This window comes from Microcaecilia unicolor, chromosome 1 (assembly GCF_901765095.1).
Source record: "Microcaecilia unicolor chromosome 1, aMicUni1.1, whole genome shotgun sequence".
Classification (NCBI taxonomy): domain Eukaryota; kingdom Metazoa; phylum Chordata; class Amphibia; order Gymnophiona; family Siphonopidae; genus Microcaecilia; species Microcaecilia unicolor.
Window position 1 is genome coordinate 429,886,913 of NC_044031.1, and position 995,280 is coordinate 430,882,192.

Consider the following 995,280-nt stretch of genomic DNA (forward strand, 5'->3'; position numbering starts at 1 on the left):
CCTGACCATAACATCTGAGGTTGTCATAGAGGCTGATGAGTACTATTTTTATTCTGTTTCACCCACTAGGGCTGCGTCAGGGGCTCTTAGCAGGCCGAAGACATCTGATCTGGTCCCTGTTTCATGCTTCTAAATTAAAACATTGAAGTTTTCACCCTAGACGTTTTTGTTTTGTTCCATTATGGCTGTAATAATACATCTAAGTGTTAGGCGTACCCTAAGCCTGCTCTAATCCCATCTTTGAAACACCCCCTTGTGATTTGGATGCACTGCAGACAAAATGCAGATAGACATCTGCAAAACAGGGTTTGAAAATACCGATTTAGACATTTTGAGAAGAAATCCATCCAAATGGTGCTTTATGACACTTTTTTGGACATTTTTCTCTTTTGAAAATGAGCCCCACAGTAAAGCATTCAAAAAAAATAACCCTGACAGTGTGAAAACCTTGAAACTGTCTCCCCTCATGCGATGGCACAAATAGAATTGTGTCCACGCTTCCGATGGCCCTTGGGATCCTTTGACCATGGACCAGACATCAGATCTACATAACAAATCATTCAAATTAGTGTTTCTACAGTATGCCAGACCTGATAGACTTATCACCCAGGAATGCAAAAAAATCATCTCGCACATTTCTTAATCTTCACTTCCCCAGCTGCAAAGGTCTAAAATACAAACTAACGCATGCTTCAACCTTTTCATACCTGAGCACACAATTCTGGAATGCGCTGCCGCGCAACTTAAAAACGATTTATGAACTAACTAACTTCCGCAAACTATTGAAGACCCATCTCTTTAACAAGGTATACCACAAAGATCAACAAACGTGAACTCCTCCACATACATCCAGAATTGTCTTATAATATCTGCTTGTTATACTACTATCATGTTTTATCACTATAATGTTACCCAAGATCCTTCTGTAATACTAAATGTCTATTTTCTTACATAATTCCACTATTCATGATGTATTGTAAGCCACATTGAGCCTGCAAAGAGGTGGGAAAATGTGGGATACAAATGCAATAAATAAATAACACAATGTGTAAAAGAAAAGCAAGAGTGTACTAACAACGTATGCCTGTATTTCTTAATAATTTTCACTATGAATTCTGAAGAATAAGTGAATCTTTAACCACAGCTAAGGACTTCCTCTGTCGGTTCATCCTCATTTGGTTGTAACAATCTCTCTTGTATAAAGCACGTTTCAACAGAGTCTTCACCGCAAAAGCTGTTTCATTTAAAGTTGAACATGTCTAATGGTATTCTAGTGCAGAACCACAGATCCATCAATATCTCAGACCTATGATTAAACAGCTGTAGCCACTGTGTTTGGAATTTATTAGCACTGAGGCCTACCCTGACATCATGTGTATACTATTTTTTTTATATAAGTCACACTTTGGAATCAAGTGTACTAAGCAGATATTTGGATCAGTGCATAGCCAGGGGCCCCCTCACATTTGGCTTGGGCCCTCTCCATTTTAATGGCTGGCAGGGATGCCAAGCCCCACCAACTAAAGAGATCTCCTCCACAAGTCTCAAGTCAGCAGGCACACTTTGGCCTCTGATGCCAGCTCTCTCCTGCATACACAGTTCAGTGACTGAACTGAGCACAAATGGGAGTGCCAATGTCAGTGACTTAGGTAAGCTGCCAACTTGAGCACTGCTCTGGCAGCACAGGCAGGAATCACAGAGGCGGTAGAACGAGAGGACATGAATGAATGAGATTGAAGGGGGGCAGACTCAAAAAAGATGTCAGGAAGTATTTTTCACGGAGAGGGTGGTGGATGCTTGGAGAATTCCTTTATTAAATAAAACGGAAAAAACCAATATTCAAGACATTACATCATGCCGTTGTAAAACCAGCCCCACTACACTTTTATACAAAAAATACAAACCCGATAAACCCGTCCCCCCAAATCCCCCCCACCATACATTCAAATCAACTTCAAGCGGACATGCTTCCACCAAACCCCAAAATTATGTACCCCCCCTCCACCTTTTCCCAGCGTGCCATTCCTGGACGGCTCGGACAATGTCCCAGGAAACCTGCTCAGCCGACCTGCACTCCTGGCGCATAGACACCCCCATCGAGCCACCCACAGGCAGTACCTGATAATGACTGATATGAGGAAGGCGGTACCTGGCTCCAGCCGCCCGTCCCCTGCTGCCTCCCGTACACCCAGTCTGCATAGGTGTAGGACGTGAAGCTGGGGATGGCCAACAAGCGGCCACTCTTCCACAAACTGCTCTGGAGAATGGACACACCATAAGGAAGTGGTCCATCGTCTCCAGCTACCAGCACACTCCCCCCTCGGGCAGTTTCGGTCCTGCATGCTCTCGGTGCATATTTGCCCTAACATATAATTTACCGTGAAGGGACAGCCAGGCAATGTCCCTGTACTTGTTCGGGAGTCGTCTAGATGAAATAAAGCGCAGGCCCTGCCTCAGCACGGGCCCTGGATCATCCCTAAGTCAGGGGATGAGAAATGCTGGGAGCGAACCCGCTCCACCCCAGCTCTCCCTCTGCCCGCCCTTATTTCCTCCCATGTATGTCCCACAACCGGACCAGCTTTACTAAGGATTTGTAGTAGCCTACCCCCTCCGGGAAACCCTTCCGCAACCTCCCCACCTTCCCCCCTCCCACCAAGGGCCCCAAAATCCCTCCCACCACTGCACAACCTTTGTGCCACCCTGGGGCCTCCCCCTCCCCCCCCCAAGGTTAAACTGATGAACAGGGAGGAGAATAGCAGGACAGGGTTTACCATCCCCACCCCCCCTTCCTCCCGTGACCGGTAAGTAATATTGCGTTTTACCGGGTTCATCCTGTTGCCCCACAAAAGTTGAAAAAAAACGCTGTACAATGAAGTGAAACAGCATTCCGGCAAAAGGCAGATGTAACTCAAGAAGAGAAACATGGGGACTATCTGGGTCTTCAACAACCGGACCCTGTCTGCCATGGACATCCGCCACCCCTTCCAACGATCCACCTTTCCCTTGCCTCCGATATCTTTTGCTCCCAACTCTCCCGCCCGTAATCCCCCCCCCAAAATACACTCCAACCCCGCATTCTTTCAATCCTGCAGGAAACCCCCCCCTAGGTTAAATCGCCGTTCTCTGGACCCCCACACAGCTAGTACACTTACCCAGGTTTACCCGTGACCCCGATGCCTTGGAATATTCTTCAAGGGTCTCCCGCAGCATCCTCCCCTCCCTCTGGTCTGCCACCCAAACGGTGACATCGTCTGCATAAGCGATGACTCTCAATACGTTCCCTTTGCCAACCTCTACCCCTCTGAGCCCTCCCTCCCCCCCCCCTCCCAGCCTCCGCACCAGGGGATCTATGGCAAAAGCGTACAGCAGGGGGCTCAATGGGCACCCCTGCCGTACCCCTGCCGTGACCCCCACCTCCGCCCCCCTCCATCCATTCACCAGGGGAAAAAATCGCGCCCCAGCATACAACAGTTGCAGTTGTGGCGATCCACTCCCCCGGGAAGCCATAGTGATCCAGACCTTCCACAAGAACTCCCACTGCACTCGTCGAAAGCCTTGTCCTGGTCCAAGGCCACGACCAACCTACCATCTCCCACCCGGCTATGTTCCAAGCCCTCCCTCACCCAGGCTACTGCCTCCAGCACCCCCTTCCTGGGACCCCACCTCTGCGGACTGCTAGCACTTCACCGGAGACCTTCCTCATGCGAGCATGAAGCATGTGGGCGAAGATCTTCCGGTCGCTGTTCAATAGTGCTATTGGTCGCCAGTTTCGCCACGTCTTGAGGATCCTTGCCTTTGCTAAGGAGGACCAATGCTGATCCTCCCATAGACTCTGGCAAGGATCCTCCTGTTCCGCGCTCCTCCCAGAGTTCCCAAGAGCGGCGCCAGCTGGTCCCTGAACCGTTGGAAAACTCCGCCGGAAGTCCATCCGGCCCCGGCGCTGTTCTGCGCCGCAAGGCCCCAATGGCCTCCTCCACCTCACCCAGCGTCCACGCTGCGTTAAGACCTGAAGATGGGGCCCCCAGTTACCCACCCCCGGGGTCCCCTCAATATATCTTCCCATGGCCTCTGTCCCCAACTGTAGGTCCGAGAAAACCCGCCCAAAATGCGTCCCCACCACCCGCAAAATACCTTCCCTGGATTCTTGGAGCACCCCCCCTCATCCCTAAACCCCACACCACCCTCCTCTCCCTTCGTTCCTTGCAGCAGTCATACGGGTCCGGACCAAGCAGCTTCCCGAAGTCCCGCTCGTAGACGAGGGAAGAGTAGCGTTGTACTGTACTCTTTCAACCTCCTGCTGCAGTACCTCAATATCCTCCCTCCTCCCCCCCCGGGAAATTAGATTATCCCGTCGCTTTCTCAGGCGATCCCCAACCGGGTGGCCTCCCTTCCCTCCCGCCTTGCCTGACGGAGAAAAAACCCTCTGGGCGGTGTTTCAGTACTTCCCACCAGTCCCTGAGGGAAGGGAAGACACCCTGAATGGACACCTGGTCTGCTAGGAATTCCAGGTACTCCTGGTGCAACACCCCCTCCTTCAACCATTTGAGATTCAATCTCCACAACCCTTTCCCTAGCTGCACGCCCCCCCTCCCCCCAACTCTATCATCACCATCCTGTGGTCAGAGAAATCTACTTCCACCACCCTAGGTGCCTGCCTACATGCCCCTTCCCGAACTAGAAACCGTCAATTCTGCTCCTACAGGTGCCCCGTGAAAAGGTGAAACCCTGATTCCCACCACCAAGTGCAATATGTACATCCACCAGCCCTGCTCCTTTCATAATCCCCGCTAGTCGAACCCCATCATAACGTACTTGTGGTGCCCGCCCCCCTATCCTCTTTCCGTAAGATAGTGTTGAAGTCTCCTCCCCACACCAACTGCCTTGAGTGTATAGGTAAGGCTTAATTTTGTTGAACAGTGCAGACCTTCCCTGTTTGCTTTCGGTCCATACACATAATCACCCGCAAGGCCACCCCCCGCAATATTACGTCCAACACAAACACCTACCAATACCCAGCTCCACCACCCTCTGAATCTCTACTTATTGGTTTTAAAGAGGACGCCTATCCCCCATACCTCTCCCCGGCCAGACCCCAAATAGAGGGTCCCCTCTCCAGGCCCTCTTTGCCCGCCGATGTCCTCTAGCGTCTGCAACCGGGTCTCCTGGAGGAGGAAACAGTCCGCCTCCACAGCAGAGAGGCCATCAAATGCCAAGCTTCTTGCCCTCTGGGAGGCGACACTAGCCACATTAAGTGTGGCGAACACCAATAGCAGTCCCGCCATAGTCCTCGCTACCACACCCCCCGCCTTCCTGGCTGCCTCCCTTCTCTCCACACCATCATCCGTGGTCCCTTCCCCTCCACCCTCTTCTTCCTCCTCCGCCCAATCCCGACCCCTAGCTTAAACATCCCTTCCCCCACCCTTGCTTTCTCTTCCCCTATCTTCTTTTGTCTTCACCCACCTCCCTCCCTCCCTGGGGATCATCAAGCGACCTGCCCCCCTCCTCTCCTCCCTCTTCCACCCCTACTACCTCCTCTTCTTCCACCCTTCCCATCAATCCGCCTCCGACCCTTCCTCCCTCCCCTCACGGCCTGCATTACTACATCCTTTCTTACTTCCTTCCCCTCTCCTCCCTCCCTCCGCCACTCCTGCATCAGCCGTCACCTCCCCTCCCACCCCCCCCCCTACCTTCCCCCCTCTTTGTCCCTCAAAACCCTCCCCTCCCGTTTCTCTTTCTCTTACCCGCTGTTCCCTTCACTCCTTCTCCCCTACCTCCCAACCCTCCTGCCGGCTACCCCCATCCTCTACCTCCTCCCACCAGCCGTTCCTCAACCCCTCCCTCCTCTTCCAAACCCCTGAATCTATTCCCTACTTCTATCCCCATTCCCACCCCCCTTCCCACCTTTCCTCTCCGCTGTTTCTTGGACACCCGCGTCCAGCCCTCATCCTCCCCTTCCTGCCGCTTCCGACCCTCCCCCAAGCCCCCCCCTCTACCTGTCCCTGTCCTTCCCTGGACCCTTTCCCTCCCGCCCCGGGAACCTGATCATGGTCTGCTTCCCCTCCCCCCCCCCTGACCTGAACCATCCTTATCTATCTCCTCCTCACCCCCATTATGGGAGGCCCAAGGGCAGGCTCGAAATGCATGCCCCAGACCCCCACACAAGTTGCACCGAATAGACATACAGGACTCCGTGGGATGCTCCTTAGACCGCACTTTCCACACTGCACAACCGGGCATGACATACTAAAATGTCTAAACGACCCGCACTGTGACACTGCCGTGGCTGCCCCTTATAAAAGCAGAGAATCCGATCCCTGCCGATGAACGCCGAGGAGGGAATGTGCTGGGTGACATGCCCTGCCTGCCTCAGCCTAACCTGCGCACCCCAACCTCCACCCACACCCTACTGGGTCCGGGAGTTTGGACAAGGGGGTACGCAATTCTGCGTACCGTTGTAGCCAGAAGGCCAGGTCCGCCCCTGATAGAGACTCATTTCGAACAAGAAGGGTTACTTGCACCAGGTCGGGTCTGCTGATCGGTACGGCCCGGTAGTTCTTCCAGTCCCCTCTCCCCCGTACCCCTTCGTATCTCTCCCAGAAGACCTCCATGCCTCGCTGGGTTAGAAAGCTGACATCGTATTCTGGTATATTCACCGGATGAATACAGGCATAGAGGTCCTCTGGGAGGAATCCTAGACCAAGGACCAATCTCAGGACCGCATCCCTGCTTGGCATCCCCCCCTCCCCCACCCATCTCAATTGTACCACATTCCTCCTTTGGGAACCTGGCCTCCCCCCCACCCCCTCCCCATCCTTCCCCGCTGCCCCCTACCCCCCTAGTTCCCCTGCGGCCACCTCCTCCACCCACCACCGCCGCAAAGGACGGACCCCACCCCACCGTCCCCCCCCTTCTGCAGCGCGGGGACCCCCCCGCTCCTGATGCACCATATCCTCCTTCTCTTGCCTTCCCCGTTTCTCAGCCTCCCTCCCCTCCCTCCCTATCCCTCCCCCCAACATGCCTTGTACCCCTTCAACCAGCAAACCTTGGTCCCCTGCACCCCTCACCCCCCGAGCACTCGTATCCCCTGTAGTCACAGTGTCCATCAGTTCAATGCCTCCTGCAACAGAAACCCTGCCTGTCTCCCTACGATTTGGTCCATAGGAACTTTGAGAGCAGGTTCCCCTATATAACTGGTCCCCTCCCAGTGCCCCTGCCCCCCTCCCGTCGAATCAACCCCTCCCCCCAGAGCCAACCACCCACCTGCCTGGCCGGAATCAGAATCCCTAGTACCACCAGTTAAGTTTACTTCTGGTGCGCATGGCAAGGCAAGCACCCCTCCCTCCCGCCCAAAACCTGCTCTCTGGACCGGGTCCCTTTTTCCTCCAACGTTCTGCTCCTTCGGATCCTCCAGCCCCGCTGTTTCGCCAAGCGATGAGGCTTCCCACACTCAGAAGTGCCTGCCCTCTCACACATGGGGAATCTTCTGGCGCTGCAGCTATTTCCCCTGCCAGCCTTTGTAGCTGTTCTGCAGTCTTTCCTGCTCCCACAGCCCGATTGGCTGGAGCCTCTGCTGCCAGGCTGGTTTGTTGCAAACACTCCTGATCCTCCAGTGCTTTCTTTATCGAGAACCCTCCTTTTCACCTGCTGTTTGTCCAGCTGCAGCACTCTCTGTCACCAGGTTTTCCTCTGCTAAAACCTCACCATTCTCAGTTTGGCAGTGCTGCAGCCTGCCTGCCGTGACCTCCAGCCCCTCAGTGCTGCGTGGGCGGGGCCTCCCCAGCTGCAATGGAGTCATGTTTGTTTGCTGCTCTCAACTCCTGCTGCAGGCAATGGGCACAAAACCTGTGGCTGCAACTGCCTCTGCTGACCTCTTGCTTCTTGCTCAAGTAAGTTTTTCAGTTCTGCTTCCACTGGTGTAGAAAAGAGTCTCTCTCCTGAACTTCCAGCCCCTGTTTCTACAAGATGAAAAGTCTGGGTTTTAAAACTTTTTTCCTGTTCAGTTTTTCCAACCTCAGGTTCCCTTAACGAGGATGCCTCTCCAGCCCCACCTCCAGTCCTGCTGCTTCAGAAGCTGCCAGAGACTGACTAGCAAGGTACTGCATTACTGTAATGTCTTTTGGGTACTGGGCCCAGGAAGCTCCTTTGGCCCCTGGGTGTTCTGGGGTCCAAGGTCTGAGCTCCTACTCTCCTTCTCTGTTTGCTGTTGTGACTGTTTGAAGGTTGTCAGGGCTTTCCCCCAAGGCCATTCTTTCTCTGTTGATGTAAACTTCTCTCAGAGGGTTCCCAGGGCCCTTTTTCAATGCCCCCAGCAAATGTCTTTCTTTTGAAGAAGCTTGAGTAAACGGGTTACCTCCTTTGTATAAGTCTTGCGGTGCTCCACTGGGGCTAGTTTGCACAGGGCTTTGCCATTTTAACCCGTTTCCCCAACTCTACCACCTCTTTTTCTGTGCTTTTTATTTTTCTCACCATTTGAATCCGGCCACTGGTCGGGTCCTCTGGATCCTGACTATCGTCTGTGAAATCTTCCTCCTCTGAGGAGTCACTGTCCTCCTCCTCTGACACCGGTAGGGCCTCCCGGCAGATCTCCATTACCTCGCTCTCTCCTCTCTCCTCCGATCTGCTGTTCTCTGGGGCCTCCCCCAGCTCTCTCCCCCCTCACCTGCTAGATGGCGTGCCACTGTGAGGGGGGTACCGGTCTGGGTTCCTCCCATGGAAGCCTGCACTCTTCGATCCACAGGGCTCCTTTCCCTCCTCTCTGGAGTCCTGCCAGAGAGGGAACTACTTCTCCTGGCTTCTGGTCCCTGGCCCCAGGAGACCCCCTGGCCTGGGCTTTCCTGAGGACTGCTCCCCAGGGACCTTCCTCATTTCTGGGGAAGGAGCTAGGCCTCACTCCCTTCCCCCTGGAAGCCTGCAGAGCCTCTGGCAGCACTTCCTCCTCTTCCAAGTCTCAACAGCAACTAACTTGGAATGCCCTCCCGCGGGAGGTGGTGGAGATGAAAACGGTAACGGAATTCAAACATGCGTGGGATATGCATAAAGGAATCCTGTGCAGCAGGAATGGATCCTCAGAAGCTTAGCTGAAATTGGGTGGCGGAGCAGGTGGGGGGAAGAGGGGTTGGTGGTTGGGAAGCTAGGATAGGGGAGGGCAGACTTATATGGTCTGTACCAGAGCCGGTGATGGGAGACGGGACTGGTGGTTGGGAGGCGGGAAATACTGCTGGGCAGACTTATACGGTCTGTGCCCTGAAAAAGACAGGTACAAATTCAAGATATGAGTTTATCTTGGGCAGACTAGATGGACCATGCAGGTCTTTTTCTGCCGTCATCTACTATGTTACTATGTTACCTTTTCGGCTGGTGGGACCTTGGCATCCCTGCCAGCCAAAGTAACCCTCAATGTTGTGGTTGCGGTGGGGAGAAAATAGCTCCCTGCCCCCTCCTCAAAAAAATGCACTTTTGGCTATGCCCCTCAATTTGGACTTGCTATTATATAGTGTGGCCAAATTTACTAGCTTCTCTATTTTTTAACATTTTATCATCTGTTCATTCTGACCTGGTTGACAGTAGTATAGCTCTACCAGCAATTTTTCTCTTCACATGAAATTTCTATCCATAAGGACTTCCACTCTGAAAACTTATTGCTTTTGTTGGTAGGAGGTAGTGCTGGCGGCACTATATACAAACTTTATGCCAGTGCAGTTGTGTGCGAGTCTCTTTTCTATACAGTGAAACCTCGGTTTTCATTGACTTCGGATTTCGCCATTTTCGGTTTTCGTCGAATTTGTTTGCGAAAAATTTGTCTCGGTTTTCGTCTGTTGTCTCGGATTTCATCGGCGTGCCCACGCTGCTAATTTTGCGTTCTCCCGCAGCGTTCTTCTGGGGCGCTCTCCTGCGGCGTTCTTCTGGGGCATTCTCCTGTGGCGTTGTTTCTCGTTTTGCCCACACTGTTGATTTTGGTTCAATGCCTCTGCATAAATGACTGTGGCTTGAAGATAAGAATTTTGTCGTTTTGCCCACACTGTTGATTTTGGTTCAGTGCCTCTGCATAAATGACTGTTTCTTGAAGATAAGAATTTCGTCGTTTTGCCCATGGGACCAAAAAAAGTTTCTAGAGCCAGCAGCCCTTCGAAGAAGAAGGCCAGGAACACGATCAAGTTGAAGAAGGAAATCATTGGAAAAATATGACAGCAGTATTAAGATTGCTGAAATTGGCCGCATGTACGGGAAGTTGCCATCCATGATAAGTTCAATTGTGGCGAAAAAGGAAGCAATAAAGGAGGCTAAAGTAGCAAAAGGCGTAAATGTACTAACAAAACAGAGATCGCAAACAATTGAAGATGTGGAACAGTTATTATTATTTTGGATCAATCAAAAACAGTTAGATGGCAATTCTGTTTCTGAGGCCATCATATGTGAAAAGTCAAGACTGTTGTATGCCGATCTCATTAAGAAAATGCCCGGGACAAGTGCTAGTTCAGTAAGTGATTTTAAGGCCCGCAGAGGCTGGTTTGAAAATTCCAAGAAGCGCACTGGTATACACAGTGTTACTAGGCACAGCGAAGGTGCAAGTTCGGACAAGTCTGGTGCCGAAAAATTTGTGTCCGAATTCAAAGATTATGTAGAGGCTGAAGGATTCATCCCCCAACAAGTCTTCAACTGTGATGAAACTGGCCTGTTTTGGAAGAAAATGCCAAAGAGAACATTCATTACACAGGAGGAAAAGGCACTACCAGGACATAAGCCTATGAAAGATAGGATAACTCTTTTGTTGTGTGGTAATGCTAGTGGTGATTGTAAAGTGAAGCCCTTACTGGTGTACCATTCAGAAACTCCTAGAGTGTTTAGCAGAAACAGTGTGATCAAAAGTAAATTGTGCGTGATGTGGAGGGCAAACAAGAAAGCATGGGTCACGAGGCCAATTTTCATTGAGTGGATGAATGAAGTGTGAAAAAATACCTCCAGGATAATCATTTGCCCCTTAAGTGCCTCCTGTTAATGGACAATGCTCCTGCACATCCTCCAGGTTTGGAAGATGCATTGTTGGAGCAGTTCAGTTTTATCACTGTGAAGTTCTTGCCCCCTAATACCACACCACTCATCCAGCCCATGGACCAGAATGTCATTTCCAATTTCAAGAAACTGTACACAAAAGCATTGTTTCAAAGGTGCTTTGAGGTGACATCAGATACAGAATTGTCCTTAACAGAGTTCTGGAAAAACCATTTCAACATTCTCAACTGCATTAGCCTCATAGATAAGGTTTGGCAGGGAGTGACATCCAGGACGATGAACTGTGGCTGGAAGAAATTATGGCCATGATGTGTGCATGAGAGAGATTTAGAAGGGTTAGAGCCTTCACCTGATGACCCTACACATGTGGTGCAGTCAATTGTTTATTTGGGGAAGTCCATGGGTTTGGAGGTGAGTGGTGAGGATATGGAAGAGAAGAACTCACCACTGAAGAGCTGCAAGACCTTCACCTAGAAGTGCAATAGATGGCAGACGAAGAAGTTGCTTCGGATAAGGAGGAAGAGACAGGGGAGAATGTGCCTTCTTCAGAGATTAAGGGCATCTTCTCCATGTGGAGTGAAGTACAGGCGTTTGTGGTGAAAAATCACCCAGACAAAGCTGTTGCAGGCTGTGTCTGCAACTTGTTTAATGATAATGTCTTGCCCCATTTTAGGCAAATCTTAAAGAGGCGGCAGAAACAAACCTCTTTGGACAGCTTTCTTGTGCGACATGGGTCCATTGACTCTGAAGCTGGTCCTAGTGCCAAAAGACCAAGAAGGGAAGTGACCCCAGATAGTGCCTTGATACCTAGGGTCCTTATGGAGGGGGATTCCCCTTCCAAACAATAATAATCAGCACCTCTCTCTCCGTCTTCCATACGCCAAGAAGAGTCTTCAGAAAGGTAAATGCCATCTTAAATGTTCATTTATTCTTTACATTAGTCTTTTGTATTCATTTTTTTAAAAATTTCTTGTTGCCTCGGTTTTCGTTAGTTTCGGATTTTGCCGGTTATTTTCGAACGGATTATCGACAAAAACCGAGGTTTTACTGTATATTAATTGTAGTTCTTTTCTGGCTTTGATTGTGAGGTTTATTATGTAAAGCGCTTGGACTTGGCATGTCCAAAAATTTGTGCAATTAATCAAATTCAAGAAATATAAACAATCCCCTTTTAACATATACAAACCCCCCTCTCCCAATTTGATCCACCCTATCATTGCAAATATAATTTGTACTCTGGTAACACAGTGTCCAATTGGTTATCCTTCTTCCACTAAGTCTCTTAGATGCCAATTACATCTATCTCTTCATTTAGTGCTTTACACTCTTAAACACCATTTTTTTAAAACAGCTGCTGTTTCTTTTTTTTCTTTTAGGGGGCTTGTGGTCATAAAAAGAAAACAGCTCACACTGAACTATGATCTCTTGTAAAAGCAGGACAAAACAGCACAGTGCATTCACATTAGTTCTTTTTACAGAGGATGGCTTAGAAGGGGAAGGAGGGTGAGAGAAGATGCAGACAAAATTGGGCTGATGGCTAGGGAAAGGAAGAGGTTGCAGGGGAGGCTAGAGCCTGATTGATTTTACACAGACAAGAGCATGCTTGCAAAGGAAACAGCTTACACAGAAATGTAACAAGCTCCTGAAAAAGCAGGACTGCAAGAGGAGGCTTTGTACAGCACGCTAGTTCTTCCTGTCATTCTTAAAAGCAGATGGACCTAACTTGATCCAGCTTAAAATAAACCAAAAGTAGCCTTTTGAAAGCATAAAATAAAAAGAAAATGGCAAGTCCAGGGATAAAAATGCTTATTTTCTTTCCTGTGAGGAAAAAAAAAGCTTTGCACATTCTTCCAAGGCTGTAGGAGGTGGTGTTAGAGGTTTTTGATATCACTTCCCATCATGTGATCCCATCAAGATGGCAGCCAATAGTAAAAACAGGAAGTGATGTGGTACATCCAGTGGTAACCGCTATCTTAGAAAAAGACGAATAGCTATGCCATCATTTCCCATGACATCTTGGAAAAGGGTGTGGTTATGCAAATAGGTGTAGGGCTAAGCAGATAAGGCAGGGTTAGGCATGGGGTTATGCAAAAGGGTCAGGCCTGTGACACATCTGATGATGTCCTCACTTCTCATTGGGAAGTATGCTTCCTTGAGATCCACAGAGGTTAGAAACTCTCCCTACTGAACTGAAACTATTACAGACTGTAATGTTCCCATTGTGAGCATAACAACATAAGCACTGCCATACTGGGACAGACCAAAGGTCCATCAAGCCCTGCATCCTATATAAAACAGTGGCCAATCCAGGTTACAAGTACCTGGCAAAATCCCAAACCGTACACTACATTTTATGCTGCTTATCCTTGACACACAGATAAGTGTTGATTTCATCCACTTTGTTGCGATGAGATGTTAAGCACAGCCGTGACATTCTGTGCACCGTATGATACCTGATCCGATAAGGGAGTTATTGGATGTCTTGAAAGACAATATGTAAGGGAATTGTGACACATATAAGTTATAGACACTCAAAGAAACATTTGAAATTTGATTTAAAAAAGTAAATAAGTAAAAATCAAAAATAATCAGAAACTAGGTAGGAAGTCGATGATTACAACTGTCACAAGAACAAGGGTTCTTCTATATTGGTGTTACATCACAAAAAATAACCCAGCGACCATATGAGACCTTCCCTCTAGACCACGGTGTCACATGTATTTATTTAGAAGACACTAGATACTTCTGTTGGAAATTCTACTATTATTTGTATTGTATATCCTAGAAATAAGCAGTGAATTTTCCCCAAGTCCATCTTAATAATAGCTTATGGACTTTTTTAGGAAATTATCCAAACCTTTTTTAAACCCTGCCAAGATAACTGCTTTTACCACATTCTCTGGCAACAAATTCACATTGCATGAAGATTTTCTCTAATTTGTTTTAAATTTACTACTTTGTAGCTTCATCGTGTGCCCCCTAGTCCTAGTATTTGTAGAAACAGTAAACAAGCGATTCACATCTAAGTACATAAGTATTGCCACACTGGGACAGACCAAAGGTCCATCAAGCCCAGCATCCTGTTTCCAACTGTGGCCAATCCAGTTGGAAACCTACCAAGATCCCAAAAAAGTTCAATACATTTTATGCTGCTTATCCTAGAAATAGCAGTGGATTTTCCCCAAGCCAATTTAATAATGGTCTATGGACTTTACCTTTAGGAAGCCACCCAGACCTTTTTTAAAACCCCACTAAGCTAACTGCCTTTACCACATTCTCTGGCAACACATTCCAGACTTTAATTACACAGTGAGTGAAGAAACATTTTCACCAATTCATATTAAATTTACTACTTTGTAGCTTCATCGCATGCCCCCTAGTCCTAGTATTTTTGGAAAGAGCAAACAAACAATTCCCGTCTACCCGTTCCACTCCACTCATTTTATAGACCTCTATCATATCTCCCCTCAGTCGTCTTTTCTCCAAGCTGAAGAGCCCTAGACACTTCAGCCTTTCCTCATAGAGAAGTCATCCCATCCCCTTTATCATTTTTCATCACCCTTCTACCTGTTCCACTCTGCTCATTATTTCATAGACCTCTATCATATACCCCCCTCAGTCATCTTCTCTCTTAAGCTGAAAAGCCCTAGCCACTTTAGCTTTCCTCATAAGGAAGTTATCCCATCTCCATTATAACATTCTCATTTTTGCTTTCCATTCCTTTCCTAATACCTAACATTCTATTTGCTTTCTTAGCTGTCGCTGTTGCACACTGGGCAGAGGGTTTCAAAGTATTATCAACAGTTATATCTATAGATCCTTTTCCTGGTTGGTGACTCATAATGTGGAATCTTGCATCACATAACTATAGTTTAGTGTTCTCTTTCTCACATGCATCACTTTGTACTTGCTCACATTAAATATCATCTGCCATTTGGATGCCCAGTCTCCTACATTACATTAAAGATCTTACAGCCCACTACAACCAACAAGTTCTAAGCAGATAATATCAAGGAGCATATTCCAGATTATACCAAATATTTAGAAAATTTACAAGCAGAGATACTAAATCTATAAATTATGGAACATATTTTCTGAAGAGTCTTTAGTATTTCCAAAATGCAGAATGTTTATGTCTAAAAAAAGATGGAAGAGAATTCCAGCTAGAAGTCGCTTGGTAAGTTAGAGAAGATTTTAAATATTGCCAAGCCTTTACTTTACAAAACCATAGGAAAATCTAGCAAAAAAGATTTCTGGTAGCTCTCGCATAGTTCCTGTTAAAGAAGGCAAAATAAAATAATTGCAAATGACCTGGAGAATCCCAATGAAAAAAAACCCCTTGAAAGTCAAGAATACTTTAAATTGCAATCTAGCCTTCACTGGCAACCAATGTAACTGCTCCATAGAGTCATTTCTTATAAGGTCCTCTTACAATTTTTCACAAGCCTCTTACAATTTAACAACTTTGAATGAGTCATCAGCAGATGCAATTACCTCACTAGTTATTCCCATTTCTAGATCATTTATAAATATGTTAAAAAGCAGCAGTCCCAGCACAGACCCCTGGGGAACCCCACTATCTACCCTTCTCCATTAAGAACACAAACCATTTAACCCTACCTGTTTTCTTTTAACCAGTTTTTAACACACAATAGGACATTACCTTCTATCCCATGACCTTCTGATTTCCTCAGGAGTCTCTCGCAAGGTACTTTGTCAAATGCCTTTTGAAAATTCACATACACAATATTGACCAGCTCATATGTTTGTTCATCCCTGCAAAGAAATGTAGTAGATTGGAAAGGGAACATTTCCCATCACTAAATCCATATTGGCTTTGTCTATTACTCCATGCTTATGTATATGGTAAAATTAGTTCTTACCTGATAATTTTCTTTCCATTAGTCCCAACAGATCAATCCAGAGACTTATGGGTTATGTCCCTCTACCAGCAGGTGGAGATAGAGAGAACTTCAGAGGTTTACTATATGTGGTCATGTGCAGTCACCTTAACTTCAGTATTGCCGATACCAAAGCAGTGGAAGATGAAAGAGGAAGTCCTCTCCTGCCTGCATAAAGCCCATGTAATCAGAAACTAGGTAGGAAGTTGATGATTACAACTGGGAACCATAGATATGGGGACCAAAGGAGAGAAGGAACCCCTGAAGTGGTCTGATACAGACTCAGGCCCATGGGGAAATGTCCAAAAAAAAAAAAAAAAAGAGAACCTTGTGCCCATAACTTGAACCTATTCCCATATCCTGGACCTGGTAGAGAAAGTAAAACCTGACTTGGGTTGGCACCTGTTGCTGAGGATCACAAAAAAGGCCTTCCCAAGCCTATATGGAACAGCACTTCCCAATAAGCCAAGATTTGTGAGGGAAACAACTGACTCTTGGTGACACTGATTACCAATCCTAAGGACTGATGACGAGTAGGTATCTTGGATGAAGTTTCCAGAATCTCTTGATAGAGAGAGCCGCAAATCAGCCAGTCACGAGGTATGGATGAACCTGCTATCCATCCTCATGAAGGAAAGCTGCCACCATGACCTTGCAAAAATGTCCTTGGCAACATGGAAAGGCTGAATGACATGGTCATAAATTGCTAAGATCCCTCTGCAGCAAGGAGCACTGGGAATATGAAAGTAAGTTTCCTTGAGGTCCAGGGAGGCTAGAAACCCTCCCCACCAGACAGAACTATTACACACTGCAAGGTTCCCATTGTGAAAAGCTGAACTGTAAACACCCTAGACTCTTATGATGTCCAAACTCAGCTGGAAGGAAGCTCCCTGGTTGGGAACTACAAAGCAAAGGGAACAACTTCCCATTCCCCAGTTGCAACTGGGGTCACACTCGACTGTGCCTAAAGGAAGAAACATTGGCAAGGTGGCAAGAACTGCCTGACAGTGTTTGAGCTTGCACGTAGACTCCAAGAAAAATCTGTAGTGAAGTCCAGATTGTAACTGTGCAATAGAAAAACTAAGACACATCTGAGCTCAAGTAATCTTGGTCCACTCCTCCTGAAACCTGTACAGGAGTCCTGCCTGAGGAGTGAACTGAGACTCCCATCATTTGAAGATGCAGCAGGCATAGGTTGACCTGGAGTTGAAACAGAGCTCATTCTACCAGCAAGTGGAAACCCTGAAAATAGTTTTCTTGGCCCCACAAAACCTATGACAAAACCAAGAAGATTAAAAATCATCCTTAAACTCGTCCCCTGGCAATCTGCGAGACTTGGAAGTCCCTCAGGTCTTTACCCAACTGCCCTAGAGATTACTCCCAAAAGGCAGGTTGCCAAATGTGACTTGGAAGCCACATCAGTGGTCTGATGCCTAAGCCAATGCTAACTTCTTGCAGATAGGGACAAGAATTGGCTGATGTGACTGTGCACTATAACTGCTGCGCATTGGAGCTAACAAGTGTGGATGAGAACCAGAGATAGATGGCTGTTGCACCATTGCGCACTACAGATAACAAGCTGCAGTGGGTTGTGAAGCAGCACCCCTAGTGCTCTGTACTTACTTTCAGCTGATTGCAACTATTAAGCTACCTCTACCCTCTACACTGAAGTAGCTCCTGGACCACTCCTCATGAAATGTAGGTACCCCATACCATGAAAAGATGCCAAAAAATACCATAGAAGCAATTAGAGGTACCAGGTACCCTGCAGATACCGGGGTAGCTGAGGCTAGTATGCAAAGGTGTGGCCAGTATCAGTGGGCAAAGAGAGAGAAGGGCAATCTTTAGTACTGTAGAGTTCTGATAACTGTTCCAGTCATGTAAGAACTACTTGGCCAGGCAAGCAATAGAGAATTAAATAAAATAGCCCCACTGGAAACCTAGCTGAGCCCACCGTTTCTAACAGGATGGATCTTTCATCTTAAAGGAGTGTGGTAGCCGTGTTAGTCCACTCTTAAGGTTATCAACAGAAATCAAACAAAATAAAACATGGAAAAGAAAATAAGATGATACGTTTTTTATTGGACATAATACATTTCTTGATTAGCTTTCGAAGGTTGCCCTTCTTCGTCAGATCGGAAATCTAATATAATAAAACGCACCGTGAACGTTCTGAAGACAACGTTCTGTGAAGCCGGAAGCTTGAAGCCGGAAGTCTGAAGCCTTGAAGCCTGAAGCCTTGAAGCCATCTGACGTCACTCCCAGGCTGAGGCTGAAGGGTTCGGGGATTCGTGGTGTGAAGCCTCCCTTCAAGCCAGCCAGCCAGCCGTCTCTGCCCCGCCCTCGCGACAAAACAAACAAATCCGGAAGCGAAACGTCAGGGAAGGAGGCGGCGCTCCCGACGTCTAGCCTTCCCTTCGCTGTGTTCCGCCTTCAAAACAAGGCGGAACACAGCGAAGGGAAAGCTAGACGTCGGGAGCGCCGCCTCCTTCCCTGACGCTTCGCTGCACGAACCGCCACGGAGGTAAAGTTAAAAAGAATTAAAAAAAAAAAAAGGGAGGCATGGATGCGAGGCATGGATGCGAAGGAGGGGGCATGGATGCGAAGGGGTGGGGGGGCATGGATGCGAGGGGGGGGCATGGATGCGAGGCATGGATGCGAAGGGGGGCATGGATGCGAAGGGGTGGGGGGGCATGGATGCGAGGGGGGGGCATGGATGCGAGGCATGGATGCGAAGGGGGGGAAGAAGAGGGCGGGCCAGGCTGGGACATGGGAGAGAGCGTAGCATGGATGCGAGGGGGGGGGTCATGGAAGGGCGAGAGGGGACTTGCTGGAAAAGGATGAATGGAGGCGGCAGGGGACAGAGGAGCATGGATTACAGAGCAGGCCTCAGGCAGAGAGGGGAAATGCTGGATAGGGAAAAATGGAGGGGCCAGGTGACAGATGAGCATGGATGGGCATGGATTGGAAGGGCAGGACTCAGGGAGAGGGGAATTGCTGGATAGGGATGAATGGAGGGGACAGATGGGCATGGATGGATATGGATTACAGAGCAGGCCTCAGGCAGAGAGGGGAAATGCTGGATAGGGAAACATGGAGGGGCCAGGTGACAGAGGAGCATGGATGGGCATGGATTGGAAGGGCAGGACTCAGGGAGAGGGGAATTGCTGGATAGGGATGAATGGAGGGGACAGATGGGCATGGATGGATATGGATTACAGAGCAGGCCTCAGGCAGAGAGGGGAAATGCTGGATAGGGAAAAATGGAGGGGCCAGGTGACAGAGGGCAGGACTCAGGGAGAGGTGAATTGCTGGATAGGGATGAATGGAGGGGACAGATGGGCATGGATGGATATGGATTGCAGAGCAGGCCTCAGGCAGAGAGGGGAAATGCTGGATAGGGAAAAATGGAGGGGCCAGTTGACAGAGGAGCATGGATGGGCATGGATTGGAAGGGCAGGACAGGGAGAGGGGAATTGCTGCATAGGGATGAATGGAGGGGACAGATGGGCATGGATGGATATGGATTGCAGGGCAGGCCTCAAGCAGAGAGGGGAAATGCTGGATAGGGATGAATGGAGGGGGCAGGTGACAGACAAACATGGATGGCCATGGATTGGGAGGGCAGGGCTCAGGGACAGAGGGGAATTGCTGGAAAAGGATGAATGGAGGGGGCAGGGGACAGATGGCCATGGATTGGGAGGGCACGGCTCACACTCTCTCATATACAATGTCTTTCTCACTCTCACACACTCTGTCTCACACTGTATCACATTCACTCTCTATGTGCCACACAGTCACTCACACACTCGCTTGGTCTCATACACTCACTCAAACAGAGAATCTGTGTCTCACACACACACTCTCACTCACACTGTGTCTCACATACACACTTGCACACACTCTCATTCTCACACACACACTCTCTCACAAACACACTCACACCCAGACTCACGCTCTCTCTCACACAATCACACTTTCACTCCGACTCTCAAACAGTCACTCTCACATACACTCTCCCAAACATACACACTCCGAGGAAAACCTTGCTAGCGCCCGTTTCATTTGTGTCAGAAACGGGCCTTTTTTACTAGTAAGCAATAAAAAAGGTATCTTATTTTCTTTTCCATGTTTTTTTTTTGTTGATAACAGGATGGATAAAACCAGCCTTGAACCTGTAACTTTCAGACTGAAAGGACAGCCACCCTCCCAAATAAAACTAGTTTGATGTAAACAGTACACACAGAGCAAATGCCACCAGGGCAGCACAGAGGGTGCAGGATTACCATGGAAACCAAGAGAAACCTGAGAGGCCTGCACTAGTCTCAAAATGTAACATTTCTCACACAAACATGGAGTCAACAGCCCTAAGCCTGACTAACTAAACAAACTGTACTGCCATGCTCTGAGAAAGGGGAAGGGAAATGGGACTTGATATACAGTGCAATCCACTTAAGTGCAAGGGTCTTGGACCAAAGATTGCATGCAGTTAACCAGAGCGTGCACTTAACTGTTGCGACCCAAAGAAGCTTGACATCTGATAAACATATGTACAGTACTGTTTATTATTATACATACAGTATACAGTCTCAGTTAACTGACATTAGGCTTTACTTGAAGTAATCAGTTATAGTCCTCTGTACACTCTTGGGTCTGTGAGTTCCATAGACTATCTGCCAGACGGTAAAAACTGTTATAGCACTGACATCCAGTGGCCTCCAGATTGGCCCGCATGGTGTTGAGACTCTCCAGCGCTCTTGCAAAAATAACAGGAAGAGGTTGTTGAATTTCATCAGCATGTGACTCGCTGCTCATTTCTTCATCTGTTCCATCATCGGCTGTTGCCTGCGTGTAGGCGCATATCTTGACGCAAGTGCTGTCTTCAGCTGTTTGTAGATCGTAAACAGCTACTTAGCAATGGAACTCCTCTTCAGTAACACGGCTGGTATGTCAATAACCTCTTCATCTGACACGTTTGCAACAGCTGCATCCCCCTCCACATCCTTAACAAAGCTTGCCCGCTTGTAGCAGTTCACAATGGTTGCCTGTGTAACATGATTCCAGGCTTCTTTCTGCATATGTAGGGAATCCTACAGTGAGATTACGAGCCAGTTCAACAGGACGTTTATCCTTGCCAATCTGGTCATCCATTAACGCTCAGATGACGTAGCACAAGAGCCCGATAATGTTGTTTGAAATTGGCTATTATGCCCTGATCCATAGGTTGAATCAGAGAGGTAGTGCTTGGTGGCAGGAAGACCACCTTGGTATTAGACAGCCTGACATCATCCCTGTGTGCAGTACAATTATCACAAAGCAGCAAAATCTGACGCTTTTGTGCCTGCATTCTAGTGTTTAACTTCTTTAGCCACTGCTTCCAAATTTCCCCAGTCATCCATGAATTTACATTAGCCTCATATGACACAGGAAGTCACTTAACTTTCTTGAAGCAACAGGGCTGTTTGCTCTTTCCAATGACGAGGGGTTCCAACTTCTCACTCCCATCCATATTGCAGAAAAAAAAAAGGATCGTCAGTCGGTCCTTCGATGTTTTACCTCCAGTAGTTTCAGCATGTTTGAATACAAGTGTTCCATCAGGAATTGCTCACCAGTAGAGACCATTTTCATCAGCATTGAAAATGTCACGAGGTGCAAACTCGTTCAAGATGGTAGGAAGAACTGAAACAACCCAATTTTCAGCACCAAAGTCATCAGCGTCTTGTTTCTCACCATGTTTCTTGAATTTTATGCTGTTCCTCTCCTTCCATCTTTCCAGCCATCCAACAGTGGCTTTGAATTCAGTTAGTCCAAGACTTTCAGCTAGCTGGTTAGCTTTCTCCATAAGCAGTGGACCACTGACAGGAAACTATCTGCTCCTGACTTGAGAAAACCACCGAAGAGCATCTTCTACCTCCTCAGCTTTTCCCACCCGTTTTCGTTGTGGATTTGTATTTTGCCAGTCTTCCAGAAGCTGGTCTTTCTGCTTCAAGACACGTGAAATTTGACTGGGATTGACACTATATTCTTTAGCAATAGATGCTTGACTGTTTTCTAATTTTTTAACTTCTTCTATTTGTTCAGCCAGTGTTAGTCTTACAGTTCCGCTGCGATGACGACCCTGGTGCACGCTCTAACAGTATTCTTTCGCTTATTCTGCCTGTGGCAGTTAAAGAGGCAGTAAATTTGAAATCTCATTGGTTGTCACGCACCAATCTGCTTCCATATTCCATGTGCGCGCTTATGCAGAGTCTTTCCTGCAGAGGAGCGGTCTTGAACCATGCATATAAGCGAATCTTGCACTTATCAGTGGTGCGCTAAACCGAAGTTTGTCCCCATAGAAATATGGTGCCAAAAACGGGACCGAAGTACGGCATGCAGTAAAAACAGAGCATGTGCTTATCCGACGTGCACTTAAATGGAGTGCACTGTACTGCCTTTCTGAGGTTTTTGCAACTACATTCAAAGCGGTTTACATATATTCAGGTACTTATTTTGTACCAGGGGCAATGGAGGGTTAAGTGGCTTGCCCAGAGTCACAAGGAGCTGCAGTGGGAATTGAGCTCAGTTCCCCAGGATCAAGGTCCACTGCACTAACCACTAGGCTACTGAAAAACCTACAGTAGGATCCCTAATCCCGATCCCTTTCTCCCTTCCATTAATGATGTACACACACCCTGAACCTCCTCAAGGAGGGTCCAGAAATATTCTTAGTGGAAATCGCCTAGTGAAGCACAGGCATCTCTACCAGACTTTCCAAGCTGCAGCTTAAGGCTCTCGCTGCCACAGAACAGCTGCAGGGGACTAATGGGTCTCTAACCTCGCCCCTGGAAAGCTGTGGGAGACCCGAGGACTCCCACAGCAGTATGCAAACCTCCCCAGGCCTCCTTTCTCAGAAGCCCTTAAATAACAAATATGAAGAAACTGGGAGTGATCCACACGTTCCCCAGTCACATTTCTGAAAAGCCTACATATAAAACTGCCTGAATCGCAAGCAAATCAGGACCCAGGGGAGCGCTGGGGCTTCAGCATTGCCATGTGGAGTAGCAAGAAAGATGGCGCCATCAAGTACACACACACACCCAAGAAAACTGCCCTGCGCCCACCAAAATGAGCTGGGAGGGAAGGAGCACACCGCTCCACGGAGTTGGGCTGTACAGTGGATCTCAAGCACGGGGAAACTGCAGCAGCCCAGTGGCTCCCACACTGTGAGCCCCTTTTGCTCTGCCCACTGGCGTAGAAAGGATAATGACTACTCACCCCCTCAGGAAATCGCTGTCGCATGCCAAGTCGGTCCTCACACCATTCAGCTGGTACTGCAAACCGGCATGAGTTTGTCGTGCTGGACAAATCTCAGATTTTTTTTTTTTTTTTAAACAGTGCTCAAACACCATTTTTTTTTTTTTAAGGCAGGAGAGGACGCAGGAACAAAAGAAACCTCAGACTCCTTTTAAAGTTGGGAGAGTGAGAACCACAAACTCCAGTCAGCCAGAGAGGAGGGGTTGAAGGGGGAGGAAGGGAGGGACCTGGCACCACCAGGTGTGCACCCAAGTCCCAGGACACCTCAGACCCAGGGGACTGCCAGGAGCCAATCAATGCAGAGCTGCACAGATATGACCATCCCCTTGCTAGATAGAGAGAATACTGAAGTTAAGGTGACTGCAATGACCACATATAGTAAACCTCTGAAGTTATCTCCACCTGCTGGTAGAGGGACATAACCCATAAGTCTCTGGATTGATCTGTGGGACGCTATGGAAGTTCTGTAATTTTGTTCTTTAATATAATAGTCTCTCTAACATTTTGCTCAGTACAGACATCAAGCTCACCTCTATGAAGCCCAGAAAGCCTCTAGGGACAAAGTGCCTGAATTTAATTTTCCTTCAGCAGGGAAAGAGCCAAAACTAATATACCAATTGTAGGCCCCCCACCCCCCAAAAAAAAAAAATGGCCTACCAACTGGTCCCCAGCTGCACAAGGTGCTTCCATCTACCATCGGCTGAGAAATTACTAGGTAAACTTATTTCTCTCCACCAATACTTTGTAATCCCAATTACTATGTAAGCTGCATTGAACCTGCTTTGAGTGGGAAAGCGCGGGGTACAAATGTAATAAACAGACTGTTCTTACAAATGATGTCCTAGTCTTGTAGCTCAGCCTTCATCTGCTGGTTAGAAGGCAGCAAACCCAAGCATCTGAACTGTCTGGTAGGAAAACAAGAACTGTTTGGAATTGTTATTCCAGTGGTAATTAAAAAACAACCCTATGGAATGAGTGCAAAAACGTTTAGTTGAGCTGGGTACTATTTTGGGATCTTGCCAGGTACTGTGACCTGGATTAGCCACAGATACTGGGCTTAATGGACCTTTGGTCTGTCTTGTATGGCACTGCTTATGTTCTTAAGTAATCGACTGAGATAGTAACGGGAGGGGGGGGGGGGGGGGGGTATGGTTAAGAGCATGGGTACTTTGCTTGCATAAAAGTCCCTCTTATGCCATGCTGATCTTTATGGCCACTCATTTATGGCAGCATTTTTCTCTTCTTGTTCCTTAAATCTTTACTTCCAAAGCCACCTATATACAGTATAAAGTGCATAGTAAAGCCAAATAGTCTGTACACATCTAGTATGCCAGTTAAAAATGTCACAAGTTTAAGGGCAATGTTTATTTAAAGTATATTCAAATTGCATAAGCCAACCATTTAAAAATATTTACACAACACTAAAATACACAGTATTTGTACAAAAAAGTGACCAAATGCAACCAACATTCTCTTTCTGCAGGATGCAGCTGTTGACAGAACTACATATTAAGCAGAACAAAGCACTCAAAACCCTCTTGGCACTTTTAAGTCCTGTTCAAGCAGACTCAACTTCTTAGGAACCAGTGAAAATACACCCTTTGGCAGTATTCAGTGGTGCAGTAACAAGACAAAATAAAAAGCAGCCTTTGCAAATGGGGCACTTTCAAAGTTCTTTAAAAAGGTAGGTTTAATTCAACTAGTGTCTTCTGTAGGTGAATCCGCTGCATTATTTCCAGAATCACTGGTGCTCTGTGAAGGCCCCTCTTCGGAATCCTCCTCTGTAGCATCTTCCGATTCATTTTCACAAGCCTCTTCATCCAAATCAAGATTCTTCAGTTCCTCAAGGCTATCTGGTGCCTGGCCTGTTAACCTCTGTTTCAAAAGAAGTAGAATAATTAACTCTGTTCTCAGTGGATATATGTCTTACTGCAATTTTTATCTAGTTGCCAATAAAGGAAGTATAGAAAGCTCCCAGAACAAACAACTTTGGGGTTATATAGAAGCTTTTTCAGCATGTATTAACACTAGTAATGTGTAATTCTCTGAGAAAATATCAAAATATATTAATCCAGAATGACTTGAGCTTTTGAAATTTCTTTTGTAAAACCAGTGCATGAAAGTAGCAGGAAGGGCAAGTTACCTTGAAGGCAAATCTATGCTTAAATCTCAATTTTGCCAGACATTTGTGACTTTGTAGAGATCACTATTTCCTACTTCCTCAGGTAACCTAGAGAAGGGACTTCATCAAAATTGCAAACTTGTACAATAAGCATCCAGTTTTAAGCTAGTAAAGGCAAATAAGTCATATGAAGACTAGAATACTGGAAAAAAAAATCTGAATTCCAAGATTCTATATCTGGAAGCATTCATTTTTAGCTGCTATCAAGTGGCAGGGGCAAGACAGACTGTTTGATGTGGTTGCTCTTTTAACTAGTATGGCCTGGCGTGCAGCACTGCAAGGAACTAATTTATGAAACTTGTTTAGGCATTAAATGAGCCCATGACCACCCTTAACTCATTCAATTCCTTGGTCACAGGTTACTTCCTACATTTCCTCATTTCTGGAAAGATCGTCTATTCATTCCAACTCCTCAGAGTCCTCTTTTTGCTACCTCATTCTAACAGGCAAAAAGAAAGCATCAATTTTATACATGAAATTATGTGACTTATTACTTGTTCTTCCTTAGTAAAATCTACAAGGGGGAAGAATTTGATTTATCTGCAACCAATTTTGACTGGACTACCTTCTGGCATAGTACTCAGACCCACAAAATCTGCTGCAATTACTCAATCCTCCTTCATAATGTTTATTGGACTCCTTCTAGACTTGCCAAAATTAAGAAGTCACCTGTCTTGGATGTATGCTGGTCCTGTTCCTCTGTACAGGGCTTCTTATACCATATGATATATTATTGCAAAAATGTTAAAGCCTATTGGAGCTTTATTTGGAAGAGAATGGCGATTATCTTCGATCTAATAATTTCGAGCTCACCTACAGAATGATTATTTTACGTTCATCGGATCCTCATATTTGCAATGAAACTAATCATCAAAATTTATGATGCATGCTACTGCTTGCACCTGATTTGTAAATGGAAAGACAACTCGCAATTAAATTTCTCGGAATGGTGGAAAATTTGCATCAGAAAGTATGAAGCTGTGTTGGCTCAAACACAAGCTTCTGTCCATGAAGATTTGTGCACCTTTGGACTCTTATTGCACTAATAGTATTATTAATGTTTAGCCCATCGTCATTTGTGTTTTTTTTACCAATTGTTTCACACTTATATTTGAAGCTTATTAATAAATTTCATTCTTCCTGGTGGATGCTCTGTTAATGTTTATTCTATTAATACAATTTCAAAATTCTCAATACAATTTTGAAAAAAAAATGAGCCAATTTTGAAAAAATTTAAGCCAATGAAGTAAACAGAAAACACTCATTTAATGTTACACATTTGGAAGATATGAAAACATTCAAACTGGTTTTAGTTAACTCTACTCAGGTCTGATCAGATTTAAGGTATGAACATCGTAGCCATTTGAATACTGCATGTATACTATATAAAATATTACAAGGAGCCTAATTTCTGAACCCCAGTCTAGTAAGTAATACCCAACATGAACAGCCAAAGTACTAAGCTAGTAATAAAAGTAGCCGTTTGTTTGAAATTACATTGACAGGAATGTTGCCAGGAGAATATTACATCTGCTATTATTTCCTGTTCAAGTGCAATGGTATTAGGTTTTGAGTAGATTAGTTGACTACTAGTTACGACAGCTGTTTGGTACTAACCTCACTATTTCTGAATGACCAGGGTATTTTATTTACCGTCACCCGACAAGTTTAGCTAAGAAGGCATGCCTTTGAGGATATTGGAATAGAAGAGAGTTCAAGCTTTGCTTCATGATCTAAGGATTTCAAGATTAACAACTGTACCTCCTCTGGACCTTATAAAAGACTATATGAAAATGACTAATCTCAGTAAAAAGTAACAATTTTCAAATACTTCATAATCATATTTTATGAAAGTCAAAAATGTACAAGATGCAGCTATAATTTAGACCATCCAAGATCATCAGAACTTGTGGACAAAGCAAAAAAAGAAAACTTACCTCAATCATGCTTGCCATATATTGTACATGTGCTGCCAGTTCTAGAAGTTCATCATTTTCGTGCTTTAGATGTGAAATTTCAATGTCTTTGCGTTCAATTTCTTTGTGCAACTAGAATAGTACAATTCAGAAAGTAAAAAAAAAAAAAAAATATATATATATATACATACACACACACAACAGTACCTGCTCTCTCTCTCACACACAAAAAAAGGTTCAAGTTACCCTTTCATTTTCTTGAAGAGCATCATAGAGAGCTTTCCTTCTTTCTTCAGCCACATCCTTCCAATACTGCAATGATGGATTTTCTGGAAGTTGAGACAATAAGTCAGCTTCAAAACTATCCATATGTATATTTTCATACAGCATTTAACTGGAAATTTAACTGTTTTGTCAGAACCCAGTAGTTTACTGTCCCCATAGAGGAGGAGTGGGGAACAGATTATCTCCGCCTAAAAGCCAAACAAGAACTGTGCTCAATTCATGGCTAAGACACTAAGTTTGACCTTAGCCAGAAACAGGCTAGGAAGCTTAAGAGATGTTGACATGTGGCTACTATTTAAAACACTGCTTCAAATCAGTGCATCTAGAAAAGCATTATATTGAATTCAGTAGTAGCCTTTCAATACAGGGAGAAGTTTGTGGCATAACACTTACCTTTTATCATGAGGTCAAAAGCTTCTTGAGAAACGCCCTTAAAATTCTCATTTTCATTGCATTCTGGGTCTACAGCAGCTTCCACTTTTGTTTTCTTTAATGTTACCTGGTCATTCCAAAATTTTCTTTTAGTTGAAGATTTAGAAGGCTAAAATTGTAAAAAAATAAAAAAATAAATTATGAACTGATTACCTCTTATGGACAGAGGTCATTTTTAAAATATGAATACTTATCAGTAGCAGATTAAACTATAGCCTCAATTCCTAACTTCCCTAGGCTGTGAAAAGTACTTATATCACCTCTGGTCTATTTTAGTCAAGTCTACAAAATTGTCTGCATAAACGTATGCAATAAGCCACATCCACCTAAAACTGCTTCTAATGGTACCCAAAAGATTAGTATTATACAGCTCGAGGGAATGTAACCAATTCAAGAAGGAAGCAGAAAGAAGCAGATACATGAATAGAAAAGGGATGTCTATTAACTCAGCAGCAAATTAGAAGCTCTCTGGCGTATACCAAGACCTAAACAGCTTGTTCCTCATAAGTACATAAGTATTGCCATACTGGGCAAAAACCCAAAGGTCCATCAATTGCCTAGTATGACTGTGACAAAACAGTTTTAAGCCTGTAAAACTGCATTATTTCTTGAAGTGTATTTATCTCGTCTGACCAGCAGGTGGTGCATGTTTAAAGCTGTTACAGAGAACTAACTGTTCCCTCTTCAGCTAGGTTGTAGATTTTTCTCTAGTCTCAGTTTGGGAGAAAAGAGAAGGATAAATACATAAGTATTGCCATTCTGGGACAGACTGAAAATCCATCAAGCCCAGCATCCTGTTTTCAACAGTGACCAATCCAGGTTACAAGTACCTGGCAAGATCCCAATACACTTTATGCTGCTTATCCTAGAAATAAGCAGTGGATTTCACCAAGTCCATTTTAATAATGGCTTATGGACTTTTCCTTTAGAAAGCTATCCAGACCTTTTTTAAACCCCGCTAAATGCTTTTACCACATTCTCTGGCAACGAATTCCAGAATTCAATTACAAGAGAAGAAATATTTTCTCAGATTAGTTTTAGATTTACTACTTTGTAGCTTCACTGTGTGCCCCCTAGTCCTATTATTTTTTGAAACAGTAAACAAGAAATTTACATCTACCCATTCCACTTCACTCAGTGGCTAGGGCTCTTCAGCTCGGAGAAAAGACAGCTAAGGGGAGATTTGAGAGAGATCTATAAAATCTCCCCTCAGCTGTCTTTTCTCCAAGCTGAAGAGCCCTAGCCACTTTAGCTTTTCCTCATAGAAAGTCATCCCATCCCCTTTATCATTTTCACTGCCCTTCTCTAAACCTTTTCTAATTCTACTGTAGGGCTCATTTTCAAAAAAGAGAAGGACACCCATCTTTCGACATAAATCGGAAGATGGGTGTCCTCACAGGGTTGTCCAAATCGGTATAATCGAAAGCCGGTTTTGGATGTCGCCAACAATTTCCGTCGCAGGGACGGACAAAGTTCAAGGGGCCATATCGGAGTCGTAGCGAAGGCGGGACTTGGGCATGCCTAACACTTGGACGTCCTCGACCCATAATCGAAAGAAACAAGGGCATCCCTGACGAACACTCTGATTTTACCTGGTCATGTTTTTCTTACGACCAAGTCACAAAAAGGTGCCCGATATGACCAGATGACCACCGGAGAGAATCGGTGATTACCTCCCGTTACTCCCCCAGTGGTCACTAACCTCCTCCCACCCTCAAAAATAATTTCTTTCAAAATATTGATTGCCAGCCTCAGATGTCAAACTCAGGTCCATCACAGAAGCATGCAGGTCCCTGGAGCAGTTTTAGTGAGTGCTGTAAACTTCACACAGGCGGACTCAGGCCCATCCCCCCCCCCCCCACCTGTTACATTTGTGGAGGAAACAGCGAGCCCTCCAAAACCCACCACAAACCCACTGTACCCATATCTAGGTGCCCCCCTTCACCCGTAAGGGCTATGGTAGCGGTGTACAGTTGTGGGTATTGGGGGCTCAGCACACAAGGTAAGGGATCTATGTTCCTGTGAGCAATTTCTGAAGTCCACTGCAGTGCCCCCTAGGGTGCCCGATTGGTGCCCTGGCATGTCAGGAGGACCAATGCATTAGAAATGATGGCTCCTCCCACGACCAAATGGCTTGCATTTGGTCGTTTCTAAGATGGACGTCCTTGGTTTCAATTATTGCCGAAAATCAGAAACGACCAAGTCTAGGGATGACCAAATTTAAGGATTTGGACATCCCTGATGGTATTTTCAAAACGGAAGATGGCCGTCTATTTTGTTTCGAAAATACGGGTTTCCCCGCCCCTAGATCGGGAAATTTTGCGAGGACATCCATATCAAAACATGGACGTCCCTTTCAAAAATGCCCCTCCACATCTTTTTTGCGATGTGGTGGCCAGAATTGCACACAATATTCGAGGTGCATGGAGCGATACAAAGGCATAATAACATCCTCATTTTTGTTTTCCTCTCCTAATAATACCCAACATTCTACTTGCTTTCTTAGCCGCCACCACATACTGAGCAGAGGGTTTCAACATATCAACGATGACCCCTATCCCTTTCCTGGTCGGTGACTCCGAATGTGGAACTTTGCATTACGTAGCTATAATTTGGGGTCTTCTATCCCACATGAATCACTCTGCACTTGCTCACCTTAAACGTCATCTGCCATTTAGGGAAAGGGAAATGGGACTTGATATACTGCCTTTCTGAGGTTTTTACAACTACATTCAAAGTGGTTTACATATATTCAGGTACTTATTTTGTACCAGGGGCAATGGAGGGTTAAGTGACTTGCCCAGAGTCACAAGGAGCTGCAATGGGAATCAAACTCAGCTCCCCAGGATCAAAGTCCACTGCACTAACCACTAGGCTACTCCTCCACTCCTCCATTTAGATGTCCAGTCTCCCAGTCTCTTAAGGTCCTCTTGTAATTTTTAACAATCCTGTTGTGATTTAACAACTTTGAATAATTGTGTCGTCAGCAAATTTAATTACCTCACTAGTTACTCCCATCTCTAGATCATTTGTAAATATGTTGTTAATGGGCAGCGGTCCCAGTACAGAGCCCTGGGGAACCCCATTATCTACCCATCTCCATTGAGAATACTGACCATGTAACCCTACTGTTTTCTTTTAACCAGTTTTTAATCCACAATAACACTACCTCCTAATCCATCACTCTCCCAATTTCCTCTGGAGTCTCATGAGGTACTTTGGCAAATGCCTTCTGAAAAATCCAAATACGCAATATCGACCATCTCACCTCTACACACGTTTGTTCATCCCTTCAAAGAAATGTAATAATTGGTGGATTTCCCCTTCACTAAATCCATGTTGGCTTTGTCTCATTAATCCATGCTTTTGAACATGCTCTGTAAATTTGTTCTAATATTCTAATAGTCTCTACCATTTTACCCGGCACTGACATCAGTTTTACCAGTCTATAATTTCCCAGATCACCTCTGGAACCATTTTAAAAATTGGCATTACATTGTCTACCATCCAATCTTCCAGTACCATGCTTGATTTTATCTGTGAGCAGCCACATTTCCTGTACTTCCCAGGCAGAGAATAAATGTTTAGATTGATCCATATTCAGTTACCTGTTATGTGTTGTGTTTTGTTCCATCTGTTTTTATGGTTCACTGTTCAATATTTTTCAGGACAATATTTTTAGTTTGCCGCCTCTGCTTGTCTGGACAGACTAAGAATCCTGGTGGTTTGGGTCTGAGCGCTTTCTGGGAACTGTGGGACCACTGGAAGTGTGGCCCCAGTAACCTAGTAATCACTGGGAATAATTTGAGAGCGGGAGACTGGCCCAGAGGCGGATGGGACCCAGTTGGTGGGAAGAGGGTGCTAGTGTAGAGCACAAGCGGCAGGTGCAGGCGGACCTGAGCTCTGCTGGGGATAGACCTCAGTGACCGCGGGATAACCCAGTATATCGCTATAGCCTTGCATATTTGCTCAACCCTCTTTAGCCTATTTTTATATATTCATATAGATATGACCTTGGCTATTGCTGGGTTCTCTTTCAACCCTCAGTCCGCTCCTTTAGTACCTCTGGCTATGTTAGTGTCTACCACCTCCAGTTAGCTTTTTTTAAATAGAAGATTACCGACGATAGCAGCTAGGTTACATTTGTTCACATTTTTTTCCTTTTTCTCCATTTTGTGTTACCCCCCCCCCCCCCCTTTTTTCAGTTACGCTTTTCTTTTATTTTACTTTTATCATTTTTACTCTATTCATCTGTTTTTGGTATGTAATCCAATCTCCAGGAGGGCTACACATACTGATTTTAATACTGTTCCTCTCCTAACCTGGGAACACCCCGCTGTGGATATATGTTACATAGCTTGCAATCCACACCCATTTTCATTATGAATATATTTTTATTGGTGTCAACATCTTATATGCCGGTCTTTGTTTTTTTTATTTGCAATTAGTCTGCACAAGACTATCTACCCGGATGTCACCATTTACATTTTATATTTACATACATTAGTATGCTGTTATTTATAGATGATGACAAACTTAAACCACGTCATGCTGTATATTTAGTAGCAGCGCTCCAGTTACTGACACAAAGATGAGGTAAGATGCTACTACTAGGGTTTTATTCTATTTTACTTTTGATGGTCCCATACTTGAGTCTTTTCATTTTTGTATTTGTGACCCAATGTTTACATACCTTTTCCCGCGTTTCATTCTTATTTTTGTTTTTCATTGAGCTATCATCACTCTAGCAGTTTTGCCTACCGATCTTTTTTCAATTTTAGGTTGTGCCACTCATCAGTGCTTCGGCACATTTTTTAAAATCTTGACGCTGCTGCTGATGTTGGCTTTTTTTTCATCTATATTATCAACAGTGTGAGCAGCGCTTCTGACGGACTTTTTTAAAACAGTCTTTTTTAAGACTACCACGCTATTTCCGAAGAATCAACCTTATTACTTTTTAGCAACTCTCTGTGTAAGAGACTGCTGTAAAAACTCCAGAGGATTTCTATCGTCATTGCTCTGCAGCACTTTGTACAGCAGACTCCTGATGCAGGCCTGACGGCCGAAACACGACGTGTCGAGTCTTCAAATTTTTCAATAAAGTTTTTTATTCAAGAACATCTTCCAGTTTCTGGTTTTCGTGGTCGTACTCCCACTTTTTACATATTGTTGTTTTTACCGTGGGGTGCTTGAGTTTTCCACCTTCTGGTGGATCTTCTCTCACATTATTCTAATACATGCGTTGTAGTTTTTTCATTTACCGGCTGTCAAGCATGACACTTCATCCTGCTGCAGAGTTTTAAGACGTTTTTCCACAGTAGCTTCCTTCTACACCTTCGTTTTGTTTTTGAGTGTACACAGATTTTTAGCTCTTATTTTTTTCCCTTGCTTTTTCTACAGATGTAATCCCCAGTGTTTCAATTTTCTTTTTATGTCTCAGGTTTACTTTGGTTATTTCTTTAGAGCGTTAAGTAACCACATACTTAACAGTTCACAGGTACTGGGGTTTGTTTGCTTTTTAACAAATGTTCCTATCCCCTAGTTCACTTGGGCATTTCTCCTCTCTCACTATTCCAATAAAGCCAATATAATAAAACTATGTTTTTACCATCTTTCTCACGTACACCTACCAAGTGACTACAGCTATAAGTAATCTCACCTTGTAGTGTTTGGCTATACCGTTTGATTTGTGGACACTGGTTATATGTATTCATACATTTCTATACACATGGTTCTCCATTACATTTATCTATTTCTTATTCAGGTTTTTATGTCCATAACATATTAGGTTATTGTTAAACGCCTTTATGCTGTAATGGTTTTATCTATATTTTAACTTTATATTTTTTATGAAGCTCCGGGATACATGACAGACTTGATCGACCTACCAACTAGAAATACATCCGAATCAACACGAATGTACCTAAATCTGCACTACCCAAGCTGCAAAGGACTCCAATACAAATCAACTTACGCGTCCAGTTTTTCCTACATAAGCACACAACTGTGGAACGCATTACCGAAAGCCTTGAAAACTAAGAAAGACCACCTAAACTTCCGGAAAACACTAAAAACTAACCTGTTTAAAAAGGCATACCCTACCGATCCAACATAAATGCCTGATCTTTGCAACACAAAACAACTAAAGAACGTAATGGACATAACACAACTTTTCCATTGTACGATTCCCTAGTGTGCCTGCTCCACATGAACTTTATCTTACCACAACATCACTTTGTATTTGTTTACACCGGAGTCTGTAACGCCTCTCCGGTACTATGCAAGTCACATTGAGCCTACAAATAGGTGGGAAAATGTGGGCTATAAATGTAACAAATAAAATAAATATTCATGCCTTATATAGTGTCCCACTTATAGACACATACCCGTCATTGCACTATGGATGTTTCTAATTGTTTTACACACTTGACCCCAGCTATGTCACTGTCCATTTTTATACATATTTTGACTATTTGGTTTTATAAGAATATATATATATATATATATATAATATAATGTTTTCTGTACTGTTTAGGGACTCGTGAAGCAGGCCTTTGAAGCCGAAACACGATTCATGTTGAGTCCATTGCACTTTAAATAAAGCTTCTGATGTGAACTCTGAGTCCATTGGACATTTTGTTTTGCATCATCTTGCATGTCACCCCCGCTGTGCTTGTTTGCTGTGGTTTTCCTACACTGAGAACTTGTTCTTTATTTGTTGATTGCACCATATGTGATACATGTCACTCACGGCACCACACTCTCCAACATTTCCCAGTGCCATGGCTATTAGCGCCACTTCCCATTTAGCAATATTTTTGTATTGGGGTTCGCCAGAAGGGCATTATAAAGGACAGAGAAAGAAAAACAAAAAAAAAAACAAAAAAAAAAAACAACAACTTTTGTTTCCAAGTTTAACAGAACAAAACAAAATAAGCAAAATTCAATTTTGGCCTGCATACCCTAATGGGATATCACACTAATGATCCTTTGTTGAACTTCAAACTTTACAAGCTAGGTGAACATAAAAATATCCATACTGGGTCAGGCCAATGGTCCATTCAGTCCAAGTATCCTGTTTTCCAAAAAGTGGCCAAGCCAGGTCACTAAGTACTTGGCAGAAACCCAATTAGCAGCAACATTCCATGTTACCAATCCTGGGGCAAGCAGTTACTTCCCCATGTCTTTCTCAATAGTAGACTATGGACTTCTCCAGGAATTTGTCCAAACATTTTAAAACACAGATACGCTAACCGCTGTTATCACATCCTCCGGCAAAGAGCTTGAGTTCTATTCATTGCATGAAAAAAATATTTCCTCCCATTTGTTTTAAAATTAATTTCCATGTAACTTCGAGTGTCCCCTAGTCTTTGTACTTTTGGAACAATTAAATAAAATAAAAATCAGTTTACTTCTACTCATTCTATGCCACTCAGGATTTTGTAGACCTCAATTATATTGACCCTCATGCGTCCTTTTCCAAGCTGAAGAGCCCTAACCTGTTTAGCCTTCCTCATACGAGAGGAGTTCCAACCCCTTTATCATTTCTAATTACGCTATCCTCAAGGTGTGGTCGTACCATGGAGCAATACAAAAAGGCATAGTATTTTCAGTCTTATTCACCATCCCTTTCCTAATATAATTCCTAGCATCCTGTTTGCTTTTTTGGCTGCCTCACACTGAGCAGATTTCAGCGTATTATCTACACCACCTAGATCTTTTGCTTGAGTGCTGACCCCCAAGATGGACCCTAGCATTAGGTAACTGATTCGGATTATTCTTTCCAATGTGCATCACGTTGCATTTGTCCACATTAAATTTCATCTTCCATTTGGATGCCAAGTCCAATTTCCTAAGGTCTTCCTGCAATTTTTCACAGTCTGCACACATTTTAACAACCTTGAATAGTTTTGTACCATCTGCAAATATAAATCACCTCACTTGTCGTTCCAATTTCCATATGTTAAATAGCACCAGTCCTAATAGAGATCCCTGTGGCACTCACTGTTCAGGAATGGCAAGTCAAGGGGGTCCAAGCCTTTCACAAAAACAACAAAGATCAAACACACAAGGGTGGAAGCGAACAGATTCCAAGAGATCAGCCAAAGAGTAATAGCATCAAAGTAAGTTTATTGGGACCCAACACGGTCCGTGTTTCGGCATGCATGTAGTATTTTGACCCCTGAGGAAGCTTGCATGCTGAAACACGGACCGTGTTGGGTCCCAATAAACTTACTTTGATACTCTTAGTCTTTGGCTGGTCTCTTGGAATCTGTTCGCTTCCACCCTTGTGTGTTGATCTCTGCATTCACTGTCCTCCACTGAGATAAATGACCATTTAACCCTACCTCTTGTTTTCTGTCCAATAACCAATTCCTAACCCACACCAGAACATTGCTCAATTTTCTCAGGAGTCTCATCAGGAACTTTATCAAACGTTTTCTGACAATCTACACTACCATCAATCAGCTCACCTTTATCCACATGTTTATTCATGCCTTCAAAGAAATGAAGCAAATTGGTGAGACAAGACTTCCCTTGGCTGAACCCATGCTGATTCTGTCCCATTAAACCACGTTTCCTTAGCATCCCTCCGGACCGGACCAGGATTGGACTGTTGGGTTGTGCCCGCCTACCAGCAGGTGGAGACTGAGAAAAAACTCTGACTCTAGAGAGCCAATAGGAGCCCTGGCCATGTGACCTTAGCCTCAGCATTTTCTCAGTCTCTCAGCAGGTAGGAAGTGAGCCCATTAGTCTCTCTCTCTCTTTTTCTCTATAAGATATTACAGATATATTTATAATACTTCTTCTGTGCCTGGAATCGTAATTAGAGGCTTGACAGGGTTTCTTTTCTTTCTTTGACAGCCTCTGGGGTGTTAAACTCGGGTGTCTCGAGTCCACCCCCCTTCCTCCCCATCTCCCTGGCTTAGCAGGGAAGGGCCGTCCCTTTCTCTGGAAAGGTGTACCGTCTTTGGGAGAGGCAGCCACTTTTAATAGGCAGCTGTTTTTAAAGAATTAAATCAAGTAAAAGAAAATTTAAAAAATTAATTCAAATGAAAGGAATTTAAAGGAAGTAGTTTTTGCTTTCCCCAGTCTTATAACGAGCAGGTAGCTCTTCTGTCTTATTCTGTTTGAAGAGTCTTTATTTTATTTTCTGGCGGAGCTATTTAAATAAAAAAATAAAAAATAAAAAAAAAAAAAGTGAAAAGTCAGCGTCTGTGACTTTAATCGGTGGTTTTTTGTTATCTTCATTATTTTTCCTCTGCTATCCGGCGTTGTTAGCGGCGATAGTTGTAAAAAAAAAAAAAAAAAAAAAAGAGGCGCGAACTGTTAAGCGCATGCTCGCTCTTGGACAGGTCTGTATAGCTTGGGAGCTGTATTGACGGTTCCTGTCGGGCCAGAGGCTAAACCATGTTTTGTGCGGCATCGGAGGTTATCTGTTTTTCAGCGGCACAGATTTCCTGCTTCTTCGTCGGTCTGGTCAGTGGTTTTCTCCCCCGAACTTTATTCTTCTCATTTTGGCGCGCTTGGCCGCCATTGTTTTGCCTGCAGCTGCAATTTCCCTTGATGCGGCAGCGTTTTTCTGCTTTTACTGTGTTTGGCTGTTTGTGCAATGGAAAGGAGATATTGTTTCTCCGGTAGTTGGGGCAATTGGTAGTATATTTTCCCAGCAATTAATTTTTACATGTATTTTTCAAGCTATTAAAAAAACAAAACAAAAACGAAATGTTACGATGCGAATGGCGCTCATTTTGTTTTCCCCTCTGTTTTTTCTCCGTCGGGGACTTTTTGGTTGCTAGCAATGTTGTGAATTAAAGTGCAGCTCAGTTGGCGATTTCTTTGTTCTTGGCAAGACTCCGATTCAAAGTGCAGCTCAGTCGGGAATTCTCTGTTTTAGACAATGGGGCGAATTAAATTATATCTCAGCTCCAAAATAACCAATTTCCTATTCCTTGTGTGTGATGTTTGGAGGAAAGGTCTTTGCTATTGTCTAGCGCAGTTTTTATGGAGGTCCAGTGTGTGTCACTCTGTGTCTTTCTCATTTCCTGGTGAATAGGACTACATTGTCTAATAGTCCATTGATTAGTACTTTACAAATCTGGCCATAATATCTTAGTTCCTTTCAAGCATTTCCCTTCATGGCTATGATGTTATACAGTGTTTTAAGAACTTAACAAACATTTTCTATGGCATAGGCTATCTGGTTCAGGTGCCATTGTTTGGTACTTTACAATGCTGGACATAAGATCTTAATTCCTTTTAGGAAATTTTCCTCCATGGCTATGTTCTTATACAGTGTTTTAAGATCTTAACAAACGTTCTCTAGAGCGTAGGCTATATGGTTCAGATGCCATGTGCAATGAAATACATTGTCTGATACTCAATTGTTGCGTACTTTGCAATTCTGGACATAAGGTCTTACTTCCTTTCAGCAATTTTCTTTCATGGCTATGCGTTCTCTTTGGCATAGCAGATGACAGCTGCATAGGCTACATGGTTCAGATGGTTCTCATATTCTAGGAAACTCAGTCCTGTCTACCGAGCACCCAGTTTTCTCAGATGCTTTAGAAGGCATGTTTTATTCACATCTTCTCTACTTTCCAACTGTCTTGGAGTTTCTCATGTGTTATCTTAGTTTTCTTCTAGGACTTACAAGATATATGTCCACTTAGGGAGTAAAGTTATCAGGTCAATTTGCATTTTCTCCCACTTAAGGATAGTGGGAGGTCCTCATGCCATCTACTTGTATTTTTGTTTCCTCTATCTATTCAGCCTGGGCACATGGTAAACATTCTGGTTTTGTCCAGTATGACCATCCATAATATCTGCTATCCCTTTCTCTTCCTTACAGATTTTAGGGTCTTGTTTCAAGCTTTCTTGACGTCAGGTACAGTCTTGTCTCCTGTGGCACAAATTCACCACCTTTTCCGTAATAGGTATTTTCCAAGTCTATTCCTTTTCATTTTATTCTTCCTCTCTCCAGAGTTTTTTTCTCTTGGAAGGAGATTCACTCATTTTCTGTGCATTTTTTGCCATAAGGGCATAAGTGTTGCCATAATGGGAAAGGCCAAGAGTCCCCATCCTGTTTTCAGATGGGGTCAATCCAGATTGCAAATACCACATTCATATCTCGTGAGTGTGCGTCTGTTCATCTCTGTACATCTCAGTGAGGAAGGAGGCATGACATGATACGAGGTTTGGGGAGATCTGGTAAAATTGAAGGCCAGTGTGTCTCAGTCCACGCTCAACATATGGTGATCCTTTCATTTTCATTCTATATGTCCTCATTCCAGACCTTCCTTTCAATTGGAAGGGGATTCTTTCACTTCCTGTGCATTTTTGCTATTAGTATACGAGTATGGTCATACGGGGAAAGTCTAAGAGTCCATTAAGCCCAGCATCCTGTTCTCAGTTGTGGTCAAGCAACGGGTGGTGCATTTTGGGCACACCCTAGGTTATGGGGTGCATGTAGCCAGGTCTCTCTTTTGAGCTCTCGTGTGATCTCATTAGATTTCATAGCATGTTTCTATTTTTTCTCTCTTTGTTTAGTCAAGTTGGCGCAGACTGTTTTTGTCTTCTCTACAAGCGTCCCACTTTCTGTTTTCTCTGGATGTTCTTGGGCCTTCGGCCATTACCTTGCTCTATTTTGCAGAGTAAAATTTTACTTTCTAGCTCCCAAGAAGGAATTTTTTCTTCATTCGCTTTGGAGTCTCGGTAGTCTTTTTTGGGCAGCTTTTCACTGTCAGTTTCGTGACCATTGAAGAAAAAAAAAAAAAAAAAGAGTTCTCAGTGGATAGTACCTTAAGGGGAGGTCCCAGTTCTACAACTATTTCTTTTTGCTCTGACCTTCCATGTGCCTCGCTTACTCTCTTGCTAAAAAGACTTGTCAGCGGCAGAGATAGATGCCCTCTCGTATCCAGATATTTATCTCTGATGGAATCCCTCCGCTCAGTTGGCCTCTGTATTCTCACTAGTGGTCTGGTGGTTGAGATTGAGCATTCTTCCTGCAGGTATGCCGGGAGCATATACACAGTGACCAGTTTTTTGATGGCTGCATCTGTGAAAATATATATGTATATTTATAGTTCTACTACATAAGTACATATGTAATTCCACACTGGGAAAAGCTCAAAGGTCCTATTGAGCCCACCTTTCTGTCCACGGCCAATCCAGACCATGAGCACCTGGCTAGATTCCTAAACGTACAAACATTCTATACATGTTGTTCCTGGAACTGTGTAGTGTTTTATGGACTTCTATATGTTTCTAACAAGTGTCTACTGTTGATTTATTCCCGTTTTCACTAATTGGGGTCTACGACAAGAGTCTCAGGTGATTGGTTTGCAGAGGCAACAGCTACAGATGATTCTCTCTCTCTCTCAGTTGAATTGCGCTCTGAGATATGTTTTTTTTATTTTTTCATGTTGGGTAACTGCAGCGGCTGTCAGTTTATTTGGACCTTCAGTCTAATTTGCAGCAAGGATTTAGGTACCTTCTTCTTCTGCATAGTATTTAACTGCATTCTTGTTTTTACCTATTTAGCTTCTAGTGATCAGGTACTTTCTCACTGACAGGCTTTACATACTTCCAATCTGTTGCTAGGTCAGCAATAGTCTACGATATCTGGAGTATTGTACTTCAGGATCTCGGTTTCCACTTTCTCAGCTGAGGTAGATTCATTGCAGTTTTTTGTTTCCAGGCGGCTCTGCTTCTACCTTTGCCATCTTTCTTTCAGTCGTTGTTTTTTTTTCTCGAGTCTCTCTGTCCTTTGCGCTGCACTGATAGTGCGGTAGGGGACATTATATAGCGGCCACTTGGTAGGGGACAATGTTCAGCATCGCTTGGACTTTTCAGCTTTTTTGCTTTGTAGTCATTCTATTTAGTTTATTGGCGGTTCTTGGATCGTCAAGCTTTGGCTTCGTATTCATCCTAGTTTGGGTGTCTTCAGGGACTCTACCACATTCTCAATGTCTGTCCCTCCCGTAAGATTACTGCTTTGGTACTTCCCAACAGTCCAATCCTGGTCCGGTCCGGAGGGATGCTAAGGAAGGAGAAAGTAGATCTTACCTGCTAATTTGCTTTCCTTTAGTCCCTCCGGACCGGACCAGGCCCCTCCCATGTTCTATCAACTCTTTAGATTCTTTTATTAAGTTTGGAAGTGTATTCGTTCCTTTACCACACGTGGAATGTTTAAAAAAAAAAAAAAAAAAAAGACTTTGCGTGGTCCATACCACTTCTCTGGTGAGAGTTGCTGGTGAGCTCAGTTGCTGGAATATATATAAAGCCTTAAATATGTCATACCACTTCTCTGCCGAGAGTTGCTGGTGAGCTCAGTTGCTGGAATATATATATATAAAACCTTAATGGGTCATACCACTTCTTTAGTGAGAGTTGCTGGTGAGCTCAGTTGATGGAATATATATGAAACCTTAAGTGAGTCATACCACTTCTCTGGTGAGAGTTGCTGGTGAGCTCTAATATGAATGGGCCATGCCACTTCTCTGGTGAGAGTTGCTGGCGAGCTCTAATACAAATGGGCCATACCACTTCTCTGGTGAGAGTTGCTGGTGAGCTCTAGTACTCGGTTTTGCCGAGGAATTTGTGGCTGCTAGGATTCCATACGGCACAGAAGTTCTTTCTTTCTTTCCTGCTTTGTTATTCAAATACTGAGGCTAAGGTCACATGGCCAGGGCTCCTATTGGCTCTCTAGAGTCAGAGTTTTTTCTCAGTCTCCACCTGCTGGTAGGCAGGCACAACCCAACAGTCCAATCCTGGTCCGGTCCGGAGGGACTAAAGGAAAGCAAATTAGCAGGTAAGATCTAATTTCTCCTTGCCTGTGTGTTCTGTAATTTTATTCTTTGTAAGTTTCCACTATTTTGCCCAACCTATAATTTCCTGGATCAGCTCTGGAACCCTTTTTTTAAAAATTGGCGTTACAATAACCACCCTCCAATCTTCAGATACTACAGACAATTTTAATGACAGGTTACAGATTACTAACAGTAATTTCATGTTTGGGTTCTTTCAGTACCCTTGGATGCATGCCATCTAGTCCAGGTGATTTACTATTCTTTAATTTGTCGATTTAGCTCTGTACATCTTCTAGGTTCACAGAGGTTTCTTTCAGTTCCGCTGCATCAACATCATCCTTGAAAACCATTTCCGGTACAGGCAGATCTCATATCATCTTCCGTAAAGACAGAAGCAAAGAATTAATTCAATTTCTCCACTATGGCCTTGTCCTCCTTAAGCGCCCCTTTTGGTCCTTCATGATCTAAAGGTCACACAGATTGCCTCGCAAGCTTTCCGATTCTGATGTACCTGAAAAAGTTGCTACTGTGAGTTTTAGCCTCTGCAGCAAGTTTCTTTTCATATTCTCTTTTAGCCTTCTTTATTAATGCTTTACATCTGACTTGCCAGTACATATACATAGTAACATAGTAACATAGTAGATGACGGCAGAAAAAGACCTGCACGGTCCATCTAGTCTGCCCATGATAAACTCATGTGTATACCTTACCTTGATTTGTACCTGTCTTTTTCAGGGCACAGACCATATAAGTCTGTGCAGCAGTATTTCCCGCCTCCCAACCACCAGTCCCGCCTCCCATCACCGGCTCCGGCACAGACCCCGTATAAGTCTGCCCTCCCCCATCCTAGCCTCTCAACCACCAACCCCTCTTCCCCCCGCCACCCAATTTCAGCTAAGCTTCTGTGGATCCATTCCTTCTGCACAGGATTCCTTTATGCCTGTCCCACGCATGCTTGAATTCCGTTACCGTTTTCATCTCCACCACCTCCCGCGGGAGGGCATTCCAAGCGTTCACCACCCTCTCCATGAAGAAATACTTCCTGACATCTTTCCTGAGTCTGCCCCCCTTCAATCTCATTTCATGTCCTCTCGTACTACCGCCTTCCCCTCTCCGGAAAAGATTCGTTTGCGGATTAATACCTTTCAAATATTTGAACGTCTGTATCATATCACCCCTGTTCCTCCTTTCCTCCAGAGTATACATGTTCAGGTCAGCAAGTCTCTCTTCATATGTCTTGGAACGCAACTCCCATACCATCCTTGTAGCTTTTCTTTGTACCGCTTCCATTTTTTTAACATCCTTCGCAAGGTATGGCCTCCAAAACTGAACACAATACTCCAGGTGGGGCCTCACCAACGTCTTATACAGGGGCATTAAAACCTCCTTTTTTCTGCTGGTCACACCTCTCTCTATACAGCCTAGCAACCTTCTCGCTACGGCCACCGCCTTGTTGCACTGTTTCATAGGCTTTAGGTCCTCAGATACTATCACCCCAAGATCCCTCTCCCCGTCCGTGACTATCAGGCTCTCCCCACCTAACACATACGCCTCCCTTGGATTTCTACTCCCTAAGTGCATCACTTTGCATTTCTTCGCATTGAATTTTAATTGCCAAACGTTAGACCATTGTTCCAGCTTCTTCAGATCTTTTTTCATGTTTTCCACTCCCTCCGGGGTGTCCACTCTGTTGCAAATCTTGGTGTCATCCGCAAAAAGGCAAACTTTACCTTGTAACCCTTCGGCAATGTCACTCACAAATATATTGAACAGAATGGGCCCCAGCACCGATCCCTGAGGCACTCCACTACTCACCTTTCCCTCCTCCGAGCAAACTCCATTCACCACCACCCTCTGGCGTCTGCCCGTCAACCAGTTCCTAATCCAGTTCACCACTTCGGGTCCTATCTTCAGCCCTTCTAGTTTATTCAAGAGCCTCCTGTGGGGAACCGTGTCAAAAGCCTTGCTGAAATCTAAGTAGATGACGTCCATAGCACGTCCTTGATTTAATTCTCCCGTCACCCAGTCAAAGAATTCAATGAGATTCGTTTGGCACGACTTCCCTTTGGTGAAATCATGTTGTCTCGGATCTTGCAACTTATTGGCTTCCAGGAAATTCACTATCCTTTCCTTCAGCATGGCTTCCATTACTTTTCCAATAACCGAAGTGAGGCTTACTGGCCTGTAGTTTCCAGCTTCTTCCCTATCCCCACTTTTGTGAAGAGGGACCACCTCCGCCATTCTCCAATCCCTCGGAACCTCTCCCGTCTCCAAGGATTTATTAAACAAATCTTTAAGAGGACCCGCCAGAACCTCTCTGAGCTCCCTCATTATTCTGGGGTGGATCCCGTCCGGCCCCATGGCTTTGTCCACCTTTAGCTTTCCAAGTTGTTCATATACACTCTCTTCCGTGAACGGTGCTCTATCCACTTCGTTTTCAGGTGTACTTTTGCCAGTCCCTCTCGGTCCTTCCCCAGGATTTTCTTCAGTAAAAACAGAACAAAAGTATCTATTTAGCAAATTGGCTTTTTCTTCATCATTTTCTACATAGCGTTTTGCTGTATCTTTTAGTCTCACAATCCCCTTTTTAGTCTTTCTCCTTTCACTAATATACCTGAAGAAGTTTTTGTCTCCCCTCCGTACATTTCTAGCCATTTGTTCTTCCGCTTGCGCCTTCGCCAGACGTACCTCTCTCTTGGCTTCTTTCAGTTTCATCCGGTATTCCTCCCCGTGTTCCTCTACTTGAGATTTTTTGTATTTCTGGAACGCTAACTCTTTAGCCTTTATTTTCTCAGCCACTTGCTTTGAAAACCATATCGGTTTCCTTTTTCTCTTGCTTTTATTTACCCTCCTTACATAAAGGTCTGTGGCCCTGTTTATTACTTCTTTTAGCCTGGACCACTGTCCTTCCACTTCTCTTATGTCCTCCCAGCCCATCAGCTCCTTCCTCAGGTATTCTTCCATTTTGTTAAAGTCAGCTCGCTTGAAATCCAGGACTTTGAGTTTGGAGTGGCCGCCATCCACATGAGCTGTTACATCAAAACAAACCGTTTGATGGTCACTGTTTCCCAGGTGTGCAGCCACTCGGACATTTGACACACTATCCCCATTCGTGAGCACCAGATCCAACGTGGCTCCCTCCCTCGTGGGTTCGTTCACCATTTGTCTGAGCAGAGCACTTTGGAAAGCATCCACAATCTCTCTACTTCTTTCCGATTTTGCAGACGGAACCTTCCAATCTACATCCGGCAGATTAAAATCTCCCAACAGCAGCACCTCTCTTTTCTTCCCCAACTTTTGAATATCAGCGATCAGATCTTTATCTAGTTCTTCCAATTGTGTCGGGGGTCTATAGACAACACCCACGTGGACCAAGGTTCTATCCTCTCTTTTTAAGGTGATCCATATTGCTTCTTCCTTTCCCCACTTCCCTGTCATTTCAGTTGCTGCGATATCATCTCTCACATACAGAGCTACTCCTCCACCTTTACGTCCCTCTCTATCCTTCCTAAAAAGATTATAGCCTGGTATGTTTACATCCCATTCATGGGAACAATGGAGCCATGTCTCTGTGACTGCAACTATGTCCAAGTCAGTCTCCAACATCAGGGCTTGAAGGTCATGAATTTTATTGCTTAGACTGTGAGCATTTGTGGTCATTGCTTTCCAACTACATTTCCTAGTATGTGTTTTGGGTTTAGTGATTTGTGAGTGTCTTTTGTCTTTGGGTACCTTCTCCTCTTTTTGTTCCCTCTTTGCTTTTTCTTTTTTTTCTGCTTCAATTTTAGTTTCAGGAACATCACAGTGCTGTAGTGGAGCAAAAGAATTTTGTAGTGGCAACACTTGTGCGGGCGGATGCTTCTGTGTCACATGACGAATTCTGCCTGAGCCTACTGTGAGCCATCTGTTCCTTTGTGGTTTTATTCTCTGAGGCAGTGGTGAGAAGTTATGATTCTGCACAGTCCTATAAGTTGCTTTAATTGCATCTAATTCTTGCATTACTTTATATAGCTCTTGTTTTAAAGTAGATAGCTGAAGGCAGATAGGACAAGCTTTAAGTTTCCAGATGATTGGCCTTGAAACCAAAGCAGCACAATTATTGCAGAGAATAAAAGTCATCCTGATTGGTTGAAATGGGTATGAACAGGTGTACTATGTTGGAGTATCTGCCTGCAAGACTGCCTGTGTATGACTGTGGAGTAAAGTTAATAAGGTTTGGTTTGTCTATAAATGAGTGGACAACCCTGGGGTGGGTGGGTTGTGGGGAGGGTGGGTGGGATTATAAGTCCCAATGGGTCAGCTTAAGTGCTGCTATCAAGGGAATTCTCTAGTTGAATGGACCAAAATGGTAGTGTCTGATCCAGCACTTTACAATTTATTATACTTTTAAAACTGCCCTAAGATATTAATAACTTTCCTTTTAAATAAATCTAGATATTGCCAATAATTATAGCAGTGTCAGCTATGTAAAAATGCCCCTCCCCTCTATCAGAGTTTGGCAGGAACAGAAAGAAAGAAAATAAGACATATGTTGCTTCTTTTCTTCATTTGGATCCTTTTTCCATTCTTTGAAGGACAACCTTTTGGCTGCAATAGCCTCTTACTTCACCTTTTAACCATGCTGGCTGCCATTTTCTCTTTCCACCTTTGCAAATACATGGAATGCATCTGGTCTGGGCTTCCAAGAAGGAATTATTGAATAACTAGTATAAAAGGCCCGTTTCGGTAGGCAATGAAACGGGCGCTAGCAAGGTAAATCCCCCCCCCCCCCCCCGCAGCGTCCTTCCTGTCTCCCCTGCCCCCCTGCAGCCACCCATCTGGTCTCAGGACCCCCTCCCCTGCAGCTACACATATGCAGCGGCCCTCCTCTCTCCCCTACTCCCCCTGCAGCCACCCATGTCCAGCGACTCTCCTCTCCCCCTGCAGCCACCCATGTCCAGCGACTCTCCTCTCCCCATGCAGCCACCCATGTCCATCAACCCTCCTCTCCCCTGCAGCCATCCATGTCCAACGACCATCCTCTCCTTTCCTCTTGCCCCCCCATAGCCACCCATGTCCAGCGACCCTCCTCTCCCCTGCCCCCCTGCAGCCACCCATGTCCAACAACCCTCCTCTCCCCCTGCCCCCTCTGCAGCGTCCCTTCTGTCTCCCCTGCAACCACCTATCTGGTCTCAGGACCCCCTCCCCACCTCCCTCTTCCCTGCCCCCACCCCGCAGCCATCCATGTCCAGCGACCCTCCTCTCCCCCCTCGGCGCATCACCCAAGCCCATATCCCCCCCCCCATGGGCACATCAACCCCCTCCTGCAGCCGCCAATACTAACGCTGTCCGGCCGCTGCTGCGTCTCTTGTTGAGCAGCCGCGGCCGGTACAAAAAGAAAAAAGTCAAAAAAAGATTTTAAACCTGAAACACGGCTCCTTAGACAGCCATCTGGCATTGGCTGTCATCTCTGCAGCCGCTCCTCCTCTCCCCTCTGTCACTGCACTCCTCTGGGGTCTTCCTGCAGGGGCAGTGACGTGGAGGGGAGAGGAGGAGCGGCTGCAGTGACAACAGAGCCGCTTTTCAGGTTAAAAATCTTTTTTGGGCTTTTTTCTTTTTGTACTGGCCGCTGCTGCTCCACAGGAGAAGCAACAGCGGCCAGACAGCGTTAGTATTGGCGGCTGCGGGTGGCGAGGGAGTTGATGTGCCCGAGAGGGGGGGATAGGGGCTTTGGTGTTGCACTGAGGGGGGGGGGGGGGGTGGCACTGAGAGCTGATTGGTAGGCAGGGGGAGGAGTAGGGAAACACGCTCCGCGTGTTTCCTTACTCCTCCCCCTGCCTGGCTTGCGGTTTTGCAGGGCAGGGGCTTGGGTGTTGCGCCGAGGGAGGGCACTGACAGCTGTTTCCCAGGCAGGGGGAGGAGTCACTGCACTGACGTCAGTGCATGCTAAACTGCCTAGCAGACCACCTCCGAGGGAGCCACGGTACCAGGCACATTAGAACACTGGAGGTGAGAATTATATAGGACGTTCAAGCTGGATTTAGTGTCCTAACTGTAGCAGTTGATCCTTTTAGTTTCTTTAACTATTTTCCTCATTTTATTATAGTTGACCTTTTGAAAATTAAATGCAGCTACAGTAGATTTCCTTTGCATGTTCATCCCAGATAATAGCTCAAACTTGATCATGTTATGATCACTGTTTCCCAAGGGACCCAACACCACCACCTTTCACACTATGCACGGCACGCCGAGGACCAGATCCAAAATGACTCCCCATCTTGTCGGTTCCTGGACCAGTTGCTACAAGAAGCAGTCGTTTCATTACATTTAGAAATTTTCTCTCACTGATGTAACATTTATCCAGTCAATATCGGGGTAAATGAAAATCACTCATAGCGCTCCCAATTTGCCAGCTTTCCTAATCTCTGTAAACATTTCTTCATGTCTGTTCATTCTGTCGAGGTGGACAGTAATACAGCTCTACAAGAATATTCCTTCCCTTAACACATAGAATTTCTATCCACACTGCTTTCTGTTTCATAAGGAATGTTTATTTTGACTCAATTCCCTCTAACATATAGCGCACCTCCCCTCCAATTTGATCCTATCATTGCGATACAACTTGTACCCTGTTAACAGTGTCCCATTGATTATCCTCTTTCCACCAAGTCTCTGAGATGCCTATTATATCTACCTCATCATTTAATGCTATATACTCTTAACTCTCCCATCTTATTTTTTGTAGCTTCCAGCATTTGTATACAGGCACTTCAAATTGTGTTTTTTTTCCCCTTAATCTACAAGCTGCTTAGAAGTTGAAGGGGATAATGTGCATCTTTATCCTGCTCTCTCATTATAAGAACACCTGGCTTACTTTCAGCATTGAAACCTCTCTACTGAGATTCCCTAAATGTCCTGTTTCAATAGTATCTTTCAAGGATACTCCCCACTGAACCATGTGCTCCTGGATGACTGTTGGCTGCCCCCCCCCCCCCAACACACACATTTTAGTTTAAAAGTTGCTCTCTCCTTTTTAAGTTAGCACCAGCAGCCTGGTTCCATCCTGGTTAAGGTGGAGCCCTTCCTTTCAGAACGGTTTCCCCCTTTCCCAGAACGTCACCCAGTTCCTAACAAACCTAAATCCCTCATCCCTGCACCAACATCTCAACCATGCATTGGGACCGGATCTCTGCCTGCCTTTTGGGTCCTGTGGGTGGAACAGGGAGCATCTCTAAAAATGCTACCCTGGAGGATCTGGACTTCAGCTTTCTACCTAAGAGCCTAAATTTGGCTTCCAGAACCTCCCTTCCACATTTTCCTATGTTATTGGTACCCACATGTACCAAGGCAGTCAGTTCCTCCCCAGCACTACTTAAGATCCTGTCCAGGTGACACGAGGTTCACCACCTTCGCACCAGGCATGCAAGTGACCAGGCGATCCTCACGTCTACCAGCCACCCAGCTATCGACATGCCTAATGATCAAATCACCAACTACAACAGCTGTCCTAACCTTTCCCACCTGGGCAGAAGTTCTCGGAGACGTATCCTTGGTGCGAGAGGATAGTACATCCCCTGGTGGGCAGGTCCTGGCTACAGGAGTACTTCCTACTTCACCAGGGTGATGTTCTCCTTCTAGGAGACCTCTCTCCTCCAAGGCAGCATACGGACTGCCAGACTGGAGGTGGGACTTCTGTACAATGTGCCTGTCTCCCTCAGCTCCTCCAAGTCTGCTACTCTAGCCTCAAGAGAACAGACCCGTTCTTTTGAGAGCAAGGAGTTGAGAACAGACCCGTTCTTTTGAGAGCAAGGAGTTCAGAAGCCCTCCAACATAAAAGGATAGTTTACAGCATTTCCACAAGCTAGGTAAAAGAAACTGCATACCTCATTTACTCTGCCAACTAGGCATCCTGCTGCAGAGGGCTGAATTATCTTAAGAGTTCGTCTTTGACCAATACTGCAATTTCCACTGTCCACGAAGTAGCTCTGTTGAAGATAAAATACCAGTTAACTGCTTATACAATTAATGCGTAGTAACAGTACCAGAAACACTAGGCGTTAGTACAGAAATATAACAAAAGTGGAACCAGTCCCATAGCTGTGGTGCAGAAGATTTTAGAATCTACCTAAAAAATAGTATTCTTCAACAGGGCTTGACAACTCCCAGGCACCAAGGTCACCATTACAACTAGAAATTTTCTTTTAGTGCTGCATTATACTGGAGCAGCTCTGTGGGAGTTTGAACCACATAGCACCGAACTTGCATTCGATAGTTCCTGTGCCATGCAGCAAAGAAATGGCTCATATTTCAGCAGTAATTGCAGCAGCAGCAGCAGCTACAAAACAGAGGAAGAGCTCTATGATCTAACAGTGGCCACGAGCATACAGGTGTGGGAAGGGAAGGCAGTTTGGCCTGCAGGGGCAAGGAGAGGGGAGAGAATGGCCATTTTATCCTGTAACCCACCTAGATTTTTTTTTGTTACATTTGTACCCTGCGCTTTCCCACTCATGGCAGGCTCAATGCGGCTTACATATTGTATACAGGTACTTATTTGTACCTAGGGCAATGGAGGGTTAAGTGACTTGCCCAGAGTCACAAGGCGCTGCCTGTGCCTGAAGTGGGAATTGAACTCAGTTCCTCAGGTCCCCAGGACCAAAGTTCACCACCCTAACCACTAGGCCACTCCTATGAGCCACAGCTATAAAATCATCAACCCCCCCCTCCTCTATTGAAGAGAGGAGGAAAACTAGAAACAATAGGTTATAACAAAAAACCTTCATGTTCTCTACAGAGGAGCAGCTTTCATAAGCCATAGATTATTGGCGTTAGAGTGTACACAGGAATGATCCAGCAGAATTCAAGGAGAATAAACTAACATGTAATAAATCTTTCCCTAGATCACGGTAGAAATGTGGGAAGTACCCAAGCCCCAACTAACCAGAGTTGGAAAAAACCAACTGTTCACAAAAAAGGGTGACCAAAATAATCAAGGACTCCAGTATGGACAACAGATAGCTGAGGGGTGTTATTATAGAGGTCTAAACTCCCGAGTGGAATAGGGGAAAAAATAAACCTAGGAGACACCCCATGAAGTTATACATAACACACTGCTCTATCCACTAAAGGTGGACAAAGCCATGGGACCCGACAGTATTCATTCCAGGATATTAAGAGGACCTGCTAGAACCTCTGAGCTCCCTAAAGGACTTGTTTAATAAATCTTTGGAGATGGGAGAGATTCTGTGGACCAGACATGGTCCCTCTTCACAAAAGTGGTAACAGAAGTGAGAAACTACAGGCCAGTAAGTCTCACTTCAGTCACTGGAAAAGTAATGGAAGTGCTGCTGAAGGAAAGGATAGTGAATTTTCTGGAATCCAATGGGTTACAAGATTCAAGGAAACATGGTTACCGCAGGAAAATTGTGCCAAACAATTTACTAGGTGACCAGAGAACTGGTGTGAGGACATGTGTTAAGAGATTTCAGCAAAGCCTTCAACACAGTTCCTCATAGGAGGCTCAGAATAAACAACAGGCTAAAGTTTGGACACAAAGTGGTGAACTGGATTAGAAACTGGTTGACACACATGCCAGAGGGTGGCAGTTAATGGAATTCAGTCAGAGGAAGGAAAAGTGGGTAGTGGAGTGCATCAAGATCAGTGCTAGGGACAATTCTATACCATATATTTGTAAGCAACATTGTCAAAGTGTTAGAAGGTAAGATTTGCCTTTTTGCTGATACCACCAAGATTTGCAACAGAGTGGGCATCCCGGAGGGAATGGACAACATAAAAAGGGAACTGCAAAAGTTAAAAGAAAAATTAACAATCTAATGTTTGGAAGTTAAAATTTGATTTAAAAAAAGTGCAGAGTAATGCACTTGTACCCTCATGATCAAAAGCCCTGTGCTGTTCCAAACAGCGCTCTAAACTAGCGCAGGGCGCTATTACACCTATGATCAGAGATAATGCAAGCAAATTTAAGCAGCGCAATTATCTCTGATCATGGGGTAGAAGTATGGGCGAATTGAATCCTCCCACACTTGTTTCACAGATCTGGGCTGTCAAAATACCAAACCTGTCAAACACAGGGGCTGGAGGTCCATGGGACCACCAGGCCCTGACTACCCCTGCCCTGAGCAACGGGGCTGGAGGTCCGATAAACCTCTGGGGGGGGGGGGGGGCCCCCCCGACGATCCCACCAACCCCGGGGGGGGGGGGGGGTGCTTTGTGCCGTTATTGGTCAAACAAACCATCTTACAATACTGGGCATCTGAGGAGGCACTCCCTGTGGCATAGTGGGAGCAACAAATGCGGCAAATAGCCCAGTCTGAATTTCCACATATCAAACAGGGTAAGAGACCTTCAGCAACACATGGGCTTTATGGCAACAGTATCTGGATAGTTTCTCTTCCCTTTCACATGAATCTTGAGGTCTCTACATGAACCAGATACCAAAGGTCTTACTCATGGAGGGTGGGATAGGGACTGGTTAGGGCTGTTTGGATGTATGGTGGAGCTTTAAAAGGTGCGCATGATTTGCAAGGGTTTTTCTATTCAAAATTGCCACTGGACGGGACTGTATTACTGCTGTACTGTTTGTTAGAGCATTACTGTATTCTTGGTGTGATTGTCTTCACTGTTTTATGCCTTTTCATGCTTTGTAATGCTGTGTTCCATTCCGATGCTATAAAGTATTTAAAAAAAAAATAAAAGGAAATGAAACGTGAAGAGCTGAAATTACTATTTAAAAAATACAAAAACAACCCACCTAAAAAGGAAGCAAAATAAAAGATTAATTGTGAAAGGGACAAAAATACCTGCACGGGGGACAGGAAGTGACGTCACGGTGCCTGATGGCAGCCTGAACTAAAAGCTCTTGCACCCTCTCAATGTAAAACGCGGATTTAGCTTTTATCCTGCCTTACCTTCTCTCAAATTGTGGAAGTGGAGCTGCATAAGCTATATGTCGACAGAATGAGTAAGTCCGTGTCACACTCCCGTAAAGAATCGGAACGCCAAATGCTAAAGACTCCGAAGGGCCTTCGGCGCCACGTGTCCCCGCTGTTACGTTTGCACTCGGACTCCGAGATTTCACAGCCAGAGGTGGGCTTGGCAGAGGACACAAGTGCTTTCCAGAGAGGTATTGTGAAATCTCTTCATGCTTTACGTGAAGAGATTAAAGCCTCGAAGAATGAAATCCTGGACAAAATGGATGCCCTTGGTTCTGATTTGAAAGAATTAGGAGATAGAGTGGAGGACTTAGAGTGCCGCATGGAGTGCAATGCTTCGAAGTTGCTTTGAAGGTGGACCCAGCTCTGGATCAGTATACTGAGCTTCAATTTAAGGTCGATGACCTGGAAAACCGTAGCAGACGTGTCCCGGAGTGCGGGGGTTCGGAGGATGTCCTGACAGTGGTTCGGGTCCTCTGTGCTAAGTTGCTAGAGCCAGACACATCGGAGGATCCAACTGAAAATCGATAGAGCCCATAGGGCACCTGGTCAGCAAATGGAGAACAGACCGTGAGATATAGCAAAATTTGTCTGCTCGGAGGTGAGAGAAAGATTGCTTCTGAAGGCGCGGCAGACCCCCTATGTGGACTACAATGATGCCAAAGTGCAAGTTTTTCAAGATCTTTCTGCTTTTACATTGGCTCAAAGGCGCTTGATGAGAACAGCACTGGAAGTTCTCAATCAGGGGAAAATAGTGTATAGATGGGCGTTCCTGTTTGCACTGACTTCTACAATTGGGGGCAAAATGCCCCGGGTCCACCATCTTGAGGGGGCCTGGAAAATATTGCATGAGGCAGGGTTGTCTTCAGCCTCGGTTCCTCCAGCGCCTGTTTTATCTGCAAAAGAGCACCTGCAAAAGTGGAAATGGGTGGCTCCAAGATTGAGGATTACATCACAAGGAGACGGACTCTACAGTGTGACTGTTTTGTGCTTTTTATTCTTGACTAGGGTTAATTGGGAGAGTGGCATGATCGGTTGTTAGCTCGGGTACAATTGTTGAGGGTTGCTTGTTTAAAGGGGGGGGGGTTGGTTGGAAGTGGTTGTATAATAAAGGGGGGGGGACAGGATGCTTGAAGCGGATGGGTGGGGGGGTTGGGTTGCTGGATAGGGTATGGTGATGTTTCTTTTTTCTGTTTTCCCATTTTGGTCGTTCTTGAGGCCATTGATTGGTGTGTGGTGGGTTGGGGGAAGGGGGAGCGTTGTTGGGAATTGATAGTATACTGAAGGGGGGGGGGTTGAGGCTGAGGGAGGAGAGAAGGTTCAGAGGTTGTGGGGTTTTTTTTGTGTGTGTGTGTGTGTGTGTCCTCATCCGCCCACCATGCCTTGGCCAGAAGTGACTTCCAGTTTCTTGATGCTCAAATGAGTATGGATTTAAAGTTCTTGACATATAATGTCAAGGGCCTGAATTCTCCTCAAAAGCGTCAAAAGCTTTTCAAAGAAATTTTGTTCCACAAACCCCATATTGTTTTTCTCCAAGAAACCCACTTGAGGAGGGAACATGAGAAGTTTTTGGCCCATCGGCAGTATTCCCATGTTTTCTTTGTGTCTGATGTGAACGCATCTAAGAAGCAAGGGGTAGCCACATTCCTCCATTCTTCCCTACAGGTTCAAGTGTTGAAGATCAGGCGGGACCCTGTGGGGAGGTTTTTGTTGATACACGTCATGCTGAATAATTTGGCTTTTTCCCTGGATGATGTCTATGCACCAAATGACAATCAGGGTGATTTCTTTGTTAGGCTTGGCAAGATTGTTCAATCTGATCCCTATGGTAAATTGGTACTCAGGGGTGACTTTAATGCCTTTTTTGACCCAGCTTTAGATAAGTCGGGGATGGTGTCGGCGAGTCATGTCAAAAACGCTAAGGCTTTGGTAGATTTCGCTCGCACTTTGGGTGTGGGGGATGTGTGGAGGTTACATCATCGACGAGTTCGGGACTATTCTTTTTATTCTCACTCATAATTCTTACTCCTATATAGATCACCTGCTCCTGGATGTATCTATGCTCCAGGGAAGTTGTTGGTCTGATATTGGCTCTATTACTATTTCGGATCATGCTCCAACCTGGGTTCAGTTTGCTTCTTTTGGTGAGGTTGAGAAGGATGCCAGATGGACCTTAAATGTTTCTTTGCTGAAAGATGATAAAATTCTAGCTAAGTTTCGTTCACTTCTGAGGGAGTACCTTGATATTAATTTGAATTCTGGTCCCTCTCTGGGGATTGTTTGGGATGTTTTGAAGGCCATTTCGAGGGGATTTTTTCTAAAACAAGCCAGCACACAGGCTCAGATCAGGCGAAAGGAGGTTGCTGACTGCCTTTCGCAGCTGTCTCTGTTGGAAGATCTCCATAAGGTCTCGCATTCGCTTTCTATTTTGCGACAGATAAAAGCTTTACGGCTAAGACTAGATTGCATTTATTCGGAGCAACTTCAGTTTGTTCGGGGACAGCAGCAACAACTGTATTAGTTTTATCACAATAAACCTGGTCGGTTGTTGGCTCTTAAACTGCGGCAACAAAGATTAAATCGCACTATCCTGCGGATTGGAGATGGCAAGTCTTCAGTGTTAACTCAATCCTCCTTGATTCGCCAGCGTTTTCAGTCTTTTTATCAGTCTCTATATAGGGCAGATGCGTCTATTCAGCAGGATGTTATTGGAGCCTTTTTAGCCTCCTTGCAGCTCACTGTCTTGACTGAGGAGCAACGGGCTATACTTGACGGGAACATCTGGGTGAAGTTGTTACAGTTAAGGATTTGCCGTCTGGGAAATCCCTGGGTTTATATGGGCTGCCAAATGATTTTTTTATAGGATCTTCAGGGGTGAACTTGCTCCTATTTTGTTGAAATTCTCAACGGGGTCGGGGAGGGTCAGATTTTGCCGCCATCTAAAATGGAAGCTTGGATAGCAGTTATTCCAAAACCGGGAAGGATAAGTTGGAGTGCGCCTTATACCGTCCGATTTCTATTTTAAATTCCGATGTTAAAATCCTTGCTAAAGTCCTGGCAAATAGAATGGCTAGGGTATTACCCGATTTAATTCACCCAGATCAAGTTGGATTTATTCCTCAAAGACAAGCAAAGGATAATGTCCATCGGATGGTTAACTTGATTCATGTGGCTGCAAAGTCAAAAGCCTCATTGTGCCTTCTGGGGTTAGATGCTGAGAAGGCTTTTGACCGGGTTCATTGGCCTTTTATGCTAAGTGTTATGGACCGGATGTGATTTGGTTTGGGATTGGACTCAAGCTCTTTATCAGTCCCCTCGGGCATGTGAGCGTATTAATGGAGGTAAATCTTCTTTGTTTTCTTTATATAGGGGGATGCGTCAAGGGTGCCCTCTATCGCCCATGTTATTTGCTCTGGTCATGGAACCTCTTGCAGTAGCGATTCGTTCTAATCCTAATATTGCGGGAGTGGTGGTAGGGGGTCAGGAATATAAGCTGGCGCTGGTCATGGATGACATTTTGCTTTCCCTATCCAAACCGTTAACTTTGCTGCCCAATTTAATAAAGATGTTAGGGGAATATTCTTCTGTATCGGGATTTAAGCTTAATATGTCTAAATCGGAAGCTATGGCCTTTGGTATTCCAAACTCCATTTTAAGTTCTTTAAAAAAAAAAAGCCTTTTCTTTTCATTGGGTTTCCCGAGGTCTCAAGTATTTGGGGGTCTGTCTCACTGGAAAGTTTTCCAACTTATTTGTGGCTAATTATCCCCCTCTCTTGAAGGACATAAGTAAGGATCTAGAGAAGTGGGGGGTCTATTGATCTATCATGGTTTGGTCGGATTGCTACCTTAAAGATGAATGTGTTGCCCCGTTTGAAGTACCTTTTTCAAGTTCTCTCTCTTCATCTGTCACGTAAATTTCTTTCAGGTATCAAAGATCGTCTTCTTCGCTTTATTTGGTCTAACAAAAGGGAGAGGTTAGCTAGAACGGTATTGTATAGGGAACAGAGGCAAGGGGGTTTGGGAGTTCCCAATGTGTACTGGTATTATAAGGTGGCACAGGCCCGGTCTGCCATTGAGTGGTTTCATGCGAGTTCCCAGAAGCGATGGATTGGGTTGGAGCAGGAGTCGGTTGGTTTGCGCACCTTAATGTGGCTTTCTCTGCATTATCGCTCTTTGGGGCGGGAGGTGTGCCCGTTGATTCAGACTACATTCTACTATTGGGATGGTATTTGTCAAGCCTGACCTGGTTCTCTCTAAATTTACTCCTGTGATTCATAACCCCCTTTCCCTACCTGGTCTTCAATCAAGGACATTTAGGTCCTGGTTTAGGGCTGGCCTTGAGACATGGGGTCAATTTTTTTGATGCAGATCCTTTCCTTTAACACTCTAGTTGAGTCCTATGCAGTTTCTCCTAAGGATCTTTTTGCATATATACAAGTGAGGCATTTTCTGTCTTCAGCTGAAATACGGTCCAAGGTGTTTCGAGAGGATTCCTTTCTGGAGGATCTGTGTGAGGATTCTAATGGTACGAAGGGTCTTATCACTTGCTTATATTCGTATCAACGTACGCAGGTGAGGGGCCTGGTGGAGCATAGAGTCAGATGGAGTAGAGATTTGGGTTTGACCTTGCCTGATGAGGAGTGGTCTTTTATAGAAACAGCATTATCGAGGGTTTCTATTTCCGTTCCTTTCAAGGCAAATGCTGTAAAAGTTTTATACAGATGGTATCTGACACCAGTTCGCTTGAACCACGTTTGCTACGGCATCCCCCTTGGGTTGGAGGAAATGTGGACAGAAGGGCACTATGGGTCACATTTGGTGGTCCTAAAGTCAGGGCATTTTGGAAGGCTGTCCAGTATCATCTTCAAAGGTGGATTGGTCGGCCTATTAAATGGGCACCTGAATTTTTTCTTTTTCCCCAAGAAACCTCTGGGCCTGACCACATCCCAATCTCTTCTGGTTTGACATGCAATGTCAGCTGCTAGGGTCACGTTGGCTGCCAATTGGAGGTCTTCTCAGGTCCCTTCTTTGATAAAATTGGTGAACAAGTTGTGGTACGTTTGTGAAATGGAGAAGCAATGGGCAATACGTCATAAAACTGGCAAAATGGGAGGCAATTTGGGTGCCCTTTGTTTTGCACTGCTCGTGTTGAGGCACGTGGTGGTGGTAAGGACATGACTTAGGGTGGGGTGCACGGGGGGGGGGGGGGGGGTGCACGGGGGGGGGGGGGGGGGGTGAGGGGGAAGGGATGGGGGCCCCCTTTTTTTGCTGGTGTGGGTGTGAAGGGGGGGGGGGGAGAGTTATATTATAAACGGTTTATAAAAATATTGAAGTTTCGAGTGTGTCCTGAGGGTTTGGTTGGGCGAGAATTGTAGTGAGTTGGGATTATCTGCTATGTTTTGGGCATTTTATGTTGTTATATCAACATTGTACGGAGATCTTAAAAAAAAAAAAAATACCTGCAAGGGAAGGTACTGCAGTAACGCAATGTGAAAAAATTAAGACTGTGCGACCTGCGGGTGGGAAGACACCAGTGCATGCAAGGTGGGACGCTGCTAGAAATTTCTACGATCATTGCTAGTCAGTGTCTGTACCAGGCTGTCAGGTGACGTCAGATATGAGAACATGGATGGCCTGCTTGTTCTCAGCAAAGTTCTTTCACAGAGAGGGTAGTCGATGCCTGGAATGCCTCCCAAGGGAGGTGGAGAAAAACAGTTATGAATTCAAAAAGGCGTGGGATGAACAGAGGATCTTTAATTAGAAAACGGATGGTATAAAAAAACAATACTTAAAAATGATTGCATATGTTAATGTGTTGGTGCTTAGATGGCAACTCCAGCTGTAAAGAACTAAAGGCCAATACTGGGCATACTTGTACAGTGTGTCCCATATATGGCAAGTTCGGGATGGCCTGGTGTGGTCTTTGACAGCAACTCCATTGGAATATAAGGACAGTGTCATGCGAACTTGGTCTATGTCCCAGAAATACTAAATAATGTTCAGAATCAAGTATTTTATACCACATTTATTGTTGATTTAATCATGAATTGATGAGTGACCACTAGGCAGACAGGACGGACCATTCAGGTCTTTATCTGCCATCATCTATATTTTCAAACAAAAAATAATAATTTTTGACTCACCTAGTTATGCACTTCAGTGCTCAAACTGTCTCAAAGCTAGAGGGACTTGGGCTACAGACAGCCTAGGATCCTGCTAACAGAGAAAGAAGCCTAAAGACTGCTGCCCTGGGAGCCTATTAATCCCACTTCCATTGCAGTACTTCATCTGCAGAAAACAGGGTGCTGCAACACTCCTATATATCAATGACATCACTGAAAACTTGTGGCCCTTTGTCTCCCATTTGCTGGGATGTTGGCAAACTCGCATCTACATTGATTTAGAAGGATAAGGAAAGAACCTTAGTCAAAATTCAACCACCTAAAAGTCCCTTTTCTTACGATTTCATAGCAGCTGACATGATCCCATAGAAATTACCTGCTGCTATGGAACTGTGTGAAACTGACAGACATTTCTTATAGCCTCTGCTAGGGCAGATCTCTCCACAACCCCTGGCTCCCTCTATTAGTTGCTACATTGCAGCCAACACTATAGATTAAACTGAGGTGCCAGCACAACTGACTTGTATATGAAGGAGGAAGCAAGAATAGCTGGAAGGGCCCCAAAGCAAATTGCAGAGGTATGGAAGGATTTTGGGGGGGGGGGGGGGGGGGAGACTGCGCATGAAAGAAGTGATAAGAAACTACAAGAGGGCAGGAGAAGAGTTGATTGGCTGAAAGCAAAAGGGGGAGGGAAGAGGGTATTGAGACCTTGAGAAACTAAAGAAATGGATGCTGAAGGCTGCATAATATTAGTGGAATGCTTCATTTAATCATCTTTGCTGTATGTAATTAGTTTTAATATGGGTATTGGTAGTATCAGATCACCTGCATATTTAGGGGTAAAGGTTCATGGATCTGACATACCACCTGTGATAGAACAGAAGTGGATTATATATAGCTACTTTGTCCCTAGTGGGCTCACAGTCTAAGTTTAGGTTTTATTTCTCTGAATTAGTTTCCCTTTCACTAGTCAACTGACTTACTTGGACTCCAGAACAAACCCTCTCAGAAAATCGCAGCTATTAAATTTCCTGGCAAACATATAATAAAAATAAAATAACTTTCAGAACAATGTTGACAGTGTTTGAAAGTGTAGTTTTGCCCCGAGCAAGGAAATTTGAGTAGACTTATGAATGGTCTTGAAACAAAAAGGCTAGACAAACCATACAGAAATTTTCTAGTCTGTTAATCTTTCTGTTTTGTATACAGTGGCTTGTGCACAGTTGCTATTATTTATGTGAGAAATTCTTTAATTTTTTTAGCCACCTTTAACAATGTAAATACTTTAACATGTAGTCCACTGAATATGCTGGGTTTTTTTTTTTTAAATCATTACACTGCCACCATAACATAGCAAACAAAGCTAGATAACCAAACAGGAATAGATAGAATTGTTCTCTTTCAATACCAGCGTGAGAAAGTTACTGATTCACACTGTACTTCACATGAAAAAAAGCTCACCTTTCCCACGGTAAAGTTCTTACTGCTGATTATTATCTTACTGTTCAGCTAAAGAACAATTGCCAGACACCGTGGGAACTGGCGTAATACCACATTTCAGACAATGTTTAAAGCTATTGAAAGTTATGGATTAGTTCACATTCCCCTGAAGGCTATGATACCAAGGTTATATTATTGGCCCTAGGCATTACTACCTCCATCTTCAACTTCCTCAATTTAGCCTGCTCCTCTAAGAAATCTCAAATGGGCATTTCCACATAATATGACTAAGCGTGTGTTATACATTTAAGCTTACAGCCTCCGGTTTCTGAGGGTTTTTTCTCCACAGCACTAATCAAGCACCTGTCATATCTCCAGCTAGAGACTTCTACGTTTCAGTGTCAGCTCCTTTGAGGTGGGGATAAATAACAGCAAGTTTTCAGCCTGATGGAAACACACCTGTAGAGACTTGTGATGACCATGGAATGCTCCTGCTGTAGGCAGCATTGAGGTTCAGTCAAACAGCCAACATAAAATTTTGAAGTCCAATCCACTTATCTCCCACTTCATCAATAAAATGGTTACACTACACTGAACAAAGTGACATTGAAAAACAGCCTAATATAGATTAAGATATCACCCTCACCACCAAGACTAACTCAGAACACCTTCTTTCCCTCCTATGTTCCCTTTGTATATAACCACACATTCACATCAGATTATCTAGCAGATATGCTAAACGTGCTCTGATCATTATTTCAGAAATTAGAAGAAAATGTACGTTTGCTGGATTAGTACATAAGTTAACATTGGCAGTTATGTGCTACTTGAATTCTGAAAATAGATTTTGCAGCATATGTGGAAGATATAGGACAAATTCCTACAGAGTACATCTTATAAAGCCAATTTGGTTACATGAAGAACTTGAGAGAAAGGCTCACTGGGGAGTAAAACAAATTAAACCAGGTTTTAATAGTGATTACTGACAGATACCACTAGCATATACTCGCAAAACCTGTCATAAAAAGTAGAACTGCTTACCTTTAACAAGGGTTCTCTGTAGACAGCAAGGGAACAGCCACACTGAATGGAGACATCCTCCAGACAAATCTATGCATGAGGCTCTCTAGCTCATATGTGAATAATCCAATGCTAGGCAGCTTCCCCCTACTCCTTCAGTCCACATGGCAGCAGTTTTTGCAGGGATAGCAATGGGAAAGTACAACTGCATTCTCCTGCTCTCTACATTGAGCCAGTACTGTTGGCATTGATCTCTCCCCAGCTTGCATTACCATCTGCTTGCTGGATGATAGACCTGCTGTACATTTGGGGAGGTTCAGAATCTCCTGCCGAGCTGAAAGTGGCCTTTTGGTACGTTCTCTTTTAAAATGTTTGGCTTTTCTTTTTTTGTTCTTGTCCTCACTAGTCTGCCTTAGACTGAGCAGTTTTGTGACTATACAGCCTAAGTCTGCATCCCAATGCTCTACCATAATAAGCTGGACAGTAAGGAGAATTGCTGTGGGTTATAGATTCTGCCACCCAATTAAGGGGCAGTTTGCTCCCACAGGAGCCAGTACTGAAGCTGTGATGCCAGCTTATTACCTCCCGATAAAACATGCTGAATACTATTGCTGCTTGTCAGGGGGTGGTTGTGGGGCAAGCTGGGGTACCAAGTACAAAAGTGTTGTCATACTGGGACAGACCAAAGGTCCATCAAGCCCAGCATCCTGTTTCCAACAATGACCAATCCAGGTTACAAGTACCTGGCAAGATCCCAAAACAGTACAATACATTTTATGCTGCTTATCCTAGTAATAAGCAGTGGATTTTCCTCAAGTCCTCTTAATAATGGCTTATGGACTTTTCTTTTAGGAAGCCATCCAAACCTTTTTTTTTAAACCCCACTAAGCTAACTGCTTTTACTGCATTCTCTGGCAATGAATTCCAGAGTTTAATTACACATTGAGTGAAGAAATATTTTCTCCAATTTTTTTTTAAATTTACTACTTTGTAGCTTCATTGCATGCCCCCTAGTCTTAGTATTTTTTTTTTTGGGGGGGGGGGGGGGGGGGGGAAAAAAAAAAGAGTAAACAAGCAATTCATGACTACCTGTTCCATTCCACTCATTTTACAGACCTCTATCATAACTCCTCTCAGCAGTCCTCTCCAAGCTGAAGAGCCCCAGCTGCTTTAGCCTTTCCTCATAGGAAGTCAAACCATTCCCTTTATCATGTTACTCTTATCTGTACATTTTCTAATTCCACTATATCTTTTTTGAAATACGATGACCAGAATTGCATACAAAATTGATAAAAGGCTTTTAGTGTGGCTCATAGTCCCCATCGATACCAGTATTCAGTGAGGGGCTGCTGGGCTTGGAGTCACCTGAGCATCTGAGAAAGGAGGGTCATGTCCTGCCCGGTTGTGGAAAAAAACATTGAAGAGGGGGAAGCCTGCCTAGGGTGAACACCCACACCACCACTCCTGCACTTACCCTGCTCTTTTTGTTTGCAATCCTCCCCCTGCTTCACCTATTTGTCTCCCTCGCTCCTTTGCCCCCACCATTCCGCTTCACTATGAAGACCGTCTTCTCCCTCTTTCTAAGCCTAAAGCCTTCTGTACTCACCTGTTCCCTGCACCCTCTCTCAACCTGAACCCAGTACCTAAAAATCCTTCCTTGCCATGAAGTGTGTTGTGCAGGATTGCCGACATGTGCAATCCCCCATCCTCTGAATCTTCAACACCAAGAAGTCCTTGCTATGTGCATAAGAACAGATTTCCAACAGGATGCATGACCATTATACATTTGCTATTTTCAGGTTTGAGGTTTTTTGTTTTTTTTTTAATTACTTCATACCTTGATACTTCCAGTAAGTTTCTCTGCATCTGTTCTCTGCTTCATATTTGTATTCATTGTAGAACTGAAAGAAAATTGTGAAGTTACCAAATGCATTCAATAAAACACATTAAGGGTAAGAGGTGACTACAGTCATTTTCAAAATTTGGATAACATTGGTCTAAACTACAAAAAAAATAATTTTTAGAATTAAAAAGTGTCCTCACTTGGGGCACAAGATTGTATCCCAGCAAATTCTGCATGACCTGTCCTTGCCAGCCTCACTTTGGAGACATAAGCTCAAACCAATTAGCATACTAACTGAAACAGAGCTGTCAATCACATCAAACTCAAGGTTGAAGAGTATAAGCCAATGCTTATGTTGATCATATTTTAAAGGCCTAGTCAAGTGGTGAGGAACCTGCAGCTTTCTGAAGCTTCTAGTGAGGCCTGATATAAAATGGTATAATATAGAAATTAGTTTTAGGTGTTTTTCTTCAATAACCTGTTCACAGCACAAATATCAAGCACCAGAGCCTTTGCGCTCTTGTGCAAGCCCTGCCAACAACCCCATCATTTCCTGATAACAGTATTGGGGGGGGGGGGGTGGGAGAAGAAAGCACAGCGTCAGCAGCACAAAAGCTCTGATTCTCAATACTGTTTTTAAAATCTACTGTTGCTGCACCGGAGGGAGATATGAGAAAGGGAATCACACCAGGCAAGGGAGGAAGGAGATATTTAACAACAAGTTGAATATGTTTAATACCTGAATTATGTTAAGCTGCCATTACACCAACAATACTTACTACTACTACTCATTTCTATAGCGCTACTAGACGTAAGCAGCGCTGTACACCTGAACATGAAGACACAGTCCCTGCTCAACAGAGCTTACAATCTAATTAGGACAAACAAGAGATAAGGGAATATTAAAGTGAGGATGATAAAATAAGGGTTCTGAACAAGTGAATAAGGGTTAAAAGCAGCAGCAAAAAGGTGGGCTTTTAACTTAGATTTGAAGACGGCCAGAGATGGAGCTTGACGTACCGGCTCAGGAAGTCTATTCCAGGCATATGGTGCAGCAAGATAAAAGGAATGGAGTCTGGAGATAGCAGCGGAGGAGAAGGGTGCAGATAAGAGAGATTTACCCAGTGAACGGAGTTCCCGGGAAGAATGTAGGGAGAGATGAGAGTGGAAAGGTACTAAGGAGCCGCAGAGTGAATGCACTTGTAAGTCAATAAGAGGAGTTTGAACTGTATGCGGAAACTGATAGGAAGCCAGTGAAGTGACTTGAGGAGAGGGCTAATATGAGCATAATGACACTGGCGGAATATTAGTCATGCAGCACAATTTTTAACAGATTGAAGAGGAGAGAGATGGCTAAGTGGGACACCTGTGAGAAGCAAGTTGCAATAGTCTAATCGAGAGGTGATAAGTGTGGGTGAGGGTTCTGGTAGTGTGCTCAGAAAGGAAAGGGCGAATTTTGGTGATATTACAGAGAAAGAAACTACAGGTTTTAGCAGTCTGCTGAATATGTGCAGAGAAGGAGAGGGAAGAGACAAAGATGACCCCAAGATTACGAGCTGATGAGACAGGAAGGATGAGAGTGTTATCCACAGAAATAGAGAATGGGGGAGGAGGAGAGGTTGGTTTAGGGGGAAAGATAAACTCATTCTTGGTCATGTTTAGTTTCAGATGGCGCTGAGACATCCAAGCAGCAATGTCAGGCAGGCTGATACTTTGGCCTGGATTTTGGCTGAGATTTCTGGTGTGGAGAGGTAGATCTGGGAGTCATCAGTGTAAAGATGATACTGAAGACCATGGGATGAGATCAGAGTACCAAGGGAAGAAGTATAGATGGAGAAACGAAGAGGTCCCAGGACAGATCCCTGAGGTACATCAACTGACAGTGGGATAGAAGTAGAGGAGGATCCACTAGAGTATTCACTAAAGGTACGCTGGGAGCAATAAGAAGAAAACCAGGAAAGAACAGAGTACTGAAATCCAAGTGAGGACAGCGTATCAAGGAGTAGGCTGTGATCAACAGTATCAAAAGCAGCAGATAGATCTAGAAGGATGAAGGTAGAATAGAGACCTTTGGATCTGGCCAGGAACAGATCACTGGAGACTTTAGCAAGATGTTAAAGCAAGAAACTGAGAAGCATAAGAGTCAGAGGGATCATGAGCATGAATGTAAAAAAAAAAAAATCCCCAAGAATGAGGGAAGGAGATGAAGGTTCAAGAAAGAAGGAAAGCCAGGCATCAAAGTCAGTGAGAAAGGAAGAAAGGGACTTATCAGGGGGTCGATAAATGACTGCTATTCGGAGAGGCAGAGGAGCAAATAGATGGATGGAGTGGACTTCGAAGGAAGAAAAACAGTGAGACTATTTCTATAGATCTTTAAAATTTCAGTTAACTCCCCTACTAAACTGGATTGGTGGCTGCCACAAAGAAATGCCGACACAGCCCATTCAAAGTGAATGGGTTGTCTCGGCATTACCGCACAGAAGTCACTAGTGCAGCTTAGTAAATGTTTAAATACATAAGAGCAGCTAGCGAATTACAAATAGAATGTATTTTTTTTTAATAAAATATTTTTGTTGCATCATTTTTAGTGTGTATTTTATCATTAAGCTCGTGTACTCAGTCATCATGGAATGTAGGAGTAACCTAGTGGTTAGAGCACCAGTATTGACATCCAGAGGTGGCTGGTTCAAATCCCACTGCTGCTCCTTGTGATCTAGGGCAAGTCACTTAACCCTCCATTGCCTCAGGTACAAAATTAGATTGTGAGCCCTCCAGTGACAGAGAAATACCCACTGTACCTGAATGCAACTCACCTTGAGCTACTAATGAAAAAGGTGTCAGCAAAATCCAAACAGACATTTTCTAGTTTGGTCTTAATTTTGTCTCAATGTGCAGACAGACTCTTGGAGGTCCTTTCACTAAACTGCATTAGGCGCTAACACATGCCTAACAACAACAAAAAAAAATGGGAGTACTGCAGAACATGCTCATACATTCTATGGTAATGTATTTTATTTTTTGAGGGGCCATGTCATGTGCACAGAGTGGACATCTACGTTCCCACACACTAAATAATTAGCACAGATACTGTGCTGAGCCCTTACTGCCTACAAATTATTTTTTAATGGCCCTGCTAATGCTAACATTATAGCACATGGCCATTAATACAAAAAAATAAAACATTTTAAGGCATTTGTATGGCTGCAGTAAAAGTGGCCTTAGCATGTGGGAAAAATCCACCTAAGGGCACACACTAAGGCCACTTTATATTGCAGCTTAAGGACTCTTTAATGACTTAAATGACCTGCTCGCCTCCTCTCAAAGTTTAGTTTTGCTTTCATGAATTTTGAGTTATAAAAGTATGTGTTCAATTTTTCTCCAATAAATACAACTAAATATGTAAGCATATTTCTGAGCATACACACTGAAAGTATATACTTAAGCACACATGTTCTATTTCAGGTTGCATACGAGACCTCCCTGAAATGGAATATAGCCATCTGATTCAAACAGGTTCCCCATATCTGGTGCATGAGTTGAAAAATGCAGAGTATAAGACTGAGTAAATAAGGAAAGTATGACTACTGGGCATACTCTGTAAGAGTCAGCAAAGCATACCATGGAAATGCCAACTGTGTTAAGCCAAGGGACAGCCAAAACTAGTTATTGCTAGAGTAAGCTTAAGAAAAGACCGACATTAGCAGAAGCTATTACTGGGGCTCAGTAAAACTAGGGCTTGGGAGCAAAAACATTTGCTGTGCAACACAAAGGCATGTTAGCAAGCTAGAAGCTCTGGCATTCCTTTGCTCCAGCTTTACTTTTCTACTTGAAGCAAAAAATTTCTAAACAAAATTTTAACAAGCTTTCAGGAGAAAGGGAGGCTGAAGCACACCAATATTGAGCTGAACACAAGCAGAAGTCCCTACTGCTAATCATCTCTCCTCCCCCCACACACCCATTGTATATATCAACTCCTAGTTATTCTGCAGAGCAAATAGTTATCAGAAACCTGAAAGAATGGGCTATAACAGAGGACCCCTGTCTGTGCGGTGCAGAAGTATGAGTAAACAGAACTTCCAGCAGTACTCTCTGAAGAAATTAGTAGAATATTGGCACCTGAAAGCAAAAAAGTATCATATGTGCAGGTTTTGCATGAAATATCAGTATCCTACTGTAAGATCATCTTGAATACTAAACCTACATTACCGTTAAAAATTTATACATTATTGGTGATTTATATTAAACATGTTAAACTTCATTGCCTGTTATACAGCAAGTTATACAACACTTACAACTGCATCAAGGTATAAAATGTCCTCCAAAAGCAAGTGCGAGTTACTGCTTGCACCAATCCTCTAGCTTAGGTCAAGTCTTTAGTTTTATAATAAAAATTAGGAAATCAAAGTTTAAAAGAAAAGGTGCTACAGGAAATTAACCTTTGTTGGGTAGTTACCATTTAAAGTTAGGATCTGTACGCCATACAAAGAAAACAGTGTACATTTGCTACAGTGGGGTTGAAACAACTCTAAGACAGGCTAAAACCATAGAAGGGGGGGAAAACGGGCAAAGGGAAATTGGGCTGAAGTAAAGCTTCTCCATGCAGGTCATTTTAAGCATAATTTCAGCTTTTATGGAAAGCCCCCTCCCCTCTTGTGCCCTTCTACATATGAGCAGTGAAAAGGAGCAAGGCGATAACATAACTGTGCTGTGCAGTGTGAGGTGGAAAAGAAAAATGTACCGAGTCACCGCCACTATAAGGAAGGAATGCACTGCTACCAAAGGCACAATTTTGTGGTGGTGATGCAGTGACCACAGGTTTCAGTTTTTGCAGAGTACCAATTTTATTTATAATGACATTTGCATCCCACATTATCCCGAAGAATTCAGGTTCAATGTGGCTTACAATCCAATTTAGTATATACATATTATAGCTACTCAACATTTTTCCTTTATCAGAAGACTTATAAATCTTCTACATCGTCATATAAACATTTTTTTACAAAACATGTTTATTATTTTAGAAGGTTGTATTGTGTAACAAACACCAAAGCAGTTATTTATGTACCTTATTGGATTTCTCTGCTACATATGCTTCAAATTTATAGGTGGTACATACCAAACTCCACCACTGCTCGACAAAGCACATCTGTAGCGCCCTAACTGTACGTTATTTTTTTTACATAACACGAATATACTTGAAAAAAATGTCAACTATTAATAGCTGTAAGCTACTTTAACTAAACCATGAGTATGCAGCACAAAAATCTGTCTCCCTGCCTTAACCCGACTACACACACACCTCTCGCTCATGAACAGCGGAGGACGCGGGAAGATAGCGAGCAGCGCTTCCCTCCAAGCTCAAGCAGGACCAGTAAAAGAGGCGGGAAAAACGGAACCCCTTCCCCCCATATAGCGAGCCAGACGCATTTCACCGCCCTCAGGCGCTCACTCGCCGAGCACCCTTCTCGTCCAGGGTTCCCCTCCCCTTTAACCCTACGGTCTGGTCGCTTTCTCTCTCGTTCATCCACTGTCCCCGGTTCAGCACGCCTCCCCACCCGCGGTCCGGTATCTCTCACTCCCCTGACGCGCGCGATCCAACCGTCCACTACTTCGCCCTCAATCTCGCACCCCCCCCCCCGGCCGCAACCTACCTTCAAAGACTTGCTTTTAATAGCGCTGGTGGTGATAAGTCATGCACGCTCCCAGCAAGCAGCCACGGAAAGCTAAGTCGGATCCCGCCCCCTCTGACGCAACTTCTTCCCCTCCGCCACGTGACTCCCGCCCTGCGGAAAACAGAACAGGAAATTGCGACAGAGGGGGGCGCGGCGTTAGAGAAAGAAAAAGTTGCGGGGAGGGAAAAATAAGTCGTAGAGTAGCTGTGCCTAGCAAGAAGGTTTGCTAGTAACGTTAAATATAACTTTCAAGAATAGGCATACGCAGAAGAAAGGAATGAGCGAAAGAGGAACGCCTGATCGGGAGTTTAGGAGAGAGAGAGGGAAATATATCAGACGTGGAGGACGGGTATCACTGGGGCTTAATATATGGCTAGTGAAGAGCATCACGAGCCAGCAAAGGGAAATGGGACTTGGTATACCGCCTTTCTAAGGTTTTTGCAACTAGATCCAAAGCGGTTTACATATATTTAGCTACTTATTTTGTACCAGGGGCAATGGAGGGTTAAGTGAAAGTCACAAGGAGCTGCAGTGGGAATCGAACTCAGTTCCGCTGCCCTAACCACTAGGCTACTCCTCCACAAAGCACCTGTAGATGCCTGCAGTTGCACTCTTATGCATGGACTTGCACGTGCGCTGTAATTCCCACACCTACCCCCTCCCCTAATTCTGTAGAGCAAAGTTGCATGCGATGTTAACAGAATAATGTCAGTTGTCACATAGTTTAATATAATGAACTGACAATTGGTGTTCTCTAGTAGTAACTAACCGTTAAGCCCGTAAAAACGGGCAAGATTTCCAGCTACCCTCCTCGCCGCCGCTCCCTCCCCCCTCCGTGTCGGGCCCCCTGCACTGACCTGACAGCGCCTCTCACCTCCGTGTGAAAACGCTGTAGGCAGCAGCAGATCGCTCTGCTGCTGCCTGCAGCGCTTCCACATGGAGGTGAGAGGCGCTGTCAGGTCAGTGCAGGGGGCCCGATGCGGAGGAGGATGGGGGGGGAGGGTGGAGGTTGGTGCGAGCAATGTTCGTTTCCAGGCGGCAGCGTCCGACAGTGACTCCGACTACGTTTCCCTCTCTGTTCCGCCGTCTGATGTCATCACGTCTTGACACGAGGGTGGGACAGAGAGGGAAGTCTCTACTGCGCATTTGCAGGTGAGTCGGTCACTTGCCATTTATATGTTTGATAGTAATGTTAATTTGCACAAATTAGTGGTTATACATGCAACTGACCATAGTCGGTATTCTGTAAAATGTATGCACAAAATCCATAGCACGCAACTGCAAGGGGGCATGGACCAGGGAGGGGTATGGGTGGATCAGGGCAGGACTTGCACAGGCATGTTGTAGAATTATATTTATTTACTTCTATTCCGTCTTTAATGTAAATTGCAAAGCAGATTACAATAAACTTCTGTATTTAGAAGGAGCTTACATGCAACTTGAAACAACAGTAAGAGAATGACATCATAAAAAATATACATTTTGATCAGAGACCAAAAATGGTTTTAAAGATTTTCTAAATAATAAGTATGAAACTGCTGTAAATAGACATGTAGAATACATGCAGTTGCATACCTAACCATATACAGTTAGGTATGAGCACTTATACCAGTACACCAGCCTTTGAGCTGGCATAAGTGCTTGCATCTAAAGTTAGGTCTGTAAATGCAGACTTATGCTAGCATTCTATAATGGCAGTATTCAGAAATGTCTCTTCCAGCTCAGCCATAAAGAGGTTGGCATATTGGGGTGCTGTCCTGGTGCTCATCGCAGTGCCCATTATTTGTAGATAGATATCATTGTTAAAGCGGAAATAGTTGTGAGTTAAATACATACCAGACCAAACCCCTAAAATACTACCGGTACATCAGTGACATTTTTATGATTTGGACTGAGGGAGAAGAAACTCTGAAACTATTTTACAATTCCTTCAATACATACCATCCTACAATCAGATTGAAAATTGACTACTCCCCAGAAAAAGTCAATTTTTTGGACACCACAGTCTCAATCAGCGATGGATATATACAAACATCCATATACAAGAAACCCACAGACAAATGCAGCTACCTCCGCAACTCTAGCTTCCACCCTTCACATACAAAAAGATCCATTATTTACAGCCAAGCCACATACATCCATATACAAGAAACCCACAGACAAATGCAGCTACCTCCGCAACTCTAGCTTCCACCCTTCACATACAAAAAGATCCATTATTTACAGCCAAGCCATATCTGCTCTGACCCAGGGGACAGAGACAGACACCTTGAAATCCTGACTGCATCCTTCAAACAGAAAGGCTACAACTCCAAAATAATCTCCAAGAATATTTCCTCCTCCCTCAAAACACCCAGGGAAAATCTGCTACAGTACAAAGAAAAAAAAAGCCACAGACAGAATCCCCTTATAGTGACATACAACCCAGTGCTGGAAAAATTAAGAAAAATCATAAAAGATCTGCAGCCTCTACTCAAGGAGGATGAATTACTGAAAGAGATATTCCCATCCCCACCAGTGCTGGCCTTCTGACAGCCACCCAACTTAAAACACAAGCTAATTAGAAGTAAGCTCCCAACACAGACTCGAAAAGAATGGCACACATCTTTGCAATATATCCAGCTGCAAACTATGCCAAAACATTTCGCAGGACCCCACGGTCATTCACAAAGGAAAAATATGTAACATTAAGGAATCTTTCACGTACTTATCTTCCAATGTGGTATATATCATTTAGTGTAAAAAATGCAACGAAGGCTGCTACATTGGAGAAACAAGTCAGATGCTGTCGTTTCTTTCTCTATATCACCAAAATTCGCCTTTCCTTTCTGAGCACACTACCAGAACCCTCATCCACACTCTTATCACCTCTTGCTTAGACTATTGCAACTTGCTTCTCACAGGTCTCCCACTTAGCCATCTCTCTCCTCTTCAATCTGTTCAAAATTGTGCTGCAGGACTAATATTCCGCCAGTGTCGTTATGCTCATATTAGCCCTCTCCTCAAGTCACTTCACTGGCTTCCTATCCGTTTCCGCATACAGTTCAAACTCCTCTTATTGACCTATAAGTGCATTCACTTTGCAGCTCCTCAGTACCCTCCACTCTGATCTCCCCCTACATTCCTCCCCGGGAACTCCATTCACTGGGTAAATGTCTCTTATCTGCACCCTTCTCCTCCGCTGCTATCTCCAGACTCCGTTACTTTTATCTTGTTGCACCATATGCCTGGAATAGACTTCCTGAGACGGTACGTCAAGCTCCATCTCTGGCTGTCTTCAAATCTAAGCTAAAAGACCACCTTTTTGCTGCTGCTTTTAACTCCTAACCCTTATTCACTTGTTCAGAACCCTTATTTCATCGTCCTCACTTTAACATTCCCTTATCTCTTGTTTGTCCTGTTTGTCCTAATTAGATTGTAAGCTCTGTTGAGCAGGGACTGTGTCTTCATGTTCCAGTGTACAGCACTGCGTACGTCTAGTAGCACTATAGAAATGATAAGTAGTAGTATTAGATGCTAAAGAAGAGATTTAATTTACATAGACACCATATGAAAAATGCCAGTACCAATAAAGATGTCACACCCGTGGGGCAGCACTTTACAAAAACAGAACACTGTACCAGTGACTTCATGGTAAGAATCTTAAAAGGTAACTTTAAAACAATACAGGAATGTAAGACCTTTGAAGTCAGAATGATTAAATATTTTGATACCCACCAGACAGGACTTAACAAAGATCTGGGTTTTCTAGCCCATTATAAACCATAAAATTGTACTGCTTTGTCACCCTCCTGTCTCCATGCATATCTCCCTGTCCCTCTTCCTGTCTCTCACCTATCCACCGCCATCCTGTTAGACTGTCACTGGAATGCTTTGATGTTTCACTTATATATACTGTCATCTACCAACATTTGCTTATTTCCGATCTGACGAAGAAGGGCAGCCTTCGAAAGCTAATCAAGAAATGTATTAAGTTATGTCCAATAAAAAAGGTATCATCTTATTTTCTTTTCCATGTTTTGTTTTATTTCTATTGATTACTCTTGCTAACAATACTAGGACTAGGGGGCATGCAATGAAGCTACAAAGTGGTAAATTTAAAACGAATCAGAGAAACTTTTTCTTCATTCAATGTGTAATTCAACGCTGGAATTTGTCGCCAGAGAATGTAGTAGAAGCAGTTAGCTTATTGGGGTGTAAAAAAGGTTTGGATAATTTCCTAAAGAAAAAGTCCATAGACCATTATTAAAATGGGCTTGGGGAAAATCCACTGCTTATTTCTAGAATAAGCAGCATAAAATGTACTGTTTTGGGATCTTGCCAGGTACTTGTGACCTGGATTTGCCACTATTAGAAACAGGATGCTGGGCTTGATGGACCTTGGCCTGTCCCAGTATGGCAATACTTATGTACTGTTCTTAAAGACATGCAAGCCTGCGGGCTGTTGAGGTGGTACACATCAAGTACAGTATGTATTTCCCTGTCTCTGGAGGGTCAACATTTAAAATAAAGATGCAGTGGAATATATACCTGGGTGCCCTGGATTAATGTCCATTGCACTGACCACTAGGCTTCCCCTCTGCTCTGCATAGATGTCTGTGTGGCCAGTTTTGTACAAATGCTGCTAGACAAATGTCCTTGTCTCTGTTTTTTTTGGCATTCATAAATTGGATGTTTTATTTTGGAAAATGGCTGGTCATTTTGGATGTTCTCACATATTTTCGAACAGGAAACCACAACGTGTTTCCTGTTCGAAAATGGCTATGAGATAGATGTCTTTTTTGGGCATTATAAGTGGGACATCCTAATTCTGACTTGGGCATTCTATCGAAAGTGCCGCTCTTAGCGTACAAATTTTTGGCATCTAACTTCAGGCAACGTTTTTTGAATGTACCCCTTACTGCCTTTGAATCTGTAAATACAAGACCTTTCTATGCCCTATAGCTTTATTTTACTACTGTTGGCAATTTTGAAAAAAAAATTCCTTTTTAACCATTTGAATATAATTTATAAAGCATTTTATGTGTGAGGCATGTTTTACATGTGGAAATTGTTTGGATGTATGTGCATGTGTAGGTATATGTGCCAACAGGCATATATACTTCTGAAGAGATCTGCCTGTAGTGGGTGGAACTGTTGTATACCTGTGTATTTTATTTTATAACGTAGGCAGTCACGTGATAGGCGGAGGTCACATGATGCAGTAAGAAGATTCACACATGTTTCAATCTTCTCTGGGGATCCCGTGCCCTTCCCCCTTGATTTTCTGCACAACCGGCATCCAAAAGATGCTGAAATTTCCCCTTTTGTAAGCTGAAGTCACATGGACAAATATATCTGCATTTCAGGTGGTGAGTAGACCGGCAAAGGACACCATGCAGTCAAACAAAAACCTAAACCGCTGGAAGTAAAGATGGAGGAGGCATCACTTCCGGTCTCGGCATTTACCAAACAGCAGGTGCTACAACTGACTCATTCTGTGGGCCCCAGGCTTTGGAGCCTAAGTTTGGACAACTTATTGATCAGTTGGCAGGACTAGAGGCAATACTGACAGATACCACTCATCGGGCAGGTGAACTCAAGCAGCGGGTGTCTGCCCTCGAGGATGTGGTTCCAGGCACCAGCACTGCACTGACCGCCATGGAGCGACATTTTTAGAGTATTCTGAGAAGCCAGAGGACCTAGAAAATAGATCTCATTATAGCAACTTGTGAATAATAGGCCTCCCTGAGAGTGTTGCGGAGAGGATGGTGGCCACTGAGCTTGAGAGATGGTTTGCGGAGGAATTTTTCTTTGTCTAGTTGTATGGGCCCACTCTGCCTGGAGCAGGTGCCCAATGTGGGTTGCCCATCTGATGGTCATGGGCGGCCACGTGTAGTAATCATCAAGGTTCACAACTATGTTCATAAGATGGGATCTTGAGAGGATATCGCCTAGAGCGGACAAGTTACAGTATCGGGGTAAGCCTATAAAGATCCTTCAAGATTATTCTAGCACCTTGCAGGCACGGCAGTGGTGGTTTGCTCAAGTATGTTCCTTACTTTATGAAAAGCACTACAAATTCATGCTTTTTTACTCATCTACCCTTAAGATTGTAATCCGAGGCAAATGGCAAGTTTATGAATCCCCGGAGGCAGCTCAGGATTTTGTTAACCAGCTCTCGCCAACAGGTTCTACCTGAAAGTTCACAGGCGATTTCAAGGATAATTAATGGATGACAGGTTTCATGACTGTCTGTGTATTCATGGGGGGTTTTCTGCTGTCTCAGTAATCTACAATTTTCATTGTAATTGATGCTTTTGTTAATGTTGATGGGACTTATGCAGTTGGACAAGTCTGAGGAGGGGTGCGGGAACCCAATTCAGAAAGCGTGCCCTCCAGTACTCAGCCACATGTGTTTGCGCCTGGGCCTTTGTTGGTCTCAAGAGTTTGGTTGGGGGGGGGGGGGGAGATAGGTTTGGGATAATGGGGAGGGGAGTTGGAAGCTGGAAGTAGAGTTGAATGGGACACTCACGTGGACACAAGCTACGGACGTGTGTGGATGCGGATCAGAGGGTGTATGCCTGTGAAGAGTGAATGCTCCGGGGTGAGAGCTGGGCACCCTGGGGTAGATCTGTTATGTATGCTGTGACTTCATTCTCTGTTTCATTCTTTTCTAACTTTACACAAGTTGACTTCTGGTAATGTGGGAGGAGTCACCTCTCCCATTAAGTGTGCCAAAATTCTTCAGGCCCTGCAGTGTCAGCAGGCAGACATTATATGCTTTCAGGAGACTAGACTGACCCAGGCTGAGCATTTAAAATTTCGCAAACGCTGGGTGGGAGACATATACTATTTTCCCTCTATGGGTTGCCACAGGGGAGTGGCGAACCTAGTGCGCAAAACTTTAGCTCGTCAGTCCAAATTATTATTTCATGATTCAGAAGGTGGGTACATTGCGGTACATTTTAATGTGCAGGGTAAGGAGTTTATTGTTTTATCGGTGTACGGACCAGTGGAGCACGACAAGGTGTTTTATCCTAAACGCCTAGAGAAATGTCATTCTCTTGTCGGTACTCCTCTTTTGATTGCAAATGGCATGACTCTTGTTTATGATGTGAGTATAGATCGTTTGGCTCCGGTGACGGGGCGCACACGCCTGCCAGCCGGCACATTGGCAAACTTGTACTACCCTAGATCTTGTGGATGCGTGACGTGTGCCCCACCCAGATGAGCACAATTACACTCACACCTCACGGGCCCATCGTATGTTATCACGTTTGGGTTATGTATTTGTTAACAGACTTTTTTTCTCTCACATTTTTTCGGCAACCATTGGTTCGGAGGAGATTTCAGATTATGCTCCTGTCTTGGTGGACATAGATGCTGAACCCTACTTTCATCTGGCGTCAGGCTGGCACTTTCCGTCCTATCATTTTCAGTTGAGTGAGTTTACTTCTTACCTTATTGAAAAATGGAAGGCCTATATCTCCCACAATGAACAGCATGCGAGTGACCCTGCATTTTTTTGGCCAGCCGTGACAGCTGTCATAAGGAAAGACATAATAGCTTACATAAGTGCACGTAATAAGCACCTTACTCAAGGAATAGTAGAGTTAGAGCGAATGTTGCATGTGCTTTGGCGTTGTTATGCAATTTCCCATTCTCCCACTTGAAACTATGACTGCTACTGGGGTAGCACTTAATGGAATGTTACATGAACGTACCACCAAAATGCTCATGTACACAAAACACACCTATTTCTTCCAAGGGAACAAAACAGGTAAACTTATGGCCAAGCTGACAAAGATGTGAAGTAAGTCCTGTTATATCCCAAGCATAAAGAAATCCTATTGCTGCACCACTACTAGTTCACAAGAAATTGCACAAACATTTTTACATCACTTTGAGTCGTTATATGCAGCTAGACCGGAAATCTCAGCAGGTTTACCTGATGTTCAGGATTTTCTTTCACATTCAGGTATGCCTACCTTGTCCCCTGAAATGGTTGCCTGTTTGAATGAGCTTCTGACGGCTAAGGATGTACAGGGGGTGATCCAAACATTAAAGCTATGTTCTGTCCCAGACCCTGATGGATACACATGAGAATTCTACAGATTACTTCAGGCCAGGGGTGTAGCCAGACACCCAAGTTTGGGTGGGCCTGGACCCAAGGTGGATGGGCAGAACTCCGCCTTGTCCTACAAGTGATTTGGTTTCTCCCTCTCTCGTCTGCATGCCATATGGTCTTTCAAACATCCCCTCTCCCCTGTATACCTTTTAAATAGTAGATTTTCACCGGCAGCAAACAGTTGTTGGGAGTTTTTGGCTGGTGGGGCTTGGGGTCCCTGCCAGCCACATTATAGGTGTGCTGCTACTTGATGGGCCTGAATCTAAAGTGGGTGGGCCTGGGCCCACCCCAGCCCACCCTTGGCTACGCCACTGCTTCAGGCTTAGCTCATGGGGACTCTCCTGGACTATTTTGACACTGTGATTGCCAATGAACATTTTCCATCCCATATGAATATTGCCCTGATCAGTTTAATACCAAAACCATGACGAGACAGTACCCTCCCTGAGGTCTACTGGCCCATATCGTTGATAAATGTGGTTGTGGAGATTCTTTCGCGTTTATTAGCCGATCGACTAGCAGTGGGGCTCCCTACTTTAATCAGGGAGGACCAGGTGGTTTAATTTGAGGTCACTATTCAGTGCTTAATGTGAGGAAGTTGCTGATCGCAATGTCTCATTGTAGCAGACTCCATGTGCCTTTGATGGTGGCTAGTTTAGATGTGGAGTATGCGTTTGATAGGTCCAGTGGCCCTTTTTATTTTTCACTTTATGTGGGAGTCCAGGGCTGGTTTCTCCAGGCGGTGCATGCTCTTTACTGAGACCTGCAGGCTTCTATTTGGTAAATGGAGTTAGCACGTCCTTTCTGTCAGTGGGCGGGGGTACACGTCAGGGTTGCCCCTCTCTCCTCTCCTTTATTATTCATACTCTGTTTGGAACCTCTTCTCTGTATGTTGCATGGGGCAACAGCGGTGTCAGGTGTTTACTTAGAACAGGACTCCATAAAACTGTTGGCTTAAGCAGATGATCTGTTGTTGACCCTAACTGACCCTCAGCAGTCATTATTGGTGCTTCTTCAGATCATACAGCAACATGGGCAACTGTTGGGTTTCACGTTTACCCTGCAGAAGTCCCAGGCGCTTACAGTGTCCTTTAACTTAGGTGGGAGCTGGGATAAGAGTTTTCTCCTTAGCTGGACATCAGGCCTTATTAAATACTTGGGAGTGCATATATCACAGGATTTATCTAACTGTATGTAATGTTAATCCGCTTCTGCAGGATACAATCCGCCTTTTACAGCTCTGGTCTGTCTACACCTTATCCCTCTTAGGTCGGATAAATCTATTTAACATGATGCTCGTCCCACTTTGGCCATATCTGTTTTATATGTTGCCTTTGTTATTAAAAGTGCAGGACGAGCGGACACTGCACAAAGCTTTGCAACTTTATCTTTGGTGGGGTAGGCGCGCCAGACCACCGATCTTTGTCCTTCAGAAGCCGAGGGTGCACGGAGGCCTGGCCTTATTGAACATTAGATACTTGACAGCAGCTTGTACCATGAGATATATTAACGACCGGTATAGAGAGACAAGTTTTTTCTCAGCCACCCCACTTGAGATGGATTGGCCCCCGAACACTTCAGCTGGCTGTTACATACTATACCTCACCGCTCTCTGAGAGCCCTGTGGCAGAATCCTTTTCTTTTTACAGCTTGTGCTACTTGGTGGTGGTTTTGCAAACGGCACTATTTTGCTGTTATGCAATGCCATACCTCTCTATCCATCAAAACCCAGATTTTCCTCCTGCCAAGGACTCACCGGTGTTTGCGCATTGGCTTCAGAGGCTTGTGTTATTTGCATCATTTGCTGTCGGATGAGGGGAAACTACAACCTTTCTGGGACTTACAAACTACCTACACCTTTCCACAATCAGATTATTTTGCATATCTTCAATTGAGCCATTATGTGTGGAGTTTGGGTTGGAAGAACCTCAGCAAGGATGCCTAAGACACTCTAAATGAAGCCCTTATGCTGTGATTCCAGAACCCTGGTACCATTAACATATTACCATACATTCCTGAAGGACACTACAGAAGATATTGACTATGCACGTCTGGCATCCTGATGGTCAGGAGACCTGGCTGTTGAACTCTCAGCAGCTCAGGTTCAGGATTGTCTCCTGAGTGTTCAATGCTGGTCTAAAAATGTACAGCTGTGGGACCTACAATATAAATTTATCCTACGCCTCTATGTTGCACCGGTTCAAGCTTATAAAGCAGTATGTACTATGTTCCTCTGATCTGCGCTAAATGTTTAGCCTCCACAGCTATGTTCAGTCTAATGTTCTGACACTGCTCAAATGTTTTCGTCTTTTAGTCACAGGTGTTTCAACATATTTCAAACCAATAGTCTTGCAGTCTGTCTTGCCGACACTGCTTTTTGATATCTTTCAGCTTTCGACCCCAAAGCCCCCTGAGATGGTTTGATTCTACTGAACCCTCTTTGGCACTTTGGAATACACAGATGATTTCCCTTTTAACTACGGAAAGACTCAGCATTTCAGACATTTCTTCTCCTCAAGGAGTGCGCTTTCAGCGGATCTAGGAGCACTTCTGGGAAACACTGCAACCAGCTGCACACATTCTTAATCTGTGAGCCCAGGCCTCTAATGCTTCCACGTGGGTGATTCTGATTGTTCGGGGGGGGGGGGGGGGTGACGGAAGGAGGAGGCGTTAGGAGGAGGGGGGTTTATTGAAGGTTTAACTTTGGAACATATGTAGTGACTTACTGTTACTATTCTATGACTGATTGTAGCTCTTTTTCAGTTTGTTGCTACTCAATAAAAATGATTTAAACATAAAGTAGGCATGTGCTTGCATTAGAGTACATGTCATAGTTGTACTTTGCTTGAATCAGGTGTAACTTTATGTGAGAGCATTTGTGCACTACTGGGGATTATTGTAGGAGCCTTTTGTATAAAGACAGTTAAACACATAATCCCCCAGATTCTATACAGCATGCCTAAAATTGCACATTCAAATCAAGGTGTATTCCGTTTAATGTGCATAACTTTATTGGTTAACCAGTCAATCAGTGCCAATAATTGGATGTTAACAAGCAATTATTACTCACACCAACTTCTCAATCTTTATCACCACCAATGGACATGTAAACATAAACTTTTTACTATTCGGGGATCTTCAGATATTTCAAAAGTTTCCATCATACGGGACTTTGCCACAAATTGTAAATGGTGTCATTTGCATCCTCATGGATCAACCCGTCAATTTTTTACTTTATCTTTTTCTTACATTTTGCTCTTTATATCTTAAAAATTGTGTGTCTTCAATTAATTTATCAAACTTATTACTTAAATTTAACTTATCTTAAAGCAAATAGCAGCAAATAGCAGCAACGATTTCCTCCAGCTCAAACCTCTGCCGACATGGCCAGGTTTTGTTACACTTCGTCAGGGAAGAGGCTTGCTGTAACAAAAAACATTTTCAGTAACCATGTCCATCAACGTTGTTGTACTAATATCATAAACTTTAAAGATCATATACCATTTTTATATTCGTTTCACTGTCTCAAGAAAAAATGGCTGTGGCGTTCTCCACAGCCCTTTCAATTTAAATAGGACTCAGCTGATCATAAAACGTCAATTCTGATAGGGCCACCTGTATCCAGCGGCAACCAATCAGATCAGCGCCCACCAATCTAGTTCTGAATTTAACCCAACAGGGTGTAGCGTCTGTAATTGAAAAATCATTCTTTGTTCCTTATAATTCAGCAAAGATCCAACGTTACCACCCTCCCAACCCAATTGGACTTGATCTATAACACGCCACTTCATATCATCTATTCGATGACTCTTCTCTATCCAATGTTGAACCATGGGAGCGGATAAAACTTGATTTTTAATCCGAGACTTATGTTCATTAAGTCGGATTTTAACAGGGGTGATGGAACGCCCAACATAAACCAGTTGACACGGACAAATAATGGCATAAACTGTGTTTGTAGAATTGCAATTTGTATAAGAATGAGCCAATATAGAGCGGGCACTACCAGGAGGCGTCCACGTCACACCTTCAATCGTAGATTCACACCACTGACAGGATTCGCACTTATAGTGACCTAAAGATTCTGTGGTTCCAATAGCATACTCCAATCTTTTATATGACAACATCTCTCCAACAGTTTTGCCTCTTTTAAAAGCACAAATGGGATGTTCCTTAAAGCACGCATGAACTTGAAGCATTTTCCAATTGTTGTGAATACTCTCATTAATACGTGAGCTCAATGTGGAATATGGAACCACCATCACTAATTTATCAATTTCCTGAGTAGTATTGTATTGCAAAAGCAAATCCCGACAGGAATACTTGGTTCTCAAATATGCCGATTTGACAATTGATCTAGGATACCCCCTCTTCTGAAAACGCAAAGCCATATTTGTCGCTTGATTTTCAAACATCATGTCCTCTGAGCATATCCTTCTTGCCCTTAATAGCTGACTTACAGGTAAACTCTTCTTTAAATGATAAGGGTGATAACTGGAAAAATGTAGTAATGTATTACGAGTTGTCGGTTTCTGATATAAGGTAGTATGCATATGTCCATCTTTTTTGTATACCCAGACATCCAGAAAAGATTGGAGTATGCTATTGGAACCACAGACTCTTTAGGTCACTATAAGTGCGAATCCTGTCAGTGGTGTGAATCTACGATTGAAGGTGTGACGTGGACGCCTCCTGGTAGTGCCCGCTCTATATTGGCTCATTCTTATACAAATTGCAATTCTACAAACACAGTTTATGCCATTATTTGTCCGTGTCAACTGGTTTATGTTGGGCGTTCCATCACCCCTGTTAAAATCCGACTTAATGAACATAAGTCTCGGATTAAAAATCAAGTTTTATCCGCTCCCATGGTTCAGCATTGGATAGAGAAGAGTCATCGAATAGATGATATGAAGTGGCGTGTTATAGATCAAGTCCAATTGGGTTGGGAGGGTGGTAACGTTGGATCTTTGCTGAATTATAAGGAACAAAGAATGATTTTTCAATTACAGACGCTACACCCTGTTGGGTTAAATTCAGAACTAGATTGGTGGTCGCTGATCTGATTGGTTGCCGCTAGATACAGGTGGCCCTATCAGAATTGACGTTTTATGATCAGCTGAGTCCTATTTAAATTGAAAGGGCTGTGGAGAACGCCACAGCCATTTTTTCTTGAGACAGTGAAACGAATATAAAAATGGTATATGATCTTTAAAGTTTATGATATTAGTACAACAACGTTGATGGACATGGTTACTGAAAATGTTTTTTGTTACAGCAAGCCTCTTCCCTGACGAAGTGTAACGAAACCTGGCCATGTCGGCAGAGGTTTGAGCTGGAGGAAATCGTTGCTGCTATTTGCTGCTATTTGCTTTAAGATAAGTTAAATTTAAGTAATAAGTTTGATAAATTAATTGAAGACACACCATTTTTAAGATATAAAGAGCAAAATGTAAGAAAAAGATAAAGTAAAAAATTGACGGGTTGATCCATGAGGATGCAAATGACACGATTTACAATTTGTGGCAAAGTCCCGTATGGTGGAAACTTTTGAAATATCTGAAGATCCCCGAATAGTAAAAAGTTTATGTTTACATGTCCATTGGTGGTGATAAAGATTGAGAAGTTGGTGTGAGTAATGATGTGTTTGGGAGATTGATTACAGCTATTTTGAAATATTCCCCACACTAGAAGTTAGGTTCCTTAAGTTGATTGAACAAGCAATTATTAGCATTAATGGGGACTAATTAGAATTTACGCACACTACTTGTTAAGCGTATTCTATAAGCTACTCCACATAAATTGTACCATGCAGATCTCAAATGGGGGCATGTCAGAAGGCATGACATGGGCGTTTCTAAATTCTATGCGCATGGCTATAGAATTTGGTTCATTGCGCATAAATTTGGACGCCAGCATTTATATCGTTTTCCTTGCTGTAAATGGCCACATCTACTGAAACGATGCGGATCCCTGCTTTAGACGCTATTCTATTTATGGCGCCTTGGACTTGAATAGACTACCTTTCAGATGCTGCGTACATCTAGTAGCACTTTAGAAATGATAAGTAGTAGTAGTAGTATGGACTAACATATTCCTGTAACTTGGGGTTCTGATATATTAACTTTTTGGCCAACCATGCTTCTCACTTCTGAAAGAAGAGCAACCAAAATGATAAAGAGGATAGAACTCCTCTCATATGAGGAAAGGCTAAAGAGGTTAGGGCTCTTCAGCTTGGAAAAGAGACGGATGAGAGAAGATAAGATTGAGATCTACAAAATCTGAGTGGTGTAGAATGAGTAGAAGTAAATCAATTTTTTACTCGTTCCAAAAGTAAAAAGACTAGGGGAAACTCGAGAAAGTTACATGGAAATATTTTTAAAACAAATAGGAAGGAATGTTTTTTCACTCAACGAATAGTTAAGCTCTGGAACTCTTTGCTGGAGGATGTGGTTACAGCGGTTAGTGAATCTGGGTTTAAAAAAGGTTTGGACAAGTTCGTGGAGGAAAAGTCCATAGTCTGCTATAGAGACAGACATGGGAAGCAATTGCGTGCCCTGAGATTTGTAGTATGGAATGTTGCCATGGTTTGGGTTTCTGCAAGGTACTTGTGACCTGGCTTGGCCAATGTTTGGAAAACAGGATACTGGGCTAGATGAACCATTGGTCTGACCCAGTATGGCTACTCTTATGTTCTTATGAGAATAATCCAGCATAGCCATTTGTCTAGATCAGGAGTTCTCAACCCAGTCCTCGGGACACACTTAGCCAGGCAGGTTTTTGGAATATCCGCAATGAATATGCATGAGAGAAATTTGCATAGAATGGAGGTAGCGCATGCCAATTTCTCTCATGCATATTGATTGTGGATATCTCAAAAACCTGATTGGCTAGATGTGTCCCAAGTACTGGGTTAATGGGAAAAGCTGGGTATTGCTCTCGATTTGGGGGGAGGGGGGCTTCCAGGTCACAGCTAGCCAGACAATCCCTACTGTGCTGAAAGGTGGTCTATTGGCTAGCATACCCACCTTTGATGTTACAGAGTGGGGTTCAAGCTCCACTGTAGCTTGGGGTTCTGATATACTACTTTTCCCACCAACTATGTTTTTAACTTCCTCAGAACAATCCAATATAGACATTTGTCTAGGTTGATGGGAAGAGCTGTGACCCCAGTCTTCTCCCCCCCCCCCCCTTCCCTCTCCTCCACAATACTATACATAGTGTAAAATACCATTTGTGACCCCAGCCTTTCCCCCTCCCACCTCCTGCTGTGCTGTACATGGTTGAAAATACAAACTGTGACCCAACCTGGATCTTCTTCTTGTGTTTCCTCCTGCTCAGGATGTCCAGGATCTTCCTGCTGATATACAGCAGCATTGTGTGCCTCATGTTCCAACTCTCCCTCTTTTTTGTCTTCCTCCTCCTCTGCCTCAGTGCTGAACATCTATGTGGTAAGTTTCAGCATTGGAAAGCTATGTCTTGTTAGAGCAGACAATTGTCTGGGGGAATCTTGATTGCAGGTGGAAGTTTCTAGCATTAACTAGTCCCCCTTCCTACTGCTATGGCCTTTCAATGGATTTCTGCTGTGTCTCAGCGGCAGCAGGGGGTGAGCAGTGGTCTTAGCTATCTCTACCATATGTCCTAATTTTTTGTGGCACATAGGTTCCTAGTTTGAAAACAGGCTTACAATTGTGGGGGAGAAAGTGTGTAGGTATGGGACCAGAGGTTCCGTTACAGTAACCAAGTGAGTGCACAGGTCAGTGGCCTAGGTACATCATGGTTCCAAGTTGGCCTCTATTGTTATCTGCCTCATACCATTTGCTGAGCTGCCCCGACTCTGTGATCTTGTATCAGTGCATGTTCTGTTTAATGTGATTGTGCAAGGCCAATAAAGGCCTCAGAACGTCTCCCTCATTATGTCATTCTATGGTACTATGCTAGAGGAGCCTCTGGGCCCATACTCTTCACAGTGGTCAGGAAACCTGTGTCTTGGCCTCAGAATCTTGATATCAGATAGAGCATCCATAGAAATTCCAATCACCATGCTCCTATCCCCTCCCACCCTCTCCCTTCCACCCCCATTCATAGGGGCCACCTTTTAAAAATGATTGGGGTGCTTGGAACACTCTGGTGCACAACCCAATATTCTCCCTCCACCTGCCACCACAAAAAATGAATTCTTAGATTGCATTGAAAGATAACATGAGGCTCCATTTCCTGAACTTTAGCTTGCACACCATTCTCGAGACATTACTATACCATCAAAGCACTGTCCCCTGCATGTTTTAAAATCCAAACCACACCTTTACACTATACACAAACGAGCACAAACACACTCAGAACCTTACCATATCATAATAGCACTAACTCCTAGGACACGAAGAGCTACAACTTCATGAGTGAAAAGGCAGCACTGTACATACTACACTGGGCCTTAAAACACCAATATACTGCCTAGTGAAAAAACAAAACAAGATCTCTATGCCGATACCACATGCTAGCAGAATATCGCATCATGGTCACACATGAAAAACACATGATACAACAAATGTATCACAAGGGACCAGAGATCAATATAAAGGCAAAAAAAACCTGAACTGCAAACCTCAAGAAGTCAGACTCGGCATACAACAATACTAGAGAAATTAAAGCTAAAATGCAAAATATCAGAAATGTGCATTTCCAAAAGCTGATATATTCCAACTAATAAATTCAGAATAAAATACTTTGTTCTACCTTTGTTGTCTGAGCATTTTATTTTTCTGTTCCCTTTGGTCCCAGTGTCCCTTTTCTTCGTCTGTTTTTGTTTTCTTGTCTTTTCTGTGGACAGTCCATTTGACATTTCTTCTCGCACCATGTCCACCATCCGCCTCCTGCATCCTTATCCATCCTAACATCTCCCCTCTGTGTCCCTGTTCTTTATCTTCCTCCATTTTTAGCATATGCCCTCTCAGTGTCCCGATCCAGCCCTTATATTCAGCATTTACCCTTTGTGTGTGTCTTGCCCTATCCTGCATTTCCCCCTCTGTGTCCCTGTCCCTCTCCCTCCCTCCCCATGTGATCAGCATTACTCTTCTGTGTCCCTGTCCCTCCCCCTTTCAGCATTACCCCTGTGTTCCTATCCCTTCTTTCTTCATGCCCAGCGTCTCTTCTGTAGTCCCCCTCTCTCTTCCCTTCTTCCCCCTGGAGCCAGAATCTCTCCTTGTAGCTTCCTACCTACATCCCACAACCTCCACCCCGGGTCCAGTATCTCTCCCTGTGACCTATCTCTTTCCACCCACACCCCCTCACAGTTCAGTATGGCTCCCTCCTGGGTCTCCAGTGTCTCTCTCACTCTCTTCCATCCAGTATCTTCTTTCCCCATTTCTTCTCCTCCTAGTCTGCCTGTCTGTCTGTCTGTCTCTCTCTCTCTCTCTCTCTGTTTTCCTCTCCCACTCAAGTTAGTCCAGCATCTGTCCCTCTCCCCTTTCCGTCCAGCACCTCTTCCTGTCTCCGACCCTTCCTCCCTCCCCTCTCCCCTTTCCTGATCCAGCAGTGCAGCACCTCTCTCTCCCTCCTTCTGGCCCCCTCAGGTCCATCGTTTCTCCCCTTTGTCATCTCCCAGCCCTCCACGCACTGCTAACTACCTTGATCACTGCTGCCAGTAGAGGTACCGCAGTGATTGAAAGGTGCTGCCTCGAGGCCTCAATCTTCTTTGTGACGTGTCCTGCTCACGCAGAACAGGAAGTTGCATCAGAGGAGGCAGGACACGTCATAAGGAAGACCAAGATCCAGAGGCAGCTCCTTTTAATCACCATGGTGTCTACCAACAGCGATTAAGGTAGTTAGCAGTGCTAGTGAGCCACAGGGAGCGAGAGAGCTGCCAGCAGTGGTACAGTGCATAAACTATCGGGAGTCCTCTGGAGGAGCATTGCACTTGCTGCAGAACCACCTATATCAGACCTCAAAATATTAGGGGTGCTCGAGCAACCACAGCATTTGCGCCTATGCCCCCATTGTACAATACAGTCAAATAAGCATACAACTTGACATTCTGACCCCATGTTTCCTCCTTCCCCCTCATGTCCTCCCTTGTTGCTGCTGTCTCCTGCCACATCTCAGCCTGCTCTTGATAGATGCCCCCAAGCTCCTCCCGCATGCCTGTGACCCCTTTCCTGAGCAACAGTTGCTCTTCAGTGCTCTGTCTTCCCAACGCTCTAACATTCTCTCCTTCTTCTCTTTCTAGTTCCTTCTCAGGGTGGCCAAGACCTTCATCTGGATATGCAGAGACATTATCTTCAGGCAGTTCTTCCTCCCCTGGTGGTGGTTCCTCCTCCAGATCATCCTCCCGTGCCTCCATGCCTGTGTCTCAAATACTGTCCTCATCCACCTCCAGCAGCAGAATGTTGATATCATCTGCTGCTGCTGTAATGGGGTTGCTTCTTCTGAAAAGTTTGGTGGTGGGAAAGTAAACTCCACAGTGATAAAAACTGTGAGATATTTTGACACTTATGAAGTAGCCTCGTGGCCTAGTGGTTAGGACTGTGGCTTAGGAGATAGGAGTAGTGAGTTCAATTCCCAACTTATCCACTACTCACCCACTTACTTAACCTTGTACAGCTTGAGTGTTTGCTAGACAAGGATAGTTTCTGCCAGGGACAGAAAGAGACCATGGTACCCTAGACTATTCCCATGGAGAGTCTAGTTTTCAGGTTAAACCAGACATTTGGATCACTCTTCTGGCTGGGGCCCATGGGAGTAAATATGTGTAGAGTTTCTGATGTGGCCTAGGGAAAGCGGGGGTCACATTTAGTCACCTGTATATAATAAATATTTTAACCTTTCCCCCAAAAAGTATGTACATAAGTATTGTCATACTGGAAAAGACCAAAGGTCCATCAAGCTCAGCATCCTGTTTCCAACAGTGGCCAATCCAGGTCACAAATACCTGGCAAGATCCCCAAAAAGTACAAAACATTCTATACTGCTTATCCCAGAAATAGTGGATTTTCCCCAAGTCCATTTAATAATGGTCTAAGGACTTTTCCTTTAGGAAGCCGTCCAAACTTTTTAAAAACTCCGCTAAGCTAACCGTCTTTACCACATTCTCTGGCAACAAATTCCAGAGTTTAATTACACGTTGAGTGAAGAAACGTTCTCCGATTCGTTTTAAATGTACTACATTGTAGCTTCATCGCATGCCTCCTAGTCCTAGTATTTGTGGAAAGTGTAAACAGATGCTTCACATCTACCTGTTCAATTCCACTCATTATTTTATATACCTCTATCATATCTCCCCTCAGCTGCTTTTCTGCAAGCTGAAGAGCCCTAGCTACTTTAGCCTTTCCTCATAGGGAAGTCATCCCATCCCCTTTATCATTTTTGTTACCCTTCTCTGTACCTTTTCTAATTCCACTATATTTTTTTTCAGATGCGGCGACCAGAATTGAACACAATATTCGAGATTTGGTCCTCTCTGGTGGGTCCATTGCAGTAAAGAATCCACGAACGTGGAGAACTCAACGAAATTCCACGGATAGTCACAATATAACAAAACAGTGGGTAAAAAACCAGGAGTTCCAGAGTGATCAATAAGTTTGGTTCATCTTCACTCTGGAACTCCTGGTTTTTTACCCACTGTTTTGTTATATTGGGTCCATTGCAGTAGCAGATTCCCCAAGCAGGGTTCCCCCTCTTCACCTTCACTCTCCTTCTCCCTGACCTGTTTCCCTGGATGTAGCTTTGGCTCTGGCATCTGCCTGCAATTTGCCAGATTATGCAGCAGGCTATAAAAATGTCACATACTTTTTCAGGCGGCCTGTATATAATAGCTCACCACCAGAGCAATTGAGACAGTGGAATCTGGATTTGAGAAGCCCAAATGTTTGCTCAGTGACTGCCCTGGTAGCACTTTGTGCCCTTTTGTAGCAAACCTCCTCTGGTCTCTGGGGATTGATGATCGGGGTTATAGCCACGGGCACCTGTATTGAGGGGTTAGGTAAGATCCAGGATAGTTTGCATAGACGTCTGTAATCTCAAGTGCTGCGTTGCAGATAACCTGGACATTGATGGAGAGGTATCCCTTTCTGTTGCAGTATTTGGCCTCACTGCTACCTTGTTTCCCCGAAAATAAGACAGTGTCATATTAATTTTTGCTCCCAAAGATGCGCTAGGTCATATTTTCAGGGGATGTCTTATTTTTCCATGAAGAAGAATTCACATTTATTGTTGAACAAAAAAAATGAACATTTATTATATACTGTACAGTAGTTGTCATCACAAATTTTTTAGAGAATACAAGCATACTTTCATTTTTACAATTCACTGAAGCCCACAGAGGGAGAAATAATGTGCACAGCTTTCATGAGTGCATGCAATTATAAAAAATTACCTCTTAAACTCTGAAAAAAATAAGGACCTGCAGCAACAAAAGGGACAAAGAGAGAGATACTGGTACCAGTATCTCTCTCTCTTTGTCCCTTTTGTTGCTGCAGGTCCTTATTTTCTTTACAGATCAGAACCTCATAAGGGTTTTTCAATTATTTTCCAGATCACCCCTCATGGGAGCACATGAAGTTATAGGGGACTAGGACTGGGTAAATGATAGTGGGGGGACAGGAGGCTGACGAAAGGGAGAGACAAAGGGGCCAACGGGAGACCAACTTCTAAAAGTCAGCTTTTGTGCAGGCTTAAACAACTTACTTTGTTACGTCTGAGACGCGAGAGACGCTCACGCTGGCTTCAGCTTCAAGCAGGGAAGGGCTGCAACCGGAAGGCGCGCACGAAGGTGCCGCAGGGGGAGGAGGCGTCGTTGTGACATCGTGACGAGTGGAAGGCTGGAAGGAGACAAGGCAAGAGCAGCGCCACCATGGGGGAAGCCGGGAACTGGGAAGGAGCATGGGCAGGCAGAGCAGAGAGGACACCACCGGTCGGACCTCCCCCCCATTGGTTTGTACCTGTCCCGACCCGTTGTCGAACAGCTGAGCAGGCTGCTGGGAGGGAGGCGCCCATGAAGGCAGGCGCTGACAACCGGGGCGGGCCAGACATTGGCTGGGCGGGCCTGGAGGCAAAGTGGCTGGGCCTGGGTCCATCCAGGCCCGCCCATGGCTATGCCCCTTTAAAACACAAACTTTGCTAGGTCTTACTTTCAGGGGAGGCCTTATATTTAGCAATTCAGCAAAACCTCTACTAGGTCTTATTTTCCGGGGATGTCTTATTTTCGGGGAAACACGGTACCAGGTTCCATCACTGGCCCCAAGCACGAAGGGGAAAGGAACAATGTCATAGAAAGCTGTCATTGCTTCCTGCTGTTCAGCTTCATACATGGGGAAATAGATATACACAGTATCCCTTTTCAAGAAGGCCTCAAGAAACTGGCCAATGATACAGGAGGAAGCTTGGTTGTTCCCTGCTGCAGCTCCTAGTGGAGTCTGGATAGTTGTAGTAGCCAAAAAAACCAGGACTGTGGTGACTTGCACATTCACTAGCTGTGTCCTAGAAGCCAGGGAAGTGGTTTAAATTCCCACCTTATCCACTGCTCACCCACTTACTGAACCCTGTCCAGCTTGAGTGTTTGCTAGACGATAGTGTTTACCAGGGACAGAGAGAGATGTTTGTCACAACTGGGTACCCTGTACCCTAGAAAATTCCCATTGAAATGTTTTTTCAAGTTAAACCAGACATCAGGACCCCTCTTCTGGCTGGGGCCCGTGGGGTAAGGATGTGTGTGGAGCATCATTGTTCTGTTCCCAAGATATATTCAGGGTTTGTGTACCAGTTGCCCTGACTGATTCATACCATGTGTTGACATGTACGGACTCGGTTATCTTGTATCAGTGCCTGTTCTGTTTAACTTGATTGTGGAAGGCTAATAAAGGTCTCACTACCTCTTATTCATTCTATCAATTTGTGGTCATATGCTTTTGGAGGGCCTGGGCCCATTGAGATCAAGTATTGCAGCTCAGAGATGAAACAAGTTCACACCATCCCTGGGAGTAGCAGGTACTGCACATAACAACCCAGTTGATAAGTTTGCAAGTGACACATGCATCTGACAGGACATTGTGACAGCACTCCTTATCGCTCTTTCTTTTGTTGTTCACAGAGCTCAGGACATCTGTGTAGTCACCTTAGAACCTTGATATCAGATACAGCAGCTATAGGCATTGAGATGAAAACACTGGACACCCAAGTCAACTGCAAATATAAACCTATTGTAACATTATAAAATAAAATTTGTTCCAAATATTTACAATATAAAAATAAATATTGAATAAGAAAAACTATTGACAAAAGGCATAAATTTAAAAAAAATACAGGAGGGAGGGAAAAAATAAACAATTTCTAATCTTGCTACTATTCCTATCTCTCATGACTGGTTCTTCAGCCTTAACCCATGGAGAAGGGTATAAGATCCCCATTCTAATCCAGACCAGACGCCACTTGAGAGACATCCATGTTAAAGCAGAGACTGCAAATGCCGCACAAACTGCTAACATCTCCGAGCTGCAGGGGTCTTGGGGAATGAGAAAAAGGACTAATAAAGTCCCTGTTTTAGGACAGCGCCAATTAGTCAAAATATATTTGCAAAACCCTAGCTGAGAACTGCTACCTACTGATACCAGTAGGCTATATTAATGTCAGATCTGTGGTGAACAAAGTGGAAACTAAGAGACTGGCTAGAGGAGGATAAGCTGGGAGTACTATTCATAACAGAATCTTGGCTTCGCTCTAGGGAAGACAGAATTTTAAATGAAGTACGCCCATAGGATATAAGATTACCCACATGACTCCATATATTTGCTGTGACAAAAAAAGGAGACACAAAATTACATGCAGCCCACCCACCATGCCCCTACCCCACCCTTACCACACCACCATTCCTATCACGCCCCTGTACCACATGGAGGGGCATAATTGAAAGAGACGTCCAAGTTTTCCTGAGGACGTCCTTGCAGAACGTCCCTGTGAAGGGGCAGGGAAACCTGTATTTTTGAAACAAGATGGACATCCATCTTTTGTTTCGATAATACGGTCAGGGATGTCCAAATCATGAAATGTGGTCATCCCTAGATTTGGTTGTCCCTAGACTTGGTCATTTCTGATTTTCGCCGATAATGGAAACTGAGGACTTCCATCTCAGAAACAACCAAATCCAAGCCATGTGGTCATGGGAGGAGCCAGCATTCGTAGTGCACTGGTCCCCCTGACATGCCAGGACACTAACCGGGCACCCTAGGGGGCACTGCAGTGGACTTCATAAATTGCTCCCAGGTACATGACTCCCTTATCTTGTGTGCTGAGCCCCCCAAAACCTACTCCCCACAACTGTATACCACTACCATAGCCCTTACGGGTGAAGGGGGGCACCTAGATGTGGGTACAATGGGTTTGTGGTGGGTTTTGGAGGACTCGCTGTTTCCTCCACAAATGTAACAGGTAGGGGGGTATGGGCCTGGGTCTGCCTGCCTGAAGTGCACTGCGGTACCCACTAAAACGGCTCCAAGGACCTGCATACTGCTGTGATGGACCTGAGCATGACATCTGAGGCTGGCATACAGGCTGGCACAAAATATTTTTAAAGATGTTTTTGGATGGTGGGAGGGGGTTAGTGACCACTGGGGGAGTCAGGGGAGGCCATCCCCGATTCCCTTCGGTGGTCATCTGGTCATTTCGGGCACATTTTTGAAGCTTGGTCGTAAGAAAAACAGGACCAGGTAAAGTCGTCCAAGTATTCGTCAGGGGCTTCCTTTTTTTTCCATTATGGGTCGAGGACGTCCAAGTGTTAAGCACGCACAAGTCCCGCCTTCGCTACCCCTCCGACACGCCCCCATGAATTTTGGACTTCCCTGTGACGAAAAGCAGTTGGGGACGTCCAAAATTGGCTTTTGATTATACCGATTTGGACGACCCTGTGAGAAGCACGTCCATCTTCCGATTTGCGTCGAAAGATGGCCATCCTTCTCTTTCGAAAATAAGCCTGCTAGTCATCTTGACCCCCCCCCCCCCCCAAAAAAAAAGGCCAAATTCTGTAGGCAGTTAAAATACTGGTAAAGTAACAGAAATGCATTTTCTGCTGTACTCTGCTAAATACTGAATGAAAATATGGACATTTCCAAAAAAGCAAACGTCCATGAGCATTTCCCCTTTCCTTTCCCTCCCATCCATATCCCCCTCTCGTCTCCATCCCCTTCCATCCATATACTGTATTTCCTCCTTTTCTCTTCCCCGTGTATGTCCCCCTCCCCAATCTTTTCTTCCAGCCTCCCTCCACCTACCTTTTTTTACAGCCCCCTCCCTCCACCCACACACCCACATGACTCCATCCACCTCCCCTCCCCTCACTTCACCAAACTTATCATACCCTGGTAGTCTAGTGGCTTCTTTGGGGCATGAAAGAACCCCACTCTTTCCTGCCCAGCGCTGCCACTGACCTGCTCACTGCTGGTGCCACTTCAAAATGGCTGCTGAGACTTCAAGCAGCGGCCTCGCAAGACTTCTGTATAAGAGCTTTTCAGGCATTGTGGTTGTCTTAATAGGTGCCAATTATTCATTCTTGATCATAAAAAGCAGAATTCAGTTTTATTTTTGTTACGGCTGTGGCCTTGCACTTATGTCCAGACCTACTGTTTTTCTGTATCTAGCTCTGTGACCTCCCCAATCTTTGTCCTGCTGTTGTTCTTCCTGTGAGCCAAGCCTTGCTTTGGTCTCCCTGATTCTGCTTCATTTCCTTCTTGTGGCATCAACAGCCTACTCCTTTATAAGGACCCAGAGAGCTTTCCAGCATTGCCTTTGTAACAGGTCTATTTTCTCTTTTTTTGTTGTCCTGTTCTTGTTGTTTGATTCTGAGGGAACTAGTCTTCTTGTTAGCTGTGCCTTTGAGCACAGCCCTGAGCCCTGTGTGTGTGGTTCTGGTTTGAACCTGTATGGATTACCTTCCTGTTAGCTTTGCTCTCATTCAAAGCCCTGTTTTGAGCCCTGTGTGTATGGTTTTGGTTTGAATCTGAATGGATTACTTTCCTGTAAATTATGCTCTTCAGCTAAGCCTGTTCTGTTTCCCTGTGTATGTGGTTCTTGTTTGTACCTGAAGGGACTACTTTTCAGTTAGCTTTGTTTTCAAGCTCTGCCTGTGGTGCGCTGGTGCTATAAGGCAAACACCACAAGGGGGCCTTAACACATAAGGGTTGCCTTGGAGCTCTTTTCTAGAGGCAAAGCTTGAGTGCCTATTGGTTGAATGCAGCTGGTTTAAGCTATTGGCTACAGAGGTATCAGCTGTGGTAGTCCAAGTAGAGTGCCCTCGATGAAAGGGGAGATCAGGAGGAGTTGGTCTTTGGATGCTAATGGGTACACATTGAGGATTGGTTCCAGTCAGTATTACAGGAGTCCCCAGAGCTATTGACTAATGGAATCCGGACAGAGACCGAGTGAGAGGAAATCGTGTAGAGTGGGCCCGTGGCCACCAGAGGCCCGTCACACTACTAGCACAGTCCTGAGCTTCCTCTCTGATTGGTTCTGTTTGAGTGGGTGGTTCTTCTGTTTAGCTGTGACTACTAGGTCAGCCTTGAGCTGCCTCTCTATGTGGCACGAGTGGATAGCTCTTCTGTTTAGTTGAGACTACTAGCTCAGCCCTGAGCAACCTCTCTGTGTGATTTCTGTTTGTCTTGGTTAGGACTATTCGTTAAGAGTGTGTGCACTGCTTGAGTAGTACTTGCTCAAGAGATTCAGTTTGCCATAAGAACATAAGAGTAGCCATACTGGGTCAGACCAATGGTCTATCTAGCCCAGTATCCTGTTTTCCAAACAGTGGCCAAGCCAGGTCACAAGTACCTGGCAGAAACCCAAATCATGGCAACACTCCATACTACAAATCCCAGGGCAAGCAGTTGCTTCCCATGTCTGTCTCAATAGCAGACTAGGGACTTTTGTTCCAGGAATTTGTCCAAACCTTTTTAAAACCCAGATACGCTAACTGCTTTTACCACATCCTCCAGCAAAGAGTTCCAGAGCTTAACTATTCGTTGAGTGACAAAATATTTTCTCCTATTTGTTTTAAATGCATTTGCATGTAACTTTCTCGAGTGTCCCCTTGTCTTTGTACTTTTGGAATGAGTAAAATATTGATTTATTTCTACTGATTCTGCACCATAGCTGGTGTAATCTACACAGGCAAGGTGTAGCCAGCTAGAATGGAGAGAGCACCTGCCTGTCTGAAAGGTATTTTCTACGTTTGCTAACTTTCTGACTTGGTTCTTTCTGTTCAGAACTCATCATTCCTTAAACAAAAGTCATGAATGAGGCAGATGTTTCAAGTAACACCAACAGTCTACTAAAGGTTTTTAAACTGTGGTTTTCTTTTTACTTGTTGACAAGTAGCCCTCAGTCTTACACCTTTAAACTGTAGTGAATTATAAGAATTCTAGGACCTTACGTAATACATCCTTTGCACACCAGTTTCCACAGCAGAACTACTGTTTCACAAATCCTCTTCATTTCACTTGCTTCTCCTATTACAAAGCCTTCGACATAAATAACCTCTGTTCCAGTGCCAGCAGGTTTTAGTATAGCTTATCTTCATCCCTTTTCCCTGGATAAAAATATCTCTGAAGACTAATGATTGTTTGCATTTTTTTGTCATATTATATCTGGAGGAACTTGGCAGCTATCTAATGCCACCTCTTTGAATGTGTTTCACAGGTCCTAGTCCTGCCATAGATAATGTGACTATTCTACCTTCAGACTCTAGCGTACCAAGGTTGGTGCAGTGGGAGTGGTCCGCCCCGGGTGCAGGCAGGAAGGGGGTGCATGTAGCAGTCGCACAGCTGTCAGCTCCGCCAGTTCCCTGCCCCCTCTGACGTTACTTGCTGTTCCAGGGCAGGGGACCGGTGGAGCCAACAGCTGTGTGACTGCTCCTTGCACCTCCTTGTTACCCGCACCCATGGTGGACCGCCCCCACCGCACTGCCCTTGGTACGCTAGGGGGGAGATGTGTGATGCCCTTCGGGGGGTGATGCGCTTCAGGGGGTTATGAGCTGGGTGGTGCATAGTGACGGCCTGCCCCAGGTGGCAGCCAACCTAGGTATATCACTCCCTTCCGAACTGAATAAAATGGGGCCAGTGCCTGACTCTGGCTAGGTTGTTGTGGGCTTTGGCATAGTGGTTCTGTGTTAGGAGTCCCTGTCCAGCGGGGCCATTTGGGTATGAGTATGCTATAGGAGCAGTGTGCTAAGGTCCATGAAGGGAGGGGAAACCCCTGCAAATACTCTGGTGCTGAGGGTGTATCTCAGAGAAGATACTCCTCCAACACAGCCCACTGCAACAAAAAAGGGAGTAATGACTGTCCTGTACGTGAGTTGTTGTACCAAGTAGAGCGCTGCTGAGTCCGAGGTAGCGAACCTGGGTTCTGCTTGGCGGCTGGGCAACCCCAAGGTTCATCTGCGCTGACCACCGTTTCCCGGAGGTTGAACCCCTGGGTGCAGGCGGCCAGCAGGATTTACATGGAGAGACGAGAAAAGGGCGCCAAGGGATTTGGCCAGGAGGTCGCAGAAAGGAGAATAATCCCTGAAGCAGGCAGTGTCAATAGGCAGGGAGCAGACAGGGGAGTAATCCAGGTACAGGCAAATTCAATAGGCAGGCAGCAGGCAAGAGAGTACTAGTACTAGTACAAGATGGCCGACGAACTGGCTGCTTTGTGATCAGCTCGGTGAGCCCGTCCGTCCGGATCCCTCCCTGCCGGTCCCACCGCCGACTTCATCCGTCCCCGCATTGTGGGAAGCTCTGGGCATCGGATCGTTGTCGAAGCGGTGTCCAACGGCGTCCAACCGCGACCCCTCCATCGGTCTCGGCTGGGCACTGGCCTGGATTGGCGCTCCCGGCAAAGGCTGAAGGCAGTGGACTCGGCCAGTTCGGTCGACGGGGGTTGTACCGGGCGGAGAGGCGAGAGGCGGGCGATGCAGATGGGAGATAGCGAGCAGTGGTAGCGCTACGAGCAACGAGAGGCTGTGCGGCCTGGGACCGCACATCCACGTGGCAGCCACTCTCCCTTTGTTCCGCTGCCAGGAAACAGGCGCAGAGGTAGGGTGGCAGGGCAGCGGGTCCATCTGCATGGAAGTCGGCGCCTGGAGTGCTGCTGGCTGTCTCCCCGATTGCAGCACCGTTCCTTCTGGCGTGGAGAGCCAGGAGACCTGGGGCAGCTGACCCCTGGCCCTGGTGTTGATCGTTCTGGGGAGCTCGGGGAGCCAGGTGACCTGGGGCAGATGACCCCTAGGCCCTCGTGTTGATCCTCTCCCCAGGCCCACTTTTCTTGTCCTGTACCCTTGTGGGCTCTGCCCTTGCCTCCCTGCCGCCCTGTCCATCTGCCTTGCTCTGGTCCTGCGGCCCCTGCCTGTTCCAATCCGACTTGTATCAGTCCGTTGCTCCACTCTCTTCGGCCTCTGCTCCTTCTTCTCCCAATCTGTCTGCTCCAGCTTATTCCGGTCCTGCCGCTCCACTGTCTCCTGCACCACCTTGTTCCAGTCCGTCTGGGCCAGCGTGTTCCAGTCCTGTTGCGCCGCTGTCTTCTGCTCCAACTGGCTCCAGTCCATCTGTTCCAGCTTATTCCGGTCCTGCTGCTTCGCAGTCTTCTGCTCCGGCTTGTTCCAGTCCGTCTGTCCCAGCGTTTCCAGTCCTGCTGCGCCGCTGTCTGCGCCGCTGTCTGCTCCAACTTGCTCCAGTCCATCTACTTCCAGCGTGTTCCAGTCCATCTGCTCCAGCTTGTGCCTGTCCATCTGTACCAGCCTGCTCCATTACATCTGCTCCAGCGTGCTCCAGTCCGCCTAACCCGCTGCAAGCCTCTCATCCATTGACTTGCCTGCCTGCCTGCCTGCTGCTACCTTGTCAACCATTGACTTACCTGCTCGCCTGCCTACCTGCGAGCCTCTCATCCATTGCCTGCTGCTAGCTTGTCAACTACTCACTTACCAGTCCATCAATTCCAAACCCCCAATCCAGCTCTCCACTCTATCTATCTGCCTAACACCTTAGTCACCTGCTACACCTCAGTCACTACGTATGGCTCCTATCCACATTCTCTTCCTTGCCCTGTCCCTTCCTAATCTCTTCTCCTCCCCACCCCCACTGTCCACCATTGGAACTCGTTGCCCTCCCGCCTGGCCCGCCACGGCAATACCCTTCTCACCCCCATCCCTCACCACCTCACCATCCCTCTTGTCCCCCTCCTCCATCCTAGCTCTCAACCTTCAATACTTCCTTCCTGCTATTAACCCATCCCCATTCCTCCTAAGTGCACCCCGTCTTCGTCGCCTTCGTCGCCCGTCCTCCCCCTCCCTCCTCCGCTCTCTCTTGCTCCTCCTCCTGCTATCCGCGGAAGACATTAACCCTAATCCAGGCCCCCCTCATCTGTCCCCGTCCTATCCACGCGGACAATCCCGAGATGTCTCCAATCTCGTCTCTATTCCCCTACTCCCCCCTTCTTCCCTCCCCTTCTCTTGCACCTTGTGGAATGCCCACTCAGTTTGCAACAAACTGCCCTTCACCCACGATCTCTTCATCTCCCACTCCCTTCAACTGCTCACCCTAACCGAAACCTGGATCTCCCCGGATGACTCTACCTCAGCCGCAGCCCTTTGCCATGGTGGTTACCTCTTCTCTCACACTCCCCGCCCAGTTGGCCGCGGTGGAGGTGTTGGGTTACTACTCTCGCCCTCCTGTAGTTTCCAACCCCTCCTCCTACCGCAGTCTCACTGTTTCTCATCCTTTGAAGCCCACTCCATCCGGCTATTCTACCCGCTACCACTCAGAGTGGCAGTCATCTACCGCCCCCCTAATAAATCCTTCTCTTCCTTCCTTACCGATTTCGATGCTTGGCTCTCTGTTTTTCTTGAACCCTCATCTCCGTCTCTCATTCTCGGAGACTTCAATATACATGCTGATGACCCATCCGACCCTCACGCTTCTAAGTTCCTCACCCTAACATCCTCCTTTAACCTCCAGCTGTGCTCTACCACCCCTACTCACCGTGACGGCCATTGTCTTGACCTCGTCCTCTCCTCATCCGGCTCACTCTCCAATTTCCAAGCTTCAGCTCTTCCTCTCTCCGACCACCACCTGATCACATTCACACTTCTCCACCCCGCCCAACCTTAACCACCACATCCAGGAATCTCCAGGCCATTGACCCCCTCACCTTATCCGCTAGTATCTCTAATCTCCTCCCTTCCGTCATGTCCTCCGAGACTGTCGACAAAGCGGTCTCCGCTTACAATGCCGCTCTCTCCTCTGCCCTTCACACCCTTGCACCTTCCACCACCCGTCCCACAAAGCGTACTAATCCCCAGCCTTGGCTGACCCCTTGCATCCGCTACCTTCGCTCCTGCGCACGATCTGCTGAACGCCTCTGGAGGAAATCTCGTACTCATCCAGACTTCCTTCACTATAAATTCATGCTATCCTCCTTCCACTCCTCCCTATTCCTTGCAAAACAGGACTATTACACCCAATTGACCAATTCCCTCAGCTCCACCCCCGTCGTCTCTTCGCCACCCTTAACTCTCTCCTCAAGGTGCCCCCCGCTCCCACTCCCCCTTCACTCTCTCCTCAATCACTGGCTGATTACTTCCACGACAAAGTGCAAAAGATCAACCTTGAATTCACTACCAAGCCATCACCCCCCACCCCCACCCCCCCCTCTTCACCCATTAACCCTCTCCCTCAACCAACCAACCCAGGCCTCCTTCTCCTCCTTTCCAGAGATCACTGAGGATGAAACCTCCCGCCTTCTTTCCTCCTCGAAATGCACCACCTGCTCCTCTGATCCCATCCCCACCTACCTACTTAACACCATCGCCCATACTGTCAACCCCTCCATCTGTCGCATCCTTAACCTCTCTCTCTCCACTGCAACTGTCCCTGATACCTTCAAGCACGCCCTAGTCACACCTCTCCTCAAAAAAACCATCACTTGACCCTACCTGCCCCTCCAACTATCGCCCCATTTCTCTCCTACCCTTCCTCTCCAAAATACTTGAACGCGCCGTTCATAGCCGCTGTCTTGATTTTCTCTCCTCTCATGCCATCCTCGACCCACTCCAATCCGGCTTCCTCCCTCTCCACTCGACAGAAACAGCACTCTCTAAAGTCTGCAATGACCTGCTCCTGGCCAAATCTAGAGGCCACTACTCCATCCTCATCCTCCTTGATCTCTCTGCCGCTTTTGACACTGTCAATCACGATCTACTTCTCGCCACTCTGGCCTCATTTGGGTTCCAGGGCTCTGTCCTCTCCTGGTTCTCCTCCTATCTCTCCCACCGCACATTCAGGGTGCACGCTCATGGATCTTCCTCCACTCCCATCCCGCTATCTGTTGGTGTTCCCCAGGGATCTGTCCTCGGACCCCTTCTCTTCTCTATCTACACCTCTTCCCTAGGCTCACTGATCTCATCTCATGGATTCCAGTATCATCTCTACGCTGACGACACCCAGCTCTATCTCTCCACACCAGACATCACCTCAGAGACCCAGGCCAAGGTATCGGCCTGCCCGACATTGCTGCCTGGATGTCCAACCGCCACCTGAAGCTGAACATGTCCAAGACTGAGCTCCTCATCTTTCCACCTAAGCCCACTTCTCTTCTTCCCCCACTCTCTATCTCAGTTGATGGCACCCTCATCCTCCCTGTCTCATCTGCCCGCAACCTCGGGGTCATCTTCGACTCCTCCCTCTCCTTCTCTGCGCATATCCAGCAGACTGCCAAAACCTGTCGCTTCTTCCTTTTCAACATCAACAAAATTCGCCCTTTCCTCACTGAGCACACCACCCGAACTCTCGTCCATGCTCTCATTACCTCTCGCCTCGACTACTGCAACTTGCTCCTCACTGGCCTCCCACTCAGCCATCTATCCCCCCTTCAATCCATTCAGAACTCTGCCGCACGTCTTATATTCCGCCAGAACCGAGGTACTCATATCACCCCTCTCCTCAAGTCACTCCACTGGCTTCCGATCAGATACCGCATCCAATTCAAGCTTCTCCTCCTTACTTACAAGTGCACCCGGTCTGCTGCTCCTCACTACCTCTCTACCCTCATCTCCCCCTACGTTCCTGCCCGTAACCTCCGCTCACACGACAAATCCCTCCTCTCAGTACCCTTCTCCTCCATTGCCAACTCCAGGCTCCGCTCATTTTGCCTTGCTTCACCCTATGCTTGGAACAATCTTCCTGAATCCCTACGCCAAGCCCCCTCCCTACCCATCTTCAAATCCTTGCTTAAAGCTCACCTCTTCAATGCTGCATTCGGAACCTAACCTTTCGAACATATAGGTTGCCCCAATCTGTCTTTCCTTTCAGATTATCTGTACATTTGTCTTCTAGATTGTAAGCTCTTCGAGCAGGGACTGTCTTTCCATGTTAAATTGTACAGCGCTGCGTAACCCTAGTAGCGCTTTAGAAATGTTAAGTAGTAGTAGTAGTAGTAGTAGTAGTAGTAGTAGTACAGGCAAAGTCAACAACGAGGGACAAAGTAGATAAGAAGCAAACTACAGAGCAAGTAACACCTACCAAAGTAGAAGCCGAAGCATGGAGTCCAGGAAGAGCTCAGCTAATAAAGTGCTGGCGTCTGACATCAGCAGGAATCAGCAGGGAGAAGGAGCACAGCCGTAGGATAAGAGCAGGAGGAGGAGGAAACCAGGAGACCAATAGAAGAGAAGCAGGGGAAGACAAAGAATGTTCCTACCAGAACTCAGCCAACACACATAGCTGATAGAGAAAGAGAAGCCAGGCAGAGAGAGAGCGCAGACACAGGTGCACAGAAGCAAAGCAATCAAGGAGCCTGCAACCAGCACACACAGCTGATAGGGAAAGGGAAGTCGAGCAGAGAGAGAGAGAGCAGACACAGGTGCACAGAAGCAAAGCAATCAATGACCCTGCAACCACTGTCTCTTTGAACCAACCCAGAGAAGAACTACACACACAGCTCAGGGCTGTGTCAGTCAAATGTGCATGTCAATGGGACCCCACGCAGCCTGAGGACGCCGCTTGCGTTGAGGTAGGGGACATGACAAAGACAAAAACAAGTAGATAAATGAGGATGATTACAACTGGGTGCTTTTCATGTATTCCATATGTAAAGTAAAATGTACATGGGATGATGAATTCTTTTTTTTTTTAAGCAATTTACAGAATAATTCCAAGAATTATCTTGATACAGTAAAGATGGATAGTATTGAAACTTCTTATTATATACAAATAAGATAAGCAAAATATTATATTATCCAATCTCTAGTCCACAATTGAAGATGGAGAACAAGGAACAATTCCAAGGAAAAATCACATCACTAATTGAAATTAGATATGAGAATAATTCAGACTTAAAATTTTATCTACAGAGTAGATAAAATTACTGCTGCTGGCTGTGAAATTGGAGTTACAACAGTCTTGGATTCCAAAAATGAACTTAAATGTATATGATCGTAGAAACAATACTTCACTGCATTCAATTTCAATACTCGCAAGGAAAATTCAACCAAAACATACCGCCCAGTTGTAAAACCCATGGGTGGAGTTTAAGGAAAAGCTGGCACCGCTCTTGGATTGCTCTAGATACATCTGGAAATACTCGGATCTTACAATTTATAAAGAGTTCATCTGTATGACAAAAAATTGTTTCAATATCCAGTCTCTCAGGTTGTAGTACAAAGGTCACAAACAATGTTGCAGGTTTTAAGCCCAGGATATCATCTTCCAGTGTTTGTGTAAGATTTAGTGTCGAAAGAAGCTTCAGTTCCTTCAACAACAGCTTGATCAGTTATCTTCTTATTATAAGGTAATAGGTAATATATTTTAGACCGGAGGATAAGCTTGCTCAGGAATCTTCAATATTTCCAATAAATACTTTTTGAACGTTATAAGAGACGCAATAGAAGGCAGTTTAGGGAAATTTATTAAACGCAATGTTTTCAATCTTATACTGCAACATCAGATTCTTGCTTGAGTTTGTTGAAGTGAATGAATATCATTAGACCCAATTTTTTTGTCCATTGTTGACATTTTAGTTTCCAACATAGAGACTTTTTCTGAAGGAATCTGGGTATGTTGAAATACTGGTAGTAATTTTTGAGAAAAAGATGTTTCCAAACCCAAAAGGGCTTCCCAAATGGTATCTAAAGTAATAGTTGTTGGTTTAATGGGTAAAAAAGACTTACACAATGAAATACATTCAGTCAGGGAATCACCTGGGAGCTATTTCTCCTTTGCAGCGATGGTATTGCCAAAAACGCCGACTCCATTCTGTACCACGCCCATCTGCGTGGAAGTACTTGGCGGTCTGTTGCTGGAACCTGACCCCGCTGCAGGAAGCACTCCCAACTCCTCAGGACGCAAGATTTCCCACTCAGGTCTCTGCTCAGCCACAGGCATGGGCGGAGGCTTCCAAATCTCGGGACTTAGAGATGTTTCAGCCTCAAGCTGGGAGAGCGGGTCACCTCCCTCTGCTCCCTCCAACAGTGAAGAATCAAGCCTCGAAGAAAGTTCTAAAGCAGCAAAGCGGTCCATAGGTCCCACCACAAGTACCGCAGGCATAGCAGGGCCAACACACTGCCTACCCCTCATCTCAGGCATAAGGAAAAAGAAAAACATATCTACTTTCCAAAGAGTAAAGGTAAGGATCAGAGCAGCGTCACGGCGTTCCCTTCAAGCTGCCATCTTGTCCTCTCTCATGATGAATTCTTATTGTTTAAAACAAGAGAATAACTGCTGTATACATACCAAAGAATGAGGTTCACCACTATAATGAGTGGCATTAACAGTTAATTAAAATTTGATATACTGTTCAGCCTTTGTGAATTAGAGTGGTTTACAAACAAATACTAAATCAATTAAGAAAGGTCTATCCTTTTTTTTACTGTAGTTATTATCTCATACATTCTGAAGAAGAGAAAAACAAAATAATAATAAAAAAGCAAACAACCCATAATCATAAAATAAAATATAACATAAAAATATATTACTGCAATTAATTGCCCAAAAGTACTAATAGATTTTCAATTCCTCAACAGCCTAGGTCCCAATTGCCAGAGTAAAAGAAATTTGTTTTTACTAAAATTTTAAACTTTTTTAAAGACATTTCAGCCCAGATAAATTTAGGTAAATTATCCCACAATGCACTGGCATGTGTGGATTCCCAACTTGCATTGCTGTATGAGTAAGGACCATTCTAAAATCCTGGAGAGACCTCAGATTTCTCGTAGGAGTATAGGGAATTGTAAGATTACTCAAATAAGTGGAGCTTCTCTCATAAAAGCCCTATGGGAAATTCTAAGAATTTTACAATAAACTCTATAGTGATTTCTTAGTGAAATTTAAAAAACAAGGGAGTAACATTGCAAATTAGTACTGTCAAGTACTAAGCATGATGTAAATAGGAGCAACAAACACAGTTTGAAATGTCTATATGCGAATGCCAGGAGCCTAAGAAATAAGATGGGAGAGTTAGAATATATTGCACTAAATGAAAAATTAGATATAATAGGCATCTCTGAGACCTGGTGGAAGGAGGACAACCAGTGGGACACTATCATACCAGAGAACAAATTATATCATAGTGATAGGGTGGATCGAATTGGTGGAGGGATAGCACTGTAGGTTAAGGAGAGCCTTGAATCAAATAGATTGAAAATTCTGCAGGAAACAAAACACTTCTTGGGATCACTGTGGATTGAAATTCCATGTGTAAAGGGGAAAAGGATAATGATAGGCGTGTACTACTGTCCGCCTGGCCAGGATGAACAGATGGATGCAGAAATGTTAAAGGATATTAGGGACGCAAACAAACTGGGCAACACAATAATAATGGGTGATTTCAATTACCCCGATATTGACTGGGTAAATGTAACATCGGGATACGCTGGTACAGGAACCGACGAGAGAAGGAAAAATTCTAGACCTAGTCCTCAGTGGAGCGCATGATCTGGTGCGGGAGGTAATGGTGCTGGGGCCGTTTGATAACAGTGATCATAATATGATCGGATTTGATATTAGCTTTGAAGTAAGTATACATAGGAAATCAAATACATTAGCATTTAATTTTAAAAAAGGAGACTATCCAGCTTATTTTCGAAAGAGAAAAATGCCTATAGTGCGACCTAAATCGGGAGATAGACGTTTATCTCACAAAGGCGCCCAAATCGGTATAATCGAAAGCCAATTTTGGGCGTTTCCAACTGCATTCCGTCGCGGAAATGAATAAAGTTGACGGGGGCGTGTCGGAGGTGTGGTGGAGGCGGAACTGGGGCGTGGTTATCAGCCGAGGAGAGATGGGCGTCTTTACTACTACTACTATTTGACATTTCTAGAGCGCTACTAGGGTTACGCAGCGCTGTACAATATAACATAGAAGGACAGTCCCTGCTCAAAGAGCTTACAATCTAATGGACAAATGTACAGACAATCAAGTAGTGGCAGTCAAATTGGGGCAGTCTAAGGTTAGGTGCCGAAGGCAACATTGAAGAGGTGGGCTTTGAGCAAGGATTTGAAGATGGGTAGGGAGGGGGCTTGGCATAGGGCCACAGGAAGTTGATTCCACGCATAGGGTGAGGCGAGGCAGAATGGGCGGAGCCTGGAGTTTAGCTGATAATCGAAAAAAAAAGGCGTTTTTACCGCAATTTTGGGTCACTTTTTTTGACCCTTTGTTTTCACGAACAAGTCCCAAAAAAGTGCCCCAACTGCCCAGATGACCACTGGAGGGAATCGGGGATGACCTTCCCGGACTCCCCCAGTGGTGACTAACCCCCTCCCACGAAAAAAACCCCCACTTTAAAAACTTTTTTCCCAGCCTGTATGCCAGCCTCAAATGCCGTACCCACCTCCATGACAGCAGAATGTGTTCAATCCTGTCACAGCCTTTCCCTGGGTCAGATGTGGCTCTCGGGTGCAGTACAGGGTCACATCAGCATTGCATTGTGGTGGGTGTAGGGTATTGGGCTCCGTGATTTCATTAGCTTGCGTTACAGTCTCACGATGTTGGTAGTTGGTAGGCTCTTCTCCCATTGTGCTTTTCCCCCTGCCTACTGGGTCAGAGTGTGCCCTGTTGTGTTTCCTCTTGTAGTCCATGCGGTAGTGGCCATTTTTGTAAGCTAGTTTTAGTTCCCTTTCCTGTGTTAGCCACGGAACTTAGTTCTTACCTTGAATGTGGCTGAAAGAGGGCATTGTACAGCATTCTGCCAGCTCTGACCTACTGCTCATCTCAGTACCAGGGAGACTCGTTGCCAGTGGGACACAACCTCTGATCTGCAGTTAACTGTGAGTAATTGCGGTTATTCCAATAAAGGACGTTTTCGGAGAGATTAGTCTTCAGGTGTCAACTGGTGTGCCAATGTTATATAGCAGCAACAAGTCCTAGAGGCCTGCGTGTATGCAGGTCCCTGGAGCACTTTTAGTGGGTACTGCAGTGCACTTCAGCCAGGTGGCCCCAGGCCCATCCCCCCCCCCCCCCCACCTGTAACACTTGTGCTGGTAAATGGGAGGCCTCCAAAACCCACTGTACCCACATGTAGGTGCCCCCTTCACCCCTAAGAGCTATGGTAGTGTTGTACATTTGTGGGTAGTGGGTTTTGGGGGAGGGGGGTTGGGAGCTCAGCACCCGTGGTAAGGGAACTATGCATGTGGGAGCTTTTTCTGAAGTCAACCGCACTGACCTAGGGTGCTCAGTTGGTGTCCTGGCATATCAGGGGGGCCAGTGTACTACCAATCCTGGCCCCTCCCAGGACCAAATGGCTCGGATTAGGACGTTTTTGAGCTGGGCATTTTTTCGAAAATACAGTTCGGCCCGCCCCTTCACAGACCCGTTCTCGGAGATAAACGCCCATGGAGATAGGCGTTTCCGTTCGATTGTGCCCCTCCACGATAAAATGAGAAGAACGGTGAAAAGAAAACTTAGAGGAGCGACTGCGAGGGTCAGAAATTTACATCAGGCGTGGATGCTGTTCAAAACCACCATCCTGAAAGCCCAGGCCAAATATATTCCACGTATTAAATAAGGAGGATGGAAGACCAAATGACAGCTGGCGTGGTTAAATAGTGACGTGAAGGAAGCTATTAAAGCTAAAAGAAAATCCTTCAGAAAATGGAAGAAGGAACCGACTGAAAATAATAAGAAACGGCATAAGGAATGTCAAGTCAAATGCAAAGTGCTGATAAGGAAAGCTAAGAGGGACTTCGAAAAAAAGATTGCTTTGGAGGCAAAAACACATAGTAAAAATTTTTTTAGGTACATTAAAAGCAGGAAGCCGGCAAAAGAATCAGTTGGACTGCTAGATGACCGAGGAGTAAAACGGGCGATCAGGGAAGACAAAGCAGTAGCAGAGAGATTAAATGAATTCTTTGCTTCAGTCTTCACTGAGGAAGATTTGGGTGGGATGCCGGTGCCAGAAATGGTATTTGAAGCTGACGAGTCGGAGAAACAATAAATTCTCTGTATGCCTGGAGGATGTAATGGGGCAGTTCTACAAACTGAAGAGTAACAAATCTCCTGGACCGTATGGTATTCATCCCAGAGTACTGATAGAACTGAAAAATTAGCTTGCGGAGCTATTGTTAGAAATATGTAATTTATCCTTAAAATCAAGTGTGGTACCGGAAGATTTGAGGGTGGCCAATGTAACAACGATTTTTAAAAAAGGTTCCAGAGGAGATCCGGGAAATTATAGACGTCGGTGCCGGGCAAAATGGTAGAGACTATTATTGAGAACAAAATTACAGAGCATACTCAAAAGCATGGATTAATGAGACAAAGTCAACATTGATTTAGTGAAGGGAAATCTTCCTCACCAATCTACTACATTTCTTTGAAGGGGTGAACAAACATGTGGATAAAGGTGAGCCGGTTGATATTGTGTATCTTGATTTTCAGAAGGCATTTTACAAAGTACCTCGTGAAAGACTCCAGAGGAAATCGGAGAGTCATGGGATAGGAGGTAGTGTTCTATTGTGGATTAAAAACTGGTTACAAGATAGAAAACAGAGAGTAGGGTTAAATGGTCAGTATTCTCAATAGAGAAGGGTAGTTAGTGGGGTTCCCCAGGGCTCTGTGCTGGGACCACTGCTTTTTAACATATTTATAAATGACCTAGAGATGGGAGTAACTAGTGAGGTAATTAAATTTGCTGATGACACAAAGTTATTAAAAGTCGTTAAATCGCGGGAGGATTGTGAAAAATTACAAGCGGACCTTACGAGACTGGGAGATTGGTGTCTAAATGGCAGATGACGTTTAATGTGAGCAAGTGCAAAGTGATGCATGTGGGAAAGAGGAACACGAATTATAGCTACATCATGCAAGGTTCCACGTTCGGAGTCACGGACCAAGAAAGGGATCTAGGTGTCATCAGTGATGATACGTTGAAACCTTCTGCTCAGTGTGCTGCTGCGGCTAAGAAAGCAAATAGAATGTTAGGTATTATTAGGAAAGGAATGTAAAACAAAAATGAGGATGTTATTATGCCTTTGTATTGCTCATGGTGTGACCGCACCTCGAATATTGAGTTCAATTCTGGTCGTCGCATCCCAAAAAAATATAGTGGAATTAGAAAAGGTACAGAGAAGGGCGACAAAAATGATAAAAGGGCTGGGACGACTTTCCTATGAGGAAAGGCTAAAGCAGCTAGGGCTCTTCAGCTTGGAGAAAAGGCAGCTGAGGGGAGATATGATAGAGGTCTATAAAATAATGAGTGGAGTTGAATGGGTAGATGTGATGCGTCTATTTACACTTTCCAAAAATACTGGGACTAGGGGGCATGCAATGAAGCTACAATGTAGTAAATTTAAAACGAATTGGAGAAAATTTTTCTTCACTCAACATGTAATTAAACTCTGGAATTCGTTGTCAGAGAATGTGGTAAAGGCGATTAACTAAAGGAGTTTAAAAAAGGTTTGGACGGCTTCCTAAAGGAAAAGTCCATAGACCATTATTAAATGGACTTGGGGAAAATCCACTATTTCTGGGATAAGCAGTATACAATGTTTTGTACTTTTTTGGGATCTTGCCAGGTATTTGTGACCTGGATTGGCCACTGTTGGAAACAAGATGCTGGGCTCGATGGACCTTTGGTCTTTCCCAGTATGGCAATACTTATGTAACATGATCATACTTATGAGTGTTGCCCAAATCTTTCAAAGCAGTATTCTGTATTGTTTGTAAATTCTTAATATTGTAGTGGGATAATCCTGTATAAAATAAATTGCCATAATCAAGATGGGAAATCAATAAAGAATGAAGCAAAGTATGTAGCACATCTTCATTAAATAAATGCTTTATTGATCTCAATTGGCAGAAGACATAAAAGCTTTTTTTTTTTAATCAACAGTGAAATCTGTTCAGCAAAAGATAGTTTGTAGTCAAAAACAATACCTAGGGCGAGGAAGTGACGTCATCTGGCTTGAGGGCAGCCTAATTCCTTTCCTCCTACCCGCTCAAAGCTAATCCTTTCCCAGCACTTTTTGGAAGCATTTTTCTGGATCATAGCGACCAGTGGGGGTACATGGTAGCAATGAGTAAAGCTTTATATTGCTCCAGTAAGGCGGCGGATAAGACTTAGAAGAAGACGGCAGCTAAGCAGATCAGTCGCCATGTGGCCTTTGCCCCAATGTCAGAATCAGACTCTGCGTGGTTCCATGGTGGTCTACGTCGTTGGCCAAAAAGAGACCCAGTGCTGAGAAAAACATATCACAGAATCAGAACAGGGAATGGTAACTTCCATCGATACAGTTACCAGCTTCTCAACCCAGGAAGTACCGAGATACATGTACATTACCTGGGAGAACAACCAACAGAAAAATCCATCAGTCATGGAAACAGATTGAGGAACATAGACAGGGAGCATATTAGATCAGCACCGTCACTACTCAAAAGAATAAGCAAGGAGACAGGTAAACCCATGTCTGTGTACCGGAGGATATGTAACGAAGGCACCATGGAAGACATTGTAGGTACACTTCCAAGAGATGTGGTACAAGTTAAAAACCAGCAAAAGAATAAACAAAGGAAAGCATGTCTTACACAAGATGACATATACAGTGTTTTTGAATACTGTGATCTTGGACGGTTTGTCTGGTCCTACACTCTTCATCCCGATGTCCTAGTAATGATGGGTGACAGGAAAATGGCCACACTGTTTGAGGACCTAACATGATCTGTGAAAGACAAACCAGTACTCCTGTCATACGGCACAACATTTAATCTTGGTGATTATTACCTTTCTTCTATCGTTTTCAAACACAAAATGTTTAAGGAATCTCCAATAATACCACTGTACTTCATGCTAAACAGCAATAAAAAATTCTTTACCCACTGGGCATTTCTGAACGGTTTCAGAATAATTTGTCATAGAATTAAAAAAAAATGTAATATTTGCATCTGACTGGGAGACCGCCATACAAAAAGCTATTGACCATGTATTTCCTACATTTAAAAGAGTCATTTGTTGGAACCACATACGCCAGGATTTAAAAGTATGGATAAAAGAGAACGGCGGCACAAATTCAGACATAAAGTTCTACATAGATGAGATAATGGAACTGCTGAAGTGCAATTCCAGACAGATCTTCCATGAAAAACTGAGATTAAAACGTAGGAATTGGAGCAAAGCATTCCTACAGTACTATGAGCAAGAATTGCATGAAAGTATAATCTCATGCGGTCTCCTGGATATTGGAAGAAAACGGTATTGTAGATTATGTCAAGGGGATAACCACAAATATTTCAGAAAGTTTCAACTCTATATTGAAACGCGTTGTGGAACAACAAGAGATACAGATGGAGTGCATGGTAATGTGTTTGTACCATCTACAAAACTACTATGTACGAGAAATCATTCGTGGGACGTGCCACCTGGGAAATTACCACCAAAAAGGCATTTATAGATCACATAGTAAAGATAAAGACAAAGTTATGCTCCCGAAAGAATACTGTACCCCTGAGGATATAGAAAAATTTATCAGGTTGCATTCAGATTCCAACACATCAAAATCGAAGATGGAGCCAACACCATCTGCTTGCAATATTGCAGAGGGATGAGCATTAATAAAATGGCAGAGCATTGTTCTTGTACCACAATGTAAGGCTATTCCCAGAAGAGAAGTACTCTTTCAACTCTCACTTGACCCTACCTGTCCCTCCAACTATCGCCCCATCTCCCTTCTTCCTTTCCTCTCCAAATTACTTGAACGAGCTGTTCACCGCCGCTGTCTTGACTTCCTTTCTTCTCAACCTATTCTTGACCCACTCCAATCTGGTTTCCGCCCTCTTCACTCTACTGAAACTGCACTTACCAAAGTCTCTAATGACCTACTGCTGGCTAAATCCAGAGGTCTCTATTCTATCCCTATCCTTCTTGATCTATCTGCTGCTTTTGACACTGTTGACCACACCATACTCCTTGGTACGCTATCCTTGATTGGATTCCTGGGCCCTGTTCTTTCCTGGTTCTCCTCTTACCTCTCACTTCGCACTTTCAGTGTTCATTCTGGCAGTTCCTCTTCAACTTCCATCCCGCTTTCAGTTGGTGTCCCCCAGGGTTCCGTCCTGGGACCCCTCCTTTTCTCCATCTATATCTATTTCCTTGGTACCCTAATTTCATCTCATGGCTTTCAATATCATATGCAGATGACTCTCAGATCTACATCTCCACCCCTGAATTCTCAACCATAATCCAGGGCAAAATTTCATCCTGCTTGTCTGACATTGCTGCTTGGATGTCCCAACGCCATCTGAAGCTAAACATGACTAAAACTGAACTCCTCATTTTTCCCCCTAAATCCACCTCCCCTCTTCCCCCATTTTCTATCTCTGTTAATGGCTCTCACATCCTCCCTGTCTCCTCAGCTCGTAACCTTGGAGTCATCTTTGATTCCTCTCTCTCCTTCTCTGCCCATATTCAACAGATCGCCAAAACCTGTCGTTTCTTTATCTACAACATTAGCAAAATCCGCCCCTTCCTTTCTGAATACGCTACCAGAACCCTTGTTCAAACCCTTTTCACCTCTCGTTTGGATTATTGCAATTTACTTCTCACTGGTCTTCCTCTCAGCCGTCTCTCTCCTCTCCAGTCTGTCCAAAATTCTGCAGTTCGACTTATTTTCCACCAAAATCGTTATACCCACACTAGCCCACTCCTCAAATCACTTCACTGGCTCCCTGTCCACTTCCGCATACAATTTAAACTCCTCTTACTGACCTTTAAATGCATCCATTCTACAGCTCCCCATTACCTCTCCACTCATCTCTCCCTACATTCCTCCCCGTGAACTCTGCTCACTGGACAAATCTCTCTTGTCATCCCCCTTCTCCTCCACTGCTAACTCCAGGCTTCGTTCCTTTTCTCTCGCGGCACCTTATGCCTGGAATAGACTTCCTGAGCCTGTACATCTAGCTCCATCTCTACCTGTTTTCAGATCTATGCTAAAGACCCAACTTTTCACCACTGCGTTTAGCTCCTAACTACTACTCAATTGTCTCCCCTTGTTCCTTCTCACCCAGTACTTCCCTCACCCTTAATTGCCTTGTCTGTATGTATTTTTAGATTGTAAGCTCTGTTGAGCAGGGACTGTCTCTCTCTATGTCATGTGTTCAGCGCTGCGTGCGTCTGGTAGCGCTATACAAATGTTAATAATAATAACTCAACTAGGACATGCCTTCACATTCTAGGTGCAAGGGATGCAGTTGGTATGCTTCCTCCAAAGATAGGCATAAAAACTATCAACCTTACAACACTGGCTAGAAACAAAAGGGGAAAGGCTTGTTCTGGAAGGAAATTCCCACGTAAAAAAGAAACCTATACATTCATCCCGCCAAACGATTCTATAGTTGCCTCCAAAGATTTTCTTGATGAATATGAAGAAGAGGAATATTATTTTGACCCCTGTGTTGGTGAAACAAATATAATGGCAAGCACAAAAGTTGATGAAAAAGAAGAGTTTATGGATAATGAAACCAATTTTCTCCATGAAGGTAAGAGAAAATCATTGAAGAATTATCAACACACAGCAATCTGGAAGACGATAAATCTGTTCCCACGATGACTCACTCGGAACCGCAGACATAAATAGAGCCTCTCAGCACCCCTAAGCCGTGGATGAACAGAAATGACACTTTTCCAAGGCACGTTGAAAGACAAGGGTTGGCTAGCAGACACTGGACTGGACGGCTTCATTACAACAAGAGCAATACAAAATAGAAAATTAAAAGTAAATGCAAGCATTTATCCATTCAGTGCCCTTTTTATGGAATATATAAAGGGCCAAAATTTTAGAAAAAGATTAATTGAAAATGAGTTGAACAATCAAAAAGTGCTTGAGCATGACATCTGGCTTTTGCCGGTGAATGTTGACAATTCCCACTGGCTGCTTATGGTGGTTATCTTTAAGCATAAGAACATACTGTATCTAGATTCTCTGCACAATGTGAAAATCAATCCTGTTAGGGATATAATGGCATTTATAATGGCACTTTATAAAATGTCAGGCAGGAAAATACCAAATATAGATGACTGGAATTCCTATGCACCCATGGATATACCAAGGCACCACAACAGTTTTGACTGTGGTGTTTTTGTGTCCTCACACACATAATCATTATAGGAGAACAATTTGACTTCTGTCAGACTGATATGAAATCAGCATGTAAATGGATATCACATGAATTGCTAAATTTCAGTGGAGATTCACTTTTGGGTGATCATAAATATTACACACCAGGAACGAAGGCGGAGGACATGATGACAAAGCCACGTGTCCCACCTTTCAATATATTACGATGTCACCCTCCACAAAGTTCAAGCACTTTGACATAATGCAGTGTACTGGCCAAAAATTTGATTGAAGAAACATGGAAAAAATGCTATGCAAAATATGCATGTAACAGCCCAGTAGATAACAATATGGTGTTCTGTGATGGTGATTGCCGAGATTGGTACCACTACAGTTGTGTGGGAATACAAGAAGTGAATCCAAAGACATTATACCTATGTCCAAAGTGTTGGGGTTGATTTAGCACCATGTAGCAATATTCCAGTTTGTCATCATTTAAACATTTAAGTTTGTATTGATGAAGCCATAGAAATCAACTTTTGAAGTTAGAAAAAATAATCGAGAACGCGGTACATATTCACAGGGCGTCCGAGAAGGAATAAATGGGACTTGACCACAACACATATTGGTTGCCTCGACGTACAACTTAAATGATAAGTATGTGCAAAAACACAAGATAAATCAGCATCGGATTAAAATCTTGTGAAAAAGTAGCATGTAATCATTTGAGATAATGCAATCAATATTAATATTTGTTGTACAACACAGGTAATAAAAATGTGGTTCCATCCAATTTCTGACAAGGTGGTGTTAATGTAATACCTTGTAAAGACTATTGAAATATGCAAATGAACAAATGATTTTACATTAACATCTTGGTAATTCAATGTGATCGGAGCTATGCTCTGCAAACCCAACATAAGTCGACATACAGAGAAAAATATAAAAGAGAAAAATTCATACACTGCTCAATAGCTACTCAAGTGAGCAGAGAGGGAAAGTGACACAGTATTTGAATATCATCAAACTCAACATCACAGATGTTAAAACCACGTAATCTGGCTGAAGCAGCACTATGAACCAATGCTTGGACACCACATCACTAGTAACCGCCGAAACTCACCAACAGACAATCAGGTTGTGGTAGCACTGCGCTCAAGCTGATCGAACACCCAGTCTACCCATCACTTGAATCCACAGACACGCACAACCCTCGCTCCATGCTGTTACTCACCATCCTGTGTTGGATATTCTCCCCTGTATCAGACCTCTCATGCACAGATACAGCGTAGCAGATGAGAATAGAACCCGCAGAGCAACACAACACTGACCGCGGGAACAAACAGACGAGGATATGCTCTGGAGGGGGAGGGTGTGCCGTGCTGCACCCGGGGGGGGGGGGTGCGCAGCGGCGACCCGCCCCGGGTGTCAGCTGCCCTCGCTACGGCACTGGCTAATACACTCTTGCACGCATCTGCAAAGAACCTTTTAATGCAGATTGTTGAAAGTGGCTCTTAGGGAGGATGATACAGGATGTATGTAAATTTAAAGAAAATATATTATACCAGAGTTGAAAATTGGCAGATGAATAGACATGTTTAAGTTTGAAATATTCATGTATGATATATTTGGTTGTATAAAGACATATTTTGGTAGGTTATGTTAACCTGTTAGTCATTCAATGCATGATGTAAGAACCAATACTGTTATTTTCCTTTTATCATGCAAGGTATGGCACTGTTTACAAATGTGCAGTAGTGTTTTTAGTATGCAAATTGTTACACACACTTAGGGCCCATTTCCATATATGGCACATAAATATAAGCATGGTAAGCAATCAAACATAAGCATATTCAAAATACCACTCATATTTAGAATACTTAGACGTAGTTAATGCGACAGAATCTATGCGCATCCATTTATGCTAATGAAAAGCTGGTGTAAATCCCTGCACGTAGATTTATGCAAATGGCCCTTATTATATAACTATATGCATAAATTTTGGAAAGCACACAAAATGCCCATAGCCATACCCCTTTTTCCCTGTGTGCATAAATTTTGCTTGTGTACGTTAAAATGTAGGCTCAGTACGTTAGAGAATATACTTGCAATCTCACTCATACATTGTAATTTTTGCCAACAAGTGCTAATTGCTTGTTAGGAGCTGTTAGCAATGCTGATTGGTTTGTAAAGCCAATAAAGTTATGCGCATTGTTATAAAATACGCCTGGATTTATGCATGTAAACACGCGTAAATCTATACGCGATACACACTGTATAATCTGGGGGTTAACATAAACAGGGCCCTAACACCTTTACCTCTGTGTCTCTGGAACTGCAGGATATGAAATGCATGTATTACAACAGTATGAAGGAATAAATTGTGAAATTCAAATGCAACATGTTATTGTACAAATAGTATAAATAGTACATTTGTTTTATGTGCAGAATACCTGAATACTAATAGCAGAAAAAAGAATAAAATATATATATTGGAAGCATTGATTGTAATCCTCATAATAAGTGGTTACTAAAATCTTCTGCAAGGTGTCTGTTGTTGGCACTATTTAGTAGAGCAGATCCTATGAGCGTGGCCATAGCATTCTACAGGCACTCAAAGTTGGGACTATGCTCAGACAGTGAGTCCTTGGATGGACATTAATGTAACAATATGTCATGTTGAAAGTTCTCAACTTTGTGTTACCTTGGTTCTGCCTTCAACTAGTATTTTGCGGAAGGTCTGCTAACAGTATGGTTTAAAATTGTTTACACAGGTCAATGATGATGAAAAATATGTGTTGTGTTTAAAGTAAAATGGAAAGCTGCAGACTTGTTAGCTTCCAAGTTGGAGTCTGTTTATCTCACTACAGAAGTTAAGAGCATGATATGCTATTACCTTACACGGAGGGGTGAATAATCTTACACCACCTGTTAGTAACTTCAGATGGTCTGATATACCCATGAGCAGCGTTCTCAGATAACAAAGAACCTTGACATTTTTAGGAGTTCACAGGTATGGTTATTATATAACAAAGACTGTGAGAACAGAGCAAACCATCACAATGCTTGTGAGGTACAGAATGTGAATAACATTTTCACACCAACCGCCCTATGCATGTAAGCAGGAATCACAGAAGGAACAAGTTCAGCAGAAATCTTCATTAGCTGTCATTTCAGACAAATTTCTCTACTTTAGGACTCAGTTATACTTTAGGTTTGAAAATGAAATACAGGCATGGAGGTAATCAATTCCGTTTCTCTTTGAGACTTTTTTGAAATCTGTCAGGGGGATAAGATAAGTAGTTCAAGTATTTAAAATACTTTCCATTGCATCCCCTTTACAAAATGGGAGGTGACATATTCAGATTGAATAAGAATATGACACTGGGTGTGACAGTTAAAAATGAGTAGACCTTGTTTGTCAACTGTCACCAACAACCCAACCAAAAAAGGGATTCAGATACTCAGTGTGGTCTGTTCAGAATCCCTATAACACAACTGGACTCTTCTTGGTAGCTGAATAAAAAGGGAGGCTACATAATATGGGATGTAAAGAATAAAAGGAATGCTATTTTTGGAGAATGAGGAAAAGGATATGAACAGTTTTAGGGTGAAGAGGCGGTTAAAGGAAGGAAGAGGGGATCTTTGAAGAGCAGCATATTATTATTTTTTTAAAGATGAATCTGCAGCTAATATATCCTAGTAAAATAAAGGTGTATTTTAAATGCACTTAGACATAAAAATCGAGACACCCTTTTATTAAGCCAAAATAAGCCCAATAGTAAACTATGTAAGTTTAACTGCTTCATAAACAAGAGTTCTTTACTTATTGATTTTTAAAATTAGATTTTAAAACAAAATGTGCCTGTTGTGTTGTATTTTTTATGTCAAATAAAAATGCATTTTTATGTGAACGGAATGAGAACAGTATGGGACACAAAGTTCATAAAAAGTTAATTAATTTCAGTAGGAAAAAAAAATCTCTTGCCTGCCTATTATATTGATATAAATTCAGGCTTATTTTCGAAAGAGAAGGGCGCCCATCTTCTGACACAAATCGGGAGATGGGCGTCCTTCTCTCAGGGTTGCCCACATCGGCATAATCGAAAGCCGATTTTGGGCGTCCTCAACTGCTTTCTGTCGTGGGGATGACCAAAGTTCACGGGGGCATGTCGGCACCGTAGCGAAGGCAGGACTGGGGCATGCTTAACACATGGGCATCTTTAGATGTAGTACTGTATTTTATGGAAAAATGTAGAATACAGAGAGTTTATTACTGCTGTTTCTAACAAACACAATTGTTTTAAACTCTGTTTTACTGATTTTTAATGTTAATTCATAATACATATGTGCAACTGGGAAGCTTTCAAATAAATAGAAAAGCTGTAACCCCCCCTCCACCACCTAACACATATAGTCCATCCTAAACATTAGCTACTGGATTTTTACAGGTATCTAGGTTATCAATAGAAATCAAACAAAATAAAACATGGAAAAGAAAATAAGATGATACCTTTTTTATTGGACATAACTTAATACATTTCTTGGTTAGCTTTCGAAGGTTGCCCTTCTTCGTCAGATCGGAAATAAGCAAATGTGCTAGCTGACAGTGTATATAAGTGAAAACATTCAAGCATTATTATGATAGTCTGACAGGGTGGGAGGATGGGGGTGGGTTGGAGGTATGCACGGGGACATCAAAGCATATCATTGATATTCTAACAGGATGGGTGTGGGTAGGGTGATCAACAGAGACATACAGTTTTATGGTTTATAATGGGCTAGGAACCCCAGGTCCTTGTTAAGTCCTTTCTGTTGGGTGTTAAAATATTCAATCATTCTGACTTCAAATGTCTTACGTTCTTGTATGGTTTTAAAGTTACCTTTCAGTATTCTCACTGTGAAATCACTGATACAGTGTCCTGGTTCTGTGAAGTGCTGTCCCACCGGATCTTTTTGTATGTGAAGGATGGAAGCTGGAGTTATGGAGGTAGCTGCATCTGTCTGTGGGTTTCTTGTATATGGATGTTTGTATACAGCCATCACTGATTGAGACCGTGGTGTCCAAAAAATTGACTTTTTCTGGGGAGTAGTCAATTTTGAATCTGATTGTAGGATGGTATGTATTGAATGCAGAATAAAATTGTTTCAGAGTTTCTTCACCCTCCGTCCAAATCATAAAAATGTCATCGATGTACCGGTAGTATTTTAGAGGTTTGGTCTGGTGTGTATTCAGAAATGTCTCTTCCAGCTCAGCCATAAAAGGTTGGCATATTGGGGTGCTGTCCTGGTGCACATCGCAGTGCCCATTATTTGCAGATAGATACGGAGGGTGAAGAAACTCTGAAACAATTTTATTCTGCATTCAATACATACCATCCTACAATCAGATTCAAAATTGACTACTCCCCAGAAAAAGTCAATTTTTTGGACACCACGGTCTCAATCAGTGATGGCTGTATACAAACATCCATATACAAGAAACCCACAGACAGATGCAGCTACCTCCATAACTCCAGCTTCCATCCTTCACATACAAAAAGATCCATCATTTACAGCCAAGCCACAAGATACCACCGTATCTGCTCTGACCCAGGGGACAGAGACAGACACCTTAAAAGCCTGACTGAATCCTTCAAACAGAAGGGCTACAACCCCAAAATAATCTCCAAGAATATTGCCTCCTCCCTCAAAACACCCAGGGAGAATCTGCTACAGTACAAAAAGAAAAAATCCACAGACAGAATCCCGCTTGTAGTGACATACAATCCAGAGCTGGAAAAACTGAGGAAAATCATAAGAGATCTACAACCTATACTCCAGGAGGATGAATTACTGAAAGAGATATTCCCATCCCCACCAGTACTGGCCTTCCGACAGCCACCCAATTTAAAACACAAGCTAATCAGAAGTAAACTTCCATCACAGACTGAAAAGGAACAGAAGGGCACACTTCCCTGTAATTTATCCAGTTGCAAACTATGCCAAAATATTTTACAGGACCCCAAAGTCATCCACAAAGGAAAGATATTTAACATAAAGGGATCTTTCACTTGCTCATCTTCCAATGTGGTATATATCATTCAGTGTAAAAAATGTAACGAAGGATGCTATATTGGAGAAACAGGCCAGATGCTTAAGACAAGATTCAATTTACATAGACATCACATGAACAGTACAGCCAGTAGGGCCCCCACCCCGGTGGGACAGCACTTCACAGAACCAGGACACTGTATCAGTGATTTCACAGTGAGAATACTGAAAGGTAACTTTAAAACCATACAAGAACGTAAGACCTTTGAAGTCAGAATGATTGAATATTTTATCACCCAACAGAAAGGACTTAACAAGGACCTGGGGTTCCTAGCCCATTATAAACCATAAAACTGTATGTCTCTGTTGATCACCCTCCCCTCACCTACCCACACCCATCCTGTTAGAATATCAATGATATGCTTTGATGTCCCCATGCATACCTCCGACCCACCCCCATCCTCCCACCCTGTCAGACTGTCATAGTAATGCTTGAATGTTTTCACTTATATACACTGTCAGCTAGCACATTTGCTTATTTCCGATCTGACGAAGAAGGGCAACCTTCGAAAGCTAATCAAGAAATGTATTAAGTTATGTCCAATAAAAAAGGTATCATCTTATTTTCTTTTCCATGTTTTATTTTGTTTGATTTCTATTGATAACCTTAAGAGTGGACTAACACGGCTACCACACTCCTCTACAGGTATCTAGCAAAGCAACGTAATCCACAATACAGCACTGCAAATGACAAAGCAGGCTCTGGAGAACTGAAAAATAGTTCTTGCATTTAAGGTTCCTCCCCTTCACAAACCCCTTGAAAACTCAACAACTCTCCCCTATCCTCTACTAGCATAGAAAGTATGCAAAAAGCAAGGAAGAAGAAGAAAGCAGGAGACAGGATGATCACATCGAAAATTTGAAGCAAATTTGGTTTGTCGCTATTTACCACTCCACATCATCATCTAGTACACCAAACAAAAGCTTGCAAACCTATGAGCTTCTGCATCCTCATTGTCATTCTTTACTGTTGGTAGCATTTTTATTTAATCTCACTTCTATTTTCAAACATGCTGGCTTGTGCAGCATACAGATATACACAGAGGACGTGTTGGTGGTCAGAGTACAAATTTGTTCTATATTTTAAATCATTGTGTCATTTGGAGGGGCTGGCTATAGGGACTCCCTGTATCCATGCAGAGCATTTTTGACCTAGTAAAGGGCCTCCAAAACAGACATCATGTTATAAGAATCAGGTACTTAAACAATCAGACTTAATATTTCTACGTACAATTTAAAAAAACAGTAATTAGGTTGAAACTGGAATTATTTAACATATTTTTTTCCTGTGCCTACATCAAAAGAAAATAATGGCATGTGGGAAGTTGCTCCTTTTTGTTTTGTGGAATACAGTGGTACATTATAAAAATGCACTTGCTTTTTAGTATCATTACTACTACTACTATTACACAAATATGTATTGAATGATGAGGTAGGGGCTTCCTTCATGTAGAAGTTCTGTCCAGAGGCAGTCTAAATGTACCAACATTGTCCATTTCAGCACACTAGTAGCAGCCAAGTTCATACAAAGTTATTTATGTTCAATGGGAAATAAATATGTTGGCTCAGGCTGCTTGGTGTGTGAATATTCCATCACTGTTTCATTATTGATACTTAGTATTACCTATTAAGGGCATTTGCTGTAAACTTTGTTTTAATTCATTTTTCTAGTCCTTACATGCACAAAGTTTTGCTTTTTAAATCCAAAGCTCAATCCTAAGGGTGGTTGAACAATTAGATATAAACTGTGTGTTGTTTTTACTTGTTTTAGACTGCTTTGGGTCCTGCTGGTCTGTACATCTGCTGTGTGGAATTTTGGAAGATGGAAATAAGGAAATACAAATTACATTTTGAATGTACTCTGTGGAAGTTGTTAACTTTTTCAATGTGATGGATGCCTGTTCTGGTGTGTGCATGCGATAATCTTTGAATAACTGCCTATACTTATGGCTATGATTTCTGAACATGTGGTATCATTAAAGGATAAACTTTTACATGTCCAACTGGGTATATATGCTAATCTCAACTTTATTAAATGTTACAGACATATCCATCTATTTGCTCCCATTATTCTGTCTCACTGTATTGTCAAATGTAAGACACATTGAAACTGAGTTTGCTTAGGATAATATGAGATAAAATGTAAAAAATCTAAAAAACCTAAAAAAAACCCCACCTTTTATCCTACACCTTTTAAGGCATTGCCTATCCAGATGGATGGTGATGGCACAATTGAAAACAAGTTTGGTCGTGTGAAGACTAACTCAAAATAACCTGTTCCTTAGCTGGGCCCTAGTATTAACATTTTGAAAATGCGATCATACCTTGCCTCTGTGGCTATGCTCCACTAATTTGTTAAACGATCAACTGGCTATCTTGAAAGGATTATATAACCTTTAGATGCATGACTAGGGACACAAACATACACTTATCCTATATAATAATTCTCACCTCCAACAGGATGTGCTTGGGACCGTGCCTGCCGAAAGTGGTCTGCTAGGCAGGCACGCACTGACCTCAGTGACATCAGTGACAGACAATTTGGCAAAGCAAAACAACCTGAGTGCTGGCCATTAGGACACAGGGTTGATAGGAGAGTTTTAAAAGACGGAAGGAACCGAAAGTGTTAAATGGGGGGAGGAGGGAGTTCTGAACAACTGAAAGACATCAACATTTGGGAAAGGAAAACAATCTGAATGCTGGCCATTAGGACACAGGGTAGATAGGAGAGTTTTAAAAGACTGAAGGAAACAAAAGTGTTAAACTGGAGAAGGTGGGGGTGGGGGGGAGTTGTGAATGACTGAAAGACATGCACATTTGGGACAGGAAAACAAACTCAATGCTGGCCATTAGCACACAGGGTACATAGGAGAGTTTTAAAAGACTGAAGGAACCAAAAGTGTTCAGGGGGGGGGGGGGCAAGTTCTGAATGAATGAATGAAAGAAAGAAATGAAAATTTACGAGAGGAACACAATCTGAATGTCGGGCATTTGTACACAGGGTAGATAGGACACTTTTTTAAAAAAATGAAGGACGTGAAAGTATTACATCTTGGTGGAGGGGTGAGGAGGAAAGCGGTGGGGTATCCGGATACTGGGCGTTAGGGCCACGGGGGTGCATAGACTTTTGAAAGCCTTAAGGAACCCAAAGTGTGGGAAGGAGGAGGAAAAGGAGGGGAGGGAACGGGGTGAGGGGCATTAGGAACAGGGGAGGGGGCCCTGTCACACACTCTCATTCTCACACACACACTGTCACACAGACAGTCTCACTCTGTCACACACCCGCACATTCACTCTGGCTCTCTCTCTCAAACATACACACTCCCAGGAAAACCTTGCTAGCGCCCGTTTCATTCGTTCCAGAAATGGGCCTTTTTTACTAGTTTATTCAATATCACAATTCCTCCTGTACAGCCACATAACAACCTTTTAGGGTGGATAGTGTTCACAATTATCGAACAGATAAGAGATTTCTGTTTTGGCACAGTATAAGTCATGACAAGAACAAAACATAAGGAAACCTATGGACTGCATAAGGGGCTTCTAGCCCATTTAGTTATGTTTAAGCAAAAGAGATCTGCATGAAATAAAATATTTATTTTTCTTTTGAGTTATAAAACCACTTGTCCCTGAAACATGCCTAAAAATAGAATAATCCATTTGTACATCTAAAATGTCAAGGTGTACATGACAGATGAGATGAAGATGTGATTCTATGGCCCCCAATTAAAGGAGAGTTTTTTTTTATTCCACCTTTATAACACCAAGCTTCCCAAGGCAGATTCCAACAACAGCTAATATGAACCAATCAGGAAACAGGATATCCTCAATGAAATTTGGCCATCTGTATCCAACTGGATTAAGTTTAGACTTTATACAGATGGACCACGCATAACCAGTCCCTTATTTCTAATAATCTTTTGCTAGTGTTGTTGTCAATTGCTATTGTTTTGAACTAAAAGGGGGCATGCTCAGTCTATTGCAGGCAAGCTCTGCCTACTGGCTTTCTACATAGGAACAACCCGTGTCCTGTTTTATTCAACCTCCTTGCCAAAAACAAGAAGGTAGAAACCGAACAAGTTTACTGCTGTCTCCTGTCATTAAACCTTGTTTCAACATCAAGAAAAACAGATCCTGCTAAGTCACGCCCCCTATGACGTGACGTTACCAACCTGTGCAGAGGAAGAGGAACCAGTCAAATTTACGTCAGCACGGGGGCTCGCCCCTTTTAAGGTGGACGAGATTGTGCGCTACTAGGAGGGTCCGGGAGAATAATCAATAATCTCCAGCGTTAAATACCATCAACAGAGAAAATACAAAAAAATTCGGAGGATATATATAAAATGTCCATATCTAAACGACTGGCAAAAGGAAAAAAAAATGAACTTTTAAAGGTTTTCTGATCGAATCCGGAAAGATCCCGAGGATCCCGCTGTATCCGTGTTTTACCTTTTGCCTTCCCTTCCCTTCAGCGTGCACTTGTGCCGCCTTGGCCTTCGCGAAAACCGGAAACAGGAAATTGCATCAGATTCAGAGTCGGAAAGACGGCACAGAGTGCGCTCGCTGAGAGAGAAGGGAAGGCTTAAAGGTTAGAGGAGAGCCTGCTTTTTCGCTGCCGCTGCGACTTTTTAAACGCAGGGCGGCTGGAAGGAAAGCAGATGATCAAATGGCAGGGCGCGAGAGGAAGCGCCGCGGGGCCCTGTGCGACCGCTCCTGTCGCCCCTGCCTAAGACCGTCCCTGTTTTGGAGGGTACTGTCAAATTCCCTTCTGGTCCACCATGTTTGGACAGCCACCATTGTTATTTTGTGGCCCAAATAATAAAACAGTCTTGTTAATTATAGCCTGAGAAGGGTTTTGGGTTACTTTCCGTTTATCTATTCAGCCATACTACAAACAGGGATAAAAATGACTTGCTTCTGTTGAGCAAAGTCTTATGTGGAAGTGCCCATAGTTGACGGTTTCTAAAGGCGTTATTTCCATCTATTCAAAATGGGGGACCCAAACTCCCGGAAGAAGCAAGCACTGAACAGACTTCGTGCTCAGCTTAGGAAGAAAAAAGAATCTCTTGCGGATCAATTTGATTTCAAGATGTATATCGCCTTTGTATTTAAAGACAAGGTAATGGACAATACTGACATCATGTAAAAACATCTGTAATTGTATATGATAGTGTACTATGCATTAAACTCTTTTAGAATTTGGCATCTGACTATGTATTGGCTATCGTTTTTGCTGGCCTATTTTTAAGGTGGGGTTAGATGCAGTTTTATAGGAGCTGTGATCTTAATTGATAAATGTGATGTTCTGTTTTCGCTTTTCCCTGTGAAACTTCTAAGGCCACAGCTCATAATAATGGTGCTAAAAGTGTCTTACACAATGCTTTGAAACTAGAGCCAGACAGCAACATGGGTGATGGCCACCTGTGAGGGAAAAGCACACTTCAACTATGTAAGCAGGATCAAAGTTAAGAAATTTTAGTATATTACCCTAAGAAGGAAAAAAGGATGAGGAAGCCCAGAATGGAAACTGTGAATATATGTTATGCAGTGGAAGGCTTAAAAGTTATTGATGACTTTCCATCAAGGATTTAGAGAAGTGAAGCTCAAAGGTTGAGTAGTTTTGTGAGGTTTTTTTTGTTGTTACAAAAAAGTAGGTTACCACCAGACAGTAACAGCAAGTATTTACACCTTTTCTATTAGGAAACAGTATTGAGGTTGTTCTAGGAAAATGTTATAGATTGATAGAACACACAACTGTTTCAAAGGAGGTTTAAAAAAAAAATCTGATAGTATGCGTGTAAAATTGTGGAAAAAATGTGCCAGCATAAATTTTCCCCTTTTTTAAATTCTGTTCTAGTTCAGAAGAAATTTAGAGTTTAGATTAGTTAACTTGATACCCACAAGATATGAGAAAGCTGTCCCATAAAGCTTACAATGTTTAGGTTACTAGTTAACCAACATTTCTAATTATAATCTCTTTTTCAGAAGAAGAAGTCAGCACTCTTTGAAGTGTCTGAAGTGATACCAGTCATGACCAATAATTATGAAGAAAATATTCTAAAAGGTGTGCGGGATTCCAGCTATTCCTTGGAAAGTTCCTTAGAGCTTCTGCATAAGGATGTAGTACAGCTTCACGCACCTCGCTACCAGTCCATGCGCAGGGTAAAAATGTTCATTATTATGTGCAGTTTTTCTTTTTAATTTTGATCTGTTTATATATTCCGTTACACGACAAAACAAATACCAAGGTGCATAGATAATGGCATTACTAGTAGAAATACAAATACCGTCTTTGATGTGCTGTACTTCAGAAAGTTGTATGGTGGAGGCCCTTCAGAGGAGGGCTCAAAACAGTATGAGGTCTGTACCAAAAGCACTATGAAATGAGACTTAAGGATCTAAAATATGGAGAAAAACAAAGGAGATATGATAGTGCATAGAAGGAAAGACTTTTGTTTAGTGGAATGGAAATCTTAGAATGTTATGAGGTCCTAAGGGGGGGGGGGGTGTTAGATACAGATGTGAAAGAATTCTTTTTCACAGAAAGTGATGGATGGAATGCCTTCCTGGGTCACATGGTGGAGGTTAATAATAGTACAAGTGTGAGGGCATTGGGTAAATACAGGGATTCATTTATTTTTAAAATTTTCTAATTATGCAGTTTACACTATTCCAAGCAAAAGCGCTTGTACAGAAACAAGAGTTCCATATAGCAAGAAATAAGTCAAATTGAGTACATGAATATCAAGATTCAAATTTGACCAAGTCCACAGTGTAGGGATCTCAAATATACAGAATAAAGAATAAATAAGGGAACGAGCGTAATTGTAAATATCTGCCTAAGGCCCTTGTTTACAAAGCTATGCTAGCGGCTGGCAGTGCGATACTGCAGACAGTCCATTCACTTTGAATAGGGTGCGTTGGCAATGCCAGGTATCTTAGTAAACGGGGGGGGGGGGGGGGGGGGGGGGGGGCGGGGAAGCAGGTACCTCTAAGATCGGGTCTTTTTCAATTGAGACACTCAGTAGTGTCACTGGATAGTACAGAGGTTATTCCCTTCATAGCTAGAAAAGCAGATAATTGAGAAGGCATAAAAAATACATATTTTGGGGAATGGTCACTTTATAAAGGTATTCTAAGAAAAATAGAGGTCAGCTTGACCCAATAACAACAAAAACTGTTTACTTAGCACAGGGACCCTTTTACTAAAGCTTGGTGCGTGCTAACGGAATGTACTAAAAGCTAAGAAGCCCATAGGTATAAAGGGCCACACAGAGAATCCTTAGTTGGACAAGTAGAGAAAATGTGGCACATGGTTAATGGAATTCTTGTGAGTTTCTGGGTTGTCTGTGACTTGTGTGTGAGAGTTTAATGTTGTAGTCTCCACACATCCTTTGGGTTAGAAATAACAATAAAATGAAGCAATGTTGATAATTTCATAGTGACATCAAAGGATTAATTTTTCTGTTTAATCAGAGTGCTTCTTTCTCACAGTAACAGAACTAGAAGTTGGTATTATATATAGTAGCCAGTAGCAAAATTCTCAATTGAGTCGCCATATTTAGCAACCATGATGAAGCTATATAGTAACATAGTAGATGACGGCAGAAAAAGACCTGCATGGTCCATCCAGTCTGCCCAAGACAAACTCATATGTGTATACCTTACCTTGAATTTGTACCTGTCCTTTTCAGGGCACAGACCATATAAGTCTGCCCAGCAGTATTTCCCGCCTCCCAACCACCAGTCCCGCCTCCCATCACCGGCTCTGGTACAGACCATACAAGTCTGCCCTCCCCTATCCTCGCCTCCCAACCACCACCCCCTCTTCCCCCCCACCTGCTCCGCCACCCAATTTCAGCTAAGCTTCTGAGGATCCATTCCTTCTGCACAGGATTCCTCTATGCATATCCCACGCATGTTTGAACTCCGTTACCGTTTTCATCTCCACCACCTCTCGTGGGAGGGCATTCCAAGCGTCCACCACCCTCTCCTTGAAAAAATACTTCCTGACATCTTTCCTGAGTCTGCCCCCCTTCAATCTCATTTCATGTCCTCTCGTTCTACCTCCTTCCCATCTCCGGAAAAGATTCGTTTGCGGATTAATACCTTTCAAATATTTGAACGTCTGTATCATATCACCCCTGTTCCTCCTTTCCTCCAGGGTGTACATGTTCAGGTCAGCAAGCCTCTCTTCATACGTCTTGGAACGTAAATCCCATACCATCCTCGTAGCTTTTCTTTGCACCGCTTCCATTTTTTTAACATCCTTCGCAAGATACGTCCTCCAAAACTGAACACAATATTCCAGGTGGGGCCTCACCAACGTCTTATACAGGGGCATTAAAACCTCCTTTCTTCTGCTGGTCACTCCTCTCTCTATACAGCCTAGCAATCTTCTAGCTACGGCCACCGCCTTGTCACACTGTTTCGTCGCCTTCAGGTCCTCAGATACTATCACCCCAAGATCCCTCTCCCCGTCCGTGCCTATCAGACTCTCCCTGCCTAACACATACGTCTCCCTTGGATTTCTACTCCCTAAGTGCATCACTTTGCATTTCTTCGCATTGAATTTTAATTGCCAAACGTTAGACCATTCTTCTAGCTTCTTCAGATCTTTTTTCATGTTTTCCACTCCCTCCGGGGTGTCCACTCTGTTGGAAATCTTGGTGTCATCCGCAAAAAGGCAAACTTTACCTTGTAACCCTTCGGCAATGTCACTCACAAATATATTGAATCGGCCCCAGCACCGATCCCTGAGGCACTCCACTACTCACCTTTCCCTCCTCCGAGCAAACTCCATTCACCACCACCCTCTGGCGTCTGTCTGTCTGTCAACCAGTTCCTAATCCAGTTCACCACTTCGGGTCCTATCTTCAGGATATGGTTCAGTTCGTTTATGAGTTGCCAATGTAGAACTGTATATCAAAGGCTTTGCTGAAATCAAATACACCATATACAGCGTTCTCCCTCAATCAAACTTTTCTGGCCATCTCAGTCAAAGAAGTTGATAAGATTGATCTCTTTGGGTGATCAGAAAGTCTGAGAGAGTGCACTAGACAATGGTGTACTAACCTGGTTCCACATAGGCAACTTAAAAATAAACTGAGCACCCTTAGTATGGGCCCTAAAGGGACTGACTGGGTTAGGAACTGGTTTAGTGGAAGGTGACAAAGGGTAGCGGTAAATGGAGTTAACTCTTACCAGTAGTTTGCTGTAGGGATCTGTTCTTGGTCTAGTTCTTCTTAACATTTTTTGTGATACTGTATAAGTGCATTCCGGTAAGACTTTCGGCTTTGGGCAAAAACAAAATCTCTGTAGCTTTATAGGACGTTGGTGTGAACGGTGGGGATCCCTGGTCCTGGAATTAGTCAGTGATATATGTCTCCCCCCCCCCCCCCCCCCCACACACACACAGCTCCACTGCTATCATAGCTACAGTTTTTGCAGGAACGGCAGCCATTATAGGTTAGGGTTGTTTGTTTCCCACATATCCAGTAGCTAGCATCTCCCCCTTGAGAGGCTCATGGGGATCTGACTCTGGACTTGGGGTCCCATTTTTGTTCTACTTTAACAGAGCACCTGTACAAGGTTCTGGTTGAGAGGGGCGGCCACGGCTGCTCTCTCTCCATGAGAAACCAATGTAGCGCATTAGAATTGGCAAATTACCCAATTGCTTTCTCATGAATACCTTTGGGTGATAAAATATATCACACTAGTAAAAAAAAGCCTGTTTCTGAGACCAATGAAACGGGCGCTAGTAAAGTTTTTGTTTTCTGCAGTTAATGTTTTGAAAGGGATATTTTGGATAATTATTGTGTTATGTTAATGATTAATTTTCATTTTTGTGTTGTGTGTAATATTTTTTTTTTTTTGTGTGTGTTGGTTGTAATGTTATTTGGTGGCACAGTTGTTTTCTGTGTGTTCAGTGTTCTGCTAGAAATGAAATGGGCAGTGTCACAATTCTCATGTATTTACAATTATGTATTGTAGTACTCTGTTAGGAGACAGTAAGTCTGACAGTTACGTGAAGTGAGTATGTGTGTGTCTGAGAGTAATGCATGGGAAGGAGTATGTGTGAGAGAGAGATGATGTGTGGGTAAGGGGTATGTGTGGCGATCTCTGAGGCGGCATCACTGTGTGTGTGTTTCACAGATATAGTTTGTGTGTGAGAGAGGGTTGTGTTGACTTGGAGGTTGGGGGTGAGTGTCTGTGTTTGATTTTGTGTGCGTGTCTCAGAATGGTTAGGGGGGGGGGGGGGTTGGTGAACTGAGAGGGTGTGACGGGGGAGAGAGTGAGTGACCATGTCTGTATGTTGCGCATCTGTGTGTGTGTGGGTTTTTTTGTTGTTTGGGGGGGAGGGGGGCGGTGTTTGTGTGTGTGAGACAAAGATCATGTGTGTCAAAAAGATATTTCTCCCTTGTTGTTTTCATCCCCTATTTCCAGCATCTGTCCCTCTCAAACATCTCTCTCTCTCTCTGCCCTCCTACCAGCAATTTTTCCTGCTCTCCTGAATCCCTACCCCTCTCCGTGGTCCCCTGTCTCTCTCTCTCTTCACTTCTTTACCCTCACTCTTGCCCCCCCCCCAGACCACGTTCTCTTTCTTCGTATACCTGCTTCTCTCAACCCTCCGACTTCGTCTTTATAGTGCAGCAGGCATGCTTCTCCTTTTAGTCGCCCAAAACCGGATCCCTCCGATGCCGCCTTTTTCAGCTTCTTTTCGACCAGTTTTTTGGAGCGCTGTTGTTCGTGTGTGGTTGTGTCTTCACGACCGGTTTTTTGGAGCGCTGTTGTTCGTTCATCGATTAAAGAAGTTTGGAGTCGGACGGGTTTGGCAGGTTATTTTTTTAGTCCGTTGTTGGCTAGCGCTGCTATGTTGTGATTGGGCAGTTTTGCTGCTGACGCACCCGGAAGTGGGAGACGTCATCATTTCTGGAGAACTTGAGAGCTAATTTCTCATATTCACTAGTTCTTCTTGGTTATTGTCTTCTGATCTACCTTGAGTGAATGAATGCACATCTCCAGTAATTAAGGAGTCTGCATAATACAAGGTAAATATATTAAAAGCAGGCTTGGGAATTTCCTGTGTTCAGGATATCTTCAGCTGGTCTGGGGTGTCTTGAGGACTGGAAATAACCCAGAAAAATATACAGTGCCTTCCTTCCTGCCTTAGGTGGTTTCAGCGTTTCACCTGAATCAGCCCATTTTTCTTCCTTCCTTTTCTAGGGAAGAGTTCCCGGACTCCTTTGGGCAGTTACATCTTTTGGATGTCCGCAGGGCGCTGTTGCAGTATCTACAGATGTCAAATAACTTCAGGACTCCTGATCGCCTTTTTGTCTTGTTGTCAGGTCCTCTGCATGGGGGCCCAGCATCTAAGGCCACTATAGCCCGTTGGCTCAAGGAAGTAATTTTTTCTGCGTATCTGCTTTCAGGGCAGTCTCCACCTAAAGCGTTTAAGGCGCATTCCATGAGAGCCATTTCCTCCTCGTGGACTGAAACGGGTGCACTCTCTCTTCAGGAGATCTGTAGTGCGGCTACTTGGGCTTCTCAGCTCTCTTTTGTCCAGCATTACAGGCTGGATGTTGCAGCGAAGCAGGATGCTATTTTTGGAGCTCAAGTGTTGGCTCGTGGTGTGGTCTGTTCCCAACCTAAGTAGGGATTACTTTTGTACACCTCATCAGTTAATGGATTCATCTGCTGCTGATGACAAGGAAGGGAAAATTAGGTTCTTACCTTGGTAATTTTCTTTCCTTTAGTCACAGCAGATGAAACCAGGATCCCTCCCTGTCTTACTTTGTGTTTTTGTTCAGATCTTTCATGCAGGTATAAATCGCATTGGGAGAAGTTGGAAAACAGTTCTCAGAATTTCTACATGGTGGTCTACTACAGGAGGTTGAGATCGTCCCTCCTTTCTATGGTTATTTCTCCTGTTCTGGGGCGTTTGTTCGCTGTGAGGAAAGTTTGTTATTATACCTTTATGGTTCACTCTGCTTTGGAAATCTCAAATACTGAAGGCAGTTGGGGCTAGCCGTCCAAGAGGCACTATGGTTTTTCAGTGTTCTCTATCTCCACCTGCTGGTAGGCAGATACAACCCATCAGTTAATGGATTCATCTGCTGTGACTAAAGGAAAGAAAATTACCAAGGTAAGAACCTAATTTTCCAAGATTCCAAGATGGCCGCTGCAAGATATGGACGTGCGTGAGCCCGCTTCTTTCTGCTGAGAAATAATGCCTAAACGGAGGGGTCGAGCTGCTACCGCTACCCCCCCGCGCCGCCCGGAGTCCATATTACCCTTTGTTCAGCGGGTCACGGAGATAGTGATGTCGGAGGGCGGCCCGCTTGTTCCACCTAATGTAAATGGAGAATCAAGTAGGAACCAAGGGCTAGAAGTCTCGCTAAGCCCCGACACTTGAGCTCCGCCCCCACAACCTCGAGGAACTAGCTCTCCCATAGCGGCATCCTCGAGCTTGGAGACCCCAATTGCTCGAGGACGGGAGGTACAGAAAGAAGTTGAGGGAGAGGCGGAGAGATTTTCTATCTCTCTGGGAACAGCTGAGGAGATTTCGTTGGGGGATGTTTTGCTGTCTACCCGAGAGGAGGAGGAGAAATCTGCATTTCAATCTGAGGTACTGACCACACAATTTTCCCTCTCTCTTAAAAAACTGAAAGAAGTGACTTCAGATACTTTGTGGACCCTAATTGCTGACTTTGCAAAGGCAATTTGCCCTCAGGTTAAGGCAATATCAGAGGAAATAACGATGTTAAAGGGGAATTTGAAAGAAACTGAAAATGTAGTGGAAACTGTGAAACAGCAGGTGAAAGATCAAGAAAAAGATTTACAAGGTACAATTAAAGTCCAAAATAATATGCTTAAAGACTTGGTAAATCTTCGAAGGCAATCTGAAAATTTTGAAAACTATTCTAGAAGAAAAAACTTGCGTTTTATTAACTTTCCAGTTCAAAAATTAATTTCACCTCGAGAAATGTTAAAAAGTTACCTTAAGGAGATCTTAGAGATAGGGGAGGAACATATCCCCCCCTATGAGCAAGTTTTTTACCTTCCCATTAAAGGAGAAAATAGGAAAACAGTTCAAGATAATCAACCTCTAGATGTTTCAGCCTTACTGGAAGCAACAGATTTGGAACAATTGTCAACTACCACTTTAGTGGCTACGGTAGTATTACCACTGGATAAAATTTGGATTTTGAGACTTTTCTTCCAAAAGAAAGATACTTTATTTAAGGGATTTAAAGTTCGAATTTACCCTGATGTATCAAGAGATACGCAAAAAAGACGTCAGCAATTCCTACAATTAAGGCAACAAACACTTCAAGTATTTAATTTCTCTTTTCTGTACAAGTAGTATAGCTTGTAAAATTATGCGAAGAAATGATAAAACAAAAAAAAAAAACCTAATTTTCCCATCCTTCCTGTCTCATCAACTCGTAACCTTGGGGTCATCTTCGACTCCTCCCTCTCCTTCTCTGCACATATTCAGCAGACTGCTAAAACCTGTAGTTTCTTTCTCTGTAATATCACCAAAATTCGCCCTTTCCTTTCTGAGCACACTACCAGAACCCTCACCCACACTCTTATCACCTCTCGCTTAGACTATTGCAACTTGTTTCTCACAGGTGTCCCACTTAGCCATCTCTCTCCTCTTCAATCTGCATGACTAATATTCCGCCAGTGTCGTTATGCTCATATTAGCCCTCTCCTCAAGTCACTTCACTGGCTCCCTCTGTTTCCGCGTACAGTTCAAATTCCTTTTATTGACTTACAAGTGCATTCACTCTGCAGCTCCTCAGTACCTCTCCACTCTCATCTCTCCCTTCACTCCTCCCCGGGAACTCCATGCACTGGGCAAATCTCTCTTATCTGCACCCTTCTCCACCGCTAACTCCAGACTCCGTTCCTTTTATCTTGCTGCACCATATGCCTGGAATAGACTTCCTGAGCCGGTACGTTAAGCTCCATCTCTGGCTGTCTTCAAATCTAAGCTAAAAGCCCACCTTTTTGATGCTGCTTTTAACTCCTAATTCACTTGTTCAGAACCCTTATTTTATCATCCTCATTTTAATATTCCCTTATCTCTTGTTTGTCTGTCCTAATTAGATTGTAAGCTCTGTCGAGCAGGGACTGTCTCTTCATGTTCAAGTGTACAGCGCTGTGCACGTCTAGTAGCGCTTTAGAAATGATAAGTAGTAGTAGTGAATGTACTTGTAAGTCAATAAGAGGCGTTTGAACTGTATACGGAAATGGATAGGGAGCCAATGAAGTGACTTGAGAAGAGGGCCAATATGAGCATAGCGAAACTGGCAGAATATAAGTTGTGCAGCAGAATTTTGAACAGATTGAAAGGAAGAGGGCTAATATGAGCATAGCGACACTAGCAGAATATAAGTTGTGCAGCAGAATTTTGAACAGATTGAAAGGAAGAGAGATGGCTTAGTGGGAGACCTGTGAGGGGCAAGTTGCAGTAGTCTATGCGAGAGGTGATAAGTATGTGGATAAGGGTTCTGGTAGTGTGCCCAGAAAGGAAAGGATTAATTTTGGTGGTGATATAGAGAAAGAAACAACATGTTTTAGCAGTCTGTTGAATACGTGCAGAGAAGGAGAGAGAGGAGTTGAAGATGATCCCAAGGTTACGAGCTGATCAGACAGAGAGGATGAGAGTGTTATCCACAGAGATAGAGAATGGGGGAAGAAGAAAGGTTGGTTTAGGGGGAAAGATAAGAAGCTCAGTCTTGGTCATGTTTAGTTTCAGATAGCAGTGAGACATCCAGGCAGCAATGACAGACAGGTAGTCTGATACTTTGGCCTGGATTCCAGCTGAAATTCCTGGTGTGGAGAGGTAGATCTGGGAGTCATCAGCGTAAAGGTGATACTGAAAACCATGGGATGAGATCTGAGTGCCAAGGGAAGATGGAGAAAAGAAGTCCCAGGACAGATCCCTGAGGTACACCAACTGATAGTGGGATAGAAGTGGAGGGGGATCCACCGGAGTATACACTAACAGTACGATGGGAGAGATGATGAGAAAACCAGGAAAGAACAGAGCCCTGAAATCCAAGTGAGCACAGAGTATCAAGGAGTAGGTGTGATCAACAGTGTCAAAAGCAGCAGGTAGATTGAGAAGGATGAGGATAGAATGGAGACCTTTGGATCTGGCCAGGAGCAGGTAATTGGAAATGTTAGTAAGTGCTGATTCAGTTGAATGAAGAGGGCAAAAGCCAGAATGAAGTGGATCAAGAATAGCTTGTGATGAAAGAAAGTCAAGACAGCGTACATTCAAGTATTTTGGATAGGAAAAGGAGGAGGGAGATGGGGCTATAGTTGGAAGGACAGGTAGAGGGTCCAATGAAGGTTTTTTTGAAGAGTGGTGTGACTACGGCATGTTTTGAAAGCATAAGGAACAGTCACAGTGGAAAGTGAAAAATTGAGGATATGACAGATAAAAGGGATGACAGTAGGAGAGAGTGCACTAAGTAGATTGGTGGGAATAGGATCAGAGGATCAGGTAGGTAGTTTCGAGGAGGAAAGAAAATGTGCAGTTTCCTCTTCAGTGATTTTCAGAAAAGGAAGAAAAGGAAGCAGGGGATGATGGAGGGTTGAGAGAATGGACTAAGGGAAGGAGAGGTGGAGGTGACTTGGTTGAAAATTCAAGTTTAATCTTGTGAACCCTTTCATGAAAGTACTCAGAGTCTGGGGAGAAAGTGAAGGGGGAGTTGGAGGTGAAGGCACTTTGAGGAGAGAGTTCAGTGTGGCAAAGAGATGGCGAGTATTCATGCCAAGAGAATTTGTCATCTGGTTGTAGTAGTCCTGTTGGGCAAGTGAAAGAGCAGACTGGAAGGAGGTCAGCAAGAATTTGAAATGTATGAAGTCAGCATGGGCACGGGATTTCAGCCAAAGGTGTTCGGCACAGGAATGTAGCTAGTGGATTCTAGAGGTTAGCCAAAGCTGGGGTTGGTTACACCTTACAGAACAGGGAATGGGAGGAGTGAGTATCCAGAGCAAAGGAGAGAGTAGTGGTATAGGAAGAGACAGCCTTATTGACAGAGTTGGATAACACAGTGGTTGAGAAGAGATTTGAAACACTGGAGGACAGAGTAGAAGTCAATAGCCTGAAGACTCCTAAATGTTTTCAGATTGGATGAGACTAGGGGGATGGGTGTTTAAGTGTGAAAATTATCAGATGATGTTCAGAGAGGGGAAGAGCTGAGGCCCAGAAACTGGAGAGTGAGCAGTTGGAGAAGATGAGATCAAGACAGTGGCCATTCTGATGAGTGGGGGTAGTGGAGCACAGTTGAAGATTGAGAAACTAAGAAGGTTAAGAGTCTGAGGGATCATTGGCATGAATGTTAAAATCCCCAAGAATCAGGGAAGGAGATGAAGGTTCGGAAAGCCAGGCGTCAAAGTTGGTGAGAGAGGGCTTATCAATAAATGACTGCTGCTCAGAGAGGCAGGGGGAGTGAATAGACGGATGGAGTGGACTTCGAAGGAAGAAAAGCAATGAGACTGAAGAAGAGGTTGAAATCTACAGGAAGGTGAAAGTAGTAGCCTGACACACCACTTCTGAGGCCAAAAGAGTGAGGAGTATGGGAGAAAAAGTAACCTCCATGACACAGGGCCACGGCTGAAGTAGAGTCTTCAGGCCAAAGCCAAGTCTCAGGGCAAGCAGATGGAGAGTACGAGAGATAGAGGTCGTGGATGTAGGAAAGTTTTGTTGCAGACAGAGCGGATATTCCACAGAGCACGAGAGAGGCAGGAAAGAAGGGGGGAGGAGATGAACAGAAATTAGATTGGAGACTTAATGGTGTGACCTGCACAAATAGGATGAGATCTGATGTGGAGGACCAGGATTGGGATTGACATCCCCAGCGGAGAGCAGGAGAAGGAGTAAGAGTACAGAGAAGAGTAGGAGAGGCATGAGAACAGCGACGAAGGCGAGATTTACTCATAATAGAATGCAGATGGTTGAATGGAAGGAAGGAAATGTTGAAGGTTGAGAGCTGAGGAGAAGGGAGACGACAAAAGAGATGGTAAGATGATGAAAGTAGAAGGTGGGCAATGTGTTCTTGCAGTATACAGTGGTTTCAGATGGAGAAAGAAAGGGTCATTACCAAGAAGAGAAAGTGTAATGGAGCCATAAGAAGTAACTGGAAGAAAATACAAAGTGTATAGAGAAAATGCTCCAGTGCGCAGCACCTGGAGCGAAGGCCCTGGGAGGATCGGGGTGGACCCAAGAGTCACCCCGGAGAAGGCTGTGAGGATATGCAGATGGACTGCTTGTCCTCCACTGCACCTGGAAGGTAGCTGGTGGGAGCGCTGGGCACCTCCACCACACGCCTCCCAGCCAAGAAATGGCTTACCAGGGGTTATGCCCAAGCCAGCATTCCTCCCCCTGAGGGTCACCCTCTAGTTCTACCACCTTCCTGTCTCTGGAAAAGGTTTGTTTGCAAATTAATACCTTTCAAATATTTGAACGTCTGTATCATATCACCCCTGCTTTCTCTTTTCCTCCAGTGTATACGTGTTTAGGTCAGCAAGTCTATGTCTTGCTGCTTAAACCCCCTACCACTTTTGTCACTTTTCTCTGAACCGCTTCGTCTTTTTACATCCTTAGCAAGATACGGCCTCCAAAACTGAACACAATACTCCAATGTAGATATTGAGAAAGTCACTACTTCCATAGCGTCCCACTGATCAATCCAGAGAGAGTGGGTTGTGTCCCTCTACCAGCAGGTGGAGATAGAGAGAACTTCAGAGCCTTACTATATGTGGACCTGTGCAGCCAGATTCCTCTCAGTATTCTTTCTATCTCAGCAGGTGGATGGACATGTCCTGTGCAGCTCTCTGGATTGAGATTTGCTCCTAGCCTGTTCCCTCAGGATTAGTTGAGCTAGGGGTTCGTGGCTAGGTCAGGCCAGTAAGGGGTACACCTGGTGGTGCCAGGTCCCTCCCCTACCCCTTCCCTGTTTCCATGCAGTGGTGACATGGCTTGGCTCTGCGTTCTGATTCTCTCTGACACTCCTGCCTTTAAAAAGAAAAAAGGGACGCAGAGCAGAAAGAAGTAGCAGAGATTTAGTACTTTTCAGCTCTGGGCTGGACACAGCAGCAGTTTTCTGCTTTACTATAAGGTAAGAGGGTCATTTCCTTCTGATAGTTGGGAGCTGTTCTTTCGGTTTTCATGCCCTCGCGTGGCCCTGAGCACGGAGATGGTTTAATTTTCAGTTTGGGAGTTAGCAGGGGCAATTTCAGGAATTTTTGATATATTTATGGACCACGTTGTTAGCCTGCACTGTAGTTTTGGCGGGCTTTCGCCAGCGCTGACGCCATCTTGTGCGGGGATTTACTGCTTTCGCAGGTCAGGCTGATCTTCGGTTTCCCGGACGAGCTCAGAGGCCTAGCGGAGGTCCTAGGGCTCCGGGTGGTAGGATTTTCTTCCGACCCGTCTTCTAGTCGTTGGCTGTCCGGGGGAGGGGAACATGTGTTGTACCCCCCCCCCCCCCCCGGTCCTTTTTCTCGTTGAGCTCGGTATTTCTTCAATGTTTAGCGACCCGATGTTGCTGACAATGGCCTTTCTTCTGCTGTGTTGCAGTTGCAGTGAGGGCAGTTCGGGGGCAGCTCCTCGTTTCCCTCATGGGACAGCTTGGGTCACGGATTACGGGGCTGGTGCAGCATTCACTGTGTGGATTGGGATTTTGGTGACGTGCTTGTTACCTGCCCTTTTTACAGGGGTATGGGGCACTTTGCCTCTCGTGTTATGCTGAGTTGCCTCTGGTTTTCTCTCTATGGATACCTGCGTGGGTTTTTTGCCCTGTTGGGGCAGCCATGCTCCTGCAAGCCCAGTCTCCTGTTTACAGCAGTGGCCTGTCCGGGTATTGTGTGCCTGGCTACTATATTTATTTTTTCTGTTGTTTTTTTTACTGCAGTTAAGGCTCTCCTCTCTAGGTTCTGCTGGTTACCATGGTAATTCTGCCTCTAGGGGCTGATATGGCAGTTTTCTGTCTCCTGTGGGTTTCAGGGGCAGGTCTGCTTGTCTCAGCTTTGCTTCCTGGATAGCTGCAGCACAGCCAGAGTTTGTTACCATAATTGCTTTTCCTTCCATGAAGCTACCAAGCATAAGAGTGCAATGGTATTGACGAGAAGGGCCCATAGTTTAGGAAGGCCTTGGTTTATTTAGACTCCAGACGTTGTGGTCTGTTCTTTTTTTCAGGCTTCTGGAGTCCTCTGTAGGCTGGATCCTAGGGTTCCTGGGTCTGCAGTTGGCAGCCTTTGGTGTCCTGGGTGTCTAGAGCACTTTCCTTGGTTAGGGGTTGCTGGGACAGGTTTTGGTTTGGTGGTACTCCTGCGTTGTGAGGTGTGCCTTCCTGATGGTGGTGTTTGCCAGTCTTCTGGTGGCTGCATCTTTCCAGTTTTCTTCTGTGCTGCAGGCGGGATTATGCCTCATGCACATCCTGGCTTCCTTTGTTCCATCGTTTGGGATGGACTGGTAGGCTGCGCAGGGGAACTGTGTGTCTGTGTGCCATGGTGATTTCTCTTTCTGGCCCTCAGGTGGCTAGGTAGAATTCAGGATTGTGGCGTGCAGGCTTGCGCCATTTTTGAACACAGGATTTGTGTCATTGGGACTTTTTGTTCCTTACCCCTTCTGGGGTGTTGGGCCTTGCCCTATCTGGGGAGAGTCGGGCCCTGCTCCTGTCAGCTGGAGGCTGTCTACTTTGGTAGGACGGGGCACCTGGTGGTGTTCACTTGATAGTCCTTGTCTTTGGTGCCTCCTAGGGACATCTAGTCTGTCTTGGGATGTCGTGACTGGGGGCGGCTCGGGACCTCGTATTTGTTCTGTCACAGCGCATTTCACTGGCTGCTCTTGGGACGATAAGTCGTGAATGGAGGCGTTGAGCCTTGCTCCGTCTGAGGCCGTCGAGCCTTGCTCTGTCCGAGGCCATTTAGGCTAGCATCGGATGCGGGCCTTGCTCGGCAAGGCGGTCATGTCTTGCTCCGGCTGGGGCCGTCGGGCCTTGCTCCGGCTGGGGCCGTCAGCCGTCGCTCCGGATTAGGCAGTCGATTTCCTTGTCTCAGAGCATCGAGTCTTGCTCCACTGGAGGCCGTTTGGCGTTGGTCCGGCTCTGGAGGCCGGTGGTATACAGCCTGGTTCCGGCTGTGACTGTCGAGTTTCTTTTTCCGTTTCTGAGCTTCAAGCCTTGCTCCTCTTGAGGCCGTTCGGACTTTCTCCGGGCTCTATTTGTTGAGCTGTGCTCCGCTTGTGGCTGTCAGACCTTGGGTCTCTGGGCATAGAGTCATGTTTTGACTCTCTATGTCTTGCCTGGTGCCGTTCCAGCCTGGCGGTCCTTTTTTCGTCTTGGAACGTCCAGAATCGCCTTGGATAGGGATGTCGAGCCTTGCTCCTTTCGATCTTTGATGGACAGGCCTTATTCTCTGGTTAGACGTCAAGCCTCGGATTTTCTGCGGGTGCTCATTTTCCACTCCCTCGCTGGCTCTCAGTAGGCCTCTGATTCCAAGTGGAGGGGCTAGCATGTTTTTTGCCTGGCTATGGGGGCGCTGGCAGGTCACTGGATAGGTGAGGCGAGGGCCTCCATAGGGCGGCGCTTTCTATCTCTAGGTAGTGAGTTGAGCCAATTCTTGGGCTTCGGAATTCATTGATATGCCAAATCCAATTGCAAACTAGACACATGCCCAAACAGCCTCATGAAATCTTCTCCTCAACAATTCATAATAGACCTAACGATCCATATAAACTACATGCTACAAAACGGACTCTTCCCAAAAGAAAAAGGAAAAATCTTACTCACCCCAATTCCTAAAGATACAAAGAAAAACACAAGCGAAATAACCAACTACAGGCCAGTAGCATCCATACCACTAATAACCAAGATAACCGAAGGAATGGTAACCAAACAACTCACAAACTATCTAAACAAACATTCAATACTGCACGATGCCCAATCAGGATTCCGGTCGAACCATAGCACTGAAACAGTATTAGTCACCCTTATGACTAAATTTAAACAAATAATAGCAACTGGCAACAATATACTCCTCCTACAATTTGACATGTCAAGCGCATTTGACATGGTCGACCACGGAATCTTACTACACATACTGGAATACTTTGGCATTGGAGGAAACGTCCTGAACTGGTTCAAGGGGTTCCTAACATTGCGCTCGTATCAAGTCACATCAAATTCAACCACGTCCAAGGCATGGACACCTGAATGTGGAGTTCCACAAGGATCACCTCTCTCACCAACTATCTTCAACCTTATGATGATCCCTCTAGCAAAACTCCTATCAAACCATAACCTTAACCCATACATTTACGCCGATGATGTGACGATATACATCCCCTTCAAACAAGACATCAAAGAAATCTTCAACGAAATCAATCAAAGTCTATACATCATGAACACGTGGGCAGATGCATTTCGTCTGAAACTAAATGCAGAAAAAACCAAATGCCTGATACTCACCTCCCAATACAATACAAATGAATTCAACGAGATAAGCACACCAAACCAAAACCTTCCAATCTCAGAAACGCTAAAAATTCTTGGAGTCACTATTGACCGCCACCTAACTCTCTCAACTCACGCAAATAACACAACTAAGAAGATGTTCCACTGCATGTGGAAATTGAAAAGGATTAAACCATTCTTCCCAAGATTCGTCTTCCGCAACCTAGTGCAATCCCTCGTCCTAAGCCATCTGGATTACTGTAACTCATTATACACAGGCTGTAAAGAGCAAGTGATGAGGAAACTGCAAACAGCCCAGAACACAGCAGCCAGACTCATCTTCGGAAAACCAAAATATGAAAGGGCAACACCACTACTAAAGAAACTACACTGGCTTCCACTTAAGGAACGCGCCACTTTCAAGGTATGTACACTAGTCCACAAGATCATTCATGGTGAAGCCCCTGCCTATATGTCCGAGTTGATAGACCTTCCAACCAGAAATGCTAAAAGATCATCCAGAACATACCTCAACCTCCACTTCCCTAATTGCAAGGGCGTGAAATACAAGATGCTACACGCGTCAACCTTTTCTCACACGAGCACGCAACTTTGGAATACACTGCCACGCAACCTAAGAATGACTTACGAACAAGCCTCCTTCCGCAAATTACTGAAGACTCATCTGTTCGAAACAATTTATGGCAAGAGCCAAAACACATAGAGTCCACACTCACTGATCATCAATGCTCCATACATCCACTCCTAACCTTCATCCCCCGTAATTCCACATCACTCATACATCTGCTCACAGGAATATGTACACCATATATCTCTGTGTCTTAACACTGCCCTTTAAGCTTCCCATTGTCTCTTTCCAACGTTTCAATGTTGATCTCCCATTGTCATATTCTTATTGATACTTCGATGGTTTCACAAAACTTGCACAATGTAACCTGTAACCAAGTTGTAACAAATGTATTTCCATTATTCATATCTTATTGTAAGCCACACTGAACCCGCAAAGAGGTGGGAAAATGTGGGATACAAATGCAATAAATAAATAAATAATAATAAATTCTGATTCAGCCAAACTACTCTTCTTCGGCTCCTGTTGAGACCGTCTATGGCTAACGGGCTGGTCTGGGTCCCCGCAGTATGTTTGCTGCTGTCTTTGGCTGAGCACATGGTCTTTTTCCAACTTGCAGGTTGATCGGGCCCAGCCGACCAGTAGGTTTTTTTCTCTGACTCCAGCAGCTAATTTTTATCTCAGGAGGGCAGTCTTTTCTGGGCCTGGGATAGCTCACTCAGCTGTTCCGGATATCCCTGACGTCATGTCAGGGGGTGACTATTGGCCCAGTTTGTTTTTATGTTCCGAGTTTCCCTTCCGGTCTTTGGAGGGGTTCAGTCTTTGCTGATTTGGCTAGACTTGTCTCGGTCGTCCGCTTGGCGTCATGGTGGCCTGTCGGACATTTTCCTCCGTTGAGCTTTGCTCTGTTCTGGGGGGTGAGTCTAACGTTCTGGCCTGGGTCTCTCCGTTGGTTATGGCTGTTTGGCTTGACTCCTCGCGGGAGTTGGGTTGTGGTTGCTCTCATATTTGGCTGGGGCTACTAGTTGGCCTTCTTTCTTCCTTTGGTGAGCAACCCAGGCATTCTCTTGGTCTCTCGCGAGTGGTGTCCTTTTGGTAAGTATGATTTCTCAGCTCAGTCCGCAGATATTGGCTTGGTGGCAGATCACCGAGGTGATGAATGTGCCTGTCGTTCAGGCTGGACTGGTTTCAGTGGCTTTTGGGCCTTGCCGGGATCTGCTTCTCAGGGTGAGTCATGCTTCACCTACGGGATACTGCACCGACCATTCTATAGTTTTTATTCGGTTCTCCGCAATCTGGGGAATGCGTTTCTTTTCATCTGGCGGTGGTGAGTCCTCCGGGAATTTGGCTACGGCCTCTGTTTTGGGATCGTTTCGGGTCGTTCTCTGGCCTGTGTCTATTTTGGAGATCCCACCCTACTTTGGGGATTGCTTTTGTACATCCCACTTGTCTCTGGATTGATCTATGGGACGCTGTGGAAGGTAAAATTAGTTATTACTTGATAATTTTCTTTCCATTAGTCCCAACAGATCAATCCAGAGGCCCGCCCTTTCATGTTTTGGGGTATGTGTAATTTCCCTTGTTATGAGGGAGCTGTTTATTCTTGTTATGGTCCACTAGGTTCTGTTCTTTTCTAGGGACCAATGGGAATTAAAGGAATACTACAGAGGATGCAGCGCCAGTGCGCTTTTTCTACCTAAAAAGATGCCAGTACTCAAATGTTAGGCCACCCTTCAGGGGTGGGGTGATTACTGAGGTACCCACCCCACAATAGCCAGGTCCCCTGCAACCAGTCACTATCTATCTCCACCTGCTGGTAGAGGGACACAACCCACTGGTATCTGGATTGATCTGTTGGGACTAATGGAAAGAAAATTAACTAATTTTACCTTATTCTGGGATTGGTAGCATCAAATCTTACTACTCATTGGGATTCTGTCAGGTACTTGTGACCTGTATTGGCCACTGTTTGTAAGCGGGATAGTGGGCTAGATGGACCATCCATCTGATTCACTTTGGCTGCTCTTATGTTCAGAGTCAAAACTGTTAATATAGACAGTACTTGATTATTTAAATCAAATGTAACTCTTTTTTTTTTTTTTTTTTTTTTTTTAATGATGTTGAAAGGGTCACTCTTAAAAACTTGTCATAGATATTAAATTAATCCAGTGTTTGGATTATTGTGTACAACATTCTAACCCTTATTTCCACATAATACAGAACAAACATGACAACTACATTTCTAGTACTAATATGAAAATGTACACTGTTCTTTAGGATTTCCCTACATCAAGTTGTTGCAACAATCCATTCATAATGTCTGCAACTGAAACTGCTTCCTTCCCCACACCATCTCAGATCTGAAAAGACAGGGTGATCATTTTTATATATAGGATTAGCTCAATACATTTGTGTCTTTCAAAGACAGGTAACAGGTATATCAAATTGGTCTATTGGGATGCTTTTTCTTATACTACTAGTAAATAAGGCCCGTTTCTGAGGGAAATGAAACGGGCGCTAGCAAGGTTTTCCTGGGAGTGTGTATGTTTGAGAGAGAGTGTGTGTGATAGTGAGTGTGTGAGAGAGAGAGAGTGAATGTGCGAGTGTGTGTGTGTGTGTGAGAGAGAGATACATTCCTCTCCTCCTCCTGTGCTGTGAGCACCCCCTCCTCTGGTGTGAATAGCAAATAGGGATGGAAGGGCAGCTGTGAAAGGAAAAGTGAAAGCTGGTGAGGCTGTAAATCCCAGCATGGTAGAAGGCAAGTTTTGAACCTGGTGACCCTGCAGCTGTTGATGCCTGTGCACCGGGTACCTTTGCATTCATGTTCGTCATGCAGCTGTTAGAGGGGGTGGAGTTGCTTCCTGTTTGTGCGGTGTACTGTGCAGATCAGCAGTGAAGCGTCTTTCAATCAGTGAAGCCCTGTTGCCTCGGTGACCTTCCCCGTCCAGCCTTGCTGTAGCAGCACCGTTGTCGTTTGATGTTTGAGCTCTGTTTCCCCATGTCAGTATTTCCTGCATTGGCTGTGCTGTGGGAGCACTCGCAGCAGTTTCGCGTTCCGTTTCTATGCGCCGAGGGGGGGGGGGGCAGTGACAGCTGGGTGTGTGCCGGTTGAACTCGCAGCATTTTTGCGTTCCGTTTCTATGCGCTGGGGGGGCAGTGACAGCTGGGTGTGTGCTGGTTGAGATTGCGTTTCCTGGAGCGTCAGTGTTGCGCCGTCGTGGATGGCATTTTGTGGAGTGTGAGTGCTCCGCCCTCAGTGTCATCACGTTCTGACGTGAGGGCGGGGCACACAGCAATGGGCGAAAAGTGGTCAACTTCCGGTTGGAGGCTTCATTTAGAACGTTGGGGTAGCGAATTATGTGCGGAAGGGGCGTGGCTGAGGGCGGGTCTAGGAGTGACAGTGAGTGGTGCATATGAGTGAGAGTGAGTGTCTGACAGCCTACACTTCAGTGTTTCCCTCTGACAGACTGAGCTTCAGAATGTTCCAGGTGAGAATTATTTATATAGATAGTTTCTTTGTAGGCTCTTTATTTCTGCATGGTTATGTGCAAGGAGGGAAATGTATTGGGTGTGGTCTAAGTGGAGGTTCTTGTATGCTGATTTGTCATAGATGGTAGAGTACAAATGGGGATGGTGACACAACTGTCCTGGATAAGGGGAAAGAGCTATTGATTTACATTTTTTGGCTGCTGGGATATATATTTGTAGCGTGGACAAGAATGACTGGGCACACTGGCTTGATTGTTCTTTTTCTGCTATCATCTACTGACTTAATATTGAGAGATGAGTGGTGGCATTTACCAAAATATCTGAGTACCAGACTGTGTTTGTGTTTCTAGAGTACTGTGAAACTGACAGTTCATACAAAAATATCAATCTTGCTTTTTAAATGCAAAATGTAAACATGTGGCTGAGATGATTGAGGAATAAACTAGCTTTTCTTCCCACCAGGATGTAATTGGATGCACTCAGGAGATGGATTTCATTCTTTGGCCTCGGAATGACATTGAGAAGATTGTCTGTCTCCTGTTTTCGAGGTGGAAGGGGTCAGAGGATGAGCCCTATAGGCCTGTTCAGGTACTATCTTTCTTATCTTTCTTGATCTTTTTTTCTTTCATAGTAAATCATTCATTAATTCCTATTTACTAGTCTATACTGTCAGTTATTTTGGTTGAAAATTTCAAATGCCAGTGGAGGACTCTCTTTCAGGATAAACAGGCCCTCGTGTGGGTAATAGCATTGTATCGTTCATAAGATATATTTGCTCATTGGATATAGTTGCCTAGAAGATTTTGCACGTTGTAAGCTCTGTCGAGCAGGGACTGAAGGGTTGAAGGATTTGGCCTTAAATTTACATATTCAAGTGGCATTATTGTCTTGATACAGGGGGAGGCTCCCTTGTTTGTCTCTAGGGGCTCATCCTGATATGCTTAGGTTTCTGAAAGAGATTTATCACCTGAAGCCTCTTGTTTGGTCCCCCTTGTCCTTCATGGGATCTCAACCGTGTGCTTCAGGCTTTACAGAAGCCTCTGTTTGAACCATTGCGGACTGCCACAGTCAAGGACCTTACTCTGAAGACTGTGTTCCTGGTAGCTATCTCCTCAACCAAATGCATTCCATTCTTCACAGCAGGGACTTGTGCGTATAGTCTTTCTCCTCTTCCTCCTCCCCTTGGCCATCTGAGCTGACAGGGAGGTTCAGTCTTCCATTTTGTTTTCAAGTGACTAATATTTTTTTTTAATTTTATTGCTGCTCCTGTTTCTGTGCCTCCTTAGTTTGTTTTTCACCACATATGTGTACCCTTTTTGTGTTTGCCTCCAGAATTCTCTATGCAGATCTGTCGTTTTAGGCTGTTTGGCCGGCGGTCCTTCTCTGCAGTATTGTTTGTCCCATTTCTGGCAGTTGCTATTTGTCTTTAATTGCCTCAGTATGTTTTCTGATGCCCAGGTTGCTAAGTTATTAAATTAACAGAAGGCAGAGACCTACCTCTTTTAGCACTGCTCTTCTTATTTAAAAAACTAAGTGTTTCTCATGGTGTTTCCTCTGACATCTTTCCCTTTTATATTTCTTTGATGTGGAATTGTTTCATCAGTTAATTTGCTTCTTAACACAGAGTTGACAAATTGCTTAATAGTTATTACAGTGCGCTAAGAACAGGGGGCTCAGATTTAAAGCTCAGCTCTTTGGGCTAACAGTTCTTCGGAGTCCTTTTCTTTGTCTCTTGGCGCTTTCCATTTCATTCCACAGATAGATCCAGAGACTTGCGGATTATGCCTAACTACCTGCAGGTGGAGAGAGAATGACAAAGCTCTGCCATATAGGATACTGTGCAGCAGCTTTTCCCATAAAGCATTCTGTTTATCTCAGGAGGTGGATGGTCATATCCTGTCAGCTCTGATTGGTGCTGCCTCCTGGCTTGTTGTTCGGCCAGAATGTCCATAGTTGGCTCGGGTACACCAGGTGGTGCCAGGTTCCCCCCCCCCCCCCCAAAACCTTCAAAAAACAAAACACAGAACAAAAGATTTCCAGGCAGAAAGGGAACATGCAAGACTGTTTTTATTCTCAGCTGCAAGCTGTTTAGCACCACATTGGCTTTGGTGTGCCTCTGCCACCATCTTAATCTGGGAGCTTTCCAAGGAGGCATTTCATCCGATATCGTCCAACTGAGGACTTCTGTCCTGGACCTGATGGCTATGAAGTTCAAAGCCAAAGCTCCCAGGTTTTTCAGCAGACGGAAAGAGCACGACTCCAAGGACATAGATGCACTTCTACACTCTTGTCCGAGGACTCACTTCTCTGTTTTACCTCCGTGGTCAGTGACAGGCAGTTCTCAGGAGGATCTCTCCCCATTGGGCCCCATGATTCTGGTAGCTGGATTGACCTAGCAGACCGTGGAATGTGGACATTATCTGTTTGCAGATCAACAGCCCCATTCAGCTACCATCCCAGAGGGTCTGTTGTCGTAAGGCCCTGTACAAAAGGAGGGTCCCTCCTCTTTTGGTTTTAGAGTATGGATCTTGAGAGGTCGAGATTGAGGAGGAAAGGTTCAGGATGAAATAGCGACGCTTTTTCAGATCAGGAAGCGGTTGATTTTTGGTGGCTTTAGGGTTTGGAGGACCTTTGTGTCATGGTATGCCCCCAGGAGTGTTTTACAGTTTCAGGCCTCTTTATTCCACAGGATGGCCTTACGAAGGGCTTATCTGTGAGTATGCTGAAAGTTCAGGTGACAGCTCTGGCACAGTTTCAGGGATGCATTCAGTGGACTTCTTTAGTAGTGCATTCAGATGTGATCCGTTTTCTTAAGCAGTGAATCACTTGCAGCCCCTCAGGTGGGGGCTATTTGTCCATCTTGGAATTTTAATGGCCTTCACACTCTTGCAGAGACCCCCAGTTAAAGCTTAAGGATCATCTTACTCTGAATGATCCTCATGCTTAAGACAGTGTTTTTTAATGGCTATCAACCAGGCATTTGTTGGAGTTGCAAGCTCTGTCCTGCAAGGACCCCTTCCTCCATTTTACAGAGGCAAGGGTCACGATTAGGATGATGCCCTCCTTTCTGCCCAAGGTGGTTTTGGAGTTCCATCTGAATCAGCTGATTTCTCTGTATTTTGCAGGGAGAATTATCCAGGGGAATTTCACTCCCTCCGGTGTTTGGGTTTTCACAGAATTTGATCAAGTACTTGGAGGTTACCAACGCATTCAGGAGTTCTGACTGTTTGTCCTGTTTGCAGCCTCAAGAAAGGAGAGCAAGCTTCCAAGGCTACCATTAAACGATGGCTTAAGGATGTCATTCTTTGCATATGTTTGGCAGGTAAAAATTGCCCATTGAGTCTGAAGGTGCATTCTGTGAGGGTGCAGGCTACTTCCTTTGCAGAATCCCAGTCAATTTCTTTTGATGAAATTTACAGGTCCGAGACTGGTCTCCTTCACATGCTTTCTCCGAAGGATTACAATTTTTTATGTTTTTGTTTGGGGCGGAGGGGGAATTCAGCTTTTGAGGCCTCTGTTCTCTTGGCAGGGATTGCTGTGTCCTGCCCTACTTGAGGACTGCTTTGTTATATCCTGTAAGTCTGTGGGACAAAATGTAAGGAAAAATTAGTTCTTACTTGATGATTTTCTATCCTTTAGTTCCAGCACATGAATCCACAGGCTCTCCCTTGGACTTGTATGTCTCATTCTGTATATATGTTCTTGACTCAAGTGAGTTTTTGGCTGATTTTGTTTGCAGATGCAGTTTACCGGGGGGGGGGGGGGAAGAGAAATAACTGATGAATATTGTCAGTCAACACTTCAATTGAAGATGAGGATTATTTACTGCTGAGAGGACAGCCTTTGTTCAGAGTTGGTTTGCACTGTTCCTTTTTTCTTGTTTTTTGGTTTCGTTGCTTCCAAGTTTGTATTTGTCAGAGGCAGGAAGTTTTCCTCTTTCTCCATTGTTTCTGCACTTCTTTGTTATTGGTCATACTGAAGGAGTAGAATGAGTAGAAGTGAACCAATTTTTCACTCTTTCAAAAAGTACAGATGCTCAATGAAGTTACATGGAAATACTTTAACAAATAGGAGGAAATATTTTTTTTAACTTGACAAAAACAGAAAACAGAGGGTAGGGTTCAATTTCCATTTCTCTCAGGGATCTGTACTGAAACCAGTACTATTTAACATATTTATAAATGATCTTGGAAATCGGAACAACGAGTGAGGTGATTAAATTTGCAGATGACACATAACGATGCAAGGATATTAACACATGCAGACTGTGAAAAATTGCAGGAAGACCATAGGAAATTGGAAGATTGAGCATCCAAATGGCAGATGAAATTTAATGTGGGCAAATGCAAAGTGATGCACATTGAGAAGAATAAGAATCATTGTTAACCAAATACTAGGGTCCACTTTGGGGGTCAACACCCAAGAAAAAGATCTAGGTGTCATTGTAGACAATATGCTGAAATCTGCCCAGTGTATAGCGACCGAAAAAGCAAATGGGAATTATTAGGGAAAGGTATGGTAAATAAGACCAAGAATACTATGCCTCTGTATTGCTCCTCCATGGAGCAACCTTGATTTATTTATTTATTTATTTGCTGCATTTATATCCCGCAGGCTCAATGCGGCTTACAATATAATACAACAACAATCACATTAATGGGATAAGGAAATCTGAATATAGATAACAAGTAAAGTGCATGAGAATATGAGAGGATGCTGGGCTTGATGGACCTTTGGTATGTCCCAGTATGGCAATGCTTCTGGCAATTGCTGCACCCACCACAACAGTACACGGGTAACATAGCCACCACAAACAACTTCCTGGGGCTGAGACAAAGGCCTGCTTGAGGAACTGCTCCACCTTTCTGTCACAATATTGCGTATTGTGTTCAGTTCTGGTCACCGTATCTCAAAATGATGTAGCGGAATTAGAAAAGGTTCAAAGAAGAGCGACCAAAATGATAAAGGGGATGGAACTCCTCTCTTATGAGGAAAGGCTGAAGAGGTTAGGGCTCTTCAGCTTGGAAAAGAGATGGCTGAGGGGAAGATATGATTGAGATCTACAAAATCCTGAGTGGTGTAAAATGAGTAGAAGTGATTTTTCTTTCTCTCTTTCAAAAAGGTATGAAGACTAGGACACTCAATGAAGTTACATAAAAATACTTTTAAAAACAAATAGGAGGAAATATTTTTTCACTCGGCGAATGGAACTCTTTGCTGGAGGATGTTGTAATGGTGGTTAGCATATCGGGGTTCAAAAAAGGGTTGGACAAGTTCCTGGAGGAAAAGTTCATAGTCTCCTATTGAGACAGACATGGTAAAGCCACTGCTTGCCCTGGAATTAGCATGGAATGTTGCTATATTTGGGCTTCCGGGTACTTGTGACACTGTTGGAAAGAGGATACTGTGCTAGATGGACCATTGGTCTGACATCTAGTGTGACTATTCTTATGTTCTTTTTTCCCCTCAGCCCCTCCCCTGTGAATCCAGCATCACTCCCTCTTTTTTTTTTTTTTTTTCCAGGCCTCCCTTGAGTACTGCACTGCTTCCTCTTTTTCCCTTGGGCCCGGTCGTGAGTCCAGCTATTGATAATCTGTAACCTGTAAATAAAATCATCCATAGTACCTGAAAATTGGAAGGTGGCCTACATAATGTCAATTTAAAATGGCTTTCGGGGCAATCTGGGAAACTGCAGACTGGTAAGCCTCACACCCATGCCAGGTAAAGTAAACTATAATAAAGAATAAAATTACTGCTACTATTTGGGTTTCTGCCAGGTTCTTGTGTCCAGGATTCATTGTTGGAAACAGGTTATTGGGCTAGATGGACCATGGTCTGACCAAATATAGCTATTCTTATACCATCAATCTCCTGGCCTTCTGTCCTCACAGTATCTTGAACAGCTATCCTTCCTTTCACCTGGTACGATGCTTATGGTTTCAGTGCAGCTTACCCTCAAAGGTTTGGCTAAGTCTTAACTCATGATCTTACATAAGCCTAACCTCTTTATTTGAGCTTACATTCACAGGTGCAGCTGATGTGGATCTCTTGTTTGCAGCAGAGCTTAATTAGCAGCCTCAGCCATTTCTGGTTTTGCAGCCTCAGCAGAGCTTAATTAGCAGCCTCAGCCATTTCTGGTTTTGCAGCCTCAGCTGAGCTTAACCTCACAGACTCAATTGAGTTTAGCATCCTCGCACCTGCACTGCTTCTTACAATTTTCATTGACCTCGCTCATGTATTCAGAACAGATACTCTGTCTTGCCTTAGTTTAACATTTCAGACTTAGTTGAGTTTAGCATCCTCTCACCTGCGCTGCTCCTTAAAATGTCCATTGACCTCTCTCATGTATTCAGAACAGATACTCTTTGTCTTAGCATTTCAGACTTGGCTGAGCTTAATCTTGAGGACTAATTAGCGTTTCATCGCTCAGACTCCACTTAGCTTCATATTTTGGCCTCTGCCAAACTTAACATCTTGGACTTGCCTGAATTTAACGTCTCAAACTAATGTGAAACTTTCCTCTCAGATTCAGTTGAACCTAACCTCGTATATACAACTGAGACTAACCTTTCAGACTTGAATAACCTTAATTTCACGGACTTCACTTTGTTTGACATTGCAGACTCTTGCAGATTTAACTGCACTACTCGTTGCAAACTCTTTGTTTAGCGTGATGAACTCAGCTGTGCATGCACTCACAAACTCAGCTGAGATCAACATCATCTCAACTTTTCTTTCAGAATTAGCTTCACTTACCTTCTATGACTCAGCTGACTTTAGCCTTTATGACTGATAATTTTAGTAGAATCATCTTGGCTAAGCCTTGCAGTCTGAGCTGGAATTCTTCTCATTCACTCAGTAGAGTTTCATTATATAGGATTAGCCTTGTGTGGATTGACGATATCCTTTTTAGAAGCAGCAGGATTTCTTCACAAAGTTGATTCACCTTTTGAGAGTATTTCTCTTTTACTTTAACATTGTTTATTTGAGTTCTATTCCGCAAACCTAGCTAAGCTGACTTTCCTGCCAAATCAACACCTAGTTTAGCCTTTCATTGTTGCTTGCCTAAGCCTCATAATTAAGTTAAGTTTTGGTTTCAGCGATTTTGCAGAATCCTTTCCCTCATGAAATCAGTACTTAGTGGTACTTTTGCCTCCTTTTATTAGCTGTCCTTGGTCTCATGACACCAAACCTATGGTGTTTTATTCACAAGGAATTGGAATATTCTCTTTAGTAATATATTGTCATCTTATTTTAATGGGACTTCAGTTTCTAAATATTGTCTTCATTTTTCTGTTTCCAGGGCTACTAGAGTTCGCTTACTATTTATTATTTTAATTCACAATATCTATGGTAATTTCCCCATCTGGGTATATTCAGTGTTATCTGTTACAGCCTATCCATATCTGGTGATCTTCAATCTTATTCTCATTTCCAGACTATGGCTACTGTTCATCTTTCTCTAGGGACTGGGGTGCAGTCTACCCCTGGAAACTATACTTCCATTTAATTTTGTCACCTGTGCCTCAGTCTTCTCTCAGTTGGCACACAGCTTGAATCTCTTTGGGCTTCTCATAAGTGATCTTCCCAGTATTCACTTTAGTGGTATTGCCTGTATTTTCAGTCTTTTACTGATTTTGTATAAACTTTTTATGGTGACGATGCTTGGCCTTATTTTACACCTTTCCTTACCTTCTTTTACTCTGTTCAGCTTATGCTTTTGTAGTGTTTCAGCACTCCTTCCTCTCTTTATCTTTTATTTCTAATGCCTTTTCAGCATTATATGGAGCTTCCCCATGCCTCAGATTGTCTGCTGTGTTAGGCATATATTCTATTTGTGAACTGCTTTGCTGCATCCCACAGTTCTGGACTGATCTGTGGAATGAAAAGGAAGGAAAAATGGCTTACCTGATAATTTTCTTTTCTTTAATCCCAACAGATCAGTCCAGAAAACCCACCCTTGGAGATTTTCTTAATTTGGGGTGAGTTGGTCTATTCTGGTAATTATACCATTCATTCTATTTCTCTTTTAGAATTTACCTGCTGGTTCTTCAATCTAATCTTTGTTTCTTGAAGTTTTTATGGCAGCTGCCTTAGCTCTTTCTGTGGTAGCAGATCTCTGTTCAGTACACTTCAGTAGTTGATGAATTTATTATTCAACTGTGTGTTATTTCACATGAGTAAATCCTTCATTCTCTGAGAACAAGCAGGCTAATATTCTCACAATTGGGTAACACGACACAGAGTTGCCCGGTGTGGAGCTTGTATCAAGCTTTTCACAGAGCTCTTCTGGAGCACGAGATACACTCCAGTGCGCAGGTGTCTTCCCACTCACCATGTGAATGCGGGACCAAATTTTTTTCTGCTGTGAGAAGAGGGCATGTTTTTTAACAGCTCATAGCTGCCCTTTCGGTTCTTAACAGAATTTTTTTGTGCCTTTTTGGTTTTCTTTTCTTCATTTATGTGCCTCGTTCATTTTATCCCATTCAATTATCTTTTTCTTTACTTTCTCTCTTTTACTGGGGCTCCATAGGCCGAGGTTGTATTTAAGCCTGAGCTCTGGTGGGGTTTTTTCCTTTCATTTTTCTCTGGTTCTCTTTCGACACCATCGAGTATCACCTTTTTCTGTAGCACTTTTGGTATGACTGCAAACCCCTTCTGTGTCTTCAAATTTAAGCCAGAACCCAGTTAGTCATAGGGGCTCACAGGGAACTCTTGTACCGTCCAAGGCCTCGACGTCTATGGTGTCGACTCAGCGGTTGAATCAGCACCTGCTTTGTCGACCGCTATGTGAGTCCCTGGGCTCGACAGTTTTCAGCACCAGCTAGGGGCGTGAGGCTTCACTTTGTCCTTGTCTGTATCCAGGACTCAATGTGGATACCGTGCATAACCGTCGGTGCTGAGGAAAGTTGGCATGGAGCATTGCGTCAATACTGAGGACTGTAGGTACCAAGGATCGTCTGCGTTGAGGATCGATGTCGGTACCAAAAATCTTTGGCCATATGAGCTTTGAGGATCAGTGTTGGTCTCCTTCGGTTCCTCCAAGGCACTGCAGTGTTGGGGAACTCTCAATAACAAGAGACCTTCCAATTACTACAGCTGCTGGAGTTTTGGAGCACCAGGACCCTACTCCTTGAAGCCTGGCCATTTTCAGAGTGGCATTGGTGTCAACTGTGCTTGTACCAGCCATTATTCTCCACTAACCCATATAATCGCTGCTTTCTGCAGTTCATTTCTACACTGCGTCTTCAAACTGTTTTGCTTTTTTTTAAGAGGCATCGACGTCGAAGGTGCTTGTGTTTGCCATGCCTCTTGACATCCAAGCCTTGATCTGGGGAATCAGCGTTGAAGGTGCTTGCCCCTGCTACGCCGTTTGTATCAGCTCCTCTCTTTTCTAGAGACGGTACTTGTTCCCAGTACGCTTCTTGATTTACAAACCTCGATTCCAGGACATTGGTGTCGAAGGTGCTTGCACCCGACATGCCTCTTGAGAGCCTAGATCCACATCGGTTTTGAGGGTGCTTGTTCCTGACGCTTCTTTTTGTATTGGCCCCGCGTGGTCCTCAGCCTGTGGTATGGCCTCTCCAGTGGGGTTGACTTCTGCCCGTGTCGATCGGCCCTGCAAGCAGTTTTAATGCAACTCGAGTCTAGAGCCCTATCTTCGATGCCTCTTTCAGGGTTCTGCCTCTTCTCGGGTGAGGAGGACTCTCTCAGCCCACCCATGACAGGTTCCTGGCTGGCACCGGTGCAGAGCATATGAGGGTCAGATGCGCATTCCTGGCACTTCTCGGAGAAGGTGTCCTTTAGAATGCCATCTGCACCCACCCTAACTCCACTGGCACGGATATCTCCATTGACGAGCCTGTCTTTCCCTTCGGGGACATGGCGAACATCTTTTCGCTACCTTTGGAGGTGGAGTATTGCTTTTTCCTTTTTGAGTTCCTGGGCTACGAGTCTCATCCTAGGAGATCTGTACTAGTCCTGGTCTATTAGCTGTTTCATGAGGTTCTCATGAGGAGTACGGAGGTCCTTCTATGGCCCGCTCCCTCACATAGATTTAGCCTCCATGCACCAGTTTCAAGACTCTCCTGGTTTCCTGAGCTCTACTTCCTCCTCCCTCCAGGGCAGTTGGATTAACGCTTACAGGAATACGGATTTCTATGAGCTATACTTTGGCACCCACTAGCTGGGATGCTAGTACCATGGATCCACTCGAAGCTGAAATACTGGGTTTCATTGCCCTTCTCCGGACTTCAGTCCTGCTACCTCTCCATAGGAATATACTATGCAGCTTCATTCCACACTCATTTTGGCAGCTTCTCTCCCATTGGAGCTAGTCGAGTCACTTCGTCAGTTGACTGAGCAACAGATGGTGTATCACCAGTACTAGAAAGCACAAAGGCAGACGGTCTGCAAGCTCCAAGATGGAAAATGTACAAAGCAGATCGTTAAGAACGTAATTTATTAATACAATTTAAAAAAATATATAAATACATATATATATTTTTAAATTGTATTAATAAATTACGTTCTTAACGATCTGCTTTGTACATTTTCCATCACCAGTACTAGGTCAGGTGCCATGTCTTGGCTGCAGCTTCCAGCAGTTCTACCTCCACTATGGCCGTGTAATTCTTGGTGACTGCATCTCTCTGCTTTTGTGTGTTAAGCAGAAGCTGGTGGCTGGAGAGATGACCCTTTTAGAACATGATTGGAAAGGCTCCCTGTCCTCATCATGGACTGTACAGCCACCGTTGCATTCTCTCCTCTCGGGCACCTTCTCCAACTTCCTGCTTGTCTAGGAAGCTCTTCGCTCAGTCAAAAAGGAAGGTCTTGTTTTTGCTTTCTCTTCTTAGCATTAATGGATGTCAATCCAGCATATTACTTCCATCTCCAGCATGCGCTTCAGCCTGGACAGCTCTCCAGATGTTGCGCCATACCCCTTTGGATGACTCCAGAGGGAAATTGCTGTAATACCAGTCGGTGCTCCTATGCCCTCCTGATTCCACAGAGGCCACAGTTATTCGGGTCTCATACAGGCTGCTTGTCTGCCGGCAGCAGTTCAAATCCGTTCTCAGTATGAGAAGTTCCTTTTGGAATATCTTTCTGCTCTTCGGATGGCCCTTCAGCTCAAGTCCATATCACCAGGGGACGACGGCTGAGATTCTATTCCTTGTTCTCCATTGTGCCAGTGTATGCAAGGGGGATACTTTCCATCCTGTCTCTTTGACTCTTGTGCTACTTTCTCAGCAAAGAACAATTTAGAATGGTTTCTTTACCTAAGCATCCTACTCCCTGTGGTTCTGGACAGTCATTGGCTCTGCTCTCTGCACTGGCTGGATATTTATCCATGGGCAGTCTTTCATTTTGACTGAGGATATTTTACCGCCTGTACCACGTGCTGCCTTTTGGCTTCATGTGCAATCCTGGGAACTTCACCATATGTCTCATGTTCTTCGCAGCTCCTATGCGCCGCCTGAGAGTTTGTTTCTTTGCCTATTTGGATTTGTCGGAGCACGTCGACGGCCGGTGCTTTGGAGCCCATATGGAGCACTTTTTGGTTGCTGGACATAGGGAGGATTTGTGTTTCACTACCTCCAGCTCCATCTGCTTCCCATCTCCCACTTCGACATCATTGGACTGCTGCTATATACTTGCCTAATTGGGGCGTTTCTTCCCCTATGGGATACTAGATACTCTGGTCGCTCTTGCCAACAGGGCACTGGGTCCATCGACAGCTCCCACATTCACAACTGTTCAGCTTGTTGATTACATGGCCTCCACCACCCATGTCTCTTTTTCACATGGGATCTCCTGGTGGACTCTAGCTTCTTGGTGGTGTCAGACTATGAGGACCCTGGAAGAAGTCCTTCACTTGTTCCCATGGTTCATTTGCTTTCTGTTTGGGAATGAGTCTGTCCCATTAATCCCTAGGACTGTTCTTCTGGGCCCTCGACTTTGCATCTTCCTACGGTACCTACTGCTCACCTAGATTGTGAAGCTCCCTTGTCGGGCTTCCCCACTCTAACTGTTCTGTCATCCTGGAGGCAACTGTTTTTGACACTCTGGACACCCTGACATGCTCACAACTATTCAGCTACTCTCTACTCGTTCCCATGATCTATGCTCTGTTTTCACCCTCTGTGTCAGGGGCCCGTACTAGTGTCACAGGGTGATCGGCTGCTTCTTCGGGCCAATTTTGGAACTGTACTGGCCATTTGACTGTACTAGGTTGTATAGCTGCAAGAGAGGTCTCTTCCTAGAGATGTTCCTTCCAGGTTCTCCTTTTTCTGGAACATCCTTTCGATGTCTCTCATGGTTACTGAAGTACATTACAGCGTCCTTCCATTTTGTTCTAGGTCCAGAAGAGTCTGCTGTCACTTACGTTTCCCCTTTCTTCTTTCTTGGGAGAACAATCTTGGGAGATGAGGAGTCTCATCTCCCTGTTGGGGCAAGCTCTGTGGTCAAGCAGGTAGTACTGAAGAGCCAACACTCTGATGCATCCTTTTTGGCCTCTGTAGATTTAAGTTCCTCTTGTTCTGGAATTCTCTTTCCAGGTGCGGTGGGCCATGGAGTATTCTCTGACCCTCATCCCACGTAACGGGGAGAGCGGGTCTCTTCTGCATCCCATCCTCTGGTCTCTGGCCCCCCATGGCCTAGATGATCGAGGTTTCGCATTAGCTTCCTGGTGTTTTTTCTGAAAGTGTCTACATAGTCTTTATGGCTTTTTAGTAAGTTCTACAATCAAAACCAAGTGAGGAGATCAAAATATTATCTGCTCAATTGACGTGAATTTATACCACACTCTTAGTGTATAAAGGAAAGGCCCCTTGGAAATTGTTTCTCTTTCCAGTGGGATAGGTTTGCCGTCTGGTAGGCATACCTTCTACATCTTTGAGTTTACGTCGCCTCAGTTTCCTCAGTGCTCTTATCTTTGTATAAAGGCTTTTGAGACCTCAGCATCAGTATCCCATTTCTTAAGCGCTTCTTTATGCTGCTTATTTTCCTGTTTTGGGGCATTCTTGACCTCAACCTATTTGTTTCTGATGGCTCGTCGGGACTATGACCTTTGGCTCTGTCAGCAGTTCCATCTTTCATCGCAATTGAGTGGTTCTTCATGTACCTTGGGTTTCTACCTCGGGTTGTATCTGGGTTTGATCTACATTAGTTGCTTCTCTTGCCTCCATTCTTCACGCAGTCTCATGCATTGCAACCATATTTTTTCACTCATTGCACTGCAAGCGAACACTGGCCTTTCCTTGATGCGGCCTCAGCCCCACAGGTTTTCTCCTTAGCCTTTAGTTACTTACTTTTCCTACAGGAGGTGGCTCACTATCGTGGATTTGCAAATGTCTGTTAGCTACCTCCTTTTTTTTCTTTTCCTTCTGCCCATTCCAGATTACTCAGGATAAATCCTCTTTAGACTTGCTGTGTCAGTGCCATGACTATATTGTTCACTTCTATTAGGAAGCTTGGTTGGGCTGTTGTGTTCTTTTCATTCCACACATTTACATCTCGTTCCTGCAGCAGCATTCCCATCATGGATTTTATGGAATAGTAATTCACTTTTACTTTGGATTCTAGCATTTGACTCCACCCGCTTAGTCCCTTTTATTCTTTCCCAGGCTTCACTTCAGATGATTTGCTTACTGGTTTCTCTGTTCTGACCTCGCCATTATGAGGTGCTTCATTGGTGGTGGTTCCTATTGAACCTGGTAGCTAGGAATTCCCCAATTGTGAGAATATTTGCCTGTTTGTCCTCGGAGAAAGCGAAGCAGGTATTCTCCGAGGACAGCAGGCTATATATTCTCATATACCCTCCCACCTCCCCTTGGAGTTGTCTTCTGTGATATAGTATTGTACTGTTGGTCCTGTGTTCACATGGTGGACGGGAAGGCACTCGTGCGCACTGGAGCATGTCTTGCACTCAAAAAGAGTTCTGTGAAATGCTTGATACAAGCTCCAGACCGGGCAACACGGCATTGCATTACCCAATTATGAGACTATATAGCCTTCTTTCCTTTGGAGAATACCTGCTACAGGTAAGTATCTTCATTTTTTTAAAATTCTCTCTGTAAATTATGGTAGTTCCTCTTTGACTTGCTCAACTTATAGTGATTGTCTGGAATGGCTACTGCTTTGAGGGTCACTTTATTTCTCTAGTGCCTTCTAGGTTTTGGTAACAACATGATTGTTTCATGCTCTGTTTTGAGTAATGCATGTTTATATTTCATGCTTTGTATGCCACATTTCTAATCTCTGCTGCTTGGTCATTTGAAATATTGAGGTTCTGGGGATGCACAGTACCCATAAGAGGTGGATCACAAAGAACTACCTTGTCTCCTTCCACTGGTCGAGGGACCTAACCCATAGTTCTGGAGTGATCTGTTGGGACTAAGACTAAAAAAGAGAATTATCAGATAAGACATAATTTTTCCATACTTTAGTGAAGAACTCTCACTTCAGTATAAGGTCCTTTTTATAACCCTGTCAGCAGCATCCCAACTCTTCACAAAGTATATAGTGGTGATGGTTACACACCTCAAAGCGCAAAGTTTTGGTTTTTTTTTTTTTTGTTTGTTTAGTTTTTGTTTTTCTTCTATTCCTGAGAAGTTCTGAGATTCATTATGAATGACAGAAAATTTTGCCTATTTCCAAATCAACAACCTGACAATATAAAGGTAGTATTCCCTGTGATGGGATGGTGGTTCAAAGTTTCTTTAACACTTTGTCCTTAAAGTGAAGGTTTTCCTTGAGATGTCAAGACTATCTGGCTCAACAATTCTTGTACGCTCCTGAAGGCCAAAATGCATTTGAAATAGTCTTGGTGGTCTTTGTTCTTAGTAAAATTAGTATTCCTAATCTTTCTTATAGCATCTATTGTGACCAGAGAATTCTGAAAGTTCTAGCATGGTAGTTTGTCAAGGAAATCTCACAGCAGGATATTTATTTCAGATACTTCCATCAACTGGAGGAGTGGACTAGTGGTTAGAGCACCGGTTTTGCCATCAAGAGATGGCCAGTTCAAATCCCACTGCTGCTTCTTGTGATCTTGGGCAAGTCACTTAACCCTCCATTGCCTCAGGTACAAACTTAGATTGTGAGCCCTCCTGGGACAGAAAAATATCCAGAGTACCTGAATGTAACTCACCTTGAGTTTGCATGTTATTTGCTATACAGTTTTTTGGACAGTCAAAGCAGTTTACAAAGATAAAATAAAGTAAAAATGGAATCTGATTGTAATCTACTGTAGGGCACAGGGTGTGGAAGGCCTATACCAGAATGCCTCCAATGTTGGTAAGATTCCCCACCCCATGGCTATTATACTTGCCTGGTCTAGGGAAGCATCCTTACTGCTGTCATCTCAGAAAATAGCAGCAACTGACCCTCCTAGTAGTTCTGCCAAATAATGCAGTCCTTATTTGGAAGCATTTCATAATTTGTTAGATTGATCCCTAGTGGTGCATTCTAACTGTAACCCAGAGGGGGTCTGGTCATTACTAGAGGCACTCTAGTCAAGGACCTGCCTGAACTAGGGATGCCCTGGATCAGAGGAGACAAGGGAGGGGCTTACTGGACCACCAGGGAATTTTTGAAAGTGGGAGTAGGGCTTGGGGAGTCTAGCAGGCCTAAATGTCTCCCTGTCTGTATATGGGTCAGTCCTCGCTTATGCACTGAGTGAAAAGGAGACAATTTAACTCTCACTGCAGCAAATGGCAGCATGCTATTGTGGTGTACTATTCTCTCCTCCCTTGACAGCGCACGCTTTTCACATGCTACTTTTGGATTCCAATGTGTGTAGCTTGAGAATTGTGTAGGATTTGAGGGTTTGAGTTTAGTTTTTCCTACAAACACAGAATAGATCAATCCTATATGAAGTTTTAAAAGAGATCTAGAAAATAACCTGATTGATCTTTTGGTATAAATATTTGTGTTTTTTCTTCACAGGCCAAGTTTGAGTTTCATCATGGTGATTATGAAAAACAGTTTCTGCATGTACTGAGCCGGAAGGACAAGACTGGAATTGTTATCAACAATCCTAGCCAGTCGGTGTTCCTTTTCATCGATAGACAGCACTTGCAGGTAAACTGAAAGCCATTTTTATATTCTGCCTGAGGAAGCTGAGATCAACCTAGGTACAGATTGGGGGACGGCTATAAGAAAATTCTAGTGCCCAAATATCCCTCAGGGCACTATCAGGACTGCCATTGTGAATTTGGCACCACCAAGATATTTCTTAAGTTAGGCTTCTTCAAAGTTAGTATCTTTTAAGGAAGCTGAAAGCCTGTGAGCATTCTTTGACTTCCTATATAAGCTTTGGCCCCTCTTCCTTCCCTACAGTCTCTCTTGTAGTTTTTGCGGTCAGGCAGCAGGAGGGAAGTGTGGCTGCTGTCTGGAGAACAGTTTCAAGAAGAGGAGGAGACATTGGTAAACTGTTTATACAGCATGAACAAAGATAAACTGTTTATACAGCATGAACAAAGATATAGATTTTCAGGCTTGCAAAGTGTGGAATTGAATGTATTTTTGTGAATGGGAAGGGCCTACCTTGTCAGTTTCTAACTAGAAAGCTGTAAAAGAAAATGGGTTAAATTGACTGGATGGCTTCTATAAGACAAGTAGAGTGCTATGCTTTTGTGAGAAGGATGAAAGCCCGAGTGGTTGTAAAATAATGTGAATGACTTGGAGATGAGTTGGTGGTGATTTTGTGAAATATGTCATTCCATATCATCATGCTGATCAATCCATAGACTGGTGGGTTGTGTCCATCTACCAGCAGGTGGAGATAGAGAGCAAACTTTTGCCTCCCTATACGTGGTCATGTGCTGCCGGAAACTCCTCAGTATGTTCTCTATCTCAGCAGGTGGTGGTCACACACAGCAACAGCTCTGGCTAGGTCTCCAAGCCTAATTTTTAGGTTTTGTTGAGTACCTGGGGTTGAGGGCTCTTCTTGAGCAAGTGCAAACCTGGTGGCGCCAGGTCCTTCCTTTTCTCCCCCCTCCCACTGGCTCCGTTTAAAAAAAAAAAAATAAAAAATTTTTGGACGTCCTTAAAGGCGTTTATTTCGACGTTTATTTAAACTTTTATTGCAGCTACTCACTGGGACACCAGATCGTTACAGCTCGGAGCAAGAAGCAGGTAATTTTTACCTTTTTATAGCGGGCAGGGGGTTCCCCGATCGATCTCTAAGTGGCCTATGGCGTCGGAGGGCGAGGGCGCGAAGAATCGCTCCCCGGACCGCGTGTGCGCTTCTAGCGGGGATGCGGGGGTCTTAAAGTCTGATTCGCCCTTGTTGGGTGTCAGTTCGGAGGCCGGTCAGTGTCCCGGTTCTCCCTCCGGCGCGGCGGTTTTTCCCGCCATAAACGCCCATCCCCCGCTGCTCGCCTCCGCCATCTTGGCCGGCCACTCTGCTCGGACGGCTTCTTCTTGGACCGCCCTTGAGCTGGGAGACGTTTTATGCCATGGCCGCCCTTGATTTGGGCGACGGCAAAAAAGCGGCTAAAGTTAAGCGCCGTTCTTCCCGCGCGGCTCCTTCACAGAGTGTCGCGCCGGACGCCATCTTGGATGCGCAGCATGTTTCTCCCCCGCTCTTGCGAGCGCCGGTTGAGGGTGCGTCTAGGGCTGTGGCCCAGGCTGCTGAAGTGCACAGTCTGGGGGGGTTTCTCCCCCGAGTTTATTTTGCTGCTGCATCAGGCCTTCCTTATGCAAAACGCTGCCCCTGCTCCCTTGTCCGATAAAGGGGTTGAGGCCTCCGGAAGTAAACGCCCTCGGGTGGATTCCCAGGCCTTAGAGGACTTTGTCTCCTCTGATGTAGATGAGGGCAGCGTATCTGAGTTCTCCCAACGGTCCTTTGGGGATTCCTTGGAGGAGACTGATTCCCGCTCGGATGGAGCGGATGACCCCTCTGCAGCGTGGATCTTTCGCTCAGAGGAATTGCCCAACCTGTTAATGCAGGCCATGAGCATTTTGAAGATTTCCTCTCCAGAGGACGTCTCTCCCTCAGCCCCTGTTGGCTCCGCCATTATGCTGGGGACGAAGCGCCCGCCTAGAACCTTCCACGTGCATGATGCCATGCACACCTTAATTTCGGCTCAATGAGATGTCCCGGAAGCGAGCCTCAAAGTGGCTAGGGCTATGTCCCGCCTCTATCCTTTGCCTGAAAGTGAACGTGAGGCCTTTCTTTGGCCTACCGTGGATTCTTTAATCACTGCGGTGACTAAGAAAACGGCGTTGCCGGTGGAAGGTGGCACGGCCCTAAAGGACGCCCAAGATAGAAGATTGGAGGCGGCCTTAAGGTCGTCCTTCGAGGCGGCTGCTTTAAGTTTGCAGGCCTCAGTTTGCGGCTCCTATGTGGCCAGGGCGTGCCTGACGATTGTGCAGCGGGCTTCCCCCTCGGATCCTTCCTTGAGGGCTGATTGGCCGGCCCTGGAATCGGGCTTGTCTTATTTGGCAGACTTACTGTATGATGTCTTGAGAGCCTCAGCTAAAGGTATGGCTCAGACAGTCTCTGCGCGGCGGTGGCTATGGCTGAAGCATTGATCTGCGGACCACGCCTCTAAGTCCCGCCTGGCTAAGTTGCCTTTTAAAGGCAAGCTGCTCTTTGGGGTCGAGCTGGACAAAATTGTGACCGATCTCGGCACGTCTAAGGGCAAGAGGTTACCAGAGGCCAGGGCTCGGACCAGTGCTCGCCCCGGTATCTCCAGAGGACGGTTTCAAGAGGTCCGTCGGTACCGCCCGGGCAAGTCGGGCTCCTCTGCCTCCTCTTCCTTCAAGAGGAACTTCTCCCCCAAGCAGCATTCCTTTCGCAGAGACCGCCGTCCCGGAGGTACTCCCTCCGGTCCTCCCCCAGGGTCTCGTACCCAATGACGGGGTCTTGGTCCATGGCCCAGTGCAGATTGGAGGACGCCTGTCCTCGTTTCTGGGCGAGTGGACCAGAGTAACTTCAGACGCTTGGGTGCTAGAAGTCATCAGAGATGGCTACAAGCTAGAGTTCTGCCGACCCTTAAAAGACGGGTTTGTACTCTCTCCCTGCAAGTCTCCGGTCAAAGCTGTGGCAGTGCAGCAGACCTTGAACAATCTGATCCGCCTGGGGGCGGTCGTTCCGGTGCCAGAAAATCAGCTTGGCAAGGGACGTTACTCCATTTACTTTGTGGTACCAAAGAAAGGAGGTTCTGTACGGCCTATCCTCGACCTCAAAGGGGTCAATGGGGCCTTGAAAGTTCGGCACTTTCGCATGGAGACTCTCCGCTGTGAAGGCAGGAGAGTTCCTGGCATCCTTGGACATCAAGGAAGCGTACTTGCATATTCCCATCTGGCCTCCTCATCAACGCTTTCTGCGTTTTGCAGTCCTGAGCCGACACTTCCAGTTCAGAGCCCTCCCGTTCGGGTTGGCTACTGCTCCGCGGACCTTCTCCAAAGTAATGGTGGTCATCGCGACCTTCCTGCGAAAGGAAGGAGTACAAGTCCATCCTTATTTGGACGACTGGTTGATCCGAGCCCCCTCTTATGCAGAGTGCGGCAAAGCTGTGGACCGGGTGATTGCTCTTTTGAGCTCCCTGGGGTGGATCATCAACTGGGAGAAAAGCCAGCTGCGTCCAACTCAGTCCCTGGAGTATCTGGGAGTTTGATTCGACACCCAAGTGGGCAGAGTGTTCCTGCCGGACAATCGGATTGTCAAACTTCAGGCTCAGGTGGACCAGTTCCTAGTAGCCTCTCCCCTTCGGGCTTGGGACTATGTGCAGTTGTTGGGCTCTATGACGGCCACGATGGATGTAGTGCCCTGGGCCAGGGCTCATATGAGACCACTTCAACACTCTCTGCTGCAGCGCTGGACTCCGGTGTCGGAGGATTATGCTGTGCGCCTTCCCTTGGACCCAGCAGTGCGCAAGGCGCTGAGCTGGTGGCTGAAGACAGACAAGTTGTTTGCAGGGATGCCTCTTGTAACCCCGGAGTGGATTGTCGTCACGACGGATACCTCTTTGTCGGGCTGGGGAGCCCACTGTTTGGGAAGGACAGCGCAGGGGCTTTGGTCTCCTGCAGAGGCAAAGTGGTCTATCAACCTCCTGGAACTCAGAGCCATTCGGTTGGCGCTTTTGGAGTTCCTCCCGGTACTGGCGTTGAAGCCAGTACGGGTCCTGTCGGACAATGCCACGGCTGTGGCCTATGTCAACCGCCAGGGAGGTACCAAGAGCGCCCCTCTAGCCAAGGAAGCCATGAATCTATGCCAGTGGGCGGAAGCGAACCTGGAACAGCTGTCAGCTGCCCACATTGCCGGAGTCATGAATGTCAAGGCGGACTTTCTCAGTCGCCATACCTTGGATCCCGGAGAGTGGCAGTTATCGGCTCAGGCGTTCTTGGACATCACGAAGCGCTGGGGCCAGCCGAGCCTAGATCTGATGGCGTCATTGGCCAATTGCCAAGTGCCGCGCTTTTTCAGCAGAGGACGGGACTCTCGATCTCTGGGAGTAGATGCTCTTCTCCAACAGTGGCCGACACAAGAGCTTCTCTATGTGTTCCCGCCCTGGCCCATGTTGGGCAGGGTGCTAGACCGGGTGGCAAAGCAACCGGGCCGGATAATCCTGGTGGGTCCAGACTGGCCCAGACGTCCCTGGTATGCGGACTTGATCAGGCTCTCAGTGGACCACCCTCTACGACTGCCAGTGGAGCAGGGCCTGTTGCATCAGGGTCCCGTGGTGATGGAGGATCCCTCCCCCTTTGGTCTTACGGCCTGTCTATTGAGCGGCAGCGTCTGAGGAAGAAGGGCTTCTCAGACAAGGTCATCGCCACTATGCTGAGAGCGAAGAAGCGCTCTACTTCTACTGCTTACGCCAGGGTTTGGCGTACCTTTGCAGCGTGGTGTGAAGCAGGCTCACTTTCTCCCTTCACTGCTCCAATTTCTTCAGTGTTGGCGTTCCTGCAAGAAGGTCTGGAGAAAGGCCTGTCGCTCAGTTCCCTTAAAGTCCAGGTAGCGGCTCTGGCTTGCTTCAGGAGCCGCCTGAAGGGTGCTTCCCTGGCTTCGCAGCCAGATGTGGTGCGTTTCCTCAAGGGAGTTAATCACCTGCGCCCTCCTCTGCACTCAGTCGTGCCTGCGTGGAATCTCAACCTGGTGCTAAGAGCCTTGCAGAAGCCGCCTTTTGAACCCTTGTCGAGGGCATCGCTGAAAGACCTGACGTTGAAAGCAGTCTTTTTGGTGGCTATCACTTCAGCCAGAAGAGTTTCCGAGCTCCAGGCACTCTCATGTCGAGAGCCTTTTCTGCAGTTCACTGAGGCAGGAGTGACTATTCGCACAGTGCCTTCCTTCCTGCCCAAGATTGTTTCTCGCTTCCATGTGAATCAGCAGCTCTGTCTCCCTTCCTTTCGTAGGGAGGACTACCCAGAGGAATACTCTGCTCTCAAATATCTGGATGTGAGACGAGTCATCATCAGATACTTGGAAGTGACCAATGATTTCCGGAAGTCGGATCATCTGTTTGTCCTGTTTGCAGGTCCTCGTAAGGGTCTGCAGGCTGCTAAGCCTACAGTGGCAAGATGGGTCAAGGAAGCCATTGCGGCGGCTTATGTGGCCGCGGGGAAGGTGCCGCCTATCCAGCTGAAGGCTCACTCCACTAGAGATCAGGCGGCCTCGATGGCAGAGGCCGGGTCCGTCTCCTTGGAAGAGATATGCAAGGCAGCAACTTGGGCATCGGCCCATACATTCTCCAAGCATTACCGCTTGACTGTGGCTGCTCGGGCGGAGGCCCGGTTTGGAGCTTCAGTGTTGAGGTCAGGGATTTCAATGTCCCGCCCTGGGTGAGTACTGCTTCGGTACATCCCACCAGCATGATGATATGGAAGGTAAAATTATGTATCATACCTGATAATTTTCTTTCCATTAATCATAGCTGATCAATCCATAGCCCCTCCCAGATATCTGTACTGTTTATATTCTGGTTGCATTTTAGGTTCAAGTTTAGTCTTCAGTTACTTCAGGAGGACTTCGTGTTCAAGTTTTTTCAATTGGATTCTTCAAGAGTTGAGACGAGTTTGTGTTACAGTGAGCTGCTGCATTCCTCTCCCCTCCGTTTTACGGGGCTGGATTGAGACTTAAATTCTGCCGGCGCTCCCTCCCGCTTCGTGCGGCTGTAGGGCAGTTTGGTACCCCTCCCGCTTCAGCGGTGTTAGGGTCAGTCAGCTCCTCCCGCGGTTGCGGTTGCAGGATAAGCCAGATCCCCCCGCATCGGCGGGGTGGTGTCCCTCCCCCGCTCCGCGGGGATGAGCTGGACGGATTCCCCTCCCCCACTTGTGTGGGGATGAGCTGGGTTAATTCCCCTCCCCCGTTTCGGCGGTGGTGAGCTGGGCAGAGTGTCCCTTTGTGGGTGTAATTCTCTAAGTGCTGAGTCCTGCGGATGGAGCTTTGATATCGACATACTGAGGAGTTTCCGGCAGCACATGACCACATATAGGGAGGCAAAAGTTTGCTCTCTATCTCCACCTGCTGGTAGATGGACACAACCCACCAGTCTATGGATTGATCAGCTATGATTAATGGAAAGAAAATTATCAGGTATGATACATAATTTTACCTTGGGCACTCTTTTCAGGTTTATAAAATTATACCACTGATAAGCCTGATAGTGGAAAAGCAGGCCTCTGTTGATAAGAAAAATGTTTGAATCTTTTGAATGCTTCTATAAGATTGTTTTGTAAGATTTAAAATTATATAAGGTTATTTAAGAAACCAAAATTTAGACTTTTTTTTTTTTTTAAGATCAGTAATTGAAATTTTGTAGCCTGAGAATATGCTTAAAAGTTTGGCATTGGGCTTCGGAGTTCTTTTCCAGACATTTGTTGACTATATACAGCTTTGGTATCATGTAACTGTTGGTCTATATTTAAGAAGCCTTGGTTGGCAGATATAAGGTTTTACGTTAAAACTTCCATATCTAAAGTTTGGGGAGGGGGGGGGGGAGATTTTTTTTGTTTCTTTCTTTATATTCAAAGACTTTTCCACAATATACATCAAGAGCAAATAATAACATAAAAAAAAGGACCACCAGAGCAACATATCAACATCTCATTTACCCCCAAAAACCTTACCTCTCATCTCCCATTCTTAGGTATTCAAAGGAAGTAGTCAGTCATACATCTTTTCAAGAAGTCTTTCCCCCCAGGATCTGCCTAATCCCACACCACCATACATCACGAAAAATTCAGAAATGGAAAATAATAATATTAACCTCTCACACAATATGCTAATTTATCAACCTAAGCGTTTATTGTACTTTATTACGTACTAGTCTTCTACAAATCTAAATTTTGTAACCACCTTTTTAGCAATATGTAAGCCTGCCATACGGTGGGAAAATGTGAGATACAAATGCAATAAATAAATAATATGCAAGAAGACTCAGTTCTTATAACTTCTTGCCCTGCAAAAGGATGCTGTAAGAAATCTCCCCCACCCCCCATCCCTACCTGCACATATGCTACTAATGGTGGTCACTGTGCCACTCCTGCATGATCCCAATGTATTCAGTGTTAAACTTCTAGAGTAGTGGTTCCCAAACCTTATCCTGGAGGCATTCCAGCCAGTCAGGTTTTCAGGATATACACAATGAATATTCATGAGAGAGATTTGTACACAGTGGAGGCAGTGCATGCAAATCTCCTGAAAATCTGACTGGCTGGGGAGCCTCCAGGACCAGGTTTGGGAACCACTGTTCTAGAGCATGGGGATAATGTTTGACTGTAAAAATCCAAACTGAAAGAAAATGCTTGGGAGTCAAATGTGCTTCCGATAACATAATAGTATGAACTATGACGTTTGTTCTGTTCCCCCCCCCCCCCCCTCCCAGTATAAAGGCTGTTCTGATTTTTGGCCATACACCCAAGATATATTTCTTCCCCCTCTCCCTGGGTCGCTTTCTGAATCTGCAGTTTCACACTCCTCCCTCTGACCCCCAACCTATCCATTATATCTAATAGGGACCCCCTCCGGTTTCTGTTAGGTCCTTTGACCTATCAGGGAACTCAGATTTCTGGAGCCAGGAGGAGTAGCCTAATGGATAGTGCAGTGGGCTTTGATCCTGGCAACCTGAGTTTGATTCCCTTCAGCTCCTTGTGACCTTGGGCAAGTTACTTAATCCTCCATTGCCCCAGATACAAAAACTTAGATTGTGAGCCTCCTAGGGACAGAGAAAGTACCTGTATATAATGTGTACAGTGCTGCGCACGTCTAGTAGCGTTATAGAAATGATTAGTAGTAGTAATATCTAGCAAGGGTGTCTCCAAAACAATCACCAGGCACTCCCAGAATGCATGATGAAAACTATTTCAGCTATGTTGCATTTTATATATATGGGAGAGATTAATTGTCTGGTCTTATACATTTGCTGCTGTGTAAAATAAGCTCAATGGAGCACCCTAAATTGACATTCTTGGAGATCTGCATTAATAGTCAACTTAGGGAATACTTAATACTATTCCCAGCCAGCCGGAAGTGGCTTCCTTCCAGTTTGTTTCTAACTCCTGCCAAGTACAGTGCCGTATGTATACCAGAAATGGAAACTCTGGGGAAACAAATGAAAGAAATCCCTGAGTTTGTTCCCCAGCTGACCACGTAAACCAGAGATATCCAGGGTTTGAATTTAAAAAAATCCTTGAGTTTGTCCCCAGCTGGCCACGTAAACCAGAAGCATCCAGGGTTAGAATGTATTGCTTAAATTGACAAAAGGCAAAGCGGTCATCTGAATTTGCCAGTAGTTGGTGCTAGATAGCATTTAATAAATGTTCTAACAGTACAAGTCCATGTTCTTCCCACCTTTTGAATATTTTTGCAATTCATGTAATAACTGGGCATTCCCTCGAATAGGCAAGTGATCTGTAATATGTGAAGCTTTTCCAGACATCTTGTAGTGGTCTTAATACAATGCTATTTAAGTGTTGTGGTAACTGAGCTTTGAAGGCTTGTAAAATAAAGTTAGGGTAATAGGCAGCCAAAAGCTCTTTCTCAAATTGTATGGAAGTGTATTATTGAGAGCCCGGGACAACACACACAGTGGGGGTGACACGAAGGGTGATGCAGAATAAAAGCGTGCAATGGACTAAACCTGTTCACATGAGAAGCTTTATTCACAGTAAAGTGGACTCGACACAAATCATGTTTCGGCTGCAGAGGCCCTCAGGAGTCCCTAGACAATACAGAAAACATATATATAAAAACCATCATAAAAACACAAGAGCATGTACATAAAATAAATGCAAATAAATAATGACATAGTTAACGAAAGTTATATCAGTGTATAAAACAAACTTAATGACCCATGGTACATGAACATAACCTTTTGCTAGAAAATGCACTGATTATCATTGTGGATATCCTGAAAACCTGACTGACAAGAGGTACTCCAGGACCGGACTTGGGAAACACTGCACTAGAGTATGGTGGAGGGTGTATAATGTTCATTTTCATACAATCAAGATACTTTATAGTTCTCTGAGATTTGTTTTAATGACATGACCTCTGTTTTTAAAGTTAGGAATTTTGTCTTTCAGACTCCAAAAAGTAAAGCTACAATCTTCAAGTTATGCAGCATCTGCCTGTACCTGCCACAAGAACAGCTCACCCACTGGGCGGTTGGTACTGTTGAGGAACACCTCCGCCCTTACATGCCCGAATAGTATTCCAGCCAGCCAAATAGGGAAGATCAATTTTTTACCGAAAAATCTCATTTTCTCACCCTTAACTCTCTGAATTTTGGAAGCAAATGGACTCAGAACACTTGTACATTGTGAAACTTGCTTATCCTGGATAGTCTTTTTTTTGTTTGTTTGTTTTTGTTTTAATCATTTGTATTGGAACTTTTAATTTATTTTATTTGAGGGGTTTTGATTTTTTTTTTTTTTTTTTGTATGGACCTTGTGAGAGGATGCTTTGCTGATTGCATTGCATCAGCATCTTACTAAAGCTTTGAAAAGGACTGTTATACACTGAATCAAATGTATTTGAAAGCACAAGGTAATATTCGTTTGTAGTGGTCTTCCTATTTGTGCTGGTTATGGCTCTTTTTACATCTAAAACATAGACGAACAGTATTTGACAGGTGAGAAGTGAATGTAACAGGTATAATTAGCTTTCCTGTAACCACAATAGTATCGAAGAGCACAGAAGTGGTTGTTGAAATGGAAAGTGAAATAGACATGGGAGAAAAATTTTTAAGAGGAATGAGCATCTTTCCTATTCATAGGTTTCTTTTTTTCTGGCCCATGTTTAACACTTTCAGTTCTGGATTCCTTTTCCCCAGTTGCTGTATAACTGTTTTAAAAGGTATTCCATTTAGTGGATAGGTACAAGCAATGAGGCAGATCTGGAGTCTGAAGTAGCTAAAGCAGCTGTAATCTAGGATGGTTATATAGTAGCTGCAGAAACCATATATGATAGAGAATATCATTTTGTAAAAGCAGTTGAAACCTGTAATTTTGCTGGTGAATTGTGCAGAATATACTGGTTTCTGCAATAAAGTAAAATTTCCTATGGAAAACCCATGGAGGGTTTTGGAGTAGACAAAGTTGAGCAGTTGCGAACTGTAAAAATAGGGTGGAGTGTCAAGGTTGGTTTTGATAGGAAATATTTTTTTTTTATTTTGTTTAAAGACTGTGCAATGAACATAAAGAAGACTACTGTATAGTTTTGACAAAGTTTTCTTAAAGGTTAAGTACCTTTATTGAAGTAAATCTGTATAAGCCTGCTCCTTTTGGGTAAAACTAGTGCTTACCTGTTTCAAATTTGTATTTAGCTTTTGTTTTGAAATTGGAAAACCTTTTAAAATCTAAATAAATGAGGTGAAAACAAATTTCCATTTTATGCATACTGCAAGAGCTGTAAACTTAAGAAAATGTATTCACCCTGAAGCTGTGAGGCCATGAAATATCCCATTGCATCAGCTGATACTGTCTTGCACCGTTCATTCTTAACTGTTATTTATGGTCTAACAAATATCTGGTGTGTGCTGTATTCAGAGCGGGCTGGATCATCTGCAGAGGGGTGAGTAGCTTCAAATAAAGCAAGTTTTTGCACTTAAGACATTCAGGATTTTTATTACTAAAGTGCATTTAACACTAACACATGGATTCTATAAAGGGTGCCTAAATTTGGGTGCAATCGTGAGATGCACATGCAACCTAATTAACTAATGAGCCAATTAACACGTGGGTGTTGATAATTGGTACCAGTTAGTGGTTGCATGCACATCTGGCTGCGCACTATTCTATAAGTCTGAGTACCCAAATCCCAAAAGGGAGTTTGGTCATGGGAATGTCAGGGGTGTTCTCAAAAGATGCATGCAGTGTTAAGAGTTTTGAGGATCTGCACCCAACTTGTGTGCCAGGATTTATGCCAGGTTTCCACTGGAGTAAGTTCTCACGCCGAAAGCTTGATGTAGGAATCCCTGCTAGGCTCTATTTTATAAAGGATGCTCAACCCAAAGTGCCCTTTATAGAATAGCGCTCAGCACTAATGCGTAGTTAACACACAGAAACAAGCTATTGTATAACCAGGTTCAGGTATTTTGCCTGTTGCCAGCTGTTAAATTGTATGTAGATTGCAATCTGCCTAGGTTATAGGCAGACTATAATTTTTTAAAATAAATAATTATTAGATATGAGCTAGCAATTGACACACGCACACACTAAACTTTCGCAAAAGGGATGAGAAACATGTTCATCTTAGTGTAAAAAAAAATCCTTATCCTGCTAGACCAATCCAGACTAAGTCGTCGACTGCCCTATCAGCAGATGGAGGTAGAGATGCTGTATTCTAGTGGTATCACCAGTATGAGAATTGGTGCAGCCTAGAATTTTCCAGTATTTCTTTACCGCTGCCAGATATTGTAGGTCGGTCTGGTGCAGCAGGACCTTTATTCAGGCCTGACTCCCCAGGAGGCAGTCCACAGCCTTCATCTCCTGAGGCTGAGTCCTTTGGCCAGTGTCGTTCATTGGGTTCTTACCCCTGTTGAGCACAGAAGAAGTTCTCCCTCTGCTACTTCAAGCTGCAGCCTATGGGCTTCAGCTTAGTGAGATTTGTTGGCAGGGGTCCCAGCAGGGGAATTGTGGATGTTCCTGTATGCTATGGTCACCCATGTAGCCTTAGGAAGTTGGAAGACTGGACATCCAACTAGCAGGTGAGATTTAATGTGGACAAGAGCAAAGTGATGCACATTGGGAAGAAAAATCCAAATCATAAGTTATTTGGATTATGCTACATTCCACCCTAGGAATTGGCACCCAAGAAAAAACTCTAGGTGCTGTCGTGGACAGAACACTGAAATCTGCCCAGTGGTGGTGGCTGCTAAAAAATGCAATTAGAATGCTAGAAATTATTAGGAAAGGGATAGAAAATAAGACAAAATATTATAATGCCTTTATCACGCCATAGTGTGACCACACCTTGATAAAGTATGCAGCTCTGGTCGCTGTATCTTAAATAAAAAAAAAAAGATAAGAGCAGAATTTAGAAACATTTCAAAGGATGGCCATAATGATTAAGGGGTTAGAACTCCTCTTATATGAAGAAAGGCTTACGAGGTTAGAGGACTCTTCAGCCTGGAAAAGAGATAGCTGAAGAGCCGAAGACGCTTCAGCCTTTCCTCATAGGGAAGTCGTCCCCAGTGGCGTTCTGTGGTTCACTGCCACCCGGGGCGGTTCGCTGCTGCGCGCACCGCCCCCCCCCCCAGCTGCAGGGCAACATGGTACACCCCCCCAGCGTAACACGGTGGCATAACATGGCGCCCCCCCCGACCCAGTCCCCACCTGTCTACCAGCTCCATCCACATAACCTGGCGCCTTGCGCGACTCTACGATGCTGTAAAAGAAGACAATCGCCTCGTCGGCCCTTCCCTCACTGTGTGCCGCCGTCTGATGTAATGTCCTATTTCCTCGAGGGCGGGACAGAGAGTAAGGGAAGGGCTGACAAAGTGATTTTCTTCTCTTACAGCAGCGAAGACGTGAGGCGCCGCACCACACAGCTGCCGGGTGGATGGAGCTGGTAGGGACTCAGCAGAGCACCCCCTCCCACCCGTTAACACCCGGGGCAGACTGCCCCCACCGCCCCGCCCTTGCTATGCCACTGGTCGTCCCATCCCCTTTATCATTTTTGTCACCCTTCTCTGTACCTTTTCTAATTCCACTTTATCTTTTTTGAGATGCGGTGACCAGAATTGAACACAATATTCGAGGTGCAGTCGCACCATGGACCGATACACAGGCAGGGCAGTGGACACCTTGTGTTGGTTTAGCACTTGAAGTATTTTCTGACATTTAATTGGGGAAGAAATACCCCCCACATTCCAGGTCACTATTTTGAATGGCATTATGTGATTACATTATACAAATGATACAAAAAGTTGATAACCACTCTAATGGAGCGATAAGGGCATCTCAACCAGTACACCCACCACCCCAACCATACTATCTTCTGTTGCAAATACTCCCATTTAACAGTGCAGGGTTCCTTGCCTATGTCCAACTTTCCATCCCTCACAAGAAAGACCTCACCCCTCCCTACCCTTCCTCCCACCCTTCCCCTCCTCAGTCCCACCCCTCCTAAAGGGTACCCTAAGGTGTGTGACTTCCATACCCCCAACTGCAGACCCCATCTTCTAAATTGAAAATGAAAAAGTCTGTGCGCTCCCAGTCTCCCAGCCGAGTATAACAGCGTGAACAGCAGAGGCTGAGTCTGTAAACTTACACAAAAAAATACAAACACAGAAGTAACACAGAATTAGCCACATTGAGCCTGCAAAAAGGTGGGATAATGTGGGGTACAAATGCAATAAATAATAATAGTATGCTCCCCCTATCCTCACAACCAGAACCAGAGATGTCCCAGACGTAATACTGAAAGTCTGAAGAATCATTTGGATGTGCTCGGCCTAGCCCATTCCAGCTGATTCACAAAAGCTTGGGCTGCCTCAGCTATCAAAATACTGGATAGTGCCATTGTAATGGATCCACAGCTTAGCTGGATAGAACAAACTAAAACGGACTTGTAACTTGTGTAAACGTCCACAAAGCAGAGAAAACTGTTTACGCTGAAGAGAGACTTTGGTAGAGTAGTCTGGAAAACACAAGATCTTATGGCCTTCATAATCCAGGGTTTTATCACTGTCGAGAGCAGACAATATCTCCATCTTATGATGATAATGAAGCAGTCTTAAAATGACTATCCTGGGACATTCCATAGGTGATCTTTTAGGACCCAGTCGATGCACACGTTCTATGTGCAAAGGGCCAGCTGTACTTTGATTTTGCAAGAATCTAGGGAACCAGGCTTCCAGAAAACTGCATAATTCTGCATCGTGTACCAATTCCGTCAAGCCAACCAGTCTCAGATTGTTGCTGCAAGAGCGATTTTCCAAGTCATCAACCTTTTCTTCCAAGGAAGCAACCTTATCTTGAAGGCTTTTGATTTCCAATTAATTTTCTTGAGTCGAAGTTTCCACCTCTCTGATTCTCTGTTGGACCTCCTGAAGATCTTTGTTGAAAGTAGCAAATTGGTGTTCCATGCCATCCAATTTATCAATAATTTGTTGCAACTGTGTTCCCATGGCCTGTTCCACGGCTTGGTGGACCTCCTGTATTTCCGATGCCCAGGTGGATCCCACTTTTCTCCGCCATCTTCAATCCTCATCCACAATTCTTCTCAGCATCTTTCCTGGAACCACGGGCAGCTATAAGGAACTCTACTCCCTCTTTGCAGCTCCAGGTGGCCAGTGATACTTCGCAATCAGAAGATCAGTGAAGCACAACCAAGCGGCAGAGAGAGGGGGGAAAAAAAACCCTCTTAGCACTGCTCTCAGTCCATGCAGAAATCAGCCAAAGAAGCATCCCGCGTTGCTAGCCCAGGATATATTCTCTCTGCAAGCAGAGGGAGCAGCACCCTGGAGTTCTCCAGGCCCGATGCCACCGCCGATCTCTCCCTCTTCCAGGGCCCTGATCAGTGTCAGTACCATGCTGGATGCTTCACCATCCACCACCCGGCCGCTCCAGGTCCTTCTACAGCGCCAGCTGCCACCAGACAGCGCCACCTCGCCGCTTCTGTCCCCACCATCTCTCCTTATCGCTCTGCTCAGCTGCTGAGTCCCTAGCCTCTCTTCATAGGGATGTCATCCCAACCCCCTCTCTTCTCTGTAACTTTACTAATTCTGCTATATCTTTTTTGAGATGCGATGACCAACATTGCATACAGTATTTGAGGTGTGGTTGCACCATGGAGCACTACAAAGCCAATATTATCAGTTTTGTTCTCCGTTAGTGGAGGAGTAGCCTAGTGGTTAGAGCATCAGTCTTGACATCCAGAAGTGGCTGGTTCAAATCCCACTGCTGCTCCTTGTGATCTTGGGCAAGTCACTTAACCCTCCATTGCCTCAGGTACAAAATTAGATTGTGAGCCCTCCTGCGACAGAGAAATATCCAGTGTATCTGAATGTAACTCACCTTGAGCTACTACTGAAAAAGGTGTGAGCAAAATCCAAATAAATAATAATTCCTAACATTTTATTTGCTTTCTTAGCCACTGCTGCATTATGGATATCTTGAAAATCAAACTGGCTTGGTGTGGCCAGAGGCCTGGGTTGAGAACCGCTGGTAGTACAGCTATATCAGATTTTTAATAGGGAAAACCCAACTAGAAATATCTCTCAATGTCACATCTGAGCCCTTCATATTAATAAGAGTTGATAGGAGCCCTAATTGACATGGCAAGGGTCATTATTCTGCTACAAAGGATTACCAGGATCTTATGAGGCATGTTGAGATTATAAGGCCACATGGACAGTTCATAGCATGTCTCAAGTAGTAGAGAGTGGCAGTTGTTCCTCACAAAGAAGAAAATAGTGCCATGGAGCTTTATAAAAGTGCTAAGTTCCTGAAACACTGTGTAACTCAGTTGTCTACGCACCTAGGCAGCTGCCTGGGAAGCTGGGTGGAAGGGGTACACATCAGATGTGTTGGTTTTGGATCCAGGGAGGGCGCAACAAGCTGCACCAGACTTTTACTGCATAATTTAGTCTACACACCGTGTTTCTGTCTGAACCAAGCTTTACTGTCCTTTAAATGCTTTAGGCACACTATGCTTTTTCTTCACTGATAAGCAGCAGCTATTTACAGTTCTTCCCTCCTCTTGCCAGACATAGATGAAAATACAATTAATGGTTTCTTTTATTCCCTTAGATGGTTAAACCTACGCACCAGGTTCATGAGGGTCTTTCAAGCACACAGTTTAGGTTATCTCCAGTTCATATTGACAGATGTTAAACATATATCAGAGCTCAGTAATTATTCATTTACAGTTTGCACAACCTCTAGTTGTTGGCAGATGGCTCCTGTAGACAATGAAGTAATAGATGGTAGATTGTTGTATCATTCAAGCCCTGTGTAGATGGAGAGAGGTACCCTGGTTGTTGTAGCAGAAACACAAATTGACCTCATGTTCCTTTCTTTTAGGATTTAGTAGGGGTGGACAAGTTCTCCATTCCTGTCTACTAAAACAAGGCAGCAACTGTTTTAATTCTGTTTCTTGTCCCTGAGCCTTCTTGAATCCTTGCTCTTCTAGCAAGTGCTTTTAATAGCCAGCCTGTGAAGGTATGAGGTGGCTGATTCTTTTAGTTAGGCTGCTGCTTCAGGCATATGAGAAGGGACCTCCCTTTAGCTGCAAGGTCTGAGGAGGGAGTTGAACCTAAGAGAGGAATAGCAGGGTATGGGCTTAAATACACAGGAGTGCTCCACTACCACTAGAAACGTCTCTGAATAGGGCAAGGCCCTCCCAGGCTTCTATCAACTTCCAGCACCTTCTAAACTGTCAGTTCCAGAGATTTTCTATACTGAAACTTTCCTTAGACTGGCGGGAGCCATTTCTAGCAGGTGCAGGATGTACAGAATTCAACAAAAGGCCATTGTTAGAATGGGCCTCAGGAACAGTGCTGGAATAACTTGCAGCCAACTCTGTCTTTACTACTACAGCCAGCAGTGAGAACATTGACTATAGATGGACTTTTAGGAAACAGTAGTGAGAATTCAGGCAGATTTACCCTGCTGAATATCTCATAATATTGTAATAGAAGCAAAGAAGTTAAAATAAGTTTCATGCCACAAGCTTATCTTGGTTTACAACTAGGAACAGTTTTGAACAGGCCTTTTGAAAGGACATTTGTTTTGATTATTGAGATAGATAATTAAGCTATTTACCAGGTATGTAAGACTATATGGATGTTGAACGAAGTAGATATGAAGTTTTTTTGACTGATTATTGAAGGCCTTTGTTGGTTACAGGATGTTTATGGTGTTAGCCATTTTTGAAGGTGAAACGGTTTATTTTTTTTCTGAAAATGGCCAGTTGCCAGATATTGTTGTGCTCGGTGCATCTATCTTTTTGGACCATTAAAAAAAAAAAAAAAAAATCCAAGAGAAAAATGTACAAAATCAATCCTTTGGGATGTGGAAGGAGCCAGCATTCTTAGTAGACTGGCCACACAGATATCCCAGGAAAGCAGTGGGGCAGCCTAGGAGACACTATAGTAGATTTCACATAAAAGGTCCCAGGTATGTATATCTCACAGTACTATGGTGAGCCCTCCAAAACCCATCAAAAACCTATGGTACACCACTACAATAGCCCTTATGCCTGTAAGTGTCACCTATACGTGGGTACAATAAGTTTTTGGTGGGTTTTGGAGAGCTCAAACTTTCCACTGCAAGTGTAAGAGTGGGTAATGGGCCAGAGTTTCTTTCTCTATAGTGCACTGCACTGACCAAGTTGCTGCTTGCTGGTGTAATAGGTCTGACCATAACATCTGAAGCTGTCATAGAGCCTGGTATGTACTGTTTTTTTTTTTCACATATTTTGGGGGTATGAGTCAGTGACCACTGGGGGAGTAAGGGGATGTCTTGGTTTAACCCCTCCAGTGGTCATTTGGGGTACCTTTTTGTGACTCAGGAGCCGTTTTACAATGCTGCGGTAGAGGTACTGCAGCGTTGGCACGTGCCAATTTGACACTACCTACTGCTGGCTTACTGCAGGAGCTGGTAGTAGTGCCACCCCTACCATATGCCATTTCTGACACAACAGGAAATTCTTTTTATTTTTAGCGCCACACACAGCCCGGTTTCTGCCAAATTAGCGTGGTAGTCCTTACCACCTCCTAAATAGGCAGCAGTAAGGGCTCCCCCAGGAAATGGCTGCATGACAAGTGTGTACTTACTGCACAACCATTTCCTTTTTTCTGCCTTTTACCTGCTGTGGTAAAAGGGGCCTCAGCATGTAGAAAATTCACGCACTGATGCCACCACAGGGCCCCTTTTACTACAGCTTGGTAAAAGGGGCCCATAGTTGTTATTAAAACAGGTCTAGCCTAAAACGTCTAGGTTTTAGCCTTGGACAATTTTGCTTTGTTCCATTATGTCAGAAAAATGTCCAAATGTTAAGAACCCGCAAATCCTCCAACACGCCCCCTTATGATTCGGATGCACTGCAGATGAACTGTATAGAAAAACGTGTAAAAGTAGTGATTTGGACGTTTTTGCAAAAAAAAAAAAAAAAAAAGTTCCATCTGCTGCTTTATGCTGTATTTTTGGATGTTTTTCTGTTTCAAAAAATGAGTCCCATAGTTTCTTACATAAGTTTTTTTTTTCACAGATGATGTAGATATAGGTACAGTGCACTCCATTTAAGTGCACGTCGGATAAGCGAATGCTCTGTTTAACTGCATGCCGTACTTCAGTCCCGTTTTTGGCGCCATCAATTTCTGTGGGGACAAACCGGTTTAGCGCACCACTGATAAGTCAAGATTCGCTTATATTCATGGTTTAAGACTGCTCCTCTGCAGGAAAGACTCTGCGTAAGCGCACGCGTGGAATATGGAAGCCAATTGGCGCATGACAAAGGGGCGGTAAATTTGAAATCTCATTGGTTAACTGCCACAGGCAGAAGAAGTGGAAGAATGTTGTTAGAGTGTACACTGGAGTCATCGTTGCGCAACTGTAAGACTAACACTGGCTGAACGAATAGAAGTTCTTAACAAAATAGAAAACAAACAAAGTCAAGCATCTATTGCTAAACAATATGGTGTCAATCCCAGTCAAATTTCACATATCTTGAAGCAGAAAGACCAGCTTCTGGAAGACTGGCAAAACAATACAAATCCACACAAGAAACGTAAACGGGCGGGAAAAGCTGAGGATGTAGAAGATGCTCTTCTTCGGTGGTTTTCTCATGTCAGGAGCAGACAGTTTCCTGTCAGTGGTCCACTGCTTATGGAGAAAGCTAATCATCTAGCTGAAAGTCTTGGACTAACTGAATTTAAAACCACTCTTGGATAGTTGGAAAGATGGAAGGAGAGGAACAACATAAAATTCAAGAAACAGCATGGTGAAAAACAAGATGCTGATGACTTTGGTGCTGAAAATTGGGTTGTTTCAGTTCTTCCTACTATCTTTAACAAATTTGCACCTCGTTACATTTTCAATGCTGACGAAAATGGTCTCTACTGGCGAGTGATTCCTGATGGAACAGTTGCATTCAAACAAGCTGAAACTACAGGAAGTAAAACGTTGAAGGCCCGACTGACGATCCTCCTTTGCTGCAATATGGATGGGAGTGAGAAGTTGGAACCACTCGTCATTGGAAAGAGCAAACAGCCCTGTTGCTTCAAGAATGTTAAGCGACTTCCTGTGTCATACGAGGCTAACGCGAATTCATGGATGACTGGGGAAATTTGGAAGCAGTGGCTAAAGAAGTTAGACACTAGAATGTGGGCACAAAAGCGTCAGATTTTGTTGCTTTGTGATAATTATGCTGCACACAGTGATGATGTCAGGCTGTCTAACATCAAGGTGGTCTTCCTGCCACCAAACACTACCTCTCTGATCCAACCTATGGATCAGGGGGCATAATAGCCAATTTCAAACAACATTATCAGGCTCTTGTGCTACGTCGTCTGATGAGCGTTATGGATGACCAGACTGGGAAGGATAAATGTGCTGTTGAACTGGCTCGTAATCTATCACTGTTGGATTCCCTACATATGCAGAAAGAAGCCTGGAATCATGTTACACAGGCAACCATTGTGAACTGCTACAAGCGGGCAAGCTTTGTTAGGGATGTGGAGAGGGACGAAACAGATGCAGCTGTTGCAAATGCATCAGATGAACAGACTATTGACATCCCAGCCGGTGTTACTGAAGAGGAGTTTCATCACTACGTAGCTGTTGATTACGAACTACAAACAGCTGACGACAGCATTGATGTCGAGATATGCGCCTATACGCAGGCAACGGCTGATGATGAAATGAGCAGTGAGGCACATGCTGATGAAATTCAACAACCTCCTGTCACTTTTGCAAGAGCGCTGGAGAGTCTCAACACCGTGCGGGCCTATCTGGAGGCCACTGGATGTCAGTGCTATGACAGTTTTTACCGTCTGGTAGACGTAGTCTATGGAACTCACAGACACAATAGTGTACAGAGGACTATGACTGATTACGTAAAGCCTAACGTCAGTTAATGGAGACTGTATACTGTACATATGTTTATTAGATGTCAAGCTTCTTTGGGTCACAATGGTTGTGTATGCTCTGGTTAACTGCATGTATTTCTTTGGTCCAAGACACTTGCAGTTAAGCGGATTGCACTGTATATGTTGACAGGATAACCATACTTGCTCTCACACTGTCTGCAAGTAAACTCTTTGGCTTCTGGGAGAGTCTCCAATAGGCAGTCTGCTTGAATACCTTCTACATCTATCTGTCAGGATTAAAACCAGTTCCATTAGGGTTCCCTCTGTGCAGTTAGTGCTTATCACTATGTAGAAAGGAATCCTATCTCTGTACAGCCTTTATACAGGGTTTAATTCTGTTGAAGCTTCCCATTAAGCCATCCACTCTATCATGGAACCTCAATGTTACTCTAACCCGGCTGCTGAGAGCTCCCTTTGAGCTGCTAAACTCCTGTGAACTAAAATATCTAACCTGAAAATTCTTGATTTGGTGACACTTACTTCAACATGCAAAGTTAGGGAGTTTCAGCCCTTAGTGACTTGGGCATCCTATACCAAAATTTTCAACAGGCTGATTCTGTGCACCCATCTAAAGTTTATCTTTAAGGTGGTGTTGGATTTCCAACTTAATCATTCTCTGAGGACAAGCAGGCTGCTTGTTCTCACGGCTGGGTTGATGTCCACGGCAGCCCCCACCAACCAGAAGAAAACTTTGCGGGCGGTCCCGCACGCAGGGCACGTCCACCGTGCATGCGTGGCCGTCTTCCCGCCCATGTGCGACTGTTCCCGCTCAGTTTTTTCTATTCCGCGCTGGAGAGAGACGTATCGCCGTCTCTCTGTCAGCCCCGGAAACCGGATCGCGGCCTAGCCGTGAGCTTTTCTCACTTCGTACGCGTTCGCGTATTTCTTTTCTTTTCATTGTGTTAAAAAAAAAGAGTCCCCTCGTCGTTTTTAGTCGCGAGGGCGCTTCGTTGCGGCCTTGTGGCCGCTTGGTCGTTTCTTTTTCGGGTGTGCTTTTTACCGCCACCATCGACGACTTTGACTTCGCCAACGCGATTTTTCCGTCGATGTCCTCGAAGGTCCCGATCGGATTCAAGAAGTGTGGTCGGTGCGGCTGGCAGATCTCGCAGACCGATACGCTTGGTGTCTCCAGTGCCTCGGGCCGGAGCATAATACCAAGACGTGCACCTTGTGTCTCGGCTTACGGAAGCGGACACAGGTGGCGAGGCAAGTTCTTCGGGACCGTCTTTTCGGAACTTGTGCCGGCCCCTCGACAGCCGGATCTTCGGTACCGATGTCGACAAAATCGGCACCGACCCCAGGAGTACAGGTACCCCCGGTGGGGGTGAGCGGCTGCGCGGGCAATCGGCCCCGGCCACTCCCTCTACCCAGACCCGATTCCTCGAGGCCGGGGGGTTTTTACCTACTCTTCGACTCTACCGCCAAGCGCCGATGACGGGCACCGAAAGAAGACCAAGAAGCACCGTCATCGGTCGCCCACGGCGCACGGGACTGCCAGCTCCAGCACCTTGAGGGATGACTCGACCCCGAGAAAGCGGCAGTGCCGAGAGGAGCGTTCCCCCTCGGTTGAAGAGGTGTCGCTGCGTCAGTCCGCGGGTGCTTCGGTACCGTCTCCTGGACCCGAGCAGCTTCCGGCACCGACACCTACACTGGCCCCCCTGCCTTTCCTGACAGCGGGCCTTGACGAGTGCCTCCGAGCCATCCTTCCGGGGATTCTGGAAGGGCTGATGTGCCAGGCTCTGCCGGCACCGGGGGTGCTTGCGCCCCTGGCGCTGTTGATGGAAGCGCCGGCATGCTCGAGGCCGAGGCCTTCGACGCCGCTTGCGGCCGCCACGCAGGTGGAGTCCCCGTCGACGTCGATGGAGGGAGCTTCATCCCCGCCGGCGTGGGAGTCCACCGCTTGACGCCATCACCGAGGACGTGGTTCCTCGCAGTCGAGACGGGCCCGGTTGAGGTCTGAGCTGCAAGAGCTCATGTCCGACACCGAGGAAGCGGCCTCGTGGGGGGAGGAGGAGGACCCCAGATATTTCTCAGAGGAGTCTGTGGGCCTTCCCTCCGACCCCACTCCGTCACCGGAGAGGAAGCTCTCGCCCCCTGAGAGCCTCTCCTTTGCCTCCTTCATCAGGGATATGTCTATTTGCATTCCCTTTCCCGTGGTCTCTGTGGATGAGCCGAGGGCTGAGATGCTCGAGGTCCTCGACTATCTATCACCACCTAGAGAGTCTTCCACGGTGCCGTTGCACAATGTCCTCAAAGAGACACTGCTTCGGAACTGGCTGAAGCCATTATCTAACCCCACCATCCCCAAGAAAGCGGAGTCCCAATACAGGATCCACTCTGACCCAGAGTTGATGCGGCCTCAATTGCCTCATGAGTCGGCGATCGTGGACTCTGCTCTCAAGAGGGCACGGAGTTCGAGGGATACAGCCTCGGCGCCCCCTGGGCGGGAGTCTCGCACTCTGGACTCGTTTGGGAGGAAGGCCTACCAATCTTCCATGCTCGTGACCCGCATCCAATCATACCAGCTCTACACGAGCATTCACATGCGGAACAATGTGAGGCAACTGGCGGACCTGGTTGACAAGCTCCCTCCAGAGCAGTCCAGGCCTTTTCAGGAGGTGGTCAGGCAGCTGAAGGCGTGCAGAAAGTTCCTGTCCAGGGGTATCTATGACACCTGTGATGTGGCATCCCGAGCTGCGGCCCAAGGTATAGTGATGCGCAGACTCTCTTAGCTGCGTGCCTCTGACCTGGACAACCGCACCCAGCAACGACTGGCGGATGTCCCTTGCCGGGGGGATAACATTTTCGGCGAGAAGGTCGAGCAGTTGGTGGACCAACTACACCAGCAGGAAACCGCTCTCGACAAGCTCTCCCACCGGGCGCCTTCAGCATCCACCTCTGCAGGTGGACGTTTTTCCCGGGCCCGGCAGGCTGTGCCCTATGCCTACAACAAGTGTTGGTACACCCAGCCCGGCCCGAAGGTCTCCTCAGGCACAGGGACATTCCCAGCGCGCTCGTTCCCGTCAACAGCGTGCGCCTAAGCAGCCCTCTGCGCCTCCACAGCAAAAGCCGGGGTCGGGCTTTTGACTGGATCCATGGGAACATAGCCGCTATCAAAGTGTCCATGCCGGACGGCCTGCCGGTCGGAGGGAGGTTGAAAGTTTTTCACCAAAGGTGGCCTCTGATAACCTCCGACCAGTGGGTTCTCCAAATAGTGCGGTGCGGGTACACCCTGAATTTGGCCTCCACTCCACCAAATTGTCCTCAGGGAGCCCAATCCTTCAGCTCCCATCACAGGCAGGTACTTGCAGAGGAACTCTCCGCCCTTCTCAGCGCCAATGCGGTCGAGCCCGTGCCACCCGGGCAGGAAGGGCAGGGATTCTATTCCAGGTACTTCCTTGTGGAAAAGAAATCAGGGGGGATGTGCCCCATCCTAGACCTGAGAGGCCTGAACAAATACCTGGTGAAAGAGAAGTTCAGGATGCTTTCCTTGGGCACCCTTCTACCAATGATTCAGAAAGACGATTGGCTATGTTCCCTGGATTTAAAGGACGCTTACACTCACATCCCGATACTGCCAGCTCACAGACAGTACCTCTGATTCCGTCTGGGGACACGGCACTTTCAGTATTGTGTGCTGCCCTTTGGGCTCGCCTCTGCACCACGGGTGTTCACGAAGTGTCTCGTGGTGGTTGCGGCGTATCTACGCAGGCTGGGAGTGCATGTGTTCACGTATCTCGATGATTGGCTGGTCAAGAGCACCTCAGAGGCAGGAGCTCTTCGGTCCATGCAGTGCACTATCCACCTTCTGGAGCTGCTGGGGTTTGTGATAAATTACCTGAAGTCCCATCTCCAGCCAGTCCAATCTCTGGAATTCATAGGAGCGCTGCTGAATTCTCAGACGGCTCAGGCCTTTCTTCCCGAAGCAAGGGCGCAGAACCTTCTATCCCTTGCCTCTCAGACCAGAGCTTCTCAGCTCGGCAGATGTTGAGACTCCTGGGTCATATGGCCTCCACGGTTCATGTGACTCCCATGGCTCGCCTTCACATGAGACCTGCTCAATGGACCCTAGCTTCCCAGTAGTGTCAAGTTACCGGGAATCTAGAAGATGTCATCTGTCTGTCCCTCAGTTGCCGCAATTCGCTGCACTGGTGGACCATTCGGACCAATTTGACCCTGGGACATCCATTCCAAATTCCGCAGCCCACGAAATGCTGACGACAGATGCATCTCGCCTGGGGTGGGGAGCTCATGTTGATGGACTCCACACCCAAGGTCTGTGGTCCATCCAGGAACAAGATCTTCAGATCAACCTCCTGGAGCGCCGAGCGGTCTGGAACACGCTGAAGACCTTCAGAGATCGGCTGTCCTACCAAATCATCCAAATTCGGACAGACAACCAGGTTGCAATGTATTACATCAACAAGCAGGTGGGCACCAGATCCCGCCCCCTGTGTCAGGAAGCCGTCGCGATGTGGTGTTGGGCTTGCCAGTTCGGCATGCTTCTCCAAGCCACATACCTGGCAGGCGTAAACAACAGTCTGGCCGACAGACTGAGCAGAGTCATGCAACCGCACGAGTGGTCGCTCCATTCCAGAGTGGTACGCAAGCTCTTCCAAGAGTGGGGCACTCCCTCGGTAGACCTTTTCGCCTCTCAGACCAACCACAAGCTGCCTCTGTTCTGTTCCAGACTACAGGCACACGGCAGGCTGGCGTCGGATGCCTTTCTCCTCCATTGGGGGACCGGCCTCCTGTATGCTTATCCTCCCATACCTTTGGTGGGGAAGACCTTACTGAAGCTCAAGCAAGACCACGGCACCATGATTCTGATAGCGCCTTTTTGGCCCCGTCAGATCTGGTTCCCTCTACTTCTGGAGTTGTCCTCCGAAGAACCGTGGAGATTGGAGTGTTTTCCGACTCTCATTTCACAGAACGACGGAGCGCTTCTGCACCCCAACCTTCAGTCTCTGGCTCTCACGGCCTGGATGTTGAGGGCGTAGACTTTGCTTCGTTGGGTCTGTCTGAGGGTGTCTCCCGCATCTTGCTTGCCTCTAGAAAGGATTCCACTAAGAAGAGTTACTTTTTCAAGTGGAGGAGGTTTGTCGTCTGGTGTGAGAGCAAGGCCCTAGAACCTCGTTCTTGTCCTGCACAGAACCTGCTTGAATACCTTCTGCACTTATCAGAGTCTGGTCTCAAGACCAACTCAGTAAGGAATCACCTTAGTGCGATTAGTGCTTACCATCTTCGTGTAGAGGGTAAAGCCATCGCTGGAGAGCCTTTAGTCGTTCGATTCATGAGGCTTGCTTTTGTCAAGGCCCCCTGTCAAGCCTCCTGCAGTGTCATGGGATCTCAACGTCGTCCTCACCCAGCTGATGAAACCTCCTTTTGAGCCACTGAATTCATGCCATCTGAAGTACTTGACCTGGAAGGTCATTTTCTTGGTGGCAGTTACTTCAGCTCGTAGAGTCAGTGAGCATCAAGCCCTGGTAGCTCATGCTCCTTATACCAAATTTCATCATAACATGGTAGTACTCCGCACTCACCCTAAGTTCCTGCCAAAGGTGGTGTCGGAGTTCCATCTTAACCAGTCAATTGCCTTGCCAACATTCTTTCCCAGACCACATACACGCCCTGCTGAACGTCAGTTGCACACATTGGACTGCAAGCGAGCGTTGGCCTTCTATCTGGAGCGGACACAGCCCCACAGACAGTCCGCCCAATTGTTTATTTCTTTCGACCCCAATAGGAAAGGGGTCGCTGTCGGGAAACGCACCATCTCCAATTGGCTAGCAGATTGCATTTCCTTCACTTACGCCCAGGCTGGGCTGGCTCTTGAGGGTCACGTCACGGCTCATAGTGTTCGAGCCATGGCAGCGTCAGTGGCCCACTTGAAGTCGGCCACTATTGAAGAGATTTGCAAGGCTGCGACGTGGTCATCTGTCCACACATTCACATCACATTACTGCCTCCAGCAGGATACCCGATGTGACAGTCGGTGCTGCAGGATCTGTTTGGGGTGTGAATCCAACTCCACCCTCCAGGACCCGATTTGTTCTGTTCAGGCTGCACTCTCAGTTAGTTGTTCTTCGTAGGTCAATTTCTGTTATGCCCTCGCCGTTGCGAGGTTCAATTGACCTGGGTTCTTGTTTTGAGTGAGCCTGAGAGCTAGGGATACCCCAGTCGTGAGAACAAGCAGCCTGCTTGTCCTCGGAGAAAGCGAATGATACATACCTGTAGCAGGTGTTCTCCGAGGACAGCAGGCTGATTGTTCTCACCTACCCTCCCTCCTCCCCTTTGGAGTTGCGTTTACTCATTCCTTTGCTTGTCATTCAACTGAGCGGGAACGGTCGCGCACGGGCGGGAAGATGGCCGCGCATGCGCGGTGGACGTGCCCTGCGTGCGGGACCGCCCGCGAAGTTTTCTTCCAGTTGGTGGGGGCTGCCGTGGACGTCAACCCAGTCGTGAGAACAATCAGCCTGCTGTCCTCGGAGAACACCTGCTACAGCTATGTATCATTCGCTTTCTGTGAACATTTTTCCTTAGACCACATGGCAGAACGGCTGAGGGGAGACATGATAGAGGTATATAAATAATGAGTGGCGTGGAACAGGTGGATGTGAAGCGTCTGTTCACGCTTTCCAAAAATACTAGGACTAGGGGGCATGCGATTAAACTACAGTGTAGTAAATTTAAAACAAATTGGAGAAAATATTTCTTCACCCAACGCGTAATTAAACTCTGGAATTCGTTGCTGGAGAACGTGGTGAAGGCGGTTAGCTGAACAGAGTTTAAAAAGGGGTTAGACAGTTTCCTAAAGGACAAGTCCATAAACCACTACTGAATGGACTTCGGAAAAATCCACAATTCCAGGAATAACATGTATAGAATGTTTGTATGTTTGGGAAGCTCGCCAGGTGCCCTTGGCGTGGATTGGCCACTGTCGTGGACAAGATGCTGGGCTCGATGGACCCTTGGTCTTTTTCCAGTGTGGCATTACTTATGTACTTACGTGTTTTACACATTTTATATCAGAATTTATTTATTTGGAGCAACCCAACTGAAACAGTTTACAAAGATAAGATTCGGAAAATGAGTAAAAGCTGAACATATAAAAGTTATCTAAAACACATAAAAGTGTAAAAAAACAAAAAAAACAAACTACCAACAAACATAAAAACTTTATTGAAAAGATAATACAATGGCATAACAACTCTTTAAATACTCAGAGGACAAGCAAGCATAATCTCCCATGTGGGTGACGTTATCCCTGGAGCCCGGTGTGGACATTGCCAAGTGTACTATCACTAGGTTTTTGAGGAAGTGCCCCACCGTGCATGGATGCTCAAGCATTGGACCAACAGTCTATCATTTTCTGTGGAACAGAGAGGTGTTTTTTTAAATCTCTCCTCAGTGCCTCAAACATTTGCTTTTTTGGTGCTTTCCCTTTTTTTGAGATATTATGTCTTCATCTTCTACTTTCTGTGTTATGTTGTTCAGTTTATTCATTTTTTCAATTTTCCATTTTCAGCCTTTGGGGCCTCTGAGCTCTTTTTCTGCCAAGGAAATATCTACCAATCTCGAGTACACAAGTCAAGCTCCTCGGGCCATAGAGCCGTTTAACCTTGCATCGGCCATTTTTCCCTCCATGGTCAGTGAGGGTGCAGAGTGGCTTTAAGAAGTGTACTTGATGCAATAGGACTATTCCACGCACATACCCCATAATTGGTGTGTTCAGTGCTTGGGTCCAGAGCACCGGAACACACAATGTAACCTCTGCCTGTGCATGCAGCATATGAAATTTTATTAAATATTATAGAAATAAATTGTACAGGAATTATAGAGAATTAAACATCTTTAATTACTCACCCATCACAGCATCAGATATCCAGTTGTAAAGTTATAACAAAAACTTACAAAATATACATCAGTACCTCTGGTAGTTATAAGTAATTATAGCTACGTCTTGCAAGGTTCCGCGTTAGGAGTTACGGATCAAGAAAGGGATCTGGGTGTCGTCGTCGATGATATGCTGAAACCTTCTGCTCAGTGTGCTGCTGCAGCTAGGAAAGCGAATAGAATGTTGGGTGTTATTAAGAAGGGTATGGAGTCCAGGTGTGCGGATGTTATAATGCCGTTGTATCGCTCCATGGTGCGACCGCACCTGGAGTATTGTGTTCAGTACTGGTCTCCGTATCTCAAAAAAGATATAGTAGAATTGGAAAAGGTACAGCGAAGGGCGACGAAAATGATAGTGGGGATGGGACGACTTTCCTATGAAGAGAGGCTGAGAAGGCTAGGGCTTTTCAGCTTGGAGAAGAGACGGCTGAGGGGAGATATGATAGAAGTGTATAAAATAATGAGTGGAATGGATCGGGTGGATGTGAAGCGACTGTTCACGCTATCCAAAAATACTAGGACTAGAGGGCATGAGTTGAAGCTACAGTGTGGTAAATTTAAAACGAATCGGAGAAAATTTTCTTCACCCACGTGTAATTAGACTCTGGAATTCATTGCCGGAGAACGTGGTACGGGCGGTTAGCTTGACGGAGTTTAAAAAGGGGTTAGATAGATTCCTAAAGGACAAGTCCATAGACCGCTATTAAATGGACTGGAAAAATTCCTCATTTTTAGGTATAACTTGTCTGGAATGTTTTTACGTTTGGGGAGCGTGCCAGGTGCCCTTGACCTGGATTGGCCACTGTCGGTGACAGGATGCTGGGCTAGATGGACCTTTGGTCTTTCCCAGTATGGCACTACTTATGTACTTATGTACTTATGACTAATTATATAAAGGAAGAAAAGTTTGTTCCTCATACAAAGATCACAGAACAGAGAGAGAGAGAGAGAAAGAAAGAAAGAAAGATTCTTAGATATAGAGAATTAGATTCTACAAAGTGGGGGAGAGCACCCCTTCGGGAAAAAACATAGGCCATTGGACGGATCTGAAAACTCTCTCTCCAAGCATGCCTAGTTTTTCAGAGTTTCTTTGCAACATGATTTTATAGGCTGTGGTGAGCATCCACCTCTCCTCTACCCTGGACCATCATAGGTGCTGCATATGGGCTGGAGACTTGTAATTGGGACTATCATATGTGCTGGAGGCTTGCAATTGGTCCTTGCCATTCCTCTTTAAAGTAAATTACTTTTGTAACAAGATATACCAGGTATCTGAGTTGCCTTAGCAACATGAGACCCCATCAGAGCATGTGACCAGCCAGAAATTCCTTCATGTGGCTGATAGGGAAAGAGAGATGGGGGATGGGAAACAATGCAGTATACCTGAAGTAAAACTTTATAGTTAAAAATTATAGACACAAGGACACTTAAAGCCCACAGAGTCCAGCATGAAAAATGTTTGGTTCTGTATCGGCATCCACATTGAGCATGACAGGGGATTTGGCACTCAATGCAGAACCTGCGTTGGGATCGGCATCAGCTGTACCAACGCAACATCGAGATGGTCCGATGTTGGACTTGGTACCGTGAACACGTAAGGATTCTATGTCCTCGTCATTGATGCTGCATGCTTCGAGGAACCTGCAGCGTAAAAAGCCTAAGAAGCATCACCATCATTCTCCCTCCAGGCACTCTGTCCACACCGCCCCTGCATTGACGTCCTCAATGCAGATGTCCTAAATGCACTGGGAGTGTTCATGTCACAATGATCGCTCTCCTTCTCTCCAACTTATTTCTCATGGAGAGCCTTCGAGGCACAGGCTATAACTCAGGCTGCTTCCACTGATACCTACTCTACTGGAGGAGCTTTCAGGCAGTGGTGTGCTGGTAAATGTTTAACAACAGGCTCTCTCCCCGGTCCCCCTCTGCGCCCCCCCCCCCCCCCAAATTGCAGAGCTGGCTATAGCTGGGGAGAGAGCCTGGGGGGCAATGCATTACTCCAGGAAAAAAAAATTAAATGATCCCAGGTTCCAATCTAATTCATGTTTAATGTGCGATAAAAAATGCCATAATTAAGTAAATAAATATAAACTTTTAATGTTGAGCACCTGATTCTCAAAGTGAACATATTCCAAACACTACAATGAAAATAAAATGATTTTTTTTCTACCTTTGTTGTCTGGTGACTGTTTTTTCTGCTCATGCTGGCCCAGTATCCGATTCTGCTGCTATCTGTCCTCTTAACTCCTTTTCCAGGGCTTCCTTTCCATTTATTTCTTTCCTTTCCTCCTTTCTTCTTCATTTCTGGTCCTCAGGTTCTGCAAGAGAGCATTGGCCTTCTATGTGGAGCGGACAAGCCCCTTCAGACAGTCCACCCAAATGTTTGTTTCTTTCGACCCCAACAGAAGGGGAGTGGTTGTTGGGAAACGCACCATTTCCAATTGACTAGCAGATTGCATTTCCTTCACTTACGCCCAAGCTGGGCTGACTCTTGAGGGTCATGTCACGGCTCATAGTGTTAGAGCCATGGCAGTGTCAGTGGCCCACTTGAAGTCAGCCACTATTGAAGAGATTTGCAAGGCTGCGACGTGGTCATCAGTCCACACATTCACATCTCATTACTGCCTTCAGCAGGATAGCTGACGCGACAGTCGGTGCTGCAGAATCTGTTTGGGGTTTAGAATCCAACTCCACCCACCTAGGCCCATTTTTATTCTGTTCCAGGCTGCACTCTCAGATGTTTTTTTGTAGGTCAATTTTTGTTATGTCCTCGCCGTTGCGAGGCCCAATTCTTCTACTAACCTATAAATGTACTCACTCTGCTGCTCCCCAGTATCTCTCCACACTCGTCCTTCCCTACACCCCTTCCCGTGCACTCCGCTCCATGGATAAATCCTTCTTATCTGTTCCCTTCTCTACTACTGCCAACTCCAGACTTCACGCCTTCTGTCTCGCTGCACCCTACGCCTGGAATAAACTTCTTGAGCCCCTACGTCTTGCCCCATCCTTGGCCACATTTAAATCTAGACTGATAGCCCACCTCTTTAACATTGCTTTTGACTCTAACCACTCGCCTCCACCTACCCTCCTCTCTTCCTTCCCGTTCACATTAATTGATTTGATTTGCTTACTTTATTTATTTTTTGTCTATTAGATTGTAAGTTCTTTGAGCAGGGACTGTCTTTCTTCTATGTTTGTGCAGCGCTGCGTACGCCTTGTAGCGCTATAGAAATGCTAAATAGTAGTAGTAGTAGTTGAGTGAGCCTGGGGGCTAAGGATACCCATATGTGAGAACAAGCAGCCTGCTTGTCCTCGAAGAAAGCGAAGTTACTTACCTGTAGCAGGTATTCTCCGAGAACAGCAGGCGGATTGTTCTCACCAACCCGCCTGCCTCCCCTTTGGAGTTGTTCTTTTCTTTGACTTTGCTTCATAAGCGGGACTCTTGTGCGACGGGCGGGAAGTTGGCCGCACACCTGCGCGCTCGAAGGCTTTAGCAACCTTTGTTGCTAGGAAGATTTTCCAGACCTGGGGCTGCCGTGTACGTCACCCATATGTGAGAACAATCAGCCTGCTGTCCTCGGAGAATACCTGCTACAGGTAAGTAACTTCGCTTTCTAAGAAACCTTCTATGCAGAAATGTTACTGTTTGAAGTAGAAGAGATTTTCCCTCTGGTGTGCAGCCAAAGCATTCGACCCTGCTAGGTGATCTCTTCTCACTTTTTTGGAGTAGCTCCTCCATCTTTCTGATTCTGGCCTCAAAACAAACTCATTCAAAGTACACGTGAGTGCCATTAGTGCATTTCACTTTAAGGTTGATAAACCAGTTTCTGCTCATCTCTTGATAGTAAGGTTCATGAAATGTTTATTCCATACCAAACCTCCTATCAAACCACCCCGTGTGTTTGGGATCTCAATGTCATCCTCACAGCTTTCATGAAACTTCCTTTAGAACCATTTAAATCCTGTTCTTTAAAATTCCTCACATAGAAAGGTAGTGTTCTTAATAGCTGTTACTTCTGCCAGAAGAGTAAGTGAACTTCAAGCCCTAGTGACAGACCACCTTACACCAGGTTCTACCTTGACAGGGTTGTCCTCCAAACCCACCCCAAATTTCTCCCTAAAGTGGTATCAGAGTTCCATCTCAATCAATCCATTGTATTTCATGTCTTTCTTCCCTAAGCCACATTCTCCTCATGGAGAAGCAGCACTGCATACCTTAGACTGCAAGCGGGCTCTAGCGAATTATCTAGAGCATACAAAACCTCATAGAAAGACCTCCCAGCTGTTTGTATCCTATGACCCCAACAGATTAGGGATTCCCATCACCAAACATACTATCTTACTTGGTTGGCTGACTTTATCTCCTACATGTATACTCAGGCTGGGCTGACCCTTCATGGCAGGGTCACTGCTCAAAATGAGAAAGCCCTGGCAGCTTCAGTAGCCATTTCTGTTCTTCCTCCATTGAAGACATTTGCAAGGTGGCTATGTGATCTTCTATCTACACCTTCACTACTCCAGTACTCTCTAGAGCAGCATTCTAGGTGAGATACCTGGTTTGGACAAGCAGTCCTACAGAATCTTTTTCCCTATCATCAAGCCGATCAATCCATAGCCTGGTGGGTTGTGTCCATCTACCAGCAGGTGGAGATAGAGAGCAATCTTTTGCCTCCCTATATGTGGTCATGTGCTGCCGGAAATTCCCCAGTATGTTCTCTATCTAGCAGGTGTGTGGTCGCACAGCAGCAGCTCTGGCTAGGTCTCCAAGCCTAATTGTTTAGGTTTTGTTGAGTACCTGGGGTTGAGAGCTCTTCGTGAGCGAGTGCAAACCTGGTGGTGCCAGGTCCCTCCTTTTCTCCCCTCTCCCACTGGCTCTGTTAAAAAAAAAAAAAAAAAACAGAAAAATAGACGTCCTTGAGAGAAAGACGTCCTTGGTTGCAGCTACTCACTGGAACTCCAAATTGTTGCAGCTTGGAGCGAGAAGCAGGTAATTTTACCTTTTCCTAGCGGGCAGGGGGTTCCCCCGTTTCCACGTGGCTATGGCGTCGGATGGCAAGGGCGTGAAAAGACGCTCCCCGGACCGCGTCTAGCGGGGGGTTCAAAGGCAGAGACGCCTTTCTTGGGCACCTTTTTGGAATCGGGAGAGTTCCCCGGGTTTTCCTCCAGTGCGGCGTTTTTTCCCGCCTTAGGCGCCCATCCCCCGCTGGCCGCCCTCCTGGTTGTGGCCGGCCACGCTGCTCGGTCGGCTCCTTCTTGGGCCACCCTTGAGGTGGGAGACGTTAATGGTATGGTCGCCCTTGACTCGGGCGACGGTATAAAGTCGTTGAAATTAAAGCGCCATTCATCCTGCGCAGCTCCTTCGCGGAGTGTAGCGGCGGATGCCATTTTAGACGCGCAGCGTGCCTCTCCCCCGCTCTTGGGAGCGCAGGTTGAGAGTGCCTCTAGGGCCGTGGCCCAGGCTGCAAAAGTGCACAAACTGGGGGTTTCTCCCCTGAGTTTATTTTACTGCTGCATCAGGCTTTCCTTATGCAAAACGCTGCCCCTGCTCCTCTGTCTGATAAGGGTGATGAGGCTTCCATGATCAAGCGCCCTCGGGTGGATCTCCAGGCCCTAGGGGACTCGGTCTCCTCTGATGTGGATGAGGGCAGCATATCTGAGTTCTCCCAAAGGTCCTTAGGGGATTCTGTGGCGGAGACTTATCCCCGCTCGGACGGAGCGGATGACCCCTCTGCAGCGTGGCTTTCTCGCTCAGAGGATTTGCCCAACCTGTTAGTGCAGGCCATGAGCATTCTGGAAAATTTCCTCTGCGGAGGAAGGCCCTCTCTCAGCCTCAGCTGGCTCTGCCATTATGCTGGGAACTAAGCGCCCGCCCAGAACCTTCCACGTTCATGAAGCCATGCAGACTTTAATTTCGGCGCAATGGGATGCCCCTGAAGCGAGCCTTAAGGTAGCCAGAGCCATGTCCCGTCTGTACCACTGCCTGAGGGTGAACGGGAGGCCTTTCTCTTGCCTACAGTAGACTCTTTAATCACAGTGGTGACTAAGAAGACGGCTCTGCCGGTGGAAGGTGGCACTGCCCTGAAGGACGCTCAGGACAGGAGATTGGAGGCGTCCTTAAGGTCGACCTTTGAGGCGGCCGCCCTGAGTTTGCAAGCCTCGGTTTGTGGCTCCTATGTGGCCAGGGCATGCCTGACCGTTTTGCAGCGGGCTTCCCCCTCGGATTCTTCCTTGAGGGCGGAATGGCCGGCCCTGGAGTTGGGCCTTGCCTACTTGGCGGACTTGCTGTATGATGTTTTGAGAGCCTCGGCTAAAGGTATGGCTCAGACAGTTTCTGCCCGGCGGTGGCTATGGCTTAAGCACTGGTCGGCTGACCATGCCTCAAAATCTCGCCTAGCCAAGTTGCCTTTTAAAGGCAAGCTGCTCTTTGGGGATGAGCTGGACAAGATTGTGACCGAGCTCGGCACATCTAAGGGCAAGAGATTGCCGGAGGTCAGGACTCGGGCCGGCAGTGCTCGCCCTGGTCCCTCCAAGGGCTGATTTCAGGAAGCCCGTCGGTATCGCCTGGGCAAGTCGGCCTCTTCTTCCTCCTCTTCTTTCAAGCGGAACTTCTCCCCCAAGAAGCATTCCTTTCGCAGGGACCGTCGTCCCGGAGGTTCTTCCTCTGGCCCTCCCCCAGGGTCTCGTACCCAATGACGGGGCCCTGGTCCATGCCCCAGAGCAGATCGGAGGACGGCTATCCTCGTTTCTGGGCGAGTGGACCAGGGTAACTTCAGATGCTTGGGTTCTGGAAGTCATCAGAGATGGCTACAAACTAGAGTTCTGCCGGCCCCTAAGAGACGGGTTCGTAAACTCTCCCTGCAAGTCTCCAGTCAAAGCGGTGGCAGTACAGCAGACTTTGGACAACCTGCTCCGCCTGGGCGGGGTGGTCCCAGTGCCAGTAGATCAACTTGGCAAGGGACGTTACTCCATTTACTTCGTGGTGCCAAAGAAGGGAGGTGCTGTGCGGCCTATCCTCGACCTCAAAGGAGTCAATCGGGCCTTAAAGATACGGCGCTTCCGGATGGAGACTCTCCGCTCCATAATAGCTGTGGTGAAAAAGGGAGAATTCCTGGCATCCCTGGACATCAAGGAAGCTTACCTACATATTCCCATCTGGCCGCCTCATCAGCGCTTTCTGCGCTTTGCAGTACTGGGCCGACACTTCCAGTTCAGAGCCCTCCCGTTTGGGTTGGCTACGGCTCCGCGGACCTTCTCCAAAGTAATGGTGGTCATCGCGGCTTACCTCCGCAAGGAGGGAGTGCAAGTCCATCCCTATCTGGACGACTGGCTGATCCGAGCCCCTTCCTATGCGGAGTGCGGGAGAGCTATAGACAGGGTCATTGCTCTGCTGAACTCCCTGGGATGGATCATCAACTGGGAGAAAAGCCAGCTGCGCCCGACTCAGTCCCTGGAGTATCTGGGAGTTCGATTCGACACCCAAGTGGGCAGAGTGTTCCTGCCGGACAACCGGAGCGTCAAGCTTCGGACCCAGGTGGACCAGTTCCTAGCCTCCTCTACTCTTCGGGCTTGGGACTATGTGCAGCTGTTGGGCTCCATGACAGCCACGATGGAGGTAGTGCCCTGGGCCAGGGCTCATATGAGACCACTACAGCACTCTCTTCTGTGGCGGTGGATGCCAGTCTTGGAAGATTATGCTGTACGCCTTTCTTTGGATCCAGCGGTGCGAAAGGCGCTGAGTTGGTGGCTGAGGCCAGGCAAGCTGTCCACAGGAATGCCTCTTACGTCCCCGGAGTGGGTTGTCGTCACGACGGACGCCTGCTTGACGGGCTGGGGAGCCCACTGCCTGGGACGGACAGCGCAGGGGCTCTGGTCTCCTGTAGAGACGAAATGGTCCATCAACCTCCTGGAACTCCGAGCCATTCGGTTGGCGCTTCTAGAGTTTCTCCCGGTACAGGCGCTGAGGCCTGTGCGGGTCCTGTCGGACAATGCCACGGCTGTGGCCTATGTCAATCGCCAGGGAGGTACCAGGAGCGCCCCTCTAGCCAAGGAGGCCATGAAGCTATGCCTGTGGGCGGAAGCGAATCTGGAACAGCTGTCGGCGGCCCACGTTGCGGGAGTCATGAATGTCAAGGCGGACTTTCTCAGTCGCCATACCTTGGATCCTGGAGAGGGAATTAAAAAAAATTTTTTTTATTTATAACCATTTAAATTTTTACAAGCAATAAACAACTTGCTGGAAATACAGAGAAAGTAATGTGTAGGAATTATTTCAGTCAGGTAATTCTATTTTCCCTTAGACCACTAAATAGGGAGAGTGAAACAAGACAAGGAGATCAATTTTATGAGTGAGACCACTGACCAATTTTGTAGCCACCCTCTGGACCAACTGTTTATATCTTTCCGTAAGTGCGGTCTCCAGAATTTCACACAGTATTCTAAATGAGGTCTCATCAGAGACTTGTACAACAGAAAAAAAAAAACATGGTATTAACCTGATTAGAAATGTTAAATAGTTACTCGTCTAATTCATTATTCCACATTGATCATCTGGTTGGCTTCTTCAAGGCCAATACGGTGTATAGTCAAATCATTTCTTTGAAAAACATACTTATTGTCCAGTATTAGTTAGAAATAATACATCTGATTACATTCTCTCTTTTAAAAAACCAGAAGATGAAGGAGGGAATTTTATCTGATGGGGTTTCCCAAGGCTTCTGCTATCTCCTTTGTTATTTAATATTCTAATGCAGTCACTTGGGTTAATACTCAATCAAGGAAAGATGAATAATATATGAAATTTATGTTTTACTTCCCGTGTCAAAGGATTGAGATACAAAATTGCATGAATTTAATTGAAGGATGGGTTACATCCCACTGTCTTAAACTGAAAAGGGAGAAGACAAAAGTTTATGTGGCTAGGTTCCACTAATGATCCTCAATATAACTGAACTCTCACTATCAGCTGTAATCAATTTTCATTAGAATTAGTTTCAAAACTTCTTGGGATGGAGCTTGACAATTTACTTTCAATGAAGGCCTATGTTCAGACCGTAGTGAAAAAATTGTTCTATTTATGTAAGAAAACTTAGGGCAGTTAGAAGACTCTTTAACTTGGCAGTCTTTGGACTGTTTCCAAATGTTGATCTTGCCCAGACTACACTATTATAATATGGTCTTCTCTGGTTGCTCTACAACATCATTTAAACAGTTACAAATTATCCAAAATACAGCAGTTTGCTTGTTCTTTGGCCTACTAAGGGAACCCATTTAAATCTTTCTATTGAAATTACACTGGCTTCCATTGGTTTTAAGATTGTGACAGATGTTCGTTATATATGATTGAATTAGTATCTCTTATGTTAAGTTTCCTAGCCCCAAAGAAGATAACATCTATGAAACAGTTCTCTTTCTTTTGCATACCAAGCCGCAACTGTATGGAGTTCTCTACCATATTCAATTAGATTTTGTAGACACTATCCATGTCTAGGAAAGGAGTAAAAACATTTTTATTTAGAAAATATGTCTGTGGTACTCCTGATTGATATTTTATTCCTAGTTTATGTTTAAATACCTTTATTGTCATTATCCACTCAAAAATAGAACAAGTGAAACTACAGCAGTATGATTTGGACAATGAACAGATTTTAAATGTTTTTCTCCTCCTCCTCCCAAATCTTCCCCCTTACCCCCCCCCCCCCCCCAAACAACCTTCTCCCATTAAGTCACATAATAAAGCACTTAACCTATCATTCAGGAAAGGAGTCACGGGTATAGAGTGTTCAAAATAGAAGAGTAAACATGTGGTGCTAGAGTGTTCAAATAAGTAATCCATAGCTTTAGACAACCGTTTCTTAGCTTTCCAACCTTGAGTGTCCAAGGAAAGTAGCTCCATAGTTAAAGTATACATTTGATTTTCCATACGGTCAAGGACGGTGGGGCATCATGAATCCTCTGCAATAAGATACAATGCTTAGCTATTAAAGATGCCTTGAGAAGGAAGATACTGGACACTCGAATACCTTCTACAATGTCCTGCATGTCAACCAAAAGGCACATCTGCAGGGTCTCTGTCCAGTTCTCCTGATAAAAGAGAACTCAGATTAAGGATTTAAACTAGGAATAAAATGGACCTATTATAAATCTTGGATGGTCTGGACTCTTAATTAATGTGATCCACCTAGAACTGTTGAGGAATTGGTGGAATACGAGACCCAGCCTAATATAGTTGGAAAAAATAGAATGCAAATCTCTCTCTTACATATTTATTAGGACCCTCGAGGACTGGGAGTGATCACCAAGGGAGTACCGCAATCTTTACATCAGCCAGAATGTCCCAGAAAGTTGAAGTGTTCGCCTACTGGTTTTTGGATGTTGTCAGTTTGAATGTCATATTTGTACTGATTTATTCTTTTTCTTGTCCTCAAAAGCTCATTTATTGATTAATCTATATGGTACCACCATCCTCTGCCATTGTTGCAATGCTAGACTATTGCAGCTACCCCCCTGGAGGTTTGGTTCTAATAATACAACCGGTAGAGAAGCACAGAAGGAAAGCAATAAAAAATAAGAATCTGTGACATCTATTGAGTTCACACATTTTTAATATTTCAAAACATTCCTGATGCAAGGAAAATGTCAAAATATAGAATCATTTTAATATTTCACAATTTTGTGGAATGCTTCAGATCTCTCATTAGTCTGTTGAAGATAATCCTCCTGTGTCACAAAAAATACAACTTAAACCTTAAAGTCTCAGCTGCCTTTCTTATCAATTTGTTAAATTCCCAGGTGCTTTGTGTGTCTACCCTGTGCAATAATTTTGCCTGTGTCTTTGTTTATCAAATCAACAGTTGCAAATCCAAGTTGTCGTCCTTGTTTCAAAACCTGAGCAGTGATCAGTATGGATTCCCCGAGTTTAGCAGCATTCATGTACCTTAAAAACAAAAACAAATTGAAAAAATGTATATATATTTAGGCACATCAAAATTATCATATAGCTATCATTGTTCAAAAGCTATATGTTGTATAGTGTTTATCAACAGGCAATGTCAACTCAAAAAGCCAGCAAAGTTAAAATGGTGCTCAAGGATGCAATGGTAAAATATTGCACTCTATATTATTTAAAAAATGACAAATTTAACTGTTCTATCATGATTCACATACTGGTACATTCCAACAGCTACATAGTTTCTTCTCAGGTGGCACATTTGAATCTGTCTCCAAATTCACAAGGGGAGCGAGGGCACTCATTGGAAAGAAACTCTGAAACCAAGGATGAAATAGGAACGTGTTTCATTATTTAAGCTCTTAGCTATTGACTCTAAATCTCCTCAGGAAGCAGTTCAGGTTGGAAAGGGAATGAACTTGAATTGCCTTTCTCTATGTTCTTATTTGACTATTTACTGCTATAATTTACTTTAATTTAAAATTTCTGGGGTCAGTGGGCAGTGTGGACTGTGGTTTGGCCATTCTACCCAGTTTCCATCCAGTAGAGCCAGATCCAGGGCCAGCTCAGTGTTAGGGCTTGTGATGAATGCTACCCCTTGCCACCGATGTGATCTATGAACGCCATCCAAGATAGCACTTAAAGACTAGATTTTTCTTCCAATGGGCTCCACCATTGTGGCATCTAGTGTGGACTGGGTTAGGCTGGAATTATATGCTTTAATTTCTGTTGTGTGCGTGTGTGTGTGTGTGTGGGGGGGGGGGGGGGGTAGACAATAGGTGTGAGTATTTTGCTTCATTGAGGTATGTTTTTATTTTTGTCAGTGAGTTAATATGTTGAGTGAACTTCATCACTAAAGTTCTATTTTGTATTGATTTGGGTGGGTGGGTGGGAGGGAGTAGGGGGGATAACAGGTGGTTTTAGAGGTTATTTTAATAAAAGGGTAGGAAATAAATGGACTCAGGATATGATGTTTAGGACAAGAAAATAGCTATTGTAGTTAGTTTAATGTGTTTTAAGGGAGCAAGATTATATGATAAAATAAAAATTGTAGCTAGGTGTGAGGGAGTCTACAGGAAATTACCACTCTCCATTAAAAGTACTCCCTCACAGTTACAGAAACACCTTAAAAGGCAGGCCATAGAGCAGGGAACAGATGACTCAGCAGGTGCAGAGCAGGGAGGGTATGGTCAAAGCAGGATAAAAACCCTCAGCTAGGAGTCCCCAACCCCACCCCATCCCTGCGGGCTGAGTCCCCATCCCCACTCCTGTGGGCTCTATCCCATACACGGTCGGTGGCCCAACTGTTTCAGGAGGCTAAAGGGGGAGGGGTCAGGAGTGCTGCCTTACAACCATAATTGTCTGAGAATATCTGTTACTTGTGACTATTTTACTTTTACTTATCTATTATCTAAATTTAATAAAAGGTATAACAATATTAAACAATGAAATTATAGATAGATATAGATAGATAGATAACTTAGATAACTTAAAGTGCATTGAAAAAAGTGTTTGTAGATGATTTTTCTCTCTCAATTTGAGAACTTGGTAGCTGAATAGTGTAGTTGGAAGGAAAGTACATTTCTACAGAATATGTAGCCAGAAGTTTTGTATGAGACAAACACCAGTGCCAAAGTCCAATTTCTAGGTACCACGGCAACATGTTGCTCAGGATTTGTCAAACCTTGAATTGAGGGACCTATATATTCTAACATTTATACTATGAACATACAAAGAACTTACAGTTATCAGCAAAAGACATAAGCATATATTAACCAATGTATACTATTTAAAAATGTTATTAATTATTAAACACTTATTTCCATCCATAGAAAACCCCAAAATGAAATGGTCACATTAGTGAAGTAACATCCGGTGACTAGACTTTGCATCATAGGTATCAATGATCTGCTCAGTGTTAACATCTCTAACAAGATCACTTTCAATATTCAGTAAAACATAAAGCTGTCAGTATTTCCTGACCCATTGTGGATCTCAAGCCAATTTCATACACTTTGCATGGCAGAAAAGGATCTTGCAAAGGTAGCTGTGTCAATAGGAAGGGTAAGTGCCAGTTTCAAATATTTGAACCACATACACATCTATGGAACAATTCAACATCAGATCCTCCAAAATATTCTAACCTTGTCTGATGTTATGACAAACTAAATTTAAATTGAAGTGTTGATGTCATCTCAGTAAGGCCAACACACAAGTCCTCAACTGCAAAACACTATGCACAGGAAGAAAATAGGGACAAGATGGCGGCGTGAGAGGACATATGTCTGTGAGCTCCCGATTTTCAGCTGACATACCTGGGAAGCGGCACTCATCCCCGGGTTAACCATGGGGAAGAGGAAGGGAAAGACCAGGGTTTCAACCCCCTCCGACCCCGAGAAACCGGCTAACCAGCAAAAGACGCAGGAACAATTTGAAATCCAGGCGTTGAAGGTGCAGACGCCAACGCTGATCAATCAAGCATGGAGACGGCTTTGTTAAGCTCGCCTCCGTTAACAGCGCCCCCACGACCCAGAAGCAGCTTGTTAGCTGCGGGGAAGACGAACAAGGAGCCATCCGAAGTGGTGAGACCCCAAACGACTGGAGGAGGCCCCGCAGCTACTTCGACCCCAGAACAGAATATAACTGGCAGATTAAGGGCAGATAGCCCGATATCTCCCCTGGTTCTGGAGGCAGCTCCTGAGGGAAGTCGAGTGAATTTAAGATCCGCTGTTATAACATTGGAGACGCTGTGGGATGCTATCCAGGGCATCAATACCACCCTCACCCAGGTAACAAAGTCTATTAAAACTGAACTCATAGAATTAAAACAAGAACAAATAGTACTATCTGGGAAAATACAAGAGAATGATAGGAAAATTGAAACTCTGGGAGAAGAGACACAGAAACTTCAGAACTTGACAGGAGTTATGGTTAAGGACAGGGAAATTCTAGCGAGGAAGCTGGAATTTCTAGATAACCGAGGACGGAGAAATAATTTAAGATTTCTTAATTTTCCCAAGTCTCCATTGATACTTGCAATAGACATGTTGAAGAAGTATTTTGGAGAAATTCTTGGAGTTCCGGTAGAGGGTTATCCACCAATTACCAGAGCCCAATATATCTCTGGAATTAGATCTCAATCTCAAGGTTCTCAACCTGGACTTAACCTCACTGAATTTCCGGAAAGTTCTTTAGATGTGGTTACTCAACGTACTACTCTCCTAGTGATTTTTGTATTGGAACTGGATAGAAATAATATCTTTCGCTTGTATTTTAAACATATGAAGGCATCATTTTTAGGTGCCAGGATACAAGTTTTTCCAGATTTGAATAAGGAAACACAGAAAAGAAGGCGAGAGTTCCTGGCACTTAAACCACGAATTCTTCGCACTAGGTGGTTCTTTTGTGCTGAATATCTTTGTAGATGTTCGTGTCTCTTAATGATGTTAATTTTGTGTTCCTGGACGCTGAGAAAATACTGAAATGGTTAATTGCCAAAGAAGGGCGTGGTGGTGATGGAGCTACCTGAATACTCACCAGTTTATGCTAGTAATATCAGCTAGTTGACTTATGTGCTTTTTCCTCTCAATTTATTTGAAAATAATTCCTGATAATTTCTTATAATTTATTCCTAGTATCTTGTCCAAATATTGTGGTCAAAGAAATAAGAATATAATCTTGATATTGTTTTGGAGAAATCCTGTATCCTGAATAATTTAATTCTCACGTCATGTACATGTATACATGCTTTATATTATTTTTGAAATTATAAAAAAAAAAAAAAAACACACTATGCACAAACCTGTGCAAAAACACACTCAGAACCTTACTGTACCATAACAGCACCAACTCCGAGGACTTAAAGAGCAACAATATTATGCATGAAAAGGCAACACTGTAAATATTACACTGGGTGGACCGTAATACACCACCCAATAAGAAAACAGGACTGCAACAAGATCTTGACATAGTTAATACATGCTAGCAGAACAGTATACGCAAAACACAGACCGTCAATATGAAACAAGGGACCACAGATCAGTAATAGAGATATGAAGGCAAAAAAACTGAAGTGGAAACCTCATAAAGTCAGACTCTGCATACAACAATACTATAAATACAGAAACAAAAACAAAAAAAATCACACTACACATTTCCAAAAGCTAACATAACAAAACAGCAAGGGTGAACTAGAAAGAGTCAGAGTAATCCAAGGATGCGTGCAAAAAACTTGTAGTGAACATTAATAAAGCACATTTCCAAGCAGAAGTGAATTCAAAGCGCTGTTTTGTTATAGTGACTCCTTTGTGACAGAATTTTGTTCTTCTTCTTGTCTACATTTCCAAAAGCTAATATGTTCCAATTAAATAAATTCGAAATAAAATACTTTTTTCTACCCTTGTTGTCCGAGCACTTAATTTTTCTGTTCGCTTTGGACCCAGGTTCCCTTTCTGCTTTTATCTGTTTTTCCTGTTTGCAGGATCTCCTGTCCATTTAACATTTCCTCTTGCTCCATGTCTACCATTCATCTTCCCTCTGCGTCCCTGTCCAGCATCTCCCCCCCCCTCTGTGTCTCTGTTCCTCCCTATCCCTTCCTCCATGTTCAGATTCTGCCCTCTCAGTGTCCCTATCCTGTCCTATGTTCAGTATCCCCGCTGTGTGCCTACCTTGATGGGTCCTGCATTTCCCTCATGCTCCTATCCTTCTCCCTATGATCAGCAATTTTGCTCTTGTGTCCCTATTTTTTTTTGTTACATTTGTACCCCGCGCTTTCCCACTCATGGCAGGCTCAATGCGGCTTACATGGGGCAATGGAGGGTTAAGTGACTTGCCCAGAGTCACAAGGAGCTGCCTGTGCCTGAAGTAGGAATCAAATTCAGTTCCTCAGTTCCCCAGGGCCAAAGTCCACCACCCTAACCACTAGGCCACTCCTCCACTCCCCTTTCCCACCCACCATGTGCAGCACTGTCCCTGTGTGTCTTTCTTCTCTCTGACCAGCATTGCCCCCCTCCCCCATCTCGGTGATCCTACTCTTTCTCCTGAATGCTCTACTCTGGGGCCAGTATATTTTCCTCTCAATTCCCACCATCCCTTCATAGTCCAGTATTTCTCCCTCCTGCATCCACTATGTCTCCCCCTCTTTTTTGACTAGCATCTTTTCTCCTCCCCCAGTCCAGTTGTCTCTCCACTCTCACTCCCCCTCCCCCACCTGACTCATCTCCCTCTTGAGTTCAGCACCTCTTCATGTCTGTCCCTCCCCCCTATTCTAGGGCCGGTAGCTGTCCCTCTCCCATTCAGCATCTTTCCTGTCCCTACCCTGCCCATCAGAGCAGCACCTGCATATTTTCCTCCTCCTGCCTGTCTTCCTTCCCCACCCAGGACAATCAGAACAGCACCTTACTCAGCTCTGGGCAGGCTATCTCTCAAAAGTTCAGCCAGCCAGCTCTCTTTAAGGCCCAGATGCACTAAACAAAACGAGCCTTTAACGAACAAATTTTTAACCCTGGCATGCATTAAAGGCCATTTTCTGACGACGCTAGCAGCTAACGAAAACAGAATGCAGATGAGCAAATTGTGCAACAACCCTATTGTAATCGCCGGAAAATTTAACGAGAGGTTGTACCTCTCGTTGGGGCTGCCCGGCTAAAAAGTTAAATGTAAAAACAAACAAAAAAAAATCGCGAAGGGGGCAAAAATGCGCGTCTGGAGCATCCTTTATTGACGCCCGAGGTCGCCGTTGCTCGCCGCTCCCCCTGCATTAAAATAAAACGGAAAAAAAAAAGGATCGGGAAGGGGTAAAGGCGCTCATCAGGAGCGTCCTTTATGGATGGCCTTGGCCCCCCCCCCCGCCCCGCCCGAGGTCGCCGCTGCTCCCCGCTTCTCAAAAATCAAAACTTTAAGCTGCCCCGGCGGCCCCCCTCCCTTCCTCTCTTCACCCCAGCTCTGCCTCCCGCCATCCTCCGCCCCCACCGCCCCCCTCCACCGGGCCCCCTCCCTCTTATCGGGCCCGCGCAGTGCCTCTCACCTCTGTGTGAAGGCACTGCACGGGCAAGAACAGCTGATGCCTCTTCGCGGAGTCTTCGGGCGTCCCTCCTTTCTTCTTGGGCCCACCCCCGTCTGACGTAACCTACAGAGGTGAGAGGCGCTGCACGGGCCCGGTAAGAGGGAAGGGGGCCTGGTGGAGGGGGGGAGCGGCGGGGCACGAGGGCGGAGGATTGCGGGAGGCGGAGCTGGGGAGAAGAGAGGAAGGGGGGGGCCGCCGGGGCAGCTTAAAGTTTTGATTTTTGGGAAGCGGGGAGCAGCAGCGACCTCGGGCGGGGCAGGGGGGCCAAGGCCATCCATAAAGGACGCTCCTGATGAGCGCCTTTGCCCCCTCCCTATCCTTTTTTTTTAAACATTGTGGATTAATGCTGATAACGTGTGCTTTCTGTGCGCATTCGTTTCCTACTCCACTACGGGGGATTGCACCAGATTAGCGAAACTTTCATGCATCTGACTTTTGAATACCGTACCGAACATTTCTGAGGTGTTTTTAGTGCATTCTTCGTTTTTTCAAATTCGGTAAGCACTTTTACGTTTTAGATTCTTTTACGTTTGGTTGATGCATCTTGCCCTAAGTTCTGCTCCTTCCCTCCTCCCTGCCTTAGGCCCAGATGCACTAAGGCTGTGCTAAAAGCCCTTCCCTTACTGATCCTCGGTTGCTGCTTACCGATTTTGTAAACAACGGGAATGCATGAAGGAAATCGCGTGCAAATGAGCTGCTCACTATTAGCACATTTGCATGCGATCTCCTTCCACCCAGTTGGTCAGCTGAGCATGCGCAGTGCAGCCAAGCATTAAGCGTGGCTGCTCTGCGTATGTCACAGAAGGTTTCATACACGCAGACAAGCTGCATGTATAATAGCCATCTACAGCACTTGCCTGCCTGCCTACCAATCACAGCACGTTTAGCTGACACTGGTGTCAGCTACACATGCTGTGATTGGTGAGAGAGACCAGGACTGTGTAAATGGGTAGGGAAACAAAAAACAAAATGTTTTCCACTGGAGTTCAAATCAGACCATTTTCTAATTAAATTCTCCCTAAGTGACCACCTAAAACAAATGGCACCTCCCAGAGTTTGGAAGGAGATCAGAGACAAAAAAAAAAAAAGCTGACCGCTGAGAATTTCCTAGAGGCTTTGTACTATCCACATGTGGATGAAAAAACAACAGTGTCAGACAAGTTGATATCTGGAATACACAATTAGCCAAGACCTTATAGAAAACAGTGCCACTAAAAAAGATCTTATGCCCCACTCACAAATTCTCACTTTAGTTTTCTCCAGAACTTCAGATCCTTAAACGCGAAGGACGAAAACTGGAAAGGAGATGGTGCAAATCTCGCATGGATGAAGACATAAACTGTAGAAAGCACATGGCAAAGTACGCCAAGCCTTAACAGCAACTAAAAAACAGTATTTCTCTCAACGCATTGCACAGGCTGCCTATTCAACCAAGCAGTTGTTCAGTATAGTAAGCTGCCTACTGCAGCCCCCACAACACAACCAGCTTGCCCAGTCTAAACTGAACTGCAATGATTTTGCTGCATACTTTGCCAACAAAATTAAAAGTCTCCACCAGGATTCACAGGCAATCCTGCCCAGTCCCCAACCAGTCAACCAGGGGTGCACAAACTTGCCCCCTCCTGACAGAGACAGATGGGACACTTTTAACCCAATGACAGAGGAGTGCCTTGACAAAATCCTAAGAGACCTTCGACCAACTACCTGCTCCTTCGATCTCTGCCCATCAAAGATAGTGCAGCAGGCAAGTATGGGCCTCACAGAAGGCAGCACAAAAATTGTGAATACCTCTCTTTCTAATGGGCAGCTACCAACAGCATTAAAATAGGGCAGTGGTCCACCCTCTGCTGAAGGAAAACAACCTTGACCAGGACAAACTTGAAAGTTACAGGCCAGTATCCAACATCCCATTTCTAGGGAAATTCATAGAACAAACAGTCTGTGTTCAATTTAATGACTGGTTAGAAAAGAGAAACTGGCTATATTAATGTCAATCTGGATTCAGACCTGGTTATGATACAGAAACGGTCCTTGTATCCCTACTAGATCGTCACAGAAACTGAGATGAGGGATTCACCTCGATGTTAGTACTGCTTGACGTCTCAGCAGCTTTTGACACTGTGGATCATGATATCATGCTAGCACGACTGACAGAAACAGGTATCAATGGAACAGTACTTGCTTGGTTCAGATCCTACGTATTAGACAGGCAACAATCCATAATGTTTGGCAGCAACTCATCACCACCATGGACACTGACCTGTGGGGTACCACAAGGATCAATACTGCCAACTATTCTGTTCAATATCTACCTCAAGGCACTAGCTGAGCTGATTCAGTCAATGGACACTCAGTTCTACATCTATGCAGATGATGTGCAGCTACTCATACCCATTGAACCTGACTTACCTACAGCCTTGAATAAACTGATTGGCAGCAACTCATCACCACCATGGACACTGACCTGTGGGGTACCACAAGGATCAATACTGCCAACTATTCTGTTCAATATCTACCTCAAGGCACTAGCTGAGCTGATTCAGTCAATGGACACTCAGTTCTACATCTATGCAGATGATGTGCAGCTACTCATACCCATTGAACCTGACTTACCTACAGCCTTGAATAAACTGATTGGCAGCAACTCATCACCACCATGGACACTGACCTGTGGGGTACCACAAGGATCAATACTGCCAACTATTCTGTTCAATATCTACCTCAAGGCACTAGCTGAGCTGATTCAGTCAATAGACACTCAGTTCTACATCTATGCAGATGATGTGCAGCTACTCATACCCATTGAACCTGACTTACCTACAGCCTTGAATAAACTGATTACCTGTCTAACATCAATTCAAGAATGGGCTAAACACAACAAACTTTGCCTGAACCCAAGTAAAACCGAGCTTCTCTGGCTCCCTAACACAAGTGGATACATACCCCACATCAAAATCCCTCTTAGGAAGTATGAACTCCCCCTGAAATCACAAGTCAGGAACATTGGAATAAAGTTAGATTCAACACTTACTCTGATTCCCCCACATCCAAGCAACCTTCAAGAGCTGCTTCTACTATATGCGACAGCTATGCTGCCTCTCTCCTTACATCGAGAAGGTAAATCTTATCCCAGTTGTACATGCCATAACAACATCAAGACTAGATTACTGCAATACACTATACAATGGTCTGACTACAAAGGACCTGCACCAGCTCCAGTTGATTCAGAATGCAGCAGCAAGACTAATAGAAGGTTGCAAGTGACGTGACCATATCACACCATTTTTGCAAAAACTTCATTGGCTACCAGTACAATACAGGGCTAAATTTAAAACTCTATGTCTGATCTTCAAGGCCCTGAAAGGAAATGGCCCCGAGTACCTGAAAAATAGGATGATCCTCCACACACCGCCAAGGACACTAAGGTCGTCCCAAGGACTTTCACTAACCACACCCTCTCCAAAAGACATTACACGATGTGATACCAGCAAGCAAGCTTTCTCCGGAGTAGCCCCCACACTCTGGAATGCACTGCCTGAAAGGTTGCGCTTAACACAAGTTTATCTCTACTTCAGGAAGCAGGTGAAAACCTTTAATGGAAGAAGTAACTAACTTGTTAGTCTTGCTCACACACACAAGGAGTGACTCAGGCTGCATATACTGCAACAGGACATGTTTACCCACTCCTACCCTAGCTGAGAATATTTAATCATTTCTCTGACCTCATGTGCAACTTTCTTTAAATCAATTACCTTACTTTCCAACTTTCTTACCTATCTATATGTTACATCTTTGCTTTACCCTTCACTATCAATTATAATGGTCTATTACGTATTGTGTTTACATTGTAAATAGTATTGTTTTCAAAAAAGCTCCAGTATTAATTCACAAAAAATTGTTTTATTTATTCTACTTATATTAAATTAAAACATAACTCTCTAATCTTAATCACTAACTTCTTTCCCTGCACTACTATCTACAATAACAATAGAAGCGATATTCATATAAAATTTAAATGCTTGTTACAATCACACAGCAATCTCAGATCTCAGATCTCAGACGATAACATAATACTTAGTCTCTGTGAAACAGTGTGGCGACACGTTTTCCGCGTGACCACTATGTTATAGTCAATCAATTGAGTGTGCCCCAAATGTGCCGTTATTCAGTTCAAGCAAAAAGCGCTTCATAAATTGTTCATATTCACATATCCCGTTGTGCAGCAGTGTACGGGGATTTAAGAAGCCAGTGAAACAGCCCTTAATCAACTTCTGGTATGTTCAACGGTTCCCCAATGCTGATCCGCATTTCATTAGATCTTCCTCAGGAGGAACCACCGTTATATCTTTGTTCGGCTACACGCCGGTTAGAAACTCTCTCAGGCCAGGACCTCATGACGCCGCATCAGGACTCCTGATGCGGCGTCATGAGGTCCTGGCCTGAGAGAGTTTCTAACCGGCGTGTAGCCGAACAAAGATATAACGGTGGTTCCTCCTGAGGAAGATCTAATGAAATGCGGATCAGCATTGGGGAACCGTTGAACATACCAGAAGTTGATTAAGGGCTGTTTCACTGGCTTCTTAAATCCCCGTACACTGCTGCACAACGGGATATGTGAATATGAACAATTTATGAAGCGCTTTTTGCTTGAACTGAATAACGGCACATTTGGGGCACACTCAATTGATTGACTATAACATAGTGGTCACGCGGAAAACGTGTCGCCACACTGTTTCACAGAGACTAAGTATTATGTTATCGTCTGAGATCTGAGATCTGAGATTGCTGTGTGATTGTAACAAGCATTTAAATTTTATATGAATATCGCTTCTATTGTTATTGTAGATAGTAGTGCAGGGAAAGAAGTTAGTGATTAAGATTAGAGAGTTATGTTTTAATTTAATATAAGTAGAATAAATAAAACAATTTTTTGTGAATTAATACTGGAGCTTTTTTGAAAACAATTGTGAAGTTTGGCTCTGGGAATCTAATTATATCCCCTATTTTGACATATTGTAAATAGTATACCATGCCATACTTTGTATTGTTTTTGAATATTTTTACTGCTGTAATTGTCTATTGCTCACGTTTGATCTATTCTTACTGTACACCGCCTTGAGTGAATGCCTTCAAAAATGCGGTAAATAAATCATAATAAATAAATAATTCAAACTAGACCTTTATGTTTAAAACTGTTTATTGATGACACACAAACCTCAAATACACAAGGAAAAGAGCAGAACTTATTATGTTAAAGATTACACTGTCTGATCATACATACAGCTATTCATAATAACATTTCATCATCAAGTTTTTAAATGTTAACTCCCCACTCCCTCCCCCTCATAAACTACTATATTCCCCAACAGGTTAATTCAATCCGTAGACTTCATTTGCTAGCATAGCAAAAATCTTCAGTCTCACTTATCAAACTGGCAGTGCCATCTAAATATTCTTCTCTCCCTCTTAACTAAAGCTAAGTCCGTCCCTTAATTAGAACCTCAAGAACTCTCACTCAGTCTAATCCAAAGGCATATAATATAGCAGCAGTACATCCCACAAGTACTGGGTATTTGTCACTCCTCAACAATAAACCAAAAGCACCCAAGACATAATCAAATCCACTTAGGGAGTATTTAGCAACAAAATGACTTGTAACCCAGGAAGTAGATACATACTGATATTCCATTTTAACAATCCTCCCAAACTAGACCTTTAAAAAAATGAAAAATCACTTTCTTGAAGAGGCAGGCACAAGGGAGATTCCCAATGGGCACCGAGCAAGCTGCGTGTATAATAGCCATCTATAGCACTCGTCTGCCTGCCCACCAATCACATCGCGTTTAGCTGACACTGGTGTCAGCTAAACGCGCTGTGATTGGTGAGAGAGGTCGGGAAACGAAAAAAAAATGTTTTCTGATTCTATTTCAAACTGGACCTTTAAAAAAATTAGAAATCACTTTCTTGAAGAGGCGGGCACAAGGGAGATTTCCAATCGGCACCAAGCAGCTCCTGAAGATCAGCTTCCTTGCACCAGCAACCCAGCCAGGGATTAACGAGAGCTGCAGATCTCCTGTTAGATTTTTCACAGTCAAGGTAGGGACTGCTTTTGTGCATGAGGTTGGAAAACGGCTGTGCATCACTTTGCATGCACATTATAATAGTAATTAGCTCGTTATAATAGCTTTGCATTCCACTTTCGTTATCTGCTACTGTGACAAGAAAATGGCTTGGAGAACCCCTTTGTGCTGTCTGGTTTTACTATTTGCTTGCTAAACCAGTTAGAACTAGTTTCAAAACCACGTTTCTGACTTGTTAGGTTTAGTGCATCTGGGCCTTAGTCCTGCTTCTTTCTCCCCCTCCCCCTTCCAGTCTCTCCCTGTCTTAGTCTCTCTACTTTTCTTCCACCCATTCCAGTCTCTTCCTCTTAGTCCCACTCTTTCCCTCCCCTTCCCCCAAAGACGCAGTCCGAATCTGATACTTGCCTTGATGTCTTTCTGCTGCGGTCTGCATTCTAATGATCATAGCAGGCCTGCCTTCAAGACTCACTTGACCTTCTTCCTGTGACACATCCCACCCTCGAAGAAGCAGGAAGTTGCATCAGAGGAGGCGGAATGTGTCATAGGAGGAAGGCTATAATTGCTAGAGTGGAGACATCGCGTTCTGCAGAACTAGTGTGCGAGTCAGAGTTGGGGGAAGAGGGAACAATGGGACAGGAGTCCCAGGGCAGGCTGTCACTCAGTGCAGAAACTCGAAGGTAGTGGTAATAGGTCCTGCAGGCTGCAGCAGCTAATTCTTATTTCCTGTGCTGTGCTGTATGCATGGTGCTCCACTGCCCCAGCTACCTTTGGCGAGGCTTGTCGGGTCCAAGCCTCTTATACCGGGCTCCTATGCTCTGTCCCCATCTGTACAAGCCTCAAACACTTATGATTTTATATTTAAATTTTTTATTAAAGTATGAAAAGGAACAATATTCTGTACAACTGTTGTTTATAAATCACAAACAGTAAACAATAATAAAGAGCAGATGAAATAATCCCCTTCCCCCTGGCCACCATATACCCTTCTAAACCAAACAATATCCGACTCCTACTACCCCAACAAACTCTAATCCACCCTGTTAAGATTCCCAGGGGGACAAAATATAATCTGCTCCGTATGCCCTAGTGGGGGAGAAATATGCCCGATGAAGCATTGTTATGATTTTTAAATCTGTGGATGAACAATAATATGTCATCGATAATCTCAGGATTCAGTCTAGTTCTGTCTTCTAGTCCTTCCCACATTATAAAATGTCCTCTCAGAAGATGTGCTGGTAGCAGGAATGCAAAGGATCCCCTGTTTAAGTTTTGCCAGTTTCAGCCAGCACTTTTGCTTGTTTTTCCAAAAAAATCAAAACATATGCATCACTCGAACATAAATAATTGTCCAATTCATTAACAACAGCCTTCAAAAGGAAGCATTGTTCCATAAACGTTGCTCAGGAAACTGCTAACATCCATTTTCATTCTGTTGGAAGGGGACTCCTCCACAGATGTAACACTTTCTGGGAATATGGATTGTGGAGGATCCTGAATCATTGATGTTGATGGACTTGAGCCATCTGTCACAAAACGCCTAGCCACCTGCCTGGGTTACCCTGTGGCCAATTAGGGGGGTCTATCTCCAACACAGCTCAGGTCCGCCTGCACCTGCTGCTTGTGCTCTACACTAGCACTCTCCTCCCACCGACTGGGTCACAACTGCCTCTGGGCGAGTCTCCCGCTCTCAAAATTATCTCCAGTGATTTCTAGGTTACTGGGGCCACACTCCCAGTGGACCCACAGTTCCCAGAAAGCACTCACAGACCCCCCCACCAGGATTCTTTATCAGTCCAGACAAACAGGGCGAACAAAGAATTATGTTTATTCTCTTAAAAAAATATTGAACAGTGGAACAAAATAGTGCAAATAGCAAACAATAAAGGTAACTGAAATATGGATCAATTATAACTGTAACTAAACATCTATATACTGTCTAAACAGCACCTGGGAAGGTCAGGACATATAATTCACCAAGCCTCAGCAAAGAGATCTGTCTCTCTTTCCTCCCGGACTAAGACTGCAGATAACTCAAGCTAATCTTTAGTAAAAGACCCCCTCAGTTCTCTAACAGTTTTACAGCAAAGAAACACCACCTGCTGGCCAAATAGGAGAAATACACTTCAGAACATAATCAATGCAGGAAAATATCCAATACGTTTTACAGGCTTAAAACACTGTTTCTTCACACCTTCCATTTTGATCTGGGTTTGGTACAACTTTCTCAAGATAACTGATTGTCTTTCAGATGTGACTGTAGAAGAGAACCAACACTATGTAGTGGATGAATAGGAAAATAAGTGTCAATTAAGTGCTGGAAATGCTCCTTGATGCCAATAACAATGGATGAATCTGTTGCAGTAACAGTAAGATACTTGAGCAACTGGGCACATGATGGAAGGACGCTGCAGATGATAGAAGTCTAATCAGCAGACAAGACTCTTGTTGCCATATCAAAGGCAGACAAGACATAAATTATGTCATTTAACAGTGCTTCATTTAAATCCAAAAGCAGCTTCTGCAGTTTTTTTATCATTGAATTCAGTTGCCAGATGTCTAAAATGTGTTAAGCTTTTATATATTGATACTAGCATTTTATAGGTGCTGTTCCATCTAGGTGGAGCAGCCTGTTTAAGGCTAGTCTCAAGCTTTTAGAGAATGACATGGAGACAAAGTTGTCCCCATCCCAGTGTCATTCCCTACACTCAGCACAGATTAGTCAGAGAGGTCCTGAGGAAAGAAGAGAAGCCCTCCACCCTAAGCTTCTACTGCAGAAGCTCTACTTAGGTAGGTCAAGTTTAGCTTGGAGCCCTGATGAAATTGTAACTTTTAAACTGAGGGCCAAGCCTGACCAATTCTGATGCCTTTTTGGAAAGACAGAACTAATACTGGGACTCCCAGCCCACAAAAAGCTGGTTGTGCTGTCCTTAGACAGACTTGTGAATTCCGTGGCCTTGCCAAAAAAGGTTATGGGAAAGAACTTTACAGAGAGAGACCAAGACTGATTTTTGTGTTTATTTTCTCCTGACCTGTTAGAAGGGAATAGGTCACCCATTTCCTTGCACATAAATAAAATAATTTTTATTTCGCATTTAAACCTCAGTGTGGTTCTGTGTTTTTTTTTTTCCCAAGGCTCCAGCACTGCCCTTGCTCACGCTACTACACTAGGATATTAGATACTGTCGTGTTCCCCCCCCCCCCCCCCCCAATATTTAGAGACATTCAACCAGTCAGGATTGTCTTCTGTCTGGTTAAATGCTGGAAAACAAGTGGGTTAGCAGCTAGTGGATAACCGATTATATCGGGCAATATAACAGGTTAGCCACATATTTTTAAAATGTGACTGGCCAAGTTTGGTGGCCATATTGTCCATGTGGAACCCTAAAATATCTTTGGCCAGTCTGATTTTAATCAGCCAGGGTTGAATATCAGCTTGGCATGTTAAATTCTGACTGACCAAAGATAAACTGGATATTCAATGCCAGTCAATGGCCTCTGTGAGAGTATATTGGAACCATACATATTTGAGGGTTTTTTTTTACAAATGTTTTATTTGTAAAGATTTATAATTTTTTATAAGTACAAACATTTGATACAGAAATAAGAGTAACACTCAACACCAGAAATATCCATTCATTTAAGGGTAAATAGAGTCCACTCTAATTAGCCTTCAAGTTGGAAGACAAAGGACATTGGAGGAAAGATACCCCTCCATTCTAAATAACTCTAGTATGTACATCCAGAAAACACCAACATTTCTTCCTCAAAATACAGCTCAACTTGATAAAAAATTAAATTTAAAATACGAATCTTAGTTTCAAAAGCAAATGATACAAATAGAATTACTCGATCTACATTTTCTAAAGAAGTTTCTTAAATTTCAGTGATACATCTATCCCCCCTAAAGTTGTTCTGCACCTCCATGTTTTCAATATGGCAAGTAATAGATCTTCACTATTGGCGGAACAGCCTCAGCTGGAAGTTTTAAAATTTTCAACAGGTATTTATTAAACAAGACTCTAGGAGCCATATAAGTATCTGACCCATTTCCTACTGGCTTTTTAAAAATGGTAAAATGTTGGACAACGCCACTTTTAACTTGTCTTAATAGTTTGCTGTCGTAGGGCATTCTGCCAACAGTATTAAAGTATACAATTGTATAGCCCCTTTTTAAAGGGGGTAGTTCAGATGGATGAAGTTAACCTCTTACTGTTCATTCTCTCAATTGCCTATTGAAAGCAAGTTTATCGAGAAGTTTGTTTATGTGCAACTACAGGAATTTCTGGAGATGACTGGAGCACAATAGCAGGCCATCAAGCTTTTGGGGAAATCATGGAACAGAGACTGATATCTTATTTCTCCTACTTGATTTAACTACAGCCTTCGATACTGTAAATCACTATTTGCTTATAACAAGGCTGATTTGGGATTTCAGGGGAAAATTTTGAGACTGGTTTGTTTCTTTCTGAGATCTCAACATGTTGTTTGGAATGGGAAGAACTCTGAAAGTGTATCTTTTTATTGAGGCCTACCTCAGGATTCAGTACTGCCCCCCCCTATTTTTTAAATTTGTATTTAAGCCCAATAGTTTTGATTACAGAGCACTGTGGCTTAGATTGCAATTTATTAGCAGATGATGTGCGATTATAGCTAGAATTTAAGAAAAATCAGGGTATTCCCATGAGGCGTTTAGAGAAGTGTTTGCATGAGTTTTCAGAACGGTTTAAGACCAATGAACTAAATGTTAATTTAGAGAAGACCCGCTATATGTGGTTCTCTAGACATCAGAAGACACTCCTTTATGCCATCTATGGATCATGTTCCTTAGGTAGAAAAATAAGTGGGGAAAAATATTCTAGGAGTCTGGTGGGATATATAATTTAATTTTGACTAACAGATTTCTTCATCTGTAAACTTGTGATTACTTTAGTTATGTTTAATTGATTTAGTAGGTCCAGCGATTGTTTAAATTTGTGAAGGAGTGGAACGGTGCTGGTTGAAGATTATTATAATTTGCCTCAAGCTGTTTGATGAGGGAAATAATCATGTTCTGTAATCTATCTCTGGATGTTCTCCTGTGCTGACTAGCCTAAGAACAGGGGCGTAGCTACGGGTGGGCCTGGGTGGGCCCAGGCCCGCCCACCCAAGCGCACACACACACACTGCAACTGCAGCAACAGTGCGTACCATGGCAGAGACGGCACCCGCTCGCACTCTGGCTCAGCTCTCCTCTCTCCAGGTTCCTTTCAGCCCGATTTCAGCTCAGGCCCGCCCACCACAACCCAAGCGCACACACTCACTGACTGCAGCAGCCTCCTAGCGTACTACACGTCGCACCGTTGCGGGCACCCGCTCACTGCCGCTCAGCTGATCTATCATCTCTCCAGTAAGTTGCAGGTCGCATCAGCGCGTCGTTGTTTTCCATCCTACGCGGAAGTGGCTGTGTGTGGCGGCGGGCGTGCTCAGCCTCGCTCTTGCTCCACTAGGCCTCAGCTCCGTCCGCTGAGCTCGCTCGTGGCAACTCAACTGGCATCTGAGGGGCGGGCATAGCTGCATGTGCACGCACGGCACGCAGAGTTAGTGCAAGCCTCAGCCTGCCCTGGCCTGCCCTGAAATGTGGGAATTTGGGAAAATCGAAATTCGAATCGAGATCATTCCAGAATCGAGTACCTTTACTTTACTGCCAACTCCAAGCAGCAGCAGCAGCAGCTGCCAGCCCATACAGATAAGCCCAGCTGCCAGGTAAAACAAATGTTTAGGTTTTTTTTTTTTTTAATATGTACAATGTAATGCTGGTGGTGGGCTCTTCACTGCCTGTGGGAGTGGGGGGAGGAATATGTATTTAATCATTAAATATACATTTTTTCCCCCTTGGCAGTGAAGACCCTACCCCCACCCAGAAACCCACCATTAAAACTTATTGTTGGTGGGTTTCTGGGTGGGGGTGGGCTCAGTGCCGAGGTTAAAATGTTAAAAAAAAAAAAAAAAAAAGGTATATTTTTCATGTTGGTGTGGATTTTGGGGTAGGGATGGTTCTGCAGTACCCAGGTTAAAAAAAATAATTAAAAAAAGTTTTATATGTAATGTAAAGGAGTTTCTGGGTGGGGTTGGTCTCTGCAGTGCCCAAGACATTAAAAAAAAAGGTTTTATATTTAATGTTGGTGTGCTTCTGGGTGGGAGGAGGGGAGATGCCAGACTATGGGGGGTGGGTAGGACAAGGCTGATGCTAGGCTACGAGGGGTGGGGAGTACGGTAGGCTGATGCCTAGCAACGGGATGGATGGTAGGAAAGGGAAGGGCTGATGCCGGGCTATGAGGATGGATTGGGGGGTAGGGAAGGATGAGGGATAGGAAAGGGAAGGGCTGATGCCAAGCTACGGGGAAGGTTAGATGGGGAGAGGGAAGGGAAGGGCTGATGCCAGGCTATGAGGATGGATTGGGGGGGGGGGGGTAGGGAAAGGATGGGCTGATGCCAGGCTATGAGGATGGATGGATGAATGGATGGGGGATAGGAAAGGGAAGGGCTGATGCTGGGCTACGGGGAGGGATGAATGGGGGGATGGTAGGGAAAGGAAGGGGTGTTGCCCACCCATATTAGTTTTGGGTCCACCCAAAATGTCAGGTCTGGCTACGCCACTGCCTAAGAACTCTAGATCTATATCTCCCCTACCCAACTAATCGTTCATTCATTTTTTTCTTCCTCTAATCAAACTACTCCTCCTCCCGACCGCTGATGGGATGGCCTACTTCTTAGCCTATAATGTATCTTAGAAAGCTGTGGTAACATTGGTGGATACAAACTCAAGAACCTCAGATGTTAAAAGTTGATGCCTTTCAGAGTAAATGACCTTCCTGTAGGCCCTTGACCTCCTTGATTATTGCACTCAGCAGCTGGATGAAGGCATTTTTATTTATTTATTTATTACATTTGTACCCTGCGCTTTCCCACACATGGCAGACTCAATGCTGCTTACATAAGTAACAATATAAAGAATTACAAAGTCGTAAGACGAATATACAATTTGTAGTAATATTAATGAGGTTAACGGATAAATAAATTGAACATAGGAGGAATTGGGTGCAGAAGGAAAAGAGCGTTAGGAGGTAGGCGTATGAAAATGGAAAAGTTAAATAATGTTCGTTGCAAGTTATGGTTTTATTCGCATGAGCTTAACACTTTACATCCTCAAAAGGATATAAAACAGTACTTCCTCATTCTCTACCAGTAGCACAGTACCATCTCACTCACGTTATGTTCATATCCACGCTGACTCCTGGCAGTCCTCTCTCTGTATAAATGAATGCAGCTGTTGAAATGATATCCACAAGAGTGGCCGTCATACCTCCGTGTAAAGTACCATTTGCATTTGTGTGCTCCTCTTCAACTTTCATTTCACAAACAACCTTCCCTGGACTTGCAGAAATAAAATTCACCTAGTAAAAGAGAAGGAAAAAATTAAGTCTCCCCAACTGTGTACATTCTACATCACCCAAAATATAAGCTTCCAAAATAAATAAGTAAATACCTACATACATAAAACATAAATAAAATGACAATAACTTTATAGTCATTACTGGACCCATCCTAACCCTCTTGGACCTGAATGAATCTGCTTTCTTGTGTTCCAGCACCACTGTTAGGAAAACTCCACCTTAACCTCCAACAGCAATGTAGGAACAGAACTACTAGGGGTCTGCCAGAGCAATCTTGGAAAATAGCACCACATGGGCAGCAATGACTGGGGATGAAGTAAATGGCAGCAGATAAAAATCAGTATCTAATCTGCCTAGTAAGGTTGTTAGAGTTGTATCTTCTGCTCCATGCAGGTTACAATCCTCTATGCCTTTTTTGGGGGGTGTTTTACTAGCTCACAGTAGAAATCAGCTGGCGATAAATGCCAAGATGCCCCTTATATTCCTATGGGTGTCTTGGTGTTTAATGCCACCTGATTTCTACCAGACCCCTTAAGTTTTGCTTTGATTCCATCCTCTTACTATATAGGGATCCTATTTTGTCTCTGTTCTTATCCACACCAGCTCCATCAGGATAACATTCCAGGTATCCACCAGCCTTTCTATGATAAAATAATTTCCTGATACTGATCTTAAGTTTACCTCCTTGCAGCTTCATTTCATGTTCTCTAGTTCTACAGTGCCTCCTTCGAAAAAGATCTGTTTGTTCACTAATGCCCTCTCATGTATTTACACGTCTTTATCATATCTCCCCTGCTCCTCCTGTCTTTTAGCATATACATATTCAGGTCTTAAAGTCTCTTCTCATATGTGTTCAGGTGCAGACCCCATGCCATTTTTGGTGCTGTTCAAGCTGCACAGCAAACGACTCTCTTTCAATTGAAAGAAAAGCTCCGGAATAAGGGCATAGGATGAAGGTGAAAGGAAACAGAATCAGAGGTAATCTAAGGAAATATTTATGAAAAGGGTGGTGAACGTGTGCAACAGCTTTCGGTGAAGACACTATCTGAATTTATTTATTTAATACATTTATAACCCACCAATCTAGCCATCTAGGCGGGGTACAATATAACACTCATTAAAGCCCCCCCCCCAAGATAAAAACATGTAAAAAAAACCCCCACATAAACAGTTAATGCCCCAGAAACACCTGAAAACCCTCCCCTCAAACAAACGCTTTACAAAACAGCCAGGATTTCAACTGCTTTTTGAACTGAGACACAGAAGAGAGTTGGAATAAGAACGTAAGATCTCTCAGGGAGTGAAAAAGTTAGTAGACAGTATAGATAGGCAGATTTGATAATGTTTGCCATTATTTTCTATGTTCCAAAGCCTTTACATGGGCACCAGGGATGTTCAGGTAAGGCTAAGGAAAGGTCATCAGGGGGCAACTGTGGGTTTTGCAAAAAGGAATGGGGCTTGATGGAGTGGCAACATGTTACATCTTTGGTCACTGTGTGGGGGTGAGGATAAGGGGTTATCACCCTTACTACTAGGCAACCAGAGAATTTGGAAACTATGCATTGGTTGAGGCGGGTTGCCAGCAACACAAGCTTTGGGAGCATCTGTACACACTTAGGGCCAGAAGCACAAAACCTAACGAGACCACAACTTGCGTTTTAAACTGGTTCCAGCCAGTTTAAAACGCAAGTAGTTTACCCGGGACATGCACTAAGGGCATTTTCCCTGCCACGGTAGCAGGCAATGAAAACGGAATGCAAATGATTCAAAAGCTATTATAATGAGCTGCACTACCGTTGCAGCCCATTATAATGAGATGCACTACCGTTTTTCCGATTCCCTTACCGTAGGAACCCTAACGGGAGGTCTGCACCTCTCGTTAGGGCTCCTGTGAGGGAATCGGAAAGGAAAAGGGCCCCCAAAAAAGGTAAAAAAGAAAAAAAAAAGCAGGGAGCGCATGTGAGGGGCGTCCTTTAAGGACGTACTCTCCCTGCGCTTGTGAGAGATGGTTTTTTTTCCGCAGTTTTTTGCTCTGCCGGCGCTCGTGTTTTTTTCCCCCTTCTATTTTGTCTTCGCCGTGCCACTTACCCCTCCACAGCAAAATTTTTCTATTTTCCTGGTTGCCGGAGAATCGGGACGTCCCTTTAGATTAGGCTCCTCTTCCTGGTCTCTTCAGCCAATCAGAGCGCGTTTCACTGACAACAGCCAGCTAAGCCCGCTTTGATTGGCTGAAGAGACCAGGAAGAGGAGCCTAATCAAAAGGGACGTCCCGATTCTCCGACTCAGGTACCGAAGGAATAGAGAATGCAAGTGAGTTACGAGTAGCTCATTTGCATTCCCTATCGTTGATGCATTCCCGTTCCCTACCGATTCGCTATGGAATCCGTAGGGAACGGGAATTACCGACGTCTTTAGTGCATCTTGCTCTTAGTGAGCTAGTGTTTCTGAGGAGAGGCAGACGTTAGCCACACATAGACAAATGTGGCTTAATGGGACAGAATCAGCATGGGTTCAGTCAAGGGAAGTCTTGCCTCACCAATTTGCTTCATTTCTTTGAAGGTGTAGATATAGGTGAGCTGGTTGATGTATCTAGAGTTTCAGAAAGATTTTGACAAAAGTTCCTCATGAAAGACTCCTGAGAAAATTAAACAGTCATGGGGATAGGAGGCAATGTGGATTAGGAATTGATTATTGGACAGAAAACAGGGGGATAGGGTTAAATGCCATTTTTTTCAGTGGAGGAGGTCAAATAGTGGAGTGCCACAGGGATTAGGACTGGTGCTATACAACATATTTATAAATGATCTGGAAATCAAAATGACACAAAGTGAGGTGATTAAATTTACAGATGACAAAACTATTCAAAGTTATTAAAACACATGCAAACTGTGAAAAACTGCAGGAAGATCTTAGGAAATTGAAAGACCGGTCATCCAAATGGCAGATGAAATTTTAATATGGACAAATGCAAAGTGATGCACCTTAGGAACAATAATCCAAATCTTAGTTATCCGATGCTAGGGTCAACTTTGGGAGTCCACACCCAAGAAAAAGATCTAGGTGTCATTGCAAACAATATGCTGAAATATTCTGCCCAGTGTGTTGTGGTGGTGGTAGTGGCGCAATAGCTAAAAAAGCAAACAGGAATTATTAAGAAACGGATGGTAAATAGGATCAAGAATACTATAATGCCTCTGTATGGCTTCATGGTGCGACCTCACCTTGAGTTTTGTGTACAATTCCGGTCACAGTATCTAAAAAAAAAAATATATATAGTGGAATCAGAAAAGATTCAAAGAAGAGCGACCAAAATGATAAAGAGGATGGAACTCCTCTCATATGAGGAAAGGTTAAAGAGGTTAGGGCTCTTCAGCTTGGAAAAAAAGAGGCAGCTGAAGGGAGATGTGATTGATGTCTACAAAATCCTGAGTGGTATATAAACGGTAAAAATGAATTGATTTTTTTATTCTTTCAAAAAGTAAAAAAATTACAGGACACTGGGTACAGTGCTTAAAGTCATTGGGAACTTGAGTGGACATGGAAGGAAAAACCTCAACAGCCAAATCAAACTCGATGGTGCTTCACAAAAGGGTAAGGCACCAGAGAAAATGAAAGGGGAAACGCGGTCGAAGTCAAGGCCTAAAAGCAAACCAGTGATATGGGAATAATAATAATAAAAAAAACAAACAAAAAAAAAAACCCTTAAAAACAGGAAAAAGAAAAGAAAACAATAAGGGAAGGAAAAAGAAGTCATCTGAAAAGGGAAACCTGTGAAAAGCAGCACAAAACAAGCCAAACGGCACTCAAGATAAGCTCTTTGGACTGAACTGTGAAGAGCAGCTAAAAAACCCCAAAACACACAGCCACTCTTCATCGCAGTAAAAAAAAGAACTGTGATAACTGCACTCTTGTGGCAGGCAGGGAAGCACTTGTGCATGCGTAGTAGAGCGTTGTCTCGTGCTCCACAAAGCTCTTAATAGCTTGTCATAAGCTCCAGACCGGGCCATGCGGAATCGCATTACCCATATGTGAGAATAAATAAGCCTGCTTGTTCGCTGAGAACTAATTTTAGAAAATTATTCCAAAAACGAAAAAAAAAAAGACTTCTCTCTGCATAAAGCAGAGGATACTAAAACTGCATCATTACATCATTGGTATTGGAATCCAGACATTCAAGTGATTTCTTCCAGCTCACTCTTATGAGAAAAATGTTTGTGAACCCTTTGCTCAGTAACTGGTGGCACATCCTTGAGCAGCAATAACTTTAATTAAATATGCCCTATTGAGGGGAAGTTGAGGGGAGGTGGTTGGGCAAGAAGGATTTGTTAAGATTAGATAGTTTAATGTTAAAGATTTGGACGATGAGGCCAAGGGATTAGAGTTGAAGGGGTACTCTTATCAGATCTGGTCAGCCTACGGGTTGTTTTGTAATAGAGGGACTCTACCTTAAACCAAATGTAGCAGATTATTTATCTGTTAAATAAGGGTTTGGTTTACATAATTGAAGACCCTCTCTTTTCTCTCTACAATTATAAAACAGGTCTCAAATTGGGGAACGAGCAGTTAATGGTGAATAACACAGGATGAGAAGGGGGGGGCGCTTTATAGGAAATGCTGGGCAGAATGGATCATACTAAGTGTTAATGAGAGAATAACTACTGTGGCATTGTTATCGGGTTTTGCCTCCAAGTTCTGTTTCTTTACATCTTTGTTATTTTGCCAAGTTAAACCATACAAAACAGTTAACTATCAAAATGTTAGTATATCTTTAGGTTAATCAATGTATGGTGATGAATCATGTTTTTTTTTGCAAGCAAGCCAAACCACCACAAGGGTGGAGGTACATAAATTCCTACGAAAAGTAGAATCTGAGGAAAGGGGGAGTAGGAGGAGTAGGCTCTTGAACAACACTAGTAGGCGACGTAGATTAGGAACAATCTCTTTATTTAAATATACACTCGACTCAACACAGCCGTGTTTCGGCGCTACAGACACCTTCTTCAGGAGTCTTGTGATATATAAATATACGAATATTAAGCTCAAAGAGAATGAAAACAAGGCTTCTACTACAATTGTAATCCACTGCCGATGCAGGAAAAAAGCTCAGCGTATTCAATTGCACAGAAGTGCAATTGAATACGCTGAGCTTTTTTCCTGCATCGGCAGTGGATTACAATTGTAGCAGAAGCCTTGTTTTCATTCTCTTTGAGCTTAATATTCGTATATTTATATATCACAAGACTCCTGAAGAAGGCGTCTGTAGCGCCGAAACACGGCTGTGTTGAGTCGAGTGTATATTTAAATAAAGAGATTGTTCCTAATCTACGTCGCCTACTAGTGTTGTTCAAGAGCCTACTCCTCCTACTCCCCCTTTCCTCAGATTCATGTTTTTTTTTGCCATGTTTAGCACCAACTTTAAATAATAAAGCATACTGAAGAGGGGGGGGGGAGGGTGGATCGAGGGGGATAGGGAAAGGGGGGAGGGAGAAATGACTAAAATAAGTTGATGACAGACTCTGTCAGTTAAGAGGCTGTGACTGTTTGTTTGTTTGCTGGCGTTTTGTTCAAGCCAGATGTCTGTATTTTAGATGCTTTGTCGTCAATAAAAAATGTTGAAACTTAAAACATGTCCTATTAACTGTCGGCCAGTCTGTCACATCACCTTTGAGAAATTATAGCCTATTTTTCCATAGAAAACTAATTCAAATCTTGACATGTGAAGGCTTCCTTGCAGGAACAACTTGCTTCAACATTTCAGCAGGGTTTAGGTCAGAACTCTGGCCCAGCCAATCCAAAACTCAAGACCTCTTCTTCAGTCATTTTGTAACAGATTTATCAAAAAGTACACAATCCACAGTAGAGAAAGAGAGAAAAAAATCCATACATCTAGTATAACACTCTCCTGCCAAAAAAAACTCAAACATTGTGCAATTGTTGCTATACACATTTTAGACTAAATATTTGTTTATGATCTTGATAAAAAGTACCTGTTTGGGCACTCAAGAATTACCACAAACACAGCCTGACTTAAATGTTTCGGAATTACTAGAATCTTCTTTGACTGAAATAACTGAAAGACAAACTCTTTTGGTATCTTTTATTTTCCAACAGGATCTGGAACTGGTTAGAAAAACCGCATTAAAGCACTTACAAACCCCATTTTATGGGAAAAAAGTACTAGTCTTTCCAGATGTTACTAAACAGACTCAGGCTAGAAAGAAAGAGTTTTTGGCATTAAGATCCGCTACATTAGCCTTGGGAGCCTCTTTCAATCTCAATTACCCATGCAAATGTAATGTGAAATATCTAGGGGTTAAATATGTATTTTTTGTTTCTGAGCATTTGAAACAATTTATTACACAGAAAAAGGTTTTATAACTTATGTTGGAGCTTAGCAGGTCTGATTAGCCTTAAAAATAGAGACAAGTGAAAAGGGAAAAAATGTGCGGTTTATACTGTTAAGCCTTTACTTTTTATTTTTGAAAGATATCTGAAACTAATCTCCTGAGTAGTATTAATTTCCAGCCCCTTCAATTTGGGGTCTTATACAAGTTGATAATATATATTTTTCCTTTGTTATTTTTTTCTATGGAAAAATTACCTGTAACCTGTTAAACTGCTTTACTTGTTCAAGATATATTCTTGTAAATTAATGAAAATGATAAATAATGAATTTTAAAAAAAAGTACCTGTTTGGGGTTTTTTGGGGGGGAGAGTGTTTGATAGTAGATGTACAGATTTATTTATGGATTTATAGTCTGTCTAAACCACGGGTTCTCAATTCAGACCTTGGGAGACATCTAGCCAATCTGGTTTTCAGTATACCCACAATGAATATGCATGAAATAAATTTGCATACAATGTGAAGTTAACATACATAATCTATAACAAGTAACATAACACAAACAATATCCTAAGTGCCCCTGGAGGATATAATGGGGTAGTTCTACAAATTGAAGAGTATCTTCTGGACCGGATGGTATTCATCCCAGAGTACTCAAACTGAAAAGAACTTATGGAGCTATTGTTAGTAATATGTAATTTATCCTTAAAATTGAGTGTGTTACCAGAAGATTGAAGGGTGGCCAAAGTAATGCCAGTTTTTAAAAAGGGTTCCAGACGTGATCCAGGAAATAATATACCGATAAGCTTGACGTCGGTGCCAAGCAAAATGGTAGAGACTATTATAAAGAACAAAATTTCAGAGCATATACATAAGCATGGATTAATGAGACAAAGCCAACACAGATTTAGTGAAGGGAAATCTTGCCTTACCAATCTACTACATTTCTTTGAAGGGGTGAACAAACATGTGGATAAAGGTGAGCTGGTTGATATTGTGTATCTGCATTTTCAGAAGGTGTTTGACAAAGTACCTCATGAAAGACTCCAGAGGAAATTGGAGAGTCATGGGATACGAGGTACCGTCTTATTATTATTATTACATTTATATCCCACATTTTTCCCACTGAATGCAGGCTCAAAGTGGTTTACATAAACTGTAGAGGCTACAGTGCAATAAGAAAAATTATACAAATTGAGAATGAGATATAAAATAACAATTAAACAGCAAAAAAGGCAAGTGATAGTAACAGGTAATTATTGTCTTTGGATCTTAATTTATAGCATAAGTTAATTTGGGTTAAGTTGAACCTGGGGAATAAGCCTTCTTGAACAAAACTGATTTCAATAATTTTCGGAAGTTCAGATAGTTCTGGGTAGATTTCACTGATTTGGGTAGGGCATTCCATAGCTGAGTGCCTATGTATGTAAAGTTGGAGGCGTAAATTGATTTGTATTTGATACCATTACAGTCTGGGTAGTGTAAGTTCAGATAAGATCGTGAGGTATTGTGGATTAAAAACTGGTTAAAAGATAGAAAACAGAAAGTAGGGTTAAATGGTCAGTATGCTCAATAGAGAAGGGTAGTTAGTGGGGTTCCTCAGGGCTCTGTGCTGGGACCGCTGCTTTTTAACATATTTATAAATGACCTAGAGATGGGAGTAACTAGTGAGGTAATTAAATTTGCTGACGACACAAAGTTATTCAAAATCATTAAATCGCGGGAGGATTGTGAAAAATTACAAGAGGACCTTACAAGGCTGGGAGACCGGGCGTCTAAATGGCAGATGACGTTTAACGTCAGCAAGTGCAAAGTGATGCATGAGGAACCCGAATTACAGCTACGTCATGCGAGATTCCACTTTAGGAGTCACTGACCAAGAAAGGGATCTAGGTATCGTCGTTGATGATACATTGAAACCTTTCGCTCAGTGTGCTGCGGCGGCTAAGAAAGCAAATAGAATGTTAGGTATTATTAGGAAAGGAATGGAAAACAAAAATGAGGACGTTATAATGCCTTTGTATCGCTCCATGGTGCGACTGCACCTTGAATATTGTGTTCAATTCAGGTGACAACAAAATGGGTAAACTTCTTGCAAAATTTCTAAAAGGTTAAACCCCCCCCCCCCCAAAAACAGAGAGTATATTCCCTACGTACAGTCTAGTCAAGGCCAAATTATAATGGTCTCCAAAGGCAAAATTGAATTATTTGAAGAATTCTATTCTAAACTATTTAAATCCGAATAATCAGGATCTGTTCAAGACCTAGATAGAGTTTAAAAACTGGTATCTCACCCATCTCTTCCCCCCAACTAAGAAAGAATTCTTGGATTCCCCTATCATCCCCAGACATATTAGATACCATATCTTCCTTAGCCACTAACGAGGTTCCAGGACCTGATGGTCTAACCACCGAGTTTTATTTAAAACAATTCAATATTGTTCTCTTACCATACCTTCTGGAATATTTCTACTACATTAGAGAACACCCTGTTCAACAATGTAGATTACAGAAGCAACCGTCATTCTTATCCCAAACTTGGCAGAGATTCATGCAAAGTCCAAAACTATAGACCTATTTTGCTACTGAATATCTATTACAAAATTCTAACTAAAATCCTTACTGAATGCCTAAACAAAATCACTGGCCAAGTGCTCCACTGGGCGTTGGAGAAGGGAGAAAGGTTTAATAGACTGGAGTGGAAGTGAACCTCCTTGGCAGCTCTTTCTCCCTTCTCCACCGCCCCCTCCCCCCCGAGTCTTACATCTTTTGCCCGCTCTTTCCAGTCTGTGTGGTCATTTTCACTGCCCTGAAGCGTTCTCTCTCCGGCACCAGCGATTCACAGTCAGCCTTTTGCCAGCGTCCAAGCCTCTTCTCAGGCGCATCCCCGCCTATTCTAATGCAACTTCCTGTTTTCCGAAGAGGTGAGACGTGCCTGAGTAGAGGCTCCGATGCCAGCAGAAGGCTATGTGAATCGCCGGTTCCAGAGGGAGAACGCTTCAGGGCAGTGAAAATGACCACGCGGATGGGAGAGAGCGGGCGAAAGATGTAAGAGACCTCGGGCACTGCTATGGTAAGCGACAGCAGCTTGGGTGACAGCGGGCGGGCGGGAGGGAGAAAGGTAGGGAAATCCCAAATCGAGACTCCCGATTTTTTTACAAAACAAATTGATAAATTGATTCAAATCATGAATTGTACAGCACTAATTGACAGCATTCACTCCCAGCAAAGAGCTGGATCTTTCCTAGACCTTCCATGTTTGCTAGAGGACGGGGGGTAGTTGAGAACAAACTCCCAATCTGCAGGGCAGAGACTCTTGTGCACACTACACAACTAAGTTATTTTCCTTTGTTTGAATTTGCATTAAAGATTTGGTTCAAGAGTTCCGAGTCTTCACAGTGATGTTCTATACTCTGGTTAACTGCATGCTAATCTCCTGAGTAGAAAGAGTCTATCAGGAGACAGAGCAGAAAACTCAGTAAAGTCCAATTACAGTTGGTCTGCAAAGAAAGGGAGAAAAAAAAGACACAACCTTTAAATATGTGCATGAAAAGTTTCAAATTACAAAGAGAGTGTGATGTGAACTTCACAAACAAGCAGTGAAACTATCTAATATTAATACAAATTATCATAAAATTGTAATCCACAACAATACTTTAAGAAGAGTGGAATGGTCAATAAATCAAATCAAAGGTAAAATTATGTATCATACCTGATAATTTTCTTTCCATTAATCATAGCTGATCAATCCATAGACTGGTGGGTTGTGTCCATCTACCAGCAGGTGGCGATAGAGAGCAATCCTTTTGCCTCCCTATATGTGGTCATGTGCTGCCGGAAACTCCTCAGTATGTCGATATCAAAGCTCCATCCGCAGGACTCAGCACTTAGAGAATTACACCCACAAAGGGACACTCTGCCCAGCTCACCACCGCCGAAACGGGGGAGGGGAATTAACCCAGCTCATCCCCACACAAGTGGGGGAGGGGAATACGTCCAGCTCATCCCCGCGGAGCAGGGGAGGGACACCACACCCGCCGATGCGGGGGGATCTGGCTTATCCTGCAACCGCAACCGCGGGAGGAGCTGACTGACCCTAACACCGCCGAAGCGGGATGGGTACAAAGCTGCCCTACAGCCGCACGAAGCGGGAGGGAGCGCCGGCAGAATTTAGGTCTCAATCCAGCCCCGTAAAACGGAGGGGAGAGGATGCAGCAGCTCACTGTAACACAAATCGTCTCAACTCCTGAAGAATCCAATTGAAAAAACTTGAACACGAAGTCCTCCTGAACAGGAACTGAAGACTAAACTGAACCTGAAATGCAACCAGAATATATACAGTACAGATATCTGGGAGGGGCTATGATTGATCAGCTATGATTAATGGAAAGAAAATTATCAGGTATGATACATAATTTTACCTTCCATATCATCATGCTGATCAATCCGTAGACTGGTGGGATGTACCGAAGCAGTACTCACCCCAGGGCGGGACATAGAAATCCCTGACCGCAACCACTGAAGCTCCAAACCGGGCCTCCGCCCGAGCAGCCACAGTCAGCGGTAATGACATGGAGAAGGTATGAGGCGATGCCCAAGTTGCCGCCTTACAAATCTCTTCCAAGGAGACGGACCCGGCCTCTGCCATTGAGGCCGCCTGTGCTCTAGTGGAGTGAGCCTTCAGCCGGATAGGCGGCACCTTCCCCGAGGCCACATAAGCTGCTGCAATGGCTTCCTTGACCCATCGTGCCACTGTAGGCTTGGCAGCCTGCAGACCCTTACGAGGACCTGCGAACAGCACAAACAGATGATCCGACTTCCGGAAATCACTGGTCACTTCCAAGTATCTGATGATGACCCGTCGCACATCTAGATATTTGAGAGCAGAATACTCCTCTGGGTAGTCCTCTCTACGAAAGGACGGTAGACAGAGCTGCTGATTCACATGGAAGCGAGAAACAATCTTGGGCAGGAAGGAAGGCACTGTGCGAACAGACACTCCTGCTTTCAACGTCAGGTCTTTCAGAGATGCCCTCGGCAAGGGTTCAAAAGGCGGCTTCTGCAAGGCTCTTAGCACCAGATTGAGATTCCACGCAGGTACCACTGAGTGCAGAGGAGGGCGCAGGTGATTAACTCCCTTGAGAAAGCACACCACATTGGGCTGCGAGGCCAGGGAAGCACCCTTCAGGCGACCCCTGACGCAAGCCAGAGCCGCTACCTGGACTTTAAGGACTGAGCGACAGGCCTTTTTCCAGACCTTCTTGCAGGAACGCCAACACTGAAGAAATTGGAGCAGTGAAGGGGAGAAAGAGAACCTGCCCTCACACCACGATGCAAAGGTACGCCAAACCCTGGCGTAGCAGTAGAAGTAGAGCGCTTCCTCGCTCTCAGCATAGTGGCGATGACCTTGTCTGAGAAGCCCTTCTTCCTCAATAGCCAGGCTGTAAGATCAAAGAGGGAGGGATCCTCCATCACCACGGGACCCTGATGCAACAGGCCCCGCTCCGCTGGCAGCCGCAGAGGACCGTCCACTGAGAGCCTGATCAAGTCCGCATACCAGGGACGTCTTGGCCAGTCCGGACCCACCAGGATTATCCGGCCCGGATGCTTTGCCATCCGGTCTAGCACCCTGCCCAACATGGGCCAGGGCGGGAACACATAGAGAAGCTCCTGTGTCGGTCACTGTTGGAGAAGAGCATCTACTCCCAGAGATCGAGGGTCCCGTCCTCTGCTGAAAAAGCGCGGCACTTGGCAATTGGCCGATGACGCCATCAGATCTAGGCTCGGCTGGCCCCAGCACCTCGTGATGTCCAAGAACGCCTGAGCAGATAGCTGCCACTCTCCGGGATCCAAGGTATGGCGACTGAGAAAGTCCGCCTTGACATTCATGACCCCCGCAATGTGGGCCACCGACAGCTGTTCCAGGTTCGCTTCCGCCCACTGGCATAGATTCATGGCCTCCTTGGCTAGAGGGGCGCTCTTGGTACCTCCCTAGTGATTGACATAGGCCACAGCCGTGGCATTGTCCGACAGGGCTCGTACTGGCTTCAACGCCAGTACCGGGAGAAACTCCAAAAGCGCCAACCGAATGGCTCTGAGTTCCAGGAGGTTGATAGACCACTTTTCCTCTGCAGGAGACCAGAGCCCCTGCGCTGTCCTTCCCAAGCAGTGGGCTCCCCAGCCGTCAAAGAGGCGTCCGTCGTGACGACAACCCACTCCAGGGTCCAAAGAGGCATTCCTGCTGACAGCTTGTCTGGCCTCAGCCACCAGCTCAGCGCCTTGCGCAGCGCTGGATCCAGGGAAGGCGCACAGCGTAATCCCTCCAACACTGGAGTCCATCGCTGCAAGCAGAGAATGCTGTAGAGGTCTCATATGGGCCCTGGCCCAGGGCACTACTTCCATCGTGGCCGTCATAGAGCCCAACAGCTGCACATAGTCCCAAGCCCGAAGAGGAGAGGCTACTAGGAACTGGTCCACCTGAGCCTGAAGCTTGACAATCCGATTGTCTGGCAGGAACACTCTGCCCCACTTGGGTGTCGAAACAAACTCCCAGATACCCAGGGACTGAGTCGGGCGCAGCTGGCTTTTCTCCCAGTTGATGATCCAACCCCAGGGAGCTCAAAGAGCAATCACCCCGGTCTGAAAGCTCTGCCGCACTCTGCATAAGAGGGTGGCTCGGATCAAACAGTCGTCCAGATAAGGATGGACTTGTACTCCTTCCTTGCGTAGGAAGGCCGCGATGTACCACACCATTACTTTGGAGAAGGTCCGCGGAGCAGAAGCCAACCCGAATGGGAGGGCTCTGAACTGGAAGTGTCGGCGCAGGACTGCAAAACGCAGAAAGCTTTGATGAGTAGGCCAGATGGGAATATGCCAGTAAGCTTCCTTGGTGTCCAAGGATGCCAGGAACTCCCCTGCCTTCTACTGCCGCTATAACAGAGCGGAGAGTCCTCCATTCGGAAGTGTCGAACTTTCAAGGCCCGATTGACCCCTTTGAGGTCGAGTATACGCCGTACAGAACCTCCTTTCTTTGGTACCACAAAAGTAAATGGAGTAACGTCCCTTGCCAAGCTGATCTTCTGGAACCGGAAACGACCGCACCCGGCGGATCAGATTGTCCAAAGTCTGCTGCACTGCCACAGCTTTGACCGGAGACTTGCAGGGAGAGTGCACAACCCGTCTCTTAAGGGTCGGCAGAACTCTAGCTTGTACCGTCTCTGATGACTTCCAGCACCCAAGCGTCTGAAGTTACCCTGGTCCACTCGCCCAGAAACGAGGATAGGCGTCCTCCAATCTGCTCTGAGCCATGGACCAGGGCCTCGTCATTGGGTATAGAGACCCTGGGGGAGGACCCGGAGGACGCACCTCCCGGGACGTCGGTCATCTGCGAAAGAAGTAGCGGCTTTGGGGAGAAGTTCCTTTTGAGGAAGAGGGGGCAGAGTAGCCCGACTTGTCTGGGCGATACGACGGGCTTCTGAAACCTTCCTTATGGAGGAACCGTGGAGGGCACCACTGGCCCGAGCCCTGACCTCCGGTAACCTCTTGCCCTTAGACGTGCCGAGATTGGTCACAATCTTGTCCAGCTCGACCCCAAAGAGCAGCTTGCCTTTAAAAGAGCAACTTAGCCAGGCGAGACTTAAGAGGCGTGGTCAGCAGACCAATGCGTCAGCCAAAGCCAGTGCGTGCAGAGACTGTCTGAGCCATACCTTTAGCCGAGGCTCTCAGACATCATACAGCAAGTCTGCCAGTAGGCCAAGCCCGATTCCAGGGCCGGCCAATCAGCCCTCAGGAAAGGATCCGAGGGGGAAGCCCCTGCACAATTGTCAGGGCACGCCCTGGCCACATAGGAGCCTCAAAACTGATGCCTGCAAACTTAAAGCAAGCCGCCTCGAGTCTTTCTGTCGTGGCGCGTCCTTTAGGGCCGTGCCACCTTCCACCGGCAACGCCGTTTTCTTAGTCACTGTAGTGATTAAAGAATCCACGGAAGGCCAAAAGAAAGGACTCCCGTTCACCTTCAGGGAGAGGAGAGGAGGCGGGACATAGCCCTAGCCACTTTAAAGGCTCGCTTCTGGGAAATCCCATTGAGCCGAATCAGGTGTGCATGGCTTCATATGCACGTGGAAGGTTCTAGGCGGGCGCTTCGTCCCCAGCATAATGGCAGAGCCAGCAGAGGCTGAGGGAGAGACGTCCTCCGTAGAGGAAATCTTTCAAAATGCTCATGGCCTGCACTAAACAGGTTGGGCAAATCCTCTGATCGAAAAGATCCGCGCTGCAGAGGGGTCATTCCGCTATCCATCCGAGCGGGAATCAGGTCTCCTCCAAGGATCCCCAGGGACCATTGGGAGAACTCAGATACGCTGCCCTCATCTACATCAGAGGAGACCGAGTCCTCTAGGGCCTGGAAATCCACCCGAGGGTGTTTGCTTCCGAAGGCCTCAACCCCTTTATCAGACAGGGGAGCAGGGGCAGTGTTTTGCATAAGAAAAGCCTGATGCAGCAGCAAAATGAACTCAGGGGAGAAACCCTCCAAATTGTGCACTTCTGCAGCGGGGGAGAAACAAGCTGCGCATCCAAAATGGCGTCCAGCGCGAAACTCCGAGAAGGAGCCGCGCGGGAAGAACGGCGCTTAACGTTTGCCGCTTTCTTGCTGTCGCCCGAATCAAGGGCGACCATAGCATTAACGTCTCCCACCTCGAGGGCGGCCCAAGAAGAAGCCGTCCGAGCAGAGTGGCCGGCCAAAATGGAGGGGGCGAGCAGCGGGGGATGGGCGCTTATGGCGGGAAAAACCGCCGCACCGGAGGAAGAACCGGGACACTGACCGGACTCCATACTAACGCCCCAAAAAAGGCGATTCAGGCTTTGAAACCCCCGCATCCCCGCTAGACGCGCCCACGCGGTCCGGGGAGCGATTCTTCGTGCCCTCGCCCTCCGACGCCATAAGCCACGTGGAGACCGATCGGGGAACCCCCTGCCCACTACAAAAGGTAAAAATTACCTGCTTCTCGCTCCGAGCTGTAACAAACTGGTGTCCCAGTGAGCAGCTGCAATAAATGCTGATATAAACGTTGAAATAAACACCCTTAAAGGACGTTCAAAAAAATTTTTTTTTTTTTTTAACGGAGCCAGCGGGAGGGGGGAGAAAAGGAGGGACCTGGCACCACCAGGTTTGCACTTGCTCAAAAAGAGCCCTCAACCCCAGGTACTCAACAAAACCTAAGAATTAGGCTTGGAGACCTAGCCAGAGCTGCTGCTGTGTGTGACCACCACCTGCTGAGATAGAGAACATACTGAGGAGTTTCCGGCAGCACATGACCACATATAGGGAGGCAAAAGGATTGCTCTCTATCTCCACCTGCTGGTAGATGGACACAACCCACCAGTCTATGGATTGATCAGCATGATGATATGTACCTTAATAATAAAGCAAACAAAACTCTCCAGAGAAATACAGATCAGTTACAGTGGAGGAGTAGCCTAATGGTTAGTGCAGTGGGCTGAGAACCAGGGGAACTGGGTTCAACTCTCACTGTAGCATCTTGTTTTCCTGGGCAAGTCAATGAACTCTCCACTGCCCCAGGTACAAAAATGGAGAGATCACCAGACAAGAATGTACCTACATATAATAAATGTATACCACTTTGGCTGTATCCTTTCCTTTCCTTTTAAAAGAGTGATTTAGGGCCAGATGCACTAAACCTTAATGACCCTCTAACAACCCTTTAACGAAGGAAATTCCTAACCGTTGCATGCATTAAAGGCCTTTTTCCAACGAAGCACGCAGCTAACGAAAACAGAATACAAAAGAGTAACTAGCATTGTAATGTGGGCGATTCGGGATGCACTAACACTACCGATGATCACACCAGATCATTTACCGCGACATATTAAAAGTATGGTCAGAGCAGTTGTAAAGGCCTGAGCTGTCATCTCCCCGCTGCCCCCTGCACCATAAAAATCAAAGCTGGCATCTTTAAACGGAAAGTGAGAAAAAAATAAATAAAAACACCACAAACAGTGGCTCCCCGTTTTCCCCTGCATAAAATATAAAAGCTTTCCAAACATAAAAAAAGGATTGGGAGGGGGCAAAGGCGCTCATCAGGAGCGTCCTGTATGGACGGCCTTGCCCCCCCCCCCCCCCAAGAGATCGCCGCTGTTCCCCGCTTCCGCCCTTTACTAAATTAAAACTGAAAATAAAAATCTAAACTTTTGCAGCGCCGGGCCCCCCTCCCTTCCTGTCTCGATCTTCTTTTCCCAACACTGCTCCGCCTCCCGCCATCCTCCGCCCCTGAGTACGTCGCCACCGTTCCCCCCCTCCGCTTTACCGGACGTGCAGCGCCTCTCACCTGTGTGTGAAGGCGCTGCACGGGATGAAACAACGGATCGTCGATCGCTTCTGCCTCCACCGACGTCTATCTCCTTTTTTCTGTGCCCGCCCTCCTCTGACGTAGGAAACTTACGTTTGGTTGATGCATCTAGTCCTCAGTTTTAGCCAAGAAGGTAGAGGCATAAAAGAACTACAGTGTCAGGTGTAGGTAGACTGCAGGATTTTCTTTGAAGATTGAACAGACCTGGAAAGGCTGGGCCTGCAGTCCTGCCACCTGCTGAGTGACTGAAGGACTTGCCCCAAGTGCTACCGCCAGGGAGACCTAGTTTGGGGATTGTTATTTTTAACCCACTCGGTTCCACAGTAGAACAGCATCTTGAGAAATCTTTCCCAAACAAACACCTTTAGCAGAGAATATGGAGACTGCAGTTCTGCTCTGCTCTGCTGCCACCATTGTATCGGCAAAAGACAAAATGGAAGGGACTATCCTCCAAATTTACACAATCGTCTATTTCCTTCAAGCAAGGGCCATTGCAGGGTGCCTCTGTGACTGGTGAAAAAGCATTATGGTTTTCTCCTGCTAAATCTGGATCTGCATGTACTTCAGGCTTCTCTTACCAAAGAGAAATAAGAAATCCTTTCAGAGAATAGGATGGGAAGTAAGAAAACAGGACATGAGCTGTCTAACCTCAAAGTCACAGGGAAGTGGGAACGGAGGAAGGCCAGACAAACCTCAGAAACGGTACAATTTAAATTTATTGCTTAAAATATGTATAAAAGTAACAAAATCAATGCTCAAAAAAACAATACGTATAAATCACAACACAATGAAATAAATATACTAAGGGTATACAGAAATATATGTTAAAAGTAATGTCAATATTCAAGATTCGACACGGCACGGTATGTGACGTGCCTGCCTCAGGAGTCTGATAATGAGTATGTCAAGGAACAATCAAGGTCAAAAGTGCCAAGTACCAGCGTATGTAGCTAAATTTCCCAAAAGCAACAGATTGGTGTGTGCTCATGGCTGAGAGCTCATTTTTAGGAGGAAATTTTATAAAGATCTGTCATGCATATGAAGGGGCTTTTATGGAATTCCCCCAGGAGTCATGCATTTAAAAGTGTGCATGGTGACCCATGCATACATGTATTCAGAGGTAGAGTTTTAGTGGTGTGTGGATGGAGTTGCAATTTACTTCTGTTTGTAAAATACATACAAATATTCACGTCTGCTCATGAGCAGGCATAATTTCTATAGATTCAGCCTCACACAATCTCTGCTGCTTTGCCACTAGTGTTTTGTGAAGATACAGAGGTGCCTACACGTCTTTTTAAAATAGGCTGGAAATCAGTACCCACCTGGCTTACTTAACAACCCATTATGAAATTACTCTCTGGTAATTTCATAAAGTCAGTCCCACACAGATGTGAGCATGCATGCAAGTAAATGGCCTGAAAATACTGACTGGTATAAAAGTACATGTTTTTGAAATGACAGTGCGTACTTTGTTAATAGGCGTTAACAGGGACAGTGTTTCAATGGAGCATGTACATTATAAGGCACTATAATTTATGTATCTACATTTAAAAAAAAATTAGCATGGCCATTTATACCAGCTTCAGGGCTGGCATAAATGTCAACATCTGCAATGTATGCACTGTCTAGGCCACTTATACTTGTATTTTATAAAAGACTTTTAGGTGCAATATAAAAGTCTGCTTGAATGGACGCCTACTTTGAAGACTAAAAGTCTTTTTTTTTTTACTAAACTGATTTAAGTGCTTAGCATGTGGTTAGAAAGTGAAAGGTGGCTAGCGCAAAACCACAGTAACAAGTTACGCATTAATTTTGCATATTCCAGTGCTATCTGGGGTGCCAAAAGGTATAGTGCAAAAGTGGGTAGAATATAGATGAAGAAAGAGCGTGCCCAAGATTTGGTGTTAGCATGCTAACTGCTAAGTCTGAAGTTGACGCAGAGGCATTTAGCACCTCCTAATTGCAATGTCAGCGTGCAACTGAATAACCAACATGGGAATGCTCCCACACACTGGCACACTATTTTTGCTGTTAGTACATGCTACTTTTGAGCGCTAAGCCATGTTAACAGTAAATCATTCCTAAAGCTGGTATAAATGTCCATGCCAAAATCTCACAAATATGCACCTAAATTATAGTATTTTTTTTAAGCTATATACTTCCATACTCCACTCCTATGCATGCCCACTGTCAAAGTACACACTATCAATTCAAAATATGTACCTTTGTACCAGTTGGAATTTTATAAGAGGCCATTTAATGTATATGTGCCTAAAACACTACCAAGGTGGGCGCATACTTTACTGCTTAGTGTACAGGCCTCTCATAACATTACCGATACACTTTTTCTGTCAAATTCATTAAATGGAACAGAATTCTCTAATCCAAAATAATCTGTTATCAGCCGATAATTAAGTTGATTGTAAAACCATTGAAACAAATATTCAAAAATATACTGCATTTCTTTCTGATGGGTTTCCTTAATTTGTGAAAAATGATTTAAGGAAAACTTGCTCAATCCAACTACATTTCAAGCTGTAGAATAAATTAAATGACTCCTGTGAAGCCAGTGAAAATGTTATTAATATTTTATTTCTTGTTCCACACCTTATTAGAAACTTGATCAAAACCAGGACGGCCCATCATGGCTTTCATTATTTGCCGCAAGTGGTCTAAGGACAGTGTGCTCATGTTGCTCTGATAGCTGAATTATCCTGGAGCTGAATTATCCTGGAACAGAAAACAGAGTAAGAATGGGAAGATTAAAAGATGGTTACGGATTGAAAAACATACGCTCCTGCTTTCCTCAGGTTATGTTTATGTTTGTTTATGCTTATTCAGTATTTGATATACCGCCTTTCAAGCAAAGTCAAAGCAGTTTACAAATGCAAATAAAGAAATAATAAAAAAGAACTACAATTATATGATAGGACAGAGGAAAATAGAGGAGAGGGGGAAGAGGGAGGATAAAAAGGTAGCAAGGGGAAGTTTGATGGACACTGCTGACCAGAAGGACTAGGAACCTCCATGGAAGGCCAATGAGAATATCTGAAGTAAGACTGCTCAGTCTGAACATCAGAGGATAAGGAATTTCAGAGTGCAATAGAGAAAAAAATGCAGAGTGACAGGTAGATTTGAGCCTCGCGCAATATACAGGTGGGAGGCTATGACGCTGCCCAGAAGACCATAATGCCCATGGGGGAGTTTATGGGAAGACAGTTAGAAAGGGAACCCTGAATGTAGGACTTTGTGAGTCAGTGCAAATATTATTTACATTGTCAGGGAGAACAGCTAAGGGCAGGAAAAAATTGCTCAAAAGAAAATTCTGACGATACGAGCTGAGGGGAGGGAAGAACACCATGTTCTCTCTGCTCTGTGGAGGAAAAAACTGTGCGCAAGCATGACAGATGCTTCCAAATGCATTTCTGCGCTGGGCTCCATCAAATGACAAATCACCCCATATTTGAAATTACGTTCTGCTTGCCTTCTGAGAAACCAGCAAACACCTCTAATGCCACTGAGCAGGCGGAGGGGTGTGGGTGTGCGCTCTTAGAAAACACCCACAGACCCAAAACACAAATCAGAACATGGACGGTGCAAGTGTTTTTTTTTTTTTTTTTTTGGGGGGGGGGGGGCAGGGGACAATGCTCCCCCAACCACTTCACAGTGACTTGTCCTCCCCCAACAAACGGGCCCAGCAACAAGTTTGATTAAAATAATTCTTACCAGACAGAGGGTATGCTGCTTGCTGTGCACAGTGCACTTCTGTAGCAACGATGTAGCACGACCAGCTGAGCTGTGAGCAGCAGCGCTGCTGAGGTGAACCAGCCCACGGGCACACAAATCTCTTGCCTGCGCAGTGCAGCACGAGGAGGCAGGGCTACCACACACCACGCATGCACCAATATCAGGTGACAGCTGGTGTGTTTGAGCATGCGTGCCTCCAGCCTCCTGCTGCAATTTGGGAGGGGGGGGGGGAACTCTGTCCCTGCTGACAGCTGAACAACCGGCTCGCAAAATTCTTCAAAAATTAACAACTGGCTCCAGCACACCACTGGTTCTAACCCTGCTTGTTCCTGCCCTGTCTGTCCTCAGCTTCAGTTCCTCCACTGCTTATTCCAGCCCTGCCTATCTACAGCTTCAACTCCAGTCCTGTTATTCCAGTTCTGCTTATTCCAGCCCTACCTACTTACAGCTTCAGTTCCAATCCTGTTTGTACCAGCCCTGTCTGTTTTCAGCCTCATTCCCTTTGGGTAGTTCACCTGCTGCTGCCAGTTGCCGGCAGTGGCCCAAGGGCCCACTACTCCTGACACCGTGACAGTCTGTACCACAAATTTTTGATGGTAATCCGGTACAACTAATACTAGAGCGGTAGCTAATGTAGTCTTTAATTTTTAGAAGGCTGCTTCACACTCTGGCAACTAGGCAATGATTTGGGGCACTCTCTTTTCAGTCAGGTCAGTCAGGGGCTTGGCTATGATGTTATAGTAAGGCACAAACTTTCTGTAACACCCTGCTGTCCCAAGGAAGGCCAATACTTGCCTTTTGGTTTGAGGAGTGGGCCAATTTTGTATAGATTCTATCTTAGCTGGCTCAGGCTTTAGCTGTCCACCTCCCACTCTGTGCCCTAAATAATGGACTTCTGCCATTCCCAACTGACATTTGCTGGGCTTGATTATCAGGCGGGCCTCCCGGATCTGGTCTAATACTCCACTTAAATGGATCAGGTAGTCATCCCAAGTCTGACTGTACACAGCAATGTCATCAAGATAAGCTCTAGCATGCTCCTTGAATATATCTAACAGAAGATTGACCAAGCATTGGAACGTACCAGGGGCATTTTTCATTCCAAAAGGCATCACAGTAAATTCATCACAGCCAAATGGGGTAATGTTGATCGCTCTTGAGCAGCAACTGTTAAGGGGATCTGCCAATACCCTCATTTAAGGTCCATTGTGGTCAGGTACTGGGCCCCAGCTAAGTGGTCTAGCAACTTGTCCATCCGGGGTATCGGACAGGTGTCAGATACAGTACATTCAATAAGAAGAGGGTTGTACCATCTTTCTTAGGAACAAGAACTAGAGGAGAAGCCCAGGTACTATGAGACTTCTTTATAACACCTAAGGCTAGCATCTCAATCTCCTGCTTCATTTGCTTCTCCACCTCAGCAGATATTCAGTGGGCACTCTGCTTCAGTGGTTTAAGTGCACCAGTGTCTACACTGTGATTAGGAAAATGAGTAATTCCTGGTTTAGTAGAAAACACATCAGCATATGTTTGCAGTACTGCTTCTAGCTGCTATTTCTAAGTGGGAGTTAACTGCTCTCCCACTACAACTTGTTGTGCAGATCCCTCTGGTAATATCTCTGCTAAGAGGTCAGGTATGGGTTCACTATCCTGACACTCTTCTGGTGGACTGCATACAGCTAGCACCATGACTGTGTGATCCGCATAGGCCTTTAACATATTTACATGAAAGGTATGCTGCTTTCTGTCTCGAGAGTCCACAGATATAACATAGTTTGTATCATTTAGGCACTGTATGATCTTGTAAGGTCCTGCCCAGTTAGCCTGAAGTTTATTCTGACGCACTGGGACTAAAACAAATACCTGCTGGCCCTCATTAAACCCTCTATTTCGGCTTTATGATCATACCAGGTCTTTTGCTTAGTCTGGGCTGCCTGCAAATTATCTCTAACAAAGGTCTTCTAATCTCTGCCATGTATTAACTACATATTCAATTACAGGGGTATCAGAGTTGTCAACCTTTCCTTCTCAATGTTCTCTTATTAGGTCAAGGGGCCCCTCTCACCATCCAGCCACAAAGCAGCTCAAATGGGGAGAACTCGGTAGACTCCTGGGGTACTTCTCTGTATGCAAACAGTAGGTAGGGAACGTAGTTTTTCCAGTCCCGGTCTCCCGACTCCACAAAAGTCTTTAACATATGTTTTAAAGTCCCATTAAATCTCTCCATTAACCCATTAGTTTCAGGGTGATATGGGATGGTACGGACAGATTTCACTCTACAGTGTGTCCACAGGTTTTGGATCGGCTCAGACATAAACTGTACCCCTTGGTCTGAGAGTATTTCTTGTGGATATCCTACCAGGGAAAATATTTCTAGCAGGGCAGTGGCAACTTTCTCTGCTTCTATTGAGGATAATGCTACTGCTTCAGGATATCTGGTAGCAAAGTCCACCACTGTCAGTATATATCTTTTCCCAGTCTGGCTAAGGCCAGCTAGAGGCCACATTATATCCACAGCTACCCTCTCAAATGGCTCACTGATAATGGGTAAAGGTTTCAGGGGTGCACGAGGGTGATCTTGGGGTTTACCTACTCTCTGGCAAGCATCACAGGTTCAACAATTGTCAGCTAAGGCTCACGATACTCCCGGCCAATAAACAGGTTCTGTGTCAATCAAGTGTGTGTGTGTGTCACCCCCTGATGTCCTGCTAGGGAAATGTCATGTGCAATCTGCAGGACCTGTTCTCTGTATGCTTTGGGCACTATAAGCTGTTTGCTTGCTGTCCAGGGCCTGTTAGGATCAATGGGATCAGTCTCTCTATACAGCAAGCCCCCTTTCCATAGGATATGGTCTTTACGAGTCTCATCAGTTGGCTGACCAGACCTCTGCCACAGGGCTTCCAGGTCAGGGTCAGAGTGTTGTGCTTCCTGAAAAGAATATCTCTTTCCTATATCAGAATCCATAACTGGAAGGGTCTCTGCTGATGACTCTTGTCAATTCAGGGTCAACAGTCTGATCAGTAGATATATCAGATAAGTCAGTCTGTCCCATACTCACGGTCCTGGTCACTTCAGGAACTGGTTCTGCTGGGAGCACTGGAGTGCCTCTTCCTGACACTTGGTGAGCTGGTTCCACCTGGACTGGCTCAGGACATGGAACTGGAAAGGTGGTCTCCACTGATTCCGCTTGTTGGGTCGACTGTGCCTGACTACGGGTCACCATGGCGGAAATGCTGATTCCACTATCAAGGGTAATGTTCATTGGACCTATGTCTGTCACATGCAGCATTGGTACCGGCATGTTCTTCATTATTCCTACTTCTCTGTACCCAGGCTTGGTACCCCAATCCAAGTATACTCGTGGAATACATAGTCTCTCTGGATCTATTGGCTAACACTATATCTGCAGTGCGCCCTGGAAGAATTGCACCTTCCGGCACCAGCTCTGGTCATAACAAAGTCAAGCTAGAGCCAGTGTCCATGAGCCCAGCTACCTGGGTCTGATTCACAGTTACTGGAGTGCTATAGTGTTGTGGAAACCCATCTGCTTCCTTGTTTAATGAATGACCAGTAGCTTTCTGTGCTGCAGCTGCTGAGTAGGCCTCCACCGTGGGAATGGAAGTACCCACAAAAGCTGCCAGATTTGATGCAGGAACTGGATTGTTCTTTAGTGCAGGCTTGGGGTTATCTGGGCAATCCTCTTTGAAATGTCCTGTACGACCACACTGGTAACAAGGACTTTTATGCCTAAAGTCTTTAGGGGTTTGGGGAACACTGGAGGGTTTGCTGACTGTCTCTGAGGCTGCAGGAATACTTAGCTTAGGACCCTGGTTGCCCTTAGATCCCGGCTGTTACAGATACGGATGGCTTCTCTTTGCCAATCAAAGATGGTTACCCACAAAGATGTCAGCCAAATCAGCCTCCTTCTCTGAAATACATGGCTGGTGATCTTGGACATGTTCCCTCACCTCTGGATGACAACGCTGCAGTGAGCTTGCCTCCCAGATAGCGTACCCAGTCTTTCTTGGGAATCTCAATGAGGTGGCAAATTTTCTCAAAGGCAAGTTAGGTATCCATCAGTGTCCCCTCGGGTATCAACAAACTGCGCAAACAAGTTGGCCCTGAACCGGGCTGTGGATCCTGCCTCTGACCTCGGCGCAGAGATTAGGCTGGAGCTTTGGACATGAGCCATTTCCATCTCCAACTTCATATTCTGCAGTTGGAATTCACACTCTTCCTGCCGCTGTCACTCTTCCCGTTCCTCTCGCTGCTGTTGGTCTAGCCGCTGTCACTCTACCATGCAGATCTGCCGGATTCAGCTGGCGTGGCATCTGGCATTGCAAACTCACGGGCCTCTGCCCACAAGGAGTCTGGTCTCCCCCCAGGAGAACTCTGCACAGGCAGGTCCTGCAGCTGCTCCTCACTGAGGCCATCTGATTGCTGTTGTGTTAGGTCAGCCTGGTACCACTCCAGTGCTGCCCGAGCCTGAGCTACCAGATAATACCAGAAAACATTAGGTACTCCCAGCCTCAACCTTCCAAGGATCTCGATAGAAAAGGACGAGGCAAGCGAGGGTGTTTATTATGCCAAAGAATTATTCAAACGGCTTTGTAGGCCAGAGAAAAAATTGAGATAGCCCTCAGGGAATGACCTGAAAAAGGTACATCAACGGAGAAGAATATTCACTTTCAAAGCAGAAATAAGCCCAAAACCACGAGGCTCAGAGCGGAGCCCAGCAATCCAGATCCCTATGAATGTCTTTCAGTAAGGGGGGATAGTTTGCAGTGAACAAACCAGAAAAGAGAGGTGTGATAACAACTCCCAAGTATTTAAGCCCTTAGGAACCCAACGAAATGGAAATTTATCTTCGAGAGAAATCAGTAAGGTAGAAGGCAGTCAGCATAACCTCCCTCTTGTGCATATTCAACTTGAACCCCACACCTTCGAGTACACATTAGGAGCGTGGAGAAGATTAGGAAATGAAAACAATGGTTTGCTCAAAGAAAGTAAAATGTCATCAGCAAACAAGGAACACTTTATATCACGACCTCCCATCATGACACCAGAAACATTAGGGAACTCATTAGGTTGAATGAGTGATCAAACAAAGGAGTAGCTCATCATTAGTTGAGGCTTTTCCGCCCTTAAAAGAACATTACACCACTGCTATGATAATTGTATGGATATCTTTTTGGATGATGAGATAATATATGCGATATTCTATTAGCTCTGAGTTGGTGTTTAAATTATTGTTCTGCACCCATATTCATGCAGGGAAGTGCTGGTTGTTATATGTTTTTGTGCTCTTTAAGTAGAATGTGACTATAAATGTAGTTCTCTTGTGATAGGCTCTTCCTGAGCACCTGTTCCTGTTCCCTATGCCTTGTGGGACTTTTTCTATGTGTATGATGGGCTGTAGCCCACCCTTCTGCCTTTTTGGGGGGTGAGTGTGTGTCCTTACAGCATGGTTTTCTAAGAACTGTAAACTGACTTTTACTGTATTTGATGCATACTCCCCTTCAAGCTACTCTAAAATAACCAAGTTTCTACCCAGTTTAAAAGTATTCACACATTACTCTCTCAGCTTGGTGCTGAGATCTCTCGGCTCCCCTGGTACACAGGGTGAGCTGTAGAGAACAGACTCCCGGTTCTGCAAGCACAGACTCTTGTCCAGCACATCTAATATGAATCCTGTTTACTACAGGTGCGTTAGGTTTTTAACATGCCTACAATTAGCACACGCACTAATCGTGTAGGCGCCTATAGGGATATTATAGGTACGTAAACGGTTAACGCGCGCATTAAAGACGCTAACAAGCCTATAACATGACTTAGTAAACAGGGTCTATAAGCTATTTTCCTCTGTTTGAATTTGCATTAAAGAAGATTTTGGTTTGTGTTCTGAGTCTTCACTGTGATGTTCTATACTTTGGTTATCTGCAGGCTAATCTCCTGAGTAGAGAGAGCAGAACATTTTTTTCTGTTGTATGACTGATGCTCTTCTATTTTGATTATGGAGCTCTTTCTGCCTTTGGTTTTCAGTCTGTAAACCACCCTGGCCTGCTCATCAGAGAGAGAAGTATAGTAAATATAAAAAATATAAACATTCTTTTTTTGTAGTCAATAAATCAGCACCTGATCTGACCATATTAGTTGCAGATGATAAACAAGCATCAATAATCTCCTGACCAGCTTATCTAGAGAGAAAATTATATCTATCAAATGTCCTCCAACATGAGAGCTCCCTATATTTATTACTTTCAAATGCAAACTATCTAAAAAAGTAATGACATCTGGATTCTCTGTATTGTTCATGTGGAGATTAAAATCTCCAGCCACTGAAACTGAAGAGAACAAAGTAAATCAATGTCTGTAATTCCTGTACAATCTGTCCATTTTCCTGAAGGTCTATAAATTACTAATAATCCTAATCCAACCATTTATGGGTCTATCCTCACCTTCAGCAATAGACTCCCCAATCCCAGGCACAGAACTGTTAGCAGTTCCACCTCTAATATCTTAATAACATTACTGCTATGCCCCCACCTCTTCTTCTCCTTTGTGTAACAGAATGGACAGAATATCCTGGAGGACAAATCTGTACTAAGAGCTTACCACTTTCAGTAACCAAGTCTCTGTTATTATGGCTAAAGCCATAATGATTATCCCTATAATACTCTTAATTATATATATCTTGTTACAGACTGATCTTGGGTTGATATAATATGCTGAAATCGGTACCAAGCCTAGGTGTGGACCTGAGCCCAAAGTGGGTGCCCCCACCCTCCCCCATACAAAATGAAAGGGTACAAAAACTGTTCCCAGTTCACTTTCTTCTCTCACTAAGAGTCGTGAAGTGGGAGGGGACCCAAAGAGCCAGTCAAAAAGGCGCAACTATAGTTAGAATGGTCAGGATACAGATTACTTGCACTGTAAACCATATATACGTAAATCTAACATACTTCTCACATATTTGTCACGGACATGAGGAGTAGCCTAATAGTTAAAGCAAGGGGCTGAGAAGCAGAGAAGCAGAGAATCAGGGGTCAAATCCCAATGTGACTTCTTGTGATCTTGGGCAAGTCACTTGTGGCATGATTCTGTAAACGGCATGCAAATATTACTCTCTGTATTAAGTATATAATTACATGGTTACTCTTTAATGTTCTAAATATGCTCTCAAACATTTGAAAATAGTTTATCTCAGCATATTTAATATATATCTAACCATCAAACTGCAAGCCTCAAGTTTTGTTTTTGATTATTGGCACCATATATACGTAGAGTAACAGTGATAATACAATTAACATTACTCATTACATACATTACACTTTACATAGAGGATCTAATGAAAAATATACTAATCATCTACACTACCTACTTACAATGTTTACTGCATATTTTTATACGCTTAGTTCAAATAATCCTTTCAGACAACATAGCTCATTTTGCTTTATAATTCATCTATTAACCAAAAAAACAAAAAGGCACACAACTGCTTACAAAACAGTAGATAAAAAACAACAAAGCAGTGGAATCAAACTGCATTTATTTGGAATAATACCCGACGGGGCCACGTTTCGCTCAGGCTGTGTCAGGGGTACAAACTATCAAAAGTGTATATAAGTATATCATATACACTAGTACTGAGATGAGAACAGTTATTCCAAAAATCTAGTTCCACTTTTCTGCTATTTCCAACTGAACTGATATGCATTAGGATTGCTAGCTTCTATGAGACCCAATCCTAATGCATATCAGATCAGTTGAAAGTAGCAGAAAAGTGGAACTAGATTTTTGGAATAACTGTTCTCATCTCAGTACTAGTGTATATGATATACTTATATACACTTTTGATAGTTTGTACCCCTGACGCAGCCTGAGGGCGAAACGTGGCCACGTTGGGTATTATTCCAAATAAATGCATTTGATTCCACTGCTTTGTTGTAATTGATCTATTATACTGCTTTGTTACTGATAAAAGAATAATGGTTATATCAGTCTTAATCATCTTAATATTATACTTCCATGGTCCTGTGTTGTGTCTAGCTTGCAGGAATCTTGCAATGGCACACACAAAGTTAATTATTGTTCTTACGGTTTGTTATCTGTGTTAAGCATGCATAACCCTTTATTTACAGGTTCAACTTACATTTTCATTTTTAATGTCCCCAGTTTTGCTGTCCTTTGCATCCATTACTCTTCCTATCCAATCATAATGTCTCAACACCCAATATTAAGGGACTAAACAATCCTTTCAAGAGACAGAAATTTTGGTGCTGCATTACTAAATTCTCCCCAGATATAATCTTTTTTTCAGGAAACACACTTAAATTCCAATCACACAATTCTTCATAAACACAAAAACTACACTCTTGAAGCTGCTTCCCCAGCCTCGCACAAAAAAATGGCACTGCCATCTTCTACAAAAATTCACTTCCTTTACAGATTAAATCTACTATAACAGATACAAATGGGAGATGGATATGTCTGCTTACCACACTGTTCAACTCCCCTTTTCTATTTTGTAACATTTATGCTCCCAGTAATGATAACCCGACCTTCTTTTCTGAAATTATGAATACTCTTCTCCAATTTCCTGATACACCTATAATAACTGGAGGCGACTTTAATCTCACTTTAAATCCGATTCTAGATAGAAAATCTTGTTGTCCGGCTCCTACTTCCAAAAGTAGACAAACAGTTCTAAATCTCATGTCTGCTCTCAATTTATCTGATGTCTGGATACTTTTTCACTCTTCCACAATTGACTACACATTTCACTCTATACCACATAATAAACACTCACAAATTAATTTTTTCATAATCCCCAACCCTGTCTTCAATTAGCCTCCAATTCCAGTCAGTGTACTGCCAACAGTGATCTCAGACCATGCACCTATCCAACTCCAATTCATTCCGACTGAAACCCCAAAGCCCAGGCCACAATTTGATCCAAAATTCATTAATGACTCAGAATTCTTAGAAATGGTTAAAAATATATACTTGAATATACTCAATTCAACAAAATTGAAGACACCTCTTTAGCTTCCTGGTGGGATGCCCTCAAAGCTTTCATCAAAGGGTCTATTTATTAGTTGCTAGTAAAAAAGGCCCGTTTCTCAAAGGCATGAAACGGGCGCTAGCAAGGTGATGACTTTCTGCCATTAATGTTTTAAATGGAAGTGTTAGGATAAATGTGCTTTGCACCGTTGACTTCACTCAGAGAAAATGACCCCTTCTCCTGACGCTGCCCTTCTTCCCATACCCGTCCCTCTGATTGGTCCCTGGATGTTGCGTACCTTTGCCTGAGACTCCTCCCTTCTTTCCATACAATTCCCTCTGATAGGTCCGTCGACATCGCGTACCGTTGCCGTCACTCACTGAAGATGACCCCTTCTCCCCTACACTCCTCCCTTCTTCCCATACAGTTCCATGTGATATATCCCTCGACGTCGTAACTGTGCACCATTGCCTTCACTCTCACTGTTCTGCCCTCGACGTCATCATGTTTTGACGTGAGAGTGGAGCATAGAGATATGTGACAGACTTACGAATGTTACGAACCCTTCACTGAAGCCACGGAGTGAACTTCAGAATGTTAGAGGTGCGTTTTATTATAGTAGATATGTCCTCCTGGCACAAACAACAGAAAGCAAAAATGAATTCACTCGAATTATAGATCCTTAGAGCTTCTTTTTGCAAAATCACCTACTAATAAAATTTTTCAGGAACTTAGTAAACTCCGCAATGACTATAATTCCATATTGAGTAAATTGTCTCATCATCAAATAGTCAACATAGGAGATAGATACTACTCCAAACAAAATAAGGCTGGACATCTCCTTGTAAATTACCTCAAAGGTAAGAGGCTTAAATCTAGGATTTTATCCCTTAAAGACCCTAATCATAACACTCCCATAGTAAAAGATGCTGAAATCTTAAACATTTTCAACAATTCTATAAACACTTATACTCTTCAGAATCTTCAGCCACTGCTCAAGATATTAAAAACTTCCTAGCTTCTCTTCCACACCCTACAATCAATAACATTCAGGCCAAACACTTAGAATCCCCAATAACTATCTCTGAAATTCAAGTTGTAATAAAAGCACTACCAATTCACAAAGCACCTGGGCCTGATGGCTTTAATAGTGAATACTACAAACGTTTTCATAAAGAATTATCCTCACTTTTACAGACCTTATTTTCTAAACTGCTATTAACAAAGTTGATGGTACTTTTCCTCTTGCACAAATTATTGTTATACCTAACCAGGAGAGGACCCCACTTCTGTTTCAAACTACAGGCCAGTTCTTTTGATAAACCTAGACAGCAAAATATATGAGGAGGTTTTGAGCCTGTCACCAAGGAGAGGGTCTCTCTGGCCCTTCGCAAATTTTCGCGTACGCACTGCAAGCTGGATTGCTGCCCGAACTACCTTCTGCAATCGGCGCCGCAATGTTTTGTTGATGACTTTACATCCTATTTGAGTACATGCTCCAACGCGGGCGCTTCCCTGTTGATCACGGCCATATTCTCCTGACACCCTATCCCGAAGGACCCGAAATGTGGCCTAGTATTATTAAACACTACCATCCTGTCGGCTACTATACTATTGCTTGTCAAAACTATGGAAGCTTGGTGAATTCTCAGCTTGCTGATTATTTAGACAAATTTTCGATTCTTCATGCCTCCCAGTCTGGATTTCGACGGTGCTAGTTACTCTCCTGTCCAACTTCAGGAAAGAGCTGTATTTTGGTAAAACATCTTACTTCTTCAGTTTGATATGTCAAGTGCGTTCGACATGGTTGACCACAATCTCCTCCTCATTTTACTAGCTGAAAATGGTGTTGGTAGTACCATCCTGGATTGGTTCCGGGAATTTCTGTTTTGCCGATCTTATCGGGTCAAAGTCCAGTCCTCTTTTTCACCTTCCTGGAAATCTTGCTGTGGGGTTCCTCAAGGCTCACCCCTTTTACCTACCTTGTTCAACATCATGCTGACGCCTCTAGCAATGGCCCTTCACAACCGTGGCCTGAATCCCTACATTTATGCTGACGATGTGACTATTTACATCCCCTTTCGGTCTTCCATTGCCGAAATCTCCGCGGAATTCAAGACAGTCTCGCCATCGTGGTCAATTGGGCTAACACATTCAATTTTAAACTTAATCAGGATAAAACGCAGTGCCTCATCCTCTCCTCCCAGTTCAAAAAGTCTATACCAGGCACGGTTACTGCGCAAAACTTCTCCATTCCTGTCGCTGCAAGTTTGAAACTCCTAGGGGTCATTCTAGATCCCCACTTGACTCTTGATCTACAAGTCTCGTCCATTGCGAAGTGAATGTTCCTGTCCATGAGGACCCTCAGGCGTATCAAGCAGTACCTGCCATTTACCCTCTTCAGTTCAGTTATCCACTCCCTAGTTTTGAGCCATTTTGACTATTGCAATGGTTTTTACACCGGTTGTAAGGAGCATACCCTTAAAAAACTCCAGACAGCGCAGAACACAGCGGCGAGGCTGCTATTTAGCAAATCTCGTTTTGAGGCAGCAACTCCTCTTCGTGAGAAGCTCCACTGGCTCCCGATCAAAGAGCGGATTGAATTCAAAGTCTGTGCCCTTACACACAAGATTATATACGTGGACACTCCGGCCTACATGTACAGCCTGGTCAACCTCCCACCCAGGAATGCCGTGCAGTCATCCTGCTCCTACCTCAATCGCCACTTTCCTACCTGCAGGAACTTACGATACAAGCAGCTATTTGCCTCCTCATTTTGCTACCAGTGCCCCCGTTATTAGAATGCTCTCCCATCAGCATTAAAAGAGACAACTGATCACAGACTATTCAAGAAATCCCTGAAGACCTACCTGTGTGATCGTTCATTCTCCTCAGCAACTTGATCCTTGCATCTCTGCCTTCTTTTCCCCCTCCAGTTTTCCCTCCTCCCCTTATCTACTCTTTTTTTTTCTTTTCTCTCTTCCGCTTTGCACTACTGTTATTGTGTTGTACTTTCTTCTAACATTGTACGCCACATAGAGCCCGCCTTGGTGGGAATATGTGGGATATAAATGTTCACAATAAATAAATATGCTAAAATTTTGGCTTCCAAACTTGTTAAAGTACTTCACAATATAAGGACACGCCCAGTTGTACAGGCTTTTTGGACCTTGGTTATGGACACTCTCCAAGAAATCTTGGGGGGGGAGGGCACTTATCCACTGCAAGCAGAACATTGTTTATTGCATCATAAACCAACCACAGTCACAGTCTCTCATCACAAACTGGCTATACTGCTCTTTACTGGTTATTGCACTGGCTTGGAAACAGGATGGCCTATCTCCTTTGTCTCAAGTTTTGCAGAGGTTGTATTGTATTTTTTCAAATATCTAAACTCACAGCCTTGCGACATGGACAACTGACTAAATTTTATGACATTTGGCAAATGTATGAACAGTGGAAGGCGAGATCTAAGTCCCCCTCTCCATAAGAGATAGCATTTTTGCTTAGTAAGATTGGCTTTAGGACATGACATGTATTCACCACTGTTGTTATGGGTGGAGGGAGGGTTATGGGGGGGGGGGGGGCTGGATTCATATGATTATATTGTTATTCTGCAATGTTTCTTGCATGTTTGCTTTACTTCAATAAAGAAAAACGTTTTTGCAAAAAAACAAACAAAAAAGTCCTTACTCATGAAAAATGTTCTCATCAAATAGTAGCTTTGGCTTTAGATGCGGAAAAAGCCTCGACAGAGGAGAATGGCCATATTTATTTGAAACCCTTCACTGGTTTGGTTTTAGTCCTTTATTCATTAACATGATCGGAGTCCTATACTTAAATCCTTCAGCTATGATTTACGACCAACTCTCCGACCCTTTCTCTTTATCAAGGGGGCAAAAGACAGGGCTGCCCACTTTCCCCTTTTCAATATTGCAATTGAACCATTAGCCATAGCCCTCAGATCTAATACCAATATTAAAGGTTTCAGTTTGAAACATACTGAAATCAAATTGTCCCTATATGCTGACGATCTCATGCTTTATATTACCATCCCATCCATAGTTCATGTGCTTTCAACCACGATTCATTTTCTCAAATTTCAGGGTACAAAATTAATTGGGAAAAGAATGCTTGCCCATTCATAATGACATCAATATCTAAGATTTAACTAACTTCCTTTTAAATTCAACACTCCCATGTTAAATTTTTAGGTTTACTATTTTGCCGTACAATTAGTGAAACTATCGATAAAAATATTGACATTTTACTTCAATCCATAAAATCCTCTATTTCATGTTGGTCTCCTCTCTTTCTCAGTTGGTGGGGCAGACTCAAAACAATTAAAATGACCCTGGCTCCCAGAGTTAATTATCTATTAAGCTTGCTACCACTTTCATTACCACCCTATTTCTTTAAACAAATAAAATGTTATCAGACTTTCTCTGGAAACAAAGGGGCCCTTATACTAAGCCGCGTTAAGCGTCTACGCGCGCCCAACACATGCCAAAATGGAGTTATTGCCCATTCAATAAGGAATGTCCACTGGATATTTTCATCAGAAAGATTATCACGTGGCTCTTGCGGTAATTTCATTTTTGGCATGCAATCATAAAAATAATTTTTATTTTCAGACGTGAGCCAAGTGCATTTAACGCACGTAGGTCATTACCGTCTGGTTACCACGTGAGACTTTACCGCTAGGTCAATGGCTGGCGGTAAGGTCTCAAACCCAAAATGGATGCGTGCCAATTTTGATTTTGCCGCACGTCCATTTTTGGCAAAAAATTTTTGAAAAAGGCATTTTTTGTAGGTGACTTGAAAAATGGATCTGCGCGAGCCCAAAACACGCACCTATACTACTGCAGGCCATTTCTCCGCGCACCTTAGGAAAAGGACCCCAAAATAGCCCTTAAAATACTGAAACTCCCCAAATCATTAGAAGGTGTTAACTTCCCAGATTTTACTCAATTTTACTCAGCCTAAGTTAAATCAAGGCAGTCAAAGGTTTGACACCACTCTCTCTTTTTCTTCACCTACATGGTTAAAATTGGAGACAAATCTCTCACCTAACATTCCTCTAAATGTTTTAGCACACATGTCCCCTACTTTCTTGAAAGTCCCTTTGGTTATTAGGGCTACTGTCACCTCATTTCAATCTTTAAATGGTATATTTAAAAATAATTCCAATGTATTGTACAACTCTGTAATTTGGAACAATTCAAAAATATTAATTGCTAAATCACCAATTAAATGGTCACTTTGGCAATCCCACATTTGGTGGTACCTAGATCAATTGTTAATAAGTGTAACATGTAAAACTTTTGCCCAACTCCAAGCTGAATTCAACCTTCCTGACTCTGAATTCCTCCACTTTTTACAAATAGATCACTCTGAAACAACTCTTCAAAAGTTATGCATCCTTCAATAATGAATGTCCACTGGATACTGTCATCAGAAAGATTATCCACTGTTCTCATCGTGCTTCTATCATCTACAAGACCTTCCAACCAAATAAAACAAACTTCAGCATGGGAACTCAGCAACTTTTAGAAAAAGACTTGAATGCTCACTCATCTTTCAAACAAAACATGGCAATCTTTTTGGGCCTTAGGTTCCAGAGTTTCAATGTCTGCTTCAATCACCCAATCCTTATATCTCATTTATCACACTCACTCTGGACTCCCAGGAAAGCCAAAGCTAGTGGTCACACCTCTTCTGACCTATGTTGGTCTTGCTCCAAATCAACAGGTACACTTTCCCATATGTTATACAAGTGTGGCAATCTGTGCATTTTTTGGTCAGACATATGGAATAAAGTCTCAGAAATATTTCATTTATCTACTAATATTTCCCACCAAATCATCATTTGGAAGTCTTTCATCATGCCTGAAATATCCGATGTTTGACTTATTTGACTTTCTAATCTCTATTGCTATTAAAATTATCATAAACCATCTGAAGGATAATTCATCTCTCTCTTACCAAATATGATGGAATTAGGTTATTTTATATAAGAACTATGAATATAACCTTCGATGTCATACATTCCCAAACTCTAGGAAATTAGTAAAATGGAAAACTTTAGATTCATATATGTTTCTAATCTAATTTATAATTTGCAAGGTCAGCAAATCCACTTTTGAGCCTACTACATCTTTGACCTTAGGTTAATTATTACTCAACTCATGCTTGTTTTTTGTGCTTTATTTTGTTATATTGTTCTCACAAATGTGACTCATAATTCATACTTTATAAAAGTTATTTATATTGTTAATATTTGAAACAATAAACTATTAAAAAAAGAGGCGCACTCACCTTTTACTGCTACAATATCCAAACTATTAGCATCCAAAACAGAGCAGGTAGCTAAAGTACATATACAATGGGTTCCTTGCTGGGTGAAGAACTGTCAGCGCTACAGGTATTCGCAACGAAACTCTTCTCAACCTTCAAATTTGTCCCTATCAGGTGACACCAAAGGAGAACACTGCGGAACATGGATGGACCTTCAAGCAGGAGTCAGGACGGAGTCGATCCGGACCCGCACGTACCCTCAACTGCGCAGAAGCGAAGCGCCGGTTTCTGCCCGTCAATCATTGGCGCTCCTCCTTAGGCTGGAAGCCGACAGGCCCAGCTAGCGAAGGCACCCGAGACCAAGAAGGTTTGGAGCTGAAGTGACGTCAAAACGCTGAAACCAATTAGGTTACTCTCAGTTTTCCCGTCCCCGCGCAGCCGTCATCCCCGTATACGCAAAATACAGCAAGCAATCCTGTGAGCTGCTGCATCTACGTTGTCGTTCTTTATTGTTGGCATTTTTATTTAATCTGATTTATATTTTCAAACATGCCAGCTTGTGCAGCATATGGATGTACACAGAGGAAGCATAAAAACGGGATAACTTTCCATAGGTAGAGTAGTAATTTGTTATAAATCTTAATCAGTGGTCAGTTGGAGGGGCTGGTTACAGGGAAACCTGGGAGACTGGAAAGTTTTTTTTTTTACCTGTGCCTAGATGGTTTGTGGGAACTTGCTCCTTCTAGTTTGAAAAATGCATAAACTAGAAGGAGCAAGTTCCCACAAACCATCTAGGCAAGGCACAGGTAAAAAAAAAAAACTTTCCAAAGCTCCCAGGTTTCAACATAATACATGTTAAATGTGGGATATATGACTGCCATAAATAAATAAATAAATAGATAAAACTCTGAATGTTAAGCACCTGATTCTCATAACATGATGTCTGTTTTAGTGGCCGATTACCAGAAGAAAAAAACCTCTGCACGAATATAACACATGCTAGGGTAGGGTGTCCCTGTAACCAGCCCCTCCAACTGACCACCGATTAAGATTTATAACAAATTACTACTCTACCTATAGAAAGTTATCCCGTTTTTATGCTTCCTCTGTGTACATCCATATGCTGCACAAGCTGGCATGTTTGAAAATATAAATCAGATTAAATAAAAATCCGAACAATAAAGAATGACACCGTAGATGCAGCAGCTCATAGGATTGCTTGCTTTATTTTGCGTATACGGGGATGACGGCTGCGTGGGGAAGGGAAACCTGAGACTAACCTAATTGGTTTCAGCATTTTGACGTCACTTCAGCTCCTGTCTATTAAACCTCCTTGGTCTCGGGCGCTTGCGCCAGTTGGGCCTGCCACCGCCACTTTCCAGCCTAAGGAGGAGCCCCACCGATTGGCGGGCAGAAACCGGCGCTTTGCTTCTTCGCAGCTAAGGGTACGTGTGCGGGTTCGGGTCAACTCCGTCCTGAGTTGACTCCTGCTTCAAGTTCCGTGGTCCGCAGTGTTCTCCTTTGGTGTCGCCTGATGGGGACAAGTTTGAAGGTTGAGAAGAGTGAAAGAATACCTGTAGCGCTGACAGTTCTGCTCCCAGCAAGGAACTCATTGTATATGTACTTTAGCTACCTGCTCTGTTTTGGATGCTAATAGTTTGGATATTGTAGCAGTAAAAGGTGGGTGCGCCTCTTTTTTTTTTTTTAATAGTTTATTGTTTCAAATATTAAAAATATAAATAACTATTATAAAATATGAATTATGAGTCGCATTTGTGCGAACAATATAACTACTACTACTACTTCTTAACATTTCTAGAGCGCTACTAGGGTTACGCAGCGCTGTACAGTTTAACAAAGAAGGACAGTCCCTGCTCAAAGGAGCTTACAATCTAAAGGACGAAATGTCAAGTTGGGGCAGTCTGGATTTCTTGAATAGTGGTATAGTGGTTAGGTGCCAAAGGCGTCATTGAAGAGGTGGGCTTTCAACAAGGATTTGAAGATGGGCATGGAGGGGGCCTGTTGTATGGGCTCAGGGAGTTTATTCCAAGCATGGGGTGAGGTGAGGCAGAAAGGGCGGAGCCTGGAGTTGGCGGTGGTGGAGAAGGGTACTGAACGGAGTGATTTGTCTTGAGAGCGGAGGTTACGGGTAGGAACGTAAGGGGAGATGAGGGTAGAGAGTTAAGGAGGGGCTGCAGATTGGGTGCATTTGTAGGTTAGCAGGAGAAGCTTGAACTGTATGTAGTACCTGATTGGAAGCCAGTGAAGTGACTTGAGGAGAGGGGTGATATGAGTATATCAGTCCAGGCGGAAGATAAGACGTGCAGCAGAGTTCTGAACGGATTGAAGGGGGATAGATGGCTAAGTGGGAGGCCAGTGAGGAGTAGGTTGCAGTAGTCAAGGCGAGAGGTAATGAGAGAGTGGATGAGAGTTCGGGTGGTGTGCTCAGAGAGGAAAGGGCGAATTTTGCTGATGTTATAGGGGAAGAAGCGACAGGTCTTGGCTGTCTGCTGGATATGCGCAGAGAAGGAGAGGGAGGAGTCGAAGATGACTCCGAGGTTGTGGGCAGATGAGACGGGAAGGATGAGGGTGTTGTCAATTGAGATAGAGAGTGGCGGGAGAGGAGAAGTGTGTTTGGATGGGAAGACAAGAAGCTCGGTCTTGGCCATGTTCAGTTTCAGGTGGCGGTTGGACATCCAGGCAGCAATATCGGATAGGCAGGCCGATACTTTGTCCTGGGTTTCCACAGTGATGTCTGGTGTGGAGAGATAAAGCTGGGTGTCATCAGCATAAAGATATTGGAAGCCATGGGATGAGATCAGGGAGCCCAGGGAAGAGGTGTAGATTGAAAAAAGAAGGGGTCCAAGGATAGATCCCTGAGGAACTCCAACAGAGAGCGGGATGGGGGTGGAGGAGGAACCATGAGAATGTACTCTGAAGGTACGGTGGGAGAGATAAGAGGAGAACCAGGAGAGGACAGATCCCTGGAACCCAAATGAGGACAGTGTGGCAAGAAGTAAATTGTGACTGACAGTGTCAAGCGGCGGATAGGTCGAGGAGGATGAGATGGAATAGTGGCCTTTGGATTTGGCAAGGAAGAGATCATTGCAGACTTTAGATAGCGCCGTTTCTGTAGAGTGTAAGGGGCGAAAGCCGGATTGAAGCGGATCGAGGATGGCATGAGAGGAGAGAAAATCAAGGCAACGGCTGTGATCGGCGCGTTCAAGTAACTTGGAGAGGAAGGGTAGGAGGGAAATGGGGCAATAGTTGGAGGGACAGGTAGGGTCAAGTGATGGTTTTTTTGAGGAGTGGTGTGACTACAGCATGCTTGAAGGTGTCAGGGACAGTTGCAGTGGAGAGAAGGAGGTTGAGGATATGCCAGATGGGGGGGGTGACAGTAGGAGAGATGGTGTTAAGTAAGTTGGTGGAGATGGGGTCAGAGGAACAGGTGGTGCATTTCGAGGAGGAAAGAAGATGGGCGATTTCCTCTTCGGTGATATCAGGAAACGAGGAGAAGGAGGCCTGGGTTGGTTGGTTAAGGGAGTGGGTTATAGGGTGAAGAGGAGGAGAAGGTTTGGTGGTGAATTCGAGGTTGATTTTCTGCACCGTGTCGCGGAAGTAGTCAGCCAGTGATTGAGGAGAGAGTGAGGGAGGGAACGTGGGTGGGAGCGGAGGGCACTTTGAGGAGGGAGTTAAGGGTGGCGAAGAGACGACGAGGGTTAGAGCTGAGGGAATTAGTTAATTGGGTGTAATAGTTCTGTTTGGCGAGGAATAGGGAGGACTGGAAGGAGGATAGCATGAATTTGTAATGAATGAAATCAGTATGGGTGCAAGAGTTTCTCCAGAGGCGTTCAGCCGATCGGGTGCAGGAGCGAAGGTAACGGGTGCAAGGGGTCAGCCAGGGCTGGGGATTAGTGCGCCTTGTGGGATGGGAGATGGATGGTGCAAGGGTGTCCAGAGGAGAGAGTGGCATTGTAAATGGAGACAGCCTTGTCGACAGACTCTGAGGACATGATGGAAGGGAGGAGATTAGAGATACTAGAGGATAAGGTCGGAGGGTCGACAGCCTGGAGATTCCTGGAAGTAGTGGTTAGTGTTGGGCGGGACTGAGGGGGAGGGTGATGAAGTGTGTAGGTGATCAGGTGATGGTCAGAGAGGGGAAGAGCTGAGGTGCAGAAATTGGAGGGTGAGCAGGTAGAGGAGAGGACGAGGTCAAGGCAGTGGCCAGATTGGTGAGTAGGGGTGGTGGAGCTCAGTTGGAGGTTGAAGGAGGCGGTTAAGGTGAGGAACTGGGAAGCGTATGAGTCGGATGGGTTATCAGTGTGTATGTTGAAGTCTCCAAGAATGAGGGATGGGGATGAGGGCTCGAGAAAAACAGAGAGCCAGGTATCGAAGTCGGTGAGGAAGGAAGAGAGGGACTTATTAGGGGGGCGGTAAATGACTGCAACTCTGAGAGGCAGCGGGTAGAATAGACGGATGGAGTGAACTTCAAAGGATGAGAAACAGTGAGACTGCGGTAGGGGAAGAGGTTGAAAACTGCAGGAGGGCGAAGTAGTAACCCGACGCTGCCACCGCGGCCAGCTGGGCGGGGAGAATGGGAGAAAAGATAACCTCCATGACTAAGGGCCGTGACTAATATAACAAAATAAAGCACAAAAAACGAGCATGAGTAATAATTAACCTAAGGTCAAAGGTGTAGTAGGCTCAAAAGTGGATTGTTGCTGACCTTGCAAATTAGAAATATATATGTATCTAACGTTTTCCATTTTACTAATTTCCTAGAGTTTGGGAATGTATGACATTGAAGGTTATATTCATAGTTCTTATATAAAATAACCTAATTCCACCACATTTGGTAAGAGAAAGATGAATTATCCTTCAGATGATTTACGATAATTATAAGAGCAATAGAGATTAGAAAGTCAAAAGTTTATTTGAATCATCGGATATTTCAGGCATGATGAAAGACTTCCAGATGATGATTTGGTGGGAAATATTAGTAGATAAATGAAATATTTCTGAGACTTTATTCCATATGTCTGACCAAAAAATGCACAGATTGCCACACTTGTATAACATATGGGAAAGTGTACCTGTTAATTTGGAGCAAGACCAACATAGGTCAGAAGAGGTATGACCACTAGGTTTGGCTTTCCTGGGAGTCCAGAGTGAGTGTGATAAATGAAATATAAGGATTGGGTGATTGAAGCAGACATTGAAACTCTGGAACCTAAGGCCCAAAAAGATTGCCATGTTTTGTTTGAAAGATGAGCGAGCATTCAAGTCTTTTTCTAAAACTTGCTGAGTTCCGATGCTGAAGTTTGTTTTATATGGTTGGAAGGTCTTGTAGATGATAGAAGCACGATGAGAACAGTGGATAATCTTTCTGATGACAGTATCCAGTGGACATTCATTATTGAAGGATGCATAACTTTTGAAGAGTTGTTTCAGAGTGATCTATTTGTAAAAAGTGGAGGAATTCAGAGTCAGGAAGGTTGAATTCAGCTTGGAGTTGGGCAAAAGTTTTACATGTTACACTTATTAACAGTTGATCTAGGTACCACCAAATGTGGGATTGCCAAAGTGACCATTTAATTGGTGATTTAGCATTTAATATTTTTGAATTGTTCCAAATTACAGAGTTGTACAATACATTGGAATTCTTTTCAAATATACCATTTAAAGACTGAAATGAGGTGACAGTAGCCCTAATAACCAAAGGGACTTTCAAGAAAGTAGGAGACATGTGTGCTAAAACATTTAGCGGAATGTTAGGCGAGAGATTTGTCTCCACTTTTAACCATGTAGGTGAAGAAAAAGAGAGAGTGGTGTCAAACCATTGACTGCCTTGATTTAACTTAAAGGCTGAGTAAAATTGAGTAAAATCTGGGAAGTTAACACCTTCTAATGATTTGGGGAGTTTCAGTATTTTTAGGGCTACTTTGGGATCCTTTTCCTAAGGTGCGCGGAGAAATGGCCTGCAGTAGTATAGGTGTGTGTTTTGGGCTCATGCAGATCCATTTTTCAAGTCACCTACAAAAAATGCCTTTTTTAAAATTTTTGCCAAAAATGGACGTGCGGCAAAATCAAAATTGGCATGCATCCATTTTGGGTCTGAGACCTTACCGCCAGCCATTGACCTAGCGGTAAAGTCTCACGTGGTAACCAGATGGTAATGACCTACGTGCATTAAATGCACTTGGCTCACGTCTGAAAATAAAAATTATTTTTATGATGCGTGCCAAAAATGAAATTACCGCAAGAGCCACGTGATAATCTTTCTGTTGAAAATATCCAGTGGACATTCATTATTGAATGGGCAGTAACTCCATTTTGGCACGCGTTGGGCGCGCGTAGACATTTAACGTGGCTTAGTATAAGGGCCCCTTTGTTTCCAGAGAAAGTCTGATAACATTTATTTGTTTAAAGAAATAGGGTGGTAGTGAAAGTAGTAGCAAGCTTAATAGATAATTAACTCTGGGAGCCAGGGTCATTTTAATTGTTTTGAGTCTGCCCCACCAACTGAGAAAGAGAGGAGACCAACATGAAATAGAGGATTTTATGGATTGAAGTAAAATGTCAATATTTTTATCGATAGTTTCACTAATTGTACGGCAAAATAGTAAACCTAAAAATTTAACATGGGAGTGTTGAATTTTAAAAGGAAGTTAGTTAAATCTTGGATATTGATGTCATTATGAATGGGCAAGCATTCTTTTCCCAATTAATTTTGTACCCTGAAATTTGAGAAAATGAATCGATGTTTGAAAGCACATGAACTATGGATGGGATGGTAATATAAAGCATGAGATCGTCAGCATATAGGGACAATTTGATTTCAATATGTTTCAGATGGAAACCTTTAATATTGGTATTAGATCTGAGGGCTATGGCTAATGGTTCAATTGCAATATTGAAAAGGAGAGGGGAAAGTGGGCAGCTCTGTCTTTTGACCCCTAGATAAAGAGAAAGGGTCGGAGAGTTGGTCGTAAATCATAGCTGAAGGATTTAAGTATAGGACTCCGATCTTGTTAATGAATAAAGGACTAAAACCAAACCAGTGAAGGGTTTCAAATAAATATGGCCATTCTCCTCTGTCGAGGCTTTTTCTGCATCTAAAGCCAAAGCTAGGTTTCTGCCCACCCCCTTCTTTGGCTATGGCATTGGGTGGCTGACATGGCCTCTAAGCAAAGGCTGGTGAGGTTACCCTTTCGGGGCCTCTTGTTATTTGGAGAGGAATTGAAGAAGATTGTTAAAGACCTAGGAGACTGTAAGCCCCAGCGGTTACCTGAGCATAGGCCGAGGCCTTCTTCCAAGGGTCCTGTGTTTCCCTCCTCTTCCAGACCGCGCTTCTGTGAAGCTCGCAGGTATCGCCCGGGGTGCTCTGCTGAGTTTTCTCTACATGCCCGTTTTCAGAAGAGGAACTCCTTTCACGCGGACAAACGCTCCGCAGTGGCCGGGTCACGGCCAGGAGTTCAGGGGCGTCCTCCACAATGATGGGATGCTGGTCCACTCCTCGATTCCTGCAGTAGGAGGACGACTTTCCCTCTTTCTCAAGGAGTGGACCAAGAGTACTTCGGATCAGTGGGTCCTGGACCTGATCTGTGAAGGTTACCGATTGGAATTCGGTGCCCCGGTGAGAGACGTGTTTTTGGAGTCCCGATGCAGCATTGCCATCAAACAGGCGGCAGTAGAGGAGACCTTGCAAGTCTTGCTGCACCTCGGAGCGGTGATCCCGGTGCCTCCCGCCGAACGCGGCTGCAGTCGTTACTCCATTTATTTTGTGGTGCCTTGAAAAGGCGGGTCTTTCAGACCGATCCTAGACTTACAAAGAGTCAACGAGGCCCTAAGAGTGCATTATTTTCGCATGGAAACCCTGCACTCCGTCATTGCGGTGGTACAGCCAGGAGAGTTTCTCACGTGTCTGGACCTAAAAGAAGCGTATTTGCACATTCCTATTTGGCCCCCGCATCAGTGGTTTCTCCAGTTTGCGGTGTTGGGACAAAATTTCCAGTTTTGGGCCTTGCCTTTCGGCCTAGCCACAGCTCCCCATACCTTTTCCAAGGTAATGGTGGTGATAGCTGCCTATCTCAGGCGAGGGGGTATCAGAGTTCACCCTTATCTCGACGACTGGCTCATCAGAGCGGATTTGGCAGACGAAAGTCATCTTGTCACAGCCAGAGTGGTTACAGTCCTGCAGACTCTAGGCTGGGTGGTCAATATACCCAAAAGTCACCTGACCACCTCTCAGTCTCTCGAGTATTTGAGGGTCCGGTTCGACACGGCCTCGGGGTTTGTTTTTTTTCCCCAACCACAGGTGGTGCAAGCTTCAGAATCAGGTCCGTCTGCTCCTGTGGATGCCTCGCCCGCGAGCTTGGGACGTTGTCCAGCTACTGGGGTCGATGACGGCCACCTTGAAGGTGGTTCCATGGGCGAGAGCGCACATGAGTGGGAAAGTGCGGGGTACAAATGTAACAAAAATAAAAATAAATAAATATGAGGCCACTGGAGATTGCCCTGCTCCAACAATGGTCTCCGATTTCCAAGGAATATCAACGCAGACTAACGTGGCTCTCTGTGGCCCGGCACAGTATGGATTGGTGGCTCTCTGACAGGACGCTGTGACAGGGAATGCCGCTGGCGCTTCCTTCTTGGTGCCTGGTGATAATGGATGCCAGCCTGTCGGGCTGGGGAGCTCATTGCCAGGGAAACTGTACAGCGCTGTGTAACCCTAGTAGCCCTCTAGAAATGTTAAGTAATAGTAGTAGTAGTAAACTATGCTCAGGGTCAGTGGACACCTGTGGAAGCGGGGTGGTCCATCAATAGCTTGGAACTGAGGGTGATATTCCAGGCGCTTCTGGCATTTCACGAGACTCTGAAGGAGCTTGCTGTCCAAGTTCTGTCAGACAACAGGACAGTGGTGGCATACATCAATCGTCAGGGCGGCACTCAGTGCAGGACCCTGACCGCGGAGACCGCTCAGATTTTCCTCTGGGCCGAGCTCCATCTGCTGTCCGCTCACAGTCTCCACCTGAAGCGTTTAGGGCGCATTCCAGAAGAGCGATTTCTTCCTCTTGGGCTGAAACGGGTGTTCTTTCTCTTAAAGAGATCTGTCGTGCGGCTACTTGGGCTTCGCAGCTCTCGTTTGTACGGCATTACAGGCTGGATGTTGCAGTGAAGCAAGACGCGCAATTTGGAGCGCAGGTGCTTGCGCGCAGCGTGGCCTGTTCCCACCCTACGTAGGGAGTGCTTTTGTACATCCCATCAGTTAATTGATTCATCTGCTGCTGATGACAAGGAAGGGAAAATTAGGTTCTTACCTTGGTAATTTTCTTTCCTCTAGTCACAGCAGATGAATCCATGATCCCTCCCTATCTGATTCTGTTTTTTGTTCAGTTTTCTCATGCAGATATTGTATCTCATCGGGAGGAGTTGAAAACCAGTACTCAGAATTTCTACATGCTGTTCTATTACAGGAGGTTGAGTTCGTCCCTCCTTTGTCCCTGCTCCGGTTCTGGGGCGTTTGTTCGCTGTGAGGAAAGTTTATGTTGTTCTACCTTGAGGATTCACTCTGCTTTGGAAATTTCAAATACTGAAGGCAGAAGGGGCTAGCCGTCCAAGGATCACTGTGGTTTTTCAGTGTTCTCTATCTCCACCTGCTGGTAGGCGGATACAACCCATCAGTTAATGGATTCATCTGCTGTGACTAAATGAAAGAAAATTACCAAGGTAAGAACCTAATTTTCCCACTTGAATGCAGTTGCGAAACGTCCCTATGGGGACCCGTTTCACCATGTGGCTTCCTCAGGGGACTCGATGCTGCCTTGCTTCTATAATACTGCTGCAAAAGAAAAAGACAAAATTGACATATGAGAGGTGGCCTTCCCAAAGAAAAACCCACACAACAGAAAAAGGAGCCAAACAGCACGTACCAAAATATCTACGGCTGTGCACAAAGGCCGCTGAGACAATCAACATGGCAGCCATCTATAAAGAGACACCAACACATGGGCGGAAACAAACACTTTAGTGGTCTACACAATGCATGCGGTGGGTTGCACCCGAGGTTGACAAAAAATGTAAAAAAACAAACTGAAAAAATTAATGGGAAAATTGGTGAACCATGATGGCATAATTAAGAATGTGTGAGTGGGTGACCTCATGTGTACATACTAAAAAATGACTGACCACTCGACTCTCACATTCAAGCCCAATGGTTCAACTGAGTGCAAACGATGTATCCATCGTTGTTCAAGTTGCAACAGACTTCTAGTCAAGTCTCCCCCCCCCATACTTAGGCAGATACACTGTTAGTAAGATATGGGGATTTAAATGGTAGAATCGTCAGTGCTGTATAAAAACTGCACATGTGTGGGTATCTCAGTAGTAACACCCAGCATGAGCGGTATGAGGTGTTCACTGATTTGTTGAAGCCTTCCATGAAGTATTATAAGGTATTTTCTAAATTCTGTTTTGGTGTATAATAGTATATAATACAACACAGATTATGATGAATATTTTTATTTAAAGTTCTCCTGAGGAAGATATTGAAACACAGCCAGTGTTGAGACCGAGACAAAGTTAAGCGTTAGACCCGTTGGGTTGATTCTGTGCATGGAATTGAAATAGTTTTTAAAGGAACATTTGCTTGGAGTGAGCAAGTAGTTTGGACTAACTGGTGTTCAGTGATCACCATTGCTTGCAGTGGCAAGTGATCAGAGCAGATCTTCAATATTAACAACAGCATTAGCCATGGTGACCGAGTTTATTTACTCAGCAGTGAAATATACAGTGGTTGGTAATGATTCATGGATTTCTTTTTGACTACATGGCTAATCTGAACATTGCTTCTATTGATCAGAGTTGACAGTTTTATGAAGAATTGAAGGACTTAATGATGATATAAATTTTTTTTATATCACTGTCATGAAATGCCTAGCCACCTGACTGGGGTTACCCTGTGGCCAGTTAGAGGATTTATCCCTAGCACAGCTCGGGCCCGCCTGTACCTGCTGCTTGTGATCTACACTTGCACCCTCCTCCCACTGACTGGGTCCCAACTGCCTCTAGGTGAGTCTCCTGCTCTCAAAGGTTTCCCAGTGATGTCTAGGTTACTGGAGGCCACATGCTCAGTGGTCCCACAGTTCCCAGAAAGCACCCACAGAACCAACACACAAACCACCAGGATTCTTAATCAGTCCAGACAAGCAGAGTCAACAAACTAATAGTATTTATTGTCACAGAACTTGAACAGTGAAACAGAAAAAGTGTAATCAGCAAAACAATAACAAGTAACTGAAATATGAATCAATTATAACACTAACTAAACATTTGTATACTATTGTAATAGTTCCTGGGGAGATCAGGACAAATAGCTTCTCACCAGTTATCAAATATAACTATTTTTACAGGGCTTCAGCAAAGAGATCTCTCTCTTCCTCTCTTTTCTCCCGTGCTGAATCTGGAGCAAAAGCCAGTAACTCCTGAGTAACTTCAAACTCTAGGTCAATCAGAGCTCAGAACAGCAACATTTGAAATAGCTGACTACATCACTGCAGGCACTGCCCCTTTCTCCGTGTTAACTAAAGGGTTCTTTTACTGAAGCTTAGCTTGAGTTACCTGCAGCAGGACCCATTTTATTTCTTTGGGCCCTGCTGCAAATAACTTGATCTAAGCTTTAGTAAAATACCCTGTAAAGAAGGATAGATCAGTTCTCTGACAGCTTTAAGCATAAACATGCACCACCTGTTGGCCAAACTAGAGAAATACATTTCAGGAAAATATCAAAACAATTATCTCAGGCTTAAAAATCCACTGTTCTGTCACAATGACAAGAAACATCATTGGAACTGTTGAAGATAATTTATAATGTGCATTGTATGTATGATGTATTTTTAAGTTGTATTAGAAGCTGTCTTATGAGTTTAGATAATGTAAGAGCGCATTCAGTTTAGATAATGTAAGAGCGCACTCAGTTTTTTTAATGTATAGGTTTTATATGTATTTTTCAAAACTTTTTGTAGTGTGAATAAAGATAGGTTAATAAGAAAATTTAGTCAGTATATAATTATACCGGTATATTTACAGGGGAACTTTCTTTTAGGGGCTATATACATATTCATAAGACTCCTGTCCATGCCTATCCTGTAGAAAGATTTTATTTCCAAGGTCTGCATTCCTCCTCATAGTATAACTTCTCTGAATCGGGCTCATACCCCCTTAATCTGATCCTCCTCCAGTAGTGACCTCACTGTATCCACCCTGGTCCTGGGACAAACTTTCCCTAGCTCTTGTCCCCTGCTTCTGAGCTGGACCTTCCTTTACCCACCTGTAGCACACTCCACTCCTGGTTGCCACTTTATGGGAGCTGCAACTAGCCTCTTAGAACCAAAGGATCGCTCTGCTTTTCGGGATTCCCCTTTCCCTCCAGGTCAGTGGCAGAGGACAGTGCAGGTAGCTTAAAACTGTAGGCATCAAAATACCCCTATAAAGGGTAAACATTCCTCCTCCTTCCAATCTCCTCCCCCCTCCTCCTACACACACTGCATTTAATTTCAAAACTTCTCTCCTTGGACTGGGCTTCCTCCCAGTCCCCAGTGACTCTCTAGGGAACTCACTCTCCTAGTAATCCCCAGCCTAACAGGGGATTACACATACTGTTTCTGTAGTTTTTACCCCTTCCAGAAATTGTACAAGTTTAAATTGTTGGCAGCATAATTGCCTGAATTTTAAATCTGGTCTTAAGGAAGCCCCAGAGAGAAAGAGTACTCTTAAGGATGCTTGTCAACCTCTTTTGGCTGAGATGGGTTATGAGGTCTGGTATAGACAAATATGGCTCTACTGGGCACCTGAGATATGTGGAAAGAAAGTGACTTGCCCATCTAGGGCAATATATTCCAGCATGTTTTTTTTATAAATGCAAAGTTCATGTTACCATGGTGGTCCTTAGGCATGGTGAGGCCTTTTCCATAGACATTGGTAAAGATTTGAAAGGCGAGCCTCTTACTGAGCTTCCAGTGCTTTTGCCAAATGTTAGCTAAAGCTGATAAATGTGTAAGAGTAGGGCAACTGGAGTTTTTAAATGCCTCTAGAAAATGCACCTTATTTTGAAACTGTACATTTCTCCAAGCTGTTCTTTTTATAACGTAGTAAATGGTGACAGATAAAGACCTGTGCAGTCCATCCAGTCTGCCCATCAAGGTGGTTAGAGCTGCATCCATGCTGTAGGCAGGTCTCACCTGTGCGGTAACTCGCAGAGTTCAGTTTCACATTCAGGGCCACTCCATTCCAGTTCTCCTGCAGTCGAGGTTGGGAGTGGGGCTGTGGTCCAGAATAACAATCCGGGGGTTTGGGAGGCACTTGTATCCTCATGCTCAAAGATACACTATAGTTGCAGCTTATTCAAATTCAATCAATTTGTTTCTTTCAACTCAGCCACAGGCAGTTCTTCAAACCTTTATTAAGCAGACCAAATAGCATATAATCTCCAACTTAGATTCAGTCCTTCTGGTGTTCCTCAGAAGAACTCCTATTCCAAGTCTTCTCTTAGGTATATTTACAGGGATACCTCATGGGTACCAAATATGTACATATATACAGTTCACCTGTCCATGCCTCTCCTGTAGGGCAGTTCCATTCTCGGCTGTTTCTCCTTCTTGCAGCATAAATTCAATCTCTGCGGGCGCAGACCCTTCTCAGGTCTGACCCTCTTCCAGCAGTGACCCACCCTCTGGATCTTCCCTGGTCCTGGGACTGAGCTCTCCCTAGCTCCAATCCCCTGCTCCTGGGCCCACCCGTAGCACACACAGAGGGGCATAATCGAAAGAGACGTTCAAGTTTTGCTGAGGACGTCCTCCCAAAACGTCCCGATGGAGGGGCAGGGAAACCCGTATTATCGAAACAAGATGGACGTCCATCTTTCGTTTCAATAATAGTCAGGGACACCCAAATCCTGAAATTTAGGTCATCCTTAGAGATGGTTGTCTCTATACTCGGTCCTTTCTGGTTTTCGGCGATAATGGAAACCAAGGATGCCCATCTCAGAAACGACCAAATGCAAGCCCTTTGGGTTTGGGAAGAGTCAGCATTCTTAGTGCACTGGTCCCCCTCACATGCCAGGACACCAACCAGGCACCATACGGGGCACTGCAGTGGACTTCATAAATTGCTGCCAGGTACATAGCTCCCTTATCTTGTGTGCTGAACCCCCCAAATCCCCCCCCCCCCAAACCCAGTACCCCCAACTGTACACCACTACCATAGCACTTACAGGTGAAGGGGCACCTAGATGTGGGTACAGTGGGTTTTGGAGGGCTCACATTTACCACCACAAGTGTAACAGGTAGGGGGGATGGGCCTGGGTCCGCCTGCCTGAAGTGCACTGCACCCACTAAAACTGCAACAGGGACCTGCATACTGCTGTGATGGACCTGAGTATGACATTTGAGGCTGGCAAAAAATATTTTTAAAGATTTTTTTTTGAGGGTGGGAGGGGGTTAGTGACCACTGGGGGGGGAGTAAGGGGAGGTCATCCCTGATTCTCTCCGGTGGTCATCTGGTCAGTTCGGGCACCTTTTTGTGACTTGGTTGTAAAAAAAACAGGACCAGGTAAAGTTATCCAAGTGCTCGTCAGGGACACCCTTTTTTTCCATTATGGGTCGAAGACGTCCATGTGTTAGGTACGTCTTCGCTACGCCTCCGACACGCTCCCGTGAACTTTGGTCATCCCTGCAATGGAAAGCAGTTGGGGACGCCCCAAATCGGCTTTCAATTATACCGATTTGGCGACCCTGTGAGGACGCCTATCTGCCGATTTGTGTCGAAAGATGGGCGTCCTTCTCTTTTGAAAATGAGCTTGACAGTATCCTGGTTGCCACTTTCAGGAAATAATGAATATGTATATGTGAGTACTCTGGTTTGAAGAAAAATTCCCCCAGGGTGTGATAGATTTGCCACTTTCAGGAGCTACAATCCTCCTTTAGAGCCAAGGGTCACACTCCTTGCTCAGGATTCCCCCTTTCCTCCTCCTGGTCTCTTGGCAGGGGACCATCAGGCAACCAAAGATGACCTCATGGGCACAACTCCTCCCTCTTGGTCATTCACTACAAGGGCAACTCCCTTTCCCCCTGCATTCTATTTCAAAACCACTCCCTATGGGCTTAGCCTTCTCCAACCCAGAGACATCCTACCACTCCAGCCCTCTAGCAGGGACCTCCCTCCCTCAAGGGCTCTGGAAAAGTCTAGTAATGCCCATTCCCATGGGGTATTATACAAGTTACACCCTTTCTTTATTAAACACTGATATCACAAATGGGCAGTTAGCAATTCCCCACCGTGCAAGCAACACAAAGGCAGTTATATATGATACAATCTTGGAAAAGTGATTTTGTATTTTGTCTGCAACATAGTCGTAGTTTAATTCATGATTAAATCCATATCCTGCTACTGATCATTTCTATAGCGCTACTAGGTATACACCGCACTATACACATAATATGCAGGTATTTTTGACTGTCCCTAGTAGGCTCACAATCTTAGGTGTTTTTTGTACCTGGGTCACAAGGAGCTGCAGTGGGAATTGAACCCAGTATTTGTCTTCTTTGGTAATTCTTTATACACTGTCCTGTTATTTATGCTCCCTAGACTCAAACCATTTGGTACTACTAGGTCTTAAATCGGTGCATTATGAATCCACTAGACACTCAGCTTTTTCTTTCTCTCACTGAAGCTGTGGAATGATCTCCCACCATATATTCGTAGTGATATGTCCTGAAATTTGAGATTCTTTTAAAAACTTATTTCTGCCCATTAGCTTTCAGTGGATGATGGAGGAGTAGTCTAATGGTTAGTGCAGTGGGCTTTGATCCTGGTGACCTGGGTTCAGCTCCCACTTCAGCTCCTTGTGACTTTGGGCAAGTTACTTAACCCTTTATTGCTCCAGGTACATCAAACATATAAACGGCAAGTGACCGACTCACCTGGAAATGCGCAGTAGAGTCGGAACGCTGAGAGTGTAGAAGTCCAAGCCCTGCCTCCACCAGCAGTACAGCCCAATAGGGAGGAGGGCTTGGACATGGGCGTGGAAATCAGAGGAGGAGGGAGCAGGGAGGGAAGGAGGGGGTGGAACTGAGGGAAACAGACGCTGGGGGGAGGGCAGGGGAGAGAGCAGGGTTGGTAAACGGGGTGGGGGGGGGGGCATAGGAAAACAAAAGACTAGCCCGTTGGTATGGGCTTAACGGCTAGTAAACTTAGATTGTGAGCCCTCTAGTGACAGAGAAAGTACCTGCATATAATGTGCACAAAGCTGCGTACGTCTAGTAGTCCTATAGAAATTATTAGTAGTAGCAACAATTCTCCCAAGTTGAATCATCCATAAATGCATCCCTAACCTTGTAAATGGATAGACAAACACTAGCCAGTTTATTTTCGAAAGAGAAGGGCACCCATCTTTCGACACAAATCGGGAGATGGACGTCCTTCTCCCGCGGGCGCCCAAATTGGTATAATCAAAAGCCGATTTTGGGCGCCCCCAACTGCAGTCCATCGCGGAGACGAACAAAGTTCCCGGGGGCGTGTCGGAAGGGTAGCGAAGGCGGGACAGGGGTGTGCCAGGGCGTGCTTAAGAGATGGGCGCCCTCGGCCGATAATGGAAAAGAGAAGGGCATCCCTGATGAGAATTTGGTCCACTTTATTTGGTCCCTTTTTTTTCAGGTCCAAGTCCCAAACTGACCAGGTCCAAGTCCTGAACTGACCAGATGACCACCGAAGGGAATCGAAGATCACCTCCCCTGACTCTCCCAGTGGTCACTAACCCCCTCCCACCCTTAAAAAAAACCAACTTAAAAATTTTTTTTTTGCCAGCCTCAAATGTCATACTCAGGTCCATCACAGCAGTATACAGGTCCCTGGAGCAGTTTTAGTGGGTGCAGTGGATTTCAGGCAGGTGGACCCAGGCCCATCCCCCCCCCCCCCCACCTGTTACACTTGTGGTGGAAATTGGGAGCCCTTCAAAACCCACCCGAAACCCACTGTACCCACATGTAGGTGCCCCCTTCACCCCTTAGGGCTATGGTGTTGGTGTATAGTTGTGGGGAGTGGATTTTGGGGGGGGGCCTCAGCACCCAAGCTAAGGGAGCTATGCACCTGGGACCAATTTGCGGAGTCCACTGTAGTGCCCCCTAGGGTGCCCAGTTGGTGCCCTGGCATGTGAGGGGGACCAGTGCACTACAAATCCTGGCCCCTCCCATGACCAAATGCCTTGGATTTGTTCATTTTTGAGATGGGCGCCATCAGTTTCCATTATCGGCGAAAACCGAAGGCGCCCATCTTTAAATCTGGCGATCTCAGCATTTAGGTTGACCATCTTTAATGTTGACCTAAATGTTGAGATTTGGGTGCCCCCAACAGTATTCTCGAAACGAAAGATGGACGCCCATCTCGTTTCGAAAATACAGCGCCGTCCTCGGAGATGGGAGCCCTTAGAGATGGGCGTCCCTGATTGAAAATGCCCCTCCACGTATAACGTGTCTATGATTGGAAGAATGACTTAGAAGGTATGTTGTCCTCTTTTTCTATCTAATTTTATGGAGTTCCTCTTATTCTTTGCCTGTGTTTTAGATTGTACACTACCTAGATATTGTAAGCAGGTACCTCTAGGTGCAGCCAAGGATAGAACAATCTCCTCCAGCCACAGGCTCCTGGTACAGTCAAGAAATAAATGTCCACCCGCAACTTCAATCTTAAAGACTTTATTCCATGCAGGTTTCTAGTAGACCTGATACACAGTTCCAACAGCAACATTCACCTTCAATCTTAAGCACACATAAGCCACCTGAAAGTGTGTGTCAAATAGTCCCCTTTAAGCAGTAGGCTATCAGCACATATCAGGATTCAATACAGGCTCACAGTCTGCTCCAGTCTGGGCTCTTTATCCAGTGCACAATAAACAGTAGTTCAATTCCAAATAAAAGCAGTTCTTTCAATTCATCATCACAGTTAAATCACAAAGCAGCAATTTCTACCTTCTACTCTCTTTACTTTCAGGAGAGTTCACTACTTTAGGGACTCCTCATACCCAAGGGATTTCACCCTGCCTCAGCTTCACTGGTAAATTCAATACTTTAGGGACCTCCCTTACCTAAGGATTTTCAGCTTGCAAATACTTTTGGGACTTCCTACTACTACTACTACTTAACATTTCTAGAGCGCTACTAGGGTTACGCAGCGCTGTACAATTTAACAAAGAGAGACAGTCCCTGCTCAAAGAGCTTACAATCTAATAGAACTTCCTCACACCCAAGGGATTTCAGCCTGCTTCAGTAACATAGTAACATAGTAGATGACGGCAGAAAAAGATCTGCATGGTCCATCCAGTCTGCCCAACAAGATAAACTCATATGTGCTACTTTTTGTGTATACCTTACCTTGATTTGTAGCTGTCATTTTCAGGGCACAGACCGTATAAGTCTGCCCAGCACTATCCCTGCCTCCCAACCACCAGCTCTGGGACAGACCGTATAAGTCTGCCCAGCAATATCCTCGCCTCCCAACCACCGGCTCTGCCACCTAATCTCAGCTAAGCTTCTGAGGATCCATTCCCTCGGAACAGGATTCCTTTATGTTTATCCCACGCATGTTTGAATTCCGTTACCGTTTTCCTCTCCACCACCTCCCGCGGGAGAGCATTCCAAGCATCCACCACTCTCTCCGTGAAAAAATACTTCCTGACATTTTTCTTGAGTCTGCCCCTGCATCAGCTTCACTGGTAAATTCAATACTTTAGGGACCTCTCTTACCCAAGAGTTTTCAGTCTGCAACTGCTTCTCTCCTGCTGGGACTCCTTCCCACCTGCCTAATCAATCCCTGGCTTCTGCTACCACAGCCAATCATTCTCCTTCCATTAGCTTCCACCACACCCATACCAACTGAGTTAAGCATTAGATTAATGATGAGCTCCTGCACACAGGGTTTCCTAACTCTTTCCCCCTAGTGGCAGCCAATCTACACATCCTGCCAGCTTACACCCATGTCTTCCCCTATTGCAGCTAGGAGTCCAGTCCGGGTTCCTCATCTCACCCCCTGGCTCCTTGCCTGCAATGCCTTCTGGGACTTGTATTTCAAACTGACACTGGCTTAACCCAACTATCCTGGATGTGACTTTATCACAATATGCATTACCATTTACAGGCAGTATACGAAGTCTTAATAAAAGATAAATGATCTTGCTTCGTCTTCTCCGCTGTAACAATGTTGCTAACTATCAACATTTTATGTGCTAATTTTAACCTTAAGATTGCATCCCCCACTGAGATACACAACAGCCACACTCATAGCATATGAGAATGTATGTAGTTGCTTATGTTTGCTCGCTGTGCATCCTGGAAAATTGAGTCTATTAAGTTATGTTTATGGGTATTAGGTATAATATATAGATTAGTTATCTGTAGTAATAAAATACTTGATTTTGTAGGAGTTGCCATTGCAATCTACTGCTGCTGTAATGACATCTGTCATCAGCAGCTTAACTTTAATGTTCTTTGAGTCGGTTGTAGTATCTTGAACCTTTACATGCCTTTGGGGCCCTTTTTCAAAGCGGTTGTAAGCCTAACATGGGTTTACTGCATGCTGTTTTGGAGTTACCGCCAGCCCAATGCTGGCGCCAGTGGTAATTCCAGCCCCGGAAAATGCCATTTCTTGCGCTAGGGAAATTAGACCATTATTTTTTAGCACGGTGCTAACCAGATGGTAAGCAAGCAGCACTGCGCACTATCCGGTTACTGCTGGGTTAGCACATTAGCCCTCAATGGGTGGTGGTAAGTGCACCCCTCCTGGCATGGCCACGCGTTAAAAGCAATCTTACCGCATGGCTATGTTTTTTTTCTTTTTGTGTTTTTTCCTGGCCATTTTACCCGCTGCAGTAAAAAGGGCCTCATCACATGGCAGAAACAGCCCCTGCCGCTAGTGCAGGGCCCTTTATCTTCTAATCTAGTAACTAATTTGTTTGATAATTTTATGGTGACTTTCTCATCTGTACAAGAAGGTCACTTCTGCATACTTTCATAGCTTTTTGTCTTCATAAGCTATCAAGGCCATGGTATATACAAATATGAACAAAAAATATTAACATTATTGTTTTGTTTGTCAAGTTTGTGAAACTACCTTTTGGTTGTAACTCGCTGTGATCATTGGATACAGCGGGCTATAAATTTTAATAAACAAAGCTTTTAAATTAGCTGGGCATAAGTGCCATGTTTCTATTTTTATCAAGCAATAGTGATCACTATACTCGGCAAATCTATCATTTGTCAAGAAGGATCTTTAAATGGAAATACTGATCTTTAATTATTTGCAACTATTTTTATTTTACTGATCATGAAGTGATGGCTGAGAAACAGGGAAGTCAGGATTCAAATCTTTTCACACTGATGCTTCTTTCTGTTTGAAGTCACTTCATCCTTCATTACCTCAGGTTTTGTAAGCTCATTTGGACAGGGAAATAGTTTGTGTACCTGCTTGTAAATCACCTTTAAGCTCAGATTTAAAAAAATCCACTGAGTATAAATATGGTTCAGAAGCAGATTTTTAGCTCAGTTCTCTTATCTGTCCAGTACTCTAACTACCAGGCCTTACTTTTTTTTTTTTTTTAAATACTTCTCTTGTTTTGTAAACCCAATCAATATTTGAATGACCTCTAGTGTGATTTTTATTTTTTCAGAGGGCACTGAATTCCTTTTTTGAGTCTCCCGTTCAAAGCGTCTCCTCCCAGCACAGTCTTCTGGCCGGCATGGACACAGTAATGTCAACATCTGAAACATGGCAAGTTATTCCTTCTGTAAAAAAAAAAAAAAGGGAGAGACAAAAATAAATTAATAGTAAGAGACCCACAGACATAAGAGACTGGCTGACCCTTTCGCACAAGCATTGCATACTAGAGCTCCATATTTTATAAATGCTATTCATAGTTGAGTCTTGGGTGTGCCATGAAAGTGATGTGTTCAGCCGAGATGCTAGGGCTACCAAACTAGTGATGTCTTTCCAAGTCAGTTAACTGTGATGAGGACATGCCTGAGATCAAGCCTCTATGGAAGCCAGTAGTAGAATTTATTGGGAAAAGATAGTCAATAAAATCTACGCCTGACACAGCTGGGTTTTGACCTTATATGCTGCGTCAGGGGCTCGCAATACTGAAAAATAACATAAGTAAACATTTTAAACACAATAAACAATAATAATAATGATAACGTTAGGAATACCATATAAATAGCATAAAATTATATATATATATATATATATATAACCCCCCCCCCCCCCCCCCCCCCGTTTACTAAGTTGTGTGGCAGTGACGACACAATATATATAATAATAAAAATCATAAAACGTTTTCTCCAAGGACAAGCAGGCTCCTGTATTCTCACAAGTGGGTGACACTGATCTGCGTTGCCTGGTCTGGCATTTTGCCAAAGCTAAAAAGAGAGCTTTGTGGAGTGCAAGCCGTGCTTCACTGCGTATGCCTTCCCATCCGACGCACGAATGTGGTCTCGGTTTTCTTTTTTCCACATGAGGAAAAGGTGCTGTTTTTTTTTGCCATCTCCTCATTTGTCTGGTCTCGGAGCTTTTCTTGTGCCTTCTGGCTGTATTTTTTCTCGTTTTCTTTGTGGCTCCTCTTATAGGACCTCTCTTTTTTAACCTTCCTTTAGTTTCTTAAATTCTTTTTACCCAGTTTTAAGTTTACTTATATTTTTCGCGTCATCTGGCTGTTTCTAGGTCCTGACTTCATTTATGTCCACGAAGACTCGCAGTGGCTTCAAGCGCTGTACCCAGTGCAATCGTACTACCTCGGGAAAGGACACCCATTCTTGGTGTCTGTAGTGTCGTGGTCCCAACCATAGCCCTGCTAACTGTGTTCTCTGTCTTCGCATGAAGAAGAGGACCCAGGTTTCCCGACAGGCTCAATGAGAGAATATTTGGAGCAAAGTCTGGTGCATTGACATCGAGCATCGCAGCAGCATTGGGAGCGTCGGTAAGCATGGCTGCTTCGAGACCCTTAGACACTGGGAGTAGTGAGGTGTCGAGTGGGTTTCCACCTGTCTCAAGTCCTCTTGCAGTGCAGGCCCCATTGGACCGTCCCCAAGGCGACGTGAGAATTCAATGTCGTCCTCATCAGCACCGAGGAGCCTTTGTGGCGAAGACCAAGAAACATCGTCATCGGTCACCTTCAACGCATGGTGCTTCTGGGAGCTCCGGGCGTCGAGGGATTTGGCACCCAAGAAGCATTGGCGCCGGGAGGATCACACCTCCATACAGGAGGTGCCGATGTTCCTGTCTCCAAGCAGCTGAGGTCCTGCTCTTGCATTGACCCCAGTGGTTCTGCAACCTGCACCTCAACTGGCACCCCAGCTTTTCCCAGTGTCAGCCCTTGATGAGCACATCTGGGCCTTGCCCCCAAAGCTGCTGGATGGCCGTGTGCATCGGTGTCAGAGGTGCTTGCGCCTACCCTACCTCCCATTGCGGCTCTGCCTGGCGCTCAGCCTGCGGTGCGGCCGCCATCGCTTCTTGCGGCCCCAGTGTTGACTGCCACCCAAGCCGGCCCCCCCCCCCCTGATGTGGGTGGAGGAAGCTTCACCGGTGTTGAGACAGGAGTCGACTTCTCGATGCTGCTCTCGAGGAAATGGTTCTTCGACCTCGAGGCAGGTTCAGTCTCGGCAATCTCATAGGGAGATATTGTCTGATACTGAGAGAGTGCTCATGGGATTCGAATCCCAGATACTTTTTCTCAGATGAGAATTTGCTAAATAGATACTTTGCTAAATAGATACTTTTGTTCTGTTTTCACAGAAGAAAATCCTGGAGAAGGACCGCGATGGACTGCAAAAAGTACAAATGAGATTGAAGTGGATAGAGCACCGTTTACGGAAGAGAGTGTGTATGAACAGCTTGAAAAGCTAAAGGTGGACAAAGCCATGGGACCGGATGGGATCCACCCCAGGATATTGAGGGAGCTCAGAGAGGTTCTGGCGGGTCCTCTTATTAAAGATTTGTTTAATATATCCTTGCAGATGGGAGAGGTTCCGAGGGATTGGAGAACGGCGGAGGTGGTCCCTCTTCACAAGAGTGGTGATAGGGAAGAAGCTGGAAACTACAGGCCGGTAAGCCTCACTTCGATTATTGGAAAAGTAATGGAAGCGATGCTGAAGGAAAGGATAGTGAATTTCCTGGAAGCCAATAAGTTGCAAGATCCGAGACAACATGGTTTTACCAAAGGGAAATCGTGCCAAACGAATCTCATTGAGTTTTTTGATTGGGTGACAGGAGAATTGAATCAGGGAAGAGCTATGGACGTAATCTACTTAGATTTCAGCAAAGCTTTTGACTCTGTTCCCCACAGGAGGCTCTTAAATAAACTGGATGGGCAGAAGATAGGACCCGAAGTGGTGAACTGGATTAGGAACTGGTTGACAGACAGAAGCCAGAGGGTGATGGTGAATGGAATTCGCTCGGAGGGTAAGGTGAGTAGTGGTGTGCCTCAAGGATCGGTGCTGGGACCGATTCTGTTCAATATATTTGTGAGTGACATTGCCGAAGGGTTAGAAGGTAAAGTTTGCCTGTTTGCGGATGATACTAAGATCTGTAACAGAGTGGACACCCGGGAGGGAGTGGAAAACATGAAAAAGGATCTGAGGAAGCTAGAAGAATGGTCTAAGGTTTGGCAATTAAAATTCAATGCGAAGAAATGCAAAGTGATGCACTTAGGGAATAGAAATCCTCGGGAGATGTATGTGTTAGGCGGGGAGAATCTGATAGGTAAGGACGGGGAGAGGGGGTGATAGTATCTGAGGATCTGAAGGCGACGAAACAGTGTGACAAGGCGGTGGCCGTAGCTAGAAGGTTGTTAGGCTGTATAGAGAGAGGTGTGACCAGCAGAAGAAAGGAGGTGTTGATGCCCCTGTATAAGTCGTTGGTGAGGCCCCAGCTAGAGTATTGTGTTCAGTTTTGGAGGCTGTACCTTGCGAAGGATGTAAAAAGAATTGAAGCGGTGCAAAGAAAAGCTACGAGAATGGTAAGGGATTTGCATTACAAGACGTATGAGCAGAGACTTGATGACCTGAACATGTATACTCTGGAAGAAAGGAGAAACAGGGGTGATATGATACAGACGTTCAAATATTTGAAAAGTATTAATCTGCAATCGAACCTTTTCCGGAGGTGCGATGGCGGTAGAACGAGAGGACATGAAATGAGATTGAAGGGGGGCAGACTCAAGAAAAATGTCAGGAAGTATTTTTTCACGGAGAGAGTAGTGGATGCTTGGAATGCCTTCCCGCGGGAGGTGGTGGAAATGAAAACGGTAACAGAATTCAAACACGCGTGGGATAAACATAAAGGAATCCTGTTGAAAAGGAATGAATCCTAAGGAGCTTAGCCGAGATTGGGTGCCAGAGCCGGTGGTGGGAGGCGGGGCTGGTGGTTGGCAGGCGGGGATAGTGCTGGGCAGACTTACACGGTCTGTGCCCTGAAAAGGACAGGTACAAATCAAGGTAGGGTATACACAAAAAGTAGCGCACATGAGTTCATCTTGTAGGGCAGACTGGATGGACCATGCAGGTCTTTTTCTGCCGTCATTTACTATGTTACTATGAGTCTTATGGGATTCCCTCTGAACCCTCCCCTCCACCTGAAGAGAGTCTCCCCCAGAAAACCTTTCATTTCCATCTTTTGTAAAGGAAATGGCTGATGCCATTCCATTTCCTTTAGAAGTGGAAGATGACCCCAGGGCCAAGATGCTTGAGGTCCTGGACTACACATCTCCTCCTAAGGAGGCTGTGACTGCACCTTTCCACAAGGAACTCATGGAAGTCCTTGTCAGGAACTGGGAGCCCCCTTTGTCGGCCCCTGTCATGCCCAAGAAGATTGACACCTAGTATTGGCTCCACAGTGTGTCTGATTTTGATAGGCCTCAGTTGCCTCACAATTCCATGGTAGTGGAGTCCGCTCTCAAGAGAGCCAGGAGTTCCAGAGTCATTGCCTTGGCGCCCACAGGTAGAGAAGCTAGAACCCTGGATTCTTTTGGGAGGAAGATGTACCAGGCTTCAATGTTCATCTCCTGTATACAGTCCTACCAGCTCTTCACAAGTGTCTACTTGTGCAACTCTGTGCGACAGCTGTCAGACTTGGTGGATACGCTCCCTCCAGAGCATGCTGAGCCTTTTTGCCAGTTGGTCAAGCAGCAGAAGGCGTGTTAAAAGTTCTTGTCTGGGGCACTTACGACACTTTTGATGTGGCATCCAAAATCTCTGCTGAAGGTATAGCAATGCACAGACTCATGGCTGCATGTTTCTGACTTGGAACACTCTGTTCAACAGTGGTTGGCGGATGCCCTGTGCTGGGGGATATCATTTTTGGACAGGTTGAGGAATCAAGAAGCATACTGATACTATCTCTTCTGTCTCCCGCTGGGCGCTTTCTGCATCCACCTCCTCAGCTATTCTAAGTGTAGCTTTACTCCTTGGGCTCGCCAGCCTACTCAGGCTCAGCCCCAGCGCTCCTAAGGCCCCTACTGCTCCCCAGCCTAAACAAGGGACAAGCTTTTGACTGGCTCCAGCAGAGTATAGTCGCAGTAACAGTGTCAGTCCCGGGTGACTTGCCAGTCAGTGGGAGGCTCAGATGTTTTCACCAAAGGTGGCCTCTTATAACCTCCAACCGGTGGGTTCTTCAAATAGTCCGTCTCTTAATTTTGAATTGCGCTTTTCCCCCTGTCTCTCTCTCTCTCTCTCCTCTGTGTGAGAGCTTGCTCAGCAACCAGCCGAAAAAAAAATAAAAGCAACACAGTGCGTTTAGGAGGGGGCCAGTCCTGGTGCTGTACCCTGCTGTTGCAGGGGGATGGCTGTGGCCCGTGGAGCGTGGACCTGGTGTGTTGGGCCTCTGGATGTCATTGGGAACACTACGCGTCTGTGCTGCAAAAAATAAAAAAGAGAGATTTTAATAACTTTTCTCTCTTTTTGGTGGTACTGCGCTCCAGTTAAAAAAAAAAATGGGGGGGGGGGGGTGCAGATCTGGTCTGGCGGGAGCGGGTGTGAGCGCGGTGCACCACTTATTTTCCCACGTAGTGGCAGTCACTAGATTTGGCAGTCCCTGCCGAGGGCGTAAAACGCTGCCCTTTTTGTGGGGGATGGTGGTACTCCTTGGGCTGCTACATGGTGTGCAGGCCGGTTACTCCTGAGTGGAGGGGGTGATTAAGGGAGTGGACTGGCGGATATGATTGCTACCATGGGGGCGGACTATGTCACAGCATCTGGATTGTTCAAGGTCCCCGGTACAGTGTCTCGGCGCCTTGTCTCTGGGAGGTGGGAATGGCGGACATTTTGTTTTCTGCAGGACATAAGGCTCCCGCGAAGGCAGCTGAAGAGGTGGCTCTTCTCTCTGGAGTTTGTTCTCTTGTTCCACCAGGCATATTTGGTGAAGCAAGGGGTCTCTCCTTCTGTGGGCCTGGCAGCTCCTGTGAGGGGGGGGGGTTATCCTAGCCCACAAGAGATAGCAGATGACCCTGTGGAGACTTGGTCTCGCTTCAGTCGGAGATTGCGTCTGTCTGCTCAGAGGGGCCTTCTCTATCAGAGCCTTTGGAGGAAGGTGAGCTCCCGGGGGAGGGGGGGGGGGATGACCCTCGGATGCTCAGACTGTTTCAGCGGGAGGAGTTAGGCTCCCTGATTTCTGAGGTGCTAGCGGCGCTCTCCATAGAGGAACTCTTGGGGGTTCCAGCGGGTAGTCAGGCGGTTGGCCTTATGAAGGGCTCAGGCCCGTCCAAGACGTTCCCCATGCACCCGGCCGTTCAGGACCTAATTACCGCAGAGTGGAGTGTGCCTGACATGGGCCTGAAGGTAGGGAGGGCTATGGCCCATATCCATTCTTTGGTGCCAGAAGAGAAGGAGAAGTTTGCATGTGGTCTCGGTGACAGCGGTCACCAAGAAGACTACCTTGACGGTTGAGGGCAGCATTGCCTTGAAGACCTGCAAGATAGGAAGCTGGAAGAGGCTTTAAAGCAAGCCTTTGAGGTGGCTGCTTTGGGACTGCAGGCCTGTTTGCAGTGGCACCAGCAGTCCATTTCCCAGGCTTTCTGGATGGAGGCGGGCTTGGCCTATCTGGCGGACACTGTGTATGATCCCCTGGGCTGAAGCTCGAAGTATATGTCGCTGGTCACTGCAAGGTGGCAGTTCTGGGTGAGGGCTTTTGCGGCGATGCTGCCTTCAAGGCCAGCTTGGTCAAGTTACCCTTTCGAGGCAAATTTTTCTTTGGGGACTACCTATGTAATTTGGTTAAGGAGCTGGGTGAGTCCCAGCCTTAGTGCCTTCCAGAGGACAAACCTTGTTCCTCTGCTTGCCCTGCGGGCTTGGCACGTGCCCGGTTTCGTGACAGCATGAAATAATAGGCCTGGTCATCAGACCTTTGGACAGAGAGCGCATTTTTAGCCCCGGCAGTCTTCCTTTCAGGGGGACAGGAAACCAGCAGGGCAGTCGGGGCGAGTGGCTGCTGCCTTCCCAGCAGTCTCAATGATGCCGAGCCGGCTCACCCGTTCAGGTCGATGTGGGGACGTGTTCAGGCGTTTCGGGACATGTGGGCCATCATCACCACAAATCAGTGTGGGTGCTGGATATTCTTGGCTACAGCTGCAAGCTAGAGTTCTCCTTCCTGGTTGCTCATCTCTTCTTACTGTCTCCTTGTTTGGGAGCCACTCAGCGGCACAGATCAGAAGCACGGTAGAGGCTTTGCTGGCCATTCAGGCCATTGCTTCCATCCCTCCTGCTGAGCACAGTCTGGTTCGGTACTCCATCTATTTTTGATTCCAAAGAAGGAAGGTACCATGCGACCCATTCTGGATCTCAAAGGGGTCAACAGGTGTCTGCGAGTGACCCATGTTCGAATGGAAACCCTGAGGTCTATGATCACGTCCGTTCAAGAGGGAGAGTTTCTCACCACTCTTGATCTCAATGAGGCATACTTGCAGATCCCTATCTGGGGGCCGCATAAGCAATTCCTCCGGTTTGCAGTTCTGGGCCATCATTTGCAGTTCCGGGCCATGACCCCAAGGACCTTTTCCAAGGTCACGGTTGTGGTAGCGGCCTTTCTGCAGAGGCAAAGGATTCATGTTCTCCCAAACCTGATCCGAGCCTCCTCTTATCAAGACATCATGGAGGCCACTTCAACAGTGGTTCACCTTCTACAGTCTCTGGGTTGGGTGATCAGTTTCGACAAGAGCAGGCTGATGCCGTCTCAACAACTGGAGTATCTGGGGGTCCTTTTCGATACCCAGCGAGCTCGAGTGTTTATGATGGAGGGGCAGCGCTTGAAGTTAGCATACCAGATTCATTCGCTCATGCTTCGTTCTCCGAGGACAAGAAGGTTTATAATTCTCACAAGTGGGTGATGCCGATCCACGTTGCCCGGTCCGGAATTTGCCAAAGCTAAATGAGAGCTTTGTGGAGCGCGAGATGAGTTTCACCACGCATACGTGAGTGCCTTCCCTCCTGCCACAAGAACACGGTCTCAGTTCTTCTTTTTCCACGGTGAGGAGAGGGCATATTTTTTTTTAACATCTCCTCACATCGCTCAGTCCTAGAAAGGTTTGGGTTTTTTTTTTTAATGCCTTTCAGTATTTTTTTTATTTTTCGTTTTTTATTGTGTTCCTGTTGTTGGTCTCCTTTCTTTATTTTCCTTTAATTTTATTTTTGTGACTTTGCCCGGTTTTAAGTTTCATTTGTTTTCCTTCGTCATCAGGCCACTTTTAGGCCTTAACTTTGGTTGGAAACTTTCCCTTTCTCTTTCTGTGCCTTGCCCCTTTTTCAGGCACCATTGCATCGTTTAATTTAGCCAACGTTTTTCCTTCCATGTCCACGAAGGTTCCCAGTGGCTTCAAATACTTTACCTGGTGCAGCCGGACACTCTCTGGAAAGATCACCCATTCTTGGTGTCTACAGTGTCTTGAGCCCACTATGTTCTCTGTCTTCAGTGAGAGAGGATTTTGGAGCCAAGTCCGGTTCCTCGACATCGGTATTCCACCAGCATCGTGAGTATCAGTAAGTATTGCTGCTACTAGACCCTTAGACACTGGGAGCAGTGAAGCGTCAAGTGGGTCTCCACATACCTTGAGGCCTCCTGCAATGCAGGGCCCCCGGGACGACCCCGATGCGATGTGTGGATTTGACATCGGCATGAAGGAGCCTCAGTGACACGCTTCGGGTGAAGGCCAAGAAGCATCATCATTGGTCACCATCAACGCATGGTGCTGGGAGCTCCAGGGCATCGAAGGATTTGGCACCCGAGAAGCGTCTGTGCCAGGAGGACCGCTCCCCCTTCATACAAGAGGTGTCAACTGCCACCCAAGCAGGCACTCCATCGACGTCAGTGGAGGAAGCTTCGTCGGAGTTGAGACGGGAAGAACGCTCATGAGATTCAGAGGAGGATCCCATGGTACTTTTCCTCTGAGTCCTATGGAATTCCCTCTGAATCCTTCCCTCCACCTGAAAAGAGAAAGTCTTCTCCAGAGAGCCTTTCATTTCCATCTTTTGTAAAATAAATGGCTGATGCCATTCCATTTAGAAGTGGAGGATGAACCCAGGGCCAAGATGCTCGAGGTCCTGGACTACACATCTCCTCCTGAGGAGGCTGTGTCTGCACCTCTCTATGAGGTACTCATGGAAGTCCTCGTCAGGAACCAGGAGTCCCCTCTGTGGGTCCCTGTCATGCCCAAGAAGATTGACACCTAGTATTGGCTCCACAGTGCGTCTGGTTTTGATAGGCCTCAGTTGCCTCACAATTCCATGGTAGTGGAGTCCGCTCTCAAAAGAGCCAGGTGTTCCAGAGACGGTGGCTTGGTGCCCCCAGGTACAGAAGCTAGAACCCTGGATTCTTTTGGGAGGAAGATGTACCATCCTCAATGTTCATCTCCTGTATACAGTCCTACTAGCTCTTCACAAGTGTCTACTTGTGCAACTCTGTGCGACAGCTGTCAGACTTGGTGGATACGCTCCCTCCAGAGCATGCTGAGCCTTTTTTGCCAGTTGGTCAAGCAGCAAAAGGCGTGTTAAAAGTTCTTGTCTGGGGCACTTAACAACACTTTTGATGTGGCATCCAAGATCTCTGCTGAAAGTATAGCAATGCGCAGACTCTCATGGCTGTGTGTTTCTGATTTGGAACATTCTGTTCAGCAGAAGTTGGTGGATGCCCAATGCCAACCTTTTTGGCGAGAAGGTTAAAGAGGTCGCAGATCAAATAAAAAAAAGACACTGATACAATCTCTTGTCTCCCGCCGGGTGCATTCTGCATCAGCCTCCTCAGCTAGAAGGACTTGTGGTAAGCCAAGAAGGAGTTCCTATTACTATCCTAGTCATAGGTACAACCCTTTGGCTCGCCAGCCTGCTCAGGCTCAATCCCAGGTCGCTCGTTCATGTCGACAGCATGCACCTAAGGCCCCTGCTGCTCCTAGGCAAAGCAAGGGACAAGCTTTTGACTAGCTCCAGCAGAGCATAACCATAATCGAATTGTCTATCCTGGATGACTTGCTGGGGGGGGGGGGGGGGGAGGAGTTGAAATTGTTTTTGTTTATATATAAGAATATGTGTTGCCATACTAGGACAGACTGAAGGTCCATCAAGCCTAGCATCCTGTTTCCAACAGTGGCCAATACAGGTTTCAAGTCCCTGGCAAGATCCCAAAACAGTACAATACATTTTATGCTGCTTATTCTAGAAATAAGCAGTGGATTTTCCCCAAGTCCATCTTAATAATGGCTTAGGGACTTCTTTTTTTGAAGTTATCCAAACCTTTTTTTTAAACCTCGCTAAGCTAATTGCTTTTACTACATTCTCTGGCAATGAATTCGAGTTTAATTACACGTTGAATGAAGAAATATTTTCTCTGATTTGTTTTAAATTTACTACTTTGTAGCTTCATTGCATGCCCCCTAGTCCTAGTATTTTTGGAAAAAGTAAACATGTGATTCACGTCTATCCATTCCATTCCACTCATTATTTTATAGACCTCTATCATATCTCCCCTAAGCCATCTTTTTAATCCACAATAGAACACTACCTCCTTATCCCATGACTCTCCAATTTCCTCTGGAGTCTTTCATGAGGTACTTTGTCAAATGCCTTTTGAAAATCCTAGTCGGGTTGTTTCTCTTTGTGCCTCTTTCCTCTTTTCAGGCACCATCACGTCTTTTGATTTGGCCTGTTCGGTTTTTCCTTCCATGTCCACGAAGACTCCCAGTGGCTTCAAGCATTGTACTCTGTGCAACCGGACCATCTCTGGGAAAGACACCCATTCTCTTCAGTGCCTTGGGCCCGACCATAGCCCAGGCAACTGTGTCCTCTGTCTTCATATGAAAAAGAGGACTCAGGTTTCCCAAGAGGCTCAATGTGTGAAGATTTTTGGAACCCGGTCAAGTCCCTCAGCATCGAGGTCGGAGGCATCAGCATCGAGTGTTGCACCAACATCAGGAGCCCAGGGTAGGCATGGCTGCTTTGAGACCCCATGACACGGGGAGCAGTGAGTCATCGAGACAGTCTCCACCTGTCTCAAGGCCTTCTGCTATGCAGGCCCCCTGGGACCGCCCATTGTCGGACCCGACCCCGAGGCGAGAGGATTCAACGTCGTTGTCGGCACCAAGGAGCATGGGTGATGTGCATCGGGCAAAGGCCAAGAAGCACCGATATCAATCTCCGATGCATGGTGCCGGGAGTTCTAGTGCGCTGAGGGATTCGGCACCCAAGAAGCGTCGCCGGGAGGACCGTTCCCCCTCTATCCAGGAGGTGCTGACCTGTGTGTCTCCAAGCAGCCGAGATCCTGCTCCTACCTCTGCCCCGGCCCCAGTGATTCTGCAGCCTGCACCTCAGCCGACGCCACAGTCTTTCCTGATGGCAGCCCTCAATGAGCGCATCTGGTCCTTGCTCTCTGAGCTTCTGGATGGCCTTATGCAGCAATGTGCATCGGTATCGGGGGTGCTTGCGCCTACCATACCTCCCGTTGTGGCCTCGCCTGGCCCTCAGCCCTCGGTGCGGCCTCCGGCGCCACTTGCGGCATCAGTTTCGACAGCCACCCAAGCCTGGCACCCTCTCGACGTCTGTGGAGGAAGGTTCGTCAGAGTCAAGACGGGAGCCAGTTTCTCAACGCCGCTGTCTAAGACATAGGTCCTCAGCATCGAGGTGGGCCCTGTCTTGGACATCCCTTAGGGAAGTGCTATCTGACATAGAGGAGGAGCGCTCATGGGACTCAGAAAAGGATCCCAGGTACTTTTCCTCTGACGAGTCCTATGGGATTCCTTCTGAGCCCTCCCCTCCACCTGAGAGCCTCTGTTTCACCTCTTGTACGGGAAATGGCTGAGGCCATTCCATTCCCGTAGAAGATGCTCGAGGTCCTGGACTACACCTCCCCTCCTAAGGAGGCAGTGATGGCTCATCTCTACGAGGCACTCAAGGAAGTCCTCGTTAGGAACTGGGCATCCCCTCTGTCTGGCCCTGTGGTCCCAAAGAAAATAGACACCCAGTATCAGATCCAGTGTGAACCTGGGTTTGTGAGGTCCCAGTTACCTCATGACTTCATGATGGTGGACTCCGCTCTCAAGAGAGCCAGGAGTACTAGGGACTATGCCTCGACTCCCCCAGGCAGAGAAGCTAGAACCCTGGACTCTTTTGGGAGAAAGATGTATCAGGCCTCTATGCTCATCACCCATATCTAGTCATACCAGCTCTTCATGAGTGTGTACTTGTGGAACTCAGTGAGGCAGCTTTCAGACTTGGTCGATGTGCTCCCTCCGGAGCAGGCCGAACCGTTTTTGCCAGTTGGTCAAGCAGCAGAAGGCATATCGTAAGTTCTTGGCCAGTGGCACTTATGACACTTTTGACGTAGCATCCAGGATCTCTGCCCAAGGTATAGCGATGCGCAGACTCTCATGGCTGCATGTCTCTGACCTGGAACATGCTGTTCAGCAGAGATTGGCGGATGCGCCTTTCCAGAGGGATAACCTTTTTGGAGAGAAGGTAGAGGAGGTTGCTGACCAAATCAAGAAGCATATAGATACTGTCTCTTCTCTGTCTGTCCCGCTGGGCATCTTCTGCATCCTCATCCAGGAGGTATTTTGGCAAGTCGCGGAGTGCTCCCTATTACTATTCTAGGTGTAGGTACACTCCTGCGGCTCACCAGCCTGCTCAGGCTCAGCCACAGCGCGCTTGTTCTCATCAACAGCGTGTGCCTAAGGCCCTTGCTGCTCCCCAGCAAAAGCAAGGGACGAGCTTTTGACTGGCTCCAGAAGAGCATAGCCGCAGTCAAACTTTCTGTACCGGACGACTTGCCAGTTGGGGGGAGGTTAAAGTTTTTTTTTTTTGTTTTTTTTTTTCACCAAAGGTGGCCTCTCATAACCTTCGACTGGTGGGTTCTTCAAATAGTTTGGCTCAGATAAACCCTCAATTTGCTTTTCAAACCTCCAAATTGTCCACCAAGAGCTCATGCTTTCAGCTCTCATCACAGGCAGGTACTTGCAGAGGAACTCTCCGCCCTTCTAAAGGCCCATGTGGTCGAAACCATTCCACCAGGGGAAGAAGGACGGGGATTCTGTTCCAGGTACTTCATTGTGCAGAAAAAGATAGGGGGGATGCGTCCCATCCTAGACCTAAGGGCACTGAACAAATTCCTAATCCGAGAAAAGTTCAGTTTGGTTTTCCTAGGCACCCTTCTTCCCATGATTCAGGAAAACAATTGGCTATGCTCTCTGTACTTGAAGGATGCGTATACTCACATCCCGATACTTCCAGCCCACCGGAAGTATCATCGATTTCGACTAGAAACACATCACTTTCAGTACTGCGTATTGTCTTTTGGCCTCTCATCAGCTCCAAGGGTCCTTACCAGGTGTTTAGTAGAAGTAGTCGCAGCATTGCTACGCAGACGGAGTTCATGTGTTCCCGTATCTCGACGATTGACTGGTGAAGAACACCTCGGAGGACTGTGCTCGGGAGTTCATTCGGATGACTATTCGGGTGCTGGAGCTACTAGGGTTCGTTTTAAACTACCCCAAGTCTCATCTCAATCCTGTTCAACAATTGGAGTTCATAAGCGCCTTGCTAGACATGAGGACTGTTCGAGCCTACCTCCCGGAGGGATAGATGGACAATCTTGTCTCTCTAGAGTCCAGGGTTCGGACTTCACAGCAGGTCACAGCTCGGCAGATGTTGAGATTGTTGGACCACATGGCTTCCACAGTGTACATTACACTTTTTGGCATGCCTTCACATGAGATCTGCTCAATGGACCCTAGCTTCTCAGTGGTCCCAAGCCATAGGGAATCTAGAGGATGTCATCTGAATGTCCCTGGAGTTGGTACGCTCTCTTCCATGGTGGACAGTTCGGTCCAGTTTGACTTTGGGACTTCCATTCCAAATTCCTCAGCCTCAAAAGTTGCTGACTACAGATGCATCTCTCCTGGGATGGGGAGCTCATGTAGATGAGCTTCACACTCAAGGAGCTTGGTCCTTCCAGGAAATGAATTTTCAGATCAATGTCCTGGAGCTCTGAGTGATCTGGAATGCTCTAAAGGCTTTCAGAGATTAGCTGTCCCACCAAATTATCCTAATTCAAACAGACAACCGGGTTGCAATGTATTACACCAACAAGCAAGGGGGCACCGGATCTTGCCCTCTGTATCAGGAAGCCATCTAGATGTGACATTGGACTTTCCAACACGGCATGTTTCTCCAAGTCACTTATCTGGCAGGCGTAAACAACGACCTGGCCAACAGGCTGAGCAGGATAATGCAACCGCATGTCTCTAAATATGGGTATAGCCCACAAGATCTTTCGAGCATGGGGCATCCCCTTGGTGGATCTTTATGCCACTCAGTTCAGCCACAAGGTCCCTCAGTTCTGTTCCAGGCTTGATGCCCACGATAGACTAGCATCAGATGCCTTCCTTCTACATTGAGGGATAGGTCTTCTGTATGCGTATCTTCCGATACCTCTAGTGGGAAAGACTTTGTTGAAACTTGAGCAAGACCGCAGAACCACGATTCTGATATCGCCATACTGGCCACAACAGATAGGGTTCCCTCTTCTGGATTTGTCCTCCGAAGAACCGTGGAGATTGGAGTGTTTTCCGACCGTCATCACACAAAACAAGGGGGCCCTTCTACATCCCAGCCTCCAGTTTCTGGCTGTCACAGCTTGGATGTGGAGAGTCTAGAATTCACTTCCTTGGGTCTTTCAGAGGGTGTCTCCCAGGTCTTGCTGGCTTCCAGGAAAGATTCCACTAATAGGTGCTATTCTTTCAAATACAGGTGTTTTGCCATCTACTACTACTACTATTACTACTTATCATTTCTATAACGCTACAAGGTGTTTTGCCATCTGGTGTGAGATCAAGGCTTAATTTAAATCCCCTTGCTTGCCCTACACAGACCCTGCTTGAATATCTTCTACATTTATCAGAGTCTGGTCTCAAGACCAACTCCGTAAGGGTTCACCTTAGTGCAATTAGTGCTTATCATAAACATGCATAAACATGTAGAAGGTAAGCCTATCTCTGGACATTCTCTGGTTGTTCACTTCATGAGAGGTTTGCTTCTGTCAAACCCCCCTGTCAAACCTCCACCAATGTCATGGGATCTCAACGTTGTTCTCAACTAGCTGATGAAAACTCCTTTTGAGCCACTGAATTCCTGCCATCTGAAGTACTTGACCTGGAAGGTCATTTTCTTGGTGGCTATTACTTCAGCTCGTAGGTTCAGTGAACTTCAGGCCTTAGTAGTGGATGCACCTTATATTAAGTTTCATCACAACAGAGTAGTCCTCCGCACTCGCCCTAAGTTCCTGCTGAAGGTGGTGTTGGAGTTCCATCTGAACCAGTCGATTGTCTTGCTAACATTCTTCCCCCGACCTCATGGCCATCCTTGCGAAAGCAGCTTTCACACCTTGGACTGCAAGAAAGCGTTGGCCTTTTACATGGAGCAGACGAAGCCCTTCAGACAGTCCGCCCAGCTTTTTGTTTCTTTTGATCCCAACAGGATGCGGGTCTCAGGAAACGCACAATAGCCAATTGGCTACCAGATTGCATTTCCATCGCTGGGCTGATTGTGGAGGGTCATGTCACGGCTCATAATGTTAGAGCCACAGCTGCGTTGGTAGCCCACTTGAAGTCCACCTCCATTGAAGAGATTTGTAAGACTGCAACGTGGTCTTCAGTCCACACATTCACATCTCACTACTGTCTTGAGCAAGATACCTGACTTGACAGTTGGTTTGGGCAGTCAGTGTTGTGGAATCTGGGGTCTAGAATCCAACTCCACCCTCCTAGGCCCGTTTTATTCTGTTGCAAGCTGCACTCTTTTAGTTTGTGTATAGTTTCAGGATAATCTGCATTAAATCTTTGCCATTGCGAGGCCCAATTGACCAATGTTTGTTGTTTTGGGTGAGCCTGGATGCTAGGGATTTCCCACTTGTGAGAATGAGCATGGATGCTAGGGATTCCCCACTTGTGAGAATGAGCGAGCTTGCTTGTCCTCGGAGAAAGTGAAAATACTTACCTGTAGCAGGTATTCTCTGAGGACAGCAGGCTTCTTATTCTCACAGTCCTGTCCACCTCCCCTTGGAGTTGTCTTCTTTTGATATTTTCATTTAGTTTTTTTAGCTTTTGTATTAAACTGAAGCTGTACGTTCACGCGGCGGGTGGGAAGGCACTGGCGTATGTTTGCTGGCGCGCAGCTCGTGCTCCCAAAAGCTCTGTTTTTTACTATGGCAATATGGTCGGGAGACGCGGTAACGGCGTTTACCCACGTGAGAACAAGAAGCCTGCTGTCCTCGGAGAATACCTGCTACAGGTAAGCATCTTCGCTTTTTAGCTAGTGCATGGTTCCAGTGGAAGAACAATATTCGTTCCTGTGCTGCTAGATATGACTTTGAGAAGCTTATGTTTAATTTAAGCTAGGTATGAGACCCGGTTAACAGGGTCACTAGACTAGATCAGTCTTCCATAGTATCTATGAGAAATAAGAAGGCAGAAATCTTTCTAAAGTGATCTTCCAGTGGAATGCAGGAGCTGACAGCATCAGACAAGACTGTCATCCAGTTATATTTATTGCTTTAGGATTCCTGGATCCCAGTGTGTTTCTCTCACTTGATTTGTTGTAAAAAAAAAAAAAACAGTAAAAAGTGGATACTTTGCTTTACCACCTTGTTTAGTTCAGTTGTTCAAATGTTTTCTTTCCAGCATTGATTTGACAGACGACAGTGTAGCAGTTGACTGCCTCAGTGCTACTAGCAGTACCACAGGGAACGTGCAGCATGAAGATGACAGCACATTCTCTTTCCTGACCTGGAACATTGATGGACTAGACTTGGCAAATCTGCAGGAGAGAGCCAGAGGCGTGTGTTCCTACTTGGCTTTGTGAGTATTTCCACAACATTTGCTTCACATTTGTGGTTCTGCAGAACCATATTCTCAATATGATTGTTGTGATTGTCTGGGTCTTGCTGCATCTGAGTAAGTGGAACCGACGTTTCGACCATTGTGCTGTGGCTTTCTTCAAGGAATGTAGTGAGGTCTGCAGTTTTTTGTTGTTTTTTGTTTTATATAGTGGGTTCTCGAACCTTATTGGTTTATTTATTATTTATTTATTTATTGCATTTGTACCCCACATTTTCCCACCTTTTTGCGGGTTCAGTGTGGCTTACAATACGTTATGAAAACTGGAAGTACATTTTGTTACAGCTCAGTAATGGATTACATTATGAAGCGTTATGAAAGACAAGTTTTGTAACAAGGAATATAATAGTGGAAAAGATCATTGAGACATTGGAAGGAAAGGACGGGAAACTAAAAGGGGCGATACATTGGAGGGAACCCGCGGGAAAGAGGGGGGGCGGTATATAATAACAGGCAAGCATTTGGTATACATTTTCTGTGAGTAAGGTATGAGTGAGGTAAGTTTGCGGGAGATGAGAAGGTGAGGTAGGGGATGGGAATTCAGAGTGGCTGTAGTGATGCATTGTTGAACAGTGAGTGCGGTTTTATGTGTTTTGATTCTTTCCGTAAATTTCCTCAAAGAGGTGGGTCTTCAGTAGTTTGCGGAAGGTTTTTTGCTCGTGGATCGTTTTCAGGTTGCGTGGCAATGAATTCCAATACTGCGTGCTCATATAGGAAAAGGTTGACGCGTGCAGTGTTTTGTATTTCAAGCCCTTGCAATTAGGGAAGTGGAGGTTGAGGAAAGTTCGGGATGATCTTTTGGCGTTTCTTGGTGGTAAGTCTATTAGATCCGACATGTAGGCTGGGGCTTCACCGTGAATGATTTTATGGACTAATGTGCATACTTTAAAGGTAATGCGTTCTTTAAGTGGGAGCCAGTGTAGCTTCTCTCGTAAGGGTTTTGCACTTTCATATTTTGGTTTTCCTAAGATGAGTCTGGCTGCTGTATTCTGGGCTGTTTGGAGTTTTCTCAGTATTTGCTTTTTGCAACCTGCGTATAGTGAGTTGCAGTAATCCAGATGGCTGAGAACGAGGGATTGCACCAGGCTACGAAAAACGGATCTTGGGAAGAATTGTCTTATTCTTTTCAGTTTCCACATGCAGTAGAACATCTTTTTGGTTGTGTTGTTTGCCTGAGTTTTGAGTGTTAGGTGGCGGTCAATAGTGACTCCAAGGATTTTTAGCGTTTCTGAGATTGGAAGGTTTAGTGTTGGTGTGTTTAAAGCGGTGAATTCTTTCGTGTTGTATTGGGACGTGAGTATCAGGCATTGAGTTTTTTCTGCATTTAATTTCAAGCGAAAAGCATCTGACCAGGTGTTCATGATGTGTAGACTTAGGTTGATTTCATTGGAGATTTCTTTAATGTCTTTTTTGAAAGGGATGTATATAGTTACATCATCGGCGTAAATATATGGGTTGAAGTTGTGGTTCGATAGGAGTTTCGCCAGGGGGATCATCATTAGGTTGAAAATGGTTGGTGAGAGGGGTGATCCTTGTGGTACTCCACATTCGGGTGTCCAAGTTTGAAGTAGTGGTTTTCTCAGGAAGGCAGAAGATTTCAGCAGGATTGTCAGTAATTGAACATCAAGCCACCCCATTAGCAAATGATAACCAGTAATCCTTGATTAAAATACCAAGAAAATAATTTAGAAAAACAGTAGTGGTGCCTGGGGAAATGCCATGCCGATTTCTGTAAGGTGATTGGAAGTATACTAAGAAAACGATGCTCATTTATTTGTTGTGGGCACAGTTTGCAAAGTTCATACTGTAAGTACTAAAGTGCAGATGGAATTTGATTTCCATTGCATGCACCAACCAATCACACCAAAACAGACTGGAAACTGATAAAACATCTGTGGAGACATTATTTTAAAGGCACATGAGCAAGGGAATTCATATATCTAGGTCCAGGGGGTGAAAATTCTCATAGTATGTTATAGGAGGTTCTGCCAAACGTAAAAGCCTCCTGTAAAATAGGTACAGAACTTCATATGTATGTCTCTTCATGTGCTGCAGGAGCATTGATTTCTGAGAGAGCTCCGTGTGGAAATACACCCACTTATAGATAGAAGTAGCTTTTCAAAATTGCTGCTCCCATATAGCGCCAGTTAGCAGAACTAGTTTCCCCACCTACTGATGCCTTACCTGGGGGTCTTTATTGTCTGGTGGGAGCAGGACAAAGCCCATTTGCTCCTGATGGGAAGGGCATAAGTTAGGGGTTTAGAACCTGACCTGTGCACAGTGGAGAGGTGAGTCCACCAGGTGCAGACATATAGCATTTGCATACAGTAGAGTAGAGGAGGAGGAACACATTAGAGATTACACCTTGCTCAAACAGTGCTGCAGGGCAGACAGCAACTGCAGTTCACCTGGCCTGATGCTTAGGCTCATGCTGTTGCCAGTGACTGCTCCCTTCAGCCTCATTAGTAATGCTGTACTGTTTCTTGCTGCCCCTAGTTCTGCTTGCATAGTTCAAATGAATTAAGGAAGTCTATGCAGCAGGCAGCATAAGAGAAGACAAAAGCCATGAAGTGCAGCTCAGCCAAAGAAGTTTGGCAGAGGCAGGCCTTCAGCACACTTAGCCTTGTCATTGCATCACATATAAATTCCTACTACTTACTTATAACATATTAAATTCAGGAGAACCTCTATATTTCTCCTCTCACACAATTCTGTATTGCCCTTCTAGATCGCTTAGGTCTGCGCAACAAAATCAACTACTGGTTCCCAGCTATTGTGTTCTTTTTATTATTATTATTTTTTTGGGTGTCAGTACAGAATATCCAGCTGCACAACTAGGCTGGGTACAAAACAATATCAGTCATAGATAACAAACTGTAAGTGTGTCTTAAAACCATCATTAAACACATTAAACTAGAAACGGGGGAAGGCCGACAGTCGCTTAAAAGCGCATGGTTCGGGATAAGGTATCTTTCAAAGGTATCGCCAAAACAGGGAAGCTAGGGTATCCTGATAGTGAGGTTGCAAAAGAGACCGTAGTAGATCAGGTGTCCTTAAATAAAAATCAGACAAAAGATTGCAAATTAATACTGTCAAGTACTAAGCATGATATAAATAGGAACAACAAACATAGTTTGAATTGTCTATATGCGAATGCCAGGAGCCTAAGAAATAAGATGGGAGAGTTAGAATATATTGCACTAAATGAAAAATTAGATATATTTATTTTTTATTTTTAAATCTTTTTTATTAAGAACAACAACAGTTAAACATGTTATACACTGAGAGATATTCAACCAAGTAACAATATGCTAGTTCAAATCAGCTTGTGAACATTTTCTTTATTTTCCCCCCCCCTCCCTCCCCCCGTCCCCCTCCCATCCACTCGTCCCCCCCCCCTTCCCCCCCTTCCCTTCCCGCTATGTTCAAGCCAGTTTCAAACAGTGCTACCATCCATAGGGCATTCGTTCAAGACATTGGGATTAAGAACATTCTTCCTCCTGAGGCAGTAGCTTATATGCACGACCTACTGCCCAGGGCTTTGTTTCTCATAGCCCTTCATCTACCATCTCCATCTTTACCACGAATCATACAGCTTTATTGTTCATATCAATATCCTTAGCAGACTAAAGCCATTCCCATATGGTCAAATGTCGGCGGTGCATGTCTCAGCATCGTCCCCCCTCCTCTTCCCTCCCCCCCCCCTCCCTCTCCCCCCCCCCCCCCAGTACTTCTCCCTACTCATCATTCTCTCTTGCTCCACATTCATTCCCATTCATTCCAACTCATTCAATACCTGACTTCTAACTCTGGGCGCTACAACATTCAGGTATGCAGTCCAAATGTTTATGAAATGCTTCCTTCTTTTGGGGGTAAATCGCGCACCTCTGGCTTCCCACAGCATAAGCTCGTGCAATTTATTCCTCCAATACCAATAGGAGGGCGGTATGTCCTTTATCCAATGATTCAATATGCATTTCTTCCCCAGAATGCAAGACTTACTCAGAAATAGCTTCTCTTCTTTTGTACCCCGTGCCCATACTCTTGGCGAGCTAAACATGATTCGTTCAAAAGTGAACTGTATTCTACACTTCAGAACCCTCGACACAAACCGGGCAAGAGCTGTCCAGAAACCCCGAATTCGCTGACACTGCCATAACCCATGTGCCAAAGAAGGCATTGCCGCTCCACACTTCCGGCATCTATCGGCCTCCACTATCCCTGCATGCCATGCTTGCTTGCCAGAGAAGTATGCTCTATGTATTGTTCTAAAATGACATTCTTGCAGTTCAGCACTATGCACTACTCCTGTCATCCCTTTTAGTGCTATGATTACTTTCTCTATAGCAAATGAACTTCCCAGCTCCTGTTCCCATCTCCCCACTACCTCCTTGACATCTTTGGGGGGTTTTAGATCCTTCAGCGCCTTGTGAAACCAGGAGATTGATGTTTGCCCTAATGCATCCCCTTGCAGAAAATCCCTAATCTTCTTCCCAAACTCCAATGTGATCGCAGATCTAGGCAAGCTTCTAAAGTAGTGTTCCAGTTGTAAATAGGCCAATCTCGCCAGTGAGCCGCCTGCGCACCTCCTTTCAAACTCCCCATAGGTCAGCAGCGACCCATCTACTTGAAGAAAACTCTCCAGTAACATCACTCCCTGTCTCTCCATGTCCTTAAAGATTCGGTTTTCCCTGCCCGCCGGGAAATCTACATTCCCCACTATCGGTAACAGCACACTGGCCTCTGGGTCCTGCCCCCAGAGACCCAACAGCATCCTCCAGGCGTATCGCAGAGGTTGTAAAAGCACACTATTTTGGAAAGGAGCTGGTATCTTCACTCTTCTAGTGTGTAATAAGCAATTTAAGGACCATGGTCTAAACAAAGCTTGTTCCCAACCTATGTCAGTGTATGTTGTCGAGTGCAAAACCCAATCTCTTAAATGTCTAGCCATGCATGCCCAGTTATAATCTTTTAAATCAGGCATGCCTAATCCACCTTCACGTTGAGTCCCATACACATATTTCCATTTCATTTTCGATTTTTTCCCCGCCCAGCAAAACCATGCTATGTGCCTCTGCAGAATTTTCAGATCTCTAGCCAGCAGTTTAAGAGGTAAAATCTGCAACATGTACAGCCATTTCGGGAATATGACCATACGATATAGATGAATCCTACCAAGAAAAGATAGCGGTAATGAAACCCAGGTTGTTAGTTGTGTTTTAGTTTCCCCAATTAATCGAGGGACATTACTTTTATATAAATTTGCCGGATCCATCGACAGTTGCACTCCCAAATACTTAAATTCCATGTGCGCCTGTCGAATCTTTGTCCTAGTCCAAATCTCTAGATCTACCCCAGCACTTATTAGGGCTTCTGATTTCTCTAGGTTCAATTTAAAACCCGCAAAATCCCCGTATTCCTCCATGCTTTCCAACAACCGGGTCAATGAGTTCTTCGGCTCGGTTATCAGCGCCAGCAAATCATCTGCAAATGCTGCAGTTTTAAATTCCTGACCCAGGATCCGAACTCCTTTGATCTCTACATTGTTGTTAATTTCCCTCAGTAACGGGTCCAGGGTCAATACAAACAGCAGCGGCGAAAGCGGACATCCCTGCCTAGTGCCCCGCTTTATATCAAACCAGTCGGAGAATAGCCCATTGACACTAATTCTCGCCTTAGGTTCCGTGTATAACGTTTTTACCGCTTTTTCGAAAAATCCTTTTATGCCATAGGCCGATAAGGTCTCAAACAAAAAGCCCCAGTCCACTCTGTCAAAGGCCTTCTCGGCATCAAAGCTTATTAACATGGCTGGCAAACCTTCGTCTCTTACTCTTTCCAGTGCCCCAAGTATTCGTCTCAGATTCCTAACCACTTTTCGACCTTTCACGAATCCCACCTGCGATTCTTCCAGCATTGTCGGCAGAAACCGGGCCAGTCTATTCGCCAGAATCTTAGCTAAAAATTTCGTCTCCGAATTCAACAAAGAGATAGGCCGGTAAGATTCCGGTAAGTGTGCCTGCTTATGTGGCTTCAGTATTACCGTAATATTAGCCTTATTCATATGTTCAGGCATCTGCCCCCTTCTAACCACTTCATTGAATACTTCTGTTAGCTGTCGTCCAATTCCTGGTCTAAGTAATTTATAGAATTCATTACTGAGGCCATCCGGCCCAGGTGTCTTCCCCAGGGAACTCTGCTGCACTACCCAATCTACTTCGTCTTCTGATATTTCTGCATTTAAAATCTCTAGGTCTGCATTTTCCAACTTTGGTATCTCCACACTATCCAGATATGTTGTACTCGGGGTCACCACCTCTGCTTGCCGCTTATACAGCTGTTCATAAAAATGCCTAAAGATCTCCGCTATCGCACTATCCGTGTGTTTCAACTCTTTTTGGCTATTAGCTAGGGATAACACTTTTCTAGACCCCGCCTGTCTTTTCAGTAGCCTAGCCAAGAATCTCCCACCTTTGTTAGCAAATTTATATAATTGATATTTGTAGTACATTGCAGATTTTTGCGCTGTCTGCTGCAGCAGTTCATTTAAGGCTTGCTGCGCCTCTAACAACCGGGCCCGCGCTTCTGGTGTCTGAGTGTGGCCATATTCTCTCCTTAAGGTTGTTACCCTCTTCTCCCATCTCAGTACTTCTCGTTTCCGTACTTTCTTTTGAAAACTATTATAGGCTATTGTCTCACCTCGGAGAACCGCTTTTGCGGTTTCCCAAAAAAGGACCGGATCACTCCTATGGGCCTCATTTTCCCCTTGATACTGTTCCCATCTCGCCTTTAATTGCAGCTGAAACTGTCTATCTCGATAAAGATATGTCGGGAAGCGCCAAGAGAAAGTCCTCTGCGCGCTATTATCCAGTCTCATCTCCATCGACACCCAGGCATGGTCAGAGACAGCTATTGGTCCTATCTCAGCTCTGTGCACTTGTGTTAGCAATTCCCTTGCAATCAATATGTAATCAATGCGGGACAGTGTGGAGTGGGCCCTAGACAGATGCGTGTAATCTTTTTCCAATGGATGCAAGGTTCTCCAGACATCTATCACATCCAGCGCCTCCTCTAGTACCCCCAATCCCCTCTGGCCCCTGGACAGCTCCCTCCCCGTCGGCCTTGATCTGTCTAGTAGCGGGTCTCTGACTTCGTTGAAGTCGCCAGCCATCACTATGGGGTTTTCTCCCATATCCTGCATTCTGCTCAAGAGCGTCTTATAAAACACCTTCTCAAAGGTATTAGGTGCATATATGTTACATATCAACATTGGTTGCCTCTCTATTTCCAAGGCCACCAGAACATACCGCCCTCTGGTGTCCTTTACCGTTTTCCGTATTTTTACATGCAGTCCCTTACGAATCAAAATTATCACTCCTCCTTTCCCTCCTACTGCCGGGGAATCTATGATCTCTCCCACCCACCATCTCTTTAGTTTCTCATGTTCTATGTGTGTCAGATGCGTTTCTTGTAGGAGGGCTATTGTCGCTTTCTGGTCATTAAGGACCTTCAATATTTTTTGTCTCTTTATTGGTGAGTGAATGCCCCCCACATTCCAAGTCACAATCTTTAAAGTTGTCATCCCTGTATATTAGTGTGTGACTCCAATTCTGCTTTCCATTTTTTATACACCCCGGAGGTGTCCCAGCCTCCACCTCCCGGGTTCAGTTCTTTGTCTACATTTCGCCCACCCTTATTATCAAACAGCCACATCTTCCTTACATACATCTCACTCGCCCACATTCGCTCATTCTTCTTAGCCTTCCTTTGACCTGCCCCTCGCTTCCTAATCCTCCCTCCCCTCTGTCCCTTGAGCCCTTCCCCCCCCTCTCCCCCCCTAGAATACTTTACCCCCATCATGCCCAATGGCACGTGAGCTTCCGTGTCCCCAGGATTAGGACACACTCTTATTGTTCTGAGGGCTGCCGCCCTCTGGTGTCCTTGACCAGTAAGCAGTCTACTCATAACCACAACCAGAAGTCCTTTTGACTCGCAACGGCGAGTCACCATCAACATGTGTATTAATCAAAGCAATGTCTCCTCCATGTTTCTGCTGTCTTTAACCCCCATCTTTCTGTCAGCTTTTCATCACGATCCACTATTTGGCGTTCACTTCAACCATTGTTCTCTCCAGGTGTTCCTCCGCTTGCTCCTGTCAGTTTATTCACAAAATCTTTAGCCTCCCTCACTGTTTCAAAAAAGACTGCTTGGCCATTGTGAATCACCTTCAGTCTTGCTGGATATAGGAGACTAAACTTATATTTGAGATCAAACAAAGCTGAGCAGATGGGGGCAAAGTCCCTTCTGGCTGTTGATACTTTCTGTGAATAGTCTTGGAAACATAAAATTTTTTTCCCCTGGTATTCCAGTTTCTTCCCTGCTCTCAGGCTCTGCAGAATCTCCATTTTGTGAGCATAGTTCAGGATCTTTAATATGGTCACCCGTGGTCTCTCTGCGTTGTCACGTCTGGGTCCCAGCCGGTGTGCCCGTTCTATTCTCAGCTTGCCTTCAAGATCTGGCTGTTCCAACGCTCCTGGCAACCATTTTTCAAGGAAAGCACTCAGATTTTTGTCCCCCAAGCTCTCTGGTAGACCCACTAGTCTCAGGTTGTTCCTCCTGGAGCGATTCTCAAGATCCTCCAGTTTCGCTTCTAGCTCTCCCAACCTACGGGTCATTTTCGGGTGCTCTTCTGCAACTTTCCGGATCTCCTCCTCTGCCTGCCCCACTCGCTGTTGTACCTCGTGCAGCTCAGTCATCAGTGTGGTTTGCCTCTCCTCCATGCCGTCCAGCTTATCTAAGATCAGTTGCAGCTTTTGATCGATCGTCTGCTCCACTGCCGCCTTCACTTCCTCAGTGATCTCCGCGGCCCATAGCGAACTAGGCGAGGGCGAATCAGGCGCTCCTTTGTCCGCCATTTTATTTTCGCCGGGGCGCGCTCGATCTTTGGGCTCTTTCCGCCCTAATTTTGCCGCCATGGCTCGCGATTTCCAGCTTTTGGCTCTCGCCCGTGCAGGGTTCTTTCCCGCTTCCAAATAAGCGTTTTATTCTCGTTTAGGACGCTGTTTACGAGTGCGGATCACTTCGTGTCCCGGAGTAGCTTCACCTTCCGCCTCTCTACTCCATTCCCCAACCCGGAAAATCTGAAAAATTAGATATAATAGGCATCTCCGAGACCTGGTGGAAGGAGGATAACCAGTGGGACACTGTCATACCGGGGTACAAATTATATCGTAGTGATAGAGTGGATCGAATTGGTGGAGGGGTAGCATTGTATATTAAGGAGAGCCTTGAATCAAATAGATTGAAAATTCTGCAGGAAACAAAACACTTCTTGGGATCACTGTGGATTGAAATTCCATGTGTAAAGGGGAAAAGGATAATGATTGGAATGTACTCTGGGCAAGTCACTTAACCCTCCATTGCCCCAGGTACAAATAAGTACCTGTATACGCTATGTAAGCCGCATTGAGCCTGCCATGAGTGGGAAAGCGCGGGGTACAAATGTAACAAAAAAAAAAAAAAATAGATTGAAAATTCTGCAGGAAACAACACATCTTGGAATCACTGTGGATTGAAATTCCATGTGTAAAGGGGAAAAGGATAGTGATAGGAGTGTACTACCGTCTGCCTAGCCAGGATGAACAGACGGATGCAGAAATGTTAAAGGAAATTAGGGAGGCAAACAAACTGGGCAACACAATAGTAATGGGTGATTTCAATTAACCCAATATTATTTATTTATTTACAGTTCGTTTCTACCCCACATTTTCCCACAAATGCAGACACAATGTGGCTTCCATGAATTACAAAAGTTAAGAGGTACAGCACATTTTTTTATCAGTAGAATAAGGATAAAACATTAACAGCAATTAGGATGACTAAACAGCAGAGTCACTAGTGGAATACACTTGTTCAAAAAGGTACGTTTTCAGCAGCTTCTTGAAAAGAGGGTGGTCAGCTTGCGACTTTAGGTACAGGGGAAGAGCGTTCCAGGTCTTCGGGCTGGAGTAGTGGAAAGTGGAAGCAAAAAGAAGCTTGTATTTAACACCCCGGCAAGATGGATAATGGAGTTGTAAAAAGGTGCGTGCTGTAGTGATGGCATTTCTAGGTGGAAGATCTATTAGAGGAATCATATATTGACTGGGTAAATGTAACATCGGGGCACGGTAGGGAGGTAAAATTCCTTGATGAAATCAAGGACAGCTTTATGAAGCAGCTGGTACAGGAGCCGACAAGAGAAGGAAAAATTCTAGACCTAGTCCTTAGTGGAGAGCATGATCTGGTGCGGGAGGTAATGGTGCTGGGGCCGCTTAATAACAGTGATCATAATATGATCGGATTTGATATTAGCTTTGAAGTATACATAGGAAATCAAATACGTTAGCATTTAACTTTAAAAAAGGAGACTATGATAACATGAGAAGAACGGTGAAAAAAAACTTAGACGCATCTATGAGGGTCAAAAGTTTACATCAGGCTTGGATGCTGTTCAAAAGCACCATCCTGGAAGCCCAGGCCAAATATATTCCGCGTATTAAAAAAGGACGGAAGACCAAACAACAGCTGGCGTGGTTAAAAAGTGAGGTGAAGGAAGCTATTAGAGCTAAAAGAAAATCCTTCAGAAAATGGAAGAAGGAACCGACTGAAAATAATAAGAAACAGCATAAGGAATGTCAAGTCAAATGCAAAGCGCTGATAAGGAAGTCTAAGAGGGACTTCGAAATAAAGGTTGCGTTGGAGGCAAAGACACATAGTAAAACATTTTTTAGGTATATTAAAAGCAGGAAGCCAGCAAAAGAATCAGTTGGACCGCTAGATGACCGAGGAGTAAAAGGGGCAATCAGGGAAGACAAAGCCGTAGCAGAGAGATTAAATGAATTCTTTGCTTCGGTCTTCACCGAGGAAGATTTGGGTGGGATACTGGTGCCGGAAATGGCATTCGAAGCTGACGAGTCAGAGAAACTTAATGAATTCTCTGTAAACCTGGAGGATGTAATGGGGCAGTTCTACAAATCTAGCAAATCTCCTGGACCGGATGGTATTCATCCCAGACTACTGATTAGAACTGAAAAATGAGCTTGCGCAGCTATTGTTAGTAATATGTAATTTATCCTTAAAATTGAGTGTGGTACCGAAAAATTGAATTGGGGGGGGGGGGGGGGGGGGGGGGCAATGTAACGTCGATTAAAAAAAAAAAAGTTCCAGAGGAGATCCGGGAAATTATATACTGGTGAGTCTGATGTCGGTGCCGGACAAAATGATAGAGACTATTATTAAGAACAAAATTACAGAGCATATTCAAAAGCATGGATTAATGAGACAAAGTCAACATGGATTTAGTGAAGGGAAATCTTGCCTCACCAATCTACTGCATTTCTTTGAAGGGGTAAACAAACATGTGGATAAAGGTGAGCCAGTTGATATTGTGTATCTGGATTTTCAAAAGGCATTTGACAAAGTACCTCATGAAAGACTCCAGAGGAAATTGGAGAGTCATGGGATAGGAGGTAGTGTTCTATTGTGGATTAAAAACTGGTTAAAAGATAGAAAACAGAGAGTAGGGTTAAATGGTCAGTATTCTCAATGGAGAAGGGTAGTTAGTGGGGTTCCCCAGGGGTCTGTGCTGGGACCGCTGCTTTTTAACATATTTATAAATGACCTAGAGATGGGAGTAACTAGTGAGGTAATTAAATTTGCTGACTACACAAAGTTATTCAAAGTCGTTAAATTGCGGGAGGATTGTAAAAAATTACAAGAGGACCTTACAAGACTGGGAGTCTAAATGGCAGATGACGTTTAATGTGAGCAAGTGCAAAGTGATGCATGTGGGAAAGAGGAACACGAATTATAGCTATGTCATGCAAGGTTCCATGTTAGGAGTCATATACCAAGAAAGAGATTTAGGTGTCGTCATTGATAACGTTGAAACCTTCTGTTCAATGTGCTGCTGTGGCTAAGAAAGCAAGTAGAATGTTAGGTATTATTAAGAAAGGAATGGGAAACAAAAATGAGGATGATATAATGCCTTTGTATCACGCCATGGTGCGACCACACCTTGAATATAGTGTTCAATTCTGGTCGCCGCATCTCAAAAAAAGATATAGTGGAATTAGAAAAGGTACAGAGAAGGGCGACAAAATTGATAAAGGGGATGGGACGACTTCCTTATGAGGAAAGGCTAAAGCAGCTAGGGCTCTTCAGCTTGGAGAAAAGGCGGCTGAGGGGAGATATGATAGAGGTCTATAAAATAATGAGTGCAGTTGAATGGGTAGATGTGAAGCTTTCCAAAAATACTAGGACTAGGGGGCATGCGATAAAGCTACAATGTAGTAAATTTAAAATGAATCTGAGAACATCTTTCTTCACTCAACATGTAATTAAACTCTGGAATTCGTTGCCAGAGAATGTGGTAAAGGCGGTTAGCTTAGCGGAGTTTAAAAAATGTTTGGACGGCTTCCTAAAGGAAAAGTCCATAGACCATTATTAAATGGACTTGGGGAAAATCCACAGTAAGGATCTGTGTTTCACCAAGCTACTATGGGCCAGAAAAAGGGACTTGGCAGACTGGGTCCTAGCCCATGGGCTGTAGGTTACAGAAGCCTGCTATAAAGTAACCTCTAAAGCAGGGGTTGTCAACCCATGTCTTGGGATATGCCAACTCATTCTGGTTTTCAAGATCTCCAATGAATATACATGAGAAAAATGTGCATGCTGTACTTTCATCGGTATGCCAACTTATGTCATGCATATTCATTTTGGATATCCTGAAAACCCTGACTGGCTGGGTGTTTCCCAAAGGCTGGGTTGAGGACCCCCACTCTAGAGGGTTTTTTTTTTTTTTTTTTTGAAACATCATATTTATTGAACTTGCATCAAACCAAGCAACTTGAAAGCAAGTAAACAAAGTGCCATAGATAAGTAAAAATCAAATTACAAGACAGGATCATATCAAGTACAAAGCATTGTACACTGTCAGGCAAGATACAAAAATTTAAACTTAGATCCCATTACATCCCTAACTTGCCCCCCCCCCCCCCCCCACTACCTATCCATCCTCTGTTCCCACCCCCCAACTAAAATTGTGCAAGAGTATAAGGAACGTGACAAGGTGTGGAAAGAGAATGAAAACCAAGAGGATAAAATAGATCAATCCTGTGGTTTTTGGCACTAGTGCTAAGAAATGTTTCCGTAGGGATACATGTTTAGACCAGACTAAGGAATGACGTTTGGCAGATAAGGAGTTCATAAGATGCCAGTTCATTCATCCTAAGAACCCAGTTATAATAAGGGGGATCATCAGAGGAGGTCCAAAATTGGAGAATAACTTGACCAACAATACTGCAAGAAAGATAAACTTAAGTTGGCTCTCAGAGAGGCCCTGGTCATCTCCTAATAATCCCATACCAAGTTCAGTTGTAGCACTCTACACAATGTCTCAAACACTTTATTCAAGATAGTCAAACTGTTCATTCCAAAAAACATTTGTAGCAGGATGTCCTTGGCCACAGCGCAGCTATTCTCTGACCACAAGGTCAGGCGTCTGCCCCTGGTTCTTGTTAAATAAGACCTATTTAGTATTCTAAATTGGGTTTCCTGTTAGACTGCATCTTTAACCTTCTCAAATAGCCCCTGGAATAGTTTATGCAAGTCCAACACAGTGACAGGCAACTGCAACTCTTGAACCCAAGAATGCGCCAGTTGTTGGAGTAGGGAGTCAGCCTGGTGTGCCTGAAGAGCTTTGTACCAATAAGAGTCTATTAAGCATGGGCAGGGTTATAAGGAATAACTTACTGAGAGGTCCCTCCCCATAAGAGGCTTTCACAACCAGGACATAATGCATTGGTTGTCTCTCTTTGTTAAATTGTACAGCGCTGCGTAACCCTAGTAGCGCTCTAGAAATGTTAAGTAGTAGTAGTAGGTAAGGGAAGTGATAGGACAATAAGGAAAAAGCCTGTTGGAATTGGGGAAAAAGTTGGGATCTGTCCCTCCCACCCCGAAAACAGCAAACGTAATATGGTCAGTTTCCCATAGCTGAAACACCGATGTACCCACCCTGGAGGAAAAGCTGGGTTATATAGTAGTAGTAGTTATGCTGAATAGTAAGGAAAGGGGAGACCCTGTCAGATTTGGCCTCTCTCAAGCGCCACCACAGTTGTCTAAAGGGTTGGAGGGAGGAAGGGGAGGGGAGCCCAGACCATGGATATATGCCAAAAACAATACTGGGGCAGTACAACTATTCAGTAGACCCTCTGGGGAATATTTCCTGTGGAAAGTAACAGCTTCATGTATCCACTAGACAGCTACTACCTTATAAAATCCTAAATTGGGCAGCCCAAGACCACACTTCTCTTTAGGCAAGATCAATTTTGTATAACTAATCAGAGCAGAGGAATTACGCCAGATAAAAGAAAGGGAAAGGGAAGTGGGACTTGATATACTGTTTTTCTGAGGTTTTTTTGCAACTGCATTCAAAGCGGTTTACATATATTCAGGTACTAATTTTGTACCAGGGGCAACGGAGGGTTAAGTGACTTGCCCAGAGTTACAAGGAGCCGCAGTGGGAATCAAACTCAGTTCCCCAGGATCAAAGTCCACTGCACTAACGACTAGGCTACTCCTCCACATATGATGAAGCAAAAAAAGATTTTCCTCTTTTTTTTTTTGGTGACCCACAAAGGAAGGGTTTGTAAGGGATACAGAAGCTTAGGTATCAAAACCATTTTTACTAACGCTGTCCATCCCGATAGGGATAAAGGCAAACTCATCCACTTTTGGCATAACTGGCCCACGTTCCCACCTTCCCAATCACATCAATAGTATTAGATCTGTACTAAAGATGGAGGATTATACCTAGACATTTCAATTTACTATTGGCAAGACCAACACCTAGTGTTTTATTCCATGTGTCTCACACTCGAGGGTTAGGGGGAAGTGCCTCTGTTTTGTCATAATTAATCTTATGACCCGTAAGTCTATGATGGACATTTATGCGTGGTAAAGTACGATCTGCATAGTTCATATAAAGCAACACATTGGTAAACATGCTAATGCGAAATTCGGAAGAACCTACTGTAAACCCTGGATAACCATGTCCACCCTACGTTTATTGCTAGAGGCTCTAATGATATACACCCTAGGGTATTGAAAGAACTCGGACATTAAATTGCTGATCTGCTGCTAGTGATAGGTAAGCTGTCATTAAAATTGTCCATGGTACTGGAAGACTGGAGGGGGGAGGGGGCAATGTTAATGCTGATTTTTAAAAAGGGTTCCTGGGGTGATCATGGGTCCATGTTGGCATAGGAAACTAACATGGGCCCAAGCTGTTAGCCTGCAGTAATTCTCATGTTAAAAAACAGCTAAATAAAACTTAGCAATAAGCTCTTGAGAGCAATTTTTATAAATAAATTAAGCCTGTTACCTGTTCAAGTAGGTGTGTATAAAGTTGTCCAGGGCATACACTTGCAAAAGTAGACTATTGTGTAGGTAAATGAAGCAAGCTCCAATTTTGCTGAACCTTTGAATTTTATTTTGTGGACGGCACAATGTGAAAAATATACGTGGTTTGAAGACCCTTGCATGCCATTGTGCCTAATCTGTGGACATCCTCACTACAGCTGTTGCTTTACAGGATGTCGTGGTTTGATTCCAGCATCTTGTCATTGGTTTATCTGATCAGTTCTGTCTTTGGGATTTCAACATTGCATGGGGTTTGGCTTTTTCCCATAAGTGCAGTCTAATCCCATAAGATCTTCATTTCTTGGTTTCTGTACTATTTCTCCAGTACTTTTATTTGTGAGGTTTTATTTCTGGTTATCAAATGTTAAGGTTTTGTTGTAGGCAGGGCTTCGCAATTGCTTGACATAGGGATAATGGGGTCTTGAATGAAGATTCCAAGCTTCAGCAACACATAGTAAAGTAGACAGTTTGTTTATCTGGGTCAAATTTGGACCCATGTTTGCATCTGTTTTTTTGCTATTACAGCTTTAATACCTATTGGAATTATCAAATGTTTTGTTAAAGTCTTTTCTCTTCCCATCTAGATACGCTCCCGATGTGGTATTCTTGCAGGAGCTTATTGTACCATACTACAACTACCTGAAGAAGAGAGCAGTTACCTACACTATTATTCCAGGTACAGATGAGAATTTTGTGTGAGATGCTTCAAAACAAAGTATTTGAGAAGCTTGAAAGACACTTGTCCTGTTTTCTATTATTCCCTTCCTCCTACTTCTTCCTGGTGATTCTGCAGAGCACACAGGCTACCCAGTTCACAGAAGACTATCTATAGATAGGGTTTATTTTTTGCAGAATTCATGAGCAATATTGGCAGTTGGTTCTGTAGCATTTATTATGGAGCCATATTGGAATTAGGCTCTAAAAATACATTTTTGTATGACAGAATGGTATGGTTTTCTTTCTAGCACTACCCAGTTGAGGCATTGGAGGGGCTTGATTAAAAAAAGAGAACAGAATATGATCACTCTGGGTGTCACTTTTATTTTGAAGTTTCCCTGTAAATGTGTTCTATGAGACAAATCCACTGCAGAGTTTTACAGAACAGAGGACCAGTGCTAGTAATGTTGTCCAGTTGGAGTATGGCTAAGTTGATAGTTTCATTGAAACAGAGAACAAAATATACATTTTTTTCTATTTCTAAATTAATCTTTATTCAAAAAAGTTTTTGAAAATTTAAGTGAAAAAATTGTTTGAATAAGATTCATTAGGAAATAGATTAAAAAATTTATATTCCATATCATCAAGCTGATCAATCCATAGACTGGTGGGTTGTGTCCATCTACCAGCAGGTGGAGATAGAGAGCAAACTTTTGCCTCCCTATATGTGGTCATGTGCTGCCGGAAACTCCTCAGTATGTTCTCTATCTCAGCAGGTGGTGGTCACACACAGCAGCAGCAGCTCTGGCTAGGCCTCCAAGCCTAATTTTTAGGTTTTGTTGAGTGCCTGGGGTTGAGGGCTCCTTTGAGCAAGTGCAAACCTGGTGGTGCCAGGTCCCTCCTTTTCTCCCCCCTCCCGCTGGCTCCGTTAAAAAAAAAAAAAAAAAAAAAAAAATTTTAAACGTCTTTAAAGGCGTTTATTTCGACGTTTATTTAAGCGTCTATTGCAGCTACTCACTGGGACACCAGGTCGTTACAACTCGGAGCGGACAGCAGGTAATTTTACCTTTTTATAGCGGGCGGGGGTTCCCCGATTCTTCTCCTCGTGGCACATGGCGTCGGAGGGCGAGGGCGCAAAGGGTCGCTCCCCGGGTCGCTTGAGCGCTTCTAGAGGGGATGCGGGGGTCTTAAAGCCTGATTCGCCCTTGTTGGGTGGCAGTTTCGTGACCGATGAATGTCCCGGTCCTTCCTCCGGCGTGGCGGTTTTTCCCGCCATAAACGCCCATCCCCCGCTCCTCGCCTCCGCCATTTTGGCCGGCCACGCGGCTCGGACGGCTTCTTCTTGGGCCGCCCTTGAGGTTGGAGACATTAATGCCATGAACGCCCTTAATTGGGGCGACGGCACAGAAGCGGCTAAAGTTAAGAGCCGTTCTTCCCGCGCGGCTCCTTCGCGGAGTTTCGCGCCGGACGCCATTTTGGATGCGCAGCAGGCCTCTCCCCCGCTGTTGCGAGCGCCGGTTGAGAGTGCGCCTAGGGCTGTTGCCCAGGCTGCGGAAGTGCACAGTCTGGGGGGCTTCTCCCCCGAGTTTGTTTTGCTGCTGCATCAGGCCTTCCTCATGCACAACGCTGCCCCCGCTCCCTCGTCTGGTAAAGAGGTTGAGGTTCCCAGAGGTAAACGCCCTCGGGTTGATTCCCAGGCCTTGGAGGAATTTGTCTCCTCCGATGTAGATGAGGGCAGCGTGTCTGAGGTCTCCCAACGGTCCTTTGCGGATTCCTTGGAGGAGACGGATCCCCGCTCGGATGGAGCGGATGACCCCTCTGCAGCGCGGCTTTTTCGCCCAGAGGATTTGCCCAACCTGTTGTTACAGGCCATGGACACTTTGAAGATTTCCTCTCCGGAGGACGTCTCTCCCTCAGCCCCTGTTGGCTCTGCCATTATGCTGGGGACGAAGCGCCCGCCTAGAACCTTCCACGTGCATGATGCCATGCACACCTTAATTTCGGCTCAATGGGATGTCCCAGAAGCGAGCCTTAAAGTGGCTAGGGCTATGTCCCGCCTCTATCCTTTGGCTGTGAGTGAACGTGAGGCCTATCTGTGGCCTACCGTGGATTCTTTAATCACTGCGGTGACTAAGAAAACGGCATTGCCGGTGGAAGGTGGCACGGCCCTAAAGGACGCCCAAGACAGGAGATTGGAGGCGGCCTTAAGGTCGTCCTTTGAGGCGGCTGCTTTAAGTTTGCAGGCCTCAGTTTGCGGCTCCTATGTGGCCAGGGCGTGCCTGACTATGGTGCAGCGGGCTTCCCCCTCGGATCATTCCTTGAGGGATGATTGGCCAGCCCTGGAATCGGGCTTAGCCTATGTGGCAGACTTGCTGTATGATGTCTTGAGAGCCTCAGCTAAAGGCATGGCTCAGACAGTCTCTGCGCGGCGGTGGCTTTGGCTGAAACATTGGTCTGCTGACCACGCCTCTAAATCCCGCCTGGCTAGGTTGCCTTTTAAAGGCAAGCTGCTCTTTGGGGTCGAGCTGGACAAAATCGTGACCGATCTCGGCACATCTAAGGGCAAGAAGTTACCAGAGGTCAGGGCTCGGGCTAGTGCTCGTCCCGGTACCTCCAGAGGACGGTTTCAGGAAGCCCGTCGGTACCGCCCGGGCAGGTCGGGTTCTTCTGCCCCCTCTTCCTTTAAGAGGCATTTCTCCCCCAAGCAGCGTTCCTTTCGCAGAGACCGCCGTCCCGGAGGTGCTCCCTCCGGTCCTCCCCCAGGGTCTCGTACCCAATGACGGGGGTCTTGGTCCACGCCCCAGTGCAGATTGGAGGACGGCTGTCCTCGTTTCTGGGCGAGTGGACCACAATAACTTCAGACGCTTGGGTGCTGGAAGTCATCAGAGACGGCTACAAGCTAGAGTTCTGCCGACCCTTAAGAGACGGGTTTGTACTCTCTCCCTGCAAGTCTCCGGTCAAAGCTGTGGCAGTGCAGCAGACTTTGGACAATCTGATCCGCCTGGGTGCGGTCGTTCCGGTGCCAGAAAGTCAGCTTGGCAAGGGGCGTTACTCCATTTACTTTGTGGTACCAAAGAAAGGAGGTTCTGTCCGGCCTATCCTCGACCTCAAAGGGGTCAATCGGGCCTTGAAAGTGCGGCACTTTCGCATGGAGACTCTCCGCTCTGTTATAGCGGCAGTGAAGGCAGGGGAGTACCTGGCTTCCTTGGACATCAAGGAAGCGTACCTGCATATTCCCATCTGGCCTCCTCATCAACGCTTTCTGCGTTTTGCAGTCCTGGGCCGACACTTCCAGTTCAGAGCCCTCCCGTTCGGGTTGGCTACTGCTCCGCGGACCTTTTCCAAAGTAATGGTGGTCATAGCGGCCTTCCTGCGAAAGGAAGGAGTACAAGTCCATCCTTATCTGGACGACTGGTTGATCCGAGCCCCCTCTTATGCAGAGTGCGGCAAAGCTGTGGACCGGGTAGTTGCTCTTTTGAGCTCCCTGGGATGGATCATCAACTGGGAGAAGAGCCAGCTGCGCCCGACTCAGTCCCTGGAGTATCTGGGAGTTCGATTCGACACCCAAGTGGGCAGAGTGTTCCTGCCAGACAATCGGATTGTCAAACTTCAGGCTCAGGTGGACCAGTTCCTGGTAGCCTCTCCTCTTCGGGCTTGGGACTATGTGCAGCTGTTGGGCTCTATGACGGCCACGATGGAAGTAGTGCCCTGGGCCAGGGCTCATATGAGACCACTACAACACTCTCTGCTGCAGCGCTGGACTCCGATGTCGGAGGATTATGCGGTGCGTCTTCCCTTGGATCCAGCAGTGCGCAAGGCGCTGAGCTGGTGGATGCAGGCAGACAAGTTGTCTGCAGGAATGCCTCTGGTGACCCCAGAGTGGATTGTCGTCACGACGGACGCCTCATTGTCGGGCTGGGGAGCCCACTGCTTGGGAAGGACAGCGCAGGGGCTCTGGTCTCCTGCAGAGGCGAAGTGGTCTATCAACCTCCTGGAACTCAGAGCCATTCGGTTGGCGCTTTTGGAGTTCATCCCGGTACTGGTGCTGAAGCCTGTACGGGTACTGTCGGACAATGCCACGGCTGTGGCCTATGTCAACCGCCAGGGAGGTACCAAGAGCGCCCCTCTAGCCAAGGAGGCTATGAGTCTATGCCAGTGGGCGGAAGCGAACCTGGAACAGCTGTCAGCGGCCCACATTGCCGGAGTCATGAATGTCAAGGCGGACTTTCTCAGTCGCCATACCTTGGAGCCCGGAGAGTGGCAGCTATCTGCTCAGGCGTTCTTGGACATCACGAAGCGCTGGGGCCAGCCGAGCCTAGATCTGATGGCGTCATCGGCCAATTGCCAAGTGCCGCGCTTCTTCAGCAGAGGACGGGACCCTCGATCCCTGGGAGTAGATGCTCTTCTCCAACAATGGCCGACACAAGAGCTTCTCTATGTGTTCCCACCCTGGCCCATGTTGGGCAGGGTCCTAGACCGGGTGGCAAGACATCCCGGCAGGATAATCCTGGTGGGTCCGGATTGGCCCAGACGTCCCTGGTATGCGGACTTGATCAGGCTCTCAATCGACGATCCTCTGCGGCTGCCAGTGGAGCAGGGCCTGTTACATCAGGGTCCCGTGGTGATGGAGGATCCCTCCCCCTTTGGTCTTACGGCCTGGCTATTGAGCGGCAGCGTCTGAGGAAGAAGGGCTTCTCAGACAAGGTCATCGCCACTATGCTGAGAGCGAGGAAACGCTCTACTTCTACTGCTTACGCCAGGGTTTGGCGTATCTTTGCAGCGTGGTGTGAAGCAGGCTCACTTTCTCCCTTCACTGCTCCAATTTCTTCAGTGTTGGCGTTCCTGCAAGAAGGTCTGGACAAAGGCCTGTCGCTCAGTTCCCTTAAGGTCCAGGTAGCGGCTCTGGCTTGCTTCAGGGGCCGCCTGAAGGGTGCTTCCCTGGCTTCCCAGCCAGATGTGGTGCGCTTTCTCAAGGGAGTTAATCACCTGCGCCCTCCTCTGCACTCAGTGGTGCCTGCGTGGAATCTCAACCTGGTGCTAAGAGCATTGCAGAAGCCGCCGTTTGAACCCTTGTCGAGGGCATCTCTGAAAGACCTGACGTTGAAAGCAGTCTTTTTGGTGGCTATCACTTCAGCCAGAAGAGTTTCCGAGCTCCAGGCGCTCTCATGTCGAGAGCCTTTTCTGCAGTTCACTGAGGCAGGAGTGACTATTCGCACAGTGCCTTCCTTTCTGCCCAAGATTGTTTCTCGCTTCCATGTGAATCAGCAGCTCTGTCTCCCTTCCTTTCGTAGGGAGGACTACCCAGAGGAGTACTCTGCTCTTAAATATCTGGATGTGAGACGAGTCATCATCAGATACTTGGAAGTGACCAATGATTTCCGGAAATCGGATCATCTGTTTGTCCTGTTTGCAGGTCCTCGTAGGGGTCTGCAGGCTGCTAAGCCTACAGTGGCAAGATGGGTCAAGGAAGCCATTGCAGCGGCTTATGTGGCCGCAGGGAAGGTGCCGCCTATCCAGCTGAAGGCTCACTCCACAAGAGCTCAGGCGGCCTCGATGGCAGAGGCCGGTTCCGTCTCCTTGGAAGAGATATGCAAGGCGGCAACTTGGGCTTCGGCCCATACATTCTCCAAGCATTACCGCTTGACTGTGGCTGCTCGGGCGGAGGCCCGGTTTGGAGCTTCAGTGTTGCGGTCAGGGATTTCTATGTCCCGCCCTGGGTGAGTACTGCTTCGGTACATCCCACCAGTCTATGGATTGATCAGCTTGATGATATGGAAGGTAAAATTATGTATAATCATACCTGATAATTTTCTTTCCATTAATCATAGCTGATCAATCCATAGCCCCTCCCAGATATCTGTATTGTTTTATTCTGGTTGCATTTCAGGTTCAAGTTTACTCTTCAGTTACTTCAGAAAGACTTCGTGTTCAAGTTTTTTCACTTGGATTCTTCAAGAGTTAAGACGAGTTTGTGTTACAGTGAGCTGCTGCATTCCTCTCCCCTCCGTTTTACGGGGCTGGATTGAGACTTATAATTCTGCCGGCACTCCCTCCCGCTTCGTGCGGCTGTAGGGCAGTTTTGTACCCCTCCCGCTTCGGCGGTGTTCGGGTCAGTCAGCTCCTCCCGCGGTTGCGGTTGCAGGATAAGCCAGATCCCCCCGCATCGGCGGGGTGGTGTCCCTCCCCCGCTCCGCGGGGATGAGCTGGACGGATTCCCCTCCCCCACTTGTGTGGGGATGAGCTGGGTTAATTCCCCTCCCCCGTTTCGGCGGTGGTGAGCTGGGCAGAGTGTCCCTTCGTGGGTGTAATTCTCTAAGTGCTGAGTCCTGCGGATGGAGCTTTGATATCGACATACTGAGGAGTTTCCGGCAGCACATGACCACATATAGGGAGGCAAAAGTTTGCTCTCTATCTCCACCTGCTGGTAGATGGACACAACCCACCAGTCTATGGATTGATCAGCTATGATTAATGGAAAGAAAATTATCAGGTATGATTATACATAATTTTACCTTATTTTAGTTCTGCTATTTTTGTGTTGACATTTTTTAGTGGAGCTTTTTGTTTATAAGAGGCATATTTTCAAAGCACTTAAGACTTATAAAATTACTTGGAGGGGCATAATCGAACGTGGCACCCACGTTTTCCTGAGGGTGTCCCCGCAGGACAGCCCCGTGAAGGGGCGGGGAAACCGCTATTATCGAAACAAGATGGGCGTCCATCTTTCGTTTCGATAATACGGTCGGGGACGCCCAAATGTCAACATTTAGGTCGACCTTAGAGATGGTCGTCCCCGGTTTTCGGCGATAATGGAAACCAAGGACGCCCATCTCAAAAACGACCAAATCCAAGCCATTTGGTCATGGGAGGAGCCAGCATTCGTAGTTCACTGGTCCCCCTCACATGCCAGGCACCCTAGGGGGGCACTGCAGTGGACTTCACAAATTGCTCCCTGGTGCATAGCTCCCTTACCTTGGGTGCTGAGCCCCCCAACCCCCCCCCCCCAAAACCCACTCCCCACAACTGTACACCACTACCATAGCTCTAAGGGGTGATGGGGAGCACCTAGATGTGGGTACAGTGGGTTTCGGGTGGGTTTTGAAGGGCTCACATTTACTACCACAAGTGTAACAGGTAGGGGGGATGGGCCTGGGTCTGCCTGCCTGAAGTGCACTGCACCCACTAAAACTGCTCCAGGGATCTGCATACTGCTGTCATAGAGCTGGGTATGACATTTGAGGCTGGCATAGAGGCTGGCAAATAATATTTTTAGTTTATTTTTTTTTTTTTGGGGGGGGGGGGTGAGGGGGTTGGTGACCACTGGGGTAGTAAGGGGAGGTCATCCCCGATTCCCTCCGGTGGTCATCTGGTTAATTAGGGCACCTTTTTGAGACTTGGTTGTGAAAAAAAAATGGTCCAAGTAAAGTCCACCAAATGCTCGTGAGGTATGCCCTTCTTTTTTCCATTATGGGCCGAGAATGCCCATCTCTTAAGCACACCCCAGTCCCGCCTTTGCTATTCCTCCAACACGCCCCCGTGAACTTTGGTCATCCCCGCAACGGACTGCAGTTGAGGGCGCCCAAAATCGGCTTTCAATTATGCCGATTTGGGTGATCCTGAGAGAAGGATGCCCATCTCTCGATTTGTGTCAGAAGATGGGCGCCCTTCTCTTTTGAAAATGCCCCTGATAGTAACCTGTGGAATTTTGTAAGTCTAAGGGGGTCTTTTACTAAAGGTTAGCTTGAGTTATCTGCAGCAGGGCCCATAGAAATAAAATGGTCCCTGCTGTAGATAACGCGAGTTAATTTTTAGTAAAAGACACCCTGAGTGCTTTGAAAATTAGCCCCTAACTCTTTCATATATCTTTTTGTGTTTTAAGTTCATAGTTTGACAGATTTAACTTAAGGTATTCTTGTCTATTTTTTAACTACGTTTATAGTAATTCCATTGGGATCCTGGGCTTCAACAGGAAACCAGTGTAAATTTACCATATCTCCCTATATGGTAAGTTTACGCTGGCTTCCTGTTGAAGCCTGGGTTATTTTCAAATTGGGCGGTATGGCTATCAAAGTTTACATGGAACTGCAGTCAGCCCAAAACTGTATCAGAACTTGTCAGCTGTGTGAAAAATTTCTTCTAAGTTACCCCTTGATACGGAATATTAAATCTACCAAATTTTTAACTGCTTCACTTTATCTAATTCCGGAGCTGTGGAACACTTTGCCAGCTGATATAAGATTAATGGGAGATTACCAAATCTTTAGGAAGTTGCTTAAAACCACCTTATTTATGAAATATCTGATGCCTAATTCTAAGTAGACATTTTTTTATAGTAATAAAGTTTTGTATAATTTGTTTCTTTCATCTTTTCATTCTAATTTGTGAATGTGGTTCTATTTTTTTTTCCTCTTTACAATATTACAGAGGGTTTCAACATATCATCAATGACACCTAGATCCTTTTCTTGGGCGAAGATTCCTAATGTGGAACCTTGCATCACGTATCTATGGTTTGGGCTCCTCTTTCCCACATGCATCACTTTGCACTTGCTCACATTAAAAGTCATCTTGCCATTTGGATGCCCAGGTCCTCTTGCAGTTTTTCACAATCCTCTTGTGATTTTTAACTGCTTTGAATAATTTTGGGTCATCAACAGTTTTAATTACCTCACTAGTTATTCCCATCTCTACATCTTTTATAAATATGTTAAAAAGCAGCGTTCCCAGCACAGACCCTGGGGAACCCCACTATCTACTCTCTTTTTTGAGAATACTGACCATTTAACCCTACTCTCTGTTTTCTATCTTTTAACCAGTTTTTAATCCACAAGAGGACATTACCTCCTATCCCATGACTTTCTGATTTCCTCAGGAGTCTTTCATGAGGTACTTTGTCAAATGCCTTTTGAGTATCCAGATATACAGCATCAACCGACTCACCTTTATCCACATGTTTTTTTCACCCCTTTAAAGAAATGTAGTAGATTGGTGAGGCGATATCCCTTCACTAAATCCTTGTTGGCTTTGTCTCATTAATCCACGCTTATATATATGCTCTGTAATTTTGTTCTTTTCTTGGATCACCTCTGGAACCCTTTTTAAAAACTGGCATTCCTTTGGCCACCCTCCAGTCTTCTGGTACCATGCCTGATTTTAAAGATAAATTACATATTACTAACAATAGCTCTTCAAGTTCATTTTTCAATTCTATCAGTACTCTGGGAGGTATACCATCTGGTCCAGACAATTTGCTACTCTTCAATTTGTCCAATTGCCCCATTACACCTTCCAGATTTACAGAGATTTGTTTGTTTCTCCAGCTCATCAGTATTGAATACCATTTCTGGCACTGGTATCTCTCCCACATCTTCCTCATTGAAAACTAAAGCAAGAATTAATTTATTCTGTCCACTATGGCCTTGTCTTCCCTTAGTGCCCTTTTTACCCCTCGTTTATCTAGTGGTCCAACTGATTCTTTTACTGGCTACTTGCTTGTAATATACCTAAAAAAAAAAAATTTGTGTGTTTTGCCTCCATCGCAATCTTCTTTTCAAAGTTTGTCTTTGTCTTCCTTATTAGTGTCTTGCATTTGACATGCCATTCTTTATGTTCTTTCCCATATTTCTCAGCAGTAGCTTATCGACATCTTGACCAAAATGTTAGAGGGCTTTAATCAAAGCACTTTCTACATGCAAAATGTAATCCCCCCCCCCCCCCCCCCCAACTGATGTTGGGGCCTTGATAAATGCATAACCTGTGCGTGGTTGAAAAAAAAAAAAAAAAGTGCATTAACTATTCACTTCTACCCATTGTACCCACTGAAGGCAGAGGTGGTACTGGGGACAGAGATCAGAAATATTTGTGTTTTTGGGAAGTAAGTATTTTCCAATGAAAAAAGATGTGCACTAAGAGGCAAGTGTACTTGTTGCACACATTTTCTAGAAACAATGGAAGCAAAAACTTGTACAGACTTTTTTGTTTTGATTACTGATGCAAACCTCACAGGTAGGAATACCCACAGTGTTTGTACCATTGTGGACAGTTGTAACTACCCTCACAATTGTACAGTCAGAAAATAAATACACATGCAGCTGTTCATGTTGGGCCTGGATTAAAGTGGAAGTGGTGTTACAACTGACTGGGGCTTGTTTGAGAAGGAGCTTGTTTGAGACATTTTTTTTCCTTTCTTGTTAGGTGGTGAAGATGGCTATTTCACTGGGATAATGTTGAAAACATCAAGGGTGAAGTTGTTAAGTCAAGAAATTATTCCCTTCAAAACAACATCCATGATGAGAAACCTCCTTATTGTGCAGGTGGGTATGGCAGTTTCCTCACCGAGTAGCTCCAGGTTGAATTTTTTTTCTGTTATCTATACTATTGTCCACTGCTTGACTTTCTTGGAATTATAGTAGAACCCTCTTAATAGGGACATCATCTTGCTATGATTTAATCTTTATGCACTGATGGAGCAGTGATTAAGAGCTTGGTTCACAATGTTTTGGGCCTTCTCATGGCAAAAAACATCAGATATGTAGGATTTTGCCAAATAAGTTGTTAGAAAAGAGCTTTGTTGGTTTGCCCTGACAAGAAAAAAAGAACTTTGGATCAGATGAGCTCTTTCTGTCCACCATACTGCCCATGACCTGACCCTCTGGGGGTTTATCATCCACACACGTTTTTTTAAATTAATTTATTTGTAACACCCTAAATATAAATATTTCTAAGCTTAGTACAGAAGAAACATGTAAAACGTTATAGAAATTAACAGAATAAAAATAATCAAATTAATAACATCAAAAATAAAATCAGTGTTGACATACCCTATCAAAAACTGACTCATAATCCAATAAAATTACTTACAATTATTACAGGTTTAAAAATGGTATCTTAGATAAACAACTGTAGGTTTATCTGAAGACAAGATTTAACAATTTTCTTTGCAGGTTGGATCCCCCTCAAATTCTCCCCTCCCAATCTAATCTTACTACTGATAGTACTACCCTGGTGTCTCAAAGCTCCACCCTCCCCCCCCCCCCCCCCCAAGTCACCTTCTGCTGCTGCCTGGCTCAACACCTGCCTCTGTCCCTAGTGGGCTCATAATCTAAGTTAGTGGACTAAAAAGTAAAACATACACTGGCCTTGTCTGTATGCTTGTATTAAATTTCCTATTGATGTAATGGTGTCTTTTCCTTTCCGTTTTCTTTTAACTTAATTTCTTACTCTGTATGCCATCTAGACCTATATTGTTAGACAAAATGGATTAGCAAGTTTTAAATAAATAAATAATAAATGGTGCCTCTGTCCCCTAGCAATAGTCTTGAGGTCTAGCACTAGGGGACATAGTAACATAGTAAATGTCAGCAAATAAAGACCAGCATGGTCCATCCAGTCTTCCTATCAAGGTGGCCAGAGTTAAATCTGGCACTCTGCACAGTTTCCACTTCATGATTAGTATACCAGCATTTAATCTGTATTGCTTCCTACCAGTTCCTACTGTAGAGTCTGCTCGGCACTGGTCCTACTTCCCAATTACTGGAGTTGCTATGAAAGGCCACTCCAGCCTCTGTCCTGATCGCTTTGCCATTTATGGAACCCAGACCATAGAAGTCTGCCCAACATTGATCTTACTTTTCAACCTCTTGGGTTGCCATCAAAGCTCACTCCAGTTATGAGGTCATTTTAAGCTTTGTTTTAATTGGATTCCATTCTTTTTTTCTATATATTGATCATCTGTGTTTATCTCATGTAGTCTTGAAATCTGTCACCGTTTCTGTCTTCATAACCTTCCACGGGAGGGCATTCCAGGAAAGCCGTCTTTGGCATGCGCAGAGGTACCACGCATAATGCTTGGCTGCTGTGCACTGGCTTCCACTCCTTAGGAAGGAAATCGTGTGCAAATGAGCTAACAGTGAGCAGCTCATTTTCATGTGATTTCCTTCATGCATGACCGTTCCTTTCTGAATCACTAAGGGATCAGTAAGGGAAGGGCTTTTTCCGTTCAGTTAGTACATCAGTTAGTCCACTGCAGTGCCTCTTAGGGTGCCTGGTTGGTGTCCTGGCATGTCAGGGGGACCAGTGCACTACGAATGCTGGCTCCTCCCACAACCAAATGAGTTGGATTTGGTTGTTTTTGAGATGGGCTTCCTCGGTTTCCATTATCGCCAAAAACCGGGGATGACCATCTCAACATTTTTGTCAACCATCTGTAAGGTTGACCTAATTGTTGAGATTTGGGCGTCCCCAACCGTATTATCGCAACAAAAGATGGACGCCATCTTGTTTCGATAATACGGGTTTCCCCGCCCCTTTGCGGGGACATCCTGCGAGGACGCCCTCAGGAAAACTTGGGCGCCCCGTTCGATTATGCCCCTCTTAGTGACCTTTTTGGACTCCCCTAGCTTCGGTACTTACTACATCTACTCCATAAAGTATAACTAGCTTGGATTGGGCTTTCTGCTACTTTTGTTTTTGGTACCAAGATTTCTTTGAATTGTGCCTTGCCCTCTACTAATTGTGGACTTTAGATACGATTCTCTTTTTTGAATATTTCTTTATTTCTTTGTGAGATATGTAAGGAGGATTAGTTGGATTTGTACTAGTTACATATTTTGTTTTTCTTGTATGAGAACTTTTATTCCTCATTAATCAGATAATGTATCTTTCCGTTCAACAGTTTTTTTGTAAAATTTGAAAATTATTTATAAATAAATTGAAAAAAAAAAATAACAATAGTACATTGGCAGAGGATTGCACTTTGAGCACTCTGTGATGCATTGATTTTTGGCTGCCAAACTGTTGTGGAACAAGAAAGTTCACTTAAAAAAAAAAAAAAAAAAAAAAAGCAAAATGAGAAGACAGAAAACAGAGGAGCTTTTTTTTTTCTTTCTCTGATTTTCCTGCCTGTGAGGAGTGCAGTGAGGCTGTGGCGCCTAACTGTGGCTGGTATTCGGGGGTCAACTGCAACCTGTTCTGTGCCTGCAAAAGCAGCATTGCGAAGGGTGTGAGTACTTTCTTTTTTCCCAGTTAGAGTGATTCAATGCCTTCATTCCCCAGGAGATGTCTGCAGGGCCCAGCAAGCTTTGTTCCTGCTGCGGGCTTAGTATGAGGGGATTTGTAGAGGCGGCTGTGGCAGAAACCACAGCACCAACAGTCAGCATGGTGGTTTCCTGTGCATGAGCTTCCCACTTGTTCTTTTTCTCTGCACGCTTGATGCAGCTCACACAGCCATCTTGTCTTCTCCACAGCCCGAGCTGTGCTCACAGCCGTCAGCCGGCGAGGCTGTGGAGCTACAGGGCTTGGTCCCGTGGTGGCAGATGCCATGGGAGCAAGATAGCTTGTGGGCTGTGGGATGCAGGAACTGGGCTGGATGGACCTTGGTCTGACCCTATATGACTATTCTTCTGTTCTTATGCTTTTTCAGGCTTTCCTGATGCAGAAGTCGCTGATGCAGGCACCTTCCTTGGGGCAGGATGTCTTTCAGGGCTCTTCTAAACCTCTATGTTGGGATTTTTGGGGGATGTAGAGGAGTCTGGGCGTGGCTTCTGAGGTGGGGTCTTTGGCCCCTCGGTCTCCACCACTGTTGGAGTTGGTGCTGTCCACCATGTTGGCACAATCTCTGCATAGGGGGACTGGCTGTGGAGCCAGATGACCCCTTGGTCGTGCATCTTTTTTGTAGGGAGGAGTTGTCCATTGGTGTGCCTCAAGCGCTTCTCATTTTTGTGGTGGAGTCCCTGCTCCCTGCGGCAACTAGCCCTAAGTTGGCTATCACTAGGAGACTTTCCCAGTCCTTCCCTGTCCATGGGGCGATTAAGGAACTCCTCTCGGTCCAGTGGCCCTCCTCAGATGTGAGGCTTCAGGTGGCAAATGCCATGTCTCACCCTTTCCCAGTACTGCAGACTTCCCTTGATGGGTTTATGCTCCCAACGGTGTCTGTCTTTGTGACTGCAGTCACCCAGAAGACAACCCTCCTGGTGGAGGGGGACTTTGCCTTGAAGGATGTCCACGACAGGAAGCTGGAGGCTTTGTTGACATAGTCTTTCGAAGTCGTGACTCTTTCCCTGCAGGCGTCCATCCACTGCTCCTACATGGTGAGCAATTGCCTCTCCTGGGTGCAACGGGTGGCAGAGGAGGTGTTGGAGGGGGGTGAGTCCTTGGTGAACTTTCCTTCGTTGGCAGACTCTGTAGGTCTTCATGCACTTGGCCACCTTAAGGTGTTCAAACACATCGCCCCCAAGTCCCCACTCTTCTTTTGTACACAGAAGCACTTCACCTCTCCCCATTCTGTACTGTTCCCTTGGATTATTGTAACCCAAGTGCATAACCCTACATTTCTTAGCATTAAATCTTAGTTGACAATTTTCAGACCACAAACTAAGGGATACTTTTACAAAGTGGTGCTACTGATCAGCGGCATGCTGAATGCAAAGGAGTCCCTTCAATTCCCATTGGCTTCTTTGCATTCATCGCACGGTAATCAGTAGTGCTGCTTTGTGAAAGGAGTCCTGAGGTTCTAATGAGGTGGGGTTGCATGGGACAGAGGCATCATTTAAACTGTAGCTAGGAGATAAATTCTAACACTGCATAGGTGATGACATCACCAAGAGTGTGGCTTTGGATCCTGCTGGCCATGGAGAACAAATATTACAGGTAAGCAACTTATTTTATTAATATTATTTTTTAAATCTGTTTCCATGTATCTCCCTTGTAATCTTGGGGATCTCTCAGGGCTCTCTGAAAGATAACCCCTCTTCTTTTCTTACACTCTGACTGGTCACGGTATATACCTGTTCACCCAGATGAAAATTCAATCTTAAAATGTCTCATAAGAAATGCATTTTAATTGTTTTTATTTGTTTCAGTTTGTCTTATTTGGGTGGGTGGGGGGTTAGTTTCTATACCATATTGACGTTGTGCCCTTGATTGTGTTTTTGTAAGACTGTAGTACTATTTTGTGCATCTGCCACTCTGGGTAGCTCTTTTGAGGGCAGGTTGTACACTTTGTAATCTTAGATTTTGATTTTTGCTGGGTTAGTCTGAATAGACATGCCAACAAATTTATTAAATCTCCCAAAAATGGACCATAAATAAGGTTCGTGAAGTGTTATGCGCACAATGGCTAACACACGTGTAGCAAATTTATAGTAAAATTAAGTAGATTTAGAAGTTGGTTAAAAGAAAAAGTGATAGGGATTTATTTAGCAGGTTAGGTTTTTAGCATCCTGCATAGCTGATATTTTTGTCAATTTTTTTAATACATATGCATTATTTTCTTTTAGGTGAACATATCTGGAAACAATGTTTGTCTTATGACGTCCCATCTAGAGAGTACCAAAGAGCATTCCAAGGAACGTTTAAATCAACTGAAGTTGCTACTGGAGAAAATGCAGACTGCACCAGAATCTACCACTGTGATTTTTGCTGGGGATACGAACCTGAGAGATCAAGAGGTGAATGGCAGCATAAGGCTTGGGGGACTTTTCGATTTATCTAAATTGTGTTCCAGCTTTATAATATGTGTCTGTTGTAGATCTGTAATATTTATAGGCACCTCTGTTCCTTTCATAGGATGCTAGTTTAATTGGGTATATATGTGCGTAACCATTAGGCAGTATTCACTTATGCCCATCTTAGAGCTGGTGTAAGTGTTGGCAACTACGTGTTGAAGAAGTGCGCATACCTTATAATATTCTGTAATTATGCCCCACCGATGTGCAGACCCCTCTCGAAAATATACGTTATGCAAATTGTGGATATTTACAGACTAGCACAGGTGAAATTAGCATATATGTACATAAATGCCGTTCTTAACATTTCTCCGAGGACAAGCAGGCTGCTTGTTCTCATAATTGGGTCGTCGTCTGCGACGGCCCAGGAGACCGGCAAAATTTGTATAGCAAAACAACTCTCAAGAACGTTCCGTCGCACGGGCAGAACACACCATGCATGTGCGAACGGCTTCCCACCCGCGATGCGAGCGTGCCCTCGGTTACTTTTTTTCCGCGACTGTGGTGACACGGAGTTTTTTCGAGTTCTGTGTTACCTTCAGCCCAGGAGATTATAGCGTGTTGGTTTTTCCTTTTTTCCCTTCTCTTTTTGTTTAGTTTTTCTCAAAACGTACAAAAAAAAAAACCAACAATGTAGTTTTAGTTCCTTATTTTCTTAGTTTTTCTCCTCATTATAAGTTTTTTCTTTTCGTCGCGGCCCTCTTTAGGCTGCGCGGTCGGGTTTATTTTTTTCTCTTTTTTTTTGTGCCTTTTTAATTGGCACAATCACATCTTTTATTTATTTATTTATTTATTTGTAGCATTTGTATCCCACATTTTCCCACCTATTTGCAGGCTCAATGTGGCTTACATTTGCCGTAATGGCGGTTGCCATTTCTGGGTCATGGAATTACAAGTGGTATTGCATTAAGGTGCATACATATATGGTAGCATACATGGAATCATAATATACATGGAACAGTTCATGGTATAAATATGTATCATGTGCATATATACATGATAAGGAAGAATATATTATGGTAATGCATGAAGGTTCCTGAGTAATAAATTGGATTGTAACATACATTAGGTCATCAAATATGGAAAGATCGTATTCAACATAAGGATTAGAGAGGTAGTGTTTGTTCATTAGTAGCAGAGAGGTTAATCAGTCAAGTGATAAGATTTCAACTATGTCTAGGTCTTATAAAGTCTAATTATTTAATATTTAAGATGGGTTTTTATGGTATGCCTTCTTGAACAGATCTGTTTTCAGTAGCCTTCAGAAGATGGTTAGGTCTTGCATTGTTTTTATGGCCTTCGGTAGTGCGTTCCATAGCTGCGTGCAAATGTATGAGAAACTGGTCGCATATGTGGATTTATATTTTAGTCCTTTGCAGTTAGGGTAGTGGAGATTGAGGAATGTGCGTGCTGAACTTTTTGCGTTTCTGGTAGGTAAGTCTATCAGGTCTGACATGTAGGTCGGGGCTTCCCCATGGACGATTTTGTGGACTAGGGTGGAAACTTTGAACACAATTCGTTCTTTTAATGGGAGCCAATTTAGTTTCTCTCTTAGGGGTTTGGCGCTTTCGTATTTCGCTTTCCCAAATATGAGTCTAGCTGCTGTGTTTTCAGCGGTTTGAAGCTTTTTTATGATTTGTTCTTTGCATCCGGCATAAATGGCGTTACAGTAGTCTAGATGGCTTAACACCATTGATTGTACTAGGTTGCGGAATACTTCCCTTGGGAAGAAAGGTTTGATCCTTTTAAGTTTCCACATTGAGTAGAACATTTTCTTTGCTGTATCTTTCGCATGATCTTCAAGTGTGAGATTTCGGTCAATTGTGACTCCTAGGATTTTCAAGCTGTCAGAGACTGTAAGGGTGTAGTCCTGGGTCTTTATGGTATTGGGTTTGTTTGTATTGTATCGTGAGGTCAAGATGAGACATTGTGTTTTTTCTGCGTTTAGTTTTAGTTGAAATGTGTCCGCCCATGAGTTCATTATTTGGAGGCTGTGTGTGATTTCATTTGTGATTTCGGTTATATTTTGTTTGAACGGGATATATATTGTAACATCATCTGCATAGATGTACGGGTTGAGTCCTTGTTTGGATAATGATTTGGCTAATGGTGTCATCATTAAGTTAAAGAGAGTCGGTGAGAGTGGTGATCCTTGTGGCACCCTACTTTCAGGTTTCCATGGTATTGACATTTTTCCGTTCGTCATCGAGGACACCCAGCGGCTTCAAGCGTTGTACTCGGTGCAACCGGACCATCTCGGGTACCGACCCCCACGCGTGGTGTCTCCAGTGCTTTGGGCCCGATCATTTGCCAGCTTCTTGTAAGCTGTGCTCTTTAATGAAAAAAACGGACTCAAGTGTCTCGGGAGGCTCAACGGGAAAATCTTTATGCTGATCGGTCCGGTCCTTCGACATCGGTACCGAGGTTGGCGACGTCGAGGGAAGCATCGACTTCAAGAGCGCAGGCAATGGCTGCCGAACAACCACATCGCGCTGGGAGCAGCGAGGCATCAAGTGGGTCTCCACCTGTCTCAAGGCCTACTGCTATGCTGGCCCCGAGGAGGCGTGAAGATTCCATGTCCTCCTCTTCGGTACCAAGGAGTCTCGATGACGGGCGTCAAGCGAAGGCTAAGAAGCACCGTCATCGTTTTCCTTCCATGCGCGGTACCAAGAGCTCCGGGGAGCTGAGGGATTCAGCACCTGAGAAGCTTCGGCGCCGGGAGGACCGCTCACCCTCTATACAGGAGGTGCTGATGCATCGGTCTTCTGGCAGCCTGGTACCGGCTCTCGAGCCCCATCAGATTCTGCCACCAGCTGTTGTACCAACCCCTCAGCCTTTTCCGATGGAAGCTCTCAATGAGTGTATCAGTGCCCTTCTTCCAGAGCTTCTGGAGGGACTGCTGCGCCAATCTACTTCGGTGCCAGGGGTGCTTGCGCTTTCTGTACCGACTGTGGACGCGGCATCTGGGCCTTCGCCTGTGATGAGGTCCCTGTCCTCGGTGCCGCTTGTGGCATCGGCTTTGGCCACCACCCGGGTCGACGCTCCCTCGACGTCGGAGGAGGAAGCTTCGCTGCAGTCCAGGCACGGGTCCACTTCTCAACATCCCCCTCGAGGTTGTCATTCCTCGACGTCGAGACAGGCTCGGATTCAGGCTACTCTTAGAGAGCTTTTGTCCGATACCAATGATGAGTGCTCGTGGGAGGAGGAGGAAGATCCCAGATACTTTTCTGAAGAAGAGTCTTATGGGGTTCCCTCTGATACTACTCCGCCAACTGAAAGAAGATTGTCTCCACCTGAGAGTCTTTCTTTTTCCTCCTTTGTTCGGAAAATGTCTAAGGACATTCCCTTCCCTATGGAGGTTGTGGATGAGCCCAGGGCCGAGATGCTCGAGGTCTTGGATTATCCTTCTCCACTTAGAGATGTTGCAACGGCTCCCTTGCATAACTCACTCAGGGAAGTTCTTATGCGAAACTGGTCGTTCCCTCTTTCTAATCCAGTGGTCTCCAAGAAAGCTGAGTCCCAATACAGAGTCCATGGAGAGCCTGTAATGATGAAGTCTCAATTGCCTCACGATTCCATGGTGGTGGATTCTGCTCTCAGAAGAGCCAAGAGTACTAGGGACTATGCCTTGGCGCCCCCAGGCAGAGAGTCTAGGACCTTGGATTCTTTTGGGAGGAAAACGTATCAGGCCGCTATGCTCACAGCTAGGATTCAAACTTACCAGCTCTACACGAGCATCCACTTGCGGAACTCGGTGAGGCAACTGTCTAGTTTGTTTGAAGCACTTCCTCCGGAGCTCGCCGAACCTTTTCACCAGGTGGTCAGGCAGCAGAAGGCATGTCGTAAATTCCTGGCCGGGGTACTTATGACACTTTTGATGTGGCATCCCGAGTAGCTGCTCAAGGTATAGTGATGAGCAGACTTCCAAGGCTGCGTGTCTGTGACCTGGATCATAAGACCCAGCAGCGAATGGTGGATGTTCCTTGCCGGGGGGATAACCTTTTTGGCGAAAAAGTAGAGGACATGGTCGATCAGATCAAGAAGCACCATAATGCTATGAATTCTCTCTCCTGCCTGGCGTCTTCTGCTACCACCTCCTCATCCAGGAGGTTTTTTGGAGGGAAGAGGAGTGCTCCCTATTCCTACAATAGGCATAGGTACACTCCTGCTTCTCGACAGCCTGTTCAGGCTCAGTCCCAGCATGCTCGTTCCCGTCAACGGCGTGCAACTAAGGCCCCTGCGGCTCCCCAGAAAAAGCAAGGGACGGGCTTTTGACTGGCTCCAGTGCAGCATAGCCTCAGAAAAAGTATCTGTGCCGGACGACTTGCCGGTCAGAGGAAGGTTGATATTTTTTCACCAAAGGTGGCCTCTTAACCTCTGATCGGTGGGTTCTTCAAATAGTCTGGTCAGGATACACCCTCAATCTGAAATCCAAACCTCTGAATTGCCCACCAGGAGCTCATTCTTACAGCTCCCAGCACAAGCAGGTACTTGCAGAGGAACTCTCCGCCTTTCTAAAGGCCAATGCGGTTGAACCCCTTCCACCAGGGGAAGAAGGGCTGGTATTCTATTCCAGGTACTTCCTTGTACAGAAGAAAACAGGTGGGATGCGTCCCATCCTAGACCTAAGGGCCCTGAACCAATTCCTAGTCCGCGAAAAGTTCAGGATGGTTTCCCTCGGCACCCTTCTTCCCATGATTCAGGAAAACGATTGGCTCAGAAAGGTTAGGGCTCTTCAGCTTGGAGAAAAGGCAGCTGAGGGGTGATATGATAGAAGTCTACAAGATAATGAGTGGAGTAGAGCGGACAGATGTGAAGCGATTGTTTACACTTTCAAACAACAAACCCAGGGGACACAAGATGAAGCTAGAATATGGTAGATTTAAAACAAATAGGAGAAAGTTTTTCTTTACTAGACTCTGGAACTCGTTGCCGGAGAATGTGACAGCAGCTGGCCTTACGGAATTTAAAGGGGGTTTGGACAGATTCCTGAGGGAAAAGTCCATTGAACATTATTTTTTTTTTTTAATTTGTTGGGGGGGGGGGGGTGGTTGCTGGGTTTTTGAAGCCTGGATTGGCCGCTGTCGGAGACAGGATGCTGGGCTTGATGGACCCTTGGTCTTTCCCAGTATGGCGGTGCTTATGTACTTATGTACTTAGGTATGTATCTTCACTTTACTTGCCTAAGGGATGCATAAATGTTAGCACTTGTGTTATACAATTACCCTAACTGGATCATGAGTTGGTACCCCTGCGTGATGCAAGGTTCCACATTAGGATTACTGATCAGGAGAAGGATCTAGATGTTATTGTTGATAATACTTTAAAATCCTTGGCTCGGTGTGCTGCAGCGGCTAAGAAAGCAAATAGAATGGAAAGCAAAAATGAGAATGTTATAATGCTTCTGTATCGCTGCATGGTGCAACCACACCTTGAATACTATGTGCAATTCTTGTCACCGCATCTCAAAAAAGATATAGTTGAATTAGATACAGAGAAGGGCAGCAATAATGATAAAGAGGATGGGACGACTTCCCTATGAGGAAATGGGCTAGGGCTCTTCAGCTTGGAGAAGAGATGGCTGAGTGGGGAGATATGATAGAGGTCCATAATGAGTGGAATGGGTGGACATGAATCGCTTTACTCTTTCCAAAAATACTAGGACTAGGGGGTACGCAATGAAGCTATTAAATAGTAAATTTAAAACAAATTGGAGAAAATATTTCTTCATTCAAAATGTAATCAAACTCTGCAATTCATTGCTAGGGAATGTGGTAAAAGGAGTTAGATTAGCAGGGTTTAAAAAAGGTTTGGATCACTTCCTAAAAGAGAAGTCCATAAGCCATTATTAAGATGGACTTGAGGAAAATCCACTGCTTATTTCTAGGATAAGCAGCATAAAATCTATTTTACTGTTTTGGGATCTTGCCGGGTACTTGTGGTCTGGATTGGCCACTGTTGGAAACAGGAACTTAGGCTTGATAGACCTTTGAACTGTCTCAGTATGGCAACACTTATGTTCTAAAGGCCTCCATTGCTGTTTCTCCCCCTCACCTCCACCCTCTCCATATCCAATGCAGGGAAACAATTGTGGTAGCAGCAGGAGTTGACACTGTGCTTATGAGTTGATGTGCGGTCACAGGCCTCAGCCCTTTACAGAGCTTTATGGTCTAACTAGAAGCCCATACGTAAATGCATGGTGTGTCTCATACTCCATGTTGACTGCCACAGTTCTGTTTATGACCCCCATCTGTTTTTGCAACTGCATTTGGGGTTATAACTCATGATTTGGAAGTTGCTGCTCTAGTCTTTGATAAATTGTTTTTCCCTACTGAATAAAACAAAACGCATATCCTCAGCAGCATAAGAGAGTCCTTTTTTGTGTGTAAGTTAACTTATAAAATATAGTATGTTAAAAAACATTCCCTGAACTAATAACCTGACTAACATCACATATAGGTCTCGGGCACTATCAACCTTGTCAGACTAATCTGTTACCCCCCCCCCCTCCTTCCATATCTTAAGCTATCCAGTAATATTTCCGTATCCCTCTCCCTTTTCTCTATTTGAAATTAATTGCAACTTAGGCTTCCTGTTGTGTTCTCCCACTTTCCCTTTATCATAACTGCTTAGATGATTGGCAATTTATCAAATAATAGTAAACTGTGATAATTTGCTTTAAACTTAATCCCAAATTGAGGACAGAGCATTGTTAATTTTGAAACTCACATGTAATGCACATCACCTTCCTCTTGCAGAGCTCATTTATGAAGCTCTGTGTTGTTTCTTTGCCAGCACCTTGGTGCTCAGAGCTCTTACTGATGTGATTCTAATCTTTTGATGCTCTGTAACTGGGATTATCTAACTCTCTCTGCAGGTGACCAAAATAGGAGGCCTGCCTCTGAATATTTTGGACGTTTGGGAATTTCTGGACAAACCTGAGCACTGCCGTTACACATGGGACACCAAGATGAACAGTAACCTGAGAGCACCGTACACCTGCAGGCTACGATTTGATCGTGTATTGTACCGTGCTGCTGCTAGTGGGGGCCAGATGATACCACGTGCTCTGGACCTCATTGGGTTAGAAAAGCTGGACTGTGGTAGATTTCCGAGTGATCACTGGGGTTTGCTGTGCAGCTTTGATGTCATATTGTAGAATAAGAGAACATCTGGTTTTATTTCCTACCCACCGAGCTGATACTAGAAAACTGTGGAAATGGAGAATAATGGTGAGAAATATGAAGAAGATGCCTTTGGTCATAATGAAAGTTAAAGCATTAAAAAAAAGGCAAAAATGCCTTAAACATAAAGGATGAAGATATTTTTATATAAATAACATGCTGTCAAAGTATATATGTGCCTAATTAGCTTATTGCCCCCCCCCCCCCCCCCCCCAAAAAAAAAAAAAAAAAGATTGTAGTACTAATTAGTCTGACAAGGCTATGGTTGGTCATAAATTGCCTACTTCAAGGGAAGTTAAAAAGCATTCCCCCTTAATATATATTAAGTTGCCATATTTATAGCAATATATACATAACGCAGTGACATCCAACTGTCTCTGCTCTCCAGAAATTCTTTGCAGTTATGAAAATCTTTTAGGGTGAGTAGAAAGTAAAGTCCATTTAATAATAATAAAACTCTCAAATGTCCTACAGTTCTTTTAAAAAAAATCCCTTGACAGATGTTAAAAAAAACAAAATCCCAATAAAATCAGTCAGGAGATCCTAAATAGGCTTCACACATTGGGGAATGAATCCAAATGTTTCCAAATGAAGAGATGCTCTTTTTAACTTCTCCATATTGCAATAAAAGATACTTTACAGGGCACGTGGTTCCAGGATAAGACTATTGTCATTTGATTGCTCTGCAAAGGCAGGTTTCAAATCACCATGACAGTTTAATCATTTCAGAAATACAGCACCAGTTTCCCCCTAATTGGCAACAATCTTTACATTGCATAGGTCAAAGTAAAATGCAAAAATCATTGCACCTGTGTTCTTAACATTTTAACTGCAGAGTTCAGTGAATGACATTGCAACTCTCCTATCCAAGCCAAGCACTTAGTATACCTTCATGTACTGATACTGCATGTATCTGGTTTCCAACTTGACAAGCCAAGAATAATTAAAATGAGAGATGTGTTAATTTTTGCTTTTTGTAGTCAGTGTGATCAGTTGAATGGAGTTGTTCTGTATTAGTTTTTTCTACATCATATTATTGATATATTTGTATATCAGATTCAAACATGTATGTGGAGGGTTCATTAGGCATATGTCAATTTTGGTATTATCTTAGGTATGTATAAAAATTCTGCGAATTGTTTCTGGTTTTATATTACGTGTTTGGTTTTGCCTTTTTTTTTTTTTTTAAACCAAAGATAGGAATCGACTATAAACCAAGTTACATTCATTTTTCCAAATTAGTTTCTCCTTCCTTTGTCTCCCCTCCTGTCCTTAATGTAATCTAAGTATTGCACAGTTCCTCATATGAGGGGGACATACCTTCAAACCTCTTTTTACACTGTTGCACGGTTTTCTCCTGCTTTTAGTTCTGTATATTTTCTGTCCTACTGCTAGTAGAGATGTTCTCAGTCTATGACAGTGTTAACCTCAGATTCAACAGGGTACCTCTTCTGTACGAGTCTCTACTAAATCCTGCTTACTCCAGAGACTGCTTAATATAATGACAGTACAAGATATGCAAAGGCACTAATTCATCAGATATAACTACTATTGATCTTTTAGTAAGTACATTTGCTGAGTGGCAGGGGTTAGCATTGTAACAGGAGCAGGGTAGAGTTACAAGGACCAAAATGTTCACCACAGTGTGTATGCAAAAAGGTAAATTGTTTTAAGTGCATTTTATAAACATGAATGTCTTTTGGTTTCCCACTTCCCTATGAGTTCATTTATCAGAAATAAAGATGCAAATTCACTGAAGCACAGAGAATCTGAAAGTTGATTGTGGATGGGCAAGCAAAAACCCATCGTGAACCAGTTTTTTTTTATTCATTATGAAATTCACATAACTGTGACCACAAAATGGATACAAAACTGGAAGAAAACATTTTGGCCCTGAGAGGGAAAATAGGTTCTTTATAAATCACCTTCAATTTTCACATTTCTTTTGTTTGTAAAGAAAAGTAAAATAAAAATAACAATACTTGAACACTTTTCCTCCTTCCACCGCCATCTCCCTGTTCTTCAGTCCATCTCTTTCCTCTACATAAGTACCTGAATATATGTAAACCGCTTTGAATGTAGTTGCAAAAACCTCAAAGGTGGTATATCAAGTCCCGTTTCCCTTTCCCTTACATTAAGCCTCTTCCCTTGCTTCTCATTAGCCTGTCCAGCCCTATGACAGACTTGGGCCTTGGCTTCCTGTGTCAGCTTGGAATAAATCTTGAGACTAGGGTTGAAAATTCTGCTGTATGCTTTTAAAGATTCTGCTGCAGTTCTTACAAGACTGTATATGCAAACCTTTTTTTTTCCCTGTTTATCTCAGACTTTGTGTAGCACTGCATGATTTTATGCAGTCCTAGTTTTCTGCTAATTTAAGCTGCTGTCCTGTTTTATATTGTATAATTCCATAAGGGATTGACCCCTGATGCAGGAAGGCATTATAGCTGAAGTATGGCTGCTGTTGGCTCATTTGTCCCTTTTGTGAATAAAGGATCACATTGCTTCTTGGTAGACATGGGGAAGCAACTGCTTGCCCTGGGATTTGTGGCATGGAATGTTTCCACAGTTTGGGTTTCTGCCAGGTACTTGTGACCTGAATTGGCTGCTGTTGGAAACCGGATACTGGGCTAGATGTACCATTGGTCTGACCCAATGTGGTTACTCTTATGTTCTTATGGCTTTTTTTATTCTTTGTATAGCTCTCTGCTGTTGGATCCCTTTTTGGGAGACCTATTCTCTGTTATCCAGTCACACTTCTGGTATTCACAACGCCTACTTGGCTAACAGTTAATGAACCTGTTTTCTAGAAACATATCTAAACCTTCCTTGTCATCAGCAGCAGATGAATCCATTAACTGATGGGTTGTATCCGCCTATCAGCAGGTGGAGATAGAGAACACTGAAAAACCATAGTGCCTCTTGGACGGCTAGCTCCAGCTGCCTTCAGTATTTCTCTATCTCCCAGCAGGTGTGGACATAGCTTGACCAGCTCCTGGATTTCAGGCTGCCTGGGGTGGCTCCTGTGCTTTGCCAGTTGAGCAGGGGTGTTGTGGCTGGTGGTGCCCACTTTAAAGGCATATAGGTTCGCTGTTGCTGCCTGCCTCCAACTTTCCTCACAGCGTTAAAAAAAAAAAAAAAAAGCGCGCTTTTACTGCGTGGCTGTTCTGAGGCTTTTTCCAGTGATTCTGGTTTTGTGCAGCTTGACCGGAGCTGCTTGGCTCAGTCCTCTGAGGTGAGAGTGGTGCCTATCTCCTCCGGGGAGGTCCCGTGGATGCCGTTCTGATTGGGGTACGTTTTGGTGTGACACCGCCATTTTATTGCTATATTTCCATCCTGTCGGGCGATGGCTGCTGAGGGAGTTAAGCGCTGCTCCCGTTGTGGTAAACGCAGATCAGCAGTGGGGCTGTGTAAAACGTGCTCCTTAGACGCTCATGCTAGTATGAGCGGGGTGAGCGATGTTTCTTCCCACTCGATGGATCTGGCAGCGGGTGCCATTTTGGAAGCGCCGCATGTCTCGACCCTCGCGGTTGCGGAGGAGTCTGAGTGCAAGGGGACGCCCTCGTTTAGAGGCTGCCAGAGGAGCTCCTACATCTGCTTCTTCTAATTCGGAGGTGGAGGGTCAGGGTGAGTTTTTCTCCCCTGAGTTTGTGCTTTTAATGCATAAGGCTTTCATGCTGAAAAGAGCTCTGCCGCAGGTGTCTGACACTGCGTTGCATCCTGGCTTCCCTCCGGGTGTTGATGCCCTGGGATGGCTTCAGAGTTTATTTCCTCCCCCGAGCATTGGAAACACGCTAAATATAGATGGGTAAATTCCCCATCTGAAAGTGGCGCATATCCTTTTTCCCCCCCCGGTGGTCAGGCTGTGGCAGGCCCTCAGGGATGGATGATCCAGAGGAGGGTGCCTGTTTGCCACTGGATTTGGATGATCCTAATGCGGTCTGGATTTTCCACTACAATGGCTGTCCTAACCTTTCCCTCCCGGGCAGCACTTGGAGACATATCCTCGGTGCGAGAGGATAGTACATCCCCTGGTGGGCAGGTCCTGGCTACAGGAGTACTTCCTACTTCACCAGCGTGATGCTCTCCTAGGAGACCTCCCTCCTCCAAGGTAGCTCAAGGGCTACCAAACTGGAGGTGGGACTTCTCTACAACATCCCTGTAGGTCTCCTCTATGTACCTCTCTGTCTCCCTCAGCTCTACCAAGTCTGCTACTGTAGCCTCAAGAGAACGGACACGTTCTCTAAGAGCTAGGAGCTCTTTGCATCAGGCACACACATCTGACATCTCACCAAGTGGGAGATAATAATACATGTGACACGCAACACAAAAGACTGGATAGCACCCCTCTCACTTCTGGACTGCTGACTTCATCTTAGTGTTTTTGAGTTTTTCAATAATTTAAAACTTGCTACAGTATTAAGGATATTAGCCTAATATAAAAGTGTCTTTTAGTTTATATAGTATATTGTATGATTTATTTAGTGTTTCCTTATTAGATGGTAATGAAATGTATTTAAAACTCTGTAAGAGCACTCTTTGCTAGTTACCCAAATTACAATAACTGACTATAATTGAAGAGTTGTCCTAGGGGTGGGTGGGAAGACTAACAGATACAATATAACAGGCACTGCAGGATCTAGTTTAATCTGTACAAAGCTTTTAAAACTAAGTGGAAAAGACTATGGAGATTAGTTGTTAAAATTTGCTTTTTATATTTTTATTTTGCCTGACACTAACCTACAATTCTTCCTTTAAACCCCAATCTTTAAGTTCCCAAAGCACAAAGCAAAGTAGCGTTCACTTAACAGAGAAATGTCCTCTTCTCTCAGAAGTTATTTTGAGTTAGTCTTCACTGGACCAAACTTGCTTTCCTTGTGCCATTACCATCCAGCTGGACAGGCTCTGTCTTAAAAGATGGAGGATAAAGGATTTTTTTTTTACATTTATATTCCACATTATCCCAAGCAAACTCTGGTTCAATGTGGTTTACATTTGAAAATACAGTGAGACAGAATAATAAAATTCAGTTATATCATGAGTACAAGTAGATGGATATGTATGAAACATGTAACAAAGTTGAGATTAGCATATATGTTTAACTGGGTATTTAAAAGTCTGTCTTTTTAATGATTCTGCATGCCAAAAGCATAGACAGTTATTCAAACATCTGATGCACCAGGGGTGTAGCCAGACAACAGATTTTGGGTGGGCCTAGGCAAGAATTGGGTGGGTACCAAGTGTTCTGCCCCCCCCCCCCCCCCCCCCCCCCATAAAAAAAAAGTATCTCAGCTGGTGGCAAAACACTTCTTTCCACCTTGGCAGCAGGCATGCACTGAAAACTGAGCAGGTGCTGGTGTCATGGAGAGAAAATCTTCAGCTGGCAGAGCTTGGGCTTCCCACCAGTTACCACTAAACATGTGCTACTGTTGGGTGGGCCTGAGCCATAAATGGGTGGGCCCTGGCCACGCCACTGTGATGCACACACCAGAACAGGCATCCATACACACATTGCAAAAGTAAACAACAACTTCTACAGAGTACATCCAAAACGTAATGTTTATTTTCTCATTTCCATGTTCCAAAATTCTAGATAGCAGATGTACAGATCAGTAGAACTCAAAATAGTCCAAAACAAGTAAAGTCAGAACTAAAACTACTTCTATCTAATTGTTCAATCACCCTTAGGATTCGCTTTGGGTTTAAAAAGAAAAACCATGTGCACATAAGGAGTGGATAAATGAATTAAAACAAGGTTTAAAGCAAATGTCCTTAATATTTACTACTGAGTAGTAATAATGTAACAGTGATAGATATTCACAAAGCAAGCAGCCTGAGCCAACAGATTTATTTTCTACTGAACATAATTAACATAGCGGCTAATAGTGTGCTGAATTGGACAATGTTGTTACATTTAGACTGACTGGACAGAACTTCTGTATGAAGGAAGTCCTTCCTTCATTGTTCAATACATCTCTGTGAAATAGTAGTAATAAAAAAAAGGCAAGTGCATTTTCATATTGTACCACTCCACAACAGGAGCAAGTTCCCCACATGCCATCTTTTTCTTTTGACTTGGCACAGGGAAAAATGATGTTAAATGATCCCAGAATTCAACCTAATTAATTTTTTAATTGAATTTATAAATAGTAAGTCTGATTGTTAAGCACCTGATTTTCATAACACGATGTGTGTTATGGTGGCCATTTCCTAGAAGAAAAACATATCCGCATGAATACAGGGAGTTCCTCAAACCAGCCCCTCCAAATGACACAATGGTTTACAATTTAGAACTAATTACTACTCTAACCGATTACATCAATACTTCCTCTGTGTATATCCGTATGCTGCATAAGTTTGAAAATATGTGTAAGATCAAATAATACCAACGATGAAGAGCGACAACGTGCATAGAGCAGCGCATAGTTTTGCTTGCTTTGAGTGAACGGGGATGATGACGGATGCGCGAAGGAGAGGGAAAGGGAGCTAACCTAATTGGCTTCAGCTTTTTGACACCATCGCCATGCCGTCTCCGTCTCCTGTTCTGTGACATCCTTGCGCAGTGCGATGCTGTCAGAAAACATCGCGAGATCGAGCCCGCCGCCGTCCGCTTTTCTGTCTTTCCCCGTTCAGTCGTCTCTCGTCACGTGATTTACTGAACTGACGTGAGGAGCTGGTTGGTGGTGCCGGTGTGTGAGTTGCAGTTTACTTCCCACACTTAACACTAGCTGTGCGGAGAGTAACCGGCCATGGCGGCGCAGAAAATCAACGAGGCGCTGGAGCACATCGCTAAAGCCGAGAAATAGTAAGTAGTGCGCTTATCTAGTTGTTAGTTTCCTTGCCGGGAAGAGAAGGCGTGCTGGGTCACGTCATGCCTGTTGTTTATTGCGTGTTCTGACGGCATCGCTGCGGTATTGATGCAGGTGGGATGCTGCACCCACTTCTGTACTGGGGGGGGGGGGGGGGGTTGGAATGGGTGAGGTCATCTTGGGAACTGGGAGAACCGATGTCTTCTGTTGTTTTAGTCTGTGAGACAGAGGTGCGAGTCCGCCACAGAATCCCCCCACCTCCCTTAGAGAGGAAGCCTTGATTTCATCATATGTTTAATTATTGCGGGATAGGAGGGGTGGCACTAGCTCCGATTCTTGAGGCATGGCTGGATCTGCAGTCTCCGCTGGGAGTTGTCGGGCAGTCCTGCACATATAGCTGGCCACTGTTGCTGCAATTGTCTTGCCTGTTGACTGCCTGAATTCTGACAGCTTATTTTTTTTTTCTGTCTTAAGTTAATGAAAATATTATGCCTAGGTGTTTTCTCTTTCCTATTGGATGTTGAAAATCGGGTGCCCTCATGGCACTGACAGTTATTTCTGGGTAAATGCTGCCCTGGCCATATACTGGGATAATGTTTGGGAGGTTATTTGTTTTAAAAACAGTTGTATTAAATATTCACAAAATTGTAGAATATTTTAAAGAATTATAGTTTCCTCATTTCAAATATTCTAAGTAATGTTGATAATCCTGCAACATCTCTGTAAGGCTCACGCATGTTAATCAGATGTGGTTGCTAACAACTATAGCAATCCATGCCTATGTGGTTTTGTGATATATGAAGCTAATTGTTGTATTTCATGTAATTGCTTTGGGTTGTTCTTTTATTCAGAAAAGATGGTCTATAAATATTAATTACTCGGGGTGGAGGAGGGAATAGTTATTAAGGTGTAGTAAAAGTAAGGCTTTTGCCACACCTTGATTTAATTTATTAGGATTTACCACCTTCTTTAAGAAATTCACTGAGGTGTACGTTTCCCTCAGGAGTGTTGAAGCAGCACTATTCATACTGCCCAGGAACATTGGACACTAAGAGGTGCTTTTACTAAACTGCGGTAGAAAGTGGCCTTAACATGCCCTTACGTGGGTTTTTTCTGAATTCTAAGGCTATTTTTATTCAGCTGGAGAATGGCCGATTTTTCCCTTTTTGGTTTTAATAGCAATGCATGTTGGCACTAGCATGTGGCCATTAAATAAATTTACCATGATAGCTCTTACTGACACTTATTTTGAGGGCGGTAAGGGCTTCCACGGTAATCCTGCACTAATTACATGGTAGTGTGGATGCACTAACTGATAGCACAGAAACACCCACTCCCTACCCCCAGATAATTTATTTATTTATTGCATTTGTACCCCACATTATCCCACCTTTTTGCAGGCTCAATGTGGCTTACAGGATGTGAATTTGGTATGATCGTTACATAGAGTTGGGTACAGTTGGTAGTGAATTGTAGTAAAAGAGGAATTAATTAGAAGGTAATGGGTAAGGTCATGTAATGGGTAAGGTCATGCCCCCTTGTGCAAAAATACATGCGGGTAGCGTGTGCCAATTAGGAACTTACCACTGGATGCCTGAGTTCATCCCATGGTAAGCCCTTTTAAGCTGTAGTAAGCACACTAGTAAAGGGACCTCTAAGCCCATAGCCTGATGCTCCCAGACTGCATCTTAAAGGGACCGGGAATTAGTTTGCCCCCCCTCCTTACCTGCCCATAGGCCCTGATCTCTACTGGTAGTCTTCTTCATGTCACAAAACTGGTTCTTTTATGATACAGTAATACCACAGAACTGTGTTTTTTTTTGTTTTTAGATTTTCTTTCATATTATGGGCTATAGAGGTTTTCATTAAGCAGTAATTAAAATATTATAAGGGGATTATATAATGTTACTACTTGAGCTAGTTTTGAACTATATACAGCAAAGAAAAGAGATACACTGGTTCCTACGTAAAAGGTTGCAGAAGCAAGAAGTAGGAAAGGTAGGCTCTTCTAAAAATCGGAGGAGACGTCTATAAAGAAACAATCCATTATTGCAAGCGAAGTGACAATGACTCAACACAGCTGTGTTTTGGCGCTAGCTCGTGCCTTTTTCAGGAGTCTAAAACATAAGATTTATAAAAACAGAAGAACAAATAATCAAAGTATGCCTAATACCATAGAAAAGCATATCTTCGTAATAAAAATGTATAGGAATTAAAAACACATATATCAAAACATCAACAAAAATAATAATTTTTTATATATAAACAAACAAATCAATATTAATGTAACCCATAAGGGGTTAAATTATTTTGGTACCTGAGGCTCTCCGAGGGTGGCTGAGGTCCGGGGTGGTGTTCGCCATCGTGTTGACGGCGTCAGGTGATGCAAGGGAGTTTTTTTTAGAGCTGGAGGGTTGTGGAGCTCAGGTTGTTTTTGGCGCTATAACAATTATAGCGGGGTCGCGCCAGAGAGGGAGTGAGGCGCTCTGGCAGCGTGGGTCAGCTGTTTGGCGATGGGCGGAGCGAAGGCAAAGAGGGGGAAGGCTGGGGAAAGCTTGGGAGTGTTTTGGGCTCTGATTGGCCCTGCGTCGGCGTCTGACGTCGACGTAATGACGTCAGACGCACGTTTTTGACGCAGGGCCAGGGATTCCATAGGCTTAAAGGGAACCGGCTCTTTTAAAAGTGCAGAGCCGGTTCCGAAGAGAATAATGAGCCAGCGTGGGACCGGAGGAAGTGAGGAGAAGTGCTCCGGTGCACTCCCTCAGCAGTTTTATTTGTTTAAAAAAAAAAAAAAAATCAGTCAGCTGTGATGTTAGCGCTGCACGCGCTGAATAGGAAGGAGAGACGGGTGCAGAGGTTGGCACGAGCTGAATGCTGGCTCGTGGACGGAGCTGAGCAGGAGGCTCGTGCCAGAAGAGAAAAAGGAGATTTGGGGCTTTCAGGGACAATCAGGTACCAATATTTTTATTTATTTGTAAAACTACTCATATGTACATGTGTAGAGTTGGTTTAATTTAATTTTAAAAAAAACTGTATTTGCGTGCTGGGGAGTTTGGAATGTGGTAGGCTCGTGCCAGTGGTGTGAGCTGGGGAGAGGATTCTAAACGGGGCAGTTGGGAGGTAGGTTGCAAAGCTGACCAGACCTGTAGTAAAGGTCTCTGGTCAGCGGAGAGTGAAAAAATTCTAAGCGGAGCGTGAAAAAATTCTAAAAACTGACAAATTAGAGTTTTGGGAAACGTGTGTGTTTAGAGAGTGATTTAATATGATTGATTAACTTGTCCAAAGCCTGCCGCGTCTTTAAAGGCTTTTTAAAGTTGTGGTTGGAAACTGTGTGAGCTGGCTGAAGTGTTTATGATAACATAAGTTAATACAGTCAGCAAGACTTAACTGTTTAATAAGCTGGTAAAGCTTGTTCAATGAACTACTTGTCCTGTGAGATGTACAGGACTAATGTGACAGTTTAAATGTTCATTTCTTACTGTCAGATTAAGCAGGGGTTTTGTGAATAATTTATAAGGAGGAAAGAAAATCCCTGCAGATTACAAAATTAATTGCTTTTATTGTTTTAAAATTTTAAAGTTAAAGTGCATACAGTGCTACTATGTGAGACCTTCTGACTCAGAAGAGTTCAAACTCTCCGCTTTCCTTTGGTGATCTCAGTGAGTCTGGTCATAAAGGAATAATTATTCTGAGAAACATTAGTTGAAGGGTGGGATTAGATTAGGGTCAAACAATTATATATTTCTTTTATTGGGGAAGCTAGTTAGGGAAATATTTTTAAGTTCATTTAAAAAAAGGGCTATTTCTTTACAGAAGGAGGTAGGGTCTAGGGCTTTTCTTTATTGCTTTTTAAAGCTCAGGTTAGTAGGTACCCCGAACCAGGTTCCCGCCTCTAGCTGACTGTAAAGATACGGTACCCAACGTTAAAGAAAGAAGAAGAACAGAAGATATACAAGAAAGCGGGAAGAAAGCTAAGTGACTGAGGTTAACATACAAACAGCACAAAGACTGTATAAAAAAAAAAAACTAACCGAAGAACAGAAGAAAAAAACTCTAACTATACTTACCTGCTTGTTGAATGAGAGACCTGAAAAAAAGAAATAATAACAAAGAATCAATTCTTATAGAAGAGGGGAATGTTTAGATAAAATTTTAAGATTAAATGCATATTTAGTTAATGAATTTTGCTAAAGTCAAATTATACTTATCTGATAAAAAGTTGAAGAAGTTGATCTGTTGAGTTGTTGATGTACTAAAAAAAATATTGAATTTGTTAAACGGATTTGAACCTTACACATACCCATAACCTAAATAAAAAGAATAATTTATTGAATTATCAATGTAAATGACATTTGTTTTCCTGAGTTACATTAAAATATATAACCAATTTAGTTTCATTCCTCTCCCCATTTTAGAAACAGGGAGACGTGGCTAGTGTTAATGTCTGTAACTTAACCCTGTCCGATACACGATATTTTGCCCGAGGTATTCTAAGGGTATTGTAGGGTGAAGTATCATGCCCAGGGTGAGGTCACAGTTACATTAATTTATCCACAAAGTAAATATATAAAATAATAGCATATGGACATATGTTAATAAAAATATATTATATGCAACAGATATACTTGAATAACTATAAAACTCATAATTAAAAAAGTTTCAAAGTTTCATCGTGCTTGTCTGACATTGCTGTCTGGATGTCTCAACGCCACCTGAAATTAAATATGACCAAAATCGAGCTTCTCATTTTCCCCCCCAAACCCATCTCCCCGCTCCCCCCGTTTTCTATTTCTGTTGATGGCTCTCTCATTCTCCCTGTCTCCTCAGCTTGAAACCTTGGGGTTATCTTTGACTCTTCTCTCTCCTTCTCTGCTCATATCCAGCAGATCGCCAAGACCTGTCGTTTCTTTCTTTACAACATCCGTTCCTTTCTTTCTGAGCACTCTACCAAAACCCTCATCCACACCCGTGTCACCTCTCGTTTAGACTACTGCAATCTGCTTCTTGCTGGCCTCCCACTTAGTCACCTCTCCCCTCTCTAGTCGGTTCAAAACTCTGCTGCCCGTCTCGTCTTCCGCCAGGGTCGCTTTACTCATACTACCCCTCTCCTCAAGTTGCTTCACTGGCTCCCTATCCGTTTTCACATCCTGTTCAAACTTCTTCTACTAACCTATAAATGTACTCACTCTGCTGCTCCCCAGTATCTCTCCACACTCGTCCTTCCCTACACCCCTTCCCGTGCACTCCGTTCCCTGGTTAAATCCTTCTTATCTGTTCCCTTCTCCGCTACTGCCAACTCCAGACTTCGCTCCTTCTGTCTTGCTGCGCCCTATGCCTGGAATAGACTTCCTGAGCCCCTACGTCTTGCCCCATCCTTGACCATCTTTAAATCTAGATTGAAAGCCCACCTCTTTAACATTGCTTTTGACTCGTAACCACTCGCCTCCACCTACCCTCCTCTCCTCTTTCCTCTACATATTAATTGATTTTGCTTTATTTTTTGTCTGCTAGATTGTAAGCTCTTTGAGCAGGGACTGTCTTTCTTCTATGTTTGTGCAGCGCTGCATATGCTTTGTAGTGCTATAGAAATGCTAAATAGTAGTAGTAGTAGTAGTAATATATACAATCCTGTGCTATAGATTGCTTCAAAAATTTTGCTTCAAAAATTGCTTATAGCACAAAGATAATTGCTTTAAAAATTGTTTATAATGCAAAGACAGCATTGAGGATTTTTTAAATAAAGACTAAAGGTTGAAGAAACATTTAAAATGATAAAAAAATAAAGTAAAAAACAAATGACGAGATTTTTATGACCAGTGATGAACATCACGCCTCCAGTTGAAGCCGCCGAAAATTAAAAGTAAGCGGTAGGGCGTTTTGAGGTCTTTTCCTAAGTGCTGTTTAGCCAGCCAGGAGCTGTTCCTGGCCAGTTAAATAGCGCTGAATATCAGTGGATAAGTACTTAAAGCCATTGAGAAAGAAGACAATTTGCCTGCAGTTTTCTTTAATCCTAAGATCTTTTCTTTTTGCAGATGGTTGAGTGTGAGTGTGTCCACCTTGTTCTCCAGGGTGTCCAGCCATTTACAGTTAGCAGAGATTTTCCTCTCCTGGGTGACTGAGCACAACTCCAGGGAGCTGCTCTTCCCTTCAGTTGTCTCCAGCTTGCTGCTGATTGTGTTTTGCAGCTGCACCAGGACCAGCTACAAAGACTGCAGAGTCCTGGGAGGGGGTGCTGATCTGGGGGTGAAAGCAAGCAGGGGCTCAGATGGAGGCTACACCCATGAGGGATCCAGAGCCCCCGGTGCTGCTTGTGCTGCTCTGGCATTGACAAATTCACATCCTTTCCAGCTGACATATTAGAGCAGCATCTTTTTTCCCCTCCTGATGTCTCCTCCATCAGGCTGCTGTACTAAAGTTAATAGCAGTGGTGTAGCCACAGGTGGGCCTGGGTGGGCCAGGGCCCACCCACTTAGGGCTCAGGCCCACCCAACAGTAGCACATGTTTAGCGGTAGCTGGTAGAGATCCCAAGTTCTGTCAGCTGAAGACTTTCCCTTGATGGTAACAAAAACGCTACTCTCCACGATACTGGCACCTGTTTTCAGTGCATGCCTGCTGCAGACTGCCAAGGTGGAAAGAAGCATTTTCCTGCCAGCTGAGATATTTTTTTGGTGGTGGGGGAGGGGGGAAGAACATTTGGTGCTCACCCACTTCTTACCTAGGCCCACCCAAAATCTGTTGTCTGGCTACGCCCCGGTTAATAGTAAATATAAACGGGATCGCAGCTCTGCATGCTGCTGCTTCTGGTGGCCCCGAACCCTCTGAGCAAGGAGGTTGATACCAGAATGGTCGGGGCTGCCAGGGGAAGTAGCAGTACACTGAGCTGCAGTCACACAAATCTTTACTATTTATTACAGCAGCCCAGTGGAGGAAGCACCAGGAGGGAGGAACGATGCTGCATGGTGGTGGATGGGTAGGGGAGAGAGAGGGATCAATACCAGATGGACGGGTGAAGCAAGGGTGCCTATGGACAACAGTGACACCTAACTGCGGCACACCTGTTGTGAAAGATGCTGGTTTAGGGGATCGCTGCAGCAGCAAGGTTCTGGTGTCATCGATTATTTAGGGGAGTGGGATGGAGGAATAGCCTTGTAATTAGAGCTGTGTACTGAGAACTTACAAAATCAAAGTTCAAATCCTGCTGATGCTCTGTGTTTCCTTAGATTTGGTACTTTATCCTAATACAAACTTAGATTGAAAGCTCTATGTTCCTGATTATAACTCACCTTGAACTATCACTGGAAAGGTGTTAATGGCACAGTAAGTGTAAAATCTTACTGCCCTTCAGTAAACAGAACTGCAAAAGGTACAGAGAAGGGGACTCAAATGATTGAAGGGATGGAATGACTCTTGTATGAGGAAAGGCTAAAGAGGGTAGGGCTTTTCAACATGGAGAAGAGACGGCTGAGGGGAGAGGTTTGTAAAATCCTTAATTGAATGGAATGAGTAAACGTGAATCAGTCGTTTACTTTTTCAAAAACTCCAAGGACAAGGGGATACTTGATGAAGTTACATACTAACACGTTTAAAATAACTGAAGAAAAACAATTTTCACTCAATATATAGTCGAACTCTGGAACTCATTGTTGGAGCAAGTAGTAAAAATACTTTCTGTAGCTGGGTTTTAAAAACATTTTGGACAAATGCCTAGAGAAAAAAAAATGTAATCTATCTAATCCATCTACTTGTGACTCTTATGCACATGAACAAAGGTTCATACTTGTATGACACTTCATGGGATATATTTTTAGATATGCGAGCCTGTCACGTGCCATAATGTGCTGGTCTCACCAGCTGTGCGATTATCTTTGGATGGACAGGTCTGGCAACCTGAAATTTCAAGCTCTGTCCATATGTTTAAAAAAAACTGGAAACTGTTTTGGAGTTCAGTAGCATCCTCTGTATGTTTAGAAGTTTGAAGGTGGGTTTTTTTTTCCTATTATAGTTTTTTGGGAAGAGAAAAAAATGTAAATGATTATATTTATTATCATGTAAAATATGTAGAAACAGTTTTTGTATTAGTTTTAAGGTAATATGATGTATATTTACATATCTTGTTATATAGTCAGATTTGTTTTGAAAATTGGTAATATGTTGTCTTTGTTTTATCTTTTCAGCTTAAAAACAAGTTTTTTAAAATGGAAACCAGACTATGATAGTGCAGCCTCTGAATATGCAAAGGCAGGTAATGACTCCCAAAATAGTAATATTTCCTAATGCATACACTTTAGTAATCTTTTATTACTCTGCAGAAGAGAACTCTATTTTCAGAGAGAAGCAGGTAAAATGCAGCTTATAAAACTGATGTCCTGCGATACTTAAGATTCATTCATGATTATGTACTAAAGATGGTACATTGGAGATGTATCTAACAGGGGTACTAGAACCAGGTATTTGGCACCACTAGGTTTCCATAAAGTGTAAGGTCATGCAGATATTGGTAAAGCAGCAACAGGGGAAGTAGTGAGGTGACAAAGGAGGCAGGATTTGATGAATTTTTTATTTTTTTTTTTATTTTTGTTACATTTTGTACCCCGCGCTTTCCCACTCATGGCAGGCTCAATGCGGCGGGCAATGGAGGATTAAGTGACTTGCCCAGAGTCACAAGGAGATGCCTGTGCCGGGAATCGAACTCAGTTCCTCAGTTCCCCAGGACCAAAGTTCACCACCCTAACCACTAGGCCACTCCTCCACTCCAGAAGCTTTTAATTCTTTCATACAATCCACATAAAGGAAGACATAATGTAGAGGTGACTTGACATGGCAGTGTTGCTCCCAGAGAGATGCTACTCAACAGCTTCACGCTCACGCAGCTTCAACGGTTGATGTTTGTTTCTGTTTCACCTGCATAGACACTGTTTATATTAGTCTAGCTGACTGTTAAGCTAGAAGGACTCCTGACGCAGGCAGATATGCTGAAACACAGCCACCTCTACATATGTCTTCCTTGATTTGGATTGAATGAATGAATTACAAGCTTTTTGTGCATTCATCGAATCCTGCCTCCTTTTGTCACCTCACTACTTCTTCTGTTGCTGTTGTACACCCCTGAGGTGTGTGCAGTACTATATTCGATTTTTTAGAAATTAGCATGTGGCAGGTTTCATAGGGCTATTATACATGAGTCTTATGTGGAAAAAAGGCAGACTGGGCAGTTATCCTTGCATCAGTTTGAAGAAAAATACAGGTTTCAGAGCTGTGGAGGATGTCACTTCCCCTACCAGTTTGATCCATATACTCTCATTGGTGCTTTTTGGGGTAGAACTGGATAGGAGGATCAAGGAGGTGATTGAATGCCGACATTCAGGCATCAGAGACATTGGCCCTTGGTTTGCTTTGTGAACCACTTTTTAGGGTCTCTCCCACTTCACATTTCTCACATTGCTGTGGATGCCAATGAGGCTTGTTTTGCTGAATGGGAAGCCTCTCGTGTCATCTAGTGTGGTATCCCAAGGATATTGACCTGGGTTGGCTTAATCCTGGAAGCCATTCACTAGATCCTTTCTGAAACAGAATTTGAGTCATGAGGTCCTGCGTATTTGTTAGATGCCCCCCCCCCCCCCCCCCAGTAGCCTTGGACCTCTCACAGATATAAGTGTTGCAGTACACACACAGAGACACAGAAGGAGGTTCAAAGAATATTGTGGGCCATGCTCTGCATCCTTTCCCTCTTATTTCTACAGTGAAGCCTACTAGCTAAATTTTACAGCCTTCTTATTTGCTTTGTGTACTGCCAACTAATGTTGTTTGCTATGAGCAGGGTCAAATTAAAACATTGGCAAATTAGGCACATACATAGGGTCAAAAGTTTTGAAGGTCCTCTTAGATGTGGCCAGAACTCGGGAGGTTAGGATTGATGACTGTGTCTCCCCCCCTTCCCCCCAGGATCCAGATATTTGCATTAATGTTCAGAAGCTAGAAGGATTTCTAATGTGTGTAGACGTTTTTCAGTAGTTTAAAAACTCTATCTGCATATCCCATCCCTCCCCCCCCCCCCCCCCAAGTAGTGAGCCTGCCCTGCCTTTTTCCAGTGCAATAGCAGCAGAAACTATGGATAAAATCCATGAAGTGGGAAGGAAGTGGGGGCAGTGCCACTCAAGTCACAGGATGGGAGAAAGTGAACTGGGTGAGGTTCTTGTGCTGTACAAACTTCTGCATATGGTTGGAGAGGTAAGAGAGATGAAGCCACTCCAAAAATGTACCAGTAAAACTTCTTCTCCCATAGAAATGCAGTAGTGGTAGCATACACTGATTCAGTGCAATATAGCTTTCAAACAACATCTGCTCTCCTAATCACAGAACACAACTAGAAATTCACACATAAGCATGCACACATGCATAGATGTACCGCAGCAAACATTCATGCATGCAGCATACAAGCACACACACAGACAAACACAAATGTCATACATACAAATACACACAGACATTCCAGCTCAGACACACAGACATGCAACCAATGATATACAGATGGGTGTGCATGCACATGCCAGAGAGGCTGGAAAGAATTCCATGATCCATGCTCAGTATCACTATACTAGCTATCCATTTCTCTTCAAATACAGTTTAAGATATTAACATTGGCTTTTAAGTTCTTACATTGAATTGGGCCCGAATACTTATAAAGTAATTCTGGTGCCTATTTTTTGGCACCAAGAACGTGGCTATTTTGAAGCCTCATCTATAAAGAAAGTAGACACCTACTTTATTATTCTTTCCAGCCCAATTGAAGTTGGAGATTGTTGCCCATCTGTTTGGGAGTAAAATAACTCTCCTAAAATATAACAGAATGAGATGAAATTTGAGGTTTAGGGTAAGCCAGTATAACGACACATCTGTTTTGAAAATCAGATCAGAAGTTCCAGAGAAATATGCCCCCCCCCCCCCCCCCACAAAAAATAGGTGCAATACATTGTTTTCTTTTATTTTTTTACTTTTATGCGGTAAATAAAGAATATAAACGGGTATAACACTTGAAACAGGAACTATTAGAGCTATATTAAATACATGTTCATTGTATGGGAAGAAATAGTTTTACAAATATTGCTCTAAAGTCCAGAAATGGGGGACAGAATCAAAATAAGGAGAGCCATATTCAAAGGATATCAAATGAAAGCAAGAAATAGCAGCAAAGATACACCATCTAGGCTCCATTGTTATCTATTGCAGGGTCTCTATGAGGAACTAATAGTTGATACCATTGGAGGGCCACTCTCAATTGATAATGCAGAACCTTTATCACTAAGAAAAATGACCAATGGATATGGCTCAAAAAATATATACTTATTTTATCATATGGTATAGTTACAAGGAAATTTCTGAAGAAAACGGGCCCCCAATTGGAATACCCTAGGTCATAATAATAAAAACCTCTGCCTTTTCTTGGGTGGACTTTAACTACATCTGGATATACCCTTATTTGATAACCCAAAAAACTCTTTGCCCTATGTCTGATCTCAAAACATTATATCTTACTGTTTCTGAAATAAATGTTGCAACGAAAGTGGAATAGATTGATCGTTAAATATCTGATTTATTCATTCAAACTATCTTCAGAGAATTCTGTTCCAAAGACTGTTTACCAATTCTTCCCTGACCTGGGTGGAGAATAGAGGACACCCTAGTAATAACAGGAAGAGAGTCGGAAGCAATGTCCAAAATCTCTGTCACATACTTTTTCAACAAACTTCTTTACCCCATTCTCTATTCTCCCAACTGTCCTCAGAGCCCCAAAACTACCCACCTGGAGCTGCCCTACACCTAAAAAATGAACCTACCCTCTGAAACTGTCACGTCATACCCTCAAAACACCCTCTATAACTGCCACAATACCCCCAGACTGCTCACCTCCTAAATTACCCCTGCAAGCTGCTCTAACCGCCAAAACTGCTCCTGATTGTCTCATTGCCCTGTAAACTCAAAAAAAAAAAAACCCAACCCAATCAAAGAAGCCTACCTGGCCTCAAGTACCCCTCCACCCCTCAAACTGTTCCAGCCCCACAAATTACTACCTGCAACCATCCACACTCTTGGTACTGTGCCACCTCCTGCAACTGCTTTTCCAGTCCATAAACTGCCCCCCAAAATAACCCCCAAGCCCTACTACTACTACGTAACATTTCTAAAGCGCTACTACTGTGCATACTGCCACCACCCCCAGAAACTAGCCACCTGCTATAGCCCTATCACCCTGAAATAACAAACACCACCAAAAGCTAACCTTTTCGTCGCTCACACTTCCAAAACTACCTCCTGCAACTACTCACAGAACGGTCCTTTTCCTTGAAGTTGACCCCCGTACTTCTGCACCATCACCCTGCAAATTGCCTTTCCCTCTACAGCTGTCCTCCCACAAACTTTCACCACCCCATTTATACCTCCCTCCCCCATAAACACAGTGCATGCAGAGCACACAACAGAGATACACGCCCCACACTCATGCAGAGGGTTTGGAAAGAATTCCATGAGCCATGCTCTGCATGCTTTCCCCACTTGTGGAATGTTAGTATTATATTTGAGGTGTGTCACTTACCAGCCATACGGCTGGTGTAAATGTGACTAGATTGTTAAAGAATAAATACAGATTCTGAAGTTTTATCATCTGCATTTATAAGTATGTGCGCTGTGAATGCCCACCTGAAAAGTATGTGCCATTGCATATAGGCGCATTATTACAGAAGCATGCTTCGCCAGGAAATGGTAGTTTTCTGTGTATATTTTTACATCTGAGCACATGGGTGATGTGGGTTGATAAGACTGTTTCTTATCTTTTTAGTTTTTCTTGTTTAGCATATTTTGATGAATTGAATGTTTTAAGTGTTGTAAACTGCCTTGTCCGGATTTCATTTGTAAAGTGTGAGCTATAAAGTTGTCAATTTACATAGTAACATAGTAGATGACGGCAGAAAAAGACCTGCACGGTCCATCCAGTCTGCCCAACAAGATAACTCATATTTGCTGCTTTTTGTGTATACCCTACTTTGATTTGTACCTGTGTTCTTCAGGGCACAGACCGTATAAGTCTGCCCCGCACTATCCCCGCCTCCCAACCAGCAGCCCCACCTCCCAACCACCGGCTCTGGCACAGGCACAGACCGTATAAGTCTGCCCAGCACTATCCTCACCTCCCCACCACCAGCCCTGCCTCCCAACCACCGGCTCTGGCACAGACTGTACAAGTCTGTCCAGCACTATCCCTGCCTCCCAACCACCAGTCCCGCTTCCCACCACCGGCTCTGGTACAGACCGTATAAGTTTGCCCAGCCCTATCCCCGCCTCCCAACCACCAGCCCCGCCTCCCGATCTTGACTAATTTAAATGTAGTTAACATACCACAGGTTCTTGCTCAATAGAAACAGACCAACAAGCTTGCCTGATAGAAACTAATGAGAGCTGTCAATAGCACTTTTTGTTTTTGAGGTGTCTCTGAGCCCCTGCTAGGACTGTTACCCCCATAAGCTGTCATGGTTGCTATCTTCAGGGAAGATGTGCAGGAATAGCATACTAACGTCCCTGTGAAGTAGTGAATGTTACGAAAGGCTATCATTTGAAAAACAAACCAAGACTACAAAAATGAAGTTGAAAATGAAACAAACCAATAAAAAAACCCCAAAAACCTACCTAAAAAAATATCAATTATATCTACACTTAAATTAGCAAAATTTCAATTATATGTGCTGATGAATTTTTAACTAGTGAAATGTTAGAAATGTTTGCAGAGACAAAGTCCTCAGTGAAACCACTTAAATTAGCATCACAGAACTTAACTTCTTGGGTCATAAAAATCTCTGCATTAACAGCTAATTGGTAAATTTAAATAGTTTATAGTAACAATTACAACATAAAAACTAGCCATATTATAAAAAGCTGAAAAAAAATATTGCTGGGTGCTTCATCTGATACTTATTCCTGGTTCAGAATCTCAGTGCAAGTTCACATATCATAATCAGAAGCTAACTGGCCACTGTTTTGCCCATGTAGGCTATTTCAGGGCAGATTGGTTTTCGGGTGCAATTGATATAATCACCAGACTGCCCATGCTCCACCCAAATTATTTATTTAAAGTGAAGGATTGTGTGGTGTTAATAAAATATGCCAATATGCATTTAGTTCATGTGTGCTCCTGAGCAGATGTGTGCAAACCTCAATTTACACCAGCAAACTTCCAAAATTTTATAAAAACACACCTATCCACCTTCATAAAATAGGCTTATAATAATGGTCTTCACGCATAAGTGGCCTGTTATAAAATTACCCTTCTTGAAGTGAAGACTATGCTGTAGACTTGAAGAATACCCTGGAGGTAATACCACAGCAATGCAGAAACTTTGTGGATGTGCCAGAAAAGCCCTTTAAAAGCCTTTCTAGAAAGCTAAAAAATAGTTATTTGTCTGGCATTGAGTGTGGTGCTGTGATCCACTTGTGCTACATATAAGCAAATTTGCATTCTCCTTTCAAGATATAATCATGGTTTACTCTTCATATAACAGAATTGGGTACTTCAGCAAATCAGTTTAAAGTGTCATAGAGCAGTTTTTGTAATTTGAATTACCATTTATTTTTTCCACTGTAAATAAGGCAGGTCACTAAAATGCTTTTTCTTTCTTACTTTTTTTTCCATTACAGCTGTTGCTTTTAAAAATGCCAAACAGTTTGATCAAGCGAAGGAGGCCTATCTGAAGGAGGCTGAAAATCACGAAAACAATAAAGCGTATCTTTTCACTGAATTTTTGCTAGTTAAATCCTTGGAAGTTTATTTCTAAAATGGTAAATGGGGGACAATTAACTTTTCAGGTAAAGGATTTCTGATACACATGCTAACGTGGATTAAGCTTGGAACTGGGTGGCCCCAGACAGAAAATAGGTGCCTCATAAGCTGTTCCCTTTCCTTATTGCTCCTCCTCTGTGTTTGGAATTTTCTTCAGAGAGGTGCATTTGTAATGTTGCCCTTTACAGACACTAAAAGGGACTTGTTAACCGTAAACACAGTCTTAATTTCTGAAGAGGTTCTCTTTCAGATTCATAGACTGGCTTTGAATGTTTCTTGCTTACTGTGTTTTCCATAGTTGAAAAAAGGCCAAGGCTTCAAAGTGGGTTAAGCCTGAAATTCTGTTAGCAGATGATACATTTTGGGAGTAATTTTATAAGAGCTGTATCCATATGTAAGGTGGTGTGTTTTTTTTTTTTTTTAAACAAGGAGAATAGCTATTATAAAATTGCAAAGGAGTATACAATTATAAAAAGTAGTTGCACTACAAAATTGTGCGTACCTTTTACACAGTCTGTGCACAGGCTTTCCAGGGGGCACGGTTTAGGTAGAGCAAGGATGGAATTGCAGTGTACAGTGATACCTCGGTTTTCGTTGGTAATCCGTCCGAAAACAATCGGCGAAAACCGAGGCAATAAGAAAGTACAGTAGACGGCGCTTGGTAGATGGCGATTTTGAAGTTCCAGCAGTTATGTCACTTGTGCTACTGGCGCTGTCAAGTACCACCAGGAAGGAGATTTTATGCCATTCCTGGGTTTTGGCAAGCCTGTCTTGATGGATCTGCAGCCAGCTGAAGACGAAATCCGAGGTGACAGACGAAAACCGAGACAAATTTTTTGATGAAAAAAACTATGAAAACCGAAAACGACGAAATCCGAAGGCGATGAAAACCAAGGTTTTACTGTATATGGATGTTAGAAAATGAGCAAGTGCCCACACACAATATGCATACAAGTTGCACCTTTGGAGTAGATGTAAATGTGTGCAAGAGAAGTGCACTGTTGTGGTTTATTGTAGGAGCCTATTTTATACAGGCACTGTAGGAGTATGTACTGTCTATACCCATTTGTATGCATAAGACTTGCAGTAGACTAACTGAGGTCTATGAACCAAACTCTTGACTGCAACATAACCATCCTGGCATGGATTCATTTGTGCACTGCACCTGGGACACTGACATCATCCATTTATAAGCTGTTCGTCAAAAGAACTGTTTGCAGTTTCATCCTCCTCCCGTGTGAAGTTTAGTGGAATGAGTTTCACAGAGACTGACTTAATCCTTGTTAGCCACCTTATTAGGAAACCATTCTGTACCAACTGCAAGGCCATGGGCCTCATCTGGGACTGTATATATCATCTGTAAGATAGCCATCCTGTACCAAGTTGATAGCTATTATTGTCTGGCCAGCTCAGTGATCCTAATTTCCCAAGGCCTTACCTCATCTACTGTCCACATGCACACCTAATGCAAGCAAGTCTTTGTGTGCCCAGCGCATCCAATCGGGGAACTGTTCTACACGTGGTACGATGTCCTGTATATCATGGATTCTTGCTGAGAGCAGAGAGAAGACAGAAACAAAGAGAAGAAAGCAGATGTAAGATAGAGGGAGACTCTAGCTGCAGAGCTTCCAGGCTCAGAGACACCTTTCTCTGATGGGTGTTACTTTACCATCCAAGATGTAGTTCATCTGAGTAGCTAAGCCTAACTTCTTTTACCACATTTCTCTGGCAATGAATTCCAGAGTTTAATTACATATTGAGTGAAGAAATATTTTCTCCAGTTTGTTTTAAATTTCCTTCTTCTTAGTTTGTGTGCCCATAAGTCCTAGTGTTTTTGGAAAGACTAAACACGCAATTGACGTCCATCACTCCACTCATTATTTTATAGATCGCTATCATATCTCCCCTCAACCTCCCACACGAGGCCACCTTAACTCCAGTTCTGTAGTAGAAGTTGGATTCATTAGTCCTCTGTAAGCAGAGCAGTACGGAAGTAGGAACCCTGGCTCAGCAGGAGACGCAGGGAGGGTCCCTGCTTTTGGGGGAGTTATCATTGCCCTCCGATCAAATTCCTCAGGCGCAGACTTTGGCATTCGCAGCAGAGACGCCAAAGAAGAATAATGCGTCTCTTACTGCCTTAGTTGGGGACGCTGGAGGTCTCGACTTGGCTGGTGGTTTGCAGGTAGAGATGGCAGGAGGAGTACTCTCGAGGGCCGGAAGATCTGAATTGGTAGGATTTTGACATTTTAATGGTCTGACTGCTCTGAGTAAGGAATCCCCTGCTCCATCAGTATCTGAAGTGTTTACACTGGAGACGTTGGGAGAGGCACTAACCTGACTAGAAACTTTATACAGAATTGTTCCTTGGAACTTTCTTCTTTAGTATAGTCTGTTCAAGTTCTTGCTGAAGGTCATGAAGGAAGTGTAAAAGTTTAATGATTAAGTTTGTTAAAAGCGAAGACATGTAAAATCAAAGAGGTGCAATCTGCTATAATAAAGGATAAAGAAGTACTAAATAGAAAAGTGGAAAATCTGGCGGATCGAGTTAGACTTCTTAAGGAGCAGCAGTGGGATTTGAACCAGCCACCTCTGGATTGCAAGACCGGTGCTCTAACCACTAGGCCACTGCTCCATAAGTCTGTCCCTATAAATTTTGCATTCAAGACCACTTATTAATTTCGTAGCCACCCTCTGGACCGACTCCATCCTGTTTATATCTTTCCATAGGTGCGGTCTCCAGAACTGCAAGCAGTACTCCAAATGGGGCCTCACTAGAGACTTATACAATGGCACTATTACCTCCTGAGCAAAATCTAAATAAATAAATGTATACGCTAGAAGAGAGGAGGGAGAGATTTAACTATCTCGAGGGCATTTATGTACAGGAAGAGGGACTTTTTCAACTGAAGGAGTGCTCTGGAATTAGGGGGCATATGACGAAGTTAAGAGGGAATAGGCTTAGGAGTAATCTAAGGAAGTACTATTTCACAGAAATGGTGGTGGAGGCATGAAATGGCCTCCCGGTGGAGGTTGTGGACTGTTCCAGACTTTAAAAAGACATGGGATAAGCATGTGGGATCGCTTAGGAAAAGGAAGAGTTAGGGGTTACAGAGGATGGGCAGACTGGATGGGTCATATGGCCTTTATCTGCCATCATGTTTCTATGTTTCTAAGTTGGACGTTTTGGTCTAGACCTGTTTTATTAAAGAATAAACCACAAAGAGTTCCCTAAATGACCAGATGACCACTGGAGGGAATTGCGGATGACCTCCCCTTACTTCTCCAGTGGTCACTAACCCCTTCCCACCCCAAAAAAATGTGATTAAAAACATTACCAGCCTGAGAAGTTATAGTTGGGTCCATTAGAGCAGCATGCACGTCCTTGGAGTAGTCTAGTTGTGGATGCAGGGAATTGCAGACTGGTGGACCCAGGCCCATACCTGTTACACTTGTGGTGGAAACTGTGAGCCCTTGAAAACTCAACAGAAACCCACTGTACCCACATATAGGTGTCCCCTTCACCCATAAGGGATATTGTAGTGGTATACAGTTGGGGGCAGTAGGTTTTTGGTGGAGGGGCTCAGCAGGCAAGATAAGGGAGCAATAGTGAGATGTGTACCTGGGAGCATTTATATGAAGTCCATAGCAATGCCCCCTAGGGTGCCGCATTGCTCTCCTGGGGATATCTGTGTGGCCAGTCTACTAAAATGCTGGCTTCTCCTACATCCCAATGGCTTGATTTTGTGCATTTTTCACTTGGGTTTTTTTTTTTTCAAAAATGGACTGAAAAGATAAATGCACAGAGCAAAAAAACATCTAGCAAATAGCCATTTTTGAAAAAAAATAATAAGACGTTTTTCTGTTTTGAAAATGACTATATTTACCTCTTGAATTTTGGATATTTTTTAGCAAAACATCTAAAGTTGGACTTAGATGTCCTATCGAAATGTCCCTTCAGTTATGTTTTTGGTTTTTTTTTTTTAATTGTGACTCACTTATGTTTAAGTGGGTATAAATGGAGGTAAGTCAGCTATGAGACTGGAACAAAATTATTTAAGTTTTCATAAAATGTTAAAAACCTGGCTTTTTGTAAATACCTGAATTAGGTTATCATTATATGTTGTAAGATTGGATCAGAATGGATCTCTACCCAAGAAATCTAGACGCCATCCAATAACTTGGTGTTTCTAGATATAATTCCTGAGCACCTCCAACAGAAAATCGGAGAAACCAGGGAAGCCCCTAAACATCCAGGAACAACTTTTCCACCGCAGTGAGAATCACGCAGAGAGCCAGTACCCTCCCCAGGATGCCCTAGAGCAGTGATGGCGAACCTTTCAGAGACCGAGTACCCAAACAGCAACCCAGAATCTAATTATTTATTGCAAAGTGCCGGTACTCATTATGGGCGGAGTCACCACATATAACTCTACCCCTATGATAGCCACACCAGCCATGGTGCATAGAAACAGACATCATTGAAAATATTATACTAGTATAGGAGAAAAAAATAACATGATTTTTTTTCATTATAAAACATTTCTGTAAGCTGTTACAGCTCCAGTATACCCAGTGCAAAATAAGACAGCAGATGAAAATTCTCAAATTGGACATATTCCAAACACTAAAATGAAAATAAAATGATTTTTTCTACCTTTGTTGTCCCTGATTCTGCTGCTCTCTTAACTTCATTTCCAGGGCTTTCTTTCCATTTATTTCTTTACTTTCCTCCTTTCTTCTTCATTTCTTGCCCTCCATCCATGTCCAGCCACCCTCCTCTCCCCCCTGCCTGCCCGCCCTCCCTCCCAGCACCAGGCAGGCCTGCCTCCCACCCAGCACCAGGTCTCCCTCCCACCCACCCACCTAGCACCAGGCCACCCTACCAGCATCAGGCCTCCCTTCCACCTACCCAGCACCAGACCTGCCTCCCTCCCTCCCAGCACCAGGCCTCCCTCCCATCCAGCACCCAGCACCAGGCCTGCCTCCCTCCCTCCCAGCACCCAGTAGCACCCAGCACCAGGTCTGCCTGCCTCCCTCCCTCCCAGCACCAGGCCTGCTTCCCTACCTCTTCCAAACCGACGAAGCACCAGCCCGCCCTCCCTCCCAGCACCTCCCAGCACCAGCGCTCGCCCTCCCTCCCTCCTCCCAGCACCAGGCCTCCCTCCTATCCAGCACCCAGTAGCACCCAGCACCAGGCCTGCCTGCCTCCCTCCCTCCCAGCACCAGGCCTGCTTCCCTCCCTCTTCCAAACCGATGAAGCACCAGCCCGCCCTCCCTCCCAGCACCTCCCAGCACCAGCGCTCGCCCTCCCTCCCTCCCATCCAGCACCCAGCACCAGGCCTGCCTGCCTGCCTCCCTCCCTCCCAGTACCAGGCCTGCTTCCCTCCCTCTTCCAAACCGGCGAAGCACCAGGCCGCCCGCCTTCCCTCCCAGCACCAGCGCTCGCCCTCCCTCCCTCCCTCCTCCCAGCACCAGGCCTCCCTCCCATCTAGCACCCAGTAGCACCCAGCACCAGGCCTGCCTCCCTCCCTCCCAGCACCAGGCCTGCTTCCAAACCGATGAAGCACCAGGCCGCTTGCCCTCCCTCCCAGCACCTCCCAGCACCATGTGGCGGTAATCGGCAGTGTACACGCATCGACGATTATCGCCCGATTAACGCATGAGACCTCACCGTTGAGTCAAGTATTCTGCCTTAAGCCACTATGATACAGTAGGCCAGCTAATGTGCCTGAAAACAGTAATGGCTCTCAATATGCTCTTTGTAACACTCTAGGGCAGTGATGGCGAACCTATGGCACGCGTGCCAGAGAGGGCACACAGAGCCCTCTTCTTTGGCACGCGCGCCGTTGGTCCGCTCCGCCCTCTCTCCCTCCGAGCACCAGGCCGCCCGCTCTCACTCCCTCTTCCAAACCGACGAAGCACCAGGCCACCAGCCCTCCCTCCCAGCACCTCCCAGTACCAGCGCTCGCCCTCCTCCGACAAAATTGAAAAGGCGTCGGCAGCTGCAGCGAAACGCGGCGTGGTCTTCGCTCAGCGCGCCTTTGCTTCGCTTCTGTCTCTCAAGCTTAAGAGACAAGCGAAGACCGAAGGCACGCCGAGCGAAGACCACGCATGGACGAGAGTTCGTGTGGTGTGTTCAGAAAGGAAAGGGTGAATTTTGCTGATGTTGAAGAGGAAGAAGCGACAGGTCTTGGCAGTCTGTTGGATATGCGCAGAGAAGGAGAGGGAGGAATCGAAGATGACTCCGAGGTTGTGGGCAGATGGGATGGGGTGGATGAGGGTGTTATCAACTGAGATAGAGAGTGGAGGAAGAGGAGAGGTGGATTTAGGTGGAAAGACGAGGAGCTCGGTTTTGGACATGTTCAGCTTCAGGTGGCGGTTGGACATCCAGGCAGCAATGTCGGATAAGCAGGCCGAAACCTTGGCCTGGGTCTCCGCGGTGATGTCTGGTGTGGAGAGATATAGCTGGGTGTCATCAGCATAAAGATGATACTGAAAACCATGAGATGAGATCAGTGAGCCTAGGGAAGAGGTGTAGATTGAGAAGAGAAGGTGTCCAAGGACAGATCCCTGGGGAACTCCAACAGATAGTGGGATGGGAGTGGAGGAAGATCCATGAGAGTGTACTCTGTAGGTGCTGTGGGAGAGATAAGAGGAGAACCAGGAAAGGACAGAGCCTTGGGACCCAAAAGAGGACAGTGTGGCAAGAAGTAAATCATGATTGACAGTGTCAAATGCAGCGGATAGATCGAGGAGGATGAGGATAGAATAGTGGCCTCTGGATTTGGTGAGGAGCAGGTCGTTGCAGACTTTAGAGAGTGCTGTTTCTGTCGAGTGTAGAGGGCGAAAACCAGATTGAAGTGGATCTAGGATGGCATGAGAGGAGAGAAAATCAAGGCAGCGACTGTGAACGGCGCGCTCAAGTATTTTGGAGAGGAAGGGGAGGAGAGAGATGGGGCGGTAGTTGGAGGGGCAGGTAGGGTCAAGTGATGGTTTTTTTAGGAGAGGTGTGACTACGGCGTGCTTGAAGGTGTCAGGGACAGTTGCAGTGGAGAGCAAAAGGTTAAGGATACGACAGATGGAGGGGGTAACAGTATGGGAGATGGTGTTAAGTAGGTTGGTGGGGATGGGATCGGAGGAACAGGTGGTGCATTTCGAGGAGGAAAGAAGGCGGGAGGTTTCATCCTCGGTGATCTCAGGAAAGGACGAGAATGAGGCCATGGTTGGTTGGTTATTGGATAGGGCTACAGGCTGAAGAGGGTCCTCCACACTTCAGGTTCAACTTCAGAGTTTTTCTAACAGTTATACTGGTATAAATGCCGATGGGAATATACATATACATATATTGCCATTCTAAACTGCAGAATGCACATATAGTTGAAGGACCACCTAAACCATATCCAAAATGGGTCTTTGGTTAATGCTGCTCACTATGGCATATGCTTATAAGCGGCTTCTTTTCTAAAATGCTATTTTTACATACACGCTGATTTGCATGTGCAAATATGATTTTACACATATAGATGGTCCGCATAGCAAAATTGACAAACTTAAAAAACAAAACAAAGAACCCCCCTCCCCCCCCCCCCCAAAAAAAATAAAACAACAAAAAACTACTGACTGCCCTTTCTGATAACAAAAAGCTTCTTTTAAAAAGACAGTAAAAAACCAAAAAACAAACTTTGCTAGACCTTTCCTCTTGTACAACCAGCCTAATTTATTTACTACATATTCTTCTGCTTTTGCCATTTTTGACTGCTTTTCTCATTCATACATACTCTTTCTTGCACTCCTAACCATCATTCATAGTCACACCTATATCTACAAGAAATAATACACCAAAGAACATTTCTGCAAAAAAGATAATTTCTTACTAAAAGCATACTGTGTTCCATAGGAAGTGAGATCTTAGACCCATCATTTCATAGAAAGTGATCAGCTAAGGATGATTTCCTGCCTTATTTCCCTAATGTACTTGCCTCCTTATGTACTCTTTCTTACCTCCCTTAAGTACATGCTGTGTCTTCCTTCTGCCCTTACTTGCTTACTGGGCTAGGGTTATGATCGGAAGTTCCTTTTTTTTTTTTTTTTTTCTTTTTTTGTATCTGGGGGCAGGCAGGAAAGACTCCCAAGTTCTTATTTGGCCAGGTAGAAGAACAGCTCACTTGTACTGATAAGGCTCCACTCGGTAACGAAAACAGACTTTAATTGATTAGCATTCTCTCTTGTCACATTTTGTGTTGAATTTCTAATACTAGGAACATATACATAAACCCTAAACTTGTACGTATGAGGCCTAATTTGGGCACCGGCATTGGTTTTGTTTACAGTGCAGTCATAAAGCAGAGCGATACAGTGCTAAAAGTCTTGAAAAGTACATACAGTGGGGGAAATAAGTATTTGATCCCTTGCTGATTTTGTAAGTTTGCCCACTGACAAAGACATGAGCAGCCCATAATTGAAGGGTAGGTTATTGGTAACAGTGAGAGATAGCACATCACAAATTAAATCCGGAAAATCACATTGTGGAAAGTATATGAATTTATTTGCATTCTGCAGAGGGAAATAAGTATTTGATCCCCCACCAACCAGTAAGAGATCTGGCCCCTACAGACCAGGTAGATGCTCCAAATCAACTCGTTACCTGCATGACAGACAGCTGTCGGCAATGGTCACCTGTATGAAAGACACCTGTCCACAGACTCAGTGAATCAGTCAGACTCTAACCTCTACAAAATGGCCAAGAGCAAGGAGCTGTCTAAGGATGTCAGGGACAAGATCATACACCTGCACAAGGCTGGCATGGGCTACAAAACCATCAGTAAGACGCTGGGCGAGAAGGAGACAACTGTTGGTGCCATAGTAAGAAAATGGAAGAAGTACAAAATGACTGTCAATCGACAAAGATCTGGGGCTCCACGCAAAATCTCACCTCGTGGGGTATCCTTGATCATGAGGAAGGTTAGAAATCAGCCTACAACTACAAGGGGGGAACTTGTCAATGATCTCAAGGCAGCTGGGACCACTGTCACCACGAAAACCATTGGTAACACATTACGACATAACGGATTGCAATCCTGCAGTGCCCGCAAGGTCCCCCTGCTCCGGAAGGCACATGTGACGGCCCGTCTGAAGTTTGCCAGTGAACACCTGGATGATGCCGAGAGTGATTGGGAGAAGGTGCTGTGGTCAGATGAGACAAAAATTGAGCTCTTTGGCATGAACTCAACTCGCCGTGTTTGGAGGAAGAGAAATGCTGCCTATGACCCAAAGAACACCGTCCCCACTGTCAAGCATGGAGGTGGAAATGTTATGTTTTGGGGGTGTTTCTCTGCTAAGGGCACAGGACTACTTCACCGCATCAATGGGAGAATGGATGGGGCCATGTACCGTACAATTCTGAGTGACAACCTCCTTCCCTCCGCCAGGGCCTTAAAAATGGGTCGTGGCTGGGTCTTCCAGCACGACAATGACCCAAAACATACAGCCAAGGCAACAAAGGAGTGGCTCAGGAAGAAGCACATTAGGGTCATGGAGTGGCCTAGCCAGTCACCAGACCTTAATCCCATTGAAAACTTATGGAGGGAGCTGAAGCTGCGAGTTGCCAAGCGACAGCCCAGAACTCTTAATGATTTAGAGATGATCTGCAAAGAGGAGTGGACCAAAATTCCTCCTGACATGTGTGCAAACCTCATCATCAACTACAGAAGACGTCTGACCGCTGTGCTTGCCAACAAGGGTTTTGCCACCAAGTATTAGGTCTTGTTTGCCAGAGGGATTAAATACTTATTTCCCTCTGCAGAATGCAAATAAATTCATATACTTTCCACAATGTGATTTTCCGGATTTAATTTGTGATGTGCTATCTCTCACTGTTACCAATAACCTACCCTTCAATTATGGGCTGCTCATGTCTTTGTCAGTGGGCAAACTTACAAAATCAGCAAGGGATCAAATACTTATTTCCCCCACTGTATGTCTTCAGTCCTAGTGTACATAGATGACATCAATATTCATTTTTTCTGTGCGTTTACTGCATAGATCTAATCGTCTAGTAGACTACGGGAAAGTGCAGATGGATGAAATCTGCCATGAGTTTTCAGGGTTTAATCCTTAACCACAGTTTTACTAATATGTAGTCTTTTCCATGCTGCCAAGTAAGTAAAACTACTTTTATTCATTCTGGTACTACTGTACAAGACTTGTTCACATACTTAAGTGATCTAAAAGCACATTAATTCAACATTAAATACTGGGGGAAGGGTTGCTATGGACATGCTGGATTTTTCTTAGCTTATGGAATTCTATGCATCAGAATTTATTATATGCTTTTGTTCTACTCTTCAATTAAGTAATGTATTCATGTTTGCGTGACTCCTACTGAATCAGAATCTTGGAGAAGAAATTCACAAAAAGAATAAGGCAGCTAGAAACTCAAAATTAGTCTCAATATTTATATCCTTCAAGAGAGGAGGAATATAGTAGAGACCTCTAAGCTATAAAAATATGCAAGTATACAATATATTCCATTGGAAATTAAGTCCTAAAATATGGATAGATTCATCCTGAGTGGTCTAGAACAGGTAAAAGTTCAAAGACCAGGGGACACTCAATGAAATTACATGGAAATATTAAAACAAATAGAAGGAAATATTTTTTCACTCGGAAAATAGTTAAGCTCTTGAATTCACTGCCGGAGCATGTGGTAACAACGGTTAGCATATCTGGGTATAAATAAAGGTTTGGCCAATTTCCTGGAGGAAAAGTCCATAGTCTGTTAATGAGATGGACATGGAGGAAGGCACTACTTGCTCTGGGATTGGTAGCATGGAATATTGCTACTATTTTTGTTTCTGCCAGGTACTTGTGACCTGAATTGACCACTTTTGGAAGCAGGATACTGGGCTAGATGGCCATTGGTCTGACCCAGTATGGCTATTCTTATGTTCAGAGTAAAAATGTTCATGGAAGGGGTTGTGGATCTTCTAAGGAAGTGATGAAGATCGTAAATTAAGACTACGTAATTCAAGAAAGCATGGGAGAAGCATACAGGATCTTTAGAAGTGGTGAAACTGGAGAGCCATAGGGCCTACTTTGTTGGTAGGGAGGAAAACTGTTTATCGTTTTTTTTTCTACAAAAGCTTTTGAATTAAAAATAGAAACCCCATGTTGGGTATCTCAACATACCTGTTTTAGTTGATTATTAAGTCAGTTTGAATAACATTTTACTGATAGCTAGCTTTTCAGCATCTAACGGTACCTGAAGACCTCACCCTTTTTCTGTCTTTAAATAGAAATTGATTATGCTGAAATGTGATAACTTAACTGTTTTTTCTTTAACATTAAAACAATTTTTCAGAAAGCTTTTGGCCAATTAGCATGACGTTTTGTGAAATTCTGCTTTATGGTGATAGTATGACATGAGAAAGCAGAAAGGTTCTCACAACTTTATTAACTTTGGGACCCTTTTACTAAAGGGCGGTAGGGCTACCGCTGATTTGGCACACAGTGAATTGGCTCTACCACCAGGCTCGCCCAGGAGCCCATTGGTAGTTTAGGGCCTCCAGCTCGCCATTTCCGGCACTAGAAAATACTAGCACCGGGATGCGTGCCTGGCGGTAATGGGGCAGCACCACGTGCTGCCCGATTGCTTCCAGTTTACCACTCGAGCCCTCTCCTTCTCCCTAAATATGTGGTAAGGGTTCTGACAGTAAATGGCTGCTTGGCACTTTTTTATTTACCACACGGCCATTTACTGGCCCTTTTTTTTATGGCTTTTATATCAGCAGTGGTTACAGGTGGCCTTGGTGCATGGCAATCCCACATGCCAATGCCACTGTGGACCACCTTTTACTGCCGTTTGGTAAATGGACCCCTTAGTTAATTATGTGGATACCAGTTTGGATCTTGTTGGTACCTGGATAACTGCCGACAGCCAGGTTATACCTGGACATTCAGCACTGGCCAGTATGTGGATACTGGCGCTGAATATTTGGGTATTAAAAAGGAAAAAGAAAGGGGGGGGGTCAAGTGGACAGTGTTTAAATAGTTGGTGTAAAAATATAACATTGGAGACCACGTTGACTTACATTTTCTACTAAATTGAGTGAGATGATCATAATGAATTTGCAGATAATTCTCACATCATTGAAGTAAGATTGTCTAAGTTTTCTTAAAATTATTTTTCGTTACAGAGCTTATGAACAAGCTGGCATGATGTTAAAGGTTAGTACTGATGTGTCGGGTCTTATTTTGTAGAACTAATGCATGTATGCTGTGAACTTGATTCCTTCTCTGCAATTAGTTTTATTTTTTTCTTCTGGACCTCTTCTGCAGCTGTCTTGTTTGTTCCTGGTAGGTTGCAAAGTGAGACTATATTCTTGTGTTCAGCTTTCAAGGCTGACCTAAAGGATTGTTTAGTTGCTGCACTGATCAGAATTTAAGTACTTTGGTACATATTTTGATGGAAGCCAGCATTTGCATGTGTTATCATAATCAACGATCTCTCATTCATGGCCTAGATAAATCCATGTGACTGATTTAGGCTGGCCTGGTTTGTGAGTCCATGGCAATGCTATGGCTAGGACCATAAACCCAATATATGTGAAATATGCTTAGAGCTGTAGAAGATACTTGTAGCCAGCTGTATGATTTGACTACAGCAGGAGACTTTGGATCAAGTTTGTAAAACAAGGCAGGGAAGGTTAGTTTGCCACAGACCTGAAGCTTTCTGACCCTGGTAGAGAGGATGTAAATGACCAAAGAACAGTACTTCTGGTGTTCTTTGCTCACTTGTATTCTTATGAGTCCCATTGTGTACCACATAAAAACTCTTTCCAATATTCAGCTTCCCACTATTTCAGAACCCGTGGGATAGTTGTGTTCATCAGCCAGCAGGTGGCATCAGCAGTCAGCAGCACAAGACAGGCATCATAATACCCAGCTGGCAGCAGAGTTGGTGTACTTGATGGATGCTATTTATAAAATGTTACAGGTTATGGCCCGCAGTATGTCTGGCTGTCATGGCATGTCAGCAACTCTGGTTGTGGCATTGGGCAGCAGATGCACTGTCAAAGTCATGTCTAGTTAAACTGCCTTTTCAGGGCAAGTGGCTATTTGGAGAAGATCTTAGTAACTTGGTGAAAGAACTGCAGGAAACTAAGCCACAGCAGTTGCAGGAGGATAAGCCGAAAGCCTCTGGGGCTCTTGATTTCGAGACAGCAGATGGTACAGGCCTGGGTGTCAGCAATATGGTCAGAAGTCCTGCTTTCAGGTACGCCAGTCTTCCTTTCATGTGGACAGGAAGTCCTCTCAGTCAGCTAGAGCACCAGATTCCTCCAGAGCTTTGCAATGATGAGGTTGGTCCATTTTTCTCTTCCTTCTATAAGAGGATTTCTTTAGGAATTTGGGAGGAGGGGGCCAAAATCACGTCAGATCAGTGGGTTCTGAATATTCTTACAAAAGGTTACACATTGGAGTTCTTCCACCTGGTCGCTCCTCTCTTCTTGCAGTTGTCTTGTCAAAAGGGAACCAAGGCAATCAAAGTTCAGGCCACTGTAGATTCCTTGCTGGTGTTCTGGGTCATTGTTCCCATTTCCTAGGCTGAAAAAGGACAAGGAAGATAGTGTCTATTTCATCGTCTGGTCATAGATCTAAATCGCTGCCTCTGATTGTTCCGCTTTCACATGGAGACAGTAAAAGCAGTCATAGCCTTGGTTCAAGTGAGAGAATTTCTCACCAGCTTCGATTTCAAGGAGGCATACTTGCATATACCTATATGGCCTCTGCACAAGTGGTTTCTACATTTTGCTGTGCTGGACTGCACTTCCAGTTCAGGGCTTTGCCCTTCGGTCTCGCCATGGCTCCAAGAACATTTACCAGGGTTATGGTGGTGTTGGTCTTCCTTCGGCACCAGGGAAACACAGTTCTCTCCTGTATCTTGACTACTGGCTCATTCATGCGTCGTCCTGTTTGGATAGCGTGGCGACGATGTACAAAGTTGTTCGTCTTCTGCAGTCATCGGGTTGGGTGATCAATTTTGAGAAGAGCAGACTGACTTAGCAGATGCTGGAGAATCTGGGCATTCCATTAGATAACACGGGAGAAGATCTTCCTCATGGAGTTTAGGAGGTCAAAGCTGGTTCAACAGATGGTCATCTTCTCAGTCAAGGCAGGCCCAGGGTCTGGAACTACGTCCAGGTTCAAGGGTTAATTGACGGTGGCGATTGAAGTGGTTCCATTGGCAAGGGCTCATTTGCAGCTATTACAGGAATCTCTTCTCAGCCACTGGTCTTCGATGTCACAGAAGTACGACCTTCATTTTCCTTGGACGCTGGTTGCCAGACGGAGTATGCAGTGGTGGTTGTCACACAGGAATTTGACTATCAGAGCTCTCTTTCCGATAACAATGGGAGGTGGTAACAATTGACACCAGCAAGTTGGGTTGGAAAACTCTTTGCATGTTCTGTCTGGCACAGGGCACCTGGATGGGACAGGAGTCTCAGTGGTCAATAAATTACTTGGAGCTCAGGGCAGTATGGAATGCCTTATTTGATTTTGCTCTTTTTCTGATGGGGGCTCCGGTCTGAGTTTTCTTCAACAGTGCGACGGTGGCAGCTTATATCAACAAGCAAGGTGGGACCCACAGTCCTCCAATGGCAGTAGAGATGGCCTCCCTCATGAGTTGGGTGGAGAAACATTTCTCTGCTTGTCTGCAGCTCACATCGCTGTGGAGGCGGACTTTCTCAGCAGTCACTCCTTGGACCCGGGAGAATGGGAACCATCCAGCCAGGGGTTTCAGCTGATAGTGGACCAGTAGGGTTCTCTGCTTCTAGACTTGCTGGCGACAAAAAGGAATGCCAAAGTGCCCAAGTTGTTCAACTGTCAGAAAGAACTGGGCTCAGTGGGGTTTGATACCCTATTGCAGCCCTGGTTGGAGACACATCTAGGATGTGTGTTGAAAAGGATCGCATTGCACAGGGGTCAAATAATTTTCATAGCCCTAGATTGGCCATGGTGAGCGGATCCGATTCGACCGCTGGACGGGGGTCCTCACCGTCTTCCACAGGTACAAGGCCTACAGGTACAAGGCCTACTGAAGCAAGGTCTGATGCTATTGGAGGATCTGTGCCCTTTTGGCTTTATTGCTTGGTTATTTGAAAGGGCACAGTTGAGATGAAAAGGTTATTCTGATTTGGTCACTGTTACCTTGCTTCAGGCTTGGAAACTCTCTACATCCATGGTATATCTGATGGTATGGAGGACTTTGGTGTTCTGAGCTTGGACTTTCTCCCTTCTCTGCTCAGATCATTCACATCCTGGCGTTTTTCCAGGCAGGTCTTCAGAAGGGATTGGCATTTGGATTCTCTAAAAGTTCGGGTTGCGGCTCTGGCCTGCTTCAATGGCTGACTACAGATGATGTCTCTTGTGGCTCACCTGGATATCATTCGAATCTTGCAGGGAACGAGCCTCTTGTGGCCTCCCTTTCGTACATTGTGTCCAGAGTGGAACCTGAATTTAGTCCTTTAGGCTGTTCAGAAGCCTCCTTTTGAGCCACACCAGAAAGCCTCCTTGAAAGATCTTACTCTAAAAACAGAGTTCTTGGTGACTGTTGCATCGGCATATAGGGTTTCAGAGCTTCAGGCTCTCTCTTGTTGGGATCCCTTCATTTGCTTTTTGGAGGCAGGGGGTCTCCCTGCGCATGGTTCTTTCCTTTCTTCTGAAAGTGGTATCAGCATTTCATTTCAACCAGTCTGTGGAACTTCCGTCTTGCAGAGAGGATGAAAGGCTCAGTATTCTTCTTTGAAGCTTCTAGATGTACATAGTCGTCTCATTCAATATCTGGAAGTCACGAATGAGTTTCACAAATCAGATAGACAGTGCTTTTTGGTAAACAAAGGCTTAGACTTAGGGCTTACAAGCCCACAATTACTAGATATCTGAAGGAGACTATCACAGATTTGCTTGCAGGAAGTGGGCTCTTCAGGCCTTTTGGGCTCATTCTACAAGGCGTACAGCGATATTCTGGATGGAGATTACCTTATTGTTTCTGGTTGATATTTGCAAGGCAACGACTGGTCCATGCTGCATACCTTTGCCAAGCACTACAGGGTGGACTTTCCCTCACACTCGGAAGCCAGTTTTGGGGTGTAGGTTCTCGGGGCGGTGGCGCCAGGATCCCATCCAATCTAGGGATTGCTTTTGAACATTGCACAGTTTCTGGAATAGTTGAAAGCTATGTAATGGAAGGTGAAATTAGGTCTTACCTGATAATTTTCTTTCCATTAGTCCTTCCCACTATTCCAGAACCCCGCCCAAGGTTTCTGAGATGTTTAGTCAGTGCAAAGTAGTGAGTCAAATAACGACTGTCACCTTGCTTGGTGCTTCCTAGATATCTTTTGTTTTCTACAAGTTGTCCAGAGATAAGAGAAGTCCACATGTTTGCTCTTCTGGTTAGTCTTAGGTTAGTGAGGAGTTTAAGGTTGTTGTGCTTGTTCTGATTTTCTCTTTACTGCTTGTCTACGTAAATACCAAGGAGCTAGATTGGATGCCAAGAGAGAGATGTTTTGGCTCAGTTTTCTATCTCCACCTGCTTGTTGATAGACAAAGCTATCCCACTGTTGTGACCCGGGAACCCTGTTTTTATTGCACAGTGAGTTTTACTCTCTCTTTCTGCAACATTTTTAATAGATACATAATACACTACAGTACTATATTTATTCCTCCCCCTTCAGATCTGTCGAAGATCAAATCTAAAATGTCCTGTCAAAAAGTAAAAAAAAAGTTGTTTTGTTTATAGAGCAGAAACTTGACGTTTTAAAAATAATTTGCAAGGATGAATCCATCCAAAAAATTGAAGCAGTGCTAAGAGTGGGGAGAGTAAGAGTTCTTGACTGGAAAAGGCGTATCAGTGAGCTGGAGAAATGGGGCTCAAATTGTGCCTCTACTTTTTCATTAGACACTAGAAAAACTATGGAAAAAATGTGAATACAAGAAGGTAAGCAAAGCCTTATTCCTGTGGTTCACACAGCAAAAAGACAAGGACCATACCTATCTTGGCCTATATTGCAAGAGAGAAAGCCCTGGTTTTTTGAAGGAAATTCAATGGAGTAAGGCAGATCTACATTGCTGTGGAAAAGCTGTCAGCGAACTCTGTGGAATCTGTCACATTCAAAGTGAAATTTTAGCATCTACTTAAAAAGGAAGGCATATCAAGGGACCAGATATACAACTGTGATGAAACAGAGTTAAATTTTAAAATGTTGCCATCGAGCTCTTGCATTATGCCTCAAAACCTCAGCTCCAGGTTATAAATGCAGTAAAGAAAGAGTGACTATTCTAGCCCGTAGTTCAACTGGTAAACATAAATTGCCACTGACTTTCATTGGAAAGTCAAAAAATCCTAGGCCTTTAAAAACATGGCTCCTGCTGCACTTATTGGAATCGGAGGAATGCCTGGATGTACAAAGACATTTTCTGTAACTGGATTTTCAGTAGAAAACTTATTAAAAATGATAAATCTGCCTAGGAAACAATCCTTCTCTTGGATAATGCACCATCTCATCCTGACAAGGACAAACTGAGAAGTGCTGATATTAGAGTGCTTTTTCTGAGAATGAAAATGAACCAGGACAAGACACTGAACACAGAGAAGCCAACTAAAATCTCGTTCCTTTGTTACAATTCTGGGCTGTGAGAATGATTTTGAGGATGATATGCAAGAATGGATGCAGACAGATGAACAAAAAAAGCTGACAATGATGTGTTTGCTATGGTGAATAGAAATGTGAACGGAAGTGATGCTAATAGAGACTCCTCGAGTGAGGCTGAACATACAGTTGTAAAAGTCAGTCATAGTGAAGGCAATTGAGATTGCATTGGCATATGTGGAACAACAAGAGGAAGTGACAGCTACTGATGTCACTTTATTGAGATACTGGCATGACCTTACAGCAAGAAAGAGAAGTAAAATGGGAAAACAAACATTAATCTTAAAAAAACACATATAATTTATTTACCAGTTGCATTGCTACTACACAGTACTGTTTATGATTGTGTTTTTACAGTATTTGTCTTATTTTACGGTACAGTAATGATATTTTAGTGCTTCTGTCATGCTTCAGAATGTGTTATAGTGTTAATAAAGAATTTTTGAAAATCGGGAACTCTGTGCCTTTTGTTTATGCATTTTTTAAATGGTTAGTATTGTTTTCTGTATTATCCAACTTTTTACTTATGCAACAATGGTTGGTCCCGTTGCAATCAGATAATTAAGACTGTACTGTACTTTGTGCCTGCTCCTCGGAGATTCATTGTGATCATAAAGTAGCTACCTAAAATTTTAAAGAAAGAATTAGTAGTTAAAATTACTTGATACAGTGAGGATCTCTTCCTTTTAAATGGAGCTCTGAAATACTACATTCCTCTTTGGATTTGCTTTATTGCTACATTTGTGAAAAGTGTGTGTTAAAAAAAAATAGATAAATAAAATAAAATTATATATATTATGCTAGGAGATGCACAAGCTTCCTGAGGCAGTACAACTTATTGAAAAAGCCAGCATGATGTACTTGGAAAATGGGACACCTGACACAGCTGCAATGGCACTGGAGCGAGCAGGAAAGTAAGTGAGCAATCAGCTGAACCATTGCTTTACATACAGTTTTTCCCTTTATAAATGATTTGGTCCAGTTTTTGCTTCAATTTTCTAGTGAATTGAAAGGGTATAACTCATTTCATAGTAATGTTTTCTTAAAATTTCAGGCTAATAGAAAATGTGAACCTGGAGAAGGCTGTTCATCTTTATCAACAGTCTGCATCAGTGTTTGAAGTAAGATTTTAATGTGCACAGTGTATTTGTGTGTGTGTGTGTGTGTGTGTGTAGTTCTGATGTAAAATACTAGTAGCTGTACTAAAACTGGAAAAAAAAAGACATGGATACCTTGAAGTTTGTGATATCTTTTATTGGACAAGTATAGGATTCTACCAAAATGATCTTGAAGCCAATTTTCAGCCAGCCTGTGGTTGCTAATGGGTACTTTGCAGGTTAAGGAAGGTGTAGGGATTTTAGTATAAAGTCCTGCCCTAACCCATCAAGCTTTTTCCTGTGAGAAAAGTCAACAGTGAGGGAGTAGGTTAACTTCAAAGAAACTTTCTCTGAAGGTATACCTGTTTACCCCTAGAGAATTTCTTTGAAAACCGCAGCCCTTTAAGCATAAATATTGAAGTCTGTAGATCCTTTACAGATATGTAAATACAAGGCATGTTATTTATAAAGGGCTGCTTTTACTAAGGTGCGCTAATGTTTACTAAGGTGCACTAACGGATATATTGCGCACTAAATGCTAAGAATCCCATTTTATTTATTTATTCCTATGGGCTTCTTAGCATTGAGCACACGCTAATCATTAGCTTTCACCATGGTTAAGTTGAAATCAGATATTGAGCACTAGTACCCAGATACCAGCCAGTACTGAATATCTAGTTTCATAACCAACCCCAAAGCGCCATTGATCAAGTTACCATTGATTTTCAGACTGCTAACCAGATAGCCAGCTGGATAATATTAGGACAGCCTTTTTGTGTCTTAACTTTGTCTGGATAACCATCTGATTAGTGGTCTGAATATCTCTGATAAATGTCCGGCTCTGCCCAAGCTCCTCCTGTGTATCTCCCCATGGATCACCCCAGCACTATCTTGATAGTTCCAAAGCCACCTGAGGAAATACTAAGTGATGCTGTCTGGTTAGTGCTGCTGAAACCCTGTCACGGATCTGATTAGCAGCACGTTCTAACTGGATAAGTGCTTTTATATATCGACTTCTAAATGAATAGATGCACATGAAAGCAGATCATATTCTAACAGGATACGGGCAAGGCAGAAGGAATTAGTGTTGAATACAGTGTAGGAAGAGGTGGTGGTATATGGCAAGCTCAGAAATGGGGCAGTATTGTACAAATTTAGCTTTTTTTTTATTTTTATTCAAAGGCATTTAACTGTAGTTGAATTATTGAAACGCTGGAGATTGGAAGCTAATTCTCTTGTGTTTTTTCTTTGTACTGCTCATTAAGAATGAAGAACGTTTACGTCAGGCTGTAGAATTGTTGGGAAAAGCCTCAAGACTTCTCGTAAGAGCTCGCAGGTATATCTTTGGAACTATGGGACTTTTTCCCTTTGGAAATGTTATTTTGGTTTACCTTTTACTAGGTAAGGATAAATAGATAAATCCTATGGGTGTCTCTATCGTAATTAGCATGCACTAAAAAATTAGTGTGCCTACAGTGTGGCTTAGTAAATAGGGCCCTAGATTAGAAATTTTCACATTAAATGACATACTGCCTTTTCGTGGCATAATGCCAATACAAAGCAGCTTCCAAAGGATGAAACAATTTTTTTAATGCAATCAATTTGAATACACATAAAACGAATCACAATCCAGTGCAAATACAATAATGTATTCTGCACTACAGCAATTTAAATATGTAATCACCCACCAAAAATAACCTTCATCTATTAGATGGCAGATCATTCTCAGCAGCAGCCCAGTTGTGTACTACATCAAAAGAATAAAAGGCAGAATATATTATATTACTGCTTAATTATAATATCAGAATTTTAAGCCCCCCTTACTGGATCCCATGCTATTTCCATTTGACACGTACTGTTTAGTCATTGTGCAGAAAGATAGTAAACCCTCAAAAATAGAGTCAGATCTGCCACTAAGAAAATATTGGATCATTAAAATCAATTTTTATATCTTCTTGATTTAGATGTTTGTAGAATTGTAAAATATGAGCAGATAAATTGAGGAAGTTTGCTTTGTACATTCTAAATGGTGACCGTTTTCTTTTAAATTAGTTGATTTGAGCATTTCCAGTATGTTCCTTTACTCTGTCTGCACACTTCACCAGTCGTCTTACAACTCTGAGTTTTCTGTGTTAAGCCTTTTTTTCATAGACACAAAATAAGAGAAACCCTTTCAGTACATAGGCCCAGTAATAAAGTATGCCAACCGCTTGGCATAAGATAAGAAAATACTAAATGGGACTGGGTCCCAGCCTTAGGCTGTAATAGTACAGTGCAGACAGTCCACTGAGTCACCTGGGCATACTAGTGGGGTGTAGAATGATTAAAGAGAATTTTTAAAATTTGCATGCAGCGGAAAGAGGGTATTCGGGTTTTTTTACATTTCTGTTTAAGCATCTTGGGAGTTGCAAGCAGGACAGACTGACTAGGGCATTGAAACTTGTTAGCATGACTGCTTGCTTCTGTAAGAGAGGGATTAGCTGTTCCCAATGCATCCCATCTTGTCCGATTCATTGCACATAAACTGCTTAGGCTGCCATTCCAAATGGCTCCCATAATGTTGCTGGAATACCCCATGATTCATACCTTCCTTGTCTGAAGTAATCTTGGAACTTAAACAGAAGGACTTAAGGCATGGGATTGCATATTTCTCCCTTGGTTGCCTTTTATATGCTGAAAGCTTCTGATGTCTACAAACCTTTCCTCTTCATGATACAGGTGTGCAGACCCACCATTTTGCTAGACTTAGCCCTAGTCCTAAAAGACCACACTACCAAATAGTTTATAATTAAGACTTTTGTCTTTAGGCAGAATTTTAGTTTGGCTATAAATTTTACAGTAGTAACAAGTCAGGAGAACTAGTCAGAAAGTATGTGACTGTCCATTCTTCATTTACCTGCTTCGAATGACTTGGTGTTGTGTATTGGACATATCATCAACTGGTCATCACCCTCAAAACAGAAAAACTTTTCTCCTGGCCTAATCTACCTTTTATCCGTGAACTCTGAAGTGAATCTTATATTTTGTATCAATCTGTGATAATTGTGTACAACAGTGTGTTTTCTTGTAACAAAGCCAAAAGAATGTATTCTCAGTAGTTGCTCTTTTGCAGCATGTGGCTGATACTGGCTTTTAGCTCTCAAAGCAAAGACAGGTACTTTTTAAGCTTTCAAAGCAAAGAAAGACTAGATTAAGAGCCACCATGCCTATTTTTAGATTTGTCTATTTTGGAAATATTTGTTTGAAGTATAGCTATAGCTCATGTTATTTTGTGCAACCCCATTAGCTGTAAAGACCTGGAAAATTAAATTGTCTAGATTTCCTCCATCCTACTCTTTGGCCTTCCATCTTTGAGCTGTCTTTCCTAGACAGCATGCATGGTCATCTCAGGGGGATTCTCACATACCTAGAGGGATACCTGCTCTAAGGATCAGCCTCCATGCTACTTATTGACCAACGGAGTCCACCACATTAGCAGTAGCCATTGATTCTCCCTCTGTGTGGTGGCCAGGCCTGACAGGATCAGAAACCAGATTTTTGCATAGTTTTGCAGCTTGAGCTAAGGGCCAGCCAGAAAATTCAGAATAGGCTTTAAACTTTGATTTTGCATAGCATACTGTTTGTAAGTCTTTTTGTAGGTCAAGATGGGTATAAAGCAGTAGTTCTGTATTTATGCCTAGTATTTAGAATCATTATATGCAAAAAACCTCTGGTGAAAATAAACACAGAATTATGTTTTCATAGGACTTTTGTAGTAACATGTAGTGCTGTGCAGCCATAGCTCCTACTGTAGGTGGTGTGAAAGGCCCAAAGGTGAATATAGAATGTGAGTAAGTGAAAACTCCTAAAGATGGATAAGTATGCACAGTCCTTCAGCTTCAGCAGCTACTGTCAACATAATGAAAATTAAGTGTCAGCTGTTTGTATTTGTTTTCTTTTAAGTATTTCTTACTGTGTGAATTCATTACTGATTTTATCTTAATTAGGTTAGATGAAGCTTCAGCATCTCTTCAGAAGGAAAAGAATATTTACAGAGAAATAGAAAATTATCCAACATGTTATAAGGTAAAGAAATATGAGCCTAATTTACTGGAAAATGCAAGGATTCATATGTGACTTTACATTACTATTCCATAATCTGTAGGATAGTTGTCCATCAACCAGCAGGTGGAGATAGAGAACTGAAAACTGACCTCTCTACGTCCAGTCTAGCTGCTCAGTATTTTCTATCTCCATCAGGTAGATGGACACACTTTTTAGCCTCTGATTCTGAATGACTTGTTCCTGGTCCTGTTGGTCAGCTGTTCCCCATTTGAGTATTGCGTCTGCAGAGTCATATTTGAAGGTTTTCAGATCCCTGTCTGTCATGCCTCACAAATTTACTTCTTTCCCTTCACCTCTCCCCTGTTTCCTGTAGAGCTCTCCTTTTCCAGCACAACCACCTTTAAAAAAAAAAAAAAAAAAAAAAAAAAAGGAGACAGAAAGAGGTTTGCTGAAGAGCGTGGGACAAATATCAGTCATGATCCTTTCTAACTGTGGTAATACTTGTGGAGACTGTGAGCTTAGGGGGAGCAGCCAGCAGTGGTAAATCCGACTAAAGTTTGATTTGGAACCGCTTGGAGGGCTGCAAGTTCTATTTGGTGCAGAGGAGGGATCTTGACATCACTTGGACACGTTGTGTTACGCTAGTGACAGCTGGGGTGAATGGTGACTCCTGTGGAGTCAGTTAAATTGGTGTTCCCACCTGCCGGCAGACTTTGCAGTGTGTGCAAGCTGGGAATACCACAGGACGTGGAGGAAACGGTCACCAGCAGCACATCTTCGGAGTCGGTGCAGCATCTGAATATGCTGGAGTCTTCGGGTTGTCCGGCAGGGCCGGTGTGCAGTTTGATGCAGGAGAGCATGGAAACAGGCGCCATTTTGTCTGGGCTGACTGGCAGTGAGCAGCAGCAGTCTCTGGCTGATCAAGCATGGAGCACAACCGCAATTTTACAATCTCAGGGCTTGACAGAACATTCAGCTGCATCACGATCTTTGGAGTTTATATTGCTCTTACACTAGTCCTATTTACTAAAACAGGGACAGTCAGAGTTGCTGCAAGGTTCTTCAGTTTCATGTCTCGCTGCCCCTCCAGCTCCTAAGAGATCTTGTTTAGACAGGCTATCTCTTCTTCTCCCGCCTTATGTGGTGTGACCTCGGTCTATTCAGAGGAACCATCATTGAAGGAGCCATTAGAGGAGGGAGATGATCTGAGGCACTGGCAGTGCTTTCCATCGAGGATCCTTCTTTGGCATCAGGAGTTCCATCTTCATTGATCGTGAGTGGACTTAGAGGTCCTCCTAAGGCCTTCCCGATGCATCTAGACATTCAGGACCTGATTACAACAGAATGGATCTCACTGGACACAACACAGCTGAGAGTGGGGCTTCCTGGTTACAGTGGTGAATAAGAATACTACCTTGCCGGTGGAAGAAAGCATCACCTGTAGGTAGAATAAATAGGTCTTATGGGAAAAACAACTCCCAACAGAATTATTTATGCCAAGGTTCTAAATTACAGCACTGCCTAAGCAAATATTCTGGACTCTTGCTAGGGGATATCAAATAAAGAGCATCTATGCATCTGACTGTAAGAAAAGACTTCAGTATTGTTACTGAGGAAAAGGCCTCAAGAAGCCCCCAGCCTAAATATTAGCTTCTGGGACTGGACTTCCTCATCATCGGCCAAAAACCTCTCTTCTTTGTAACTTGTCTGTTATAATAGGTTAATTAGCAAAGTTACGAGAGGAAGTGACGTCGGAGCTAGAAGATGGCAGCTTAGTAACGGTGCTTCGCTGGAGTCCGGGAAAAAGGAGATATAATCCCCAAGACAGAGAGCAGATTTCAATAGTGAGGAGGTGGCAGGAGTCCCGGGCAGTGATGGCAGCGAGGAAAAAACTCTCGCGGTATAAATATACATCGGAAAAGTCCGGAACGGGGCAGAGCGGGTCCCAGAGGGTCTCAACACGGCGCGCGAAAATGGCGCCTGAGGAATCCTAGTCGGACTTGGACCCCGATAATGCTGAAACCGGAGACATGGCGGTGAACATGAGAGAAATTTCCCGATGGTTTAAAGAGATGAGATCAGAGCTTATAACAACCTGGAAAAGCATCCAAACAGAAATGAAGGAGCTAGGAGAACGAATGGCTGAGATAGAAGAGAAGGTAGAGGCGATGGCGGAGGTGATTAGCAGTTTGCAGACAGGGCTAGTGTCGGAACAGCAAAGGCGGGAAGAGCTAGAGAGAGCAATTGAAGATTTAGAAAATAGAACACGGAGATGCAACCTAAGGATTAAAGGAGTGCCAGAGGAAGAACAGTTTAAAGATGTAATAGCGGTGGTTAAAGTCTTGTGTGTGTATATCTTGCACTCTGGAACTGAGGCAATGGAAGACCAAGAGCCAGAGACTATTAAAATTGAAAGAGCCCACAGGAGCCTGGGCCCACAAAGGGGGAATTTTCCCAGGGATATTATTGTCTGTTATCACAAATTTGCAGTAAAAGAACGGATATGGAAGAAAGCCAGAGCTCTAGGGGAGGTGCATTGGAAAGGCTATAAGCCACAAGTCTTTCAGGATTTTGCTAAAGGGACTCTCCAAAAGAGACGGGACTTTAAGGAGGTTACTTCCTATTTACCGAAGGAGGGATTGAGATATAAATGGCTGTATCCCTCTGGGCTTGAAGTTACAGCAGGTGACAAATCTCGGAGGCTACTAAGACCGGAAGGAACCTGGAAAATCCTAGCGGAGATGGGATGCACAAATTTGCCAGCTGAAGTGGGAAATTCTCCAAGAAATCGTCAGGGAGATACCAGACGGAATACTTCAAGCTGGGAAAAGGTAGACAGAGAAAAAAGGAGGTCTACACCATCAGATACTGGGACTTGATTAAACTTTGGAACTGCACTCTTAAGTCTTGGGAGGAGGTAACAGTGTGGAGGGGTTCAGGAGATATCTTGAACCGTTGTGGGAGTTGTGTGGTTGTTACAGTAATGAGAGTTTTATAAGAGAGGGAAATATAGGATATGGGAGGGAGAACAGTTTTGAAGGGGATATATAAGTAATAAGATGGGATTCTGGCGAAGGCTAGCTTCCTCAGAGCTCAAACTGGCTGGAAGAGGTACGGGAGGAGGGAAAATGGGGGGGACAGGGGGAGGTGGGGGAATGGAATATCAATGGCTTAAACAGTCCGGGTAAACGCAGAATTATTTTTCGGGAATTGAGAAGGATGAAATGGGATGTAGTAATGCTACAGGAAACACATATTTGACAAAACGATGCATCCTTAATATTGAATAAGGTCCTAGGGGAGGGCTTTCCAGTGGCTGACCCGAAAGGTGGCAAAACTGTGGGGGGGGGGGGGGCTAATTATGTTAGAGATGGTCTGCAATTTGTCAAGGAAGCAATATATAAAGATAAAGCGGGGAGATGTATAGCTTTGAAAGGGAGGATTCATAATATACCTATTACATTTGTGAATGTGTATGCCCCAAATACTGGTCAGGGGGGATATTTCGTCTCTTTAAAGGAGGAATTAGGGATATTTGTGGGAAGGAGGGTGATTATGGGAGGGGACTTCAATTTCACAGTAGAGAGGATGGATCATTCTAAGAGGCGAGGGAATAGAGACACATGGACGAAGGGACAATTTCTTAAGTTAATGAAGGAACTGGATATGGTGGACGTGTGGAGATTACAGCATCCTGGGCAGAAGACTTTCACACATTATTCACATGCACAACAAATTTACACTAGGATTGATGCACTCTGGTGCAGTCGTGCGGTCTGGGGGGACATAAACGGCTCAGAGATTGACAGTATACATGCTTCAGACCATGCTCCTATTTGGATAACATTGAGTGGAATGGGGAAAAGGGGAGTGGGAACAAATTGGCGGCTTAATGAATCACTTCTGGATGGCGAGCATGTAAAGAGTTGAGGGGGATTATTAAGGAATATTTTGACAATAACAGTTCTGGGGTGTCATTTCTTGAGTTCACATTTGTCATTGTGCTGAGCTGATCTGTAGTTCTAGTTATTAATTTGTCCAAGGTATCCTTGTCTTCAGCAGAAATTTCTCTATTATCTAAGGGCTTGTCTTTTATCCCTTCACAGCAACATGATTTATTCCAATGTAGAATAGATTTGGAGAAATTCCTACGCAAACTTCAATTGAGAGTTCATTTTGAAGATCAAGATAGTAACAACATTACTGATTTATCAAGAGTTAAATTAAAATCTACTTGGATACCTCCGGGTCTTCCTGACCCAACGATCTCGATCTTTAAACAGGTGATATTTAAAGAGATTGAGAGGATGGAACATACGACAATGAACAGTTGGCATAATTTAACAAGACAAGAACATGAAGCTATTAATATGCTTAGAGATAAAAAAGAATTGGTGATTCGGAAAGCGGATAAGGGAGGAGCGGTGGTATGCATGGATAGAGCTAGTTATGAAGACGAAGTTTACTGTCAATTGAATAACACTCAGGAATATATACCACTGGAGATGGACTCGACCGAAGATTTAAAAGAATGTATACTCCAACTGACGAGTTCAGCATATGCAAACAGTTTAATCACGCAAAAGGAGTTTCAGTTTCTAAATCAGGATACCTCCACTGTGCCAGTATTTTACATCTTACCAAAGATCCATAAAACTCTGGTCATCCCACCGGGGGACGTTCTATTGTGTCAGGGAGAAACTCGGTTTTAGAGCCTATGTATTGTCTCCCTGTCCTTCCTAATGAGGACAGTTTAATAATTGTTCATTGGCATTGCATCTTTCATAAAAATCTCAACATGACTGAGAGAGGGGGAATAGTTCAAAGTGAGGCAGCTTGTTTACTGAAGGTTTGGTCTTCCACATTAATTTCTTATTGAGTTGGTTACTTCTGTTTCATGGCCGCCATTCTGTTAATCCTGTCACTACTTTGGGTTTGTGAGGCCATTTTTATAACAGGATGCCAAAGCAGGAAAGGCACATAAAATTGCTCCACGAAAAGTAGGTATACACATTTTCACCTGCTCTGGGGCAGGTGTACTTAAGTAGAAATATGTGCTAATGAGAATAGGTGCATATGCATCTATTTTCTAAAATACAGGCATAAGTGCCAGCCCCTCCCTTCCATATTCCACCTGTTCTCTGCACCAAGAATGCCACCACATATATCACATAAAAGTAGGCACTATATTTCCATACATCTACTATTTACATGCTTATATCCCCGGGCAGTTTTATAAGCGTTTACTGTAGCATGTGAAAAACTGTTCTACACGCTTATGTCACTTATAAAATTATCTCTGTATATATAGACTGCTACATGCCACACGTGATCTGGGGGTCTCCACATCATAAATTGTACTACATATGTATCTTGAGAAGAGACAAAGTGGTGTAATATTAATCTTGTTGAAGGCGAAGAAAGAGAAAACACTATAAACATCTCTATTAGACTATGATAAATCAGACATTTCTCAAATTATGAATCATTTATCAACTTAGTAGCAAAGTGAGCAGGATTTTATTTTGGAGGGAATACAAATGTGTAAGTGAAATCCTGTGTAGGTGTAAAAGTGTTAATTTTTAATCTTGGCAGAAGGTTATACAATAAGTATGGAATATTAAAAACTGGGCTTTTGGAAAACACATTTTCAAAATTTTCTCTAGCCTCTTTCATGTTTGATTTTTTGTAATTTCAGAAAACTATTGCTCAAGTATTAGTACATCTTCATAGAAATGACTTTGTAGCTGCGGAAAAATGTGTTCGAGAAACCTATAGGTAAGTCTCTCCTAGTTTGGCTAATTTGTACATATTTTCATAACATATTTTGAAAAATGACTATATGACGTCTCTCTTCATCAACTCATTCTCCATTGTAAATTTAGGACTAGCAAAGTGGCTGAGTTATATTTATTTATTTTTCAAATTGATGCAGGTGCAAATTTTCAGAATTCAGCCCATGGCAGTAAGCAGCTTGTAAGCTGCTCACAGCTGTTGGTTGAACTAACCCTGGATATTCAGTGCCAGGGCATGTGCTGCTCCCAGCATTGGATATCCACATACGTGTGCTGACCTATAACTTAGCCAGGTACCGGCCGATATTCAGATTGGTATTCAGCTAATTCAGTGCATAAAGGTATGTCAGCCATTTTTGCTATCCTGACTTTATGCGCTTACTTAGCCGATTAGCACACTGACTCTCACTGCAAACCAGCTAAGGAGAGGAAGTTACCAACTTGGGCTGCCATCAAGATGGGATATTTTACCACAAGTCATGCTATTTTAGCACAGGGTCCCATTTTATGCAATGACACACCCTATGCTAAAATAGCACGACTTGTGGTAAAATAACCTGTCTTAATTGTAGCCCATGTGGATAACTTCCTGTTAAATAATGGTTCCTCCCCTAACATAGCCAGTTTGGGAGTGCCTGGTTAAATGTCTTTGAATTTAGGGCCCAAAGTACATGGACTTTAAAACACAGAAAACTTAAGAGTGGAGCCAATATGATCTACATGTTCTAAAAAGTTACAACTTTACATAGTAACATAGTAGATGACGGCAGAAAAAGACCTGCACGGTCCATCCAGTCTGCCCAAGAAATGTGCCACTTTTTTGTGTATACCTTACCTGTGTTTTTCAGGGCACAGACCGTACAAGTCTGCCCAGCATTATCCCCGCCTCCCACCATCGGCTCTGGCACAGACCGTATAAGTCTGCCCAGCACTATCCCCGCCTCCCAACCACCAGCCCCGCCTCCCACTACTGGCTCTGTTATCCAATCTCGGCTAAGCTCCTGAGGATCCATTTCTTCTGAACAGGATTCCTTTATGTTTATCCCACGCATGTTTGAATTCCGTTACCGTTTTCATCTCCACCACCTCCTGCGGGAGGGCATTCCAAGATCCACCACTATTTATCATTTCTATAGTGCTACAAGGCATACTCAGCACTGTATATTCAAAATACTTCAGCAACATTAATTTTTAAACTTTGTCGGTATGATAACATCTCATCATACATTGATAAACTACACTGGCTTCTTATTAATGAATTATTTTTAAAGCTGCTTGCTCTTGCAGATACTTTATGGGTTGACCTTTGAATTATTGAGTAAGATAGTTGCAACTTCTCTATTTGGATTTTCATCTCAGTTGTGCGATCGATTAACGCTATGCCCACCTTCTTTTAATGCCTGTTTTTTTAGAATTGCTAATTCCGTTTACTCATCTCAGGTGGTGTCCATGTGAAATTCTTTTCCGATTTATATTAGGATAGAAAGAAATTATTATCTATTTAGGAAGAAGGTTTAAGATGTTTCTGTTTCCCAGTAATACTACTAATTAGATTTACATACTTCTGTCTGTATCATTATTTTGGATTTGAGATGTTGATTTATTGTTCTAATTGATTTATTTTTATATTTATTGTACATGGCATTGAATTCTGAGAAGAGGATATGGCGGTTAATAAGAATTGTTTTGATTTGATTTTGGTAGTGATCTTGGTAAACTGATTATGTGGAGTCTATGGTGGGGTGGTTTGATGCTGATAAATTAAGGTAGCATTTTAGATTTAGCCATAGCGAGAGTGATGTACTGCTTTTTGTTGATGGGATTCCTAGTAACATAGATGACACCAGACAAAGACCTCCAAGTTTCATCCAGTCTGCATGACAAGATAAACTCATAGCATACGATATGATGCGTTATAATATATGCATACTTGATCTTGATCTGTACTTGCCACTTTTGAATAAAAGCGCTAATATAAACATTTCTTGTTGAATCTTTAATACTTTATTACAAATCTGTCTGGAAGTATCACAGACAGACTGACAAGGTCATGTTTTCTATCTGCTTAAGGGACGGCCATCAAGCCATGATTCTCTTTTGAAATGAGAATCATCGCTTGACGACCGTCCCTAAAGTAGATACAAAATGTGGCCTTGTCGGTCGGTTTGTGATACTTCCAGAAAGGTTTGTAATAAAGTATTAAAGATTCAACAAGAAATGTTTGTTAGTGTTGTGCCTTTTTTCTGAATATTATTAAGGAGCCCCCCGTTATAGAGACCACCTCTACTGATTTCAATTGGATTCACCATTTTTGGGGCACAGACAGTAGAAGTCTGCCTGACAGTGGTCTTATATTCCCCAACTACTGGAGTTGTCATTGAAGTCCACTCCAGCCCATCCTGATCTAGCCATAATCAGGGTACATAGCATGGGGGCCTATATGGATTCCCAACTGGGCTTTGAGAAACAGATTATATTGATTAGATATTGATTTGCCCATATATTTCTTTTAAATCAGGTGAGGCCTTCCCCCCCCCCCCCCCCCCCCCCCCCCCCCCCAAGATTCTGATTTTGTATCTATGGTGCATGCTCTGAAACGAATCACTGAGACTACTGCAGCTGCCTTTGTTCAGGGCTTCCAAAAAATTAACTTCTTTATTTACAGTTAATTGAAAATCAACAGCTCAGTTGTTGACTAGGAAAAAAATGAATGACCATATTGGGTCTTATTCTGTAAAGGTTATGCTCCTAAATTTACACTCTTACATTTATGCTCTTATATTACTACTGCTACTACTACTTATCATTTCTATAGCGCTACTAGACGTATGCAGCGCTGTGCACTTGAACATGAGGGTATTACAAGAGTAATCTATACTTCTAAATTTATGCTCTTAATTTAGGGCCTATAACGCTCATAAATTTAGCATACATTTAGGAACATAAATTATGCTCATAAATTAAGGAGTGTAAATTTAGGAGCATAATCTATAGAATAAGGCCCATTATGCCTATTTTACAATCCATGCATTGGCCAACTTTGGAAAGCAGGATCAAGTTTAAGACGTTGTGTCCAGTCTTAAAAAAATATTTGTGGAAATTCATTCTGTTTGTTACATATAGACAGTAATAGTCTTCCCAGCAAAGACTGAGGCTTCCATCATGTATATCTTGTAATGTACCAGGAGGAGGGCATTTTCTTACTTTGGTCTGCATTTGTAGAATGTTACCTGTATCGATTCAAGGGAGCCTACTCTTTGAGGTTCTGCAAACTTGTGAAAGTGTGGCTTTTTACTAATGGCTGAATGAGGAGAATGGATTTGAGTGTTCAGTATTTTCTTAATTTATGTTGTTAAATTTTTCATATAGTTTTTTTTTAACTTGTATTTTTTCAAGATGTTTTTAGGGATTTGCCTTTTTACTGTATTTTTTGAATTATGATAAACATTTGTACTAGGTTAGTTTTTTTTTTTGTTACATTTGTACCCCGCGCTTTCCCACTCATGGCAGGTTCAATGCGGCTTACATGGGGCAATGGAGGGTTAAGTGACTTGCCCAGAGTCACAAGGAGCTGCCTGTGCCGGGAATCGAACTCAGTTCCTCAGTTCCCCAGGACCAAAGTCCACCACCCTAACCACTAGGCCACTCCTCCACACCCTACATTTGTATCACACCCTACATTTTTTTTAGTAGGTGTATAATCAAATGTAAGCAAATTACTCAGGAATTCTACGTGCTCAAATTGCTTGTAACTATACACTGTAACCAGTTTTGTATTCCATTTTGAGTGTCCAGGTAGAACAATATAGAAAACACTAAATGCAATAAAAACAGGACAAGTAACAAATATTTTCCTTAACTAGATTCCTCACTATAATTTTCTTCTATTACAGTTGAATTGTACTCTCTCATTTTTAGCTCTCTTCTGTATGACTTATCAGGCTGTAAGTGGAGGTTTGTGTGTCCTCTCCCTCACCTCCTATAATTGTGAAACAAATGGACCTAATTCCACCAAACTCCCCCCCCCCCCCTTTTTTACAAAGCCGCATTAGCAGCTGCAGATGCGGTAATGCCGGCACAGCCCATTCAGTGGGCTGTGTCAGCATTACTGTGTGCTTTGTAAAAAAAAAAAAAGGGGGGGGGCGTGTTAGGTCCTTAGGAGCACATATTTTTCCACCTTTCAAAACTTGACTGACTTGAGGGCAGGGGAAGAGAATTGTTCCCAAAGGAAATGACTCAGGAACCAAGTGGAGGCTACATAGAATGTTTATATTTTTTGCTACCCTTGTCTTCCCAATAAACAGGGAGAGGTGGTATTAACTAAATCTTAATTGCACTTATTGCTTTCAGTATACCTGGCTTTAGTGGCAGTGAAGACTGCATAGCGTTGGAGCAACTATTGGAAGGCTATGACCAGCAAGATCAGGATCAGGTTTCTGACGTCTGCTGTTCACCTCTTTTCAAATACATGGACAATGATGTAAGTTGACACATTACATTTACCTTGTCACGTAGCTTCAGTGGGAGTAAGTAAGCCATAGTGGCCTCATTTCAGTCATTGTGACACCAAGTAACTCCCCATTTTACAGTAGCACTGGTCGGCGATAGTACCAGAACTTCCTAGTTTTTTCAAGCTTGTATCTTAAGCAGTTCACCAAAGGTTATAAACAAGATTAAGTGACATGAAAAGATCAGCTTTTAGATGGTCTGCCACTGAGTTGTAATAAAGATGGCACAACACTACAGTGTTTGTTTTTAACTACTAAGTTTACATTGTTCACTGTTACCAGAATCATCTGGTGTTTTTAAAGTAAGGTATGTTTGCTGCATATAAATAAAAATATACTTTTGGCATTCTGAGTGATGCTCACCGCACTGTAAAGCTTTTATAACAAAATTAATGAACTTAAACTCCAACCATATAACTAGGATGTCAGGTTGGGTCTTCACCTGTTTCTTTTCAGATCCTTCTATTTAACAAAATGTTAGACTTTTGCCTTATGATATAAAGTTTAGTTAAATAAGCTTGCTAGCCAGCCTTTCAAACATCAAGACAGTTTACATCAACAGAGCTAAAACAAAATCAGAGGTTAAAGTCATGTAAATTGAACAAATAAAGAAATAAGTTTATCAGTATCTCCAGTATCTGTATATGTCCCAGTCACAAGATTAAGCAAATCAACATAGCATCATAGCATCATAACATAAACAATTTATTAAAATCAAGCACCATACATGCTAATAAAATCATAGACAGTTGTGCACCTGGCGAGTTATACTAGGGAATCATTTAAAAGTAAGTGTAGGGGAGAAAAAAAAACCTGTTTTTATCTTTCTTCCTAAAGCGTAGTTGATCAATTTTTTGCCTTACCTGAACAGCTACTGTGGGGCTCATTTTCAAAGCACTTAGCCTTCCAAAGTTCCATAGAAACCTATGGAACTTTGGAAGGCTAAGTGCTTTGAAAATATATAACAGCATTGGTGCAGCAAAAAAAAAACAACAAAATCTGTGTACTCTGAGATCCCCTTAACTCACAAAAGGTGGGGGCATTCAACAGATTTCTGTGACTAGATGAAAGCTCCTTACCTAAGCAATACTAAAGGATTTGTGTAGAAGTGGGAAACGGGATAATTTGCTTGATAGTGATGGGAGAAGGGATTTTTGAGATCCTGATTATATAATTGGTGGTTCTCTTATGATTGCTTGCTTGTTGTATTAAGTTTTTTTACCTTGTCCTTTCATTGAACATGTTCAGTGAGGCAAGTAATTATATATTATAAATAAGTTCACCTCTTAAATATGGAGTACACTTGTTTCTCTGAGCATCAGGAGCCAGGATAAAGAGCTTGAATCTAATTCTGGCCACAATCGGTAATCCTTAGAAGCTGCAAAATGATGATGAGCACTTGTTCTCCAGAAACAAACAGATGAAGTGTGTTTATCTAACCCCAAAACAGATACATTTAACCAATTTGTCAAATGTAGGCTAGAGAATGCTGTCAAAAACTACAAATGATTGCAGCAGCCATGTCTGCTTTACTGTGCAGAGGCTATAGTTTAAATTATTGTGAAAATTGCTTAGTTATATTGCTACTGCGTTAAGCTACATGTGACTCTGTAAACAGCAGTATTCTTTGACAGTAGATTGATAATATACTTCCCATTTAAAGAGCAGAGTATGTATAATAGATTTGTTTATGTTACAATGAACTAGTGGAAGTACAAATACAGTATGGCTAGATGGCAGTGTTTCCCAGCCTTCAATAATTCATTATTTTCTGTGGCAGTATGCCAAGCTTGGCCTGAGTTTGGTTGTCCCGGGAGGAGGAACAAAGAAGAAATCACCAGCATCACCACAGGATGGAATGGGAGATTCGACTGCAGCTGGCTCTCAAGTTGAAGACGACGATGATGAATATTCCCGTGGCCTCTGTTAGTTGTAGGTGTTCATTCCCCACACTCACATATCCTGCTTACTGGTTGTGGCATTTGATCTCTCCAAAGGTACTAGAATTGTTCTAGCCGTGGCTCTTTGCAGAATGCAGCAGGAGTGTAAAGTCGCAACTTCCTGGTTATCACAATAATACAAAGAAGCAAACTGGTGAAAGCCTTTTGGAGTGCATCTGTTGCATGATATAGAACTTCACCAATACTCTGTATAGAACAGACTAGAAAAGAAATTCATAGTGTTGGTTTTCTGTAAAAATACTAGTAGTGAAGCAGACTAGTTTGATGGCAAAAGTATTTGAAGTGCTGCACAATATTTTGACTTGAAGGGTATTTTTTTTACTGTTGATTACATCCAACACTTCTGAGTTTCAATGTTTCTTTTGAGTTGGGGTTTCTGTCCACAAGTCAGTGCAATTAAATATGATATAATTTGAGCAGATTAAATATTTTTAATGGAGGATTAGAAGATAACAGTGGAGTGGAGACATCTGTGTTAATGTGAAATTCAGTAAAAGAAATTAATGTAATATTTATTTAAAGAGCATTTATATCCTGATGACTCTGCTATCTTACCGAAATTTGTGTCACTGCGATGTAAGCATAACTAAAACAATTAGTGTCCTTTAGATATGAAACGACTGCGAGGAATTTTGCAGATATCCATCATCTAGGCCACATATCACTATATACTATGTTTAGTGTATGCTGTTCTTGGAACCACTGCCAACCTGCGTGAAGAAGTATGTGCAGCCCAAGATTTCCGTCTGGCTCATCATAAAATGAAACTGTGTTTTCATTTCTAAATATATCTCAAAATGTGCCTCAGTATGCTTTTTAGCATCATATTGTCATTTTGCAGGATCAAATATTCATCCCCCCCAAAAGGAAAAAAGGTATGACATAACTAATTCCATTATCATAGAATTACAAGCTGTGATATCAGCTGTACAGCTCTGTGCCTATGTATCAGCAGGAGTGTTCTCTTTTAGAGGGAAAGTGCCATGTGGACCACTTTTATACTGTGTTCTTTGACTGAGTAAAAGATACACATGGGTTTTTTCTTCCTTTTGGGCTTTTTTTTTTTTTTTTTTGAAAGTTAACAATTCTAAGCCACTAGATCAGTACACTCGAAGCCATGGTGCTGATGTCTGTCTTCTGTGACTTTAATGTGCTGCTTCCTACTGTAAGATTTGCAGTATGTAAGATACTGGTGTTGGTAGTTCAATACCTGTATATAATGCTTTATTCTTTATTTTTCTGTCATGGGCTTGCTGCTAGCTTTTGCTCACATTGACTTCCAGAGAAAACAGCACACAGAAGACACTGGTGCACAGGTTTTACTAGTCACCTGCAAAACAAATAGTCTAGTACAGTTCCATCATGGAAGGTATTTAGCAGCTGAAACATGAAGTTTGCACTTGTTTTGTGTTAGCCTGCTTCCCTCTCATTCGTGTAGGAGGAATTCAACAGTAGCAGGTACAGGTTCAGTGTGGTGTTAGATTTTATTTTATTTATTTATTTTAAAAATTTATATACAGCCTTAAAATATAAAACAAAACTGATCGCAAATAAAAATCATGCTTACAAAATTTAACTCTTCATTCTAGTATGTTCAATTGTTCCTGCTCCTAAGTTTAGTTTAACATCTTAATTGTTTAAACAGATCACACTGCTTCATCTCCTTTTCCTTCCTAACAACATCAGCCATCTGTACTCATTCCTTCACTTCCTTCCATACCACCTATAGGTTCCATGTCTCCTCAGACCCTCTTCATACTGCTCAACTCATACTGCTGTTGACACATTTTCACTATTAGGTTTAGTTAATCAGTGTATATACATCTTTTTCAGTGTCGTATCACTACTGAATGTGCAAAAGGGGAACAGTTTTAAATTAATGTGCAAGTTTTAAATGAAGGTGCATGATATTTCTGCTTTATGTAGTATGTCAAAAAGTACATGTACTAAAACAGTAATAATTTAGGGGTAGATATTCAAAGTGATTTAAATGGCCAGGAGAGGCTCCCAGCCAGTTAAATTACCTGTGCGGGACTGTTAGCTGATATTCAGGGGCACTATCCAGTTAAGTGCTGCTGCATATCAGCACATAGCACTGACTGCTGAACTGAAAAGCTGGCTATTTTGTGGGTGGTCCAGGGGCGGAATTGGCTCTTAGCCTAAGTTAAGCGGCAAAATTGGACCACATAAAACACAGTCCTATCTTTATGTGGTGTCGCTTAGGCAGTTAAGGGGTCCTTTTACTAAGCTGCGAGAAAAATGGCCCTGTGGTAGTGGCAGGGGCAATTTTCCCGCCCACCAGGACCCTTTTTACCACAGCGGGTAAAATCCCCCCCCCCCCAAAAAAAATGGCCAAGCGGTAAGATAATCCTTATCGCGTGGCCATACAGTGGGGAGCACTTACTGCCATCCATTGACGTAGCGGTAAGGGCTCCCATGGTAACCGGGCAGCACTTGGAGATACCTGATTACCGCCAGATTAGCACCACGGTACAGAAAAAAAATATATTTCTGGAACGCCAGAAATGGTGCGCGCTCCAGCTGGACCTACCACCAGTGACTGCGTTGCACTGGCAGTAGTTCCAAATTAGCAAGCTGTAAGCCCGCATTGGGCTTCCCGCTGCTTTGTAAAAGACCCCCTTTGTGCTGATATTGAACCTAACTGCATAAGAGAGAGTCAACCACATAAACCCAGATCTTCAAGGCCAGTGCCCAGACATGGCCCAGCATTGAATATCCAGGAGTAATGCTTTCAGTGGGTAAAAAGAATGTTCACTACTACTAGCGGAATAACTACCTCTTTCTTTGTTTTTAATAATAGTTATCATTTAAAAAATCTTATATTAATTCCTCTGTGAGTACTCTGCAGCTTTGGGAATCATGTTCACTGGATCCTGGTGTCCATAATTAACTGCCCCTTCACATTTGATCTGAATCATCTCTGAAAAATTTTAAATCATTGGCTTAAGTCTTAGCTTTTTCAACAAGCTTTCCCTTCTCTCGCTGGCTGCGTGCATCCAGGCATTTCGTGACTGGCCCTGTTTTCTATTCTTCCCTCTCCCTCTTTTCCTTCTTGGAAATCATGTCCTCCTTTATCTTTCTCTATTATTAGTGTATGCTTGTGCTGTCCCTTTCCTGTCCAATATTATGTAGTTCCTTTTCTTTCTGTTTCAGGTTTTTGTATACCGCCCTGAAAATATATGAATAAGGAATTACCTTATTTAGTTATTTGAATTTGCTATACCTTTGCTAGCAGTTCCAACAGTCTGGTGCTTATTGTAGAAGATGTGCATAAACTGACATTTAGATGTTTATATTGCATAAAGGTTGAAATCCTGATTTTACAAAGCTGGAATATACAGGTCTAAAACTGTAAAATATGCATATGGCAAGGGAGTGTGGTTTGTGCACGTTTTGGGTGGGATGCATGTATTTCCCATTTCAGAAGGGGAATGCATGTCTGAGTCCAAAAAGATCAGTGTTGGGATTTACATATGCTACCCAGGATGTCTAGGTTTCAGAAAATTACTTCTACTGAGCAGCATTCCATTGAAGGGATTAGGGTAGATAATCCCCTTAATCTTCCATTGGTTGATATCCTGCCCCTCTTCCCCCAGTAGTTAAACTGATAAAGGATATCAGGCTCTGTGACAGCCTTGAGAAAAAATAAATGTTTTGTTTCTGAAATGGCGAACATAAACACACATAACCAGTGTGAAAATGTCCATTTCACCATGTATTTTAATACAGGCTCTGTCAGCAGATCCTTTTATAAAATTCTAGCAGAACTTGAGATGGCCTAAACTGGCCATCACAATTCTGATTTGTTTGTCTTTTCTAAAATCCACATAGTACGCTCTGAGCTGAAAACCTCTCTGACTGGTCCAGCACTGTCGGTATGATTAAAGAAGTGGAGTGAGGAAGCAACAAAATTATCTGGGTAATGGCAAGTCTCAGCTGCTATCCAGATAAGCTATCTTTTTAATTTAGGTCAGCTAATGGCAGCTGCATAAGACATATATTCACTGCCACTGAATTTGTGTATTAACTTAAAATGACCCTATATTGTTTGTTTACTTTGATAAAACAATAATACAGTTGAAGAGGTGAAACCTGTTAAGTACAACAAGCTGTTCTCTGGATAAATGCTTTTTTAAAAGATTATTTTCAATAATTCTAGGTGACATAAGAGGTTCTGTACTTAAGAGGTTTTAGAACTACATAAAAACTTGGAAGCTGTACAGCAGTGTATATAACAGGTTTTAACCATTAGGCATAGGGTAACAATAAGTATATTTATAAAGGCAGTCTTTTTGGTATTCACATTCTTTTTTTTTTTTTTTTCTTTTAAATGTAGTTAACAGGTTTTGGAACTCGCCTCTTCAGTTCTTTAATAAATAAGGTCCCCTTACAAAGCTGTGCTATCGATTCCTATGCAACAAGAGGGGAAGCCTGTAGGAATTGAATGGGCTTCCTTTCATTTGCTGCACCTGGAATTGCTAACACAGTTTAGTAAAAGAGGCCCTAAATGAAGCAAATCAAGTTAGTTTTTGCACTGTTAGCAGTAAATGTAGTAGAGGGATAATTACACCTGTTAGCTTGATGATAAGAAGTGAAGTCCAACGTTTGGAAGGAGATTTTCCATGACAATCTGAGTAAAAGAAATTAGAGGTGTACTTGATATTATGTCTTTGAAGATGGTCTCATTGCACATTCAAAATATTCTCCATCTGCCGTTGAGAAACTGTGTGTTCAACACACTATAGTTAATAGTTGTGGGGAAGGATGTGAATAAGGGAATTAAAAGTGGAGTAGTGGGACAAACTATGGTTTATCAAACAGTTCCTCTTATAATGAAATTAAATGTCATACTTTGGGGTCTTTTTACTAAGGTGTGCTAATGATTAGCTTGTGCTAAATGAAAAGATGCCCATTATGTTCCTATGGGCATCTTATCATTTAATGCACACTAACCGCTAGTAAACACTAAGGGCCCTGTTTACTAAGCAGCGTTATAGGCACGTTAGCATCTTTAACGTGCGTTAACCATGTACGCGCCAACAATATCTCTATAGGCGCCTACACAGTTAACTCACGCGCTAATTGTAGGTGCATTAAAAATGCTAATGTGCCTTAGTAAATAGGGACGTAAATCTGTTAGTGCACCTTATTCAAAGGATCCCTTTGTCAATGCTTCAGTCCATCCAGACTGTGTATTTTATTGCACAATTGATATTTGTGTAAATTGTATAAATATGGAATTTGGCAGTACCTGGCAGCCATGTTGTAAAACAGATTTGGAGCATGACCCTTGTTAACATTAAAATAAATTTGTTATTCAGCTAGTAATTCTGGCAGGCGTGTCGCTGCCGTACTGCTTACATAACAGCTCAGAAAAATTTTCTCCGTTGTTTCTCCCATCATAGTGACGTGTATTTTCAGAAATTACTGTGTGCTTCTCGGTCTGTAAATAAAAGGTATGCTTGGTATATACTTCAGCTTGTGTGATTATTTTGGACTCCTTTTTAAAATAAAACAAACCTACTAATAACAGGCTTTGATGTTGTACCTTTTTAAAGCAAGTATGGACTCCCCCCCCCCCTCTTCATCTAGCCCACCTAAATGGTTTTATGTTTATAAAGGAGAATTTTCCCAGATTTATTTCTCCAAGAGATTCACCCCTTTATTGGAACTCTGTTTTAATCTCCTGTTGTCCATTCCTTATGCATCAGCATATATCCTCCCACTAGCAGACTTTCAAATGAAATGTTTGCCCCTAAGTACTGTATTCATCTAAAGCAGTGGTTTTATACTTGTTCATCGGGACACATCTAGCCAGTCAGGTTTTCAGGATACCCACAGTGAATATGCATGAGAAAGGTTTACATACAATGAAAGCAGTGCATACAAATTTATCTCATGCATATTCATTGTGGGTATCCTGAAAACCTGACTGGCTGAGTGTGGCTCTAGAGTGAGAAAATATCCTCATCTTATTTAAATGTTCTCTGGTTTTCTTTCCAAAAATAGCCAATACCACTATGACTAACTCCTGTGACCAAAAATGATAAAATGAATGGAAAAAGTCCCCCATGAAAAAGGCTAAAGGGATTACAGCCCTTCCACTTGGAAAAGAAATAAGTAACGGGAGCTATGATATAAGTCTATAAAATTAGGTAAACATGATGCAATTTACTTTGCAAAAAATACAAAGATTAGGGGACATAATATGAAGTAGCTAAGTAATACACTTAAATTGGAGAAAAAATATTTTTTACATTCAATGCATAATTTAAGCAGTGGAATTTGTTGCTAGAGGATGTAGTAAAAACACTTACATAATTTGGTTTAAAAACAAGTTCAGATTAGGTCATTGGGGGTAATTCTGGATACTGCCCTTAACATGAAACAGCATGTTTGGAAGATGATTAAGGTGATCTTTGTGAAACTCAAAGTTAAAAGCTGACCGAAACTGCCTTTTTTTCAGTTTCAGCTGAAATTCTCAACGCTTTTGGACAAAACTTATTGTCTCTGTCACGAAACGCCTGGCCACCTGCCTGGGGTTACCCCGCGGCCACTTTGAGGGTCTATCCCCTGCACAGCTCTGTTCCACCTGCCCCCTTGTGCTCTACACAAGTACCCTCCTACCACAGATTGGGTCACAACCGCCTCTGGGTGAGTCTCCCACTCCCAAATTATCCTCAGTGATTTCTAGGTTACTGTGGCCACACTCCCAGTGGTCCCACAGTTCCCAGAAAGCACTCATAGACCCAGCACACAAACCAGGATTCTTTATCAGTCCAGACAATCAGAGCAAACAATTTTGTTTATTCCCATAAAAATTGAACACTGAACAGAAATGTGCAAATAGCAAACAGTAACAAGTAATTGAAAAATGGAGCAATTAGAAAACTAAAACATATGCTGTCTAAACATTACCTGGGAACATCAGGACATATAAGTTCACAGAGCCTTAGCAAAAGGATCTGTCTCTTTTTCCAGGCCAAGACTGAAGCAACAGTCAGCATCTGCTGGGTAATTTTCAAAACTCCAGGCCAGGCAGAGCCCAGAACAGTCAAGTTTCAAATAAAGATTCTTACTAAAGTAGGATAAAGGAGTCCAGACACTGGTCTACTACTACTACTACTACTATTTAGCATTTCTATAGCGCTACAAGGCATACGCAGCGCTGCACAAACATAGAAGAAAGACAGTCCCTGCTCAAAGAGCTTACAATCTAATAGACAAAAAATAAAAAATAAGCAAATCAAATCAATTAATGTGAACGGGAAGGAAGAGAGGAGGGTAGGTGGAGGCGAGTGGTTACAAGTGGTTACGAGTCAAAGGCAATGTTAAAGAGGTGGGCTTTCAGTCTAGATTTAAAGGTGGCCAAGGATGGGGCAAGACGTAGGGGCTCAGGAAGTTTATTCCAGGCGTAGGGTGCAGCGAGACAGAAGGCGCGAAGTCTGGAGTTGGCAGATATTATAGCAGCCTGTTGCACATCCAGAATAAAAAAACGCTTTGATGTCACTGAATGTGAGGACTATATGCTCTGAAAAATTACAATTTAAGAGCAGTACATTTCTCAAATTATTTTCTAATATATAAATTTCATTTCACTGTAGTATCAGTACCCAACTAACACTATAAGATGACCAGTACTGCAGGTTCCACACCTTCAAGGACACTAAGGGCCTCCCAAGGAGTATCCCTAAACACACACACATACACACTTAAAATGATTTATTACCTATTGTGTTGACACTGTAAGTAGTATACTATGCCATACTTTGTATTTGAATATTTTTACTGCTGTAATTATCTGTTGCTTATGTTTGACTTATTCATGCTTCAAAAAGGTGGTAAATAAATCCTAATAATAATAATGCATTGAAGTCACTGCAAATTACACAAAATGCAACAGCTTGTATCGTATGTGGATTGTCAAAGCATGATCATATTGCTCCAACTTTAATACAACATTGGGTAGCAATTGAGGCAGAAGACATTATAAAGTGTTACTGCTTGTTTTCAGAGTTTTAACTTAGTTCTGTCTTTAATTTCTTCAAGTTTGCATATGCACCAACCAGTGAGATATTTACGATCTGCCTCAGCAAATTTATTAGATGTCTGTACATTTCATGTAATTCATCTTGATGACTATTGAAATTCTGTTTTTATGCTGCAGTCCCCAAATTATGGAATGCTTTGTCTACCTCTTTGAGAGCTATGAGGAATTTAGATTTATTTTAAAAGCCTTAAAACTATTGTTTTAGTGGGCCTTTTCTGGTGATTAAGGTGACAAAAACGGAGCATTTATAGGGAATGGTGCATAATTTTTTAAATTTTTGTGTGTTAAGAATTGTTGTTTTATATAATATGTATGTTGTATTTGTAATCTGCCAAGGATTGTAGATTGTGTGGAATATAAGTTTTAAAATAAAGAGCTGGACAGGTTCCTAGAGGTGAAATTCATAGATTGCTAAGGTAGTCTTGTGGAAATTCACCACTTATCTGTGGGAGTAAGCAGCAAGGAAGTTAGCTGTGTTTTGGGACCCTAACCAGGGCTGGCCCTTCCAATGAATTAGGCAGTTGCCTAAAGTGCCTCAATTCTAAGGGTTTGTAAAAAGCAGCAGGTATTTTAAATTCCCTCTCCCTGAAGGCTCTACCCCAGTGCTTACTCCAGTGGTTTGGCCCCTATGGTCAACAAGCAAAAGAGCACTTAGTGTAGTTTCCTCTTCAGCACAGCATCAATCTCACACCACGTACCCCAAGATCCCAAATCTTTGCTGCTCATACCATGAGACTGGCACCACAGGAGACAATGCTGGCACACTATTAAGCACTGTTCTGCTGGCCACAGGTGCCAGGCAACTGGGGCAAATGCTGGGTTAGGGCCTCTAGGGCATTGAAAATACTTGTGCACAGGTTTGAATTAAAGCATAAGCAGATTAGACACTTGCCTAGGGCCTGGAGCATTCAAGAGGCCCAGTATAATGCTTTAATCCAACCCTTTAAAATAAATAAATTATCTGCTCTCAGAGCTGTGTGCCCCAGTGATTACAGATGAATTGATGGCCAACTCAGAGCAATAGCAGACATACAAGACAGGATTATTCTCCAGCTCACATGCCTAGACTCCCTCTTCTCTTTTCCCCAGGTGCAGGTGCTTCCCTGGTATCTCTTCCTCCCCCTTCCCCACCCTCCCCCAGGAGGCCCTTTAAACTTGTAAGGCTCCACAGGCTCAGCATGCACTAGTCTTTGTCTTCAAGGTTAACAAAACCAGGCCTGGCTCTGACCTGGCCTCTAGGATTAGGATTTCAAAAGGGTCCAAGGTAAAACTTAGCCTACCTGCATTTAGCTTCTACCGCTTGTACATCTACTTATGCTAGAAAGCTGCTCTTGTCTTCCCTGGGCCTCTTCAATCTGCCTGTTTTTATCAGGCTATCTGAACCATGCCGTCCGTGCTCTGCCTTGGCTGAACCACATTACTACTACTACTACTATTTAGCATTTCTATAGCGCTACAAGGCGTACGCAGCGCTGCACAAACATAGAAGAAAGACAGTGCCTGCTCAAAGAGCTTACAATCTAATAGACACATCCTTTTTGCTCTGTACTACAGGATTTAAGGAGGCTCTGTGTGGGAGTGTTGAGAAGAATCAGTAAGTTAAGGCTATGCCAGTTGGTAGGTTGCAAAATGGGATGGAGGACAAGGTGCAAAATCCATTTCAGATCTAGCTAAGATGTTCCCTCTCTAGGGAAAACCCTTTGGTGCCTTACTCTTGTCCCTTGTATGTATAGTTACAGGTGCATGAACCACATACTGTCATATCTGTTGCCCCTTCTCTTTGAGAAACCCAGCAGCAAGACTTCCAGACGTATTGTAAACTTGAGAGGCAATAATAAGCCTGTGCAGACATACCAGTATAGCAAGTACACAATATTATGTCTGACTATAACTGTAAATAATCCTTTCATCTGCCTAGTAGTCAACATTTTTTGCATCATCCATGCAGTGTAAAATACATTCTATTACTACTACTACTACTATTTATCATTTCTATAGCGCTACAAGGCATACGTGGCGCTGTACACCATATACAAAAAAGACAGTCCCTGCTCAAAGAGCTTACAATCTAGATGGTGGATGCAACTTTTCAACACCCCATACCAATGTATGAGACATGCATACAGATTACAAACTTCTGACCTTCAGATGTTACAGAAATAGTGACAAATAAACTGGGTTCCCTTTTGTAAGTCTTTCTTTCAACAGAGCTTTAAGCGCATAATAGAGCCAGTGTGGTTTTTCAAGAAAAAGATAAATTACAAAAAGGAATGTTGGTTGTGCTTCCTAAAGCAGTTGAGAGATATGAATAGGGAAATTTTATTACTGCAGATATTTGTTTTTTGTTCCAATATTTTATTGTGGTTTTTTTTATGAGAAAGATAACAGGATAACAGTGACAAAGCATCAATATACATGTTCAAGTTAAAGTTAGACATAGATTATTGCTATAATATATCAAAATAGTCACAAGAGTAGTAAAGAAGTTTCAGCTCTGAGAAAGGTTATTGTGTAGTTGATCTAGTAAAGGAGTCCATATTTGTTTGTGTTTAATAAGTGAGTTAAATTTTTCAGCCGCTTCATATTCATATTTAGCTAACATACACACAGAATTCCACCATGTTAAATAAGTTGCTTAAATGATGTTGTAAAAGATCATACTTGGCTTCCCTTTTCTCAATTATGTACAAAATATGGACTCACAAGTTCTCAATATTATAAATGGATTCAACTCAAACATTGTGTAACTAACATCTTAGATATAAGTAAATTATCTACTGAGTTCCCCAGCTGCTGGCAACTCTGTAAGTCTTTTATGTCTTCTAAAAAAAGTTGCTTCTAAATGGTACAAAATACTTCAATTAGCTAAATTCAGTTCACCTACTAATACCATGCAATCCTGGGAACATGATCTAAACATCCCACTAAATGAACAAGAGTGGGAGAAATTTTGGTTCAAAATTACACATACCACCAAGCCAGTGTCCATCTCCCAATCCATGTTTTACTTGGCACATAGAGCTCTATGGACTCCGGCTAAACTCGCCAAGTTAAACACAACAAAAATGAAAAATAATATGAATAAATGTTGGACTTGTGAAATGGATGATGGAACTCTTAAACACATTATTTACTCTTGTCCATTTACTCACGAATACTGGAACTCTGTATGGGACACTCCAGCTTATTTTCGAAGGAGATCGCCGGCCATCACGGTAGCAGCTAATGAAAAAACGGAATGCAGATGAGCAAATTAGTATTATAATGTGTATAAATCGTACTGTTTTCCGATTGCCTAACCTAATGGGAGGTCTGTACCTCTCATTGGGGCTGCGCGGGATTTATTCGCCTCTAAAAACTTCTTTAAATTTAACCCCCCAAATAAAATCTGGAAAAAAATGTCCAAGTGCTCGTCAGGGATGTCCTTTATGGACGTCCTTCACTCAAAACAACAAAAAAAAAAAAGCAACCAGCCGGAAACCTTTCCCTAGCCACGTCCAAGTGCTTGTCAGGGCCATCCTTCTAAAGTGCCTAACATGGACGTCCTTCACTAACAAAACAAAAAAAAGGACGTCCCTGACGAGCACTTGGATGTTTTCTCCCCAGATTTATTTGTGATGGGTGTCCTTCTGTAATGAACACCGCCGGAGAGAGACGTGCAAGGACGTCCAAATCAAAAAACTATTTGGACGTCTCTTTTGATTATGCCCCTCCTCCAGGTCTATCTCAGCTAATCACAGCGCGTTTAGCTGACACCAGTGACAGCTAAAAGCGCTGTGATTGGCTGAGAGAGACCTGGAGGCAGGGCATCGGACGTGCTGCTAACACCCCGGGCAGACAGAAAGGAGCAAGGCGGCCAGAACAGAAGCCGCCGATAGCAGCCAGCAGCATCGGGATCCTCTTCGTAGCCCTTTGATCTCCCTCCCGATTATGGGGACAACTTTTTTTTTTCTTTCAGTGAAGGACGTCCATAAAGGACATCTTTGGCATGCACAGAGCAGCCAGCATAACGCTTGGCTGCTCTGCGCATGCTCAGCTGGCCGACTGGCTTGGAAGGAAATCCCATGCAAATGAGCTAGCAGCGTCCAGCTCATTTGCATGCGATTTCCTTGATGCATTTCCGTTGCTTATCGATTCGCTAAGGAATTGGTAAGGAAAGGACTTTAACGATGTTTTTAGTGCATCTACCCCTAGAACTGGAAAGTTGTTGTACATAGTTTATTTCAGTATAGTCTTTATTCTGTATAATGTCTTGCTCCTTAAAGGTACAGCAGTCTTTCATTTGAAGTGGCTAAGGGCCCTTTTACTAAAGCATAGCAATGGGATCCTTTTACCAAGTCGCGCTAAAAAGTGGCCAGTGCTGGTGTCAGCACATGGGTTTTCCACGCACTACATCCACTTTGGTAAAATGGCTACTTAGCCATATGTCTTTGTAATGGCCACACGCTAATTTCCCCATTAGCACAAGGCCATTACCACAGGAGCCCTTTCTGCCACCTATTTAAGAAGCAGTACGGGCTCCTGCACCACTCCTGTCCTAATCAGCTAGCACATGGTAATGTACCCACACTACCTGATTAGTGCAGGCATGTCTACTCTCCGCCCATGGGCACGCCTCTGGCACTGAAAAATAACAAAAATATTTTCTAGCATGGGATTAGCATACACTAAACTAAAGCTACCATGGGATGCCTCAGCATTCCACTGTAGTGCCCTTCTAGCGTGCAATAGGCCCACATTAGGTATACAGTGCCTTAGTAAAAGGGTCCCTAAATGCTAAGAAGCCCATTTTATTCCTATGGGTTTCTTAGCATTTAGTGCACACTATTTCAATTAGCACATGTCAAGTTTTAGTAAAAGGGCTCCTAAGTGACTTCAGGCAATAAGAGCCTGGAAACACCTGCTGCTATAGCTCAAACTCCAGAAATACATTATTAAGGAAATGAAGTATTCATTGTGCAAGCAAACTAAATCCAAGATAGACTTGGTAAAGAAAATCTCAGAAATTTAAGAGCTGTGGCCATTTCCTGCACTTTTGTAAAATTTGCAGCTAGGGACTGATTTTGAATAATAATTTAAAAAAGGCTTTACTGTTAGCAAAAGTGACTGCTGAGTTGATTGTTGTAATCCTTTCCAAAGTATTCAGAAATATCTCCACTCTTGCTTGTTTCATATATTTCTCAGTGTAAACAAGATGTGTTAATTCTTTTTCTGTCTGAAATTTTAATTGATTTACATGGTGACCCATGTGGAAAGCAGTTATAACACTCTTACTTTTGTTGATTTTGGCAATTTTGATTTTATTGTTTTATCGATTGTAATTTATGTTGCTCATGTGATTGCCAAGTGTGTGTTCTCACCACCTCCAGTTTGGGAGTGAGATAGCATAGTTAGTAAAAAAAAAGAACAGGCATTCTGGCTTTATAGAATTATCTACGGAAATGTTTTTTGTTCCAGTTCTGCTCTTGGATGAGCGAACATGTGCGATTACCTCATCTCTGGTTAACTGATGCCAGCTCTGTTTATGATGTGATGCAGGAACATTTGATGAAAGTCCTCCTATGAATCCAAATTGTTAAATGGGATCATACATCTGTAACAAAGTTCAGCTACCTTGAGGGCAGAAAATGTATGTGCCAATTTTTGCATGCACATGTAACTCTGAAACCAATAGGATTAACAAAAAAATCCACATAAACCATGACATAGCAGATCAATAAAATAGCAATTTCATGCTGAGTATTACCTCGTTAAAAATTACCAACAGGAGACCACATAATGCAATAAGCTGAGCAGCCGTGGTTCTTCTTAGCTCCTGGAGCATCCGCACGATATCAACCCTATCGGAATATCAGCAGCAGCTAAACTTGACATCCAGATAAATTATAGCATTTGGCTACTTTATGGACAAATTATGGAAGCGTCTGACGTCTGTCTACAAATACAGGCGCCGTATTTCAAAAGGTTATATTAGAGAGCTGCAGAAAAGGTGCTCAGGACGCCAGAACAGTGAAGTGAGAAGATGAGGTTTATGATATAAGTTGCTCTGTTCGTGTTTGAAAGGTGCTAGAATACTGAAGTACTGCTTTGTATTTTGTAGTGAGACCCGCCATGGACCCTGAAGAAGGTTCAAAACTCTGGCCATAGTTGGCCATGGCGCTTGGATAACACTGGGCATCATGCACAGATAAGTTCAGCTTATAATAAAAAAAATAAAAAGAAAGAGAAAATTTGTATTACTGAAAATATAGAAAAATCATAAGGAGGGGGAGGATTTGAGCCGATGATGAGAGTGAATGCTCCCAGATAAAGTAGGCTGTTCCACAATAAGAGGGTGCTCTTTTGAGGTATTTTCTTCCAATGTTCCTCCTCTTTCCTTCTGGTAAATCGCTAGATGCGAAAGATATGATCTGAAGTCAACTGTTATAAACTGATAAGTTGAGAAGAGGACTATTGAATCTGTATGCAAATTTCTAAATAAGCCAGCAGAAAGACAAGAAGAAATAGAGGTCTATACCATTTGTGGATCCAAGTGTAACAGAAGGAGAGGTGCAGGAAAGCTTACTACACCATATTAAAGAGATTGTGGATTTTTTTAGGAGTCTTCCACATGCAGCTATGCCATCCGCATGTGGAATGTTGCTCCCACCCCTGTTGGTCAGCATTTTACAGGACCAGGACACTGTACCAGTGACTTCACAGTGAGAATCCTTAAAGGTAACTTTAAAACCAATCAAGAACGTAAGACCTTTGAAGTCAGAATGATTGAATATTTTAACAACCAACAGAAAGGACTTAACAAGGATCTGGGGTTCCTAGCCCATTATAAACCATAAAGCTGTATGTCTCTGTTGATCACCCTCCCCTCACCTATCCACACCCATCCTGTTAGAATATCAATGATATGCTTTGATGTCCCCATGCATACTTCCTACCCACCCCCCTCCTCCCACCCTGTCAGACTGTCATAGTAATGCTTGAATGTTTTCACTTATATACACTGTCAGCTAGCACATTTGCTTATTTCCGATCTGACGAAGAAGGGCAACCTTCGAAAGCTAATCAAGAAATGTATTAAGTTATGTCCAATAAAAAGGTATCATCTTATTTTCTTTTCCATGTTTTATTTTGTTTGTTTTCTATTGATAACCTTAAGAGTGGACTAACACTCCTCTACTTTTGCCAAATGGAAAGAACAAGGGTTCTAGTACCAGATTAAAAAATAGTGGTGGTAGGGGACATCTTTTTCTGGTGCTGCACTGTAGAGTAAAGGGTGAAGAGAATGCTAATTGATTTCGCATATTATAATCCTATTCTTTGCGAAGGTTCTTGGGATTTGTCAATAGTGGCTTCACTGTGACAGCCTGGAAAACAGCACAAACAAACATTTAGGGCCCTATTTACTAAGCTGTGCTAAGGGCACACTAAATGCTAAACACAGCCATATATTCCTATGGCTGTCTCTAGCATTCAGTGCATGCTAATTTTAGCATGCGCTAAAAACGCTAGCACGGCTTTGTAAAACAGGGCCCTTAGGCTGCATTCCACTCTTTCTTTCAAAGAAGGGGCACTAAGCCCTATCATGTGATCTTTCTAGTAGTGTAACGTGTAGCATAACATACTAACATAGTAGATGACGGCAGAAAAAGACCTGCATGGTCCATCCAGTCTGTCCAACAAGATAAACTCATATGTGCTACTTTTTGTGTATACCCTACTTTGATTTGTACCTGTCCTCTTCAGGGCACAGACCGTATAAGTCTGCCCAGCACAATCCCCGCCTCCCAACCACCAGTCCCGCCTCCCACCACCGGCTCTGGCACAGACCGTATAAGTCTGCCCAGCACTATCCCCGCCTCCCAACCACTAGTCCCGCACAGACCGTATAAGTCTGCTCGGCACTATCCCCGCCTCCCAACCACCAGTCCCGCCTCCCACCACCGGCTGGGAGGCGGGACTGGTGGGAGCTGCTTGCTTTCAAATTCTCATAGGCAAATCTATCTATGAAGACATTTGGATTTTCCTTCCTCTACCCCTGAAACAGGCTAATTTTCCCTCACAGCTCTCTGACCTATTTCTACTCGTGCATTTTTGAGGATATGTCAATGTTCTGCTTTCCCCTCCAGCCCCTAGGAGTCTTCATACCAATGTTGATGTTGCTTTACCCCTCTCTCAGGGGGTCTTTTACTAAGGTTCGCTGGTGTTTTTAGCACACACTAAAAATAGGCATGTGCTAAATGCTAAAGACACCAATTTATTCCTATGAGCATCTTTAGCATTTAGCGTGTGCCTATTTTAAGCGTGCACTACAAACGCCACCACGCCTAAGTAAAAGACCAGTTGTGTCCTTGGGTTTCCATATCAACGTTGATGCTGCTTTACCTCTCTCCTGGTGCCTTGGGCTCTTCCTTCCACTGTTGGTGCTGCTTTACTCCTCTAATCATTTACGGAGAAGCCCCAGGATACATGACAGACCTCATAGACCTACCAACCAGAAACACATCAAGATCAACACGAACATACCTAAATCTCCATCATCCAAGCTGCAAAGGACTCAAATACAAATCAACCTATGCATCCAGCTTCTCCTATATAAGCACACAACTATGGAACGCATTACCAAAAGCCGTGAAAACAACATATAATCACCTGAAATTACAGAAATTACTAAAAACTAACTTGCTCAAAAAGGCATACCCTAACAATCCAACTTAAATGCCTTAACCCAGCTACACAACAAAACCAAAGCTCATACCAGACATAACTTAACTCTTCTTCTTACGATTCCCCAATGTGTCTGTCACACATGAACTTTACTTTACCACAACCTCACTTTGTATTTGTTATAACCAGTATTGGTGATTGCCTCTACGGTACTATGTAAGCCACATTGAGCCTGCAAATAGGTGGGAAAATGTGGGATACAAATGTAATAAATAAATGAGCTTGGAGTACTCATGCCACTGTTAGTGCCCTCTGCTCCTTTTTTGGAACCATGGGATCTTCATGCCAGTCATTATATCTTAGAGCAGTGGTCTCCAACACATGGTCCCCTGGCCGCTTGCAGCTCCCACAGTCCATTTTTGTGGACACCGCAGTCTATTTTTGCAACCCTCATATCCAGCAACACCCACCACTACTGTGGGTATAGAAAAGGCCCCCTGAAGTTCTGCTGGGTCACGTGTGCCTGCGTGGTCACATTGACATGCATGCATGCACACACATTTGCTGGTCAACCCACCTCTCCCTGTGCATGCATGTCAATGTGACTACGCAGGAACACGCGACCCAGCGGAGCTTCATGGGGCCTTTTCTCTAACTGCAGTAGTGGCAAAACCTCCCGACAGTGCCCCTCTGCTCCAGCTCAGCCTCAATTTGAAACATTTGAAAATGCCATCATCAGCAAACATGAATGTGCCCCTGGGAGCCCCTGTTATCAACTGGACTACAAATTTTCATGTCGTGGTGGCCAACTTTCAGACAACGTTTTACCCACATAATTCACTTAGAAAACAGGTGAGTAAACATTGCTTTCTTGTCCTTACATTCTTTTCTTTTTATTTCTAGAGGACTCTTAAGGATAAAAATAATTTCTCACCTTTGGACTCATGCATAACACAGAAACAGAGTCTCATTTATGGTTTTTGTAGCTGTTAACAAGTGAAAATTAATTGATTTAAGTACTTTTTGTCCCTGCTTGTGGTGTAATTTTATTTTCTTGTATGATTTTATTGTGTTTCCCCCCCCCCCCCCTCTAATCTTTTTGTAAGCCGCTTTGGACCATATGATTGTGATTTAGTGGGATATAAGAGTGTAGATTGGTTTGGATTGATTTTTAAAACATATATCCTTATAGAATCAGAATTAGTATTTAAAATTCCATTTGTAAGCCTAAAATCTTTTGGTGGCCCCCTGGAGCTTTCTCGTGTCTACTTTGTGGCCCTTTACGTGAAAAAGATTGGAGACCACTGTCTTAGAGCACTGTTGTCTCAGTGGTAGATGCCTGCTAGCAAGTTTTAGGCAAATGTCAATAAGAATGTATGGAAAACGCAACTGTTAAAATGCAAAATTGCTTGCCCCGTTAACTTTAATGGACCCACATTGTCCAAATGATCTGCAGTATTTGGAATCCAAAACTGACCCAACCCAGTGATTGAACAGAATATGGATTACAATTTTTACAGTGACCATCCTTATTATTTAGGTTATACAAAATCACATTAATATAATCATGAATAGTGATCATGCTGGAATGCAGGAGTGCATTGGGATCTTGTACTACTTTCACATTTTGCTTGACCCTCAGAGCTTTATCCATAGTGCTGTCTAGCAGGAAGAAATATTGCATTCCATCTGAACAAACACTGAAAATATTACACATGAGGTTCTAGCCTGTGAACTGATCCAAACAGCTGCACCTTCAGACCTACAGCAGGGCACAGCATGTCTCTACTACTGCATGACATCACTTAAAATCAATGCTTAATATAAACATAAATTCTCCTAGACAAATTGGGCCATTAACTTTCAGGCCCATGTCATCTCACACTATTGTAATCAGTAACACCTATGTATGTGCAGGTTGTAGGCCCTCTATTGCTTTTGTAAGTTACTTGTCTTTCATACATGCCTGGAGTAACCTAATTAGCACCAATCCCAGCTAAAAAATGTGTTCATCTGTGTTTCATCTAGAAAATTTATTCTTTCTACTGGTTAATTTTTTCATTAAAATGCACATATTTTAACAAAGCATTTAATGCTAGGTAACCATACAATTTAGTCTCTATTAAAAATTGTTTTAATATGTAATTTGGCATAGAAAATATTCATAATTTAAGACCAGATTTTTAAAATATTATATAAAGTAATTGAAATGAGATTATATTATATTGAGATGCAGTTTTCTAGACCTGGGATCCTTCCTGCCAGCCCTCAAGCGCCACAAACATGTCTGTTTTTACAGTAACCAAAAGATGCAAATTATCCTGGGTCTTGGCCAAAGTGTATAAACTGGCCAACCTGAAAAGTAGATTCATTTACAGACCACAGGAATGAAGCTGAAAAATCCCTGGTTTAGATAATATTTGTATCAAGCATTCACTCCTTTTACATCTTTACAGTCTCAAAAATGATGCCAATTTCTTGTTTTTTGTTTCTGGCAACATCTTATTTAAAAAGTTTGCCTACTGTGCTTCAATATTTTGTTTGTATTTTATAACTGATGTAATCTGCACTGAAATTAAAGGTTGTTGCAAAATATAAGCTATGTATCAGTATTCATTAAGGGGCCCTTTTACTAAGCCGTATAGGTGCCTACGCACGCCCAATGTGTGCCAAAATGGAGTTACCACCTGGCTACCGTGTGGCCCTTGTGGTAATTTCATTTTTGATGTGCATCCGGAAAACATTTTCTGATGCGCATAGCGGGCATGCGTCAAGTGGCATTCTATGCGCATAGGTCATTACCGCCCGGTTAATGCGTGAGACCTTACCGCTAAGTCAATGGCTGGTGGTAAGGTCTCAGGCCCAAAATGGACGCCGCACATCCATTTTGTCCACAACCTTTGTGATTCAGGAATATCTAAGACTGAAGGGTAACATCTTTTATCACCTAGGAATGAAAAAAAAGGCAAATACCCTATGAAAATGAAGACCAAAAACTGCAGAGTAGAGAAGGGTCAATGGACTTCCAAAAAGGAACCCAAGCCAGAAATCATTAAGGGGCCCTTTTACTAAAACTTAGAGCTAATGGAATTAGAGCACGCCAAATGCTAAGAAGCCAATAGGTACAAGCTAGGTTTCTCAGCATAAAGCGCATGGTACAGTTTAGTACAAGGGGCCCCTGAATGTATTGTACAAGTTTATTGTCCCACAAAATACTACTACTACTACTACTACTATTACTTAACATTTCTAGAGTGCTACTAGGGTTATGCAGCGCTGTACAATTTAACAAAGAGAGACAGTCCCTGCTCAAAGAGCTTACAATCTAATAGACAAGTGAACGGTCAGTCCGATAGATTGATAAATCAAATGAGCACAGACGCTATGAGACTCTATGAGACTCAACATGGAACCATGTTTCAGCAATTCAATATCTGCTTCAGGAGTCAATACGTTTAGATATATCAACTCCTGAAGCAGGCATTGAATTTTTGAAACATGGTTCTGTGTTGAGTCTCTTAGAGTCTGCTATGTGTGCATTTGATTATTTCTTGGGACAATAAACTTCTGCATTACATTTAATGACTTTAGGCTTGGGTTTCTTTGTGGAAGTCCATTTTTATCACCCAGCAGGGTTCCCAGTACATCTAACAGTACCCCTAAGGAGATATCACCTAAATTCAGAGGCACTGAGGCCCCGATGCTCAAAAGTAAATGTAGGTGCTAGAGGCCATTAGCACCATACTAACTCCCACATTTACCTGTGCAGAATGTTCACAGGGGTCTAGTGCAGGAAACAATGCCTGCGCCAGGCACTAGTGCAGATAGCATGCAAATGTAGTGAAGCACATGTAAATGAGGTCATTTTGTATTCCACCCCAATGTTAAGAAAAGAGCGCCCAAAACAAAACTACCTTACCACTGCAAAGGATAATGCCAGGTCGGAACAGGCGTTAGGGTGTTGGAAGAGAGGATTTCCCATGCTTTTCATGTTTCTCTTATGATTCTTTCTGCAAAATTTGCCACTTTTGATTGCTTTTGGAAGCAGAAAGAAGCCCGTGCAAGCCCTTAGGCGCTGGTTGTGAGAAACAACAGACCCAAGCGAAAACACACATTGGTGTGTTTCCTGTGTTCAAATTTAAAGCGTTTATGCTAAGAAAAATAAAAACGCCCATGGAAAGCACACATTGGCATCTGTTTCCTGTATCTAAATATAAGTACATAAGTACATGTAAGTACATAAGTATTTCCATACTGGGAAAGACCAAAGGCCCATCAAGCTGAGCATCCTGTTTCCAACAGTGGCCAATCCAGGTCACAATTACCTGGCAAGATCGCAAAAAAGTACAAAACATTTTATACTGCTTATCCCAGAAATAGTGGATTTTTCCAAGTCTATGGTCTATGGATTTTTCCTTTAGGAAGCTGTCCAAACCTTTTTTAAACTCCGCTAAGCTAACCGCCTTTACCACATTCTCTAGCAATGAATTCCAGAGTTTAATTACACATTGAGTGAAGAAAAATATTCTCTGATTCATTTTAAATTTACTACATTGTAGCTTCATCGCATGCCCCCTAGCCCTAGTATTTTTGGAAAGCGTAAACAGACGCTTCACATCTACCCGTTCAACTCCACTCATTATTTTATAGACCTCTATCATATCTCCCCTCAGCCACCTTTTCTCCAAGCTGAAGAGCCCTAGCCGCTTTAGCCTTTCCTCATAGGGAAGTCGTCCCATCCCCTTTATCATTTTCGTTGCCCTTCTCTGCACCTTTTCTAATTCCACTATATCTTATCTGAGATGCGGCGACCAGAATTGAATACAATATTTGAGGTGCGGTCGCACCATGGAGCGATACAAAGGCATTATAACATCCTCATTTTTGTTTTCCATTCCTTTCCTAATACCTAGCATTCTATTTGCTTTCTTAGCTGCAGCAGCACACTGAGCAGAAGGTTTCAACGTATCATCAATGATGACACCTAGATCCCTTTCTTGGTCCGTGACTCCTAACGTGGAACCTTGCATAACATAGCTATAATTCGGGTTCCTCTTTCCCACATGCATCACTTTGCATCACTTTGTCCAAGCTAAAAAAATTACAACCACTTATATTTAGGTCACAGAAAACAGACACACGTGTGCTTCACATTTGGGTTTTACTAGGCATGTGTGCACAAGAGCCGAGCTTACCATGGAACTCTTCTGCACATGCACCAGCACAATCCTCCTGCACAAAAACACAAGCTTCCCGCCAAGCTTCCTAATGCTCAATGGTATGAGCATGCCTATATTTGCATCTCATTAGAATTGAGCATTAGGGTGTCGTTCTTCTGCGCTGTTCTGACTGTATTTTTACAGCACAATTCAGAACAGCCCCGGAGTTTTGAGCATTGGGAAGTGAGTCTGTACCCTATTTCCTGAAGACTATAAGTAATAATTAGCTGATAAAAACACTAATAATCTTATCTGCAACCTGCAAAAAGTATAAGAACTGTATGAACGGTGTTTGACCTCCAGGGCTGCTGAGAGACTGAGCCGGGCCCGGGGCAGGGCTGCCGCTGCCGGGCCCCTCCCCGAGGACCACCACTGCCACTCCCCGCACCGCTGTGTAGCCAGAAACCAGAGGCCCCAAAGCCCTGTGTGTGCTCCTCCCCAGCCTGTAAGGGGGTCCTGGCACCTGAGTTTTCTCTCTTGTGCTCCTGCTCAGAAGCAGGAGAGAGACAGACCCTGATGCCAGGCCTCTCTTGGAGGCTGGGCACGGGGGAATCCTGCCACCCCCTCGGTGGCCGTTTTACTCCTGCCACTTTCAGTGGTAAGATAAAGGAATTTACAAGAGTAAAGCATTGCTGAGCTATAGGAAAGAAGTAAAGATTTTGTATATATTTTGCCATAGTTGCAATGTTCTGTATGCTACTTGTTGATACCTTGGCACTGTTGAAGTTGAAATGCCTTTAAAGACTTTAAGCAAGGATTTTGTTTCAGCGGAAACATATTGGATTCAGCTCAGTTATTTAGTGGAGAGCATAAAAAACTGAACTGTTTATTCAACCTCTTGGAACAATCTGGGCCTGGCCTTGGTCCCTCAACCAATAAATTTGATTGTGTATCTGGTTCCTACTCTATGGGGCAGACTCTAGGCAGCTACCTAGGCAAAGACTCTAAACCAGGGGTTACACAGTCAAGAACTATCAACACTTATTTTTATCCAGAGGAAGTTTAGGCTATTTTCAAATAGTCCATTGACCAGAGTACATGCCCATTTCAAAATTCTGGAATGATCATTGCTGTAAGCTTTATCAAAATCTCGGGAGGAAAGGGGGTATGGTCCTGAAAGTTAATTGAGGGAATACAAGGCTTAAGGTTTTCGTTGACCCTGTCTGCAGTACACATATGATGGGAGTTTAACCTCTGTTGAATTAGCAATATACCGAGAGTATTTCAGGAATTAATGACAGAAGAGTTAGTTGCTGAAAAAAAGAACATTTATTTTGAAATGTTTGTTGTGTTTATGAAAATGCTGCCAAATGGAAAGTTTCAAGATAATAATCATTCTGTAAATTGGAATTTGTAAAGAAACCCCTATAGCAGTGTCTGACATATCATTTGGTATAGTATCATCTGCTGTTTTAATATCATGCAAAACATGTTTTCAAAGAAGTAAAACAGCTTGTTTACTTGATATCAAGCGAAGAGATTTCTCAAATTATTATGTTTGACTTCAAATAAAAAATAATGTTCTCTTGCTGATACAAATGGGAGTACAGAGTAAAGAAGTGATGTCAACAGTTAGTTGTTCCTGTCATGCTGACCTTGTTGACTAACTACAATACAAAGCTACCTTCTTCCCTCTTTCCCTTCAAAAAAATTACAGAATCTGGACTTCTACAGAATCTGACAGGAAAACGCAAAAAGCTAGTGATTATTCCTATCTAACAAATCACTCAACCCCACTGTTTTACTCCTCTGAATTCTGATTTCATAAACACGGCTGAAATTAGGGAAGAATCAGACCACTTGCCTTTACTTCCCACTTTGAATGGTTTATAAACCTTTGCACACTTGAAAGTTTACCCGAAAATGAAATTCTTATTTGAAACATTATCTATGTTTCTTTCTCTCAGTATTTGCTTTATTTGAAAAGCAGAGTTTCATCTTTTCAATCCATTTGCTTGATATCAATTCTAACATAGTGTTGACATTGTATCTAAAAACGTATTCTTTTCACAGTGTATAATCAGCTGATAATTCACGGAAGCACTGAACACAATCTAGATAGGTCTGCTTTTCTCTCTTTTTACAATCATAGAATACATTATTGGGATAGAGCCCTTAATAGAGTGTTCCATCAAGTTAAAAAGAATCCTGGCTTGAATTTCTTTGGACAGCATCTGCCATGTGCTGTCACTTGGTTATAGTTCATTAAAAAGTAAGTTTCTTTTCAGACAATTTAATGCATATGCATATATTTAAATACAAACACTTTCTAGCTACAGTAATGAAAAAAGTACAGGGAAATGTTTCTAAAATGACTTTCCAACATGTGCTTTATTTTACATTATAACTGAATCAAGATTACACAGTACTGTATAACCTTTTAATATACCCAATCCCAGGCAATGATTTTGTTTTTCTCAGAAATTTGCATTTTGTAAAACATGAAATGACAACTACATTGCAATTATAAATTTTCATGCTACAATATTTTAAATGAATAGCTTGGATCTTGCATCAATATAAAAATTTAATAAAAGGCCATTTCTTTTCAAATCTTACCATTTCATAATTAGGAACCTAAAAAGTTACCCTCTGGTTGACTGTAAAAATTAAGAGTATATTTATATGAATAGTCTTGTATAATTGACAACCTGGAAGAAATACACCAAAAATTTGGCAAAGAATTGTCTAAAGCAATGAAAACAGAAAAAAAAAGGCAAGGTAGGAACAAAAATTAAAGATATGCTTTATCTCAGTCTTCATACAGTGTTATTATTCTAACATTCCCTATTTGGGTACCCTTAATGTAAGCCTCTTCAATGATAAACCACAGTTTTTGAGAAAATGGCCTCGTGCAACAACCCAATATATTATCAGAATTATTTTAGAACTAATAGATTGGTGTGTGTGTGTGTTTTTTCCTGAGAAAAGTCATTGATGTTTGGAGGAAACATTTCCTTTTTACTTTATGAACAAAATAAGGCAGTTAAGAGATTGTCACTTCTTTATTGTTTTTTTTTTTAATTTGTTTTTACTCTAGCGGTCAGTCTTCAAAACCTGTGCTCTTCTGTTTTTACTATTGCCTCAGTCCCTGGATTTGTGTCTTGGATTTGCTGAAGGCCTATCAACTTGATGGGTCTTAAATGTTTAACAATGTATTGTACAACAGCATATATGATATTGTGCAATCCAGGTGGTACCATCCAGTGAAAGACAGAGGTTTCTCTTATTGTCTGTGGCATGCTTTCTTCTTTGCTAACACTCTTTTTTAGTTAGAGTACAGGAATGATGTACTTTGGTAGCTTTACCATAGTAACACAGAAAGTTGTAGTTCTGTTCATCAAGTCAGGACACAACTTCCCCTGATTTTACAGTGGTGGAATTAAATAATAAAACAAACCCAGCTTTCTTCACCTTAAATGTTAATTTGCAAGGCAATGAGGATTCCAACGTAAGTAACCTCTTGGACACTGTGGGTGAAAAACCACTGTTATCTATTTATAAGAGGTATTCCTCTGATGAGAGTATTGTGCTTTTTAAAAAAAATTAGATGAAATCAAGTAGGATCCTGTTCTGGGTCCAAAGAAATCAATTTGTTTTTTCCCTTGTCCATTTGATCATCGTTTCAGGCGACCGGTACAGGAATATTAATTTGGCATACAGATCTTCCTCTAGTTCCAGTTCTCCTGTTTCTCGGACTAAAAATATATCAGTACATAACTTCAGTATTCGGTCCACATTTGGTAACTCTTCAAACATGATGGAATGTGAGATCCCACTGAAGAACTCTCGGACAAACTTTCCTATCACCAATACAACAGAAGCATATAGTCCCATGATGCTGTAAGGCAAGAAAGCAATAACAGTAATAAGAAAACACATATATTTGAGTTTCTGTAACATTTTAAAATGATCTAGTACCTACATAGCAGTTATTAAAATTGAAAGATTTTTACTAAGTGAGACACTTTCGATAAGCCTAAATTAATGTATTCCATTGGTACAAAAGAAAAGCCCCAAGAAAGTGTGATAGGATGATTTGATTCCATTCATAAAAGTCCATTTACTAAACTATGTAAAATCCATGCTTTAAATGCACTTTATCATTCTATTCACTAAGTATCTATTTGAGTACTTCAGTTTAGTTCTTATGGTTGGCAATGCATATATGTCATCAGCAAATGTAGCGTACACATATTTTTATCCATAGGAACATGCAATTCAGCCTCTCCAAAGTGATTCCCTTACTCAGAACCAACCTTCCCCCAAATTACTCCCCAAATGGTGCCCCCCACACCCCTTCCCCATGACAATGTGTAAGAGTCACCTGCTTGCAAACCCTTTCCCCTACTCTAATTTTAATAAAACATCTACCCTACATTGGGAATGCCTTTCTAATTCCTCACCTCTCTCTCCTTACCTTGTATCTGTTCCCCCCACCCCCAACACAGTGAGACAAGAATTATTCCTAATAGCGTCTGCCCTACCAACGCATTCCTTCAAAATGGCACTGGCTAACCCATAATAAGTAAAAATACGTTCACATAAATAAATTTCACTGAAAATCCTAAGGAAGTAATTTAAAGAAGAAGAAAAGACTTGATGCTCAAACTCCTATGTAACTTTGTCAAAGGTTTCAGTATAACATCACCAATCATAAATACCTCTTCATCCTCCTTTATTATACATGTATCATTTTTTGTATTTTTAAATTATTTTATCCTCTTCCCAATATGGCAGCATATGGCGCTAAACTAGGAAACAGGAAAAAAAAAACCCCAGACCTTGTTTAGAAAAACAGTCTTTTATTGGTTGTTTAAAGTTCCCAGGATTCACAAACAGGCTGCATCAGGGACAATGAAAACCAGCTGGTGTAAAACTACAAACTTCACCAATGCCATTTTGGATCTGGTCCTACATGATCAAGTTTGAGTTACTATCTGGGATGAACCCACTAAGGAAATCTACTGTAGCTGCATTTAATTTTCGAAAGGGTGACTATAATAAAATGAGGAAAATGATTAAAAATAATCTAAAAGGATCAGCTGCTAAGGTTAGGACACTACATCAGGCATGGACAGTATTCAAAAATACCATCTTGGAAGCCCAGACCAGATGCATTCCACATATTTGCAAAGGTGGAAAGAAGAGAAAACGATAGTCAGCATGGTTAAAAGGTGAAGTGAAAATGCTATTACAGTCAAAAGAATGTCCTTCAAAGAATGGAAAAAGGACCCAAATGAAGAAAATAAGAAGCAACATAAGCACTGGCAAGTCAGATGCAAAGCATTAATAAAGAAGGCTAAAAGAGAATATGGAGAGAAACTTCTACACAGGCTAAAACACACAGTAACAGCTTATTCAGGTACACCAGCAGAAAGCCTGCGAGGGAATCCGTGGGACTATTAGATCATGAAGGAACAAAAGGAGCACTCAGGGAGGGCAAGGCCATAGCGGAGAAACTGAATGAATTCTTTGCTTCTGTCTTTACGGAAGAAGATGTAAGAGATCTGCCTGTACCGGAAATAGTTTTCAAGGGTGATGATACAGAGGAACTGAAAGAAATCTCAGTGAACCTGGAAGATGCAGTGAGCCAAACTGACAAATTAAAGAGCTGTAAATCACCTGGACCAGATGGCATACATCCAAGGATACTCAAAGAACTCAAGCATGAAATTGCTGATCTGATGTTAGTAATATATAACCTGCAATTCAAATTGTCTGTAGTACCTGAAGATTGGAGGGAAGCCAATGTGATGCTGATTTTTAAAAAGGGTTCTGGGGTGATCTGGAAAATTACAGACCGGTAAGCCTGAATAAAGAATCAAATTACAGAACATATAGATAAACATGGTTTAATGGGACAGAGTCAGAATGGGTTCAACCAAGGGAGTCTTGCCTCACCAATTTGCTGCATTTCTTTGAAGGCATGAATAAGCATGTGGATAAAGGTGACCATGTTGATGTAATGTATCTAGATTTTCAGGAAGCTATTGATAAAGTTCCTCAAAAGAGACTCCTAAGAAAATTAAAGAGTCATGGGATAGGAGGCAATGTTCTGGTGTGGATTAGGAATTGGTTATTAGACAGAAAACAGAGGGAAGGGTTAAATGGTCATTTCTCTCAATGGAGGAGGGTGAACAGTGGAGTGCCGCAGGGATTAGTACTGGGACCAGTGCTATTCAGCATATTTATAAATGATATGGAAATCGGAATGATGGGTGAGGTGATTAAATTTGCAGATGACACAAAACTATTCAAGGTTGTTAAAACACATGCAGACTGTGAAATATTGCAGGAAGACCTTAGGAAATTGGAAGACGGAGATCCAAATGGCAGATGAAATTTAATGTGGACAAATGTAAGGTGATGCACATTGGAAAGAATAGTCCGAATCATAGTTACCTGATGCTAGGGTCAACCCAGGGCAGAGTCTGGGTTGAGCCAGCAGATATGTGTGCGCCTGTCATATTCTGTGCCAGTGTGTGCATACCTAACTGGGCAGATAGGACTGCACAACAGTCCTATCTTTACTCAGTTAGTTATAAGTGCCAACACTGAATATTGGCTGGCATCTGCATAACTTGCAGGATATTCAATGCCAGTGCCTGGATATGGCCCGACATTGAATATCTGGGTCTAATTTGGACAGCAGCAGTGAGTGCTTTAAAAAAAAAAAAAGATCAATAAAGAAATGCAAAACAAAAATACAGTAAAGTATTGATTATATGATGTAAACGGGACCAACCCATCGGTAATTTTAGATTTGGTACATGCTCATAATGCCTGGATGATTTATTTCCTCCCACGCGCAGTTGGTGCATGCCGACCGGTCACCGCGCATGTAGCTCGTGAGCTCTTACTGCTAGATCAATGGGTGGTGTTAAGGACTCAGGCCGGTTTTGGACGCTCATCAGTTTCAGTTTTACCGCATACTCTTTTCCCATCCCATTAAAAAAAAGTCCTTTTTTGCAGATGCAGTAAAAACTGGCCTGGCGCACACCCAATACACATGCCTACACTACCGCAGGCCACTTTTTATCATGGCTTAGTAAAAGGACCCCTAAATGCTATCTCACAAACTTCTGCTTCATCTGTATCACTAACAGCTGACTTAGATCCACTTAATACTATTTTTTAATCTACTAGATGGTACTCTTTTCCTATCCCAAATCTCCAAGAACTATCCTCTGTCCTTGCATCCATGAGGCCTACTACTTCACAGTTAGATTCCATTCCTCCTACCTAGTTAAAATCCACTGAACATGGCCTCCTTCCCCTAATCTTGCATATGGTGACTCAGAGCCTTGTCCCATCCTCTTGGAAGAAGGCAGTAATATATCCAATCTTGAAAAATAACACACTTGATTCCTCTCTTCCTGCACATTATCATCCCGTCTCTAATCTTTGCTTTCTTTCCGAACTTTTAGAGAAAATTTGTTTTCAATCAACTTCTTACACATGTTGAACACTGTTCTATTCTTCATCCTCGCCAATCTGGATTCTGATCAAATCATAGCATAGAAACTATAATTACTGCCTTTCCTCAGTGAGATTCATTCTATTCTCAAGTCGAGTAATTTGGTTCTTGTGGTGTCACTTGATTTGTCTGCTGCTTTCAATCTTGTGGATCAAGCTGTAACTTTTCTTTAGTCTGCCTTCCCTCCCCCTCTCTCATTTACACTTTGGCCCCTCCCTCTTCTGCTCTATCTTTTGTCTTCCCTTCTCGACCACCACCATTAGCTAATATTATTTTACTGTTGTAAACTGCTTAGCTGCCTGTAAAGACTCAATTTGTGATATATCAAAACCTTGAAATAAATAAATTAAATACATAAATACATTCTTTACTACCATCAGGGTTCTCCAATATTGGCTTGGGGTGGGGGGAGGGGCACTGTGTTAGATTGGTTTACATCTTATTTGTCTAATTGCTTTTTCTCAGTTCATTCTGCTTCACAATCATCTACCTCCCACCAATTCACCTGTGGTGCTCCCCAAGGCACAATTCTCTCTCCATTACTATTTAACATTTTCCTCAGTCCGCTGACAACAATAGTCCATGACTATTATATTAGAGATTATTATTATGCTGATGATGTCCTATTTACTTTACCCAACCTTACCTCTTACACTACATCTTAAACCACTGCAAGATTGCCTGTTAGCCTTATCTCATTGGTTACGCATGCTGCATAAATTAGTCTTAAATCCAGAAAAGACAGCTGTAGATGATAGCCAGACATCCAATAGTTTACTGTCTTTGGTTCCACATTTATTTGACATGGACCAGTGGCGTACCAAGGGGCGGGGGGGCGGTCCGCCCCGGGTGCCAGTGGGTGGGGGGTGCTCCGCTCCCGCCGCCTCCCGTGGCCGTTCCCGCGGCGCCGCATATTTAAAAAACCGGCGAAGCAGCGTCGCAGGCAGCGCCTCGTGCCTTGCTTGTAAAAAAAAAAAAAATCAAATCTCCTTCCTCCTTCTCCTCCTCGTCTTGACGTCGACTCGGGCCTTCCAATCAATTTGATTGGAAGGCCCGAATCGACGTCAAGACGAGGAGAAGGAGGGAGATTTGATTTTTTTTTTACAAGCAGGGCACGAGGCGCTGCCTGCGACGCTGCTTCGCCGGTTTTAACGGGACTGAGGTGGGGAAGGAGAGGGGCAAAAGGGACTCAGGTGGGGGTGTTCAGAGGGGAGAAGGGGACTGGGGTGGGGGTCTCAGACAGGGGATCTCAGAGGGGAGAAGGGGGCTGGGGTGGGGATCTCAGAGGGGAGAAGGGAAGGGGAGGGGAGAAGGGGACTGGGGTGGGGGTCTCAGAGGGGAAAAGGGGAGAAGGGGACGGGTGGGGATCTCAGACAGGGGAGGGGGAGGGGAGAAGGGGACTGGGGTGGGGATCTCAGAGGGGAGAAGGGAAGGGGAGGGGAGAAGGGGACTGGGATGGGGGTGTTCAGAGGAGAGAAGGGGACTGGGGTAGGGGTCTCAGACAGGGGAGGGGAGAAGGGGACTGTGGTGGGGGTCTCAGACAGGAGAAGGGGAGGGGAGAAGGGGACTGGGGTGGGGGTGTTCAGAGGGGAGAAGGGGGCTGGAACTGGGGGCTGAAAAAAGGGGCAGAGAGAGAGAGGGGACAGATCCTAGATGGAAGGGGGAGCGAGAGGGAGGGCAGACCCTGGATGGATGGGAGAGGGAGGGCAAATGGTGGATTGAAGGGGCAGAGAGAAAGGGCAGACAGTGGATGGAAAGGACGGCAGAGAGGGCAGACACTGGATGGCAGAGAGAGAGAGAGAGAGAGTGAAGACAGATGCTGGATGGAAGGAAGACGGTGAAAAGAAGATGAGGAAAGCAGAAACCAGAGACAACAAACTGTAAATAAAATATATTTTATTATTTTTTTTGCTTTAGGATAAAGTATTGTAGATGTGTTAAATGTTTATAATAGAACATGTAAATAAGGTAATCTTTTTATTGGACTAATTTTAATACATTTTGACTAACTTTCGGAGAACAAAACCCCCTTCTTCAGGTCAGGATAGGATACTGTAACAGCACTATACTGTACTGACCCGAGGACGGAGGTTTTGGCCTCTGAAAGCTAAATGTATTAGTCCAATAAAATGGTATTATTTTACTTTCTATATTTGTTTTATTTCTATTTGTTAATTTGTAAAGTGGTGATTGGTACTTGTTAGGTTTTTTTTTCAAATTTACATCTGCTGTCTTTATATTTTGCACAGTACTAGGGGACAGTTTCTGTTTCTGTGGTGTTGCATTGTATGCAGAGTCTGGCATTGGGGGTTCAGTTTAATTTTTGTCTAAATAGAAAGTTTATGATTACTTATTCTATAGTGGATTAGGGTGTATCTGTGTTTGTGAAAAAGACATGGCTTTCAGTTGGCATTGACTGTGCAGGATCTACGATTTGTACTATTCTGTCTGGTTTCGTTTTACAATAGGTGAATTGATGTTCTAGTGCTCACTGTAGTGTTTAAGATGCTTTCCTTTTCCTTGTGTGACTCGTAGAAATGACTGCTTATGGTATGGTAGAATTGCTCTATAGGTCCTGAGTGTTTTGTATTCTCGGCATGCCTAGTACTGGATTTGGGGGGGGGGGGGGGGGGGGGGGGGGGGTTAAAAAATGACCGGCCCCGGGTGTCAACTACCCTAGGTACGCCACTGACATGGACATACCACCTGTACAATCATTTTGTTATCTAGGGGTATTATTCGACTCCCAACTCACTTTCGAACTGCACATTTTTTGACTGGTACAACTTGATTTTCTAACACTTCGTTGCCTTTGTTCTTTACATTGTCTCTTCTCTGCAATGCATACTCTTATACAGGCATTCTTAATTCTACAATTGGACTACTGTAACTTGGTTGATGCAGGTATTACCAAACAATAATTGCAACATTTACAAACCTTACTTAATGGTGCCGCTCATTTCCTGTGTTTTTCTTAAAAAAAAAAGATCATGTTAATCCCTTCTTACAGTCCTTACATTGGCTACTAATTGCTTTTCACACCCAATAAAAGATCTTGTGTTTGGCCTTTACTGCCGGATTCTATATATTGTGCCTAGCAATCCGTGCCAAAATCCAAGCACGTGTAACCTAATTGGATTAACGAGCCAATCAACATTTTAAACAGCACTTAACAAGCAATAATGAGCACTAATTGGAAATAATTAGAATGTATGTGCATAACTCACTAAGTGTATTCTGTAAAGCACAGTGCCTAAATTCTAATGTGCAGGGCCAAAAAGGGGAGTGGTTATGGACAGGGAAATGAGCATTTCATGGGTGTTCCAAAATTTACCCTCACTGTTACATAAAATACGCTCTGTGCCTAAATCTTTGTGCTGGTATTTACGTCACATTTTCCTTGGTGTGAATGGATACGCATAGTTCTAGGCACTGGGATATCACTTAAGTGTATTCTATATACTGCGCCTAAATCTAGATGACGCTTATTGAATATGCTTAGGTGGAAATTTATTCTGCGTAGATTTTTCAGGCACCATATATAGAATCTAGCCCTTAAGGTCTACCATTTGGGTACTCCTTCTTATTTGTCAAGCATAGTTATTTCCTATATCCTGTCAGGCTCTTTATGTTCTCGATGGTCACCGGCTCAGTCTTCCCTCTCCAAAGAAGGCACACTATGAAAGTATTAGAACATTGGTAATCTTTTATTGAGCTCCAAAACTATGGAATGACTCTCCTTTTCAAAATTTAACTCCTACTCGAAAACACATTACTTTAAACTAGCTTATGGATCACCAAGTTCCTGGTTTCTCTTTTTTTCCTCTTTGGTTCTGCTATGTCTGAAGGATGTGTGAGCAATCTCTTTCCCCTTTACCCCCCTTTTTTCATGTTCTACCCTTTCTTCTTTATCCTAAGTTAACTTTCCTATCAATTTTAATGGCAATCTTTTCTGGTGATTTTATGAATTTTATAAATGTAAACCGCTTTGACCAAATTCTGAAAAGGTGGTATATCAAATTTATGAATAAATATAAACCAGTATAGAAAGAGTGATCTGGGGTCACTTGAAAAGGCATTCATAGGGTAAGAAATACTGAAGGGATGGGGATTAGTGATGGGAAGTCAGAAAAGTTTTGTTTCATGCTGCTTCCCATGTCGTTTACAGCAATTTTAGTTTTATTCATTTTCATTTGGCCATTTTGCCATTTTGGCAGTTTCTAATAACACTGCACATTCTTTGGAAATGGTGTGTTCTACGTTGAAAGAGGGCACACTCTTTTCCTGAGTTCGTGCACATGAACAATGGTTCACACATGAGGTGGTTTCACATATAGTATGCATTATTTCCAAATAGGCACTTGAAGTGACATGTCAGCTGAGACATCCAGAAGCACAAGCTGGGTGGGATAACATCACTGGGATAAATAGATAGGTGGATAAATTGAAGGCAAATTATATGTACAGTTGAATAAAGTATGCAGAGTGAGCAAATAGTCAATCTCTGTATTAAAGGCTTGGGTAAAGAGCCAGGCTGTTTCCTGAAAAAGAGGTAGTCTTGAGTCAGACATAGCCCCTCTGGGAGTAAGTTCCAGAGTGTGGAGGCTACTCTTGAGATGGCTCTCTGGTGGGTATCACATTGTGAGATTTCTTTTAATGAGGGTACAGATAATGGTGCTCCCTGAGAGGACTTAGGTGCCTGAAAAGCATGCAGTTTTTTGGGTACTCAGACCCATTTTATCCGAGGACCTTGAAAATCAAAGATAGAGTTTTAAAATTGGCTCTGTATGGAATTGGTAGCCAGTGAGTTTTTTCAGCAAAGATGTGATGTGATCACATCACTTGAAGCCCTCTCTCAGTTGTGCTGAAGTATTCTGAATTAGTTGCAGCTGGTGCAAACTCTTTTTGGTTTGACCAATGTCAGGGTGCTACAGTAGGCCAGCTGGGACATTATCATGGCATGGATCACTGTGGTCAGACTCATCTTTTTGATATATGATGTGAGATTTTATAGTTGCTGTAGATGATAGAAACAGTTTTTAAAGGTTGTTTGAATTTGCAAGATCAACAAGATAAATCTAGCAGTAACTCAAGATTCTTACCTGTGATTTTAGGGAGAATTTATACTTCCCAAATGGTATATTTAAGTAAGGTATCTGTCCATTTGTGTTAGGGACCCACTGAATCTCTGCTTTAAATGGGTTTAGGTATAGTTTATATTTTTTTCTTTTGCCCATTCCTGAGTTGCAAATAGACAGGCAGTCAATTTGCTCAAAGCCATGGATAGATCTGATTCAATGATTATGAGTAGCTGCATATCACTGGCATAGATATAGAATTTTATATCCATCAACTGAAGCAGCTCAGCTAAAGGCTTGAGGTATAAAATAGGTGACAGTATAAATCCTTGTGGTACCCTGCAGTTCAGTACCCAAAGTGATGATGTGAAGTTGCTCAACAGATCTGACTGTTGTCAATCTGACAAATACATTTCTGTTGTGGAAGTTTCCATAGACCATTTACTATTTCGAATAGCTGCTTGGTTGAATTTGCAGCCTGTTCAATGTGCTGAAAGAAATTTTGGTTTTTTTTTTATTATTTTGGCTACTGTTAAGGCCTGATGATACACTGCCATGTGTTTCCTATAGTTGATTCTGTTTTCAACTAGGTCAGATTTCTGCCATTTTCTTTCATGTTTACATCCTTGATGCTTAAAAACCTGTATTCTGGGGTGACATACAGGGAGCATTTGCGTGTAGAACACAGGACCTTGTTTTATGGGACTATTTTTACTAAGGCTGTCACATTTCAGATGTCAACCTGTTCTGACATTGTAGTCATTTTTTCATCCATGCAGGTGTAGGACAAGGCTTCTAGGAACTTCTCAGCAGTCAGGAAACAGAAGATGGAGAGCTGGACGGTAAGAAAGAGAGTGAAGCTTAAGTGGACAGAGAGGCAGAAAAGAAAAAAAGGGAGGAAAGAGCTAAAAGGGAAAGATCAATGTGTCAGACAAGTGTTGTGAGGGAATGGAACAAGAAAGGAGGAGAGAGGAGAAATGATGAATGGACAACCACTGATGGAGAGAGAAAGCAGAAGGCAGGAAAGCAGAAAAGAGAAACTAGGATCAGCATGATGGGAAAATAAAATGTCCAGACAACAAAGGTAAAAAAATATGTTTTATTTTTAATTTATTAACTGGAATATGTTAACTTTGGGAAATGTGCATTGCAAATGGCTTTGTATTATGTTTATGCATTTCTGTTTTTACTTCTTCAGTGCTGCAGTGCACGCTGAATTGACTTCTTGGGGTTCTCAGTTCAATTTTTGTCTTCATATTTCTATTTGTAATTTGTGATCCATTGTTCTGTATTTGATGAGGGTCTGTCTGTGTTTTGGATATGACTGAGGTGTGGTATTCTGTTTGTATGTAATTTCTATGTAGAACTCATTAGCAGTTCCACTTGTTTTGTTTTGCTTATTTATTTATTATTTAAAAAAATTCTATACCACCTATCACTAGGTGGTTTACAAGATAGCATTCACATTATTTAAAAAAAAAAGGACAAAACAACTACCGTATTTTTCTGACTATAAGACGCACTTTTTTCCCCCCAAATTTGGGAGGAAAATGGGGGGTGCGTCTTATAGTCTGAAGGTAGCGATTTCCCTCCCTCCCGCCCTCCCCCTGAGTTCGGGATCGCCCTCCCTCCCCCCGAGTTCGGGATCGCCCTCCCCCAGGCCCTGTCACCACTTCTCCCTACTCACGTCACGCGATCTTCCCTGGTGGTCTAGTGACGTCGGGGCAGGAAAGAGCCCCCTCTTTCCTGCCCAGTGCGCTGCTCTCCGTCCTCCTGTATGCAGCCTGACGGTCTCGGCGAGATTCAAAATGGCTGCCGAGACACCTAGGTTTTAGAGGAGGGAAAAAGGAAATTTTTTTTTTCCTATTTCCCTCCTCTAAAACCTAGGTGCGTCTTATGGTCCGGTGCGTCTTATAGTCCGAAAAATACGGTACATACATACATACACAACAGGATCCATTTCAAACTAATTCAATTCTTCATAAACTTTTTTTTAAAGGCAGACACAAACAGTTGTGTTTTCAACAACTTTCTAAACTGTATTTTACTACTACACTGACGAAACTGTCCGGACGGTGCATTCCACAAATTGATACCAGCTAGAACAAAAACTGGGACTTGAGTGTCCGCACAGTGCAATTGTCTAATCACATCAGTTGAATGAAGCATAGGAGTTTCAGATCTCATTATATGCCATGGGCAATAAATCTGTAGTGCTTGTTTTAAATAAAATGGAGCAGTAGAAAAAAGAACCTGCTGTATAATGGTCAATACTTTAAAATCAAATCCTCTGTAAAACGGAGAGCCAGTGAAGTTGTTTAAGCACAGGTGTTGTACGAGAATACCTTGCTACTCCCAATACTGTTCTAGTAGCCACGTTCTGGACTACTTGCAATGCCTTGACACTCATAGATGATATACCAATGTACAAGACACTGCAGTAGTCCAGACATGTGAGAACCAAACTTTGAACCACACAATGAAAATCATAAGCAGAAAGCATTGATTTTAGTCTATATAACATATTTAAATGCTATTTGAATCACATTAACAACCTAAGACCTCATAGTCAATTTATTAACAAAAATCACCCCCAAAATCTCATTTCTTTCTTAATTGGAACAGACATCCCATCCAAGCATACCTTATCTGGCCAAACTGCCATCTCAACCTACAATCATAACTTTTGTCTAGCCATGTGCTTTTTAACATATTTATAAATGACCTAGAGATGGGAGTAACTAGTGAGGTAATTAAATTTGCTGATGACAAAGAGTTATTCAAAGTCGTTAAATCGCGGGAGGATTGTGAAAAATTACAAGAGGACCTTACGAGACTGGACGTCTAAATGGCAGATGATGTTTAATGTGAGCAAGTGCAAAGTGATGCATGTGGGAAAGAAGAACCCATATTATAGCTACGTCATGCAAGGTTCCACGTTAGGAGTCACCGACCAAGAAAGGGATCTACGTGTCGTCATTGATGATACATTGAAACCTTCTGCTCAGTGTGCTGCGGTGGCTAAGAAAAGAAATAGAATGTTAGGTATTATTAGGAAAGGAATGGAAAACAAAAATGAGGACATTATAATACCTTTGTATCGCTCCATGGTGCGACCCCACCTCAAATATTGTGTTCAATTCTGATCGCTGCATCTCAAAAAAGATATAGTGGAATTAGAAAAGGTGCAGAGAAGGGCGACAAAAATGATAAAGGGGATGGGACGACTTCCCTATGAGGAAAGGCTAAAGCAGCTAAGGCACTTCAGCTTGGAGAAAAGACAGCTGAGGGGAGATATGATAGAGGTCTATAAAATAATGAAGTGTCTGTTTACGCTTTCCAAAAATACTAGGACTAGGGGGCATGCAATGAAGCTACAATGTAGTAAATTTAAAACGAATCGGAGAAAATGTTTCTTCACTCAATGTGTAATTAAACTCTGGAATTCATTGCTAGAGAATGTGGTAAAGGCGGTTAGCTTAGCAGAGTTTATAAAAGGTTTGAACGACTTCCTAAAGGAAAAGTCCATAGACCATTATTAAAATGGACTTGAGGAAAATCCACTATTTCTGGGCTAAGCAGTATAAAATACTTTGCACTTTTTTGGGATCTTGCCAGGTATTTATGACCTGGATTGGCCACTGTTGGAAACAGGATGCTGGGCTTGATGGACCTTTGGTCTGTCCCAGTATGGAAATACTTAAGTACTTAACCATCCATTGTTGTTTTACTTTTCTCATACACATGTTTAATTGGTCATTTTAGACATCTCCCTCCATGATACTATTGGGAAGAAAAATTGGACATCATCTGCATAAAAGTGATAACAAATCTCCAGAGCCTGAAAAATGTTACCCAGTAGTGCCAAAAATATGTTAAACAGTAATGCAGACAATGCTGATCCTTGAGGCACTCTACAGACAACTGTAGCTGAAGCTGAAACCTGAGACCCACTCTGAACAATCATAGATCTCCCCTTCAAATACGAAATAAACCATTAAAGAACTTGTCCTGTTATTCCTAACACTTTTAGTGTGTCAATCAATAGATCTATATCTACAGAGTCAAAAGCCGTTTATTGGTTTTTTTTAGAGCCCAGTGTAATAGTTGTAATGCTGCCTATTCATGGATATGGTTCTTGCTGTTTGAATCTGCATTCTAACTCAGGCAGTTGGGGGATGGTGACTGTGCAGTTGTATCTCGAATCAAGATTGCTACCCTGCCAACCCACTTCCTTGGTCTTGATTGATGCTGGATGGTAAATCCTGTGGGGCATAGTTTGGTCAATTGGACTCCTCTGCTTTCATCAAGCCAGGTCTCAGAATTCCCATGATGACATCATGAATCATAAAAATGTTTTAATTGGCTAACTTGGATTTACCATTCCTTTTGAGAGCCTGCAATTGGTGCACAGATGTTGAATGTTCCTTCAGTATTAGCAAACAAAAACTTAGTATATGAGAAGTTGGAGAAAGAACTGTGCTTGGGACAGATCACAGGTTCTTTTACAGTACATCTGCTTCAGGATCTGATAGTATCTCTTTTGGGAATGGTGTCTAAGAAGGCGCTGGGGAAGTTCCATCTCTTTTATATACTTTAGGCAGAAATGTCAATTATTTTATTGAGCCAAACCTTTCTTCATTTCAGTATGCTTCATTTGATCAAGCTATTGACACATTCTGGTGTTTGAGCCCAGTACCACTGATGGCATAGGCAGATATCGAAATGGTGTTTCAGTTGATACCAATCACTTGGCATCATTTCACTTGTTACATTTCAAATTCAATGCAGCCTTTTATTGTGACAAGTGTATGCTAATGGGCTATTTGGTGGCTTGTGCTTGCTTTGAAGCTTTTCAACTTTTCTGCACTGGGTGGTGCAGCATGGTCTGGAAGGGAAAATGTCATCTATTATCTAGATGGTTTTCTATTTGGAGAAGTGGTTGACTCGGCAGAATGTGTGCATTTGGTTAGTTCATTTCAGAGGCTGTCTGCTAAGTTTGGCATTCCTTTAGCTGCAGAGAAGTTGGAGGGTCCCTATACAACACTTTTTGGTTGTCAAACTGGATTCAGTCCAGGTGGTCAAGAGACATGGTGGTTGGTTTGCAAGAGGTTATTTCTGAGGCCTGTACCTCTAAGACATTGATATTACAGCAAGTCCAGTCCCTGATAAGATAGGCTAACTGCTTGTCAGGTAATTCCAATGGATAGAGTATTCACACAACATTTGATATGGCTGACATATGGATGGTTAGGAAGCATCATTGTTTGTGAATCATTATGCAAACAGAAGAGAATTTGTGTTTGTGGGGCTTTTTTTCTTGAGGAATGTAAAGGCATTTGAATGTGGAAAGCCCCTGCAGACTCCAATTGGGATTTGGAATTGTTTTCTGATTCCTCTGGTGGTCATGGTTTGAGATCATTTTTTAAAAGGAGCATAGTGTGAGGAATCATGGCATCCATCTTGGCTTAGGCAGAGGTGATGTAAAACATATTTTAGGAACTGTTTTCTACCCTAGTGACCTTGATTATTTAGGGTGATTGGCTGGCCAACAGGAAAGTGATCAGGTGGTCAGACAATAAGGCAGTTTGTCCAAGATATCAACATGCACATTGCCCATTAATTGTGGAGCTCCTTTAGGTGTTGATTTTGTGTTTTTTTTTTACATCTTAATATGATGCTGGATGCAAAGCATGCTTCAGGTATACCTAAAGCAGGGGCGTAGCCACGGGTGGGCCTGGGCCTAGGCCCACCCAGTTTGGGTTCAGGCCCACCCAGCAGTGGAGAACTTCAATTTCAACCGCAGCGGAGGGAGCAGGCTGAGGTCCGATCCCGCCTCTGCCTCCCTCTCTCCCACAGCGCTTCTCAGACGCTGCCTACCTACCGCTGCCACAATCTAGCATCTTCCTCCTGTCTCAGCACTGCAGCAGCGGTAGCAATTCATGCTGCCTCCTGCTTCGTTCTAACCCGGAAGCGTCTCCTCTGCCGCGTCCCGCCCCCATTATTACAACTTCCTGTTTCTGCTGGGGCAGGACGCGGCAGAGGAGACGGTTCCGGGTTAGAATGAAGCAGGAGGCAGCATGAATCGCTACCGCTGCTCCGCTGCTGCTGAGACGGGAAGTAGATGCAGGATCGTGGCGGCGGTAGGTAGGCAGCGTCTGAGAAGCGCTGTGGGAGAGAGGGAGGCAGAAGCAGGATCGGACCTCAGCCTGCTCCCTCCGCTGCGGTTGAAATTGAAGATAGATGCTGCATGGGGGGGGGGGGGGCATGAGGTGGAGAGGGGCAAGAGAGAGAGAGAGAGAATTGTGGGACATAGGGTAGAGAGGGGTAAGAAAGGAAAAAATCTTGCATTGGGAGGGGAGAGGGACAAGAGAGGGAGAAATGTTGGACATAGGGGGGTAGTGGGGAAGGAGAAATGTTGGACTTGGACAGGGGGTGGTGAGGAGGAGAAGATAGATGGTGAAAAATTGGACATGATGGTGGAGGGCAGGAAGAGATGTAGGGGGAAGCGAGAGATGTTGGATGGGGCACAAGGGAGGGGGAAAGGCAGAAATGTTGGGCATGGCAGTGGAAGGGAGGAAGAGAGAAAATGCTGCATGGGGGGAGGGGGAAGAGAAGTGTTGGACCCATGGCACAAGAGAGGGAGAAATGGTAGAAAGTGGGAGAGAGGGAGATATATTGGACTTGGTGGTGAATGAGAGGGAGAGAGAAACACAGGAGCTGGAGAGGGGAGAAAGGAGGAGATGTTGGATTCAGGAGCAGAAGGGTGATAGAGAGGTGCCGGACAGTGGGAGTGAGGGAAGAGAGAGGGAGAAATGTTGGAACATGAGGGAGAGGGCAGGAGGGAAGAGAGAAGGGGCAGAGAGATATAAGGCTGCAAGAGTGGGGTGGGGAGAAAGAGGGAGCAGATGCTGGGCTAGAAGGGTGGAGGGAAGGAAGATGGCGGAACCATGTGGGAGAGGCCAGGAGGGAGAGGAAGAGGGTGGCAAGGAAATAAATAAAAAGATAGTGATTACAGAGGATAGAAATATGGTAATGAAAGGGAATGGAGGGCTGAGGAAGGAGTGAGATGGGGAAATGGAAAAGCTAGTGGGTGAGAGAAAAAGATGAAAATCTGATAGGTAGCTGTAAACTAAAAAGGAGGAGAACAGTGAGAGGGTGAAATTTGAGTTGACAGCAAGGCAGAAAGAAGAAAAAAGAGAGGAAAGAGCTAAAAATAAGAAGTCAATATGTCAGAAGCAGGTGTAGTGAAGGTAAAAGAAGACAAATGGACAGCAGCCGCTCGAAAGAGAATTAGAAAACGACAGACAGGAAAGCAGAAAAGAAACTGCAACCAACATGATGGAAAAATACAATGTCCAGTCCACAAAGGTAGAAAAAAGCAATGTATTTTGAATGTTTTAAATGGAATATGTTGGCTTTGGGAAATCTACATAGCAAATGTGTTTGTATCGTGTTCAGGAGAAAGGAAATGCATTTCTGTTTTTATTTCTCCAGTGTTGAAGTACATGCTAAGTTTAACTTTTTGGGGTTCCGAGTTCAATTTTTGTCTAAATATTTTTATTTCTGATATGTGATCCCTTGTTCTGAATTTGGTGAGGGTCTGTTGGTGTGACAGTAAAAGCAGGTTGGGAAATCGGAGGGCAGGCAGGGAGGAGAGGGGATCAGGGAGGGGGCCCTAGCATGTCTAACACCAGTTCTGACCCTTGCTGTATAGCTGGTAGGGATCCCAAGCCTCCTCAGCTGAGGACTTCCTCCAAAGACAGCCAGAACTTCCTTCTACCAAGCTCTGCAGTCGGTGACAGCATGCTTGAGTCACCGACAGCTAAGCACGCATAGGGTGCTGGCATCAGTGGCTTACTGAAGTTGCTGCTGCCTGCCAAGTTTGGTAAAAGGGAGTTCTGGCCACCTTGACAGAAAGTCTTTAGCTGATAGAGCTTGAAGATCCTTATTAGCTACTGTATTTATATTTTGCGGCAGGGCACAGAAAATATTGTGCCCACCCACTTTGGGCTCAGGCCCATCCAAAATTGGCTGTCTGGCTACGCCACTGACCTAAAGAGACTGAAGATACTCTCTCGTTTCCAGTCAGAAGAGGGGTGAAAATTGATTTAAAACAAGATAACCTATTAATTAATGCACACAAAGTCAATCTGTATACAATTTCAGGGGCTTATTTTCAAAAGAAAAAACATGTATAAAATGGCACAAGGGGGCAGATGGATGTGTTTCTTACACGAAAATGTTTAAATCATATAATCAAACAAAAAATACCCCTTATAAGTCCGATATTCACCAGAGAAAAGTGTTTTGAGAGTAGACATTGTGGGGGCATGTCATGGGCGTGAGATGAGCAGTGTTACGGGATAGTCTTTTGCAATAATGGATAGCAAAATGATTTCCTTGTGCCAGAAAGAAAAATGTCATGAATTAGACCTGATTTAAAAATGACTAGCTCAAGACCAAATTTGTTTGGACTCATTTGTGATTTTGCTGTGTTAGAGAGATGGAATTGTTAGTCTGTGAAAAAGAATGGAGAGTTGCTGAGTGGTCTGTTACTTTTGTTTGTTTACTACTACTACTACTACTACTAACTAGCATTTCTAAAGCGCTACTAGGGTTACGCAGCGCTGTACAATTTAGACATAGAAGGACGGTCCCTGCTCAAAGAGCTTACAATCTAAAAGACAAGAGAACAATCTAAAGACAAGTGAACAATCTAGAGGACGAGTGAACAGTTTACCACTATCTGAACCTTTTGATCCTTACACTTCCTGCCTTGCCTCCTCTGTGTCTCACCTCAAGTCCTTGCCCACACCTGCCAGCCCCCCAGCCATACCAGTCCCTTGTTCTGTATCTTGCCTCTTCCTCTACCAAGCACTCAATGTCCCCAAACCCCACCTCCCATTCTACCCCCTACCTGCTTGTCTTCTGTCTCTCATTGTTCCTCTGTTTATGCACTCACAGTTTGTCACTGTGCTTTGTGTTGGTGCTGTTTGTCTGAGGACTGTTTGCTGGTGCTTGGAGAGTGAGTGCTGGGTCTCACTGGGTGCAGTAGGTGGTGGAATACACAGTGGTATTACTGGGCTTAGTGGTTTGGACACCTGCACATTAATCATGGATGCTCTGAATGACATTATGGCTGACACTTTGCTGGATGTGGATGAGAGTTTGGAGGGGAGGCCCAAGAGGAGATACCCCAATCCCAGAGTATTTAGGCCCAGGACCTACTTCATGGACCTCACTGACCAGAAATGCCTTACAAAGTACAACTTGGATAGGGTTGTCATACAACACCTCTGTGACCAGCTAAAACCTGTCCTCCAGGCCAGAATCCACAGGAATAATCTAGTACCACTCCACCTTACTACTACTACTTAGCATTTCTATAGCGCTACAAGGCATACGCAGTGCTGCACAAACATAGAAGAAAGACAGTCCCTGCTCAAAGAGCTTACAATCTAATAGACAAAAAAAATAAATAAAGTAAGCAAATCAAATCAATTAATGTGAACGGGAAGGAAGAGAGGAGGGTAGGTGGAGGCGAGTGGTTACAAGTGGTTACGAGTCAAAAGCAATGTTAAAGAGGTGGGCTTTCAGTCTAGATTTAAAGGTGGCCAAGGATGGGGCAAGACGTAGGGGCTCAGGAAGTTTATTCCAGGCATAGGGTGCAGCGAGACAGAAGGAGCGAAGTCTGGAGTTGGCAGTAGTGGAGAAGGGAACAGATAAGAAGGATTTATCCATGGAGCGGAGTGCACGGGAAGGGGGTTACTACCTCCCTTGCCTTTCTTGCCACTGGCACTTTTCAATCAGTGCTAGCAGTCAATACAGGCCTCACCTAGCCCACCATCTCCAAATGTCTTGCCCAGTTCCTTAATGCCTTCCTCACCCACACCTCACACTATATTACCGGCCACAACCACCCAGGCCCTCCAGAATAACATGGCTCAGTTCTACACCATAGATTGCTTCACTTCAATCACTGGCATCATTGACTGCCAACACTTTGCCACTTTTCACTCAGACCCCCTCCCCCCGGCACAAAAGGAGACCTATAGGAATAGAAAATCATATCTCTCCATGAACATGCAGGTCATGTGTGATGCCCAGGGACAGATTGTGGATGTGTGTGTGCTTTCTACCAAGGTTCCATCCACAATGCATATATCCTGAAGCATTCTGGAATCTACTACAGGTTTGACCGAGGGGAGATCACTGGAGGCTGGCTCCTAGGTAAGCAGTACTGGGATTTCTAACCCTCATATCCACTCCCCTCTCCAATCACCACCCTACCTCCCTCGACATGCCCCCATAACCCACACCCATGACCTGCACTCCACAAGGTCCACATAAAAATATACACCCATGTCTGTGAATTCTGCTCCCCCAACAGGTGATGGAGGCCACCTTCAGCGAACCTGGCTCCTATTGTTCAGCTCCAAAATGAGGCAAAGGAGGAATATAACAAAAGCCACAAGTGTTGGAATGTATTGTATTTTTACATGCATTGCCTGTCACCTATTATTTCTCTGTGATTACTCTGTGACCTCTGATGTGAATTACTTAGAGAGGTCACACAGCTATGCAACTTCCTGTGGGGGTTAGACTCAGCACAGATGCAGCACATGGAGCACATGGAGCTCATGATCTCTCCTAACCTGAGAGGATCTATGGTGGTGTGAGCATCCATTACCATCTAAGCACATGGAAGGAGCTGATAATACAAATGTATAGTAATATGTATATATAAGCCTGTCTGATTATAATCAAACTACAAACTGTGAGTAAACAGATGTTTTGTTACTTCAACTTTAAAGTGACTCAGCAGTGAATTATTCTGGGGTGAATGAGAGAGAGATGAAGAAAGAAATTAACATTTCTAAAGCTGAAGCTGTGTGTACTAAAATCTGCTAATTATTTACTACAAATAATCCAACAAAAGGGTTATGGGCCCAGGGTCCAGGAATTGAAAAAGAAGAGAAATATTACCAGGCAGAAAAAAAAAAGGCCACATTTTTCTCTTAAGTTTTAAAGGAAAGATTCAGTCTGTCTCTCTCTCCCCCCACACAGCAGACAGAAGGCTAAGAAAATGGCTGAGGGAAGAAATTCACCATTTTTCTATTCTCTCAAGGTGCCTAGATTAACTGAGTTTAATTATCAGCAGTGGGAACTAAGATTCATATGTCTCCTTCGAGCAAAAAGATTAAATATATGCTTAGACCAAGACAGAACAGATGAAAATATGGCTGAATGGGACAATGCAAACTATTATGTGAAGTGCATGCTTTTGGAAGCTCTCTCAGAGAAACAAGCCATATTAGTGGAGGGAAAAGATACACCAAAGGACATTTTATATAAACTGAGAACTATGTATGCAACTACATATGCAAAGCAGCAACCAATTTGGTTGGCAGAGTTGAATGAAACCAAATTAAGGGATAAAAGTAAGTGTAATGATCACATTATGCATCTTATGTCTTCATTTCAAAAGCTAGAACTTTCTGGAATTCCCATGTGTGATGCATTGAAAAGAGCATTTCTTTTTACCTCACTATCAAAGAAGTTTGATGTTTTTAGGTCTGTAAATGAGGCCATTGAAGGGCAATCTTTTGAACAGGCAACATCAAAACTAAGGCAGGAATGCATAATAAATGATTCTGAGGAGATGTGTTCTCAAAGCAAGTCAGAGAGAAATGAAACAAATTTCTTGGCAAAGAACAGAGGAAGGCGGAGCTATGGGAAAACTCCACCCAAGGGCAAGCTGATTTGCTACTCATGTGGAAAGGAGGGACATGTATCTAAATGGTGTAAGGAAACACAAAACACTCCCTCTAGCTCACCTAAGCCAATGGAACTAAAGAATTTTCAAACCAGGAAATGTATGAAGGACAAAGATAAACACAAGGGCTTTCTAATGGCAGAAAAATCTTTGACTATGGTAAATAATAATTCAAATGAAAGTACTTGGATTTTGGATTCAGGGAGTACATGCCATTTAACCAATTGTAAGGATTTCTTTCAGGAAATGTGTCCAGAAGAAGGTATTCTTAAAACTGCAAACGCAGGGACTGCTAAGATCCAAGCAAAAGGTATTGGATTCTTAAAATGCAAAGTGTCTAATGAAGTTAAAGAAATTCCTGTAAGTGATGTCTTGTATATTCCCCAAGCAGTTTGCAATATGCTTAGTGTATCTACATTAGATAAGAAGGGATTTGTGATTCATTTTGAAAACAGTAAGTGCACAATCTCTAAAAATGATGAAGTGTATGCTGAAGCTTTTATGCATAATGATGTTTATAAACTGAGCATTTCAGGTGAAGCCTCACATATGGCGCAGGTAAGGAAGAATGATGGTAAATGTAGTCTGGAAATCTGGCATCGCCGCCTGGGACATCGTGATTCTAAGGTGATCCAGGATCTTTACAGTAAGCAACTGGCCACCGGCATTCAGATAAGTGCAGATGCTGGTAAAATGGAGAAATGCATAGACTGTGTTACTCAAAAAGGTGTGAGACCCTCATTTCCTGCATACACAGGAAATAGGAGTAATAAAGTACTGGACTTAATACACAGTGACTTATGTGGACCGTTTAATATCCCATCATTGGGAAATAACAGATTTGTGCTAATATTCTTGGATGATTTCTCTAGATATTGTGTGGCCTATTTGCTGAAAGAAAAAAGTCAAGTCACAGACATGCTGAAGAAATACGTAGCCATGGTGAGAAATAAATTTGAAAGAAAACCAAAGGTTCTTCAGACCGACAATGGTGGTGAGTTCACTTCACAAAGCATGCGCACATTTCTAGAACAAGAAGGCATTCAACATATCACAACAGTAGCTTATACACCAGAGCAAAATTCTGTTGCAGAGAGAAAATTTAGGTCACTTGTGGAAATGACCAGATGTATGCTGTCAGATAGCAATCTCCCTAAAAGACTATGGGGGGAAGCCATTCTCACAGCAGTGTACCTACAAAACAGAATGCCAACTAAAGGCGCTGAGCGCACACCACATGAGACATGGCATGGTAGGAAGCCAAACCTGTCACACATAAGAACATTTGGAAGTACAGCATATGCTCATGTACCAAAGCAAAGAAGGCATAAGCTGGATTCCACAACAGAAGGGGGCATTTTAGTTGGCTATGCTCCAGGACACAAAGGATATAGAATTTTGAATCTGAAAACTGGCATTGTTGGCATAAGACATGTTACATATTTTGATGAAAACAAAAGGGTTGATAAAGGCTGGATTATCCCAGATGAGCCTTATCATCCAGAATATGAAACTAGAACAATAATAGACATGCCAGTGTATATAAATGCCATACCAAGGCAGATGTCTGAAAGCAACTCACCTGTATCTAACGAGGAACAGGCAGAGGAAGCAGACACAGAAAGGATCATTGAAGAAGACAGTACAGTTGGAGAAGGGGAATCAATTGGAGAAGGACTCTCAGATTTAGAGGATGCGGAAAGGTCAGACCAACCTGTTGTCAGACGCTCATCCAGGGAAAACAAAGGTGTTCCACCCCCAAGACTGTCTTACCTAACAAAGTCAGCAGAAGCTCAAGAGCCCTTAACATGGGATGAGATTGAGAAAATGCCAGCAGAAGAAGCTGCTGAATGGCATAAAGCTGCACAAGAAGAAATTGATGCACTGGATAAAAATAATACTTGGATTCTTACAAAATTACCTCCTGGCAAGAAAGCTATAGGATGCAAATGGGTATTCAAGTTAAAAAGGAATGCACAAGGAAAAGTGGAAAGGTATAAAGCCAGATTAGTGGCAAAGGGATATCTTCAAAAATATGGAGAAGATTTTGATGAAGTGTTTGCACCTGTAGTGAAACACACGACAATCAGAACACTTCTGAGCATTGCAGTCTCAAAAGGCATGCAAGTCAACCACATTGATGTGAAAACAGCATTTCTTCACGGAGATATAACTGAAGACTTGTACATGGAACAACCAACAGGTTTCATAAATACAAAACAAAGACAGCTAGTGTGTAAATTAAACAAAGGTCTTTATGGATTAAAGCAAAGTGCAAAATGTTGGAATGAAAAATTGCATGAAATATTGACAAATTTAGGATTTAAGCAAGGTGAAGCAGATAAATGCTTGTACACTAGGTGCACAAATGGACAATATGCATACATTTTGGCTTTTGTTGATGATCTGCTCATTGCAAGCGAAAGTGAGCAAGAGTACAAGGACATTGTAAAGTGTTTAAACCTCAATGTTGAGATAAAAGAACTTGGAAATGTGTCATACTATCTTGGTATAGAAATTGAGAAACAAAATGATGGTTCTTATCTTCTAAGCCAGAAGCAGAAAATAAATGAGCTTATTGAAAGTTTAGGTATGCAAGATGCCCAAGTTGTAAGCACTCCCATGATCACTGATTTTCTGAAGGATGAAACAGTAAGAGAACCTTTACCAGATAACATCCAATATAGATCAGCCATAGGTAAGCTTTTATATCTAGCTACCACATACAGGGCTGATATAGCAAATGCAGTAGGAATTTTGAGCAGAAGGGTCAGCTCACCTACCAAATCAGATTGGACTGCAGTTAAAAGGATGGTAAGGTATTTAAAGGGTACCATTGATTGTAAATTAAAGATTTCAGCCAATAGTAATCCAAAACTAATATGTTACTGTGATTCAGATTGGGCAGGGGATCATTCTGATTATAAATCCACAAGTGGATATGTGTTTATGTATTGAAATGTACACATTTCATGGGCCAGTCATAAACAAAGTATTGTGAGTCTGTCTTCTACAGAAGCTGAATACGTGGCCGTATCGGAAGCGTGCAGAGAACTGATGTGGATTGAAAAACTTTTGCTGGATTTCGGAATAGCTGAAAAGAGACCAATCCAGATAATGGAAGATAATCAGAGCTGCATCAGACTGTCACAGAATGACAAGGTTCAGTCACGCACCAAGCACATCGCAACGAAATACCACAACGTGCGAGAGTTGGCAAAAGAAGGGGTCATCAGTCTACACTATTGTCACACCAGTGAGATGACAGCTGACATCATGACCAAACCGTTACCCAGAGAACATTTTGTGAATCTGCGTATAAAGCTTGGACTTTGTATGAATAAATAATTGCATGACAGTTATGCATGAGAAGGGGTTTGTTGGAATGTATTGTATTTTTACATGCATTGCCTGTCACCTATTATTTCTCTGTGATTACTCTGTGACCTCTGATGTGAATTACTTAGAGAGGTCACACAGCTATGCAACTTCCTGTGGGGGTTAGACTCAGCACAGATGCAGCACATGGAGCACATGGAGCTCATGATCTCTCCTAACCTGAGAGGATCTATGGTGGTGTGAGCATCCATTACCATCTAAGCACATGGAAGGAGCTGATAATACAAATGTATAGTAATATGTATATATAAGCCTGTCTGATTATAATCAAACTACAAACTGTGAGTAAACAGATGTTTTGTTACTTCAACTTTAAAGTGACTCAGCAGTGAATTATTCTGGGGTGAATGAGAGAGAGATGAAGAAAGAAATTAACATTTCTAAAGCTGAAGCTGTGTGTACTAAAATCTGCTAATTATTTACTACAAATAATCCAACAACAAGAACACCTGCTCCATCATTGAGTGCACTTTAGGCCACCTGAAAAACAGATTGAGATGTATAGACTGTTCCGGAAGGGAGATTCTACAGGCCAGAAAAGGTCACCAAGATATTCATGACCTGTGCATTCTACACAACTTCATACTGCAATGAAGAAAAATCCTGAAAGAGGACACATAAGAAGCAGCAGCAGGCAGATCAAGAGGATGATGACCCCCTTTCCCCCTCCCCACAGAGCTGACCAGGAATTACACTAGCAGGGGGTCCACACCAAGATAAAGACTCACACAGACCAATTTCCAGTAAAGGTTAGTGCAGTATATTTTGTGTTCACCATCTTGTTCTATCCCCTTCACCAACACCATCACCCTACCCTCCTCCACCCTTCCACAGAACACCCCCCCCAGCATATACCCACCCCTCCCCATCACAAATGTCCCATCCTCAGCAAATGCCTCCAACTCCCCCTCTTCCCAACACCCCATCCCCTCCCCCAGCCCTAACCCCTCTCCTAGCACACACTACCAGAGCATGGTATGTGCCTTACACCCCTATCTCATCCGCCCCTCCCCCTCCCCTCTCAGGTCTACCTCTAGCTGCTGGTGATGGTTCCAGGAATTGCAGGAGCAAACACAGTGTCTGAGTCCTCCCCTGTGGGGCTGTTACTGCCCACAGAAGCATCAGGAGATGCAGCTGCTTCTGCTACCCCATGGAAATCAGATCATCTGGTTGGCCCTGTATGTGCTGCCACAGAGGGACCTGGCTGCAAGGTAGACCCACTGGCCTGGGGTCCTGTAAGCCCCATCCATGCCCACTTGGCCAGAGCTGAGGAGGTGGCTGTAAAGCTGGGCCGGTTAATGCGAGCACTGGTACCACTTGCAGCTGGTGTGGAGGGTGTTGCTACTGGAATGCTGACTTCACTGGTTCCCCTGGGAGGGTTAGACCCCTTTTGGGTGGGTAATGTGCTGGACAAGGCCTCTGTGTAATCATGAAGATCTTGCTGGATCCCCTGAAGCTGCAGCTACATATTCTCCTTCACATATTGTGTCTAGCATCCCTGTTCTCCTGCTGCATGGTACGCAGCACCTGCATACAGTCCTCTTGGGCTTGGAGACTCTGCTGCTGAACCTGAAACCCTTCACACAGCAACTGTAGCTTCTGGTGCTGGTAGTCATCCAGCTGCACATTTTGAGCCAGGAGTTTGTTGGCCAGCTGCAAATCCTGCCACCTGTGGTAGGATGGTCCCCTGCAGGCCAGCTGTGGCTCCTCAGCCTCTACAGGGGCATCTAGCATATCCGTAGGGTGTGGGTTCAACCAGTAATTAGTCCTCCTCTTCCTCCCCTGCAAGTGGCTCTTGGCGGCAGTCTTTCCAAACCTATCACACCATGTGCACTTATATACCACAGGTGATGAGGACTGCAATTGTCATGCTACCACACAATATATGCCTCCACATCTCACAGTGCAGGAACCAAGAGGTGTGGTGCACTGCGAAGCTTAGAAACCATGAACCAGACAGGGTTCTAGGTCAGTTACTACCTGGACAGTTCCCACCCATCAATTCCCATCTGGACAATTCCCACCTAGGACAATTCCCACCACACCAGGGCGGACAATCCCCACCCATAACCCCCCAAATACAAAACATACAAGGGAAGAAATCTCCCTTCCTTTTCTCTTCCAGATCATTTGGAGGGGGGGAGGGTCAGTACCCTCTCATCTTTTACACATCCCTTTTCCCTTCTAGACATGCAGTTCCTCCCCCCAACCTAAATCATGTTTAATCTGGGATCTAAATGTCACAAATAAGTAAATAAATAAATAAATACAACTGCAGTTCATGTGTGTGTGTAGGGAGGGGGGGGGGGGCAATGCCTAATTCAGCCCCTCAAAATGACACACTGATTATGATTTACAACAAATTACTACTCTACCTATGAAAAGTTATTCTGTTATTATACGTTCTCTGTGCACGTCCATATGTTGCTCTAACCTCCTTGTTCCAGATGTCATTAAAAAAAAAAAGCACCGCCAGGATTTATGGGACCCGATACAAGAAAGAAGCTACAGTCCATAAAAAGAAAGGCTACAGAGGGTGGGAAATGGCCGGGGGGGGGGGGGGAGTCCTTGGTGGAAATTGCCCCACTTAAGTGGGAATTCTCCTCCTGGGGGGGGGGGGGGGGGATTGTCCTAGGTAGGAATTGTCTTGGGGGGAATTGGTGGATGGGAACTATCCAGTGGGAACTGTCCGGGTGGGAAGTGGAACTCGCCTGATACCCCAGACAGACACAAAGGCAGGTGGGCAAAGGAGAAAGGACAGTGGGAGTGGTCTGGAGAGCACAGTGAGAGGGCCACAGATGCTTTGAATGCAGGAATAGCCACTGGTTGGTGATGGACTGAGGGGGAAGGGGGAGGGGAAGAAGGTCCCAAAAAATGACAAAGTGCTTCCAAACCTAGCCACTAACCACTACTCCATGCTGATTTGTTAGGGAATGGCTTCTGATCACCAGCCTTTCTGCTTGTAGTCTAGAGTGCCTTTTTCCCCCTCCCCCCACCTCTCTGAGAAACTGTAGTATAGATGGGTTTCCTATCAGCCCCCCCACACTGTCCAAGCTTGCTGGAGAGAGGGTGAAATAGAGAGAGCAGTCAACACATTTTTATTTTTATTTCTCAGCCTGTATGGAGGTGTCCTGGGTTCCCATGGACACTCTCCTTGGTCAGGAGCCCATACACTATGTTCTCCATAGTGGTGAAGTTCATGGGATCCACATCCAGCACGTTGGCTCCAGCCTTGTGCTTAACAAACCTATTCAGCTGCCTCCATTTCCTTTTAATATACTCTATATCAGTGGCGTACCAAGGGGGGGCGGTGGGGGCGGTCCGCCCTGGGTACACGCTGCTGGGGGGGGGTGCCGCGGTGCGTGCCTGTTGCCCTGTTTCAGTCTGATTTCGCAATTCGCATGTGTTCACTGCTCCCTCTGAGTCTGCCCCGGAACAGGTTACTTCCTGTTCTGGGGCAGACTCAGAGGGAGCAGTGAACACATGCGAAATGCAAAATTGGAATGAAACAGGGCAACAGGCGCGCGCCGCGGCACCCCCCCCAGCGGAGTGCACCCGGGGGGTGCCATTTCGCCGAGGGGGGGGGAAGAGGTGTCATTTCACCGAAGGGGGGTCGCGCTGCACCCGGGGGGGGGGGGCGCATCGGCGATCCGCCCCAGGTGTCAGCTAGGGTCGGAACGCCACTGCTCTATATCTCAATTTGTGTGGTAGACTGCATTAAGTTTGTGGACTATTGTCACCCATATTTTCAGCTTGATGTAAGCACAGACAGTTGGCCCCTTGGGAGCAAACAGATTGGCATGGCGTGCCACTACCTTCTTTACTAGGAACTCTAACTCAGTATTGTTGAAACTGAACTTCCAGTCCAGTGGTGAATGGGCGTCGGGCAAGCGAGCGGGGGTTGTAAAAGAAACAAGCAGGCACGCTCGTCTCTGTCCGCTTCGCTTCCCTGCCCTCTCTATCTGCGTCCCGCCTTCCTCTGACGTCATTTCCTTTCGGGCAGGACGCAGACAGAGAGGGCAGGGAAGCGAAGCGGACGGAGACGAGCGTGCCTGCTTGTTTCTTTTACTTCTGCTGCCTAGGGTAAGTCGTCGTCGTCGTTTGGGGGGGCATTGCCCCCCCTTGCCCCCCAGTCTACGCCAATGAGGATTAGCCACTGTTGGAAACAGGATGCTGGGTTTGATGGACCTTTGTTCTGTCCCAGAGTGGCAATACTTATGTACTTATGACAGCTGAATAACAGACAGTGTTATACCCTTCTGAATTCAGATCCCACAGAATTTCTGAAAAAGGATGTTGAAGAAGCAATTTCACTAGTATCACAAAAAGGATTAATGACATCTAAAGAAAAAGAGTTTCTGGTGGTTAAACATCTTATTATCCCGATCATTTACACATTGCCTAAGATTCACAAGTCAACATACCACCCCCCTAGTAGACCCATTATTTCTGCTCAAACCATTCTCAGTTTTTGTTGATTCCTTTCTCCACCCATTGATTCCAAAGATTCAATCTTACATAAGGGATTCAGGTCACATGATCAATCTTTTAGATGATTTTGATGGTGATCTCTGATACACTTCATACATTGGTGGTCTAATATGCTCTATACGTTCACTCATCCTCCCATCAGCTCTTAATATCCTAGTCCATTCTCTTATCATTTTCCAATTGGATTATTGTAATTCTCTTTATCAGGGACTCAGAATAAATGAACTAAAACGTATCCAAATTCTTCAAAATACCGCCATTCAACTAATAACAAATAGTAGAAGATATGACCACATCACACCCCATCTTAAAGAGGCTCATTGGTTACCAATCACTCATCTCATCACCTATAAGATTTTACTGCTCACTTATAAAATATTAAATTCAGAAGAACCTCTCTCTCATCTCACATCATCCCACACTGCCCTCCTAGGTTTCTCAGGTGTACACAACAAAATCAACTTGTTGTTCCCAGTTACCGTGTCTTTATTCACAAACACATTAGACACTATATTTTCTCTGTCTAAGCTCCCATCTATGGAATGACTTTCCATCTTATTTGAGATTGGAAACCTCATTAATAAAATTCAAGACAGATGTTAAAACACATCTGTTTAAAGGCGCATATGGTTAATTTGCACTGTTTTCTTCTAGATAGCTCCAAATTGTATAAGCCTCCCGCTTTGCTCTGTCTTTCCTGCTGCACTATCACCAATGGCTTTCTCCCCTTTTCCCTATGTGGTCTAGTCCTGTCATGGTTTTTGCAACAAGGTTTTTTTTCTCTGTTTATTATTTATATATCTTAGATTTTAAATCACCCTGAAGACTCATAAAGGGCAGGGTAATAAATAAAAATAAAACTTAGAAACTTGGATCTGTTCAATGTTCTTCTAGTAACTTTAGATATCAATACATTATACACCAACATTGCTTAGCTAGAAGCACTGTGGATCATTGAAACTGCTTTGCAAGACTGCACTTCCAACTGTAGAATTCCAAACTAGTTCATTATCACACTTGCAACAATAGCATTAACTAAGAATTATTTTTGTTTTCTGGATCTGTTCTACCTGCAGGTTCGGGGTACAGCTAAGGGGGCAGCCATGGCCCCAGACATTGTGAATCTGTATGTGGTCCATGTCGAAGAAACTCACCTCCAAGCACACCCCTATCAGGATAACATTGTTTTTTTTTTTTTTATAAATGCTATATCAACATAATATTATTTTTTTATTGTGGCGGGTTCACAGCACAAACATGGAAGCCTTTTTCTCCTGGTTAAACCAAAGAGATTCACATCTCGCATTCATGCTACAGTATGATTAGTTTGAGATTTATTTTTTTAAACCTACTTATCTGTAAAAAAAAGAATATGGCTTCACCACTACTTTGTAACGGAAACTGACAGAAACATATTCCTATATTATTCTAGTTTCCATAATCCTTCTTTAAAATGCAACCTACCATGTTGTCAATTCCTACAGCTGAAAAAGATCTGCTCTGACTTTGAAGATTTTCAACATCAGTCAGATATCATGAAAGAGAGATTTGGAAAGAGGGGCTATCATGATACATGCATCAAAGAAGGATACCAAAAAGCTAGCAACAAACCCAGGCGTGAACTTCTAACAGCAAGGAAGGAGAAAAAGGCACCTGATGCAGTATGAACCCTAAAATAGTCACACATCTGCATAAATTCAGAAAATGATCATAAAGCACTGGCACATTCTTGAAGGGCATGAATGCTTTAAGAACAAGGACTTGGTAATAGTATACTCAAGGAACAGGAACCTTAAAGAAAAAATAGTGCCATCTGCTCTCCTAAACCTCATTGATGATTCTTTTGAAGATCTTTTCTTTACACATAAGAAGTGCAGCAATTGCAGTGTTTGCCCCCATGCCCTTGAAGTCAAAAGCTTCACTCATCCTCACACCAACAAGACATACTCATTAACACACCTCTAATTGAAATACAACCCAGGTCATTTACATCATCATATGTCTGTGTAAACTCCTGTACATAGGCAAAACCAAATGCCCCATTAAGGCACGTATTATAGAACATAGGAGTTGTATCAACCAAAATGTGATATCTGCTCCATTAGTAGAACATTGGCACAGCTTAAACCACACTATCAGTGACCTTAAATTTTTGATGTAAGAGTAGTAAAACTGTCCTGGAGAGAGGGAGACAGAGACAAACACCTCCCGCGAGAGGAACACAGAACTATTCATTACATGAATACTCTGTTTCCTCATGGTCTTAACTCTGACTTAGACGTTAGGCCTTTTTTGTAGCAGTTTTTGTTATTGATTTCATATTTGGAACCATACAAATGCTCTTATGATAACCTCACACCAGTGGCGTTCCTAGGGGGGCTGGCACCTGGGGCAGATCGCCGATGCGCCCCGCCCCCCGGGTGCAGGGCCCCCCCCGGTGAAAGGACACCCCCGCAAAGGACCCCCCGGGTGCACGCCGCCGGGGGGGGTGCGCGCGCGCCTGTCCTCCGTTGTTCCATGCTTCTTCTCTGCCCCGGAACAGGAACCTGTTCCGGGGCAGAGAAGAAGCATGGAACAACGGAGGACAGGCGGGTGCGGCACCCCCCGGCGGTGTGCACCTGGGGCGGACCGCACCCACCGCCCCCCCCCCTAGGAACGCCACTGCCTCACACATGGGTGCTAAAGCATAGCCTCCATATATAATGATTCATTTCTTCTCTATGGATAGGTATGTTCACCTATGGGGACCATTTATTTTTGTTTATTGATACAATGTTTATTCATACAATAGCTCCCATTCATATGTTACATTCTTACATTTTTGGAGACCTTGCCAATATGTTTTTTAACAACCGGTTACATATACCACCTAGTGTAGCTGAATGTAACTTACCTTGAGCTACTACTGAAAAAGGTGTGAGCAAAATCCAAATTCAAATAAATAAAAAAATATATATAACCAGTTAGATCACGTGTGCACCCTGGCTGGCAATCACAGGTGCAGTTTTCATATGCATTTTGCCATCATGAATAATTCATTTTTATATATTTAAAACTGGCGTGGCAGCATTGCCGCCCTTTCTGGCTTAATGCTGACCTGTGAATTGTCCATGGTGTGTTCCAATCCACACTGCAGCGCTGGTAAGTTTATGCTGGTTTACTTTTTCTACTTGCATACCAGTATTTTTGTGCCACAATGTAGTACACAGCTGACTTTCACATAAACATTTATTGCTGTGTTGCTTTCATTTTGGCACCCTTTTTATGTTTGTTAACCAGTCACAGTTTTAACCAGAGTTTTACATTGTTAACCGGCCACGGTGTCTTAACCGGTTTTTATTATAATAACTGCTCATATTGTCATAACTGGTTATTATTAATAATCCACTATCCATCACAAAGATAACCAGCTTTTTATGTAATGTTAGCCTGTCTTCTATTACCTTTATTTATTTTTTACGTAGTAATTAGTTACTTTGTCTTTCTGATGTTAACCTGCTTAAGTATTGCTATGTACATTTTTTATAGTGGTGGCTGCTGCTTTTATTGGCTTTGTCTTCTGCACCAGACATTGCTCTTAGTTGTCTCAGTGTCTCATGGTATCTCATTTTTATTTATTTGTTTATTTATTTACCATTCTAGCAAAGCTGTTTTTTTTTTTTTAGTATTGACTGAATACTCTGTGTGCTCATCTCTCTTACCATTGTGATGTTTACTTCTGCCAGAGAGTCACTGTTGTAACATTTACATCCTTTCTCTCTAGACATTTTAACATGCTTTTATTATATGGTTACATTTATATTCTTTTCATAAGATTTTTACTTCCTTTTGACATATTTTTTACTTGTTTTGGTCCACTTTTTTATAGTTTTTATATTCTATGTCTTATACTGTATATTTGATGTATGTTTGTTAGAGATTTATCTTTTTATGTGAAATTATGAATGTTTATTTATTATGTTTTCTTTTCACAAACAGTTGTGCATAGTGACCCCTGAGGGAGGGCTATGTCTACCAAAACACAGCCTGTGTTCGGTCCTCTTGTTTTGGTGCTTTAATAAATCAACTTTGAATTATATCTCCCTGGTGGATTTGGTCATTGTGTCATCTTCTACTCTTGCTTTAGCTTCTGTATTTGGGTTTCTGTAGAGGGTGTCTCTTCCTGCTTCTGCTTTGGAGGTAGGCAGGAATAGGGACAGCTGGGGGCTTCTGGTTGTTACCCAGAGGACATCTCTGATCTGTGGCACCAATGAGAAGACATAGCAGGGAACCCCAGAGTCACTGATGTAATAATTTGTTTGTCCACTGAGACGGTTGTCTACCTACGGCCATGCAAGATGGATCCTGGCCCTGCTGGAGGTTGTATGGCACTATGCCTTTGCATGGCTGGGGCCATTGTTGCAACTCTTGTCAGGAATATGGATATGTGTGCATCCCCATGCCTATGTGGTCTACAGCTGGCTGGGAGATGGCAGGGGACCCAGTTTGATACTCAAAACCTTCTAGCCATCTGTGTTGGGGGGAAGTAACCTGTTCCGGGGCAGAGGGAGCATGGAACAAATGACAGACAGGCGTGCACAGCACTCCCCCAGCGGCGTGCACCCGGGGAGGACCGCCCCCACCGCCCCCCCTAGGAACGCCACTGTGGGAAACCTAGGTTTGGGGTCATCTATCAGTGATGTAATCAGGCTACCTGGCTTGGGACCCTCACAGATGGCAGAGGCTGCACATCACCCCATGACTCATGGGTATGCTTCTGGGGTGAGCGGAGGGGGGAGGGGTACATATGGGTTGTAGTTTCCCTAAGGAAGGGTTTGGATGCCACTATCATATAGAGGTTTGAAGGGCCACCAGCTTGAGGGATGTTTCAGAAGGTAGCATATCTCACTTTGGACCTCACAATGCTATATACAATTAATGAGGGATCTGGGTCATGAGAAGCCATCCATCTGGGTGGCAACTTGTGCTCTCACAGCCCTCTATATCAGTGTATTGTCCTCCTTACACACTCCTTGGTCAATTATGAGTGTGGCATAGGGGTTAGAGTAAAGGCTTTTAAATGCAGGGGACATGGGTTTGATTCCCACTGTGGGTCTGTATGGTCATGGTCTTACTTATTCTGCAGTATTTGAGGTGGGGTGGGTAGGTGTGTGAGACATATGGGGATACTTTTGTTTGGGTCACAGGAGAGTGCTGACAAACATTTCTTCTCCCTCCCCCCTTCCTTTCTATGTCATCTGACAGGTTTGGGTTTATCTACAACACATTGTAGTGGATATGGTGGTTGTGGCCACACTGTCATGAGGATAGCTGCATACTCAGGCCTTGATCCAGGACAGTGCAATGTCAGTGATGCTTACATCAGGCCCCGGAGCACTCCCTTATGTGCAGGATTAGGCCTGGATCATCCCATCTTATTTTAAAGTACCGGCACCTCAGCACCTCAAGGTCCCTGTGGATGCCAAATCTCCTAAAAAACAAAAGTTGGTGAAGACAGGATTCAGATGATGGACCTTCTTGGTATTGCATACATTTTTTTAATGACATGTTGTGCAATGCTCCTCACATAGCCTATGACAGATAGCTACAGCCAGATTTGGGAGTGGAGGTGAGGGATGGGTATGTAGTACATAGGCACAGGTGCTTTGAGAGCTGAGGTGGCCATAGGGACAGAGGATCGCATGCTGGCCTTTCTGTGCAGCATGTGCACTGTTGCTTGGAGGTGTGGTTAGGCAGTGGGATAAACCAGGTGTGCCTTTGGGTGGTTCAATATACTCCAACATTCCCATCAGTATATAGGCGTGGGGCAGCATTCTGGTGCTGGGGTTGGGGGGGGGGGGGGGTGAGGTCCAGATATGTGCAGCCCCTCATTTCTGCATTGAAGGGTTAGCAGAAAGGGCACAATAATTACTTGTCATTGGGTATTCTGGACATTCTGATGTCACATATGTTTTTGTATTCATTCTTACAAACTTTCAATAACATATATTGCAACAACAAAGGGACCTCACTGTGTGTGACCCTGCCTATGTATGTAGGGCTGCTGAGAGACTGGGCCGAGCCCGGGGAAGGCCATCCCCGGGGCCCCGCCCTCCTCTCCGTCCACCACTGGGCCGGGCCCCCCTGAATTCAAATCATAGTGCCTCACCTCTACCTTGAAAGAAGTGCAGCAGCGGCAGTCTGCAGATTGCCTCACTTCGGGCCTTCCCTCCCTGTGTCCCACCCTCATCTGACATAACTTGCACGAGAGCAGGACACAAAGAGGGAAGGCCTAAAGGGAGGCGATCTGCAGACTGCCACTGCTGTGCTTCTTTCACATGGAGCGAGGTCGAGGTGAGGTGCTATGATTTGAATTCAGGGGGGCCCGTGCCGGTGGTGGACGGAGGGGGGCGGGTGGAGGGGACTGCGGTGCCGGGCCCCCTTTGGAGGCCCGGGGAATTTTGTCCCCCCTGTCACCCCTCTTGGTGGTTCTGTATGTATGGTGCTTGTACATGACTGGTGATTCTTGGGGGCACTGCTTCACACTCACCTCTCCAGGCTGCCTCTAATGGATCTCCATGTTCTCTTGGAGACACTTTGGTGTGGCAGGTGGTGGTGCCATTTGAAAATGTCTCTCTTGTGCCTGAGGCACAGGAGAACCAGCAAGCTGTCTCTGGCACTGAAAAATTAGGTTTCCTGCACAGAGACATGACCAGGCACACTGAGTAATGTTCCTCTATGTGCAGGACGTATATATGAACATTTGCCACATGTAGGGAATACACTGGCATTGCCACGGACATTTTCTTGTCACGGGGACCAGTATCCCGTTGCATATTTTGCATAGAGTATTTCTGATTGGTGGAGACGTTTATCTCAAAATGCCTATGATGTTTGCAGTACATATTCTTTCTAAATGTTTTTCCTGTGTATTTTCAAATATTGGAACACGTTTATTTATTTCTTCCATTATGGACTCACATTTTAAAATGTTTTCCTGTAAATGTTTATTTCACCATTTGGACGTCATATCAAAAATGCCCTTCCCAATGTGTTAAAATTGTTATTAAAACAAATGTGTAAAACAAACTCCAAAATCTGAAAAATGTGAAAAAAGTGAGAAATCAGGAAAGGAACCAAAAATGATTTCCCTATGAACATTCCTAACACCTACAGATAGGTGTATGTAGCTGGTAATAGCCTTGATCTGTCCCAGTAGATTGTCAGGGGTTCAAATGGTGCTGCAATGATCGCTTCTGTAAGAATTAAAATGTAGTTAATAGTAATAATTTGTAACCAGTGTAAGCAGTGGCGTAGCCAAGGGTGGGCCCTGGTGGGCCCAGGCCCACCAACTTTGGGTTCAGGCCCACCCAGTAGCAGCATACCTATGATGTGGCTGGCAGGGAGACCAAGCCCCACCAGCCAAAAACTCCCAACAACTGTTCCTCCTGCTTACCTTGTAAATAGTAGATCTTCACCTGCAGCAAGCAGCGATTGATACATACTGTTCACACTGACCCCACAGCCTTCCCTCTGATGTATTCCCGTCTATGTGGAAATACATCAGAGGGAAGGATGTGGGGCCAACATGAGTAGTTGGTATTAGTTGCTGCTTGTTGCCGGTGAAAATCTGCTATTTAAAAGGTATGCGGGGGAGGGGTGATGTTTGAGAGACCATATGGTATGCAGGCAAGAGAGGGAAGACTAAATCACTCGTGGGACAGGGCGGAGTTCTTCTGCTCACCCATCTTGGGCCCAGGCCCACCCAAAATTGGGTGTCGGGCTACGCCCCTGAGTGTAAGTAAGATGAAACACTGTAGTGTTTGGAATTAGGGTGGGCAAAACAATATGGAACTAGAAATTAGGGAGCATCCTAAAGAGAAACTGTAGGACTGAATTCTGGTGCAATGGAACAATAAAATAACAGAGAATGGCAGCATCAACTTTATTAAATACTTTCTCTTACCCATAGCCTGCCAGAAATCCAAGACTTGGAGGGCTAACTTTGTCGCTGAATACCCACAACTCAATGTTTTTCTTATCATGGCTAAATCTTTTTACAGGTTGTTTAACAACCCACCACTCAGTAGTTCCTTCTGATGTGTTTCCTTTTATCAGTGAAACGGTAAGATTTCCAAACTTGCCATCTGTTGAGAGAAGCAACAGTAATGTTAACAAAACAGAAAAAAAGGAACAGTGTAAGCAGTAGTGCTCATGGCAGTAATCATTATCACGAGATAAAGCCAAATTTGGTTAAAGATCATCAAGATACTGTATGTACTGAAATATAAGCCCATCCAAATATAAGCCGAGATAACATTGTTCCCCTACTGGGACTCCAGGCCGGAGACAAGCTGGTTGTGCAGCCATTTGAGAAACAGACTGGTGCACGTCGCCCCCAGCCACTTTTTGTACGGAAGAACTACTTTTTAGTGTGTTTATTTTCTCCTAACCTGTGAGAGGAATAGGTCACCCATTTTTCTGTTCTTAATTGGTTATTTTACTTTTATACTTTTCTGTGGCTGTGTTTTTCAAGGCTCCAAGCCTGCCCTCACACTGCAATACTTCTTCTGCCTTTTAATGTCTTTTAACTGGTGTAAACCATTTTGAATTAGTATTTTCACTATAATGGTGTACAAATCCTGATAAAGAAGTAATTGCTGATTTTTGTTTTCTTCATGTTTCTACCTCTTATTTTTATTTTTCTATTTTTATCTTGTTTTGTTAACTTTATGATTGTAAACCATTTTGCTGTGCCATTAGGTGGTATAATCATCAAGTTCAATAAGACTAACAAACTAAAAAATCAATCAATCAATCAATAAATAAAACTAAACTAAACTAAAGAGAAATGTAAAAATTGCAGTTAATAAACTGACATTGATCTGCCACAGTTTTTCCATTAAAATGATAACTTGGAATTTTATAATCCTTGGATATAAAAATGTTTAAATTGTGTTTCATAATTACAGTTATTACATACTCAATTCAAGATCCTATATAAAATGCATAATACAAATATAATTGCACTGCTTACATATACATATACACAAATATAAACACATACGATTTAGAAGCTGTTTGATGGGTTTTGCAGTGGAATCACTTGGTGCTTTAATATAACATGGATATATATATTCCAGTGTCCTGCAAGAAATGAAAAAAAATCTGTTTATTTTCTTGTATTTTTTTATACCCAAAGGTAATAAAATATTAACATCTAGCTGTAAGAGCATTCCTCTTGCTTTATTTTACATTTTATTGATGGACATATTGAGACTCAATTTATTTTAGCTTGAAACTTTCAAAAGACATCCAAAATATGGCAATAAGATGATTAAAGGAATCACTTACACATCTCTCGACACGTTTGAAGACATCATTTCAGCAATTCCTTTTCTAGTTTGATTTGTCAGGATAACTACGTGCTTATCTGACGTTATTTCTGCTTTTGCACCAAGACTGAGGTTTCTATCATAAACGCAAAACATTTCCATCAGTACAAGTATCCCACTACCACACGTATTAAAGACAAATCTGTAACAGAATGTGAAATAGGAGCCCTATTCCTGCTTTCCTGTATTGAATACTAGCATAACAGGTAATATACTTGCATGTTAATTAGATGTGACTACTTACATCACCCGCAGAGCTGGTGTAACTACTTTCCAGTATTCTACAAGGTAAGTGTATAAACGTGAGTTCCACCCACACCCTGCACATGCTCTACCTATCTATACACCCCCTTGTAAATATGCACTAAGCAAGGTACATGCATATTTACAGAATAGTGCTTAGATAGAAAATGTACATGCATGCATATGCATGTGTTAAAAACATTTACATACGTAATACCAGGGCTTTTTTTTGTGGGGGTACTTGGGGGTACTGAGTACCTGCTCCTTTTCCATTGTCTGCTAAAATTGACCCAAGGACCCCAAGTTTTAATGAAAGAGCTCAGGCTCTACACACCAACTCTACCTTGTCATAGGTTCTGTGACTGATTGCAGGGGGCCTGGCTATTGTGGGGTGGATTCCTCAGTGATCACCCCATCCTTTAAGGGTGGCCTAGCATTTGAGTATTGGCACCTTTTTTGCTAGAAAAGATCCACTGCGTAATACGTGCATAAATATTAGCACTCATTTTATAGAATTGCCCCCATTGTGTCCTTCTGAGTTGGTAAAGATAAGTATTCACAGGATTAATCCTACCAGTACTAAAAAGACAATGCTAGCAAAAGCCACGTTTCTTCAAACTTTAAAGAACTTGAGCAACACTGAATATGAGCTGTCACAGTATTAAAAGGGCCCAATGTATATTTGATTCTAGATTTATTATTTGCCTTTTCCAAATTTGAGCTCCAGGAGGAATATGTTCAAGTACACAACGTATATCCCTGCCCAAATTCAGTTATACCTGATGTTATGCAGGGTGAAGTGGCTTGCCCTGTATCACAAGAAACACTAATGGGAGAATCAGGATTTGAATCCTAGATTCCCTGGTCTGCAAATTGCTTCTCTAACTACTAATTTGAATGGAGGAGTGGCCTAGTGGTTAGAGCACCAGACTTGAAATCCAGAGGTGGCCGGTTCAAATCCCACTGCTGTTGCTTGTGATCTTGGGCAAGTCACCTAACCCTCCATTGCCTCAGGTACAAATTTAGATTGTGACCTCTCCTGGGACAGAGAAATATCCAGTGTACCTGAATATAACTCACCTTGAGCTACTACTGAAAAAGGTGTGAGCAAAATCCAAATAAATCAATAAATTATACCTTTAGATTTCTGTAAGCAGTTGTGGACAGTCTATATGGAGTTGTAGTTAAACCAATGGTACAGTCTGTGCAAAACAGCTCAATCCCTAAAACAAACAGGGCCTGATATTCAATAGTCAAAGGACAAGGCAGGGGATCCCTCTACGACAAAGAATCACAGCAGGCAAAAGCAGAAGCTGACCAAAGACAAATCCACCACTGGAGATATTGTCCAACGGAGAGAGTGGTGGATGCTTGGAATGCCCTCCCGCGGGAGGTGGTGGAAATGAAAACAGTAACGGAATTCAAACATGCGTGGGATAAGCATAAAGGAATCCTGTGCCGAAGGAATGGATCCTCAGGAGCTTAGTCAAGATCGGGAGGTGGGGATAGTGCTGGGAAGACTTATACGGTCTGTGCCAGAGCCGGTGGTGGGAAGCGGGACTGGTGGTTGGGAGGCGGGGATAGTGCTGGGCAGACTTGTATGGTCTGTGACAGAGCCGGTGGTTGAGAGGCGGGGCTGGTGGTTGGGAGGCGAGGATAGAGCTGGGCAGACTTATACGGTCTGTGCCAGAGCCAGTGGTTGGGAGGCGGGGCTGGTGGTTGGGAGGCGGGGATAGTGCTGGGCAGACTTATACGGTCTGTGCCCTGAAGAGCACAGGTACAAATCAAAGTAGGGTATACACAAAAAATAGCACATATGAGTTATCTTGTTGGGCAGACTGGATGGATCATGCAGGTCTTTTTCTGCCGTCATCTACTATGTTACTATGTAAGTAAAGGAAGGACCCGACACAGTCCGTGTTTCGGCGCATGTAAGCGCCTACATCAGGGGTCAAGTAATAAGCTCTGGACAAAAGCACAGGTTTTCAACTCTGCACATATATGAGAACCTTGAGTGTCAATGAATCAGAGCACTAACGCGAGTAAACCAACACTAGCAAAGACTGTAGAAACTGATCTTGCATCAATAAAAGACTGTTGGACAATATCTCCAGTGGTGGATTTGTCTTTGGTCAGCCTCTACTTTTGCCTGCCCTGATATTCAGTAGAACATACCTAGGCAGGAAAGGTTCATACATGGATAAGTCAAGTTTCACATTTATTAGTATTTATAGACTTCATATAAAAACTAGTAAAAAAGGCCCGTTTCTGACACAAATGAAACGGGCGCTAGCAAGGTTTTCCTCGAAGTGTGTATGTTTGAGAGAGTGTATTTGAGAGTGACTGTGTGTGTGAGAGAGAGTGAATGTGCAAGTGTGTGTGTGTGAGAGAGAGAGAGTGAGTCTGGGTGCGAGTGTGTCTGTGAGAGAGAGAGTGTGTGTGTGAGAATGAGAGTGTGTGCAAGTGCATATGTGAGACACAGTGTGAGTGAGAGAGAGTGTGTTTCACACAGATACAGCATGTGCGAGAGAGAGAGTGTGTGTGAGACACAGACTCTCTGTGAGACTGAGTGTATGAGACCAAGAGAGTGTGTGAGTGACTGTGTGACACATAGAGAGTGAATGTGATAAAGTGTGAGACATAGAGTGTGTGAGAGACAGTGTGTGAGAGTGAGAGAGAGAAAGACATTGACTGTGAGAGAGAGTGTGTGTGAGAGAGAATGTGTGTGTGACAGAGATACCGCCCCCCCCTCTCTGGTGTCAGTGCCCCCCCCCTCTCTCTCTGGTGTCTGAGCGTTACTGTGCAGGACGCTGAGCTCTGGCTGTGCTTCAAGGAACTGACCAATCCTATTTAATAGAATGCACCTCCAACATTCTGAAACCGAGAAACCTCATGTGCTTGGTCACTTCTGCTTGTGACAAACCCGGAAGTACGTGATGTCAATTCAGGAGATGGATACAGAGAGCAGGAATGCCTCAGCCATGCAGTCAGCTTCAGAATGTTGGAGGTGCGTTTTATTATATAGGATAACATCTATGTGGTTTACATATATACAAGTAAATCAAAAGAATAATAGAAATTACAATTGCACAATAGGAAAGAGGTCATCTCCAAATGCCACATGCCTCCCCTGCTGCACTTTCAGAGCATCTGAAGATAAGTGGGCTAGGTGTCAGAAGTTTTCCTGAACAAATATGTTTTAAAATGTTTGTAGAGATACTTCTGTTCTTAAATGTAACGGAAGATTGTTCTATAGTGTTGGTCCTACAACACTGAAGATGGATGAATGTACAGTATCATAGAAAATTTGATGAAATGTAGGTAGCACTAGAAGTCTCTGGTTTAATGAAAGAAATGTATGGATTGGAATGTGGGGTATTAATGCATGTGAAAGAAAAGGGGGGAAACCTGTATGCAAGATTTTATATATTAAAGTCAAGATTTTGTAGGAGATTCAAGCACAAATCGGGAGCCCGTGTTCTTGTTAAAGTAATGGAATGACATGATCATAGTGTCTGCTCCTGTAATCAGCCTGACTGATGTGTCTTAAATGAGCTTTAATCTTTTCATATCAGTTAGATGCAGGCCTGAAAATAAAGAGCTGCAATAATCTAGTTGACTTAGAAGCTAATTTTTAAAGCACTTATACTTACAAAGTTCCATGGGTTACTATAGAAGCTCATTTTCAAAAGAGAAAAACATCCAAAAAGTGGCATAAATCTGCATTTGGACATTTTTGTCACAAAAATGCCCAAATTGGTATTTTCAAAACCAGTTTTTAGATGTTATTCTATGAAGTCCGTCAGGTGTGTTCAAATCACAAGGGGGCATGTCAAAGGTGTGTAAAGGACGGGATCTGGGCATTCCTAACATTTGGATGTTTCTCAGCCATAATGGAACAAAACTGTCCAGGACTAAAACTAAGATGTTTTAAGCTAGACCTGCTTTTATAACGAATAAGACACAAAAATATGCCCTAAATGACCAGATGACCATTGGAGGGAATGAGGTAAGATCTTTCCTTACTCCTTCAGTGGTCACTAACCCTCTCCCAACCCCCCAAAATGTGATTTAAAACATTACTTGCCAGCCTCAGATGTTATACTCAGGTCTATTAGAACAGCATGCAGGTCCCTGTCTAGTGGTGGGCAGTGGCGTAGCCAGACTGCCAATTTTGGGTGGGCCTGAACCCAAAGTGGGTGGGCACAAAATTTTCTCTCTACCCCCCCTCCCCAGCAAAATTTAGTCACACTCAGATGCATTTGTCACACAGGGTAAAGTGCTGCTTTTCAGTGCATCCGATTTCAGACAATTTATTTAATAGCCTAATCCTTTTCAGTGAGCTTTCAGAGGCCAAAATCTCCTGCCTCAGGTCAGTATAATGCTGTTACGGTATCCTCGCCTGACCTAAGGAAGGAAGTATTGGTCTCTGAAACTTTATTAACACCATATTACTTTATCCTAAATTAAAAATACAATTATTTTCTTTACCTTTGTTGTATGGCCATTTACTTTTTCTCATTGTGTTGCTCCCAGTCTCTAGATTCTGCTTTCCTTCGTTTTCGCTTAACTCTTCTGCCAGGGTTTCCTGGCCATGTGTCATTTTTCTCTCCTTTTTCTTTGCTTTCTTCAATATTTTTCTGCCTCTCTCTGTGTCCAGATTTAATTCATTCTTACTATCCATTCTTTAATTTCCTTCATCTACTTATGGCTTTTCATCTTTTTCTCACCCTTGTTCTCCCCATGCCCCTTCCTCTTATTCTCCAATCTTTCACTACTCCCCCTTTCCATGCAGCAGCTCTCCTCTTTCTCTCCCCATCCTTCCAGTGTCTCCCCTCTCTCTCCCCATCCTTCCAATAGTCTCCCCTCTTTCTTTCTGCATCCTTCCATCGTGTCACCTCTTTCTCCCTACCCTTCCATCCAGCGTCTTCCCTCTTTCTCTCCCCATCCTTCTACCCATCTACCTTCTCTCCTGATCCTTCCATCTATTGTCTCTCTCCCTCCTTCTAACCAGTGTCTATCTCTCTACCCTTTTCTGTTCAGTGTCCCTTCTCTCTCCACATCCTTCCAGTCTCTCCCCTTTTTCTCTGCATCCTTTCATCCATCTCCCCATCCTTCCATCCAGTGTCTCTCTCCCCATCCATCTGTTTTCCCTCTCTCTGCCATCCTTCCATCCATTTTCCCTCTTTCTCTGCCATCCTTCCATCACTGTGTCTCTATCTTCCTCCATGTTTAGTATCTCCTTTTCTCTGTGTCCCTATATTACTTTGTCCATCTTCTCCCCTCTCTTTGTCCCCAGTGCCAATATATCTCTACCCTCTCTGACCCTACCCCATCCAGCTTCTCTCCCTCCTCTTTCCAGCATCTGGTTTGGTTGCTTGATTTCCTGCCTCCCTCCCTCCCTCCCTCCCTCAAGCTGTAGGTTTAATATTCCCTTTTCCTTCCTCTCCTTGGTCTGGTATCTCTGTTCCCCTTCCCTCCCTCCTTGTGCTGTACCAGCAGTTCTCTCCCTTCCCTCCAGTTCTCCTCCCATGTCCAGCAGCTCTCTCCCTTCCATCCAGATCCCCTCCTCCTCTTCCTCCCACATCTAACAGCTCTCTCCCTTCCACCCAGATCCCCTCCTCCTCTTCCTTCAGCAGCTCTCTCCCTTCCATCGTCCCCTCCTTCTCTTCCTCCCATGTCCAGCAGCTCTTTCCCTTCCCTCCAGTCCCTTCCTCCTCTTCTTCCCTTGTCCAGCAGCTCTCCAACCCCTTCCTCCTCTCCCTCCCATGTCCAGCAGCTCTCTCCCTTCCATCCAGTCCCCTCCTTCTCTTCCTCCCATGTCCAGGAGCTCTCCCCCTTTCCTCCAGTCCCTTCTCCCTCTTCCTAGCTTGTCCAGCAGCTCTCCAGCCCCTTCCTCCTCTCCCTCCCATGTCCAGCAGCTCGCTCCCTTCCATTCAGGCAGCTCTCCCCCTTCCATCGTCCCCTCCTTCTCTTCCTCCCATGTCCAGCAGCTCTCTCCCTTCCCTCCAGTCCCTTCCTCCTCTTCCTCCCTTGTTCAGCAGCTCTCCAACCCCTTCCTCCTCTCCCTCCCATGTCCAGCAGCTCGCTCCCTTCCATTCAGGCAGCTCTCCCCCTTCCATCGTCCCCTCCTTCTCTTCCTCCCATGTCCAGCAGCTCTCTCCCTTCCCTCCAGTCCCTTCCTCCTCTTCCTCCCTTGTTCAGCAGCTCTCCAACCCCTTCCTCCTCTCCCTCCCATGTCCAGCAGCTCTCTCCCTTCCATCCAGTCCCCTCCTCCTCTTCCTCCCATGTCCAGGAGCTCTCCCCCTTTCCTCCAGTCCCTTCTTCCTCTTCCTAGCTTGTCCAGCAGCTCTCCAGCCCCTTCCTCCTCTCCCTCCCATGTCCAGCAGCTCGCTCCCTTCCATTCAGGCAGCTCTCCCCCTTCCATCATCCCCTCCTTCTCTTCCTCCCATGTCCAGCAGCTCTCTCCCTTCCCTCCAGTCCCTTCCTCCTCTTCCTCCCTTGTTCAGCAGCTCTCCAACCCCTTCCTCCTCTCCCTCCCATGTCTAGCAGCTCTCTCCCTTCCATCCAGTCCCCTCCTCCCTCCCATGTCCAGGAGCTCTCCCCCTTTCCTCCAGTCCCTTCTTCCTCTTCCTAGCTTGTCCAGCAGCTCTCCAGCCCCTTCCTCCTCTCTCTCCCATGTCCAGCAGCTCTCTCCCTTCCATTCAGTCCCCTCCTCCTCTTCCTCCCATGTCCAGCAGCTCTCTCCCTTCCCTCCCTCTTCCTCCCTTGTCCAGAAGCTCTCCAGCCCCTTCCTCCCATGTCCAGCAGCTCTCTCCCTTCTATCCTGATCCCCTCCTCCTTTTCCTCCCATCTCCAGCAGCTCTCTTCCTTCCCAGTTCCCTCGAATCCCCTTCCTCCTACAAGTCTGACTCTGGGGCTCATTTTCAAAGCACTTAACCTTCCAAAGTTCCATAGAAACCTATGGAACTTTTGAAGGCTAAGTGCTTTGAAAATATGCCTCTCTGTCTCTGGCAAAAGTATCCCTTCCCTACCCCCCCCCCCCCAACCAACCAACCACAAATCCAGCACTTACTTTCCAGGCCCGCCCATACAAATCCTTCATCGCTGTCGCTGCCTTTTCTCCCGCGGCTTCGGGGAACGGCCGCCCGGGAGGCAACGATCAGCGTTACCAGTCAGTGCCTGCCCTAAAATTGTGCTTCTCTTCTCCCCGCTCTTTTCTTGCTCGTTGCGCAGCGCTGCGCTGCTATTCAAACAGGCAGCTCCGCTCCTCTCTGCCGCGTCTATCTGGCCCTACTAAACAGGAAGTGCATCAGAGGGCCGGATAGATGCGGCAGAGAGGAACGGAGCTGCCTGTTTGAATAGCAGCGCAGCGCTGCACGACGAGCGAAGAAAAGAGCGGGGAGAAGAGAAGCACAATTTTAGGGCAGGCACTGACAGGTAACGCTGATCGCTGCCTCCCGGGCGGCCGTTCCCCGAAGCCGTGGGAGAAAAGGCAGCGACAGCGATAAAGGATTTGTATGGGCGGGCCTGGAGAGAAAGTGGGTGGGCCTGGGCCCGTCCAGGCCCACCCGTGGCTACGACCCTGGTGGTGGGTGCAGTGCACTGCAGATAGGTGGACCCAGGCCCATACCTCCCCCTACCTGTTACATTTGTGGAGGAAACTGTGAGCCCTCCAAAACTCACCAGAAACCAACTGTACCCACCTATAGGTGCCCTTTCACACGTAAGGGCTATGATAGTGGTGTATAGTTGGGGGTAGTGGGTTTTGGGAGGCTCAGCAGACAAGATAAGGGAGCAATGGTGAGATGTATACCTGGGAGCATTTTATGAAGTCCATTGCAGTGCACCCTAGGGTGCCCTGTTGCTTTCCTGGGATGTCTGGGGGACCAGTCTACTAAAAATGTTGGCTCCTCCTTTATCCCAATGGCTTGATTTTGTGCATTTTGTACAGGTGATTGGTGGTATGGGTTTGATGTGCAAAGACTGTCCATTAAGATTTGTTCTGAACTGTTGTGCTATATTGGAAGTGTGCTGAACTCTTACTGAACCCTTCTAAAGGAGAGGGGAAGGGAAAGCTCAGGCCTAGTAGAGTGCCTGAACCCATGAGGAGCTGAACGTTTGCTGAGGGATTTTGGGACCTGGACTGTACCTTTTTATTTTGAAGACTATATTAAGAGGGCTGTACCTTTTGTTATGAAGAATTAGTTAAGATTTTTGGTATGACATTGCCTTGACAATAAAATACTTTGGCCCTGAGTCCCAGTATCAGCAGTATTCTGCCCTGGAACCCTGGGAGCCCTGTAGGCTTGCCGGCTCCATCCAAGAGGAGGAAGCCGACCCCCCCCCCCCTTTTACACACTACTGGGCTCATTTTTGAAAGAGAAGGGTGCCCATCTTTCGACACAAATCGGGAGATGGACATCCTTCTCTCATGGTCGCCCAAATCGGCATAATCATAAGCCGATTTTGGGCGCCCTCAACTGTTTTCCGTCGCGGGGACAACCAAAGTTCCCGGGGGCGTGTCGGAAGCATAGTGAAGGCGGGACTGGGGCGTGCTTAACACATGGGCATCCTCGGCTGATAATGGAAAAAAAAAGGGCGTCCCTGATGAACACTTGGCCGACTTTACTTGGTCCTTTTTTTTTTAAGACCAAGCCACAAAAAATGTGCCCTAAATGACCAGATCACCACCGGAGGGAATCAGGGATAACCTCCCCCTACCTCCCCAGTGGTCACTATCCCCCTCCCACCCTCAAAAAAACTTTAAAAATATTTTTTCCAGCCTCTATGCCAGCCTCAAATATCATACCCAGCTCCATCACAGCAGTATGCAGGTCCCTGGAGCAGTTTTAGTGGGTACTGCAGTGCACTTCAGGCAGGCGGACCCAGGCCCACCTCCCCTACCTGTTAAACTTGTGGTGGTAAATGTGAGCCCTCCAAAACCCACCACAAATCCACTGTATTCACATCTAGGTGCCCCCATTCATCCCTAAGGGCTATGGTAGTGGTGTAAAGTTGTGGGGAGTGGGTTTTGGGGGGGGGGGGGGTTGGGAGGGTAAGCACACAAGATAAGGGAGCTATGCACCTGGGATCTTTTTCTGAAGTCCACTGCAGTGACCCCCTAGGCTGCCCAGTTGGTATCCTGGCATGTGAGGGGGACCAGTGCACTACGAATGCTGGCTCCTCCCACGACCAAAGGGCTTGGATTTGGTTGTTTCTGAGATGGGTGTCCTCAGTTTCCATTATCACCAAAAATCGGGACCACCATCTCTAGGGACGATCATCTCTAAGGTCGAACTAAATGTGGAGATTTGGGCGTCCCCGACTGTATTATCAAAATGAAAGATGGCTGCCCATCTTGTTTTGATAATACGGGTTTCCCCGTCCCTTTGCGGGGACGTCCTGCGAGGACGCCCTCAGGAAAACTTGGGTGCCTCATTCGATTATTCCCCTCCACATCTTTTTTGAGATATTCGAGATGCAATCGCACCATGGAATGAAACAAAGGCATTATAGCGTCCTCATTTTTGTTTTCCATTCCTTTCCTGATAATACCTAACATTCTATTTGCTTTCTTAGCCGCAGCAGCACACTGAGCTGAGGGTTTCAACGTATCATCAATGATGACGCTTAGATCCCTTTCCCCAAGCCATATGCAAATTAGTCCGTTTTTGGGAGGTTCTCATTTGCATATTTATGGGTAAAAATTGTTGGAAATATTTACAGACTTAATGTTAGAGATTGGCTCTAATCAAAAATGTGAACTTTGATCCAAAAACGAAGGGTTTAGCTAGTGGTTTTGACTAAACATTCCCATTAGACTGTCTGTATGTTAGTCTGCATTCAAATAGAGCTCTCTGATTGGATGAGCAGCTCCTGTTAGAAAATCTGCCCGGGAACAGAGAGGAGAGGAGAGAATCAATGGGTGGGTATGGATGGCTGGAGGGGGGGGGGGGGGGGGGGGCAGGGGAGCAAGGACAAGAAATGAAGAAGAAAGGCAGAAAGTAAAGAAATAAATGTAAAGGAAGCCCTGAAAACGGAGTTAAGAGGACAGATAGCAGCAGAATCGGATACTGGGCCAGCATGATCAGAAAAACAAAGTCACCAGACAACAAAGGTAGAAAAGATCATTTTATTTTCATTATAGTGTTTGAAATATGTCCACTTTGAGAATCAGGTGCTCAACATTAAATGTTTATATTTATTTACTTATGTATGGCATTTTATCCCACATTAAACATGAATTAGGATGTTTTGTGGCTCTACATGAGAATTGTGATATTATGATCCTTGTTACATATTGTTGACAGTCTGCATTTTCCGTATGGGTGGTATATTGGTGTATTAGGTTCTGCCCAGTGTAATATTTATGGTACAGTAAGGTTCTGAGTATGTTTTTGCACAAAGTTGTGCATAGTGTTTTGTAGTTGAGCGATTGTGGTTAATATATGCTCTGAGCAACCACTTTATTCTTTGACATATGATACATATCTAATATCTAAATTTAATAAAAGGTATTAATTGTGACTTTTATTTTTATTTATTTATTTTTTCTGTGTGTTATCAGACAATTATGGATTTAAGCTCCACCCCTGGCCTCACCCCTAACCCCGCCCCCTTTAGCCTCTCCAAACAGTTGGGCCACCGACCGCCTATGTCTGCGCATATCCAGCAGATAGCCAAGACCTGTCGCTTCTTTCTCTATAACATCAGCAAAATTCGCCCTTTCCTCTCTGAGCACACCACCCGAACACTCGTCCACTCTCTCATTATCTCTTGCCTTGACTACTGTAACCTACTCCTCACTGGCCTCCCACTTAGCCATCTATCCCCCTTCAATCCATTCAGAACTCTGCTGAACGTCTTATCTTCCGTCAGGACCAATATGCCCATATCACCCCTCTCCTCAAGTCACTTCACTGGCTTCCGATCAGGTACCGCATACAGTTCAAGCATCTCCTACTTACCTACAAATGTACTCGATCTGCAGCCCCTCATTACCTCTCTACCCTCATCTCCCCTTACGTTCCTACCCGAAACCTCCGCTCACAGGTCAAATCCCTCCTCTCAGTACCCTTCTCCAACACCGCCAACTCCAGGCTCCGCCCTTTCTGCCTCGCCTCACCCTATGCTTGGAATAAACTCCCTGAGCCCATAAGCCAAGCCCCCTCCCTGCCCATCTTCAAATCCTTACTCAAAGCCCACCTCTTCAATGTCGCCTTCGGCAAATAACCATTATACCTCCATTCAGGATATCTAGACTGCCCCAACTTGACATTCCGTCCTTTAGATTGTAAGCTCCTTTGAGCAGGGACTATCCTTCTTTGTTAAACTGTACAGCACTGCGTAACCATAGTAGCGCTTTAGAAATGTTAAGTAGTAGTAGTAGTAGTAGTAGATTTGCATGTTGTAGAGGTAGTACATGCAAGTCTCTCTCATGAATATTCACTGTGGATATCCTGAAAACCTGACTAGCTGGGGTTTGGGAAACACTGCTTTATGGTATCACAATGTACTGCTTAATACAGTACTACTACTACTACTATTTAGCATTTCTATAGCGCTACAAGGCGTACGCAGCGCTGCACAAACATAGAAGAAAGACAGTCCCTGCTCAAAGAGCTTATAATACAGATCTCTAAGTGGTGAATGTTTATCTCTTTCCACAGAGGAGTTTTTCTTTAAAGGTATAAACATTTTTCTGAATCAATTTCTGGTTCAAATGTTGTTTTACACTTTTCTGTGGTTTGTAACCTATGCTACATATGACTGAATAACTCTAAAAGGCAGAACAATCCAAAGCAGAATAAGATGCTGTTTGTTAACCACTTTGTGGATGTAGCAGCTCAAGTATGAATTTATTTTAAAAATTAGTCTGCACCATACCTTTGAACAGTCCAAGAAATAACAAGTGTGAAGTCATAATCCAAGCTATTGAGTTCATTAATCATCTTTTCTCTACTGGGGGGACTGATGGTCCATAAAGAGTTAGAATTCCCTTCCAGTTCTGCTACAATGACATCTTCTCTTCCATATGCTTCTAGAAACTGCATGGCAGGCTAGAAAGACAAGTAACAATACACAGACAACAATTTAATTTAATAAGGCTAAAAATACGTGAGCACTGCCAAGGTGTTATACCATGATGTAACCATTCAAGTTGTTTCTCACCACTGACAAGCATTCATACATTCATTCACCTTTAGTAAGACGTGACCTAGATGATTGGAAAAGAGAAATATTTCCAAGGCTGAGGTCAATTAAGTATGATAAATACAATAGTATAGGGAAATAGGCTCTGTTACCATTTTTGGTAAGTAAAGGCAATAACTGGCTATATGTTACCATTATGTGGATAGTACCAGCACTAACTGACCCCTTTCTGGATACCAGCAGTGAATATTCATAATTTTCTTTAAGCTGCAGCAGCTGCATGATTCTGGGGTGAAGTTATAACATGAGCTATGCTAATATGTGTTATTTTACTGTTAGCCTGGGTTATTAATAACTAAGGAGACCTTTTACTAAGCTGTGCTATGTACTTGTGTCCGTCTACTGCAGCTTAAAATGGCTTACCATGGGAAATGTTTAGGCATGCTGCAGTAAGTTCCAAACTGGTGCATGCTAACCACATGCTAAAATATATTTTAAAATTTTTGTTGGAAGGGCACGTCTGGGGTGTGGAGAATGGGTATTCCTGTGCCAATTGTCATGCACTAACTGGTTAGCACAGGATTACCACATTACCCTTACCATCTACAAAATAGGTGCCAGTAAGTGCACCCAGGCTAATTCCTTTTCATGGCCATTAATAGAAAAAAAAATACACAACTGGCCGTTTTACGGCTGCAGTAAAAACGGCCTTAGCATGCAGGAAAAACCTGAGTAAGGGCACTTTTTACCACAGCTTAGTAAAAAAAAGAAAAACTCCCTTATATGGTATTGAAACCTTACCCAATGTGTCCCATGATGCACCGGGCAGGGAAACCACCATTTTGAAGGCAGCGCCCCAGGAGGAGGGAGTGCTACTCTCGCCTCCCTTCTAAAGGTATGGGGGTGGGGTTTGGGGGGGCACTAGTCCAACAGGGTGGGTGGGTGTGGGGGTAGGGTTCCCACTAGGTCACCAGGGATAGTTCATTGGTGTCATGGGTTGGGGCTAGGGGGGCTAAAGGTCCACCTGACCTCCAGCCCCCTTGTGTCAGGGGGAGGGGGCTTGGGGAGGGAGAAGGCCACTAGGCTACCAGGAAAATTTGTAAAGGGGGTGGGGAGAGGAACCTGTTTGACAGGTATGAATTTTTTTTTTGGCAGCTCAGACCTTCTGCAGAAGTACATGCATGATCAAAACTAATAGCACACATAAATTTTTCATGCTATTAGTTTTGATCATTGGAGCTTTAATTTCCTGCGCTGTTCCAGAGCTAATTCCTTGGCGCTGATCAGAACAGCATGGAGAATTTGATGATCAGATGATTAGTGCAGCTAAAAAATAAAAGGTCAATATTCAGCCAGCGGTTGAGAGCTTTTTGCTCACCGCCGACAGAGTTATTCCTGGATAGTCAAAGCCCTGTCTGAACTTCGACTTTGAATATCAAGTTATTTATGAGCCAGCTAACACTTAGCTACTTGTTGATATTCAACCCTTAAGCAGCTATTGGTTAGCACATAAAAATAGGACAGACTCATTTATGCTGTAAACCTGGGCGCTAAAGGGATAAATATCAGCACTTAAGCAGCCAAGTGCTGACTCTGCCCCTAGAATGCCCATAACATAGCCGACTTCGAGTTAGGTTCTAACTGCGAATTTAAGAGGCACTTAGCCGGAAAAGTGCCATGAACATTAGCAGCTAGCCTCGACCAAGCGATTTAACTGGTCAGCTGCTGGCTACATCACTTTGAATATCAGCCAGAAAAAAATATTCTTTAGCATGTGGGTAGTGTGCAGACATTTGCAATTTTAGTGCATGATGTCTCGGTACACCCCGCTGTATGCCATTTTAAGCTGCGGTAAAGCACGTGTTAGTACTTACCATAGCTTAGTAAAAGGACCCCACAAAAAGTGTGCACTATTTACAAATTTCCGGATTCTATAAAGGCTGTGGATCCCACATTGGCACACAAAATAACTACTTCATGGGCTGAGTGGAGGAGTGGTCTAGAGGTTAGAGCACCAGCCTTGCAATCCAGAGGTGGCCAGTTCAAATCCCACTGCTGCTCCTTGTGATCTTGGGCAAATCACTTAACCTGCCATTGCCTCAGGTGCAAACTTAGATTGTGAGCTCTACTGGGACAGAGAAATATCCAGAGTTCCTAAATGTAACTCACCTTCAGCTACTACTGAAAAAGGTGTGAGCAAAACCTAAATAAATATTGACACTAATTATGATTTGGGCACCAATCTGGCTATGCCACTATTCTGTAGCAATGGGCACCTAAACTGGATTTTGTTCAACTCAAAAGGGATGTGGCCATGGGCAGGTTGGGGCATTCATAAAAGATGTGCAGTGTTACAGAATAGCGGGGATCCATACTCATTATACACGCCAGGATTTACACCAGGTTTCAGCTGGCATAAAACCTGGCACCAAAGTTGAATGCTGAATTTGGCGCTCAACACTATTCTAGAAAGAGTGTTCATCCTGAAGAGCCCTTTCTAGAATAGTGTTGAGCACCAAACTTTATCGGTGCTGAAGTTTCGGCGCCATTTATAGAATCTGGCCCAAAGAGTGTGCCCTTTTTCCTGACAGTGCACACACAGGTAATGCTTTGGATATATGCATTCTTTCTGAAAGAAAGATTGTCTTCGTCAATAGTGTGAACTCTCCATGAATAGTCTGCTCTTATTTGGAGGAATGTGCACTTTTAATGCCACATGAAATTTCATGTTTTCCCCCCCTCATTTTTATTTTAAAATGACATGAAAAGACATGGGGAATGTCAAATGACAATAGAGATATTCACATTTCCCATGCCATTACAAACATATATGTATCCTTAGAAAATATTTCTTCAAGAAATGATGTTAGATGTATGGAATAGCCTCGAGGGAAAGATAGTGGAAACAAAAGTAGCGACAGCAGTCGAGTATATGGAAAGGGCAGGGAAGATTCCTCGTTAGGAAGGATAGGAAGACCAAATATAAACTGGGGACTATGTCATTGCAGCAGAATGTTGTTGGATAGATTAGACAACATATTCTATTCAGCGCTATTTAACTGACCAGGAACAGGTCCTGGCTGGTTAAATAGCGCTTAATCAGCATTCAGCATATCGCTGGCTAAGTTTGGCGGCCAAATTAGGCCACCAAAATAGCAGACCTATCTTTGGCTGGTTTCAATTTAACCGGCCAGCTCTGAATATTAACTTGGCCGGTTAAGTCGAAATCAGTCAAAACTAAACCAGATATTCAATGCTGGTCACCGGATACGGCCTGTCATTGAATATGCAGGCCTGGCTAGCTTCCATGGTCTGAGTATCGGGCCCACTTTATCTCAGAAGAAGATGTGTCAATGGCCGGCCAGGATCTCGGCTGAAGAAGTATTAGCATTCCCCTCTGTCTTGTCATACAGGTATTTGAATTGTTCAGTTGTGTAAGAATGGAAAGTGCACAGGACATCTCACAGAGATGAAAAAACAATTAAAAAGATGGGAGAGAGACTAAAGCAGTAAATGAAGAAAGACATATGAGAAAAAGACATTCCGGCCGATATTCAGAACTATTTAACTAGCCAGGATCAGCACCTGACCAGTTAAATGGTATTTAGCTGGCTATCCACCAATATTCAGCGGGAGATAGTTGACTGTCTCCCATTGAATACCCCCGGTTAGCGCTTAGAGGATAGCCAGTTATATTGCACGATATAACCGGCTATCCACTGATTTTCAGCGCATCACTGGCTAAGTTTGGCGGCCAAATCTAGACACATCAATAGCAGGTCTAACTTTCGCCGCTATGAACTTAGTCGACCATCGCTCAACATTGGCTTGGCCAGCTATGTTCTTAGTGGCCAAAATAAACTGGATATTCAATGCCGATCATCTGGGCTCAGCACTGACTGCAGGAGACAGTCTAGCTACCTCCTGCAGTATGAATACCGGGACCACTGAGAACAAAGTCAGGCAGAAGACGGAAACAGAGACACAAATGATGCCAAAGTAGATATGACAAAAGGGAAAGAAAACCACGAGAAAACAGATAAAGAAAAAAGAGAGAAAAATTCCATACTTAAGGGTGTGTGGCAAAAAATTTAATTTTGCATTTATTTTGTTTCTTTTTTGCTTGTGTTGTTCTTTTTGTAATAGTGCAGGGTACTGTATGATAGCAGTACAAACTATTACCAGATAGTGTACACAGGTCTAGTAATACTTTGTTAATAACAGCATGCACTATTACAAAATGGAATTGTAAAAAGCACACACATGCACATCTCTATTCCACTGTGGACTACTATTTAGACTGCACCATAACCTTTCTGGATGTGACTAGTGAGATACATCAAGTTTAGGGGAATGCTAAACTGCCAAAACAAAAAAAAACAGTAAGAGCAGGGCTTGAAGATGTATTTTTGCTTGCGTACAAGGGTAGGAGCATGTGCGAAGGGGATCATGCTTAAAAGTGTTTGAGAGCAGATTCATATTTTAAAGGGGAGCAGGCCCAGGGCTTGCAGAATTGACTTGGGAAAAGAGTTTCTAATGCCCTTTTTAGTTTGGGGAAAACATATTTAATATGGGACTAATGCATTACTTCAGTGGCGTACCAAGGGGGGGGCGGTCCGCCCCGGGTGCACGCCGCTGGGGGGTGCCGCGGCGCGCGCCTGCTCTGACATCGCTGATTTCGCGCGTTCGCTGCAGCTCCCTCTGCTCTGCCCTGGAACAGGTTACTTCCTGTTCCGGGTCAGAGGGAGCTGCAGCGAATGCGCGAAGTCAGGGAACTCTGAGCAGGTGCGCGCTGCGGCACACCCCCCCCAGCGGCGTGCACCCGGGGGGGGGGTCCACGCTGCATCGTGGGGGGGTGCTGCACCCGGAGGGGGGTGGGGCGCCGCCCTGGGTGTCCGCCCCCCTAGGAACGCCACTGCATTACTTCATTCCCTCTATGTTTGAAAAGTCACCACAGATGTAGATAAAGTGGACTCCTGTCTTCAACAACCTATATCTTAACAAACCAGTTCTTTTATAAGGAGCCACCAGCCTTGGTGTCAAATTGTTAACATGGAGATATGTTTCATAATTGTTTTTCAACTTAATTTGAATGTGTGGGTAATATATGTCCAGGATGATGCTTAATGTGAAACCTAACAGAGAAATTGCATTATATATAGTTATTAATATTTAACAATGGAAAGACACAATTTAGAACATAGACCCAAACCCCAACAGCTATATAGCAACACCATCCAATCATGAAACACATTCAAAACAACACTGGCATGCAAAATGTGAGGTCAAATAATCTTTCATTTCAATGGCCACCATATACTGTTAAATGGATATCTTATTCTTTAAATTATATAGTGATGGCACAGTGAGGAACAAAAGAGAGAAGGTGTGAAGAGTTAGAAGGTGCTTAAAGTCTGGAAACAGTATGTAAATTCCAGGAAGCCCTTGACACACTGCACTGATTCACTCTGCTGAACTAACACTACTCCAAGAAGAGTGCTGGAGAGACTTTGTTGTGAACACTGTGCTCCTGCTTGATGTGATTTAGAAGATTTTTATGATTTAAAAGGACTATAATTTGAACCTTTAAGGACGATATCTAAGCCACAAGTGGAAGATTTGAAATTGAGGAAACAACAATTGGGGAGCATGTACACAGATTATGGATATATAGAAATGTGCCCACACAAGGTTTATGTGAATGGGTGGTGAAGTGAAGGGTGTGACTGGGCAAGTTCCGGAACTTACACAGCATAAGTGGTTTTATGTGATATATGTATTGTAATAAAAGAAATTAAATATTTTAAAGGAAGAACGTTTTTTGTGATATAGTTTTGGGATCTGTTCTTCTAGTTTAAATATTTATCCCCAGTAATATATATACTGTGCAGGAGGAGGGGATTATGGCAACTGCCAGATGGGAGTCCAAAACAGGCCTCTCAGAGGGGCGTATCTCAGAATTACTAGGAGGGGATAGATTGTTTGCGAATGCTCAGCAATCACAGATATGTCATTGGGATGAAGTTTTGAGAGCCCATAAATCATTAGTTCGGTCAGAGCTACATTCGGCAGCTCTAGTGGAATATTGCCACGTACAAAGGGTACCACGTGGTTTACGAATTAATAAAGAGCCGAGATTTTTGGGCAATGAGCAGTATGTGTCTAAATGGAACGCAGTGATTACACAATGTTCCTTGGATTTAATGTTACTTACAATAGAGGCTTTGCAGGAAGAGATTAAAGTACAAAAAGAAGATGTATGTAAGAAACAGGAGTATATTAAACAAGTGTCAGATAGAGTGACATATGAACAGCAATTAAAGGAACATAATGATAAATTTGAAAAATATAGAATGGAACAAAGAGCATTAAAAATTACTAAGTATAAGCGTGATGAGTACGACTATACTAAAGGTTACGTATATGGGTGGATGGATAGATGGACCCGGGGACGAAAAAATAGAACTGCAGGACGGAGAGTGAACTTTAAGATCTCCTCCAGTGACTCTTCAGGGGATGATGAAGGCATAAAGGAAAGAAATCAAGGGGAAACAAATTTAAGATCAGGAAGATTGCAGGAATCTGGGACTACATTATCTAATTCTTTTTTAAGGTTACCCGAACAGATCCAAGAAATACAAATAGAAACCAAGGAGGCAGGCAAAACGTCGGGAAAAGTAAGGAAGGGGGCCAAGAAAGCAATATAATCAATATATCACAGGTTAATTTATCTATAGAGGAACAGCATGTTTTAAGTAAAGGGCTTTCATTTGTACCATCTAATACTTACGATGCTTTTGCTACGCGTCAGGCACTATATAGGTTTTTTAGGGAGCTCCGATTACGACTATTTTTTGGGGCACAAGAATCTGTAATAGGACCGGATTCCTATCTTCCCCGTACTGGGTATAAATCTAGATGGGTACCTCCGGGACCCATCGATCCGTCAATTGTTACTTTTCAGAGACTGGTTCTGGCGGAACTTTCTTCTATAGAGAGTCAGGAGGGGAGAGCAGGTGGTAATCTCTCTTACTCTCAAAGGCAGAGTATTGATAGACTAGCAAGAAATAAGGAAATTATTATACAGAGGGCGGACAAGGGGGGCTCCACGGTTATTATGGACTCTGAGAAATATGTTAGAGAAGCTCTTAATCAATTGAATCAACAACAGTTTTATAACAAAATTGGAAGAGATCCCACTCTAGAGTTAAAACAGCAAATAGATGAGTGGGTGGACACTGCAGTATTAAATGGTATACTTACGATTAAGGAGCAAAGATTTTTATGTCATCCGTGTCCGAAGATTCCGTATATATATTTTGTACCCAAGGTTCATAAAACCTTGGAGAATCCCCCCTGCCGCCCTATAGTATCGTCACGTGACTCTGTCTTGGAACCTATATCTCAATTCTTGGACAGGTTTTTAAAACCTTACGTGAGCCAGGCAGAGTCATATGTCAGAGATTCTTTACATTTTATTCAATTGCTAGAAGAGATTGATTTAACACACATACGGGATGGTGAATTTCACATGATTGGGCTAGATGTGGTAGCATTATATACCAACCTTCCTCAGGATCAACTCATTAAGATGGCATCAGAATATTTGATACGTTCTGCCATGCCTATGGCTAAAGTTAAGGTGTTGAGCCAATTGCTCACCTTGGTGGTCTGCCAGAATTATTTCAGTTTCCAGAATGAGTTTTATGTGCAGAGGGGAGGGGTGGCCATGGGGGCCACGGTCGCTCCCTCGCTGGCGTGTCTGTACATGACTCAGTTTGAGGAGAAATATGTATATCACTCACCATGGCAGGAACATATCCTGCTATGGAAGAGATACATAGACGATGTGATCTTATTCTGGCAGGGCACTAGGGAAGAGGCCCTTAAATTTGTTGAGTATTTGAACACATTGGACACTCATGTGCACTTCACCTTTCGTATGGATAGTGAGAAAATGGAGTTTTTGGATATATTGGTCAAGAGAATGGATAATAATGAGTTCAGTACCACTATATATAGAAAACAGACAGACCGTAATTCCATACTCCATTACACTAGCTTTCACCATCCTGCTCTCAAGAGAGGGGTTCCCATAAGCCAGTTTTTGAGACTTAGACGTATATGTTCAACCACAAGTGAATTTAGAAAACAAGCTAAGCCTATGACTCAAAGATTTCTGCAAAGAGGGTACCCTATGGGGGTGATTAAAAAAGCATACAAGAGAGCGTTGTATGCTCAACGTCCCTGGTTACTTCTCCCCACCCCAAGATCCACAGATCGCACTTTATCTTGTGTTCTGCCTTTTTCTGTTAAAGCCTCTAAAATAGGACATATTATACATAAGAACTGGCACATCCTAAGAACTCATCCAGTGTTTGCTGAGCATCCAAAAATAGCTTATTCCCGCATGTTTAATCTAGGGGAGTTGTTACATAAACCTAGAAATAATGGTAACAACCAGGGGCAACATTCACCGTGTGGGAAGTGCGCATTTTGTACATTTTCCATGTCCACTCAATGGGTTTGGATCCCTGGTACCACCAAGAAATATTATTTGCGCAGCACTACTGATTGCACCAGTGTAGGAGTAGTTTATTGTATAGTGTGCCCTTGTCAAATGTACTATATAGGGCACACGAAACGCCAATTAAAAAAACGTCTGGCTGAGCATGCTAGCAACATTAGAATTGGTAAACAAGAGGCTCCTTTGGTCAGCCACTGGATAGCACATGCTCATGAAGTAGCTGATTTAAAATGCAGGGTGCTTAGACAGATCACTCCATGCAGAGAAGGGGGTGACGTCACACCACAGCTGCTGTATATTGAACAGAGATTTATCTTCGAGTGGGATACGGTGGCTCCCAGGGGTCTGAACCTGGAGGTTGAATGGACATAGTAGGTTTTGCCCCCCAGGTGAAAATGATTCAGTGAAATTGGATATAAGGAAGCAGTGTGATTTCCTGCTTTAGTCATTTAAGTTGCTGAGACGCTCACAGAGGGTCCTGTGCTGGACTCATGATTCCTAAGGTAGGCTGCCTTAAAATTTAAAGGTTAAAGATTTCATTATTGAATTTGATTTAGATTGAATAAGTTTGTATGGGGGGGTTAAAAGAGATAGATAGGAATGAAAGTAGGGAAATGTTATAGATAAACTATGTACTGTTTTTGGTATAGGGAAATGTTCCTCCTGAAGAAGGAGTGTTCGAAATGCGGTCTCGCATCAAAGAGGAACAAAAGAGAGAAGGTATGAAGAGTTAGAAGGTGCTTAAAGTCTGGAAACAGTATGTAAATTCCAGGAAGCCCTTGACACACTGCACTGATTCACTCTGCTGAACTAACACTACTCCAAGAAGAGTGCTGGAGAGACTTTGTTGTGAACACTGTGCTCCTGCTTGATGTGATTTAGAAGATTTTTATGATTTAAAAGGACTATAATTTGAACCTTTAAGGACGATATCTAAGCCACAAGTGGAAGATTTGAAATTGAGGAAACAACAATTGGGGAGCATGTACACAGATTATGGATATATAGAAATGTGCCCACACAAGGTTTATGTGAATGGGTGGTGAAGTGAAGGGTGTGACTGGGCAAGTTCCGGAACTTACACAGCATAAGTAGTTTTATGTGATATATGTATTGTAATAAAAGAAATTAAATATTTTAAAGGAAGAACGTTTTTTGTGATATAGTTTTGGGATCTGTTCTTCTAGTTTAAATATTTATCCCCAGTAATATATATACTATTTAAGTGGCACCATGAAAATCCATGCATAAACGTACAGTAAATGGATAAGATATCTGATTAAGTTACATGCTTTTTGTGCAGTACCACTGAAACAGATAAATTATCTGTCATATGGCAGAATGTCTCCATCCCTGAAGCACCCCCTACAATGATCTTTTCTTTTAAATGGATGACTTTAGTAATTTAGGGGCCCTTTTACTAAGCTGCCCTAAGAAATTGGCTTAGCATATCCATAGCTAGGGCCTTTACCCTGTGCTAAGCCCATTTCTAGCGTGGCTGTCAAAAAGGGTTTTGTCCTATTTGTTTTATCTCTGGCCATTAACGCATGGACATTACAAAATTACCACAGGAGCACTCACCTCCTCCTATTTAAGAGGCGCTAAGGGCTCCCACATTATGGATGCGCTAAGCAGTTAATGTGGTAGTAATGTCAGCATGCAAGCTGATCAGTGTGTCTATTTGTCGCCCTTGACACACCCCCTCCCAAAAAATAAAAGTAAATAGAGCATGGTTAGCACGCGCAGATGGAAAAACTAATGCAGAACGCTTTAGCGTGTCCTGCCTTAGGCCATTTTTGATGCATTCGGCATGCAACAGAGCCTAATGCATCTTAGTAAAAGGGCCCCTTAAACAGCCACCAACTATATATAAATGTTTCTGAGTATTGTCCCCATGAATTTTATTTATTGGTGTAAGTTAAAGTGCTAAGAACCAATTAAATTCTCAAAAGCAACCTATGAAAGTTGCAATGTTTGCTGTGTATTTTGCAGTTTTTTTTCCTGCTGAGGAAGAAATAATTGTCATTAGATTTTATCTTATATCAGATGGCATGTGTGTGTGAATGTGTAAAGTGTGAGGGTGTGTTAGTATGCATGAGAGGGGGAAAGGAAGCTTATCTGTGAGCATGCTTGCAAAGGGTTACCAACACCATCTATCAAGCCAGAAAGTTTCATTACAGACCTAGTAAATTTTGAATTTTTACTGCTTTGTGTTAAAGAAAGCAGTGTTGAAACACCATTTGAAATATCAGAGATCATAATCTAGAATGTTGCATTTTACTTACAGCATTACTGGAATAATACTTCATCAATGAATTAAAGACAGAATTATTCAATTCTTTGAGCTGGTTCTGCTGAGCACTCATTGTGAAAATGGGCTGTAAGAGAAAAGTTTAATATTGCTGGTTAAGCAAACATATGCAGCACTTGTCAAATCAATGCACATGGATGTCACTTTTCAGTAGGCACTCACTGCTTATCCTGCACAACTCTAGCTGATATTTAAACCCAATGCATCCAGGTACATCTTGTTGTGTAGCTCAAATTATGCACCCCTTTGAAAATTGTTCCCTCTTCCCTGAGTGTAGATAAAGGTTCATGATGTGCACAATTTTACTCATAGCAAAAAGGGGTAGTGCTGAGGCTAGAGTAGCAGACTTGGTGGACCTGAAGGAGACAGAGAGGTACATAGAGGAGACCTACAGGGACGTTGTAGAGAAGTCCCATCTCCAGTCTGGTAGCCCCTGTCCTACCTTGGAGGAGGGAGGTCTCTTAGAAGGAGATCATCACCCTGGTGAAGTAAGAAGTACTCCTGTAGCCAGGACCTGCCTACCAGGGGTTGTACTATCCTCTCGCACTGAGGATATGTCTCCAAGTTCTGCCCAGGAGGGATGGGTTAGGACAGCTGTTGTAGTTGGTGATTCAATCATTAGGCATATAGGTGGCTGGTGGACACAAGGATCGCCTGGTGACTTGCCTGCCTGGTGCGAAGGTGGCAGATCTCACGCGTCACCTAGATAGGATTTGAAATAGTGCTGGGGAGGAGCCGGCTGTCTTAGTACATATGGGTACCAATGACATAGGAAAATGTGGGGGAGAGGTTCTGGAAGCCAATTTAGGCCATAGCTACAAAGCTAAAATCCAGAACCTCTAGGGTAGCATTTTCTGAAGTGCTACCTGTTCCATGCGCAGGGCCCAAGAGACAGGCAGAGCTCTGGAGTCTCAATGCGTGGATGAGACAATAGTGCAGGGAGGAGGGTTTTAGATTTGTTAGGAACTGGGCAACATTCTGGGGAAGGGGCAGCCTATTCCGAAAGGATGGGCTCCACCTTAACCAGGGTGGAACCAGGCTGCTAGCATCAGCATTTAAAAAGGAGATACATCAGCTTTTAAACTAGAAACTGGGGGAAGGCCAACAGTCGCTCAAAAGTGCAAGGTTGGGAATAAAGTATCTTTCAAAGATATCACCAAAGCAGGGAAAATATGGTATCCCGATAATGAGGTTGCAAAAGAGACCATAGTAGATCAGGTGTCCTTAAATAAAAATAAAAATCAGACAAAAGATTACAAATTAATACTGTCAAGTACTGAGAATGATAATGTAAATAGGAACAACAAACATAGTTTGAAATGTCTATATGCGAATGCCAGAAGTCTAAGAAATAAGATGGGAGAGTTAGAATATATTGCACTAAATGAAAAAGTAGATATAATAGGCATCTCTGAGACCTGGTGGAATGAGGATAACCAGTGGGACACTATCATACCGGGGTACAAATTATATCGTAGTTATAGGGTGGATCGAATTGGAGGAGGGGTAGCACTGTATGTTAAGGAGAGCCTTGAATCAAAAAGACTGAAAATTCTGCAGGAAACAAAACACATCTTGGAATCTCTATGGATTGAAATTCCACGTGTAAAGGGGAAAAGAATAGTGATAGGAGTGTGCTACCATCCGCCTGGCCAGGATGAACAGACGGATGTAGAAATGTTAAAGGAGATTAGGGACGCTAACAAACTAGGCAAAACACAATAATAATAGGTGATGTCAATTACCCCAATATTGACGGGGTAAATGTAACATCAGGGCATGCTAGGGAGGTAAAATTCCTTGATGAAATCAAGGACTGCTTTATGGAGCAGCTGGTATAGGAGCCAACAAGAGAAGGAAAAATTCTAGACCTAGTCCTTAGTGGAGCGCATGATCTGGTGCAGGAGGTAATGGTGCTGGGGCTGCTTGATAACAGTGATCATAATATGACCAGATTTAATATTAGCTTTGGAGTAAGTATACGCAGGAAAACCAATATGTTAGCGTTTAACTTTCAAAAAGGAGAGTATGATAAAATGAGAAGAACTGTGAAAAAAAAACTTAGAGGAGCGGCTGCAAGGGTCAAAAATTTACATCAGGTGTGGATGCTGTTCAAAAATACCATCCTGGAAGCCCAGGCCAAATATACTCTACGTATTAAAAAAGGAGGAAGGAAGACCAAATGACAGCCGGCATGGTTAAAACGTGAGGCGAAGGAAGCTATTAGGGCTAAAAGAAAATCCTACAGAAAATGGAAGAAGGAACTGATTGAAAATAATAAGAAACAGCATAAGGAATGTCAAGTCAAATGCAAAGCACTGATAAGGAAGGCAAAGAAGGACTTTGAAAAAAAGATTGCGTTGAAGGCAAAAACACATAGTAAAATTTTTTTTAAAGTATATTAAAAGCAAGAAGCTGGCAAAAGAATCGGTTGGACCGCTAGATGACCGAGGGGTAATAGGGGCGATCAGAAAAGTCAAAGCCATAGTGGAGAGATTAAATGAATTCTTTGCTTTGGTATTCACTGAGGAAGATTTAGGAGAGATACCAGTGCCAGAAATGGTATTCAAAGCTGACATGTCGGAAAAACGGAATGAAGTTTCTATAAACGTGGAGGATGTAATGGGGCAATTTGACAAACTGAAGAGTAGCAAATCTTCTGGACCGGATGGTATCCAACCCAGAGCACTGATAGAATTGAAAAATGAACTTGCAGAACTATTGTTAGTAATATGTAATTTATCTTTAAAATGGAGCGTGGTACTAGAAGATTGGAGGGTGGCCAATGTAACGCCGATGTTTAAAAAGGTTCCAGAGGAGATCTGGGAAATTATAGACTGGTGAGCCTGCCGTTGGTGCCAGGCAAAATGGTAGAGACTATTATAAAGAAAAAAATTGCAGAGCATATTCAAAAGCATGGATTAATGAGACAAAGCCAACATGGATTTAGTGAAGGGAAATTTTGCCTCACCAATCTATTACATTTCTTTGAAGGGGTTAACAAACATGTGGATAAAAGTGAGCCGATTGATATTGTGTATCTGGATTTTCAAAAGGTGTTTCACAAAGTACCTCATGAAAGACTCCAGAGGAATAGTGTCCCATTGTGGATTAAAAACTGGTTAAAAGATAGAAAACAGAGAGTAGGGTTAAATGGTCAGTATTCTCAATGGAGAAGGGTAGTTAGTGGGGTTCCCCAGGGGTCTGTGCTGGGACCACTGATTTTTAACATATTTATAAATGACCTAGAGATGGGAGTAACTAGTGAGGTAATTAAATTTGCTGACAACACAAAGTTATTCAAATTTGTTAAATCGCAAGAGGATTGTGAAAAATTACAAGAGGACCTTACGAGACTGGGAGACTGGGCATCTAAATGGCAGATGACGTTTAATGTGAGCAAGTGCAAAGTGATGCATGTGCGAAAGAGGAACCTGAACTATAGCTACGTCATGAAAGGTTCCACGTTAGGAGTCACAGACCAAGAAAGGGATCTAGGTGTCGTCGTTGATGATACGCTGAAACCTTCTGCTCAGTGTGATGCGGCGGCTAAGAAAGCAAATAGAATGTTAGGCATTATTAGGAAAGGAATGGAAAACAAAAAATGAGAACCTTATAATGCCTTTGTATTGCTCCATGGTGCGACCGCACCTCGAATATTGTGTTCAATTCTGGTCACCGCATCTCAAAAAAGATATAGTGGAATTAGAAAAGGTGAAGAGAAGGGAGACAAAAATGATAAAGGGGATGGGATGACTTCCATATAAGGAAAGGCTAAAATGGCTAGGACTCTTCAGCTTGGAGAAAAGACGGCTGAGGGGAGATATGATAGAGGTCTATAAAATAATGAGTGGAGTGGAAAGGGTAGACATGAAGCGTCTGTTTAGTCTTTCCAAAAATACTAGGACTAGGGGGAATTCGATGAAGCTACAATGTAGTAAATTTAAAACAAATCTGAGAAAATGTTTCTTCACTCAACATGTAATTAAACTCTGGAATTCGTTGCCAGAGAATGTGGTAAAGGTGGTTAGCTTAGCGGGGTTTAAAAAAGGTTTGAACAACTTCCTAAAGGAAAAGTCCATAGACCATTATTAATATGGACTTGGGGAAACTCCACTGTTTATTTCTGGGATAAGCAGCATAAAATGTTTTGTACTTTTTTGGGATCTTGCCAGGTATTTTTGACCTGGATTGGCCACTGTTGGAAACAGGATGCTGGGCTTGATGGACCTTTGGTCTGTCCCAGTATGGAAAAAAAAATAAAAATAAGAGGGAAGGATTGGAGAAGATTCAAAAATAAGCAAGACGTATTCAAAATGGAATCTCCACAGGTACTTTATCTTGTACATTTCTCATTTCTAATATATACAAGGATGACAATCCCTGTAGCACTGTGTGTTTTCAAAGGGAAGCTCTACAGGGATTTCCTTTTGAAAGAGACAAGCCCAAAAGCCTGTACTGAAGGGCCCCATTTAACCATGGGCTGGGCTTCTACCTGTGACACTGGGCAAGGACTTCCAGTAAAGGATCCAGAAGGAAGTCTGGTCTCGCAGAAGGAGGACTTCTGCTTCGGGGTGGGTGGCAGAGAGTAAAGGGGGGGGGGGGGGGGAGGCAAGGGATTGGCTGGTCTGAAGCTTTTCCCTCCAGACCCTCTTGACCCCTATTGGCCAGGTGACCTGAGATGCTGAGCTTTGAGGCCTAGATATTTTAGCAGTCCCCTCCAATGATCAGGGCTTTCCTATTGTTCAATGGCAACTTACCCACCCTCCTTCCTTTGTGTGCTGTTGGGTTATGCCTGCCCCTCTTTGTGCTGTGGAAAAAGTGGCTCGGGGGGGGGGGGGGGGGCTAGGAATGTCATAGTGGGTGGACACCCGAGCTACTAGGGTTGTGGTTCATGGGGTATGAGTCATAACAATAGTCAAGGTATAATACTGATTTATTATGGTGAGTGGTAAGACCCAGTTACCAGGCTTGGAGGCCCACAGCTGCAACAAGACTTTTGCTATCAAGGTGGAACTGTGAAGATAGAGATTGACAGAGATGGAACAGTGATGAACTTGTTACTTAGCTGACAAGGTGAGTAGTGGTGGCAGTGGATTTTGTTCTAATATTTGAAATGTAGCTCCGGAGGTTACCTTCAAATTGCTTGCCAATTGTAGAATTGTTAATAAACAAAGCTGTGGCCACTGTTTACTGCCAACTGGTGTGTTGTTGAATTATTCACAGTACAGGGGAAAGGGATTGGGGGGGGGGGGGGGGGGGGGGAATGTTCATGTAAATTAAGACTGTCTGCTCTCAAAACTTGGCTATTTGTCAAAGTGTTTCCTGATCCTTTCACATAACCTACAAGGCTTTTAATTTCCTGATGTCTTCCCCCTTTTCCCTTATATTTTGGAGTACCTGTATCTGTAGCCATATTTGTATTGTTGTTATATTCATTTCCTCCTTCGCATCCTTGAGTCTGTCCTTTTCTGTCTTGTCTTCAGAGTTCCCGTTAATTTGTCCCTGTCACATTGCCCATATGTATACAGCTATGACATCTTTTGAATGGTGATATAACAAATAGACATAGGGGCACAGTTATCAACATGAGCTATCGTTAAGATGTGTTACTGTACCACTAACTCATGCTATATCTGCACAGGTGCCATTTTATGAAATGAGACCTAGTTACTAATAACTGGAGTTAACAGTAAAATAACACATTTTACCTGTAGCCCACATTTATGCTCCATAATGTCTTTAGTATACAATTTAATCTTATGCACATAAGTCTCTCTCTCTCTCTCCACATATGCATCTATCTATGTAAATCATTTCTTTTCCTTTTTCTTTTTTACCTGATAACCTCCAAGACTGATTTTGATTGATACGTCAAGAGGTTTGTTTGTTACACCAGCGACGGATTTAATTAGAGACATGAAGAGCAGAGGGAACCACACGATGCAAATCAGCAGAACGACTATCATGCCACCCATTCCATACTTTACAACTTTCTTCTTTTTTTGACCTCGAGGCTGAGGATACCTCTGGGAGAAGAATGGATGCAACACAAGATTAAGGAAATCATATACCGAGAGTGGAACTATTTTCATATACATTACTGCTAAAATTATTTTTTGACCCTTAGGTCCCTGTTTACTAAGCCGCGCTAGAGGCACGCTAGCATTTTTAGTGCACGCTAAGCATCTACAAAGTTAGCGCACAATCATTTTTAGCACACGCTAAAAACGCTAGCGCACCTTAGTAAACAGGGCCCCTCAAAGTTTTGAAAGCGAATTACTTATTTGTTACATCTCAGTACATCATGGTACTTTAGTGCTACTCAGTCAAGAAAGATTAGGTTATTGTTTTGAGCTATAATTTTATCCAGGTTTATATCAATTAAAGAAAAGTAGATTGACTTCCATTGGAGGAGACCTACAGTATTTTCACTGGCTTATTGTGATGCCCTTTTTTGATTTATGCTATGGCTTGCATCCTCTGGAATTTGTTGACGGAGAACGTGGTGAAGGCGGTTAGCTTGGCAGAGTTTAAAAAGGGGTTAGATGGTTTCCTAAAGGACAAGTCCATAAACCACTACTAAATCGACTTGTGAAAAATCCATAATTCCAGGAATAACATGTATAGAATGTTTGGGAAGCTTGCCAGGTGCCCTTGGCCTGGATTGGCTGCTGTCGTGGACAAGATGCTGGGCTCGATGGACCCTTGGTCTTTTCCCAGTGTGGCATTACTGATGTATTTTCTTAGGACAAAAATATTATTTTTGAGCCAGGAAGTGTTCAATGGAACTTAATAATATTCTGTATTTTAAAGCAGGGAAGTTAATATTTATTACAAGGTAAATCATAGGAGTTCTCCACTATACTGGCACAAATATTGTCACATAAATTACAACATTACAATTGCCTATTCATTTCTATGTTGTGGAATTTTATAGTTATTATAATGGCAAAACTCTTGCCATTATACAAATGGATTTTAATCAGAAAAAAAAATACAAAGAATGCTCCTCGGTTCTTACAGTTACCTGAAATTGCGTCTAGTGTAGTCTAGCAGAAAATTGTGGTTGCAGGGTTAGTTCACTTGGGGCCTCTTCTATCAAAACATGCTAGCGATTCCTGCGTGGCAATGCTGATGAAGTCCATTCAGAGTGAAGGGGCTTTGTCGCATTGCTGTGTCGGGAATCATTAGCGCAGTTTAGTAAAAGGGGGCCCTTGGATATTTGGAAATAAGTTTCAGTAGACAAGTTGTAGGTGATACCTTTTTATTGGACTAAAAGTCTATCTTTGATAGGCTTTAAAGAGTTGTTTGATCCTTAGTTCCTCTGGTAGAAACAAATTCACAGCCAAAAACATCTTAGCTTTGGACACTTAGATATACTTTAGTCAGTGGTTCTCAAACCTGCAGTCAGGTACCCTAGCTGGTCAGATTTTTAGGACATTATAATAAATTTGGATAATATATACAGATGTTAGCACATATCCAAACATAGCTAATGCATATTTATTGTGGATAGTATTGCAAGACAATCGCTAGGGGGTTAGGCGCCATTTTGGAGGAGGCACCGACCTGGGTGGCAGAGGAGAGGGATCACTGCTGCCCTGGATGATCTAATAATCCTGTGTACACCCCCTTCCCCAAGTACGGCACAGAGTTGGAGGGTTGGGGGACAGAAGGAGAGGGGGCCAGGTTTCTGTGGTAAGGGGTGGGGTTTCTGAGCATCAGCATGCAGGATTGGACTGGGAGGGTTCAGGGGACTGCTGCTTGGAGGGCCCCAAATTTGTAAGGGAGGGGGGGGGGGTTAGGCTGTTTGACTGGGGATCAGGGTTCTGGTTTGTGGTCAGGGGGGTGCTGACCAGACCAGGATTGAGAAGAGGTACTGAACGATGGAGGGGCTGGGAGCACTGCCACCGCTTGGTGTTTCTAATGTATTTAATTATTTCTGCTATTGGTCTGCATCACATTACATTTAGTACCTGATAGTGCAGAAGCACCTGCACGTAACGCAGTGCCTCTGCAGCAACCGTTTGCTCTGAATTTTTTTACATAAGTGAATAAGCATCTAGTCATGTAAAACTGCTTAATGACTTTCTTATTTGCATACTGCAAAAATTAAATCTCAGTTTTTAAAAACTAGTTTACATGTATAAATGTCTTACTTTTTCTGACTCCCGCCAGCACTTTAATATAAATATATGAGCATAAATATCTTCCACACAGATCCAGCTGGAAAGACTAAGAGTGGTATCAGTCCAAACCCAGTCCATTACTGCTCGAAGCTCAGTCAGGAATGGGACCAGACGGAAACTGGGTAGAGAAACAAGAGGTCAATAATACAGACTTCTAATAAAGTCCAAACGAATGCAATATCTTAATTGCAAACTACTGAAACAGCAACACAAAATCATTATTCATGTGACTGACAATGCCATAGCTTGTTTTGCTATTGCTAAATAGTGTGACTGAAGTAAGATTTTTTTGAATAGAGTTGACAGTTCACTAGATTTTCCCATTACACTAAATTTAAGGTTATGGTAATGCTCATATATCACCCTGCCACCTCTACCGTCTCCACTGGTATACATTACTCACCCTTGAAACAAGAACAGGTTTACATAATTGTAACTTTTTGTAAGAAAGTTGCCAAGAACACGGGTTGGGTAGCCGCAGCGTATTTGATATGCTGACAGTCCAAAGTAAACACATTTGACAAAATACCAAAGCTGTGCAACTGTGTTTTGGCTAAATTTTCTGTGAAAATAAACAAACAAATACAAGCAATAAATGATTTGATATGCTTTTATTCTTCAGTTACGACTACTGAAATCCTACATTTCTTTCAACGAAGTTGCTTTGAGTTTTCTAATGTTTCATTTATTGTGTGTTGCACATCTTAGCTGTTCAAGTTACTATTTATTAATTCATTCATTGACTATTATAAAAACATTCATACAGGTATGACGATATCTGCATTTCAAAGCAGTTTCCTTGTTATCAAGCCAATGTGCTCCCAAATACTGACAAAGAGGTAGCAGCCTCTCAATAATTTCAGGTACAGGCTGCTTATATGACCCACCATCCTCATTGTACTTGTGGTACTCTGCTGGTTTCTGGTGCTCTATTTATGTATAATGGTGAACAGCCAATGGAATGCAAAATGACAAAGGACAGAGCATCTCAGTACATCCATTAGGCCTTACATGATCGTTTACCTGCGTGAAATTTCTTAATAGCATGAATTCCACCTTCATCGCGATTTACATCACCAAAGTATCAATTAACTATTTCTCACTGCAACAAAAGTATTGAAGATGGAGGCAATCTTGAAATCCCTAGTTAAGTCTCTAATTGTATATACAATAATTCATGTTCTTTAGGTATCTACCACTGGTTAGTTATTTGCATAGATCTACCCATTCCTTTTAAACACTATGGACTAATTTCTATAAATATGGCACCAAAAAAATAAGTGCTAAACTCTATTCCATAAATAGTGCTCCAAGAGGCCCTTTTACAAAGTGGTGGCAGGGCTACCGCGTGTGTAGCATGTGCCAAATTGACACCACTGCCCAGTTAGTGCACCCACCCAACGGTAATTTCAAAGTTGGTACACACTATTTCCCGTGGTAGAAAATATTTTTCTATTTTCTACCGCGGGGGCATTCCTGGTGGTAATGGGCACCGCGGCCACATTGGCATGTGCTGCATGAGTACCACACGTGTAGCGTGTGAGGCCTTACCACTAGGTCAATGGGTGCTGGTAAGAGCTCAGGCAGTAAATAGTCACACGCTACTTTAATTTTAGTACACAGTCATTTACTGTCCCCATTAAAAAGAGCCTTCTTCCCAGCCAGGTAAAAATGGCCCAGCATGTGCCATGACTGTGGTTTAGTAAAGGACCTCCAAGTCAGGCACCATTTATAAAATATCTCATAGTGCAGAGATCCACATCTGAGGATTTACAGCAACTGAAATCTAGTGTAACTCCCCATGCCTAAATTAGACACAGATCTGCCATATTCTGTAACTGCACACAAATTCTTGGAATGCCCATGACCTGCCCATGCCACGCTCATGGCCACACTCCCTTTTCAGATCCATGCACAATAATTTATGTATGCATATGTAGAGAATCCAGCTTATTTTCAAAGGAGATCGCCGGCCTTCTTCCGACACAAATTGGGAGATGGCCGGCGATCTCCTGAACCCGGCCAAATCGGTATAATCGAAAGCCGATTTTGGCCGGCGCCAACTGCTTTCCGTCGCGGAGCCGGCCAAACTTCAAGGGGGCGTGTCGGAAGGGTAGCGAAGGCGGGACGGGGGCATGGTACGAGATGGCCGGCTTCGCCCGATAATGGAAAAAAGAAAGCCGGCCTTGATGAGCATTTCGCCGGCTTCACTTGGTCCCTTTTTTTTCAGGACCAAGCTTCAAAAAGGTGCTCCAACTGACCAAATGACTACCGGAGGGAATCGGGGATGACCTCCCCTTACTCCCCCAGTGGTCACCAACCCCCTCCCACCCAAAAAAAAAAAATATTTTTTTTGCCAGCCTCTATGCCAGCCTGACATGTCATACCCAGCTCCCTGACAGCAGTATGCAGGTCCATAGAGCAGTTTTTTGTCGGTGCAGTGGACTTCAGGCAAGTGGACCCACCTCCATCCCCCCCACACCTATTATGGGTGAAAAACGATGCTGGCCATCTCAAACCCGGCTATCTCTGACATTTGGCCGGCCCGAACCATATTATCGAAACGAAAGATGGCCGGCCATCTTTTTCGATAATACGGTTCGGGACTGCTCTTTGCGGCGGTGGCCAAATAGATGGCCGGCCATCTATTTGGCCAGTGCCACTCGATTATGCCCCTCAATAGCACCTAACATCAGCGCTAATTGATTCATTACTCAATTAAACTGCGCTCAAATTGGACATGTGCCCATATTTGCGTACACAGTTTTGTGCACCATGTATAGAATCCAGAGGTCTGTGGGCAATTCTATAATGGGTGCAATCATTTGGGCACCTTGATGCCATGCAGGGAGTGCCCAGATACCATTATAGAATAGAAGTGTAAATCCATATTGATGTGTCTACTTGTAGGTGTGCTCACTTACTCCAGGTCAATGGCAGCCCATGTGGGAACGCCTAAGTGCAGCAAGCAAAGCAGAAAAATGATAGGGGGGATACTATAAATGGCATCCACAGTTAGGTGCCAGGAAGATCTGTGCTAAACTAGTATTTTACAAAGAGTGCTCTGCCTGGAGGAGAGACACATGCAGTTTCAACTGAGTCTTTCCTATTTGTTACGGAGATCTTTTCCTTCTTTTTGGACTTGTTTAGTGAACTGTATACCACCTAGACGTGTTCTCAAATTAGACAGCATATAGTACATTACAATAAACATAGAAACGTCCTTTATAGAACACTAGTTTAGCGCAGATCTCGCACCTAAATATGGGCTCCTTTCACTAAGGGCTTACCTCTTGCTAAACAGGAAGTACAGCTGTGTTAGCACAGCAGCCCGGCAGTACTTCCCACCCCTAGCGCGCTGTCATATCTGGCACTACAAAATATATATTTATTTTTGTAGCACCGGAGTGTACCTGAAATAGCCACGCGGCCATTTCCTGCAGGAAAGAGAGACTTCCCTTTTACCCACTGCGGTAAAAGGGAGCCTCAGCGTGCGTGCAAAACATGTGCCAATGCCAGCGTAGGCACTCTTTTGCCGCAGCTTGGTAAAAGGGGGCCCTATGGGTGCTGCACTTACACCTGCTGAAACCTGGTTTAAATGCTGGCACGCAACTAGTGGCACTTGGGGTGTATAAGTGACTCTGTTCTACAACATTGCACCTAATTTCTGGGAATGGCCTTGAACTACCCATGCCCCTCCCATGGCCACACCTCCTTTTGAATTGTACACTATAAAATGTAGACAAGCATTATATAGAACATAGTGCAGGGCAGATCCGCATGTAAACCCAAATAAGTGCCAATTAACACCAATTATTGATTGTTATTGTCTCATTAACTCATTAGTTTGCGTACTGATCTGGGATTCATACCCAAATTTAGGTGCCCAAACTTTGGCGACCTATTTAGTATCTGGCCCATAGTATTTTTTAAGTTGTGAACATAAATAGGAAACATGGAGGGGCATTTTCAATATGACTTCTAAGTCCAACTTTGGACGTTTTGTTAAAAACATCCAGAATTCAAGTGGGAAATGTAGCCATTTTCAAAACAGACGTCTATTTTTTAAAATGGCTATTTGTTAGATGTTTTTGTGCTCTGTGCATTTATCTTTTTGGTCCATTTTCAAAAAAAAAAAAAAAATGTCCAAGTGAAAAACACACAAAATCAAACCATTCAGATGTTGGAGGAGCCAGCATTCTTAGTAGACTGGCCACACAGACATCCCAGGAGAGCAATGAAACACCCTAGGGGGCACTGCAGTGGACTTAATATAAATGCTCCCAGGTACACATCTCACCGTTACTCCTTTATTTTGTCTGCTGAACCCCCCAAAACCCACTACCCACAACTGTACACCACTACAATAGCCCTTATAGGTGATGGGGTCACCTATATGTGGGTACAGTGGGTTTCTGGTGAGTTTTGGAGGGCTCACAGTTTCCACCATAAGTGTGACAGGTAGGGGGAGGTATTGACTTGGGTCTACCTGTTTACAGTGCACTGCACCAACCATTAAACTACTCCAGGGACCTGCATGCTGCTCTAATGGACCTGGCTATAACATCTGAGGCTGGCATAGAGGCTGGTAAGTAATATTTTTAATCACATTTTTTGAGGGTGGGAGGGTGTTAGTGACCACTGGGTGAGTAAGAAGTGGTCATCCCTGATTCCCTCCAATGATCATTTATGGCACTATTTTGTGGCTTATTTGTTAAGAAAACAAACAGAAAAAGTAAACACTGGGCCTTCAGGAATGAGAAAAATGCAATCCTTTATTAATGATGAATACCTGACACGGGCTGTGTTTCGGCGTACAAACGCCTGCATCAGGGGTCAAAAAACTCTTCTAGGTCAGCTAATTAGCTAGTAGATAAAGATGATTAACAGACAGATTATGTTCCCCGGTGTTTGAACAGCTCATAGATAAAACGCATATGCGGCTGAAGGCGTTTTATCTATGAGCTGTTCAACCACCGGGGAACATAACCTGTTAATCATCTTTATCTACTAGCTAATTAGCTGACCTAGAAGAGTATTTTGACCCCTGATGCAGGCGTTTGTACGCCGAAACACGGCCCGTGTTGGGTATTCATCATTAATAAAGGATTGCATTTTTCTCATTCCTGAAGGCCCAGTGTTTACTTTTTCTGTTTGTTTGGTTGCTTTTGTATGCTGTTTTCCCTCTGTTTTGTGACCTTATTTGTTAAGAAAACAGGTCTAGACCAGAATGTCCAACTTATAGCCCTGGATGTTTTTGTTTTGTTCCATTATGGCAGAAAAACATCCAAGCATTAGGAATGCCCAGATCCCGCCTTTAACATGTCCATGATACACCCCTTGTTATTTGAACGCACTTCTGAGGATCTTCATAGAAAAATGTCTAAAAATTTGTTTCGAAAATACCAATTTTGATGTTTTTCTGAGAAAAACCTCCAAATGCAGATTTATGCCACTTTTTGGGCGTTTTTCTGTTTTGAAAATCAGCCCAGTGCCGATGTCCCAACTGTGCTCCACTCAAGTGTACACCCCCTTTGCAATTCCATACTTATTAGCAGCCTTAGAAAATAACTCTGGCACTTTTTCCTGCAGTTATAAAATTCTCAGTCACAGCATTTCCTTTCCTGCATGAGACAGGAGTAGGGATATTATTTTGCTGCAGTACTATAGTTTGTTTAAATATGTAGAGATGAGGAATCAAACTCAAGCATTTGCTGTGGTGTGGTTATAATCGGGACCACTCCTTAATCTGCATAAAACCTTCCTATATTTTAAGCGTTATTTAAGCTTGGTTTCTTGAATGGTTGCTCTCAACTTAGAATCTCACCATACAGTCTACACACAGGTATTTCCTTATAAAGTATTAACATGTGTATCACAAAACATTTACAATGTTATGTAAGAACCCCTTTTACAGCATTCTGGGTGCCTAAAATCTTTGGAGAACTTTTTTTCTTTCAGAAGTTAAGATGATGTTGCATCACTGTCAGAGTTCCTAATTTTCATAATGTTTTAATACCGGAGAGTGGGAAGTCTTCAAGTTTGAATTGCAAGGGTTTTTTTGGGAGGCCATGGCCTTCACAGTGGCATTCTTTGTAAGTAAACATGGTAACGACGACAATGCTGAGTAATATATCTAGCCAAAGCAAAATGCAACAAAAGCGAACAAAATAGGCAGTCAATTCATTTGATATTCCCTGAATGCTTTACCTCTCTGTCACACCGGGCAGTATGAAGAACATCCAGAAATGTATACCAAATACAAGGATAACCTGGAAGATGACCTTTCCCAAGACAGTTTTTCTGAGATACAGTGCTCGGTCTACCACCATGGTCCCAAATTGAATCAGTACCATCACTAGGAAAGCCTCTGGCACCTGGTCTTCTGACAGTGAGGAAGTAATATCTGCTGCTGCTGAGTGTTTCTGTGCATATGTGACAGAAAGAATATGTTACGTCGTGGGAGCAAAGATCATCTTTAGTTCATGAACCTTCATGCAGCACCAGGGCTATTCATTCTAGTCATGTTCTCTTCATACTGTTCATGTAAGAAACTGAACAAAATCATTGACCTTTTAAGACAAAATCAATATCACTGAATGCAGTGGAGGTGACAGAAGACAATTATTTAGTTAGCTACTTTTGACCTGGTTTCCTTGTATTTCTAACTTAGACAGGAAGTTATCAATGTGTGCTAACGTTAAAACATATTATTTTAGCACAGCTTCTGTTTGATGCAATGAGACCTACAGGGGCATTTTCGATCGAGGATACCCATCTCTGAGGATGGCGCCATGAAGGGGCGGGGCCGACTGTATTTTCAAAAAAGATGGACGACCATCTTTTGTTTCAATAATACGGTTGGGGCCGGCCAAATGCATTGGATTTGGCTGGGTTTGAAATGACCGGCCCTGGTTTTCAGCGATAATGGAAATCAAAGCCGGCCATCTCAGACCTGGCCAAATCCAAGGCATTTGGTGGTGGGAGGAGCCAGAATTCATAGTGCACTGGCCCCCCTGACATGCCAGGACACCAACCGGGCACCCTAGGGGGCACTGCAGTGGACTTCATAAAATGCTCCCAGGTCCATAGCTCCCTTACCTTTGGGGCTCAGCCCCCCAAAACCCACTCCCAACAACTATACACCACTACCATAACCCTAAGGGGTGAGGGGGTGCACCCACATGTGGGTACAGTGGTTTTGGGTGGGTTTTGAAGGGCTCCCATTTTCCACCACAAGTGTAACAGGTAGGGGGGTATGGGCTTGGGTCCGCCTGCCTGAGGTGTACTGCACCCACTAAAACTGCTCCAGGGATCTGCATACTGCTGCGATGGACCGATGACATTTGAGGGTGGCATAGAGGCTGGGAAGAAAAGTTTTTAAAAGTTTTTTTTTAGGGTGGGAGGGGGTTAGTGACCACTGGGGGGAGTCAGGGGAGGTCATCCCCGATTTCCTCCGGTGGTCATCTGGGCACTTTTTTGTGACTTGGACCTAAAAAATAGGGACCAAATAAAGTGGACCAAATTCTCGCCAGGGACGCCCTTCTTTATTCCATTATCGCCCGAGGATGCCCATCTCTCCTTGGCCGATAAACACGCCCCAGTCCCGCCTCCGACGCGCCCCGTGAACGTTGTTCATCCCCACGACGGAGTTCAGTTGGGGCCGGCCAAAATCGGCTTTCAATTATGCCTATTTGGCCGGCCCTGAGAGATAGCTCCCAATTTGTGTCAGAAGATGGCCGGCGATCTCTTTCGAAAATGAGCTGGCTAGTGACTTACAACTGGGGTTAGCAGTAAACTAACACGTCTTAACAGTAGCCCAGCTGTCATTCATAACCACCTGGGACTTTTCCTCCTTATTTTATACCTCCTTGTCCTCGACATCTTGCCAGATTATTGCTGTGATGGTCTTTGACTGAGGGCAATGCATGGAGACTCTTTCTGGAACCATGAAATCAGGGGTCTTAAATATGACCACCAGATATCACCTTTAAGCAATGACCATGGCGCCCTTTGGCTCTGGAATGCTGTATTTGTAGCATACTCAACTGCAAGCAACACAAGGAGCAGAAGACCTGACCCAGGTATTGACCTGGGACTCTCTGCATGGCAATAAACAGTACCTGTCACCAAGTCACTAGGCTGGACCCTAAGTCAGTTAATAATAAATTAAACCTACAGACTGCCATTCGTGTCCAAGCACAAGACTCTCATGACATACCCCAAAAGCCCAAAAGCCGAACACAATGATAATGAAGTCCACTGTGTCTGCTAGGAACATCAGTACATATACATCCGTCACGGCACTGTATTCTGGGTGGATGAGATTGTAGAAAAATTGTCTGATGGGAATGTACACTTGGAGGGTTCTGTAAAAAGAAATGTCAGATCAATGATCATTATTGCACTATATCTGGGCTTTAAACCAGGGAAATATTAAGACATCTCAGTAGAAGAAAGGTGGATGAAGGCAAGTTTTCATTTTATTTATTTACATTTTCATGTTAAAGTCATTTGAACAATTTCAAGGAAAATAGAGAACTATTATGCAATATTAACAAACTAGAATACAGTAAAATCAAGAAAACAATCAAACGGTTTTATATGAAGTCTGCAAATGAAGGGATGGGATGGAAAAAGAAAATAAAAGAAGACAAAATAAGAAAATATCTGTCGCCTACTGATTTTCAAGCCCTAACAATCATCCATTCCTATTAGAAGGTCTTGAATGATTGAAGTTGAGTAACCAACAAAGAAACAGAAGAACTATGGAAAACTAATGTCTAGTGTAAGTGATTGTACCTTAATTTTAGGCAGGTGTTTGACCTGTTACACTGGTGTTTGATAAAGACAAGTATGTGCATCCTTTTCTTTATAGAATATGCTGTAAGTAGGCACCACTTTATAAAACTGCTCTCTGAAAGTGCAGAGTACTGATGTGCACAGAGAGAAACATTTTTTCTGATATTTTCAACTTTTTCATTTTCTTCATATATTTAATAACTAATGTTGACCCATATTAGAATTGTTTAATGCTCGCAAATTGACTTTATGCATATTAATTCCTAAGGGGGTCTTTTACTAAGCAGCGGTAAGCACAATGTGGGCTTTACTGCTCGCTAAACTGGAAGTACCTCTGGGCTAAGTTCTCACCCCCAGCGTGCTTCATTTGCAGTACTATAAAAATATTTTAATTTTTGTAGCACCGGTGTTTACCCGGTGGTAATCTGGCAGTGCAGTGCCGTGTGCTGCTTGGTTATCGCCGGGTTAGCGCAGGAGCCCTTTCTGCCACCTCAATGGGTGGCTGTAAGTGCTTTCTGCCGAAATGGCTGCATGGCAAGTACTTCACTTGCTGCAAGGTCATCTCTTTGGAAAAAAAACCCCCAGCCTTTTACCTGCAACAGTAAACGGAGGCCTCAGCATGCATCAAAAAACACGTGCTGATGCCAGCACAGGCCTCCTTTTGCCGCAGCTTAGTAAAAGGACCCCTGAGTAAATACATACTAAATCAATTTTGTGCATATTAAAATTTTTAAGGTTTGTTCATGAACTAAATGTGCACACTAGAGGCAAACCGAATTTCAGTTTGAGTTTTGGCTTTGGCGCCAAAATCCAGATTTTTGGCTGTTTCAGTTTCAGCCGAAAATGCCAGTGCTGAAATGAAAAAAGTGTGATTACTCTCTGCTCTCCCTGATGAAAACCACCACCCTCCCACCACCCGTAGGTCCTCCCCAGGCTTACCTTAGAAGCCCTAGTGGTCTAGTGGCCTCATTGGGGCAGAAGTGATGCCCAATTATTCCCGCCCATTCTGATTCTGCAGTCAAAACGGCTGCAGCAATCATTTTGCTATTGGAGCCAGGATAGGCAGGAGTGTCCCCCCAAACGCAGGGCCGGTGGAACCCAGCTGCAGGCAGCTCTCAGTCCCCCTGCCAGCCCTCAGCTCCCTGACAGCCCTCCTCTCCGTTCCTGCTGCCCTGCATTTAAACTTTTTATTTTAAGTTGCAGTGGTGGCAGTGAAAAAGAAACAGCACAGTAGGCTCGCCTCCAGCATTTCTCTTCCCTCTCAGTGTCCCGCCTTCCTCTGATGGTGTATTTCCTGTTTCTTTGAGGGTGGGACACTGAGAGGGAAGGGAAAGGCTGGAGGTGAGCCTGCTGGGCTGTTTCTTTTTCACTGCCATTGCTGCAACTTAAAATAAAAGGTATAAATAAAGGGCGGGGAGGATAGGGAGCAAAGGAGAATCATTGGGCATTGATAGTAGGGGGGAAGAGGAAAATCTCTGGACATGGATGGGAGGGGAGGGGCAGAGGAGAATCGTTGGACATGGATGGGAGGGGAGGGGAGGGCAGGGAAGAGAAAATAAATCGTTAGACATGGAGGGAAGGGCAAGGTAGAGAGGAGAATTGCTGGACATGGAAGGATGGTGGGGGCAGGGGAGAGAGGAAATTGGTTGGATACGGATGGAGGAGAGGGCAGGGGATAATGGAGAATTGCTGGATATGGATGGATGGATGGAGGGGAGGGCAGGGGAGAATGAAGAGTTGCTGGACATGGATGGACAGAGGGGAGGGAGACAGGAAGGAGATGCACATGGATGGAGGGGAGGGAAGAGAGGAGAATGCTGGACATGGATGAAGTGGAGGGCAGGGAAGAGAGGAGAAATGTTTGACAAGGATGGTGGGAAGGAAAGACAAAGGAAAGAGATGCACATGGATGGAGGGGAAGGGAGAGAGAAGAAATGCTGGACATGGATGGAGGGGAGGGAAGGCAGGGGAAGTAGATGCACATGGATGGAGGGCAGAGGAGTGAGGAGAAATGCTGGATATGGATGGAGGGAAACCTACTGAATTTAAGGGCTGGATCGGAACACTTTGTGGGTAGATGCTGAAACTGGAGGAAGGATAGGGACAGGGCTACAGATGGTAGACAGGATGCATAAGGACACAGGAGGATGGTGGACATGGTGAGTGAAAAAATATCAAAAGGAAAGAAGACACTGGGACCAAAGCGAATAGAAAAACTAAATGCTCAGACAACAAAGGTAGAAAAACGTACTTTATTCAGAATTTATTAATTGGAATATGTCAGCTTTTGGAAATGTGCATCTGTGGTATTTTGCATGTAAGTTTCAAATTCTCTAGTATTGCTGCATGCCGAGTCTGACTTCTTGAGGTAACTCTCCAGTTCAGTATTTTGCCTTCACATCTTTTTATTTCTAGTTCCTTGTGTCATATCTGTTGTGTCATGTGTTTTTCATGTGTGATCAAGGTGCAGTATTCTAGCGTGTAGTATTTGCAGCCCTTTTTGTTCTGTTTTTTTCACTAGGTAGTGTATTGGTGTTTTAGAGCCCGGTGTAATTATAGTGCTGCCATTCCATGCATAAGGTTGTAGCTCGTCTTGACCTTGGAATTAGTGCTGTTATGGTTTGGTAAGGTTATGAGTGTGTTTTTGCACAAGTTTGTGTATATAGTGTTTTGCAGTGGAGAGATTGTGTGTTAGCCTTAATGACGTCAGACTCCGAACTGGATTCAATCAACAGCGTTACTTACAGCATGGCCACGGAGGAGTCGGACGAAGAAGAAATATGAAGACTTCGGGTTGGCTGGCGGGGGGTTGGGGTCCCCCGCCAGCGGAAGAAATATTTTTAAAGGCAGGAGGAAGCGGACCTCGGCTGGCGGGGGTTGGGGCCAGGGCGAAATCTGTGGGGGCCCAGGCCCCTTTGGCCTTACGCAGATACGCCCCTGGTCTAAGTGCTTCAAAAATATGCCTCAATATGTAATTGAACATCATAATTGATAGTGAAGGGTAAAGCAAAGATGGAACATATAGATAGGTAAGAGAGTAAGAGGAGTTAGAAAGTAAGGTGACTGATTTAAAGAAAGTTGTACATGAAGTCAGAGAGATGGTTAAATATTATCTCAGTTAGGGTAGGAGTGGAAAAACACACCCTTGCTGCAATATGTGTAGCCCGAGTCACTCCTTGTTTGTGTGTGAATGAGACTAACACATTAGTTACTTCTGCCATTAAAGGCCTTTTTGAACAGCCAAGCTTTCACCTGCTTCCTGAAGTAGAGATAGTTTTGTGTTAAGCGGAGCCTTTCAGGCAGTGCATTCCAGAGTGTGGGGGCTACTCTGGAGAAGGCTCGTTTGCAGGTATCACCAGGAAGAAAATGTTTAATGGAATTATCTATAGTATGTGTAATGTGAAAAATTCCTCAAGTTCTGGAATAACTTGAATTTGCAAATTATTTAAAATGTATTTCTAGAAATGCTGGAAAAATTGAACCTGAGATAATTATAGGCATGCTCAAAATTTAAGCAGTCCCTGAATGTTCAGGAAAGCCTGCTGGGTAACTATGCAGAGTACAAAGGCCACCAAAATATCACAGGGTCAATATTTAACCAGCAGCACTCAGTGTTTTGCTGACCATCACCTGCGTTATACTTAGAAATTCAATGCCAGACCACGTGTGGGCCTTGGCATTGAATTTCCAGGTTTCCAAAGCCAGCAACACCATAGCTGGTTAAGTGCGATATGCAGCAGTTAACTAGCTAAGGGGTACCGCATAAAGATAGGATTGACTTTTATGCTGTACTATTTATGTGATGACCTTGGCCGGTTAAGTTCTGAATATCAACATTTAACTGGCCAAGTGCTGACTGCACCCCCGGAACGCCCCCACAACAGCCAGTTTTGTTTTAAGCGCTAACCGGTCCCAGTAAAGTTAAGTTCTGCTGAAAATAATTGGTTAGCCCCAAGCAGGCAATTTAACCAGCCAGCAGCTGTTTCTGGCTGGTTAAATCACCACGGATATCAACCCCCCATATACACAAAACAGAGAAAAGCAGGACAGAAATAGTCATTCAAAATATCTCAAATTTCAGCATAGAAAAGACAATCCCCAGATATTCAAAACCATTTAACTGGACAGGAACAGCACCTGGCCGATATTCAGAGAGATATTCAGAGAGAGATAGCTGACAGTCTCCCGCTGAATATTTCTGGTTAGTGCCTACCAGATAGCTGGTTATATCACGCAATATAACCAGCTATCCACCGATTTTCAGCGTATTGCCGGCTAAGTTTGTCAGCCACATTTGGCCGCATCAATAGCAGGCCTATCTTTGGTCGGTTCCAACTTAACCGGCCAGCGCTGAGAATCGGCTTGGTCGGTTAAGTTAAAACCAGCCAAAAATAAACCAGATATTCAATGCTGGTTACCGGAAATGGCTCAGCGTTGAATATCTGGGCTCAGTGCTGACCGTGGGAGGCAGCCTGGCTACTTCCCATGGTCTGAATATCAGCCCCAATGACAAATAATAAAACTATGGAGCCTGTTGTCTAAAGAGCACTAAGCTACTCATGGGCAAATTAGAACATGCTGTTAGTGCATGAGCGCAGTAACTGTTATCATGTTGGACAGTGTGTGCAAATTTGTGTGCTAACTGCATGCCATGTTAGGGGACAGGAATTGGGCAGGCTGCAGGTATGAAAATTGCAGTTATTGACACAGTACTTTACCATGTGTTCTCACTTGCTCTGTTAGTCTAGGGGCACTTACCACCTTGTTAAGAAGCAATATGCATCTGTGGTAACTGAAACTACATTTAATGCATGGTAAAGAAAGTTCTATGTGATAACTGCATGTGCCCGACAGTTACTTCACAGCCTTTGTACTTACTGTAGCTTAATGTTTGCATTTAACAAGCAGAAAGTGCTAAAAAAGACCAGACTTTAGAAAACAGGTGCCTAAGTGAAGGGAAATCAAAATAAATACATTATAAAATTCACTAGTAAAAAAGGCCCGTTTCTGACACAAATGAAACGGGCGCTAGCAAGGTTTTCCTCGAGTGTTGAGAGAGTGTATGTGAGAGTGACTGTGTGTGAGAGAGAGAGTGAATGTGTGAGTGTGTGTGTGTGTGAGAGAGAGAGAGTGAGTCTGGGTGTGAGTGTGTCTGTGAGAGAGTGTGTGTGTGAGAATGAGAGTGTGTGCAAGTGCATATGTGAGACACAGTATGAGAGAGAGAGAGTGTGTTTCACACAGATACAGTGTGTGTGTGAGAGAGAGAGAGAGAGAGAGAGAGAATGTGTGTGTGATTCTCTGTAAGACTGAGTGTATGAGACCAAGGGAGTGTGTGAGTGACTGTGTGACACATAGAGAGTGAATGTGATACAGTGTGAGACATAGAGTGTGTGAGAGTCAGTGTGTGAGAGTGAGAGAGAAAGACATTGACTGTGAGAGAGAGTGTGTGAGAGAGAGAGTGTGTGTGTGACAGAGATACCTCCCCCCCTCTCTGGTGTCAGGCCCCCCTCCCTCTCTCTCTCTGGTGTCTGAGCGTTACTGTGCAGGACGCTGAGCTCTGGCTGTGCTTCAAGGAACTGACCAATCCTATTTAATAGAATGCACCTCGTGTGGTTGGTCACTTCTGCTTGTGACGAAACCGGAAGTATGTGATGTCAATTCAGGAGATGGATACAGAGAGCAGGAATGCCTCAGCCATACAGTCAGCTTCAGAATGTTGGAGGTGCGTTTTATTATATAGGATATGTATGCAATTTCTGCTATCAGTCTGAATTTTGGCCTTTGTTGGATAAATTATGCATTTCATTCCGGCACAGCGATCTCTGGCAAAAAGTGGAATCTCATACTCACTTTTTAATGGTAAATGCTTTGGCTATTATAAGCTGTTCTTTTAGTTTCTCCAACAGCAGCTCCTTCCTGGACTTCCGTTTCATGCTCACTATGCTGCTTCCTTTCTGACTGCTGTTTCTGGTACTTGTGCTCCCTACACCAGTGAACATATGTAGATAAAAGAAAAACAAAGGCGAAGACCCAAGAACAAGGATTAGATAATATTATTTACAGATATTTACATTTATGCAAAAGGACAACACAGGTGAACACCTTTCTTGAGAAATTCTTTTATCATAATTCTTTTGGCATACAGGTTGAACAATGAGATTTCAACCGTGTTTGAAATGTGCGCTTAGAACAGCTACAAAATCAAGAATTATCAGAGCTTTCACCCTAGCAGAACTAATCAACAAACTTTAAAAGAAATAGGTAAGATATTCTCTGTTCTGGTAAGAAAGGTAATCACGCTATGCAAATTGGCAAGTCACTTAACCCTCCATTGCCCCATGTAAGCGCATTGAGCCTGCCATAAGTGGGAAAGCGCGGGGTACAAATGTAACAAAAAAAAATTACCCCTTTCCTAGACCATATAAATGAACTGTGTACGGTAAAAGGATTTGAGATTGTATTATTGTATTGTATGGTGATGTGTACGATGTATAGGTTAATTTGTTATTGTTGTCTGTAGTTTAGTCTCCTGAAGACACTAGAGCAGTGAAACATGATATCATGTAGAGACTAAGTCTAGCGAATATCTCAACGGCACTGGATAGTTCTTTTGTTTCATCGAGGAAGTCCTGACATAGGCAGCACTATTTACGATGTTTTACTACTACTAATACTACTAATAACATTTGTAGTATGTTTTTCATTATTTATATGTTGATAATTTGTTCTTTTATTTAGATGTGCATTTTTTTTAATCTTAGGAAGGATTATTCATTTATACGCTTGTATTAATAGAAGTATGGATATATTATTTTATTTGTTCTTGGGAGGGCTGGTCATTTACAATTTCAATGTGTCTTCAAATCTAACTCTATTTGTACTGTTTGGGATTCACCAGGTATTTTTAATTTCTGTAAATAATTGATTTGAACACTATCAAGCACAGTAAAACAGGAGTTCAGAATGGCTCTAAGGCTCTTCTGTGACACCTACCTCTCTTAGACCTGTGTGAGGAGAAGCTGGACCTATGTGAAACTTGTGAGCCACCACTGGAGCTTTTTCTCCTGATCGCTGTCTGTTGTTCCGGGAAGTGCACATGGATGGATTCCACAGATGCTGCCAGATTCACTGACTTTAAAGAAGCAACTGAATCTCTTCCTGACATCTCTGAGAGTTCATCGTCAGACTCATCTTTACTTGTACAACTTTCACCATCGTCTTCATCCCATAAACCATGGCACTGGCACACAGGGATAAAATAACTAAAGATATAACTAACAATATTCATGATATTCTACTATGAAGGAATGTAAAATACAACCACTAATGGCCTGCTACAAGCATATATTCTTGATCTAAGGGGTGAACAATTGCTTATAATATCAACTATACTTTTGAAGTCCACGTGGACATCCTTGTATGTGGGACCAGGGATTGAGTCTCGTCAGGTGGATTAAAGAGTTATGGATTTGATATACCACCTTTCTGTGGTACAACCAAAGAAGTTTACATATATTATATTCAGGTACTCTCTGTATCCCTAGTGGGCTCACAATCTATTTTATACCTTCGGGTTTCTTCTTCAATGTGGTTTATGTTGGGATTCTTGACTTTTGTAGTGTCTGTGAGTGAGAATGCCATAGACAAATATTCTTTAACAATTCCTACTGGCTTGATCTGAGAGTTGGAGTGCCTCTGAAATACAATTAATATAAGCGCTTTCCTCAAGACTCTGGTGGAGGCTCAGCTCCCATTCACTCAAGAGTTGACCTGGAACTCTATCTACAATGACATTATAGGCATTTTACTATGAGAGAGAGAAGAGGAGGAGGAGGAGAAATAAACTCTGCAAACTACAAACAATGTTTCTTAGTGTACTTTCTTCAGGCCCCATTACACTTATCCATATGATAGAAATGTTGGAAAATTTCCAGTTAGAATCAAAAGACCAAGATGGCCCCATTTTCATAAGAATTTTCTCATAAACACAGGCTGCAAGGAAGCTTTTTGGAAATAAGCAACAGAGAGGCTATTTAAAAATATCACAAGTAGGATAAGTAAATGCAAAAAAATGTGGATACCTTTAGAATGGATCTGTGGAAAAACAATGCAAGGAGCTGAACTAGGTCATAGTGAACATATCCTTCTTTCTTTTCAACACCAATGATATTTGGGGGGTGGTAAGGTTTGTCTTTGTATGTTTCCACATTTTTATTCCAAGGGAAGAATCCAAATTGGAAGAAATACTTGATGACAATAGTTACCTGTACAGAAATATAATATGTTATAAACACTGTATCAAAACATAACACAGTTTAAACAAATTCCCTGATATTTAAATGCTGCATTCAACCTCAAATTCAGACACATTTAAATCTATACCAGATATTCAGCGCTGGTCAATACTCAGATACCGGCACTAGAAGTTCAGGTATAGACTGACCACTGAAAATGATCTGGCTACCATCAATATTCAGCACCAGTTCCTGCATAACTATCCAAGTACATTAGGATAGTAAAATACCTGAATATCAGCTGCACCTGTGCAACTTCTGGTTCTGACAGCCCCACTCCTGGACCATACTGGGACTAATCAGATGAAGGGCAAATTCTATAAACAGGTGCTCGCATTTATGTGCAATCCTGCCTGTGTAAATGTAAAATACCTGCATAGCATTAAGGATTTGCGTAATTGGCATAGTATGTAAATGCAAGGAGGGCATTCACATGGGTGGGGCATGCCTTCCACTTACATGTATAACATGCTCGCCACATTTAGGTGGCCGTGATGACACCAGGTCCATGGACAAATTGCTCCTACAGTGCCGAGTCAGTCAATTATCATTTTCAGCAGCCTTATCCACTGACTGGGTCCGGTGAGTGCTAGTTATTGGGCCCAAGGTTACTAAGCTGAGATAGATGTTAACATTTTAACAGCTAATACAGTCCTTTGCAGTTAATGCATGCTAATTTCCACATTAACAGCTAACATTACATATGGTATGAAGTGATATATCATCTATATACCTGAAGATGTCAGGTTCTATGGATCACGGTAAGGATATTATAGGTAATGTGATGGGTTACAGGTAGCCAATGTTTCTTTTTAAGAAGAGGAGTTACATGATCGTGAATAATTGTGACTATTCACTTGATCATTGTTCTCCTTCAGTTTTGAAGGCGATGAAGCACACTGTTGTCGAGAAATTTGTGGAGATAGTTAACAAATCTTCGTCCGAAGGTTCTGTCCCTGACTCTTTGAAATAAGCGATTGTTAGACCTCTTCTAAAGAATCAATCTCTTGGAGTGAATCAAGTTGAGAACTATAGACCAATTTCCTCATTGCTGTTTTTGGCAAAGGTCTTGGAAAAAGCTGTATATAATTAATTAGTGGATTTTTGCTGTTCTCTAAAACGGCACCTAAATGTGATGTCATGTAGTTTGAAGGTTGGAACACATGGGTGGAATCCAGGCAGGGTGCACAATTTTGCATGTAAATTATTGAACACTATAATCTATGTGTGTCTTTGAGTCATCTAGGTGCACACATTTTTTTTATAGAACAGGATTCAAATAGGCACCTTCTTGGCACTTAAAAATAGATACTCCTTTATAGAATTGCCCTGTTAGTGCACACAGGACCATTTTTGAAAAACAAACAAACAAAAAATACATCTAAGGGAAAAATGTACAAAGACAAGCCATCGGGATATATAAGGGGTCAGCATTCTTAGTAAACTGGCCACACAGAGCAGCAGAGCAGTGGAGCACCCTAGGGGGCACTGCAGTGGACTTCACATAAAAGGTCCCAGGTACACATCTCACCATTACCCCCTTATATTGTATGATAAGCCCCCCAAAACCGACCAAAAACCTTCTGTACTCAGGGCCACTGAGAGGGGGAGGGGCAAGGGGGGGCCAAGCACCAGCAAGGCTTCCGGAGACAGGCAGAAAGTTCTGCTCCCTTGGTCTGTCTCTCCCCTGTGTGTCGGGACCCGGGTGATTGCATTAACACAATAAAATGGGTCCCAGCACACAGGAGCAGGAGAGTGACAGACCGAGGGAGGAACAGATGCAGGATGATAAGGGGGTGGTGGCGGCAGTCCGAGTGGAGGGGGGCAGGGCGGCTGCGCCCTGAGTGAGGGGTGGTGGCTGTGGCTATGGTGGCCCTGCCCCAGGTCCAGCTTTGTCTCTCGGTGGCCCTGACTGTACTCAACTATACAGTACTACAATAGCCATTATGCCTTCAGGTGTTACATATATGTAGGTACAGCAGGTTTTTCGTGGGTTTTGGAGGGCTCACAAGTTCCACCACAAGTGCAGAAAATGAATGGTATAAAAAACAAAATTTAAAGGGCTGCATATGCATTTGAATGTCAAGTGATGCTTAGATGTCAACTCTGGCTGTATCAACTAAGGCCAGTGCTGGGCTGGCTTGTATGGTATGAGTCCCACATTACGGCGATCTGGTTTAGGATGGTCTGGAGACAGCTTTGACGGAAACTCCAGAAATTTGGAACATGAGGACAGTGCTAGGAAGACTTTTATGGCCTGTGTTCCGCAAATGATAAGATGGATTTGGATAGGCTGGAGTGGGCTTTGACGGCAACTCTAGTAGTTGGAATATAAGGACAGAGCCAAACAGATTCTACGGTCTATGTCCCAGAAACACCAAAGAAAGACCATGATCAAGAATATAATATCATATTCATTGCTGATTTAATCTTCAATGTGACTGTTGGGCAGACTGGATGGGCCATTCAGGTCTTTATCTGCCATCACTTACTATGTTAGTATGTTACTAGTTAGAGTGGAGCAAGGGCGTAGCCAGACACCCAATTTTGGGTGGGCCTGGGCCCAAGATGGGTGGGCAGAAGCCTCGCCCTATCCCACAGGTGATTTGGTCTCTCCTCTCACCTGCATGCTATATGGTCTCTCAAAACATTCCCCCTCTCCTGCATATCTTTTAAATAGCAGATTTTCACTGGCAGTGAGCAGCAACTAATACACTCATGTTGGCCCCACAGCCTTCCACTGACACAACTTCCTGTTTCCGCATAGGCAGGAATACGTCAGAGGGAAGGCTGTGGGGCTGGTGTGAGTAGAATGTATCAGCTGGTGCTCGTTGCAGGCGAAGATCTGCTATTTACAAGGTATGCAGGAGGGACAGTTGTTGGGAGTTTTCAACTGGTGGGACTTGGAAATCCCTGCAAGCCACATCATAGGTGTGCTGCTACTGGGTGGGCCTGAGCCCAAAGTGGCCTGGGGCCACCCAAGCCCATCCTTGGCTACACCACTGGAGTGGAATATGGGCCTGAGCCCCCGTCTCTACAGTCCACTGCACTGACCACTAAGCTACTCCAAAGACCTGCTTGCTTCTCTAATAGGATTGACCATAACATTTGAAGCTGTCATAGAGGCTGGAATGTACTCTTTCTTTCACAGCTTTTGAGGGTGGGAGGGGCTGAATGAATACTTGGTGAGTAAGGGGGTTTATGCCTTAATCCTTTCAGTGGATATTTAGTCACTTAGGGTACCTTTTGGCTACTTAGTTGTGATTGAAAGAAGTCTAGCCAATTTTGGCCCTAGCCATTTTCATTTTGTTTGATTATTGTAGAAAAATGTCTATTTTTTGGTGCCACCCATAACCTACTCAGAACACGCCCCAACACGCCCCCTTGAAATTTGGATGAACTGTGGAGCAAGATGTCAAAAATCATGATGTCAAGAATTGCAACTTGGACGTTTTTGAGAAAAAAATGTTCTTCTACCACCTTATGGCATTTTTTTGACATTTTTCTCTTTTGAATATGAGCCTCACGGTCAACTTGCATGCACTGAGTGTTCTAATGCTTGTTAAATGTTTTATTAACACAAATGTATGAAATGAACCAGCTATCCAAAAATTGTGAGAACAGAGTAAAAGTCCAAAAATGAATCAAATTTTTTCCCTTGTGCAGATCTCAGGTTGTATTCATAGATGACGGAAGTATAATGCATTTTCAAAACTCTGGAAACCTCTACTTCAAGATTCTCCTTTGTATCAAACTTAGGTTAAAAATAAATTTGAAAGCTAACTTCAAAGTCTGTTAGTTTCACAACATTTTGGCCTTTCTTGAAGTCATGAATCTATAACAATTTACAAACAATTGGATTCAGCTCAAACTCTTATTTCTGGAAAATGTTGAAGGAGCAAAAAAGGAAGAGAAACCTGGAGGGGTATTTTTGATAAAACATTTAAGTCTGATTTTAGATATTTTGCTACAAATGTCCAAGAACTGAGTGAACCGGCCACACAGACATCCCAGCAGAGCAGTGGGGCAGTCTAGGGAGCACTGCAGTGGACTTCAAATAAAATGTCCCGGGTACACATATCACCATTTCCCCCTTATATATTGTATTTCCAGGAGTAGAAAAATACCTACTGTACATTAGTGTTTTTTGGAGGGCTCACATGTTCCATCACGTATACCAGTTAGAGTGGAATATGGGCCTGGGTCCCCTTCTCAACAGTTCATTGCACCTGACTACTAGGCCATCATAGAGCCCGGTATGCACTGTCGCTGTTATATCTTAGGGAGTTGGGAGGGGGTCATGACCACTGCGAGAGTAATGGGGGTTATACCTTATTCCCTTCAATGGTCATTTAAGGCACCTATTGGTCACTTAGTCATGACTGAAACAGATCTAGCCAAAAACATCTTAATTTTGGCTCTAGACATTTTCATTTTGTTCCATTATTGCAGAAAAATGTCTATCTTTTGGTGCCACCGCCCATGTACCACCCAGGCCCTGCCCAAAACATGCCCCCTTGAAATTTGGATGAACAGTGCAGCAATATGTCTAAAATCAGGGTGTTGAAAATCGCAACTTGGATATTTCTGAGAGAAAAACGTGCTTCTGCCAACCTATGGTGCTTTTTTGGACATTTGTTTGTTTTGAACATGAGCCCCTAAACTATTAAATCTAATGCATACTCCTGAGATCTGAAAAAAAACTAATGTTGTGCAGTCCTAAAACAATTGCTAATAATAATAATGACAGTAAAAGTCAAATGCAGAAGTCATTACAGATTCTACTTCCTTCTGGAGCATCACAAGACAAGCAATGAGGGTTAGAGTAGATTGAACTTAATAGGACTAATATCTTCTCACAATCAAAACAACTTTTAGCATGTGCTAACTCAGAGATATGTATACAGTGAAGAATGATTTCCAATTTTATTATCCTATTGAAATTGTGTTAAACTGTGTAACCATGATACATGTGCTATATAAAGTATATGTGACCAAAAAAAACTGTTATTCCTTTCACATACATGGCTATGAAAAACCTCTCAAAACAGTGAGCTGTCACAATCATGGACCTGACTGATTTGGAATCTCAAAGCATGATCCTTACAGTTACAAATTGCAAAACATGTTACAAATTGCAAAAATTAAATCTCGTTATACAAGGAAAGTGCTATTTATATTTCCTCTTTTCTGTTTTCTTATTTTATATAATATTTTAATATTTCTTAGAAAAAAATTAAAAAGTTGACACCTTACTTTGGTCATTGCTGTTCTTTATGACCTATTTAAGCTATGATGAAGTTGAAGATGACAGTCCTGCTTATTTTTGAAGGAGAAGGGCACCCATCTTCTGACACAAATCGGGAGATGGGAGTCCTTCTCCTAAGGTCGCCCAAATCGGCATAATCAAAAGCCGATTTTGGGCGTCCTCAACTGCTTTCCGTCGTGGGGATGACCAAAGTTCAAGGGGGCGTGTCGGCAGTGTACCGAAGGCGGGGTGTAGTTAACAGATGGGCATTCTCGGCCAATAATGGAAAAAAGAAGGGCGTCCCTCATGAGCATTTGGACGACTTTACTTGGTCCCTTCTTTTTCACGGCCAAGCATCAAAAATGTGCCTGAACTGACCAGATGACCACTGGAGGGAATTGGGGATGACCTCCCCTGACTTCCCCAGTGGTCACTAACCACCTCCCACCGTGAAAAAAACAACTTTAAAAACTTTTGTCTTTTTTTTAGAGTATGCCCTTTGCTATGCCTCTGTCCCTGTGAGAAGGACATCCATGCCTTTGCTATGCCTCCAACACCCTCTTTATTTATTTATTTGGATTTTGGATCACAAGTAGCAGTAATGGGATTTGAACCTACCACCTCTGGATTACAAGACTAGTGCTCTAACCACTATGCCACTCCACCACTCCACTCCCTTGAAATTTGGCCATTCCTGTGGGGGGGGGGGGGGGGGGGTGGAAGTATGCAGGTCCCTGTGGGGGGGAGGTATGTGTGTGTCAGCGGAGGCAGAACGAAGGCGTGGACGTCTTTCTTTCAAACATTTTGGACGTCCTCAACTGCCCCCCCCCCACAGGGACAGCCAAATTTCAAGGGAGTGGAGTAGAATGGAGGAGTAGCGGAGTGGCCTAGTGGTTACAGCACTGGTGCTGCAATCTAGAGGTGGTTGGTTCAAATTCCACTGTTGCTACTTGTGATCCAAAATATAAATAAAGAGGGTGTCAGAGGCATAGCAAAGGCATGGATGTCCTTCTCCCAGAAACATCCACATTTTGGACGTTCCCCTCCTTAGGGAGGAAATCGTGTGCAAGTGAGCTAACATTGAGCAGCTCGTTTGCATGCAACTTCCTCACTTCCTCTCCTTAGGAAGGAAATCGTGTGCAAATGAGCTAACAGCAAGCAGCTCATTTGCATGCAACTTCCTTTATGCATGTCCGTTCCTTTCCGGATCAGGAAGGGCTTTTTCCATTCAGTTAGTGGGACCAGTGCACTACGAATGCTGGCTCCTCCCACAACCAAATGACTTGGATTTGGTCATTTCTGAGATGGGCATCCTTGCTTCCCATTATCGCCGAAAACCGGGGACGACCATCTCTAACATCGACCTAAATTTCATGATTTGGGCATCCCCGACCATATTATCGAAACAAAAGATGGACATCCATCTTGTTTTGATAATATGGGTTGCCCCGCTGCCCCGCCCCTTTACAGGGCCATCCTTAGAGATGGGCACCCCCGTTCGATTATCCCCCTCCATGTTATCTAGCATCTTATAGCCAAACACAATCCACGATTCCCATTTCACTCCTGATTGATATTGTTCATTCATTTTTTGTTTTTATGAGCATCTAAAAATATTCAGGGAAGACTTTAACTTACCTCTGTGTAGACAATGGCTGTCATCCAGAAACGTTTGCTAGGCCTCGGGACAGAAAGCATAGCCCAAAGGAAAATAAGGATGGGAAGCACAAGAGTAATCATTGAAGCTGAGATCATGTGATTAAGGATGATCACAAAGTAACAGACCATTTCTGATCGGGCAACCAATGTATTATACAGAGAATAAATGAGACGAAGGACACGAGGTTGACCTTTGTAGAATTTCTCAGAATCCTCCAGCTCTTCATCATGAAACATCCTGTAAATTAGCACAAGGTTTTATTATTGATATACACGTGCATTTTCAAAAAAAAGTGAAGACTTCACAGATAAGGTTAAGTTTTGGCTGTCTAGATTTAGGGTGCTTAGATGTGGGTGCCTAAACTTAGCTGGAAATCACTAGCAGGCTAAGTTTTCATATAGAAAACCCCACCTCAAAACCACTATGAAATCATGATTTCCCCTCTCATCACCCCATCCCATACCACCCCTGAATCTATTCTTCCTCACGATGCTCCTTCTGACCCATCAATCCTTTAAATCAATGCTTACAGTTTTGAAGGGTTCTCTCTTCTCTAGAAAGAGGGATGAAACAGCCCTCCTGCTGACACTATGGATCAAAGCTGAATGGTGCCTCCTAGCTGTGGTTCAGTAGGAAGCACCATTCAACTGTGAGCCTTAGCACCAGCAGGATTCATGTTCCTCTTTTTAGTGAATAGGGAACCTTCTAGAATTGTGACTGCTGATCCTATAATGGCCTATTAAGGGTAGGTGGCTTGGAGGTTTAGGGAGCTTCAGGCTTCATACCCCAAGGCTGTGGCTAGAGATCATAGCAGCTAGTTTGGTATGCAGGCCATGGCCATTCAGGAGTGAGTGGGCATCACTCCTGCCTGACTTCCTCCTAGACCACCAGGGACTTCGCCAGGTAATGACATGGCGACAAAGTCTGTCTCTGTCCCTGCCTTATCCCCTTGGGTTTTGTCTCCATCCCCACTCCATCCCACAGATTCTGTCTCCGTCCCTGTTACGTCCCCGCAGGCCCTGTCTCCATCCCTGCCCCATCCCCGCTGGCTGTGTCCTCATCTAAATATGGTTTTATATTTAAATCTTTTTATTAAAGTATAAAAAGGAACAATATGCTGTGCAACTGTTGTTTATAAATCACAAATAAAAAACAATAATAACAATGAGCAACTATAGTAAACCCCCTCCCCACCACCACCACCACCACACTCTATCCTTCCAGCCACAACAATAGCTGACTTCTACTACCCCAAGGAATCCTAATCCACCCTGTTAAAATGTCCAGGGGTACAAAATACAACCAGTTCTGTATGCCCTAGCGAGGGAGAAATATACCCTATAAAGCACTGTTAAGATTTTTTAATCTATGGATGAATAACTCATCAACATTTTCAGAATTCAGTCTAGCACTCCTGTGTTCCACAGTCCTTCCTGCAATAGAACATGCCTTCTTAGAATATGTGCTGGTAGCAGGAATGTGCAGGATCCCCCAATGCAAATTTTGCTAGTTGTGGCCAGCATGTTTTTCAAAAAAAAATCAAAAACCACCATCTGCATCACTCAAACATGAATAACAGCCTAGTTCATTAACAGGCTTCAAAGTAGAAACTGACATGGGGATAAAGTTTGTCCCCATCCCAATGGGCTCTGTCCTCATCCCCACTACCCATCCCTGTTAGATCTGTTCCCATCCTCGCCTCATCCCTGTGGGATCTGTCCCCTCCCCATCCCCAACCCTGCGGTTACCGTGGGTCCCCGTCCCCATGTAATTCTCTACCTGGAAGGTCTATGAAGCTGGGGGGGGGGGGGGGGGTTGCGGTAGCCTTCTATTTCCTTTGGGGGAAGTGGGAGGGGGATTGTGAGGGGGGATGCTTTGAGTATGAGGGGGTGGGAAGAGAGATCAAGTGGGGGGGGGGGGGGGGGGAAGCACTGACCTGCCATTTTTTAAATGCAGATCCTAGCTGAATATCGGCTGGGACCCGCATAAACTCCACTGGCTAACACCATTGAATTAGCCCTGGATATTCAGTGTGGTTGCCTGGACATAGCCCAGCACTGAATATCTGGGGCTAGTTCTCCCCGCAGCAATCAGCATTTTAAAAAACGCTGACGCTGTGGGGTGAATATTGACAGGTTAGTGAAATTTTAAAGATACATTCATGCACTAAGCACTAGTAAATTTTCAAAGAGGGCAATTTATGTGTGTAACACTCAAGGTTAGGAATATCAATCCTTTGAATATTGGGCTCTTAGTGGAATTTTCTGGTTGGTATTCAGCCTGCATCAGACAGCATTTAAAAAAAAACTCAAAAAACGCTGACCTCCACAGACAGAATTAGCCCCAGATATTCAGTACCAAGCCATGTCTGGGCACCAGCATTGATTATCCAGGGCTAATTCACATTATCCTGGCTGCCAGAGCTTACGTGGGTCCCTGCTAAATATTGACCGGGACCTGCATAAAAAATTATAGCCCAGATCCTAGTCCCCCACTATCCCATACCCACCTCCCTCCTTCTAGAATGGAAAAAATCCCCTGGCCCAATATCCCTCCCACTCACCCCTTGAATATACAGCAAGGTAGGCCCAGGGACTAAATTCAGCACATAGGAGAGGATTAGTTTTAAAAGCACTTAGTCCCCTGATGAAGCTTGATATAAGAGTGAAACAGAGAGCCCCGTTGGGTAAAAGCAAAGCTAAAAGACTTCTTGTTTGCTTTTTGCTATTGCACTGTATGTAGATATGAAATGATGAAGAATATATTGAAGTATTAAACAAGTTACACTGCAAGTTTTTGTATACATACTTATTAGAAATTACAAATTAATAAAATTGGAAATTTTGAGGTTTTTTGACCTACGATGAGCTGGCACTAAGACATTATACTTGCTGCCGAGCAAAGATATCTGAGGTCTTTTCCTCCATTCAAATTTAAACTCAAGGTTCATAATTTATAACTCACAGTGAGGGATATGAGAATTAGGATGTTTTTTCAGCTCTTCGTTTTGTTGATACAAGTGACCTTTGCTGAAACAGTGTCTGGAGTGTTTTGGAACAGTGTAAAATATAGACAGCAGATGTAAATTCTCAAAGCTGATATATTTCAATTATTAAACTGAAAATAAAATAATTTTTCTTACCTTTGTTGTTTGGTGATTTTATTTTTCTAATCATTTTGTTCCCTGTCTCTGGTTCTGATTCTTTCTGCCTTTGCTCTGAGCTTTGTTTCCAGGGCCTCCTCTCTATCACTATGGGTCCGATATTCAGACTACGGGAAGCAGCTTAAGTTCCATGATCGGTGCAGTTTCCAGATATTCAATTCCAGGCCATTTCTGGTGATAGGCATTAAATAGCCAGGGTTTTTTTGGCCAGCTGAAAACTGGTTAAGTGAATATTCAGCGCTGACCGGTTAAGTTTATAGTGGCCAAAGATAGGACTGCTATTTAGGAGGTCTGATTTGGTTACTAAACTTAGCTGACTGCTGTGTGCTAATCTGGAATATTCAGTTGAGATAACCGGCTATCTCCTGTTAAGTATTAGCGGTTAGCCAGCTAAATGCTATTTAACCAGCCAGGAGTCGTTCCTGGTCAGTTAAATAGCACTGAATATCAGCCAGTATTTCTTTTCTCTCCTCCTTTCTTCCTGCCCTATATCCATCTTTCAGGTTCAGCTTTCTTCCATTGTTCTTCCTTCTCAAATCTGTCTAGCTTTCATCTTTTCCCCCTCCCCTCTCCTCCGTGTGCACCATCTCCCCTCCTTGTGACTCTGGGCAAGTCATCTAACTCTCCATTGTCCCAGGTACAAATAAGTACCTGTATATAATATGTAAACCGCTTTGAATGTAGTTGGAAAAACCACAGAAAGGCGGTATATAAGTCCTATTCCCTTCCCTTCCCCTCTAAGTGCAATATCTCTTCTCTTCTCTCTTCTTTCCTCTCCCTTCCCCTCCCCTCCCTTCGCTTCCTTTCCATGGGCACCATCCCCTCTCTTCTCTCGCCCCTTCTCTTCCCCTCCATGGTTACCATTTCCTTTCTTTAGTTGTTCCATCCCCTATTTTGGGTTCTAGCACCTCTGCCTGCCTGCCTCTCCCCCCCTGCACTCTGGCATCTCTCACTATCCTCTCCCTCCCCACAGTCTGTAACTCCCTTGTTTCTCCTGCAGGTCCCGACATCTCTGCCTGCCTCTTCCCTCCCCTCCCCCCTGCACTCTGGTATTGCCTCTCCCCTTCCCTTCCCTTCATTCAGGCATCTGACTCTCCCCTCTCTCCAAACTTCTCTTTACAGTCAGCAGTGCTAAACACATTCTGCTTCCCTCTAGCCCAAAACCTCCCTTTGTAGCGTCCTGCCCACAGGAAACAGGAAGTTCTTTTAGAGGAGGTGGGACACTACAAAGGAAGGCTCTGGGCTAGAGAGAAGCAGTGTGTTGTGTGGCTGACTGTAAAAGCAAGTTTGGAGGGTTGCCAAGGTAACAGAGAGAAAGAATAAGATGCTAGAGAGCAGGAGATTTTCCCTTTCACTAAACTCATTTCTAACGGGGCCCCAAAATAGGGCTTTTTTCTTTTGCAGGTTCCACACTAATTATTCCATTAGTGTGTGAGACCTGCAAAATTATTAGCAAGGGAGCACCTAGCACCTTCCACCTTCTATTTAGGATGTTAAGTCTGCATTATCCAGCTAGCGCAAACTAGTACAAATGCAGTAACTGGATAACACTTCCACGCCCATTCCCTGCCCTTGACATGCCGCCTACTGAAAACAAAATCACAAAAAAATAGCATGCAGTAGTGTGTGCTGACAGGCAAAATACCGCAAAACACTTTAAAGTGTTTTCAGGTAAGCCTTTTTTCCCCATGTCAAGTACACATTAGCACTTAATGCAGTTTAGTAAAAGGGCCCCTAAACATTTAAATATATAAATTTGACTAGTAATATAAGGACAGCCTGGGGAAAACTTCACCAAATGAGTTTTTAAACCTAAACAAGTTTTCTCAGGTGCTTTCTTATTATGTACTTACTTATTCATCAGAAGCTCACTCGCAGTCAGCTCGTGCGTCAAAGGTGGCAATATTTCATCGTGTAGTTTGTCGGATCGACTGTCATCTGGGGTCAAAGCCATCAAATTGTCAGCAGAGTCATCCTGAGATCCATACGAAAGCTGCTCAAAGCTGACAGCTTTGCTGTACGAGGGTGGGACATCACCATCGGACGGATCAGAGTACAATGGGATATCGGCATCAGGAGTGTAGTCAGTGCCATCAGCTCCATCAGCGCCAGCAGCTCCATCATCTCCATCAGCTCCATCAGCACCATCAGTGTCCGCGTCATAATGTTCTTCCTCAACTTCTACTTCTGATGTTGGATCTCTTTTATCTTCCCTATGCTCGTCATCTGCTTCTTCAACTGTCTCTGTGGTTCCCTGACGAGAGTACACCATGGTGCACTGGGTGGGCTCACTACTGAGAGGGAGAAGAGGGAGAAAAGAAAAGAACAGCATGGATAAATACATTGAGATGAAAGAAAATATGTTGATTTTGATCACACAAATTTCGGGAAGAAGTGAATTCTCTACCTAGACCTACCAGCCTATCAGTATGGCTCCTTTGTAACTTAATACAATTACCGTATTCAAATTTGGCTTGCAGAAAAGGTTGAGGGAAATGACAAAGTAAAGTTAGGAGTTCAAGAGTTAAGGCTCTTTGAAATCTAGTTACCTCCCTCTTCTATAAATGCTGGTGCCAGGGTTGCTTAAAACCTCCTTTGAGAATGAAGCCTTCAGTGTAATGAACTTTATATGATAATAAAATCCTCAATTAAATACTTTTGATGGTGTTAGCTCAAGCTGTGCTTGGCAGTGGTCCGAAACCACTGTATACCTTTTGGAACAGTTTGACATAACTAGTAGGCATTTCTGCTTTACAAGAATGTGGGCCTGAGCTAACTGTGATTCTTGGCACATGTTAGTGTATCTGATACATTCTATTAATTGCAAAGCAGCTGCTATAGATAACGTTTGCCCATTTTCCAAAAGCACAGCACTGAACTGACAAATGCAATATGCATTACACATCCACAGTTTTTCATAAATATACTATAATGAACACACGGTAGAAATACTGCAAAAAGAGCCTATTATTCTGAACACACAGTAGAAACAGCGCTAAAAGAACCTATTCAGAACGTAGTTACAAATGTGTGTTAAGGGAATAATGCAGGATGTTTGCCATTTTTGGTGTGCCCACAGAAGTGACCCGAGTGGGTCTGGGAGCATCCATTTGGGCTTAGGCCCACCCAAAATTGTGGCACCCTTGTTAAGTTTGGTGGGGATCCCCAAACCCTGCCAGCTGAAAAGGGCCTCCTTCAGCAGCCAAATCACTCCTGTACTCTCTGCAGCTGGTGGTCAGAACACTCTCATACTCTCTGCAGCTATTGGCACTCTCTCTGGACAGCTTCTGTGCTGGACCTCGCTTGGAAGGGGGAGAGAGGGGGCCCGCTACAGTGGCAGTCCATACTTTTCTGTATACATCTACTGTAGGCCTCAGGTCTAGGCTAAGACAATCTGGATGTTATTAAGGGTATGTGGTATACAATACGTTAAATAATAATGCAAGTTAGTCTCCTCGGAAACTAGTTTTCCTACTTTGAGTTATTGCTCTATTTTCCTGTATTGGAATTCCAGATTTCTTGTCAACTTATTCACTTGTATTGGATTGGATTAAAATGTGATAAAAAAAAAATACATAAAACCTTGTGGATAGAGCCTTTCAATGAATCCTCCTGCCCCAAGCCATCAGTTTGGAATACCAAATCAGGAGACATGCAGGCCCATTTTAGAAAGAACAAAGAAATAAAAATTGAGACATCCAGGTCAGGACATATCAAATTCTGGTAGTATTTTAGAAAAGGATCTGGAAACATAGAGCCTTTTCTAAAATACATGTAGGAATGCATGTGTGGCAGGAGAAACCATTTAACATTTAAAACATCAACAGTGCCAACTTGGCAACATGCACATCTACATGTTGTAATTTCAGAATATAGACAAATATGTGACCCCCCCCCCCCCCCGAAAAACGCGTGTACTGCAGACAAGAGGTAGGAGGATTTTCTGGAGGTCACTATGGTAATAGGGATCGAGAAAGCTGGCCCTGTGGGTGGATATAGGGTGAGTCTGGCCTCTGGAGGTGGGGTAAAGAATAAATAAAAGGGTCTCTTGAAAAGTGGATCTGGGTCTTTGCTTTCCTTACCCCCACTGAGACCATGAGTACCGAGGGCACCTGAAGAATAGGTAGACTTCAGAGTGGTTGATTACTGGAAACCTCTGTCAGGAGGCAGAGGGAGTCTGAGCAGGGTCCCTGTCGAAGGGATTCATGAGAAGGAAGGAGTGCCTGGTGGAAAAAGACACCCCAAGTAGGAGGGACATGGGTACAGAGGAGCTGCGGTCCTGATAGGACTTGCCAGCCAGCCAGAGGATCCTTAATCTGAGATGGGACAGACATACTGTATAGTGGACATTACATGGATGTGACTTTGGTCTCTTATGCACTTAAACTGAAGAAATGAGAGTTGGTTTATGAACTGTTGTTGATTTGATGCTGATCCAATAAAAGGAAGTTTGATGTTACCTACTGAGACCGCTGGTTGTGATTTAAAAAGTGGCCTCTTGCATCCCCCAAGGTGGAAGTACCCTTTAGCCTACCGGAGATCTTCTTCGGCCCTGGCCTGCGCTCAGCTCAATCTGAGGTACAATCTATTTTGTGAATCCTAGTCCTGGGCTCCTAACCCAGGGATTTTAACAGGTGATCCTGACTGAGGGGTAAACCAGGGTTACATATAAGTGCCACCACACAGATGTGTATGTATGCCATTTTGGAAACCTAGATATCTAAGTTCAAAGGCCGCAATCATTGAGCACTATTGGCAAGAGGGAGGGATACACTGGGGGATTAAGGTCATGACCTCCTCTTCTAGAGCACTGCCCAAAACAAGCACTTTTACAAAACTATTGGGCTCATTTTCAAAAGAGGACGCACATCTTTCAACATAAATTGGAAGATGGGCGTCCTTCTCACAGGGTCGTCCAAATCGGTATAATCGAAAGTCAATTTTGGACATCCCCAACTGCTTTCTGTCGCAGGGACAGCCAAAGTTGAAGGGGGTGTATCGGAGGCGTAGTGAAAGTGGGACTTGGGCATGCCTAACACTAGGACGTCCTCGACCCATAATCGAAAGAAACAAGGGCGTCCCTGACGAACACTTGGACGACTTTACCTGGTCGTGTTTTTCTTATGACCAAGGCACAAAAAGGTGCCCGAAATGACCAGATGACCACTGGAGAGAATCGGGGATGACCTCCCCTTACTCCCCAGTGCTCACTAACCCCCTCCCACCCTCAAAAATCATCTTTGATTGCCAGCCTCAGATGTCATACTCAGGTCCATCGCAACAGTATGCAGGTCCCTGGAGCAGTTTTAGTGGGTGCAGTGCATTTCAGGCAGGCGGACCCAGGCCCATCCTCCCCTACCTGTTACGTTTGTGGAGGAAACGGCGAGCCCTCCAAAACCCACCACAAACCCACTGTACCCACATCTAGGTGCCCCCCCTTCACCCGTAAGGGCTATGGTAGTGGTGTACAGTTGTGTGTAGTGGGTTTTAGGGGGGTTTGGGGGGCTCAGCACACAAAATAAGGGAGCTATGTACCTGGGAGCAATTTATGAAGTCCACTGCAGTGCCTCCTAGGGTGCCCGGTTGGTGTCCTGGCATGTCATGGGGACCAGTGCACTAAAAATTCTGGCTTCTCCCACGACCAAATGGCTTGCATTTGGTCGTTTCTGAGATGGATGTCCTTGGTTTCAATTATCGCCGAAAATCAGAAATGTCCAAGTCTAGGGACGATCATCTCTAAGGACAACCAAATTTCAGGATTTGGGCGTCCCTGACCGTATTATCAAAACGAAAGATAGACGTCCATCTTGTTTCGAAAATATGGGTTTCTCCATGCCTGGATTGGCATGTTTTGCGAGGACGTCCTCATCAAAACTTGGACGTCCCTTTCGAAAATACCCCTCCACATGTATAATCTCATAGAAAATAGGGGAATATACATGTAGTTTTTGGTGACCCGAAACCCCACCCAAACCATGTCTCCTTGTCATATGCACATATTGCAGATTTAGAGGTGTAAATATCAGTTTTCTAAAATTAAAATTTATTTGATGTGCACGTAAATGCTGGTATTTTCCCATCTAAACCATTCACCAAATCACCCAACTCCATGGCCGGAAGTCAGTACCCATCGTTTCTGTGTATCAACTCCTGGGTAGTGAAGAACTTGAACATATTAATCCAAAGGGGCCTCTAGCAGATGAGGAACTCTGTTGAGGAGGTCTTTTCTTCTTTCTCATCTTTAAGCAGTCTTCCACTTAGAGGACTTCCAAAAAGGCACAGCCCTTTGGTCACACCCCTTCAGTCATGCTTACTGCAGTCTCCTTTGTTTTTAATCTTATTGGAGTGCTGAGACAGGACCTGCTACTGCTAGGAAGGCATCTGCACTTGTGAGTATTTACCTCCCAGAAAACGGTCTTAAAACTTCGAGTTGAAGGAGATGTGGGTTAAACTGATAATTTCTGCGTCTATTTAAAATTATGTATTTTTTAGATAGTCAGTTCAAGCCTTAGGAGCCAGATCTATGGATGAGAGCACCCCCAATCATTTTGAAAAGTTGGCTCCTATGGTTCAAGCACTGCTTAGCTGTAAAAACTTTCTGTTCACTCTTTCCCACTCACCCCAGGCTCAATCTTTGATGTACAGGCTGTTAAGCCAATTACTTGGATAGAAGGGAAATTTTTCAACTGAAGACTTAAATTGGGCATTTCTAGGTCCTTGCAGATCATCTTGAAGCAAACATAAAATAAATAGCACACAATATAATATCTCAGAAACCAGAGTGCAGTAGGCCACAAATAGGACAAAGAAGGAGGCTCTAAGTATAAGGAAAGAAGACCCTTAGTGGTAGGGACACTATTTTGTAGATGGCGCTGGCAGGGCAGGAGAATCTGGTAATTGTTCTTGTTCTTGGACCACCAGATACAATGCATTTGGGCCATCAATGATGAAGGGGGACTTAGAGAGTGGGGGGTTACTCTGGGGGAGGGGGAAATCATGGTCAGGGTGGGGTGATGATCCAGTGGGGGGGGGAATGTGATTGAGGGAGTGGGGGTGTTTATACATTGTGTGTATGGGGGGGGGGGGAGAGGGTGTAGGAGGTCATTATCCAGTTTATCTTGATGATAGATGCTGAATCCTTGCACTTACTTATGGTCTCAAGTTGCAAAGGTCCCTTGAATGTTATGTTGAATAAAAGCATGAAAGATGGGGAGTGGAAGGCTCCATGATTACAACAAGCTGTTTCAACACTAAATCTCCTGAGGCATGAGAAAAGGGCAGTAAAACACATCAGCCAAAGGCACGGCTCCAGAAAGTCTGTGGGCAAGAAGGGGGGGCAATAAGGGAAATGATACAGCATATGTTCTGCTTTAAATTAAGGATTTATGGTATGGTACAGCCTGCATACAGCATGCACGTGATGTCAGGAGAAGATTATTCATAAAACAGTATATAAGCAGAGTGGAACAAAGAAGTAGTAAGCATTCTGACTCCTTTGCCTTAAGCATTCTGATTTCGTTGCCTGTATATAGCATTCTGATTTCTTTGCTGTACATTGCTTTTTTTAATCATTCATTCTGACTTGTATATTGCTTATCAAGAAATGCTTCCTGAAATAGCCCATTGAGCTATTCAGTCAATTCTGAACCAAGAATAAACTTTTTATATTAAATAGGAAATTCGTCTGGCCTTTTCTACAGTTACAAAACACTATTCCAGGATATGAACAATTTCTCCACTGATTACAACATCACATTGAAATGTTTTACTATTATTTCTGATTTTGAGCAGGTGGCCATAAAAGCTTCGGTGGAAGAATTCCCAGAAATAACTCATAATGGCTATTTTATTCATCTAGGACAAAGCATCTACAGGAAGATACAGGGATCTTGACTTGCAAAGAAATATACAACCAAAGAAGATTTCAGCATCAAAATTTGGTAGTTCATTGCACTGACATTTCTACAACTGACTGAAATTACATCAGCTTGGCTTGAGCTGATAAAAGAGCTTTCTGCAGACACAGATGACCTCATCCAATGGTTTAATGAAAATATTTGTGGATGAGTACTCTTCAAGATCAGCAGATCTGACCACTGCCATTTTTATCTCCCTCTTTTTGGTCAGTTAATGTTTGTGTTGAGTTGGGTGTACCACGAACCCAGAATGCAGTTGAATCTTGTCATTGAATGCTCAAAGTACTGGTTATTTGTGCTCATGTTGGTGTCTTTGAATTAAGTACCAAATTGTAGAAGAAGCAGCAACAAGTGGAAGGTCAGACTGAATGCATTACACACATAATTAATTCTTGAGAACTTGTATGTATGTTATTTGAGTTTGTGTGTTTGATTTTAGAACAAAGGTCTCATTAGACCAATTGTTTTGTAGGCCTATTGTATCATTAACCATTGTGTTCTTTAAATAAATGGCTGTTAGACCAATTGTTCATTAGACAAACTGTAAATACACCAATTGTTGTGAACCATCAATCCTAAATGCCCTGACCCAGGACCCTCGAACATGGATAACCTGTCCCAGGACATGTAAGCCAAAGAAACACCCTAATTCCACCCAGTCCCTAATCTAGCCTGTTACAGGATGGCCAGTTAGTGGAGATATTAAATGGCACTAATAGTTAACTGCCGCTGAATATCAGCGGTTGGCTTGTTCAGCAGAGTTTAAATGGGCAGTAGCCCCTTCTGCCCGGGTAAACTATTCTGAATATAGCCCCTTGTGTTTTCTGTCAATTAATTTTAGTTCAACAAGTACCTAAGTAAAATATTTTAATTTTGGAATGACCTCTACTGATGTGAATCTGTCTATCTTTTACCATATCAAACAATTATCCCAAGCCTCAACAGTCTTGCAACAAGTCTTCCTTCCTGCCAGAAGAAACCCAAGGAGTCTCATGGATTGTATGATGGCCTGATGTGCTCCCTTGTCCAACTCAAACATGGAAGGGAATTCTACCTTTATGGACAATCAAACTCAGTTCAGATCAAATGTGTACACTTATTACAGATACTCCCAATATTAAGAAATGCAAGGGCTGCACTTGATCAGCACACATTGACTAGTGAGTCTCCTGCAGACCCATCTGTCTTCACTATGCTATGCAAAATGCAGCGGCAAAACTTATTGTTCTTTAGCTTCACTATGACTATGTAACCTTTCATCTCACATCATTACATTGACTTCACCATCTGCTTCCACATACAATCTGAGCTTCTATTGCTCACCTATAAATGGATTCACTCTGCAACTCCTCTTTATCTTTCTTCTTTTCTCTCTTCCTATGTTCTTTCTTGTGAACTCTATTCATCTGCCAAGTCATTTTTATCTGTGCCCTCTTCCTCCATTGCTAACTCCCCCAGCTTTGCTCTTTTAACAGTGCTGCACCATTTACATGAAATAAACTTCCTGAGTTGGTGTGTCATGTTCCCTCTCTGGGCATATTCAACTCCAGACTAAAAACTTAAGAGGCCGATATTCATCTGGAAGTGGTCAGTGATTTTTTTGTTTAATGGTGGACCTTGCTGGTTGTATTAGACCTGCTTATTCAGTGTTGGCACTACCTGGGTATTGGCACTGAATATCTGAGTCTGGGGCAACCTCCGGGAATTACCTGGGTAATGCCGACATTTAACAGCAGTGCCTGGATGGCTATTGGTTAACTTGGACAGCATTTTTGTAAGCTCTGTGGAGGAGGATTGTTTCTGTTATGCATGTCTATACAGTGTTGCATATGCCTGACAGTACCTTAGAAATAATAAGTAGTAATAGTAGTCGTAGTAGTAGTAGTAGAATAAGTTTTTAGAAGCAAGGTTAAAGGCCCAAGAGATTCAAACACTGAAATATTGTTATAATGGACCCAAAGTGTCAATGCTATTGTAATGGGGAAAACATTTATTGATGTCCTTGATTACATCTGAATTTATAAAGCTCATAACCCAGCTTACTCAAGATTTGGATTAAGTAAAAATAGCGTTCAGTGCTTGCAACTGGTGTAAAATACAGCTGCTCATTTGATAACTGGGTCTAAGAGATCTGACCATATTATACCAGTGTTGTACCAACTGTACTGGATAGATTCCTGAAGGAAAAGTCCATTGATCGTTATTAAATTTGGGGTTTTTGCCAGTTTCTTGGGGCCTGGATTGGCCACTGTCGGAGACGGCGTGCTGGGCTTGATGACTTGGGTCTTTTCCCAGCGTGGCGGTGCTTATGTGCTTATGAACTTATTTTTAATGATGTTCTTTGGTATTTCTCTTTAGAAATGAATGGCAAGAGGGCTGTGTTATCCAACACAGTTTGGTATAAGAATGATGATAAGTAAGCACATAAAGCTTAGAGCAATGAAAGTTTGGAGCTCGGAGTTGGGCTGCTAGGTCTGTAAGCGAGTAATGGATTAACAATTTATTTGGATCTTTATTTATGAGAGATGACTGCTTGAGATATATGTTATAGCCTGATATTGGTGGTAATGTAAGCAAAGCAGCATTAAACCTCTCAAGCTGCATTGCTGCTGCTGGTTGAATTATGGAAACATTAAGATAGCATCACTATAGTGTTTCTGGGAAGCAACTTGAAGGGGCCGGTGTTTTCTAGGAACACTTCACTTTCTGATCACTTTTGACATACCATCTACCTCAAATTCCCCCTTTGAATTTCCCCCAATTACTTTTGAGATATATATAAGGGGGATGGGGAAGAGGGGTGGTTCCAAGAGGGATCAGGTGTTGAAGGTAGGTAAAAGGGTGATTTTGTAGAAAGCACTGGGCAGGCCTTTGTAGAGAGAGTGGGCCCAACCTGATGCCTGTTAACCTTGCATTGCTGCAGGTGGGTACGTGTGATATTTCCAGCTGCAGCAATGCAAAAAGAGTTCATTGTGGGATTTACTATCTGTGGTACTGAGCACTGCAGGTTTCTGGATCCCGCAGTAATTTTTGCACGTAAAAGAATGCAACGATGCATTGTTTTATCATGGGTTAATAAAAAGGACCCTATGCCTGCAGCTATTCCTTGTCGATATGTAGTTTGGATATATAAATAATTATTATGGTAGCCATGTTAGTTCATGTAATAGACAGAAATAAGGGTCAAAAAACAAACTGTGAATCATGACTTTATATTGGGTTTAATTTAGTACATTTGTGGTTATCTCTTGAGAAACTAATACAGGCTGACTTGTTAGTCCACTTGGATATATGGAATTAAGAATCAACAAACAAATTGTATGTGGACTTTTGTATATCTATGACAAGCTTCTGAGAGTTATCCTTTCTTCTTCAGTTCAATTACAGTGAAAGCTAGTCTCAAATATAGTGAGCTGATTCAGTTGAAAAGGTCTAATTTGTTCACCCTTGTTTCTGATTATGAGTTAAAAAACAGAAGAAATAAAAGTATCCCATGAATAAACCAAAGTAAAGGTGATGCCAATGTTCTTGTTACACATGGAAATCACAAGAGGTGTGAATCTACCAATGTACATATACATGAAGGGGGTAATATTGAGCCAGCGGCAGCCAGCATTCTTTTAAACACTGACCACCAATGCTAGAAATGTGCCCGGATATTCAATGCCACGCCACATCTGAGTGCCAGCATTAAACATCCAGGTACATGCAGCTAGCTGGATAAGAATCAATAGTCAGCCCTTAACAGGTAAGTTAAAACAGTCACTTCAACTATCGACCCCTATGGGGATAATTCTATAACTGGGTACCTCTAGTTAGGCACACCAATGCCATATGTTAAGAGCCAATTCTATAATGCCATCTGTGCACCAAGGTGCCATTATAGAAGAATAGAATACATTTTCATTAGTGTGTCTGAAGTTAGGCATGATCTTTAATGCCAGGTCAATGGCAGAGTAAATGGGTGTAGAGCAAAACTGCGAAGTGGGCTACAGAATGAGACAACCAGACTGAGCCAAATTATTAGAGGAAGCAGATTTTATTACAGGGCCCGACATGGCCTGTGTTTCAGCAAAAGCCTGTGTCAGAGGTGAGGACTACTTGTCAGAGTAGCACAGTGCTTCCTATGTAAAGTCTTCTATAACAAGAAGAACCAAAATATAACTTCTCGCTGCTCACACACAGTAGCGATAGAAGCACCAAATAATAAGTAAATGGGTGTGCCTAAGTGTTCTATACTACGTACGTAACTGATAGTATTCTATAAATTATCCCCCAGGTTCTATAAAGTTGGGCACCCAAATTTCTGACTAGAATGCAAATTTGGGTGCGCAGTTTATAGGATAGTACTAGTTGTGCTCCTAACTTAATTGTTAAATTAGGTGTGAATTGGCATTAACTACCAATAATAGCCCTTAACCCCCTAATTCTATAAAAGTCACAAAACATTGCATGCATAAATTTGGTCATATGCCTAATTAATGCATGTAATTTAATTGAATAATGAGCTAATTAGCACAGATAATTGGCTTAACAATCAATTAGTGGCACTAATTAGATTTAATTGAAACATACGCATGTAAATGTAGGCATGGGATCCATGAGTAAATTTTATACTTGAGTCAAAAAATGGGGTGTGGAATGGGAGTGTCATGAGTGGATTGGGAGCGTTCCTTTAAGTTACAAATGTAGTTAGAGACAGGGCCGCCGAGGGTGGGGGGGAGCATGGGGGACAAAATTCCCCAGGCCCGGGCCTCCAAGGGGGGCCCGGCTCCGCAGTCCCCTCCACCGCCTCCCTCCGTCCACCACCAGGCTGGGCCCCCCTGAATTCAAAGCATAGCGCCTCACCTCGACCTCGCTCCGTGTGAAAGAAGCGCAGCAGCGGCAATCTGCAGATCACCTCCCTTCGGGCCTTCCCTCCCTGTGTCCTGCCCTCGTTTTACATAACTTGCGTGAGAGTGGGACACAGGGAGGGAAGGCCCAAAGTGAGGCGATCTGCAGACTGCCGCTGCTGCGCTTCTTTCATACGGAGCGAGGTCGAGGTGAGGCGCTATGATTTGAATTCAGGGGGGCCCGGCCCGGTGGTGGATGGAGGGGGGCGGCGACGACAATGACCTCAGGGGGGGGGGGCAGGGCCCGGGCTTGCCCCGGGCCCGGCCCAGTCTCTCGGCGGCCCTGGTTAGAGAATAAGGGCATCTGCACCTAAATATACACATGGGCATTTGGTGCAAACGGTCGCACCTAAAGTTAAGTATGATTCCTAGCATAAGCGCTAGCCTACAAACTGCACCTAACTGTAAGCTTGGTTTGTAAAATTGCACTTTTTTCTGTGCCGATTGTTTTGGCATCATATATAGAATTTACCTCTAAGTGGTGTTAACTGGTGCTAATTGGCACTAATTTGTAGTTAAGCGCTATTCTATAAATTGAGCATCTAAATGCTTTAGTGCACAACTGCATAGGACACAAGCACATGGGCGGGACCACTATTCCCTCTCAGCTGAGCGGAAGTCCTCCAATCACAGTCATGTCAGTAGGGGGTGGGACAGGGGTGTGTCTTGCAGTTGCACATGTAGGTTACAGAATACTGTGACTTGCACACACACAATTGCCAACTTTAGGCTCCAGCATCTACATCAGCCTCTGACATGGCGTAAGTGCTCGCGCCTAAAGTTAAGTGCACACATGCTGACTTACGCCCTATTAAATGATGGCAATTTAACATGTGAAATCTACCCCTATGTGTGTAAATTGGAGACACACCCATGCCCCCCCATGCTCTGTTCACATGTGTGCCCCCCTTGCATTTATGCATTAAGAGGCCCTTTTACGAAATGGTGGTAAGCCCAAAGTGGGTTTACCACTCGCTAAAATGAAAGCACCGCCGGGATACCTCAGCAGCCCGGGGGTAGTTCCCTCCCCCAGCGTGTGCCATTTCCAGCATAGAAAAATATTTCAAGTTTTGTAGTGCCAGTGTGTATCCAGCAGTAATCGGGCCACGCCATGCACTGCCCAGTTACTGCCAGGATAGCGTGGGAACCCTTACTGCTACCTCAATGGGTGGCAGTAAGTGCTCCCTCTCCGAAATGGCTGCACAGCAAGCACTTCATTTGCTGCACGACCATTTCTTTAAGAAAAGGGAAACCTGCCTTTTACCTGCTGCAGTAAAAGAGAACCTAGATGCACATCAAAAACACGCACCGACGCCAGTGCAGGCCCCCTTTTGTCGCAGCTTCGTAAAAGGACTCCTCAAGCACTTGCATGCTATCTTATAGAATAGTGTGTGGTACATCTTTGCACTATTCTGTGCACTTACCAAGGCATGCATAACTACATACACCCAGTTATATAGAATTACACTTCACGGGGCTACTGTTCAAACTTCTTGCATGGGTGTAAACTCACACTAATAACTGAAGCAAAATTAAACAGGCAAATTTGCTTTGTTTGTGGTGCCTGTAAAAAGGGCCCACATGGATTTGTGCCTATTTTTCTGTGAGTACTTATTTTTTGCTCTAGTGCCAAAGCAATGCGCATAATTCTGAAAATCTAAAACTATGGTGCCCCTTTTACTAAGCTGCATTAGGCACTAAGGAGCACCTAACGTATTTTAAAATGGCATTCTGGAGGACACACTCAGCCATCTTGTGGTAAGTGCCAAATGTATGTTTTTTTGAGGGAGAGTGTGAGCATTCCTGTTCTAATCAGTTAGTGCAGCTATATTATTTATTTATTTTAGATTTTGCTTGCACCTTTTTCAGTGGTAGCTCAAGGTGAGTTACATTCAGGTACACTGGATATTTATCTGTCCCAGGAGGGCTCACAATCTAAGTTTGTACCTGAGGTAATGGAGGGTTAAGTGACTTGCCCAAGATCAGAAGAAGCAGCAGTGGGATTTGAACCAGCCACCTCTGGATTGCAAGACTGGTGCTCTAACCACTAGGCCACTCCTCCACTGTGTTGTAGCTAGTTACTGCAGGAATAGCTCATGAGCCGTTACTGTCTACATAATGCGTGGCAGTAAGTGCACGTGTGCTTACTTCTTTAATGGTCATGTGTTAATGGCAACATTAGCACATTGCATTAATACAAAAAAATGGAAAAAAATCCATTTTTATAGCTATGGTAAAAATGGCCTTAGCACATGAGAAAAACCTGTGAAAGGATTTACTAACACCACTTTTTACTGCAGCTTAGTAAAAGTGCATTATTAACTTCCTTGATTTAACCACCTCCAAACAATGAGGGTACAATTATGCACACTGTTGAACAATGCACATAACTTTACTCCTACTGAGGGTAATTTTCATAGACCCTCTTCTGCAGTAAAAAGTTTTTTTCCCCTCCACACAAATATGTGCTTCACAGCCATGCACATCTATAAAATTCATACACACGTAAACATACATCCCCACAGCGAACATACAGATCGTAAAATGTTTAATGATCGGTGTAAATGAATGAAAAAAGCATGCATGTTTAACCACCTTGATGCTATACTGCCACTGTCAGCTGATGAAGAGGACATGTCCATGCTGTACATTTTACGAAGCCTAGGTCGAGCACGCTCACTTGTTTTAGGGATAGTGTCTGCTCCATCTATATCATCAAGTGTTGACTGCCTTGAGAACAGCATGGTTGCTTCAGTGTAGCAGCTAGCACCGCAAACAGTCAGAAACACAGTATTAAATACCAGCCAAAATATAATGATTTAACAAAATGTTCACTAGTATAGAGAAACGCATAGGGGCAAAGGCTATGAGTGAAAATGAGGACTTATGTTACATGAAAAAATGTATACACTGTTGGTTTATTATCCTAAAGCAGAATCATAAACCTTCATGGGAAGAGAAACAGCAGAATTAGAACATCATTTTCGTATTTCATGAAGTAATGCAAAGAAATACTTTTCACAAAAAACTGATCTAAAGAACAACAGATTTTATTTGAAGAAATAATGACTGAGAAGTTAAAACTGTTTAACTCTATTTTATATAACTTGGATGCCTTGCATTGACAAAAACATTTGTTAACGTTTGGTTATTTATTACATTTTGTAGTTCTACAATTATTTGTTTTGATCGCCTGCTAAATTTCTCCATGTTTTATTATTGGCAACCAAACTCCACATGATCATAACATTGATACGATTTAGTCCTGGGCAATACAGGTAGTGATTTGAAACAGGGCACAGTGTTACCAATGTATGTGGCTACTTTTAGTACATGCACATTCTAAGCAATATTTGAAAATCAAATGCACATGGGTGGTTTTATTCCATGACTGACACACAGCCTCAGGAAAGTCTCTTTTTACGTGGTTAAAAGTACATATGACAAGAAAACCTACATGTGCATTTAGCTGCTTTGAGGGTATCAATTTTCAGTCAGCCAATCTACCCATATAAAGTTGGACATCTAGACCTTTTGACAGTCTGCTACTACTATATTTAAATCAAGCAAACAGGCATTGTTATGGGAGATTCTCTCACACATTTCCTGTCCAAGTTATGTTCTACTGTACAGATGGTACAAAAGCTGCAAAGAAAATGTGATAATCTGGTATTACGAATAATGATGAGACAAACTAGTCATGAAATATGAAGCACACAGTATGGGAATATTATTTTCTATTTTGCAGTGTCACACAGAATATCTATTATTCCTTTTCTGAAATCCAAATATTTCAACTTTGAACAAACTTCCAGAGAAAAATCTACACATAATTAACCAAGCAGGTTTGGGAAAGCCACCGTTCATCCCTTGCAGTGAGCTGTCGGGCATGGATCTACTCTTTAGAACATTACAATCTCTTTAGGTTACCAAGGATTCTTGTACATAACATGATAGAGGTCTATAAAATAATGAGTGGAGTTGAACAGGTAGATATGAAGCGTCTGTTTACACTTTCCAAAAATACTAGGACTAGGGGGCATGCGATGAAGCTACAATGTAGTAAATTTAAAACGAATCGGAGAAACTTTTTCTTCACTCAACGTGTAATTAAACTCTGGAATTCGTTGCCAGAGAATGTGGTAAAGGCGGTTAGCTTAGTGGAGTTTAAAAAGGTTTGGATGGCTTCCTAAAGGAAAAGTCCATAGACCTTTATTAAATGGACTTAGGGAAAATCCACTATTTCTGGGGTAAGCAGTATAAAATGTTTTGTAGTTTTTTGGGATCTTGCCAGGTATTTGTGACCTGGATTGGCCACTGTTGGAAACAGGATGCTGGGCTTGATGGACCTTTGGTCTTTCCCAGTATGGCAATACTTATGTACTTATGTATTTATCCTATGTTTTCCCTTCTTTTTCATTGCCTTTTATTGCTTTCAACTTTAACCCTCTTTCTGGATGACATATCTTTTAAACACCTACTTCTCTCCCACTTATAGGTGGACAGAGGAATCTTCAACCAGAAGGCTGGAGAGACTTTCTTCAAGACACTTCCTCTATGCAGTCATTGGCTGGCAAGGATCACCATAGTAACAGTAGCTATCTTCTTAGTGTCCCTGATTGGCCACTTGTGGAGATAGGATGCTGGGCTTGATAGACCTTTGGTGAGACCCATCATGGTATATCGTACGTTACCATGTTCTTGCATATGTACAGTACGACGTCGATTATCCGCACTATCCCCGGCAGGGGGTGATCTGGATAATCATAACTCCAGATGACTGGACAAACTGGGACATCAGGTTACGTTTTTCCCATGGTAAAACAAAACAAATTTGCTAATTACCTTGCCTCCCTCTTTTCACATCTCTTGTAGTTCTCTCTCTCTCTCCTGTACCCCTCCCTCAATGGCAATCAATCCAGCATCTTTCATTCTTCCTCTGCAATGCAACCCTCAAAATCTGCTTTTACAGTCAGCAAGCACTGAGCAGGGTGCCTCTGTCTAGCCTGGAGCCTCTCTCTGTAGTGTCTGGTCTCCTTTGATGGAACTTCCTATTTCCTGCAGGGAGGACACTATGCTACAGAGGGATGCAACAAGCTAGGGAGAAGCAGCATATGTAGCGCTGATGACTGTAAAAGCAGGTTTAGAGGGAGAGGGAGAGGGTGAATGAGAGATACTGGTCCGAATAAGTGGACATCCAGTTAATCAGCGTCATACTGTACTAAATAGAAATGGAAAGTCAATATTCTGTGCTGGGCAATTAGAATCTAGCATGCCTTTGTAAAAGGACCCCTATGTGCATTAAGTGTGCCTAAATGTTAGCACTTATTTTATAGAATCATCCAATTAATGCATATTAACAGAGTTTTTAATGTGAGTTATTTGCCTTGGCCATTATTGTCCACACAAAATTTATGTTAATGAGTTACCGAGATGAAAAAGTATGCTAGAAAGTTCACTAGCTAATAGCATAGAACAAAAAATAAAAAAAAACCCTCACCATAACACTTGTAAAACTTACGGCAGATATATAAATCTGATAACGCAGAAAGTTAACAATAACAATAGGAAAGATAAACTGAACTTTTTGCATTAATGTCTGCTTTAGAACTCATACTTTATTAGGTGTACGTTCTACCTGCATTAGTGTGAACTTCCGTTGCATATAATCAACATTGGAAGTTTATGCATGCATTAAGTACCATGTTAAAGCTAATATTAAAGTAGTTTAGTATACAAATCATTGGCCATAAAAATCCTGTAATTTTCTTGCAAATTCTTTTTGTAGCTACAGACATACATGGAAGCAATACTTGAAGCTAAGTACATTAAAACATTTTAGGTTCAGCACTTGTTTATAGGGAAGAGTACACATTTCGCACTTGGAGAAGAGGGGTTTTTTTTGGCCAATGATTAATCTGTCATCTAGAGGCTGTAAGAAGAGAGTCTAAAGACTGTTTCTTAGCGTCAGCAGCAGAAGAATCCAGAGAATTATGGGTTGTGACCTTCTACAAGCAGGTGGAGAAAGAGAGCGTTGAACTGCACTTACAGGATGGAATGCTCCTTGGTCAGTCAGTATTCTCTATCTGCAGCAGGCGGATGGATGGTCTCTCATGAGCTCCTGGGGTCATTTCTATACAGCTCCTTTTTTTGATCTCTCAGTCCAGTTGAGCTAGGGGTGTGCAGCTGAGTGCTGCTGCCTTTAGGGGGTACACCTGGTCACCCAGGTCTCTCCCCCACCTATCTGCCCTCTCCAGCCCTTCTCCTTTCTCCTTCCCCAGAACAGGTGTGTCTGTTAAAAAAAAAAAGCAAGCATCCAAATGGCTCCAGGAGTGATACTGGTGCCCCCAGTATCAGGGCTGAGAAAAGAGAAGGCTAATAAAGGCATGCAGCGACTTTGAGGCAGAAGACTTCTCCCAGAAACACCACGGAGTGAGTGTTTACTTTTGGACTGGCTATGAGGCTTACCGCGGTAGCGGCTTTCTCCCTGCCCTTGAAATGGCAGCCTTCAGATGCGCCGAGCATTTTTCTACCGGCTGGGCAGGCTCTCTGCAGTATTCACGGATCATGGTCAGGGGGCTCTAGTTGTTTTTTTTGCACTTCTGGAGCGTGAGCTGAGCTGCTTCTTGGTGCTGTTGGGGTTTTGGCAGCCATTTTGTCGGCACACAAGCTGAGAGGGTCTATGTCGATGTTTGCTCCTCCGCTCCCTTCTCTTTCCCCAACTTTTGTTTTACTGCAAAAAAAAAAAAAAAACCCAAAAAAACAAGGGGAGCCTTGGTTGGTGGCTGTTCCCCACCGAAGGGAGAGCCTTTGGGTTTTTGCCTCTTCCCAGTCTCTTGCCGCCAACTCTGCCTGAAGCAGAGTCGTGATCGGGGGGGGGGGGGGGGCCCAGTGAGGAGGAATGTTTTTGGGATGTTTCTGTGCCGGCAGGACTTCTGAGATGGTGTGCTTTCAGTGCAGCATAGTATTACCCCTGCACCGCTAAGGACTTGTGAAGTCTGCTTTCTGAGTTCGCTCCAGGCCACGCTTGGGTTTATTCTTTCCTCATTTGTCCCACTTCATTGGCTTCAATGAAAATGCAGGCCCTATCGGCTGCCAACTTCCTTTTGAGGACCGGAGGCAGTGCAACAGAGCATCTGGGATCAGTGGCTTTACAATTACTACTAATCATTTCTAAAGCACTACTAGATGTACGCAGCGTTGTACACTTGAACATGAAGAGACTGTCCCTGCTCAAAAGAGCTTACAATCTAATCAGGACAAACAGGACAAATAAGGGATAAGGGAATTAATAAGGTGGGAAAGACAAAACATACAAAGGTACTATACAAGTGAATAGAGGTTAGGAGTTAAAAGCAGCATCATTGCGTCCTTGCTCCTCTCCCCTCCTTGGGTGGTACCTCAGGTAGGTCTCTGGTTTCAGACACATAGCAGGGTGACAGGCCTCACGTTGGGGGTGTTGGATTGCAGCCTGCTATGGCGAGCTATAGACTTGTGTCTGTTTCCTTCCCGTTGCTGGGGACAATGTAGGTTCAGCGGCATTCTGGCACATCTTTGCACCTTGTTTTCACCAGGGCTTGATGGCATTTACTCCCGTGGCTTTGTTGGTACCAGCGCTCACCTATGGTCCCACTGCCTGTTGTGACTTCCACCTTTTTACTGTATTTTCTGGACCCTGGGTGCGTGGTGTAGGGTCCTGCTTGGTCCTAGGTTTGGTGTACTTTGGGGCACCTTTGGGGCATTTTGTTCCTCTCAGTTTTCTTGTCAGAGGGCACCTCTGTCAAGCTATGCTTTCTGCTGTTATCACATCCTCTGGGACCTTTTCCGGGGATATACTATTCCTTGAAAGTACAGTATTTCCTTAGGGCTCTTGTCTCACTGTTTAAATGAGCAGTCTCTCCCTATATCTGGTTTCTGGAGGTGGGGCTTGGAGCCCATGTCTCTCCTAGTCTCCAGGGTGTCAGGTATGGTACCCTGGCACTGGATAGCCTGTGACTTCTCTTGCAATGGAGCACTTTTTCTGCAGGTAGTATTTTTTACAGAACTGCTTCATGGTGGAAGAACAGTTTCCTGGTTAATACAACCAGCTGAGACTGAGCTTCGAGATCCAGCGGTTGCTGGGTTGTGTCCCACTGCAGCTTTATATTATTTTGGCTCTATTGTGCACACAGGCAGATTTGGCAACTCTTTATAGCTTTGGCTCTTGGCCACACTAGTTTGCTCCACTATACAGCTGTGTCAGCCTGCTATAGTGCACAGCGTGTCGGCCATTTCTTGACTCTTTCAGCGTGCAGATAGTTTAGGCTTTGCAGCCACTTTAGATGATCTCTGCCTGTGTCAAGGTGCCCCTCCCCCCTTTTTGGGGTATATTTTTTTTCAAAGTAGATCTAGACCAGTTGGTTAGCGGCCTAGAAAATCCATGCCTCAGAGGCTGTATGAGGACAAACTTCGAGATACTTTCAAATCCTCTTTTGTGTCATGGGGCCATGTGCTTCAGACCTGGCACAAATTCCTTTCAGGGTTCTTGCTTCAACTAGTGCACCGCTGGTCTTCTATTCTGGATGGATTAGGCTTACAACTCTTTGTCTACCATACCTCCTGATGATGAAGTCTCAGTTTGCCCTTTGGGTTTCATATAAGCAGGACTTCTCTCCACATTCCACGAGGTCTAAGCCAATGGGTGTTGGACATATTTAGCTGGATTGCTCAAAGGAGTTTGCCCATGCCACTGAAGATTTTCTCTTGGAATATCCAAGCTAGCTGCAGCCCCATTTCAGATAGTTCATGCCACCTTGCAAACGCTGCTTTGTTTAGACACTATGGAAGCTGTCCCTAGTTGAAGCTGGGACATGAGAGATTTTCTTTTTTCCTTGTTAGTTCCTGATATGTGGTCTTTCTTCCATCAGGCTATACAGAGTCTTCAGAGTCTACAGAGGGTTAAGGGTTCCTATTTCATGAGGGGCACACTGCAGGCTGTACTAGTGTTAGTGTAGCAGGAGCATCTCTAATCTCCCTGGATCTATAGGAATGCACTTTCCTATTCCTCTTTCACCTTTGCTCAGATGATTTTTGTGCTGTCACTCCTTGAAGGCCATTATCAATTTATGGTCAGGTCATTCAACCTTTCCACTTTTCAGAGACCTTTTTTACAGGTCTGGGCAAGGATACATTGCAGGCTCTTCCATTCCTGCCGACTTGCTGATTTGCGACTCTTTCTTTCATTAGAGTTTGTCGGTTTCATTCTAGTGGGATGTTATTTTCTTCTCTTTTTTTCCGGGAGTTGGTTTTTCTACTCATCCTTTGGAGGGCTGAGGAGTGTTATTCGACATAGCCTTAGAGATAGCCTTTCTTTCTGTGCCTCTTCTGCTGAAGATTAGCACTCTACTCAGGTTCTACTTTCTCTCCTAGGGCTTGGGGTCTAAGGAGATATTCCAGTTCTGGTGTAATGGGCTCGATCTTGAACATTCTTCCTTGGGCCAGGTTTCACTTCAGACCACTTCTGTGTTTCCTTATCAGTTGTTGACCTTCATCTCACTTGGTCTCTTCTACTCAAACTCAGCCATGGCTGGTTGTTTCATTGTTGCCCTCCGTGGACAATTCAGCAGTTCTCTTTTTCCTGCCAGCCGGCTCTCTGTGCCTCCTATGCTGCTAGGGAGCACTTTTGCTGCAGGCAGCTGATTTCAGATTTGTTCCAGGATTCCACCAGTTGCCACTTCCTGACTTGTCAGATCTGGAGCTGCGACTAGCACTTTTGCCGAATTGCTTGTATGACTTGCTTCAGACATTATCTAAGTAGATGTTTTTGGAGGTCACGGCCTGTTGTTTGCTATGCTTTGCCTCTCAGTGGCCATTGCTCCATGGCACAGTGGATGGCTTAAATCTCTTTTTTTTGGGCAAGCTATTTGCTGAGGATTTAGCAAGGTTGGGGGCAGATCTCACACTCGCTTTCTTCTTGGGAATGGCTCTGGTGTCTGTTCCATTGGGTTCATGCTAGCCCTTCTTTTTACGATACTACGTGTTATCGTCCAGGGCAGCATAGTTTTAATTACAGATCCGGGAATCAGTCCAAGCATGGTTTGGGAAATCTGACCTACAGATGTCTTGTGTTGGGGTGCCAGTGAGTTATTGCCCATTTCTTTCTACTTCAAGTGGTTTCAGCCTTTCATCTCCATTTACCTTTGATTCTTTCTGCTTGCCAGTTGTTAGGCATGTACTGCTACACTTTTGGAAATAACCACTGAGAGCTGTTGGTCAGTTTTTCGGTTCCTCCTGGCTTGGGTCTATTCAAGGTAACATGGTTTCCACATCCATGCTGGCCTGCTGGGTCAAGGAGGCTGGGTCATCCACATCTTTTCTTGCAGGTAAACCACTTCTGGCTGGGTGCTGGTCACCTTCTGCCTGGGCTCTAGCAGTGTTCTGGGCGGTAGTGCATCGGTTTTTCCAGGTGGGCATGTGTGTTGCGGTGTCATGGTCTTCTTGTATATATTCTCCAGACACTATTTGTTGGACACCCCTTCTCAATCGGATGCATCTTTTGGAGTAACGGTGCTATCTTTGGGAGCTTCGGGTTCCCGCCCTACTTTCAAACTGCTTTGTTACATCCCACAAGTCTCTGGATTCATCTGCTGCTGACACTAAGGGATGGAAAAATTATGTCTTACCTGGTAATTTTCTTTCCCTTAGTTGCAGCAGATGAATCCAGAGGCCCACCCTATTATTTTTTTGTGGTGGTTTCTATCAGTTGTTTCTCTCTGTTGGATTGTGTTGCTGTATTTTTAATTTTAGTGGCACTGTTGTGATCGGTTTACAGGTTTATCAAGTTTCTCTATAGGGAAGGAGAAATGTTATAATTATGTTTCCTTCTGCTTTGTGATGAGCAATATTGACTGACTAAGGAGCATTCCATCTTATAAGACAGTGCAGTTGAGCACTCTCTATCTCCACCTGCTGGTAGATGGTCACAACCCACAAGTCTCTGGATTCATCTGCTGCAGCTAAAGGAAAGAAAATTATCAGGTAAGACATAATTTTTCAATAGGGGGTCTTCTACTAAGCTACGGAAGTGTTTTTAGCTAATGGTAGAAATCAGCTGGCAGTAAATGCCAAGATGCCCATAGGAATACAATAGGCATCTCAGTGTTTACCGCCAGCTGATTTCTACCATAAGCTAACAATGCTACCGTGGCTTAGCAAAAGACCCCCATAAATGGCCACGGTTTTCTGAGGCCTTTCCCCCCCCTCAATTTCTTCATTAATATATTAGTTCTTTTTTTATATATAGTTTTTCCACATGGATATTTATTTTTAAAAATAACATAAATCCTGTAGAAATAGTGCCTAGATTGTGGGAGCAGGCGCGTCAAGTTTGTGCATACACATGTATTTTATAAAATGCACATGCATATTGCAATTTCACCCATGATCCGCCTAAACTCCTCCCCTAATTTTAAAGTTCAACAATTTTTTATTAATGACAACAACAATGACATACATGCACCATAAGTCAGCAAAAATTCTCCGGTACATTTGATTCTCTACAATAGAACCCCTCAGGTACATTCCATCCTTAAGTTTTAACATTTTTGTTTCTCCCCCCTACTCCATTGATTGTACCTTGCCAGCAGTTTTATGGTAAACCATACAAATTTGGTATCTTCACTATGAAATATACAAAAATCAAACTTGAACTATATTCAACGGAGTCAAATATAAGAAACATCATGCATCGTTATTAGGAATAGCCCCAGTCCGTTACCTCAATGTTATGTATCTTCCTTTTAAATGTGGAGCACTCCCAAACAAACGAGTCACCATACCCTTGTGCCCCACATTAAACAGATCCCCAACATATCCCTTGGACGAGTATTGTTATGTTGTCATTTGCCATTAAACATACTTAACCCCCTTATCCGCCCACCCTCCTACCTCCCCTCCCCACCCCTCCGTCCCCTCCTATCCTACCTATCGTAGGAATCACATGTATGGTCTTATGTGTGTGTGGTTGTAAGCAGCATGATATTCTTTCTTATGTTGTGTGGTGTCCCAGCAGATTCACAACTTATTAAGAATATGGCTTCTACCTTTCTGTGTTAGAGTCCCCAAGAGTGGGCCCCAAATACTAAGGAAGCGCTTTTTACGTTTGTAAGATCCTCTTGCCTCACGCGCTTCCCAGGCCATCAATTGATGTGCTTGGTTACGCCAATGCCAGTATTCTGGTGGACTCTCTGACACCCAGACCTGTAGTATGCATTTCCTGGCTACTAAACTCAGCTTACGGCACAGAAGTATCTTAACTGCTGACAAACCCCCGAATGACCCCAAACAGTCTAAAATTAACTGACAGGGGGTGCCTGTTATCCGTGTTGATAATATATAAGACAGAAATTCCACTACTCTTTGCCAAAATCTCTGTGTCTTGACACATTCCCAAAAGGCATGGTAAAATGTGTTTTCGTGCTGTCCACATTTCAAACACACTGGTGAGTGAATCCCTCCTGCCCGGAACAGTTGTGTTTGTGTAAAATATGCCCTATGAAGTGTCCTAAAAGCACATTCCCTATACCGGGCACCCGTAATTAATTTAGGAATCCCCTTAATTTGTCTGTCAATATCCCAACGGGTTAAATCTAATCCTAAATCTGCTTCCCATCTCTGCCGAAGCTGAGCCAGCCCTTCTCTCGGAATCAAGATCCATAATTTTCTGTGAATGCCCGAAATAGATGGAGTCTCAGGCGAAATCTCATCATAAAAAGCCTGTACCTTTTCCCCTAGATTGAACTCTAGATTCTCCATACCCAAGGACTTAACATAATGACGGATCTGATTATATGCAAATACATTCCCCCATCTCTGTTCCGCACGTGATATTAATTGGTCTAAGGGTTTAATTTTCCCTGAGGTGTCTAATATATTATTTAGCTTACAATATCCTCTGGATTCCCATTGCTGAAACACCGGATTTTCAAGTCCCGGTAAGAATTCTGGATTCCCTTTAATCGTTATTAATTCCGATATCTTCGGGTCTCCCCCTAAGCTTCTCCCTAGAAATTGCCATGCGTCCCAGAAGGGCATTAATAAAATGCTATGTCCAAAGGCTTTTGGTATCATCTGTCTTCTGGAATGCAACAATGCGATTAAATTAAAGGGCTGAAAAAAGGCCTCTTCTAACTCACGTGGCACATGTAGATTAGACCCAAAGATCCAATCTCTCAGCGCCCTCAAAAGACAGGCCATGTTATAATACCGTAGATGGGGTAGGCCGAAACCTCCCTGACTCCAATTTCCCATCAAAAACTGCAACTTAAGTTTTGCCTTCTTTTTTGCCCAGCAAAATCTCATCACAATCTTATAAAATTGCCTAATGTCCTTTTTAAGAAGCCGCAACGGTAATATTTGCAATACATACAGCCATCTAGGTAGTATCACCATCCGGATGAGACTAATGCGGCCTCCCAAAGGCATCATCAATACATTCCAGACATCCAATTGCCTTTCTGTCTGCTCTAACAGCTTGTTGACATTTAGTTTATATATCTCTGCAGGGTTAGCTGTCAGAAGGATCCCCAAGTATCGAAATGCGCCTTCCACCCATTTTAAAGGGAATCCCTCAGCCCACAAATGACGAGTGTCCGATGTTACTGCTATGGCCTCTGATTTATCCAGGTTCAATTTAAAGCCTGAATAATCTCCAAATTCGTGAAAAAGATCTAGTAAGTCTTCCAAGGATGGTCGCGGGTTTGTGATTATGACCAATAAATCATCAGCGAATGCTGCGATTTTAAACTCCTGCCGACCTATCCTTACTCCACTAATGGCTAGACAATCCTGGATGTCTCTGATCATGGGGTCTAAATAAAGAGCAAACAGCAACGGGGATAAAGGGCAGCCTTGCCTGGTCCCCCTGTTAATCTCAAAGTCCTCAGATCTCCCCCCATTCACCATTATTCTGGCCCGAGGTGAAGAATATAGCGCCTTAATCGCTTGCACAAACCAACCATGGAAACCGTAATTATCCAAGATGGAGAACAAAAAAGCCCACTCCACCCGGTCAAAGGCCTTTTCGGCATCAAAGCTGATCAAAATAGCCGGTTCCGGGTCTTGCCGAAGTTTTTCTAAAGCCGTTAAGATACTCCGTAGGTTCTTAGTAACAGACCGGTCTTGTATAAAACCTACCTGCGCTGCATGGACTAGCCTGGGCAACACTTTGTTCAACCGATTAGCTAATATCTTTGCAAATAACTTCACTTCATTATTTAGCAACGAGATAGGCCTATAAGAAGATGCTAACAACGGGTCTCGGTTAGGTTTGGGCAACATTATGATTTGAGCCAGGTTTAACCGATCAGGCAGGCGCCCCTCCTCCACCCATTCATTAAATGCCCCAGTTAATGCGGGAGTTATATGGTCACCCCCTCCCCTAATTTTAAAAGAGTCCTTCATGCATGCAAATCAGCATTTTACGTGCAAAAAAGGGTTTATAAAATTGCTTTCTGTAGGGGCCAATGAGTATCATAATGAGATTTATATATGGTTTTCCATTAAATGTTTGTCTATTTTAAATCATTTTAAATCAGTCAATTCAGTTTTTCACAGTAACTGAATGTCTGATCTGTGGCTGCTGACTGGTAAAATAGCAAGCATGAAGTTCTTACCTTTCTGAGGTTGCATTTACAACTAAGCCCCTTCTTTATATTAAATACATTTTCCTAGCTCTCATATATTTATCTTGATTAGACTGTAAGCTATGTGGAACAAGGGTTTCCTCTTTTACATATACCTGTACAGTGCTATATATGTCTGGTAGCCTTTCAGAAATAATAAGTAGTATAAGCAGTAGTACATCTATATATCTTCCATACATAATCATAAAAATAAAACCAATGCATTTAAAACTGAAAATGTTCTCAGAGACAGCAACAGCTCTCAAAACCTGCATGTCTGACTAAGGTTAACACTAAATCAACCTGTAATCCAGTGGGAGCGGTACTATAGTATATTTTTTATTAATGTTATTTTTTTTATAACATACTGAATTTAAACATTCTACCTTGAGATACTGTCATGAGAAGCTGCAGAATCCAAGCTATCCATTCTTTGACTTGGCACTGTCCTATCCCCATTCTGTAAACCCGAAGCAGGACCGGCTTCCTCATCAATCCTGTCCAGCCCCGACTCCCTCGAGAGATTCATCATATGGTTCTGATAATACATGTGGATGCTCTCACGAGTTGGAACATTGCCCTGAGAAGGAATAAAGGATAAATTAGGCAGGAAGAATATAGCAGTAGAAAGCTCTTGTTTCTGTTACAATTTGTTGTTATTTCTTCAGTTAGAGGAGAATTCTATAAATGGCGCTCAAAAATGGGCAGCGGAAAATTTTGGCGCTAAGCACTGTTCTAAAAAGGGCACACATCCTTTATAGAATAGCTCATAGTGCCAGATTTCATGCCCAACTCTGGGGTGCCAGATTTACATCTGCTGAAAGCTGCTGTAGATCCTCATGCCCAATAACCCATTATTCTGTAACACCACACACAACTTTTTGGAACGCCCATGACCTGCCAGTGCCCCTCCCATGGCCACACGCCCTGTAGGGTTGCATGCCAAAGGATTTAGGTGCTCAGTGTTATAGAATAGCATGAGCCATATGCACGTGCATATCCTAATTGGTGCTAATTAACATCAATAATTTGTTGTTACCATCCAATTATTGATAGCTCATTAGCCAATTAAGTTGTGCGCAAATCCTGGCAGTGCACCCAGATTTGGGCACCATATATAGATCCGGGGGATAGCGGTTAATAAGAGGCCACCTTGCTAGTGAAGACTCTATGCACATAAGTGGAGGAATAACCAATTGGGCTTGTTCTTAGGTTTTAAAAAGGTTTGGACAAGTTCCTGGAAGAAAAGACCATAATCTGTTATTGAGATGGACATGGGGGAAGCCATGAAATGGTAGCATGAAATGGTGCTACTAATTGGGTTTCTGCCAGGTACCTGTGACCTGGATTTGCCACTGCTGGAAGCAGGATACTGGGTTGGATGGGCCATTGGTCTAACCCAGGGGTAGGCAACTCTGGTCCTCGAGAGCCGCAGGCAGGTCAGGTTTTCAGGATATCCACAATGAGTATGCAGGAGATAGATTTGCATACCATGGAGGCAGTGCTTGCAAATCTATCTCCTGCATATTCATGTGGATATCCTGAAAACCTGACCTGCCTACGGCTCACGAGGACCGGAGTTGCCTACCCCTGGTCTAACCCATTATGGCTATTCGTATGTTCTTATATTATGCAATCTTGGACAAGTCACCTAGCCCTCCACTGCCTCAGGTACAAACTTATGGGGAAATTCTCTAACTTGGCATCTCCATTTAGACATGCTGAGCACCAATTCTATAAGTCAAACAATTTATCAGCTGCTTCTACCAATGTACACATTGGAAATTTTAGCAGTATAAGGTCAGTTAAAAAGAACAGAATTTACCTTATGAATATTGCACACAGAATTAGGGTTGGAGCAAATATGTTTACCTTTTTTATTTCCCTGGTCAACATACATCGTTCTATTCTCAGCACAGTGGAGATATCAATGTGCTCTCTGGAGATGGAATTGAGCCATGCGGTAAAACTGTCCAGTGTTGCCAAAAAAAGGACCCAGGTAAACTTCACAATATTGAATATTCTTTTGATGATATTATCTGTGGACAAATAAATACACAACTGAGCAATGTAAAATGCTCAGTCTGATACATAATTGTATTTGTGCACAGCAATCTGATCTTATTGCAGAGGAGTAAATACGTATCCTTATTCTGTATATTGTGAAATTTGTAGAAGATTGATTATATTATATTACAGCACTAGAACAACAATTAAGTATGTTGAATTGCTTCAAATTTCTGTCCCTTTATATACATCAGTAAACCTGCAGATTTACAGGCTATTATACAATGGACTAGATTAAGGGGCCCTTTTATTAAGCTGCGTAAGCGTCTATGTGCACCCAACGCATGCCAATTTGGAGTTACCACCCGGCATTTGGTGTGTGTAGGTCATTACCGCCCAGTTAACGCGTGAGACATTACCACTAAGTCAATGGCTGGAGGTAAGGTCTCATACCCAAAATGGACGTGTGCCAATTTTGATTTTGCCGCACGTCTGTTTTCTGCAAAAATTTGAAAAAGGCATTTTTTACAGGCATGCTGAAAAATGGATCCATGTGCACTCAAAACACGCGCCTATACTACCGCAGACCATCTTGCAGTGCATCTTAGAAAAAGGACCCCTCAGTAAATAGCGCTCAAAATTGTCGCCGAACAAAATTGGCATTCAATACTATTCTTAAATGGACACTCAAAGATAAATGCCCATTATAGAATAGCTTTGTGTGTCAATTTCAGTGCCCAAATTTGGGTGGCAGGACTTACACAGTGCCCAATTTGGGTGCACATCCCTGGTATTCTATAACACTGAGTGCAAATTTTAGGAATAGCCACTGACCATCCATGCACCTCCTATGGCCATGCTCCCTTCTCTGTTGTATGCTGTGGAGGTGGTAGTTACCCAGTTAGTGCAATTTTCAGTCTGCTAAGTGGGCAGTGACCAGGAGAAAGTTAGGACATTAGATTGTAAGCTCCTTGGAGCAGGGACTGTCCTTTTTTCTTAATCTGTACAGCGCTGCGTAACCCTAGTAGCGCTCTAGAAATGTTAAGTAGTAGTAGTAGTAGTAGTAAAAAAGGCTGTTGTAACTTTATCTAGGTATTTATCTTGGTACTGCTTTGAATATTGCCACGTACCCGAATAACTTCTAGTAGCAAGGCAAGACTGTGATATTCAGTGTCAGTGTCTAGATAAAGCCTGGGTCAAGTTTAGCCTGCAGTGGTCAGCAGTTTAAAACATGCTGACTGCCACCGCCTGAAAATCAGGCCCTATGTTCTCAATCACCTGCAGGGGCTAATCATCAAGAGCAATCATTTTCCTGATGCACCATGTCACCACCTTCAATGCTGCTTATCGATTGCCTCGTGACATTGCTGCCAAACATCATTCAGTCTCCTCCACTGTGACTTGCTCTGATACGAATTGGGGCTATTGGCAAGCCACCTAACTAGGGAAAGAGGCTGGAAGCTCTGCTTAACAATGAATTTCATTTTTCTGTAGCTTTCACGGCACTGCCTTTTGCATTGATAGAGTCCCCAGCCTAGGATCTGTGCCCTCTCTTATACTAAAAAAGGATGCTGTTTTTGCAAATGATGCCTCATGCCACTGTTGGTAAAATGGCCTATCAGCTACCTTTTACTCAGGGGTGTAGCCAGACCTCGCTGTGGGAGGGGGCCAGAGCTTGAGATGGGGGGCACATTTTATTCTGCCGCCTCGTCACCACCCCTCCACCGCCTCGCCGCTCCCCCCACTGCCTCACCGCTCCCCCCACTGCCCTGCCACACCCCACAGCAGCAAATACCTTGGCTAGCGGGAGTCCCCAACCTCCGCTAGCTGAAGCCTTCGCCAACGCCGGCGCTACCGCATTCCCTGCCCTGCTCTCTCTTCCTCCTCATGTCCTGCACAATCCTTTAAGTGAAACTCTCAATTTCACTAAAAGGAGCGTGCAGGACATGAGGGGGAAGAGAGAGCAGGGCAGGCAATGCGGCGGTGCCGGAGACTGACGCTGGACAAAGCTTCAGCTGGCGGGGGTTGGGGACCCCCAACAGCAAAATCAGGGACCCAGATGAAATTTTGGGGGGCCCAGGCCCCTATGTCACCACCTAGCTATGCCACTGCCTCTACTAATGAGTTTCTCACAGTAATTCCATTCTGTATATGAATCTTCAAGCAGTTTAAAATATCTCCTTTGAGGTTTAAAAAGATTTCCACTGGAGGTACTGCTATTATTGCTGCTGCTGGATCTAGGGCTCAGGATGGCGGAGAAGATGAAAGGCTCACTCTCTAGTTATAGGTTGCTCTGGACTCTGGCAGTGCCAGTATCACTTCTTACCTCCTCATCACTTAGCACACTAACAGGAAACTTTCAATATCTGACGATTCTGATGCAAATCCCACCTCTAAGGATTCATCACAGGGGCGTAGCCAGACACCTACATTTGGGTGGGCCTGGGCCCAAGATGGGTGGGAAGAACTCCGCCCTGTCCTACAAGTGATTTGGTCTCTCACTCTCTTGCCTGCACGCCATATGGTCTCTCAAACATCCCCCCTACTCCGCATACCTTTTAAATAGCCGATTTTCACCGGCAGCGAGCAGCAACTAATACACAATGCTCATGTTGGCCCCACAGTCGTCCCTCTGATGCAACTTCCTGTTTCCACATAGGCGGGAATACATCAGAGGGCAGGCTGGTATGCAGGAGGGACAGGAGTTTTCGGCTGGTGGGGCTTGGGGATCCCTGCCAGACACCATAAGTGTGCTGCTACTGGGTGGGCCCACCCAGGCCCACCCTTGGCTACGCCACTGATTCATCAGATAGTGAATCTGTCAAGACCAGCTGCAAACACTTCTCAGCAAGGAATAGGGTGTTGCCTTTGCCTGCTGCTTGTCTCCTGTCCTCCAATCCTACCTTCCTTTGTCCCTCTGTGGAGATGGGATCTGACACCTGCTCTTTTACAGGTACACAAGAAGCTGCAGCTGTTGCTACTCTCCTCATGAAGAAATCTCTCTTAGCTTAGTTGGTGGACTATAGGAGATCATAGGTATAAACATCGAATGACCTGTCTCTCTCTGCACTTGTGCCACTGTAGGTAGGATTACCATATTTGCCGTGATAAAAAAGAGGACACCTGTCACACCCCCTGCTACGTCCCCTGGCATACCTCTGTCACACCCTTCCATGCCCCTTGTCACGCCTCTGAACCGCAGTGTCACCTTGACTCCCCCAAGAAAGCCAGATTCCCTCCCTCTCCCCCCATGTATGTCCCCTCCCCAATCTTTTTTCCAGCATCCCTCCACCCACCTTTTTTATAGGTCACTCCACCCACATCCCCTCCCATCCTGTACCTTATCGTGCCTGGTGGTCTAGTGGCCTCTTTGGGGCAGGAAAGAGCCCCCACTTTCCTGCCCAGCGCTGCTGCAGACCTCTTGCTCCCCCCCCCCCCCCATTGCTGCTTCAAAATAGCTGCCAAGAGTTCAAGCAGTGACCTCGCAAGACTTCTGCGGAAGTCTTGCGGGGCTGCCTTGAACTTTTGGCAGCCATTTTGAAGCGGCACCGGGAACAAGAGGTCTGCGGCAGCGCTAGGCAGGAAAGAGTAGGCTCTTTCCTGCCCTGAAGACGCCACTAGACCACCAGGGCATGAAGATAAGGTACAGGAGGGGAGGACACCCTTAGGCCCACTTGTTCGCCTGCCTTCCCACCCAGACATTTGGGCAGGCTGGCAAAACCCGCCCAGACGTCCCATGGTGTCCTTAAAAAGAGGACATGTCCGGGTAAATCCAGATGTTTGGTAACCCTAACTATTGGTCTCACCTGCCATCCCTTCTTTCCTTATGTAACCATTTCCACACCTGTTCTTCCCAAGCTTATAATACAATCAAACTAGATTGCAAGCTCAGAGACTGTCTCTCTTCTATGTGTCACTATAGCACTGCGTCACCCAATAGCACTTTGGAATGCTGGAGGATTCTAATCTCTCTTATTATGAGTTCTCAAATATTTAGACTGAGTGCTCTTTAAGAGCCTGACATCCTGTTCAGTGCTATTCTAATCAGTTGGGAGAAGCCTTTCAGCAGACTGCAGATACTATCAAACTAGACTGTAAGCTCTAAGGAACAGAGGCTGTTTCCTTTCAAGATCAGCTAGGTACTCTTACAAACTTGAAAAGACAGACAGCAGAGTCTTCTCCGTGCTATATCTCTAGCAAATTTTTTTCTTTTCTTTTTTAACTGCTTCTAAACTTTGGCAAATTTGGTAGAATTACAGGAGTCAGCTACTTAATTCCTTCTCTCTCTAAAATCCTCATAAAAAATAGCAATCTGTTTCATCGTCACCCATACGAGTTGGATGTCAAGCAGGGATAGGCTTGCTTGCCAGCTTGTCAAAGAGTTTGCATCAGCTCCACCTAATTCAAAATGCTGCAGTACACGCAAGGGACATAAGATTTCTTGATGAAATCAAGGACAGCTTCATGGAACAGCTAGTTCAGGAGCCGACAAGAGAAGGAAAAATACTAGACTTAGTCCTTAGTGGTGCTCATGATCTAGTGCAGGGGGTAACGATACGAGGGCCGCTTGATAACAGTGATCATAATATGATCGGTTTTGATATTGGCATTGAAGGAAGTGAAACTAGGAAATCAAGTACGCTAGCGTTTAACTATAGAAAAGGTGATTACGACAAAATGAGAAAAATGGTGAAAAAAAGACTGAAAGGAGCAGCTCGCAGAGTAAAAAACTTGCATCAGGCGTGGATGCTGTTTAAAAACACCATCCTGGAGGTTCAGGACAAATATATTCCACGTATTAGAAAAAAGGGAAAAAAGACTAAACGTCAGCCGGCGTGGCTAAACAGTAAGATAAAGGAAATCATTAGAGCCAAAAAACAATCCTTCAGAAAGTGGAGAAGAGAACCAACTGAAAGTAAAGGGTATGATACATACCTGTAGCAGTTGTTCTCCGAGGACAGCAGGCTGATTGTTCTCACGACTGGGGTTGACGTCCGCGGCAGCCCCCACCAACCGGAAGAAGCTTCGCGGGACGGTCGGCACGCAGGGCACGCCCACCGCGCATGCGCGGCCGTCTTCCCGCCCGTGCGCGACCGCTCCCGCCAGTTGAATGACTAGCAAAAGATGAAACACACAACTCCAAAGGGGAGGAGGGAGGGTAGGTGAGAACAATCAGCCTGCTGTCCTCGGAGAACAACTGCTACAGGTATGTATCATACCCTTTCTCCGAGGACAAGCAGGCTGCTTGTTCTCACGACTGGGGTATCCCTAGCTCTCAGGCTCACTCAAAACAAGAACCCAGGTCAATTGAACCTCGCAACGGCGAGGGAACAACAGAAATTGACCTACGAAGAACAACTAACTGAGAGTGCAGCCTGACCAGAATAAATTCGGGTCCTGGAGGGTGGAGTTGGATTTACACCCCAAACAGATTCTGCAGCACCGACTGCCCGAACTGACTGTCGCGTCGGGTATCCTGCTGGAGGCAGTAATGAGATGTGAATGTGTGGACAGATGACCACGTCGCAGCCTTGCAGATCTCTTCAATAGTGGCTGACTTCAAGTGGGCCACCGACGCTGCCATGGCTCTGACACTATGAGCCGTGACATGACCCTCAAGAGTCAGCCCAGCCTGGGCGTAAGTGAAGGAAATGCAGTCTGCTAGCCAATTGGAGATGGTGCGTTTCCCGACAGCGACCCCTAGCCTGTTAGGGTCGAAAGAAATAAACAATTGGGCGGACTGTCTGTTGGGCTGTGTCCGCTCCAAGTAGAAGGCCAATGCTCTCTTGCAGTCCAATGTGTGCAACTGACGTTCAGCAGGGCGGGTATGCGGCCTGGGGAAGAATGTTGGCAAGACAATTGACTGGTTAAGATGGAACTCCGACACCACCTTCGGCAGGAACTTTGGGTGGGTGCGGAGCACTACTCTGTTGTGATGAAATTTGGTATATGGAGCATGAGCTACCAGGGCTTGAAGCTCACTGACCCTACGAGCTGAAGTAACTGCCACCAAGAAAATGACCTTCCAGGTCAAGTACTTCAGATGGCAGGTATTCAGTGGCTCAAAAGGAGGTTTCATCAGCTGGGTGAGGACGACGTTGAGATCCCATGACACAGTAGGAGGCTTGATAGGGGGCTTTGACAAAAGCAAACCTCTCATGAATCGAACGACTAAAGGCTCTCCAGAGATGGCTTTACCTTCCACACGATAATGGTAAGCACTAATCGCACTAAGGTGATTCCTTACTGAGTTGGTCTTGAGGCCAGACTCTGATAAGTGCAGAAGGTATTCAAGCAGGTTCTGTGCAGGGCAAGAACGAGGTTCTAGGGCCTTGCTCTCACACCAAACGACAAACCTCCTCCACTTGAAAAAGTAACTCTTTTTAGTGGAATCCTTCCTAGAGGCAAGCAAGACCCGGGAGACACCCTCAGACAGACCCAACGCAGCGAAGTCTACGCCCTCAACATCCAGGCCGTGAGAGCCAGGGATTGAAGGTTGGGGTGCAGCAACGCTCCGTCGTTCTGCGAAATGAGAGTCGGAAAACACTCCAATCTCCACGGTTCTTCGGAGGACAACTCCAGAAGAAGAGGGAACCAGATCTGACGGGGCCAAAAGGGCGCTATCAGAATCATGGTGCCGCGGTCTTGCTTGAGCTTCAGTAAGGTCTTCCCCACCAAAGGTATGGGAGGATAAGCATACAGGAGGCCGGTCCCCCAATGAAGGAGAAAGGCATCTGACGCTAGCCTGCCGTGTGTCTGAAGCCTGGAACAGAACAGAGGCAGCTTGTGGTTGGTCTGAGAGGCGAAAAGATCCACCGAGGGGGTGCCCCACTCTCGGAAGATCTTGCGTACCACTCTGGAATGGAGCGACCACTCGTGCGGTTGCATGACTCTGCTCAGTCTGTCGGCCAGACTGTTGTTTACGCCTGCCAGGTACGTGGCTTGGAGAAGCATGCCGAAGCGACACGCCCAACGCCACATACCGACGGCTTCCTGACACAGGGGGCGAGATCCGGTGCCCCCCTGCTTGTTGACGTAATACATTGCAACCTGATTGTCTGTCCGAATTTGGATAATTTGGCAGGACAGCCGATCTCTGAAAGCCTTCAGTGCGTTCCAGATCGCTCGGAGCTCCAGGAGGTTGATCTGCAGATCCTTTTCCTGGAGGGACCACAGACCCTGGGTGTGAAGCCCATCGACATGGGCTCCCCACCCCAGGCGGGATGCATCCGTCGTCAGCACTTTCGTGGGCTGCGGAATTTGGAATGGACGTCCCAGGGTCAAATTGGTCCGTATGGTCCACCAGAGCAGTGAAGTGCGGCAACTGGTGGAGAGGCGGATGACATCCTCTAGATTCCCGGTGGCTTGGAACCACTGGGAAGCTAGGGTCCATTGAGCAGATCTCATGTGAAGACGAGCCATGGGAGTCACATGAACTGTGGAGGCCATATGACCCAGAAGTCTCAACATCTGCCGAGCTGTGATCTGCTGAGACGCTCTGGTCTGCGAAGCCAGGGCCAAGAGATTGGTGGCCCTCGCTTCGGGAAGGTAGGCCCGAACCGTCTGGGAATTCAGCAGCGCTCCTATGAATTCCAGAGACTGAGTTGGCTGGAGATGGGACTTTGGGTAATTTATCACAAACCCCAGCAGCTCCAGAAGTTGAATAGTGCACCGCATGGACCGGAGGGCTCCTGCCTCCGAGGTGTTCTTGACCAGCCAATCGTCGAGATATGGGAACACGTGCACTCCCAGCTTGCGTAGGTAGGCCGCTACCACCACGAGGCACTTTGTAAACACTCGTGGGGCAGAGGCGAGCCCAAAGGGCAGCACACAATACTGAAAGTGCCGTGCGCCCAGGCGGAATCTGAGATACTGTCTGTGAGCTGGCAGTATCGGGATGTGAGTGTATGCGTCCTTTAAATCCAGGGAACATAGCCAATCGTTTTTCTGAATCATTGGCAGAAGGGTGCCCAAGGAAAGCATCCTGAACTTTTCTTTGACCAGGAATTTGTTCAGGCCTCTCAGGTCTAGGATGGGACGCATCCCCCCTGTTTTCTTTTCCACAAGGAAGTACCTGGAATAGAATCCCTGCCCTTCCTGCCCGGGTGGTACGGGCTCGACCGCATTGGCGCTGAGAAGGGCGGAGAGTTCCTCTGCAAGTACCTGCTTGTGATGGGAGCTGAAAGACTGAGCTCCCGGAGGACAATTTGGAGGCAGGGAGGTCAAATTCAGGGCGTATCCGCACCGCACTATTTGGAGAACCCACTGGTCGGAGGTTATGAGAGGCCACCTTTGGTGAAAGAATTTCAACCTCCCTCCGACCGGCAGGTCGTCCGGTACGGACACTTGTAGGGCGGCTATGTTCCCGTGGATCCAGTCAAAAGCCCGTCCCCGGCTTTTGCTGTGGAGGCGCAGGGGGCTGCTTAGGCGCACGCTGTTGACGGGAACGAGCGCGCTGGGGCTGTCCCTGTGCCTGACGAGGCCTTCGGGCCGGCTGGTTGTACCTACGCTTCGCAAAAGAATAGGGTGCAGCCTGCCGAGCCCGGGAAAAACGCCCGCCCGCGGGGGCGGGTGCTGAAGGCGCCCGGTGGGAGAGCTTGTCGAGAGCGGTTTCCCGCTGATGCAGTTGGTCAACCATCTGCTCGACCTTCTCGCCAAAAATATTATCCCCCCGGCAAGGGACGTCAGCCAGTCTCTGCTGGGTGCGGTTGTCCAGGTCAGAGGCACGCAGCCATGAGAGCCTGCGCATCACTATACCTTGGGCCGCAGCACGAGATGCCACGTCACAGGTGTCAAAAATCCCCCTGGACAGGAACTTTCTGCACGCCTTCAGCTGCCTGACCACCTCCTGATATGGCCTGGACTGCTCCGGCGGGAGCTTATCGACCAGGTCCGCCAGCTGTTGCACATTGGTCCGCATGTGGATGCTCATATAGAGCAGGTAAGATTGGATGCGGGTCACGAGCATGGAGGATTGGTAGGCCTTCCTCCCAAATGAGTCCAGAGTGCGAGACTCCCGCCCCGGGGGCGCCGAGGCGGTATCCCTCGAACTCCGTGCCCTCTTGAGAGCAGAATCCACGACCGCTGAGTCATGGGGCAACTGGGGCCGCATGAGCTCTGGGTCAGAGTGGATCCTGTACTGGGACTCTGCTTTCTTGGGAATGGTGGGGTTAGTTAGTGGTCGCACCCAGTTCCGAAGCAGCGTCTCCTTCAGGACATTGTGCAGCGGTACCGTGGAGGACTCTCTAGGTGGTGATGGATAGTCGAGGACCTCGAGCATCTCGGCCCTCGGCTCTTCCACAGAGACCACGGGAAAGGGAATGCTTATAGACATATCCCGCACAAAGGAGGCAAAGGAGAGACTCTCAGGAGGTGAGAGCTTCCTCTCCGGTGACGGCGTGGGGTCCGAGGGAAGGCCCGTAGACTCCTCTGAGGAGAAATATCTCGGGTCTTCCTCTTCCCCCCACGAGTCCTCATCCTCGGTATCGGACATTAGCTCATGTAGCTGAGTCCGGTACCGGGCCCGGCTCGACGTCGAGGCACCGAGGCCTCGGTGTCGTCGAGCGGTGGACTCCCGCGCCGGCGGGGACGGAGCTCCCTCCATCGACGTCGACGGGGACTCCACCTGCGTGGCGGTCGAGACCGGCACCGCAAGCGGCGGCGGTGTCGACAGCCCCGGCGCCGGGCTAGAGCTCGCCGGCGCCACAGTCATCGGCGCCGGGGGCGCAAGCACCCCCGACGCCGGCACAGCCTGGCGCATCAGCCCTTCCAGGATCCCCGGAAGGATGGCTCTGAGGCACTCGTCCAGGCCCGCTGCCGGGAAAGGCGGTGGGGCCAGGTAAGGGTGTCGGTGCCAGAAGCTGCTGGGGGCCAGGAGACGGCACCGAGGTGCCGGAACCCCGACGCGTCGGTACCTCCACCACCGACGGAGATCTCTCCTCTCTGCGATGACGCTTCGGCGTCGACTCCCCTTCAGGGTGCACCGAGGGCTCCCGGTGACGGCGCTTCTTGTCTTTTTTCCGGTGCACGTCACCGGCGCCGGAGGGCATGGAGGAGGAGGAGGTCGATCCCCCTCGGTCTCGAGGTACCGGGTCCGACAGGGTTCGGTCCCGTGGCTCACGAGCTGAGGGAGTGACCGGGGCCGACAGCCCACGCGGCCTCTCAACCCCACTCTCACCGGCGGACCGGCGGGCCGACGGGACCTGTTCTCCTGGGGTCGCTGCCATCGGTGCCGATGTCTCGGGCATCGATACCGGTACCGAAGATCCGGCCTTCGATACCGATGCCGTCGAGGTCGACGTCGAGGGGCCGGCGCAAGTTCCAAAAAGACGGTCCCGCAGAACTTGCCTCGCAACCTGAGTCCGTTTCCGGAGACCGAGACACAGCGCGCACGACTTGAGATTGTGCTCCGGCCCGAGGCACTGGAGGCACCAAGCGTGGGTGTCGGTCTGCGAGATCGGCCGGCCGCAGCGACCACACTTTTTAAATCCACTCGGGACCTTCGAGGACATCGACGGAAAAATCGCGTCGGCGAAGTCAAAGTCGGCAATGGTGGCTAAAATCACACCACGAAAAAACCAGCCGACCGAGCGGCCACTAGGCCGCAACGAGGCGTCCCCGCTGGAAGCGAGGGAAAAAGGGGAGCGCGTGCTCCACACGCGCAGTCTTTTTTTTTTTTTTTTTTTTTTTAAAGAAAAGATAATAAAAGGAAATTAAATTAAATTAACGAAGCGCGATCCGCGTATACGCGATCGCAAGAATCCGGCGGCTGAAGTAGAGAGAGCGGCAAAGCACGACTCTCTCCAGGCGCGGAAAAAAAGGAACTGGCGGGAGCGGTCGCGCACGGGCGGGAAGACGGCCGCGCATGCGCGGTGGGCGTGCCCTGCGTGCCGACCGTCCCGCGAAGCTTCTTCCGGTTGGTGGGGGCTGCCGCAGACGTCAACCCCAGTCGTGAGAACAAGCAGCCTGCTTGTCCTCGGAGAACAGGATAGATCATAAGGAATGCCAAGCCAAATGCAAAGCGGAGATAAGGAGGGCAAAAAAGGACTTTGAGAAGAAATTAGCGTTGGAAGCAAAAATACATAGTAAAAATTTTTTTTGATACATTAAAAGCAGGAAACCGGCCAAAGAGTCGGTTGGGCCGCTGGACGAAAATGGTGTTAAAGGGGCGATCAAGGAGGACAAAGCCGTAGCGGAGAAATTAAATGAATTCTTTGCTTCGGTCTTCACCGAGGAGGATTTGGGGGGGACACCGGTGCCGGAAAGAATATTTGAAGCGGGGGAGTCGGAGAAACTAAACAAATTCTCTGTAACCTTGGAGGATGTAATGGGTCAGTTCAGCAAGCTGAAGAGTAGTAAATCACCGGGACCTGATGGTATTCATCCCAGAGTATTAATAGAACTAAAAAATGAACTTGCGGAGCTACTGTTAGAAATATGCAATCTGTCCCTAAAATCGAGTGTAGTACCGGAAGACTGGAGGGTAGCCAATGTTACTCCGATTTTTAAGAAGGGTTCCAGAGGAGATCCGGGAAATTATAGACCGGTGAGTCTGACGTCGGTGCCGGGCAAGATGGTGGAGGCTATTATTAAGAATAAACTTGCAGAGCATATACAAAAACATGGACTGATGAGACAAAGTCAGCACGGATTTAGTGAAGGGAAGTCTTGCCTCACCAATCTAATGCATTTTTTTGAGGGGGTAAGCAAACATGTGGACAATGGGGAGCCGGTTGATATTGTATATCTGGATTTTCAGAAGGCATTTGACAAAGTGCCGCACGAAAGACTCCTGAAGAAATTGCAGAGTCATGGAATCGGAGGTAGGGTATTATTATGGATTAAGAACTGGTTGAAAGATAGGAAGCAGAGAGTAGGATTGCGTGGCCAGTATTCTCAGTGGAGGAGGGTAGTTAGTGGGGTCCCGCAGGGGTCTGTGCTGGGTCCGTTGCTTTTTAATGTATTTATAAATGACCTAGAGATGGGAATAACTAGTGAGGTAATTAAATTCGCCGATGACACAAAATTATTCAGGGTCGTCAAGTCGCAGGAGGAATGTGAACGATTACAGGAGGACCTTGCGAGACTGGGAGAATGGGCGTGCAAGTGGCAGATGAAGTTCAATGTTGACAAGTGCAAAGTGATGCATGTGGGTAAGAGGAACCCGAATTATAGCTACGTCTTGCAAGGTTCCGCGTTAGGAGTTACGGATCAAGAAAGGGATCTGGGTGTCGTCGTCGATGATACGCTGAAACCTTCTGCTCAGTGTGCTGCTGCGGCTAGGAAAGCGAATAGAATGTTGGGTGTTATTAGGAAGGGTATGGAGTCCAGGTGTGCGGATGTTATAATGCCGTTGTATCGCTCCATGGTGCGACCGCACCTGGAGTATTGTGTTCAGTACTGGTCTCCGTATCTCAAAAAAGATATAGTAGAATTGGAAAAGGTACAGCGAAGGGCGACGAAAATGATAGTGGGGATGGGACGACTTTCCTATGAAGAGAGGCTGAGAAGGCTAGGGCTTTTCAGCTTGGAGAAGAGACGGCTGAGGGGAGATATGATAGAAGTGTATAAAATAATGAGTGGAATGGATCGGGTGGATGTGAAGCGACTGTTCACGCTATCCAAAAATACTAGGACTAGAGGGCATGAGTTGAAGCTACAGTGTGGTAAATTTAAAACGAATCGGAGAAACTTTTTCTTCACCCAACGTGTAATTAGACTCTGGAATTCGTTGCCGGAGAACATGGTACGGGCGGTTAGCTTGACGGAGTTTAAAAAGGGGTTAGATAGATTCCTAAAGGACAAGTCCATAGACCGCTATTAAATGGACTTGGAAAAATTCCGCATTTTTAGGTATAACTTGTCTGGAATGTTTTTACGTTAGGGGAGCGTGCCAGGTGCCCTTGACCTGGATTGGCCACTGTCGGTGACAGGATGCTGGGCTAGATGGACCTTTGGTCTTTCCCAGTATGGCACTACTTATGTACTTATGTACAACTGATAAAAAGTTGCAAGCAGAGTGACCACATCACCAGAGATGGGGTTGTTACTTTTTAAAAGTACTTAAGTAAAAAGTAGAAGTACTGACTTAAAAAGTAGTGAAGTAGAAAGTCTTATCCAAAGCTTTATCCAAAAAAACAAAAATAAAAACAAAACCTCAAGTAAAAGGAAAAAAGTATAGTTCTTAAAACTACTTTTTTTATTAACAAGTTGGACCACAGAATTTAGTATGTTTGCATGCAATACTGTATTGTGATTATGTACCTATCAACTTATAATCTCTCTAGATGTATGTGGGTACAGTGGAACAGAAACTTACAAATTTAAATTAAATAGCTTTTTATCAAGCTTGTTAAATTTATTTGTGAGATGGTGGAGAAGGGAAGGAGTAATTGCAAAACTGAAAGATACTGAGAATAGCTATGTGGAGAGTGATGAGGATAAAGAAAATGTGCTAAACAAATAATTCTCTTCATTACCGAAGAAAATCCTGGAGAAGAACCATGGTGGGTGGCACAGGGAATGGAGTGGATATTGCACTATTCACGGAAGAAAACGTTTATAAATGGCTTGAAAATCTGAAAGTGGAGAAAGCTATGGCTCCAGATGTAATACATCCCAGGACACTGAGGGAGCTCAGAGAAGTCCTGGTGGGACCTCTTTATGATTTATTTAATAGATCTATAGAGACAGGAGAGGTTCCGAGGGATTGGAGACAAGCTGATGTGGTCCCTCTTCACAAAAGTGGAGACAGGGAAGAAGTGGGAAACTACACACTGGTAAGTCTCACGTCGGTGGTAGGAAAAATAAGGGAATCGTTGCTAAAGGAAAGGATAGTTGACTTTCTAGAAGACAACGGGTTACAAGATCTGAGGCAACATGGCTTTACCAAAGGAAAATCCTGCCAAAAGAATCTGATTGACTTCTTTGACTGGATGACTAAAGAACTGGATGAAGGATGTGCAATAGATGTAATCTACTTGGATTTCAGCAAAGCCTTTGATACAGTCCCTCACAGAAGACTCGTGAATAAGCTGAGAGGGCTGAACTTAGGACTCAAAGTGGTGAACTGGATTGGAAACTGGTTGACCGACAGATGGCAGAGGGTGGTGGTAAATGGAATTGGCTTTGAAGAAAGGAAGGTGCCTACTGGAGTGCCTCAGGTGTCTGTGCTGGGGCCAATTCTGTTTAATATATTTGTGATTTGTGAGAGACATCAGTGGCGTTCCTAGTCTGGATGGCACCCAGGGCGGATCGCCGATGCACCCCCCCGCCTGTGAAATGACACCTTCCCTCCCCCCAGCAAAATGACACCCCCCCCGGGTGCACGCTGCTGGGGGGGGGGGGGGGGGTGCCGTGGTGCGTGCCTGTGGGCTCCAACTTCGCTCGTTCACTGCAGCTCCCTCTGCCCCGGAACAGGAAGTAACCTGTTCCGGGGCAGAAGGAGCTGCAGCGAACGAGCGAAGTTAGCAAAGTCGGAGCCCACAGGCACGCGCCGCGGCACCCCCCAGCGGCGTGCACCCGGGGCGGACCGCCCCCACTGCCCCCCCCTTGGTACGCCACTGAGAGACATTGCTGAAGGTTTAGAAGAAAAAATGTGCCTTTTTGCGGTGACACGAAGATAGTCAATAGAGTGCATACCCAGGAGGGTGTAGAAACCATGAGAAGGGATCTCCAAATGCTAGAAGAATGGTCAAGGCTGAGGGGAGATATGATGGAGGTCTATAAAATAATGAGTCGAGTGTTCATGTAGACATGAATCGCTTGTTTACTCTTTCCAAAAATACTAGGACAAGAGGGCATGCAATGAAGCTACAAAGTAGTAAATTTAAAATGAATTGTAGAAAATATTTCTTTACTCAATGTGTAATTAAACTCTGGAATTCGTTGTCAGAGAATGTAGTAAAAGCAGTTAGCTTAGCGGGGTTTAAAAAAGGTTTGGATAGCTTCCTAAAGGAAAAGTCCATAGACCATTATTAAAATGGACTTGGGGAAAATCCACTGCTTATTTCTAGGAATCCTGCCCGGTGCTGCCATGGACCTCTTGCTCCCCTCCCGTTGCCACTTCAAAATGGCTGCCAAGAGTTCAAGTGATGACCTTGCAATACTTCTGCGGAAGACTGATTGGGCCTGGACTTTTGTTCCCAACTCAGCTGTTTCTGGGACTGGAAGTTCGGGCCCAATCAGCTGCAAGCTGGGTCTGACATCGCCTGTAGAGCGGAACAAGCAGAGGTATGGAAAATACTTTCAAAAAATACTTTTTAAATTTGTACTTCATTACTAAGTACAAAAGTACAGCTTAATTGTAACTCTTTACAAGTAAAAAGTATGGCAAAAACTTTTTAACTCATTGTAAGTAAAAGTACTGCTAATCATACTTAAGTACTGTAACAAAGTACAAGTACTTCGTTACTACCCCTCTGTGCACTCTTCTACAAAAACTACACTGGCTACCAGTACCTTACAGGGCTAAATTTTCAAAGTCCTCAGACAAAAATAAGTTAGCCCTTTACACACCTTTGAGACCTCTAAGGTCCTCTCAAGGAGCATCACTATCTGTCCCCTCATCAAAAAAAATTGTATGATGTGATATTTGCCATCGAGCTTTCTCAGGAGTAGTCCCCTCGCTCTGGAATTTTCTCCCTGAAGGGCTTTGTCTAACTTGAGACTACCTGTATTTCAGGAAGCAGATGAAACTTTGGATCTTCTCCCAAGCCTTTAATACATAGAGTGACTGATTATACACCACTCTGCACTTGGAGTAGCTTGCTACACACACACACTGTAACATAAACCAGTTCCTTATATATTGTTTAACTGTACAAAGAGTTCAGTCACCCATCAATTTATCCCAACTGACTGTGTTCCACCCATCTTGTCCCTGTCTATATATCTGCACTTGGCCCCTCGGCTACTTGGTAAGCTGTACTGCAGAAAAGCATTTATCTATGTTATTTGATTGTTCTAATGTGTGCTCATTAGGTGTTTCATTAGTATCATGCTGACATCATATTATATCTCTGTTATTTGAATTTCAGTGCTGTTACATGTGTATATTTGTGATGTTGTTTCATGGTAGTCCTTTTATCAGGTCAAGTTTACTTCACTTATTGTTTATATTTGGTTATTTTACTATTGTTATGCTGTTAACAAAATTGTAATATTTATGTTAAACTGTACCTGCTGTACACCACCTTGGGTGAATCTCTTCATAAAGACAGTTAATAAATCCCAATAAATAAATAAATAAATAAATAAATAAATAAAGAGTTTCAAGTTGGCTGGCTGACATGCTTGGTGCTTCTGGCTTGCCCCACCCCCCCACTGCACACACCTTCTTCCCCTCCCAAAGTGGCTCCAATATGTCTGGTAGTGGTTTCTTGCCTATGACAAAAATGATTGTGGCAATTGATGGTTAGTGTAGAGTCTCACACATTCAGCTAGTTTGCAGTGAAACTAGCGGATTGGTGCAAAGGCCATGGGTAAAAAATACCTGTGAACTTTGTGGCACTGCAAGTGGTTTAAAAACTGCCTTCATATTTTCCCTAAGTAATTGCAGCATACTATTCTGTGGACTTATATGCTTCCTGGTTACCAGTTTCTACATTTCTTACCTGGACCATGTGATTTTTTTTTGACAGGTTCCTCTTCTTTTTCTTCACAATCTACAGCAACATGACCTGACAAATTAATAGTAAAATGTAAGCACTGAAAACTTTTCAATTGAGAAACAGAAATAAATTTGTCTTTCTGAGCATACAGACCTTGTTATTTTGATTAATTTTAATTCTGGGGATCTGAATTTATCTATATAAATTTAAAATATGCTTGGTGCTGGTGGCTTCTGTCTTTCAGGAAAAAAAATGGTGGTCATAATGAAATGGCTTTCAATATTTGTACAAACTAGAAGGAGTAGGGGAGAAGATTACCGATACAATTTTACTATTTGTCTTTAAGACTTTGTCTTCCAATGAACCACTATCTCTCTCGCCTTCTTATTCCTTATTGTTCAAATAGAACACTAAGATCTGATCAACAGAACCAACTCATTGTTCCTAGATACCGTATACTAGTCTAATGAACACATTAGAGAAGCTATCTTTTCTGTGTAAGGCCCTCATTTATGGAATGCCCTCCCTAACTTGATGAGATTACAATCCTCAGTGGTGAATTATAAAACTGATCTTAAAACCTACCTTTTTGCCGATGCTTATCAATAATACTTTTTTTTTTTGGAAAGCAGTCGCTCGAATCCAGCCAGACTTAACAGAGCTAGCCTATTGTTTTACCCTACTCTCTTTACTATCAAGATTGTAGTTCTGTCCCCACTACTCTACTATTTCCTGTCCTTTTAGTAATGTTCTATCTTCTTCTTTCTATCAAAATAGATTGTGCACCACCCCGAAGGTCTCCATAGGGTGGGGTAGCAAATATTGAATAAACTTGAAAACTTGGTAAGAAGCTGACCATCATTTAGCATTATGCAACCACTTGGCAAGGAGACAGCAAGAGAGGCAGACTGGCGGCTTCAGGAAGCATAGAGAGATACAAATAATAATAATAATAATAATAAAAGAAACGGTGCTGGAGTTGAGGAAGGGTTGGAAAAGAATACTTGGATCATCCAAGGAAAAAGTACTGGGCATTGGGCTGGGAAGGCATGTCCTGTCACTGTCTACAATAGGGCTCCATTGAATTCTCAACAGATGTCTGCTAGTAATAGAGTTTCTGTTTTGCAGGTATCATAGTTTTAAGCACTTACTGTAACAGTCAGAACCTCATCCATAGCCCCTAATTTTGTTTTTACAAACAGTAGACTATCAGATTAATCACGTATGCCTAATAGGATATCTGCATATACACTACTTACGCCATTGTCTAAAGCTGTAGACCTGAAGAAACCATTTTAAGGGGTAAATCATGTCTCCATTTATTTATTAAGTTCCTACAAGATGTTATATGCATGACATGTTTTTAAAGTCATTAATAAGAAGGCTTTTGGAAAATCTTACGGGTCTCAACAGTGGTACATATGCCAAAATCTTAAGATGATGATAGCGTTAACAATATAATTAAGAAACCAAACAGATAGGGCAGACTAAAGACTACACAGTAATGACAATCTCATTTGTCCACATAATAGTGGTTAAATGGATGTCTGGCAAAGCAATTCCCTACAGAACCTTTGCGGGCCATCTGATGAACAATGAGATAGAGCTTTAGGTAAACTTTAGTGGTAACGTCTTTTGTGAGATAACACTTGAAGGTAGAACACTGCAAACAGCATAATCCTTCAAAAATCAACAATTTCAGTGGTAGAAAAACAGCGTTGGTCTAAAATAGTCATTAACTGACTGAACTGCACTGCAGCAGTTTGATACTGGGGATATGTAGGCCCCTTTCAAGCACTGCAGCACAATAAACTGTTTTGAAATAAAGCACTATGAATGGGATGGCCACTACTGTAGGAATGATTCATTTCTTTTACTACCATGAATATTATGTTCACAGTCTGAGGAGGTAGGGTAATGGATTTGATATACTGCCTTTCTGTTGTACAATCAAAGTGGTTTACATATATTATAAGCTGGCGTTTTCTCTGCCCCCAGTAGGGTTACAATCTAAGGGCCTCTTTTATCAAGCCAAGCTAGCAGTTCCCGTGCAACAATGCCGTTAGCGTGGGTAAAAGGCTGTATATTTTTGGTAAACAGAAATAGTTGTGCAGTAAGTGAACCACTTACCGCATGGTCATTCTAATGGGGAGCCCTTACTGCCACCCATTGAGATGGTGGTAAGGGCTCCTGCGCTAACCTAGAGGTACAAAAATAGGATATATTTTTGTAGTTCCAGAAATGGTGAATGCTAGGGGTAGGAACTACTTTGTAAAAGGACCCCTTATGGGGAGCGCAGGAAAGAAAGAAATGGGATTGGGCAGTGATAACATAGCTACATACCTTCTCCGGTCAGGTTTAGCTTGTAGCCTTTATTCTTCTCATGTTTGCTTGTTTTTTTAGTTCCTGTCTGGCTCCTCCTGAAAGCAGTTTTGGGATCTGTAATCCAGGCCTGATAAACAAACTAGAGGCAACAACATAATTTATTTCAAGTTTATTTTTCTGCCTACAAATACTTTACAAGTACATGCTGAAATAAACCAGAAACAAAAATATGTACAGGATGAACAAATTCACACCTGTATGAAGGCCAAATGGCTCCCATCAAAACTAAATCACTCCGAAAAATGAGTTCTGCTATTTTTGCTTGTCAAGTAAAATCATGGTAGTATGCCAAATTTGAACAAAATCTACAAAATAAATACAGAAACAAACTTCCTGCCTTTACCTGGAGAATCAAAGTACTACTGTAAACTTACACACTTCCCAAAATCTTTCTCGTATTTTTTGTATTTAATAGATAGCAAGAGCCTGCTGCTGAAATTATGAACTCAGAATCTCCTACTAGAGTGCATTAGCAGTTAGCACACAAACACAATAACTGTCACCGTGTTAACATGCCAGTTAGAACACACCAATCCACATGCTAACTGCATACTCTTTTAGGGAGCAGGAATGAGGTACAGAACAGTTAGCACATGGGGCATTATCATGCGCTGTTATTTGTGCAGTTTGGGTGACTGCACTTACCACCACTTAATGTTCAGCTGCCTAATCCCAATGCACCTACTGCTTGGTAGGTGCATCCACATTCCCCCCGATCTCCCTGCCATCATCCCCAAAAGTAAATACTTAGCCTCCCACCCAACCCCCCTGTGAATCAGGACCCTATTCCTCCAATCTGCCCCATCCAACAGTCAATCAGGACCCCAAGATCCCCCAAATACTCCACCCAATACAGTCAATATAGTTGTCAACCCAACAGTCCCACCATTCAGATCTGCTTCTACCCTCAACATCTCCCAGCTCCTACCAGTATCCTTGGTGTCTAGGGGTAGCAGGAGTCTTCACTAGTTACTCCATCTCTGATCCAGGCTCAGAATAGCAGCTTCCCCCTAGTGGTAGTTGCATATTACTACTGCAAGGGGTTCTAGCAGCCAAATAAAGATAAAACCTGGATGGAGTAACAGAGAGTAGGGATCACGTCTGCTCTGTGCTAGACACCAGGGACCACTAGTAGGATCTTGGGGGAGGGGCAATGCCAGAGATTGGGAAAGACCTGAAGATGGGGATTATTGGGTTAAAATGTGGAGGTTGTGGGGTGGGGGGATATAGGGCATCTGGGTAGTCCTGATTGACTGTTAGATGGGTGATGGTAAGGGCTCCCCATCACATGGCCACGCGGTAAGAGTTCTCTTACCGCATGGCCATGTGTGTCTAGGGGCTTTTTACCCGCTGTGGTAAAAACAGCACTGGCGCATGGGAAAAATGGCCCCCACCGCTAGTGCAGGGTCCTTTTTCCCGCAGCTTGGTAAAAGAACCCAATAACCCTTCTTCCCCCTGAGATTATCTGTTTTTAATGTGGCTAAATTTAAATACAAGCACTATAAACCCACACATACAACTAGCAGGATAAAGGAGAGCAATATTCAGACAGGCCTCTTTTACAAAGCCACACTACCGATTTTCGGTGTGGCAAATGAGAGGAAGCCCATTCAGTTCCTTTGGGTTTCCTCTCATTTGCCACGCAGGACTCGCTAGCACGGCTTTGTAAAAGAAGTTCTCAGTAAATGGCTTTGAAAATTGCTCTTTAAAGTCTTATCCTAAAAGAACAGCACTAGTGTAGGCTACAATTAAATGATTTAGCAGGAAACAGAGGCGTTGATCCGCAAATTGGCATAATAGCAGAAAGTCAAGCAGTCCAGCAGTCTGGAAAGATGTGCAGATTTATTAGAACAGTCACCCGATGTGGCCACATTTCACCCACAGGCTGCATCAGGGGTAAAAACTAATACACAAACAAAAAGTAAAATTAAAATCATACAAATCATAAACATTGACTTCAAAATATTTTAAAAAATTTCAAATATAAAGACATAACTAGAATAACCAAATAGACACAATAAATAATAGTTATTAAAATATGAAACAGACAATTTTGGCTATTGAAGCAAGGAATTAGTGACAGCGAGAAAACACCAGCATGGATCTGTCACATCCACAATAAAATCCCTTTACAGCCTGCTGGTCTGCTTGTCTTTCTCTTATATTAAAATGATGTACATTTCAATACAAATGCCCATTTTTCATGAAATAAAACAAGTTTAGTATCTACAAAATAGTGAAAACATTTCTTTTCTACCATCTAGAGGGAGAGTGACTGGTACATCAGTAGACCCCAATTCAGAGAGACTTGTGGACATCTCTCTTCAATATCTTCTCCTTGTGAAGAGAAGGGGAAAGGGAAGCAGGAGTAGGGCCTATCAGGCCTCTCACATTTTCCTGTTCTTTATAATGAGGAGGAGCGAGTAGTCTGAATGAGCTTCCACTATCTTCCACCTCTTTACAAGGAGGAAGGATATGGCTGCAAGAGCATTCCCTCTCTCCCTCCCTCCCGCCCACCTAAAAGGAGAAATAAGGGCCTATAGCCTATCCTCCTCCCACTGAAAGGGAAGTGAGAGTCCTATGACCCTCCTACTTCTATCAGTAGGGTGGGGAGGGGAGGACTGCGAGAGTATCTGATCCCTCCTCTTGAAAAAATGAAGACAAAAAAAAAAAGAAATAACTGCTAGGCCTCACACATTTTTAGGTTGAATGTTAGATATTTACATTCTCTCTTTTAGGGGCCAGTATTCAAACTTCTTACAGAGGGAGAAAAGTCTGTGAGTACTTTTATCTTGTAGACTTGCACCAATTTTTAAAGAAAAGAAAGTGTATACTTTCACTCCATGGATAAAAAACACCAGTACACATCTTCATTTGATTTTTCTACTGCTTTCCTGGAAAATAATGAAAGTAGATTCTGGAAATGCAATCTATATTTTCTCCCTTGACCTAAAATTGTCTCCAAGAATGCCTCTGTCAGAGCAGCTAAAGCCGTATATGGTGTTCAACAATGCACTGATTTTTAGCCACATTGAGGAAGGCCATTTTCAGACAAATGATAATAATATTTTCCTATGTTAATCTATCAAACAGGTTTGAAAAGTGTCCTCTTGAAGAGTAGTTACTACTGTGCATTAAGGGACTAACACATGTTTTTGGCTAAATAACACATGTTAAATGGTAAATATTGTGTTATTTGCCCCTAACCCTAACTCACATTTTGTAAGCAAAATAAATAGTAATTAAGAATGAAATGTAAAGCAAGCAAAGCAGCTCTTGATTATGCAAAATGAACAATAGAACATCTTGCATTTAACCTCACAAGTCGCATTATTCATGGAAAGATAACACCAGCTTTGCACTGGTGTAATTTTATTTTTCTCCCTTGGACCATTATGTCACTAACATGTGGCTTCATCCTCCCAGGGAGCCTCTTAACGGGGTCAAATATAGAAACAAATAACCCCATCCCTCTCCCCTGATCCCAATCCCCCTACCCCTAACAGCCCCTTGAACAAAAGCTCCCCCTCCCCCTCAACAAGCCTGACAGTCCTTTCAGCAATCGCCTCCTCAGCTCACTCTAGGTCCTCCCCTAATACCTACTGGCAGCTAGTGGGTGGGCAGGAGCAATTCTCAGTTACTCCCACTCTGTTGGATATATAGGGAGTTTTCCCTTGAAAACTGGTTTGCAAACTAACAGATGAAAAGTACTCAAGGCCTGCAAGTACCATTTAGAGTATAAAATTTGCTCTAATGGAGGGCAATTTTGAGAAACATTTCCATAAGTAAATGGTTGTTTTCCCTTGGAAAAAGGCCAGTTGCAAATTGCCCCTTCCCTCCCCCCTCGGTTACAATAGGGTAACTTTTAGCCACAGCTGATGTGATGTGGTGGTATTGTCAGATGTACTCGGTCTAGGATTCCTTTCAAAACTCCATTTGATCTGGTTAACAAAATTGTTATTCAAAACCTTCAAATCTACCTCATAGAAATCTGGCTAACTTTATTGTGGTTCAATGTACAGACCATTTCGGGCTCCTTTTACAAAGCCGCGATAGTGATTCTCGGTGCGGCAAATGCGAAGTCCATTCAATTCCTGTGGGCTTCGTCGCATTTGCCCTTAGTCTTCTACTGATTAATTAATTCTTAAGACTGTTGAGATTACTACTGTTAGAATGATTTAGTTGGATGACAGAAAAAGAAATGACAATATTTCAGTACCACTAGTTTTGTAAATTACAGTTGAATATTACCACTTGGCAGTAAGTGAAAAAAACAGTAACATGTTTTAGGTTTTACCAACATAAATGAAAAATGTATTACTCTATAGCAATGGAAGACAAAAGATGTTGCACTTTTGTCTCTTTTTAATGATTTTCATTTCTAGTGGAAAATGAAAACCATCCCCATATGGCATTGCAGCACTTCTTAAAAACATATCTTTGTGCAATAAAGTTGATAATAAGAACATGCAAATGAGTGCAAGTCCATGCAAGAGAAAACAGAAAGAGAAAAATAAACAACTATTAACCAAACATCATCATTACACATGCATATCATGACATAAACACACCTGTGTCTCAGTTAAGCTGGCCATTTCCATTCCAGGATTTTTGTTATTATTGTAGCTTGAAGTTGTTAACTAGAAGTGTTATAACATTTGCATCATACATTCAGCTATGTAACTTGAATGGGGTTTTATAACCAAAGACAGTCCACCCACAGAGGTGAACTGCTTGTGATCAGCCAACATACAGAATATTGATTGCCTCATGATAAAGCACCCTACAGAAAGTAAAATGGTTTGAATATAAATGGTATTCTCTGATGACAACAGTGCAAACGTTCAGGGCATGTAACTTGTATTATGTGCCAGTTTGGCACTTTCCAGGAAATAACTTTCCAGTCACATATGGTAGTTTCTCATACCTCATAGAACCCACAGTCACTCAGATTTATTGGCTAGAGAAGCAGATCTGAATTTAGCTTATGCCTTGCTCAGTAGTTCAATGAGTTACATTCATGCAAATTAGGTATTTCTCTGTTCACAGAAAGCTTAGAATCTAAGAGACCCTATTACTAAAGCTTAGCACATACTAAATTCTAAGAAGCCCATAGGTATAAAAGGGACTTCATACTTGGTACAGGTAAGCAATTTTGCTTTTACCTCATCATTTTTCCTTCCTCTGATAATCGATACAAGGGAGCCACAAACATGGAATAAAGTAGTGGGGTGTCTTCAAAAATAATTAGTAAGAAAAGGCAAACAATGCCAGCAAGCAAACAAAGAAATTATTTTTGTGAAGAAACACCAGTTTTGAATTTAAATTTATTTTTTAATTTTTTTTCTTCAAGGAACAAATAACACCCTAGGAGGAAGGAATTTGGACTGTACTCGAAAAAACAAGCTTTAGAGTCTAAACCTATGCTTCAAATGAAAAGCCAGGAAGACAGCAATGACTGGCAAATATATTGACTGAATTCCATATGATGGCCTTACAAATCTCCTCTGTGAAAATAAATCTTACGTTGGCGGCTGGCATTTGCCATGCTCCTGACATATCCTTCTAAGAATATAGTTGCTAGGGCATAACAATAAGTGATACAATCTACTAACCAAATTGCGATCACTATTCAGAAACAGGATTCCTATCAATGCCTATAAAACATTCTGACAAGATCAACATCAAAAGTCACTTTCAACAGCGTGGCCCTGGTTGATTGCATAAACCTTCTTCTATAACATCAAATGAAAGCAACTAGACAGATAAGTATCGAGCCTCTCCTTTCTGGCCTGACCACCTCTAGGTGGTATCCTGGATCAGAAGCTATACAAAAAAGACACTGGGGGTCTTTTACTAAAGATTAGCTCGAATTATCTGAAGCAGGGCCCGTATCAATAAAATGGGACCTGCTGCAGATAACTTGAGCTAACCTTTAGTAAAAGACCCCTCCTTTGACCTCCACCCAGATTCTCGTAGCACTCCATGTGTTGATCTACAAGAGATACCTTTGGGAAGCATTACAGGTACCTCTGAACCCTTTGGCTTGCTTCCTGAAAATGCTGAAGAAAATTGACAATGTGAAACTAAAAAGAGGAGAAGGTCTCATAGGAAAAGGTCCACTGAATACAGGGCACTGCAAGGCTACTGGGCATCCTAGGTGAACCCTCAACCAAATAATAAAGGCAATTTCCAAAAATCATTTATCCAGATAAATGGGTATTTGTAAATTCACCATCCTTTCTGCAGGTAAAAGTATTGCAATGATGTTTCTTTGTCTGTGTGTGTAGCTGTGACGTTCTATGGTTGTGCTTTGACTGTGGCTACTCTTTGCAATCCCCCCCCCCCCCCCCCAAGATGCTGCTGCCCGAGGCAACTGTCTAGACTTGTTTAATGGTTGGGCTGGCTCTGATTAAGATAACAAAAAATCCTAACCAAGCTGCTTGCATTGAACACGAACATGCAATAAAGAACCACCACTTCTCACAAAGTCATCAGTAGCCTAAAAAATATATATATTTTAAAAAGCTGGAAAAAAAACTGAACAAAAAGGGAAAAAATGCAAACATGCAAAACAAAAAGATAATAAATACATAAATATATAAACAAACAGCTGCAGATCATGCCAAAAATGTAATAAGAAAACAAATTAAGTGGTTATAGGTATAGTGTTAAATGGGAAATTACCACACCTGAATAGAAAGTTTTAATTGAAAACTATGGATTTTCCATTCTGGCAAGAGTTGGAGTCTGTTGCATTTGCATGTCATCAGAGAATCAAAGTTTCACTATTCTATCAATGCCTAGAGTTTGATATCTAATGTGTTAGAAGGTTTGAGAAACAATGAAATGGTAAGAGATACAAAATGAATAAACCAACTTATGTACTTAATGCAAGCTTAATGCAACAAAAATAGACTAAAGTGTTCCACCTTAGTTTTGGCATGTGTGTGCACTAAGGGGGGAAATTCTATATAAGGCACCTTAAAAATCAGCACCGTAAAACCATGCGGTTAGCATCATTCTATAAACGATGCCTAAAGTTACGCATAGTTTACAGATTACGCTCAAGTGCCGTTCTTGCACCTAAAATTTAGGTGCACTCATTTAGGCCACCTAAAGCCAGGCCTAAATACCTGCATCTAAGTTAGGCACAGATCAGGTGTATTCTATAATAGTGCACACAGTTTTTTTTTAAATACCCACAACCCGCAAATTCCACGCCCATGGCCACATTTATGTACACCGCGTTATAGAATACACCTAGAAGTTGTGTGTGTAAATTCTAATTAAAACTAATTTGTGCCACTAATTGGTTTGTTTCTTACCAGTTATCGGCCCTGATTAGCTTGTTAATCAATTAAATTGTGTGCACAATTTGGCTATTCGGCCAAATTAGTCCACACAATTTAAGGCACCATATATTGAATTCGGTGGTAAGCATGTGGTGTTATTTCTTTGTAATGTTTTTGAGGTGTGTCAGGGGCGGAGATTGGACATTCCTGCACTAACCAGTTAGTATGTATACATTACCGCATGCTAACTGGTTAGAGCATGGTTAATGTGGGAGCCCTTATTGCCTCCTAAATAGGCAATATATTGATTAAATAGAAAATAGCCCTTTTCACAGTTGCGGTAAAAATGGCCTTAGTGCATGGGAAAGCACCGCATAAGGGCACACTAAGGTCATATCTTACCGCAGCATAATAAATGGACCCCTACAGGAGCTGTTCATTTAGTTCTTTTGCTTAGATACTATGTAGGAAAACTTGGCTGTAGCATGAGGGATTCTTGATAGTGAGTCAAAGCCTTACACATGATGGCAACAATGAACTGAATCTGACACCAGCAAGGTGGTTTAAGGCTATGTTTAAATATTACATTTCATGGAACGGAATTTCTTTTTGTTCAAGAAGGATCTAGAGGAATGAGATCTGAATAACAAGGTTGTAGTTATAAAAATGTAGCTGATTGGACTTTTTTTTTCCCCCATCCCTTCTATTTGTCATACCATAGATTGAAGGGATGCACTTGTTTTTGGTACAAATTGGCAATTTCCTCTGTTTTCTAGGGGATATAGTGTAATGCCATTGGGTAATTTCAGAAGAAATGACTTGTGTAGCATTTATGCTGACTTGGAAGTCACTGGTTTGCTGCCTGGCTCTGTCCACAGCGCTCATAGGTTTCAATGGATTTTTCTTGTACAAGCATATCTGAAGTGTCCAACCCAGTGCTCAAAACAAGTTTATTTATCTATTTATATCCTTTAAGTAGAGAACACTGTACATTTTAGGATAGTGTGCAATTTAAATTAACTATAAGGAACCACTATCTTTACATATAGCCACTGTAGATCAAAGGGGCCAGTTTAGGAAAAGAAATATAATGGGAAGTAAGATTTTATTTTGTGGATATGCACAGGACACATTAAGGACAGTATCTAGCAATAACAATTGTACAATTTATTGGAGTTTGGCTCTACAAGAAGCATAAACTGACGGTTGTTTAAAATTCTGTAAAAGTTTTAATTAAAATAGTGTGATGCTTTTAAACAAAATCAGATTAGACCTCTCAGAACATCCAAACTCATCAAGAAAGACCTAATGCACAAGGATAAAGTGCCTGAAAAGGGGCTTTAACTATTTGTATATTCAGATGTGTCACCTTAGAGTCTTGCCAGCTTCCTGAGAAAGATCAGCACACTATCTAAAACCCTTTTGGATCCATGCAGCCAGAGGTGAGATGTAGGACATAGTGATAGTAATGTCATAAATACAAGAAAAATGTTTGTCTCTGCATTTTCACTTTTTGCATTCCAAATAGGTCATGGCCTAGCAGAAATGAGGGAATACGTGCAATGAAATAACTCGGTGTCTCCTTCTCCAATATCACATAGAGATATCACGAAAAATAATTCACTTTTTTTGTTTCAACTGTGAAAAATTTGAAGCAATTTGTACAAAGGGAAAATGCAGACAATAATGGCAATGGGCTCCATTTGTTGAGATAGAATGGGAAAGCAGAAAGGAAGGGTCACATATTGTACACACATGTGAAATGTTAGACAGATACCTTTGCCGCTCTGATTAAGTACTGAAGAATTGTTTTGGGCAGTTTAATGACAGACTTTGGCAAGGCTAAAATGGCTGAAGCAAATTTCGCAATAGCTCTCTACAAAGAATGACAAAGCAAGGGTGATTAGTTGCGAAACATGAAGGTTATTAACATGAGTTCTACCTGCATGATAATTACTAAACAATTTGCATGTATTGGAAACAAGGAAGTAGATGTATGGATAATCGCAACTGTGAGATCAGACAATGATTGAACTACAGAAGCATGTTAAGTATATACAACATTTCCAACCAAGAAAATCAATTATTGTTCAAGCATTGCTTGCAAAACAATTACAGTGAAAGTTAAGAAGCAATAAAACAGCAAGTATATTGCCTAATTATATGGAACCTGTAACTGTTAAAGAAGCAATTAAGAGAAAACATAGTAATTAAGAAAATCATTAGCAAGGCCTCTAACAATCAATAACTAACAACTGCATTGGAATTTAGCTTTATATACTGTCATGAGTTGCTAAATAAACCTTTGATGAGGCCCGTGAGCATTAATTTCCACAGAACTGATTGATGCAACACATATGTGACAAATTTAGAAACAAGCAAGTTTGTTACTATGTCAGATACGAAAGAATCACAACCAAACAGGAACGGTAATTTCAATAAACAAAGGAGGAAAATGAAAATCCACTAATATAGTGCTCCTTTTCAAAGCACATAGGGCCTCTTTTGCAAAGCGAAGGTAAGCCCAATGAGGGATTACCGTTCACTAAAACGGAATTACTGCCGGGCTACCGCAACAGCCCGGCAGTATTTCCCACCCCCAGTGTGCCATCAGATCCGGTTTGTACCCGGCGGTAATCGGGCAGTGCCGCACGCTTCCTGGTTACTGCCAGGTTAGTGCGGAAGCCCTTACTGCCACCTCAGTGGGTGGTGGTAAGGGCTTCTCCCCCCAAAATGGCCACACAGCAAGTGTTTTACTTGCCGCATGGCATTTCTTAAAAAAAAACCCAAAGACCTACCTTTTACATGCTGCGGTAAAAGGGGGCTTCAGCGTGAATCAAAAGTACACACTGACGCCAGCACAGGCCCCCTTTTTCCTGTAGCTTGGTAAAAGGGGCCCATAGACTTAAAAAGTTACATTGGACTTCTTTACAAAGCTGCACTAGCGAGTCCAGTGCGGCCAATGTGACAAAGCCCATAGAAATCGAATGGGCTTTGTCGCATTTGCCACGCCAGAATCACTAGTGCAGCTTTGTAAAAGGAGCCCATGAGTAACCTATGTAACTTTGTATGTCTATATACTTTGAACATGAGTCTCATAACCTCCAAAATCACATCTCAAAATATTGTTTAGCAGGGTCTTGAATAAGGCCCTGCGATTATTTTTATGGATATTGAGTTCAGTTTTTCTTGGGACTTCCCATGGAACCCCTTTGCTATTGATTTATTATTTATGAGTGTTCCTGTAGTTCTTAAGATTGTTTTGGTGAACCAGTGTTGCTTGCTGCTACATTTCCCCAAGTTTGTTTTTTTTTTTTAATTTTGTTCCTTTTTGCAAAATTCTTTAAGTTTGCAGATTGATTATATTTTATGATGATGGCTACTAGTGACTCCGTATGGTGTCATTTTGACATCTATTATTAAGAGCCCAACCACAAAATATTTTCTCTGTAATTCAAGACACTGCTAAAAATCTTTTGAGATGTGATTCTGGAGATTATGGGGCTCATTTTCAAAATAGAAAAAAAAAATCCAAAAAGTGGCACAAAGCGGCAGATGGATGGCTTTTTTTTTTGCCAAAACGTCCAAATAGCTATTTTTAAAACCCATTTTAAGACAATTTTCTATGTAGTTTGTCTACAGTTCATCTAAATCTCAAGGGGGCATGTTGGAAGTGTGTTTTGGGCGGGACTAGGGTGGGCTTATGATTTAGATTTTTAATCAGCGATAATGGAATATTGTAAAAATGTCCAGAGCAAAAAATATGATGTTTTAGGCTGGACCTGTTTCGATAATGACTAACTGCCAAAAGGTTCCCAAAGTGACCAAATGACCACTGGAGGGACAAAGGCATGACCCCCCTTAATCCCACCCACCTAAGTGATGAAAGTGACAGTACATTCCAGACTCTATGAAAGCTGAAGATATAATGGCCATTCCTCTTAGAGCAGCAAGCAGGTCCTGGAGTAGAGTCGATGCAGATGACGGTAGAGAAGGGGACCAGGCCCATTTCGCACTTTAACTGGTACACTTGTGGTGGAAAGTGTGAGCCCTCCATAAACCACAAATACCTATTGTACCTACATGTAAGTGACACCTGCAGGCTTAAGGGTGATTGTAGTGGTGTACAGTTGAGTACAGTACATTTTTTGCTATTCTTGGAGGCCTCACCATACAATATAAGGGGGTTATGGTGAGAAGTGCACATGGAACTTTAAATGTGAAGTCCACTGCAATGCCATCTAGGCTGCTCCACTGCTCTGCTGGGATGTCTTTGTGGCAAGTTTATTAAGACTTCTGGCCCTCAGACATCCCAATGGCTTATTTTCGTGTGCTTTTCTCCAGGACCTTTTTTTTTCGAAAAAGGTACCAAAAGATAGACACACCGAGCACAAAACCATCTAGGAAACAGCAATTTTCACAACAAAAAGATAGTCTTTTTTCTGGTTTGAAAACTGCTATGTTCGCCACTTGCTTTTTGGACGTTTTCCGCAAAATATCCTAAATTGGACTTAGACGGCACATCGAAAATGCCCCTCCACATTATTAGTAGATACTAAGAATATGAAGCAAAAGCTATCATATATTTTTGATTATTTGTGGAAGAACTTTATTAAAGCAACTAAAATTGTCAAGCTATCATATTTTTCTCTACTTATGTTACATCTAGTTTTAGCCAGGGCTGGATTTACATATAACCTAGACAGGCTACAGCTTAGGGTCACACATTACAAGGAGCCTCATGTTTCAACTGTGTGGAAACTATTAAACCTAAAATTTATTTCCTACTTAATCAAGGGAGGGCCTCTTAAATGTAATAGCTTAGTGGCCACAATACTCAGAAATCCAACCCTGGATTTTGCATTAGCATTTTATTTCTGTTAAAACTGAGTGCAAATATATATTCTTTGCAAATGATATGCTTTTCAAATAGAGAGTCTGTGTATGAGCAAAATAAAACCAGTTATTTCACACTAAGGCAGATTTTGTAAACCTTTGCTCCAGTCCAACAATTGCTGCTCGTTTATCAATGAAAATATCCCAGTGGGAAAAGTTCAGGCACAAAAACTCACCTCTATTTCCATAGAAATGAAACAAGAGCAGAGGTTTGATATATTTTCCCCCTTTATATTTTCAGGAGCAAGGTAAATAATCTGTGGTCTTTCTTGTGTTAAGGGTATTTGAGAATTCATACAGAGAACATTTATCGATAAAGCACTATTTGAACAAAACGTACGTTTGTTGTTTAAAAGTACATTTTATTTTACCCTTAAATCATTGTAAAATAAACTGTTCTCATGTGGCATGTATTTCAAATATCGAGGTTTCTAAATCCAAACATTTTGACAACAACATAATTTTTATTTACAGATAAATCAGCATCAGCTATTTCCAAACTTAAAATGATCTAAGCAGATGCGCAATGCCAGAGAACAGGTTTCTTCACTTTTTTTTTCTTTTTTGCAACATAGAAAAATAAAGTGTAACTAGAACCTTTATTTTTCTTTACCTCCAGGAGGCAAGTGAATGAAGATCTGTCTCCAAAACAACAGATTTGAGCAGCAGAGCTTTGGGTAGTGTTAAAGGCAGGTAGCAAAGCATATTAATGAGCAAAACATTCATTTGTACCAAATGCAGAAATTGCAGGAGGGGGATGGCAGCAACAAAGTGCCTGTCGAGGATACAGAAGACCTCAGTGTGCTTTGCCAAGGTGTTCTCAGCCAAAACTAGACAGTACCTGGAAGGCTGATCTTCGGCGAGGTTCGTCCTCATCCTTCTTGTCGTCCTCCTCCTCTTCTTCACTGTCCGTCTCAAACAAATAATAATCGCCACTTCTGACCACTACATAAGACAAATAGTTGCTTATTTTACTAGTTTCTTAGTTTGGTTTCCTGCGTTCCCCCTGAGTGATTTCTTAGAAGTCGCTAAAGTGAATGAAAAAGTGTGAACGGCAGGATAGGGGAAAAGAGTACAGAAGTCAGGGCTATGCAAACACACATATAGGATTTGGTGATAGCTTGTATGATGTTTCAGGAGTAATAACAATGAAAAGAAGTTGTAGTCAACAGCACTATAGGAAGAAGAAACAGATTGCTAAGAGGAACAAAAGTTCAAAACTGAGGAGCATAATAGGTTACTAAGCTGTACATTGTATTTGAATACAATCATTTGGTAAGTACCAACAATTCTTCAAAATGAATTTTGGATTCTCTTTAGTTGATGGTAAAAGCACCCAGTAGCAATGGCAATGTTATCCTAAATAAGTTTCGGACATCCCCCCAACCCCCATGATGTCACTGTTTGACAGATTCTGTGCACAAATTGGATGCAGTTAATTTAGCTTGGAAAGATAACAAAGAACAATAGTCAGGTATGAACTTACAGTATACCTGACCAGATAATATGGCTCAATTAATTTGATCATTAGAGATTTCTTTTAAAACCTACAGTAAAGAATTCTCATGCTTTCTTCCCAGGTTTTTTTTCCCCAGGAATAATTATTCATATCTTACTGCTTAATCAAATTAAATGTCTGACAGTTTTAGGACTGTTAAGATATTCTTAAGATATCTAATGGGTCCCTACCATTAATTTAAGTCAAAAGTGCTAAAACAACTGAAAGGCAATGGAAAACTTTGGTTCCCTTAAAATGAATCATTTGCTTGGTGAAGCTTATTTATAAAAGTGTTGAATTTGTGCTTGTAAATTGACTTTGAGCCTCCATACAATGCAGTATGCTAGTATGCAGTTTAAGAAAACCACCTTATATCCTTGAACAGAAGTGTTTATTACTATAAGGTAACGGGCCTTCGTGAATGAAGAAAATGCTAAAACAAACCAACCAAAAATAAGATGATGAGCAAGAGAAAATTAAGGGTCCAACATTACTTTCTCCAGCATACAAGACTGTTAAAGTAATGTCTTGATGTAAGCTGACAGATTTGAAGCAACATTTGCTGATAGGTCAAATACAGAAGAGAATAATAAGGAGAAACACATAGAAAGTGTGCATTTAACCCTCATTATAAGATCCTACAAAAATAACACTAGATTCAATTCAATCATACCTCTGCATATGAGAAATCATCTTAAAGCATCTGTGCACATACACATTTCATAAAAGCCTGAATGCTTTGATCTTTTAACTGCAAGTCTCCTAATCTACATATACATTTGACACAGTAAATATGCTTGATGTGCCAACAAACTTTATTGCAAAAGTAGTACAGGCTAACATTCTTAAACAATTAAAAAAAAAATTATAATAAACCAACCAGAGAGCTTGAAATAGAAATTTGACACACACACATACACTCACACAAAATAAAAATCAGATGACCTGATTGGTCAGTTCTGAGTTTTGGCTGTGTAAACCATCTCACTCGATAAGGTCCTGGGATAATCTGAAGACAGTCTTGCTGTGAAAACTACCATTATTCACAAGTGCCCATCAGCATATACACAGCATTTTTAGACCTCTGCAAACTTTTCTGTGGAACACAGCAAGGTCACGAAAGTATTATTCTGTTGTTATGTCTGTGTAAATTATACATGTGAATAAAAATGGGTATGATTGAACAGCAATAATGCATTCGTACATGTACACATTAGTGTCAAAATAGGAACATGTTAGATCAGTCCTGCTAGCTGCCTTTAATATGAGATATTGTACTGTATTTTACTATGTACAAGGTTCTGCATTATTGCATTTTGAAATTTGATACACACTGCACACGTAGTAAAGTACTAAAATGCCCGGTGTCCAAGAAAATTGTCATAATGAGGGTGAAATAGAAACATCCCAAGATTTTACCCACACACCCAGGCTAGGGTCAATGCTTACACAAAAACTATTTTTAAAATAAGTGGCCATATTTGATAAGAATTATTTTTACCAATCTATTGCCATGGAAATGTCTGGCACTGTATTGAGTAATTGTTTTCTCTTTGCCAATTGCAAACATTATTACTGAACAGGGTGTTTAGTTATTAAGAGCCCAAAATAGACTTCATTCAATTTCTTCCAAATGCTGAATTGTCAAACTGAATGAAAATGAAAGATGACACTGTTTTCTGCCCTTAAGAAAATAAAAATGACATTTTCCATTTTCACACAGTTGCAAAAAAAGGAAAATCTCTTTGCCTTTTGCAAAAAATTAAAATGGGGGCACAGTTTACTTGTAAAGAGATAGAAATGGGCACATTGTGCAAATTACTCTTGGAAGGTAAAAGGATAATATATACCAAACACAGAACGTATTAAAAAATACATGGCAGAACAATAAAGCTTCTATCGTTTAATCTGTTCCCATGAACATTTGAAACTCATGTCCTTTGAAATGAAAATTGAAATTGAAACAGCATTATACAGAAAATGGAGTGAGCAGGGGAGATAAATAGTTAAAAAACCAATCAGTCGTAAATATCTAAGCTGCTGAATTTAGTCCAACAACCAATTAGTATTTTAATCTGATGTCTTATGCCACTGCACATGGTCTTGATTATATCTGACCCTTTTCCCATTTGACTTATAAGATTCCTGAGGCCCCATTTACTAAAACACTGCACCCTCTTTATAACACCTTTCCTGGAAGCCGAGCATTTTCAGTGTTATAAAGAGGGATAGTTATAATGAGGGTAATTAGAATTCAGCAAATTAGGGGCCAAGGTATTACAGCTTTGTGTTAGAGACAATGCTTATAACGAAGGTGGAATGTCATTGTCGAGATGCTGACAAATGGACAAAATGCAAATTGTGTTGGGCCAAAGAAGTTTTGCTGCAAGTTGTACTTTAGCATCTGTTTGGCATTTGGGAGGATGTTGAAAAGTATAAAACACCTCTTCTGTGCTGAAAAAAAAAAGGTCACAGGATCTTGATAATGACACTCTGACTTGGGGAACAGTACACATTTTGAAAGCACAAAACTATGTGGCACAGAATGAACAAGGTGATTGTAGTACTCTATTTTGCTACATATCATTTTTTTCTTTGCAGGTACTTTTTATTCTATGTAAACAAAATCATTGCACAAAATGAATGAAGGCTGTTGTATGTGTAAAGAATGCTAATAATTTCCCCACTGCTGGTGCCTTCAGAGGCTCCATGAGCTCTGAAAGTAGCAATGTCAGTGTGATGTGTCAGAGATGTAAACAAAAAAAAAAACCCAACTCAGTGTGTGTGAAAATAATCTGAGTCCTTTCTTCTCTACTCTCCCTAAGGTGAGCTAGGGCTCAATGAGAGTGCTTAGACACTAGGAAGTGGATCCCTATGCAAGGAGAGCATAGCAGTTGGAAGAAGAGGCAAGAACAGTATTGAGGAGTGAGAATAAATCATTTAAGCACATTCTAGGAACAAACCAGGGCAGGAGTATCAGATAGTAGATATACAGGTACCCTTAAACCAGGTTGAAGAAGGAATGAGGATCTTCCACAAGAAAATAGGCAATACAACGAAGTCAGGAGATGAAAGAAGCAATGTCCTATCTAAGCAGCTCTAAGCTGTGTGGAGTTCTCTATTGATGTTCCTGCTGGTTTGGGGTGGTGCGCCAACATTACACTTTTAACTGTAAGAAACCTGCCTGTCCCTTGTGATTGAAAGCATGATATTAAAGCACCACAGTTCACCAGCAGGAACGCTGGTAGAGGACTCCTATACAGTAAAGAGCTGCTTAAAGGGAACATTGACTGGACTTTTTTTTCCATCTGACCTGAATTGAATTATAGCAAGAGCATGATGATTGACTTGCATAAGTTTGTATTGCTGTTTTTTTCTCCCATACCAGGAAGATAGTAGTAACTCTACTTTCTTTTGAACAATCACATCTGACGTGAACTTGGATTCTTATTAGAGTGATTGAATTGACTGCCCTATGGTTTGGTGAATATCTGAAAGTCAAAGACCTAAAAGACAACTTCTCATCCAGTAATGAATTCAAGGGTAAAGAGTGTGATATGACCACCCATATCCACACCCAAATCTTTTGCCATAGAAAAGAGGTGCTCTAGGGTTACATCAATTTGGTGCTAACTGGAAACTTTGTGACCTGTTTCTTCCTAGAAATTTGTTCTTGATGGATTTGGACCACAATGCAAAAGGATCATGACAATCAGAATATCCAAGATGATCACTGTTTACATTTCCCCTACCTGCAAAACCTACAAAATTCTGGTACCAAGAAATAGCTACCTCATTAAAAGGTGTAGAAATTGACCCATGTAGTCATGAACCAGCCATTGAGGAGACCACTGACATCAGTCCTGGGAGTGTATGATGCCAATATGCCATGTCTTTCACTGAAGATATTAATGGCGATAGGAGCAGTTGAGAAGGATAAAGAAGGAGATGATGAACTGGATACTACAGCCCAAGAACTAACAAACGAGGCCTTGACTTTAGAGGTTCAAAGTGCCATGGCCCAGCAAATACAATCTGAGATGCTGCTGCTTCCCACTGTACATGCACACTAAGCACATTCTGACACTAGCATCTATGTTTGCAGTCCTTGTATCAGAGATGATATGTTGGAGGTTAAAGAGAAATAGCTGGGGTCTGTGGTGTCTTAGCTCACTCCCACCTTCTTCCCAATCAACTAGACACTCTAGTTCAGATAGCCCTGCTGGGAGTGTTGTCATTACTCAAGTCTGGGAATGAATATTAGGCACATGGGGGTTGAGCAAGGAGTTGAATATTCCTCATCTGAGACCAAAAAAGTATCCAGACCTCCAAGTCCAGTTGGGAAGCTGGGCTCTGAAGAATTCATAGAGTGACATTGAGACACCCACCAGAAGTGTATAGCCTTGTGACAACTGCACACAAAAGCCCCTTTCTGGTAGGCTCTGATCAGGGTCAAGGTTGACCAAGCCTGAGTTCCAGAAGAGAAAGAGGCTATTACTAGCTATGCCTAAGGAATTCTCAGATAGATTGTGTAAGTTGGCAGAAGTAGCAGAAGAGACCATCCTGGCATGACCATTTGAAATTTAACATGTATCCCAAATCAACAAACTGCTTCCCAACAAGCTCAAAGGCCAAAAACAGGCCTACTGAGAGGTCTATGAAAGTATGAGAAGGTAAATCCTCTGCTAATAACCCTAAATACCATCCCATCGTCCTGGGTATGAAAGGTGGAATGGTGGAGACATGACTGAGGAAGAGGCCTCAGTTATCTACAGTACTGGACCTTACCACCTGGTTCCATACCCCCCCCCCCCCCTTCCCGACTGGATCCTATAACTTGATGGCTGTTTATGGAAACCATCAGAGATTACCTGAGGTTTGTGCTGGAAGGAGATGAGAATTTATTCACCAAAGGTCTCCCATAATATGTCTTATGTGAGTTGAGATGGGGGATGGTTTTATTCTGGATACAGTCAGAATTCCAAAGAAGAATAATGTTGTTATAGGTCAGCCTAATGAGTAGTTGTAATGAGCATTTATATACCTGAGTTGGCACCAGAACTGATGACTTGGTCTTGATGTGAGCCTGGAACAGGAGTAAAACGCCATCTCCTTGTTTGATTCAGAACAGACCTGAAATTACAGGTGTCTCTATGTATCCCTGGATTTCATATTTTACAATGAGTCACAGAGATGACTGAGTATATATGGAGAAAATGAGGGGATATCAAACAAAGAGCATCTATGCATCTGACTGTAGGAAAATACTTCAGTATTGTTATTGAGGAAAAGGCCTTGAGAAGACCCCAGCCTAAATATTAGCTTCGGGGCCTGGACTTCCTCATCATCGGTCAAAAACCTCTTTTCTTTGTAACTTGTCTGTTATAATCGGTTAATTAGCAAAGTTACTTAGCTTTCATGAATTGTATTTTGCTTGTGCAGGTCTTTCTTGCACCACGACCACGACCTACGATGGCCGCCGTTTCGGAAACCTGCCTCAGGGTTCTGTGGTCCGCGTGTTAATTATAAGACGATTGACCAGTGCGGAGGTTAACACGCGGATCATCAATAAAACGGTTGAACTATAGGTTTTCACCCTGGATATTTTCGTTTTGTTCCATTATGGCTGTAAAATGTCCAAAGGTTAGACACACCCTAAGTCCACCCTAATCCCGCCTTCAAAATGCCCTCAAAATGCCCCCTTGTGATTTGGACGCACTGCAGACAAACTGCATAGATAGATGTTTGCAAAACAGGTTTTGAAAATACTGATTTGGACGTTTTGAGAAAATATTTATCCAAATGGTGCTTTATGACTCTTTTTGGATGTTCCCCCCCCCCCCCCCCCCCAAAACTGAGCCCCACAGGAAACATGGTTTAATGGGACAGAGTCAATATGGATTCAGCCAAAGGAAGTCTTGCCTCGCCAATTTGCTACATTTTTTTTTGAAAGTGTGAAAAAACATGTACATAAAGGTGAATCGGTTGATGTAGTGTATCTAGATTTTCAGAAAGTTAAAAAGCCATGGATTAGGAGGCAATGCTCTGTTATAGATTGTAAACTGGCTAAAAGTTAGAAAACAGAGAACAGAATTAAATGGCAAGTTCTCTCAATGGAGGAAGGTGAATAGTGGAGTGCCACATGGATCAGTACTAAGACCAATGCTATTTAACATATTTATAAATGATCTGGATATGGGAACAACGAGTGAGGTGATTAAATTTGCAGATGGCACAAAACTGTTCCAAGTTGCTAAATCACATGTGGACTGCAAGAAATTGCAGTAGGATCTTAGGAGATTGGAAGACTGGGCATCCAAATGGCAGATGAAATTTAATGTGGACACATGCAAAGTGATGCAAATTGGAAAGAATAACCAAAATTATAGTTACATGATGGTAGATTCCACATTAGAAATCAACACAGAGGAAAAGAATCTAGGTGTCAATATGGACAATGCATTGAAATCTTCTGCTGTGTGGCAGCAACAAAAAAGCAAACAGAATATTAAGAATTACTAGGAAAGCAATATAGAATACAAGGATATCATAATGCCTCTGTATCGCTCAACGCTGAGACCACACCTTGAGAGCTGAGTGCAAATCTAGTCACCACATCTCAAAATATAGTGGAACTGGAAACAATATAAAGAAAGCCAACTAAAATGATTAAATGGATGAAATGACTCTCATATGAGGTAAGGCTTAAAAGGTTAGGCTCTTCAGCTTGGAGAAGAGATGGATGAGAGGAGATAAGATTAAGGTCTATAAAATCCGGAATGGACTGGAACTGGTAAATGTAAATTAAATGTTTACTCTTTCAAAAGTAGAAAGATTGGGGGTCATTCCGTGAAGTTACAAAGTAGCACATTTAAAACAAATAGGAGTAAATATTTTTTCACTGAACATATAGTTGAGCTCTGGAACTCTGGCACTGTTGAACTATGTGGATTCATTGCTGAAGCAAGAGGTAAAAAAGCAGTTCATATAACTGGGTTTAAAAATGCAGTGAATAAAGTCCTAGAGGAAAAATCCATAAGGTAGACCTGGGGAAAGCCATTGCTTATCCCTGGGGTGAGTAACATGGAATCTTGCTATAATTTTGGACTCAACTAAGTACTTGTGACCTGGGCAGACAACTGTTGGAAACAGGCTACTAGGCTAGATAGCCCTTTGGCCTGACTCAGTAGAGCAACTTGTATGTTCCTTTGTTCTCGTATTCTCTGATGTGAGTTGAACTGTACCGAGGACAAACCTGATTGATTTACTTGTGTTTTTATTACTTTGTTTCTGCCATCTCAAGAAATCATCAGAAAAGCTGGCCTTTATTTTTGCACAGTCAAGCCAGAGTAAACTTTGATTGAATTGACTGAGATCTAGTTTGATGAGTGTCACAAACCCAGGTTCTGGTAAGACTGCTTCCACCCTTTCCTGTAATGGCCACAGGAGTGTGGGATGCATGAGAGCCACCTGTACTCCGATGTGCCATGGAAAAGAGGTACCCCTGGGTTACATATATACAAACCGTGAAGCAATCTGTATATACTCTGATCTTTCTGTACACTGTTCTCAGTTTCTTTTCTGCAAAATGAGTTAGCAGACAGTGTGCCTTTAAGCTTATATTAGAAGCAATTTACCCTGCAAAATGAGAACAGAATATAAGTGCTTTCTTTGGGCATGGGAACCAGATGTTGATTCCGTTTAATGCCGCAAAACGTTTGGCAGGGAAAAGCCTGTCCTGAGGTTGAAGTCATCAAACTTAACACACTGTGTGAGTATGTGTTTTAAAGCTACAACCCCCATCACAAATTGGAAAATGCACAGGGATTTTGTACTCTAGCTTTTGGTTGGCTCTTTCAGTAGCATTATGCTAGTGTAACTTCCAGGAATCTCAACGTATGTGAAAGTGAAAACACGGCAGTAAATCAGGCCTTCAAGGTTTTTTACTCACCCTCCCCCAAGAATCCTTTCATATATACACAGACCCTCTACTGAGTCACAATGAGAAAATCATGCATAAAACAAACAATTCATTCTGGTCAAGGATATAAGGGTTAAATCTATGTATTTGACAGATGATTGAGAAAACCTACTGGAAGCATGATCAACCCAAGGCCGCCACCACAGCTTTTTTTTGCCCTTGGCTTTCTCTTTGTCTGCTTCTCCTAAAATAAAATATGTCCAAATATTAATTTTACAGAGTGAGAAATACGTTCCTAATACCTCATTCAATGCTAATGATTACGTCTAAACATACATATAATATAAAATAAAAGTGTATCAATTGAGTGAAAAGTTATGAGAGTACAGCAGAGCTTTATTTTTACAGCAATATGCAAATACAGTTTTACCTTGGGCTACCAAATGTCTCTGCGCCTTAAGGAATAGACTGACTCAGACCTGGTTCTACCGCACTGCATCTGTGAACTTGTGGATTCTGCTTTTCTTAGAAAAAATTGATTTGTGAATCCGTACACACAGTGAGGCAAAACCAGATCAAAGCCAGCCTGTGCAGATGGTAAGGAACCGGTTGGCAATGCTGGCTAATTCTCAGTACAGAATGCTGGTGATGTAATACAGTGTTTAAAAAATATATATTCTGTTGCTAGAACCAAAACACATTTTCACTATCCTCAGATCTATTATTTTGAACTGCTCAAATGAATGGCCATTATTCAAATATTCACTAGCCATTAACAAACTTCATGATGTTCCCACTCAGCTGAAAATGCTTATTAAGGAGTCCAGGAAACTTTTAGAATGTGGCCACAAATTATCAATTCAGTCTGATAAAATCATGATTTCTATATTCAGTAGAAACTCTTGTCTGGTTGATATAATTCCAACTATTTTTATGCTCCCCAAAAAAACAAGCACTTCCAATCAAAGCAAAAACATTTTAAAAAAGCATAACAGGCTTAGTGGTCTATAGACTACAATGGTTTTTTTAATGTTAATATATGTTAAAACATACTATAATGTGCATTACTATTAATAGTTGTTAATGAGTTGTTAATGAGTTGTGGACTAGTGCACTAAAACACATTAATGGAATAATATTGAAATGGGATTATTAACTGAAAATTAGGTTAATCAACTAAATGCAGGTTAGTGCAATTTATGTTAGACTGACATACTCGGGTTAACACTCTGTTAATATACAAAATGTATATGTCTGGGAGTTTTTGTGTTAATGGCGTTCTTTTAACACATACATATTATTTAATGCACAATGAGGCTCATTTTCAAAGCTTTATGTGCTTTGAAAATGAGCCTATGTACTCAAAGCTTTAGAACAGGCTTGTCCAAGTTCAGTCCTCGAGTGTTGCAAGCAAACTAGGTTTTCAGGATATCCATTTAATGAATATTTATGAGTGAGATCTGTATTTAGTGGATGTAATGGGCGTGCAAACCTTTCTTGTGCATATTCATTAGGGATATCTATTTATTTCATATAATTTGATATAACGCCTTTTACACAAAAACATATATCAAGGTGGTTTGCAATATAAGAACATATTCATTCTAAGAAAAGAAAAAAAACCCATAAAACAATAAACCAACCAAGACAACATAAATCACATAAGGAAAGGTATGTTAATAGCACAGCAGTCTATAACCAGTAAACCATGCAAGATATAATAAGTGGAGGCACAAAAGGAGGGGGAAAAAAGGTATGGATACTGATCATCCCAACGTGCTACTCTCCACAGCTGCTAACTAAAACCATTAACAATCAAAAGAATTGTCTACATTGCCAGGCATTCAAAGCTTTTTTACATATCCTGAAACCCTGGCCTGTTTGTAGCCCTTGAGGATTGGAATTGGACAAGCCTGCTTTAATGTTTTTAGTATACATTATCCCTCTAATTTTGCAAAAGTTGCCAAAAATTGCATGCACAAATTTGGGTGTGTGCCCAATTTGCACATGCAAGTTAATTAAATAACAAGCTAATTAGTGCCAATAATCAGCTTTTTAGCAATCAATTATTGGCACTAATTAAATGTAATTGAAATTTACGAACAATTTGAAAAAGAGGGCGCAGAAATGGGAGGATCATGGGCAAAATGGGGGTGTTCCTAAAATTAACATGCATTGTTATAGAATAACAGGGATACATGCTTTAGGCTAGATTCTATATAAGGCACCTAAAAAATCTGTGCAGTAAAAATTTCTGCCTAAGAGCATTCTATAAGCAGCACCTAAATTTAGGCACAGTTTATAGAATATGCTTAGTTGATATCACAGCACTTAAAAGTAAGCACATCCATTTACACCAATGAAAATGTAGCGTAAATCTCTGCGTGTAGATTTAAGTACACTGGGCCACATTCAATAACAATGCATGTACATTTCGGAATGCCCATGAAACGCCCATTTTCCCACCCATAGCCATGCCCTTTTTTGCCTGCAAGCATTTAAATTTAGGTGCAGTATGTTACAGAATATGCTTAGGGATTTCTACACGTAAATTCTAATTATTGCCAATTAGTGCTCATTACTGCTTGATAAATGCTGTTAATGCTGATTAGCTTGTTAAGCCAATTAAGTCATGCACTTTCTTATAGAATACACTTAGATTTCAGCAGGGGCACGCTATATAGAATCTGGCGGTTAACGTAGGTGCACACATTTGCATCACGTTTCAGTTGGTGCACATGGCTGTGCCTAAAGTTAGGTGCGATTCATTGACATAAGCATTATTCTATAAACCTTCTGCTGCTGCGGCTAAGAAAGCAAATAGAATGTTAGGTATTATTAGGAAAGGAATGGAAAACAAAAATGAGGATGTTATAATGCCTTTGTATTGCTCCATGGTGCGACCGCACATCAAATATTGTATTCAATTCCGGTCGCCGCATCTCAAAAAACATATAGTGGAATTAGAAAAGGTGCAGAGAATGGTGACGAAAATGATAAAGGGGATGGGACGACTCCCCTATGAGGAAAGGCTAAAGTGGCTGGGGCTCTTCAGCTTGAAGAAAAGATGGCTGAGGGGAGATATGATAGAGGTCTATAAAATAATGAGTGGAGTTGAATGGGTAGATGTGAAGCGTGTGTTTATGCTTTCCAAAAGCACTAGGACTAGGGGGCATGCGATGAAGCTACAAAGTAGTAAATTTAAAACGAATCAGAGAAAATATTTCTTCACTCAACGTGTAATTAAACTCTGGAATTCGTTGCTAGAGAATGTGGTAAAGGCGGTTAGCTTAGTAGAGTTTAAAAAAGGTTTGGATGACTTCCTAAAGGAAAAGTCCATAGACCATTATTAAGTTGGCCTTGGGGAAAATCCACTATTTCTGGGATAAGCAGTATAAAATGTTTAGCACATTTTGGGGATCTTGACAGGTATTTGTGACCTGGATTGGCCACTGTTGTAAACAGGATGCTGGGCTTGATGGACCTTTGGTCTGTCCCAGTATGGTAATACTTATGTACTTATGTAACTGCATCTAACTTTAAATGAGGGTTAAAGGCTAGCACATTTTTCAGCACCGATTTTTTGGTACCATATATAGAATCTAGCCCTATGGGGGCAGTTCTATAAAGGGGCGCTTAGATATAGGTGCCCCGATGCAGGACACCTGTTTTATAAAAGCATGCTTAAATTCAAGTGCACCCACTTATGCCAGATCTATGGCAGGCGTACATGGGTAGGTCTAAGAGCGGATTTCTAGGTGAACTATATAGAATCCGGGGGGTTAGCGCTGATTTTTTTCTGGTGCCTATTTTTCAATGCCATGTATACAATTCTGCGCACCCTGATATAATAGTGCTGTGCACATAATTCTATACATGGCACTGAAAAACAGGCACCAGAAAAAATCAGCGCTAACCCCCGGATTCTATATAGTGTGCCTAGAGAGCCATGCCAAAATCCATCCATATTCTATAACAACACGAATAACTTAGTTGGCTTAACAAGCTAATCAGCATTGATAACAACTCTCAACAAGCAATAATAAGCACTGATTGACAATAATTAGAATTTACGTGCACAACTTGCTAAGCGCATTCTGTAATGCAGTGTGCCTAGATTGTAAGCTCTCTTGAGCAGGGTCTATCCTTCCCCAGGTTAAACTTGTACAGCGCTGCGTAACCCTGGCAGCGCTATAGAAATGCTAAGTAGTAGTAGTAGTAACTTCTAATGTGTGCAGGCAAAAAGGGGTGTGGTTATGAGCAGGGAGATGGACATTTTCTGGGCATTCTGAAATTTACGCACGTAGTTATAGAATATGGCCCAGTGTGCCTAAATCTACGTGCCTGGACTTACGCCATGTTTTCATTGGTGTAAATGGATGTATGTATTTTTAGGTGCTGAGATATCAACTAAGCGCATTCTATATACCGCGGCTGAATCTAGGCACCACTTATAGAATACGCATTGATTTCCATGCTGATTTTTTAGGCAACATATAGAATTTCCCCCTAAGTGCTATCCTATAAAGGGCACTCCAGGTTCAGCACCCTTTATATAGTAGCACTTAGGGCTGATTCTCATGGCCAAAGTTGGGCACTGGTATTTATGTCAGTTGAAACCTGGTGCAAATACCAGTGCCCAACTCATAGTATTTGATCATGGCAATGGCGCTATTCTGTAAATCCGCATGCAACTTTTCAGAATGCCAATGCCCCTCCTCTGAACACACTCCTTTTTGAGGATTTAAGCACCTGATCTACAGGGTGCAGAAAAATGCGAGCACAAATGCAAATTATTGTCAATTAATTGCAACAATTGTTAACATCAAGGAATTTACTTAATGGCTCATTAAACAATCTATTTGCGTGTGCATCTTCGCTCTGTGTCAAAAATTTGGCACCCAAATTTGGTTACCATATATAGATTCTGGGGGATATGTGGCACTTTTTGTTACATTTACAAGTGCAAGGCACGCTTCACTGCAGGGGCGCAATTATGGAATTCTCCTTTGTGTATAATCTGCACTGCTAAGGCAAGTATTAAAATTGGCATTTTAATGCATTTTAGTACATGGTACCATAAGATCCAAAAGTAAGCTGCCTGCCAACATCCCTGTTGGACACTGTGTGGAATAATACCTCTAGGAATCTGTTCATGTGTTACCATTTGCCTTTGTAGAGTGAAAACAGTATTCATTAACTATAAAATTATTAACATTTGGATAAACAAAGTGCAGCATGAGTAATACCACAGGGCAGTAATAGGCCATTTTTTGAAAGAGTAAATAGCACTTGGAATTGTCAGTGGTACAGCCTGTACTAGAACAAAATACTCTGTCTTGTCTGAGAAAGGGAGGAAGACAGCTCTGATGAAAAGTATATGACAAGCTGTCAGTGCTAAGAATATGTAAATGTGCCACATCGTTCTGCAAGTACATGTGCTACACTGCAGCTCAAATATTCCCAGTACTAAACATATTTGCACTTTTTTCTTCATTAAACATTGAATGCTATCAGATACAAAAAGACATATCTCCTTGATATCAGAGATCTCACCTCATATTTGTTGGAAGCAGCAAAACATAGTTGTCCAGCTGGGCAGGGAGGTACTGTCTAGCCTTGTCTCATCCAGTCATTCAGTCTAATCATTCCAAACCTCTGATGAATTGCACAGCTCAAACAAATCTTTTGTGACCTTCCTCTCCATCCCTAATGACCTTCAAAATTACTATCTAATGGTCTTTGTTAGGAAGAATTCTCTTCTGTTCCCCCCCCCCCCCAATTGATTATTTTCCTGGGTGGTATCCATACTTATTTATCCATGGAAAACAAAAGGAAATGATTGTGTAAACAGTATGGTGGTCATATACTAAGCCCTGATAAAAATCTGCCATTAACAAGGGTTAATATGTCAATTTTAGCATGGGTATTAACAGCAAATTGAATTCCTGAGATATTCTGGGGCACAAGGGATAATGCAGAATAATGCGGAGTAATTGGTGGGGGGAGTGGGGAGGGGAGGGCAAAAAGCACACAGGCAAGCAGTCTGCAAAGTCCAGAACAGCAAAATGAAGTGCAAACCCATGTGGTGAAGTACAACAATATTTATTCAATGTAGATAAGTAAAAGCAACATACAACTTCCCTCTAACAGCCCAACATGGCCATGTTTCGCCCTTTCAAGGGCTGTGTCAGGGGCTTAACACAAACTGTAAGATAAATAAATAAAAGGCCATCAAACTGCTCTGTTGAGTAACTGTTTTGCCTTTTGTAAACAGATATGAACTTTTTAATTCATTTTTGGATTTTTGGCTGCACGTGAGAAGTTTTAATTTATCTTACTATTTAAGATCTTGTATGTTTTTAGTATCAACCTGACAGGGAAATAATTTACTTGCTCTTGCTTATTATGTAATATTGATTTCCTCTATATTGATACTTGAACTGCTGTGATTTTCATATGTTTAATTAGTTTGAAGTGTTTCCTGCTATATGACAATGTCTTATGGCATTTTATTTATTTATTTATTTTACAGTTTGTGTTAAGCTCCTGATGAAGCCTTTGAAAGGGTAAAGCATGGCCGTATTGGGCTCTTAGAGGAAAGTTGTATGTTGCTTTTACTTATGTGTGTTGAATAAATATTGTTTTACTTCACCACATGGGTTTGCACTTCTTTTTGCTGTAATGGAGGGAGGGGCAAGCAGTAATTAGCCTAAGTCCTGACATATGTTACAACTTACTGTAAGAGGGTTTATATAACTCTGCGTTTCACCCTTAAGAACAGTCCTTTAGACAGCCTGAGCCATCTTAAGAGCACTAGTCCCACCCGGAAGGAAGTGAGCCAGGAGGAGGGGTAGACTCTAAACCAGGAAGTAAAGACAGGGCCTAACTGAGGTTAAGCAGGCTCAAAAAGAAGAAGGAATCAAAGTCCCAGTATTCGCCACCACCTCCTTTGGTTAAGAATTGTGACCTGGCTGAGGTAAACCGCTTTTGTTCTTGTTTGAGACTGACAAGCCTTGCTCAGTACTCAGAGAATAACTGAGAAAGACTCACAGGCTGTTTGGGGCGTGGCTCCCCTACCAGCCACAGACTGTGTTCAGGCCTTGCCAGCCTGAGGCCTGCTTAAGACTGCTTATTGAACTACAGAGGTGTTCTATCTTTTGTTCCTGGTCCTGTGATGTAACAGGCCTCAGGATTAAATTAAATAAACACTTGTTTTCATTTATATCCCTTATTCTGGCTGTGTTATTTCATAGGCCCACCCTCAACCCTCACTTGGGGTGTCACATGTTGTAGCAGTGGTGGGATACTTAGCTTATCCTGTCTGAGGAAGCCGGATCTGTGATCTCCTGGGTGCTGGGCCTATCAACACCACTATGCTGGGACATTTGGCAAAAGGAGTTAGGTAGGGGAACGTATAGCTAGTGCCGGATAGGCAGGTTTTTATTTTTGACTCCGGTGGACTATGCAGTCCTGGCCACTAAAGATACAGCAAAAACAATGAAAGGTTACTCCAGGCCTTGGTGGAGGACCAGCAGCAACAGCAAGAGATCCTGCAAAAGCAGCCGCAGCAACAATTTATCCAGGCACATTTTGAGCAATGGCAAGAGCAACAACAGATGCAGCAGCAAGTGTTGCAGAAGCTGGTAGAGCTACAACAGAGCGCTCAGGATCAAGCAGGAAGGAGTGTCCGTATACCCAGCCTTCAAGCAACTCCTCCAGTTTCAGTATTAAAGATGCCAGATGATGACCCGGACTACTTCTTGACCAATTTAAAGAGAACCGTTTGCTTTGCTGGTTTGCTTTCGCTGGATGACTTTGCCAGAGTCATCATGTACAGCTTATCTGGGGAATCTACTGACTGGTAGCATCCAGACGGCATTCCAAGATGTTAATCCTGCTGGGACAGCCACCTATGCAGAGGTGAATGCTGTCATCTTGGAGAGGGTGGGCTGCACCCCAGATGTCTATTGGGGGTCCATACAAATTAAAGAAAACCTCCAGAGTTTTTTCTACCGACTTAAGGAGGTCGCCTGGAGATGACTGCAACCGGAAGGAAAGGCAGGTCTGCCTTACCCAGTAATTTTGGGCAGGGATTTTCAGCGCCATTGGGCCCAGCTGATCAGTGGCTTGAAGAAGGAGGTGGAGTCTTTTCCTGAGATCTTCCCACTGAAGGACCCTGATTTGTATACAAAAAATCCAAAATTCCCGAAACCCCACCGTCAGCAGTAACTAGGGAAGCTACAGTGCTCTCTGAATTTAGAAGCAGCCATAGAGGGAAATTTGGATCTGGGAGAAGGTGGTGGGCTGGACAACCCTAACTTGTTGGTCTGCCTACCGGAAAGGATAAAGGCAGAGGATGAGTCCCTTAGAGCAGTCCGAGCTAGGGTTGTTTCAGTAGATGGAAATCCTGTGGACAACCAGGACCCCTCTAAGGTAGCACTCTCATATTTTGTAATAAAGAATAAGTTGATGTATAGGGTAGCCAAGGGAACCCTGGAGGGGAAAGAGGTAGAGCAAATGTCAGTCCCTCAACCCTACCATAGGCAGGTCATACAATCAGCTCACAATTACCTGTTAGGAGGTCATCTGAGGGAGAAGACCTGGAAGCAGTTTTTGGCCAGGTTTTTCTGGCTGGGTGTATTTAATCAAGTTGAGCTCTTTTGTCATTCCTGCCCAACCTGCCAGCTGAGTAGTCCTATGACAGTTCCATCTGCTCCTCTCATGCCCATGCCCCATGTCAACACCCCATTCGGGGTGGACTTTGTGGGACCCCTGGAATGCACCATCTGGGGTAACAAGCATATTATCATTATCTTGAATTATGTCACTCGCTACCAAGAAGTTATTTCCTTGTGTAATATGAAAATTACCACAGTTGCTAATGCTCTGTGGGAAGTCTTCTCCCGGATGGGGATCTCAGCAGAAATATTGACCAACTAAGGTACTACCACCTTTATGCTCCTAGTCATGAAGCAAGTGTGTGCCTTGTTAAAAGTGAAGACCTTACGGACATCAGTTTATGATCCACAGACAGACAGTCTGGTGGAATGCTTTAATAAGACTCTGAAACAGATGCTGAAAAAGTTTGTGGCTGAAGATGGGAAGAACTGGGATTCCTAGTCCCATATATACTGTTTTCAATCTGGGAGATGCACCAAAGTTTGACCGAATTCTCTCCATTTGAAATGTTATAAGGGAGGAGATCTAGGAGAATCATGGATATGATTCAGACGACTTGGGAAGAAGAACCTAGTCTGGGTAGGAACTTGGATGGAAATGTGCTCACCATGCAGGAGAGACTAACGAAAGCAGGTAAGGCAGCTAAGCACTGCCTGGAAAAGGCTCAAATGGGTCAAGCCCGAGCCTACAACCAGAAAGAGGTACAACAAACTTCCAGCCAAGGGATAGAGTCTTAGTCCTTTTACCCTCCCCTAAAAGTAAATTATTATGCAAGTGGCAAGGTCCTTATAAAGTGGTGGAAAAGACGGGACCTGTCAATTATAAGGTGGCCCAACCTGACAAGAGAGACAAGGTGAAAATCTTTTATATTAATTTATTAAAGAAGTGGGTCCTATGACTGCAGCCCTAGTCCAAAGAGACAACTTTGGGCCAGAAGTCTCAACAGAATTTGGACCCTTGCCAGTTCTATTTGGTGACCATCTCACTGTCTTGCAGAAGGATACCTAGAGCAGTTAGTATGCCAGAATGAAGATATGTTCTCTGGAGTGCTGGTCCAGACCCACCTTGCAACTCATGACATTATCACTGAACCAGGAGTGGTAGTCTGGCAATGTCCTTATTGAATCCCAGAAGCCCAGCAACAAGTTATGGCAAAAGAGGTCACTGAAATTCTAGAACTGGGTGTTATCGAAGAGTCAACCAGTAATTGGTCATCTCCCATTGTGCTGGTACTAAAGCCGGACAGGAGCATCTGGTTTTATATTGATTTTCGGAAGGTGAATGCTGACACTAAATTAGAAGTCTATCCCATGCCAAGGGTGGATGAACTCATTGAGCGGCTAGGAGAAGCTGAATTCATTTCAACCTTGGACCTAACCAAGGGATGTTGGCAGGTACCTCTCACCCCAGCTTTCAAGGAGAATACAGCCTTTTCAACAACCCAGGGTTTGTTCCAGTTCATGGTGCTACAGTTTGGCCTTCATGGAGCTCCAGCTACCTTCCAGCACCTTGTGGATCACCTACTTAAACAACTACGCAGCTGCCTATTTAGACAACACTGTCATCTACAGTTAAGATTGAAGGACCCATCTTATCCAAGTAAATTACGCTCATAAATTGGGAGCATAAATTTGAGGAGCATAAATTTAGGAGCATAACCTTTATAGAATAAGGCCCATAGCACTGATTCCCATGCTCAAATTTGGGCATCAGGACTTACAACTGCTGAAACCAGGTGTAATTCCTGGTGCCCAATTTGGGGGCGCAGCCCCGGTATTCTATAACAATGCATAAAAATTTTCAGAACACTCTGACCCACCCATGTCCCTTCTATGGCCACACCCCCTTTTGGGTTGCATGCTATAGGACTTGGGCGCCTAGTGTTATAGCATAGTATGCAGCTAGATGCATGTGGAAATAGTAATGGTGCCAATTAACATCAATAATTGATTATTAGTGCCCAATTATTGCCATTAATTGGCTCATTAACCAATTAAATTGCATTTGCACCTCAAGACTGTGTCCAATTTTTGGCACACAAATTTTGGTGACCTTTATAGAATCCGGGGGATAGCGCTTTGAATATTGTGAATATCCGGATATCTGCCAACAAATTTTGTGCTGGGATAAGAGTGCTGAATATCTGGTTATAAAAGCACTAGGGATGGCCTGTCATTTGCAACAACATATCCCATGTTATTGCATGTTATTAACAAAAATGAGTAGAAAAAAACACAATGTTCTGTGTTTTTTTCATGTGCCAATAATAGTGCATATTCTTTGCAAGTAATGTGCCCAAGTGTGAACCACTGGGCATACACAAAGCATTGCACATGCGCAATGTAGTGCATGGGCATAATTATGCAATCTTGCAAAATAGTGTGCCCTCTTTCCAAATGGTGCATTCTGTTTACAATACTCCCTCCGCCCACAAAACATTCCTGTAAATGCACAGGAAATGACACCTAAAAAACCCATAGTGGCCTGTGGTTAAATCAAACGCTGACCACTGCGGCTATGTATCAGGGAGGCAGTGAACCAGGGTATAAATGGGGATCTAAAACTGCATACACTGTAATGCATGCCAGATTAGTGGTTCATTTTAATTGTTACAAATTCACAATGAATACACTACTGGGGTGGGGGGAGGGAAGGGATATGTTTATTATGCCTGCATATTCAATTTGACACATTATTGGTAGTAAATAATATCGCTATTACTCTGACCCCTACTAGAATTCAAAACCAAGGTTTGTGATTTCAAATGCAGCACATTTACTCCATAAAAACTTCAAGGGCTACCTTCATCATCATCTTCAGACTTTTGAGTTTGTGGTCCCTCAGCTGATACCTGGGCCATACTCAACATTCTTTCTTTACCCTTTTTATATTTTTGTTGCCTGGCTTTGATGCGGTCCATCCTAGCAAAATGAAATAATTAATTATAGTTATTAGATTGTTATGCCTCAGTACTCAATCATACTATTCAAATAAAAACTGCTTGTTATCAGATCGATTAAAAAACTGTAACCTCCAACATAGTTTGCCATCAGTTCTGATCATTAAAGTCACTTTCTGAATGACATAGAGGCTTAGTTATCAATGTGGACTATAGTTAAGACGTGTTACTTTACCACTAACTCATGCTGATTTAGCACAGGTCCCAATTTATACAATGAAGTCCTTTTACTAAGCTGCGGTAGAAAGTGGCCTTAATGCACCCTTTGATGGGTTTTTCCCCGGGCACTAAGACTATTTTTACCACAGCAGTAAAATGACCAATTTTCCATTTTTTTTGATTAATGTCTATGTGCTAATGTTGCCATTAGCACAAGGTCATTAAATCATTTGTGTGTGAGCACTTACCGACACCTATGGAGCCTCCACAGTAGGAGTAATTGCTTAGGAGAAAAATGCCTAAAAATTACCCCTGCGTGTGCAAATAAATAACTTTCAAAACATTTGTAATTTTTCTTTATACCTTTTTACAATAGCAAGATAAAGCTTTGCACTTATTAGGCAGTATGTCCGAAATTACCATGCAGTAAATGCAGGGCCTGTGTGATAACTCTTGAGGATGTTCCTAGCATCTTCCTATACAATCTTTAGCATGCAGTAAGTGCAGCTGCAGATAGTACAAAAAAATGCATCCACAATGTCTGCACTGGTGATGGAAGGTAAGGTATCAAGTATTATCTGCAATGTGCAGACCTCACCCATCCCATACCCATGACCCACCCATTTCCTGTTCCTTAACAGCATATCAGTTAAAGCGCAAATTAGCACATACTGTCATGGCAGCGTGTAATGGCTACCACAGCCATATGCTAACAGTTACCACAAGCCAAGTAACACATGAACTGCTTAGCACATATTAGTGAAAGAAACCCTTAGATTCATATTTCTTGGGAGTGAAACAACTTAATGATAAAACTGTAACACGTTCTAAAACAGAAAGCCCCAATTCAAACGGAACTGGTAATAATAATAATAATAATAATCTTCCTACTGTCTTTTCAGTTGATCCATTGATTTTTTTTCTTCTTCTATTCTTGCCTTCACAGCTTTGACAATTGTGGCCTGGAAAAGTTCTGCACCTCTATATTAACATGAAGAAAAAAAGATAATAAATTTCTATACAACTGCTTAAATGAGGCAATAAGAGCATAAGCATTGTCATACTGGGACAGACTGAAGGTCCATCAAGCCCAGCATCTTGTTTCCAACAGTGGCCAATTCAGGTTACAAGTACCTGGCAAGATCCCAAAACAGAACAATACATTTTATGCTGCTTATCCTAGAAATAAGCAGTGGATTTTCCTCAAGTCCATCTTGTTTAAAATAAAAATAGTCCATAAATTTTGACGATGGGATTAAACATGCAGACACCCACATAACATTCTGTATACAAAGCGCCTTGATTTTGTTTTAGTTAGTTTTATATGTAGCAATGACAAAGTTTCAAGATGGATAGAGTAAACTGCCTAGAGTAAGGGTCCTCAATTCCAGTCCCCGAGGTCTACAACCCTGCCTGTTTTTCAGGAGTTCCACAATGAATATGTATGAGATCTATTTGTATGCAATGGAAGCAGTGAATGCAAATATATCTCATACATATTCATAGTGGAAATCCTAAAAACCAGGCTGGGTTGTAGATCTCAAGGACTGGATTTCAGGACCCCTGACCTAGAGTGATCATGGTTCCAATTCTACCATCAAAGACAGGGCCGATCAAACCCGGTAAGTGGGGTAAGCGCCGCAGGGGGGCGCCTGCCTTCAAGGGCACCGCTGCACCGCCATACCACGCGGCCCTTGGTGCTTTAAATCTTTAATTTACCTCCGTTCCAGCAGCCGCATCATTTGAAAGCCCTGCCCCGTCTCTAGCCTTCCCTCCCTTCGTGAGTTCGTTCTGCAGTCCCGCCTTCTAACGTCATTTCCTTGAGGGCGGGACTGCAGAACAAACTCACGAAGGGAGGGAAGGCTAGAGATGAGGCAGGGCTTTCAAATGACGCAGCTGCTGGAACGGAGGTAAATTAAAGATTTAAAGCACCAAGGGTGGCGGGGGATGGGGGCGATTCGGGCGAAGGAGAATCGCTGGACAGGGGCAGGGTGGGAGAAGAGAGAAAGGAGATGCTGGGGGGGGGGGGGGCGGGGGCGCCAATTCATCATCTGCAGGGGGGTACCAGAGACCCTAGGACTGGCCATGATCAAAGAGCTTGGGGAAAGCAGGACATTTTAGAACACACCTATTTTTGGTGATGGTGTGGATTATTACAAAACTGGGCAGTAAGAGTGGGAGGGGGCCTAGGTGTTGAAGTATGGGTTTTTAAAGAGCCAAACAGTAGAGTAACAAGGCCGGGAACAGCTATCAATGAAACTGCTAGAGACCATCACTGTAACAAATTTCCAATATGCTTCAAACAGAAAGATAGGGTAATGCCAGAAACAGGTTTGAAAGGCTGGATGAAAGATAGAAGAGAATCTGGGATTAATTTTACTTGGGAATTTATATGTTCATCTACTTAATGTAAAAAGAATTGGAGAGAAAAACCACTAGCCACAATGAATGGGCTAAATAGTTTTTATCTACTATTAGGTTTCTATGTTATGAAGGACTCCTTTCTATATCAAACAACTTGGTGTGTTTTTATAAAAATGCTAACAATCTGCTCAAAGAAGAGAGCATCAAGCTAAACTATACTGAAGGAATGATCAATAAAAATTTAAACTCCTTCAGATAGGTAAAACTTCTTAAGGTTTTGCTAGACACTTAGCTGATGGGAAAAGGAGGGTAATGTTTTAAACAAGGCACCTAGGTGAATAGGGAAGGAAGGTACCGTATTTTTCGGACTATAAGACGCACTTTTTCCCCCCAAATTTGGGAGGAAAATGGGGGGTGCGTCTTATAGTCCGAAGGTAGAGATTTAGCAGGCCACCCGCCCTCCCTCCGAGTTCGGGATCGCCCTCCCTAAGGTTACCTCCCCTCCCCCTGGCCATGTCACGACCTCTCCCCTTACTCACGCGATCTTCCCTGGTGGTCTAGTGACGTCGGGGTAGGAAAGAGCCCCCTCTTTCCTGCCCAGCGCGCTGCTCTCCATCCTCCTGTATGCTGCCTGTGACGGTCTCGGCGAGATTCAAAATGGCCGCTGAGAATTGAAGTGGCCTCGCGAGACTTCAATTCTCGGTGGCCATTTTGAATCTCACCAAGACCGTCACAGGCAGCATACAGGAGGATGCAGAGCAGCGCGCTGGGCAGGAAAGAGGGGGCTCTTTCCTGCCCCGACGTCACTAGACCACCAGGGAAGATCGCGTAAGGGGAGAGGTCGTGACAGGGCCGGTGGGAGGGGAGGTAACCCTAGGGAGGGTGAACCCGAACTCAGAGGGAGGGATTCGGACAAGACGCACCGGAGCACCTAGGTTTTAGAGGAGGGAAAAAGTGCGTCTTATAGTCCGAATTTTTTTTTCCTATTTCCCTCCTCTAAAACCTAGGTGCGTCTTATGGTCCGGTGCGTCTTATAGTCCAAAAAATACGGTAACTATTTTTTGCCTCTTTTAAAAAGACACATGGGAATTTTTATATCTTTATAAAATAGTAATATAAATCCTGAAGAAAGTGCACCTAGATTGAAGGCATAGACATTGTACCTGTTAAAGAGCTGGTGTAAATGTATGTTGTACTTCATAAAATACATGTGTAAATTGCAGCTCTTCCCATGCTCTCATCATATTCTATCCATCCCTGAGCACACCCACTGTACAAGTATGCACTCGCTTGCACCACGTGAACTTTTAGGTGGAAGTGATGAACATGCAAAGGTAAATCAGGCCCATTTGCTGAGGGACTGCACCCAGGACAAAAACTGTAGCACAGGAAATTCTAGGTGTGTGGCACTTATCCACCCCAGGGGCATTTGAACCAATATTACACAAGCTTTGCCTCAAGAGGTAGGATAAAATTCCAAAAGGAAGAGCAGGGGGCAGAGGAGGGGCCGTATGCTAAGCTCAGACACTAACCTATATGATTCCTCTGACCCATCTTATTCCGAAAGCTCTGATGTTGTTGATGGAATAAGAAGAGACTTAAGACTGGCTTAGATTAACTTTACTCCCTCATGGGAGGTGATGCCAAAGTCTCTCAGGGAGAAAATAAACACAAGTATACTGATGCATTTAGATAGCTGGATGGAAATGAAAGAAGAGGAAAGAGAGGAAAAGAGGGTAAGGAAAGCAGAAAATTTATAACTTAGGGCCCTTTTATAAAAGCATAGCACATGCTAAATACTAAGAAGCCCGTAGGTATAGAATGGGCTTCTTAGAATTTGGCACTTGCTAAGCTTTAGTAAAAGAGCTCATTAATTAATTGGATTAGGGCCTTCTTGTATTTAGAATCAACTAAACTGTGAAAAATGTTCGGTTACAGATCGACAAAAAATAAATAAATACACAAAAAAAGGATCTGTTGTCGGTAAATGACATAAAGCCTACCTACAGTTCAAACTGTATTTACATCCAGCAGGAAAAATGGCCTCAAAGAGCTTCCAGGTCCTGAATCGATCTGTTGAAGCTATAACGGGTTTATAGACCCTGCTTTCATCATTGGCCAAAAAAACCTGTTACTACATAAACCTGCTGGTGAAGAATAATATCTACAGCTTCATAGGAAATTAACAACTTTTATGTTGAATCAATAAACTCCCCACTTATCTTTATGGTGGGTGTTTTTCTCGGACAGCGTAGCGTGCTCCGTTCCTCTTTCTGTCATTTATGTGCCGAGCCGATGGTGGCCAGCGTTTCGCACGGCTGCTTCAGGGCATCGATATCACATTTTAAAGAAAAGTCAGCACTCCACTTTCACGCTCTCCTATGGACGTAGTAAAAGGGTTTTTGTGGCCAATGATGAAAGCAGGGTCTATAAACCCGTTATAGTTTCAACAGATCGATTCAGGACCTGGAAGCTCTTTGAGGCCATTTTTCCTGCTGGATGTAAATACAGTTTGAACTGTAGGTAGGCTTTATGTCATTTACCGACAACAGATCCTTCTTGTATTTAACCAGTGCCATGGGGCATGATTAGCACAGTTACCATCCTTGAAACCAACAAGGATCATGATGAATAGTTGTGTCTACATTAAAATAAGCAGTTGCTAAACAAAATGGGAGGAAAAAAACAGGCATATATTTGGTGCTCATCAGTAAAGAGCAGAACTCATAGGGATGTGCACAGGGACACATTTTTCAGTTTGTTTTCAGATTTTTGGCCTTTTTTCACCAATTGCATTTGTTTTCTTAATTTCACACATTTCTGTTAATAATTTTTTTAAATGCATGTAAGAACTTTTAAATGCAAGCAAATCAGCTTTATGAGCATTGATTTGTAGGTTAATGCTCATTGAACTGATTTTGTGTACATTAACATTTTTGAGATTTACTAATGAACTGAATGCACGTCCACGAATGCACATCTCTAAAAATATATCTGAAGTTGTCACTAGTACAGCTGAGTCTGAGTTGTCTGCCAATGCCATGGAGAAAAATGGACGTTGAAGACACAGCTTTCCCCCCTGATGTTTGGGAGCAGTTGGTAGGGGTTGCACCTATCTTTTTTGTTTGGTGTTTCACAGTAGTGAATGATACTACTCATGGGACATTCCTTCATTTCTTCAGTAGGCCTGTGAACAATGGTGAGGCCTTATAAGAATCACATGGACATTCTAACAAGAGGTGTTCAACCCCTTGAATGGGTAAATGTGGCATACACTGAGAGTTGTTGATCTCATTTTTCAGCATCATAGGCCACCCTATACCTATTGTGAAAATGCCTAACTCCAAATGTTGGTAGGGTTGGAATACAATGACATGCAGAACACCATGTGGTGGTACAGTGCTGGCTGATCACATAAGGTTGTGCAGCATGAGTTATATATCCAAGCCAGTAAAAAGGTAGGGGGTTGGTCAGTGGATTAAAAGTTGGTAACTTGTCTAATGCATTGTGAACATGGTAGTGAGTACCAAAGATAGCCTATCTGGTCCTGTGGTGGCCTCTGAATATGAAGCTTCATGGATTGCTTACTTGCAAGAATTTTTTTTGTGATTATGCTTTCTATAAATTAAACTGTAAGCTTTGCAGATCCACAGGGCCTGTGTTGGAATGCTGTTGTTGGATTCAGTATAGTGAAAGGGAGCTGGCAGATGCTGGGAATATCTTGGTTGCCATGGTAGATGATTTTTAAGAATTACAGTTGGGTCTGTTGAACTACAACTGTTTATTAATGGGGTGCTTGGTTTCATACAATACTTTGATGAAATTAGGAGGATTTGCATCTTGCAGATTTCCAATGATGGTTTTCACCCAGGCAGACTGTTATTATTAGATTGAATTACACACCTCGATGCAAGGATCTGGGAAGATTTAATGTCTGCAACAACATGGAGGAAGTAGTAACTCATGAAGACTCTTCTTTGCAGCAGTAGGAAAGCGAAGCATATACTATCCCATATGATTCCAGCTTCACCACTTGGCAACTTACAGCCTTTAGTGTCTTCCGCTGATAAAGACAAATATTTAAGAACAGAATAAACAGTTAATGTTTTTTCAAGTAATTCTACTAGTACCATTTTCCTTCTATGAGAAATATTAGTAATGCACTATTTAATTCTTCATTGCACAATTACCTAACTTGGTTTTACACATATAAAGGGAAAATAGGGCCATTTCTGCTAATTTTCTTTCCTTGAGTCTAGACCAGTAGATAAAAAACAACAAAGCAATGGAATCAAATGCATTTATTTGGAATAATACCCGACGTGGCCACGTTTCGCCCTCAGGCTGCGTCAAGGGTACAAACTATCAAAAGTGTGTATAAGTATATCATATGCACTAGTAGTGAGATGAGAACAGTTATTCCAAAAATCTAGTTCCACTTTTCTACTACTTCCAACTGAACTGATATGCATTAGAAGTAGTAGAAAAGTGGAACTAGATTTTTGGAATAACTATTCTCATCTCACTACTAGTGCATATGATATACTTATACACACTTTTGATAGTTTGTACCCCTGACGCAGCCTGAGGGCGAAACGTGGCCACGTCGGGTATTATTCCAAATAAATGCATTTGATTCCACTGCTTTGTTGTTTTTTATCTGCTGTTTTGTAAGCAGTTGTATGCCTTTTTGTTTTTTTGGTTTTGAGTCTAGACCAGTCCAGAATGTATGGATTATGCCCAGCATTCCAGCAGATGGAGACAGAGACCAATGAGCTGCAAGTTCAGATTACAACAAGCACCATGAAGCTGCAGTTTATCAGTACTCCTCTATTAAAGCTAATGTGGACCAATAAAAACTAAAATGACCACAATTAAACTGGCAAAAAAAAATCAGGGTACCATCCAAGGAAAAGAATAAAATAAAACAAAATACACAGGATATGTCCAATGGTTTCAGAATAGGGAAAAGAAAATAGAGCCTGTAAGGATATCTTCCACTGGTAAAAAGGGTGTGAGTATTTATGTCAGCCAAAGAGCAGGCATGTGTGTACCTAAATGCCAAAGATACTCAGATAGGAATCGTGCTACTGAAAATTCAAGGGTAAGGGACTTATAAGTCCCTTTGAAAATGATCCTTTATGTTTCAAGATATCTACTTTTCTGCATGTATGCACTGGGACAATCTTGTAAATATCTACTTCAGCATGTAAGATGCTATTCTACATGCTCTGCTCACTTAAAAACTATCTCCAGGTTCAAGGGGGGGGGGGGGGGAGGAGTGCATATTTGATCCCTATTTAATAAAGGCAACATATATGCCCATGTTCCTTTATAAAATAAGCACCAAGAACCAGACCCAGTAGTGCACAAATTCTCACACACAAATTTGCACATGCTGCAAAAAAAGGTCTGTATGTATTCTATGTGCGCTGTACCTCTTTTACAAAGTAAGCATGAATATCACAACTCTGCTCCTATTCCACTCAAACTACACCCCAGGGAATGACTATGCACAGTGTACATGTGAGTACATGCAAGTTGGATGATAAATAAAATCATTCATGGCAAGGCCCCGGCATATATGTCAGACCTCATAGACTTACCAACCAGGAACACAAAAAGGTCAGCACGCACTGTCTTGAATCTCCACTACCCCAGTTGCAAAGGACTTAAATATAAATCAACATATGCATCCAGCTTCTCCTACATTAGCAAGCAACTATGGAATGTACTACCAAATGTCATAAAAACAATGCACGACCTAACAACTTTATGAAAATTACTAAAGACCAACCTGTTCAAAAAGACATACCACAGTGATCCATCCTAAATACCAGACAACGAAACTCTAGCAGAACAAGAGAAAATCGAACTCTCTATACCTGACTGCTTCAGTCACTCTGTCACTAATAAACATTAATGCACTACCACCTTATTTCTCACGCCGGAAATGAACTGATTATCTAACTTACTCTATAATTTACTCTATCATTTATGAACTTTAATGCAATACCACTTTGTATTTCTCATTCCGGGAATGGCAATCACCATTACGGCATAACGTAAGCCACATTGAGCCTGCAAAAAGGTGGGAAAATGTGGAATACAAATGCAACAAATAAATAAATAAATAAATAAATATGTACATGTGTATTCAACTGTGCCGTTTTACGAGTCATTTGCCATGTGTGAAACAAGCTTTACGCACAGAAAATACATTACAAAATTACTCCCAAAAATGGGGAAATCAGACCTGTGCACTGAACACAAATTGGTCGATATTCAAAGTAATGTAACTGGCCAGGAATGGTTAAATCACCTGTTTGGGGCTAACCGGTCATTTTCAGCAGAACTTAACCGGTTTGTGTCATCGAAAATGTCCGGTTAGTGCCTATGTTTCGGGGATGGCGTTGGAGCTGGTCAACTGCTGAATGTCACACTGAATCGGCTACGGTGTAGTTGGCTCCATATTCCTGTAAATTCAATGCCAGAGTCTGGACATGGCCTAGCAATAAATTTTCCAGCATAACATTGGAAGTGGTTAGGAGAATGTTGAGTGCCGCTGGCTGCATATTACAGTACATAGGAAGTCTGTAACTTTCTATACATACTGCTTTCTTTTCACCGTGCACTGAGTTTCATGCAAGTCTGAGCTTTCTTAATTCTGCCATAGACAAGGGGCAATTCTATAACTGGGTGCTAGAAAGTAGGTGCTATATTTGCATGTATTGGGCCAGATTCTATATATGGCGACTAAAATGTAAGCACATGCCTACATTTAGGTGAATCCTTTTATGCCAGTAAAAACCTAGTGTAAATGCCTATGCCTAAATGTAGGTGTGATCCCCCAAATTCTATAACCATGTGTGTAAATCTGATCCATGACCCTGACACCCCCACACTCCTCCCTTTACCGTGCCCTCATTTTTGGCTACACACGCTAGAATTTACACACGCCTATGTTTAGAATATGCCTAAAAAGAAGTGCGCACAAATTCCAATTATTTCCAATTAGTGTTGATAATTAGTCATTATTGGCCAATTATCAAGCCTGATCGGCTTGTTACTTAATTGAGTAGCACATATATATTGGCCGTGTGCACAATTTTACGCGCACTACTTGGCACGCCTTATATAGAATCCAGGGGATTATGTGCCTATGCTACAAAAAACACTTGCATGCATAAGTGGTATTATAGAATGCCAAGATAAGTTGGCATCAATGTGCCTACATTTAGATATACTCACTTAGGCCAGGTCTTTGGATGCTGTAAATGAATGCACCTAAAAGCAGCACTTAAGCATGCAACTTACAGTATTCAATAAGTTATGCACATAAGTGCTATTCTGTCCATATCCCTCCCCTGTCAAAAGCCCCCTTGCAATTCTATAATTTGGCACATGTAATGTACAAATTTGCACCACTTATATGCCCAAATGCAGTATGATCTATTCTATAAGGCATGCAAATAGAAGGGGATGTTCATGTAGGAATAGCATAGAATACTATAGGATACCTGCAGTACATGGCTCACTTAGGTGCACCAACTCATACCAGCTATGGACCTGCCTTAAGTGGTTTTGCCTAAGTGTAGGTGTGTCCATGTCACCTTGCGCAAGTATTCTATAATGGAATCTTGGCGCTAAGAAGATGCTGCTAGAGAACTGGCGCTCAGCATGAGGCATCGAGGGGGCCTAACTTAGGGTGCTGAGTTACAGAATTGCCCCCTAAGTGAATTGCGTGCTTAAAATATAGAATAGAGCTGAATGGTATGCCAGCACATACACGTGCAAGTGTACATTAACACATGTAAGTACTAGTATTCAATAATTTAAGCACACACATGGAGCTTAAAATGTAAGTGCCCTGTTATATAGAATGTGCAGGAAACAATTTTTAGGTATCAATTAGAAAAACAATTAAGGCAAAGATCTCTTTTCAGTACTTAGCATGCTATGTGGATTTACTTACGGATGTAATAACCTTTCACGGTACAGGCAAGGCTAAAAGCTTGAATTAACCAACAACTGTTTTGGACTAATGATTCAATGTAGCCACATGCTCCTATCTGTAAAACAATGCATACATACACACACACAAAAAAAAAAGTCAAGTGTTAAAATATGCATTCCATCTCTGCTCATCAGATTATATTCTTTAAAAGGTTGATATTCAGAAGTATTTATACGATTAAATTCAAACCCATCTGTTTACTAAACTGCGCTAGCAACTGCCATGCGGCAATGCCAACACAACCCAACAAAGGCCGTGTCGGCATTAGAGTGGCTTAGTAAACCGGGGTGGGGGGGGGGGGGAGTTAGGTACATAAATCCTTTTCTTTCGAATTTAGGGCAATCCAATGTGTAAATTATGACTAAGCATCTCAAAGCCCAGCCAAAACGTATGCTGTTAGAAGAGGAAGTGTCATATACTTGCGGTGCTAATCCCCCCAAAAAGTTAATACTTAAAAGTTAAATATTTTTTGACACTTTTGCTATATGTCCTACCATTTTTTTAGATTTTGCAAGTTAGAAGAGGAAGGTCAGAAGGCACTCTAAGGGCAGTGGGGCCAACGTTTAATGCAGAATATGGGTGCTATCTGCATTGCTTAACATATTTAGGAGTTCTCTTACTAAAATGTAATACGTTTTTGCACTTACAGGTGCTCAATGAACTGTTACAGCTACACTGTCACAGTAACATAGTAACACACAGTAACACAGTAATTTGTGGCAGATAAAGACCCACACGGTCCATCCCGTCTGCTCAACAAGATGGCCAGAGCTGCGTCCACTGCTCTGTGTGGGCCCTAGTCACCCATGCTGAAACACTGGTTGTCAAGTCTCCACCATACGAAAATATATAAAATGGGAAAATATTATTGAAAAACAACTAACGTGATTAGAATCAAATGATATAATAAAGTTAGTTGACTGCTTATTAAGATACAAATATAATAAGTGACAAATGTTCAGATATAGTGTTGTCACTCACAAACTGATACTGATTAGACGACTTTCATATGCATTACCACACATCAGATAACTAATGCAGCAAATGGAGCTAAAATCACTTGTTCAATGTACAAAAACAAGAAACTTTTTTTATATACAGTAATACATCGATAATCCGTCTGAAAACAATCGAAGAAATCCAAAACCGACAAAAACCGAGGCAATTATTTCCATATGAATTAATGCGCGGGGTGATGATCACACAACGAGAAACAACGCCACACTGAGCAGGAGAATGCATGGGTCGCCCTTTGTTTTCACAAAATTAGCAGCGAGGTCACGTGGGCACACTGACGAAATCCGAGACAAATTTTTCGCGGAAAAAATCGACGAAAACCGAAACCGACGATAACCGAAGTCAATGAAAACTGAGGTATTACTCTATACATAATACTTAACTTTAGAATAGAGACTTACAAGTATATGAAAAACTTGCTGCTGAGTGACTTTAGTGGTCCAGTTTCCACAGAGTGAAAATGTCTAAAAATGTTCATACACTTAATCCATATGTAAAGCTAATGACCTCAGAAATTCAAGGGTCCTTTTACTAAGCTGCGCTGAAAAACAGGGTGTGCTAGTATAGGTGCATATTTTGGGCGTGTGCGCAGGTCCATTTTTCAGCGCACCTATAAAAAAGGCCTTTTTAAAATTTTTTGCCAAAAATGGACGTGCAGCAAAATTAAAACTGGAGCTTCCATTTTGGGTCTGAGACCTTACCATCACCCATTGATTTAGTGGTAAGGTCTCATGCGGCAACCATTCAGTAATCATCTAAGCACATAGAATGACGATTACCCGGTTTCTGCCACACGCAGAAAAAAAAAATTAGCAGACGCGCGTAAAAAACAAAATTACCGCCTAGGCCACGTGGTAGCTAGGTGGTAACTCCAAATTGACAAGCTTATGATGCGCATACATGCCTACGCAGCTTAGGAAAAAAGCCCCATAGCCTTTAAAATCCAGCTGCATTTAAATCTTCAGTTGCCCTCTACACGTGGCCGTGTTTTGCTTGTAGTGTCTTCAGGAGGGTGTCTCTCTCTTCTAAGTATTATAAAAAACTTGTAAAAAAGGCTCATTTCGGTAGGCAATGAAATGGGCGCTAGCAAGGTAATCCCCCACCCTCCCTCGCTGCCTCGCTCTGTCCCCTCCGAGACTCACGCCTCCCTCCCTCTCTTCCTTCCGAGTTCCAGACCCCCTTCCTTCCCTTCCAGTTCAAGGCCCCCTCATGCTCCTCCCACCAAGTTACAGACTCCCCCTCCCTCCGATTTCAACACCCCCCCCTCTGCGTTACTGACCCCTGGACCCCCTTCCGCGACCCTCTCGACCCCCCCTTTCCGCCAAAAACCCTCCCCCGCTGCAATCACGTACCTGTGCTGACGGTGGACCGCAATCCCCGACAGCCAAAGTCCTCTTCTCATCTGCGCCGGCATTGCTTGCTGAATGGTCTGATATCAGACGCACGCACAGAAACTTGATCAGAATATTCAGCAAGCAACGACCGCGGCAGCCAAGAAGAGGACTTCGGCTGTCGGGGGTTGAGGTCCCCCGTCAGCACAGGTATGCGACGGAGTTGGCTCGCGCTGCTATGTTGTGATTGGGCACTGTCGCTGATGACGCGCCCGGAAGTGGGAGACGTCATCATTTCAGGACATGGATACAGAAGCACGAATGCCTCAAGGCTTATGTCCATGCAGTCAGCTTCAGAACGTTGGAGGTGTGTTTTATTATATAGGATGTTCTTGTTATTGTACATTGAACAAGTGATCTTGGCTCCATTTGCTGCATTAGTTATGTGATAAGTGTGGTGATACATGTGATAGTCATCTAAGCAATATCAGTCTGTGAGTGACAACACTATGAGGGGCATAATTGAACAAAAACGTCTATCTCCATGGGCGTTTATCTCCGAGAACGGGTCCGTGAAGGGGCGGACGGAACCGTATTTTCGAAAAAAATAGACGTCCATGTTTTATTCGACAATTTGTGAGCTGGGCGTTTTTGTTTTTCAGTGATAATGGAAAATGAAAGCGCCCAGCTCAAAAACGAATAAATCCAAGGCATTTGTTCGTGGGAGGGGCCAGGAGTCGTAGTGCACTGGTCCCCCTCACATGCCAGGACACCAACTGGGCACCCTAGGGGGCACTTTTACAAAACCAAAAAAAAAGGTAAAAGAGCTCCCAGGTGCATAGCACCCTTCCCTTGTGTGTTGAGCCCCCCAAATCCCCCTCAAAACCCACTGCCCACAAGTCTACACCATTACTATAGCCCTAAGGGGTGAAGGGGGGCACCTACATGTGGGTACAGTGGGTTTGGGGGGGGCGGTTTGGAGGGCTCCCATTTACCAGCACAAGTGTAACAGGTGGGGGGGGGATGGGCCTGGGTCCACCTGCCTGAAGTCTACTGCACCCCCTAATAACTGCTCCAGTGACCTGCATACTGCTGCCAGGGAGGTGGGTATGACATTTGAGGGTGAAAATAAAAAGTTGTGAAACGGCATATTTTGTGGTGGGAGGGGGTTTGTGACCACTGGGGAAGTAAGGGGAGGTCATCCCCGATTCCCTCCAGTGGTCATCTGGTCATTTAGGGCACTTTTTGGGGCCTTATTCGTGGAAAAACAGGGTCCAGGAAAAGTGCCCTAAATTCTCGCTAAAATCGCATATTTTTCTTCCATTATCGGCGAAAGGCGCCCATCTCTGATCGCCCGATAACCACGCCCCAGTTCCGCCTTCACCACGCCTTCGACACGCCCCCATCAACTTTGTCCGCATCCGCGATGGAGTGCAGTTGAAAACGTCCAAATTCGGCTTTCGATTATACCGCTTTATTCGTTTTTGTGAGATAAACGTCTATCTCCCGATTTGGGTCGCAATATAGGCGTTTTTCTTTTTCAATTATAAGCTGGTATATCTGAGCATTTTTCACTTATCATATTTATACATTACGTTTATGTTTATTTATTTATAACCCGCCTTTATTCAAGGCAGGTGACAACTCAATATACATAATCTAAAACACAGAATACAAGCCACTCACAAATAAACTGAAATCATTTCAGCACAAATACAGCAGTGCAAATATTGGATTAAAGGTCAGCAGAGTGATCAAAGAAATAGACTTCAGTATCAAAGGTAACTTGTTCCATGCTAAAGATCCAGCCACAGCAAGGGTATCAGTCTTTTGCAGATTGACGGTTGCAGATGTAAACGTCTTAAATCTGGTACTGATAATAAACATTAATAAGCAATCAACTAGAGCCTGCCAAGGATATAATATTGTAAGCCACATTGAGTCTGCAAATAGGTGGGAAAATGTGGGATACAAATGTAATAAACAAACAAACAAACAAATAAATAAATAAATAAAATAAACTAGCTTTATTGTGTAATTTGAAGTCTCCACCATGTCAACCATTTAGGCAGCCAAACATGATGGAGTCTTGGTTATAACCAGATATCATCCCCAAGTATTGCTGACAATATTCAATTTCACAATCAATGCACAATGTTTTGACCACATCATGCCTCTTCTGACATCTGAACCCTGGCTTCCTATTTCAACCTACATAAATTCAGAGCCCCTTCTACTCCTCTTTATCTTAACAAGGTTCTTATTCTGTACTCTTCTTTGAATACTACAAAACAAACAACAGATCTGCTGTCAGAAAAAGATTAATTCCTATAAGCACTTATAGCAGTGGAAAAAGCCTCAAAAATCCTTTTAAATCTTGAATTGATTCAAAAAGGATATGACGGGTGCAATAACCTTCTTCTTTGAATAGCCTTAGATCCGCCTATAATAATCTTTTGTCCTTATCGCCACCTTTTCTTATCTATCTTGTTTGCACTTGAGATTCTGCCTTTAGTTATCTAGGTCCTAAACTCTGGAATGAGCGCCGCATCAGGTTCAGGATCAACCCATTATTGCTTCTTCTAAAAAAAAAAAAAAGCCTTAAAAACTCAACTTTTCGGAATTGTATTTGCCTTACCATCATAACCTTCCCATCAGCTCTCCTTTTGTGACTCTGCCCTTCTTTCTCCCTTGCCTTTGTTCCCTCTTCACTCCATGGTGTGCCTTCCTTTCTCCAATCCCTTTTCTTCTTTTCTTTCCTCTTTTCTTTTCTTTCTTTTAAGTTTTTAAAAATTTTTGTTTTTTGTAAACGGCAATGAAGCCTATGTTAGACCACGTGCGGTATATCAAGCATGTGAAATAAATAAATAAATACTAATTAAGAAATCAGAAGGAAAATCTAGAGGTTCATTCAGGACCTGACAGCCCTGAACTGGGAGGTAATTAGCTCTTTTGTTGTTGTTGCTACCCTTTCTACAATATGGAGTGCTGTACCACCTGATGTTGATTGCTTTACTGTTATAGATTTGAATGTTGCATTCTTTTTAGCTTTAAACTAGACCCTGTTGCATCTGCTATGCCAGCTTGTCTGAATAGTGTGGTCACAGCCACCCTGATGGTATAACTCTCTGCTAAATTTAGGGTCTCTTTTATCAAGCTGTGCTAGGGTCTTCCGGTTCGGTAATGCCGACAAAGCCCATTCGCTTTGAATGGACTCTGTCGGCATTGCTGCGTGGGAACCAGTAGCACGGCTTCATAAAAGAGACCCTTAGTGTTACAACACACCCTTAGGGCCTCTTTTACAAAGCAGCGCTAGTGATTCCTGTGTGGTAAATGAGAGGAAGCCCATTCATTTCCTATGAGCTTCCTCTCATTTGCTGCACTGGAATGGCTAGTGTGGCTTTGTAAAAGAAGCCCTTAGTTTGTGTTTCATGCTATAGAAATTCTATGAGCTTCGCCACAGCCCAGCATTTCACAGTTCAGCATCATACACATTCTGAACGTGCTCTGTTATCCAGCAGTCACATCTATGTAAGGCACTGTTCAACTTTAAATCCTGCTACCTTACTCCCCACACCAGATGAAGTGGAGCCCCATGACTGTGCGCTGCCAGTGGAAGTTCAAACTCAAGCATGATCATCTGATCTGTGTGCTATGCTGATTTTGAGATTTCGCAGACGCCTCTTGTATCTGCAACCAGAATGGAGAACTGGTAGCTGAATACACAGTGAACCCGATACTCAGACCGCAGGAGGCAGCCCGCATAAGTGCTGCAATCGGCGCTAACCCCAGATATTTAGTTCCAGGCCGTTTCCAGTGACCGGCATTGAATATCCTTTTTTTTTTTTTGGCTAGCTCAAACTTAACCAGCTAATTGAATATTCAGTACTGGCCGATTAAGTTTATAGTGGCCAAAGATAGGACTAGTATTTACATGGTCCGATTTGGCTGCTAAACTTAGCAGCTTGTATATTCTCAGAAAGCCAGCTATATTGCACAATATAGCCGGTTAGCTGCTATTGTCTGCTACATACTATGGCTTAGTAAACAGGGCCATAAGTACAAGGACAATGGGAAATACAATGAAGCTACTAAATAGTAGATTTAGAACAAATTGGAGATACAATTTCTTCACTCAATGTGCAGTTAAGCTCTGGAATTTGTTGCCAGAGAATGTGGTAAAAGTAGTTAGCATAACATGGTTTAAAAAAGGTTCGAACAAGTTCTTAAAATTAAATTGGGAAAATTCACTGCTCATCTAACTAAGTCTTTTGGGATTGCCAGGTACTTGTGACCTGGACTGGCCAGTGTTGGAAACAAGAGCTGGGCTTGATGAAACTTTAGTCTGTCCCACTACAGCAACGCATATATATTTACGCTGAGCGAACATGTTAAGCTAATCTTTGCAGCAGAACGGCTTCCTCACACTTACACAAAGTCATCAAAATTATTATTAAGTGTAGTACAGAATCAGTCACATACCGAAAGTATGTTTTTCATTGTGATCACAAAGACGTTATATGCAATCAACCAGTCCCAGTATCGCAGGATGCTCCTGATTGGTCTCAATAACAGATTTCCTCCAAATAGTAAGAAATAGAAACAGGCCATCAAGTAACCCATACAAAATATGCTAATCCTGGTAGTTCCTGTGATAAAGATGATGGTAAGAACAAACCAGAAGAGGTAACTAAACATTATCACTTTATACATGTCCAAGTAGGACCTGCAAAACAAAACACATAAAAGAAAAATTAGCATTTTAATGTCTGGAAAATTACAGCATAAATTGCATAACAGGTATTACCATAGTGAGATTACTGAAGTGAAACTTATAAATGATAATATCTGCAGTTTAGAGAGTTGAATAAATCTGGTATGGATTTGTAATTAACTTACGTGATTACCATTTAATGATTTTTTGATGGCTTTTCATGAAATGATCTCATCCACATCACAAAATACATAATCATATGTCACTATCAAACTCTTACTTGGCAATTTCAACAGATATACTACCAGAAATGGTCCCTTAAGGGCAGTTTATAAACATGTTGACAATAGTGGGAAAACTTCCACTACCTAAGCAAATGTAACTGGAATTTCCTATTCTCTAACTTTTAAACTAGAACTTTCCAAAAATATTAATCAGTGTTGTTTACCTGTAACAGGAGTTTCAGTGCAGACAGTATGATAAATCAAACACGCAAGTGGACAAGGTCACCTGACTGACCAATATGGATTGTGCTCTCAGACCCTGATGCTCAGAAGCAAACATGGGCAAAGGGAGACCATTAGCACTGGACTAGCACCTGCATTTGTCAGCGTAAAATAGAGGCCCTTACCACAGAAAACAAGGAGTTCTCAAGCAATCAATGCTAATCGCATGATATGTAGTCAAAAGGATTATAATGAGGTCATTTCATATTCTCTCTGATGTTCAGAAAACAGCGGCCTGAAAAAGGGCAGCCTTACCCCTGAAAACCTAGCCCCAGCTCTGAGCTGGTGTCAGGGTGTTTCAAAGGAGATTTCTCATTTGGAAACCCAGCTCAGGGGTGGGGGGCTCAGGATCACCAGAGCATATGTCGGTAATAATATGGGGACAGGAAGGAGGAGCTTGGCATTTCTGTTTTTTTCCTGGAGAGAAGGAATACTATGATGGAAAAGCGACATATGCAAGGAGGTCGGATAATAGCAGATGAGTTACCTTGGTGCTTACTTCCTTCTTTCTGTGCTTACTTCCCTCTTTCACTCTGCTTTAGATTTCTGCACCCTCCCAATCAGAAAGGCATCAGAAATTTGTTCCAACTGGTTAAAGCTAGTTCTGCTGTTCAAGTTTGAAAAATGTTTTACAGTACATTATTGGAGCACATTTGACCAGATGTCCTTTAGAAAGACCTTTGATTGAGAAATGTGTGAGTGCGTAATCGACCGTCAAATGGTGTTTCATTTTATTTAAAGACTCCTTGATACAGGCTACCTGCTGAAACATGGTACTGTGTCGAGTCTTCACCAATAAATTGTCCCATACCAACTGAAGTCTCCTTGTTTGTCTCTGGATCACCCGGTCTATTTCCCACTTCTCTGCTGTCACTGTGCGCTAATGGCAAAACCTTTTAGGTTGCACTAATAAATGCACATCCCTGATATGTGTTTGATTTATCCCCTGGGCCTGTCCACAGAGATTCCTTGCTACAGGTAAATAATGTTTGTTTCTCTGTTACCAAGTAGGATGAATCAGTTACATGAAAGGGGACTCTATAGATGAAGGTTTTGTTTAGTTTAGTTCATTACATTTGATATACCACCTACATTTTTATATTAAAGTAGTTAACAACAAAATCATTTAAAAGTACTCATAATAATACATAGTAAAGAAACAAGCATAGCAATAGTCCAGAAACAGAATACAACGAGAGAGTAAGGGTTGTGGTGAAGACCAGGCTAGCACTACTGATCCTTATACTTTCAGACTACATGTAGACTCACCACCACAGCTCTCCTATGCGGAGCCTAAACAAAAGGCTAAGCCAAAAAGCTAGGTTTTTGGACCTGTTTTAAAATACTGATAAGAAGATTTGAGCCAAAGGTAAAGTAGCATTGAGTTCCAAATGGTGGGAGCCACATAAAGAAACAACGTGATGAGTGGACTCAAGTTGACTCTTATCTACTAATGGAATGGACAAGTAATTAGACTGGGATGAGCTAAGGAACATAAGGTACAATCAAGTCAACAATTAATGTCAGATATTAAGAATATAAAGTCTGATGAGTAAGAAGGAGAATTTTGAAATGGGCACAGTATGATACTGGTAATGCTGTTCCTTAATGTGGCTGAATATTGTATGAAGTCAAGTGGTGTATACTGAATATGTTGAACAGTTAGTCTGAGACAGATTCTTACCTAACAGCATAAAGTTATAATAATAAACTGTATACAGTTTAGAACTAAAGTGAGGATCAAGGTCTGTAAGTCCTTCTAACTTTACATAAGAGGTCACAGAATGGATCAGAAGAAGTACATTAAAAGTTGATCAAACTAACGTGGAAATATGGAGCTGAAAGGAAAGCATTAAGAGGCCCGTTTACAAAGGTGTGGTAGGCTCTACACGTGAGTAGCATGTGCCAAAATGAGACTACTGCAAGGCTAGCGCACCCTCCAGGTGGTAATTTTGGATTTGGCATGCACCCATACTACTGGGACAAAATATTTTTTATTTCCTACAGCGCGCGGTGTTTCCAGCGTTAATCGGCAGTTGGTGCGTGCTGATCGATCACTACACATGTAACATGTGAGCCCTTACTGCTAGATCAATGGGTGGTGTTTAGGGCTCAGGCCATAAATAGGTGCGCCCTGGTTTCAATTTTACTGCAGGCCCTTCTCTTGGCCCATTGAAAAAAAGCCCTTTTTCCCCAGACGCGGTAAAAACTGGCCCAGCATGCATCGAAAACACGCCTCCACACTATCGCAGGCCACTTTTTGTTGTGGCTTAGTAAAAGGATCCCATAGACTAGATAAACTCCTAGCACTTCTACTAGTCTCTGAAAGGAATGGAAAGAGGAGTATCTAGATTGTAAGCTCTTTCAGCAGGGACTGTCTTTTTGTGTATGGTGTACAGCGCTGCATATGCCTTGTAGTGCTATAGAAATGATAAATAGTAGTAGTAAAAAGTGATGGGGAACACTTATAGGTAAATATGATTGCATCAGATTTGGAAAAGTTAAGTTGAAGTCTGTGATCTTTATGCCATTCAGTAAATGAGCCTAGACAGTGATTCTGGAGTCCAACTGAGGTTGGTTCCACAGCCTCACAAGGGTAAAATAGTTGGATATTATCTGCATACATAAAACAAGTGACACCCCTGAATTGAATGAAAGTTGCCAAACGTGCCAAAATAAGTTAAAGTGTTGGGGACAATATGGAACATTTAAGGAAATCCACAAGGAAATGAACAGGTGTCAGAGACCTGATCTTGAAAGTGAACTTGAAACAGCAACCTTTGAGAAATAAGGAAACAAGGCTAATGCTGTGTCCTTAATACCAACATCATAAAGATGGGATACTAAAAAGAATGATTGACCAGATCAAATGCACAACTCTTATTGAGTGATGAGTGAAATAAGAAAAGTGACCCTGACTTCATCTAAACCGCAGTGGATGAAATTTAATATACCCTGGATCATTGTTTCAATGTTGTGGAATGGCTGAAACCCTCTTAGAGACGTGGGGCATAAATATTATTATTATTTATTTTATTAATAAAGTTAACAAATTGACTATGGACAACTTTTTCAGCCAACTTTGATACAAAAAGTAAATAGGAATTGTCTGCTAGGCTGGGGTCAAGAGCAGTTGTTTTGAGAAGCAGACAAATTCTAGCCTTTTTCCAAGATGAGGGAAAGAAGTTGTCATGGTTGTCAAAAGTGGAAAGAGAAAGCCAATGAATCCTTCACCAATTTTGAAAGAAAACGATCAGAAGGTGATGTGGTTTTCATTGATAGCAAAGTCCTTGACAATAAGAGAGTTATAGAATTGCTACATTTTGTTATTTTACAAGATGAAACAAGAGTGAACATAAAGGAAGCAGAAAAGGGATGAGACAAGAAGGTTGTAAGTTAAGAAACTTGTCCTGAAATGCAGATGCTAGCTCTTTTATATTTAGTTTCTGGATTCTCAGAGTAACCTGGATAGGAATATTATTGGAGGAACAGATGATCAAATGAAAAAACATTGTGGAAATGTTTATCCAAAATCACTTTCTCTCTTTGAAAAGTGGAGAGCAAGTCTATAAAGGGGTGACTATATGTAGGTGCCAAGAGGGTGACTATCTGAAGCCTATTCTATAAAAGAGAAGTAGGCCCTTACTTTCCTTCATATAATACTAATGTAACAGATCAGATATGCATATATATTTTAGGCATGACCACTTACACCAGTGATAGAGCTGGTGTAAATGCTGACATCTAGATTACTAAAAGATGAACATAAATTATAGTATTCTATAATTTATAGTTATGTATTTATTTATGACATTTGTACACTGCATTATCCCAAACAAGTTAGTTCCCATGCCCCACCCAGACTCTGCCCATGCACATGCTCACCAAACTACGCACCAACACGGTGCCATTTTATAAAATAGTGGAGTCGACAATAACAAATGAGAACCAGATGATTCCTTAATATATCCGACACAGCTGTGTTTCGGCATAAACATATGCCTGCATCAGGGGTCAAAACAGAATCTTCAATTATTGAATCTGTGAGCAAGCCATTCTGTTCACACAGCAGATTAAGCGCCTTCACTAGCAGTGATACCTTGAAATCGCTCCTCTTAGGAGAGCAATAAGAATCCAGAACCAGCAATTGATTGATTTTATTAGAATCTGACATTAAGATTAGGGACAAAGTGGCAGACGACATGACTAGATTGAAGTTGTAGACATTTAAGCCTGCTCAGGAACAGGCATTTTTTACATTTTTGAATTATTTGCTGGGTTCTTCATTGTATTGTTAGTCATTTGATGGTAACATCTACACATGATCTTGTGCAGTCTAGATGTGAGCATTTACATCAGCTCTATGGCAGGTATACGTGTTTGTGCCTTGAATAGAGGTGCGGACAATTGGCTTAGGCACAGAGGAGTGGCCTAATGGTTAGTGCAGTGGGCTTCAATCCTGGCAACCTGGATTTAATTCCCACCGCAGCTCCTTGCGACCTTAGGCAAGTCACTTAACCCTCCATTGCCCCAGGTACAAAAACTTAGATTGTGAGCCCTCTATGGACAGAGAAAGTAACTGCATATAACGTATACAGACCTGTGTATGTCTAGCAGCACTATAGAAATGATTAGTAGTAGTAGCAGTAGCACTTCCAGTCACTTACACTAATATTCTATTAAGAAAACTGGGCACCTACATTTCTTCACAGAACAGGCTTCAAACCAGTGTTTTCCTCACACCTAAACATATGTACTTCCTTATAGAAGTACCCTCCTAGTGTTTCTATTTTAAAATAATATGAGGACAATCTTATAACAGGGCATCCAGACTGAGCAGGATGACATTTATTTTATAAAAGCTCAAAGGCACCTATAGCGCTTATTTTTGAAGCATATGGATGTCTCAGAAGGCCGAAACAGACGTCCATGTGCTTGAAATGTTCAAGTACCAATTTAGCAAAGGCAGAAAAGGGACGTCCAACACTGCTGTATGTCCAAATAGCAAGGGGGAGTGTTGTGGGTGGGATTAGAGAGGTCCTGAAATATGGATGTCCAAGAGCGATTACCGAAGGGGAAGAAACATCCATGTCTAAAAAGAAGGACATCTTTATTTGTACCTGTATCAGGCACATCCAGAATACAAAAGGATGCCCTGATTGAGCAGCTGTCCACCCACACTTGCCCAAATTCCTCACTCGAGCAGCTCTACTCTACAAATACATGCCTACTTTCAGGCACAACCTAATTTTATAATAGGTATTTTACACATAAAGGACTAGATTCTATATATCATGCCTAAACATTTGGCGCCAAAATGAAATTCACCTAAGTGCATTCTATAAAGTATGACTTAATTTAGGCATACTTTATATAATAAGGTTAAATTTCCATGTGGTATATAGAATATGGTGAGCAGCCATGACAGCGCCTAACTCTAGGTGCGACCACTTACACCAAGTAAAACTTGGTGTAAATACCAGCGCCTAAGTTAGGCGCAGAGCAGGTGTATTCTATAACCCTACACGTAGTTTTCCGGAATGCCCACAACCCACCCATTCCACATCCATAGCCACACCTCCTTTCCAGCAGTGTGCATTCAAATTTACATGCACCACTTTGCAGAATACGTTTAAGCAGGTAGTGTGTGTACATTCTAATTAATGCCAATTAGTGCTGATAATTGCTTGTTAACATTCAATTATCAGTGCTGATTAGCTTGTTAACTAAGGGGTCCTTTTACTAAGCTGCAGCAGAAAGTGGCCTGCGGTAGTGTGGGAGCCTGTTTTTGGCCCACGCCAGGCCAGTTCTTTCCACGTCTGGGAGAAAGGGCTTTTTTTTTCAATGGGTCAGGAAAAGGGCCTGCGGTAAAACTGAAACCAGCGTGAACCTATTTATGGCCTGAGCCCTTAGCGCTACCCATTGATCTAGCGGTAAGGGCTCACAAGCTACAAGTGTGGTGACCGGTCAGCGCCTGTCAACTGGTGATTAAGGCCGGAAATTCCATGTGCAGTAGGAAATAAAAAAATAATTTGTCCCGGCGGTAGCCTCATTTTGGCATGCACTGCACATGCGTAGAGACTACCGTACCTTTGTAAAAGGGCCACTAATTAAGTTATGCACATTGTTATAGAATACGCTTCAATTTCTGCACAGAAATCCCGGCATTATATATAGAATCTGGTTGAAAAAGGTTTATAAAATTATTCATTATGGTGCTTATTTTAGAGGAGCCACGATCGGCGCTGAGCCCGGATATTCAATGCCGGATTGTTTCCGATGACTGCCACTGAATATCTACTTTTTTGGCCTGCTTAAACTTAACCAGACAATTTGATATTCAGTGCTGGCCGGCTAAATTTATAGCGGCCAAAGATAGGGCTGCTATTTAGGCAGTTCACTTTGGCTGCTAAACTTAGCTGGTGAAGCGCTGAATATTTGTGGCTAGCCGGTTATATCATGCAATATAGCTGGTTAGCCGCTATTCTCCGTATTCTATACAGTGCACCTAGAGATCCGTGCTAAAATTGGCACAGATTCTATAACAATGTGAGTAACTTAACAAGCTTAACATGACAATGAGTGCTGATAGCAGCACTTAACAAACAATAATGAGCACTAATTGGCTCCTTTTACTAAGTGGCGGTAAGCCCAATGCGGGCTTACAGCTTGCTACATAGGAAGTACCGCCAGGCTACCGCAGCAGCCCGGCGGTACTTCCCATCCCTAGTGCGCTGTCATTTCTGGCCCTGAAGTGTACCCGGCGGTAATCACTGCCTGGTTACCACTAGCTTAACGCGGGAGCCCCTACCGCCACTTCAATGGGTGGCACTAAAGGCTCCTCCCTGAAATGGATGTGCGGCAAGTGCTTTACTGGCCACACAGCCATTTCCTGCAGGAAGTCTTAATGGGCTTGGAAACGGGTGTTTGGTGGGTGTTCCAAAATTTATGTGTCTAGTTATAGAATACGGCCCAGTGCACCTAATTCTACACGCTGAGATTTACACCATGTTTTCATTGGTGTAAATGGATGTGCATAGATTTAGGCGCTGAAATATCAACTAAGCCTATTCTATAATCGGCGCCTAAATCTAGGTACCGATTATAGAATACGCTTAGTTGGCACTGATGTATTTTTTAGGGGCCATATATAGAATCTCCCCCTATGCACTAAGTGCTAATATTCAGTTGAGATAACCACGTATCTTGCACTGAATATTAGCGCTTAGCTAGCTAAGTGCAATTTAACCAGCCAGAAGCCTTTCCTGGCCGGTTAAATAGCAATGAACATCAGCCGGAAACAGGCTAAGGGAGCTTGTGAGACACCAGCTGCAGAAGAAGTTCCCTGCATGTTCAGGAAAACCTGTCTCAATTTTCCTGAGCTCTGAATGAACTATCCCTGTTGACATCATCCACTTGTGTAGCTGATTGTTAAAAATATCTGCACAAGAGTGACTGTCAGTTCAAACCAAATTGTAAATAAAATTTACATATTCATCAATTCCATTCTAAAATGGCTAAGAAACATCATCATATTATGTACTCAATAAAATCCACCAGTTACCAGGCACTAATCAACGCTTTCATGGTGTTAACAATGTTATCACAATGTGCTAATTTCCCATTTAGATTTCAACAGAAAGAGTTAAAAACAAGATTCAAAGTTATAGCCAGAATGCATTCATTCTATTCTAGAACATCTCATAATATCTTATTCCAGGTTATGCATTACATTATTATGACACATTTCCCAGATAATGAAGAGAACACAAACCTTTGCATCAAGTCTCACAATGTACCTTGGGCATGTATCAAAAACACTAAAATACACAGAAGTTCTGTAGGTCAATATTATTTGTGCATTTTGAAAATCCACTGGGATGATGATCTCTTTATTCTTTGGGGAAAGCATTTGACTCATCAAGAATTTAGGCAATATTGCACTTTTTCCATAGTAAACCATGCCAACTATTATATTCTTACACGAATCGGTCTGCCAAAAAACTTGTACTTGCACATAAAAGTCATGATAAAAATAGTTTTTGTCACTGTAGATCGATTGCGAGATACTTTTGAATATATTGCTTAACTATGATCCTTGTTGTCTTACAGCTGGGGATGGAAAAGCTGGGGATGCTGAGCATGCAGACATCCAGTCAGTGTTATATACGCAGGGATGCAGGGTAGGAACTCCAAGCTTTGTCTCCTTCAGTGTCCTGCAGACACTCAAGAAAAATACACTATTGAAGTATATCATATCTACCATGTTAATAAAAATCAGCAATATTCTACAAATAGAAGAATGTTGAATGTGGCAAAATGTTTACAAGTATTTGTATTCAAACAATGGTGTACAAGTCTCAGCCCAATGGATTTAATCAGCTACTATGGTAGTTACCCAATTGATGCCTTTCTATAATGTCCTCTACAGTTCAAGGTTCTAAGGTGGGGAAGGAAGAAAAACAGCAAAATAAAATAAATTTCTTTTTTTTTAAATTTTATATTTATTAAATTTCAAATTTTTACCAATGAATATCAATTTGTAAGGTAATACAGAGAAACAGTTATAAGGCAATTGAAAAAGATAAATATATCTAATCGTAATATTCTAACTCTTCCTTAGACCACAACAATTGTTTGGGGGGAGTGGATTTAGAAAACTAAAAGGAGAATTCAATAAGGCAAATCAAAAGTTTAAACCATAATTGGCATAGTCCTGTTCTTTATCCCGTCATTCTCTATTCGCTGATTCAGTTGTTCCAGTCTGACGGCTAGTTGGATTTTTAGAGTCCAGAAAAGTTTTCAGCTGGCTTGGCTCAAAGAACACATATTTAACACCTAATAAACGTATCACACATTTACAGGGATAAACTAATGTAAACGTTGCGCCCAAAGTTTTTACATCTTCTCTCAGGGTCAAAAATTGTTTTCTTCTTTGCTGGGTCACCTTGGTAACATCAGGATATACCCATATTTTTTGACCGCAGAAGAGTGCAGAGGAATTTTTGAAGTATAGTTTCATGATCATATTTAAGTCCTGCTCAAATACTAAGGATACTATCAAAGTCCCCCGATTAGATATTTCAACCATAGAGTCTTCTAATAATGCAGTTAAATTCTGCAAGTCAATATCATTTCTCTGAGGGGCTACGTTCACCATATTTACTGATTGAGAAGCCTCTCCACGTTTCTGAATAGTTGGAAGGTAATAAACTTTATTACAAGGGGGAATATCTTTAGGAGGGAGCTTCAGAATCTCTTGTAAATATTTTTTGAAGAAATCATAAGATGATAATGCTGGTGAAATTGGAAAATTCAGTAGTCTAAGTGTAAGACGTCGATTAAAGTTCTGAATTTGCTCTATTTTGCGAGATGTTAATATTTTATCTTTAACCAAGGTGTCCACAGTCAATTTCACCGTATTTACCTCCTCTTTTACCTGAGATACTTGATTTGTTACGTCTGTTTTAATTTTATCCAAAGCTTCCGACATTGTAGACAGTTTACTCACTATTGTAGACATTTCTTTAGTAGATTTAGCCACCTCAGCTGAAAGTCCCCGGACCGCTTGCCAAATAGCCGTCAGGGTAACCTCCTGTGGGGCTTCTTGCTCCAGTATACTGCCTTCTGCTTGTCCAGGGGAGGAACCGCTGATCAGGCTCAAACTGTCGGCGTCTTCCGTCTCAGCTTGGCCTGCTAACCCCGCCCTGGAACTTGCAGGACACGGAGGTCGCGTCAGCTCTGATGGCGATAGCGTGATATCAGGCCCCAAGATAGATGTCGCTCCTTCGGCATCACTCAACGCGGGACTTGCCAAACCCTGTTCCACCGGGAAGCTTGTCATGTAGCGGTCTAGGGTCTGCTGGATCGGAGACGAAGTAAAGGCTATCGGCGGTTGCCTTTTAATCGCTGCTTTCCGCTTAGTATGAGGCATTTCAACGCAGGAAGAATAATAGTGAGGTATTTCCAGCAGGCTCCCGAGACGCTCACGCAGCAAGCTAGGACGCCATCTTGCCACTCCCCCCAAAATAAAATAAATTTCAGAAAAGATTAACATAGCCCTTTTTACCAAGCTGCAGTAAGCACTGACGCATGCAAAAAATGACGTACAGCGATCACCTCAGTGCACTCTACCCACACACTAAACAATAAAATTAATTTTTTAACACATGGCGTGTCTGTGGGGTTACAGATTGGGCGCGTGTATGCAAATCAGCGTGTTGACATGTCTGCATGCTGATTGGTGCATATTTAGCGTGTGAGTCCCTACAGCCTACAAAATAGACAGCGGAAGGGGCTGATGCACTAATGGGAAACTTAGCAAGTGGCCATTAACAGAAAATTCTGAAAACTGGCCATTTTACTGATTTGGCAAAAATGGCTTAGCACATGGGAAAGCCATGCATAAGGACGCAATAAGGTCACTTTTTGCTGTAGAATAGTCAAAGGCATTAAGAAATGGGCCTAGCATATTTTAACACGGGACTTTCCTGCTCGCTAAGCCCATTTCTAATGTGGCCCAAAAATAGGGCTTTATCCTTTTTTATATTTGCAGAACTTGTGTTAATTTTCCATTAGCATGAATATTTTTGCAGGTCTCGCAAGCTAAGCACTCCTGTGTTAAGTCTGTGCTATCCAGTTAGTATGCGCTAATGTAAATATGCTTGCGGGATAATGCTTCCACGCCAATTCCCTGCCTATGACCTGCTCCCTCCTGAAAAAAAATGCTTGATTAATGTGTGCTGACAAGGAAATTATCGCATAATGCTTTAACACGTTTTGTGGTAAGCCTTTTTCCCACATTAAGCATCCATTAGTGCTTAACGCAGTTTGGTACAAAGGTCCCGTGGAGTGGCACAATCGAATGGGGGCACCCATCTATAAGGGAGCCCATCTCTAATGACGGCCCCATAAAGCGGCGTACCCGACCATATTATCGAAAAAGATGGGCGGCCATCTTTCATTTTGATAATACGATCAGGGCCAGCCAAATACCAACATTTGGGCCGCCCTTAGAGATGGCCGACATTGGTTTTCGCTGATAATGGAAACTAATGGCGGCCATCTCAAACCCGGCCAAATCCAAGCCATTTGGTCATGGGAGGAGCCATCATTTGTAGTGCACTGGTCCCCCTGACATGCCAGTACACCAACCAGGCACCCCAGAGGACACTGCAGTGGACTTCACAAATTGCTCCCAGATACATAGCTCCCTTACCTTGTGTGCTGAGCCCCCCACCCCCCCCCAAAACCCACTACCCACAACTGTACACCACTACCATAGCCCTTAAAGGGTAATGGGGGGCACCTAGATGTGGGTACAGTGGGTTTTGGGTGGGTTTTGGAGGGCTCACATTTACCAGCACAAGTGTCAGGTGGGGGTGGGGATGGGCCTGGGTCCACCTGCCTGAAGTGCACTGCAATACCCACTAAAAACTGCTCCGGGGACCTGCATAGTGCTGTGATGGAGCTGGTTATGATATTCGAGGCTGGCATAGAGGCTGGCAAAAAAATGTTTTTTTTTTTTGGGGTGGGAGGGGGTTGGTGACCACTGGGGGAGTAAGGGGAGGTGATCCCCGATTCCCTCCTGTGGTCATCTGGTCAGTTCGGGCGCCTTTTCAAGGCTTGGTCATGAACAAAAAGGGACCAAGTAAAGTCAGCTAAATGCTTGTCAGGGCCGCCCTTCTTTTTTCCATTATCGGACGAGAAGGGCCATCTGTTTACCACGCCCCCGTCCCACCTTCGGTACACTGCCGACACGCCCCCATGAACTTTGGCCGTCCCTGCGACGGAAAGCATTTGAAGCAGGCCAAAATCGGCTTTCGATTATACCGATTTGGCCGGCCTTATGAGAAGGCTGGTCATGTCCCAATTTGTGTCGGAAGATGGCCGCCCTTCTCCTTCGAAAATAAGCAGGATAGTCAACTGGAAGGTAAGATAATAAAGAATTAAGGCCACAATATTCAAAGGCACTTATTTGGATAATGGCAGCCAATAACCAGATAAGTGCCCTAGGTAGTCCTATCTGTGGATTTGCAGCAGCACTGTCTGGATAGTGAAGGGGCAGAGTGAGAGTGCATTATGAGCATTTTGGTCAGCAATATAGAGAATGGCAATATTCAATCTGCTATTAGTATAGCTGGGTGTCCTAAACATATCTAGATAGCTATCCAGAGAATGGACTGAACATTGTTGCTAGCTGTATAATGGTGGCACTGTCCACTCTATAAACATATTCAGTGCCACTTGCTATCTGGATAGTGGCACTGAATATATATAGATAATTAACATTCCATGGCAGGCTTAACCCCCCCCCCCCCCGCTGATCACAAGTTTAAATATTGACCTGCATATTTACTGGAAAGGAAAAATTCAAGAGAAATAGGCACGGACACAACAACTCACTCAGGACAAGTGGAGGCTGGCCAGACAGTGAAGCACAAAAATGATAGGAATGACATTTCCACAACTCAGCCCTTTCCCATCTTTTCCTCTCCCCAATGCCTGCCTCTCTCCTATGCTCTTTTTTATTTCTCTTCCCTACACAACTTTCTGTCTTTTACCTGTCCATTATTTCTCTTATCTATCCCTTTCTCATCCTTTACCAATTACTCTCCTGTTAGTCTTCTTTTGCTCAACCAAGCTTATCATTCCCCTTAGCCATATTTTCTTGTAAAGCTTCCTATCTCACCTTTCTACTTATTAATCTTTGTATTGAACTCATATGTTGTTATATACTCCAACCCTCTCTTTCTTTCTTACTATCATTCTTTTTTCTTACCCATTTTCATTTCTGTATTCTCTTCCTCTCTTTTTCTCTTACACATTAACGCATTACTCCACTTCTTCAGCCAGTGTAGTAAGAGAAATGTAGTCCAATGATATCACTGAACCACTCAGAGATTTACAAGAAAAATAAGCTGGGAGGATCAGTAAAGGGGGATTGTAGGTCAGGACCCCAAAGCTGTCGCTTGAAGACTGCTGCTAGCAATGGAGAAGCCCTGGCTGTGAGAAGCCAAATCCTTCACTCTAGAGAATGTGGTTGGTCACTTATGTAGTTTTACGTATGTAGTCTTACTTCAGAAGCTGTTATCAAATTTGATGGACAAGACTCCATTTTGGAATAGCATTTATTTCAATTAGGAGAACTCTCCTCTAAGCTTTTGGCATTGGTCAATGTTTCCTTATGTAATTGGCTTGGACTGATAGAAAATTCAGATGGAAATAGAACCTTCCAAGTGTCTAACTTTCTGAAATCTAGAATACTCACTTTCTGAAATGATTAAGCAGTATTCTCCACAAAATAATGATTAAGCAGTATTCTCCACAAAATGTAAAGGTGGAACCAGAGGCAATACCACTACTGGGTAAAGTATATTTTCTGCCAATTAAGAAATGGTTATCATCTTTACAGGAATCATTCATTTTGGTGGCAATAGTGTGGTGGCAATCCTGCAGAATGGCTGCAATGGCCAATCCACCCTTTCATTCTCCTTGACTCCCCTATCCATAATTGCCCCCACATCTGATTTGATCCCTCATAAGATCAGAATCACCTCCCCCATTTTATCAAATCCCCCAATAAACTCTTCCCTTCTATCTGATGCTTCAAAGCTCTTGCCCTAAAAAAAAGCACTTTGCCATTTAGCCCCACCCACACCTCAAATCCCCTCCCCTAACAGCAAGGCAACTCTCCCACCACCCAACCAGACCTCTTCCTTTGAGAACCCCTGGAATATTCCCAGTAGCCATCCCTGGGGGGGGGGGGGGGGGGGGGGGGGGGGGGCTAATGGTTGGGATGGGAATGGTCCTCCTCTGCTCCTGCTCCATTTGGCTTCAGCAACCAAATGGCACCAGCTGACCCCTGGCAGTAGTCTCAGTGTATTACCACTAGGGGTTAGCATTCCATATAAGGATTGCCAATTGCAGTAAGAGTCTGCCCTGTGCGGTAAATGCAGGACGAATGCTGGGCACGCCCCCTGCATTCACTGTACAGGCTTTGCACTTACTGTGCTCTAGTTTTTGCAAATAAGTACAAAAAATTACTGCATTTTAATAAAAAAGCTCCATAGGCACCTATGCTATGTTTATCAAATAGCCCCAAAGTAGGCACCTACTTGGACATTCTATCTAACCCACCTGTTATAAAATTACCTGCAAAATATATTAAGTGTCAGGTCTCTCGGGGAAATGTGAGCCCTTGGGCCGCTGTCACGGAGGTGGCAGCAGCAGGCAAAACCACCCAGCAGGAGACAGGCAACCCTAAGACGGGCTGAAGTAGACAGGACTGGACTGGCTGGGCTGGAGCTGAAGAGGAAAGCAACAAGGAATCCAGGAACAACGTCCTACAGCAGAGTTCAGGCTTGAGAAGCAGGACACAGGATACTCAATACAGGCTTCTCCCACAGGATTCGGGAAACTGGCACAGCTTGACTGGATCCGGGCTCACCCAAACACTAGGCAGGCAAGGTGTCCATGGAAGCTTAGCTTGGCAGGGAAGAGGACACAGGAGCTACATACAAGCTAAGCTCAAGGGAATGGGAATGACAGCTACGCTTGCCAGAGGGTTAGACTGGAGCTACAGTAGCTAACAGATAGGAAGGAGAGAAATGGCTGCAGCAGCCGCTTAACCAACCTCAGACAGGGAGCAGAGCCACTGCACAGGGATAACAGAAAGGCTAGAAGCCCACAGAGAATAATATACACAGAAAGGCTGAAAGCCTACAGGTCAGAGAGATACACCCAGAAAGGCTAGAAGCCCACAGAAAAGCTGGAAACCCCCAGGCCGCAGTAATACACCCAGAAGGCCTGGAAGCCCACAGATAAAGGGATATATGCAGATAGACTGGAGGCCCTCAGAGCAATGGGCACTGAAGAGCTGGAAGCCCACAGAGCAATGGGCACAGAAGGGATGGAAGCCCACAGAGCAATAGACACAGAAGGGCTGAAAGTCCCACAGAGCAATAGACACAGAAGGGCTGAAAACCCCACAGATCAATAATACCCTGAGCCAGAAGGCAAGGCACACAGGTGATAGAAACTAGCAAAGCAGAAGGGCTGGAAGCTCACAAGAAAAGACAAGGAAAGCTAACTGTGCAAACAGCACACTAACCTCGGGACCTAAGACACTGCAGAGGCATTGGCAATGCAAAGGCCATGAAGACTAGAACACCAGTTCCTTAAGAAGGCCCTGACAGATGAGGTCACTCCTTCAGGCCACAGGCAGGGAGCATACAGAAGCCCAGAGAGACCTAACCCACACAGGTGTAGTCTAGTGAGGTAATTAGTGTCAGGCTGGAAGCAGCCAGCCCACCCAGCCTGAGACAGAGCTGCCTCAGGAACAGCCCACTGAACTACAGTGAGGCCCAATACACACAAGTGTAGAATAGTGAAGCAATTAGAGCAGCCAGCCCACAGAGACAGAGATAGCGCTAACTCAGGAACAGTATCCTGAAGCACAGAGAGGTTAAATCCACACAGGTGCAGTATAATGAGGCAAATCAGGGCCATGCTGGAAGTGGCCAGCACCCAGAGACAGATACAGAGCCAACTCAGAAGTAGACAGAAACCAGCATAGACACTTATTCCCAGAAAAAGGGTAAGTCTGAGGGTGGTCACGACCACAGACGTGACATTAAGATAGTCCAACAAAAAGATATAACCTCATAAATTTTTTTGAAATGTATTAATCTTTTTTTAATTTCAAGTATGCATAATTGTCATGACACTTGATGATGAGGAACCAAAGTGGTCAGGTTATTACAAGAAAGCTCGAAGGTGCAGTATTTCAACATAATGAACAGTAGGAGACATCTATGAACTTTCAGTAAATCCCAAGGGAAAGGGAGAGATCAAACACACAGATTCTCTATGGTACCATCAGTCCAAAGATATGTAATTCAAATCACCAAAAACTCAAGAGAGAAGAAGGGGACCTGGTACATTGTGAGAGCAGAACAGAAATTGGCAGACAGATTTTGCAAGCTTGCGGGAAAGCATTAATTTCTATCAAAGACATCATCAATGTAGGGTTAATTTTCTAAACTGTGTGATCAGATGCAAACTCCAGCCTGGGGCTTGAGATTGAAATAAACACATTTATTGATACATCTTGCAAGAGATGCTGTCATGCTTTCTTAGTTTGCCTATGACAGCATCTCTTGCAAGATGTATCAATAAATTGTTTAATTCAATCTCAAGCCCCAGGCTGGACTTTTGAGACAGAATGGGATGCTACACTGATCTCATGATGTATAAGATCAACAGTCATGAACATCCAGCCCACACATTTGAAAATGCTGGCCATGCTGGCACAAAATATATATGGTGGTTGGCAACTGCAGCATGGGCTTTGGCTACTCAGATAGGTTATATAAGAGAGAGAGAGGTGCAGAGGGGAGGCAGATGCACAGAAAGGGGGGTCTGTACTGCAGTGAGGATGAATATTGGAGAACTGGGGTAAAAGGGTGTGAGAAGATGCAGGGAAAGAGGTGGGGGCTTACAGTGCAGATGAATGCTAGAGAAGTGAGGTAAGAAGTAGGGGCAGATACAGTGAAAGGGGGATCCTGCAGCGGGGATGAATGTTAGAGAAGCAGGGAGAAAAGAAGCAGTTAAAGGGGGGAGCCTGCAGTGGGGATGAATGTTGGAGAAGTGAGATAAAAAGCAGGGGGCAGATACAGTGAAAGGGTGTGTGTGCAGTGGGGATTAGTGCTGGAAAAGTTAGGTAAGAGGCAGGGGCAAATGCTGAGAAAGAGGGTTTCACAGTGCAAGTGATGCTAGCAAATCAGGGTAAGAAGCATGGGGTGGATGCCAATAAAAGGAGGTCCACAGTGAGGATGAATGATGGAAAAGTGGTTAAGAAGCAGGGAGTAGATGCTAAGAATGAGAGAAATGGAAATTTGTGGAAATAAAAGTGTTTTACACACAATTTTAATAGGAAAGTCACAGGAATGATACAGAAATTCAGGAATATGAGGCAGAGGAATAGGATACATGGAAAAGGACTGGAAGAGTAGGAGAGAAGTAAACAGAGTGAATGAGAAAAGCTATGGATAACTGAAAAGAGATACTAGTGAAAGGAGGAAAAGAGATACTAGTGAAAGGAGAAAAATGAATGCTGATTAGAAAGATGAAGAGAGTGAGGGAGGCCAGTGGAGAAGGACAGAGCTTTGGAACTTACTAGTGGCAGAAATAGGAGTAAAAAAGGGACTTGCCCAGTGTTCCACTCTCTCTGCTGAACCATACAACATTTCATTTTTAAAATATTCAGAACTATTGTAATATTCTTCAGAAGCTACACTACTGATGTTAAGAAACTGAATAAATCTATACTAAGTATTTTATTATTTCCAAATGAACACTTTTAAATATCTATTATCCAAATTAACCTTTTCATCACTCATTTATTTCCTCCCAATATTTTGGGGTTCTTTTTAATGGGGGGCGACTGACAGACATTGTTTTCCTTTTTATGACCCTGATCTTCATGTACTGGAGTCCTGGTGATATGCATCAGAGGCCTTTACTGCCTCTACAATCAACAAGACATACCTATGTCTAAGAAGTCAGTTATGAGTTCCTTCATACCTCATCTAGTTGAAATGCCATGGATGAAGTCTTGTATTTACCCATTGTTCTTAACAGTTCACTAAACCTTGGAATGGAAAGTTCCATTAATGATCCCAGTTGACGATGGTTCAGTTATGGCCACAGATCTGAAAAGCAAGCATTATTGGTGTAATCACAAGAAGATGCAATGTCTTTACCTGCAATGAATGAAATCAGGGACAGGATTGTGTTGACTAAATGATGCTGCATCCAAATTCATACAAATTTCCACATTATCCCCTGCCATGATTCTCACTGCTGCCATATTTTCATCCTCAAATGTTTGCCTCTGTAGGGATGCACACAGCAGTAACATAAAATCATCTGCCAAGATGAAGACATTACAATGAGAAATTAGTCAAATCAAAAGCGCACAAAAAATAAAACATCCATAATTAAAACAAAAAAGAATTTATTATAGATTTCATCACATTTTGCAACAAATGCACTGGCACAGCACTAGCAGATGAAGTTAAAAGAAACTGCTGATCGACTGCCCAACTAGAAGATGATTATTTGTATAATTAATAGTGATATTCAACAGATTTGTATGGCTAATGACTGGAGCTACCTGGACAAATCTTACGGCGTTGAATTTTGTCCCCCCCCCCCCCCACGCGCGCCTGCAAGTAAATAGCCTCCTGCAAAAATATTTACCCATGTTAAAAGAGGTAGGGCTGGAGGCATTCCTGCGATCCAGCAAAACTTTATTCATTCAGTGCCAATATTCCACACAGGCTGGATCAAATTATTGATAGCAAAGTCAGCACAAAAGGCTTTCCTAAAACTATCCATATAATTCTCTCCAAATACATTCAGTGCCAGACCTATGTAGAATAACCAGATACAGTAATGTCACCTTCTCACTAAAGGTCTTTGAGTTGGCAAAGACTTTTTGATTAACTCATATGAAAACATAATTATGAGTTCATAATACTTTTATCTTTTGTCACAAATATTAATACACCCTCTTCATTAACACTGGGATTAGTGCATTTCATCAGAACTGCGATATTTCAGTATTTTTCCATAAGATTTTCTCTATGCCCAAATGATTGCACTGCTCATACATCACTAATGAGTTTTAACATACAAAATCTGATGATATCTTGAATATATTGCCAGCAGTATAAAATCTGGCCACTCATATACTGTATTACTAATTAGGGGACAACGCTCATCTCCCAGAGTCGAAATTAGAACCTATTACAAAAAGACTCCAGTATATATTCAATATCAAAAAAGACTTTTTATTGTACTACTAGTAAAAAAAGCCCGTTTCTGTTTGAAAGGAAACGGGCGCTAGCAAGGTTTTCCTCTGAGTGTGCATGTTTGAGAGAGTGACTGTGTGAGAGAGGCTTCTGTTCCTGCTGCTGTGCATTCCCCATGTTTTCCTGATTCGCTGCTCCCTGTATCGTGGCTCCGCCCCTCTCCCTTCTACTGGCCAATCTGGTGTGGGTTGTGTGATGTCACTATTATCTACTCCAACATGATCCACGGTTCCAGGTAGCCTCAGAATGTTGGAGGTGAGAATTATTATATAGGATAGTGTCACTCTAAAACAACTGACATTACTAATTATCTAAAACTCTCATTTATTCCATCCATTCACCGTATACCACCTGTACCTGATTATAAATTGCACAAAGTTACATTTCAAACATATGGTATCTAATACTTTGTGATAAAGTCACCTCCAGGATAGTTGTGTTAAGGCAGCTTAAGTCTGAACTACAAGTCCCAGAAGGCATTGCAGGCAAGGAGCCAGGGGGTGAGATGGAAAACCCGGACTGGACTCCTAGCTGCAATAAGGGAGGACATGGGTGTAAGCTAACAGGAGGTGTAGATTGGCTGCCACTAGGGGGAAAGAAAGCTAGGAAACCCTGTGTGCAGAAGCTCCTCATTAGGCTAATGCTCAACTCAGCTGATATGGGTGTGTAGAGAAGCTAATGAGTGGAGAATGATTGGTTGTGAAGGCAGAAGCCAGGGATTGATTAGGCAGGTGGGAAGGAGTCTCATTAGTTCAGGCCAGGAGAGCAGCAGGAGAGAGAAGCAGTTGCAGGCTGAAAACCCTTGAGCAGGGAGGTCCCTAAAGTATTTGCAGGCTGAAAACCCTTGCGCAGGGAGGTCCCTAAAGTACTGAAGCAGGCTGAGATTCCTTGGGTGAGAGGAAGTCCCAAAAGTATTGAATTCACTGTGAAGCTGATGCAGGGGAAAACCCTTGGGTAGAAGGAGTCCCTAAAATATTGAACTCTCCTAAAGGTAAAGAGGATAGAAGGTAGAAAATGCGGCTTGGTGACTGAACTGAAAGAACTGTTTGTCTGGGGAATTGCACTATTGTTTATTGTGCACTGGATAAAGAGCCCAGACTGAAGCCTGTATTGAATCCTGGTATGTGCTATGCTGCTATTGGAACTGTGTACTAGAAACCTGCATGGAATAAAAGTTCTTAAGATTGAAGTTACTGGTGGACATCTGTTTCTTCACTGTACCGGGAGCCTGTGGCTGGAGGAGATTGTTCTATCCTTGGCTGCACAAGAGAGCCTGGTTACAACTTCTTAAATTTTCATACATTTTACACAGATTTTACAATGTATAATGCAAAGGAACAACAATCCAGTCTGCCCGACACAGTGATTTTATTCCTCAAACGCCACGCTTTCCACTTGGCCACTGTGATCACGTGGAGGGGCATAATCGAACGTGAATGCCTATCTCCATGGGCGTCTATGTCTGAAAACAGGTACGTGAAGAGGAGGGACAGACCGTATTTTCGAAAAAAATGGACGTTTTTTTTTTTTGTTTCGAAAATACGGTTTGTACGGACCAAATGCCATGGATTTGTTCGTTTCTGAGCTGGGCATTTTTTTTTTTAGCGATAATGGAAACTAAAACCGGCCAGCTCAAAAACGTCCTAATCCGAGCCATTTGGTCGTGGGAGGGGCCAGGATTCGTAGTACACTCGTCCCCCTGACATACCAGGACACCAACTGGGCACCCTAGAGGTCAGTGCGGTGGACTTCAGAAACAGCTTCCACATGCATAGCTCCCTTACCACGGGTGCTGAGCCCCCAACCCCCTCCCCCAAAACCCACGAATGTACAACACTACCATAGCTCTTAGGGGTGAAGGGGGCACCTACATGTTGGTACAGTGGGTTTTGGAGGCCTCCCATTTACCAGCACAAGTGTTACAGGTAGGGGGGATGGGCCTGGGTCCGCCTGCCTGAAGTGCACTGCAGTACCCACTAAAAGTGCTCCAGGGACCTGCATACACGCAGGCCTCTAGGACTTATTGCTGCTGTAGAACCTTGGCACACCAGTTGACACCTGAAGACTAATGTCTCTGAAAACGTCCTTTATTGGAATAAGCACGCCTACTCAAAGTTAACTGCAGATCAGAGGTTGTGCCCCACTGGCAAAGAGTCTCCCTGGTACTGAGATGAGCAGTAGGTCAGAGCTGGCAGAATGCTGTACAATGCCCACTTTCAGTAACATGGGTAACACATGAAAGGGAGCTAAAACTGGCTTACAAAAATGGCCACTACCTTATGGACTACCGGAAACAAAACAGGGCACACTCTGACCCAGTAAGCAGTGGGAAAAGCACCATGGGAGTAGAGCCTACCAACTACCAACATTGTGAGCATTTAACACAAGCTAGTGGAATCACGGAGCCCAATACCCTACACCCACCACAATGCATTGCTGATGTGACTCTGCAGTGCGCATAACAGAAAAGGTGTCACACTCAGAACCAGGGAAAGGCTGTCAGAGGATAGAACACATTCTGCTGTCATGGAGGTGGGTACAGCATTTGAGGCTGGCATACAGGCTGGCAAAAAAGGTTGTAAAGTGGGGTTTTTTTGGTGGGAGGGGGTTAGTGACCACTGGGGGAGTCAGGGGAGGTGATCCCCGATTCCCTCCAGTGGTCATCTGGTCAGTTGGGGCACTTTTTTGGGACTTGGACCTTAAAAAAAGGGTCCAAATAAAGCGGACAAAATTCTCGTCAAAAACGCCCTTCTTGTTTCGATTATCAGCTAAAGACGCCCGTCTTTCCTCGGCCGATAACCACGCCCCAGTCCCGCCTTCACCATGCCTCCGACACGCCCCATCCACTCTGTTCATTCCTGCAACGGAGTGCAGTTGAAGATGACCAAAATCGGCTTTCGATTATACCGATTTGTTCACCCACGGGAGAAAGACGCCTATCTCCTGATTTGGGTCGAAATATGGGCGTCTTTCTCTTTCGAAAATAAGCTGGCTGTTTAGTCCCAAATTTATAAACCAAGTTTATATGCTAACACCCTGTTAGCTGTTTGAATGTAGTCCACACTTTCACCAAGCATCCTTATAGGTCAACATGCAGGTGCTGTATATTCGGTGACTACTTCATTAATCCATCAAAGATATTTCGTATTCATGCCGGTTCCCTGATGCTGGACCGCATTTCACAAAATGTTCCTCAGAAGGAACCACCACCACATATTCAATAAGCTGAATGGCTGCACACCAGGTTGGAGCTCCCTCAGAAGTGGGCCACAGACCGCCGTACATGGCTCAATTTCAAAACAAAAAAACGTCCAAAAAAACATCATAAGGTGGCAAAAGGACGTTTTGCTCTCAATAACGTTCAAGTTGCAATTTTCGACACACAAATTTTAGACATTTGCTCCACAGTTAGTCCAAATTTCAAGAGGGCATGCCTTTTACCCGCTGTGGCAAATCCACACGCAGAAGCTACCCTTTTTCCGCAGCTTGGTAAAAAGGGACCTGGAGAGATGAAGGCATAATCCCCCTTACTCCTCCTGTGGACACTTACCTCCTCCCAGCCCCCTAAGATGTGAAAGCGACAGTACATACCAGGCTCTATAACAGCTTCAGATATAATGCCATTCTTATTAGAACAACAAGCAGGTCCCAGGAGTGGTCTAGTGGACAGTGCAGTGGACTGTAGAGAAGGGATCCCAGGACCATATTCCACTCTATCTAGTAAACTTGTGGTGGAATGTGTGAGCCCTCCAAAACCAACCAAAAACCTACTGTACCTACATATAGGTGACACCTGCAGGCATAAGGATTTACAGTTGGGTACACTAGGTTTTTGGTGGGTTATGGAGGGCTTATCATACAATATAAAGGGATAATGGTGAGATGTGTACCTGGGTCCTTTTATGTGAATTCCACTGCAGTGCCCCCTAGAGTGTCCCACTATTCTGCAGGGATGTCTGTGTGACCAGTCTACAAAGAATGCTGGTCCCCCATACATCTTAATGGCTTGTTTTTGTGTGTTTTTCCCCTGGATATTTTGTTTTTTTTTTCCCAAATATGGTCCTAAAAGTTAGACGCACCGAGCACAAAAATGTTTAGCAAATGGACATTTTCAAAACAAAATGTTGGACTCTTTTCTGGTTTGAAAATGGCCATGTTTACTACTGGATTTTTGGAGGTTTTTCACAAAATGTCCAAAATCGGATTTAGACATCATACTGAAAATGCCCCTCCACAAGTAATAAGTACTGGTAAGAACAAACCAAGGCACTATGGGAGTATCAGATTGCATCAGAAATTCTTGAACAATATGGGAACACATTGTGAGAGTGGCAAATCTGCTACAGACATTGGCTAGAGCACACTAAGATACTATGAGATTCATGGAGCAGCACCAACATTATTATGAGCAACACAGCAAGGCACTGTGAGTGTAGGAAAGGGAACCAAGAAGAGTGGTATGAACAGACTAAGGTACTATGAGAGGGCAGGTTGGACAGCAGCAGTTGGAGTGGCAAGTGGCAGAGTCAGAGCAAGATACTGAGGGGGGAAAAGCGTGGGCATGCATAGGTTCACTGAAGTTGCGCACTCAGTCCTCCCACTTGCATGGAGATTGAGGGAAATCAAGAAGAGGGAGGGTTATCAATGAATACAAGCTTTTCTATCACCTTTGGTGTTAACTGCAAATAATGTGGGCTCATGATATTTCCTGCCCTTGAAAATACTCCATTCACTGGGTGTGCTACTTGATGGGAAGGAAATGAAACTCCAGACTACATTGGCCAGGTTTAGCTAGACTGTGGCATTATGTGTCAACTATATCAATGAGTGTGGCTATGACCTCAACGGGTTCTGCAAGGTTCCATGTCTGTAGGGGCTTCAGGTGCTATGGAGCAATGATGGTCTGTGCTGTCTATTGCTTTAATCATGGACTGTGTCACAGAGGAGTGACAAATAAATATGGAGGAAGAAATGGTAGTTGACAGGGTGCTACTCATGCCTACAAGGGTTATCTGCTGAAGTGCCTTTTCTTTCCCATGCCCCTCTGCCTCTGGTGCTCCCTTCCCTCCACCTTATTCACCGGTTCTCCTTCTAGCATGTCAAAGTGCTAGACAGGAAGTTGATACACGTTTTCACCCAAGGGTCTTAAAGGGCAAAAGGCTTGCAAACATACTCGCAGGTGAAAGGTTTCAACCTATTTTTTATTCCAACTGCTAGAAGTCCACTAACCTCAAGACCTTACATGTCTATCCCTAATGTTGTTGAAGACCCTGTAACTTTTGCTCAAGGACATTCACTGTGGGGTTTACCATGCCAAGGTGGCCTTTCTTCAACTGAAATCCTTCATGGCATCCTTGAAGGCCTTCAGGACTTCTATCTCCTGAGTCACATATTTCCAATCTTGACACCTGGGGGAGGGGCACTGAATATTAATTTCACATTCCAGTGACAACTGATAAAGGGCTGCCTTCTGCTCAACTATCTTCACCAACATCAGATAGACAAAATTCCATCCAGTGTTTACATCTTGAATCAGCTGATGCTTTATGCGTCTCATTCAGCTCGTGCCCACCCTTCATACTCATTGAAAGTATCTCACTATTTTCTTAGACTTCTTAATCAGTTCTCATAGGACAAGGATGCTGTTTCACTTGGTCCACAGCCCTAGGAGGTCACTTACTACAAGGTACAGAAAATGTGTAAATCAATGGAACCCATCCTTTGCCAATGTCTATAACAGTAATCTCTTTCTGCCACCAACCGTTCATCATGCCATTATCACAATCAACATACAGGGTGACTTATTGCTCTAGTCCATCACATGGGTGTGCAGCACAGCCTTCTTGTACCTTGCTACATGTGCATCCCTACTAGACCTACTGCCTTCCTCTGCCTCAACCAGACACCACCAGTATATATGCCTTATTCGTTATAAAAACTGGTCTAGACCAAAATGTTGAAGTTTTCGCCCTAGACTTTTTGGTTTTGTTCCATTATGGCTGTAAAACGTTCAAGTGTCAGGCACACCCTAATCCTGCCTTCAAAACGCCCCTGACATGTCCCCTTGTGATTTGGACACACTCCAGATGAAATGCATAGATAGATGTCTGCAAAACAGGCTTTGAAACTACACATTTTTATGTTTTGAGAAGAAATCCGTCCAAATGGTGCTTTATAAACACTTTGTAAGTCTATGTGCTTTGAAAATGAGCCCATAGGCGCCCCGTATAAGAGGCTAGCCCAATCGTGGACTTCCCTTGGCTGCTGGCCAAAGAGGCGTAGCTAGGTGGGGCGCAGAGGGAGCGGTTGCTCCCTCAAACAGATCTTTAAAAGAGATGGCGCCTAAGCGCCAAATGCTGCAGTGGCTGGTCTCTGCCTCCTCCCCCCTCCCACGTGAGTCTTGCACCTCCACCCGCTCTCACCCATCCGCGTGGTCATGGACACTCTGGCCTGAGGCGTTCTCCCTCTGACGCCGGCGATTCACATAGCCAGCCTTAATCTGCCTGCGTCGGAGCCTCTCCCTCAGACTCGTCCCACCTCTGCGTAAGACAGGAAGTTGCATTAGAGGAGGCGGGACGCGTCTGAGGGAGAGGCTCCGACGCAGGCAGATTAAGGCTGGCTATGTGAATCGCTGGCATCGGAGGGAGAACACCTCAGGGACCTGAACTAGTCTCCTAGTACGGACAAGCTTCGGTTCAATCCAGCTGATTGTCCTTTGGCAGTCAGTGAGCTCTAATTACCCAGGTGTCCAGCTTTTATCCTAGATTGCACTCAGATAGAATTACCTTTCAAGCAAAAGCACTTTGCTGGTACAAAAGCAGCCTCACCTACTCCTGTTCCTTAGAACCGTAAGGAACTCAAACTGCAATTTGGAAGCAATCAGGGGAGAGAATAGTCGCTGGTGGGCAGGGAGGGCTGCTGGACATGGGTGGATGGAGGGGAGAGCAGGGTTGCTGGACATGGGTGGATGGAGGGGAGGGTTGCTGGGTGGGTGGATGGAGGGGAGGGCAGGGGAGAGAAGGGTTGCTGGACATGGGTGAGTGGATGGAGAGGAGGGTGGTTGCTGGACATTGATGGAGGAGAGGGAAGGGATAGAGAAGAAATGCTGGACATGGATGGAGGGAGAGGGAGGAGTGAGGAAAGAGATGAGATGAGGGAAAAGGAAGTGAGTAGAAAAACTGCACATTGAACATGAATTAGGGTGCTTTGTGGCTCTACATGAGAATTGTGATATTATGATCCTTATTTCATATTGTTGATGGTCTGCATTTTCCTTATGGGTGGTATATTGGTGTATTAGGTTCTGCCCAGTGTAATATTTATGGTACAGTAAGGTTCTGAGTGTGTTTTTGCACAAAGTTGTGCATAGTGTTTTGCAGTTGAGTGATTGTGGTTAGTATAAGCTTTGAGCAACCACTTTATTCTTTGTCATATGATACATATCTAATATCTAAATTTAATAAAAGGTATTAATTGTGACTTTTATTGTTATTTATTTATTTTTTCTCTCTGTTATCAGACAATTATGGAACACACACTCACAGCCGAGGGAGTGGAACAAATAAACTAACCTCGTCCTTTACTCTCAAAGAATAAAGGAGGGAAAGAAGCTAAATTTAGGATTTGTTCCTGAACTGGAAGAACCACACCTTCAGATTTACAAATTATCTTTTTCTTTATTGAATACAAATGCAAGCAAATTTTCATTCAAATAAACTCAAATTCACAATTAGTGTGAGGCTTAATAGAACTGCAATAACATACTCAACATTCAAATGTAGAACTACATGTATACCCTTAACTTTGTCTGTTTCACCTAAAAAGGCAGAAAAGAACCTTTTCAGATAAATATTTAAATTGTCTTTTTGTCAAAATCAGATATTTGTTTTAATGCTCTTTCCTTGCTATTGATATCAGAATTTGAGTCTTTATGGGTATTATAGATGTTTGTGCAAGGATCTCACTTGAACCCAGAACACTTAGCAAGTCAGGAAAACATGGTTTTTTAAAAAAAATATTTGATGCTGTTCTGTTCTTTAGTTTTCTCTTAAAATGTTGTGGAAATATAATATATTTCTTTCAACACCCTTGGCAATGTCACTTAGCTGTAGTTGAATTTATTTAGGTGATGTCTTTCTTGCATTGGAGCTCATCTGGAACCCTTCAGAGGATGACTCCCCCAGATTTCTTCTCCCTAAACCTCACTTATAAAGAAAATAAATGGAGGCAAGACCCTTGAACTCCCTCTATTCTTGTTCAGGCTCTGGTGACTATTAACCAATTCTCAATACTATGGCCAAACTTTCTAATTGAAATAAAAAAAGTTACAGGTTTTCTCACTACAAAACCTATTTCTCACTGTTGATTCCCTGTTCTAAAATCCAGCAGGCTTCACACTGCACTCAGAGATCTCACACAGTAACCCATTCCATATTCAAATGGTGATTCAACATTGCATCTCACAGACTTCACATATAAACATAACATTTCCCTGCACAGCTATCAGATCAATCTGGAGAATACAGCATACTCATACAAAAACAGTGTTGGATTTTCTTTAATCTGCAGTCTGATTCCAAACCCTGTACTGAACTCAGAACTCTCACCACAACAACACACCTTCCCCACAGACACAGCTTAATGGCTTCTTTTTTTCAAAAATCCAATTCACCTCTCAGTCCTTCCCCTCTGTCACACTTTAAATCCTTACACACTTTTAGGCTTTCTCATGTAGTACAATTCCCAACACAAAGCACAACCTCCCTCACTCTTACCAGGGTAGGCAGCCATGTGTCCTTTTAGTACCTTTGCATACAGCCTCTCATTCCACCTTCCAGGACCTTAAATTCCCTTAGAACTAAACCATTCCATGCACTGCATGCAGAAACATACCTCTGTTTCACTCCAAACCAAACTAAATTTGGTTTAAACTTTCTATTAGTACAGCTCTCTCTCTCTCACCCAAAACACAACAGTTTTCCCCACGTGAATTCAGCAATACAGCCTTGAAAAGGGCAGTCTGTCTATTTAAGTACTCACTTCAAAGCTCAAATCATCTCCTTCTCAGTACCAAGGATCACCTTCACTCAATTTCAATATCAAAGTACCCCTTTTCAATGTCACATTTCATTTTAAACTCATAAAATATACTTTTATTTCTTACATTTCACACACTCAGCCTTTCTCTCCATGCTCACATCCCTGGTCTTCAGTTCACCAGTCCCCCTGGCAACCCACTCCCTCTAGAGGAACACCTGATGTCCCTCAACCAATCAGCTTGTCAGAGAAAGACAGGTTTTTTTTTTCTCTGATCTGTTTTAGAATCTCCCTCCCCCATAGAAGTAAATGCAAAACTTCCTATACAGAGAATTTCAAAGTCAATTTTAACCTGACTTGAACCCAAAACAGAAAGGAACATTTTAAAGTACAATCCCTACCTAGTGGTTAGGGTGGTGGACTTTGGTCCTGGGGAACTGAGCTTGATTCCTGACACAGGCAGCTCCTTGTGACTCTGGGCATGTCACTTAACCCTCCATTGCCTGCCGCATTGAGCCTGCCATGAGTGGGAAAGCGCGGGGTACAAATGTAACAAAAAAACAAACAAACATCTCACACTTTCTTCAGCTAACTCCATTAACAATTCCCAAACTAAACTTTAAACCTTTTCCAGCCAGCAGCATCCACCAAAACCCTGGAACAAGCCCCCCCCCCCAGAGCCCCAGGAAAAAACATTTAATATATGTTACCATATATTACAATATACAGCATGAATATCCTACTACTACTATAAATCATTTCTTTAGCGCTACCAGTCGTACGCAGCGCTTTACAATTGAACATGAAGAAAAGACAGTCCCTGCTCAAAAGAGCTTACAATCTAAATCAGTACAGACAGACAGGACCAATAAGGATAAGGGTGGGACAGACAGAAGAACACATAGGGAAAGGGACTATTGAAGAGAAAATATCCATTTTAGAAAATAAACATCTAGAATATCGATTCAAAATGGGCACATAAACATTTATATTGTGGAACAATTTATAGACAAATATAAAGGTTTATCTGAGCCAATTTAGAAACATAAACATTTACTTTTCCTGACGTCGTCACAGAGTCTGGTATCCTTTGCCAGTTTGGCTTTCAAGGGGGGCATCAAGCAGGAGGATTAGGGGGTGATTTCCCTTAATCCCTGTAATGAAGCACTGCTCGATAGGAGTCTTTTCTGGAACCTAGATACCTATAGGTTATAGGTGTAAATCCCAGTGTTGATTCTCTAGGACACAGGTGTTCATTCCCCTTCTGAAATGGGGAATAAACATTTATTTTTAGGCAAGCGCAAAACACACCCAGATTACTCTTCCTTTAAGTTTGCATGTTCTTCATTTTTAGATGTGCATATCCTAGTTTGTACAATCAGAAGCTAGGCATTTATATAAGACAGACATTTAAGTGTTGGATTATGCACATTTAAAATATGAATGGTGCTTCTAAAATACCCCAGGATTTCACCAACTAATCACATTAAAAAAGCCCACACAGGGTACCACTTATATCTGTAACAAGGAAGCCAAGTCTGATTTATTAAACCTTAAGTTAAAACTCAATACAAATATAATCACATAATGGTTCAGGATATGCATAAATACTTACAGACTAGAAAGAGAGGGTTGGGTCTCACAATGAAGTCTGGAAAGTACAACCACTTTATTATATTGGAGTTAAAACTGGCCCTGGGATATCTCCATGGATAGTCTACAAGTGGAAAAAATGTAATCAATAATTTTTAACAATGACTTCATGCCTTTGCTGAAAACCCCCCAAAACAAAACAGTTTTCCAGGATTATAGACAAAAAACAAATGGCAATAACTAAGTATATAAAGGAGATGTTTTTATACCTTTGCAGGGAGCAGGTGGAATGCCAATACACATGAGGTACTGGAATGTAATGATACATGCTAGAAAGCAGCAGTACTTGTGCCAGATCTCTGCAATAGCTTTTCTTCTGCGTCGATATAACACAGCAAACAGCCAGAATGCATGAATCATGGCAAAGAAATCCATCCGTTGACCAATGACGTTTACTGACATCAGGAAACAGGTCTGTGCAGGAAGTAACATAAGTATACACTGAGTTTACAATGCACTCTGGGCAAATAATGAATTCATCCTTGAATTCAGAGCAGCATTTTAGGAAGGACATCCAACTCAGAATATGAATGTCCAAGTCAGAACATCATAAATGGAAGTACATCTCACATGAATTTAAGAACAGGATACAGCCTGCTCTAAAATACTTGTGAGATGGAAATCTATGTACTGGAAATGTCCATCATAAATATTCATTTTTCGAACTGAAACATCCAAATTATAAACAGGGGAAAACAAGGGACATGGGCATCTGTTTGGCAGCATAGGAAGTTTCAAGTTTATTATAGACTTTTATCCCACCCATCAAAAAATGCATGAGTAGTTTACAATGTAAAGGGGGAAGAAAGGATAGAGAGTAAAATGGAGAGGACAACAGAGCAAGGGTCGGAGGGATGAAATACAATATAAAAAGAAAAGCAAAGAGGGAAATACATGGGGGGGCATCACTCCTAAGGAGCGGGGGGGGGGGGGGGTAGGTTAATTAAAGGTATTTACAAAAAGTCTTCAAATAGTCTTAAAAGATTGCAGGGAGGGTGAGAGTCATAGGCTGCTCAGTAGGAATGTCCATCTTATAAAATGGCTTAATTAAGTGTATACATTTGGCTTGAATGATGAATTAGAATGGATGTCATTGGTATAATCTAGGGCTGTGTGAATGGTTAGTTTTGGTAAGCTGACTTCTAAATGTTTGTATAAAAGGGAAAGGTAAAATATGGTGGATATCTTTAAACTGAAGAGACAACATGGCTGAAAAATGGTGACTGCATATTGAGGTATTGAATGCTCTCTTTAAGATTTTTTTTAAATGTGAGAATAATTCTATAGTAGATAGGGCATAATATTTATTTATTTAGATTTTGCTCACACCTTTTCCAGTAGTAGCTCAAGGTGAGTTACATTCAGGTACTCTGGATATTTCTCTGTCCCAGGAGGGCTCACAATCTAAGTTTTGTGTTTTGTTTTCATTTTATAGGGGACCAGCCTTGAGAGAGCTTAGGGCAAAACATGTCAGCAAAGTAGTCCACATATTATCATTGAGGATTAGCTTTAAGGCTATTGTCTAAGATCAAGCTAAGAGCTTTTTTTGACTTTTTTCTATGTATTAAGTCAGAGTAAACTGGAATATAAACTGAGAAAGATAATGTTAAAAAAATAAACCAATGATGATTTGGTACATAAAATTTAGGTAGCAATGACTTTATAAGCTACCGGAGTGGTACCACAGAGGTTCTTGAAATTGGCTTCTAAGGTGCTCGTTATCATTTATAGTAGAGTTTTTTTATTGGATGATGTTAAATACTCTACTTTTATTACCCCAATTACTTTTTGAACCTTTTTGAATGAGTATCATCTTATAAAATGGCCACACAGATATCTAGAGATAAGACAAAAAAAAGTGGGAGTTGGACCACGGATGCCAAAGACTGGAAAGATGTGTATTTAAGATAAAAAGTTTATTGAGTGGAAAGACTCGACGCAAACGTTGTGTTTCAGCCGCTAGGCCTGCATCAGGAGTCTACAATAAAAATATACATTCATAATGAAAGTAATATAATAAGTGAATTCAATTAAAAACACATAAAATAAACAAATATAGAACCATACACAAATATATAGAGATGATGTACTTGGTTATAACATATGAGTGCAATAATAAATATAAACGCTACAATAAGTGAATTCAATTGAAAACACATAAAATAATCAAATAAAAGAATGATAAAAATCATACACAGATACATAGAAGCGATGTACTTGATTATAACATATGGGCACAATGATAAATATGATCTGGAAAAAAGTTATGATAAAACCATATGCAAATCCAAAAAAAAGGTTACTTGGCCATAATATATGAGTACAATAATAAATGTTGTCTGGAGAAAGATAGACAAAATAAATAACTTCACAGCACTTGTAAATATATGAGAACAATTATGTAATTAAGAAAATGATATTTCAATATATGTACCAAAAATGTTACATAAATGATCAAAGGAAAAAACAGAAAAAGGAAAATAAAATAAAAATAATAAAATAATAAAAAATAGTAATCATAAACAAAAGGAAGAAATTTGACTAAATAAAGAATAAAAAATAATAAAAAAGTAAAAAAATTAAAAATAAGGAAAAATTGGAAAAATTAAAAAGAATTATGTTATTAAGTAAATAACTTCACAGCACTTGTAAATATATGAGAACAATTATGTAATTAAGTAAAGGATATTTCAATATATGTACCAAAAATGTTACATAAATGATCAAAGGAAAAAAACAGAAAAAGGAAAATAAAATAAAAATAATAAAAAGAAATCACAGAAAGGTAGTATATCAAGTCCAGTTCCCTTTCCCCTTTAGTAAAAGGACCCCCCCCCCCCCCCGCCCAATGCTGGTGACTGGACATAGCCTAAGACTGAATTTCCAGCTTTAACGTCAGCAAAATGATGATGATCATCAGCTGAGTACTGTGCTTGTTCAATATAAAATTTGTATATATACATACACCTATTCTTCCTGGAACAGGCTGGCACACAATTGCAGCTGCCTTCGGGCAAGTGTAAATGTGTGCACCTCTTATCCCTGGGGTAATTTTATAAAGGCAAGTGATAGGCACATATGTTGCCTTTACGAAATGCTTCAAAACACTCCAAATCTCAGTATAAGCAAGATACTTAATTAAATATACGTTAATGCCAATATATGAAATTCACAATAGAAGCTGCAACATTGCAATAGGGAAGAATAAACATCAGAAGTTTTATATTCACGTAAAATCTCAAATTATGCATATTTTGCTCGTATCTATGCTTGTCTCTGAATATATATATCGGATACCATATTTAAAAATCTCTCACAAAGATTATTTATTTTTACTTTGAAATCCTCCAGGAACGAGCATAGGTTTGGTATACAAAATACCTGACACAGGAAGAGTTGCTTTCAGCTTATATGGATGACAAGGCTGCAATCATATATAATTTCAATCTATCGTATTCTCAAAAAGGGAAGTAATCAATCTGTCATCATTTTTTCATATTGGAGTATCAAAAAACTCAATCTGATCTTGGTGGCAATGAATAGGAAATTATAAATCAGGATCCAGTGAGTTCAACCACTCCAAGAAGCAGTTTAATTCTTGCCGGGAAGCTTTCCAAATTAAAAAAAAAATCATTTTGGTTTCATTTTAAAGCTGTTATCTTAGGTACATGGTGTACCCTTCTCATATTTGCAGCATATCCAAAATGATATCATCTTTTGAAGAAATCTGCTGAAGGGATACAACTTCAAAACATGAAATCATTTTGGATATGCTGCAAATATGAGACGGATACACCATGTACCTAAGATAAGTGAATTTGGTACGCCATATTTGTGAGGAAGATATATTACATATTTAGGATGTGAAGTATTAGACATGCCAGTACTCAGTATTAAAACTGTAGATATGAATGACTGAATCACTAAGGACTGAAACAGATAAATTCATACACTGATGATGACAACAGTGTGATGAATGCAAATCTGTGCACATTTTCCACTGAGATTGTTGTACCTCACATTTGAAGGCCATTTTACATGTACAGTATGTGGATGGAAGTGCTGTTATGATGGCCAACCTTTATATAATAGGCACAAAATATGAGGGGTGATTTTATAACAGAGCCTTGTTAGCCAGGCCCCCAGTTTCAAAACTGTCCTCAAACTAGAGAAACAACTTAGTAAATCAGGCTTCAAAGCAGGGGCTTAGCCAGACCTCAATGTTTGGGGGTCCAGAGCCCAAAGTGTGTGTGTGAGGAAACAGTTTGGTCCGCCTCCCTGCTGTAATTCCTGCCTTGGCTGGTGAGGGTTCCCAACCCCTGCCCAGCTGAAGCCTTTCTCCAGCGCTGTTCTCTGTGCATTGCCTATCCTGCTTACTTTCACATTGCATGCATGCTGGAGAAAGGCTTCAGGTGATCAGGGCTTGGGGACCCCCGCCAGCTAAACCAGTGACCCTGGATCCAAATTGGGGGGCCCAGGCCCCCAAGGCCTCCTGTAGCTACACCACTGCTTCAAAGTGAAATTAAACATGTTTCTCTTTCCTCAGCTGATTTGGGAATGTCAGAGTGTGACCCTTTTATGATATTTCTGTTGACCAACATTTGCAGCCATGTATTGTTCTGAAAATAGGGACCTCAGCTTTTAGCCCCTGAATTCTATAAATGACACTTTAAATTTAATTGAATAACGAGCAATCAATTATTGGTGCTAAATGGCATGAATTACAAACTACACACAAACATTTACATGTCTGGATCCACATGTAACTTACACGTGTATCAAAAAAAGGGGTGTGACCATGAGTAGGTCAGGGGCAGATCAGGGGCGTTCCTTTAATTTACGCATGTTGTTTTAGAATATAGGCAATCTGCGCCTAATTTAGGCATGGGGATTTACACCAAGGTTTTGTTGGTGTAAATGGTTGCTTCCAAATGTAGTTGCCTAACTTTGGGGTCCTTTTTTGAAGCTGCGGCAAAAGGGGGCTGCAGCTGGTAAAAGGCAGGTCTTTTATTTTTTTCAAGAAATGGCTGTGCATCAAGTGAAGAACCTGTCATACGGCCATTTCAGGGGGGGGGGAGCACTTACTGAAACCCATTGAGGTGGTGGTAAGGACTCCCACGCTAACTCGGTGGTAACCAGGCAGCACACGGCACTGCCCGATTACCGCCGGGTACACACTGGTACTAGAAAAATTGAAATATTTTTGCAGCACCAGAAATGGCGAACTGGGGGAGGGAACTATGGCTAGGTTGCTATGGTAGCCTAGCAGTACTTCCCTTTTAGTGAGCAGTAACCTCATGTTGGGCTTACCGCCACTTTGTAAAAAGGCCCCTCTGACAGCTGTTTATAGAATAGTGCTTAGCAGCATCTAGAATTTAGTCCTAGATGTGAATAGGCCAGCTGGCAATATATACAGCTTTCTCAAATAGCGCACGGAAAGATAAGCGAAGAGTCTCATTATTTACCTCCAAACCAAACTTGTAAAAGAAGTAGTTTACAAAATACTTGGCACAGTTTACCACTCCGTCATCTAAATGTTGTCGTGTAATATCGTGGAAGATTGTCTTAGTCACAGGCGCTGTGAGATTGTTTCGGCATCTGTAGTACTCCTGGTGTCGGTAAACGGTAACTTCAAAGGCTAGTATAGCCAGCATCAGTAAATTATTCTGCGAAGAGAAAAATAAATCACCCAAAGATCAAACACTGGAAGAGACAGAGGGCCCTGTTTACTAAGCAACGCTAGTATTCCTATGGATGTCTCTAGCATTTAGAACGTGCTAAAAATGCTAGTGCACCCTAGTAAACAGGGCCCAGAATGTTTTATGACACTACTAGCCATTAAGCCCGTTAAAACAGGCGAGATTTCCAGCTACCCTCCTTGCTGCCACTCCCTCCCCCCTCCGTGCCGGGCCCCCTGCAGTGACCTGACAGCGCCTCTCACCTCTGTGTGAAAGCACTGCAGGCAGCAGCAGATCGCTCTGCGGAGGTGAGAGGCACTGTCAGGTCAGTGCAGGGGGCCCGATACGGAGGAGGGCGGGAGCGGCGGTGGGGACAGGGGGGAGGGTGGAGGTTGGTGTGCGCGATGTTCGTTTCCAGGCGGCAGGTGCAGGACGTCAGACTCACAGAAACAGAAGCCTGCGCGGCCACATTGCTGATCTGCATGGGCAGGCTTCTACATGGACTGTTGCTAGTGGAGGAGTAGCCTAGTGGTTAGTGCAGTGGACTTTGATCCTGGGGAATTGGGTTCAATTCTCACTACAGCTCCTTGTGACTCTGGGCAAGTCACTTAACCCTCCATTGCCCCAGGTACAAAATAAGTACCTGTATATATGTAAACCGCTTTGAATGTAGTTGCAAAATACCACAGAAAGGTGGTATATCAAGTCCCATTTCCCTTTCCCTGACAAAAAATGTCTATGTATGCCATTTTGGAACCCTACACGTCTAAATGCTCCCCAGTAAGGAACAGAACCCATAATCATTCAGCACTATAAATTGTGGTGGGTATAAACCACTGGAGGATTAAGGGGCTGACCTCTCCCAATCACTCCTGTCCAGAGTTGCCCAAACCAAGCACTTTCACACACCCAAGAGCAGCTGGAAATCCTGACTTTGATGTTGATGGTCATAGTGTGTATTCCTCATCTGAAATGGGGAATACACATGTATTTTCCAGTTCAAACCCACCTTCTTGCCATATGCCTGTATTTCGGATTTATATAAATCCCAGCTTTCTAAAATTGGATTACCATGTTTATTTGATATACGTGCGTAAATGTTGATATTTACACGCGTAAATTACAAATAGGGCTTTTAAAATATGAATCAACTATAATATATATGTGCTCGAACGCAGATCGACTAATAATACAAAAACAAAAATTACAGATCTGCAGTCAAAAAAAGATTAGACCCTTGCCGCACTTAATAGCAGTGGAAAAAGCCTCAAAGTCCCTTTAAATCTTGAATTGATTCAAAAAGATATAACGGGTCAAATGACCTCTTTCATCATCACTGGCATAAAAAACCACTGCTTGTGCAACTATTCATTTATGATTAACCGTGATTATGTTATGGTAAACACCTAATTCCACACTTATCTTTAGGGTGGATGCTTGCAGCTTAACTGCGCTGTACTCGTTGCTCTCAACTGGTGCAGGGCCGACGGTGGCCAGCGTTTCGCAAGGCTGCTTCAGGGCTTCTACCGCACTATCTGTTGAAAGATACCCATATCATAACCTAATACTATAAATCTAAACACTGAAAATCATAAAGAACTACCACACTCACCGAGTTGAGAGGACAGCTTCGTTATACACTTCCTTACTGCTTAACTTTTCAATCAAAGATGGCTTCTCTATAAACAGTTCACTGACGTCAGACGCTGTTAAAAGCATCGACGATCCAGGGGGGTGTTTACAAAAAATGTTTCCATTCTATACGATGGTTTAGTCCTGTCGGATGCAGAGACCTTAACCTAAATATCCACTTTTGCTCGTTTTGTAGAAGGAGCTTTTGATATTCACCTCCTCTCTGGGACTGATAAATGGTTTGAAGTACTACACATCTTAAATCTTCAAAAGAATGTTGTTGAATGTTACAGTGTGTTACCAATGGGAGACCAATTCGATTGGTTATAATAGAACTTTTATGTTCACTCAGTCTCACTGCTAGCAACCTTTTAGTTTGCCCAATATAAATTTTGTTGCATGGGCATCGTAAACTATAGATCACTCCACTAGTTTTACAATTCGTACTGTGTCTCAATACGTATTTCTTGTTGTCTACAGGGTTAATAAATTCCTGGGTTTCTTCCATAATGGAGCAATAACTGCAGCTTCCACATTTCTGGTGCCCTTTATGTCCATTATTGAGCAAAGTAGTTAAAGGCAATACAGATGGACAAAGTTGTTCCTTGAGATTAGAACTCCTACTGTACGCTAACCTCAATTTAATATTTTCAAAATTCGGTAGTGTTTTAATCAAAGACCAATGTTTCTTTAAAGTCTTTGTTAATTCAAATGAATTCACGTTGTATTGAGTAACATATGTAATATATGTATCAGAGTCAGACTGATCGTTTACATTTGGAGTCAATAATAATTCTCTAGTATTCCATCTTGCTCTATTGTATGCTTTCCGAAGTATATAATCAGGGTAGCCCCTCAATGCTAATTTACGCATTAATCTCTTGGATTGTTTTTAAATTCAATGTCAGTGGAACAAATCCGCCGTTGTCTTAAAAATTGCGAGAACGGTAAATTATCTTTTAAAGATCTAGGATGACAACTGGTATAATTAAGGAATGTATTCCTATCCGTGGGTTTATGAAATACAGATGTACTGATGTCTCCATTGTTGTTAGTAATAAGTACATCTAAAAATGAAATCTGTATCGCATTTATCTGTGCTGTAAATTTAATGCGTGGATGACTACTGTTCAAAACTGATACAAATTGCATTAAAAGTTCTTCATGACCAGTCCATAGTAAAAAAATATCATCTATAAATCTAACCCAGAGGGCTACATACCGATAAAGCTCAGTGGTATATATAAATTTCTCCTCAAAAGCTCTCATGTATAAATTCGCTATAGAGGGTGCCATACTTGCACCCATGGCTACTCCTGACACTTGCTGATATATTTGCTCCTCAAAAAGAAAAAAATTTTTTTTCCTTGCTAGCTCAGCAAGAGTTAAAACAAAAGAGGTAGGAAACCTACTTTGTTCTCTTTCATTTAGAAACATCTCAATTACTTCCAAGGCCTCATCCTGTGGTATGACTGTATATAAAGAAGACACATCTAATGTAGCCATCAACATACCGTTAATTCTACCATTGTGTGAATCCAATAGTTGTAAAAAATGTGTTGTGTCTTTTAAATAGGATGCCCCACTTTTTACAAAAGGTTGCAAAAAACAATCGACGAACATCGATAAAGGCTCTAAAATTGAGCCTCTACTCGATATGATCGGTCTGCCTGGTGGATCTACAAGTCTTTTATGAATTTTAGGTAGCGCATAGATAACCGGTATCTTGGGATTCATTGTATTCAAAAAGTGACTTTGAATACAATGAATCCCAAGATACCGGTTATCTATGCGCTACCTAAAATTCATAAAAGACTTGTAGATCCACCAGGCAGACCGATCATATCGAGTAGAGGCTCAATTTTAGAGCCTTTATCGATGTTCGTCGATTGTTTTTTGCAACCTTTTGTAAAAAGTGGGGCATCCTATTTAAAAGACACAACACATTTTTTACAACTATTGGATTCACACAATGGTAGAATTAACGGTATGTTGATGGCTACATTAGATGTGTCTTCTTTATATACAGTCATACCACAGGATGAGGCCTTGGAAGTAATTGAGATGTTTCTAAATGAAAGAGAACAAAGTAGGTTTCCTACCTCTTTTGTTTTAACTCTTGCTGAGCTAGCAAGGAAAAAAAATTTTTTTCTTTTTGAGGAGCAAATATATCAGCAAGTGTCAGGAGTAGCCATGGGTGCAAGTATGGCACCCTCTATAGCGAATTTATACATGAGAGCTTTTGAGGAGAAATTTATATATACCACTGAGCTTTATCGGTATGTAGCCCTCTGGGTTAGATTTATAGATGATATTTTTTTACTATGGACTGGTCATGAAGAACTTTTAATGCAATTTGTATCAGTTTTGAACAGTAGTCATCCACGCATTAAATTTACAGCACAGATAAATGCGATACAGATTTCATTTTTAGATGTACTTATTACTAACAACAATGGAGACATCAGTACATCTGTATTTCATAAACCCACGGATAGGAATACATTCCTTAATTATACCAGTTGTCATCCTAGATCTTTAAAAGATAATTTACCGTTCTCGCAATTTTTAAGACAACGGCGGATTTGTTCCACTGACATTGAATTTAAAAAACAATCCAAGAGATTAATGCGTAAATTAGCATTGAGGGGCTACCCTGATTATATACTTCGGAAAGCATACAATAGAGCAAGATGGAATACTAGAGAATTATTATTGACTCCAAATGTAAACGATCAGTCTGACTCTGATACATATATTACATATGTTACTCAATACAACGTGAATTCATTTGAATTAACAAAGACTTTAAAGAAACATTGGTCTTTGATTAAAACACTACCGAATTTTGAAAATATTAAATTGAGGTTAGCGTACAGTAGGAGTTCTAATCTCAAGGAACAACTTTGTCCATCTGTATTGCCTTTAACTACTTTGCTCAATAATGGACATAAAGGGCACCAGAAATGTGGAAGCTGCAGTTATTGCTCCATTATGGAAGAAACCCAGGAATTTATTAACCCTGTAGACAACAAGAAATACGTATTGAGACACAGTACGAATTGTAAAACTAGTGGAGTGATCTATAGTTTACGATGCCCATGCAACAAAATTTATATTGGGCAAACTAAAAGGTTGCTAGCAGTGAGACTGAGTGAACATAAAAGTTCTATTATAACCAATCGAATTGGTCTCCCATTGGTAACACACTGTAACATTCAACAACATTCTTTTGAAGATTTAAGATGTGTAGTACTTCAAACCATTTATCAGTCCCAGAGAGGAGGTGAATATCAAAAGCTCCTTCTACAAAACGAGCAAAAGTGGATATTTAGGTTAAGGTCTCTGCATCCGACAGGACTAAACCATCGTATAGAATGGAAACATTTTTTGTAAACACCCCCCTGGATCGTCGATGCTTTTAACAGCGTCTGACGTCAGTGAACTGTTTATAGAGAAGCCATCTTTGATTGAAAAGTTAAGCAGTAAGGAAGTGTATAACGAAGCTGTCCTCTCAACTCGGTGAGTGTGGTAGTTCTTTATGATTTTCAGTGTTTAGATTTATAGTATTAGGTTATGATATGGGTATCTTTCAACAGATAGTGCGGTAGAAGCCCTGAAGCAGCCTTGCGAAACGCTGGCCACCGTCGGCCCTGCACCAGTTGAGAGCAACGAGTACAGCGCAGTTAAGCTGCAAGCATCCACCCTAAAGATAAGTGTGGAATTAGGTGTTTACCATAACATAATCACGGTTAATCATAAATGAATAGTTGCACAAGCAGTGGTTTTTTATGCCAGTGATGATGAAAGAGGTCATTTGACCCGTTATATCTTTTTGAATCAATTCAAGATTTAAAGGGACTTTGAGGCTTTTTCCACTGCTATTAAGTGCGGCAAGGGTCTAATCTTTTTTTGACTGCAGATCTGTAATTTTTGCTTTTAAAATATGAGCCTAAATCGAATTTTTTCTGGTCATAATCTCAAGTGGTATGAAGGATCGACAATTCTTTGCAAAGCTTGTCTTATTTATTGCCCTGAATTTCTAGTTTATGACTATGTTCATGACACCTAATACAATTATTTTCTCATTAGGCATCATGGCCCGAGCATTGGACTCCTGTGATCAGTTTACATTTTCTATGAGGCACATTGTTCATGGACATAGAAAAACCCACAAATAGCAGAGGACTGCAGATTAAAGATAAGCAAGAAGAGAAGCATTTACCCTTAGATATGCAAGTAAGGGAGAAGATTTCCGCAATCCAACCCATCCAGATGGATCAATGGAACTTGTGTACAGCATTGACGTCTTTAGTTCAGTTTCATCAGCCACATTGGTTTGATTTGGTAAAGGCTAGCAACAAAAGCAAATTATTACTATTTTCCATGGTTTCAGTCTCTCATATGAAGATGTAGTTTATTGTGAATAAGCTGAAATCACATTGTCAATTAACCAGCTATTTTGCATGATATACATTCCCTACACTCAACTCCTTCCCTCAGCATCTGTCACCCTCAGCATCTGTCACCTTCAATTTCTCTGCTCATATATTTCTGTTGGGATGGGAGGAAGCTCCTTTATTTATTTATTTATTTATTTATTTGTTACATTTCTATCCCACATTTTCCCACCTATTTGTAAGCTCAATGTGGCTTACATAGTACCAGAGAGGCGTTTGCAGACTCCGGTGTAAACAAATACAAAGCGATATTGTGGTAAGATAAAGTTCATGTGGCACAGCCACATTAGGGAATCGTACAACGGAAGAGTTGTGTTATGTCCATTACATACTTTAGTTTTGTTGTGTTGCAGAGATCAGGCATTCTTTCAGCAATTCAAAGAGTTACAAAACGTGGATTTTGAGCCACTAGCTGGGTTGTCTGGCTGCTTAGCATACACTACAAAATCTGATTGATCAGCTCAAGACTGACATCAGACTAATTCTATGCTATTTCTTCAAACTCCCGTGTTACTTGTTCTTTATATTAAACCATTTGTTTCTAGGAAACATGAGAAGAGGGTGGAGAAGTTTTGATGAAGATGCTGAGGGGCAAGGGTAAGGAAACGGGTTGGGAAGGGATGAGAAAGCAGAATGAAATTAAGGGCTGTTAGGGAGAGATACTCAGCACTGAACTGGCTATGTTGGGCAGTCACAATAGGCAGCTTAAATAGTTAACTGGTTAGCACTGAATATAGGCATAGCCAGTTCACCTTTTAGCAGCCAAAATAAACCTAGATATTCAATGCCAGTTGCCAGATATGACCCAACATTGAATATCTGGGGTTAACGCCGGAGGTGGACAGCAAATGCCAGTGCCGGTCTTAGGCAGGGGCAACAGGGGCGGTCGTACAGGGCCTGATGCTCCTATGGGCCCTGCATCTCTGGCATGTCTGTCCTCCTGTCTCGGAACACCTCCCTGCTGCACATTTCAGTAGAGAGTATCAGGCAGCGGCAGTGATTTTCATATCATGTCACTGCGGCATCCCGCCTCCTTTTGATGTAACTTCCTGCTTTCGCAAGGGCATGATGCAGCAGCGAGGAGTCTCTGGGCTCAGCAGCTGATGGGATATGAAAAGTTCTGCCACTGTCTGCCGTAAAGTGGTGGATGCATATCAAGGTATGGGGTGAGGTGGGATTCTGAGAACTCTAAACCTCCTTTTAAACTGATAAATTATGGTTTATGGTGGCAGGCGCGGGTGGGGGGTGGACGTGGACATGGAAGAGGGCAGGCATTGGCCAGGGGGCCCACTGAACTGGTTTGCACAGGGCCCTGCGCTGCCCGCCGCCAGTTGAATATTGGGCCCATATACTTTAATTTTCAAAACAGTTGGGATAATTCTTCAAAGTAGAAGATGACTCATTCTCTTGAGATAAGAGGAGATTAAGATTGGGGAGAAGGCAATGTTAAGGCTGAAGGAAACAGCCAGTTGCTGACTGAAGTCAAATGGGTTGCTGAGAGGGCGTGGCAAGAAATAACTGATAACTGGGTTTGGTGTAGGACACTGGGGGAGAGGTGAGGTGAATGATAAACTGAAGAAAGAAATAAGTATTAAAGGAGAGATAAAAAGGATTGAAGATTGAGCAGACATATATAATGGAAAGAATACCTTTGGAAATTGTGACTGCTCAATAGAATACTCTTTTCTAGGCTTCTGAGGGAATGAACCATATGTGTATTACCATATGGAATGTTAAAAATCTAAAATCCTGTCATTTTTGATGGGCAGTCTTCTAGTATATTAACTGTACAGTCATGGAAGAGGGAGTGACCCCATCATTAATGAAAATTTCCCTTAGAATTACATATCTGGTATCATGTAGCTAAAATTATCACTCACCACTGTGCAGTTACTAGAAAAACTGGCGGGATCTATGGATGCCAGCTGGTACAACATTTTGCAGATGATAATCACGCATGTCCACACTGTGCAGACACTTGATGCCAATGGACGGAACTGGGAATACGGCAATGCAAATGCCCAAGCAATCAAAAATACATAGTTGAAGACAGAAACCTGGAAAATGTAGGATTAGAAATAAGAAAAATATACTTAGGTGGGTAGTGCCATATTATAAACACTGTAATACTGCTGTTAATTCTGCTTACTCTCAGGAGAAAAGCCATGCAAAATACTTTAGAAAAATATGCAACACTGAAGGAATTTTATCTAGCCTTGGTTTAATAAAATGCTATTTTTCTGTAGTTTTCAAATCAAGTGGAAACCTGTCATTGCTAAGATGTGCTCATTTAGCAAAATTTGGCAGAATAGACATAGGAAAAATATAGTCACATTTTATCACATATGCAACAAGGACAGAATGTACTAAAGCTTTTAACCGATTTGGGTTTAATTTTATTAACAGCTCATGTGGAAGATAAGAATCACCATAGTAGGTCAGACCAAAGGTCCATCTAGCCCAGTATCCTGTTTCCAACAGTGACCAGTCCAAGCCATAAATACCTGGCAGAATCCCATAAGTAGCAAGCTTCCACGTTACTTGCTCCCAGAAATAAGCAGTGGCTTTCCACGTGTCTACTTTAACAATAGTCTATTGACTATTTCAATAGGAACCTATCCAAACTTTTTATAAGCTCTGCTGTGCTAAAGCATATACATACTTTTCTGAGTGCAGAGTTTGCCAGATTTTCAAAGTGAATGTATACACAAATTATTGGGTTAATTTATACACATATTCCCTGATATTTAAAACTATTTAACTGGCCAGGAATGGCTCCTGACTGGTTAAATAGTATTTAAGCAGCTAACTGCAGCTATTCAACAGCAGGTAACGATAGCTGGTTAGGCACGAATATTCAGCACCGAACCAGCTATGTTGAGCAGTCACAATAGGTAGCTTAAGTTGTTAAGTGACTAGCACTGACTATCGGCAAACCTAGTTCACTTTTTAGCAGCCAAAATAAACCCAGATATTCAATGCCAGTTGCCAGATATGACGTGACATTGAATATCCAGGTTTAATGCCGGTGGTGGACAGCAAACAAGCTGCCCAACGCCAGCTGAATATTGGGTCTATACTCTTTAATTTTTTTAAACAGTTGTCCCAACAATTGGGATAATTCTATAAATTAGAAGTTGGCATTTATGCATGCCAAGGACGTCCCTCACTATAAAAAAAAAACTCCCTCTAAAAAGACGTTCTTTTTACAGTCTACAAGCTAATGTACAGTTCAGAGGCAAGAGAATAAAAACTAACCTGATATGGAGGAGCCTTCCAGCCCAGAAAATCGGGACGTGAGAGGACACAAATCAAAACTTTTTGGACGTCCCTCCCTCCAGGTCTCTCTCAGCCAATCTCAGCACGTTTAGCTAATACTGGTAACAGCTAAACGTGCTGGGATTGCCTGAGAGAGACCTGGAGATGATCAGTTCTGCTATTACTTACTGTTCTGGTGTGCTGTATTTTGTTATGCTGTTTTGATAAATGTTCAATAAAGACTTCATACAACTTAAAAAAAGTGGAAAAAAAATCCAAGTGCTCTTTCTTTTTTTAACAAAACTATTAGTGGGATTTGAACCCATCATCTCCAGATTACAAAACCAGTGTTTTAACCACTTAGCCACAACTATACTTACTTGGCTAGCCTTCCCTTACTTCCAGGTCTCTTAGCTGAGTGAAGCACGGTCAAAAAGGACTGGGGGGGGGGGGGGGGGGGGAGGCAAAATGGATGTTAAAGCTTTATTTTAAAAAATCAGACAAGCTCCGATGCTGCAGGCTCTTTTTTGGACATCATTCAACTCCAGAATAATAAAAACGTCCTTTTTGGCCGTGCTTCACTCAGTTGAGAGACCAGGAAGTCTCTGAGCCAATCACAGCGCGCTTAGCTCGACTGACTACATTGTGATTGGCTCGGGGACTTCCAGGTCTCAGCAGAGTGAAGCACTGCCAAAAAATATGTTTTTATTATTGCAAAAGGGGGGAAGGCAACCAAAATGGGCGCCCATCCCAAAAGAAACCGTATATTTTGACCCCCTTAATAATAAAAACGTCTTTTTTTGGCAGTGCTTCACTCAGCTGAGACCTGGAAGTCCCTGAGCCAATCAGAACGCAGTCAGCCGAGCTAAACGCGCTGTGATTGGCTCAGAGACTTCCAGGTCCAAAAAAGAGCCTGCAGCATCGGAGCCTGTTTGATTTCAGCACTTGGGCTGTTTTTCGGGTGGAGCACTCCCATAATGGCCGTTTATGACGAGCACTTGGCCGTTTTTGCTCCCCCCCCCGATTTATTTTTTACATTTTATGAAGTTTTCCAATCCTGAAGAGCCCCAACGAGAGGTACAGACCTCTCGTTAGATTTTCCAGCATTTTCCAGCGTTAAGGCAATAGGAAAAGGTTAGTGCATCTCATTACAATAGGGTTTCTACACGATTTGCTCATCTGCATTCCGTTTTCGTTAGCTGCTACCGTCATCGGAAAAAAGTGTTTAGTGCATGCCAGGGTTTACTACTTGCTCGTTAATGGCTCATTAAGGGCTCGTTAAGTTTAGTGCATCTGGCCCTTAGACTTACAAAGTTCCATAGGTCACTATGGGGGTCTTTACAAAGGCGCGGTTGTGTTTTTATCGCACGCTAAATGCTAGAGATGCCCTATAGGAATATATGGGTGTCTCTAGCATTTAGTGCATGCTTATTTTTAGTGTGTGCTACAAATGCTAGCAGGCCTTTGTAAAGGGACCACTCACGTTACTTTGTAAGTCTTGGGGCCCCTTTTACCAAGCTGTGGCAAAAGGGGGCAAGCGCTGGCGTCAGCACATGTTTTTCACGTATGCCGAGGCTTCCTTTTACCACAGCGGGTAAAAGGGAAGTCTTCCTTTTCTGCAGGAAATGGCCATGTGGCAAGTAAAGCACTTGCCACATGGTCATTTCGGGGGGAAACCCTTACCGCCAGACATTGAGGTGGTGGTAAGGGCTCCCGTGCCAACCCAGACGAAACTAGGCAGCGCACGGCACTGCCCAGTTACTGCCGGGTACTACAAAAATAAATATATATTTTAGTAGCACCGGATATGATGGCGCGCTAGGGGTGGGAAGTACCACTGGGATGCTGCAGTAGCCCGGCAGTACTTCCTGTTTAGCGAGAGGTAAGCCCACGTTGGGCATACCGCCACTTAATAAAAGGGGCCTTAAGTCCTTTGAAAATACACCTCTATATGTTAAACACGTAAGTGTCAGTCCTACCCATGCTCTATGCAGACTCCACTCATGTGTGCGCCCACTTATCAAATATATGCTACATAAGGGATGCCTGTATTTACAGATTGGTGCTTAAGTAGATTTTCAGCATTTACACCCTTGTGTCTGAATATGTTGGTATTCTAATCACTTGTGCCAGTATTTGGTGCGTAAATGTTAGCACCTTATTTAGTTACATTTGTACCCCACACTTTTCCACTCATGGCAGGCTCAATGCAGCTTACATATTGTATACAGGTGCTTATTTGTACCTGGGGCAATGGAGGGTTAAGTGACTTGCCCAGAGTCACAAGGAGGTGCCTGAAGTGGGAATCAAACTCAGTTCCTCAGGACCAAAGTCCACCACCCTAACCACTAGGCCACTCCTCCACTTGACAGAATTGTTTCCTTTATGTCCAAACAAATGACTCTGAAAACTGTCCTCCCCAAGGAGGGTTTGGTATCACATTGATTTACCTCTTTCACAGTGACCCAGATGATATAGGAAGACACGATTTTGATAATGTGTAATTCCAAAATCCACCACACAAAAACTTGAAGCTTATGAAAATATTCCAAGAATTTTAAGAAAAGCACTGTGAGGCGATCAATCACTAGATGCCATTTGTTCTTCAGTTCTGTAAAAAGAAAAATCAGTCATTAAAAAATTGTGATAACGATACATAGATGTGTGTGTGTGTGTATATATATATATATATATATATATATATATATATATATATATATATATATATACTGGGATATAATTATTGTTTGGTTATTTTTTGGCCTAGCTCACTTTTCTTCACACCTGAGCATTTAGTCCAATTTGAATACATAGCAACCTTCCTCAGGGACATTTATGAAAGAAGAATGTGAAGCTTACTTGCTATGGGTCTCCATTCGTATCCACCAGTGATATTCACCAGTTAGGCCCCAATCACCTGTTTATATAACTCAGACATCACACTGGGCAGCCACACAACACATTCCTTTAAATAGTCTGCATGTGTGTATTCTTAATTCTATTCATAAATGTCACCGTTGTGCATACAGGACCTCAGAGGGAGGCTGGACTCTGGAGTCTCTGCGTACAGATGAGACAATGGTGCAGAGAATAAGATTTAATTTAGTTAGGAACTAAGGAACATTTTGGATCACATGGACTTAACAGAGGAGTACTTACCTCCTCCCTATATAGGAGGCAGTAGGTGCTCCCACATACATTTTTTTTTTAAAGTCCCATGCACTAATTGAAAAATTAGTACAGAATCTGAAAAAAAATGCTCCGATTTACTAAGCAGTGCTAGTGGCTGTCCATGCGCTAGTGCTGAATGGACAGCTGCTAGAGCTGCTTTATAAACAGACCCCAAAATGAAAAAAATCCTTAATATAAAACTGCAGTAAATCTAAACCTAGCACGTGGAAAAGTCCCACATTAGTACACACTAAGCCCAGGTTTTGCCGCGGCTTAGCAAAAGGGCCCCAAAGTATCTTGTAATCTGCCATATATACTGCTTTAAGTAAAAATATAGAAGATAAGTCTTAAATTAAAATTACTACTTTTATGGCTAATACGAATCACCTCTTTAACCTTATACCTATAGCACCTACTCATTTCTTACTTTTAACCAGGTGCAAATTACTGAATCATTTTTAATTAACCATCTGCTATGCACAATAGCTAAACTCCTTTAATTAATTTTCCATTAGGGATGTGCAGCCTTCAAAGGGGTCCTTTTAGTAAGCTGCAGTAAAAAGTGGCCTTAGAGTGCTCTTGCACAGGATTTTCTAGTATGCTAAGGTTATTTTTACCAGAGCCACAAAATGGCTGATTTTCTATATTTTGCATAAATCACAATGCAGTAATGTTGCCATCAGCACGCAGCCATTAACACAAATTACCATGTCAGCACTTGCCACCACCCATTTTATAACCCTGCGCTAACCAGCTAGCATGCCTGGATTCTACATAGGTCACCCAAACTTGGGTGCCTAGGGCAGATGTGCCTGTAAAGTAAATAGTTAACAGTGTCAACAGTCAATAGCTCACGATAATTGGCAACAATTTAGTGTTACGTGTACATCCGTCCTAGGTGCTGTTCTATAATATCCAGGTCAAAGGGTTGTGGCTATGGAAGGAGTATGGGCAAATCAGAGGATGATCCCAGAAGTTGGGTGCAATGTTATAGAATACCAGCTTAATGTGGATCTTCCCAGCACTTAACGTTTGGCACTATTTACTGAATTCCCTTCTAACTGTTTAGCACAGGAATGCCCACCTTCTGCCCCCAACACGCCCTCTCTCTCAAAAATTACAAATATTTTTTAGCACCTGGATTAGCATATGCTAATTTGGCAGTTACCGCAGGATGCCCAAGCGCATCCCATGGTAGGCCATTTTAAGCTACGTTAGGAACGCGCTAGTGCCTGATGCTGCTTAATAAAAGGGCTCCAAAGATTATTTTATTTATTTATTTAGATTTTGCTCACACCTTTTTCTGTAGTAGCTCAAGGTGAGCTACATTCAGGTTCTCTGGATATTTCTCTCTCCCGGGAGGGCTCACAATCTAATTTTGTACCTGAGGCAATGGAGGGTTAAGTGACTTGTCCAAGATCACAAGGAGCAGCAGCGGGATTTGAACTAGCCACCTCTGGATTGCAAGACTGGTGCTGTAACCACTAGGCCACTAAAACAATCACAACAACATAGAAAATTCTGAAACCTAGAGAAATATTTGGCTCCCTTTAACGCAGGGGTTCTCAACCCAGTTCTCAGGACACATCCAGCCAGCCAAGGCTTCAGGAAACCTACAATGAATATACATGAGATAGATCTGAAAGAACTACCTACTTTGTTTGCAAATCTATCCTATGCATATTCAGTCTGGGTATCCTGAAACCTTGACTGACTGACTGACTGTGTCCTGAGGAATGAGTTGAAAACCCTGTGCAATAATGCATAGATACAATGATTTCCCTCCAGTTACCAGGCAGTAGGTGCTCCCACATTAATTTTTTTTGAAAGTCCCATGCTACATGATTCCACTAAAAAACAAATCCCCATGTTTCCTGAGTTTACAAAAAAAGGTCTCACCAAAATGAATATGAGGAGACAGACAGGAACTATTGGCAGAAATACAGACTCATTTGTTACTACAGCAGTGAATTCTGAAGATGAGACTTTCCAAGGATTATTGCCAGTGTACACTCGTATATCAGTCTTTTTCCTGTGGTTAAAAGACATCTAGGAAGTTGCATAGTTGATTGCATTAAAAAAAAGGGTTAGAGGTACACTGGGTCATATTTCTGTTAATTATTTAAAAGCTCTCTCTCTATATATTGTACTCCAGGACTTAAGTGGGGAAAAAAAGCTTGTGTATTTGTAGCCAATTCTGTTGCAATAAGTATTATTGTGTCCTGATTTAAAAACATGGTTATTATCTTATAACTGCACTTATGACCCTTCATAGCTCCCCTGCTGCTGCTGCATGAAATGCTGATATTCCCACTGTAAAAACAAACGCTCCTCATCAGGTGCATCTTTTTAAATTGAAAAATTAGCAAGAAAAGCTTTTATCAAATGCCAGTTTTTGCAATGTTCTTCATTAATATGTTGCTTAAAACAAATTTGCATCACAGCAGCTCATTAGTGTGGAATTTGAAGAAATATTTGCACAACATCAGATTACTACCACCAGGACACTATTGTGAAGCCACTGTGCCTAATATGAAAAATAGCACAATGCTGATGTATTGCCATTTTTGCATGTTCTAGCCATGTTGCAGTTTTTTTTTTCACGCAATGCACATTTGTGGGAATTGGGCTTCTCATTTTAGCAGAATTTCCCTCTAGTCTGCCCAGTTTACTTCCTGTTGCAATGCTAGAGACCCCCATCAATCTCTAGCTTTCCATTGATGTCTTGGTAGCTACAGATTTTCCATGTTTATCACAATCTTTCTTGAATTCGTTTGTTTTGCCTCCTCTATATTCTCCTTGGAGACTTTCATGTATCCACTACCCTTGCCATGAAGCATTACTTCCTAATGTTACTGTGAAATAAATCCTCTTTCAAAAGTCACATAGAGGGGCATTTTCAATATGACGTCTAAATCAGACTTTGGATGTTTCTGCCGGAATCTATATAGCGTGGTTAGAGATCCAATTCTATAACAATACACATAACTTAACAAGCTTACCAAGCCAATGAGCACTGATAACAGAACTTAACAAGCAATAATGACCACTAATTGGCACTGATTTAGAATTTACACACACAATTCACTAAGCATATTCTGTAATGATGTGCGCTAAAGTTCTAACGAATGCATTTCAAAAGGGGCATGGTTATGGGCACGGAAATGGGTATTTCAAGGGCAATCTGAAATTTACTTGCCTAGTTATAGAATATAGCTCAGTGCACCTAAATCTACGTGCCAGGATTCACGCCACATTTTGCTGGTGTAAATGGGTGCACGTAGTTTTAGGTGCTGAGATATCAAATAAACATATTCTATAATTGGCACCTACATCTAGGCATCGATTATAGAATACGCTTAGTCAACACTGATTTCAGCACAAATTTATTAAGCGCCATATATAGAATCTCTACCTTTGTGCTAAACGTCTCAAATCCGAATAGCAAAAGAACCCTTTTCGAAAAGCAACAAAAAGGTCTCTTTTTTTTAACCCACAAAAGCGAAAGACGTAGAAAATCAAGCCATTGGGGTGTAGGAAGGGCCAGTATTTTTAGCAGACTGGTCCCCTAGACATTCCAGGAGAGCAATAGGACACCCTAGAGGCACTGATGTGGATTTTATATAAATGCTCCCAGGCACACATCTCACCGTTGCTCCCTTACCTTGTCTACTAAGCCCTCCAAAACACACCCAAAATCTACTACCCCAATTGTCATGACTACAATAGCTCTTATGGATGAAGGGAGCACCTATATGTGGTACAGTGGGTTTCTGATGAGTTTTGGAAGGCTCAAAAGTTTCCATCACAAGTGTAACAGGTAGGGGGGGGGGGGCAGGTGGACCTGGGTCCACCTGTCTACAGTGCACTGCACCTACCACTACACTACTCCAGGGGACCTGAATGTTGCTCTAATGGACCTGGCTATAACATCTGAGGCTGTCATAGAGGCTGTGAGTATTATTTTACTTCACATTTTTGGGGAGTGGGAGGGGCTCAGTGACCACTGGAGAAGTAAGGGTGGGTATCCCCAAATCACTCCAGTGGTCATCTGGTCATTTAGGGCACTTTTTGTGACTTATTCATTAGCAAAACAGGTCTGGTCCAAAACATTGAAGGTTTTGCCCTAGATTTTTTCATTTTGTTCCATTATAGCTGTAAAACATCCAAGTGTTTTCAAATATGTGTTAGACATGCCCTAAATGCCAGGGAAGTGGCAGGGGCTTTCCTAAAAGTTGCATGCGAGATTATAGAGTAGCTCCATTTCTGTACCAAAATGCCCAGAGCTGAGCGCTGGTATTTACCTGAGTTTTCAGTTGGTGTAAATTCTGGCGCCCAACTTTTGGTGTGGAAATAGGCTCTAAGCGCCGTTTATAGACTAGTGCTTTGCACCAATTTGTTTCTGTCACCAAAATCTTAGCACCATTTATAGAATGCCCTCCTATGCTTGTAGCTGGAAGACACATCCGTGGTCTCCCATGTTCCACCCATGTGTATGCCCCCCTTGCAGTTAGGTGCTATGGCACTTAGGTACTAGCTTAGAGAATAGCATCCAGTGCACACAGGCATTTAACTGTCAATTAATTTCAGCTTTGACGTGTATTACTGGTATGCACCTCTAAGTTCTAGTTTATAGAATTGCCCTGTTAGTGTCTTCAGCTTCCAGCAGTTTGGTGCCATCTCTTTGGAATTGTCTTCCATTAGATCTCAGTGTGACAATAACTAGCTCACAGGCACAAAGAAAGTTAAAGCTTAGCTCTATAGGTAAGCATTCAGTATTTAGCATATCTCCTGTGTTGTTAAAATGAATAACTCAAACTAATTAATGTGAATTTTTACTGTATATGTATATTTGCTTCCATTTTAATTAGGTTTTTATATTTGCAAACTGCTTTGATGTCCCAAGATAAAAGCAGCTAACCAACAAATCAACTAGACTAACTAAAAATCTTACGTTATTGCTTTTAGAATGGGAAATCTTCTGAATAATCTTGAACAGATACAAAGAACTTTATTGCAGTGACTATGGGTTTCTTTTACAAAGCCACACTAGTGATTCCTGCACAGCAAATAGGAGGAAACCCATAGGAATTGAATGGGCTTCCTATTTGCCATGCCACGAATCACTAGCGTAGTTTAATAAAAGAGGCCCTATATTTGAATTTTGGTATATTTAGAATGTCTGTTCTCCCTCTCTCTCTCTCTCTCTCTCATGACTGAAACTAAATCCATGCTATTCTTTATTCAAAGAGTTATTGCACATAAAAAAACATTCATCCATATGTCAGGGACTGATATTTTATGTTTTCTGTTTCTGGTTCATTGCCAACTTTGGGGCTCACTTTCTCTTGCATCTCAGACCCAGAGAAATGTTCATGTGAGTAATGCATCTTTGGATAAATTCTACTGCAGCTTTTACTTTTTCTTTGTAAACAGGGAATCTAAGTGGCCCTTTTACATATGCACACTAGAATTTTTAGCATGCCCTAAAAATAAGCTTGTGCTAATTGCTAGAGATGCCCATATATTCCTATTGGTTTCTCTAGCATTTAGCATGTACTAAAAACACTACTGCACCTTTGTAAAAGACCCCCTAAATTTAGTAAATGGCAAGTCCTTCTGTTAGGACTTTCTTCCAATGAAGTTCCTTCTGACTTTGAGCATGCAACTTCACCCTCTAAAGCCTAAGGTACCAATGTAGGGCCTAGAGGTGTAGCCAGACCTCGGTGGGAGAGGGGTCCAGAGCCCAAGGTGAGGGGGCACATTTTAGCCCGCCTCCCCCAGCCGCTGACCCCCTGCCACTGCTGACTCTCCCCTGCCACCACCACTGCCAGGTACCTTCTTCAGTGCCAGTCTCCGGTGCATTTGCTGATCTGTGCTGTGAGTCCTTATTGACATCTTGCATGCACGCAAAGGTACCTGGCAGTGGTGGGGGAGGGTTGGTGGCGGTGGGAGGGGGGGGGGGTCGAAGGCGGCGGGGGGAGGTCAAAAGCGGGGGAAGGTCAAATGTAGAGTGGGCCAGAGCTAAATCTGTGGGGGCCCATGCCCCCGTGGCCCCATGCCCCCATGGCCCCACCTAGCTACACCCCTGGCAGGGCCTCGTGCTAACTTGCACATGGGAAAGGCTATCATTTAGATTTAGTGGCTCATTCAAAAACGTTGGAGGACCTTGAAGTAACTGTACACAGAAAGTCAAATACGTTAGCGTTTAACTTTAAAAAAGGAGACTATGATAAAATGAGAAGAACGGTAAAAAAAAAACTTAGGGGGGCAACTGAGAGAGTAAAAACTGTACAACAGGCGTGGATGCTGTTCAAAAATACCATCCTGGAGGCCCAGGCCATACATATTCCGCAAATTAGAAAAGAAAGACGGAAGTCCAAAAGACACCCGGCCTGGTTGAAAAGTGAGGTGAAGGAAGCTATTAGGGCTAAAAGAAACGCCTTCAGAAAATGGAAGAAGGAACCGTCTGAAAATAACAAGAAACAGCATAAGGAGTGTCAAAGCAAATGCAAGGCGCAGATTAAGAAGGCCAAGAGGGAGTATGAAAAAAAGATAGCATTAGAGGCAAAAAAACATAGTAAAATTTTTTTTCGGTATATTAAAAGCAGGAAGCCGGCAAAAGAATCGGTTGGGCCGCTGGATGACCGAGGGGTAAAAGGGGCGATCAAGGAAGACAAAGACGTAGCGGAGAGACTGAATGAATTCTTTGCTTCAGTCTTCACCGAGGAAGATTTGGGTGGGATACCGGTGTCGGAAATGGTATTTCAAGCGGACGAGTCGGAGAAACTTACTGACTTCACGGTAAACCTGGAGGACGTAATGGGGCAGTTCGGCAAACTGAAGAGTAGCAAATCTCCTGGACCAGATGGTATTCATCCTAGAGTACTGATAGAACTGAAAAACGAGCTTGCGGAGCTACTGCTAGTGATATGCAACTTATCCTTAAAATCGAGCGTGGTACCGGAAGATTGGAGGGTGGCCAATGTAACGCCCATTTTTAAAAAAGGCTCCAGGGGAGATCCGGGAAATTATAGACCGGTGAGTCTGACGTCGGTGCCTGGGAAAATGGTAGAGGCTATTATTAAAAACAAAATTACAGAGCACATCCGAGGACATGGATTACTGAGACCAAGTCAGCATGGCTTTTGTGTGGGGAAATCTTGCCTGACCAATTTACTTCAATTCTTTGAGGGAGTGAACAAACATGTGGACAAAGGGGAGTCGGTTGATATTGTGTATCTGGATTTTCAAAAGGCGTTTGACAAGGTACCTCATGAAAGGCTACAGAGGAAATTGGAGGGTCATGGGATAGGAGGAAATGTCCTATTGTGGATTAAAAACTGGTTGAAGGATAGGAAACAGAGAGTGGGGTTAAATGGGCAGTATTCACAATGGAGAAGGGTAGTTAGTGGGGTTCCTCAGGGGTCTGTGCTAGGACCGCTGCTTTTTAATATATTTATAAATGATTTAGAGATGGGAGTAACTAGCGAGGTAATTAAATTTGCTGATGACACAAAGTTATTCAAAGTCGTTAAATCGCGACAGGATTGTGAAAAATTACAAGAGGACCTTACGAGACTGGGAGACTGGGCGGCTAAATGGCAGATGACGTTTAATGTGAGCAAGTGCAAGGTGATGCATGTGGGAAAAAAGAACCCGAATTATAGCTACGTCATGCAAGGTTCCACGTTAGGAGTTACGGACCAAGAAAGGGATCTGGGTGTCGTCGTCGATAACACACTGAAACCTTCTGCTCAGTGTGCTGCTGCGGCTAAGAAAGCAAATAGAATGTTGGGTATTATTAGGAAAGGTATGGAAAACAGGTGTGAGGATGTTATAATGCCGTTGTATTGCTCCATGGTGAGACCGCACCTTGAGTATTGTGTTCAATTCTGGTCGCCGCATCTCAAGAAAGATATAGTAGAATTGGAAAAGGTGCAGCGAAGGGCGACTAAAATGATAGCGGGGATGGGACGACTTCCCTATGAAGAAAGACTAAGGAGGCTAGGGCTATACAGCTTGGAGAAGAGACGGCTGAGGGGAGACATGATAGAGGTATATAAAATAATGTGTGGAGTGGAACAGGTGGATATGAAGAGTCTGTTCACGCTTTCCAAAAATACTAGGACTAGGGGGCATGCGATGAAACTACAGTGTAGTAAATTTAAAACAAATCGGAGAAAATTTTTCTTCACCCAACGTGTAATTAAACTCTGGAATTCGTTGCCGGAGAAAGTGGTGAAGGCGGTTAGCTTAGCAGAGTTTAAAAAGGGGTTGGATGGTTTCCTAAAGGACAAGTCCATAAACCGCTACTAAACGGACTGGGAAAAATCCAAAATTCCAGGAATAACATGTATAGAATGTTTGTACGTTTGGGAAGCTTGCCAGGTGCCCTTGGCCTGGATTGGCCGCTGTCGTGGACAGGATGCTGGGCTCGATGGACCCTTGGTCTTTTCCCAGTATGGCATTACTTATGTACTTAACATTGTAATTAGAGACCTTGAATGGTCACCATTTAGTCAGATCATTATACTTTGATTTTTGTAGTTCAATGGAAACAAAATGCTCTTAGGCCAAAGGCAGCCCAAACTACTTATGTTACAAGAGGTAGAATATCAAAGTCAACATTCTGGAACAAAACTGAATTTAATATGCCTAATGATGATCCAATAAGGTTGATAGAAAATTGGAGTGGTATTAGTACTATGGTGGTGGATGAAATTGTTCCTAAAAAGATATGCACCAAAAATAGGAAAAGATCAAACATTTGGTATGATGAAGAACTTTTACAGCTAAAGCAAAAGTACCCAAATAGAAAGGTTATGGAAAAAAGGGGGTTAGAATGTGGTAAGGTGAATTGGACATCTGCTATACATCAATATAAATTTTTAAGAAAAATAGCTAAAAAAAAGTATTATTCCAAAAAGATAAATGATGCTACAAACACCTCTAAAGAATCTTCAAGATAGTTAATTCTGTTCTGGATACTACAGAAATTTCACAGCCGACAGAAACTGCTATGCCAACTGCAGAAGCATTAACAAAGTTTCTTCAAGATAAGGTTTTCAAAATTTGGCAGAATTTATTGCAAAAATCTTCAAACATATTGGCCATTAGCCTGTCCTATAAAGATCAGTTGCTTCCAGCAGACAGACTATGGACAGATTTTAATCTATAGTCACAAGAATCAATAAAAAGATTTTTTAAAGGAAATATAATAGTAAATATTTCTTGTTACATTCTTGCCCACCACAACTTAAAGCTTCAGCTCCAGCATTATTTTTAGATGCCTTATGCAAATGGTTAAATCATCTATCGTCAAAAGGGGAATTTCCATCACATTTAGGCCATGTTATCCTAACACCAATACAAAAATTTTTTAAAGAGAATTTATCAGAGACATAACATTATTGGCCAGCGACCTCAATACCACTTTTTGCAAAAATACTGGAGGGAATAGTCACAGAACAGTTGCAGAAATATCTGGAGGATTATAATCTATTGCATGAGGCACAATCTGGGTTTAGACAGCTACATTGTACAGAAACAGTTTTAAGTATTACATAGGGTAGATCATTGATTAGTAAAGGACATAGGGCAGTCCTGCTGCAGTTTTGACTTATCCTGTGCATTTGACTGGTAGATTATAAACAAATGTTGTTGATCCTGGATGAATTAGGAATTTCAGGTTATGTATTGGAATGGTTTAAAGGATGTATGACTTATCGCTCACACAGTGTGAAAATGCAGGGTTCTGATTCTGATCATTGGTGCCCCTGTTGCCTTTGTTGTTTAAAGTGTTTTGTAGTTCTTTGGGTACTGTTATGAGCCAGGCAGGGTTCAATACATATATATATATATATATATATATATGCAAATAATATTAAAGTACTCATTCCCATTAACTCACAAAATATTGACATCTCAAATAAAATTGCTGACTGTGTTCATTTACTAGCAGCATGGATTTCTTCACATCTACTAAAGCTGAACAAAGACAAAACTAAGTTTTCTGAGTTGTGGAATGGTAATATTCTGAAACTAGCTAACCCTTTGAGTCCAGTCTAAACATCTTGGGTGTAATCTTAATTTATATGCTGAGTCCTGATTTACAGGTTCCGGCTCTTGTTAGAAAATCTTTTTATATGATTAAAACATTGAGAAGAATCAGGAATTATTCTGATCAAAGAGTTTTTTAATTAGTTGCACAGAGTTTTATATTGGGTCAACTAGACTATTGCAACAGTATCTATTTGGGATATTCTAAGTCCTTATTGAGGAAAATGCAAACAATGTAAAACATAGCTATTCTTATCTATTCAGTTCATGGGTTTGAAAACATTTCTCCTTTGTTGTTCAGGTTACATTGGTTGCCAGTGGAGACTCGATTGCATTTCAAATTATGTATTTTCATGTTTAAAATCCTGTATGGAGATGCTCCTCTGTATACGAAAGACTCGGTAAGATTGCTGCCTAGATCTAAAAACATTTCTTCAAGAAACCTGTTGCTTCTACAGTTTACGAATCTGCAAGGTACTTGTTCTATATTGATTTTTTTTCAGCTACTTTTCAGTATTTGGCAGCCCAAGGGGCTCATTTTCAAAGCAATTAGACTTATCTGGAATTTTATCCTAGCTAGGAATAGAGTTATCTCAGAATATATGACTTTTAGGAAACAGTTGAAATGTTCTTCAAGAAACATTTTTACTGATTTTGTATACTATTCTATTCTATTGGTTCTTATATACCAACCATTATTCCAAAATTGGATTCACAGGAGAGTGCGCATAAGAAGGAAGAGTTACAGAGAGTTTAAAGTCTCAAGGTGGGTGCAAAGTTAGCCATCATATAGGTGAGTCTTGAGCAGTTTCCAAAGAACGTATATGAAGGTTGAGTTTTCAGAAGTAGAGGAAGTGCTTTCCATTGATGTACCTCCTGAAAGGGGAAGGATATATTTTAGTCTAAAGTTTTTTTGTGGAAGGACAGTTCAATGTTAGGGTTTGGAGGTAACAGAGGTTTTTTGTTGAGTGTGGGAATACCAGCAGGTCTACCAGAAACAGTTTTGTGAATCATATACATGAGTTTGAATGTGATGCACTATGGGATTGGTAGTCAATGTAGCTCTTTCATGATGGGGGAGACACCGTCGAATTGGCCCAAGCCAGAGATTAATCTGGCCGCTGTGGTTTGGAGCAGTTATAGTCAGGCTTTCAGCTTGCAGTTGATCTCAGAGTATAAGGAGTTGCAGTAGTCTAGTTGGGGGAGTAGTGTAGCCTGTGCCAGAGTTCTAACGTCTTCTTTTCATAGAGAAGATCTTATTGCATGTAGCTGCCTGATCCTTTAAAAAAATCTCTTGCTCAGAGCTGTGACTTGTTTTTCAAAAGTGAGGTTGGTATCCAGTATTACTTCCAGTACTCATGAAGAGTAAATAAAAGCAAGAGAAAAAGGAAACCAATATGGTTCTCCAAGCAAGTGGTTGAGAAGATAAAGGCTAAAGAGTTGGCGTTCCAGAAATACAGAAAAACTCAAGAAAAGGAACATGGGGAGGAATACTGGATGAAACTGAAAGAAGCCAAGAGAGAGATACATCTGGCAAAAGCGCAAGCAGAAGAACAAATGGATAGAAATGTAAGAAGGGGTGACAAAAATTTCTTCAGGTATATTAGTGAAAAGAGAATGACTAAAAAGGGAATTGTGAGACTAAAAGATACTGCGAACCGCTATGTGGATAATGATGAAGAAAAAGCAAATTTGCTAAATAGATACTTTTGTTCTGTTTTCACAGAAGAAAATCCTGGAGAAGGACCGCGATGAACTGAAAAAAGTACAAACAAGAATGAAGTGGACAGAGCACCGTTCACGGAAGAGAGTGTGTATAAACAACTTGAAAAGCTAAAGGTGGACAAAGCCATGGGACTGGACGGGATCCACCCCAGGATATTGAGGGAGCTCAGAGAGGTTTTGGCGGGTCCTCTTAAAGATTTGTTTAATATATCCTTGCAGACGGGAGAGGTTCCGAGGGATTGGAGAACGGCGGAGGTGGTCCCTCTTCACAAAAGTGGTGATAGGGAAGAAGCTGGAAACTACAGGCCGGTAAGCCTCACTTCAGTTATTGGAAAAGTAATGGAAGCGATGCTGAAGGAAAGGATAGTAAATTTCCTGGAAGCCAATAAGTTGCAAGATCCGAGACAACATGGTTTTACCAAAGGGAAATCGTGCCAAATGAATCTCATTGAGTTCTTTGATTGGGTGACCGGAGAATTGAATCAGGGACGAGCTATAGACGTAATCTACTTAGATTTCAGCAAAGCTTTTGACACAGTTCCCCACAGGAGGCTCTTAAATAAACTGGATGGGCTGAAGATAGGACCCGAAGTGGTGAACTGGATTAGGAACTGGTTGACGGACAGACGCCAGAGGGTGGTAGTGAATGGAATTCGCTCGGAGGAGGGAAAGGTGAATAGTGGAGTGCCTCAGGGATCGGTGCTGGGGCTGATTCTGTTCAATATATTTGTGAGTGACATTGCTGAAGAGTTAGAAGGTAAAGTTTGCCTATTTGCGGATGATACTAAGATCTGAAACAGAGTGGACACCCGGGAGGGAGTGGAAAACATGAAAAAGGATCTGCGGAAGCTAGAAGAATGGTCTAAGGTTTGGCAATTAAAATTCAATGCGAAGAAATGCAAAGTGATGCACTTAGGGAATAGAAATCCACGTGAGTCGTATGTGTTAGGCGGCGAGAGTCTGATAGGTACGGACGGAGAGAGGGATCTTGGGGTGATAGTATCTGAGGATTTGAAGGCGACGAAACAGTGTGACAAGGCGGTGGCCGTAGCTAGAAGGTTGTTAGGCTGTATAGAGAGAGGTGTGACCAGCAGAAGAAAGGGGGTGTTGATGCCCCTGTATAAGTCATTGGTGAGGCCCCACCTGGAGTATTGTGTTCAGTTTTGGAGGCCGTATCTTGTTAAGGATGTAAAAAGAATTAAAGCGGTGCAAAGAAAGGCTACGAGAATGGTATGGGATTTGCGTTACAAAATGTATGAGGAGAGACTTTCTGAACTAAACATGTATACTCTGGAGGAAAGGAGAAGCAGGGGTGATATGATACAGACGTTCAAATATTTGAAAGGTATTAATCCGCAAACGAACCTTTTCCGGAGATGGGAAGGTGGTAGAACGAGAGGACATGAAATGAGATTGAAGGGGGGCAGACTCAAGAAAAATGTTAGGAAGTATTTTTTCACGGATAGAGTAGTGGATGCTTGGAATGCTCTCCCGCGGGAGGTGGTGGAAATGAAAACGGTAAAGGAATTCAAACATGCGTAGGATAAGCATAAATGAATCCTGTGCAGAAGGAATGGATCCTCAGGAGCTTAGTCAAGATCGGGAGGTGGGGCTGGTGGTTGGGAGGCGGGGATAGTGCTGGGCAGACTTATACGGTCTGTGCCAGAGCCGGTGGTGGGAAGCGGGACTGGTGGTTGGGAGGCAGGGATAGTGGTGGGCAGACTTATATGGTCTGTGCCAGAGCTGGTGGTGGGAGGCGGGGCTGGTGGTTGGGAGGCGGGGATAGTGCTGGGCAGACTTATATGGTCTGTGCCAGAGCCGGTGGTTGGGAGGCGGGGCTGGTGGTTGGGAGGCGGGGATAGTGCTGGGCAGACTTATACGGTCTGTGCCCTGAAGAACACAGGTACAAATCAAAGTAGGGTATACACAAAATTAGCACATATGAGTTATCTTGTTGGGCAGACTGGATGGACCGTGCAGGTCTTTTTCTGCCATCATCTACTATGTTACAGTAATACCCATGTTAATCATTCAAATGTTGTTTCATAAACGAGGGCCTAGGTGCAGAAATCGCATCAACATGCACTGATATGTTAAACCAGGTTAATATATGAGGCCTATAGATTGTAAGCCCTGTGGATCTTGGAAATAACTAGTGAAGTTGAGTTTGGTTATGGAAAGTTAAGTAATTCAGGAGGACAGCTACTAATGTGCATTAGCAGGGCCATTCTTTAACCCAGGACTTCACAATTATGAATGTGTTACATGTATAAATGCTCCATCTAGTGGAAAAAAGCACAAAGGGCCTCCAACAACAGGTTAGCGTCGAAATGTGGCTTTATTAAAAGACTCAACACTATCCATGTTTCGGCAGCCTGCCTGCGTCAGAGGTCTTAATACTTTCTTATGTGGGTCCTGGCAGAATATCAGAAGGAACCAGCATAAACTCCGGAGGTCACTGTTCCATGATTATCCCTAGATCCTGTACATGGCCTGGCACTGAATATCCAGGGCTAATTTAGTCAGTGGTGGACAGGATTAAAAAAAAATCACTAACAGCTGCTGACTGAATATCGCCTGGACTGTTCTTTTGAATTTCTTCAGATAAGTTTGATATACTTGTTTCAAATATATTCACTCAAATTGAATGTGAAGCTTAAATTGAATGTATTGTATACCCATTTGAAGTTCTGTCAGAATTATACTGTCCCTGTGTAGTATTCATTTTGCTGTTAACTAGACACTAAAATAAAAATCAGTCTGCAGGCAGGGTTATAGCAGGCTTTACTACATTAGCTTATCAACTCTTTCGTGTGCTACTGGATATGCTTTACCTGAGGTTGATTCTTCTTCCGATTCATACTCCTCTTCCTCCTCTTCTCTGCTTTTGTCATCCTCTCCTTCGCTTCCATCCTTTTCCTCTTTATCCTTTACACCTGTTTTTTCTTCGTATTCTTTTTCCTTTTCGTTGCTTTCAGTTAAGCTCATCATAGTTATGTCTGGCAGGCTTCCATCTTGGTGCACTAGTCTGTTGGTAGAGCATACGTCTTTCAGCAAACTGAGCAGACAGGACAGGGGCACTAATAATTTTCATTAGGCACATATATATATATATATATATATATATATATATATATATATATATATATATATATATATATATATATATATATATATATATATGCCTTGGTATTGTTATTGATTTTAGTATGTTGCATAAACACTAAAAACATGTAGCTAACTTGTACTAATAATAACTTGTCACTCAAAATGCAAGTGGTTAGATTCAGTATCAGTGGTATTAACACTTAAACTTGACATTTTCCCCAAAGGAGAAGATGGTCAAAGTTTAAGATGTAGAAGCATGAAATGTGATCATGTTAGAGAGCAAGCATTTCATGACTTCATGGGACTTACTCATTCTGGTGATTTGGGATTTGTTTCTTGATGCTGCTCAAAATAATTGAAACAGAAAGAAAAAGGAAACATGAGAAAAGAAATGTCGCAGAGGAAAGTTAGATAACAGAGTAAGTCATGCTGTATAGCAGTTGTTAAAAAATGTCTTTAGGGTTTCTGCTGTAAGCCCAGGCTGTCTTCTGCAGCTTAGCGCATGCCAGTGTGACATCATCAATGCACTTTCATGAAGAACAGCACATATGCCAAATCCGAGATGTAAAGTGCACAATGGAACTAGAAAACTACTACTACTATTTAACATTTCTAGAGCCTACCATATCTGGTATAAGAATTTACTATCATGCATTTAGTAACAGAAAGCAATTACAGATGAAATAACATCACAAATTTGAACAGTATAGAAATACACTATCACTCCAATTCTGTAAACAGCGCTGTAAATGATGCCCAATTAGCACGCACAATTTAACTGAATAAAGAGCTAATTATCACCAATAAATTGGGCCAAATCAATTATTGGTGCTAATTGGCATCAATTTATATTTTCCACATGCATATTAACACGCGGCTCCAAAAGGGGCCACAGCCATGGGAGGGTCAGGGGTTGATCAGGGGCATTCCCGCAATTTATGCAAAATGTTATAGAATAAGGGGAATCCATGCCTAATTTAGGCACTAGGATTGACACCAGGGTTCATTTGGTGAAAATGCTCACACGTATAGGTAGTCACAGATCCCGGCTTTAAGCTCTATTCTATAACTTTGAGCGCCATTTATACAATAGCACTAAGAGCTAGAGCTAATTCTTGGGCACAGAACTTTCGGCACCATTTGTAGAATTTATTCCTATATCTAACATTTAGGGGTTCTTTTACAACGGCGCACTGAAAAATGGCCTGCGGTAGTGTAGGCATGGGTTTTGGGCGCATGCAGAATCATTTTTCAGCGCACCTGTAAAAAAGGCCTTTTTTTGCCAAAGATGGGCATGCGGCAAAATCAAAATTGCCGTGCGTCCATTTTGGGTCTGAGACCTTATTGCCAGCCATAGACCTATCGGTAAAGAATTTGGGCGGTAATGACCTATGCGTGTCAGATGCCACTTGGCATGCGTCCGCAATGCGCACCAGAAAGTAAAAAATATTTTGTGGATGCATGCCAAAATTGAAATTACCGGACGATAACTCCAATTTGGCGCATGTTCGGCACACATAGGTACCTACGCGGCTTAGTAAAAGGGGCCCTTATAGTTTATATATATATTTATAAATGTTTATGTTGCTTAGTCTTGTATTTCCTGTTGCTCATCTTGCTTATACTAATATACATGTGAGATAATGGGGTATTTTTTAAAGTAGAACATCTAATTGGAAAGTTCTTAATAGGTTATGGTTTTTAAATTTAGGGGGGAAAGTTATGAACGTAGGCCACTGCTAATGTGTTATTTTAGCACAAGTCGGATTATTTTAGCACAGGTTCTTATTGGGTAATAAAATAACCTAACTTAATGGCCCACATTGATAATGTCCCCCTTAACTCTGTATCTTGTAAGTTTTGCATCAGATAGGATGAAAAGTTCTGTAATAGAGATTTATAATGAAGGCCCGTGGCAGATTATACAGAAAATATTTTATCAATAGAGAGGGGAAATTTCTAAGGCATTTACCCAGGCTTTACCTGGATATAATGACTTAACTGAAAACTGTTGTCCTCAAACATGGCTAAAAGCAGTGGAGTTTTGGGAGAAAGCACAAACACAGCCCAAAATGTTGCTCATGGTACACTAGCATTAGGCCTGTTTACTATGCTCAAGAACAAAGTGTAAGAAAAATGTAATTTGAAGAGAAATAAATTATAGATGGAAGCAAAGGAGATCATTTTAGGAGGCCTGCGTTGCTTCTACACTTTGAAATATCATTGCTTACACATATAAATGGCAAAGGCATGTAAACATCTACTGCAGTTTCAGAAAGCTACTTATGTAGATCCCCAGCCCCCCCCCCCCCCCCACCCTGAGGGCCAGAAAAGTGGATGTATTTCCAGTTTAGCATTTTCAAGACATTTATCTTTACAGTATCGTTGTGCCATTTGCAAAATGTACAACCAGTCGGTACAGTGTCAACCTGCCCAGAAAGGAAAGAGGCAAGTTAGCCTAATTCTGCAATGATCGCTTAGTAAGATCAATTAAAGGTTGTATATTAAAATGGAAGAACTGAGTTAGGTTCTGTGGAAATTGAATCTCTATTCCAGATAATTTCTTGGTAACAAATAAGCTGTCTTTAAAGATTTAACAGACTTCTAAGATTTTGGGTTTTATTTCAGATACTAATGCCTGAGTGCGTCTAGACAGATAGTATTCCCAAGCCACTAGAAACTTACAAACATAGCTCACTGTATAGCAACCCAAAACAAAGCCTACCTGATTATCATTGATAAGTTTGGGTAAAATATTACCCAAATGGAGGGCCAACACCTTTGCAAAGATTTTTACATCTACATTACGTAAGGAGATCTGATGATAAGAGGGCACCGTCTTATAGTTTTTGCCCAGTTTGGGTAAAACAAAAAACAAACACAAGAAAAACTACACATCACTATTTACAACTGGTCTGAGGCACACCAGCTACCTGCTCATTTGTATTTGGTGTTTGCATCTGTGATTGAGGGGCAATTGTGCTTAATTCTCCAGTGTTGAAACCCACCTCAAAAATTCCCCCTAAAGCAATTTTCCACTTCTTTCTCTGCTTTTGACGCAATGTCTTGTTTTTGTGGATGGACTTTGATTAATTAAAACAGAATATGAAATCTGAATTTTGAGAACTGTTCGAATGATGAAAATAAATGAAGGGCAATTCTATAAAGGATGCCTAAACTTAGGTGCCAATTTCATGCACCGATTTAATGAATAGGTATATTACGCGCATGAATGACATTACAACTTGGCATATATGCTTTTATGTTTGATTTCTTCTTACTATATACCACCTTGAGTGAATTCTTTCAAAAAGGCGGTAAATAAATCCTAATAAATAAATGAAATAAAATATATGTGTGCATGTGTTTTGTGCTATTCTATAAAACTGGTGCACTAGTTGCATGGGGGCAGATTCAGTAAATGGTGCCCAAAGTGAGATGTATAAACAACCTACTCTGTGGGATACCAAACTATAATAATAGCTAATACCAAATCAAAATTAGTTTGGCAATTAATAAAGTTGTACCTTGTTCACTCTTTCTGTACAGAAGAAATTTTGCAAAAGGCACAGTAGTCTCTACGCACATGTAGCACGTGCCAAAATGAGACTACTGCCAGGCTAGCGTGCCCCCCAGCAGTAATTTCGGATTGGCATGTGCCCATACCACTGTGATAAATTATTTTTTTTATTTCCTACCATGTGTGGCATTTCTGGAGTTAATCAGCAGTTGGCACGTGCCGACAGGTCACTGCGTAAGCCCCAGGGGCGTATCTGCTATGGGGCCACGAGGGCCAGGGCCCCCGTAGATTTGGCACTGGACCCCCCTACTGATGACCCTCGCAACCCCCCCTCCCGCCACCAACCTGCCATCAACATCCTTTGCTGGCGGGGGACCCCAACCCCCACCAGCCAAAGACGTCTTCCTTCATTCGTTTGGGTTTCTTCTTCTCAAGGCTTCGTTCTGTTTCTGTGAGTCTGATGTCCTGCACGTTGTGTACGTGTAGGATGTCAGAGTCAGACTCAGAAAGAAGAAACCCAAACAAACGAAGGAAGATGACTTCGACTGGCGGGGGTTGGGGTCCCCCACCAGCAAAGGTAGGTGACAGCGGGCGGGGAGTCGAAAGGGTCATTGGCAGTCGAGAGGGTCGTCGGGCAGGCGGGCCACAGTTGTTGGAGGTTGTTCTGGCGGCGCCGGGGGGGTCGCTGGGGGGGGGCTAAAATGTGCCCCCTCACCTCGGCTCTGGACCCCCCTACCAGTGAAGTCTAGATACGCCCCTGGTAAGCCCTTACTGCTAGATCAATAGATGGTGTTAAGGGCTCAGGCCGTAAATAGGCATGCACTGTTTTCAATTTTACTGCAGACCCTTTTCCCAGCCTATTGAGAAAAAGCCCTTTTTCCCAGACGTGGTAAAAAGTGGCCAGGAGTGTGCCAAAAACATGCACCCACACTACCACACGCCACTTTTGGGCTTAGTAAAAGGACCCCTGTATAACTGGAACCTCAAATCACCCAGTAGGAGAAATGACAGCAATTTTACCACCCACTACCATTCACAGGGAGTCCGTCCACATAATTGACTCCTTCAATGGAAAGAAAGAACCAGTGCAAAAAACTCCTATCTAGTGGAGAAAAACAACTGATTGAAAAAAAAACCCTACTATATAAACCAGAGAAGAGTGAAAAGGTACAGTTTATATGTTACATCAGGGGTTTTACTGGAACTGATAGTGGACAGATTGCAGCGGGATAACTGAGAGCAGCGTCAGCGTCTTTAAGATAAGTGCTGATTTAAGCGCTTTTGATAGATTCTGTTTTTTGGCAAGTGATATTCTCTCTAGTATGCAGGCTAGCCTATTGGCTTATTAAAACGCAATTACTGGTGCTAATTGGATTTAATTAAAAATTATGTTCATAAATGTAGGTATGAAGGGAAAGGGAAGGGGAAATGGGACTTGATATACTGCCTTTCTGAGGTTTTTGCAACTACATTCAAAGCAGTTTTACATATATTCAGGTACTTATTTTGTACCAGGGGCAATGGAGGGTTAAGTGACTTGCCCAGAGTCACAAGGAGCTGCTGTGGGAATTGAACCCAGTTCCCCAGGATCAAAGTCCACTGCACTAACTACTAGGCTACTCCTCCACTCTAAAAGGGAGGGTTATGGGAAGATTAGGAGTGTTCCCACAATTTATGCATGTTGTTATAGAATAATGGTGATCTATGCCTACTTTAGGCATGGGGATTTACACCAAGGTTTTGTTGGTGTAAATGATTGTGCCTAAATGTAGCCACGGTTCCCAGTATTAAGCGCTATTCTATAAATGACACTTAACTTTAAGCACTGTTTATAGAATAGATCTAAGCGCTATATTGGGGGGGGGGGGCACCAATTTTTTAGGCATTATTTATAGAATTTAGACCAATATGTTCTGCATGACAATATTGGGTTACACAAATATTCTAGAATAGATGCTGTTGCTCACACACATTGAGTCCCGCCCACCCTCGCGGTAATTGGAAGTTACCTCAGAGAAGGGCGGGACTCAATGTGAGAAGGCCCAATGACGACGTCGAAGACATTTTTAGTAGCAGGGCAGACGGTAGGCGCTGCCTGTCACTCCGGCGCTACCAAATTCTTTTTTTAAAGGTAGGACAGGGTGGGAGCAGCGGGTGCAGGGCACCCCCCACCCGCTGACATCCGGGGCGGACCGCCCCCACCACTCCGCCGTCGCGCGCCATCCGAGGGAGGACTGGAACTCGGGCGGTCGGGGCGGGGCGACCTTAAGACCGGCCCTGCTCACACCGCATATCCTTGGGGCACTTAGAAATGGAAGCACCCATTGTAGAATTGCCTTTCTTATCACTTTCTATCACTAGTACTTATCTTTCTTCCCTTTCAAAGCTGTTGTGTGGGCCAGGCACCCAAACTGGCAACCAAACTTGCATCCCCAGAAATGACAGCAGCTATATGTCCAAAGTATTAAAATCAAACAAATCCTATTTGGTTAAGAGATATTGCATAAAGCCAGATTCTGCAGCTTGCCTGGGGCTGGCTGGATCCACTGAAGCTTTTATCCCTTTCTGTGTATGGGAAAAGACCTGAATGAATCGTTCCCTTGCCCTCTAATTCCATAAACGTTGCCAAAAATTGCATGCAAATCTTTGCATACATAATTTAATTAAATACTGAGCTAATTAGTGCCAATAATTGGCTTTTTAACAAGCAATTATTGGCACTAATTAGGTTTAATTGAAATATACGCGCATGAATTTAGGTGCAGGATCTGAGTTAAAATTTTACACTCCTCTACATACGAGTAAAAAAGGGGACAGAGAAAAGGGAGGATCATGGGTGAAAGAGGGACATTCCTAACATTTGTACATATTGTTATACAATAAGGGGGGATATGCGCTTAATTTAGGTGCATACATTTGCACCACATTTCAGTTGGTGCAAATGACCATGCCTAAAGTTAGACATGATTCCCGGGCATAAGCGCTATAAACTGCGCCTAACTTTAAGTGTGGCTTACAGAATAGCATTTTTTTCAGTGACATATATAGAATTCACCCCTTGATGTTTAAATGGTCTTGGATAGAAACAAGCTTGGGTCTTAATTCCTAATCCTGGTGAAAGTAACATATGTAAATATATCACTGGTTTTGTAATGTATGTGTAGATAGATATTATATTAATGGACATTTAAAAACACTAGTAAAGCCTTTTAATTCCTTTATTATTGGTTTAAGTACAGCAATAAACTAAAAATGTTAACATTCAGATATAGAATCTTAGTTATGTACTTTATTGAGACAAATGTACTCTTTGATTTTTTCCTCTATAACACATAGGATCATGTTTTACATTTTATTTTTGATTTTCCATATTTCACAAGAGCTTATTTTCTATTTAGAGTTAAAATAAACATATATGCTTAGAGATGACATGAACCCCCCCCCCCCCCCCAGATTGCAGAACATTTCTAATATTGTCCTTCATACTCCTTTCCACTTATGTTTCCCAACAAACCGGAAATACGAGTACATGCATAGCCTTAACCCTTTGAAATACATGCATAACATACAAGCCATTAAGCAGAATTTGTGCCATGCATCTCAACCATGTTTTACAGAAATATTTGAAAGAATCTTTGCAGTGTATGATTGCTTTCTAATAATCAAAGTTGATGATGCAGCCTGGTCTGATTTTCAGGACAGACACAATGAACATTCATTGGAAATATTGCCACACAGGGCAATTCTATAAAATACATGCTAAGAGTTATGCACCTATTACATGCATAATTAATTAGCATAATGGCATACATGTATATATATGCCAAAATTCCATCCAAGTGCAATTCTGTAAATATACACAGAGGCGAAGTCTCGGCAAAGTGTGGGCAGGATTCACACTTACAAGCATAACTACCAGAATTCTGGGACCCATTTACAAAGGCCTGAAAGGGCCTACACATGTCCAGTGGGTGCCAAATTAGCAGGAGCAGGCAATCTAGGTCTTCGAGGGCAGCAACCCCATTGGGCTTTCAGGATTTCCCCAATGAATATGCATGAGATCTGTTTGCATACAATGGAGGCAGTGAATACAAATAGATTTTATGCATATTTATTGAGGAAATCCTGAAAATTCGACTGGGTTGCATCCCTTCAGGACCGAGGTTGCCCACCCCTGATTTAGATGTTACTGATCAAGTCAAACAGTGAGTTTTGATACCAGTCTAGGAAAAACCTCATTGTTCACTAAACTCACTTTATTACACTTCAGAAGGCATGTTAACAGTCTTCAGAAAGCTAGCATGTACCAGCAAGTACAAAAAAAAGCACATTTTTTAGGAAAGAAAACAGTTAAATACCCACCTATTTATTATTAGATAAACACGACCATTGACTTTGGCATGACTACAAGGTGAGAAATGGAAGCACAAGAATGCATGCGATGGGAAAGTAAGTTAGGAGAAAAAAACACAAGGACACTGTTAAGTAAGAATGAATGTAGAATACCACTAAGAAACACATACACAGTCCAAAAGCCCTTAACAATGATGTGATGAAAGGTAGATTAGTGAGCATGCATAACAGAGAAATCTGTACAATCACCCACATTTTGAAGCAGAATAGTTGTCCTATATTTGTCATAGATTGTCCATAGTGCTGACATGCGCTGTGTGATAAGTGATTTTGCTTCTCATATAGCATTATAGCCTTCATAATCATTTATTAAGGGCCCTATTTACTATACTGTGGTAGATTTTGCAGTTACCATGCAATAATTCACAAAATTAATGCGGTAATTACAAAACCTATGTTTTAAACATTAGCGGTCTTTCTAGCATTTTCACATTCAGTAAAAAGATGTTAGCTTTAAGGGGGTAATTCTATAAAATGGGCGCTAATATTTATGCTTCAGTTAGATGTGTCCATGTTTAGAATACTAGCATATACGTTTCAATGTGCACACATTTACATATGCACATCCATGCCCGATATGCGCCTACGTTCCAGCCTATAACTATGTAGTTATCTCTGATAGAGCACAGTTTGCAGGTGAGCATACATATGGCTTGAGTCTGGGTGGAGCACTGGAGAATAAGTTACTGGGTTATCTGTGGAGCATAAGCATACATCCTTACTCTATGGCTTGCATAAGTGCTCGCACCAAAGCACATGTGCAGATATCTACCAGGTTGCACTAGTGTACTATAAGGAAAGTAGGTGACTACTGCCCTTTATAGAATATGCACCAATCAGGAGCCCTCTGGGAGCCAATATATAGGCATGTAAGGAAAATTACCCCATTTCTCTATTATGGGAGCAGTTAAAACATAGCTACAACCAGTGGCGTACCAAGGGGGTTGGCGGTGGGGGCGGTCCGCCCCGGGTGCACGCCGCTAGGGAGGTGCTGCGGCGTGCGCCTGTCGGCTGCGAGTTCGAATCGCTACGCTAAATTCTCTCGTTTGCTGCAGCTCCCTCCCTCTGCCCCTGTTCCGGGGGGGGGGGGGGGGCGCTGCACCTGGGAGGGGGCATCGGCGATCTGCCCCGGGTGTCGTTGACACTAGGAACGCCACTGGCTACAACTTCTGTGTTAGCCGTACAGAGCATTTCCCACCCATTCCTCACATGTTCCATGCACCCTTCCACATAGAAAAGACTGTTTGCTAGCTGCTAAGATGCTTCTGTAACTGTTAACATAGGCCCAAGCTGTTAGCGTGCAGTAATTCTCATGTTAAGATGCTATCACAGCTCAGTAAACAGGGATCTAAATGTTAAGATTTCTCTGAGAAGGGTCTCTGAATCTATCCCAACTAATGTATATTATTTAATGCTAAATGGTGTGTAGTGCTCAATGTCAGCTCTTGAGAAAAGTAGAATGGAAAAGCCATATTAAATTAAAATGGAGGAAAAATACTGCAATACAATCTGTTAATTCTCTGAAGAAAACTCATTGTCTTCCCAGCACTGACCATCTGTTCTTTTGCCAAACAGATAATATTGGATAGGTCAATAATGCTGATCAATGCAGGAACTAAGTAATAATTGATATAATAGACTTAACATGGCATTTATATTACAAGTGTACACATTAGCATACAAAAAGTATATACTAAACACCACTAGTAAAGCAGTAAGTCCATATGCATTTTAAATATTTTGAACTAAAAGACATGGGGATCTTATAAGTGATAGGCTCTGATGCAAAGTATGCACAAAGACATAACTGCTGCTATCGTAGAGAAGCATTGACCTTATAATGAGCCCTAATTTTAAGCTATCAGAATGATAAAGGTGGCCATCAGTGCTAGAACCATAGTATGCTGTTAGGGATTGTATGGTCTTTTATGTTTAAAACTTGCTATACCACGTATTCCAAACTGGGGGATCTAAGCAGTTTACAAACTAAAAAAAAACAACAACAACCCATAATATAATAAAAATGGAAAGGAACCCTAACTTTGTAAGTCTCAGTGCTTTGAAAATACGCCTCTTTGTCACTTAAACAGAAAAGCTTTACATCTTTCTTTGGAGTATTTAGAGAAATCAGAAAACACAAAGTTAATTGACCCCAAAGCATTGTTAAATCCAAAGTAAAACTAAAAATTTCCATATTTGGGGGGGCTTCACAGCCAGTGTCACCAACAAAGCCCAATCTATTCAGAATTCCAACTGTGAATCTTCAAAAAGTCTAGTAAAATCCAGATTGTCCTCAAAAACCTCTTGCTCTTTTCTATTAATCTCTCCCTTTCTAGAACTGGGATCCTTTAGAAGATAAATAGCCCTTGTACATGATGGAATTGACTCAGGCAGAACTTGCAAAATGTCTCTATAATATCTTCTAAGCATATCCATTGGAGAACCCAGAAAATACAGAGGAAAGTTCAAAAATCTCAAGTTCGACCTCTTGATGTAGTTTTCAACCATCTTCAGCTTAAGATAATAGTACATGAATCTCTTATTACAGCAGTTTCACAGTTCTTCAGATCCTCTATTTGATTTTCTAGGCTTTGCTCTAACACTCAAATTCACACCATCCCTATGCTCTTGAAAGACCTAACACCCTACTGATCCATTTTACTACGGAGGACTCCTGTTAGTCTGGTCGTGAGCCCTTGGACCTAGTCCGAGGTCTAGTATAGCTTTTAGGCCAAGGCCTAGGATGGACCGAACAGGCACTATACACGACCCCAACTACCAATCCCTGCACACACACACACGTAACCAATCTTGCACTTCCAGAAAGGGGAAGATAGGGCATTCAGGCGGGCCTCACGGCCTATCAGAAACCGATTCACTCAGAAGTCAAGCATGCGGGCCTCACGGCCTACCTCGGTGCTGGTAATCAAGGAGAAAGTGTAGGATACACAGAGACACGACAAGTGAGGGACTGAGATAAGATACTGTAGGCAGAGACCCTCAGCAAAACAGGGAAGGGAAAAGTCAGCAAAAGGGAGAGCGAAGCCTAACACACACACTAGCACAGAAAGGGACAGTGCTCGGTGATACAGGAGGTAGTACAGTAAAGAAAGTACTGGAACAGTCACCAAGGGAAGATTGCAATAAACAGATAACTGCCAGAGGTAGAGAAGCTCTGCAGACAAAGGGTTAAACCCTTCTCAGCACACAAACAGAAACCAGAGGCAGGGAATACTGCAGACAACGGGGAAGCAGAGAAGCTCTGCAGCAAAGGGATAAACCCAGCTCAGCACACAAACAGAAACCAGAGGCAGGGAGTGATGCAGACAACGGGGTTAATCGGGAGTACAAAGAAAAACAAACAAACAACCCCCACGGAGAGAAAGGGGCAGGACCTGACAGGCAGAAAAAAACACAGCACGAAGGGAACTCTGAAGGAAGGGAAGCAAACAAACAAACTGGAACAGAACAAGAAGTAACTCACCACATGGCACCAGAGCTAAACAGAGATCCCCATTTGAAGGGAGAGAGGTAATTAGACACACGCAGACAGAGACAGAGCAATAGAAAACTGCAGCCAGGAGAGGAGTAACAACTCCACATGAGCACAGAGCTAACAGCTCAAACAGCAAAGGAAGGCTTCAGCAGATTTGGAGTAAACACCAAAGCAGGGGTTGATGGGACAGGTGAGCTTAAGTAGACAGACTGACATCAGCTCAGCCCCTGACGGACCAATCAGGAGCGGTTCCGAGCATTCCCCTGCCCGACTAGCAGAATTCTAACAGAATTATACAGAATCATAACAACTCCATTCCTATAATTGTATTCATATGGTTCAAGTGTAATTATAAAAGACTTACTCTGGATAAAACTTTGATAAGTGGGGAATTCTATCATCTTCTCATCAATGTTAATGCTCTAGTTTTGCAGTCCTTCCTCTGCTCTAATCCACAACTCTCTATTTTACATACCACCCACCCCATATCGAGCCTCCAACAAAGTCAGACTGGGTGTGGAAATCCAGGAAGAAGCTGAAAGTGGAGTCACCCAGACCAGCAAACCTTGCCTCTTTCACAGCTTCCTCACCAAAACCATGGTTGTCAACAGCTGTTTTGAATTCAACAGGTCAGTTGACAGCCCTAGCTGAAGAAAGAACCCTGGACTAAGAGAGACCTCATTCTTTTAATGGGAAGGTGCACCTCTGCCAAACCCATCATCTTCAGCATCTGAAGTCAAATACTCCAGACCTGAGCTGCTTGCCACAAATGGCTAAGTATTTCATTAAACCAGCTGAGACCCTTGCAAGAAGGAAGGAATAGGTAATTTGACAAGACTCTTGCATTTCCAATAGCATTGTTTCCTCAGCAGGAATTCATGGAGTTCGATTTAAATTCGTCCATTCAGGTCACAAGCTACTGAAATGTAAAGTTACAAACCAAATAGACTATCACATCTGTTCTGCAGAATACATACCCTACTGCATATGAATTTAGTATGGAATGTTAATGAGTACAAAGGAGAATAGCCACATCCAAATGAACGAGGAATAGAAGAGAAGCTTAGGTTACTGGAGGGGTGGGTGGGCAATGGAGAGAGGCTGCAGCTGTGGATACTGCAGTGGGAAATGGAGAAAGACTGGAGCTGGTACTATCATGGCAGGTAGATGGGTGATGGAGAAAGGCTGAAGCTGAGATTGCTGCTGCTCAGCAAAGTGTGTGATGATGAAGAGAGGCAATGGTTGTGGCTATTGCTGTAGCTGAGTGAGTAGATGAGAAGTGGAGAGAGAGGATGAGGCTGCTGGGGTGGGTAGAAATTGGAGATAGGCTGAAGCTGAGGTTGTGACTGCTTAGGTAGATGAGTAATGTAGAGAGGCTATATCTGATGGGGTGGGTGGATGGATGGATGGATTGATGATGGAGAGAGGCTGAGGCTGTGACTGCTGGGGTAGATGGACAATGGAGGAAGTCTATGTCTGCTGGACTGGTTGGGTGGACAATGGAGAGATGTTGAGGCCAAAGCCACTAGCTGCACTAGAGGGAGATGATTGGGTGATGTAGGGAGGCTGAGGATGCAGCTGCTGAAGGTGAGGAGTGATGGATAAAGGCAGATACAGAGGATGTGGCTGCTGGGGGGCATGGGTGGGTGATGGAGAGAAGCTGAGGCTGCAAATGCTGAATGGGTGGGTTGGTGATGGAGAAAGGCAGACACTGAAGTTACTGTGTGGGTGATGGAGAGAGGCTGAAGCTGTTGAGGAGGTGAATGCATGATGGAGAGATGCTGAGGAAAAGCCTGTGGTTGCTGGGTTCATGGGTGTGATAGAGACTGATGATGAACACACCACCAAACCTCTTATCTATTCCCTTATTACTGGCCCACTGAATCACCAATTATCACTGTTCCCTAAAATCTTATTTCATTGACTATCCTGGCTGGATACACATTTGATCTCTCAGGCCACACCTGCTTTATAAAGATGAAAACAAGAATAACACATTTAATATTCTTTTATGTAGACAGCTACACAAATATATACTGGCCTGGAAAGCTAAAACACAGTAACTGTTGAGAATGTAAATAAGAGAAAAGTAAAAAAAAACCACGGTGATTTCTTTGAATAAATCTCTATGATGTAATTCTTGACCAAAACGAATACAGTACTGTGTTCTGGCTTTTAACATACCTCCCATTTATCAAGAGATACTGTATTTGAAAATGCATCCAAATGTTAAACTACAGGACATCTAGGGGGTCCTTTTACAGAGCTGCAGTAAAATGTGACCTGTGGTAGTATTGGTGCGTGGGTTTATGGCGCACCAAGGCCACTCTTAATTGTGGCAGTAAAAAAAAAACTTTTTTTCAATTGGTGCCTTAATGGTGGTGCACTAATTTCACAATTAGAGTGCGGTCATTACTGCCTGAGCCCTTATTGCCACCTATTTACTCATCAGTAAGTGCTCACGTGCTAATACGGTGGTAATCGGGCAGTGCATGGCAAAATGCCCAATTAGTGCCAGGCATGCCTACTCCCCGCACCATGCTAGAAAATATTTTTTTTTTCTAGTACGGGACACAGTGAGGGGCATAATTGAACGAAAACGCCTATCTCCATGGGCGTTTATCTCCAAGAACGGGTCCGTGAAGGGGCGGACCGAACCGTATTTTCGAAAAAAATAGACGCCCATGTTTTATTCAACAATGTGTGAGCTGGGCGTTTTTGTTTTTCAGCGATAATGGAAAATGAAAGCGCCCAGCTCAAAAACGAATAAATCCAAGGCATTTGTTCGTGGGAGGGGCCAGGATTCGTAGTGCACTGGTCCCCCTCACATGCCAGGACACCAACCGGGCACCCTAAGGGGCACTTTTACAAAAACAAAAAAAAAGGTAAAAGAGCTCCCAGGTGCATAACACCCTTCCCTTGTGTGTTGAGCCCCCCAAATCCCCCTCAAAACCCACTGCCCACAAGTCTACACCATTACTATAGCCCTAAGGGGTGAAGGGGGGCACCTACATGTGGGTACAGTGGGTTTGGGGGGATTGGACGACTAATAAGCATTAAGCAGCACAATTGTAACAGGTAGGGGGGATGGGCCTGGGTCCACCTGCCTGAAGTCCACTGCACCCCCTAACAACTCCTCCAGTGACCTGCATACTGCTGTCAGGGAGCTGGGTATGACATTTGAGGGTGAAAACAAAAAGTTGTGAAACATCATTTTTTGTGCTGGGAGGGGGTTAGTGACCACTGGGGGAGTCAGGGGAGGTCATCCCCGATTCCCTCCAGTGGTCATCTGGTCATTTAGGGCACTTTTTGGGGCCTTATTCGTGAAAAAACAGGGTCCAGGAAAAGTGTCCTAAATTCTAGCTAAAAACGCATACTTTTTTCCCATTATCGGTGAAATGCGCCCATCTCTGTTCGGCAGATAACCACGCCCCAGTTCCGCCTTCGCCACACCTCTGACACGCCCCCATCAACTTTGTCCGCATCCGCGACGGATTGCAGTTGAAAACGTCCAAAAATCGGCTTTCGATTATACTGCTTTATTTGTTTTTGTGAGATAAACGTCAATCTCCCGATTTAGGTCGGAACTTGGGCGTTTTTCTCATTCGATTATAAGCAGGAGTGTGTGGCATGATCAAAAATGCCGCAGGGCGCACACTGCAGTAGTGCTGTTCAGCCATGTGCTACATGTGTGGTAGCCCTTCCGCCCTTTAGTAAAAAGGCCCCCTCGTGAGTTAGCTTAGTTTTCACAAAACTTTAAGTTACTGTGTTCTGGCTTTTAGGGCAGTATACAGCATTTCTTTTTCACTGCAGAAATCATTTGTCAATCACTATAGGTATCGATTTATGGTAAAAAGTGGATTTAAAAACTGTAGGTATTATAACAACAAAACATTTGTTTTATTTCTTACCTATAAATGGTGTTGTCCTGCTTGCTGACTAAAGCCTTCAGATCTGTGAGCTGAAGAAAGCGGTCATGGAAGTAATGAAGATGTAATATGCACACCACCAAGAAGAAGGTTGGGATAAATATACGAGTGAACAGATCAGCCACTGTAAACGTTTCTAGACCAAGATCTGCTAGTCTAAAAAACAAATCAGATTAAAATTTTAGGCATTTAGGACTAGTTTCTATTTATTACGCCTAAAAATTTGGCGCTGAAATAAAATTCACTTAAGGGTATTCTATAAAATACGCCTTAATTTAGGCATACTTTATAGAATAAGTCTATATTTCCGTGCGGTTTATAGAATACACTGAGGCAGGTCCAAGCAATTAAATTTAGTTGCAGCTAATTACGCCAAGTAAAACCTGGTGTAAATCCCAACGACTAAATTAGGCACGCAATGGGTGTATTCTATAACAGTGCACATAGATTTTAGATACACCCATGACCTGCCCATTCCATGCCCTTGGCCACGCCCCCTTTTCAACTATGTTACTTAGAATTTATGTGCATCACCTTACAGAATTTGCTTAACAAGTAGTGCACATAAATTCTAATTAATGCCAATTAGTGCTGATAATTTGTTGTTAACATCCAATTATCAGCACTGATTAGCTTGTTAACCAATGGGAATCGATATATAGAATCCCAGGGGTAATGTTTTATTTACAAAAATTAACAAGCAGCATAGGTTTTTTTTTTTTTTTTGGGGGGGGGGGGGGGGTTCCAGTTGCATGAAAAACATTAGATACATAAAACTGCAAAGCAGTATCAATGCTATGTGTATTACAAAGTGATAAAATTTACTACAATACTCACTTCTCTTCATCCAGTCCAGTCATATTCATCCAAAGACCAGGAAAAGATTTGAATTGATATGTGTAGATGAAAACAAGCACCAACATGGTGTACACAACCACAGACATCCAAAAATATTTTAGAATTCGTCTCCACCATTCGTAGTGCACCTGGAAATCACAGGGTTAAAATATTAAGTGCAAATATTGCTGCATTGCCCCCAATAGCAGGAGTGCAGCCAGTGGACTGCTGCATAGCTTAGAAAGAACATAACTTGCATCACCATATTTGTAAACTATCACATTGTGAAAATTGAATCATCATTATTTCCAGAAGCATATATAGTCTCCATAGAAACTCTCCCTTCAGCCTTCTATACTTGACTAATAGGGACCTAGTGAACATGCCCAATGAGAGCATGCATCACATAATTGCTAGCTTTCCCAGTGTTGTAGGAAAATTATTATTTGGGATATTTGTCTGTTTTCTTCTGGGCACTCAATTCACAGTTCCAACAATGACTTGAATTACAATTTTAAAATTTTTGTTTCTATTTGTTTTGTTCCCCTATTTCCTTTGATTCAGAAACACAAGCCACAGTGGTCACCAGGGTAGAATTCTGCAGTTGCTCATAGGCAAGGGAGGAGAGCACACAAGAAGGGAGACTTCTTCCTTTTCCCCTTCCCCCCAAATTGCCCATTCAGATCCTTTCCTTTATGAGGCAGCCATATCTACTTTGTGGCTGCAGCAGCACAAAGGTTCCATGGCAAAACTCAGCTCAAGTCCAAAAGCCCTCTGACGCTAACCTGTCCTCTGGTACCCAGCTCCCTCAGCTTATTCAGGTTTCCATGGAAACAGGAAGCCCATGTGAACAGAGGTGAAGGGGCATCACAGGACTTGTCAGAACTAGAGGACTCACTAATCTCATGATGAGTTCTGCAATGGAACTTTTTTTGCTGGCATTGCTGCTCAAGATCAGCCATTGAGAACACAGATCTAGATTAAGTCATGCAACCAGTGGCAACACTCCAATGCCTATCAAAATGTGGCATTGGAAGCAGCTGCCTATGTCTAAATCCAGGTCTGGTTGTCACAGGAGGATGTAGGTAGTATCTAAAGTCCAATTCCTTTGGGTCGGCTGAATGTTAAGCACTCTGTGCTGCTAATCTGGAGAGATGACTCTGATTTATTTCCTTAGGTGCACTGGTGCTGAAAGTGCTGAAAAAAAGTCAGATTTCAGACTCTAGGAGGTGCAAAAGGGGGTAAAAAAAAGCTCCTAATGAAGTCACATAATAAAGTATTTATCATTGGTTAAAGAAAAAAAGCATGCATGATACAGAGCTAGACCAAAACCACAGAAAGATAAAGAGTGGTGGAGGGAAATGTTTGAATACACCTCTTATCAAATAAGCTATCAGTTATAAATACAGTTACCTAGAAGGCTGAAGAAACTTACTCTGGCTATAGATAGAAAACTAAACAAATGGGATAAATCCACTCAACAAAAGAATGTGACACAATAACAACAAAAAGTGGATAATATCCCCCCTAAACCCAAATTGAAACATGTTTTTTTACTATCAAAAAACTTTGAGCGTCCTTACAAAATAAACATTTTTTTATGGAGTTAAAAGACCTCAGCGAGTCAAGGCATTCACGATAATTACCAGATAATGTTCAAAACAGACTCCCATTTACAATCATCGATCAAAAAACGATCAAAAAACTTCAAAAAAAATGCATGTGTAAGTCTGTCTTGCTGTGAGCAAACTTTGAATGAAATAGTTTACTTATCTGTTGTGTTCAAAACATCAAAATCTTCAATGACTTTTTTAACAAAGTCTCTCTTGCTATAAACAAACTTTAAATAAAGCCTGTTGGCTACCCAATGATATATGTTTCCACATTCAACTGCAGCTATTGATAAAGTCTGTTGACTACCCTATAACATGAGTTTCCACATTCAACTGTAGTAAGCATTTGCTTGTCTGTTATCAGTTGAAAACTGCTGCGATAAACATTTACTGACTGATATTCAAAAACATTTAACTGGCCAGGAACGGAACCTGGCTGGTTAAATGGTACTTAGCCAGCTATCTGCTGATGTTCAGTGGGAGATGCAGGCTGTCTCCCACTGAATAAGCTTGGTTAGTGCCTACTGGATAGCGGGTTATATCACATAATACAACCAGCTATCCGCAAATTTTCAGCGCATTGCTAGCTATGTTTTGTGGCCAAATCTTGCCACTTCAATAGCTGGAATATCTTTGGCCACTTCAAACTTAACTGGACAGCGCTGAATATCAGTTTGGCTAGTTTAGTTAGAACCTGTCAAAAATAAAATGGATATTCAAAGCTGGTCCCTGGAAATGGCCTGGCATTGACTCTCTGGGCCCAGCGCTGACCGCGGGAGACAGCCTGGCTACATCCCGCGGTTTGCATAGTTTCTCCTTAATATTTAGTCTGCATTTATAATAAATCCCAGTGGGGACCTCCGTTTCATAACCAGCTTCATCAGGGGATGGACAAATAGTGCTAATCGCTCATACACATTACTGCAGCCACATCACAATCCATCGTTATTTGATGACTAAATCTTGGCTGCAGAGCAAGACGTTTTGCCATCAACTTGCCTGCTCCGCAGCCCTTCCTGAGATGGGTCATTGACCAACAAATTATCCATACAAGAAGACAGATGCATGTCCAGTGTGTATAACGGCATGAGTACCAAGGCTAGGCATTTTAGGCCAAATTTCCAGCCAGGATAGTCAATGAATTAGTATCAGGGCTGGCACTCAACTGAATCCATTTATTTAGCATTTCTATCTGCATATATAGCAGTACTGCATATATAGATTGACCGGTGATCGTGCTAGCAACATCCATTTAGTTTAGGCCTGCATTCTAGCAGTCCTAACCTAAACAGATCAATTATCTCTTTGGTGGCTGAATATTGCCACTAAATGGATAATTCATCTCACCACCTTCACTCTTCCACTAATCACGCTCACCATTTGAAGGATAGTATCAGACCATGTGAATGTCAATTCTATAATCTAGGTAAACAACAGTAGAGGAACAAAAAGGAGAAACTCCTCACAGATGCTGTCCAAAAATTTTTGCTTTATTTTAGTAAACTTCAAGACCAATAAAGGTGACCCAACACGACTCGTGTTTCGGCCCTTCTGGCCTGCATCAGGGGTCTACCCCAAAATCCACTACCTATAACTGTACAACACTACCATATCCCTTAAAGGGCGAAGGGGGGCATAGATGTGGGTACAGTGGGTTTAGGGTGGGTTTTGGAGGGCTCCCATTTACCACAAGTGTAACAGGTGGGGGGGGGGGGGGGGGGGGGGATGGGCCTGGGTCCGCCTGCCTGAAGTGCACTGCAGTACCCACTAAAACTGCTCCAGGGACCTGCATACTGCTGTGATGGAGCTGGGTATGACATTTGAGGCTGGCATAGAGGCTGGAAAAATGTTTTTTAATTAGTTTTTTTGGGTGGGAGGGGGTTAGTGACCACTTGGGGAGTAAGGGGAGGTCATCCCCGATTCCCTCCGGTGGTCATCTGGTCAGTTCGGGGACATTTTCGAGGCTTGGTCATGAACAAAAAGGGACCAAGTAAAGTCGGCCAAATGCTTGTCAGGGACGCCCTTCTTTTTTCCATTATCGGCCGAGGACGGCCATCTGTTAATCACGCCCTGTCCCACCTTCAGTACACTGCCGACACACCCCCTTGAACTTTGGCCGTCCCTGTGACGGAAAGCAGTTGAGGCCGGCCAAAATCGGCTTTCAATTATGCCGATTTGGCCGGTCCCGAGAAAAGGCCGCACATCTCCCGATTTGTGTCAGAAGATGGGCGCCCATCTCTTTTGAAAATGAGCTGGATGAGTTATACCAGTATTCTATAATGGAACCTCAACACCCATATCAGTTGACAAGCACAACATTAGTGAAAGAATATACCATATTTTAAGGTCAATTAAGGGCAGTGCTCAACTGCACATTTTAACCTATTGAGACATCCATCACAGAGGAATAACTGGCAAACTTTGGTCCTGCAAGTGAAGGACCCACACAGAGCAAAATGGAAGGGACTATTATAAAGAACAAAATAACAGAGCATATACATAAGCATAGATTAATGAGACAAAGCCAACATAGATTTATTGAAGGGAAATCATGCTCACCAATCTACTACATTTCTTTGAAGGGGTGAACAAATATATGGTTAAAGATGCGCCAGCCAATATTGTGTATCTGAATTTTCAAAAGGCATTTGACAAAGTACCTCATGAAAGACTCCTGAGGAAATTAGGAAATCATGGGATAGGAGGTAATGTCCTATTGTGGATTAAAAACTGGTTAAAAGATAGAAATGGTCACTTTTCTCAATGGAGAAACGTAGATAGTGGGGTTCCCCAGGGGTCTGTGCTGGGACTGCTGCTTTTTAATATATTTATAACTGATCTAGAGATGGGAATAACTAGAGAGGTCATAAAATTTGCTGATGACACAAAGTTATTCAAAGGTAAATCACAACATGATTATCAGACTTATTTTTGAAAGAGAAGGACACCCATCTTTCGACAGAAATCGGGAGATGGGCGTCCTTCTCCCAGGGTCGCCCAAATCAGCATAATTGAAAGCCGATTTTGGGCGTCCCCAACTACTTTCCGTTGCAGGGACGACCAAAGTTCCCGGGGGCATGTCGGAGGTGTAGCAAAGGTGGGTCTTGGGCATGCCTAACACATGGGTGTCCTCGCCCTTAATCGAAAAAAAAGGGCGTCCCTGATGAGAACTTGGATGACTTTACTTGGTCCTTCTTTTCTTATGACCAAGCCACGAAAAGGTGCCCAAACTGACCAGATGACCACTGGAGGGAATCGGGGATGACCTCCCCTTACTCCCCCAGTGGTCACTAACCCCCTCCCACCCACAAAACATTTTTTAAATATTTTTTTGCCAGCCTCTATGCCAGCCTCAAATATCATAGCCAGCTCCATCACAGCAGTATGCAGGTCCCTGAAGCAGTTTTAGTGGGTACTGCAGTGCACTTCAGGCAGGCGGACCCATGCCCATCCCCCCCCCCCCACCTGTTACACTTGTGGTGGTAAATGTGAGCCCTCCAAAACCCACTGTACCCACATCTAGGTGCCCCCTTCACCTGTAAGTGCTATGGTAGTGGTGTACAGTGGTGGGTAGTGGGTTTGAGGGGGCTGAGCACACAAGGTAAGGGAGCTATGTACCTGGGAGCAATTTCTGAAGTCCACTGCACCCTAGGGTGCTTGGTGTCCTGGCATGTGAGGGGGACCAGTGCACTACGAATGCTGGCTCCTCCAATGACCAAAGGGCTTGCATTTGGTCATTTCTGAGATGGGCGTCCTTAGTTTCCATTATCGCCGAAAAACAGAAATGACCAAGTCTAAGGACTACCATCTCTAGGGACGACCTAAATGTCATGAGAGAGATTTGCATGGACTGTCTCAACTGCATGAAAATCTCTATCGTGACTATTCATTTTGGATATCCTGAAAACCTGACTGGTTGGTGTGCCTCCAGAATTAGGTTTGGGAATTACTGAATTAGTGCATAGTACTCCACTGGACATTATTACTTGTGCAGTCAGGAGAAAAATCCATAAATGGTGCTCAAAATTTGGCACAAAAAAAAAATTGGCATTGAACAGTATTCTATAATAGGTGTTTCAGGATCACTGCCCTTTATAGAATAGTATATGGCATCATAATTCACACTCAACTTTGGGAGCGAGAGGTAACAGTAACTGAAACGAGGTGTAAATGCTGGCGCACAAGTTGGCCATGAATCCCTTGAGTTGTATAACATTGCGTGCACTTAAAGGGAATACCCCTGGTCTGCCCATGCTCTTCTCATGGTCATGCCCCATTTGCAGATCTGCACAGAAATGTGTTGTACACAATTGTGCTTTCGCATTGATCTGCCATTTCTGTCCCCATTTGGTGTCTTGCTGCTGTTAGAACACTTTTTTCATGCAAAAAGTTCAGCACAGAAGTAGCACCTGATGTTCAGCACCATACAGAGAATCCTCCCCCCCCCCCCCCACACTTATTGTGACTGCACTTACCACTACCTAAATAGGAGGTGATATGTGCATTTATGCTAGTTGTGCATATACTTAACACGCTACATAATGTGTTTCTACATGGTAATTGTATGGAAATATGCAAGGAGTGCCTTTCACAGTCAGCACAACGTATCTACCCTTTTTGCACTTTAGTACAGAAGCCTCATAATTATGAATATTGTAAATAATGAAAGAGGAATACCCAGAATGTGTTATGTACCTGATACAGGGCCACGCAGAATAGGAAGAGCATCATGTAGATAATTTTGTACATGACAATTTTTCCCTCAAAGCTGACAAAGAAGAACATGCCCCCACAGACGTAAATCCAGTACTTGACGAACATCGCCATCACCATGCCTCCCAAGACTTTCATGATGTCCTCCTCGTCCCCTTCTTCATCTTCTATCGCTGGTAAGTTCTCTTCTGTACAAAGATACCATTGAATGTATTTTATTTAATTATTTAAAATATTTCTATTCTGCATCTTCATATAGAGTCATGTTTCCAAATTAGATCCAGCTACACGCTAATTTATTTTTTAGTTCACTCTTACCTAACTCTATGACACAAAGCCTAACCCAGATTAGAACTGGCACAATAATGTGTGTTCCATGTCTGTTTTAACATTGCAAGGACATCCAGCTTTAAAAATGGATATAGTAAAATAACGCAAAATGTAGCATAATAGTTTTAATATACACATTTCACTTTGTCAACTGATCCATATTAGAAGGGCCAGTTGGTACAGGAAACGCCCCTTCTGGAATTCTAAAATGAGTCCCAGGCCTATAATTCTCTATTTCTTTCCCCTTCCCCTAAAGAAAATAAAATCTAATTGATCCCCTTAGGCCCTGTATTTCCTAAGGAGTAAATATTCAATCATTGGCAATCAGTTTCTTTTTTTTTATCGCCACTGGCCTCAAGTCTGGATATTCAATACTTGGTCATGTCTGGACATCAAAATTGAATATCCAGATTTGGCTGGCTATCTCTTTTCTGGTTCAGTGATAAATTGAACCATTAACCACCTAAGCAAAACAGGATAAAGTGCTCCCCAAAATATTCAGTTGGCAGTGGGCAGCATTGTTAATGTTAATAATCAGCATTGAATCTGGATATTTAATGTCGGGCTATATCTGGTCACCAACATTAATATCTGGATTTTTTTAGACACCTAGGGGGTATGTTTACAAAGGTGAGTTAGTGTTTTTAACGTGCCTGCAATTTTAAGGCACATTAAATGCATGACACATTAAATGCTAATGCACCCATACATTTCTATTGGCGTGCTAGTGTTTAACGCTCATAAAACATTTTCATGCGTTAAAAACGCTAACGTGCCTATAGCACCACTCAGTAAACATAGGCGCTAGTGTATGCCCAGTTAACTCGATATTCAGAGCTAACCAGCCATTCATTAACGTATAAAGATAGAACTGCTATTTATGAGGAAGTCTTATTTATGCGCTAACACTGACCAGCGGACTCTATCCTCGAAGTGTCCCTGACATAGCCAGCTTGCACATCGGTGCTAACTTGCCATTTTTAGCAAAGATAACCAGTTAACAGCCACTGAAAATGACTAGATAGCCACCGATATGCAAGTTAACTGGTCAGCGAACGTTCCCGGCCTGTTATCCGAAGTGATATTCAATCAGCCGGATTGTGTTTTTTGTGGTCCAATTTGTTTGGTTAACTTAGGCGGTTAAGTGCTCAATATCAGAACTTAAACCACATAAGTGCCGACTCCACCCCTCACCCCTGGACCATCCACAGAATAGCTGGTTTCAGCATGGGTGGTTAGAGGGAATATTCAGCGGTACTATCCAGTTAAGTGCTGCTGAATATCCCCGGATAGCCCTACACAAGCATTTAAATTGTTTCAAGTATTGACCTGTAAAAGATCAGCTGAGCTTAATGATCTCTGTTCCCCACACTATTCAGTGGGATTTCCATGCCTCTATACCCCTCATCCCCTTTAAATTAAGGATGAATTTCGGGTCTCCTTTTCAAGTGAGTGTTGATATTATTTTGCATTTGGTACCACTGCTAGTAAAAGAGAAAACAGCAGTCTCTTACTGGTGAAGATTCACAAAGTTTTTTGTAGAGTGAGGGCATGAGTTGGGATTATGGGAGCTCAGAGGTCCATGAGCTCTAAGAGGAGGTATGTGGTATGGACACAGGAGATCTAACATTTCATGTATGGGGACGGAAGTTAGCCAAAAGATCTAGTGCTACTGACCTTTTTCACACTTGCGTTTTAGCTATAAATGTATGCAGTGGGCCAAAAAATGAGGAAGCCAGATTCAAATCCCATGGCTGCTCCCTGTGATCATGGACAAGAGCCTAAATCCTCCATTGTTTCAAGCAAGGACATGAAAAGCAGTTCCATAATTTGGCACCTACACTTATGTGTCACTTACACACTTAAGAGATGCTAAAATTGGCATTTACACATATAAACACCCTAGGGGCTATTCTGTAAGGTTGTGCCGACATGTTATAGCATGTAACTGAAGGGGGCATATATGTTAGGCTATGGGTGTGCTTCCAACTTGCATTTGTAACTTATAGAAGTTTTGAGCTTTGCTTGATGCACTTAGGAATGCCCATTTATGCCTGCCATTGACATGATGAAAACGGTTGAGATTAAATTTAGGTGTCAATTCAGGTTACGCCAATATTTTATAATGGCATCTTGGCGCACAGATGATATTACCAAATTGACACTCAACACATGGTATTGGCGCCTCCTTATGCTATAGAATTGCCCCCTTAGGATTATGCACCATCTGGGACCAGGAAAATACTTACTGTATCTGACTGTAATTAGCCTTGAACTACTGAGAAACCTGTGAGATTCATCCATATCTCCTGCTTTCTATACAAAAAGCTCTTGATTAAAACCTTCTTTGGGGAACAAAGGATCAACATTCATGTTGCACTCATTATGATCATCTCGTTAAGTAGGGTTGGAGAGGTGTGGCTTGTGCTGGAGTCCAAGATGGCTGCTTAATCTCTAGCTCCTCAGTTTGCCGCCTTCATTCTGAACGAATCTTAAGTCCCATAAATTTTTTGGTTTACTGTTTCCATTGCATTATGGTTGCTACTACTACAATGAGTAAAGGAATTAAGGGAGACTTGGCTTACACTGTTACTTTTGCATTGAAGCACCATAAGGCTGATCCCCCGACACCTGAGAAGGCTGCATCACATAGCGGACAAGATGGAGCATCAGAAGTGATTATGGAGGACTCCAAACCATAAACGCACAATTACAGCAGCAATCAGAATCGTCCAGTGCCATTAAGAGAAAGCTAGAATCATTTACCTTACAAGTGCAATCATCGCAGACCCACATTGAAAAGATGAAGGAAAGGTCTTTTCACTTTGAGGGCAGGGAGCACCAGATTCAGCAAAATGCCATGCAATTTTACTACTGCAATATGAATTCGAAGACTTAGCTAATTGTTATTAGTGAAATAACCTGTGAATTTTGGGCCCTGTAGAAGGCTTGGAAGGGGAAGACATGATAGGATACCTGGAACGAGATCTTTTCCAATGGTACAAAAATTGTCCTTTCAACCTCCATTGGAAATTGAGCATGCAAGTCGAGTGCCTGTTGTTAAGAATAGAGAAAGTCGGCAGCTGCAGACCATTGTGGCTAAGTTGCTGTATTATACTCATGTGCAGACACTTTTACAAGCAGCATGGGGGCAAACCTTGTTGCAGGTGGGTGTCCAAATACTGATTATTATGCAAGACTTTTCCAGTGTTACAGCTTAGAAATGCAAAGAGCTACTTGTTCTGTGACCTATGCTATGGCATGATTTATCCTACTATGATGATTGTAACTTTCAATAATTGCAGCATACTTTTACTACACTGCAAGATTTTCACAGTATCATTGAGGCTGGAAGAGATTCAGTGAGTATGGCCAGCTGAATTGGCAAATTGATTTATGATGCATGCCTTTCCTCTCTATCTCTGCTGGTGTAACAGTATCTCTTTGGTTATTTTTTTTATCTTTCTCTGCATTAGTACCTCTTTTTTAAAAGTATGTGCCTATTAACAATCTTCTTAGTAATGCCTAATACTGTGCATATGGCCATTGGCTACTTCCCTATATTAAGCTATGTATTGCGATAGTGATTTGAACTTTAAATTACATATAAGTCACGTAGTGAAGACTTGTTTTTATTATCTGTGTTTGTTGAAACAATGGAAAGTTTTACTTACTAAAAAAATGTGTTGAAATTAGTGCATGCTTTCAGTACAAGCAGATTAGACTACTGTAATTCTTTATTGATTGGTTCAAGTAAAGTAAGCTTACAGAGATTGCAGCAGGTACAAAACACAGCTGCTTGGCATATATCTGGTGCAAAAATGTTTGATCATATTACTCTGATTCTGTATAACCTGCATTGGCTAACTATTTCCAAATGGATGGAATTAAAGTTTTATGTTTTGTTTTTAAAGCATTGTTTTTAGATCATTCTGTGTATTTATACAGGAAATTCACTAAATATTTACCTGCATTCTTCACAAAAAGGACCTCTTGCATTACCAGGATTAGAAGTGGTAAGGTTATCTTCAACTCAGAATAAAGCTTTTTATACGTTGGACCTTATTTAAATTCCTAGCTTAATTGTTTTTCTGATTTTTCATCCTATTAAGCCTTCCACAAACTTTTAAAGACCCTAATGTTCAGACAATGTTATGATGCTGTGTAAATGCAATGACTGCTTAGGATACTTTACATTTTTAAATGTATTTAATAGCTGATATTATCTTATTATATATGTAAACAACTTGCTTTTATTGTAAACAGCTTAGGCACAAATAGTATGTAGAGGCATATAAAGTTAATAAATTCAATCCAATCATTTCAAATCTCCTGGTAAGATTCAATATCCCGGGAACCTGTGTTTTGCTATTATTTTTATTTAGATGTGATATTATCCTTCCTTCTACTTTTTGTTTATTTCCTTCCTTTCCTGCCCATGCTTGCCTTGTTTTTCTACCCCCCCCCCCGCCAATCTTTTAAATATCTTCTCCCTTTGATGTTGACGTCCCATTTCTTCTACTGATAGCTCACTGTGAAGCACCTTGGACATATGTGCTGGTACCCCTCCCCCAAGATGGATGTGTCTGTGGGTTGAGAATCACTCTCAAATTTCAACTGGCTTATATCTTGTTCTGTGAAAAAATTCACAACTGCTACCAACACAAGATATCCTATTTCAAGTTATTCTAATTCACCCAATATTCTTTTATTAGTAGGAGGAAAAAGACTTCAGTAGCACAGAAAAACAAACACTTTAGTTGTTATTTTAGCAACTCCCCCCCCCCCATTTGAAGTTGCTTTGCTACTGAGCAACCTCATCACTAGTCTTAAAAACCTACTTTTTTTTTTGCAATTTTATTATATAAAGATTTTTATTTGCATTAATCTGTGTTAGTTCCATTTCAAATCATCCATACAATCCATAATATATTTTTTGTCATAACTCATTGAGTGTCCAACCTTATGTATATATAAAACCAGGCAACTTAGCTTATAGAAAAACCACCAGCTCAATTCTACCGAGTGCTTCTGTTTTGCTATTGCTTTGCCAGGAGCTTAATACTGCTGCCGGTCCAATTAACCCAGTCCAAAGTATTACCCCAGACTCCCAATCTTCACGCCATGCTGCTATGAAAAGCAGCCAAAATGGCACTGTGTTAAACAAACAAAAAAACAAATTTGTCCCTAACACAGGCTCGTTTGTTAGATATTTTGGTTTTGCTTGCTCTGTAGTAGCTGCTTAGTAACTGGAAGTCTATAGAAGATAACAATGCTGTATTTTGGTGGAATACTGTATTACAGTGTTACAAATATGAAACAGTAATTGCAAATAAAGAGTTTCAGCTTCCGTCGTTGCATAAAATCTGGCAACCGCTTGAACAGAAACTAGGAAGTACTTAACTCTGCTTATTTTTATTTCTTCTGTTCTATTTTAGTTTCTCCTTTTGTAATAATGCGTTATTATATGCATTTGCCAGTTTTGTTTTCTGCCTGAAAAGCTGCTGCTGCTTTCTTGCATCATAATGCTAATTTGGTATGCTACTGACATTGTTTATCATTTACTCATTTTACTTTACCATCACTTATTTCAAGGCAAATCAGAACAGTTTTCAAAGCAAATACTACACTAACATAACCATAAAATTAATTATTTAAGAACTCCATTAAAAGATAGGAAAGGACAGACAAATCTTTCAGACTAAAGAAAATAACAGAAACAGAAACAATCAACTTGCATGATAGTCATGCATAAACACAAACCAAAAAGCATCTCCGAAACATCTTAGGAACCTGTGCAGTCAACCCACTAATGTTCAGTGGCATTAGGTGTTAAAAGCTGTTTGGTAGTAGTATGTTTTCAGTGCTACATGGAAGAGAGAGTAAGATCTTTCTAGTCAGATTGTCTATGGCAATGAATTCCATAACGCTGGGGAAAGAAAGTAAAAACCTGACGTATGGGTAGATTCCCATCTAGCCCCAGATGGCGGGGGTAAGACTAGTCTATTAATGAACGAAGGGTATGAACAGGTGTATATACAATGGTCAGAGCCGCAAGATAAGATGAGGTAGCAGTATGAAGATCATTATTTGTCAAAGTGAGAACTTTTAAATTTTACTTTGAATTCAGTAGGGGCCCAATGAAGATGCTGCAAACGAGGAGTGACCCTATTGTATCTGGAGGCCCAGCAAATGACCCAAGCCGCAGTATTCTGTAGACGTTTCAGGTTGGTTTTAGTGATACTGGCATAGATAGTGTTATAATAATCATAATGTGTGGTAATATATGCATTTGAAAGAGTATATAGAGAGTCTTGGTCTATTGAATTTTTTACTGAATGTAGCTGTCGAAGGACTTGATCGACTTACCAATTAGAAATACATCCGAATCAACACGATCTTATCTAAATCTGCACTACCCAAGATGCAAAGGACTTAAATACAAAACACCTTACGCATCTAGTTTTTCCTACATAAGCACACAACTGTGGAATGCACTACCAAAAGCCTTGAAAATGACGTACGACCACCAAAACTTCTGGAAATCACTAAAAAACAACCTGTTTAAAAAGGCATACCCTACCGATCCAACTTAAATGCCTACTCTCTGCAACACAATCAAACTAAAGCACGTAATGGACATAACACAACTCTTCTATTCTCCGATTCCCTAATGTGGCTTTGCCACATGAACTTGATCTTACCACAACATCACCCTGCATTTGTTCACACCAGAGTCTGTAAAGGCCTCTCCGGTACTATGTAAGCCACACTGAGCCTACAAATAAGTGGGAAAATGTGGGATACAAATGTAATAAATAAATAAATAAAACTATTTTTTTTTACAATATCGGAGATATGAGCACTAAAAGAGAGCAGAGTCAATAATTATCCCAAGATATCTAAAAGAAGTTGCAGGAATGATCTGTCTATCACATAATGTTGGGATTAATGATGGTATTGGGCTGTGGCCTGTTATCCAGGAAGCTATTGTCTTGTCTGGATTTAAAACCAGATTATGTTCAGTAAGCTATATTGCTATCTCCTGGAGACAGTCCTAAACTGGTTTTAAATCAATTGAAGATGGGTTTGTATAGTAAATTAATAAGAAGTCATCAGCGTAAGAGTATGAACTGATTCCGAGAGATTGAATGAGCAGTGCCAGAGGACTGACAAATAGATTAAACAGTAAAGGTGATAGGACTGATCCCTGTGGAAATCAACATGACGTGGAGTAGGAGTGTAAGGAGGAACAATACTGTAGTACTCTTAAGGACTGACCATCAAGAAAAGAGGAGAACCATTTATAGACAGTGCCAGAGATACCAATTGAACGTAAGTGCTGTAATTGAAGGTTATGATCAATTAGATTAAATGTAGTGGATAAATCTAAGGAAATGACCAAATCAATCTAGCCCTGTTCTAGTCATGAATGTAATTCACTTAGAAGAGCTGTTATTACTGTCTCTGTACTGTACCCTGCCTGAAACTAGATTGTCATGGATGGAACACATTAATATATTCTGAAAATGACTGAAGTTGTGAAAACATAATTGTTTCTAGTATCTTAGTCAGAAATGGGAGGTTAGAATCTGGATGATAATTGTTTGGAGAAAGAGGGTCAAGTGAAGGATTTTTAAAATAGTTCTAACCAGTGCTTCCGTTAAGGCATTTGGAATAACACCCTCTTTAAGACTATTTACCATCATAGAGTGGAGATAGGGTAACAACCCCAGAGAAGGGACTTTTAACCAATTTGAGGGTATAGGATCCAAAGGACAACAGGTGGTAGACAGATTTGACAGTAATTTTTGGAATGATGTAATGGAAGGGGGAATCAAAGGAATTCCAAGAGGTGGATAAATTTGAGGCCAAAAATCACACAATACATCTATAATGGATGAAAATGTTGTTTGAAGATTGTCACTTTTTGAAACAAAAAAAGCAGCTAACACATCAGAATCTAAACAAGGTGTGGTAGGCTTCCCCTCCGTTTTGTTGTTAATTTTTTTTTAAGACAGAAAAGAGCTGCTTTGATTAATTGCAGGCTTGGCGTATCTGAGTAAAAAAGAAAGATTTTTGGGCCACTCTAAGTTGACTCAGAAAATAATGCTGACATTGTTTACAACGTTTTCTCAACTCATTAGTTCTCAATCTACGCCACTGGCATTCTGCTTTTCTTGCTTGCTGTTTGCATAATCTGAGGCCAGGGTGATGCTATGGCTGAGTTCAGGTCGACTTAACAGAGATGATCTTTATAGGGGCAATATCATCCAACACCTCTATTAAAACACAGTTCCAAACAGACTTGTTCCTCTAGTGACTGATTGGAAAATTCTAAAGGATTGAAAGATGGAATGGAGATAGAATCTAAGAGTTGAGACATCTGGTCTGGATAGTTAGTGGCTTGACAGTCTGAACTGATTGCATTGCCCCTCATTGTTTGTTGCTGGATTTTGGATTGGAGAGTTTCTGTATTTGTATTTTAACTTTCATGAAATTTCAATGAAGAAATTGATCATTCAAAAAAAAAGTAGGTTTGGAGTTAGTCAATACTTGCCTGGAAGACCACTAAGGAATATCAAGCGACAAGCTTGGGGAAACAGCTAGGCACTAGTAAATACTTGGCTGGAAGACCATTAAGCAATATCAAGTTTAGGGAAACAGGCACTTAAAGTTAAGTGCCTTGATGTTGTGTGTGCTGAGGGCCAGTTTTATAATGGGAAAGAGGATGGGATTTGAATGGTTACAATCAAAGCAGTTACATATTAAATTCTATGGTTACAATCAAAGCAGTTTACATATTAAATACAGGTACTTAATTTATTACCTGGGACAATAGTTAATTGATTTGCCCAGAGTCAAGGAACTGCAGTGGGAATTGAACCCAGTTCCCCATATGCTCAGGCTGCTACACTATCGACTAGGCTACTCCTAATAACTTCTTGGGGTCAAGATTCCTTTATAGAATACTAGTAAAACAGGCCCGTTTCTGACACAAATGAAACGGGCACTAGCAAGGTTTTCCTCGGAGTGTGTATGTTTGAGAGAGTATATGTGAGATTGACTGTGTGTGAGAGTGAATGAGTGTGTGTGTGTGTGACAGAGAGAGAGTGAGACTTTTTCCCTTGCCCCCCCTCCAGCCACCCAGCGAGTCTCCTCTGTCCCCTGACCCCCTTTAGCCACCCAGCGATTCTCCTCTCTCCCCTGCCCCCCCTCCAGCCACCCAGCGATTGTCCTATCTCCCCTGCCCCCCTCCAGCTACCCAGCGATTCTCCTGTGTCCCCTGCCCCCCCTCCAGCCACCCAGCGATTGTCCTATCTCCCCTGCCCCCCCTCCAGCCACTCCTCCACTTTAATCAGCATATATTAAATTCCCCCCATGTGCTACAGAAAAGCACCGAGCACATGCTATATAATAAAACGCACCTCCAACATTCTGAAGCCGAGAAAGTGAAGCCTTCAAGCCTTGAAGCATTCATGCGCTCTGTAAGGCTCCATCTCTTCAATTGTCGACACGTAGTTCCGGAACGTTGCAGGAATGCTTTAAGGCTTGAAGGCTTCACTTCTCGGCTTCAGAACGTTGGAGGTGCATTTTATTATATAGGACTAGCACAAGTAGCATGAATTCACCTACATATAGCTGCAGCCACTTATGCCAGGTCTATAGCTATTTTAAGTTGGTATGCCTAAATGGGACATGAAGTGCGTGTAACTTATAGTCTAGAAATTACACATGTAAGGTGGTGCCATCCCCATTTCCCTCCCATGCTCTGCCCATATGTATGCTATCTTCACACTTACACACCATAGCGCTTAACCCACGGATTATATACTGCGCACCTAGAGATCCGCAATGAAATTGGTGTGGATTCTTTAACAATGCACGCAACTTAATTGGCTTAATAGCAGCACTTAACAAGCAATAATGAGCATTAATTGGCACTGATCGGAATTTACATGCACAACTCACTGAGCATATTCTGTAACAAAGTGCGCTGAACTAACGCGCACATGCAAAAAAGGGTGTGGTTATGGGCAGGGAAATGTTTCATGGGTATTCCAAAATTTCCACACCTACTTATAGAATATGGCCCAGTGCACCTACATCTACTCACTGGGATTCACGCCACATTTTTGTTGGTGTAAATGGATGCACTTAGATTTAGGCACTGAAATATCAACTAAGTTGTATTCTATAATCAGTGCCTAAATCTAGGTGCCGATTATAGAATACACTTAGTCGGCACTGATTTCAGCACTGATCTTTTAGGCACCATATATAGAATCTCCCCCTATGTGCCACCACTATGTTTTATTCTAAAAACATAGTGCAACCGGGCATGTGATTGACATTAATTGATGCATTTACGTACATGAGGCATGAGTAACTGCACATACTCAGTTATAGAATTGCTGTTTAAAAGTGAATCCTCTTCACTTGGTCAACGAACTGAGTATTAATTTCACGCTAACCTACAGTCAACCAAACATGGAACGATTTTTCTCAGGTGCTGAGCGCCCCTAATATTGAACAAGCTCCTTAATTTTTGTACAGGGAGGGGTAATTTGTACTATGCTAGGCATCCGCAATCATCCTTAAAAGTTTGGCACCTAAAGGTACTCTAGTTTGATTAGTAGCTCTCCTTTTATTATCAGTTGTCCCATTGTGAAGTCTACAGGAATTTCATCATCATAGATGCTGAGGAAATACTGGTTTATTGTCAGTCTATCCAATAATATAAAATCTAAGTAGAGATGCCATGTATTTTGAATATAAAGACCCTTCACACCCCTCTCACTGAATTGCAATACTTAACTACAATCCTCTGTTAAATAAAAGCAATGGTTTACCTTTTTCCTGACTTCCAACTTTAACTTCAGATAAAGTAGTTTCTTTCATTTTTAGTGCTTTCTGCTCTGTGAGATGTTGCCTGAGCAAGAGCCAAAACGTAATTGTGAAAACAATCTGAAAAGAAAAAACATAGAGTTGTTAAGTATCATTTACAATCCATGAACAAACAGGTCTACTTCACTGTCAGAAAACATGGCTGACTAAAGCAAAGATTATTTGCTCTGTGATCTCAAACGTACATATCAAAGTAACATTTGCTGAATCCCTGATACTTACATCCAATGTTATTTATTTATTTATTTGTAGCATTTGTATCCCATATTTTCCCACCAATTTGCAGGCTCAATGTGGCTTACATTTGCCATAACGGTGGTTTTACCTCCAAGGTGCATGGAATCTACAGTAATATTGCAGAGCTTCCCCACTGTTTGGTTTTATGTTCATATCCTTGAGTCTAAGCATCCACAGTGCTAATCTTCTGCTTTCTTGATTTCTCATGCTGTCTTAGCCTCTACCTTTCCTTTCTAACATGCGCTATATGCAATCTTTTGATGTGTGGGGCTAAGAAATTTCCATAATCTTAACTGGTAGATGAGAAAGCATTCACAAAATTGTAATATATATATAGGCAGGGAGGAAGTGAACCATGTGTGTGTGTGTGTGTGTGTAAGACAAATTATCAATGTGAGAAATGCATGATGAAGGTTGGGATTTTGAGAGACAACATTATCTTGCTTAAAAGTAGAGGAATGTTAGTGACAATGATCTAAAAATGAATGTAAATCTCACACACACACACACATATATATATATATACAGTATATATATATATATATATATATATATATATATATATATATATATATATATACATAGTGCACTCCATTTAAGTGCATGTCGGATAAGCGCATGCTCTGTTTAACTGCATGCCGTACTTCGGTCCCGGTTTTGGCACCATCAATTTCTATGGGGACAAACTGGTTTAGCGCACCACTGATAAGTGCAAGATTCACTTATATGCATGGTTTAAGGCTGCTCCTCTGCAGGAAAGACTCCGCATAAGCGCACGCATGGAATATGGAAGCCGATTGGCACGTGACAAAGGGGCGGTAAATTTCAAATCTCGTTGGTTAACTGCCCCAGGCAGAATAAGCGAAAGAATGTTGTTAGAGTGTACACTGGAGTTGTCGTCGTCGCACAACTGTAAGACTTTAACACTGGCTGAACGAATAGAAGTTCTTAAAAAATTAGAAAACAAATAAAGTCAAGCATCTATTCCTAAAGAATATGGTGCCAATCCCTGTCAAATTTTATGTATCTTGAAGCAGAAAGACCAGCTTCTGGAAGACTGGCAAAACAATACAAATCCACAACGGAAACAAAAACGGGCGAGAAAAGTTGAGGAGGCAGAAGATGCTCTTCTTCAGTGGTTTTCTCAAGTCAGGAGCAGACAGTTTCCTGTCAGTGGTCCAATGCTTATGAAGAAAGATAATCAGCTAGCTGAAAGTCTTGGACTAACTGAATTCAAAGCCACTGTTGGATGGTTGGAAAGATGGAAGGAGAGGAACAACATAAAATTCAAGAAACGGCATGGTGAAAAACAAGATGCTGATGACTTTGGTGCTGAAAATTGGATGTTTCAGTTCTTCCTACCATCTTGAACGAGTTTGCATCTTGTGACATTTTCAATGCTGACGAAAACGGTCTCTACTGGCAAGCTATTCCTGATGGAACACTTGCATTCAAACAAGCCGAAACTACAGGAAGTAAAAAGTTGAAGGACTGAATGACGATCCTCCTTTGCTGCAATATGGATGGGAGTGAGAAGTTGGAACCACTCATCACTAGAAAGAGCAAACAGCCTCATTGCTTCAAGAATGTTAAGCAACTTCCTGTGTCATAAGAGGCTAACGCAAATTCATGGATGACTGGGGAAATTTGGAAGCAGTGGCTAAAGAAGTTAGACACTAGAATGCGGGCACAAAAGCATCAGATTTTGTTGCTTTGTGATAATTGTGCTGCACACAGTGATGATGTCAGGCTGTCTAACGTCAAGGTGGTCTTCCTGTCATCAAACACTACCTCTCTGATCCAACCTATGGATCAGGGCATAATAGCCAATTTGAAACAACATTATCGGGCTCTTGTGCTATGTCGTCTGATGAGTGTTATGGATGACCAGACTGGCAAGGATAAACGTGATGTTGAACTGGCTCGTAATCTATCTCTGTTGGATTCTCTACATATGCAGAAAGAAGCCTGGAATCATGTTACAAAGGCAACCATTGTGAACTGCTACAAGTGGGCAAGCTTTGTTAGGGATGTGGAGAGGGATGAAACAGATGCAGCTGTTGCAAACGCGTCAGATGAATAGGCTATTGACATCCCAGCCGGTGTTACTGAAGAGGAGTTTCATCACTACGTAGCTGTTGATTACGATCTACAAACAGCTGATGACAACACTGATATCCAGATATGTGCCTACATGCAGGAAACGGCTGATGATGAAACAGATGATGAAATGAGCAGCGAGGCACATGCTGACGAAATTCAACAACCTCCTGTCACTTTTGCAAGAGTGCTGGAGATCTGGAGGCCACTGGATGCCAGTGCTATGACAGTTTTTACCGTCTGGCAGACGTAGTCTATGGAACTCACAGACACAAGAATGTACAGAGGACTATGACTGATTACTTCAAGTAAGCCTAACATCAGTTAACGGAAACTGTATACTGTACATATAATAAACTGTACTGCATAGGCGCCGACTCCGTGGGTGCTGTGGGTGCTCGAGCACCCCAATATTTTACGGACTGGAAGTTCACTTCCAGCCCAGCCAGAATTTTAAAACTACTCTACTACCCTCCGAGTTCCAAGGCCACCCCTCCCTCCGAGTCCGAGTTGCAAGGCCCCCCTCTGTCCGAGTTCCAAGGCCCCCCTCCCTCCGTCTGTCTGTCTGAATTTTAAAAGCCCTCTTCTTACCTCGTGTCAGTGAAAAGCGTGCACTGCAGGTTTGTCGGCGCTTCAGCCTTCCCTTCTGTCTCTCAGCTATGGTCCCGCCCTCATTTCCTGTTTCCGCAAGGGCGGGACCATACCAGAGCCGAGAGACAGAAGGGAAGGGTAAAGCGCCGACGAGCCTGCAGTGCACGCTTTTCATTGACGCAAGGTAAGAAGAGGGCTTTTAAAATTCGGACAGATGGAGGGAGGGGGGCCTTGGAATTTGGAGGGAGGGAGGGAGAGGGTCCTTGGAACTCGGAGGGAGGGAGGGAGGGGGGCCTTGGAACTCGGAGGGAGAGAGGGAGGCCTTGGAACTCGGAGGGAGGGAGGGAGGGAGGGAGGCAGGCCTTGAAAATTGGAGGGAGGGAGGCCTTGGAACTCAGAGGGAGGCCTTGGAACTCGGAGGGAGGTCTTGGAACTTGGAGGGAGGGAGGCCTTGGAACTCAGAGGGAGGGGGGCCTTGTAACTCAGAGGGGGAGGGGGGACTGGAACTTTGAGGGAGGAGGGCTGGAACGCGGAGGGAGGGTAGAGGGGGGAGGGGGCGGGGAATGCACCACCTGTAAAAAAAAAATTTCAGCACCCCAAATCATTTTGAAAAGTTGGCTCCTATGCAGTACTGTACATATGTTTATCAGATGTCAAGCTTCTTTTTTGGGTCACAACGGGTAAGTGCACGCTCTGGTTAACTGTATGTATTTCTTTGGTCCCAGACCCTTGCACTGTATATATGTATGTGTGTACATATATATCCCGCGGTTCACATAAACAATCAAGTCTATCAGGTCTAAGCCAGTACAGAAGGGGGAAGTGACCCACTGTGCCGTAGTTAGCTTCTTCCCTGCCGGGGGAGTTCAGCAGGGGAGGGAAAAAGAGAGTGAGAACTGAGCCACTGCCATGGATGAAAATAAGAAGGGACCAGAGGAAAGGTGAGTGTGCAGTGGTGGAGGTAAGGTAAGGGGTGTCTATAATTAAGTTTTATTTCAGGTATACTGCACTATTTAACTTATTTCAGGTATACTGCACTATTTCCTATCCCCCAAAACTCTCTTTTTCCTATCAGCCACATGAAGAAATTTCTGGCTGGTCACATGCTCTGATGGGGTCTCATGTTGCTAAGGCAATTCAGATACCTGGTATATCCTGTTCATCAAAAGTGAGTTAGAGGTGTGGTAAGGACAAACTGCAGGCTTCCATATGAAAGTCCCAATTACGTCTCCAGCCCATGTGCAGCACCTATGATTGGTCCAGGGTAGAGGAGAGGTGGATGCTCACAACAGCCTTTAAAACTCTACTGCAGACAAAGGAACTCTGAAAAACCAGGCATGTTTGGAGAGAGAGTGTTTCAGATCCGTCCAATGGCCTATGGTTTTTCCCAAGGGGGTTTTACTCCCCCCCCTTGATAGAAACTAATTTTCTATAGCTATGAATCTTTCTTTCATTCATTCTTTTCCGTCTCTGCCTTCTCTCTGCTTTCTCTCTGTTCTGTGACCTTTGTATGAGGAACAAACTTTTCTTCCTTCTTTATCTAATTAGTCTAATTACTTATAATTACCAGAGGTACTGATGTTAGATTTTGTAAGTTTGTTATAACTTGAAACTGATGTCTGATACTGTGCTGGTGGGTGAGTAATTAAGAAGACTTTTCATTCTCTCTAATTCCTACAAAACGATTTCTGTTTTATAATGTGATATTCCATAAGTGTTGCAGCGGATAGCAAACCAAATGGCACAGCCTAGAACAGGGGTGAATCATGTACGGGCGAGGTGAATCATGTGCCATGGGAGGGGGGGATTGGGATCAGACTAAAGGGGGTGAATCATGTACCGTAGGAGGGGGATTGGGGGCACACTAAAGGGGTTGAATCATTTGCCATAAGTACATAAGTAATGCCATACTGGGAAAAGACCAAGGGTCCATTGAGCCCAGCATCTTGTCCACGACAGCGGCCAATCCAGGCCAAGGGCACCTGGCAAGCTTCCCAATTTGCCATGGAAGGATTGGGTGCAGACTAAAGGGAATGAATCATGTGCCATGGGGGGAAAGGGGGCAAACTAAAGGGGGTAAATCATGTCATGAACTACACCTATTTTCTAGGTGGCAAGGGCTCATGCACTAACCACATGCCAATCAGTCAGCGTGCAGTGATGTCGCTGCGCTAACCAATTAGTGCAGGACATGCCTACTTCTCTGCCTCCAAACACACTCCCAGCGCTAAATAATAAAAAGTACTTTTTTGTGCATGGGAAGTGAACACAGATGCCAAAACAACTGCGGGATACCTGAGCACATCCCATGATATTGGTTTTTAACCTCTGGTAAACACACATTAATGCTTACCGCAGCTCAGTGAAAGTGCCCCTTACTTACCAGAGTAGATAAAACTATATTAAGACATACCTTTGATGCTAACTCTCCTGGATCTTTTCTTTCTAGGAATCCAGAAACTTCTGGAAGTTCAGAATGTTTGAGGTTAATACTCCAGATGTACTGCAATGTTAGTAATAAATTTCCATAAGCAACCATGAAAGGTGAGCTAAGCATGGCGTATTTTCTCCTGTCACGAATCATCCACAATGCACAGGACCAGATCAGTAACACAAAGGTTAACCAGCTGTGATAGGTGATGCTCCAAGCCTGAAAAAAAGAAAGGTATTGAACCCTAGTACCAAATTATACTTTTCTGATCAAGGTATTAACAATCTGACATCATTCTGAATGTAAAACTCTTTCAGGTCAATACTCATCGAGTGCAGGAGGTGGATGTTTTAAATGCTGGTAGTATAGCTTTAAAAAAACACCTACATTCAGTGCTTATATAGTTGATGACACCAGGGGCGTAGCCAGACAACAGATTTTGGGTGGGCCTAGGCAAGAAGTAGGTGGGCACTAAGTGTTCTCTCCCCTTCCCCTCAACCACCACACAAAAAATATCTCAGCTGGTGAGAAAACGCTTCTTTCCATCTTGGCAGTCTGCAGCAGGCATGCACTGAAGACCGAGCATGCGCAGGTGCCGTGATTGTGGAGAGTAGCGTTTTTGTTACCATCAGGGGGAAGTCTTCAGCTGGCGGAGCGCGGGATCCCCACCAGCTACCACTAAACGTGTGCTACTATTGGGTGGGCCTGAACCCTAAGTGGGTGGGCCCCGGCCCACCCAGGCCCACCTGTGGCTACGCCACTGGGTGACACTGAATATATACAGACCACTGACTTGCACCCCTCATAGTCAGCATCACCCCCTCTCTATCCCTTTCTCTTCCTTCCCTCCAAAGTAAAAAGTATTCTTAATAAGCTGGACCACAGAATCTAGTAATGTTTACAAGCTAACTTCTAGGAAGTTACAAAAGGTCTTTCCTAGAAAAGAAAAAACACCCTGACCACTGCAGTGGGCAGAAGAACATTGGAAAACAAAACTAGCTGAGGGCTCCTTTTACAAAGCTGCAGTACATTTCCACGAAGCCCACAGGAATTGAATGGGTTTTGTTGTATTTGACACACGGGAATCAGTACCGCTGCTTTGTAAAAGAAGCCCTGCATTAGTACAGATCAATCCTACACAGACACTTGACGCTAACAGAATACCCAGCCTTTTTCACACATGAACAGAGGTAGCCCCTCATGAAGTACAGAATAAGTAACCACAAACTAAAAATAGAACTATGTAGACAAAATTTAAACTGAACCCCAAAAGGCCATAATCTGCATACAGTGCAAAAGAAACAGAAAAAGTGCACACTGGCAGAACTGTGGGCTGCTGAAAATGGGCCCCCTTCTCTCCTTCCTTCCCTCCCTCCCTGTGGCATCCGACATTCCTGTTGCTCCCTCCCTTTCCCAAGGTGTCCTGCCGTGGACGGCTCTCATAATGTTTCAGCCCCCCTTCCTACACCTACACTCCATCCACTTTTTTTATAGTCCCCCCATCCATCATTTTTACAGGCCCCGGGCTGCCCCCGTTTTACAGCCCTCCCACTCACCGGATGGACTTGGCTGGCTGGGCTTGACTGGCTCGCCCCAAACTTCTGCTTTTTTATAGCCCATGCCCACTCACCGGAAGGGTTTGGTTGACTGGCTGGGCTTGGCTAGACGGATGGATAGCCTTGGGCTCCCGTTTTTACAGATCCCCTCACCACCTAGGCATAGCTAGTCTCTTTGCGGCAGGAAGGAAGCCCACTTCTTCCTGCCCGCTACCGCTGCTCTCTGCGATACTGCCGCATATTTATTTATTTACAACATTTGTATCTCACATTTTCCCACCTATTTGCAGGCCCAATGTGGCTTACATATTTCCGTAATGGTGATTACCAGTTCCGGAAAAAAAGAAATACATAGTTAAGGTAGAGGAGACAGAATGGAGTAAGTATTCAGGAAGGAAAGTTCATCTTATAATAAAAAACAGGATAACTTAGTTTGAAACAATCATGAATATTAAACTTCAAAATTAGTATGAGCGATAGGAGATAAAGAATTAGTTATTGTGAAAGTCCAGTGTACATCTTGTTAATTGACAATTAGGGTGCGTTATTATGGTAAGTTTCTTGAATAAATTGGTCTTCAATAATTTATGGAAATTAATTATGTTAATTAATTATGTTAATATTAATTAATATTCAAAATGGACACCAAGACTTCATGCGGCACTTCACTTCGCCCACCCCTCGGATCTGTCCTCTCTGCCACAATTCTACAATATTTTTGGTTGCCGGCAGCTATTAGAACAGACTTTCCTCTGGGCAGCCCCAGGGTCCTTCCTTTTGACATGACTTCCTTTTGCTGCATGGGAGAGGCACAGCAGAGCAAAAAATTCCAGACGGCCAGAGGAAGGCGTTCTCTAATACCTTCCTGCAAACACAAACGTTTTAGGTTCTGAATTCTTCTTAGTAGTCGTACTTTTAAAATTCCTATAGTTTTTTTTGCTTAAGCATATCTGTTTATATGGACAGATGAGATTAGGCTTTTAGTTAATTTAGTAAACTGCACTAGATATCCTGATAGTGAGGTTGCAAAAGAGACCGCAGTAGATCAGGTGTCCTTAAATAAAAATAAAAATCAGACAAAAGATTGCAAATTAATACTGCCAAGTACTAAGCATGATATAAATAGGAACAACAAACATAGTTTGAAATGTCTATATGTGAATGCCAGGAGCCTAAGAAATAAGATGGGAGAGTTAGAATATATTGCACTAAATGAAAAATTAGATATAATAGGAATCTCTGAGACCTGCTGGAAGGAGGATAACCAGTGGGAGACACTGTCATACCGGGGTTCAAATTATATCGTAGTGATAGGATGGATCGAATTGGTGGAGGGGTAGCATTGTATATTAGCGAGAGCCTTGAATCAAATAGATTGAAAATTCTGCAGGAAACAAAACACTTCTTGGAATCGCTGTGGATTGAAATTCCATGTGTAAAGGGGAAAAGGATAGTGATAGGAGTGTACTACAGTCCACCTGGCCAGGATGAGCAGACGGATGCAGAAATGTTAAAGGAAATTAGGGACGCAAACAAACTGGGCAACACAATAATAATGGGTGATTTCAATTACCCTGATATTGACTGGGTAAATGTAACATCAGGGACGCTAGGGAGGTAAAATTCCTTGATGAAATCAAGGACAGCTTTATGGAGCAGCTGGTACAGGAACCGACGAGAGAAGGAAAAATTCTATACCTAGTCCTTAGTGGAGCGCATGATCTGGTGCGGGAGGTAATGGTGCTGGGGCCGCTTGATAACAGTGATCATAATATGATCGGATTTGATATTAGCTTTGAAGTAAGTATACGTGGAGGGGCATAATCGAACGAAAATGTCTATATCCATGGGCGTTTATCTCCGAGAACGGGTCCGTGAAGGGGCGGACCGAACCGTATTTTCGCAAAAAATAGATGTCCATGTTTTATTCGACAATTTGTGAGTTGGGCGTTTTTGTTTTTCAGCGATAATGGAAAATGAAAGCGCCCAGCTCAAAAACGAATAAATCCAAGGCATTTGTTCATGGGAGGGGCCAGGATTCATAGTGCACTGGTCCCCCTCACATGCCAGGACACCAATCGGGCACCCTAGGGGGCACTTTTACAAAAACAAAAAAAAAAGGTAAAAGAGCTCCCAGGTGCATAGCACCTTGTGTGTTGAGCCCCCCCAAATCCCCCTGAAAACCCACTGCCCACAAGTCTACACCATTACTATAGCCCTAAAGGGTGAAGGGGGGCACCTACATGTGGGTACAGTGGGTTGGGGGGGGGGTGGACGACTAAGCATTAAGCAGCACAATTGTAACAGGTAGGGGGGGATGGGCCTGGGTCCACCTGCCTGAAGTCCACTGCACCCCCTAACAACTGCTCCAGGGACCTGCATACTGCTGCCAGGGAGGTGGGTATGACATTTGAGGGTGAAAATAAAAAGTTGTGAAACATCATTTTTGTGGTGGGAGGGGGTTAGTGACCACTGGGGAAATCAGGGGAGGTCATCCCCGGTTCCCTCTGGTGGTAATCTGGTCATTCAGGGCACTTTTTGGGGCCTTATTAGTGAAAAAACAGGGTCCAGGAAAAGTGCCCTAAATTCTAGCTACAAACGCATACTTTTTTTCCATTATCGGCGAAAGGCGCCCATCTCTGTTCGGGTGCTAACCATGCCCCAGTCCCGCCTTCACCACGCCTTCGACACGCCCCGTCAACTTTGTACGCTTCCGCGATGGAGTGCAGTTGAAAACGTCCAAGTTCGGCTTTCGATTATACCGCGTTATTCGTTTTTGTGAGATAAACCTCCATCTCCCGATTTAGGTCGGAACTTGGGCGTTTTTCTCGTTCGATTATAAGCAGGATAGGAAATCAAATAGGAGGTAGTGTTCTATTGTGGATTAAAAACTGGTTAAAAGATAGAAAACAGAGAGTAGGGTTAAATGGTCAGTATTCTCAATGGAGAATGGTAGTTAGTGGGGTTCCCCAGGGGTCTGTGCTGGGACCGCTGCTTTTTAACATATTGTAAGCTTTTATGAAATGATGGCATCAAAAGCCTGCTTGTGGGTTGTAAAGACATTGCTTTCTTGGGTTGGTGCTTCATAAGTAAAAAAAAAAAAAAAAGGTAAAGAAGAGGGAGTTCACTACAGATTTCTTTTAAATCCACTTCCGTCGAGGTCCTGTTTACCCGTCTCTATCTTCGGACTTTATCAAGGAATGTATCATGCCATACTCCTGCAAAATATTCAAACCCAGTGTTCTTCTTCCTCGCTGGTTTTGTAGGAAGAGGAAGAAGAGGAAAAAGAATGCTGGGTTTGAATATTTTGCAGGAGTATGGCACGATACATTCCTTGATAAAGCCTGAAGATAGAGACGGGTGAAACAGGACCCCGTCGGATATGGATTTAAAAGATAAGTGCTATACATTTTAAAATATGAACAAATAAAAATAAAAACAGATAATCAATGCAGAGGATAAATAAAGCAGTGCAAATTCTGGAAGTTATTTGCAGTCAATGATGATTTGTGGTTCTGTAAGTCTTAAAGTGAAAAGTAAATTTGGACTACAGACATATAGAGGCTTTTTCCTCCTAAGCATGTTGCTTGTCTCTCTCACTATGATGAAAGTTGTATATGAAGAATGTGCTATTACCACATTGATGTGTAGAATACAACATAAACGACACTGCCACCACCCAGTGATCACTGTCATGATATGCACAGGCGCCATTTTGATTTAAACATAAACAGTTACTATGGTTTTTAGTCAGGAGGGAAGTAGTGGGAGGGGGGAAGGATAAAGGGGGATGGGAAGGGGGAGGGTAGGGTGGCAGGGGATTTTTGGAAGGAGGAGTTGTGGGTTAGGGAATCAATGGATATTTCGCTTGGTAACGTAGTTACATGATAGACTTAATTAAAGGCAGGTGACTATAAGAAGCAAGGCTGCCGGTAAGATCTGTAACTAGATAATATAACAAGGTACAATTTAGATGCTGCAAGAGACTGTGATGTTATATTCCATGTTATTAAGTTGGGTTATTAAAGAATTGGAGGAGGCTCCTAGATATGGTTAGATATATGATCTGTGTTGTCAAATCGTGGTAAGAGCAGACATCATACTATGTTAATAACAATGTAGTAAGTTTTATTTAATTATATGGGTGGGGTGAGTTGAGGGAGGGAGTAGGGGGGAGAATAAAAGGGTTCAACTGTGATGCTGAGATATTATCTAAATCAGACTCAGACTGTCTGAGTTGAATTTGATTGTATATTGTGATTAATGGTTGTTTTTGTTGCTGGGTCTGTTGAATCATTAATAAAAAATTGTTGGAACATAAGGTTATGGTTCTCAAAGAGTGGTGCAAGAGTTTCCAGAAAAGAGGTGGAAGAGGGTAAATATAGAATATGTATTGAAGAAACTGCAAGAAACGGTCTCAACTGATCGCCAGTCAGGAAGAGGCAGGGCCCAATCAAATTTGCACTGAAGAAATCACCACAACAGTTGAAGAACCAGGTATTGAAGTGACACTATTTAGGCGAGGTGGTTGGTGTGAGTGTAGGCTTATTGCAAATTTATTGAAATTTGTCAAGTTTTGACAGAATTATGCAGAAATCAACCTTTGTATAGTTTTTTTTAAATATAGTGTAGATATATCAATATGAATCAAGATTTGGAAAAATAGGGTGATCTCTCTGTTTTTTCATCAATGTCTCAATCATTATGAGGTCATACTTACAGCTGGCATAAGAGGCCTTCATGCAATCGAGTAACTGAAGTCTGGTCTGTAGGGAAAAATGAATTCAATGGAAACTGGGGTACATTTTCTATCGGAATTTGGAAATGTAATAGAGTAGCACTGTGATGACAACAATTTTCAATATATTGAGATCATGTGCATACCATCATTGCAATGAGAGCGCAAATGTAACTTTGCTTCATGACAAAGTGGAACACAGCAACCATGGCATGTACTTTACTGCTCTCTTGTTCCTCTATGACACTATCTTCTTCTTCTTCGTCGTCTTCCTCTTCTCCATCTTCCTCCTCCTCTTTCTTTTCTAAGAGGAAAAATATTTACATTATACTTCATTTCCTCATATGTAATTAGCAAGAGCTCCTATGCTTTCTGTTCTGAGTCCTTATTTGCAAGGGTCAGACCCCTTCCAGGATCTCCCTACCAATATACCATCATCAATCAGTATATCACAGGGCTCTTCCTTAGGATTTTTTCTCTTCTGTCTCTATTCTTGTTCTCTTGATGTTTTGATCTCGTCCAAAGACTTTCAATACCACCTTTATCCTGATAACTCCTGACCTACCTTTCACTGGAAATCCAAATCTCAGTCTGCATATCTGGTCAGGTGGATATACTACTACTACTATTTAGCATTTCTATAGCGCTACAAGGCGTACACAGCGCTGATATCCAACCACTATCTAAAATTTAACATGGCCACAACACGTTGCCCCTAAATCTATTTCCCCCTTTTGCCTTTCTCTATTTCTGTGGCTAACACAGTCACCATCCTAGTCTCTTAAACCCATGATTTTGAGATCATCTGTGACTCTCTCTTTTTCTCTACACATATCCAACACAATTGTTAAAACCTGTCATTTCTTTCTCTGTAAGATTACCAAAATATATCCCCTTCCTTTTTGAACACATTCAGGCTCATTTTCAAAGCACTTAGCCTCCCAAAGTTCCATAGAAACCTATGGAACTTAGCCTCCCAAAGTGCTTTGAAAATATGCCTAAAGATCACCCTTATCCTTACACTCATCACTTCCCACTTATACTACTGTAACTTGCTTCTCACAAGTCTACTTCTCTCCTCTTCAATCAATTCAAAAGTCTGCTGCATGACTTACTTCCTCCAGTGTCATTACACACATAATCCCTCTTTTCAATGGCTCCTTATCCATTCCTGCCTGCAGTTCAAGATTCTCTTACTCACTTACAAGGGCATTTATTTCACATCTCCTTATTACTTCTCTCTTATCTATTACTACACCCCCAGCATACCCCCAGGGAACTCTGCTCATCAGGCAAGTCACTCTCATCTCTGTATCTCTCTCTGCCCTTCTCTACTGCCAGTTCAAGACACCATTCTTTCTGCCTTCCTGCATCATGAAAATTATATAAAGGGATATCTAGTTTTAAACACCAATAAGGTGCCTATCTGGAGCCTATTATATAATGGAAAGTTCCAGAATAGCAGTGCAAATATGCAACTATAATTTGGGTGTGACCCTTACACTAGTCATAGAGTTTTATACTGGTGCATAGATTGCCGGTATTCTATATAATACACAGTTACAGGCTGCGGACGTTTTTCCTCCACTGGTAATATTTTTGTGTAATTCAAAGGAGTCATTATGATCTATAGTTTGAAATTTTGTGGTTATTCACTTATTTTCTGTTGATATCCCCTATTTTCCATATTCCCCCAAATTTTATAAAAGCTGCTAAAAATTATCCCCCAAATTCTATAAATGTTGCCTTAAGTTGTACTTGCTAATGTGGCCACATGGTCAAATTGTACGCACAACTTAATTGATTAACAAGTCAATCAGTGCCAATAATTGGTACTTAAACAATTAGCAGCACTTTAATTTGAAATTGCACACACAACTTTCTAGGCATATTCTATAGCGTGGTGCATGTAAATTCTAAAGCGTGCAGCTGAAAAGGAGGTGTGGCTGTGGGCATGGAATGGGCGGGTTGTGAGCATTTCAAAAAAACTATGGGCCCTGTTTACTAAGCCACACTAGCATTTTTAGCATGCACTATATGCTAGAGTCACTCATATCTTCCTATGGTCAACTTACCATTTAGCGCGTCCTAATTATTAGCGCACACTAAAAACACTAATGTACCCTTAGCGCTGCTTAGTAAACAGGGCACTATGTGTACTATTGTGGAATACACCCGATGTGAGCTTATGTTAGGCCACAGGTATTTAGGCTTGGTTTTAGGTGGCCTAAATGGGTGTGCCTAAATTTTAGATGCAAGAACAACTTCTAAGCATATTCTATAAACTACACCTAACTTTAGGCATAGTTTATAGAACTGTGCAAAGCATGTGGTTTTTGGGTGCCAATTTTTAAGGTACCATTCATAGAATTTGGCCTTATGGGTGCAAATTTGGATGTGTGCCCAATTTGCATGTGAAATTTAATTGAATGAGACAATTAGCACCGATAATTGAGATCTTAACAAGCAATTATTGGTACTTATTGGATTTACTTAAAATTTACACACATAAACTTTACGCACAAGTCAAAAAAGGGGGTGCGGTCACAGGAGGGTCATGGGCAGATCAGGGGCATTCCTTTACTTTACATACATTGTTATAGAATAAAGGGAATCCGCACTTAATTTATGCACAGTGATATACACCAAGGTTTTCTTGTTGTAAATGGTCATGCCTAAACCTAGTCGTGGCTCCCGGCACTAAGTGCTATTCTATAAACAGCGCTTAACTTTAAGCGCCATTTTTAGAATAGCACTTAGCACTATTTTTTTCGGCACCATTTACAGAATGCAGTACATTACGTGTACAATGCTCTATATGTAGAACAACACTATGTAAATGGTAAGTAATGCTTGTGACAGTACCAAATAATTTTGAAAACTGGCAAAGACTTAGAGGGGCATAATTGAAAGGGACGCCCAAGTTTTCCTGGGGACGTCCTCGCAAGACGGATCCAGCAAGGGACGGAGAAACCCATATTATCGAAACAAGATGGGCGTCCGTCTTTTGTTTCGATAATACGGTCGGGAACACCGAAATCAGCAAATTTAGGTCAACCTTACAGATGGTCATCCCCAACAGAGTTGGTCGTTCCCAGGACTTGGTCGTTTCTGATTTTCAGCGATAATGGAAAGCGAGGACGCCCATCTCAGAAACGACCAAATCCAAGCCATTTGGTCATGGGAGGAGCCAGCATTCGTACTGCACTGGTCCCCCTGACATGCCAGGACACCAACTGGGCACCCTAGGGGGCACTGCAGTGGACTTCAGAAATTTCTCCCAGGTACATAGCTCCCTTACTTTCAGCCAGATACACTAACTGAACGGAAAAAGCCCTTCCCTTACTGATCCCTCAGTGATTCGGAAAGGAACGGGCATGCATGAAGGAAATCGCATGCAAATGAGCTGCTCACTGTTAGCTCATTTGCACACGATTTCCATCCTAAGGAGGGGAAGCCAGTGCAGATCAGCCAAGCATTATGCGTGGCTGCTCTGCGCATGCCAAAGACGGCTTCATACATGCAGACAAGCTGCGTGTATAATAGCCGTCTACAACCTTAAATAAATTGCAGTCTTCAACCTTAGAAAAACATAAGTCAGGTGAAAATGTCCAAGTGCTTGTCAGGGACCTCTTTTTTTATTTTTTGAGTATGGGTGAAGGATGTCCTTTGCTATGCCTCCGTCCCTGTGACAGCAGTTGAAGATGTCCAAATGTGGATGCTTCTGTGAAAAGGATGTCCATGCCTTTGCTATGTCTCTGACATCCCCTTTATTTATTTGGATTTTGGATCACAAGTAGCAGCAGTGGTATTTGAACCAGCCACCTCTGGATTGCAAGACCAGTGCTCTAACCACTAGGCCACTCCTCCACTCCCTTGAAATTTGGCCATCCCTGTGGGGGGGGGGGGGGGCAGTTCAGGATGTCCAAAATGTTTGAAAGAAGGACGTCCACGCCTTCACTATGCCTCTGTGAACACACACATACCTCCCCCCCCCCCCCCCCCCAGGGACCTGCATACTGCTGCGATGGACCTGAGTAAGACATTTCAAGCTGGCAAAGAAAGTTTTTAAAGTTGTTTTTTTCAGGGTGGGAGGGGGTTAGTGACCACTGGGGGAGTAAGGGGAGGTTATCCCTGATTCCCTCCGGTGGTCATCTGGTCAGTTTGGGCACCTTTTTGAGGCTTGGTTGTAAGATAAAATGGACCAAGTAAAGTCGCCCAAGTGCTCCTCAGGGACGCCCTTCTTTTTTCCATTATCGCTCGAGGATGCCCATCTTTTAGGAACGCCTCAGTCCCGCCTTCGCTACACCTCCGACACGCCCCCGTGAACTTTGGTCGTCCCTGCGACGGGAAGCAGTTGGGGATGCCCAAAATCAGCTTTTGATTAATGCCGATTTGGGCGACCCTGTGAGAAGGACGCCCATCTCCAGATTTGTGTCGAAAGATGGGCGCCCTTCTCTTTTGAAAATAAGCCTGTTAATATACGTCTTCATAATGTTCAGAAATAAGCCTGGAGTAGTTCTAGTTTTTCTGTGCCCACCAGCAACAAAGTCTAAAATATTGTCTAGCCTCCCTTCAATTAGATCACTACTTTTCCTACTCTGTGGCCACTTCAAGTGAGCTATGTCTTGCTATACAGAATACTTTCATAGGTGCCCTGTCCCTAGGGCATTTAAAATGGCTGGTCTCCTTCATTAGACTGGAATCCTTTTGTCAGTGTCGACATCAGAAAATCTATATGCTGCTTCCTGTACAGTTTTATCACCATTTATGATGTCTCACAGTAATTTGCAAATTGAAGCCCATGAGCGTACTAATTGTATTGGCCAGCACAATACTATAAAAGGACTGAGCTGAGCTGCTGCTGATATTCAGCGGCACTTAACCGGGTAGTGCCGCTGAATATCTCCACTAACTGGCCATCCCCCAACCAAGAAATTCCCAAACCTGGTTCTGGAGACACCCCAGCCTGTCAGGTTTTTAGGATATCCACAATGAATATTCATGAGGCAGATTTGTTTTTTCAAGGAGGCAATGCATGCAAATCTCTCTTATGAATATTCATTGTGGTTATCCTGAAAACCTGACTGGCTGGGGTGCCTCCAGGACCAGGTTTGGGAAACACTGCCCTAACCAGTTAAGGTAGGGGCAGAACAGATGTGGAACTTGGGTGCAGCCAGCACTTAGCAGCAATATTTAGTTTGCTAATCAGCTACACAAGTGCATAAAGTTAGATCAGAAAAAAGGTGATCCTAACTTTATGCACCAAGTTAACTGGGCTCTGATCTGAATATCAGTCAGTGCCTGGCTAACTTCAGTGTCAACAAACATATCCAGATTTTCAATGCAGCGAGCCCTGGCATTGAATATCCAAGGTTAGGTCAGCTTGCGGCTGGCAGTGGCATACAAACTGCATAGTGCCACGTGCTGAATATTATTCCCTTCGCTTATACATAGTTCTAATTTAATTGTTTGTTTTACTACCTGAGGATTCAACAGAATTCTCCCATTTGTATTGTGGTGTAGAATACATATCTATTTTGGTCGGTCCATTTTCCAGAGGAAGTATAGGGTGTATGGTGTGATAATCAACAGGAGTCCCATTTACTGTCACCAGGAGAACCTGCCCATGAGGATTAAAAAAAAAAGAATTAATTTCATCACCTTTAAAAACTGCTTCCATCAAAAAGGTAACATATCTTCCCAATTTTTATGCCTTTCTAGACACTGCTACTTTTTTTTTTTTAACTTATAAAGCAAATGTAAAACACTTAAAGCAAAAATTATTTACTCTAAAATACAGGTAACCAAATCTTCTTTATACACATGATTAACAATCTACTTTGCACATAAAACTTTTTATTTAGGGCCTATTCACCAAAGTATACATAAATGTTAGCATGTATGCTTTTGAAAGGCTAATGTGTATGCTAAAATGCCACATGAGGGCAATACACAACATTTTAACATGTGCAGTATGTGTTCCAATACTACAACAACGGTAAATACATGGTATTAGTGTGTATGAACCCAAACATGGTAGTGACCTATCACTAAATAGTTAGAGACAGCTACATAACATGTGCAGACAAACACAGTAGCACAGCAATGTTCATATAAGCCAACCTTTCAAAATGATTAGGGGTGCTAATTCCAATGGAAATGACTCTTCCCTGGACACAAAGAGTTTGCTTAACATTGGAGGTGCTGAACCACCTACAGTACCCACAGAGCTGGCTCCTATGGGAAAGCTCTGTTAGCTTCCTTCCTTCAAATTTGTAAAAAAAAAAAAAAAAAAGGTAATCCTGGAAAATGTTATGGGCTATTGGTGCTGATTCAAGAATCAGGAGACCTATGAGACTCAAGAAGAAAAGGAGAACAAAGAACAGAACAAAGACTATCAAAGAGACCTAACAAAAGTGCATTAGAAGTCCAACAAGCAGCCAGAAAATAAGGAGGAGAAGCTGATAAAGGAGGAAAGTGATGAAGGGTTGCAGACAGCAACAAAGTGGAAGACTGGTGAGGAGCTAAAGAAGCTGATGAAAAGGCTAATGCATATTGGGGGTACTTTTTAAAGCTGTTTTTACACATATATGCCAGTACACATGTGTAAAAGGCCTCTTATAAAATTATACCATATGCAAAAGCAAGTGTGATGAGGAGTCAAGATGGTGACGGGAGCATATGTTGAGGTTCGAGCTCTGACAATCCTGTGACTGTTGCTCATGGAGCGTGCCCAAATGGGGAAACAGAAGGGCAAAACATAAACCTTTTCAACAGAGGAGGGTGCTGGTGCCCTCCCCAGACAGCAGACTTTCGATCGATTTGTGGTTCCGGAGATGGAGGTTGATGCTGAAGGTGCAAGTTGTGTTGAAGACTTGGTACATCCTGAAGGAGATTATTTTTCCTTCAGCCCTGAAGCACATAATACTCCCCCAACACCCAGTAGCGGACTCACCACCGAGTCTGGACTATTGCCAGGTATTTGTGACCTGGATTGGCCACTGTTGGAAACAGGATGCTGGGCTTGATGGACCTTTGGTCTGTCCAAGTATGGCAATACTTATGTACTTATACACTTAGAGGATAATGACAATATTGACCAGTGTGCTGGTACCACAGACTGAGAGTCAGAAGATTCCAGAATGTACAAAAAATTTAATACATCAACAGCAGGATCTGAAGCAGCTTGGGTACTCAAAGTCTCTTTTTTTAGCAGTTGGGAGATATTATTTACGAGATATAGGAGGAAACGACACCTCTGGGACTTGAAGAATCTCCACCAAATAGTGTTTAAACATATCCCTTGGTGTAATCAATGGAGCTTTGGGAAAATTAATTAAATGAAGATGTGAAAACCTCGCTATATTCTCCAAAATTTCAAGAGAGAGGGTAGATGTTGGGTGGAAGGATAGGGGGAGAAAGAGGGAGGACACTGGATGGAAGAGTAGAGAGAGAAATAGGGAAAATGCTGGATGGAAGGATGTAGAGAGAAAGATGGGGAGAGATTGGAAAGATGGGGAGAGAAAGAGAGAAGATGCTGGATGAAAGAGTAGGGAGAGAAAGAGTGGAGATGCTGGATGGAAAGGGGGAGAGGATAGAGTTAGTGAAAGAATAGAGAATAAGAGGAAGAGGCATAGGGGAGAACAAGGGTGAGGGAAAGATGAAAAACCATAGGTGGATGAAATAAAAATAAGGAAATTAAAGACTGGATAATAAGAACAAATTATATCTATACAGAGAGGCAGAAAACTAAATTCAATAAAACAAAGAAAAAGACAACTAGACAGGAATTAAGAGAAGATGATGGAAAGCAGAAACAAGAGACTGGGACCAACACAATTAGAAAAAGTAAACGGCCAGAAACAAAGGTAGAGAAAATAATTTTATTTTTAATTTAGGATAAAGTAATGTGGTAACTGTGTTAATAAAAGTTAATAAATACAGATAAAATACAAAATAGAAAATAAAGTGATACCTTTATATTGGACTAATTTTAATACAGGTCAGGAGAGGCTCCCATAACAGCAATATATTGTCCTGACCTGAGGCAGGAGGTTTTGGCCTCTGAAAGCCAATTGAAAAAGGCATTAGGGTAGTCCAATAAAAAGGTATCATCTTATTTTCTATTTTCAAGTGCAAGAATTGAGCTTATGCAGGAGGGCTGGCATCGGCGGCTGAAGCACACTACCAACTGCTGCACTGCTCACACAGCACATTAGTGAGTTCATGCAGTGGACCTCTTCAGCTAGTGCCACAATTTTGGAATGTAATTAAGCTCAAAGTGTGTGTGTGGGGGGGGGGGGGGGGGGGGGGAGGCCCCCTCGAGGTTATGTCCCTGGCGGGAATAGATGCTGGATAGGGGGTGTAATAGAGTGATATCAAACACTCCCTCTTGCCCATCCCTACTGTCACTGGTGTACAAAAAATATTTTCTGGAATGGCCATGGGTTTGAGGTATGCCAGGTGGTAGTCATGAGGTACAGTAGGCAGGGCCAAGGCAGAGTGTGGCAACCAGTCCTCTCTGCGAAAATGACTGGTTGCCACGCCACGCAGCGCATTTTGCTCCAGCTGTTTAATGTTTTTTTTTTCCATTTATACACTCTGGAAAGCTGATTAATCTGAACTGCCATGACCCCTGAGGATGGCATAGTGCCAAAACATGGCCTGTGTAGTGTCTTTTAGGTCAGCTTACTTTTGGGCTCATTTTTGAAAGAGAAAGATGCCCATCTTTCAACATAAATCGAAAGATGAACGTCCTTCTCACAGAAACGTCCAAATCGGTATAATCAAAAGCCAATTTTGGACGTCCCCAACTGCACTCCGTCGCAGGGACAGCCAAAGTTCAAGGGAGCATGTCGGAGGCGTAGCAAAGGCGGGACTTGGGTGTGCCTAACACTTGGATGTCCTTGACCCATAATCGAAAAAAAGAAGGACGTCCCTGATGAGCACTTGGACATTTTCACCCGGACCTATTTTTCTTACAACTAAGGCATAAAAAGGTGCCCAAAATGACCAGATGACCACTGGAGAGAATCGGGGATGACCTCCCCTTACTCCCCCAGTGGTCACTAACCCCTCCCACCCTCAAGAAAACATCTGTAAAAATATTTTGGCCAGCCTTAGATGTCATACTCAGGTCCATGACAGCAGTATGCAGGTCCCAGGAACAGTTTTAGTGGGTGAGTGCACTTCAGACAGGCGGACCCAGCACCATTCCCCCTCCACCTGTTACGATTGTGGAGGAAACAGCGAGCCCTCCAAAACCCATCACAAACCCACTGTACCCACATCTAAGTGCCCCCCTTCACCCATAAGGGCTATGGTAGTGGTGTACAGTTGGGGGTAGTGGGTTTTGGGGGGTTTGGGGGGCTCAGCACACAAGGTAAGGGAACTATATTCCTGGGAGCATTTTATGAAGTCCACTGCAATGCCCCCTAGGGTGCCCGGTTGATCTCCTGTCATGTCAGGGGGACCAGTGCACTACAAATGCTGGACGTCCTTGGTTTCAAAAATCGCAGAAAATCAGAAACATCCATGTCTAGGGACGTCCAAATCTAGGGACGGTGAAATTTAAGGATTTTGACGTCCCTGACGGTATTTTTGAAACGAAAGATGGACGTCCATCTTGTTATGAAAATACGGGTTTCCCCGCCCCTGGATTGGGACATTTTGCAAGGACATCTAAATCGAAACTTGGATGTCCCTTTCGAAAATGCCCCTCCACGGCAAATAAACTCTTGGATGCTCTTACTCCTTGTTTGCCTTGGTCATTTGGAACTTCCCTCACTTTCACCCATGTTGTTTCTGCTTGATGTTTTGTGGAAATTGTGAGGACCCCCTCTCTTTTTTCTCTCTCTACTTTGTCCCACCCCCTCCAGTTCACCCTTACCAATCTCTCTCTCTTTTGCCCCAACCCCCTCCATCTCATCAGTCTAACTCCTCCTGCCTCCTACCTCCCTTCCATCCATCTCTAGTGATTTCTGTCCATGTCTCACTCCATTTATAGCAGTGGCGTAACCAGACCCAGTATTTTGGATAGGCCCAGAGTTAACTTAGACGGGCCCTTCCATACCATGCCACTCCATGCCCCCATCCATTCCAGATATCTCCTCCTGTCACTCCTCTTCCTGCGCATACCCATAATTTTCCCTTCCTCCCTCTCCAGTTCCTCCCCATAACTCTTATATTCCCTATCTCTACCTGATCTTAATACTGCTGCTGTAACCCCTTCTGAACTTTAAATCCTACACAAGCTGCCACTGCTCTGATTTAATGGCTCCTTTGTTTTTTCAATTGCTTCACCTGAGACCTAGAGAACCTCAACTATCCCCATCCCACCATGCAGATTTTTAATTTCTTCAGCTGGCAGGCTTGGCCACTAACACGTGACCACCTGACCCCCTCCAATCACATGAGCCTCATACATAATGCATGAGACTTGGCATGTATGCTATATTATAAATAATTTTTATATACACATAGGTAGTGTTTCCTCTAAGCAGCTTTCAGTTATGCTGGAGTGCTCTGCGTATGTTCCTGCTAGTGGTAGGAAGTACAATGATATGCTTTCAGTCACAAGGGACAGGCACATTGCAAGGGAATCTGCCTGTCCCCATGAATGCTGGAAGTGGTATTCCCTAGGGGCTCTGAATTAACAGGAAGCTCATGCAGAGAAAAAGCAGGCTGGGAGCTGAAGTGGAAAAGCAGCATGGGCTTAGATCCCAGGTGAAAGGAATTAAACATTTGGAGCCAATAAAGCAGCCTCACTGGCAAATGAAAGTAAAACAGTCTGAATACAAGATAAGAGAGGCAAGCAAAACAGAGCCCAGGCAAAGCACCATATGGATTCAGAAGTTAATACTGAGTTTGAATACTGGCTTATTGGAAAGACCCTGAAATAAGACAGGAGCTGAAATAGGTTGGTAGTTTATAAAAGACTTGAGAGCTGCTGTGGTTTTGGACAGTGAGAGAAGAATACTGTGTCAAAAGGATGCATTCATCTGCTCCCCAAAAGCTATTTAATTGGCCAGACATGGCTGCTGACTGGTTAAATAGCATATCGGTGCCCAATTGTAAATATTCAGCAGGAAATAACCAGTTCTCACTGAATATTGCCAGTTAGCACCTAGCACATAACTGGCTATATCAAAAGTGCTGTCCACCGCTGGCTGAATATTAGGCTCCTGGTGTTTAAAATACATGGATGCATAGATTATGCTGGAAGCAGCCAGACAATCTCATAGGTGTAACACCAATGCCATTAGGATGATAAACAAGAGTGTAATTTATGAACTGGGGGTGTTACAGACAGGAACCTAGGTGAGATGACCTCCTGATTAGACTAAAAAACACGGCTTAATGTCTGTGGTGCTAAGGCCGATAAGCTGGGTGTAGATGCTGACAAGCTGTGAGTAAGAAATGTCTACTGGTTGCTGCACATGCATTTTGATTAAGTTACATAAACAGGAATACATTTGTTGTAAAGGTTAACTGAAAATGTTTTGTATAAAGTTGCAGGCTGGAGCTGGGACTAGGTAGAGTCAGAACTGCTGAGATTAAAGAAGAAGAAAGGCCGTGAAGAGGCCCCATTTGGAGGTCGTTATCTCACTAGCAACATAAAAAGAGGAAGGCAACAAAAATTGTATAGATTTATACCACAAGATGTACAAGAAGAGACTTAGAGCCAGATGCACTAAAGTCGTCGGTAATTCCCGTTCCCTACCGATTCCATAGCGAATCGGTAGGGAACGGGAATGCATCAACGATAGGGAATGCAAATGAGCTACTCGTTGTAGCTCACTTGCATTCACTATTTTCCTCGGTTGCCAGTCGGAGAATCAGGACGTCCCTTTCGATTATGCATCTCTTCCTGGTCTCTTCAGCCAATCAAAGCGGGTTTAGCTGGCTGTTGTCAGCGAAACGCGCTCTGATTGGCTGAAGAGACCAGGAAGAGGTGCATAATCGAAAGGGATGTCCTGATTCTCCGGCAACCAGGAAAATAGAAAACTTTTGCTGTGGAGGGGTAAGTGGCGCGGCGAAGACAAAATAGAAGGGGGAAAAAACGGCAGAGCGAAAAATGGCGAAAAAAAAGACGGCTCTCACAAGCGCAGGGAGAGTACGTCCATAAAGGACGCCCCTCACATGCGCTCCCTGCTTTTTTTTTTCTTTTTTACCTTTTTTGGGGGGCCCTTTTCCTTTCCAATTCCCTCACAGGAGCCCTAATGAGAGGTGCAGACCTCCCGTTAGGGTTCCTACGGTAAGGGAATCGGAAAAACGGTAGTGCATCTCATTATAATGGGCTACAACGGTAGTGCAGCTCATTATAATAGCTTTTGAATAATTTGCTTTCCGTTTTCGTTGCCTGCTACCATGACAGGGAAAATGCCCTTAGTGCATGCCCCCGGTAAACTACTTGCGTTTTAAACTGGCTGGAACCAGTTTAAAACGCAAGTTGTGGGTTCATTAGGTTTAGTGCATCTGGCCCTTAAAGACCTGAATATGCATACCCTAGAGGAAAGGAGGAACTGAGGAGATATGATACAGACATTTAGATATTTCAAAGGTATTAAAATGCAAACAAATCTTTTTTCAGAGATGGGGGAAACAGTAGAACTTGATAGTGTGAATTGAAGTTGCAGGATAGTCGATTTAGGAATAATATAAGGAAATATTTTTTTCATAAAAGGAGTGTTGGATGCCTGGAATGCCCTTCTTGTGGGGGTGGTGGGGACAAAAACAGTTACAGAATCAAAATATGTGTGTGCTAAATACAGAGGATCCCTATAAAGACAGAAGATGGAATCAAAGGTAAACCTTAAATGACCTTCACACATATAGAAGAGTTTAACCCGCGTAGAGTGGCAGGTACAACTCTAGTCACCTTGTTGGGCAGATTGGATGGTCTATAAGGGTTCTTATCTGCTGTCATCTACTATGTTAAGTAGCTTAAAGTAGTGCAAAGGATTGTATGTTACGTATAGGAAATCACATATGAGAAGCCTAGGTTGGAGGATTTCCTTATACTTGTAAACTGTAGGCTAGTGCCTTCTTTTCTCCAAGAGAAAGGAATTAAGTGCTGAGTTTGTGACTTGAAGATATATATCTATATCTGTACCGGTAAGGAGGTCCCTCTAGGTTAGTTCTTTGAGTCGAGAGCTCACCTCTTAATCCTTCCTCTTACAGGAGGCAAGACACTAGTCTACTACTTACAATAGCCTAACCCCTGCATTCTATATATGGCACCAAGAATTGAATGCACAAATTTGGTAACACACCCTTAACTATCAATAATTGAGTGGTACCAATTATAGATGTTAATTGGAAGTCATTAAAATTTGCATGCACATCTGGCTGTGCACTATTCTATAAGGCATGGGGCCTAACTCTTCTAGTGTGTAACTCAAAAGGGGGCGTGGCCATGAGCATGTCAGGGGTGTTCTGAAAAGCTGCTTGCATAGTTATAGAATATGGCCTCAGCGTGCCTAACTTGAGTGTCAGCATTAACACCAGGTTTCAGCAGGCATAAATCTGGTGCCTAAAGTTAAGCGCTGGAATTAGTGCTAAGTGCTGTTCCATCGGCCGGATCCTGTCAGACAGGAAGCAGGAAATCACATCAGCAAGGGCAGGACCCTGACGATGGAAGCCTGTGGGGCTGGCGCAGGCAGCAATAATGGATCACTGCAGGCACCGGGGATGCTTATAAGGTACACTGAGAAGGACGGGGTTCAGTGACGGGCGGCCAGATGCCGGGGTGCCGTGGAGGAGGACAGATGTTGATATGGGGTTCCGCCGCTGGGTGGGCCTGAACCAAGAATGGGTGGGCCTGTACCCACCCAGGCCCACCTGTAGCTATGCCACTGATTTATAGCATTTCTCCCTAAGTGTGTGTGCTAAGCTTTGATGCATAAGCCCCAAATGTTTACAAATGGCTGCAAATGGGAAACACATCAGCAAGCTTTGATATAAACATTGTGGCCCTTATTTTAGAAGCCCTATTCGTGATTTACATGTGAAAATACCAGCATTTACAAGTGTATATTAAATAAATGCTGACAAAACTATTTTAGAACACCACGATTTGCACACCTGCAATATGTGCATATGGCAAAGGGGCACTGTTTGGGTAGCATCTGGGTGAGACTGGGGTGGGCCCAGAAAATACTACTACTACTACTACTATTTAGCATTTCTATAGCGCTACAAGGCATACGCAGCGCTGCACAAACATAGACGAAAGACAGTCCCTGCTCAAAGAGCTTACAATCTAATACACAAGTATTTCCCATTTCAGAAAAGAAATACATGTGTATGATCACAGAGATCTTCTTATGTGAAATTGTAGTTCAAATACACTTATCTACTCAGAATGACTCACCACATAGGAGGAAAAATAATTCAGTGACTGAATCAGCTTATGACAATAATTGCAGAATAGCCTCACAACTGACACATCCTTAGTCTATGAAACCTCCCTCATTTAATTTAAAGGTGAGACCTTTTTAAAAGTGAAACTTTTTTTTCTTTTTGTTCTTTACACTCTCAACATTATAGAGCTTAATGACTCAAATTCAGACACAATGTCCACAAAATTACCTATTATTCAGCCCAACAGGTTTTCAATGCAATAATAAATGTAGTGCAAATGTTTCTCAACACATATATTTGAAGCTGTTCTCATCAGCTCAACGGAGTTGCTCTTTTCACTGGATGCTTTATCAGGAGCTGCTTCAACAGAATAGCCTCAGTAGTGAGGCTATTCAGCAATTATTGTCAGAAGCCGATGTGGTGAGTTATTCTAAGAGGGTAAGAGTGCATTTAAACTAGAATTTCACATAAGAAGTTGGGCTGTTAAGCATAGGGATGACATTCACAATCCTTTTCTGGATTGTGGGCGATCACAGAAATCAGCATTGGGATTTATGGCTGCTCCTAGATATGTATACATTTTCTAAAAGTGCTCATTTTGAGCAGCACTCTACAAAAGGGATTAGAGAAGTTCACTGCTTTAAACCTTACTGATTCCCCCGCTCCCTCCCACCAAATCAACAATGCCAAATGATGGTGAGCTCTGTACTTAATTGGCAGTATTTAGACATTTATGTTTCCAAAATGGCATCCATATGTCTACGTGTTGAGACTTATATGTCTAGATTATGAAATGCCGACTTACAGGCGTAAGCGCCAACACAGACATATAAGCTTCTGAGTTGCCTCCACGGATGTTTTAGACATTGACAATTGCAAAATGGTTGCTTCTGTTACACCTAACCGGTGCAGACCCATGTGTTTGGAACTTGACACATCCTGACCTGGATCACTCAATTCTGATTTCTACATTCTATTTGTAACCCTGGTTCACCTCTTAGTCAGGGCCACCAGCTAAGCACCGTATGCCAGGTATTGGGACCAGGGTCCACAAAACAGATAGTGCTTCAGTTGAGCTGGGTGCAGGATGGGGCCAGGCTAAATCCCGGTGGGATGAAGGGCTCATTCCCCCTGGAATACTCAAGAATTCGCTGTCAGAAAAAAATGGCCAGCAGTCTTGGTGAATACCTTCAACTTTCCTTTTACTGAACAATCAACTCACAACCAGTTCATGAAAAAAAAAAAAAAAAGTAATATATACAGTTTGTGCACATATAGAGGCCATGTGGCCTAGTGGTTAGGGTGGTGGACTTTGGTCCTGAGGAACTGAGTTCAATTCCCGACACAGGCAGCTCCTTGTGACTCTGGGCAAGTCACTTAACCCTCCATTGCCTGCCGCATTGAGCCTGCCATGAGTGGGAAAGCACAGGGTACAAATGTAATAAAAAATAAGTCAAATTCAAATAATGTTCCTTTTCTCTCTGGCCCATCCCAGATCAGGTGGTGTTTCTGAGCACTGACAGCATCCCGTCGGGAATGAGGTTCCTCTGCTCTCATTCCTCTCTTGCCCATGGTGTTCTCTCCCAGCAGGCACTCGTTCCCTTAAGGCCTCCCACACCAGGGAAACCAGCTGCAGGCACCCTTTACCCTTGGACAAAGATCTCATCCACCAGTCACTACAGGCTTTCACCCACTTTGTTCCCGGACTTCCCTTCAGTGCTCAGGGTCTTGGTGGGGGTGGGCAACCAAAGACCCCATTTCAACCAACTCAACCCTTTTTATCTCCTCTCACCCTGCCCACCAGGGCTGGGACTCGTTATCCACCCATAGAGATAGTGGCGCCAATCTCTCAATGTCATAGTGACCTCCAGAAAATCCTCCCACCTTCTGCCTGTAGTAAAGGCACTTTTCAGGAGGGTCACATATTTAAAATGGGGCTGCACATTTTTAAGACTAAGCAACTCAAATAATTCAGTATTACCACATCATTTCAAACATCTCTGTAGAAACCAAAGTTAATAAACCATAAAATTAAATTAGTTGGCTTCAAACTGCCAACATTATTCCATTCTGTGCTTGCATAAGCTTATTGGAAACAGAAGCCCACACATTTGGTTCTAGAAAACTTTAGCTTTTGCAAAATTTTTGTCAACAAAGTGGAATAAAAAATATTTAAGGTGTGTAAAATGCAAAATAAAACATTTTCTTTACTACAAATTTATAATCCATAGTTGAACCGTTTGCAAATGCACAAAACCACAAAAGAATTTAAAAAATTGTTTGCTATATACTAACATCAGATGGCTTGTATTCATCCTGCGCCATTGACAGAAGCTGCAAAAGTAATGCAAGAAGGATTATTAAGAAGCATAGCAGCAGCATTAATTCATCCAAACAATCTAAAGACAGATATGCATATTGTCTGATGGCCTGTTAGAGTTTCTGAATATTCATTTTAGTTTTAAATCAGATATAAACAGGGCAGCAGAGAGGGTATGACTTTTATGGCTATTCACTAAAGCATGGTACCCCGAGCTAAATTAATATTGATCATGCTAATGTGGGTTCATATACAAGTTAATTGCTCTGGCCCATTAGTTTTAGTAGGCAGGATTCATTAACCCACTTGCACTAACTCATGATAAAGCTAATGCGATCTGAATTAAATTAGCGCCTATTACTGTGCTTTAGTGAATAGGCCTATTAATGATGGCATAAGTAATCTTTGCATTATTTTAAATTGATTCCAGGTCACAAATCCACTATCCAAAAATATACAGAGACACATAAAACTCATTTGAGTCATTACAAGGCAAGATGACATTGCATCGTGCTAAATTTAGAGTGCAATTTTCAACTAGCTTATATATTTCTAACATAGGCGGGCACTTTTAGTGTTTTCAGGAAAACACTAAAAAATCCATGCTAAGCACTGTCCTGTAAAGGACGCTCAGGTGTTTAGAATGGATCACCGTGCCTAACTTTGAGTGTCAGGACATAAGCCAAATCCTGGCGGGCAAGTTATACGTATAACATTGTGCCTAAATATTTGGAATGTCCCTGACTCACCCATGCCACTCCCATGGGTTGCACACAAGACACTTTGGGTGCACAGCATTACAGAATAGTGCATAGGCAGATGTATGTGTTAATCAAAATTAGTGCCAATTAACCTCAATAATTGCCTGTTAGCACCCACTTGACTGATTAGTTTGCACGCACATTTGGGCTATGTGCCCAAATTTAGGCACCCAACTTTGGACAACCTATATAGAATCAAGTACTTTTATTTAAAAACTAGTATAAAGTATGGACATTAAGGGTCCCTATTTCTAAGCCGTGTAAGCGCCTACACACACCCAATGCGTGTAAATTCCGAGTTACTGCCCGGCTACCTTGTGGCCCAGGCAGCAAATTCATTTTTATGCGCATCCACTACGTGCGCCGGAAAATATTTTTATTTTCTGGCGAGCAGGCGGTAATTGGCATTTGAACATGCATTGACCATTACCACCGGGTTAACGTGTGAGACCTTACTGCTAAGTCAATGGCTGGCGGTAAGGTCTCAGACCCAAAATTGACACGCGCCAATTTTCATTTTGCTGCACGTTCATTTTCAGCCAAAAAAGAGGCATTTTTTACAGGTGCCCTGAAAAATGATTCTGTGCACAGCCAAAACACGCGCCTACACTACCGCAGGCCATTTTTCAGCGCACCTTAGTGAAAGGACCCCTAAAAGAGCCATACACTTTGCACCTGCTCTTTAGTGCAGCCAGCTGAGATATATAAACCAGAATGGGTACTTGTGAAAATGAAATTTAAATGAATTATTTTCTTATTCCACTCATAAATATGCCTCTGCAAATGCCTCCATGCAGTCTGACTATAGAAGCTCACGTACACCCTTACTGAAGCTAAAGGAGGGTAATTTTCAACTGAAAGGTTGAGGAGGAATAACATATATTAGATACGTCACACATTCACAGTCCTCAATGCCTCATGGCTCTGCCCTTTTTCCTTCAGAACTGTATTAAGCCTAACATATAACGCTGTTTGTCAATAATGAGAGAGGGAGCAGAGAAACATGTATGCCCCAAGAGAGAAGGTAAAAGAAGAGATTTTGATTTCTATGTGAGAAAGGTACCTCAGCCAATGCCAGCATATAAGAGCATACAAGATACCAGAATTGGTTTGAATGAAGTTTCATGAAGCTTAGCATCCTGTCTCTGACAGATAAAATTAAGGACACAAGTACCTGGCTAGAACCCAAAGAAGATACAATCCTTCTTGCTCAAACCTGGAAATAAGTGGTACATTTCCCAGGTCTACCTGGCTAATAATGATTTATAGTGATTTCTCAACTTTTCCATTACGAACCTCCAAATCCTATTTAAACACAGTTTTGCTAACTGCTATGGAACAAAATTCCACAAGTTAACTGCACAATTTGTTTTAAAAGTGCTACCTTTTAGCTTCATGGTTTGTTCCCCAGTACTACTATTATTAAAAAATGGTAAATAACCATTCAACTGATGATTTTAAAGACCTGTGTCATGCATCCTATTCATCTCTTGTCCAGGCTGAACAGTCTTCACCTGTTGAGCCTTTCCTCCTAAGAGAGCAGAGGAGCTGTTCCATCCTCTATCAGGGAAGTGCTTAGTTTGAAATGACATTTCTCATGTCGTCGTATGTCACTGGCAAATGAAAACAAGCAGGATAAAATCCACAAAATATTTTTACCTGATTTTTGCATGCCATCCATTGTGCACACTATTGTGAAAAGGCACACACTCTTTCAAAAGAATAAATACTACTCACAAAGAATGCACACTCTTTCCGTCCAGGATGCATGCACGAATAATGCACACAGGAGAATACTATCTTTGCAAAAAATGTGCACATTTCATGAATAGTGTGCACGCTTTTGAAAGAGCGTGCACTAACAACATCGCTCTCATGATGACATAATGAAAAAAACAAAACCCCAAAAAACAAAGACAACAAACATTCCCAGGAAACGACGTGACATGTCAGCTATCTCAAAGGACTAATGTATGTAATTTCACAATCTGTTTACGTTTGGAACCTGAAAAAATGGCATTTTTAAGGACATGTTTGGAAACTACAATTATGCATGCAGCCATCATGGATACATTATACCATCGTTCAAAGTAACTTAAGTGTATGCACATGCATTTAGTTGCGTAACAAGATTAAGGGGGCCTTTTACTTAGGTGCACTAACAGATTTAGCATGTGCTAAAAATTAGTGTGCGCTAAATGATGAGACATCTATAGGAATATGGGGCTAGATTCTATATATCACACCTAAAAAATTGGCGCATAGGTGTATTCTATAAAGTATGCCTAAATTTAGGCGTGGTTTATAGAATTCACAAAGCGCTCATCTGCACGAGTAAATTTAGTCATGGGCAGTTACACCAAGTAAAACTTTATGTAAATGCCTATGCTTAAATTAGGTGTAGATCGGGTGTATTCTACAACAATGTGCATAGTTTTTAGGAACGCCCATGACCCATCCATTCCACACCCATGGCCACGACCGTTTTTCAACTATACACCTTAGAATTTACTTTACAGAATATGCTTGGACAGTTGCGTGCGTAAATTCTAATTAATGCCAATTAGTGTCAATAATCGCTTGTTAATTGGCATGTATCGGCACTGATTGACTTGCTAACTAAGTTGCACATGCAAATCCACAATATGCCTGGAACTGTGTGTGCAGCTTAAGCCGCACTATATAGAATATGGGGGATAAAGGGCATCTTATCATTTAGCACACACACTAAATCCATCAGTGCACCTTAGTAAAAGGACATCTGTAGTCAAATATAATGTACACAGGTGGAATGTGTGAAACTGAGCAGGGTTTTGTGGGCTGAGAAGAATGCAAGTACTTTCGGATTTAGGAGCCCTCTTCTGCTATGGGACTCTTCTACTAAAGCTTAGCGTACACTAACAGACATTGGTACATGCTAAGTGTCAAGTGACCCATATGTATACAGTAGAACACACAACAATTAGTGTGCATTAATGTGCTTTAGTGCACGCTAAGCTTTAGTAGAAGGGCCCCTAACCCCCTAATTCTACAAAAGTAGCCCAAAATTGTGCATGTAAATTTGGGTATGCACCCAATATACACATGGAAATTAACTGAATAATGAGCCAATTAGTACCAATAATTGGCTTTTTAACAAGCAATTATTGGAGCTAATTGAAATCAATTAACATGTGCACATGTAAATTTAGGCACATGCCCCCCAGATTCCATATAGGGCACCTAGAGTTCCATGCTGAAATCCAAGCGGATTCTATAACAGCGTGCATAACTTAATTGACTTAACAAGCCAATCAGCATTATCAGCACTTAACAAGCAACAATGAGCACTAATTGACATTAAATAGAATTTACGTGCATAAATTGCTAACAGGCTTATTTTCGAAAGAGAACGGCGCCCATCTTTCGACACAAACCGGGAGATAGGCGTCCTTCTCCCAGGGTCGCCCAAATTGGTATAATCGAAAGCCGATTTTGGGCGACCTCAACTGCTTTCTGTCGCGGGGACGACCAAAGTTCACGGGGGCATATCGGAAGCGTAGCGAAGGCGGGACTGGGGCGTGCCTAACACATGGGTGTCCACGACCGATAATGGATAAAAGAAGGGCGTCTCTGAGGAGCACTTGGGCGACTTTACTTGCTCCATTTTTTGTTACGACCAAGCCTCAAAAAGGTGCCCGAACTGACCAGATGACCACCGGAGGGAATCGGGGATAACCTCCCCTTACTCCCCCAGTGGTCACAACCCCCTCTCACCCCAAAAATAACTTTTTAAATATTTTTTGCCAGCCTTTATGCCAGCCTCAAATGTCATACCCAGCTCCATGACAGCAGTATGCAGGTCCCCGTAGCAGTTTTAGTGGGTGCAGTGCACTTCAGGCAGGCGGAGCCAGGCCCATCCCCCCTACCTGATACACTTGTGGTGGTAAATGTGAGCCCTTCAAAACCCATCAGAAACCCACACCCACATGTAGGTGCCCCCCTTCAAACCTTAGGGCTATGGTAGCGGTTTACAGTTGTGGGGAGTGGGTTTTGGGGGTGGGTATGGGGGGGCTCAGCACACAAAGTAAGGGAGATCTGCACCTGGGAGAAATTTCTGAAGTCCACTGCAGTGCCCCCTAGGGGGCCCGGTTGGTGTCCTAGCATGTGAAGGGGACCAGTGCACTACAAATGCTGGTTCCTCCCATGACCAAATGGCTTGGATTTGGCTGTTTCTGAGATGGGCGTCCTCGGTTTCCATTATCGCCGAAAATCGGGGACGACCATCTCTAAGGTCGACCTAAATTTTGCGATTTGGGCATCCCCGACCGTATTATCAAAACGAAAGATGGATGCCCATCTTGTTTTGATATTACGGGTTTCCCCACCCCTTTGCCGGGCATTCTAAAATTTATGCACATATTACAGAATATGGCACAGTGCTCGTAAATCTATGCACTGGAAATTACACCACATTTTCATTGGTGTAAATGGAGGCGTGTAGTTTTAGGCACTGATATATCAACTATGCATATTCTATATACCACGCCTAAATCTAGGCACAGCTTATAGAATATGATTAGGCAGAAATGTTTTCCGTGCGGATTTTTTTAGGTGTGATGTATAGAATTTCCCCCATGATCCGCAACAAAATTTTACGTGTGGGCATGGATTCCAGTTATAGAATAAGAGGGTTCTGTATGTAAATTTAATCATGGGATTTGCATGTTTTTTGTTAATGCAAATGAACACACCCAAATTTACATGCAATCCCCTGCACTTAAGTTCTATTCTATAAACTGTACTTAAAGTTAGGCATGGTTATAGAACAGCGCTTAAGTATTTTTTTCCACACCGATTTTTTAGGTGTGATTTATAGAATTCATCCCTAGGTGTGCAAAGATTTTTACATGGAAAACCTGTGCTATTAACATAAAGCCCATATTGAACAAAATGGGTTTTACGCTAAACATTCATGAAGAGAGAACTAGCTCCCTACTGAAAATTTACCTCAAGTAGCCTGAAAATTCTGCAACTCAGCCTTCAAAATTTGAAATAGCATAAATTTTACTTAAGACAAACATGCCAAAAGACAAAGAGCATTCATATGAAATGTATTTAATCCAATAAAAATGGTACTTCTTATTTTTCTTTTATTCTTTTCTATTTAATAGTTTATAGAAAAGCATTTTATTTTTCTCAGTCCTCTAGATCTATGTCACTTTATTGACTGCTGCTTTGAGTTATTTTCCTGACATAGTTTTAGATTAAAGATTTGTGACCTGGGATTATAATTTAAAATCATGCATAATGTCATTAAACCCTTTCCTTCTGATCATGATCAATACAAAAATCAACACATCTCTAGTTAAAATTAAGAGCAAGAAAAACTGAAGGTCTGATTAATAAAGTACATTGTTTACTTGGTATTAGATCTTATGACTATTTGAAGTATCACTTCTGGGAAAAATGTGATGGAAAAGTCCTACATTTTTTGTATTTGTTAAATTAATCTTACGATAAGCTAGAAGCATGGCCTAGCACAGCATTTGGCACAGAAAGGGGCCCTTTTACTAAGCCGCATAAGCATCTACATGCGCCCAATGCATGCCAAAATGGAGTTACCATCTGGCTACCGTGTGGCTCTTGTGGTAATTTCATTTTTGGGACGTGTTCAATACGCTCGTCTGAAAAATCGTTATTTTTGGATGCGTGTATCAGATGCACATATCGGATGCACGCCAAATGGCATTTGACATGCGTAGATCATTACCACCCAGTTACCACGTGAGACTTTACCGCTAGGTCAATGGCTGGTGGTAAGATGTCAGACCCAAAATGGACTAACGCTAATTTTGATTTTGCCACACATCCATTTTTGGCAAAAATTTTAAAAAGGCATTTTTTGCAGGCATGCTGAAAAATAGATCTGCACGCGCCTACACTACCACAAGCCATTTTTCAGTGCACCTTAGTAAATGGACCCCCGAGTTTGCAAAGTGCCACTGTGGAAACTAAACTTAGAAGGAATTTCGGGGGGGGGGGGGAGGGAAGGATACCTATCAAGTAGACCACATTGCGCAGCTGTGTCATGCTTCAAATACAAATATTCAGAATTTATATAGAACACACATTTAGGGCTTCTTTTACAAAGCTGCGCAAGCGATTCCTGCACAGTAAATGAGAGGAAGCCCATTCAATTCCTATGGGCTTCCTCTCATTTGTCGCATAGGAATTGCTAGCGTAGCTTACTGAAAGAAGCCCTTAGAATTTCAGGGGTCCTTTTACAAAAACATGCTAGCATTGTTAATGTGCACTAAAAATAAACATGCACTAAACGCTAGAGATGCCCATAAATTCCTATGGGAATCTTTAGTGTTTAGCATGCGCTAATTGTTCGTGCGCACTAAAAACGCTAGCGCACCTTTGTAAAAGAAGCCCTCAGTAATTTATAATTCAATTTACCACATTAGTCATTACAAATGAGGGATGATACTTGTGCATTACCGATTGGGAAAGATAAACAACAGTTTTGCAAAAAAGTTAATAGCTCTGTATCTGTTCATGAGAATATCAGATGAAAGACATTTTTCCAAAAGATAACTGCTTAGACCATTCAACCAGTAAAAACCATCGTAGAATAATGCATAGAAAGAGGCTCTGTTATGATAAATCTATATTATATTTTCAGTCATTTTTATATTACTGTGGTTATATGAATCTACTCATATTTCTTTATTGAGCTGATACAGTACTTAAGCATCATTATAATTACATATGGCATGATCTGAATCTGTTTTGAGATATTTGTGCATTTAAGAAAAAGATGACGCTTTCACCCCACCCCCAAGTCTTACTTTTTGCTCATTGCTTGTATAATGGCTGGAAAACCACACACTCCGCCTTCTATCTGCAGTTACTGGTGGTGGGCTGCAGGAATCTTCTCCTTCCTCTTCCTTGTCATAGTTATCATCAATCTATGAATAAGACATGGAGGAGGGGAGAACTGTTACAATTTTGTATAGGAAGCAATATAAATGTTTAGAATATTTTTATCATTTATCGTTTATTTGTATTTGTTAAAATCTCCTTTTTACAGAGCAAATCATAGCGATTTACAACACAAAATTTAGTTAGCGGAAGGAACTCAATTAAAAATAGAGAATCCATTCATATAGGCGGTTTCCTAGAACTTAAATCTAGGCATTCCCTTCTATGATTACCCTCTTAGATTATAGGTCCTTCCTTGCATAGAAAAATGAAGGCAGATAAAAAACCATTTGAATTATCCAGTCTACCCATCCATCCTTGCCACCCTTTGAAATCCTATCTTGTGCAATGAAACAAGTGGGGAATTAGCATGGAATAAAAGCTAAGAAGTCCATTTTATACCTATGGGCTTCTTAGCATTTAGCATGCACTAATTCCATTAGCATGTGCTAAGCTTTAGTAAAAGGAAAAGGAAACAAAATATAAAACTTCCTCTAATTCACATTACAGGGACGAGAAATCTAAAATAAATGTAGAAATAATAAAATGAAAGGGCAATATACCTTAAACTGCCACAGTAGACATACTTGTTATATACCTTATACGCAGGCAGGAAATTCAAAAAGGAAACAAAATAGCACTAACGGTTTTTATTTGCTAGGTAAGATTTCAACTGAAGTGGATGAAGAAAGGTATAACTATGCCCCTGATACCTGACTATACACTTACAGGGCAATCACAAAAAGAAAAAGTCATCCCTATATTGGCTAGTCTAGGCTTAAGTTACAGAAAAGCCCTCCTTCTAGCCTTAGTGGCTTTGGCTAGAAGGAAGCATGGCCACCTTCTGCCCACAGAATGAAAAATCTTTACATTTGAAATTATTTTTAAATAGAAATGACAACATAAAATCAGAACCAAAGTTCCTCTAGTAGCTGTGTTATACCATGATGATTATAGAAAAGCCAAAAGGTCAGAACTGTCCACACAGACAACTGAGACCATCACTCTTTCCGCCTCATTCTACTTCTTTTTCTTCTCAGTTGGTAAATAAAACATCTTGGAGACTACTATATCTTCAGGTTTAATTATCATTAACACATACTTTAAATACGTGGTCCACAAATAATTAGGGACCAAAAGCCTGGTTTGTATTTATTTTTTTAGACTTTTTGGATTTCAGTAAAGTTTACTTTTGGAAGCCACCAATTACTTGCCAGCTTCTGTCTCTAAATGCACAAAAAAATGTTACTGGATTGCTGGCATTTATTCTCACTTTCCTGCATAACTGCTGACATCAGGTGGGCTTCAAAAAACTGCTCGTACCCCTGACAGTCCCCTGAAAAGGAGGACATGTCCAGGGAAATCCATACATATGGTAACCCTAAGTAAAGAAATAGTGTGAACTGCACATGCAATCCATTCTGAATCACAACAACCTTCTTTCTCGAAATTGCTGCATGTAGACCGCTCATGCTCATATTTGTATGTACCTAAGCACTGAATTGCAGTTTGGATTTCTGCTCTCCAAATTTCCAGAGACTCCTGATGCAGGCATCACAGCCAGAACATGGCCCCATAGGAGCCGACTCTGGGGGTGTTGTGGGTGCTTCAGCACCCTCAATATTGAGAAAATTGCTTGTATGTGTTCAGGGAGGGGTTATTTCCATTGGGTTTAGCACCCCCAATAATTTTGAAAAGTTGGCTCCTATGCATGACCCGCGTTGAGCCATCTGGAAGTTTAATAAAGAATTGCTGGCAACGAGGGCCTTATTCTATAAAGGTTATGCTCCTAAATTTATGCTTCTAAATTATGAGCATAATCTATTTTGGAGCATAAATTTAGGAGCATAACCTTTATAAAATAAGGTTCCAAATGCTTTCTGTTTTTGCTCCCTCCGCTGTAGTGTTGACCTTTATAAAATATATTTCCAGAATTATCCCCAATAATGTAAAACTGCTGATGCACACATGTATACCTGCTCCAAAGATGGTATAAATGTGTGCATGTACTCTAAGTATGTGCCCTATATTTTATGTTTAAATCATCTTTATTAAAAGTAATAGTAAACTCCCTCCACCACAACAAAACAAACACCCCCCTCTCCACCCCAACTTCCTCCCTCCTAATGCTACATAGGAAGCATGAGAGAGAGAGAGACTAGGGGACGGATGGGGGTACATGAAAAAGAGAGAGAGATTGGGGGAAAGCTGGGGGTACATGAGAGAGAGAGAGAGAGAGAGAGAGAGAGAGAGAGACTGGGTGAAGACTAGGGGGTAGAAGAGAGAAAGAGAGACTGGGTAACAGTGGCATGGCTTAACTCTGCCCTAACTCCACCTCTGCAGATTTATATTATGTTCATGTGTAGATGCATGTTCGTAACCAATATATAATTTTATAAAAGGCCTTTTCTGTGCATAAAACCAGCTTTACATACTGAAACTCCTTTATAAAAGTACCTCCCACATGTCATCCTTAACAATGACTATGAAACCCTGTCCCCTAAGGTCTAGGAATGCCACCTCAGCAGTGTCCCCAACCCCAACAGATCAGGGTGCAGAAGGCCTGATCAGGGGCCCTCCACATGTCAGCATCAACATTGCCACCAAGCCAATTCTACCACCACAACTATAAGGAAAATTTGTTTAGTGTTATAGTAGTTTTTGAACACATGTAGGAATTAATAAAAAAGTTTTAATATGTAATGAAATTCTTGATTACATGAATTTTAGTCATTAATGTCTCTTATTGTATTTTGTGCAGATTGTGAAATGGTATTACAACAGATTTGACCTTATCAAGCAATTACATTTCAAAGCACATAAACAATTTCCTGACTGAAGAAGTTACAAAAATGTTTACTCTTACCAAAGGATCCTGAAGCCAAAGACGAATAAGTGTAGCCAGAGTATAGTACATCACCAGTAGGATGACAGGATTGGAATGATAATACCAGTTAAGATCAGGAGTAGTTATGATTTTCCAAGTGCTAGAGCAATTTGTTTGAATTAATGAAGTGACACCAAACAACCTGTTTTGAAAAATAAGATAGGGATAAGTTAAAAACAATTATTACAATGGTTTAAAATAAACCATGATATGATAAAAAAATTTATACATGTGACCATCTCTTGGAAAAGGTGACTAAAGTAGTGGATCCAAAATGTTGAGAATGGCTGATTTTTCATGTCATGAGTCCATTTTCTCAGACTGTTATCATTTACATTTTTGAAATTCTTTAACTTTTCTTTTTTAATTTTCACATAAAAGGATGGAGTTTGGATTGTTGCGTTATTAATTGTTTGTTCTAACAGAATTCATTAAACCTCATTATTTTGTTTCTGGTGTCCTTAATCATTTTTTCCCACAGATGGTCACACATCTATATCTATCTATCTAGCTATAGATATAAATGTGGAGGGAGAGAACTGAACAATAATTTATAACCGGGAGCCTGACTAGGAATAAGGTATTCTAAAAAAATGTATGATCGATCAATTTTGAAAATCTTTTTTTGGAAAAAAAAACTCAGAGTAAGAGATGTTGGAAGGTTTTTCACCACATCATCAGAACATACCCATCATAGGAAAAAGAAGTTCCTGTGGAGCAGTGCTTCTCAACCCAGTCCTTGAGGTACACCTAATCCCATCAGGTTTTCAGGATATCCACAATGAAAAGGCATGACATAGATAAGGAGCCAGTACATGCAAATCTATCTGATGCATATTCATTGTGGATATCCTGAAAACCTGATGGGACTAGGTGTGCCTCAAGGACTGGGTTCAGAAGCACTGCTGTGGAGGGTAATTTTATAACAGGTTGCCTATCTGTAAAGGCCAAGTAGGTGCTTACTTCTAGCCTATTTTATAAAGAAACATAGGTGCCTATCAGGCTTGTTTTCGAAAGAGGACGCCCATCTTTCGACACAAATCAGAAGATGGGTGTCCTCACAGGGTCGCCCAAATTGGTATAATCGAAAGCCGATTTTGGGCGTCCTCAGCTGCTTTCCGTCACGGGGACGACCAAACTTCATGGGGGCGTGTCGTAGGCGTAGCAAAGGTGGGACTTGGGCGTGCCTAACACCTGGGCGTCCTCGACCCATAATGGAAAAAAAAAGGGCGTCCCTGATGAGCACTTGGACGACTTTACTTGGTCCTGTTTTTCTTACAACCAAGGCACAAAAAGGTGCCCGAACTAACCAGATGACCACTGGAGAGAATCAGGGATGACCTCCCCTTACTTCCCCAGTGGTCACTAACCCCCTCCCACCCTCAAAAATATCTTTAAAAATATTTTGTGCCAGCCTCAAATGTCATAACTAGCTCCTTCACAGCAGTATGCAGGTCCCTGGAGCAGTTTTAGTGGGTGCAGTGCACCTCAGGCAGGCAGAGCCAGGCCCATCCCCCCCCCCACCTGTCACACTTGTGGTGGTAAATGTGAGTCCTCCAAAACCCACCCAAAGCCAACTGTACCCACATCTAGGTGCCCCCCTTCACTCGTAAGGGCTATGGTAGTGGTGTACAGTTGTGGGTAGTGGGTTTGGGGGGGGGGTTGGGGGGCTCAGCACACAAGGTAAGGGAGCTATGTACTTGGGAGCAATTTATGAAGTCCACTGCAGTGCCCCCTAGGGTGCACGGTTGGTGTCCTGGCATGTGAGGGGGACCAGTGCACTACGAATGCTGGCTCCTCCCACAACCAAAGGGCTTGCATTTCGTTGTTTCTGAGATGGGCATCTTCCTCAGAAAGTATGTGAAAGCTTGGCTTTTCAACCAAGCCTTTAATGGAAGAAGTAACTAACTTGTTAGTCTCACTCACACACACAAGGCGTGACTCGGGCTACACATACTGCAGCGGGACATGTTTATCCACTCCTCCATGTGCAACTTTCTTCAAATCAGTCACCTTACTTTCTAACTCTTCCTACTTTCTTACCCATCTATATTTTACAACTTTGCCTTACCCTTCACTACCAATTATAATGTTTATTACGTATTGTGTTGACATTGCTAGTATACCATGTCATACTTTGTATTGTTTTCGAATATTTTTACTGCTGTAATTGCCTATTGTTCATGTTTGATCTATTCTTACTGTACACCGCCTTGAGTGAACTCCTTCAAAAAGGCAGTAAATAAATCCTAATAAATAAATAAATTGGTTTCCATTATCACTGAAAATCAGAAATGACCAAGTCTAGGGATGACCATCTCTAAGGACGACCTAAATGTCAAGATTTGGGCGTCCCCGACCATATTATCGAAATGAAAAATGGACGTTCATCTTGTTTCAGTAATACGGGTTTCCCCGCCCCTCCATTGGGACATTTTGCGAGGACGTCCTCAGCAAATCTTGGGCGTCCCTTTCAATTATGCCCCTCCAAGTGTCTATATTAAATACTAAGGGTAAAGTAGCAGAAATCACGGATCGACTGAAGCCATGTACATTTACCCTCGGATTCTATATAGTGCACCGAGAGATCAGGGCAGATTCTATAACAATGTGCGTAACTTCACAAACTTAACAAGTTAACAAGCTAATGAGCACCGATAACAGCACTTAACAAGCAATAATGAGTACTAATTGGCATTGATTAGAATTTACACACACAACTCGCTAAATGTATTCTGTAATGATGTGCACCAAACTTCTAACGTGTGCAGACAAAAAAGCGTCGTGGTTATAGGCGGGGAAATGGGCGTTTCATGGGTGTTCTGAAATTTACATGCATAGTTATAGAATATGGCCCAGTGCACCTCCATACAGGGATTTATGCCAGGCTTTCATTGGTGTAAATGAATGTGTGTAGTTTTTAGGCATTGATATGTCAACTAAACATATTCTATACACTGTCTAAATCTAGGCACCAGTTATAGAATACGCTTAGGACTGATTTCAGCTATATTTTTTGGGTGCCATATATAGATTCTCCCCCTTAATCCTGCTCAGGAGCAGGCATAAATGTTCATGGGTAAAATATGTGCATACCTGCATATCTTATTTTTAAAAATGGGGTCAATATTCAAAGTGAGTTAAATGGCCAGGAGAGACTCCTGGCTTCTTAAACCACTTGTATGGTGCTATCCGGGATATTCAGTGGCACTTAACCTGATGGTGCCATTGAATATTCCCTCTAACCGCCTATGCCACAATAGGCTAGTTTGAGGACAGTCCAGGGCAGGGGCGTAGCCAGACTTCAGCAGGAGGGGGGTCCAGAGCCCGAGGTGAGGGGGCACATTTTAGCCCCCCCCCCGGCGCTGCTGACCACCCCGCCGCCATTGTCAACACCCCTCGCCATTGCCAACACCCCCCGCCACCATCGACACCACCACCACCAACGCTCTCGACACCCCCCCCCCCGCCCGCCCATCCTTCGTTTGGTTTCTGAGTCTGACGTCCTGCATGTACAATGTGCAGGATGTCAGACTCAGAAACCAAACGAAGGAAGAAGACTTCGGCTGGCGGGGGTTGGGGTCCCCCACCAGCAAAGGTAGCAGACAGCGACGGCGGGTTGGACGGTGGGTTGGCGGCGGGAGGCAGGGTTGAGAGGGTCGTTGGCAGGGGGTCCAGGGCCAACTCTATGGGGGCCCAGGCCCCCCTGGCCCCATAGTAGCTACGCCCCTGGTCTAGGGTTATGTCCAGGCACCAGCAATGAATATCCAAGTTTATCTGACCAGCTTTCTCTTATGTAGTTAAGTTGAATATTCAGCACTTAACCACATAAGAGATACTGCAAAAAAAAAAAAAAAGGACATACTTTTATGCGGTGCTATATGGCCGTTTAACTTATGTGGTTAAGTGCTGAATATCAGCCCTAAAGTGCATAAGTGTTGACTCTGTCCATGGACTGTCCACAAAATAGTGGGCTTTCAGTTTAGTGGTCTGTGGTGATATTCAGCAGCACTAAGCGAATATCAGCGGTTAGCCCTGCACAAGTGATTTAACTGCCACGAGCCATTTCTGACCAGTTAAATCACTCTGAATATAAACCCCAAGATGGCTGCTTTAGCTTTTTCACCTTCTAAAGGTCTGTTATCATGACTGCATGGTTCCCAAGGGACGAGTCTTTTTAAATGCGGACATTGGTCTATGGGTTCTGTAACACTACCAGTTACATAATTTCAGCATCCTCACACTAATAGACTGTATAAGATACATTATGATATATTATTTCTCAACACATTATGCTGTTTGTGGCAGTCTCACGGTGGCCATTTTGAGGCTGGACCCATGACGGGCAAGAGTGAGTGGGCATTGCTCCTACTCATAGGACCCCCTAGACCATCAGAGAGTTCCAGAAAAGCCAAGGGGAACCTACAGGGGTGACGGGGGGGCATGGGTCAGACTGACCATTTGCTTCAGGGGCAATGGAGGGAGATAGGGACCAGGACACCTGATTTGCTGATCATTTGATTTGGAGGAGAAGAAGGAAGGACAGGGGTAGGAGGCACCTGATTTGGAGATCATCTATTTCAGGGGGAGGGAGGGGGCACCTGATTCTTCTCTTGCCATTACCCGGAAGTTAATCAGGCACCAGCCAATATTAGAAGCAGTGCCTGGTTAGCTCCGCAGCTAAATTCAGGACAGCCATGTTGCTGCACTAATAGAGCACTACTTGGACAGTGCAGGAGCAGTTAATGGTGATATTTACATAAGTACATAAGTAATGCCACACTGGGAAAAGACCAAGGGTCCATCGAGCCCAGCATCCTGTCCACGACAGCGGCCAATCCAGGCCAAGGGCACCTGGCAAGCTTCCCAAACGTACAAACATTCTATACATGTTATTCCTGGAATTGTGGATTTTTCCCAAGTCCATTTAGTAGTGGTTTATGGACTTGTCCTTTAGGAAACCGTCTAACCCCTTTTTAAACTCTGCTAAGCTAACTGCCTTCACCACGTTCTCCTGCAACGAATTCCAGAGTTTAATTATGCGTTGGGTGAAGAAAGATTTTCTCCGATTTTACTTTATTTTACCTGGGGCTTATATTCCGCTCACACCTCAATAGGATTGAAGCGTATTACAGAAGAAAGCAGTAACAATTACAAATGGGACAATTTACATAAGATAACAGGGACCAACATATAAGACTAACATATAAGATCAGTTTCATTCAGTATGACATTGTGAGTTGTTAAGTGCCACTGAATATCTATGATTAGGCATCTCCTGCCCAGTTAAATCACTTTGAATATTGGGTGGTGGATTTTTAGACTGCATTTGAATAAGACACCAACTCAGAAAGTCTATTTCAAGTGTATGTTGCAGTAAGGTAGAAAGTGCTGAATCAGAAGTTGTCGTGAGTAACATAGTATCAAAGAAAATGATGGCAGAAAAAGACCAGAAGAGGCCATCCAGTATGCTCAGTGTAAGACCAGCAGAAGGAAGACAAGGCACTTCTACCATTTTCTTCACAGTACTAACAGGTTCACGAAGGTGAGGTCTTGCTACACTTACAGGAGTAAATAGATTTCTGAGAACTTCTGGAGGCAGGTACGAAGTATACATATATTTGTGTAAATAGGTGTTTACAGGCACATGGATGAAATATAGGGTGTTAAGGATGCTTCTATGCTGACTTTTCCTGTCACATGAAAGTCTACTGAATATCTTCATTCACAATAACTGCAAACCATTTTCCCTACTGCACCCTAATTCTATATATGGTGCTCAAATCTGCCTTTGCAAACAAGGGCCCACACCCATTTGTGCATGCAACTTAATTAATAACGAGCCAAGTAGTGCTAATAATTAGGCATTAATAATCAATTATCATTGCTAATTGGCATTAATTTAAATCTGTGCATGCATCTTTAGGCACCAAGATCTGTATGTACATTTTACACATAGATCCAAAAATGGGGCATGGTCATGGGAGTGAATTGGGTGGATTAGGGACATTCCTGGAATTTGAAGAAAGTTTTATAGAATAAGGGAGATCCACACCTAATTCAGGCATAAGAATTTACAACAGGTTTTACTCGGTGTAAATCCTTGCACCATATGCTGTTCTATAAACGGCACCCAAGTCAGAGCACTGTTTGCAGAATAGAACTTAGAGTTAATTTTTTATTGGCACCCAAATTTGGACACCATTTTTAGAATTGAGTCTTATTTGTCTATCAGAGGTCAATAGGAATTTAAATAAATCAGGACCTTATTCTTCCATTTTTGTAACCTCTATGTCCTCATAGTATCACCCACACTTCCTCTTCTAACACGGCCCCATCTGTTTCCTTTCATGTGATCTCTTCTGATAGTTTGCCAACTGTTTTCCTGCCTCTTTTTCTATTACTGATTTAAACTCTTACTGTACTCTTCTCATTGTTTTCCTGAACTTTCTGCACCTGGTTTCCTTCTCTGTTAACACTCAGGCCATTTTCATTGTAAAATCGAAAAGTCCTGGATCCTTAGAGGAAATAGACACTTCCAATAGAAATATTTCCTTTGTCTGAAAATAGAGCTCTAGGTAACATAACCCTTCAGTGCTCATAACTCCTTGCCTAAGAGCAAATGGACTTAAAAAAACAACCCCATTTAGGGCATGTCATTCACATACAAGCAAAAACTATTTCAATGAAATCACAATGAGTGTTTATTTAGCTGCCATCAGCCATATTCCAGAATATTCAATGCCAGGCCATGTTAGGGCACCGGCATTGAGTATCTGGGTTTATTCAGTCATTTATCTCTTAAGTGGTTAAGTGCGATATTCAGAGCTTAACTGCATAAGTGGCATTGCATAAAGACAGGACTAACTTTTATACACTACTCCTTCACAGATATTCAGAACTGCCTTATAATATCTGCTTGTTATACTACTATCCTGTTATATCATTATCATGTTACCATGATTCTTCTGTAAACTAAATGTCTATTTTTCTATTATATCTTCACCATTTATGATGTATTGTAAGCCACATTGAGCCTGCAAAAAGGTGGGAAAATGTGGGATACAAATGCAATAAATAATAATAATAATAATATGGTCCAATTTGGCTGCTAAACTGTGTGTGTTTTAGGAAGTAAGAAGAAGGTACTCCAGGTTAATTTGGAAAGAGGGAATGGAATATCTACTCATATTGTGTGACATGCAAACCCCGTTCACAGGCAGATGCAATGGACAGGAATTTAATAGAAGACATTCACAAAATTGCTATGAACGGAACTATTCCAGCAGATAGTAACAGAACCTGCACAAGACGGAATGATACTGGATCTAGTTCTTACAAATAGGGAGTACTTCTGATGTCATAGTGGGTGATTGTCTGGGATTCAAAGAGCACTACATGGATTAATTCAGTATTAAAACACAGGAGATGGTTTTTGATTCACAAAGGTGAGGGCCCTAGATTTTAGGTAAACTATCTTGATTATAATGGGCAGTACCTCATTAGTTGAATGGGGAAATTAAATAAGTACATAAGTATTGCCATACTGGGAAAGACCAAAGGTCCATCAAGCCCAGCATCCTGTTTCCAACAGTGGCCAATCCAGGTCACAAATACCCGGCAAGATCCCCAAAAAGTACAAAACATTCTATACTGCTTATCCCAGAAATAGTGGATTTTCCACAAGTCCATTTAATAATGGTCTATGGACTTTTTCTTTAGGAAGCAGTCCAAACCTTTTTTAAACTCCGCTAAGCTAACCGCCTTTACCACATTCTCTGGCAACGAATTACACGTTGAGTGAAGAAAACTTTTCTCCGATTCGTTTTAAATTTACTACATTGTAGCTACATCACATGCCCCCTAGTCCTAGTATTTTTGGAAAGCGTAAACAGATGCTTCACATCTACCCATTCCACTCCACTCATTATTTTATAGACCTCTATCATATCTCCCCTCAGCCACCTTTTCTCCAAGAATATACAAAAGCAGAGGGCAAAACATAAAGGAAATATTATAAGAGCAACAAGCCCTTTTGTTAAGAAAGTAAATAAAATAAGAGGGAAAAGAGGACACTATGGTTTTCTTAAAAAGTTGCTAAAATAGTAAAGAAAAATAGGTTAGCATTCAAAAAGTGCAAGAGAATGGAGAAGGACGAAGACGTAATGAAATCTGGAAAAGCTAAAAGAAGATGAGAAGGAAGTCAAGAAAGTGAAGATATAAATGGAAGTTAAATAGTCAATTCAGTAAAATGTGGGGACAAAACTTTATTTTAAAGTGATGTTAGTGATAGGAGGAGTTGCAAAAGAGACACTGTCTGACTTAAAAGGTGTAGGGAATTAACAGATAGAGGCTGATGAGGAAAAGAGCTTAACAAACAGTTTGTGTGCAGTTCACTGAGAAAGGGCCAGAAGCAAGAGTACAGAAAACTGATGCAAATAATAATAAGCATGAGATAGATCTCAAGCCAATTTAGGAAGACTGCTCCAGAGAAGCTAGCAAAACGTAGACAACCATGGGTATTAAGGAAACTTTGGGGTCCTTTTACCAAATGGCGGTAAAAGGGGCCCTGGGCTAGCGTTAGCGCACAGGTTTGCCACATACCAATGCCCCCTTTTACCGCCACCTGGGGGAGCCCTTACCGCCTATAATTTAGGAGGTGGTCAGGGCTTTGGTGGTAGCCCAGTGGTAACCAGGCAGCGTGCGGTGCTGCCTGATTACCGCTGGGTATGTCTCTGGCACTAGAAAATGAAAAAAAGTATTTTCTAGTGCCGGAATTTGCACATAGCAGGAGTCAGAACTACTGCCAGGATCCCCCAGGAGCCAGGCAGTAGGGCCGAATCACTGCATGCCAAGCCAGCACTACTCCTACCACCCATATGTAAAAGGCCCCCTTAGAGAAGTTCAGGTTGATCTGCTGACTGACCTTTTCAAAGTTTTCTTAGTACTTCAAGCAGGGCTTTTTTTGTGGGGGTACTTGGGGGTACTGAGTACCGGCACCTTTTCCATTGTCTGCTAAAATTGACCCAAGGACCCCAAGTTTTAATGAAAGAGCTCAGGCTCTACACACCAATTCTGCCTTGTCATAGGTTCTGTGACTGGTTGCAGGGGGCCTGGCTATTGTGGGGTGGATCCCTCAGTGATCACCCCACCCTTGAAGGGTGGCCTAGCATTTGAGTATTGGCACCTTTTTTTGCTAGAAAAGATGCACTGTATTGCAGTCCTTAGGAGTGTCATATTGTTTCTATGAAGCTGACATTCAGTTTTCTTTACCCACTACATCTTGGGGTGTAGCTTTGGGTCATTGATTGAACGACTGTATGATGAGAATACAGCAGCGGATGAAAGAAAATGGTTTAGTGTTGAATGTGGCAAAAACTAATGTAATGATTAGAGGTACAGAAGAGATAGAAGAGTGGCCAGAGAAGGTTTGTTTGGGGAATATGTATGTTCCAGTTGAAGAAAGAACTGAAACTGTTGGGTGTTGTGTTGAATTGCAAGCTTACAATGAAGACTCAGGTTGTAAGTGTGATTCAAAAAACCTTCAAATTTTTGCAAATGATAGTTAAATTGAAACCGATGCTGCCTTTGCATGATTTCTGGAGTATACTTCAAAGTATGGTTTTGGTTCAGCTGGATTACTGCAATGCATTGTACATTGACATGTCTGCATCAAGTGTAAGAGCATTGTGAGTGATCCTGAATGCGGCTGCTCAAGTTTTAGTGGAAGTATCAAAGTTCTCTCATATTTCTCCGATGCTTAAGCAGTTACCAGTGCAACAAAGAATATAATTTAAGGTACTGATGATCATATACCAGACGTTGAATGTTGCTGCACCATATTATTTGAAATAAGTTTTGTCCATCTGCTAGCAAAGATGGGTATTAAGATCAGAGACTGCAATGCAACTGTCAACAGATGAGGTAATCCGATTATGTTATGCTGACACATGGACTCCTGCATTTGTATCAGTGGGAATTTCATTATGGAACGCTCTTCCTGGACAGTTTCGCCTTTATGATAGTCTTGTTCAGTTTAAAAAATTGTTGAAGACTAAGCTTTTTGTGGCTGTGTTCTTTTTTGACTATTTTGCTGATACTGTAAGGACTTTGTTGTAGTGTATTCTACCATGTATTGTCCTGTGCTATGATGTGTAACGGATTATTAATGTCTTATGAGAAATTCTACTTTTAAGTAGTCTATAAATTTTTAAAATAAATAAATACCCCATACTTCAAAAAAATCTGGCCATTGGTATTTACATGTGCTTGGAAATACATGTGTAAGAGCTAGTACATTGAATGGGAACAGCCATCTGAGGGAGTCTTTTACTAAAGCTTAGCTCGAGTTATCTGCAGCAGGGCCCATAGGAATAAAATGGGCCATGCTGCAGATAACTCAAGCTAGGCTTTAGTAAAAGACCCGCTTAGTTAGCAAACCATTTGAAAAAAAAAAAAGGGCAGCGTTATTTAAGATTCTGAATGTGTAAGTGATGATTTCACAATCTACACACCATGCAAGATTTTACAAAACTGCATGCCCAAAACCATCCAGTTAATACTTCTTTAGGTGTTTGTAAACACCAGATTTAAGTGTAACCACCCCCATAATCACTAAGTCCAAAAGACTTAAACCTAAGTCCAAAAGAGCAGCTAGTTGACATTTATGCTGGACTTGGAGCACATGGAAATACCAATGGCTAGATTTTTTGCACTTCTGTTGTAAAATAGGAAATACAAGCATACTTTTCTGGCCTCCTTCAAAACTGTCATATGTACATGTGTAAATAGTAGTTTTCTATTTATATGCATTGATCATTTACATGTGTAAATATTGCTAATTATAAATATAAATGCCATACATGCCTTCTAAAATGATCCTCTTGGACTACTAACTCCCAAAGCTAGGCTCCCCAACCCTATGAAAATGGGCTTTAAAACAGCAATTAAAAAACACTCTATTCTGATTATACTAGCAGCTTTAAACCAGGAAGTTAAATATTTTTGTTACAGTTTTTTTTTTGTTTTAAACATGACAATAATGGATTTTTGTTCTTCTGTAACTCAAAGTTGTTATGATTTGCACATCCATAAAAAAATCAGGTCTCAGATATTTAAGAAAACAAGTGAAATAAAGCAGCTGCCCCTGTGGGAATATAGCTTTGAAAATAAAAGCTGCACTAAAAAAAAATCAGCCAAAGGATTTTAAGGTTAATCAGTGTTATGAACCACACCAGTGGAAAATAAATTACACTCTGTTAAAGTAGTAAAAGCTTCTTTGCATTCTAAGGTCACATTTTGGAAAATAATATTATTTGTTCCAAATAAAAATGATTTCCAAATGTTTAACATGGAAAGCTTATTTTGAAATATTTATATCTACTGATGCACAAGCTGCAGTATCAGTCATGGTATTATATGGGCTGACAAAACAGCAAGAGATAATTTGCATGTATAACATAGTAACATAGTAGATGACGGCAGAAAAAGACCTACACGGTCCATCCAGTCTGCCCAAGATAAACTCATATGTGTATACTTTACCTTGATTTGTACCTGTCTTTTTCAGGGCACAGACCGTATAAGTCTGCCCAGCAGTATTCCCCGCCTCCCAACCACCAGTCCCGTCTCCCATCACCGGCTCTGGCACAGACCGTATAAGTCTGCCCTCCACTATCCACACCTCCCAACCACCAACCCCTCTTCCCCCCACCTGCTCTGCCACCCAATTTTAGCTAAGGTTCTGAGGATGCATTCCTTCTGCACAGGATTCCTTTATGCATATCCCACGCATGTTTGAATTCCGTTACCGTTTTACCGATACCGTTTAGATTATCCCTACCACCAAATATTTTCAGATTTTTATCTCACACCCTACTGACCTTCTTGCTGTACTTTCTGAATGCACCTTGTAACTCTGGGAGTCATTTATTAACAAATAGTGCATGCTAATACAGTTATAAATTGAATTTGACCGTGATACATAAGAGCAATTTATGAAGATTTTTCTTGGACCTATGATGATTCCAGTAATCTAGGAGTATGAGCAGTTGCTTCCCATTGCCACTACTTTAACTAAAATTATTTTACCTTATACGGTCTGTGCCAGAGCCAGTGGTGGGAGGCGGGGCTGGTGGTTGTGAGGCGGGGATAGTGCTGGGCAGACTTATACGGTCTGTGCCCTGAAAAGGACAGGTACAAATCAAAGTAGGGTATACACAAAAAGTAGCACATATGAGTTTATCTTGTTGGGCAGACTGGATGGACCGTGCAGGTCTTTTTCTGCCGTCATCTACTATGTTACTCACGTTACTATGTTTTGTCTGATCCCAGTGGTAGGCAGGCAGAGCTATATAAGACTACTGGACATTGTGGCCTCTTCCAGAAAGAGAGAGAATCTAGGAGAGAAATATTATAATCAAAGAGAGAGAGAACTCCCCTGATTATAAAACCCAGATTTGTAACTAACTGGTTTTTCTACCTTCCTGGCCACTGATCTTAAACATTAAGGAACAGTCCTTAAAGCCTAAGTTTTAGCCCAGTGGTTCCCAAACTTGTCCTTCGTGAAGACAGGTTCTTAGGATACCAGCAATGGATTTATGAGTTAGATTAGCATCTAATGGGGGCAGTGCATGCAAATCTAACTCATGCATATTCATTGTGGAGATCCTGAAAATCTGACTGGTTGGGCTTTTGTCAGGACAGGTTGGGAACCATCTAACTTTTTAACCCAGTTCTACAGGCTGCAATGCTGTGCTACTGTAGCTGGCATACTACATTCGAGGAGTAACCTAGTAGTACATAGGTGATGGTAACTTCTTAAGCAACTGCCTTATTGGCTGAGTTAAGGAATGGGAAACCCTCTGTATCTCTTCTGAGGTACGGAGGAGAAAGAAGAAACTGGGCTACATGTATATTTCTTACAGCACGGTGACCTGGATCTCATCCATCCACTGGTAGTCCAGGAAAATCTACGGGGCTGAGGGAGAAAGTTTACCATCTAAAGATACAGATTTCCTGAGGACACATAACATCACAGCAGAACTTGATTTAACAGAACTACTTCTGAGTCTCACAGTCCCTGAGTTTCTTCGCAGCTCTCATTGTAACTGTACTAAGTAATTACTACTAACTCAGTGAATAAATAAGCTCTGGAACTTGTTGCAGGAGGAATTTAAACAGCAGCTAGTATATTTGAGTTTAAAAAAGCTTTGGAAAATTTCCAGAGGGAAAAGTCCATAAACTACTATTAAGGTAGTCATGGGGAAAGCCACTAATTTTCCTTGAGGTCAGTAACATGTAATCTTCTACTCTCTGGGATTTTGCCAGGTACTTGTGATCTGGATTGGCCATGGTTGGAAGCAGGTTACTGGGCTAGATGGATTATTAGTCAAACTAAGGTGGGGTGGGGCTAGGTTATTATTATTATTATTATTATTATTATTTATTGCATTTGTATCCCACATTCCCCCACCTATTTGCATGCTCAATGTGGCTTACATAGATTTGATAACATTGTCATAACAGGATATCGGATACAGTTAGTAATGTGTAGCGATTAAGGAAGGGGAGAGGGAAGAAGGAAGAGAGTTGTTAGGGTAGTTATAGAAGGTGTGTGTTCATAATTGAGTGGAATTAGTGAGGTTATAGGTTCTCATTGTAGGCCTTGTTGAAGAAGAATGTTTTCAGAGATTTTCGAAAGATAGTTGTTTCTTTGATTGTTTTCAGGTCTGTAGGTAATGCATTCCATATCTGCGTGCTCTTGTAAGAGAAGGTAGTGGCGTGCATCACCTTGTATTTAAGTCCTTTGCAGCTGGGGTAATGCAGGTTGAGAAATTTGCGGGATAATTTTGTGGCGTTTCTGGGAGGTAGGTCCACAAGGTTTAGCATGTAGATTGGGGCGTCTTCATGAATGATTTTGTGTACAATCGTTCCGATCTTGAACGCAATGCATTCCTTAAGTGGAAGCCAGTGAAGTTTCTCTCTTAGGGGTTTTACGCTTTCATGTTTGGTTTTTCCAAATATGAGTCTGGTGGCTATATTCTGGGCAGTTTGGAGTTTTTTGATTGTCTGTTCTTTGCACCCGGTGTATAGTGCATTGCAGTAGTCCAGATGGCTTATTACCATTGACTGTACCAGGGTACGGAAAATGTATCTCGGGAAGAAAGGTTTTACTCTTTTAAGTTTCCACATGGTGTAGAACATCTTTTTCGTCATGCTTTTCATGTGGGTACCAAGAGTGAGGTTTCGATCAATGGTGACTCTGAGAATTTTCAAGTTTTGTGAGACCAGAAGAGAACAGTATGGTGTGATTATGGCGTTGAAGTTTTTTGTGTTATGTTGTGAAGTGAGTACAAGACATTGTGTTTTTTTCTGCGTTAAGTTTTAGTTGGAATGCATCTGCCCAGGTGTGCATTATTTGAAGGCTTTGGTTGATCTCGTTGGTGATTTCATTTAGATCTTGTTTAAATGGGATGTAAATTGTGACATCATCTGCATAAATGTAGGGGTTGAGGTTTTGATTCGCTAGTAGTTTGGCTAGAGGTATCATCATTAGGTTGAATAATATTGGTGAGAGAGGGGATCCCTGGGGGACTCCACATTCAGGTATCCATGGTGGTGATCTGTCCACGTTCGTTGTTACTTGGTATGATCTTGTGGTCAGGAATCCTTTGAACCATTTGAGAACAGTGCCTCCTACTCCAAAGTATTCTAGTATATGTATTAGTATTTCATGGTTGACCATGTCAAAGGCACTGGACATGTCGAATTGCAGGAGGAGGATGTTGTTACCTGTCGCAATTGCTTGTTTGAATGAGTTCATTGCGGACACTAGTATGGTTTAAGTGCTGTGATTCATCCGAAATCCTGATTGGGACTCGTGGAGAATTGAATGTTTATTTAGGTATTCATTAAGTTGTTTCGTCACTATGCCTTCCATGAGTTTGGTCATGAGTGGAATAGATGCTACTGGTCGGTAGTTAGTTAGGTCCATTGTGCTTTTTTTAGAATCTTTCGGTAACAGAGTGAGTAGGATGTTTCCTTTATCCGTGGGAAAGAGTCCATTTTGAAGCCTGTAATTTACATGTTTCATGAGGTCTGTTGAATTGTTTGGGTGCGGATCTTATTAGACTGTTAGGGCAGATGTCTAATTTGCATTGCGATTTAGCGTATTTTCCGAGCCAATATGAAATTTCTTTGATGAGAGCGTGTCAAAGTCAGTCCATGATCGATCTGCTGGGCATTCTCCGGGTTTTGTACATAAGTACATAAGTACATAAGTAGTGCCATACTGGGAAAGACCAAAGGTCCATCTAGCCCAGCATCCTGTCACCGACAGTGGCCAATCCAGGTCAAGGGCACCTGGCACGCTCCCCAAACGTAAAAACATTCCAGACAAGTTATACCTAAAAATGCGGAATTTTTCCAAGTCCATTTAATAGCGGTCTATGGACTTGTCCTTTAGGAATCTATCTAACCCCTTTTTAAACTCCGTCAAGCTAACCGCCCGTACCACGTTCTCCGGCAACGAATTCCAGAGTCTAATTACACGTTGGGTGAAGAAAAATTTTCTCCGATTCGTTTTAAATTTACCACACTGTAGCTTCAACTCATGCCCTCTAGTCCTAGTATTTTTGGATAGCGTGAACAGTCGCTTCACATCCACCCGATCCATTCCACTCATTATTTTATACACTTCTATCATATCTCCCCTCAGCCGTCTCTTCTCCAAGCTGAAAAGCCCTAGCCTTCTCAGCCTCTCTTCATAGGAAAGTCGTCCCATCCCCACTATCATTTTGGTCGCCCTTCGCTGTACCTTTTCCAATTCTACTATATCTTTTTTGAGATACGGAGACCAGTACTGAACACAATACTCCAGGTGCGGTCGCACCATGGAGCGATACAACGGCATTATAACATCCGCACACCTGGACTCCATACCCTTCCTAATAACACCCAACATTCTATTCGCTTTCCTAGCCGCAGCAGCACACTGAGCAGAAGGTTTCAGCGTATCATCGACGACGACACCCAGATCCCTTTCTTGATCCGTAACTCCTAACGCGGAACCTTGCAAGACGTAGCTATAATTCGGGTTCCTCTTACCCACATGCATCACTTTGCACTTGTCAACATTGAACTTCATCTGCCACTTGCACGCCCATTCTCCCAGTCTCGCAAGGTCCTCCTGTAATCGTTCACATTCCTCCTGCGACTTGACGACCCTGAATAATTTTGTGTCATCGGCGAATTTAATTACCTCACTAGTTATTCCCATCTCTAGGTCATTTATAAATACATTAAAAAGCAACGGACCCAGCACAGACCCCTGCGGGACCCCACTAACTACCCTCCTCCACTGAGAATACTGGCCACGCAATCCTACTCTCTGCTTCCTATCTTTCAACCAGTTCTTAATCCATAATAATACCCTACCTCCGATTCCATGACTCTGCAATTTCTTCAGGAGTCTTTCGTGCGGCACTTTGTCAAACGCCTTCTGAAAATCCAGATATACAATATCAACCGGCTCCCCATTGTCCACATGTTTGCTTACCCCCTCAAAAAAATGCATTAGATTGGTGAGGCAAGACTTCCCTTCACTAAATCCGTGCTGACTTTGTCTCATCAGTCCATGTTTTTGTATATGCTCTGCAATTTTATTCTTAATAATAGCCTCCACCATCTTGCCCGGCACCGACGTCAGACTCACCGGTCTATAATTTCCCGGATCTCCTCTGGAACCCTTCTTAAAAATCGGAGTAACATTGGCTACCCTCCAGTCTTCCGGTACTACACTCGATTTTAGGGACAGATTGCATATTTCTAACAGTAGCTCCGCAAGTTCATTTTTTAGTTCTATTAATACTCTGGGATGAATACCATCAGGTCCCGGTGATTTACTACTCTTCAGCTTGCTGAACTGACCCATTACATCCTCCAAGGTTACAGAGAATTTGTTTAGTTTCTCCGACTCCCCCGCTTCAAATATTCTTTCCGGCACCGGTGTCCCCCCCAAATCCTCCTCGGTGAAGACCGAAGCAAAGAATTCATTTAATTTCTCCGCTACGGCTTTGTCCTCCTTGATCGCTCCTTTAACACCATTTTCGTCCAGCGGCCCAACCGACTCTTTGGCCGGTTTCCTGCTTTTAATGTATCTAAAAAAATTTTTACTATGTATTTTTGCTTCCAACGCTAATTTCTTCTCAAAGTCCTTTTTTGCCCTCCTTATCTCCGCTTTGCATTTGGCTTGGCATTCCTTATGATCTATCCTGTTACTTTCAGTTGGTTCTCTTCTCCACTTTCTGAAGGATTGTTTTTTGGCTCTAATGATTTCCTTTATCTTACTGTTTAGCCACGCCGGCTGACGTTTAGTCTTTTTTCCCTTTTTTCTAATACGTGGAATATATTTGTCCTGAACCTCCAGGATGGTGTTTTTAAACAGCATCCACGCCTGATGCAAGTTTTTTACTCTGCGAGCTGCTCCTTTCAGTCTTTTTTTCACCAATTTTCTCATTTTGTCGTAATCACCTTTTCTATAGTTAAACGCTAGCGTACTTGATTTCCTAGTTTCACTTCCTTCAATGCCAATATCAAAACCGATCATATTATGATCACTGTTATCAAGCGGCCCTCGTATCGTTACCCCCTGCACTAGATCATGAGCACCACTAAGGACTAAGTCTAGTATTTTTCCTTCTCTTGTCGGCTCCTGAACTAGCTGTTCCATGAAGCTGTCCTTGATTTCATCAAGAAATCTTATGTCCCTTGCGTGTACAGATGTTACATTAACCCAGTCTATATGCGGGTAATTGAAATCCCCCATTATTATTGTGTTGCCCAGTTTGTTTGCGTCCCTGATTTCCTTTAACATTTCCGCATCCGTCTGTTCGTCCTGGCCAGGCGGACGGTAGTACACTCCTATCACTATCCTTTTCCCCTTTGCACATGGAATTTCAATCCACAGTGATTCCAAGGAGTGTTTTGTTTCCTGCAGAATTTTCAATCTATTTGATTCAAGGCTCTCGTTAATATACAATGCTACCCCTCCACCATAGTTTGGGTATTTGTGTAGTCCGTTGTGGTAGTGGGTATCGTAAGTCGGAGCTTTGTGATTTTTTCAATGAAGTAGTTCGCAAGGTTAGTTGCTGATGGGGTGTCTGAGTTGTTGGAGGTGACCTTGGTAGTTTTTAGAAGATTGTTTACGAGTGAGAAGAGTTTGTGTGTATCCTTGTAGTTTGGTCCTATTTTGGTTTTGTAGTAAGTCCTTTTTGTTTGTCTGATAGTGTATTTGTATTTTCTTTGTAGTTGCTTCCATTCTTTGTGTGTGTTTTCGTCTTTTTTTGCTCCATGCTCTTTCCAATCTTCTGACTTGTGTTTTTAGTTCTTTTAATTCTTTGTTAAACTATGGTATTGAGTTTTTTCTATGTGAGGTTCTGGTTTGAAGTGGTGCTATATTATCTACTGTTATTCTGCATCTGTTATCCCAATCTTGGAGAAATTGGGGTGAGTCTGTAGGTATTGTCCATTCATCAGTGTAGAGTTGTTGCCAGAATGTTAGTGGGTCTATTTTGCCTCTCGTAGTATATGTTTGTTGTTTTTGTTTTTGTTGTGTCTTTTTTGTTCTCCAGTGGATAGAAAGGTTTGCACTGTAGTGGTCGGACCATGGCCTAGCTGTCCATTTTGTGTCTATTAGTGTGATATTTGGTTCTGGTGAGAATTTGTGGGTGATGATGTCTAGTGTATGTCCTTTGTTATGGGTGGGTTGTGTGTTTGGCCAGTGGAGTTCCCATAGTTGCAGGAAGTCTTTGCATTCGTGTACATTGCTTGAGTTATTATCTTCAAGGTGAAGACTGATGTCTCCTGCTATGAGAAGGTTCTGGGTGGTAACGCAGGTGTTTGATATAAAGTCCAGAAAGTGCGTTTGTGAGTCTTGCCAGTTGCCCGGGGGTCTGTAGAATAAGATTAGGTTTAGCTGATCACATAGTTTGGGGTGGTTAATTCTGTCTGAGGCTATTTCGAGTTGGGGAAGAATAGCTTCAGCTGTTGTTGTGACTGTGAATTGGGATTTATAGATTATTGCTATTCCTCCTCCTCTTTTTCCTTCTCTTGTCCAGTGGGTAATTTTGTATCCTGGAGGGCAGAGCTCAAGTATTATTGGGTCTTTGGGGTCATGGATCCAAGTTTCGCTGATAAGTAGGAAGTCGAGATGGTCAGTTATGATCCAGTCAGTTAGTATCGTGGTTTTATTGAGGTAGAGCAGGTCTATGATGAGGCTGGATGGGGCATGTTAAAATCCTTGGGGTGGGGTCACCCCACTGTGCATTTACTGATGACATAGGTGTCACCTTCACCCTTTCACCTTCTGTCTACACCCCTTCATTCTGGATCTTCTTTACAGTTGAAAGAGATTCTCCTGTACATTTATGCCATGGAGATATTGAAATATTTCTATCATATCTGCCCTCCCCCACTTTCTTCCAAAGCATACATATTGAAATCTCTATCACCACACACTTTATGATGAAGATCACTGACCGTTTTAATAGCTAACCTTTGGAACAACTCCATCCCGTTTACATCTTTTTGAAGGTGTGGTCTCCAGAATTCTACACAATACTCTAAATGGGGTCTCACCAGAGACTTAAACAGAGACACTATCACCTTCTTTTTCCTACTGGCAATTCCTCTTCCGATGCACCCAAGCATCCTTTTGGCTTTTGCCATTGCCTTTTCTACCTGTTTGCCTATCTTTTAGATCATAAGACATAATCACCCCCAAGTCCGGCCTCACATAGAGTCACTTAGCTGAAAAAGATGTCACTTCTTTCTGAGCCAGTTGGGATCCTTTGGGATTTTTGTTTTCTTCCTCCTTTTTATTTTTCATTGTTTATCTCTTCTCAGTACTTTAGGCAGCTAGTTCACTGGCATAAGTGGGGTTCCATTTTGGGATTTTGCATTTTTGGTGTATTTTTACACTTTGTTTTGAGCATTAGATGTATGTATATATTTTTGCATGATTTCTCATTTTGTTCTTTCTTATGGTGTGGAAGGTGTTTTTTGAATCAGCATTTTTTCTCCATGGTAGGGAGTTTTTTGTTTTTTTTCTCGTCCCACTCTATTATACTGACCAATGAGAATACCTGACTCCCATTTATGATAGTGGAATATTTCAATACTTTTGGAATTTTTCCCATTCGGGAGATTTGAAGTTACCTTTTAAGGGGTTTTTCCTTATGAACATCTGAGAGCTCTGCAAAAATTATTTTTAAACTACAATTATCTTTTGGGGTTTACTTTATTTTTTGTAGTTTGTTTTCCCTTATTATTGAATAGGTTTCCTAAAAGAAAAGCCTTTATTAAGATGGGGAAAATCCATTGCTTATTCTAGGATAAGCAGCATAAAATGTATTCTACTGTTTTGGGAACTTTCCAAGTACTTGAAACCTGGATTGGCCACTGGAAAACAGGATGCTGGGCTTGATGAACCTTTGGTCTGTCCCAGTATGGCAATATTTATGCACTTATGTTCTTATGTAGTCATTTTGCCTTTTGACTTATTTCACTTCAGCTTGGGCCCTGAGCTTTTGTCTCCCACAGGACCCTTTAATCTGTTTTGTACACTGGTACTGTATTTGCTATTCTCTCCCATTGATTTATGGTGCCAATCACCCATTTTTCACATTGACACCCTTGTGAGAGGTTCATTACATAAACATATGGCTTAAACTGATAACATCTGAAAATCACCATTATCAGGATAATCTTGTGATATCACCTTATCTCCACCCACTCCCTATATGGATAGGGGGTAATTATACAAAGAGGCGCCTAATTTTATAAACTTGAATGCTCACATTTCTGACTAGTGTGTAAATTTGTGTGTGCAAGTTATAGAATAAAGTCAGTTGCATGCCTAACTTTTATTCAGTATTTGGCTGTTAATTGGAATTAACAGACAATTATTGGCTTTAATTGGTGCTAATTGGCCACTTTGGATGTAACTGGTATGTTGGAAACTTCAGGAGATATTGGGTCCTTTTACTAAGCTGCGGTAAAAAGTGGCCTGCGGTAGTGTGGGCGCATGTTTTTGGTGCGTGCCAAGCCATTTAGTACCGAATCTGGGAAAAAAGGGCATTTTTTTTAATGGCTGGAAAATGAGTGTGTAAGAATGTGCCTATTTACGGCCTGAGCCCTTACCACTACCCATTGATCTAGTGGTAAGGGCTCACGTGCTACACATACAGTAACCATGCAGCACACTCCAACTGCTGATTACAGCCAGAAAACTCACGCATGGTAGAAAATACAAAAATAATTTCTACCCCCAGAATGAGTGCAAGCCAAATCTGAAATTACCACCAGGGGCTGCGCTAGCCGTGTACACTGCACGTCCATAGGCCCTACTGCAGCTTAGTAAAAGGGCCCCTTTGTTATTAAAAGATCTATTTTACTTGTATCTTTCGTCTTCATTCAAGATAACGATTCGGTCATGCATTTATATTTTTGCAATTAAAATGTGGAGTTTCTTTGCTCTAAAATGTATATTATTCCAGATGTATGCAAAAACAAACAAAAAACAATCTGGAGTAGATGAAACAGTTCTTGGCCTTGCAACAGGAAACACTTGCCCTAGGAGCAAAAATTGTTCTCTGTTTTCCATTTAAATGTAAGATCCAATTGAGAGAAGCTTCTTTTTTTTTTTTTTTATCCAGCACAATTGAAATCTTTCATACCTTAGCAACATCGGTATCTGAATAGGTTATCCAAATTATTTTGGAAGTTCTAATTTTGTTATAGACGGCATTTAGTGGTCAATTTTACTTAATTATAATTTCCTGATGTTACCTACTCTCTGAGTTTTGTTTTGATTTTTTTTTTCTGGTCTTGGATCTTCTCATGGATGCGGTCTAAGTTTCCCTTTATCTTTCTCATATGTGATTGAAAATATTTCTCTTTCTCTATCGCTTTCTTCTGTTACAAAATACATTTTTTATTGGGAAATTTCTTTTCAAGATGTTAATTGTTTTGTTTATTTTTTGGGAAATTGCATAAATGAATTATTAATTCTATAAGTTATGCACTCAAATTTCAGTGTGTGCTTCTTCAAGGGGGATGTGGACCTGGAAGGGGTACGGGCAGGTCTGGAGCATTGCAGGAAGTTAGGTGCACAGATTATAGAATATTATCAATGATGTGCCTAACCGCTTACAGTCAGGTGCAAGCATTTATGCCAGCCATTGAGCTAGTGTATGTGCTTATACCTACAGTATGGCATGTAAATGCAAAATTAGGCTAGTATTCTATGATGGCAGTTGAGCGCATACCTGCCATTATAGAATTTGTGCTTAGCACACATCGTTCTGATGCCAACACTTCAGCCACCTTTTGAAATATATAGTAACATAGCAGATGACGGCAGAAAAAGACCGGCGCGGTCCATCCAGTCTGCCCATTTTACGCTTAAGAAGGCGTATAAATGCTAGGAATTTAGTCATTTGCACTCATAAATGACCTTTTGAATATTGACTAGTGTGAACATTTCTAAGTGTCATAGCGCATTCTTCCAATGTGCACAGGGGAAGAGTCCACACCTACACATGTAGATTATAAAATGTTAATTTACATTCAGACTGGCAGTGCATTTATGGAAAAAACAATTTGTTTCCTTCCATGCTTTAATTTCAGTGCAGCAGCAACTCTATGGGTATTATTCAAAAGTAACTGTTTTGATATTTTGTACCTAGGCCAACATCTTTCTTAAATAAGGCTTTGTAAGATCATATTTTGACATGCCATCTTACCTTACTTCACATTTTTACTACTTTGCAAAAGAACATGACCAAAACCAGACTACCAAATAGTCAATTAACGTCCTTCCGATGTTCCGTTTTCATGCAACCACTATGCATTTACTCAAGTGGTAAGAGAATGTGATCACCACCATCTTTTAACAGCCACTGTAGTCTCTGCTTTTAATGTGTACTAAGGAAAACAATCAACGCTTGCAAAATGAACATGGTTAACATCATCCTTCGCTTTTGTCCGGATATACATGCGTCCAAGCTGCAATAAGTGAATTGCTGGCAAAGTGACAAATGGTGCTCTTTAAAATAGACACTTTTCATTTTAACCAGACAGCCTACACATTTCAATTTTCTGTTTTAACCTGTAGTTGAAAGAGTAGCATTTTTTAAAGGACAGTCCTCTGCTTTGGTGAGAAAAATACAGCTTTTGTTGTAGTCCAACTTGTTCCTGTCTTACAGGTTGATATTTCAAATGCATAAAAAGGAGTATCCTTTTTGAAAATCCAAGATACAAAGGTGCAAAAGTTCCCAAATCACCATCTGTTCATGTACTGAGACCATAGGCATAGACTGGGGGGGCGAGGGGGGCAATGCCCCCACAAACGACGACGAGGCGCCGCCGCGCCATTAGTTAAAAAAAAACATGCAGGCACGCGCTCCTCTCCATTCGCTTGGCTTCCCTGCCCTCTCTGTCTTCGTCCCACCTTCCTCTGACGTCAGAGGAAGGCGGGACGCAGACAGAGAGGGCAGGGAAGCCAAGTGGATGGAGAGGAGCGTGTCCGTCTACCCCTCTCTCTTCCTCCCTCCCTCCGGCGCAGGCAGCAGTCTTTTTCAGCGTTCCTGGCAGCGGTAGCGATGTACACGCTGCCTTCGGCTCTGCCCCAAAGCCTTCTCTTCAAGTTTCTGTTCCCGCATAGGTGGGAACAGGAACTTGAAGAGAAGGCTTCCGGGGCAGACCGAAGGCAGTGTGTACATCGCTGCCGCTGCCAGGAACGCTGAAAAAGCTGAAGACTGTTGCCTGCACCGGAGGGAGGAAGAGAGGGGGTAAACGGAGTCACCATCTTGGACCTCGCTGGGGGGGGGGGGGGCAGGAGAAGGAAGATGGATGGAACTGGGAGGGGTGGGGAGCAGAGGGAAGATGGATGGTACTGGGAGGGGTGGGGAGCAGAGGGAAGGAGCAAGAGATGGATGGGACGGAGGGATGGTGAGCAGAGGGAAGGAACAGAAGATGGATGGAACTGGGAGGGGTGGGGAGCAGAGGGAAGATGGATGGTACTGGGAGGGGTGGGGAGCAGAGGGAAGGAGCAAGAGATGGATGGGACGGAGGGATGGTGAGCAGAGGGAAGGAACAGAAGATGGATGGGACTGGGAGGGGTGGGGAGCAGAGGGAAGGAGCAAGAGATGGATGGGACGGAGGGATGGTGAGCAGAGGGAAGGAACAGAAGATGGATGGAACTGGGAGGGGTGGGGAGCAGAGGGAAGATGGATGGTACTGGGAGGGGTGGGGAGCAGAGGGAAGGAGCAAGAGATGGATGGGACGGAGGGATGGTGAGCAGAGGGAAGGAACAGAAGATGGATGGGACTGGGAGGGGTGGGGAGCAGAGGGAAGGAGCACGAGATGGATGGGACTGGGAGGGTGGGGAGCAGAGGGAAGCCTACTGGAAAGAAGACACTGCATAAAACAGAAGTCACTGGGACCAAAGCGAATAGAAAAACTAAATGATCAGACAACAAAGGTAGATAAAAGTATTTTATTCATAATTTATTAATTGAAATGTGTCAGCTTTTTGAAATGTGCATCTGTGATATTTTGCCTGTAAATTTCAATTCCTGTCTCCATATTAGCATATTCATTTGCATATGTATATATGCAAATCATATGCTAATATGCTCCGCCCATTCTTTGCCCCCCCAAATGAAACAGTCAAACTACGCCTATGACTGAGACTCAGGAGGTCAACCTTCTCTCCTGGGAAAGTAGGTTGGTTTTGTGCATACAATGATAAGAATTAGTCCAAGCTGGATATGATCTCAGTCTCTCAGATTTATTGTGTGTACAACTAGATGCATTTCTATGAGTGCTAACGCTGGAGGTTCTGGGTTTTCTTACTTAGAATCATAAACTTGGATTCCAGAACCTTCCTCCAGCACTTTAACTCCTGGATTCTATATAGTGTGCCTAGTGTTCTGCACCATTCAATGACGGTTCCAAATCCAGTTTTCACTTTTTTGTAATATAGATGATCACACTAGTGAACTGAGCACATTGTCTCACAAATATTTATATGTTAGGTGGTATTTTGATTTTATTTTTTGATTGCATTTTTTCATTATGATTTGTGATTTATATTTAAATTAATACAGAGAAAACAAAACAAGAGTCAACGCTCCACACAAGTCCCCAGATTCTATATAGCGTGCCTAGAGATCCGTGCCGATTCTATAACAATGCGCATAACTTATCAAGCTTAACAAGTTAATGAGCTCTGATAACAGCACTTAACAAGCAATAATGAGCACTAATTGGCACTCATTAGAATATAGGCACACAAGTCATTAAGCGTATTCTGTAACAAAAGTGGGAAAATGGGCATTTCATGAGTGATCTGAATTTACACACCTAGTTACAGAATATGGCCCAGTGCACATAAATCTACACATTGGGATTATGCCACATTTTCATTGGTGTAAATGGATGTGTGTAGATTTAGATGTTGAAATATCAACTATGCACATTCTATAATCGATGATAGAATATGCTTAGTCGCAGGGGCAAAGCCAGACCTTGTAGTGGGAGGGGGCCAGAGCCCGAGGTGGGGGGCACATTTTGGTCTACCATCCCACCCCCGCCCCCCCCCCCCGCTGCCCTGCCACTCCCCACCCACTGCCGCAGCAAATACCTTGGCTGGCGGGGTCCCCAACCCCCGCCAGCTGAAGCTTTGTCCAGTGCCGGTCTCCAGCACCATGCATTGTTTGGCCTGCTCTGTCTTCCCCACATGTCTAGCATGCTCCTTTTAGTGAAATCGAGCAGTTTCACTAAAAGGAGTGTGCCGGACGTGAGGGGAAGACAAATTAGGGCAGGCAACACAGCGGCACCGGAGACCAGCACTGGACAACGCTTCAGCTAGTGGGGGTTGGGGACCCCTGCCAGCAAAACCAGGGGCCCATAGGAATTGGGGGGGGGGGGGCCCAGCCCCCCATGGCCCCACGTAGCTATGCCATATATAGAATCTCCCCCAAAGCGACCTAGCAAGAATGAGACAGCGGAGTTGATGAATATGGCAGGATTTCTTTAATTGGCTAATTAATGAAATCCTGCCTTATTTGTTGACTCCACTCAGTTTCCTTCTTGCTTTTTATGGCTGCCACTGTACACTTCAATCTTTACTAGTGATGGCAAACAAAAATGAGCAGAAACAAAACACAAAATAGTGTTTGTTTGTTTGTTTTTGTTTGTCTCAATAGTGCTCACTCTTTCTACAGAGTTCATGCTGTTTCTGAAAGAACGTGCTCTCTTGATGAAATAGCTTCCATAAAGAAAAATGCCAAACACAATGAACATGTCCATAAATTACACTGTAAACAACACGAAAATAAATTTTTCCGGCTGCATACGCCTAGTCTTTACTAAAGGGATGTAAGGGAGCTACCCATGCCAAAAATGGTGTTTACAGATACATAAGTACATAAGCACCGCCATACTGGGAAAAGACCAAGGGTCCATCAAGCCCAGCATTCTGTCTCCGAAAGCGGCCAATCCAGGCTTCAAGAACCCGGCAAACCCACCCCCCCCAAAAAAAAAATTAATAATGTTCAATGGACTTTTCCCTCAGGAATCTGTCCAAACCCCCTTTAAATTCCGTAAGGCCAGCTGCTGTCACTACATTCTCTGGCAACGAGTTCCAGAGTCTAACTACATGCTGAGTAAAGAAAATTTTCTCCTATTTGTTTTAAATCTACCATATTCTAGTTTCATCTTGTGTCCCCTGGTTCTGTTGTTGTTTGAAAGTTTAAACAAACGCTTCACATCTGTCCGCTCTATTCCGGAGGAACAGAAACAAACCTCAGTAAACCTGGAAGATGTAATAGGCCAAGAATGGCATTTTCGAAAGGGATGTCCAAGTTTTGATTTGGACGTCCTCGCAAAACGTCCCAATCCAGGGGCGGGGAAACCTGTATTTTCAAAACAAGATGGACGTCCATCTTTTGTTTCGATAATATGGTCAGGAACGTCCAAATTCTGAAATTTGGTCATCCCTAGATTTGGACGTCCCTAGACATGGACGTTTCTGATTTTCAGCGATTTTCGAAACCAAAGACGTCCATCTCAGAAATGACTAAATGCAAGCCATTTGGTTGTGGGAGAAACCAGCATTTGTACTGCACTGGTCTCCCTGACATGCCAGGACACCAACTGGGCACCCTAGGGGGCACTGCACTAGACTTCATAAATTGCTCCCAAGTACATAGCTCCCTTACCTTATGTGCAAAGCCCCCCCAACACCCACTACCCACAACTGTACACCACTACAATAGCCCTTATGGGTGAAGGGGGGCATCTAGATGTGGGTACAGTGGGTTTGTGGTGGGTTTTGGAGGGCTCGCTGTTTCCTCCACAAACATAACGGGTAGGGGGGGGAGATGGGCCTGGGTCCGCCTGCCTGAAGTGCACTGCACCCACTAAAACTGCTCCAGGGACCTGCATACTGCTGTCATGGACCTGAGTATGACATCTGAGGCTGGCACAACATATTTTTAAAGATGTTTTTGAGGGTGGGAGGGGTTAGTGACCACTGGGTGGGGTAAGGGGAGGTCATCTCTGATTTCCTCCGGTGGTCATCTGGTCATTTCAGGCACCTTTTTGTGCCTTGATTGTAAAAAAAAACATGACCAGGTGAAAACGTCCAAGTGTTCATCAGGGACATCCTTCTTTTTTTCAATTATGGGTGAAGGACTTCCAAGTGTTAGGCATGCCCAAGTCCCACCTTTGCTACACTTGCGACACGCCCCCTTGAACTTTGGCCATCCTTGCGACGGAGTGCAGTTGAAGACGTCCTAAATTGAGCTTCAATTATACTGATTTGGACGTCCCTGGGAGAAGGACGTCCATCTTTCGATTTATGTCGAAAGATGGACATCCTTCTCTTTCGAAAATAAGCCCGCACATCAACAAGCTAAAGAACAGATAATCTCCTGGAATGGATGATCTACACTCCAGAGCACTGAAGGACCTAAAAAATGAAATTGCAGATCTACTATTAGTTACATCTGTATCCTATCATTAAAATCATCTATGGTACCTGAATATTGTAGGGTAAGAAATGTGGTGAGGTATCTAGGGGTGATCCAGGAAACTAAAGACTGGTGAGCATAACCTCAGTACTAGGCAAATTGGTAGAAGCTATTAGGAAAAACAAAATTACTGAACACAGACAAACATGATTTATTGGAACAAAATCAACAAGGATTTGCCAAGTCTACATTATTTTGAAGGCATCAATAAATACGTGGATAAAAATGAGCTGATTGATGTAATGTATCTGGATTTTCAGAAAGCTTTTGACAAAGTCCTTCATGAGGCAGTTACGAGGAAATTAAAAAGCTACAGGATAGGTCCTGTTGTAGATTGAAAACTGGTTATTAGATGAAAAACACAGCACGGTTAAATGGCCAGTTCTCTTAATGGGTGGCAGGAAGTGCTCCTCTCCGCATGGCCATGCGGTAAGAATAATCTTACCACATGACCATGTCTTTTTAAGGGCTTTTTACCCATTGCGATGAAAAGGGACCTGGCGAGCAGCAAAAACAGTCCCCGCTGCTACCACAGGGCCCTTTTTACTGCAGCTTGGTATAAGGATCTCTCAGTGCAGGAAGGTGAATAGTGGAGTGCTACAGTGATCTGTACTGTCACTGGTGCTTTTTAACATGTTTATTAATGATCTGGAAATGGAGTGAAGTGATCAGATTTGCAGATGACACAAACTTATACAAAGTTATTAAATTGTATGGAGACCAAGAAACTGCAGGACGACGTTGGGAGACTAGAAGACTGGGCATTCATATGGCAGAAGAAATTTAATGAGGACAAGTGCAAAGTGATGCACATTGGGAAGAATAACCCAACTTATAGTTCCATGATGCTAGCTAGGTTCCACATTAGGAATCACCACCAAGCAAAACAATTGAGGCATTTTACTAAGCTGTGCTTACCACAACTTAAAATGACTTACTGTACAGTAAGTTCCAAATCTGTACATGTTACCTGCGTACTAAAAAATAGTTTTTAATTTTCTTGCAGTGAATGTGCTTGGGGGCAGAGAATAGGCATTCCTGCACTCATTTTTTTGCATATCCAAATTACCACTCACTAAGCTGGTTAGCACAGGATTATCACCTGAGCCCTCACACCTACAAAACAGATGTCAATAAGTGGTCCCAATAATAACCATTAATAGAAAAAAAGGAAATCAGCTATTTTTCGGCTGCGTAGAAATGGCCTTAGTGTGCAGGAAAAACTTGTGTAAGGGTGTGCTAAGGCTACTTTTTATCACAGCTTAGTAAAAGAATCCCTTAGTATCACAGGGGGAAATATGTTGACGTCTTCTGCTCAGGGTGTGGCAGCAGCCAAAAAAGCAAACAGGAATTATAGGGGAAGGAATAGAGAATAAAACAGAGTGGAGGAGTGGCCTAGTGGTTAGGGTGGTGGACTTTGGCCCTGAGGAACTGAGTTCAATTCCCACTTCAGGCACAGGCAGCTCCTTGTGACTCTGGGCAAGTCACCTAACCCTCCATTGCCCCATGTAAGCCGCATTGAGCCTGCCATGAGTGGGAAAGCACAGGGTACAAATGTAACAAAAAAAAATATCATAATGACTCAGGTACTCCTTTTACTAAGGTGTGCCGAAAATGGCCTGTGCTGGTGTAGACACGTGTATTGGATGTGCGCAGGTCCATTTTTCAGCACCTGCAAAAAAGGTCTTTTTTGGGGGTCCAAAAATGGACGTGCAGCAAAATGAAAATTGGCACGCATCCATTTTGGGCCTGAGACCTTACCGCCACCTACTGACTTAGCGGTAAGGTCTCACGCGTCAACCAGGCAGTAATCATCAGCACACGTAACAATGCCAATTACCGCCCGGTTAGCGCCATGTGCTGGAAAATTTTCCAGTACGTATAGTGGATGCACGTAAAAAATGAAATTACTGCCCGGGCCTCGTGGTAGCCGGGTAGTAGTTCAAAATTGATGCGCGTAGGACGCATGTACATGCCTACGCAGCTTAGTACAAGGGCCCCTCAGTATTGCTCCATGGTGAGTGCACCTTGTATGCAGTTCTGGTCACTGCATGTCTAAAAAAGATAGAGGGGAATTAGAAAAGGTACAGAGAAGGGTGTCCACAGTGGTTAAGAGGATGGTACAAGTCTAATGCAAGGAAAGGCTAAAATGTTTAAGAGTTTTCAGTTTGGAGAAGAGATTTCTGAGAGGAGATATGTTAGCGGTCTATAAAATCCTGAGTGGAGTGGAAAGGATATAAACAAATCAATTGTTTATTCAAACGTACAGACTAGGGGGCATGCCATGAAGTTACACAGTAGTATGTTTAAAACAAATAAGGTTTTAGGTTTTTTTCCACTCAGGGGTCCTTTTACAGAGATGTGCTAGCATTTTTAGCATGTGCTAAAAATATGGATGCATTAAACGCTAGCAACACCCATAGGAATATATGGGTGTCTCTAGCATTTAGCATGCACTATAATTTGGAGAGTGCTAAAAACACTAGCATGCCCTTGTAAAAAGGACCCCTCAATACAGAGTTAAGCTCTAGAACTCATTGCCAGAACAATTGATAAAAGCAGTTAATGAAGCTGGGTGTAAAAAGGGTTTGGACAAATTTCTGGTGGAAAAGTCCCCAGAGAAAGCCACTGCTTATCCTTGTGGTTAAGTAGAATGGATTCTTGCTACTTTTGGGGATCCTTCCAGGTACTTACTACCTGGATTGACCACAGTTAGAAACAGATAGGCTAGACTGAATTTAGCCCCCCCTCCCCGTTTACTAAAGCTTAGCTTGAGTTATCTACAGCAGGGTCCATTTTATTCCTATGGGCCCTGCTGCAGATAACTCGAGCTAAGCTTTAGTAAACAACCCCCTAGGTCTTTCCCAGTATGGGAACTCTTGTTTTCTTATATTTTAACACATTACTTCTAATTTAGCGCTACTTTTTCTTTTTTAAATTTACTTCTGTTTTAATGTAGTGTGTCAATTTACTGTTGTTTGTATATTAGCTTATTAATATGAAGTTCAGAAAAATTAGCATTAAGTTAAAATACTTTAAAATGCAATACATATTTTTAAAGTGGTTTTACATCAGGATGACAGATCTCTTCTTTAGTAGATTTCACAATTTGCGCTCAGGCCTCAAGATGGCGCCCCAAATCAAAATGTGAGATTTATGTGCCTCACCATAGTTTTTAATGATTTTCCATGCCAAATAACTAAAGGGCCCTTTCACTAAAGGGTTGGTGTGCGGCAACAGGCTTGCCGCACTCCAATCTGGAACTACTGCCGGGCTACCACAGGAGCCCAGCAGTAGTCCCACTCCCAGAGTGTACCATTTACGGTGCTCCAAAAATATTTTGTAAGTGCTCCCCCCCCCAAATGGCCTCGTGGCAAGTGGTTCAACTTACTTCTTGACCTTTTTTTTTTTTTAGAACAAAAACCAGCCTTTTACCCACTGTCGAGCAGGGATTGTCTCTTCATGTTCAAGTGTACAGCGCTGTGTACGTCTAGTAGCGCTTTAGAAATGATAAGTAGTAGTAGTAGTAGTGGTAAAAGGGGGACTCAGCGTGCATCAGAAACACATGCTGATGTTAGCATAGGCCCCCTTTTACCGCAGCTTAGTAAAAGGACCCCTAAATAAAAATAAAAGCTTAAATAAATGAATAATAAAATAATAACCACCCTTAAAGTTTTTTTTAAATAAAATATGCAATATATTTTTTTAATGGTGGAACATACTGGAAGCAATCAAATACCCCCTGATTCTATAAAAGTTTCCAAAAATTGCACGCACAAATTTAGGTGTGCCCCCCTTCCCAATTTTCACACATAATTTAATAGAATGAGCCAATTAGTGCCAATAATTGGCTTTTTAACAAGCAATTATAGGCAATAATTAGATTTAATTGTGACTTGCGTGTGTACATTTAGGTGCAGGATCCATGCCTTAAAATTTGCATGCGGCCCGAAAAAGGGGGTGCAAAAATGGGAGGGTCATGGGCATTTGGGGGCAGATTGGGGACATAGTTTTGAGTTATACTCATAATTATAGACTATGGGTGCTCTGCTTGTATATTTAGGCATGGGTATTTGCACCACATTTTCACTGGTTTTAATGGTGGTGCCTAAATTTAGACGTAACCTCTCCGCTTATGCACTATTCTATAAACCATGCCAAACTGGGGGGAGGGGGTTGGTGTCAATTTTGTAGGTGGCATTTATAGAATCTAGCCCATTACATAGAAAGAAAAAGAACAATGCAATAAAAAACATAAGCTAGTATACATTTCAAAAAGTAAAAAATGTATGCACCATATTTTATAAAGCATATAGGAGCCCTTTTACAAAGTCATGCTGAAAAATGATCTGCCTTAGTGTACATGTGTGTGTTTTGGGCGCACGTAGAATCATTTTTCAGCACACCTGTAAAATAAGCCTTTTAAACTTTTTTTGCCGAAAATGTCCATGCTGCAAAATGAAAATTGCCGCGCATCCATTTTGGGTCTGAGACCTTACCGGCAGTCATTGACCTAGTGGTAAGGTCTCCTGCGGTAAACGGGCGGTAATGGTCTATGCGCATAGAATGATTACCACTCGATTACCACCCGCACACCAGAAAATAAAAATATTTTCCGGCGCGCCTAACGGACAAGCATCAAAAATGAAATTACCACAAGGGCTACGCGGTAGCTGGGCGGTAACTCAAAACTGACACACATTGGGCGTGCCCAGGCGCCCACACGGCTTAGTAAAAGGGCCCCCTAGGCCAGTATCAATTCAACAGATAATTTTTCATCTCTCTACAATGAAACTTGTTTCTATTACAAATTTTATGAATACAACATGTCTCAGATTGACACCAACATATCAAAAGCACTTGACACAGTGTTATGATTATATAGTCAGTACGTCACAACCATACTGCATGGACAGTATCAAGGCTTGAAAACTGTTTGTGAATCCAATGAATCCACACTAGTCTCTCATTACTGCCTACTTAAGAATTGACAACCAACATATGATTGATCTTTCTTTCAACTTTCTAACTTGTTCTTTACATTCTAAAAATCATTAGACAGTAGAGGTGCCAACTTTAAAGCATACTGTGCAAGTAAAGAGGGGCACAAAATATAAAATCCAACTGAAATTAAATGGTCTAATTCAAATATGTTAAACCAAAATGAGTCATTTTCTCTTAAATAACAGGAGAGTTGTTGTGTCCCTCCTAGGAAGTAGGTATCCTGGCAATTTATAACCGTTACTAGAGCAAAGAGGTGGGAAAATGTGGGATACAAATGCAATAAATAAATAAATACATTCACTGAGAAGTGCTGTTATCTTTATGTTGTTTGTTTGTTTGTTTGCTTATAAATAGGATAAAATAGCCATGCCTCGGCAAAAAGTGTATTGGGCGTGTGCTGGGCCAGTTTTTATCATGTCTGGGAAAAAGGGGCTTTTTTCAATGGGCTGGGAAAAAGGCCTGCAGTAAAATTGAAACCAGCGCACGCCTATTTACAGCCTGAGCCTTTAATGCCACCTAATGATCTAGCAGTAATGGCTCACGCGTACAAATGCAGTGACCAGTCAGTGCACGCCAACTGCCGATTAACGCCAGAAACACCGTGTGCGGTAGGAAATTAAAAAATTATTTGTCAAGCATTATGGGCATGTGCCAAATCCAAAATTACCACCGGGGGGCATGCTAACCTGGTGGTAGACTCATTTTGACATGCACTGTATGCTTCTAGAGCCTACCGTGCCCTTGTAAAAGGGCTCCTTAGGTAATGGTCCTGAGCCAGGGGCTCTTTCTGGAACACTGCAATCTTAGGCCCTGAATCCAGCAACTAGGATGACAAATGTATAACTGGGTACCTTTATTTAGGTGCCTTGGCGGTAGAAGCGTATTCTATAACAGAACCTAGGCACCTGGGTTCCATTAGAGAATATTTGTGTAACCCATGATCACCGTGCCAAACACCAGTCATAAAGAGAACATCACTAACATTTCATTAAGGGCCTCTTTTTTCAAGCCTCGCTAGCGGTTCCAGGTAATGCCAACAAAGCCCATTCACTTTGAATGGGGACCATCGGCATTATCCGTTACGTGCGCCAGAAAATAAAAAATATTTTTCAGACGTGCGTAGTGGACGCAAACCAAAATTGAAATTACCACAAGGGCCACGTGGTAACCGGGTGGTAACTCCAATTGGGCGCATGTAGTCACCTACGCTGCTTAGTAAAAGGGGCCCTTATTTTGGGAGGAGGTGTGTCAGGGATGACGAATGGATGTGGAAGCACTTATTCAGGTAGTGCGCTCACATTAGTGTGTGTTAACTGAATTAACACAGGGTTAACCCTTAGCGCCTCCTACAAAAGAGGCAGGAAGTGCTTACAATGGGGTTAATATTCAGCCCACAGTGATGGTTTTTACAAATATGGCCATTTTTACATGCGTACTGCTTCTCAAATGGCTTCCTTAATGCAATCACCATAAGTAATTAAAATATCATTGATATGTACAGGCCACTAACACTACAGGATCTCTAGATAAACTACTTCCAGATGACAAAGAAGAGCTCCATTCGAAATCAGAAGTGGTTCCGTGGAAGCTTAGGGACAGGACTTGGAAGATCCGTATATATCAATACATTTTGTCTCATGGAAAGTAGACGTAAGAAAGGGGATACAAAAAAAAATGAAGTGATGCTGGTGAAAGGAAACAAGGTAGCAAGGAATGAGTTCAATTGAACCAGAGCCGTTTTGAGATTAACTAGTGTTTGAGCAGGCATGATTATTTGCAGTTGTCGCATGCTAATGACAACATTAACACATGACCTGCAAATAAAAGCAATCTAAAAGGCCCTATTTTATTGACAAACTAGAAATGGGCTTAGCATGCAGGAAAGTCCTGGGTTAGGATGCGCTAAGCCCATTTCTTAGAGCATCTGAGTGCTTATTTTACTTTGCTGTATTTTTCATTAGAAAAGCAGTATATAAAGTGTGCATCAATAAATAAAATACATGCCAATGAAAATGAGGCAAAGGCTTACAATCTACGTGTGTTGAGCATCCTATTCACTCCACATTTCTCTTCTACTTTTCAGGCATTCATTTTCATGTGTCAGACTAACAAGTGGAAACATAATCACAAAAAAAAATGGGAGGGAGGGGGGAATGATTGGCTAGCACTATTCAGTGCTTGCCAACTATCTTAAACCCCTGTTTACAAAACCACACTAGCAGCTGCTGGTGCACGAATGCCGACACAGCCCATTCACGTTAAATGGGCTGTGTCGGCATTGCAGTGTGGCTTTGTAAAGAGGGGAGTTAGCCAGTCAAAACTACATTGGCTTAAATTGAACCAGATATGGCTGCATTTAGGAGCCAGTGATCCCTTCATCCCATCTGCTGTGAAAATTAATAACTTCCTCTGGCAGTCATAACTTGAAATAGTTGAAATAGTTATCACTTACCTGGCATAGTAATCATCTGGTGGAATTATTTCTTGAAAGAACTGCAACTGGTATAGATAAAGTCCAATCAAGTGTCCCGCATTGAATATGGCCATTAACACACATAGGCAGCTGAATATCAGCGGATCAATTGTACGGCAACAAGACCACCACGAACACAGTCCCAAAAATACAAAGAAGTATACACCTGAGCTCAAAGACGGTAACATCATACCTATACACATAAAAAAACAGCAACAATCAAAATGAAATCATACATACGTTGAAACTTCCAATCTAATCAAATTATTAACAACAAGATTTAATAAACCTACAGTAAATAGAAAACAATGATAGTGTCGAGACAGAGTTCTGCTCTAAACAATTAGCAGAGACCTCTGGTGGCTGTACTAAAATACTAGGCTTTCCCTTTTAAATAGTCCCACATCTTGCAGAACAAGAGGAGGACTCTCCTGACCAGTAATGGTGGGAGAAGACCCCTCTTGGAAGGAAACTGTGGCTGGTATAAACCTCAGCCGTATTTGTCTGGCTCCTGCTATCATACAGCAAAAGGAAGAGGTTCTATGGCTTGGCCAGCCATTTCACCTAGAGAAGATAAGAGCAGTGACAGAGCAGCAGAGGCTTCCACACTAACCATTTTGGGGTAAGCTGGAATGGGGAACCAGGATGGAGTAGCACGAGAGATGATAGAAGATTGGATCCTGAGAAGCAGGAGGGCATTTATCATTGCTGTTGCTTGGAGGTGGTTCCTTTTGCTTAAAGGCTTCAAATGAGTAAATTCCTTTGGTTCAGAACCCCAAATTCTGGACTGGATTAACTTATTATATGACAGAGAAGTGTGGAATGAATCCATTAATAGTCCCAATGGTCTCTCAGTGCATCCAGGTCCCAGCCATGACCCACCAACAAACATAAAAATTATACAAAAGTAGCCTGCCTCAGGCTCTCAGGGATTAAAAAAAAAAAAGAGTTAATTAGGAAGAAAGGGGTTCAGAAATTTACAAACTTTGCATATAAGTGCAGATAGTACTGGTGCAATCAGTTAACATATCAGAGTAAATTTCACAGAGATCTAGCCTGCTAAGTGATTATCTAGCTTGTTAGATTTAGATCAATGGCTAAGAATAATCTTCCAATTTTAATTAGCATTAGAATTTAGCAGGGGGAAGGGAGGGGTGAATGACTGGCTAGCACTATTCAGTGCCTGCCAGCTAACTTAACCCCCTATTTACAAAACCATGCCAGCGGCTGCTGGTGCACTAATGCCGACACAGCCCATTCACTTTGTAAACAGGGCGGTTAGCCAGTCAAAACTACATTGGCTTAAACTGAACCAGATATGGCTTTATTTAGGAGTCAGTGATCCCTTCATCCCATCTGCTGTGAAAATTAATAACTTCCTCTGGCAGTCATCCGATTCTTTCTCCAAACCATCAAGTATGATAATCGATTATATATTCCTCCCCCCTCCCCACCCAGCAGATCAATTTTACCTCTTACCGGTCATTGTCAGATGGATGGTTTCAAAAGATTACCTCCCTTTCTCATTAATATGTGTGTTTTTATTCCTGGTGCTAAAATTACTGAAACACATTCACTACTATTTTAATGTGAAATTTTCTTTGAGAAGCAGTAGAAGAACCAACCTGTTATACCAAGTAAAACAGTGACAACTACTTGTCCAGCGGTGGTTATAATATTGCCAATAAACTCTTTCAGTTTTGATGCTAATGAGGCAAATTTTCGAAGTAATTTTAATTTTGTGCTTTCTTCATTCTCTTCATCACCTATTCCTGCATCCAAATCTTCTTCATAAATCAAAGCATCATCCAGATCCAGCTTTTCTGTTCCTGCCTAAACATATAAAGGGAATCAAGATGAACATTATTATCTAATGCTGTGATATATTCCTAGAGAAATCAACTTCTAGATGTGCTAGTTCACAATCCAAAATGATAGGGGCTTAGGAAGGGCAGAACAATAGGAACCACTGAAAGGCAAAGACCATTCAAAATCATCTGTTAGTGCGTAAGTAAAATCCAACTTTGTGAAAATGTTTCCATGTACATACATGAAAGTAAGGAGCAGTCACAGGAGGTGGAGGAACCCTCAATTCCTACGCCACAGTAGTGTAGCAAAAAAAGGGAGTAGGATGATCTGGCTTTTGCAATATCCCAGGGAGACATATAAAGGTTTAAGTCTTTATTAAGGTGCATCAAGTGACTTAATAAAGACTTAAACCTTTGTACGTCTCCCTGGGTTATTGCAAAGGCCAGATCATCCTACTCCCTTCTTTTGCTGCTCCAAATACATACGTACCATTTAGAGCTGTATTTTCCCTAATAAGCAAAGATTTAAAAGCATATATAGAGATTCTCCAAATACCTTCAGGTTTATAGCCATTTGCATGCCCCTAAAGAGCCAGATTCCTACCTAAGTGTATTCTATAAGTGGCGCCTAGATTTAGGCGTGGTATATAGAATATGCTTAGTTGATATCAAGCGCTTAAAACTACTCGCATCCATTTACACCAAGGAAAATGTGGCGTAAATACCGGCAAGTAGATTTTGTCGCAGAAGGGCATATACTATAACAGTGCGTGTAAATTTTGGAATGCCTATAAAATGCCCATTTCACCGTCCATAACCATGCCCTTTTTTGCTGTGCGCATTAGAATTTAGGAGCTCTGTGTTACAGAGTACGCTTAGCAAGTTGTGCATGTAAATTCTAATTATTGCCAATGTGTGCTCATTATTGCTCGTTAAGTGTTGTTATCAATGCTAATTGGCTTATTAAGCCAATTAAGTTATGCACGTTGTTATAGAATATGCTTGGATTTTGGCTCGTAACACTAGGTGCAATATATAAAATCTAGGGGAAAATACTGTACAGAAGCGGAGAGCCTCTCGCTTCTACCTACCCTCCTCTCCTCTTTCCTCTACACATTAATTGATTTGCTTGCTTTATTATTTTTTGTCTATTAGATTGTAAGCTCTTTGAGCAGGGACTGTCTTTCTTCTATGTTTGTGCAGCGCTGCGTACGCTTTGTAGCGCTATATAAATGCTAAATAGTAGTAGTAGTAGTAGGATAATACTATTTCAAATGTATTTGTACCATCATTTTCATCATGATACACAGGGGCCCTTTTACTAAGCTGTGGAAAAAAGTGGCTTGCAGCAGTGTAGGCGCATGTATTAGGCACGCACAGGGTCAGTTTTTCCCGCATTTGCAAAAAGTTTTTTTAATGTGACGGGAAAATGGCATGTGGTAAAACCGAAACCAGCATGCATCTAAAACTGGCCTGAGCCCTTAACACCACTCACTGATCTAGCAGTAAGGGTTCACGCGCTACACACATGGTGACCGGTCGGCAAGCACCAACTGCCGATTACTGCCGGAAATGGTGTGCATGGGAGGAAATACATAAATAATTCATCCAAATATTATGGGCATGAGCCAAATCTGAAATTACCACCAGGAGGACACACTGGCCTGGTGGTAGTCCCATTTGGGCATACACTGCATGCGTGTAGAGCCTACCATGGCTTAGTAAAAGGGCCCCACGGTGAGGAATTTTAAAATTCTGCTAACATTTGTTCTCAGAACACGGATCTTGAAGCAAGAGGTTTCATTTGCTAAAAATGTTAGGCTTAGAGACTTGGGTGACTATAAAGTTAGAAGGCTGTCTGTTGATAGCCACTAGGATGCATAGATCAGAATATTCAAATCAGGACATTCAAAACTTACAATGGGGTTAATATTCAGCCCACAGTGATGGTTTTTACAAATATGGCCATTTTTACATGCGTACTGCTTCTCAAATGGCTTCCTTAATGCAATCACCATAAGTAATTAAAATATCATTGATATGTACAGGCCACTAACACTACAGGATCTCTAGATAAACCACTTCCAGATGACAAAGAAGAGCTCCATTCGAAATCAGAAGTGGTTCCGTGGAAGCTTAGGGACAGGACTTGGAAGATCCGTATATATCAATACATTTTGTCTCATGGAAAGTAGACATAAGAAAGGGGATACAAAAAAAAATGAAGTGATGCTGGTGAAAGGAAACAAGGTAGCAAGGAATGAGTTCAATTGAACCAGAGCCGTTTTGAGATTAACTAGTGTTTGAGCAGGCATGATGCTTCATAATATGGCTTGTTATTTGCATATATGGATTATATTTTGGACCCTCTACGATCTGTTTGAAATCTAATTATATGTGGCTTCACAAGAAGCTGAAAATCCTTCTATTCGACAAATCTTAGCCACTCATATACCACACGTTGTTGCACTAAACTAACTCTCGTATCTCTCCCTTACCTCCCTCTCTTCTCTCCTCCTTCAGTACTGTGTTTATTTTTGCTCTGTAAACCACCTGAACCTCTCACTGGGATTTGTGCAGTATAGATGATGTGTGATATGCAGGATGTGAACCTATGGCTTATGGAAATGTCTGGCAAGGTGAATGTTTCACCAGTGGAAGGGGCAATTAAGAGGCAGGTAGGAGTGGCAGGGGGTTATATTCAGACTTTTCATTCTCTTGAGGCACAGCAGGGTCATGTCAAGACAGTAGGTGTTGACATGACCCTGCTGTGCCCCAAGAGAATGAAAAGTGTTGCAAATGTGTGTTGGTCATACAAACACTCCTCTTGCACTTTTATGGAGTACAAGTTATGGCATGTCTATTCCAACTGTGGGGCAGCTTATCTCACCACCAAATGTGGAAGGTCTAAGAAGTCTGGTGACAGTGGGTAGAGTAAATGACAATGTTTCTGAGAGGACTTCCACAGTTGTGGATTTTCAAGCACTGCATCTGTGGTTATCTAGGAACTCAAGGTAAAGTCAGGTTGATTGGGAAGGGCTTTCAGTTTTGGCAGTGGCGTACCAAGGGGGGGGAGGCGGTGGGGGCGGTCCACCCTGGGTGCATGCCACTGGGGGGGGGTGCCGCGCGCCGGTCAGCGTCGTTCGTTTCCATGCTCCCTCTGCCCCGGAACAGGAAGTAAACTGTTCCGGGGCAGAGAGAGCATGGAAACGAACGATGCTGACCGGCGCGTGGCACCCCCCCAGTGGCGTGCACCCGGGGGGGGGGGGTTCTTTCGCCAGGGTGGGGGTGGGGTGTCCCTTCGCCGGGGGGGGGGGCACTGCACGAGGGGGTCGTTGCACCTGGGGGGGGGCGGGACGCATCGGCGATCCGCCCTGGGTGTCAGCGCCCCTCAGAACGCCACTGAGTTTTGGTTTACTATTCCTTTTATTGGGGTAGTCAGGAATCATATGGTTAGGAATGTGTTATCTGTTCAACAGCTGATGGAGGTTTAGAAGAAGAAATTATGGGTGGAGATTTCCTTAGGTGGGATTGAAGGTCTTTTTCAGCAGCATCCTTTTTCTGCTTTGTTTCTCTTCCCTTTTAAAGTGATACTACAAAGGAAGTTTGAAAATAAAAGTTGATTCGTAATTTACTTTACCCATCTGGTAGCTCTGTCAATAATTTTTAGCCAAGTAAGCAATGCGGGGTACATAGTGCCGTGACTTTGGTGAAGAGTTGTGGCTGCGGACTGTGGTTGGCTACACTGGAAACTGAGTTAGTCTTCAGGCTGTTGTGGTTCATTTTGATTTGTTTTCTTTGTGGGGTTTGAAGTTTGAAGATACCTTTTATTTTAATACTAGGAAAAAATGCCCGTTTCTGAGCGCAATGAAATGGGCGCTAGCAAGGGGCCCCTCCCTCCGTCCCTCCGAGCTACTTGCCTTGTTTGCTGTGGTGTTTCCGTTTCGGCCCTCGAGTGTCATAGCCCCGCCCTCGACGTCATGACGTTTTGACGCGAGGGCAGTGCAGACACTCCAGGGCACACCGGATATCTCGGGCGCCTCAACTTCCGTGGAGGCTTCAGAACGTTGGGGTTGCCTTTTATATAGAGAGAAATGCATGCCTATGGGGTGTTCGGTATCAAGTGCCTTATTTGAAATTATCAGCATTTTTCTATATTGGGTGGTGGAACAGATTGTGGGTGTGCCTTTGGCACAAGATATGAGGGAAGGGCTGGTGAGGGTGTTGAGCTACATGTTGGACAGGTTACGGGCTTTAGTGCCTGAGGTGTTGCAGGCTATGAAGGTGACATTACTGTAGTTGCAGACTCTGACAGGAAGTCTTAATTTTGCTTGTAGGGTCATCTCTATGGGTAGGACATTTATGCCACAGTCACACTTGTTTGTCTCTACTGCTGAAGTGTTGAAGGGTCATCAGTTTATTAGAATTCCATCCACCATGGGGGGATTCTTGGATTTGGGGCTAATTTCTGTGAGATTATAATGCGATTTTGGTTTGGCAGACACCAACGATATCCAGTATGGAATCAGAACTTTTCTCTGATGTAGCAGGAGGTAGTGGCTTTGGAGTTTTCTGTCAAGGTTCCTGGTGCATCACACTTTGGCTGTTTGGGAGAGGTTGGAATTTACTCAGAACATCACTTTTTTAGAGTTGTTCTCAATTTTGGTAGCTTTCGTTATTGGCCAGACAAGTTGTAAAACAAGTCAGTGATTTTCTGGTGTGATAACAAGGGTATTGTCAGGTTTGTTAATAGATTATCAGCAAAATATTTGTTAGCCACTAATTTGATGAGGCAGTTTGTGTTCAGATGCTTGCATTTAAATGTTAAGAGCATGGCATGTTCCAAGCTCTGATAATTATGTTGCTTATTCTCAATCTTATTTTAAGTGTGCTAATTTCAGAAGCTTGGTGCCAGGGGCAGACAAAATGAAAATAGTGGATCTGGATTATCTTTGGAGTTTCGGCATCATGAAGCTTGAATTTGTTCATGAAGATCTGCTTTGGCAGAGGAATTCTGAGATCCCACGAAGTACGAAGAGGAAAAAAACAGGGAGTGGGAAATAGACCATGTGATCCAGAGATGTGTGACGAAACTTGGATATTTTAAATAATGTTTATTAACAGAAGACTTGACACAGTACTGTGTTTTGGCCACAGGCCTGCCTCAGGAGTCTAAGGAAAACAAACATAAGACAATGAATTTGGCCCGCGCCGAAAATACATGTTAGAAAATATTTTCTATTGTGTGGCGCTTACCTGGTGGTAAACGGCAGTGGACGCATGCTACATGCTTACCGCCTGGGTAGCGCATGAGACCTTACCGCTAAGTCAATGGGTGGCAGTAAGGTCTCAGGCCGAAAATGAACGTGGGCTGGTTTTTATTTTGCCGCACGTCCATTTTCCAGCCCTTTAAAAAAGGCCCTTTTCCAGGACACAGCAAAAACTAGCCCAGCGCACGCCCAAAAGATGCGCTTGCAGTGCTGCAGGCCACTTTTGGCTGCGGCTTAGTAAAAGGACCTCAGAGTCTTGTGTTCTGAAATGGATCAGGAGGATAAGGATGTCTCCTTAGTTTTATACAAGGTTGAAGGAGCAATGACCATCTAGTATAGAATTTGGCAAAGCAGTCAAGACTCTTTTACTTATCATTATTAATCTGAATTTTGCTCACACCTTTTTCTGCAGTAACTCAAGGTGAGTTACATTCAAGTGCACTAGGTATGTCCCTGTTGGGTTCATAAGCTAATTTCTGTAGAAGAGGAAATGAAGGGTTAAGTGACTTACCCAAGATCACAAGGAGCTGCAGTGGAATTTGAACCAGGCACTTCTGGATAGCAAGCCTGGTGTGCTAACCACTCAACTACTCCACTTCCTCCCTCTGGGCATATTTCCAGTGTATTATGCTTATGAGGAGGGCGTTGGAGTGAGCAAGTTATGATGACTTTTATGGTACTTATTTGGCTTTGGCAGGTTTGGGTGATAATGTCATTGTATGTTTGAGAAGATAGAATTCTACAGCCTATTGGGGATATATTCAGAGACTTAAATGTTTAGATAAGGCTACTTGCTCGCCATTATTCTGTTTCAGATCAAGAGAGCAGGAGAATATTAGTTTGAATGATCGGCCATTCCTTTGTTTACTTGGCCAATTGTTGAGCAGATATTTGATCACTGGGGACCCATATGGATTTGGATGCTGGAGTCCCAATGGCTGGAACATGGTGAGATGCTTTGGGTGCAATTACTGCCTTTGATGGCGATCAGGATGCTTCCACAGATTGTGGACTTGAAAAATGTTGGTAGGTGAAGTGGGATATTGGGCAAGTATTGGATTTTTTTGATGATCTTACACTCTACTGATTGGATTTCATTCCAAGGTGTTGGAATGAAGTAAGAGTGTAAGGTGTTGCTTTAGGAAATAATGGAGATGGACAAAGGGGATGTCTAAGATCAACTGACAAAGTGGCAAATAGCTTCAGATGCACGAGAGGAGGCAGATAAAACATGACTGGGTAGACACAGGTTGTGTAGGTTTATCTGGTAAGGATGGTTTCCATTTATTAGTTTACAATTTAAAAAACTGATATACTGCCTTTCACCTACATCTAAGCAGTATAGATTTAAAACAGTCTTAAAAATTAAAAGAAGAAAAAGTATAATAAAGCAGAGCGTAATAAAAATCAGTGTCTATCAACCATCCTCCCAGAATGCTGACAGAGACTCCACTGCACAAGTTGCAACAAAAGAAACCAATCAAAAGCAGTAAAGGAATGCTATTAAACCTTTCTTAAATATAATCAAAAAAGATTCCAGGTGTATGTATTCAGATAGGGCATTCCAAAATGAGGAAGCTGTCACACAAAATATAGTGGTCCTAAAAGAATCAAAACATACATGTTTGAATGAAGGGTACTTCCAATACATTTTTGTTTAGAGACCTAAGGGTACGGGACGGAGCACAGGAAATAAGCAAACATGATAGGTATAAGAGATGACCCATATGAATAGTCTTAAAAGTCAGTAAGGCTATTTCAAACCAAACCCTAGAAGAGACTAGTAAGCAATGTAATAAGAGAAACATGATGAAACTTAGAAGACATAGTAAGGAGCTAGAGCAGTGTTTTGTGTAATTTATAAACACCTGATGTCAGAAGTGTGAAAACCACAAAGAAGTGCATTACAATAGTTCAGTCTACTCATATGATTGAACGAATGAATGAATGAACCAGAATAGCAGTTGATTCTTTAGTGATCATAGGATATAGTGATCGACTCATACATAAAGAAAAAACATGTTTTGATTACATTAGAGATACAAGCCCTAAAATGTAATCTCTGATCTACTGTCACCCCTACAATTTTAGTTGTTTCTTCTATAGGAATTTTATAATTCATCAGTAGTAAAGAGGGACTCAAAATAGCATCACCAGATCTAGAGGTAAGAAGATTTTAGATTTTTCAGGATTTCATTTGTCTATTAGATCTTAACCAATTTGTAATCATATGAAGTTTCTCATTTAGTAGCAAAATATCAGAAGGGTTGTGTATGTCAATAGTCGTCAATATCTGAATATCATCAATGTAAATAAAGAGGGTCATTTCCAAAGTCTGGACCAATAAGGTTAATAGTGCTCAAAAAAGTATTGAATAACATAGGTGTTATGATTGAGCCTAATGATTTTAGGAGGACTTGGGCTAATTTAACTGTGCACTGGGCTGTTAGTTCACAGGCTTTTGGGTGTGTGTGTGTGGGGGGGGGGGGGGGGGGGGTGGCAATAGAGGAGATGTTTCTCCCTTTTCCTTGTGGCAGGTTACCTGAGCCAATTTCTTCTGATGTGAGGGTTTGAGTTGATGGTTTTACCCAGCTGGCAAGGCCTTGGTCAGATAGAGTGCCTTCTGGGCCTGGTGGTGTGCCAAGGTGAGGGCAAGATGGAGCCTTGCTAGTGATATGCCAGGATCCCTGGGCTATCAGTAGTCTATTGGTTCCAAATTAGAAGTCTGGCATTGGCTTGACCCATTTTGCTAATCACGTGGAAGATGGTTATTCAGCCAGGTGGTTTGTTATGAAGTTTATTGTATCATGTTTGTAATGGCTCAGGTACCATGGCAGAGGTATTCTTTGCAATACTCTCCACTTGGTTTACTTCGATAAAGCTGCAGCCTAATGTGTTATCCCAACTACAACTTGCAACTGAATTTATTTCATGGTTAGAACTGGGGTCCTGGAGTTCTTTGGAAGGGTGAGATCACCCTGTGCCAGATACCAATGTTATCAATATTAGCATATTTCAATCTTTTGATATAATAAAACTTAAAGCTGATCCCTGACAACTAGGCCTGCAGTCCCACTTTCAACTTTAACTCTACATCAAAATTCCCTCTCCCCCCTCAAAAAAAGCTTTTTTACCCTAGAAATGAAAAACACATGCATGTGGTTTCAGGAATTCTCTCTCTTCCTTGGATTTGATGGAAGCAACCCAAGTTATAATCTCTCTCCCATGGGAACCTTTAGCAATAAAATATAATACTGCTATGCCGTTATTGTGATTGAACTTTAATGGACAAGAAAGCATTACCTTCTAAAGCAATTAAACAACGCTTTAGTATATGTTTACAAATTTCTTCTCTACTAAAATATATTGAGAAATTACTCTGAAGCTTTGCTGGTTCCGCCTTGCACCTGTCAATCTCTTCTCTTGTTTCAAATCATTAAGTGCACAGCACTGCTGGGAAGATGTCTACTACGATTGTAGTTTCTGTCTGTTATAGCAAATGAAATATGTATTGAATGCAGTATAGCTGGTCTGGGAAATCAATCACTGTCTGTGAGAACTTATTGTTCTACACTAACCATGTCCATTACGGAGGAATTTTACAAAGCTTTTAAAATAAATTTTAAAAATGACATGTTTTACACACAGAAACAGGCTCTTATAAAATGTAGGCCTACCATAAGACTGCCCCTACTTTCATGTGTTCTGTGCAGAGGAGTTCCTAGCAGTGTGGTTTGGGCAGAGCTCTGATGTGTACCTATATTTTGTAAAATACATGTATAGAGTAATCCAGTGGTTCCCAAACCTGGTCCTGGAGGCACCCCAGCCAGTCAGGTTTTCATTATATCCATAATTAATATTTATAAGAGAGATTTACATGAAGTAGAGGTGACTTATGCAAATCTTTCTCATGAATATTCATTGTGGGTATCCTGAAAACCTGACTGGATGGGGTGCCTCCAGGACCAGGTTTGGGAACCACAGCAGTAAACACATTTGTACAAATGTGCCAATGGAGGGGCACATTTGTACAAAAGCTTTTGTGTGCTACTGGGGGGTAAAGTAGTCCATAATAGGAGTTCCAAAGTCTATTCATAAAAATATGTCTGATATGGCCACGTTTTACCTAATGAAGCTGTCGTGGGATGAGGGTGGTGGGGGTAGGGGATTGCTGTTAGCCCTTTCAATCAGTTAAATTCCATGGATGAGAAAAGAGTAGGGGGACGAATGATGAGGGGGGCAGTTCATTTTAACAAGTTGGGCAGAGGGAGCAAGAGCTGGACTGGAGTGTGAATGTTGGAGATGGGCAGGATAGGTTATCTTACACTGTTTTGCATCCTCTCCATGCCATTCCACCTAACAACATGATCCCTCCCCTGACTCCTTCACTCCCCCACTTGAACTTCCATTCACAAGATTGAAGTGACAAAAGTGTTCATCTACTCTATGGATGTCTCCCTCATACAACTGGGGCATAAAACTAAGTTTCAGTGATGATAGTTTTCTGTCGTTGTTGTATGAGGGAGACATTCATAGAGTGATTCCTTCTTTTTTTGTTGGAAGACTTTCCTCATACTGTTCGTGTGCCTTATAACATCTATTGTCCCCTGATGCAGCCTTATTAGGTGACACAAGGCCATGTCAGTCATTCGCTGGATGTCCGCAGACTTCTCTTGTGGTACTTGGAAGTCACAAATTCCTTTCATAAGTCACATAATTATTTTGAATTGTTTCATAGGCAGCACAAAGGGGAAATACCTTCAAACTCTTTGAATGACTGCTGGATTAAGGAGGTGATAGGGACAGCTTATCTCCTAAATTAGAATGAAGTCCCTCTGGGCTTGACAGCTTACTTCACCAGAGCTCAGATCATTTCAGAGTAGCAACTTGGTCCTTGCTGCATTCCTTTGTGAAATATTACAAGCCTGATGTCCATGCCAAAGGAGATACTGATTTTGGCAGAACCATGTTGCAGGGAAACTGTCTTCCTCCCACCTGGTGCGATAAAGCTTTGGTACATCCTGTCAGTCTGGACTTGTCTAGGGTGATAAGGAAGGTGAAATTTACCCTTACCTGATAAATTACCTTTCCTTTAATCCTGCTACACCACTCCAAGACTCACCAGGAAGATGATGGAATGCTGGTGGCCCGTAGCGTTGGGCTTCCATTTCCTGCTCATTATACATAGCTTTCTTTAATGTTCTATGGTCTGCAGAAGATTCCCAATTGATAATGGGTTCCATATCAATATACAGGCTACAGCACTCCCTCTACTGGTGCTGTCACTGAAACAGTTCAGATTCTCTGCCTTCCATCTGCTGATAGGATAACATAACTTGTCGGTCTGGACTGGTCTAGCAGGACTCAAGGAAAAGAAAGTTTCAAATAAGGTAAATTTTACATTATTCATTATCCTGGGATGGTTTCTCATTTTCTGCTTTCAGAGCTGCATATTGGTTATTCAACTTGAGTTAAGGTGAAGTAGGGGGATCGATTTTACTGGCTTTGGTAATCGCTCTCATTTTGTAGCCCAGTTTCGTCAATCCCTCTGCTGGAGTTTGCAGTGGAAAAGTTTTTACAAAACTTTTTCTACTAATAACTGGGTCCTAGGGTTTTTATAAACATAAGAAATTTATTTATTTTTCATCAGTTTATTGCAAAGCCCATTAGTAATCTTTGCATAACATTTTCTAAACTATGAGAATTGAAATATGAAACAGACCAAAAAACAGTACCGTATCTGTGGCAGCTGCAGCTGTGACAAAGATGACCATAGCCAGAATTTCCATTAAATCACTCTGGGGATGATTTATTTACATCCATTTCTTAAATGTTTCCTTATTGGTTTTATAAACACGAATGTACTAAAACATAGTATGAACCTGGTAGCAAAATTACATTTGTACCGCAACATGATTTTGCTTAGGCTATGTTATCATTGGGCTCATTTTCGAAAGAGAAGGACGTCCATCTTTTGACATAAATCGGAAGATGGACGTCCTTCTCCCAGAGACATCCAAATCGGTATAATCAAAACCCGATTTTGGACATCTCCAACTGCAGTCCATTGCAAGGACGTCCAAATATCAAGGGAGCGTGTTGGAGGCACAGTGAACGTCTTTGACCCATAATCGAAAGAAACAAGGATGTCCCCGACGGACGTTTTCACCCGGATGTGTTTTTATTACGAATAAGGCACAAAAAGGTGCCCGAAATAACCAGATGACCACCGCGGATGGAATCGGGGATGACCTCCTGTTACTCCCCCAGCACACAAGGTAAGGAAGGGAGCTATGTTCCTGGGAGCATTTTATGAAGTTCATTACAGTGCCCCCTAGGGTGCCCGGTTGGTGTCCTGGCATGTCAGGGGGACCAGTGCACTACAAATGCTGGCTCCTCCCAAGTCCAAATGGCTTGTATTTGGATGTTTTTGACATAGACGTCTTTGGTTTCAAAAATTGCTGAAAGTCAGAAACATCCATGTCTAGGGACATCCAAATCTAGGGATTTAAGGATTTGGATGTCTCTGATGGTATTTTCGAAACGAAAGATGGAAGACCATCTTTTTTTTGAAAATTTGGGATTCCCTGCCCCTAGATTTCGCCGTTTTGCAAGGATGACAAAATTGCAACTTGGACGTTTCTTTCGAAAATGTCCCTCCATATGTTCTTTATGTTTGTTGTCCCCACTAGAAAGCTATGTTATATTATAGGATTATAGTTTTCATTAAACAAAAAGCTTTCAGTCAGTATGAGCACTGGGACTTGATTCACCACTGTTTGGGGCAGGGAAAATTTTCTGGCAAAATGTATTTACCAAGCTGAGCAAAATGAAAGTATTTGCACTCTAGCGTTGCAGAAGGCACAGAGATCCTGCACATCTTGGAGAAATTCTGACTGACCAATATTCAGCGGTATTTAACTGGCCGGGAACAGTTATGACAACTACCATATGAAAAAAAACCCTGTAAAAAAAACTTTATTTAAAAATAAACACAAACCTTTGGTTGTTTATATCTCTCTCTTTAGATAAGTATGACCAATAAAAAGCTATATTATTCATTATAAAATTTATATATGGAGAGAGATTTCATAGCTGCCATAGGTGATAGAGACAATTTTTGAAGGCTGTTTAAATTTGTGGGATTGGAGTGAGTGATGAGTCTAGTAGTATCCCAAGATTCCTGACCTGAGATTTTAAGGGGGAGTTCATACTTCCCAAAAGATATTTTGAAGTTGAGCTGGGTATTTCTCCACTTGTGTTTGGTATTCAAGGAATCTCTGCTTTAATTGGATTCATGCATAGTTTGTTGTCGTTCACCCATTCCTGAGTTGCAGTTAGGCAGGCAGACAGGTTACTCAGAGCTGTGGGTAGATCTGGTTCAATCGGTATGAGTAGTTGCACATCATCAGCATAGATGTAGAATTTTGTGTCCATTAATCGAAGTAGCTCAGTCAGAGGCTTGAAGTAGTTACTAAATGGGAGACAGTATGGATCCTTCTGGCACCCCACAGTTCAATGTCCAAGGTAATGATGTGCAGTACTTGAACAGAACTGACTGTTGTCTATCTGACAAATAAGATTTGAACCAAGTAAATACTGTGCCAATGACACCTGTTTCTGCCAGTCTTGTAAGCATGATATTATGATCCATGGTGTCGAAGGCTGCCGAGAAATTGAGCAACACTAGTATCGAGGTAGATCCCCTGTCACAGTTTCTGTGCAGATCATGAAGGGACACAAGAAATGTCTCTGTTCCATACCCAGGTCTGAAGCCAGATTGACATAGATCTAGCCAATTACTTTTAATTAGCCAGTCATTGAGTTGAGTGCAGACTGTCTGTTAGAGGCTGGTCAGTAGTTTTCGAGCTTGTCCTGGTCCAGTGAGTTCTTTTTCCATAGGGGGCACACCACAGCACTTTTTAGTGTCGTTGGCAGTTGCCCTTCCCTAAGAGAGGAGTTAACAATTTTAGTGGCCCCTTCAATGAGGCCTGTACTTACTCATTGTACAATCCTTGTTGGGCAGGGATTAAGAGGGCAGGTCGTAGATATTTTCAAGAACTTCCTCTGTGATCTGATTGAATGAGTCCCAGATGGCTGTGCATGGTGGGGAAGAGGGAGTGTTCTCCTCATTAGCTCGTAGAAGCTTTGAAGGGACTGTCTGTAGGTCCTGATGGAGACATTTAATTTTGTTGGCAAAGTCACTGCTGGTTAGTTGTGACTGGGAATGTTGGTTCTGTTGTGGAGTTTGCAGTAGGTTATTTACTATTTTAAATAGCTACTTGTTTGAATTTGCAGATTGTTCTATGTGTTGAGAAAAATATTGCTTTTTGGCTGCTGTAATGGCTTAGCAGTACATTGCCATGTGTTTCTTACAGTTGAGCCTGTCTTCATCTAGGTGAGATTTATTTTTCCATTTTCATTGAAGTTGATGTCCTTGACGCTTAAAGATCCGTAGTTCTGGGGAGAATCACAGGGAAGGTTTGTTTGTGGAGCATAAGACCTTCTTCAGAAGGGTCGTTTTTTCTAATGCCATTGCTATGCATGCATTACAGATATCAACCTGTTCTGACACTGTCATCATCTTTTCATCTACATAGGGGTATGACAAAGCCTCTAGGAAGTTTTCAGTAGTCAGATTTCTCATGTCTCGGATTTCCTTCCAAGCTTTGATTGAGCCCATCTGTTTTATGTAGTCCTTAATAGAAAATTTGATTAGGAAGTGATCAGTCCATGATAGGGGTGTTATCTCTATGCCACCAGCCTTGTGTTCCAAGATGTCGACCTCTTTGCAGAACACCAAGTGTAGCACATGGCCCTTTTCATGTGTTTAAGATTTGATCACCTGAATGAATCCTAGAGCTGCCATCATATCAAGGAAGGCAGCAGTAGTGGTATCTGGAGTTTCAATGTGTAGGTTGAAGTCTCCCATGATCAGTAACATAGGGTAGCTCAGGGTAACTTCAGTCACCAGATTCAACAGTTCTTGCACAGATGATGTGGTGTTACGAGGTACTCTGTAGATCAAGAGCAGCCACACTGGTTCCTTGTCTCCCAGGTGGATTTGCAGGCATTCTGACTCAGACAGGTTGGGGGTGAAGACTCTGCACAGTTTGATTGTCTCTCAGATCAGGACTGCTACCCTTCCACCCTGCTTCCCTTGTCTTGATTGGTGCAGGATAGTGAATCCTGTGGGGCATAGTTCAGCCAATGGTATTCCTCCACTTTCATCCAGCCAGACCTCAGTTATTCCCAAGATGTCTAAGTGGTTTTCATTGATGACATCATGGATCATTGGAAATTTTTTATTGGTTGATCTGGTATTTACTAGGCCCAACTTTCCAAGTACTGGTCTGTTTGTGGTTGTAGCTGTAGATTTAGGGGTTACTTGATGGTGGTAAACAGGTATTCGTGTGGGTAACCAATATAATAATTTGCACCTCCAACGTTCCATCGATGTCTGGCTGCCTGGGTTCGTAACATCTCATGACATCAGCCAGCCTCCAGCATTCCATTCCCCCTCACTGCCCCGTCATTGCGTCAAAACGTAATGATGTTAGAGGGCGGAACAATAAGAGGGAAGGGAACGCTGGAGGCGAGCTGACGTCAGGATGTTACCAATGGAAGGGAAGCCAGCCAGGCCAGCCAGAAAACGACGTACAAAGGAAGAGATAATTGCGGCACATCGAGGGGAGGGCAGGGCAGGGCAGAGCAGAACAGATGGACATGGGTGGGATGGGAGGAGAAGACAGGAGAGAAGAAAATCGCGGGACACGGATGGGAGGGCAGGGAAGAGGAGAATCGCTGGACATGGAGGGGAGGAGATGGAATGGGATGGGAGGGGAGGGGAGGGGAGGGAAGGGAAGAATCCTTGGACATGGAGGGGAGGGGAAGGCAGGGGAGAGACAAAAAATTGCCTACAAGAGAGCCTTCCTAGGGCCCGTTTCATTGTTGAGGAAATGTGCTGGGTTCCACTAGTATCTATATAAGAGTTTTGCCTCTTGAGTTTGTGTGTTCTAGGCAAATGGGGGGGGGGGGGGGGATCTATTGTTTCTTCTTCCCCAGATTACTGGGATGTCTGAAGATTTTTGATTTACTTGCTTCACTTATATATACTATCAACTAACACATTTGCTTATTTCCGATCTGAGGAAGAAGGGCAACCTTCGAAAGCTAATCAAGAAATGTATTAAGTCATGTCCAATAAAAAAGGTATCATCTTATTTTCTTTTCCATGTTTTATTTTGTTTGATTTCTATTGATTTACTAGACCAAAGCATGTTCTTGTTTGAAGTAAGTAAGATTACACAGCTCTCTAGCTATTAAGTATAGCAAAAAATCAGTTTGTCTTTGAAAGCAATTAACAGTGCAGTGTTAATTACAAAGACTGCTTGATGAGGGTCCAGGTCCCTTTGAAGTATCAGCTTCTTAGGAAGAGGAGATCTGTTGTTTGCTTCAATAAAGATTTCTTGTTTAAAATGAGATATGCAGTCAATCAGCTAAGTCTACCTATATGTTATGCTTTTAAATCTTGAAACAAAGTAAAATAGTTTTTAAAGTCCGGTATCTAATATTTAACAGGCACTTCTGTTCTCTAGAGACATACATAAAATGGCTGTATTTCACTCCTGTGAAATTATTTGGAAGTTTTAATGCAAAGGACCCTTTATAGAATAGAGCTTAGCAGGTATTCCCGAGCCCAACTTTGGTTGCAAGGACTTACGCTAGCTGAAACCTGGTATAAATCCTGGCACACAAGTTGGGCGCAGATTTTTGGAATTCTGTAACACAACGAGCAACTTTTCAGAATGCCAAGACCCATCCATGCCCCTCCCATGGCCACACCCCCTTTGGGTTGCACAGTATGGGAGTTGGGTGACCTGTGTTACAAAGTAGCACACAGCAAGTTGCACGCACAAATCTCAATTGAGGCCAATTAATGCCAATAATTGATTGTTAGCACCCAATTATTGACTGTTAATTGATTGTTAACTAATTGAGTTTCGTGTGCAACTCAGGATCATGCCCAATTTTTGGTGTGCAACTTTTGGCAACGTTTTTAGAATCCGGGGGTAAATGTGGCAGGTACACATGTTACTCACAGTATTTTGTAAGCTACCCACATGTGGGAGCCCCTCCTATGCCCTGCCTATGTTCCACTCCTGTTAATGACCCCTTTGCAAATATATGCCATGTGAGTTGAGTTGGTATTTTCAGAATAGTGCCCAGGCACCCTGCTAGCACTTACGAATGTAAGAGCTAATATTTTAAACATTGACATGTGTAAATGTTTGCAAATCTGGGCACGCAAGTTATAGGATCCCATGTATTTTTTCTTACAGTTTTTTTTTCCAAAAGTATCATTCAGCCTGTTGGGGTACGTATTCACGCCTCCCTGATGAAGCCTTGCTAGGTGAATCATGGTCTATGTAGGAGGTTATATGCTAGAGGTTTTGCAATATACAAAGCAAACAAATCTTATCTGCAGAAAAAAAAACTTTGAAAATTCTAGGTGAAGCTAAGTACTGAGTTTTGGCTTTTGTGATGTCAGTTGCAGGCATTCCCCATTGGTACATGTCTAAGTTTTGGGGAGACTCAATATAGAGAGAGTATAGAATGTTCTTTGATCTTTCCCTCTGGTTCTTGTTCAGAAAAAAATCCAGGATCATAGTGAGGGCCCAAGACTCTGGGAGTGAGAATGATTGAAGTATCTGTGAGGGGTTCTGGCCAGGAATCAGGTGCTGATTTCTCACACAGGAAGAATTCCCCATCCTCTTTTGCCTTCGTGGAGATTGCACCTCTAATCTGTGACAGAATTGGTACTTGTATCCTGGACAGGTTCATGCTCTAAGGAGTGTAGATGCTGAACATGAAGAAGTTCTGTACCCAGACAGAAAAGCAGTGTATTATGTCACAGGTTCTTATAAGCGAAGTCACAGGCATTTATAAAACTGCCCAGGGTCTATGTGCTCAGAATGCTTAGACAATCTACTGTATATGCACATACTTTTACCTGGAATAAAAGAAGACATTCTGAGGGGCAAAGTTTGGGTGGCACTAGGACTTATACAAGCATAGCATAAAATATAAAGAGATATGCATATTACAAATTAGGACATTTGTGTGAGGACATCAATCAGCCTGAGAGCAAATGTGTGACCACTTACTCTCCAGGGGGTATTTTTAGAGGCAGTTAAGGACATACATTGTCTTTATGAAATAGATGAAACCTCCGTGCATGTCCACAGGGCAGCCTATGGGAAGTGATGGCACTGTCACTACTGCCTTTTGGAAAGGAAAAAAAGAAGGTAAATGCGGGGAAGAGGGTTGAGGAGGGAAGGGGGTCATAACCGGGCGGGGATGGGGTGGGGCAGGACGGCATCTCATCCCTGCCTCAGGTGCCAGATTGCCCTGGGCTGCCTCAGCTACTGCTCATAAATTTGCTTTTCCATCAGGAGAGGTAGGCTGGCTGTACGTGTTCGTCTGAGATGCTAGGTACTGGATTGGTTTATTCACTACTGACAATGATTTTGACATTGATGGCCTCAGTTCATAGACTGGTCAAAGTAACTAAAGTCTGTGTGTCATTCATACTGTAGACTCGGTGGAATAACATGTGAGTCTAATTTCTTTTCTTCTGCTACAATTCCCTTCTCTCATGCTGTGCCTTTATTTATTTATTTTTATTCATTTTATTTTCTACTTATTTCTGATACTTTTCTTCCTGAATCTAGCTATTGCAAAATTTCAATATCTTCCCTGCACACAGCATGTAGCCTGATCTTCTATACGAAGAATTCCACTAAGATGCCGGTGGTGAGAAGTTAAAGAGTACCTAGACATCTGAGGGAAGGAGAAATTACAGTAATACATCCTTCACCCATATGTTATCAAAGGCTGGAAACAAAAATGATCACATGTACACTTGTGATTCATGGGTTATAATTCTTGCAAACTGTACCTTCTAGATCATTTTTCCACTGTTTGACTCCAATCCCCCTTTGATCTGAGGAGCTTGTAATTTTTATAACCAGTTCAGTAATTTGGAATCACATACAATAAATATGACAGAAAATGGATTAAAGACATCTGCAAAAGAAATAAAATAAGTGATTACATACCAATTCTTCGTTTTCAAATTGTGTGTTGTATTGTGCTGCTTCTTCTGTGACTGGACTCTGGATAATGTTCCTGCAGACCAGCCATGTTGTTAAGCTAGCAATGAACATTCCAATATCTGGTACAAAAACTCGGATCCCATTGCCAGCATCTGCACCTTTTACACTGTAAGAAAAAGGGAAATAATTTCACTTAACTTGACAAACAAAAGGTCCAATTTGATACAGGTCGCTTAAGTCAGAAAAGGAACATCCAAGTCAAGCCGCTCACAATTTACAGCCTGTTTTAGAACTGGTTCACCAAAAGTGACATTTTTTGTAAATGACATACAGAGCAGCAGTAAAAATATCTAATATGGCCTCAGGCACAGTGGAAGGAGCCAATTTATATTTTAAAAAATCATGTTAATAAAAGAGCAGAATCACTTAGATCTTGGGGCTTTGTACCAATGTTGTCAACTGGATCCAGACTCGCTCGATAGGTTGATGCAGTCCTGGATTTACCCCATTGTATACAGGGACTTGTAGCCTTGCTTTTCTTATGGAATGCACTGGGAAAATCAGAACTACAAGTCTAAGCATGCAGTGGAGAAAACCCAGGACTGGATCAACTCTGTTGGACAAAACTGGATCCAGTTGGCAATCCTATGTTGTATGTGTGTATATGCTGGCAGATATACATATAAGGCTAGATTCTATATATGGTGCAAAACAAAATCAGCACCCAAAAAGCCTTAAAGTAAGGCATGGTTTATAGAATAGAACTTATTCCTGGGAATCATGCCTAACTTTAGGTGCGGCCATTTGCACGAATGTATTTATTTTATTTATTTACGACATTTGTATCCCAGATTTTCCCCAAACATGTTCAGGTTCAATGTGGCTTACATGCAAGAAAACATCATTAGAATACAGCCAGTCAATTATAACGTTTTTAACATATTAGCCATTTACATTGGCTCCCCATTGAGTACCATGTTAAATTTAAGATTCTTACTATGACTTACAAAGTTTTGCATTCCAGTACTCCAGCCTATTTGTCATCTTTAATAATACTATACACTCCCATGTGCACCCTACAATCTTAGAAGTAACAGGTTGGTCATTCCCAGTCCCACTAGGGCACGTTGTGAGTTACTTTCTTTTTCCTTATGCCTGCATTATGGAACACCCTTCCTCAATATCTCAGGCTGAACACTTCTTATCTTTCCTTTCACAAAGCCCTGAAGACTTACCTTAAGAACTTGCTTTTGGGACTTAATGATGGTTTGTTCCTGTGATGGGAGATTGCTTTTGGGTTTGATGGATTTAGCTTTTATGCGTTGTATAACTGACGTGAAAGGTTTTACAACACTTTCACGTATGGGGGTATATGCTTTGTGTTCTTGTCCTTTCCTATTTTACTAATGGCGTTCCTTTTCTATTTCTTGAATTTTATTAAATGTAAACTGCCTTGATTTGCTTGCGAGGTAGACAGGATATGAAATTAATAAATGATAAACGATTAGCATAATCCTGTAATGGATTCTATACGGGATGCAAAGATCAAATCATAAAAAAACTTCAGACCGCCCAAAACACAGCAGCCAGGCTTATATTTGGAAAAACGCGTTTTGACAGCACCAAACCACTCCGAGAAAAACTGCAATGGCTACCAATCAAAGAATGTATCGCTTTCAAAATCTGCACGACTGTTCATAAAATTATTTACAGCGAGGCACCCGGATACATGACTGACCTTATTGACCTGCAAACCAGAAACACCACAAAATCTGCACGATCATACCTAAACCTCCACTACCCAAGCAACAAAGGATTCAAATATAAATGCACCTATGCATCCAGCTTTTCCTACTTAAGCTCACAACTATGGAACGCACTGCCAAAAATAGTAAAAACTATGCCAGACCACCTTAATTTCCGGAAAGCACTAAAAACAGACCTGTTCAAAAGAGCATACCCCACCGACCCAACATAAAAATACATGGACACCTGGGACACAATGCAACCAAAGAACGTAAAGGACATTACCTGACTCTTCCTCCCCCCTCTCCCTCTCTAAGTTCCCCCCAATTGCACCTACCATACATGTACCTTATCTACCACAATATCACCTTGTATTCATTCATACCATGTATTTGTTCAGATCGGAATCGGCTAACGCCATTAACGGTAATATGTAAGCCACATTGAGCCTGCAAAAAGGTGGGAAAATGTGGGATACAAATGCAAAAAAGTAATAAAAAAAATAAAAATAATAAGTTTATTATGAGTCGAGGCTAAAGTTCTGCTCATGTTGAAACAGATAAGAATGCAAGGTGGCATTAGTTTATTGTCTACTTATAAGATAGCAGAAATGCCTTTAATAATTTGCACAATCAACTGAAATGTGGTACAAACGTACACCTCTAAATTAGGTGCGTATCCCCATTATTCTATATCAATGTGCATGAAATTTCTACTCACATGCCCCTTTTTTTCAAATCATGCGTAAAGTTCAATTAACTTTAATTAGTGCCAATAATTGATTGTTAAAAAGTTAATTATTGGTGCTAATTGGCTTGCTATTCAATTAAATTGCGTGCACAAATTAGGCATATGCACAAATTTGCGCACACAATTTTTACAGAATTAGGGAGATAAATACCAGATTTTGCCAAATTTATACATCCAAGGTAAGCATAACAAGGAACCAAGTTCCAAAACTCACATTTCTTTTTATCTTTGATATGGTAAGCACAATCATCCACTCAATCATTCCTCCAAAGCCCAAGTCCAAGCAAGCAGTTATTTGACACAGTATGTCCCCCAAATTTTGGCGCCTTAAGTTGTGTGCACTCATTTAGCCACATAATCAAACTGCACACACAACTTAACTGATTAACAAGCCAATCAGTGCAGATAAGTGGCACTTAACCAGCTAGCAGCACTAATTGGCTTCAATTAAGAATTTATGCATACAACTTTCTAGGCGTATTCTATAATGTAGTTTATAGAATCACGCTAACCGCATGCTTTTACGGCACCGATTTTTAAGGCACCATATATAGAATTCCCCCCTGTCCCTCTGTATGACTAGCAGTGGGTGTAAATGCTGAAAGGAAATTTTTTTGAAGCACAAGTGTTTTGCCCTTGCAAAACAGGAAATACATATACATTTTTCAAGCCTGTGCAAGTCATACCCAGAACCCCCCACCCTTGAAATCTGTATGTTACAAGTATGCACGTGCAAAAAATTATCTTTTTAAATTTTCAACTTATACATGTAAGCCAGCTTTGTACATAAACTATGGGCAGCTAACCTTTCCAAAATAACCTCTAAAATGTTCTGCTAATCATGATTAAAATATAAGACTGTTAGATCCATATCACTTCAAAAGGAGAAACGGGTTGCTCATATGGAATCTGTTTTGTGTATGTTTAGAGTACTGATCAAGAAAGAGATCTGATTATATTGTTCAAAGAAATAAACATCAAACAAAATGTAGCTCATGTCACTGGAATTTGATTGTGAGACTGAAAAAGAAAGGTTTATTTATTTATTTTGATGAAGGACTGCTTATGACTGATGGAACAAGCAACTACGACTGTATTGATACTAGCAGATTCATTGCAAAGAATCTCATGGCCCCTAGATTTCAACAATATTTTAATTATATGTAAAAGAATGGAGCAATGTTTGGCACAAAACATTATAAATAAACAACAATAACAGCACACTATATACTGTACAAAGAAAGATAAAGCAATTCAGACCTTCTGAATGTGTATTAATTATACACATGGAATCCTTGATCAGTCCAGGATTTTTATACATTTGTAAATGTGAAGTAAAATATAAGGTTGCCTGACTTCCAATTATGTGTATGTATATTAAATACTGAGATCAGTATTTCTTAGAGGCAGCTGTCACATGAAGGCGGGCTATAAATATAGTAAGGGGCCCTTTTACTAAGCCAGGGCAAGAAGTGGCCTGCAGTAGTGTGAGTGCGTCTTTTGGGTGCACGTCAGGCCAGTTTTTGCTGCGTCCTGGAAAAAGGGCCTTTTTAAAGGGGCAGTAAAATGAACGTGCGGCAAAATAAAAACTAGCATGTATCCATTTTCTGCCTGAGACCTTACCACCACCCATTGACTTAGCGATAAGGTCTCACACGCTACCCAGGCGGTAGGCATGCAGAGCACATCCACTGCCATTTACCGCCGGGTATGTGCCACGCGGTAGAAAATATTTCCTACTGTGTGTTTTTGGTGCATGCCAAATTCAGTATTACCACCCAGGGCACACTGTAGCTGGGTGGTAATGCTGATTTGGTGCATGCTGGATGCGTGTAGGTCCTTACCTGCCTTTGTAAAAGGGCCCTTAAATGGATAAGTGGTTGAATGAATCGACGAAACAACTATCTTTCGCAAATCTCTGAAGACATACTTCTTCAATAAGGCCTACAATGAGAACCTATAACCTCACTAATCCACCTCACCAACCCACTCAATTATGAAAGCCCACCTTCTATACCTACCCTAATTACTCCCTTCCTTCCATCTTTCTTCCTTTACTTAATCTCTGCACATTACTAACTGTATCTGGATATCCTGGAACGACAATGTTAATAAAACTATGTAAGCCACATTGAGCCTGCAAATAGGTGGGAAAATGTGGGATACAAATGCAATAAATAAAATAAAAAATAAAATATGCTGAGTTTTAAAAGAAGGACCCCCGAATATGCTAACCTAGAAAATGAATAAGATATCCATTTATTTAAAAACATCTTGAATGGTCCTATTAATGGTTACAGTCATCTGGATAGAGCTGAACATCTGCACTAACCACATAAATTTCTGCCCTGCCTATAATGTGCCTCCTGGCCCTCGTGCACCTAAATGCATAACTTTTGGATAGACATGGGGATGACTAGTGAAAAGTTATATGCTAGTCAGAGCTAAATAAATGTTTCTTTATTGTGGACTTTGTTATTTAAGCCACTGTCCTGATTTATTGCTTCCACAACTTCTAAGAGCAGGATATAAATTTAATTATCCCAAAGTACATGGTAATGTTTCCATATATAGAGAGACAGATATACTATCTATAATGTATATCTTGCAGAGTTAATGGAAAATTGTACAGACTTAAAACGCTGTGCCTACTATTGATGCTAGCAAAGAGCTACTTTCATGCTAGTTTAACATACTGAATAGTACATTGGCGAGTAAGCAGAATAGATACTAAGAGCCCGAGCTATTTGAAAGTTAAATATATAAACACATCCTCTGATGAATTATTGCAAGCTTCTATGCAGTTCGCAGGCTATTAAAATTTCATTCCCTCTGCCTCTTCGTTGTTCATCTGTTCACATCCATAAAGATTAAAAGCTGGTCGTGTGATATGATGCTAGCAGTAATTGATGGAAGTCACAGCAATGAGTATTTCAGTATATTTGACCCTGTCATTCAGAGTCCTTCAAAATCCAGGCCTTTAGAGTGTAGAAAAATACCTTGCTGCATATGCTTTATCAGTGTGCTGTGCTATCTACCTTTTGGGCACATTTTGGGATACAGTCTTAGAATTAATGGATATTCAGGCACAGTTCTCTTCGAAGATTACTGTACATTGTGGAAATCCTTCACTTTGGGTGTACTTCTCTCTGCTGAGGATGCAAGTTTGGTTGATTTTTTTTGTTGACAATAGTGAGTTGTGCTAGATAATTAGAAGCATACTGATATGTTACATGTTTTCATGTGGGGGAATCTGATTTGTTTGTATAGGAAGTATGAGGGAGCAGAGCAGAAAAAAATCGTTGGAAGCAACTGGATTTGTATTGTAACTTCTAAATTGATATCTTCCTATACTTTTCTTGAGATGGTCTGAGTTGGGCATCTGGCCTTTTGTTTATGTTTACTAATTTTTCATTTCATTTGATTTGCTTTTGTAAAGGTTGGTGGCTTAAATGTAATGATCACAGACTCTGCCGGGCCTTAGGGCTTTCAGGACAGACATACTCAAATAAATGAAGCAAAGCCAACCAAAATGACAAACCTATCCAAGCCATATTCCTTATTATTGTTCCTATAGGATTCTCTCAGGCCAAAAGGTTTTATGAAAGATCTTTAAAGAATAAGGACTAGGAACCCCACAGTATAACAAACTTTATTTTAGCATAAAATATTGGAAAAACCCTTTCAAAACAAGGATTTAGCCTTCATTTAGACTTCTCACTCAGTAAGTTTGGAAGACAATTTTGCACTAGTAAAAGCAGTTCTCTTGCTTTTACTAGAGTGAAAATGTAGCAAAACTAGATTCAGAGTGAATTCACTCTCTAAAAATAGCTTGAATCTATTTTTGCTACATTTTTTTGGAATTTGTATTCCGTCAAACATTTGCATATAGTTTTCAGATTTATTTCAACCATGAGACATATGATAGTGACACAGCAAAAAGGCGAAGAGCAAAGCTCTACAATACTGAGCACAAACCAAAAAAATAAATAAAAATATTGGAGATGACCAAAAATCAATAATGTACAACAAACTTTATTGACTTCAAAGACAACTTACAACTTGACACAGGTTGCGTTTCAGCTATAGGGCCTGCATCAGGAGTCCTACATCATCCAAAATTGCATCATATATAGCAACTGTTGTACACTGGTGAGTTTGAAAATACTGGACATGGTATAAAAGTCTGTTAATGCCATGGCTGATGGTATGAAAGATGAACTGCCTTATGCATCAGCATAAATGCCGATCGTCAATACTAAACATGTGAAGTTGTGAGTTGTTTTTGAAATCAAAGTTGGTTGTACATTAATAATTACTGGTCACCTCCACTGTTTTTTTTTTTTTTTGGTTTGTGCACATATTTTTTTTATTTATTTATTTATTGCATTTGTATCCCACATTTTCCCACCTATTTGCGGGCTCAGTGTGGCTTACAATACATTGTGAATGATGGAAATACAATTTGTCACAGTACGGTTATGGGTTACATTGTGAAGAGTTATGGGAAGACAAAATGAAAAATAAATGTGAAAACTCATATACATTAACTATAATTACATAAGTTATGTTAATATGAATGGATTTATTTTTAAGCAAAATGGGAATAAAACTGGTGTTCAAATACAGCAAATAAATTAAAGATATTTAAAATAGTCTTCTAAGGTAAGTATATTGCTTATTGTGATATGTATTCTGCTGAAGTACTAAGTTAAGTCTGCATTTAGGAGTCCTTTTACTAAACCACAGTAAAAAGTGGCCTGCAGTACTGCAGGCACGTATTTTGGGAGAGCACTGGGACAGTTTTTACTGCGTCTGCAATAAGGTTTTTTTTTAAAAATGGGACGGGAAAAGGGCATGCAGTAAAACTGAAATCAGCATGTGCCTAAAACTGGCCAGAGCCCATAACACCACCCATTGATCTAGCAGTAAGGGCTCACGCACTACACTTGCGGTGACTGGTCGGTGTGCACCAACTGCCAATTACCGCCAGAAACACCACGTGTGGGAGGAAATAAATAAATCATCCAGGCGTTATGGGCATGCAGTAATTCAATAAGGGGTACCAATTTGAAGGACATTCTTTAAAAAAAAGTAGATTCCTTTGTTTCTTTAATACTTGAGTAAGTGGCTGGGCCCCTGTAGGTTTGGCCCTGGCCCCCCTGCCGACGATCCCCTTGAACCCCCCTCCCGCCACCAACTCTCCCCCGCTTTTGGCGCCCGCCCCACTGCCGCATCAGATACCTCGTTTGCTGGCGGGGGTCTCCGAACCCCGCCAGCTGAAGAGAATCTTCTTCAGTGCCTGAGTAGCGCCTTTGTTCAAAGAAGTTCCTGATGCAATCAGCTGTTTCGACACCTTACGTCCTGCACCATGCATGTAGCCCCGTGCAGGACGTAAGGCATCGAAACAGCTGATCGCACCAGGAACTTCGTTGAATGAAGGCGCTACTCCGGCACTGAAGAAGACTCTCTTCGGCTGGCAGGGTTCGGGGACCCCCTCCAGCAAACAAGGTATCTGATGCGGCGGTGGGGCAGGCGGCGACGGCGGGGGAGGGTTAGAGGTGGGAGGGGGGTTCAAGGGGGTCGTCGGCAGGCCGTCAGGGGGGTCCAATGTGGCGGCGGCGGCTCAGGGGGCGGCTAAACAGTGCCCCCCCACCTCGGGCTCTGGGCTCCCCTCCCGGCGAGGTCTGGCTACGCCCCTGCTGCAGACAGACATCCCTGTGCGTTGTTTCACCCATTTTTATTATTTAAAAGTTTCAGTTTGTAAAATGGTTGTTCAGGATGAGTATCTCCAATGTAAGGACTTTCTTCTCACATATTTTGAACAGGAAATCTGGATGTCTTTCCTTTTAGAAAATGGCAGCGAGGTGGACAGGTGTTTTGGGTTTTTTTTGGATGTTATGAGTAAAATTTCCCAATTCTGACTTGGATATTCTTTCGAAAATGCCCCTCCACAGCTTTTAGATGCATAGTTATATTCAATGATGTAACTACTCCTTCAATTGACAAGCAAGCACCAATCTGGAGCACTACTCTTACCAAACTCTTGGATACAAGAAACCTACTTTGTCATCCCAATATTGATGCCAGGAATAGTTGTGAAGAGCAGAACATCTCTGCTGAAACAAACAGGAGTCCAACCAGCTTTTCATGCAATAAGAACTATATTTATTTATATCAAAAACAAGTTAAGTGAGTCAAGCATCCTTATTCTTCTAACATCATTCAATGTAATAGTAATCTGTCTAAGATACTGTACAGTATAGTAACCAACCACATAAAGTTCCCTAAGGCATCTTGTCCTTATTAACCAGTGGCAGATGAATTAACTACCATTTTTGATAGAAAAAACTACCTCCATATGGAAAGTCTTTACTATCACTGAAGAAGCAATCATAATCCCAATAATCTGGCCTTAATCCTACCCTATGGTCTACCTTCCTTGAGTTCACCAAGCTTAATATTGATAAAACTCTAGCTACTATTATATTGTGAGCAGATCCATTCCCATACAAATTTGTGAAAATTCCAGACCTAGAACTTTCTACATATTTGTATATATGCTGTTTGGCACCCTGAACATTGATTATTGAACGTGATCTCTACTGACTTTAGTGACAACCTTTTAAACAATGACTGGCATTTCCAAAACTGGTTTACTGGAGGAGCTGGGGCTGGTAACAGCAGTTAGTGTATCTGGGTTTTAAAAAGGTTTGGACAAGTTCCAGGAGGAAAAGTCTGTAGTTTGATATTGATATAGACATGGGGAAGCCACTGTTTGCCCTAGGATTGGTAGCATGGAATCTCACTACTACTTGGGTTTCTGCCAGGTACTTGTGACCTGAATTGGCCACTGCTGGAAGCAGGAAACTGGGCTAGATGGACCATTGGTCTGACCCAGTATGGCTATTCTTATGTTGACACATATAGGACTAGATTCTATATATGACGCCTGAAAAATTGGCACCAAAAATATTTCCACCTAGCTGGTTTATGGAATACGCCTACCAGCCATGCCCGTGCTTAACGCTATGCATGCCCATTTACGTCAAGTAAAACTTGATTTAAATACCGGTGCCTGTTAGGCACAGAGCAGATGTATTCTATAATTATGCATATAGATTTTTGGAACACCCATGGTCCACCTATTCCATGTCCATGGCCATGCCCCCTTTTGGCACCGTGCATTAGAATTTATGTGCACCACTTTACAGAATACACCTAGCGAGTTGTGTGCATAAATTCTAATTAATGCAATTAATTGGTGTCAATAATTGCTTGTTAAGTGGCAATTATCAATACTGATTGGCTTGTTAAGTAATTAAATTGCATGCAGAAATACAGAATATGGCCAGATTTGTGTGCGCAATTTCAGTCACGCTATGTAGAATCCAGGGGATAATACATGATTTTTATATGTCAGTTGTTTACCCCATTAAGCCAAACATGGCCGTGTTGGGTTGTATTGTCTTTTAATATCCCTGTATTTGTAATAAACATACACAAATTAGCATATACTTATTAGTTGCTTGTGTTTGGGTGCTGCTCCCTCCCTTCTGTTTGGCACATCACAGCACCAACTTCTCCTTTGTTTCTTCTCTCTAGGAATCTTATCCTTGGTCAAAACCAGGTTTTTTTTGCACTTCGTCAAACATGCTCCACCCGCTTCTGCTTCAGCAATTCTTAGTCATACTGATTATGGCAATTTACTCAATCTTTCTAACTTAAAACATGTTCAAAGTATCCAAAATACAGTGGTGAAAGTCCTGCACTCTGCTAAACAATTTAGCCATGTTATGCCTTCATTTTTTGATTCCACCTATCATCCTGGCATTTTCTTTCTTCTCACATCTCTAACTTGGTAGGGAATCCTCTTGTAATAAATTCAAGTCAGATCTTTTAAATCAAGGTTTATGGAACCTACTTGGGCTTGTAGCCTTACTTTCTACCTTTGCTGTGCTATAAGAGATTCCTATACTGCCGTTTTTCCACAAAAGGGATCCAAAGCGGTTAACATTTGTAAGAGAACTCCAAAATCATAGAGGAAATACACTCAACAAATTAACATATCTACTTTACAAAATTATTGGTCAAATAAGTATGTTATTAACTTCTTCCTAAAAGAGAAATACGAAGGCACTAATTTCAAATCCAGAGGCAATTTATTCCACAATCTAGCCCCAATAAAAGGAAAGGAGGCCTCAAAGAATGACCTGCTACTCCCCTTTCCTCGTTTTCCCCATGCAATGTATGCCATCTCAAAATACCTAGATCTTATTCACAAGCATAAACCTTAGAAAATAAGGGGCCCTTTTACTAAGCCATGGTAGGCTCTATGTGCGTGAAGCACATGCCAAAATGAGACTATCGTCAGGCCAGCTCACCCCCCTGGCGGTAATTTAAGATTCGTCGCAAGCTCGTAATGCCTGGATGATTAATTTATTTCCTCCCATACGCAATGTTTCCAGCGGTAATTGGCAGTTGGCGTGTCACCACGCTTATAGCACGTGAGCCCTTACCGCTAGATCAATGGGTGGCATTAAGGGCTCAGGCTGGTTTTGGACGCGCACTGGTTTCAGTTTTAACGCATGCCCTTTTCTCGTTCCATTACAAAAAAGGCCCTTTTTTGCAAATGCAGTAAAAACTATCCCAGTGCGGGACCAAAACACATGCCTACACTGCCGTAGGTCACTTTTTACTGCGGATTAGTAAAAGGATCCCTACATTCTTTATTATTAACAAGCATAATAAAACATAATAAATCCCTACACACATATCAAGGTGATTCAATTAGAAGATCTATTATACCCATATAGGATTAGCAGTATGCTGCTCTGACTCATATTTGCTTTGTTGGGAGTGAAGTGTATTTCTCCATTGTTGCTGTGCTAAGTGCCTTCTCTCACTCTCAATAATACTTAGGCAAAACACAGATTCGTGTTGGGTGAGAGAGTTAAACACTGCTTGAACATCTGACCACAGCCAGAGGATTGTTATTGAACTCCGGTGATTCTTGGATGGATCTTCTGGTGACTCTACTAATTGGATTTGCAGCTGCTGCTATGTGAAATTTCTTTTCAAGCAAAAAGTTTAAAGTTTTTTTCATACTTGCTTTGGAGACCGACTAGTCCTGGGTCTATTTTGAAGAAATTGAGTGGAAAGTTTGCTTGTTTTTTTAAATGAACTTGTTTCTAGACTGTGGTGTATGCCTGAACTGTTGAAGGTTTTTGCTTAATTTTGCTTTACCATGCTGCATCTGCTGTATATGTGTATAATAGATCTTCCAACTGAATCGCCTTGATATGTATGCAGGGATTTATTATGCTTATGTTTATTAAAACTTGATATTCCACCTAATGCCAAAAGGACGAGCTAAGCGGATTACAATAAAATAAATTAAAAATTAAAGAACTCCATTGTTGATAGGACAGAAAAAAAAACAATCATACAAGACAATTTATTAAAAAAAAACATTACAGAATTTAGTTTTGAAGGTTTATGCTTGTGATTAAGGTCTAGGTTTTTTGTGAACCCTATATACTTGTTATGTTAGGAAGATGCTATCCTTGTACCTTTTTATTTTAATGAAAAGCAGTATAGCAAGCCTATGAATAAACTAAATTAATGTTATTTGATATTCCTCCAAAGTGTACTTACATGTGTTATTTAACCACATGCATACTAACATCCCCTAAACTCAAGTGCTAGATGACTGACATAGTCAGAATTTGCATCTGAATTTCTATCTTTGTGAAAATCTATCTTCCCATTTTAGTTCAGAAGTCATTGCTCACAATACCAAATACCAGCCATTTGGCAGAAAGTGCTGAATAAGGTGCATTATACAGCTGACAAAGATCTCAGGGGTCTTACAGTTCTGGACACATTTTAATGCTTACAGCTCTAAACAAAAGCAGCATGGCTACAGCAGGCTGCCAAGAAGGCTTTCAGGTAACCTACACCGAGAGGTGCTTACAAATTTAAAAAGCAGTGATATGGCTGCATCAGTCTTCCAGGAAGATTATAGTAACCTGCACAATGCGACCATACGTAAAGCCTGAAGCTAAGCAAGCATGAGTAGGCCAGAAGCTCTGGCTGTATGGATTAATACAGAGCTTGGTAAGAAAACATGGAAAGCGACCTTGGAAATGGATCTGGAACTGATAAAGGTCTTGTAAGAATCAAAAAGAAAAACAGCAATGTCGGAGACAGAAAAAATTTAGACATGCTTGGAATAGATAAAGAGGGCAGTGATGGGAGGGGGTTTGAGAGGTCAGGTTTAAACACAGAGAGGGGATAATGATGTGGGTTAGCATAAAGGGATTTCTACACGCATCTACCTCGACTGATAGAAAACCGGAGAAAAAAACAAAGTTTGCACATTTCGAAGGGATAAACGCTTCACCACCTCCAAATCTTGCTCGAATACAAATGAAACCAATAAAGTCATTCTTTCAGAATCTTCAGATAATGATGCTTCTAAGAGTTCAGATATATTCAGTAAATCTTTCTTTTTTCCTTGATTAATCATTTCCATAGATTCCTCAATGACCTTTTTTTAGGTACATAGTAAATCCGATTTATCGGGGGAATAGTTTCCGGGGTAAATTTCAAAATTTCGAACAAATATTTCTTAAATGCTTCCAAAGGAGTAATACCCGGAGATGTTGGAAAGTTCAAAAAACGAAGATTTAATCTGCGATTATAATTTTCTATCTGTTCAATTTTTCGATGAATTATCATTTTATCTTTTAACATCATAGCTGAAAAATCTTGCAATTTCTTTACATCTTCTTTAATTGTAGTTACTTGAGTATTAAATTCTTGCTTGTAAAATGTTTAATAACTAAACAAATAAATAATAATAAAAAAAAATTCTGTCTTAATGCCTTCCAAAGAGTTAGATAAAATATCAACAGTACTCACTAAAGTCAAAACTTCAGCTGTTGATTTGGCCACTGTAGTATCCAATTGTTGGAGAGCTTCCCATATGCTCTCCAACGTTAACGTCTCTGGCTTTTTTGTTGGCGCCACGCGCTCAGCTGAGGCACAAACAGGCCTCAAACCTCCTTCGGGACCCACCTTCTCAATGCCTTGGTTCAGAGGCCTACCTTCAACACATTCGGATTCAGGGGGCCTCCGTTGAGATAAGCGTCCTTCAGGGAGAGGCGGTGGGTTGAGAGCCGGGGAAGAGAGAGTAACATCCAGCCCTAAGTCTCCAGAGTCTCCTTCTCCTAGAGCAACAGCAGGGCTCCTCCCGTTATTTGGGGCAGGGGTTCTCCTGGCAAACCTTTCAATTGATTGCTGCTGTGGAGAGGAGGTTATGACCATCGAGGAGCCAGCCTTAACCGTCCCTTTACGTTACAAAGCAAACACAAGAAAGGAGGAAGGCTTTTTTGGCTTTGAGAACGGACACTTTAGCAATGGGTGCATCTTTCTATCTTAATTATCCATGTAAATGTGTTGTCAAATACACTGGGTTAAAATATATTTTTTTTCTTCTAGAGCAATTACGTGCCTTTATAGATTAAAAAAGGGTGACTACTGGTAATATCCAAGTTGAGAATATGTAATGGTCAGGGTGGGGTTAAAGCGTGTAAAGCATTTCTGAAACTTTTTCCTTAAGCTTGTCTCCTGAGCTATGTAATGTACACACTCCCTTTAAATGTGGTCTAAAGAGGAATAATAATTTTTTCTTTATGTGATATGTAATCATTTACTTTTCCGGGTTTTTTTCCTGTTCAAGTATTTGACTTGTAAAATAATTTGTAAAAAAAAAAAAGAAAGAAAGAAAGAAAACCGGAGAAAAATTCTCAACTGCCCAATTTGCTCTTTTTTTTTTAAAGTTGTTACTCTACATAAATTAGTTTTAAAATGATTCACTATCCAGATAATTCTATAAGGAATCACTTAGTTTTAGTCAGCAAGAACATGCAGAAATGTCTGTATTTTAGTCACTTAGGGTTCCTCTTACCAAGCTACAGTTCGTTTTTTCCTGTGCACCAGGGTCCTTTTACCACAGTGGGTAAAAACCTTCCCCCCCCCCAAAAAAAAATGGCCATGAGGTAAGATAACTCTTACCATGTGGCCATGCAGCGGGGAGCACTTACCGCCACCCATTGAGGTGGAGGTAAGGGCTCCCATGGTAACCCAGCAGTAACCGGGCAGCCCGCAGCAATGCCCCGTTACCTCCGGATTACTGCCATGCTAACCATTTCCGAGGTTTTTCTCCCGAGAAATGGCGCATGCTCGACTCGGAACTACTGCCTGCGGCCACGTTGGAATGGCAGTAGTCCCTGAATAGCATGTGGTAAGCCCGCATTGGGTTTACTGCCACGTCATAAAAAGGCCCCTTATGTAGGTATGTGGACACAACACACATGTAAATGACAATTTCTCAGCTATGTGGTATTTGCAGGTGTGGGTTCACATGGGTGGAGTCTGGGTGGTGCATGGGCAGGGTCCCCGCAATGCCTGTGTGAATCGCGGACAGCCTGAAAATGTAAGCTGTGAGCACTGCAGCAGCGGTGAGGGAAGAAGCAGGAAGTGGCAGATTCCGGACCCGCACTCTTGACTGTGTTCAGTTCTTCTGGTTTAGTTTCCATGCATATGTGTATATTTTCAAAAGTCAGAGTACATTAATGCAAACCATTCCCTAGCCCTGCTCTTTGGAGCACTTCTGCCAAGTCTGGGAAAGGTTGAATGTCTACAGGCTACATGAGGTTTAGATTCAGTGGGGCAGTCTCAACATAAAAATATGTAGCTCTCTGTTTAGCTAAGATTGCTGAATATGCAGCCCTAAACTTACACGAATAAACTTAACCAGATAAAAAAACTGAGGGGGGGGGGGGGTAGTTATCAATCTGCATTAGGGCACTAATCCATGTTATTTGCCCCCTTAACTCATGATAAAGGACTCCAATGCTGGTAGCACTGCAATATTTAAGTCACCCCATGTTACATAGTAATGAGATGTATAACATGCAAATGCATATAAAGCAACTCATTACTATTTAACTACTATAACATGGCTTGCAGTGTGCACAAGTTGTGTTGTAAAAGCTGGGGTTATTTTACCACCCAGGAGCATCCTGATGCTCTCAGACTGCATGTAAAAGGGGCTGGCATACATCAGTAAGCATGGTGGCCATAATGCCCCCCCCCCCCCCATGCTGAAAACTCCTCTGTCTCTCCCCCAATCAAGGCCCCTCACCTAGTGGCACCCCCACCAAACCCCCAACCCAAAGAGCCCTGCAGTGGTTTATCTAGACAGAAATATTTGGGATAGCAACAGGGGCACAAGCTATGTATAGAGGGAAATCATACCAAAGTGCCTTTTCCTCACCTCAATGCCACCTCCACATCACACACCCCTTCCTCCATCCCTATTTTTAAATTAGCAATAGGAGACATCAGGGTCTTCTAGGTATAAAGAAACCCTCCCCCTTCAGCTAATTTCAGCTACCAGATAAAACCACCATTATAATGGATATCATCATGCAAGTAAGTTTGAACTGATTTAAAATTAGACTCCATTTGAACCATGCTGAGGCCTCCCCCCAGCGAAACGACACCCCCCCTGGGTGCATCTTTACCTGCTGGGGGGGGGGGGTTGCCGCGCGCCTGTCGACTTCGCTCGTTCCCTGCTCCCTCTGCCCCGGAACAGGAAGTAACCCGTTCCGGAGCAGAGGGAGCAGGGAACGAGCATTGCCGACAGACGCGCGGCATCCCCCCAGCGGCGTGCACCTGGGATGGACCGCCCCCACCACTCCCCCTTGGTACGCCACTGCCTGCCTAAGAGTCTTATAAGTCTTTACTTCCTGGTTGCTGCACTTTCCTTTTATAGCCCTATATGGGGTTCTGACAGATGAGCTCACTTCCTGGCTCAGAATATATAAGGATGTACTCTACCCCCTCCCCCTCCCCAATGCTTCAGCAACAGGTTTCCAGAGTTGCTCTTACTCTAGTGTTTGTTGCCTTGCCAGTCCTAGCCCTGCAAGTTCTTGCTTCCAGTCCTGTTTGTCCTAGTCTTCCAGTCCTGCTTGTTTCTGCTCCCAGTCCTGTCGTTCCAGTCTTCCTGCTAGTTCCAGTCTTCCAGTCCTATTTGTCTTAGTCTCCCAGTCCTGCTTGTTCCTACATCCAGTCCTTCTTTTTCCATCCCTTCAGCATGGCTTGTTGCGGCTCTCAGCCTAGCCCTTTCAAGTCTCTCTGCCTTTCTTTGTTCCTGCTTTTCTATTTGTCCTGTTCCTGAGGTTCTGTCTATCTGCCCTCATCTTTTCCTGTCCTGTGGACCTTCCTGCCCTCCTTCTACCCAAACACTAAAGAGCTTCCTTCCAGCCCATGTTAATGAGCGCCAGGATGAGTAGGCACCTCTACTCCTCTGGGCTGAGTTTTCATATAATAACCATTTTAGTACTGCAACCAGGGCTTTGCCCTTCTATTTAGTATTTGGACAACATCCCTGGATTCCAGTACCGGTCCATCTTTCCTCCTCCACTCCCGCAGTCCAATGGGCAGTCGGAGACATCCAGGATTTGGCACCAGACTTGGCGACTACTCATGGAGACATCAACCAACTACAAGAAGTAGGCCGATCGCAAGCAGCAACCCACCCCTCCCCCCCATATTTCACCCTGAGCAGAGGGTATGGCTGAACACCAGACACCTTTGGCTCAAGGTGCCCTCTCAGAAGTTCGCACCCAGGTTCGTCGGTTCTTTTGCAGTGCAACAGCAACTGGGTCCAGTTACATATCGGTTGTATCTTCCCCCCATCATGTATATACACAATGCCTTCCATGTCTCTTTGCTAAAACCTATGGTGTTGTTGAGGGCAGTGGCTAGAAACCCTCCACCACCTACACCGGCGTTTGCCGTTGATCCAGAGTTCGAGGTGTAGGACATACTGGATGCCAAAAGAATCAGGGGAAGACTACACTATCTTCTGGCCTGGAAGGGTTATGGACTAGAAAGGGGAAGGGGAAAGGGAAAGGGAAATGGGACTTGATATACTGCCTTTCTGAGGTTTTTTTGCAACTACATTCAAAGCGGTTTACATATATTCAGGTACTTATTTTGTACCAGGGGAAATGGAGGGTTAAGTGACTTGCCCAGAGTCACAAGGAGCTGCAGTAGGAATTGAACTCAGTTCCCCAAGATCAAAGTCCACTGCACTAACCACTAGGCTACTCCTCCTGCTGTCAATGTGCAAGCCCCAGTGCCAATTAGGTGTTTTCATTGCCTTTATCCCCTTAAGCCTACACCTAGAAGGCTGGGGAGGGGACTTCAGCAGGGGGTACTGTCATGCCGCTCACGTGGCTCTGGAAGCCACTAGAGTCCTGCAGCATGCCATGCCTAAGAGTCTTATGAGTTTTTATTTCCTGGTTACTGCACTTCCCTTTTATAGCACTAGATAGGGCACTGACACATAACCTCACTTCCTGGCTAGGGATATAAAAGGAAGTACTCTACACAACTCCAGTACTTCGGCAACTGGATTCCAAAGTTGCTCTTACTCTAGTATCCATTGCCTTGCCAGTACTAGACCTGCTGGTTCTTGCTTCCAGTCCTGTTCCAGTCTTCCAGCCCTGTTTGTTCTTGCTTCCAGTCCTATTTGTCCTAGTCTTCCAGCCCTGCTAGTTCTTGCACCGAGTCCTGTTGTTCCATTCTTCCACCCTGTTTGTTCATGCTTCCAGTCCTATTCATCCTAGGCTCCCAGCCCTGCTCTTAGCCTTGCCCATTTCATTGTCCCTATCTTTTTCTGTTCCTGCTTTCCTGCTTGTCCTGTTTCTGAGGTCCTGTCTGTTTGCCCTTATCTTGTCCTGTCCTGTGGACCTTTCTGCCCTCCTTCTATCCAATGGCCCTCTTAAGGGCCAACCTCTGGATTGTCCCAGTCATGTTCCAGCCAATCAGTGTGAGGTGCTGCCTTGCTCTTGCCTTCTGGCCAGCCCGAACCAGTTCCTGCCTTTTCCAGCTTCCCGGACTCTACCAGATGATCCCGTGAGCAACCGTCGCCAAGGACCAGTACAGCCAGCTTCGCCACAGTAAAAGGGCTTACCTTCCTTAACCGTGACAACTGCCCTGGGTCCTTCTTGGAGGGGCAGCATGTGAAATAGAAGGCAACATATTCAAGCCATTCACTTCCAGTATAAAGGAAAAAATAGGAGATGCTTAAGCTTTATATTGAAATCTAGAGACATCAGGGAAGTTTCAAGAAAGAGACCGAATGGAAAAATGGCAAAAATCAGTTCCATGAGAACAAAAAAAATCTACTTTTCCATTTGAGGATGCAGATCTGTCAACAGTGAGCCATTTTATTGTATGCCAACTATAAAAACAGGAGAAAGGATCAATGAGAAATAGACTTAAGGGGTAGATGCTTTTCCACCTAATTTATTATTTATTCACGTGGAAATTACATGTGAAAAGTATAGTATATATAAACCTAACCATTAAACAATCAAATCCCTGCTGTCTGCAAATCTGAAATGACAACATTAAGAGGGCACTTTGGATTAAGAAGTCCAGGTAATTTTGTACCAACATATCCTGCAGCTAATTTTCAAAGGGAAGCCACCAGGATTAAAAGCAAAATTAGTAATGTTCCACAGGGGTTGTATTTATTTTTGTAAAGGCTGCTATTCAGGGTGAGAAATGGCTGGGGATAACTTCAGCAGTAGCAAGTGAATGCAAAGAGACATGGTGCCTTTAGATCAGTGCGTAGATTAATTGAGCAGCAAGTTGCCTATTTTGGTGCTCTTTTATAAAGATAGATAAACACCTATGTGACTTTATAAAATGCTAACACAAACCCTGCAGATGTAGGGCCAGATTCGGTAAATGGTGCCCAAATCTGGGCAGCGAGAAAAATCAGTGCTCAGCACTCTTCTATAAATTGTGCGTCCTTCATAGAAAAGCACGTAGCAGTGATGCCCATGAGTAAATTTGGGTGCCAGGAAATTCTGGTGTGCAAGTTGGGCACTCATCCCCACACTGTGCATAACTTTTTGGAACACCCCTGACCTACCCATGTGGTTTATGGATTTGTCCTTTAGGAAACCGTCTAACCCCTTTTTAGCTTGGCAGAGTTTAAAAAGGGGTTAGACGGTTTCCTAAAGGACAAGTCCATAAACCGCTACTAAATGGACTTGGGGAAAAATCCACAATTCTAGGAATAACATGTATAGAATGTTTGTACGTTTGGGAAGCTTGCCAGGTGCCCTTGGCCTGGATTGGCCGCTGTCGTGGATAGGATGCTGGGCTCGATGGACCCTTGGTCTTTTCCCAGTGTGGCATTACTTATGTACTTATGTACTCCCATGGCCATGCTCCCTTTTGGGTTGCACGTGAGAGCATTTAGGCACGGTCAAAGACAATTGCATGCACAGCTCCAAATCTGTGCCAATTAACACCAATATTTAATTGTTAGCAGTCAATTATTGAGTGCTAAGGGCACATTAACTAATTTAGTTGTGCACACAACTCAGGATCATGCCCATATTTGCTCAACCTTTATAGAATCCAAGGGACAGAGCCTAGATTGAAGTTGTGAATATTTCGCCAGCTCAAGAACAAGAGTAATTGTTAGCATGTACTTTACATGCATATCTGTGTATTTTACAAATTACATATATGCATGACTGTGACAGAACAGTGTTTCTTAAGCCTATAAAACTGCCTTAATTAATTCTTGAAGTGTATTTCTCTAGTTTGGCCAACAGATGGTGCATGTTTCGAAGCTGCTGCAGGACCAAGCCAAAGAAGTTTTTTTAGATATGGAAGTGACAGGAAGAAGTGCCATAATAGCATTGTGAGGCTCAAGGCTTAGTGGGAGAAATGTGGAGTAACCTGTAGAAGGTAATTCATACAACCCTTTAGAAAGGCACTGCGGTAGAGGGAAGGTGGTATCTGCGAGCAGCAGTTTCAAACCTACACAGACCACATGAGCCATTCACACTTTATTTGCATGTAACTACATTTAACTTTAGGACATCTATTTGTGTGGCCCAGCTTAACCAGATAATTTTAACTGGCAGCTCTGAGGCTTAGTATAATTGTACCCCCAGCATGCCTCATGTGCCTCCCATACATAACCAGATGAATTTTGTCTGGCCAATGTATTGCCCAGACAATGTTGAAGCAGTGAGCAGGGGATGAGGAGAAGTCAAAAACAAATATTTGTCTGGGTAACTCCTAAAGTTGCTTAGACAAACCTTCTGAATATCATCTCACAGTTTTCTCTGTCCCTGAATCTTGCTTATTTATGAAACATACTTCTATATCTCTCCCCTTTAGTTCTTTAATATTCTATGGTCTTTGTGTTGTAGTCTATTGACACACTTTCTAATCATTTTCCATCTGTTTTCTTTCACCTCCTTTGTCAATACTGTTTCTCTATTTGATTTTCAGACGTACACAATTAGAGGAAAACGTTTTTGAAGCTTTGTCTACTTGAATTGCCTGTTTTATATGCAAAAAAGAGGATTTGATAAAATTGTCTGGCCACATGTGTGTGTAAACAGTACAGCACATGGAAAGACTGCACCTGCTTTTGTGCAACCTGTGTACAGGCATTCCTGGGGTAGTAGAATGAGTGGAACAGAGGCAGAGTTCATATGTACGTGCATATTTTATACAATTCTGGTATACATGTGTAACCCATGTCTTGCCCCTCAGTGAGAGCCGCCGGTTAAGCTCCCTGGACCAGGTACCTGGGACCAGGGGTCATAAAACAGATTGTACTTCAGATGAGCTGGGTAAAGGTCAGGGCCGGGCTAAATCCTGGTAGGCCAAAGGGTAATCTTTCTCTGGGCACTCTTTAAGACCACTCTCATTCAAAAACAACCAGATCTTTGAGTTAAACTTCAACTGGCTTTACTTCATAACAACTTGGAAAAAGTAGTTCAAAACACAAATTTTATGTACAGTCAGGGCATGTAATAATTCCAGGTCAGCTTCAGACATAATCTCCTCCAAACATCCCAAAAATACAACAATCATTGATCAGCAGCAGCACAGTTTCTCTTATACGTCTGTCCCATCCCGGATCAGGATTCTCCTCCGAACACCCAATGAATGTCCTGCCTGAAGTGAGGCACCCCCGCTCCCCCTTCTCCTACCTGAAGTGTCTTTTCCTCCGGAAACCACTTCTCGTTCCCAGATTGGGAACCAAAGGCACTCTCTGCATCCAGGGCTTCCCCCTCAGTGCTTTGGTCTCGGCAGGAGTGGGCAACCAAAGACCATGTTCCCCTCACAATCATTTCTTTTATTAACGCCTAGCCCTTCCCAAATGGGCTGGCCCTTCCCAAGTCCACCCACCAGGTTATCAATCCCAACCCTTGTGAAATCTGTGACCTCCCTGAAATTCCTCCCTTCCATTGCCGTAGAGCAGGGGCATTTTATTTGGGGAGGGGTCACACATTTTTAGATTTGCTCACATGTATAGAGCACATACATATGTACAGTTTCCTAGGTGCAGGTGTAAATTTGTGCATCAGCGTTTGTGTGTCTATATTGTCTTTATAAGCTAAACTTCTCACATAGGTGTTAAATTGCAAAGTCACCCCAGAGCCTTTAATACAAACACAGTCACAAGCATGTTTTCTTTCAGATACAGAACATCTATCTTCTTTATAAAACCAAAGTCCAACGGAACAAAAAAAAAAAAAACAGCAGTGACAAACCAAAGGAGGACAAAGAAAACAGCTATGCCGTCCCAATTCATGAATCAAAACGTTTATTGGCAAGAATAAAAAAATGGCTGATGTGGAAAAGACCCGAAATGACCATGTTTCAGTCTGTATTGCCTGCGTCAGGGATCTTGTCCTTTGTTTTGCTTAGGGGTCCATGCCTCGGGGTTCTCTGCCCGATCTGTCCAATGGCTGAGAAGAGGTGTCTACAATCATAGCCACAGCCATGGCCGTGTCAGGTCTTTTCCATATCAGCCATTTTTGATTCTTGTCAATAATGTTTTGGCTGTTTTCCCTTTCCTTCTTTGATCTGTTGCTGCTGTTTTTTTTCCCTTTAGAACTTTATTGCAGAAACTTTCCTCCTATTTTTTTTGCCATAAAACCAATGTCCCCACACCCCAACACAGAAGTATCACCATACTAGCACACACATGTATTGCCATGTAGAGGATAAGTTTTTAATTTTTTTTCCATGTGCAAAGACTATTTATATGTGAAAAAGGCGTTTTCTCAAATTGTATGGCTGTATATATATATGTGTAAAAAGATCATATATTTTTTTATGCAGACCATGTGTACATGCTCCTGAGGATGTAGTTTGGGAGGAGCAGAAGAGTCGCAGTATGTGTACACATTTATAGCACCTTGGAAACAGTTGTGAAATGTGTGCGTTATGTTTTGCATGCTGTTCTGGCTGGTTCTGCATTACTATTTTATAAGGACACTCAAGCACCTATATTGCTTTTATACAATAGGGATAAAATAGGCATCTTCTGGACTTTTAATATAGAAGGCCTGGTATAAAATTACACCCAGAGAGGGCAATTTCCAAATCCAGTTACCTATACTTTGAAGAGAATTTCTATTATTTCATTCATTCTTATATTTTCTTAGGCCTACAGCATTTTCTATTTGTTGTTCTATTTTAAAGTTAAATTCTGTTTTTGCAGTTAACTTGAGATTTCCACATAAACCTGCATTACTTTGATGCATTCTCTGAAAGCTCATTACATTTCACAGGGGTCATTAACACCTGGGTTTAACTGGCAATCCTGGAACTCTGGCAACAGGAAAGCTGACAGTATAACATAAAAGAAGCAGGGGCCTTAACAGTACATTTAACGCTGCCTAGAGAGGAAGAAGTGTCTCTGAGAAATTGGCCCACACACTGATTTTCACATTGCCTACAGACAATACAGGCCTCTATTTTGTTGTTGCAGGCAGTTGTCACACATAGATTTTACAGTAACAAATTTGCCTGCAAACCATACAAATGTCACAACAGCAGTTTCCCTGTATTTCTCCCTAAATGTCTGTCTTATATTTCGAAAATATCCTCAGTTTTATTATTAAAAACCTACAACAGTGGCAATCAAAGATCAATACAGTCTTTTAGCCAGGAAAACAGTACATACAGGTCACTGGCACACATTTTGCCTCCATTTTAATTTTCTAAAAGGGAAGCATACACATTTATAGTTCTTCATGGTTTTCACATGCTTAGGTCTCATTATTCACTTGACATTCATCCTCATTGGATAAAACAAACTGAACAATGTTTTCATATTTCTTAGTTGTTCTCATATTTCCAGAAATGTATCTGAACTGTGATTATGTTTATCCTTCCTTTTTACAGTACAAGTTTCTATATGTTGACCTTTTCAGGATTTTCATTAATCAAGGATATCTCAAGATATGAATGACCTTTTTATATTGGGTACATTTTGCTGCTGGAATTACTGAAAGATATTCTTTCGATCTCAAAATCCTTCATACACTGAACTTTTAGGAGCTTTGGCAGAAATATTGCCATAATTTTCACTGGATCATTATCATTCACATCTTCTGGAACCACTAAACTTCTCAAATTGTCTGACTCTTCTTAGAACCATAATCTGAATCCCAGGGCCACCGAGAGGGGGGGACAGGGGGGACAAAATTCTCGAGGCCCGGGCCTCCAAGGGGGGGCCCAGTGCCGCAGTCCCACCCGCCACCGCCACCGGGCCCTTTCCACCCAAACACCCAGCAGAAGTGCTGTCGTCTGACTCCGGCGTGCGCAGCCCACACAGACGCGCTCCTCTCAGCTGATCTTTGCTGTACTCTGCAGGGCTTCTGTGTGTCTGACGTCCTGCACGTGCAGGATGTCAGACACACAGAAGCCCTGCAGAGTAGAGCGAATATCAGCTGAGAGGAGTGTGTCTGTGTGGGCCGCGCACGCCGGAGTCAGAAGGCCGGAGTCAGAAGACAGCACTTCTGCTGGCGGGGGTTTGGGTGGAAGGGGCCCGGCCTGGTGGCGGAGGCGGGTGGGACGGTTGCGCCGGGCTCCACTCGGGGGGCGGCGACAACCTGGGGGCGGGTCCCAGGGGGCGGGCCCGGGGGCGGCCTTGTCCCGGGCCCGGCCCAGTCTCTCGGCGGCCCTGCTGAATCCCTTTTCAGTCTGCAGGGTTTCTAATTGTGTCTTGAAGCAGTGGAAGACCATCTTTTCACTTTGCTCCGGTTTATTCATTGTATTTTGAAACACAGGGAATTATGATATAAAAGATAACTCCTCGTTTTAATTTCTTTAGTTGCATTTTGATTCTTAATCAATAATACATTCGCTAGGGAATTCTAAAAATGGCGCTTAAAGTTAGGTGTTCTAACAGATGCAAGGTGCCAAAATAAGGCTGAAATGGCAGACTGGCACGGAAATACACTTATAAGCCCACTTATAAGATAGCGCCTAAGTGTATCCACATGCAACTGTATTCCCATGGAGCAGCATGGGCGGGTCACGGATGTTCCGGAAAATTGTGTGCAGTATTATAGAATACCGTGGATGAGCACCCAACTTGCATGCCAGGACTTACACCTAGTTTCGGTTGATGTAGGTCCTCATGCCCAAAGTTGGATGCAGAATTTGGCACCCGATGCTACTCTATAAAGTGTGCTCATCCCGGAGCACCCTTTATAGAATAACATTGTGTACCGATTTTTTTTCTTTTTGGCACCCATATTTGGGTGCCATTTGCTGAATCTAGCCCTTAAGGATTGTGGTTCCTCCATCAGCATGGTATGGGAAATATCTGTTTGTTTCCTTACCTGCAGTCATTTTGGGCCAGATTCTATATATCACATTCAACAATAGGCACCAGAAAAGATTGGCACTAAGCACGATGCTTTAAACAGTACACACCCTTCATAGAATCACACTTAGCACCGAATCCCATGCCCAAATGTTAAGTGCCAGACTTACACCTGCTGAAACCTGGTGTAAATGCTGGCACCCAAGTTGGGTGCACTGACCCAGTATTCTATAACTACACATGCAACTTTTTGGAATGCCTCTGACAAGCCCATGCCCTTCCCATGGTTACACCCCCTTTTGACATATGCACTATGGGAGTTAGGTGCACTGACTTATAGAACAGTGTGCACAAATACTAATGGGTTCCAATTAACTTCAATATTTGGTTGTTAACACTCAATTATTGATGGTTCTAAGCTCGCTATTCAATTAACCTGCACATACATGTTGGAAGAATGCCCAAATTTGGGCATGGAAATCCGGGCACCGTATGTAGAATCTGTGGGTATCTGTGGTAAAGAAAGGCCCTGTTTGGACTTTTCATTCCAAGTGACACCATAAAAGCACTTCTGATTTATTCAGTTGACCATTGGACAAAGATTTATCTCTTAAAATTAATATTTGAAAGAGACAGCAATTTGACTTGCCAGGTTAATTGGTTTTGGTTTGCTCCTCAGAGAACAGATCTTTCACTTCCATTTCTAGAAGAAACTCTTTAGTGTCTTCTGGGTTTTACATATTTGATTCTACCAACACTCCTTCACCAGAGATCTTGATTTTATTCTCGATCCCACTTTCTCTCTATACTACCACATCTCTTGTATTTGCATCCCCTGGATTTCTCCCATTAAGTGCTATCGCTACAGAAGTCCATATCTTCCTTCCACTATGGTCATAGTCTCCTGATAGGAATGGCAAGTCAAATGCAAAGTACTGATTAGGAAGGCAAAGAGAGACTTTGAAAAGAAGATTGCAATGTAAGCAAAAACACATAGTAAAAACTTTCTTAGGTATATTAAAAGCAAGAAGCTAGTAAAAGAATCAGTTGGACCGCTAGATGACCAAGGGGTAAAAGGGGCACTCAGGGAAGACAAGGCCATAGAGGAGAGATTAAATGAATTTTTTGCTTCAGTCTTCAACAAGGAAGATGTGGAAGAGATACCAGTGTCGGATATGGTACTCAATGCTGATGAGTCAGAGAAACTGAATCAAAATCTCTGTAAACTTGAAAGATGTAATGGGGTAATATGATAAACTGATCAGTAGCAAATCACCTAGACCGGATGGTATACATCTCAGTGTATTAATAGAATTGAAAAATGAACTTGCAGAACTATTAGTAATATATAATTTATCTTTAAATTCAAGCAAGATACCAGAAGATTGGAGGGTGGCCAATATAACACCTATTTTTAAAAAGGGTTCCAGAGGTGATCCGGGAAATTATAGACCGGTGAGCCTGACGTTAGTGCTGGGCAAAATGGTAGAGACTATTATAAAGAACAAAATTACAGAGAATATACATAAGCATGGATTAATAAGACAAAGCCAACATGGATTTAGTGAAGGGAAATCTTGCCTAACCAATCTACTACATTTCTTTGAAGGGGTGAACAAACATGTGGATAATGGTGAGCTGGTCTATATTGTGTATCTGGATTTTCAAAAGGCATTTGACAAAGTACCTCATGAAAGACCCCAAAGGAAATTGGAAGTAGTGTTCTATTGTGGATTAAAAAATGGCTAAAAGATAGAACACAGAGTAGGGTTAAATAATCAGTATTTTCAATAGAGAAGGGTAGATAGTGGGGTCTCGCAGGGGTCTGTACTGTACATATTGATAAATGATCTAGAGATGGGCATAACTAGTGAGATAATTAAATTTGCTGATGACACAAAGTTATTCAAAGTTGTTAAATCTCAAGGGGATTGTGGAAAAATTGCAAAAGGACCTTACAAGATTGGGAGACTGGGCATCCAAATGGCAGATGACGTTTAATGTGAGCAAGTGCAAAGTGATGCATGTGGGAAAGAGGAATCTGAACTATAGCTATGTGATCCAAGGTTCCATATTAGGAGTCACCACCCAGGAACCTTATGTTCAGACCTACTGCTTCTCTGTATCTAGCTCTGTGACCTCTCCAGTCTGCTTTTTTTTCCCTATTGTTGTTCTTCCTGTAAGCCAAGCCTCGCTTTGGTCTCCCTGCTTCTGCTTCATTTCCTGTTGTTGTTCTTCCTGTTAGCCAAGCTTCGCTTTGGTGTCCCTGCTTCTGCTTCATTTCCTACTTGTGACATAATCAGCCTACTCCTTTATAAGGACCCAGGGAGCTTTCCTATGTTGCCTTTGCAAGAGGTCTCTTATTCTTGTGTTACCTGTTTAAATCATTTCCCTGCTTGGCTTTGTTCCTGAGAATCTTGCTCCTGAAGGTCTGTTCTGTGTTTCTTTGAGTCTTGTGTTGCAGTGCTTTGCTTTGTTTCTGTGTGTTTGCTTTTGTACCTTGATCCTGAAAGCCTGGCTCTAAAGCCACACCCTGACCTTGGTGTCTGTATATGTTTGACTCTATCTTGGCTTCTGCTTTTAGTCTAGCCCTGCTTTTGACTCTTGCTATAGTTAAGCTCTGTGTTTAAGCCAATCTGTGTATTTAGCCAAGCTCTGTTCCTGTTTTCCCTGTTCTGTTTCCTGTGTTTGTAGTTCTTGCCTGATAATTCTGAGAGTCTGTAGAAGCCAGCATCGTCCCTGATTACTTCACTGCTATGCACCTGTTTCTGCTGCCTCTCGGGGGCAGATGATCTAAAGCAAACACTGGTGCTAGAGGCTGTTAGCACCATACTAGTGCCGGCGTTTGCTATTGCCCCATGATCAGAGCCCTCGAGCGCGTGAAAAAACGCGCTTGAGGGCTCATACCACAAGCAGCATGCAAATGCATGCTAAACGGGGCTTAACGCATTCATCCCTATTGATCAGCGACCAGAGCGCCAAAGATTGGGTCGCTGCCCGTGACAAACCCTACGCCAGCTCCGAGCTGGCGTTAGGGTTTGCAGATCATTGGGGAGGAATGGTGAGCCCTGTCCAGCATGCATTTGCATGCTGGCAGGCCCCCATTCCCCCCAACGATGCAAAGCACCCCCCCCCAACGACAGGGGACTGGAGGTCCGGCGGACCTCCGGTCCCCCCTGATGATCCCACCCCCACAGGTACAGGGAGGGCTGGAGATCCGGTGGGTCTCCAGCCCCCCCCAAACCCCCAGAAAAAGACTCCCTGGTGGTCCAGTGGCTGCTGGTCAACCCCCTCCCTCCCTCCCAGTGAGCGACAGGGGTGGGCGGACCTCCAGCCCACCCCAACTCCCCAACTCCCAGAGTTGTCTGCCGCCGAATCCCTGGTAAAAAGAACCTCGAACCCCCTCCCGGACCCCCTACCTTAGTTGGAGGAGGGACGCAGCCTGCCTCCCTCCTCTTCCTTCAACACCGCAAAATGGCGACACCCAGCCCCACCCAGTGCATCCTGGGATGCGCTGGGTGGGGCTACACACCAAATAAGGGAGTTGCCCCCTAGGGTGCCCAGTTGGTGTCCTGGCATGTAAGGGGGACCAGTGCACTAGAAATGCTGGCTCCTCCCATGACCAAATGGCTTGCATTTGGACGTTTTTGACATGGACATCTTTTGTTTCGAAAATTGCCGAAAGTCAGAAACGTCCATGTCTAGGGACAACCAAATCTAGGGACATCCAAATTTAAGGATTTGGATGTCTCTGACGGTATTTTTGAAACAAAAGATGGACGTCCATCTTGTGAAAATATGGGTTCCCCCGCCCCTGGATTTCGCCGTTTTGCAAGGACGTCCAAATCTCAACTTGGATGTCCCTTTCGAAAATGCTCCCCCATGTATTCTGTAATCTTGATACAATACAGAGGTTTCAAATGGAATGGTAGTTAGAGGCTATGTCTGAATTTTAATTTAGTTTCTTGAGAACTGGCTTGATTACAGCGTGTTTTCAAGAGTTCGGAAAAGTGCTGGTTGAAAGACTGATGCAATTAACCAAATTTTAATAAATCAAATCAAAGAACTGTGTCCTCACCTTCAGTTGAAGAAATGCTGTATCTGTCAGCTGAGTGCCTCTAGCCACATCTGGAAAAATCAGAAATTTCTGCCAGCAAAAAAGGAAATCCTGTTTCCTAAAGTAATTGTTTGAAGCTAACATCTAATCAAGCTCTGAAACACAGGTTACTAAAAGAGTGGATCAAGGTGAAATCACATTCTGAGATGTTTCAAGAAATTTTGTAAGGTTAAAATCAAGGAGAGGGGAGATTATATAACAAAGCACCTATAAAACTGGATGCCCCATTAACTTACAAATGCTAGTGCACAATGCTTAGTATAATTTGGGGGTGGGGAAGGGGTGTGGATTTATGAATGCTAACAGCACTGGGCATATAGAAAGCTGGGGTTGAGGTATATAAGTAATAAATTAAATAAATAAAATGCTCTCACACAAATTTACACCTCCTCTGAAGGAGTAGCCTAATGGTTAGTGCAGATCATGGGGAACTGGGTTCAATTCCCACTGCAGCTCCTTGTGACTCTAGACAAGTCACTGAGGGACCATTTTACAAAGGCGCGATGGCCCCATTCACGTGCAACATGTGCCAAAATGAGACTACCACCAGGTTAGTGCACCCCGCTGGTGGTAATTTCAAATTTGGCGCATGCCCATAACGCTAGGACAAATTATTTTATTATTTCCATCCGTATGCGGTATTTCTGATGTTAATTGGCAGTAGGCGAGCACAGACCAAGGGTGTGTAGCATGTGAACCCTTACTGCTAGATCAATGTGTGGCATTAAGGGCTCAGGCCGCAAATAGGTGCACGCTGGTTTCAATTTTACCACAGGCCCTTTTCCCAGCCACTTAAAAAAAGGCCCTTTTTCCCAGACATGGTAAAAAAGTGGCCCAATGCACACCTAAAAGATGTGCTTGCCCTACTGTAGGCCACTTTTTACCGCGCCTTAGTAAAAGGACCCCTTAACCCTCTATTGCCCCAGGTACAAAACTTAGGGTTCTGCTTACTAAGCCGCACATACTTTGCAGGTGGGCAATCACATGAGTGGAGTTGGGTGGAGCATGGACCGGGCACATTTATAAACATGAATCATAAAATACTATACTGCAGGCTCAATACTTATTATTATTATTATTTAGAAAGCTTTTCAAAATAGTAATTTACCTTGATCACAGAAATACAGACCAAAAAGAAAGAAATTATCTTTAAGAAAGAAACAATATGGAATCTAGAAAAAGGAAAAAAAAGGAAAAAAGAAGTCCCGTGTCCACTAGATGGAAAGAAATCAGTAAAATTACTTCCTAGAAACATCTTAGGACCACGTGGAAGATCGAGCAACTGTGCTTATTACATTTGCTTTGAACTGGATAGAAATCACATTCTGACTTTGTTTTTTTTTTTAAACTAAATATTCAATTAGAGGATAAGGTTCCACTTAGGACACAAATCAAATTGAATAACCTGAATAAATCAGAGAGAAGAACGGCGATTTAACAGCCCAAGCTAAGTGAACATTTAAACATTTGAAATTAGTTTGAGTAGGCTGTTTACCACAATACAGGAGGCTTTTTGCTTATGATGAAGCAGTCCCAGCTCCCTTAACACAGTGGTGTATGGAAAGGAGCTTCTTGAGGCTTTTTCCTCCTTTTGTATAATCTACTTCCCCCCTATACAGGGTTTGCTTACTTTTGGGGTTTTTTTTTGCCATAGATCTAAATTGTTTATGGGAAAAAATGTTTGGTACGTTTTTGGCATTTGCAGGGAGACCCAGGAATGGCGTAAGCTATTCTTGGCCCTGCAAAATAGAGTTGTTCAGATTAATGGGATATTTTCTTACATTTTCCAGTGAAATGTTTGGTTAAATTTTGCAATATGCAGTGTAATTTTTCTAGCAAAAAAGGTGCCGGTACTCAAATGCCAGGCCACCCTTCAGGGGTGGGGTGATCACTGAGGGACTCACCCCACAATAGCCAAGCCCCCTGCAACCAGTCACAGAATCTATGACAAGGCAGAATTGGTATGTTGAGCCTGAGCTCTTTCATTAAAACTTGTGGTCCATAGGTCAATTTTAGCAGGCACTGGAAAAGGTGCCGGCACTCAGTACCCCCGAGTACCCCTCAAAAAAAGCCCTGGCAATATGTGACATGTGTTCTTTGAACCTAGACCATTGCAAGCATTTTTAGATAGTACATTTCCTGTTCAGTTTGGGATAGGGAACCAGGTAGGCAAGAGTCATGTTCTCTGACATTTTGCGGAACTGAGTGGTTGAATGCTAGATGTGTCATTTTCTAATTGAGTTCTGTTTTCTTCCAAGTTATTTCTCCTCCTAGATTACTGATCTCCGTGCTCATTCTTTAAAAATCCAGATGTGAGCATATACACCAGCCCTATATTTATGTTCATTCAGATTTACTGTAAAGTAGCTTGTGAGCTAAAATTAAGATGGGAACACTAACATTACAGTGGAAAGAACAGATAGAAAGACATATTGGAGGAGTAGCCTAGTGATTAGGGCACCAGTCTTGCTATCCAGAGGTGGCTGGTTCAAATCCCACTTCTGCTCCTTGTGATCTTGGGCAAGTCACTCAACCCTCCATTGCCTCAGGTACAAAATTAGATTGTGAGACCTCCTGGGACAGAGACATACCCAGTGTACCTGAATGTAACTCACCTTGAGCTACTACTGAAAAATGTGTGTGCAAAATCCAAATAAATAAAATATTAGAGGAGTGCAGGAGAAGGGCTGGGCAGTCAAGTAGAAATAGAAAAGGCCCAAGTAAAGAGATGAGTTTTATGGACATTCCAAAACATTGTACAGGACAGTTCATCATGCAGGAGATGAGGTTGCTGTGAATAGTTTAAACTGAATCATATCATACTACTTACTGTAGATGGGATGATATATATTTATTGCATTACAGTATTTATTTATAACCCATCGTGAGGGGTCCTTTTACTAAGGTACGTAGGCACATATGCAAATCCTATGTGCGTCAATTTTGAACTACCGCCCGGCTACCACGTGGCCTACTACTACTACTACTTAACATTTCTAGAGCACTACTAGGGTTACGCAGCGCTGTACAGTTTAACAAAGAAGGACAGTCCCTGCTCAAAGGAGCTTACAATCTAAAGGACGAAATGTCAAGTTGGGGCAGTCTAGATTTCCTGAATAGAGGTAAAGTGGTTAGGTGCCGAAGGCGACATTGAAGAGGTGGGCTTTGAGTAAGGATTTGAAGATGGGCAGGGAGGGGGCCTGGCGTATGGGCTCAGGGAGTTTATTCCAAGCATGGGGTGAGGCGAGGCAGAAAGGGCAGAGCCTGGAGTTGGCGGTGGTGGAGAAGGGTACTGAAAGGAGGGATTTGTCTTGAGAGTGGAGGTTACAGGTAGGAACGTAAGGGGAGATGAGGGTAGAGAGGTAAGGAGGGGCTGCAGATCGAGTGCATTTGTAGGTTAGTAGGAGAAGCTTGAACTGTATGCGGTACCTGATCAGAAGCCAGTGAAGTGACTTGAGGAGAGGGGTGATATGAGTATATCAGTCCAGGCGGAAGATAAGACGTGCAGCAGAGTTCTGAATGGACTGAAGGGGGGATAGATGGCTAAGTGGGAGGCCAGTGAGGAGTAGGTTGCAGAAGTCAAGATGAGAGGTAATGATTGAGTGGGCCTGGGCGGTAATTTCATTTTTGATGTGCATCCACTATGCATGACAGAAAATATGTTTTATTTTCCGGTGCGTGGCGCTAAAGGGCGGTAATCGGCATTGTACACATGCTGACGATTACAGCACAGTTAACGCATGAGACCTTACCATTAATTCAATGGGTGGCGGCAGTGGCGTAGCTAGAGTAGTTGACACCCGGGGCCGGTCATTTTTTAACACCCCCCCCCCCCCCGAAATCCAGTACTAGGCATACCGAGAATACAAAACACTCAGGACCTGTAGAGCAATTCTACCATACCATAAGCAGTAATTTGTACGAGTCACACAAGGAAAAGGAAAGCATCTTAAACACTACAGTGAGCACTAGAACATCAATTCACCTACTGTAAAATGAAACCAGACAGAATAGTACAGATCGTCAATCCTGCACAGTCAATGCCAACCGAAAGCCATGTCTTTTTCACAAATACAGATACACCCTAATGCACTATAGAATAAGTAATCATAAACTTTCTATTTAGACAAAAATTAAACTGAACCCCCGATGCCAGACTCTTCATACAATGCAACACCACAGAAACAGAAATTGTCCTCTAATACTGTGCAAAATATAAAGACAGCAGATGTAAATTTGAAAAAACTAACAAATACCAATCACCACTTTACAAATTAACATTAACAAATAGAAATAAAACAAATAATATCATTTTATTGGACTAATACATTTAGCTTTCAGAGGCCAAAACCTCCTTCCTCAGGTCAATTCAGTATAGTACTGTTACAGTGTCCTATCCTGACCTGAGGAAGGGGGTTTTGTTCTCCGAAAGTAAAATGTATTAAAATTAGTCCAATAAAAAGATTACCTTATTTACATGTTCTATTATAAACATTTATTAACACAGCTACAATATTACTTTATCCTAAAGCAAAAAAATAAAAATATATATTTACAGTTCGTTGTCTCTGGTTTCTGCTTTCCTCATCTTTTCACTGTCTTCCTTCTATCCAGCATCTGTCTTCGCGCTCTCTCTCTGCTATCCAGTGTCTGCTCTCTCTCTCTCCCCCTTCCATCAACATCTGCCCTCTATCTCTGCCCCTTCCATCCACCATTTGCTCCAGTCTGCCCTCTCTCTCCCCTTCCACCCACCATCTGCCCTTTCTCTCTGCCCCTTCAATCCGTCTGCCCCCCTTTACCATCCATCCTTTAAGCACCCCTCCCCAATCCCCTTCTTGATGCTCTCCCACCCTCCCTAATCCCCTTTAAGCACCCCTCTGAGCTCCCCCACCTCTCCCCAATCCCCTTCTTGATGCTCTCCCACCCTCCCTAATCCCCTTTAAGCACCCCTCTGAGCTCCCCCACCTCTCCCCAATCCCCTTCTCCCCTCCTTGATGCTCTCCCACCCTCCCTAATCCCCTTCTTGATGCTCTCCCACCCGACAGGTTCTCCTACCTGTCCTGCCTTTATTTTTTTTTCCACTCGAAGAGTTGCAGGCAGCGCGCCTCACGTCTGCCTGCTAGTAAAGAAGATCTTGCTGACGTCGTCGTCCTTCCCACACTGAGTCCCGCCCGCCCTCGCGGTAATAGGAAGTTGCCTTAGAGGGGGGCGGGACTCAATGTGGGAAGGGCGACGACGTCAACGTCACGAGATCTTCTTTGCTAGCAGGCAGACGCGAGGCGCGCTGCCTGCAACTCTTTGAGTCCGGCGCTTCGGAAAAACAAAATTTAAAAGGCGGAGCAGCGGGAGCGGAGCACCCCCCCACCCGATGACACCCGGGGCGGACCGCCCCCACCGCCCCGCCCTTGCTACGCCACTGGGTGGCGGTAAGGTCTCAGGTCCAAATGGACACGTGCAAATGTTCATTTTGCCTCGTGTCCATTTTCAGCCAAAAAACAAAAAAAGGCTGTTTTTCAGGTGCGCTGAAAAATGGACCTGCGCATGTCCAATACATGCGTCTACACCAGCTCAGGCCATTTTTCAGCACACATTTTACTAAGGACCCCTTAAGTGTCATTAAAAAAGAGAGAGAAAACAGATTAAATAAATAATAATAATAATATCTGGGGTGCTTTTTATCTGTGGTAAGTTTCTGAGGAAAAGTAAGCACATATGTTTCCCTTAAAAACTATTACAGAGTCTGCAGATTTTCACCAAGTATTTACAGACTTTCTGCCAGTGTGTACAGTTTGAAAATTGCTCTATTAATGAACAGCTGGTAAAAATATCATAACCGGTAGAGTGGCAGGACAACGGTGAACATTTATATAGCCTTTGCATTGTAATTAGCTCGCTGAAGACTTCTGTCAAATAGATGTTGTAGATATGTTTGCAAGACAATTACTATAAAGTATTTGTGCAATGTTTGGGATATTCAGACAACTGTTCATGAAATGAAATAAAAATTTCAAAAGCAGACCACTGCAATGTCTCATATAAGTTTCACAGACCGACGTATTCAGAATATCACCACCCATCTTTCATCACGGGCAGGTAGAAATGTTTCTTTTGTTAGTCTCAAGATCAGAATATTAGAGTGATGACTATTTTATGTGAAACATGCAGAAGCCTGAATGAGACTTAACTTATGCTTCTCCCACACACATTAAATTACAAGGAACTCAGAACACCCCATTTTCATATATGGGACCTCTTTTCTGGAATGCACTTCTGAAAGAATTGCATTTAGTTGCAAGTTGTTTGTTCTTCAGGAAGTGATGTAAGACAAAATTGTTTTAAATTGTTATTTTATATTAAATGCAATTATATAAGCTTGTGTCTAAATTTAGTTATGTGAATGATTGGTGCCAATATTTTGCAAATTCTATAAACAGTATGCCTAAATAGCTTAGGGGTCCTTTTACTAAGCTGTGGTAAAAAGTAACCATAGCACACCCTTATACAGGTTTTTCCCAAACCCTAAGGCCATTCTTAATGCAGCTGGAAAATAGCCAATTTTCCATTTTTCAAATGAATGGCCATGTGCTAATTAGTGCATGAGCACTTACCACCACCTATTTTGTAGATGGTAAGGGCTCACGCATTAATCCCGGCACTAACCAGTTAGTGTACGGTACTGTGACTGCACTAAATGATTCATGCTGTCATGAACAATCTCTGCCACCCCTTCTAGAAAAATAAAGAACTATTTTTTATCATATGCACACATTGGGCTTTTACCACAGAACACCTCAGCACATCCCATGGTAAGCCCTTTTGTAAATAATTGTCACAAATTGAATGCAGTGAAAAACAGGTTCAGGCTTCCTAAACCAAATTGGGCATGTAAAATCATAGCATCTCTCAGTCCTGATACTTCACTGAAGAAATGTGACAGCCTGATTAAGCTTGGCAGAGATACAAAGTTGGCAAGGGATGTGTACAGCTGGACATAGGCATGCTGAGAAACTATAAAAAATAATTGGGCCAGGTGCAGAAAAGTTACATTTAAGGATGAGCGAAGCTTGGAGATAAGAAAAACTTACTAAAGTTGAAACTTGGTCATAATTGGATGAGAGATAAGAAAGTTGGAACTTGGGCATAATTAGATGTATGTGCCAATTATAATGAAATTGCAGGTGGCTCATTGGGATCTATGAGATCAAAAAAGTATAAAAGGTCTGCTAACTAAGCAGTGCCTCGGAGAAGAAGCCAGTAACCTGTGAAGGCACATGTCATCTGTCGTGAAGTGCTGTTCTACCATGTGAATACCTGATTGCCTGTACTGCCTTTGGGTGAGATGCTTATGCTAATAAACTATCTTACTATATATTTTGAAATCTGGGTTTCAGTTTGCTACTGCCCAGACTGTGTAAAACTGTCATGAGCAGATACAAGGTTGGGGTAATTATGTATTTAGAGGGAGCCTGCAATCCGTTTCAGGATAGTAGAAAGCCCATGGCTTCCACTGCCCAAACGGAGGTGGCAGACCTAATTATATTCACTTTAATGCAGTGTTAAGTGCACAGAACACCTCAGAGCATCTGATGGTAAGCCCTTTTAAGCTGTGGTAAGTGCACACTAGCGCTTACCTAAGCATAGTAAAAGGATCCGTTATTCACAATTATCAGGAGGGGATGTACTCATAGGCGGAGCACAGACATGTCTTGGCTGTGTCGCCAAGCAACATGCACCACTTATAGAATACTATCAGCTGCAAGCATTGAATAGCGCACCTAGGGGCGCTCATTCATGCCATCCATTGACCTGTCATAAATAAGCACACAAGTTTTGGCATATCAATGTGGCTTTGTGCTAGCATTCTATAACAGCTTATATATGCCCTTAAGCCATTACAGAACTGGCACTAAGAGTGCCCCTTTGTGACACCCACAATGACCCATCAATTTGTAGACTTGCTACCATCAGTTCTAGTATATTTTAATGGTGATTAGTAGGTTATGTGGGGGATTATGAACTGAGAATTTGAGCTATGGTACCAGGGGAATTCATATCAGGTAATATTTCTAGTTTGTCACTTGAATTACAGTTATTGAATTAATATTAAGATTGCTTGACAAAGTCCCCTCCCCCCTTGGATATATTTCTAACCGGGTAATATGTTTCATTATGTAAGGCTTACCACTCGCAAAAGTAATATTGAAAATACAATTTCAGTTCAAGCAAGGGTTAACTTGCAGCCAAATACATTTTATATAAATGGAGAAAAGGATCTCAGAAACTCAACTTTTCTTAACCACAAATTGCAGAACTATACCTGCTATTTTTGTGGATGAGCCCTTCATCATTGATCAAGAAAAACCTCCGTTTAAACATTTTTCAATTTTCATATATTTTCTATTATCCTATTATTGATTTTCTATTTCCAGGTGCATAAATTTCTCATGAAAGTCTTTAGGATTGAAAAGTTGTTACTTAACTAACTCTTGGATAACTTCAAGCTGAAGATCAAGCTGTAGTTCCTTGATACCGTGCTTCCTGGTTTGCTTCAATTAAGTAGCTCAACAGAACTCTGCTGTTTCACCACATCTTTTTCAAGAGATTTACTTCATTTTCTTTTCCTTCAGCCCTTTACTGGCATCATGTAACAGCTGATGCCAGTAAAGTGCTGACAAAAGTCTGAATTCCTCCTGGCATCCTGCCCATGGACTGTAATGACCTACAGACACCGTGAGATGCTCTGCACCCAAGCGACCAAAGTGGCCTGATAATGTTCTTCCTGAAGGACCATGGGCTTGAGGCGCCTGCAAATCAGTGGGAAAATGTGGGATACAAATGCTACAAATAAATAAAATACCATTTCGAGTGGCAGACAAACTACTAACATAAATAGTAAAACTGTACTCATTTATTTTTCCATGCTGGGTTATTTAGTTTGGAATTTCTGAAGTCAAGTTCTAGTCAATCTAAGGCCGATATTCAGACTGCAAGAGTTAGCTGGGCTGCCTCCCATGGCTGGCACTGAGCACAGATATTCAATGCTAGGCCATTTCCAGTGACCAGCATTGAATATAAGGTTTATTTTTACCCAGTTTCAACTTAACCGGCCAAGTCAATATTCAACGCTGGCCAGAGAGGCCTGCTATTTCAGTGGCCCAATTGGCCGCCAAACTTAGCTGGCTATGCACCGAATATTCGCAGATAGCCGGTTAAGTGCTATTTAAATGGCCAGGACCCATTTCTGGGTGGTTAAATAACGTTGAATATCGGGGGGGGGGGGGGGGGGGGGGGGGGGCAGTTGACTTTAATAGTGTTTAAGAATCACCATAGAAATAGTTTCTTGCAGAAAGGTAAAACATTTTGATTGTAACCATAGAAAAGCGGTATATCAAATCCCATCCTCTTCCCCTTTCTTCTTAACTTCATGTGTGCCTCTTGTGAATCACTATTATCTTATCCAATAAACTCCTATTGCTAATTCAATTTGCATTCAAGAATCTGCATGTTTGATAAATAGGCATGATTAAGGGCAAATGAGCTGCAGAACCTACACTTGCTTTTCTTTCTTACTTTTACCAATCTTGTACTATCTTTACTAAAATACTGTTATAGTCAATGTTTTCATATTTTGAATCCGGAAAACATTCTAGATAAATAGTAATTATGCATTACAAAATTCCAGAAATATGTTGGGGGGGGGGGGGGGGGGGGGGGTCGATATGCAGCCAGCGGCACTCAGCGTTTTGCTGACCATTGCCAGTGTTATGCCCAGAAATTCAATGCCGACCCATGTCTGGGCTTCAGCACTGAATTTCCAAGTTTGCATAACCAGCTACAGCACAGCCTGTAAGGTGCGATATTCAGCACTTAACAGGCTATGGGGCCCAGATAAAGAAAGGACTGACTTTTAAGCGATCCTATTCAGGCGGTTACCTTGGTCAGTTAAGTGCTGAATGTGGGCACTCAACCAGCCAAGTGCAGACTCTGCCCCCAGAATGCCCCCCCAAAATAGCCAGTTTTAAGATAAGGGCCAACTGGACATTTTCAGCGGCAGTAACTAGCTGAATGCTACTGAAAATGACTGGTTACTCCTGAACAAGTGATTTAATTGGACAGGAGTCTTTTGGCCAGATAAATCGCTTTGAATATTTACCTGGCTGTGTTTAACTTTGCACCAAGTTAGGTTAAGTAAGCTTGTGCTCAAGTGAGAGTTCGGTGAAACATATACTTCAGCCACATATTCAATTGTAGCTCTTTGACACTGTGATAGCATGACCTGCCAGGGAACCCTCAGAAAACATACCAGAGGGCAGTGAAGGTCAAAAGGAAAAACTTTATTACTGTGTAGAAGGGAAATAAAGAAGCCTGATTCCTCACTGGTTCAATACTCTTCATGGAAGTCTCTCAAACACAATCTCACTTTCAATAGTCCACCTCTGGCATAGCTACTCTCTTCCATATACAGTGTCTTCATTACTCACAACCATAGCTCAACCAAGGGATTTTGAGCCTACCTTGGCCGTCCTCTCTCTTGCAAGCACTCAATTCTGGAATTCCTTCACACATAAGCTTCAAACTTCTCATCAACATACAAAGTCTAGCCTAGGACTAACCTTCTTCCCTGGGACTCTTCCAGAGACTATAGCCTACGCCAGATCACCATATGAGGATTCTTGCCCACAGGACCTCTACAGGAGACCTCTTGCCTTGAGGCCTCTCTGTTCCACTCTGCTCCAGGGCATTTAACCACCTCCAGGCCTCCAACATGTCAAGTTAGTGCCACCTGCTGTAAGGTGGCTAACCTGCAACCTCAGTGAGGGAATGTTTCTAGGAGCATCTGCTGCTATACCACTCAATCCCTCATAGACACCAACCTTTTCCTCTTTTTTCTTTGCATGAATGTATAATTGTCAGTTCCTAAACATTTCTAAATTCCATTAGCTGATTAACTTCTCTTCCAAACCACTTATTCATCTGTGTCCTAACTATATCATTCCAACTCTTTGCCTTCGGGCCTTCATCTCTTTTCCTAAGCTCTATGTGCCTTTTTGAAAGCATCCTGTCTGTTATCTATAGAAATCAACATTTCAACAATGTCACTTCTCCTGCAGTCTCTCTACTGCCTACTTGTTCATGCTTGTACTGATTTAAAATCCTCATATTAAATTTCCCCTTCATCTCTGCTCTAAAATGCCACCTCCACTTTACCCATACCTTTGTCCCATTACCATTAGATATTAGCTCTCATTGCAGCATACTTCTGGAATTAATTGCTTCAGGATATTTGTAACACTCCTTGCTTAAGTGCCTTTAAATACCACCTCAAATCCTTCCAGCATAAAGTCACAGTTAATCAATGATGAAAACTTTCTAAGCAGATCCTTGCCCTGAGGGGACTACTTTTATTATTCACACTAGTTGAAAGCCGTTGCATCTCCAGGCATCTGATTACATCCTACACCAGAAACAAAAAGGAAACTGGGGGGGAGGGGGGGGGGGATTTGCAAATGGTGCTTTTCATGCTAAAATGGCAACTAGAGCATATTATGGCAAATAACGCACACTCCCAAACTAATTAGCTAATTAGGTAATAATCAATTATTAGTCAAAACAAGCATTAATTGGCAGTGGTTAGGAGTTATGCTCAGATATCTCCTATGCCCTATTCTATAACATGTGTGCCTATAAGCTAAGATTTTGGGGTAAAAAAAAGCCCCCAAATTGGGGTCTACTACTACTTAACCTTTCTAGAGCACTACTAGGGTTACACAGCACTGTACAGTTTAACAAAGAAGGACAGTCCCTGCTCGAAGGAGCTTACAATCTAAAGGACGAAATGTCAAGTTGGGACAGTCAAGATTTCCTGAATAGAGGTGTAGTGGTTAGGTGCCGAAGGCAAGATTGAAGAGGTGGGCTTTGAGCAAGGATTTGAAGATGGGCAGGGAGGGGGGGCCTGGCGTATGGGCTTAGGGAGTTTATTCCAAGCATGGGGTGAGGCGAGGCAGAAAGGGCGGAGCCTGGAGTTGGCGGTGGTGGAGAAGGGTACTGAGAGGAGGGATTTGTCTTGAGACCGGAGGTTACGGGTAGGAACATAAGGGGAGATGAGGGTAGAGAGTTAAGGAGGGGCTGCAGATCGAGTGCATTTGTAGGTTAGTAGGAGAAGCTTGAACTGTATGCGGTACCTGATCGGAAGCCAGTGAAGTGACTTGAGGAGAGGGGTGATATGAGTATATCGGTCAAGGCGGAAGATAAGATGTGCAGCTGAGTTCTGAACGAACTGAAGGGGGGATAGATGGCTAAGTGGGAGGCCAGTGAGGAGTAGGTTGCAGTAGTCAAGGCGAGAGGTAATGAGAGAGTGGACGAGAGTTCGGGTGGTGTGCTCAGAGAGGAAAGGGCAAATTTTGCTAATGTTATAGAGTAAGAAGCGACAGGTCTTGGCTATCTGCTGGATATGCACAGAGAAGGAGAGGGAGGAGTCGAAGATGACTCCAAGGTTGCGGGCAGATGAGATGGGGACGATGAGAGTGTTATCAACTGAGATAGAGAGTGGAGGGAGAGGGGAAGTGGGTTTGGGTGGGAAGACAATAAGCTCGGTCTTAGCCATGTTCAGTTTCAGGTGGCGGTTGGACATCCAGGCAGCAATGTCGGATAAGCAAGCCGATACTTTGGCCTTGGTTTCGGCAGTGATGTCTGGTGTGGTCTCAGCTTATAGTCGAGTCAGAAGAAATTTCTGTGCTTCCCTCCTCTCCCCACAGTGCCCAGCACTTCTCTCTCACTTTTCCACCCTTACCTCCCCCCCTCCCCCGTACTGACCGGCCCCCTGGCTGCTGCCACCACCATTGACAGGGAAGAGAAAGGAAGCTGGGCCAGTGCGGGAGTGGTATGAAATGCCAGTCACTGTGTGTGGTGGTGGTGGGGGGGGGGGGGGCGGAGCAGAAAGCAAGAGAGGCATACCAGTCATTTGTAGGAGAGAAGGTAGGAGAGGGGGAGATGTGGCAGTCACTGTGGGCTGAAGGGGAGAGGGCAAAAATTCTGCACAACAAAGGGGAAGGGGAAAGGGGAAAATTCAGGATACTACAGGAGAGGAAAGATTATATTTGAATATAACCCCACCACCACCACTACCAGCTTATACTTGAGTTAACAGTTTCCCCCCTTTTCGGGGTGGGGGGACTGTGAACTCGGCTTATACTTGGATAGGTTTGTATTCAAGTATATACAGTATTATAGCATAGAACTCCAAAGGGGATGTGGCCATGTGTGGAGCATAGGTAGGTCAGGCGCGTTCCCAGAAATTAGGCACGATGTTGTAGAATACCTGCATTTGTGTGCATAACTGCTATCAGTAGGGTGTAAGCATTTACACCAGCCTTTGGCAGGTGTAAATGCTCACACACAAAGTTGGGTGCAAAATGTGCACTAAGCCAGTATTCTGTTCAGGTCACTCCGTGCTTAGCAGGCATTATTTCACCGCCTATCTTTGGGCACCATTTACAGAATCTAGCCCACTACAGGGACAATTCTGTAAAGTATGTGCTGCCATTTATGTACCCATTACCCTCATACTTGTTTAGAATACTAGTATATATGCATGTGTGTTTTTCATATAGGCATTTTGGGCCAATTTCTATAAGTAGCGCCTAAAAATAGGCGCTGAAAATTTAACACACTTAGCATGATTATATAAGGGGTAAGAGGTGTGCATCCTTTTTAGAATTATACTTAGGGCTAGATTCTATATATGGCACCTGAAAATTCCACAAGGAAAAAAAATAGGCCTAGGTGTTTTCTCTAAAGTATGCATAAATTTTATAGAATAGGGTTAAATTTCCATGCGGTATATAGAACGCGCCGAGCACCGGTCCACATGACTAAATTTAGTCATGGCCAATTAGGGTAACTTAAACGTGGTGTATCTTGACTGCCAAATTAGGTGCGGAGTGGGTGTATTCTATAACAATGTGCATGAGCCACCCATTCCACGCACATAACCACACCCACTTTTTAACTATCAAGCTTATTTTCGAAGGAGAAGGGCGGCCATCTTCTGACACAAATAAGGAGATGGCTGGCCTTCTCCTAAACCCGGCCAAATTGGTATAATCGAAAGCAGATTTTGGCCGGCTTCAACTGCATTCCATCGCAGGGCCAGCCAAAGTTCAAGTGGGCGTGTCAGCAGTGTACCGAAGGCGGGACGGGGGAGTGGTTAAGAGATGGCCAGCCTCAGCCGATAATGGGAAAAAAGAAGGCCGGCTCTGACAAGCATTTGGCTGGCTTTACTTGGTCCCTTTTTGTTCACGACCAAGCCTTGAAAAGGTGCCCAAACTGACCAGATGACCACTGGAGGGAATCGGGGATCACCTCCCCTTACTCCCCCAGTGGTCACCAACCCCCTCCCACCCTAAAAAAAAATTAAAACACATTTTTTTGCCAGCCTCTATGCCAGCCTCAAATGTCACACCCAGCTCCATCACAGCACCATGCAGGTCCCTGGAGCAGTTTTTAGTGGGCATTGCAGTGCACTTCAGGCAGGAGGACCCAGGCCCCCCCCTACCTGTTACACTTGTGGTGGTAAATGGGAGCCCTCCAAAACCTACCCGAAACCCATTGTACCCACATGTAGGTGTCCCCCTTCATCCCTAAGGGCTATGGTAGTGGTGTACAGTTGTGGGGAGTGGATTTTGGGGGGGGGGGGGGCTCAGCACCCAAGGTAAGGGAGCTATGCACCAGGGATCATTTTGTGAAGTCCACTGCAGTGCCCCCTACGGTGCCCAGTTGGTGTTCTGGCATGTGAGGGGGGATCAGTGCACTAGGAATGCTGGCTCCTCCCATGACCAAATGGCTTGGATTTGGCTGGGTTAGAGATGGCCGCCATTAATTTCCATTATCGGCAAAATCCAATGGCGGCCATCTTTAAGGCCGGCCCAAATGTTGTGATTTGGCCGGCCCCGACCGTATTATCGAAACGAAAGATGGCTGGCCACCTTGTTTCGATAATACTGTCGGTTACGCCGCTTTACAGGCCGTTATTACAGATGGCCGCCCTTATAGATGGCGGGTCCCATTCGATTATGCCCATCTCTGCGACTTAGCGTTTATGCACATCATGTTACAGAATAAGCTTAGACAGCAGTGCATTTAATTTCAAACTGTCAATTAGTGCTGATAATTGCTTGTTAACATCCAATTATCAATGCTGATTAGCCTGTTAACTAATTAAGTTATGTGCATTTTTATGGAATACACGTTGATTTCCAAGTGGAACTCTCAGTGCAATATATAGAATCCTGGTTAGCGCATAACTGTGCCTAATTGTAGGCATCTGCAATTAGGCCTGCAAGCCTAGTTGTAGGCGCCTATGGCTAGGCATGATTCTATATGTATGTGCATAAAATTTAAAAACACCCTGGAATACTCCCAGAATGTAGGTATTCCAAATAGTTAGAAATGAAATAAAAGTGGGAGGACGACCAAGGATTCCAAAGACTGAAAGGATATATAATAATAAAGATGTTTATTGAGGTATAAAGACTCAATATTAAAACATGCACAAAATATGCACTTATATAAAATAAACAATTGGATAAAGGGCTGAACTTGCTGAGCACAAGAGCAATCTGTGCAGAACAGATCCACAAACTCTATATTTTAAACTGGCATGGTACAAAGTTAAGAGTGAAAATGTAAGCTGAAAACAAGAAGAAACTTATGAAAAAAACTGGAGCGATTTTTACAGAAAATGGGCTTAAATAGGTAAAAACTGATGTGAATATGTGGCCACATAAAATGATACAGAAAAAGCTTAAAACATTTACCTTTAGAAAGACCGTTGTGAAGGTGAGCGTGCTTCGTTGTCTCCTCTGACACAACGCTTGTATAGAATGCTGCAATAAGCCAATAGTGTTCATGAGGGCTGCTAAGCATTATAAAGGCAAAAAGGGCGCCAAAAATGGAAAAAACTCCACAGGAAGGATGACAAACAGAAAGGAAATGACAAAAGCATTTCAAAGGAAAAAAGTGGAGTACTAGGATGACGGTGATAGACTAAAAGGAAACAGAAACTATGAAAGATTGGAAAATTAGTACAAGGATGACGGTATAGGAAAAGAGGAAAAACTAAGACTTAAAAACGGAAGAACAAATGATGTGAAATGTTTTGATGAAGATTGATATATACTAGAGAAATAAATTTTAAAAAAATGTGTATAAAAAATGAAAAATGAAAAATAAAAATAACTGAGTAAAAAAAGGGGGAAGAATGAAAATTAATCTGAAAAATGATATCAACAGAAATCTAACAAAACAAAACATGGAAAAGAAAACAAGATGACACCCCTTCCACTGGACACAACCCAATACACCTCCCGACCAGCCCCCGAAGGTTGCCCCCCCCGCCACGCGACTGCACGCGGCATCCTCCATCCCAAGCAGAGGAGTGCGGCAGCCGCGCCAGTCCTCTACTTAAGATGGAAGATACCGCACACAGCCGCATGGACCAACACGGCCACCACACCCCTCCACCCAAGACGGAAGACACCGCACACAGCCGCACGACGAAGAAGGGCAACCCCCGAAAGCCAATCAAGAAATGCATCAAGCCAAGTCCAACAAAAAAGGCATCATCCCATTTTCCTTTCCATGCCCCATTCCGCTTGACCTCTTTTGATAACCTTAAGAGTGGACTAACACGGCTACCACACTCCTCTACTTCTGAAAAATGAAAAATAAAAATAATAATGAAAATGAAAATATACATTAATTGATGAGAAACATATAATATATTAACTGCTTAATGGGAAGAAATAAATAAATAAATAAAAATGAAAATAAATAAAAGAAAGGGGAAATGAATAGTGCATGTTTTACTGCTGGGGGTAGACTGTGTTCACAAAAATGGTCTGTAATCAATTTCATTATTCAGTCCATCGGGTGTCAATGTTTTTAAATCAAATATAAGTTTTTGTTCTTCTTGTAATAAACGTTTATCCATATCACTCCCTCTCCATCTTTTAGTGAAGATCTTATATACAAAAAACTTTAGATCCAAAATGGAATGCTTTGCAGAAAGCCAATGTTCAACCAGCGGTGCAGAGTCAATTTTCCTCTTGATACAGCTCCTGTGTTCGATGATTCTTGTCTTAATAGCTCTGATTGTTTTGCCAACATATAGCTTTGGGCACGGACATATGATGATGTAGATCACCGATGCAGTTGTACAGTCTGAGGTATGATTTAGCTTAAAACGTTTATTGGTGACGGGATGACAAAAAGTTGTGGTTTCAATGCAGTGAATGCAAACACTGCAGTGGCCGCACTTGTGATGTCCAAGTGGTGGCAAAATAGTAGTAACGTCTGGTAATGTTGATGGTACGAGATGTTCTTTCAAATTCTTATTTCTGGAGTAAGCTACGACCAATTCCTTGTTTTTGAAGCATTCCAAACCTTTAAGAATATGCCAATGCTTTCTAATGGACTTCGAAATGTGTTTCACCAGGAAAGAGTATTTCATTGTACAGACGATATCCGGTGTGTTTCTTTTTTTGTTTGGTAAAAGCAGGTCAGTACGATCTGTCTGTGCAGCTCTATTAAATCCTTTGTTAATGTGTTCCAATGGATATCCTCTTGATGAAAATCTGTCTTTCAAAATCTGTGCTTGGTGGTAGAAGTCATCGAAATCTGAACACAATCGGCGTAAGCGAAGAAATTGGCTTAGTGGTAAATTACTCTTGAGGCTGGGGTTGCGATCAGTAGGTTTCCTGTAGATATTTGTTTTGAAAAAATACTCATTTTTGGTGATCAAGATATCTAGGAAATGAATTTCATTTTTATTATATTCCATGGTGAATTTAAGGTTTGGATCTTTAGCATTTAACCATTGATGGAATAAGAAAAGCGTATCCTCATCTCCTTGCCACAGAATAAAAACATCATCTATGTAGCGTCGATAGATTTTTATATTTTCAAGAAATGCGTGGTTAGTGAGGTGTACTTTTTCAAAATTGCCCACATAGAGGTTTGCTAGATCCGGCGCCATGCTTGTGCCCATGGCGGTGCCCTTAACCTGCTGGTAGTATACATCATTGAAGCGGAAATAATTTTTAGTTAAGGCAATGGTCGCACAGGTCAAAATTAGATGATTGGGTATCCTGTTGTGAGTTTTCCTTTGCTGTAAAATTTCTTCGATGATGCGTATTGCTTCTAGTTGGGGGATGTTTGTGTATAAGGATTCAATATCCATAGTAACCATGATGGTATCTGTTAATGGACCATCATAGTCCTTTAAAATGTTGATCATGTTGGTGGTATCTTGTACAAATGATGGAATTTTGGGGACAAAAGGATGTAAGAAAAAGTCAACAAAAATAGATAATGGCTCCAAAACTGAATTATTTCCTGAAACGATCGGTCTTCCGGGCGGATTCTCGATGGATTTGTGTATTTTAGGAAGTATATAGATGGTCGGAGTGACTGGTTGTTTCACCTGTAAAAACTGCCTTTCTTTCTGAGTCAAGAAACCCATTTTTAATGCAATGTCAATGAGTTCATTTATGTCTTTCTGGATGTCTTCTGTGGGATCATACTGTAGAGGAATGTAAAAATTGCGATCTTCTAATTGTCTTTGGACTTCTCTAGTGTACTCGGGTTTAATAACAATTGAGGTATTGAGTGAAAGTTCTTTAATGGCATTACGTTCAGAAATTGTGGTGTTGTAATATCGTGGTTTTTTGTTCCTCTCTACTTTTTTAAGATCTCTCTCTACACATTGACTAAATGCAGTGATGAGAGGATGAACGAGACACGGTGGAATCCAAGTCGATGATTTTTTAACTACTGAAACTTCTTGAAATGTCTGGGGATTGTTGGAAAAAGCATGTATTATCTGGAGCTTGCGATTAAATTTGAATAGGTCTACATGTGTTTGGAACGCATTGTAGCCCTTGGTTGGAACAAAAGACAAGCCTTTTTGAAGAATACGCAACTCTGTTTCTGTAGGTATATAACTTGAAAGATTGAAAATAGGAATGGCCTCATCTACTGACGGTGTGGGTAATGGCGGTGGTCTCTGTTCTGAAATGGCCGTTGATATGTATTCTGTCCTCTTCCTCGTCCTCTCTGTGAGTATCGATCTTGAGTCTGAAGTGGATGGCGTTGCAGTGGAAATCTCGTGTCTTTCTTCCAAAGTTCTTCTAAAAAAGAATGAGTCTGTAATTCTTGACTGGCCATCAGTGAAGTGTTGCGTTCCGTTGAGTGCCTCGTGGTTCTGGGAGGATTTGGTCTGGTGATAGGACTGCCCAGGGGAGATGTATATTCATCCCCTGAGTCACTTCTTACTCTTTTTCGTCTATGTTCCATATTAGTATTGGTGATATTGGTATGTGTATGAAAAGGTCTGGCATTGTTGTGTATAGGTTTCTTTGTTTGTTTTTTTGTGTTGAAAATATGGTCTTGATTTAGAGAAAGGATAGATAGATCCTCTTTTGTAGTCTGCCTCATCCCTCCTGAATTTGCCATTTTTAATATCTCTCGTTTCCTTTTTAAATTTATCAACCTTTATATTAACATCTTTTAATATGATATCATAATTGGGATCTAAATTATTTAAAGCAGTTAATTTTGGTTCTAAAGACTCATGCAATATTTTACTTTTAGAATGAGAAGTTTCGGCTATTAAAATCATAAGATCAAGACTACATTTATTGAGAATTGCACACCACTTGTCAAGAAAAGATTGATTGTCTAAAAACATAGTTGGTGCCTTAGCTATTCTAAGGCCGCGAGGTATACGTTTTGATCTACAGTAATTGAGCATTGTATAGAAATGTAGCTCGTTTCTAATGATATTCTTTTTGGTGTTGATAACATCAAGCCATTGGTCCATAAGAGATGCTGCAACTGGTTGGTTGTCATCTTCTTGGGTATCGAGATGCTGTAGCAGTTGGTTCAGATGATCATCGCTGTAGGTCAAAACATCATTCCAGCTCTGGAATGCCATGGTCGAGTTCAGGGGTATGTATAGAGAAAAAATATCCAATCTTTCATAGTTTCTGTTTCCTTTTAGTCTATCACCATCATCCTAGTACTTCACTTTTTTCCTTTGAAATGCTTTTGTCATTTCCTTTCTGTTTGTCATCCTTCCTGTGGAGTTTTTTTCCATTTTTGGCGCCCTTTTTGCCTTTATAATGCTTAGCAGCCCTCATGAACACTATTGGCTTATTGCAGCATTCTATACAAGCGTTGTGTCAGAGGAGACAACGAAGCACGCTCACCTTCACAACGGTCTTTCTAAAGGTAAATGTTTTAAGCTTTTTCTGTATCATTTTATGTGGCCACATATTCACATCAGTTTTTACCTATTTAAGCCCATTTTCTGTAAAAATCGCTCCAGTTTTTTTCATAAGTTTCTTCTTGTTTTCAGCTTACATTTTCACCCTTAACTTTGTACCGTGCCAGTTTAAAATATAGAGTTTGTGGATCTGTTCTGCACAGATTGCTCTTGTGCTCAGCAAGTTCAGCCCTTTATCCAATTGTTTATTTTATATAAGTGCATATTTTGTGCATGTTTTAATATTGAGTCTTTATACCTCAATAAACATCTTTATTATTATATATCCTTTCAGTCTTTGGAATCCTTGGTCGTCCTCCCACTTTTATTTCATTTCTGCTCCCCAGTATCTCTCCACACTCATCCTTCCCTACACCCCTTCCCGTGCACTCCGCTCCATGGATAAATCCTTCATATCTGTTCCCTTCTCCACTACTGCCAACTCCAGACTTTGCGCCTTCTGTCTCGCTGCACCCTACGCCTGGAATAAACTTCCTGAGCCCCTACGTCTTGCCCCATCCTTGGCCACCTTTAAATCTAGACTGAAAGCCCACCTCTTTAACATTGCTTTTGACTCGTAACCAATTGTAACCACTCGCCTCCACCTACCCTCCTCTCTTCCTTCCCGTTCACATTAATTGATTTGATTTGCTTACTTTATTTATTTTTTGTCTATTAGATTGTAAGCTCTTTGAGCAGGGACTGTCTTTCTTCTATGTTTGTGCAGTGCTGCATACACCTTGTAGCGCTATAGAAATGCTAAATAGTAGTAGTAGTAATTTCTTGTTGTTGTCCGTGGGGCGTCTAGAGTTCTCCGCCTTCTGGCGGATATTTTTTCTCTATTCCAAATAGTTACACACATTAGGATTTAGGCACAGATCATTATAGAATACCATAAGCACATAAATCTTAATTAGGGACAATTAGTGCTGATAGAAGCTCATTAAATCATCATATATTACATCTTTGCGCAGAAACAGAATTCTACATAGTGCCGAATGGTAGACACTACTTAAAAGCACTCTAATGGATGAAGGTGCTGAAATGGAACAGAAATGTTAGATCTGTGCAAAAACACACACACACACACACAAAGATTTATAGAATAACGTGTTTTCCTTGCAGATCTGCATGCAAAGGGGACGTGGCCATGGGAGCAGTGCGAATATGTCAATTGCAAATACTTTGACACCCTTTCAAAAACACTTCCTTTGGCAGAAATACTCCAAATGTTTCCTGTAACCAGTTTAAAAAGTCTTTCTATTCTTGCTATGGAATTCTTTCCCATTCTTCTTTGCAGAAGGCCATTCCAAATGTTCAGCTTTCCTGCACGCACTTCATGGTTGATTTTTGAGATTTGTTTTGGATCTCACTCTTGTTGAAATATCCATTTCTTTTCAACTTAAGTTTTTTCACAGACTATGGAACAATAGCTTCCAGTATATGTTGATATTTACAGTAGTTGCGCCCAATCCTTCTTACACCTGCATATTTCTTGTTCCATATGACCTTACAGGCTTATAGCACAAAAGATCAACTTCCAGCTTAACAGTTGGCAACAGATGCTTTTTGTTTCTCCAAAGGTATATTGTGCGGGTTGTTTCAGAACAGTTAATTTTTCATGTCATCAGTTTCAAGTGTTTTGTTCAAAAACGTTTCAAGCTTATCAAAGTTCTTTTTTGCCTACCGTGGTTGATAACTTGTGTGATAAGGTCATAGAACAGGTTTCCATTTGACAGCTCTTCTAAGCATATCATTACTGTGAAGGCAATACTGTGCTGTTGACCTAGACTATTTTAGTAGATCATTTGCAGTGATCTGTGGTTTTTGCTTTGCAGATCTGACCAGTTCTATAAAACAGGTTTTTTTGGCTTTCAAGATCTTGCCTGGACTTCAAGAGTTTCATGACATTTCCATTTCTTTACAGTTTTTATGACAGTTGAAATTGCTGACTCCTTTAGAAATGTTTACAGCCTTTCCTTGCTTTGTAAGAATGAATTAACTTCCACCAACCACAGGCTCCTGCTTAAAGCAACAAATGATTGGTGAAAATAGAACAACAAATGCAGGTCAGAGATTAAAAGGGTCAGAGTATTTGTTCTACCACAGAATTCTCTTCACCTGATTATCTGAAGGCCTATTGAGTCAGTAAAATTATTTGGAACTTATTAATAACTTTAAAAAAAGTAGTGGAAGGGATGACTATCTTATTACACCTACCATATTTACTTTTTTAAATTATTTCCAAGCTGTTAAAAATTAGCAAATAAATTGTAATTATACATTAAAATTTGCAGAAAGATGTCATGTTCATCTTTGCATATGAAGAAACAGAGTAAGCTTCTGTTCACTGATGGACAGTGACTCCTAATATGAAACTCAGTATTATGTACTTATAGTTAGGATACTTTTGCCCTACATACATCACTTTGCATTTGTACACATAGGGGGGTCTTTTACGTAGGTGTGCTGGCATTTTTTAACATGCGTTAAAAATTGGCATGCGCTAAACGCTAAAGATGCCCATAGAGATACATTGGTGTCTTTAGCACTTACCACACGTTTATTTTTAACGCAAGCTAAAAACACCAGCGTGCCTAAGCAAAAGACCTCCATAGTTTCAGCTACCATTTAGATACCAATCCCCCTTGCAACTCCTCACAGTATGCTCAAGATTTAACTATTTTGAGTAACGTTATGTCATCTGCAAATTTATGAAGCATTTCCAAGTGTAAATAGTAGGTTTACATACAGTAAGATAGTAAATGACAGTGGATAAAACCCAGCATGGCCTGTCCAGAAATGCGACCAGGGTTATACTTCTGATTCCACATGGGTTATCTCCCCTTTGACTTTAGAATTGCAATTAGGACCCAACACAGTCTACAAAATAATTTGTACTGGGCACCATGTCAGAAAGTTGATTCATATCCTCTAATTACTGTGCAATCATCTTCAACGTTGATCTTTGTGGTATATGGGTATAGAGGGCATTCACTTCAAGTGTGATCAACTGTACTGATTTTCATTTATCTGAACAGTCTCTAACATTTGTAATAAGTGGAATGTATGACCTAATCTTTAATACTTCCGAGCGTAAATGATAATCCAGGTATTATGAAAATGGCTCTAATAAAGAGCCCTTACCATTTACAATCGGACATCCTGGAGGCGTTGAAGCACTTTTATGAATTTGGGGCACAAAGAATATCTTGGGAATTGAAGGAAATTGTTGAAATAAGTATTTATACTTTTTGCTTGAAATAATACCTTTCTGATTAGCTCCTACTAATAGACTCTAAATACTATCCTGGTATTCCTGAGTAGGATCTCCTGGTAACACCTGATAAAAGGATTCATCTCTAAGCTGTTTCTCTGCCTCCTTAATATAATCTTCCTTATTCTGCACCATTATACCTCCCCTTTTATCCGCCCAAGCTACAATCAGAGAGCTTTCCCTCTGTAATTCCTTCAAAGCTTTCAATTGATTTTTAGATAAATTACTGTGCACAAATGATCTCTGTTTCTCCATCTTTTCTAAGTCCTTTAAAACCCATTATTGGAAAGTATCCAGCACTATATCTATGGGGCCAACAGGAACCCATAAAGACAGTAGATGGTATTTCTTAGAAAAAGATTGTATTTCCATATTATCTTCCTCTACTTCCTGCTCCCCTTACCCAAAATAAATCTTCAATCTTAGTTGTCGTCGCATCTCAAAGAAATCATAAAAAGGTGTCAGGACAAATGATAAACCTTTGGATAATACCTCATATTGTTCCTTAGTTAAGTATTTAGACCACTTACATGTGAAAGTGCCTCAACTTAAACATTGGAAGCCCCAAATGATGCTACTCTTTTTTTTGAATTTTTTGTAAAATGGCTGTTCCCATTACACGTGCCACAAAATACTCAAGTTTTTCACATTCTTATAAGTATTTTACAAATGTTTTTATGTTTAGCAAGTTTCTTGAAAAATATCATGCTAATTTTCAACATTCTGGTTTGAATTACCCTTTTTCTACATACATAGTCTATGTAAAATTGGATTTTAATCACTTCATATTTCCATCTATCTGATATTTATAAATATACAAACAGGTAGATAAAGTATGTGAATTCTTTCCAACCCTAGATTGTGTGTATCTGTGTTATCTCTGAATATCTCTGATCTGGAGAGGGGAAGGATAAGAAAGTATATTCCTTGCATTCTAACAAACTGATAGTGGCCAGGTGATGCCATTTTGGAAAATGGTTCAACCAGGGCAAGAGTAAGTGGAATTACTTTTCTGCCCCTTCAGAAGAGGACTGCTCCTGCAATCAGCCAAAGTTTGGGAGAATGGAAGGACAAGTGGATCCTGGGCAGCACTTGGGAAAAGAGGGGTGGAAATTCACTTGGGAGTGGATCTTAGTGAGGGCTGCATTTTAAAACTTTGAAATATGGAGCAGGGTTGAGGGAGGTTAAGAGGGCCACTGGACCACCAGAGTACTGAAGTTCCCTATGGAGTCTCTAATATGGGGCCAGAGACCTCTTTAGAATGAAGCTGCTGTCGTGCTAAGCAATATTTTATCTCCAATATGTTTGTGTTTTTCCCATGTGGACAACTCTATAGCAAGATTTAGCTATGGATAAAGATGTACAAGGACTTCATCTACATCTGTACCTACATTTCATGAAAAGAGTCACTAATCTACAAAATTTTGCAGGTCCATATGTTAACCTTTTAAAGAAAGTAATAGTTCAAAACAGTGACAGGCTCATAAGAAGGCTGGTTTTAAAAATCTTTAATAGATGGTAAGCAAACATGCTAAACAGTTCTGGGGCTGATGTACTTTACTCTACATTACAGTTCTCATAGCCCGCAGATACTTTTACAGCTCAAAGCAGGTAACACACAAGAAACTGGGAACAACCCAGGAAATACAAAATTCTAATATTATATCACATTTACTATTACAGTAATTAGTAAACCTTCCAGTATTCTCTAAACAAAAAAATGTTGACTACTCGTCTAAATGAAAAATAGTCAGTTATTCCTCAAACTTTTGTAGGAAGAGAATTCCAGATTGAAACTATACAGCACAATGGAGAACAATGAGCAAGTTTCAGGGATTTGACACCCTTTTACAGTAGAAAATTTTAATTTTATATTGCATTACAGTTCTGTCTTACATTCCGCAAAAGTCTTCACAGTTCAATGCAGATTTCAAGAAAGAGCCAGAACAATTTGTCCAGGATCATTTACTTTGAGATTAATATACCACCTTACTTGTAATACAAGTCAAAGTGGTTTACAAATTAAAATGATAAAACCAGATGAAAAGAAAGGAACTCCAATAAACCAGAGAAAGGACACAATCATACAAAATGTCATTCACTAATAATGGCGCTTAAGAAAAGTGTGTGCTGTGTGGGGCAAATTCAGGAACGTTCACTTAGAATTTAGGTATGACAGTATCATGTGCTATGCACAAATTTTACAACTGGAATTATGCATAATTGCCATTACAGAATACCAGCATAGGTCAGCATTTATGTGCCAACATTTATGCGTTAAATCCAATTAAAAAGTAATGGATGTGCAACTTCAGGCGGAGACTTGACCATTTAAACGTCCAACGCTCTCATAGATTCTTGTATGTCTTTATTAGTAGAAAACTTTCATGTTGTCACAGACCAACCGACAAGGCCCTGTTTCAAAACTGCATCAGGGGCGGTCGTACAAATAAACAAAATCTTTTAAAAATCTTACACAGTAATCATTTTAACTTACTCACATCCAGCCACAATGTATATCCATATGTTCATCATTTCTTAACAAGATGGCACTGGCGTTGGCACGTTAGTATTTAAAGGATCAGCTGGTTATGTCATACCAAGCAGCAAACTACAAAAACGAACCCCAATCTAAACTCACATTCAGACCTGATGGGAACACCGAACCTAATTTAAATATCACCATTGCTCCTTATAATTTAATAATGCTGTTGCATATCCACCTTCCCACCCCATAGTAATTTTGTCCAAAATACGCCATTTTAGATCAGTTAACTGTTGGTTATTTTCCACACAAAGTGCCACCAGGGGGAGCCATCAATTCCCCATTTTTAATCTTTGGCTTATGTTCAGTCAACCTGTGCTTCACTGATCTACTAGCTCGTCCCAAATATGACAAAGTACAGGGACATTGTATGGCATATATGATATTGTCGGAGTTGCATGTAGTATTATGGCGGGCCATAATTCTCCAATCCGAAGCTGGAACTTTCCATTCTAACCCTTCAATGGTGAACTCACACCACAGACATTGCCCACATTTAACATGACCATGCAACACCTGATCAACACCACAAACAAAATCTTTTATATGACAGAAACTCTCCCATGGTCTTACCCTCTTATAAGCTATCACTGGTGGAGATGCAAAAGCATTATTAAATTATAAGGAGCAATGGTAATATTTAAATTTTTTAAATTAGGTACAGTGTTCCCATCAGGTTTATATGTGAGTTTAGAATGGGGTTCATTGTTGCATTTTGCTGTTTGGTATGATGTAACCAGCTGATCTTCTAAATACCAACCATCATGTTAAGATGTTAAGAAATATGAACATATGGATACATGTTGTGGCTGGATGTGAGTACGTGCTATATATATATATATATATATATATATATATATATATATACAGTGGGGGAAATAAGTATTTGATCCCTTGCTGATTTTGTAAGTTTGCCCACTGACAAAGACATGAGCAGCCCATAATTGAAGGGTAGGTTATTGGTAACAGTGAGAGATAGCACATCACAAATTAAATCCGGAAAATCACATTGTGGAAAGTATATGAATTTATTTGCATTCTGCAGAGGGAAATAAGTATTTGATCCCCCACCAACCAGTAAGAGATCTGGCCCCTACAGACCAGGTAGATGCTCCAAATCAACTCGTTACCTGCATGACAGACAGCTGTCGGCAATGGTCACCTGTATGAAAGACACCTGTCCACAGACTCAGTGAATCAGTCAGACTCTAACCTCTACAAAATGGCCAAGAGCAAGGAGCTGTCTAAGGATGTCAGGGACAAGATCATACACCTGCACAAGGCTGGAATGGGCTACAAAACCATCAGTAAGACGCTGGGCGAGAAGGAGACAACTGTTGGTGCCATAGTAAGAAAATGGAAGAAGTACAAAATGACTGTCAATCGACAAAGATCTGGGGCTCCATGCAAAATCTCACCTCGTGGGGTATCCTTGATCATGAGGAAGGTTAGAAATCAGCCTACAACTACAAGGGGGGAACTTGTCAATGATCTCAAGGCAGCTGGGACCACTGTCACCACGAAAACCATTGGTAACACATTACGACATAACGGATTGCAATCCTGCAGTGCCCGCAAGGTCCCCCTGCTCCGGAAGGCACATGTGACGGCCCGTCTGAAGTTTGCCAGTGAACACCTGGATGATGCCGAGAGTGATTGGGAGAAGGTGCTGTGGTCAGATGAGACAAAAATTGAGCTCTTTGGCATGAACTCAACTCGCCGTGTTTGGAGGAAGAGAAATGCTGCCTATGACCCAAAGAACACCGTCCCCACTGTCAAGCATGGAGGTGGAAATGTTATGTTTTGGGGGTGTTTCTCTGCTAAGGGCACAGGACTACTTCACCGCATCAATGGGAGAATGGATGGGGCCATGTACCGTACAATTCTGAGTGACAACCTCCTTCCCTCCGCCAGGGCCTTAAAAATGGGTCGTGGCTGGGTCTTCCAGCACGACAATGACCCAAAACATACAGCCAAGGCAACAAAGGAGTGGCTCAGGAAGAAGCACATTAGGGTCATGGAGTGGCCTAGCCAGTCACCAGACCTTAATCCCATTGAAAACTTATGGAGGGAGCTGAAGATGCGAGTTGCCAAGCGACAGCCCAGAACTCTTAATGATTTAGAGATGATCTGCAAAGAGGAGTGGACCAAAATTCCTCCTGACATGTGTGCAAACCTCATCATCAACTACAGAAGACGTCTGACCGCTGTGCTTGCCAACAAGGGTTTTGCCACCAAGTATTAGGTCTTGTTTGCCAGAGGGATTAAATACTTATTTCCCTCTGCAGAATGCAAATAAATTCATATACTTTCCACAATGTGATTTTCCGGATTTAATTTGTGATGTGCTATCTCTCACTGTTACCAATAACCTACCCTTCAATTATGGGCTGCTCATGTCTTTGTCAGTGGGCAAACTTACAAAATCAGCAAGGGATCAAATACTTATTTCCCCCACTGTATATATATATATATATATATATATAAATGATTATTGTGTAAGATTTTTTAGAGATTTTATTGTTTATTTGTAGGACCGCCCCTGTCGGTTGGTCTGTGACAACATGAAAGTTTTCTACTAATCAAAACAAAAGAATCCATGAGAGCATTGGGCGTTTTAACATTTATGCGTTAGCATTTACACCATGTCAATAACAGGCATAAATGCTCATGCCTAAATACACATTAACTTTATGGATTATCATTTATGTGTACAAGTGCTAGGTATGTCCTTACCTCACCCACATGCATGCCACCTCACAGCATTATAGAATAGCAACTAAGTGCAGTTACATACCTAAGTGCAAATTAGTAACATTCAACTACAAGTATCACCATTTACCGATTAAGTGCCAATTATGAAGTAATGGAATCACTTAGGTACATTAACTGCTAGCATTCTATAACCCAGTGGTTTTCAAACCTGTCCTCATGGGCAACCTGACCAGTCTAACCATACATTAAACAGAATTAGCCCACATATTTCTTAAACAGAAATTTTTTAAGTTGCTTATGAAAACTTAAATATTCCCTCTGAGAAAGCACTAAAATAGGACGAGAATTCCATACTGATGCGGCTTGATAATTTTGAAAACAATATTGCTAATTACTATGTGATAGTGAAATAATACTAACCAAATATGCAGGCGTCATACCATAACGTATTTTAAAAGCAATCATACAATCTTTGAGTTTTACCCAAGCTTCAATCGGAAGCCAGTACAGCTGCTGGATGTAAAAAGGAGACTGCTGTGTTTTGAATAGTTTGTAACTTCTTATACATTGTCTTAGAACAGCCCATATAAACACTGTTGCTCTAATCTAATTGAGATAACAACAGGGCCTTCACTATTAAAATGAACCTGCATAAATCAAACTACTTCCTAATGGAGCGTATATTGACCTTTGGAGACATTTTCGATATGACGTCTAAGTCCGACTTTAGACGTTTTGCAAAAAACGTCCAAAATCTGAGTAAGAAAGAAGTTCATTTTCCAAAATGAAAAACATCTATCTTTTGTTTTCAAAAATACTGTTTCTAACAAGGTTTTGTGCTTTGGACATTTTGTTTTTTGGTCCATTAAAAAAAAAAAAAGTCCCAGTGAAAAACGTAGAAAATCAATCCATTGGGATGTAGGAGGGGCCAGCATTTTTAGTAGACTGGTCTCCCAGACATCCCAGGAGATAAATGGGACACCCTAGTGGACTTCAAAAACATGCTTCCAGGTACACATCTCACTGTTGTTCCCTTATTTTGTCCACAGCTGTACACAATAGCCTTTATGGGTGAAGGGGGAACCTATATGCAGGTACAGTGGGTGTCTGGTGAGTTTTGGATGGCTCACAGTTTCCAACACAAATGTGACAGGTAGAGGGAGATAGGGACCAGAGTCCCCCACTCCATGGTGCACTGCACTGACCACTATACTACTCCAGGGACCTGCATGCTGCTCTAATAGACCTGGCTATAACATCTGAGGCTGTCATAGAGGTGCTAAATCATATTTGTATTCACATTGGTGGGGGTTAGGAGGGGGCCAGTGACTACTGGGGGTATTGGGGGGGGGGGTCACCCCTGTGTCCTTCCAGTGGTCATCTGGTCATTTAGGGCACCCTTTTGTGCCTTATTCATTACAAAAAACAGGTCTAGCTTAAAACGTCTTAATTTTAGTCCTGGACGTTTTTGTTATATTCTATTATAGCTGAAAAATATCCATGTGTTAGGATGCTCAGATCCCGCCTTTAACACGTCCCTGACAAGCCCCCTTGTGATTTGAACACACTTCTGAAGGACTTCATAGAAAAACGGCTAACAATTGGTTTTGAAAATACCAATTTGGATGTTTTTGTGAGAAAAACGTCCAAATTCAGATTTATGCCACTTTTTGGACGTCTTTCTCTTTTGAAAATGAGTTCCCTGATGTTCAATTGACAATAGAGTTTCAACTTGAACCCCAAAATATGGGTTATTGATTCCAAACGATAGTCATCTTTGTCTAACTGCAGATGTCTTTAGTATTGTGCTGAAGTCTACAGCAGTGGCCAAACCAATGGTTTATATTAATATTTATTATTTAATAAATAAATAAACAGTCCTGTATCAGTTAATTCTCAAGGATGCAAAGCGCTGCCAAAACAGCTTAAAATGTAAGAGAAGAAAGGGAGATTATGTTACTAGCTCTCACATCTGCAGCAGTGATGGCTAGGGGAACTTAGCTGGTCTCCAGTTTCAAAAGTCTCTGTTCCTATCACAGTACTACCCTGCCAGTCCTGCATTTGCTAGTTTAGTACATGTATGTTAGATTTAAAATGCCCATGATAAATGTATGACTAATCCAGGAACAGATTAGTGATATAGACTAAAACAAAACAAAAAAGACACCTACATTTAGACACGACTCTATATTTATGCTTGCAGATTTTGGGAGCACCCTTGGAACTCCCCAAAAATGGCCCTAACCTTGTCCCCATATAGTTACGTGTCACAGAAGTTAGGCGCAGATCCAATATGGGGCTTACTCCTAATTAAGCTCAATTAGTGCTGATAATTGGTTGTTACCACCCAATTGTCAGTGTTGATTAGCTCGTAATTCAATTAAGTTATGCAAATAGGGAGTCACCTGGCACTATTTTGAATCCAGTGCCAGAAGCAACAGGAGCAATTAGGGATCACTCCTGCCTCAGCCTAGTTGTCCTTGTGTATATAGAAAGGACAAATAGACTGATATGCTTTTGTTTGAATGAGCACAAAAGTCATAGCCGCACTGTGAATGGGGTTGCACATTTGGTGTCTCATTGATGTGCTGCCTTGCACTCTTTAGATGGTTTTATATGGCGTGTTATTGGTGTTTTGCACCTGGGTGGTAACTGCCTGCAGCTTTTGACATGTCGGGAGCAATACTGGATATACAAATTGAGAACTGTCCAACCTGAGGGACTCAATGAAGCAGTAGAATGGTCAGCTCTATTATGATTGGTGGTGGGCTGGTCTCCTGCAGGAACATCTGCACTCTTCCCTCTAAGCTGAGAAGAAGTCCTCCAATTGAAATCCAGTCAGTAGGGGGTGCTGCTTCACTATCATATTTTCAATATTTGCAGGATTCCAGATAACCTGCCCATACCTAGTGATTGAAAACGCAATATTGAGGCACCACCCCCACTGGCAGCAATGTTGGTGAAGGACTCCTACCCAGCTTAGAGGGAACACTGAACATCTGTATATTGCCTGGGTGCCATTTTCTTTCTTTTTCTCTCCATGAAGTCACTAGGATGAAGCATGCTGAATGACTGCTGAAAGTATGCGTTTGTTTTGTATTATTATTGTGTATCGCTTCATATATATATTTTTGATAATTTTCTGCTTTTTTTGATATACTTGTTTTTGAATTGCAATGCACTTTTTAAAAAACTATTTATTTATAGATTTTTCATCAAAAACATACATCAAGTATATAACCTTGAATAGAAACAAGAAGTAACTTAACCCCCTGTGTACTAAGCTGTGCTAGCGGCTGCTGATGCGTTAATGCCGACACAGCCCATTCACTTCAAATAACCTGTGTCGGCATTGCCACGCAGTAGTCACTAATGCAGCATAGTAAACAGGGGGACAAGTAAGTAAGTAGTTAAGTAATTCACTCCAAACATGAAAATAAAATAAACTATTACTCAGGTACACAAGTAAAAAGAGAGAGCAAGAATTAGCTAAGTAAATAAAGGGGACTTATAAAAGAAATTGAAAATTACGGAAGAAATAAAGAGGAGGACATATGCCTAATCTAATCAAACAGAGGGTTCACATATCGTAAGTCTTTACCCAACATAAGCTGACAATTACAAACGTACATTATGAGTATTTAGAAAAGAGCACAGCTGAACAGGATCAAAAAGGCATACTGCTTATTTTGAAACTGAATTAAACATTTGTAAGGGAATTGTAACAATATATAAGTGCCCAAAGCCAAAGGTGCCTGGCAAGTAGCAATACATTTCTCCACTGATCCTGGGAGGTGTTAAAAAGATCCCTAACAATCCAAATAAAAGACACAAGAAGCATTGTTCTATTTGATTTTTCTCCTCCCAGATCTTCCAACAGTTCATAAACATCCAAGCTGTCAGCAGAGACCTCACCAGAGGGAACAGATCTCTCTCTTATATCTCCAAACTTCATGAAGATATTTCTTAAATAAATCAATCGGTTGTTCTATAGGTCTTTTAGGAAAGTTAAGTACCTTTTCTATGTTGGCAGCATTCTGTAAGCTTAATTTGGCTGACTTGGATTTCCAGCATCTGGTCTTGTCATTTAACAGGCTCTGTCCACAAGTCAACCTGCATACTTGGGATATTAAAAAAATAAATTAGATATAGAGGGACCGAAATTCAGCCCACGTAATGCAGCCCACATAAGTGCTGCAATTGGCGCTGACCCTGGATATTCAATGCCGGTCTGTATCCAGTGACCATCATTGAATATCTGGGTTTATTTGGGCTGCTAAACAGTTAACCGGCTATGTCGATATTCAGCACTAACTGGATAACTTTTTAGCAGTCAAAGTTAGGCCTGTTCAACTGGCTATCTCCTGCTGAATATTCACGCTTAGGTGCTTAAATGCTGTTTAACCACCCAGAAGCTGTTCATGGTTGGTTAAATAGTTTTGAATATCAGGGGGATAGTCTTGAGTTCTCCCTTTCCTCCCTTGGGCGTGTAGGTCCTGAGCCAGCTCCAGTCCGTGCCTCAAGGTTTTAGCAAGTGTCTCCTTGTGCAGGCTATAGACACCGACGTCACTTAAAGGATTTGTACTACTGTTAGATGCATAGGTGCATATGTGCATAGGCTACAAATAGACACCTTCTTGCCTTTTCATTCTAGGTAATCTGCTATAAAATTATCCTCAGTATGAATAAGGTCAAAAAGAATTATTGCTGTTGGAGATAGGAGCTCTGTAAGCCTTTACATGTAGGTTTTATCAGGGCCGGCTCAAACACTAGGCAAGGGCAGAAGCTTCTGGGGGACAGCAAAGGGCAGCTGAAGTCAAAACACAACAAGAGATCCCGACAGTCACAGAAACTTCAAGAACCATCAGCGCATATTTTAACCTGCATTTTTATTGGATGCTTGTGCAATAACCATCATTGTTGAGTTTAATTATCAAACTCTTAGGGGTGGGGGTAGAGCTTGCAGGCTCGGAGGCTGAAATTTAATTGAAAGAGGGGTATCAGGCTGAAGGGTTGCCATGGGGGCCCACTACCCTTGCACCAGCTATGTAGGCATATATTATGAAAGACATGTGTTTTTGCTAATTTTATTATCTACATTGTGGTTCTTGTCTACTTTTCCATTCAGTGAGTGTGAGCACCATGCCTCTCCTTTGTTTTACTACTTGATCAGATAGCTTTTTATGCTGTCTTAAAGAGCTGTATAAGAATATTGCATGATGTATAGTGCCTTTGAATTATTTAGATGGAGAAAAAGTGTAGCGGGAGGGGGGGAGGGCAGGGAAGGATTTCTTATTTTTGCCACTACTATTCTGTTTCTGTTTTGATGGCTGCATGTACAGTATCTTAACGTTTGCTATTTTGCTTCAGATCATTTGGAGATGGAAAAACAACAGATTTAGCCATCAACAGACTTCCAGTCTTCATGTACAGTGTCTCAGGTCATGAGAATGGAGACTTTTAAAAAAGATTGGGGAAACCAATGACGATCAGACTTCAATTTACCTCATTATTAATGTATATTTCAAGGTGGAGGGAGAGACGAAGAAATGTTCAGGAAAGCTGCATCAAATGGAAGATAGCTTTAAAAATAAATTCACTTTGAGCTTTCCATTATAAAACATGGGTTGACACTTTGTTCTGTATCATACTGTACGTCAATAAGAACTATATGGAAAAAATTAACAGTAGCAGTATCTAAGCTGTTGCAAAGCAGGGATACAATTTATACTATAAGCTAAATCAAATATGTAGTTTGTTATGAACTTGAGTAAATCTTCCCGATCCTATTTACATCTCCACTACCCCTCGTGCAATGGCCTCAAGTATAAAACCAGCCACGCACCTACCTTTCTCTACATCAGTGCACGTTTGTGGAATGGTTTACCCAACTCAGTAAAAGCTACCTCCGAACAACAGGCTTTCAGAATCTCCCTGAAGACCACTTTATTCAGGAAAGCTTACACTGCAGCTCCGCACTGCCTTAATGTTTTCTGACCCATTATGTTGTACGACCATACTGCATTCCTTACCCCCTCTCTAACTTCTCTCCCTCTGTCTCTCCCCACCAACTACCTCGCCCTTAATGTGTCTGTTTGTCTATTACTAGATTGAAGTGTCCTTTTATACTGCTGTTAGCCTTTTGAACTAATGTAAGCCACATTGAGCCTGCCCATGGGCGGGGAAAGTGTGGGATATAAATGCCTAAATAAATAAATAAATAAATCTAACTTATTGGAATGTGGGGCTTTATTATCTGCTTGTTTCACTGACTTAACTGGCCAGAATCATAAGATATATTTAATTTATCATAAAAAGAAGTCTCCGGGGGGCGTTCCAAGATGGCGACACGCCACAATCTCGGCTGAGGACTCTCTCGGAAGTTTATGAATTTGGTCAGAGATTGCCGCTAAAATATGCCACATACGAAGCGCAAAGGAGCGGTCAGGACCGGGGTCTCGTCAGTCCGGACCCCTTCACAGCCTACAATCGAGAGATTCGCCGTGAGAACTCCAGATTTGCCTACCGGGAGTGGCCCTGCTGTCTCTTTGCTGGGAGAGCTGCGAGACTTGGGGCTTGATGTCACTCTATCGCCCCGGGAACCCAATGTACAGCCTCTGCCTGAAGGTCCTGTCTCTCCTATTGGGACGCTCGTAACGGAAGTCGTCAAAGGGGTTTCCCAAGCAAGAGGCCAGGAAGGGAACAGGACCAAAGGAAGTTTGGAAGTGCTCCAAACATATAGAGCACCTTTGGCAAGACCTCAGACGGTTACATTAGAGAGCATTTGGGATGCTCTCCAACAACTTGATACTAAGATTACTCACTCGTCAGATGGACTGGCAGCACTCATGAGTACTGTGGATAATCTTTCTAAATCTCTAGAAACATTTAAAACTGACTCAAAAAAAATCAAAAGGTTCAGCTAAAAACTGAAGTAGAAAAAATTCAAGGAGCTTCTAATGCGATTATAAAAGATAATCTTGGGATCCATAGGAAGTTGAAACAACTGGAAAATTATAATCGCAGATTGAATTTGCGCTTCTTAAATTTTCCACAAGCTATGGGTGGGGGTCTCTCCTTTAGAAGCTTTTAAAAGATACCTAATTGAAGTTTTGAAGTATTCTCCTGATCTTATACCTCCAATAAACCGTATTTACTATATTCTATTGAAAAAGAAAAGTGAATTAGAAATGGAAACGGAGTCACAAAGAGGAAAACAAAGTAATGGACAAAATTTGAATGTAACAGAACTTTTAGAGTCCTCATTAAATGAGGAATCCGAAAGAACTACCTTAATAGTGTCCTTCATATTTGAGCAAGATTTAGATGCAGTCAAACGATTATTCTTTAGGAATGCAAAGTCCCTATTTTGTGGGGCAAAGGTATGGATGTACTCAGATGTTGCCAAGCAGATGCAGGAAAGAAGAAGGGCATTTTTAGCCATAAGAAAGGAGGCCCTAGAAATAGGTGCCTCTTTTTACCTGAATTATCCCTGTAAGTGTGTAATAAAGTACCTATGGCTTAAATACATCTTCTTCAATCCTGAGCATTTGAAAACATTTGTAGATTCAAAGAAACTTTCTGTAACTTAAGTATCTAACATTGGGTTGAGTTAATTAGAATTGTGGAAGGCGTGTAAAGGCTATATACATGTTTAAACTATACCTTAAGTTTTCTTTCTCCTGGTATATTGAGTAACCTCCCTTCCCCATAAATTTGTGGTCTAAAGAAGATATATACAAATTTTGGTTGTACTTTTCTGCAGCAATTATGCTTATCTGTATTTCTTTACAAGAGTTATCACTTGGATGTAATGTATTAAAAAAAAAAAAGAAGTCTCCTGAAAACCATCCCCTATCCTGCATTCTCATATGCTTGCATAAAGGTTTCATTCTTCCCCGGCATTTTGGACCCCACCCCATGACTAGTAAAGGCATATACAGAGGTTCCTCCTAGGGGGAGGCAGCTGTGATCATCTCTCAAGGATGACACCTCAGTGGCCATATACTGGATCTATGATTACAGATTTGTGGAAAGAGCCCCAGTGCAAAGCCAGACTATGTTCATGGTGGTGTGTATGGGGGCAGGAGGTGTCACTAAAAATAGGGGGAAATGCCTAGTTAGTTCTTAATAAAGGCTCCTTGCACCAGGATAACAGAATACTATAAGTTATTATGGCTAGTGTAAGTGCTTGTGCCTAATGACATATGCCCATATATACCTAGTTATGCTAGTATTTCTTTAAAGGAAATTAGGCACCTATTTAGGAGGTGGTAAGTGATGCCATGTTAACTCTACATTAGTCAGTTAGTGCATGGTAAGCGTAATGTGCTGGCAGGCTAATGCTTCCACACCCAATCTTCCGTCCATGCCATGCCCCTGACAGAAAAAAATTCAGTAAATGTGTGGTTTAATGGGCAGAAACAGTAAAACTACTGCAAAGTCCTAAACTTTTCTTAGACATATAGCCTCATTCAGTGCCTAGCAATTCTGTACCTGAATCCCATGTGTGCTCTTTGCTTTCTATCTGTCTCTTAGAGGCAGATGCAGCAACCAAACGTAAAAAAATCTAAATCGTTAAAGTCCCTAACGATTTTAAAATAACGAAAATGCACCAAAAAAAAAAGTCACACATGCTGAGATCGGTAGTGAAACGTACAATGTATCAAAGAATCACAATACACATCGGTCTGGACCTCTCGTTAGGACAGCTCCGTGGCAGGAAAAAGTGTTAAGTGAAAAAATAAACAAACTTTGAGCCAATCCCAGCGCATTAGCAGAGCTAAAAGCGCTGTGATTGGTCCAAAGGACCTCAGAAAACACATAAAAAAATAAAAATAAAAAAAGGATCGGGAGGGGGCAAGGGCGCTCATCAGGAGCGTCCTGTACGGACGGCCTTGCCCCCCCCCGCTGCTCCCCACTTTCCGCTGCTCCCCCACCCCGAAAAAGCAAACTTCTAGAAGCCCCTGCCCCCCTCCCTTCCTCACTACTCTCAGCTCCGCCTCCCGACATCCTCCGTCTGTGCCCCGCCCCCTTTGGGGATCGTCGCCGCCATTCCCCTTCTCCATCGGGCCCCCCTCCCTCTTACCGGGCCCGTGCAGCGCCTCTCTCCTCTGTCCGAAGGCGCTGCACGGGCAAGAAGAACGCAGAATCAGCTGATCTGCCTTCGCGATAGAGCGTCTTTCTCCTCCTGGGCCCGCCCCTGTCTGACGTCAGTAACCTACGTAGGTTACTGACGTCAGACAGGGGCGGGCCCAGGAGGAGAAAGACGCTCTATCGCGAAGGCAGATCAGCTGATTCTGCGTTCTTCTTGCCCGTGCAGCGCCTTCGGACAGAGGAGAGAGGCGCTGCACGGGCCCGGTAAGAGGGAGGGGGGCCCGATGGAGAAGGGGAATGGCGGCGACGATCCCCAAAGGGGGCGGGGCACAGACGGAGGATGTCGGGAGGCGGAGCTGAGAGTAGTGAGGAAGGGAGGGGGGCAGGGGCTTCTAGAAGTTTGCTTTTTCGGGGTGGGGGGAGCAGCGGAAAGTGGGGAGCAGCGGGGGGGGGCAAGGCCGTCCGTACAGGACGCTCCTGATGAGCGCCCTTGCCCCCTCCCGATCCTTTTTTTATTTTTATTTTTTTATGTGTTTTCTGAGGTCCTTTGGACCAATCACAGCGCTTTTAGCTCTGCTAATGCGCTGGGATTGGCTCAAAGTTTGTTTATTTTTTCACTTAACACTTTTTCCTGCCACGGAGCTGTCCTAACGAGAGGTCCAGACCTCTCGTTAGTTTTCCTGCCTTTTTCCTGCGTAAAGGCAATCGGAAAAGGTTAGTGCATGTCGTTTCAATGGGGTTTTCACACTAATTGCTCATCTCCATTCCGTTTTCGTTAGCTGCTACTACCGTCGAAAAATAGGCTTTAGTGCATGGAAAGGATCGGAAATTCTTCCCCGAGGGCTCATTTAACGATGAAAAACGTTTAGTGCATCTGCCTCTAAGCCCGATAATTTTCACCCCTTTCTCTGGAGCCACAGTGTATCTTCTAAACACAAGCTTATCTCTCTATGAAATCGAAGAGAAATGGCAAGCCTGTGTCTGTTTCAAATTAATGATGGCATCATCAGCCATGGGATTTTGAAGTGAGGCTGGGATAGTTTACATAAGTACATAAGTATTGCCATACTGGGACAGACCAAAGGTCCATCAAGCTCAGCATCCTGTTTCCAACAGTGGCCAATCCAGGTTACAAGAACCTGGCAGGATCCCAAAACAGTACATTTTATGCTGTTTATCCTAGAAATAAGCAGTGGATTCTCCCCATGTTCATCTTAATAATGGCTTAAGGACTTTTCTTTTAGGAAGCTATCCAAACCTTTTTTAAACCCTGCTAAGCTAACTGCTCTTACCACATTCTCTGACAAAGAATTCCAGAGTCTAATTACACATTAAGAAGAAGAAATATTTTCCCTGATTCGTTTTTAATTTACTACTTTGTAGCTTCATTGCGTGCCTCCTGGTCCTAGTATTTTTGGAAAGAGTAAACAAGCGATTCACGTTTACCCGTTCAACTCCACTCATTATTTTATAGATCTCTATCACATCACCCTTCTGCCATCTTTTCTCCAAGCTGAACAGCCCTAGCCACTTCAGCCTTTCCTCATAGGGAAGTCGTCCCATCCCCTTTATTATTTTTGTCACCTTCTCTGTACATTTTCTAATTCTACTATATCTTTTTTGAGATGCAGTGACCAGAATTGCACACAGTATTCGAGGTGCACTTGCACCATGGAGAGATACAAAAGCATTATAACATCCTCATTTTTGTTTTCCATTCCTTTCCTAATAATATCTAACATTCTATTTCTTTCTTAGACACCACTGCACACTGAGACGAAGGTTTCAACATATCATCAACGATGATGCCTTGATCCCTTTCCTGGTCGGTGACTCCTAACGTGGAACCTTGCATTTCGTAGTTATAGTTCAGGTTCCTCTTTTCCACATGCATCACTTAGCACTTGCTCACATTAAACATCACTGCCATTTGGATGCCCAGTCTCGTAAGGTCCTCTTGTAATTTTTCACAATACTTTTGTGATTTAACAACTTTGAATAACTTTGTGTCATCAGCAAATTTAATTACCTCACTAGTTACTAGTTTCTATATTTGTTTTATTTCTATTTGTTAATTTGTAAAGTGGTGATTGGTATTTGTTAGTTTTTTCAAATTTACCTCTGCTATCTTTATATTTTGCACAGTATGGTATTTTGGTATTTATGGTATTTTATGTTAGACGGGGGGGGGGGGGGGGGCAACTGATAGTCTGCAGGGGGGCACCAGAGACCCTAGGCACGGCCCTGACAATATTGACTGGCTCCTTCAAAGAAATGTAATAGATTGGTGAAGCAAGATTTCCCTTCACTGAATCTATGTTGGCTTTGTCTCATTAATCCATGCTTTTGAATATGCTCTGTAATTTTGTTCTTTATAATAGTTTCCACAATTTTGCCCAGCATCGACATCAGGCTCACCGGTCTATAATTTCCTAGATCACCTCTGGAACCCTTTTTAAAAATCGGCGATACATTGGCCAGCCTCCAATCTTCCGGTACCATGCTTGATTTTAAAGATAAATTACATATTACTAACAATAGCTCTGCAAGTTCATTTTTCAATTCCATCAGTACACTGGGATGAATGCCATCCAGTCCAGGTAATTTGCTACTCTTCAGTTTGTAGAACTGCCCCATTGCATCCTCCAGGTTTACAGAGAATTCATTAAGTTTCTCCGACTTATCAGCTTCGAATACCATTTCTGGCACTGGTATCCCACCCAAATCTTCCTCGGTGAAGAACGAAGCAAAGAATTCAATTAATCTCTCCACTATGGCTTTGTCTTCCCTGATCGCCCCTTTTACTCCTCGGTCATCTAGCGGTCCAACCGATTCTTTTGCTGGCTTCCTGCTTTTAGTATACCTAAAAAATTTTTTTACTATGTGTTTTTGCCTCCAATGCAATCTTTTTTTTTGAAGTCCCTCTTAGCCTTCCATATCAGCGCTTTGCATTTGACTTGGCATTCCTTATGCTGTTTCTTATTATTTTCAGTCGGTTCCTTTTTCCATTTTCTGAAGGATTTTCTTTTAGCTCTAATAGCTTCCTTCACCTCACTTTTAACCATGCCGGCTGTTGTTTGGTCTTCCGTCCTCTTTTTTTAATATGCGGAATATATTTGGCCTGGGCTTCCAGGATGGTGTTTTTCAACAGCATCCACACCTGATGTAAATGTTTGACCCTCACAGTCACTCCTCTAAGTTTTTTTTTTCACCGTTCTTCTCATTTTATTATAGTCTCCTTTTATAAAGTTAAACGCTAACGTATTTGATTTCCTATGATACTTACTTCAAAGCTAATATATGATCACTGTTAATAAGCGGCCCCAGCACCATTACCTCCTGCACCAGATCATGCGCTCCACTAAGTACTAGGCCTAGAATTTTTCCTTCTCTCGTTGGCTCCTCTACCAGCTGCTCCATAAAGCTGTCCTTGATTTCATCAAGGAATTTTACCTCCCTAGCATGCCCCGATGTTACATTCTAACTCTGCCATCTTATTTGTTAGGCTTCTGGCGTTCGCATACAGACATTTCAAACTATGTTTGTTGTTCCTATTTACATCTTGATCAGCAGTTGGCAGTGTTAATTTGCAATCCTTTGTCTGCTTTTTATTTAAAGACACCTGGTCTACCATAGTCTCTATTGCAACCTTACTATCGAGATACCCTATCTTCCCTGTTTGGGTGATATTTTGAAAGATACCTTGTTCCAAACCATGCGTTTTTAAACATCGATCAGCCTTCCTCCAGGTTCTAGTTTAAGAGCTGCTCTATCTTTTTAAATGCCGATGCCAGCAGCCTTATCCCACCCTGGTTAAGGTAGAGCCCATCATTCCGGAATAGCCTCCCCTTTTCCTAGAATGTTGCCCAGTTCCTTACAAATCTAAAACCCTCCTCTGTGCACCATTGCCTCATCCACGCATTGAGACTCTGGAGCTCTGCCTGTCTCTTGAGCCCTGCTCGTGGAACTACTTGTCAAAAAGTTTCAACAAGATAGTCAAGTGACCCTTGCTTTCCTACCTTTTCACAAAATGGCTCAACACTGCCTATCAGACTTACTTGGAATAGAAGTCAGTAAATAGTTTATCCTCTTAAAGTTTATGCACTTAAAGGAATCTATTGGACCAGCATGGGGTGTGTAGGAACCAAATGCTGAGTCAATGAGATCCTCCAGGGACCTTTCTTCCCTTCTGCTACACAGAGGGTAACTATTTACTACTTATAATGTGAGTGCAACTCTCTAGCCTCACATCAACTGAGTGCTATTTTCCTGATGCTGAAAGTGAATGGATTATTTGGTGGCATATTTGTACTCCATGAACTTTCAGTTAGTTTAAAAATACATAATTTGATTTGTCTAAAAAAGAATTCACCTCTCTACCAGAAAATATAGTCTAGATATCTAAAATAATTGGATTCCACCCGATGCATAGCATGGAGACAATGCAGCATTATAACAGAAATAAAGTAATATATTGCCTTGGGTAAGGAAGCTGCTTGCAGTTTTTTATTATTACATTTGTACCCTGTGCTTTCCCACTCATGGCAGGCTCAATGCAGCTTACATATTATATACAGGTACTTATTTGTACCTGGGGCAATGGAGGGTTAAGTGACTTGCCCAGAGTCACAAGGAGCTGCCTGTGCCTGCAGTGGGAATTGAACCCAGTTCCCCAGGACCAAAGTCCCCCACTCTAACCACTAGGCCACTCCTTGATATTTCCACGGTACTTGGTGCCTTGGATCATGATTTGCTGCTTTTTAGATTGCGCGAAATAGGTATTGGGAGATCAGTTCTTAATTGGTTTTCATCCTTCTTGGGAAATGGACAATATAGCGAATGGTGTAGAATCAAAGGGTTGGAAGCCAAACTGCAGTGTCCTTCAAGGGTCCCCATTATTGCCTCAACGTTTTAATGTTTACATGAGCCATTTGGGAGGTTACTTACAGTCTTTAAACATTTTTTTAATTATCTTATGCGGATGACATTTTTGTTTTGTTTCCTGTTTACGATTCCTTGGGGAATACTTTTTCCATTACTAAAGGCATTATATAAAAATAGTAGAAGATTGGACTTCAGCAAACTTTCTTAAACAATATGCAGAAAACAAAGTTAGTATGGTTTGGTGACCAGCAGAAGGTCTCTTCTGAAAATAATAAATCTTTCCTCAGGTAGTTCTTTAAAAGTTTATAATAAATCAAAAGTACTTGGTATAATTGTAGTTTCTAAGCTATTTTATGAGCACCAGATTAATGCTTTGGTAAGGAAATTAGTTTTTCATCTAAGGAAATTGAGAGCTTTTAGGGCATCCTTAAGCCCCGGTGGATTTTAAACAATAGCACAGGCAATTTTGCTTCCATTATTGGATTATTGTAATTCTTTATATTGCAGCATAAATAAACAACAAATGAGGTGACTCCAACTTCTGCAGAATACAGCTTCTAGAATAATCTTTGGATCAGGCAGGTTTTGTGAAGTTAGCCCCCTGTTGCACAACTTACATTGGCTTAGATTAGAACCTTAAATTCAATTTAAAATAGCCTGTCTGGTCTATAACTGTGTTTACGGAGTGGAGGAGTAGCCTAGTGATTGGCACAGTGGGCTTTGATCATGGGGAAGTGGGTTCAAGTCCCACTGCAGCTCCTTGTGACTCTGGGCAAGTCACTTAACCCTCCATTACCCCAGGCACAAATAAGTATCTCTATATATTATATAAACCACCCTGAATGTAGGTAATGGATTGTCAGTTTGGAAAAGAGATGGCTGAGGGGAGATATGATTGAGGTTTACAAAATCCTGAGTGGTGTAGAACAGGTAAAAGAGAATCAATTTTTTTACTCTTTCAAAAAGTACAAAGACTAGGGGATACTCAATGAAGTTACATGAAAATACTTTTAAAACAAATAGGAAGAAATATTTTTTCACTCAATGAATAGTTAAACTCTGGAACTCACTGCCAAAGGATGTGCAACCACATTAGCATATCTTGGTTTAAAAACGTTTTGGACAAGTTCCTAGAGGAAAAGTCCATAGTCTGCTATTGAGGTAGACATGAATCCACTGCTTGCCCTGGGACTGATGAAAGCAGGATACTGGGCTAGATGGACCATTGGTATGACCCAGTATAACTATTCTTATGTTCTTATATACAGTCTCTGTTGTTAGATATGCTAAGGAACTCAGCAATTCAGAGGCTCCAGCAGGCATGCTGATATCTGTATCTCCATAGGCGGTCGGTGGCCCAACTGTTTGGGGAGGCTAAAGGGGGCGGGGTTAGGGGTGGGGCCAGTGTCGGGGCTTACATCCATAATTGTCTGACAACATAGAAAAAAAATAAGTAAAAAATAAGTCACAATTAATACCTTTTATTAAATTTAGATATTAAATATGTATCGGATGTCAAAGAATAAAGTGGTTGCTCAAAGCATGTACTAACCACAATTGCTCAACTGCAAAACACTATGCACAAATTTGTGCAAAAACACACTCATAAACCTTACTGTACCATAACACTGGGCAGACCCTAATAAACCAATATACCACCCATATGGAAAATGCAGACCATCAACAATATGAAACAAGGGATCATAATATCACAATTCTCATGTAGAGCCACAAAACACCCTTTTAGGGTGGAAAGTGTTCACAATTAGCTCCTTTTATGAATGACTATATGTAGATCCTTCAAGAGGTAGTGTGTCATGATTTTGGCTCTAAAACCCTTTCTGATGATTTGGTGCCACCTCAGTAAGGCCAATACACAATCTCTCCACTGCAAAACACTATACACAAACTTGTGCAAAAGCACACTCATAACCTTACCAAACCATAACAGTACTAATTCCAAGGACAGGACAAGCTACAACCTTATGCATGGCAAGGCAGCACTGTAATTACACCGGGCTCTAAAACACCAGTGCACAACCTAATGAAACAAAAAAAAAACCAAAAAGGGCTGAAAATACTACATGCTAGCAGAATACTGCACCTTGATCACATGAAAAACACATGACACAACAGATATGAAGGCAAAATACTGAACTGGAAAGTTACCTCAAGAAGTCAGACTCAGCATGCAGCAATACTAGAAAAATTGAAACTTACCATCCTCCTGTGTCCTTATGCGTCCTGTCTACCATCTGTAGCCCTGTCCCTATCCTTCAGTATCCTGATCCAGCTCTTAAATTCAACAGTTTCTCCTCCATCCACATCCAGCATTTCTCCTCACTCCCCTGCATCCATGTGCATATACTTCCCTTCCCTCCATCCATGTCCAGCACCTTCCTTCTTTCTCTCCTACCCTTCCATCCAGTGTCATCCCTCTTTCTTTCTCTCTCCATCCTTCCACCCATTATCCTCTCCCAATCCTTCCGTCCATTGTCTTCCTCTATCTCCCCTTCCTTCTAGACAGTTCTCTCTTGACCCTTTTCCATTCAACATGTCCTCTCTCACCCCATCCTTCCAGTGTCTTTCCTCTTTCCCTCCCTACCAGCGTCTTCCCTCATTCTGCCCCCTCCTTCCAGCATTTTTCCTCTTTCTCCCTCCTTTCATCCAGCCAGCATTTCTCAGTCTGACAGCTAGGGTCTCCCCCAGTTTCTCCCCAGCAGCTTCTCTCTCTCTCTCCTGCCCATGTCCCCTCTTTCTCTCCCCATCTCTCTCTGGCTCTCCCCTGCTCTTTTCCATGTCCCTGGCTCTCCCCTGCTCCTTTCCATGGCCCCTCTTTCTCTCCCCATCTCTTCTGGCTCTCCCCTGCTTTTTTCCATGTCCCTGGCTCTCCCCTGCTCCTTTCCATGGCCCCTCTTTCTCTCCCCATCTCTTTCTGGCTCTCCACTGCTCTTGTCCATGCCCCCTGGCTCTCCTCTGCTCTCCCTCTCTCTCCTCCTACCGTTTCCAGCCAGTGGCCATGTTCTCTTCTCTCCCTCCGGCCCGGGCCTCTTTGCTGTAGCGCTGACAGAAGAAGAAAAAGAAGCGCGGGGCCGCAGCAGCCTTCAGACATGCGTTGTCGGCTGTGCCGGTCCTCTGCCCCCGGAACGGGAAATTGACGTCACGGGGCAGAGACCGGCAGAGCTGACAGCGCATGTCTGAATGCTGCTGCGGCCCCGCATCTTTTTCTTCTTATGTTATGCTGGCTATGGAGAGTAGCGACGGCAGCGGATCAGCGTAGGTCTCGTTCCTGGCTGCCGCTGCGCTGCGCTGCTCAACAGAAGCGCAGCAGAAGATTTCGTCCAGAGTGTTGTCTCCGGCTGCATTCAGAGAAGGAAGTAGGCGGGGCTGCGGGGCAGGTCAAAGCTGGGCTGGGGAGGCTTAGCCTCCCCAAGCCTCTTATACGGGGCGCCTATGTGTATCTCCTATATTGCTTGTGCTTGGATGGCTACCCTCCTCTCTTCCTTCCCGTTCACATTAATTGATTTGATTTGCTTACTTTATTTATTTTTTGTCTATTAGATTGTAAGCTCTTTGAGCAGGGACTGTCTTTCTTCTATGTTTGTGCAGCGCTGCGTACGCCTTGTAGCGCTATAGAAATGATAAATAGTAGTAGTAGTAGTCTTTGGACTGGATGGCTATCCCTTCACGTGCAGGTCATTCCTCCATGCTGTGAGGAATGTAAATACATAGATGCCTTAGATTTATAACATTGCTATCATTAATTTCCAGAAACTTAAAGAGTTCCTCTAGCCAAGAAATACTCACCATTGGTCTAAACTTTTCGAGTGAGATTTCCTTCTGTATTTTAAGGAATGGAAGTAAAAGCAATCAAAACAATTTCATTAGGGTAAACACCCTCAAGCAACATATTGCTTATAAATGCAGTAAGCCATATTAAGTTTTGAGAAGGAATTGCCTTTAAGTAAAACAATGGACAAATATCCAAAGGCCTTCCTTTCTTGGTCACCCTTCCCGGAATTTTTCCTATCATCGTAGCAGAAACAGGAGAAAATGTATTCCATAGTCTATCTGCTCTTATACCAACTATCTGGTTAATCTGTCATTCAAACAGTGCAAAATCAGCCTCTATATTATTTAATACAAGTAACTGTCTAATGTTGTTAACCATAGATTGAAAAAAAAATGAGCAAGTTGATCTGCGGAAGGCTGAGTTATTTCAGAAATATTCCTGGTTATATCAGTACTAGTTAATTCAATATACATTTTGAACAGTGTTTTTTTGGAAGCATTTTCAGAATCATGTATCTTTTCATCTTAGAACTGAACTTTTGCTTCCTTTATTGCCTTTTTATAATCCTGAATACTACTCCTCCAAGCCTGATACCAACTATACTTTCTAGTTTTTCTCTATTGTCATTCTATTACTCTTCATTTCCTTTTCAAATCCTGCAAAATTTCAATGTACCAGGGATTTTCTGATTTTTTATTCTTTAATTTTCTAAATAAAGGTACTAACCTATCTAATACTACAGATATAGCAATATTCCATACTTGAATCATCATAAGTACATAAGTATTGACACACTGGGACAGACCAAAGGTCCATGAAGCCCAGTATCCTGTTTCCAACAGTGGCTAATCCAGGTCACAAATACCTGGCAAGATCCCAGAAAAGCTCAATACGTTTTATGATGCTTATCCCAGAAATAAGAAGTGGATTTTCCCATGTCAATTTAATAATGGTCCATGGACTTTTCCTTTAGGATGCTGTCCAGACCCTTTTAAAACCCTGCTAACAGCCTTTACCACATTCTCTGGCAATGAATTCCAGAGTTTAATTACACGTTGAGTGAAGAAACATTTTCTCCGATTCGTATTAAATTTACTACTTTGTAGCTTCATCACATGCCCCCTAGTCCTAGTATTTTTGGAAAGAGTAAACAAACGATTCACGTCTACCCGTTCCACTCCACTCATTATTTTATAGACCTCTATCATATCTCCCCTCAGCCGTCTCTTCTCCAAGCTGAAGAGCCCTAGCCGCTTTAGCCTTTCCTCATAGGGAAGTTGTCCCATCCCCTTTATCATTTTCATCATCCTTCTCTGTACCTTTTCTAATTCCACTATATCTTTTTTGCGATGTGGTGACCAGAACTGAACACAATATTTCGAGGTGCGGTTCCACCATGGACCAATACAAAGGCATTATAACGTCCTCACTTTTGTTTTCCATTCCTTTCCTAATAATACCTAACATTCTATTTGCTTTCCTAGCTGCCGCAGCACACCGAGCACAGGGTTTCAACGTATCATCAACAACGATGCCGAGATCCCTTTCTAGGTCGGTGACTCCTAACGTGGAATCTTGCATTACATAGTTATAGTTTGGGTTCCTCTTTTCCACATGCATCCCTTGAGTATCTGAAGGAGTAGATTCTATAGATTGTGTTAAGGTCTCGTTCCAAATAATATCGTTATCTGGAAACCTATGAGACATAATTTCCTTTTTATTCTTCCAGCCATTCTCAATAATTACCAGATTTTCAGGAATTGTTAGATTGAAAGTAGAGAGATAATGATCAGTCCATATAACAGGTTCCCAATATATATTTCCTATCAATTACTCTAGATCATTATCTCTAGAGTAAGCTATAAAATTCAGCATATGACCTCTATTATGTGTTATATTTATATATTAGTTAGGAAGACCCTAAACCAGGAACAGAAGCATAGCTAGGTTTTGAAGTCAGGGTGAGCAGACCTTTTGTTAAATAGGCATCAGTGTGAAGCAGAAGGGCTGATTCAAATAGGTGCCATTTTATTCAAAATCTATTTAGAGGAGTGGCTGCTCCCCTTGCACCCCACCTATCTACAACTCTGACTAGGTATAAGCTACACCCATTATACCAAGATTTGCAAGCCTGACAAGCAGAATTGAATGGTCAACAGTATGAAATGCCCCAGAGTAGTAAAGATTGAATACCATCACTTAAAGAAGTCCTAATTCTAATTTCTAATCCCAAAATGGGAATCATGAAGTACTGAAAACTTATCCAAGAAACAAGTCAATTTGGTTCCAACAGTGGCTTCTACTATTTTTGCAAACAATGGAATCCTGGCAACTGGTCTAAAACTAGAAGGTATAGACGTATCCAATTTATTAGATTTTGGAATAAGAGTAAGCACTATTTGTCCCAGCTCTTTTGGGAATAACCCAATGCAATATAGAGTTAATCAAAATAGTCATCCAAGATATAATATAAGGAGGAGCATGATTCAACAAATATGTAGGGCATAGCCCCTACCATAGGCGTAGTTTGACTGTTTCATTTGGGGGGGCAAAGGATGGGGCGGAGCATATTAGCATATTCATTTGCATATATACATATGCAAATGATATGCTAATATGGAGGAAGGAAGGAAGGGAAAAAGAGCTGGCTTTTTTTGGGAATAACCATAATGAATATGTATGAGATATCAAGCCAGCTCTTTCTCCCTTCCTTCTTTCCTTCTTCCACTCCAGTAGTATTTCCCCACCCCTTTTCCCATACCATGCCAGTGTTGACCTTAGAAATGCATAAGCTCTATATGTAGATCCTTCAAGAGGTAGTGTGTCATGATTTAGGCTCTACACCCTTTCTGATGTTTTGGTGCCACCTCAGTAAAGCCAACACACAATCTCTCCACTGCAACACACTATACACAAACTTGTGCAAAAACACACTCATAACCTTACTAAACCATAACAGCACTAATTCCAAGGACAGGACGAGCTGCAACCTTATGCGTGAAAAGGCAGAACTGTATTTACACCAGGCTCTAAAACACCAATACACTACCTCGTGAAAAACACATGACACAACAGACATGACACAAGGAACTAGAAAGCAAAAAATATGAAGGCAAAATACTGAACTGGAAAGTTAACTCAAGAAGTCAGACTCAGCATGCAGCAATACCAGAAAAATTGAAACTTACATGCAAAATTTCACAGAAAGCTGACATATTCCAATTAATAAATTCTGAATAAAATACTTTTTTCTACCTTTGTTGTCTGATCATTTAGTTTTTCTATTCGCTTTGGTCCCAGTGTCTTCTGTTTTATGCAGTGTCTTCTTTCCATTTGATATTCCATTTAATAGATTCAAAATAAAATACTTTTTTGTACCTTTGTTGTCTGGACATTTTACTGTTCAATCATGCTGGTTCCAGTTTCCTCTTTTCCTGTCTTTCTGCTAATTCTCCTTCAACTGCTTGCTGTCCATTTGTCTTTTCTCTTCTCTCCTGTCTTATTCCATTCCTTCACTACACCTACCTTTGACACATTATTCTTTTTTAGCTCTTTCCTCTCTGATCACTTAAATTTCACCCTCGTCCTCATCCTCCTCCTTTTAGTTTTCAGCTATCAAATTCCATTTCTTTCTCTCACCCACTAGCTGCCCCATTCCTCTTCTCTGTCCTTCCTCCAACCTTTCATTTCCTTTCATCTTTAATCAAGTCTCCCTTACCACATTTCTGCCCCCCCCCCCCATCACTATCATCCTCTCATTTGTTTCCTTCCCACCTCCCCTTTGGCCTCTCCCAAATAGTTCCACCATTTGCAGCATCTTCCTCCCTCCAACCTTCTAGCCCAGCACGCCTGCTCCCTTTCTCCCATTGTAGCCTAATATCTCCCTGTCCCTTCCACACACACACCCACACCCCAGCATCTTCCAGCCCCCACTTCCCAGTGGTCCAGCATTTCTTCCTCTCTCTCTTCCCTCCCTCCAATTGTCCAGCATTTCTCCCTCACTCCCTTCTGTCCCTGGATCCACAATCTCCCTCTTTTTCTCTTTCCCCTCTAGTGTATATCTATCCCTCCCTCTCATCCATCCCCATGTACAACCTCTCTTCCCTCTGTCTTCTCTCTCACTGCCCACATCACTCTCACTATCTCCCTTCCTTGCACCCTGGGCCCAACATCTATCTCTTTCGTTCTCTTCCTTCCCCTTTTAGCATCTCTCCCATCCCCATACAGCATCTCTCTCTGTCTCCCTCCCTCCCACTTCCATGTTCCAACATTTCCCCTTTTCTCTTGCTGTCCCTCCCTCCTCCTCCACATCCAGTATTATTTCTCCCTCTCTCTCCCCCATGCATCTCCCCCCACCAACATTCCCCACCTCTCTCGCTCACCTCTACCTAGCATTACCCCATCACCTCAACAGTGCTCCTGTGACTGTCTCTCCCTGTCTCCCTGCCACCAGCCAGCATGCTGCCTCGCTCTTCCCCGCCGGCGCTGCCTCGGTCTCTGACTCCCTGCAGCATTTTTGTCCGTCGCCGTCAGCGCTGCCATTCATTCTCACAGGCAGCCTCGTTCCCGCTCCCCTTTGCCGCGTCCTCCGGCTCTCTCTGATGCACTTCCTGTTTAACAGGAAGTGCATCAGAGAGAGCCGGTCGGAGGAGTGGACGCGGCAAAGGGGAGCGGGAACGAGGCTGCCTGTGAGAATGAATGGCAGCGCTGACGGCGACGGACAAAAATGCTGCAGGGAGTCAGAGACCGAGGCAGCGCCGGCGGGGAAAACACAATTAAGCCCCGCCAGTTCGCCGGTGCGACTCGTTTGGGGGGGCAATGCCCCCCCAATCTACACCCATGGCCCCTACGTCTTGCCCCATCCTCGGCCACCTTTAAATCTAGACTGAAAGCCCACCTCTTTAACATTGCTTTTGACTCGTAACCACTTGTAACCACTCGCCTCCACCTACCCTCCTCTCCTCCTTCCTGTACACATTAATTGATTTGATTTGCTTACTTTATTTTTTGTCTATTAGATTGTAAACTCTTTGAGCAGGAACTGTCTTTTTTCTATGTTTGTGCAGCACAGCGTACGCCTTGTAGCGCTATTGAAATGCTAAATAGTAGTAGTAGTAGTAGCAGTCCAGTATACTATGGATTTGTGAAAAATTTTCTATCAACAAAGCGATTTCCATAAAAGAAACTGTATCAAAAGTTGACCAGCACCTACCCACAAAAATGTGCTTGTTTATATCATAAGATAATATATTTCCACTTATTTTCTCAAGTGGCTGCACCATTTCCAGTTCTGCCCTGATCTTATCCACTTTAGAAGAGAAAAAATCAGAAAGTGATTGAGCATTTGGCTCTGTGGCAACAACAGCATCACTTGGTCCAGGAGGACAAATCAACTTATTAATTGTTTGAAAAAGCACTTTTGAAGACAATGGATTACACTCTATCACTGTAAATACCTTAGATTTATAACATTGCTATCATTAATTTAATTTCCAAGATTGTTTAACCCTCATCATTAAAATATAGAAAAGGCACTGACGTTAATCCCAAAGAATAAAAATAATCCTTATGATGTGATAAGGACCTTAAATTTGAGTAATGGCGAGTAGATTTTAAAACATTAGGGGGTCCTTTTACTAAGATGTGCTGAAAAATGGTCTGCGGTAGTGTAGATGCGTGTTTTGGGCACACAAAGAATCATTTTTCAGCGTACCTGCAAAAAAATGCCTTTTTAAAAATTTTTGCTGAAAATGGACACAAGGCAAAATGTAAATCTGTACATTTTACCTCAAACTGCTGTGCACGTTGTTGCACAAAGGAGCGCACCTCTGGCTTGCGCCTTAGGTAATGCACTGAGCCATGGTGCGGTAACATCTGATATCAAAAAAGAGGGCGGAGCAAGCTCCCACACCTGGGAGAGAACCAGCAGCAAGATGGCAAAGCCACTCTTTCACTCAGCACAACACAGCTCTGAAGATGTCAGTAAGATAGTCCTGTGTTAAGTGAAGCTTTTCAGGGAGTGTGGGTTTATTAGTTTCATTACCTGTGAAGAGGAATTCAATTGGCAGGCTATAAAGTTTCATAAATAAATAAACTTACCTTTGAAGGACCAACCAGAACATACCTAGAACACACCCCCTTGAAATCTCTGTGTATTTCTATCTATACATATAAGTAGCCCCTTTCCTAAAATCGCAGGGGTCGACATTCAAAATGATTTAATGAGCAAGAGGGGCTCCTGTCCAGTTAAATTGTGCTTGCTGTCCCAACCACTAATATTCAGCGGCACTTAACCAAATAGTGATGCTGAATATTAACACTGACCACTGCAGCACTATATAGTTAATTGAAGTAGACCCGGAAGTTGTCCAGGCATAACAGATATTCATCACCAGTGCCCAGGTGCACAGCTAGGCATGCTGGACCACGCACAGGGCCAGATTCAGTAAATAGTACTGACAATTATGCACTGGGAAAAATTCACGCTCAGCACCATTCTATAAAGACTGGACTTTTTGAGTTTGGATTTTTTGGGGGAACTGCTGCACTGAACATTTTGGGGATGTGAGTTATTTCTTTTGTTTTAAATATGTTTGCGTTGAGGTATAGTTGTTATCATGGATTTTATGTTTTTATGTATGTTCTTTTATGCTCCGCTCTGGATAAGGGTGGACTAGAAATAATTAATTCTCTTCTATAAAGGCACTCTGGGCTGAGCTCTCTTTATAGAATAACACTTAGCATGTAATGCAATGCCCAACTTTGAGCACGAGACTTACATCAACTGAAACCTGGTGTAAAATATGGCACTCAACTTGAGTGTGCAGCACCCAAATTCTATAATATTGCATGTAATTCTTTGGAACACCCCTGGCCTGCCCATCACCCTCCCATAGCCATGCACCCTTTGGGCTTACACACATCAATTTGGCCTTTTCATTGAAAAGTAACAAACATGTTTCTTTGATCTGAAAGCTATGAAAACAGAAAATGAACTGGGGTAACTATTACTAAGATAACCATGTTTTCAGAAAACAGATCTCATCTTAGAGCCACAGCTTCTTCTGATTTCTTTGTGACTATTTAATTTCATCTCTGTTAGACTTAACAAAACTGTCAATAGACCCCCACAAGCTAGACATGTCTTCATGATATCCACAATGAATATCCATGAGATAAATCTGCAAGCACAGAAGGCCCAGCATATGCAAATTTCTTGAATATTATGATAAGGCTTGGCACTTCAACCAAGCCTTTAATGGAAGAAGTAACTAACTTGTTAGTCTCACTCACACACACAAGGATTGACTCGGGCTGCACATACTGCAGCGGGACATGTTTATCCACTCCTACCCTAGCTGAGATAATATTTAACCATCTCTCTGACCTCACGTGCAACTTTCTTCAAATCATTCACCTTACTTTCTAATTCTTCCTACTTTCTTACTCATCTATATGTTACAACTTTGCCCTACCCTTCACTACCAATTATAATGTTCTAGTACGTATTGTGTTGTCATTGCAAGTAGTATACCAAGCCATACTTTGTATTATTGTTTGAATATTTTTACTGCTCTAATTGCCTATTGCTCATGTTTAATCTATTCTTACCTTACACCACCTTGAGTGAATTCCTTCAAAAAGATGGTAAATAAATCCTAATAAATAAATAAATAAACCCAGCTAGCTATGAAGTCCACTGGAGAGGTTTTGGAATTTCTGAATTAGTTGCATTGTGAATGTATAATCTTTTTAAAGTAATATCAATAAAGCTAGAAATTCCTCAATGATATATTAATTAGTCAAGCAAACTTAAAATCTTGCTCAGCTAAGCTGAGGAGTGAACCAGAAATAGCATCTACACGCTAGGTTACAAAGCTGGCATGTAGCTAGCTACTAACATCTTCTTCTGTCTAACAACTCTTCCAATTTCAGCAGATCACTCTTAGTAAACATTATACACTCCTCACCGTTCTCTGAATGCTGCCAGGATTATCCTTAGGTATTTTTAATCTCCCATCCCTTATCAGACTTCTTGAATCTTCTATTTAGTTCCATCCACATTCAAGTTGCTCCTATGCCAAAATTAGAGCCCTCCCCACCCCTTTCCTCTGTGCCACATCAAAACACCAAACCATAAGCCCCATCATGCACCCTAACCAAATACACATGTGAGGGTAATTCTATAACACTGCACCTGTATATAAGCATCCAGAGGGCTCATGACTGGTATCTACTTTCCATTAATGAATACTAGAGTAACCAGGCAAATACATGCTTAGCCTGAGCACTTACACCAGCTATAGAAGTGACATGTGTGGGTGCTTATATTACAGACATGCATACAGAACTTACAGGATGACGGGAAAAAAAAGTAACCCCCTAGAGTTTTTTTTACTGTTTTCTGAGCAACTGCTTGGAATTTCAATGTGCAATTTTGCAGCTTTATTTGTTGTTACTATCTCTGTCTGTGTGCCGAATGGAATGAGATTATCATTAAACACAGCAAAGTTACAGATTCTTTAGCGTCACCACCCAGCAATCTTTGAACATTCCAACAGTGTCTTTACTACTCACACTAATACAATTTTTTACTATTCACATTATTCATGAAAAGTTAGTCTAGGCGCTTCTGTTTGTATTAAGCATTTTTTATGCCTTTTTTTTGTACCATATATTTTGCAGCGGCACTACTCAAACAGTAGCGGCATCCTGAGCCGCTGAATTGATACACCTTCAAAACCGAGCACACTCCTTACTTTTAGCCAATTTGTGCCCACAGATTTAGTAGAAGAGCATTTGATTTTCCTAATAATAAGTTTATTTTATTTTATTTTTTTTTATTTTGTAAGCTAATCTTCGGCAATCAAACAGGAAGATGTGTTATTTTAAAAGACCTTTTAATTACACTCATATCAATGTATTACAGTTTACTTTGGCGTTTTGTTTTTTTATTCCACACTGTTTGTTCTTTTCCTTTTCAAGTGCAGTAACACTGTCTTACCATAAAGTAACACCTTTTCAAACTTCTATTGTTTTAACATGTTTTATTTCATTTTAGGCAATTGTTCTCAGTATTTCACTTATGTTACTCTTTATCTCTTAAGGGATAAGTCCAGTCGCTGCACATTCAATCTATCAGATGCCACATCACATTTGGTAAGTTAGTACAACAAGGCAATGCTCATTAAGCCTGACATCTTAATGTTCCATTCAGATTGTTTGTAAGATAAACGCAATCAGTTTAGACAATCCCATTACATCCTGACGTTTTCCACATGCTGATGTATGTTCATACTGTATGCTCGATACAAATCAAACACATTCATTTTATATATGCCATTATCTTTATTTATTATAGCTTTGAAAGACATTACATCTTAACTGTTTCAAAGACAAATACATTCAGCTCAGACAAATTTTAACATTCACTTTTTTTGACTAAATATAAAATTCCTGATGTGTTGACGCATGGTTATACAGTATGTTTAATATGTTTAATATATTTTACATGTATGTCTATTCTTTTTTTTAAAAGTATTTTGCATGTTACATTCACACTGTTATTTATGTTTGATGCAGACCCTTGACGCAGGCGCTGTGCACCAAAACACGGCTGTGTCGGGTCATTTATTGAAGGCTATTTTTCAAGTTAAACCATTAAAGAAATTGTGTCCCAATTTTTGAAGGCTCTTCGTGCTTCTTTTTACACCATTATTGAAAAAAAAAAAGCAGGGTACCAGCTTACTGTTAATGACTTCACAGTGAAGAAGACTTTTGTCTGGGGAGCAATGTTGGAGGCCTATCACAAGCTCCACCCAAAGCTGCAAACAATCGCTGAACTCAAGGAAGCGATGCAGATGATCTGAGACAGCCTGCCACAGGGACCGATTGACGAAGCCGCTAAGAATTTCCCAAAGCGATTGAAGGTCTGTGTTAAAGCTGGGGGTGGACACTTTGAGCATTCACAATTACTGTGAAATACTGACACATTACTCCTGCCAGAATTCTGCATCATTGCATAGCACAGAATTTACCAATCGCACAGAATTTACTTTTGTCATGCAGAGTCTTTACCAAGGTCCTTGTTCCTGCAGTGCAGTACCACAGGAATGGGGACTGCGGTAAAGGTCAGCTGGCCGCCCTCATCCCCTGAGCCTCGGTGAGTCCTTCCTGGGAAATAGTGGGCAGGAAAGAGTGGGGACTCTTTCCTGCCCTAAGAGGTACTCCCAATGAGCGCCTCTGCAGCTGCTCCCAAACTGGACCGGTGAGTGCGGGTGTAGGGGGGCTGGAAAAGGATGATCAGTATCTGTGTGTGTGTGAGGGGGGGGGGGCTACATAGCTTCTCCCCTATTATAGTAGACTTTTGTGGAAAATGATTGATTTTTCTTTCTTTGAAATTATTGGGCTCATTTTCAAAAGAGAAAAATGTCCAAAAATGGCATAAATCTGCATTTGGACGTTTTTCTTACAAAAACATCCAAATTGGTATTTTCAAAACCTATTTTTAGACGATTTTCTATGAAGTCCATCAGAAGTGCATTCAAATTACAAGAGGGCTTCTTAAGGACGTTTTTCAGTCATAATGGAACAGAACAAAGCTGTCCAAGACTAACACTCAGACATTTTGAGCTAGACCTATTTTTATAACAAATAAGGCACAAAAGGGTGCCCTAAATGACCAAATGACTCCCTCCTACCCTCCAAAATGTGATTAAAGCATTACTTGCCAGCCTCTATGCCAACCTCAGATGTTATACTCAGGTCCATTAGAAAAGCATGCAGATCCCTGAAATAGTCTAGTGGTGGGTGCAGTGCACTGCAGACAGGTGAACCCAGGCCTATACCTCTCCCACCTGTTACTTTTGTGGAGGAAACTGTAAGCCCTCCAAAACTTACCTGAAACCCCTTGTACTAACATATAGGTGCCCCCTTCACCTGTAAGGGCAATGGTAGTGGTATACAGTTTGGGGTAGTGGGATTTGGGTGGGTTTTGGGGGGTTCAGCAGACAAGATAAGGGAGCAATGGTGAGATGTGTACCTGGGTGCATATTATGAAGTCCACTGCAGTGCCTCCTATGGTGCCCTATTGCTTTCCTGGGATGTGTGGGGGACCAGTCTACTAAAAATGCTGGCTCCTCCTACATCCCAATGGCTTGATTTTGTGTGTTTTGCACTTGGACATTTTTTGTTTGAAAATGGACCAAAAAACAAAACATCCAAATCACAAAACCTTGTATTTTTGAAAACAAAAGATAGCAAGTGTTTGCTGCTTGAATATTGTTTCAAATACAATTAAATTTAAAGTTATTGGGTGTTTGGATGGGCAAAGGTTATGTACTAACACCAAAAGACCTTCAGTCTGTCACAGTATGGCAATACTTATGTTCTTAATACCAATCCCAGGTTGCGCAGAATTGCTCATCCTACCACCTGCTGGAGACTGAGAAACACTGACTGGCTACTGGCTGCACAGGATACTCAAGTGGTTATGTCAGAAGTCATTAGTTCTCTTTCTATACCTTCTAGCAGACGGGCATAAACCTAAGTGCCTGGACTGGTCTGCAGAGATAAAAAAAAGTACAGTTTTTGAAGGCTCATGCATCCTGCCACTTCCTGTTTCAGAGGGTGTGATACGTGGCAGGTCTTAAGTGAATATACTTACTCACTTAAGGTCCCTTTGCTGCACCGCATCATGGTGTTGCTCTCCACAATTATGCCACCCTAGGTGGCCCTGCATATTAATATGTATAATTACAAGTCTGTTAGAAAAATAGGAAGGAGAGAAGCCAAGAAGGGGCCTGTGAATTTAGTCTACTGGACATTACAATATACAAATTGTAAGTGAATTTATTAGTCTGACAGACTTAATTGTCCAAAAACTGTAGAGTAGGCCTGAATGTCAGCACATAGTATCCCTGGGGTAATTTTCAGAGTATAAGTATGTACATGCTTTTGCTTTTATAATTTGGCAAGTCCACAAAGCCAAAGTATGCACAAATGTTTTGCCCCTACAAGCATTTATAGAATTATTCCCATTAGGTATGGCTATCCTTCTTCAGTTGAAGGATATATTCAGCTTACAGTTCCACTGAGTTCTGCTCCTGATTATACTATCAGTCAAATGATTGTCAGCAACAATTTACACAGTGGTTGCATAAATAGGTTGAAATTAAATGCTGTTATATCAGAGATTATTTGTTTTGGGGAGGTGGAATGGACAGCATTAACTCAGAGGCCCCAGACTGATGGGGTGCCCCCCCCTAAAAATTCCATTAAGAATCTGGGAGTGCTAGTGGATTGTGAGGGTACATTCCAGCCCTAGATTGTGAAGGTCACACAGATTGTTCATTACAAGTTGACACTGGTAAAACAGCATTTCGATTGGTCATACTAGCTTTGGTTGGCAGTATTGTAGATTGCTGTAAATTATATTGGACTCCCTGTGAAGAGTCTGCAGAGGTTATAGGTTAAGCTAAACATGACAGCCAGAATGTTGTCAGGTATTCCTAGATAAGAAAGTGAGCACGGATTTCTATGATGCAATTCAATAAAGGGCACTGTCTGTTTCACACTATTTATTGAATGTCATAGAAATCCATGCCTAACTGGAGCATTTTGCCTCATTTCTGTGCCGATCATTTGGCGAGAAAGTGCAGTAAACATGTCTGAATTGAAAGCCAAAGTAGTAAATATTGCTACTCAGCTTCAATCCTGTAAGGAACAAATGCAACAATTGGAGTTTCAGTGTAGAAGGAAGATCACATCAGGCCTAGAAGGACTGCAAGCAGCTTGCAAAATTACATTGGGAGTTGGAGGAATCCAACAATTGTAGCAGGAGGAGTAATGTCCACATTCTGGGCCTTCCTGAGGGCATAAAAGGGCCCAATCTTATTACTTCCATCAAAGGTATGCTGCCAAAATTATTGGGCCTCTACTTTATATGCCCATTTGAGATTGAACACATTCACAGGATACCGAGTCGTACACAGTGAGTAGATCATGGTCCACACCCCTTTACCTTCAAGGTGCTGCGCTACCTGCAAGCATTAGAAATCCTAGCTATGGCAAAATGGAAGACTGCCTTGAATTGGCAGGGTGCAAATGTACTTATTTTACCTGATCTGGCTCCCAGTACTGAGAACCATTGAAAACAATTGTCCTCTTTGCATGTGCACGCTAAAGCACTTACGCACTATCTTGCAAAATAGCACATAGGGGTAGATTCAAGAAAGAGCGCCAAAATTAGGTGGAAAAAATATGGGCACTAAGCGCTAATTCTATAATGGCAATTGCATGTGAAACTGTCATTATAAGTACATAAGTAATGCCACACTGGGAAAAGACCAAGGGTCCATCGAGCCAATTTGTTTTAAATATACTACACTGTAGTTTCATCGCATGCCCCCTAGTCCTAGTATTTTTGGAAAGCGTGAACAGACGCTTCACATCCACCTGTTCCACTCCACTCATTATTTTATATACCTCTATCGTGTCTCCCCTCAGCTGTCTCTTCTCCAAGCTGAAAAGCCCTAGCGTTAGTCTTTCTTCATAGGGAAGCAGTCCCATCCCCGCTATCATTTTAGTCGCCTAATTCTACTATATCTTTATTGAGATGCGGCGACCAGAACTGAACACAATACTCAAGGTGCGGTTGCACCATGGAGCGATACAACGGCATTATAACATCCTCACACCTGTTTTCCATACCTTTCCTAATAATACCCAACATTCTATTCCTTTCCTAGCCGCAGCAGCACACTGAGCAGAAGGTTTCAGTGTATTATTGACGATGACGATTATAGAATAGAGTGTAAGTCGGCATGCTTTCGGCTTCCTTTAGGCACGAGAACTTATGCCATGTCAAAGGCTGGTATAAATGTTCATGCATAAAGTTGGCAGTTGCACACGTAAGTTATAGTATTCTTTGCCCCTGGAAGACATGCCCCCTATGCAGTTGCATGCTATAGAATGTAGATGCCAAGTTTATAGAATAGCGCCAAAGTGCAATATACACATAGCTAAAAATTAGTGCCAATTAAGGTCACTTAAGGAGTATTATTGGCAACTTAAGTCTAATTAGCACCTAATTTACTAATTAAGGACCCCTTTTACAAAGGCACACTAGCGTTTTTAGCATGCGCTAAGTCTAGAGTCGCCCATATATATTCCTATGGGCATCTCCAGTGTTTAGCATGTGCTAATCATTAGTACACACTAAAAATGCTAGAGCGCCTTTGTAAAAGACCCCTGTCGTTAAGTACGCAATTGGTTTTATTCTATAACTTGCATGCTCAACTTTACATGCAAGTCAGGAATTTGGGCGTGCGACTTTATAGAATCTGGGGGATAGTGTATCACCATGCATAAATGCCAAATAGGTGCCCCTTTTATACACAAGAGGTGTGTGTGACTGTTGCATGCTATTTCTAGAATTGCCTTTTAAATCATTACAATTCAGTAGCAACAAGCACAATGTGGGTCCCAATCGTATTAACCTCTTCCAGACTTTGGAATTAGCATTTTGAGCTCTTTTACAGTGACCTCTCTAAACAGGTTATTTTAGTGGAGGAGATGCTTAATGGTTAGTGCACTAGGGGAACTGAGGTTGATTCACTTGTGACGCTGGGTAAGTCACTTAGGGACCCTTTTACTAAGTGGCTTACCCAGAGGGCTTACCGCATGCCAAACAGGAACTACCACCAGGCTACCGCAGCAGCCCAGCGGTAGTTCCCACCTCCTTTGCATTCCATTTCCGGTGCTACAAAACTACTTTTGTAGCACTAGTGTTTACATGGAAGTACTCAGGCAGTGCTGCACACTGCCCGGTTACCACTAGGTTAGTGCAGGAACCCTTACTGCCACCTCAATGGATGGTGGTAAGTGCTCCCCCCCTGAAATGACCGTGCAGTAAGTGGTTCACTCACCACACAGCCATTTCTTTTCAAAAAAAGAGACAGCCTTTTACCCTCTGTAGTAAAAAGGGGCCTCAGTGCACGTCAAAAACATGCACTGATGTTAGTGCAGGCCCCCTTTTACCCCAGTTTAGTTAGTAAAGGACCCCTTAACCCTCCATTTCCCTAGGTACAAAATAAGTGCCTGTATATAATATGTAAACTGCTTTGATTGTAACCATAGAAAGGTGGTATATCAAATCCAATCTCCTTTGAAATAAGAAAAAAAAAGATGTCAATTTAAATCAGAATGTTTTAAAATTTAATTTTGAATATATTTTGAAATCTTAAATACTTGCAAATACCCATTATTCAGCAACTGAAAGAATTTTTCTTCAGAGAATAAATATGTTAAACATAAAGCAAATGACTTTCACATTTCAAAACACAGACATAGCAGGGTGTAAACCACACAGAATGGTAGCTACAATCCTAAACAAAGGTGCAGAAGAGGTAACCTGCATGTTCTGCACAAAATGGCAGGCATAACTTTAGCCACCTTGCTGGACAGACTAAGGGCCCTATTTACTAGCATTTTCGTACGCTAAATGCTAGACACACATATATTCCTATGGGTGTCTTTAGCGTTTAGTGCGTACTGTTTAGTGTGCACTAAAAATGTTAGCACACCCTAGTAAACAGGGGCCTAAGTGGACCATGCTGGTCTTTCTCTGCTGTCTGTAACTATGCTACTATCCTGCTTATTTTCGAAGGAGAAGGGCGGCCATCTTCCGACACAAATCGGGAGATGGGCACCCTTATCCTAAGGGTGGGCAAATTGGTATAATCGAAAGCCAATTTTGGCCAGCCTCAACTGCTTTCCGTCGCAGGGATGGCCAAAGTTCAAGGGGGCTTGTCGGCAGTGTACCGAAGGCAGGATGGGGGCGTGGTTAAGAGATGGCCGTCCTCGGCCGATAATGGAAAAAAGAAGGCCACCCTGACGAGCATTTGGCCAACTTTACTTGGTCCATTTTTGTTCACGACCAAGCCTTGAAAAGGTGCCCGAACTGACCAGATGACCACCGGAGGGAATCGGGGATCACCTCCCCTTACTCCCCCAGTGGTCACCAACCCCCTCCCACCCCCCCCAAAAATTTAAAAACATTTTTTGCCAGCCTCTATGCCAGCCTCAAATGTCATACCCAGCTCCATCACAGCACTATGCAGGTCCCTGGAGCAGTTTTTATTGGGTACTGCAGTGCACTTCAGGCAGGTGGACCCAGGCCCATCCCCCCTACCTGTTACACTTGTGGTGGTAAATGGGAGCCCTCCAAAACCCACCCAAAACCCACTGTACCCACATGTAGGTGCCCCCCTTTACCCTTTAAGGGCTATGGTACTGTTGTACAGTTGTGGGTAGTGGGTTTTGGGGGGGGGGGTTGGGGGGCTCAGCACCCAAGGTAAGGGAGCTATGCACCTGGGAGCAATTTCTAAAGTCCATTGCAGTGCCCCCTAGGGTGCCCGGTTGGTGTCCTGGTATGTGAGGGGGACCAGTGCACTACAAATGCTGGCTCCTCCCAAGACCAAATGGCATGGATTTGGCCGGTATTGAGATGTCTGGCTTCGGTTTCCATTAACAGCGAAAACCAAGGCCGGCCATCTCTAAGTGCGATGATCTCAACATTTAGGTCGACCATCTCTAAGGTTGACCTAAATGTTGAGATTTGGCCGGCCCCGACCGTATTATCGAAACGAAAGATGGCCGCCCATCTTGTTCAATAATACGGTTGGCTCCGCTCCTTCCTGGGGCCGTCCTCGGAGATGGGCGCCCCCGTTCGATTATGCCCTTCCATGTTACTCTGATATGTGAGTATTTACAGAATAGTGCTTAAGTGGAATTTTGGTGTTTGTGGTTCTTAAAATTTGCTTAATTGCTTTTTTTACAGTATAAATCAAAGCAATCTACATTTTAAAAAATTATGAAAAAAAAGCCCAAATTAGAATAGGAACGCCATTATATGTGTAGGAAAGATATCAATCAAAATAAGAAAAGTTCATCTTTTTTTTGTTTACAAAACAGAAAGTGCATATATGCCATTATTTTAATGAATCACATGCATAGTTTGCACGTAACTGTGTGTGCTTCATAGAATTGTTCTGATATCGTATGGAGCCACCCAAGCACAATACACCCATACACAATAGAGCGGTTGGTGTGGTCGACCTCCCTGAAATCTTGCAATTTTAGCCTAACACCCTAGCAGAACAAATTAACATCTTATTTCAACCTGGCTACCACATGTACTGGAAGAATGACTTAGACTAGCTAAAATAACAAATAAATAAAATTGAGCTGACAGTTGTGTGGGCATTAAAAAAAGATTAAGATATTCTTGGTTTAAAATTTAGGTGAAGCAAACTTTGCAAAATACGAAAAGAAACTTTGACCTATCCATTAATACCAAATCAAATCTGTATTAATGAAAGCTAAAGCTTTGCTGAGGCTCATCAGAGCCTCATAGAGTCATCGCACTGATACTGTGTAAGTATGTAAAACCACATGTATAACGTAGATTCGGAGATGGAAATATTTCAAATCAGGAAAGTGGGTAGTGTTTATAAAATAAAAGTTCTATGTCTTTTTTTTTTTTTTAAGAGGAAAGACACAACAATCCAAACTAAGCAAAAATGATCTTGGAAATAGATCCCAAAAAAGAAGAAATCAAAGAAAGCAGCAGGAAATTTGATATATTCAGCAATCTAGACTATACATATGTTTTAAATTAATTTATTGGCATTCTCAGAAAGCAAATCACAAGCTTGAATAAATGCTGTGGTTATACATGGGGAGGATCATTCAGCATAACTGTAAGCTGGTGATTAAGCTTCACTTGACATATTTTCTAGAGCCAAGAGAAAATGTGCACATATTCAGGTTTTTTTTTATTATGGTTAACGGTTATAGTCAACGAAACCTCAGTCATTTGTATAATTCATTAATTGTACCTTTAATTTCAGTGTAATTTACATATGAGAAAGAAACTTAAACTGTTCTTGTGATCCTGCCTTACAGTTTCTGGCACTTTCTTCAAGCAACAAATCATTGTGCCCTTTTTTTGAAAGTGCACAAAGCAGTTGACACAGGAATTAATGTTGCTGTTAACAGTTATCACAGTGGCTTGGCAAAAGCAAACGCGGGCGCTAGAGGCCATTAGCACCGTTCTAGCACCTGTGTTGCCTGCGTGGATGATCGCAGGGGTCTGGCACAAGCGCATCATGGAATACCACCAAGCTCATTTAAATTATATTTAAATGAACTCAGCGGTATTCTGCCTATATGATCAGAGCATTGCACTCTGATTGTATGGGCAGAATAGCGCCTTAACCCTATGCCAGCTCGGGTTAAGTGTCTCTTTCTTCCCCTCCCCCATCTATGCTAGGCAGCTTGGGCTGTCACTGTCAGCTTGAGCTGCTACGGTCAGTCCTCGGAGTCCAGTGGGGCCCTGGACCCCTCACCCCCCCAGCACATACCCCCTCTGCCAAACACAAGGCCTGAAGGTCCTCCCTCACAGCCCTGACCACAAAGCACCACCCCTCAAAAATATCATGGTGGTCCAGTGGGACCCTAAACAGTCCCCGCTAGCCCTGGTGAGGTTTGCCTTTATATGGCAAGTTTACCCCTAGTTGTGAAACCGTGAGACTAATATTAGGGGTCACTGGTGCCACTGAACCTGGTGCTGGCAAATCAGGAGCAACTTGGGATCGCTCCTGCCCAGACCCTAGTAGATGCCAGGAAAAGTGGAAGACAGGCCCTGGGGAGGGAGGGAGGGGCTTCCAATAGGAGGAGCTTCATTTTGGGAAGTTTTCATGGAAGGAGAGTTTTAATTAGGGCAAGGGAAAGGGGAGCTTCTAGGTGGGAGGGATTCAATTTGGGGGACTTTCAGGTGGGGATCAGATTTGGGATACTGCTAGGATGAGAGAACTCTGTTTTGGGGGAATGTCAGAGGAAGGCCATGCTTCTTTGGTTGGTTCCTTTCAGAGGTGCCTGGATGTAGCAGGCTGCATCTTTGTGGCTCAATGCCCCGGGATGGTAGAATAACACTGCTTGTGAGGCTGCACACAAGCAGCACTAGTTATATTCTATGGGACTGAATAAGGTGTAGTACCGAACTATCCCAGATTAGCCATGGCAACTTAAGGTGTGGTAAAAGCCCCATTTTTACAGAACCTTAATAATTACTCCCCTACTTGCCTTAGCAGGAAGTTACTGCTTGCTCTTTGCCTACAGGCTGTCAGTACAATACAAAACAAAATATAAACACCTGTGAGGGCAGAACAGTTTTTATTTCTTTTCCTGAAATTTATTTTTACTTATTTACTAATCGGACACTTTCAGACCAAAATTATTATACATATGATGTTTGCAATGCACATCTTTTTTTCTTATATTTTCAAACCAAACAAATATGCAAAGAAACGAGTTCATTGCCTACCTTTCAAAACCAATCTGGCGGAATGCTTTTTCCCATGTTGAACCTATACATGAAGGAAAAACAAACACATTTAAGTTATTCTAATTTTTCCCAGTGCTGTATTGTCATGTATGTAACATGTGTGCTCTACACTTTTTTTTTACCAACCATGCGCACCTCCTGCATGCTATACGCTTGGTCATGCTACACTGGTGTATTTTTACTAAGATGCGCTAATTGCAAAATTGGTGTGTTTTGGTTTTTTCTTTTTAGGTTTTTTTGTAGGTTTCATGTATTAACAATGCTGGCAAACCAGTGGCGTACCAAGGGGGGGGGGCGGTGGGTGCGGTCCGCCCTGGGTGCACGCTGCTGGGGGGGGGGGGGGGTGCTGCGCGCCTGTCCGCTATGTTCGTTCTGTGTTCCCTGTGCCCCGGAATAGGTTACTTCCTGTTCCGGGGCAGAGGGAGTATGGAAACGAATGAAGCCGACAGGCGCGCGGCACCCCCCCCCTCCCAGCGGCGTGCACCCGGGTGGGTTTTTTCACCAGGGGAGGGGCGCTGCACCCTGGGGGCGGGGCGCATCGGTGATCCGCCCCGGGTGTCAGCCCCACTAGGAACGCCACTGAAACAAACACGTTGATCTTGCAATTATCACATCGTTGAAAAATAAACTGGTATAGCATGCATGAAGGATTAAATTCTATACATGATAGCTAAAATATGTGCGCTAAAAAAATACGCCTAGGTGTGTTCTATAAAGTACAGATAAATTTAGGAGTACTTCATAGAATAAGCCCAAATTTCTATGCAGTTTATAGAATACACCAAGCACCCATCGGTGCCACTAAATTTAGTCATGGGCAGTTATACCAATACTTGGCATAAATGCCAACACCTGAATTATGTTCGAACCGGGTATATTCTATAACCGTGCCCATGATCTACCCATTCTACACCCATGGCCATGCTCCCTTTTCAACTATACAACTTAGAATTTATGTGCGTCATGTTATAGAAGACACTTAGACAGTTCTGCACATAAATTCTAATTAATGCCAATGTGTCAATAATTGCTTGTTAAGTGCCAACTGGCTTGTCAACAAATTAAGTTATATGCGCAAATCCAGAATATGACTGGATTTGTGCATGTAACATAAGTTGCGCTATAGAGAATCCTGGGGTATACGCAAAGGCACATTATACCAGTTCTGCACTGACCCTTTTTATGTTTCTACTGTGAGTGTAAGACCCCTGAAGCAGACGGGTGTGTCCCGTCAAAACACAGCCCCATATCAGGTCATATACATGAATGGTGCTGAATAAACTTTGTTACATCTTACTTCTGGCTGCCAAGGTTTTTGGGTCCACCCCTACTCTTTGGATTCTGTCTTGGATTATACATAGGGGTTTTTACCTTTACCTTTGAGTTTCACAATTAACACTCAAGGTCATTTCTGAGCATCAATGGTTAATATGCCAGATAATGCAATAAAGTTGGCTAGGACACATTCCACTTGGATTAACTATATGACAGTCCTCCTAAATGAGAATGCACTCAAATGAAAAGTTCTACATTTACCCCCAAATTCTATATATGGTGACTAAAGTTGCGCATGCAAATTTGACAGTGCGGCCAAATTACATGCTCAACTTGATTGTTTAACAAGCTAATCAGCACTAATTAGAATTTACAGTGGTGGAAATAAGTATTTGATCCCTTGCTGATTTTGTAAGTTTGCCCACTGACAAAGACATGAGCAGCCCATAATTGAAGGGTAGGTTATTGGTAACAGTGAGAGATAGCACATCACAAATTAAATCCGGAAAATCACATTGTGGAAAGTATATGAATTTATTTGCATTCTGCAGAGGGAAATAAGTATTTGATCCCCCACCAACCAGTAAGAGATCTGGCCCCTACAGACCAGGTAGATGCTCCAAATCAACTCGTTACCTGCATGACAGACAGCTGTCGGCAATGGTCACCTGTATGAAAGACACCTGTCCACAGACTCAGTGAATCAGTCAGACTCTAACCTCTACAAAATGGCCAAGAGCAAGGAGCTGTCTAAGGATGTCAGGGACAAGATCATACACCTGCACAAGGCTGGAATGGGCTACAAAACCATCAGTAAGACACTGGGCGAGAAGGAGACAACTGTTGGTGCCATAGTAAGAAAATGGAAGAAGTACAAAATGACTGTCAATCGACAAAGATCTGGGGCTCCACGCAAAATCTCACCTCGTGGGGTATCCTTGATCATGAGGAAGGTTAGAAATCAGCCTACAACTACAAGGGGGGAACTTGTCAATGATCTCAAGGCAGCTGGGACCACTGTCACCACGAAAACCATTGGTAACACATTACGACATAACGGATTGCAATCCTGCAGTGCCCGCAAGGTCCCCCTGCTCCGGAAGGCACATGTGACGGCCCGTCTGAAGTTTGCCAGTGAACACCTGGATGATGCCGAGAGTGATTGGGAGAAGGTGCTGTGGTCAGATGAGACAAAAATTGAGCTCTTTGGCATGAACTCAACTCGCCGTGTTTGGAGGAAGAGAAATGCTGCCTATGACCCAAAGAACACCGTCCCCACTGTCAAGCATGGAGGTGGAAATGTTATGTTTTGGGGGTGTTTCTCTGCTAAGGGCACAGGACTACTTCACCGCATCAATGGGAGAATGGATGGGGCCATGTACCGTACAATTCTGAGTGACAACCTCCTTCCCTCCGCCAGGGCCTTAAAAATGGGTCGTGGCTGGGTCTTCCAGCACGACAATGACCCAAAACATACAACCAAGGCAACAAAGGAGTGGCTCAGGAAGAAGCACATTAGGGTCATGGAGTGGCCTAGCCAGTCACCAGACCTTAATCCCATTGAAAACTTATGGAGGGAGCTGAAGCTGCGAGTTGCCAAGCGACAGCCCAGAACTCTTAATGATTTAGAGATGATCTGCAAAGAGGAGTGGACCAAAATTCCTCCTGACATGTGTGCAAACCTCATCATCAACTACAGAAGACGTCTGACCGCTGTGCTTGCCAACAAGGGTTTTGCCACCAAGTATTAGGTCTTGTTTGCCAGAGGGATTAAATACTTATTTCCCTCTGCAGAATGCAAATAAATTCATATACTTTCCACAATGTGATTTTCCGGATTTAATTTGTGATGTGCTATCTCTCACTGTTACCAATAACCTACCCTTCAATTATGGGCTGCTCATGTCTTTGTCAGTGGGCAAACTTACAAAATCAGCAAGGGATCAAATACTTATTTCCACCACTGTACATGCACAACTTTCTAAGCCTATTCTGTAATGTGGTAGGTGGAAATTCTAATGCAGTGATCTCAAAAGGGGGCATGGCCATGGGAGGAGCATAGATGGGTCATGGGTATTCCTAAAAATTGTGCACACTGGTATAGAATATGTCTGATCCACGCCTGTTAGGCACAGGCATTTATACCAGGTGTTAGTTGGTGTAAATGGTCATGCCTAATTTTGTCATAGGTCTGGGCACTGTGCGTATTCTATAAACAGCACCTAAACTTATACAATAGTGCTGTGTGGGTCTTTTTGTGCTGATGTTTTCAGTGCTGTATATAGAATCTAGTCCTTAATGCACATTGATTTTGGCAATTACCATGTGGGTACTGCAAAACCTTATAGCACATTAGTAAATAGGGGCCTCAATACAGTTTATGTAATACAGATAACACAGAGTAAAAGCAAACAGTACAAATTAAAAGGTAACAATACAAAACAAAATAAACTCTGCAAATCTCCACTCCTCCATAGAGTCTGGAGGATAAAAATGTCGTACTTTAGAGTCTCGAACTTCATTGGAAATAGAAATAAATATGAAAGGCTAAGAAATTAGTCTCACCCCTCAGAGAAAGCAAAAGCATATTCCACATTGCCAGTGTGGTTCAAAGTACTAGGTCAAAGTACTTAAAAATACATTTATATTTTAATACTTAAGTAAATGTACAGTGAAGAACACATTAAAAAGTTTACTTAAGTAGAAGTAAGAAAGTTATTGCCTAATATAATACTTTGAGTAAAAAATAAAAGTACTGCAACTATAATGAATGTAACTAATGCTAACGTTTTTATCCCAACTTTACTGCCCTACAATTCAATCTACTTTGCTTTTAATAAAACTAAAGTTTTGAAAACGACTGTCACTCATGTGAGTGTGCTTGTGAGTGATTCATCCAGCACAGCTAAAAAGGTTCTACAACTGCACTAGCAGAAAGTGGATTCTTCAGTCTGATTAAAAAGTTCCTTCAAAATCAGGCCAAGTTGCAAGATTACTGATGTCTTTAACTGGGTCTGCAGGTTTTGATCAAGGGAATCTCTGAAACATTTGACTTCCATATAGCAAAGAGTACTTTATCATCATTATTGTCGTTATCATCTGCGTTAGAAGTGGTGCTAATTCATCACTTGCATCTTCTTTATCTTTGTTATCATTGTCATGCTGTCCAGTTGCAGAGAATGATTTCCCAAAGTTGGAATCATTGTGTTGTTCTAACAATTTTTTGTTTGATGCAAGAATGTCAAATGTGTGGGAACCCTTCAGTCTTAAGGCCAGATAAGCAGACTTCCTCCCTAAAGACTCTCATCAGTCCAGTGGACAGTCATGACATCTTCATCTCTGGCTTAAAAGGACCCAGTTTATCACTGTTCTGTTTAGCTGGAGACCAGTAACTAGTTCAACAAACACAGGCAATTCCACTGTTCTTATAGGCTATGAGGCATATTTTCAAAGCACTTAGCCTTCCAAAGTTCCATAGAAACCTATGGAACTTTGGAAGGCTAAGTGCTTTGAAAATATGCCTCTCTATTCACTGAACATCAACATTTAAGGTGAGATGATCCACTGTTTGCGTGATAAGGTTTGCAATAGCAAAATCCTGTTCCCGGTTTTGCTCTTTCATTTGGTTTACTGAGGAATCATCATTTACATCTCCCTTTTGCTTTTATTTTTAACTGCATGCATCAGATGTAACTGAGTAAAAGTAGTAAAAATCGGTGAAATTATTACTTCAGTAAAAGTAAAAAATGTTATGCTGTACTTCTTTACAAGAAACAAAACTTTTACTTAAGTACAGTAACTAGTTACATTTACTTAGTTACTATACAACACTGGCCAGTGCAAACAAACATTATGAAGGCTTGAAACTCCAAGCACTAGCTACACCTGCGATCTAGCTAGAATAACCAACAAGCTGTTTTTGCTCAATCTAAATAATCTAGATTGCTAGTTATAGTCTATCCCTTCATAAGCATCACCCTAAAACTGCTTCTTCTCCCAGTACTGGGCAAGCACTATCCCTTCACTTGAATCCAATGGTCAACCAGTCTGCTGCATTTGGGACAACTGCAACCACCTCAAAAGCTTAGCCAGAAACATTAAAGGCAGATGATTGCAATAGACCAGAGTAGGGATGGCCACCCAGAACATTTTTGTTTCATTTTCACTTGGAATATTATTTGTTTCTCTTTTTGCAAATAGTGTGCACTTTTCCCTGATAGGATGCATATGCATGTAGATTTGCACATGTGCCCTTGAGGGAAAGAGTGTGCACTATACACACATAGAGGGGCATAATCGAATGGAAACGCCTATCTCCATGGGCGTTTATCTCCAAGAATGGGTCTGTGAAGGGGCGGGCCGAACCGTATTTTCGAAAAAATGGACGTTTTTGAGCTGGGCGTTTGTTTTTTTTAGCGATAATGGAAACTAAAAACGCCCAGCTCAAAAACGTCCTAATCTGAGCCATTTGGTCGTGGGAGGAGCCAGGATTGGTAGTACACTGGCTCCCTTGATATGCCAGGACACCAACTGGGCACCCTAGGTCAGTGTGGTGGACTTCAGAAAAAGCTCCCACATGCATAGCTCCCTTACCACAGGTGCTGAGCTCCCAACCCCCCTCCCCCAAAACCCACTACCCACAAATGTACAACACTACCATAGCTCTTAGGGGTGAAGGGGGCACCTACATGTGGGTACAGTGGGTTTTGGAGACCTCCCATTTACCAGCACAAATGTTACAGGTGGGGGGGGGGGGGGGGAATGGGCCTGGGGCCACCTGGCTGAAGTGCACTGCGGTACCCACTAAAAGTGCTCCAGGGACCTGCATACACACAGGCCTCTAGGACTTGTTGCTGCTGTATAACATTGGCACACCAGTTGACACCTGAAGACTAATCTCTCCGAAAACGTCCTTTATTGGAATAACCGCGTTTACTCAAAGTTAACTGCAGATCAGAGGTTGTGCCCCACTGGCAACAAGTCTCCCTGGTACTGAGATGAGCAGTAGGTCAGAGCTGGCAGAATGCTGTACAATGCCCTCTTTCAGCCACATTCAAGGTAAGAACTAAGTTCTGTAACATGGCTAACACAGGAAAGGGAACTAAAACTGGCTTACAAAAATGGCCACTACCGCATGGACTACAACAGGAAACACAACAGGGCACACTCTGACCCAGTAGGCAGGGGGAAAAGCACCATGGGAGAAGAGCCTACCAACTACCAACATCGTGAGACTGTAACACAAGCTAATGAAATCACGGAGCCCAATACCCTACACCCACCACAATGCAATGCTGATGTGACCCTGTACTGCACCCGAGAGCCACATCTGACCCAGGGAAAGGCTGTGACAGGATCGAACACATTCTGTGGTCATGGAGGTGGGTACGGCATTTGAGGCTGGCATACAGGCTGGAAAAAAAGTTTTTAAAGTGGGGTTTTTTTGGTGGGAGGGGGTTAGTGACCACTGGAGGAGTCCGGGGAGGTCATCCCCAATTCCCTCCAGTGGTCATCTGGGCAGTTGGAGCACTTTTTTGGGACTTGTTCGTGAAAAAAAAGGGTCCAAAAAAAGTGACCCAAAATCGCGGTAAAAACGCCTTTTTTCGATTATCAGCTAAAGACGCCCATCTCTCCTCAGCTGATAACCACACCCCAGTTCCACCTCCACCACGCCTCCGACACGCCCCTGTCAACTTTATTCGTTTCCGCGACGGAGTGCAGTTGGAAACGCCCAAAATCGGCTTTCGATTATACCGATTTGGGCGCCTTTGCGAGACAAACGTCTATCTCCCGATTTAGGTCGCACTATAGGCGTTTTTCTCTTTCGAAAATAAGCTGGATTGTGGGCCTTTTGCAAAGGCACACTAGCGTTTTTGGCATGTACTAAAAGTAAGTGTGCTCTAAATGCTAGAGATACCCATATATTCCTATGGGCGTCTCTAGTGCTTAGCATACGCTAATGATTAGCGCGTTACAAATGCTACTTCACCCTTATAAAAGACCCCCATAGTGCACACTCTTTAAGAAGAGGACAGACAACAATCATTTCAAATGACAGCCCATTCCTAGACTAAAGCAGTCACAACTAATACCTGCATGACTGTAAACGAGTCTTTCTCGTGTGCTAAGGCTATTTTTACAGCAGCCAGAAAATGGCCTATTTTCCTATTTTCTGAATTAATGGTCATGCGCTAATTTTGCCATTAACTCACAGCCATTAGAACAATTAGCATATGAGCACTTACTGGCACCTATTTTGTAGGTGGTAAGGACTTACATGCTAACCTGTGCAAATCAATTACCACGTATTAATGTAGATACACTAACTGATTAGTGTAGAAACGCCCACTCTCTGACCCCTAGACACAACTCCTCTCAGGCATATTACAAAATATTTTTTAGAGCATGGTTTCTGTGCGTAGATCCAAAACTTACTGCAGGAACTTGAGCACATCCCACGGTAAGCCATTTTAACCTACGGTAAGCACACACTAACACTTACCGCAGTTTTGTAAAAGGACTCCTAATTGCAGTTTAAGATAGGTATTACACACTACCAAAGAGATATGTAATTATACCACCCTCGAGTCTCTTAGGGAATCTTTCAAGGGGAGCTGTAGTACCCTTGAAAAATGGAGACCAATCTATGGGGTCCTTTTACTAAGGTGCGCCGAAAAGTGGGCTGTGCTAATGTAGGCGCGTGTTTTGGGTGTGCGCAGATTCATTTTTCAGTGCACCTATAAAAAAAGGCCTTTTAAAAATTTTTGTCCAAAATGGACTTGTGGCAAAATAAAAATTGGCGTGTGTCCATTTTGGGTCTGAGACCTTACCGCCAGCCATTGACTTAGCAATAAGGTCTCACGTGTTAACCGTGCGGTAATCGTCTATGCATGTAGAATGACAATTACCGCACAGTTTCTGCTGCATGCCAGAAAATAAAAATTATTTTCCGGCAGGCGTCAAAAATGAAATTTCCGCAAGGGCCATGCGGTAGCTCAGCGGTAACTCCAAATTGATGCACGTTGAGTGTGCGTAAGTACCTATGCGGCTTAGTAAAAGAGTCCCTATATATTTTTAAACATAGTAGCCTACTAATAGCCAGTAGCCAATCACAAACATGCATTGATTAAACATAGCTATAACATTACCATCTTCATCATCTTCACCATCATCAATGGGTATTATCAGCATATACAAAACATTTATAGCCAAAGGTATGAATCAGGGAGGCCTAAGGGCAAGAAAGGAACCCCACACACAAATTCCAGTTCATGAATTAACATGGACATTTTTTTCACATTGCTCTATTTCTCAAGGGGATTTCATGTTTGCCATATCTGCGTGATGCACGATGTAAATATGTATCAACAATTTAACTGCCCAGTGACATTTTCTTCATTCTTTTGTTCTTCTAGGCTGTGTAAACTCAGAAAAGCTGAAACTAAGAAAATGATCCAACAAAAACAGACTACGAGTTCAGAAAACAGAATTAAACCTTAAGCTTCTTATTTCTCCATTTTCTATTTAAATTTCCTTCCCTTAGTATGATCTGTCTGGACATATATCAAAATATTGGGGTTGATGTTCAAAAGGCTTAATTTGATGTTCAAAAGCTAATGCTGGCTACACAGCGACTTCTTTATTAAACACAAGCACAGACAAAGGTACATTTTGGCCATATTCAGTTAACCATGCACTGAGCGCTACTTCTATAATGGAATCTGGATGCCAAGATTCTGTTATAGAATACTAGCATAAATCGGCACCAACATGCCTACATTTAGACACGCCCACTTATGCCATGTCACTAGCAGGCATAAATAGGTGCACCTACATGTGACAATATAGCACATAATTTACAGCATTCTGTAAGTTATATGTATAAATGTTGGTCCCACGAAGGTCCTGCCCATGGAAATACTTTTAACACAGAGAATGGTTCATTTCTGGACCATGTCCAGCGAGGCCACTAAAGGTGACTTAGGGAAATTTGTAAAATGGAGAGTATTTTTCCATGTCTGGTTCTCCAAATATTCCAATGTCCTATAAAGGGCAAGTTTATCCTTCACTAAGGAACCACAAATAACTGGCAAATCACTAATCTTCTTCTCCAAGGATTCCACTTTCTTAGCTTGTGAGTCCAACCTCTGTGAGTGATCCAAAGAGGTTTCAGAAAAAATTAGAAGACAAATGCATAACAGGTTGATTGAGGGTTTGCATCGTGTCCCATAACATCTCTAATGATACAACACTGGACCTCTGCAGCGTCAAAACTGTGGCTCCCGGACTCTGCTCCAATTTCCTCACCTCAGAGCCTGCCTCATGCTGCAGAACTGTTGTCCCGATTCTGAAATTTGCTCTTTCTCCAAATGGAACACTCCATTAGGGGTTTCCTCCAAAAAGCGCATCGGCATCAGAGATTCCTCTCCCAAAGCTTCCAACCTCTACAACGGGAAAAATCTTCCAGGTTGCCAAGGTCTAACTGCCTCCATGGGACTAGTGAGACACCAGTCGCACTGCTGCTGGAACACCCTCTGGTGCAGTCGAAGAAAGCAACGAATATTAGCGGGACAAGGCATAAATCGCTGGGACCAGGGTGGACACTGGAGGAAGATATTGCACCTTACCCCTCCTCTTCCCTATGCCAAGGCCAGGCGTCTGCTCAGGATATCATCTTGATTCCAATCCTTTAATGATATTTCTTGTAGTAACTTGTGATATTACTTTTGTCGTGAATACTGTGAGTGACAGTAATTGAAAACGTAATAAACATAAAATTAAATAAATAAAATGCCAAGAGAATCATGAAGTTTCTGGAAACCAAAGAATAGCAGGACCCAAGGCAGCATTCTTTCACTACATAAGTACATAAGCATTGCTATACTGAGAAAGACCAAAGGTCCATCAAGCCCAGCATCCTGTTTCCAATAGTGACCAATCCAGGTCACAAATACCTGGCAAGATACAAAAAAAGCACAAAACATTTTATACTGCTTATCCCAGAAACAGTGGATTTTCCCCAAGTCCAATTTAATAACGGTCTATGGACTTTTCCTTTAGGAAGCTGTCCAAACCTTTTTTAAACTCTGCTAAGCTAACCGTCTTTACTAGAGGCAGGTCTTGTCAGACAAATTTGATTAATTTCTTTGACTGGGTAACCAGAGGGTTTGATCAAGGGAGAGCGCTTGATATGGTGTATTTAGATTTTAGCAATGCCTTTGACATAGTTCCACATAGTCGACTACTAAATAAACCTCAGTATGGGCCCTAAAATGACTGACTGGATGAGAAACTGGTTGACTGAAAGGCAACAGAGGGTGGTGGTAAATGGAGCTCACTTTGAGGAAAGGGAAGTTACCAGTGGTGTGCCACAAGGTTCAGTTCTTGGACCAGTTCTTTTTAACATTTGTGTAAGCGATATTGCTGAAGAGCTGCCTGGTAAGGTTTGCCTCTTTGTGGATGATATCAAAACCAGTAACAGGGTAGATACCCCTGATGATGTGTAAAACATGAGGAAAAACTAGCGATGCTTGAAGAATGGTTCAGAATTTGGCAGCTAAGATTTAATGCTAAAAACTGCAGGGTCATGCATTTAGGCTGCAAAACCTGAGGGAACGGTTCGGTTTAGGAGGAGTGGGACTTGGGTGTGATCATATGTGATGATGTTAAGGTGAACAAACAGGTAGAAAAGGCAACATTGAAAGCTAGAAGGATGCTTGGATGCACAGGGGAAGAAATGGCCAGTTAGGAAAAGGAAGTGATGATGCCCCTGTATAAGACTCTGGTGAGACCTTATTTAGAATATTGTTAATTATAATGGGGTACAATAATCATATACACTGCGGGTCTACTCTTGCAGAGTGTAGGGTGTCAAACAATGAATGGAAGGGGGGAAGAGACCTCAGACAGGTGAAGTTACAGTACCATCGCTGTAATTACTCAATTTCAGCAATGGTGCTGTAAATTCACCTGTCTGAGGTCTCTTCCCCCCTTCCATTCATTGTTTGACACCCTACACTCTGCAAGAGTAGACCCGCAGTGTATATGATTATTGTATCTCACAAATTATAGCGGGTTTTCCCTTTTTTGTGCTTGTTACCTAATTATAATGGGGCCAATAATCAGACCGTGGGTGGGAGCCCAGCTAACTCCCGCGGTCAGCGGCGAGACTGGATATTCAATGCCGGGCCGATTTAGCAGCCAAACTTAGCTGGTGATGTGCTGAATATTAGTGGATAGCCGGGAATATTCAGCAGGATATAACTGGCTATCTCCCGCTGATATTCCTGGATAGCTGGTTAAGTGCTATTTAACCGGTCAGGAGCTGTTCCTTCCAATTAAATAGCTCTGAATATTAGGGGGCATGTGTGACATGATCTATGTATAAAGATGAGTCTTTCAGGTCAACAGCCCTTTTTCAGGTGGAGTCTTGACCGTTAGATATGCATTTAACCCATATACATGTGGCCTAATCAGTGGCATACCAAGGGGGGGCGGTGGGGGGGCCGCCCCGGGTGCACGCTGCTGGGGGGGGGGTGCTGCAGCGCGCGCCTGTCTGCTCCCAGTTCGCTACGCTCGCTAAATTCTCTCGTTCGCTGCAGCTCCCTCCTTCTGCCCCGGAACAGGTTACTTCCTGTTCCGGGGCAGAGGGAGGGAGCTGCAGCGAACGAGAGAATTTAGTGAGCGTAGCGAACTGGGAGCAGACAGGCGCGAGCTGCGGCACCCCCCCACAGCGGCGTGCACCCGGGGGGGTGTCATTTTGCGGGGGGGGGGGGGGGCGCATCGGCGATCCGCCCCGGGTGCCGTCGAGGCTAGGAACGCCACTGGGCCTAATGCTAGTTTCTCACAGCTAGTGTCCTACTAGTCATATAGGTAAAGAATCCTGCATAAAATGAAAAGGTGATGCAGTAGATAACAGGATGCTTTCAGCTTGTCCTGAAAAGATATTTTGTAATATTACTGTGATCATAAACAACTGCAAATTGCATATTATTGTTTGCAAATAATAAAGCTGTATATATGGGTTTTCTACTATAAGCTAAGCCTTTTCCCTTTTTCTCAGCAAGTAAGAGCAGGAATTAGGAAGGGAGGGGTGAAAGGGTAGTTGGGCCGGGGGTTCTTTTGGGTGATAGTGTACGGCTTGCAAGTAATGTATACTTCCAGGTTGTGCACCACCATCAAATATCACATCTTGGGAATATCATGCCTGGCAAATATTGATCTGGTAAGCATTATGTTGTATTTTGGCAGGCATATTTTGTAGCAGTGCAATTTCTGGTAAGTCAGAACGATAGCAATAACTAACGCCTACTGTATTCATTTCCATTAAATGTAAACAAATCAATACACTTTATTCCACAGTGTTAAAAGGTCACCAGGACTTAGCACTGGTCGTTTAGATTGACTCATGATAAACTTCTGGCATAGGAGTTCCTCATTGAACATTCCTGTAAATAAATATGAAATGCACTCCATCTAACTTTTTAAATACAAAAACATATTTGAAACTCAGACAGAATGAATTTTCAAGCATATTTGCATTAATGATAGATGGGGACTATCCTTCCTTACAGCTCATTCATAAAAGTCCTTTACTTAGCTAGACTGGCCTGGCTGAGAACTGCCCTTCTGAAATGCGACTGAATTTAGGCACAGGCCAAAATATCAATAAGAGTTTAACTGGGTAGGAGAGGCTCCTGCCCAAATAATGCCCCACTGAGCGACTCAGCACATGATTTTCAGTGGCACTTAACCAATTAGTAATGCTGAATATCGCCACTAACCAGCCATGTCCTAACTGGTTAGATTAGGGGGACCGGGGCAAGACATGGGTGGAATGCGAACTTAGCTGGTTAGCGGCAAATTTCAGCCCACTAACCGCTAAGTACCCTGATAGGATAGCAAAAAGGCTGTCCTAACTTTTGCGGTGAAGTTAACTGGGCACCAATCTGAATAATCGGCTGGTGCCCAGTTAACTTCAGGGTGACTGCTGAGACTCAGATATTCAGTTCAGCTCGTGGCTGTGAGTAGCTCAGACGCCACTTACTGCCATGGGCTGAATAGCAGACAGTAGGTTTATACGGGGCCACCGAGAGAGGGGGCAGGGGGGACAAAATTCCCCAGGCCCGGGACTCCAAGGGGGGCCCGGCGCCACAGTCCCACCCGCCCTCCGTCATCGACCATCTGCCACTGGGCCGGGCCCCCTGCATTGAAATCACAGCGCGTCTCACCTCCATGTGAAAGCGCTGCAGGCAGCAGCAGATCACCTCCCTTTGGGCCTCCTTCCCTCCCTGTGTCCCACCCTCGTCTGACGTAACTTCTGCGAGGGCGGGACACAGCGAGGGAAGGAGGCCCGAAGGGAGGCGATCTGCTGCTGCTTGCAGTGCTTTCACACGGAGGTGAGAGGCGCTGTGATTTCAATGCAGGGGGCCCGGCCCGGTGGTGGACAGAGGGGGGGGGGAATGGCGGCGACCTTGGGGGGGTGGAGTGGGGAGCAGCGACCCCGGGGGCGGCCTTGCCCCGGGCCCGGCCCAGTCTCTCGGCGGCCCTAGGTTTATAGCGCACAGGCCTTTTGCTACATGAATAACAGGCACTCAAGAGGCATGTTTAGGTCAGGGAAGAAAAATAGCATACATGCATACATTATAGTTTCAGAAAAGTACATACACTATTTTACTTCTGGCTTAGCATAAAAAAAGAGTAGGTGCAAATATGAAGGCAAGTTGAGGATGTATACTAGATGTGAATTTTCAACAGGAAAACACCTATGTGGATACCTTTTGAAACTTCCAAGTCTCCTTTGTTTGGAGCAAAATTCCTTCTGCATTTCGCTTGTATTCAACATCCCTAGGGCCCTGTTTACTAAGTCATGCTAGAGGCACGCTAGCGATTTTAGCGCATGTTAATCATTAGCGCACGCTAACCGTGTAGAGGCCTATAATATTCTTATGGGCGTCTACATATTTAGCACGCACTAAAAATGCTAGCGCACCTTAGTAAACAGGGCCTCTAGCAACCATTTTGCACCATTCATGTCAATGAGGAGACATTTCAAGATGTGCAAAATTTTAAAACTTGTCCCAAAATACTAAAAGTCATAAAACTTTGTAAGGGGGGGGGGGGGGGTGGAGGAAGAGGGTGCTAATGCGCACACAAGAGATGGCTGCCTGAAACCTCGGCTACTCACAAGTCAGCTACAATATTGATTATGGTGCCCTCTTAGCACAACAACTCACTTGTAATTATTAGGGATGGGCTATCATTTGCAATGAAATGTCAAGAACATATCCTATGTCATTTCTTTTCATTACCAAATGAAAACAAGCAGAAAAAAAAACTACCACGTTTCATGTTTCGTAGATCACTGATAATAATGTACACTGAACTAGATTCAGTAAATGGTGGCCAAATTTGGGCACTGACAAAAATGTACACTGAGTAAATCCTCATGCGTAAGTTAGGTATGGATCACCCCGAAATATAATACTGTGTGCATCTTTAATGAACGCCTGTGATCTGACCATGCCCATCCCATGGCCATACCTCCTTTTCAGTTGCACACTAAAAAACTTGTGCTCGCAAAATGTGTGCAGAAATCTTAATTGGAGCCAATTAACTGCAATAATTAGTTACTAGAGTCCAATTATTGTTAGTTATAGGCTCAGTACTCAATTAAATTGTGCACACAAATTGGGTATGTACTATATATAGAATCCAGGGGATTATGTAGAAATAGTGCACACTCTTGCCCTATATTGGAACCACCACGTATGCATGAATCATTGTGCATACACACATTAGTGCACACTCTTTCTGAAATAGTGCTCCCTCTTTCCACATAATATTGGAAACTGACAAAATGGGAGAGCAAAAGTAAATAAAATGAAAAGTCCCATAAACAACACAAAAAACAACATGAAACAAAACTCTTGTGGCAGCTCATCCCTAGCAATGATCAATCCATCACGGAATATGACCTCTTGGCATTGAGATGTGCAAGTCACAGGGGGCTTTTGTGCTTCCATGCATGGCTAAACATTCGAAATATGACCCTTCTGAAGAAGATGGTGCCAGGCAAAGGTGAAGGCCTATCTGAATCCACAATCCAAAGGAACTGAAAAGCCTTTGAGAATTACTCATAAAAACATAAGTGTTGTCATAATGGGCCATATCAAGGGTCCATCAAGCCCAGTATGCGGTTTCCAACAGTGGCCAATGCAGTTCAAAAGTATCTGGCAAGATCCCAGAACAGTAAAACAGATTTTATGCTGCTTATCCTAGGAATAAGCAGTGGATTTTCCCAAGTCCATCCTAATAATGTCTTATGGACTTTTAGGAAATTATCTAAAACTTTTTAAAGCTCTGATAAGCTAACTGCTTTTACCACATTCTCTGGCAAAGAATTCCAGAGTTTAATTACTTGTTGAGTGAAGACATATTTTGTCCGATTTGCTCTAAATTTACTACTTAGTAGCTTCATTGTGTGCCACTATAGTCCTAGTAATTTTGGAACGAGTAAACAAATGATTCATGTCTATCCCTTTCACTCCACCCAGTATTTTATAGACCTCTATCATATCTCCCTTCTGCTATCTCTTCTCCAAGCTGAAGAGCCCTAACCACTTTAGCCTTTCCTCATAGGAAAGTCTTCCCATCCTCTTTATCACTTCCGTCACCCTTCTCTGTACCTTTTCTAATTCCGCTATATCTCTTTTGAGATGCGATGACCAGAATTGCACACAATATTTGTGGTACAGCTGTACCAAGGAGCAATACAAAGGCATTATAAGATTCTAATTTTTGCTTTCCATTCCTTTCCTAATAATTTCTGCCATTTAATTTCCTTTCTTAGCCACCACTGCACACTGCGAGAGGGTTTCAATGTATCATCAACAATGACAACTAGATCATTTTCATGCTTGGTGACGCCTAATGTGAAATCTTGTATCACGTACCTATGGTTTGAATTCCTCTTTCCTACATGCATCGCATTGCACTTGCTCACATTAAATGTCATCTGCCATTTGGATGCCCAGTCTCATAAGGTCCTCTTGCAATTTTTCATAGTCATCTTCCGATTTAACAACTTTGTGTCATCAGCAAATTTAATTACCTCACTAATTATGCCTATCTCTAGATCATTTATAAATAAGTTAAAAAGCAGCGGTTCCAGCACAGACTCCTGGGCGTCCTTAGTTTCCATTATCGCCGAAAATCAGAAACGACCAAGTCTAAATAGTATCTGCTCTGCAAGCCTCCCTATCAAAGATCATGACTCAAAAGATGAAAAGTTGCAGATAAGTCTAAAGACAGTAATACTAATGGTCTGTCCTGATCAGGATGATAATAGATAAAAGTTGTGAAACCTATGAGGGCTGCCTCGATACTATGGAACCTTCGAAACCCAGTCTGTTTTGGATGTAAAGTGTTAGGTTTGTAAAGGAAATCTTCCAGTTGGCCTAATACAATAGATTCTATGGGGCCAATATTCAGACAGTGGGAGGCAGCCCGGCTAACTCCTGCGGTCGGCAGTGAGGCTGGATATTGAATTCTGGGCCATTTCTGGTGACTGGCCCTGAATATTTGGGTTATTTTTGGTCAGTTTAATCTTAACTGGCCAAGCCAATATTCAGCACCAGCCAGTTAAGTTTTTTAGCGGCCAAAGATAAACTTCTTATTTGGCCAGCTGGCTATATTGTGTGATATAGCTGTTTAGCCTCTATTCTCTGGCTGTGAATATTCAGCGGGAGATAGCTGGCTATCCCCACTGAATATTTTAGGATAGCTGGTTAAGAGCTATTTAACCAGCCAAGAGCCATTCCTGGCCACTTAAATAGCACTGAATATCGGGGGGTATGATTTTAAACACAAATGGAATATTGGAGATCAGTCTATAATTTGTAAGATTGGCTGAACCTAGAGCAGGATCTTTAATATGGGAATTAATATAAGTTTTCTACCAGTCAGAGAGGACTTGACCTAATTTTAGGCTATTCAAAATCATGGCATGAAGGTAGTGAAGAATAGCTTTTCACAAAGCACAATGGTATTGGATCATGTGGAGAAGTAGTAGACCTAACAGAAGTCAAAGCTCTGGAAATATCAGCTTTAGGGGAAAGATTAAATGAGGAGAATTTACTAGTTAGAGAATTGCATAAATAGAGCCTTCGGTAGAGGTGGGGCTCAGAGTAGAGGTAGGCTGGGGATAGGTATTAGTAACAGAGGATTGTATAGCTGAATGAAGAAAAAAATCGTGTTAGAAAAGTGTTTAGCCACAGTATTGGTTGTTGGTACTGTCTCTGAAAGGTTGAAGACAGATGAGGGAGAAGTAAGAGAGTGTAAAATGTTATATAATTTAGCAGAGTAAGGTGCATTCACTATTTGACTGGCGAAGTATCTTTTTTTCTTTTTTTTTCATTTTGGATGGACTTCTTGTAGAGATAAACTTCATTTTTGTAATCATTAAGAGCCAAGACAGACCGAAATTACCTGAGTGCTATCTGGATAGTGCCATGGTGCTCAGTGGTAATTCTCATCCACATGATCCACATAATCCCACTGAAACTCCATGCTTTCCCCAGTGAACAAGACTTTCCCAGGTAAGAGCTGTTCCTACACAGATAAGTGATGCTATATGTCAATGCCTATATATTTATGTTTTCCTTTTATCATCTTTTTTCTCCATTGATAGCTAGAGTAGGGCATGCATTACATTTTTGGGCTTTACCGAGCGAAAGAAAAATAGAGTTTGTGGAGAGTATATCACACTGTCTCCCATGGACCTAGTAAAGTCTCATTTATATCAGGTAAGTAGTAATTTTAGGGCATATATGTTAAGGTTGAAAAGCATAGCAGAATACTTTCTGTTTACATAAAAGACCATTAACATGCCCGTTAAACTTTATTGCATAGACTCCTATACATGCTAGATACAGCCATACTATATCAATTGTAAGGAGATATGGGAATAGATTCATGTTTTGAGAAATACTGACAGGGAGAATTTTTACAGACTGCAATTTAAGAAAATGCAAATAGTTTTACAAAATGTATTGCACGTACTGTAGTTCATTAGTTTATTATATTTGACCTTCAACACCTTCCAAACTGTTCAAAGAAAAAGACAAGGAAGGGACAAAGAGAGAGAGAGCAGATGGTGCTACATTAAGCTATAAAGAGAGTAAGTATTTTCTCTGTAATACCTGTAGAAATGCATTGCTAATTCCAAAATTGAATCAATGTCAAGGAATGTCATTGTGACACAGTATATTAACCTTCTAGAATTTGTCCATGCTCAAACAATGCCATCTGTGATATTACACCATATAATTATATACTTCAATGTTCTTTACAAAGAAAAGGTTAAATATAAAAGCAGAGAGAGAGAGAGAGAAAAGAATATGCAGTAGGCAGCAGATCAGTTTCCAGTTCTTATTTTTTTCCTATAGATTGTTTTATTTTAAAATACATTAAGGAGGTAATTTTATAAAGTCATCCTATGCATAAATGGCTCCTTATAAACACCAACTGGCAAAAGGTACATACCATGACAAGATGATGTTGATGCGTTACAGTTCCAATTGTTAACAAGATATGTAACTCAGAAGTGATTCTGGACTCAAAACTCACTATGAAGCTACATGTGCAGGAAATTATAAATCAAGATTTTTTAAACTGAAAGTTGTCAGAAGATTAAAGAATTTCAATCTGCCAGATGTAGATTGGAAGGTTCCATCTGCGGCATCGGAAAGAAGCAGAGAGATCGTGGATGCTTTTCAAAATGCTCTGCTCAGACAAATGGTGACGGAACCCACGAGGGAGGGAGCGACGCTGGATCTGGTGCTCACAAATGGGGATAGTGTGTCAAATGTCTGAGTGGGTGCCCACATGGGCAGCAGTGACCATCAAACAGTTTGGTTTGATATAACAGCTGAAGTGGAGGGTGGCCACTCAAAACTCAAAGTCCTGGATTTCAAGTATGCTGACTTTAGTAAAATGGGGGAATACCTGAGGAAGGAGCTGATGGGCTGGGAGGACATATGAGAAGTAGAAGGGCAGTGGTCCAGGCTGAAAGAAACTATAAATAGGGCCACAAACCTTTATGTAAGGAGAGTAAATAAAAGCAAGAGCTAAAGGAAACTGATATGGTTCTCCAAGCAAGTGGCTGAGAAAATAAAGGCTAAAGAGTTGGCGTTCATGAAATACAGAAAAACTCAAGAAGAGGAACACGGAGAGGAATACCGGATGAAACTGAAAGAAGCCAAGAGAGAGATACGTTTGACGAAAGCGCAAGCGGAAGAACAAATGGCTAGAGGGGCGACAAAAATTTCTTCAGGTATATTAGTGAAAGGAGGAAGACTAAAAAGGGAATTGCGAGACTGAAAGATGCTGCGAACCGCTATGTAGATAACTACTAAAAAAAAGCCCATTTCTGAAAGAAATGAAACGGGCACTAGAAAAGTTGTCCTCTAATGACAATTATGTTTTTAAGGGAACTGTTAGGAGAGAGTATGTGTGAGAGAGAGTGAGTGAGTATGTGTGAGAGAGAGAGAGTGTGTGATTGAGAGAGAGAGAGACAGAATGTGTGTGTGTATCTGTCTGTGTGTGAGAGAGAGTGTAGTGTGTGTCCTGTGTACAGCAATTATGCTCTCTCCCCTGCATTCATCCATATACAGCGAACGTCCTCTGTGCCCTACCCCCTTCATCCATCCATGTACAGCATCTCTCCCCTGCCCCCTCCATCCATCGTGGTGCAGCAATTCTCCTCTGTCCCTTGCCCTCCCCCCCCCTACATTTGCATCAACTCTGCATTCTCCCCTGGCTTCTCCTCCATCCACCCATATCCAGGGCCCCCCTCCTTCCATCTCTCTCCCCTCTGAGTTCCAGGCCCCCTCCCTACCTCTCTGTGTGCCCTCCGAGTTCCAGGCCCCCTCCCCTTTGAGTTCCAGGACCCCCTCCCTCCCCTCCGAGTTCCATGCCCCCCATTCTTGTTCGAGTTCCACACCCCCGTGCCTCCCTCCCCTTCAAGTTCCAGGATGACCCCCTCCCCTTCGACTTGCAGGACACCCCTCCCTCCCTCCGAGGTCCACGCCCCCCTCTCCTCCGACTTCCATGCCCCCGCGCCTCCCTTCCTATCTCTCTCTGCCCTCCAAGCATGACCTGTCCTCCAGCAGCCCCTCGCCTTTCCAAGTGCTGGCTGTATTTTTAAAATTCTTACCTTGGGGTGCGGTGTCCACAGTGAAGGCAAGCAGCGCTTAACACTGCTTTCGCATGTGTCTCAGCTCTGCCTCTAGTCTCGCACTTCTGGAAACAGGAAATGAGGGCAAGACCAGAGGCAGAGCTGAGACACATGCGAAGGCAGTGTGACGCGCAGCTCGCCTTCACTGTGGACGCCACACCCCAAGGTAAGAATTTTTTAAATACAGCCAGCACTTAGGAAGGCGAGGAGCTGCCTGAGGACAGGTCGTGCTTGGAGGGCAGAGAGAGAGAGGGAGGGAGGCGCGGGGGCTGGCAACTATACAGAGTTCACTCAAGGGCAGGGCGATTACAAACCCCAGGAACACTACACGGCTTCACTGCCACGCTGCCACGGAGTGAGCTTCAGAACGTTGGAGGTGCGAATTATTTTACTAGATGATGAAGAAAAAGCAAATTTGCTAAACAGATACTTTTGTTCTGTTTTCACAGAAGAAAATCCTGGAGAATGACCACGATTGACTGGCAAAAGTACATATGAGAATGGAGTGGATATAGCACCGTTCACAGAAGAGAGTGTGTATGAACAACTTGAAAATCTAAAGGTGGACAAAGCCATGGGACCAGACGGGATCCACCCCAGGATATTGAGGGAGCTCAGAGAGTACATAAGTACATAAGTAATGCCACACTGGGAAAAGACCAAGGGTCCATCGAGTCCAGCATCCTGTCCACGACAGTGGCCAATCTAGGCCAAGGGCACCTGGTGAGCTTCCCAAACATACAAACATTCTATTTTTTATTTTTTTTGTTACATTTGTACCCCGTGCTTTCCCACTCATGGCAGGCTCTATGTGGCAGGCAATGGAGGGTTAAGTGACTTGCCCAGAGTCACAAGGAGCTGCCTGTGCCGGGAATCGAACTCACTTCCTCAGGACCAAAGTCCACAACCCTAACCACTAGGCCACTCCTCCACTATACATGTTATTCATGGAATTGTGGATTTTTCCCAAGTCCATTTAGTAGTGGTTTATGGACTTGTTCTTTAGGAAACCGTCTAACCCCTTTTTAAACTCTGCTAAGCTAACTGCCTTCACCACGTTCTCCGGCAACGAATTCCAGAGTTTAATTATGCATTGGGTGAAGAAAACTTTTCTCTGATTTGTTTTAAATTTACTACACTGTAGTTTCATCGCATGCCCCCTAGTTCTAGTATTTTTGGAAAGCGTGAACAGACGCTTCACATCCACCTGTTCCACTCCACTCATTATTTTATATACCTCTATCATGTCTCCCCTCAGCTGTCTCTTCTCCAAGCTGAAAAGCCCTAGCCTCCTTAGTCTTTCTTCATAGGGAAGTCGTCCCTTCCCCGCTATCATTTTAGTCGCCCTTCACTGCACCTTTTCCAATTCTACTATATCTTTCTTGAGATGTGGCGACCAGAATTGAACACAATACTCAAGGTGCGGTCGCACCATGGAGCGATACAACGGCATTAAAACATCCTCACACCTGTTTTCCATACCTTTCCAAATAATATCCAACAATCTATTCACTTTCCTAGCCGCAGCAGCACACTGAACAGAAAGTTTCAGTGTATTATCGACGACGACACCCAGATCCCTTTCTTGGTCCGTAACTCCTAACGTGGAACCTTGCATGACGTAGCTATAATTCGGGTTCTTTTTTCCCACATGCATAACCTTGCACTTGCTCACATTAAACGTCATCTGCCATTTAGCCGCCCAGTCTCCCAGTCTCGTAAAATCCTTCTGTAATTTTTCACAATCCTGTCGCGAGTTAAGGACTTTGAATAACTTTGTGTCATCAGCAAATTTAATTACCTCGCTAGTTACTCCCATCTCTAAATCATTTATAAATATATTAAAAAGCAGCGGTCCTAGCACAGACCCCTTAGGAACCCCACTAACTACCCTTCTCCATTGTGAATACTGCCCATATAACCTCACTCTCTGTTTCCTATCCTTCAACCAGTTTTTAATCCACAATAGGACATTTCCTCCTATCCCATGACCCTCCAATTTCCTCTGTAGCCTTTCATGAGGTACCTTGTCAAACGCCTTTTGAAAATCCAGATACACAATATCAACTGGCTCCCCTTTGTCCACATGTTTGTTTACTCCTTCAAAGTATTGAAGTAAATTGGTCAGGCAAGATTTCCTGACCAGTTCTGGCGGGTCCTCTTAAAGATTTGTTTAATAAATCCTTGGAGATGGGAGAGGTTCCGTAGGATTGAAGAAGAGCGGATATGGTACCTCTTCACAAAAGTGGTGATAGGAAAGAAGCTGGAAACTTGAGGCCAGTAAGTCTCACTTTGGTTATTGGAAAATTAATGGAAGCGATGCTGAAGGAAAGGATAGTGAATTTCCTGGAAGTCAGTAAGTTGCAAGATCCGAGACAACAAGGTTTTACCAAAGGTAAATCGTGCCAAACGAATCTCATAGAATTCTTTGACTGGGTGACCGGAGAATTGATTCATGGACGTGCTATAGACGTAATCTACTTAGATTTCAGCAAGCTTTTGACATGGTTCCCCCACAGGAGGCTCTTGAATAAACTTGACAGGCTGAAGATAGGACCCGACGTGGTGAACTGGATTAGGAATTGGTTGACGGACAGACGCCAGAGGGTGGTGGTTAATGGAATTCACTCGGATGAGGGAAAGGTGAGTAGTGGAGTGCCTGGGGCCGATTCTGTTCAATATATTTGTGAGTGACATTGCCGAAGGGTTAGAAGGTAAAGTTTGCCTTTTTGCGGATGATACCAAGATTTGTAACAGAGTGGACACCCCGGAGGGAGTGGAAAACATGAAAAAGGATCTGCAGAAGGTAGAAGAATGGTCTAAGGTTTGGCAATTAAAATTCAATGCGAAGAAATGAAAAGTGATGCACTTAGGGAGTAGAAATCCATGGGAGATGTTTGTGTTAGGTGGTGAGAGTCTGATATGTACAGACGGGGAGAGGGATCTTGGGGTGATAGTATTTGAGGATCTGAAGGCGACGAAACAGTGTGACAAGGCGGTGGCCTTAGCCAGAAGATTGCTAGGCTGTATAGAGAGAGGTGTGACCAGCTGAAGAAAGAAGGTGTTGATGCCCCTCTACAAGTCATTGGTGAGGCCCTACCTGGAGTATTGTGTTCAGTTTTGGAGTCCGTATCTTGATAAGGATGAAAAACGAATTGAAGCGGTGCAAAGAAAAGCTATAAAAATGATATGGGATTTGCGTTACAAGACGTATGAGGAGATACTTGCTGACCTGAACGTGTATACCCTGGAGGTAAGGAGAAACAGGGGTGATATGATAAAGACATTCAAATATTTGAAAGGTATTAATCCGCAAACGAACCTTTTCCATAGATGGGAAGGCGGTAGAACTAGAGGACATGAAATGAGATTGAAGGGGGGCAGACTCAAGAAAAATGTCAGGAAGTATTTTTTCACGGACAGAGTGGTAGATACTTGGAATGCCCTCCCGCGGGAGATGGTGGAGATGAAAACGGTAACAGAATTAAAAAATTTGTGTGATAAACATAAAGGAATCCTGTTCAGAAGGAATGGATCCTCAGAAGCTTAGCGGAGATTGGGTGGCAGCACCAGTGGTGGGAGGCGGGGCTAGTGCTGGGCAGACTTCTACGGTCTGTGCCCTGAAAATGGCAGACACAAATCAAGGTCAGGTATACACATAAAGTAGCACATATGAGTTTATCTTGTTGGGCAGACTGGAAGGACCGTACATATCTTTCTCTGCCGTCATCTACTATATTGGTTGAATGCTTCTAATTTCACACTAGTGATTCAGAGTATTATTTTCCCCTGTTTTCGATTACTGCAATGGGGTACTCATTGGTCTGTCTAAGAATAGTCTGGTGCAAAATGTTACAGTGTGAGTCCTGATCGTTAGTTCTCATTTTTTGCACATTACTCCTGTTTTAAAAACATTACATTGGTTACCAATTGAATATAGAATTAGTTTTAAAATTTTATGTATAGGTTTTAAAACTTTGAATAATGTCATGCCACGTATTGTTGCTGCCAATCTAAGAATTTATTAACCGTCTAGAGTATTGTGATTTAATAACAAAGCATTATTAGAAATTCCGTCCTATCATACCTAAGATGGATGGATTGTAGGTCCTCAATGTTTAAAATTCATGGCCCAAAACTTTGAAATACCTTGCCCCCTTAGATGAGGAAAATTAGAGATTTTAATCACTTTAAAAAAAACCATTTTTGTTTCTGCAGTGTTTTGGCTGTGATCAGTAGCAATGAAAGAAAACATTTGAGACAGGTCAAGATGTACTTACCTAGCCCAATGTATAATTTCTTGAGAAGCAAGTATATTTGTCTATATATTAAGTGTCAAGTTAAAAGGATACATAGATGTTGCTATTTCGATTACATGTATGTGTGTTTTATGAGGTTTTGTGAACTGTCAAGGATTTTTAGATTGTTTGGGTTATAGGTTTTAAAATAAATAAATAAATAATGGCAAGTATTTTACTGGTGGGCATGCACAGGAGCGGAGTTTGGGTGAAGCATGGACAGAATTAGCAAGTGCAAAGTAGATTAATCTATGCACATATGTGCATAATGTAAACCCCTATTCCTGGTTATCTTTCTTTCCTTTATGTTGCTGGAGTTCCTTTCGGACATTAGTCCTAACTTTTATATTTCGAATTGTACCCACTTTGATGGTTTTCCCTATGCGGTTAATCAAATAAAATAACCTGAATCTGAACCTGGAATAAGATGTTACACTTCAAGAAATGAAATTAACTTTTGTCACGATCACAGATGGTAAATGGGGTTCTAGTTCGAATCAACACAAAACCAGGGAATTTAACTAGAAAATGTGTGGTATTTATTACTGAACAATAATATAAAGATGTTAAGGACAGTTATTAACTTTTATAGATGTAAACATAAGCTTCATAGTTTCCAAGAAGAGGTGGTTTAAATAAACTTTACAATAACATGTACCATCTATATGCAGATGATGTACAGTTCTTCTTCCCAGTAGTTGATAGGGTAGATGGATTAAAGGATCAGTTGAATGAGTGTATGGGTGTTGTGGGAGTTTGGATGAAAAGGCATAAGATGGCATTAAAGGTAAAGATGACAGAGATTATGTTGAAAGGGAAGACTGAAGAATGCGTGTGGCCTGATATGATAGAAGTGGGAGATATGGAGTTGGAAATAAGACAGGGCATGAGGTTGTTAGGAGTTTTGGTGGGCTCATGTCTTACTATGAAAAATCACATAATGCTTTGTTTATTGAGTAAACTGAAGCCTATATTGAATGGGAGCAATTTTAGAACTGTAGTATCAAAATGTGGACTACTGCAATGCTCTTGACCTGGGGATTTATTCTGCAGCCAGATTGTTTTGAGGGATTTTGAAATGTTCTCATGTGACTCCAGTGTTGAAAGAAATACATTGGTTACCTGTTAAATACAGGGTGCAGTTTAAGGAGCTCTTATTGATTCACCAAACCTTGTATTTGACTTTCCCCCGGTATATGGTTCAGACCTTGTCTCTTTATTGACCACATCAATGTTTGCCCTCAAAGTGTGCCATGGGTTTATCTCTACAAGGGTCTATTGATTTTCAATATGCTGCTTTCTCTGTAACTGGTTCATTGTTATCAAATGCACTACCTGGAGTATTATGACTGTATTCCAGCACTTCACAGTTCAGAAAGTTGTTATAGACACATATGTTTGTGCAAGCATTTCTTACTGTGTAAAGACTGTTAACCTGTCAACTGTATATAAGCAGATAGATCTGAATAGGGGAAGAGGGTGTATGTCTATTTTATTGTGTATGCATTTTTACAGTGATCCACTTAGATGTAAACGGACTACAAATGTTTTAAATAAATAATAAATGTATTTATTTCAAAACTGCAAAAGTAACTCAGTAAATGACGGCAGATAAAGGGGAAATGGGACTTGATATACTGCATTTCTGAGGTTTTTGCATCTACATTCAAAGTAGTTTACATATATTCAGGTATTTATTTTATACCAGGGGCAATGGAGGGTTAAGTGACTTGCCCAGAGTCACAAGGAGCTGCAGTGGGAATTGAGCTCAGTTTCCCAGGATCAAGGTCCACTGCACTAACCACCAGGCTACTCCTCCACTCATATGGTCCATCCAGACTGCCTAACAAGGTGGCTAGAGTATTTCTCTTCAGTGTCAATACCCAGATTGCAATACTAAAACACTCAGATACGTATTTTAATGTACTTCCTTTTCACAGAACTACCACATTAAAGGGTTCTTTTACTAAGCCACACTAAAAAGTGGCCGGCGGTAGTTTCAGCGCGTGATTTTCCTGTATGCTCTAGCCAATTTTTACCATGGCCGTGAAAATCCTTGCTTTCAATGGAGGCAGTAAATGGCCATGCGCTAATAAAAACATTGGCGCCTGGCCATTTACTGCCTGAGCCCTTACCACCTCCTATTTAGAAGGCAGTAAGGGCTCATGCGCTACTCATGCGGTATTCGGGCAGCATGTAGCAATGGCCGTGCATTGCCTATAACCCCCCCCCCTCAAGTTCTAGAAAATAAAATATGTTGGCTGGATATGGGAAACGGTGTACACTGAACACAGTATTACCACCAGGTGCCTGGGAGCACGCAGGGGTAGTGCTGTTTTCCCATGCAGTTGCCCTACCACTCTTTAGTAAAAAGGCCCCTTAATTAGCTTCTCTATAGATCTGATACTTTTGTTTTTTTCTTTCAGGTTCTTTCTTCAGGCGTTTACCCCTAAGATATTATACCAGGTATGTTTTTTTTTATAGTTTTTATATCCCTCTCATGTTTTTCTCTACCTTTCTGTCTCAGTCCTTACTATATTATTCCTGTTTTTCTCTCTTATTGTGCACACTCTAAATGTCTCAGTCACTTCACTGTTTTCCTCTCCACATAAAATTCTCTTGCAGAGGCCGGAAATCTATGTCGATGAATCAGTCAGACGGGGTGATGATTCTTCTTCTGTTCTCCTGCATTGCTGTTAATATTCCGCCAACACCTTGGCATTGCACCTATTTCACTGCCTTTAAATAACTCAACAGTTTAAAACACTATCTTAAGATTAACTGGGTTTCCATCAGTGAATCATGAGTGTTAGTAAGGGACTGTGTTACTCTTCTCAGCAGAAGTCCCTAAACTAGTTAGAAAGGGTGCAGAGAAGGGCGACGAAAATGATAAAGGGGATGGGACGACTTCCCTATGAGGAAAGGCTAAAGCGGCTAGGGCTCGTCAGCTTGGAGAAAAGGTGGCTGAGGGGAGATATGATAGAGGTCTATAAAATAATGAGTGGAGTTGAATGGGTAGATGTGAAGCGTCTGTTCACGTTTTCCAAAAATACTAGGACTAGGGGGCATGCGATGAAGTCACAATGTAGTAAATTTAAAATGAATCGGAGAAACTTTTTCTTCACTCAATGTGTAATTAAACTCTGGAATTCATTGCCAGAAAATGTGGTAAAGGCGGTTAGCTTAGCGGAGTTTAAAAAAGGTTTGGATGGCTTCCTAAAGGAAAAGTCCATAGACCATTATTAAATGGACTTGGGGAAAATCCATTATTTTGGGGATAAGCAGTATAAAATGTTTTGCACATTTTTTGGATCTTGCCGGGTATTTGTGACCTGGATTGGCCACTGTTGGAAACAGGATGCTGGGCTCGATGGACCTTTGGTCTTTCCCAGTATGGCAATACGTATGTACTTATCTACTTATGTAAAGGATATTTCTAAAATTTCCTACTAAAATTCCACTCTGAGTGATTCCCCTTTCTCTCATAACAGCTAGCAGGTTTACTCATTCAGTTTATCCCACTATAATTCTGTTAAATAATTGACTGAGCTGTCTTGTTTTTTTAAATTAATTAGAAATCAAAACACATCTCTAAGATGGTAATTGTTTTTTCTTGTGAGCCTCACTTAACTCCTTTCTAGCAATGAAAGTATTTAGGACAGAACTGTCAGTTCAACTTCTCACCTTTAAATTGCCCTGCACTATTGTAACTTAGGTTTAAGTTAGTTCAAATATATATTTTTATTATTATAATTAAGACAAACAAAAGTACAATCACGCAATTCCAAAAGAAAACATTCTAGTCTACCTCACGGGAACAAGAAAGAACAATATAATGAAAAAGAAAAAAAAACAATTAAATGCCGAAATCAAGACTAAATAGTCATTTCAAACGGGACAACAAGAGAGCTGATGTTAATTATGCCTTTCATGATAACTTATAACTTACTTAACTTCCCTATCTAATATCAAGTTTAAGTTTCAAATTTAATTCTTTCTATCCCACCTTCCAGGTACTCCATCAAGGTTGTGTACATTCTAATAAAAGAGGGGAAGAATCTTATTTAACACAAGACAGATAGCAAGGAGACAGGGGTAAGAAGTACTATAGATAGGAAAGGAGGGATGGGAAAACACAAAAGGGGCACAACTAGTGTCCTCCAGAGCCCATGTGATTGTCAAAATTCAGGCATGATGTGAATGTCTAATACAACAGCATAGCGTCCAAAGTACAGAATAAACTTCAAGAGACAATAAAAAGCACCAAGAGCCTTCAGAAATGGGACACAGTTCCTTTTATTGTAAAAATCGACTTTCCAATATGGACCTGACACGGGCCGTGTTTCAGCACACAGCGCCTGCGTCAGGGGTCAAATATAATCTAATATGAAGTGAATACTGTGTGCAGCAACCAAATTGCTTCCTTATGAAATAAAAAATGAATTAATGGCAGACTGAATTTGAATTTCTTCCACTGCAACCACCATAGATTCAGATGAAACCTCAAAGTCATCATTGTGCTTTCTTGAAAGTAAGACTACATTGGTGTTCAGTCTGCCTACTTTATATCTAACCTCAAAATTAAAATCAGCCAACTGTGTCAATCATCTCTGAAGAACTGCAGATACTTTTGCAGTATCCAGGTACTTTAAGGGCTTGTGATCAGTGTTTACTTTAAACTTTTGATACAAAATCATGGAATTTCTCCATTAATGCCCATTTTAAGGCAAGCAACTCCAACTTGAAAGGGAGTAGTTTTTATTATTTCTTTCATTTTTGTATACCCTCTACTCTCTTAAGTTATAACTTTTTCTTGGCCATTCTGTTCTTGTAGGTTGCACCTAACCCAGACTGGCTAGAATCTGTGGTAGAACGAAAGGATTATGGAAATCTGGAAAAGCCAATATAGGTGGTGTCAGTGGCGTAGTGGGGGCGGCTGCCACCCGGGGCGGATCGCAGCTGCACCCCCCCGGGTGCAGACCAACACGACACCCCCCCATCGGCATAGCGCCACCCCGACACGGTCCCCACCTGTCTACGAGCTCCACCCATCTGCAGCGCTGCTGTAAAAATCGCTTCGTCAGCCCTTCCCTGTGTCCCGCCCTTGAGGAAATAGGAAGTTACGTCAGAGGGCGGGACACAGTGAGTGAGGGAAGGGCCGACGAAGCGATTTTTACAGCAGCGCTGCAGATGGATGGAGCTCGTAGACAGGTGGGGACCGTGTCGGGGGGGGGGGGGGAGGCGGTACGCCGGGGGGTGGGTGGACGGATGCACCCCCCCACACACCTGTTGACACCCAGGGCGGACCGCCCCCACCGCCCCACCCTTGCTACACCACTGGGTGGTGTCATGAATTCCTCTTTAGTAATTCAAAAGCAGTTTGACATTTAACCATCAAAATGAATGGAGCTGAATTCTTCTTTTCATTTTTATCCATCAGGGCATGCAAGGGTCATACAATTTGTGCAAAGCCGGAAACAAGATGTCTGTAATAGATTGTGAAGCCATTGAGGCATTTCACATCTTTAACAATCTTGGGCACAGACCAATTTTTCAGCTTTTTCTCATCTACTGAAATTCCCGCTTCTGAAACCACATGTCCATAGATATATTAATAATATATTAAACATGTAGTCATTAAATACTAACTCCATTAGTCGAGAAAACGTGATGGGGTGTTGCTCAAGCGAAACGGCATTCTGTTCCATTCACTGCAATCTTGGCTTTGTCTTGCTCTGCCATTGCTACCTGGAAGAATCCAGATGTCAAGTCAAGTAAAGTAAATAATTTTGCTTATCCTAGTGCATCCAAGGACTTCTCTACCTGCAGCAGTAGATAGGTACCTTTCACGATTACATTAGTCAGTTTCCTGTAATCCACAGAGAACCAGATTCCTCCATCTTCCTTCCTCACGACGAATGCAGGGGATGCTCAAGGACTACAACTCCATTGTAATATCTTCTGGTTGATTAAACTTTATATATGGTTTTTGGAGATATTCTCCAGTATGGCTGTTTAATTGGGGGTACACCCCCTATGTCAATATAATGCTGAACTAAAGTGGAATAATCAATGTCAGCCTCATCTGTTGAAAACACATATTGATGTTTTAGCAATAGATTTTGCAACTCCTCTGCCTGAAACAATGTTAGATTTTCCCATTCCACCAGTGGCATTCCAAGCTTGTTTGCCAACCAGGGTGGGTCACCGCTGTGCCCCCCCAGCACATCAACCCCCACGGCACATTACCTCCCCAAGGTCTGCCACACTCCCTCGAAGCACATCACCCCACCACCTTCCTCCTACCAAAGGGGGTGTACGGAGCAGGATGTGGAGGTACTACCACAGTCAAAAATAAAGGTTCAGGATACTGAGAATGAAATCCTGGTCATGCCTGTATAAAAGGAAAGTTTGAAAAATTGAATCCGATCCAAAATCTTAAAGTTGAGTGCAGTAGCGTACCAAGGGCAGGGTGGTGGGGGCGGTCCGCTACAGGCACCAAAGGGGTGTGAGGCTGTCAGCTCTGTCGGTCCCCTGCCCCGGAGCAGGAAGTAACATCAGAGGGGCAATACCGATGAAGTCCATTCAAAGTAAATGGACTTTGTTGGCATTACCACACCAAGAGCCGCTAGCACGGCTTGATAAAAGAGGTCCTAAATTGGATTTTCTATAGACTTGATACTTTAACTGTTTTTTTTCTTTCAGGTTTTTTCTTCAGGTGTTTATCGTTAAGATAATAAACCAGGTAAGTTTTTTTTATAGTGTCTATATCCCTCTCTCTCTCACACACACACTCTCTCTCCTTCTCTCTCTCTGTCTCTCTCTCTCCTTAGGTTTCTCTATACCTTTCTGTCTCAATCCTTATTATATTTTTCTCTATTAGTGTGCATGATCTGAATGTCTCACTTCACTGTTTTTTTTCTTCCACAAAAAACTCTTGTGGAGGCCAGCAATCGACGTCGATGAATCAGTCAGAGAGAGTGATGATTCTTCTGTTCTTCTCCTTCACTGCATGTTCATTCTTTCAGTTTATCACACAAATTCTGTTAAATAAACAGCAGCACTATATTGTCTTTTAAAATTAATTAGAAACCAAAACACATCTCTGAGAAGGTAATTGTTTGTTCTTCTGAGACTCAATTAACTCCTTTCCAACACTGAAAGTATTTAGGTCAGAACTGTCAGTTCAACTTCTCATCTTTAAACTGTCCTGCACTATTGTAACTCAGGTTTAAATTAGTTCAAATATATTTTCTTAAAACTCACATAACTGCTTCTGACAAGCCTCAGCTCAGGGACACAAATTCTGATTCAGAGTTCCGCTTCAGAGCTTTATCCCTGAACACATATTTAACAGCAATATTTCTTATTAAGCTATTTCAAACAAGTTGTCTACTCACAAAATAATCTTTCACTCAGTCATTGTCCACAACTCTACAGCCTTTTCTCCCATATCGGCTCTCTACAAATTAACAGTAGCTCTAACACAGACACCCAAATACTCACAACGTTCACTCACAGCCTCACACTGCTCATACTTAAAACCTTTCTTCACACAAGCAGACACCACGTCACAACCTTACTCATTCAACTTACCCACCCAACTGACTCAAAAAAAAGCCCCAGTTTAGATTGTTAAGCGACCTGTATCTGTCCTACGGCAGCACAAGAGGTCTGCCGCCTTAAGCCAATGACAGGCTGCAGCCCTGTGCTAACCTACTGCTAAGTTTTCACCATTAAAAACTACTCAAAATAAAATGAAACCCCCTCCCCAGCAACCCCCTTACCTTGCTAGAGTATCCCAATTCAGTTTTTCTTTCCTTTACTCTCCAGCATGCATTCTGCTGTGTAGCTTTACACGCTGAGCCGGTTAGAGTGCTTCCATGAAGCCAAACACTTTCCCCGGAACCATTGACCTTGAGCTGTCTCCTCAACGTGCCAGGGGGAGTCTTCTCAGGTTCTCCAAATCTTTCCTCTCTGGGCAGCACATCTTCCGTAGCCCCTTTGGACTCAAAACTGCCCCACAAACCAGGTATTGCAGCTCCTGACTTGAACCGGCATACCCAGGTGCGAGCACCCACACAAGGCAACATCATCGCGCCTCTACACACCAGCCACTAGAAAAAGCCAAGTCCTCACTCCTGCCACAACCAAACCTGCATTCAGGGCACATTCTCTGCCAGATACACAAATATTTTACAAAGATAAATAGATGCCTACTTGTCTAACACCTATTTAGGCACTTCTGTAGGTGCCTACCTATGGCACCCTGCTATAAAATTGCCATCCAGATAACAGAGAATTCAACAGACAAAAAATGCAGAATGCTACTAAAAATTGTATGATTAGATTGTTTGTGTCTCCTTGAAATTGACCTACATCTTATTTATTTAGATTTTGCTCACACCTTTTTCAGTAGTAGCTCAAGGTGAGTTACATTCAGGTACTTGGAATATTTCTCTGTCCCAGGAGGGTTCACAATCTAAGTTTGTATCTGAGGCAACGGAGGGTTAAGTGACTTGCCCAAGATCACAAGAAGCAGCAGTGGGATTTGAACTGGCCACCTCTGGATGCAAGGCTGGTGCTCTAACCACTAGGCCACTCCTTAACTTAAATAGTACACTGATGGAACCCAAGAAAGAAAAATCTACATTATTTTGAAAGTTACTGGGAGCACTTTTGAAAGATGTCTCCCAGGGGCCTCTTATACTGAATACCAGCACAGTATTACTGTTGACATTTCATTTACTTGGTATCCCTTCACAATTACACTGCCATTGTCAGACCAGATTTCCCATGATAGGCATGTGCTTTATACATAAGGTTTAATTATTGAAGAGGTTTCCATAAGCACCAAAAAGGGCAATTCTAAAACAATGCACTTATAAATAGACACCTGAAGGGCTATTCTCTAACTAGATGCCCACATTTATAAGCCACTTGACTACTGTTACTTTCATGGTTAAGAATAAACATATGTGCATAAGTGGCAGCAAAGTGACCAAACACTGTTCATTAACAGCGTGTACATGTTAAAGGGAGTGTTCACATGGAAGGAGCATGGGAGAGGAATGGCCACAGTAAAACCAGGTCTATGGTTGGTGTAATTGCAGGGGAATACATGTAGGCGCAATGATGCCAGGTTATGCTAGCATTTGCTAATGAATCTTGGTGCCCAGTTGCCGTTATAGAATAGATTCTCACCATGCACCTAAAAAAAGGCACCCACTATAGATTTGTGCCCCTAGATGATGCCTGATTAGAGCATATACTATACCTTTGACTTTACGTAGCGAATGCAACTTTAAAAAATTCAAAGCTCTCTTAAAGGCATTGCTTTTCCAAAAGGCACATTCCGGTGAGTAAGGCTGCCCTGTCAGGTGCGGGTACCTGGGAGACAGCAGGTATAAAAATATCTGCTCCAAATATGGATGTTATTTTAATTTATGTAATTCTCCTGTGTGTACGTTTTGTTCCCTATTGCATATTGTATTTTTTCTTATCCTTTCAGTTTTTATTTGTAAACCGCTGAGATCTGTCCATCAGCTACAGCAGTATATCAACTTTTGAAGAAATAAATAAATTAATTAATTAATATAACCAGATATATAGGCCTGTACCCAGTTAGGCCTGTATGCCAGCTATAGAGCTGATGTACGTGCCCACACCTACATGCTGGGCATATATGTATAAATTACAGTATTCTATATGTTACACATGTACAGGGGAGATCCACAAAGACTCCGCTCATGTGTATCTTGTAAAAGGTCTCTGCGTCTGGCCCCGTCCGGGAAGGCCTTACCACACCACCGGCCGCAGAGCTTTCGTTCCTCCTTTACTTTTCTTTACTCAGCAGGCCTTTTTGGGTTTTTCAAACAAAACATCCTTCAATATTCAGGCTGTTCCAGACACAGTATAATTACTGCCCAGTTTGACTCAGCACCGTTCCATATAGCCAGGCTGTACTAAACCCAGTCCCATTTTACAGTCTGGCTTTTCTCCCCTCAGTTCAATATAGCCAGGCTGTTCAAAACACAGTCCCAATTACAGCCAGGCTTTTCTCAACTCAGTTCAATATAGCCAGGCTGTGCTAAACACAGTCCAGAATGCAGCCAGGCTTTTCTCCACTCAGCTCAATATAGCCAGGCTGTTCAAAACACAGTCCCAATTACAGCCAGTCTTTTCTCAACTCAGTTCAATATAGCCAGGCTGTGTTAGACACAGTCCAAAATACAGCCAGGCTTTTCTCCACGCAGTTCAATGGAGCTAGGCTGTTTCAAACACAGTCCCAATTACAGCCAGGCTTTTCTCAACTCAGTTCAATATAGCCAGGCTGTGCTAAACACAGTCCAGAATGCAGCCACCTCCTCCACCAGGGTGGTGACTCAGCTTTTCCCCTTTTCTGGCAGCCCTCCTCTGGAGCTTCTTGGTTTTGCACCCTATTTCTCCTTACCCGGGGTTCTCCTGGGGCTTTCTGGGAGTTGTAGTTTCTTATTGGTATGTCTCTCTTAGGCAAAACAGGAGCCCCCCTAGGGTCCTCCCTCCTAACCTCCAGCTCTCTTTTCCCCTGTAGGAAGCTGGGGTTCCTCTCCACCCTTTTCCTTCCTTCATACTCCTTACATACCCCCCCCCCCTTAAGATTTCACTCCCCAATTCTTTTCCCTTTTCCTCCTTATCCTCTCCTACCCGAGATAGGGCATCCACATTTCCCAAACATCTCCCCGGACGATGCTCCACTGTGTACTGGAAGGGTTGCAATGCCAAGTACCAGCGCATTAGCCTTCCGTTATTATTTTTCATTAAATTCAGCCACTTCAATGGAGCATGGTCCGTTACTAGCTTAAAAGGCCTCCCTTCGAGATAGACCGTACACTCTTGTACCGCCCATCTTATTGCTAAACATTCCTTCTCTATGGTGGAGTAATGGTCCTCATGAGGTAGGAGTTTACGGCTTAGATACAGTACCGGATGTTCTGCCCTTCATGTTCCTGAGACAGCACTGCCCCTAGCCCCCTCCCCGAAGCATCGGTTTGCAGAATAAAGGGTTTTTCGAAATCTACGGCTTTCAACACCGGTTCCTGGCACAAGGCCTTCTGCATCTGCTCTAAGGCCCCCAACTCCTCCTCCCCCCACCTCAGATGATCCGGACTCTTACCCTTCAACATGTCCGTTAATGGAGTGGCCATTTCGGAAAAGTGAGGGATGAACCTCCTGTAATACCCCACCATACCCAGAAAACTACGCAATTGTTTTTTTCTGTTGGGCCTGGGAAATTCTTGGATGCTTTTAACTTTATTCAGTAAGGGTCGCACCTCCCCCCGGCCTACGTTATACCCTAAATACTTCACCCTATACTGGGCAAAGTAACATTTCTTCGGGTTCAGGGTAAGTCCGGCCTCCCTAAAAGATTGCATCACCGCCCCTACGTGTTTCAAATGGGTGTTCCAGTCCTCACTGTGTATTACCACATCATCCATATATGCCGCAGCATATGTCTGATGTGGTCTGAGGACCCGGTCAAGCAATCTTTGGCAGCTCGCCGCCGCCGAATTAAGGCCAAAGGGGAGCCTTTTGAATTGGTACAAGCCTATGGGGGTACTAAAAGCTGTCTTGGCTTGAGCTCCCGGAGACAGGGGAATCTGCCAGTATCCTTTTGTTAAATCAAGGGTCATAAGATACTGTGCTGACCCCAACCGGTCCACCAGCTCCTCAATATAAGGCATAGGATAGGCATCCGTGCGAGAGATAGTATTAAGTTGGCGGAAATCAATACAAAATCTCCACTCCCCTTCAGGTTTTGGGACTAATACCACTGGGCTTGACCAGGGACTATGGGACTCCTCAATTACCCCAAAATCTAACATTTCCTGCACTTGTTTAATGACTTCCCTCCTTTTCATTGGGGAGAGTCTATAGGGCCTTTGCCGTACTATCTTACCCCGTTCCGTTACAATATCATGCTCTACTAGGTGGGTATTCCCCGGGCATGCCGTCAAAACATCTTTAAAGCGCTCTAAAAGCCTTCTTATCTCCTTTTTCTGCCCCTGGAGTAGCCGGGGGTTAACTCCGGGCTCGCCGGGCTTGAAAATCTCCCGTATTTGAGGCCCTAACTCCTCTCCTTCCTTCTCTTCCCCCCGAGTTTGAAACCCTACCCTAGCTACCCAAGGTTTCATAAGATTAACGTGAAAAGTCTGAACCCGACCCCTCTCATTTGCCACCTCATACGTGAGGGGGCCGAGTCTCCTCCTCACCACCCAGGGTCCTTTCCACCTAGAGGCGAACCTATGTGGATCTTCCGATATCAGGATAAGGACCCTATCCCCGGATGCAAACTCCCTTTCCCGAGTCCCTCTATCGTAATACCCCTTTTGTTGTTCTTGGCTCTGTTCCAGCCGGTCCCGGGCATATTCCTGTATCCTATCCAATCGGCCCCTCAGATCCTGTAAATATTCAACCACAGACTGATCGGTGGTTTCGGGCGGCACCCAATGCTCCTGTACGATATCTAACATACCCCTGGGTTTCCTACCAAACATTAACTCATAAGGTGAAACTCCTAAAGAGTCTTGCACCTTCTCCCGGTATGCATATAGCACAAATGGTAAAAGCTGGTCCCATCCGGTCCTATCCTCTCCTAAGGCTTTTTTTAGCATACCCTTTAAGGTCCTGTTAAAGCGTTCCACCATCCCATTGGTTTGCGGATGGTAAGCTGCCGTGCGTACATGTTTTATCCCAAACGCCTCCCATACTTGCCTTAAGGTATGAGACATAAAATTGGACCCCCTGTCGGTCAAGACTTCTTGGGGAAAACCTACCTCACAAAAAAGTTTTATGAGTTCCCTGGCAATACCCTTCGCTGAAATGTTCCTTAATGGCAGGGTCCAGGGATACCTGGTGGCCATGTCCATAACTACTAAGACATAGAGGAACCCTCTCTGTGACCTAGTTACAGGCCCCACAATATCCATGGCTATCCGCCTCCCCGGTTGCTCTACCCTCGGAAGAGGCTTTAACGGTGCTTTAGGAGGGAATCTGTCTGATACCTTTTGACAGTTGGTGCAGGACTTGCAGTACTTCTCCACCTCCCCATAAACACCTGGCCAATAAAACCTCGCCAATATTTGAGTCAGGGTAGCCTGGGAGCCCTTATGTCCGCCCAGAGGATGATCATGGGCCAGCCTTACCACCAAAGGACGAAAAGCCCGGGGGATCACTAGCTGTCTCCCTCCTCCCGAGTTTTCCCAGCTTGGCACCCTTCGATATAATATGTTCCCTTCTATCATGAACCCCGGAGCTACCTGACCTTCTCCCTGGCGCGCCCTTTCCCAGGCATACTCTAAAGTAGGGTCATTGGCCTGCTCCCTATGAAATTGGGGAAACTGCTCTCTTAATTCTTCCGGAGCCACCGGCAGGTAACTCTCCCTCTGTACCCGCTGAAAAGCCTCCCTTCGATCTTTCTGTTCTTGTTTTTTCACCACTTTTCTCTTTTTTTTTCGGCCCGGCTCGCCCAAGACCTCCCCCTGAAAAGGAAAAACAGCCCCTATGCCTTCCTCTTCCCCTTCCGCCTCGCGGTGAGACTGAGCTCTGGTAGTGACCAACACTTTTTTCTCGCCCATACACTCTATAAACGGTGGCCAATCCCTCCCCAAAATCATGTCCTGGGGCAATCGGGGTAGAACGGCCATGGCCAGCTCTATCTCCCCGGTGGGCCCCTGTAAGTTGACCCGTTGGAGCACATAACGTGTCTTGGCCCCATGAATACATTGTATGGACACCCCTCCATCATAGGTATCCCTACCCGGGGTCCTCCTCTTTCGTATTTGTTGCCACAACCTCCTAGAGATCATGGATTGGTCCACCCCAGAGTCTAACATGGCTGTGATGGGCACTCCCTCCACCTTAACCTGAGTTAGGTATCGGGGCCTAAACCCTTGGGCCACCTGAGAGATCCACCCCTCCCGCCACTGGCAATCTTTTTTGAAGTGTCCAGCCTTACCACACTTAAAGCACACCTTGCTCCCAAAAGGAGTAGCCTTTCTACTCTGGCCGGTGTCTAGCCCTGTCTTTTTACTCTCTGCGGGGGTCTCCGGCTTAACTAGGGAAACTTTTTGCTCCCCTTTTTCTAACACCCGAGCCTTGCCTTCCTCCCGCTCTGGTCCACCCCACTGCTGGGCTTCTAGGTAACACTCCAACCCCGAGGTCACCCCCTCTACCGTCTTACATCCCCTCTTTATTAATTCTGCTCTAATCTCGGCTGGCAGACCCTGGAGGAATTGCTCCACTACCAGTTCTTGCAGTACCTCGTGCAGGGTGTGTTGCTCGGGCTCTACCCATTTTTTCACTAAATCCATTAGTTTATTTGCTACCGCTTTAGGGGGGGTCCCCTTTTCCCATTTAGTGGCTCTAAACTTACGCCTGTAAGCTTGTGTACTGAGTCCATATCTGTCCTTAATAGCCTCTTTCAACCTTCCATAGTTGGCAGCCTCCCCAGGAGACAAATCCCTAAAGACTGCCAGCGCCTCCCCTGACAAAGACGGCACCAATCTCATGGCCCACTGCTCTTGTGGCCACCCAGCCGCCCCAGCCACCCTCTCAAATGCAGTCAAAAAATCGTCCACATTATCCTGCTCGGACAATTTTCCCCAGTTAAGTGAATGCATGGAGACTTGTCCTACCGCACCGCTTCCTCCGGGCCCCAGTCCATTCGCTCCTATGTCCCCCTCTCGTGGAGCACTAGCACCTCTTTGGAAAAAGTCTTGTAGCATGTTTAGTATGGGTTGCTGCTGATCCCTGGCCGCCATCAATGAGTCCTCGACTATCTTTGCTGTCAGCTCCTGCTGTTTTTGGAACTGCAGAGTCATCCACCCGAAGATCTCCTTGGGGTCCATCCTGGCACTGGAATCTTCACCTGAAACAAAAAACAACAGAGAACCACATCCAAGTGCGATTACCCCACTTATGTTGGACTCTTTCTCTGCTCCCTCTATCCCTCCCCCAAGTTGGGCCCGCTTACCGGAACCCAAGACGGGTCTGCGCCTTTCTCAGCGTTGGCCCTCTCGGGGGCTTTTCGTCTAGGCAGGTCGCGGCCTCCTCTAGCGACAGGTCCTGCAGATGATCCCACCACTGCCACCACTTGTAAAAGGTCTCTGTGTCTGGCCCCGTCCGGGAAGGCCTTACCACACCACCGGCCGCAGAGCTTTCGTTCCTCCTTTACTTTTCTTTACTCAGCAGGCCTTTTTGGGTTTTTCAAACAAAACATCCTTCAATATTCAGGCTGTTCCAGACACAGTATAATTACTGCCCAGTTTGACTCAGCACCGTTCCATATAGCCAGGCTGTACTAAACCCAGTCCCATTTTACAGTCTGGCTTTTCTCCCCTCAGTTCAATATAGCCAGGCTGTTCAAAACACAGTCCCAATTACAGCCAGGCTTTTCTCAACTCAGTTCAACATAGCCAGGCTGTGCTAAACACAGTCCAGAATGCAGCCAGGCTTTTCTCCACTCAGCTCAATATAGCCAGGCTGTTCAAAACACAGTCCCAATTACAGCCAGTCTTTTCTCAACTCAGTTCAATATAGCCAGGCTGTGTTAGACACAGTCCAAAATACAGCCAGGCTTTTCTCCACGCAGTTCAATGGAGCTAGGCTGTTTCAAACACAGTCCCAATTACAGCCAGGCTTTTCTCAACTCAGTTCAATATAGCCAGGCTGTGCTAAACACAGTCCAGAATGCAGCCAGGCTTTTCTCCACTCAGCTCAATATAGCCAGGCTGTTCAAAACACAGTCCCAATTACAGCCAGTCTTTTCTCAACTCAGTTCAATATAGCCAGGCTGTGTTAGACACAGTCCAAAATACAGCCAGGCTTTTCTCCACTCCGTTCAATATAGCCAAGCTGTTCCAAACACAGTCCCAATTACAGCCAGGCTTTTCTCAACTCAGTTCAATATAGCCAGGCTGTGCTAAACACAGTCCAGAATACAGCCAGGCTTTTCTCCACTCAGTTCAATATAGCCAGGCTGTTCAAAACACAGTCCCCATTACAGCCAGGCTTTGCGCGGGCTCAAAGCCTCGGGTCCCACCCTCTAGGTCAGCCTTACTCTCCTGACCTCCTCCCGCATGACCCGGGCATTCCCCCTATACCTCCTGCTCGGGCTGCCTCAGAGCCAAGAGTTCCATCGGTTCTTCTGAGACATTCTCTGGCTCCTCTTGCTCCATGGCCTCCTGTTCCTCCTCCTCTCTCTCTGGAGCCCAGTCCATTTTCTCCTCTCCCCACCCCTTTTCCAGCTGATCTCTCTTTTCCTCATTAACCGGGCTAGGCTGCTTTTCCTTCCCCCACCCCCGGTTCAGCCACCTCCTCCACCATGGTGGTGACTCAGCTTTTCCCCTTTTCTGGCAGCCCTCCTCTGGAGCTTCTTGGTTTTGCACCCTATTTCTCCTTACCCGGGGTTCTCCTGGGGCTTTCTGGGAGTTGTAGTTTCTTATTGGTATGTCCCTCTTAGGCAAAACAGGAGCCCCCCTAGGGTCCTCCCTCCTAACCTCCAGCTCTCTTTTCCCCTGTAGGAAGCTGGGGTTCCTCTCCACCCTTTTCCTTCCTTCATACTCCTTACAATATACACCTGTAAAATATATATGAGCATATGCACAGAATAGTACATAGTCAGGTTTTCTGTATTTACGAGTATATGTGCACCGCATACGCACATTATATGCTGGTAATTCTAATCATTTATCATATGTGTGTATTCAGTGTATCAATATTAGTACTATGGGGAAAGTAATTCCATAACAGGCAGCCTACTAAAAGTGCTGTTTAAGATGCCCATTTAAAACTGATTCTATAAGGAAAAATAGGTGCCTACTTTTCTTTATAGAATACTAGCGTGACAGAAAACATGCTTACATTTAAGGTGTAATCACATCACTTCTATAACACGTGTAAATGCCAGATGTTAACCAGAACACATTAAAATTTAGAACACTATTATTTTCTACACATATTTGTGCACTCTGTCTACGCTCAAAAATACATAATAGTCATACTAGGTCAAAACAATGGTCCATATAGCCTAGTATCCTGCTTCCAAAACTAGCCAAACTAGGTCACAAGTCCCTGGCAGAAACACAATTACTAGCAAAATTCATGCTATCGATTTCAGTGACAAGCAATGGCTTCCCCCATGTCTATATCAATAGCAGACTATGAACATTTCCTCTAAGAATTTCTCCAAACCTTTTTTAAACCCAGATATGCTAAACACTGTTACCACATCCTCTGGCAATGAGTTCCAGAGCTTAACTTTTTGTTTTAAAATTATTTCCATGTAACGTCAATGAATGTCCCCTGGTCTTTGTACTTCTTGAAAGAGTACAAAATCAATTCACTTTTAGCTGTTGTACACCACTCAGAGTTTTGTAGACCTTAATCATATCCCCCCTCAGACGCCTATTTTCCAAGCTGAAGAGCTATAAACTCTTTAGTCTTTCCTCATATGAGAGGAGTTCCATCCCCTTTATTTCAGTCACTCTTCTTTGAACTTTTTCTACTTCTACTATATCTTTTTTGACATATGGTGACCACAATTGAATGCAATACTCAAGGTGAGATCATGCCATGGAGCGATACAGAGTCATTATAATATTCTTAGTCTTATTTGCCATCACTTTCCTAATAACTCATAGCACCCTGTTTCGTTTTTTGGCTGCTGCTGCAAACTGGGCACAAGATTTGAGTGTTCTCTACAATGACACATAGATATTTTTCTTGGGTGCTGATTCCTAAGGTGGACCCTAACATCAGGTAACTATGATTCAGATTTTTCTTTCCAATGTGCATCCAATGTCCACATTAAATTTCAACTACCATTTGGATGCCAGTCTTCTAATTTCCTAAGGTCTTCCTACAATTTTTTAACAACTTGTGTTTTAACAACTTTGAATAATTTTGTGTCATCTGTAAATTGAGGATGTGTTTTACTAATGTGTGCTAGCATTTTTAGCTTGTACTAAAAATCAGCAAGTGCTAAACTCTGAGATGCCCTTTATATTCCTGTGGGCATCTCAGTATTTTGTGCCAGATGATTTTTAGTATGAACTAAAAACGCTAATGCACCTTAGTAAAAGACCCACTTAATCATCTCACTTGATGTTCCGATTTCCAGATAATTTATAAACACGATAAATAGCACAGATCCCTGCAGCACTCCACTATTCACTCTCCTCCATTGAGAAACATGGCCATTTTATTTATTAGAATTTATTTACCGCCTTTTTGAAGGAATTCACTCAAGGCGGTGTACAGTAAGAATAGATCAAACATGAGCAATAGACAATTACAGCAGTAAAAATATTCAAAAACAATACAAAGTATGGCATGGTATACTATTTACAATTACAACACCAAAACCAACAGAAGGTAAATTCTCCACTGAGGGTCCAAAGACAAGCACAGAAGCGTGGAGCAAAGAAAACCTCTCTCAAATGGTGTTCACAAAAAGATGTCTATTCAGATTAATAAAATAAGCGACATGACACGAGTTGTGTTTCATCCCAAATGGCCTGCCTCAGGGGTCTATGACAAATAAAAATGAAAAAAATAATACAATAAAAAAATATACACCAGGTAAAATGCAAACAAATCAAATACATTTTTAAAAAACAATAAAATAAAACATACATATTAAAACAACATACCTAGGAATCTGTGAAAACAATGTGAACATCTCAAAGTTATTCAATTTTATATGTAAGCCTTAAATAAATATTTCTTTCACTATCTGGTGAAGGATTTCCTTTATGAAGTCCCCGTATTAATTGGTTAAAAGCAGCAGTGTTTTTCATTTATTGGTTTCCACATAATGTTTTTTTATAAATTGTTTTTTTTATGTTGTTTTTATATATATATTCATATATATGTTTTATACATATATTTTTTAAGAAAAATTTTTTAACTAGCATTCTTGTTAGCTACTGTTTTGGTCTCACCGTGTTTAAATTAAGCAAGAAGTACCCCCCCTTTCCCCCCCCCCTACAACATAGAGGGACATAGTCGAACGGCACCAGCCACATAGCTGGCCGGCCATCTCCGAGGCTGGCGCCATAAGTGGGCGGAGCCAACCATATTTTCGAAAAAGATGGCAGACCATCTTTTTTTTGCTAATATGGTTGGGCCCAGCCAAATGTCTGAGTTCGCCGGGTTTGAGATGGCCAGCATCGGTTTTCGGCCATAATGGAAAATAATGCCGGCGATCTCAAACCCGGCCAAATCCAAGGCATTTGGACGTGGGAGAAGCCAGAATTTGTAGTGCACTGGTCCCTCTGACATGCCAGGACACCAACTGGGCACTCTAGGGGGTACTTCTAAAAATTAAAAAAAATAGCTCCCAGGTGCATAGCTCCCTTACCTTTGGTGCTGAGCCCCCAAAATCCCCCCAAAACCCACTCCCCACAACTCTACACCATTACCATAGCCCTTATGGGTGAAAGGGGGCACTTACATATGGGTACAGTGGGTTTTGGGGTTTTTTGGAGGGCTCCCATTTACCACCACAAGTGTAACAGGGGCCTGGGTCCACCTGTCTGAAGTGCACTGCACCCACTAAAAACTGCTCCAGGGACTTGCATACTGCTATCAGGAAGCTGGGTATGACATTTGAGTGGCAAAAAAAATGTTTTAGTTTGTTTTCTTTTGGGTGGGAGGGGGTTGGTGACCACTGGGGGAGTAAGGGGAGGTGATCCCCAATTCCCTCCGGTGGTCATTTGGTGAGTTGGGGCTTCTTTTTGAAGCTTGGTCATGAAAAAAAAGGGACCAAGTACAGCCGGCGAAATGCTCTACAAGCCTGGCTTTTTTTTTTCATTATTGGGCGAAGCCGGCCATCTTGTGAGCATGCCCCTGTCCCTCCCCCGTTCCGCCTTCACTACCCTATCAACACGCCCCCTTGATATTGCGCCGGCTCCACGACGGAAAGCAGTTGAACCCGGCCAAAATTGGCTTTCGATTATACCAATTTGGTCGGGTTCAGGAGATCGCCGGCCATCTCCCGATTTGTGTCGGAAGATGGCCGGCGATCACTTTCAAAAATGAGCTGGATAATTATATGGACTGGGTAACACTTCCCTCTATATGCTTAACTATGACACACACTTGCGAAGTATCAATTTTGGTATTTTGCCAACATAGTCCGATGTCAAAAATAGAGATTGTAAAATTGAATAACTTGAGATGTTCACGTACCAGTTTATACATTCTGGTCCAGTCTATCCCTTTTATTCTGAACCCTTTGCTGCATATTTTCGAATCATATATTTGAAAAAAATATATATAATAACACATTTGTTTAGTCTCAGCTCAGTTTATTAACATAATAATATGACCACATCTTTAATGACCTATGTGTGTATATGTATACAATGATCTATATATCTTCGTGATTATTTTATCATGTATATATATTTGTTTTTTTATGTTTGTATAGATCTTACATATCATATGAGTTTGGCTGCAATCTTATCGTTCTAGGAAAATACATTGTTTTCACAGATTCCTAGGTACGTTGTTTTAATATGTATGTTTTATTTTATTTTATTGGTTTTTAAAAATGTATTTGATTTGTTTGCATTTATACCTAGTGTATATTTTTTGATTGTATTATTTTTTCATTTTTAATTGTCATAGACCCCTGAGGCAAGCCATTTGGGCCGAAACACGACTCGTGTCGGGTCGCTTATTTTATTAAGCTGAATAAACATCTTTTTGTGAACACTTTCTATACTATTCACAATGTCAACACAATATGAAATAGAACATTATAATTGATAGCGAAGGGTAAAGCAGAGATGTAACTTATAGATAGGTAAGAAAGTAGGAAGAGTTAGAAAGTAAGGTGATTGATTTAAAGAAAGTTGCACATGAGGTCAGAGAAATGGTTAAATATTATCTCAGCTAGAGTAGGAGTGGATAAATATATCCTGCTGCAGTGTATGCAGCCTGAGTCACTCCTTGTGTGTGTGTGAGTGAGACTAACAAGTTAGTTACTTCTTCCATTAAAGGCCTGGTTGAAGAGCCAAGCTTTCACCTGCTTCCTGAAGTAGAGATAGTCTTGTGTTGTGCGGCCTTTCAGGCAGTGCATTCCAGGGTGTGGGGGCTACTCCGGAGAACGCTCGCTTGCGGGTATCACATCGTGTAATGTCTTTTGGAGAGAGTGTGGTTAGTGAAAGTCCTTGGGACCATTGGTTTGACCTTAGAGGGAAGGTTTTCTGTCCAATAACCAATTCCTAATTCACAACAGAACACTGCCTCCTATCTCATAACTTTTTAATTTTCTCAGGAGCCTTTCATGAGGAACTTTGTCAAAAGCCTTCTGAAAATCTAGATAAACTACATCAACCGGTTCACCTTTATCCACATGTGTATTCACATCATCAAAGAAATTAAACAAATTGGTGTGGCATGACTTCCCTTAGCTGAATCTATGCTGACTCTGTCCCATTAAACCATGTTTGTCTATGTGTTCCGTAATGTTATTCTTTATAATAGTTTCCACATGTTGGTTCGCTTTCAATAAAAAAGGATTTAAACATAACAGTTTCCACTATTTTGCCCTCACTGAAGTTAGGCTTAAAGATCTGTAATTTCCCAGATCACCCCTGGAACTCTTTTTAATAATCAGTGTTACATTGGTCACCCTCCAATCTGCTACTATGAATGATATTAATGACAGATCACTAACAGAAGATCAGCAATTTCATGTTTGAGTTCTTACAGGGGTGTATACCATCTGGTCCAGGTGATTTAGTACTCTTTAATTTGTCAATTTAGCTCAGTACATCTTCCAAGTTCACCAAGATTTATTTCAGCTCCTCCATATTGTCACCACTGAAAACCATTTCTGGAACAAGTAGATCTATTACATCTTCTTCCGTAAAGACCAAAGAAAAAATTAATTCAGTCTCTCTGCTATGGCCTTGTCATCCCTAAGTGTCCCATTTGTTCCTTGATGTCCCACGGATTCCCTCACAGGCTTTCTGCTTCCGATGTACCTGAAAAAAGTTTTTACTATGAGTTGTTGCCTCTGTGGAAAGTTTCTCTTCATTTTCTCTTTTAGGCTTCTTTATCAATGCTTTGCATCTAACTTTCCAGCGCCTATGTAGCTAATTATGTTCTTCATTTGGATCATTTTTCCATTTTTTGAAGGATGTTCTTTTGGCTCTAATAGCCTTTTTCACTTCACCTTTTAACCAATCTGGTTGTTGTTTGCTCTTCTTTCCACCTTTGTTAATACGTGGAATACATCTGGTCTGGGCTTCCAAAATGGTATTTTTAAACAGCATCCATGCCTCAATTAAAGTCTTAACCTTTGTAGCTGATCCTTTTAGCTTCTTTTTAACCATTTTCCTCATTTTATCATAGTTGTTCCTTCGAAAATTAAATGCTGCCACAGTAGATTTCCTTAATGATTTCACTCCAGATATCAGCTCAAATTTGATCAAGTTATGATCACTGTTTCCCAGTGGACCCAACACCATTACCTCTCATACTATGCCCAGCATTCTATTAAAGACTAGATATAGCTCCTTCCTCCTCTTGTAGATTTCTGGACCAATTACTCCAAGAAGCAATCATTTATTATATCTAGGAATTTTATCTCCTTAGCACTCCCTGATGTAACATTTATCCAGTCAATATAGGAGTAATTGAAATCACCCATTATTCTACTGTTGCCTAATTTGCCAGCTTTCCTAATTTCTGTAAACATTTTTGCTCATGTGCATGCCCAGCAGTAAAGTACATGCCATCATATCATCATGCACACTTTGCCACTAGTTGGTATTCTATAAGAAGTCATTTACACATGTATACGGTCACTTAAGCACGTAAGTTGATTGAATACTGCCATTTCCACATTTCCTGTTACCTAAAACTAGACAGCTTCTTATAGAATTATCCCCATTGTGTGAACGTCAGCAAGTTACTTGGCCACCTAGTGCGTGACATGTGAAGCAAAATTTTAGAAAGAACATCCAAGTCCGTATGTCACACATGGACATCCATTGTATTTTAGAACAGGTTCTGGTGACATACAGCCTGTTCTAAAATACATGAGAAATGGATGTCCAAGTCCTGGCTACGTCCAGCATGAACATGCATTTTACAAACTGAAATGTCGAAACTATGAACCGGGCCAAACAAGGAACATGAACATCTGTGTGGCAGCATAGGAATGTCCAACATCCATATGAAGGAGTAGCCTAATTGTTAGAACAGCCAGCTGAGAGCAGGTGCAGATAGCTAGAGGGTGCCAGTTCATTTTCCCTTTTTTCTTTTTGGTGAGCCCTCCTTGAACAGAAAAATAGTTACTGTGACTTCCCTTACTCTCTGTGGTGTAGGACTGCTCAATTGGAGCATTTTTTCTGTAACCTGAACGAGCCAAATACCAGGTCTAAATACTGACATTCGTCCTTTTAAACCTCTACTCATACTATATTATACTGTACTATATTATCAGAGTTTTTTATACCGCTGTCATTCCCAAAGGATTCTGCGCTGTTTACATTTTTAAAACAATAGAAGAGAAAATAACAAAAAGCATAAACAACATAAAATATAAAACACAAAACAAATTGAAATATACGAAACTAAAAATAAAACCTAGTTATTGGTCAAACAAGTAAGCCTTCCATAATTTCCTAAATGAGAGAAGAGAAGATGCAGACCTCAATTCCACAGGAAGCTTATTCCATAATCTAGCCCCAGCAAATGGGAAAGAGGCTTCTAAGATAGATTTAAACTAAAAATTTTCAAAGAAAGAAAACCAAACTTCAAAGGTCTCAAAAAACCCTAAGTCCTCTCTGCAGATGAAAACAACTCAATTAAACCCTCAGAGTTCAAGCCAGAAATGGACTTAAAAATCAAAGAATTTTGAAGTCAATCCGTTTACTTATCATTAAGACAATGAAAATCTCGAGAGATGGGAGACATACTTTCAAATCGCCCAGACCCACTAATCAATCTAATAGCTGTGTTCTGCATAAACTGCAGGCACTTTAAGGGGCCCTTTTACAAAGTGTGTTAAGCTCTACGCTCATTCACCGTGCGCCAAAATGAGACTACCGTAAGGCTACTGTGCTCCCTGGTGGTTTCAGATTTGCCACATGCCCATAATGCCTGGATGATTTATTTATTTCCTCCCATGTTTGGTGTTTCCAGCGGTAATCCGCAATTGGTGCGTACCGATCAGTCACCGCACATGTAGCACGTGAGCCCTTACTGATAGATCAATGGGTGGTGTTAAGGGCTGAGGCCGGTTTTAGGCGCACGCTGGTTTCAGTTTTACTGCATGCACTTTTCCCGTCCCATTTTTTAAAAGCCCTTTTTTCCAGAAGCAGTAAAAACTGCCCAGTGCATGCCCAAAACACGCACTTACAGTGCCGCAGACCACTTTTTGCCACAGCTTAGCAAAACGGCCCCTAACTGCTTTACTGAAATACAGGAATAAAGGGGCCCTTTTACAAAGACTTGGGAGGGCCTACGAACATACAGTGTGCGAAAAATTGGCACTACCACCCGACTAGCACATGAGCCGTTGGGGGGGGGGGGGGGATTATTCTGAATTTGGTGTGCTCTGAATCCCATGGTAGAAAATAAGTTGGCGCACGCTGCAAGCTTACTGCGCGGGGTAGCGTGTGTGACCTTACCGCTAGGCTAATGGGTGGTTGTAAGGTCTCAGGCCAAAAATGGACGCACGCTGGTTTCAATTTTAGTGCATGTCCATTTTTCAGCCCCTTAAAAAAGCCCCTTTTTCCTAGATACAGTAATAAATGGCCCAGCGCATGCCCCAAAAATGTGCTCGAACTACTGCAGGCCACGTCTTACCGTGGCTTAGTAAAAGGACCCCAAAGTGAGTTACAATAATCCAACTGTGGCAGCAAGACAGCTTGAGCAACAGATCTAAAATATGTGTGTGAACTGAGCGAAACAGGGAGAGCACCGAGAGCAAATAAATGTTCTGTGGGGGCTCCTGGTGTGTGAAGAAGTTGAAGGAGCACTCCATAGCTTGAGCAGCCTCCTTCCATTAATTATAAAACTTACATTCCACCTTGAAAGTGTAGAGTACAATTGTGATTTTTTTTAGACAGCAGAATGTGGAAAATGTAGGGTGTGAAGACTATGAGCCATCTGGGTAAGAATGTGCAATTTATACCGCACAGCACTATGTACAGTATATTGACAGTGTCTGAAAAACAATCAATACTATTGAGCACATACAGACTATAGATAACTCAGATACTGATATATCTCATAGATATTTACATACATCATTTTTATACTTCTCCTGTATATTTTCAATTTAAGAGGAAGATAAACTTTCACATTTAAACTATCCGTTATTTTGGACTTGGACGTTTCCTCCTGCTGCCATGTCACCTGGTGCTAGCACTAGAATCTGGTGCCATGAGCCTTTAGTTTTTAACTACTCTGAATTTTTTTTCCTCAATAATCTATATTACCTCTGAACTTATTTTAGTCCAGTTATTATGGCAACAGTTCTCATCCAGGTATCGTACACCAGTCTCCCTCTAATCATGTAATCAGTGCCTTAAATCTGACCACTAAATGCCACTGCTATGTTTTTTTTATTTATTTGTACCTCACTCATGGCAGGCTCAATGCAGCTTAGGTACTTATTTGTACCTGGGGCAATGGAGGGTTAAGTGACTGGAGCTGCCTGTGCCTGCGGTGGGAATCGAACCCAGTTCCCCAGGACCAAAGTCCACCACTCTAACCACTAGGCCACTCCTATTAACACTGGGGGTTGTTAATTTTGCCCCTGCAACATCCCCTGCTCTCGCTACCACAGGCAGCATTAGACCTGAAATACGAAGCAAACTCAGGACCCTTTGCAACGCTGCTAGTGAGTGACTGGCCTGGACCTCAACCTGTCCATTTAACAATGACTGTTTTGTCCAATTTACCAAGAAAGCTAATGTATGAAAACAGTTCTCTCCTGTCTTCTAACAGCAAAGGCATGACTATTACGAAGGGATGCAGAGGTTTTGAAACCAGCCATGCAGACTATGATTGAATTGGCCTTCTTCCAGTTCTTGTGAGTAACCCTCCAGTAAGTCTTACTGTAATACAGTACATTGTTATGAACGATAATATCTACTTAATTTCCTGTGATGATGGAGGATCAGGGCATGCTGCATCAAGAAAATTCTTCCCATGCTCTCATGACTTCCTTTTATCACTTTGGTAAGCACAGTTAGCATTCTGTGGAAATACATCATACCCAAAGTGTTATACTAAAATTTAATTAGGAAAGAAATGAAAAGGATGCTTCAACAGCATTCATTTCCCTTCTTCTATACGCCTCTCCCTTGAGAATCCCATTGCAGATACTTTCTTCAGGCAGATCAGAGCCTAAATTACCACTCTAATTTGACCTGTGACTAGTAATGTGCATCTCTCTTTGGAAAACAGCAGATTAAGCACAGTACAATCACGGTAGCACAGTGGGAATAATTCTATAACAGTGCACCCATATTTCAGTGCCCAGAGGACCTCTGTGTGACACTTATTCTATAAAAGAAAGTAGGTGCCCACATTCCTTTATAAAATATCAGCTTAACCGTGCAGTTAACTGTGAGCACTTATGTCAGCCATAGAGCTGCCATTTAGTGCTCACACTTAAATGCTGGAGATATGCCTGCCACATAGAGAATTCTACAAGTTACACATGTAAGTTTCATTCCTGTCCACATGTGCTATGTAAGATATGTGCATATTTATAGAATAGTGCCTAGGCACATTTTTGACAATCATGCACCTATGTACATATATGTGTATTTGTGTAAAATGAGCTTATCTTGTTGGGCAGACTGGATAGACCGTTCAGGTCTTTATCTGCCGTCATTTACTGTGTGTGTTACCATGCTAGTATTGTAAACACTTATGCATGTAACTGGTGCATAAACTCTACAGAATTACCCCCAATATGTGTGGAATATCCTTGTTGTTTATTGGCACTCTAAAAATCTTATTCTAGGTCAATATTCAGGCAGCGAAGGTGAGCGCTTTTTTTTTAAGTACTGACCACTGTAGATCAAAGTAGGCCCTGATATTCAATGCCAGGTTATGTGTAGACACTGGCATTGAATATTTGGGCATTACCGGACCCTCATAAGAAATGTATGCCCTTTATATGGAAGGCTGACCCCTAGCAGTATCACTGTAAGACTACTGCTAATGGTCAGCACATGCCATTTTGAATTCAGAGGCAGTCAGGGTAGGGGTGTATGGGGACTGCTCCTGCCCATCTCTCTAGACCACCACAGATGGCTCCCGGGGTAAGGAGGACATTGGAACTAGAGGAACTGGGGTGGGGTGGGGTGGGGTGGGATTAGAGGAGATTGGTTTCGAAATCCAGCAACTGCAACCTGCATAGCTTAGCGGTAAAAGATAGGACCTTTTGTGTGATCCTATCTTTTTGGACTGTCTAAGGGGTTCTTTTACTAAAGCTTAGCTCGAGTAATCTGCAGCAGGGCCCACAGGAATCAAACTGGGCCTTGCTGCAGATAACTCAAGCTAAGCTTTAGTAAAAGGCCCCCTAAATTTGATAGTATTTCTACTAGCTATTTAAAATTACACTTGCTGCCTACTGAAGCCAGAATAAATTTCAAGTTGGTTTGTTTTCTTTATAAACTTCTACATGGTCTAGCACTGGATTATTTATATCCACATTTTATATTTACTATTGCCCTGAGAACAAGACGCACCGGAACAGTAGGATATTCTTTTCCATCACCAAAAGGGAAAAAGAGATTACATTTGTTTGAACTATGTTTGACATTTCAAGTGGCAAGGATATGGAATATGACTGCGTCTACTTTTCAATTCTCCCAATCCTATTTTGATTTTAGGAAAAATATGAAAACTCTTTTGTTCCAGAAATATATATCTCATTCTAATTGATAAATGTACTACGCTCACAAAGCCCTTCTCTCAGTACCCTTCTCCACCACTGCCAACTCCAGGCTCCGCTCACTCTGCCTTGCCTCACCCTATGCCTGGAACAATCTTCCTTTACCCATACGCCATGCCCCCTCCCTACCCATCTTCAAATCTCTGCTTAAAACTCACCTCTTCAATGCTGCCTTTGGCGCCTAACCGCTCAAGATATATAGAATGCCCCAAATCTATCCACCCTATCAGACTAACTGTTCACTCGTCCTCTAGATTGTTCACTTGTCTTTAGATTGTTCTCTTGTCTTTTAGATTGTAAGCTCTTTGAGCAGGGACTGTCCTTCTATGTTTAAATTGTACAGCGCTGCGCAACCCTAGTAGCACATTAGAAATGCTAGTTAGTAGTAGTAGATAAATGTACTACTTTTTGTTCTTCAACCCAGTTAAATGAAACTGGCTTCTTATAAATTGTAAGCCACTTACAACTGTGAGGTAATAGCAGGATAGAAGACCGGTTTAACATTACCATTACCAGTTAGTTACATAGGCACTGGCACTGAATATTGCTGGCACCCACATACCTCCCAGTTCTTCCCTGGCTGTGTCCCTGAAATGCTCCTCTACTGTCTGGCTTTATGGTGTGTGATTAAAACCAATATTCAGTGACACTGCCCAATGAACTGCTGCTGAATATCGGTGGCCTCTCCTGCCAACTTAAATTGCTTTGAATATCGAGCCATTACGGTATCGTCAGGAAACAGTCCACCTGCAATAACAGCTTGCTTTTGGACTAGCGCTACCAATACCAGAGTAGCAAGGCTTTGAGTAAAATCATGGTCAGAAATTGAATTGCATGAAAGTGCTGCCATATCTTAATGATCAGGGATAGGTGTGTTTTACAAATAGATTATCCAGGCCTGTTCACGTTGTCATCTATTGGAGAATATATAATGAGCAAAAACAATAACTATGGCATTGATTCATAACTCTAAAACAGAAAAGGTGCAGAAGACTGTATGAAGTAAGTGAATAAAGTCTGTATGAAGGGTAAAATAAAGACTGTATGAAGGAAACAGTCTTTATTCACCACTTTTAGCTCCCAGGTTTAAACAAGTGCACCCGATATGTCAATGTTTCACCAGTACAGCTGCCTCAGGGAAGAATACCAGCTGGTGTAAAAGTCCAATTTTCACCATGCTGGTAAAAACTGCATGTCTAACCTTGATATATCATGCTTGATATCACTCACACTACTGCCTTCTTCTACATTGGGTCTAATCTCTAGAATACCTTATCTCTTGAACTTAAAATGACTCCTCCTTCCCAACCTTTAAAATAATTCCTCAAAACATAGTTATTCCTTCAACCATTTGACAGCTGTCACTAAATTCTCCCATGACCTCTTCCCCTACTCCTTTACCTGCTGTCTTGAGCTTTTAATTGTAAACTGCCTCAATGCCATTTTGATGACTGGAGGTAAATCAAATAAAGTGAAAAAAAAATACAGTTTTTACCAATGGTTTTTGACTCACTACATATAAACCCAGGTTAGAGATACAGTGAGCCCTGGACTTTTACACCAGCTGGTATTCCTCTGCCCCTGAGGCAGCTATACTGGTGAAACGTGGCCATGTTGGGTTCATTTGTTTAAACCCAGAAGCTAAAAGTCATGAATAAAGACTATTTCCTACATACGGTCTGCTCTTCTTCTGTTTTTCATATTGGATCTTGTGGAAAACTTACCTTGTTGCTTTCTCAGCTTTGATTCACAGCCACAAATGTCAGCCTTTATAAGGCAAAGAATTACAAATAATTTAGGTTTTCTTGAATAGAAGTTTTAAAAGAATCTATATAGGACATATTAGGGATTGCCAAACACAAGAACATGAAAACATAAGAACAGCCATACTGGGTCAGAGCAACGGTCAATCTAGCCCAGTATCCTGCTTCCAACAGTGGCCAATCCAGATCAGAAGTGCCTTGCAGAAACCCAATGAGTAGCAACATTCCAAGCTACCAATCCTGGGGCAAGCACTCTGGTAATGAGTTTCAAAGTTTAACCATTCTTTGAATGAAAAAATATATCCACCTATTGTTTTAAAAGTATTTCCATGTAACTTCATTGAGTGTCCCCTAGTCTTGGGCGACTTTACTTGGTCCAGTTTATTTTACGACCAAGCCTTAAAAAGGTGCCCGAACTGACCAGATGACCACCGGAGGGAATCGGGTATAACCTCCCCTTACTCCCCCAGTGGTCACCAACCCCCTCCCACCCTAAAAAAAAACATTTTAAATATTTTTTGCCAGCCTGAAATGTCATACCCAGCTCCATCACAGCAGTATGCAGGTCCCTGGAACAGTTTTAGTGGGTGCAGTGCACTTCAGGCAGGTGGACCCAGGCCCACCCCCCCTACCCATTAAACGTGTGGTGGTAAATGTGAGCCCTTCAAAACCCACCAGAAACCCACTGTACCCACATGTAGGTGCCCCCCTTCACCCCTTAAGGCTATGGTAGTGGTGTACAGTTTTGGGGAGTGGGTTATGGGGGGGGGGTTGGGGGGCTCAGAACATAAGGTAAGGGAGCTACAGTGGTGGAAATAAGTATTTGATCCCTTGCTGATTTTGTAAGTTTGCCCACTGACAAAGACATGAGCAGCCCATAATTGAAGGGTAGGTTATTGGTAACAGTGAGAGATAGCACATCACAAATTAAATCCGGAAAATCACATTGTGGAAAGTATATGAATTTATTTGCATTCTGCAGAGGGAAATAAGTATTTGATCCCCCACCAACCAGTAAGAGATCTGGCCCCTACAGACCAGGTAGATGCTCCAAATCAACTCGTTACCTGCATGACAGACAGCTGTCGGCAATGGTCACCTGTATGAAAGACACCTGTCCACAGACTCAGTGAATCAGTCAGACTCTAACCTCTACAAAATGGCCAAGAGCAAGGAGCTGTCTAAGGATGTCAGGGACAAGATCATACACCTGCACAAGGCTGGAATGGGCTACAAAACCATCAGTAAGACGCTGGGCGAGAAGGAGACAACTGTTGGTGCCATAGTAAGAAAATGGAAGAAGTACAAAATGACTGTCAATCGACAAAGATCTGGGGCTCCACGCAAAATCTCACCTCGTGGGTATCCTTGATCATGAGGAAGGTTAGAAATCAGCCTACAACTACAAGGGGGGAACTTGTCAATGATCTCAAGGCAGCTGGGACCACTGTCACCACGAAAACCATTGGTAACACATTACGACATAACGGATTGCAATCCTGCAGTGCCCGCAAGGTCCCCCTGCTCCGGAAGGCACATGTGACGGCCCGTCTGAAGTTTGCCAGTGAACACCTGGATGATGCCGAGAGTGATTGGGAGAAGGTGCTGTGGTCAGATGAGACAAAAATTGAGCTCTTTGGCATGAACTCAACTCGCCGTGTTTGGAGGAAGAGAAATGCTGCCTATGACCCAAAGAACACCGTCCCCACTGTCAAGCATGGAGGTGGAAATGTTATGTTTTGGGGGTGTTTCTCTGCTAAGGGCACAGGACTACTTCACCGCATCAATGGGAGAATGGATGGGGCCATGTACCGTACAATTCTGAGTGACAACCTCCTTCCCTCCGCCAGGGCCTTAAAAATGGGTCGTGGCTGGGTCTTCCAGCACGACAATGACCCAAAACATACAGCCAAGGCATCAAAGGAGTGGCTCAGGAAGAAGCACATTAGGGTCATGGAGTGGCCTAGCCAGTCACCAGACCTTAATCCCATTGAAAACTTATGGAGGGAGCTGAAGCTGCGAGTTGCCAAGCGACAGCCCAGAACTCTTAATGATTTAGAGATGATCTGCAAAGAGGAGTGGACCAAAATTCCTCCTGACATGTGTGCAAACCTCATCATCAACTACAGAAGACGTCTGACCGCTGTGCTTGCCAACAAGGGTTTTGCCACCAAGTATTAGGTCTTGTTTGCCAGAGGGATTAAATACTTATTTCCCTCTGCAGAATGCAAATAAATTCATATACTTTCCACAATGTGATTTTCCGGATTTAATTTGTGATGTGCTATCTCTCACTGTTACCAATAACCTACCCTTCAATTATGGGCTGCTCATGTCTTTGTCAGTGGGCAAACTTACAAAATCAGCAAGGGATCAAATACTTATTTCCACCACTGTATGTACCTGGGAGCAATTTCTGAAGTCCACTGCAGTGGCCCCTAGGGTGCCCAGTTGGTGTCCTGACATGTCAGGGGGACCAGTGCACTACGAATGCTGGCTCCTCCCATAAGCAAATGGCTTGGATTTGGTCGTTTCTGAGATGGGTGTCCTCGGTTTCCATGATGGCTGAATATCGGGGACAGCCATCTCTAAGGACGACCATCTCTAAGGTCAACCTAAATTTCATGATTTGGGCGTCCCCGACCGTATTATCGAAATGAAAGATGGACGCCCATCTTGTTTTGATAATACGGGTTTCCCCGCCCCTTCGCCGGACGTCCTGCGAGGACATCCTCAGGAAAACTTGGGTGCCCCTTTCGATTATGCCCCTCATTGTCTCCTATCCCATTACTTTCATTTTCTTAGCAGTCTTTCATGAGGAACTTTGTCAAAATCTTTCAGAAAATCTAGATACCCTTTATCCACATATTTATTCATGCCTTCAAAGAAATGAAGAAAATTGGTAAGGCAAGACCTCCCTTGGCTGAACCCATGATGACTCTGTCCCATTAAACCATTTTAATCTACGTGTTCTGTAATTTTACTCTTCATAATAATTTCTACTATTTTGCCCAGCACTGACATCAGGCTTACTGGTCTCTAGTTTCCCGTTTCACTCCGGAACCTTATTTAAAAATTGTCATTACATTGGCCACTCTCCAAACTTAAGGCACTACAGACAATTTTAACAACAGGTTACAGATCACTAACAGCGGATCAGCAATTTCATGTTTGAATTTTTTCAGTACCCCGGGGTGTATGCTATCAGGTCCGGGAGATTTATCACTCTAACTTGTCAATTTGACTCAGTACATCTTCAAGGTTCACTGAGATTTCTTTCATGTCCCCTGCATCCTCACCCTTGAAAACCATTTCTGGTAGAGGTAGATCTCTTACATCGTTTTCTGTAAAGACTGAAGCAAAGAATTCATTCAATCTCCCTGCTATGGCATTGTCCACTCTGAATGCCCATTTTGCTCCTTCATGATCTTACAGCCCCACGGATTCCCTCACAGCAGTGGCGTTCCTAGGGTCGCTGCCACCCGAGGCGGATCGCCAATGCGCCCCCCCCCCCCGGGTGCAGCGTGACCCCCCCCTGGCGAAACGACAGACACCCCCCCGGGTGCATCTTTACCAGCTGGAGGGGTGCCGCGCATCTGTCGGCAACACTCGTTCCCTGCTCCCTCTGCCCCGGAACGGGTTACTTCCTGTTCCGGGGCAGAGGGAGCAGGGAATGAGTGTTGCCGACAGTCGCGCGGCACCCTCCCTCCCCCAGCAGCAAAACAACCGAACCTTTTCCTGGCGAAACGACACCTCCCCCGGGTGCATCTTTACCTGCTGGGGGGGGCAGAGGGAGCAGGGAACGAGTGAAGTCGACAGGTGCGCGGCACCCCCCCCCCCCCAGCGGCGTGCACCCGGGGCGGACCGCCCCCACCGCTCCCCCCTTGGTACACCACTGCCTCACAGGCTTCTGCTTCTGAAAAAGGTGTTACTTATCTTCATGGCAAATTTTTCTTTATATTCTCTTTTAGCCTTCTTTATCAATGCATTGCATCTAGCATGACGGTGCTTATGTTGCTCCATATGTTCTTTATTTGGATCCTTTTTCCATTCTTTGAAGGTTGTTCTTTTAGCTCTAATAGTCTCTTTCACTTAACCTTTAACCATGCTGGCTGTCATTTGCTCTTCTTTCCGCCTTTGTTAATATGTGGAATTCATCTGGTCTGGGCTTCCATGATGGTATTTTTAAACAGCGTCCATGCCTGATTTAAAGTCTTAACATTTGTGGCCGATCCATTCAGCTTCTCATTTTGTCATAGTTGCCCTTTCAAAAATTAACTACTGCTACAGTACATTTCCTTAGTGACTTCACTCCAGATATCAGCTCAAATTTGATCATGTTATAATCACTATTTCCCAGCAGATCCAACACCATTACCTCTCATTCCATGCCCTGCATTCCACTAAGGACTAGATCTACAACAGCTTCCCCTCTTGTCAGTTTTTGGACCAGTTGCTCCAAGAAGCAGTCATTTATTACATCTAGGAATTTTACCACTCTAGCATTCCCTGATGTAACATTTGTCCAGACAATATTGGGGTAATTGAAATCATCTATTATTATAATGTTGCCAAATTTCCTAATTTCTGTAAACTGTTCTTCATCTGTCTGTTCATTCTGTCCAGGTGAATGGTAGTACAGCCCTACCAGTATAATCCTTCCCTTCACACATGGAATTTCAATCCACAAGGATTCCACACTGCTATCTGTTTCATGTAGAATCAGGGCTTTTTTTGAGGGGGTACTGAGTACCGGCACCTTTTCTATTGTCTGCTAAAATTGACCCATGGACCCCAAGTTTTAATGAAAGAGCTGAGACTCTACACACCAATCCTGCCTTGTCATACATTCTGTGACCAGTTGCAGGGGGCCTGGCTATTGTGGGGTGGATCCCTCAGTGATCACCCCACCCCTGAAGGGTGGCCTAGCATTTGAGTACCGGCACCTTTTTTACTAAGAAATACGCACTGTGTAGAATGCTTATTATATTTGACTTATTTCCCTCTTTAACATATAGCACAACCCCCCCCCCCCCCCAGATTTGCTTCATTTTATCATTGCGATATAATTTGTACCCTAACAGTGTCCCATTGATTGTGCTCCTTCTACCAGGTCTCAGTGATGCCTATTATGTCTACCTCTTCATTTAGTGCTATATACTCCAACTCTCCCATTTGTTAGGCTTCTAGCATTTGTAAATAGACACTTCAAATTGTGTTTTCCCCCTTGCTTCTACAAGCTGATTTGGGGTTGACAGGGAAAATTTGCATCCTTTACTCTGTTCTCCAATTAAACACTCCTGGCTTTCTTTCGTCATGATTGAAACCTCTCTATCGGGATTCCCTACAGATCCTGTTTCAATACTATCCTTCTGGATACTGCACCAAAGCCACCAAAGAAGCTCCATAAAAACTCTTTGCTCTACCTCGAACTGGCCTACACAGGGTTATTCACAAACACCTACATACAAGTTTTTTAAGCTTTATTTGATTTCCACTAATCTCAACCCCAAATAGATTTATTTCTACTTAGAGCTAAAGCCCATCCAAGCAGACTCCTTTTTATTCAAGCAACTTTTGGGGTCTGAACTACTGCTGGGTTTCCCCAGGAGCCTGGCGGTAGAGCCAAATTGCCACAAGGCATGCCCACGATAGGCTTGCCACGTATTTGTAAAAGGGACCCTTAAATTTTAACATAAAAATTCACATTAATAAAAAAAATGCTACTATTAATGCAAATATGTGCATGTTAATACAATTTCAACATGCATTCACTACAAACATAACAGCATAGTAATGCAATTTAGTATAGTAGGTCATGCATAGATTTATTTTTTTTGGACTTAGATCATACCTTTTCAGTTGTAGCTGAAGGTGAGCTACATTCAGATACAGTAGGAATTTCCCTTTTCCCAGAAGTTTTACAATCTAAGTTGTACCTGAGGCAACGGAGGCTTAAACGTCTGGTTTTCATCACTCATAACAGCTGAAATACGTCTTGTGTAAATTACTCACAACTGACATTAGCCTTTATAAGAAAGGAAGAAAAGCAATGTGCTTTCCTATCCCCTTGGCCTAGTTAAGATAGGCATGTATTTGTATTACACTTCAGTAGTGTTTAGAATAGTTTATTCTTTTATATACATTGTGGGTGATACTGAACCTCTCATAGCAGAATCTTTTGACTCAGGCAAATCTTAGAGGAGCTTCAAATTAATGAATAGATTCAGGCAAGGAGATACAGTACATGAACATCTGGCAATGCAAATAAATCAGCATCACAGGTTGTCCGTAAAGGTGAAAAATGACACTTTTATATTATCCTGCTACTGATTCCCACTAGAGAGACCAGAGACATCAGATATATCTTCTCCTTTCTGTAAGGCATGCTTACCTACATTCTATACTACATTCACAATCTGTACTAGATTCACACCCATTATCATAATATTAAGCAGAAGAGGAGGAAGGGGTAAAGAGTTTCTGCAAGATAGTTATTTTTCCTAATGTCATGGGGAGTATCAGTTATACTAGTGGGGGCTCCAAGAAATAAGCCATCTACCAGAATCATAAACATGATTATTCTGAACATTTCACTGTGGTTACATATTGCTAAAGACAGAACTAGTGGCAAGTTCCTTGGAGAGATCATTTTCAATTAGAGTTTATCATAGAAATATGCCTTTCAAGATCATCAGTACAAAAACCTTTTCAACTTATAATCAACAAGGGGTAGAATTGATGAAGCTTCTTTTTGTCTTGAGATGACAACTTGGTTCCATTCTAGAAGCCCTGACCAAGGTTCTTTAAAAATGTGTTGGTCTTGGATAAGATTGCACCCGTAACTATTAGGAAGCTTAGGTCATTTAGAAAGGCTCACTGGTTCTCGGATTAATTATGCTTATTAAAACAGGACTGTCATTGCTTGGAGAGGCAACGGTGGAAAACTAAAGACTTACAAGCTAGTTTTATTTGGAAGTCATCTTTTAAACAATATAAAATGAAGGTAGCTGAAGCTAAGAAATTTTATTATAGTAAGTTAGTGGGCTGCGATAACTTTGATAGCAAGAAACTGTTTTCACTTGTAAAAAGTATAACTTCTAATTCTACAACTGAGAAAACTTGCAATGAGAGTCCTTCTGCACAAGATTTGGCAAATGTCTTTTCAAACAAGGTTGCTCAGATTAGTATAGAGATGAGGCAGGTTAGCCCTGTAGATGGCATTGCTTTTTTTCTATCAGGGTTGTGTCATGAGTCAGACATTCTGGTTGATCAAGCCTGGGATAAGTTTTCAATTAATACCTATGATGAAATTAAATACATCTTATTGAAATGTTCACATTTTCATTGTTTTCTTGATCAATGTCCTGTTTCATTGATATTTTCTATCCCGATGGAAGTTATACAGGGCTAGATTCTATATATAGCACCTGAAAATTTGACACAGAAAAAAAAATATGCCTAGGCGTATTCTCTAAAGTATGCCTAAAATTTATAGAATAGGCTTAAATTTCTGAGTGGTATATAGAATACGCAGAATACCATTCCACACAACTAAATTTAGTCATAGTGAATTACGCCAACTCAAACGGTGTAGCGCTATAGAAATGATAAGTAGTAGTAAATCCCAACTCCTAAATTAAGCACAGAGTGGGTGTATTCTGTAACAATGCGCATAGATTTTAGAAACACTCATGACCCGCCTACTTCACACCCATAACCATGCCCACTTTTCAACTATGCGACTTAAAATTTATGCACTCCACGTTACAGAATACACTTAGACAGTAGTACATATAAAATCTAATTAATGCCAATTAGTGCTGATTAGCTTGTTAACTTAACAAGGTATTTATTTAAAAAATTTGTATATCATCTACAACCTAGGCGGTTTACAAAAAATTACGTAATAAAAACAAACAGAAATAACAATCACATTCCACTTATCACAAACCAACTATAAACTACTTATATGTTTGAATTGTACAGCGCTGCGTAACCCTAGTAGCGCTTTAGAAATGGTTGTTGTTGTTGTTGTTGTTGTTGTTATACTGCTCCTTTATAGATTAAGCACACACTGCTCCTACATAAAAGCTTCCACAAACAACTGTGTTTTTAGCAGTTCCTTGAACTGACCCCACATTGCTGCACATATAAAGTTGTCTAGGGAGGGCATTCCATAGTTGAACCCCCACAATGGAAAAAGCAGACAAACTCGTATCAGCATAATAAACTCTTGCTACTGTGTATAAAGGTAAGTGCATCACATTTTCTGAATGCAACGACCATCACAGACAATATGCACGAACAGATTGAGCAAATAAATCGGAGTCCCTAAATATAATGCTTGATGAATCAGAATCAATGCTTTATAATAAATTTGAGAAAGCACAGGAAACCAGTGCAACTGATCCAGCACAGGTGTTGTATGCTCAAGCTTTGAAACACCAGCAACAATTTTGAACCAATTGCTGCATTTTGAACCAACTGCAATACTCTGCACCGCGCACTACACAGCACGCGGTACAGAGCATTGCAGTAATCCAATCTGGAGAGAACCATGCTCTGTAACATGCTCCTAAATTTATATTGCGACAATATAGGCTTCAATTTATACAATATACAAAGCTGAGCAAAAGAGAACTGAATGACCTTCACTACCTGATTCTGCATTGAGAGCTTAGAATCAAACACAACCCCCAATACTTTCACATCTTTCTGAACATTCTACTGTACACCATTTACACACACACCCTTTTTGTGACTTAGGCATAATTGAAACAGGTCTAGACCACAACATCTAACTTTTAGCCCTGGATGTTTTTGCTTTCTTTCATTATGGCAGAAAAATGTCCAAGCTTTGGGAATGCTCAAATCCTGCCCCAAACACACCCCAACATTCCCCTTCTGGATTGCATGCTCTACAGAGAAAAAGTCACAAATCTGAATTCCAGAAATCATGATTTAGGCATTTTTGGGGGGGAGAAAAACATCCAAATGACACTTTATACCATTTTGAGACATCTTTCTGTTTTGAAAATGAGCCCCATAGGTTCTGACTAGATTCAAGATAGTTAAGCTCTGTAAGTCATTGCCAGAGCAAGTAGTAAAAACAGTTTTTGTAGCCTGGGTTGGACAAATTCCTGTTGGTAACAGGATACTGGTCTAGATGGACCCCTGTTCTGACCAATAGAGCAACATTTATGTTCTTATGATAGGGAAAGGGGACAGGATGTGAGATACCACCTTTCTGTGGTCACAGAAAGCAGTTTACATATTATATTCAGGAACTTATTTTCCACCTGGAGCAATGGAGGGTTAAGTATCTTGCCCAGAGTCAAAAGGAGCTGCAGCAGCAATTGAACCTGGTTCCCCTGGTTCTCAGGCCACTGCACTAACCATCAGACTACTACTCCTACTGAAGGCCCCTGGCTACGGGGAACACCTATTGGTAAAACAAATAATGCATGCTTTGAAAAGGATTACATAATTATTAATATTTTATGTAAAGAGAGTACACCTAATAGCTGGTTTCAAGGCTGCTAAAGTTTATGGAGGAATACAATGTTGGCCATTTTTTTAAAGTGAGGTAAGCAATTACCGCATGAATTAGCACCATGTAACTGTTGGCACACAGTGCACTGGCATGACAGTACACAATAATTCATATGCTAACTGCATATTCTGTTATGTGGTGGGGAAATTAGCATGTTATGGACGTGGAATAGGCATGGACTGTATATCACAGTAACTGCATGGTTGGACTCAGATTTATGATAACATCATTGGCCATGGAATTTGGAAGACGTAAGACTGGGACAGGCTTGTTTGAATGCCTGTCAAAGAATTGAATGATAGATCATGTGCCCTTATGCTTCCCCTCTCTCTCACGGTGACTCCAATTTTTCTTGCTGCCAGGGTCACCAGTGATCTATCTGTTACCACCAGGCATGGTAGCTGCAGACTTACAGCTGAAGCCACTGGGACTGTTCAGTCATGGTAGAAGCCAGTAAATAGTTATCCTCTGGACAGTAGAATGAAATACATACTCTCAGAAGAGTTCAAGAGACCCATGTTAGGCAACTAAGACTAGAGTCTATTTCCCCCGGATTCTATATATGGCACCCAGATAATGCGCGGAGATACACGCATAACTTAATTGATGTAACATAGCAATCGGTGGTTTCAACAGTACTTAACAAGCAATAATGAGCATTAATTGGCAATTATCACAATTTATGCGCAGAAATCACTAAGCGTATTCTATAACGAACTGTGCCTAAATTGCAAAGCGCACAGTTCAAAATAAGCATGCATAGCTTAAAAGGGCATGTTTATGGGCATTTCGTGGGCATTCCAAAGTTCCACATATAACTACAGAATATGGGCCAGTGTGCCTAACTCTACATGCTGGGATTTACACCAGGTTTTTATTGGTCTAAATGGGCGCACATAGATTTAGGCGCTACAGTATTGGCTAAGCATATTCTATACACCGCGCCTATATCTTATAGAATACACTTAATTCCTCATGGATTTTTTAAGCACCATATATAGAATTTAGCCCTAAAATCAGTACCAAAAAAATACATGCTATTCTATAAACAGCGCTCTGAGTTGGACACCATTTATAGAATAGTGCCTATTGCCAGGAGGTGCACCTGACTTTTAGGCACAACGATTTACACTAGCTGAAACCAGGTGTAAATCCTTGTGCCTTAGTTAGACGTGGATCAGGTGTATTCTGTAGCAGTGCGCACAAATTCTGGGAACGCCCATGACCTCCCCATATGCCCTTTTCAGATCTGCGCACTAGAAATTTATGCGTGCATCTTTATAGAATATGCCTAGCAAGATGTGTGTGTAAATTCCGATTGTTGCCAATTAGCATTACTAATTGATTATTCATAGTCAATTATCAGTGCTAATTGGTTTATTATTTAATTAAATTGTGCATTCAAATTGGTCACATGTCCAAATTTGCGCACACAATTTAAAGCATCATTTATAGAATTTGGGGGCTAATGTGGGATTTTTAACACAGCAGCTGCCTTTTTAGATCAGGTCTGTACTACTGTCTACCATGCGGTATACAATTCATTTGCGGCATAACACAGCTTAGCACAAGGGACCCAAAAATTATCGACAGACACAATCAGTTCTCCAAAGTTCACAATCTAACTGGGTACCTGAGACTACCAAAGGTAAAGTGACTTCTTCATGGTGATGTGTGTATGTGGGGAGGGGGGGGAGGGGGCGCATTTTATAAAGTCCCCATATGTGGCATATAAAAACAGTGCCTATTTTAATCCTGGTTTATAAAGCCAATATAAATATCTATATACCAACAGGCATCCAAGTCCAGTCCCAGCAGTGCACAAATTCTCATGCATAGATTTGCACCAGTTACAAAGAATGTGTAAATGTGGGCATTCACTGTATATGGGACTGAATATATTTTATAGAATATACTTTTACTAGGGATGGGCCCATCTCACATGTATCTTTTAATAGGAAATATGTCAGAATTTCCTGTTCGAAAATAAGTGAGATGAACATCTGTTTGCTGAGAACGTCCAGCATGAACAGCCATTTTGCAAACTGGAAAGACCAACATTTGAATGGCAAAAAAGCAGGGACAAGGGCGTCTGTCTGGCAGCATTCTTAGTGTGGACCCTAAAGAAACTGCAACCATACCTATATGGGTGAGACTACTGTCACCACAGATCACAATCCATTGGTCTTGCTTAAAAGAGTCTTGGGAGAGAATAGTGGAGCCTGTCCCTGCAGTACAACTTCACCATATAGCACCAGAAGGGCAGTGAACATGGCAATGCTGATGGACTGTCCAGGAAGGAAGAGCCAGAACCATCCTGAAACTGGATTGTTGAGACCTGACCAGCAGACTATACAGGCTGCAGTCTGGGATCTCTCTTAATGAAGAGAGGTATGACAAAACAGTAGGTTTCTAAGCCTTTGAACTGCATTATTTTATGAAGTGTATTTCCCCTAATTGGCCAGCAGATGGTGTCTGTTTTATGTTTTAAAGCTGATGCAGAAAATACTTTTCTTTTCCAGTTTAAGCTTGTGAAAAGGCAATTTGCAGTACCATTGGCCAGATACTTTCAAAGTTGGTGCCCTGAGCTCCGATTGGCCCTGGAGTTCAAATCTAATCAGGAGGTACTGGATTTTCCCCAGTCTCAGCTTGGAAATACAGAGGAGAAACATCTCTGTCCTGTTCAAGACTTGTGAGCAGTTAATTTCCTGAAACTCCCCAGGTGCTACCCAGGTAGTAACAAGTGTTAGATAGTTTCAATGTTGATCCTTGTTCTGGGTTTCTGTTATTGTTTGCTGTACTTTTCCACCTGGTTTTTTAAGTGTTCACTGTTCTACTGTAACAATAAATCTGTTAATTTATTGGCTCTGTTGTTCTGGACTGACTAAGAATCCTTGTGGTTTGTGTTTTGGGTCTGTGTATGCTTTCCAAGAACTGTTTAACCTCTGAGAGTGTGGCCCAATACCTTGAAATCACTGGGGAATAACTTGGGAGTGGGAGACTCCCCCAGAGGCAAGTGGGACCCAGTCAGTAGGAGGAGGGTGCTAGTATAGAGCATGTGCCCAGGTGCAGGTAGGCCTGAGAAGTACTGGAGACAGGCCCTCCCGGTAGCCGCAGACTTAACCCCAGGCAGGTGCTAGGTGTTCCACGACAATGGGGCCACATATTTTTATTTTCAGAAATGCATAAAAACAAGAGGAAAAAGAAACCAATATGTTTCGCCAAACAGGTGGCTTCAAAAATAAAGGCAAAAAGGGTAACATTCACAAAATACAGAGAAGCACAAGAAAAACCACAAGGAATCAGGATAGCAAAAGAACAGGCAGAAGAAAAAAATGGCTAAAGATGTAAAGCAAGGTGGCAAGACTTTATTTCAGTGATGTTGGGAGTGAAGACAGGCCAGAGGTGGCAATGTAAGACTGAAAGGTGTTGAGAGTGATGAAGAAAAAGTGAAAATGATACACTGTTTCATGTTGCCATCATGTCATGGCACATATTTTTACAGCGGTTGGTATTGTATAAAAAGGTAATTTATGTGTATATATAGCCACAATGTGATTTTAGAAAATTATCTTCCACAGGGAACAAAATAAGTGTTCAATTTTCAAAGGGATTTCACAGGTAAAAAGATTTATACCTGCAGAATTCATGCTTTCAAAACTGTCCATCCTCAATTTGAGTATAATTATCTATATTGTTCTACCACATAAGTAATTTTACCCATAAAGGTTTGAAGTGTCCCCGAGGTTGGAAGAGGACAGGAAATAGAACACAAATATTTTTCAAGACTCAAAACTGTCTTCATTGTCTTCACCTGAAACATTGTCTGCAGAGAAACCATACACAAACCTCTGCAGGTAATTTTTCAAGGGCAACAAGCAATGTGATCTTGGGCAAGTCACTTACCCTCCATTGTATCAGGTATAAAATTAGACTGTGAGCCCTCCAGGGACAGGGAAAAACTGATGCCCTCATGATCAAAAGCAAACTCCAGCGCTAGAGGCTGTTAACGCCATACTAGCGCCGGAGTTTGCTGCCGACCCATGATCAGAGCCCTCGAGCGCCTGAAACGATGCACTCGAGGGCTCTTAGCACAAGTAGCATGCAAAGGCATGCTAAACAGGGCTTTGAGCGCAATTAGCTTGCAAATGCATGCTAATCAGCGCTTAACGCATTCATCCCCAATGATCAGCGGCCAGCGCACCAAAGATTGGGTTGCTGGCTGCGGCAAAATCAACGCCAGCTCTGAGCTGGCGTTAGACTTTGCGGATCATTGGGGAGGAATGGTGAGCCATGTCTAGCATGCAGTTACATGCTAGCAGGCCCCCGTTCCCCCCCAAAGCAAACGCATACAGGGGACTGGAGGTCCGGTGGACCTCCGGTCCCCCCAACGATCCGACCCCCTCAATGCCCAGGGAGGGCTGGAGATCCGATTCCCTTACATGGTCTGTAGCCCCGCCCAGCGCATCCCAGGATGCAATGGGTGGGGCTGGGCGCTGCCATTTTGCAGCGGCGTCGACAGGAAGAGGAGGGAGGCAGGCAGGCTGCGTCCCTCCTCCAACAAAAGGTAAGGGGGCCGGCCAGGAGGGAGGGTGGGTGACCACGGACCACAAGGGATTCAGAACACTGGGGGGGGGGGAGTTGGGGTGGGCTGGAGGTCCACTGGACCTCCAGCCCCCCCTCCGTCGATGGATAACAGGGTGGCGGCCACAACGATTTGTGGGGGTTTGGGGGGCTGGAGACCCACCGAACCTCCAGCCCCCCCATCACTGAGTGGGAGGGTGGGACAGCGTTTGGCGGAGGCGGCCACCACAATTTATGGGGGTTCGGGGGGGGGGGCTGGAGACCCACCGGATCTCCAGCCCTCCCTGGGCATGGAGGGGGTCGAATCATTGGGGGGATCTCCAGCCCCCCCCCCCATCGCTGGGTGGGGCGGTGGGAGAGGGTTTTCTAGGGGTTTGGGGGGGGGGGCTGGAGACAATGTTCGGTCCTCCAGCCCTCATTGTTCGGGCCTCAGCAGGCTGTTTGACAGGTTTGGGATTTTGACAGCCCAGACCTGTTAAACAAGTGTGGGAGGATTGTGCTGAGCGCATGCTCAGGCGCAATTCTCCCGCACTTAAACATGATAATCAAAGATAATAGCGCTGCTTAGATTTGCATGCATTATCTTTGATCATCGATGCAGAAAAGCCCTGCGCTGTCCCGGCGCTATTTTTAGGGCACTGTTTGGAACAGCGCGGGGCTTTTGATCATGAGGGCATGAGTGTACCTAAATGTAACTCACCTTGACTGAAAAAAGGTGTGAGCAAAATCTAAATAAGTAAATAAATAAATGAATAAATAAAATTGTCCCCATAGGTTTGCCATGAATACTGGTGCAAAATCCTGCAGGTAAAACCTACCCACAGGATTTTCACCAATATAGGCAGTCTGACTATTGCCCCTTAAATTCAGTTGGAAAAAAATGAGGTTGTTCACCAAGCCAACCATTCCACTTAAACCAACTTTATTATGAAATCTCCAGTTTTCATCCTTTGGCACAAACTTTTGCCATAGGACTTAAGGTAAAATATTTCAAACAAAAGTGAAGCTTGACAAATCTTCATGTAATTAAAGTGAAAAAAAATAAATAACTGGCTCCTGTGAATATTTGTCTAGAGAAGAGCTTGCAAAAACATGACTGTTTAAATATATTGTTGTACCACTAAAGTAACATCTGAAATTTGCTAAGAAATCGTATCTTTCATAAAATGACATTCTAGATTGTTTTTTTTGTTTTTTTAGGTAATTCTTGCCCAATTCAGTTTATAAAAAAAAATAAGACATGTCATACTCACAGTTAAAATCAGGTTCAATGTTGTTTCTGGCCCGAAGGCTGCTTATTGTGATTTGAAAGATGATGTGCAGCAGTAGAAATGATAGGCTTGCAAAGCATAAGGATTTTAATAACCGTCCTGTATGCCCTGAAAAGAAAAACAAACATACGCACCACTGTGAGAAAATCTCGAATAAATGCAATACAATGAAGCATATTTTCAAAACACTTAGACTTACAAAGTTCTATAGTAACCTATGAAATGTTGTAAGCAGTGGCATAGCCAGTGGCGTTCCGTGGTTGGCTGACACCCGGGATGTTGGCTGCCATGAGGGAGGGGCCTATGGAATGAAAGTGAAGGAAATGGAAAATGCTGGGGGAGTGGATGGGGAGGGGTAGGGTAGGGTAAGGGTAAGGGATGGAGCTGGGGTAGGTCAGAGCGGAGCTTGGGCTCCTCCCAACAAATAGGTGTTCCACTTCCCCTGTTCTAAACAAGACCCTCCAACACCAGAAAAGATGATGCAAGTAAATGCTGCTATGACTGCCTTGGAGGCTGGGTTGGAGGAACTTCATGTTCTTCACAATACAATTAGCAGGGCATTACAAGACAACCTGTGAAATAAAATCTGAAATTGTCAATCTTATCTCCTCGGTAGCCATCTTTCAAGAGTATTTGGAGAAAACAGATTCAAGTGGAGCAAACTGCACAGAAAGTTAAGAAACTGCAAACTCATCTAGACAGGACTGGGAAGCTAGAGTATGGTTTGGAAGATATGAATTGTAAGCTGTGCATCCATTCTTATGTTTCTTATTGTTTGTTTGCATAAGTTCTGTATGGAGTTCACTGTATTATTTGCTACACTAAAAATATCTGGATAGGAAAAAAAGAGAATGTTTTAATATGAGCAAAGCAATTGCATTGCTTTAATTGGGGTCAATATTCAAAGCTAAGTAGGTGGCCAGGAGATGCTCTGGTTAAATTGCCTGGGTGGGGCTATTCACTAATATTGAGCAGCACTTAACCAGACCACTAAAGTGAAAGTCAGCTGGTTTGTGAGGTGTCCAGAGGCGGAGTCGGCACTTATTTGGTTACATGCCAACATTCAACAATTGACCGCCTAAGTTAAATGGCTAACATCGGACCGTATGACAGTCAGCCCTGACACTTATACAGTTAAGTGCTGAACACTGCATTTGACCGAAGAGACAGCTGGCTTCATAAACTCGAATGTCCAATTCAGTGTTTGGACATGGCCCAGCATTGAATATTCAGGAATAATGCCAGCAACAACTAAAAAAATACCACCACCGACTGAACATCAACCCCTATAAAATTTCACAGAATGTGCCCCAACACAGGCGCATCCATATTGCACATAATGCTGTTTTATTCAGGATGGTAGAAACAACAAACCCTGAGCAAAAGGCAGGTTCTTGCTAAATGGAATCTGAACCAAAGCAGGCTAAACTTGACCAGGTTAATCTGCAATTTAAAGAAACCAGATTTAGAAATGAAAACAGAAGGCTAAATCTATGCTCGCACTCGACTTACTGCAGAACTTCCTGTTTTAAATAAATGTTTTCATACCTGGAATATTATTAAACCTGAGTCTCATGCAGCTTAAATAAACAATGCCCTTCTACAAACCAGCCACAAAGCTTGACTAGCATGTTTACACAGGCAAGTAAGTCACTCTCTTAGCAAAATATTTTGTCAGACAAGACTCACAGCATTTCTTCCTGTGGATCCTCAAATCTATTTATGAAATAAAACAGTAGTCTAGAGGGGTGAAGTATAACAACTACTACTCAACACTCTTCACAAAAAATTGTGCTCTAGGCTCCCACAACCAGAAAATGCCATATAATATTTTATATATTTTTTGTAATTTTTTTTATCAGATTATTTTTTCAGGAAGGAAAAAGCCTTCCATCTTCCCTTATTGAAATAAAACAGTTGCAGACTGTTTTGGCTTCATACTTTTCAGGTGATAGTTTTATCAAGCTAAACATAGGATATAACAGCCCTTATATGTCACCAACAGAACTCCGGCAACTCATAAGAACCCCAAATGCAGGGCTAATTTAAGGGTTTAACTTGTCCAGTGTTGACATTTTATTAAGATCTTCAGGCATCAGGCTTGCAGAATATGTGCTGTTGAATTTCTTTAAGAAAGAGAGCATATAACATATTTATGAATAAAAACATGACAAAATACTCTTGCATAAAAATACATGCCTCTGCGTACTTTTTATATTTCAAAGGAACCCCAGAAGGTTAGATGTACTAAAGTGTAATAGGCATCTACTGGGTGACAAAAGTCTCACCTCATACTTAGGGGTAAATTCAAGAAATGGCGCTAAACTTTAGGTGCCGAGATGATGTGTGCTGAGTGCGAACTCTATAAAGGCAGTTCTGCATGGAAGTGCTGTTATAGAACATTAGGGCTCCGTTTACTAAGGTGCGCTAGCATTTTTAGCATGCGCTAATAATTAGTGCATGCTAACGCTAGAGACATCCATAGGAATATATGGGTCTCTCTAGTGTTAGCACGTGCTAAAAATGCTAGTGTGCCTACAGCATGTCTTAGTGAACAGGGCCCTAAGTGTAAGACCACATTTGTATATCTAAGTCTGGTGGAAATGGTCGTACCTAACTGTGGGCAATTAGGTGCATACATGATACTATTCTGCACCTGTGTTCCTAACTGCCTGACACACCCCTGACTCACCCATGCCCTTCCCGTGTCCATACCCCTTTGAACTTGTGCACTCTGGAATTGGACCGTACAACTTATAGAATAGCGATTAAGGGTAGTCACATGTGTAACTGCTAATTGGTGCCAATTAGCACTAATTACAACCAATAATTAGCTGTTAACTTCAATTAACAATTAATGAATTAAGTTGCATGCAGACCTGACCTTATTCTAGAAATTACACACTGAACTCTGCATGCTAAGCGTAAAGTAAGGGTGCACAACTTTGTACAGCCTCTTAAAAGGTAATGAATGATACAACCATGTTTTTATGGCTGTCTTTGTCATTATGGTGATGGTCATGAACAAGGTTTGTAAAATTGCTCCAGGACATAAAAGTATTTGAAAGGATACCATGCACTTGACATGTGCACCCACTGCTCACCCCTCCTAGAGATGCGGGTGGCAGAAGTACCTAGTGAATGCATGTCTTTTCTAGTGAGGTGGCACTCTCCCCCCACCTCTCCCCCCCCCCCCATTTCAGTCCTCTCCCCATTCTCTTCTTCACCTTTCACCCCTCACTTTCTCCTTGCTTCCATATACTCTGCTGTTGTGTTGCCTTGCCTCAGCCTTCTCACTATGCTCCCCTACTCCCCAATCGCCCTCTTCCTCCACTATGCTAAAGAAACCCTCTCTGTGTCCTCTTAAACTCCAAAAGACAGAGCAGCCTCCTCTTTTTAAACACTGGGCAGGTATAAACTGAAGAAATAGATACATGTATAAATAAAGATGTCATCTTGACATAACCACTTTGTTGATTTTTTTTTCAGCTAATATTTTTGAAAGAGTAATGGTTTCTGCTGTCACACTGAATTAAATCCCCTAATAGAAAATAACTCAGATCTGAGCCCTGTTCCAGCATTCAAAATTCTTCAAAAAAATGTAGCTATAAACCCCAGGATTCTATATATGGTGCCTTAATTTCCACGTGAAAATCGAATCGTATTCAGTAACAATGTGCATAGTTGAAAAGGAGCCATGGCCATAGGCAGGGCATGGGTGTTTCTAAACTTTATGCACATTATTATAGAATACACCCACTACTGACCTTATTCTATAAAGTTTATGCTCCTAAATTTATGCTACTAAAATTTATGTTCACAAATTTATGCTCTTGGGGGCCTTTTTACTAAAGTGTGCCCAAAAGTGGCCTACGCTAGTGTAGGCGCATGTTTTGGGAGGGTCTTTTACTAAAGATTAGCTCGAGTTATCTGTAGCAGCGCCCATAGAAATGCAATGGGCCTTGCTACAGATAACGAGTTAATGTGCTGGTCCATTTCCTGAGAGCACCTGGAAAAACGGGATTTTTTTATTGTGCTGGAAAATGGATGTGCGGCAAAATGAAAACCAGCCCATGTCCATTTTCAGCCTGAAACCTTAACGCCACCCATTGACTTAGAAGTAATGTCTCATGCGCTAACCGGGCAGTAAGTGTTCTGCGTGCGCCAACTGCCGATTAGTGCCGGGTAGGCGCCCCATGGTAAAATAGAAAATATTTTCTACTGCATATTTTAGGCACACGCCAAAAATAGAATTATCATCTGGGGCATGCAGTAGCCAAGCAGTAGTGCCAATTTGATGCCTGTTGGACATGTATAGACGCCTACACGCCTTAGTACAAGAGCCCCTTATTAAATTATGAGCATAATCTATTTTGTGTGCTACTAATTTAGGAGCATAAATTTTGGATCATAGCTTCTGTGCAACAACTTTCATTGGCTACCTGTACAGGAACATATCACCTTTAAAATCTGTGCTTTAACCCATAAAAATATCTATGGGCTTGCCCTGGACTACATACTCAACTTGATTGATCTTCCACTCAGGAATTCTGTGCCTGCTGCCCAGTCATATCTTCAACTCCACTTTCCAAACTGCAAGGGCGTCAAATACAAGATGATTTTTTCCTCTTCTTTCCGCTATTGCTGCCCAAAAATGTGGAATGCTCTGCCGAGGCACCTCAAAATGCAAATGGACCACACCCTCTTCAAGAAATTACTGAAGACTTACTTCTTTGTTGCAACCTACTCTCCTTGTTCCCCTGCTGATTAATATTCCCCTTTACGTTCCCCATCCTGCTTAGTTTTCCACTGTTAGTCAATGCTCCCCTTGTTTAACCTTTTTTTCACTTTATCTGTATCTTCATAATTTGTAATTCCTCCTAATTTTCTGTAAGCCACATTGTGCCTGCATGTGTGGGAAAATGTGGGATATAAATGAACCATAAATAAATAAATAAACAAATAAATAAATAAATAAATAAGGCCTTCTGAGACTAATTTAGGCATTAGGATTTACCCCAAGTAAAACATGGCGTAAACAGCCTTGACTAAATTTGGTTGCATGGAGAGGCACTCAGGATATTCTATCTACCGCGTGGAAATTTAAACCTATTCTATAAAATATAGGCATACTTTATAGAATATGCTTAGGCGTATTTTTTTTCAAGTGGAAATTTCAGGCACCATATATAGAATCTAGTCCATAAAGCTTTTCTTCCTTTCAGTACATTTATAACACCATGATATTATTTTAGAGGGCAGGGGTGCAGAGCTGAACCCTTTATTTCAAATTAGAACTGACAGGCATCTTATACCTGTATAATATGTTTGTCCTTGGCTTTCCACCCTTTTTTCTAGTTGGGGGGGGGGGATTTACTAATGGTTAGAAAAAGCTAACATTCGTGTTAAATACCCACTGCAAAGCCTATAGAAATAAAATGGACTCTGCTAAGGTCGTCAGCATGTGCTAACCATTAAAAAATGATCCCTACTAATAAGCATCAATATAATATTATAAAATATTATATTAGATGTTTATAATATATTATATGGAGGGAAATTTGATAGATGGTGCTCGAAAATGGGCACCCAAAAAGATTGGCGCTAAGCGCTATTCCATAAAGGGTGTGTGCATCTTTTGGTAACAGTGGTTAGTGTATCTGGGTTTAAAAAAGGTTTGGACAAATTCCTGGAGGAAAAGTCCATAGTCTGCTTTTGAAGCAGACATGGGAAGCAACTACTTACCCTGGGATTTGTAGTATGGAATGTTGCCACGATTTGGATTTCTGCCAGGTACCTGTGACCTGACTTGGCCACTGTTTGGAAAACAGGATTCTGGGCTACATGGACCATTGGTCTGACCCAGTATGGCTACTCTTATGTTCTTATGATTCCAGCACCAGACTTAACGCCTGCTGAAAAAACTGGTGTAAATGCTGACACCCAAGTTAGGCACACTGAGGCATTATTCTATAACTATGCACGTAACTTTTCACAACACCCCTGACATGCCTGTGGCCATGTCCCCTTTCGAATTACACGCTAGAGTTAGGTGCCATGCCTTATAGACTACTGCACAGTCAGATGCACATGCAAATTTTAATAATTAACATCAATAATTTGTTGTTAGTACCCAATTATTGTTAGTTAAGGGCTCATTATTCAATTAATTTGCCTGTGTATCTTGGACAAACACCCAAACACAGCATCTGGGGGGACTATGCCTTTTCTGCCCAGGTGTTTTGTTATAACATTTTTCACAATCATTTTATCTGAATCTGTTCTGTCCACTCTAGCCTCACCATCTCTCCTCCTGTTCACAGCACAGAGTCTAGGAAGGGAGGAGCTGGACCATGGAGCAGATGACAGATTTCTATTGCCTTAGATTTGGAGCTCTGGCCAATAGGATCACTGGGCACAGCCCTGTCTACTCATGCACAGTTGAGCCCCTGCTGTTGCCCTCAAAACTGCTGCACGCTAGGTGATTGCTTAGTCTACCTGATAGAAGAGCCAAGCCTGGATAAGCCCTGCTGCACCTGATAATTCAGAAGAAAATGCATACTGTTATTGTAGGAAAATTTTACCTTCTGCTATGGAACATTTTCATCACATCTCTTCACTGTTCAGTTCTTTCACTGAAGTAACCAAAGGATTGGCCTTTGATCTCCTATCCAGCTTATAATCGAACGAGAAAAACGCCCAAGTTCCGACCTAAATCGGGAGATGGGCGTTTATCTCACAAAAACGAATAAAGCGGTATAATCGAAAGCCGATTTTGGACGTTTTCAACAGCACTCCGTCGCGGATGCGGACAAAGTTGATGGGGGCGTGTCAGAGGTGTGGCGAAGGCGGAACTGGGGCGTGGTTATCTGCCGAACAGAGATGGGCGCATTTCACAGATAATGGGACAAAAGTATGCGTTTTTAGCTAGAATTTAGGGCACTTTTCCTGGACCCTGTTTTTTCACGAATAAGGCCCCAAAAAGTGCCCTAAATGACCAGATGACCACTGGAGGGAATCGGGGATGACCTCCCCTGACTCCCCCAGTGGTCATAAACCCCCTCCCACCACAAAAAATGATGTTTCACAACTTTTTATTTTGACCCTCAAATGTCATACCCACCTCCCTGGCAGCAGTATGCAGGTCCCTGGAGCAGTTGTTAGGGGGTGCAGTGGACTTCAGGCAGGTGGACCCAGGCCCATCCCCCCCTACCTGTTACAATTGTGCTGCTTAATGCTTAGTCGTCCAACCCCCCCCGAACCCACTGTACCCACATGTAGGTGCCCCCCTTCACTCCTTAGGGCTATAGTAATGGTGTAGACTTGTGGGCAGTGGGTTTTGAGGGGGATTTGGGGGGCTCTACACACAAGGGAAGGGTGCTATGCACCTGGGAGCTCTTTTACCTTTTGTTCTGTTTTTGTAAAAGTGCCCCCTAGGGTGCCTGGTTGGTGTCCTGGCATGTTAGGGGGACCAGTGCACTACGACTCCTGGCCCCTCCCACGAACAAATGCCTTGGATTTATTCGTTTTTGAGCTGGGCGATTTCATTGTCCATTATCGCTGAAAAGCAAGAACGCCCAGCTCACAACTTGGCGAATAAAACATGGACGTCTAATTTTTTCGAAAATACGCTTGGGTCCGCCCCTTCACGGACCCGTTCTCGGAGATAAACGCCCATGGAGATAGGCGTTTCTGTTCGATTATGCCCCTCTATATATACTCAAGCACAAATGCTATAGTAAATCATAATTGCTTAGTGAATATATCGCATTGTAAAAAAATCTTATAAGAACATTTGATTGGTCCTGTGAGCAAACAACTCACTTTTTCATGCCCACAATTAATTTATTTTTTCCCACATATTCTTGATTGCCAAATCCAGACCACATGCATTTTAATTTGGGTGAAGGAGTGATTCTTTTGGTTTTTAATATGATGGGGCATTAGACGTCTTCCGACATCTACCAAAGGGTTCAGCAGAATACCTGCAAATCTCATTTTACATTAGGAAACTCAGCCCGCAAGAGGTTCTGCTTTCACTATTCTAAGCCATAAACTCAAGCTGCAGCTGTTCCATTGATTAGAACATTGCTTCAGTAAAGCATTGGTGTGCATTGATTGCAATGTGGTTCACTGATTTACTGACTATGCATGTAGATTGAAACTATCCTTAAAGAAATTGCAACAGATGTTTATGGTTAGTGGAAAACAGCTCAGTACATCCTTCATTCTTTATTAATATGATTCTGGGCTGCAAGCTGCACTAAGAGTTTTGATATCGTTTTTCAGCATTCTGTTATCAACAAACGCAGAAGACCAAGAATGGTTGTTTGTCCACTGTAACAATGTCACTTGCTGAGGTGCCTTGTACATGTACTATTTGTGTGTTTATGTTTATTAAAAATTTGCAGAATTGCTTTTTTTAATGTATAAATCAAAACAATGTACAATATAAAAATATAAGCAGTAATAGAAAAAGGAATGCCAGTAATTTATAGGAAAGAGCACAAACATAGTAAATGGCAATCATACTACTGTACACTGAATTGACACCTGCCCATTCCAGTAAATTAACAGGGGGCCCTTTTACTAAGGCACACCGAAAAATAGCTTGCACTGGTGTAGGCATGTGTTTTGGGTGCGCATAGGTCCATTTTTCAGCGCACCTGGAAAAAAGGCCATTTTTTGTGGCCAAAAATGGATGTGCAGCAAAATTAAAACCGCCGCACGTCCATTTTCGGTCTGAGACCTTACCGCCGCCCATTGACTTAGCGGTAAGGTCTCATGGGCAGTAATCGTCAGTGCACATAAACTGCTGATTACCGCTGGGTAAGCACCACACGGTAGCAAATAGAAAATATTTTCTACTCCGTGTTTTGGACATGCGTCAAAAATGGAATTACCGCCCAGGATACGTGCTAGCCGCGTGGTATTTCCAATTTGACGCATGTTGGACACGCATAGATGCCTACACACCTTTGTAAACGTGCCCTCAAGAATATGCTTTGGTGAACAGATAAGTCTTTAAATTAACCTTACATATTTTAAGTGAAGGTTCAGACCTAATACTCAGTGGAATGCTATTCCAAAGGAGAGCAGAAATAAAATAGACAGCATTCTTGCGTGTTACCTTCCAATAAGCTTGTCTTGGACTCAGTAAAACAAGTCTATGGTCATTTATAAAGTGAAGACATTGCACAGATGTGTAGGGAATAAGTAGTTTTACCAGACAGTCCAGAAGACCAGTATGAATTACTTTTTTTAAAAGTAAGAATTTTGAACTGAATTCTCAAATGTATAGGGAGCCAGTATAGTTTTTGCAGAAGTGGAGTAACGTGATCCCCATGCATAGCAGAACACAGCATATGGGCTGCAGTGTTTTGAAGCACCTGCAATCTTTTTATTTCTAAGCTAGGAATACCAGCGTAAATAATGTCACAATAATCCAAACGAAGTCAACAAATGGATGAAATAAGGTGAGCAATGTCTCTAACAGATTTTCCTTTTAAGGGTGAGAAACCCCAGCCTCAAGACTGAGGATATGTGGCTCGAGAAACTTAATTTAGAATCCAGGGTGACTCCCAAATACTTAAATTGATTAACTGGCTGAATCAGGATACCAAATAAAACAGGTATTATGGGAGGAATAGATGCATGGCCAGTAATCCAATAAGCCATTGTCTTTTGTGGGTTTAATACCATGTGGTGTTCCTTGAGCCATTAGGATACATTATCTAAACATTTTTGAAATGGAGTAAGATCAAAATTAAGGCTAGTAGTGTAATGAATAATAAAAATGGCATCAGCATAGAAATAAGTACTCAACCCAGATGCTTGAATCAGTGTAACACGTAAATTCAAGTACATGTTGGGGAGAGGATGGAGCCTTGTGGTACTGCACAAGACAAGGCATATGAATCTGACTGGATGCCCAAAGTTAGAACTCTGAATGACTGATTTTGGAGAAATGACGCAAACCATTTCAGGATAGTACGAGAGACGCTGCAGAAGAAATTCATGATCAAGTACATCAAAAGCCTTGGACAGATCTAAAGATACTGCTAGCGCAATGTAGCCTTTGTCTAATTTTTGATACACTTCACTGAATTGGGAAGCTAACACTGTTTCTGTACTAAAGCCAATTCTACAACCACACTGCCGAGGGTGCAAATTCATGTTGCTTCTACATGAGTTTGTAGTTGGTGAAAAAAACAATATTTTCAATCAATTTAGCCCAAAAGATTGGACAATAGCTTGCTGGAATCAGAGGATCAAGAGATGAACTACTGATAAACCACTGTGATTTTGCATTATACACTTTCAATTTCGTTATGTGATTCTGGGGACCTTCATATTCATCATTCCTGCATTTGTGAATTTTAAGTTGTGCTGTTATACTACTGTCTGCTTATTCAACTTGTTGTACATCACTTTGGGAGAATTTCTTTCAAAAAGTTGGCAATAGATCCTATTGAATAAATTGTACTGGAAAGACTTCAGTTGCATCTGCAAACTACACTGACAACTAGTAGGCAGGACTAGGCAGTTGCCTAGATGACAGTTTCTTGGGGGCAACAAAGAGCGGCTGCAGTCTAGGCAAAATACATTCTGACAGCCACACAAAATCAAAGAACTATCAGCACAAACCTACAGGAATGACAGACAATTAAAAATAGATTATCTTTCCCCTATATACAATTTTTGGAAATTGTCTTCATTGAGGGTAATTTTATAAGGAGACACCTAATTTAAAAGGGCAAGCAGACATCTACAGAGGCACTAAAGATTCATAGGCACTATGTTTCAAAATAGTAATGCCTGACATTTAGTGGTATATTGGAAGTACCAGTAGGGTCAATCTGCCAAATAAGAGAGTGCCCCCTTAGATGGCAGGCTGACCCCTTTTAGCATATTCCAATATAGTGCTAGAGGTCAGGTGCCACCATTTTGAAACACAGCATTATCTGAAGCAAGTGGGGACTGCTTCTGCTCTTCAAGGATTTTCTGACTATATGGGTGAGACGGGGTCCATGGAAAAGCAGGACTCGTTACAAGATCAAGTCCAGAAAGACAAGGTGTTGGAAAAAGCAAATAACAAGAAAGAGTATGACTAAACACCAAACCATAAAGCTTATAAAAATAATTTAATAAATGAGCAATCATAAGTGCAACATAAATTCTTAAGGCAAACATTTAAACCTGACATGGCCATGTTTCTGTGATGAAGTATCCTATTCTAGTTTTGTCATTTCTACTTACTAAGTGTGCAATAATCATTATTTAATTTTTTTTTTAGGGATGTATCAGGAGTGAAGAGTGGGTACTCCTGCACTAACCAGTTAATGCAGTTACATTATCATGCACAAATTGGTTAGTGCATGGTTAATGCAGGAGCCTATACTGTCTCCAAAATAGGTGACAGTAAGTGCTCCCTCGGTTATTTTTGTAAATGGCTGCACCTTAATGCTAACATTAGTGCATGGTCATATACTGAAAAAATGGAAAAATAGCCCTTTTTCTCAGTCATAGAAAAAATGGACTAAGCGTGTGGGAAAGATTCACATAAGGGTGCGCTAAGGCCATTTTTTTTACTGCAACTTAGTAAAAGAACCCTTTTGTTAGCAAACTGATTTTTAAACCATCTATTAAGATTAAAAAGATAAAATGAACTTGCTGCTAAGGCCATTTAGAAAAGAAGGAATAGCTTAATGTTTAGAGCAGTGGGCTGGGAACAGGAAGACCCAAGTTCAAATCCTACTGCAGCTCTATGTAGCCTTGTGAAAATCACTTAACCTTAGACCTGATGCTGGGTAGGTTCTGGCAGCAATGCCAGTCCAGGTAATATCCCTCTATGTAAAACAGCAATAACACAAGGGCACATCTGATAGAACATTTGATTTGAATTTTTAAAAAAAGTTTAAACCCCGGATACCTCATTAACGTCAACTACAAATTTTATCCAGCTATGAAGTTGGAACACCATACTGTCTTGAGGAAAAGGCAGAATGCTATCTCGAATAAGGTATCTCTTACAAAGCAATGGGTCTGTATTTTTAGTACAGTAGCACTAATCAAATTATTTAACAATTAAGGGGCCCTTTCCCTAAAGTACTGTCAATGAGTGGTTTGACATTCATTAATAGCTAAAGCCTACATGGTACATTTAGGTAGCATGCGGTAAGTTACGCTTTTAAGGCCACGTTTTGGAAGGGGGACGAACTGGACGGGGCATGGGTCAAGAATGGGCATGGACAGTGTTTGGCATTTGATGTGCTTTACTTACCACATGCTAACATGTAGTTAGAACAAGACTACCTATCACCTCCTAAATAAGGAACACTATCTCCCAAATTCTATAAATGGTGCCCAAAGTTATAGAATAGGCCAGTTACGCATATAACATACCCTCCTATTTACAATGCCGCACTAGTGGCTGCCGCACGGCAATACAGACACAACCCATTCAAAGTGAAGCAATATGTCCTAGGGAGCTGTATGTCCTAGGAGGTGAGAAACTAATATGCACAGAAGGGGAAAGGGACCTTGATATGATGGTATCCGAGGACCTTAAAGTGAAAACACAATGTGACAAAGCGGTGGCCATAGCCAGAAGGATGCTAGGCTGCACTGAGAGAGGAGTAACCAGCAGAACAAAGGAGGTGTTGATGCCTCTGTAGAAGTCGTTGGTGAGGCCCTACTTGGAGTATTGTGCTCAGTTTTGGAGGCCATATCTTGCTAAGGATATAAAAAAGCTAGAAGCGGTCCAGAGGAAGGTGACAAAAATGATATGGTGAGAGGGGGGAACAACGCTGCACCCCAGGGGTGCACAGTGGCAATCTGCCCTGGGTGGCAGCCGACCAAGAAACATCACTGCTACACGGTCCATCCAATATGCCGAACAAAGTGGCCAGAGTTGAATCTGGAAATCTGCACAGGTTCCACTTCTTAATAATTAAACACTAGTATATGTGAAGGCGTTACCATGTAACTTTGTAAGTTTAAGTGCTTTGAAAATGCACCTCCAAATCTCTAAATCTACCTGCTATTTTTGGGACACAGACCATAGAAATCTGCCCAGCATTGGTCTTACTTCCCAGCCTTTGAAGCTGCTGTCATTCCAGCTAAGAGACCATTTCAGTTTTGCTTTAATTGGATTCCATCCTTTTCCTATATATTGATCCTCAGTGTTTCTCCCATGCATTCTCGAATGCCGTCACCATTTTTGTCTTCACAACCTCCCCCAGGAGGACATTCTAGGCACCCCCCCACACTTTTTGTGTTAAAGTATTTCCTGAAGTTGCTCCCAAGTCTCCCACACTGCAACCTCAACTCATGAGCTCTAGTTCTACCACTTCCCTATCTCTGAATGAGATTAGTTTGCTTATTAAACCTTTTCAGTATGTAAATGCCTGTATCATACCCCCCCCCCCCCCATTCCTCTTTTCCTCTAGGGTATACATATTAACGTCTTCGACTTTCTTCTCATATTTGGCACAATCCCTATATCATTGTTTTCACCTTCCTCTGAACCGCCTTAGTGAGATATGGCCTTCAAAATTGAACACAATAGTCCAAATGGGGCCACATCAATGACTTGTACAGGGACATTAATACCACCTTTCTTCTACTAGCTATGCCATTCTCTATACAGCTTAGCCTCCTTCTGGATATGTCCACCACTTTGTCACATTGTAATGTTGCCTTAAGATCCTCTGACACCCTAAGGTCCCTCTCCCAGTCTGTACTTTTTAGCCTCTCACCCCCTAGCAAATATAACTGTTTTGAGGAATATGTAAGATCCTGACTCCTGATAACGCCATAGTGGCGAAACATGGACCATGTAGAGTGCAAGACATGAGATATTATATGATATCAATCTGTCTTCACTGACCAGCAGTGAGATTGGCACCGTTTGTGCTTATATTTATGCTCGATAAACTGTGGATATTGGACATTGAAGTTTCCTGGAGCCACATTGGGACTGATAGTTTGGTTACTGTGATGTACTTGGATTATTAGCAACTGAAAGATTTGCTTCAGTTTGTGGAACATCATTACAGCATAAGTACAGTATTGCTCCGAATTTTTCATCGGGACCTTAGACTGGCCATTTGAAATGGACTTTTTTTTTCAGTTAGCAAGCTATTAAATATGAGATAAGTATACACACCTCTTCTGCATCTATATTTAGAGGGGAGGGTGCTATCAGCTGTTGCAATGTTGAGCCAAGGTTGATAAGAAATATTAGGTAGTATTTTTATAGAAGTTAGTTGTGATATATAATAAAGAGTGTTTTGGTAATTTATGGCCTTGTATGAAGTATTTTTTAATAATAGATCATTTTGTTATTATTTGAACCTAGTATTTGAACTTACATATTTCATAAGGAGAAGAGATGTCATGGGAGATTAAAAGTGTCCCTTCCTTGCAAGAACAGGAAGAGCATTCTGGATCTTCGAATCAGAGAAGTGTCATCCAAAGTAATCCTTTCCTGAAGTTACTATTGAGGAAACTACACTTCTCCTTTCTTCCTCAAAATGTACCACCTGTTCCTCTGATCCCATTCCCACCCACCTTCTTAATGCCATCTCTCCTGCTCTTATTCCTTTTATCTGTCACATTCTCAACCTCTCACTTTCCACTGCGACTGTCCCTGCTGCCTTTAAACATGCTGTGGTCACACCTCTCCTTAAGAAGCCTTCACTCGACCCTACTTGTCCCTCTAATTACCGACCCATCTCCCTCCTTCCTTTTCTCTCCAAATTACTTGAGCGTGCTGTTCACCGCCGCTGCCTTGATTTTCTCTCCTCACATGCTATTCTTGACCCACTACAATCTGGTTTTCGCCCTCTCCACTCAACCGAAACTGCGCTTACTAAAGTCTCCAATGACCTATTACTGCCTAAATCCAGAGGTCAATATTCCATCCTCATTCTTCTTGATCTTTCCGCTGCTTTTGACACTGTCGATCACAGCATACTTCTCAATACCCTGTCCTCACTTGGATTCCAGGGCTCTGTCCTTTCCTGGTTCTCTTCCTACCTCTCCCTCCGCACCTTTAGTGTTCACTCTGGTGGATCCTCTTCTACTTCTATCCCTCTGCCTGTCGGCGTACCTCAGGGTTCTGTTCTTGGTCCCCTCCTCTTTTCTATCTACACTTCTTCCCTTGGTTCATTAATCTCATCCCATGGCTTTTCCTACCATCTCTATGCTGATGACTCCCAAATCTACCTTTCTACCCCTGATATCTCACCTTGCATCCAAACCAAAGTTTCAGCGTGCTTGTCTGACATTGCTGTCTGAATGTCTCAACGCCACCTGAAATTAAATATGACCAAAACCGAGCTTCTCATTTCCCCCCCCCAACCCACCTCCCCGCTCCCCCCGTTTTCTATTTCTGTTGATGGCTCTCTCATTCTCCCTGTCTCCTCAGCTCGAAACCTTGGGGTCATCTTTGACTCTTCTCTCTCTTTCTCTGCTCATATCCAGCAGATTGCCAAGACCTGTCGTTTCTTTCTTTACAACATCCGTAAAATCCGCCCCTTTCTTTCCGAGCACTCTACCAAAACCCTCATCCACACCCTTGTCACCTCTCGTTTAGACTACTGCAATCTGCTTCTTGCTGGCCTCCCACTTAGTCACCTCTCCCCTCTCCAGTCGGTTCAAAACTCTGCTGCCCGTCTCATCTTCCGCCAGGGTCGCTTTACTCATACTACCCCTCTCCTCAAGACCCTTCACTGGCTCCCTATCCGTTTTCGCATCCTGTTCAAACTTCTTCTACTAACCTATAAATGTACTCACTCTGCTGCTCCCCAGTATCTCTCCACACTCATCCTTCCCTACACCCCTTCCCGTGCACTCCGCTCCATGGATAAATCCTTCTTATCTGTTCCCTTCTCCACTACTGCCAACTCCAGACTTCGCGCCTTCTGTCTCGCTGCACCCTACGCCTGGAATAAACTTCCTGAGCCCCTACGTCTTGCCCCATCCTTGGCCACCTTTAAATCTAGACTGAAAGCCCACCTCTTTAACATTGCTTTTGACTCATAACCACTTGTAACCACTCACCTCCACCTACCCTCCTCGCTTCCTTCCCGTTCACATTAATTGATTTGATTTGCTTACTTTATTTATTTTTTGTCTATTAGATTGTAAGCTCTTTGAGCAGGGACTGTCTTTCTTCTATGTTTGTGCAGCGCTGCGTATGCCTTGTAGCGCTATAGAAATGCTAAATAGTAGTAGTAGGGTAGTAGAAAGCCCCACTAGTAAGTGTCTCACAAAAAGTGGGTGGAAGTATAGAGCCTGAGTGAAAGGAGGGGACAGGGGTCTACCTTCATTTCTAAAGAAGGGGTCACAGATGTAGTGGGAAGTATATCTAGTTTCCCACTAAGGGACCCATCCAGACCGTCATCCTCTAACTCACATACCAAGGGGGAAGAGGAGGAGGGACGGCCTAGGAGTGGGATCTGCTCCCATGGGAGAGGAGTGAGAAGAAAAGAAGGGGTTTACGTCTGAGCCACAGCTAGACTACAAAGAGAGAATAGAGGGCAATTCTATAAAGAGAGTGTTTACATTTAGGAGTCATATAAGCCTTTGCCGTAGTGTGCAAACATAGGTGTATATATGCCAAGTAAGCTGCTTACATATTATTCTATAAACTATGTGTGTATCCCCAATAGCACATAAGTGGAAGGTGGGTGTTTAGATGAGGGGGACATGGGCAAGGCTCTCACACTTGTAACTTACAGGATGCTATAAGTTGTGTGTGTATCTGCTGCACTATAGGCACTCACAGTTACCTCAGCTCTATTAAGCATGTATATACCAGGATATTCAAGTATTCTATAAAAGAAAGTAGTTACCTACTTTCCTCTATAGAATAGGTTCCTATCAAAAGCCCTCTGGACTTCTAATTCTCAGCACCCTGTTATAGAATTGCTTCCAGCAAGCTACAAGTAGAACAGAGGGATCAACCAGGAGGATCACATCTATAAGAGAAGTAAGGACTGTGTAGCTACAGCCAATGCAGGTAGTTAATGTACACGATGGAGAACTTGTGTGATAGGAGGTAGGATCCAAGCCAGGTACATCCCAGTGGCATAGCTACGTGGGCCACGGGGCATGGGCCCCCACAGATTACGCCCTGACCCCCTCTACATTTGACCCCCCCGCCCGCCCCCACCCCGCCACCGCATCAGGTACCTTGTTTGCTGGTGGGGGTCCCCAATCCATGCCAGCCGAAGAGTCTTCTTCAGCGCCAGTCGACTCCGGTGCCTTCGTGGTGTGATCATCTGTTTCTGACGCCTTACGACCTGCATGGGGCTACATGCACGGTGTAGGACGTAAGGCATCAGAAACAGATGATCACACCATGAAGGTGCCGGAGTCGACAGGCATTGAAGAAGACTCTGGCTGGCGGGGATTGGGGACCCCCGCCAGCAAACAAGGTACCTGATGAGGCGGCGGGGTGGGGCAGGCAGCGGCAGGGGGGGTTGCGGTTGCAGCGGCGGGGGGGGTGTCCAAAGTTGCGGGGGGGGGGGGGTCGGCGGCAGGGGGAGGCAGCTAAACAGTGCCCCCCACCATGGGCTCTGGCCCCCCCTCCTGCTGAGGTCTGGCTACGCCCCTGGTACATCCTCTCCTTTGAGTTTCAGGAAAATGGGAGAAGGGACTTACATGCAGAGAGAGAGAGAGAGAAAGGAGCAGCATGGAGTATATTGTATGCCTCATATTTCAAAGCACTGAAAGTCTTGGACAAGGAGGAGAACAAGGTTGCCATTATCCATCGCCCCTTAAGGAGCACTTACAGAGTAGCAAGGATGGCATTAGATCCATCCAAAGGAAAAGGGAGAAGACCTAGAGAAGTGAGAGAGCAGGAGTGGTAGTATATCACAAAGGAGACCAACGGACATTAATAGTGTGAGCAAGTTCAATACTTTCTGACTTTGCTTTTTGGATTATCTCCCAGACAGTGGCGTACCTAGGGTAGTTGACACCCGGGGCCGGTCATTTTTTAACACCCCCCCCCCCCCCACCACCAAAAAAAATCCAGTACTAGGCATGCCGAGAATACAAAACACTCAGGACCTTTAGAGCAATTCTACCATACCATAAGCAGTCATTTCTACGAGTCACACAAGGAAAAGGAAAGCATGTTAAACACTACAGTGAGCACTAGAACATCAATTCACCTATTCTAAAACGAAACCAGACAGAATAGTACAGATCGTAGATCCTGCACAGTCAATGCCAACTGAAAGCCATGTCTTTTTCACAAACACAGATACACCCTAATCCACTATAGGATAAGTAATCATAAACTTTCTATTTAGACAAAAATTAAACTGAACCCCCGATGCCAGACTCTGTATACAATGCAACACCACAGAAACAGAAACTGTCCCCTAGTACTGTGCAAAATATAAAGACAGCAGATGTAAATTTGAAAAAAACTAACAAATATCACCACTTTACAAATTAACAAATAGAAATAAAACAAATATAGAAAGTAAAATAATACCATTTTATTGGACTAATACATTTAGCTTTCAGAGGCCAAAACCTCTGTCCTCGGGTCAGTACAGTATAGTGCTGTTACAGTATCTTATCCTGACCTGAGGAAGGGGGGTTTTGTTCTCTGAAAGTTAGTCAAAATGTATTAAAATTAGTCCAATACAAAGATTACCTTGTTTACATGTTCTATTATAAACATTTATTAACACAGCTACAATACTACTTTATCCTAAAGCAAAAAACAAAAATATATATTTTATTTACAGTTTGTTGTCTCTGGTTTCTGCTTTCCTCATCTTCTTTTCACCATCTTCCTTCCATCCAGCATCTGTCTTCGTTCTCTGCCATCCAGTGTCAGCCCTCTCTGCTGTCTCCTCCATCCAATGTCTGCCCTCTCTCCCTGCCCCTTCCATCCACATCTGCCCTCTATCTCTGCCCCTTCCATTCACTGTCTGCCCTTTCCCTTCCATCCACTCCACTGTCATCCCTTTCTCTCTGCCCCTTCAATCCACCATTTGCACTCCCTCTCCCATCCATCCAGGTCTGCCCTCCCTCTCGCTCCCCCTTCCATCTAGGATCTGTCCCCTCTCTCTCTGCCCCTTTTTTCAGCCCCCAGTTCCAGCCCTTCTCCCCTCTGAACACCCTCACCCCAGTCCCCTTCTCCCCTCCCCTTCTCCTGTCTGTGACCCCCACCCCAGTCCTCTTCTCCCCTCTGAACACCCCCACCCCAGTCCCCTTCTCCCCTCCCCTTCTCCTGTCTGAGACCCCCACCCCAGTCCCCTTCTCCCCTCCCCGTCTCCCATCTGAGATCCCCAACCCAGTCCCCTTCTCCCCTCCCCCTCCCCTGTCTGAGATCCCCACCCAGTCCCCTTCTCCCCTCCCCTGTCTGAGATCCCCACCCCAGTCCCCTTCTCCCCTCCCCTTTTCCCCTCTGAACACCCCCACCCCAGTCCCCTTCTCCCCTCCCCGTCTCCCATCTGAGATCCCCACCCAGTCCCCTTCTCCCCTCCCGTCTGGAGATCCCCACCCCAGTCCCCTTCTCCCCTCCCCTTTTCCCTCTGAACACCCCCACCCCAGTCCCCTTCTCCCCTCCCCTTCTCCCATCTGAGATCCCCACTCCAGTCCCCTTCTCCCCTCCCCCTCCCCCTGTCTGAGACCCCCACCCCAGTCCCCTTCCTCGCCTCTCCCGCTTCTCCTTCCTGTGGGACCCCCACCCCAGTCCCTTCCTCCCCTCCCCGGCTCCCATCTGAGATCCCCAACCCAGTCCCCTTCTCCCCTCCCTTTCCCCTCTTAACACCCCCACCCCAGTTCCCCTTCTCCCTCCCCTTTTCCCCTCTGAAAACACCCCCCCACCCCAGGCCCCTTCTCCCCTCCCCTTCCCTTCTCCCGTCTGAGATCCCACTCCAGTCCCCTTCTCCCCTCCCCCTCCCCTGTCTGAGACCCCCACCCCCAGTCCCCTTCTCCCCTCCCCTGTCTGAGACCCCACCCCAGTCCCCTTCTCCCCTCCCCTTTTCCCCTCTGAACACCCCCACCCGAGTCCCTTTCGCCCCTCTCCTTCCCACCTCAGTCCCGTTCTCACTATTGTCTGAATCGGTGAAGCAGCATCGCAGGCAGCGCCTCGTCTGCCCTGCTGCTTGTAAAAAAATTAAATCTCCTTCTCCTCGTCTTGACGTCGACTCGGGCCTTCCAATCAATCACTATGTCCCGCCCGCCCTCGCGGAATTTACCTTAGAGGAGGGCGGGACATAGTGATTGATTTGAAAGCCCGAGTCGACGTCAAGACGAGAAGGAGATTTGATTTTTTCACAAGCAGGGCAGGCGAGGCGCTGCCTGCGACGCTGCTTCGCCAATTTTTGTTTAAATGAGGCGGCGGGAGTGGAGAACCCCCCACCCACTGGCACCCGGGGCGGACCGCCCCCACCGCCCCCCCTTGGTACGTCACTGCCCCCAGATTCTATATAGCACGACTTAAGTTGAATACACAAATCCAGTCCTATTCTTCACGTCCAGAAACTGTTTAGAGAAGATTCAGATAACCACCAGGGTCTCTATATCTTTGTTCTTTCTGCATGGGAAGAGACTGGCAGAGGAGACTGTAATGTTTTAGCCATAGACAACAAACTTATCCTGTGCACCCACCTCTATGATGACCTTCAGCCCTAACTATCAGAGGACTGGCTCCACCTGTCCACGTGTTCTGTGGGCTAATTAACACATCTGTTAATTTCTAGTAAAACTGAATGATTTTACCTGCTAATAATCTGCACATCACATTGTTGAAGCTGGGTTATTGACTGAAACTGAAAGAACTTGCAGCTTTGAACATAAACATAGTAATATAGCAAGTGATGACAGATAAAGACCAGCATGGTCAATCCTGACTGCCCAGTAAAATGGTTAGGATTGTATCTGTCACTCCATGCATGTTACTCCTGTTCATGCCTCTGTGACTCCATGACTTTGTTTGGGTTTATAACATAGTTCCATGCAGATTACTACCACCTCAACCCCTGCTGCGTTTTGAGTTATAATTGCTGCAGTTTACTCATAGTAACATAGTAACATAGTAGATGATGGCAGAAAAAGACCTGCATGGTCCATCCAGTCTGCCCAAGATAACTCATGTGTATACCTTACCTTGATTTGTACCTGTCTTTCTCAGGGCACAGACCGTATAAGTCTGCCCAGCAGTTTTTTCCCCGCCTCCCAACCACCTGTCCCGCCTCCCATCACCGGCTCTGGCACAGATCATATAAGTCCTGCCCTCCCCTATTCTCGCCTCCGAACCCCAACCCCTCTTCCCCCCACCTGCTCCGCCACCCAATTTTAGCTAAGCTTCTGAGGATCCATTCCTTCTGCACAGGATTCCTTTATGCATATCCCACGCATGTTTGAATTCCGTTACCGTTTTCATCTCCACCACCTCCTGCGGGAGGGCATTCCAAGCATCCACCACCCTCTCTGTGAAAAAATACTTCCTGACATCTTTCCTGAGTCTGCCCCCCTTCAATCTCATTTCATGTCCTCTCGTTCTACCACCTTCCCATCTCCGGAAAAGATTCGTTTGCGGATTAATACCTTTCAAATATTTAAACGTCTGTATCATATCACCCTGTTCCTCCTGTCCTCCAGGGTATACATGTTCAGGTCAGCAAGTCTCTCTTCATACGTCTTGGAACGCAAATCCCATACCATTCTCGTAGCTTTTCTTTGCACCGCTTCCATTTTTTTGACATCCATTTTTTTGACATACTCCACCATGCCTTTCTTTAAGATTGTAACTGTTCATTCCTGCAGGTTAACCCCACCTCTATCCCATGCCTTTTATGAACTGCAAAAAGTCTTTTAACTTTTGCTTTGAGTGGAAATGCTATACGCTTGAATTCCATCCTCCTGCCACTTAGAGATCCTCTGTGCTGATTTATGTGGAATGATCTCAAAGGTCATTTGGGTACAGAACCAGGGAAATATGGCAGAATACAAAAATATTCGTTATAACAATATGCTATATATAGTTGCTGGAAACCTTCTGCACTACAAATGATTTATGGTGTAACATGTGGATGTAGGAAAACATATTACATGCTATATTGGAGAGTACCTGAGGACTGAAGTGAAGAAAAGAAGAAAAGAAGCTTTGCAAAACAGAAGACCAAAGAAAAACATCAATAAAAAGCATCATTAAACAATCTTTGTAAGATCTTGGTAAAGACACCAAAGACAGAATCTTCCTTTCCTTCCAAGTAGCTCTGTTTTTACAATAAAGGAAACAAAACACTAATTTAACATGTAAGGGGCCCAAGAGAGCTGTAATCAACAGAGAACGGCAACAACTGATTTCTTTAATCTACGAAGGCTGGCCATGCCTACAAAGCTCGCAGAATTCTCCAATGGATTGGTTATGAACAGCATACAGATGCCAGGACTTCCAGACCATTAACAAGCATCTGGTAATGAAAAAGGAAGGCCTTCCAGACACATACCTCATTCGATAAAGTCTGTAGGAATGTTTGTTTAAAAAAAAAGTACAAAAGAAAGGCTTTTCAAGAGGAGAACACATTCAACTGCTTACCAATGTCTCACAAAGTGCTATATATTTCTCTATGCTTACATCTCTCCCAAGAGTAACAGGGTTACATGTTTGAAACCCCATCCTAATCACTCTACAGAGCTGTTTGTCATTAAGTCACCCCACAAATCCTGTGAACTGCAGTTCAGTATGTTTTTATGTAGGCCTGGGTGAAGGTCGGATCAAGTGATTGGCAATCTCTGGTAATATCTTTTTCTTCTGGTGTGGTAAAGCAACTTTTATACTAGTGATTTCAGATTGAACTTTGGAGTAGCAATTGGACACTCAAAACAGGAATGTAAATATGTCATTTAACAAGGAACATCCACTACTAGTTTAACTACAGAAGAAGAGTGGAAGCCCTGCCTGAAAAGAACTGTATTTGCCACTAGTGGATTCCTATTTGTACCTTCCATTATCTCCCGCTGAAGGAGGGTTAGAAATACCCAGTGGGAGTTTCAGACAGGGGGTACGAACTTGGCTGAGTTTTTTTTTTTGTCTTTAGCAATGGTGATTAGGAAAGTCCTATTTTCTTCTTTGGGACCTGGGGGGGGGGGGGGGGAGAGCGAGATATAGAGAGAGAGAGAGAGAGAGAAAGAGACAGAGAGAATCATTGCAGCTTCCCATAATAGTGTTTCTTTTTAAGGCTGTCACTTACTAACAGTTATGAGGGTAAATCTATACTGGGCACTAAAGTTGGCAGTGCGCCAGTTCTAGAACAGCAGCTACACACATAGGACTAAATCAGTAAATGGCACCCCACATTTGGGCACCAAAAACGAGAGTGCTATTCTATGAAAAATGCTCAAAGTTGGCGCCATTTATAGAACAAGAATGTTTGAAGAGTCCAGTATTGATGCAAGATATGTATTACTGATCTTGCTAACATGAGGAAAAGACCTCAATACACCCGAACGCCCGACTTGAATTCTAGCGTCTTTCACTGGGGTTGTGGTGATCATCATCGGTCTTAAAACCTTGTAGTGTATTTTTTAAATTTTTTGAGTCCGTTTTTATTTATTAAATTTTTGGTCCTTAGTTTTAAAACATATATTTGTTTTTTTAATTATTTGTTTCAGTTTCTTATTGCAAATAACAAATAACTTTCATTTATTATTTATTCCAAAACCACTTATGTTCATCTTATTTCTAAAAGAAAAAAAGTCAAGCTAACACCCTTCAACATTCTTGTCTAATTTGTTTTTTTTAGAGATGCGAAGGGGCATAATCGAACGGAAACGTCTATCTCCTTGGGCGTTTATCTCCGAGAACGGGTCCGTGAAGGGGCGGACCGAAGCGTATTTTCGAAAAACATGGACGTTTATCTTTTTTTGAGCTGGGCGTTTTTGTTTTTCAGCGATAATGGAAACCGAAAGCGCTCAGCTCAAAAACGAATAACTCCAAGACATTTATTTGTGGGAGGGGCCAAGATTTTAGTGCACTGTCCCCTCACATGCCAGGACACAAACCGGGCACCCTAGGGGGCATTTTACAAAAAAAAAAAACAAAACCAAGGTAAAACAGCTCCCAGGTGCATAGCACCCTCCCTTGGGTGTTGAGCCCCCAAATCCCCCTCAAAACCCACTGCCCACAAGTCTACACCATTACTATAGCCCTAAGGGGTGAAGGGGGGGGCACCTACATGTGGGGTGCAGTGGTTTAGGGGCTGTTTGGAGGGCTCCCATTTACCAGCACAAGTGTAACAGGTGGGGGGGGATGGGCCTGGGTCCACCTGCCTGAAGTCCACTGCACCCCCTAATAACTGCTCCAGTGACCTGCATACTGCTGCCAGGGAGGGGGGTATGACATTGAGGGTGAAAATAAAAAGGTGTGAAACACGGCATATTTTGTGGTGGGAGGGGGGTTTGTGACCACTGGGGGAGTCAGGGGAGGTCATCCCCGATTCCCTCCAGTGGTCATCTGGTCATCTGGCACTTTTTGGGGCTTATTCGTGGAAAAACAGGGTCCAGGAAAAGTGCCCTAAATTCTCGCTAAAAACGCATATTTTTTTTTCCATTATCGGCGAAAGGCGCCATCTCTGATCGCCCGATAACCAGCAGCCCAGTTCCGCTTCACCACGCCTTCGACACGCCCCCATCAACTTTGTCCGCATCCGCGACGGAGTGCAGTTGAAAACGTCCAAAGTTGGCTTTCGATTATACCGCTTTATTCGTTTTTGTGAGATAACGTCTATCTCCCGATTTGGGTCACAATATAGGCGTTTTTTTCTATTTCGATTATAAGCAGGATAGTTATTTTTCTCTTGTTTTGTACTGAGCCATTTATAGAACATATAGTGCCGGGATCTGCACCTAACTCTGGCATAAGGTATTTACACCCAACTGAAACGTGGTGTAAATCTTTTGCCTAACTTAGGCGCAGATCCCTCAAATTCTATAATACTGCACACATCTTTAGTGACCACCCCTGTCCCATTCACGCCCCCTTTTCAGTTAAGAACATAAAATAGCCATACTGGGTCAGTACCAATGGTGCTCTAGCACAGTATCCGGCTTCACTCCAGTGGTCACTCAGGTCACAAGTACCTGACAGGAATCCCAGATGATAGCAACATTCCATGGCTACCAATCCCAGACAAGCAGTGGCTTCCCCATGTCTCTCAATAACAGACTATGGGCTTTTCCTCCAGGAACTTGTCCAAACCTTTTTTAAACCCAGTATTGCTAACTGCTGTTACCACATCCTCTAGCAATTACAGTTCCAGGAACTTAACTGTTGCTTTGAGTGAAAAATATTTCCTCCTACTTGTTTTAAAAGCATTTCCACGTAATTTCATTGAGCGTCCCTGGTTTAGTACTTTTTTGAAACAGTGAAAAATTGATTCACTTCTACCCGTTCTACATGATTCAGGATTCTGTAGACCTCAATCATATCCCCCCTCAGCCAGTCTGTTTTCCAAGCTGAAGAGCCCTTAACCTCTTATAAGCCTTGCCTCACATGAGTGGAGTTCCATCCCCTTTACCATTTTGTCACTCTTCTATTGAACCTTTTCTAATTTGCTATATCTTTTTTGAGAACATGGCGACCAGAATCGAATGCAATACTCAGGTGAGGTTATGCCATGGAGTGTAACAGGGGCATTATAATATTCTTGATTTTATTTTGCAGTCCTTTCCTAATAATTCCTAGCATCCTTTTTGCTTTTTTGGCCGCCACCACCACTGAGCCGAAGATTTCAGCATATTGTCTACAATGACACCTAGGTCCTCTTTCTTGAGTGCTGACTCATAAGGTGGACCCTAGCATATATATCTGCATATATAGCTAAACTCATATGTCAGATTTTAATGTCAATAAATTTATTATGAAAAGAACCTAGCAGATTGGGAAGATGAACAGCAAATAAAGGGGCCCTTTTACAAAGATGCTTAAGGGTCTACATGTATCCAGCGTCATGCCAAATCGGCATTACTGCCTGGCTACCGCATGCCCTGGGTGGTTAATTCTAACATCTGTGCCAAAACCATGCAGTAGAAATATTTTCTATTTTCTATGGCGTGGTGCTTACCTAGCAGTAAACATCAGTGGGCACGCGCTGCATGCCTACTGCCCAGGTAGCATTGTGAGACCTTACCACTAAGTCAATCGGTGACGGTAAGGTCTCAGGCCAAAAATGGACATGCTCTGGTTTTTATTTTGTGCACGTCCATTTTTTGGCTCCTTAAAAAAGGCCCTTTTTCCAGGATGCAGTAGAAACTGGCCCGGCATACGCCCAAATGATGTGCTTGAACTGCCACAGGCCACTTTTTGCCATGGCTTAGTAAAAGGGCCCCATAGTTTGGCTACAGATACAAGAGTGCGGCGAAAATTATTGGCCATCTGGAATTTACAGTAAAAGAATATTGTATGTTTTAATATTATTTGTAAATTGGTTGCTGCCTGCATATATTATTTGTACCAATAGAATGTATAATACAGTGTTTTTTGTTTTGTTTTTTTTGTTTGGGGGGTTTTCTTGGAGAGAGAGCCTGTTGTTAAACATTTATCAACACACCACCGCATCTAGCTGTAAAAAAAAAAACACTAAGAGATATGATTAGTCCAATGAAATAAATGGCGATTGCCATGACGGTATAATGTAAGCCACATTGAGCCTGCAAATTGGTGGGAAAATGTGGGATACAAATGCAACAAATAAATAATCTAAAACTGGAGAACAATTTAAATGAAAGGAGACAGACTGTAACTTGCCTAACCCCCCTCTGCAGTTCCTTCTGTCTTTCCCAGTTTTCTGCCACATGTCTTTTGGGAAACCTGGCAGTGCCACCTTTGTCCAAATGCTTGTCAGTCTATTGCAACATTCCCCTCCTGAGGTAAGGCTGATAGAGTTATAGAATTTGGAAAAGAACCTGTAATAGTTAGAAAATAGACACCTAGGGCACCTGCTATCCAACTAAGTAGGGGTGACTGGGGACATCCATGGTCCTTCAGAGATATTATCTGGATAATCGCTATAGATCACCTCAAAGCTAGCCATATAGCTCCGGGATAGACTTGGGATGGAGTCAGGATTTATCTAGAGACTGGCGATATTTACAGCCTGTATAAAGAAAATTATAACAGACAATGTAGGACAGGAAAAAAAGCTGTCCTAAATTTATCTGTAATCCTAAATTATCAGTATAATGGCACCGATCATCACCATTATCCGGTTATCTCTGTAAAGTCAATGTGTGCATTTTAATATATTTTTATGAACATAAATATGTCAGATGAACAGGAAAAAGTCCAGAAAATAGGAAAAATGGTTAAGTATTCCTAAAAGTTATGACTAACCATTCTCTTCATAGAGGCCCTAATAATAGGCTATTAAATATTATTCAAACCCCTCTACAGGAACTGGCAAGAGAATAAATATTTTCTGCTTAGCTCTGGTTTTTTGTGAGTTTTGAGTATAAACAGTTTTTACAAGATTTTTATGCTATTTCATTGCATTTTTGACATCTGTTTTATTATGAAATCAATATATTCAACAACATCTAAGTTTCTAAATGTAGGTACCTAAATTTGTCCACTATTTTCAGACATACTTAGAAGTCTAAGAGGCTGACATTTAAAGAGTTTAAGCTCCAAACTTTGAGAATGAGGCTCCTAAATTGCCTCTTTGCAAATTTACTAAGCCTGAGTGCTTAAACTTATGCCCCTAGTTTCACTAAGTACCTAGATTTAGGAGTCTTAATGACAAGAGATGGATTCAGGCTAGTAAAAAATGTAAGGGAGTCAGTTCTGATTTTCAGTGCTAGGCTCCTAAATAAACTGCAGCCCAAACTTAAGGGATGTATTCTTTATGCTCCTACAAC

At 43.0% G+C, this 995,280-nt stretch overlaps 6 protein-coding genes and 1 long non-coding RNA gene across 11 annotated transcripts; 3 read left to right on the forward strand and 4 right to left on the reverse strand.

The window, feature by feature from the left end:
- Positions 1-24,550: 24,550 nt before the first annotated feature.
- GMNN (geminin DNA replication inhibitor) lies at positions 24,551-68,940 on the reverse strand. Of its 4 annotated transcripts, none has more exons than XM_030212179.1 (7): positions 68,838-68,940; positions 63,181-63,244; positions 49,696-49,797; positions 27,984-28,131; positions 27,552-27,634; positions 27,327-27,437; positions 24,551-25,082 (listed from the first exon to the last, which is right to left on the reverse strand). In XM_030212179.1, the coding sequence occupies exons 2-7, from the start codon at positions 63,235-63,237 to the stop codon at positions 24,903-24,905; spliced, it is 681 nt and encodes a 226-aa protein (XP_030068039.1). In that variant the 5' UTR covers positions 63,238-63,244; positions 68,838-68,940; the 3' UTR covers positions 24,551-24,902. The 4 variants fall into 4 exon arrangements, with proteins under 4 accessions (XP_030068039.1, XP_030068030.1, XP_030068053.1 ...); XM_030212170.1 differs by lacking the exon at positions 68,838-68,940 and adding an exon at positions 68,486-68,768; XM_030212193.1 differs by lacking the exon at positions 68,838-68,940 and adding an exon at positions 68,303-68,471.
- A 55,212-nt stretch (positions 68,941-124,152) lies between these two features.
- On the forward strand, positions 124,153-172,222 carry C1H6orf62 (chromosome 1 C6orf62 homolog). The gene is made up of 5 exons (XM_030212207.1): positions 124,153-124,725; positions 125,592-125,768; positions 145,626-145,751; positions 161,112-161,246; positions 170,697-172,222. Exons 1-5 carry the CDS (start codon positions 124,597-124,599, stop codon positions 170,820-170,822), a joined length of 693 nt encoding a protein of 230 aa, XP_030068067.1. The 5' UTR covers positions 124,153-124,596; the 3' UTR covers positions 170,823-172,222.
- A 27,965-nt stretch (positions 172,223-200,187) lies between these two features.
- On the reverse strand, positions 200,188-256,157 carry ACOT13 (acyl-CoA thioesterase 13). 2 transcript variants are annotated; one of them, XM_030212229.1, is made up of 4 exons: positions 255,903-256,157; positions 239,441-239,547; positions 219,942-220,126; positions 200,188-200,537 (listed from the first exon to the last, which is right to left on the reverse strand). In XM_030212229.1, exons 2-4 carry the CDS (start codon positions 239,522-239,524, stop codon positions 200,381-200,383), a joined length of 426 nt encoding a protein of 141 aa, XP_030068089.1. In that variant the 5' UTR covers positions 239,525-239,547; positions 255,903-256,157; the 3' UTR covers positions 200,188-200,380. The 2 variants fall into 2 exon arrangements, with proteins under 2 accessions (XP_030068089.1, XP_030068080.1); XM_030212220.1 differs by having other exon boundaries at positions 239,441-239,563; positions 255,903-256,156.
- Positions 246,303-333,797, forward strand: TDP2 (tyrosyl-DNA phosphodiesterase 2). Its single transcript, XM_030186419.1, has 8 exons — positions 246,303-246,357; positions 257,238-257,326; positions 276,595-276,695; positions 293,125-293,301; positions 309,381-309,472; positions 319,647-319,765; positions 324,728-324,898; positions 331,833-333,797. The coding sequence occupies exons 1-8, from the start codon at positions 246,303-246,305 to the stop codon at positions 332,112-332,114; spliced, it is 1,086 nt and encodes a 361-aa protein (XP_030042279.1). The 3' UTR covers positions 332,115-333,797.
- A 4,994-nt stretch (positions 333,798-338,791) lies between these two features.
- NAPG (NSF attachment protein gamma) lies at positions 338,792-391,130 on the forward strand. Its single transcript, XM_030212240.1, has 12 exons — positions 338,792-338,941; positions 347,121-347,188; positions 353,629-353,713; positions 363,910-363,927; positions 365,965-365,995; positions 372,283-372,392; positions 372,533-372,599; positions 373,841-373,911; positions 376,562-376,640; positions 382,318-382,397; positions 386,765-386,894; positions 388,703-391,130. The coding sequence occupies exons 1-12, from the start codon at positions 338,886-338,888 to the stop codon at positions 388,850-388,852; spliced, it is 945 nt and encodes a 314-aa protein (XP_030068100.1). The 5' UTR covers positions 338,792-338,885; the 3' UTR covers positions 388,853-391,130.
- A 20,998-nt stretch (positions 391,131-412,128) lies between these two features.
- Positions 412,129-968,443, reverse strand: PIEZO2 (piezo type mechanosensitive ion channel component 2). The gene is made up of 53 exons (XM_030186524.1): positions 968,434-968,443; positions 967,363-967,488; positions 897,397-897,439; positions 802,017-802,179; positions 783,443-783,650; positions 781,797-782,010; positions 746,220-746,382; positions 743,221-743,340; positions 735,599-735,637; positions 724,421-724,559; positions 719,083-719,240; positions 712,625-712,861; positions 707,229-707,343; positions 696,028-696,233; positions 689,720-689,868; positions 688,865-689,038; positions 673,251-673,444; positions 657,909-658,069; positions 654,081-654,257; positions 651,966-652,094; positions 645,896-646,096; positions 640,640-640,844; positions 640,393-640,494; positions 628,629-628,794; positions 610,126-610,369; positions 603,254-603,350; positions 599,182-599,341; positions 593,806-593,895; positions 592,599-592,717; positions 581,287-581,358; positions 572,537-572,640; positions 568,577-568,675; positions 559,463-559,583; positions 557,123-557,188; positions 540,375-540,541; positions 538,889-539,082; positions 526,438-526,605; positions 512,888-513,328; positions 507,850-508,108; positions 500,751-500,933; positions 499,663-499,909; positions 498,520-498,652; positions 492,089-492,236; positions 490,078-490,292; positions 484,271-484,429; positions 483,838-483,985; positions 481,516-481,704; positions 475,650-475,742; positions 464,571-464,743; positions 452,398-452,514; positions 452,111-452,190; positions 451,010-451,190; positions 412,129-414,678 (listed from the first exon to the last, which is right to left on the reverse strand). Exons 1-53 carry the CDS (start codon positions 968,441-968,443, stop codon positions 414,426-414,428), a joined length of 8,319 nt encoding a protein of 2,772 aa, XP_030042384.1. The 3' UTR covers positions 412,129-414,425.
- Positions 828,007-848,074, reverse strand: LOC115476095. Its single transcript, XR_003943134.1, has 4 exons — positions 847,929-848,074; positions 842,229-842,235; positions 830,953-830,960; positions 828,007-828,019 (listed from the first exon to the last, which is right to left on the reverse strand). It is a non-coding gene; the product is annotated as an uncharacterized LOC115476095 (long non-coding RNA).
- Positions 968,444-995,280: the final 26,837 nt, after the last annotated feature.

What these genes read in the sequence shown, in the direction of transcription:
- GMNN (XM_030212170.1), bottom strand. An exon ending in TTTTGACCTCATGATAAAAG is followed by an intron (nt 27,635 to 27,983) that starts GTAAGTGTTATG and finishes CTCAACTTCCAG; the next exon opens with AAAATCCATCATTGCAGTAT. An exon ending in CTCTTCAAGAAAATGAAAGG is followed by an intron (nt 27,438 to 27,551) that starts GTAACTTGAACC and finishes GTACTATTCTAG; the next exon opens with TTGCACAAAGAAATTGAACG.
- C1H6orf62 (XM_030212207.1), top strand. Translation starts at nt 124,597, where the DNA reads ATGGGGGACCCAAACTCCCGGAAGAAGCAAGCACTGAACAGACTTCGT. An exon ending in AGCCCTATAGGCCTGTTCAG is followed by an intron (nt 145,752 to 161,111) that starts GTACTATCTTTC and finishes TTTTCTTCACAG; the next exon opens with GCCAAGTTTGAGTTTCATCA. An exon ending in TCGATAGACAGCACTTGCAG is followed by an intron (nt 161,247 to 170,696) that starts GTAAACTGAAAG and finishes TTTGTCTTTCAG; the next exon opens with ACTCCAAAAAGTAAAGCTAC.
- NAPG (XM_030212240.1), top strand. Translation starts at nt 338,886, where the DNA reads ATGGCGGCGCAGAAAATCAACGAGGCGCTGGAGCACATCGCTAAAGCC. An exon ending in GCACTGGAGCGAGCAGGAAA is followed by an intron (nt 372,393 to 372,532) that starts GTAAGTGAGCAA and finishes TTAAAATTTCAG; the next exon opens with GCTAATAGAAAATGTGAACC. An exon ending in CTTCTCGTAAGAGCTCGCAG is followed by an intron (nt 373,912 to 376,561) that starts GTATATCTTTGG and finishes TATCTTAATTAG; the next exon opens with GTTAGATGAAGCTTCAGCAT.
- ACOT13 (XM_030212229.1), bottom strand. Translation starts at nt 239,524, where the DNA reads ATGAGCACACTGTCCTTAGACCACTTGCGGCAAATAATGAAAGCCATG. An exon ending in TTGATCAAGTTTCTAATAAG is followed by an intron (nt 220,127 to 239,440) that starts GTGTGGAACAAG and finishes CTCTTTTACTAG; the next exon opens with GTGAATTTTATTTCTGCAAG. An exon ending in AGCGTGGATATGAACATAAC is followed by an intron (nt 200,538 to 219,941) that starts GTGAGTGAGATG and finishes TTTGTTTTTAAG; the next exon opens with GTACATGAATGCTGCTAAAC.
- PIEZO2 (XM_030186524.1), bottom strand. An exon ending in TTTGGCTTCAGGATCCTTTG is followed by an intron (nt 743,341 to 746,219) that starts GTAAGAGTAAAC and finishes TCTTATTCATAG; the next exon opens with ATTGATGATAACTATGACAA. An exon ending in CCTTACTTGCATATCTAAGG is followed by an intron (nt 646,097 to 651,965) that starts GTAAATGCTTCT and finishes TTCTCTTCGCAG; the next exon opens with AATAATTTACTGATGCTGGC.
- TDP2 (XM_030186419.1), top strand. Translation starts at nt 246,303, where the DNA reads ATGCCTACAATTAGCACACGCACTAATCGTGTAGGCGCCTATAGGGAT. An exon ending in TTGCTTCTTCGCAGCTAAGG is followed by an intron (nt 257,327 to 276,594) that starts GTACGTGTGCGG and finishes TTATTTTTTCAG; the next exon opens with AGGGCACTGAATTCCTTTTT. An exon ending in ATGTCAACATCTGAAACATG is followed by an intron (nt 276,696 to 293,124) that starts GCAAGTTATTCC and finishes TTTTCTTTCCAG; the next exon opens with CATTGATTTGACAGACGACA.